General features: G+C 46.0%; 3 protein-coding genes across 10 annotated transcripts; all 3 read right to left on the bottom strand.

The window, feature by feature from the left end:
- Positions 1-91,571: 91,571 nt before the first annotated feature.
- On the bottom strand, positions 91,572-138,588 carry MBD3 (methyl-CpG binding domain protein 3). Of its 4 annotated transcripts, none has more exons than XM_085639107.1 (8): positions 138,136-138,588; positions 136,677-136,697; positions 134,741-134,900; positions 130,793-130,930; positions 122,783-122,873; positions 118,075-118,252; positions 116,091-116,276; positions 91,572-92,474 (listed from the first exon to the last, which is right to left on the bottom strand). In XM_085639107.1, the coding sequence occupies exons 1-7, from the start codon at positions 138,243-138,245 to the stop codon at positions 116,096-116,098; spliced, it is 879 nt and encodes a 292-aa protein (XP_085495233.1). In that variant the 5' UTR covers positions 138,246-138,588; the 3' UTR covers positions 91,572-92,474; positions 116,091-116,095. The 4 variants fall into 4 exon arrangements, with proteins under 4 accessions (XP_085495233.1, XP_085495235.1, XP_085495234.1 ...); XM_085639109.1 differs by having other exon boundaries at positions 138,232-138,456; XM_085639108.1 differs by lacking the exon at positions 136,677-136,697 and having other exon boundaries at positions 138,136-138,559.
- Positions 138,589-209,061: 70,473 nt separating this feature from the next.
- Positions 209,062-212,820, bottom strand: LOC146772456 (uncharacterized). Its single transcript, XM_085636997.1, has 3 exons — positions 212,796-212,820; positions 212,419-212,528; positions 209,062-210,477 (listed from the first exon to the last, which is right to left on the bottom strand). Exons 2-3 carry the CDS (start codon positions 212,425-212,427, stop codon positions 209,062-209,064), a joined length of 1,425 nt encoding a protein of 474 aa, XP_085493123.1. The 5' UTR covers positions 212,428-212,528; positions 212,796-212,820.
- Positions 212,821-305,236: 92,416 nt separating this feature from the next.
- On the bottom strand, positions 305,237-968,040 carry TCF3 (transcription factor 3). 5 transcript variants are annotated; one of them, XM_085639184.1, is made up of 21 exons: positions 967,750-968,040; positions 965,483-965,581; positions 911,414-911,486; positions 856,105-856,178; positions 812,897-812,990; positions 800,577-800,641; positions 755,674-755,809; positions 709,675-709,724; positions 693,900-694,008; positions 650,503-650,642; positions 626,734-626,860; positions 587,587-587,645; positions 572,192-572,270; positions 548,422-548,495; positions 462,010-462,099; positions 457,066-457,248; positions 456,632-456,737; positions 456,331-456,490; positions 408,985-409,226; positions 314,866-315,009; positions 305,237-306,016 (listed from the first exon to the last, which is right to left on the bottom strand). In XM_085639184.1, the coding sequence occupies exons 2-20, from the start codon at positions 965,552-965,554 to the stop codon at positions 314,870-314,872; spliced, it is 2,073 nt and encodes a 690-aa protein (XP_085495310.1). In that variant the 5' UTR covers positions 965,555-965,581; positions 967,750-968,040; the 3' UTR covers positions 305,237-306,016; positions 314,866-314,869. The 5 variants fall into 5 exon arrangements, with proteins under 5 accessions (XP_085495310.1, XP_085495309.1, XP_085495311.1 ...); XM_085639183.1 differs by having other exon boundaries at positions 967,323-967,843; XM_085639185.1 differs by lacking the exon at positions 967,750-968,040 and adding an exon at positions 966,412-966,522.
- Between the last annotated feature and the right edge of the window lie 76,850 nt (positions 968,041-1,044,890).

Raw genomic sequence — 1,044,890 nt, forward strand, 5'->3', positions numbered from 1 at the left:
CATTTGTTTATTTTATTTTTGCGATTTTATATAGCGTGGATATGTCCTGAAGGCATCAGAGCGCTTTACAAGAGTAGCAGGTTACAAGTGTACACGAGTTACAGTTACAATAATTACATTCAGGCATTTGCATTGGGAAGATGCGACCAGGACTATTGCAGCAGATTGGTCAGAGGTCGTACACAGTTCAAGCATGGTGGGTCACATACTGAAGGTAGTTCTATCATGGTGGGGAGAGTGCTGGTGATTTACCAATCCCAGCCACCTGGGACCCACCATTAGAAGCCAATCACTGCATAGGAGCAATCATCAATAGCTAAGCCTCTTCAAGGGAATCCTATTGGTAGCATCTTACCGTACACAACCCTAGAGCCCTGCCAAACCTGAAACTTCCTAACGTCCAGTCAGCGCCAGCCTCCTCGGCTCCAATCACTATGTGATACCCCACACCAGTCCGTTCACCCTCGCCTAGTCACCAAATTCCCACTCGTCTTCAAACCACGAAGTCATGGCCTACCTTGGCAGCACGTGCCATGCTCTATGGTCTAGGGTACACAATACTCTAATTAGAAAGGCTGGGTTGTTAAGGATATGTTTACATCCAGGTTTTAACAATAAAGCTGTCCCGCAGAGCCACTGCTTGAGATATACATATAGTGGGCTTTAGGTCTGTCTGTACAACCATTGTTTTTCTCCGACCAGCCTCATTCAGCTATTGGCTTCAGACTTGGTCACTTTCCTCTTGGCTTCACCAAAGCAGTAGCCATCTCTCACTTAATGCTATTGGCTGTTTGGGTATACCCTTTCATCCCTCGTAACGGGCTTATGCTGAATGAGTTAGCATAGTAAACCCAGATATACTGGCTTTCCCAATGCTTTATATATTATTGAGACATACTTTATACATTCAGACATGACATATACACAATAACCCAGAAGATGCAATATACAAAGTCCTATTATCATGCAAGGCCCCACCCTTTTCCTGTCAGTCACTGCTCAGGGCCCAAGCCCTGCCAGCTACTCACGGTGCAAACTGTCCATCTAGCCTGTCTGGCCACTAATTGCTAAAAACAATAGAACTGAATATAGCAAGAGTAATTAATTATCAGTGCAGTAGATTGATACAAGCATTGCCAACAATCATCTTTGTGCTATGCAGGACCTGACCTAGCCAGACTACAGTAAAGCATTTAGGTTTACAATTCAATACCTAAGTGGCTCCCCCAGTCGGGTTCCTCCTTTCGCAATCTAGTATTTGTAGTCCTTTGTGAGCTCTGCTCCAAGGGCTGAGTAACTGCATCACTGACCTGCACAGGACCCTTGTGTTGTACCAGTCTGCCAGGGCTTCCCCAATCCTTGCAGCCACCCACCTTATAGTCCGCAGTCTACCCCCTGCAAGCAACCCCATGCTCGATTAGGGTTGCCACCTTTCCCAGAGAAAAAAGCCATCCATTTGTTCACATTTTAAGATTCTGGAGAGGTCCAGATGGTACTTATATAGAACACAAAGTAATCTGTATTTATTATCAGATGGCCTTTCTGTCTTGATTTACTTTGATTATCAGGCAGGCATCAATAAGGCAGCTCTAGAACACTGTTTGAAGTTCTTTCTTCATTTATGTAATCTTTAAAATATGTAAAGTGAATGGGAAAATTGAAGAAGCTTTAGGTGATTTTCTTAATTTTTGTACCAAATGGAAAATTAAAGTACCAGGCATGTTTGTAAAAAAAAAACAAACAAACTACCCGGTGGCAACCCTCTACTCAGTCTGTTTTCAAACCAATGCCATTTAGGCAGCATCCCGATCCTACCCCAACATCTGTAATTCTTTTATGATCATTTATGTCCTCTAACTCCCAAAAACTTTTAAAGGTCCATCAACTATGCAACCCCTGCACGACTCGGTGCCTGATTTACAAACTGCACTTTGTAGCACGTTCTGTAGTACTACAGTAATAGTAGAGTGAGATGAAGAGGCTGGGAGTTTCTTTTGGTGGAAGAAAGAGGCATGACAGAGCCTTGCTATTCAGCACTCCTGACACTGAATAGCGCCATACGCAGGCTTCTGAGGAAAACATTTGGCACTGGCTCTTATTCTACCCGGATGGAACCATGGCTGCTTCTCAGAACTCAGCATTCATTTCCTAGAAGCATCTTCTTAGCAGCTTCTCACTCCCTTCACCTGACTGCCTCCTACAGCCGTACAACTATCCCCCACCCAGCCCCAACACTCGGTCTCACTCTACACCCCACTGGCCTCCCATCCCTAGTGGATACGTCACCAGAGATATTGCCTAATATATGTTTCTTGTCATCCAGCTCATCACACATGTTAACAACCTTAGGAGGGTAAAGGGCAGAGCAGACATGCCAGGATTGCAACTGGTGACCATGGGATCAAACACAGATCCAAAAGTGATTGAATTCCGTCCACTAAGCCTGCAGACTCCATTCACCAATCACTGCCAGCCAGCAAAAGTCTGGCCACTCCTTCCACCCCATGCCATTTCTGTATCTCCAGTCACTCTTAATTTACAGCTTTCCGCCTGTCCATTCACTTCGCAGCCACCAAACTCCCAAAGGCCGCCCCTGCCCAGCATCCCTTACCCCTCTCGAACAGTGGGGCTGTATATTAGGGAGGGGTTTAGTCGTAACCTGTAAAATGGGATTTCTCTGGATGCGTATGCCATTGATGAGGAAAATAGTTTCGAAATCAGGAGGACAGTCATCAATCAACAAGGCGTACCCAACGGAACTAGAAATATGGGAAAACTCTAGTTTTCTTAAGCAATCTATGTTACATTTCTTATTCTTCTGTAGTTATTATTCAGCCCCCACTAAAAAATTTCTGATCCCATATTTGAAAACCAGACATGTTGTTGATTATAAGGTGGCTTATGAGATGGTGCTAGCTATAGTTGATGATGAGTTATGTTTGCGAGTAGGATCATTTTTAAAAACGGTGGTGCGTATGCGTAATTCCATGCATCCAGATTATTTGAATCTCTTTTTAAGTGTATAATATTCTTGTATTTTTATCAATTTTTGAATGCTAGTTTATTCTGTACTTTTATGGATATGTTGTTTTTATCCGAATAAAGTTCATATTGATTGATTGATTGAAGGGAAATAACAACATGGGAAGTGCCTGTGGCTTGGTGAGATATTTTTCTGTGCCACAGCTGCATAACCTTTCCAAAGTTCAAATGAATACAAAGAGTTGAATCTGGAGGCCCACATCTTATAGAGTTTCAGGGGGAATCGACCCCCAAAGCCAGCAACAATTGGAAGGTGTGACACATTGAACAGCCATAACTAAACAATCAGTGCAGGAAATAAATTCTTGGGCTTTCTCACCCCGGAAGATAGTGGACTGGCACTAATGATTTGGGTATTGTGTATTCCAAGAGTTTTAAAAATATATATTTCCTGGGTGGTGTCCACCCCTCCTGTTTTTAGACAGGTCCCAGCACAAGGGACAGGCCATCAAGATGTGGGTCGCAGTGGTTCCCTGTAGGAAGCTGGCTCGGTATATACCATACCAAAAAGAGGTATAGTGTGCACAGAGTCCAGTGAGTTCCCAAAGGTATGTCAGAGGTTAAAGTAGATAATACCTTACTCTCAATTTAGCGGTAGCTGGGCTGAGCAGTTAGGCTTATCAGAGGACAGTGTTAAGCATTTATTGTATACACCCAGGCAGGAAATGATATCACACACTCAAAGACTGAATCCAGACCATTTGGCAGTGCTTAATTTGTAAAATATTAAGTGCCGGGGCTCTGACCAGAAGGCTACTGCAGCTTGCACCACCCATCGCCCCGGTCATCGCTGCCAAACAACTACTAACCATCTCGATCGCATGTAAATGCGACAGTTCAGATTATTCCAGGTCTCCAAAGCTACAGGAATGGCTGGGGAGGCAGATATTAGTATTTCTTTAATGTATATTGTTTCCCTAAACAACTGTTATACTGCTCTTCTCTAAATAACATGAGCAACGCCACCTTGTGGCAGACTGCCCTAAGTGTGGTGTTGACAATTAGGTGCCGGTGCTGAGCACCGGAAACCAATTAAGTGCCGGTGTTCAGCAACGGAAGCTCCGGCTCAAATTAAGCACTGCCATTTGGTTGCACAAAAAGTTGTTACTTTGTTATTTTATTACTAGAAACAAGAATCACTTAATGTAGGTAAGTTGTACAGTTTGTAACAGTAGCAATACTTTTCAAGAATGCAGTAATGTTTTGTAAAAGCAGTTGTGTATTTTACAGTATTAATTCTTTCTGTAGATGTCAATCAAATACAGTTGTATGCTTTTGAAGTGATATCATTAGACAGTTCAATGTAATAGATAGAACTTATAATGCAATTCCATGGAGGAAAACAATGTTAAACAGTTTGCAGGTAAGTACTCAACTTACTTCCCCAGGCTTTGGGAGTTAGGACAACAGAGGGCAAGGTTCAAGACCAGGTAGGTACTGCACCACCAGCAGCACTGGGTCGGCAGGGTGCAGAGGTCACTGGGCCCAATGTTATTCAATGGAGCCAGGGGGGTACCTCGAAGAGGCACGGTTTGCAGGTTGGTACCTGCGGTCTTAAGGCAAATGCCCCAGGGGTTGAAGTGAGCACAAGGGGAGGGCACAAAGCAGCACCAAAGCTACACAACCAGCGGCACAGGGGCGGCAGATTGCAAATCAGTGTCGGGTGCCCAATGCTTTCCAATTGAGGCCGTCGGTTTTTGAAAGAGGCTGTAGGCTTGAATCAGGAGGCTGGACGAAGGCGACCAAAGGCTGGGAAGGTAAGTTGGATAGCTGGGGCACACTGGGCCACGGTCGGCTGGGGTCCCCAAAGTCCGGGGGGGGGCAAAAGATGCAGGGGTGCCTTTTGGGGTCAGGTTGCCTCAGCTGGATCCGATTGCATCATGTGGGCCTTCGAACAGAGGCTGCAGGTGTCGAGGGGGGGGGGTACAGGAGAGGTCAGCCACTGATGCAAATGAGGTAAGGATCGCTGGGAGGACTTCACGGGATAGGTGAGTCACTCAAAGTCGGGCTGTGGGCATCGGGTGCAGAGTGGTGCACTGTCACGGATCCACCTGGATCCGGAGACTGGTGTTGGTTTCTTTGCTGGACAAATCCGGTGGACACGGGAGACAGGAGTCTTTATCGAAGAAAGCACATGTCTTCTGGGGTTCTTGGGGTTGTTGGCTGTGGGCCACGTCTGTTTCGGGAAGCAGGGTCACTGGAGGAGGAGACAAGACGGTAGGGCTGGGGCCAAGTCGGTCGTAGTCTTCTTCTCCACTGCTACACTGCTCTTTGATCTTTTTTTTTCTTAGGTCATCATATCTAAGGAGCAAGGTCAGGGGGTGCCTCTTAATACCTAGATTTAGGGGCGTTACAGTGGTGTGCAGGTTGGGACTAATGGGTCCCTTTCCTGGGGTATCTTCACCCTCCCTTTTGCCACCCTCCAGTGGAAGGGGGCATTTGCCTCGTCCTTATTGGGGGGAGTCCCCTCATCTTCAGGATGGAGCAGACTGAAATGTGTGCTTCACTTCGCCTTCCCCACCAGAGGAGTGGGGTTGGCAAAGGTGGGCACACCTCCCTGTCGTCCTAGGTTTTCCTGCCGATTCTCCTGCCCAAAGTGGGAGTCAGAATGGGTGGGAGTCAGCTGCTGATAGCAGAAGAGGCTGGGGGTAGCTAACAAAGGCAACAATCCGTTGAAGTTTCCCCTTCGTGGACCCTGCCCATCCAGGGGGAGGAGGTATGACACCTCTGCCCAGGATGAGCTTTTTTCCAGGACCCAGAGAGTGGGGGCTCTCTACCTAGAGGTCTAGAAACCTGTCTGGTGGAGGCAGATGGTGGGTAGCCATACAGGAACCACACCAGGGTTGGTCGTTTTTCAGGGGGCATCACTAAAAAGCCCTCCGAGTGCATTTTACATTAAATCCAACACTGGCATCAGAGTGGGTTTAATGTACTGAAAGGTTGGTACCAAACTTCTCAGTCTTCAATAAAACCATCATGGAGCTTTGGAGTTTGTGCTGACAAACTCCCAACCCATGAACTCAAAATGGCTTCACTGTACCTACAATGTCTGTGTGTGGCATAGACACCATAGGGGATGTTGCTCAGGCAGCTTTGCCCTCGGCTGTGGTATGGTGCATCCTGCCTTTAAGGCTGTAAGGCCTTCTAAATGGGTGTCTTACCCATGCCACAGACAGTTTTGGTGGGCATGGCACACAGTGATGTGTGCCATGTCGACTCTTGAGTTTGGTCTGCACCAAAACACACAGCCTGCAATGGCAGTGTATGGGTGTTAAGGCGAGGGGTCTCTGACGGCGGCAAAATACATGCTGCAGCCCCCAGAGGCCCTCTCTGGTCACAAGGCCCTTGGTACCAGGGGTACCTTTTACAAGGGACTTACATGTAGCCCAGAGGTGTTCCAATTGTGGAGACAAAGGTACAGTTTTGGGAAAGAACACGGGCCCTGGGAGCCTGATTGGCAGAGATCCAGGGCACAATCAGTCAAGTTGGCATCATGCATCTCGGGAAAAGTTAGGGTTTAACCATGCAAAAAGAGGCACTTTCCTAAATACCCTTTACAAAATTGCTGATAATTCTAATCTGGTTGGAAGCAAATTCTGCATGAATTCGGATTAAATGATGTGCTGTAAAGTACACCCATTTGGGCTCTTCAGTGGAGCCATTTAGCCTGTGTAAACGTGAGCATAAACACTGATTCCTGCCGAAACCTTGTAATAGTGTAGCAATACTGCACCTAGTAACTGCTGTACCACATGGTATTGGTAGTGTCAGGTGTTTACTCATCTGTTTTCCACATCCTTCTGAATAAGGGCAAGCATGCAGATTCCATGCAAGGTACGTGTGAGCCTGGAATAGCACCTGCATGGTGTACATTCAGGCTTCGCTGCACTGAGTGCCTAACTGCATGCATTTGATATCCTGACTTTTCATTTTTAGCTGTATAAAAATGGCATGTCACTAACCCACACGTTGTTCCATTTCCAAGTTATTTATGGTCAAGGATGTTGGTTTCCACGGAATACTCAGAGGACGTCTGCGCAAAAAGAGCTTGTGTCTGCCTGACAGCCGACATCCCAGAGGTAAGGAGACATCACCGGAGTTTGACCCCGTGCTGGAGAGCTGTAAACCTGTCCTGAAGCATCAATGCGATGAAAAATTCATAAGCAAAATCAACAGACTGTTGCACTTGCAAAGTACAACTATGTGAAAATGTCAGTGATTTTGATGCAATATCATACATTTGGGAGTGTAGATGGGTTCCCCAAGTGGAGGGGCCGGTAGATCAGAAGTGGCACTGAGAGAGGTAGCGAACAGAGGTTAATATCTCTTTCCCTAAGTGGAGGGGCCCATAGATCAGAAGTGGTACTGAGATAGATAGTGAAGAGAGGTGCAGCACTGCCCGACAGCACTCAGAGACACTAAACTGTATTTGGTTGTGTTAGTGTTTCATATTACATTTAACGGTGCATTAAAGACTTTCTTTCTTGAAAAATAAGAATTGTGTGGGACATTTGTTTATTGTGCTGTTGTGTGATTGTTGAGCTCTGAGTTTAAGCATCCCCACACTCCCTCCCAGAGAGGCCTGTGATGATGCCATTGCCACCACTGAGAGTCAAGTGCTGAATGGGTTTATCCTTGGTGAGCTTTCAAAGCCATAGTAGCATGGACCCTGGGACATCAGAAGCAAACAATCTAACCCCCAGCAGTAGAGGCCCAGTACTCACTGCTTGCCTAGTAGCCCCCCCCCCTCCCCCTCCCACCCCCAACAGGGTCTGACAGTAAGCAACTCATGGCAGACAAAGTAACAAGTTGCCCAGGCACCCAAACAGGTTTTGGTCAGTCCTCTGTTCTCTAGCAGATCTCTGACCTGGGGTCATGCTAACAAGGAGTCCTTCATCACTCCCAGATGGTACAGGGCATTTCAAGAAAAGGTTATATTAGGAGTGTCAACAAGAACCTCCATCTTGTAAGGCCATCACAGCACCCTCACTGCAGTCACAACCCACCCAGCCCATGAACACCTTTACGCTTCTGCTATGAAATCAGCTGCCAGCAACCGCCAGACTCTGCCCAGGATGTGCTTTGTTTCAGGACCCAGAGGTGAGGTTACACTTTCAGTGACACAAGGGATGCTGTTGTTATGACACCAGAAGGGTTTAACCATCCCGATAGCTATATTTTCGTGGACAGGAGCACTATCCCTCAATCCTCCTGGAATCTAGTATATTGGTAGACAAGGTACATTTCCTCTCGCTCGGGACAGCCTAGATCATGAAGGGTTTGTTGTGGGGTCAGTCGCGAGCTTCCCTGACTCTGTATGTCACTGCTAGCATTGGGGTCGTCATAGTAATTATGTTCATCACTACATCCTTCTCCCTTTATCCCTGCACTACCTAGTATGTATAGCTTTGAACCAGGTTTCTGATCAGGGGCCAGAAGAGTTTTTCTTTGACTACAGATATGGGGTTCCTGTTTTTTGTTTTTGTAATTGACCTGGATGAGGTAGGAGGAAGCATTCGGACCTCTTGCAATCTAGAGTGCTGGTACCCAGGCAGCCTTCACCTAGGCTAGAAACATAGATTAGAGGTTAGCTAGAAGCCAGGGCTCACTGCACCCAAGAGTCACATAAGACACAGGGCCACTTGGCAGCTCCGAAAGTTTCTGAGGCTAGGTTACTGTAGCCACTGGCCACATTGAATGCAGCAATCCAATTACAAGCCATGCTGTACCCCTGACTCAGCTCTCCCTATGAATTTTGTGATGTTATGTTATTTAAATCTTGTTATAGTGTACAACTCGTCCCCGGAGGGACATCTCAGCACTTGAAAGACAGGCACAGGGTAGAGGCAGCGTTAAAAAAGCCACGTTTTAAGGTGTTTTTTAAAAATCAGGTAGACTTGGACATGCCAGGATGAACAAAGGAAGAGTGTTCCAGTGGAGTGGGCCAAGATAGGAAAAGGCTCTGCCTCCTTGTTTAGAGGTGCAAATGTGCCATGGACATAGCAGCAATTGATTGCTTGATCGCAGCTTCCTGTTTGAGACATAAGGAGTGAGTCTGTCTGAAGGTACTTAGGACCGGAGCCTGACAAGACCTTGTGAGTCAGGCATAGCAGCTTGAACAGCGCTCTCTTGCGGATGGGTATCCAGTGTAAGGCTCTGAGTGTGAGGGCTGAAGGAATTCTCGGCGGCAGGTTTTTTTGATAGGAGGTTTTCATTTGAGGCAAGGAACAGGGCATTGTCATAGTCTAAGCGACTAATGATGAGGGCCTGAATGAGAGTTTTGCGTGAGCTCAGTGGAGGCCACAGAAAGATTTTCTTGAGGAGGCGCATAGTACCAAAGCAGGCTACACGTATGGTGGTGATATGATCCCTGGTAGATAGTTGGTCATCTATGAGTATGCCTAGGTTTCTTGCGGTTCGGCTGGGCGAAGGGGGGACGACCCCGTTCTGCCGGCCACAAATGCTCTGTCCAGTAGAGCTGAGCTTTACCAAACAGTAGAATCTCTGTCTTGCCCCCATTAAGTTGGAGACAGTTGAGGGACCTCCAGACGGCAATCGCTCCCATGCATGAGAGAAATCTCAGTTTAACATTCTCAATATACTGCCCAAAGGAGCTGGCCAGCTGGGTGTCGTCTGATGCCCCTGCCTTAAATGAGCAGATATTTACAAGGGAATTTATTTTGCAACAAACATGATGAAATTAAAGATTTACAAGGCTAGGATGCACTACACCTTCGATTTGCTCCGAGTTCACAGTGCACAGTGATTATACTCCCATTGGGTGACTAGCCATGCCTTGCACCCTGCACTCTCATGGGGTGACTAGCCCCGCCTTGCACACTGCACCCGTGGGCGACTAGCCCCGCCTTGCACACTGCACTCTCAGTGAGTGACTAGCCCTGCCTCACACACTGTACTCTCAGTGGGTGACTAGCCCTGCCTTTCACACTGTACTCCCAGTGAGTGACAAGCCCTGCCTTCCACACTGTACTCCCAGTGAGTGACTAGCCCTGCCTTGCACACTGTACTCCCAGTGGGTGACTAGCCCTGCCTTGCACACTGTACTCCCAGTGAGTGACTAGCCCTGCCTTGCACACTGTACTCCCAGTGAGTGATTAGCCCTGCCTTGCACACTGTACTCTCAGTGAGTGATTAGCCCTGCCTTGCAAACTGTACTCCCAGTGGGTGACTAGCCCTGCTTTGCACACTGTACTCCCAGTGAGTGACTAGCCCTGCCTTGCACACTGTACTCCCAGTGAGTGACTAGTCCTGCCTTGCATACTGTACTCTCAGTGAGTGACTAGCCCTGCCTTGCACACTGTACTGCCGGTGAGTGACAAGCCCTGCCTTCCACACTGTACTCCCAGTGAGTGACTAGCCCTGCTTTGCACACTGTACTCCCAGTGGGTGACAAGCCATGCCTTGCATACTGTACTCCCAGTGAGTGACAAGCCCTGCCTTGCACACTGTACTGCCGGTGCGTGACAAGCCCTGCCTTCCACACTGTACTCCCAGTGAGTGACTAGCCCTGCCTTGCACACTGTAATCTCAGTGAGTGACTAGCCATGCCTTGCATACTGTACTCCCAGTGAGTGACTAGCCCTGCCTGGCACACTGTACTCTCAGTGAGTGTAAGCCCTGCCTTCCACACTGTACTCCCAGTGAGTGACTAGCCCTGCATTGCACACTGTACTCTCAGTGGGTGACTAGCCCTGCTTTGCACACTGTACTCTCAGTGGGTGACTAGCCCTGCTTTGCACACTGTACTCCCAGTGGGTGACTAGCCCTGCCTTACACACTGTACTCTCAGTGGGTGACTAGCCCTGCTTTGCACACTGTACTCCCAGTGGGTGACTAGCCCTGCCTTCCACACTGTACTCCCAGTGAGTGACTAGCCCTGCCTTGCACACTGTACTCCCAGTGAGTGACAATCTCTGCCTTCCACACTGTACTCCCGGTGAGTGACTAGCCCTGCCTTGCACACTGTACTCTCAGTGGGTGACTAGCCCTGCTTTGAACACTGTACTCTCAGTGGGTGACTAGCCCTGCTTTGCACACTGTACTCCCAGTGTGTGACTAGCCCTGCCTTGCACACTGTACTCCCAGTGAGTGACTAGCCCTGCCTTGCACACTGTACTCCCAGTGAGTGACAAGCCCTGCCTTCCACACTGTACTCCCGGTGAGTGACTAGCCCTGCCTTGCACACTGTACTCTCAGTGGGTGACTAGCCCTGCTTTGCACACTGTACTCTCGGTGGGTGACTAGCCCTGCCTTGCACACTGTACTCCCAGTGGGTGACTAGCCCTGCTTTGCACACTGTACTCCCGGTGGGTGACTAGCCCTGCCTTGCACACTGTACTCCCAGTGGGTGACTAGCCCTGCTTTGCACACTGTACTCCCAGTGGGTGACTAGCCCTGCTTTGCACACTGTACTCCCGGTGGGTGACTAGCCCTGCCTTGCACACTGTACTCCCAGTGGGTGACGAGCCCTGCTTTGCACACTGTACTCCCAGTGGGTGACTAGCCCTGCTTTGCACACTGTACTCCCGGTGGGTGACTAGCCCTGCCTTGCACACTGTACTCCCAGTGGGTGACTAGCCCTGCTTTGCCCACTGTACTCCCGGTGGGTGACTAGCCCTGCCTTGCACACTGTACTGCCGGTGAGTGACTAGCCCTGCTTTGCACACTGTACTCCCGGTGGGTGACTAGCCCTGCCTTGCACACTGTACTCCCAGTGGGTGACTAGCCCTGCTTTGCACACTGTACTCCCAGTGGGTGACTAGCCCTGCTTTGCACACTGTACTCCCAGTGGGTGACTAGCCCTGCTTTGCCCACTGTACTCCCAGTGGGTGACTAGCCCTGCCTTGCACACTGTACTCCCGGTGGGTGACTAGCCCTGCTTTGCACACTGTACTCCCAGTGGGTGACTAGCCCTGCCTTGCACACTGTACTCCCCGAGGGTGACTAGCCCTACCTTGCACACTGTACTCCCAGTGGGTGACTAGCCCTGCCTTGCACACTGTACTCCCAGTGGGTGACGAGCCCTGCTTTGCACACTGTACTCCCAGTGGGTGACTAGCCCTGCTTTGCACACTGTACTCCCGGTGGGTGACTAGCCCTGCCTTGCACACTGTACTCCCAGTGGGTGACTAGCCCTGCCTTGCACACTGTACTCCCAGTGGGTGACTAGCCCTGCTTTGCCCACTGTACTCCCAGTGGGTGACTAGCCCTGCCTTGCACACTGTACTCCCGGTGGGTGACTAGCCCTGCTTTGCCCACTGTACTCCCGGTGAGTGACTAGCCCTGCCTTGCACACTGTACTCCCAGTGGGTGACTAGCCCTGCTTTGCCCACTGTACTCCCAGTGGGTGACTAGCCCTGCCTTGCACACTGTACTCCCAGTGGGTGACTAGCCCTGCTTTGCCCACTGTACTCCCAGTGGGTGACTAGCCCTGCCTTGCACACTGTACTCCCAGTGGGTGACTAGCCCTGCCTTCCACACTGTACTCCCAGTGAGTGACTAGCCCTGCCTTGCACACTGTACTCCCAGTGGGTGACTAGCCCTGCTTTGCACACTGTACTCCCGGTGGGTGACTAGCCCTGCCTTGCACACTGTACTCCCAGTGGGTGACTAGCCCTGCTTTGCCCACTGTACTCCCGGTGGGTGACTAGCCCTGCCTTGTACACTGTACTGCCGGTGAGTGACTAGCCCTGCTTTGCACACTGTACTCCCGGTGGGTGACTAGCCCTGCCTTGCACACTGTACTCCCAGTGGGTGACTAGCCCTGCTTTGCACACTGTACTCCCAGTGGGTGACTAGCCCTGCTTTGCACACTGTACTCCCAGTGGGTGACTAGCCCTGCTTTGCCCACTGTACTCCCAGTGGGTGACTAGCCCTGCCTTGCGCACTGTACTCCCGGTGGGTGACTAGCCCTGCCTTGCACACTGTACTCCCAGTGGGTGACTAGCCCTGCTTTGCCCACTGTACTCCCGGTGGGTGACTAGCCCTGCCTTGCACACTGTACTCCCAGTGGGTGACTAGCCCTGCTTTGCCCACTGTACTTCCGGTGGGTGACTAGCCCTGCTTTGCACACTGTACTCCCGGTGGGTGACTAGCCCTGCTTTGCACACTGTACTCCCAGTGGGTGACTAGCCCTGCTTTGCACACTGTACTCCCAGTGGGTGACTAGCCCTGCTTTGCCCACTGTACTCCCAGTGGGTGACTAGCCCTGCTTTGCACACTGTACTCCCGGTGGGTGACTAGCCCTGCTTTGCACACTGTACTCCCAGTGGGTGACTAGCCCTGCTTTGCACACTGTACTCCCAGTGGGTGACTAGCCCTGCTTTGCCCACTGTACTCCCAGTGGGTGACTAGCCCTGCCTCGCACACTGTACTCCCAGTGGGTGACTAGCCCTGCTTTGCACACTGTACTCCCAGTGGGTGACTAGCCCTGCTTTGCACACTGTACTCCCAGTGAGTGACTAGCCCTGCCTTGCACACTGTACTCCCGGTGGGTGACTAGCCCTGCCTTACACACTGTACTCCCAGTGGGTGACTAGCCCTGCTTTGCACACTGTACTCTCAGTGGGTGACTAGCCCTGCTTTGCACACTGTACTCTCAGTGGGTGACTAGCCCTGCTTTGCACACTGTACTCCCAGTGGGTGACTAGCCCTGCCTCGCACACTGTACTCCCAGTGGGTGACTAGCCCTGCCTTGCACACTGTACTTCCCGTGGGTGACTAGCCCTGCCTTGCACACTGTACTCCCGGTGGGTGACTAGCCCTGCTTTGCACACTGTACTCCCAGTGGGTGACTAGCCCTGCTTTGCACACTGTACTCCCAGTGGGTGACTAGCCCTGCTTTGCACACTGTACTCCCGGTGGGTGACTAGCCCTGCCTTGCACACTGTACTCCCGGTGGGTGACTAGCCCTGCCTTACACACTGTACTCCCAGTGGGTGACTAGCCCTGCTTTGCACACTGTACTCTCAGTGGGTGACTAGCCCTGCTTTGCACACTGTACTCTCAGTGGGTGACTAGCCCTGCTTTGCACACTGTACTCCCAGTGGGTGACTAGCCCTGCCTTGCACACTGTACTTCCCGTGGGTGACTAGCCCTGCCTTGCACACTGTACTCCCGGTGGGTGACTAGCCCTGCTTTGCACACTGTACTCCCAGTGGGTGACTAGCCCTGCTTTGCACACTGTACTCCCAGTGGGTGACTAGCCCTGCTTTGCACACTGTACTCCCGGTGGGTGACTAGCCCTGCCTTGCACACTACACAGACAGCACACGCACGCCTCTTCTCTCATCCGGTCTCCCAACCCGTGCAGGTAGGTGAGCCGAGGACACACACAGCTCCTTCCTGCATCGAACAGACACAATCTCTCAGCACGTTTTATTCCCCTCTGCCGCTTTTGTTTTCCGTCCTCTTTTAGCCACCTTAAAAACATGTTTGTTGAAACAAAGTATGACTGCGTTGTGCACGTGACAGGGGAAGTTTAGCTGAAAAATAACAACATAATGCACACAGTCTCGCGCTTTTCGTCGATTGCGCGTCCGCCTCTGGCAAGGTGGAGAAACAGCTTCTTTGGCAGACAGGACTCCACGTTTCACCCTGACAGCTCAGGCACACTGAACCTTCCCTGATGCATCTGGCAGCCTGATACATGCTCCTGGGAGTGCCTGGCCCCACCCACAATCCCTTGCCACGTGCACAAGGTCACCAGAACACTGCATGCACTGGGACATACCTGATTTATCCCCGGGGCTTTCCTTTAACAAGTTATCAGGTGTGTTGGTCTAATTTGGTGAACGGAGTCCCCACAAGCCTACAACTCCCTAGATGCAGCGCTTTGGTCAGCGGGTCCTGGGACGCGAGATGAGCTGTGCGGGTAACACGATGCCAGCTGGTAAGCCATCGCCAGCGATGTCATTGGTATTGCTCACCATAGAGCCACGCACGCCCTCCTTGTGCCACCCAGAGGTTACCACCACCGGCTCTCACGTTTCCCGCGCCAGAATAGCTGACCCAGTCCAGTTTTTTTCCTTTCTGCATGCTGGTGTTTGTATTCCTGTCGCGCCCATTAGATAATCCGGACTGCAAGTCCCAGAATGCAAAGGAAAAAAAATCTGAAGAGTGTGAGGTGGGTATGGACCTGGGAAACGTGTGATGTCTACCAGTAACCCTCTGCTTTTTCACAACCACCCTAATTTAACTCACACGAATGCCCCAATACCCCCAACTCAGCCGGCCAATAACCCCACAGTCATTTATATGGCACTCGCCGACATCCTCACTAATCTGCAAGTATGTACCATCATACCACTCGCAATATGCACCTGATCCTCTCACTCACTGTACCATTCACCCATAGTGTGACCAACTGGCATGGGTGCAAATTCAGGATGGTGAGTGTAAAAATTCAGGACAAAGGGTCAAAATTCAGGACAAAAATTCAGGGGGACAAAAGGTAAGTTTTACAGACAAGTCGGAGGAGTTTGCGCAATAGTATAAAAGTAATTAATAGACAACCACTTTAGTACAAGTCAAAATTGGTTACAATTTGTCTGAGACAATAAAGCTCTCCGGGTTTTTTCTGTATGCCCGCAGCTTGCCACCTTAGATGATTCAAAACTCGCATCTCGCTCCAGCAGGTGCATTAGTCACCAGACGATGGTGAGCCACACCTGAATGTAAGAGAGGCCGCTTTTATTGTTGATTGAAAACTACTGGATATACAAGGAATTTTGCAGTGCCAGCCTCCAGCAACAAAACTGCCCCCCACCTTTACAGCCTCCCAGGGAAATACCTGATGCCCGGTCCAGCCAGACCGGCCTTGCTACCACCCCCCCCAAGGGTGCCCCTCATCTTCACATAGACCATCTCTCATGTGTATTTAATTTCTTTCATAGTGCTACTCATCCGAAGTATGTGGGGCAGAGTGTTGGAGGGCGTTACAACACACACATATAGAGACAATCACTCATATAAATGTGAAAGTCAATGTATAGGAAATGTTGCTTAAGATAATGGGTGCTACAAGGTGTAATCATTCTTTCATCGATCATTCAGTCTTTCACCATTCATTCTGTCCTTCCATCTGTGTGCCCATCTATAGCCAAACATATTCAACCATTTGCAAACCTATCCACCATCCATCTTCCATCCATCCATCATTTCACTCATCCATCCCTCCATCCACCCTTTCACTCATACATCCATTATTCATCCATCCACCCTTTCGCCCCATCCATCCGTAAACTCATTGTCAGAAACTGGCTCTATATATACTGCACCAAAGTTAGGTACAGTGTGTGTAGAGTCCAAGGGTCTCCAGAGGTTTGGCAGAGGTTAAAGTTAGATATAACCTTACTCTCTAAAGTGGTAGCTTGGTCGAGCAGTAAGGCAGTATCAGAGGACAGTGTTAAGCATTTGTTGTACACACTCAGTCAACAAATTAATTCACACACTCAAGGACAGAACTCTAGGACAATTGTTTTTGTATGAAAAAATATACTGTTATTTTATTAGAACCAAGCAAGCCTGATACAGGTAAGCATTCAATTCTTTTCAGTAATAAGTTACTTGTTGTCAACAGTTTTAAAAAGCAACGAAGATTGTACTTGATTTGATTGACAGGGGATGCAGTAGGTTGCAATACATAGTAAATGCAGTACATTGAAATGAATGGCTTTTTAAAGGAAAATGCATGTAAAATTACTTTTGCAGTACTCTTGTAATCCAATGCTGGACTCCTAGGTTCAGCACTGGGACATTTACTTAAAACAGGTAAGTAATTACGTTTTTGTAGTTTGTACGATTTTTAAAGAAAATTCTTGTATTTCAAAAGCTGACACTTGGAAACTTTTTCACAAAGAACCCCCAATGTTATCCTACGGAAGGAAACTCAATTCACAGGTATGTTACTTTTTAGTTACTTTTCTTACTCAGTGCTGGACACCTGGGTTCAGCACTGGGACCTTTCCAGCAAACAGTTGAGAAAATTCGGTTAGGTTATTTGTGCGATTTTTAAGGAATATTCTTAGTTTTCAAAAGTCGACACTTAGAGACTTTTTGGGAGAAAAAGTGTCAATGTTATCCTATGAGGAAAAACAGGTTTTCGGTTTTGAGGTAAGTATTCGGTCTTTGAAGTTAGGGTTCTGGGGCAAGACTCAAGGGTCTCCCAGGGTCAGTGATGCACTGTTGTTACACCCCCAGTGGCACTAGGGCGGCCGGGTGCAGAGTGTTGAGGCCCAATGTTATCCTATGGAGGATAGGGGGACTCTGGTTGGTGGCTGCTGGCAAGCAGGTCACGGGGTCGAGGGAGCAAAGCTTCTAGGGTTAAGCTCAGGGCAAGTTGGGGACCAAGTTAGCACCAAAGGGGCACCCTCAGCGGCACTAGGGCGGCCGGGTGCAGGGTGCTGTTTTGAGGTCGGGTGTTCTGTTGATTTCAATGGAGATTCTCCGGGACAAAGAAACACTGCAGGCTCGGGGACAAGGAACCTTCAGGAGTGACCACCACTTCGAGGTGTAAGTTGGGATGTTGAGGGTTGGTTAGGCACTGCTGGGTTGGGCACACAAGGCCGTGGGGCGTCGGGTGCAGGGGTGCCTTGGGACGTCGGATTTTCTTACCCGCTCTGGTCGCGGTAGGGGAGGTCTCTGGATTAAGGTTGCAGGCGTCGTCAGGAGGCTTGGGGAAGGTCAGGGGTCGCCGGATCTCGGGTCAGGATCGCCGGGGGGGACCTCCTTGAGGTATTTTTCCACTCGAGCTCGGGCCGGGTTCGGCGGGTGCAGAGTGGGCTGGATTTACAGGTCCTGGCTGGCACCAGAAGCTGCAGTTCAAACACGTCCGGTGTCACAGTGTGGAGATGTGGATTTTCCTGATCAGTTATGTCCCCTATCTTGGACCCCAACGGTTCTATATGCATGTTACAAATGCATGTGTGTCCCCTCCAGTTCCAGTTTCTAAGACGCAAACATATGTGTGTCTACCGTCGATATGCTCTCTGTCAGATCCGCCATCAATGGGCTGGATATTCGATTTCTAAATATGAAAGACCACCGACTTTATATGGCTAAGTTACTCCATTTTTACAGTCCAGGCAAGTAGGCCCGATTCTGTCCTCAAAGCCTTTCCCTGCTCTCTGTCTCTGACAGTTTCAGCTTGAGCTCGCATCTGTATCCATGAACTTTGTCCTACTCTCTGTGCAGCTAACGGTGCCTGCCTCGGCCAGTTTTTCGCCTGCCTGCCAAGAAGCTGTATTTCACCTTCGAATTATCTATTTTGCTCTCCAGCCGATGCATTCCTGTCTAGTGATTTAGGTAAACATTTCCTTTAGCTCACAAGCAAAGGACTCAGCCTTTCCGTCCTCCTGCAAGTGATTCATAGCCCTGTTGCCATGGAAAGTTTTCTGCCCCTCGCATCTCATATAGGCACTTAGACGCTTGTACACGCACATACAGTTAGTATAGAATAGATTCTGTCCGAGAGTCCTTCCTTGTGGATAACATAGTTCTCTAAACATAGGATGTTAGATATGATTTGGGATTAGGTTGACTTGACCCCCCAGACTTCTCGTCTCCACATGTAGAGCTAAATGTCAAGTCCCCTTCACCCCCTAGTTGCACGTCAATCACACGTCATACTGCTGCGCGCGCATCTATGTTAAGTATTATCTTATAGATCCACCTATGTATTACATCATAGCCAATCATGTTCCTTCTTACTCATTATTACACCCATTTTCGGCTACGCACACCAAACGTCAATGTCCTTATCGATTGTTACGCCTACTGTATTCACTTCATTGTGATGTATGTATTATAAAAGTTACTGCTTGTCAATAAAGTATTGTACTTCACTTCCTGAACCCTCGTGGTGACGGAACCTGAAGGCCGCGACTCGAGTCGGCCATTTTTGATGGAATAAAGCCCATTTAGAAAACCTCTTATACCACGGATTCTGCCTCTTGTTATTCTGAGCTATTTTACTTTATTTTAAAGATTCCGTATGAAATTCAGTTTAGGTAAAAAAAGAATATTTACCACATAATGGCGCCCGAACAGGGACACTTTCTCATCTCACGCGCCGGCGGTGCGTTGCAGGCCCGGTCTCCTGCCACAACTGGACGGACCATAAACGCGTACCAGCAGGATTTCCTGTAAGCTCCCTCCGGTCAAGCGGGGGCGACTGAGGCTGCGATCAACCCAGACGAGGCGGTGAGAAGTGCGAAGTATCCCGACCAGAGCCTAGCTGAGAGAGCAAGATCCGAGGTATACAGAGGCCCACCAGGTTTCTCGAAATCCCGATGTCCAGAGGGTCCGCTGTCCGCAGTCATCGAGTCCTGTCCATTCTCTGAGGCCTTCCGTTTCAAGGAGCTACTCGGTGAGTACCATCGCCGGGGAGGCGTGTTGACGCGCACATAGGTTGTGCCGGTCAAGACGGATTTGGGTACACAAATCCGGTCTGCACTGTTTAGCAGTGTATATGTACTGTTTAGCAGTATATCAAGTATTCCGAAGTATTCAGTTACTGTCAAGAATTCAGCGTGGTGATTAGTTAGGCAGACTGTCATCATTGTCGGTCATCGTTAAAATATTTAATGTTCAATATTTAAAGTGTTTAAATGTCTTGCATATTGTGGTATGAATGATTGTTCATTGTTCACTGTTCATTATTGTGTTTTTCGTATTAAGTGAATTCAAGAGTAAGTATCAGATCAGTTGTCAATATGCCGCTTTTCTCGAAGTTAAGACAGATTACTACCAGAAAAGGGGTGCTTGAAGAAGCAGTTCCTATTCCTCCTAGGGACACTCCAGGGCATTTTATGTACCATAAGCATGGCTTAGATGCCATATTGTTTCTTGATCTATGGGTAGATTATACCAAGGGATTGCCGGAAAGTCAAAGGTGGCCCGCAGCGGGAACCTGGGATGCAGAGTGCATCATGAAAGTGGAGGAAGAGTTATGGAAAAGAAAGGTCAGACAGTCACAGAAAGACGCTGTTGAGTTATGGCGTAAAGAATCTCATAGACGTACAGAAAAAGCACGTAGACAAGAAGAGAGGAGTAAAGAAAGTTCAAATAAAGTCCAAGAAAATCTATTAATTGAGGAAGGTATCCGAGTGAAATCAGAACAAGTAAATAGACAAAGAAATGCTCTTATGAATGGTATGTATCCCCTTCTAGCCGAAGGACTACCTAAGGCTGTTACAGAGATGCCAAAAGACTTGCCACCCCCATTATTTCCAATTAAGGTACATCAAAAAGGGCATCCCAGAACCGCAGAAGATGTTTTTCTTTCCTCATATCTAGACGATGCAGCTCCCGAGTATGCTAACGCCACACCACATAGACCGTCTGGCGGAGGGGTTCAACGTCAGGATCAGGTATCTGTACCCGTGCAACAGCAAGTCCCGACGCAAGCTTCGGCAAGCACATCTGTTTCCGCATCTGTCTCCGCAGTCGATTCTACAGGGGTGTCGACGCCCATAGTTGCTGTGTCACGTTCAACGAACCCATTCACACCCGACGCCCCAGATGGGGCCACGGGAGGTGCTAGCAGTACCTTTACACCACCCAGAATAAATAAACTTGTTTTTCAAGAGTCAGCGCATTCACGTACACCTAAATTCGTAAGTGAACGTACGCTTAAAGAACTCCTTGTAAATTGTAGATATGACCCGGTGGTTGGTAAAGAGGATGAAATGGTCCTGGCATCATTACGTATCAGGCGAGCCGCAGAGTATTTAGCGAGGTTACCAGGGATGATTACGCATCTAGATAACATATATCATTTTGTTCAAACAGGACGAGATCCAGGATGTATTAACAGAGCTATGGAATTCCAGAAAGTAGAGATACAGGGGGAACTGTTACGTTTCCTCATAAACTGTGTGATCAGAAATCAAGACCGTCCGGGGGTAGACCCGAATGCAATGCTTATTCTTACAAGATGGAGTCAGAATATATCAGAAGGGAGACACGATAAGCAAAATTGTATAATAGCCATGTGCCGAAAAATCCGTAAAGAAATAGAGCGTATTCATGAAGAGAGATTGGGAACAGACGAGTTTGAGCAAGATGAAGTGTCCGAATCAGGGAATTCCGCAAGACAGTCAGAGACCATAGCCTATGTAGGCAGAGGAAGATCCTGTGAAAATACTAGATGTTTTTCTGATCCCATACACTCTGTATGTCCAAATAATAGCAGAACGTATCCGACGCCTGTAATAAATCTGAAGTCTCCTGAACATTCGTTTCAAGCCGCAGATAAAATACTACGAGAACGAAGGGGTTACCACCTCCTCGATTCCATGGATGAGCAAGAATTAGCCAGATCAGCTGTTCACTGGATTGACAGTCCTGAAAAATACGGTGATGAGACCGTAGCACACACGTTTTTTAATCTCAGTACAGATGAACAACGTTTAGCTGGAATCTATATGATTCAGCAACTCCTCATATTATATAAGAGCCAACATGCTGACCCTGGTCCTTTACCTGATATATTAACGGAACTACTCACAAACAGATGGAGAGGTTCTAGTAACAAGCTAATTAAAGAGATATTAGTGTCACGTAAACAGTATGTCCTTTTTGTAAGTCCGGATTCTCTCTCGCTGCCCCACAGAGAAAGAACGCCGTACTATATGGATAGACAAAATCCTTTACGGGAAGTGCACCCAATAAAAGGCGAAGACAATGAGTTTCACCGTGTATTTGTTTACACACCCATATCAAAAATGGAATTATTAGAAATGAAGAAAGTAGTACCTAGTCATGATAAAGACCCAGCGGGTTTCCACCGAGAAATTAAAGACATGTTACTAATGGGAGAGTACACCTTTCCTGATATTATGACGATATTAAAGGTGCTTTTGCCTGCTGGCATTTATGAAAAACTGAAAGAAAAAGAGTGGGAAGTGGGAGACCAAAAGATAGACTGGACAGCATTAGCAGAGGAAGAAAGGGCCCGAACTGCAGGTTCAGGGCTCGGGGATAAAGTTAAACTGTTACCAGGTTTACTAGTACAGGTACTGCCACGTTTATTAACTACAAAAAAGGAAGATTGGGGTGCAATCACAGCCTGCAAACAAAAGCAAGATGAAGACACAAGCGATTATTATGCTCGATTTGAAAAATGTTTTGGTATAAATAGTGGTATAAAAGCAAGTAGTGACTCATATCCACATCTATTTGTGACAAAATTAGTGGAAAATGCATTGCCCCCAGTGAAGAATAGAATATTGAAATTCGAGAGTACCTGGCAAAGTAACACTCCGTCGCAAATGCTACAAATGTTACAGTATCATCACAATAGAATTAGGGATGAACAAGAACACGAGCATAGACGCATGAAGGATACAAAAATGAAAATGCTAGTTTCTCAGACAGTACCAGCAGATGGTCACAAAAAGGGTGTGACACATTCTGGTGATTCTGCAGTTCCTGTAAAAGGAACCTGCAATTACTGTAAACAACTAGGCCATTATGTACACGATTGTCCAGTCCTGAAACGTAATATAGCTACAGGTATTGCAAAAGAGAGACCACGATTAGTTAGACCAGATCAGAATGAACAAGGAGCTATGCAGCATGGACAGTCCATGCCAGTTCAGCAACAGTCCATGCCAGCCTCACAGCAACCCATACAGTTTGTGCCAGCTGCACCACCGTTGCCTGCTACTGCCACACAAACCACAACACGACAAATGTATCAGACTGCACAGTATGAATATCCTGAGTATCAGCGTTACGCATGAACAAGCCTAGAGAGGGAAGTTGACTTACCGCTTATCGAGATTCCTGTAGATCAAGAAGGACCTTATGTACATAGTGAATTATTAGGTCAAGATAGAAAATTCTTACTCGATACAGGGGCAAGTCGAACAACTATAAAACGTAGTGAAGTTCCAGGGGCACCCCTCTCAGGCTCTCAAAATGTTTCCCTTGGTTTTTCAGGAAAACCTATTGTTAATGAAGTATCACAGCCTCTACCACTTACGATAGGACCTTTGACACGAACTACAGATTTACTGCTTACTAAATCATGCCCAGAAAATCTGTTAGGAATTAAAACTCTGAAAGCACTAGGAGCCATAATATGTTGTTCTCCGGAAGGAGTAAGGTTGTTTTTACGTGATTTTAAAGGTCACTATGTGTCTAGGGACATGGATCCCCGACTACAGACTTTACCAGTACATCTATGGGCACAAGGCCCTACGGATGTTGGCTGCATGAACATTACACCATACCGAGTCACATTGAAAGCAGGAGTGGTACTACCACGAATGCGACAATACAAGTTACCGCATGATGCTGTAGTGGCTTTGCTGAAAATCATTGATGAGCTAATTGCCCAGGGAGTAGTTGTAGAAACAGACTCCAATGTATGTAATTCACCGATAATTCCGATTCTTAAACGAACTGATCCTACTGCCCCACCAGTATACCGATTGGTTATTGATTTGCGTGAACTAAACAAGTGCATTGTACCACAATTTCCTGTGGTCCCTGATATATCATCATTATTGACAGCAATTGATTCCGAAGCAACATTCTTTACTGTAATTGATCTCAAGAATGCCTTTTTCAGCGTCCCAATAGATCCGGAAAGCCAATATTTGTTCGGATTCAGTTTAAATGGGCGCAGTTTTAAATTCTCACGCGCTCCCCAAGGATTCACAGAAAGCCCCAGCATTTACAGCCAAGCACTGAAACGAGAACTTGACAGTATCCACATGCCAGTCAATACTGCACTGCTTCAATATGTCGATGATCTGCTGATCACCGCGAGAAGCGGACCTGAATGTGAAAAGGCTTCTCTGACAGTTTTACATTTTCTAGCCGACAAGGGGCACAAGGTGTCTCCTTCTAAGCTGCAATTCTGTGTCCAGCGAGTTATTTATCTTGGTCACTCGCTGTCCAAGGAGGGAAGGCAGCTTACACCAGATCGCATCCAGTTAATTGCTAACATGTCAATACCCCAGACACAAAAGGAGGTGCGGGCTTTCATAGGCCTCACTTCATATTGTAGGCAGTGGATCCCTCAGTACGCGTTTCTAGCAAAACCACTCATTCAGTTAACCACACAGGAGGCAGCCACATCGACTGTTCTCCCTTGGACTCAGGAACATACACAAGCTTTTGAAAGCCTAAAGGAAGCTTTATGTCAAGCACCTGTTTTAGCAACACCATGTTATAGCAAACATTTTACACTCTTTGTCACAGAACGCGAAGGTACTGCCTTGTCAGTACTCACTCAGGATCAAGCAGGATCACGCAAGCCATGTGCTTATTTTTCCAGTACATTAGATCCCGTAGCTCAGGCTTTGCCTGCATGCCTGAAATCAGTGGCAGCGACAGCTTTAGCAATCAGACAAAGCGATGCCATAGTGTTAGGACATCCATTGACAGTACAAGTACCACATGCAGTAGAGGTTCTTGTGAACCGAACACAAACACAACACTTGACCATAGCAAGACTTACCGGTTATGAACTGACATTGTTTCAACCACACATAGAGATCCGACGGTGTAATACATTGAATCCTGCTACACTATTACCTGTAATTGGAACAGACCCACTAGCTCATGATTGTGTTGAAATCATTGAAATAAAGACGAAACCTAGACAAGACTTGACAGACGTTCCATTGTTAGATCCAGACCTGACGTTGTATGTAGACGGATCGTGCATGAGAACAAGTACAGGAGATTTAGTGGCCGCGTATGCAGTCACAACAGACACTGAAGTTATTGAGACAAATTGTATAGATACTTTGTCAGCCCAAGCAGCAGAACTTATTGCTCTAACGCAAGCCTGTATTCAAGCCACAAATAAGAAAGTTAATGTATACACTGACTCACGTTATGCATTCGGAGTTGTACACGACTTCGGCGTGCTGTGGCGAGAGAGAGGTTATTTAACCTCCCATGGTGCCCACATTCAGCACGGACCCCTCATTCATGCCTTGTTAGACGCAATACATCTACCCACTGCTATATCGATTATGAAATGTAAAGCACACACGAAGGTTACTGATATCATTTCTCAAGGCAATGATTTAGCTGACAGAACAGCTAAACAGACTGCTCAGAATCGCACATTAGACATGACAAAGCCAATAGTTCAGGCACCAACACAATGTATGACAATTAAGGATCCCGCACTTGACGTAATTGACATACAGACACATGCTACTGCAGAAGAATTAAAGAAATGGACTGAACTAGGAGGGATCCAGACAGATCAGGGATGGATGACGAAGGAGAAATCTGTATGGTTTCTTCCTGACTCTATGGTCCAAGCCATTATAGCTACAATTCACAGCCCGGCGCATTTAGGAGAAAAAGCTATGCTAGATAGTATTCAACACATTTGGTTCAATAAACATTTACGAGCAGCAGCTAAACAAAAGGTCCGTACCTGTATAATATGTTGTCAGTTCAACCCGGGAAAAAGTGTTCCCGTAGAACAGGGTGGATTCCAGACTCCTGATCATCCTTTTGAAGTGCTCCAAATGGATTATATCCAGATGGAACGATGTCGAGGATTCAAATATGTTCTTGTAGTTGTCTGCGCCCTCTCCCGATGGACTGAGGCGTACCCCGTATCAGATTACACGGCCCCGACTACTGCCAAACAGTTAGTTCGAGAATTCTTCCCACGGTACGGGCTACCACGTGTTGTATATTCAGATAACGGCCAGCCTTTCTCATCCGAATTAATGAAACATGTCTCACTTTTGTTGGGATATCAGTGGAAATTCCACTGTGTCCGACACCCCGAGGCAGCAGGTCTCGTGGAACGACATAATCAAATTTTGAAAATCAGATTGTCTAAAATATGTAAGGAGAAAGGTGTTGACTGGATAGTAGCCTTACCAGTTGCACTATTTTACATGAGAATGGTAGCACACTCTCGAACAGGGCTATCCCCGTATGAGGTGATCTTCGGAAGGCCACCAAATATGTGGGGGACGCCTGTACCACGTAAAATAACTGATGTAAATTGTAATATGCTGACAGATTACCTGGCTTCCTTGATGTCTGCACTACAATCTTGTCGTTCACAGGTAGCTGCAGCTTTTCCTGACAACACTGAGGTGAAACCCCATGACGTTGCTCCCGGGGATCTGGTGTTTGTGAGGAATTTCGATCGGAAAACCCAATTGGAGCCCAGGTGGAAAGAACCGAAGCTAGTCCTGCTGACCACAAGAACAGCCGTGAAAGTTGAGGGGCGCAAGGGATGGGTACACTCCAGCCACGTTAAGAAATTTCATGGACTATCCTCGGATATACACACTGTGTCCTGCACTCCCTCACAGACTGATTCAAAACTTCCCTTTGTTGAAATGAATGATTCTCAGAACTATAAATTAAAACTTAGGCCCAAACAGTCGAGCAATTTGATTGTTTAAGTCCTCTCCAAGGTGAAGCGGTTGAATTGTCTCTGACATGTATCCCTTGGACCTAAGTAGAGAAAATACCAGAGAAATGTTGAAACGACAGGCGTATTGTAAATCACTGCGTAGCTACTGTGTGAGGACATTATTAATTCTGTTTTTATTGAGTGTTTTAATAATCATTACGAGTGTGATTTTGCACATATATCATCCTATTTCTAGACATGTTTATAATATTACTGCTGAACATTCTTTTAGTGACCTACCGCCACATGAATTATCTTATAGACTTGCGCTGCGCAATAACACCTTCATTAGTATGTTACATCATTCCCATCAGACTAGTAATGCCACCAATTGTTGGGTGTGTGGCCGACTCCCTCCCTATCAGAATAACAAAGGAGTTCTGCCTTTCTTTCCACATCCATTCACACACAATGGCTCCTGCGGAGCATGGTTTAGTTTATTAAATTCCATAGACCCAGACACAGCCGTTTATCAACAACATTGGATATGGGGAAATCTGAATCTAGTTTTATTCAAAGTCTGTCACCCTAATAAGGAGGGTCACCCCAGTAGAACAGGAACTGATTTAGAAAATGAAGTGTATAAATTAGGTAATTTTACGCCTAATCTTATGATTTTGAATGTCAAATCCGAAGTTGAACTAATTCTGCCCACTATGTCTGTATTTCCAGTTAAGGGTGAATTATGTGTGAGAAAAGTTGGTTCCATACATATGGGCCATAGCAAATGCGTTACTACAGTAGAATATAGTGATCAAGGGAAATCTTCATTTAGAGCTTCTCGCCATTCTTACTTTATATGTGGTCAGACGGCATATATGCGTCTGCCTCTAGATTGGGATGGTACCTGTTACATAGCATTCCTTTTGCCACCTGTTTTCCTAGCTCCCCCTGATTATTATCGAAATGTTCATTTAGTACACAAAAGAGAGCGTAGAGATCTCCCAGTTGTCGATTATACTGAGACGGCATGGGACAAGTATGTAGATTTCAATAAAGGTATCTTTCCCTATATAGGTACAATATTAAATAGTAAGCTGATACGCAGACTCACCAAGACTCTTGAAGCTGTAGTAAACGAGACTATAGCCGCCCTAGGCAATCTGACAGAGGAACAATCAGTGATGAGAATTGTTGTTCTCCAGAATCGTCTTGTCCTTGACGTCATCCTGGCCGATAGGGGCGGAGCTTGCAGGGTCATCGGATCCAGCTGCTGCATATTCATACCAGAAAATTCGCCATCTGTATATAAAGCTATAACACGCCTTCATAAGATTGTAAGCCAGATACACGAAAATCCAGGCACTTGGACGTGGTCCGGGTGGTTTTGGAGTGTGATATCAGCCTGGGGATGGAGAGTTCTATCCTTCCTAGGTATTGGCCTTCTTATGCTCTTCAGTTGTTGTTTATGCCTACAATGTGGACCAGCGATTTGTGGTCTGTGTGCCACATCATGCATTCCATATCACAGTTCTCGTTCAAAATGCCGGAAGAAGAAGGAAGAAGAAATGATGCTCCATGAGCAAATCGATGGAATGATGAAGATTGATATCTCTTGAAGGGCAAGTAGGGGACAAGGAGGGAATGTGGAGATGTGGATTTTCCTGATCAGTTATGTCCCCTATCTTGGACCCCAACGGTTCTATATGCATGTTACAAATGCATGTGTGTCCCCTCCAGTTCCAGTTTCTAAGACGCAAACATATGTGTGTCTACCGTCGATATGCTCTCTGTCAGATCCGCCATCAATGGGCTGGATATTCGATTTCTAAATATGAAAGACCACCGACTTTATATGGCTAAGTTACTCCATTTTTACAGTCCAGGCAAGTAGGCCCGATTCTGTCCTCAAAGCCTTTCCCTGCTCTCTGTCTCTGACAGTTTCAGCTTGAGCTCGCATCTGTATCCATGAACTTTGTCCTACTCTCTGTGCAGCTAACGGTGCCTGCCTCGGCCAGTTTTTCGCCTGCCTGCCAAGAAGCTGTATTTCACCTTCGAATTATCTATTTTGCTCTCCAGCCGATGCATTCCTGTCTAGTGATTTAGGTAAACATTTCCTTTAGCTCACAAGCAAAGGACTCAGCCTTTCCGTCCTCCTGCAAGTGATTCATAGCCCTGTTGCCATGGAAAGTTTTCTGCCCCTCGCATCTCATATAGGCACTTAGACGCTTGTACACGCACATACAGTTAGTATAGAATAGATTCTGTCCGAGAGTCCTTCCTTGTGGATAACATAGTTCTCTAAACATAGGATGTTAGATATGATTTGGGATTAGGTTGACTTGACCCCCCAGACTTCTCGTCTCCACATGTAGAGCTAAATGTCAAGTCCCCTTCACCCCCTAGTTGCACGTCAATCACACGTCATACTGCTGCGCGCGCATCTATGTTAAGTATTATCTTATAGATCCACCTATGTATTACATCATAGCCAATCATGTTCCTTCTTACTCATTATTACACCCATTTTCGGCTACGCACACCAAACGTCAATGTCCTTATCGATTGTTACGCCTACTGTATTCACTTCATTGTGATGTATGTATTATAAAAGTTACTGCTTGTCAATAAAGTATTGTACTTCACTTCCTGAACCCTCGTGGTGACGGAACCTGAAGGCCGCGACTCGAGTCGGCCATTTTTGATGGAATAAAGCCCATTTAGAAAACCTCTTATACCACGGATTCTGCCTCTTGTTATTCTGAGCTATTTTACTTTATTTTAAAGATTCCGTATGAAATTCAGTTTAGGTAAAAAAAGAATATTTACCACAACAGGAGAAACAGCTTGGAAAGTGAAGGCAGGCAGGTCATCCGGAGTTTTTGAGGCTGCTGTCCGCTGGACACGCCGGGGTTTTGCAGGAGCAGGTTCGAGGGGAGACAGGCCTGTAGGGCTGGGGCCAAGTCAGTGAGCATAATCCTCTTGTTAGCTCTGCACGGCTTCTCGTCCTTCTCTTCTTTTTCTTGTGGTTGCTGGATCTGAGGAAGGAAGGTTCAGGGTGCCCCTAAATACTACATTTAGGGGCGTTACAGGTAGGTAAAGGGCAGGGCCCAATGGGTCCCTTCCCTGGGGTGGGTACACCCCCTATTCTGCCACTCTCCAGTGGGAGGGGGGGCAGGAGCCTGTCACTGGTTGACTGGGTCCCCCCATCCTCAAGATGGCGGGGACTCGAGGTTGTGCTTCACCTCGCCTCACCCATCTTAGGGGTTGATGTTCGCAGAGGTGGGCACACCTCTCTTCCTCGCTTGTTTTTCCCGCCAGTTCTCCCGCCCAAAGTGGGGGGTAGAACTAGTGGGGACCAGTTGCTGAAAGCAGCAAATGGTCTGGAGAGGCTCACAAAGGCGACATGCCTTTGAAGCTTCTCCTTCGTGAACCTTGCTCATCCTGGGGGAGGAGGCTTGGCACCTCGTCCCAGGATGTGCATTGTTTCAGGCCCCCAAGAGCAGCAATCTCTCTCGACCCAGGGGTCCAGAAACATGTCTGGTGGTGGCAGCCTAAGCAGCCACTCAGTCAGGTCACTGGAAGTTGGTCGAGTTTCAGGGGGCATCTCTGAGATGCCTTCTGTCATGCATTTTACATTAAATCCCACACTGGCATCAGTGTGGGTTTAATGTGCTGAGAAGTTTGATACCAAACTTCCCAGACTTCAGTGTACCCATCATGGTACTGTGGAGTTCGTAATGACAACCTTCCAGCACCATATACTCTTTAAAGGTACAATGCACTTGCAATGTCTGAGAATGGACTCAGACACTGTACGGGCACAGGGCTCATGCCTCTGTGCCCTCACCACTGACTTAGTGCACCCAGCTGGAGGGGTGACTGACCTAGGCAAGGACAGTAGTTGGTAGGCATGGCACACAGGGATGTGTCCCATGTCGACTCTTCACTTTTGATCTGCACCAAGACACGCAGCCTGCAAGGCAGTGTGTTTGTGAAAAGGTACAGGGCCCCTAAGGGTGGCACAATTGGTGCTGCAGCCCTTAGGAGCCTTCTCTGGTCACAGTGCCCTGGGTACATGGGGTACCATTTACCAGGGACCTACCTGTGGCCAGAGTTGCCAATTGGGTTTTGTTTTGGGGAAAGAACACAGGTCATGGGGTCCTGATTGGCAGGGTCCCAGAGCACATCAAGTCAAAGAGCCTCAGTAGTCTGGCAAAAAAAGGGGTGGGGTGTTTACTGCAAAAGAAATCCACTTTCTCACACTCATCCATCCACCTTTCCACCATCTATTCACTCATCCATCCAGTCATTTACCCTTTCACCCATCCAGCCATCCTTTCACTTACTCATCATTCCACCCAGTCACTTATCCTTCCACCCATTCACCCTTTCAGTAATTCATCCTCCCTTTCTCTCTCGCTTCCCCCTTTCACTTATCCATCCATTTTTCCACCCACCCACCCACCCACCCATCTACTCATCCATTCGTGAATCCATCCCTATTACTCATCCATCCACCCGTTCTCTCACCCAGTCACCCTTTTAGTTCCTCACTCATCTATCCAGCCTTTTGTCCACCTACCCCCCTTTCACTCAGTCATCAATCCTTACATCTACCCTTTCACTTATCAATTCATCAGTCCATCCAACCTTTCACTCATCCATCCACCCATTCAATCTTCCATCATCTACCCTTTCACTCATCCATCCATTCATCCTTTCACTCACCCTTCCACCCATACATCCATCTATTTACCTTTTCTCTCATCCATCCTTCCACACATTCATTCATCCTTTCATTATCTATTCATTCACCCTTTCATTAATCCATTTATCCTTTCACTAATCCATCCAGCCATTCACCCATTCTTTCAATTATTTACTCACCCATCTTTACACATTATGAGCTGAGCCGTTATCTGCAGAGTTGCAGACAAAAAAGGCCCATCAAGAACTTCACCCTCACTGTAGTTCCTAAAGCAAGGGTTGGGAGGGTTCACTATGCCCTTGCACATAGGCAATCTGAAAACTTAGAAGTCATGAGTCATGCATGATGCACAGTGCCAGGACGTGAGGTGACTGTGACATGGTGTTGTTTCCAAGGCTTTAAGTGGGGTAAAAAAAAAAACTGGGGGGTCTCTTCAAAGGGGGTGTTCGATGTAATTAAGGGCGTGTCTGGAAAAAACACATAGGCTAAAAATCTGTGCTAAGAATAGTGTTCCGCCCGAATGGTATTATGCTGTTTCTGTCATTGCATCCATATATATAATACAGCAAGTATCATTACACCAACAACAAGCCGGGACTATTGGCTTTCTCAATGGTTGTTAGTTGCTTAAATTAAAAAAAGCAGCAACCATGGCTTTGTTGAATATATACTGAAAATGCGTCAGTTCTAAAATGATGAGACAGTGAAAGAACTATAACCCGCTCTTTTTAACTTGTTTCACAGGCTTCTTTATATAAACTGTTTTCTCACGCTGCAGCATGGGCGTTTTACCTTTAATCCATCTAACAGAATGCCCTGCTGTACACTGAGCCAGGAGGGGGACACCACATGCTCTGACAGCCCAGACTGGCCCATTGTCATTCTGTATGTACATACAGAATGACAATGGGCGGGGTGGGGCTGCTCTTGTCCTCTAGGAGTGCGAGGCGGCCCCATCAAGGGGCTGAGGCTTCTCGTGGGGGAGCAGTGCTTGTAATGGCCATAATTACGGACAAAAGGTGTCCGTATAAGGGATCCTCACGGACAACGGACATGAGGTCAAAATTACGGACAGTCTGTGAAATTTACGGACGGTTGGTCACCCTATTCACCCACTCCCGGTCACAACACACCCCAGGTGCCCGGTTGTCCCATCAATGCCCAGCATTCACTCACTACATACCCTGACACTGACCCACCTAAAACAACTAACCCTGCTAGTGGAAAGTCACTAACACCGGTTACATTCAGCAATGGCACTCACTTTGCCCCAGTCACTTAAAATTCCCCTCACTGGCACCACTAAATCTGGGTACAGAACCACTGAGCCATTTAGGACTCTAGTTTTACACCCACAGCCATTCTCGGCAACTCCGGCTCAGACCGCTCACCTGTATGCCTCACTACACCCGTCGCCCACACCTTCCTGCGCTATACAGCTCACAGCAGCCACTTACAAATCCTTCATCCCCACACACATTTTGTTACTCACTGCTCCACTGGCTTTCCTCACTTTATCATATCACTGCTTACTATTGATAAATATTTCTGTGAAAACATTTATGCGAGCTACGTTTTGTGTACTACGCAGTCAAAATTAAATCTTTTCATATAGAATTAATGATTGTCTGCCCAGTACTGTTGGAGTCGTTCTGGTGCTCCACAGTATTCAGACGGATTATTATTAATCAAGTTTTGTAAAGCACAAACTTCACACAAAGGCATCATAGCACCTCACAGATTTAGTACAGCAGCAATTACACACATTACATAATGAGTAGGTAAAAGTACATGGTAACGTATACAAGGAGTGCACAATAGATAGCATATGTAGGGTTACATAAATAGTACGTACAAATACATAACAACAGTATATGAAAGAAGCATATGACAGACAGTAGGATATGAATGCAATATAGATTTGAGGTAGTTATGGTAGGGAGTGCAAGGGCGGGGAGAGTAGAGGCACAGTTTTTCCCTGAGGCAGTGATGTTCAAAATCCAGTAGAGGGTGTGGGGTGGGAGCAACAGTTCAATCAGAAGGTTTAGGGGGAGGGTTTAGGTATTTACTCAGAAGCAGAAGTTTAAGTTTCTTCCTGAAATGAGGGAATAAGTGAATGTCACGTAAATCCTGAAGCAGTGACTTCCATATTCTTGGAGCGTTCCCAGAGAATAACGGGTGCAAGTTTTTACTTTCTTAAATTTGGGAGGAATCAGAAGTAGACTGTTAGAGCTTCGAAGAGGTCTCTTTTGGACGGCTTTTGAAAGTTTTTTTCGTGAGGTAGCCTGGTGTTTCCGTGTAGAGAGCTTTGTGGGTTATGCATGCAGTTTTGAGTAAACATCTTGCCTCGATTGGAAGCCAACGGAGTTTCGTGGGAGTGATATGATCAAAGTTACACTCCCTGAACAGTAGTCTGGCCGCTGCGTGGAGTATAGCTTTCAAAGTGGCTAAGTGCACTTTTGTGGCTCCCATGATTGTTGCATTGACGTAGTCCTGCTTGGAGAGGACTAAGGATTGCACCACCGATTTTAGGTCTCCAGTGAGGATGAAGGTTTTGATTTATTTTTGAGGTGTTTCAACGTGCAGAGGGCACTTTTAGCTGAGGCCTTTTCATGCTCTTTCATGTTCAAGCTTTTGCCAAGTGTAATCCCCAGGGATTCGGCAGAATTGGCGATGGAAAGCTTGCAGTTTATTGCAGTGAGGTTGTCGAGCCAAATATCTACGGGAATGGACTTATTTTAAAGCTGGATGAACAGGAAAACGGATTTGCTGGGGTTGAGCTTAAGATGGTTGTTGGTGAGCCAGGATTGGACTATGCTGTTTAGGTGCTGGATGTCTTTGAATTACGATATTTTAATGTAAAGTTGGGTGTCATCAGCATAGAGATGATAGGCAATTCTGGCTTGTTTCAGAAATAATTGCAAGGGGGTCCATATAGAGGTTGGAAATAGGATTGACCCTTGCGAACTCCTTGTGAGACTGGTGATGGTTTGGAGAAGGATTTGTTTAGTTTGACTAGCTTGGAGTGTTGGTTCAGGAAGGAAGAAAACCACTGAAGGACAGTTCCATTTACGCCTGCATGTTGTGTGATGTTCAGTATTGCTGTCTCTGTACTGCAGCCTTTCCTGAAGCCAGATTGGAAGGTGTCGTGCAGGCTGTATTTCTGAATGTGTTTGTTGAATTAAGCAAGCACACATTTTCCAGTCCTACCTACAGATCCAGTGTCACTACACAGCGCCTCAACCGATACCTCAGGCGAATCCGCCGCACCACGCGTCCCTACTCGGACTGCAAGAACTGCTTTTACTCCCCGGCTTTCTACAACCGCCAACTCCTGGCGCTTCCACCCCGTTTCACTTGGTGATACTGGATGCCTACCCACTCACACTTGGGCGCTACTCGCCCATCGGCCGCCACCGCGTATCCGCCTTGGCCGCCCTAACCGATACCGCAGCCCATGATTATTATCCTGGGGCAGCGCCACCTCCTAAGTCTTTTATCTCTAGCACGTCACATACCCCAGACCGGGTTGGAATTATTACCGGTTACTTGGGGCCTGCTCTCCTACGGTGAACAGCCATTAGTGCCATTAGTGCGCGGCTGTTTGTACGCATGCCATTACTTCACAAGCGTTACTGTAGCAACGCACTGCCTTTAGTATGTGTGCTGTTACATCGCATGCGTAGTAACGCCGCATGCATAGGGGGCAGTCGCCGCTCTTGGAGCTCGACACGGCGGCCATTTGCTCCAGTGAGGGGTATGCTGCTGCTTTTCTGGGTGCCACTCTTTGCGCCTGCCCTCCAACCCCCTAACAGGTTTATATCCTGCCTGGCAAAGACGGAGGAAGCCGGAAGGGAGAGAAGAAGGGAACCACGCATGGTAAGAGGTAAGTTGGGCTGTGTAGGGTCGTGCAGGGGCTGGGTAGGGTCGTACTTGTGTTAGTGTAGAGTTGTGGGTTGTGTACTTGTGTTAGTGTAGGGCTAGAGGAAGGGTCGTGATGGGGTAGTGTTTTAAGGTTAAGGGTAGTGTTGTGGGGGTAGGGTAGGGTTTTAGGGTTCAGGGAAGTAGGGGGTTGTGCGGGGAAGTGTTTGGGAGTAGTGACAGGACTGGGTCTAGGGGCAGGGTCGTGCTGGGGGTAGAGTATTAGGGTTTAGGGTAGTGTTAGTGTAGGGTAGTTTACTGTTTAAGCGTTTAGTGTAGAGTCGGGGGTTGTGATGGGTAGTGAAAGAGTGTAGGGAGCGGAGTAGGGGAATGTGTATGTTAGTAAAGGGGTAGGGGTTTAGGGTAGTGTAGTGGTGTTTCATTAGTGTAGGGTAGTGTAGTGTTTTAGTGTTTTAGTTTACTTCCCCTCCCAAAACCCCTGATTTCCTTTCATCCGGCTCCAGGGGTAAGGTTACTTTTTGATTAAAATATTTTAGTTAATTAAAATATTTAGTGATTTGGAGTTGTGCGAACATAATAATTGTGAAAAAATTGATTCTTATTGAGAAGTAGAAGCAGATGCAAAGTAAAAGCATGCAAAGTATAAAAATGCGTAGTAACGACATATGCGAAGTAAAAACAGCGTACTAACAGTATGCGCACTAATGGTTTGCGAAGTAAGAACACATATTCCTCTCCTACTTCTTCCGACTTGGAACAGCCCTGAAGAGTCACAGGATAACTCCTTGTGACGAAACACGTCGGCTGGTTGTTTGGTTCAATACAGTCGTTGCATTGTGACATAAAAAACTTTTTTCAAAACCTACACTGGTGTCGACCGCCGCTTTTGTCAAAACTGAGAAAACGTTTGAACTAACTTTGTAATAGCCTCACCACGTGTGCCCAGGACTGTGCGCATTTCTGAATGTGTTTGTTGAATTAAGCAAGCACACAAGAGCGAGCTCGATGTTCGATATTGTTGGGGAGAAGAATTTTGTGAACTCTTCACAGCCCTTAGTAGAGTTATTAAGTGAGTGTTGAGGGAGCAAGGAGGTTTGTTGTTTGATGTTAAAAAGGTCTTTGGGTCTCTTCCTGGACCAGTCAAGTTAGGCTCAGATAAAGGAGGATTTTTCTCAGAGGATATCTTTTTTTAATTTAAGGCATTCCGCTCGGGGGATCGAGAGATTGGTTAGCGGGGGTTGTGGCCTCAAGTTTCTCTCAGCCAATCAGAGTTGTCACCTCTCTTTGTTAAGGTCTTTATTAAACAAGGATCTGGAAGGGATTCTCCTTGAATTCTAAGTTTCGGTGGCATGACTGCGTCAAGGAGTTCTGTCATTTTTGGGTTGTAGTGTGCGGTGAGGTTATCAGAAGAGGAGAGGTCGGGCGGAGGAAGAATTTGGGAAATGACTAATGCTTCAAACTCAGCATAGGGGATTCGATATGTGTTCCTCGCAGTGCTTGGAACGGATAGTTTGGGGGTAGGCCTTAGGATGGAAGCTATTGAGATCGAAAATGATTAGGTGGGGGTCAGTCCAGACAGAGGGTAATATAGAGTGGAGGGATAAGGTGGTACGTTTAGAGATCATTGCATCAAGGGTAGAACCTTTATTGTGAGTTTGTTTATTGCAGTATTTGGTGGGATCATTCCCTTCCAGGAAGGTGGATAGGGTTTGTACTATTAGATCTTTGGTATTTTGCAGGTGCAGGTTTAAGACTCCTAGTATATTGTCTGTGCTGCCTTTAGGGAGTTTTGTGATATAAGGTCTGTTAGGTTATTGAAGAATTGTGGGTTTTCGCCTGGAGGGTGATAGATAATGTGAAATTTGATGTGGTTGCTGAACTCCAAAATATTCAAATGCAGGGTATTTGGTAGTGAAGAAGGCAGTTAGGCAAAGGTAGTTTTTGTGTATGATGGCTAATCCACCACCCCTGTGATTGCAACAAATGAGTGAGAAGACCGGTGGGGTAACTAGGTCGATGTAACAAGATTAGTTGACATTACTGTATGGCGCTTGTGGGTATTTCTAAGGAGAGGATTCTGTTGAAAGAAGCACCCATTAATAATGTTATATTTTTAAAGTAGGCTGATTTTTTTCCATTTACATTGGAGACCTCCTTTTTTTGGAATGGTTTGGTTCATAAGGCACCAAGAAGTTGCGCTTTTTTCTTCCTAATTCATGGTTTGTGAAGAGTGACTATGTTTTTCTTCAAAACCTCACAGAGGCACAAGGATCCCTGCTCTCAATAAACTCAATAGTACTGTTTTGCATTAAGATGGAGAATAATTTGTGAAAGCTATTTTATGTTTGTAGTGGGTTCAAAGGAAGGGGCAGGACCGCCGGTCTTTGTGTATTGATTTAGCTTTATTTAAAAATAGTACACGTCTTCTTTCTGAGTCCCGAGTTTAGAACAAAGATCAGGGTAGGAGAGAAGCAAATCCTTTCGTAAGGTGGAGTTTCAGCCAAGGACTTCCTCCGAAGTCTTCAGACAGGTGACCGGATTCTTCGGTTCTCCCGGGTCAGGTGGTTGCTCTCATGGCACAGAAGAAAGAGAGAACGAATATCGGTGAGTGGTCTGTCTTTTGAGTGCCCAAACAAAACGGGGAAGGTAGTGAGGGGAAAACCACGCAGTGAGACACATCTACGGCAAGAAAAATAAGGTTGTGCTAGTGCAGGGAAGGGTACGTTGTTATAAGGGGAAAAGGAAGGGGCTCGGTCTCTTAGTTGTCGGATGTGAGAAGTTGGCCTGGTATATGATGCTCACTAGTTAAAGTGATCACCTTGTACCATGCCAAGCAACCCTTATGGTGTGGTTGTAAGTCAACCTTTTCGGACTAGCTGCCCTAGTGGTAGCGTAGGCTAAGCAGTCTTTGAGGCTAAACTCTTGAAACGTGTTAAGCCAGCTGTTTTACCAAATGCAACCCCCTTTTATACCAATGAAAGGACACCACACAGATATATATTCAAAATATATATGTATTTATTTCTCAAAGTAACCCCTAGTCTCTTTATGAGCACAGGAGCACAAATCGTCAAACAAGATTATCACAGAATACACAGAAGTTGCACTTTATATGGATAGGCCCTGGTGGCCACTCAAACCATATACTAAAATAGTGGTATAAGTACCACGAACAGAAAAGGGAAAAGGCCTAGGGCCTCTAGAATCGCTGGGCCTACAAGGAGCTAACGTCAGTTAGTGACCAGGAGGTCCACGGGTGGCGTGTGCAGAGCAAATAGTCACACGCGTGCTCCCATAGGTTTCAATGGGTGCGTAAAAAGTACAAAGTTACTGCAAAGAGGATCTTCCGGATGGACTAGGAACTCAAGATTTGGAACACAGGCACTAGAGATGTAATACTACACTTGGGCACAGGTGTGCCAGCTTTACCTCACCCACAGGAAGCGGGTGCATAGGCCTCGAAGTGCGTCGGGTTTCTTCTATCTGTTCCGTGGAGCCTGAAGACAAAGAGGCTGCAGGCGGTCGGTCCGGGAGAGATGCAGTGGATCCAAGAGTGGATCGGAGATGTTGAAGACCTGTAAGCAGAGGGGACAGTGTTCACAGTCACTAGCCAGTGACCCGCGTGGCACCAGGTGGGTACCAGGCAATGTCGGGTGCAAACAGGAAGAAAGGTGTAGCTTGTCTCTGCAGCCACGTTATCCCTGGAGGTCGACGACGTCCAGGAGTTGGTTCACGAGCTGTCCCACGCAGGCTCTCGTTGTCGGCGGTGTCGGCAACTTGATCGAAGCAAACAAGCCTTGGCAAAAGCAATTGCTGTAGGAGATGAAATAAGCTGATGGTTCTGACCAGCAAGGTCAGAAGGACTGCTCCTTTGGAGGGGAGCAAGGGCCAGTCTGGAGCAACCAGACCAGTGGTGTATTTCGTAGAGTTCGTCGCCAAGATGGCGACTAGCCAGCGGGCCAGCAACCGGTTAGGCACGTCGAGTGGCAAAATGCAGAAGGGCCCCACGCAGATCGTGGAGATGCTGGAGGGCTCACCTTTGGTGCAGATGCTGCTCGGGTGTTGGGCTTCTCAGATCCCAAAGCACAACTTGGAGGGAGCCTCGGTTGTTGCACTTGTCAGCTTGTCGTAGTCGTTCCAAGATGGCTGGCTCCACGTGTCTCGGTGCCTCCACGGGTCTCCTCTTTTCAGGGACTGTGGATCGGGCGGTGAGAGGTCTGGAGGTCCAGGTCTTGTCAGTCTCTGGGCTCGGGCTCCGGCGGGAGGCGGCGGCAAAGCAGACGTTGATTCGCTGGATGGTGCTTGCGTTAGCAAGGTGGTCACTCCCTGACCACAGGGGAGATTGGCTTCAGTCCTCTGTGCAGCAGAGCGTCGAAGTTCCCGTCTTCTTCTTAAGTGTTAAGTTGATTCCAGGATGTCTGAAGTCTTAGGACACAGCTCCTACCTTTAAGCGGATTCTAGGGGCCGGACTACCTGCTAGGTCCCTCCCTATGGGTGGGACCAGGAAGGGGGGTGGTTACACCCTCAATCCTTTGTCCAGCTCGCCCCAGGCCCGGGACTGGTGTGCCCCAGGACCGGTTTGAACTGGCATATGCACCGAGGCTCCTTGTGAGCCACAGGCATGTCTGGTTTCTTTCAAGCCCTACCTGACCAATACACAAAATCCTGTCTGGGGTGGTGCACGCACCTCCCCTGGCAGGAAACCCTTTGTCCACACCTCCCAAGCTGGAAGGACTCCCAGCAGCAGGAGGGCAGACTTGTGTCTGTGGTGGCAGCATCCATTTTGTGGAGCTGAGGCTATGTCTGATTTTACCCGGGTTTCAGGTACTGTACATGTCGTGTCCCTCTAGAGGGGTGGAATGCTAACCCCGTCGCCAGAATTGGCGAGGGGTTAGTATTCCAATTCGTATAACACCTTACTCGACATGTTTTGATAAAGTCAAACCAAAGATAGCATTTAACCGCGAGGTTCATAATGCACTTAAGAGTATATGGTATGACGATATCTGGAAACAGTAGAAGGAAGTTGTTCCGACCACTGCAGACAGGCTCAGCTCATGCCAGAGCACCATCTCACATGGAACCAAGCACTCTGCCTTCAGGATTGTTAAGGCCTGCCATAGGAGTGACTTATAGGTTACCAGGTGTCCCATTTAAGGTTAGGTATAGGTATACTACACCTAAGTAAGAGGTGATTACACCAACTTACCCCAGCTGAGTGATCAGCCAGTTGTGTCAAATTGTTAGGCCAAGCCTGGGGTGGCATAATACATGCTTCAGCCCTTGGCAGGCCTTGGGTACACCAATGCCCTGGGTACCTAGTGTACACTGGTACAGGGGCTGACAGGGTGATCCAACCAATTGGGTATGTACCTAGGGTACATGGAGTCCATTTTAAAGAGAGAGCAGATAGCCTGAGAGCCTGAATGGCAGGATCTCAGGCCAACTAAGTCGAAAAACCAGCTAGACACTAGGCAAAAATTTGGGGGTAACCATAGTCAGATATCCACCTTCCTACATCGGACCTCACCCGCCTCCCTACCCAGCCCACAAACCTCCCACGTACCTGGGATAGCCACGCTCCCCCTGGAGCGTGGCGGGGCACAACGTGGTCCTGGCAAATTCTCGGCTCAGCTGCCTGCTCTGCGCTCCGACCGGCGTCTTCGGTAGTCCCTGCCGATTTGTCTGGGTTTCGGTCTCCTCTTTGTTCCGCGTTCTTTGCTTCTTCCCGTTCTCCGCTGCTCTTCCTTGCTTCGCGTCCTGCGGCGGTGTACCACACACTCTTCCTGGTCTCCTCCGAGCTTATTGGCCTCCACCACTCCACGTCAGCACAGGGGGCGGGGTCTTCAGGTGGTGTGCTCTTGTTAAAGGTATAGTCCTCCTGTCGTGGAGAAGGTGGACTTGCGAGGGGTTTCCACTCTTCCTGTTGTGGCAAAAGAAGAGGTTGTTTTGTTGTAGAGTTATCATGCCAAAACAGTGCACTATAGTCCCCTGGCTGGTCCGCCCCGTGACACACCTCCTCCCATGGATTCTCCCGCTCGGGGAGAGGGAACACCCTGGACAGGAAGTCTGCACTACCGTTTTCTATCCCTTTCCTATGTTTCACTGTGAACGTGAAGGGGTTGTAGGGAGAGAAACCAATGGAGAACCCTAGGGTTGTTTGCTTTGTTTCTGCTCATCCATTGCAGGGGAGCGTGGTCAGTGTACAGAGTGAAGGATGACTCTCTAGGTAGTATCTCAGTTTGTCTACTGCCCATTTCATTGCCAGACCTTCCCTCTCTATCGTGGGGTACTTTGTTTCTCTGGGGAACAATTTCCTGCTGATATACAGGATAGGATGGTCCACCCCGTCAGAAGACAACTGTGAGAGGACAGCCCCTATCCCGTAACTAGAAGCGTCGGTGTGTAGGAGAAACGGGTTAGAGAAATCAGGGGATACCAGAACCGGGCTGGATGTAATGGCTTTTTTTAGGGATGCGAATGCCTCAATCATTGGTTCGGTGGGATGAAACAACACCTTAGGACTCAGGTCTTTCCGTAGCGTGTCAGTGAGGGGGGCAGCAACCTCTGAGAACTGGGGAATAAAGCGCCTGTAATATCCGATTAACCCCAGGAATGCCCGCATCTCTCGTTTTGTCCGGGCAAAAGGTGTGTCGGTTATGGCCTGGATTTTCTCGTCTTGGGGGGCGATCAATCCATGACCCAGCACATACCCCAGGTATTTCACTTTTTGATACCCCACTCGTGATTTCTTTGCGTTTATATGTAATCCAGCTTTTTGTAGCGCTCTTAAAATGGTCTGAAGATGTTTCATGTGGGTTTTCCAATCTGGACTTAACACGACAATGTCGTCCAAATACGCGGACGAAAAGGACTGATACTCCTGTAAAAGGGTATTCATTAGCCGCTGAAATGTAGCGGGGGCCCCGTGTAACCCAAACGGGAGCACGGTAAACTCGTACAAGCCATCGGGGGTGGAGAAGGCCGTTTTCTTCCTGTCTTCTTCCAGTAAGGGCACTTGCCAGTACCCTTTCGTTAGATCCAACGTGGTGATATACTTGGCGTCCCCAAGCTTTTCTATTAGTTCATCGATGCGAGGAATAGGAAAGGCATCAAAAGCTGAGATCTCGTTGAGGGCTCGAAAGTCCATACAAAATCGCCTGCTGCCATCAGGTTTTGGCACCATCACAATTAGAGACGACCATTCACTTTGGGACGGACGAATCACTCCTAACTGCAGCATATCGCGTACTTCTTTTTGAATGGCGGTCCTCATGGCGGCAGGAATACGAAAGGGTCGTTGTTTGATGACCTTCCCTGTCGGTGTTTCGATCCTGTGCTCTGCTAGGGTGGTCCTCCCGGGTTTGTCTGAAAATATAGAGGCAAACGGAGTCAACGTTTGTTGTAAGGTCTCCTTTTCTTCCAAACCGAGTTCCTCATTGATTACTAGTTGTTGGATAGTGCAGGAGTCTGAGTCAGGAGTGGGTAGTGTGAGGTGGGCGGCCTTAGGCACCGGGCCTAACCATTTCTTTAGAAGATTAACATGGTACGTTTGAGTGCGGTTTGGGCCTACTTGCATTCTGTATGTAGTTTTCCCGATAGTTTCCACTATCTTATACGGGCCTTTCCATTCGGCCTGGAACTTGCTGGAGACAGGAAGATATACTAACACCCAATCATGCAGGTCAAACCTCCTCCACCTTTTCCCTTTGTCATAGTAATGTTTCTGTTTTCTTTGATGTTTCTCTAGGTTGAAGTATGCCAGATCTCTTAGCTTTCCGAGTTTTGTTTTTAGCTTCTGGGCGTAATCGAGCATGTCTCGGGTTTCTGTCATGCCTTCTTTCTCCCAGGCCTCTTTTGTTATTTCTAGGAGACTCCGTGGCTGTCGTCCATATAGCATTTCGAAGGCTGAAAAGCCAAAACTGCTTTGCACTTGTCCTCATATCACGTAGAGGGCAAGAGGCAGTATCTGGTCCCATTCTCTGCCGTTTACTGTCAGCATCTTCCTCAATGTGGACTTTAGCGTGCCGTTGTATCGCTCAACGAGTCCTTCCGTTTGCGGGTGATAGACAGACGTCTTGATGTGGCGAAGGTCCAGGAGTTGACATACTTCTTTCATCAGACGTGACATGAAGGGTGTACCTTGATCCGTCAGGATCTCCCTGGGAAAGCCCACACGAGAAAAAACTTCCAATAACTTCTCCGAGATGTTACGAGTGGTTGCCGATCTTAGAGGAAACGCTTAGGGGTACTGGGTTGCATAGTCCACTATCACTAGGGCATAGATGTTTCCCTTTTTTGTGCGGGGCAGGGGTCCGATAAGATCCATGCCGATACGGTCAAAGGGTTTTCCCACAATGGGAAGGGGTTGTAGAGGTACGGCTGGGGGTCTATGTGTGTTTATTTTTTGGCAGACCTCACATGTCTGACAATAAAGCTTTGTGTCTCGGTAAATCCCTGGCCAAAAGAAGTGGCGTGTTATGTTTTGGGTGGTCTTTTCCACCCCTACATGCCTTGCAGTGAGATGTGAGTGCGAGAAGAAGAGAATTTGCTCCCGGAATGAAAGAGGAACTAGTAACTGTTGTGGATCGTTGGGACTGGCCTGCCGGTACAGGAGATCACCTTTAATGAGGAATCTGGGGAACACGACCGGGTGGTTATCTTGGGTGGAATGCGCCTGCTCCCATGCATTGAACAGGGTGGCGTCATTAGCTTTGGCAAACTGAAAGCTTTTATCCCCTAGCCAAGGCTCAATGGTCGTAAGAGCTGAGACCGTTTTGCCTTTCCCCCCTTCTAGTTCCCTTTTCCTGTCCTGAACGAAGGCAGCCCGGTGAAACAAGTCAAGAAACTCAGGAACATCAGTGCCTAGTATCAATTCTTCTGGGAGACCCTCCATCACCCCCACTCTGACCTGATAAGATAGCCCTGCCTCAAGCGTTACCTGTATGGTAGCAAGGGGATATGGTTTTACATCCCCGTGTACACACCTTATGGATACTGTGGTGTTTGGCTGTAGCTGGCGGGGCTGTACCAGGGTTTTCTGAATGACTGATTGCCTGCACCCGGAATCTAACAGGGCCTTGATTGTCTTTCCGTTCACTTGTACACTTACGTGAAAGGCGCTCCCTAGTTCTGCTGTGTACAGGATGGACTTGGGCATGTACCCCACTTCCATGGGTTCTTCCATGGCTCTCCTTCCTGGGACAGAAGCGGGCTATATGTCCCCATTCCCCACAGTCGAAACACTGGGGACTCTTTATGCTCTGCACTTCAGACTTTCCCATTCTGGGCTTCGGGGTGTCTGGAACATGACGATATTTCTTTTCCGGTTTTGGTGTGATCATCTGGATTGATTTCTCGGCATCCCCCATGGTGATACGTGGCTGTGCTCGTGAGAAGGAGGTGGCCATCTCTATAGCCTGCTCAGTAGTTAGACGCGTGTGCTGGCACAACCATTTTTGTGTATGGTAGGGAAGAGCGTCCAGGTATTGCTCCAAATATATCTTATCCATGATTTCCTCCTTGGAACTGGTTGCAGGGGTTAACCATTTATCAGCAGCCATCTTAAGCAGGAAGAACAGGGTTTTGGGATTCTCCCCTGGAGCCCCCTTTTCTTTTCGGAACCTTACCCTATAGGCTTCCGAATCCAGCCCAAATGATCCAGGATGACTGCCTTTATTATCTCATAAGGGGTATCCCCTGTGGGGTTGGCTACTTGGTATGCCGCCTGGGCCTCTCCCGTTAACAGGGGGGCAAGAAAGAAAGGCCACTTTTCTGTGGGCCACCCACAGGCCCTAGCAGCACGCTCAAAGTTCAGCAAAAAGGCATCCGGGTCCTCCCCAACCACATATTTTTGTAGTGCTATTCCTGAGGGCTGATGTGGCGTCATACGGGGCTCTGGAAGGAACGCCATGGGCCGTTCTGACATCATCTTCTGCAAGCCATCTATCTGTCTGGTGATGGTGTCTTTGAATACATCTCGGTCTGCTTCAGTGGCTTTCATTTGTCTTTCTACGGCCCAACTAAGTTTGTCCTGTCCCTCCACGAGATGTTGAATTAAAGCGTCCATCTTTGTTGCTCAGATGGCTACAATATCACACTTCTGACACCAGTGCAGTGGGTTCAAAGGAAGGGGCAGGACAGCTGGTCTTTGTTTATTGATTTAGCTTTATTTAAACAGTACTCGTCTTCTTTCTGAGTCCCGAGTTTAGAACAAAGATCAGGGTAGGAGAGAAGCAAATCCTTTTGTAAGGTGAAGTTTCAGCCAAGGACTTCCTCCAAAGCCTTCAGACAGGTGATCGGATTCTTCGGTTCTCCCGGGTCAGGTGGTTGCTCTCATGGCACAGAAGAAAGAGAGAATGAATATCGGTGAGTGGTCTGTCTTTCGAGTGCCCAAACAAAACGGGGAAGGTAGTGAGGGGAAAACCACGCAGTGAGACACGTCTACGGCAAGAAAAATAAGGTTGTGCTAGTGTAGGGCAGGGTACTTTGTTATAAGGGGAAAAGGAAGGGGCTCTTTCCCTTAGTCGTCGGACCTCACCCGCCTCCATACCCAGCCCGCAAACTTCCCACGTACCTGGGATAGCCACGCTCCTCCTGGAGCGTGGCAGGGCACAACGTGGTCCTGGCGAATTCTCGGCTCAGCTGCCTGCTCTGCGCTCCGACCGGCGTCTTCGGTAGTCGCTGCCGATTCGTCTGGGTTTCGGTCTCCTCTTTGTTCCGCGTTCTTCGCTTCTTCCCGTTCTCCGCTGCTCTTCCTTGCTTCGCATCCTCCGGCGGTGTACCACACACTCTTCCTGGTCTCCTCCGAGCTTATTGGCCTCCACCACTCCACGTCAGCACAGGGGGCGGGGTCTTCAGGTGGTGTGCTCCTGTCATAGAGAAGGTGGACTTGCAAGGGGTTTCCACTCTTCCTGTTGTGGCAAAAGAAGAGGTTGTTTTGTTGTAGAGTTATCACGCCAAAATAGTGCACCATCGTCCCCTGGCTGGTACGCCCCGTGACAATGTTACTGAAGAGTGTAAATAAACAGAGAAAGAAAATAATAAAGTAAACCTCTAAGTTAACACAAACAGAGGAGAATTGTTTTGGTTCGAGTTGTTATATCCTAATAAGCGAATAAAAAGCATATATTGTTGATGGCAATAACAGATATTGTGAAGGTGAAATGGCAGAACGCATTCCAAGTACCCATTAAGTGATAATACAAATAGTACTAAGGCCACAAGCACTGTTGTCCACAATATTAATGTAATTTAAACTGCAATCAAATGGCTTCAAATGATAGGTCCTCAAAACGCTGTTGCTTATCATTCAAAACGAAAGTAATTGTGCTTGTTGTGAACCCCACTTCAAATGGGGTGGACACCTAGATAGATCTCCTGAGCCCCCCCAAGAGGATCTATACATAAAGTTGGCAGTGTTTTCACCCATTGTTCCTATGTGTTAATGTATTTTTCAAGGCCTTCTCTCCGAGAGGTCAAATCTTGCAACTGTGATTAACTCTTTCTTAATCCTTTCTTTATTGTCTGCCGTCAATTCAGCATTCATTCACATAAAGCGTTCAGTTGAGTCTTCTTTTAACTGTGACAAGATCTTTATTATTCAGTCCCCCCCCCCCCAACTCCCACCACAAGTTCTCCTAAATCTAGAGCGCCTTGTGGAGCCTATTTACACACAGGGTTTCTGCAGTCAACATAGCGCCACCACTGCTAGGTCTCACCATCCTCGCGGACCAGTGGCGTCTCTCTACATCAGTCAGTCTGAACAAGCCTTGTGCATTCTTAGTATGTCCTTGTAGCCATCACCTCATAGCTACACCCTAGTAGAAGAAAATGTGGTAACACCTGTGTGGGTCAATAATATGAAAATCGGGAGGGTGCTTCCTTACTCAACAACATCCATTTCATAAGAATCCTGCGCTGTCCAACTTTCAGCTCCTTCTGTGTGTGGGTCTTGATTCGCTCTTCAACCCTCAGACTTTAGTTCTCCAGGTCTCGGGCCTCACCATTAAGTACCCCCCCCATGGGATTATCATGACCCCTTTAAATACTGCAGATCACTAATATGTTCTACCCAGTGTAAAGCATCTGCAAGGAGGTATCTCCAGAGGTTGTACCACTCAGAGCCCAAAGGCCAGTCCTAAGATGGTGATGCAGAATGTCTGGTCTTCCCACAGTGGTGTGCACACATCAGTCAATCAACCAGGGTTCTTATAAAGCACAGATAATCACCTGTTAGGGCCTCAAGGCGCGGGGGCTATCTGCAGTCAGTCAAAGAGCCAGGTTTTGAGGTCCTTCCTGAATTGAGGCAGTGAAGGTGATTGCCTGAGATGTAGAGTTTTCCAGGTCTTTGCAGCGAGGTAGGAGAAGGATCTTCCTCCGGCTGAGGACTTGCGGATCTGTGGGATAGTGGCTAGGGCCAGCTGGGCGGAGCAGAGATGTCTGGTGGGTGTGTAGGAGAGGTGGTAGCTGAGGTATGCAGGTCTGGTGTTCTGGAGGGCCTTGTAGGTATGTGTGAGGAGCTTGAAGGTGACTCTTTTGTTGACAGGGAGCCAGCAAAGGTCTCTCAGGTGACCGGAGATGTGGCTGCCGCTGGGGATGTCCAGGATAAGTCTGGCAGAGGCGTTCCAGATTCTCTGCAATTCTTTTGGAGTTTTTGGGTGGTGCCAGCGTAGAGTGCATTGCTGTAGTCGAGCTTGCTGCTGCCGAGCGCCTTGGTGACCTTTCTCCTGGACTCAGTGGGGATCTACTTGAAAATCTTCCAAAGCAGGCGAAGTGTTTGGAAGCAGGAGGCTGAGCTGGCGTTGATTTGGCAGTTCACTGAAAGCGAGGAGTCGAGGATGATGCCGTGGTTGCGTGCATGGGTGGGTGGTTGGTGTGTGGGCAGGGTGAGGGGAATCCAGAGTGCTGCGGGCCACCAGGAGTTGTCTCAGCAGAGGAAGTGGTGCCCAGGATGAGGACTTCAGTTTTGTCGGAGATGAGTTTGAGGCAGCTGTCCTTCATCCAGGTGGCGACTGGCTTCATCCCGTTGTGAAAGTTGCTCTTATCGGATGCAGGTTCATCAGTGAGGGAGAGAATCAGCTGGGTGTCGTCAGCATAGGAGACGATTTGGAGTCTGTAGTTTCTGACGATGGCAGCAAGCGGGGCCATTGTAGATGTTGAAGAGGGTAAGGCCCAGAGAGGAGCCCTGCAGAACTCCACAACTGATCTCAATAGGTTCTGAGGAAAAAGGTGGGAGCTAGGCTCTCTGGCTTCGGCTGGTGAGGATCTATTCTAGGGCTTTGCTGTGGATGCCGGCGTCGTGGAGTCTTGTGCAGAGGGTGTGATGGGAGACAGTGCGGAAGGTGGCAGAGAGTTCCAGGAGGATGAAGGCTGCAGTTTCGCCTCGGAGAGTGCGGATGTTGTCTGTTGCGGCATAGAGTGCGGTCTCGGTGCTTTCTTTGCTTCTGAGGCCTAATTGGGAGGGGTCCAGGGTGTGGTTTGTTTTGATAAATTCGGTGAGTTGGGCGTTGATGCCCTTCTCGATGAATTTGACATGGAAGGGGAGCAGAGAGATGTGTCTGTAATTCTTGAGGTCTGTCGGTCGGCAGAAGGTTTTATCAGCAGGGGGGTCGATCTCTACGTATTTCCAGTCATCCTGGAAGGTGGCAGACTCGGTGGAGCAGTTGATGGTGCGGTAGAGTTTGGGGCAATAATGGCACCGGCTAAGTTGAAAATGTCGTGGGGGTAGGGGTCCGAGAGGGCTCCAGCGTGGATGGTTTTGAAGATCCTTAGGGTTTTGTCAGTGGTGATGGTAGTCCAGTTCGGCCACAACTTGCGAGTCTTTATAGAACTACTAGCTCGACTGATTAGAAGAGATGCCCTTCTGAGGAACAATGGCCCAGATCAATCGACAATTGTATATAGCTACATGGAGACATTGTTCTTATCTTTATGCAAGACCCACTGATCACCTGTGGCAGGCTCATTCACTTCCATAGGGCGTTTGAAGAAGCATTAGGCTGGGTTGTCAATTGTCACAAATCGGCTCTGATCCCACTGGGATGGAAACAGACTGGGAGCCTCAGTGACTGGGCTTCTGACACTTATTGGGCATTTGAAGTACCTGAGCATGTACATTGCCCCGACCTCCTGGGACCACAACGTGACCCCTCTAATTAGTAAAACATGCAAGGTCCTTACAAATGGATCAAATTACCTGTAGTACAGCTGGGCAAAATGCCTTCTTCAAGAAGATCAACCTAACCAAATGGAATCTTTCCTACAAAACCACCCACATATCATACAAAATGCCTTCTTTAACAGGCTTCAAGCAGAGGATAAGTCCTGTGGGCTGGCGGCAATCTAGGATCTCCTCCCTCAAATGCATGCTATTGGTTTATGATGGGGGTGCAGGTAAAGAGCCACAGACCTCCCACAGAACTACTGTAATAGAGTTACTGATAGTGTCCAGGCTGGACTACTGAAATGTATTATAACCCGGTGTTACTCAATGCCGGCTGAGAAGGCTTCAAAGGGTGCAGAACACAGCAGCATGCTCACTACTGAACCTACAGAGGCGCTCTTCCATGGGACCAGCTCTAGATACATTATACTGGCTCCCACTCAGTAGAAGAGTGTCCTTCAAAGCCATGCGTTTCTGCCATAAAATCCTGAATGGCAACAGACCCCGCTACTTACTTCCCCTGGTGAAACCTTATCTGCCTAGCAGAAACCTTAGGTCCGCAGGAGCTGTACTCACTGTGATTCCCACCATGAAGAGAGCACGTATGGGAGGATGCTCCTTCAGTTTTTCACCCTCCAAATGTGGAACACCTTGACTCTGGATCTGAGACAGGAACGCTCCGAATTAGTCTGTTGGAAGAAACTTAAGACGTGGCTTTTTAGGCTGAACTAGGACTATCAAATAACATAACTAGGTGCGTTTTAAGTTGCTTATTAGAGAGTTAATTCCTAGCACAGGAACACTGTGATTGGAGTAGCCATGAGCTCTACAAATTGCCGATTATTATTCGGCTGCACAACAGGTCACCATTTTCAACTGGATATACGGCAATCGACACAGCCTAGCATATCTTATTGTGCTAGACCTCTTTTAGGAGAGCGGGGGGAGAATAACATGAGTACTTACAGTGTTAAAAGTACAAGCTCTTTACTAGAGGCCACCAGAAATGCAATACAATTTTGGCTCATAGCCCTGAAATGCATAGGCTGATAAGGAAAACTTGCAGTGACCCCTACAGTGGCTTTGCATAAGCCTTCCTGATGTGCAAAGTTAAAGGGGTAAGAAACATGGGACACCATAGGGGTGTCTATCCTAGCGAACGTGTGGAGGGACTCCTATATGTGTTCTTTCGAAGACTGGGGGACATATTATCAAGCACGGCATTCAAATTTTCGCCGCGTGAGAATTCCAATGGAAGCCCATGTTGACACCAGAACATGGGCTTCTATTGGAATGCTCAAGGGCATATTATCAAGCCCATTATCGCCACTTTAGCGGCAGTTTCCTGCCGCTAAAGCGGCGATAATTTTAACGCAGTTTCTTGATAATATGCCCCTAAATACTTCCTACACCAATCACTCTCAATTCTTCTGCTACCTCCAACTGTGTCACACACTAGACATGTACAAGTCGGCTCTAGAAGACTTGCCAGAATGGACCATATTGAAGACAAGTTGATGCTGGAGGCCTTGGCTTGAGGGAGCATCTCGAAAATATATTGTTTACAGGTAGTGAACAGACCGGACCCTACCCTACGCTTGGTAAGCAGTGGGAGACATAGGCCCCTTAGATGATTACAAATGGTTGAAAGCCAAAACGGCAACAAGATGTTTGGACATACCAGCTTGGCCTGATCCAACTTAAATACCCGCACAAGACATATCTCTTCCCTGGGAGACTGTGGAAGATGGGAGTGAAAGACTTATTGCTTGTCTTGTACGGCCACTGGTTCACTCCTACACATATCATGGGAGTGCCTTTCTATTCGGTCGTTTTGGCACCACATGCATGTGCTGTCAGATTAAGTAGCATTTCTGTAATCCTCACACCCAAGATAACCTAGATGGAATTCAAGCATGAGCTTGGTGGACACAGGAGTGCTCATACACTGCTTGAACTGGGGTGCTCATTGCAAATCACAACACAGCACCCCCACACCAGGCACATGAGGGTTTGGGATCATTGTTCTGCTACGGAGAGGGAGGTATAAAAGGAATGGGCTGTCCCTCATAAACACTCTAGAATCGGGGGGGGGGGGGGGGCTGGGAGTAGGCGCTTGCACTGACAAGGGATGGCTGATGAGTGTGTTGCCCAACAGTGGAAATAATCTAAGCCTCTTTGAAAATTCAAGATAGACTAAAGTGTGGAGAGATACCCAAGCTTGATATTAGACATTTCTGTAAATGACATCGCTGTCCCATGTTCTTATTCATGCTTCCTGACTCCCACCTTTCCCAGACATTTCCTATTATTCATTCAAACTCCATGCTGACTGAAAAGTATCCAATAGTGTTCCTACCTGCAATAAAAAAAAACATCTGTGTGGTTTTGTGTTGTGAATTGTGATTGCAAGGGATGGGATATGCCAATTAACATGTGGTGCAATGTTTCCTGCAGATTTATGGAGCAAGAAGTGGGCAAGAATGGGAGTAATGTCTCTCACACGTTAAGTGTTTTGTGAGATAGCTGTACTTTATTTGGAGGCGCTAGTTTAAAAGAATGAACGTTGTTAGTGAGAATCTTCAGTGGCGACACCTTTTGGCTAAAGAATAGACAAGTGAAGCATTGATTATGTCAAGGTAGGCCCCCAAACCTTATGCAAACCAGAAACCTCATCAGTGTAGTGCTTCTGACCACCGGTATTTAGATGGAACAAGAAGCAAATTGCTCAAGACTCTTTTACATGTTCATCCAAAGGGAAGAAGGCATGTTGAATGACAGAAATTTTATTTTTAAGAAACAGCTGATGGGTGTGCAAACATCTTGCACGATGGCCTAAGCGGTGCAAGTACTGCATCATCTTTATTTTCTCCCACTCATAATGCCATAACTGCCTAACAATCCTGTTAAATTGGGAATGCTGCTCCCTTCTCCGCCTTTTTTCCAGCCTCCTCCTCGCTCAATATGGAAGTGGGCCACTAATAGCCGCCTTTTTTTTATTTATTGATTTTAGAAAGTGCTTTTATTTGGAATGCAAATACAAAAGAATCTCCACTGTCCATAATTGTGTGAAAATTAAATTAAAAAAGCACAACACAACCAATAAAGTAATCACCAATTGATCAGAACTTAAGAAAGTTTTACCAAGATTACTTTCAAGAAGTTTTGCCTTTTAGTTTCCCTTTTCATAGTCTAAATTTTAAATGACCTAATTATTTTCTATCATTTTTGTGGTTGATTCAACATTGGACATCGACCATGGAATACTCTTCAAAGTAGTAATTTGAATCGGGTCATTTTAACTTGATCGTCATGTTCCTAACTGAGATGTTTTGTTTATTATGAATCTTGCCAGTGACAGACATTCTAAGGAGCAGCATTCTTGAAAATATACACCTTGTTTTCAATGTACGACTTAGTACATCAAAGACTGTTTGAATCATCAATGGGCATCCGTAACTTTCAGGTTTGAGGTCAGGTCACTATGTGTCCATCTGAACTTAGATTCCTCAGCATTTGAGTATCCCCAAGTGCTAGACGGGATCCGGATTTTTCAGCAGCAATCGTTCGTGTGGGGTGGTAGGTGGCACCGACAAAGTCTGCGACACCATCATAGCACCCCAGAAGTGGCAGAGCAGAGACGCTTATAGGCATACCCCTGCTCAAATTCATCAGCTTTTCCGTGCCCTCAAATACGGCTCAACCGTGTTAATTTGAAGGAAAATGTGCCAACTAACTTGGGACCTTTTTAATAGTCACAAACGTCCACTGCACAGAACGAGGACTGAGGAATCTGCAGTTAAATGTACCAACAAAAAAAACAACGTTACAAAAGGTAGGTAACTCTTTTAATGGATATTTCTAGTAGCAGATTACTCACCTTTTGAACAGATACTGAAATATACTCAAGCGTTACCTTCCAGAAGATACAGGGTCTGAGGTGAGGGCTCACACTAGGGTCTAATCCAGAGCAGAGCAGACACAAAAAGCTCTCTGCAGAGATTTGTGGAGGCATCAGAGCTTGGTGAACTTACGAATGCAACTAAAGCAGCCTTGACTTTGTTGAATTAGGTCACTGGGCGCACCTGGGATGGGAAAGGAGGCATCTTTTTGGCTAGCCATGGCAAGCCTTTATGCACTGGACACTCCACTTGGACTGTGTTTATTTCTGCATTATTTCTGTTTTTAAGCACTGGATAATCTGACAGAAAGCTGGTAGTCCACTCAGTACTCTCTTTAATCCTCAATGTAACAGCCGAGAGCTATCTGGCAGACAGAAAAAGGCAAAAAAAGATGATGGATGGACCCACGTTGAAAGGCTCAACAATCTTTGGTGGAAAGAAAGCCCAAATTCTCTGCACCAATTTATTGGGTAGAAACGTGGTGTACACAGATTGCACTCGCACCTCATTGAGATTGTGATAAGGAAAATTGCCTTGAGGAAGAGGAACCGTACCGAAGCGCCAAGCATGAGTTTGCCAGTATGCACATCAGGAATGTGAAGACCACGTTGGGGGTCCCACGGAGGCACAATGAAAGGTGTTGGTGGAAACGTGTCTGTCCATTAGGTAATGTCATCACAACGGGTGACTTGCACAAAGAAGGTTGATCAGGTAAGTGTAAAAAGGCAGAGAGACAACATATAACCTTTAACTGTGATCACAGCAAAGCTCTGCTGTGCTAAAGATAAAACAATCAACAAATCATCAGATAGCTTTGCCTGCAGAGGATAAAGCTGATGGGGCTTCAGCCCCAGGCCCCCAATTGCAGCCGGCACCCTAAATAGATTTTCTTGAAGGCATCTAGTCTCTAGATCCACATCCACTACTTCAGAAAACTGCTCAGGTGTAGCTACTCCGCTTCACACATTGAGGTGTAGATTGTGGCTATTCAGGTTTTGCACTCTACAGTCTCGCTAGGAATGGAGGTCCTTCCGAAGAGGCAGATTGGAGCAAGGGAAAATGTACAACCTCAACAGGCTGGGGTACAACACTCTCCGGGTCCAATTCGGAGGGAGCAAGATGTTCTGAGCCCGATTTGACCTGAGCTCTCTTGGAAGTCAACACACAAGCGGTAGCAGTGGAAAAGCATACAGGAGCCCTGAACCCCACTACAGACAAGTCCCCTATGGATTCTCTTGTCGGAAATTGCAGTGCACAGTAATTGCGGAAACTGCATATTCTTGGCTGCGGTGAAAAGATCCCACCAAGGAACACACCCACAAGGTGAAGAAGCCTTGAACAATCCCCGAATAAAGATACCATTTGTGGACCGCACTGGCCTTGTGCAACCCCAACAGATGATTGGTCACCAGAGAGATTTCCTGACAGCACAAGGTCCAAGACCCCCCCCCCCCTTCCTCATTCTTCCCTGACCCCCTTCCCAACCAAACCACCCTGCTAGCAGCAGTACCACATGGGAGACATGTTTTGGAGCTTTCTTTCGACAGTGCTCAAACCCCCCCAAGCTCCACCTCTTCAAAGTGACCAATCCAACTAAGAGATAATGCATCTGTCACTACCGTGCGCTTTGGCTGGGAAGGGGAGAAGGGCCTACTGTATGACAAGTTGGTGTCCACCTACCACCAATGAAGGTCCTGGGCTTTTCCTTCGATATGCAGATGTTGTCTGACAGGCAGCCACTGAAAATGGAAGTTCTGTTACAAGGACCAAATTTGCCAGCAGGTATTAAAGAAGAGGCGAAAGCATAAAAGAATGAATACAAGAAGCGTCAGAACCATCATCACCAAGACCCACGATTGAGGATGGAACATTGCGATCATATCCTGAATAATGCTGACACGCTGTGGTTGTGTAAAGGACATGAACCCTACCATGTCCGGATGTCTCTTGTGTTTTTTCCTCATTACAGTTTCTACTAAAGTGGTTTCCTCAATCGAAGAAACTGATTTAGCGAGACAGTGGCTAGCCAGACACTCGCTGACATAGCAAGTGCAGCTTGTGAATGATAATCATTGGGCAAATCAGATCTTGCTGCCAATCAAGAGAACTTTCAGAGTTTCTCGTAGTTATCTGGGTCACATGCAATATCCATTTGATAGACATAGTTAACATACTTCCACAATTCATCGGACGATGGCAGGTCATTTGACTTCCATACTTTACATATTTTTATATTCGCCGACAAAACCAGATAAAATATAAGCCTTGCCAGGGACTCATTTGCCATGATATTAAGCTCTGGATCACTACCAAAGAGCACTAATGGGCGGCTTACCTTTATCTGGCAGCCAGATGTTTCATTTACGACCCTACTGACTTTGCTCCAGAAAGGCGACAGGACAATCTAAAAACATATTTCTTTATTTATTTTAAACATTTTATATGGCGCTGGCTAGACCTGGAGGTATCAGAGCGCTTTACATGAGATAGGACATTGTTTCAGAACATTGTTACATAGTTACATCAGTTACAGTTACCAGTATATGCTTAGGAGAAAAACGTGAGCTTACACAATAATATAAGATATTAGCGCGTAGCATATCCAAGACACACGTCATATGGGGAATGGAAGGTAGGGGGGGAAAGGTACACAGGGGAGAGGTAAGCAGACAAGAGTCAGGTAAATCTGAAGGGGGAAAGTACTCCAGGGGGAACAAAGCAGTCGAAGAGCGACAGATAAAACCGCGAAGAACCGTGAAAAACAATGTCCGATGTCCGGCTGGGTAGGTGACAGCCAAGGGGGTGACCCAGAGTCAGACTCTGCTATAGCTGCATAGGACAGCTCCACCGGGCAGTGGCCAAGGGTACTCAGGCTCCGCGTATGCATGTCGCCCACCTGTAGAGCACCGCATGTCAGACAAGCAGGTGCCTTACCAACTGCTTTTGCCAGCTTGAATGGAGTCCAATAGGCCATATGGATATTAAATGTTTTCTCTTTAAACACGCAAATTTTACAATTGTGTATAGTGTATTTAAAGAAACTTGCCACAATAATCCGATATCTTTGTTCTTCAGATTCGCACTACTATTCACACGGCCCTCCCACTTTTCCCCAACCTCCACAATCCATATGTGCAAAGTCTACCACAACCTCAACTGAAGATACTTCAACTTTGAAAGTTCTCCCCCGTAGGTGCTGGAATTATCTACCAATCTACCATCCCGTCCCTCAGGACTCCCCAGTAGTTTAACCCTGCTTTTCTCAAGGGCCTACCAAGCGAGTCTTTTAAACACTCTGGAGTCCTGGGTGAATCCCAAATTGGGGCGGAGCATGAATATTAGGGAATATTAAAGGTTCTTCTGAAGCAAGCCCACACTTTTAATGCAGCGACTAGGACCTATAAGCGGACCTTTTTGAAATACTTGGAATCTCCAAATCTGTACAGTTAGGGACTTTGTCCAAGGCCTATTAGCATTGCTGCGTACAGTCTACCCATTGGTGAGTTATCTGGCTCATTTGCTACCATTAGGCAATTTTGTCGTTGAAAAGCGTAGCAGTATATCTGAAAATCAGGTAATGCTAGGCCTCCAGCATCTAGTTTCCTTCTAGGTTTTTTCAATGACAGCCTAATGCTCTTTGATGCCCAAAGACAGCTACTTACTTTGCCCTGTATCTTACTAATATGCTCTTTTGGAAAAGTGAGGGTTATGGTGTTATACAGAAAAGTGACTTTTGGAGGCACCATCATCTTAAACAGGTTTGCCCTCCCATAGATTGTCAATGGTAAATTATTCTATCACGTAAGGAGCTTCTCTACTTCACAGCTGAACTTTTTTCAAATTTGCAACGGGCGATCCTCTAGTTTGTGTGATGCAGATTGGGGTGTATAAAATATCCCTACCTCCACGGATAGAGTAATTTCACAGTTACACGCACATACACTCACCATACACTAGGGCCCATTTCACTAACATACACTCAAATACTCCACCAGCACTAAACCTGTGGAAAGAAAACTCCTAAACGCCCCACATCTACACTGAGGTCGATAAGACCTAGTTATTGTAATTGTCATAATCTAAACAATCTATACAACAATAATCAAATAGAGTACTCAATAATCGACAAGAAATAATCAACAACACCGTATTTAAAAATTATGATTCTTTATCTAAAATTAGTCAAAAGAAATTAATCAGAATAAATCATTTTCTCATAATTACCTATTCTAGCTAAATGTCAGAATGGGTCATCAGGACAAGTCTCTCAGTAGAAATCTCCCGAGTCACCGTCCTCACAGCATCGATCCTCACCAACGCAGGTTTGGGAAGAAAATGGCAAAGTGGCAAAAGCCCTCTCTAGGCTAACAATTTTTATAGTATTTTAAACAAAAGAAAGCAACAAAAAGTATTCTTCGCGTCCGCTGAACCTCTGAGCAAAGCGAGAAGGAAAGGATGTAGCATCGCTACATTTGGAAAATCTCCGCTCAGGAAAATCACAAAAATAAAAAGACAGAACAGGAACCAAAAATAAAAAGTAACTTTTAACATCCACATTTCCTCGGCGATGACACAATGAGCTCAGAGTTCTTTCTTTATAGCTCCTTTGTCCTCCAAGGCTGTTCCGATACATCTGGAAACTCGCCCAGAACTGCTGCTGTCCTCACGGAAAGTTTTAACCAGGCAAGGACTGTGGTCAAATGTCTCGTGACCATATTCAGCAAGGCCCTCTCATCACAGATCTTTCACTCGAGGCCAGGCTGCAAACGGCGGCCATGTTTTTCTAGGCCAAAATAGACCATCTTAATTAAAAGAGACAAAAACAACGTTACCACAGCATAATGATTAAACAGTGTTAACCCCACTAATACCCTTATGTGTATGTAATTATCTGGCTTTTGCAACACAGAAAAGCATTAGTTCAAAAGCGTTTTGTGCTTTAAAATAAACAGCACTCAGCAACGTTTATTTAATAAAACATGCACATTGTCAATAGGCAACACATACGCGTTCCCACGTGTAATTCTCTCTTGTTAATTCATACATGTTGATAAGTAAGACACTTACACAAAACAAATAATTAATAATTAATGATTATTAATGTTAATTATGACAAATAGACAAACCAGAGCTTAAAAACCCAATAGATTTTCATCAGAAAATCCTGCTCCAGCAATCCCCCCTTTGGTGATTTTATCACCAAATAACCCAAAATAAAAATTTAGTGAAATTTAGTCCCATTTTAGGAGAAATTGGAAATGTCTTTTTCCTCCTTACACAACACTACACACCAGACACTCTTTCATCATCCCTCTTTGTTTCTAAGTAGACACTCTCCCTTAATTCTTTTAATTCAATTTCTTGTGGTTCTCTTTTCAACCTTTTATTTCTCTTTTCATTATTTCTTTTAATTAATTTCTTTTTCCCTCCCCTGTTTTTACAACACAAACACACCAATCTTAATATCAATAAAGCAACAATTATACAAGTTAAAGGAAACAATATCTTACCTATAATAGTACTACCTATTTTTGCAATAAAACTCTTAACAGCTATCACCTTATTAGCTAATTTAGTCCAGATACTTTCAGCTTCAAGTGGTACTAATTCTTCATGCAAATCAGTAATATTTTTGATATAGACCTTCAGGTCTTTGCTTTCGTCTGGAATGTAAGTGCAACAATGTTGAACTTTCAGCATTCCACAAACTCCACCCTCCTTAGCCAATAGAATATCAAGAGCAAGTCTATTTTGCATAGACATGGCACGTACGGCAATTAGTTCCGTATTCACCAAAAGAAACCCTCCAGCGGTATTTGTCGATAAGCGATCCACCACTGTTGACAGTTTCCGAATCCCATTAGCATTTAAAGAAATTCCCACTGCTGGAATTAAAGCTCCAAAAATGTCACCCACTATTTCAGACCAAGTTTCCCTCTTGAAGCGCATTAGTAAATTAATATGTTCTACATCTTCTATTCTATCTATATGAAAAATCTTTGGAAAAACCAGGCCCACATAACACGTGCCATACCAATGGTCAGGCAACTTGTAATAAGCCTTGTTCCCACAAACATAATACACTCCTGGAAAAATTGTATCTTCTCCACCTCTGAAAGCCCATCCTGTTGCAATGAAGTATGTATCATGACATTCACTAGTCCCAACAAAATATGTATCATATTGGGATTTCCCTCTTGTAATGCACAGCTTACCCTTCTGTGGTGCATCTAAAGCTAAAGTTGGACTAGCTCCATTTCTCAACTCTTTTCCCATCTCAATGTCCCAAATTGTCTCACTCATTTTATATTTCCCTGCCTTTTCATGCATACTCAATCTCCTTTCCTCCACCATGTTCAGGAAAGCTTTCTCCTCTTCTTCCAAACTACAAGTTAAATTATTCTTAAAAATGTAATCTAATGTTAATTCTTCTTTCTCAATAAAAATCTCACCAAAAATGTTAGCTTCTTTAGCTGGATTCAGCTCTTTATTCATTGGCAAGTGCCCAAAAATACTATCTTTGTTAGACATCTTATAATCTATTTACCCTAACAGATAAAAAACACTACTTAATACACTACAAGAAATTCCATACGTAGCTGGTAAATGGTGATAAGTAACACCCTCTGAAACGGATGCAGGTAATTGCATACAAACGTAGCAATCCCTTACTTCCATTGTTTTCACATATTCGTATAGCAACTTTGAAAAAACATTACTAGAAAAATCATTAATTGACCTATCTTTATGCATGTAAGTATTACTAATTCTAGTTGGAACTACTTTTTGCAAATTCTTTTCTACATTTGTCTCATTCTCAGTATGTATCTCAAATGTACCTATTGAAACTCTAAATGTAACTAATAAAGCTAAAACACCCCATAGTAGCATTAATAATCCAGTACAGCAGCAGCACATTCTACACCATCTTCTTAAGAAGGCACATCTACTTTGATTATTCTCTATGTTAGCCATTTTACTACTTTGACCTTGTCTTTTGACTTAGCCTCTACTACTCCACTACTGAAATTTCTCGAACTTTGGATTACTTCAGACAGCTGAATTTCAGACTTTCTCCTTTTCACTTTCTCCAAGTGATTTCTTCAGTTCACTCAATTTGGATATTCATCACTTTTCACTCCTCCTTCTTCAGCAACATCAAATTGTATCAGATCATCAACAACATCCTGTGCATCTGACTCTTCTCCAATGTCAGTCAGGATAACATTTAAGATTCCAACAGATTCTTCCTTTTCCTCAACCACTTTTCTCAAGATCCCCTCCGGATTATCTCGAGTCACTGTTTCTTCTTCTCCTTCTTCAGACAGTGCCACATAAGACCATTCCGGTGATCTGTACTTTTGGTTGGGTCTTCTAATTCTCTTTATTTCCTCAGGTTCTCTTGACTCCTTTTGCTCCTTCCTTTTTACTTCGTTTTGACTCGACACTTCATTCACTTGTTCAGCTTTCGATGTATTCCCTCTTATCAGTCTGTATCTCAGCCTCTTTACTCTGTTGTTAGGCCAAAAATCTCCTCTTACAACCTTTCTCGGTCTTGTTTCTGTATTATTTCTTTCTCCAATCCAAGTTCTCTTTCTCAGAACTCGACCCTCTGATTTTCCATTCTCACTTTCATCCGATTCTGTTTCAAATGCCTCTTGTTCTTCAGCAGTTTTCTTTCGCTCCACAGTCTTTTTCACCACTATTTGAGACTTCCCTACTTCTTTCCCTCCTCGGGTCTCCGACACGCAATCTTCTTGCTGTCTACTTGTCCCTTCACCTAGCTTATTAGAAGTGTTCCCTACACCTCCTCGGGGGTCTTCCGCAATCTGTCCCTCTCGATCTTCTTCTGACCCTACTTCTTCAGATATAATCTCAAGTGGTTCTTCAATCTCCTCCTCTTCTGATTCAGGAGTAATTTCTGTAGAACTGCTCTTTTCTTTTCTTTTTCCTCCACTGCTTTTTGGAACTTCAGGCTCTCTTTCAGAATCTGATCTCCTTTCTGAGATTCTCAATGGTTCTCTTGAAGCCTTTTCTGCTTCTTTTCCTGAACTTTGATTTTTTCTCACTGGTTCTGGGTCTTCATCATCACTGGAATCTGACTCTTCAAAATACTCTCTACCAGTCCCATCCTTTGGGTTTGGAACTCTCAGAGTATGACTCGCATGCACCCAGTTTTTCACACCAGCACACTTCACTGCAGTCGTCGTAGTTAGAATGACTTGTCTTGGTCTTCCCCACCTTGGAACCAAGCAAGTTCTTCTTCTGTGAACTTTAATCCTCACCCAGTCTCCTGGACTCAGATCATGAGCTTGCTTCTTCTCAAGTGTAGTAGCTTCTTCTCCAATCTGGAGAACACAGAATGAACTGCGTCAGCCAGGCCTTCACAGTAATCCAAAATCATGTCATCAGTTATTGTCATCAACTTATTGACAGGTACATATGCATGTCGCATTGCACGTCCCATTATGATTTCATGCGGACTTAAACCAGTAGTTCTATCTGGAGTAGATCTAATAGTCATTAGCACTAGAGGCAAGACATCCGGCCATTTCATACCAGTGGCTAAACACATCTTACCAATCCTGTTCTTGATTGTGCCATTTATCTGCTCAACAACACCAGAAGCCTCTGGTCTGTATGCACAATGTAGCTTCTGCTGTATGCTTAATGCTTCACAAATCAAACTCATGAGTTCATTATAGAAGTGTCCACCTCTATCAGACTCAATCGTTACCGGAAATCCGTACCTAGGAATCAACTCTCTTAACAGTAACTTCGCCACTGTTACTCCATCATTTCTCCTAGTCGGATAGGCCTCAACCCATCTTGAAAACAAACAGACTACCACTAGTACATACCTCAGTCTGTTCACTTGGGGCATTTCAATGAAATCAATCTGCATTCTTGTAAAAGGACCTCCTTCTCTGCCTATTGTTCCCAGACTCACCACTGTCTTTTTCCCAGTGTTAAATTGCTGGCAAATCAAACATCTTTGACAGATACTTTCTGCAATTGTCCTGAACTTTGCATTGTACCAGGTTTGCTTAAAAGACCTAATCATCGAATCCCTTCCCAGATGTCCCTGGCCATGATACATCCTTGCCATTGCTGACAGCATGGAGTTCGGCATTACTGGTCTGCCATCTCTATAGACCCAAACATGGTCTGTCTCTCTTGGGGCACAACCTGCCTTAATCCAATCTTTCTTTTCTTCCTCCTCTGCCTCATCCTGCAACTGTTTCACTTCATCCCACGTCTCTAAGACATTAGTAAACATCACAGAACAAAAAGACATTTCACCTTCTCGTTCCCGATTAATGGACTGGTTATTCTTGGCGCAATATTGAGCAATGTCATTTGCATAACGGTTGCCCACTGTCACAATATCATCTCCTTGTCCATGAGCAGCACATTTTACAACTGCTAATTCTTTAGGCAGCTGTATCGCCTCAAGTAATTTCCCAATCACTTCAGCATTCTTTATTGGAGTCCCACTCGACGTCAAGAAACCTCTTTGTAGCCAAAGTTGGCCAAAGTCATGCACAACTCCAAATCCATACTGACTATCAGTCATCACAGTCGTTCTCAAATCTTTCCCAATTTCACAAGCTTTTGTCAATGCCACTAATTCAGCAACTTGCGCAGATTTCACTCCTTTCAATGATGACGCTTCCATTACTTCTGAAACCTTACACACTGCATATGCACACCCTCATCATTCCTCAAGCATGATCCATCCACAAACAACACATGATCACTCTCATGCAAGGGAAGATCCCTTATGTCTGGTCTCGGTTTTGTACAGTAATCAAGCACATCCAAACAATTGTGATCATCTTCTGTTTTCACACCCACATTTTCAATATCTGGCAACAATGTCGCTGGATTCACATTCACACATCTCTCAAGAGTCACATTTGATGCTCCCAGAATGACTTTTTCATATTTAGTCAACCGACTATGTGACATGTACTGAGTTCTACTTCTTGTCAAAAGAATTGCCACATTATGAGGTACGAATACCCTTACAGGATATCCCATTATGATTCCCTCACTCTGTTCTAGGCTACATGTTGCAGCCACAGATTTCAGACAACCTGGTAAACCCACAGCTACAGGGTCAAGTGTCGATGAGAAGTACGCAATAGGCCTTCTCAGTAATCCATGCTTCTGAATTAACACTGAAAGTGCACATCCATTTCTCTCACTGCAGTACAATTCAAATTCTTTTTCATAATCTGGCATACCCAAAGCAGGGGCTTCACACATTCTGCTTTTCAGCTCTTCAAATGCTGCCATTTGTTCTCCATCTAGTTCCAATGGGTCTGTCATCTCACTTTTTGTCAGCTTAATCAGTGGCTTTGCTATCAGCGAAAAATTAATTATCCACAGACGACAATAACCCAACATTCCCAGGAACATTCTCACTTCCTCACTCTGGGTCTTTGGGGCCTTCATTTCCCTGATAATTTTGATCCTGTCATCAGTCACCTTTCTCAGACCTTTTTCAATATTGTGTCCAAGATAATGCACCTCTTTCTTGCAGAATTGCAATTTGGCTGGAGATACTTTTAACCCTCCATCTGCCAGATGATTCAGTAAAGCTATAGTATCTACTTCACAAGCTTCACGTGTCTTTGATGCCACAAGTAGGTCATCAATATACTGCACTAGTACTGAGTTTTCAGGCATGATCAAACTCTCCAATGACTTTTTCAATAACTGATTGAATATTGAAGGACTCTCTGTATACCCCTGTGGGATACGACACCATGCTAAAATACGCTGGCCAAATCTAAATGCAAAAATCGTCTGGCTGTCATGATGCAATGGAATTGAAAAGAAAGCATGACACAAATCAATCACTGTATACCACTCAGCATCATGTGGAATCTGATACAAAATCACTGATGGATTTGGCACAATAGGACAACATGCCACCACAATTTGATTAATTTTTCTCAAATCCTGTACAATCCTGAACTTCCCATTAGGCTTCTTTAGCCCCATTATCGGTGAATTACACGGACTACTCAGTAGTTCTTTCAGAACTCCCTGCTGAATCATTTTCTCAATTATAGGAGTTATTCCCTCAATTATTTCTGGTGTCATTTTGTACTGAGGAATGTTAGGATAAGTAATTCCCTCTTTCACTGAAATTTTCACAGGATCTACATTATTCATCAATCCCACATCCTCTCCAGTAAAATCCCAAACTGTCCTTTTCACTGTGTCTCTCAGCTCTTGAGGCAAATCCTCCGGATCAAACACAGCATATGCACCAATTAACTCACTCTCTCTATTTTCTAGAGTCATTCGGTACAAAACATCTTCATCTGGTGTTTCAAAAGCTATTCCATCTGGTGTACAAAAAATTGTACAATTCATTTTACAAAGTAGATCCCTACCTAACAGGTTCACTGGACTTGTGTCACAGACGATAAATCTGTGCATGTCTGAAAATTTCCCTATTTGTACTCTTACTGGTTCAGTAAGACGTGTTCTGATTTGTGTATTAGCTACACCAACTACTTGGATTGCTTCATCCGAGAGAGGAAGATTTCTAATATCTGTTGACCTGACAGTTGATCTTGTCGCACCTGTGTCTACTAAAAAAGTAACACTTTCTTCATTTATTTTTCCATCCACAAATGGTCCTGCTGGTCTATTTCTAGAGTTGCACCAAGTATGCACTCTTCCTCCTCTCTTCGGCACCGTCAATAATCACCCTCAGACTCACTCCCTTCATTCTTTAACAAGTACTGTTGTACCTGGTTAGAACGCCTTGGTTTGTTTACCTGCTCATCATTGTAGAATCCCGAATCCGGATTATACTTTTGTGATCCTCTATTCTGCGGCAAGGGCGGTTTTGGCTTTTGACTCTGCTGTCTCACAACTTTCTGTTGTTGCTGCTGTTGATTATTCCCCTCGTTCTGCACCTGTTGATTTAAGGATTTTCCCTCATTATTCACTAATGGTGGATTGGTACACTCAGATCTCCAATGTCCCAGTTGGCCACAGTTGTGACATGGGAACTTTTTTTTAGCTTCCACAAGATTCCCCTTTCCTTTCTCTGCATACCTAGGTCTATTCCCTGCATTATTTCCTGCATTATTCGCCTGTTCCACCAACTGTGCCTCCTGTCTTTCCGCAACTTTCACTTGTGCCCACATTGCTTTTTCTTTCAGCTTTCTCTGTTTTGCTTCAATCTCATCACTTAAGTATTTTGCATGTCTCAGAATCTCATCTATTTTCTTACTCTGCCAATCCACAGTATGCTCACGAATTCTTTCACTAATCTCAGGTCTCAGGCCATATACAAATCTGTATACAAAATGACTCAAATCCTTGTCACCCAGGTGTTCATCTCCACTGAATTGTTTAAATGCCAGAATCAGCCTCTCGTAAAAAGCATGAACTGATTCTTTTGCTTCCTGATGTGTTCGATCTATTTTAACCCAGTCTGTTTCTTTTGGAGGTACTTTATTTTTCAGGTATACAATCACCTGCTCATATTTTCTCATTACTTCTGGATCTGGTGCTCCTGTTCTCTGATCTCTTGGATATTCCTCAGTAGGCCAACTCACAACTATTTTACACTCAGCCCACAAGTCTGCTGGAACAATTATATCAAACAGACTATTCAGGTCAATCCACAGCACTTTTGACAATTTCACAAACCTGTCTACCTGCCTATACCACTCGACGGGCTTTTCTCTCAATCGAGGGAAATCATTCGTAAATGATAAAATATCCTGTCTGGTCCATGGAACATGTACATATCCTCCTCCAGGTATTTCTCTCATAGGATAAGTATCCACTGGTTTTTCCTTTTCTCTCACAGGAAATGCTGAATAAGTCCTATCCCCTGATTCTTCTCTCTTTTTGTACCATCTATCCTTCCACTTCCCAACATCACCCCATTTTCGCAATAAAGCGATCATCTCTTTAATCTGTCCTGTTCTACCAGTACCATTCAAATTTTCAATATCTTTATCTGTGAAATCCATCCTGTAAGACTTCTGCAAAACTTTCACTTTATCAATGTCAACTCCATAGTCATTTGCTATTGCTCTTAATCTGTCATGTGTATTTCTCGCTCTCCAGGTGATATTTTTACACATAAACAATAATTCACCATCATGATGATTTTTTAGAATTTCTGTTGGAACTGTCCCTGCAACAAGCTCTTCTAATTCTACACGTAACCTAGCAACATCAATTGCTTGTGAATCTTTATCCCTCTTTTGAAGAACTTTCATCCATTCATTCAAATCTTCAGCTGTTATTTCAGTAGATTTTCTCACTGGAACCACTTTCTTCTGCGGTTCTAAAATTGGCATCCCTGAACAACTAGCTTCACCAGCATCCAGTCCTGAATTAGACTGTACCTCTAATCCTTCACTACATGTGTCATGTCTAAATTTTCCTGCCCTTTTTCCTGAATCTCCTGAAGGACCAGCCAAACTTGTCAATCTATTCCCAACATATGGAATAACCAAACCATTCTCACCCGTCCTCTGCTTATCAAAAACAGGCATAACCGGACCTATGGTGACGGGTACCGTAACAGCGTCTAGATTCTTTGTCAGTTCTTTGATCTTTTCAGTCAACTCCGATGTAGTTCTGGCTAATTCTCTCGTATTTTCGCCACTGCTTCTATTCTCTCTTTCCCTGAAAGGATTACCACTTCTTAACTCAGGTGTCACATTTTCTGTCTCAATGATACGCACTGTATCTCTTATTGGAGAAACAACTGGTGTACTCTCTTCTGGTTCCGGTCTATATGGAGGTGGTCTTTTGTAAATCATGTCATTCAAAACCTCATCCTCATATTCATTAACTCCATATCTTCTCACTTCTGCCTCAGGAACCCTTTCTGTTCCTTCTTCAACTGTTCTCATAGGATATAATCCCTCTGACATACTAGCATCTCGCCATCTCGTCATTCGATCATGATGAGTTTCACGACCATGTCTCCTCCCGAACATATACCTATAGTTGCCTCCAGACCTCTGTTTCTCTCGCTCATGTACTTCCTCTTCCCATTCCACTAAAGCCTCGAACTATGTCGGCCTTGGTCTTGGGTCAAGACATAACATCTTTTCCCGTAAATTTTTCAACACGGCCAGATTAAATGAACCATGTTCTGGAAATGCTAAAACTCCATCTTCCTTAGTATACCTAACCCAATTCTCCAACCATATACAGGTATGATACCCATATCTCGCAGCCATGAAGGATGCAGGCGTTTTCGATGGAGGTAACAATTCACCCTCTCTCGTTTTAACATCTTTATCCTTGTCGAACCAATTTTTAATCTTTCTGAACAAAGATTTTTTCTTTTTCTCTTCTTGGTAATACATTTTAACGCTTACCAAAACTTTCTAATCCCTTCCGTAATACAACTGCACAATATGATTTTTTTAACCAATAACAGCGCGACTCACACTAACGCACCAATCCTGGAACGTTACGTCACTAGAATAGCTCTTCCAATCCTTGCGCGGCTCACACCAACGCACCAATCTCAGCGCGAGCACTATTCTGATCTAATATCCAATCAGAGCGCGGTCTGTTTGACGTCAGCAGTCGCTGCAGTCGCTTCTGTCTCCTGTCTCTTGTCACTCGTCTACCCCTCCTTTACAAAGCTTCTCAGTAGACTCCGTGTCAAATTTTACAAAATCTATTAGTTACAACATATAAACATCTCCATTGTCTGCTTCGCTAACCACAGAATAGTAAAGAAAATCTATTTCACAAGAATCAACGGGATTCTTTCATACATTCCTTAACTGTTTCCTCTAGGACTTGTCCAAAGAGTCTTACAATCAACTAAATGTATAAGCGTTCACGCACATTCATACAAGAAAATATAGTACATACACACAGAATCCTGCTTTTCCCGAGAACAGCGAACAATCTGCTCTACTACAGAATTATAACACACATTAACCAAGCAGCTTACTTCTACCCAGTTTCTCAAACAAGCTCAGAGAATACCTATTACTTCTCCCGCGATAAGCTTTAACGGCGAACCTTACGGATCCCTGGAACTTAAAACCAGAGTTTCACAGATAACCTTCACTACCATACGCACTCCTTATATACCAGAAATATCTCTAATAGTAACATACAACAATGTCACTGATTCCGAATCCAGACAATGTGACGCGCAACTTCGATTGTCACACGTTTTCTTTTTCCTGCATACATACAGGACCAACAATCCCGTCTTTCCCGAGAGCAGCATATACTTCCCTCTGCCCTACTACGGAACTGCTACTAGCTCCCAAGTTCCAGAAGCACTACATATAACTCAACATGACGACTCCAACATATAGTATTAGTACATATACCAACATCAATCAATAATCAATAATCAATAAGCTAATGTACAAGCAATCTAATCAGATCAAGACAATCATCAATAACCATCCTCACTCTGCTACCAGGAACTTGATGCAGATTGGGGTGTATAAAATATCCCTACTTCCACGGATAGAGTAATTTCACAGTTACACGCACATACACTCACCATACACTAGGGCCCATTTCACTAACATACACTCAAATACTCCACCAGCACTAAACCTGTGGAAAGAAAACTCCTAAACGCCCCACATCTACACTGAGGTCGATAAGACCTAGTTATTGTAATTGTCATAATCTAAACAATCTATACAACAATAATCAAACAGAGTACTCAATAATCGACAAGAAATAATCACCAACACCGTATTTAAAAATTATGATTCTTTATCTAAAATTAGTCAAAAGAAATTAATCAGAATAAATCATTTTCTCATAATTACCTATTCTAGCTAAATGTCAGAATGGGTCATCAGGACAAGTCTCTCAGTAGAAATCTCCCGAGTCACCGTCCTCACAGCATCGATCCTCACCAACGCAGGTTTGGGAAGAAAATGGCAAAGTGGCAAAAGCCCTCTCTAGGCTAACAATTTTTATAGTATTTTAAACAAAAGAAAGCAACAAAAAGTATTCTTCGCGTCCGCTGAACCTCTGAGCAAAGCGAGAAGGAAAGGATGTAGCATCGCTACATTTGGAAAATCTCCGCTCAGGAAAATCACAAAAATAAAAAGACAGAACAGGAACCAAAAATAAAAAGTAACTTTTAACATCCACATTTCCTCGGCGATGACACAATGAGCTCAGAGTTCTTTCTTTATAGCTCCTTTGTCCTCCAAGGCTGTTCCGATACATCTGGAAACTCGCCCAGAACTGCTGCTGTCCTCACGGAAAGTTTTAACCAGGCAAGGACTGTGGTCAAATGTCTCGTGACCATATTCAGCAAGGCCCTCTCATCACAGATCTTTCACTCGAGGCCAGGCTGCAAACGGCGGCCATGTTTTTCTAGGCCAAAATAGACCATCTTAATTAAAAGAGACAAAAACAACGTTACCACAGCATAATGATTAAACAGTGTTAACCCCACTAATACCCTTATGTGTATGTAATTATCTGGCTTTTGCAACACAGAAAAGCATTAGTTCAAAAGCGTTTTGTGCTTTAAAATAAACAGCACTCAGCAACGTTTATTTAATAAAACATGCACATTGTCAATAGGCAACACATACGCGTTCCCACGTGTAATTCTCTCTTGTTAATTCATACATGTTGATAAGCAAGACACTTACACAAAACAAATAATTAATAATTAATGATTATTAATGTTAATTATGACAAATAGACAAACCAGAGCTTAAAAACCCAATAGATTTTCATCAGAAAATCCTGCTCCAGCATGTGTACTATTCGAATTACCAGATTTCCTCATCGGCTTCTTATAATTCTGGACTCCCCCCTCCCTCCCCCAAGGCATAACCTCTGTTTTCTCCTTATTGATTTAGTACCCCGAGATCTTGCCCCAAACTCCTCGGCACACTCCATTATTTTAGGTACTGAATAGGTCGTATTGAAAGTATACAACAAGCTATCATCTGAATAGAGTGCCAATTTGACCTCGAACCCCAGTACATGAAACAGGATAATAGTGGTGTCTGACCTAATCTATTGGGCAAATGGTTCAACATACAGATCAAATAATATCGGTGAAAGGGGACAAACGTGCCTAGTACCCCCTTGTATTGGGTAGTTCTCAGTTAACACATCATTCACTAAGATCCTAGCGACCGGAGCTTCATATAGGCTCTGTAGTGTTCTGATCATTTTTTGATTAAGCCAAAAATGTTTAAGGACTTCCCAAAGATACGTCCAATTCACCCTGTCAAACATCCTAGCGGCATCTAGGGCTGCTACTGTCAAAGAAATATTCTGAAAACCAGCTAAATCAATGGCACCAATCAGAAGGTGAGTCAGCTCGATCAATTGTCTTCCTGGAATAAAGTCCCTATGATCGGAATGCACAATGGTTCTAACTTCATCCGTTACTCTGCTAGCCACTACACCTGCAAAGATCTTATAGTCAGAATGCAGTAGTGATATTGGTCTATAAGTGTCCACTCTTGTTGGGTATTTGGCTGGCTTCAGCGCCATTACAATTGGTAGCCTCCAAGCAAGAAAGTGGATTCTTCTCCCTCTTAAGATAGAGTTAAAATAGTGCCTTCAGCACAAGAATCAAGGGTTCCAGCATCACCTTATAGAGCGCTGCGGGATGCGCCCATTGGGCCCAGATGCTTTCCCGCCCTTTAGCCTCATGACCTGTCCTCGTATTTCCTCCTCAGTAACCTCCGAGCTTTAACTTGTGACTCTGTTAACACAGGGAGCTTTTTGTCTAGCAGCCATTTTTAATGTCATCTATTTCTGAGTAGATGTTTTCTCTATACACCGACCACATATATTTCAGGATCTCTCAGTCTACCTCCTTAGTAGTGTTTAAGACCTTTCCTGTTTCAGAGTCAACTAGCGTGTGTACAAAGTTCCTAGTTCTGTCCGCCTTAGTCTTTCAGGTTAAAAGGGCACTGCAGTGTTCCCCATATGCAAAATGCTGCATCTTACTGCCTCTCCACCTGTCCTGTACCTTCCTTGCCAACATACCCTCATATTCTGCTTGCACTGCCTCGAGTTTTAGTCTGAGAACCGCTATTTGATCAGGTTCATTAGTCGTGGAGCCATGGACTTCTATTGCTTTCATTAGGATTCTTTCCCTTCGCATCTCCTCCTACTTTAGCAGCTCTGACCTGCGCCTACTTGAAAGGTTACTTATTATTCCTCTGAGGTAGGTGTTATATGCATCCCAGAAAATGGTCTGGCGATCTGTGCCCGTGTTTTGCGCAAAAAACTCCATGGTCTTATCTATTATTTCTAAGCATAGGCTCTGCTCCAGGAGCAAGACCCTATTCAGAGGAATCCAGCTCCTTGGGCTCAACCTAACCAGGAAGTGTAGTCTTAAGTTAAGGAGAATTGGTCTGTCAACATAGCTGGAAGATGGGCAACTGACTCTACCAAGTAATTTAAAGCTTGCTCTAGGAGGAAATAATCAATCCTAGAGTAATGCCCATATTTTTGGCTATAAAAGGTGATTCCTTTGCAAGTCCCGAACTTCCTACACCAAATTTAAATCTCTTCATTTCCCTCATCTTACAACACATTTTGGTGGGAGTTGATATATTTACTTTTTTTTTGTTCTATCTAGCTCTTCATTTAGGAAAATATTAATAAGTGTGTGTTCGTGTTTTCTCTCTCTCTCCTAAAATACCCAAATATGTAGGATCATCACAGTTGGAACCGTAGTACACTGACAAGACCACTGTATTCTGCCGATCTGAAAGATAACAACAATGGCTACCCCTCTCGAGCTAACCTGCTGCTCAGAGCACACCACATGTTGTACCCAGCTAAGTTTGCTACAGAGAGTTCTACACTCTGCTCTCTGTCAGTGGGTTTCCTGCAACATTATAACCTGGGCCAGCTGTCTTTTAAATGTTCAACTACTACATTCTGTTTTTTCCTAGACCTCTGCCCATTCACATTCCTGTTGATAATTGTATTCTCAGGGCTCCCACTGTCACATTTTTGCCTGTCACCTCCCCCATATGTTGAGTCTGATAGTTAACTATTTCCTGAAGTTGCAGCACTACCGGTAATTTCTGATAACATGAACTGAGGACTCATTCCTCCCCCAAACCCCGAATGCTCCCCACCCCCTCAAACCCTCCCCGACAAATCCTTCTCTCAACCCTTGGCCTCATGACTGCCATTTGAGAGCCTGTGCCAGGGATGGGCACCTCAATATACAAATATAAATGTCCTACCCGCCCCCCCATCCAATCTAACCCTTAAGAAGCCGCTTTCATTCCCTCTATTAATTTAACTACTTCTGAAGGATCCCTAAGATTGTACATCTTCCACATAATACACAACATCGCAGCGGTGGAGGTGGGCTGCGTAAAAGAGGGCATAAGGGATAAGTAGCTGGATCAACAGAATTTTCAGCACCGCGGGAGCTGGTCGCCCCTACGAATTCTGTAGTCTATGCATCTTCCTCCTCCTTGGAGCGTCCTGCAGTAATATCTGCCACTCATTTTTAGAATTATGGAACAGACTAAAATTATGAGCAGTCCGCGGTGGAGATCGAAAATCGGACAGAGCTTTATTACCAAAGTCGGAGGCACAGTGGGAGGGAAGAGTCGGATTATCTGTGAAGCACATACAGATACCAACCCCTGGTAGCTGATGACATGGGTGAACCCTCTGCTAGCCCCTTGAGATCTCTGTTAGAAAGTGTGGATGCATAAAAGAGGGTAAATGTCTCTGAGGGGACTGCAGAAGAGGACAGTCAATCGACCTGGAAAGATAAAACAAGGCTATCTGCATAATTCCTTGGAAGATATCCTTCTGGGCCTCAGATCTGAAATAAAGAAAAAAGTTGAGATATCTGAGAGAAATCAGTAAGAAATTCAAGGATCATGCTGTGCATTACAGAAAAAGTTTGATCATCTTACTAAGTGACCTTGCACCCTGGAGAAGAATATGGATAAAGTCTCATCCTGCAGTCTAATACTCTGGAGATACGTGAGCTAAAATAACAAAATAAATTGCTAATGAAACCTTGAAAGGCTAGAGAACCATTCACGACACAATAACCTGAGATTGTTGAGTATGTCCGAGGGACGAGGCTGGGGATTTGAAGGGTGTTGGGATTAAACTCTTAAAAGGAGGGATTTTACAGGACAGACCAGATATCAATCTTGATTTGGTGTCCGGGATGTCTCTGATGAAAGGAATACTATGCCCAGACATCAGCCTTGGTTCGATGATGGAAAATATCAGAGATGAAAGTAGTTATGTTAACAGTTTTATACAGCATGCCTGCTACCCCATACGGTGTCTTGGCGCAGAGAACGCTAGCAGATCAGAGAGAGTAACAGAGAGGGAGGAAAACTGGTAGACCTAGACTACAGTGGAGCCCTTAGTGATATTATAGGGCATTCTCATTTTTGAAAAGCCAGGTTTTAAGGCCTTTCTGAGTGACCATAGTCCAGATAGGGTCTGTAACTGACTAGCGGGCTCACCTTCAGTAGCCAGTCGGGGAAATATATGTGATCATCCCCATCACTATTGTGAACACATGAAGGTCAGAGATGAGGCCTAAGAGTACAATGGCAGATTGGAAATGCTCAGACCCATCATAAAAACAAGACTGTAGAGTATGCGGTACTGCAGGATGGGCACATGAAGGTACGTGTCTGCAAGTCCAAGAATTCCATCCAATCACCCAGATCCAGGGCTGAAAGAGCCAGAGTGAGTATTTTTTACTTTTTCCCCAACAGGAAGGCATTCAGGGGGAGAAGATCCCAAATCGGCTCGAGTCATCCATCCATCCGGTGTACCAGAACATAACAGGAGTAGCACCGCTCACCCTCTTTCACTTCCTGTACCTTCTCTTTAGCCCCTTTGGCAAAAAAGGATCGAACGTCCTGCAGATGTATGGAAGCATGGCCCACTGAAGCTTATGTAGGAATGCGATGGATAGAAGAGAGAAGGGTGTGAAAAGCGAGGAGTAAACCTTTATGAAGTTTGTAACATGCACAGATCTGAAGTTATGGATTTCCAGGTGGATAAAAAAAAATAATTGTTGAATCCTGACCTCCTACTAGCTGCAAATGTTATAAGGGGAAATTAAAGCTTCTTGGAAGCGGCTTCAACGGTTGAGCAGGAGAGTGAAGATGTCCATCATTGGTGTAGTTTGTGACTTTAACTATCAAAACATCCTCTGAAGCCACGGAATATGCTGAATGGGCAGTGAGGGTTGCTGTTGGCGATATGCTAGGCAGCAAGATTAGACTCCCAAATTTACTTGATCATTGGTGTAAGTGATGGGTCGATTAAAGCAAGCCGAAAAAGCGGAATGTGACGATGCTGTCCAAAAAAGGCTAAAGAGAAGTCAACTTATTCTCTAAAGAGTGTGGAGCCAACAATAGGCCTTTCTATTAGGGATTCCTGTACACTGCCAAAGAAACCTGGGTCCTGAATCCAGGCCCTGCAGTAGAGCACAACTCTGCTGACCATGTCACGGCCCACATAGTCCTCCATCCTGTCAAGGCCAGACCTAAAAATATATACTGCATTGTCTTACCTAGTGTGAATAATGTTGGCTAGGGCATTCCTTAACTTGTCAAGATAACGGACCATGTCCCAAAGGGAATGTGTAGACTGCAATACTTAAACCAAATGCATCAATTCCCACCCCATTCTGCTCAACAGACTTATGGACATCGGCGTCACAAACTCGGCCCTTGCCTGGATCAGTTCCTTCCTCAGTGACAGATCTCAAACCGTCTCACTGGGTCCTTTCCAATCGAAAGAGAAAAAGATCTCCTGTGGAGTTCCCCAGGGCTCCATTCTTAGTCCCCTCCTATTCAATATATATCTCATCCCCCTACTTTCACTTATAGAAATGTTTGGCATAACTGTCACGTCTTATGCTGACGATACTCAGCTTGTCATCCCTCTCGACGACAATTCCAACTCGGCCGAACTTAATCTCAAGCGCTGCCTCACAGCGGTCTTTCAATGGATGGACGCCAACCATCTCCGCTGCAACTCGAATAAAACCGAGATCTTGCCCATTGGAAAGAATGCATCTTTCAGTCCCGCCCTGTGGTGGCCTGATAACTCTGCTGCCCCACCTCAGACAGTTTTATCGGCCAGAAACCTCGGAGTTATTTTCGATTCCGATCTTTCTTTCGATTCCCACGTCGCAACTGTAGCAGGTAAATGCTTCGGCATTATATAATCCATGCGAAAGTTCTTTGACTTCCTCCCGCTCGATTCCAGAAAGACCATTGCGGTAGCCCTCATACTCTCTCGAGTGGACTATTGTAACGGCCTCCTGGCAGGGACCAAAAAGTCCACCCGATTGAAACTGCAAAGTGTCCTGCACACTGCCGCGCGTCTCGTCTTAAAACTCCCACGCAAATCTTCTATCTCCACTGCCCTCAGATTCCTTCATTGGCTCCCCTTGCACAAGAGAATACTCTTTAAAATTCTCGTTGTAGCCTTCCGAGCCTTCAACAAATCCGGCCCAGTCTACCTGTCGAGACGCTTCCCTCACTACACCCCGGGTCGCACTCTCAGATCCTCTCAAGAAAACCTCATGACCCCCTCTAAATTCAACCTGAAGTCCAAAGGCGGAAAAACACTCAGTACCCTGGCTATTAGAGCCTGGAACAGTATGCCAAGGCATCTTAGACTTCAGACGCATGAGAAGCCGTTTAGGAAGCTCCTCAAAACGTGGACTTTTAGTCTCTCTGATGACTGGACTAAAGCAGCCATTTAGCCCCCCACCACCTTTCCAGTGATCTGGTCCCAGGTTTTACAGCGCCAAGATGCTCCCTTCGGAGCGAACGTTTGCGCTCTATAAATACCTATCCAATATCCAATATCAATGTGCATGGACTTCTAATCAGGCAGCACACAACGATCCGCTTTGGTGTTGACTTTGCTTGTGGACGACTAAACTCTCAGGTGTCGGAAAGTAAGAAAGGCTTTATCTATTTACCTTTGCTATGCCACCAAGCCACTGGACAATTAAGTGTGGAAGTGGAGCAGAGGTTCTTCCATGATTCTGTCGTGTTGACTGTTAGGCCCTCATTAAATGGAAGCAGATGCTCAGACATGGAATGACATTGGTTGCAAGATTTCCCTTACTAAGTTGGCCTTTGTCTCAAAAATTGAGAGCTGTAAATCTAGCACCACCACTCTACAAACAAACACAAACAAGGCATTTTCCTCCGCCAAGTGCTCCTCTTGGAGTTTCTAATTAGGTCTCAGAAGTGCCTACAACACTTGCGTTTTGCAAGTCCAGGTGGATTCCAGCCTCAGTGTAGCGAGGGGGGTTGTAAGTTGTCTGCTTCATCATCATCCTCTGAATCCAAACAGAACAAGGCCTCCATCCGCCTGTAGTACCAACATCGAGGAAGGGGGCAATCATCCAAGGTTGGGCTTTGGTTACTTCACAGTGTGACATGGGCCTAGCATGGGGAAGGTGTCCGCTCCAGGTCACAAATCTCTATCAGGAACAGATCTAGAACAGGTACTATTGGAGCTGGCGTCAGGGAGATTGGGACCAGCATAGGCCAGCACCAGCCAGGAGAAATGGCCAACAGGGCCAGTCAGCAACAAGGAAAGACCAGCTAACAAATTGGAGCCCCCACAGCTCCACAGGGAGCTGGCATTGCCTTAAAAATCAACAGCATGATCTCTTTGAAGACCTCCATCTGCTGCAGGGCAGGCAATGGCACGGATAACTCAGAGCATTCTGAGACTAACCTTGCAGTGGACTCAGAGTCAAAGGACACCTGCTGACTTGGCCCCCTGGAGTGTCGACTGTCCAGCCTCTCCCCCCCCCCCCCCCCCATGTGCCGGATTGGCAGGAGGGAGACTAATGCTACCTGGTCCTGGAGTTAATGGCACAACTTGTATTTCAACGTATCTGACAAATTGGGCGGTAACAGAGTTTTGTGCGCAAAAGTTTCTTCTGTCCAGCAACATACTTTCATTTTCTGCTCCCTGATCGCCTAGGGGTGCACGTGGGAGCATCTGTCACACAACTTTGAGTCTTGACGGGAACATAAGCACCACAGGCAAATATACAAATTTGTGGCTGAAATCCGATTCCTGCAGAGATGGCACATTTTAAAGCAAGTTTTTCTAACAAGCAGCTTAAGAGTTACTGGTAGCTCTCTAGCTACATGTAATCTACTCTCCTGCGTGCAACCGTGTGAAATAAATGTTAAAGCTTAGGCTTGGTTTAATATATGTATACCAAAATTGAAAAGCAAATATTCAAGACGAAAATGGGTGTATTTTCAGAACTCATAAGTTGCTGTTTGGGGACTAATGGCTGAATTTCTAAAATAGATTTAAAGCTGATATTCGCATAATAAAAACCAAACAGTGTTAATAATATTAGTAACTCAGGAGCATTTTCATAGAACATAAGTAGCTTCTATTACAGAAAAGGCTGGATACCCCTGGTTTATGCCTGTGGTCTTCCAAGAGATGCAGCCCTTGACATACATTTGATTTTGCAAATTTTTAGTTTGTGCAACCCACAAAGTTGGGAGTGGAGATCTGGATTTGCTTTGAATGGTGGCTAAAGAAAGGAACTCATGTCAGCATTCAAGGGTGGCACCAATAAGTGGCTCTGCACTACCACTTAAGGGGCAGTGTAAGGCCACCGGGGAGTCAAGCGACCCCACCTACTGGCATAAAGAAGCAACTACTATCGAAAAAATATAGATTCAGTGTGCTGTGTGGGGAAAATGAAAATGTGACGAATCAGCTGCTGAAATACCCATAAGAGCATTTTTCAGGATCAAGGGTGGTGGGGTGATTGGCAACAGGTTTTTAATTCTTTACTTCAGTGACCGATTCAAAGAATTACCCAGCCCCATTGGTTAGGTTACTTCCATATATCAGTCCTCATCAGAGCTCAAACCCAAATCCCTACATCATTGCTTCGACAGCTGCTGCATTCTGGAGTTTGATCTTGATCGCAGGGCCTGGAGAGAGAACCGCTTTTTGTTTCTATTCCTTGGCATTTTTAGTTTATGATTAAAACGTTGCTGACCTGCCCTTACTGCGGACGGCCTAAAATAGGGTTGCATTTTGGTACCTTTACTATTATCCCTACACATTACTGATTTATCTTTGGCATTGGACCATCCAAATAGTTTAGCACCCAAATTCGGTTCCCAGGCAACTGGCTACATTGGTTTTCTTTACATTAACCCCAAAGGGTCTCCAATACCAACTTGGACAAGCAGAACGGCTACAATTGCAACAAGACCAAAGTATTTTTTTGTTAGTGCTAGATTTTGCACAAGACTGATACTTGATAACAATCGCCTCGAAGAAGTTGACCATTATAACTAACTGGACGAAATAATTGATTTAAAAAAATCTATCTTGGGCAGAACACATACCAAATAGATGAGCAAAAGCACATATTATTCGGTCGCTTAATAAATACATCATAACATATGTTGGACAGGTCATCCTCCAAGCTATTGGGGTATATAACAGTAAACATATTCCAACTCTTCTACATGCTTCCTTGCTCTTCCATGATAAAACAATTACAGCATTGAATAACCTTTAGATGAAGGAAATGAAGCTCTTGTTGGGCCTCCGCTCTACTACTCCGCATTGTAAAATCCAACTGGAGTTTACTTGATTTTCTTTAACCATGAGGTATACAGAAGCAGTGTTAAATTATGTTTGTGTCTGCCTGAACGCCACAGAAGATCCTTTGATATATTACATACATTTGGAGATGCAACTGTTAGGCGACGTCATATCAGTCTTGAGCCCGATGGTAATCAACAATGCTATAATCGGCAATAATTTTCCTTCATTGTTGCATATATCCAGTCTGTCACGCTTGAACAGGAAGACTTTTACAAGGCAGTCCTTGAGGAAACACCACAGGCAACTTGATTGGACTTCTTTATTATCATATTGGTACTCTGACTTTAACTTTGTTACCTATGAGAATGCACACCAAAGCAGTCTGTCTTGTACACTAAATCCAGGCTGTAAAACTAAATATTTCATATTTTGCCTTATGCACATTCCCATTGCCCAGTTTGAAGGCTCATGGAACAGTAAATACCTTACAACAAAATAAACCAAAAGTTGGCTTTGTGGTTAGAAGACTGACTCAATAGAACATATTGTCTGAAAATGCTGTAAACTATTGTACTTGAGGAAAAAGTACCTGCAGTCTGGTTTTATTAAAGCTAACTGTGCAATTAGATACAGTTTCTCCTTGAATTATGCCAAATTTGCACGGAAGTAGACTAAATTCTTGGACTGCGTAAATCTCGGCCTTTGATTTGTCGGAGTGGTTTTCATTTTTAGGTCTCGGCTGCGAAGGCTGCGCTTGCGCAGTCTCGCTCCGAGATTTAATGATTTGGGAGAAGAGGGGCTTGAACCCGCCCCTCTTCTCCCCTGTTCTCCATTGGCTGGCCTCGTAAATGCTGGCCAGCCATTGGAGAAGAGGTCCCGTCACTCCAATCATGCCCCGTCCTTTTCGAATCCGAAAAGGATGCTGCCTTGGCGGTGGTGTCTTTCGGTGCCCTCGTGTTTTTTTAGGACTCGCACAGTGTACTTCACACTTTTCCATATTCCTTCTTGTTTGTTTTCATTGAATCCAGTCGTTTTTTTTTTTAAACCTTTTTTCCCTTTCCGTTTTCTTTCTTCTCCCATTTGTTTTAACCCTTCACTCTCTCAGTTTCTTTGGTCACATGTCAATGATCTTGCTCGCCGCGTGTCTCCCTCCTTCTGTCCGCCGCAGCCCCCACATCTTGAAGTAATCAGGAGCGGGGAAGGGTCTGCCCCCCTCGCATCTCAGGTTAAAGGAGAGGGTCCACGAAATGTGGTAGAGCCATTACAGGAAACCCGAGAAGGCTTCACCAGGGACTCCAATTGCCATCGCATTAGGATTGATTAGAGACCAGCAGTACCGCAATGACCCGGGGAAAGGGGCAGCCTGAGTCGCGTTCGCAGCACAATAGACGGTCTCTGATTGCTTCCTCGCCCGAAGATTGCATCACGGGGTAATTCCCTGAGTCCGGTATAAAGCCTCCATGGTAAACCTCACGCCTCAGAACACTTCAAAGCACTCAAGCGTCGAGTGCAACAAGGTGCAAAGGCAACGGTGCCTAACTCAAGGACATTGAGATCTCAGTGCCCAGTGATTTGAGGATCACCCGTTGTCTCGCAGATTTCAGCAGAGAGCCGAAATACTCACTCGTATGTGTTGTTTCTGGACTGAGATCCCGGACATGTACTCCGGCAGGGGGCCACTTGGCTGGGATCGCAGGCAGATCAACCCCCTATTCCCCCCAACCCCGCCCTTACGTTCGGACGCCTCAGGCGACAAACGCAGGGGCCGTGTGTTGGAGATGGGGGCGCGCGGATTGTTGTGCCTTGCCATTGTGCGCACTCAGGATGTCCTGGGGAAAGAGCGTGTGTGTGTTTTAAGTTCAGAACATCACTCCGGGAACTGAGCTCGAGGGAGACACCGGACTGTATCCAGCAGGATTTACTTCTCGTTTATAATGAATGCACTTTTGGAAGTAGACGGGACTTTTTTGCCGAAATTCTGAAAGAGCCGTAGTCAAATTTGTGCAAATTCTGCCTTGCGTGTAATTTCTTGAAGGGCTCGCGCATTCCATACCCGAGTAACTCCTTCGCGCCACAGAAAAGCCTTCGTCCAGACAGCCGCTTGGTTTTAGGGCGAGGCCATCTTTTTACAATTCGAAGGATTCCGTGTCAGTGAATCAAAGGGTAAGTTATTGAAACTGTGTGTGAATATTTGCCCCCTAATCTGTAGTTTTCTTTCCTATAATCCATTTATACGTTGTTTATCCTTTTTGCAAATCGTATATACAACTATACCTTCCCATACTCAGTCCGTTGAGCACGTATTCCCTTGTCGTTTGAAGAAAAGTTTTCTTTTTTATGCTTTTATCAACAAACATTGACCTTGACTCTCTTTTAATTGCATTTTTTTTATCATACTTAGAAATTTGCTCCTAACAAATTTGTAAAGTCTTGCTTGGTGTTTTGTTTTCACGGTTTCATTTGCAAGGTAAAGTCGCATAATGTTTGTTTACTCGTCTATTATAAAAAATCTGTCTTGTACACTAATATGAAGAAACTACATTGACCGGTTGACTTTCTACCTGAAAGTATATTTTATAATGTAGAAATTGAGCAGGAGGCATTTTCAGAGTTTGTTTTGGACGTGTGTATTACATTTTTGTGTCAATCGTTGTTAGTTGCATAAGATAAATTAGCAGTAACTGTGGCTTGTATATAATATTGAGAAAGCATCCACTTGAAGCCCTAGTGACACCACGACAATGTTACTGCTCCTGAGTTTCAAAAAGAGACAACAATATAAACATGCAGTGGCTGAACTCGACAGATTAAGAAATATATCCCAAATTATATATAACAGTCGGTAGACGCATGCCTCTACAGTGTTCTCTTATATTTTGAAACCAGAATTGGTCAAGTTCGTATCCTTTCAAAGTTCCCTTTTCAAACAATCATTATCAACGCCAAGTCTGGCCCTGGCACGGTAGTGCGATTTTTGTTTAGTATTAATAAAATTTGACACTTCAGGCAGCAGTTTCAGCAGAGAGGACAAAGAAGGAATGGGCATGGGATCCAAATACTAATCATGCATATTAGTCTGGGCCACTGGCATTTTGCGCTGCTGCAGCGTTTGCCACACTTCCCAAATAATGCTTGCATAATAAATCTCGCTTTGGAGAGTGATTAAGCTATTGACATTGTAAATAACAATGCCGTTTCTTTAAATGTTTTAAAAACATAAACAAAAAAAAGCATTTACAATGCAACGGTCTCGGCATTGTTAAAGTTAGAGCTATTGGCATTGCTCATGACAATGCCGTTTCTTTAAATGTTTTAAAAACAAAAACATAAACAAAAAAAATGTCAAGAGCAATGCCAATAGCTCTAACTTTACCAGTGCCGAGACCATTGCATTGTAAATGCTTGTTATATATAGTTTTATAACTTCGGAATTCAACATTTTATACTTAATTGATCTAATGGTTGTAATTATTATTTTATTATTTCCATAAATAAATAAGCCTTCCTCACGTTGATACCATATTTTATCTTGGTCTGTTGGGAGACAATATACAGGATGTATGCATATTAACCCACAGGTACCTCTGATGACACAAATAGCAGAACGCTAAAACAATCAGATACACAAAGAGAAAATAACACCTTTAAAATTGCTTTGTCTTTCGGACCTGCACCTCCAATGTCGAAGTCCTTTAAAGGTTTCAGTAACAGCTCAGGCACTGTCGAAGAGGAGCCCTTCTCCTTCCAATGTTGAAGAATCTCTAGCTCTAAGAAAAATAAAATCTTCAAAGCCCGTGCAAATCCTTGCTTATTCTTTTTTATTGGGTTGCTTTGCATAGGGCGGACAAGACCCATTGGTGACAGAAGACTTGATATAGGAGTCGAATCAAAAACTATGGTTGGTGTAACTGCCTTCACAAATTGAGACTGTAAGAAAAAATATTACACATACAAAAATGCTGTATATGCGGAGTGAGAAGAGGCAACACATGTCCACAAAAAATATTTACAGCCAAAAATTCCAACACAAATAAGAAACATTATATTTCCAAACATGACCGCTGGGAGTAGAATCTTAAGATGGTGGTCATGCATCAGGGTTATTGTGTACCTACTCTGGACATCATGAGACATAATCGATTACAGAGGATGGATGCACAAATGAAAATACCCACCCCCCCTTTCCCACACTCAAACCCCAGATGGTGGAGTAATGCACAGCAAATGACTATAGAATACACATGTTAAAAACTTAATTACACACACACACACTCATAAAATAAAACCAGAACACAAAAGCTATCATTATAGAGCCCTTCCCTTCTCGCCAAACATATTCCAATCAGTAAAATGACAGCTTGTGAAGAATGACTTTTAAATTTTTGCTGTGGATGTTTACAAATTATTTCCAGAGCATCAAGTATTAGTACAGAATCCAACCTCCCATAGGGCACATTCTTAACAGAAGTTGAGGCCACTGTGCTGACACGGCAAAGACCTGCTCATTTGCCTGCAGGTCACATTTTGCCATAGCATGATAAAAAAAAGTAACGTGTTAAGAGCGCCATAGAAAGACATGGAAGTCAGGTCAGCAATTTGACATCAGGACTTCAAAGGAAAAGTTACTTATCTTCGGTAACGATATTTCTAGTGGATACTCTACCTACCTTCAGATTTCTCACCTTATCAACTCTCCCCTGGGTGACATATTTTTATTTATTTATTTAGACGGTTTTGTATAGCGCGGACAAGACCCTTGCGGGTATCAGAGCGCTTCACATATCTGACATAGGAAAAGGTGTGTACATAAAAATACAGTGTTCTGTGTATACAAGGTAGATAATACAGAGAAATGCAGATAGCTATAGTTCAAGTATATTTGGACATGAGAATCGATTTCACTTCTTTTTTTAAAAAAGCCGTAGATGGATTGAGTCTCGTTTCTGGGGGTAGGGCATTCCATATCCTGGGGGCCCTTCCTGAGAAAGTACGATTTATCTGTAAAACTTTTCTCCATTTCTCTTCCCAAACGATGGTGGGAGCCCAGCCTAATTCGGCACCGGAGGCGACATTCCAGTGATGTCACTGATGTTATAAGCCACCACCGTCGTGCTGAAATCAGTTTCTCATCCATTTTTCAGCGCTGCCAAAACAGCAGGTTGAAAATGACATTCGATAAGTTTGTAGTGCAACAGAAAAACGGATTGGAACATTATTATATGGGTTCATAGTCATCTATCTAAATGGGTAGGTAGAAGGGATAGTTGAGAAATTGCTGGTAAATAATTATCCGTCAGAATTCTCATTAGGGAAGGTAAATAACTTTTCCATCTGTTGGATATTTCTACCTGCATGTTCCTTATCTCTTGAATAGCTTCCCAAGCAACACTCATATACAGGAAGGAGTGACTTGATGGATGGTTTAACAAGGAAGTACGGGAGAACAGAAGGGACAAAATGACCATGTCTTCTAACCTCCAAATCCAAGCCATAGTGCTTTGCGAAGGTAGGGTCAAGTCGCCGCTCTGCATTTGTCACCAATTTGGACTCCTCTAGCTAGTGCAGAAGTGGAAGGCTGGGCTCTGAAGGAGTGTGCTCTAGTGCCCTCTGGAGGTTATTTTTGGGGCATGACATATCAGATTTTATTGCACAAGATAATCTACTGGGAAAAGGTCCCTTTCCTGCTGCGCACATTGTAATGTTTTCCGATCAGCATGTACCACCTCTTTCTCCTTGGTATCGCGAAGGATGCCAGAGTTACGGACTGAACCAGGTGGAAAGGGGGTCACCACACATTGGAGAATCCGGATTCAGAGGGGTAACTTGTCAGGGTAAAAGGATGTGTATGGAAAGCCTGATGCTCAGTGTATGTAATTCACTGACACTCCTGACGATAGTGAACATAACGGAAAAAATGCTTCTCAATAGTGAACAAAGACCGTGAAGGGGTTTGTATTGTTAACCTGTTTTTTAAAGTCTCTTAATGTGGCTAAGATCGCACTGTGGCATAACAAATGGGGTGGGAGTAAACATTAGTCAGAGCACCAAGAACCATATTAACAGTGGGAGATTTGAACATGGACTTCTAGCCTGGGCGACACTATATACTGGAGCCCCCATGGAGCGGATACACTCATCTGGACCAGGAGCTGGAGGAGGTGAAGCATGAGCTATGTATATTGGAGCTCTGTCCTGTACCCCACACTGACCTAACACATGCCGCTAAACTCACAGAATCAGTTGTGCCGCTTGAATTCACCGCAATACAAAAAGAGTGGGGAGTCTGACATGTTGGTTGGTGAAACTGTTCAGTTAACAGAAATAATGCACAATGATTGCCCCCGAAGCAGCTGTGAGCTTTGCTACATCCTTGATGTGCACTAGTTTTCCATTGGTGGAATCAAATCTCTTGCCCTTTATTTTTACTGAGCGCAGTTTAAGGCTACATCATGAGCACAAGGTACTGGGCTGTATTGCACTTTCTCCTTTTTAAAATATTTTTTGCACAATAAAATAAACAATAATGTATCATGGAAAAAAAAAAGACAAGGCTGCCAGGTACCCTTTCATTGTACTCAAGGCACAGCGAAAGCAGAAAATTAGGTTATCAGACACATTCTCGCCCTACTTTTCTCTTACACTGCCTCGAGGATGGTCTCCTCCTCATACTCTACTCTCAACATCCCCTCCTTCATTGGTGACCCTCACAGGGAACCGAGTCTTAAACACAGAACGGTGAACAAAGAAAACCTACTTCTCATAACCACCTCTCATTAAGAAGTGGTCACTTCCAATCTGCACGTCAAATTGATGCTACTCAGCTGTAGATCAGCTGTGAAACAGGCAGCTGATATTTCAGAACTCATCATTGCGCAAAACCTGGACTTTCTGATCATCACTGAAACCTGGCTCAATGATACCTCCCTCCCCAGTTCTTGACATCTTAATCCCCCGACTACTCTATTCTCAGAAGTGATTGACTTGTTAAAACTGGGGGGTGGCACTGCTTGCATTCATCTCTCCAACCTCACAGTAAAACAATCTCTATGTGCTGTGTTATCCTCCTGTGAACAGCTAGTCACTGAAATCTGGAATAAAAGCAAGAAGATCTGTGTGTTGTACTCGATCTATCATCCTCCTGGTGACAATCTGGTCTTCATAGAGCAAATCATGGAGGTTATTAGCTCGAGCTCGGATCAACTCTGCCAAATATTCCCCGGAGACTTTCCCCTTCATTGGAATTACACAAATGATCCTATTGTCTGTTCCTTTAAGACTTCCCTTTCCAACCTTAACCTCTCACAGCTCTGTAAAGGTCCTATACACAATAAGGGCGCCACTCTCGACCTTATTATTGCCAAAGCCATCATACAAATAGGCGACATCTTACCCTGTGACTGGTGTGATCATTTTCAAATTCCCTTCCTCATCTTGGATAAGGGCTTGGGTAGACAGGGTCAACCCCTTAAAGCGAAACAACTGACGCGCAATATGACAGACCTCAACATCAATTTGCTAACTTCAATCACGAAAAATAGACCACAGCCCCCCCCCCCCCCCCAGATGACCAATCTTAACGATCTCTCTGATCACTACATTAACATGGTGTCTAACATTCTTGATTCTATTGCACTGAAGCAGCTCAAAAGGATTCCCGTCAAACTTTCCAAACCCGTGGTTTAATGGTTCCCTAAATGATGAATGGCACAATCTTAGACTCTCTGAGAGACTCTGGAAAAACAAGTCCAGCACAAATCTCACTCAACTTAGAAAAGTTCCCTCAACAAACAAATCGGCCTGGCTAAAACAGACCACTTCAGAACTCAATTGGATGGAGCAAAAAATAGACCCAAAAAACTCTTTGAAATCCTCAAGGAACAATCTAACCAGTCTTCCAACCCGATCTCTACTCCGATATCCCTGCTCCCTAGTGGTGATGATTTCACAGCTCACTTCTCTGAAAAAATAAGGAAAATAGAGTTGGAGCTACTACCTGTCACCCCAACTCTGTCACCTAAGAAACTTTCCGCAGGATCAGCGGAGCTGGCAGAATCCTCGACAATATCCTCGACCTTGGGGTGCTCTCTCAAAAACAACGCCTCTTGGAAGTCTTTTCTCCTCCCAGATTTAACGGAACTCCTTCACAACATGGCATCCCTTAAACCCTCCAACCATTTTGGTGATCCTTTACCCGCTAAGTTTTATAAAGATCTAAACTCAGCCATTCTCCCTCTTTGGTCCAGGATCATTCAAGAATCCCTCTTACAGGGAAAGATTCCAGACTGCCTAAAGGTTGGCCAAGTTACTCCCATTCCTAAGAAGCCCAACACGGACCTACCAGATCCAAACAACTTCCGACCTATAACCAGCAGTATGACTAGCTAAATTGCTTGAAAAATGCATCCATTCGCAGCTCTGTAACCACATTGAGAAATATCAACTCCTTGACCCCAATCACTCAGGTTTCAGATCAGGGTACAGTACTGAAAGTGCACTAACGCACACTGTTGATGACGCCTTGAGAGCCCTTGACCAAAATGTCCCTTGTCTCCTGATCCTTCTGTACCTGTCCTCTGCCTTCGATACCATCAAACATGAAAACCGGATTGATCATCTTCAACACAGGATGGGTCTCTCGGACCCGGTCCTAAATTGGTTTGCCTCCTTCCTGCATAACCGCACACAAAGGATCAAAGTTAAACATTCCCTTGCATCCAGTACCCCTGTCATGATTGGAGTCCCCAACGATCCGCGCTCTCGCCCACTCTCTTCAACCTTTTTATGGAACCACTTTCTGTTCTGAACCGGCGAACATTCAGTATCACATGTATGCTGATGAAACGCAACTGTACCCGAAGATCTCCTCTCAAGAGGTCATAAAAACATTAAATGCTACACTTGCACAAACCAAACAATGGTTAGCTCAGAATACATCCTCTACTAAATACTCTCAAACGGAATTTCTTTTCATCTCACCACCCTATCATTTGGCTTCTACCCGTGACTGGATTAAACACCTCACTTCTCTGAACTGCACCCCTCATGTTGTAGACTCTTTAGGTATCACCTTGGATAAACACTTAAACATGCAAGCGCACATCAGTGCTACTACTAGGGAAGCCAATTCCCAACTTAACACACTTCAAATCAAACCTTTCCTCCCCCCGAAGACCTCAGACCGGCGGTTCAATCCCTGGTTATCTCTAGACTGGAATATGGGCTGGTGACCCTTGCTGGACTTCCCAAAGATAGCTTGGCCCCACTCAGAGCTACCCTGAACGCATCAGCTAGTCATAACAGGCTCGAGAAAGTATGACCACATTTCCCCCGACCTTCTGCAACTAAATTGGCTATCTATTGAAGCCAGAATCCGACTCAAGATAGCTTGCCTGACTCATAAAGCCATACACTACAACACCCGGTACTACCTGGCAAATAAGCTTGAACTATCCGGCTCCAGCCGGAACCTTAGAAGTACTTCCACCCTGCTCTTGAAACCTCCAAGATTCAAAAGGAAAAGATCTTACAACCGTGCTTTCACTGGTCTTGCTCCGAGAATCTTGAACTCCCTTCCCTCCGAGATCAGATCCAATCCTTCCACTGCATCCTTTAAGAAACCGGTCAAACGACTACTCCTGAACGAACTTTAACAGCATCATCCTGTGATCAAGTTCTTATTTTTATTAATACTCTAATTCTTGTTGTACTACACTGAGGCATTTTATTGTATGCTTTTACGTTATTTTACTCTAGTCCTCAGGGGCTCCTTAACTGCATTAACTTGTGATCTTGCTATAGTTTTTGCCCGATTCTTATTGCACTTCTCTGGTGCGTTTTATTTTATGCTGTTTTCCTCTTCGTGTTCTAGGGCACCGCTGATACCCCCAACTCTTAACCTGTTCAATTTGCCCTTTGTTGTAACTTCACCTACTGTCACATTGTGTTTGTACCCTTGCGTTTGCCAATTCTGTACAGCGCTCCAATACCCGTATGGGTCTTGTTTGCGCTTTATAAAACTATTCAAATAAATAAATAAATTAAAAAATGGGTCAACTTGTTGGTCTGTGCACCAAACCATAAACCTGTGTCACCTTCCAGAATAAACAAGACTTGGTGGAAGAAAGAAGGGCAGACAAGATCACATTCATCACATCATCTGACACATGTAAGGCATTCAAATGACCCCGCTCAACATCCATGCATGAAGATGGAGGCTTTGGAAGTGAGGGGGGGGGGGACGGGGGGGGGGGAACACATCTGCATACCACGCCTTGGAAGGAACATGAAGTGGAGAGGAAAGTTCTCCTCCTACCAAAACACATCTCTTAATGCTCCTTGTATCGGATACTGAAAGGCACAGAACTTCGAGCAATGCAAATTGGAACAAGTAGTGAAGAGATCTATTTGATGCACAAGGAATTTATGACTGTGGCAGGTGGCTTTAGGAAGGGTACGGTATACCCTTATTCCATGATTTTAAAAAAAAAAATGGTGCGGTTATGGCCTTTCAGGCCAGTGGTAAAAGTGAAACCAGTACTCCCACCAGTCTCAAATGGGTCGCCAACGAGAATTAGATCTGCTTGCCTGAGGTGGTAGGGGAGGACGAGGTAGTAGTACCCTGGTCCCTTTGGGCCGCAGACCAAGGGAAAAGCCACATTTTTTCTCAAGTTGTAAGGCTAAATTATCCTTCCCCAGATAATTTTGTGCCTTTGAAAGGTAAGTCTAAGAGTGTGGACTGGATGCCTGATGATAATACTGAGGTTCTTAGCCAGATATGCCTAACCGAGACAGACATCCCCATAGATATGGCGACCAATTCTGCCAAATCTAGGCCCGACGTGATGACCTTGCCTGATGCTCCCAACCCATATTGGATAAGGTCATGCAAGTGGGTCTGAAGTTCCTGTGGAAGATTAGGGATCTGTGCGCCAGCCACATGCCGAAGGATGTAAACATAACATCCTATTAAGCAGGTGGTGTTTAAGGACTTGAGGGCTAGGCTCCGAGCCACAAAGTTTTAGTTCCAAGATTCTATCTTTTTTTAACCTCTATCACCAGAAGCTGTTGGGAAATTCCTAGGTATTAGCCTGGATGAAGATGAACCTTGGATGATGAGGTTTTCCATAGAAGGGTTTCCTCAAATAGGATATCATCTTGAGGTTAAAGAGGGAAGGACAATATCTTCAGGCATTAGGGTGGTTAACCGCAGGAGCGAAAGAAGGTCTGGTCCTTGCCAAGATCTGACAGGGCCTTATTAAGTGAGGGTAGTGGCTAGTGGTAAGATTTAGGGATGCAAGCCTGAGTCTCCACAGAGCGCAAGGGAAGCTCGAAAATGGCAGTTGTCTTGCGAATAATTAAGAGGATACACTGGTAAGGAGCGAGCCTGATGGGTCTGTAAATTCTACTCCTACGGAATTTTCAAAACTGCTAAACTCTACTAGACTCTGGAATTTCTGCATAGGCTCTTGATTATCATCCTGGTCAGAGTCCATACCAAGCAGGTCATATATCGGATACTGTTCTTCCAATAAATGTTGAATCTCCCTCATGGACATGTAAATTGAAGGGAGGAGCCTGAAGAAGATGGTACAGGAGTTATAACAGGAGCTGGAGCCAGGGCTACATCAGGAGGTGGTGGCGCCAATAATCAAAGTCTTGCAGGAAGATGCATTGGTGCCAGAGGCCACGTCGTCGGTCACATACAGCCCCCATGGGGGCGAAAGGTGCTTACACAGGGACCACTGGACATTGAAACACCTCAAATTTGTCATTCAGATACAATGCCAGAATCACTGCAGGCGCCCATGGGAAGTCTCGGCACTGCTGTGGGTAGAGCGGCACTAGAGCCACCAGTGAACTAGCTTCGGGGGAGGGAGGGGGGTGATCTGGACCAAATACCGCTCCAATGCAGAGTCAGCGAGCAGCCTCAGTAACTTACGTCACTTCTGCTTGCTTCTGTATCCCCTCTTGCCAGAATCTCAACTCTGATGGTGCCAGAAATCAGGAGCAGGGCCTAGAACGATACCTACATCTACTGTCCTTTGATCTGACCATGATGAGCTTTGAGAGCTTAGGATTGCATGCTCTTTTGAGAAGAAAATGAGCTCTGGAACCGCATTGAGTGGGTACTTTAGGAGGTTGGCAACTTCACAGGAAAGCCACTTCTAGCATCAAATGGAGCCAGGCACCTCCTACCCGTGCAGAAGAGCTATGAAGAAGAGTTTCCCAGACCAGTATGGCACCCGAGCGAGTATTCAAGAGGTGAAGAATTTGCAGGTACAAGTATCCTTCAGAAAGTTTTATACTAACAGCCTAAGGGCTCTTTAGGCTAAGTGTATTCTCAGCCATTTATACAAGATAAGAAGTATTATCTAGAATAAAGGCAAATTCCACATAGAATTAATTTCATTTCTTAGGACATCATTTTTATCACCATAATATTAATCAGCAGATTCTGTTCTACCCATTTCCTAAACGGGTCTTCACCATATGCAAGGAGGAAATCTCAACCTCCCTGGGGCAGTGAGCAGAAAAGAGGGCAAAAGCAAGCACGTACCCTACATACCTATGGGTTTACGGTCTAGATATTTGAGATAATACCTTGTGTAGTTTTGGCTGTAGGTTTGGATTTAAAAGCAATATTTAAGCTAGTATAGTTTTATATACTGCACAAGAAGGGGATTGATACAACTTTAAAAATGAAAACACTAAACAAATTGGCAAAATCAACAGGCAGGAAACCAAGGTGGAATATGTCAAAACAGGGAAAGATGAGCAGGAAATAGATTCAATACAAAACACTACCCTGGGCAAGTAATGAGACCCAATTTCTTAGAAGCAGAAATAAAAAATACTGTATGTTGGTCAAAAAAATTTCTTCAGGTGCAGCACTTTACTTCATTATGCTTTAGTCATGTGCTCTTCTTTCATTCACAGTAGTATTTTATTGGGGGGGTAGAGGAGGGGGGGGGGGGGGGAGGGGGGAGTATGCATTATTCAAACCGATGAGTATCAGGGGGGAAAATTACCAACAATGGTTTTCCTGGGACTAGTTAAAAAAATTGCCAGCATATTAACTCAATTTGTACTGTATGGCAACAATCCTCATCATATACCATTTGTAAGCCACAGTGGCTATCATCAGATTCATTTGGCTTCTTTCAGACTTAAGCATATTGTATGAGCCAATGAATCACATTCGAGCTGTCCAGCATCAGTTTGCAGGCTTGTTATACACGATCTGAAAGGCTGGAATTAATGTAGAAAAGACCAAAAATCTGTTGAAAAAAGGGACAAATTGAGGTATCACAGTTTTACATTGTAAAATCTTTTCCGCAGATCTTCACATCAATTCTCAGCTAAAAGAAATTCAGAATAAATCTGGGAAACATTTCCCATCAGCTATCCATATGGTGGCAAAGGAAATGATTGTTAAACGATACAGTTGCAATAGAGACTGCAAAGAAGACTGGGAGGGGTTCAAAATAACTGGATAGGAAAAACAATGGCGGTCTCCTCACTGGCATCTCCCTTACACATTTTACAAGTTCACCAAAGTACGAATTATCTTGAAGTAGATAAATACATCTCGGCCAGTTCCTTCGTACATTTCAACCTTAAAAGAGGTCTTTGGCAGATATTTTGCTCTCTGCTTGACAACAAGCACTCTCACAAATGAGGCTGTTTGACCAATTAATCAATTCCCACAGATGCACTGGATGGGTTTTTACCAGTTTGGCAAGCTGAAAATTTAAACACTCGGATGAACAAAGGACCCTGTAAAAAGGGAGAAACAAATGAAAATTAACTCTTTGTACAGAAAGATCAAAAAGAAACAGAGATAACGAATAGTCAAAGTTGATATTTTAGTGCTTTAGGACAAGCTCTATCACCAGAGGCACTTGAAAAGGGTTTTCAAATAAAAGGTTGGGGAGATAAAGAATGCAGTCAACTTAGCCTTCCAATCACTCAGATGGGAAGCAAATTAATTACCAGGAGGACAAAGGCTAGACCCTAACTGAATGAGTTTGAATACTCCCAAGCTCTGCTGCAACCCCCACAAGACTGGCCTCATTTCCTTCCTGTTCAGTATTGTAGCATTTCTGTTTTTTATAAAAAACAGTGCTTTAGCCTTTGACAATGCGGTGAAGCAACCTGTTGGTGTTCAGGGAACTAAGAAACCTTTAAATGTGCCAGGGTGGAGAACGCTTTGTAGTGGATTCTTTGTGGGAGGTACTGGGTGTGATCCAATCATGTGAATTTCTTTTAGCCAAGTTAAAGCAGGTGTTGGAGCACAAATGTGTAAAAATAGGCACAGTTTTGCAAGAATTTATTTTCCGTTCTACCATTGTCTTGGGAGTGTTGTGTTTGATATCCAGGTTTTAGCACTCAGAAATTCAATATGGATGTTAATATTTATTCTCACAGGAATATAGTTTTCTGACAACTGGGTGGAAGAAGTACCGCACCAGGCTTTCTGAAATAAAGGATAGCAAGGCCAGCCTAAAATGGAGCAACCTCACAAGAAAGGTTCATAACGAAGGACTATGAATATCGTGATGAGCAATGCATAGAGCTATAAAATGTGCTACATTTCACAAAAAGCCAGTGGCGGTGGTGGTGGTGGGGGGTGGGGGGGGGGAGAGGGCCAATGAGATCTAATCCTGTGTAGTTAGTGTGAAGAAAGTGGATTATTATTTGGGGAGCATGGGAGTCCACCACAAGTGATAATGTCACAACACTTTCTTGTTAGGTCCAGCACAAGTTTGAAACCTGAGCTCAAAATCTGGTAGCTATGGAACAGAACAGACAGGCTTAACGTAAGAAAACATGTAAAGCATTTAGAAGTACCAACATAGTTAAGAAGTTGAAAACACAATAAAAAAAACACTCAATTTATACAAATGGGGAATAATTTGATTAACAAAATGACATCAAAACAACAAAACTGCAAAAGAAAAATCAGAGAGATTTTTTTTGTTTTACTTTTAAGGATATATAGAGCACAAAAGCGTCAATGGTCACATTAGACCAGTACCTAGGAGTGATTTCAGATTGGCGGCGATTGAGCACAGGTTGATACGCCTAGATATCACACTGGGACATTTCCTAGAGAAAAGGTAAGCAAGCAATTATAAGTTCTTTGCAGTTTTTTAATGTCTTCAGCAGCACCTGAACCACCTATGTGGGCTCTAGGTACTGAGCGGTTTATTCTTGGAGTCAGGGTCTCTGGGACCCTTCTCGCCCTGTAAAGTGTGTGTGTGGGGGGGGAGGGGGGGGTGTATCCTCATCCCCTCCCTCTACTTCTTCATCTGAGGGGTCTTCACCAATCTCAGAACAATGGTCCTTAGCATACCCTGCCAACAGCTCCTGGAGCTTTTGTTTGGAGGGATGGGACCCCATGATTAGATTTTTTAGCTTGCATAGAGACCTTAACTCCCTAAATTATTAGTGGAGATAAGTGGTGAGGTCGAGCGCCTCAACCTGGTTCTCTTTGCCGTGGTTATCTTCACTAACAGCTGAGTTCTTGTTAAGAGACATTCTAAAAAGGTTCTAACCCCTCTTACCCCTAACTAAAGTGAACTTTTATTGTTCTAAAACTCTGAAGGGACTTAATCAAGGCCCTAACAAGACTTTTAGTAATTTGGTGGAAAAAAATGTCAATTAAAAAATCTGAATTCTAAAGACAATTTAAGAGTTCTGTTAGTCCAACAAATGCAAAGTTGTATATCCCACCGCTGAGCCACCAATGTAGGAAGCTGGCTCTGTCTATACTATACCAAAATTAGGTATAGTTTGCACATAGCCCTGTGGAACCCCAAAGGTAGGCAAAGGTAACCTTACTCTCTATTTGTGGTAGTGTGGGCGATCAGTAAGGCTGTATCAGAGGGTAGTGTTAAGCATTTGTTGTACACACTCAATCAGCAATGATTTCATACACTCAAAGACTGAACTCAGACCAATTTGATTTGTATAAATAAAATATTATTTAGTTGTATTTATCTCCTAGAACCAAGCAAGCCTGGCACAGGTAAGTGTATTTGATAATTTTCAAGGCAGGGTGAACAATACAAGTAAACTCAATGAAAATGACTTAAATTACAGGTTTGTAATTGCTTTCAATACAGTAGAAATTACGGTTGGATTACTTTGCAGATGACTTTCTGGAATACTTTTTCTACTCAGCGTGATACACCTAGATATCCCACTGGGACATTTCCCAGAGAAAAGGTAAGTAACCATTTTTTAGTTCTTTACAGTTTTTTAAGTTCAATACAAAACCAACTCCACACAAAATAATTTTCAAGGAAAAACAGTCAATGTATTTCTATGGCGAGAAATAAAGTTATTGGTTAACAGGTAAGTAATTTGTTGTGGGAGTTGTTTTTCTGGAGTTGGAACTTGGGTTCCCCCAGGGTCAAGGACGCACTCTCAAAACACCCTCAGTGGCACTAGGGTGGCCTGGTGCAGAGTGCTGAAGCCCAATGTTAGCCAAAGGGGGATAGTGGGCCTGTGGTTGGTGACTGCTCACGAGCAGGCCACAAGGTTGTGGGAGCAAAGCACAGGTTGGACACCTCAAAAAGAATTGAACTAGTTAGAGGTTTTGCCTTGGGACTTAAGTCTTTTTCTGAAAGTCAAAATCCTTCAGGGGGGGAAGGCAGCCGAATGTATCTGAAGAGTGCTCCACAATATCTGATAAGTTCAAGAAACAATATGAGGTGGAGGAACAGATATCAAAAGTAATTACACAAGAGTACATTTAATTGCTCTTGTGAATAGGGTCCTAATCCCATCGAACTAAAAAAAAATGTTTAAAAAAAAAAAAAATCACATTCATAGTTTATTCCAAGTTACAACCGTAATTTATTTCTTATTTCATATCTGGTTGGGACTACTCATCTTTTTACATTTATTCAACAAATAATTTATATATACACACTAAACATCATATACAACATACAAAATTACAAATGATTAAAATAATTTCCTAGACCTCAATTCTTTATACAACCAGTGTCCGTACACAAGACTCTGCCGCGTCCCACTGTGAGGTAACCCTAATGAGTAGGTGAGGAAATCGCTCCACCCCAACAGATTCTTTTTTCTGTACAAAACAATCAATATATGTCACTTTAGTAATCAATGGGTTCCTCCTTTTCTGGTAGTCTACGTGTTTCGACCCCTTTATAGGGGTCTCATCAGGACAGGGGTATGAGGAAGGACATTATCAATTCTTTTTGAAATCCAGATCCATGCCGGGTATTAGCTCGCCACTGTTGGATCGGTACTCACCGTCTATCAAGATAAATGCTCCTTATTCTCAGGCACTCTGCATTAATCAGGAGTCCTGCGTCACTGAGTCCGCTACTCTGGTGCAATTACTTTTGGTATCTGTTCCTCCACCTCACATTGTTTCTTGAACTTGTTTATAGCCCAGAAAGTGGAGGAGGATTTGGGCAAACCCCTTATATATTAACACCACAATGTCTGATAGGCTGTGGCTGATTTTGTTTTGGGTGGAAACCTCAGATTAGGAGATACTCAAATTTCACGGCTAAAGAAGTCCTTTCACTGGCTGGATACTTTTGGTGGCTACAATCGTTAAGGGATTTTCATGGAAACTACTGTTATAGCGCTTTAGTGGAGATCATCTCTCTATGCACAAAGTAATATTATGCCAGTTACACGTAGGAAACAAGTCACTCATTTTGTAGTATCTATAAAACTGGATGAATACTTGGTGGGAGCACAATAACTATTATCTTATATTGTTTTTTATGCTTTTAGGATGTTCACCTATCCTCCCCCATATACCTTTTTCTATGGATAAGATCTATATTGTGCCCTGAGGAAGGTGCAAAGCAGATCAGCCATTTTGAACTGAACCATGTGCCGACAGGAGTAGGCCTAGCAAGCACATTTTGATACAAAGCTGTACAGATACCACTTAAAGAAACATACTCAAAGAAGGTATCAAATGTATATCTATTTATGTATTTAAAGCTTTTCTTGAAATCCATAAACAAAAGGAATCTATGGATGATATATTATATACAGTGTAATAAGTGTAAGATTTACTAGGTTCTGTGCATATTCAGATGTGTGTTTTAAGTGTATTGGTATGAGAGTAGTATGAATGAGAGCGTTTGATGGCAGGTTGTTTTTTGATGAGGAGTCCATGCTTGGCAGAGGAGGTTCAAGGGTAATCTGTACATATATTTTGATATGGTAATTATGTAGATCACAATGAAGATAAAAAATAAATGTAATGATGTAGGAAGCTGGCTCTGTATATACTATACCAAAATGAGGTATAGTGTGCACAAAGTTCAGTGGCACCCCAAAAGGTAGGCAGAGGTTAATGTAGATAGCACCTTACTGTCTGTTTGTGGTAGTGCAGGCGAGCAGTAGGGCTTTATCAGAGGTGAGTGTTAAGCATTTGTTGTACACACTCAATCAGCAAATGATGTCACACACTCAAAGACTGAACTCAGATCAATTTGATTTGTATAAAAATATAATTTAGTTGCATTTATTTCCTAGAACCAAGCAAGCCTGGCATAGGTAAGTGTATTTGATAATTTTCAAGGCAGGTTGAACAATACAAGCAAACTGAATGAAAATGACTGTTACAGGTTTGTGAATGCTTTCAATATAGTGGAAATTACTGTTAGATTACTTAGCAGATTGCTTTCTGGATTACTTTTTCTACTCAGTGTGATACGCCTAGATATCACACTGGGACATTTCCTAGAGAAAAGGTAAGCAAGCAATTATAAGTTCTTTGCAGTTTTTTAATGTCTTCAGCAGCACCTGAACCACCTATGTGGGCTCTAGGTACTGAGCGGTTTATTCTTGGAGTCAGGGTCTCTGGGACCCTTCTCGCCCTGTAAAGTGTGTGTGTGGGGGGGGAGGGGGGGGGAGGGGGGGGTGTATCCTCATCCCCTCCCTCTACTTCTTCATCTGAGGGGTCTTCACCAATCTCAGAACAATGGTCCTTAGCATACCCTGCCAACAGCTCCTGGAGCTTTTGTTTGGAGGGATGGGACCCCATGATTAGATTTTTTAGCTTGCATAGAGACCTTAACTCCCTAAATTATTAGTGGAGATAAGTGGTGAGGTCGAGCGCCTCAACCTGGTTCTCTTTGCCGTGGTTATCTTCACTAACAGCTGAGTTCTTGTTAAGAGACATTCTAAAAAGGTTCTAACCCCTCTTACCCCTAACTAAAGTGAACTTTTATTGTTCTAAAACTCTGAAGGGACTTAATCAAGGCCCTAACAAGACTTTTAGTAATTTGGTGGAAAAAAATGTCAATTAAAAAATCTGAATTCTAAAGACAATTTAAGAGTTCTGTTAGTCCAACAAATGCAAAGTTGTATATCCCACCGCTGAGCCACCAATGTAGGAAGCTGGCTCTGTCTATACTATACCAAAATTAGGTATAGTTTGCACATAGCCCTGTGGAACCCCAAAGGTAGGCAAAGGTAACCTTACTCTCTATTTGTGGTAGTGTGGGCGATCAGTAAGGCTGTATCAGAGGGTAGTGTTAAGCATTTGTTGTACACACTCAATCAGCAATGATTTCATACACTCAAAGACTGAACTCAGACCAATTTGATTTGTATAAATAAAATATTATTTAGTTGTATTTATCTCCTAGAACCAAGCAAGCCTGGCACAGGTAAGTGTATTTGATAATTTTCAAGGCAGGGTGAACAATACAAGTAAACTCAATGAAAATGACTTAAATTACAGGTTTGTAATTGCTTTCAATACAGTAGAAATTACGGTTGGATTACTTTGCAGATGACTTTCTGGAATACTTTTTCTACTCAGCGTGATACACCTAGATATCCCACTGGGACATTTCCCAGAGAAAAGGTAAGTAACCATTTTTTAGTTCTTTACAGTTTTTTAAGTTCAATACAAAACCAACTCCACACAAAATAATTTTCAAGGAAAAACAGTCAATGTATTTCTATGGCGAGAAATAAAGTTATTGGTTAACAGGTAAGTAATTTGTTGTGGGAGTTGTTTTTCTGGAGTTGGAACTTGGGTTCCCCCAGGGTCAAGGACGCACTCTCAAAACACCCTCAGTGGCACTAGGGTGGCCTGGTGCAGAGTGCTGAAGCCCAATGTTAGCCAAAGGGGGATAGTGGGCCTGTGGTTGGTGACTGCTCACGAGCAGGCCACAAGGTTGTGGGAGCAAAGCTCCTGGGGTTTAGCTCAGGGCAAAGAGGGGGGGGGGGGGCATCAGTTTTAGTACACAAGGTGCACGTGCAGCGGCAGCTGGGTGCTGTTTTGGCGTCGGGTGTCCTGTTGTTTTCAATGGGGAATCTCAGTTTGGGTTTTTAGCTGCAGACTCAGTTCAGGAAGACTTCCGGGAGGAACCAACAGCTGGGCAGGTAAGTTGGAGGGGACATAGGTGCACCTCGGGTTCTTTTCTCCAGGGAGCAGGGCGGCTGGATGCAGGGGGTCTTTTGAGGTCGGATTTCACCCTACCGGGCCACTTGCGGTTGGGGGGGTCTCAGTGCAGAGGCCGCAGGTGACACCAGGGAGTCCTGGAGGGGTCAACCCACGGTGGACTCGGACTGTGGAGCGCTGGGGGACATAGCTGGGACTGGTGGACCCCTCTAACTCGGGCCGTAGGCGAAGGGTGCAGTGGTGGTTCCAGGCGTAGGGTTTCTTTGTCCTCAGCAGGCTCCTAGTCTGATTTGTGAGTTTCTTTTGAACAGAGCTGCTGTTCACAGGAGATCTGTTCTTTGTTGAAGGCAGTCAGTCCTCCCAGGGTACTGGAGGTCACTGGCTGGAGGACAAGACGACTTTTGGCGCCAGATTTCTAAAAACTGCAGACGGGCAGGTAGAGCTGGGCCCAAGTCAGTTCTTCTCTGCAGTCTCCTCTGCTGGGCGTCTTCTTTTGTCCTTCTTCGTAGGTTGCAGGAATCTGTCTTTTTGGTTCAGGGCTGCCCCCTAAATACTGTATTTAGGGAGCGTATTAGGGGTGACCTTAGGGTGACTACACCCTTGGTGTGCCCACCCCACGTGGGGGAGTGGGCACAATCCCTAATCCTAATTGGAAAGTGCATTTTTCCCCCGCTGAAAGGGAGGGGAGATAGGAGGGGGTGCATTGCTCCTGATAGCAGGAGAGCCTGGGGGTCGTGTAACAAAGGCAGCAAGGCCTTTGAAGCTCCCCTGCCACAGATGCCTCTTCTTGGCCTGGGGAGGGGGTGTGACCACCTCCGCCCAGTAAAGGCTTTGTTTCTGGGCTCAGGGAGCGAAGGCTCCATCCCCAGGGGGTCCAGAAACATGTCTTGTGGTGGCAGACTGGTGTGTACCAGTCAGGGCACCCACCAGGGGCTAGTCGATTTTTTGGTGGCATCTCTAAGATGCCCTCGGAGTGCAATTTTCATTAAATCCCACACTGGCATCAGTGTGGGTTTAATGTGTTGAAAAGTTTGATACAAAACTTCCCAGTTTTCAGTAAAGCCATTATGGTGCTGTGGAGTTTGTAAAGACAAACTCCCAGCACCATATACTCTTAATGGCATTACTGCACTTACAATGTCTAATAATTGGTCTAGACACTGTAGGTGCATAAGCCCTGTACCCTCACCACTGGTATCGTGCACCCAGCTAGAGGGGTGGCTGACCTATGCCAGGGCAGTGGGTTGTAGGCATGGCACACAGGAATGTGTGCCATGTCAAGTCTTCACTACGTTCTGCACCAAAACACGCAGCTTGCAATGGCAGTGTGTGTGTGTGTAAAGGTACAGGGCATCTAAGGGTGGCACAACAAGTGCTGCAGCCCTTGGTGGCCTTCCCTGGCCACCCTGCCCTTGGTACCCATGGTACCTTTTACAAGGGACTGACATATGGCCAGAGAGGTGCCAATTCGGGGTTTAAGGTACAGTTTTGGGGAAAAACACAGGTCCTGGGAACCTGATTGGCAACAAAAAAAAAGGGGGGTGGGGGGTTACTGCAATAGAAGCCCAGCTTCCTACAAATGATGCGTAATAAATAAAATAAAATTATCATGTGTAATAATGAAAGTATGTAAACTTTGGGAAAGGATGGGGCCTAATGGCTTGAGCTGTCGACCTCGGAGGCGGGGAACAGAATTAGAGTCTCTCGGCAGGGACCCTCAACATCCTGTGATTCTGGACAAATTACTTAATCTCCCAGTGCCTAACAAAATGAATGTGTCCGTCTGTAATGCAACTGGTGCTCATATAAAACACTCCGATATCTTTGGGCCGAGTTCACAATATTAAAAAACCTCCAATACGTATGGGCTCTAAATGAATTGCAGCTGCCACAATCTAGTAATGTATTAAAGATTTATGAACATTTAGCAAATTGGTGATGTAGGCTCGTATTCTTTCGTTGGTTTTATTGTTATCCCCCTGCTTCTGCTCCCTTACCTAAAGTCAGGGGCTCTATTTTATTTTGGCTTATACTTTTGGTGACTTCGCCCAGTCAAGATTTCCACCTTCGGACTTAGTCTCTTTCGGAGCTTGGAGTCGTCCAATGGAGAAAGGCTGTAGGCTGTATTCAAAGAGGGCTCCACGTAGCGCGATAGCTTCTCAGTATGTAAAAGAGGTATTGAATATAGGAAAAACAGTGCAGGTCACCATCTGAAGTAGAGGTACAGCCACCATAGCCATTTTTACCTGTGCAATCTTGGTACTCTCTGTGGAGTATTAGGAGTTCTGGGCTTTGCATGTACCAGTAACACAGTTGTGGGCAGGTCCTCATATACCTCTAAATTCCTGCCAACTCAATCAAAATAATGAACATAGAAAATGGCATGTAGGAGGGAAAATCCACACTTTGAAAGAGAAAGAAAAAGCAAGTTAAGGGTTTAGTCCAAGAGACTTAAAACTGAAGAAAAATAGATCAGCAAAGCAAAATAAAACTTGAGCACACTGCAGTTATAGAAGCAAGATTTTGACTAATCTATGGTAAATTAAGGAAGGATTTAAAATCTTGCAAAAACCTCTTGCACAATTGGATAACTAACTAAAACAAGACTTGATGCAAGGTCTTATAGGGAAACAAGAAAATCAAGAGTTGAAAAAGCAGAAAAATAAATCAGAAAAACTGTAAATGTTCACTGAAAGCAACTTTTTTGAAATATCCTCTGCAGCTCACGTAAGGACAACAAGTTGTCAAGCGCCCCATGCTGGATAAATAAATTAGGAGGCCTTAGAAATTGGGTCTCTAGTTGGCAGTGGTTTGCACCCTGTCCAAGTACGGACCCCTCACTCTAGTCAGGGTGAGTAAGTTACATACCTAAACCAACCACTGCTCACCTTCTTGGTTGCTTGGCACAGAGCAGTCAGACTTATCCCAGAGGCAATGTGTAAAGTATTTGTACACATACACAGTAACAGTGAAAACACTACAAAAGAACTCCACGCAAGTTTTAAAAAATTGCCACTATTGATCTAAATAAAACATCAAAATGACAAAAATCCAACATGCACAAGTCCAATGAATTTTAAAAGAATAAATAAAGGTGTAGTTTAATAATCAAGGGTTGAGCCTGATCAGAACAAAGTATCTTATATGCATCAAAAATCAAAGACGATATCAGGTACAGGAGAGGTGAGGTGAGGTGTCAAAAAAGCAGCTGAAGCATTGGTTCCTTACTATTGAGCGGGGTGGTGGGGTGATGAGTCATTTACAGGCACGATACCTCAGTTCCTTACTGTGGCGCAGTGCAAATGAAGAAATTGACACCCAGGGACGATGCGTTAAAAGTCAACTCGTACTTCGTCGATTCCACAGTGTTCAAGCAGGCACTGCGTCGGAGTTGGGGGGTGATGTAGTGCTCGAGACTTATGGAGTGGCAGTTCTCTGGAGGCGCTGAGATAAAAAGCTGGAGCCGGCGTTGTAGGCCGCGGTCATTGCATCAAGCAGGTACCACGCTCCGGTGCAGACAACGGCGCTGAGTCAAGTTTTGGAGGTACTGCGCAGATTCCGAATGACACGGAGTTGATGCATAAGTGTTCTTCTTTCTATCACCAGAACTCACTTCCAAGGGCCCAGGACCTGGATTTGGTACCACTTACAGAGTAGGACTCACAGCAGCAGAGTCCAGGTGATTGCAGGTGAACGTTTCGACGGCTCAGAGACTTCTTAACAGGAGGCAAGTTCAAATCAAGCACTTAAAGAACCTTAAAAGCAGGATGTAGAATGCAAAGTCCAGTCCTTTCACTCCCAGGACAGAAGCAGCAAGCAGTAGGCCAAAACAGCAAAGCAAACTGCAAAGTGGCAGTCCCTCCTGACAGCAATCCAGCTCTTCTTCCAAGCAGAATGCCCTCAACCCAGAAGTGTTCTGAGTATATGGTGACAAAGATCGAATACTTATATCCATTTCAGCCTTTGAAGTAGGCAAACTTCAAAGAAAGGTCTTTGCAGTGCACAAGACCCCCTGCCTTCCCCGGCTCCAGACACTATAAGGGTGGAGACTTATTTTTTTTAAATTGTGAGTCCAGGGACACCAAACTCATTTTCTATCAGCTCCCAACTGGCAGATACACTTGTAAGAGGACAATTGCAACGCTAACCTATGGAAGAGATAGGCCTTGCTTTTGTGAAAAATGAAATTAGCCGAATTTCACTATCAGGACATGTAACCATGTAAAACACAAAAAGTACATGATTTGATTTATTGTCTTGTATAGCGCTTGAATCACCCTCGGGAGGGTATCTCAGTGCTCTGGATATGCAACAGGAGCAGTGGCAGGGGGACTTCAGGCTTAGAACAGGGCAGTTTTCAGGATTTTCCTGAACTTCCAGTGGTCTGGGCATTGCCTTAAGGCGAGAGTAAGTTGATTCCAGATGAGTGGGGCTTGGTAAGAGAAAGACTTTCCTCCCGTTCTTGCTTTTTTTATCCTGGGGATTTTGAGGAGCGATTTAGAGCTAGAGCGCAGAGTCCGGTGAGGGGCGTAATGATGAAGTCTCTCCGCCAGGTAGGAGGGTCCGTTTCCCCATATTGCTTTGTGGGTAAGACAACATATCTTAAATTTCACGTGTTGTCGTATGGGCAGCCAATGTAGTTGGTGAAGGAGGGGGAGAAAAGCTGATCTGTGGGGGGCATTTAAGACCAGGCGGTCTAATGAGGACTCGTTGGCTGCGATCAGAAGGGCATTGCAGTAATCTAGCTTGCTCAGTACCAAGGTCTGAGTCAGGGTCTTTCTGATAGAGTCGGGGAGGTAGGGAAAAGCTTTCCTTAGAAGGCCTAGGATGTGAAAGCGTGAGCCCACTGTGTGTGTAACGTATTTCTTCATGGTGAGGGTCTGTTCGAGGTACACTCCGAGGTTCTTGACTGTGGTCGCCAGGGTTGGTGGATTGCCTAGATCTGGGGGCCACCAGTGGGGCATCCAGAGGAGAGGGGCGTCTCCGAAGAGCAAAACCTCCGTCTTCCCATTCAGCGAGATATAGCCAGCATGCCGGAGGAGAAGGTGGTTTGAACGGTCTGAGAAGTTTTGTTAAAGGAGAAGGTAAGTTGGGTATCGTTCGCGTAGGATATTGGGACGAACCCAAAGTTTCTTAAGAGAGTTGCCAAGGGGGCTATGTAGATGTTGAAAATAGTTGGGCTTAAGCACGATCCCTGTCGCACCCCCTTGGTGAGTTCTTGTGGTTTGGACCGGAAAGGGCCAAGGTTGGTGGTCTGGGAGTGGTTGGAGAGGAAGCTGATCATCCATTTCAGGGCCACCCCCCCCCCCCCCCCCAAATCCCTGCCTCCCTAATTCTCGTGAGCAAGGTCTGGTGGTCGACCGTATCAAAAGCGGCGGAGAGGTCTAATAGCACTAGAAGGGTGGGCTGGTTCTGATCTAAGGTACGCCTGATGTTATCGGTGACGGCCACAAGGACTGATTCCATGCTATATTTTGGACGAAAGCCCGATTGGGCCGGGTCCAAATAGCCAGTCGCTTCAATATGGTCGGACAGGTGTTTGTTAACGTGTTTTTCCAAGACTTTGCTCAAATAAAGGAGGAGGGATATGGGGGCGGAGGTTCGAGAGATTTTCCGTTGGGAGTTTGGTGTTTTTCCGGATGGGGATAATTTGGGTGGCCTTCCATGAGGAGGGTAAGTAACCTTCCTTCAGAGATTGGTTCAGTATGGAGCAAATTAGTAGGGAAAGTTGTTTTGCTAGAGATGCCATGATCTTGGCAGGTATAATATCCAGTGGGGAACCGGATTTTATTTTGTTCATTATAGATTCAGTTTCCTCTTGTGTTAGAGGGGGGAAGTTCTGTAGAGTGGTAGTGTTTAGTGTAAGGTTACAGGGGGTGTCTGAGGAAGTGTCTGAGCGGGGGGTTTGGAGGTGGCGAATTTATTGTCTATGTTGTCAATTTTCTGTATGATTTGGTTACTTATGTTATCACATAGTGTTTGGGAGGGAACTTCTTCTGATTCACAGGCTTTGGGATTGGTGAAGGTTTTCAAAATTTGATACATTACTTTACGGGTGTTTTTAGCTTGGCTAAGTTGAAGGGCTATATGTGATTTACGGTCAAGTTTAATATTTTTGTGATAGAGGGTGAGGGCGGCTTTGTACTTCTCTTTGTTGGCTATAAGGTTGGTGCGGCGCAATTTCCTTTCAAGGTTTTTGCACCTGGTTTTTTCTTTGTGGAGTTCTAGGGAGAATCAAACTGCCTAGTGGTTCTGGATTTGGGGGAGCCAGTTTTTTCTGGGGCGATCAGGTCGATGGCAGCTAGGACGGATTTATTGAAATGGACTAGGCAGTCTTCAGTGTTGCTGCATGGGGAGTTTTTAGGGATAGTAAAAGCGGATGCAAAAGTATCTGGATTGATTTTATGCCCTTGTCTATATAGATTGTTTTCGCGCAGTGGGCCGTAGTGATCCTTTGGGTCCCTGAAGTTGAAAGTCTATAATGGCATGGTCAGACCAGCTAACTGGTTGCGGGGCTACGCATGTGAGGAGGGGGGAGTTAGAGAAGACGATATCTAAGGTGTGTCCTGCTGTGTGGGTTTGGCAGTTGTTGATTTTATTGAGGTTTAGAGTGGTGAGGTCTGCGAGGAAGGACGCGGTTTCTGCCGTGTCAAGGTTTTCGCTGTGAATGTTGAAGTCTCCCATTAGCATGAAATTGCTAGAGGAGATCACGTGGGGGGCTTAATAGTTCCATTAATAGGAGAGAGAAGTTGGCTAGGGGTCCCGGGGGGCGGTACACCATTACCCCTTTCCAGTTGAGTTGTGGTGAGAGGTCTAGCCTGAATAACATAATCTCAATCTGTTCATTTGAGCATTGTTCCAGAATGGAGACTTTTGCCCTGTCCTTGTAAATTATAGCAATCCCTCCTCCGGTTTTGGGCTGTCTGTCAAGTCTGAGAATTCTATACCCTTCTGGCAGGGCAATGGCGATTGCTGGGGTGTTAGTTGGTTTTAGCCAGGTCTCGGTAATGAGGCCGATATCGGGGGGAGTTGGTATCCAGTAGGTCCCATATCTCTATTGCGTGCTTCGGTAAGGATCTTACGTTTTCCAAAAAGCCTTTCCAGTTTAGCTGAGGTGGAGGGGCTTTTTGTGTGGGATTAGGGGCAGGTTTCCACTTCATATCCCCCTTACGGCCTGCGGCAGGCATGGAGATAGGGGGATGTCTTTCATGCTGTGCTGAGGTGCAGTTTATGCTCTGGTATTTGCAGTGTGGGCATGAAAAGAACCCTTCAAGGACTTGGGGTGCGAGTGGGCCCTTGTGTGACAACGGTGGGGGAAGTGGTGGAGGTGACCTCGGATGAGCATAAGCTCTTTCCTGGAATAGGCGAATTTGATGCGCGCGTCATGGTCTGGGCTTAATTAGGCAGGGTCCCTGGCGGCTGGCAGCGGTCGGGCACAGACGGGCTTGCCTTTGGCGCGCCTGCGGCGCGCGTTCGCTGCGCACTCCAGTGACCATGAGTTTTTGTAGTAGAAGTGGGGTGGTAGCTAGAGCGCTGACCTCCTTGCCGCCGGAAGTACCTCCCTCCACACAAGCGGGATATCCCGTGGTGAACCGGGGAGAACGGCTCGGGAGAGAGCGTGGTGCGGGTAAGTGGGATAAAAGAGTTTCAAGAAATCTCGCAAACGCTATTAAAAAGTCATATTTAAAACATGCACAATTCACAATTTACATATTGACAGTTACCGATTGGCTGCCCTCGGTAATATTCCCTGTAAGTTCGAGCTGAGGGTGGCAAGTCAAAGGAGTGAAGCAGCTATCGTCTGATGCCTAATGCCATTGTTGCTATCAATGCGTGCCCGCTGCGCGCTCCGGTGACCATGAGTTTTTGTGGTAGAAGTGGGGTGGTAGCTAGAGCGCTGACCTTTACGCCTGAAGTACCTCCCTCCACACAAGCGGGATATCCCGTGGTGGACCGGGGAGAACGGCTCGTCCCATCTTTTAAATACACTGCACCCTGCCCATGGGGCTACCATGGGCCTACATTAGAGGTGTCGTACATGTAATAAAAGGGAAGGTTTGGGCCTGGCAAGTGGGTGCACTTGCCGGGTTATAGTGGCAGTTTAAAACTGCCCACACAGACACTGCAGTAGCAGGTCTGAGACATGTGTGCAAGGCTACTCATGTGGATGGCACAATCAGTGCTGCAGGCCCACTAGTAGCCAGCAGCGGCTTCTTTCCTAGGAGCGAAGATGCCTGCTGCATGCAGTGCAAGTCGTTATCAAGTTATCATGATGACCCTCATTCTCCGTGAGGATCAGGTTTTTCGGTGGCACTTTCGACAGGACAATGCACTAGTGCGCATGCACCCCCGTTGCAGGTGAGGGGGGCGTGGCCTAGCAAGCCATGATGGCGGACGTGTGCTAGGCGAGCTCCGTCCAGCCGCTGCAATTATCCTTTAATCATCCTGCTTCTCCGATCTTTTTTGTATTCCTAGATCGTGACCTAGGTGGGGCGCGTGTGGGGGCTGCGCTTTCCACCCCGTTTCAGCTGTGAATTATTGCCGGTGGTAGCGGTGGCCCAGAGCGCGTCCTGCAGGCGGCATAGCCTGGCGGTCTGGAGCGGAGGCTGGTGAACGGCGTCTGCATTGGTTGGGGCCGTCGGCGGAGAGCAGCGACGGTGCTGATGAGCCTACGGTGGGCAATCGTACTGCAAGGGTCTAGGGCGGCAGCGACTGTCTCGATCAAGCCGCGGATGCTCGGCGTGTGGTCATCTCCCTCCCTGCCCCCTCTCCTGGGCAGCAGCCGGATTATCGGTGGTCATATCGGGCCGCGGGTGGTTTGGGAGGGGGGGGGGGGGGGGCTGTGTACCGGGACCGGCGGCTGCCTCATTGCTGCTGGGCCGGAGTTGGGTGCGGGGCCTCTTCGGCCCTCTGACATCAGGTGGGCCACCCGCGGCTCCTCCCTTCATTGGCTGCACTTTACGCTCGCCTTGGCAGCCATTTCGGGTCGCGTGAGTCCGCTGCAGTGTGCACAGACTGTGGGGTAGCCAAGGGCCTTGGCGGTCTTTTGACATTGCTACGCACCTTGAAGGTTGGTGGTGGGCCCTCGAGGGGACAACATGGAGAGTGTGGGGGTTCCTCCTGGCTCCCTGACAGCGAGCCCAATCAGCCGCGGACGCCCGTGGGGGCGCAGCCACGCTAGGAACTAGCGCAGGGGGCTGGGGCGGAGTGCTGTGGCGGTAGGCAGCTGCCAGTGGATATTGACTGACCGGAGCTGGGCGCCCCCGGGGCCCCCCCTCTTTGTTTTTTCCTCCCCATTGCTGGCGGTCCCGCAGTCGGCGGCCGGATCGGGCCGCGTATCTACACCTCGGCGGTCCCCCTTGTTTCAGCTTGACTACTCTTTGGACTAGGGGGTTTGAGACAGATCACCTCACACGGGGGAGCGCCCTTTCCCTCTCCCTGATGTGGGAGGGGGGGGGGGCCTCAGTCATCTGACGAAGCTGCTTGGTGAGCCGGATCGTAGGTAACCTGGGAGACGGAGTCATGACGAGGGACTAGGCGGGCGGAGGCTCAGCCAAGCAGAGTACACTTGACAAATTTACAGGGCACGGGGCCCTGGTGGCGATCATGCAGTGGATCCTCCTGGGCCGGATCGGCCTCCCGGCAGACTACATCGGCCTCAGGAGTGGAGGGGGGACCACAGTCCTGTGAGACTCCGACACTGCCGCTTTGATCGGAGAAGCCCACGAGTGGGCCGGTTTCTCTGTTGGACCTTCCCCAACGGAGAGTTGTGCCTGTTTACAATGGGCTGTAAGTTGGGGATCCATTGGAAATGGTGCGCCAAGGCCCCCTGTTGGGGTCTGCAGGCCACACGTGCTGCAACAGATACTTCATCGTTATTGAGGTAGAAGGCGGGGGGTTGACATTGCCCCGGATCTCACTTATCTACACTAACATTAGACCTACATGCACAAATCAAACACCTTTCTCTGCAACAGCACTTGCTACCATAGTCTTTCATGGCAGTTCCGCTTGATAGCTCACAGGTGCCCTTTGGTACCCTTCAAATAATAAGTTGGAATGTCAGGGGGGCCCTAGACAAGATCAAACGTGGGGCCATACTTCAACAGGCTAAAAGGGCCCATGCCAACATCCTCATGCTACAAGAAACACACCTTATGGGATCGAAGGCACTGTGCTTTCAGCGCTATGGTTACGCTCAGGTGTTTCACTCGGGGTTTGTGAGGGGGTCACGGGGGTGGCAATCCTGATCCACCGTCGTGTCACATACACTCATATTAAGACGAGGGCGGACACTCAGGGGCGGTATTTGTTCCTGCAGGGCATGGTCGGTGAGGAGCCTGTGGTGTTGGGTTGTGTCTATGCCCCTCCTCCACTCTCATGGGGTCTAGTAGAACGACTTATGACGCTATGGACGGATATACCGGAGGGCCTGTCTGTGGTTGGGGGGGGGGGGACTGGAATGACATGATAGATGTGACCAGGGATCGGTGGAGGACCGGGAGAGGCGTGGCTGCTGGCCAGCCCACGAAACTGTTTGTTCCCTGGGTGGCGGCTTATAGGGTGGTCAAGGCTGATATTCTTACGCGGGGCCTCTCCGATCACTCGCCAGTTGCCCTTACATTACAGGTGGGCCGGGCGAGACAGCCTTTCCGTTGGTGCCTTTCGGCTTTGAACCTCCAGAAGGAAGAATATAAGGAGCGTTTGGAAAGTGCTATTGACCAATATCAGACACTCAATGTGGGATCGGTTTCGGGGGCCGCACCCCTGTGGGAGGCATTGAAACCCACCATACGTGGTATCGACATCTCCTTCTGTGCGGCTGCTCGCAGAGCGCGTAGGGAAGCCCTGCTACAAGCGGAGGCTCATGTTACGGACCTGGATCATCGCAGTAGGGGTGACGGGGTAATCAGGTCTGTCAACAGTTGCTTTTGGCACAACAGAACTACGCCACCCTCCTATTGGATGAAGCCCGCCTTGCTTGGCTGGCAACACACAGTAGGGTTTACCAATGGGGATTAAGTCTAGCAAGATGCTCAAATGGTTGCGTCAAGGGATGTTGCACTCCCAGGCCCTCCCCGGTATAGCACGTCCAGACAAGGAGTCCATTACGGACCCCTCTGAAATTGCCCGAAAGCTTCGCCAAGTACTATGCGGAGTTATACGCCCCCAGAGAGTGTCTCCAGGAAGATGCGATATGCCGCTTTCTAGACGATACCCCGCCCAGGGCTTTGCCCGATGAGGCGCGTACGGAATTAGATCTCCCACTCACAGAAGAGGAGATGGGTGCCGCCCTGGGGAACCTTAACTCTAGGAAAGCCCCAGGGCCGAACGGGTTTCCCTGTGAATTTTAAGAAGTACTTCTTGCAACTAGGACCCCACTATCTCAGAGTGGTAGAGGAGGCCCGGGAGCAGGGATGCCTTCCTCGAGACTGGAGACATGCGGAGGTAGTGGTGTTCCATAAACCTGGCCGACACCCGGACCAACACGCTTCCTATCATCCTATTTCCCTTCTGAACGTCGCAACCAAAATCTTGGCCAAGGCGCTCGCCAATTGCCTGCAGTCTCACATCACTACCTTAGTGCACGCTGACCAGGCCGGGTTAATGCCCCAGCGAGCGACCCGACATAATATCAGACAAGCACATGTTGCGACCATTCGGGGGCTGGGTGAGCTCTGGCAGATATGGACAGGACATTTGATTCACTTAGTTGGGTGTACCTATTCGCATTGTTACACAAGCTGAATATTGGACCGTGCTTCTTGTCCTATCTGACCTTTCTCTATACCGACCTAACTGCGTCAGTGCGCGTCGCCGGCTCTACCTCCTCCACTTTTCCCATTGGACAGGGTACCCGGCAGGGTTGCCCACTGTCTCCATACCGGTTTGCATTGGCTATGGAACCCCTGGCCGTCTACGTGCGTGTGGATGCACAGGTGACTAGCTTTGAATAGGCGCACGGATTATCGTATCGTATCGCATTATATGCTGACGATGTTTGATTTTTTCTTACCGATGTGGATAGGACGGGGCTGAGACTGCTCCGCATCATGCAGATCTTCGAGGAATCGTCGGGTCTCTAACGGAGCCCCCACAAGTCCACCTTGTGGGTTCTTGGGAACTCGTTGGGTCTTGGCTCCTGGGCTTCGTCGGTTCGAGTGGTTACAGGGGGGATGAAATACCTGGGAATATTCCTGTTGGACTCGCCTACCGTGCCCTGGGAAAAGAATCTGGTTCCAGTTTGCGAACGTGTGCGGGGGGATCTTAAGACTTGGTCCCATATGCCTCTGTCAATCTATGGTAGATCGGCCATATTCAAGATGGTCTTGCTCCCCCGTTTTCTATACCAATTGCAGAATCACCCTTACCCGATTTCCCCCAGATGGTTCAGTCAGGTTAATGCTGCCCTGGGTCAGTTTCTATTGGCCGGGGAGAGGTGCGAGTTGCTCTGCGGACGTGCTTCCACTCTACGTACTGTGGGGGGCTGGCGACCTCCGACATTTTATCATACTATATGGCTTCCCACCTGCTCGTTCTAAATGAATGGTGGTATAGGGATAGGGACGACCCTGCCTATGTAGTTGAGCGGCGATGTATGGGGGAGTTCTCCCTCCACACGATACTGTACTCTGCACCCGACACGCAATTCATTGCCGTCGGCGACAAAGGTCGTTTTCCAAATTTGGCCGCAGGCCCTACGGAGGATGGGGTGGTGGAATAAACAGACGCGCGAGACCCCTCTATGGAACAACGGGCGTCTACCACAATTAGCCACTTTGTCAGGGTTTTGTGGATGGGCTAGCATTGGTATCTCTACCCTGGGGGATTTAATGCGGGGGACGGTCCTCAAGTCCTTCTTTTAGGACCTGCAAAAGGACTTTCACATGCCAAGAACCCAATTCTATAAATATCTTCAGTTCCGGCACACCCTCTCCCCCAGCCTGGAGGGCCTGGAGTCACTGGCGGAGTTTAGCCTGATAGAAGCGAAGGCGTTTATGGGAGATCTTCAGGATCACAAGATCTCTAAGATTTACCAATCCCTGGTTACTCACTGCTCTCCCACACTGCGAAAGCTTAGAGGGGCCAGGGAGGGAGATGTGGGCCCACTTGATGTGGAAGACTGGACGGAGGCCCTGGCTTCCCCGCGGGGTGCGGCTATAGCAGTACGTCTGCGCTTGGTCCAGTTTAAGTATCTTCACCGGGTCTATTTTACATGGGCTTGATTGTGGAGGGCGGGATTGGTAGCCTCCCCGGTGCGAACGGGAGGAGGGTACCCTGATACATACAGTTTGGCTCTGTCGTTCCTTGGCAAGATTTTGGAGGGGGGTGCTGGCCTGCCTCTCCGATTTGTTGGGTTGGGACCTTCCCTGCTCGCCGAAGCTGGTGCTCCTACATGTTATGGATGGGATTGGGGGCAATATATATAAACGCCATCTTATGCTGCTTGGGCTCACTCTGGCGAAGAGAGACCTTGCTAGGGCCTGGAAGGCACTGGCATCACTCTCGGTATCCGCATGGAAGAATGGTCTAGACTTCTGCATGGGCTTGGAGCTTCCCATTTTTACTGCACGAGGGTGCCCGCATAAACATTTTAAAGTTTGGAAGCTTTGGGCAGACTATCGAGGCTTGCAGCTGGAGCCGATCTCTACAATAGGGCCCTTCAATCCAGCTTAAGTTTTACTCTGTTGGTGCAAACTGTGGTTTACTGTATATCCGTATGCTGCAATCTTTTTTTTTGTGGTGCATGTTCTATTGCTGTGCTACTCTTGGGAGGTTGTTAGTTCGACCGGGGGGTTGTTGATTTTCCATATGTACTTTCTTTGATCTGCAGTGCACTTCATTTTTCTGTGATCACATTATGAAAATGTCAAAGTCACAATGCTATGCGTAGATTATGCAGAAGTCTCTGGGTTACAGAGCTCTGCCACATATGTGCTTTTTGACAAATAAAATCTGGTTTAAAAAAAATGCCAAACTCTGCCTGAAATTATTGAAAGTCTACTTATATAAATTATAAAATGAGTTCTATTCTTATGAGCATGTGTGCGGACAGCCTGGTTGAGGGTGTGGGACCAGGCCACTGGAGTTTGGCTACTTTGGGGTTGACGGGGAGTAAGAGCGGACCCAGGACTACTGCTTTAATTTCTAGAAGAGTACGATTGCCAAAGGGGTGGGAGCTCACAATAGAGAAAGCATTCTCAAACTGTCTCCTCCCAAGTTAAGAGTGGAGGGTCTCTCAATCCAAAAGAATGTAAGGTGGTCTTTGATGGAGAGAGTAGAAGACTACCTGTGTGAGAGATATCTTACGCTCTAAAAAAGTTTATGCCTTAAATTATAACAGAGTGGGACGAAGAGGTCTTACACGAACTTAAGACTAAGACCTTTTCTGACAGGATATCCTAGAGTTGGAACATGGCAGGTTTTGAACAGATGGCACACTGAGAGGCCACTTTGTGCAAGGTACTGTGGTCAGGCACTTCAAACTTCAACAGGAAGCACTGTGCCTGGTTGGACACAATCAACTTTAATATTTCAAATGAGTAAAAGGATTTTGCACATTTCTGAAAATCAATGCTCAGGCACATACATGCAACTTACAAGTTCAGTTACCAGTTGGGTTAACTCTGTTATTTGTTCTATCAAGGTCAATAACCGGAGGACCACGTAGCCATTAATTAGTTTTGCCTTCTGGTTACAGTGCTGAGAATTCTCAAAGGTTCTGTCAGCAAGAGATATAACAGAGGTAACTATTATAGCAGAATGGCAGGTGCCCACTTCCAACATAAGGTGCAGCCCTCTGATGCTCCCACTGACTCTGGATTCAACAAAAAAATGCCAGTACTGCACTTTGATTCATTGAATCAAAGTGCAGTACTGGCATTTTTTTGTTGAATCTTGTATTGGCGCAGCCTTACTGCGTTGAAGCCAGAACCCTTATTGTTGTCACCCACTGACTCTGGAGGCAGGGAATAAATGTACTATAAGTAGAGGGAAATGCAGCCAAATGCCAACTTTTCCACCTACCTGTGCTCCTCTGGGTAAAGACTGGTGATGTACTCTCAGTACATTGGTATTGCACATGGGGCGTGGAGCAATCAGTAATTAGGGAAATGACCTGCTCCGGAGCTGGCATGGAAGGGAAGGGTATTGAATCCCCCTGGACATAACATTGGGACACGACTTCATGTGTGCTGGGAACATGGTATGAAGATTCCTTCAGTCTTGGGGGTTTTCACATGATATATGGTCTTTGATTCTGGCGTAGGCTCAAGCAGTCAAAGTGCCCTGTTACATGGTAGAATCACCTATTCCCACCAATGAATTGAGCCCTCATAAAAGTAAAAACACTATTCAGTAGTCACCTAGATTTGGGATCTTTTTAATTGCTTTAAGAGAGTGTAGAAAACTAAAGAATATTTCTTTACAACGACTATTGAAACAACAAACAAAAAAGTAATCTAGAAAACTGATCAAAATGCTGGTATAAGCTAAAGTGCATCTTTAAATGTAATTTTGCTGCCGAAGAGACAGATCTCCTTAAACAACCGCGGACACGTTTTGCCCTGACTAGGGCTCATCGGCATGGAAGTCAGCACTGGGAGCGGATAGTAGCCTTATACCTGCAGATACATACATTGTGTTATCGGTTGTGCAAGGGAACAGACACACTCCTCTCCATGGCTGGAGAAATACACTTTGTAGACCCTATTCATGGAGGTGCATACAATGTGCAAAAAAAAACCTGGAGATGGTACGAGAGGTTCGACACTGTGGGGGGAGCGGCACAGACTGTCGGGAAGCAAACTATTTACCAAATACTGCAGATGCGCCGAACAGTCAGATTTTGTGGGTCTCCATCATGTAATGAGGACTCACAGGAGATGATCAGAGTTAAGAAATTGTGAGCCTTTGTCATGAAGGTGTGCACACTGTTGGCGGGAGAAAGAAAGGAGTCATTGAGCCAACCACAGTAGGCTAAATTGTTGGGCCACCTCTCCTCAACCTTGAAGCAGGAAAGGAAGAATGTGCAATTCAATGTTATCACCTCAGCAGTGTAGCATTGGAAAATCGTCTCACATAAATAGTGTCTTAAATATGGTCAACTCCAATTGGAGTGAATAAAAACAATTTACACCACATGGGATATTTATGTAAATAACAAGGTAAGAGGGAATGAGTTTAAAAGGAGAAGAGGGAAGCAAGACAGATTAATGATAAAAGAAAGGCAAGAGGGTGGTGAAACTGAAAAGAGACATGCAGTGAAAGTGAAGAATTTAGAAAAAAAGGGGACAAAAAAGTAAAACCTGACCAGGCAATGGATTATTTTGCAGAAGGGAGCAGGAAGGAACTGGGGCAGTCGAACTCGATTGGTAAACCAGGAATTCTCAAAATCTTTTATTAGGGTTACTTTATAAATACATGCAACAGCTATTGGCTTTTGGCCAATTTTTAAAAGAAATTGTACTTGAAAATTCACCTTTTTCCACTTAAAACAAATTCTAGAGGGGAGGACCCCTTCAAAACGCATTTCCCTTGAACTGTGCAGGCAAACAACCTCATGGTTTGTCCTTGTGCCAGCCAATTTCAAAGTTCACCAGCCGCTACTGCTAGGAGCATTGGATTTACAGGCCGTGGGTACACATGATGCACTGTGCTAGAGATTTACTAGTAAATCAAATAGGCCAATTATAAAGAAACCAATTATACAATGTTTTAGAGGAGAGAGCATATTCCCTTCAACACTGGTAGAGTGCCCAGAATCCTAAAGCCAATAAAAAAGGCAATAAAAACAGGAGGGGGAAGGAAAATGTTTAGGGAGAACCCTGCAAAAAAGGACCAGGTCTAACAGGAGGTTATCGGTACATTACACTCATAAGTAATATACTGAAAAGTTAAGTGACTAACAGCCAACATTAGTAGGTAGACAATAAAAGTGAAGTACATATCAAAACTTGGATTTGTACCTCGATTATGCTTCTTCCATCTCTTGTTCACGTTCTTCCTCGTCCTCATCCTCGTCGTCATCATCCCTATCTTTTTCTGCCAACAAAGTCCCATCTTTGGAGATTTCTTCCACTTGTGCAAGCATGTCTGCCATCAGTGCCTCTTCTAGTCTCTTGCGAACCTGCTGCACAAGTTCCTCTTGCTTCCTTCAAAAGCAATCAAAAGTAGATTTGTTTTTCTTGTATCGTCAACCTGTCCAACACCAGTGTTCCTTTAAAAGTTGCACAAAACTCTACCTAGGAAATGGCAACCTGCATGTATGCAAGCAAATCCACTGTACGTAGGAGAAATGAATGCACAATTCAAAGAAGTTTTAAAGTAGAAGGATTTCTGTCTCTTATTGTTACCGAATTAATAGAAAACAACAACGGACAGCCAAGTGAAACACAGATAATATTCAGCTCGAAAAGAGATGCCCTGTAACTTGGGTTTGTCATATATCCGTTTATAGATTTGCTTGGTGTGCCTATACCTGGCATTTGGAGGTTGGATTGGGAACAGGGCTGAAACTACTGCTTTGCACTGAATTTCAGACTAAGTTAGGATGATGGACACACAAAGATACTATAAGTGTATCCATACCCTGAGGAGTGAGCCACTTTTACTTTTGTCCCAATTACATGAACTAATACCAGAAAGCCTTCAATGAAAATCTCCATCATGCCTCACTTTTTGCTCTGAAGCACGCCTGTAAAGAGCACTTAAGTGATCTGTCATACCATTCGATATGCTGTAGTGCTTACTGCTCTCAAAGCAACAGCAAAGTTACCACAGACTTTTTCCAAATGAGTTCTTGTGTCAACTTAATGTTTCAGGAGGAGATGAAGAGTAAGCAAACATCTTCTGGACCAATGACATAAAAGTATATAAAGTTCAGAAAAGGTTGCGAAAATAAAAGCAGGACGAAAAAATCTTCATATGATGGTTCTGGGAGCAAAGCAAGAGAGGAAACCATCTTTTCCTCATTTTTAATTTTAGGGAAAAGAAAACTGAGAATATAGACATACCAAGAGCAGTCTATTCGCTCATCATAAAAACACATTACTTTTTTTTCTCTCAATGCTTTTAATATTGCTTGCGCAGAAACGAGTTTGGACCACAACCTTTTCTGTTAACCAAAATACAGTTATTCACTCCTCCTCGTCGCCACAGCCAAAGGAATACAGCCTAGGTTGAAGACTCTTCCAATGTAGATATCAACCTAGATTTGAAACATTCTAACCTGTCTGAATGAAGCTGAAGTCCATATGTGTGCTGTCTTCTGAAATTCCCTCGTCAGCAGACCTCAAATTCTGGAGATGTTGTATTGCTGAGGTGATCTTATTATAGACCCCTCTCAGTTTTGATTAACCATCTGTCCTGAGAACATCATCATTTTGCTTAACAAAAAATACATATGTGGAAAAAAACATGCAGGTGTCTATTGTGGAGATATTTTCGAGGTGCGGGGTAAAACAGCTTTCAGCGTAACATCATGGTGAAGAAGACCCTCCAATGCTGAGAAATTATCTCCGCTGAGGCACCTTCAATGAACATTCTTCTCCCGATTATAGGTGTTGCTTCAGGATATTACCAAAGGTTTGACAGAAAGGACTGGATGCATGAAGTTCATGGAACTCACCAGGGTTACTATAGTACTACTTGTGGATCAGTTTTATCATTCTGAAGAACAACTCTTCATCTACTTTGTAACCACATAAATACACCATATCCCAAGAAGCTGTATGCAGCAGCGGGTCTTGCTTTGCCACACACATGCTGAAACATACCTTGTTATTATTAAAAAGCACATACATAAGCTTCAATACAGAGTTTCTAGTAGTGTTCCAGATCTATGACCACACAATCATTTTCTATCATGTATTCTTGTTTTGTGCAATGAGGAAGTAGTTATTTGGACATATTTTTTTATAGAACATTACCGCAACAGTATTCAGCATTTACCTGATATCTTCATCTGTCACCATGAAAGCTTTGCAAAGGGGCTGTGAAGTGTTGAGCCAGACACCGGGATTTTTCTCCACTGCTGCGGATAGCTGCCCTGTGATCGGCATCGAGCTGGTGTGAAGGGCACTTGCAATAGCAGACAGAAGAGTCTCATCTGTGCAACCTGGTCCCACCCCTAGAATCGGACAAACAGAACACTATTGTTAACAGACATTAAAAAATGATGCCAGGAAAACAAAGTTAGTTTAGCTGGTCTCAAAATTTCTAACCAATAACTTTGGAAAATTGCGAACCCCCAGCCTTGAAAAGAGAAAGGTCTGGGGCTACAAGTAGTAAGGGTGGGCATTTCATGTACTATCTACCTGTCCAATGGGTAGGATGCTTCCAGAATCTACTTGTGCTGTAAAACAAAATCCACTTGTGCTTTTTAGTGCCATGCAGCGAGGCGACAAATTATAGCAGTATTCTTAACATATCAAATCTCTGAAAATGGCCTCTCTGATTGTGTCAGGGCCGTTATCGTATCAGGATTTGGATTTTAGAGAGGCTCCGATTTTCCTACTTTCCCACAAATCAACATAAACTAGCAGTAGGCAGAAAGTGGTAGTTTCAAGCTTGGAATGCTCTGCAAGTCTCTCAACACCCACAAACGTACATGCTTAGATGTAGGCCAACTCCTATTCAATCTCTTCCAACATTGAAAATTTACTACAGACAAGGGCAGGAGGAAAACTTTTATTAGGGTGTAAACTCTTGTGAATTCCTGAAAGTCGTAACTTTACAACAATGCAAAGACATATCTGCGGTTAGGACTTTCTTAAAGAACTGGGCCCCTCATTCGTTTCATGTTGTCTATGACTGACACACACACACACACACAGACACACAGAGACACACACACAGACACACTTTTCAATGGGGCGGTGTGTTTCTTTCCGGCAGAGCCACGCCGGTATCAATGAAAGCAGGATTTTGCCTCGTGGCAAAAATAATTGAAACGCACTCACTCGTGTACAGGAATCAGGGCGGTTTCTTTTAGATGTTCGCCATGCCCAACGCGTTTCGCCTTAACAAAAGTCTTGTTCACGGGATAGTGTAACACAGAAAAGAGACGTCTTTTATTTCCAGTTGCACACAGTTACTTCCGGTTTTCTTTTTGGTGCATTGTGGTTGGTGTAGTTTAACATTTACGAAAACTTGCAAAATGCAGGTTTATGAGTGATATCAAAGTGCTCAATTTTCTATGTGAGGTTTTAAAAACAGTACATTTTTGTCCATTTGCGGACAGTTATCCTTTATGTCCATTTATATGCCAACTTTTTATTCTTGGCTCTCTAGTGAGCGTTTCTTTTATTTTCCATTAGCCCATTGCTGGTGATGATTTGTTCCCGTTGCTCACATATACTTCAGTTTATTTGTTTCTTTTCATTTCTGCTTCGGTTCCTTCTTTAGAACAAATCCCACAATCAGAGAGGGGCGGTGATCGCGAAAAACTTCTGCGACAGAAAGAATTAAGACATATAGTGGCATTCAGAACTTTAGACCCTAGAGGTTTCAACCAAAATGAAGAACTTTACGTACACCTCTAAATACCATTCAAAAAGGAAATGAAGGATGAAAAGAAAACCAACAAAAATCACTCACCAGTGAGTTGAAAAAGAAATAACCAAAGCAGAAATTAAAAGAAACAAAGAAACTGAAGTATATGTGAGCAACTAGAACAAATCACCACCAGCAATGGGCTAATGTTGCCGGAAAATAAAAGAAACGCTCACTAGAGAGCCAAGAATAAAAAGTTGGCATAGAAATGGACATAAAGCATAACTGGCCGCAAATGGACAAAAATGTACAGTTTTTAAAACATCACATAGAAAAGTGAGCACTTTGATATCACTCATAAACCTGCAGTTTGCAAGTTTTCGTAAATGTTAAACTACACCAACCACAATGCACCAAAAAGAAAACAGGAAGTAACTGCGTGCAAATGGAAACAAAAGACGTCTCTTTTCTGTGTTACACTATCCCGTGACCAAGCCTTTTGTTAAGGCGAAATGCATTGGGCATGGGGAACATCTAAAATAAAACCGCCCTGATTCCTGTACACGAGTGTGTGCGTTTCTATTCTTTTTGCCGCGAGGCAAAATCCTGTATATATTTCTTTTTTTTTATATTGGCATACGCAATTTCTAATTAAATGAAACCTCTGTGTAATGGCATTCAAAGATGCACAGTAGTTCAGCAACCCCCCTTTTTTGTAAGTTAACATTTTGTTCACATCCCTTTCGAGTTGCAGGCCAAATCAGATTCAACCCATTGTAAGGGCTGAATCTTGAAATGTACTAGACACAAACGCCCATGTAAAAATGTTTTCATAAACACACAAAAAAAGCTGTTTCAAAGCGTAGAAATGTATGCCCTCTGCTTGGCTCGGTAAAGTTGACCGATACTCCCTCAACCCAAGAATGCAGAGACGGTTAGTGAAGGTAGCAACATTACAATCAGAGGGCACAGACCTTTATTCCTGTACCCCTTCAGGACTCTGCTTGGTTGGAACTCACCCAGTCCCCGTTTTCTGAGTTGTTCTCATCTCCTTTAGCAGCCATATGAGATGCTGCTTCAATTAACGGCCAATTCACAGCACCTACACCAGTTGGAACGTATCTGCTGGGGACTGGGGACTCAGAAGCCCACAGAGAGTGGCAGAGCAGCAGAGGCGTATAAACTGCACCCATTTGCCAATACTTCACTACTTATCCACCATCTCAAAACCCCCGATGGCATGCATATCTGTGTAAGAGAAAACACCAGACTAGGAATAGGACATTTGTGGTTGTTGTTCTGCTTCCAGATATCCTACGTTTGGGAAGCCCGATGATTTGCTTTGCTTCTGTGGATCCTGGTATGACCTAATTTGTGGTAATAATTGCCAACGGCTCAGCCGACTGGAAAGACCTGTGTGGGTTTTTCGATGGGCTGAGCAGGTCATGAAGTTGCCACAGCCCAGCTATCAAGAAAGAAGCAAGCTCTACCAAGAGCATCAGGTGCTCCATCACCATTAGGTATAAAGAAGTCTGTGCACCACTTAATATATCCCATTCTCTTTTGGTACCTGAACCATCACCTCCGTAATCCCAGACATAAGAAAGTCAGCGCCAGTAGGAGGCTCAGGTTTTGTGGCCCGAGAATGCCTGACTGGGGAAACTTGGAACCATCTTTATACCTGAAGATGGTGAGTAGAGTGATATAAAAGGGCATATCTCAACCTCAACAAGTTTTTGTGGATGTAGCTTCTTTTTACCAGAACTATTTAGTTACATGACTGGGCACTGAAGTCCCTGAATACCCTAAAGGTGCCACACTAAATTGCATTTCCTAACCCTCTTAACCACTGGAATAGTTCCGACTACTCATCCTCACTGCACTGACTGAGTCAGAAGCCTAAAGGTAATATATAGGCTATCCAACTAGAGAGCACATGCATTGTGGCAACAGTAACTCACAAAGGATTCTGTTAAATAACCACTGACTGCCCAGGATTAGCCTCAAGCAAGGTATGAAATCCTAACCATTTTATAAAAGCTTGAAGCTTAGGTGAACATTACGAAGGAAGACAGAAAAAAATTATATATTAAATATTTTGCTGTTACAACACTTCTTCAGCCTCACTAAAAGAATTATAACTTTATTTAATAGAGCATGTATGCATAAAACTTTAACTTACTGCTAGCATACCCCCACAATCTATGCATCAAAAAAGTCAGCGAGATGGGCCATTGTTTTCAAAGCATAAATAGTGTGGAATAGCGTACGTTGACTGAAAGTAGTTTATCAGCTACAGTGAAGAAGCCCTAACACATTTCAGGATAATTAAGCCCATCAAATTAAATGTTAATTAATGTTCAAATTCTATAAACCCCCTGTAAAACTCTAACCCAGGCCCCATTAGGAAGAGAAGGAATGGTTTCTTTCACAGTGTGCCGGACCATGTGCAAGTATAAAATTGAGGTAGTGGAACGTTATCTAGATATAAGGCCGAGCACCACTGCTTGCTAAAAAGCAGTGACTACTGTCTTGATATCCACTACAACAGGTAAAATCAGTCCATCAATTGTTATCTTACACTGCAACAATAAACATGGTCTTTGGAGACATCATAGGCTTGAAATGGATTTACTGATCGATATCTGTGCGGGAAAGGAAGTCAGAATAAGCTTTTCAATATGTTTTTTGCCCTGTACGGCATCAGGTTTATCTTTTGTCTGCTTTCTCTGCATTCACTACTTCTCTGGGTGATTTCAATAAGAAATAAAACTGGTTTGGTTGTGCAAATAGCACAAGGGGAGTCATATGTGTTGGCATAGTTTCGAGGTCGAAATAAACTGGAAGAGAGTTGCATTATAAAGAAGATTGTCTTTATGAAGAAAAAAACGAATTAATAGGCATGCATATCAATGCAATTAAGAACGAATTAGCAAAGTCAACAGACTGTTGCACTTGCAAACCAAACCGATGTGAAAATATCAGCGATTATGTTGATGCAATATCATAAATATGGGAGTGCAGATGAGTTGCCATAGTGATAGAAAATGTGATTCGGGTTAATCTCATGACTTCACTTTTAAACAGAATTCAATGTGTGTTTTATGCCATTTTGGTGCCTAGATAAAACGGATACGTTGAGAGTTAAGTCACTCCTCTCCATTACCTTGGAGGCCCTTAGGAAGGTCCATTGTTTTCACCAACTCTTCTGCAATATCAAAAGCATTGAGGCCACTCAGTTTCTTCTCCCAGAACAACTGTCAGAGAAATATACAATTATTATATTAGATGCTCATTCCTGCGATGGGCAAATACTTTGAAAACAAAGAATTTCCGTAACTGTAAGAATAGTTTTGAAGAGGTAAAAGCTGAAATAGCCTTTAGGATAGGTATCTGATACTGTGGGGGTTGCTCAAAGTGTTATTTCAAACCCTGTTGTGAGTCTCCCAGTTGAGTGGACTACAATGTTAGAAATCTTGGCACTCTCTTTCTGGTACTCTGATGCTACCCATTTCAAAGCAGAGGCCAACATTTCCCTTAGAACCCATCAACTGCCTCACCCCTCCCCTGCTATCTGCCGTTTGTTTTAGTAGCACAAAAAGAAGAACTAGCAATGCCAATAGGTCTCATCTTTAAAATAAGATTCCTAAGCTATTGATTTAGTCAATTCTTGTTTGCACTGGCACCAGCAAAGATGAGAAACGGGGAAAAAAGGCTACTGGTACATCACGACTCATGAACAGTCAACTTGGAATGCGTTTTGTTTGTAAAAAAAAATAAATCATTTCGGCGTGGCTTCGGCGCCGGGCGAAATGGCCGCTTAAGGGTGGAGCTCCGCCGCACCGGGACGACATTAAGGTTACCTCCTCAGAAGTGCTCACCGTAGCAGTGAAATTCCCGGCTAATACACTAGAGCTTCCGTTAACCCCCTCATGGCTCCCTGAATGCCTTTTAAAGTGACATACACACATTTTCTTCTTCCTGGAGTGTATGTCTTTTGCTGTTGGTTTGTCCTGACTATGGACTTGGTTTTTTTTTTTCTCCCTCACATGCTGCCTGTCATGAGTTTATTATTTCAAGGTTTTGAACGTTGTTTTCTTCAAGGAATCTCTGCTCTTTCATTTTATTGCCACGTGCTTCATTTTTTAGCCTGAATTTTTTCACAGCCATGCCACCTTTTCCAGTATGCTTTTCTCTCTCCTGGATGCAGCTGTTGCCTGATCTAATATGCCTCATTACTTAATCTGCACCTTTATAACCAGTGTCATTTTTGATTATCTACCAAATGGTCAACATATTACCTTTTTCAAGGTCTGAGACTCTACAAGTTGTTGGATTTTATGCGCTAATGTGCTTCTTCTCTTTTTAATCCACGGCTGGTCACACCATTGGTTGTTTCTTCTGGAAAAATTTTAATTCCACTGCTCTTTCGAGGCCTGTGCATCGTTCACTCTACCCATTGGCAGATAGCGCTTTATGGGTAAATTGCGCAAGCCGAAATTTGTTTTTGTTCCATCACGACAAAGACCATTGGTAACTTCCCCAGCTGTGTCATCACCAATCTCCTCCTCTACTACATTGCAGATGGCTGGAGTAACTCCAAATCGTAGTTCCGCATCTTCACAGGCTGCCTCAAGCAAAGCATCTCCTTCCACCTCCTCAAATAAACGTTTGAAACACGATCCTCCATCTCCGGATAAACCTTCATCCCCCATATCAATGGAGCTACTTTTGGAGGAGATACGTGCTTTACGTCCATTTGTGGAGGAAACCAATAATAAGATGCAATTGTTGGAGGACAAATGGTCTACAATGGAAAACAGAGTGACTTCATTGGAATCCCCAATTCCTCAGGTACAGGATAACTCTCAGCAAATCTCTTCCTTAGAGAAAACAGTCCACAGCCTTCAACAACACACTGAAGATTTAGAAAATAGAAATAGGAGGAACAACCTTCGTATTTATGGTTTGCCTGAGTCTCTTGAAGGTGACGACCCCGTATCTTTCTTCTCCTCCTTTCTGTCGAAACTTCTGGATATGCCTCCTACTACTTCACTTAGCATTCAAAGAGCTCATAGGCTTGGCCCTCGTCCACCTCTCTCAACAACTCCAGTTAAACCGCATGGTGTCATTATCCTCTTTTTGAAATTCACCGAACTGCTCTCAGTTCTCTGCAGCTAGATCTAAAAAACAAATTACTTGGCTTGGTCAGAAGGTGTTTTTGTCTCAAGATGTTTTCAATGCCACAGCTTCCAGAAGGAAGGAATTCCAGAATCTTCGTCCACCTCTACGAGCTATTGGCGCTAGATACGGGTTGTTTCATCCCTGTATCTTCAAAGTGACATTCCAAAACCAAACTTTTCAAGATCCTGCAGAACTTAATAATTTTATTCATATCCACACCACTAATGTTATGGATACTACTAATTCTTCAAGTGGTTCTTCACATGGTTGATAATTTAATTTCCTTTCCTACATGAGTTTCTGTAATTGCTCTTTCCATTGGCTATGTCTCTTTCTTGATGTCTCTTCATTGGCCCTGTTAGTTAAATAGTTGCTTCGTTCTTTGATGTTTTTTTTCTTTTCTCTTCTTCCTCATGTTTACCATGTTGCTGGTTATATACTAATCAGTTTTATATACATCTCCATGCATTATATTAACGTTATGGTTCTCTTTATTTTATTCATACAGATGTGTTTATGTCTCTTCATCCGTATGGTCCCTCTTCTACTTCCCTCAAGTCCTGATGAGGTTGGACTCCCCACGTCGGGTGGTTCATTTTGTCCTGCGTTGTCCCTGTCCCATTGTCTGTTCTTTTTCCTCTCAGGTATGTTATCTTCAGTCATCCTTTTTGGATATGTATTGTCTCCTCTTTTTCCTTGTTTCTCTCTCCGTTTCCCCTTTTTCCTCCTTTTTCTTTCTCCTCTAATTGTTCTTTTCCCCTTGCTCGTCTTACCTTATTCTATGTATGACTCCATCACTTGTTGCTCTCTATTTTCCTCTCTTTTTCATTTTTTCCTCTTCTTTCATGATCCTTTTTCTCTTATTTCCATTTTCATTCTCTATGATGTTCCTAGTACTGTAACTTTTGTTGTTGTCAGAATTTTAATGTTTTTGCATTCAGAGTTATCTCCTGGAATGTAAAGGGTTTTATCAATCCTATTAAAAGACAGAGAATACTTTCCCACCTCGCTTCTTATAATCCTGATATAGTCCTCTTGCAGGAGACCCACCTTACAGAAACTGAGTCACTTAAGTTAAGAAGAAGCTGGGTGGGTACGGTCTTATTCTCTCCATCTACTAATAAAAAAAATGGAGTTGTAATTTTATGTCATAAGAAATTAAAATGTAAAGTGTTATCGCAAGAAAATGATGCTGATGGTAGATGGATTTTAGCTAAATTGTCAATTAATTCTGTTCCTTTAACTGTTTTTAATATATATGGTCCTACACATCCCGATTGTTCTTTTTGGCCTTTGATCACTCAAAAATGTATTACATTTCGAGACGATTTGTTTATCCTGGGTGGAGACTGCAACCAAATAGTTGACCCTTATTTGGATCGTAAATCTACAGTTCGTTTTACTCCAAGCAAGACTCACAAGCACTTCCTTGATACTATTTCTCAATCACATCTCATTAATTATTGGCGACTCTCTCATCCCGACACTCAACTACTCCTTTTTCTCTCCCCCTCATTCATCATTTTCTCGTCTAGACTACATCTTTCTTTCTCAATCTTTGTCTCAAAACTTACTCTCTCCATCTATTGAACCTATAGTTATCTCGGATCACGCTCCTATTGTAACAGACCTTGATCTGTCCCCTCCACATCCGAGGTCTTCCCGATGGCGTTTCAATAATTCCTTTCTAACTGATCCAGTTTCCCTCATCTTTTCGCTCCTTCGCAAATGACTTCTTTCTCCTAAATTGTGATTCTAGTACTTCCCCTCATATTCTCTGGGATTCCTTTAAAGCTACTGCACAAGGTTTCATTATAAACTTTGTTTCTAAGAAAAAGAAACGCTTTCTTCAGAAACGGAAAACTGTATTAGCTCAAATTAAACTTTTGGAACACAAATTTTATACTTCTTCACAAACTTCCATTTCACCAGAATTGATACGAGCTAAGCTGGAGTTTAACAAAACCTCGACTGATAATGTTTCTTCAATACTCCTTCGCAGTAGTGCTCGCTTTTATGGTGGTCGAAATAAGGCAGGGAAGCTTCTTGCTAATTATCTTAAAACTCGCAAAGAACGTACCTTTATTGATTAGATTTATTCCTCTGATAACTCCCTTCTTCATAACGATCAAGCAATACTCGATGAATTTAAACTTTATCAAAATCTTTATACACCAGAATCTCCCCCCACTCCTTCTCTTATTCAGACTTATCTTAACCAAATCCCTCCTCCTCCTTCTCATCTTAATTTCCTTGATCTCGAAAAGGACCTTTCCCTTACTGAACTTTCCAACGCTTTAAATACCCTTACTAAGGGTAAATCCCCCGGTCCGGACGTTTTCTCAGTTGAATTTTATTTGCACTTATCTGATTTGTTACTCCCTAAACTGTTAACACTTTTTAACTCATTTTATTCATCTGGTAAGACAGAAGGTACTTTTCAAGAGGCAACCATCTGCCTTATTCCCAAAGATGGTCGAGATCCTAAATTTTGCAAAAACTATCGCCCGCTCTCTTTAGTTAACGTTGATTATAAATTATTTGCTAAGCTGCTTGCTTTACGTTTAGATCCCATCATGCCCCATCTTATTGGGAAGGAGCAATGTGGTTTTGTCATGGGTAGACTAACTTCCGACAATTGTCGTCTTTTTCTCAATGTCTTAAATAAAGTCTCTTCCCTCTCTATTCCCCTAGCCGCTATATCTGTTGACGCAGAGAAACCTTTTGATAGGGTCGACTGGTCCTTTCTGTTTGCGTCTTTACGCTGGCATGGTTTTGGTCCTAAGTTTGTATCATTTGATTCTTTATTATATTCTGCTCCCAAAGCCTCGGTTCTTGTTAATGGTCGCGTTTTATCTTCCTTTCCTCTCCAACGTGGCGTTCGTCATGGTTGTCCCTTATCCCCCCTTCTCTTCGTTTTAGCTCTTGAACCCTTTTTGACTTGACTATCCGTAACAATGATTCTATTTCCGGTTTTCCTTATGGTGATCACCAATTGAAACTTTCTGCTTATGCGGACGGCATCCTTTTATTCATTTCTGCTCCCGAGATTTCTATCCCCCCTTTACTTCTCGAATTTAATTCTTTTTCGCAGGTTTCTGGCTACAAGATTAACTCTGACAAGACTGAAATCCTCCCGCTCACGAAATTCTGTCTTCCCCATTTCTTCTCTTCTACTGGTTTTGACTGGAATAGTTCAAAAATTAAGTACCTAGGCATTTGGTTCTCCAATTCTATTACCTCTTCTATTAAACTGAATAGGTCTGCTGCCCTTTCTCGAATTGAGAAATTATTTACCTCTTGGAATCCCCTTTATCCTTTCCTGGTGGGGCAGGCTGGATTCGATTAGGATGATGATCGCCCCTATTTTAATTTATATTCTCTCCATGCTTCCCGTTCATATCCCCTCTATTCACTTTAAACGTATTGATTTGTGTCTCTCTAGATTCCTTTGGCATAATAAAAAATCCAGAATAGCCCCATCTTCTCTTCGGAAGTCAAAATCTAATGGCGGTGTGAATTTCCCAGATTTTCGTCTTTATCATAAATATGGCTCGCCTCGGACCTTTCCTCTTTTTCCCCTCTTTGGCTCCACATTGAACAATCCTTATTATTACCCTTTTCCTTCAAAGAAGTTATACGTTTTTCTGCTAAGACTTCTCATACTTCCCCCCCTTGTTTCGTCATACTGGTCTCCTCCTGAAACCTTTAGTTCATCCCTCTATCGTTTCCTGTGCATCTTTTTTAGATTCTCCTATTTGGCATAATTCGCTTATCCTACTTAACAACAGACCGATTTTTTGGAACGCTTGGAGGTCAAAAGGTATTTTATGGGTTAATCAGCTTTTTGATGGCATTTCTCCTTGCTCTTTTCCTCAATTTCAATCCTTGTTTCACTGTTCTCGCTCCTTTTTACAGAGATTTACTACTCTTATGGCACTTATTCTTGACATCTATTATTCCCTCCCTCGTTCTTCTTTATCTGATATCCCAAACCCTCTTCTAAATATACTTCTTACTCTCCCCAAAGGCTCTTATATACAATTTTTATTCTGCCCCTATTCCTGATTGCACCAAGTCCAAATTGGAACTTTCTTGGGAATCGGATCTTGGATGTGAATGGCCTACTACTTTTTGGGATAAACTCTGGTCCAGATCCTTAAAAATGTCTTGCTCTGCTTCTCTTTCCCAATCTCTGTTTTTCCTCTATCATAGACTTTATCTCTCCCCTGTCTCCCTTGCTCGTTTTTCTTCTACTGCTGACTCGAACTGTTGGACCTGTGGCTCTTCTAATGCTGACCTTTTTTATCTCCTCTTTCTCTGTCCTTCAGTCTCCAAATTTTGGGAGAAAGTTTGGGCCTACATTTCTCGTTTGTTTACAATCTCCATTCCTTATTCTATACCTCTTCTCTTTGCTGGTAGTCTTTCCGATTCTTTAGCTCTCCCTCCACATGACCATAGTCTTTTTGACCTCATGCTTGCTTTGGCTTTTCAACACATTTCCTTAAATTGGAAAAATATTGACAAACTGTCTATACAGCATTGGTGGAACACACTTTGTCATTTCCATAGACTTAATGTTGCTTTTGCTTTTTCTTGCAAACCACTCATGAATCGGGATCTATTGTGGTTGCCCCTTACCACCTATTTGGACCGAATTGTTTAAAAAAAAGTCTCTGCATATAACTTCTGAAAATTTCGAACCCCCTTGAACAGATTTTGTCTCTCTTATCCACCCTTTTAAGGTATTATATATATTGTTATACTCATTGATGTATTTATATTTATTTATGCATTTACAGTATTTTTATCTAGTATATTTTTCTGCTTTCTTTCTTTATATTATAGTATTAGTTTCTTCCTTTCCCCTCTTCCCCCCCTTTCCCTTCTATAAACCCCATAAATTGCTTGTACTCTTTTCTTCCAGTCATCAGCTAATTATATGCACCATCTGGGAAGCTTTATTTTTTTTTATACGAATAGCATTCCAAGGTGGTCGCTGGTGCCTCTCCATGCATGTCCTGAAAGGCGCAACTAGTTATTTTGGCAGGTAATGTATCATTTAAGGATTTAATATGGACAAAAGCCATTTTAGACTGGTAAATAAAAGAGCATCAAGAAAGTGAACAGCCTCGTAGGAGGATGCTAATATGAAGAATTAATAAAAACAAAAAAGAGAGAGGGATTAAAAAGAAGGCAGTGGGGTTAGTATTGAAGTTGGGGAGGGTAAATGTTGAGCAGGACTGTTAGCTGTTTGGTAGCAGTGTGCAGCTGTTGCAAAAACAATTGTGCAAAAATACCGAGTAAAAAAATAACAGCCAAAGAAGCCTGAGGGCTAAAAGACAATGAAATAATTTATAGGTACCTAATATCTCCAGCAAAAGGACACAAATGATTCAATCAAAATGACAGTAAAGAAACGGTATTATCAATGGCTAAACAAAGAGCAAGAATGGGTAGGAAAGCCATCCGATCAAAGAACGCCAGCTAATCATGAGAAAGAGGGCTGACCCAAAACCCACCCTAATTATAATTGTACTGTAAACACGTCTTCTACCACCAACAGCTAAAGCCATACGCAGATGAGACCTAACAAAAACGACGGAAACAACTGTCGCTCTGGAGCATTGCAGGACTACAGAATGTTAGGCTGCTTTTAAACAAGTCTTCTTTTATTTTCCGCTATCAATGTATTCCGTTTTAAAAAGTGAAAATAAAAAAGGGTCTTTCCAGCAACGTTGCTCAGTGCATTTTAAACCTCTTTGTAATTTTGGATTTTCTTTGGTATATTTGTACCTTTACAAAAGAATTGTTTTCGTTATTGGCTTCTCTTGGTTGATAAAGTTGTTAAGGAATCCAACAAATGGGAGAGCATACAATGTTTAAGAGGACGCAGAAGCGCTATTTCAGAGGGGAACAAAAACCCACAAACGGCAGCCTGCATACTACTGCGCTTATAAACTCTCCGTAAGCAGGCATGAGGAGCGCTTACCTGGCGCGGCTGGTCCACAGCTTTCTGGGGATCACTCTTCACCTTGTTGCTGGGGTGGTTGGTGACCTTAGTGACAGGCTGCTTGAAGATGGAAGCCGTCTGTCTCACAGGGAGAGCAGTGTTCAAATCAGGTTTACCCTAGAAAACAGAACTTTTCATTAATACTAGCAGAATGCAGCAGTTGCATAAAATTGTTCTTTAAATCATGCTTTCAGGCAAACAAACAGTTGCAGCCCGCACGAACTTCACCTTGTGAGATAGTGATAAATCTCCACAGATTTTTTCCGTGTGCACTTCTGTAGAGAATCTGTATTAATACTCGCCAAAATAACCATGCTGATCGGTTAATTCGATACACAACATTGGTGAAAATGTCTACCTATTAACTAAAGCTAGCATACTCCAACCTCATCTCAAGGTTTGTCCATATACCTTGTCAATGGAAAGACAAAAATGCTTTCCCAGAAAGGTGCATACCCTTGTAAATCAAAACTACCACTGCTTCTACCAAATATAGAATGGGCATTGCCAGTGGGACCTTAACTGACCACAGAATACAGGCGTGAAATCCCCTGAACGCAAGGGCAGCGGTTACTCTACCACAATTCTACACACTAACAAGCCACACAGACTATATAGTTATGTACAGTGCAAACATCAACAACTGACCCACTTCTTAAGATTGATAGTTAAATTAGACTGATGTTCTTAAGCACTATCAATGAAGAGCATTGTCCTTTAGCACAGGACCAATCAACTCAAACATGGAGCGCTATGCCTTTCAATTGCGTTCAATGTGTGCCCAGTTTCATCACTCTGTATTTTTTGTGGTAGATTTTTATTTCTTTTAATTTAACTGTGCTACTGCCACTCTGACCCTCAGGGCTGGTTGACAAAGGTATTTTATTAAAACCATGCAATGGTATTTTGTGCTTTTTGCCCATATTGCTAGAAATTAAAATATAAACCTTTAGAATTAAAAAAAAAAAACATAGCTACGGGTAAGCATAAAATGTAGCTTTGTGTGTGCCACAAGTCAGTGAGACAATTCATGCTCTACAATTTAAACAAAATACATTCATTTAGAATCCCCACCTCCTCATTTTCAAAAAGCGTTGTGGGAAAAAAACAGATCTGCAATTTGCAGCACCATGGATTAACGCAGCTGTCTAGACTTTCTCCCTTCAGGAAGGGGGGGAAGGGGGGGGTCAAAAAATGAAAATCACCCAAGTGGATGATAACAACATCTGTTCACAGCACCACCCAGCCACAATATTACAGCAGCTCGTAGTTTATAAACAGTGCATAGTCCCAATTTCCGTAGAAATTAACTCGTGATTGTTTGGCGCAAACCCAAATGGTTCGAATAAGCAAGTTAACAATTTAGGGTAAGAGTTTGAACCTGGCCAAAAGAGTGCCCATTGTTGGAATCCATGTTAACACACTCAGTGGCAATGTCAATCTTTTTTTTGTTAAACTTCATTTAGAAGTTTGTATGCTTGAGACATACACAGAAACCACAGAACATTGCTAGCAACAGCAACTGATGCTCAGTCACCACCAGTAGCAAAGCTTGCCCTGCTATCTACTTTCAACCTGCATACCGTTAATGAAGCCGACAACAAAAAAGACAAAATGATTTCCACTGTTGTGAAAAAAGCATTAAGACCAGATGGGACAGAGAAGCAAATGTTACAATGACCCAAACTGAATGGCACCCATTTTTGCTGGGCCAGAATGAGTCGATCTATCTAACCATTACTTGAACTTGCAACTGTCAGGTCACAAACAGATCAACAACTTAACACTTAATTTGGACAGCAGTAGCCTAGGTTGTCTAGCACTGGATAAACACACCAGATAACTATTCGTATCATAAGAGTGCAGGACTGGTACCAAGATGACTAGAGGATGCAGAACAGGTTAAAAAGAGCTCCTAAGCGCAGTGTATGCACCAATAGAAAGTGGAACGTGATGGGCGACGGACGGACTGCACTGAAATGTATAATGGGCAGTTTTAGGTGTGGTTGGCGGAGGGTATAAAGACGCAAATCCTAAGTTCCTTCAACAACAGAGATGGCTGAGAAAATGGTGGCAGACTATTTTAGTGCTTTTTCTTAGCACTGGAATACTCTGTGCTCTTACTGTGGAAAAGGGTAGCTACCGTTACCCTGCAGACACTGGAAAAATGTAGAGAGAAAAAACCTTCAACATTTGCTATTCTTGCCAAATCGATTTGTCTAAAACTGTAAATGTGCAATTTACAACGTGTTACTTATCTAGTACTGCATTTTGAGACGAAGTGCAGCTGCATTCCTATCCAATGGTTTCATCAAACGCTGTTAGGCATAGGGTGGGTGCCTTTTCAAATTACCCTAACACTTCCTACTTCAAATCCACTCTAAAAAAAATACTTCAGGCACACATCTTCTAATTTTCGACCCATCTCTAATCCCTCATTATTGTGTAAATGCATAGGAAGGAAACCCTTCAATAAAATGCTGGCATCCATGAAAGGAAATGGTCTTCTCCCGAGCTAACAAAGTAGATTCAGTTCAATTGTGGTACCAATCTAGGTACTGCAAAAGAATGAAAGGCAGAGCCTGTTCCGGAGAAGCTAAATGGAGACCATTTTGAGTCAGCATAACTCTGCTGCCACCCCATCCACAGGTATCATCCACCACGCCTTAGGTGCCTTTCAGGGATAAAGTAAGACTTCTCATTTCTAACCCACTCCAAAGAAACAATACTTCTATCCAACACATCCAATTTAATTTTTAGCCCATATCAAAATTATTGGGCAAATGCATACAAAGGTCAGCCTTCATCCAAATCTTGATAGCCATCTAAGTAGATTCTGCTGGATTGAGTCGCCACAATTGCCCATATTGTCACCTAGTACAACTTCAAAACCACAGCTGACAAATGGAAGCGCAAAACTTCAGCTAAAATAGCTCTCTTCGGACTTGGACACAGAGCGTCACTCTACTTTGCTGTAGGGACTATTCAATGGGGGAACAGAGGATTCTCTCGACTGGACATTCACATAAAAGCCTGTTAGATTTCTTAGCATGGATTCTCCTTTCCTCCAAACTAGCAGGCCAACCCACTGCTTTTCAACACGCACCTCTACACACTACTGGACCTTATTAGCTCCTTCAATTTGCCACAGACATTGGCCAGAGGTACTTTAGTTCCACAGTAGCCAAAGAATCCACAGCTTTAGGATTGCTCTCCTTATCAAAAACTAACATTCTTAGCTGGAAAACACACTGAATGGAACACATCCAATTTCCGGTGAATGCAAAACAGTCTGACCCCAATCACGCCTGTAAATTTAATGGCCACCACTGGAATGGCACCAGCACGTTGACTGCCACCCAAGTAACTTTTTAACCCTTGGATCGGATATTTTAAGATTCAGACATTTAGATTTTCCCAATAACATCACACACAAAGACAAATGAAACAAGCATGTGTGTGTTGGGACAATTCACCAAGAATCAAACTGGAGTAGAATACCCAGAAACCCTAACGGGTGCCGAAAGTCAGACATCACAAACACTGGACTGCGCTGTGTAAACAGGTTTAAAGTTCAAGTTGCTTTGTTTATGCGTTAAAAAAAAAAAGTCACATCACTGTTTCATAATTATTCTTTTATATTTCAATATTTCTATTGGATTATTTCAAATCAACATTTCGAAATGCAATAAGTTTGCCATAATTCTGCCTCTCGCCTTTCTGGCGGGGAGGGGGAGGTTAGTCCATTGTATAGTCTACTGAAGCATCTAACACTGTTTGAGCTGGCTGACTACAACAAGCCTTAGGCAGGAGCACAAACCTATGTTAGTAAGGTTACACGAGCCAGAACAAGTGGAAACAACCTGCCATACGCTGACTAACTAATACAGGTGTGCAACAGAGTCATATCCCATGGCTGGTTCTTACTTTCACTTGATTTGTGCCGTCGTAACGCATCCTCTGACGAGTCTTGTTAACCTTGCTCATTAGCATCTTTCCCGTCCGAAAGTCAAAAGTGCCCAGATCCATGGAGTTACCAAGGTAACGTGCTAACTGGGGTTTGCTGCGAAACTTCTTCCCACTAGGGCTAACAGAGAAAGAGACATCAAGTTATAGACAGATAAACATAGCATACTCTTGAATATACACCGATTTCCAGGGGGCAGGATTTTTTCAGTTACACTCATCAGCTGGGCAAAGAGTTTATCCGATATGACATGGGGACAGCTAACATGGGTTAGGTGTTGGCAATTACAAGAACCACACCACCATTCACCTCCACCCCTCCCGAACAAGGGTACAACCAGATATGGTATCTTACTTCATCGAGCCCCTTAAATATTCTGGAATCAAGTAAAAAACAAAAATATTGTGATCACTGCTGCCCGTAGAACACTAAGATGTGCATTGAATAAAGTAGCAAAACATACTAACTTTATTATAAAATAAACAAAATCATCTGCTTGGGAATAGGTTTCGGAAGAGGCAAGAAGCAGTTGCAAAGAGAAATATTGATATGCATGTGGTTTAAAAAATGTAAACGAAATATTTAGCAAAGATTGCAAACAAAATATGAAATGATTAATTGCTGACAAAAAGCAAAAGAACAAAAACTAAAATACAGGATTTTAAATAAAAAGTGCAGTCAGCTACGGAACTTCATAAGTTAACACACCGAAGACAACACATTTCAGTCTAGAAGATGTACCTTGGTGCTACAGACTTCCTTGGGGTAGAAATGAGCACTAAAAATGACGGACCAACTCTCAGTTACAAAAATAGTTATACGTGCAGAAAGAATTTCAACCTATACCTTGAGTGGTTTGAAAAACATCAGCTACTGTGGTTCACATTAGGCAGAATTGATGTGCTCACGTGACAGAGCTGTTTACAACAAATCATGTCTCTAACAAAGGACAATTAAAAAAAAAACTGTGCGCACAGACAGGCTGGAGAAAAGGACATCTTCAAAAGTGCAGATAAATAAGCAGAGAATGCAAGCACCCTGGTAGAGCTTTCCCTTTCTTCAATTCAATACACTTAAATTAATTCAACCATAACAACAGTCTCCTTGGGAGCAGGGTTGTCACCGTGAAAACTACAACTTAGCTGTTCAGCAGTGGTCATGTGCAAATGTTTTGATTACTGGTGAATCACATAATGCTATCATATTTCACTAAGATGGAGGGAGCGCTGTGGGGTGAAGTAGGACTACTCAAACATATTATTCTATATTCCGGAATAAAACATAATATAACATTAAGAACTATTGAGCAGATATCAGCAAGATGAGATAAGTATAAGACTTCAAAGGGAACTGCTAGCAGCACCCTTGAGCCAAGACGACACTGTTCACTACCACTGGAGCTCATAGTATATAGGTAATACAAAGCTACAGTGTGTCTACTGAGCAGAAGTATAGATCACAGTGAATTTACATCTTCAAACATCTGGTAAATTAAATGCTTGCTTACACCGCACAACTGTATGTATCTATTGTCTGTCTCTGCAGCTGCACGTGTACTGTGCAAGAGATGACTGGATGTGAAAAGCACATAAATATCTGGATCTCAATGTGCAGACACAGGTAACCTCCTCTAACGGAGTTTAGCTGTGATATCCACTTGAAAAGAACTTGTGATGTGCACAGGAGACGACAGTGTGTAGCAAGTGAACCTGACATTTTGCCAGTGATAAATTAAAACCACTGGTGGGAGCTAATTTAATAAGTATAGAGATTTGCACAAAACATTTAACCAAGTGTTTCATTTTAGCTGCTCTATGAATATAAATTAAAAAATGCAACTTAGAAAAAAGAACGAACAATATGTAAACAATGTATGAATGGGAGCCTTTTCTTTACCTGCTTGTAAACCCTGCATCTCTGTGCCCCAAGCAAACAAGGATGGAGGAAACAAAAGGAAAAAGAAAAGTTTAAAAAAAATAAAATGCGAAGTTTTGTGACATTTCTACACATCAGAATACACACAGACGAATATAAAAAAGCATTTGTGTGCTTTCTGCAACAAAGCCCCATTATTTTGATACCGCATCATATCAATCACAATTTTTCTCTCGCATCATTTTCTTTGGCTGGACATTATGGTCTGTGTACAGCAACCTGCCGTCAGACTGCCGGGTCCCATTTTATCATTAAGCGTACATTGTAAGGCCTACGCTATGGCTTAATATAACCAAAAACGTGAATAAGTTAAAGTATGAAAATAGCCTGAGATCCCACTCGTAAAACAGTTAGCAATCTAATTGCATTTAACTAAGAGCAGCACCTTGGACTTGAAGCAACAAATCCAGTTCAATTCATTAAATCATGAAAGCAATGAGTTTTCCTGATGGCCCACAGAGGTGGTAAAGCTCTCAAGCAGCAGATCGTGGCACCCATGACTGTAGTCAGGGAACAGTTCTAAGAGCTTCAAGTTGAACCATGGGTAAACTCGTCAGAGGCCGAATTCCTAACAATGTGTCTCTGGGGTCCGAACAGTTCTCGTTGGGGCAAGGGCGTTGCGGGGATCGCCGTCCTTTAGGAAGTGGTGACAGAAGTCAATATCCTCCCCACTCAACCCTGGTTAGATTAATCCTTGCTCAACTAAAGTTGTCTGTGTATGGACTGGGTGTGTTTAACAGTTTAGCGACAGTTCGAGTTTACACCAGGTAGGATAAAACCAGTCCTCTTTAGCAGGGCAGGATCTCATTAGCTCTTATTTGTCTGGGGTGACATGAAAACACCCTCAACAAATAATATAAGCTGTGTTCCCACTAAGGACATCAGACCACCCCGGGCTACATTACATCACACCTTCATTCCCTCGAGCAATGAAAGCCATGCAAGCAGGTTCATCCAGCGTATTTGTTCTACGCCGGGTGAAGTCAGAGGGGCATTTACTTGCCCCCGGGGATCAGGCCTTCAGGGGTGAGAAGATCAAGCTTTCCACCCCAGTGAAATCAACCACACCTCCTCCTCCCTCCTGTGGGACAACAGATCAGCATGTACAAGCTTTCTCAACCCCTACATACACTGTCATACAATATTTTTTTCACACAAGTGAAGTCAGGTAAATAAATCTCTGCACACTCGTGTAGAACAGGATCACTTCGTCCCACCCCGTTTAGCAACCCCCTAAAAGCCCAGGCCAGTAATTCATTCTCCATAACCCATGTGAGGCCAGACAGATCTGCAACCTGCAGCCAGCCCCCCATCCTCCGAGCGGTGTCTGATCGTCTTGCTGTCCGGGTGGGATGGCATCAGCCTGTGAAGAGAGTGGGTGGGTTGCGCCCCCCGTGCTGCCGCGGCCCCGCACATTCACCTATAGTAATAGACATCGCTCTTGCCGGTGGACAGACCCGTCTTTCTGGTCACTTCTTCCCTTTTCCAGCCCTGTGGGAGAGCAGAGCACTCCCACCTCTTCCTCTCCATCCCGGCGGCCTCCAGGGCTGCGTCCGCGGCTCCCTCCTGGGGAGAGTCTCCGGCCTGATCTCCGTCTTCAGCGGTACACGGGGAAGGATCACCGTTTCGGCCGTGCACCAGCCTTTGCAGTCCTGACAGCGACAAGCCCCTGATCACACCGTCCCCGGGCCCCTGACAGACGATCCCCGTAAACCTCTCCACACTGCCGCCGTCTCCGCCCTCACACCGCCCCCTGTAACTCCCTCACTCCGCCCTCGCAGCGCTCCTGCTGTTCCCACCGCCCCGCCACTCCTCTCAACGGTGCCGGCTCTCCACACACCGGCAACGGCCCTCCCCTCACACCGCCCCGCTCCCCGCCTCTCGCCGCCTCCTGCTCCGCCCCCCGCGCCCACCTCTACTTCCCGCCTACTCTAACGGCAGGCCTTTGGCGGGTCATCTCGAGCCCTTGGCCGCCATCTTTCAACTTGTATTTTCCATTGCGATTTGTTCGAAGGTATAAGAGTATTGGAAACTGAATCATCGGCCTCTCTCTATACATATTGACTAATAAACGACGTGCATTTTTAAATATGCCTGTTCACAATTTAACGTTGTAAAAGTGTATATTACTTTAACATAAATATTGCTTTTTATCATAGAACAGGTTGATATTTTGTGAATGTTTCTTTTCGTTTCTATTTTTTTTTTAAAACGAACAATATTAATTTTACTGCTGTAAAGTGTTACTTTCCATGTCAACGACGCCTGGTAGGACATGGCCGATCGTTTCTTCTTTTTATTGGCTGCCTTGTCGTTTCTTGTCCGCTTTTTGTTTCTGACAAAGTATCACGCCCCCTGCCGAGCACAATTGAGCAGCTGCAACAAAAGCACGCATGAAGCTACTCTAACAAAACAGATCCTTCCGCCACGAGGTCCATGGTCATGCTCTGCCCCCGGCCATGAAAACATAGTCCTTTCTTTGTGGCCTGGTGTTTGTGCAAGGCGGCACCGTATTGCTCGGGCACCATGCGCGTTATTAGGACCCAGAGCTACTACCACAAACACACAGGTTGCCTGGTGCAGGTGAAAAATCACGTGCCGTCTAGGACCCCCTTTATTATATAGCCTCAGGCCAAAGGATGATCAAGGTTCATATGCGGCAGTGTGCTACCGCGTGGGAGGTCCAGGGTGGCTCGCTGCATCCCTTCCCAAATTAGCATCAAAATTCATTGTTTGATCTGACATATAACGTCTCTTGAGTGTTTCAGTGGTGGGTTTGGTCTTAGATTGTATCGCTGGTGACGTGGCCGCTCTTCCGTTTCTTGAGTATCTTGGCGTGTGGTTCCTTTCTTTTCCATTAGTCAGCTCTGGTGTATGGTTGTACGGGGGAACACCGCTGGGCCCCTCACTTTCATTTGATGTGTCCATTATGGAGTTTTCTTCCTTCACGTCGGGCTCCTGTGAGCTTGGAATATCTACTTTGCAGAACCATGAGACGTTCCTGGTCACTTGTTCTTTCCCTTTCCGTGCATTGATCATGGGGCCAGTTATTTTGGTTACTGTTCATGCTCCTAGCTCGGATGGCGTTCGAAACATCCCCCCAGGCCTTCAGTCCTTGATGATCAGTGTGCACCTGGTTTGCTGTGTCATGCTGCTGCCTGTCGCTTCAGGCTAACACGCACATTGTCCTTCGGGCATGGGCCCTGACAGGATCGTAGGGCAGTGGTGACCATCCTAGATGGACCGGGATCAATGCTTTTCTGGGCCCTTTGAGCATTAGTGGCCAGGGAGGGCATTGTGTGGTGCAATGTGGCGTCCATCAGTACTCCCTAAGGAATCCCGGGAGACTGAATTTGGGTTTGGTCTTCTCAATTGTGGCCATTGGAAGGGCTTTGTTCAAGGTGTGCATAAAGTACTCAGCCTCTCACTTGCAGCTACTAGGGTGTGATGCAGCGGTGTCATATTTCCAGATGTTCAAGGAGTTGTTTAAACTCAGCTCCTTGAAAAGGAAGCCTGTTATCTGTCTTGATTTCTTATGGGAGACTGAACAGTGCAAAGATTTTTTCAGGCACCGGTGCCACATTGGCAAATGTCGTGCAATCAATAACTTCTACGATCGATATATTGAATACCCATCTACCAAGACAATGGTGACTCTTCTGTCTGGGAAACTCCCAAAGTCTAGACTCACTTTGGACTATGGAGTGGTGCAAAGTTATTCGCTTATGATGGTTGCTGGGACCTCTTGAGAGATAGTGAGTTGGCATGCCGGGCATTGTTGCACCAGTTCGTCCACTTTGGCGCCGAGGCGGGGGAGCCACAACTTCTCCCACATCCACGTCTTCATCCTATCAGTGACTTGGTGTCCTCCAAGGGTCAACGTTGTTACTCGCTGGTGAAGGCTTTCAGGGATTACCAGCCAGTGACCCCGCAGTATGAGGCCGTCTTGTGTGGTACTGAGTTTGTCCTGTACTCTCCAGAGTTTTTTGAGCCTCTCTTTGTCAGGCCCAAGCCAATCGTTAGGTTTGCGTAGGAAGCCTTGCCATGAGCCTCATTGCAGGGTTTCTTTTACCTTCAGCAGCACACTTAAGTGGCATCTTCGATTTTGGGCAAGCTGAGCACTTTCAGACAGGCTCCTTGTGACCATATGTTACAAGGTGTCAAGTGTCTTCTCTGAGGGATTGGGGTGGATGGCGGGAGAGGAAGTCAACTGGATTCTTGGAACCCAGCTGGTGGATTGCCTCCATGAAGTAGTGTTGGAGTTGGATGGCCCATTATTCGATCTGTAGTTGGGGGTGAGGGGCAGAACCCCGAAACAGCGGGACGAGTGTTGGTGATCGGTGACCATGCCGAAGGGTCTCCCACAGAGATATAAGTGGGAATGCCCACACTCCCACTTGATGGCGAGGGCCTCTCTTTCGATCTGGGCATCCAGCGTTTTGGTGTGTGAGTGGTTTGCTGGCAAGACCCAATGGTGCTCACCATCCTGGTTCTATTTCTTGGGTGAGTACAGCTCCAAGCCCTACCAGCCTTGCATCGACAAGTAGTTTTGTCTGTTTTGTCGGGTAAAAGTAGGCCATCGTTGCCTTGCTCATGAGGGCCGTATTTAGAGTTTTGGGACGCTTCTTTCTTTTGGCTCCATGACCAAAGAGCATCGACTTTGGCCCTCAAAGGCTCAACAATTGTCTCCAGGTTAGGTATGAACCTCCCACGAGACGTGGTCATTCCGGGGAAACAGCAAACCTCAGATGCAGTGGTCAATGCATCAGCCTGTTTGATTGCCTGTGATTTGCGGGGGTCAACCTACTCACCCTCTTGGTTAAAAACGTATCGGAAGAATTCTGTTGATGTCTAGAACAATGTACACTTTTCCTTGTGGAGAGTGACACCATGTTCCCAAAGGTGTTTGAGGGTAGCTTTGAGATGATTGTGGTGGTCTTCAGCAGTTGCTCAGTAGATCAGGATGTCCTAGCTCATATTCATGATACCCTGGAGCCCTGACAGTGTCTCCCATATGGCATTCCAGAATACCTCCGCTGCCGAAGAGATGCTGAAATTCAGTCTTTTGTACCTATGCAGCCCCAGGTGCATGTAATAAGTTGTTATGTATCAGCTTTCTTCCGAGAGTAGCTAATGGTATCCAGCATTTAGGTCTAATTTGAAGAACCATTGCGACCCATTCAGATCAGCGATGATATAGTCCATTGTGGGTGTGATGTGCCTCTCCCATTTTATCGCTTTATTCGGGAGGCGCATGTCGATGCATAGTCGTATCATGCCTAGCTGTTTTGGCTTCTGGGCGATCACCATGGGTGACTCCCAGGGCATTGGTCCGGATAACTTTTCTGCCACTCCTTGGCTTTCAAGCTTGTTGAGTTCTTGTTCGACCAATGGCTGTGGATGGAAGGGCACACATCGATGGCATAGAGCAATAGGTTTCATTCATTTGTTAATGTGCAGTTTGCTGTAAGGGGCCTTCAGGAACCCTAGGCCATTAAATAGCTCTGGAAATTGGCTCAGTATTTAATCAATCTGGTACGTTTTCACGTTTCTTACAAACCACACCAGTCCTAGATCTTCTGCGGAATGGCTTCCAAGGAATGTGTCAGCTTCTCCGTCTACTACGTGAAACATTGTGAGAATCTCCTGGTTATTCAAGCGCACGCTCACAGTCATGTACCCTTTCAGAGGTAGCGGGGTTGATTCCTATAGGTGAATATCTTGGTGTTGGATGACACTAGTGTTGGTTTTGGCTGGAGCCATCAGTATTGCTTGATGCCCATCAATTATGCCGAGGTGCTGGCGTCTGGACCTCTGACCAAGCAATCTCTACCAGGCACGTGGGCTGCAGCAGTCTATGCTACTTAAAGTAGTTGGTGAACAAGATAAGAAAAGCTTCTTCATCATCCGGTGACGAGTCATCCTAACTTAGTCTGTGTCATTGAGTGAACTTGGTGGCTCTATCAATTTGGATTCACCCAGGGACAGTTGTCTTACGTCTCTGGTGAAGATTCTTCTACCCCTGGCCCTTCTGTCTCTGGGATCCCTCGGCACACAATCGTGAAGTGGTTTATCTTATTGCAGTTGGAACATGTGCGGCCTTGTGCCGGGCAGTCGTTTAGTGCGTGTTCTTCATGGGCTCAGTGAGATCTTGTTTGTGAGGGCGCAAGTGCTTTGGGCCTGTTCATCTTTTCCCTTGTGTGCACTGCATCTGCTCGTTCCGTTTTGATGACTGGGGCTTTTTCAGGGTGTTGGGTTATGGCAGTGTCCATTTCGGTGGCCCTTGTGGCTGAGAAGGTCATGGGACCTTGCCATGATTAAGAATTTCATCCAGGCTGATGATTGGTTGTGTCAGGATAAGGCCTCTTAATGTCTTATTGTGGCACCCCTCAATGATTTGAGCTCTTATTTCTTTAGTTTTGTCATTTGCAGTGCATATACTGGCTAGTACTCGGAGGTGTGCGTAGAATGTCTGTAGATTCACCTTCCTGTTGGCGGGCTTGGTGAAGTTTGAAATGCTTAAAGTCCGGGTTTAATTGTGGGTCGAAGTGTGTGTTGAGCCTTGTTACAGCTGCGTTGTGGTCGTTAGCTGCACTGGTGTTGGGGAGGGGAGTAAACAGTTTATAGATTTAATCCCTAGCATAAAGAAGTTGGAGTGAGCACTTCACTGATTCATTGTTTTCCCGGGTGGCAATAAAATAGTTTTCTAGCCTCCCAACCCACGTCTTCCAGTGTGGAAATGCTGTCGCAGGATCGGCAACTCACTGAATGGGTGTAGCACGCCAACAAGTACATGTTTTGGGGGGGAATTGTCTCTGCCGCTGAGCCTGAGGTGGTGCTGCAGGCCCAGTGTGAGATGCTCCCTAATCAAACAGGGTAGTGGGGAGCTATTGGGCTAAAGGCTGGTGGTGCATTGTGTCTACTGTGGGATAGTGTGGGGTTTCAAACCCACAGTCCCAATACAAGGTGATCGTGGGCCCGTGTCTTTTCTATTGTTATGTCCTCTTTCCATGTTCCTTCCCCTTGATGTTGTTGTTCTTATTTCAATGGTGTGCACAGTAGCCAGTGTTCAAAGTAGGCGACACCTGGGACATATGGTGTTAGGAGCCTGGAGCGCAAGTACCCCACTTGTCCCTGATAGCTGCTTGCCCTCATGCGCTCCCACTGGGAGAATGGCAGCCTGTAGAGCTGCTGGTGCACATGGGAAGAGGCTTACCTCCTCAGCTGGTAGTCGGAGTAGGCGGGGCGTGTCCTGGTGCCATGGGGAAGCCAGGAAGCGGGCAGCAAGCGGAGTTCAGCGTGAGGCTTGGAGCAGTGCGGCACACCGGCCATGACCAGGAGACCGTGCCGGCGGCTCAGGGAGCACCAGTCAGACAGGCCTCGTGGGGGGCAGAACGCTTGGAGCACAGTGAGCAATCTAAGACATGCTCACTTGCTGACGTCGGGGCCTGCGGCAGACCACAGAGCTCAGCTGTTGTGTAGAGGCAGAGGTGGGTCCACCATGTAGTCGACTCTCCCTGCTGGCGGCACGGACCCACAGGCGTGATCAGGATACGAACACAGGAGTCAGCAGGGCACGTAGGAGGGCACCCTCGTTGCCAGTGTTGCAGGGTGGCACCATATTGCTTGGGCACCCTGCACGTTTTTAGGCCCTACAGCAACCAACACAAATACACAGCCAGACAGGTTGTTTGGTGCAGATAAAAAACTATGTGCGGTCTAGGACCCCTTTATTATATAGCCTCTGGCCAGAGGATGTAGAAGGTGCTTATCAGGGTCAGCGTGCTACCGCGGGGGAGGTCCTGGTTGGCTCACTACAGTATTAGTGTTGGGCGTTGAAACAAAGAAGAGTTACAGCCGAAAGCCCGAGAGCCTTTACTTGTTCATGTTCAGGCTTTGCCGTATTTCCGCCACAGGTTTAGTAGGAAAACTCAGTATTATGCATCCTGTTCTAATATGTCAAAGTAACACATCCACCCCCCCCCCCCCATTTCGTGTAATATCTATCCACAGGTGAGATTCCAAGATACACTATTGTGTTTTCACATATTTTCTGGAATTTTGTGCTCTGTTTTTTGTTTTTTAATTGGCAAAAGTCTTCAAATCAACATAATTTTGGTGTAATTGGGGGTTGCGCATGTGAAAATTCTATCGCAGGAGCAGCGTAAGATTGTGAATGGACAGAATGTAAGCTAAGCACCACTTGTGTTTTTTGCTCTATTTTTTGCACACAATGAGGATGAATTTTACTTTAAAATATAAAGCCAAATGTCAGTACTGCATTTTGCATGCTTTATTGAAATGTTGCATAACTGTGCAAAAGGAATAGGCGCCAGTGGCGTATAGGGTGGGCTGGTCCACGGATCTCAACCTGGTGTTACTGCACAAGACGTTCCCTCTGGATCCCCCCAGGGCTCCAGGGGTCTGATACGCGGGGGGGCTACATAGGGGCTTCGGCCTGCCCTGGGTTGGTTGGCCGAACACGGATGGGAAGCCCATCATGGGGGTTTTTTCCCTCCCCCTTGGACCTGCCTGCGGGTCGGATCTGCTGCCACACCCCTGGGATTTCACTGGTTTTAACGCATATAAACCACTCCTCAGCACAAGTTACCATTTGGTCTTTCTTTTTTTTGGGGGGGGGGGGGGGGTTGTTTTCCTTCTTCTCTTCTTCTAATTTTGATTTGTCATTTCCATGGCTTGAACTCTGTTTGTAGTATGATGTGACTACGAATTCAAACAGTATATCCCTATCATGGACCAACTTTGGACGGCTACCTACATAATAGATGTAAAATAACAGTAATAGTGGAGCAAGCTCTGGTGAAAGTGACCACTACTCGATGATGTAAATAGCCCGTTAAGCTGCAGCGTTTAGCGCAACGGTGTGAGAAAGTGCCATCTTTCTTGCATGGTATGCCCCCACTTTTTGCTAAAATTGCTGAATGTACTTCGATTGAGTGTACCCTGGGTTCCTGCCAATCAGGTGCCCAGGGCCTATGTTCCTTCCTTAAACCACACAAACTCCAAATTGGCAAACCCTAGCCACATGTCAGCCCCTAGTAAATGGTACCCTAGGTACCCAGGGCCTTGTGACCAGGGAAGGCCTCTAAGGGCTGCAGCACTCATTGTGCCACCCTCAGAGGCCCTGTACCCTTACACACACACTGCCCTTGCAGGCTGAGTGTCTGGGTGCAGGACAAAACAAAGAGTCGACATGGCACACATCACTGTGTACCATGCCCATCACCTACACTGCCAAGGCATATGTCAGCCACCCCTCTAGCTGGGTGCATTACGCCTATGGTGTGGGCACAGGAGCAGGAGCCCTGTGCCCCTACAGTACCCGGGTCCATTCCTGGGCACTGTAAGTGCAGTGCTGTCATTTAAGAATACATGGTGCTGAGAGCTTGTCAAACACGAGCTCCACAGCACCATATTGGCAACACTGAAGCCTGGGAAGTTTGGTATCAAACTTCTCAGCACATTGAACCCACACTGATGCCAGTGTAGGATTTAATGTACTAAGCACCCCAGAGGGCATCTTAGAAGATGCCCCCTTACAGCTCACTTACAATCCACGTCTGCTCTGAGGCTGCCCAGGCTGCCACACAGCAGACACGTTGCTGGACCCCTGGGTGGGAGAGCCCCTGCTCTCCCGGGCCTGCAACAATGCACATCCTGGGTGAGGTGAGAAATCTCCTCCCCCAGGATGAGCAAAGGGAAGCTTCAAAGGCATGCCGCCATTTGGAGTTTCCCCAGGCCACTGCAACCCCCCACTCTGGCGGGAAGCTTGGCCGGAAACCCCATACAAGGACAGGGGATGTGCCAGCCTGCCCACCCCACCCCTCAGGTGGGGGAGGCGAGGTGAAGCACATCTCCGGGCTCTCGCCATCTTGAAGATGGGAGGCCCTACCCTATCAGGATTAGGCTACTGCCCCCCTCCCACAGGAGAGAGGCAGGATAGGGGGTGTACCCACCCCAGGACAAGGACCCATTGGTCCCTGGCCTTCACCTACCTGTAACGCCCCTAAATCTAGTATTTAGGGGCACCCTGAACCTTCCTTCCTTAGATTCCAGATAGAAAACGACAAGAAGAGCAAGAAGAACAAAGACCTGCCCTGCAGCTGCTAAAAAGAGAAGAAGACACCAACTGCTTTGGCCCCAGCCCTACCGGCCTGTCGACTCTCGAACCTGCACCAGCGCGGCATCCCTCGTGGCCAGCAACCTCACCAACCCCGGAGGACCTGGCTACCTTTTAGCTCTAAGCCCCTGGGACTCCCACGAGTAGAGGCTCTACTCAAGAAACCTATTTGCTATCCCTGGCACCAGCCCGGGACCGCGGACCCAACACACTCTGCACCAGCCAAGCCTGGCCAGTGCCGGAGTGGACAAAGACCCAGAGGACGACCCCACGGCGACTGTGACCCAGAGTCCGGCACCCAAGGACCCCCCTCGACATCCCGGAAGACGCCTGCAGCCTCAGAACCAAGTGCCACTCCAGCCGCGATCAACCAGAGGGTAAGATTCCCGACGTCAAAAGGCACCCCTGCACCCTGCGACCCCCTGTGCCCAATCCCGGGGTACCCACCTAACCTACAACTACCCAACTTACCTCTCGAAGTGGTGGTGGCACCTGAAACATCCTCGTCCCCGAGCCTGCAGCCTCTTTCCAAACCGGAACATTCCCATTGATTTCCATTGAGCGCCCTAAGGCTCAAAAGCACCCTGCACCCAGCCGCCCGAGTGGCCCTGGCAGTGCCCTCTCTACACTAACCTACTTCCCCACTTGCCCTGAGTAAGTGACCAGGAGCCCAGCTCCCACAGCCGCATGGCTTGCCAGACAGCAGCCACCAACCAAGGCCCCCTATCCCTCATAGGATAACATTGGGCCCAACTCTCTCTGCACCCGGCCGTCCTGAAACCGCTGAGGGTGAACCAACTGTACCTACCTGACACTGGGGGACCCCTGAGTCCATGCCCGGAATTTCAACACTACCAGTCGAGTACTTACCCTTAAACCGCTAACTTCATTTTCCTCATAGGGTAACATTGACTGGCTTTTTCTTCAAAAATCTTCTAAGTGTGAACTTTTCAAAACTGCAAAAATTCACCAAAAATCAGCCAAGTGACAAAAACGAATTTACTCACCTGCTCCTAGGTGAGCTCCCAGTGCTGGATCTTGGTGCCCAGCCCTGACTCTGAAAAGTGTTCACAACTATACTTACCTCTAACTCATTTTTCTCCCATAGGAAACCATTGTCTGCTTTTCTGTGAAATTTCTTCTAAGTGTCTACTTTTGCAAAGTTGAAATATTCTTTTAAAATCGTACCATTTCTGCAAACGAAATTACTTACCTGCTTTTGATAAGGACCCCAGTCCTGGGTCTAGGCACCCAGTCCTGGATTACTAAAGTAACGATAAAGTACTCTACCTGCAATTTGAATTTCTTGCCATAGAGATCCATTGAATGTTTTCTGTGAAATATTTTCTAAGTGCTAACTTTTGAAATAGCTAAATATTATTTAAAAATCATTACAGTTATTAAGTCGACTTTCATCACTTGATTCTGCATACTGACCCCAGGCTGGTTCTAGGAGCCAGACCTGGAATTCCAAAAGTAATCTGAAAAGTAATTTATTACAAATAAACTGAATTTACCATTAAGCTCAATGCATTGTTATGTTTAGGAAATAGGATTGTTTATTGCAACCAACTGTGACTGTTTACACAAATTTATTGCTTAAAACAAAAGTATTTATATTCAACCTCTCATTCTGAGAAAGTATGTTTTTACCCCCTTTGTGGTTCTAAAAATAAAACAAGCATATATTTTATATATATACAAATCATTGGCCTAGAGTTCAGTTATTGAGTGTGTGAAACCATTTTCTGACTGAGTGTGTACAATAAATGCTTTACACTGTCCTCTGGTACTGCCTTACTGCTCGACCAAGCTACCACTTTTGAGAGTAAGGTCATACCTAACTTTGACCTCTATCAGCCTCTGGGGGACTGTGGACTCTGTACACCCTGTACCTATTAGGGAACAGTATATACAGAGCCACTTTCTCACAAATGGTTGCTGAGTTGGGCGCCAGGTGACTAATATATCAACATTATTATACTAAAAGTAAGGGTGACCGCTGGCAGTGCCAGTGAATTACTGTCGATAGTATTGCATTGCGTAACTTGGACTCTTTTGATATTACGTCCTCCTTTTCTTATGTGTATCTTGTATGATGACTTGATAAAATGGCAATTTTTTTTTTATCTATTCAAAAGGAAATCATGCACATTTTGCACACTCTTATTAATATCATGTTCTATTTGGTGTTTGCTACTGAAACTTTTTTTCGTTTTACTGCACTGTAAATGACAGGCGAGTCATTGGGTTGAATGATCCTCATCAGCAGAGGTATGTCATTCATTTTCAAGTGACGATACACCAGTCAACTTTTTAAACTCTAATAGTTTTTTCACTGGTTTCTGCCATTTCAAGTCGGAACATCAAGTCTTGCCATAAATACCAACCATTTGTTCATGTTTTGAGATTCTGGAAGGGTCCGAGCTGTTTTTTTTAATAAGATTTTGAGTAAAATCATCTATTCTTTTAGGTCTGGCTTTTGACAGTGCAGCTTGCATACAAACCTATTGCTAACAATGTACATTGACTGAGCTTTGGGTCTGCCCCTTTTAACAGTTTGGACGGGTTTTTGACAGCAAAGCTGTCAAACCTGCCTAGTGCTAACAATATGCACAGTGCTGTTTCAGTCAGCCTATTGCAGCCATTGGCTCTCCTTCAACCATCCTCTTTCAGCCATTAATGTGAGACTGTGAATTACATGTTTACTCAGACAGTGGTGTATTCATCTGCCCTCATAATGCTATTGACGGTTTGGGTGTATCCTGCTGCCTTCACTCAAATGCTTGCATTGAACTGCATTAGGGACTACTTTACAACAGCAGGTCCTTTCCGTTTGCTTATGCTTGCTCCCTTTGTACTTTCCTCGGCACAGATCCAAGCTTAAGCACATTGTACCCAGAGCTATTGGCTTTGTCAATGCATGTTTAACATGGCAAGTCTCCTTTTGTTTTCTTTATTAATCATTTAAGAGTTTAATCAATGTGAATTATTTTCAAGTTATTTCTACTAGTAGTTTCTGTTTTCTCTTTAGGTTTCAAGGGCAAAAAACTCAGAGATTTGCTTCTTTTCCTTTTTTATATTTTTTACCAAGACTTGACATGAAAATGCCAGCTATGCTGGTGAAATACTGGCATCCGGCAGTATTCTGGGGCCACTCTACGTGCCCCAACCACCTGGAATGCCAGGTACAACTTTTGAAATGAATGAAAATGGTTTCCCTTCTCGTGAACGGGTCTTCTGAAAGGTACCTCTAAAGGGAAAAATGTTGGATTTGTGTGAAGGCCAAGCGTGCGTCCCCCCCACACTGGCCGTAAAACGTAACCGTGTCAAACATGCTAAGTGCTTATAATAGGTGCCCACAAGTTGAGTAATGGGAAAGGAATAGTCGTATCAGCCACACCCTGGCTTTCAAGATCATCCAGTGAGATGGTACATGGTGCTGATGAGGGCAGCTGGGATCTAGATGGAAGCACAGCAGCTTTCCATGCAAGCCTCATGCAAACGCATCCATCATCGCATAATGCTGGAGCTTATAACAAACTGGTAATGCTGGCCACTGTTGTGTCGCACATGAACACACTAGTTAAAACGACGGTCTCATTTATGAGCGTTGGCGTGGTTCACCCATGATTTAGTAACATAAAATAAGAGTTGCTGGACCATTCCTAAGGAAGGCCAGCATGCTATGCCTGGATAGCGTGGCATGTGTGTTCCTTTCTGTGCACCATCCCCACATGGTCAACTGTCCAACTTGTGTCATCCACGTGACATCGCAGTAGCCACCTTCCTCCTGATACACACCCAATCGTACAGCCTCAGCTGACCCTCAAAGCAGCATGGACAGTCCTACCCACAACTCTCACTGGCCATCTGGTGCATAATAGAGACCCAAGATGAGCCCCCACCCCTCTGCTAGCTACCCATCCACAGCCTGTGGCGTGTGGCTTTGAGAGATAGCTGCGGGTTGGAATGGTGAGTGCGCACGCAGTTGCAGGACGCGTGCAATGGAACTTGTGGAGTTGAATGGGTTTAGTTCAGTGGTGCAGATAGTTTGTGTTTGGCATGTCCTAGGATACAACTTGTGCCAAACTTGTATTATCTGATGCTTACTTCATCAAACAGTGTTCCATCTTCCACGTCACACAACCCCTTCACAGAAATCAGACAATTGGGATTGCATGCACCACAAGCAAAAGCATAGAGTTCATTACTTATTTTGCAGCTTAATGTAGCACACAGCATGCCCACCTGGACTTTACGTGACAATGCAAGGTACAATAGAATCATACTAGAACAGACAATATAATGCAGCGTTGCTTGTGGTATCATGTTTATATACTCAAAATATCAACCTTAGTTTGGAATTTCTTTGAATCCATCTGGATCAAGTGTTCTTATTTGTTCCAGTCACAACGGGACCGGTTGCTGAAAGAGCTGGATTTTAGGCTCTCAAAGTTCTCATGGCGTTCTATATTCCGGGAGCATATCCTGAGAAAGTTGGTTCCAGAGTTTTTGGTTTCTTTAATCAAGGAGTTCCTAGTCTTATGTGCTGCACTTTGGAGAGCGCTGGAACATCCCAGGAGAGTTAGCTAGTGTTTCAGACGTGTAGCAGCCCATCCATGCACTGTGAACTAAGCAGGTCATGTTGAAAACACTCTTTGCCTCTGTGGGAAGCCATTAAAGAGTGTCCAGGAATAGAGTGATGTGCCTGATCTAGTGGAGAAGGAGACTAGTCAGGTATTGAATCGAGGGCTGCCACCAGTGGATCCAGGTGAATCCTAAAATGCTAGTCCAGAGGGAGATGCCATACTAGAGTCCTGAGGACTAGTGATCGGACTACTAATTTGGTGTTGAGCTGTCTTCACCACAGTATAAATGTGGGCAAGTACATTTAGGTTTTGTCCAGAGTAAATCCTAAAGATTTGGCACTTTCCACAATGCAGGGCTTGCATTCAAGCAGGATTTGGGTGTTCAGCTAGCCATACACTGAAAGCAGAGAGAACTCTGTTTTTTTGCAGGTTCTATTGGAGATGGCACACTATCCAGGGCTGGATGTCTCTGCAAGATTGGTTAAGTCCTCAGGCCTTGAAAAATCATAAAAATATTACTAGACCTACAGGTCTAGTGACTTAAATAATCTACTCCAGCTAATTATAATGCTCTTGACCCATAAACTGGTTTCAAATTATGTGATTCTGGGCAAGTATTTTATTTCCCTGAGATGCCATTTTCTTCTTTATCACATATGAGAGCACCTTCGAATACGGGAGTTCAGGTTGTCTGCTGTATAGAAAACTCATTTGGTTTAATAGACGAAACTTTTGCTCCAAGCATAAAGTAGCAGCACACTGCCATTTGTAATCAGCAGAGTTTACATTAAAACGCCCACACAATTTCCCACTTAAACGGTTATAAAACTATACAGTGTACAATGTCTGGAAATAGAGTTTCTGCAAATATTTGTTATTTGCACAATACCAAGTAAAGTGTTCTGATTTGTTTTACACCTACGTGAATCTTTGTTTGCATCACACTTCTGAATTACAAAAAAAGTTTTCATAATTCCGGATATATTTTAAAATAATTGTACTATTAATTTACAAGCTGTTTAAATGTGTTAGAAACAAAAATTGCGATTTTACAGCCTTTAGTTTCACAATTATTTTCAGATATTTCACTTGACAAAAAGCACTAACTATAATAAGAGAAAGAAAAGTAAAAACATTTTCCAAGAACAGATAAGCAACACTTAGTAAAAAGACAAACTGACATTCAACCTCTGTCCTTGAACAGCCAGCAAATGTGTAAAGAAAAAAAACAAGATTTAAAGATGTCTTAATTGCTCATTCACTTTCTGAATGAACAGAACACCTGTGTTCCAGTTTAAGTTAACTTGCCAGCAGGGACGAGTGAATGCTAAAAATAGATCGACCTGATAAAATCTTACTCGACATTGCAAGTGGATTTTTCGGGGCCTGGCCCTGCGTGGAGTCCTTCTGGTGTAGCTGCGCATCAACCATGTATAGATGAAAGATGTTGGAATTTCTGAGGAGCGGTAAGTATTCTTGAAGGAATAAAACAACACACCTCATGTAAGAACCTGCAGGGTGTCCATTTTGATGAACATGGGGTGGATGGTGTGTAGCATTATTCCTAATCAGTCTTGACAGACCACATTTATTTATGGCATCGAAGTTTTAGCCCAAAGAAAAGAACAAGAGGAGACGAAATTTCTGTCAGTCCAATCAGCGTGTAGAAGAACGTCCTTATGAAACACCATCATGACAGTGAATTCTGCTTACCAGTTGAACTGAATAATGGATGATTTCCGACAAATAACAGTGACGTAAACAAATCACAAGCAGTTAATCTCCTTCAAAAAACTATGCCACATGCTAGAAACCTCAGTAAGTGGAGACTTGTGGTTAGACCCTTGAGTCCATAAAGCTGTGACACACACACTTGTTTGTTTTAAACAAACTTTGTGTCTCACTTGGTATGTACCAATAATTGTAGGTATTCATTTAGGGGTTTCACTTTTTTCCAAATAATACATCGGATTTGTGTTAAATTATAGCACAAAGTGCAGGTAACTGCATCATGAATGCAACATTTTACAATAACAATGCTTATGTTACGGAAATACAAAGGAGACTTCAAAAGATATAGTGCGGACAACATAACTATGAGCTATTACCCAATTTCCCCCCACCCACGTTCTGGCCCATCAGGTCTGCTAGCTGGCGGAATGATTATGCTTATGGAGTTTGAGTAATGCCCCAGATAGCTGCGTGCGGGGGTGAGTATCGATCTTGTGCACTTTGGTTGCACTGCCTATAGCTAAACAGATCACCGGCTACGGGGTGTCTGAGATATCGTTTTGCAGGTGGAGGTCTATAGCTTTAAACCCCTCTAGCGTGGCATCCCACTCCATGGAGATTGGGTGTTTGTGTAATCCCCGTGCCTCTTCCCGTCTGATTGCTGTGCTTTCTGCACTGCCCCATCGGATCACCTCATCAGACCATTTGGATAATGCCAGGGGCCTCGTGGATTTCCAGCTCATCGTAATATTACGTATCGCTAGTATAAAAGCGAGGTCTAAGAAGCGAAGGAGAACTTTCTGGGCACTAGAGCGTTTGCGGAGGTCCAATAGGTATTCTGCTAAGTCGTCTCCAATTTGTATATGCGTGCCATCTGCCACAGCGTCACGCACTCCCATCCAGTATGCTCTAAGGTGAGGGCAAGCCCAAAACATGTGTGAAACCCGCCTCCTCTAGTGCTGGGCATCTGTGAACATTTGATGCAGGCGGCGCGGGGTTAATTAAGACCTATGTAAGACCATACTTTGTATAAATTAAAATTTGGCATTACGAGACACTCTTGGGGTGTTCCAGTATACTGGCACATGCCTTATCCGATATGTCTCGTTTGATAATTCCTGACCATTTTGCTCTCAGGTCAGTGAGTGGTACTGCCACCTGAGCGCGAATGCCTACATATAGCCACCGTATAAGGTGCCGTCCCTCCCCCCATGTAATATAATGTGTGCACTAATTCATGCTGTGGGGGTTCCAATCGTTGAGGGGCCCAGGTCTTCTTCACGTAGTGCAATACCATGGCATACGTTAAGTAGAGATGTCCTGGCGCTACCATGGCCCGCATGAAATTGTCATGCTCTAGGAGGGTGTTGCTGCTAAACAAGGTTCCTATAGTGTCTACTCCCACATCGGCCCAGGCCTGTAGCCTACGCTTAGTGAGTCTGCCGCCAGGTGTTTGTATCCCCAGCAGTGGAATATTCCATGCACAGGGAACAAAGCGGGGTGTGTATATAGCAACACTTTTTGTATTTAACAATGGTGGTGCGCGGGGGGAGATTTGCTTTTTGGCAACAAGTGTGTGTAGCGACCCTCTGTCTATGTCATGTGTTGTGTACCCGATTTCCTGCAGGTTCTTGCCCGCGATCCACTATGACAGCCATTGTAGTTGGCATGCATAATAGTATGCCCTGAAGTCCGGCACCCCCAGCCCACCTTTGTGTGGTTCCAACTGTAGTTTTTTTGAGGCTCACTCTTCGGCACTTAAATTAAGTCTAAATCTCAGTATGATCTGCAGTCAAATGTGACGCCAACTCATAGCCGGTGCATGCAACGTTTGCCCTCAAATTCTGGACTAGCACGTAACACTCTTTGTACTTCATGTCAAAGTAGACCATCCAAAGCCTATGTCGAATCTTGGGGAGGAATATGGTGTTTTGCACGTGTAAATAAGTTAAAATAAAGACCCCTCTCCTAAGTATGTGCCATTGTTCGCCCCTCGAGTTCATACTACTAAAATAATTACAGACTACCCTTACAGCAGAGTCGCCTGTTCATTTAGAAGTATATTGTGTGATCATTTTGTGTCTGCTGTGTTTTTGGAAGGGTCACCTATAGACTTCGGGCACCTGTAACACACATCAACCACCACTACGGAAACAGATAAAGGTGGTAAAGTGCTTGCTCCATCTGCACTTTGCAAGCGAAGAGGTGTTGAAACCATTCTTGGACTAATGAACGTGGAGATCACACAGTTTCTGGAAAGCAGGAGCCGGACACTTATTTTGCAGCACAAGTGAGCCTAGACTATGGTTTAGTCCTACTCTCTGTGGGTTGTTTAATGTTACAAGGTATGCCTTTACCAAGCATGAAAAGTATATTATGGTAAGTGAAACCCTTATATGTTATAAATGTATTACATTTCTTTTTTTCTCCGGGTGTTGCGATGGCCTTCCCCAAACCTCCCCTTTCAAATTTATTCATAATCAGCCTTTACCACTACTCACACCTAAACCCCCAAAGATACCCTTAGCACACCCGTAAACCCTAACATTACCCTCATCTCCCTTTACCACTACCCACCCATAAATTTAGCCTTACCACCAACCCCTAAAATTAGTGACCTCCCTTTACCACTACCCACCAATAAATTCTACAATTACCTTTACCACTACCAATTCACAAACTAAAACTACCCTTACCACCCTGGTAAAGGGGCAAATACTTTCCTGCATGGTCAAGGCTTTTTCCATCTGTGTGAGCTGCTAAGAGCAGGGGTAATCACTGGATGGGCTTAATGCATACCCGCCGGAGTGCATTCGCTGTGGTGTCAATCATGATAGGAGGTCTGGCACAGGGAAACAAATCAGACGGAAGAGCAAAACCCAGAACTCCGCATAAGGGGCATCAGCCAGGGAAATGCATGAAGCTGTGACACAATTCCAATAAATGCACGAAACAGTGAACAGGTGTTTCAAGTTTCGCAAGCTGAACCACTTTGGGAAAATATCGGGCAAGGTGTGGACAACCAGATGGTGGACTCCCACCATGGGCATAATAACCGGGCCCGATTTGAGAGGAGTAAATGCAAAGTTTAAGCTCTCAGTTTTCTGCTTTTACAGATTTATACAGAAATAATGACGAAAACAACCCCCAGCGTTTATTTGGAACTATAGACTACAACAGAAAACAAAGTTTTTGTCTTGCGATTTTTGCTCCGGCAGGTTTCCTAATGAGTCCTAAACTGTGCAGACATTTTTGTTCGGAAGTATTAAAATAAAATATTGGATACTTGCAGCGCTAAATCACATCGTTCATCAAAATGTGTGTACATTTATCAGGTAAATAAATGCAGAACAGTTCTTAAATGCTACCTGACAATCCAATAACAAGTTGGGATTTTAATGATGGTCAGAATAAAAGAATAGATAAGGTTTGCATGAGTAACCCACAAAGCAGGCCTAGCGAGACAGCTTCTATTAGCGCTGTTGTCCCACACAAGAATGTCAATATAGACTATTCTACAGCGATGGCTTATACTCAACAAGCATTGGTAAAGCCAATAGGTCTCGGTATTGCTACCAGGTGCCAACTTTTGGTTTCGCCAATGGTCTCCCCCCTTTCAGATAACCGCATCCACAACGGCCTTCTGTGGGTGGGAGGGGGTGACAGCCAATTGGTCAACAGCCAATATCAGGTGAAACCTGGCTTTGCTAAATGCTTGTTTAATTTACAATATTAAAATAGCTGGCCATATAGTAACAGTAAATTAAAAAAAATGGCTGGCAGTGCATCACAACACAGCCAAGCAATGGCCATCTTGGAATAGTGAAAACATGTATTGTCCATTCTAAGATGGCCACTGCATTCACATACACTGGCATCGCCCCTCCTTGGAGGTCATTTTTTATTTACTGTTCCATGGTAGATAATAAACAAATAAAAGTAATAAAGCTATGGAGATGGAGGAGGAGGAGACGGGAGCAACAGAGTTTTGGTTTAGTAGTGTGCTGACTAGGTGGAGGGAGGACAGTGAAGCATTCCAATGGAGTACTGAAACCAATAAAGCTCCCTCACATCAGCACAGGTGGATACATGTCAGTCAATCAAGATCAATGTAGCCTACCGGTTAGGGCGGTGGACTTCAAATCTGGGGAACCGGGTTTGAGTCTCGGCAACAACGCTTAACATCCTGTGATTCTGGGCAAAATCACTTAATCTCCCCGTGCCTAACAAAAATGATTGTGTCCTCATGTAACGCAACTGGTGCTCATGTAAAAGCACTCCGATACCTGATTTCAGGCCAAGTTCGCACTATATAAAACTTCGAAAGAAAAAAAATCAATAGAGGATGAAAGGCATCAAGTAAGGACCAGGGAACTGAGATAGACAAGGCAGCCATCCAGTGATGAGGCGGGGACAACCCAAAGCGGGCTCTGCAGACTGTATTGTAGACAGAGGGTCTGTCTGCAAAACTCAGAAAAGGATGAAAGTAGAAAGACAAACTGTAGGAAAGTGCCCCTGTTTGTCATGGTCACCTCCGCTTTTTGCCACAGGTTCTGAAGTTTTTCAACTGATGTGCACTGGGTCCCTGCTAACCAGGACCTAGTGCTCTTTCCCTAAAAACCAAGGTTTTAATGGTCTAATTGCGTTGCAATTGGCACATACTTTAAAAGCACCCCTGTAAGTCCCTAGTAAGTGGTACCCTGGTACCTAGTGCATGGGTACTAAAGAGTTCCTAAGGGCTGCAGCATGTATTATGCCACACTAAGGGACCCCCATACAAATTGTTGCATGCAGCCAGCCATTGCACTGTGTGTCATGGTGAAAACATGGCATGGCACACTCACTGTGCACCATGCCAAAGTCACTGCATGTAATATATGTAAATCACCTCTACAGCAGGTCTCGTAGCCCTAAGGCAGGGTACATATTACATGTGAGGGAAGATCTGCATGAGCAGCTATGCTCCTGTGCTATCTAGTTCAAATACTAGATGGTACAAGTGAACAGGAAGCCATCTTAAGTACATGTACAGGGCACTGGCCATTACGAGTTCCCTAGCTACAGGATGGCTTTACTGAAACCTATGGTGTTTGGTATCAAACACCTTGTCTTTATGTGTCTATACTGTTGCAAGTACTAGATTTTTTTTAGAACATGCACCTTAGAGGTGCCCCCTGGAAATACCTAGCAGTATCTAGTGTACTGGCTGATTGGTACTGTCTAGCGTGCCACCACAGACAAGCTTCTGACCCCCTGCAAGGGAGAGCCCGCGCTCTCTGAGCTGGAAACAATGCCTGCTTCGTAGGAAGGTGTTCACACCTCTTCCAAGGACGGCTAGTGATTTAGCATATCAAGGCCAGAGGCTTCAAAGCACCTGCCGCCACTGATAAGTGACCCCAGCTTCCCCCAGACCTCAGAGATGCTACCCCCTGCCCCATTGCCAATTTGATACCAGAACAAGCATGAAATTAGCTACGCAAGTAGGCGTGTTGTCCCACCAGGCTAGTCAGACCCCAAAGATGCCCTACCTGAGGTGCTCCATGAGAGAAGGATTCCACCATCTTAATTTTGGTGGAACTAAGAACTCTGGAATAGGATTACACCCACTCCCTACAGGAAGTGGTCATATGGGGTGCAGTGAACCCAGAGGTAAGTAGCCCATTGGCTACTACCCTTCCCTCACCTAAACGCCCCTAAAGTTAGTATTAGGTGGCCCCCTAACATCAGGAACTCAGTTTCGGCTGCCTGAAAGAACAAAGCAGAACCAAGACGTGAGAACTGTGGGACCAGCATCAACTTTGGCGCAGAACCCTACCTGACTTCTGCTCTCCCAATAATCACAGACACAGAAGCGGAACAGCCTTCCCAAATCCTTGGAGGTTTGCCCAGCACTTTAGCAACCCAGCAACATCTCCCTTTGAGGGGAGGAGCCATTCACCTGCATCAGGGAGCAGCACCCCAGCAAGAGGTCTATGTGCCCCAGGAGGTCAGATCTGTCCCCAGCCAAGTTTGGCGATGCCAGAACCCACTGTGCACCAATACCAGAGGTACCAAAGACAGTTGCAAGGCATGATTGTGTTCAGTCAGAAAACCACTGCTGCCAAAGCGTACCTGCACGTCAAGGAACTCAGAGAGAGGCCACCTCTGCACCAAGAGTGGCCCTGCTGTATTTCTTTTCCTTCTTCTGCAAGAACACCAAAAACCGTGAGAGCTAACTCACGACCCTCTGGGGAAAACATCTCTGTACCAGAGTTCCCCAGTCCGGGCTCAAATAAACTGAATGAGTCTCTGGTCCTGAGACCATCAAGAGCATAGCCCCCCCCCCCCCCTTGGGTTCTGCTGGACTGGTCTCCCAGTTCCACCATGAAGCCTTTTCTTACATTTATTTTTCTCCAGTGACTTCAGCATGTATTATGCGAGGCTACTACCACTGAAAGCACTTCTGCACCCGGAAACCAGAGGGCAGGTAAACTTGAACTCTTGTTGCTTTCTTGGACATTGGCCCCTACCTACTTTAAGTCCAGAAGAACAGTCCTGTAAATCTGCCTATGCAGTATATGTTCCTCATATAGGAGAACATTGTAGTATTTGAGGCTCATGCGGTCAATTTCTACTGGTTTTACTGTAAAATTAAATAACGTCTAAAGTACTTATCCGAGTCCCATAATCTTGGTGTCTAAAATAATATAAAAATATATATTTTTATAAGTTGGTCTCGAATTACTTCTTGAGGGTGTGTCTCGTGTTCGACAAATGCTTAATGCTACCCTTCGATAAGCCTAAACTGCTCACCCCAACTACCAAATAGACAGCATTTGGGATTATTAATTTAAGCCCTGTAAACCAATAGGGGTCATCTGGACTTTCTACATAGTGCACCTCATTTTGGTACAATACATTACTAGTCAGCTTCCTACACAAATAGATAAGTAAAACAATCAGATTTAGCGACAGTCTAAAGATTAATGTAGAAAACAAATATTGCGAGACACACAAACAAGCCAAATGTTATGTCTGCCCGAAAGGCAATACAACTACTGTTGGATGATCTATTGGCCGCCCCATATTAATCACTGTCGCAGCGCAATCCAGAAGACTGAATTCAACAGGGAATAAGTGCATCCCCAGTGTAGGAAAGTGGGTTTCTGCTGCAGTAACTCACCCCGCACACTTTTATCCTGGCTATTGATGCACTTTTTGTTGGTGTGCCCTGGGTTCCTGTCATTCAGGTTCCCAGGGCCTGTGTTCTTCCCCCAAAATAAACCCAATTGACATCTCTGGCCACATGTCAGCCCCTGGTAAATGGTACCACAGGTACCCAGGGTACTGTGACCAGAGGGGCCTCTGAGGGCTGCAGCACTTATTGTGCCACCCTTAGAGGCCCTGTACCCGGACACACACTGCCTTTGCAGGCTGGGTGTCTTGGTGCAGAACAAAGTGAAGAGTCGACATGGCACACATCCCTGTGTGCCATGCTCACAAACCACTGCCCTGGCATACATCAGTCAACCCTCTAGCTGGGGGCCCTATGCCAGTGGTGAGGGTACAGGTGCATGAACCCTGTACCCCTACAGTGACCAAGTTCATTCCTGGGCAATGTAAGTGCAGTGCTGCCATTAAGAGTACATGGTGCTGGGAGTTTGTCATTACAAACTCCACAGCACCATAATGGCTACACTGAAGACTGGGAAGTTTGGTATCAAACTTCTCAGCACATTAAACCCACACGGATGCCAGTGTGGGAGTTAATGTAAAATGCACAACAGAGGGCATCTTAGAGATACACACCCCCCGAGGAGGTATCCGCGGCGATCCTGACCCGAGACCCGGCGACCCCCGACCTGCCTCAAACCTCCTGACTACGCCTGCAGCCTCAATCCAGAGGAGCCCCCTACCGCAACCAGAGCGGGTAAGAAAATCAGACGTCCCAATGCACCCCTGCACCCTACGCCCCACGGCCTTGTGTGCTCAACCCAGCAGTGCCTAACCAACCCTCTACATCCCAACTTACCCCTCGAAGTGGTGGTCACTCCTGGAAGATCCTCATCCCTGAGCCTGCAGTGTTTCTTTGTCCTGGAGAATCTCCATTGAAATCAACAGGGCACCTGACCTCAAAACAGCACCCTGCCGCCCTAGTGCCCCCGAGGGTGCCCCTTTGGTGCTAACTTGGTCCCCAACTTGCCCTGAGCTTAACCCTAGAAGCTTTGCTCCCACAACCCTGTGGCCTGCTTGCAAGCAGCCACCAACCAGAGTCCTCCTATCCTCCGTAGGATAACATTGGGCCTCAACACTCTGCACCCGGCCGCCCTAGTGCCACTGGGGGTGCAACAACAGTGCATCACTGACCCTGGGAGACCCTCGAGTCTTACCCCAGAACCCTAACTCAAAATACCGATTACCTACCTGGAAACGGATAACCTCTTTTTCCTCATATAATAACATAGAAACTTTTTGTTTGAAAAAGTGTCAAAGTGTCAACTTTTGAAAATTACAAATATTCCTTAAAAATCAGCCGAATAACCAAAACGCATTTGCTCAACTGTTTTCAGGAAATCTTCCAGTGCTGAATCTAGGTATCCAGCACTGAGAAAGAAAAAGTATCGTTAACAGACTTACCTGCTAAGTGAATTTCCTCCCATAGGATAACACTGGTGATTCTATGTGAAAAAGTTTGTCTCAACTTTTGAAATGCAATAATATTCTTTAAAAATCGTACATCTAACTAAAACGCATTTACTCACCCGTTTTCAGGAAATGTCCCAGGGCTGAATCTAGGAACCAGTTCTGGGTTAGTAAAAGTAATCTGAAAAGTAATTAACTGCATTTTACTTAAAAAGCCAATTTATTTGAATGTACTATACCTGCAATGTGTTGCAAACTGCTTACTTAAAACTGTAACCAAAACCAGTACAAGTTACACTGCAATTCTGAACTGTGTTCATACAAGTAATTTACTACTAAAAAGTAATTTTTTTTTATGCTTACCTTTCCCAGGCTTGCTTGGTTCTAGAAATAAATCAGTTTATTTTTTATACAAAAACAATTTGCCTAGATTTCAGTTCTTGAGTGTGTGAATTCATTTGCTGACTGAGTGTGTACATCAAATGCTTAACACTGTTCTATGATACTACCTTACTGCTCGACCAAGCTACCACTTTAGAGAGTAAGGTTCTATCAAACTTTAACCTCTGGAGACCCTTGGACTCTATACACATTGTACCTCACTTCGGGGCAGTATATTGGGAGCCAGTATCTTACACCCAGTCGTACTACCTATGCAGTATCTCACGTGGTATGCATACAATAATGGTAAAAACGCCAAAACGTTCAAAGCGGCCCAACTGATCCCTTTTATACACCTACTGATAGACTTCATTAATATGCCCCCTCCACCAGTTGTTCTGATCAATACATACTGACCATGGTTTGTATGTTTTATAGCATAGGCCAAGATTTTTACTTGTGCAAAAACAGGTGTTGCTACTGTTGCAAACAGTGATCTGGGATATTCTCCCAAAATGGGGAGAGAGGACAAGAGCAGCCACTTGGTGTCATCAATATTGCAAGATCTGTGTAAAGCGCTCCATGTGCATCATCCCACTCTGCTTACCATCCTAAATCCTCCTGTAAAGTAGAATGTATAAAGGCAAAATATCAAAACTGTCCAGGAGTGGATTGAAATAGCCAGACATCTCACCATAGCCCCAGTGTCAATGAGAGCTATCCACAACCAAAGAAACATTTTCTGTCCGGAACACATCCAGTGTCTACAGCTTTCCTGAAAATACAGATCTTATGATCAGAGATACTGCAAGCAACAAATGCAGCCTCTCAGCAGCTTCTGTTGTCAGGTTAAAGATACCACGCCTACAATTCCGCTAAAGTCTGTAAGACCTGCAATCTAGACACTGACCACACATTAAATTTCATCAACACAAGTCATAGATCTGGCCAAGGTGGCACGGTCCACTCCAGGTGTTTCTCCTCACTAACACAGCTATAAGCAGCCAGAGATGCGGAATTCCTATAGCCCGATGCCCAGGACAGTGTGTGGGGTCAAAAGCAACAGGTTTTCATGTGTATTTTGTCTTTGGACAAGTAGACCCAACCCCTTCAGCACAAACCCTTTGGCTACAATTGAACAATCCCACATTATGGTTTGGGGGCAAAAGGCATGGTCTGCAATTAAGGTAGTATTTTGTCCATGTTTTTATGCTGTTCGAACTTGGATTCATAGTTCATTAATGCAAAGCCTTTATTATTAGGGCGAGTGCTCTAAATAAACGTAAGCCTGGAGTGTTCTACTGACAGCCGTCAGACTGCACTACTGACAGCCGTTCCAGTATAAAAATGTGTACATATGTGATCAACGTTTAGCAATAGGAGTCTGTGTATAATGCTCGCCAATTAGATGCAAATATTAGCAGAAGCCTGAAAACAAGATTGATGATTCTGTGATTTCAAAATAAAATGTTCACAAAAAAATGCAAGTGGGAAAGAAAACATTTCGCTAAACTATTGTAGTATTTTAGGTACAATTTCTACGCAGCATCATTTAGCAAAATGTGTTGATGTATGCTAATATTGCCCAAAAATATTCAGAATGGAAAAATCAGTGTAACCAGTTTCAATAAGATTATGGGAAACAAAAATGTGGCTGAAACATGTCGACCGCCATTTTTAAATAGTGCGCTAAATTAGTAACTTGATCTGCACACGCAGCACTTTGTTTTTACTTTTCTATACCACCATTTCAGTAAAGAATTAACATGGCGGTATAGAGGGAATTTTAAAATCACTTCACTTGAGCACCATATTCACTTCTCTGGACGCTACTGTAATACCAGTGGTCTTCCTCCAGGTGGAGGTCAGCAAACCAACAATAAAACCAGATGATAATGCTGCTATGCTACACATAGGCGGATAATCGAGATATATCGCCCACCATCTGTGTACGCTAATGAGTTTTTTTTTTTTAGCAAGGTCCACAAACAAATGACCCTGGTCACACAGGTACAAGCGGTCCATTCTCTCCCCTGATTTTGTATGACTATAAGGAAGCTGAATGGACTATAGCTTCTCCTTCCCTCCCCCCTTGAGCTAAGAAACAAAAATAAACAAGCATTGGCAAAGCCAATACGTCCGAAATTGGTGGTCATTACAGAATGGGGTAACCCAATATTCGTCACCAGACCTGGGTAATATGCGGTAATGAAAAATTGGTCCATGACTGCTTTTAAAGAGAAATGAATCACAGTGAATCTAGGGTGTGTTGAAAATATAATCAACACCAATTAATACCATATTACCAAGTAACAAAATTATAGTTTTTAAGGCAAACAGTTAATGTACAGAACTGCCTTTTAGAAGAACTACGTTCCAAGAAAGCAATGTACAGCATACCATTAATGTAACAAGAAAGAGCGCCAAAAGAATTTCAGTTATAGTACATTTATTTCATATACTTAAGATTGATAACAATTTATGCATTTGAAAGTAGCAAGGTTGCATGAGAAGGGGAAGAGGGATGGGTGTGCTCGTGGGGGATAGGGATAGGTAGAAGTCACTGGTTGAGTACACACTAGTTCAATGATTACGGAAATCAAACTGGTAAAGAAGACCAGTATAAAAGGACCTGTCCTTACAAAAAATGTAGATTTGCAGATGTGAAAATCTGTTGTTTTAGCATGTTCTCTTTTCCTCCAACCACATTTTTCCCAGCCCTGGAAGAAGTTTTACGTCGCCATTGTCAGGAGTAAATTTCCAACGTTTGTCAGTATGGGAAAAGATTATAAAAGAGTTGGTGAAAACATGCAAGTTAATAGGTTTGCACAGACTCGAAAGGGGATTCCAACCCTGGAACTGTTGCTTACCACTACCTTCAGCCCCTGTATGTAGATCTGTGGAAACGTGGCAAAATAAGGCTATTGCCAGTATTCAAACCAAACTATGATATGAGCCCTGGCAGAATCAAAGAGGCTATATCAGAGAGCTAATATATTGAGATTGACGCAATAATTTGTCGCCGCAATACATGGCACAAAAGGGGCAAGTGGATTTTGTTACAGGACAAGTAACCTGAAGTAACCGGCCCCATGGACAAGTAGATATTTTATTAAATTCCTCTCCCTTGTGCAGCAGTAGAGTGCCACGTTCCTGGATCTAAACACAGAACAGAAAAATAAAGCCTAAAGAAAGACAAGAGGGCGTCATCCAAGCAGCGAGCCAATTTATTTTCCCCAAAGCACAATAAGAATGCTGCAGCCCAACCTACCACCCATGACGCCAGCAGCAGACAGTTTGCCTACTTCATTCCTGAATTTATTTATCCAGTTTGCCTTAGTCGGTGCATAACTAGTTAAGGTGTCAAGATATTGAATTTACAATGGTTGAAAGAATAAATTTACATTTCGGATACCACTAATACATTATTTCACGGTGTTGTACGGTTTTCTCCAAGTCTAAACCCTCTCAACCTAACCCTGAAGAAATACTCGGAAGCTTGATTTTACCCAAGCAGACAACTGTACTCTCCCTCCACGGTCCCTTGAAGTTGCAAGTTTTACAAAAGATCAGTCTGATTTTTCATGCAGAGTATCAGGATCATACAAACTCATCTTCCACTCCTCCAATAATAACTAAAGAAAGATGGCAGTTGAAGATTCTAATTGCATCCACAAAACACTACAGAAAAAAATGCCCCAAAATGAGTCAGATTCCATCTTGGCTAGTGCACAGCAAAAGCTTCACTCTACCAACAAGCACTTATTTGATTATGCACACTTTAGGTTGATTTGTACATTAGGAAACGATTCAGAGTGAGGTAAACAGCAGACTACAAAGTCTACGAAGCAATGACCATCTTTTCCAACGCCATACTAAACTGAAAATGTCAGTATTCGATATTTTGATTGCGATCAAAAACAGAACATTTGAAATTTGCCATGAGTACGTGTGGACAAATTAACACTGGATATTTGCAGCCAACATGAGCACTTTTAGGTCAAATGTCTCAAATTGAAGAATGTGGACTTCACAAAAGATAAGAACGCATGTTACACTGGAAAAAAAATAGCGAGTGTAAATGTGAAAGAACACAATGGCTCACAAAATCAACAAAATAAAGCAGCATTTATTTAAACAAAACTTCAAATAAAATTAGTCAACGGGTATCCATGAAAATATTTAACGGGGAAACAAATATTTGTTTTATGCCAAGCAGTAATGAATCAAACAGGTCTTAGCATCATCGAGCTTGCCCTTCTTCTGCAGTGCAGTGAACCTTGATGACAAAGTTGGTGCAAAAGGAGTCATCTGAAATGAAGATGAAAAAAAAGCATGTCAACTGAAAAGCAGTACAAAGGAAGTCCACCGCCATACTTTAGTTTATTTTGCAGCATTCTTCACAGGTTTGCATGACCATGTGCTACTAAGCTCCCTGTGGTCAATGCAGTTCTTTATCTATGGCTATTCGCAAATTTGAGTACACCTTAATTATTGGTCACCAACAACTTAAACAAGAACTTTGCTTCTTAGAAATGCTGTTTGCTGCCATGCTGAGCAAATATTAGGCACATATTTCATAATCAAGATAAATATTTACATAGGAACCTGAAGTCTCATTTAAAAATGAGTTTGCCGTAAGTGAACATTTAAGGCTGTTCTTGAGCCTCCCTAAACCAGTCACTTACATTTTTGGTGTGAAATCATTAATTTGGTTAGCAAAATCCACTTTCAATAAGGGACCCTTTCCACCGATCTATAAATTCAGTAAGTCAGATTGTTACATGCAAACATTGAAAAATAAAAAGCATGAAATAATCATTGGTCGACCTTGGCAGACCTTCCAGGAGAGCAGATGAACCACCTAAAAAACTATTTCTATACCTTCCAGGAGAGCAGATGAACCACCTAAAAAACTATTTCAATAAAATAATGTACCTTCTGTGCCAAATAATGATTTAAATTGTATCCAAGTTTTCATCTGACCACATTCCACAGCTGCCACTTGCCGACTTACATAGCTTAAAGAATAGGGAAGTGGTTGTCCTCTTTGTGCTAAAGGAGTTAAAAGTTTGGAATAGGTCAATGATTAACTATATTATCCATCACTAGCAGGCACCTCTCATCTCAGACCCAATAAGGACATGCCAGATTGGACGAGCAGTTGATCAGCTCTGATGTGGTCAATGGCACCTGAAACAACTTTCTTGCTCTCGCAAGACTAAATTCTCTCAATTCGTTCTTGAGCAACTGAAGCCTGAAATCAAGAGGACCAGATGGAGGACAGAAATACATGTCATTTCATCGTAAACTTACCAAAATAGGTGAGCCCGAACTAATCATCGGTCTTAAATTTGCCATTGATGTAAGGGACATAATCCAAAATAAGCCTCCAGTCTGTGGACCACACAAGACCCACCGCACCAACAGCGCTCCATGTTCCTAGTATGGGAGCCCTACAAAACAAAGGACATTAATTCAATTTTTCAGCTACTACAATGCACCCTACTACACAGCTAATTACCTGGACTTCTACTCAATCAGAAACCATAATGTAAGCCTAACTCTGAACTCCATACCTGACATCATCCATATTGCTGATTTATATTCAAAGAATAACTAGGTTTTTTTTAAAGTAATTTGAAGCTATTTTGGCACCATCTGTAGACTTAGTCATGGCTGACTAAATAATGTTCTGAGGTTCCCCGATATCAGCACAGTTTAAGGGACAATATTTTAGGCAGTGGCTGAACTGTTTTAAAAATAAAACAGGGTCTCAACGTTTTCTTTGAGACCTTACTGCTGAATACCACAGTTGACGAATACCAATGCTGACTAGTCGTGATGACACCTAATGCTCTATATTTCATCACCCAACATTTCCTGGGTATCTCGCTCTTGCAGGCTCTTTTTCAACCCTGCTTTCTGTTCCCCCTTTCTCCCTTTTGCACCTTCCACTCGTGCCTTGGGTCAAAGTCTAATGAAAAATAAGACCCCATGAGGTCCTACCTCGCGGGGGTTACAGTAGTGAAAATAGGCTCCAGATCAGACATGCTATGCCTTCGTGGCTGTCACCAGGAAGCAACCTTTTTTCATACCATCTGGGACTGCCCAGCTATACGACCCTTATGGGAAGGGGCAACACGACACCTCCAAGACGCACAGGGGAAGGCACTCATCATCGCATCAAAACTTTGCTTGCTTAACATATGGGATGATACTGACCTTACAGAAGTCGAACAGCAACTGACAACATTGGGTTATACTCTAGTGAAACGTGAAATAGGCAAAAAAATGGGGAGTGGCGACAGCCCATCGCATAGAATGTGGGCAGGAGTCTTAGATAAGTGCACGATTGCCGAGAAGGAGGTTTTTAAATCTAGAGGATGCCCCAGGAAATGGGATCAAAAAATGGGGTAAATGGAATGTATATAGGGGGTACCTGTGTATATGCCCAACTACGGAGATGGAATTGCAACGTAGTCAGGCGCACTACCTGGAAGGACTGTGAATGTCATTTGTATGCTTATCGGCTGATATGTACGTATATTGCAGTTGACTGTTGTACACTAAAAATCTGTGACTTCTATGTTTGAAAATAATAAAAATATTTAAAAAATAATAATGATAAGACAGGGCTTCTTAAAAAGAACACAAGTGGCACCACATTCTAATAATAGTACAAATTTAGCACAAATTCAAGGAATCAACATTTAGAATCACTGTAGTGCTTTCCAAGTGCCTTTTGAAAAATAAAAACTATGATTTTACAGTAGGTTTAGATGTCCCTTAAAATGACTGATATCTATGCATATAAACAACCGTTTATTGGTTTTATGGGTTTAACCTCCCTTACGCCATCCTTCTACCCAAATTAACCACCCAAAATAATTAGACATAAGACCCAAATAGACTCTCCAAAAACTGTTTGACGGAGACATCTGATTAGTTTTGTTTATGAAGGAAGCTCATTTACACGAGCAAAGTATGGCTTAGAGAAAGGATACTGAAGTGCTGGCAAAAATCTGACATCAGCAAGCAAGCATCACAACCGTCTAAGAGCACAGTCGTTCTAGTGAGGTTCCCAGGGTACCTTTGGATTAATTAAACACAGGGATCGTCTGTAAAGAACACCATGTCACACTGAATATCCCTGATGTAAAGGGCACTTTGGACGAATTTAAGGTTCCTGCTAAGGCATTATCACCTATTGACAAGCTATCTTACTGAAGCGAGAACATAGGATTATTTTCATTACTACGCTGCAACCCAATTATGCGCTTAAATAGTTCATTCCTACCACTAGAATCCAAGCGAAGGTTTGCATGCATAGTCTAAGCAGATGCCAACCCAAGCAGCCATCTGCTCCAGGCTTCTACTTCGGAGTTGCAGCCTTCATCTGCCTCATCTCCCTTTGCTGCAGTGGATATCCCTCCATACCCATGTCTGCAGCCTCCTCCCCCCTTTTTTGTTTTTTAGATTGAGAGTACGAGACAGTGCAGCTGTCTGGTTGCCAGAAACAAAGTGGGCTTACCAAGAACGTTGCGTTGCGCACAGCACACCAATTGCTTACCATGGGCTGGCTTTACTGACACTCATTTGCCTGCTTCTTTCCGAGGGCTTACCCTGTGCATGGAGCTTTTCCAATTTAATGGTGTTATTCTACTGCTCAATTTTACAGGCCTACCTTTTTCTTTTCTTGTAAGCACTACACGAGAGTCCATGTGTTCTACCTAGTGTGCTTATCAATTGGTTGCTTTGCTTAAGTTCTTGAGCAGGAATTATGGAACTTTTAAAAAAATACAAACGTTAGGGTTTTAGATCAAAGGATAAGCACGACCTTAAGCTTCAGAAGAAAAAAAAAATTTGTATAATTCACTGGGGCAACAAAGTAGGGGTAGAATTTAGACAGGTGGGTCCACTGTGCTTCTTGGAAGAGGGTCTGCATTATTTCTTTAACTTAGTTTAAGGCAGGGAGAATTCCATTTGAAAACTTTGGTGGTAATGGTTCAAGACATTTGCTTAATTTTCCCAAATCCTCTGGAGATATTCTGAACCAGTCTCCCATTATTAATTTAGAGCAATCCTCCTATCAAGCATCTGTTACTTGTGCTGCAGCTTTTAGTGAATGCGATGTATTCAAGGGCTCCAGATAAGGTATCTTCCGCCACAGAATTGGCCTCCATTTACAAGCTGATCCAAGATTAGTGAATTTGGATCACCACTTCAGAAAAGATTTGGGTGGCTAGGCAAAAGGAAAAAACAGCAGGATTGTAGGGTGACCATCAAAGATATGGTTAGTTCAGTCACGCTCTGGAACAAGAGCAGTTAGATCTTTGGATGTGTTTTTACATTCTCCTGAGACTATTCAAAATACGAAAAGCAAAGTAGTGGGGGGAATAACATTCTTTTAAAGCACTGGTTGGGCAAACAATGTACATGTCAGGGAGGGTGTGAAGCAACACAGAGCAGAAGATGGAGGAGCAGCTGATGTGGGAGAGGGCAAGAAAACATATGCACTTCCATAGAAGAAAAACAAGGTTGGCAGAATTAAAGTAGTGGAAGGATACTAGTCATCAAGTCAAAAGGATGGAGGAGAAGGAGAAGGAGAACCAAGCAAACGTGAATGCAGATCTACCAACTCAGACGGTGTCACCGTGTGCCACACGATATCAGCTCCCTTCACAGCGTCACCCAGTGGGGATGCGCTATTACATGTTGGCAGGAAAAAGGGGTGGAAACCACTGGTAACAGTGGACTTCCAGCTAGTCTTTGGAGGCTTTTCAAAGCAGACTTCCATTAACAGGTGTGAAAACCCCTTCGGACACCGGAACCATCACGCTTTATTTTTTGGGGTAGGGGGTTTGGTGCGAGTAAAGGAACAATAGTGCCTCTATGGTAGGTATTAGCACGAGCCCGCCCCAAGGTCACGTCCTCTCCTCGTATTGTGATTTTTTTTTTTTAAGTTTGCAAGACTGCGAGTGACAATAAGGGGAACCAATGGTAAGCATGGGGACTCTACTCCCACTGTTATTTTCTAGTATGGTCCACAAAGGGGCCTTTCAAAAACAAGCGGCTAATGGTTGTCCGCAGCCGATAAAAAAAATGTAATTTGGGTGCAATGGGCCTCTCACACACATGAGTCCCTGGTGCTACCACTGCACTAATGATAAGTATTCTACAGAATATTGTAGTTGATAGTTCGATGTTTCAATTTTTTTTATTGATTTTTTTTTTTTTTTTTTTTACCCATATCATTTACCATTTAGACATAAATCATAGTTGCTGCTAAATCATCAAGGATTTGAAGAGTTGACAGTCCTGAACATATATATAGCAAAAAAGAGAAACAGTAAGACAAATATAGCAGTCAATAATTATGCTATTTACGTAGATACTTAGGACTGACAAACATCTCTATATACATATCACAGATATTTAACACATCATATTGCATAATTTCTCATTAAATTCAAAAAATCTACACAAAAATAAATGCTATAAGGGGGTACTTGTTACCTTTAAGCAACTAGGTCCGCAATAGGGGCCCATATTCGCTGTCCCAACCCTTTCTTCCTCTCAATTTATATATTGGCGACTCGATATTATACACAGCAGACAGTTTTGCACGCCAGTTAAAAAAGGTGGGGGGGGGGGGGGGAAAATCAGGGCTAATCCATTGGGAAGAACAAGCCTCTCTCGAACTTTGTCCTACTGTCTACTTCAGTGTTGTTCCCTACTCTTGAACTTAGAAGAGTCGGAGTAATAGAGATGAATATCTCCAAGATCGATGCTAGAAAGGTTTCTATATCATGTATGAAAATAGCTAATTTTGAGCAAGAATGGAACATATGGATAGTATCCGCTGCCTGAAGGTCACATCTATTACATTTCCTTCCTCTCTGCCCCTTCCATTTAGCAATCTTCGCGGGGGTATAATACAAAGCAAAGATTGACATAAAATGTTGGCTCTTAAGACTCCCAGTTATCAAGACCTGGTTAGCTAACAAAAGAGAATCCTCCATATCTATTACTTCCTCCCCAAAATTACTTGCCCATTTATCTGACTGTACCCCCAGGTCATCTGGGAAAGAGTCAAGCAATATAGGATATATCTTTCCTAGCCTAGAGTTCTTTTGCAAAGCTTCAACCAAGGGTATCTTCCCAAAATGTAATGCCATTTTGCGCCTGTTTTCCCCCGGAAGCTCCTTATCCGTAGATATTTAAAGAAATCACCCCTGGAGAGGCCAAATTTTTCCTGCAGTTTTTCAAATGTTGTCAATTGCCCTTCTTTATGTAAATCCCCCAAGAGTAAAATGCCTTTATTGGCCCATTCAAAAGTGACTTGATCCTGAAATATTGATGGAAGTACCTCTGTAGCTATAAATGGAATGTATGCATTTAAGTCGGATATCTTACATTTCTTCTGAATCTGTTTCCAGACCTTATAGGCTGTTTTCACAATTTTGAACCTAGTCTTTTTATAGTAGCTAGGTTCAAGGACTGATACTAAACATCCATTCGCTTGGTTCCCCAGCCCAAACTCATATATGGACGGGCTATTCTCAGTAGGTAAAATAACCTTAGTTCCAACTAAAAGCCCACCCATATGTTGAAGAATAGCAGCCCAGTAGTATAGCAGAAAGTTAGGAATAGCCAGGCGCCCCCGTTGTCTTGGAAGCATCATCCATTTAGTCGCTCTTCTAGCCCGTCGATAGCCCCATAAAAACCTAGAGCATACTCTTTCTAGTTTTATAAAACAGGAGGAGGAGAATTCAAGAGGAATAGTCCTGAAAATATAAATGAATTTAGGTAAGACTGACATCTTGATAACATTACTTCTTCCGTAAAGGGATAAATGTGGATGATCCAGTCTCTCTAATTTCTTATTAGTGCTTTCGATTATTGGGGTAATATTTAACTCAGGTATTTTATCAACCATGGCTGTAATTGTAATACCCAAATATGTGGCTGTTGAGACTACGGGAAAATTCGGGGGGCATGTTACACCTGAACAAATGATTTGAGTCTTATCCACATTTAGCTTATATCCTGACAATACGCCAAACTGAGATGCTAGATCTTTCACCACAGGAAAGGCAGAAACGACATCGCTCATGAGGACCGCAATGTCATCTGCATATGCCAGTGCTCTATATTCAGTCATCCCTATCCTAACCGCTTTTATATGGGTACATAGCTCCAATCTTCTCAAAAACTGATCTATATAAAGGGCAAACAGCAGGGGTGAGCAGGGACACCCCTGCCTTATACCTCTACTAATAAAAAGTTGCTTAGATTCCTGTCCTGCAATCTGAATGACCGCCTCTGGAAGAGAGTACCTCTAGCTAGCCCCTTCCAGCATAGGACAGACCACAGGAACCGCCAGGAGACCCTGTCGAACGCTTTCTCAGTGTCCATGAGGAGAACTCCCAGCGGTGATCCCGTGGCCTGTGCCCAATCTAGAAGGGCAATCACCCGGCGGACATGGTCCGCCGTGTCCCTTCCTGAATAAACCCATATTGGCGTAGCGATACAAGAGGGGTGATAACATTTCCCAGTCTTACTGCTAAAAGCTTCGAGTAAATTTTGCTATCACCGTTAATCAAAGTGATAGGCCTATAAGAGGCTGGATTACATTCCGGCTTATTTTTTTTCCTAAAGACGATTGTTGTCTGATGCCAGGAATCCGGGATGAGGTTATTTTCCCGTGCCTGTTCAAATAAGAGTATGAAATTTGGTTTAAGGACTTGCCGAAATGTTTTATAAAACTCCAGAGGGATACAGTCTGGACCTGTAGCTTTCCCCATGGCTAAAGAGGTTATTGCCAGTTCAATTTCTTCCCAGGTGAATTGAGCTTCAAGTTTCTTATTCTGTCCCTGCGTAACTTTCAATGCCATTAAAAAATCCATCCTGGAGAACTATCTCCGTCATGTCATGTCTCTCAGTGTATAGGTGACTATAAAACTCCTGAAAAGCATTAAGCATTCCTGCTGGGGAATCTTGAATCTGTCCTGTGTGGTCATCAATTTTACAGATACGATATTTCACGTTGATGTAGTTGTTTAGCTAGGACCCTCCGAGTATTTTCTCCCAGCTCGTATGCCTCAATCCTTTGCTGTTTATTTTTGATTGCCACCTCCATACCAAAATGAGCGTGTATTTTAGATTTTATGATGGCAATATACTGGCGACATTCCTCTGTGTCTATGCCCTTCTGAATTCTGCTCATTAATTCGTACTCTGCTATCTTTAATTGTTCTACCAGACTCCTAATTTCCTTCAATAAAGTTTTTTGGCGAGTTATTGAAAATCTCAGTTTCCCCACGGACAGCTGCTTTGAAAGCGTCCCATACAATTCCTACTGAGGCTGTATTATGATTAATAAAAAATGAAAGCCTCTATCCATATGAGCACAGTATGCTGTATCAATTAGAAGTTTCCTTTCAAAAGTCCAAGGTTGTTGAGTTCTTAACATACCACTTACAGGAATTTCAATCGCTAACGGAGTGTGATCAGATACGGTTCTTGGAAAGGTCTCAGACTTATCTCAACCAGCTGTTGAGGCAAGAAAAAAAATAGTCTAGCCGGACTAGTTTATTATGGGAAGCTGAGTAGTACGTAAACCCAGGATCAGATGGTTTAAGTTTATGCCAGCAATCTAATAGACCAACCTCATTCATCATTCCTTGAAGTGCTTTAAACACGAACTTTTTTACCTTGGTAGGGGAGAATATTGTGCACGTTAAACTTGATGTCTAAATGAATATTAAAATCACCACAACACATTAAAGGATGCGGCCATAAAGCAAGTTCAACACGTTAACATTTTCAGAGTATCAGGGTCATCTAAATTAGATCTGTAAATTGAGAAGATTGTCATAAGAGTATTTTCTACAATAATCTCAGCAATGGCCCAACGACCCAAATTGTCTGACTTATTTCGTATAGATAGACCCACCCCTTGTCGAGCTAGAATGCCCCCCCCCCCCCCCCCATTGTGGTCCCCTGCCGGGTACACGTCAGCACTTCCATTCCAAGATCCCTCAGCCACCCTTGCTTGCCCCACGGAATGTGGGTCTCCTGAATACATAGCAAATCAATCCGCATAAATTGAATCTGTTTTGCTAATATGCCCCACTTTTTCCTGTCATGAAGACCGCATATATTGAGAGAACAAATCCCTAAATTAGCTATCATCTTGATAATTTCTTAAGGCCAAATCATCCTTTGCACCCTGTCCTAGATCATTAAGCACAATAAAGGAACACATTTCCACATAGCAATATAGCATCGTAAAAAAAGGAAAAAAACAAAACAAAGCACCCATGCATTTCCACCCTCCCAACCCCCCCATATCCTAAACCTCAGTCCATCTCCCCCCCAGACCCCTCTCTTCCACCCATCTCATGAGGCATAAGGACTATCAGTCCTCTATGATGGAAGGTTGACTTTCTCCCTCCCTCTCTCTCTCCTGACTTCCCACCCCCCTTACCCTACATAGAAGAAAAAATCCTCTCCATTGCAATAGGTAGGATGTGAAAAGAAAACAAAAGTTCCCATCGATCAAAAGTGAATATAGATTTCAGTAAATCAGCAATATATGCCTCCTAGCTACCCTACAGGGTATGTAAGAATTCCTTTGCTACAGCCTCAGTTAGAAAGAATTTCGCCTGCCCCTTAACCACAACTTTTAGCTTAGCAGGGTTTTTCTACACCCGAGCCCCTTTTTCTTGGAATTGTGGGATTCATTGGCGAAATTGCCATCTTTTCTCAACTGTTGCTGGGCAGTAGTCAGGTCTCACAAAAAAAAAAAAAAAAACACATCCTTTCCCTGCCTGGTCTAGCTAGGTCGTACAACACCTCTCTGACCAAAAAATTGTTAAGACACAAGGATAGCATGAGGCTTTCCTTCGGTTGAACCAGTGTTTTTATATTGTTTAAAACGGGAACTGGTGAGCTCTTTGAACCTCGATTTTCCAGTCCCACTGTTTCAGTTCAGGGAAAGCCTCAGTGAAGAGATCAACATATTAACGAGTGTCCGTGCCTTCTTTACCTTCTGTAATACCCAGTATCCGAAGGTTGTTTCTCCTTAACCTGTTTTCCAAATCAGTCATTTTCTAAATTGTATCCATTTTCTGAGTTTATAAAGAGTGGGCGATAGCCTTTTGTGTTGTCAAGTCATCTTCCAAAATAGAAATTCTAGTTTCAGCCTCACCGATCCTAGCAGCAATGTCTGAGCAGGTCTTGGCGACTCTGCGAACTGAGTTTTGTAATTTCCGGTATGCCCCTTGGGTGCGTGAGCTTTCTGCGCGAGTCTCTTCCCTATGGGCGAGAATGCTCTGGTAGATAGTGGAGAGGGTTATTTTGCTGGAATTGGGTTGCTCTGGACCTGAGCCTCCCATATCTGCTATTCCTTTGCTTTGGTCATACCCGCCCAATTGAGAAGAAAAAGAATAATCCCAGATCATAGAACCGGCTAGATCAGAAGCTTTTTCTAAAGTCAGAGCGTCATATTCTCTTTTCCGGACATTTGCAGAAATATGGGGAGAATCCTCCCCCAGCTCTCTCTCATCCAGGTGAATACTGCTTGTATCGCTCTCCGCCTCTACATAATCTCTCCCAAGACTTTCATCCCCTGAGGAAATCGATGGATCGGACATAGAATAAAATTTGTCCCCTGAGTCCCCCTCCTTCACAAAACCTATAGCACAGGCTTCTTCGCCATCTTCAGCTTGGAGCTTAGAGGGAGGTTTCGTTGAGATGAATTCTGGATTTTCTCCATTTAACACATTCCCCTGATCGTCACTTGGGAGGACTACATCACCCATAGGGCATTGTTTCTGTATTTTTTTTCCCCAGTCCCAGCAATACTGGTCTCATTATTCACGACCAGAACATCATGACTCACTTGAAACTAATAGGATTAGATACCACGGAAACTCCATCCTTCCTTACAGTCCCCTCATAGCTATTTACGGTAACATTATCAAACAAAGTCCCATCAAGAGTCGAGATACCTTGAGTCAGCGTTTCCTCCAATGCTTCTAATGAAACTGCCGGTAGAGCATGAGACATTGGCTGTTTTGCTGAGAGATTCTCCCCGGAGAATAGCGTTTCGGTAGTTTTGTGCTTCTGACTCTGCACTTTAAACATTGAGGAGACTGTGTCGAGCGCGAGCAGAAGTGCTCCTTCCCCCAGCCCGATCTGTTGTTGCTCCCGCTCGGCCAGCTGGTATCCCTGTAGTTGATCGGGCTGCCTCATTATCCGGATCAGTTTTTCCCGGGCTTCCCGCACCCGTCGAGGCACTTCGATTCTTTAGTCCTTCCCTGGTATTTTTAGGTGCCATCAAATCCATCAGGGAGCGCCAAGTCGTACCCGCTGCGGCGCTAAGGAGAGGGCTGGCAGAGATCCAACGAAGAGGTGTTGGGAACCCGAGACGCCACAACCATAAGCGCAAAATCATGCCAGGAAGTATATTGATTATTTCTCTTCTGCTATTACGTTGCTTGAAACAAAGCACATAGGGCGAGGAGCGTTGGTCAGGAGAGAAATGAAAGTCAGCTCACTCGGCCAGCAGCGCAGCCACCATCTTGCCCCCACCTCAGGGACTCTTATTACAGCCCTAAAACACACAGTGCCGTCAGTGTTGCCCCGTGGTCATGGTCACTGTAATCTTTCATCTACGTTTGTGAATTGTCCTCGATTTAAATTTTGATTATGTGCCCTTCACCCAAACGCAAAAGACGCGAGGCTTACAAATGATAAGCTCTTGGTGAATGAGCAATCTGGTGCGACTGCCCCACTCGGCAATCGGCGAAAGGAACGACCATTGTGAAATACTCAAGGTTATTAGGGCATATTCTAAAAATGCCAAACGGAGATCTCTGAATTCATAGCCGACCATAGAACCTCTAGCAACCGACAGCCCGCGTGATAAATGTTATGGGGTAAAATAGAAATTGGGGACGGCTGTCATAGAAAATATACAGGAGGCATCAAAGACGAGTCGTTGTACAGCTGCCAGCTTCAAGAAACATAAAGAGGGGTACTCTTGCGGAATACCCCAATTAATTGGCGGGGGATGGGGAGTGCTCACAAAATAAACAACAAGAAAAATGATTTCTCGAAGAACTGAGCGACAGTCTATAAAGCAAAGCGTGTCTGTCAACAGTAACCTACAGGGTCCAGATTAGACTCTTGAAAGGGGGGGAATCAGAGACGCTTTAAACAAATTAGTAAACAACAGGCGATCCCAGTGCCCAGACAGCTGCGACCCTCACCAGTTCTTGGCCAGCTGCAGGTAGCGCGGACCCAACAGTTTGCTGAACATCGTCCCTGTAAACGGCGACCCCGCGGCTCAAAGTGACTCTGACTGTCAGCCCCGATTCAGCGGACAAAGATGGCTGCCGGGGACCTCTGCTCTTCAGGCTGCCGTCGGCGCGCCTGACCTGAAACTCAAAAACGATTGGTCCGGAGGAGGCGCCTGCTAACAGGCGGGGGTAGAACACCCCCTTAACAGAGGGACCTCGTGCGGGATCATGGATAAACAAAAGGGACAGGTCCGTCAAAGTCGTTTACACCACTCTGTGTGCAAAGAAATTTAGGGCTTATTTACAAGCCACTTGCGCCACTTTTGCGTCACTTTTAGCATGGGAAAAGTGACGTAAGGGTGGCGTAAGGGGGCTTGTAAATCTGCCCCCAGTACGGTAATGCTTCAGTGGCAGAACAGCATAGACGGGAACGCTGGTGAAGTTAGGGGCTTATTTACAAGGCCCTTGGCCACTTTTCCGTTATTTTTAACAATTGAAAGTGACGCAAAAGTGGCGCAAGGGGCTTGTAAATCTGCCCCTTAGTATCTTATTTGCAGGCTGAAATCAGCCATTTGTTCCCAACGGAACCAAAGCAGGACGTGCGGTGAAAAGTGAAGCAAAAAATAACAAGTACATGCATTTCTGCCAAGGTTTCAGATTGCGTTTTTTTTTCTATGTAGATTTATATAGCGCAAACTCGACACAAAGTTATTAGAGCGCTTCACATGAGCACCAGTTACGTTATACAAGGACACATTCATATTTTTGGTAGGCACGGGGAGATTAAGTAATTTGCCCATAATCACAGGATGTGGAGTCAACCCGAGGCTCAAACCTTGGTTTCCCAGCTCCAAAATTGGCAGTCTAGCCATGAGACCAAATCCTCTCCCTATCTCTCCTCTTGTATGTGTGACATTTTCATAATTTCAGTGTAATTATGAGTGACATTCAACGACTACGAGTGACACTTTTTTGCGAGCAAAAATCAAGCAGTGAAGACTTGAGAAACATAAAAACATGATCAATTACACCCATTTGAGCAACAAGAAACGCTAAGAAGACCTTAAAACTGCTGTAAATCACCAGAAATGGAAGGGCACTGACTGACATGGCATATCAAAATTGCACTCATCTTTGATGAGTGCTGTAATGCTGGGCTCACCTGTGTCATGATCAGTGAATCAGCCTCTCTGCTGTCCCGGCGCTAAATAACAGTTTCTCTAAACAATAAATTATTGGACGTAGAATATCCTCAAATGCCGAACAACCCCATTTTAAGTTCTTTCTGAAAATTGAGAGTTCCATATTGGCCCAGAGTGCCAGTGGAAGTTGATTCCAGGCCTTGGCCTGAGGTACAAGAAAGATCTACTCCCGATTCTAGAGTGGTGGATCTTGGGGATAGTGGCCAAATGGTCAAAAGAAGAGTGAAGTGTCCTAGCGGGCAAATAGATAGAGAGCCTCTTTCTAAGATATGCTGTGCCATTACCATGTAACACTTTATGCGCCAGGACCAGTGTCTTAAACTGAATCCTTTGTCTCAAGGGTAGCCAGTGAAGTGCTCTCAGATGTGGCGACAGGCGGGTCCTGGAGGCAAGATTGAGAATCAATCTGGCGGCCGCATTCTGGACCACTTGCAGCTTGTTTAAATTATAATGTGGCAGCCCCATATATAAGACATTTCCATAATCCAGTTTGGAGGAGATCATTGCTTGAACCACTGTTTTCCTGGATTCAACCGAGAGCAGTGTCAGATATTTGCTCAACCAGCATAGAAAGCCAAAGCAGGTGCCCACCAGAGTTTGAATTTGGGGTTGTAGGGACAGAGACCTATCAATCATGATCCCCAAGTATTTTAGTGTGTTCAGAGGAATGCCTGGGGCCACCATGATCTCCAGATATCTGATGGTGGTGTGCCAAAGAAGACAATCTCTGACTTGTCTGGGTTGCATTTTAGTTGGTAATTGCTAACCAGTTGAATACATTAACTAGACAACTTTTAATGATTTATCCATCAAATTCGGCCCCTTTATCACAAGAAAAAATAAGCTGCATGTCGTCCGTATACGATATCGTCAAAGCGGCCAGAGAGGCAAAGTAGACATTAAAAACCGTAGGGCTCAGTGCTTAGCCCTGGGAACACCAACCTTAATATTCTGTATAGAAGAGGCAAAAGGAGGAATCCATACCTCTTGGCTTCTATTGTCAAGGAAGGAGGTCAGCCATTTTATTGCCATTCCTCCAATTCCTATGTTTGGAGACGATCTAAAAGTCTGTCATGAGGGACGGTGTTGAAAGCCGCAGACAGATCCAACATGAAAAAGACAGCCTTTGCCCCGCCATCCAGCTTGTCCTTGATGTAATCAGTTACCTTTAGCAAGACTGTTTCTGTGCTATAGTTTGGTCTAAAGCCGTATTGACTGGGGTACAGTATGTTGTTGCTTTCAAGGTGGTATGAGATCATTGAACTGACTTTTTTCTAACACATTCGAGAAGGTGGGAAGGAGAGAGATAGGTCTACAGTTGGCCAGAACCTTGAGAAAGGCAGATGGCTTTTTAAGTAGATGGAGAATTTTGGCATGTTTCCATTTATGAGGCATTATTCCTAATGACAGATGCGTTTAGGACTTTATTAAACACTGGATTGATGGCTTAAGCCACCTCAGCCATAAGCCAGGGTGGGCATGGATCAGCTGGAGAACCCGACTTTAAACACTGGATGGCCAACAGGGACTCATCTATGGATATAGGTGGGAAATGGAGGAGAGGAAGTACTTTATCCATTTGAAGGCATAGGAATCATCGAGTGACAAGTGAATCAGAGTGGCTTGAATTGAAGCAACTTTCTCATAAAAGAAAACTGCCATCCGGTTGGTCAATTTAGCTGTGGGTTGTAGGTGTTGCATGGTGGCTTCCATATTTAAGAATTTCTTTACTATTTTAAAAATTACTTTGGATTTTTCGTCAGATTCCTCAATTTTCCTCTCGAAGAAGGCTTTTTTTCTCTGAATTGACCTTAGCATAGTATCCCTTGACAGCGGTCTTGTAGATAAGTTTGTTTTCTAGATTATTCTCCTTTCACCATCTCCTTTCCAGGCGCTTGCAATGTTTTTTGCTTGACCTTAGACTGTCGTTAAACCAGGGGGCTGACTGTATGGGTCTAAGAGAGCTACGTTACACGAAAGGGGCTAGCTCATCTATATTCTGGGTAAACCATGTGTCTAACTGTCTGACATCGGCCTCAGGGTCCCCTGAAAGTATGGGAGAGGACATTTCTAAGGCAGCCTTCATATCAGCAGGCCGAATTTTTTAAAAAGCTCTCGTCAAAATGTATGTTTCAGCAAGGGAGCAAAGCGTTTTGTAATGTCCCAGCCAGTAGAAACTTACTAAGCAGGGATCTGACCAAGTTAATGGCAGAGGGTCATCCAGTTTAAGCATAGCATTGGAAAAAAACTCATACAAAATGTGACCTGCCTGGTGGGTGGGTTTAAACACGTAGATGGCCAGACCCAGGGCAGTTAAGTGTCCAGGAGGGATTTAACCTCCGATTACAATGGCTTATCCATATGGAGATTAAAATCTCCCAGTACTAGAAAGTAAGTATATTTGAGGGACCAGGATAATAAATTGTCATTTAACGATCGCATGAAGGATTTTGGTGGTCCAGGAGGTCAATATATCAGAACTCTGGCCACCGACTGTTAAGGCGACAGAGAGAAGCAGAATTCCAAATACTCCACTCCCTCTAAGTACCCATGATTAATTTGGACACAGTCAAGCTTAGTTTTATAGATAATGCCCCCCTTCCCCCCTGCCTATTGATCGGTCTTTCCGAAGGATTTTATTGCCTTGTGAGATGGCAGTGGCTATGTTGGGGTTAGAGAAGTCAGTGATCCAAGTCTCTGTTAAGAAAAGCAGATCTAGGTTACTATCTTCGAGTAATTCAAAAATCTGCATATCATGCTTCTGCAGCGAGCGGACGTTCAACAAAGCCGCCAAGAACTTTCCCACTTAGGGAGTGGTATTGTGGTTGCTAATGTGAGGGGTCCTCTCACATGAGAGCAATGCAGACCAGTTACCTTGTGGACACCGAAGCCCATCCTTCCTTCTGCTACCTAGTGAGTTGCAAGGGCAATTAGACTCTGAAGAGAGACTGCGTAGGGCGGTACTGCTATATACAAATCTAGTTTTGCCAGTTGGTTGGAAACTGGTAGCCTGGCTGGCGCTGTTCGCTTCCAGGACACTGATGGGTGCAGACAGGCTTGCATTTCGTATACCTTCGGCACACCAGCGGCGCATCTGCGCAGCACCTCTCTTTATAAGCATATGGGCCTCCAAATGTCCCAAGCAAGGAAAAATGGCAGATTAACTGCCCCAAGAGTGCCCACTGTAATTAGCTGCTCCCTCCAAGCCATTCAAATCCGGAGGCGCCAACCGGACTCGGGCACGCCGCAGTTTATGGCGGTTGTTGACGGTCCCCAAGTTGGGGGCGGGGGTGGGTGTCGCACACGTGTGACGGGGTCGGCGCCTGGCCTCGCCTCTCTCCCCTGATTGGATTAAACACTAGGCGACCCGGAAACAGTTAAGTGCTTTTGGGTCGCACGTTTCAAAAACGTATGGGAAACCGGATTTAGCAGGTTTCGGGCACGCCGCAGTTTATGGCGGTTGTTGACGGTCCCCAAGTTGGGGGCGGGGGTGGGTGTCGCACACGTGTGACGGGGTCGGCGCCTGGCCTCGCCTCTCTCCCCTGATTGGATTAAACACTAGGCGACCCGGAAACAGTTAAGTGCTTTTGGGTCGCACGTTTCAAAAACGTATGGGAAACCGGATTTAGCAGGTTTCCCAGGAGACAGGTAACTATAAGGGGCTGTGGAGTGGCGATCGTCCGTTCGCATCGCCGCTCCACAGCTGGGGACATGGGGAAATCTGTCTCCAGGCGGGAGACCACATTGCTGTTTTTGTTTTTGTTCTCTCCTGTCCTGCAGGTGATCGCGCTCCTCCCTGTGTTTGGACCAGCTGTGCAGCCTTGAAATCATCTGGAGCTCGGTGCCAGCAGGTGAGCAGGAGCATCGGCGATCGGAGCCCCGCAGCATTTCGTAGCGGAGGGAGCTCTAGGCAATTTCAGGAACCCAGGGTGGCTGTCTGTGTCAGTTAGTATTGGGATTTGCCCAGGACAGGGAGCTCGTGTTGCATGTAAGGAGCCTTTTTTTGTTGTATAGGCTTGGGATTGTTTTTGTCCTTGGGAGCTTTATCACTCATTGTGGGGCATTTTCAGCTGTTGTTGCAATTTACGTCTGACTATCAGAGAGCCCGGGTATTGCTGGATTTATGGGAGCTATTTTTGTAAAGTAAACAAGGAGCCCGGGCCTGTTTTTCAGGATTGATCAATTTTGGCTTTGTTTTTTAAGTGTTTTGCAATTGGTGTGGGGCAAGCGGAATGCCCCGGTATTGTGGCGATTAGGGGGGTCGCTTCCTTGCTAGGGCCCAAGAGTTGGTGGGTGAGACGTTTGGGTCCAGTGTTGTTTAAAGGAGCCATTGTTGATTGTCTCAATTAGTGTGTGTTGTAGTTGTCTGACATAGTTTTTGTGGGTGCATGATGGGGTCGAACGCTAAGAAGGGCGAGAAGCGCTCTCGAATTGATGTTTTTATAGAGGCAATGATGAAAAAGATGGAGGATATGGGGCAGTCTCTGGCTGACTTGAGGAGTCGAGTGGATAGTCGAGACCAGGAAGAGGCTGAGGAAAGGCCCAAATGGTCAGGGGTGGCCCCAAAGGCGGCATTCCCCCCAGTTCCCAAAAGGCCCAGAGTGAAGCGGGTAGGGGACAGTCCCCAGTCCGCACAGGGAGCAATGGGGGATGGAGTTGCAGTGCCGGCGGAGCCACCGATACTAGTGCCAGCAGCGATGGATGCCGGGCCAGTGCCACCAGCCTCCTTACCAGGGGCGGTGGCGACAAGTCAGCCAAGCACATCCGGGGCAGCCCCTATGGTACCGGATCCTTCCGGTAGTGCGCCAGGCCAAGCAGATCTGGTGGCCAATTTGGCAGCAGTACTCCCATGGTTAGTCAAGGCGGAAACCTGGATCCCGGCAGCGGGCTCTGGGACTTTATTAGGAGAAGGTAACGTGCTGGACACAGCTAGGAAGTTAGTGGCGCAGTTTGAGGGGTCTAAGCTGGGGGGGGAGGTGGTCAGTACCTATCAGTTATCAATGCTGCAGCTAGTGGGGCAGAGGTTAAGGCGGCTGGACAGGAGACAGTCAAGACAAGCCCACCGGCGGAGGAGGGTAAAACCAAGAAGCAGGAGGCGGCACCAGCAGGTTTGGCACAGGTGTTACCTGTGTTACCAAGCCTAGGTTTGGGTGAATTGCGCTCCTCCAGGGACAAACTGGGCAGGCATATCTCACAGGAGGTAAAAGAAAAGATTTGGAAAGGTGAATATGTAGATATGTTTGATTTGCTAATTGACAATGCGGATAAGGAGGAGGCAAAGAAAAACAAAGAGTGGGTGCACCCAAGGGAATGGGCTAATTGGACCCAAAAGAAGAAGGTTGAGGAGAATCTGGTGAATTGGTTCAAGGGTTTCTCTAATTATACCGCAGTTATGTCTGAACGGTTCACAGAGCTGGGGGTGCAGATGGAATGTTACCAGAATAGAATAGCTTGTGCCTATGATGAATACGGGGTGTCGGTTGGAAATAGTATGATAAGGAGTTCAAGAGGGCAAAGGCAACAAACCCAGGCCTCACCTGGGGCCACATTGATGTTATTATGTGGCTGTGCCACATGAAGCCCATGTCCCAGGATAACATGCAGTGACCGTCCTTTCGGTCAGGCCCCCCAGCTGGTACGGGAGGGGGGCAAAAAAGGGTACATGTTGGGACCTTAACAGACAGACATGCTCCAGAGCAGCGGGCATGTGTAAATTTAAACATGCATGTTCCCTCTGTGGTCACGCCTCACACCCAGAATCTAAATGTTTCAAGAAGGCAAAGGAAAGAGGGGCTAAGAAGCAGGAATGAGGGGATAACCCTCTTAAAGGCTACTCCCCTGTCATAACTAGTGCACTGGCCCCATGGTTAAACAGGTATATTTGTCCTCAGACTGTCCAGATTCAGAGATGGTTTTAGAATTCCTGCACCCAGTTACTTGGGGGTGTCTCACTGCCGCAATCAGCTATCTGTGAGATTCAACATGGGGATCACGGCAGCAAAAATAGCAAAAGAGTTGAAGTTGGGAAGAGTAGCTGGCCCATTTGATGAGGTACCAGTGGGGGGGATTTGTTTGCTCTCCTCTGGGGGTAGTGCCAAAGAAGGAACCGGGGAAATTCCGTAAAATTCATAATTTGTCGGCCCCCAAGAGTCAGTCTTTGATCGATGCCATTAATGGAGACCTATGCACAGTCAAGTATGCCTCTTTTGATCAGGCGGTGGCAATGCTTAGGGAACTGGGTCTGGGCGCTCTGACATTGAATCAGCTTTCTGCCTATTTCCAGTCCACCCCCAGGATTTCCGCTTGTTGTGTTTTCAGCTGTCGAAGAAATATTACATGGACAAATGCATGCCCATGGGATGCTCTGTGTCCTTCTCTTACTTCGAGAAATTCAGTTTCGTCCTTGAGTGGGTTTTCAGGCAGGTGACGGGGCACCAATCGGTGTTGCATTATCTGGACGACTTCCTTTTCCTGGGGGCGCCGGGATCTCAAGAATGCGAAAGGGCTTTGCAGGGTTTTTGTTCCCTAATGCAGGATTTTGGTGTCCCTTTAGCAAAAGAGAAGACAGTAGGGCAATCTACTGAGATTGAATTCCTAGGTATTGAATTGGATTTAGTGAATGGGGTGTCACGACTCCCCAGGGGGAAAATTGTGGCTTTCACAATGGCGTTGCAGGAGTGTTTAAGGAAAGAAAAGGTTACTTTGCCCCAACTACAGCAGACAGTGGGGCAGTTAAATTTTGCACTAAAAATCATTCCCATGGCACGCCCTTTCTCACGCTCCATTGCCCAAGCAATGTCACGTCTCAAGGAGAAGCATCACCATAACAGGTTGTCCGGCGAGGTCCGGCAGGACATGCACATTTGGATGGCATTCCTGCGTGATTTCAGTGTCAATGTTGTGTGGCCCAGCACTGCGCTCTCCAGCCCCGAGATGGGTCTAATGTCCGATGCGGCAGGTAGAGAAGGTTTTGGGGCCATCCTGGGCCCGGCGTGGTCAGCGCAGCGCTGGCCCACATGGTGGGTGGAGTCGGGGCTCACATGTAACATTGGTTTCCTGGAGCATTTTGGTGGCATTATCCATTTGGCCGGAACAGTTACGGAATCAATCAGTGGTTTTTTGGTCAGACAACATGTCTGTGGTGGAGTGCATTAATCAACAATTAGCCAAGTGTAAAATGATGCTGCGACTGTTAAATGAGATATACTAATTTGCAGGAGGTTGAATGTACTGTTTAAAGCTAAACATGCTGCTGATGCGCTCTCTCACTTTAAGATGCAGGTGTTCAGGTTCCACCACCCCCGAACAGCAGAGAACCCAACATCCTTCCCAGACCAGCTGTGGCAGCTTGGTGCCCCCAGCCTTCAAACCTTGTGGCAGCTAGCCTAGCACACAGGACGAGGCGGGCCTATGCGGGGACCTTTGGTGCCTACTGCAAGTTCCTGGGGAAGGGATGGGAGCGGACATGGTATGAAGCATAGGCAGTGGTGACATTTCTGAGGGCAATGAGAGACGGGAGGTACACTGTAGCATGGGCAAGGCGCCACATGGCAGCAGTTTCGTTCTTTGCAAAAATGTAGGGGAGGCACGATCCCACCAACACTTTCATAGTAAAAAAGGCATTATGGGGGTGGCAGCGCTTGCAAGGGCCCCAGCCAGATGTTAGGCGCCCTATAAGTATCGATACCCTAGTGGCATTATTGAGGGCATTAAGCAAGGTTTGTAGATCACCGTAGGAGGTGCTTCTTTTTAGAGCAGCCTTTTCATTAGCCTTTTACGGCGCTTTTTTGGATAGGGGAACTGGTAGCAAATTACTAGCGGACAGCTTTAGATGCATGGGGGATCGCTGCTGGTAACCATCCTTAGGTCTAAGGGTGGGAAAGGGGAACAGATATTTCAAAAGACGCACTGTAGTGTTTGCTGCCCCATCACCAATTTGGAAGCATTCATCGCGCAGCGGCTGCAAAGATCAGAGAGTCTGCTATTAATTCACGGTGACTGAATCCCACTCACTAAATTCCAATTCAGTAGGGTAATGACTATGGCCCTCACGGCAGCCGGTTTTGACCCATCAAAGTTTGGTACCCACTCTTTTAGAATAGGCGCTGCTACTGAAGCCATGGCCAGGTGATTGCCGGGGAGCTCGGTTCAGAGGATTGGTAGGTGGTCCTCAGACTGTTACAAGCGCTATGTTCGGTTACACATGCTGTGAGTAGGCTGTGTTTGCTATGCACCCTTGACGGTATTGTTGAATTTTTGGTTTGGTTAGCAGTTTCCATGTCCTATCCTGCAGGAAGGAAGCTTGCAGCTAGGGTCAAGTGCTATATGCGTTTTTCCACATGATGTGAACGTTTCTGGCTATGTGTTACTGATGGTGTTTTTATCTTTGGCTTTGTTTGCAATTTCCACATCCTGTCCTGCAGGGAGAAAGCTTGCAGAGGTTCATTCGTTGTTGAATCCCATCGCAGCCCAGGTACCCGCCTGGGGGCGTAAGGAGGCAGAAGTGTGGATAGTTGGTCACTCATATGTAAGCAGGTTAAAACATGTTTTCTTTTCAGGCAACTATGCCCACCGGACACGGCAGGCAGGTTTCAATATTTCTTTCTATAGTCGTGGGGGTTTACGCCCTGATCAACTCTGTGACATGTTAGGGAGTGCACTTCACGGGGCGCACATCCCCCCATAGCAGTAATTCTGCATTTGGGGGGCAATGATCTGGTTCACCTGGGTAGGAAAGGTGAGGTGGAAACACTGATCACTGAGGTAGGTTGGCTGGTGAAAAGTGCCCACAGATCGTGATAGCATGGTTGCACATTGTCCCCAGATTCCAGTGGTGTGGGGGTGAGTCTGTTTGGGCCTTGAACCACTCGGTCAAAAGGATCAATAAACGTATTGACAAACTGTTTCGCTCCCCACGATTACAGATGATCGCACACGGGTGCATCAAGGGTGAAAGTTTTTTTCTGCAAGATGGCGTACATCTCTCCAGAATTTGAAATTAAATGTATCTAGAAAACCTATTAGCTTGGTTGGAGGGAGCATGGAGCACGGCATGACCTCCTAGATGTAGAGGGGGGACAGATAGTCGGTCAACTATGCTGGCCTGTGGCGGTAATGTCATGATTGGTGGGCATAATGTTTCGGTGTTTAGTAGGCATCACCATTGTCAAATGAGGATGCCTGGGGGAGGGTACAGTTGGTCTCTCTTGGAACTCCAGGGGGCAGTTACAGCCGGTAGGCTGGAAGGGTGCGGGGTGGGGATGGGAAGTTCCGTTTCCGATAGACATTTGGGGCCAACCCCGCACAAGCGCAGTGGCGCAGGAAGCTTGGCATGACAGCACAGCCCCTTGGAGATAATATTAAGGGCTTAGGGGTACCTGGGGAGGTAACCTCTGGCAAACTGTGCCCCCTGCGCAAGACACTCCAGTAGGAGGGTGGGCCCTAGCACGATCCGGGACCAGTCATTGACCTTGCCGTAGGCTCAAACAGGGATATGCAGAAAAGGATTGATTATTGAACATGCAGCTTAAGACATGAATGGCTATGTATTAGAAACATGTTAAGGACAGCCGACTGGAATACTGTACATTATCAATGTAGTACTGTACATATCAATGTAATGGACTCCACTTTTCTGCGTATTGTAAATATAAGAATTAATGTTTTGTTATGTTTTATAATAAAATACAGCCGGGGTTTTACGACCCCTAACCCAAGCCACAGTTATGCTGATTTTCATTACCGGTGCCTTGGGAGAAAAGTGGAAGGTATGTGGTTCCTTAAGGTCAACAAGTGAGCAGGTAAAAGGGTATATTTAAGGGTGGGTGGACTCTGCAATACCTGGCCTTATTCAGATTCTACATCAAGTGCAAATTGGCAAAGAGTAGAAGCACAAATGTCTTCAAGAATAAAGGTAATTCCAATTAAAAGCCCCCAAACAGTTTAGCATCCAATATTAAAAAGGGCGGCAGTTAAAGTTTGTCAAATGCGTAGAGAAACCAGTGCCAGGCTGAGTGAAGCCAGGGAGTGAGTCTTTTGCCTGTGTTCTGCAGGGGGGCCAGTGAGTTCTCAGCAGCAGTGCTGCTGTAGAATTAGCTGCTGTTGGGGGCTGCCCATAGTCTCACAGTGGGTTGGTGCTGAGTGAGGCTTGTTTAAACTTTGTTGCCTAGTTAGGTTTTTTTGCAGTTCTTACATAGCGTGAACTTGCCCGGGTGGTAACGGAGCACTTTACATGAGCACCCGTTACATTTCACATGGAAACATTCATATTTTTCAGGCACATGTGGTGCACAGTCACATAAGCTGATCTCTGTCGCTGCACTAGAGTTGTGTGGTTATAAGAGGGCCAGTGTGAGGGGGGTCTCATGTCGGGCAGCCTCCATGTATTGCAGCTGCTTGTCATTGCCATCCATCTGAGATGGCAGACCAACTGTGCCAGGAGTACAGACGCCCCAGCCACAAATGTACACATTCCCCGAGGTGATGCCAAGCTAACATGAAAGTTGTTGACACACTGCAGTGTCAGTAACATAATTTATAAATCAGTCGGCAAGTATGAAGTGTCTTGGTTGAGAGGGGCTGGGGCCCAGGAGTAAGGGAAGAGCTTGCTATATGAGATAGTGCTCTGACCCTGCTGAAGCCCAAAAACATCCTGCGTCACGCATTCACTGCAGAGCCCCTCCACTAGCACGTACAGAGTTTATTGTGGCACCAGTTGTGAGAAAGTGCCATCTTTCTTGCATGGTATGCCCCCACTTTTTGCTAAATTGCTGAATGTACTTCGATTGAGTGTACCCTGGGTTCCTGCCAATCAGGTGCCCAGGGCCTATGTTCCTTCCTTAAACCACACAAACTCCAAATTGGCAAACCCTAGCCACATGTCAGCCCCTAGTAAATGGTACCCTAGGTACCCAGGGCCTTGTGACCAGGGAAGGCCTCTAAGGGCTGCAGCACTCATTGTGCCACCCTCAGAGGCCCTGTACCCTTACACACACACACTGCCCTTGCAGGCTGAGTGTCTGGGTGCAGGACAAAAAGAGTCGACATGGCACACATCACTGTGTACCATGCCCATCACCTACACTGCCAAGGCATATGTCAGCCACCCCTCTAGCTGGGTGCATTACGCCTATGGTGTGGGCACAGGAGCAGGAGCCCTGTGCCCCTACAGTACCCGGGTCCATTCCTGGGCACTGTAAGTGCAGTGCTGTCATTTAAGAATACATGGTGCTGAGAGCTTGTCAAACACGAGCTCCACAGCACCATATTGGCAACACTGAAGCCTGGGAAGTTTGGTATCAAACTTCTCAGCACATTGAACCCACACTGATGCCAGTGTAGGATTTAATGTACTAAGCACCCCAGAGGGCATCTTAGAAGATGCCCCCTTACAGCTAACTTGCAATCCACGTCTGCTCTGAGGCTGCCCAGGCTGCCACACAGCAGACACGTTGCTGGACCCCTGGGTGGGAGAGCCCCTGCTCTCCCGGGCCTGCAACAATGCACATCCTGGGTGAGGTGAGAAATCTCCTCCCCCAGGATGAGCAAAGGGAAGCTTCAAAGGCATGCCGCCAGTTGGAGTTTCCCCAGGCCACTGCAACCCCCCACTCTGGCGGGAAGCTTGGCCGGAAACCCCATACAAGGACAGGGGATGTGCCAGCCTGCCCACCCCACCCCTCAGGTGGGGGAGGCGAGGTGAAGCACATCTCCGGGCTCTCGCCATCTTGAAGATGGGAGGCCCTACCCTATCAGGATTAGGCTACTGCCCCCCTCCCACAGGAGAGAGGCAGGATAGGGGGTGTACCCACCCCAGGACAAGGACCCATTGGTCCCTGGCCTTCACCTACCTGTAACGCCCCTAAATCTAGTATTTAGGGGCCCCCTGAACCTTCCTTCCGGAGATTCCAGATAGAAAAACGACAAGAAGAGCAAGAAGAACAAAGACCTGCCCTGCAGCTGCTAAAAAGAGAAGAAGACACCAACTGCTTTGGCCCCAGCCCTACCGGCCTGTCGACTCTCGAACCTGCACCAGCGCGGCATCCCACGTGGCCAGCAACCTCACCAACCCCGGAGGACCTGGCTACCTTTTAGCTCTAAGCCCCTGGGACTCCCACGAGTAGAGGCTCTACTCAAGAAACCTACTTGCTATCCCTGGCACCAGCCCGGGACCGCGGACCCAACACACTCTGCACCAGCCAAGCCTGGCCAGTGCCGGAGTGGACAAAGACCCAGAGGACGACCCCACGGCGACTGTGACCCAGAGTCCGGCACCCAAGGACCCCCCTCGACATCCCGGAGGAAGCCTGCAGCCTCAGAACCAAGTGCCACCCCAGCCGCGATCAACCAGAGGGTAAGATTCCCGACGTCAAAAGGCACCCCTGCACCCGGCGCCCTGCGACCCCCTGTGCCCAATCCCGGGGTACCCACCTAACCTACAACTACCCAACTTACCTCTCGAAGTGGTGGTGGCACCTGAAACATCCTCGTCCCCGAGCCTGCAGCCTCTTTCCAAACCGGAACATTCCCATTGATTTCCATTGAGCGCCCTAAGGCTCAAAAGCACCCTGCACCCAGCCGCCCGAGTGGCCCTGGCAGTGCCCTCTCTACACTAACCTACTTCCCCACTTGCCCTGAGTAAGTGACCAGGAGCCCAGCTCCCACAGCCGCGTGGCTTGCCAGACAGCAGCCACCAACCAAGGCCCCCCTATCCCTCATAGGATAACATTGGGCCCAACTCTCTCTGCACCCGGCCGTCCTGAAACCGCTGAGGGTGAACCAACTGTACCTACCTGACACTGGGGGACCCCTGAGTCCATGCCCGGAATTTCAACACTACCAGTCGAGTACTTACCCTTAAACCGCTAACTTCATTTTCCTCATAGGGTAACATTGACTGGCTTTTTCTTCAAAAATCTTTTAAGTGTGAACTTTTCAAAACTGCAAAAATTCACCAAAAATCAGCCAAGTGACAAAAACGAATTTACTCACCTGCTCCTAGGTGAGCTCCCAGTGCTGGATCTTGGTGCCCAGCCCTGACTCTGAAAAGTGTTCACAACTATACTTACTTCTAACTCATTTTTCTCCCATAGGAAATCATTGTCTGCTTTTCTGTGAAATTTCTTCTAAGTGTCTACTTTTGCAAATTTGAAATATTCTTTTAAAATCGTACCATTTCTGCAAACGAAATTACTTACCTGCTTTTGATAAGGACCCCAGTCCTGGGTCTAGGCACCCAGTCCTGGATTACTAAAGTAACGACAAAGTACTCTACCTGCAATTTGAATTTCTTGCCATAGAGATCCATTGAATGTTTTCTGTGAAATATTTTCTAAGTGCTAACTTTTGAAATAGCTAAATATTATTTAAAAATCATTACAGTTATTAAGTCGACTTTCATCACTTGATTCTGAATACTGACCCCAGGCTGGTTCTAGGATCCAGACCTGGAATTCCAAAAGTAATCTAAAAAGTAATTTATTACAAATAACCTGAATTTACCATTGAGCTCAATGCATTGTATGTTTAGGAAATAGGATTGTTTATGGCAACCAACTGTGACTGTTTACACAAATTTATTGCTTGAAACAAAAATATTTATATTCAACCTCTCATTCTGAGAAAGTATATTTTTACCCCCTTTGTGGTTCTAAAAATAAAACAAGCATATATTTTATATATACAAATCATTGGCCTAGAGTTCAGTTATTGAGTGTGTGAAACCATTTGCTGACTGAGTGTGTACAATAAATGCTTTACACTGTCCTCTGGTACTGCCTTACTGCTCGACCAAGCTACCACTTTTTGAGAGTAAGGTCATACCTAACTTTGACCTCTATCAGCCTCTGGGGGACTGTGGACTCTGTACACCCTGTACCTATTAGGGAACAGTATATACAGAGCCACTTTCTCACACCAGTCTATTATCTCACTCCACCAGGCACTTACTCATTGCAAGGCAGGCAAGCGCAGCATTTCGGTACGGCGGGCCGCCTCGTGGCCGGGGAGTATGACTTGATTCTCCCGCAGTAACTCCAGGCATGATTCAGTGCAGCTCAGCAGCACAGATTGCACTATGGTGTGCTCAGGTGGGCCACTGGGCGAGGAACCACTCCAACCAGCAGCTGCTGCGGTTCGTGGTTCCCTCTCAGTTGGCTGATGGGTTGGGCCAGTCCCGAAATGATCATTTTTAAAGAAAGATTGCTGAGCTGCATTGCCAGCAGCTAAAACTAACTTTATTGAACTGCTGCTTGTTCCGCTCGCACCGCTGGCTGCAGGGAAGTCCAGCCTACACAAAACTTGTCCCGATGATTGATCTCACCCTCACTGACTGTCTAGATAGTCGCCATTGGGCGCATGTCTACTGAATCAGTCGTAGTGTCACAGGTGATGAATCCTGTACAGTTACATTGTTATAGAGCAGCTACAGCCGCCTGCGAGCAGCTGAGTCAGCCCCCAAGTCTGCTAGTAGCAGCGTGCACTGCGCGCTGCCACTCCAGGCTTTCAGTAATGGTGCATTAGCAGCGCTCCGACTTGACAGCTGACGAGGCGCTATAATGCATGACTTTGCATTTCAGTGAAGTGATGTGGACCACCACACTTAATGCGTTAGTCTAACGCCTGATGGGTGGTACTTGGCAAGAATGTACATGAAAAGAGGATATTTATAATGAGGTTCCCAGTGTTATGGTATTTATTTTTGCAACATTTCCGTTTATATCTTTATTTACATTTTTCTCTATCTGGTTGGTGTTTATCCATATTTATTTAGTGTTTTCTGAATAAATGAAATCAGAACTTGCATTTTTCCACATTTGTTTAGTCAATAAATGCACTCACAATATGATGCCTGTCAGGTTTCAGCATATTAAGCAGCCAATTACAACAAAACAGCCCACCCCATTACAATATTAGCATTATAGCACCAGCATATGTTGAGATATGCAGTTATTTAGGCAGATCTCATTCCGTTCTCTGTTTTTTTAAACTCCCCATGCAGTCAATATGCACAGCCATTGGCCTGGAATTGATGAACAACAGCACTGACTGTCACTTAAAAGAAGTCCAATTTTTTATTTTTATTTTTCCGTTTAAAGAAATAAATACACACCGGAAACACATTGTTGTCTGTCTGTATTTATCTGTAAAAATCAGTAACAACTGAAATCTGGCAGCTTTAGTTATCATAGAAATTGGTTCACTCCATTGATGAATTCTGTGTATCTGTAATGTGGCGACATCAATGCCTAAATGGAAGCAATTTTCCTATTTTCAAAATGGATGGTCATGTTGGATTATTATATGTATATTAATTGGTATCTGTGGTGGAACACCAATATGACATTGTGGTCTTTGCTATTTTCTCTCCACTACAGCAGAGTCAAATGGTCATGAACACCAACCAAAGTTGCAGAGAAACAAAGCAAATTGTGTCTTTGTTTTCACTAAATTTCTGGACATAAAAAAGTGTTTTGGAAACCTGGTTAACCCCTTACCATCTAGGTTCTATCTGTGCAAAGCATTCAGGAATGGTTTACTGTGACTGGTTAAGAAAGGACAACTACCTACAGATACTGAAATCATGCCGTTTGGTGGGGTCCAACAGCTTTGGTCCTCTGATTGGTGGACTTCGGAACTGGGCATAGCTCCAAATCCTGAACCAGTGGTAACAAATCTGGGTGTCCAATTGTGCCAAACTCTCTCCATGAAAGAGCAGGTTTCAACTACGATTGGCATATGCTTTTACACCATGCGCTTGTTGAGAGTTTTTACCATCCTCCCTCTCTCGGTAAGGCGTTGGTCATCAGCCATTTGGACTATGGCAATGCGCTTCTGGCCTCTGCAAATGAGACATTGCTTTCTTAACTCCAAGTGGTGCAAAACACCGGCACACGTCTCATCTGCAATTTTCCAACTGGAACTGCTTCTTCCCCTCTCCTGCGCTCTCTGCATTGGCTACCAGTTTGTAAAAGGATTAGCTTTAAAATCTGTTGTCTGACACATAATTCCTTACTTGGAAAAGGTCCCAGCTATCTATCATCCAAACTCATTCAATACTGCCCTCCAAGACTACTGAGTCAAACTGACAAATCGCTGTTGATGGTCCGCCTTTCAGAAGGACCCGTACAGGAGGCAGAGCCTTTTCGTATCTTGCCCCTCTGTATTGGAATAAGTTACCTCTGCACATTCGTATGTGCACGGATCATCTCCAGTTCAGAAAACTATTGAAGACAGTGCTCTTTTAGAACAGCAATTACCTGCTCGGCATGTGCTTCTGGCTAGGCACCGAGATACCCCTATGGGATCGATTCGTGCGCTGTATAAATTATATTAACATAACATAACCTCGGGTGGCCAACAATATTGAATACTTAGGGGGTCTCGTTACAGAGCACATGGCCTTCACACTTGTGACATGAAGTCTGGTTTCTCTGGCTCGAGGGGTGTTGGGGAGGGCACACTGATTCTTAAACTGTTGAAAGATCTTTCTAACCCTTACGGTTCTAAATATATTGCCATTTGAAACCAGTAAAATCAAATGACTGGCTCCCATTTGGGACAGGTGCCTCCAGTGACTGCAGGCAGTGGCCCTGGTGCCATGGACAGATCTCCACTGGAAAGTCTTGACCTTGATGGGTAGATTCTCAGATACAGGCCCCCTAAAGGCAAAGGCACTTTTTAGACTCCTACAATTTCTTTTAAACCTATTAAAAAGCACACAGATCTTATAGATACTTAACTGGTCCCTGGACTTTAGGTAAATGTGGCAGTGTTCTGTGCCTTTTGCAGAGCTTTAGGATTTCCTACGTTGAGACATATGTTGGGACCCCTGTTCGATAGACATAGGATCTAGCGAAAGTCTGTTTTTGGCAGGGATACCATGGCTCTGTAACAGCGTTACTACAATTTGATAATCATGATACTAACGCAAATTTAGGATGGCATGACAAACAATATGTGGAAACACAGTTTCTTCATTATTTTTGCACTAATTTATTTTATTTGTAGATCACTTGCTTATCTGTAGCTTAATGAAGCTGGGACACAAGTTATCTTCACTGAGGAGAAATCTGCCAGTCAGTACAAGTTAAAAGAAGTGTAGGGAAAGCATTGGAAGTAAATTGTATGTTAGTATCGGCTGATATGTATAGCGCTTAGAAGAGGCTGAAGTGTTGTATGCAGCATTTTATAAAAACACATTATTACATTTTGCATTACCCTGCTCATCTGTACAGTGATTCTTTGCATTTAATAGACATAATTGTGAGCTATCTTAAGGGACACAGAACAACAACCTATCATATGTGAATATTCAGTGCTATTTACTGTATCACTCTGATTTTGAGTTACAAACCCCCTCACATACTGAAGTAAGCGTTGACTGCTCGTCCTAACTATCCTTAGTAAGTCACACGCATAAAGGGTGTAACTTGGCCATCCAATTCTAGGGCACTAGGAATACGGTCTTGAAACACCAGTGGTAAATTACAAAACCCTCATAACATACTGCCCAAGAACGACTAAGAGCCCCGCCAACCTGTGGAAAGGCCACAAATAGGAGAGTACAAACCACTGATTTCAGGCTGTTGTCTCCAGGTCCTTATTTACAAGGACAGCCTGCCACTCCTTGTCCAGGTTCATGGGTCCTGCAGCCTCCAGCATGTGCTTCTTCTACCTAAGCACCTACTCTGACACACCTCACCTCCTGGGGGGCGTCACTGAACTGCAGAACCAGATGGTCCGCATTGCTCAAGCAAAGTGTTGGTCTGTGCCACACTGCTGACCTCTTCTCCCCTGTACAAAAGCAACATCCATCTAGCTTCAGCTTCCGGGTCACAAGAAGCCTCTCTGCTCTCACTGTCTCCAAGGTATCACCTAGGCACCCGGGAAACCAGAGTGTGGATGTTTTCACAAACACTACTCAATGGTCCAATTGCAAGAGAATCCCCTGGATCCCCACCAGTTCCGCTTACTGGATTTCACATTCGCTAAACTCACTGAGGACCTCGGATGTCTGTATAGGCATCAAAGTGGAGCCCCAAGCGACAGCAAGGATAAAGAGGCCACTCTAAGATCCATCTGGTTATACCCATTCTCACCATGTTTTTCTGTCTCTAGTAGGCCGACACTCTTCTTAAACTGGTCTGTGATATGTATAAACCAGTGGCTCACGTCTGATAAGTTTCCCTGTATTAGCTGTGGATGGTCCTGTTCACACAGCTCTAAGTAAAGGTCCAAGGGCAAAACTCCATGGATGAGCAGTTTCTTCCTGATGTGCTTCCGCTCATTGGCAACCGCCTGTATATGGGTTTCGAACTCTGACATGCACCATGCCATAATGGTGCGCAAGTCGTTGTGAGGGCAGGGGACCCACTTGGGGCTCCCCCAGTTATTTGAGGTGTTTGAGAATGGCGTCTGCATTTCATTCTTGACCATCTTGCATTTAATTCTTGACCATCTGGAATGCTTTGGATGCATTAAACAGGCTGGAATCGAGCACCAGCTAGTGAATATGTAAACTGTTCACTGATAGGTGTTTGTCTGAACCCAAAAAACATGAGGCAGATACTTTAATGCAACTCATTACAACTTTGGGGCATGCTTCTCTGCCACTCAGTGGCAGGAGAAGGTGAAAAAGAGGTATTAATGCTAGTGAGAAACAATGAGGAGAATTAGTCTGGGCTGTATTCCAGTCCATCACGTGCTTTGCTTTCTCTGAGTGCTACTTCTGTCAAGAACCACCTCTCAGGCAAACCAGGCCTGCTCCTGCTCCAGCAGAAACAATCCAGCCTGATTTCCCAGGCCACTTCCGTAATAAATGGAAAACAAGTAACTCCGAACCAGTTTCAACCTATGTGGGCTATATCAGCGAGGTGCAGCTTAAATCCTAGGGTAGAGTGCTTGCCCTCACATTTGTCTGGATACACAGCAGTGGCGTAGATGAGGCATCGCTTTCTACACATTTAGGATGGAGACAACCTTGAAGGGGTCTTATGAAGCGTAGAATTTATCTGTCAGACTACCTGCCTATTGTCGAAAACCCTCAGATTTGGTACTCTACAGTGAGCACCCAGATCATAACTATCTGGCTGCTTCGTAAGATCTTCAGGTGGATCCTCACCAAGTTCAGGAAAACAGTCACCTATGCACTCGTCAGCAGTAGACTTGACTACAGGAACACAAAGTACGCCGGCATCACCCAGAAACAAAACAAAACTGCAACGCTGCCGCCAGACTCATTTTGGAAGTCCCACGTTGCAGCTACATCTCCGGCCACCTGAGAGACCTTCACTGGCTACCTGTCAACAAAAAAATCACCTTCAAGCTTCTCGCACACGCCTACAAATCCCTTCACAATACCAGACCCGCATACCTCAAACACCACCTTCTACACTCCCACCAAACATCTCCACTCTGCCCAACTGGCCCTGGCCACCATCCAACAGATCTGCAAGACCACGGTTGGAGGAAGATCCTTCTCCAACCACGATGCGAAGACCTGGAACTCCCCGACTCCTCACCTCAGGCAATCCCCATCACTGCCGCAATTCAGGAAGGACCTCAAGACCTGGCTCTTCGACTGAGTAGTCGCGCTTTATACAATTACTGATTGCTTGATTAACTAGAGGCTGGTGGTCTCTCATATCCACAAGAACTTACAATTGTATGTTCTCCACGAGGGAAACATACAAGGACACCTGGTGGTCAGAAAGACGAGAAGGACTTTACCCTATAATTTAGACACTGATGAGCTTTTCCAGACCTTCTTGGTTTGAAAGTGAAGTTTAAAGTCAGGAAGGAAGACAATGACTCCTCTGTAAAGTCAATAACTGGAGATATGATTAGAGAGCACAGATTTACATTGCTGGGACCTGGCCCTCAAACACAACCTTGGGCAAGAAGTATGTGGTTCTTGTAGCAGACCACGGCACGAGGTACTCTGAGGTAGACCCTCAAAGAAGCCCTACTATCGCTCCAGTGTGCATCTTTTTTTGTGTTGATTCCCCCCGAATGTTAACTTCTACAACAGGAAAAAAGCCAGCGCTTAATTTGAGCCGGTGGCTGTAGGAGGGGCCCACCAGAATTCATTTGCAGAACTGCATTTATTTTGTCTCATCAAGCTTCGATCCAGAACAGGAGAGAGAAAAACACTCTAGGGGGGGGGAAAGCAGCTTGGAAGATTGAAAACACACAGAGACAAAGAAAGAAAACAGAGTTGAAAAAGAACCCAAAAGAGTGAAATAAAGGGACATGAGGCGTCTTGTGATGGAGAAAGAGGGATGATGGTCAATCAAGATTGGTAGCCTTGGTTTTCAGCATCCCTGGCACTCAATAGCACTGGTCATGGACTTCTGAGCACAATTTTGGGACCAACACTTACATGTTTTATAAATTATTCACTGGAACAAACTCTCTACCTACAAGAGGGCAATGTGGGATCATTGTGGGTTGCATTTCAACAAAACACTGAAGAGTACCAGGGGTGTCTTAGAACAGACTTGCGTGAGGAAGCTAGAATCATTTTAAGAATGCTTACATTTTGTCGGTGTGGACGTGTCACAAGTGGCCAGTCCATTTAGGCTTTTGATTGGTCATCCGTGGCACTCTCACTTTGATGAAATGGCGCTGGATAGACACCTGAGGTTATCCACCCTATTCTCTAGAAGAATTACGCTCTGCCATGTTTTTTGCAGTCTACTGCATCCACTGCAGCTACAGAGGAAGCCGCTTCCTTGGCAAAAGTGGCATATGATGGGCAGAGTCTGTTAGTACTAAACAGGGAGTTAGTATGAGTAGCTGGGCCACCACCCTTCAGGGTGGTGTAGGAGCAGCCTGCAGCAGTCTCCCATCCAACCTGGCTCTAAAGAAGAGTGCAGTGACCATTGTCATGAACTCTGTTTTACTCCTTTCTTGTGTCTCCCTCCTCATTACTCCTTCCCCCACCCCTTCCATTTTTCCAACTCACAGACAATTAAAGATGGCGAGTGGGGTGCCAAGTGTTGTTTCGCCCAGGGCGCTCTCCGAGCATAGCCCAGCTCTGCTGGGGAGAAGGAGGTTAGTAAAATAGCTACACTGCAAGCGTCCCCAGTGTTTGGAGCAGTGGCTTTAGGGAGCTCGTCGGCGGCTAAAAGCGTGTTCTGTGACATGACTGGCGATGTTAGACTGGGCTGTGTGGTAAGGCGCTCTCTACAGAAACTCTCCCGTATTTGTTTGGAGTGGGTGATACCCTGGGGAGTTACACATATGTGATAAAAGCATGCTACAGTCATCTCGTGCCAAACTACCTCTTGATTTAGGCTTGCACACCTAATAATCCACAGTAATCACAATACTGCACGTCTAAACACGTTTATACACATGGAATTGCTGTTTTTTTTTTCTCGCTGGCGGAATTTTCGCTACATTTGCACCGCGCTGTAATATGATAGTACCATATATGGGCAGGTATTACTGTACATCTGGCAGTACTGCTAAAGTTTGCAATGACATTAGCACAATTGCGCCCCTGTAGCTGAAGGGGTCTGCTTTTACTAGTTTGAGTCAGTTGTCAACTGGAAATAAAGAATACGGGTTCTGCCACTCTTCCTTCTTGGGGGACCCTATAAACAAGTATTCAAAGACAGTACCTATTATACCTTGAAGGTGATATCCTATCCCATTTTAATCGTTTTTTGGAAGACACAAGGTCCGATCAATAATTTACCTTCAGCTTACTACCAATGTTATTTTCCCAAACGAGAAAACGAAACCAGTAGCCACCATTCCTGCTGCTATCTGTGAGGAGGGGGAAGCTGTGGAGAAGGAAACAAGCACAGCTGGGGACTACATTCCCCACCTACCCCTGCTGTGAGCCCACACGCTCAAAAGTGCCACGTGGTTCCAAGGACTGTGTAACCACCATACCCTGCTGCTATCTGCAAGGATACATTTTTTTCGAGCTGACTTGTGAAGAATTTTCAATTCTATTAAGGACACAGAGGCTTCGTATTTTGCTTCTCTTTTTTTACTGAAGCAAAATACAGCAGCCAATAAACTTTAAACAGCATAACCTGGAAGGACTGCCCCTTCCCTGTATACAACAATCACAGTTGCCCATATGGTTATAAATACCCTGAACATAAAAGTCCGTCCTCTTTCTTTGCAAACTATTAATCAGAGTCCATAAAGTTAAACCATCGAACCAGAACTCGGTCGATCCACTCCATCGACCTGGATAACTCCAACGAAGACAACTCTCTCGACGAAACTCGTCAGTGATTCCTCAAGACCATTTATGTGGTCTTTCTCTGTTCCCCTGAAATGAAAACATAAGTCGTAATATTACAAAATCTGGACATACTTCAACAACATCGCTCTTAACATGCAATAAAACAATATTTCAATCCTTTGTCAGAAAACATAACCAATCATCACATGTTTTACATGTCTATCTAGGGTGGGATAATTCTCGCCTCCGTGTCCTTAATAGAATTAAAAATCCTTGACACGTCAGCTAGAATTTGTTTTTTTCTATGTCAGTACACGGAAGCTTCGTATTATGCTAGTTTAAAGTTGTGCAATTACCTGAGATGCTACATCAACAATTGGTTTATGATAAAACGTTTTAAATGTCAAATCAGAAAACCAATCCGCCACAGTTATGATGTCCTCCAATCGAGAACCTGTTAATAGGGCTTTAGAAGCCATAGCTCCCCTGACAGAGTGAGCTCCAAATACAGATGTATCAAGACCAGCTTGACTTAGTAACCCACCTAGCTAAAGTCACTGAAGTGAGTGGGCGAAAGAGTTTCTGCAATGAGATTAGAAATTATGTGTTCAGGGCAATTGTTAAACTCACGTGTACAATCTTCGTAACAATTCAAACATTGAACAACACATAACTTGCTGTGGTGTGGAATAGCAGGATACGTCACACATCTGGAATTAGCCATTGTTCTTTTTGAAATTGTAAATGAGACCCTCAAGGGGGTAAATAGTCTACCTGCCAAATCCAATGCTCGAGCATCCGAGACTCGCCTACATGAGATTAGAGATTATAATCGAGTACGTTTTGCTGATAGTTGTTTGCGTGAAAGACCCTCATTTGCTGGCCAATTTCTAAGAAAACGAAGCACTACATCCACGTCCCACAAGGTGGAATATCTGGGTTTAGGTGGTTTCACCAATCTAATGCCTCTCAATACTTTGCATATTAAGGGGTGTTCCCCCAATGGTTTAACATCCACATGGGAATGGGCAGCTGAGATCGCAAAACGGAAATTATTAACCGTCCGGTAAGCCATTCCTTGATTGTTCATTTTTTTAAATATGAAATGGCTAATCATATCTATTCCGGATCCCAAGGGATCCCCCTGTTGTTCAGAACACCAACTAACTCATCTGCGCCTAGCCGACTCGTATCGCTTGTGGGAAGAGGAGCCCAAGACTGCAACAGGAAAAACATTGCCTCCTGCGAAACTCCTGGCACTTGCCAGCGTCTCCTGAAAGTCTCCATGCCATGAGGCATAATTGACCCTGTACTACCAATGGATGAGGATGGCCCAACAGTCTAGAAGTATCTCTTGGAGCGAGAGCAGATGTACTGGCAGAGTACACATCAAAGATAGCACCACTGGAAACCATGCATGTGCTTTCCAACAAGGGGAAATCATTACTGATTCCGCACTCTGTCTGCGGACCTGAGCTAACACTCTCTGGATCATGACGAACGGGGAAAAAGCATATAATGCGTGTCCGTCGTCCAAGACTGCAGGAATGTATCTGAGTTGAGCACCTGCAGATCCAGTCGCCATGACCTCGCTGTTCAAAACCTCTGGAGGACTGGTTATATCCTCCACCAGCTGCTCGACCCCTGAAGCATCCAGCCCTGATAAAAAAGGCCAGTGTGGAACACCTTTTTGATTGAAGATTGGGCCATGTCTAGGGCTGAAAAGGTAGCTACATGCTTTCTGAGCTCCTTGAAAACCCTGTCACTAAACAACAATCCCTTAGCTAACGTGCCAGCATCTGTAGTGGCCATGTCTGCCAGTTGCAGGTCAATTCTCATTAGGAAGGATCTTGTGTGGTAGAGAGGGCGTAATTTGCGTTACCCAAAAAAAACATAAGGCTCTTGGTGCCCATTCTAAGATTTCAGTCAGGTCAAGGGGTGAATTAGAGTCTTTACTCTGACCGCTAAATCAAGGATTTTTACGAGGGGTCCAGATACATCTAGTAATTTGTCCTGGCATCCCCTCCATGCCCTAGCCAATCCTTTCTTGGGATCTTTGGCAAACGTCTTGAGGAAGGTTGCCATGTTGGAGTCCAGCTCTGGGGTGTCTGTTACCTTGCCTAAAAGAGAGGGTCAAGAACATTCAGATTTTTGAGTAGTGCACACTTTGCACTCAAATCCTTTTCTGAGATTCTCTTGGACATAATGCGCCACCTCCACATGAGGCACCCATTTCGTTGACCTCGGATGTAAAATATTCTTTGGATCAAATAACAGGTTTTTATTTGGGGCCTTAGAACTCACATGGTGAGTTTTATGCTTGCGTTTTGCTACCTTGCTAGGTAATACAGTGTCTTGGTCAATGTCTGACGTGTCCGGCGCGGCAGGAGAGGACTCCTCCGCATCCCCCGGATTCGAGAGGGAAGAATTACCTGAAGGCCCAGAAGGAAGGGAACCACCATACCAATGGTCCCCAAGGACAGACAATGCCACCTGGGATAATACTTCTGCTGAGGAATGGAATGAGGGTTCACCCAGGGAGGCATTCAAAGCTCGTCTCCCATAGTTTTTATGGGGTTTCATGAAGGGTTGTAGCGCCTTAATCAAAGCCCTGTTCACTAAGCCCTGCACGTGGCAATCCAGGGCTTCTACTAATTGCTCCTCCATTTGGTGCTCATTAGGCACCCCTTCAAACTCAGCATAGCCATTGTAATCAGCTCATTGATTAACCTCCTCGGCGTAGTACGCCATCTTACTAAAAGAGGTGTGGAGGAGGTTCAGGGGGAGATCAACCCAGGGGAGACAACATTTTGGTGCCGATTTCGATCCTGGAAAAACCGGGTACGAACCGTCGGTCGGAGCGTTTTCTCCGTCCGACTCGTACCCGGGAAAAAAACCCTACAAACTTGCAAGTACGATTCGTACGGAAACACCATTTCCGTACGAGTTGGACAAAACACCGACCGACAGTAAAATACATACGAATGTGATCCGGGACACCGCGGACGTGACGTCCGGACGGAGTTAGGCATGTTTTTACGTACCAGCAAGTACGCTGGGGGTCCGCACCGTACATACACGGGACCGTACATACACGGGTGGGGGTACGTCTCGTACATACATGGGTGTACATACACGGGTGTACATACACGGGTGTACATTCACGGGTGGGGGTACGTCTCATACATACACGGGTGTACATACACGGGTGTACATTCATGGGTGGGGGTACGTCTCGTACATACATGGGTGTACATACATGGGTGTACATACACGGGTGTACATTCACGGGTGGGGGTACGTCTCGTACATACACGGGTGTACATACACAGGTGTACATACACGGGTGTACATTCACGGATGGGGGTACGTCTCGTACATACACGGGTGTACATACACGGGTGTATATTCACGGGTGTACATTCACGGGTGGGGGTACGTCGTACATACACGGGTGTACATACACGGGTGTACATTCACGGGTGGGGGTACGTCTCATACATACATGGGTGTACATACACGGGTGTACATTCACGGGTGGGGGTACGTCTTGTACATATACGGGTGTACATTCACGGTTGTACATTCACGGGTGTACATTCACGGGTGGGGGTACGTCTCGTACATACACGGGGGTACATACACGGGTGGGGGTACGTCTCGTACATACACGGGTGTACATACACAGGTGTACATACATGGGTGGGGGGACGGCGCGTACATAGGAGGGCTGGGGGGGGGGACGGCGTGTATGCGGGCACGTCTCCATGGTTGCTATAGAAGTTCGCTCCGTACGGTGTTTTTTCCATACGGTTGTACAATCGGACGCACGGGACGGATCGTACTTGCGCGCTCGGACTTCAGTTTTACGATTCTGTCATGCTTCGAGGATGAACGGGTACGAAGGTCCAGTATATAAGGACTTGAAACGCTAACGGACGCGCTTAGCGTTCTAGCTCCGAGCCCTGTTTCCGTCCTTTACAACCTTTGCCTGACTTCCGTTTGGTTGTTTCCTGTTTCCTGTCCCGGAGGCTTCGTAGTCCGAGTTGGGTGTTCTAGTGAGCGTCCTGGGAGATAGATAGCGGCCGTGTTATTGGCGTTTGCGACGCCGTTGCAGATAGCTGCCTGTGCGGTTCCTGGTGTCCCAAGATTCCCGTCACCCGTTTTCGCCGCATTGACCACGTTCCTGATTCATCGTGGATCTGCTCACTCCCCCATCAACCGAGTGAGTGTGTCTACGCCCTTCCTTCGTTTCCGCGCAACTTCCTCACCTACTCCTCCTTGTTGTGGATTGTTGTCGTCCTCTGTGCGGTGCCCCTTCCCAACCCCAATCCTTGCCAGCTCCATTCCTTTGGTTCAGTGCCATCCCTTGCCTCTGTCCTTGTAGATGTTCATGGTCTGCTCATCGGCAGTGCCCCTACCTGACCCTACTCCTGGTTTATGTTGGTAGTTTGTCCTTCACCTTACCTGTATTTGTGGGTCCTGGTCATCCGTGGTTTGTTGCTCCACCGACGTGGTATCCAGAACTTTGAGATATCTCTTTTGTATGTTCTGGCTACACTCATCCTACGAATTGTATCCATGTAGTCTGCTTAGAGCCGGAGTCCGTCACCCCATAGGCAGAAGGGGTATCTGGCGTGAACCACTGTGCCGTAACCATCGACTCGACTGAAGAAAAACGGTAACAGCGCTGTGCGCTGCTTTATTTGTTCTCACATGTAAAGTAAAGAGGGGGAAAGTAATGTGTGACATTCCTTTCATAGTGTTCCGTGTTACCATTGAAGTGCAACACTAGACAGACCACGCCTCCACTCTTCAAAGGAGAACTCTTCTACTGAACTTGTGAGTGGAGAATAGAGGGGAAGGGAGAGAGCATACATTCAGGAAGAGTTATAGCTAACCCCCTGTTGCTTGTGGTATAGGAGGTTCCTGAGTGAAGCCATCAATTCAACCTGTTCCACTTCCGACGGTACCAGACCTTGCGGAGTGTTGCCAGACCTGGGGAACTACCTTTACAACGCAACTTTTACAACGCTATGCTATTACAACGCATTTTTTACAACGCAAAAACTTTTACAACGCATGCTTTTACAACGCGTGCCATTATATGGTAAGTACTTTTACAACGTATATACCTTTACAACGCATTATTTGAAAATGCCTTTACAACGCATGCATTTATAATGCATGCATTTACAACGCAAGATGTTATATGGTAAGTACTTTTACAACGCATATACTATTACAACGCATTTTTTTTTCTTGGTTTTTCCTTTAAAATAAATATTTATCTGGTTTAAATATTTTTAATAAAGCAATTGAAATTTGAAAAAAGTGAGTAGTTTATCAAAATATTAATACTTGAGTATTTTGTCTAGTAGAAATGTTTGGTAGGATAGCAGTTAAATTAATACTTGAGTATTTTAATATTTATACTTGGCTATTTTGTCTAGTAGGAATGTTTTTGTTGGATAGTTAAATTGCTATTAGAGTTTTTAAATATTTAAACTTGATACTTAATAATTACTAAATTTAATACTTGAGTATTTCTCTAAATTGAATGAGTTTCTTTAACTTTAATTTTAAATATATTACAGTGATTAGTGAGTATTTTTTTAAATAAATAAATCATTTAGAAGTATTCTAAATTTAAAGAGTATTTAATATTTTATTTTAAAAAAATATGAGTGAGTAACTAAATTTTAATACTAGAGTATTTTATAAAATATTACAAGAGTGTTCATCTAAAATTTAAGTCATCACATATGAAAATACTAGAGTATTTATAAGTTCCAAAAAAAGTGACATTTATTTTAAAAGAAATGGAAGAGTATTTTTGGTTTAATTATTATAAAAATAAGATAAAATATTTTTTTTTTAAATAAAAAAAAAACTTTAAATATTAAAAGAGTAATAAATTAATCAATTTAAAAATAATAATAGTTTGAAAATTGAAAAAACAATAATTACTTACTTTTTAAAAAAAAATCCCACGCTTTTCCATTGAAGTCTATGAGCGTCTTTGTCCTTTATTTATTTTGGCAGCCTCAGAATATACAATCCGCGGAACAAGAAAAGAAGGTTCAGAAAGTGAAGAAAGAGAAAGTTTTGAAGGGAAAAGAAAATAGAGTCGAGGTAAGGAACATATTTAGTAAATTTACATTTATTTAATTACAATTTTGGAGTTTAAATAACTATTTTAAAAATAATGACAGCAAACAATTTTTGTTTTAACATTTTTAATTTATTGAAAAATCATGAAAAAAATAAGCATATTTTTCTTAAATTTTGCAATGTAAGTAACATTTTTATAACAAAATATAAATATTTTATTTACATATATAAACATTTATTTACAGATTATTTAAAGAAAGTAGTCCGCTATAAATTGAGATGCACGCGATGACGTAAGGACGTGAGCGTCGACGTAATACGCCATTTTGCAGAGCATCGGAGGAGGAAGCAGCAGGAAGCTGATCTGCGTCCAGGTAGGAAATATTTTCAGTTGAAATTATAGATTAAACCTTTAAAAGGGATACATATATAGTCAGGAAAGAATAAGGGGAGGTTGCGGGAAAACTAATTGATGTCTTAAATGTTGTTAAACATGTCCACATTAATGTCATTAATGCATGCCTATGTCGGGTCGCAAAAAGTTATTTATTTAGTTATAAAAAGTATGTAACTCTTTAAAAATTAAAAGTTACTGTTCAGACAGTTGATTTGTTTATTTACGAAGTAAAAAACGTACTGTCGATCTTCATTTCAAAGTTCAAAAAATGTGCGTACTTTCAAATTTTGAAAATTCAAGATTGTCATACAAATGAGGATTCAGCTGCAAAGTGCATTTCGGAATATGGTTTGATTTGTATATTCTACATCTGTTTGAGATTTGGTGATTGGTTTTGACGGTAATTAAATTGAAATTTTTCGGAAATTTTATTAATGGAGTTCCGATTTAGAAAATTTTTTCAAATACTATGGGATAGTAAAATTGTAAACATTGGTATTTTTTGGTGGAAATGAAGATTTGTTTTAAAAAAAAAATAACCCGACTTGTTTGTTAGAAACATTTTTTGGAAAATATCTTGATATGCCAATAGAATTTTTAAAATTAGTAAAATTTAAAGCAAAGCAGGAAAGTAAGTAAATTCATTGTTTTAAAAAGAAAGAATGTTAGAAAGATTTTCCAGGTAGTCTATAGCCACACACAACGAAAATTGTTGTAGAATTGCCAATAGTCTCTCAGACATTTCCCTTGTTTTGACTGTTACTCGTGGGTTTAGACTACCTGCGAGTGTTTGTGCTATTCTCATTTCTTGGAAACTTTGCTCCTTCTTCAAAGTTTCCAAAAATGAGTAGAAGTTAGGATGTGGTTTACCAATTGTATGATTGAAGGAGTTATGCCATCCCTCAATGGCATTGTTTGTTTTGGCTTCTCCCTCTAAACAACTCGTGTAGCAGTTCCACCACTCCACATGGAATCGTGGCTTCCTCCTGCGACCCGATCTGCTTAGGTGTCCAATCCATGTGTCCTCAAAATAATTTAGAATGGGTGCCAATTTTTCTTCGTTACTCGTATAATAAACAGATTCTATAATAGCAGTGTAGTACTCGTCCACACTATCGGGAGGAACAAAACAAAGTGCTGTTAATTTCTTAAGTTCAAATTGTAGTTTGCTATCCCGAGAATATTCTGCAACTAGGGATGTTTTCTGTAATTTACGCCAAAATGCCTGTGAAAAATGGAAAAAACATCCCTGAATTTGGGTATCCGTGTACGTTTTATTGATCACATTGATCATGCTCAATTCGAAATCAATAATTATTTTTCGAGGACTTGCAGATGTTTTACTTTTAATCACTGTTAAAAGTTCAGTGTATGTTGCAGAAGTCTTATCAGGTAGCAAACTATACACTAAGGGAATTACACTATTGTTAATTTTAGCATGTATAGTGTAAATTTGAGTGAAAGGATGGGGTGTACTTTTAAACGTCCCATCCATCATCCAAATTTCACTACTTTCTAACTTAGCAAGGTTACGTGGGGTACTAAAAATTAGAATACGTTTCTGAGGGTTTTCGTTGTCATGCAGTAGGAAAGGTTCATCAGAAAAAGAAATAGAAAGATCATGAGGAATTCTAATGTCAGAGAAAGTATGTGGTGTAGACAATTGAATGTTACTTGCCTGCTTTTGTCTCTGAATAATTCTTCTCAAATTGGGTATTATAGGCATGTTACTAGCAACATGACTGGGGACATGCTGTGCAACCTCTCTTAAAATTGATCCTGTAGAATCATTGGAGGTGCTTGCAATAGCTTTCATCTCATTTATTGTCTCTCTGATTTCTACATCCATTGCAGAGGCAGAGTGGTTATGTTCTGTGGTTTTCACAACCAAATTATCAACAGTAACCGCTCTGCCACTGCAATGGGTAGTGTAGTATTGCACGCACCTCCAATGATTTCTAGTTAAACTTATTCTTTCCTTACTATATATGTATCCACCATGGTTTAACAAATTTTTGCCCTTCCTGGATTTAATGAAGTTGGCAGCTCCCAGGCTAGACATTATCTGAAAAAAGGAGAAAAGACAAAAAAATTAGCCTTACAAAATTTAAAAATTTTCTTAAAACATAACATTTACACCATCCATTAATTTCCCTACTGCTGCACCTTCCTAGAGTTAGAATAGTAAATTGTTACCCCAACACTATCCAACAATTTCCATACTGCTGCACCTTCCAGGAGTTAGAATAGTAAATTGTTACCCCTACATTATCCAACACTTTCCCTACTGATGCACCTTCCTGGAGTTAGAATAGTAAATTGTTACCCCAACACTATCCAACACTTTCCCTACTGATGCACCTTCCTGGAGTTAGAATAGTAAATTGTTACCCCAACACTATCCAACACTTTCCCTACTGATGCACCTTCCTGGAGTTAGAATAGTAAATTGTTACCCCAACACTATCCAACACTTTCCCTACTGCTGCACCTTCCTGGAGTTAGAATAGTAAATTGTTACCTCTACATTATCCAACACTTTCCCTACTAATGCACCTTCCTGGAGTTAGAATAGTAAATTGTTACCCCTATATTATCCAACACTTTCCCTACTGATGCACCTTCCTGGAGTTAGAATAGTAAATTGTTACCCCTACATTATCCAACACTTTCCCTACTAATGCACCTTCCTGGAGTTAGAATAGTAAATAGTTACCCCTACACTATCCTACACTTTCCCTACTGATGCACCTTCCTGGAGTTAGAATAGTAAATTGCACCCTTTCACCATACAACACTTTCCCTACTGATGCACCTTCCTGGAGTTAGAATAGTAAATTGTTACCTCTACATTATCCAACACTTTCCCTACTAATGCACCTTCCTGGAGTTAGAATAGTAAATTGTTACCCCTACATTATCCAACACTTCCCCTACTGATGCACCTTCCTGGAGTTAGAATAGTAAATTGATACCCCTACACTATCCAACACTTTCCCTACTGATGCACCTTCCTGGAGTTAGAATAGTAAATTGTTACCCCAACACTATCCAACACTTTCCCTACTGATGCACCTTCCTTGAGTTAGAATAGTAAATTGATACCCCTACACTATCCAACACTTTCCCTACTGATGCACCTTCCTGGAGTTAGAATAGTAAATTGCACCCCTTCACCATACAACACTTTCCCTACTGCTGCACCTTCCTGGTGTTAGAATAGTAAATTGCACCCCTTCACCATCCAACACTTTCACTACTGCTGCACCTTCCTGGAGTTAGAATAGTAAATTGTTACCCCTACATTATCCAACACTTTCCCTACTGATGCACCTTCCTGGAGTTAGAATAGTAAATTGTTACCCCTACATTATCCAACACTTTCCCTACTGATGCACCTTCCTGGAGTTAGAATAGTAAATTGTTACCCCAACACTATCCAACACTTTCCCTACTGATGCACCTTCCTGGAGTTAGAATAGTAAATTGTTACCCCAACACTATCCAACACTTTCCCTACTGATGCACCTTCCTGGAGTTAGAATAGTAAATTGTTACCTCTACATTATCCAACACTTTCCCTACTAATGCACCTTCCTGGAGTTAGAATAGTAAATTGTTACCCCTACACTATCCAACACTTTCCCTACTGATGCACCTTCCTGGAGTTAGAATAGTAAATTGTTACCCCTACACTATCCAACACATTCCCTACTGCTGCACCTTCCTGGAGTTACAATAGTAAATTGTTACCCCTACATTATCCAACACTTTTCCTACTGATGCACCTTCCTGGAGTTAGAATAGTAAATTGTTACCCCTACATTATCCAACACTTTCCCTACTGATGCACCTTCCTGGAGTTAGAATAGTAAATTGTTACCCCAACACTATCCAACACTTTCCCTACTGATGCACCTTCCTGGAGTTAGAATAGTAAATTGTTACCCCTACAGGATGGTACATTTTTAAAACTGCTGCACCTTAGAATGTTGGTTAAAAATACCTTTTTCATTCAAATTTGCTTTTCTTGCTGACTCTTGTTCAGTGGGATTGGTGTGTAGGCTGCAGTAGACACTTAAGAGTTGATTTGTTGTCGAATGGAAAAATAAGTGTCTGGAAAAGTGATAAAAGAAAAAAATGAGAAAACAGAACGATGTTGAGAAATGCGTTTTTAGAAATTTTTCTACAAAAATTGCACATTTGATATACGTTGCAGCACATAACACTTTCCGTAATGCTACACCATCCTTTAGTCATGAAAAAAAATTCTGTAATGTGGAAATGTAACCATAATTGTATTGGTTTTTTTGGGAAAACTTTAGCAATGTGATAGTTAGTCTAATATATTGAAGGTTAAGAAACCATGCTGTAAATAAATACCTTGTTTTGTAGCACTTGCTTTTATGGATGAGGTGGCTGAAGATGACTTGGTTTGTTGGCTCAAGATTTTATTTGCGATTCAAAATTGTTATCTTTTGAAAAAAAAGAGGATAAAAAAAAAATTAACGGTGGATTGTAATGTTAAATCTGAGTATCTTTAAAATAATACTGACATACAATATAACTATTACTACATGAGACTGTCCTAATCAATGCACCTTACTGCAGTTGAAATAGAGATATGTTCCCCTACACTACACAACAATATCACTAATGTTGCACCTTCCTAGAGTAGAAATTGTATATTGTTTCTCTAAACTATCCATTACTTTTCTAATTTGGTACGTTAGAGGAAGAATAATTGCAAAAGGAAGGATTAATAATGTATAGTAATAAAAATACGGAAAAGGTAACATACCTTTTCCAGTTGTTTTTTGTTTTCGTGCCTTTAAGCTAATTCTTGCAGGTGGTTAAAGTTTTTTTGGGGAACAGATGTTCACTGGCGGAAAAAAAAATAAAAAAATTATTGTTCCTTTGCCAACGTTGGTTAGAAAAAAAATACAATATATAATCCATTTGAGATATGAAAAAGGAGTATGAGTAACAATTGGTGAAAGTAAACATACTACACATTTGAAGCATTTTTCAAAAAAAACATAAAAGGTAATTTCGATACTATTACTAAAATACTAAAATGCTGAACATTCATGGACTTAGAATAAAAATAGTTGCCCTAGTAATATGAAACGCTTTTTCAGATGTGGTACCTAACTGAAGTCTTATTAGTAATTGTTACTCCAGCATCATGGTAATTTTTCGTTTATTATGTGGTGAGATTCAGTTTTAAAAAAAAACACCTCTGTCATACATGATTGTAGGTAATTTTTACAAATAAATTTTACAAGTAAAATCATTACACATAAATAACATTTACCTTATCAATTGTGTTTGTCAGTCGTTAAAGTGGTGGGGATGCCCAAATAGGTTCAGCTATTGTGGAATCTCAAAATCTTCCGAGTTTCTGCTTTTGGAAAATAAAATACTTTTTTTAAGTTTGTGTTTAATTTTAGTGATAATACATTGGAAACAGTACATTTGTAAAGTTATTATTATTTATTTAAATTTAATTTTTTTTTGGGTTATGAAAATATATTTTCCTCAAAACCAACGTTTAAAAATATAATAATGACTTACTAGTAGTTGTTCTGTTGTTATACTTTCACGAGTGAATTCCGTGCTCTCCCTGAGGAGGTCACAGTGCAGGTGACAGAGGGTCAGCTTATCACGTCTGGTCTCTCTGCTAGTTGATAATCAACTGAGTGCAAAATGGTGTCTTCCTTGTATTTATAAGTTTTACTCTGTGTCACTATTAATTTTTTTTAAAACTGCGTTCGTTGTGTTTTTTTAAATGCTTTGTTTTACTGTGGAAAATGATAATTTAAAAATGCTTTTTAAAAAATATTGTTTTGATTCATTTGCTCCGTTTTGGCATCCATTTTGAAACATGTCTTTTGGTATTGTTTACATAGAAACTGTGGTAGGACAAGTTTTACAAGTGAGATCGTTAAAATGGCGCCTATGTGTATGTGTGTTTTACTCTGTTTACTTACTTTCCGATTTTTTCATGATAAAAATTGTGTTAATACTGTTGTTTTAACTATCGTTCTTTTTTTTAATCTTTGAAATGTGTGAAAACGGAATTTAATTGGGGATTTTGAGTATTAATTTTAATACTCGAGTATTAATTTTAATACTCGAGTATTAATTTGGTTAAGCATTTCAGTTGATTTACGCTCAGTTGTTCTCCACATTTTAATACACTTCCCCACCCTAAAACCCCTAATTTCCCTGCATCCCGTGCCAGATTTTATTGTACTTTTAATTAAAAAAAAAAAAAATCGCGTTGTAATGGTATGCGTTGTAATATATTTCGTTGTAACAGCACTTTTCAGTATTTTAATAGGTTTTGCGTTGTAAGAGAATTCGTTGTAAAGTAATGCGTTGTAGTAGTACTAGCGTTGTAAAAAATGCGTTGTAAAGGTATGCGTTGTAATAGCATGCGTTGTAACGTCATACATCCCCAGACCTTGGTAGGCGGCATTACAGAAAGTACTTTCTTTTGACATAGAGGGGCATTGTGTTATTTGTAGTTAACCCACTCTTTCTATTGCAGCGGAGTGTTGCCTTATCCTGAAGTCCTCTTCAACCAACCCTAGACTGGACCCCCTTCCTTCCCTTGTTTTGTTTCCCTGTTTTCCCCTGGTGTGTCATCCGAGACTCTAGTGCTTGATAGAGTCGGAGAACCGCAGGGGAAGATTGAGGCTTACTCTACTGGGGGCATATGTATGAAAGCAAAAATCAGTCGCAAACGCTGCGAATCGCAAAAAACAGCGTTTGCGACTGATTTTTCGCTATTTCATATGTATGACACATTTCCAAACTGAAAAATAAGAAATCGCAAAATTTGCGATTTCTTAGGCTGCGAAACAAGAAAACTGCGAATTTCCTAGCGAATACCTAATTTGCGATTCCTTAGCGTTGCGAATATCGCTAACAAGAAATCGCTAGCTAAGAAATCGCAAACATATGTATGAAAAAATCGCAAATTGCGATTTCACGAAATTCGCTAATTAAGAAATCGCAATTAACACCAATTGCTTGCAGGTGGTAAACTGGTGCAAGGTACAAAAACCAGCCCACAATGCAACAAACACACCCACAATGGCTGCAATGTACGTGATAGCCAGGAGGCTGCGTATTCGGGCCCTTGCACACAGGAGAATGAGACAGGAACGTATCTTCAGGCTGCGCATCACCCTGTTACAGAACACTGAAGAGGAGATCTATGACAAGTACAGACTGCACCCACAGACCATAATGGACCTGATTGAGGAGCTGAAACCCCACTTGGAGCACCCTACTCGCAGGACACAAACAATTCCCACACATGTGCAGGTCCTGTGCTCCCTGCACCTCCTCGCGTCAGGGAGTTTTCAACGGGTCATAGCGGAGGTTGGTGGTGTGTCACAGAGTGCACTTTCGCGCTTCTTCCATGCCTTCCTAGATGCAATGCTACTGAGGCTCCCACATCACATTTACTTCCCCACCACCCAACAGGCATTACAACAAACGATACTGGACTTCTACCAGATTGCACGTTTCCCCCACGTCATCGGCTGCATTGACGGGACCCATGTGGCCATCACACCCCCAGCAGAAACTGAATATGTCTACAGGAATCGGAAATGCTACCATTCCCTCAACATACAGATTGTGTGCAACGCTAAGTATCACATCACCGACATCGTAGCCAAATACCCCGGCAGTACACATGACTCCTTCATCTTCCGACACAGTGGAATACACAGACGTCTGAGTGCTGGAGAGTTTGGGGAGGGGTACCTGCTCGGTAAATACATTGCACACATCAATACATCCACTACATCAGTTGAGGGGGGGGGACATTGACTCACCTATTGTGTTATTTTCCATGCAGGTGACAGTGCCTATGCAGTGCGCGACTTCATCCTGACCCCATACCTGGATCCTGCAAATGCAAGTGAGAGGAGCTACAACAGGGCACACAGATCTACACGCTGTGTCATTGAGCGAACCTTTGGAATCCTGAAGAGCCGCTTCCGGTGCCTGCATAAGAGTGGAGGCGCACTGCAATACAGCCCTGAGACCTGCTGTAAAATCGTGGCAAGCTGTGCAATGCTACACAACATGGCAATGAGGAAAGGCACCACAATTGATGTGACCGATACAGACACATCGGATGACGAGCGCCCTGCTCCCCCTGCCAGACCAGCACCAGGAGTTGGGGCAGCTGCTGGACGCCAGAGACGGACTGAGATCACACAAAACTACTTTTAGGTGAGTATTGAGGAAATGAGACTACAAAGCCTGATGATGTGTCAAGTGTTTAATCACACTTAACATGAAAGAAAATGTAATTGTCCCCAGCACATGTTGTACACACAGTGCAGAGAAGGCACAAGAAATAGGGCAAACAGCCTTTTGCGGGTTAATGCACCCGTGTTGCAGTCAGTGTCCCCGCAGATGATCACCTCCGTCGGTGCCGTCCAGGGTGGTTGACCCCCATGGTGCGCCCTTGGCCTGCTACCTGTCTGCCACTGCGGCGTCTTTCACCTGGCAAGGTTGGAGTGATGCTGCTGCGACTCGATGTGTCCTCACTCTCAGCAGAGGCCATTAGTGCGCTGCCACCTGCATTGGCTGTCTGCAGCTGTTCCACAGCAGTGGTCACCTGCGCCAGCCCTCGCGCTATGTCCTGGCAGCAATGTGCCATGTCCACCTGCATGGTTACGCTTCTGCGTGTGAGTGCGCTGGTGGTGGTGCAGAGGCGGTTGACTGCCTTGGTATAATTGTGTAGCCGTGCATTGGCACGTCGTCCAGCCCTGTCATTGGCAGCTTGGGTGTCCCTCAAAGTGGCACAGAGCTCTCGTATTGCCGCTACCATGTTGCAATTGTCCTGATGTAGGCGGCCTAGCTGGCGATTCATTGACCGCATTGCCTTGCTTTGCAGGCGCTGTTCCTGCAACATGCACTGTTCCAAGCCGGAGAACACGGTGCCTTCTCCTTCTGTTGCAGTGCTGCTCCTGGGCCTTGACCTGGAAATGGCCTGTTCCCTTTGCCTTGGTGTTGGTGCGTCATGACGGGGCATGTCTGTCACACCCTGACTCCCCTCTCTCCTGTCGGTGTCATCGCCTGTTGCTGGGACTTCATCCTCAAATGGAGGCAGTGGGGGCACATGTGCGCGCTTCCTGCGCTGAATTGGCTGCTGCTCTGTCTCATCGCTGGAGTCCGCAGGGTCTGCAGGCTCCTCTCCCTCAGCGCTGTCTTCTTGTGGCATGGCGTGTGCTGTGGATGTAAAGGGGACTATATGAGTTTGTGTTACTGTCTGCATGTGGCACTCAATAAAGTTACAAATCTTTGACGGCTAATCTCTGACACATTTCTATTCAATGATCCCCAAAACACATATGTTGCATTTACTTGTGATGGTGTCATGGACACACAGTCAGACACAGTACTACGAGTACCATGATGCATTGCTGGGTGTGCTGTAAGACCTGGGCTGGATTGGCATGTTGGGAGTTAACTATGCGCATTTGGTGGAGTGTGCAAGGGATGGGGAGGAGTGCAGGGTGATTTGGCATGCATCTTACCTTGTCTGCTGGATGAGGGGTCGGAGCTGTCGATTGCAGCCACACCACCAACGCTCTCAGGCAGGAGGGTTGACTCCACAAGCTCCTCATGGGGGGTTGGCTGCTCTGCAGTGGATGGTCCTCCTCCAGTCTGACTGGCATCCTTGAGTCTGGCTGCCACCCTCTCCTTGGACCTCTGGCGCATATCATACCACCGCTTGCGCAGCTCCTCGATGGTGCGTGTGGTGACTCCAACAGCATTCACCTTGCTCTGTATTTCCAGCCAGATTTTCCTCTTCCTGGCCTCTGGGACTTTGAGTGCTTTCTTCCCAAACAGGAGCTCATGGCTGCAGACCATCTCCTCAATGAGGACCTCCTGCTCCTTTTCTGAAAACTTGTGTTTTCTCTTTCTTTTTTCTGCATCTTTGCCCTGCTGGTTTTGTTTGGGATCCATTGCTGGTTGCTGTCTCCAGGAAAGCCTCCTCACACTCCACAAGCAGCCTCTGGGTGTGGCTCAGGTGAGCAGGTGCAGGCAATCACTACAGTTTCCTGTTTGTGATGTCATCAGCCTGCACCAGGCTTGCAGATTCCCGTTTTTGCGATTTCTTATTTAGCGAATTTCGCTATTAAGAAATCGCAATACGGGATTCTGCGAATTATTTGCGATTTTTAAGGAATCGCAAATGATTAGCGATTTATTTTATACATCCCGTTTAGCGAATCTGATTTTGCGAATCGCAAATTCTCGCAATTTGAGATTCGCTAAAGGGGAGTTTGATACATATGCCCCCTGGTTCCTGACGCTCCTGCGGAAAGCTCCGAGATTCCTTACAGATTCGTACGGAAAATCGTCCGGGGACGTGTCGGACACTTTTCCCGACCCGAGGACGTGTCAGGGAATTTTCCCAATGCGATTCGTATGTATTTTTTCCCATACGAATCGTACTTGCCAGTTTGTACGGTACTTGTACGATTCGTACGGAAAAAAATCCGGATACGATTCGTACGGGGAAAATTTCTCCAGGATCGGAATCGGCACCTATATGTATTTTTTACTTTATTTTAAAAAATTTTTTAACTTAAATAAATAAAGATGTTTTTAACAACGATAATTTGACATCAATATTCGCCCCCCCCCCCAATATTTTTGTACTTACCATAATGTAGATAGGATGTCGATATTCTTGACTTCGATATTTTTGCTGCGATATTTTTGTAGGTCGATATTGTGACCTTCGATATTTAGTCAGTGATTCCAGCTACTGTGACGGGCAACTTACTTTTAAATAGATTTGAGGACAGGGCCGGACTGGGAACCAAAACCGGCCCTGGAAAACTGATCGGAAGGCCTCCCATGGGGAAAAGGAGGGAGTGCGGCTGAGCTCTTTTTCTAGGACCGGTTTGGCCGATTCTGTTTTAGGGGGCCAATATTGCCGGCCCCCGGCAACAAAAACACCCCTTCAGGGGTCCAAAACCGGCCCCCACCCTGGCAGCCCACCGGGGTAATGCCCAGTGCGCTCGCTACGGTCAGTCCAGCCCTGTTGGAGGAATGGGTCAAGGAGAAAAAGGGCCTGACAAGGGCACAGTATGGGTTTAGAAAAGGTAAAGGGACCACTGACCAATGTTTCAATCTTAGCATGGTACACGGTAGCAAAGAGCCATTTATTTATGGCGTTTATGGACCTCTCGTCCACATTTGACTGTGTGGTCCATAGTAAGCTTTGGGAAATTATGGAGTCCATGGGAGAAGATTCACTAATGAACTTTATAAGACAGCTCTATGCAGGGGCAACAGCAGGCATAGGGTTTGGAAGAGAGGAGGGAATGCATAAAACCGTTTGGTATTGATCGCAGAGTAAGACAGGAGTGTGTGCTCGTCCCATTCCTGTTTTCCCTCTACACCAATAGGGTGGAGAGGGCTTAAGAAGAATACTTGAAGGATGTCCCTTACATGGAGGCAACCCCCCTCCCGATACTCCTCTACGCAGAAGATGCAGTGCTATTGGCTAGAACCCCCAGAGCACTTCAGACACTCAGAGGAGTATACAGGTTTTATGGTCACCTTGGACTTGCATGTTAATGATTAAAAAAATAATGCTTTAATCACGGAGCCACCTTTAAAGAAACTCTAGGACTTTCATTCAGTTTACCGCAGGGTAGAGATGGTAGATTCGTTCCTATACCTTGGGATACGTTTTGATGGTGAATACCTCTGGAAAGATATGATTTTAAATAGAGTCCATAATGTGAAGAGAAGTATAACAGCCTTAATACATTTCTCCAAGAAATTGGGGTATAAACGTATCCTGGAAATGTTACCTATTCATGCTGCAATGACTATAGCTACATATGGAGCGGGCTGTGTTGGGATGGTAGGCGTGGAAGACACCGTTGCTAAAAGGATACGCTCATTGTCCAAAGGTTTCTTCAATCAGGGCTGCTATAGTGAGCTGAGACTCCCATACATCGATGACGCAATCTGCCTGGCTCCATTGTTACTGTGGCATTCTATCTAGAGGAGGGAGACTCTTAGCACAGCTTGATTACTGGAGACCGTCTCAAACTGGATCTTGCTAAAGAGATACCCTGGTTGAACATGTTGGCAAAACTGGGTCTACGAGAACCATTTGATTCTCCTTAAAAATTTATCAGTATCTCTAAAATAAAGTTGAAATAGATTTTCAGAAAATCACAGCTGTGTTAGATGGGAGGAAAATAAATATAAAAGCAGTGTTGGTCTATATTATACGTTTCATTTGGATTTTGTTCACAACCTACAGCATTGTTTCATTTTGACTAGATTCTGTTTAAATTTGATCCCACTTCTGCTGAGTTTTCCGGCAAATACTTATTAGCATAAAAATCCTGCCCCTCTGCTCAGCATCGTTTGTTCTTTTGTCTATTTTATGCCCAACAAAGGCAAAGAACACAAGCACCTTTTTTGATTGGCGCTAATCTCGTCCAAGGCAGGCCAACATTGCTACACTTCCAGCTGCTCGAGGACTCAGTGTGCTGTGTTTGGGCAGCAATGAAACAAAGGAAATAACTTAGACCTGTGGAAGGGGGTGTGGGCATTAAAAACATGCCCCCCTCAATGCACTAGGCTTCCAAAATAGAGATAGCTAGTGAAACACAATTACTACGCTCAACTTAGCTTTACTACTTATGGGTCTATTAGGATGGCGGACGGATGGCCGCCAACGGTGGCAACCGCCGGACCGGCAGCGGACATCCGCCTGCGATCGCAACCCTGAAAACCGCCGTTTCCATTAGCATGGCGGTGACGACCGCGGCGGTGAGAATCTCCGCCCGCCACTTTTCCACCGGTACCAGCCCGCACGCATGCCTAGCAGGCAGAACTGGATCGCTACAATGATGTCGGTGCGGGGCCAGGCTCCGCCAGCATGATTATGATGCCGGCGGTAGCCAGCCTTTCCGCGGCGGTGGAACCGCCATGGAAAGGCATGCAGAGAATGTCTCCGGGGGCCCATTGTGGGACCCCAATGTGTTGGGGGGGTGTGTGTGGGTGTACTAGGTGGGTACCCATAGTACCCCTACATATCCCTGTACAAGGTGGCAGGCACTGTGCAGTGCCTGCCACACAGTGCAGTGACATGCTCCTTTTCACACTGCGGCGGTGCTGCTGGCAGCAGCGACCGCCGCAATGTTAATCGCCAGAATCCGACCACCGCGGTCGAATATTGACTGCGGAGCATCCTAATTGAACCGGCGGTTATGCCGTGGTCCTTCCGGGCGGTCTTTTCCCGCTACCATGGCGGTCGGGGAGAATTTCCGACCTCCATCCTAATAGGCCCCTTAATGTTTACACGGACATGAGGAGATAACTCCCTGGATTACAATTTATAAATGTAAATTAGTGTCCTGGTTTACAAGTTTTTTAATGTAAATGATTGTGTCCTGGTTAAAATTCATACTGAATTTTAGGTCAGGTGTCTTTGGTGGACTAACCAATTATTGTATGACCTGTGAAATAACCGAGTGGAAATTATGTGCGCTTTTAATCATGTTTTATAATGTTATATGTTTTTATCTTGATGTTTAAGGCAAATAGAAGCACTGTACTATGTACAGTATTAATTGTAAAACATGCACTTTCCATACATTGGAAACGTTGCGAAATACATTTGAGAAGGACACCAGTAGTATCTGTTGCCACCCATTGTCAAAGGGCACTGCGAGTGCGCGCTCCATGAAACAAAAACAGAAACTCTTGGCTGGTGCGAAAAATGCATTTTGCAAAGAGTTAATGAAGCTGTTATCCAGGGAAAGGAAAGCTCACCACCCACCCTTGACAGCAAATAGGGTGTAGGAAGCTGGCTCTGTATATACTATACTAAAGTAAGGTAAAGTGTGCACAGAGTCCAGTGAATCTCTAAAGGCTTACAGAGGCTCAAGTAGCTAATACTAAAAGCTCTATTTGTGGTAGGGTGGTCGAGCAGTTAGGCTTATCAGAGGGTAGTGTTAAGCATTTATTGTACACACTCAGGCAAGGAATGATAGCACACACCCAAAGACTGAATCCAGAACAATTGTTTTGTATAAAAAGGTATTTTGTTATTTTATTTCTAGAACCAAGAAATGTTCAGTTGCAGGTAAGTAACAGTTTTCAAACCAGTAATACTTTTGAAAATGCAGTATGATATGTTTTGCAAGGCAGGAAATTTGCTTTATAGTCTAGGAAATGCTTTTGTATTCGTCAATCAGTAACAGTAGCACTTGTCAATGTTAAAGATAGACAGTTGTATGCAATAGGTAAAACACAATGCAATCCTATGAGAGGAAAACAGTGTTAAGCATTAGCAGGTAAGTACTCTACCTACAATCCCAATCTTCGGGGTTTTTGGCCAACACTGGGCAAGGTTCCGTTTCAGGTATGTACTGTGCTACCAGCCGCACTGGGGCGGCTGGGTGCAGAGGTCACTGGGCCCAATATAAACAATGAAGACTGGGGGCAGCTCGAAGAGGCACAGTTTACAGGTATGTACCCACGGCACAGGCCCCAGGGTTAAAGATCAGCACGGGGAGCTGTAGGAAAGTGCCCCTTTTTGCCTGATGCTAAATTGACTGAGAGTGTGCTGGGACCCTGCTAAGCAGGCCCCAGCACCTGTGTTTTTCCCCCAAAATCTATATCATTGGCACACCTCCGGCCCACGTATAAGTCCCCTGTGACCAGAGAGGGTCCCTTAAGGCTGCAGCATGTATTGTGCCACCCTAAAGGACCTCACACCAACACACACAATCATTGCAGGCTATGTGTTGTGGTGTGACAACTAAGTCAACATGGCACACCAACCTGGGTGCCATGCCTACACACCACTGCCTGTGGCCTAGGTAAGTCACTCCTCTGGCAGGCTTTACAGCCCTAAGACAGGGTGCACTATACTCAAGGTGAGGGCATAGCTGCATGAGCAGTATGCCACTACAGTGTCTGAGTCAATTCTTGGACACTAACTGCAGCCAAGCCATTTTGACTACATGGACTGGGAGTTTGTCAACACGAACTTCACAGCTCCAGGATGGCTATATTGAATACTGGGAAGTTTGGTATCAAACTTCTCAGCATAATAAACCCACACTGATGCCAGTGGTGAATTTATTATAGAACGCACCCAGATGGCATCTTGGAGATGCCACCTGAAAAATGACCAATTTCTAGTGTAGTGGCCGACTGGTCGCTGCTAGCCAGCCAGCCAGCACCAGACAGGTTTGCTGTGGGTGGTGGTGCAGGAACAGCAGCACTTGGTGGTGAGCCTCTAAGGCTCCCACCTTGTGTTATGCTGATTTGGGCAGCTTCAACTAGTGGAAATGCCCACTGCCCGGTCCTTGTCCCATTTTTTGGCAGCAGGACCGGCGAAAAAATTATCCAGCAGAGTAGGGGTGCATACCTGGGCTTAGCACACCCCTAGGGTGGCCAGGAGCTGAGGTGAGCCCCTCTCTTCAAACTTCTCGATCTTAGTTTGGAGAATTAGGACCAATAGGGAAAAGGATGTGCCCTTCTCCCCCAAATGGAGGGGACACCTAAATGGTGTAGTTACCCTAGGGGACAGTAGCCATTGACTACTGCCCCCCAACCTCAGTAATGCACTTACATTTAGTATTTAAGGTCTTCCCTGAACCTTGTTCCTCGGATTAGATGACCTACAAAAGAAATGGACCGAAGAGCCTTGCAGCAGTGGAGAAGATGACAACTGACTTGGCCCCCTCCCTACCGGCCTGTCTCCTCCTCCAGCGACCCTCCTCAAAGAAATGGGTGTGTCCCGGGAGCCATCATCTCTCCAACAACTCCAGAGACCTGTGCTGCCTTCAATAAAGACTGTCTCATGTGAACACCGGATTTGTCCAGAAAATGCAACCTTTGACAAGAACTCCTGTGCCTCCTGGAACTGAGAGCCCTCCCTACTCTGCACCCGTCGCCCTCGGCACAAGTCCAGATGGCCCAAAGATCCAGTGATGTCTCCCCGGCGATACTGACCTGGGATCCAGCATTGGACGATCTCCCCTAAATTTCCTCACAACGCCTGCAGCCTCATTTTGAAGGGTCACCCCGACCAGATCCAGTGAGAGAAACCAGAAGCCTAATGACACCTCTGCACCCGCAGCCTCCAGGCTTTAGGGTAGCCAACTTACAGTGTCCCAGCCTCCCTTCACTGTCCAACTCACCTCTCCAGTCGTTGCATTCCTTCAGCCAGTCTTCTGGACCGAGCTTGCAGCCTTGGTCTCCAAACGAAGATCTCCATTGGTTTCTATAGGGCATCCGATGCACCCTGCACCCTTTGCTTCCCTGGCGGTGCAGCTTTGTTGCTACTTGGTGGCCCCTACAATGCGGACCTCAACCCAATGGCCTGTGTCCCTGAACCGCGGGTACTTACATGCAACCGGTGCCTCTTAAGGCGCCCCCTAGCTCCCATAGGCTGACATCGGGCCCAGTGACCTCGGCACCTGACTGCCCCAGTGCCGCAGGTGATGCAGTACCTACCTTGGTCCAACCCTTGCCCAGTGTTGGTCAAACCACCCAAAGACTGAGCTTGTAAGTAGAGTGCTTACCTGAAAATTACTTACCTGTCCTTCCTCTGATAGGATTGCATGGGTTTCTCTCAGTATTGCACTGTTGATTCTGAGAAAAGTACAGAGTATCTCTTAGACTTTGAAAAGTATTTCATGCACATGTAAAATATTTTTAATGCTTATACAAACATTTGCCAACTGTATCTTGAAAGTTTTGCATTTCTGAAAAGTCTACTTACGTGTAACTGAGTTCCATTTGGTTCCTAAAATAAAAGTAACTAAAGTAATATTTTTGTAAACATTGGCCTCGAGTTAGTCATTGAGTACGTGTTCCTACCTTGTACTAGCATGTACAACAAATGCATTCACACTACCCTCTGGTAAGCCTAACTGCTCAGCCCAACTACCACTAAATTGGGAAGACATCCATTGCAACGCATGCGTTAGGTCGCATGCATTTACATCGCAAGCGTTACAACGCAAGCGACGTTAGGACGCAGACCATTACGCCGCGCACCATTACACCGCATGCGCATTCACCACGCATACGCTTTTAGATCGGACTACATGCCTTTAGGGTGACTACACCCTTTGTATATCCCCTACCTTTGTGGGGAGGGGGCATCCCCTAACCTGATTGGCTAAAATCCTTCTATTCAAGATGGAGGATTTCCCAAGGAGGGGGTTCACTACAGCTCTGTACACCTTAGGATTGGTCCTGGGTGAGAGGGGACACACCTCTCCTAGCTACTAATTTTCCTGTCGACCATGCCACTGGGGCTTGGTAAGGGGACGGGCATCTCTACTGGCTGGAGATGCCCTGGCTAGCATTACAAAGGGCAGGAAGCCTTTGAGGCTCACCGTCCTGAATGCTGTTCCTGCTAGGGGGTAGGTGTGAAGCACCTTCACACAAGCAGGCTTTGTTGCTGACCCACAAGAGCACAGGGGCTCTCACCTCAGGGTGTTGGAAACATGTCTATGTGTGGAAGGCTGCTGCAGACTAGTCAGCTGTGCACTAGTGTGTTGGTCATTTTTCAGGGGGCATCTCCAAGAAACCCTCTGAGTGCATTTTACAGGAAATCCATCACTGGCATCAGTGTGGGTTTATTGTGCTGAGAAGTTTGGTACCAAACCTCTGAGCTTTTTGTAAAGCCATCATGGAGCTGTAGAGTTCGTAATGACAAACACCCAGCCCATGTACTCAATATGGCTTCACTTACAATGTCTAAAATGGACTTGGACACAGTAGGGGCACATTGTGTATACAGATATGCCCTCATCTGTGGTATAGTGCACACTGCATTAGGGCTGCGAGGCCTGCTATAGGGCAACAGGCAGTGTTTGTGGCATGGCACCCAACGATGTGTGCCATGTCGACTCTTCAGTTTTGTCTGCACCTAAACACACAGTCTGCACTGGCAGTGTGTATGTGTTGGGTGAGGGGTCTCTGAGGGTGGCTCATTACATGCTGCAGCCCTTAGAGGCCCTCTCTGGTCACAAGGCTCTTGGCACCAGTGGTACATTGTACAAGGGTCTTACCTGTTGGCCAGAGGTGTGTCAATTGTGGAAACACATGTACAGTTTTGGGAAAAAAGACAGGCGCTGGGAACGAGATTGGTAGGGACCCAGGGCACATTCAGTCAAAGTGTATCAGAAATCTGGCAAAAAGCGGGTGGGGTTACTGCAACAAAAACATACTTTCCTGCATAGGGTTACCCCCTTTCTCAAAGAAAAACACCTGCCATTTGTTCAGGTTTTAAGATTCTGCAAAGAATCAGACACAGTACCTACAGAGAACTTTATATAAAATCATCTATATTCATTTTAACATGCCTTTTCTGTATTTGTTTATTTAATTACTAGTCAGAAATTGTTAAAACGACTCTAGCATGTACTAATCAGGAACAAAGTTAAGGCTTTAAGTGATATTGCTAATTTTTGTACCGGTCAGGGCATTAAAATATTGGTCATGTCGGTAAAAGTTGCGCTAGGTGGTAACACCAACAGCAGCCCACTTGTCAGAAAAGTGTGACTCAGTGCTTTCATGTTTTGAGAATTCGTCAGCACACAAAATAATAAGCAAATTCGATGACATCATAGGAAGAGTTGTCACAAATTTAGACATCAGCGATCACGAGAAATGACATTAGTGAAATGAGAAATATAACAAAATAAAATGACAACATAACTTAAGTAGACTCATTGCTTTTAAAAGTTGTGAAGCAGCAAGGTTGCCTACAGAAGCTGCCCTTCTTAGGATAGCTTTGAAAAGAGTTCTCGTTCGTATTATCAGGGTACATTTAAAGTGTTAGGATTGAGAACGTACCCAGACCACCAAATGTGTGAGCATCACTCACAATGAGCAAGACATGGGGTCTCTGCTGGGAGGGAGATTGTGGGTATGTGGTTCCAGACGGTGGAGTCTCTCCTGTTCTTTAGAAGGGTGAAGCAGGGTAAAACAGGTAGGCAGGGTGCCTACCTGCCCTACTTGGAAAGGAGTGACTACCTTCTGGAGGAAGGAGGCACATGTCTGGAGAACCAGCTTCTAAGGGTAAAAAAGTAGTGTAAGTCAGATGCACAAAGAGTCTGCAACTCGCGGACCCTCCTGGCCAATATAACCCCCACCGAAAGGCAGTCTTGATGGTAAACAACCAAAGAGGTAATTTGTGGAACAGCTCAAAAGGCGCGTACATCAGGAAAGTGAGGACCAAGTTCAAGATCCACTAGGGCATAACAATTGGTCCGGGTGGGGAGGAACACATGGGCTGCAAACCTTTCAGAAATCTCATCACAACGGGTGACTTGAATAAGGATGGTAGATCCAGCAACCGCAAAAACACAGAAATGGCTGAAAGATAGACCATAACTGTGCCTAGAGCAGAGGCCTGCTGGGCCAATGAAAGAACAAATAATAGGACCAGAGAAAGAGGAGCAGATAGGGGATCAATGCTATTTGATAAACACCATGCCACAAATATTTACCAGCAGCAGGCATATACATATTTGGTAGAGGGACGCCTGGCTTCCAGAATAACATCACAGACTTCAGGAGGAAGGTCGAATGCTGGCAACTGTTGCTGCTCAATCAAGTGTGAAGGGAGTGAAAAAACCTTCCCCTGTGACAGAAGATCCTCTCGAAGAGGCAGCTTGATCAGAGGGCCGACAGCTCAGGATACCAGACTTTCTGTGCTAAATACAGATCCACAAAAACAACTTGGTCCCGGTTGTTCCGGAACTTCTTGCGAAGGCCTTGCACCACCTATGGATGATGACACCATACATGATCTGCTAGGCATTGACAGCTGAGTTTATCTGCCCTGGCCTTCACAGAGTATGTCAGGTGTTGAACCACCAGGGAAAGGTCCTAATGGTTCCAGACATGTCCAGCGATACAGCGCCTCTTGACAAAGGGTGCACAACCCCACCCAGTCCTCCTTGTTGCAGTACCACATGGCAGTGTTGTCCGTGAACACCTCCACTAGCCTTCTCTTGATAGAGGGTAGGAAGGCCTTCAATGCCAAGCAGATTGCCCAAAGCTCCAACAAGTTTATATAGTCTGGGTTCTACCTGAGTACTCCTATCTCCACCTTCTCCAGATGGATGCCCCAGCCCAAGAGTGACACATCTGTCACTCCAGTCAATTCTGGGGGGGGTGAAGATAGAGGAGATGCAGGAATGCCATAAAGAGTATATGGTCTGGGAGTTTGTCATTACAAACTCCATAGCACCATAATGGCGTACTGAATTCTAGGAAGTTTGGTACCAAATTTGTCAGCATATTAAACCCACACTGATGCCAGTGTGGGATTTATTATACAATACACTCAGAGGGCATCTTAGAGATGCCCCCTGAAAAACGACCAGCCTCTGGTGGGATCCCTGACTGGCAAACACCAGACTGCCACCACGAGAAATGTTTCTGTACCCCTGGGGTGGGAGCCTTCACTCCCCGAGCTCAGAAACAAAGCCTTTCCTGGGCGGAGGTGGTCACACCACCCCCAGGTCAGGAAGAGCCATTTGTGGCAGGGAAGCTTCAAAGGCCTTGCCGCCTTTGTAATGCAACCCCGGCCTCTCCTGCTATCAGGAGCAGCCCCCCTTCCCGTTTCCTCTCCTTTTCGGCAGGAAGACAGGTGGGAAAAATTAGAACAGCCCACACGGTGTGCCCACCTCTGCCAACCCCACCCCTTAGGTGATGGAGGCAAGGTGAAGCACTCTTCTGTGCCTGCCATCTTGCAGATGGCAGGCACTCTCCAATCAATGTTAGGGATTGTGCCCACTCCCTCACGTGGGGTGAGCACACCAAGGATGTAGGCACTCTAAGACCTCTTCGACTTCTTTTTCTCATGCGACTTGCCAGATGACGACTTTGTCCAGGTTGATAATCACTGGGTGCGGCTCCGTGAGCGGTCCTAGGACCTTCCACGCAACCGGGATCTTGATCATGGCGGAGTTGTCCGACGTGGGCAGTGAGGAGCTTGAGGGAGCGCTCCCGCAGCGTTTTAGAGGCCTTCAAGTCATGGTCTTCTTTGAGACACCAAACACCGACAAAGTGTGGTCTGTCATAGACCTCTATTTGTGATGGTATAAAATCAGCCAGTTTCTCAGGGGACATCCCTGCCATAGCAGGAGAAAGAATTTTTCTCATAAGTGTTCGACAAAATGTCGAAAAAAGCCAGTCATAAGAGTGACTGAGGGGTAGCTCTTCACGGATCTGAGCTGTCTGGTGTAGAAAGGAAAGAACAGCAGCCAGCCCGAGGCAGTTCCTATACAGGTACCGCATATTCACTTTGGCTCAGAGCCAAACAATACCACCTACTAGCGCGCATGGGTACTGCACGAAAATTTCCAGATCCAGTCTGACACCTGAGGATAATTCTAAGATAAGCTGAGCAAAATATCAAAGACGTTGGTTGAAGTTTGAGGCCTGTAGGTTCATATTGAGGGTTGTCTGTTGCTTGCTTCAGTAGACATGTATAAGGGAAGCCATCAATATCTGAAAACATTCTGTATCACCCAGTTGTTTAAGACCCATTCGTAATTTTACTGAACAGTTTTGCTCAATGCATCTGCTTCACCATTCAGCAAATGACAGGTGAATTCTTTTGCCTGCCAAATATTTGGTTTGTATCCTGAGCCAGGCAGACTGGACTTAAAGATCTAGTTCCTGATATACTAAGCGACAGGACACAAATAGGGTTAGTAAATTGCACACTGACTATTTGCAACCTGTTTACAACTTTGTGATGAGACCTATGTACTACTAGTCCACTCTTTAGTTCCCTTCAAGGCTGCCAACATGATTCACAAAGGAGGTGTCATCCAGTGAGGAGGCCTTTCCCTTCGCATACCAGTTAACATCCCAAATCAGGGTCTGGTAGCTCATCAGCCGCATTTATGCTTGAAACATTGCTTTCTGAAATAGGAGGGTGGACGGCCCTTTCATGTGACACCCTATTCGCGATTCGGAAATTATTGCTCAAGCCCTCTGAAGAATTCTCTAACTAATAAAAGGGCTTTGTGCACTTAAAAAAAAACCTCCGAGCACTCACAAATACTTAGATTTGGTGATTCTTGGGGTTTACAACCTAAAAAGGTCCTTCTATAGCCAGCCACATGAAGTCATTGGTCTTATGCCCAACTAGTTAGTTAACAGTTACGGTTAACCCATTAGTCTCAACATAGAATTGGCTGTACATGGTTGAAAGGATTTTAAGACAGGAAGTAATTACTGTTCTGAGCATGATACATGGATGCATTTCATCATCTCCTTAAACCGTAACATGCCATAATTCTAACAGGGGCCCTAACATCACTGATCCAATAATCAAAGTACCGCCCTTGTTTGAGATGGTTTTGATTGATGGAATGAAACATTCAAGCAGATACTTTGGAAAGTACAACCAAGGCAGAGGCTTCATCACTTCTTGCCCGAGCTTGACCTGGTTGAGATGAACAAGTCACTTACCTTTGGTAACGCATTATGTGGTAGAGTAACCTAGCTGCAGATTCCTTACCTTTGAATTTCCTAGGTGCCAGACTGGATCCGGAAACTTTCGCTTGAGCAATACCCCTTGCATGCGCCGTCAGGTGGCTCCATTCAGGTCCGCGTGACAGCGTCTTTAGCGTCGGTTAAGACATCGCGGGCATGCGGAAGTCAGTACTTAAACTTTTTTTTCCATGCCAGAAGCTCAGAGCGAAGAAGTAACTGACGTAAATGTGTGCAAAACTAGTGCCCTTTAAAGGGCAGTAACTCTAGCCCTAACAAAATCAGTCCGCAAAGCGGGGAGGCATGGGTGGGGCTGTAAGAAATCTGCAGCTTGATAAGAGTCTCTACCAGATAATGCATTACCGAAGGTAATTAACTTGTTCATCTGATAGAGACTTCTAGCTGCAGATTCCTTACCTTTGAATTGGATGCCCAAGCCATGCCATCCCGGAGGTGGGTTGCGGACCAATACCTTACGCTAGGAAGTCCTGCAGGACCGAACAAGCACAATACCTGTCCCTGCAGACCGGACTGTCCAGGCAGTAGTGCTTGGCAAACATGTGCAGGATGCCCACGTTGCTGCCTGACAAATGTCCAGGACTGGGACACCCTGAGCCAAGGCTGAAGTCGCAGCCTTTCCACTGGTGGAATGGGCCCTAAATCCCTCAGGGGGCTGCTTCTTAGCCAAGGCATAACAGATCTTAATGCAGAGAATGACCCAGCAAGAGATGGACCTTTTCTGCACTACACACCCCTTCTTAGCTTCCATGTACCCCACAAAGAGTTGTCGTCCACCCAGAACTCTTTAGTGTGGTCAAGGTAGAACAACAACACTCTTTTTTGGGTCCAGACAGGGAAAATCTTCCTTAGAGGGATGCGGGGGAGCAAAGCAGGTGGCAGCATGATAGATTAACCCAGACGGAATGGGGTTACAACCTTTAGCAAAAATGAAGCAGAGGTGTAAAGCACCACTTTGTCTGGGGAAGACATCATGTAGGAAGGCGTCCAAGATAGCGCCTGCAACTCACTCACTCTCTGGGCAGATGTTATAGTCACCAGAAAGGCCGTCTTGATGGTAAGCAGCCGGAGGGGGACAGTTGGTCAAAGGCTTGAAGGGAGCACACACAAGAAAAGTGAGGACCAAATTAAGGTCCTACTGCAGCATAACAAAGGGTGTGGGTGGAAACAAGTGAGCCAACCTTTTCAGAATCTTATTTACAATTGGAAACCTAGAGAGAGAGGGTGGGTCTGGCAGCTGCAAAAAAGCAGATAGAGCAGAAAGTTAATACTTGAGAGTGCCCAGCGCAGAGCCCTGCTGGGTAAGGGTTAGAATGAATAGAAGAACAGTGGAACGAGAAGCAGAAAGAGGGTCAATAGACCTTTCTGTACAGTATAATACACATTTCTGCCAACAGCAGGCATATACTCTCTTAGTGGAAGGCAGCCTGGCTGACAAAATAACATTGCATACATCAGGAGAAAGGTCAAAAGCCATCAACTGCAGCCGCTCAATCTCCATGCATGGAGGCGCAGAGTTGGCCGGTTCAGGTTGAGGACCCTTCCCTGCTGCTGTGAGAAAAGATCCTTCCAAAGAGGCAGCCTGATTGGAGAATCAATGCTCATTTTCAGAAGCTCTGGATACCAGACTCTCCTTGCCCAGTCCGGAGCCACAAGAATGACTTGGGCCTGGTAGCTTCCGATCTTCTTCAGAACCCTGGGCGGGAGTGGTTTGGGCGGAAAGACCTACAGCAGGCCTGAGCTTCACTCGCGACGAAAGAAGCAGCTGAGCAACAGCCGCCTTGGAAACTCCAGCCCGCACTATTGCTGACACTGCTCGTTCTCTTCAGAGGTGAGCAGATCTAACCAAGGATCTCCCCAGTGCTGAAAGAGACCTTGTGGCACCACCAACTGGAGGAGCCGTTCCTGATCTGCTAGGCATCAACTGCTCAGTTCGTCCACCCTGGCGTTTAGAGAAGCTGCCAGGAGTTAAACCACCAGGGTTATAGCCTGCTGTTTCAGCCATGTCCAGAGAAACAGGGCCTCTCGGCAAAGGGTCCACGACCCCACCCCGCCCTGCTTGTTGCAGTACCACATGGTGGTGGTGTTGTCTCTGAGCACTTGCACCAACTTCCCCTTGACAGAGGGAAGAAATGCCGTCAATGCCAACCAAATCGCTTGAAGCTCCAACAAATTGATGTGGAGTCCAGACTCTGCCGGAAACCAGTGTCCCCCTGATCTTCACCTCTCCCAGATGGCCGCTCCATCCCAGAAGTGACACATATGTCACAACTGTGAGATCTGGTTGGGGAAGGGAGAGAAGTCTGCCGTTGACCCAATCGTTGTTCATCAACCACCACTGCAGATCTCTCGCAGTTCTTTACAAGATCTGGACCATTTTGGTGAGATTTCCAAGATGCTGTGCCCACTGGAACTTCAGGTCCCACTGCAGAGCCCGCATTCGCCACCTGGCATGCTTTACCAACAGGATGCAGGAGGCCATGAGGCCCAACAGCCTCAGAGTCAGTCTCATCGAAGTCCAAGATAGAGGCTTAAACACCAGAATAATAACCTGAATATCCTGGACTCGCTGCTCAGGAGGATAGGCCCGAAACTGCACTGTGTTCAGAACAGCCCAGATGAAAGGGAGCATTTGAGAAGGAGTCAGGTGTGACTTCGGCATGTTTATAGAGAATCCCAGTGAAAGCAGTAGGTCTGCCGTAGTCTGAAGGTGGGAGACAACAGCCTGGGGCGAGGATGCCTTCAACATCCAGTCGTCGAGATAGGGGAAGACTGACACCCATAACCTGCACAGATGAGCTGCAACCACCACCTTCCTTTTGGTGAAAACCCGAGGGGCACTGGTAAGGCCGAAGGGGAGCACGGTAAACTGAAAGTGCTTGCGCCCTACCTTGATTCACAGGTAATGCCTGTGGCCCGGCAGGATGGGGATGTGAAAATATGCATCCTGCAGGTCCAATGGTACCATCCAGTCTTCTTGGTCTAGGGCAAACAAGACCTGTGCTAGAGTGAGTATCTTTAACTCCTCCTTCTTGAGGAAGAGATTGATGGTCCGAAGATCTAAAATGGGCCTCTACCCTTTGTTCTTCTTCGGAATCAGAAAGTAGCAGAAATGACAGCCACTGCCTACTACTGAATCCGAGACCCTCTCTAAAGCTGCCTTGGCCAGGAGAGCTGTAATTTTCTCTTGGAGCAATTTTAAATGATCCTCCGCCAGCTGTTCTTGATTTGGCAGAATGGGCCGGGGAAAGGAACAGAATAGCCCTCCTGAATGATCTGCAAGACCCACTTGTCCAATGTTATGGCCCTCCAGTGGGGGAGATGATGATGGATTCTCCCACAGGCTGGAGTGGTGTGGTCTTGCTGAGTCAGACAGAGTGCTTGGAGGCTGCGGCTGCCGAGGGCAGGGTGGCCAACAACTTCTGGCTTTCATTCCTTGGTCGGAATGAACCATGTCCCCGCACAACCGTTGCCAAGAAAGGGGCGAAAGGTAGACTGGCCACGAGGAGTAGATGAGAGGCCCAAGGATCTGGGCGTAGCACAAGAGTCCTTGAACTGCACTAGGGCGAGTCTGCCTTTTCCCCAAAAAGACAGGTTCCATCAAACGGCATGCCCATCAGGTTTGCCTGGACATCGCCGGGGAAGCCAGCTGTCCTACGGCAGGCGTGGCATTGCAAGGCCACTGTCAATGAAATTGCTCTCCCCAATGAATCAGTCGTGTCAAGGCCACAGCTTCTGGCAAATTTTGCTGCATCTCTACCATCCATATCCGCCTGAGAGAGCACAGCCCGAGCCTCCTCTGGGACTTGTGGCAGCACTTTCGCAACTGTCTCCCAAAGGGAGTGGAAGAAATGGCCCAGTAAGCATGGGGCATTCACCGATCGCAATGCCAGGCTGAAGTAAGAAAACTTCTTCCCAAGTGATTCTAGCCTCTTGGATTCCCTATCCGGAGGGCCGGAAGGGAATGTGCCCTGGGAGATAGAAGCCTTCACCACCAAGCTTTCAGGGGTGGGGTGTTGGCTGAGGAACTTTGGATCACCCGGAGCCGGGCGATGGTGGTGTGCAATTGTCCTATTCACAGGAGCCCCTGTGCCAGGCTAGGACCATGTGCCTAGAAGGAAGCCCAAGGTTGAAACACTTCGGTCAGGAGATTAGTCCGGATCTGCACAGAGGACAACACTAGTCCAAGGACCTCGGCTGCCCTCTTAACCACCATGGCATTAGATGCCCCCTCCTCCTTAGCCACAGTTGGCAGAGAATGCATGCCAGTATCTGAGAAGTGTCCAGGCCACAGGCCTTCCCAAGTTCCCTGTACCAGCCCATCTGTCTGCAAAAACATTCTGGTTTTCTAAAGGGCCAAAAGACCCCTCCTATTCCTCTCCCGAGCCTAAAACATCCTCAAAATGTCCAGGCGAGAACATAGAACCCCTGAGCTCTGTCAGAATAGGCGCTGGTGGTCATCAGTGGCACCGACTTTGGACGTCAGGGAAGGTCGCATTGGCACGACCCTGTCGTCCCAGATCTGGGATCAGATCCATGAGGCCCCACCAGTGCTGTTGCCAGAGCTGACGGTGTCGAATCCAATGGGGCCCCTTATGACCCCGTGGGGCCCGGGGGCTCACCAGAGGGGTCGGCCCTCTCAAATACATGGCGCATGACCTCGTAAAAATCTTTCATTTGAGCGGGGGTCGCTCCGGCTCCTGGAAAGGGAGGGAGGCATGAAGTTGCCCCTGGCTCCGGAGAACCGTGCCTAGAGCGTCGGTGCTCCTTAGCTAGTTCGACGACGGACCACAGTCGAGGCGAAGATGAAGTCTACCTGTGCCTCTTGCCAGAGTGTCCCAATTACCTAGAGTGGGACGAAGAGGACTTGGGGCCCTGGGAGTGGTCCCACAACCTACTCTTCTTCGATCTGGACCTCAGCGAATTCACGCTGGTTGGTGTCGACTGCCGGGCTGCCAGGGGCTTCAGAACCCACTCCCACAAGGCCTTTGGAGCCATAGGCTGACAGTCCAAGCACGACTTCAAATCGTGGTCGCACTCGGGACACCAGAGACAGATGGGGTGGGGATAGATAATCAACAACATACAGTGACTGGCACCACACGATTTAAATCCTGTCTTCCTTGAAGACATCCTCACACAAGATGTCAAAATAATTCAGAAGTCGACAAAAAGTCAAAAAAGGCCTGTCACAAAGCGACAGAGGGGTAGCTCTTCACAGATCGGCACTTAACTGGTGCGGAAAGATAGAACTGGTGTACGTGCACCTGGGTGGCACCTATATAGGTGTCCGCAACGTTATAAACAACGCTAACAATGACGCCAATGTCAGGCGGAGCTGGATGGAACCACCCCCACCCAACCGCACGCGTAAGGGGTATTGCTTGGGCAAAAGTTTACGGATCCAGCCTGACACCTGGGAAATTCAAAGGTAAGGAATCTGCAGCTATTAGTCTCCATCAGATGTTGCAATATATTTGATTCTACTGACCCTCAATGCACTGATGATGAATCCTCGTGTGCAGCCCCAGTTAATATTAAGATACATGAAGCCTAGAACTCAAGTACTTTGATATGCAGTGGGACATGGCAAGATGAGCTCTGGAAAATCCTGGCACTTTCCTCAGTAAAAAATGTAGGAGTCTGGTTCATAAACTTTCTTTCTCTATACGCAGAAAAGTGGACTGCCACTTGCTTTGCTCTGCTTAGTTCACTCGGAAAGTTCTACTTCTTCTTCCAGTTCCCTCCAATAAAGCAGTGGTCCAGACCCTGAACTATCCCAGACTTGACTAAAGAAATGCCATATATGTTGACAGGCAGAAATCTCTCCGAAACTGTCTAGAGTTAACCCAGAAGGAATAGTAACTTTTCAGAAGTGTGCGACAAAACGTCGAAAAAAGCCAGTCAAAAGAGGGACTGAGCAGCAGCTCTTCACAGATCTGCGCTATCTGGTGTAAAAAGGAAAGAACCAATGCCAGCCTGAGGTGGTGCCTATATAGGTATCACGTATGTCACTTTGGCACAGAGCCAAACAATACCACCTACTAGCACGCATGGGTACTGCATGAAAATATCTGGATCCAGTCTGACACCTGGGGATAATTCTAAGGTAAGGACTCTGCGGCTAGAAGTCTATCAGATAAGCTGAGCAAAATGTCATAGATGTTGGTTCTAGTTTGAGGTATGTAGGTTTATACTGAGTGTTCTCTGTTGCTTGCTTAACTAGACAACCCAGAAGGAAAAGTTACTTACCTGCAGTAATGAGCTTTTTGATGGATACTCTACTGTTATGTTCCCTAAACTAGGCCTAAGTAGCAAAGCAAACTTTTACCTACCTTTGTCCTTGCTTTACTCTGTATAACGGTTCTAGCAATGATATCTTACCCAGTTATGTGCTGAATAAATGTTGATTGACTTCCTTGACACTACCCTCATTTATAATGTAATGCATGAGGATTCTTAGCATCATATCTTAATCCCATGCAAATGACGTACATAACAGGATTAACATACTCTGTGCAAAAGTCATCAATATCTTCTTTCTAGGGCAACAGGGCTACTTTGCATGATTACAATGACTGATTTAGGCTCATCTACATATCGATTGTGGTAGAAACACCGAGGCTACCTTTTTGGTATAAAAGAACCGCACCTTCACTAGATAATTAGAGGAGACACTTCTACGCTGACACTGACAGGAGGACCCTGCACGCCGAGGCTTCAACACACAGCATTCAGACATCCCTTGTGGGGTGTCCAACTCAGGTAATAGGGTTGGCTCTTTCCTAGGGAACTCTTGGCTTTAACACCCACATACATGCTAGGTACACTTAGGTATACTTAGGTAGGGTTCGCATCGAAGGAGTATGAAAAGATTACTGTTTATATCTATGCCTGCATATATTCGTTGCTTAGTACCATGGTAGAAATGGATCTACTGTTTCATCTATTGGTGCTTGTAATCTTTTACATTTGCTTCTGTCTATTTATTGTTGCAGCAAACATGTTTTATACTAGAATGTTGCTGGTTCCATAAATGCTTATTGAAAACATCCCCAATGTTTATTCTGTGTATCTCTCTAAGACTAAGTGAGTACGATTGACTGAGCAATCAAGTACTGTACTGTTTCCATGATCCCTGAAGGGTCAAGGGTTTTCATGTTCAATGGTTGCCAGAACCTATTCGCTCCTTGGTAGGGGCTTATCATGGCACTGTGAGCAAGCTGGTCTATAGGCTGACATATCCTGTGGGGGTGTCGGGAATCTGTCTAGACACCAAACCCTTAGTTTATGTTGTACAACGAACACGCAGATCCTATGTATTTTTAGGAACTACACAATATAGCTCCACCAACGATGGTTTGGTTCTTATTTAACTGTCAAACCTGAGTAGTTCATTCATGCTTTCTTAGAGACCCCTACTCACATTTAACCAGAGACGTCTGGAGTGGGAAAGGAAATCTGCCGCAGCGGAGTAGGTATATCCTATATATTGGCTGTAGGGTTTTCAAGCTTGAAGGATTATTGTTCCCCATACTGCGCAAAACCTTATCTCTTTTCCTTACTACTTCCTCCCACAATGTGTCAGTGGAGACGGCGGTGTGGGTACAGAGGAAGAAATAAGGAAGTTGCTCTTAACAGTACAGCAAATTGCAGACATGCAGTTACTATGAAATTATTGCAATACGACCTCCCGGCAACGATTGATGCACACAAGGCATTCAGAACACAGGTATTCTATTCTTGGGCCAAATTCCCAGATGCACGCACACAGTTGTTTCATACTTAACATTGAAGATGACACACCTGAAGAATACTTTCCAGACGTAGAAGTCCCGTTAATGTACCAAGAGCATATTAATTGGTTTAAATGAGCCATCCCCCACAACAAATGACTCGGTCCGCTTAGCAGAGAAGGAGCGACGTGGCTGGTCCTAGCTGCTTACACACCGCATCCAGAGATTGATACATTGCCAGCAGCGGAATTACATACACTTTACAGAGATATAGTAAAACTATAGAGAAAACTTACACAGTTCATAATGCGAACACTTAAAATTCAACCTGTGTGGATTGCTCAAGCTAGTCAACTTCAATTGACTACACAAAGTATCAGCCCACAAACGCTGAACGCGATCATGGGAAGAATGCCCACCATGCAGGAGCAAATGCCGTTCTGGATAGCACAGAAAATAGCACAGCTTGAAGCACAAGTTACTACTTGTGTAACAATAGATCTGTAAGAGACATTAGTTAGTGATAGATTCCTTACCTTAGAATATCCCCAGGCGTCAGACTGGATCTGGAAAAGTTTTTCATCAGCAGTACCCCTGCGTGTCGGTAGGTGGCGTTGTGCGGCTCCGCGTCCGTCGCTGGCGTCGTAAGCGCCGAGATGACGTCACGGAGACTACTTAGGCGCTACCTATGCGCGCTGATGTCAGTTCTGTACACGACTTTCCATGCCAAGAACGCAGAGCCATGCAAGAAACTGACCACTGGTGCCATGAAACTAGGGCCCTGAAAGGGATGACCTTAACCCTAGAATCAGTACGCAGAACGGGGAGGATGGGTGGGGCGGTAAGGAATCTATCGCTAACTAATGTCTCTTACAGATATATTGTTACACAAGTAGTAACTTGTGCATCTGAAAGAGACATGTTAGTGATAGATTCCTTACCTTAGAATAGCTACCCCAGCAATACCAGCTCCGGTGGTGGGTCTGCAAACAAGATCACACCAGAAAGTCACGGAGAACAGAACGGCCAAAGAAGCCGTCTCTCCGGACTTGACTGTCAAGGCAGTAATGCTTGGTAAACGTGTGCAGTGAAGCCCACGTAGCTGCCTGACAAATGTCCTGAAAGGGAACTCCGCATCCCAAGGCAGTAGTGGCTGCTGTTGCCCTGGTAGAATGGGCACGCAGCCCCACAGGAGGCTCCTTCTTGGCCAATGAGTAACATGCTTTTATGCACAGAACAACCTACAGAGAGATGGTTTGTTTGTGCACAGCCCAACCTTTTTTGGCGCCCACATAGCCAACAAAGAGTTGGTCATCCACCCGGAACTGTTGTGTGCGCTTCCAATAGAACGAGAGCGCATGTTTTGGGTACAGACGGTGGAGCCGCTCTTCCTCTTTTGAAGGATGCGGAGGCGGAAAGAATGTGGGCAAAGTGATGGCCTGCCTGATATGGAAGGGCGTGACAATCTTTGGCAAGAAAGAAGGACGGGTCCTTAAAACCACCTTGTACGGATGAACAGAAAGGAAAGGAGGTTTGGAAGAAAGAGCCTGGAGCTCACTCACTCTTCTGTGATAGCTACCAGGAAAGCCATCTTAAGAGTGAGAAGACGCAAAGGACAGGTATGAAGGGGCTCAAAGGGAGCGCACATCAGATATGTCAAAACAAGGTTTAAGTCCCATCGAGGCATTATGAAAGGCACGGGAGGAAATGTGTGAGTAATGCCTTTCATGAAACGGTTAACAACCGGGGACTTAAACAGAGAAGGCTGATCTGGAAGCCGTAGGAAGGCGGAGATGGCCGAAAGATAACCTTTGATAGTGCCCAAAGCAGAGACCTGCTGGGCCAAAGAAAGAAGGAACAGAAGAACCTCAGAAAGAGGGGCAGAGAGGGGATCCACAGCCTGTGCTGTGCACCATGCCACAAATTTGTTCCACCTGCAGGCATATACCGTTTTAGAGGAGGGACGCCTGGCTGCCAGAATGACATCACAGACTTCGGGAGGAAGATCGAAGGCCGTCAACTGTTGCCGCTCACTCTCCATGCATATAAGTGGAGGCTGGACAGGTTCGGGTGGAGGACCGTCCCCTGCTGTTGTGACAGAAGCTCCTCCCGAAGAGGCAGTCGGATCGGGGGATCGATCGCCATGCTGAGTAGCTCAGGATACCAGTATCTTTGTGCCCAATCCGGAGCCACAAGGATGACTTGGGCCCGGTCGCGCCAAATCTTCTTCAGCACTCTGGGCAGAAGTGGTATAGGCGGAAAGGCGTACAATAGACCGCAACTCCACTCGCAACGAAAAGCGTGCCTAGCGAGTGCCGCCTTGGAAATTCCAACGCGCTGAACTGATGACATTGCACGTTCTTTTCCATGGCGAATAGATCTAACCAAGGCTCTTCCCACTGCTGAAAGATATCTCGCGCCACATCCGAGTTCAGACGCCATTTGTGATCCATCAAGCACCGGCGGCTGAGTTCATCCACCCTGGCGTTCAGAGAACCTGCCAGGTGTTGAACCACCAAGGTAATGCCTTGATGTTCCAGCCATGTCCAGAGGCGCAGAGCCTCGTGACATAGGTTCCAGGACCCCACCCCACCCTGTTTGTTGCAATACTACATGGCAGTGGTGTTGACCGTGAACATCTGCACCACACTTCCCGGACAGAGGGAAGGAATGCCTTCAGTGCAAGTCGGATCGCCCGAAGCTCCAAAAGGTTGATATGGAGCCGGGACTCCACCGGAGACCAGAGTCCTCTGATCTCCGCCTCTCCCAAGTGGCCTCCCCATCCCAGGAGGGACGCATCCGTCACCACTGTGTGCTCCAGTTGGGGAAGGGAGAGGGATCTGCCACTGACCCATTCGCGATTCGTGACAGGTTGCCCTGATGCTGCGCCCACTGGAACTTCAGGTCCCACTGCAGAGCCAGCATATGCCATCTGGCATGTTGCACTAGCAGGATGCAGGAGGCCAACAGGCCCAGGAGCCAGAGGGTCATCCTGACTGAAACCCAGGATAGAGGCTGAAAGATCGGAATCATAGCCTGAATATCCCGGACTCGCTGCTTGGGAGGATAAACCCGAAACTGCGTCGAATCCAGAACCTCTCCGATGAAGGGGAGCTGTTGAGAGGGACTCAGGTGCAACTTCGGCACGCTGATGGAGAACCCCAGCAAATGCAGGAGGTCGGCCCTAGTCTGAAGGTGGGAGACGACTGCCTGGGACAGCAACCTTCAACAACCAGTCATCGAGGTAGGGGAAGACTGACACCCCTGACCTGCGACCACCGCCATCACTTTTGTGAACACCCGAGGGGCGCTGGTAAGGCCAAAGGGGAGCACGGCAAACTGAAAATGCCCCTGGCCTACCGTGAAGCGCAGGTAACGTCGGTGGGCCGGCAGGATGGGGATGTGAAAATATGCGTCTTGCAAGTCCAACACCACCATCCAGGGTCAAGGGCAGCCAAGACCTGAGCCAGAGACAGCATTTTGAAGTTCTCCTTCCGGAGGAAGCGGTTGACAGTCCAGCGGTCCAAGATGGGACGCAGACCCACTTTGTCCTTCTTGGGGACCAGAAAGTAGTGGGAATAACATCCACTCCCTACTTCTGGCCCAGGAACGCACTCGATGGCCCTCTTGGCCAAGAGGGTCGTAACTTCCTGCTGGAGAGTTGCCACGTGTTCCCCCGACATGCGGTGGTACCGAGGTGGAATGGCTGGAGGGGTCAACTGAAAGGGAAGGGAGTAACCCTTGCAGATGATCTGCAGCACCCATGTGTCCGATGTGATAGCATGCCAGTGGGGGAGGTGATGGCGGATCCTGCCACCCACTAGCGTGGGGTGCTCCACAAAGCTCGGATTAGGAAAGTTTGGAGGCAGAAGCAGCGGGGGCGGAGGTGGACTGATTCCCAGACCCGCCCCTGCGGAAGCCACATCTGCAGCCGCGCTGTGGTTGGTTCAGCACAGGCTTGCTGAAGGAACGTGCCTGGGTGCCCCTTCCGTGGCCACGAAAGGAACGAAAACCAGGAGTGGCTGGGCTTTTCGTGGAATGACTTGGCCGTAGCCCGCGAGTCCTTAAAAAGCTCCAGCGCACTGTCGGCCTTATCATCAAACAGGTGAGTGCCATCAAAGGGCATGTCCATGAGTGAGCTTTGTACATCTGGAGAGAACCCAGTACATCTCAACCAGGCGTGGCGACGAACTGCCACAGTCGTAGAAATTGCTCTACCTAGTGAGTCCGCGGTGTCCAAACCACACCGAATGGCGAACTTAGCCGCATCTTTACCCTCGGCAACAACTTGCGACAGCACAGCTTGGGTCTCTGCAGGACACTGAGGTAACACCTGTGCAATGGCATCTCACACCGCGTGGGAATAGCGGCCCAATAGGCATGCGGTGTTCACCGACCGCAGCCCTAAGCTGGCCGAAGAGAACAACCGTTTGCCGAACTGCTCCAGCTTCTTAGAGTCCTTATCCGGCGGAGCGGTGGGAACGGTACTCTGGGACGTCGAAGCTTGGATGACCAGGCTCTCAGGCGTTGGATGAGTTGTCAGAAAGGCAGGGTCACCCGGCGATGACGCCTGGCGACATTCTTATCCACTGGGGCTCCTGTGGCTGGCCGCGACCAAGTGCCCAGTAAGACGTCAGTGAGGGCGTCATTAAATGGCAGCCGGGGCTCCAACGAGGTGGACGCCGTCTGGAGCACCTCAGTGAGGAGATTAGTCTTTAGGGCCACTGTAGGGCGATCAAGGTGGAGGACCTCAGCAGCCCGACGGAGCACCATCGTGTACGAAGCGCCCTCCTCCATGGTAGGCAGAGGAGAGGCAAACCCCGGGTCAGAGGAGAGATCAAGGCTGCCGGCCTCCTCCAACTCGTCCGCCCAGTCCTGCTCAGAGTCACACTGACGAGCAAGAGGGTCCTCAGACCCTCCCAGTCGTCCTCCACCTCCGCTGTATGTGGGACAGACTGCGGCGGCAGGGCAGGGACTGGGGAATGAACAAATGGCACCGGGAACGACGCCGGACGGGGCCGAACTGGCACTGTATCCCAATGCGGATCCCAGGTAGGGACAAAATTGTCCAAGAACCTGTGCAGAGGCGGAACAAATGGCACCCAGTGCGGCTCCGGAGGCGGAGCCAGGGGTGGCTCTGGGGCTGGAGCCGGCAGCGCGGGACCTTGTGGCACTGTGGCCGGAGCCAGCGGCGCAGGAGCCTGCGGCGCCGGAGCTGCCAACGGCCCGACAGGATCCTGACACAGGACCGTGGTGCCTGAGGGCGCGCCGGCGGGAGCCCGAGGCCGAACCAGGCGGTCCATGGTAGCAAGAAATTCTTGCACCTGTACGGGAGTCGCCGACGGACCTGGGTAAGGTGGGTAGGCCGCGGTACACCCGGGCTCCGCAGGAGCCGAACCCCTGTCCCCCTCGTCCACATCCGGGGACCGACGTTGGGACATCGGAGAGCGACAACGCTTCTTCGACTTCTTTTTGTGTTGTCTCTTACCCGCATCCGAGGGTGATGACTTGGAGCCCGAGGAGCGATGATGGTGGCCCCACGAGCGTTCTCTGGAGCGGCCCCTGGACCGTGACCAGCACGGGGATGAGTGCCGGACCTCAAACAGCTTCCGGCGCCGTTCCCGCAAGGCCTTCGGGGCCATGGCCAAACAGTCCATACAGGACCAGGAGTCATGGTCGCTCTCCAGGTAGTAGATACAGACGTCGTGGGGGTCCGCCACCAACATATTGCGACGGCAGGCCCCACAAGACTTAAAACCAGGCATCCCTATGTGCAGCACAGTAGACTCAAACTTACAGGAGACAAAAAGTCTCAAAAAGATAGTCAAAAAGTGACTAAGGTACGTGCTCTAACCGGATCTGCGCTTAGTGGCGCGGAAAAAGAAAGAACTGACGTCAGCGCGCATGGGTGGCGCCCAAGTAGTCTCCGTGACGTCATCTCGGCGCTTACGATGCCAGCGACGGACGCGGAGCTGCACGACACCACCTGCCGATGCGCAGGGGTACTGCTGACGAAAAACTTTTCTGGATCCAGTCTGACGCCTGGGGATATTCTAAGGTAAGGAATCTATCACTAACGTGTCTCTTTCAGATGCAGTATTTCCCAATATGGGCCTACAGGAAATACACAGAATACTAACAATTTGCTTGCCAATGGGGATAGCTCCCCAAATAAGAGGATTGTATCATTTGGGGTACCGTTTTTGCTGCTGTTTATACCATGAGTTTTGGTACCCCCTCAACAGCAGTTTTACCAGATGTACTGAAACAAATACAGAATGAGTACGGGGCAGCACCTACCCTGGACTTTGGGCTGAAACTGAGGGGCAATTCTGCCCAGGTATCAGCAATTATGTTAGGTAACATAAAAGGGGAGGCAGGAGCAGTGGCTATATGCCAACGCCTGAGGGAATTCACTCCTGCACAGCAGGAACGAGAACCACCAGAGATTATCGAAGAAACCCATGCTTCACTGGGTAGAGAACTTGTGAGCCAGACCTGTGAAACCTCAAGTGGCGGGTAATTCTGCAAAGGATAACTCTAAGCAAGCACCCGATTCTCCTAAAAAGAAATGGGATAACAATAAAAAAAAAAGCAGAATACATCACGATCACGGGTGGGTCTCTCAACAGGAACCCTGTGAAAAAAGATACAATCTTGGAAACCGTGATATCAAAAAACCTGACCGGTATCAGTATACTAATGCACGTTCCTCTCGTTCTTTTCAGAGTTCATCAAGAGACTCAGAGAGGGAACGACTGTCAGAACACAGGTCAGAAGAGCTAGTCAAGCTGTAAAAAAGAGATGCATCGCACTTCAGACTACATTATCAAACAAAACCTCAATTTAAAAAGAAGAAGGTAGCTGGCCTTAAAATAATGCCCAGGCTCCTGAGGAGTTTCTGAACGGGGAATAAGCTTTGACGATGCTAGACAGCAGAAGTAACAATAGCTTGCCAGAACCTGTTGCAATTTCTGGGGACAGCAGCATTGAATGAACAGATCACGTTGGAGACACCAGATACAAGGGTAAGTGTCCCACATCTTTTATATGAATGTACGCTCCAAATGAAGGGAGAACCTGACATATGGATACAACATCCTTTTGGCTGAAATAGATTGGCTGCCTGAGTTTGTTATGGAGTGCCCTAAGGAGAAAGATGTAATTTTTGTTTAGCCACAAGAGCCCCAGGGAGGACCTAGGGAAGGGAACTAGAGGCGCGGGGTACTAGGATTAGGCAGCCTCCAAACCAAAAATGTTTAACACAAAAAAGCTGCTCCTAGTATGATGACCTGAGTGTTACAGTTTAGGTTTTGTGAGTGCAAGCATCTCACAAAAAGTGAAAGACTGGTCTCACACACCACCTGGTGTCATGCTTCATCATTGACCAGTCCTCGCCCTCTAAAAACTTGGTTTGATAGAGGGCAGGCATACACCTGAAGACAGGGATGCACTTCTAAAGCTAAGTGGGGGCTCTTACAAAAAAAGTGAAGTTAAAAGGCGGTGGAGGTCACATTCGTTTTAATACAGCTGGCATCTGTATGGTGTTTAAAATAAATGGCAAAACATACTGGGGTGAATGTATGACATTGTTCTGCATTCTGTCCATCAACAGTTCTTTTTGCATTTGTCACCCCAAGTGGGGCGGGTATGCTCAGACGCGAGTCCCGTGCTCTCCATGCCACTGGAATCAAGGTATCCTGGCTGAAGAGGGGTGAAACGCCGAAACCGGTCCTAGGATGCTTGTTTCCAGTCCAGGGAGGACCTGGCCTGGCAGTTCGGGCTGGACTGTTCCCATTGGGCACAGGGTCAAGACTGATTTGCATATGGCTGGGTCCAAACTGGAATGGCATGGCGAGCAAAAAAACGATGGATTTAGGCCCAGATCTCTGTACTGTGGTGAATGTATGACATTGTTCTGCATTCTGTCCAGCAACAGTTCTTTTTGCGTTTAAAATAAATGATTGGTGTGTTGGGGATTCTATTGTCCCCCCCCACCATGATTTGAGTGGTCGACATGTTTCTGCCTATTGGCCCCGAGGGGTCCGTGGCATTCATCAGGACCTATATTACACAATCGGGCTCCACCCATACCGTATTGCGATGGTGAGGGTTCCACTAGGTAGGGTGATCACTATCACACTCCACCGTTTGTGCGGCTAAAAATTAAAGCCTGTATGGCAAGAAAAGACAATGTGAAATCCAGACAGTAGCGACATGATCACAAAGTCGTGAAGGTCATCCGGTCAGCCACATACACATGCAAAACAGTGAATGGCTATAAGTGCAAGAAACTGTCATTCATCTGTGCACTTAGTAGTTGGTGGGGTCCATGCGCCCCAAATCTTACACTAACAGATGGGACCTACTAGCCCTATAGGAGAGTGAGTAAGGAAGACCCCTGTGGTCAAGCGCTGCGTAGGAGGAGAAAAAGGGAAGAAAATCTAAGAAAATCAGGACCTGTCCAAACCCTAATTTGGTTGAAACATATGTGCCACATCCACCTAAAACATCTAGTCACCGGGATGGCGTACCTAGGTGATTGGTCAGAGCAAAGAATTTGCAGAGCAGTGCTATGTGATCTTGCGCCCAGATTCTTGCAGAGCTGAGCCAGCCACGCTTTCCGCAGGCCAGCATAAGCTGGACAAGCAAAGAACACATGCGAATATGATTCTATATGTGTGACACATACATGACATTTATTGTCCCCAGTGGGAGACTATTTGGATGAGAAACACTTCAAGGGCAGAAATCTAGATCTAAATTGGAGATCGAGTTTCCGATCCAAGGGCTTTTTAATAAGGTCCCAATAAGGGTCAAGACTCGGAGATGGCTTTATCTGAAGAAAGAGCCCAGAAAGTGAGGTTGGGTCATGACGCCTAAAATCTTCAAATACAACCATTTCCGAATAAATTACTTTGAGGCCATTTTTTGACGGGAACGTTGAAGTGGAAGGGTGGTCCCACCGTTGCGATAGGCCCATTTTATTAATCAAACTGCTCAGATCCCGCAACCACTTGATTTTATGAAAACAATCAGAGTTAATAATATCCCTTAGGCCCTCTGTATAGGCTACCAACTCCTGCGTGCACCATAATCTACGCCAGAATAGAATTGAGCGTAGTCTGGCTAGATCTTACAGAGGTTTCCTGCCTAGGTCATTCCTAACGGGGAAGAGTAGGCGTACTCAGTGGCAAACTAGTGAGCGTGCGTATAAACGCATTCTCGGCCATCGTTAGCTGGGTCACATTCTCTAGGCCCCGCAGCTCTGCCCCATAACGGACAGAACTCACCACTTTACTGTTGTAAATTTGGAGTACCGGGCTAAGGGGCTTTGTCATAGAAGATTTAAATTCCTTTCTTAGGGTACCAGCAAGCTGCTGATGCTTTAGCATCATAACTTCAATGTGCAGCTTCCACTTCATGTCCTTTTGCAGTTTGATGCCAAGATAAACAAAGGCATCAACCTGCTCCAGGGGAAGCCCATCCATCATCATTTTCCCTCTGAACGATCTATGTTGGTTGAATGCCATAAATTTTGTCTTAGCGGCATTAATTTTAAGATCCCTCAGTATGCAAAACTCTTCATAGCGGTAGAGGGCACGCTGCAATCCACTTGGTGTTTTAGAGATTATCAGCGTGTCATCAGCAAACATTAGGAAGGGAATTTTCCTTCCAGCTAGGGTAGGAGCACCGGTATGGATAGCATCGAGGAAGTTTGCGACTCCATTTATAAAAAGAGAAAACAGCATGGGAACTAAAACGTATCCTTGGCGAACACCCTTGCGCACAGGGAAGGGATTTGTCTTATTTCCTACCACACCCCAGCGTATTTGTGCGTAATTATCCTCATGGAGGCGGATGCTCAGGGAGAGTAAGTCGAGTGGCATCCCCATCTCCTTCAGGACCTCCCACAGTTTATTTTGTGAGACCAGGTGAAAGGTGGATTTAAGATCGACAAAGGCAGCATACATGCTACCCTTGCCGAGGGTGACTCCGCCAATAAATAAGAACAAATTGAAAGACCTGGTCAATGGTGCTAATTTGCCCCAATCCATGTCTGGACCTTGGCCAGAACAAGCCTGGCCACCACTTTCTGCATGGAATCGATGAGGCTTATTGGACTATAGTTACCAGCCATGTATTTATCTCCTTTTTTGTATATAGGAATTATCTCCGCCCCCGCCAGGTAGCCAGGATGGGTGTTCCTTGTGCTATGGCATTAGCAAGTAAGAGTATATATTTGGACCATTTTGGTCTATCAAACATCAAAATGTCAGCTGGGATACAATCTAATCCTGGGGCTCTACCACTTGTTAGAGCGCTTAGGGCGCTGCTAACTTCTACCTCATCAAATACCTATCAGTGGAAAATGGGTGGATCGGAAACAATGAATTATCGTCTGTTTCATCTTCAGCATATTGAGTAGAAAAGTGGCTAACCCACACGTCGGGGTTAACATAATTTTCGGGTGGCTGGGCTACTCATCCCCTTCCCCATTTAACCACATTCCAGAACCATTTGGAGTTGTTACTGTCAAAAGCGGATTTTAATTCCTGCCATCTATCCTCATCCCAAATTCTTTTGGCACCATAGATAACAATCCTCTAGGTGGTCCTAGCAGCACGCACCCTGGCCTCATCACCTGATTTGATTGCTTCGCCAAGGATTTTACTTGCACCTCTATAGGCCTGATTATATCAATGGGTTTTGGGGATGATGACTTTTACCCTAGCCTTACCCTGTTTTTGAAAATGCACACGGATTTCCAAAAATAGTAGATGGTGCAGCTGAGTGAGTTTATTTGCCGATTCATGGGAGAAGTAGCAGGTCTCCATCAATCCGAGTGTACTCTCAAGCTCACTGCTTATGATAGATAGTGTTTCCGGACATGCTAAGATCCTAGGCTATTTAACTCTGCGCATGTTGTTTGAGACTACAAGATCGCTAGTAATAGGTAAAATGACCGGTTGGACAGGTGCACCAAGGTCCTTAAATGTGAACCGTGAACAGAGTGGATCATGGCAACACTCTATACGAGCCTGAACAGCCATGTCATCAAAAGTATGCCATAAATTCAGACTGACTAAGATATAGTCAATGCAACTGGAATGATAACAATTGTTAAAAGTGTTTGACTATAGTCTATCGGAAGGAGATCAACCATTGGCTGCCCTTAAACCACGGTCCAGAGAGCTTTTATTTGAATTGCTGCCTCTGTCCAGCGTTTGATCGGATGTAATTCCAAGAGTTGAACACCCCAGTGTTCATCCTACTCCTCATTGTCCTCACCGTCAAGCGGTTCGAATGTTGTATTGAAATCCCCAACAACTACAACTCAGGCTTCCCCTGGGAGAGTGTCTAAAAGCCCACCTAAGAACTTGATAGTTTCAGATCTCCGCCCCCACTCAGACCTCTAGCATATACATTGACGAGGGCACAGGTTCCATTTGGACCGAGCCCCTCCGTAATCACAAGAATGTCACAATATTCTGAGGATATAACCTATTTCCTGTTTAACCCAGATTGTGAGGCCCCCCAATGGGTGGCCCCGAACACCCTGAGAGGCAGGAATATGGTAGTTTAGGAAGCCGGTATGATGGAACGGCTCTGTTGGCCAGGTTTCCTGGAGGCCACATATGTCAAATTTTCCTATAAAATTATTCCAATCAGGAACTGTGCCCCTATTCCTCAACCCAGCGATGTTCCATGATAAAATTGAAATGATTTGCGACGTTTGACTCATGTTACGGTTCCTCAGCAAGCTGGGGGGTATAAGACCTGGTTCATGGTTACATTGAGTCCAGGCACCATTTAGAGATCCTGCCTTTTGGGGAATTATCTGCTAGATGTAGGGTTTGGTGCGTACTAATACAATCTGGCGATACAGCCCGATTGCTATGCCCGGGGGGCAGTGGAAACAATCAATAAATCTAGCTGAGCATGGGTACAGTGTGATGGGGAGCGACATGACAGCTGAGGGTGGGGTCACTGGACACACCGGGGAGGCTATATTCAAGTCGAATGGCCGTTTCAAAGAGATGTTGTGTCTGTAAATAATAGGCTATAAAACTTTCAGCCAAGTCGTGATGTATCAAAGTAAGGGCAATAGTATCCATGTCCACGCCCCAGATAGTGTCTTCTAGCCCCAACAATATCGTCCCTTACTATAGATTGGCATCCCTGCACTTGTCTGATCCAATGAATAGATTTATTAATCAGGGATGCCTCATTCTCCAAGAATGGTCTGCCTCATTCTCCAAGAATGGTCTGGTTGTCGACTTAGGTACATTAATCAGGTATATCGTCCGCTTCCGTTTTGGCATGGTGTCACCGTCATGCGAGGAGGAGTACCTGTGGGTCGAGTGGGAGGCTTATTGCGGGGGCCATCACCTGTTTTATTATGGGAGGGTTATAATGCAGCACCCTATTAGGATTATCGCCCCAGGATTTACCAGGAATGGGGCAGATTTCATTTACCCTTCCTAAGTTTGTACCACTAACACCACCCGCTACTTTGTTAGTGGCTTGAGAACCTCCTGTCAAAGGTTGATGGTTATCCAGCCCACCCAACTCATGGACCAGAGAGATAGACTTAGATCCTAAATAGTCTTTTCGTAATTAAACTTCATTATGTACCCTACTGAGGAATTCAGAAAGGCAACCAACAACTATCTTGAGTTCCTTAATTTCGACAGTCAGATTTAGAATTTGGGCTGCCAGTGTACTTGGCTCGGACCTTTCGCTACACATGGGGTTTATGTGTGCATCAGCAATTTTACTAGTAAGGGCTGCTTCTCCCCTAGTGCGAGCAGTGGGGCTAATTGGTAGGTTTTCTTTTCTTTTGAGACGTCTTTTGGCCTTAGGTCCCCCCTTTAGGGCTCCGCTTCCTGTATCAGTGGGGCCATTTACCATATCTAAAAGTGGAGCAAAGCCGTTACTACACTGTAAGATGGAGAGGTCTCCTGCTGGAGCTTCCCCCATTATAGTTGTGATTTCTACTCCACTTGTGCTAGGACTTGAGATGACTGTTTCAAGTTTCCCATCTTTCCCCCTGTTGAGAGTTGACGAATTGCGGCCATTAAAAATACTATATGTGAGGCTTTCGAGGGTGTGAGTACTATGCACTGTGGGGCTAGGTATATTGGATTCAAGGAGACCTTCACACTCAGATAAAAGACAGTCAATACGGTCAAGCACCCCACCACCCCCATCTTTAGGCCCCTCTGTATTCATCATGACCGTTTTACTCTTCTTCGCCAGCTTTGGTTTAACAACTTTCAGGCCCACCTCATTAACCTTACGCTTACCCATTGTGGGGCTTATACACAACTTACAGGAATTTTTCTTACGCAAGAGAAAGAGAGCCCCAAAAAAATTGTACAACAAAGTGGCGCTATATAAACCGGGGAATAGTCAAACAGTACCTTTTGTCCATTATACGAGCGTGGGTAGCAATAATGCTGGGGGGGTGGCCCAGCCTCCTCCGGGCTCGCCCTTGGCGGGAGCCCCAAGAACTCTTTATGCGCCTCCGGGCGTGGTCAGGGATCGTTGGCGGCGGTTCCACCGCAAGGCAGGCTGGGGATTGAAATCCCCTGGCAGGTGGCAGCTTAGCTGGCTTTGGTGCAATAACGGGACCCCCGAACACTCTTTATGCACCTCCGGGCACAGTCAGGGGTCATTGGCGGCAGTTCCGGCCACAAGGCAGGCTGGGGATTGAAGTCCCCTGGCAGGTGGCAGCGTGGCTGGCTTTGGCGCAATGATGGGCTCCAACTTCTGGGCCTCACTTCTGCTGCTTTGGGTTGGGTTGTCTCTCAGGCAGGGCTATATTTCCTACACTGCCTCCCAAACTGCTAGAGGCGTTGCCTCAACTCAACCTTGGGCCCTCCTAACGCTCCTTGCCTTGTCTGGTGTACGTGCGCTGATATGATAATTATGTGGGCTGCAGCTGATCTCGGCTCCCTAGTTCACCCTAGGGGGTTGTGGCACCAGTTCTTACCCATCCGGTGCCCTTCAGGAGGTCCCGCGTCGCTCTGTTTGCAGATGGGTGGAGGACAGCAGCGTTATCCGCTTTCTGCAGTACGCTAATTCGTTTTGTTGCACCCCACCGCGCAGGGCCTGTTGCACCCCACAGCAGCCTCAGGAGCAGGTCTCTCCCCGCAAGGCCCGTCTTGTCTGGTCCACACTGCGCAGCACTGCACAATTCTCAGCTGCCGCTACCTAGAAAGTTCGGCGCCAAACAACGCCACACCTAGCAGGCAGTCGACTGCAGCGCCACACCCACACAGGTGTCTGCCGTGGGTGATAGCGCCAGCTCCCGCACTTTACCGCAATCATGTAGGGTGGGATGCTGAGTCACCTCGCCATGAAATCCCATTAAACTCTACTCCTACTCCACAGAGGCAGTGCTCAATAAAACATGACGCAAAGAGACAAGTCAGGGAGATCTTAGATCAACTTGAGTACCAAGGTGTGATTGAAAACTGTACCTGTTCCATGAATAATCCTTTGTTTCCCGTAATGAAACCCGACAATTCATACAGTTTAGATTTAGACTACAGGCATTTGAACACATGCATACGAACATTTGCAGTACAAAATGCACACAGAGCCGCATTAATGAATAACATTGTGCGGAAAAAATACAAAACACTAGATATCTCGAATGGTTTCTTCTACCAAAATATAGCGCCTAGAACCAGATATTTGACCGCATGCTCGGCTCTAGGCACTTGACGCCAATTCTGTAGACTGTTCCAAGGGTATAAGAATAGCCCCGGTTTGTTCTCAGCGAGATTAACAGTTACTTCAAAATTGTGATGAGGAGGCATTGTCCTACGCAGATATTTATCCGACGGACGATGAGTTATTGGAACACGAACAGGGTGAACAACATAATTCTGGGGTTTGCCAAAGTGGGCCACAAATGTAACTTTAAAAAATCAAAAATTACCCACATTAATATCCCATTTTTGAGATATGAGCTATCAAGTGAAGGGAAAAGCTGTGGCAGTTAATTTTGTAGAAAAATGTGCACTGCTCCAACCTCTAAGGACTCTGAAAGCTTTACAATCCATTTTAAGATTCCTAAATGTTGGTAGAACATATATTTTGGATTACGCTGAAGGGGTTAAACCTTTCTACGACCTAAGCAGATCGGATTTTTTCAGTCCAACATTGGACACTAATTCACAGAAATTCCCTGTTCCAAACCAGCTGACAAGATAGCTTCTAAACACTTACACACAAGTGTAAACACCACTAATTTGGTGATGAGTGTAGTCGCTGGTCAATCAGGGTACACTTACAGCACCATCAATGAAGGCGAAACGATACCCATAGCATACAAATCACATTTGTACACAAACGCTGAAATGCGTTTTGCATCCATGGAAAAGGTACTGACAGCAGTACAAACTGCTGTAGTGAGAGAAAGAGCACTAGCACTGGGGAAATGCATAATTGTGTTGGTTCCCGTACCAACCTTAGAGGCTGTTACCAAAGAAAGCATTCCAAATGCAAAAGCATTGCATCCAAGATCGATACAATGGGCTAATTCTCTCACTGCAACAGATGTAGATTACAGATATGAACCTACACTGAAAACACAAGCATTTCTGCAGTACAAACAAGAATACCCTCTCCTAAATGAAATCCTGCATCTCTATCAGAATGAACGGATCATTGATACTGATGGTTTTGCTCAGCCCGCCATAGGAATGAAAATGCAATACTCTGCGGCTTGCGCAATCATTCAAGGGCGCATGCATGACAAAGTTTGGTCCGGATAAACAACACATGAAATCCCTAGGGGACTGCACTACACAGCTGGCAGAACTAAAAGCCCTGATACTGGCACTACAAAATATGGATCGGGAACATTCCACACTCATTGTGTGCTATTGGTTTTCTTGTATCCGGTCATACAATGAATATCTTAACTATTGGGGGCCAGAATGGGTTTAGAGATTCCAATGATTTCACAATAAAGCACAAACTGCTTTGGGAACAGGTGGCAGTGAGTGTTGGCGTGCATGTTGAAGGGAATTCGTTGGTTGATAAAGCAAAGGCAACAGTGCGAGGATACATGGAGAAATAATGATAGCTGTAAGTGCCACGCGCAACAGCTCAGCCTTGCCAAATGTTTTTCTACACAAGTACTCCTCCAAGTGAAATGCGCAAAAATTCCATATGCTCAAATTCCAGGTGTGGGGGATAGATTAATACCAAACATGGATTGCAGAGTATGATTAATTCTAGCTGCACACGAGGGTCTGGGTTCAGCAAACACAGGTATCGCTGCAACTGTTTCACTACTAAAGCAGCATTATTGGTGGGCAGGTCTTGTTAAACAGCCCAAGGGTTTTGTCTTCAAGTGTGACATCTGTCAGCAGATGAATGGTTACACCGCCACAAGCCCAGCTCAAACACCACTAATGATATCAGACAGACCCCTCGCATGTTTCTATTTGGACCACTGCAGCCCCTCACAATCTGACGGGGCTTACAAGAACATCTTGGTGGCAGTGGATTCATGCTCTAGATTCCTGTGGTTTTGGCCTCAGGGCTCGGCTGACACCCGAACTGTTATAAAAGGATTTGCGAGCCTTCATAGGGACATACGCAATTGGCATATTACATGCCGACCGTGGCCCTGCGTTTAGCTCACAGGCTTACATAAAAGCGATGTGAACTTTGGGTGGAGCATTGCAGTACTCCTCCCCGTATCATCCAGAGGAAAATTCGATTGTGGAGAGGAAGAACCGGGACTTAAAGCAATCCATAATAGCTAGACTATTAGTCTTGGGGGGCAGTTGGGTTGATCACCTATATGGGGTCCAGAGGGCACTTAACATGCCAAGAAAATCCCTGGGGTACTGTACTCCATATGAAGTCCTGTTCAGGATAAGAAAGTGGGTACCAGACCTCGATTGTGGCAGCACAGTGGCGGATGAAAAGCAATTTGACATCCGTGATCGTTTAACTGTTTTACAGGAACTTAATGGATTCCGGGCATTACAAAGCAAAGTCCAAGTAAAACGCACTGCCACTGGAGAAGTGAAAACTGTTCTGGCAACAGCTGTCTGGGTCCCGAAAGTTGGGGACCTGGTCAGAGAAATGATACTGGACAAAAAAGAATTTGGGCCATCTTACAGAGCACCTGTCCTGGCTGTTGAAGGAACAAAAACAGTACTTTTTAGGCCCCTTGCTGGCTGCTAAGACAAGAGATTTGTCTCAATAGATCTGATCAAACCACATTATGTGGCCGATATTCAACGGTAGGCCATGTGGGTTCCTGGGTAGCAACCAATCTCCTCTCGCTCCCACACAGGAAGTTCAGATGGAAAGATTAATAACTTTTGAAGACTCCACTCCGCAAAGTGAAGGCATTACCAACATGGAATGCAACTTGTACCTGTTGAAACATAGCAACATCAAATTACATATGACACACAGATCTCAATTTGGCCAAATACCGACGTCAGAGAATAGGTCTAGAAAGGAAACATCTGAAAGTTCCACAAAACGTACTGAGCTACCAAAAATAGATCGGACTGTGTCTGGCTACTTCTGATTTTGACGATTTCTCATTGGATCCAAGTGAACCAGAGTTACCGCCACCGGCTGTTCCCCATAAACAACAAGTTCGTGATTTCTAACTTTGGCTGGAAAAGACTTACTTTGTTTTTCCCTGGCTACTGCTCTGGATTGCAATTGGTCTCCTGTTCCTAATCCTTTGAATTGGTATAGTGACTCTTTTAGAGTCTTTTTCTTGCGCCTGAATGGACATTACCTCCAAGTACACTCTGCATACAACATGTGAATTGGTCATGAAACCACATGCATCATCACCCAGTGAACAGATGGACCTGTCCTTAGTGAACATTACAGCAGTTTCAGTTCCTGAAGAAATAGTTTGGAACAGAGTTTACTATGATGTTCATGGTCCTGCTGAACTTTTAAGAATACCACATTTGTTCAACATTTCTCTTAAAGATATCATCACCTCTAATACTCTCTCTGATGATTGGGACTCTAAAACTGTTCACACTATACTGTCTGATTTAGAACAAGCAGCTGCATTTTCAAATGTTGATCGTATGATGATACATCTAATTTTGGTGACATGTTCTGGTACCAACACTATGGTCACCATTTCTTTGCACAAAGCAAATATCCCACATAATGTTTTCACTTACCATCAAAGGGAACAGTGCCCATCACCGAAAGGTAGTTCAACTACATTTGAACTTATTTTTCTGGGATTAACAATTCAGACCCGGCTTCCTATTACTATATGCTTGCACCTACATCTGCAAAGAAAAATATGCTTACTAACACAAAGCTGATATACTCTTCTTCCTTTATTTCCCAACTGTCTTCAGAGGGTTTTGACTGGAGGAACACTATAGACACCAAATCTGTCTGGGGAACTAAAGATTGGCAGGTTCAGGGAATTGAGGCCCTATTTAGAGCATGCCAAATACCGCATCAAATGATTTTCCAAAATAGAAATGTGCATCAGACTCCCTGTCTTGGACTAGCCAAGATCAAGAATTTGAACACACCTCAGATTCCGACACTTACACACTGAGGGTTGGCAAAACTATACACTACACAGTGAGCATACATTAGATGCCATGTCACACAATGGTTCTTACAATTCATCAGACCCCAATTGGAAGGATGGTTGGTTTGGCCTATCAACACAAATAGGTGTCAGTCAAGATTCAGGGGTGCCACTTGAAGGGTATAGTATCCATAGGCCTGTGTACAATCAGAACACTCGGAAGTGGTGAAATCTTAGTGTTGGGAAGTTATGCCTAGAGTAGCTAAAGACCTTGACACTGTCCCCTTCCCTCAGATGACATGGATCTTCGTGTTTTTTTTTTGTGAGGTCCCCACAAGCCACGCAATAGCACTTATTATATGCTAATTACGATCTATGGAAAATCTCTCAACAGAAGGCGGCTGAGAAACTACGTGAAATAGATAGGGTTAACGTTGAAACCGCTTTGGCTGTGGTCGACAATGGTATGACCACAATATCTTCCAGAAAGTATTCACTGGGCAACATTGTGTCTTCTGCAATATATATATATATAATGGAACACGATTTGTCATTCTACATCATGGACAGTCGCAATTTCGGCCCACTCTATTATTAAGCTGGACACTACATTCATTGTGTTCTGGCCACGTGCCATGGCGTTACATCAAAATATACCATGTTGCACATAGAAAAATTGGGCCAATTACCTTTCACCATGACTTAGTCACCTTCCACAGAATGGTTAATCCATGGCTATATTACACTGCCAGTCACGATATTCCAATTTCAATACGGTCTCAAATACCATCAGGTAGGCAGATATGAAGCGCTAGTAGAAAGGTACATACACGAGTACTGGGAATTACCGTACAGATTTAGATGCAGGAATGGGGACACTGAAGGTTTTCTCAGCGGTTCAAACTGTATAAGTGCTTTAAGTGGGTCCTTCGTTTGCAAGGACATTTCGCTTCACGGGGCCTGAAATGCTTTGGTTACAAACTTGTTCTGTTACTTGAAGGGTTCCCCGGCTGCCGTGATTTATCTGGTGTACGAGCTGCTCTCGAATGGGAGCTATTTGATGCTGAATGGTCAAGGCTGTTGTGGGATGGTACTGGGCATCACATATCTGGTCACAGTAAGTTCCAGGGTTACTTGTTGTATGCAAGTATTGTTTCCACCAGCCCACACAGTTAGGGAGGCAATGCTATGGCCTTCATTGAATGTTTCCTTTATACAGTTTGATTCTCTGAGCAGACTGAAAGCCATGCTTTTTCAGATAGATGTGGCTTTAATTAACCTCAGCCAGAGAGACATTTGATCTCCAGGTTCGAAGGTTTTCATTTGAGATACAGGCACTAGTCCATACGAACTTCCCGCTCCATTTCGGGAAATGGTTCATCGTATTGTTAACGGAAGATACACTTACCTTTGGTAACGATGTATCTGGTAGAGACACAGTCTAGCGGCAGATTCCTTAACTTAGAATATCTCCCCAAGCGTCAGACTGATTCCGGAAAAACTTTTTTCCCCAGCAATACCTCTGCACGTCGGGAGGTGGTGTCGCCCGGCTCCGTCCTGACGTCGTCCACGGAAGTGACGTTAATGGAGCCATATAAGCCCCTCCAGGCGTGCGGACATCAGTTTTCTACAGGAAACTTTTCCGTGCCACAACGCAGAGGCATGCAAAAAACTGTGATAGCATAGGAACAGTGTGTGTTAAAAAAGAGCAAAATCGTTGAAAAAAACAACGATAAGTAACATGCAAATGAGAGTCAAATCATTTGGAATGAGCAACAATAGGAAGTTGAAAAAGCCCCCAGTACTCGGAGGGACTGAAGGGAGCTCATAGAGCATTGGCTGCAAGCAAGGGCCCAACAAATTGCCAAGTCGTGCCCCACCTCGAGGGGGAAACGGCTGTGGCACAAAAGATGACAAGGCAGGCACATCTTGTCACCACAGGAGGGAAATTAAAAGAACCACAATATCAAAGCAACATGTTGCAAGACAAGTGACTAGAAGTGAACGACCACCAGAAAGTTCAATACACACACTCTCCAGAGATTGAATGACTGTAGCACCAAAGAGAACCCAACCAACTGCCACAGAAAGGAGGAGGCACAGGCATGGGCGGTGGGAGGGAATAAAAAACAGAATAACTCTGTGCGTGAAGAACACAGGTGGAGCAACATGAGAAGGCAGGGAAAAGTATAGACCTTAACCACCTAAAAACGTGGACGGAGTGGAGAGCCAAAAGGCTTGAAAGACGAACACGCCCTGCGCCAAAGGAAGGTGCGAGAACACACCACCAACCAAACATTAGAACGGAGGGGAGGCCGAAAGACCCCACGCAGAAGAACACACCCTACACCAGAGTGAGGTGCGAGAGCACACATACGGAAGACCAAGACCACCAGAAAGGGGATGCTAGGTGGAAAAGAACAAGTTACTTACCTTCGGTAACGCTTTTTCTGGTGGATACAGTATCTGCCTGTGGATTTCTCACCTTGTGAATATCCCCTACGCCAGCAACATTTGGAAACTTTGTGCGCTCCAATGCCGACGAGGACGACCTCACAGAAGCACGGCTACGCACGCGTCTCCGCTGACGTCACTGGATCCATAAGAGGACCTCGTCGGCGTGATGTCAGTTCCGCCCTTTTTTCCCGTGCCTTTGAGGCACACGGACAGACTGACAACAATATATACACAGTACATAATATACCAACCAACACATACAGTGTGAAGAACAAAGCAGGAAGGCAAAATAAATAACACACTTCCTTTGTCAGTAATAAATACATTTTGAAACATCATCACTATTGTAGGTATACAAGGGTGGACAACAGGGAGGCGGGTGGGTCAGTGAAGAATCCACAGGCAGATACTGTATCCACCAGAAAAAGCGTTACCGAAGGTAAGTAACTTGTTCTTCTGATGGATACATCTGCCAGTGGATTCCTCACCTTGTGAAAAGATTCCCACAGCAGTCCCACTCCCAGAGGAGGGTGTCCACCCTTCTACACCAGAAAATCCTGAAGGACGGAATGAGCAAAGTGCCCGTCCCTCCTCACCTCGGAATCCAAGCAGTAATGTTTCACGAAAGTGTGGAGGGAGGCCCAAGTTGCCACTCTACAAATGTCCTCAACAGGAACACCTCTAGATAAGGCAGATGTAGAAGACTTTGCCCTGGTAGAATGAGCCCTTATACCCTCTGGAGGTTCCTTACAGGCAAAAGAGTAACATATCTTGATGCACAAGATAATCCATCTGGAAAGGGTGCGCTTGTGCACCGCTCTTCCTTTCCTGCAGCCAACAAAGCCCACGAAGAGCTGGTCATCCACTCAAAAGTCTTTAGTACTATCGAGGTAAAAGCTCACCGCCCTCTTAGGGTCCAAGCGGTGAAGCCGCTCCTCCTCCATAGAAGGGTTAGGGGGAGGATAGAAGGTAGGAAGGGTAATGGACTGCCCCAGATGGAAAGGAGTTACCACCTTAGGCAGAAAAGCAGCCCTGGTCCTGAGTACCATTCTTTCAGCATGAATGGTCAAGAAGAACAATAGTTACTTACCTGTAATCTGTGGTTCTCCAGTATTGGTGTCTTTCGTAGATTTACATGCCTGAATCATTCCCCGTCGTCGGAGTGGGAGTCCCACGGTACATAAAAAAGCAATAATTATGCATATAACAACCAAAAAACCCTGGTAACCTGAACCAGGAAGTAAAGTAGCCTAAGCTACAAGGGAAAAAACTTCCACAGCTATGACTATCACTGTCATTATATACAGTCCAAACTGCAGCCAATCAGGCGACAGCACCCACCAGAATGTTCTCCTCAGAGGCTCAGGCTGTCAGATTTTCTCGCACAGGAGTGAAGCAATACATAATAGCCTAAAAAGCCTCTGAGGGGAGGTGGGCGGGTTGCATGTGAATCTATGAAAGACACCAATACTGGAGAACCACAGATTACAGGTAAGTAACTATTGTTCTTCTCCAGTATTTGGGGTGCCTTTCATAGATTCATATGCCTGAATCAGAGTAGATAGCAGTACATCACCTTATGCTCATAAGACGCTATTTTGTATCATAGACCATATACATTATGAAACAGTATAACCATAGAGAAATACATGTGTGCTTCAACATATGCAAAACAATTTCAAGCCAGAAATAGTATGGAAAAAGCGTCTTATAAAAGCTTAGCGGAGGAGGGAGAACAGAGGCTCACCTTATTTGAAAAGATTACGTAGAACAGCTTGTCCCACTAATCCATCCGCATCACTTGCAGCTTCCAAACAGTAGTGTCTTGTAAACGTATGGCAGCTGGACCATGTTGCCGCTTTACAGATCTGGTGAAGAGGCACACCGGCAAAAAGAGCTGTAGATGAAGATATTGCTCTCGTAGAGTGTGCTCTTGGGGTCGCTTGCAATGGTCTTCCAGCTTGATCATGGCATAAACAAATTACAGCCGAGATCCAGCGCGCTATGGTTGGCTTTGATACTGAATGGCCTTGACGTGGTTTGCCATATGCTACCAAGAGCTGGTCCGATTTGCGCAGTGATGCTGTCCGCTGTAAGTAAAATTTCAGACATCTTTTGATGTCTAAGGAATGCAAGGCCCTTTCTGCAGCTGTTTACGGATTTGGGAAGAAAGTTTTCAAAACTATGGCTTCATTAAGATGGAAATCCGTCGGGACCTTTGGCATAAATTTTGGATTAGTGCGCAGCACCACAGAATCAGATGTGAATTGCAGAAAGGGTGGATGAACAGTGAACGCTTGGAGATCACTAACCCTTCTTGTAGAAGTTAGAGCCAATAATAAAGAAACCTTCCAAGAAAGGAACTTTAGATCCGCCTTGTGGATGGGCTCGAAAGGATGCCGCATTAGTTGTGAAAGCACTATATTAAGGTGCCAAGAAGGAGGTGGACGCCGAATAGGCGGGAACATCCTAAATAACCCCTTAAAAAATTGCTGGATGACTCTATTGGAATAGAGAGAGGTAATACCATCCTGCCGAAACCTTGAAATTGCAGCTAAGAACACCTTCAAAGTAGAGTGGGAAAGACCAGACCTCGCCAACTGTAGAAAGAAAGGTAGAATTTGTTCCGGTCTTGCGTGGATCGGATGGAGATTAACGGACTGACACCACATGCAAAACCTCTTCCACTTTAGTTTGTAGGTTTTAACAGTTGCTGGTTTTCGAGCATTGGCCAAAACCTCTTGGCAGTCTGGAGGGATATCTAGGTGTGCAAATTCAAGCTGTTGAGGAGCCATGCCGCTAATCTCAGCGATGCTGTTTCCGGATGACAAATTTGACCGTTCTGAAGGGTCAGAAGATGTGGAATTGGTCGAAACTGTATGGGCTCGGCCTCCGAGAGGAGGAGAAGTTCTGTGAACCAGTACTGGCGGGGCCACCTGGGAGCAATTAAAATCATGCGGCAAGGCTGTTGTTTGATCTTGCGCAGAACTCGTGGAACCAACGGGATCGGTGGAAAGGCGTAAGCATATATTTGCGACCAATTCATCGAAAAGGCATTTCCCAGCGAGTCCTTGTGGGGAGCCCAACTTGCGAAGAATGGGCATTTGCGGTTCTGGCTGGTTGCAAAGAGGTCTAGATCGGGATGCCCCCATTCTTGAAATACTCCGTCTAGGAATGGTTGGTGTAACTCCCATTCGTGATTCGACGTTGTGGTTCTGCTGAGGGAATCCGCCAGACAATTCGTGATTCCTGGGACGTGAATGGCTTTGAGGTTGATCTTGTGGCGAATCGCCCAATCCCAAATCTCTTGCGCTTGCTGAGATAGGAGGGCTGACCTCGTCCCGCCTTGTTTGTTCAAGTAATGCATACTTGTTGTATTGTCTGTTCTTACAAGTATGCATGCTCCTTGGATGATGGCCTGGAAGGATTTTAGAGCCAAGAATATAGCTCGCAGTTCTAGCAGGTTGATATGCCACTTTCTCTGTTCTAGAGTCCACCTGCCCTTGACTGTCATTCCTTGAAGGTGCGCTCCCCAACCCTCGAGGGATGCATCTGTGGTGACTGTGAAATCCGGCATTTCGACCAGAAAAGGACAACCCTCTTTCAAGTGTTTCATCTGACCCCACCATTGAAAGGCGTCCCGCATTCGCGAGGTGATGTGAATGATATCCTCGAATGATCCTGTGGTCTGAAGCCATTGCAGATTGAGCTCCTCCTGCAACGGTCTCATTCTGTACCGACAGTTGGGAATGAGATGAATGCAAGACGAAATCATCCCTAGGAAGGATTTGTACACACGGACTGAAACGCACTCTTTTGAAAGTAGTGAGCGCGCAAGATTGAATATCTTGATTTGCCTTTCTTTTGACACAAAGGCTTTGGCCAGATCCGTGTCCAATGTCGCTCCTAAGAACGTTCTTCTTTGCGAAGGAGCTAGATGTGATTTCTCCAGATTTGTTGACAGACCCAGGGACTGGAAGAGTAAGAGGCATTTTTGAACATGCTCGGATGCTACCTTGGCTGAACTCGCCTTGATAAGGCAGTCGTCCAGGTACGGGAATATTTGAACTCCTTGCAGATGGAGATGCGCACTCACTGGCGCTATGACCTTTGTGAAGACTCTGGGTGCGGAACGGAGTCCAAATGGGAGGACTCTGAATTGAAAATCCCTGCCAGCCACTCTGAACCGTAGAAATTTTCTGTGCCTGGGTAGGATTGGTACATGAAAATAAGCGTCCTGCAGGTCGAGGGTGGCCATGTAATCTCCCATCGAAAGCAACTGCAGAATTTCTTGGAGCGTCAACATCCGGAAAGACATCTTCTTTAAAAATTTGTTGAGAGCGCGGAGGTCGAGAATTGGACGCCACTCTCCTGATTTTTTCCGGATGAGGAAAAACCTTGAATAAAAGCCCGTTCCCTTCTGTAGGATAGGGACCTTTTCGATTGCTCCTTTTTGAATCATCAAATTTATTTGGGAAAAAAGCTCTTTGAGATGAGCAGGGGGTGGGCCTTTGGGAGGAGAATTTGGCGGAATTTTGTGAATTCCAGAGCATGGCCTCTGGATATTATATCTAATACCCACTTGTCTGTGGTAATCTTGGACCAATTTGAATAGAAGTGGGATATTTGACCTCCAATTCTTGTACGTGGTAACGGTAGAGATGGTGGCAGGTGGCTGAACTCATTGTTTCTTACCGGACTCTCGTCCGCGAAAGGACTGTTTCCTACGAGACTGCGAATATGGTTGATTTCGCTGTCCGTAATATTGCTGGCGATAATTCTGAGATCTTTGGCCAGATTGAGAGGTCTGAAAGGAACGCTGCTGGTTATAACCTCCCCTGCTAGAGAAGGACCCACGTCCTCTAGCTCCACGGAAGGTAGATTTTCGAAATTGTAAACTACCCAGAGACCTTGCCATCTCCGTATCCTTCTTAATCGCCTGTAGTGCTTCATCCACGTGTGCAACGAACAAGGATTCACCATCAAATGGCATGTCTATAATATTAGACTGCACCTCCTGGCGAAAAGATGTTGACTTCAACCAACCCTGCCTCCTCAGCACTGCAGCTCCTGCCAACTGCCTGAACCCAGTTGATGCCACATCCACTGCTGCATCAATGATCTCCGCTGATGCATACTCTCCTTCCTGCAGGATCTTTATGGCCTCGGATTTTGAAGGCTCCGGTAACATGTCGAGGAAAGGAGAGATGTCTGACCACATCAGACGGTCGTATCTCCCTAAAATCACCAGGGAGTTTGCAGTCCGAACTGTGGTTGCTGCCATCGTGGACACCTTCTTTCCTATTGCGTCCAATCTTCTACCATCTCTATCAGGTGGAGCGGATATGGGCGTTGATGGATTTCTAGCCCGTCTCTGAGCCGCTTGCGCTATAACAGAGTCCGCCTTAGGTTGACCAATTAGGCATGCTGGTGAATTACTTGGGGCTCTATATTTCTTGTCCAGCCTTGGTAACACTGCTGGAAGAGAATTAGGGGTAGCCATCAGTCTCAATCCCTCATTCCAAATAAAATCAATGATTGGGATTGCCCGAACCTGCTTCCTTGGTTGGTCCTTAAAGTCATACAGGAAGCAGTCATCCTCCTTTGTTTCCATGGGGATCAGGAATCTCTTGGTCGCTCTTTCCATAAGTGAATAGAAATTCCCAATGTCCACCGGGGGAGAGTCCACCGGAGCCGGAGCACTTGGAGAAGGAGTTTGTACCTGATAATTATCCCACTCCGACATGATAGACTGATCATCTACCTCTCCTTCCTCCCTTTCATCGTCTGTAACCTGCAATTGACGAGATGGCAACGGAGAAGGTGGTCTTGGTGACTGTAACGACGACAACTGTACTCTTGGCCTGGGTGTCGACGGAAGAGATTCCGCCGTTTCCGAAGGAGGGAAACGTCTATAGTAATTTTGCAACATATACTGCAGATTATCAAGCAGTTCCAATGGCATTTGACCAGACGGCACTGGTGCAGGAGGTGTCGGCTGTGGTTCCATATTAAGATCTTCGTACTGGTCCTCATCATCATCCTCATCATCTTGATATTTGATGAGAAGCTCCGATGGACTCCTTGCAGTCCGAAATCTCTCATCTTCTTCGGAATCGTTATCCTCCGATTGTAAAAGTTGCGCCGGCAATTTTAGAGGCGATATAGCTTCTAAAGACGATCCTCTGCGCTGAAGAAGCGTAGGCGCTGTTGTCCTTTGATCAGACACGACAGACGACGGAGTCGCAGTCCACACCTGCATATCCATGCAGGTAGATAGAGGAGGTGGTGACAATCGCTTCGACGGAACCGACGACGGTGGTAATCCTGACGTTGAAGCCATTTTCGATGACGAGGCTGTTTTCGTCGACGAGATGGCAGTTGTCGACGACGGGACAATCTTCGTCGACGAGGGCGCCGACGATGAGGTAATATTCGTCGACGAGGGTCTCGTCGACGGGGCACTCTTCGTCGACGAGGGCGTCTTCGTCGACGAGGGCGTCTTCGTCGACGACGGCGTCGACGCGTCCATCTTCGTCGACGCATGGATTTTAGTCGACGAGGCATTCTTCGTCGACGGGGCAACTGTCGACGGTACCACAATCTTCGTCGACGGAGTAGACGTCGACGAGGTAGTCTTCATAGACGGAGCAACTTTCTTGCTTCTTACCGTCGACGGAACGGAGACGATGGATGACACCTCCTTCGTCGACGAGATGGGTTTAACACTCACCGAGACCAGCGTCGACGGCGATGAAGCTGATGACATTATCATTGCAGGTCTCGGCGACGAGAATGTAATAGTCGACATTGAAACCGCGTCGACGATAATAACCGTCGACGCCACTGCCGTCGACGGCGCCGTCGACGACGGCAATCTCACTTGAGGTAAATTCCTCTCAGGAAAACTTTTAGCTGGCAGAGTTTTTCCTGATTTCCTCGGGGGCGTAGAGGGCTTGGATCCTGAAGGTGGAGACGTCTTCTTAGATGAAGACGAAGACTGACCCGAGCCCTTAACAGACTGGGCTCTCCTCGACACCTTTGCCCCAGTAGAAGAAAACTCTTCTTCAGCCACCCTTTTCCTGGAAGAGATAGAGGACCCAGAGGCAGTTTCTATCCCTGACAAAGGATCATCTTTATCCTTAAGCTTCTGTAGCCACAGAAGAAGACGTCCTTCTCTATCCCTTAAGGTCTTCTGAGGGAAAGTCCGGCAAATCTTGCACTCCTTCACTTCGTGATCAGGATAGAGGCAATAGATGCATTTTTTGTGAGGGTCTTCAGAAAAAAGCCGAAGCTTTCCGCAGGACTCACAAGGTCTGAAGAGGGATCTTTTTTTAGTTGACATCCTAGAAGTTGTAGAAACAGTGGAAATTTGAAGAAAACTGAGCAGAGCTCAGGGAGACTCCCTTCACACGACGTGCGGTAGAAAATCTGACAGCCTGAGCCTCTGAGGAGAACATTCTGGTGGGTGCTGTCACCTGATTGGCTGCAGTTTGGACTGTATATAATGACAGTGATAGTCATAGCTGTGGAAGTTTTTTCCCTTGTAGCTTAGGCTACTTTACTTCCTGGTTCAGGTTACCAGGGTTTTTTGGTTGTTATATGCATAATTATTGCTTTTTTATGTACCGTGGGACTCCCACTCCGACGACGGGGAATGATTCAGGCATGTGAATCTATGAAAGACACCCCAAATACTGGAGAACGGGGGTTTCGAACTCAGAGCTTGAAGCTCACTTACCCTCCTTGCCGAGGTAATGGCAATGAGAAAGACTGTTTTGAAAGACAACAGCCTTAAGGGACACTTGTGCAAGGGTTCAAAGGGAGAACCCATCAAGTAAGTTAAGACAAGATTTAAGTCCCATTGAGGCACAATAAAGGGAGCAGGCTGAAATTTGTTGGTAAGGCCCTTAATGAACCGCAATACAATAGGTGACTTAAACAAGGACGGCTGATCCGGCAAGCAAATGAACGCCGACAAAGCCGATAAATATCCCTTTACAGTAGCTACAGCAAAGCCCTGCTGAGCAAGAGAAAGAGCAAACTGAAGGATGTTGGATAAACGAGCCCTCAAAGGGTCAATAGACTTCTCTCCGCACCAAAGAACAAATTTAGACCACCTATAGGAATAGATAGATTTGGTGGAATGACGTCTGGCAGACAAAATTACATCCACCAAGTCAGGTGGGAGAGAAAAATAATTCAGGTTGCCCCGTTCAATCTCCAGGCATGAAGGTGTAAGCTCTGGAGGTGGGGGTGTAGAACCTGCCCCTCCGACTGTGAGAGGAGGTCTGCCCTCAAAGGGAGACAGAGCGGAGGGCACAAGGAGAGGTGGAGAGGATCTGTATACCACACCCTTCTTGGCCAGTCCGAGGCGATCAATACGACTTGGGCCCGGTCTTGGCGAATCTTCCTCAGAACCTGAGGAATCAAGGGTATGGGAGGAAACGCGTAAAGGAGATGCGAGTCCCATCTCAACTGAAACGAGTCCCCCAACGCTCCCTGCATCGGATACTGGAGACTGCATAATGATGGGCAGTGAGCATTTTTGTGAGTGGCAAACAGGTCCACCCGAGGAGTTCCCCACGTCCGGAAGACGTGACGAACCCCCTCCGGATGGAGCCTCCACTCATGGTCGGCAGAGAACTGCCGACTGAGACTGTCTGCACGCACGTTCAGAACTCCGGCCAGATTTGCCATCAGACAAATCTGGTGATCCTGAACCCAGAACCAGAGACGCAGAGCCTCTCTGCACGACAATGCGATCCCACTCCTCCCTGCTTGTTGACATACCACATCGCGGTAGTGTTGACCGTCAGGACCTGAACCGACTGACCGCGAAGGGAAAGGAGGAAGGCCTTGAGTGCCAAACGTATCGCCCGCAACTCCAAAAGGTTGATGTGAAGCAACCTTTCCTCTGGAGACCAAAGACCCTTGATCTCCAGATCCCCCAGATGCACACCCCACCCTAAAGTGGATGCATCCGTGGCCACCGATGGAGGTAGATGGAAGGGCTTTCCTTGAGACAGATTGCCCTCCACCCTCCACCAAGACAGATCCGCTGCAGCTTCTCTGGAGTTCCTGACTGACTCCCTGAGATCTCCGTTGTGCTGATACCACTGCCTGCGGAGGCACCACTGGAGCGCCCTCATGTGCCAGCGTGCATGGTTGACCAACAGAATGCAGGAAGCAAACAGACCGAGCAGACGAAGGACCTTCAGGACTGGAACGACCGCTCCATTGTAAAACAAGGGAATCATTTCCTTTATGTCGAGAATCCTTTGAGGAGGAGGGAATGCCTGACACACAGTAGTGTCCAGTACCACCCCTATGAACAGGTTGCGCTGAGAGGGCACCAGGTGAGATTTGGGCACGTTTATCGAGAAACCCAATTTGTACAACAGCTGGGTTGTAACCTGCAGATGATGAAGCACCTTCTCCGGCGACTCCGCTTTGATCAGCCAGTCGTCCAGATAGGGAAAAACTGGAATCCCCGATCTTCTGAGATGGGTTGCCACCACTGCCATTACCTTGGTGAAGACTCGAGGTGCTGTAGTAAGACCAAAAGGAAGGACCGCAACCTGATAATGTTGCGACCCTACCGTAAAACAGAGATACTTCCTGTGCGACTTCAGGATGGGGATGTGGAAATACGCGTCCTGCAAGTCGATCAACACCATCCAGTCCTCCTGTTGCAGCGCTTGAAGAACCTGCGCAAGGGTGAGCATCTTGAACTTCTGTTTCAGAAAAAGGTTCAAGATCCTGGGGTCCAGGATTGGACGTAGCCTGCCATCCTTCTTCGGAATCAGGAAATACCGGGAGTAGCATCCCTGACCCCTCTCCTGCTCTGGAACCACCTCTATCGCACCTTTTTTTAGTAATGTAAGGACTTCCTCCTGCAGGAGAAGAAGGTGGTCCTCCGAGCAAGCACCTTGGCAAGGAGGGTAATTCGGAGGGAACCCATTTTCTACAAGATTTAGAACGCAAAGGTCTATAGTGACCTATTCCCAATCTCTTAGAAAATGGGTAAGTCGACCCCCCCACAGGACCAACATGATCCAGAATGGTGGATCTAGGGCTGCTTTGCAGTGGTGGGAGGGAGGGAGGAGGAGAGCTGTCGACCTCGAGCACGACCCCTGATCCTGCCCCTGTAACTCTTATACAGGGTATTTTGCTGTTGCTGCAGGTCCGAAAGGACGACCTCCCAAAACCACTATCTCCTATAAGAAGAACCTCTAGGCTGTGGATGCAGACCCAGAGATTTGGCCGTGGCTTTGCTGTCCTTGAACCTTTCCAAGGCCGCATCCGCCTTTCCCTCCCCCCCAAACAGCCCAGAACCATCAAAAGGCAGGTCCAGAAGCGTTGCCTGCACATCAGGGGAGAACTCCTAAGATTTCAGCCAAGCACTACTCCTTGTGGCGACCAAGGAGCCCATAATCCTGGCAACAGAGTCCGCAGTGTCCAGGCTACTCTGGATAACCTGACGCGCAGCCGCCAAAGTGTCTGACAGGACTTCATTAAAGTTCTGCCTGTCCTCCTCAGATAACTTAGGAGCCAGATTCCATGAGAGCGTGGATATAACGGCCCAAGAGACCGGTAGCATTTGTTGACTTTAAGGCCATACTTGCCGAGGAGAACACTTTCTTGGCCGATTGGTCAAGCTTTTTAGAGTCCCTGTCTGAAAAGGGCTTATGCCATACCTCCATGACTGGTTCAGTGATGGCCTCATTAGATGGAAGTAAAGGCTCTACCATGGTGGAGGGAGAATGTAGAACCTCAGTAAGGATATTAGGTTTAAATTCAGCAGTTGGCAGCTGTAAATCCAAAAGCTCCGCTGCTTTCCTAATGGCAGTGTGGTAAGGAGCCACATCTTTAGAGGGAGCATCAGTTGGAGGAGTAATCTCCCATTCTGGTGACAAATCAAGGCCACTTGCCTCTTTCAATTCCTCAAACAAGTCATCTGACTCCATAAGCTCACCCTCTTCCACCTGGTACCCTTGCTCCTCCAAAACTCTGTGCTTCTCGCCTGGACCTAATCCTCAGGACCGGCGTCGGCGGCGCCGCAACCGACTCAGACAGAGCCGGCGTCGAACACGGATCCGGAGGAGCAGCCAGAGTCGAACGAGGTCGAGCTGGAGCCAGAGAAGAAGGGAGCGGCGTCGACGTCCTCGGCGCGACGGGAAATGCCAAGACGGCGTCGCTGGGAAAAATGGCATAAATGGAGCCTGAGCGTAGGCCTGGGAACCCCCCAGATTAAAGGCCATTGGACCCATGGGACCGAAGTTGCTCCAGAAGGGTACATCGCTCTCGTAGAGACGCCATACATAGCATTTAAATAATGCAATGGGTCTTGTCCCGGGCCTGGAAACAGGGGGGTAAGGCCCAGATGAGCATTACCAGACTCGGGCCAATCTGCGCCGACGGTGGAGCCAGCGGAGTCGAAGACTCATCAGGAGCTGGAGCCTCTTCAATCGGAGCCGGAGAATGCGTCAGCGTCAGTGATGGAGCTGGAGCGTGCTCCGGTGAAGTCGCAGGAGAGGTCAGGCAAACAGGAGAAGCAGGAATTGACACAGGAGAGGGAGAAACATAGTCCTTACAACGTCGGGGAGTAGGCGAAGTCGATCTCGGAGCCGTCTCCTAATCCGAACGGTGTCAGGAGCCATGCCTCCTCTTCTTTTTATGCTTCTTGGACTTAGAAGCATGACCCGACATCGACTTCGACCCCGATCTCAAGCGTCTTCGACCTCTCTTCTCTTTTTTCATCCTCACTATAAATAGCTTAGCTTCTCTTTCTTTTAAGCCCTTTGGATTAATCTTGCGGCAGCAAGAGCATCCCTCAACGTCGTGATCCGACGACGGGCACCAGACACAATCCTCGTGTGGATCCGTGATGGACATGTGCTTACCACACTCTCTACACGGCTTGAATCCAGACTTCTTCGTCGACATCTTGGAACAAGAAGCAAGTAGAAACACCAGCAGAAAAACAAAGTAACTAACCAAAACTACGGAGAGTCCCAGAAAACTGTTAGTGTCGACGGTGCGGAAAAAAGGGAACTGACGTCATCACGCCGACGAGGTCCTCTTATGGATCCAGTGACGTCAGCGGAGCCGTGCTTCTGTGACGTCGTCCTCGTCGGCGTGGAGAGCTACAAAAGTTTCCGAATGTTGCTGGCGCAGGGGATATTCACAAGGTGAGGAATCCACTGGCAGATGTAGCCATCAAAAACACCATATGAAAAGGCCTTCGCAGAGCGGGGAGGATGGGCAGGCGTTAAGGAATCTGCGGCTAGACTGTGTCTCTACCAGATATATCGTTACCGAAGGTAAGTAACTCTTACATCTGATAGAGACATTTAGTCGCAGATTCATTAACTTAGAATAGATACCAAAGCCATACCCCATAGGGTCTGCAAAACAACCACCAAGTTCCAGGAGCACATATTGTAAGAAAGTGGCTCTGTATATACTGCACCAAAGTAAGGTTCAGTGTGCACAGAGTCCACAGTCCCCAGAGGTTTAGCAGAGGCTAGAGTCAGATATAACCTTACTCTCTAAAGTGGTAGCTTGGTTGAGCAGGAAGGCAATATCAGAGGACAGTGTAAAGCATTTGTTGTACACACTCAGTCAGCAAATGGTCTCACACACTCAAGAACTGAACTCTAGGCCAATTGTTTTGTATATAAAAATATATAGTTTTATTTTAGAACCACACGTAGGTATCAAAATACTTTCTCAGAATGAAATGCTGTAGTTGTACACTTTCAATAAGCAATGTACTTTTAAATGCAATAGTTACAGTTGTTGCAATAGGCAACACAATTCAAACACAATTATAACATTGAACTCAATGGGAGTTTTAAAGTAAATGCAATTTCAATTACTTTGCGTGTGTTTTTCTTACTCAGGGTTGGTTCCTGGATTCAACCTTGGTGCATTTCCTGTAAACAGCTGAAAGAAATCGTTTTTGTTACACAGGCGATTTTTAAGGAATATTTGTATGTTTCAAAAATCAACACTTAGAAGAATTTTTGGCAAAAACCAGGCAATGTTATCATATGGAGGAAAATCAAGTTAGCGGTAAGTACTGTTGTAATTACTTTGCAGAGTCAGTGCTGGGCACCAAGATCCAGCACTGGGATCTCTCCTGATAACAGGTGAGTAATTTCGTTTTCGTTGTTCGGCTGATTTTTAGTGAATATTTTAAAGTTTCAAAACTCGACACTTGGAAGAATTTCCCAAGTGAAACCAGTCAATGTTACCCTATGGAGAAAATGCAGGTTATCGGCTTTGAGGTAACTACTTGACTGGCAGAGTTAAGGTTCTGGGCATAGACTCAGGGATCTCCCAGGGTCAGGCAAGTACAGTTGGTACACCCTCAGCAGCACAGGGCAGCCGGGTGCAGAGAGAGTTAGGCCCAATGTTAGCCTATGGCGGGCAGGGGGGCCTTTGGTTGGTGGCTGTGAGCAGGCAGGCCACGCGGCTGTGGGAGCTGGACTCCTGGCCACTCACACAGGGCAAGTGGGGCAGTAAGATAGGATAGAGGTTGCACTTCCAGGGGCACTCAGGCGGCTGGGTGCAGGGTGCTTTTGAGCCGTTGGGCGCTCAATGTATTTCAATGGAGAAGCTGCAAGATGACCAAAGGCTGCAAGCTCAGGACGAAGATTCTTCAGGTGCGACCACCACTTCGAGATGTAAGTTGGGATGCTGTAGGTTAGGTAGGCACCCAGGAGCTGGGCACAGGGTGCCGCAGGGCACCTGGTGTAGGGGTGTGTCTTCACATCGGGAAATCTTACCCTCTGCTAGTCGCGGTCGGAGGGGTCCCTGGCTCTGAGGCTGCAGGCGTCGTTAGGAGCGTCTAGGAGGGTCCTTGGGTGCTGGATTCTTGGTCACAGTCGCCAGGGGGACGGCCTTGTGGTCTTTGTTCACTCAGGCACAGGCCGGGTTTGGCGGGTGCAGAGTGTGCTGGATTCGTGGTTCCTGGCTTGGCACCAGGGGTTGCTGCTTGTTTGAGCAGAACCACTGCTCGTGGGAGTCCCAGTCTTGGTAGATGAGCAAGACAGTAAGGTCCTCCGGGGTTGTCGAGGTTGCTGACCACTGGAGACGCCGGGTTTTAGCAGGAGCAGGTTCGAGGGTCGACAGGCCTGTAGGGCTGGGGCCAAGTCAGTTGGTGTCATCCTCTTGTTAGCAGCTGCAAGGCAGGTCTTCTTTCTTCTTCTTCTTTCTTGTTTCGGATTCGGGATCTGAGGAAGGAAGGTTCAGGGAGCCCCTAAATATTAAATTTAGGGGCGTTACAGGTAGGTAGAGGGCAGGGACCAATGGGTCCCTTCCCTGGGGTGGGTACACCCCCTAGCCTGCCACTCTCCAGTGGGAGGGGGGCAGGAGCCTAGTCCTGATTGGGTAGGGCTCCCCATCCTCAAGATGGCGAGAGCCCGGAGTTGTGCTTCACCTCGCCTCCCCCACCTGAGGGGTGGGGTTGGCAGAGGCTGGCACACGCCCTTTCCTCACTTAGGTTTTCCCGCAGATCTTTCCGCCAGAGTGGGTTCAGGACCGGTGGGGGCCAGTTGCTGAGTACAGCAGGTGGCCTGGAGAAGCTCACAAAGGTGGCATGCCTTTGAAGCTTCCCCTGCCCATCCTGGGGGAGGAGATCTAGCACCTCGCCCAGGATGTGCATTGTTGCAGACCCACGAGAGCGGATGGCTCTCTACCCAGGAGTCCAGCAACATGTCTGCTGGGTGTCAGCCTAGGCAGCCTCTAAGTCAGGATGCTGGTTGTTGCTTAGGTTCAGGGGGCATCTCTAAGATGCCCTCTGTGGTACATTTTACATTAAATCCCACACTGGCATCAGTGTGGGTTTAATGTGCTGAGAAGTTTGATATCAAACTTCTCAGTCCTTAGTGCAGCCATCATGGCGCTGTGGAGTTCGTGATGACGATCTCCCAGCACCATATACTCTTAATGGCAGCACTGCACTTACAGTGCCCAGGAATGGACCTGGGGACTGTAGGGGTACAGGGCTCATGCACCTGTACCCACACCACTGGCATAGTGCACCCAGCTAGAGGGGTGACTGAGGTATGCCAGGGCAGTGTGTTTGTGGGCATGGCACACAGATGTGTGCCATGTCGACTGTGTTTTGTTCTGCACCAAGACTCTCAGCCTGCAAAGGCAGTGTGTGTGTGTCAGGGTACAGGGCCTCTAAGGGTGGCACAACAAGTGCTGCAGCCCTTAGGGGCCTTCTCTGGTCACAGTGCCCTGGGTACCTATGGTACCATTTACCAGGGGCTGACCTGTGGCCGGAGATGCCAATTGGGTTTAGGCTTCAATGCAGTTTTAGGGAAGGAACACAGGCCCTGGGCACCTGATTGGCAGGAACCCAGGGCACACTAAGTCAAAGTACATCAGCAATTCAGCAAAAAGTGGGGACATACCATGCAAAAAAGATGCCACTTTCTCACACATATTTGTCAAAAAGCTGACGAAACACGGTGGGAACCGCAATACCAGGGCAACTGACATTAGACCCAGGAAACTCCAACAGTGCTTGAGCCATAAGAAAAGACGTAGAACACAACCTGTATGCACCAATACGGCAAGAAGTCACAGAATACAGAAGAGACTGTTCCGGAACAGAACAGAGGAACCTGCCCCCCAGGGGAGCATGTCCACCTGTAGACAGGCAAGCCGGGCACAGCGATGCTGCAAGAACACGCCAGGAAAGAACAGGCGTAACAAAACCCCAACGAAACAGCAGGGAAGGACGCCCCTACGGAGGAGGGGCTGTATTATGGACCAACCGTAGACAACCAATTGTAACACTCAGAGAGAAAACAACCCCATGGATCTCACCAGCGGAGACATCCTACAACCGTAGGGAGAGTCAACCTGCGGCAAAAGTTCCTGGGTAAGGAAGAGTAGCAATATAACAGCCAACAAATACCTCACATAAGGCACAACACTACAAAAGAAGGGTCCCTCTTAAGACAAGCTCGTAGGCAGAGGCGAAAAAGAAAGGTACACACAGCTTAACCAACTGTACCAGAATAAGGATATAACACGGCTGAACAGCCACACAACATCTGTAACCCACAACGGGTAAGAGAAAAGAAAGTGACGGCAGCGTCTCGAAACCAAAAGTCCTCCACAAGTATTAAAACATGGGAAAACAATTAAACAGCCAGGAGGCGCCTGACCGCCGAATCAGCATGGGCGTCAAAAAGAGTGACCCCATCAAATGGTAGATCTCTTAGCCGCTCCTGAACATGCTCTGGGAAAAGGCAATCGCCAAACCATGCATGGCGGCGCATGACAACCGACCTGGTCTTAGCACGACCCACAGAGTCAGTGGTGTCCATGGCAGACCGAATTGAAAAGTGTGCCATAATACGGCCTTAAGGAATTAGGCGGGCCAGATCGGCATGAGAGCTCTCCGGCAAGGAGGGGAGGAGCTGCTCAACAGAGTTCCAAAGGGCAAATGTAGACCGAGCAAACACACACAATGTGTTTAGGGACCGGAGTCTCGAGCTGGCGGATGCAAACAGATCGCGGCCACATGACTCCAACCACCGAGACCCCCGAGTGGGAGGATGCAACGCAACAGGAGTGGTAGAAAGAGCTGCCTGAAGCACAAGTCCTCCAGCTCCTGGATGGAGGGTCAAACAAGTGAGGTCATCAGGAGCCGGGCGATGTGCCACACCACGATCCACGGGGTCTCCCGAAGAGGGCCTCTTCCACATCCGAGAAGGATGACAAATAACGACTCCGCAAATGGCAAAAATGGCTCCATGTCCCCCCCGCCCTGGTGGAGAAGATCCAGCAAAGGCTCCTAAGGTCTATAGACTGAGGGCGGCTGCATCCTCAAAATGTCTGCAGCCCTGCAAACAGCCCTGACAAATGTCCCACTAGCCTCCGTGGCCCGCAATGCGATGACAGCAAGTCATCAGTAGGTGACGGACGAAAGCTAATCAGGCCACCTAACAGAGGCTCAGCAAAAGGATGAGTAGGCCAATGCCCCACTGGCGCCCGCTCCGGAGAGTGTTGAAATGACTCATGGGGTGGGGAATCCACTGGGACCACATCCTCCACCAATAAAGCCGGAGATAGTACCGGCGTCGAGGCGACGTCGACCCGGCGACCTCTGACAAGGTCTCGACTGGCTGAGTGGAACAAGCATCGGCGACCTCCAAAAAGGCGTCAATCGTCCAAGTCGAGCCGGCGACCTCCGAAAAGGTCTCGACTGTCCGAGCTGGCATCGGCGACCTACAAAAAGGCCTCGACGGCCGGAGTCGGACAGGCATCGACTCAACATCCCCAGAGGTGGAAACCTGTGGGGAGAGAGTGCGTCGAAGCGGTGCCGTGCACCGCGCCGCAGCTACCTCCAGTGGCGACGCAGGGATCCTCGGAAGGCTGGGCGACAGCGCTGTGGAAGGGCTAGACATGTGGGATGCCCCTCCGGGCCGTGTCCAGACGTTACGGCGACTCCGGAGTCGGAGTCAGGGCACTCTGTCGGAGCGGAGGGAAAATCCGCCGGCGGAGTCCTGACCTGAGTCCCTACTACCCCTGTGGGGCTCGAAGGCGCGCCAGGGAGGGGGGGGGGGGGGGGGGGTTGGCAAAGCAAGAAAAGAAAGTCCTCCATCTGAGCTGGAGTCACCCCAGCACCCGAAAACGGGGGCTATACCCGGTCCGACTCCTGAGGGCCAGAGTCCGGCAAAGACCGGGAGCCGCGGGCCCCGACGTGATGGTGACGCGAAGCAGACTACTTCCGGGACTTCCGTTTGTGCCTGAGGTAGGCGAATGACGGCGACTGTCCCGGGACCTGCCCCGAACTGGAACGTCCTCCTGTGAGGACTGGCGCCGCGGGGACGTCTCCACTGGAGAAGGAGACCTGTGTTGAGAGGGGTCCGTTCGAGACATTCGGGCAGACAGCAGCTTCATGCAGCGTTCCCACAGGGAATTCGGCCGCAGCTGGCAGCAAGGGCCGCACTCCACGGAGTCATGGTGCTCGCCCAAGCACCAGATACAGATTTCGTGAGGGTCCGTCGCTGACATCTATCGCAAGCAGGACCGGCATGGCTTAAAGCCCACAAAGGGCATTGAACACACTGTTCCTTGACGCAAAAAGGCATCAAAATGGCCTGAAGATAATAAAAACAGGCCAGAGGTATCACTTTCCCGGATCCGTGTTAGGACGCAGAAAAGAAAACTGACGTCAGCACGCCGGGAAGGGCTTTTATGGCTCCAGCGACTTCACTTCCGTCGACGAAGTCAGGAAGGAGCCGGGCGACGCCGCCTCCCGTAGTGCTGAGGTATTTCTGGGGAAAAAAAGATTTTTCGGATCCAGGCCGACACCTGGGGAGATATTCTAAGTTAAGGAATCTGTGGCAAGATGTCTCTATCAGATATATTCGATACGAGGGGGATTGTGCAACTATTTAAACATATAGGTTCTGGACTGTTGAGCACCTTTGAGACAATATTCAGGATCATTCCAGCATTCATTCACTCTGTATTTGGAAGCACTATTGTTGTGAATGCATAGTGCTTCATCTGGGCACACCTCGGCTTTGGGAGCTAAGCGAGCATTGGTTCCTATCGTTCAGACCAGTCTGGTATGAATGCATCTTGCCTGTGTTCCGTTGCCTATTTTGCACATACGAATGCATGCTGGACGTGTGCCTGACCCTTCCATTGGTTGCGCCACCAGACACTGACTTACTACCAGACCCCTTGAAGGGCCACATGTAGCGGTGTCCTCAGCGTATTCCCATGATGACGGCATTCTTAGAGCCTCCACGGGACGCTTCAGCTTCTAGAGGATCGGACAACGGCTCTACACCAGGCTCACAGGTGTTGAATGCTTCCTCAGCGGCTGCTGTGGGAACCGGAGAAAATCACCTTTGCTCCATTGATCTGATACAAGAGGTGTTACAGGAACCATAGTCTGCAAATGTGAGCGACAGTGATGTTGCATCTCCCACACAGGACAAACATTTGGCTCTCCGTGTGATGGGAACAATTCGGCCTTTTTTCCAAAACAAGTCAAATTGGAATGAGAAACAGTTTTGTTTTATTTTCCTTCTGCTCTCACTGAGCCACATGGCTTTCGATGAGCTCAGTCAGTCTAATCATATATTGTTGCTTTAGTGGACTTGAAGAGCTTTTTAAATTTAATAGCATCCTTTTTTTTTTTTACATATAACATGTCCTTACATGTTTTTAGACACTGGTGTTAGGACATTGTTTTTATGCATTTTAGCAGGCTTATTTTAGCATTAGCGGACCTTGTAGACTTTCAGATGAGGAGTGGGGGTTACGTTCCCTAACCTAGGCATAAGTAATTTACCTACATTTGTCCTACCTTACTCTACATAACAGTTCTAGAAACTATATCTTACCCAGTTACGTGCTGAATAAATGTCGATTGGTTTCCTTAAAACTACTCTAATTTATTATGCATAAGGATTCTTAGCATCATATCCTAAACCCTGCACATGACGTACATAACAGGATTTACACACTGCGAAAGTCATCGCTATCTTCATCCAAGGGCGACTGGGCTACTTTGCATAGTTACAATTATTGATTTAGGTTCCTCTACATAATCGTACTCACAACAATTCAATTGTGGTAGAACCCCTGAGGCTACCTTTTTGATATAAAAGAACCGCACCTTCACTAGGTAATGAGAGGAGATGCTTCTACACTGACACGGAGGTCCCTGTATGCTCAAGCGGAATGTCCAACTCGTGACTAAGACTGGGTCCTTCATTCTCTCCCATCAGGTAATGGGTTTGGCTTTTTCCTAGGGGATTCTTGGCTTTACACCCACATACATGCTCGGTACACTTAGGCACACTCTATTGGTTCTTATAATCTTTTACATTTGCTTAGGTCTATTGATTGTCGCAGCAAACATGTTTTATACTAGAATGACACTGGTTTAATAAATGCTTATTGCAAACATCCCCAATGTTTATTTTGTTTATCGGAGACTGAGGATGATTGACTGAGCGAATAGTACTGTATCCACTATTCCTGAAGGGTCAAGGGTTGTCATGTTCAATGGCAGCCAGAAACTATTCACTCCTTGGTAGGGTTCGGGGGTTTATGGTGGCACTGTAAGCTAGCTGGTCTATAGGCCGACATATCCTGTGGGGGTGTCCGGAATCCAGTCTAGACACCAATCCCTTAGTTTATGTTGTCCAACAAACGCGCAGAACCTATGTATGTTTAGGAACTATACGGCACTACCTTAAGATTTCTCACCTGTAAAATAACCCCGGGCATCAGACTGGAACAAGAAACTTCAACGCTCTTACGCCACCAGCATGGGGAACTGGCTTCATACAGACGCCAGTAGCGTCATGTGAGGTCACCAAAGCCGTATAATGCCCACCCTAGCGTAATAATGACAGTTTCCATCCATTTTACCAAGTCTTCAAGGGAGACTGACATCAAAAGCAATGCAGTGCCAAACATATTTTAAAATCTTATCTTTCCCTACAACAATCCATCAAACGAGGAGTCGGGCAGGTTGAATAGCATATGCAGGGAGATAAGAGTATCCACCAGAAAGATCTTTACCACAGGTAAGCAACTTTTTTTCTGGTGCATACTCCTACTGCAAATTCCTCACATGTAAGATAGATTCCAGAGCAACACCTAAACAAGGAGTAGTGTTGATTGGTTGTTACACTAGGAAATCCTGCAAGACAGATCTGGCAAAGTAACTGTCTCCACGCACCTCAAAATCCAAACAGTAATGCTTGGTGAACATATACAGAGATGCTCGCGTAGCTGCCCTGCCTATATCTGCAATTTGTATGCCTCTTACAAGAGCAGAAGTGGTAGTTTAGGCTCAGCTGGAATGGGCCCTGAATCCCTTCTGGAGGTTCTTTCATGACAAGAGTATAGCACACCTTGATGCGGAAGATCATCCAACTCTAAATGTTCCTTTGTTTATTTTTTTAACAAAGCTCTGCCTCTCTAGGCAATACAGTGCCCCATGAAGAGCAGGCCACAGGTCCTTGGTGCGGTCCAAGTAATAGTGGAGCGTCTGCCTAGGATCCAACCTATGCAACCTCTTCTTCTTCATGGGATATAAAATGTCAGGTGAGTGATGGACTGACTTAGATGAAAAGGAGTCACAACCTTAGACAGGAAAGAGGCCCTGGATGTCAACACCAACTTGTCTAGGTTAAAAGGAGTAAATGGAGGATGCGACTTAAGAGCCTGCAACTCGCTCACCCGTCTGGCTGAAGCCATTGCCACTAGAAAAACTGTTTAAGTTCAACATCCTTAAGAAACAACAACTACGCAAGGGCTCAAATGGTGTCCCCATCAGGAAGCTTAAAATCAAATTAGGGTTCCACTGGGGAACAACAAAGGGAGTTGGAGGACGCCAACTACTCAATACTTTCAGAGAACGCATCACAATAGGAGATATGAACAGGGACAGCTGATCAGGCAGACAGAGGAACGCTGAGTGTAGTGTACAACTAGATAAGCCTTGACAGTACCAACTGCCCATCCCTTCTGGCCAAGAGAGTGCAAACCGCAGGATCAGAAGCAACTTGGCTTGCAAGGGGTCTATGTTGTTATCTGTGCACCATGCAACAAAGTTGCTCCATCTGCCAGAGGAAGCAGACTTTATGGAGGGGTAATGCACTGATAGTATAACATCAACCATGTCTATTGGAAGCAGAAAGGAACTCAGATGCCCCCGCTCAATCTCCAGACATATAGGCGGAGGCCTCAAAGACAGAGGCGCAGCATCATCCCCCTCAACTGGGAGAGGAGGTCTGGTCTAAACAGCAGCTTGAATGGGGGATTGTGGAGAACTGCATAAGGTCCACATACCACAACCTTCTTGGCCAATCCAGGGGTAGGAGAAGGACTTGGTCCCAGTATTGGTAAATCTTCCTCAGAACCAAGAGTATAGGGCAAGAGCACAGAACAGTTGACGTTAAGCATTTTCCGAGGAGGCGAACAAGTCTACCTGAGGAGTGGCCCAGTGGCCAAAGACCTCCGGCAGAATATGCAAGTTGTGATTGGCAAGATGCCAGCTCAGGCTGTCAGCGTTGAAATTTAGAGAACCCCCCCACTAGGTGAATGGCTGTGAGCCAGATCCTCTGGCAATATACCCATGACCAGTCTCAACACTTCCAAGCAAAGGAGGGGAGACCCTACTCCTTTCTTTATTCACATAATGATCCTATTGTCTGTAAAGATCTGAACAGCCCAACCTTGGGTGGAGGGGAGGAATGCTTAGAGCACCAGCTGAATCACTTCCATTTCCAACAGGTTGATATGAAGAGCCCGTTCTTTCGGAGACTAGAGGCTTCTGATCTCTAGATCATCCATGTAAGCTCCCCCCCCTATGATGGAGGCATCTGTCACTACAGTAGTCATGGCTGGGAGAATATTGAAGGCCATCCCGCTAGTCAGGTTTATTTCGTTCCCCTACTGCAGCACTCAGGAAGATTACGATGGAGACCAACAGATTTCCCCCTTACTGTAGCTGCCTGCGGAGGCACCACTGCATGGCCATTGTGCGCCAACATGCATGCATAACTAAGAGAATGCAGGAAGTAAGCAGACCCAGGAATTTTGGGACCTTCAGGACAAACCTGCGCACCTTGTAGAAACGGCAGGACCACCTTCTATATGTCAGCAATCCTTTGAAGGGGAGGAAATACAGGGTGGTATCCTGTACTGACCCTATGAACTGGTGTCAATGAGGGTCTCAGATGAGATTTGGGCTAGTGGATCAAAAATATCAGGTCTAACACAAGCAGAACCCTTCACTGCAGATGGCACATGACCACCTCTGGTGACATGGCTTTGATCATCCTGTGTAAGTACAAGAAGATTGGTATTCCCAGCCTTCTGAGATGGGCCACCACCACTACCACCTTGGTGAAGATTCAAAGCGCAGATGTCAAACCAACAGGATTACAGCAAACTGGTAGTGTGTCGAACCCACTACAAAGTACAAATACCTCTGATGAAAGTTACAGGATGGCGAAGTGGAAGCACACATCCTTCAGGTCAAGTTGATATTATCCAGTCACCAGCTTCCACACCAGTAAGACATAAGTCAGGGTCAGCATTTTGAACCTTTCCTTTCTCAAGTCCAAGATCAGATGCAGACCGCTGCCCTTCATGGGCACAAGGAAATTAAGTAGTAGCATCCCTTTTCTGCTCCGGCACTAACTCCACCACTCCTTTCTGCATAATTGCTGCCACCTCCCACTGCAGAATGACAAGATAGCCCAGTTTGAGAGAGGAGGATAGGAGCACAGCCTGCAGGAAGGGAAACGTGTTGCCTGTATCTACTCTTTGGAAGACCCACTAATGCAAAGTAATGGCCTTCCAGACAAGCAGAATTGAGAACACATGCCCTCCCTAAGGATCTGCGTGGGTTTGAGGAAAATAATTGAGACTGCTTTCCAAGGCGAGCAGTAGAAGAGGAGGAGATTCCTGCAGAAGGGATCCACGGCCTTTCCCTCCAGCTCTGTCCCTGTACTATTGGCCTAGCAGGTTCTGGGGCTGTTGTGTCTATGATTGGTAGGATTGCCTCTAATGAAACGAGAACCCACTGGAGAATCCTCAAAAGCAACAAAACTGCCCAAAATCCCTTTGAGGCTGAGGCTGCTAGAGATTCATTGATTTGGATGTTGCATTGCTGGCTTTAAATTGCCTGAGGGTCATGTCACCTTGGTCTCCAAATTTTTTGGCGACACTGAAAGGTAGAGCCATGAAATTGGCCCACACATCACTGGAAAATTCTGATGCCCTGAGCATATGACTACTAGAATATTGACTGCCGGTGCAGACAATGGCTTTTTCAAAGGTTGCCAGGTCAGGGGGTAACCAAGGCCTCCTGGAAGGGGCATAAAGGTTCTAATGTTGGAACCCAGGATGAGTAGCAACTCCATGAGAACATTGATTTTAATGTCCACAGACAGCAATTGAAAGTGCAGCATAGGAGTTGGGGGTCCAGTTGGAAACTCCCTCTCCATTTCTGGAGAAGCATCAAGACCACTAGATGAGAACAATCCTGGTTCCTTTTAGTGATTTGCTCCACTGTCATCCTCATAGGCGTACATATTCAGAGGATCAGAGTCTGAACCAAAATCACTGAATCCACTGCTTGTATTCCTCTACCTCAATCAGCCTTTGTGCCTCCGTTCTACACCTTTTGAGAGGAGTGGCCTTCGTAGTAGCAGGGGGTCCCAAAGGCTCCAGGTGTGACTCCAGTGGGGGGGGTGTCTGTGGATTTGGCGGAGGCACCAGCCATGGCATCAATGGCATGACTGTGTAGTCGTGCGCCAGAGAGAAGACTGGAGCCAGTGTCAGAGAACTGTTCAGCACCATATGAGGCCGCTGACGCGAACATGTAAAGGCCGAACCACGCTCCATGTCTCAAGGATACACCAGATGGATTTGAGGTCCTAGCAAGATGCTGATATTGCATTGAGGAACACTATTGGGTCTGTACAAGGCGCCAGGATCTCCAGAAAAGAAGGTTGTGGCGCCAGACAATCTAGGATTGATGGAGCCGATGCACGGGTGGGGTCGGGTCCAGTTGTTGAACAGGCACGAGCTGGCAGCGGCAGGGTCGTAAGGCTCCTGCATGTGGAACTCTGGCGATGAGGATCCTGTGGGAGTCCGGATTGTCTAGGCTGTTTACTTCATCCATGCTTTTAGTGCTTCTTCACTTCAGAAGAGTGTGAGGAAGGAAATCTGTATCTTGAACGACTACCTCATCTACCATCACGGGCTGGACCATGCAGAGTTTGGCTTTACGCTCTATGATGACCCCCCCTTTGCTGGCGATTTGAGAGCTTTGAAGTTTCTGGAATAATTTTGAAGCCTAGTGTTGCTTACAGATGAGTACTCTGTGCTGTGTGTAGAAGTATGTACCAGAATGCTTCTCCTGAACATCCTGTGCTGCCAGAACAGGGATAAAAAGAAGAAAGCAACAAAGATACCATGTTGCACTGATTACGCAATACAACTCACACAGTCAGGATCTTCTAAAAATCCTCCACAGGCATTGGAACCTCTTGAAATTGGACCATAGCTTAGACAAACATATAGCTAATACACCACCAATCACATATAGCAGAGGCAGGACACTTGGAAATACTGTATGCCCATCGTACATAAATCCAGAAGAGACAGGACAAGCTAAATCCTGGTTTCCCAATAGACCCACTGGGTTCTATAGGTGCACTTCATGCAATGTTTGCCAGTATGCAGCAGAAAGGACAACAAGCTTTGGCTACAATACAGGACAGGTCTATCAAATAGGACAGTTTATAAACTGAAATACCAAATATGTGGTGTACTGTATTATCTGCCATTTAGATCTGATTTATGTGGGCAGTACTATCAGGCCATTGAAAGAACAGATAAAAGCATTATTAGAGTAATCTGTAATGGTAATACCAATTACCCACTAGCTGTCCACTACAATAGTGCGCATGCAACTGCAGAGGTGATTAAACTTAAATTTGGTTGATGAAAATGCCCTGTGGTGGTGACAGAACCCTTGCACTCAGGAAGTTGGAGACCAGATGGCTGATAAAATTAAGATCGGTGGACCTAGGCCTAAATACAGAGATTTACATGTTCTCCTCCGTGACTGATAGGATGTATGATCACAAATTAAAAATGATGTGTTTTGATGGATGCAATAGCTGAGTTACTATGGCTACAATAAGACAGTACCAGCATGTTTAGAAAAAGAAAAACTACAATGCTTTGGACTTAGAGATATGATCAGGCAACATGCTTTTAGTTGCGTTTAATCATGATATTGCGAAACCAGGTTGGATTAATGTAATCAAATTGGAAGCTTGCACTGAATACATATAGATGGATGTTCCACATAAGACATATCTCCCCCTCTATGAAGTTTAACCTTTATGTGGAAGCATGAAAAAGTAAAACATTGGTCGAGCAATAAAATTCAACCTGAAACTTGTACTAAAAATGGATTGACCATGCTTATCTTCCCCTCTATGAAGCTTAACCTTTATTTGAAAGTATGAAAATGTAAAATCATGATGGAGCAATGTAACGAAATCTGAAATTTGAATCAAATATGTATTGACTCACCTTCTCCTATATGCATCTTAATCTATCTGCTTTTCTACTTTCCCACATGATTGGTAGTAGTTATCTGGTATACGTATCTATACGATCAGAGACCGGACTGGTCTACAGCTTGTGACTTTGTAGGTCATTTGAATTGAGAATTATGTGCAGCAGTTTAGGTAGAGTAAAATAAGTTTGTTTGTCGAGATGGTCACCACCTATGTACTATTTTACCATGTGCACTAGTTAAATACAATTGTTTGTATTGTATACTTGGAGAGAGAAAAAGTTCCCTTCTACATACTAGTAAGATTCCTCTTTGATATATGGGAATTTGGCTGCTCCAACATGGCGACTGAATGAGCCTTCCGCCCGCAGTGTGTTCTCAAATGAGATGGTTCTTTGAATATAGGGGATTACAATCTGATCTCCTACAGATATACACATTTTTAACATTGGTTAAAATATTTGTGAATATATATCTTTCTGTAACTGTATATATTCTTACATGAGATGGTTCTTTGAATGTAAGGGATTATATCTGATCTCCTACAGTCATACAAGTTCTTAACATTGAATAAAATATTTATTCCGAATATATATCTTTATGTGATTAAGTGATAAAAAATAGGGCCAGGAGGATTGTTTTCTACATGTTACACTCAACGTATCCATTACAATATGCCCTACCCCGTTCTTGCGTCCTGAGCCTTTTTTTATTTTTACGTCCTGGGGACAACAGTCACATGACCGGACGCACTATTTACGCTTTGCGTGAATTGACGTACAGGTTCACTGCACCGCTACGGACTTGCACTTCGGTATACGTTTGCAATTACACTGGGTAAATGGGGTTTTCAATGGAAACGTTTTTGAGATTTGTCAGAGAAACGTTAGCAGTATATGCCTTAGGATATGTGCATACTAGTTCTTTTTAAATTTATTTCAGAAAGGACGCTTAATAAGGACTTCCTTGATATTTCTCTATTACCCCATTAAAATGATGACCGGTTGTGACAGCGCATTCAAGAATTGAGGAGTTTACTTTTACATTTGGTATTTGTTGCCTTTTTTCCCACTAATGCAACACTAAACAATGTTAACCACTTAGTTTGATTTAACTTGGAGCACACAGTTGTTTTCGTTGATATCACGTTATGTAGCATGGGGACTCATGTTTATTTTGATTTATTCTGGAGCAAGCTAAATTGCTGGCAGTAGTGTTTGCGCAGTCTTATGGTCGCATCTTTGACCTCACAGTGAATTTTCCTTACTATTTTAGGAACCTGAATTTAGCAAATTAGCCAAGGATACTGCATATGGCTTACAGTTGGATGTATAAATAATACCCGTTATTGACTTTTAAGTAAGATGACCATTGATCTTAGTGTTTATATACGCTCTCTCTGGGCAGAATTGATCTTACTTTTTCTCCATGTTTATAGCGGATTTCTTTTCATTCTTTTAGTTTTAAAAACTTGGACTAGCATATTGCTGCAGCTGTTATACATGGGCGTTCATGGCATTTTTCTGCACCAAGGTTTGCCAACAAAAGAACAAGGAATATCAAAGACGTATTGGTACACACACGACCGTTGGCACCCCAGCAAAACATAATAACCAACACACTGTGGAACATGCAACCAGTTACAGGCCACTATCCCTCTGGACAATGCTCAGTATGCAATCTGACGGCACCAACTAAGACCATACAATTAACACAAGAACTTTAATGGACGATAAGAAAACATACCAATTCTAACACGTCTCATGTTGTCTATATGATCACATGCCCTTGCAACCTCAGATGTATCTGAATGACATACCGTAAGGTTAAGCAGAGGATCTGTGAACATAGAAGTAATGTAAAGTGCAAACGGGAGACAACAAAAATGAGCAGGTACTATATCGAACACAAACACACTATTGACTACCTCAATTGGGTCATCATTGAAACACTGACTGGGACAACCCAAAACGCTGAACAAACCCTTTTTGAAAAAGAACAGAGATGGGTACATCATCTTAAGACAGATACTGTGGGCCTCAACGATAACATCCCTTGGCTCAGTATCAAATGACCTTCGGTCTAGACTGCAGTCCATACATATCTGTCCATAAAGTCCATCTAGTCCCACAAAACACGACCTCTATGGCATTACACATCAGCCTTCCAAATGACCCTTTTTTTCACATCAGTCTTCTAAATTTCTCTTAATTGAGAAATTTCCACTAAATTCCAATACTTTGTATCTGAAAGGTTTTTGAAAGTTTGCTAGTTATTTCCGTATCTTCATCTACCACCATCTCAATAAGAAATCGATCTTTCCAAACGACTTGTACACAAAGTAACCCTTGCATATGTGCAATAAATGAACGGGGCCTTTATTATTATTATTCTTCATGTCACTATACCACAAGTATCGGGGCCAATAGTACGCATAAAACTACTCAATAGTTCCATGTGAGTCTTTTATCCATTTCCATGCTGCGTGACGCGATATACTGTTCTCACACGGGATCCCGCGCCATCCGGGAACCTGAGAACAGCGCCAGCACAAGTCGTGCTTAACCTACAGAGGAGGTATGGACAACGCGGCAAGGCATCTTGTGAAGACACGTAAAGTATTTTTCAACACACGCGACGAGTAACCGGACGGTACTTTGTTATTTCTATTATTCCCTGACAGTAGTCACTGCGCTCTCAGCGGCCCCGAAGAAGCCCAAATCAAGACTTCGTAAGGTACGAGTTAAAAGACCACTTTCCCTTGTTATCACATGACTGACCCATTTAATAGCGATAATTGCGCACAATACCGCCGCAGACACGCCATTAGTTAACTCTGCCCGACCATACATATTGTTCACCTTCTACTAAAGACATGCACGCTCTACATACACACAATGCAAGTGCGCCTCGTTCTTAGACATCTTTTTCTTTATGTACCACACATAGACCTATGAGCAAAAGAGAGAGTTATATACTCCCTATGAGGATTATAACTACATCACGACGCGTCACTTACTTTAATACGCGTACAGGCTCAGTTATCTCACATATGCCTAAGCGCCCCTCTGGCAACAACCGCTCCACCAGATTTGTAGAATTTATTTAAAAACATCTACCATACAAATGTAACCGGTATTTACAAAGAACTATGATGAGCTACGACAACACAGCTACCATCACCCGCTTGAGCATAACAAGCCGTTCTTAACCAACCACAGATCACACAAATTAAAGATTTGCCATTCACGTACTTGCGTATAATTTTAAAGATTTGCCATTTATTTTAGTCTGCTGAACTTTTTAATCTGTACTTAAGTGAATAAGTACTCGCATTGTTGTTCGTCTCTTTCCTCTTCTTTTTTAGGTACTGCCAACCTTAAGGTACTATAGACCTTTCATCTCAGAGTATTCAATTCTGAAAGGTATCAGAGTGGACAATACCTTTTCTCACACTTATATTTTATAGGTCCTGAAGAAAGCCTATTGACCTGTCAGGGGCATCCTTAGGGCTGAAACATGTTGACCTTAGATCTGGACATAAACAGTGCAGCGGTCTCATAATTAGTCCTTTCTGCACGCACTTCACCTTTTTAAGAGATCTTCTCATACACCAGACAGAACAAAAATTTTATTTCTAGGGTAGTATGAGAGACATTTTTAACATCACCTCTCACTAAAGCACCTTTCACTACTAATTTCTGATCACTACTGTGAAAACCAGTGGTTCCCTCTAGGTGGAGGAAGCATAAAAAAGAGACCCAATAATGATGCTGTCACGTATGTAAAGAAAGGCGGAGAATCAAGATAAACCGTCCCACGACCTGTTTACGTGAATGAGGGTTCTCCAAGTACCTATATTGAGTACTGACAGATAGAACGATCTGGACCCTGGTTGCAGGTACAAGTGATCCATTCCCTACTGATTATGAATTAATGACAGGAAGCCAAATGGATTACAGCTTCTTCTAGCTCCCCCCCCGCCCCCGATTGTAACACATTTTTCTGCAACACACAAGATCATTATGGTCATATACATAGAACTGGTGGGTATATAGTTGCCTTATTTATACTACAATAACAGGGCGGAATCGCCTTGATATCTCGGCCACTTCTTTGGTGAACAAGTATCTTCATAATCACTAAAATATTTGTAGAAATCCTTCTCACTTGGTATGAGATCTTCGGTTACAGGTCTATATCTGCTTTTTATCTCAAATCGATATATATTTAGCTTTTTACTTGTGACCAAACTTTCTTTGGAAATACTAAAAGTATCAATACTTTAGCCACCATTTGTGTATCAGCACCAAATAGTACAAAGAATAAATGCATTGTATTTATATTCCAGCCTTGAAAAAGTCTCATAAGACGAAACACGTGTTGGCTGATCTGTGCTGGAACTGTCAATATACAGAATAAACCAACAGTGAAAAGCTTGGAGTAACAATTGAATTTTGTGTTATTTTTGTTTACTGGGGAAATTTGTATGCATGTTCTTTTACAAGGATCATTGAATATTTTTTTCATGCTAAAAAATATCCATGAACTCTTTATGGTATACTAACTGTCTATGAGGGTGCTGAATGCAGTTCTATTTGAATGCGTATCCTGTGCTGCCATTCCATCTCTGGACATGTGGCTGATCTCCACTGGCTGCCCATTGTGAAGTGCTCACAATTCAAGGCCCTATGTCTGATGTACAGAGCCTTCCACAATAAAGTCCCAAAGTACATATGTAGCTTAGCCTTAACATACACGCCTGCCCGGTCTGCCAACGAAAAGCTTTTATGATTCCATGGATCAGGAAAGTCAGGATATGTGGACACTCCTTTAGCTTTCTGGCTTCTACTCTATGAGTCACTCTTCTACTGGAACTATGCAACTCAGTGCCTGAAACCATTTCAGAAAAAAACCCAATAACATGGCTTTTTCCCTAATAGCTGGTTATACCCTACAGTTTCCAGAGCAGTTTTAGTGCCAGGATGGCCCAAAGCAGGTAAAAGCATGCGCCACAAAACCCCAAAATAAACAAATAAATGAATGAAGAGAAAAGACGATCAAATAATCCAACAAGTCACTTGTAGAGAGAAATCAGTCCTCCGATGAAAACACTTTTTGTCCATTGTTTAGCTTAGAATTTAGGAAGAAGCCATAAGAAATCATCCATCGCTATTTTGAGGACCCAGAACCAGGGGTAAAAATCGTTTAGAGAGAGAATAGGGGAATAGCATAAAAAAGGGTGGTTTCTGTTTTTGACGAACATTTAACCTGTACAAAATGGTTCTGACAATTTGTTTTTGCTGAACCCTTATTGAAAATGTTTTGATTAAGAATGTTTTTCACTTGCCAACTATCTTTCTGCGTGAAATTGTGGTGGTATTTAGGGCAGAACCTGAATGGCATGTGCAGCATGCCCCAAATGTATTCTTAGGGCCTTGAGCTAGATGAGCTCATAGTCTACTAGGAATGACAAAACCCAAAGTCTTCGATTTCCTTCTGTGCATCGATTTTTGTCCGAAAAGCTACTCCCACTGCATTCAGATGTCATGGCAGAAAAAATAAATCCGAAGATGGTGACCACACAGTGGACCTTCCTGGGTGTACATCTGACGTCATCAAGGAGGGACATAGCACAATGGTTGATGACTACACCCAGAAAGAAGAGAAGAAAACCAGACAATTCCAGATCCAACTACTAGATAGAGGAAAAATGCACAGCATGTCAATGCAGAAAGTCACGCTGCAAATATGGGTGCTATTACTGCTACTTCCTTGTGCCGACAGACTGAGGTCTTTGTTCTCTTTTAGATTTTCACTCTCCCAAAGCCTTACTGCGAAAGAACAAATTCAAGAAGCTCATGCTAGTCCAGGTCGTCTGTCCTCTATGGTAGCGTTGGACACATTTCCATTTCCCTGTCTTGCTGGCCAACATGCATTATTTGTGGTTCATAATGGGTCATGAGCATTTTTCGTTACCAATGAGTCCTTTTGCCTTACCAGTGCCACCACGGTGTGCATGAAAGTGAGATGGATGGGTTGCGGGGCATCTTCAGAGATCGATGTGCCAGTCATCCCCTACCTCGATTGGCTATTGAGGGCGGGCTTTCTGAGGCAGCTGTAGACCACTTGCAGATGACGCTGAACCTTCTAACAGAGTTAAAGTTCACTAGTCCCAGGCCCAGCTCTCCCCATGCTGCTGGTTGGCTCTTGCTCCTGTCTTCTCCTTGCTTTTCGCCCGTTTTTTTTTGAGTGCCTTCTCTTTGGTTCTACCTCGTTTTCACTGCTTTCTCCTTGCCTTTTCCCCTAAGATTGTGTGCCTTCTCCTTGCTTTTTCACGTTTTCACAGTTTTTTCCGAGTTTTTTGTGTGCTTTCTCTTAGCTTTTGCCTTGTTTTCACTGCCTTCTTCTTGCAATCCCCCTTTTCTTTAGAGCCTTCTTCTTGCTTTTCCTTCGATTTCACTGCTTTCTCCTTGCTTTTCCCTCATTTTCACTACCACCCTTTTCCTCCATTTTTTGAGTGCCTTCTCATTGCTTTTTACTCATTTTTACAACTCCTTGCTTTTGCCTACATTTTTTTAAAGCCATCTCCCTGCTTTTCCCTAGTTTATACTGCTTTCGCCTCGTGTTTTTGCCCATTTCTCTCATTGCCGCTCCCGCTTGCTGCCTGTTTTTTCCCCGCCTAACCCCACCCACCACCACCACCAAGTGCACCTCCTTCTTCCCAGGACCTACTTAATGGAGGCCACAGCATGACCCCCCCCCCCCCCTAATTGAGCAGATCACAGGCCCAGCTCTCCCCGTGCTGCTGCATGGCTCTTGCTCCTGCCTTCTCCTTGCCTTCCCCTCATTTTCACTGCTTTCGCCCCCATTTTTTGAGTGCCTTCTCCTTGCTGTCCCCTCGTTTTCACAGCTTTCTCCTTCCTTTTCCTCCTGTTTTTTGAGTGCCTTCTCCTTTCGAAGGTCCCTCAAAACCCAATTGTTCAAATGAGCCTCTGGGACCTGCAAGTGACTGGATAACCTGTCTGGCGATAAGCTGCGCTTTACAAATCCCGATTAATATGCCAAAGTGTCACAGACTCCTTTGCAGACTATCCTGGTCATGGGAGTGAAACTTGAAATGGTGCATATTGGTGCTTTCCCGCCCAGAGCAGTGTGTCCAGAACATTATTCCCATTCCCAGTGTTTCAGCCTCTGTCCTGGATTTCAGTGAGAATGATGTTGAAGCTACTGTGACAATCTGCGTCCTGCTAGTTTACTACGCTAGATGGCACATGCAAGGTTATGCAGAGGGATTTGAAGTCCTAGTGGGCACAGTACCACGGGAACCATTCAAATTCCATTTATGTTTCAGAGGTTACTGCAAAAGATCTGGAGTAGAGGCTGCTTGACTGCCATTAGGACAGTGGCAGTATCCTCTGGAAATGGCTGACTCGCCAGGGCATTTCTCAAGTTCTGAACCGCCAGGTATAACCACTAAATGATGGGGTAGACTAAACTCAGTCATCGATGCCTAGCAAAACACAAATAGCAGTTACACCCAAAGGTGGCAGGCACTGGGAGTTTTCCATAGTGTGAGGAAGAGGGGGACTGGGGGGAGACCTGGCTCTATCTTTTCATCATGCCAAGAATGCCGAATGTCAGTATTTGTGCAGGAAAGAGTTCACAGGGCAGCTCTCTCTCTCTCTGAGATGCACTCAGAACTCCTGTATGTTTTCCCAACTCTACCCCTCGTGGGTCAAGTCCTGAAGAAGATCAAGACCGAAATGTCCCAATTCATCCTAGTGGCCCTGGATTGGGCCAGGAGGATGTGGTATTTAGGAGTTCCGGGCATGAGGATCTGTCCTCCAAACAAACGGCCACTTCAGGGAGGATCTGTCATCGCAACAACACAGTTGGAACTAACACCTGGAGCTCTGCAATCTGCACCTCCATATGTGAAGATTGAGCAGCTGCAGCTAGTTTCCTTCAGTCTTCCTCCTGAGGACATGGATGTTATTCTGGCATTCAGATGCCAATCTACGATACCAGGGTATGCTGTGCACTAGGAAGCTTGTGGCTTAGTGCAGCACCTGTCAAACTGACCTTCTACATGGTTTCAAGTATTGTAGTTTGTTTTGTCGTAGGCTGAGGAAGGAGTTGTGTTGGGCACTGGTAAAGGCTATCTTCTGGCTCTTTCAGCTTTTTGAAAGTTGTGGGATCAGCCTTCTTTAAATCACAAGCTCTGATAAGATTTTTAAAGATTTACAACAGATGTTTCTGCCCAAACCCTTTGTGATGCCACAGTGGGGCTTGAATTTCATTCTCACTTTTCAAATTTGCACCACAATACACAGTTGTTCACAGTCTCTTGATTCTGAAAACAGTCCTTTTGGTCACGATAATATCTGTCATTGCACAAGTGAGCTGCAGGCATTCTTTGTCCAGCCACCTTACACAACATTCTTTCCAGACAAATTGGTGTTGAGAACTTTAGATGCATTCCTGGCAAAAGTAGTGCCACCTTTACATGTCACACACGCTATCACACTTCTGACATCATTTGATCCACCTCATTCCTCAAAAGAGGTGAGACTCCATCGTCGTGGCACTCAGAGAGCCATCAGTTTCTACAATGACCCTATGTGAGAAAGTGCCATCTTTCTTGCATGGTATGCCCCCACTTTTTGCTAAATTGCTGAATGTACTTTGGCAGGAACCCAGGGTACACTCAGTCAATCAGGTGCCCAGGGCCTATGTTCCTTCCTTAAACCACACAAACTCCAAATTGGCAAACCCTAGCCACATGTCAGCCCCTAGTAAATGGTACCCCAGGTACCCAGGGCCTTGTGACCAGGGAAGGCCTCTAAGGGCTGCAGCACTCATTGTGCCACCCTCAGAGGCCCTGTACCCTTACACACACACACACACTGCCCTTGCAGGCTGAGTGTCTGGGTGCAGGACAAAACAAAGTCGACATGGCACACATCACTGTGTACCATGCCCATCACCTACACTGCCAAGGCATATGTCAGCCACCCCTCTAGCTGGGTGCATTACGCCTATGGTGTGGGCACAGGAGCAGGAGCCCTGTGCCCCTACAGTACCCGGGTCCATTCCTGGGCGCTGTAAGTGCAGTGCTGTCATTTAAGAGTACATGGTGCTGAGAGCTCGTCAAACACGAGCTCCACAGCACCATAATGGCAACACTAAAGCCTGGGAAGTTTGGTATCAAACTTCTCAGCACATTGAACCCACACTGATGCCAGTATGGGATATAATGTACTAAGCACCCCAGAGGGCATCTTAGAGATGCCCCCTCACAGCTAACTTACAATCCACGTCTGCTCTGAGGCTGCCCAGGCTGCCACACAGCAGACACGTTGCTGGACCCCTGGGTGGGAGAGCTCCTGCTCTCCCGGGCCTGCAACAATGCACATCCTGGGTGAGGTGAGAAATCTCCTCCCCCAGGGCGAGCAAAGGGAAGCTTCAAAGGCATGCCGCCATTTGGAGTTTCCACAGGCCACTGCAACCCCCCACTCTGGCGGGAAGCTTGGCCGGAAACCCCATACAAGGACAGGGGATGTGCCAGCCTGCCCACCCCACCCCTCAGGTGGGGGAGGCGAGGTGAAGCACATCTCCGGGCTCTCGCCATCTTGAAGATGGGAGGCCCTACCCTATCAGGATTACGCTACTGCCCCCCTCCCACAGGAGAGAGGCAGGATAGGGGGTGTACCCACCCCAGGGCAAGGACCCATTGGTCCCTGGCCTTCACCTACCTGTAACGCCCCTAAATCTAGTATTTAGGGGCACCCTGAACCTTCCTTCCTCAGATTCCAGATAGAAAACTGCAAGAAGAACAAGGACCTGCCCTGCAGCTGCTAAAAAGAGAAGAAGACACCAACTGCTTTGGCCCCAGCCCTACCGGCCTGTCGACTCTCGAACCTGCACCAGCGCGGCATCTCTCGTGGCCAGCAACCTCACCAACCCCGGAGGACCTGGCTACCTTTTGGCTCTAAGCCCCTGGGACTCCCATGAGTAGAGGCTCTACTCAAGAAACCTATTTTTAACCCCTGGCAGCAGCCCGGAACCGCGGACCCAACACACTCTGCACCAGCCAAGCCTGGCCAGTGCCGGAGTGGACAAAGACCCTGAAGACGACCCCACGGCGACTGTGACCCCGAGTCCGGCACCCAAGGACCCCCCTCGACATTCCGGAAGAAGCCTGCAACCTCAGAACAGAGTGCCACCCCAACCGCGATCAACCAGAGGGTAAGATTTCCGACATCAAAAGGCACTCCTGCACCCGGCGCCCTGCGGCCCCCTGTGCCCAATCCCGGGGTACCCACCTAACCTACAACTATCCAACTTACCTCTCGAAGTGGTGGTGGCACCTGAAGCATCCTCGTCCCCGAGCTTTCAGCCTTTTTCCAAACCGGAACATTCCCATTGATTTCCATTGAGCGCCCGAAGGCTCAAAAGCACCCTGCACCCAGCCGCCCGAGTGGCCCTGGCAGTGCCCTCTCTACACTAACCTACTTCCCCTGAGTAAGTGACCAGGAGCCCAGCTCCCACAGCCGCGTGGCTTGCCAGACAGCAGCCACCAACCAAGGCCCCCCTATCCCTCATAGGATAACATTGGGCCTAACTCTCTCTATACCCGGCCGTCCTGAAACCGCTGAGGGTGAACCAACTGTACCTACCTGACACTGGGGGACCCCTGAGTCTATGCCCGGAATTTCAACTCTGTCAGTCGAGTACTTACCCTTAAACCACTAACTTCATTTTCCTCATAGGGTAACATTGACTGGCTTTTTCTTCAAAAATATTCTAAGTGTGAACTTTTCAAAACTGCAAATATTCACCAAAAATCAGCCAAGTGACAAAAACGAATTTACTCACCTGCTCCTAGGTGAGCTCCCAGTGCTGGATCTTGGTGCCCAGCCCTGACTCTGAAAAGTGTCCACAACTATACTTACCTCGAACTCATTTTTCTCCCATAGGAAACCATTGTCTGCTTTTCTGTGAAATTTCTTCTAAGTGTCTACTTTTGCAAATTTGAAATATTCTTTTAAAATCGTAACATTTCTGCAAACGAAATTACTTACCTGTTTTTGATAAGGACCCCAGTCCTGGGTCTAGGTACCCAGTCCTGGATTACTAAAGTAACGATAAAGTACTCTACCTGCAATTTGAATTTCTTGCCATAGAGATCCATTGAATGTTTTCCTTGAAATATTTTCTAATTGCTAACTTTTGAAATAGCTAAATATTATTTAAAAATCATTACAGTTATTAAGTCGACTTTCATCACTTGATTCTGAATACTGACCCAGGGCTGGATCTAGGAGCCAGACCTGGAATTCCAAAAGTAATCTGAAAAGTAATTTATTACAAATAACCTGAATTTACCATTGAGCTCAATGCATTGTTATGTTTAGGAAATATGATTGTTTATTGCAACCAACTGTGACTGTTTACAACAATTTATTGCTCAAGACACAAGTATTTATATTCAACCTCTCATTCTGAGAAAGTATATTTTTATCCCCTTTGTGGTTCTAAAAATAAAACAAGCATATATTTTATATATATAAACCATTGGCCTAGAGTTCAGTTATTGAGTGTGTGAAACCATTTTCTGACTGAGTGTGTACAATAAATGCTTTACACTGTCCTCTGGTACTGCCTTACTGCTCGACCAAGCTACCACTTTTGAGAGTAAGGTCATACCTAACTTTGACCTCTATCAGCCTCTGGGGGACTGTGGACTCTGTACACCCTGTACCTATTAGGGAACAGTATATACAGAGCCACTTTCTCACACCCTATGAGGGACCATTGGGTGGGACCAACTCCGTGGGCTTCTCAAGAGCAAAATAAGGGCACGGGAGTACATTAAAAAAAACAACTCAAGGTGGATAGTCCTCTGCATTAAAATCTGATATGTTCTAGCTAAGGAGCTTTAAGGGCTCATTCTAAGCAAGCCAAAGCTGCTACTACTACTACACTGGCATGCGGAGTGCCTATTTGAAAGTCTGTCAGGCTGCAATGTGGGCATCAGTGCACACATGCGCAAAACACCATTGCCTTTACAGTCACGTCCATCAGGATGGGCATTTTGCCCATTCAGTTCTGCAGGACATTTTGGTCTGAGCCATTGCACAGACCCACCACCTGGGGAGGTTCTGCTTTGGTATCTATTCACATGGTAGGGAATTTGCAATTAGAAGTATCCATCAGAAGAATAAGTCACTGGCCTTTGGTAACACTTTTACTGGTGGATACTTTAACCCCAGATTCTGCGTTGTACTCCCCACCTTCCCATTCTGTGAATGGACTCTTTCCCATCCAAACTAGCGATCTGCACACGGGTGAAGCCAATTTGCTGATGGATTTTACGTACGAGGCATCGAAAGCAACTGACATCAGCACACCTTGGTTGCGGTTATATGCAGTCCCTCTGGTCACTTCCGGAGCGGAATTTCATCAGTGCAGAAGCGTGAAGAGGCCACATATCAGCAAACCGGTGTAATGCTTTCGAGTTTCTGGATCCAGTCTGACTCATGGAAGAATATTCACAAAGTGAGAAATCTGCGTCCAGATAGAGTAACTTGTGCATATAGTACATTGAAAAACCTTTCTTACAACTTTATTTATAAGGATACAACATCTGAAAGAAACCTGGGGAGCATGAACGCAATATAGTTATAAAAGAGGACATTTATTGCTACATCACTGTTATATACACGACAGTTCTCAAAATCTACTTAAAAAAGTTTAGGATTATTTAAAAATTCCAAATAATCCAGCCAGCTTTTTTTTTTTAATTTTTAACACTTGTATAAAATTATTTTTAAAAAACGAAAACAATCTTGAGGCACTCTGAAACACAACAGTATGTTTTGATTGTGCTTCATTTAAATAGCAATATCCCCGCCCATCCCCTTTCATTTCAAGTCCTTTATTTTATGGTTTGCTGGGTTACGTTTCGTTAGGAAAATACTGTCCTAAATGTGACAAATCACTACTTGGCAGCAGATCAAGGGAATCTACTTTTTGGGGAGACTGGGAGAAGACGGGCAAAATAGATCCACAGGGTGCACACCTCCCCATGGCTTGTAAAAATCCTTTTCCTCTCATTCCCTTTTTTATAAAAATAAGTAGTTCAGTGGCATGGTTAAATGCTACATTTCTTAAATATAGTTCAAGCCCTCTTTTGTGAGGTGTCAGGGGTGATTTTTGAAAGGAGAAAAATATTTTGTCAAATAAATTACCATTCTGATAATAGCTATTACTGGCCTGTTTCCAACTCTAACTAATCTTTCAAAAACACTTAAAATATACTTAAATAGTAAATCTGCTTGTCGCACATAGTAGAAACTGGTTTTGTGAATTTAAACTGATTGATCAAGCCAAAAGAATAAGTAAGAAATATCTTTACAATTTACAGTGTTAAGAGGGACATTTGGCAAAATAAGGGCATAAGACGGTCAAAAGAAGCTTTTGCGGGCCACTGCACAAATATGAATGTACATTTGTGTGCAACGCAATAAAGAGTTGATGCAAGGGCAGCTGAGCCGAGAAAGAGGCCAGTAATGCTACAGTCATTATAAGGAAAAGCAATAAATACTTATGAATGGTCCAGACAAAGAACTTTCAAAAGGGTGAGACAATGCCAATATAAATTCTCCTCCATGATTAAGAACTTCTGAAAAAAAGCACAATATATCTGCCGCTTTTGAAACATGGTGCACAAGCAGATGAAAGTATGCAAAAGCCCTACCTGAAGAAAAATAAATAGAAAATGTACACAATTGACATGAAAATTGCATGGAAAGCAACAACCACTAGTGCTTGTAATACAGTCTGAAGACACTCTCTTCCAGCACAACTTTCTACATCCTCCCCACCACACTCCCACTGGATCCCTTTTTTTGACCATGTATTTTAGAATGCCAATTCACTGCTTCCAGGTACATTCAGCAATGTACACAATACAATTTGCTTGCAGTCCTCATGTTCAAAGTAGTGCTGCTTTGGATGTCACAAACTACAACAAAGCTATGTGCCCTTCCATATTGGAGCAGAAGCTGCACTAAGGGTAGTGATTGATTGTACTGCACCAATGCTCATGAGCTCAAACAGCCATTTCAATAGGGGTGTCTTGCGACGGTTAGTGTGAGACTTTAGATCACTGAATTACTCATTTTAAACATTGTCACTGTGTTACAATCGCAACTTCTGGTTATGAAGTCAGTTTGTAGCCACCCTATGAGGGAACAATGGCCTTTAAGATGAACTGTTAACAACTCATTTGCTGAATTCCCTCAAATATGGCGAACACACAGAGAGGGTTTTTGGAGTAGTACTACATGTCCACCAGTATTATCTGGTACCAAAAACTCACACATTCTCTATTCTCCCAAGGCTTCCTAGACCAGGTTCTCTTGTCGTTTTAAAGCGACATTTGAGATGATGCTTAGGGCAACAATTTGTAACCCACTAATCTATTAATGAAATTCCTACCCCTCTCTAATAAAAGATAGCTGTCAGAAACTGCCATAAAAGAGATTTTGTGGTCAAGCTGAAAGTCTTTTCCCTTGGGTTCCTCACCACCCGAATTCATTAGATGAACATGAAAGGATTGCATATAAAGCTTACAAATCTCAAACTACTGTATAATTAAAACACCAGTCAATAAATGTCTTACTATCTTCAGTCAAATTAACTCCAAATATGTACACTCTATTAAAATATACACAAATTGTTCATAGTAGGCCATGAGCAGCTTAACTTGAAAGCTGCTGAGCCAGTTCACTTTCTGATGTATTCTCCAGCATGTAGAACTTGGCAACATTTGCCTGGCAATATGCAAGTTGAGTCAAAAGGGCACTGCAAAGATTTACTGTTTCAGGATTCTGTTGACAAATACTTTTAAGGGTAACGTCAGGATTATACAGCCATGTTTTCTTTCTAAAAGATAATTCACTAATCTCCATAAACCAAATTAAAAAAGAATAATAAATGGCTTCAACGATTCCCAACTATTCAGAGGGGGAGGGGCGTTTGTTATTCAGGATGGTGTTCTGCCCATCATTTAAGCACAATTTCCATTACTTATAACTTTTCAATGTTCATTGCAGTTTCAACCCCATTAACGTCATTTATGCACCTTTGAAATATTTTCTTTGGCAGTTCTGATGAGACCATCTACAGGATATGGAGCAGGCAAACAACTTAATCTAATGAAAACCAAATGACCATAATGCAGACAATTATGCACTTCCCTGGAAGTGAAAATAAATACAGACGTAGAGTGTAGAAGGCATAGTTAATGTAGGGACAGAGCAGACTAAGTTGCTTCTCTTGCCAACAGGTTTTCCCTAACAATTAGACCACTGAAAAATCAATAACCAAACCTTGACTAAAACAAAATACGCACAAGAAGGGTTTTGAATGATTATGTTTTACAAAAAGTGCTTTTGGAGCCCAAACAAGGATCTCAATCGACATTCCATGATGTAGTAAACCTGCTGTCTTGTTTCGCCACTTTCCAGCAAGGAGTTTGCTCACAAACAATCTCCATTACCGATGAAGCAGAACATAATGTACTGGGCATAGGAAAAGCATGTTAAAGCCTTTGAATAACAATAATGCTATATCCGCCATACTTCCTCTGCAGTGATCCAAAAAGATGTAGCAGAGCAGTTAAACGTCCCTCATTCTAGGACAAGATCACATTTAGGGAGGTTACAATTAATACCATAGACTTGGCTTCAACAACCTGTTGCCTACTCGCCTAACGCCTTTTCTTGTTTGAGGGGTAAGTAATTAAATTTCATTGTATGTAAAAATCTCAATTTCGATTGTGCCCTTGAATGATATTTAATTAAATATTTCCATAGAATTTTTTATTTCTAAACTATACAAAATGGGGAACCCCCATTCCATGAAAACACTGCTTAGCAGTGATAACACAACAACACATGATCTTTGCACTGGTTTTAATGCATCAACAGAGAATATTGTGAACCATATCACATTCTTTGTTTTGGGAGCGAGGGCTCAGATGTCGAATGTTTTCAACTGGATGATTTATGGTGAGAAGACATGAAGGAGGTGTCATGTAATCCAGATTAATTCAATGTGCTTAAAAGCAACTCATTTCAGTGTCTGGGTTTGTAGCAATCAACAATTTGGTTTTGGATTAGCAGAAAAATAAAAGCAATTACATGAAAATGCCATTCAAGGCACATATTAATTTAGGAGAAGGGGCAAGGAAACAAGATTCCTGCAAAACACATATTAGAGGTTAAAAAAAGGCAATGGTCCTTTTTCTACAGCGTAAAAAACAGGAGCACATGCAAGTTTATTCTCAATTAGGCATTTGATGCCATTAACAATTTTGAAATACCACAAATTAGATTTGTGCTTTATAAATCGTTTTATTGGCTCTGTAGCCAGAGAGTGTAAACTTACTGTAATTCTTACTGTGCAGAGACCAGAGAGAGCTGTAAAGGTTCATGGAATCTAGGTAACTGGTCAGATTTCTGAATCTTCATTATGTAAATGTTACTCATGTAGAGCTTTAAATCAGTCACAGGACCATATATCTAAAAGCTTTTCGAATTATGTACCCCCGGCATGCATTTTTTCTCATCAAACGTCATAACATGTATATGTAAAGCGCACATTCACCCAAGGATATCTTGGTGCTGAATAACAGATGTTTTCTTGTTACCCAACTCAATGGTACTCATTTATCGACCTCAGAAGGATGAAGGCTGAGTGGACCAACCGGGATTTGAACCTGCAACTATGAGGCCGAACACAGGCCCCTACAGTGGACGAATTAGTCCACTAAGCCACCAGACCCGGCTTTTCAGTCAAAGAAGGATACTAACCCAATAGTCCTACAGCTATTTTTAGTGTAAACATTTACAAGTCGCTTAAAAACATATAAATGATTGGCTTGTGCGAGGGCAATGTTCAGCTGTTAACACTGGTCCAAAATCGGAAGCAATAACAGTAGTTATCATGCAAGTAATACAGGCAGTCCAACGCCTAGGTATGCTAAAGAACAATGACAGGTGGGGTCAGAACACTGGCATAGTGTGCTAGAGGAAGCACCTGTGTACATGCACACTGCCGAGTCCTCATTCAAAGACTTACCTGTGCCACACAAACCACCTTGCATGACACAAGATTCGCTACATGGGTACTGAATGGAGGTTGAAAAAGGTCATATAATCTTCCATTCACCAAACATCAAGCAATAGCCGGATGATCACAATGGTTCACTTCATATTTGGGGGGGGGGGGGGGGGGGGGGGGGTTGCAAACATATGTCACAACGAATGACAATTAACATTAAAGACACAAATGTAAGCCCGAGGGAAAGTCGGCAAATACAGTTGAAATATGCAGTTTTACCCGAATCTTCAACGCAAAAACGAAGCACATTTTGGACTGCATCAGAATGAAGTTTTTGTTGGGTGACTGAAAAAGTAAATGGCTAATTAAATATTGGAAGTAGTAACTTTACACAATCCTCTCTAGGAATCCAAAATAGACCACAGCTGACAGAGATAGCCCACACCTCCAACTTGTTCTTCCCATTAACATCCGATGGTTAACAAAACGAAACACTATCCCTTAACAAACTTCCTCTATTCAGCTATTAAATGAGTATACCTGGTCACAAATGAAAGTCTGTTGAGAAGGATCTAAGCACAAAACCAGAAAGCAAGCTGCTGGATTTTAGATTCAGCTGAAATCCCCTTCACTAAATTCCTCTCACTAAAAGAATGTCAGGGAGGTATTACCTTTGTGCATCGTTACTAAACTTTAACATTATACGGATGTCCCCAAACTAGGTTTTAAAATAAAGGGAGCAACATTATTTTAAGCCGCTAAACACCAGTGTTTTAGCTACTGGTATTTGCTCGTCTCTGCTCCAGAGATTACGAGTTCACAGCTAACATTGGTCTAAAACATAAAATTAAAAACACTAAAAAGTGTTCAACTGCCATTACTTGATTAACTGAGTTTTGAAGTTAGCTGTACATCTTGAGATACAGCTAGTAGTGAGGAATGTTTTTTTAGGAACAGACATACTTTCTACCTTGATCACAGATATGGGAAAAGATTAAACTTGGTTTTGTAAATTTCTCAACTTCCCACTGCCAGGGCTGTGAACATATTTCCTTCCCTCAAAAGATAAAATTCTAAATTTACGCCATCTCATATCCTGTGATACGTCGACAACATATTTGGAAATGTATTCATATCATGAAATGATTTTTTTGTCAGCAGTTTATGATCATACGTTAATGCATACCAACCCAAAATCGGTCACATCTGCAAAGCCTAACTGGATGTCTTTGTACCACAATACTTCAGAAACAGTCCCACAAAGAAGAGTGAAAGTTGTATATATAATATATATATATATATACACACACACATTCACATACAAACAGTGCATTTTCTTGCAGCGAAGATTTAAGGTTTTTTTTGGGGCGGGGGTTGGCTTAATGTGGGTTTGGAGAAATCAAGAACCAGTGCATACCAAAAAAGAGTAATCTAGAAAGTTGTTCCCTCTACACATACTCCGAAACACAGGATTTCAATAGCCATGCCATAATGGATTCCTTTGAGCCACACAATCATGACCAAGCCAGTAAGGTGAATGAAAAGCAGATAGGACAAATTATAGAAAGTGATCCCACTAGAAGATGTGCAATGGAATAGGGTAATGCAGAAATAGTCCACTTTCTCCTCTTCACAAGGGAGCTCAAGCACCACTATTCCAACCAGCCAATGAAGTCCATCTTTCCACGTAACCTTCAAGATCCTGATAGGTTGATGCAAAAGAAGTCCGGAGTCCAAAGAAAATTCCACCACTGAGGTTTAGATAAAGCAAATGGTGGTATACAGTTTAATTAGTTTCCGTTGGGATACACAAAGTCTGTTGAAACTGACTGGTGAACAAAGGAGCTGCTTTATAAATGGTGTTGGAATCCGTAATGAAAATCAGCTTGAGTGGCAAGGACTCCGTTTCTTCGACCAGTATGTCAGCTTTATTCAAATTTGTCTTTGTTCTGTTTCTTGGGTCTTGTCACTTTCCTAGCTTTTTGATCCCGGTTGTGTGTGTCGGTTTGCTCTGTAATCTTTGTTCTGGGTTTCTTTCTCTTATATACATTGTCAACTCCTCACATCCATCGATTTCCATTTCCAGAATTTCTTTCATGTGATTAATTTAGAAGAGAAACCTTCAACAACTCTGCTTGGAAAGAACACAAACTCTCCTTTCTCAGCCTCTGTACTGAAGGAATACATTTGACACCAGTAAGACCCCCTGCCCAACCAATTTAAAAAAAAAAAAAGGATTTTACCATTAAATTGGTTCAAAGTTTTGGACCACTGAGCAGATGGAGCTGTCAGGATGCCAAATGCATACGACATGTTCTACTCCCTTCCACCAAATCTGTAGTGACCAACACAAAGTGAGATGAAGTTGGCACAAGAGACACACAGAAAATGCATGCTGAGAATTCACACTTCGAAGCTTCTCAGAGCAGTTGCCGAGCCTGGTCTCTCGCTTGTCCAGTCTTGAGTGTACTTTTTCTTTTTTTTGTTTTGATACAAACTTTAATATTTGAGTTGATCCTAAAAAAATGCAACACTTTAACGAGGACATCAGCAGCAGAAAAAAAAGCAACTGGGCACAAGAAATTTTATACAAAAGAAATTTGTTTGCTTACAAAACATATGCAAAAAAACTATAAAACAAAAACAAAAAGACATTTGCTATCTTTGTTCTACATAAAAAATCTTTTTACTCGTTCTTTTTTGTTTGTTTAAAAAAGAAAATTAAGCTTAGGCACATTTTGCTGCTGGCTGTTGCAAACTAACCAGTGCAATCCGATGCTCCCCTTTTGACTTTTACTGAGTGATATGTACGAACTGTTCCATATTTTATACTTAAGGCAATCGTTCTTTTTTTGTTTGACAAAAAGTGTTTATAGTCTTGTGGTATGCCAAACAATGTCAGGCCACACCACTTGTGTCAGTATTAGCAGTACTAAAAGTCTGTTCTGTGCGATGATTGGAGTCCTGAAGACTTCTTCCACCGATCCCGCAAAACTCAGCCACACAAGCCCTGAAATCAAATGACAAACAATAACCAAATCAGGAATTGTAGGCTGGATTGAGTGATTCAACTTGCAATGCACATTGTAAAGAAGCACATTTCATCATATATCATTTTGGAATTATTCTACCCATAACCTGTAATGTAAACCGCCAACAGATTCAGGAGGAAAAAAAACAGTCACTTACCATAATAATGGCTTTGCAGCTTGAACCTAGGTTCACGTGCTGTGCATAATTCTGCCAGAGATGTGATTGTCAGTGAAAAGGTAAGTGTAAGGTACTTGAGGGAAGATTGGTGCATGGGCTTAAAGGGCAGTTCCATAAGATCTTCACGAACTAAATTTAAATTCCACTGTGGAACAGAAATTATATGTGAATGGACATCGGTGTCAACCCCAAAGTCCACCTGATGACTGGAATCGCAAAGAAAGGTTTCATACGCATTCCCCTAATGTATGATGTGATCGCTGATGAGTTGACCCTCAAGAAGGCAAGTGAACTTGGTGTGTAAGATATCTATTAATGTCTCATACCTCATACGTTGATGGAGACTATGTTGGCACAAAACGGCGTACTTCCATTTCAAGGCACAACAATTTCTGGTAGATGGCTTATGTGCTTTTCTTTTTATATTATGGTTCTTCGCTTGTAATAGTACTGAATTCTGCTCTTGCAGTACTCACTTAGTTAACTATAGATCGGTAGGATTTTGGCGGAAAACGTTCTGTGAATTAGGGGAGAAAACCATGTTGGATGCTCTGCATTTTAATGAGTGGTATCTGGGCAAAAAGTGTCACCAAAAGGTCTGCATCAGCTTATCGACACTGCATTCCCTTGTGACAAGGGATGGTAGTGCCTGTATGTGACAAAATGGTATTTTGTGTTTGCTACAGTTGAGAACAGGTCTATTTGTGGATTTATAATACAGTGAGAGGGGCCCCACAAAACCCAAAAGGGACAGGAAGCCACGTGTGACAAAGCTAAAAAGTATAATTCCCTTTTGGTACACCACTTTGCAAACACTCTGCATATACTCACATACATCCAACCGTAAATCACAAATACAGGAATAAGACGAATACTTTAACACTTATAAATACCATTTATTAAAAACACTTTATCTTCAATATCTAGAAAAACAATCTATAAACATGAATAATAAACAGATTAAAATCTCAAAATTGGAAAGGCCTTCGGAACAGACAATCATATGTCTTCTCAGCACAGATTTTTTCTGAGTTCCTTTCTAGGATTTCGACGTCCGATCCTTCGCGTGTCGACTCAGCTGGAGCTCCCTGCTCTTCCTCGTCGCTAGAGAAACCCAAGTCCCTAATGGAAGGTTTCTTCGTCGACTGCGACATTGTGGTATAGTGGGCCTGTCTTTGGTTTCGGCGTGTCCTGAGCGTCTTCGGCAGGAACGCTGCACAGGCCTCACAGTTCTTGTCCTGATGATCTTCAGGCAGCCAAAGGTTGCACACGTCGTGTGGGTCGCGTTGTGCGCATTTGTGGTGGCACTTGGGGCAGAATTTTAAAGGGGAATTCTCAATGACACCTAGCTCGCCATTATCATCTGGGGTTTGAACGGCCGCTAGACAATTCCGGACCCAACCACTAGATGGGCGGAATGATGCACAGCATGTGAATCCAGAAAAGGATTAACGCTGCAAAACCGGACGTCCTTGGGAGAGAAGGTGCTCTCATCAGCAGCTGATGGACGAGTTTGTACCTCTTGTTGAGGGTATTCGGAACCGAAGAGATCTGGTGTGCATACGGCGCCACATCTTAAGGACCCAAGCTCTGCGGTCACAGAGTCTTCTAAGACCAAAATTACCTGCAGGACTCTTGGGTAGCTTCCTCATGCTCAGGGTAGAGGCACAAGTTACACACCTGACAAAGATTGGTGCAAGGGAACTTTGCATGGCAGAGAGGACAGAAGTAGAAGGGTGCCCATTCCATAATCGGGTGGACATGGTGTGGAGGCAACATCGAACACTAAGACCGCCCAAAGGGCCAAGGTACAAGGGTTGAGCAGACTCGATCTGCCACCTGAGGTGGACCTCAATGAACCAACGAGAGGCAGACAGAACAGTCACGATAAAAAAACAATGCAGACTGCAATGTTTGGAAAGAATAAGCAATGACTGTTGAACCAGAGCAGAGGAGCAAACGTTCGAAAACGACGGCGGGAAAAAACAATCCAACAATGGAGTTGATGACCATGTGCATTACCAGCAAGAGGAGGAGTCACTTTACCTTGTGACTCGAAAGGTTATCTAACACTAGATGGCGGGATTACGCCAAGCATGTGTCTCTACAACCACACATACCTCAAAATTGGTGTTTACTTTTCTTTCTCTTACTACAGCTGAATGAGTTACTTACCTTCGGTAACGATGTATCTGGTAGAGTCATAGTCTAGCCGCAGATTCCTTAACTTAGAATATCCCCGGGCGTCAGACTGGATCCGGAATTTTTTTCCTGCAGCAGCACCTCTACGTGCCGGGGGTCGGGCTCTGCCCTGACGTTGTCCCCGGACATGACGTCATTGGAGCCATATATGCACCCCTGACGTCAGTTTTCAGGGAAACGTTTCCGCGTCAGAACACAAAGCCATCACCAAAAAACTGTGAGAATATGGGAACAGTGTGCAAAAATGATGAAAAAAAATAGAAGAAATTGACACGTGAGACAGAGCAGTGCTCTGAAGAGCCACCCTGCAAGAGTGAAGGCTCAATCAACGTTAAAGGGGGACAAGGATGTGGAAAAACAGCCTGGCAGAGGATAGAAAGTCTACATCCTGAAAGTAAAACCGTGAAGGAGAACAGGTCCGGAACACTAGATTAAGGAGAATTCACCACAAGACGTCACTAGAAAGACGTCGCAATCCTAATCAAAGATCCGCTATGTACATAGCCAATAGACCTGAAGGAAAGGCCGCCGAGGTGGCAAAGACCACAAGGCAATGCAGAAGCGGAAAGTGAGATGGTGTGAAAAAGCGTGAATAGATTTCACACCCTACAATCCAGGCCAAGGACTGTAAGGAACACATGATCTATGAACAGAACAAATCAGTCTGTGTTGGAGTGAGAGTATATCACCCTGCAAAAGGGCAAGCCACCCCAAGGGAGGAAAGTATAGAAAAGCCTCTATCTTCAAAGGTCCTTGCAGAACGGGGAGGACGGGCGGGCGTTAAGGAAACTGCGTCTAGACTATGTCTCTACCAGATACATCGTTACCGAAGGTAAGTAACTCGTTCATCTTATAGAGACGTCTAGCCGCAGATTCCTGAACTTAAAATAGATAACAAAGCTATACCCACAGAGGAGGCAGGTCTGTGACTGAATCCCATGAAGTTCTAGAAAGAACTTAGGGGTCCATAAGGTGACTTAATACCATAAGGAGGACAGAGCGCAGGTAACCACCAGAGCATGACGCTCTAAAGGGAGCAGAAGCAGTGGGAAAGATCTCCAGGATCTGAAGTGGCGACAAAAGCCTAAACAAGTATAGGTCGTCCAAGAAAACTGTGTAAAAGAACACTGAGGAACTTGTACCCGCAACTGCACGTAGGACAGCAGAGGCAATAGGTTGCCCCTTACCCAGAAAGCGCCAGCATGGAGAAGAAACCACATCCCAGATATGGCGAGTTTTGTAGATGCAGATGGCAGCCAAGTCGTGAGAGATAGCAGCCGGTATGACAGAGACCTCGCATACCGGCCTAAAGAGCATAACAGCGAAAAGTAGCTCGGTGGAAACCGACACCAGTAAGACAGGAGCGACATAAGGGGCAAAAAGCCAATTTATGGCGCAAGATGCCAGTAGCACAGAAGTTAGAAGACACGCCATGACCAGGCGATGGTGCCATAATATGTGAAGGCATAATGCAAGCAGTGGGGCGTTACCAACCAGAGCGAAGACAGGAAGGAACCCAAGCACGTTGTGTGGACACTGGAGCCATACAAAGGACGCAAGGACTTCGTGTAGGGTAACAGAGCAGCCCAGAGGCACCAAACTGCAAAAAGACAGCAGCCTAAAAAGGGCGTCAGGCAGCCGGACACTTTAGGAACTGGTGGAATAAGTAGAACGGGGCAGGATCCATGGACATTGTATGAAGGAGAGAACCTGCACAAATCCGTCGGGTAAGAGCACCGAAGGGAGCCAGAGCAGGAGGGAAAACGTTGAAACAATGAAAACGTGGCCCAACAAGAGTCCCCGCAAGACAGAGTGGGAGAAAAACTAGGCACAACCCTGCCAAAAGTGAGGCCAGAGGTAAAGGTCCCCGAATTGAAGGAGCGAACATCCAAGGAAAAGACACCCCTCGGAGAATGTACAGCATTAACCCCAAGCAAAGCTTGTAAATCCCCAAATGGAAAAAGCAGGGATTAAGGACACTGCTATAGGATAAGCAGCCACCAAAAGCAAGGATTAAGGACACTGCTATAGGATAAGCGGCTCCACGTATGACAAACAACCTCTGCTGACCCAGTAGCTTGGAGGACCAGAAGGTGCAGGTGCACCAAGAAGGAACAACAATAAGCAGGCCGCATAGCAGCAATAAGAAACAGGCCGCACAGCGGCAAACAGGGTGCCGTTCGCAAAAGCACCGCCACAACCAGGCGGTGCACCAGACGTGCGAGATAGACAGTACACGGCACGGGACCCACGCCAGATCCCGATGCCATACAGACAGACCAACCCAACTTGCAATAAGGCAAGTTATACGAGGAATCCTGTAGGAAGAGACAAGGGACTTCTAGCAGGACCTCTGCTCAGAGACTCCATAGGAGCGTACCAAGACAACGGTAGAACCGAATGCCATCAAATACCCCACATAGGGTAAGGCAAACCAGTATGGGTGTCCTCTTGGGCTAAGCACACAGTCAGAGGACTGAAAAGAAAGGAAGCAGCCATCATCCAATCACCGAAAATTCTTGTCAAGAGGCGTCCACTTAACGTAGTCAGTGCCCAAAACGTACGGCTTCTGCAATCCTCCTGTACTCGGGATTGCAGAAGCCGTACGTTTTGGGCACTGACTACGTTAAGTGGACGCCTCTTGACAAGAATTTTCGGTGATTGGATAATTTTGAAATCTATACTGAGAATATTACTCTGGGTACTTTCAACTCAGGCCTTTTTACTCGGATGGCCACCTTATGATTTGGCTGCTTTTATATGTGATTAGAACGTAGGATCATTTTCCAGTTTCAACAGGTTTGCAGTTCTTCAAATACATTGAGCCCTGAGGAAGTCGTATGGGTTAATCCCTTCCAAACGACGAAACGCGTTGGGGAGTGGAAGAATTTCGCTAATAAACTAAGAAGAATGGAAGCTGTGTGCTGCATCTGACCTATTGAACTATGGATTTATTTTAAAGCGTGTGCATCAACTCTATTATCTTGCATCTATATCAATCCTGTATTGAGGTTTGTGGGATTTTGGGTGTTGTCCCCACTGTTGTTGGCACCGCTGTGAATTTGGTTTTCTTATGTCTGATTTTGTGCAATTTTGTTGGTAGCGCCATTTGCCTTTCACACCCTGTGATTTGTTTGTAGGTGATAACAAATGGTCAGTAGGAGACGGTCGAAGGCTAAGTCTACCAATGGACATGTGGAGTGGCAAAGGCGGAGACTGACCGGAAGGCCAGGCTACACAATGAACTTGCACCCTGGCCCCTTGATCAGGGGTCCAGGGAAGCCCCAGGTTTCATAGGAGGCGGCGTAGATGGGAGCATCGTTGTTAACGGATGCCGCGGGGAAGACCTACAGCCACCCGAAGAGTCGGGGGGATCATCCACCAAGGGAAGCCGGCTCCACGCCGGAACTGACGTTGATCGGCGCCGTAGTGGAGTCGCCAGGACGCAGACAACCTCCCTGGAGAGAGTACAAGGCGCCGGCGCCGAGCCTGTGGCAGAACCCGGCACTGAGGTCGGTGTCGCCGAGGCCCGTGCCGAGGCCGGCGTTGCCGCAGGGAGCTCTACAGGACTATGCGCTGAACGACGGGGAGGGCCGTGCTCTGGGCCCTGGCTTGTCGGCGTCGCATCGGCTCCGGAATCGGAGTCGACGCACACAGCCAGTGCCGGGGAAACGTCCGCAGACGAAGACGCACCAGGGAGAGGGGGCGACTGAAAACAAGCCTGTAGTACCCTAGAGTTAGCCTCCATTTAGGCACGTGTTGCCCCAACACCCGGAAAGGGTGGATACGGAGGAGGCCATACGTCTTTAACCGGCTCATCACGAGAGGAATGGCCGGTAGCGGTACGGGTGGAAGATCTCCATAAGCGACGCCTGTGCTTACGCTTACGGCGGTCGCGTGAGCGACCTCAGTAACTAGCTTGATCCCGAGAAGAAGAGTGGCAACTGGAGGGAGCTGGACCGGACAGCGGTGCGGCCAGCAATTTCATGCGCCATTCCCTCAAGTACTTCGGCTTCATCCGTTGACATGCGTCACAGTCCTTTGAGTCGTGGTGCATGCCGAGGCACCACATACATATAAGGTGCGGGTCAGTGCTAAACATCTGACGTGCACAGGCTTCACAAGCCTTAAAGCCGGAAGGCATTGCACACTGTTCTCACCCCAAAGACCCCTCCCCCCGAGACACACGGTGTCGAGAAGGCCCAAAAACCAGGCCAAGGAACTGCTGGGTTTCCAGGATCCGCGTTCGAACACGGAAAAGAAGAAAACTGACGTCAGCGCGCCGGGAGGGGCATATATGGCTCCACTGACGTCATGTCTGGATCCAGTCTGACGCCTGGGGATATTTTAAGTTAAGGAATCTGCGGCTAGACGTCTATCAGATTGATGATTTTGTCAAGTGAGCTGTCTATTCTGGTGAAAAAAAAAGCTGTAGGTGGTCAGATTTTTCCCCAACACACAACATTTCTAAGCTTGTAAACGAATAGTACAAATATTTCCATATATATTAGGAATTACAAGAGCACTATTTTAAAAAACAAATAATAATTTAGAAGTGTGATGCAAACAGATTTAAATAGGAGTAAAGTGAATCAGAACACTTTACTTGGTAATGAACAAATGACACATATTTGCAGAAACTATTTCCAAACATTGTTTGTATACTGTATGGTTTTATCAGTAAAACAGCATGTCAGTGGGAAATATTGTGGCCATTTCAATGGAAAACATGCTGACAGCAAATGACAGTGTGCTACTACTTCATGCTTTAGTTATGTATTTATTAACAGTGTTAGTTTTTATACATGATTTAAGAAACATTCCTGCCCCCACCCTGATGACCATGCTGTTAGTCAGGGTTCATGCGTACCCTATATGAGGGCTAGATTCTTATTATACATGGAGCAACGGTTTAGTCTATCAAATTGAGCAAAATAGTTTTTTGTTAAGCAGTCATGCTGAACTTGCATGTTTGAAGGTGCTCTCATATGTGATAATGAAGAAAATGACAACTCAGTGAATTAAAATATATGCCTAGGATCACAATTTGAAACTAGTTTATGGATCAAGAGTATTACAGTTAGGTTGAGTAGATTATTTAAGTCACTAGACTCGCAGATCTGGTAAACCTTTTATGATTTTTCGAGGTCTGAAGAGTAAAGTATTGACTATTCTGAAGACTATTTTAGACTGCAGCTGCAAATGATGCCAGAAAGTATAAGATCTACTAAAAACATAAGGGATAGAGCAAACTTTTACTCTTCACCTAACACCCATTTCCCCCCTCCCTCACTAACACTTGAAAGAAATGGCAAACTTTTAAAATAAATCGTTCCTTCTTAACCTTGTATGGTAAACTTGACTGACACAAAGAAATCAGACAAAAATATATTGTTAAATAATAAAGGAGAAAGTGATAAAAACCCTGAGGACGACACAATGTGTAGTGCAGGTGAAAGACTGCCCTTTGACAGAGTTGAGAGTTGGTCATCTTTAATGGCATGGAGCCAACACAGGCTGTCTTATCAGATGTCTTGTGGGCATTGACAGTTGCAACTACCATGCCAGACTCCTATCAACCTGCCCCAATAAACACCACATTTATGCATTGCAGTATAAATTAATTTACCTAGATTGAAGACAACTTTCTATACTGAATCACGATTACTACTGGTAATCCTATTCTCTGCCTTATCTTTTACAGTTTCTTTAGATGCTTGAAAATGCAAGGGTTGTCCTGATGTTGACTGACTGTTCAAAATGATTGGTTTACTATAACAAGATTGAATTTTTTGAAAATAATAGGCTTGGTTATCTTCCTAACAAATTGGTCTGCCATTTGTATATGTTATATATTTCTTTGAAAACATATTTGTTGCTCCTTTCCACCTGCACTAACAGTACTGCACCAGCCTCACATTATAATGTTCTCTGCAATTACTTGACAATATATGTTTTTTGTGGATTGTTTCATCAAATGGTGTTATGTTGTGTATCCTTTTTAAAGTTCACTCTAACAAGGTTAAGCAAGGAGAACACACATGCATGAATTTAATGATATGCACCGGTTCTTCAGTTCTTGGGCTTACTCTTTTCTGTATAACATAAATAACTTTGTTTAGGAGGCCATAGCTTGTCACTTCATAGAAAGAAACAAGGACAAGGAAAATCCTTTGACAAGGAAAAGGAGTGCATTTCTTGAGTGATTACTCTTGTAGGGACAAAATCACTTAAATAATTGTTAGGGGATGCGGATAGGTTCTCTCTATTTTGCAAAACCTCAGGTAACAAACGGTAATTATATGAAGGTATGAAATAGTGGGTGCCTCCTGTTTCTGAGGTAAGGGAGGTTAACTAGATACACAGATTTCATAACCAAAAATTGGGAAAAATAGGCAAGTTAATCATGCAGTCCACTCACTGATTGTGCACACACCAGAATCATACCTTATCACATGTGTCCAATTGAATTGTGACCATCGCCAAGCCCTGGGTGTGAATTTGATAAGGTCATCTGTGGATCCACTACTCCAGACACCTTTTCTTCTTCTCGGCGCTTTAAGCATGCAGCTTTAGGGTTGAGATTTCGTTCTAGGGAGAAACCATGCAAACAAAGGTTAAATGCAAGTGACATCAAAATGACGTAGAGGAGAAATATACAACCAATTATGATTCAAGGGCAAAACATTACTTGCAAATGATCAGCAGATATACAACAGGTTCAAGTTGGCCATTCATTCTGCAAGGCCACAAGCAGTACTTCACAAAATTATGCTAAACTAATAATGTGCAAATAATAACATGTTAAGTTTAACACAGATTTGGTAAGTGTCTCAAAAGAGCGCTTATTCTGTGAGACTAGACTGGCGAGCGACAGAGTGTAAGGAAGTGGGTTTCTGTTGCAGTAACCCCCCCCCACTTTTTGCCTGATAACTGATGCACGTTTCCTTGTTGTGCCCTGGGCTCCTGCCAATCAGGTGCCCAGGGCCTGTGTTCCTTCCCTACAAACTGCCCAACAGCCAAAACCCAATTGGCATCTCTGGTCACATGTCAGCCCCTGGTAAATGGTACCCTAGGTGTCCAGGGCCTTGTGACCAGAGAAGGCCCCTAAGGGCAGCAGCACTTATTGTGCCACCCTTAGAGGCCCTGTACCCTGACACACACACACACACACACACACTGCCTTTGCAGGCTGAGTGTCTGGGTGAAGAACAAAACAAAGAGTCGACATGGCACACATCCCTGTGTGCCATGCCCACAACACACTGCCCTGGCATACCTCAGTCACCCCTCTAGCTGGGTGCCCTATGCCAGTGGTGTGGGCACAGGTGCATGAGCCCTGTGCCCCTACAGTACCCAGGTCCAATCCTGGGCACTGTAAGTGCAGTGCTGCCATTAAGAGTATATGGTGCTGGGAGGTCGTCAACACAAACTCCACAGCACCATGATGGCTACACTGAAGACTGAGCAAACTTCTCAGCACAGTAAACCCACACTGATGCCAGTGTGGGATTTGCTGTAAGATGCACGACAGAGGGCATCTTAGAGATGCCCCCTGAACCTAACCTACAATCCACGTCTTGTCTGAGGGGCTGCCTAGGCTGCCACACAGCAGACATGTTGCTGGACCCCTGGGTAGAGAGCCATCTGCTCTCCTGGGCCTGCAACAATGCACATCCTGGGCGAGGTGCGAAGTCTCCTCCCCCAGGATGGGCAGGGGAAGCTTCAAAGGCATTCCGCCTTTGTGAGCTTCTCCAGGCCACTTGCTGTACCCAGCAACTGGCCCCTACCGGTTCTCAACCCCCTCTCTGGGAGGGAAGACTGGCCGGAAACCCCAAGGAAGGACAGGGGGTGTGCCAGCCTCTGCCAACCCTACCCCTCAGGTGGGGAGGCGAGGTGAAGCACGTCCCCGGGCTCTCGCCATCTTGAAGATGGGGAGCCCTGCCCAATCAGGACTAGGCCACTGCCCCCCTCCCACAGGAGAGTGGCAGGATAGGGGGTGTACCCACCCCAGGGCAGGGACCAGTGGTCCCTGCCCTTTACCTACCTTTAACGCCCCTAAATTTAGTATTTAGGGGCACCCTGAACCTTCCTTCCTCAGATTCCAGATTCCAAAAACAGCAAAGAAGATCAAGAAGAAAGAAGACCTGCCGTGCAGCTGCTAAGAAGAGGAAGACCAACTGCTTTGGCACAAGCCCTACCGGCCTGTCGACCCTTGAACCTGCTCCTGCTAAATCCCGGCACCTCCTGTGGCCAGCAACCTCACAAACCCTGGAGGACCTGGCTACCTTGTGACTCTGAGCATCTGGGACTCCCACGAGCAGTGGCTCTGCTAAAAGCAAGTGTCTAACCCCTGGCATCAGACAGGAACCGCGAACCCTGCACACTGCACCCGCCAAGCCTGGCCTGTGCTGGAGTGGACAAAGACCCTGAGGACGTCCCCCCGGCTACTGTGACCCCAAATCCGGCAACCAAGGACCCACCTCGACGCTCCTGACGACGCCTGCAGCCTCAGAACCAGGGACCCCCCCCCAACCGCGATCAACAAAGGGTAAGATTTCCCGACATCAAAAGGCACCCCTGCACCAGACACCCTGCGGCCCCCTGTGCCTGACTCCTGGGTAGCTACCTATCCTCCAACTACCCAACTTACCTCTCGAAGTGGTGGTGGCACCCGAAGAATCTTCGTCCCCGAGCTTGCAGCCTTTGTTTGTCCTTGAGCTTTCCCATTGAGATCCATCGAGCACCCGAAGGCTCAAAAGCACCCTGCACCCAGCCGCCCGAGTGGCCCTGGCAGTGCAACTTCTACTCCTACCTACTTCCCCTGAGCAAGTGACCAGGAGCCTAGCTCCCACAGCCGCGTGGCCTGCTAGTCAGCAGCCATAAACCAAGGCCCCCCTGCCTCCCATAGGATAACATTGGGCCTAACTCACTTTGCACCCAGCCGCCCCAGTGCCGCGGAGGGTGTAACAACTGTACCAACCTGACCCTGTGCCCAGAACCTTAACTTTGCCAGCCGAGTACTTACCCAAAAGCCGATAACTCCCTTTTCTTCCATTGGGTAACACGGACTGGTTTCTTCTGAAATTTCTTCTAAGTGTGGAGTTTCTAAAACTTAAAATATTCACCTAAAATCAACTGAGTAACGAAAACGGAAATACTCACCTGCTATTAGGAGAGCTCCCAGTGCTGGATCTAGGTGCCCAGAACTGACCCTGAAAAGTACTCACAACCGTACTTACCACGAACCCAATTTTCTCCCATAGGAAATCATTGACTGTTTTTCTGTGAAATTTCTTCCAAGTGTCGATTTTTGCAAACTACAAATATTCTTTAAAAATCGTACCAACTGTGAAAACGTAATTACTTACCTGTTTCAGATAGAGGTCCCAATACTGAGCCTAGGAGCCCAGCCCTGGATTACAAAAGTAACGAGAACATACTTTACCCGTAACTTGAATTTTCTTCCAAAGGGAACCATTGACGACTGTTCTATGAAATTTCTTCTAAGTGTCGATTTTACAAACTTATAAATATTCCTTAAAAATCGCCTGTACAACTTAAACTCAGTTTCTCAACTGCTTACAGGTGGTACCCTAGTGTTGGATCCAGGATCCAACACTGACCTAGAAAAAGTACCCATAACCCCACTTACCTGCTAAGTGAATTTCCTTCCATAGGATAACATTGGTAATTTGATTAGAAAATGTTTCTAAGTGTCAACTTTTAAAATAGCAAAATATTGCTTAAAAATCACAACAGTAACTTAACCGAATTTACTCACTTGTTTCCAAGAACTGTCCCAGGACTGAATCTAGGATCCAGTCCTGGAGTTAGAAAAGTAATCCTGAAAGTAATTAATTGCATATAACTTAAAATTCCCCTTGAGCTCAATGTATTATTGTGTTTGAAATTGTGTTGCCTATTGCAACAACCTGTAAATATTACCTACAAAAGTCAATTGCATATTGCAAAAGTATTTAACTAAAGCATCTCATTCTGAGAAAGTATATTTTGATACCTATTGTTGGTTCTAAAATAAAACAACCATATATTTTTTATATAAACCATTGGCCTAGAGTTCAGTTCTTGAGTGTGTGAGACCATTTGCTGACTGAGTGTGTACAACAAATGCTTTACACTGTCCTCTGATACTGCCTTACTGCTCGACCAAGCTACCACTTTAGAGAGTAAGGTTATATCTAACTTTAACCTCTGCCAAACCTCTGGGGACTGTGGACTCTGTACACACTGTACCTATTTGGGAACAGTATATACAGAGCCACTTTCTCACATCTGGCACTTCTGGAAGTGGTGAAGACACTCTTATGGGAGAACTTTGAGCATGTTTTTTGAGAGGGATTGAAGGTGTAGAAGGAGTTTCTAGCTTCCTTTTAGCAGGTAAAGTGGTGATATGTCCAGTCTTTGGGTGACAAAGAAGAATCTTTTGGTTTGGATCTGAACGGAAAAGCTTTTCTATGTGAGAATCCTTTTTTGAACCTGCTTGTCCTCTTTGGGATCGAGCTGTTTGCTGGGTTTATCAATGTTTAGTACAGTCTTAGGAGCAGATGGAGGTTTGGGTTCCGAAGACTTGTGGTCGGAAGCTTTTTTCGGTTCGAGTTTTTTTCTTCGGATTGGAGATTTTCTGCGGATCCGAAATTGTCTGTTTCGAAGCGTGTTTCGGGTCGACAGTTTTAGGTGCCGAAGTTTGCTTCGGTGCCGGAGTTGGCTTTGGTTCGACCGTTTTAGGTGCCGACGTATGCTTTGGTGCCAGACTTGGCTTCGGTTCGACTGTTTTAGGTGCCGAAGTTTGCTTTGGCGTCGGACTTGACCTTAGTTCAACAATTTTAGGTGCCGAAGTTTTCTTCGGTGCCGGAGTTTGTATAGGTTTCACTTTCGGTCTGAGAACCTTCTGTTTATCGGGGTTGACTGGAGGCTGACTCGGACCAAAGTTGCCTAGAGGCTTTTTGGAAGTCTTGTTGCCAGGCCCGAAGGCGGGGCATCAGAAGTTTGTGACCTGGGCCCGAAGGTGGAGGTGGAACCAAAGCCTCAACCAATGTGAGGGTAATAAGAGGGTCGACATCTGTACTTACGACCCGCTGACCAGCTGGAAGGGGATAGTCATCTTCTGCCTGCTCGTCTGCTTCGGAAGCTGAATCCTCTGCTTCGGAAACAAGGACATCTTCCTGCTGCTGTTCTTCTTTGGACTCCGGTTGGACTGGAGTCTCCTGGACAAGGGTGTCTGGTGCCGATGAAGACGATTGTGCCATGACTCTCCGAGCTCGATGGTCTCGGATTGTCATTTTCGACAGGAACGAAGCACAGGCCTAGCAATCTCGGCTTTCGTGCTCTGGGGACAAGCACAGATTGCACACCTCATGTAGATCAGTGTGGGGGAATTTGTGTCCACCCCGAGGGCACTTCTTGAATGGTGTTCTTTCCATGAGCCGAAGGCCCAATGGCGCAGCTAGGTCCGACGGGCCTCGACGAGCACCGGAATCGAAAAGTAAAGGTTGTTTGAGACCAAAAAGTCATGGAGGACCGAGTGTGTGAAGTGTCCTTCCCCCTGACCGTCTGAATCCAAAACAGGACTGTTTTGTGAAGGTGTTAAGGGACACTCAAATCACTGCTATGCAGATCTGCCATTGGCGCTCCCCTGGCCAGAGCTGAAGTTGAAGGCTTTGACCTGCTGGAGTGATCTCCGATGCCCTGCTGAGGTTCCTTGTGTACCAAGGCATAACGCATCTTGGATAGGATGTTCCACCTACACAACATCCCCTTCTGGACTGCTTTCCACCTCATCCTGCTGGTATAGCTAGTTTAAAGTTGATCAGCTGGACATCTTTGGTACAGTCAATATAAAAAGTGACTATCCTCTTAGAGTCCGGCCTGTGGAGCCTTTCCTTCATGGATGTGGAGGCAGAAAGAAGGCAGGTAAGGGGATGGATTGCTCCAAGATAAGGGGCACAACCACCTATGGCAGGAAAGCAGCCCTGGTTCGAAGGACCAGCTTGTCACGAAAGGAGGAGGTTGAGAGAAGCTGGACGTTCTACGCTTGTATCTCACGGACACGTCTAGCTGACAAAGGAAATCTGAAAAAAACCATTTAAAAAGTAAGCAGTCACAATTGTCAACTGTGTAAAGGTTCAAATGGAAATACAAAAACATAAGGACCAGATTAAGGACCCAATGAGGCATAATGAAGGGGGAACATTCTGGTGAGACTTCAGAAACCTTATAGGTACATGGGCCTTGAACAGATAAGGTTGGTACAGTAGACAATGCGGATAAATAGTCCTTAACCCCACACAATACTGTTGAGCTAACAGAGCAAATCGCAAGATATCTGGTAAGTGGCTTTGAAAGGATCTAGAGTGGTCTGAGCACCACTTGACAAACCTACTCCATCTTCAGGAGTACACCAATTTGGTGGAATTTCTGCAGGCACTTAAAATAATATCCACCGCTTCAGGAAGCAGCTGAAACCTTGGTTGGGTGCAGCACCTGTCCTACTAATTGCAAGAGGTGGCCTACTCTTTGCCGGAGCTGGAGAGTGGGGAATAGTTAAAGATGAACCAGGTCCACATAACACACCTTTCTCACCATCCCGCGATTAAGATGACTCTGACCTGGTCTAGCCAAATCTTCCTTGGCACCGAAGGAATTAAAAAGGTATGGGAGGAAAAGTGTAGTGAAGTGGAAAGCTCCACTTCAAATTAAATGCGTCACACAAGGCTTTCTTCAAGGGATACTGGAAAAAATTGAACTGAGGGCAATGGGCATAGCGGCAAGTGGCAAATAGGTTCACTTGAGGTGTGCCCCTAAAGAGTGAAGATGTTCTGGATCACCTCCTGGGTGACTTAGTCACTCATGGTCAGCAAGATGAATCCGGCTCAGGCTGTCAGCAGAGTTGCTTTGCTTCTCAAAAGAGAATATGTGACCCTATACTGTCTCCCACACCTTTATGCATGATGTTGAGCCGATGCCAGGACTCAAACACAGGTCCCCAGAACCAAAGTCAGCACCTATGGCCTTAGTGCACAAGTTACTTACCTTTGGTAATGATATATCTGTAAGAGACATTAGTTAGTGATGGATTCCGTACCTTAGAATTACCCCCAGGCGTCAGATGGATCCGGAAAGTTTTCATCAGCAGTACCCCTGCGCGTTGGAAGGTGGCGTCATGCGGCTTTGCGTCCGTCGTACGCATCGTGATCGCCGAGATGACGTCGCGGCAGCTACTTAGACGCCGCCCTCGCATGCTGACGTCAGTTCTGTACACAACTTTCCGCAACAAGAACGCAGAGCCATGCAAGATACTGACCACTGGTGCATTGAAACTAGGGCGCTGAAAGGGATGACCTTAACCCTAGAAATCAGTTTGCAGAACGGGGAGGAAGGATGGGGCGGTAAGGAATCTATCACTAACTAATGTCTCTTGCAGATATATCGTTACCGAAGGTAAGTAACGAAAATATTACTTACCTGTAAGAATAGTTTTGGAGCCTAGACTTTTCTTGATTCACAAACTGTGCATATTCTGCCATCTAGTGGTTGGAGTCTGAAAGTGCTTTGTTATTTATTTATTTTTTTTGCTTTGGGAGGTTGCGAAACCTGATCCCTCTGGTCAGGTTACAACCCTCATCGAGTGTGCGGGCTCTCAGATTATTTTTTCCCCTTCTGCATTGCAATTCTGTCTGCTTGTTGAATAAGTATAATATCGATTGCTTATAGGGCTGAGTGTGCAGGGACACTTGTCGATTTGTAAAATGTGACATATATATATATATATATACGGATATGTACATACCTCTATATACATGTATATGCATACATAGGTATACCTATATACTATTTTTTCTTTTTTATATAGGTAGCTAGGTGTGTCCTCTTCCCAGAGGGGGAATCAGTTGATATAATAGGCAATATGCAGCCTAGTTGCTGCTTTAAAAAATATATATATTACGTATGTAATATTTAAAAAGAGATGTATAGCTTTAGCTATTTTTTAGCCCTCGGAGGTACTTATGTACTGTGCTTATGTAGGGACTATGTTTTGAATTTTTATTTACTTTGTTATTTATTTATTTTCTTTCTCCACCTTCACCGGGGAGGGTCTTATGTGAATCTAGAAGAGTCTAGGCTGCAAAACTATTCTTACAGGTAAGTAATATTTTCGTTTTGCAGCATAGACGTCTTCTAGAGTCACAAACTGTGCATCGATTGCGTAGCGGTATTTTGTAATTGTGGAGGAGGGAGTTAAGTGTAGTTGATTCCCCTAGGATACTAAAAAAAACAGAAATGGTCTTGAGTACCACCTGTTTTGTGAGAGAACATGAGTTCTTATGTTGTGCGTACCTAGTAGGTATCCATATGGCTTTCCTTTGAGGAAAGTACCCATATATGTACTCCCTTGTTTATATATCTGCCTTTGTTTTTAAAATAGTTTAGCTGTGACCAGGCACAAACCGATTGGATGTTGTATTGAAAATACTTGAATTTTATCGCCCCATTCATCCTTGTGAAGGTTAACACCTTACTTGCTCGCTTTATTCTGCGAGTGCTATTTTTATTATGTTTATTTCCTCTTTATTATGTTTTTTTACCAGCCATTAGCTCTTGTTTGTATGTTTATTTATGTTTGATGCAATGGGCCGGTTTTTAATGCCTTATGTAGAATTGGCTAAATGGTTATTGGGGTGCCTGGCTGATTTACGTGAGTACGTATTTTTTGTTTGATGCTCACCTTGGTAGCAACAGACAACTTTATGGGTATCCTGTTGACCTGTTGAAATTTGTTATTACCCTTTTGTGGTTATGGCCTTGTAGAACATGGACGTTATTACATGCTTATGCGTCTTGTTTATGTCCTCAGGAGACAATGGAGGGTAGAGGAAAGAAAAGGCCTTACCCTTTTTTGCTGTAGAAGCACACATATGCGTGTGCCTATATTCTCTTCCTGAAGAATACTCCACCCATATGGTATATCCCAAATGTTGACTTGTAGAGGCAAGATGTTGTCATGGACGTCATTTGGCCCCTGGTTTTAATGAAGGTTACGGCCCTTGAAGTGCATTGTGCACAGTGGGCCTTTTGGCTAACTACCTGCCAATGGTATCCTAATTTGTATTAGTCTAATGCCTGCTGTTATTGGTATCGAGCTCCCTTGTGATTACGCAAAAGAGAGAGATAGAGTAACATTTGAGTGTGCTGTGTGCAGACCTTGTGCAGTTTTTATCATGTAGTCAGGAAGCCTGAAGAACTGCGACGTTTTGTGTTTTTTTTGTTGCCCTTATGAATTGTTAATAGTAGTTGTAACGTAAACACAACCTGGTAAGGTGTGTGTTGCGTTTGCCTTTATATATTGTGATGAGTAGGAGGCCCTATCCGGCAGGCCAGATGTGAGGAATGTGTTCTTACATTATCCCTGTTAACTTGCCTTGCTATATGGTAGGCATATGCAATGTTAGAGGTATTGATTAGTTTGTCTTTTGTGTTAATGAGTGTAGGTGCAGCATATGGTGGTAGGGTGTTACCCCCCCCCATCGTATTTGGTGAATTTTATGGTCGCGGCCAACCTCCGTTTCCGGCCATATGGGATACCTCTGGAAGTCGCGGTCAACTCCTCTAGATAAGTTGCCGGCTCCCTTACGGTGTCCATAAAAGGTCGCGGTCAAACCCAGTTGCCGACCTTAGGTTTGGAAGTCGCAGTTAACTCCCCTTGAAGAGTTGCCGGCTCCCTTATGGCGCCAAGATCAGTCTCCGCTGTAGGAGAAGACTTCCACCTTTTGGGCTCGCCACACCCATAGTGTGTGTGAGATGAGTGTGGTTGTGAGCTCGCCAAACCCATAGTGAGTGTGAGATGAGTAGTTGTGGTAAGCCCACCCATATCATGGTGATCAGCCCATTTAGTGAAGCTGCCTCACATTTGTCATTGAAGCAAACAATGTTGTGCTGCAAGTACATATTGCATTGGTGAAAGAAATGCTGTGTAGCGTGCGTAGATATGTACTTGTATTTTGGGGGTTGAGTCTTGGTGATTGAGACTTAATTGCCCCTTAGAAGTAACAGTGCGTTTAAAGTATGTATAGTGTCATATGTGCAGCACTGTCTGTATCAGAAAATTAAGTATGCTGTATATTTTACACAGGCGCCATGTTACTGGTAAGTGGCGCATGCATGCATACACATATACACCCCTACATGCCCAAATATATCTATGCACATACATATATATATATATATATAAATATATATATATATATATAAATATATACACACACACATATATATGAAAACCGTCCACACTCCTACAACTTTATGTACCTATGTATGTATATGTGTGTGTGTGTAATATATATATATATATAATATATATATATATATATATATATATATATATATATATATATATATATATATATATATGTGTGTGTGTAATTTTTTTTTAACCTTTGGAGTGTTTTCCTTCTGGATATATATATACATATATATCCCTATACATTGGAATACCTATATGTATATGCATATAATGTATATACATATATATTTATATATATATTCACTGAAAAAACCATAGGTTTCAGGGGCGTTTTAGTTAGCTGGACATTTCCCTCGTACAAAACCTTAGAAATTCCCCCGCTATAGTTAGTTCAGCTAACTATAACTCGCGCCCCCGCAATGCACTGCTGATGACGTCACATATTACATCACTCATGACATGGTCAGTGACATCACTGATGACATCACTGATGACATCTGAAATGACATCTGAAATGACATCTGAAATGACATCACTGATGACGTCATCCATGTGATAAATTAGTGCATCTTCTCACACCCTTTGATATACTCAATCAAAATTTCAGACGTCCATTCTCAAAACCATAGATACTCCAATACCAATAACTACATACCCACTCATTGACTCTTAGATCTACACACACATCCACTCACTCACCTGTACAGTCACTCATACATACAGTCACTCAGTACAGGACTATCATATGCATGTATACACCTACATAGACACTCACACACCACCAATCATCCATAGAGGTACTCTCACACCTAGTCAGTCATGCAAATAATTAATCACACTCCCATTTACTCACCTATGCAGTTATACACACTCAAGTTCACTTACTCATAAAAATAGTACCACATTCTTACGCTCTTATACAATCACTGATACAAGCACACACTCATCCATACAGCCACTCTCACAATCACACACTCACATATACCCACTAATATACTCTTACACACACATATATACTGCCTTTCACATATGTAGTTACTCACACATGTACCACTGAGATATACATTCAATCACTAACACACCCATACATACACTCACCCAACCATACAGTCCATCACAGATGCACTCTTAAAACCATGCACCCATAGAATCACCCACTCACACATGTATGCACAGAGTCACACATATCCCCCACACACACACACAGGCACCCATACAGATACTCAGACAACCAATCAATAACCCATAGAACCACTCATATAGCTATTCACAAAACCATGCAGCCGCTCATACACCAACAGACAGACAGATACAGACATTCACACAGTTTAGTCACTAGTCTGCAGTAAGATACGTTTAATAACTCACTTATAAAGTCAGTCACGCACCTACTAAATCATCCATTCACACACTTGTACACCCACTCATTCTTCCATAGGTTTTTCCCTATATATATATATAAAACATATTTAAAATTTACAGAAACACACACTCCCTGGATGACGTCATCAGTGATGTCATTTCAGATTTCATGAGTGATGTCACTGACCATGTCATGAGTGATGTAATATGTGACGTCATCAGCAGTCCATTGCGGGGGCGCGAGTTATAGTTAGCTGAACTAACTATAACGGGGGAATTTCTAGGGTTTTGTACGAGGGAACTGTCCAGCTAGCTATAACACCCCTGAAACCTATGGTTTTTTTCAGTGAATTTCAAAGGTTTTTTCAATGCTAATTCCTATATATAACTTATCTCTAAAGATATCATGTTTAATGATTTTCATTGGATTTCTATATTTTTCAATTTCAGTGTGTCAATTTCATTAATTATGTTTTTTTGAAATTCTTTTTTAACCTATTTTTTCTTAACCTATTTTTTCATTTCCTTTTCAAAATTAAAAAATATTTTTTTTTATTGGGTTTTTCATTTTAAAAAAATATTTTTAACTATATGTTCAAAACTTTATTTTATATATTTTTTCCATGTTTTTTGGATCCGCGCACCCTATGCGCACCGTTCTCGATCCCTACGCGATAGCATCTGCTCATGGTATGCGTTGGGTACGTGTTTAGTGCGCGACTCCCAGCCTTAATGCGACACGTTCGATGTACTTAACGCGACGTTTACGTGCTTCCGCAATGCGTCATATGCATGTATGACGCGGATCCCGCAAAATATTTATCATTTGAAAAAACATATATATATGTATTTCATGTGAATATTAATTGAAGACAAACTCTAAACTAGTCTTAAAAGTAATATATTTTTACATCTAATCCTATATTTCTTTTTAATTCAAATTCGCGGATGCGCACTGGAAGCGTTCTGCGTAAGTGCAGGGTGCGCGGATCCCATGTGACCTGCAAAAACAATTTGATTGGTTCATTACACTTCCTGTTCTAACTATTGAAATACCCCACCCATTTCAATCATTCTTCTTTCACCTTCTTTGGAGGAGCATCTCTTTGCAGAGAAGAAGATTTTTTGGACTAAGTTTACTCTTAGCTCTAACTTTTTTCTCCTAACAATGGCTTCAGGGCAGCAGGCATCACCTGCATCTCCTCATACATCTGAGGATGAACTTTTGGAGGAGCCACCACGCACACCACGTTTTTCTTCAGTGGTGTGGAAAGTTTTTACTTTTCCCGAGGGGCAAACGAAGACCAATGCCACCTTGGTCACGTGCAAGATTTGTAAAAAAAGTGCTGTCTCGAGGGGATCCAACAAAGTAATACTCATGCGGGACAGCCAGCATGATGAAGCACCTACGGACCCTTCATCCTGTCAATCTTGCACGAGAAGAATGCCGACGGATGAGGGACACTCCTGCTCCTGCGCCTTCCACCTCATCGCAGCCGAGCACTTCAAGAGTGCATCCGTCAGCCCAAAACTTGGGCATCCGTCCTCAATTTCAATTTTTAAAAGTGCTCTGCGACTTTGTGCTACGAGGAGCAGTCGATCGATCTCATCTGCCGCCGGCAAGAAAGTCACCATTGCTAGTTTTTTTTTTTTGTTACCTGAAGTTCATTATTTTGTTCCTCCTGTTTTGCTTTTTGTTTTTTTCCCCAGAAAACTCCCCCCCAAAAAAAAAAAATCAAAAAATCGTTGGAAAAACAAAAAAAAAAAACAATATATAAAAGAAGAAAAGAAAAAAGTTATTCTAAGAACTAACTTTCCTGGTTTAAAAAAAGAGCTAAATTTCTGTCAGTGTGTGAAAGTTTAGATGAATGAATGTGTAGTACGTAATTGACTGAATGAATGCATTAGTAGCGTATGGTGAATGTATAAGTGCAGAACTATGAGGAAGTGCTGCAGCATCACACAGTAACCTCTAACTGCAGTGTGCTGTAGTACTTCCGAAGCACAGGGATGCAACATATGTACATAAATATGTTGCAAATCTATGCTTCTCTCTGCACGGCTGCTTAAACTGCAGCCATGTGGTGATACAGGCACCCTTGCACCATAGTGCAAGGATATCTGTGTCATGTCCTGTTTGTTTTTCTGCAGAAGACACACCTTCCTGCACAAAAACAATGAGAAAAGGCATTTTTCTCCTTCAATGTATGCTGAACATTTTGGCATTCATTGAAGATATACAAATGTGGAGAAATGAAAACAATTCTCCTTGTTGTGCTTTCCTACACCAAATTTAGAATGGTGCAGCATTCACACACATAGAGATTTATGATTTCTGATAAATCTAGAGAGCATTACTTAAGAAGCCCAATCTCAATCCGATGGACCCTAACAACTACCATCCAATCTCCCTGTTGCCTTTGGCAAGCAAAATTCTGGAGAAGCATATTAATCTCCACCTCACTAAATTCCTCGAGGAGAATCTTCTACTGGACTCCACACAAACAGGATTCCGTCCCAAACATGGCACAGAAACGGCTCTTCTAGCCGTGACGGAAGAATCCAGGAGGATCTTGGACCGAGGGGGGGGGGGTCAGTGACAGTGGTCCTCCTCGATCTAAGCACCGCGTTCGATACGGTGTGCCATAAAACCCTGTTATCTCGACTAGCCGATCTGGGAGTCTCAGGAGACGCTCTTGACTGGTTGGGTTCCTTTTTGAGCGGAAGGACCTTTTAAATCTTTGACAGCGACTCCTGCTCTACTAGCAGACCTCTAAATTGCGGGGTACCCCAAGGTTCCTCCTTGAGCCCCACGCTGTTCAACGTGTACATGAGGCCGCAGAGGTCGTCCGACAATACGGCATCAAGATCATCTCGTATGCGGACGACACTCAGCTGGTGGTCTCTCTGGCACGGAAGAACAGCGGCCTCCCCCAATCCAATCTGGCAGCCTGCATGGAGGATGTTAGAAGATGGATGACAGCATCCTCATTAAAACTCAACGCCGACAAGACCGAGATCATGCTCCTCGGCCCCCCTACTCCCACTTCCATTGACCAGCTATGGCTCGCCAGTCTGGGCCCACCTTCATCTCCGAAGGAGGACATTAAAAGTCTGGGAGTCTGGCTGGACAAAACCCTCACCTTTAATACTCAGGCAACTAAAACAGCAGCAACCTGCTTCAGGATCATCCGCATGTTGAAAGATCCTGCCGATTCTGCCCTTGGAAGCTAGGCAGGTTGTTGTTCAGGGCCTCATCCAGTCCCGACTCGACTCTGGCAACGCTCTCTACTTGGGAGCCCCTGAGTACGTGCTGCAGAAACTTCAGCGTACGCAGAACTGTGCAGCTTGCATGCTGCTTCAGATCCCTCGCAGAGAATCGGCTAAGTCAGGGATCAGGTCACTCCACTGGCTCCCTGTTAGGGAAAGAATAAAATTCAAAACCCTGTGCATATCGCATCAAGCCTTCCGCAGAGCTGGTCCTGAGATTAATCACACACTTCTCACCCCCTATTGCCCCGGTAAACCACTTCGCTCTACGAACGCATTTTTTGCTGCAGTTCCCAGAGTTAAAAGGTCCAGAGCAGGAGGCAGGTCCTTCACACTTAACGCTGCTAAATTATGGAACTCCCTTCCCTTCTCACTAAGGTCCAACCCTACTCTCTTGTCCTTCCGTAAAGAGTTAAACACTTTCCTCTTCAGAAATTAGGTCCCCTCCTGGATTTCTCCCCCTGTCCCTCAGAGCTCTATTCCCTCTACTCAGCGCTTGGACACCCTTGGGCAGCAGCCGCGCTATACAAAACCCCTTTCACTTCATGTGTCTTGTTCTATGAGTATTCATTGCAATCATGCACAACAACACTTATAGAACACCCTTTCAACGCAAAGTGGTGTGTATGATGAGGTTGTATTTACATGGAGAGGAAAAAGTACACAGAGTGCCTTTTCCTCTCTTTGTAAATATGAAAGAATGTCTTGCGCAATAACTATGTTACAAAAAGTGACATATTTCCGGTTTTAAAATTCCTTGCAAATGATAGAAGGTAAGCACAGAGTTTTGTCTGCAAAGATGTTCAAAGAAGAATGATTGAAATGATTGCGGTCCTTCAATAGGTACAATGGGAAATATTATGAATCCCTCAAATCTCTTTTTTTGCAGGTCACATGATATCTGATTATGGTCAGATTTCAAAACTACATAGGTATAAACAGAGTGTTTTTAGGAACGTGTTTCAACTTTGTAGCTTCTTGCAGACCTCCTCAGTCTGCATATTGAGACTTCGTTAAACTTACCTTCACAGTAATAGGAATAAAAAATGGTATACATTTTTTTCAGATTTTCATTGCAATCTAAATTGATATAAATTGCTTATTTTAAAATTTGGATCTGTGAAAGAAAAGAAAAAAATAATTATAACATGTAATAATACATTTTTCACAACACAGCATAATTTCTACAAAGTAATTTGTTTGCCTTTTTTGCTGTTCTCCGAATATATTGAATTTCACTAGAAATAGTGATTTCAATCGTACTCGTCACTTAACAGCGGGCAAAAAAAAAAAAAAAAACAATCAGAAAGATGGTTAAAAAAACAACAACATGCTATTCTCAGTAAAATACCAGAAAATACAAATCACACATATATGAAATGCTTACGGCTTACAAAATTTTATAACTTTAACTTATAAAAACTGTAAATATTGCCGCTTTAAAATATTCACCGAATCAATGACCACCAAAAAGTCCATAATTCAAAAATATACCTTTCCTTGAGGCCAAATGGTATTTTTGCACTCCTTTATGTAAATTGTCCAATGGTAGTCCTATTAAATTATAATAATAAATTCCTCAGAGAATGAATTATCTTCCTAAAACTTTGACTTTAAAAATATTAGGTAGGAATTTTGTAATTCCCTAGGCAAACGTTGTTTAAAAAACAACTGGGAATCATTACAAAGTGTCCAGCCTTTGTCACATTTTAGATAGGCAGTGTAATGTCCAGATGTGGTGGAAGGACCATCATGGAAAATTATAGCAATTGCTACAAAAGTCCTTCCTGATATTGATAGTTGTGCTGCTACAAATTGCTTGATTAAAGTATCCAATTTTCTTCCGTCAGCTGTACAACGTTGCATCATTAAAATTATGTATTTTCCATATTTTGTTAAGAATAATGTGGATAACATTTCTGATTTACATTGGCTACACTCCATGTTTTGATTTGCACCTTTAACTAATTTATTGAAAGACACTGATTTACAGTCTGGTAATGTTAAATACAGAAATTTCTTGGTGTCAACATTGGTGCTACATGTATACATGCAATTTTCACAATGATGTTCCCATTTGTAAGAAAGGCCAAAAATATTTTCTATTTCTACACCTTCATTTTCAAAAATGGTAAGCATATACATTAAAAATTCCTGAGCATCTTGTTGGATATTTTGTGAAAATTGTGTAGAACCAGAACACACATCCAAAACACTACGAACATCTGAAACAGATTGTATTTTACTTGCATCTGTTGTCAACTTTTCATAAACAGAATGCAACAGAGACAAAAATCTTTTTTGCAGATTCTGCATAATTTGTTCTCGCAAACCTTCCCGATAAAAAACAACATTGACCACTACATTAGCATAGCAGTTGACACCTGAACTATTTTCAAACTGATAGCCAACAATCTCTTGAACAGTGTCCAATTTCTTTTTACCTGCAATCACAACATTATCTTGTTCTTTTCCCTTCTTGACACCTACAGAACAGATATTCTCTAACCTTCTTCTTCGACCAACCACACGCTTTTCAAATACAGGATATTGACCTAAATTTGGAGCATAAACCCTTCTTAATCTATTATACTCTTTTACACAGTTTGCATCTGCAGTAACGTTCGTCTCATCAAAATCAATCAAAAACAAACCAGATAATGGTCTGACTTGCGACAAAGCAACATATGCCATACCTTCTTTAAATACGGTAGATCCAATGTTCACCAATGCACTGTCTACACTTAATCCTTGACATTTATTTATAGTCACTGCGTATGCCAGAGAAAATGGAAATTGTTTCCTACGGACATATAAATCTTTAACAAGCAAAAAACGAACTGAACAACGACCAATTTCTTTAACTTCTTCAATCTGATCAAATTAAATTTTTTTAAAATTCAATGCCTTCTTTTTTCTGATAATTCACAAAATCCACCACTTTACCCATTGCACCATTAACTAAACCTTTCTCTACATCCAAATTACGCCTTAAAATTACCCGACAGTTTACACACGTATATAGTGTCTTTTCTAAACCAGCAGTTTGATATTTTTTTTTCTAAACAATCCAGTTTTGATCTCAACTTTCCCGTCAAAATAATAGTGATTCCTTCATACTGTATTTTATCGATGGCTTCCATTTTTACAATTTCTTCATTTTCCAGTTTCAATAGTTCTTCGTTGAATATGGAACACTCGCGCAGTGTTGGCATTAAGCAAATCACTGATTTATTTTTAGCAATTTCCACGTACACTTTTGCAGGAACTACATTTTCATGTGGAAAGACATTGCAAAGTAATCGACTCTCCAAAGCTTGTTTGCCTTGTTTTGAAAGAATTCCAATTCTTATATCTTGAAGAAAACTTCCATATTCAGCATCATTTGCCTGTCGTATATTTGTTGTCAGTTCTTTGTATTCAAAATGAGTCCAAATGTTCACATTACCAACACTGCCAAGAGACTTTCTGGTATCTTCATGGGCTAGTGTTTTAAATACCGGTTGTCCTTTTACCGGAGTCAGTTGCAGTAGATCTCCAAAAACTATGACGGGTTTTCCTCCAAATAACACGTCATACTCTGTTTTAAGAATTTGCTGCATTCTTAAATGCACAAAGGCAAGCATCAAGTTTGAGACCATGCTCACCTCATCAATAATGAGAAGTTTCATTTTCTTCAGGACTCTTGAAACTTCACAACAAGCTTCTCCAGATAGCTTGTGGTATTCCAATTTGTTCTCACGCTCTACTGGCAGCATTAGTAAACGATGTAAAGTAATTCCTTTAATGTTATGTGCTGCCAACCCAGTTGGAGCAGTGACAACACAAGACAAATGCGAATCAGTTGTTTTCTGCAGATAACTTGTAATTACTTTAATTAAGAAACTTTTTCCTGTTCCAGCTTGACCACTCACATACATTCGGTAGGTTGAAATTATGTACATGAGCACCCTCTCTTTTCATGAAGTAATCCATGGTCAATCTGCTCTTTCACTTGCTGATATATTTGTTTCTGTTCAACATTTAGTTGTTCTTCCAAGTTTCCTAACTGTATTGCATCTTCTTGAGCTTGATACATTGCTGTTTCCACCTCATTCATTGCAATCGCTGCTTCATTTTCAACAATTGGTTATCCTAGTGGATCTTGAGTCAGTGCAGCAGAACTTTGACTGTCTTGAGAACTGTTTCTAGCAATCTCAGCTGCAATTGTAGCTTCTTGATCAATTTCATCATTTTGCATTAATTTGCGAAAGCACTGCATTGTATGCTATCTTTAGAAGCATTTAATGAATCTTCATAGCTGGGAAAATATCCAAGTAATTCCAGTTCTGAACGCCATGGTTTGAACATTTGCAAAAGGGCTAAATAATAAAATTCCCTTTTGTCAGCAGTGTCGCAACTCAGTTTCCTGTGATTGATTAAATTTCCTTTCCTTTGTTTCACCAGACATCCTTCGGAACCAATCACTGCATATTTTCCATCGTTGATGTTCTCTGTAGTATTCCGTTTAAAAGTGTAGTTTTGCAGCACTTCATAGAGACACATGTTCTCAAGATGATGACTTCTATTTGGGTAGTATGTGTCCAACATATTCGTTTTCAAAATATCTGTACTTTCTGGTTCATTTTCAGCTAAATATTCAATTTCTTGAACAGATTTCAGTACCCGATTTCGCATTCCTGCAAGACCTAGACTCACCCAAATGATTCTTCTACTTTTGGAATATAGACTTGCAGATGATAACCGATCTGAACATTCATATGCTCCAATTTCACGATGCGATAATATCTTCAAATTGAAACTGTATAATTTCTTACTTATAGTCTTCTTGTGAGAAATCTCTTCCCACATTTCTTTCAATTCAATCTTTTCTGATTTAGTAATGTAAGACGTTACATATCGAGCAACAGCAATGAAATTGTCCACAACATACTGAATATCCATGTTAGCGTTCCACATGGATAAAATAACTGGATTGTAGTCATTTATGTATTTTGATTCTTCGCTTCTTCTTAAATTGTAGGTGTTTTTCGGAGACTTTCTTGTGATGGTATGTCGCATAGCTGACATAAAACTGTTCACTCTTCCTTTGGATAATACAGGACGTGGAAATCCAAAACGACATTTGGTATAGAACTTATCCTTAGACTTGTACTTTCGTCAACAGTATTTTCCACACCTGTGGCTTTGAAATCGTAAGACTTGTTGTTTTAAGTTTTTATCTTCTCTGCTATTGGGAAGAGCACGTAGCATAATCTTCAATGAAAGACAAAATAGTTTCATCTGAATCTGTTCCAAATTTGGGGGCGTCCTTTATCCATAACAACATATGTATATGAGGATCACCTCTTGCTGGATACTCCTTTCTCCAAAAGAAATCCACAACTTCTCCAAGAGGAGGATTATTTTTATTGCAGATGAAAGACATCATAGTTTCAAATCTATGATTGAAATATCTGCATACATTGACAGGATCCAAAGAGCACAATTCTCCAGGTGTCTTGTATTCAATATTTTTTATATTGGAATTTGCATCTCGAAGAAATTCAAGTAAATCATCCCAAGCATACTCAGCACAGCTTAGTGTAACAAACCATGTAGGAGTTCCCAAGTTCCGTAGCATACATTTCAGTTCACCATGTCGACGGTACCAATATTCATTAGTCCCACGCTGACATGCCATCAGATTAATCAACTGAGATTCTAAATGATCATCTCTCTGATGCACTTTATCCATAAAATCCTTTGCAGTTACATTTTGAAGATGCATTCCAGTTTTTAAAATGTGATTTACTGCATATGAAAGTCCAGACAAGTCACTTTCAATCAGAAGATGAAACATATAAGGGATACATTGTCGAAATCTTGGATCTTTTGCATATAATCTTGTTGTCCGATATTCAGATGCAGGAATCTGCACACGACGTTCATCATATCGTCCACCTTTTCCTGTTGGAAACGACTGCGGGAAACAACGAGCTTCCAAGCTCTCTTCCCATACACTCCTGGGACTTCCGGTTGCTTTTTTCATTTGAAACAACTCAATTGTATTCCCATCACCTCTTTGGAATGAAGTGGATGTACACTGTAATGTTCATAGATCTCTTAACATCTGGACATGTCCACTTTTTCCATTTGTCCACTTATTGTTTCAGTATCTTCTGCTAAATCTATTTCTTCTTCTCCAACAAACACATTTCTATAGTACTCATTTTTTAACATACAATGAAGCCTTTTGCACTTTTCTAGCATCCACTAACTCTTGCCAAATGTTCTTATTCTTAGTAGGAACACCATTAACTAGAATGACTAGTGGCTCATTTTCTGCATGGTCTACACCAATAGTTTCAATATTTTACCTTAACCCCTTCGGTGCTCATGACGGAATGGTTCCGTCATGACCCACGGTTGAGCTGTGCTCATGACGGAACCATTCCGTCATGACCACGCCCGCGCAAGATTCCGTCAGCACAGCGGCGGAATCTGCGCAGCATCGAAGGGGTTAAATCTAACGGTAAATACACAACTCTTCCTTTCAATCCTCTTTGCAACTCTGATGGAGGTAATTTACCTGTTTTGGGCGCCATACAAACAATAGCCTGAAATGGGTGAACACATTGTATGAGAATAGACTCATACGCATTTAAATCTATCAGCTCTGGTGGAATAGCAACCAACTCTAGATTATTATGAAGCGCTCTAGCAGGCATTTTATTCTCATCTAATTTGTTATAACAATATTTGCAAATATGCTGCTCAGATCCCAAATCAAAACAATCCTCTACCAACAAATAAGTTGCAAATTCCATCCACTTATCATTATCTTCTATTTCACTTTTTAAATCCAGATTGACACCCCTAGTCTGATTTTTATAGTGACTTCGCCGACAACAAATACAAGAAACATTTGGTCTTTCACCTGAAATTACCTTAAACTTTGTGATTTCATCCTCAAATTTTTCTGTAATTACGGGTTGTACATTGTCTTCAACATTTTGTTCTACTAATGTGTCAGTTTCTTCACACTCTTGCTGAGGACCAAAGTAACAAAACGCAATATCATCACAGACCTGCTTCACATCGGATACTGACCCACGCAAAAGAGCACTGTTCAACTCACTTAACTTTAGTGCTGGACTTTTTGCATAATACAACCTTCTCACTAACTTCCGCACTCGAGTATGATGTACTGCCAGCATTCTGAAATGGTGAAAAACACTGACAAACTTTCCTAGAAAGACAAGCCAGAGAATGACCTTGCAACAGCTTAATCTTTTGTTTTACACTTTTTTTAGTATAGGCTCGTAAAAAACTACATAATTTTTCAATAGATTCCTGTAGTACACTGCAAATACTACTGCAATCCCAAGTGTACACTGGGTTTTTAGCACGTCTCCCTAAAACTTCATCAGCTATCACTTCTTCTGCATTTCTTTCAACCATTTTCTCTTTCTCAATTGGACAACCGTCTCTAACCTCTTAACCTCTACCACGGGTGTCAACTGCATACAATAATTTTTTCGCTCTGTGAATAACTCTCTTCGTTAAAAAAAGGCTCTGAACTGGAACTGTGTTTCCATTCTCCCAAAAAAACATCATAACATTTTTTTTATTAACTCTTTTCCTCCTACTTTTGGCCTTCATTACATGGATTGGTTTATCTAGTGATCGAATTCTGTTTAATACTAAAATAAACAGTTTCCTTTTTATTTCAAAAGCCTTTTCCACAATGTTTTCATTATGCTTCTTCTTTTTATAAAATAAAGCTCTCTTCTTATATTTCTTCACATCTTTCAGCAAATTATGCACTACTCTCTTGTAAAATATTTTTTTGCGTAATTCCTTATACTGATTTTGCCTTCTTTTACCATAGTTTATCTCCTTTGACTGACCATTTGGTTTTTCTCTTATTTTGAATGTTTTTCTTAGTTGAAGCATTCTCAGTAGTTCCAGCAGTATGTACATTCTGTGTTATCCTACAAACATTTTTAATAAATTGCTTTGTGATCTTACCAGAAGATTTTTTCCTTTTAGCCACATTATCTTGTACATTCAATACTTGTGGTTGATGTTTCTTCAAGTAATCCTCCTGTCTCTGTTCTTTTTCTTTTTTTTTCTGGCATGATCTCTATTTTAACGTTGAAAAACAGTATCTGTAAAAAAGAATCACAAATAAATGTATATTAATAACTTTCAAATTTATACTATTCTATTACTGTAGAAACACATTTTATATTAAAAACGGACTAAGAAACTATAGCCCTGAAGCACAAGTGTGACAATGGTTAAAACACTACATGCATAGTGCATACTACTTTGAAGCAGTTCATGCCCTAAAGCCTACCTCACTAAAAGACTACATGCTAACTGACTGAATGATTACAGTACTATAAGGAGACACACTGGGCGAGTGACAGGGTGTTTGCTAGAAGTGTATGAATACTGACTGGGGAATTGAAGGTCTGAAAGACAAGTGTGTAGGGGGTTAGAGGACTGCATGCATAGTGGATAGGCGTTTGAAGCAGTCCATGTGCTAAGGCCTGGCTCACTGCATGAGTACTTGGGTACTGACTGAATGATTAGAGTTCTGCAAGGAGAGTGCCTGGGTGAATTTATAAGTGGTTGGCTTTTGGCGCAGCGAATGGATTAGTACTTGGTACTGACTGGGTCACTAGAGGAGTGCAAAGGGAGTGACAGGGTGTTTGCTGGAGTGTATGGATACTGACTAGGAATTGAACTTATGAGAGAAGTGTATAGGTGGTTTCAGGACTGCATGTATAGTGGATAGGGGTTTGAAGCAGTTCATGTGCTAAGGCCTGTGTCGCTGCATGAGTACTTGGATACTGACTGAATGATTAGAGTACAGCAAGGAGAGTGCATGGGTGAATTTATAAGTGGTTGGGTGTTGGCGCAGTGAATGGATTAGTACATGGTACTGAATGGGTCATTAGAGAAGTGCAAGGGGAGTGATAGGGTGTTTGCTGGAGTGTATATATACTGACTGGGGAATTGAAGGTGTGAAAGACAAGTATGTAGGTGGTTAGAGGACTGCATGCATAGTGGATAGGCATTTGAAGCAGACCATGTGCTAAGGCCTGGCTCAGTGCATGAATACTTGGGCACTGACTGAATGATTAGAGTACTGCAAGGAGAGTGCCTTGGTGAATTTATAAGTGTGTGGGTTTTGGCACAGTGAATGGATTAGTACATGGTGCTGAATGGGTCACTAGAGGAGTACAAAAGGAGTGACAGGGTGTTTGCTGGATGTGAATGAATACTGACTGGGGAATTGAAAGTGTGAAAAACAACTGTGTAGGTGGTTAGAGGACTGCATGCATAGTGAATAGGCGTTTGAAGCAGTCTATGTGCTAAGGCCTGACTCAATGCATGAATACTTGGGTACTGACAGAATGATTAGAGTACTGCAAGGAGAGTGCCTGGGTGAATTTATAAGTGTTTAGAATTTGGCACAGTGAATGGATTAGTACATGGCGCTGAATGGGTCACTGGAGAAGTATAAGGAGAGTGACAGAGTGTTTGTGGGAACTGTATGAATACTGTCTGTAATATTGAAGGTGTGAAAGACAAGTATGTAGGTGGCTAGAGACCTACATGCATAGTAGATAGACGTTTAAAAAACAGTCCCTAGAGTAACACTTGGATCACTGCAAAACTACCTGAGTACTGACTGAATCATTACAGTACTACAAAAAGTGACTGGGTGAATCTTTTTAAGTTTTTTGGTTTTGGTGCAGTGAATAGATTAGTACTTAGTGCCATATGAATCAGTGGATGTGTGCAATTGAAGTGACAGAGTGTTTATTGGAGTTTATAGATAGTGACTGGGAAATTGAAGGTCTGAAAGACAATTGTGTTGGTACTTAGAGGCCTCCATGCATAGTGGAAACATGCTTGAATCAATCTATGTGCAAAGGCCTGTCTCACTCCATTAGTACTTGGGTACTGACTGAATGATTATACTATTGCAAGACGAGTGCCTGGGTGAATTTATAAGTGTTTCAGTTTTGGAGCAGTGAATGCATTACTACATGGTGCTGAATGGGTCACTGGAACAGTGCAAGGGGAGTGACAGAATGTTTGCTGGAAGTACATGGATACTGACTGGGGAATTGAAGCTGTTAAAGACAAGTGTATAGTATGTTATAAGACTGCATGCAAACTGCACAGACATTTGAAGCAGTCTATGTGGTAATGCATGGTTCACAACATGAGTACTTGGAAACTGACTAAATCATTAGACTACTGCTAGGACAGTGCCTGGGTAAGACTTTTAAAGTTTCAGTTCTGGCGCAGTGAAGAGAATAGTACATGGTCCTGAATCAGTCACTGGATGACTGCAAGATGACTGACAAGATGTTTATTGAAATATATAGATACTGACTAGTTATTTAAAGAAGTGAAAGACAAGTGTGTAGGTGACTAGAAGCCTGTATGCATAATGTATAGGGTATAAAGCAGTCCATGTTGAAAGGCCTGGCTCACACCATGAGTACTTAGACACTGACTGAATGATTAAAGTACTGCAAAGAGAGTGCCTGGGAGAATTTATAAGTGTTTGGGTTTTTGCGCAGTGAATGGATTAGTACATGGTGCTGAATGGGTCACTAGAGGAGTACATGGTCGAGACGTGTGGACCCGTATATCGTTACGAGGCTTCGACGCCGGGTAAATGAGCCAAATAAAGGAACCTCGAAATCAAGTTGTGATCGAGATACCAAGAGGGAGTGAGTGCACTAAATAAGGCCTCTCCAAAAGTATGTCCTCCTTTTAAATAATGAACATTCAGTCTCCACGTACTAATTAAGGTGTTGTTGCTTTTAAATATCTGAATCAGGTGACCACATGAGCACAGGATGACAGACTGACACGTCAATATCCGTGAGACTTCATCTAGTATCGTCTGTGGTGTAAGAGAAGGAGACAAGGACCCCTAAGTATTCACCACATCCTAACGTATTATCCAAAACTATAAGATTGCACGTATACTCCATGGGAGAATATTATATTTGTCCTGAAGAAGGTGGTCTTTTCTGTTTTGAGTCCCACCGAAACGCGTCGACGAAAGTCTAGAAGGAAGACTATAGATTTTATCGACATCTGCTTTCCGAACTATTAAGTGGCATTACTACCTAGGAAAGGAGTTGATCTTGATCATATGTCTTCCATCTTTGCTGATAAGAAAACATTGTTTCTTACTTCTCCCCATGTCTTTGTTTGTCGAGTATCCATAATTATGTACATTGAATTATGTTTTTAATTTTTTTTCTTTGTGATATATGAATTTGTTACTGTATAAAGCTATATGATTCGTTTTTAATAAAATACATTGATTTTCAGCATATGAATATTGGATTAGGTTCTAATTTGGGTGTCTTGTTCTGGTGACAGAATTTGTGTGTGAGTCTTTAGAAATTTAGTGTGCCAAGAAGGGGAATTTTGCTTGTGACTAGTACATGGGGGAGTGACAGGGTGTTTGCTTGAAGTGTATGGATACTGACTGTGGAATTAAAGGTATGAAAGAGAACTATGTAGATGGTTAGAGAACTGCATGCATAGTAGATAAGCATTTGAATCAATGCATGTGCAAAGGCCTGCCTCACTCCATTACTACTTGAATATTAACTGAATGTTTACAGTATTGCAAGGACAATTCCTCGGTGAATACATAAGGAATAACTACCTTTTAATTCTACCTAGACTTGAGAACAGGACATTTTTTAAGTAGTTATGCATATTCAAAGAAATGAAGTACTCATTTAATCAAAGCATAAGCAAAAACTGCCTTCTAATGCTACTAAAACTTGACAACAAGACAGGTTTTAAAACAGTTATCTGTCAGCAAATACACAATGTTACCAAATGCTTCTCTCACAGTGGTTCCCAAATGCACACAGACTCACAGTGTGATTCTAGACAAGCAACACTATCCCTACCAGTTTACCAAAACTCGTTCACTACTGTGCAAGGGGTAAGGGGACTGCACACAATCTACATATTTCAGAACTGCACTTTAATATCAAAGACTGACTCATTTAATCAAAGCATCAGCAAAAACTGCCTTCTAATGCTACTAAAACTTCACAACATGACAGATTTTAAAACCGTTATCTGTCAGCAAATACACGATGTTACCAAATGGTTCTCTCACAATCCTTACCCAAATGCACACAGACTCACAGTGTGATTCTAGACAAACAACACTATCCCTTGCACTATACCAAAACACATTTCATCTAGAAGGAGTACTACATTTTTGTGTAGAAACATAACTCATTTCACAAATTCATAAACAATCACTGATTTCTAATTGTACCAAAATATAAAAACAGCACAGTTATCAACCTGCAAACACATGAAAAACACAAATGCTTATCACAAAAGACCTCCTCTCAATTAAATAACTCACCTTTCAAGTAGTTTTGTAGATTAAGAAGTATATCAGTCACACACCAGATTTTCTTATACAGAATCTCTGCACTGTGCACCTGTCAGCAAAACCAAAGAATGGCAAAGTTTCCCTCTCATTTTCCCCACATATACATGTAAACCTCAAATCACATTCCTTCCCACATAAATTCAAAACCAAACACACATTTCTATTGGTTAAACATTTCAACCCTTTCCAAATGACATAAATTTGAACCCTTCCCCCAATCTGCCTTCTGCCTGTTACCATAGAAACAGGTCATGGAACACTGTACTGAGCACACAGGTCACAAGTTCAGCACGCAATGTTGCTAATCAAGACAGCAAGTGTGCTTGACTTTTCAACATATCAGCTTATCATATACAATGTTCCTTACAATCAGTTTTTGTTTACCAATGAGAATCATGCGTTTAAAAAACAGAAATATGCACCCTACCTTTCAGTGTAGAAGGTTGTCAAACAACCAATGATTTCTTGTCTTTTTTCAAAACTACACCTTAGCCACCATTTTAGAAAAATCTTACTTTCCAAACTGCCATTTCATTTACAGAGACCATCTGAGTGCATCCAGACCTCCTTTCAAGATGCTTAGAGTGTGGATTGTGGGACACAGCTATATTTTCTGGAGCCAAAGGTATGCAGAAAACAAAGGCATTCACAAAGACCTAGGTTTGCCAAATGTAGACATTAAATGGATTGGACAGACAGGGTTAAAGTGGCACCAATTGATGCCACTGGTGAAATCCTTCATGCATATCCAACACCCTGACCTCCTAATAGTGCACTGTGGTGGCAATGACCTAGGCACTTTGACTGGGGTAGGTCTGGAAATTCTTATGAAGGACACCTTTGCAGAACTGATTTCACTTTTCCCCAAAACTGCCTTTGTGTATTCTAACATATGCCAAAGGCAGAAATGGAACTGGTCCATTCACTTTTGTCCACAAATTGAGAAAGCTAGGAAAAATGTGAATAAATCTGTTTCTGCTTTTCTCCAAGACTATAGAATGGGGTCCATTTTCAGTAACAATCTGCGCTTTCATATGCAAGAGATTTATAGGAGAGACGGAGTACACTTTACTGATGAAGGAAACAGTCTTCCTCAACAACTTTAGACTCTGTATAGGTACTTACTTATAAGTACCAAAAACTCTCAATGAACACAACGGCTCTTTTTAGAGCCACTTAAGAACAAAACACTTAAGCTTGATGTTTATATCCCAAAAATGTCAATTTTTTTTCCCTTGGATCCGCGCACCCAACGCGTTAGGAACCGCTCACCCAACGCGAGAGAATCCGTGCACCCAACGCGATAGGCTGCACGCACCATGCGCATTTCGCCGTTCTTTTAAAAAAAAAAAAAAAGGGGGCCCCAGGGTGTCTTTCTGGGACCCCCTAAGCAGATCTAGAGGGTCAGAGTATTTCCACTCTGCCCCCTTTATATGTTTTACACACTTATTCCCCTTTCTTCTTCAGCCTCGCTTCTACCGAGGCAGAAAATGGGCGCCAACAGTTCCTAGTTTCGAATGTAGACAGACACTCGACAGCCAATTAGCATTCAGCGCGTGATCGTCAGGGTCCGTGCTCGGTTCGGGGAGGGTGCGCTTACGGTGCGGGTAGGCCCCGCGGATCCTCCTCGGCCATAGAGATCACTAACTTTTTTACCCTAATTTTCTCAGGAACCACTGAACAGATTCACACCATTTATGCAAAAGGCACGAGTCTGAACTGAAGACTACCTCTTTGCCAAATTTGGTGTAATTTCGTTCAGCAGTTCGGGCTGTAGCTGCGACAACAGATCCTGCAGCTCTACATGCCAAGAACAGATGCATACCGGTAAGTAGCATTTGCCGTTCGAGGCATATGAGCTGCAGATTACACACTGTGCATAGATTGTATAGCAGTACCCATCCCTAGCGGCGACCACCAGTATCTGTTGCAGTGGTTTGAAACAATGTTTTGAGTACAGCCTGGCCCACACTAGCTTGTTGCTTAGCCTGCACATCTACACAATAGTGTTTAGTGAAAGTGTGCGGTGTTGACCATGTAGCTTCTTTGCAGATATCATCTAAGGTGATGTTCCCTAAGCATGCCATGGAAGCCCCTATGTTACGTGTAGAGTGGGCTTTAGGGGGAACAGATAGCGTTCGTTTTGCTTTGTGGTAGCAAATCTGAATGCATTTGACAATCCACCTAGCTATCTCAGATTTGGAGATGGGGTTGCCTTTGTGTGGTGATGAGAAGGAAACGAACAGTTGTTTGGTCTTACGAAAGGGTTGTGTTCTCTCGATGTAGTAGATTAAGGCTCGTTTGACATCTAATGTGTGGAGAGCTCTTATTGCAACGGTTTGTGGTTGCGAGAAGAATACAGGTAGCTCCACAGATTGGTTTAGGTGAAAAGGAGAAATGAATTTAGGGAGGAATTTTGGATTAGTACCGAGAACAAACTTGTTATGGTGCATTTGCAGAAAAGGTTCTTGAATGGCGAGTGCTTGTATTTCACTGACCCTTCTGAGAGAAGTGATGGCTACAAGAAAGACAGTTTTCCATGTTAGGAATTGAAGTTCACATTTGTGTAGAGGTTCATAGGGTGGCCCCATTAGTCTAGTGAGAACGATATTTAGGTTCCACACAGGTGAGGGTGGTACTCTGGGGGGAATTATTCTTTTGAGGCCTTCCATAAAGGCTTTTATGGCAGGTACTCGAAAGAGTGATAGATGTTGCCTGTTTTGCAGGTAAGCTGCTATGGCTGCAAGGTGCAGTCTAATAGACGTGTAGGCTAGGTTGCATCTTTGGAGGTGTAGTAAATAGCCTATGATGTGTTGAATGGACACATCTAGGGGATCTAAGTTATTGTTGTGGCAATAGACCACAAAACGTAGACCACAAAACGTTTCCACTTGGCTGCGTAGCAAGCTCTAGTGGTTGGTCGCCTAGCTTCTCTAATGACATTCATACAGTCAGGAGGAAGATTCAGATAACCGAATTCTAGGATTTCAGGAGCCAGATCTCAAGGTTGAGCTGAGCTGGGTGCGGGTGTCTGATCTCTCCATGGTTCTGGGTTAAGAGGCTTGGAGAGAGGTGTAACTCTTGGTGCAGTACTACAGATATTCCAGCACTGTGGTGTACCACGGTTTTCTGGCCCAAGTTGGTGCTACTAGGATGAGAGTGAGGGAGTGTTGTAGTTTGCGCACCACTAAGGGAATGAGTGGGAGAGGCGGAAAAGCTTACGCAAATCTGCCTGAACAGTTCATCCACATCGCATTCCCTCTGGACAATGGGTGTGTATATCTGGCGTCGAAGCTTGGGCATTAGGCGTTTGTGGGTGGCGAAGAGGTCTATCTGTGGATGCCCCCACATTTGAAAGTACGGGTGAAAAACTTGTGGATGGAGTTCCCACTCGTGGATTTGTTGTGTTTGTCTGCTCAGCAGATCTGCTATAGTGTTCTGGACTCCTGGGAGATGTTGGGCTAGGAGGAAGATTTTTTTGGGGTATGGCCCATCTCCATATGCTCTGTGCTAGTTGAGAGAGCTGCAGAGAGTGTGTGCCGCCTTGTTTTAGTAAACAGTACATGGCTGTCATGTTGTCTGGCGGACTAGGACGGCCTTGCCTGATATGTGTGTCTGAAATGCCTTTAGTGCTAAGAATATTGCTAGTAGCTCCAGATAGTTGATGTGGAGCAACGTTTGCTGAGGTGTCCACCTGCCCTGCATGGTGTGATGTAGTAGGTGAGCTCCCCAGCCGGAGAGCGATGAGTCAGCTGTCAGTACTATCTGAGGAACAGGGTCCAGGAACGGTCACCCTCTGGAAAGGTTTTTGGTGGTCCACCACTGCAGAGAGCGATGGGCACAACCGTCTACCAACACCAGATCTGTCAGTTGACCCTGGGCCTGGTTCCGCTGGCGCGCTAAGCATTCTTGGAGAGGACGCATCTGGAATCTTGCATGAGGTACTATGAATATGCAAGAGGCCATCATTCCTATGAGTTGCATGAACACTCGAGCTGTAAGGAATATGCTACTTACCAGTATGCATCTGTTCTTGGCATGTAGAGCTGCAGAGTTGTACACTTAGCATAGGTCGCCATCTGGTGTTGGGCCCGGATGTTTGCAGTTTGTTTTTCTTCTTGGACCGTGCTTGGAAGTCACGAGTTTGGTGACTCCTCCTTCGGTCCGTACTGCGCATGGGCTTCGGCTCCATCCTCAGATTGTTTTTCGCCAACAGGGAAATGATGGAGCGTAGTAATAACAGTGAGAAACCCATGTGTGTTGTATCTAAATAAGATGGACTGGAACGGATACAGGTAGCCGGGGAGGCGGGTGGGCGTGTACAACTCTGCAGCTCTACATGCCAAGAACAGATGCATACTGGTAAGTAGCATATTCCGTTCGAGGCATATGAGCTGCAGATTGTACACTTAGCATAGATTATATAGCAGTACCCAACCTTAGCGGCGACCACCGGTATCCGTTGCAGCTGTTTGAAAGAGTGTTTTTAGTACAGCCTGGCCCACCCTAGCTTGCTGCTGGGAATGCACATCTACACAGTAGTGTTTTGTGAATGTGTGCGGTGTAGACCATGTGGCTGCCTTGCATATGTCATCTAAGGGTATATTCCCTAGAAAAGCCATAGAAGCCCCTAACTTTCTTGTAGAGTGGGCTTTAGGGGGAACAGATAATGTTCTCTTTGCCCTCTGATAGCAAATTTGTATGCATTTTACAATCCACCTAGCTATCCCTGATTTTGAGATGGGGTTGCCTTTATGTGGTGGAGAAAAGGAAACGAACAACTGTTTGGTCTTCCTGAAGGGTTGCGTTCTTTGTATGTAATATAGCAACGCTCTTTTCACATCTAGTGTGTGTAAGGCCCTTTCCGCAACAGATTGGGGTTGCGAAAAGAAGACAGGTAATTCCACTGATTGATTGAGGTGGAAGGGGGTAATGACTTTGGGCAGGAACTTCGGATTAGTTCGAAGTATGACCTTGCTGTGATGCATTTGTATGTAAGGTTCCTGTATGGTGAACGCTTGTATTTCACCAACCCTTCTAAGGGAAGTGATAGCTACAAGGAAAGCTGTTTTCCAGGTGAGAAATTGTAGCTCACATTTGTGCATTGGTTCGAAGGGCGGACCCATTAGTCGTGTAAGGACCAAATTTAGATTCCATACAGGGGAGGGTGGTGCCCTGGGAGGAATTACTCGTTTAAGGCCTTCCATGAAGGCTTTAATAGCGGGCACTCTGAAGAGTGACAAATGCTGTCTGTTTTGTAGATAGGCAGCGATCGCTGCTAGGTGTAGGCGTATGGATGAATACGCTAGGTTACACCTGTGAAGATGGAGCAGATAGCATATGATGTGTTGTATGGATGCATCTAGAGGGTTGATTGTATTGTTACGGCAGTACATTACAAATCTTTTCCACTTTGCGGCATAGCATGCTCTAGTGGTAGGACGTCTGGCTTCCATGATGATGTTCATGCAATCAGGGGGAAGGTTAAGGTACCCGAATTCTAAGATTTCAGGAGCCAGATCGCCAGGTTGAGCTGAGCTGGGTCCGGGTGCCTGATTTCTCCATGGTTCTGGGTTAGGAGGCATGGGGAAAGGTGCAGTTTTTGATGTGGTACCACTGATAGTTGTAGTAGCGTGGTGTACCACGGCTGTCTGGCCCACGTCGGAGCTACCAGAATGAGTGTGAGGGAGTGCTGTTGTAGTTTCCTGACCACTAATGGAATTAGTGGGAGAGGTGGAAAGGCGTATGCAAATCTGCCTGACCAGTTCATCCATATCGCATTGCCCTTGGACAATGGGTGTGGGTATCTGGCGGCGAAGCTTGGGCATTTTTTGTTTTCGTGGGTGGCGAAGAGGTCTATTTGAGGATGCCCCCACTGTTGGAAGAATGGGTGAAGAACTTGTGGATGCAGTTCCCATTCGTGTAGTTGTTGAGTCTGTCTGCTGAGCAGATCTGCTATGGTGTTTTGTACGCCTGGAACATGTTGTGCCAGGAGAAAAATGTTTTGGGGAATTGCCCATCTCCATATGCTCTGGGCTAAGCGGGAGAGCTGGGGAGAGTGTGTCCCCCCCTGTTTCTGTATATAATACATCGCAGTCATGTTGTCTGTGCGAATGAGGACTGCTTTGCCTGAAATCTGCTTTTGGAAAGATTTTAGGGCTAGAAAGATCGCCAAAAGCTCCAGATGGTTGATGTGGAGCGTTTTTTGCTGTGGCGTCCATAGACCTTGCATTGTGAGGTGTAAGAGGTGCGCTCCCCAGCCGGAGAGCGATGCGTCCGCTGTTAGAGTCACTTGGGGAACCGGGTCCAGGAACGGCCGTCCCTTGGAAAGGTTTGTGGTGTTCCACCACTGCAGAGAGTGATGTGTGCGGCCGTCCACCAACACCAGATCCGTTAGCTGACCCTGGGCCTGGTTCCACTGTTGTGCTAGGCACTCCTGAAGTGGACGCATGTGGAGTCTTGCATGGGGCACTATGAAGATGCAAGACGCCATCATCCCTATGAGCTTCATAAACACTCTTGCTGGTAGAGAGTGTTGAGGAAGGAATATTTTGCGTAAGGCTAGAATGCTTGTGATTCTGGCTGGGTTTGGATAGGCAATACCTTTTGAGGTGTCTATGGTGGCCCCGAGATATTGCTTTGTGTGAGATGGTATGAGGTGGGACTTTTGGTAGTTCACCGTGAAGCCTAGCTGATGAAGCAGTTGGATGGTGCTGTTTGTATGTTGCACGCATTGGTGGTAGGACGCGGCTTTTATGAGCCAGTCGTCTAAGTAAGGGAAGACGTGAACATGTTGACGTCTGAGGTGTGCTGCTACTACTGCTAGGCATTTGGTAAACACCCGTGGTGCAGTGGTGACCCCGAAGGGGAGAACCTTGAATTGGTAATGTTGCCCGTCCACCACGAACCTGAGGTATTTTCTGTGAGAGGGGTGTATTGGAATGTGAAAGTACGCGTCTTTCAGATCCAGTGTTGTGAGAAAGTCTCCCTGGCAGAGGAGTGGGAGGACTTGTTGTAAGGTGACCATGTGAAAGTGGTCTGAATGTATGTAGGCATTTAGAGGCCGGAGATCCAGAATGGGTCTGAGGGTCTCGTCTTTCTTTGGGATTAAGAAATATAGGGAGTAGACCCCTAGATTTCGTTGATTGTCGGGTACCTGCTCTATGGCGTGTTTCTGGAGGAGCGAGAGTACCTCTTGTTTGAGCAGTGTGGAATGCTCTTGGGACATTGGACGGTGCCTTGGTGGGATATTGGGTGGGGTAGATGTTAGCTCGAGGCAGTACCCTGACCGAATGATTTGGGTCACCCATTTGTCCGATGTTATGGACTCCCATACGTGGATAAAATCTTGTAGTCTGCCCCCGACCGGAGTGGAATGGTCTGGGGGGAGGGAAGGGGAGTCATTGTGCGGGTGGGGTGGCAGAACGGGTATTGTTGGTTTTGCCCCTGCCCTTATTGTTGTTGCCTCTGTAGCCACCTCTTTGGTTGCCCTTTGAAAAGGTATTTTGAGGAGGGGATTTGTAGGAGGTAGAGGCATTATCGGTGGAGGAGCCTCTACCTGTGGCACGAAAGGACGAGCGTCGAAAGGAACGCTTAGAGGCTTGGGTCTGGAGCGCTCCCATAGACTTCGCTGTGTCTGTATCTTTCTTCATTTTTTCGAGCGCTTCGTCTACCTTTGGGCCAAAGAGTGTTTGCTGGTCAAAGGTGTGATTAAGTATTGATGTCTGGACCTCAGGCTTGAACCCTGATATCCTGAGCCAGGCATGGCGGCGAAGCAGGACACTGGTGTTTATGGCTCTAGAAGCAGTGTCTGCTGCATCGAGGGCACACTTAATGGAGGTGTTTGTGATTAGTTTGCCCTCCTGTATCAAGTCATGAGCTTGGCGTTTGTATTTCTCTGGAAGGTGCTGCATAAGAGCCTCTAATTCATCATAGTGTGCTCTATCATATCGCGCAAGCAGTGCTTGTGTATTTGCAATGCGCCACATGTTTGCAGCCTGGTAGGCGGTGCGTTTACCAGACGCGTCCAGAAGTTTAGATTCCTTGTCTGGTGGTGGGGCATCTCCTGAGGATTGGGAGTTAGCCCGCTTTCTAGCTGTGGAGACAACTAGGGAATCTAGAGGAGCAGGGCCCTTGATGTATGCAGGGTCTGTGGGTGCCGCCTTGTACTTCTTCTCTATTCTAGGGTTTAGTACTCTGGCTCTGACAGGGTCTTTGAATACCTCTGTAGCGTGCTTGGTGACACCCTTAAGCATGGGTAAAATAGCAGTGGAACGATCTTGTAAATCAAATGTATCCAGTAGGAAGTCTTCTTCCACTGGTTCCGTGTGCATGTCCACCCCATGGTAGTGTGCTGCTCTCTGCACTAAATGGTGAAACCCTAAAGAGTCCTCTGGAGGAGACGGCCTTGATGGGTATAGGTCGTCTTGAGGTACATTGGGTACATCAGGGTTATTATAATCCTCCCATGGATCTGGGGTCCCTGGTGGGGTGGGATCCATTGGGGCGTCCCCTGGGTCATTGTCCGGGTCCCCGTCATCCGGATCTGGGGATGGGGCCGGATCGTAGTGAGGTAAAGGTGGAGGGGGTGGTGGTGGGAGGGGGGGTGGCAGTGGGGAGGGTACTCTAAGGGGAGAAGTGGCTGAGTCCCTCTTTTTGGGTGGAGGAGGAGGAGCCGGAGCCTCAAGGCGACGCTTCTTAGTAATCACAGTCAAAAGGCCAGTCTTTGGATCTCTGGACAAAGTCTTTTGTAAAGGGTCTGGTGTAAACAGAGCCAATGGCGCCGAGTCGTCTGTCGGCACCGGCGATTTCGGAACCGGAGGTTTCGATGTTCTGTGTACGCCTTGCTTTTTGGAGGTCTCCGTGTGTTTCGGCGTCGAATGCTGTTTCGGCGCCGGAGCGTCGGTGCCGACCGATTTCTGTTTGTGTTTGGTCGGCGCCGAGTGTCCAGGTTTCGGCACCGGTGGTTTCGGAGTCGAGCTGGATTTTGCAGGCTTCGGTGCCGAGTGGTGTTTATCGGCACCGGGCGTCGGCTGGCTCGATCCCGAGCTGCCGTGAGACTTTGAGTGCTTCGACACCGGGCCCGAAGGTGGGGTGATCGAGGCTTTGGTTTTGGTTTTGCCCAGGCCGGCAGGCGAGGGGGTAACCGGAGTCTCTTTGGTTTTCGGTGCGGGGCTGGGAGGGGGCATTGTACTCACGGCCCGCTGTCCTGGTGTTACGTCCTCCAGGTCGGAGTCGTCGGCCTCGGAAGCGCTGACGATGTCTTCTCCCAGTTCGGTGTGTGTCTGCCCCGAAGCTTCGGCGTCGTCTCCGAAGATGTCCGGTGGAACTGTTGAGGATGAGTGCGCCATGGTGCGTCGAGCCCTTCGATCTCGGATCGTTTTCTTCGATCGAAAAGACTTGCAGGCGGGGCAGTCTCGAGCCTCGTGTTCCGGAGAGAGGCAAAGGTTACACACCTGATGGAGGTCGGTGTGGGGAAATTTAGACCCACATTCTGGGCACTTTTTAAACGGAGTCCTTTCCATCGGCCGGGACCGGAGTCGCGGAGGGCCCGAAGGCCGGTGTCGATGTACGGGATGGAAAAAGTGCCGCTTCGAGAGATGAAGATGATGAAGGAACTCGAAGAATCGAGGATTTTCCGTCGAGGCTGGAACCGTAGAAGTTCGAAGCCGGAGCACGAAGTATCACATCCGAGCCCGATGGCGGAAAAAAACAATCTGAGGATGGAGCCGAAGCCCATGCGCAGTACGGACCGAAGGAGGAGTCACCAAACTCGTGACTTCCAAGCACGGTCCAAGAAGAAAAACAAACTGCAAACATCCGGGCCCAACACCAGATGGCGACCTATGCTAAGTGTACAATCTGCAGCTCATATGCCTCGAACGAGAGTGTTCTGGCTGAAATTTGCACGTAGGGCCTGAATGGTTGCTATCCTGGCAGGACTGGGGTAGGCTAGCGCTCTTGAGGTGTCTATCGTGGCACCTAGGTATTGCTTTATGTGGGGTGGTTGCAGATGGGACTTCGTGTGGTTTACTGTGAAGCCCAGTTGGTGAAGTAGGTGTATAGTTGCGTGAGTGTGTTGTACACACTGGTGGTATGAGTTGGCTTTTATTAGCCAGTCGTCCAGGTATGGGTAGACGGGTATGTGTTGTCTTCGCAGATGTGCTGCCACGACCGCTAGGCATTTGGTAAACACTCGCGGTGCTGTGGTGACTCCGAATGGGAGAACTTTGAATTGATAGTGTTGACCGTCAACTATAAACCCGAGATATTTTCTGTGAGCTGTGTGAACGGGAATGTGGAAATGGGTGTCCTTGAGGTCTAGGGTGGCAAGGAAGTCGTTTTGGGAGAGCAAGGGAAGTACCTGCTGAAGTGTGACCATGTGGAAATGGTCTGAATGTTTATAGTGATTTAGGGGTCTGAGGTCCAGGATGGGCCTTAGAGGGTCGTCCCTTTTTGGTATGAGGAAATATAGGGAGTAAACTCCCATATTTTGTTGTTGGGTAGGAACTGGCTCTATCGCACTCTTTTGTAGGAGGGAGATTACCTCCTGCTTGAGAAGTGACGATTGTTCCTGTAACATTGGGCGGTGTTTTGGTGGAATGTTTGGGGGGATTGATTTTAGTTCGAGGCAATAGCCTGACCGAATTATTTGTTTCACGTATTTGTCTGAGGTGATAGTAGCCCAGACATGAAGGAAATTTTGTAGTCTGCCCCGACCCGAGTGGGATGGTCTGGGGGGAGTGAAGGGAAGTCATTGGGTAGGAGTGGAGGCAGAGCGGGAGGTATTAGTTTTGCCTCTGCCTTTATTGTTGTTACCCCTGTAGCCACCTCTCTGTTAACCCCTAGTGAAGGTGGATTATGTAGGGGCTTTATATGACGTAGAAGCGCTGTAGGAGGAGTAGCCTCTAGATGTGCTTCGAAAGGAAGAACGGCGAAAGGAGCATCTAGGAGGGTGTGACTGTAAGGCTCCCATAGATTTTGCAGTTTCGGTGTCTTCATCTTCTCAAGGGCTACGTCTACGTTTGGGCCAAAGAGATGTTCTTGGTCAAAGGGGTGGTTAAGGATGGAAGCCTGTACCTCTGGTTTAAATCCGGAAATGCGCAGCCAGTTATACCTACGGAGGAGGACGCTGGTGTTAATTGCCCTAGAGGCGGTGTCGGCAACATCGAGGGCACAGCGTATGGAGGTGTTGGTGATGGTTTTTCCCTCTTGGATTAGCTCGTTGGCTGTATTCTTGTACTTGTCAGGGAGGTGCTGCATGATTGCTTCTAGCTCATCATAATGCGCCCTGTTGTATCCTGCTAAAAGCGCTTGTGTGTTCGCAATGCGCCATATGTTGGCCGCCTGAGATGCTGTTCGCTTGCCAGAGGCATCTAGGAGTTTGGACTCCTTATCAGGTGGTGGCGCCTCGCCTGATGCCTGGGAGTTTGCACGTTTCCTTGCAGTGGAGACTACGAGGGAGTCTAGTGGTGTGGGCCCTCTGATGTAGGTGGGGTCTGTAGGGGCGGCCTTATATTTCTTTTCGATACGGGGGTTGATAACCCTGTCTCTGACCGGGTCTTTAAAGACCTCTTGCGCGTGTTTGATAACCCCTTTAAGCATGGGCAGAATGGAAGTGGCCCTGTGGGTGGTATCAAAAGTGTCTAGGAGGAAGTCCTCCTCCACGGGGTCTGTATGGAGATCAACTCTGTGGTAGTGTGCAGCCCTATGTAGCAGCTGGTTAAACCCCATAGTGTCTTCTGGGGGGGGGGGGGGGTACGGTCTTGAAGGGTAAATGTCGTCCTGCGGGACGTTAGGGACGTCTGGGATGTTGTAGTCGTCCCATGGGTCTGGGGAGCCTGTAGGAGTGGGGTTTCCAGTGGGTTGGTCATGGGGCCCCTCCCCTATGTCTTCATAGACATAGTCATCATCCTCATCTGGAGAGGGTGTGGGGGAATGATGAGGTAGGGGAGGCGGAGGAGATGGAGGAGGAGGTGAGGGTATTCTCAACGGGGAGGTACCACAGTCCCTTTTCTTTGGAGGTGGAGCCGGGGAAGGCTTGTCCAGCGGCCTCTTTTTGATGCTGATCATCAAATGTCCAGTTTTGGGGTCTTTAGTAAGAGTTTTTTTGAGTGGATCGGGCCGAAACAGTTCCTCTTTGAGCAGTCGATCAGTCGGCACCGAAGGGGTCGGAGCCGGTGGTTTTTTAGTCGTGGAATCATCAGTTCGTTGTTTTGAACTGTGTGGTTTAGACATGTGCGGATGTTTCCTCGGTTCCGAGATGGCTTTCGGCTTCGAGGTGTGGGTGTCGATGGGTTTGGCTTTCCTGCTCGGTTCCGAAGATGGCGTCGATACAGAGGAGCTAGTGGGTGTCTTCGGCGCCGAGTGTTTCGGTGTGGAAGTCGGCGCGGAGGAAGCCATTATCTTTTTCGGTGCGGAGTGTTTTTCCGCACCGACGAAAGGCTGGCTCGAGCCCGAGCTGCCAGAAGGCTTGATGGGCTTCTTAACCGGGCCCGAAAGCGAGGTATGGGAAGCAGCGTCTTTGGTCGTGCCTAGGCCAGAGGGCGAAGGCGTGACCGAAGCCTTTATCGATGACGTAGAGGTTGGGGATCGATAGTAGTACTCACGACCCTCTGTGCCGGAGTGATGTCCTCGACATCTGAGTCGTCGGCTTCGGAGGCGCTGACGAGGCCCTCTTCGGTGTGCTGTTCTTCGGGAACATCGACGCCTTCTCCGAAGATGTCGTCGGGAATTGCAGTCGACGCGTGTGCCATGGTTCTCCTGGCTCTTCGGTCTCGAATAGTCTTTTTGGACCGGAAGGATTTGCACGCCGGACAGTCTCGAGCCTCGTGTTCTGGAGAGAGGCAGAGGTTGCACACCTCATGGAGATTGGTGTGGGGAAATTTGGACCCACAGAGGACACTTCTTAAATGGAGTCCTTTCCATGAGCCAGGACCGGAGCTGAGGTAGGCCCGAAGACCTGCGTCGACGCCTGGAATCAAAGTTTCTTGATGAGTCGCGTCGAGTGGGGAGATCGCGATCGAGAACAATACTGCGGAAGGGAAGGATTGCGCGCAGATGAGAAGAACTGTAACTGGAACGGTTCGGAAACGGAGCGCGAAGAACACATCCGAGCCCGATGGCGGAAAAAAACAATCTGAGGATGGAGCCGAAGCCCATGCGCAATACGATCCAAAGGAGGAGTCACATACCTCATGACTTCCAAAGACTTTCCAAGAGAAAAACAACTGCAACATCCGGGCCCAGCACCAGATGGCGATCTATGCACAGTGTGTAATCTGCAGCTCATATGCCTCGAACATATACATATATATATATATATACACATATATATATACATATATATATCCGGGTTTCCTTTCCCCAACACAGGCCAATCTTCAGAACGAAAAAAGGCACGAACTCCACTTCATCTGAGCAAATAAGTTTTTTTTTTTTTCAGTAAATGCCCGCCATGACGCGTTTCGAACCTCCAAGGGTTCTTGATCACATGACATACCACGTCATTTCTCACCATTTTTAAAGTGACATTTTTTTCCTATTTTACTTTTTTTCTTCATTTAGTGAAACTAGAAAACAGACTACTTCTGCTTTCCACATTTTTCATCAATATTTTTAGTGAATGAATCAATGATGTAAACGATTTTATACTATGCATAAATGCTGCAAGTTTGTTTAAAAGGAAATGTTGATATTGCCCTATGCGTCATTACCACATATTGCTTATTAACATATGCATATAGTGCCTATAGACAACAATAAATAAACTATTATTTGCTTTGTAAACAATAAATAAATAGTTGTTTAAAACATATATGAATAAACAGTATAAATATATATTTCCATAAAAACTTGATACGTTTTCAACTCTTCATGATTTCATTATCAATGTGTAAAATACACCATTATATGTAAACATTGCCTTTTTACTAAAACTTAATATTCTCATTCACTGGATGAATACTGTGTATATGCAGAATCTAATTAGATAAAGTGCTTAGTGCAGTTACCCCCACCCTTGAGTTGTAGTTATTGCTAACTTGTCTGAAAAGTGGGTTTATAACATGAGCCCATGTTTTCCAACTACACTTGAAAAGGAAAAACGAATTTGGGGGGAGTTTGAGGTGCCGTATGTTAAAAATCATAATGATTGATTAATGAGATCCCCAGGCAATTCATTCTTTGTACATTCAACTATATTATTTCTAGAGCCAGGTATGAAGATCCTCTGTCGTGTTGAGGCCATGCGGGCTTTTACTGTCCATTTCTAAAATGTATTTGGTTTCCAGTCGCCTGAGCATGACTTCCCTATTGCCTCCTCTCCTTGGGGAGAGCACACTGTCAATTGCATAGTACTTTAAGTGGTCCAAACTACTAGAATGGACCTCCTCAAAGTGTCGGGCCACCGGAGAGTTAATATCTTTATTGGGGATGGCCCGCATGTGCTGGAGTACTCTCCTGTGGACCTGCAGTTTTGTGCTTCCCACATACCGCAGTCCACAAGCGCACTCCAGCACATACACGGCGAACTCTGATTTGCAAGTTAGAAATGTATTTATGACAGTAGGCTTCTCTTTAAAAGCTGTTAAAAACGACGTCCTGCTCTCGCCATATTTGCATGCCCTACATGTTGAACAGCGGACAAACCCTTTGCGGTTGGCCAGCCAGTTGGTACTTTTAGTAACCTCAGGGCTGCTGCTCACTAAATAGTCTCCTGTGCTTTGTGCCTTTTTATATGTTATAAGAGGACTAGCTGGCATTTGACCTCCTATAATCGGATCACTTTGCACTAAATGCCAGTTATCCTTGACTATTTTTCACAGGTTGTCCTTCTGTTTATTAAACGTGAATACTAAGCGGGGGCTGCTTTCTGTGACGGAGCTTTTCATTTTCTTGATCTTACTGGCTGATGGTTTGAAGATTAAATCTTCCCGTGTCTTGGCCCTAGTTTGTGTAATGGCAACATCAATCACTTTATTTCTGTATCCTCTTTCTAAAAACCGTCTTTTGCATTCATTCTGAGCTTTGATTAGATCTTCCTCGTTACTGCATATTCTACAAATTCTTAGCATCTCACCATAAGGGATGCTAAGAATTGTGTGTTTTGGGTGAAAACTGCTCGAGTGTAATATGGTGTTGCCTGATGTTGGTTTTCGATGTAGGCGCGTTTCAAGAATTTTGTTAGAAATGTACACTTCTACATCTAAAAAACAAATTGTACTATCACTGATGGTGTGAGTGAGCTGAATATTTACATTATTGTTGTTTAAACACCTTATAAATTCCTCAGCACTATATTTGTCACCATGCCAAATTAAAAACAGATCTATGAACCTGATCCACTTGATTACGTTTTTTGACCATGTCTCTGCATATTTCTTCATTACTACCACTTCCTGCCACCACCCCATATGGAGACCGGCGTAGCTGGGTGAGAAGCTCACACCCATAGCTACGCCTCTCACTTGATGGTAAACCTGTTGCTGAAATAAAAAAGAATTATTATACAGGCAAAACTTGGTCAGATCTAATAACATTTTGTTATGGGTGTGGAACTCAATAGACCTCTTTCCCAGGAAGTATTCTAAAGCTCTTAGACCATCTAAATGATGAATCGACGTATACAGGTTACTGACATCCATGGAAATCAATAAGAAATCTTGTTGCCATTGAAATCCATGCAATTGACGCAAAAAATCTGTTGTGTCCTGTATATACGACGGCAACTTTTTTACTTGTTCCTGTAGGAAAGAGTCAATATATATTGAAACATTTTCTGTTAAACTTTGAATAGCAGAGATTATTGGTCGACCCGGTGGGTTGGTGTTGTCCTTGTGTATTTTTGGAATAAAATACATCACCGGTAGTGTAGGATAGTCATTTTTCATGAAATTCAGTTCATCTTGATTAATTAGCCCACTGCTTTTCCATGCTAGTAACTTAGTATGTAGTTCATTCTGCGCTGCTTTTGTTATAAATCTGTTGCTGATCTTGTAGCAACCCATATCTCCAAGTTGTTTCGAAGCTTCTTCCAAATACATAGTCATTGGCCAAACGACCACATTACCTCCCTTGTCTGAGTTGCGCACTACTACATTTTCACGCAATTTCTTGATTAGATGTTGATATTTTAGTTGATATGCATTCTGTTTCTTCCTTACTGCTTGGGTTTTAAAATTCAGATCTCACTTCTTTTGTTACAGTCTCATTAAAAGTATCGATTGAGTCTCTTGTGGATACCGGAGTGAACTTTGATTTGGGTTTGAAGTTTGTTTTTGGTGCTATATTTATATTGATTCCTTGGTTTATCATAGATTGTTGCGTGTTATCTAGTTGTAAGGATACAAAGTTTTCAGTTTGTAAATTATGAAGGTTACGCAGCAGACTCACATCTGAGGCTGTTAGCGATCTCTCATCCTCTTGTATTGGTTCTGTTGCTATATCAGTGATGTTTTTTTCTCCCTGTTTGAGCTGATAATTTTGCAATTTTAACTTTCTGATAAATTTATATACATCTACCCGCGTTTGCGAATAGTCAAAATTGCTCTCAGAACAATACATGAGTCCTAATGCCAACAATTGTTGTTCCGCTACATCTAAATTTAATTATGACAAATTTATAACGGTGTTGGCATTTTCATCCATCGGGATTGTTAGCGGCGCCACCCCCTGTTCTTTTTGTTTGTTGTTTTGGTGCCTCCTTCTCCTTCTCTCTTTTCTTTTTGTATTCCTTCGTTTTCTATTCTGAATTTTTCTTTCCTGGGACGTAAGGTCTGTCTCCTTGATTTCCTTAAAAAATTCAGTTCCTCCCCTATTGTACGTTTAGGAACATGTTGATGTACCCCTTCTGTTGTTCTTATGTTAAGCTCTGTTTCCACAGAGGACCTTAAATCTGATACAGATGGAGTCGTCAGTGGATTTTCACTTGTTCCTGGTGATGGAACTGCGCCCTTTCTCCCTATGCCACCTTTTGATACTGTTCTTGCTTCATCATATTTGCGAGAGAAGGTGAAAATTTGACCGAGGTCATAATCATTTTTATCCCTCTGAAATGTATACGTTTTTCTTTTTTTAATGATGTCTTTTTTTAAGCGTGTTAACATTTCTTCACGCAACTTTGAGTTTGAATCACTTGGTTCAACTAGATTGATTTGTTGATTTAATTAATCAATTTGTAACAATAAGTTACTCCTATCAATATCGGCATATTTCACCAAAATTATAACCAACCTTCGTGAAGACTCTAAATTACATTCACCCCATTCGCGTAGCATGTCTGGGTTGGGGCTATCATAGCTGGGGGCGAGCATTATGCCCCTTCTTTGATGTACATTATTATGTGGGGATGTATTCAAATGTTTGAGATGTTTTAAGGGCCGACACTATATCTTGGTTGCATACAAATGCAAACCCTGAATCTTTGTGTTTTAATCTGCCCTTTATGGGTGTAATTCTATAAAGTGGAAGGTGCATGGCTCTATGTATTTGTCTACATGTAGGCCCAGTCCCTGTATTTCTGCGTGCAAGATTAAATGCTATTTGTTCTTGATTAACATAGCCTTGCCACGTTAGAGTTTGTAGAGGCTCTGTAGGTAATGCTGCAATAATGCGCGCATTTGTACCTTGTGGTGTGAGGCACCTTTGTTCTTGATGCATTGTACTTTGGATTAACTTAACCTCGCAACGTGAGAGTTTGCAGAGGCGGAGTAGGTAATGCTGCGAAATTGCGCGCATTTGAATGTATTTGTTTACATGTAGTCCCAGCCCATGGATTTATGCATGCGAGATTACCTTGCATTTGTGCTTGATCCATTGTACCTTGGATTAACTTAACCTCGCAACGTGAGAGTTTGTAGAGGCTGAGTAGGTAATGCTGCAAAATTGCGCGCATTTGTACCTTGTGGTACGAGGCACCTCTGTGATTTTGCCTGTTACAATTCTATGCAGCAAGATCGTAAAATCTTTGGAAGTGGCTGTAGTCACTGGTAAATGTTTGCATATTACCTGTGTTATTGAGCTATTTATTGCCCTATGTTTTGTAACTGTGCGTGCTATATGTTATATAGCACAAGTTGTTTAATGGGTGTGCGATAAACCGCATATGTATTTCCCATAGAGTATCCTGATATGCGTTATTTTGGTATAAGAGGCTTAATGTACAAGGTCCCCTACTATTGCAACGTTTGTTAATGTAGTGGCTCAGCAGGTAACTCTGCACTTGTGCTCATATTAGTGCTATTTTGCAAGTGCCTGCCTGTTTGCGCATGAATGAGGCTTTCATTTATTGTATGCCCTATGCTTTACATTGAATTATTTTTTCCTTGTCGCTGTGTTATGTTATCAGCGGCTTTCTGGTAGTGCAATCTTTGAGGCTTATGTACAGCATAGCTGTGAACCCTTGCTTTGTACTGCCTGCGTGAAATGCTTTGTCTTGTATTGCTTGCGCGAAAAAGCTTTGCAGTGAATTATTATAGCCAGGTGCTTTAGTAACTGCTAAATGTTGCCATATGGTTGCTATATGTGATATAGCATGGCTTGGGGATTTGCAGAGAAAATCCCCTTTACAATAAATTTGGCCTTTGGGAAGGTGAGGATGAAAAAACGTAATGAAGTGCTTTAATTTATTTACGCCTTTTGAGAAACTAAAACCCCCTTCGAGGCCCTGTTTAGCAAGGCTGTTCAGGAATGTGCTTCCCGGAATGCTAGAAGCCTCCTTGATGCTATGTGTATCATGGAGGGGGGGCAGAGCCTGTGTTGAGAATTGTGCTAAGTGCAAACCAAAAGGTTTGGCTTTGCGCTAGTTAAACCTGGGTCTCTGGTACTTTTTGTAAATGTTTGTTATGCCCACTAGCTAGATAGTAGGGAATTAAGCACCCTGCTTTGCTGGCAACCATTTAAAGAGTTTTAAATTTTCTCTTTAAGCAAAACCTATTCCCTTTACCTTATAAGTGTAGCGCACGCTTGAGCTGAGTTCCAGCTGTGTCTGAAAATGAAGTAAAGACTGGGAAATAATCCCTTCCCATGAAGCCTTTTGATTATTTGTGTGTTTGAAATGCAGTACCAAAACCATGCATGCGTACCAACACGGTGCTGTAAATACAGGCAGGTTCGACAGACTAGTATATATTCCGAATTTGTTTAAATAAATGCGGCTTACATTTTTAAAGTCCTGTGCTTGTGCGTGGAGCATTTCATCAGGCATGATGCTAACGTATTCAAGGGGAAATTCTTACCTCATTTTTGGATGAAGCATTCGCTCTGTGCAGAGCATCCCCTTAACAGTCTGGGGACAGTTTTGTAAAAGGCAACGAAAAGTGTACTTGCCCTGCTGCATGAGGAATAAATGTGAGCAGCGCCAAACAAGCTGCTTTGCTCAAGATTTTCCCCTCATGCAACTCTGTTATTACCACCTATCTCCTTGGAGTTTCTGGTGGGCCTCCTCTGTTGCATGCGTCTGCTGCTGTCTTTTCACCGAAGTCTTCGGAGCACCTCTGATCTCCATGGTGGAAAAAATAATCAGAGCCTGCACACACACGATGGGGGTTGTAGCCTCACCAGAGGGATCAGGTTTCGCAACCTCCCAAAGCAAAAAAAACAAAACACTTTCCGACTCCAACCACTAGATGGCGGAATATGCACAGTTTGTAAATCTAGAAGACGTCTATGGTGCAAAACTTGTGCATCTGAAAGAGATACGTTAGTGATAGATTCCTTACCTTAGAATAGATACCCCAGCAATACCAACCCCGGTGGTGGGTCTGCGAACCAAGATCACACCAGAAAGTCATGGAGAACAGAACGGCCAAAGAAGCCGTCTCTCCGGACTTGGCTGCAAAGGCAATAATGCTTAGTAGAAGTGTGCAGCGAGGCCCACGTGGCTGCCTGACAGATGTCTTGCAGGGGGACACCACGTCCCAATGCGGTAGTAGCTGCGGTCACCCTGGTGGCATGGGCGCGCAGCCCCACCGGAGGCTCCTTTTTAGCCTGAGAATAACAGGCTTCTATACACAAGACGACCCAGCGGGAGATAGTTCTCTTGGTACAGCCCGGGGCCTTTCTTGGTGACTACGTAGCCAACAAAGAACTGGTCATCCACCCGGAACTGTTGTGTGCGTTTACGGTAAAATGATTGCACACGTTTTGGGTCCAGACAGTGGAGCCTCTCTTGCTCTCTGGAAGGGTGCGGAGGCGGAAAGAAACTGGGCAAGGTGATAGATTGCCCGATACAGAAGGCAGTAACAACCTCTGGCAAAAAGAAAGGATGAGTGCGGAGCACAACCTTGTACGGATGAACAGATAGAAAAGGAGGTTTACAGGAAAGAGCCTGGAGCTCACTCACGCGCCTATCTGAGGTGATGGCAACCAGGAAAGCAGTCTTCAAAGTCAATAAACAAAGAGGACAGTTGTGCTGCGGCTCAAAGGGAGCGCACATCAAATAGGTAAGAACGAGATTCAAGTCCCACTGCGGCATCACAAAAGGAATAAGAGGGAAAAAGTGAGTAATGCCTTTGATAAATTTATTTACAACAGGGGACTTGAAAAGAGAGGGCTGATCAGGGTGCCTGAGAAAGGCTGAAATTGCAGAAAGGTAGCCCTTAATACGATCTCCTTTCTGCCCCTCTTTCAGAAGTCCTTTTGTTCCTTCTTTCTTTGACCCAGCAGGGCTCTGCTCTGGGCACACATGAAATTAAATGAAATGAAAAAAGCATTTATATAGCGCAATAGCTACCCTGAGGAATCCCAGCGCTGCAGACGAAACGCGGACAACAGAGAAAGCCCAATAGTTAAACGCAGTTGTTAAAGAGCAGTGTTTTTAGACTGCGTTTAACTATTGGGCTTTATCTGTTGTCAGCGTTTCGTCTGCAGCACAGGGATGCCTCAGGGTAGCTATTGCGCTGTATAAATGCCTCGAACATTTTAGTTACCCAAACTCTAGGAGCCAAACTCAGTTGACCCAGTATTTTCAGAGTTAGTGAAACTGTAGAGGATCCGTTACTTCTGAAAATCTGTACCGTCCTCCTATTTCCAGAATCTTTATAGTCTGCTGTTTTACTTAAGAATTTCAAGTAACAGGCATTTCATCTTTAATCAACCTACAGTGAACTGGATACCAGAGATTAGGCACCTTTAAGAAATGTGTAATACAATATGCAAGCAGTCCACGATAATTAATTTTTACATTGTTATTATAGAGTGGAGAGATACCAATCCTTTGGAGGTAGATGGAGTAAGAACGTACTTAACACAGGAATACTATTTCATAGAAGAGAAAAGCTCCAAATTCCACCTCCATACCCAAAGCTCAGATAGCCAAGGTCACTTTTTGGAGCCACAGAAAATGAGATGTCAGTTTGTGGTGAAAAGATATGTTTCGTACCAGAATAAGAGTCTGTGGAAACTGATGCAAGGTTTTTTTCCTGTCCCCTTTACCCCACCACAATCCCCATCAAGAGCACTGTAAACCAATCATCTTTCCCAAATCAGGTTCTGGCAAGTAAATAGAGATGTGTTGGCAACACCTTTTAAATACACCCGCATCTTACTTTAGCAGTTCAAGACGTTGAGGACAGGGATTGATTTTCTCCACCCAGAGCAAAAGCCTCAGGAAGTCATTATTCTGTATTAAATTTCACGAAATGGAACCTCAGTCCCAATATCTATCCTTAGCAACCCTTTCACCCCACAATCTGGATGCATCCATGTATTCTGGTCTCAGAGAAGCTAAACCTATGAGAGTCTCTGCAGAGGTTTCTCTTGAACCATGCTCTAGGCAGAGTATTTACTTTGCTTTCAATTAGTCTAACCTTAAAATATTGACAGAATGGGTTTTCAATATGCTTTTAAAGTAACGTATAATTTCTTACCTGTCGGTGTAGTTTTGCAGCTTGAAGACTTTCTGGATTCACTATGCTGTGCATTATTCCGCCATCTAGTGGTTGGGTCCGGAATTGTAGTATTTCTTCTCTTTTTTGTTTTTTCGTGGCCCAGGTGGGCGTCGACATACCACCATTTGGTGTCCTTTGTGACGTCGACCTTTGGTCGCCATCTTCGGATTCTTTTTTCTCTCTTGGTTTTCTTATTTAATCCTTGTAAACTCTTTTCACCTTCAAACCCCCCTTTTATCCTCCCGTCTCATCTTTCTGGCGGAGGAGGGTGGGTTCGCTAGTGAATCCAGAAAGTCTTCAAGCTGCAAAACTACACAGACAGGTAAGAAACTATACGTTTTGCAGCGTGAATCTTTCTGGATTCACTATGCTGTGCATCGACTTTGTAGCGGTTTCTCCTCATAGTGGAGGTTGGGTGGAAGATGAGCACTGGTTACTGAAAATGTGTTGTAAGACCTTCTGTCCCACTTGCGCTTCTTTGTTCATTTGTTTATCCACACAGTAGTGCTTAGTGAACGTATGCACTGAAGAACATGTTGCCGCTTGGCAAATGTCTTGGATAGGTGTGTTTGCTAGAAACGCAATTGTTGCTCCTTTCTTCCTTGTTGAGTGAGCATGAACTGCTCCTTGTAATTGCTGAGCTGCCTGCTTGTGGCAGAGCAGAATGGTTTGCGCAATCCATCGTGCTATGGTATTTTTGGTAACAGGTCGTCACAAAATACTGCTGGCGAAGGACACAAAAAATTGCTTTGTTTTTCTGCATTCTTTTGTCCTTTCCATATAGTGCATCACTGCCCTCCTGGCGTCCAGTGTGTGTAAGGCTCTTTCTGTGCTCGTGGACGGTTTTTGGAAAAAACTTGGTATTTGAACTGTCTGATTGATGTGGAACTTAGACACCACCTTTGGCATGATATGCGGGTCCGTTCTCATGACAATCCTATCACTGTGTATTTGCAGGTAGGGTTCTTGGAGTGTTAACGCTTGCAATTCACTAACTCTTCGTAGTGATGTGATAGCTACTAGGAAGGCTGTCTTTAGCGTGAGCATATGCAGCGTAGCTTTGTGTATAGGCTCAAATGGTGCTTTCATTAGCTGTGTGAGCACTACATTGAGGTTCCATGCTGGTGCTGGCATTCTGCTTGGAGGAGCGATCCTTTTTGCACCTTCTAGGAATCTTTTTACCACCTGTGATGTGAAGAAACTTTTCACTGTTTCTCCTCTTGTGTAAGCCACAATTGCCGCTAAGTGGACCCTTAGGGACGTGTAGCCTAGCTTGTTTTGCAGTAGATGCGTTAAGTATCTTAGTACTGTTGATTCTTTAGTAATGTTTGTTTGCAGATTTTCCCTAATGCACCATTCGGTGAATCTTTTCCATTTTGCTACGTAGCACTTCCTTGTGGTCGGTCTTCTTGCCTCTCTGAGTACCACCATCGTACTTGCCGGTAATTTGAGGTGTGCGAACTCTAGGTCTTCAGGAGCCATGCAGCTAGGCTGAGGCTTTCTGGTTCTTGGTGTAGTACTCTTCCGTTTTGCATTGTTAGCAGGTCCTTCCTGGTGGGGAACCTGTGTGCATGCGTTTGTGACATGTCCATGATGTGTGAGAACGGAATTATTACTTACCTGTAAGAATTGTTTTGCAGCCTAGACTCTTCTAGATTCACAAAATTGTGCATATCCCGCCATCTAGTGGTTGGAGTCGGAAAGTGCTTTGTATTTTTTTTTTTTGCTTTGGGAGGTTGCGAAACCTGACCCCCTCTGGTGAGGCTACAACCCCATCGTGTGTGTGCAGGCTCTCAGATTATTTTTTCCCCTTCTGCATTGCAATTCTGTCTGCTTGTTGAATAAGTATAATATTGATTGCTTATAGGGCTGAGTGTGCAGGGACACTTGTCGATTAGTAAAATGTGACATATATATATTGATATGTACATACCTCTATATCGAAAAGTTTCTTACCTGTCGGTGTAGTTTTGCAGCTTGAAGATCTTTCTGGATTCACTATGCTGTGCATTATTCCGCGATCTTGTGGTTGGGTCCGGATTCGTAGTCTTTTCTTTTTTTTTTTTTTTTTTTTTGTAGCCCAGGTGGGCGTCGACGTCCACCATTTGGTGCACCTCCCGTGACGTCGTCGTGCTTCCTGCGGAAGTCCCACCTTTGGGGCGCCATCTTCGGGTTCTTTTTTCCCTTTTTTTTTTTTTTTTTTAACCCTAGGCGATTGATTAATCCTTTTGTCCATATTTCTGTACGTTTCCACTTCTTTGATCCTATCCATTTCACCCCCTCTTCCTCCAGCCTCATCTTCCTGGCGGAGGTGGGTGGGTTCGCTAGTGAATCCAGAAAGATCTTCAAGCTGCAAAACTACACCGACAGGTAAGAAACTTTTCGTTTTGCAGCGTGAATCTTTCTGGATTCACTATGCTGTGCATAGATTTTGTAGCGGTTTTCCTATTTTTGTGGTGGCTGGGTGGAAGATGATCGCTGGTCGTTGAAAATGTGTTGTAGCACCTTCTGTCCGACCTGTGCTTCCTTATTCATTTGAATGTCCACGCAGTAGTGCTTTGTGAACGTGTGCACAGATGCCCAAGTTGCTGCGAGACAAATGTCTTGGATGGGCGTGTTTGCCAGGAAGGCAACTGTGGCCCCCTTCTTCCTTGTGGAGTGAGCTTGGGGCCCCTCCGTTAGCTCCTGTCCAGCCTGTTTGTGACAGAATTGAATAGTGAGGGCAATCCACCTAGCGATGGTGCCCTTGGTGACTGGTCTACCCATGAAGCTAGTAGCAAAGGACACAAACAGCTGCTTCGACTTCCTGAGTTCCTTGGTTCTTTCAATGTAGTGCATCACCGCTCTCCTGGCATCGAGGGTGTGCAGGGCCTTTTCTGCGTTTGTAGTCGGGTTTTGGAAGAAACTCGGTATCTGGATACTCTGATTCATGTGGAACGCCGACACTACCTTGGGCATGAAGTGTGGGTCCGTCCTCAGGACTACCCTGTCTTTGTGAATTTGAATGTAGGGCTCCTGCAGCGTTAGTGCTTGAAGCTCGCTCACCCTGCGTAGTGAGGTTATGGCCACTAGAAAGGCAGTTTTCATCGTCAACATTTGTAGAGTGGCCTTGTGAATGGGTTCAAACGGCGCCTTCATGAGCTCCGTCAGAACCACGTTTAAATTCCATGCCGGCGGCGGCAACCTTTTCGGGGGTGCCATTCTTTTGGCTCCCTCCATGAATCTCTTCACCACCTGCGAGGTGAAGAAGCTTCCACCTTTCTCACCTCTGGTGTAGGCAACGATCGCTGCTAGGTGTACCCTTAGGGAGCTCGAGCAGAGGTTACTCTTTTAGAAGGTGTGTGAGGTACCTCAGCACAGTTGAGTCTCTTGTCATTCTGTTTTGCAGGCCCTTTTTCCTGCACCACACCGTGAATCTCTTCCACTTTGCGCTGTAGCACTTTCTTGTAGTAGGTTTCCTTGCCTCCCGTAGCACTCGCATAGTGCTCTGAGGTAAACCTTAGGTGTGCGAACTCTAGGTCTTCAGGAGCCATGCTGCTAGGTTGAGTGTCTCTGGCTCTGGGTGCAGGACCTCCCCGTTTTGCATTGAGAGCAGGTCTTTTCTCCTCTCGAACCTGTACGGTTTGCCTTGCGCCATTTCTTGAATCTGTGAGAACCATGTCTGCCTCGCCCACTGTGGAGCCACCAGGATCAGAGCCATGTTGCTGGTTCTGCACTTGTCGAGCACTCTGTGCAACAGGGGTATCGGTGGAAAGGTGTAGGCAAATGTCCTCCACCAGCTTATCCATAGGGCATTTCCCTTGGATTGCTGATCTGGTTGCCTGGACGCGAAGCTTCGGCATTTTGCATTGTGGCGTGTTGCAAATAGGTCTATTGTGGGAGTCCCCCATCTCTGGAAGATTTTCTCCGTTTCCTGGCCATTGAGCTCCCACTCGTGTGATGCTGAGGTCTGTCTGCTTAGCCAGTCTGCCTCCACATTGTCCTTCCCTGGTAGGTGAATTGCCAGTAGATCTATTTTGAGAGGTATGGCCCATCTCCAAATCTCCTGAGCTAGGGATGAGAGGGGAAACGACTGTGTCCCCCCTTGTTTGTTGATGTAGAACATCGCCGTGGTGTTGTCTGTCTGTACCAACACCCTCTGGCCGAACAGGTGCCTCTGGAATGCCTTCAGGGCTAACAGTATCGTTTTCAACTCGAGGTAGTTGATGTGGCGGACCGCGTCTGCTGGAGCCCATAGACCCCTCACTCTGAGGTTGTCCATGTGCGCTCCCCATCCCTTCTGCGATGCGTCCGTGGTAATGGTCATTGTTGGGCTTGGTGGTGACAGGCTTCTCCCCGTTGCTATGTTGTTTCTGTTCCACCAAGTTATCTCCTCCTGCACTGCGTGCGTAACAACCACTAGATCCTCCCAACTTCCGTTTGCTTGTGACCATTGCTGTTGCAGCCATTCCTGGAATGGTCTCATGTGCAGGCGTACATTCGGCACCAGCTGGATACAGGACGCCATCATCCCCATCATCTTGCTCACCGCCCTCACTGTCAGAGCTCGCCCCTTCTGGTAGAGCTGCGTCTCCTTCAGTAGAGCATCTGTCCTCCTGTCGCTGGGCACTACTGTACTGTTGAGGGAGTTGATCTTTGCCCCCAGGAAAATCTTTACCTGTTCCGGTTCCAGCGATGATTTTCCCCAGTGGATGGAAAATCCCAGATTTGTGAGGGTGTCTGTTACGCGTTTTGCGTGCCTCTCGCACTTCTCGCGTGAGTTTGCCTTGACCAGCCAGTCGTCCAAGTAGGGGTATACGTGTATCCCCTGCTTTCGTAGGTGTGCCGCTACCGCCGACAGGCATTTCGTAAAGACCCTTGGCGCAGATTTTAATCCGAAGGCCAGGGTTGTGAACTGGTAGTGTTCCTGTTCGATGTTGAATCTTAGAAGGCCCTTGTGCCTTCTGTTTATTGGGATGTGAAGGTAGGCATCCTTGAGGTCCACGGTGACCATGAAGTCCCCTTCTCTTATCTGTGGCAGTACCTCCTGCAGTGAAGTCATTTTGAACCTTTGCGTTCTGATGAACTTGTTTAGGTAACGGAGGTCCAGTATGGGTCTGAGGTCTCCGTCTACCTTCGGCACCACGAAGTAGTTTGAGTAGACCCCTTTGTTGCGTTCCCTGAACGGCACCGTCTCTATGGCTCCCTTTTGTAGGAGTTTCCGCGTTTCTTCTCTGAGTATTGCCAGTTCTTGGGCCGATCTCTGCCTTCCCTTCGGCTTCCTGTTTGGAGGTCTTTTCTCCAAGTCTACGCAGTATCCGTACTGCACGATGTTCCGTATCCACTTGTCTGTGGTTATACGCCGCCACTCCTGAAGGTAGAACCTCAGCCTTCCGCCTACTGGTGACGTATGCTCGTAGGCTCTTGAATCTTCTCTTCCCCCTGATGACACTTTTTTGCGCCTCACCCTTGGGGACCTTACGAGGGTAGGCGTCTTCTTGCGTGCTGAGTCACTTCGAGGCGGGCTGATCGCCCCCTCTCCTCCTTTGGCCACGTCCGTTCCCTCTCCCGCGAAAGGACTGGCCCCGAGGTTGATATTGCCAGTTTTGCTTCTGCTGACTTTGTCCGTGACCTTCGCCCTGCTGACCTTGCTGGAACGTCTGGTGCGACGTCCCCTGTTGGCTTCCACCCCTACCGTAGGGTCTCCTCGAGGGATTTCCTCGTCTCATTCCCCTCAGCTGTAGGGACCCCATGGACCTCGCTGTCTCGTTTTCCTTCTTGAGCTGGGTGAGCTTTTCGTCCAGCGTTGCTCCGAACAGTGTCTCTCCGTTGAAGGGGGTGCCAAGGATGTTGTTCTGCACTTCTGGTTTGAATCCCGAGATTCTTAGCCATGCATGCCTCCTCTCTGTGACCCCTATGGCCATGAGTCTTGCTGAAGTCTCTGCCCCATCCAACGCCGTCTTTATACAGGAGTTGGCGATGTTCTTGCCTTCATCCACCAGGTGAGAGGCTCTCTGGCGGTATTCTTCGGGGAGGTGCTTTACTAGCTCCCCCATCTCATCCCAGTGTTGGTATTGGTGTCTATTGAGTGCATTCGAATTCGCCATGCGCCAGTGCATTGCGGCGTTCCTCTCGACCTTTCTGCCTGTGAGGTCGATCCTCCTGCTCTCCTTATCCGGAGGTGGGCCCGAAGTTGCTGGAACGTTGGCCCTTCTCCTGGCCGTGGAGGCTATGATGGAGTCTGCGGTGACGCTACCCTTGATATAAGGTGGGTCCAGGGAGGAGTGCTTATATTTCTTCTCTGTCCTGGGCGTGATCGACCGGCAGGTGGCAGGCTCCTTGAAGGCTTCTCTCCCCTGGTTCATCACGCTTTGTAGCATGGGGAGGAACTGACTCCTAGTCTGGATGGGGAGCAGTGTTTCGACGAGAAAATCGGCTTTCGGCCTCTCCTCGTCGAGTTTGACGCCGAAGGCCATTGCTGCGCTCTTCACCACCATATTGTATACCCCGATGTCGTCGGGTGGCGAAGGCCTCGAGGGGTACGTGTCCACGGCCTCCTCCGGGTTTTCGGTGTCGAGATCGTGCCATTCGACGTCGTTGCTGGTAGATGCCGCCGATTCGTAGAACGACTGTTGGTCTTCTTCCTCGGCTTCTTCCTCATAATAGGGCTCCTCTTCTTCCTCGAGATCCCTTGTCAGCCCTTCGGCGTCGAACTCGCCTTCGACCTCGACGACGTCCGCCGATGAAACCGTTGGAATCTTGAATTCCTTCATCCTGGCGTCGAACTCCTTCTTCCTTTGAAGGATGTTCTCCATTTCGGCCTCGAGCCGCCTCTTCTTTTTCTCCATTTCGGAGATGCTTTCGGCGTCGACCGCGGGTCTCTTCGATGCAACTTGCGTCGACGTCGAACGTTCTTTCTGCGTCGATCGGCCAGTTTCATGGGACGATTTCGACGACCCTTGCCTTTCGGCGTCTTTCTGCCCCAGGGAGTCCTTTTGTAAGGATCCGCTGGGCCCTTTGTCCGAAGTTCCCCCTTTGGACGTCGAAGTTTTCGGCGCCGGGGCTCCCTTCGTGGACCTTGACTCAGTTTTTCTCGAGTCACCCTCGTGTTTTCGAGGTGTCTTTTGATTTGCGCTCGACGATTCTCTTACCTCGTCTTCTTTTTTCTTGTCGGTCTCTACGACCGTGAAGTTTTCGGCTGTCTCGGCGACGTTGTCCTCGTCGTCCGTGTCGAGGCCCAGCTCGTAGAGAGTGTCGGGGGTTTCCCTTTGCCATCCATGTTGGCGTTGGCTCTTCTCTGCCTCTCTCTCACTCTGAGTGTCTTCGGCGCGAAGGCTGAGCAGGCGTTGCAGTCGATACTCCGGTGATCCACCGGTAGGCAGAGGTTGCAGACCGGATGCTGGTCTTTCTGCGCGAACTTGTGGTGGCAGTTTGGGCAGAACTTGAATGGCGTCTTGTCCATTTCGCTCAGGGTCTCTGAGCGTGCATTCTCCAAGGCTGTCGAAGAAAAAAGGTTCGCTGGTCCTCTTTCTTCGCGCTCCTGATGAAATCTGTTCTATTCCTGATGTCTTCTCTTGATTCTATCGATGAAACTCGCTTTTCTTCCTTCTTCCTCCGAGTGAATTTCTGGAGCTTCCCGATGACGATCCAGACCCAACGGCGGAAAAAAGAATCTGAAGATGGCGCCCCAAAGGTGGGACTTCCGCAGGAAGCACGACGACGTCACGGGAGGTGCACCAAATGGTGGACGTCGACGCCCACCTGGGCTACAAAAAAAAAGAAAAAAACAAAGAAAAGACTACGAATCCGGACCCAACCACAAGATCGCGGAATAATGCACAGCATAGTGAATCCAGAAAGATTCACGCTGCAAAAACATGTATATGCATACATAGATATATATAGGAAGCTAGGTGTGTCCTCTTCCTAGAGGGGGCATCAGTTGATATAATAGGTGATATGCAGCTTAGTTGCTGCATTTTTTTTTTTTTTTAAATATATTACGTATGTACTGTTTAAAAAGAGATGTATAGGCTTAGCTATTTTTTAGCCCTTGGAAGTACTTATGTACTATGCTTATGTAGGGACTATGTTTTGAATTCTCCTTTTATTTACTTTGTTATTTATTTATTTTCCTTTTCCTCCTTCACCGGGGAGGAGGGAGGGTTTTATGTGAATCTAGAAGAGTCTAGGCTGCAAAACAATTCTTACAGGTAAGTAATAATTCCGTTTTGCAGCATAGACATCTTCTAGATTCACAAAATTGTGCATTGATTGCGTAGCGGTATTTTGTAAGTGTATTTTGTAAGTGTGGAGGAGGGAGTGAAGTGTAGTTGATTCCCCATGGATACTAAAAAAACACAAATGGTTTTGAGTACCACCTGTTTTGTGAGAGAACAGGAGTTCTTATGTTGTGTGTACCTAGTAGTTAGACATATGACTTTCCTTTGAGGAAAGCACCCATACGTGTACTCCCTTGTGTATATATCTGCCTTTGTTTTTAAAATAGTTTAGCTGTGACCAGGCACAAACCGACTGGATGTTGTATTGAAAATACTTAATAACAATTGTACATCAGGACCAAAAGGGTTTTATTCCTGGTAGACAGTTAAACGAGTTAACCTTTAAAGCCATAGCGGCAATAGATGTAGCTATATCTAAGAAACTCCCGCTGAGCCTTACGGCTATTGATGCCGCTAAGGCTTTTGATCAAGTACACTGGCCATATTTATGGTCGGTACTCTCTAGGTTCGGATTTCCCATGAATTTTGTTGTAGCCGTTCGGTCCCTATATAAATGTCCACGGGCAAAAGTACTGGTAAATGGTTTACTCTCAGACTGGTTTACAATTACGCGTGGAACAAGGCAGGGGTGTCCTCTATCACCCCTGCTATTTAATCTTTATATTGAACCTTTTGTTTGCTTGTTGAGGGCGGACCCAGTGATACACCCTTTTAGAATTGCAGATCTCGAGTTAAAATTCGCCTTGTATGCGGATGACCTTTTAATGTTCTCCTCTAATCCAGAGGAGGCTATTCCGAGATTGCTTGAACAAGCAGAATTGTTTGGAGTAATCTCGGGATATAAGGTAAACAGAGAAAAAACAGAGATTATGCATTGGAATCAGGTGGGCGGAACTGTTGTAGCTAAGACGCGCATGAGGTACTTGGGCATAATCTTGTCTCATAATATTCTTGAAATAGCCAAAGTAAATATGACAAGAATTTATAAGGATATTTGTGATCTATTACAAAGATGGTCTGGGCTTTCTCTGAGCATTTATGGTAGAGTAAATTTAGTAAAGATGATTATCCTCCCAAAAATCACATTTTTGTTTAATTCCATCCCGTTGACATTTCCTGTATCTGACATCGCCAAAATGCAGGGGAGAATTGGTTCCTTTATCTGGAACGCTAAGACACCAAGGATCTCCTGGAAAAAATTAAGAAGAAACTTAAAAATGGGAGGTTTAGCTCTCCCGGATATATCTATTTACTGCCATTCATTTCATTTTAAGAATTTTAGAATGTTAGCTGGAAAGACAGATGCTTCCCCTCAGGGTCTCTTGTTTCAAGCTCTACTATATGGCATACCTAAAGGGCAAGAATATTTTTTATTTAAGTACGGCGATCCTAGGTTCTTCAAGAGGGTACGATTAAAGGTATTGGAAACAGCCCTTAAGAACTGGGTATATCTCAGGAAAAGCCTAAAAATCCCGTATTATGCACCCCAAGCTCCGATCTGGGACTCCCCGGGCACCCCAGAATGCCTTAATGATCAATTGTCTCGCCCTCTTAAAATGGCTGGCTTGTTCTATTGGCAGGATTTAGAGAAAGATTCCCAATTGTTGAATTGGGAGAAGCTTTCTGGCCTGACAAACGGTACCCTATCTAGATATAAGTACTATCAGCTGGCAGGGTGGTGGGCAACTAAATCTTGGGACTTTGAGGCACTGAATTCTAAGTTTGATTTTGTATCCAGAAGAGGTGTATTGAATCAGGAGGTGTCTTTCTGGTATTCGGCTATTCTTGAGCCAGAAGCGATATCAGAATCGGAACTTCATACTCTCTGGGGTAATCTTATTAGTATTGATTTAAACAACTTGATGAAATTATGGGGAGATTCTCACGTTATGTTACATGCTGTGGTAAAATCGGCTCTTCTCAAAAGAAACCATTTATACACTACTTATAGAGTATATTTATCCCCAAAAAAGTTAACTAAGATTACAGGTCTACATTATCAGTGTCCAAGATGTAAATTACCATCGGCAGATGACTATCATATGTTCATGAGTTGCCCTGAAATAGTAGCTTTTTGGGCAAAGGTACAAACCTTTCTAGCTGAGGTACTTGATAAACAGATCGAAATTACCACAGGTTTGATTATGTTCGGATTACATATTGATTACCATCTTAACGATCCGGGATCTAAACTTATTTTTTATGTTATTATTCTGGCAAGACGTGAGATATGTAGAGCATGGAAAAACATAAATGCCCCTACTTTTTCAGATTGTTTGAAACATATAATTTATACTTGTGAATCTGATATGGCATGTGACTGTAATAGTTATGGTAATGTTTGGGCACCCTTGGTTGCATGGCGGAACAGATAGGGAATATTCCAATGATTTCACCTGGGCACTACATGGCTGGTCCCTTCAATTCGATGTTGGTTTATATCACGTCGCGAAGAGAAGTGGACTGTAGAAGTAGTGATGGCTTGAGGGATTGAGCCTTTCCTTTTTCTCCATATCGGCCTTAAACACCAGGGTCGGGATAGGTTGACCATGGAGGAGAGGTTATGGCCGCCCATCAAGATCGCCCTTATTTCTTGGTATATGAGGAATAAAAAAAACAAAAAACAAAAAAAAAAAAGAAAATACTTAATTTTTATCGGCCCATTCATCCTTGTGTAGGTTAACACCTTGTGAGAAAGTGCCATCTTTCTTGCATGGTATGCCCCCACTTTTTGCTAAATTGCTGAATGTACTTCGATTGAGTGTACCCTGGGTTCCTGCCAATCAGGTGCCCAGGGCCTATGTTCCTTCCTTAAACCACACAAACTCCAAATTGGCAAACCCTAGCCACATGTCAGCCCCTAGTAAATGGTACCCTAGGTACCCAGGGCCTTGTGACCAGGGAAGGCCTCTAAGGGCTGCAGCACTCATTGTGCCACCCTCAGAGGCCCTGTACCCTTACACACACACTGCCCTTGCAGGCTGAGTGTCTGGGTGCAGGACAAAACAAAGAGTCGACATGGCACACATCACTGTGTACCATGCCCATCACCTACACTGCCAAGGCATATGTCAGCCACCCCTCTAGCTGGGTGCATTACGCCTATGGTGTGGGCACAGGAGCAGGAGCCCTGTGCCCCTACAGTACCCGGGTCCATTCCTGGGCACTGTAAGTGCAGTGCTGTCATTTAAGAATACATGGTGCTGAGAGCTTGTCAAACACGAGCTCCACAGCACCATATTGGCAACACTGAAGCCTGGGAAGTTTGGTATCAAACTTCTCAGCACATTGAACCCACACTGATGCCAGTGTAGGATTTAATGTACTAAGCACCCCAGAGGGCATCTTAGAAGATGCCCCCTTACAGCTAACTTACAATCCACGTCTGCTCTGAGGCTGCCCAGGCTGCCACACAGCAGACACGTTGCTGGACCCCTGGGTGGGAGAGCCCCTGCTCTCCCGGGCCTGCAACAATGCACATCCTGGGTGAGGTGAGAAATCTCCTCCCCCAGGATGAGCAAAGGGAAGCTTCAAAGGCATGCCGCCATTTGGAGTTTCCCCAGGCCACTGCAACCCCCCACTCTGGCGGGAAGCTTGGCCGGAAACCCCATACAAGGACAGGGGATGTGCCAGCCTGCCCACCCCACCCCTCATGTGGGGGAGGCGAGGTGAAGCACATCTCCGGGCTCTCGCCATCTTGAAGATGGGAGGCCCTACCCTATCAGGATTAGGCTACTGCCCCCCTCCCACAGGAGAGAGGCAGGATAGGGGGTGTACCCACCCCAGGACAAGGACCCATTGGTCCCTGGCCTTCACCTACCTGTAACGCCCCTAAATCTAGTATTTAGGGGCACCCTGAACCTTCCTTCCTTAGATTCCAGATAGAAAACGACAAGAAGAGCAAGAAGAACAAAGACCTGCCCTGCAGCTGCTAAAAAGAGAAGAAGACACCAACTGCTTTGGCCCCAGCCCTACCGGCCTGTCGACTCTCGAACCTGCACCAGCGCGGCATCCCACGTGGCCAGCAACCTCACCAACCCCGGAGGACCTGGCTACCTTTTAGCTCTAAGCCCCTGGGACTCCCACGAGTAGAGGCTCTACTCAAGAAACCTATTTGCTATCCCTGGCACCAGCCCGGGACCGCGGACCCAACACACTCTGCACCAGCCAAGCCTGGCCAGTGCCGGAGTGGACAAAGACCCAGAGGACGACCCCACGGCGACTGTGACCCAGAGTCCGGCACCCAAGGACCCCCCTCGACATCCCGGAAGACGCCTGCAGCCTCAGAACCAAGTGCCACCCCAGCCGCGATCAACCAGAGGGTAAGATTCCAGACGTCAAAAGGCACCCCTGCACCCGGCGCCCTGCGACCCCCTGTGCCCAATCCCGGGGTACCCACCTAACCTACAACTACCCAACTTACCTCTCGAAGTGGTGGTGGCACCTGAAACATCCTCGTCCCCGAGCCTGCAGCCTCTTTCCAAACCGGAACATTCCCATTGATTTCCATTGAGCGCCCTAAGGCTCAAAAGCACCCTGCACCCAGCCGCCCGAGTGGCCCTGGCAGTGCCCTCTCTACACTAACCTACTTCCCCACTTGCCCTGAGTAAGTGACCAGGAGCCCAGCTCCCACAGCCACGTGGCTTGCCAGACAGCAGCCACCAACCAAGGCCCCCCTATCCCTCATAGGATAACATTGGGCCCAACTCTCTCTGCACCCGGCCGTCCTGAAACCGCTGAGGGTGAACCAACTGTACCTACCTGACACTGGGGGACCCCTGAGTCCATGCCCGGAATTTCAACACTACCAGTCGAGTACTTACCCTTAAACCGCTAACTTCATTTTCCTCATAGGGTAACATTGACTGGCTTTTTCTTCAAAAATCTTCTAAGTGTGAACTTTTCAAAACTGCAAAAATTCACCAAAAATCAGCCAAGTGACAAAAACGAATTTACTCACCTGCTCCTAGGTGAGCTCCCAGTGCTGAATCTTGGTGCCCAGCCCTGACTCTGAAAAGTGTTCACAACTATACTTACCTCTAACTCATTTTTCTCCCATAGGAAACCATTGTCTGCTTTTCTGTGAAATTTCTTCTAAGTGTCTACTTTTGCAAATTTGAAATATTCTTTTAAAATCGTACCATTTCTGCAAACGAAATTACTTACCTGCTTTTGATAAGGACCCCAGTCCTGGGTCTAGGCACCCAGTCCTGGATTACTAAAGTAACGATAAAGTACTCTACCTGCAATTTGAATTTCTTGCCATAGAGATCCATTGAATGTTTTCTGTGAAATATTTTCTAAGTGCTAACTTTTGAAATAGCTAAATATTATTTAAAAATCATTACAGTTATTAAGTCGACTTTCATCACTTGATTCTGAATACTGACCCCAGGCTGGTTCTAGGAGCCAGACCTGGAATTCCAAAAGTAATCTGAAAAGTAATTTATTACAAATAACCTGAATTTACCATTGAGCTCAATGCATTGTTATGTTTAGGAAATAGGATTGTTTATTGCAACCAACTGTGACTGTTTACACAAATTTATTGCTTCAAACAAAAGTATTTATATTCAACCTCTCATTCTGAGAAGGAATATGCTACTTACCAGTATGCATCTGTTCTTGGCATGTAGAGCTGCAGAGTTGTACACTTAGCATAGGTCGCCATCTGGTGTTGGGCCCGGATGTTTGCAGTTTGTTTTTCTTCTTGGACAGTCTTTGGAAGTCACGAGTTTGGTGACTCCTCCTTCGGTCCGTACTGCGCATGGGCTTCGGCTCCATCCTCAGATTGTTTTTCGCCAACAGGGAAATGATGGAGCGTAGTAATAACAGTGAGAAACCCATGTGTTGTATCTAAATAAGATGTACTGGAACGGATACAGGTAGCCGGGGAGGCGGGTGGGCGTGTACAACTCTGCAGCTCTACATGCCAAGAACAGATGCATACTGGTAAGTAGCATATTCCGTTCGAGGCATATGAGCTGCAGATTGTACTCTTAGCATAGATTATATAGCAGTACCCAACCTTAGCGGCGACCACCGGTATCCGTTGCAGCTGTTTGAAAAAGTGTCTTTAGTACAGCCTGGCCCACCCTAGCTTGCTGCTTGGAATGCACATCTACACAGTAGTGTTTTGTGAAGGTGTGCGGTGTAGACCATGTGGCTGCCTTGCAGATGTCATCTAAGGGTATATTCCCTAGAAAAGCCATAGAAGCCCCTAACTTTCTTGTAGAGTGGGCTTTAGGGGGAACAGATAATGTTCTCTTTGCCTTTTGATAGCAAATTTGTATGCATTTTACAATCCACCTAGCTATCCCTGATTTTGAAATGGGGTTGCCTTTATGTGGTGGAGAGAAGGAAACGAACAATTGTTTAGTCTTCCTGAAGGGTTGCGTTCTTTGTATGTAGTATAGTAACGCCCTTTTTACATCAAGTGTGTGTAAGGCCCTTTCTGCAACAGATTGGGGTTGCGAAAAGAAGACAGGTAATTCCACTGATTGATTGAGGTGGAAGGGGGAAATGACTTTGGGCAGAAACTTCGGATTTGTGCGAAGTATGACCTTGCTGTGATGCATTTGTATGTAGGGTTCCTGTATGGTGAACGCTTGTATTTCACCAACCCTTCTAAGGGAAGTGATAGCTACAAGGAAAGCTGTTTTCCAGGTGAGAAACTGTAGCTCACATTTGTGCATTGGTTCGAAGGGCGGACCCATTAGTCGTGTAAGAACTAAATTTAGATTCCATACAGGGGAAGGTGGTGCCCTGGGAGGAATTACTCGTTTAAGGCCTTCCATGAAGGCTTTAATAGCGGGCACTCTGAAGAGTGATAAATGCTGCCTGTTTTGTAGATAAGCAGCGATCGCTGCTAGGTGTAGGCGTATGGATGAATATGCCAGGTTACACCTGTGAAGATGGAGCAGATAGCATATGATGTGCTGTATGGATGCGTCTAGGGGGTTGATTGTATTGTTACGGCAGTAAATTACAAATCTTTTCAACTTTGCGGCATAGCATGCTCTAGTGGTAGGACGTCTGGCTTCCATGATGATGTTCATGCAATCAGGGGGAAGGTTAAGGTATCCGAATTCTAGGATTTCAGGAGCCAGATCGCCAGGTTGAGCTGAGCTGGGTCCGGGTGCCTGATTTCTCCATGGTTCTGGGTTAGGAGGCATGGGGAAAGGTGCAGTTTTTGATGTGGTACCACTGATAGTTGTAGTAGCGTGGTGTGCCACGGCTGCCTGGCCCACGTTGGAGCTACCAGTTTTTAATGAGTGTGAGGGAGTGCTGTTGTAGCTTCCTGACCACTAATGGAATTAGTGGGAGAGGTGGAAAGGCGTATGCAAATCTGCCTGACCAGTTCATCCATATCGCATTGCCCTTGGACAATGGGTGTGGGTATCTGGCGGCGAAGCTTGGGCATTTTTTGTTTTCGTGGGTGGCGAAGAGGTCTATTTGAGGATGCCCCCACTGTTTGAAGAATGGGTGAAGAACTTGTGGATGCAGTTCCCATTCGTGTAGTTGTTGCGTTTGTCTGCTGAGCAGATCTGCTATGGTGTTTTGTACTCCTGGAACGTGCTGTGCCAGGAGAAAGATGTTTTGGGGAATTGCCCATCTCCATATGCTCTGGGCTAAGCGGGAGAGCTGGGGAGAGTGTGTCCCCCCCTGTTTTTGTATATAATACATCGCAGTCATGTTGTCTGTGCGAATGAGGACTGCTTTGCCCGAAATTTGTTTTTGGAAAGATTTTAGGGCTAGAAAGATCGCCAAGAGCTCCAGATGGTTGATGTGGAGCGATTTTTGCTGTGGCGTCCATAGACCTTGCATTGTGAGGTGTAGGAGGTGCGCTCCCCAGCCGGAGAGCGATGCGTCCGCTGTTAGAATCACCTGAGGAACCGGGTCCAGGAACGGCCGTCCTTTGGAAAGGTTTGTGGTGTTCCACCACTGCAGAGAGTGATGTGTGCGGCCGTCCACCAACACCAGATCCGTCAGCTGACCCTGGGCCTGGTTCCACTGTTGTGCTAGGCACTCTTGAAGTGGACGCATGTGGAGTCTTGCATGGGGCACTATAAATATGCAAGACGCCATCATTCCTATGAGCTTCATGAACACTCTTGCTGGAAGAGAGTGTTGGGGAAGGAATGTTTTGCGTAAGGCTTGAATGCTTGTGATTCTGGCTGAGTTTGGATAGGCAATACCTTTGGAGGCGTCTATAGTGGCCCCGAGATATTGCTTTGTGTGAGATGGTATGAGGTGGGACTTTTGGTAGTTCACCGTGAAGCCTAGCTGGTGGAGCAGTTGGATGGTGCTGTTTGTATGTTGCACACATTGGTGGTAGGACGTGGCTTTTATCAGCCAGTCGTCTAAGTAAGGGAAGACGTGAATGTGTTGACGTCTGAGGTGTGCTGCTACTACTGCTAGGCATTTGGTAAACACTCGTGGTGCAGTGGTGACCCCGAAGGGGAGAACCGTGAATTGGTAATGTTGCCCGTCCACCACGAACCTGAGGTATTTCCTGTGAGAGGGGTGTATTGGAATGTGAAAGTATGCGTCTTTCAGATCCAAGGTTGTGAGAAAGTCTCCCTGGCAGAGGAGTGGGAGGACTTGTTGTAGAGTGACCATGTGAAAATGGTCTGAATGTATGTAGGCATTTAGAGGCCGGAGGTCCAGAATGGGTCTGAGGGTCTCGTCTTTCTTTGGTATTAAGAAATATAGAGAGTAGACCCCTAGATTTTGTTGATTGACGGGGACCTGCTCTATAGCGTGTTTTTGCAGGAGTGAGAGTACCTCTTGTTTGAGCAGTGTGGAATGTTCTTGAGACATTGTACGGTGCCTTGGTGGGATATTGGGTGGGGTAGATGTTAGCTCTAGACAGTACCCTGACCGAATGATTTGGGTCACCCATTTGTCCGATGTTATGGACTCCCATACGTGGATAAAGTTTTGTAGTCTGCCCCCGACCGGAGTGGAATGGTCTGGGGGGAGCGGAGGGGAGTCATTGTGCGGGGGGGGTGGCAGAACGGGTGTTGTTGGTTTTGCCCCTGCCCTTATTGTTGTTACCCCTGTAACCACCTCTGTGATTGCCCTTTGAAAAGGTATTTTGAGGAGGGGACTTGTAGGAGGTAGAGGCGTTATCGGTGGAGGAGCCTCTGCCTGTGCCACGAAAGGACGAGCGTCGAAAGGAACGTTTGGAGGCTTGTGTTTGGAGTGCCCCCATAGACTTTGCTGTGTCTGTGTCTTTCTTCATCTTTTCGAGCGCTTCGTCTACCTTTGGCCCAAAGAGTGTTTCCTGGTCAAAGGGGTGATTGAGTATGGATGCCTGGACTTCAGGCTTGAACCCTGAGATCCTGAGCCAGGCGTGGCGACGAAGCAGGACACTGGTATTTATGGCCCTAGAAGCAGTGTCGGCTGCATCGAGGGCACACTTAATGGAGGTGTTTGTAATTAGTTTACCCTCCTGTATGAGGTCATGAGCCTTGTGCTTGTATTTTTCTGGAAGGTGCTGCATAAGAGCCTCTAGTTCGTCATAGTGTGCTCTATCATATCGCGCAAGCAGTGCTTGTGTGTTTGCAATGCGCCACATGTTTGCAGCTTGGGAGGCGGTGCGTTTACCAGACGCGTCCAGAAGTTTAGATTTTGTCTGGCGGTGGGGCATCTCCTGAGGATTGGGAGTTAGCCCGCTTTCTAGCTGTGGAGACAACTAGGGAATCTAGGGGAGCAGGGCCCTTGATGTAAGCAGGGTCTGTGGGTGCCGCCTTGTACTTCTTCTCTATTCTAGGGTTCAGTACTCTGGCTCTGACAGGGTCTTTGAACACCTCTGTAGCGTGCTTGGTGACACCCTTAAGCATGGGTAAAATGGAAGTAGATTTGTCTTGTATATCAAATGTATCCAGTAGGAAGTCTTCTTCTACTGGTTCACTGTGCATGTCCACCCCATGGTAGTGTGCTGCTCTCTGCACTAAATGATGAAACCCTAAGGAGTCCTCTGGAGGAGACGGCCTTGATGGGTATAGGTCGTCCTGAGGTACATTGGGTATATCAGGGTTATTGTAATCCTCCCATGGATCTGGGGTCCCTGGTGGAGTGGGATCCATTGGGGCGTCCGCCGGGTAATTGTCCGGATCCCCATCATCCGGATCTGGGGATGGGGCCGGATCGTAGTGAGGTAAAGGTGGCGGAGACCTGTGAGGTGGAGGCGGTGGAGGAGGTGGAGGGGGTAGGGGAGGCGGTGGTGGGGAGGGCACTCTGAGGGGAGAAGTAGCAGAGTCCTTCCTTTTGGGTGGAGGAGGAGGAGCCGGAGCATCAAGGCGTCTTTTCTTGGTAGTTAAAGTCAAAAGCCCAGTCTTTGGATCTTTGGACAAAGTCTTTTGTAAAGGGTCTGGTGTAAACAGAGCCAACGGTGTCGAGTCGTCTGTCGGCACCGGTGATTTCGGAACCGGGGGTTTCGATGGTCTGTGTGCGCCATGCTTTTTTGAGGTCTCCGGGTGTTTCGGCGTCGAATGATGTTTCGGCGCCGGAGCGTCGGTGCCGACAGATTTGTGTTTGTGTTTGGTCGGCACCGAGTGTCCAGGCTTCGGCACCGGTGGTTTCGGAGTCGAGCTGGATTTTGCAGTCTTCGGTGCCGGATGCTGTTTTTCGGCACCGGGTGTCGGCTGGCTCGATCCCGAGCTGCCATGAGACTTTGGGGGCTTCGACACCGGGCCCGAAGGTGGGGTGATCGAAGATTTGGTTTTGGTTTTGCCCAGGCCGGCAGGCGAGGGAGTAACCTGAGTCTCTTTGGTTTTCGGCGCGGGGGTGGGAGGGGGCATAGTACTCACGGCCCTCTGCGCTGGTGTAACGTCCTCCACGTCGGAGTCGTCGGCCTCGGATGCGCTGACGACGTCTTCCTCCTGCTCGGTGTGTGTTTGCCCCGAAGCTTCGGCGTCGTCTCCGAAGATGTCCGTTGGAGCTGCAGAGGATGAGTGCGCCATGGTGCGTCGAGCTCTTCGATCTCGGATGGTCTTCTTCGATCGAAAAGACTTGCAGGCGGGGCAGTCTCTAGCCTCGTGCTCCGGAGAGAGGCAAAGGTTACACACCTGATGGAGGCCGGTGTGGGGAAATTTAGACCCACATTTTGGGCACTTTTTGAACGGAGTCCTTTCCATCGGCCGGGACCGGAGTCGCGGAGGGCCCGAAGGCCGGTGTCGATGTACGGGATGGAGAAAGTGCCGCTTCGAGAGATGAAGATGATGAAGGAACTCGAAGAATCGAGGATTTTCCGTCGAGGCTGGAACCGTAGAAGTTCGAAGCCGGAGCACGAAGTATCACATCCGAGCCCGATGGCGGAAAAAACAATCTGAGGATGGAGCCGAAGCCCATGCGCAGTACGGACCGAAGGAGGAGTCACCAAACTCGTGACTTCCAAAGACTGTCCAAGAAGAAAAACAAACTGCAAACTTCCGGGCCCAACACCAGATGGCGACCTATGCTAAGTGTACAATCTGCAGCTCATATGCCTCGAACAGTATATTTTTACCCTCTTTGTGGTTCTAAAAATAAAACAAGCATATATTTTATATATACAAACCATTGGCCTAGAGTTCAGTTATTGAGTGTGTGAAACCATTTGCTGACTGAGTGTGTACAATAAATGCTTTACACTGTCCTCTGGTACTGCCTTACTGCTTGACCAAGTTACCACTTTTGAGAGTAAGGTCATACCTAACTTTGACCTCTATCAGCCTCTGGGGGACTGTGGACTCTGTACACCCTGTACCTATTAGGGAACAGTATATACAGAGCCACTTTCTCACATTGGTGGATCAGCGGTGGGATACAAACTTGCATTTGTTGGACTACTTGGTTACCATCTGATCGCACAACAGAACTCTTAAAAATTGCCTTTAGAATTCTGATTGGTTTTTCCAAAATTACTAAAAGTCTTGCTAGGGCCTTGCTTAAGTCCCATTAGAATTTTAGAAAAATAAAAGTCACTATAGTCAGGGTAGAGGGTTAGAACTGTCAGGTTAGAATGTCTCAAACAAACCCAGCTATTAGTGATAATAATAACATGGACCTGGTGGAGGAGCTCGACCTCACACCTTACTTACACTTGTCTTTCAAGGAATTGAGGTCCTTATGTAAACTCAAAAATTTACAAATGGGTCAGCATCCAACCAAACAAGGGCTCCAGGAGCTCCTGGCTGAGTATGCTCAAGACCACCCATCTGAACATGGTGATGGCCAGTCAGATGAGGAAAGGGAGACAGGGGAGGAGGACAGCAACCTCCCCATACTATTCCCTAGGGAGGAGATGGCACCCATACCCTCCAACTCAAGACATAGCATCTGGGCACCTAGAGACCACACAGGTGGCTCTGGTCCCAGAGACAACACTGGGGGACCCCCCCAGTGAAGAGGACAGCCTTGTGAGGCTGGCCAAAAGAATAGATCTAGAGTCCAGGCTCCTGGCTCTAGAAAAGGAAAGGAGAGAGATGGGTTTAGCACCCATCAATGGTGGCAGCAATAATAAAAACAAGGATAGGGAGGAAACGTCTGACCTTAAAATCCCCAAAGGGATTGTCCCTAAATTTGAGGAAGGTGATGATATCACCAAATGGTTCACAGCCTTTGAGAGGGCTTGTGATATCAGGAAAGTAAAGAAACCTCTCTGGGGGGCACTCCTGTGGGAACTGTTCTCTGGTAACTGCAGGGACAGGCTTCTGACTCTCTCTGGGCCAGAAGCAGGATCCTATGACCTCATGAAGAAAGCTCTGATTGAGGGATTTGGATTCACCACTGAGGAGTATAGAATTAGATTCAGGGGGGCTCACAAAACCCAGACCCAGTCCTGGATTGATTTTGTAGATTTCTCAGTGAAGACACTGGATGGTTGGTTAGCTGGACATGGTGTGCAGGATTTTACTGGATTGTACAATTTATTCATGAAGGAACATATTTTGAGTAACTGCACAAATGAAAAGTTGCATCAGCATTTGGTAGACCTAGGTCTAATTTCTCCCCAAGAATTGGGAAAGAAGGCAGACCACTGGGTCAAGACTAGGGTGACCAAGACAACCACTGGGGGTGACCAAAAGAAGGTGGTCACAAAACCTCCCCAGGGGAAAGGTGGTGAGAACTTGGGCATCTGCGCACACGTTCACGAAACACTACTGCGTGGACATTCAGATGAATAAGGAAGCACAGGTTGGACAGAAGGTGCTTAGACACATTTTCAACGACCAACGCTCATCTTCCACCCAGCCGCCACAAAATTAGGAAAACCGCTACAAAGTCTATGCACGGCCTTGTGAATGGGTTCAAACGGCGCCTTCATGAGCTCCGTCAGAACCACGTTTAGATTCCATGCCGGCGGCGGCCACCTTTTCGGAGGGGCCATTTTTTTGGCTCCCTCAATGAATCTCTTCACCACCTGCGAGCTGAAGAAACTTCCACCCTTTTCACCTCTGGTGTAGGCAACGATCGACGCTAGGTGTACCCTTAGGGAGCTCGAGCAGAGGTTACTCTTTAGAAGGTGTGTGAGGTACCTCAGCACTGTTGAGTCTCTTGTCATTCTGTTTTGCAGGCCTTTATTCCTGCACCACACAGTGAACCTCTTCCATTTTGCGCTGTAGCATTTTCGTGTAGTTGGCTTCCTTGCCTCCCGTAGCACTTGCATAGTGCTCTGAGGCAATCTTAGGTGTGCGAACTCTAGGTCTTCAGGAGCCATGCCGCCAGGTTGAGGGTCTCTGGCTCTGGGTGCAGGACCTCTCCGTTTTGCATTGAGAGCAGGTCCTTTCTCCTCTCGAACCTGTATGGATTGCCTTGTGCCATTTCTTGAATTTGTGAGAACCATGTCTGCCTTGCCCACTGCGGAGCCACTAGGATCAGAGTCATGTTGCTGGTTCGGCACTTGTCGAGCACTCTGTGCAACAGGGGTATCGGTGGAAAGGCGTAGGCAAATGTCCTCGACCAGCTTATCCATAGGGCATTTCCCTGGGATTGCTGGTCTGGTTACCTGGACGCGAAGCTTTGGCATTTCGCATTTTGGCGTGTTGCAAATAGGTCTATCGTGGGAGTTCCCCATCTCCGGAAAAGCTTCTCCGTTTCCTGGCCATTGAGCTCCCACTCGTGCGATGCCGAGGTCTGCCTGCTTAGCCAGTCTGCCTCCACATTGTCCTTCCCTGGTAGGTGAATTGCTAGTAGATCTATCCTGAGAGGTATGGCCCATCTCCAAATCTCCTGAGCCAGAGAGGAGAGAGGCAACGACTGTGTCCCCCCCTGTTTGTTGATGTAGAACATTGCCGTGGTGTTGTCTGTTTGAACCAACACCCTCTGGTTGTACAGGTGCCTCTGGAATGCCTTCAGGGCTAGCAGTATCGTTTTCAACTCGAGGTAGTTGATGTGGCGGACCGCGTCTGCTGGAGCCCATAGACCCCTCACTCTGAGGTTGTCCATGTGCGCTCCCCATCCCTTCTGCGATGCGTCCGTGGTAATGGTCATTGTTGGGCTTGGTGGTGTCAGGCTTCTCCCCGTTGCTATGTTGTTTCTGTTCCACCAAGTTATCTCCTCCTGCACTGCGTGCGTAACAACCACTAGATCCTCCCAACTTCCGTTTGCTTGTGACCATTGCTGTTGCAGCCATTCCTGGAATGGTCTCATGTGCAGGCGTACATTCGGCACCAGCTGGATACAGGACGCCATCATCCCCATCATCTTGCTCACCGCCCTCACTGTCAGAGCTCGCCCCTTCTGGTAGAGCTGCGTCTCCTTCAGTAGAGCATCTGTCCTCCTGTCGCTGGGCACTACTGTACTGTTGAGGGAGTTGATCTTTGCCCCCAGGAAAATCTGTACCTGTTCCGGTTCCAGCGATGATTTTCCCCAGTGGATGGAAAATCCCAGATTTGTGAGGGTGTCTGTTACGCGTTTTGCGTGCCTCTCGCACTTCTCGCGTGAGTTTGCCTTGACCAGCCAGTCGTCCAAGTAGGGGTATACGTGTATCCCCTGCTTTCGTAGGTGTGCCGCTACCGCCGACAGGCATTTCGTAAAGACCCTTGGCGCAGATTTTAATCCGAAGGCCAGGGTTGTGAACTGGTAGTGTTCCTGTTCGATGTTGAATCTTAGAAGGCCCTTGTGCCTTCTGTTTATTGGGATGTGAAGGTAGGCATCCTTGAGGTCCACGGTGACCATGAAGTCCCCTTCTCTTATCTGTGGCAGTACCTCCTGCAGTGAAGTCATTTTGAACCTTTGCGTTCTGATGAACTTGTTTAGGTAACGGAGGTCCAGTATGGGTCTGAGGTCTCCGTCTACCTTCGGCACCACGAAGTAGTTTGAGTAGACCCCTTTGTTGCGTTCCCTGAACGGCACCGTCTCTATGGCTCCCTTTTGTAGGAGTTTCCGCGTTTCTTCTCTGAGTATTGCCAGTTCTTGGGCCGATCTCTGCCTTCCCTTCGGCTTCCTGTTTGGAGGTCTTTTCTCCAAGTCTACGCAGTATCCGTACTGCACGATGTTCCGTATCCACTTGTCTGTGGTTATACGCCGCCACTCCTGAAGGTAGAACCTCAGCCTTCCGCCTACTGGTGACGTATGCTCGTAGGCTCTTGAATCTTCTCTTCCCCCTGATGACACTTTTTTGCGCCTCACCCTTGGGGACCTTACGAGGGTAGGCGTCTTCTTGCGTGCTGAGTCACTTCGAGGCGGGCTGATCGCCCCCTCTCCTCCTTTGGCCACGTCCGTTCCCTCTCCCGCGAAAGGACTGGCCCCGAGGTTGATATTGCCAGTTTTGCTTCTGCTGACTTTGTCCGTGACCTTCGCCCTGCTGACCTTGCTGGAACGTCTGGTGCGACGTCCCCTGTTGGCTTCCACCCCTACCGTAGGGTCTCCTCGAGGGATTTCCTCGTCTCATTCCCCTCAGCTGTAGGGACCCCATGGACCTCGCTGTCTCGTTTTCCTTCTTGAGCTGGGTGAGCTTTTCGTCCAGCGTTGCTCCGAACAGTGTCTCTCCGTTGAAGGGGGTGCCAAGGATGTTGTTCTGCACTTCTGGTTTGAATCCCGAGATTCTTAGCCATGCATGCCTCCTCTCTGTGACCCCTATGGCCATGAGTCTTGCTGAAGTCTCTGCCCCATCCAACGCCGTCTTTATACAGGAGTTGGCGATGTTCTTGCCTTCATCCACCAGGTGAGAGGCTCTCTGGCGGTATTCTTCGGGGAGGTGCTTTACTAGCTCCCCCATCTCATCCCAGTGTTGGTATTGGTGTCTATTGAGTGCATTCGAATTCGCCATGCGCCAGTGCATTGCGGCGTTCCTCTCGACCTTTCTGCCTGTGAGGTCGATCCTCCTGCTCTCCTTATCCGGAGGTGGGCCCGAAGTTGCTGGAACGTTGGCCCTTCTCCTGGCCGTGGAGGCTATGATGGAGTCTGCGGTGACGCTACCCTTGATATAAGGTGGGTCCAGGGAGGAGTGCTTATATTTCTTCTCTGTCCTGGGCGTGATCGACCGGCAGGTGGCAGGCTCCTTGAAGGCTTCTCTCCCCTGGTTCATCACGCTTTGTAGCATGGGGAGGAACTGACTCCTAGTCTGGATGGGGAGCAGTGTTTCGACGAGAAAATCGGCTTTCGGCCTCTCCTCGTCGAGTTTGACGCCGAAGGCCATTGCTGCGCTCTTCACCACCATATTGTATACCCCGATGTCGTCGGGTGGCGAAGGCCTCGAGGGGTACGTGTCCACGGCCTCCTCCGGGTTTTCGGTGTCGAGATCGTGCCATTCGACGTCGTTGCTGGTAGATGCCGCCGATTCGTAGAACGACTGTTGGTCTTCTTCCTCGGCTTCTTCCTCATAATAGGGCTCCTCTTCTTCCTCGAGATCCCTTGTCAGCCCTTCGGCGTCGAACTCGCCTTCGACCTCGACGACGTCCGCCGATGAAACCGTTGGAATCTTGAATTCCTTCATCCTGGCGTCGAACTCCTTCTTCCTTTGAAGGATGTTCTCCATTTCGGCCTCGAGCCGCCTCTTCTTTTTCTCCATTTCGGAGATGCTTTCGGCGTCGACCGCGGGTCTCTTCGATGCAACTTGCGTCGACGTCGAACGTTCTTTCTGCGTCGATCGGCCAGTTTCATGGGACGATTTCGACGACCCTTGCCTTTCGGCGTCTTTCTGCCCCAGGGAGTCCTTTTGTAAGGATCCGCTGGGCCCTTTGTCCGAAGTTCCCCCTTTGGACGTCGAAGTTTTCGGCGCCGGGGCTCCCTTCGTGGACCTTGACTCAGTTTTTCTCGAGTCACCCTCGTGTTTTCGAGGTGTCTTTTGATTTGCGCTCGACGATTCTCTTACCTCGTCTTCTTTTTTCTTGTCGGTCTCTACGACCGTGAAGTTTTCGGCTGTCTCGGCGACGTTGTCCTCGTCGTCCGTGTCGAGGCCCAGCTCGTAGAGAGTGTCGGGGGTTTCCCTTTGCCATCCATGTTGGCGTTGGCTCTTCTCTGCCTCTCTCTCACTCTGAGTGTCTTCGGCGCGAAGGCTGAGCAGGCGTTGCAGTCGATACTCCGGTGATCCACCGGTAGGCAGAGGTTGCAGACCGGATGCTGGTCTTTCTGCGCGAACTTGTGGTGGCAGTTTGGGCAGAACTTGAATGGCGTCTTGTCCATTTCGCTCAGGGTCTCTGAGCGTGCATTCTCCAAGGCTGTCGAAGAAAAAAGGTTCGCTGGTCCTCTTTCTTCGCGCTCCTGATGAAATCTGTTCTATTCCTGATGTCTTCTCTTGATTCTATCGATGAAACTCGCTTTTCTTCCTTCTTCCTCCGAGTGAATTTCTGGAGCTTCCCGATGACGATCCAGACCCAACGGCGGAAAAAAGAATCTGAAGATGGCGCCCCAAAGGTGGGACTTCCGCAGGAAGCACGACGACGTCACGGGAGGTGCACCAAATGGTGGACGTCGACGCCCACCTGGGCTACAAAAAAAAAGAAAAAAACAAAGAAAAGACTACGAATCCGGACCCAACCACAAGATCGCGGAATAATGCACAGCATAGTGAATCCAGAAAGATTCACGCTGCAAAAACATGTATATGCATACATAGATATATATAGGAAGCTAGGTGTGTCCTCTTCCTAGAGGGGGCATCAGTTGATATAATAGGTGATATGCAGCTTAGTTGCTGCATTTTTTTTTTTTTAAATATATTACGTATGTACTGTTTAAAAAGAGATGTATAGGCTTAGCTATTTTTTAGCCCTTGGAAGTACTTATGTACTATGCTTATGTAGGGACTATGTTTTGAATTCTCCTTTTATTTACTTTGTTATTTATTTATTTTCCTTTTCCTCCTTCACCGGGGAGGAGGGAGGGTTTTATGTGAATCTAGAAGAGTCTAGGCTGCAAAACAATTCTTACAGGTAAGTAATAATTCCGTTTTGCAGCATAGACATCTTCTAGATTCACAAAATTGTGCATTGATTGCGTAGCGGTATTTTGTAAGTGTATTTTGTAAGTGTGGAGGAGGGAGTGAAGTGTAGTTGATTCCCCATGGATACTAAAAAAACACAAATGGTTTTGAGTACCACCTGTTTTGTGAGAGAACAGGAGTTCTTATGTTGTGTGTACCTAGTAGTTAGACATATGACTTTCCTTTGAGGAAAGCACCCATACGTGTACTCCCTTGTGTATATATCTGCCTTTGTTTTTAAAATAGTTTAGCTGTGACCAGGCACAAACCGACTGGATGTTGTATTGAAAATACTTAATTTTTATCGGCCCATTCATCCTTGTGTAGGTTAACACCTTGTGAGAAAGTGCCATCTTTCTTGCATGGTATGCCCCCACTTTTTGCTAAATTGCTGAATGTACTTCGATTGAGTGTACCCTGGGTTCCTGCCAATCAGGTGCCCAGGGCCTATGTTCCTTCCTTAAACCACACAAACTCCAAATTGGCAAACCCTAGCCACATGTCAGCCCCTAGTAAATGGTACCCTAGGTACCCAGGGCCTTGTGACCAGGGAAGGCCTCTAAGGGCTGCAGCACTCATTGTGCCACCCTCAGAGGCCCTGTACCCTTACACACACACTGCCCTTGCAGGCTGAGTGTCTGGGTGCAGGACAAAACAAAGAGTCGACATGGCACACATCACTGTGTACCATGCCCATCACCTACACTGCCAAGGCATATGTCAGCCACCCCTCTAGCTGGGTGCATTACGCCTATGGTGTGGGCACAGGAGCAGGAGCCCTGTGCCCCTACAGTACCCGGGTCCATTCCTGGGCACTGTAAGTGCAGTGCTGTCATTTAAGAATACATGGTGCTGAGAGCTTGTCAAACACGAGCTCCACAGCACCATATTGGCAACACTGAAGCCTGGGAAGTTTGGTATCAAACTTCTCAGCACATTGAACCCACACTGATGCCAGTGTAGGATTTAATGTACTAAGCACCCCAGAGGGCATCTTAGAAGATGCCCCCTTACAGCTAACTTACAATCCACGTCTGCTCTGAGGCTGCCCAGGCTGCCACACAGCAGACACGTTGCTGGACCCCTGGGTGGGAGAGCCCCTGCTCTCCCGGGCCTGCAACAATGCACATCCTGGGTGAGGTGAGAAATCTCCTCCCCCAGGATGAGCAAAGGGAAGCTTCAAAGGCATGCCGCCATTTGGAGTTTCCCCAGGCCACTGCAACCCCCCACTCTGGCGGGAAGCTTGGCCGGAAACCCCATACAAGGACAGGGGATGTGCCAGCCTGCCCACCCCACCCCTCATGTGGGGGAGGCGAGGTGAAGCACATCTCCGGGCTCTCGCCATCTTGAAGATGGGAGGCCCTACCCTATCAGGATTAGGCTACTGCCCCCCTCCCACAGGAGAGAGGCAGGATAGGGGGTGTACCCACCCCAGGACAAGGACCCATTGGTCCCTGGCCTTCACCTACCTGTAACGCCCCTAAATCTAGTATTTAGGGGCACCCTGAACCTTCCTTCCTTAGATTCCAGATAGAAAACGACAAGAAGAGCAAGAAGAACAAAGACCTGCCCTGCAGCTGCTAAAAAGAGAAGAAGACACCAACTGCTTTGGCCCCAGCCCTACCGGCCTGTCGACTCTCGAACCTGCACCAGCGCGGCATCCCACGTGGCCAGCAACCTCACCAACCCCGGAGGACCTGGCTACCTTTTAGCTCTAAGCCCCTGGGACTCCCACGAGTAGAGGCTCTACTCAAGAAACCTATTTGCTATCCCTGGCACCAGCCCGGGACCGCGGACCCAACACACTCTGCACCAGCCAAGCCTGGCCAGTGCCGGAGTGGACAAAGACCCAGAGGACGACCCCACGGCGACTGTGACCCAGAGTCCGGCACCCAAGGACCCCCCTCGACATCCCGGAAGACGCCTGCAGCCTCAGAACCAAGTGCCACCCCAGCCGCGATCAACCAGAGGGTAAGATTCCAGACGTCAAAAGGCACCCCTGCACCCGGCGCCCTGCGACCCCCTGTGCCCAATCCCGGGGTACCCACCTAACCTACAACTACCCAACTTACCTCTCGAAGTGGTGGTGGCACCTGAAACATCCTCGTCCCCGAGCCTGCAGCCTCTTTCCAAACCGGAACATTCCCATTGATTTCCATTGAGCGCCCTAAGGCTCAAAAGCACCCTGCACCCAGCCGCCCGAGTGGCCCTGGCAGTGCCCTCTCTACACTAACCTACTTCCCCACTTGCCCTGAGTAAGTGACCAGGAGCCCAGCTCCCACAGCCACGTGGCTTGCCAGACAGCAGCCACCAACCAAGGCCCCCCTATCCCTCATAGGATAACATTGGGCCCAACTCTCTCTGCACCCGGCCGTCCTGAAACCGCTGAGGGTGAACCAACTGTACCTACCTGACACTGGGGGACCCCTGAGTCCATGCCCGGAATTTCAACACTACCAGTCGAGTACTTACCCTTAAACCGCTAACTTCATTTTCCTCATAGGGTAACATTGACTGGCTTTTTCTTCAAAAATCTTCTAAGTGTGAACTTTTCAAAACTGCAAAAATTCACCAAAAATCAGCCAAGTGACAAAAACGAATTTACTCACCTGCTCCTAGGTGAGCTCCCAGTGCTGAATCTTGGTGCCCAGCCCTGACTCTGAAAAGTGTTCACAACTATACTTACCTCTAACTCATTTTTCTCCCATAGGAAACCATTGTCTGCTTTTCTGTGAAATTTCTTCTAAGTGTCTACTTTTGCAAATTTGAAATATTCTTTTAAAATCGTACCATTTCTGCAAACGAAATTACTTACCTGCTTTTGATAAGGACCCCAGTCCTGGGTCTAGGCACCCAGTCCTGGATTACTAAAGTAACGATAAAGTACTCTACCTGCAATTTGAATTTCTTGCCATAGAGATCCATTGAATGTTTTCTGTGAAATATTTTCTAAGTGCTAACTTTTGAAATAGCTAAATATTATTTAAAAATCATTACAGTTATTAAGTCGACTTTCATCACTTGATTCTGAATACTGACCCCAGGCTGGTTCTAGGAGCCAGACCTGGAATTCCAAAAGTAATCTGAAAAGTAATTTATTACAAATAACCTGAATTTACCATTGAGCTCAATGCATTGTTATGTTTAGGAAATAGGATTGTTTATTGCAACCAACTGTGACTGTTTACACAAATTTATTGCTTCAAACAAAAGTATTTATATTCAACCTCTCATTCTGAGAAGGAATATGCTACTTACCAGTATGCATCTGTTCTTGGCATGTAGAGCTGCAGAGTTGTACACTTAGCATAGGTCGCCATCTGGTGTTGGGCCCGGATGTTTGCAGTTTGTTTTTCTTCTTGGACAGTCTTTGGAAGTCACGAGTTTGGTGACTCCTCCTTCGGTCCGTACTGCGCATGGGCTTCGGCTCCATCCTCAGATTGTTTTTCGCCAACAGGGAAATGATGGAGCGTAGTAATAACAGTGAGAAACCCATGTGTTGTATCTAAATAAGATGTACTGGAACGGATACAGGTAGCCGGGGAGGCGGGTGGGCGTGTACAACTCTGCAGCTCTACATGCCAAGAACAGATGCATACTGGTAAGTAGCATATTCCGTTCGAGGCATATGAGCTGCAGATTGTACTCTTAGCATAGATTATATAGCAGTACCCAACCTTAGCGGCGACCACCGGTATCCGTTGCAGCTGTTTGAAAAAGTGTCTTTAGTACAGCCTGGCCCACCCTAGCTTGCTGCTTGGAATGCACATCTACACAGTAGTGTTTTGTGAAGGTGTGCGGTGTAGACCATGTGGCTGCCTTGCAGATGTCATCTAAGGGTATATTCCCTAGAAAAGCCATAGAAGCCCCTAACTTTCTTGTAGAGTGGGCTTTAGGGGGAACAGATAATGTTCTCTTTGCCTTTTGATAGCAAATTTGTATGCATTTTACAATCCACCTAGCTATCCCTGATTTTGAAATGGGGTTGCCTTTATGTGGTGGAGAGAAGGAAACGAACAATTGTTTAGTCTTCCTGAAGGGTTGCGTTCTTTGTATGTAGTATAGTAACGCCCTTTTTACATCAAGTGTGTGTAAGGCCCTTTCTGCAACAGATTGGGGTTGCGAAAAGAAGACAGGTAATTCCACTGATTGATTGAGGTGGAAGGGGGAAATGACTTTGGGCAGAAACTTCGGATTTGTGCGAAGTATGACCTTGCTGTGATGCATTTGTATGTAGGGTTCCTGTATGGTGAACGCTTGTATTTCACCAACCCTTCTAAGGGAAGTGATAGCTACAAGGAAAGCTGTTTTCCAGGTGAGAAACTGTAGCTCACATTTGTGCATTGGTTCGAAGGGCGGACCCATTAGTCGTGTAAGAACTAAATTTAGATTCCATACAGGGGAAGGTGGTGCCCTGGGAGGAATTACTCGTTTAAGGCCTTCCATGAAGGCTTTAATAGCGGGCACTCTGAAGAGTGATAAATGCTGCCTGTTTTGTAGATAAGCAGCGATCGCTGCTAGGTGTAGGCGTATGGATGAATATGCCAGGTTACACCTGTGAAGATGGAGCAGATAGCATATGATGTGCTGTATGGATGCGTCTAGGGGGTTGATTGTATTGTTACGGCAGTAAATTACAAATCTTTTCAACTTTGCGGCATAGCATGCTCTAGTGGTAGGACGTCTGGCTTCCATGATGATGTTCATGCAATCAGGGGGAAGGTTAAGGTATCCGAATTCTAGGATTTCAGGAGCCAGATCGCCAGGTTGAGCTGAGCTGGGTCCGGGTGCCTGATTTCTCCATGGTTCTGGGTTAGGAGGCATGGGGAAAGGTGCAGTTTTTGATGTGGTACCACTGATAGTTGTAGTAGCGTGGTGTGCCACGGCTGCCTGGCCCACGTTGGAGCTACCAGTTTTTAATGAGTGTGAGGGAGTGCTGTTGTAGCTTCCTGACCACTAATGGAATTAGTGGGAGAGGTGGAAAGGCGTATGCAAATCTGCCTGACCAGTTCATCCATATCGCATTGCCCTTGGACAATGGGTGTGGGTATCTGGCGGCGAAGCTTGGGCATTTTTTGTTTTCGTGGGTGGCGAAGAGGTCTATTTGAGGATGCCCCCACTGTTTGAAGAATGGGTGAAGAACTTGTGGATGCAGTTCCCATTCGTGTAGTTGTTGCGTTTGTCTGCTGAGCAGATCTGCTATGGTGTTTTGTACTCCTGGAACGTGCTGTGCCAGGAGAAAGATGTTTTGGGGAATTGCCCATCTCCATATGCTCTGGGCTAAGCGGGAGAGCTGGGGAGAGTGTGTCCCCCCCTGTTTTTGTATATAATACATCGCAGTCATGTCTGTGCGAATGAGGACTGCTTTGCCCGAAATTTGTTTTTGGAAAGATTTTAGGGCTAGAAAGATCGCCAAGAGCTCCAGATGGTTGATGTGGAGCGATTTTTGCTGTGGCGTCCATAGACCTTGCATTGTGAGGTGTAGGAGGTGCGCTCCCCAGCCGGAGAGCGATGCGTCCGCTGTTAGAATCACCTGAGGAACCGGGTCCAGGAACGGCCGTCCTTTGGAAAGGTTTGTGGTGTTCCACCACTGCAGAGAGTGATGTGTGCGGCCGTCCACCAACACCAGATCCGTCAGCTGACCCTGGGCCTGGTTCCACTGTTGTGCTAGGCACTCTTGAAGTGGACGCATGTGGAGTCTTGCATGGGGCACTATAAATATGCAAGACGCCATCATTCCTATGAGCTTCATGAACACTCTTGCTGGAAGAGAGTGTTGGGGAAGGAATGTTTTGCGTAAGGCTTGAATGCTTGTGATTCTGGCTGAGTTTGGATAGGCAATACCTTTGGAGGCGTCTATAGTGGCCCCGAGATATTGCTTTGTGTGAGATGGTATGAGGTGGGACTTTTGGTAGTTCACCGTGAAGCCTAGCTGGTGGAGCAGTTGGATGGTGCTGTTTGTATGTTGCACACATTGGTGGTAGGACGTGGCTTTTATCAGCCAGTCGTCTAAGTAAGGGAAGACGTGAATGTGTTGACGTCTGAGGTGTGCTGCTACTACTGCTAGGCATTTGGTAAACACTCGTGGTGCAGTGGTGACCCCGAAGGGGAGAACCGTGAATTGGTAATGTTGCCCGTCCACCACGAACCTGAGGTATTTCCTGTGAGAGGGGTGTATTGGAATGTGAAAGTATGCGTCTTTCAGATCCAAGGTTGTGAGAAAGTCTCCCTGGCAGAGGAGTGGGAGGACTTGTTGTAGAGTGACCATGTGAAAATGGTCTGAATGTATGTAGGCATTTAGAGGCCGGAGGTCCAGAATGGGTCTGAGGGTCTCGTCTTTCTTTGGTATTAAGAAATATAGAGAGTAGACCCCTAGATTTTGTTGATTGACGGGGACCTGCTCTATAGCGTGTTTTTGCAGGAGTGAGAGTACCTCTTGTTTGAGCAGTGTGGAATGTTCTTGAGACATTGTACGGTGCCTTGGTGGGATATTGGGTGGGGTAGATGTTAGCTCTAGACAGTACCCTGACCGAATGATTTGGGTCACCCATTTGTCCGATGTTATGGACTCCCATACGTGGATAAAGTTTTGTAGTCTGCCCCCGACCGGAGTGGAATGGTCTGGGGGGAGCGGAGGGGAGTCATTGTGCGGGGGGGGTGGCAGAACGGGTGTTGTTGGTTTTGCCCCTGCCCTTATTGTTGTTACCCCTGTAACCACCTCTGTGATTGCCCTTTGAAAAGGTATTTTGAGGAGGGGACTTGTAGGAGGTAGAGGCGTTATCGGTGGAGGAGCCTCTGCCTGTGCCACGAAAGGACGAGCGTCGAAAGGAACGTTTGGAGGCTTGTGTTTGGAGTGCCCCCATAGACTTTGCTGTGTCTGTGTCTTTCTTCATCTTTTCGAGCGCTTCGTCTACCTTTGGCCCAAAGAGTGTTTCCTGGTCAAAGGGGTGATTGAGTATGGATGCCTGGACTTCAGGCTTGAACCCTGAGATCCTGAGCCAGGCGTGGCGACGAAGCAGGACACTGGTATTTATGGCCCTAGAAGCAGTGTCGGCTGCATCGAGGGCACACTTAATGGAGGTGTTTGTAATTAGTTTACCCTCCTGTATGAGGTCATGAGCCTTGTGCTTGTATTTTTCTGGAAGGTGCTGCATAAGAGCCTCTAGTTCGTCATAGTGTGCTCTATCATATCGCGCAAGCAGTGCTTGTGTGTTTGCAATGCGCCACATGTTTGCAGCTTGGGAGGCGGTGCGTTTACCAGACGCGTCCAGAAGTTTAGATTTTGTCTGGAAGGGGGAATATCCTGAGGATTGGGAGTTAGCCCGCTTTCTAGCTGTGGAGACAACTAGGGAATCTAGGGGAGCAGGGCCCTTGATGTAAGCAGGGTCTGTGGGTGCCGCCTTGTACTTCTTCTCTATTCTAGGGTTCAGTACTCTGGCTCTGACAGGGTCTTTGAACACCTCTGTAGCGTGCTTGGTGACACCCTTAAGCATGGGTAAAATGGAAGTAGATTTGTCTTGTATATCAAATGTATCCAGTAGGAAGTCTTCTTCTACTGGTTCACTGTGCATGTCCACCCCATGGTAGTATGCTGCTCTCTGCACTAAATGATGAAACCCTAAGGAGTCCTCTGGAGGAGACGGCCTTGATGGGTATAGGTCGTCCTGAGGTACATTGGGTATATCAGGGTTATTGTAATCCTCCCATGGATCTGGGGTCCCTGGTGGAGTGGGATCCATTGGGGCGTCCGCCGGGTAATTGTCCGGATCCCCATCATCCGGATCTGGGGATGGGGCCGGATCGTAGTGAGGTAAAGGTGGCGGAGACCTGTGAGGTGGAGGCGGTGGAGGAGGTGGAGGGGGTAGGGGAGGCGGTGGTGGGGAGGGCACTCTGAGGGGAGAAGTAGCAGAGTCCTTCCTTTTGGGTGGAGGAGGAGGAGCCGGAGCATCAAGGCGTCTTTTCTTGGTAGTTAAAGTCAAAAGCCCAGTCTTTGGATCTTTGGACAAAGTCTTTTGTAAAGGGTCTGGTGTAAACAGAGCCAACGGTGTCGAGTCGTCTGTCGGCACCGGTGATTTCGGAACCGGGGGTTTCGATGGTCTGTGTGCGCCATGCTTTTTTGAGGTCTCCGGGTGTTTCGGCGTCGAATGATGTTTCGGCGCCGGAGCGTCGGTGCCGACAGATTTGTGTTTGTGTTTGGTCGGCACCGAGTGTCCAGGCTTCGGCACCGGTGGTTTCGGAGTCGAGCTGGATTTTGCAGTCTTCGGTGCCGGATGCTGTTTTTCGGCACCGGGTGTCGGCTGGCTCGATCCCGAGCTGCCATGAGACTTTGGGGGCTTCGACACCGGGCCCGAAGGTGGGGTGATCGAAGATTTGGTTTTGGTTTTGCCCAGGCCGGCAGGCGAGGGAGTAACCTGAGTCTCTTTGGTTTTCGGCGCGGGGGTGGGAGGGGGCATAGTACTCACGGCCCTCTGCGCTGGTGTAACGTCCTCCACGTCGGAGTCGTCGGCCTCGGATGCGCTGACGACGTCTTCCTCCTGCTCGGTGTGTGTTTGCCCCGAAGCTTCGGCGTCGTCTCCGAAGATGTCCGTTGGAGCTGCAGAGGATGAGTGCGCCATGGTGCGTCGAGCTCTTCGATCTCGGATGGTCTTCTTCGATCGAAAAGACTTGCAGGCGGGGCAGTCTCTAGCCTCGTGCTCCGGAGAGAGGCAAAGGTTACACACCTGATGGAGGCCGGTGTGGGGAAATTTAGACCCACATTTTGGGCACTTTTTGAACGGAGTCCTTTCCATCGGCCGGGACCGGAGTCGCGGAGGGCCCGAAGGCCGGTGTCGATGTACGGGATGGAGAAAGTGCCGCTTCGAGAGATGAAGATGATGAAGGAACTCGAAGAATCGAGGATTTTCCGTCGAGGCTGGAACCGTAGAAGTTCGAAGCCGGAGCACGAAGTATCACATCCGAGCCCGATGGCGGAAAAAACAATCTGAGGATGGAGCCGAAGCCCATGCGCAGTACGGACCGAAGGAGGAGTCACCAAACTCGTGACTTCCAAAGACTGTCCAAGAAGAAAAACAAACTGCAAACTTCCGGGCCCAACACCAGATGGCGACCTATGCTAAGTGTACAATCTGCAGCTCATATGCCTCGAACAGTATATTTTTACCCTCTTTGTGGTTCTAAAAATAAAACAAGCATATATTTTATATATACAAACCATTGGCCTAGAGTTCAGTTATTGAGTGTGTGAAACCATTTGCTGACTGAGTGTGTACAATAAATGCTTTACACTGTCCTCTGGTACTGCCTTACTGCTTGACCAAGTTACCACTTTTGAGAGTAAGGTCATACCTAACTTTGACCTCTATCAGCCTCTGGGGGACTGTGGACTCTGTACACCCTGTACCTATTAGGGAACAGTATATACAGAGCCACTTTCTCACATTGGTGGATCAGCGGTGGGATACAAACTTGCATTTGTTGGACTACTTGGTTACCATCTGATCGCACAACAGAACTCTTAAAAATTGCCTTTAGAATTCTGATTGGTTTTTCCAAAATTACTAAAAGTCTTGCTAGGGCCTTGCTTAAGTCCCATTAGAATTTTAGAAAAATAAAAGTCACTATAGTCAGGGTAGAGGGTTAGAACTGTCAGGTTAGAATGTCTCAAACAAACCCAGCTATTAGTGATAATAATAACATGGACCTGGTGGAGGAGCTCGACCTCACACCTTACTTACACTTGTCTTTCAAGGAATTGAGGTCCTTATGTAAACTCAAAAATTTACAAATGGGTCAGCATCCAACCAAACAAGGGCTCCAGGAGCTCCTGGCTGAGTATGCTCAAGACCACCCATCTGAACATGGTGATGGCCAGTCAGATGAGGAAAGGGAGACAGGGGAGGAGGACAGCAACCTCCCCATACTATTCCCTAGGGAGGAGATGGCACCCATACCCTCCAACTCAAGACATAGCATCTGGGCACCTAGAGACCACACAGGTGGCTCTGGTCCCAGAGACAACACTGGGGGACCCCCCAGTGAAGAGGACAGCCTTGTGAGGCTGGCCAAAAGAATAGATCTAGAGTCCAGGCTCCTGGCTCTAGAAAAGGAAAGGAGAGAGATGGGTTTAGCACCCATCAATGGTGGCAGCAATAATAAAAACAAGGATAGGGAGGAAACGTCTGACCTTAAAATCCCCAAAGGGATTGTCCCTAAATTTGAGGAAGGTGATGATATCACCAAATGGTTCACAGCCTTTGAGAGGGCTTGTGATATCAGGAAAGTAAAGAAACCTCTCTGGGGGGCACTCCTGTGGGAACTGTTCTCTGGTAACTGCAGGGACAGGCTTCTGACTCTCTCTGGGCCAGAAGCAGGATCCTATGACCTCATGAAGAAAGCTCTGATTGAGGGATTTGGATTCACCACTGAGGAGTATAGAATTAGATTCAGGGGGGCTCACAAAACCCAGACCCAGTCCTGGATTGATTTTGTAGATTTCTCAGTGAAGACACTGGATGGTTGGTTAGCTGGACATGGTGTGCAGGATTTTACTGGATTGTACAATTTATTCATGAAGGAACATATTTTGAGTAACTGCACAAATGAAAAGTTGCATCAGCATTTGGTAGACCTAGGTCTAATTTCTCCCCAAGAATTGGGAAAGAAGGCAGACCACTGGGTCAAGACTAGGGTGACCAAGACAACCACTGGGGGTGACCAAAAGAAGGTGGTCACAAAACCTCCCCAGGGGAAAGGTGGTGAGAACTTGGGCATCTGCGCACACGTTCACGAAACACTACTGCGTGGACATTCAGATGAATAAGGAAGCACAGGTTGGACAGAAGGTGCTTAGACACATTTTCAACGACCAACGCTCATCTTCCACCCAGCCGCCACAAAATTAGGAAAACCGCTACAAAGTCTATGCACGGCCTTGTGAATGGGTTCAAACGGCGCCTTCATGAGCTCCGTCAGAACCACGTTTAGATTCCATGCCGGCGGCGGCCACCTTTTCGGAGGGGCCATTTTTTTGGCTCCCTCAATGAATCTCTTCACCACCTGCGAGCTGAAGAAACTTCCACCCTTTTCACCTCTGGTGTAGGCAACGATCGACGCTAGGTGTACCCTTAGGGAGCTCGAGCAGAGGTTACTCTTTAGAAGGTGTGTGAGGTACCTCAGCACTGTTGAGTCTCTTGTCATTCTGTTTTGCAGGCCTTTATTCCTGCACCACACAGTGAACCTCTTCCATTTTGCGCTGTAGCATTTTCGTGTAGTTGGCTTCCTTGCCTCCCGTAGCACTTGCATAGTGCTCTGAGGCAATCTTAGGTGTGCGAACTCTAGGTCTTCAGGAGCCATGCCGCCAGGTTGAGGGTCTCTGGCTCTGGGTGCAGGACCTCTCCGTTTTGCATTGAGAGCAGGTCCTTTCTCCTCTCGAACCTGTATGGATTGCCTTGTGCCATTTCTTGAATTTGTGAGAACCATGTCTGCCTTGCCCACTGCGGAGCCACTAGGATCAGAGTCATGTTGCTGGTTCGGCACTTGTCGAGCACTCTGTGCAACAGGGGTATCGGTGGAAAGGCGTAGGCAAATGTCCTCGACCAGCTTATCCATAGGGCATTTCCCTGGGATTGCTGGTCTGGTTACCTGGACGCGAAGCTTTGGCATTTCGCATTTTGGCGTGTTGCAAATAGGTCTATCGTGGGAGTTCCCCATCTCCGGAAAAGCTTCTCCGTTTCCTGGCCATTGAGCTCCCACTCGTGCGATGCCGAGGTCTGCCTGCTTAGCCAGTCTGCCTCCACATTGTCCTTCCCTGGTAGGTGAATTGCTAGTAGATCTATCCTGAGAGGTATGGCCCATCTCCAAATCTCCTGAGCCAGAGAGGAGAGAGGCAACGACTGTGTCCCCCCCTGTTTGTTGATGTAGAACATTGCCGTGGTGTTGTCTGTTTGAACCAACACCCTCTGGTTGTACAGGTGCCTCTGGAATGCCTTCAGGGCTAGCAGTATCGTTTTCAACTCGAGGTAGTTGATGTGGCGGACCGCGTCTGCTGGAGCCCATAGACCCCTCACTCTGAGGTTGTCCATGTGCGCTCCCCATCCCTTTTGCGATGCGTCCGTGGTAATGGTCATTGTTGGGTTTGGTGGTGTCAGGCTTCTCCCTGCTGTCATGTTGTCTCTGTTCCACCAAGTTATCTCCTCCTGCACTGCGTGCGTAACAACCACTAGATCCTCCCAACTTCCGTTTGCTTGTGACCATTGCTGTTGTAGCCATTCCTGGAATGGTCTCATGTGCAGGCGTACATTCGGCACCAGCTGGATACACGACGCCATCATCCCAATCATCTTGCTCACTGACCTCACTGTCAGAGCTCGCCCCTTCTGGTAGAGCCGCGTCTCCTTCAGTAGGGCATCCGTCCTCCTGTCGCTGGGCACCACTGTACTGTTCAGGGAGTTGATTTTCGCCCCCAGGAAAATCTTCACCTGCTCCGGTTCCATTGACGACTTCCCCCAGTGAACTGAGAAGCCCAGGTTCGTGAGAGTGTCTGTTACGCGTTTTGCGTGCCTCTCGCACTTCTCGCGTGAGTTTGCTTTGACCAGCCAGTCGTCTAAGTAGGGGTAGACGTGTATCCCCTGCCTTCGTAGGTGGGCCGCGACCGCCGACAGGCATTTTGTAAAAACCCTTGGCGCCGATTTTAATCCGAAGGCCAGGGTTGTGAACTGGTAGTGTTCCTGGTCGATGTTGAACCATAGAAGTCCCTTGTGTCTTCTGTTTATTGGGATGTGCAGGTAGGCATCCTTGAGGTCCACGGTGACCATAAAGTCCCCGTGTCTTATTTGGGGCAGTACCTCCTGCAGCGAAGTCATTTTGAACCTTTGTGGTCTGATGAACTTGTTTAGGTATCGCAGGTCCAGGATGGGCCTGAGGTTTCCGTCTACTTTCGGGACCACGAAGTAGTTTGAGTAGACCCCCTTGTTGCGTTCTCTGACCGGCACTGCCTCTATGGCTCTCTTTTCTAGAAGCTTCCGTGTTTCTTCTCTGAGTAGGGTCAGTTCTTGAGCCGATCTTTGCCTTCCCTTTGGCTTCCTGTTTGGCGGTTTTTTCTCCAAATCTACGCAGTACCCGTACTGCATGATGTTCAGTATCCACTTGTCTGTGGTTATACGCCGCCACTCGTGCAGGTAGAACCTCAGCCTTCCGCCTACTGGTGTTGTATGCTCGTAGGCTTTTGATCCTTCTCTCCCCCTCGATGTTACTGTTTCGCGCCTCACCCCTGGGGGCATGTCGAGGGTAGGCGTCCTCTTGCGTGCTGAGTCACTTTGATGAGGGCTGGTCCCCCGCTCTCCTTCTCTGGCCACGTCCGTTCCCTCTCCCGCGAAAGGACTGGCCCCGAGGTTGGTACTGCCAGTTTTGCTTCTGTTGACCTTGTCCGTGACTTTCACCCTGCTGGAACGTCTGGTGCGATGCTCCCTGCTGGTTACCCCCTCTACCGTAGGGTCTTCTAGTTGGAGTGCCTCTTCTCATCCCCCTGAACTGTAGGGCCCCCATGGACCTTGCCGTCTCGTTCTCTTTCTTCAGCTGGGTGAGCTTTTCGTCTGTCGCCCCGAACAGTGTTTCCCCGTTGAAAGGGGTGTTTAATATGTTGCTCTGCACCTCCTGTTTGAATCCAGAGATTCTCAGCCAGGCCTGTCTTTGTTCCGTGACCCCTATGGCCATTAGTCTGCTGGAAGTTTCCGTCCCGTCCAATGCAGTTTTAATGCATGAGTTGGCTATGTTTTTACCTTCTTCCACAAGGTGGGATGCTCTTTGGCGGTACTCTTCAGGGAGGTGTTTGACTAATTCCCCTATCTCGTCCCATTGCTGGTACTGGTGTCGATTGAGAAGCGCATTGGAGTTCGCCATGCGCCAGTGCATTGCAGCGTTCCTTTCGACCTTCCTTCCAGTGAGGTCCATTCTCCTGCTTTCCTTATCGGGGGTGGCCCCGAGGTCGCTGGCACGTTGGCCCTTCTCCTGGCCGTGGAGGCGATGATGGAGTCGGCAGTGACCGCTCCCTTGATGTAAGGCGGGTCCAGGGAGGAGTGCTTGTATTTCTTCTCCGTCCTGGACGTGATGGACCGGCATGTTGCTGGCTCCTTAAAGGCCTCCTTCCCCTGGTTCATTACGCTTTGGAGCATGGGAAGGAACTGGCTCCTCGTCTGAATGGGGAGCAGGGTCTCGAGAAGGAAGTCAGCCTTCGGCTTCTCCTCGTCCAGTTTTACCCCAAAGGCTGCTGCAGCACTCCTGACGACCATATTGTACACCCCGATGTCGTCTGGCAGCGAAGGCCTCGAAGGATACGTGTCCACGGGCTCCTCGGGATTTTCGGCGTCGATATCTTGCCAATCCAGTTCGTGAGTGGTTGATGGCGCCGAGCCGTAGAACGACTTCTGGTCGGCCTCCTCGTCTTCGCCTTCATAGTAGGTGCCTTCTTCCTCCGCCTCAGGATCTCTCGGCAGCCCTTCGGCGTAGAATTCGTCCTGTTCCTCGATCTCGACGACGTCCGTCGACGGAGTCGTTGGAATTCTGAATTGTTTCAATTTGGCGTCGAACTCCTCCTTCCTCTGAAGGATGCTCTCCATCTCGAGCCTTTTCTTCTTCTTCTCCATTTCGGAGATGCTTTCGACGTCGACCGCGGCTCTTTTCGACGGAGCTTGCGTCGACGCTGGCTTGTCTTTCTGGGTCGAACGCCCCGCTTCGTGGGCTTTTTTCGACGAACTCAGCCTTTCGGCTTCCTTCGGCACCAGGGAGTCCTTCTCGCAGGATCCGCTCGGCCTTTTGTCCATGGATCCACCCTTGGTCGTCGAAATTTTCGGCGCCGGTGCTCCTTTTGAGGACTTCGAGAGTCTGTCTCGGGTTTTCGAGGCCCTTTCGGGGGTTTTGAACTCGACGATTCTCTTACCTCATCAGGCGTTTTCGTATCGGTCTCTGCGACCGTGAAGACGTCGGGTCCTTCGGCGATGTTGTCCTCATCGTCGGTGGAGAGGCCCAGATCGTAAAGCGACGGGGCCTTACCCTTGCCTTCCATGCTGAAGTTAGCTCTTCTCTGGCGTTCTCTCACCCGGAGCGTCTTCGGCGCGAAAGCTGAACAGGCGTTGCAGTCCTTGCTCGGGTGGTCGATCGGAAGGCAAAGGTTGCAGACCGGATGCTGGTCCTTCTGCGCGAACTTGTGGTGGCAGTTAGGGCAGAATTTGAATGGTGTCTTGTCCATTGCGCTCAGAGCCTCTGAGTGCGCATCTTCGAAGGGCGTCGAAGAAATTTCCTGGGAATTCTTCCTTCTTCGCGTCCCGGATGTAATTTATTCCTCTCTGTTATCTCAGCTGCTCTTTCTCGACGAAAGTCGCGTTTTCTCCTTCTCTTTCGATTGAAATCCTGGAGCTTCGAGGACGATCCAGACCCAACGGCGGAAAAAAGAATCTGAAGATGGCGCCCCAAAGGTGGGACTTCCGCAGGAAGCACGACGACGTCACGAGAGGTGCACCAAATGGTGGGACGTCGACGCCCACCTGGGCTACAAAAAAAAAAAAAAAAAAAAAAAAAGAAAGACTACGAATCCGGACCCAATTACCAGATCGCGGAATAATGCACAGCATAGTGAATCCAGAAAAAGATTCACGCTGCAAAACATTAATTGTAGAAGTAGGATGTGGGACCTACTCAGCCTATCTGGAGAAAGCATGGCCTTAAATTAAAATGCTGACAGACTGATTAGTGCCTTGTATTTCTTTTCGCTGTTTTGCATTGTTCATCAGTGAATGAAGTAGCAGTTCAAATTTAGTTGAAGCCTTTAAAAAGGGCAAATAAATCTGACTGTCATCTGATGGTGACATTTAGTATGGAGTAAGAAGCTCCATCACCGTGGGGTACTTGGATACATTCTGCATGGGAAGCAGTCTGATAGTCTGGTGTTGCTACTACAAAGTGCTGTCATCATCTCCATCATAACCTTGCTGACAAAAAAGAGGGATGGTACTATCAGGAGAAGACCCGTGAGTGGATGTTATTGGTGAGCTCCAGGAGCAGGAACTAGAGGAACAGACTGAGGTTAAACAAGTGCAAAAACAACAATTGATGGACAGAATGCAGAACAATGTCATACATTCACCCCAGTACAGAGATCTGGGCCTAAATCCATCGTTTTTTGCTCACCATGCCATTCCAGTTTGAACCCAGCCATATGCAAATCAGTCTTGACCCTGTGCCCCATGGCAACAGTCCAGCCCGAACTGCCAAGCCAGGTCCTCCCTGGACTGGAAACAAGCATCCTAGGACCGGTTTCGGGCTTTCAGCCCTCGTCAGCCAGGATAGCTTGATTCCAGTGGCATGGAGAGCAAGGGACTCACGTCTGAGCATACCCTTCCCACTCGGGGTGACAAATGCAAAAACAACAATTGATGGACAGAATGCAGAACAATGTCATACATTCACCCCAGTACAGAGATCTGGGCCTAAATCCATCGTTTTTTTGCTCACCATGCCATTCCAGTTTGAACCCAGCCATATGCAAATCAGTCTTGACCCTGTGCCCCATGGGAACAGTCCAGCCCGAACCTTGTTCGCCATAAGTTGGCAGGGTATGCTCAGACGTGAGTCCCTTGCTCACTTTGCCACTGGATTCAAGCAAGCCTGGCTGAAGACGGCTGAAATGCCAGAAACCGGTCCTAGGAAGCTTGTTTCCGGTCCAGGGAAGGCATGGCTTGGCAGTTCGGGCTGGACTGTTCCCATGAGGCACAGGGTCAGACTGATTTGCATATGGCCATGTCTGAACTGGGGTGGCAGAGTGGGCTAAAGAACGGTGATGGATCAAACCCAGATCTCTTGACTGGGTGTGAGTGTTTGATTGGTTCTGATGCTCCGTCCATCACCACCCCCTTTTGTACCGCGAGGTTAAACAAGTAGCACAAGCGGAAGTGATACTGGAATCGCAGATAGAGTTTGTGGAAACCTTGTGTGATAAGCTTCAACCATTTCCTTTAAAATGTTAAGAAATCCACCAGAACTTGGATCATAGGTGGTCGTGCAAAGGACCAGATCTAGTATCTTATGTCATGTTATGGTATATTTGTAAAGTGCAATATATTTGGCCACTTTACTGATGCAACAGTCATCTAAAACACCTTGCCTCCTCAGACTTGTGGCAATGAGAACAAAAAGGATATTTAAGAGGAACTCATGCCCTCTGGGATGTTGCTTTACTAGAAAAGTGACCCTGTTCAGATAAATCTTTCTCCTCTGTCTTTTACACCCTCTTGATAGGAAGATGGTTCTTGCAATACCGATTTTGTGGGGGTAGAGTTTTTACTGGTGGGGAGGGAATGATACTGACTGTCTGAACTGGCCTTATTCTAAAGCGCCTGTGTGACTTGTTTACAAGGACATCTTCCACTATTCCACTGTGAAGGAACAAGAGACTGCTCTAACTATCTGAGAGTATTTTTGGGGAGGAAAAGATTTACATATGTCAGATTTGTTTGGTTGCTTCAACACACAGACAGTAAATAAAGACCAGAAGAGGATCATTCAGATGGTTCTTTTTCTTTGACATGTTGGTGTGTCAGTCGTGCTAGAAAAGCGATACAGTCTTTGGAAAAAGCAAGTGTTTTCACCGCCATACGATTTCAAGAATTCATAGAGTAAAAAAAAACATTTAGAGAAAATATTATGTCTTATTTGGCAAATGGATATTCAGGACTTTCAAGGATGTGCAATACAAAATGAAACTACAGAAAGCTCTGTAGGGAGCATCGCTATAACCATCTCCTTACTGGATAGGGTTTGGGTTTGAAGGAAATTTAATATGCTGTCTCCTTGTAAGAAAGATGTGCACTGCAAACAGGTTGCAGGAGTAGTGCATTTCACACAATTAAAGCCTGCAATCTCCAAGCCTTGCTGTGGGTTCTTCGGTTGTGTATATGTAACTTTCACTACATGAAGAGAGTAGGCAGTCACTGAATATCTTAATACTAAGACTCATCTTAAGTTCATACAACTGGAAGGAAACTGAACTCTTGGTCAGGATTCCTCATGAGGTGGGTATCACAATGAACCTGTTATGTATTAGCTGCTAAAGTGGGTTAGATTATGGTATTTCGTGAAAATATTCAGCTTTGAATGGCACTAACAAGTATCTTCAACTATCCCACACAAATGAAGGATAAGATTTTCACAAGAATACTGAGAACATACCAAATATCAAGCCAGCCATACATTTAAGTCAGGTTTTCATTGCCAACGCAGGAATAACTGAAAATAAATCACAGCTTAAATGCTACACAGCCACAAAATGGGGCAAACTATGAAATGTAACCCATTATGATCCAGTCTCCAAAATCAGCCACCTGCTTCTTTCAGCACAAAACATCTCCACTAGATAACTTGGCTTCGGAGCGGTACAATATAGGCAATATAAATGCATTGTTTCCCTTTAATATTAGAGCCGCTTCACAATACTAAACAATGTAATCTATAAAGTTGTGTGAGGACATATGTAGCAAGTCAATAACGTCAGATCAATCACAGACAGAAGAATATGGGACAAGCAAAGAAGTTGCATTTTAAAGAAATGACGGAAGATTAGAAATACAGTGCTTGCCTCTTGTGGGTTCAACAGTACATATGCCTCACCCAAAAAATTATATCACTATTTAATTCCCCTCACTGACCTCTTACTTGTTGCTCCAGGTTTAGTATGACCGATACAGCTTGATGTAGTATTAGCAGTTTGGTCTGTGGCTTTTCGCTGTTAAGATGCAGTTGGCACATGCGTCCGAGCTCTTTGAATGCCTCATTGATGTCCCGGACCCGAAGCCGTTCCCGTGCATTATTGGCAACCCTCCTCTCTTTCTCTCTCTCTGCTTTTTGCTCTGGGGGAAGATTATCGTCCTCGTCCTCATCCTCGTCTTGACTAATGGTTTGAAACAAGAATGTGAGGGACATTTCCTGGCATGCACTTATAAGCACCTTCAGCTTAAACATTTAATCAGAGAAAACCAGCATTTTAATACAACTCTCTACCTGGACGGGTTGGCAAAATCGGAGTTAAAAGTTTACCCCTTGCCAATAGTCAACCACCTTATCAATACCTTCCCTAAAATGACAATGGGCATGGCCTGCATTCAATATATTTTGCAATGAAAAGGACAGATCACAACAGATTGTCAAGAATGTAACTAAACATATCAGCCTAAAAGTATGGCGTACTTACCACGGGGAACTGGAACGTGTAACTGTGCGAAGGTAATGAGATCTCTTGAATCATGCAAAAGCATAAGAGCCATGATTACAATTATTTATTTTTGTCTTTATCTCATACGGTTTAGATTTACCTGTTAAAACTTAGGAGATTAAAGCTGGCAGTTTCATCCCCCTCCACCCCCCACTAAGACAGTCAAAAATAGAAAGTCAGGTGGTCGAGTAATCCAGCAAGGAGAAATTAGTCCACATCAGAATATTGCTGGCATCTTTCTCGGTTTTAGTGCAGTGCTATCAAAACAGAGGACGTGGAGGGCTTAGAATGGGTACGGGGTAGGGAGGTTGACAAGGACAGCACTGTCACAGGAATATCAAATTTAGGAAACAAAAGTCGAGGGGAAAGAGCTTAAGGTGCCTGATAGGCACCATTTTGTACTCTGACCGACACTACCCATTCTATGCCAATGTTGCAGTCTACAGATCATGTACAGTGCTGCACGAAAAGACCTCATGATGAGGCACCCGCAGTACAGTCTTTATCGGGGTTAGCCTTGTGTTCAGGGTTTGGAGGGACTATAGTTCCAAACTCCTGTGGGAACGAGCTTAGCAAGATTGCAGACATAACTCAGACATTACTACATTGCATAGTTAGTTGAGTAATGTAACAAAGAAAAATAGAACAGAAAGTCCATTTAAAAAACGATTTATTTTAAATGGATAAACCCGTACAAACAGGCCCACAGCCAACAAATGTTTACTCTTTGCCCTGTCGAGGTAGAATGAGTATTATAATAATAATATTATAATAATAATAATTCTTCAAAATCTGCTGCGGGAACTGACTTGAGAAAGGTTGGTAGGGATATGGACTGATTAACATGAAAGTCTGATAATTTAGGATGCACCGTTAAAATTGCCAACTTTTCACTGAACATATTTTAGAGGCCATGAGCACACAGGGATTGAATCATGCTGGCTTTGCATAGCTATGCGACTGCTATCCTAAATGCAGCACAAAATCTACTGTAGGGATGTCTGGTGGATCAATTATTCCTGTAAGCAATAAAGATAAGTAGGATATAGGTTGAAACATTTTCCTAACACTTGGTGAGGTCTATGTTGTTCTGAATGCACTAGTGTGGATAGAAGTAAAATCTAGACTCCAGCATGTGTGAAGGCAATCTGTGATGTTTAGCACTTTTTATTTTCACAATTGTTTGAATGACTATTCAGACTGTCAACTGTTGTAATTTCAAATTCACACAATGTACCTCTGCCCAGCACTAGGTCAACAAAACATACTGTTGATTTTCCAAATACTGCAAAGGTCACCATTTCAAAGGTCAGAAGTGCCTGGTCAAACCTAATCAGATCGTAAATACACTTACTTGCCTTCCTCAACTAGGTGACAATAACTCTGACAAAAACAGAGCCGGCTGAAACACATGCTCCTTGTGGCAAGCTACATCTTTCGTATACGAAAAGAACATTAAAAGAAAAGCCTTAGAATAAACTTTACAACATTTGCAGATTTGTTGCATTTCCGAATAAAGGTTTCACTGTCTCAACTACACAGCCTGGAACCAAAGTCAGACTTACAAGGAGGTTGGGGAGTGCTAAAAAGGTGTCTTTTAAATGCAAATAAAGCTGCTTGTGCACAGTGGGAGAGAGTTGCAATGCTTGCATTCTGTACCAGTGACACTCATTAAAACCTGATCTGATACTTTGGACCTCACAGTCTTTATTCAGGAAGCTGTGTCTACTGTGCTCCATATTATCCCAAGGCACTGACTTATAGTCCGGAGAGACCTTTCTATGGAAGCTAACCCGACGCGGAAGATCAACCAGCTGGATTTAGATTTTAGGCAATCCCACACTGAGAATCCAAACAAACACTCATGTGAGATCAAGATTGACAGATTGACATACCGCTTCCCACAATATGTGAACTTACTCTACAAAAGAAAGGATCCCAAGCTTGGACTACTTTATAATGTCCATACAGTCCTGAGGAAGATTTGAATGTCCATACTGGTTAGATTTGGGAGCAAAGTCATCAGGTTAAATTATAGCTGGATGGGGAGTAGGATTTGTTCCTCCAACCTTTGAAAAAAGATGTTGGGTTTGTATGGTCCAAGGAGTGCGAAAAAAAATTGTTTTTGAACCAAACCCTGGACAAATTTCCTGCATTAAAGAGTTTCAACCTAGAAAGGTCTAATTTGGATTATTACTTTTAGAATGTAGAAGGATATTGGTGCAGCGCTGGGTCAATTAGATAGGGAATTAATTGTGAGGACTATTGCTTTTGCTTAAAGAAGCTTGAAAAGTTCTAAAAAGAATTACTCTGTAATTGAGTGTCAAGGTCTTGTGTTTTTTGTGTGTGTTTTTTTTAGAGTATGCTGTAGTTTAAAGATTTACTATGGGCAAGACTTTTGAGATTTGGTCTGATCATAAACCTGTGATGAAGGTTTTCAGGAAAAGGGCTTGAATTATTTCAGCTCACATTAAAAAGGTGGGTATTAGTGGTGCAGGAATAACTACATAGTGTAAGGATAATGATACTTACCCAGTAAGCATCTGTTCTTGGCACATAGATCTGTAGATTCACATTCTTTGCATACTCCTACCATTTAGTGTTGGGTCTGGATGTTTGCAAGTTATTTTTCTTCAAAGAAGTCTTTCCTAGTCACGAGGTAAGGTGGCTCCTCCTTTAGGTGATAGTGCGCATGGTCATCAAATCCTTGTTAAAATTGTTTTCCAGCAAGAGGGTGAGAATGGAGTGAGTGTAGTATAGAGATGTCCATTTGTATATATATGTATAATGAAGAACTGCAACAACTACAGGTACCCGGGGAAGCAGGTGGGTGCATGTAAATCTACAGCTCTACATGCCAAGAAGAGATGCTTACTGGGTAAGAAAATAAGTTACTAACCTGTAAACTGTGGTTCTCCAGTATTGGTATCTTTCAAAGATTCACATGCTTGAATCATTCCCCATCGTTCAGGTGGGAGTCCCAGGTTACATTAAAAGCAGTAAGCAATTACTCTGACATTAAAGTTAATAGAGAAAAACCATTCACATTAATATTTCGTCCTAGTCATTAGGTATGGTCCAAACACCAGCCAACCAGACGACAGCACCCTCTAGAACCCTCTCCACGGAGGCTCTAGGCTCTGAGATATTCGAGCAATTGTGTAGTATAAACGTATAATAAAACAGGGGAGCCTCTATGGGGAGGAGGGTGGGTCGCATGTGAATCTATGAAATATACAAATACTGGAGAACCACCGTTTACAGGTAAGTAACTTATTTTCTTCTCCAGTATTGAGGTATCTTTCATAGATTGACATGCCTGATTCCGAATAGACAGCAGTTATCACTTAGGTATGTATGTTTATACAAGAAGTATGAAGTACACGATGTACAAAAGAAAACCTGTAAATCACCCAGTGTATATCACATTTCTATTCCACCTATTCATATATGTCAACCTCAAAATATATATTATATCTATATAGCTATACACACACATTGAATATAAAAATGTATATACATACATTAGAATCTGACAATGCATAGGCACAGAATAACCGCAACATCTACCAAAACAATTTTAAAACAAAGGAAGGTGGGAAGAAAGAGGATCACCTTATTGAATAAGATTACGTAGCACCGCCTGCTTGGTAAAACTTTGCCTGCTGGACCAAGTTGCTGCTCTGCAAATTTGCTGAATAGGCACACCGGCAAAGAGAGCTGTTGAGGAGGAGACTTCTCTCATAGAATGCGCTTTCACTGTTGAATGTAGAGGTTTGCCTGCTTGCTGATGGCAAAACTGGATTGCGCAGCAAATCCAACGTGCTATAGTTTGCTTAGTCACTGTATATCCTTTTCTGATTTTTCCATAAGCCATATAAAGTTGATCAGCCTTACGGATACAGGCTACTTTCTGCAAGTAAAATTTTATACATCTTTTAACATCCAGAGAATGTAAAGCTCTTTCCGCTGGTATCTGTGGATTAGGGAAGAAAGTCTTTAAGATGACTGGTTCATTTAAGTGAAAATCTGATGGGACCTTAAAAATAAAGGTAGGATTTGTCCGAAGTATAACAGTCTTTAGTAAACTGGAGGAAAGGATGCAGAGTAGTTAAAGCATGTATGTCGCTTACTCCTCTAGCTGAAGTAAGAGCCAGTAGACGAGACGTTTTCCATGAAATGTATTTAAGATCAGCCCTATGAAAAGGCTCAAAGGGAGCTTTCATGAGTTGCGCTAATACAATGTTGAGATGCCAGGGAGGAGGTGGATGCCTAATTAGAGGAAACATTCTAAACAATCATTTAAGAAATTGTTTTATCCTCCTTGATGACCAAAGAGACTGTGATCCATTCTGCTGTTGAAATCTGGAAATCGTTGCAAGGAATACTTTAATAGTAGAATGAGAAAGGCCAGATTTTGCCAGTTGTAGGAAAAAAGGCAGTAATTGTTCTGGTGAAGGCTGAATAGGGCGCACTTCAAAGCATGCACACCAATGACAGAATCTCTTCCACTTGAGTTTATAAGTCTTGATAGTGGAGGGCACTCTCGCATTAGCTAGAACCTCCCGACAGTCAGCAAGAATTACTAGGTCGGCGAATACGGTAGTATTCTGGAGCCAAGCTGCTAATCGTAGTGATGTTGGATCTGGATGGCAGATTTGGCCGCAGTTAATTGTCAGCAAGTTCTGTAATGGCGTAACAACCTCGGTTTGCACTCCGATAGGAGTAGAGGCTCTGTAAACCAGAATTGGCGAGGCCACCTGGGAGCAATGAGAAGTATTCGGCAGGGTTCTTTCCTCATCTTCGGAAGCACCCTTGGGACTAAAGGAATTGGAGGAAAAGCATAAGCATAAATCGTTGATCAATCTATCGAAAACGCATTCCCGTACGATCCCTGTTGGGGTAGCCAACTGGCGAAGAATTGGCATTTGCAGTTCTGACTGGTTGCAAATAGGTCTAGACTCTGTGTGCCCCAACAACCGAAAGATGTGATCTAACGTTGGTTGGTGAAGTTCCCATTCGTGGTTGGTTATAATTTACCTGCTCAATGAATCCGCTAGGATGTTGGCCACTCCTACAACATGCATTGCCATCAGTGTCATCTGATGTGGAATAGCCTAATGAACAAGTTACTTACCTTCGGTAACGATGTATCTGTAAGAAACATTAGTTAGTTAGATTCCTCACCGTAGAATATCCCCAGACGTCAGACTGGATCCGGAAGATTTTTCGTCAGCAATACCCCTTGCGCGTCGCTAGGCGTCGTCTGCGGCTCCGCGTCCGTCGTCGGCGTCGTGCGCCGGAATGACGTCGGAGTACTTAGACGCCGCCCTCGCGCGCTGACGTCAGTTCTTGTACATAGCTTTCCGCGCCAGGAACGCAGAGCCATGCAAAGACCGACACTGGTGCCAAAAAGAAAATCTAGGGGCCTGAAAAGGATAACCTTAACCCTAGATGTCAGTTCGCAGAACGGGGAGGATGGGTGGGTCGGTGAGGAATCTAACTAACTAATGTTTCTTACAGATACATCGTTACCGAATGTAAGTAACTTGTTCATCTGAAAGAAACACGTTAGTTAGATTCCTCACCTTAGAATAGATACCCAAGCAATACCATCCCCGGTGGTGGGTCTGCGAACCAAGATCACACCAGAAAGTCCTGGAGGACAGAACGGCCAAAGAAGCCATCCCTCCGGACTTGGCTGTCAAGGCAATAATGCCTGGCAAACGTGTGTAGCGAAGCCCACGTTGCCGCCTGACAGATGTCCTGCAAAGGGACACCCCGTCCCAAAGCAGTAGTAGCCGCCGTGGCCCGAGTAGAATGGGCGCGCAGCCCAACAGGAGGGTCCTTTTTTGCCAAGGAGTAACAAATTTTGATGCACAAAACGACCCACCGAGAGATGGTCCGTTTGTGCACAGCTTTCCCCTTCTTAGCACCCACGTATCCAACGAAAAGTTGGTCGTCCACCCGGAACTGCTTTGTGCGGTCCAGATAAAAGGAGAGCGCACGTTTTGGGTCCAGACGGTGGAGCCTCTCTTCCTCTTTGGAAGGATGCGGAGGCGGAGGCGGGCAAGGTGACAGACTGCCCAAGATGAAAGGGGGTCACCACTTTCGGAAGAAAGGAGGGACGAGGCCGAAGGACAACCTTGTCCGGATGAACAGAGAGAAAAGGAGGCTTTGAAGATAAAGCCTGGAGCTCACTCACCCGTCTAGCCGAGGTGATGGCTACCAGAAAAGCAGTCTTAAGCGTCAGCAGACGAAGAGGACAATTATGAAGAGGCTCAAAGGGAGCGCACATAAGAAATGTGAGAACAAGATTCAAGTCCCACTGAGGCATTACAAAAGGGACAGGAGGGAACGTGTGAGTAATGCCTTTTAGAAAGCGTGTAACGACAGGGGACTTGAAAAGAGAAGGCTGATCAGGAAGCTGCAAGAAGGCAGAGATGGCAGCAAGATAACCTTTCATGGTGCCCAGGGCAGAGCCCTGCCGGGCCAAAGAAAGAAGAAACAGTAGAACCTCAGAAAGAGGGGCGGAAAGGGGATCCACAGCCTTTGCTGTGCACCATGCCACAAATTTGTTCCACCGGCAGGCGTATACCGTCTTTGTGGAGGGACGCCTGGCTGCCAGAATGATATCACAGACTTCAGGAGGCAAGTCAAATGGCCTCAACTGCCGCCGCTCAATCTCCACGCATGGAGGTGGAGGCTGGACAGGTTCGGGTGGAGGACCGTCCCCTGCTGCTGCGACAGAAGATCCTCCCGAAGGGGCAGACGTATCGGAGGATCGGTCAACATACTGAGTAGCTCGGGATACCAGTACCTTCGTGCCCAATCCGGAGCCACCAAGATGACTTGGGCCCGGTCGTGCCTGATCTTCTTCAGCACTCTGGGCAGAAGTGGTATAGGCGGAAAGGCGTACAACAGACCGCAACTCCACTCGTGACGAAAAGCGTCGCCGAGCGAGTGCCGCCTTGGAAATTCCAACGCGCAGAACTGCTGACATTGCGCGTTCTCTTCGGTGGCGAATAGATCTAACCAAGACTCTCCCCACTGCTGAAAGAGACCTTGCGCCACTTCGGAGTTCAGACGCCATTCGTGATCCATCATGCACCGGCGGCTGAGTTCGTCTGCTCTGGCGTTCAGAGAGCCCGCCAGATGTTGAACCACTAGGGTGACGCCCTGGTGTTCCAGCCACGTCCAGAGGCACAGAGCCTCCTGACAAAGGGTCCACGACCCCACCCCGCCCTGTTTGTTGCAATACCACATGGCGGTGGTGTTGTCTATGAACACCTGCACGACACTTTCCCTGACAGAGGGAAGGAAGGCTTTCAGTGCAAGTCGGATCGCTCTCAACTCCAACAGGTTGATGTGGAGACGAGACTCCGCCGGAGACCAGAGGCCTCTGATCTCCGCCTCTCCCATATGGCCACCCCATCCCAGGAGGGACGCATCCGTCACTACGACATGCTCCGGTTGGGGAAGGGAGAGGCTCTTGCCCTTGACCCAATCGCGGTCCATGAGCCACCACTGCAACTGCTGTGCAGTGCCCTCCGAGATCAAGACATGGTCGGACAGGTTGCCGTGATGCTGGGCCCACTGAAACTTCAGGTCCCACTGCAGAGCCCGCATGCGCCGCCTGGCGTGATGCACTAGTAGGATGCAGGAGGCCATCAGCCCCAGAAGCCGCAACACTAGCCTGACCGAAACCCAGGATAGAGGCCGAAAGATGGGAATCAGGGCCTGAATATCCCGGACCCACTGTTCCGGCGGATAGACCCGGAACTGCGCCGAATCGAGAACCGCTCCGATGAAGAGGAGCTTCTGAGAGGGACTCAAGTGTGACTTCGGCACGTTGATGGAAAATCCCAGCAAATGCAGGAGATCCGCCGTAGTCTGGAGGTGGGAGACGACTGTCTGGGGCGAGCCCGCCTTCAACAACCAGTCGTCGAGATAGGGGAAGACTGGAACCCCTGATCTGCGCAGATGAGCTGCGACCACCGCCATCACTTTCGTGAACACCCGAGGGGCACTGGTGAGGCCGAAGGGGAGCACGGTAAACTGAAAGTGCTCTTGGCCCACCGTGAACCGCAGGTAACGCCAGTGGGCCGGCAGGACGGGGATGTGGAAGTATGCGTCCTGCAAGTCCAATGCTGCCATCCAGTCTCCAGGGTCTAGGGCAGCTAGAACCTGAGCCAAAGTTAATATCTTGAACCTTTCCTTCCGGAGGAAGGCATTGACGTTCCTGAGGTCCAAGATGGGGCGTAGGCCCCCTTTGCCCTTCTTGGGAACCAGAAAGTAGTGGGAATAACAAGCACGACCTACTTTTGGGCTCGGAACGAGCTCGACGGCCCCCTTGGCCAAGAGGGCCGAAACTTCCTCGTGGAGAAGATTCAAATGATCCCCCGAGATACGGTGGTGCTGCGGTGGCATGGCTGGAGGGGTCGTCTCGAAGGGGAGGGAGTAGCCCCTTCGGACGATTTGCAGCACCCACCTGTCCGATGTGATGGACCGCCAGTGGAGCAGGTGATGGCGAACTCTGCCGCCCACTGGCGTGGAATGGGCCTGAAAGCTCGGACTAGGAAGGCTTTGAGGCGGATGCTGCCGGGGTGGAGGTGGGCTGACCGCGTCGTCCTCCAGAACCGCCTCGGCGGAAACCACGTCCGCGACCGCGCGCAGGTTGGTTCTGCGGCTGGTGGCTAGGCGCACGTGAGGAGGCACCCCTTCCTTGGCCACGAAAGGGGCGAAAGGCGGAAGTTTGCGACCGCGGGGCTGAGAGGCCCAAGGACTTGGCCGTAGCCCGGGAGTCCTTAAAGCGATTCAGCGCACTGTCCGCTTTCTCGCCGAAAAGGCGAGTGCCATCAAAAGGCATGTCCATGAGGGTGCTCTGGACATCGCCCGAAAAGGACGTGGACCGCAGCCAGGCGTGACGTCTAAGCGCCACTGAGGTAGAAATCGCCCTACCCAGCGAGTCCGTAGTGTCAAGCCCACATCGGATAGCATGTCGTGCTGCATCCCTCCCATCGGCCAGAGCCTGGGTAAGTCGTGTCTGGACCTCCTCCGGACACAGGGGCAGCACGTCCTCCACCGTATCCCACAGAGAGTGGGAATAACGATCCAAGAGGCAGGCGGTGTTCAAAGACCGCAGACCCAAGCTAAGGGAGGAGAACAGCTTCTTGCCAAACTGTTCCAGCCTCTTGGAATCCCGGTCCGGCGGAGCAGTCGGGAAGGAGGATTGGGAGGTAGAGGCCTGGATAACCAGGCTCTCGGGGGTAGGGTGTTGGGACAGGAAACTGGGGTCGCCCGGAGCAGGGCGGTGGCGCCTGGCGACGTTCCTATCCACAAGAGGAACTGTGGAGGGCTTGGACCAGGTGCCCTGCAGAACGTCAGTGAGGGCCTCATTGAATGGCAGCAGAGGCTCAGTGGAGCTTGCTGCAGACTGAAGCACCTCAGTGAGGACGTTAGTCCTCACAGCCATGGCAGGTAGCTAGAGCCCAAGAGCTGCGGCCGCCTTGCGCAGCACCACAGAGAAAGCAGCACCCTCCTCCGAAGCCACAGTCGGAGGAGAGATGAATCCAGTGTCCGGAGAGGTATCCAGACCACTGGCCTCCCCCAGTTCATCTGCCCAGTCCTGTGACAGTTGAGCCTGAGCGGCCATAGGATCCTCGGATCCCTCCCAGTTGTCCCCATCATCCGATTCCTGGTATGCAGGAGGAAGGATCGGAGCCGGGCGATAGACAAAATGTGTCTCCAGCGGCGCCGAACGCGGCGTCCATCGACGCCGTATCGGCGCCGGGCCCGGACCGGGGCTCGACGTCGAGCGGAGTCGGCGTCGGAGGTGGTAACGGTGTCGACGCCGGCGGAGGAGGCGTGACGAGGTCGACCGGCGTCGGCGGGGACTCGGGAACGGGTCCCTCGGGCGCTTGTGGCGTCGAGGCAGGAGCCGTCGACGGCGCCGGGGCCAGAGCCGCCGGCAGGCAAGGTTGCCCAGTCGGGTCCGCGGGGCCCGAAGGCGCGCCAGCGGGCGTCGACGGCGGAGCCAGGCTCCTCATGGCCGAGAGGAAGGCACTGACTTCCGCCGGCGTCGCGTCAGTCCCAGGGACCGGTGGGTATGGGGACTTGCGCGGCGCCTGCGGCTCCGCTGGAGCCGCGGGGGTGGAACCACCCTGACCCTCGACCGAGTCGCGCGACCGGCGAGGGGAGTCCAAAGAGCGGTGTCGCCTCTTGGAGTGCTTCGACTTACCTGAAGACTTGGATCCCGACGACCGATGATGACGTCGGCTGCGGCTCCGCGACTGATCCTTGGACCTCCTCCTGGACCGGGATCGAGAGGGGCGCGGAGCCGAGTGGCGAATCTCGAGAAGCTTACGGGACCGCTCCCGTCTAACCTTCGAGGTCAGGGCCTTGCAGTCCGAACACGACTCCGCGTCGTGGTCGAGGCCCAAGCAGTAAAGGCACCGGCGGTGATGGTCCGTAACCGACATCAAGCGGCTACAGTCAGCACAGGCTTTAAAACCAGGCATCCTACCGGCACCGGAGTCGAGACAAGATCAAAAAGGATCGAAAAAGTTAGTCAAAAAATGACTAAAGGGGTAGCTCTCCCGGATCTGCGCTTACCGGCGCGGAAAAAAGAACTGACGTCAGCGCGCGAGGGCGGCGTCTAAGTACTCCGACGACGTCATTCCGGCGCACGACGCTGACGACAGACGCGGAGCCGCAGACGACGCCTAGCGACACGCAAGGGGTATTGCTGACGAAAAATCTTCCGGATCCAGTCTGACGCCTGGGGATATTCTAAGGTGAGGAATCTAACTAACGTGTTTCTTTCAGATCCCAAATTTGCTGTGCTTGCAGGGATAGCACAGTTGATCTTGCCCCCCCCCCCGCTTGTAATGCATGCTTGTTGTGTTGTCTGTGCGGATTAATACTGAAGCTCCTGATATTATTGAGAGAAGATTTCAGAGCCAGGAATATTGCTTTCAATTCGAGAAGCTTTATGTGCAATGTTCGTTGGAGGCTGTCCCATTTTCCCTTCACTGTCAGTCCTTCTAGATGAGCTCCCCACCCTTCGAGGGAGGCATTGGATGTTCTTGTGAAACCTGGGGAGTCCACTAGGAACGATAGGCCTGCTGCTATGTTTGGGATGCGAGTCCACCATAGGAGTGCCTCTTTCATGGGAGGTGTTATCCTGATAACATCGAAGAAGGACCCTGAGATTTGTAGCCACTGCTTGTCCAGCTTCTCTTGCAAGGGTCTCATACGCAGACAACAGTTGGGAACTAGGGGAATGCAAGAGGACAACATTCCCAGAAGCGATTAGTACTTGCGAACTGAAGTGAACTTTGAGAGAAGAAAAGTTGCCAACTTGCAAATCTTTTGGTGTCTTTCTTGAGAGGCAAAGGCCTTTGCCTGGTGAGTGTCCAGGGTTGCCCCCAAGAATGTTCTCACCTTTGAGGGGATTAACTGAGAGACCCAAGGATTGTAAGAGAGAAAGACATCTTTGAGTGTGACTGCTTGCCACTGTGAAAGATTTCGCCTTTATGAGGCAATCGTCCAGAAAAGGGAAGATTTGAATTCCAGCCTGACGTAGATGAGCCGCCACCGGTGCTAGGACCTTGGTGAACACTCGGGGCACCGAACGAACCCCAAAGGGTAGGTCTTTCAATTGGATATCCCTGCCAGCCACTCTGAAGCGTAAGAGTTTCCTGTATCCTGGGAGGATAGGGATGTGAAAATAGGCATCCTGAAGGTCTAGGATCGCCATGAAATCTTCCCGATTTATCAATTGAAGCACTTCCTGACGAGAACATACGGAAGGATTGTTTTTTTTTTTTAGAAATCTATTGAGGGAACGAAGGTCTAAAATGGGACACCATTTTCCCGTTTTCTTCGTTAGGAGGAAAAACCTTGAATAGAAGCCTGTTCCTCGTTATAAATTTGGTACCACTTCGATCGCTCCCTTCTTTAACATTTTTATTTGGGACAAAAGTTTTTAGATGAGCAGGAGGACCACCTCTGGGTGGGTAGTTCAGAGGAATCTTTAAGAATTCTAAAGTTTGACCATTGGCAACTATGTCCAAAACCCATTTGTCCGTTGTTATTGCAGACCATTCAGAGAAGAAAAAGGAAATTCTTCTACCAACCTTGACAGAATTGGTGAGAACAGTGTCCGGCAGGGGGCGTTTGTCACTGCTTCTTGGAGTTATCTCTGCCTCTGTAGGCAGTCTTTCCTCTAATGTTTATAGGAGGCGGCAGGAGGTTGTTATAACAACTGTTGCTGTTGTGACGATGGGTACCTTGATTGACCCTGATATGGTTACCCTGATATGGTTGATACTGTTTGTCTGACTGTAACCTCCCCGAAAGGAGGACGAGCCACGCCCCCTTGCTCCACGAAAGGCCTGTTTCTTGAACTGTAGAGTACCAAGGTGTGAGAAAGTGCCATCTTTCTTGCATGGTATGGCCCCCACTTTTTTGCTGAATTGCTGAATGTACTTTGACTGAGTGTGCCCTGGACTCCTGCCAATCAGGTGCCCAGGGCCGATGTTCCTTCCCTAAACAGAAACCTCAAAACCAAATTGCCATACCCTGGCCACATGTCAGCCCCTGGTAAGTGGTACCCTAGGTACCCAGGGCCTTGTGACCAGGGAAGGCCTCTAAGGGCTGCAGCACTCATTGTGCCACCCTTAGAGGCCCTGTACCCTAACACACACACAAACACTGCCCTGGCAGGCTGAGTGTCCGGCTACAAGACAAAACAGACGACATGGCACACATCCCTGTGTGCCATGCCCACAACCTACACTGCCCTGACATACATCAGCCACCCCTCTAGCTGGGTGCCCTTTGCCAGTGGTGTGGGCACAGAGGCAGGAGCCCTGTGCCCCTACAGTACCCAGGTCCATTCCTGGGCCCTGTAAGTGCAGTGCTGCCATTTAAGAGTACATGGTGCTGGGAGCTTGTCAAACACGAACTCCACAGCACCATAATGGCAGCACTGAAGACTGAGAAGTTTGGTATCAAACTGCTCAGCACATTAAATCCACACTGATGCCAGTGTGGCATTTAATGTACCAAGCACCACAGAGGGCATCTTAGAGAGGCCCCCTGAAACCTAACCTACAATCCACATCTGTTCTGAGGCTGCCTAGGCTGCCACACAGCAGACATGTTGCTGAACCCCTGGGTAGGAGAGCCCCTGCTCTCCTGGGTCTGCAACCATGCACATCCTGGGCGAGGTGCTAAATCTCCTCCCCCAGGATGGGCAGGGGGAAGCTTCAAAGGCATGCCGCCTCTGTGAGCTTCCCCAGGCCACTGCAACCCCCCACTCTGGCGGGAAGCTTGGCCGGAAACCCCAAAGAAGGACAGGGGATGTGCCAGCCTGCCAACCCCACCCCTCAGGTGGGAGAGGCGAGGTGAAGCACATCCCCGGGCTCTCGCCATCTTGAAGATGGTGAGCCCTGCCCAATCAGGATTAGGCTACTGCCCCCCTCCCACAGGAGAGAGGCAGGATAGCGGGTGTACCCATCCCAGGACAGGGACCCATTGGTCCCTGCCCTTCACCTACCTGTAACACCCCTACATCTAGTATTTAGGGGCACCCTGAACCTTCCTTCCCCAGATTCCAGATTCCAAAATCCGAAGAAGCTAGAAGAAGTCCTGCCCTGCAGCTGCTAAGAAGAGGAAGACACCAACTGCTTTGGCCCCAGCCCTACTGGCCTGTCGACCCTCGAACCTGCTCCAACCCGGCATCTCTTGTGGCCAGCAACCTCACAAACCCCGGAGGACCTGGCTATCCTTTCACTGTAAACCCCTGGGACTCTCATGAGTAGAGGCTCTACTCAAAACCTACTTCTAATCCCTGGCAGCAGTTCGGAACCGCGAACCCAGCACACTCTGCACCAGCCAAGCCTGGCCTGTGCCGGAGTGAACAAAGACCACGAGGACGACCCCACGGCGACTGTGACCCAGAGTCCGGCACCCAAGGACCTCCCTCGACACTCCTGAAGAAGCCTGCAGCCTCAGAACAAGGTGCCCCCCCAACCGCGATGAACAGAGGGTAAGATTTCCCGACACCAAAAGGCACCCCTGCACCCGGCACCCCTCGGCCCCTTGTGCCTAATCCCGGGGTGCCTACCTAGCCTCCAACTACCCAACTTACCTCTCGAAGTGGTGGTGGCAACTGAAGAATCCTCGTCCCCGAGCTTGCAGTCTTTTTCTAAACCGGAGATTTCTCATTGAAATCAAATGAGTGCCCGAAGGCTCAAAAGCACCCTGCACCCAGCCGCCCGAGTGGCCCTGGCAGTGCAACCTCTACACCTAACTACTTCCCCACTTGCCCTGAGTAAGTGACCAGGAGCCCAGCTCCCACAGCCGCGTGGCCTGCTAGTCAGCAGCCACCAACCAAGGCCCCCCTACCTCTCATAGGATAACATTGGGCCTAACTCGCTCTGCACCCGGCCGCCCTTGTGCCGCTGAGGGTGAACCAACTGTACCTACCTGACCCTGGGAGACCCCCCCCCCCCCCCCCCCCGAGTCTATGCCCAGAACCTTAACTCTGCCAGTCGAGTACTTACCTTTAAACCAATAACTCAATTTTCTCCATAGGGTAACATTGACTGGCTTTTCCTGAAACTTCTTTTAAGTGTGGACTTTTCAAAACTTAAAATATTCACCAAAAATCAGCCGAGTAACGAAAACGAAAATACTCACCTGCTCTTAGGTGAGCTCCCAGTGCTGGATCTTGGTGCCCAGCACGGACTCTGAAAAATACTTACAACTGTACTTACCAGTAACCCAATTTTCTCCCATAGGAAACCATTGACTGTTTTTCTGTGAAATTTCTTCTAAGTGTCAATTTCTGCAAACTTTAAATAGTCTTTAAAAATCGTATAACTTCTGAAAACGTAATTGCTTACCTGTTTTGGATAAAGGTCCCAGTACTGAGTCTAGGTACCCAGTACTGGATTACAAAAGTAACAAGAACATACTATACCTGCAACTTGAATTTTCTTCTATAGGTAATCATTGACTGTTTTCTATGAAATATTTTCTAAGTGTCAACTTTTAAAATAGCAAAATATTGTCTAAAAATCATCACAGTTATTAAGTCGACTTTTATCACTTGATTCTAAGTCCTGACCCAGGACTGAATCTAGGATCCAGTCCTGGAATTCCAAAAGTAATCCTAAAAGTAATATGTTGCAAATAACTTGAAACTTCCATTGAACTCAATGCATTATTGTGTTTAAAATTGTGTTGCCTATTGCAACCACTTGTAACTTTCTACAAAAGTCAATTGCATATTGCAAAAGTATTTATATAACGCATCTCATTCTGAGAAAGTATATTTTAATACCTATTGTTGGTTCTAAAATAAAACAATCATTTTTTATATATAAACCATTGGCCTAGAGTTCAGTTATTGAGTGTGTGAGACCATTTGCTGGCTGAGTGTGTGCAACAAATGCTTTACACTGTCCTCTGATACAGCCTTACTGCTCGACCAAGCTACCACTTTAGAGAGTAAGGTTATATCTAACTTTAGCCTCTGCCAAACCACTGTGGACTCTGTACACCCTGTACCTATTTGGGAACAGTATATACAGAGCCACTTTCTCACACAAGGGCCTTTGCAGTGTCTGTGTCGTTTTTGGCGGTCTGAAGGGCTTCATCTATGTGATGTCCGAATAGGGATTTGCCATCCTAAGGCATGTCAATTATCTTAGTCTGAACCTCTTGTCTAAAAGAAGTAGCTTTTAGTCAGCCCTGATGCCTCAGGAACGCAGCCCCAGCCAGTTGGCGAAATCCTGTGGAAGAAACATCCACTGCGCAATCTATCTCAGCCTAGGTCCTTTCTCCCTCCTGCATGATCTTGAGAGCCTCAGATCTGGATTCTTCCAGTAACATTTCTATATACGGTGAAATGTCGGACCACACTTGGCGGTCCTAATAGCCTAAAATAGCAAAAGAATTTGCCGCTCTAACTGTGTTGCTGCCAGTGTGGAGAATTTTTTACCGATGGAGTCGAGTCGTCTTCCATCTCTATCCGGCGGGGCCGTCAATGGAGAAGCAGGATTTCTGGCACAACGCTGGGCTGCTTGCGAAACCACGGAATCCAGCTTAGGTTTGCAGGCGAGTTATCCGGAGCCTTATATTTCTTCTCCAATTTAGGTAAGACTGCCGTAATAGATGGTTGTGTCTTCATGACCTTTAAGCCCTCTTGTCATATAAAGTCTACTATAGGAATAGAGCGAACCTGTCTCTTTGTTTGTTCTCTGAAACCGTAAAGGAAACAGTCAGCCTTCTTAGTAACCATGGGAAGCAGAAACCTCTTCGCAGCTCTCTCCATGAGGGTATGGAAGCCCCCAATACCCCCAGGTGGTGAATCTATTTGAGGTGGAGTGGAAAGCGATGGTGTCTGGATGTGATAGTCATACCATTAGTTGGGAAGGGATATCTTATCCAGTTCTCCCTCTTCTCTCTCCTCATCAGTGGTATGCACCTCCTGGTCCTGATGTATCGTCACCGGTACTGGGGTAACCGGAGGGGAGGGTCTAATTAGCAATGAGGGCTGTGCAACAGGCGTTTGAGGAACTACAGATGCCGGCTCTGAAGTTGGGAATCTGCGGTAGGAATCCTCTACCATATGCTGTAAATTTGAAACCAGAGAAACGGGCATTTGGATAGTTTGTTTAGTTTGCCTCTCCTGGTTGGTGACTTCAGGGAAACATAAATAGTCCTCATGCTCATCATCCTGGCATTTAATGAGAAGGTCAGAGGGACGGTGAACCACCCTGAACATTCCCTTGTCTTCGGATTCCTCCTCATCTGCTCCATAATCAAAACATTTCTCTGGAAGACAGTGAGACAACTTACTTGGAGATGTGTGAAAAGGCAGTACAATTTCCTGTGAAGGTCTTTTATCCTTGGAAAAAGCTATATTTGTTGACCGGACTAGCCTCGACGACGATATCAAGCAAACCACCAACGAGAATGTCATAGATTAAGTTTATCAGCAGTTATTCCATCGACGATCTTGATGTCGACGTGGTTCGTCGACGAGGATCTGTATCGGAGTTCTTTGGTTCCGTCGGCGAGGCTACCGTCGACGAAGACAGCATTGACGAGAGAGATTTGCCTTTGAGAGCCACCGACCACCACAGCGGCGATGAGATTTCAGTCGACGAAGGTCTTCTCTTTTTCGCCGATGAGGAAGACGAAGTAGTAATTGTTGACGGTCTCATCTTCACAGATACTAACGCCGACGGAGATGATGCCGACGACATGATCATCATAGTCTGAGGGGATGAAAAAGTCGACGTTGACTTCGTAGTGACGATTCGACGACGACGAAGGAACCGTCGACGGTTTCGTCGATGGAGCATCTTTCTTGTGAGGTAAAGTTGTCTCAGGAGGAGACCTTGACGCCTGCTTTATTTTTGAAGTAGTTTGAGAAGGCCTAGAGGGCACAGACTGACCCTTAAGAGAGGCTGGTTCTTTTTTTAGATGATGAAGGCTGATCTTCATGTTTTGAGGTGTGGTGATGCTTTTTTAACACCTTAGCAGCCTTAGGAAACACCAGCCCCGCCTCACCAGTTCTTTTCTTTTAAGCTGTAGTTTTAAGTGAGGAATCGCTCTCCTCGTCAGATAAAGGATTGTCTTTTGTAGCCACAGAAGAAGACGTCCTTTTCTATCTCTCAAAGTTTTTTGAGAAAAAGTTCTACAAATTTTAAAGCCTCTCACCGTGTGTTTAGGGTGAAGGCAATAAATACACTTCTTGTGGGGATCATCTGAGTGAAGTCTTACTTTCCCACACGAATCACAATGCCTGAAGGGAGATCTTTTCGAAGAAGACATGTTAATTGAAGATCTGAAAGATTCAGAAGGCCAAGAGAAAGTACTGAGCAGAGCTCAGGGAGAATCCCTTCACACGACGTGCGGTAGAACATCCGAGAGCCTGTAGCCTCTGTGGAGAGGGTTCTAGAGGGTGCTGTCGCCTGATTGGCTGGAGTTTGGACCATACCTAATGACTAGGACGAGATATTAAAGTGAATGTTTTTTCTCTATTAACTTTAACGTTAGAGTAATTGCTTACTGCTTTTTATGTACCGTGAGACTCACACTTCGACGACAGGGAATGATTCAAGCAAGTGAATCTATGAAAGATACCCCAATTCTGGAGAAGTAACATTATCCGTTCGAGGCATGTGTGCTGTAGATACACATGCTTTGCAAAGACTTCAAAGCAGTATACTCCCCAATCGGTGGCTAACCGGCAGATGTTGCATTTGTTTGAAATAGTGTTTTAAGTACTGCTTGGCCTACATTAGCTTGTTGACATGCTAAAATCTACACTGTAGTGTTTGGTAAATGTGTGGTGTAGACCATGCAGCTGCTTTACATAGGTCAGCTAAAGGAATCTTACCTAAAAAGGCCACAGAAGTCCCTACTTAGCGAGTGGAATGCGCTCTAGGCGGTATGGATAAACTTCTTTTAGCTTTAGCTTAGCACGTTTGAATGCATTTAACAATCAATCTTGCAGTACTAGATTTAGAGATTGGATTGCCTTTGTGAGGGGGAGCACATGCAAAAGTCTTTTGTCTAATCTATGTAGTACTAAAAAGCTCTTTTAACGTAAAACGTGTGAAGAGCGCGTTCTGCTACAGAATCAGGTTGAGGAAAAAAGACCGTTAAATCAACCGATTGGTTTATATGAAATCACTTTGGGAAGGAATTTAGGGTTGGAGCGTAGAACTACTCTATCTTAGTGTAGCTGAAAGAAGGGTTCTTCTAAGGTTAATGCCTGTAGATCACCAACTCTCCTCAGTGATGTGATCGCAATGAGGAAAGCAACCTTCAAAGAGACAAAATGCAAGGTGCACTTGTGCAATGGTTCAAAAGGTGGACCCACGAGTCTTGTGAGAACAATGTTGAGATTCCATACTGGGGCAGGAGGAATACTTGGTGGTTTTACTCTTTTCAACCCTTCCATGAAAGCTTTGATTACTGGAACTCAAAAGAAGTATAGGCTAGTCCAGTTTGCTGTAAGTGTAACAGGTAACAGATAATGTTTCGCATTGAAGCATCTAAAGGATTGATTTTTTTGGTAATGCAGTATACAACCTATCTTTTCCACTTTACTGCATAACAAGCTCTGGTGGTAGGCCTTCTTGCTTCTTTTGGAAAATTCATAGTCTGGTGGTAAATTTAAATAACCAAACTATGACTTGAGGAGCCAGATCGCTAAGTTCAGTTCTTTGGGATTTGGATGCCTGATTTCCCCATGGTCCTGTGTGAGGAGACTGGAGGCGAGGTGCAACTTTTGATGTGGAACTAGTGACAGCTCTAACAGGGTTGGGTACCATGGCTGACAGGCGCATGTAGGAGCTACTAGAATCGGTGTGAGAGATGTTTGCCTGAGCTACGTAACCAGACACGGAATGAGCAGGAGAGGTGGAAAAGCATAGGCAAATATCCCTGACCAGTTCATCCATAGGGCATTGCCCTTTGAGAGAGAGTGTGGGAACCTGGAGCCGAAGCTTAGGCATTTTGCGTTTTCTGTTGTGGCGGACAAGTCTATTTATGGGAATCCCCATTGTTGAAAGTACGGAAAGAGAGCTTCGGGATGAAGTTCCCACTCGTGAATTTGCGGTCTCCTTCTGCTGAGAAGGTCAGAAATTTGGTTGTTTACTCCTGGGAGATGTTCTGCAAGAAGATAATCTTGTGATGGATTGCCCAATTCCAAATGGCTTGAGCGAGTTTTGACAGTTGGAGAGAGTGTGTCCCCCCCTCCCCCGCTTTTGCACATAATACATTGCTGTCATGTTGTCCAGTTCGGACAAGGACAGTTTTGCCTATGAGGTGAGTTTGAAAAGCTTTCAGCGCTCGAAAAACTGCTAGAAGTTCTAGATAGTTGATATGGAGGTTTTTGTGTTTGTTGCTCCATAGGCCGTGTATTGTGTAATCTTGGCGATGAGCACCCCAACTTGTCAAAGATGCCCCTGATGTGAGCACGATCTGTGAAATAGGGTCAATGAAAGGCCATCCTTTTGATAAGTTTTGTAGGTTCCACCACTGCAGAGAGCGATTGGTACGGCCATCTACCAACACTAGATCGGTTAATTGACCCTGCGACTGATTCCACTGACATGCCAAGTACTCTTGTAGGGGACACATAAGAAGTCTTCCATCGGGTACAATTGCGATGCAAGACGCCATCATTCCCAGCAGTTGCATGAACACTCTGGCTGGTAAGGCTTGGTTCGACTGAAACTGTAGTATCAGACTGAATATTGTGAATTCTGGATACATTTGGAGAGGCTAGAGCTTTGACTGTGTCTAAAGTGGCTTCTAAATAAGACCACATCTGTGACGGATGCAGGTGAGATTTTTGTGCATTGACCGTGAAGCCCAGTTGATGAATTAGGTGTATTGTGATCTGTGTGTCTTGTAGACAGTTTTGGTAAGTGCTTGCTTTGATGAGCCAGTCGTCTAGATAGGGGAGGACGTGAATATGCTGTATTATGAGATGAGCTGCGACTACTGCCAGACATTTGGTAACTACTCTGGGCGTTGTAGTAGCTCAAAAGGGAAGACCTTTGAAATGGTAATGCTTGCCTGCTGTCACAGATCTGAGGTATTTGCGATGAGCCAATAAATTGGAACATGAAAATGTGCTTCTTTTAAGTCTAGAGTAGATATAAAATCTGCCTTATGTAAAAGTACCTATTGAAGGGTCACCATGTTAAAGTGTTCTGACAGTATATAAAGGTTTAACTCTGAGATCCAGAATAGGTCTTGGGGAACCGTCCTTTTTAAGAATGAGAAGATACCGAGAGTAAACCCCTGAGCCATGGTATGGTGTTGCAACAGGCTCTATAGCTCCTTTCAGTAAGAGATTGCTCTTCCTGTTCGAGCAATTGTAGGTGTTCTGGAGACAATTTGTGAGATTGAGGTGGAATGTTTGGAGGATTGCTGATAAGCTACAGGCAATAACCATGTTGGATAATTCCAATCACACTTTCTGTTATAGATTGCCAAACGGGGAGAAATTGTTGAAGTCTTCCCCCGAAAGGTGAGGTATATTCAGGGGGAAGCGTGGGCAAGTCACTGCTTATTAGTGGAAGGGGACTTACGAGGTGTGTTGCCCTTACCCCTACCTTTAGAGTTGTTCCCTGTATAAACCTCCTCGAAAAAAGCCTCTTGTGGGAGAGGACTGGTTATTACCTTTGTAGGCTGAGGTATTCTGGTCAGAGGATGTTGTTTTGGACCCCCCTCGGTAAAAGGAACAGAAGAAAGGAGCCTCTGTTTGACAGAGACTGGAGCGCTCCCATGGACTTCAGTGTCCTTTTTCGTCTTTTCTAATGCTTGATCTACATCCGGACCAAAAAGATGTTTTTATCAAATGGTGTGTTAAGAATGGATTGTTAGACCTTGGGCTTAAACCCAGAGATCCTCAACCAAGCATGTCTCCGAAGCAAAATGCTAGTGTTGACCTCTCTAGCCACGGTATCACCATCTAGAGCACACCTTATGGAGGAAATCCTGCGCTTTAGCTTTATGCTCATCTGGGAGATATTGAAGCAATTGCTCCATTTCATCCCAGTGTGCCCTGTCGTACCTGGCTACAAGGCCCTGTGTATTTGCAATGCGCCATTGATTTTCAGCTTGAGTAGCTATGCGCTTGCCAGAAGCATCTATTAACTTAGACTCATTACCTGGTGGAGGTGCATACCCTGTTTGGGAATTAGCCCTCTTACAAGCAATAGACACTACCAGTGAATCTAATGGGAACTGGCCCTTGATAAATACTGGGTCCGTTAAGGAGGCCTTATACTTTTTGTCAACCGTAGGAGTCAAGATGCATGCTCGTACTGGGTCCTTAAAAATGTCATCAGCGTGTCATCGTATCTTTAAGCATAGGAAGTGTTTGTGACGACCTATGTGTGGATCCTAAAGTCTCAAACAAAAATCTTCTTCTAATGATTCTTTGTGCAGTGCCACCCCATGATATTGTGCAGCCCTGGCATTGAGTTCCTGGTGGGATACATTGCCGTCTGGAGGAGAAGGCTTGGCTGGGTAATGATCTGCTGGAGGATGATTTGTATAATCCGTCCATGGATCTACTGGCAAATGTGTCCCCCCATCTTCAGCATAGTCATCATGGTGAGATTGTGGAGAATCCGGAGGTGTGATTTGCAAAGGATTTGCAGGTGAAGGCGGTGATGATGGTGGTAGATGAAAAGGACTTGGAGCAACAGATTTTCTCTTAAAAGGGCTATTGAATGAAGTGTCCTCATCAGGAAGCTTATGTTTCTGAAGCAGCTTGGTATGGGGTAGAGGCCAACCCTCTATCGGAAACGTCTCAAATTGACTCCCACACGGAAAAAGACCCACACAAAACTCCAGTGGGCGGGAATATCCCATTTTTTACAACACTGGCAAAACATCACAACAGACAATTGGATTTTAAATCTAGTAAAATACGGGTATTGCATAGAGCTCACAAAAACACCACCTGCAAACCCACCAAAGATGAGAAAATTCCTAAAGTCTGAACTCATACAGATAAATTCGGAGATAAAGGACCTACTCCAAAAACAAGCAATAGAATTGGTACCAAGACAAGAGCACTTCAAAGGAAATTACTCGCCATATTTCCTAGTTCCCAAACAGGACCTATCACTAAGGCCAATACTGGACCGAAGGTTCATAAACAAGTTCATTTTAACACATTTCAAAATGTCTACTCTCCAAGAGATAATCCCTCAAATTCAAAAAAGTAGATTACATGGCAACAATAGACCTCAAAGACGCCTACATATCCCAATGAACAAAAAACACAGAAAGTACCTACAGTTCATACACAAGGGAACACACTATCACTTCAAAGTACTCCCTTTCGGCATAATGTCAGCACCATGCGTCTTCACCAAGTGCCTAGCTACAGTTGTGGTACACCTAAGAAAGGAGGGAATACACGTCTACACATACCTGGACGACTGCCTCATAAGGGCAAAAACAAAACAAAGATGCCTCAGTCATATTCAGACAACTATCCACACGTTACAAGGACTAGGTTTTTCAAGAAACCACAAGAAAGCATCCACAAAACCAGAAAGAGAAAATGCTTTCCTAGGTGCAAGACTGAACTCAAAGAAAGTGCGGGCGTACCCAACACAAAAAAGGATACAAGCAATTACACAATAAACCTCCCTCTACCACAAGGGTCAATCTCTGACAGTGATGAGTTATGAAACTTATGGGCATGATGGCATCATGCATCCCACTCATACCTCATGTTCGACTACATATGAGCCCATTCCAGGAATGGCTATTCACCAACTGGTCTCAAGCCACAGGGAGGTGGGAGGATCTAGTGGTTGTTACACACAAGCTGCGAGCAGAGATACAATGGTGGACATCCACAATATAACACAAGGCAGACCTTTCAGGAACCCAACTCCTATGATAATCACTACAGACGCATCCCTCGACGGATGGGGAGCGCACTGCAAACAACTGAAAGTACGTGGTCAATGGAACGAACAGGATTCCATAAAAGACATCAATTACATGGAAATAAACTGCTTTCCTAGCACTGAAAGCGTTCCAGAAACAGATTCAAGGAAGAACTGTCTTGATTCAAACAGACAATACCACAACAATGTTCTACCTTCACGAACAAGGAGGTACAAAATCATTCCCACTGAGCAAACTAGCACAGGAAATCTAGGAATGGGCAGTATCTCAAGCAATCAATCTGCAAACAGTTTATCCACCGGGAATATACTACACTACAGCAGATCAACTGAGCAGACTTAACAACTTCTCCCACGAATGGGAGTTGAAACACAAAACAGTACAATACATCTTCAATCTCTGAGGAACTCCAGTGATAGACCTTTTTGCAACAATACAGAACAAGAAATGTCAGTGCTTCGCCTCGGTTTCCTCACCACCTGTCAAAAGGGAATGCCCTGTCGCTCAACTGGTCAGGGTCATTTGCATACGCTTTTCCACCAATACCCCTAATACAAAAAATACTGGGAAAGGCAAGACATCCAGGAACTAACCTAATTCTCACTGGCCCGCAATGGACAAGACTGACATGGTACCCACGTCTGCTAGAACTGTCCAGGGGACAGATGATCAAAATGAAAACGGACAAAGACCTATTGATAATGCAACAGGGCCAAATCTTTCATCCAGAACCAACAACGCTACATCTAGCGGCTTGGCGCCTGGATAAATAGTTTGGCCACCTCAACCTGCCTCAAGAAACTATGAAAATTCTAAAAGAGGCAAGGAAACAAACGGCTGAAAAATTCTGTGCCGCAAAATGGAAGTGATAAACCACTTGGTGCACAGCTAACAATCAAATGAACTCAATCAACACTCAAGAAACAGTTACCATATACCTGACTCATCTCCTAGACAGTCACGTCAACTATTCAAGCATAAAGGTGCACCTCACTGCAATCGTAGCACACACCAGAGGAAAAACATGCAAAAGCTTCTTCACAAGACCAGCCATAAAACTATTCCTGGAAGGATCTAAAAGAATTGCTCCCCCTAGAACAGCTCCAGTGCCCATGTGGAGACGAAACAGTGCTCACACAACTGATAGGAAAACGTTTTGAGCCCATGCATAAAGCAGAACTCAAACACATTGCTTTAAAGACAGCATTTCTCATTGCTATTACATCCTGACCGAGAGTAACTGAGTTACAAGCATTAACCATTCAAGAACCATACATGCAAATTCACAAGGACAAGGTTATTTTAAAAACAAACCTACAATTCCTGCCAAAAGTGGTATCCAAATATCACTTAGATCAAAATGTTCTCCTCCCGTTTTTCTTCAAAAACCCAAAGACTAAAGGAGAAAGAAGTCTCCATACCCTGGATGTAAGGAGAGCACTACTGTATTACCTACAGAGAACGGAACAAACACGCAAATCCAAACAGCTGTTTGTGGCCTACTCACATACCAACACATGAACACCTGTCTCAAAAGCAACAATCTCACGATTAATAGTCCAAACCATTCAGCTATGCTACGCCACCGCTAACTAAGAATTAAAGGAACGACCAACAGCTCACTCCACTAGAAAAAAGGGAGCAACCCTGGCATTTATGGCCAATGTACCCATTGACACTATACGTGCAGCAGCCACATGGGCATCACCACACACATTTACCAAACATTACTGTGTGGACATATGAATTAATAAGGAAGCGCAAATATGACAAAAAGTACTTCAACACCTGTTCTCAAGGTCTTCCTCTTACCACAGCCTCCCCAAGACGGGAAAAACCGCTATCTAATCTAATGCACAGCATGTGAATCCAGAAAAGTATTCACGCTGAAAAATGAAATGATTACTTACAGGTAGGAGTAGTTTTGCAGCTTTAGGAATTTTCTGGATTCACATGCGACCCACCCATCCTCCCCTGCGAGTAGTACAAACAGGTTGAAAAACAAGTTACAATATTTATCGCAAATGACCATCTAAAGGACTACAAACTAAGAACACAAACAGAAAAAAGTATCTGAATATGGCTACCACGCATAACAACCTCCAGGGTGCCGTCTGACGTCACACAGGTGTTGTACCTGGCACCAAATGGTGGTTGATGAGCCAAAACAAGGGAAAAAAGACTTCCAGACCCAACCACTAGATGGCAGCAAGTGAATGCAGAAAATTCAAGCTGCAAAACTACTCCTACTGGTAAGTAACCATTTCGTTATCTTCTACAAGCACAAGTCGTTTAGTTGGCAATTCCCAAGGCTATGCTGTATAGCATCCACAACCCATGTGCCTAAAAAGCGCAATAACAAGGATTAAAATTGCAACAATTTAAAATTACTACAGCCCCCCCATAAAATAATTTAATGTGTGCTGTAGATACACATGCTTTGCATGACTGTATAGCAGTAGTCTCCCAAAAGGGTGGCTAACCAGTGGGCGTTGCAGTTATCTGAAAAGTGTTTTAAGCACTGCCTGCCCTACATTAGCTTGTTGGCGTGCCAATACATCTACACAATAATGTTTGATAAATGTGTGTGGTGTAGACCATGTAGCTGCTTTACAGATGTCAGATATAGGAATGTTACCTTAAAAGGCTACAGATGCTCCTATTTTACTAGTTGAGTGGGCTCTAGGAGGTCTTGACAAAGTTAATTTGGCTTTAATATAGCATGTTTGGCTACATTTAACAATCCATCTAGAAATGCCAGGTTTTGAGATAGGTTTCCCTTTATGACGGGGAGCAAAAGCAACAAAAAGTTGTTTTGCAAAAATCTTTTCTTCTGTCACTAATACATTAATGCCCTTTTGACATCTAATGTACAAAGAGCTCTTTCTGCTACAGATTCTGGTTGAGGGAAAAAAGGATTAGTTACTTACCTGTAATCCTAGTTCTCTTCCAGGGATATCCTCATCAAAATCATAAGCACTAGAATATTCCCGCCTTTGCGCGGGACCCCGGAAACACAATCATATATGTGATAAACATATATACATATATATATACATACATATATACATACATACACATATATATATATATATATATATATATATATATTTTACCTACTGGCGGTTGCCAGTAGGTAGTTATAGTTAGGACCCCTTTTCCATAGGAAATCCGCAACATTCTATTTTGAATAACTTTGGCGCCGGTCGATGAATCCTCGCGAATTTCTCAAAATAGGTGGGGCGCTACGCTCCGCTCCTACCCTGAAAGTCTCGGGGGGATTCGTCAAGCGGGGGCTGAGATAAAAGGGGGGTCCCAAAACGCGTTTTTCCCATGCATTTTTCCATAGGACATTTAGACAGAGCTACAGCCCGAACGGCTGAACAGAATTACTAGAAATTTGGCAGAGAGGTAGTCCCTATGTCAAGGAAGTGCCTTTTGTAGGTTTGGTGTAAATCTGTTCAGTAGATTCTGAGAAAATAGCCTTTAAATCAATATATATATCTGAGCCCGCTTACGGTACGCTTACCGTACGCGTACGGTGGCGTGCGCGATTCTGATTGGCTCTTAGATCTTAGTAAACATTCGAATCGGCCGAAACCAGGAAGCGGCGTCCGCCATTTTGTCTCTCGCACTGAGTGTTATTTATCAAACATGATGCCCAAAAACATGTTACGGGGCTGTTTTGACAACTCCCTCCCACATAGTCATGTTGAGGGAGTCCCCAAACATCCCCCAAGAGCAAAAACGGTTTTATTTTTTTTTTGGCAATTTCGCCGAGTACGCTTACCGTACGCTTACCGTAAGCGTACGGTAAAAAATAGAAATAAAAAAAACACTATCCACACTTACCCCACCCCCTGTGCTTTTGGTGGCCGTAGGCCACCAAATGTACAGGGCTTATTACATTAGTAAAAAAACTATATTTTGGCAACATGAAATTATAAAATCGAAATAAAAAAAACACTATCCACATTGACCCCACCCCCTGTGCTTTTGGTGGCCGAAGGCCACCAAATGTACAGGGCTTATTAAAGTTGATAAAAACCGTGCACGGAACGCACTGCGTTAAGTGGGCGCGCACGCCTCGAATGGCGTAAAGTAACTTAGCATTTAAAAAACCGTACAAATTCACTGAAAAAACCATAGGTTTCACACACGTTATAGTTAGGAATTAGCATTTAAAAAACCTTGCAAATTCACTGAAAAAACCATAGGTTTCACACATGTTATAGTTAGCGGAAATTTTACTGATAAAAAACCAATGAAATTGCCCCGTTATAGTTAGTGCTGGCAACTATAACTCACGCGACCGCAATCTTCTGCTGATGACATATGTGTCTTTATAAAAAAAAATATTTGTAATATATGTATAGCTAAAAATGTATGGAAGAAGACATGGGCAAATAAGTGTCTAAATACAGTATTAGCATCAGCAGAGGATTGCGGTCGCGTGAGTTATAGTTGCCAGCACTAACTATAACGGGGCAATTTCATTGGTTTTTTATCAGTAAAATTTCCGCTAACTATAACATGTGTGAAACCTATGGTTTTTTCAGTGAATATATATATATATATATATATATATATATATATATATATATATATATTCATCCAAAAGTTTGCCACAGCATTGAGGACGCACACGAAGAAAGGTTAGGTCCGCATTCAGCAATCCTTTATTAACAAAGCTGGCAACATCGCTGGAAATATTTCGGCCCTGCCCTACGCGTTTCGGTGCTCCTGCACCTTGGTCACGGGCTGGCGCGCTGTGGGCAGACACAAGCAGAAATGTCCCGCTAATCACAGTTTATATCCCCTCCAATGGGCGTACATGGTGCAAAGCTGCTTGGGACTTGTAGTTCTGTTGTCAAAATAATATCCATGGTGGATTCTGCCTCACCGCATATACAGTACAAACACTGGAATAGTGTCCCCAGATCAGTTGCCTGCTAGAATACACGTTACCTTTAATCCTGCTGTACGGTTCCCGTGTATCGAAAACCAGCAGCCCACTTAATTTTCATGGCGGTGCTGTCCTCCCGACCCTGGCAGGTAACGTGTATTCTAGCAGGCAACTGATCTGGGGACACTATTCCAGTGTTTGTACTGTATATGCGGTGAGGCAGAATCCACCATGGATATTATTTTGACAACAGAACTACAAGTCCCAAGCAGCTTTGCACCATGTACGCCCATTGGAGGGGATATAAACTGTGATTAGCGGGACATTTCTGCTTGTGTCTGCCCACAGCGCGCCAGCCCGTGACCAAGGTGCAGGAGCACCGAAACGCGTAGGGCAGGGCCGAAATATTTCCAGCGATGTTGCCAGCTTTGTTAATAAAGGATTGCTGAATGCGGACCTAACCTTTCTTCGTGTGCGTCCTCAATGCTGTGGCGAACTTTTGGATGAATTTGTACCGGCCTGCCAGGGTCGGGAGGACAGCACCGCCATGAAAATTAAGTGGGCTGCTGGTTTTCGATACACGGGAACCGTACAGCAGGATTAAAGGTAACGTGTATTCTAGCAGGCAACTGATCTGGGGACACTATTCCAGTGTTTGTACTGTATATGCGGTGAGGCAGAATCCACCATGGATATTATTTTGACAACAGAACTACAAGTCCCAAGCAGCTTTGCACCATGTACGCCCATTGGAGGGGATATAAACTGTGATTAGCGGGACATTTCTGCTTGTGTCTGCCCACAGCGCGCCAGCCCGTGACCAAGGTGCAGGAGCACCGAAACGCGTAGGGCAGGGCCGAAATATTTCCAGCGATGTTGCCAGCTTTGTTAATAAAGGATTGCTGAATGCGGACCTAACCTTTCTTCGTGTGCGTCCTCAATGCTGTGGCGAACTTTTGGATGAATTTGTACCGGCCTGCCAGGGTCGGGAGGACAGCACCGCCATGAAAATTAAGTGGGCTGCTGGTTTTCGATACACGGGAACCGTACAGCAGGATTAAAGGTAACGTGTATTCTAGCAGGCAACTGATCTGGGGACACTATTCCAGTGTTTGTACTGTATATGCGGTGAGGCAGAATCCACCATGGATATTATTTTGACAACAGAACTACAAGTCCCAAGCAGCTTTGCACCATGTACGCCCATTGGAGGGGATATAAACTGTGATTAGCGGGACATTTCTGCTTGTGTCTGCCCACAGCGCGCCAGCCCGTGACCAAGGTGCAGGAGCACCGAAACGCGTAGGGCAGGGCCGAAATATTTCCAGCGATGTTGCCAGCTTTGTTAATAAAGGATTGCTGAATGCGGACCTAACCTTTCTTCGTGTGCGTCCTCAATGCTGTGGCGAACTTTTGGATGAATATATATATATATATATATATATATATATATATATATCGTCCCAGGTGGTTCAGTTTTTCTCTGCTCCAGGCGCTACTCGGCGGGTGCGTAGCCTCGCGGTTGAACCAAACCGCCAATATTAAAAATAATTCCTCCCAAGAGAAGAAGCAGGTCGCACTCCAACAGCTTTTCAATTGCTTTTCTTTATTTCATAATTTCGTACTTTTCAGCAAAACCAATGAATTGACCGACGCGTTTCGGTATACTCCAATACCTTGCTCACGGTCGTCGTTTTTACAAATGTTAACCAAATACATTTTAAATAAAGATAAGTGAAGGAAGTCCCCTGACAGCAATATCCTGTTGCCGCCCTTTTCGGAGTCCCATGGATTTATGGGTCTTGTAGTTCCAATTCTTTCTTTAAACTCTGGTGCTTTTTTTTTTTTTTTAATTTTGTTTTTATTGACTTTCTGTTATCAGAAGAACTGTACATACACCTATGAAATAACACTATCCCACATAAAGGGGCAGATAATTAGGCGTCAGCCCACTGGAGGGCTTCATTGAAAAGAGGAGAAAAACATTGAGCACTTGTATAAAAAAGAAATTGAGTTCGAAAAAGTTCATAAAAAACTTACCGGTTCTTATCAACCTATAGGGTGGTGTATAAAGCCCACCAAAGGGCATAATTGAACCAAGCAGCATGATGATACATGTGGCGAACCGGTAAAAATAATAACAGAAAGTCAATAAAAACAAAATTTCAAAAAAAAAAAAAAGCACCAGAGTTTAAAGAAAGAATTGGAACTACAAGACCCATAAATCCATGGGACTCCGAAAAGGGCGGCAACAGGATATTGCTGTCAGGGGACTTCCTTCACTTATCTTTATTTAAAATGTATTTGGTTAACATTTGTAAAAACGACGACCGTGAGCAAGGTATTGGAGTATACCGAAACGCGTCGGTCAATTCATTGGTTTTGCTGAAAAGTACGAAATTATGAAATAAAGAAAAGCAATTGAAAAGCTGTTGGAGTGCGACCTGCTTCTTCTCTTGGGAGGAATTGTTTTTAATATATATATATATATATATATATATATATATATATATATATATATATATATATATATATATATATATATATATATATATATATATATATATATATATATATATATATATATTATCGCTCCCAAGGTGCCCACATGGCAGGAAAGCACTCCAGAACCAACGATGCCTCTCGATGCCCCAGCAGAGGAAAATGCGGCCAGACGCGTTTCGAGTTCCCATCTCTTTTTCAATGGCCGTTCACCTGTTTCCTGTGGCCAAGTCCCGCCTACATCCTCTGCTCCTGCCTCCTGATAGGCGAGTGTGTGACTGGCAGTTCCCACAGAATTGTGGTTAATGTAGTGCGGCACCAAATAAAACCCTGAATGGGTGCCAAAGGATAAGGATCGCTCATGCACGCCCTGAATGGGCTGACCCCTCTGTAAGCTTCTTTTTGGCTTTGATTCCCTCGAAGTACTGGGGAGATCCCCAGCTGACGACCCGCTTATGTTAGAGCGGTGGTGCTCTCCTCGCGGCTGGACAAGCCGCGTTTAAATTATTGCTCCCAAGGTGCCCACGTGGCAGGAAAGCACTCCAGAACCAACGATGCCTCTCGATGCCCCAGCAGAGGAAAATGCGGCCAGACGCGTTTCGAGTTCCCATCTCTTTTTCAATGGCTGTTCACCTGTTTCCTGTGGCCAAGTCCCGCCTACATCCTCTGGTCCTGCCTCCTGATAGGCGAGTGTGTGATTGGCAGTTCCCACAGAATTGTGGTTAATGTAGTGCGGCACCAAATAAAACCCTGAATGGGTGCCAAAGGATAAGGATCGCTCATGCACGCCCTGAATGGGCTGACCCCTCTGTAAGCTTCACACATGTTATAGTTAGCTGGGCATTTCCCTCGTAAAAAACCAATGAAATTCCACGTTATAGTTAGATCAGGTAACTATAACTTGCGCGCCCACAATAAACTGCTGATGACGTCACATATTACATCACTCATGACATGGTCAGTGACATCACTCATCACATCAATGATGACATCTGAAATGACACATTGTGGATTGCGGTCGCGCAAGTTATAGTTACCTGATCTAACTATAACGTGGAATTTCATTGGTTTTTTACGAGTGAAATGTACAGCTAACTATAACATGTGTGAAACCTATGGTTTTTTAAGTGAATTTGCAAGGTTTTATAAATGCTAATTCCTAACTATAACGTGTGTGAAACCTATGGTTTTTTCAGTGAATTTGTACGGTTTTTTAAATGCTAAGTTATGTATTTATTTTTTATTTTTTTTTCTGATTTTTCACCGTGCGCACACTCTGCGCGCACGGTGCGCTTCGCGCACCGTGCGCGCCCTGTGGGCAGTCGGTGCGCTTTGCGCACCGAGCGCCCACGTTGCGCAGTTCATACCGTGCGCGCCTCGCCTTTTTTTTTACACAGTAACAATTTTTTTTTCTCCCTTGCGGGTCCTTCAATTTATTTAATAAATGTGATTGTTATTTCGTTTTTTTTTTTTTTTTTTTGCCGTGCGCGTACGGTAAGCTTACCGTACGCGCACTCCGCGATTTTTAAAAAAAAATTATTAAATGTATTTTTCGTACTTTTTGGTCCTTCGTGGACCCCCTGACAAACGCTAGGGGGTCTGCAACTCTCTTCGTTGCCCCCTTTTCACGTTATCCACCTTTGTTTTTCAGTGCGAGAGACAGAAAATGGCGGCCGACACTTTCTGATTTCGACCGATTCGAATGTTTACAGTCATGTAACCACCAATCAGAATTGAGCTCGCGCACGGCACCGTTCGCGTACGGTAAGCTTACCGTAAGCGCACTGAGCGCGCTTACAGATATATATATTTATTTAAATGCTATTTTCTCAGGACCTACTGAACAGATTTACACCAGACCTGCAAAAGGCACATCTCTGACCTGAGGACTACCTCTCTGCCAAATTTCAAGTAATTCTGTTCAGCCGTTCGGGCTGTAGCTCGGACTGAAGGTCCTATGGGAAAATGCATGGGGAAAACGCGTTTTGGGACCCCCCTTTTTTCTCAGCCCCCGCTTGACGAATCCCCCCCGAGACTTTCAGGGTCGGAGCGGAGCGCCCCACCTATTTTGAAAATTTCGCAAGGATTCGTCAACCGGCGCCAAAGTTATTCCAAATAGAATGTTGCGGATTTCCTATGGAAACACGGTCCTAACTATAACTATCTATTGGCGAATATTATATATATATATATATATATATATATATATATATATATATATATATATATATATATTCACTGAAAAAACCATAGGTTTCACACATGTTATAGTTAGCGGAAATTTTACTGATAAAAAACCAGTGAAATTCCCCCGTTATAGTTAGTGCAGGCAACTATAACTCACGCGACCGCAATCCTCTGCTGATGCTAATACTGTATTTAGACACTTATATGCCCATGTCTTCTTCCATACATTTTTAGCTATACATATATTACAAATATTTTTTTTTCATAAAGACACATATGTCATCAGCAGAAGATTGCGGTCGCGTGAGTTATAGTTGCCTGCACTAACTATAACGGGGGAATTTCACTGGTTTTTTATCAGTAAAATTTCCGCTAACTATAACATGTGTGAAACCTATGGTTTTTTCAGTGAATTTGCAAGGTTTTTTAAATGCTAATTCCTAACTATAACGTGTGTGAAACCTATGGTTTTTTCAGTGAATTTGTACGGTTTTTTAAATGCTAAGTTACTTTACGCCATTCGAGGCGTGCGCGCCCACTTAACGCAGTTCGTTCCGTGCACAGTTTTTATCAACTTTCATAAGCCCTGTACATTTGGTGGCCTTCGGCCACCAAAAGCACAGGGGGTGGGGTCAATGTGAATAGTGTTTTTTTTATTTCTATTTTATAATATCATGTTGCCAAAATTTAGATTTTTTTTACCTGGTAATAAGCCCTGTATATTTGGTGCCCTTCGGGCACCAAAAGCACAGGGGGTGCGGTAAGTGTGGATAGTGTTTTTATTTTTATTTTTTTACCGTACGCTTACGGTAAGCGTACGGTAAGCGTACCCCGCGAAATTGCCGAAAAAAAAATAAACCCGTTTTTGCTCTTGGGGGATGTTTGTGGACTCCCTCAACATGACTATGTGGGAGGGAGTTGTCAAAACAGCCCCGTAACATGTTTTTGCACATCATGTTTGATAAACAAGCCTCAGTGCGAGAGACAAAATGGCGGCCGCCGCTTCCTGGTTTCGGCCGATTCGAATGTTTACTAAGATCTAAGAGCCAATCAGAATTTCGCTCGCGCACGCCACCGTACGCTTACCGTAAGCGTACGGTAAGCGTACGGTAAGCGGGCTCAGATATATATATTGATTTAAAGGCTATTTTCTCAGAATCTACTGAACAGATTTACACCAAACCTACAAAAGGCACTTCCTTGACCTAGGGACTACCTCTCTGCCAAATTTTGAGTAATTCTGTTCAGCCGTTCGGGCTGTAGCTCGTTCTAAAGGTCCTATGGAAAAATGCATGGGAAAAACGCGTTTTGGGACCCCCCTTTTATCTCAGCCCCCGCTTGACGGATCCCCCCGAGACTTTCAGGGTAGGAGCGGAGCGTAGCGCCCCACCTATTTTGAGAAATTCGCGGGGATTCGTCGACCGGCGCCAAAGTTATTCAAAATAGAATGTTGAGGTTTTCCTATGGAAACGTGCTCCTAACTATAACTACCTACTGGCGACCGCCAGTAGGTAATATATATATATATATATATATATATATATATATATATATATATATATATATATATATATATATATATATATATATATATATGTATGTATGTATATTGGCGGTCGCCAGTAGATAGTTATAGTTAGGACCGTGTTTCCATAGGAAATCCGCAACATTCTATTTTGAATAACTTTGGCGCCGGTCGACAAATCCTTGCGAATTTTTCAAAATAGGTGGGGCGCTCCGCTCCGCTCCTACCCTGAAAGTCTCGGGGGGATTCGTCAAGCGGGGGCTGAGATAAAAGGGGGGTCCCAAAACGCATTTTTCCCATGCATTTTTCCATAGGACCTTTAGACACAGCTACAGCCCGAACGGCTGAACAGAATTACTTGAAATTTGGCAGAGAGGTAGTCCTCAGGTCAAGGAAGTGCCTTTTGTAGGTTTGGTGTAAATCTGTTCAGTAGATTCTGAGAAAATAGCCTTTAAATCAATATATATATCTGAGCCAGCTTACGGTGCGCTTACGGTGCGCTTACCGTACGCGTACGGTGGCGTGCGCGAGCGCGATTCTGATTGGCCCTTAGATCTTAGTAAACATTCGAATCGGTCGAAACCAGGAAGCGGCGGCCGCCATTTTCTCTCTCGCACTCTGAGGGGGGAGCTGATAAACAAATGCCAAAAACATATAAAGGGGCTGTTTAGACAGCGCCCATGCACATAACCATGTTAGTTGAGTCTTCAAAGATCCCCCAAGGCAAAAAACGGTAATTTTTTATTTTTCGAAAATTTCGCCGATTACGCTTACCGTACGCGTACGGTAAAAAATTATTAAAAAAACAAAACCCCACTCTCTCCACCCCGTGTGCAAATGGTGGCCGAAGGCCACCATTTGTGCATGGCATATAAGAGCACAGCATTTCCCCAAAAAATTTCAACAGATTACCTATCACAAGGAAGCGCATAATATGTCCTCCATGTGCGCACGGTGCGCGAAGCGCATCGTGCGTACATGGCCCATCTAGCGTAACGTGGGCACGTGGTGCGCGTAGCGCACCGCGTGCCCACCGTGCGTGCACGGCGCTAACTGCGTAAAGTGGGCGCGCGAAGCGCACCGTGCGTGCACGGAACGAACTGCGTTAAGTGGGCGCGCACGCCACGAATGGCGTAAAGTAACTTAGCATTTAAAAAAACGTACAAATTCACTGAAAAAACCATAGGTTTCACACACGTTATAGTTAGGAATTAGCATTTAAAAAACCTTGCAAATTCACTGAAAAAACCATAGGTTTCACACATGTTATAGTTAGCGGAAATTTTACTGATAAAAAACCAATGAAATTCCCCCGTTATAGTTCGTGCAGGAAACTATAACTCACGCGACCGCAATCTTCTGCTGATGACATATGTGTCTTTATGAAAAAAAAATATTTGTAATATATGTATAGCTAAAAATTTCTGGAAGAAGACAAGGGCAAATAAGTGTCTAAATACAGTATTAGCATCAGCAGAGGATTGCGGTCGCGTGAGTTATAGTTACCTGCACTAACTATAACGGGGGAATTTCATTGGTTTTTTATCAGTAAAATTTCCGCTAACTATAACATGTGTGAAACCTATGGTTTTTTCAGTGAATTTGCAAGGTTTTTTAAATGCTAATTCCTAACTATAACGTGTGTGAAACCTATGGTTTTTTCAGTGAATATATATATATATCACAAATAAATTATGCAATATAAACAATATATCACAAAAAAACGGAAAGAAACAGCAGCAAGGCATGTTTGAAAACTGTTTTAAGGCTTTGCATTAGCCCAAAACCTCAGATAGGACTGAAAGTATTGACAGCTCACAGGCTGCATTGTAGACAACTACAGCCTAGAAAGCTAACTCTTAGCAACATAGAAAAACTGGCACCGTGCCTTTAAGGCAGCCATGACCCCTAGCTTCCCATCATGCCTCAGGGGTGACAGTTGGGTCAGTTGTTCTTTGCGGTGACACAAAGCCATAACACAAAGAGTTGACAATTCCTTTTAAAAACAGAAATATCCTTTGCCCGGGGAGGCGGGAGGATTGCTTAGGACTTTGATGAGGATACCCCAGGAAGAGAACTAGGATTACAGGTAAGTAACTAATCCTTCTCTTCCAGGGGATCCTCATCAATAGTCATAAGCACTAGAATAGAATAGCCAGCCTCACCTCATCCGTTGCGGGCAAAGGAAAAATAATCATTACCAATCAAGCTCAGAAAACTAAACTTGATAATTCAGACATTTCTGTTATCTGAACAGATTTCTCAAGGAGGCCTGGCCTACTTGAGTATCTGCCCTGGAGTCGGATTCAAGACAATAATGCCTTGTGAACGTATGCACAGATCTCCAGGTTGCTGCCTTGCAAATTTCTGCCATTGGAACATCATGCAACAAAGCTACTGTAGCTGCTTTTCCCCTAGTGGAGTGTGCTTTAGGTGACAACAATAGGGGCTTATTCGCCAGCTGGAAATGGATCTCTTGGTAGCTGGAAAACCTGACCTTATGGAACCATAATTTAAAAATAATTGGTCTGATTTTCTGATAACCTTAGTTCCCTCTAGGTAGAATTTAAGCACTCTCTTAAGGTCTAAGGAATGGAGCGACCTCTCCGCAGGAGTTGCGGGATTGGGAAAAAAGGACGGTAAAGAAATTGTCTGATTAATATGAAAATCAGGTACAACTTTCGGCAGAAAAGCAGGGCGAGTCCTTAATACTGCTCTGTTGTGGTGAAAGATAGTATATGGCTCTTTGGAAGAAAGCACTTGGATCTCGCTTACTCTTCGCGCTGAGGTAATCGCGACTAAGAAAGCGGTCTACCATGTCAAATGCTGTAGCGTAGCTTTATGGATGGGATCGAAAGGAGGACCCATTAACTTAGAGAGGACCAGATTCAACTCCCCAGGAGGAGAAGGAGGTCGAACAGGGAGATACACTTTCTTCAACCCCTGTAGGAAATCCTGGACCACCTGCAGCTGAAAAAAGGAAGGCTGGCTTGGAGACTTTCTATAGGCCGTGATAGCCGTTAAATGTACTCTGATTGATGAATACTTCAACCCTGATTTAGCCAAGTACAGGAGATAAGGCAACCTCCTCCTGCCCTGTGGTTGGATTAAAGTTATTACGAGTGCACCACAGGTAGAATCGCTTCCACTTAAAGGAATACGAAGCTCTTGTGGCAGGTCTCTTTGCTTCCTTTAGTATGTGCATACAGTCCTGCGGCAAGTTCAAATGTCCATATTGCAGGACCTCAGGTGCCATGCTGCCAAGTTCAGTGAGGAAAGGTTGGGATGTAGGATCTTCCCGTCCATCTTGGTCAGCAGATCCGACCTGCACGGCAGCCTCTTGTGCGGGTGCACCGACAGCTGTAACAGATCCGGGTATCACCACTGTCAAGGCCAGTCCGGGGCTATCAGGATCATTGACATGTTGGACCGGATGAGCTTAGAGACCACCTTCGGAATCAGAGGCAGGGGAGGAAAGTCGTATGCAAATATTCCGGACCAGTCCATCAAAAGAGCATTCCCTTTCGTTCCTGGACGGTGGAACCTGGAGGCGAAGGCGTGGCATTTTTTGTTTAGATCGTCTGCGAACAGATCTATGGAAGGTTGTCCCCACTGACGGAAAATGTCTGTCACTACCTTGTCGTTTAGCCCCCAGTCTGGCTGATCTTCGAAGTTCCGGCTGAGTTTGTCCGTTCCCACATTTCGCTCCCCTGGAAGGTGCACTGCTGTGACAGAGAGGCCTCAGGCTAGAAGCCAATGCCATATCTTTTGAGCTTCCAGGGAGAGAGGACGAGAGCGCGTACCACCCTGTTTGTTGAGGTAATACATGGTGGTCGTGTTGTCTGTTTGGACAGGGACTGAGTTGGACATGATCGAAGGCCGAAAAGCTTTCAGGGCTAGATGTACGGCCCGCAGCTCTAACATGTTTATGTGGTAGGAATGCTCCTTGATGGACCACCGACCTTGCATTTGCAGGCAATCCATGTGCGCCCCCCATCCCTGAAGCAATGCATCCGTTACCAAGGACTGGGTGGGAACAGGTTGGTGAAAAGGGACTCCCAGTAGGAGGTTCCGTGGACGAGTCCACCACAGAACAGACTTCTTCGCTGCTTGTGAAAGCACAATCCGGTCTTCCCATAAACCGGTAGTCTGGAACCACTTGCCCTCCAGATCCTGCTGTAGAGGTCTCATTCTCAGCCTGGCGTTGGGAATGAGGAATATGCAAGATGCCATGGATCCCAAAAGGGATGCTACTTGCCGGATCGTCGGGCGATTGGTCTGGAGAAGAACCTCGCACTTTGATAAGTCTCTGCTCCGAAGGAAACGCTTTTCCTAGGTTTGTGTCTAGGACAGAGCCCAGGTAACGGATCACCTGTGTCGGCTGGCAAACTGACTTCTCCATATTCACATGCAGGCCTAGCTTGCGGAGCAAAGCCAGGCATACTTGGAAGTCGCTCTTTATCCGCTGAGGAGATGGCCCTTTCAAGAGCCAATCGTTAAAGTATGGATATACGAACAGCCCTCGTCTGTGTAGAGCTGCCGCTACCACCGCCATGCACTTGGTAAAGACTCGTGGGGCAGATTTTAGTCCGAAGGGCAACACTCTGAATTGGTAGTGATTGTTGCAGACCATGAATCGCAGGAATTTGCATTGACGAGGAGTTACAGGAATGTGGAAGTACGCATCCTGGAGATCCACCGAGCACATCCAGTCCCCTGCTCGCAGATACAGACATATTTGATGAAGCGCCAGCATGCTAAATTTTTCTTTTAAAATGAGCTTGTTCAGAGACCGCAGGTCTAGGATTGGTCTGAACTTGTGCTCCTGATCTCTTTTTGGCACAAGGAAGTACCTGGAGTACACTCTTTCCTCGCTGCGAGATGGGAACTTTCTCTATGGTCTTTTTTTGTAGTAGCGCCACCACTTCTTGACGTAGTAATTTTAGCTGGTGAGGACAAGATTTTTTCGGAGGAATGTCCTTTGGAGACACACGGAAACATAGTGCGTATCCATCGCGCAGTATACTGCGCACCTAACGAACCTTCGTTATGTTGCACCACTCTTTCAGATGTTGCGAAACACTGGAGTGGGCAACGGCGTCAGAGGAAGCTCTGGCTCATTGCTTTCCTGTTGGTCGAGTGGTAGAGGAGCATTGCTGTTGGCTACCCCCTCTACCTCTGGTAGACTCAACTCTGAAATTGCGATCGCCCTTGGTTCTTGCCTTGGGACCACTGAGGGGTTTGAACCCTCTGTTGGTATCCCTTGCGTTGGCTGGGCCTGTACCTTCTTCGGAACTCCTTTTTCTTTTCTAGCCCCACCGCCTTCAAAGTGCCCAGCTCGGCCTTCATCCGAGCCATTTCTTCATCCGTGTGGGAGCCAAATAATGAAGAACCCGAAAAAGGCAGGTTAAGGATCCTCTGCTGAGCATCCGGTTTAAGGGCTGTAAGCCTCAGCCAGGCGGACCTTCTCACACAAATTCCATGCGCATACGAATGCGCCGATAGAGTGGTGCCATCCGCTGCAGTGCTAATCATCTGATTAGCTACCAAGGAATCCTCCGTAACAATCTCTTCAAAGTCTTTCTGGTCTTCCTTTGGCAACTTTTCCTTGAACCGATCCAAAGAGTCCCATAAGGATCGGTCGTATCGACCTAATAAGGCTGCTACACTAGAGACTTTGAGAGAAGAGGCTGCCGAGCCACAAACCTTTCGCCCCCAAGAGTCCTGGGACTTACTCTCCTTGTCTGGTTGGACCAACGCATGAGCAGAAACCGCGTGCGTCTTACGTGCTGCTGCAACTATCACGGAATCTGCAGGTGGATCAGTCTTCAAGAAAACCGGGTCTGTATCAGCCGGCTTGTATTTCTTCTGGATTCTGGCCGGTGCAGCTTTGATCGTTGAAGGGGTCAGAAAAATGTCCATTACTGGCTCCATAAGGCCAGGAACCAGAGGTAGCAACGGACGCGAAGCAGATCTTTGGTGCAGCGTCTCGAAGATCACTGTAGTTGCGACCTGGGGAGTGGACGTTGCAATGTTCAGTTTCTGAGCCCCTCTCTGCAGCACATCCGGATAGGTGTTAATGACATCTATCGGGGACACTCGCGACTGAGGGCTGTCCGATAGAGTAGGCGAATAGTCCCTCTTAGAAGAATGGGTGGGGGAAGATGACCATGAGGGAGACCTCCTTCTGTGGTGATGTGACGTCGGAGGCCCACGCTCCTTAGATCTACCTGCATGGTGGTGGTGTACCGGCGAAGGCGATCTATCCACCTCCTGTACTAATCTTTGCAGAGGGGACCTGTGGACAGGGCTTGTGTACTCCTCCTGCCTTCTCGCTGCTCCCGCCGGAGTCTTACTCCAGTGATGCACTGGTAAAAGCCATCTTGGAGACAGATGTATCGAAGGAGATGGCCTGTGATGCGACAGGGATCTCTGTCGTGACATCCTCTGATGTTCCGAAGATGCAGATGGAGAGTGAGGGTGTCTCGAGGAGTGAGAAGAAGAATGCCTTGACGCTCATTCCGTCACCAAGACTACCGAACCTTCATTAGATCTATGCGAAGGTGGTCTCAACACCGAGCGTCTATCCCGCTGCGACGGAGGCCTCCTCGACGTCGATCGAGATCTTCTAGTCGTGGAGGTTCGACCAGGTTCAGGGAGCGTTCTCGGCGTCGGATGTGACTTCCTCGGCGTCAAATGTGTCGACGGCGAATGAAGCCTCGACGGTGGGAGAATACTTTCTCGTCTCGACGTCGAGCGATGTGGCCTCGCCGGGTTGACGGCGGCGGACGGCTTTGGCTTTTCGAAGCCAATTGACAGGCGGTGAACTGGAACTCAGACGCCGATCGTCGCCGGGTTGACGACGGCGGAGACTGACGGATTCTCGACGTCGATGACGTACCTTCATATCTGCGCTCTCTCGACAGCGAGCCCGCCGTCGACTGTCTTTTCTTCGCTGCATGCCCCTCCGGTGGCTGCTTTCTCAGCACCGAGCCCAACCCTGAGGTTCTAGAAGAGGATCTGGGCCTCTTGGAGCCTTTTCTTACCGGAGACCTGCCTCTGGAAGCCTTCTCCGCCAATCCATAGAGACGAATCCTCTCTCTGTCCTTTAAAGTTCTTTTAGAGAGGGACTGGCAATGAGGACAAGTCTTTGGGACATGATCCTTAGGCAGCCAAAGAATACAGACTGAGTGAGAGTCTGACCTGGCCTTCTTTTTACCACAAGGGCAGGGATCAAAAAGGGATGGCATTTTGTGTGGTAAAAAATGCCAAAAATAATCAAAAAGACAACACCTTACTTGACTGGATGAAAGGCGTCGAAGTAAGTGAAAATTTTTCTGAAAAAGGTAGAAAATATCTGAATAAAACCAGAAGAGTGGAGCTGTGTAACCAGGGTCCTGACTGAAGGAGCCGGAAAGAACAACTGACTCAACTGTCACCCCTGAGGCATGATGGGAGGCTAGGGGTCATGGCTGCCTTAAAGGCACGGTGCCAGTTTTTCTATGTTGCTAAGAGTTAGCTTTCTAGCCTTTCTAGGCTGTAGTTGCCTATAATGCTGCCTGTGAGCTGTCAATGCTTTCAGTTCTATCTGAGGTTTTGGGCTAAATGCTAAGCATTAAAACAGTTTTCAAACATGCCTTGCTGCTGTTTCTTTCCTGTTTCTTGTGATATATTGTTTATATTGCATAATTTATTTGTGATATACAGGAGAGTCCTTACAGCTCTGGTTGTGAAAGGCTGCATTTTACTTTTATGTTAGATATATATTTATATATATATATATATATATATATATATATATATATATATATATATATATATATATATATATATATATATATATACACATACACATATATGTTTATCACATATATGATTGCGTTTCCGGGGTCCCGCGCAAAGGTGAGCATATTCTAGTGCTTATGACTTTGATGAGGTTACCCCTGGAAGAGAACAGGTAGCTTACTGATTGGTTGATATGTAAAGCTGAGACTACTTTTGGAAGGAAATTTGGGTTGGTACAAAGAACCACTCGATCTCTATTAAGTTAGAAGAATGGTTCTTCTAATGTTAATGCCTGAAGCTCATTTACACGTCTTAGTGCGGCGATAGTAATCAAAAAAGCAGCATTCCTAGAGGGAAATGGAGGGGACAGGTATGTAAAGACATAACTGTACTCTCCCCCTCTAGGAAGGTTGCTTTTTTGATTGCCATCACGCACGAAGACGTAGTGGACCCATAAGTCTAGTTTAACCAATATTAAGGTTCCATACAGGTGGAACCTTTGGTGGTATCCCTCTTTAAAGGCCTTCCATGAAAGCTTTAATTAATGCTATTTTGAAAAAAGATAAGTGTTGTCTGTTTTGAAGATAGGCAGCCACAGCTGCAATGTGTACGCGTATAGAGGTGTAGGCAATGCCTGATCGTTGTAGATGCAAGAGATAAATAATTTGTTGTTGAGATACATCTAGTGGGTCAATTGTTTAGTTATAAAAAATATTTTCCACTTAGCTGCATAGCACGCTACAGTGGTTGTTTTTCTTGCTTCCTTGAGAACTGTCAGGCAATCTGGTGGTAGATTTAGATATCCAAACTCGAAGGCTTCAGGAGCCAAATCACTTGGTTGAGCTCCTTAGTGTCTGGATGTTTGATTTCGCCAAGGTCCTGCATGAGAAGGTTTGAGGTCATGTGAAGCTTCTTGTGCGGAACTACTGTAAGTTCTAATAGTATGGTGAACCATGGTTGACGAGCCCATTAGGGAGCCACTAGAATGAGGGTGAGACATTTGAAAGAGGCTGTCACAATCTCTGTTGCTAATAACTCAGAGAAAAGAGTGATTAATATTGTGGGATATGAGGATCAAAGGGCTACTAAATTTAGTGGGGATGCTGAGTTGGCACAGTGGAGTTGGGTGGCTGGATCATTAAATGCTCCTAAAGGAAATAAAAATCTCCCCATGCTGCAGAAGTAGCCCCAGAGGAAAGATAATGTCCTCGAATGCGGCAGGTGTAGGAAACCGCAGTTTTAAATTCAGTTTGCTATTGATTTATAATCTATGGATAATTTGCCTGCAGGAAACATGGAGTTGTGTAGATTTTAGTATTGGGCATTTTGTTGTTGCGTTGCAAAACCCTCAGTAAAAGGTCACGCAAGTGGGTGCTTAGCAATCCTACTTAATAACAGCATAAATTGGAACCCATTGGTTTTTATTCATCCATCTAAACTCTGCATGTGTTTAAAATTGAGCTTGGGTAATGTGACAAAAGGACAGCACTCTACCTTTACTATTGGCAAACGTATATATACTTCCAGGTAGGGCGTCTGATTCTCGTCTCTATTTTTTCTTTTTTGAACAGAATCAGCATTTCTGAAGATTGAATCACCTACCACAATTATTGATGTGCAAACGCCAAAATCTTAAATTGTGCTTCGCTGGCCTCTAGCAATCGAGAATTGGAAGACGTATGGTTTATTCCGGAAATAATATTACCAGCTTACACTCGATCCGATAGGAGACGATCGAGTCTCCTGGATTGTTTGAGAACTAATGATTTCGTTTTATTGAATGGGAGATTTCCAGATGTCTCTCCTGCCTCCCTTACTTTTCATGCTGCCTGGGGGCCAGTCACTAATCGATTAGATGATGGTATCGTACCAACTTTTTGGAGCATGTACTGACTTGAAGACACCGGGGAAGGATTTGAGTGACCATAGTGTCTTCTCAGTGGATGTGAAACTGGAATTTAAGATGCTTGATCGTTGGAATCCGAGAAAGGAAACAATTACATATAATACAGCAAATGGGCGCACCTTTTGGTCGAATAAAAATCAGATTTGTGTAGGGAGCTATGTTAAAAAGGCAAGCTCAGGTCCAAGTCAGGAGAACCCCGTTAGTTGGTATGAGGAGCATTTAGATCTATTTACATTGTGTGGGAGTAAAAAAACTTTCCAATATCATCACCCAACCTGTTTTATCGTGGAAGATAAAGCTAAATCGGGATTTGAATACTTTAGTAAGGGACCAATTTAAGCAGGCATCATTGTCCAGGCAAAGGGAAATCAATAGGTTAAAGCGGGTAAGAACTAGACTTAAGGTCTCTGAACGTAGGAGGTTGGAGGATTCCAAATGGATCAAAGTAAGAGGTAGCACAGTCTGGTGATTCACGTAAATATTGGGCCCTCATTGCTGAATTCTGTGATAGTAGAACTAAGGCAGAAGCTATTTTAATATTGGACCCAGAATGGTCCCTATACCTCTCACAGCTTTATGCACTAAATACTAGGAACAGTTTCAATTTGGAGCCAATTTCGGAGTCCTCCCTAGAGAATATCGAAACTAGTTACTTACCAGTAAGAATAGTTTTGCAGCCTAGACTCTTCTTGATTCACATACTTTGCATATTCTGCCATCTAGTGGTTGGAGTCGGAAAGTGCTTTTGTTTCTTTTCTCTGTTGGAAGGTTGCGAAACCTGATGCCCCTGGTCAGGCTACAAACCCCTTTGTGTGTGTGCAAGTTCTCAGATAATTTCCCCCCCTTTTTTGCATTGTGATTGTGTCTGTTTGTTGAATAAGTATAATATTGATTGTTTATAGAGCTGAGAGTGCAGGGACACTTGTTGACTTAACAGGTGATTTCTTAATATATATATTTACAAACATTTTTTAAGTTATACACGTTTGTCTTTTAAAAAACGTTGCTGTATACAGCGGAGTATGAAAAGCATAGCAACTTATGTGTTATGCTTTTTTACAAGAGGACATGTATAGCTTTTTGTTATTTGTTAGCCCTTATAAGTACACATGTACTATGTTTATTTAGGGACTATGTCTGGAGTCTCCTTTTTTAAATAATATTTTATCCATTATTAATCTTTACTCCTACACAGGGGAGGAGGGATGGTCATATGTGAATCTAGAAGAGTCTAGGCTGCAAAAATATTCTTACAGGTAAGTAACTAGTTTTGTTTTGCAGCATAGACGTCTTCTAGATTCACATACTGTGCATAGATTGTGTAGCCGTAATTAGCGATTGTGGAGGAGGGAGTGAAGTGCAGTTAATCGCCACAGGATAATAAAAAACAACAAAAATTGAGTAGTGTACCACTTTTTGTGAGATCTGTGTTCTCCTGTTGTGTGTACATAGTAGGTATCCATATAGCTGTCCTTTTAGTAAAGTATACACATATATACACCGTTATGCATATTTGCGTTTGTGAGTGTGCTAAATATTTATAGATGTGAGCAGGAAAAAAGACCTTGGCTGTATATTGAAATAGTAATATTTTATAGGCCCATTCATCTTTCTGTGGGCTATCGCCTGATTTGCTTCTTTTATTTTGCGAGTGCTATTTTAATATGTTCACTACCAACCACTATCCCTTGTTTATATATTGCCAGAAATTGTTTTTATGTTTTTTTTATGCAATGGGCAGGCTTTAATGCCTTGTGTAGATCTGGATGAAGGGTTTTCTGGGGTGCCTGGTTGCTTTATGTGTGTATGCATTTGTTTGATGCTCGCTTTTGGTAGCGACACAAAATGCTATGGGTATGTTGCTGTAACATCATTGTTATGTCCATCACTATCAACCCTTCTTGTGGATGAAGCAGATTGCCCTGCAGGATGACATACAGATAGAAGACTCTGAACTGGCTGGATGGTTTACTGCTGTGTTAATGAAACTGGATACAGAATTGGAGGCTTGGGAATGCTCAGAGTTTCTGCCGGCAGTAGTAGAGGGATAGCTGGAAGCATTCTAGGGTATATTTCCTGCACATGGACTGGTCTATACAGTTGTTACACAGTAGTCACTGGCAAGGAAAACAGAAATTCCTACCTAGTTAAATAGGACGGAACTATTACAAATAAAGTAGCATTAGAATCTTAGAGTAAGCATTCGTTATTTAGGAAAGGATTCCCCCCCATACTTTTTAAATACTGCCAAACAATGAAAAACTCACAAACCGCTGCTTTACACAGTGGGGAAGTCTTCAAGATCAGGTTCTAGTAATCTCTGTTACCTTACCAGCCCTACAAACACTCTACAGCAGGTAGTGTTTGGTCATAGTACTAGCTCCTATTTGAAAGATAAGTGTTCCAAACTCCTGTACAGCTATAACATTCCCTAGCCACCTTCTACTCGCCTGAACCCATTAAAAATATAATAAAGGGAAGAATGAGAGACCTGTTCAATGACATTCTGGATCTGTTTCGAGACATTTTTGATTCTTTCTTTTCATCTTCAGAGTTATCAGCGACTGAAGTGTTTTCATCATCCTCCTTATCTTCACGTTTTATATCTGTCCCCCCAGAGGAAACGCTTGATCGCCCAAGACCAGTCAAGCCTGAAAAGCCAAAGTAGATATTTAATTTTCAATAGTCACAAGCCAAATTAGGAAAGAAAGGCCAAGATAATTTGCAGGTTGAAGGGAGGCAGTGAGGGAAGCAGTACAGGTAAATTGAGTGAGAGATTTAAAAAAACCTACCACTGTATGTGTCTTGCCTGAGCTCTGAAAGGGAGTTGCCCTGGGATGGTAATGAGGCATGGTTGTGTAGGCTGTTGGGCAATCCATCTTCAGAGTGAGCTCCTACCTGTAGCAGAAGAGCAATAGTATTCATAAAAGCAGAGAAAACTATTTAAATTCAGAAGCACTTATCTATGTATGGGAAAGGTAAAATCTGTCAAATGCCTACAGAGGAGCATCTACAAGGACATTTTTACAGAATTATTGTGAAAAAGAAACATGGAAGTGGTACAGTCACAAAACTGGATCTAACATTTACAGTGATACAGTAGTCCGAGTCAAGTTCGTAAACAGCTGTATGAGGCTGCAGACCCACAGCTATTCAAACACTTGTAAAGGAATTGTATGCTTTTCTCTATATTTCAGTAAATAAAGAGTAATAACACAAAACTCACCAGATTTGCATGTCTGCTTGCAAGTGACAATACAGCAGCAGGAAAGCCCTGGGCCAACCCACTTACGACTCCTGCTGCCGCTCCTAGTAAGCTTTGCATGTCAGATGGCATTGAAGTCTGTCCCACTGCATGATTTCTTAACACATGAATGGCTTCATCTAATCGGTCCTCCATTTTGTTTTGCTAAAAACAAAAGAAACACATTTTTAACTTATTTTAAGCTTTCTTTTGATGCAATAACGATTCAAAACTATTATGTTTTAGCAGCAAAGAATAGGAACTTGTGGGCTGTGTTACTAGAACTCCAAAAATGTTACCTATACATTTTAGTAAATGAACTGCAATTCGTTTATTGTAACCACCAGCTTCTATGCTCATCCCATTTCCATTCCTTGCTATTACTCAGACAGACAGCATAAGGTATACCTTAGGGGTCTTAATGCTTTTCTTCACAGTAAAATAATCCATATTTTTCACTGAGTTTCCCATGGAATCTTTTGGGACGCGAGATAGCAGCATTTTAACTTTTGAGCAGTTTGGGCATGCCAAAGAGGCTGCAATGGAGACTTTTCCAAGTTTTAAATGTTTACGCCTTCAGTAAGTGATCTGGACTGGTGGCCTTAATCACCATTCCAGCAGCTGAGACCCCTGGAGGTACCATGTTATAGAATCATGTGACCCTCTCCTTCAACTCTTGAAGCATTGCCTGGTGTAGATAAGTGCCCCTTTTTGCATGGTTGCCCCTCACTTCTTGCATAATGTTGATGTAGTTTGACTGAGTATGCCCTGGGTTCCTGCCAACCAGGTACCCAAGGCCTATGTTCTTTCCCTAAACTGCTGCAAAACCCAATTGGCAACTCTCTGGCCATATGCAAGTCCCTTGTAAGAGGTATTTAGGTACCAAGGGTACTGTGACCAGGGAAGAGCTTAGGGCTGCAGCACTTACTGTGCCACCCTTAGAGGCCCTGTACCTTTACAACCCCCCCCCCCCCGCATTGCAGGCAGCGTGTTTTGCTGCAGAACAAGGTGAAGTCTATATGCCACACCTCCCTGTGTGCTATGCCTACAATCCACTGCCCTGGCATAGGTAAGCCATCCCTCTAACTTGGTGCACTATACCAGTGGTGAGGGCACTGGTTCATGAGTCCTGTACCCCTACAGTGTCTAAGTCAATTCTTAGACATTGTAAGTGCAGTAATGCCAAAAGGAGTATATGGTCTGGGAGTTGGTCATTACAAACTCCACAGCACCATTATGGCTTCACTGAAAACGGGGTAGTTTGGTATCAAACTTCTCAGCACATTAAACCCACACTGATGCCAGTGTGGGATTGAATGAAAAATGCACTCAGAGGGCATCTAAGAGATGCCCCTTGAAAAACAACCTAACTCTAGTGTTCTGGCTGAGTGGCTGCTCGCCAGCTGCCACCACCAGACACGTTTCTGGATCCCTATGCATTGATTATAGAACAGTGTTCCTTCATGTGGGTTGGTTGGGTTCCTGAGAGTGTGTATTTAAAAAACGAATGTTTCAGTACTCTTTGTCACACCTATGCTTTTCTATTGAACGGAATGTCCACGCAGTAGTGTTCTGTGAAGGTATGTATCAGTGACCAGGTAGCTACGCAAATGCCCTCCAAAGCTATGCTGCCTAAGAAGGAGTGCGCTGCTTTCTTCCTCATTGACTGCAGCTTTGGCTTATCGGTCAGGGTTACTCCCCCTGTGTGACAATATTGTATTGCTTGTACTATACACCTTGCAATTGTTCCCTTGGTGACTAGAAGTTCTTTCCTTGCGTTTGCGAAGGTTACACTGAACTCTTCTCTTTTCCTGCTGACCTTTGGTCTCTCCAAATAGTACATAATTGCCCTTCTTTCATCTAAAGTGTGCAATGCTCTCTCCGCTTGCATTTCAGTTGCAGAAAAAAGGGTGATAGGTGTAATGCTTGGTTAACATGGAATATGGCTCTTGGGTGGTGAGTGCGTGTATCTCACTTACTCTGCTTAACAAGGTGATAGTATAGAAAGGACATTTTGTAGCTTAGAAACCCCAATTGTGCATTCCTCATTATTTCAAAGGGTGATGACATCAGCTGGGCGAGTACCACATTCAAGTTCCATCCAGGCATTGGCACGCTTCTTGTGGGTGCTACTTTCTTCACCACATACTGCTAATATGAGGAGAAAATCTGTTAGTTTGAGCCCCGAGTACCTCAACCTGATTGGCTGGAGTTCCAGTCATATAATGAAGTGGATGGGCTAATAAACATTAGTAAAGGTTTTTCCTTTTGTTTTCAATGGCAGTTGCTGTATTGAAACACTGATAACATTACTCAAACATTCCCAGCCTTAAGTCAGAGTATGATTCAAGCCTGTGAATCTATGAATGATCGAAAGCTGCACAAGTGTAGTTACTTCACATGACCAGAACATACCAGGACAATAAAGTAGGCATCTTCCAAATCAAAGGATGCCAGGAACTCCTCCCCACTGATGCAGGGAATGATTTTCTGAAGAGCGACCATAGGTAAAACCTGCTTTACAGTTATTTATTAAGCATCAATCACCATTTACTTTAGCACAAGGAAGAATCTGGAATAAAACCAGGCTTTGCTGAAGGCCTTAGGCACAGCTCTTATGGTGCACTACAGAAGTAATTACTTAGGATTTCATCCCACAAAGAAGGACTGAGGAATGCAAAATATAAGATTATGTTACTTACACTGTAAGCACCTGTTCTTGCCATGTACAGCTGTAGATTCACATGCTTTGCATACCATCACCGAATGGAGGAGTCACTTTACCTCGTGACTGGGAAAGGCTTCTTCGCGGAAAAACAACTTGCAAACATCCAGACACAACACTAGATGGCAGGAGTATGCAACACATGTATATCTACAGCACACATGCCTCGAACATTAGCAAAAGGTGCAGGGTAATTTGAAGCCGTTTAACTGATCCTGTGTAGTCCCCTAGATACTGCCAACTGCAAACCACTCACCAACTTACTATATCCTCTAATATTCACGCAAAGACACATACTTGTCTCTAATGGTTACAACATACATAACATTAAAGCGCACACTTTGGGCAAAACACCCTACGCAACATACAACAGAGCACATTGTGCAGAACACAACCTAGTACACCAGTGACTGCCTATTGCAGTGCCCAATACCAGCTGCAATTAACACATCATTAAGACTTCTCCTCTGCTAAATAATGGACATGAATAATTACCTAGAAGCATAAGTAACCTCGAATGGGTCTAACTTTACCAATGTACATCAAGATTATAAAACCACAAGTCAATGAACCAAGCACCTTACAGAGGAACAGACACTTACACAACACAGGCATCTCTAGCTCTAAACGATTTCGGTCCGCAAGAGAATCCTTCAAAACTGCATGATACTATATGCTAGTAGACCATATCAGTGGCAGAAAAATGCTCGAAATATAATACCGAAAACAAGCTTCTAGAAATCTAATGAACTCAGTAGCAGCATCTCTGTTTAGGAGTTACAAAAATATCTGTAGGTCAGCCCAAAGCAACACATTAAGATGCGGCTATGTTAGCTTGTCAGAAAATAGGTATAAATCTCCGTATAACTTTTGCCACCGGTAGGAAAAGCCTATCTTATGTCCAGCCAGCATTGGTATGCATGAAAAGAGACAGACTGATTCCTACAACGGAACCTTATAGTAAGTTTAACTGAACAAGTGGGATTGTTTTTCCCAAACCAGTGGATCAAGCCTAGTATGTTTAGTATTCTAGTGCAAATGACAAGCTTTAAACCAATACACAACTGAGATCAGATATATGTTTGGCTGCTATTCAACCAGCTCCCTCAGACAGAGATAATACTGGCAATCATCCAAAGAAAGATATGGAGGGTCTAATAAAAATGTATTTAATTCTTATGAAGTCTGGTTGCTCCACTGTATTCCCCATGAACAGTGTGTTGGAGAAGAAGTAAACCAGAGCTACACAGTGCAAGCCAGAAGCTAGCTAAGTTTCATTCTAATAGTTCTTTGCAGCAAAGTCAGTTATGTACATGGCTTAGCCCCCTATGCAGTGCTGCTTCCGCCAGGAAAAAGTTATCTTGATGAATAGTTGACTTGCCTTCCAAAGGCACAGACTACACAATTAAAGTGGCTTAGAAGATGCCAAGAGATGAGTGTATGGCTACATTATCAAGATGATGGCTCCCACTGTCCTAAAATGCATTCAAGGAGGAGCATATCAGAGGAGAAAAGAAATCTAGAAAGCCTTTCTGCCAGGATTTTCAGCTCCACAAAATATCCATTTGAAGAATGTATTTGCATAATCCTCAAAGCAGTAATCAATTCCTGTCTGATTAGCTGCAGGCTCAACAAATCTGAACTAAAAACTTAACAACAAAAATGAATGCATTAATAAACCCAGCTGCATCACAAGTGAGGAAGGGTGCTCCAGTGCTAGCACAGCACTAGTTAGTAGTCCAAGTGAGACAAGATTCCTTACGTAGGTGAAGGACTCTGGTATAAACTGGGTAGAAGACATGGAATGTTCTTGCCTCCTCCATTTAAATTGCATACTTTCTCCTTTCTCAATAAGGCTGTTCAGGAAGTGCTGGGCCTCTGCTAAGCTGCAGATGTAGGGGTCAACTCGGCAGCCTTACTATCACAAGGTATTAACCAGGAGGAGAGCCTCATATATGGCTAATCCCAGGGTTAGAGACATACTTTGAGGGAGCATAACTGGTGTCTCTCTGTGGTACCAAAGACCTCAGAACAATATCCAGAGCAAATAAGTCATCTGGTCCAAGACTTCTTTGGAGCATTAGTGAGGGATGGAAGTTATCCACATATAGCAAAAAGGGTCTAAAATGAAGAGGCACTCACTATCCTTGCAGGGACCCTAACCAACTAGTTTATTGTGCTAGGCACTGGGTCCCTCTTACCTCTGTAGGAGAAGGTGAACGCGACGAATTGCTCTGGAATAGGAGATCCCTCATGCGCTGGATCTGGCTCTGAAGGGATCGGCCGCCGGTCTGTGAACAAAAAGAACAGAATGAAATAGGGCAGTGATGTAAACCTGGTGAGGGTCAGAAAAATGTGGCTCTTCCAGGACCTCTATTCTTTGAATTCTCGCGGTCTCCTTAACTTGATCTAAAGGAAAAGCAGTAATGCGCAGAAGTAGCCAAACCTAGGTGCTTAGGGAAGAAGTTGAAAAAATTACTAAATTATACATGTGCCTTTGACCACAGTATACTATTGCTTAGGCACACCTTTCAGTAAAAATCTTTTGATAATCGATGATAGATTCTGGCACAGTACTCCATGGATGCTTATAAGTACAATGTGTGCCATAGCAGGTGAAAGGTTTCATTTATCTCTAGAGTGGTAATTTCTGAAAGTTTACTTCAGATCATTAGCTAAAAAGGCACAAAAGAAAATGGTACATGTATGCTCCAGCTACTCTAATCAGCATGCAAATAAAACCGTCATTTTGAGTTCATATCTAAAAAGTAGGCACGCATTTGACCCAAATCAACAGAGTACAATGACTAAACTGGTGTTTGAACCATGCCTGAGTGCACATGAACGAATGTATTCCAACCACTTTACTCTGTTAAGGCCGAAGAACTTCAGTACTGTAAATAGCTGACAAACATGAAGTCCGCTTTTTTTAAGGTCACCCGAAACATGTTTTGGATCACCACTGTTGTCATTCTTTTTCTTCAGAAAATGGAGAAAGTAAAAATTGGGAATTGGTAAAATAATTTAAGAGGGATGTTATTTTATGATTATGCGCAACATCAGTGCTATGGAGATGCAGATCAGACTGGCATAGAGACGAGGAATACAATCCTAATGCTCAAAGGTGCCTCTTCACCTAACTTCAAAACAAACACAAATATTCACTGTTTATCTTGAGTGAAAGACTTAAGTGAACTCTGCAACCTACAGCAAGTGTATTCTAAAAGTGCTGCAATGCAGCATTTTATACATAAGACAATAACTTTAAATTGATCAGAGTGTGCTGTAGATTCACTAAATCCCTTTAAGATCTGATTAAAAATTTAATGTCACATTATTATTCCATTTAACCCAGGACTACTGAAAATGGATCAAATAAATAAATAAGCTGTGTGATGCAGGTATGAACTGAACTGACAAAAGAAACAACCCGAAGTGAAAGGTAGATCTGGTTTTGCATTTTTTCTGGAGAAGTGATAACATCTGCTGCACAACCAATCTTTAAAGCCAAGGATGTGAAATAGTTGAGGTATACTGATTGAGAAAGGATCTTTCCTTTATTGAGCTGCAACATGCGCACAGCATGTAAAGTAGGCTTTTTCTTGATTTACGCAGAGCATCCCAGAAAGTGATTTATCCTGCTTAAATATTAAACATATCCTTGTGTGTGTATGTATGGGAGCAGAAGAAAGATGTCTTTGAAGGTGACAAGGAAGTAGAGAGCCAGTGACAAAAATATTGTATAATCCAGAATCGGAATCTAACCAATTGTTTCCAGTGCCTGGATGTAAAAGTCCTACAGCAGACATCCATATCTTGAAATGCTCAGGTAGTGTCAGAATTAACAAACAAAGGGGAAAAACAATCACTCTAGAAAAAACAAAACCTAGAATCAATGGATCATCTTAAAAATGCAGATAAACAAAAACGTTTTCCAAAGAAACAAAGCAGAAGGAAGGAGAATAGTGTTTCTCAGACACAGTATGGTGAACAGGACAAACTGGCGCTACTGTGCCCGATCCATGGTAGTTAAAATCATTTGTCACTAGTGTCCTGGGCTCCGTCCGACTATGGCTCTGCAAATTAGACAAAGATCAACCATTTCCGCACTTGATCCTCCCAATAGCAAGGGTGAGCAGTTACAGGCTACTCAGGGAGACTGTGTAGGAGCAAGAGCTCAGAAATCAACATTTTGCAGACTAGGAAAGTGGCTCCACTGTCCCAAAGTACATAACAGGTTTGGGTTGGTTCTCTTTAGCTGCCCTCCTTAGGCTACTCTTCTGACACAAAAGAAAAGTAATCATTTTCACAGCAGGCACCACAAGGGCAGTAAAATACTTCTTCGAACAAAAACAAAACTGTTTCTTACCTGTAGGACAAGGTTTGCAGCTTTTAAAATTTTCTGGACTCGCATGCTGAGGTAGATTCTGCAAACTAGTTGTTGGGTCTGGAATTTCCAAACAAAAAGTAGTCCTTTCTCAATTTTCTTGTTGTTGGGCATCGACTGATCCCCTCATTTGGTGTTTCATGTGACGTTGTACGCCCTCTTCGGAAGCTCCCACTCGTGGTTGCCATCTTCAGATTCTTTTTTCTTTTCGTCAGTTTTCTTCTCTCATCTTCAAAGTGGAGGTGGGTGGGATGCTTGTGAATCCAGAAAATGTGTCAGGCTGCAAAACTACTCCTACAGGTAAGGAACCATTTCATTTTGCAGCATGAATCTTTCCTGGATTCACACGTTCTGCACATATTTTGTAGCCGATTTGACAATTTTTCAGTGGTTGGGATGAAAATGAGCTTAAATTTGTGAACTGATGTTTTAACACTTTGTCCCACTCGAGCTTCCTTGTTCATTTGAATGTCTATGCAGTAGTGTTTTGTGAATATATGTGTTGATGACCAGGTAGCTGCCATACAGATGTTCAGTAAGGGTAGATTTGCTAGAAAAGAAATAGTTGCTCCTTTCTTCCTAGCTGAGTGTGCTCTTGGCACAGATTTTAGTTTTATCACCGCAAATTTGAATGGTTTGCGAGTTCCATCGGGCAATAGTGACCTTAGTTACTGGTTTTCCCACATTGTTGTCTATAAAGGAAACAAACAGTTACTTTGTTTTACTGCTTGCCCATGTCTTCTCAACATAGTACATTATCGCTCGTCTTGTGTCCATCATGTAACTTGATTCTTTGACTTCTGGAAAAAGCTTGGAAATTGTATTGTTTTATTTACGTGGAAGAGTTAAATCATCCTCAGTGAGAACTGCGGATCTGTTCTCATGAATATTCTGTCCTTGTGGACCTATAAATGTGGTTCTTGAATTGTGACTGCTTGTATTTCATTCACCCTGCAAATTATAGCCACCAGCAATGCAGTCTTCAGTGTGAGCATTATCAATGTGGCCTTGTGTAAAGGCTCAAAAGGTGTCTTCATTAGTTGATGTAGCACTACAGTACGAGTTACTTACCTTCGGTAACGATGTATCTGGTAGAGACGATTCTAGCCGCAGATTCCTTCACGTAGAATTATCCCCAGGCGTGAGACTGGATCTGGAAACTTTTTGCCACAGCATCCCTGCGCACCGGGGTCGGGGCGACACCACGTGACTCCGCCCAGGCGTCGTCTGTGTACGTGAGGTCAGCAAGGTCACATAAGACACGCCCCGGCGCACCCACATCAGTTTCCTTTGGAGAACTTTTCCGCATCACAACGCGGAACCACCAGACAAAAAACTGTGGAAGCATGGGAACAGTGTGCAAAGAGCAGAAAAATTGGAAAGAAATGGTGACTAACACCACCATCAGAGTAGTGCCAACACCGCAGAGCCCTAGGGCAGGGAAAGAAGAACAAGCAGAAACCTGCGCAGTCACCCTGCCAGCAATAGACAACCTCCCAACCCTGTGCCCCGGAGGCAAGAACATGCTGAAAAGTCATGGGACATGTAGTAAACCCATCCCCCCCCATCCTGAGCAAGGAATGGGACCAGTCCCAAGACAGACAGGGACAACAAACCTCCAAGCCACCCAAACCTAGAGGGCAACCACCCACAGGGGACAAGGGCAAGACCTGGCCAGATGACCCTGAAGCAGAGGACAACAATGGAAGGAAGGGAGGGAGGACAGGGATAGAAGCAATCCCCCCAAACCTGGAGTAGCCAGAGCAGCAGGGCACCGGAGCACCGGAACCCCATCCTCCAAAGAACCAAGGGAGGAATGAACCGCCCCCAGACGGAGTCACCAGTCAAGAACAAGGAAGGCACACACAGGAGACACAGACCCCCACCGGGAGGCGAACACCGAAGACCAAACAAAGAGTCCTCGCAGAATAGGGGAGGATGGGTAGGCCGTGAAGGAATCTGCGGCTAGAATCGTCTCTACCAGATACATCGTTACCGAAGGTAAGTAACTCGTACATCTGATAGAGACTACTAGCCGCAGATTCCTTCACGTAGAATACATACCCTAGCAAAACTCCCTGGGAAGGAGGGTCTGTGAAAGGACCCCACCAGCCAATGCAGAACAGCGGGCCCCACAGGGGACCAGATCTGTGGACCAGGTAGAACCTCGCCCCTGCCAGGCCAAGGGAACCCTCACAAGCAGGACCCACCTGACCCCCAGGGGGATGGAGGAGGGAAGAAGGCGGAATAGGCTCGTACACTCACTGCAAAGGAACCAAGGGCAAGGACTGAGAGGCCAAAGCACCCCACTCCTCCACAAGGCAACATAGCTTCCACTCAATGCCAAGACAGGAAAAGCGGAAGAAAGAAGAAGCCTAGAGGGCCCAAGAAAACTAGGGGAAAGAAGGCGAACCCACTCCAGATGGAAAGCAGCCTGCCAGCCCGAACAGCGCCGGCAGTCAAAGCCAAAACCAAGAACAACAGCACGAGGCCCCAGGAAGGCCGAGTAGGCGACACCTGGCAAGGGAGAACACAGGAGCATCCCAGACCTCAGGACAGGAGCAGGGAGAGGAGGAGATACCCGGGCACACCACTACGAGTGGCCGAGCAAAGGACCTCAGGAAGCAAAAGCAACCTACCTAAACGCCATGGAGACAGGCACCCGAAGGTGACCAGAACCTTCTAGCAGAGCGCAAGCTATATGATAGCTACCACTACCCCACATAGGGCATGGTAAGTCCCAAGATATGGGAACCCTCTTTGGAAGAACTTCCGCAGCAGAGGAAAAAACAAAGAGCCACGGGGAAAAAAACACCCCCGCTGAAGGCTTGACAAGCAGCCCAAGCAAAGCAAAAGGCCCAATCTCAGGGCCAGCCTGCGCAACAACTCCTGCAGAACCACACACAATCAACACAAGGGCCATCCAGCAGCCAACAATGTCAAAGTCCCAAGGAAGGACGTTAACGGCTAGAAAACACACTGCACAGCCAGAACTGCCGGCCTAAGAAAGCCCAGAATCAACCCAACTCAGAAGTCACTGAGGAGGGGACGGAGGAGGAGGATAAGGCGGAGGAGGAGGAGGACGGAGCCCTGCCAAGAGCCTTTGGATGGCGGTGTCGGCCGGGGCATGGAACAACAGGCTGCCAACAAATGGAAGGTTGATGAGTCGCTCCCGAATGTTCTCAGGGAACACTCCGTCCCGAAGACAAGCATGGCGACGAAGAGCGACTGAGGAAGCCATGGCCCGGCCCAGCACCTCCGAGATGTCCAGAGAAGAGTAGAGAATTAACGCCGCAAGCTCCCGGCCATCCAATGCATGATGCCGTAAGTCCACCAGGCCGGACTCCTGGGACACTGCAGATCCCAGAGATTCCGCTGAGTCCCACAAACAGGAGGAGGCCCTAGCCAGCACACACAAGGTGTTAAGGGCCCGCAGGGCCGCGCTGGTCGAGGCGAACATGTTGCGTCCCTAAGAGTCCAGCCGGCGAGCCTCGTGGGACGGCGGAGGTAACAGCGGCAGCAGGGAGGGAAAAGCAGTCCGCAAAAGGGGGCTGGCGGGTGAAGGGAAAGACACGCCGAGTCACGCGGTGCCGGGAGGTGCCGTGCAGAAGATGCTGAGACACTGGGTCCCCTGAGGCAGGACGCTTCCAAGCCCCCGTCAGGGAAGAAAGGAGCGAACCTTCAAAGGGAAGTAAGATTTCATTACCTTCAATAGATGGTCCGCCGGAAAGTGAGCCACCGGATCACCCATGCTCCGCATGGCCACAGCCGTGGACACCGCGTGAACGAAGGCCGCACCCGCCTCCGTAGGGCCCCGTGGTGGAGAAATTCCTCCGTGGGCAACGGCTGCAAACTAAGGCGGCCGTCCCTGAGGCCAAGTGGGGCGGACAAAGGCCAGACCTGGAAGTCAGAAGGAGCCGAAGAATGAGGGACCTGCCGCTCTTCCGACGAACACCTCTGCCCCAGGAAGGGCGGGGAGCCACCCTTCGACGCCGGTGAAAAAGACACCACACGGCGACCAGTCTCCAGGGAGGACGACATCAATATGCATGCCGCCGGAGAAGGAGCATCCGAAGACGAATCCACGGTAAGACCCCTGCACGGAGCTGTAGAGTCCGCTGCCTGAGGTAGGACGGCAGCACCAGCCGGCGTCGCCAGACAAGGGACCTCCAAGTCACCCCGCAACGGGGACCGGAGTGGAGCCCGGAGTAGGGCTGAAGCCGCACCGGCTCGACACCGACCCAACCCCCGCCGAAGCAGCCACCTGCGCGGGGGAATGACACGGGCCTGGTGAGTGGCACAAAGCCCTCCGACAGCAGCGGCCCAGAATGAGGCGAAGATCGCTCGGCAACCCATGCGGCGGCGCCAGGGACAATCCAACCTCTGACTCGTCCTCCGACGAGGCAGCCGCCTGTGGGGAGCGACGAGAGGGGCCCGGAGAGGGACGAGGGGTCCAGCTGCTGCCGGCGCGGTAGCGGCGTCACCTCAGCCTTAGACAGGACCGCCCTGTCCAAGGACCGAGAGGGGCTCGGGGATGTGACCCGAGCCCCGGCGACCTCCCGAGACACCGCTGGGACTCCCGTGAGAGTTTGCGGCGAGGCAGAGACGCCGTGGCCTGAAGGAGGTGCCCCAGAGGAGCTGCACCCCAACAGTACCACATCCTCCAAGCCAGGATCCGAACCAGTCTGCGCCGGGGCTGGAGCCACCGGCGGCACCGCAGAGGACCATACGCAGAGCGAGGGATCCGCAGACGCCCCAGAAGGGGAAGGAGGAGTAGACGCCAGCGAGGCCTGCCGAGCCGCCGCGTATGTCTCCATTTGGACTCTCGACACCCCAACACCGGGAAACGGTGGATAGGACGACACGCGGGCCGCATCACCCGCGGATAGTCCACGCCCCCGGTAGGCCAGAAACCAGCCCCCGGGGACAAACTGCAACACTTACCCACTGGGGAGCGACGCTTACATGACATTGGAGAAAGGAGAGGACGCCGTCCACGGCAGAGTCTGAAGCCGTCCCTCGAAGCAGACCGAGGGGAAGTTGTCGACCTGGAGAGACGCGCCGAGAGAAGTTTTACTCGGCGCTCCCACCGCGACTTCGGCTTCAACTGTTGGCACTGCGTACAGTCTGTGGTGCCGTGATCCTCCCCCAAACACCACATACAAATGAGGTGAGGGTCCGTCGCCGACATAAGATGCCCACAAGATGTGCAAGTCTTAATGCCCGAAGGCATTCGCACACTATTCCACTTAAAAAATGGAAGAAAAAGGGGCCTAACAGGCCCGTAGCAAGGATTGGATCTGCGTTGCACGCGGAAAAGGAAAAAACTGATGTGGGCACGCCGGGGCGAGTCTTATGCGACCTCGCTGACGTCATGTACGCGGACGACGCCTGGGTGGAGTCGCGTTGTGTCACCCCGCCCCCGGCGCGCAGGGATGCGGTGGCAAAAAAGTTTACGGATCCAGTCTTATGCCTGGGGATAATTCTACGTGAAGGAATCTGCGGCTAGTAGTCTATCAGATTTTAGATTCAATGTGGATGCTGGTACTCTTCTTGGTGGTGCAATTCTCTTTGCTCCCTGTAAAAAGGCCTTTATTACTGGTGCTGTGAAGAAACGTCTTCCTACATGACCTCTTGTGTAGGCCACAATTGCAGCTAAATGTACCTTTAAGGATGCATAAGATATTTTAGATCAGTTGCGTCTTTAGTGTATCTCTTTCATTTGGATATACTTTCTTGCTGTTGGCCTTCTTGCTTCCCTGAGAACAGCCATTATGTTCTCCGGCAGGTCCAGATGTTCCAATTCTAAGTCTTCAGGAGCCAGGATGCCAGGTTGAAATACTCTGGTTCTGGGTGTAAAACCCTCCCCTCTTCCACTGACTACAGGTCTGGTTGTCTTAGCAATCTCAGAATTTTGCCATGCTCCATTTTTATGAGTTCTGAAAACCACGTTTGCCTCACCCTCTTAGGGGCAAAAAGTATTAGAGACATTTTGCTCCTTTTTCATTTGCTGATCCCTCTGTGTAACAGTGGTATTGGGAGAAAAGCGTTGCAAATGCTCTTGACAAGTCTATTGACAGAACATTCCCCAGGGATTGGTGGTATGGTTGTCAGGGCGCAAAGTTTTGGCATTTTGCGTTCTTTGGGGTTGCAAATAGGTCTACTCTGGAGTTCCCAAACTACAAAATATCTGTTTGAGTACCGCTTGATTGAGCTTCCATTCGTGGGAGCTCAATGCTTGTCTGCTCATTCTGTCTGCTTCTTCATTGTCCTTCCCTGGTGGATCAACTGTTGTTAAACCTATTTGTCTCTGCACTGCCCACTGCAGATTACTTGGAATAGCTTTGATAGCGCAGAGGACTGAGTCCCTCCCTGTTTGTTGATGTAAAACACTGTAGTGGTATTGTCTGTTTGGATTAATATTGTTCTCCCCAACAGGTCTTTCTGAAAGGCTTTTAAGGTTAGGGACACTGCCTTTAGTTCCAAGACAATGATATCCTGGACTGCATCTTGTTCCTTCCAAACCCCTCGGACCTTGAGCTAGCCCATGTGAGCTCCCCAGCCCATACGTGAGGTATCTGTTGTAATGGTTACTGTTGGAGTTGGCTTTGCACATTTCTTCCTTTCGGTTATATGTGATTTGTTCCAACACCCCATTTCCTCCTGTAGTTTGTGTGTGACAACCACTAGATCTTCCCAACTCCCTGGCGTTTGTGACCAATAGTTCTAAAGCCATTCCTGAATTGGTCTTGAATGGCATCTTGCATATGGAATCAAAGGAATGCATGAGCCATCTTCCCCAACATTTTCTCCACAGTCATCACTGTCAGATTGCCCCTTCTGGTAAAGGAGAGTTGCTTGAAGTAGTGACACTATTCTCTTTTTGCTGGGATATACTTTCCCTAGTATAGAATTGATTCTTGCTCCTGGGAACAGTTTTTATTGCTCTGGAGTTGTTGACAATGTTTGTATATTTCTAACGAACCCCAGTGTAATGATGGTCCTTATTACCTCTTGTATATGTGCCTTGCCTTTAGTGTGGGAGTCTGCTTTTACTAACCAATTGACCAGATAGGAATAAGGAAAATGCTACTTACCAGTATGCATCTGTTCTTGGCATGTAGAGCTGCAGATTCGTATACTTTTGCATAGATCGGCATCTGGTGTTGGGCTCGGATGTTTGCGCTTTGTTTTTGTCTCGGAAGAAGTCTTTGTAGTCACGAGGTAGGTGACTCCTCCCTAGGACGATAGTGTGCATGGGCATTGACTCCATCCTTAGATTGTTTTTGCAACGCAGGGTTACGATGAGGGACGCGCTGAACTTTGTTGCTGCCGCTGGGGGACTACCTGCCCCAGAATCCCTTGCTCCCAGGAGGGAGGTGCCATTGCTGCCCTAGCGCTTAAGAAGCGCCGACATCTACCGCAGCGCTGGACGCGCTGAACTTTGTTGCTGCCGCTGGGGGACTACCTGCCCCAGAATCCCTTGCTCCCAGGAGGGAGGTGCCATTGCTGCCCTAGCGCTTAAGAAGCGCCGACATCTACCGCAGCGCGGGACGTGCGCGGGCGAAGCCCGGGCGGGCCCGTCCTCGCCCGTCATCGACAGGAAGAGGCAGGGCAGGGCTTTGTCCCTTGACATCTTGTCCAATCGACCATCAGGCCACTTAGGACGTATATGCAATACTGTGCTGCACTGTATTGCATTGATTAAGGACAGAGCAATATACTTGAACTTCCGCTAAGGCATTTGGTTGTGACACTTAGGCTCTATTATTATTGGTTTGTCAGTCTTGTTCCAACCCTCTTTGTATTCCACAAATAGAGATCCAAGTCATCTCGGCCCTCTAATGGGCAAAAGAAAGACCAAGGAGGGCGCGGGAGGGACAAGCGGCTCGATAGGTGGGACGGGCAAAGAGAAAAAGGCTAGGAAGCAAGCAAAGAAAGGGGCCACGAAAAACAACTGTGTTATGGATAGAATCGACTGCCTCATTACAGAATGTGAGGGGGTATTTGGGGCTGTCCCTTCGGCTAATAACGATTTTGCTAATTTGACATCCCCAAAAGACACGTCGCCCCCACATCCTATTGTTCCATCAATGTTCCAGAAATCACAACGTAAGGGAACAGTCACTTGCGAAAAGACAACACAAACAGAGCCAGCCCCCTACATGCCTGGTTCTTTATCCCAATTGCCCGTCGCTCCCATCCAGGATATAGTGTGCGACAGTCCCCCCAATCACATGCACAAATCGCTTTGCAGTCTTAGCCGGAGAGTCTGATTACCCTGAGGATGTGCAAGATATATACCCTATTGTTACTTTGAAGAAAAGCCAAAATGAGCTAAATAATATAGGTTCTTTACCTCCACAGTCCCCCTCCGACATGGTTAAGCTACTTAGGGAGGAGGTGGGGTCCCTAAAAACAACAATCGAGGAGCTTGTGGCTACTGTCAAACTCTTAGTTTCTAATAGTACTTTGCACACATCAACCATTTGTGCTCCTTCCAAATCGTATTGCACAACATCGCTAGGAAATCGTTTAGATAGTGTTGTGCCGCAAGCATCCTTTCCCCTCCTACAGCGTCCTAATAAGGCTCCATCTATCCCGCCCTTGGGCTCTTCTGGACTACCACCCACTAACATTCCACAAAAATATTCCTACTCACAAGTAGTAGCAAATCGTAGAAGATCAACCAACGCCCCACTTACTCCTTTTCTTGGCGGTCACACACTTTCCCGAACAAATGCAGAACCATCTTGTTCCACTGACCAGGCTCAGACAGTTTATATGGTCAATGTCCCTAAATTAGGCACAAATTACGAGAACACCGAATCCCTGATAAATAAGTCCATCCAATGGCTGCGACACGTTAGGGGTTGCCGCTCATTGATCAGGGAAGATATAGTAAGAGCAAAGAGACGTACGTCCATCAGCCACCTATCGGACTGTATCAAGCTCACCCTGATTAACTCTGACCTAGCGGAAAATCTTTTGGCTCTGGAGTATAGAACCTGCTCTCCTGACTCTTCATCTATTCAGGTTAAGCGTTTCCCCACAACCGCTATGGCTAGGATCAGCGATAGTGTGCAGTTGTCATCTATCCCTAGCAGGTCCCTGCTCGAGGCTGCAGACTGACTAGGGCAGTCTGCTCAGCTTAGTCAGGGGTTGCAACATATTCCCTCCCCCAACATCTCAAAAGTTCTTGGTATCATTGGATCGAATGCCACCTTTGATGGCCTCCAAACCCCCCAAAACCCTTGTCCCAATAACAACAATTCGACTAATGGCTTAAGAGCCCAGGGGGTGTCAACACCTACTAATATTCCCGGCCAGTCACCGGCCCAACCCCATTTGAAATGTCAAAATATTAGTTGTAATAAAACCCCACTATCACAGTTCAAGATACTCTCATGGAATATCGCAGGTCTTTATAGGAAAACGCTCTTACCGTATTGGAATGATGTGATCGAGGAACATCATATTTGTATGTTCCAAGAAACATGGAGTTTAACTCCATTGTACAAATCTGGATACGTTTGTTTCTTTAAACCTGCTGTTTCCAAGGAGGGGGAGGCCCTCTGGAGGCCTTATTGTTTGGGTTAAGATTGATGTGGGCTGCCAAATTACTGAACATCACTGTGATAACTTGGACATCATGCGACTCACGATCAAGGGTCATAGATGTGGTAAAACTGTGGAGCTGTTTAACGTATATATAAGAGGTACATCTGGGGGCAAATTGTCAAACACTATCATTTCTAGAACAGGAGTTAGCCAACTGTGCACCAAATTCACGTATTATGATTACAGGCGACTTTAACTGCACCTTTGAGCCATTAGATTCAGAGGATTTGATGGGACCAGACGAAGCGGATACCAAGTGGGGAGTCCCATCGTTAAATCTACCCCCCCATCAAAAAATGGTCTCAACTTGCAATCCAGATTAATGCACTAACATTGGAATTTGGTTTAAGGGCAGTGAACGGAAGAACCCCCTCTGATGTTGCAGGAGCAAATACATTTAATAGAATTAACTGCCCCTCACGAATTGATTATATATTATTAGATGTGAGGCTATGGAAATTGATATTGGATATGGAAGTGCTCCCCTCCACGGACAGTGATCATAACACACTAAGGTGCCGATTCCGATCCTGGAGAAATTTTCCCCGTACGAATCGTATCCGGATTTTTTTCCGTACGAATCGCACAAGTACCGTACAAACTGGCAAGTACGATTCGTATGGGAAAAAATGCATACGAATCGCATTGGGAAAATTCCCCGACACGTCCTCGGGTCGGGAAAAGTGTCCGACACGTCCCCGGACGATTTTCCGTACGAATCGTAAAACTGAAGTCCGAGCGCGCAAGTATGATCCGTCCCGTGCGTCCGATTGTACGACCGTATGGAAAAAACACCGTACGGAGCGAACTTCTATAGCAACCATGGAGACATGGTTGCTATAGACATTCACGGGTGGGGGTACGTCTCGTACATACACAGGTGTACATACACGGGTGTACATACACGGGTGGGGGTACGTCTCGTACATACACGGGTGTACATTCACGGGTGTACATACACGGGTGTACATTCACGGGTGTACATTCACGGGTGTACATACACGGGTGTACATACACGGGTGTACATACACGGGTGGGGGTACGTCTCGTACATACACGGGTGGGGGTACGTCTCGTACATACATGGGGGCTGGGGGGGGGGACGGCGCGTACATACGGGGGCTGGGGGTGGGGGCGGCGTGTACCGGGCCCCCTATACCGCTCGCATTGCGGCATACTTACCTTTTCCGGCACTTTTTGGGTGCCGTAAAAATATTGCCGTCCGGACTGCTGTCGGTACGAATCGTACTTGCTGGTACGTAAAAACATGCCTAACTCCGTCCGGACGTCACGCGTCCGCGGTGTCCCGGATCACATTCGTATGTATTTTACTGTCGGTCTGTGTTTTGTCCGACTTGTACGGAAATGGTGTTTCCGTACGAATCGTACTTGCAAGTTTGTAGGGTTTTTTTCCCGGGTACGAGTCGGACGGAGAAAACGCTCCGACCGACGGTTCGTACCCGGTTTTTCCAGGATCGGAATCGGCATCTAAGTATGCTTATAGTCAATCCTTGGATTACCCCCCCCCCCAACCCCCCCCCCCCCCCACAACCAGCTTCTAGATCCCCTGATTACAAAAGATCTAGCGCCCTCTAACTCTAGAGGGACTCTCAAATGGCCATAAGTTCTTGCCCAAGATTCATTGATAGCAGGCATAAGCCAAGCCTTAAGCGAAAATACCCGCTTACTCCTAGAGGCCACTGAGGAATCGGGGGGGTCTTATGAAAATACCAGTTCTGTATAATGACATGATAGTTCAGATAGGAGCATTCTTTATAGCAGGTAACCAAGGTAAGGTAAACAGAAGAGCTAAAAAGCGTCATACTTGGTTCAACGGGGACTGTAGACAAAAGAAAAAGGACTTTATCTTGGCAATAAAAAGTAAAAACTGTCTTTTAACCAGAGAGGCCAGAAAGGCTTATAAAGTTGCAATCCATCAAGCTAAACTAGATTGGGACGAGTCTTATTGGCAAGATCTAAAAGACGCAAGTATAGCCAGAGACACTAAGCTTTTCTGGAACAAGGCCAGATGGGTCGGTAACGAAGACCCTGACATGATCCCTAATTATATCACAGGCGAGGATTGGTACAATCATTTTGAGAGCCTTTACTCTGAACTAGATATTATCGAAAGTGGAGGGATATATAAACAAACAAATCCCTCTCCTATCCCAAACTCCACTGAACTTTTTACACTAGAAGAAGTGGAGAAGGCTATAAAGAAAATAGTTCCAGCAAAAGCCCCAGGACCTGATGGTCTCCCAGGAGCTCTTTTCCTCGCCGATTCTCGTAATTGGGCAAACTATATCATGCTTTTAATCAATTCAATTGTCAGAGGGAGTGCAGTACCAGAATCATGGAAAGGGGCAGAGGTGGTACCAATTTTTAAAAAAGGCGCAAGGGACAATCCCGCCAACTATCACCCTATTAGTTTGATAGATGCCATGCAGAAAGTAGTTGGTAGGGTTTTATTACAGCGAATCCACCAATGGGTTGAGGAAGAAAACATACTCTCCCAATACCAAGCTGGATTTAGGGCATGTACAGGGACGGTGGACCAAGCTTTTAGATTGTTTTTAAGATATTGGAAGGTAGTTTTGATTGGCAAGGGCAGCCTTTACCTGGCATTCATCGATTTAAAGACTGCCTTTGACCTAGTTCCCCGAGACCGGCTTTGGCATCTGCTGGAAGATATGGGGATGCCTTCACTACTATTGAACATCTTGATCAGTCTACATGAAGGCAACTACGCCCAAGTGAGGTGGGGGTCCCAGGGGCAAAAAACAGATAGGATTACGGTAAATAGAGGAGTCTGCCAGGGCTGTGTTCTGGCACCCACCCTATTCTCCCTATATATGAACGGAGTGGTTAGCTATCTGCAGGAGTTTCCATCTGACGCACCAGCCCTGGCGGGAGATAGGGTTCCCACATTACTCTTTGCAGACGACACTCTGCTTATCTCCAAAACACAAGCAGGGCTCCAAAAGCTCCTAGATAGATTTTATACCTTTTGTGAATCTAGGGGCTTGATTGTAAACACCTCTAAGACCAAGCTTATAAGCCTTTCAGAAACAACTTTAGTTTAGAAGGAACACGTTTGGATAAAGTACCAATGTGTGACTACTTGGGAATAAGATTAGATGACAAAATGCGATTGAGGCACCACATTGATAAGATGCTCCTAAACCACAAGCGTGTTACGGGCAAATTAAGTAAAGAACACCGCCTATCGCTGAGCAGACCTGTGGCCCCTGCCCTTACAATTTACGCAGCTAAAGCGGTCAGCTCTGCCCTCTACGGAGCCGAATTGTGGGGCTTCGAGAATGTTGAAAGCATTTGCAGGTCTGAACACAAGTTCCTAAGAGAACTAGTGATGTTACCCAGAAGCACGCCATTAAAACCGTTGCTAAAAGATATGGGTAGGCAATCCTTTAAAGATTTAGCGAGATTACGACCTTTGCTCTTCTGGGCCCGCTTATGCAGGACCCCTGAATTGGCCAACTATACAGCCGCATTTTCAGAAATCATGGCGCTAGACGTCAACAATAGAATCAGCTGGCTGGCTAATCTCAAAAAATCCCTTGTTCCTTTAGGCTTCAAGGAGGAATGGGACACACAAACCGCCCCTAGTAAGGCTGATCTTAAAAGACGTTATTGGGCATGGGTTGATGTTCAAGAAAATAACCCAAGAGCTGGAAGGCGGACGAAGAATTTTATCTTCACAAGCAATGCACGTTTTTAGAACCATACCTAGATTTTATAAAAACACCACGTGATAGAGCGCTCTATATCCAGTTTAGGGTAGGTTCCCTGCCGGTTAGAGAGCTAACTGCGAAATGGAGCACCCCACATCAGACGTCCTTAGGGTGCCCCTGCTGCAAAGCACCGCCTGAGAGCATAGCCCATTTTATGTTTGCTTGCCCCGCCTATAAAAGCGCAAGGATGAAATGTCTGAAACCTATTTGCACAGAGCGAGGACGCGTGAACAGTGCACTGCTCTACGTATTTTAAAGGCTGATCCGCGGACCCTCTTTGCCTGCGGAGTAGCCAAATATCTTGGCTGCGCTTGGATTGTAAGATTTAAATTCCTGCGCAAAGACTTGCAATGAATTATGTTTTTACCTCTAGTGTTACGATTTATTTGTGATATTTTGCACAGTCACTTCATTCTCGAGAGATACTCCCAAGTTCATCCCAAAGGGGAAAAAAGGCTTTTATGATTAGAAGGGCCATCAATGAGCTTTGTAAATATTGATCCTAGATTAGACTACCTTCACAATAATTTTATTACTTAATACCGAGGGTATCCAGAATTTGATGTGTCTAACGTTGAATGTATTTTATACTTTTAAATTGATGTTTTATATTTTTTTTTTTAACGATTCAAATGATTGTCGGATGTAATAATGGAAATGCTTTTAAGATATTGGATATCGAAATAAAACTATTTGATTGAGTAGTAAGAAGTAGAAAGAGAGGTCCATGTTGTGAGAAAGTGCCTCTGTATATACTGTTCCCAAATAGGTACAGGGTGTACAGAGTCCACAGTCCCCAGAGGCTTGGCAGAGGCTAAAGTTACATATAACCTTACTCTCTAAAGTGGTAGCTTGGTGGAGCAGTAAGGCAGTATCAGAGGACAGTGTAAAGCATTTGTTGTACACAGTCAGCAAATGGTCTCACACACTCAAGAACTGAACTCTAGGCCAATGGTTTATATATAAAAAATATATGCTTGTTTTATTTTAGTCCCAAAAATTGGAATTAAAATATACATTCTCAGAATTAGATGCTTTATATAAATACTTTTGCAATATGCAATTGACTTTTGTAAACAGTTACAAGTGGTTGCAATAGACAACACTATTTTAAACACAATAATGCATTGAGTTCAATGGAAGTTTCGTGTTATTTGCCACAGATTACTTTTAGGATTACTTTTGGAATTCCAGGACTGGATCCTAGATTCAGTCCTGGGTCAGTACTTGGAATCAAGTGATAAAAGTCAACTTAATTACTGTGATGATTTTTAGACAATATTTTGCTATTTTAAAAGTTGACACTTAGAAAATATTTCATAGAAAACAGTCAATGATTCCCTATGGCGGAAAATTCAAGTTGCAGGTATAGTATTTTCTCGTTACTTTTGTAATCCAGTACTGGGTGCCTAGACTCAGTACTGGGACCTTTATCCAAAACAGGTAAGTAATTATGTTTTCAAATATTGACACTTGGAAGAAATTTCGCAGAAAAACAGTCAATGATTTCCTATGGAAGAAAATTGGGTTACTGGTAAGTACAGTGGTAAGTAGTTTTCAGTCAGTGCTGGGCACCAAGATCCAGCACTGGGAGCTCACCTAAGAGCAGGTGAGTATTTTCGTTACTCGGCTGATTTTTGGTGAATATTTTAAGTTTTGAAAAGCCCACACTTAGAAGAAATTTCAGAAAAAGCCAGTCAATGTTACCCTATGGAGAAAATTGAGTTATTGGTTTAAAGTGAAGTACTCAACTGGCAGAGTTAAGGTTCTGGGCATAGACTCAGGCGTCTCCCAGGGTCAGGTAGGTACAGCAAGTTCACCCCCAGTGGCACAAGGGCGACCGGGTGCAGAGAGAGTTAGGCCCAATGTTATCCTATGAGAGGTAGGGGGGCCTTGGTTGGTGGCTGCTGACTAGCAGGCCACGCGGCTGTGGGAGCTGGGCTCCAGGTCACTTACTCAGGGCAAGTGGGGAAGTAGATAGGTGTAGAGGTTGCACTGCCAGGGCCACTCGGGCGGCTGGGTGGAGGGTGCTTTTGAGCCTTTGGGCGCCTAATTGATTTCAATGGGAAATCTCCGGTTTAGAAAAAGACTGCAAGCTTGGGGACGAGGATTCTTCAGGTGCCACCACCACTTCGAGAGGTAAGTTGGGTAGTTGGAGGATAGGTAGGTACCCCAGGATTGGGCATAGGGGGCCGCGGGGCGCCGGGTGCAGGGGTGCCTTTTGGTGTCAGGAAATCTTACCCTCTGTTGATCGCGGTTGGGGGGGCACCTTGTTCTGAGGCTGCAGGCTTCTTCAGAAGTGTCGAGGGAGGTCCTTGGGTGCCGGACTCGGGGTCACAGTCGCCGTGGGGTCGTCCTCGTGGTCTTTGATCACTCCGGCACAGGCCAGGCTTGGCGGGTGCAGAGTGTGCTGGGTTCGCGGTTCCGGGCTGCTGCCAGGGATTAGAAGTACATTTTGAGTAGAGCCTCTACTCATGGGAGTTCCAGGGGCTTAGAGTCAAAATGTAGCCAGGTCCTCCGGGGTTTGTGAGGTTGCTGGCCACAAGAGATGCCGGGCTGGAGCAGGAGCAGGTTCGAGGGTCGACAGGCCTGTAGGGCTGGGGCCAAAGCAGTTTGTGTCTTCCTCTTCTTAGCAGCTGCAGGGCAGGTCTTCTTTCTTCTAGCTCTTCTTCGGATTTTGGACTCTGGAATCTGGGGAAGGAAGGTTCAGGGTGCCCCTAAATACTAGAATTAGGGGCGTTACAGGTAGGTGAAGGGCAGGGACCAATGAGTCCCTGTCCTGGGGTGGGTACACCCCCTATCCTGCCTCTCTCCTGTGGGAGGGGGGCAGTAGCCTAGTCCTGATAGGGTAGGGCTTCCCATCTTCAAGATGGCGAGAGCCCGGCGATGTGCTTCACCTCGCCTCCCCCACCTGAGGGGTGGGGTTGGCAGGCTGGCACATCCCCTGTCTTTATTTGGGGTTTCCGGCCAAGCTTCCCGCCACAGTAGGGGGTTGCAGTGTCCTGGGGAAGCTCACAGAGGCGGCATGCCTTTGAAGCTTCCCCCTGCCCATCCTGGGGGAGGAGATTTAGCACCTTGCCCAGGATGTGCATTGTTGCAGGACCAGGAAGGCAGGGGCTCTCCAACCCAGGGGTCCAGCAACATGTCCGATGTGTGGCAGCCTAGGCAGCCTCAGAACAGACATGGATTGTAGGTTAGGTTTTAGGGGCATCTCTAAGATGCCCTCTGGGGTGCTTGGTACATTAAATCCCACACTGGCATCAGAGCCGATTTAATGTGCTGAGAAGTTTGATACCAAACTTCTCAGTCTTCAGTGTTGCCATTATGGTGCTGTGGAGTTCGTGTTTGACGAGCTCTCAGCACCATGTACTCTTAAATGGCAGCACTGCACTTACAGTGCCCAGGAATGGACCTGGGTACTGTAGGGGCACAGGGCTCATGCTCCTGTGCCCACACCACTGGCATAGGGCACCCAGCTAGAGGGGTGGCTGATGTATGCCAGGGCAGTGTAGGTGGTGGGCATGGCACACAGGGATGTGTGCCATGTCAACTCTTTGTTTTGTCTTGTACCCAGACACTCAGCCTGCAAGGGCAGTGTGTGTGTGTGTGTTAAGGTACAGGGCCTCTAAGGGTGGCACAATGAGTGCTGCAGCCCTTAGAGGCCTTCCCTGGTCACAAGGCCCTGGGTACCATTTACCAGGGGCTGACATGTGGCCAGGGTTTGCCAATTTGGGTGTGAGGTTTTTAGGGAAGGAACATAGGCCCTGGCCACCTGATTGGCAGGAGTCCAGGGCACACTCAGACTAAGTACATTCAGCAATTCAGCAAAAAGTGGGGGCATACCATGCAAGAAAGAGGAAACTTTCTCACACTCTTCCTCCTGTTCCTCGACCGGTTCCGGTGTTTTCGGCGGCTCAGGGTCCTCGTCGCTCCCTTCAGCTTCGGCCGCGGGCTTCGGTGGGATGGTGTAATGGCTCATCCTTTCATCGAAATCCTTCTTTAGTTGGAGGATGCTCCCCATTTCGGCCTCGAGCCTCATTTTCTTCCTTTCCATCTCGGCCGCTTGTTCGGCGTAGAGAGTTTGGGCACTTCGCTTCGAGGTCGAAGTCGCTGTTAACCCTTTTCTTGGCGTCGAAGTGTCCTTTTCGAGGCCAGCCTTCAACGACCTTGATTTGTTTTGGGTTTTCGCCATCTGGGAGTCCTTTTCAGAGGATCCGCTGGGCTGTTTGTCCTTGGGTGCTGTTGCTTTCGCCGAGTGTTTCGACGGCAATGCTCCCTTCGAGGACTTGGCTTCACTCTTACGAGTGTCGGTCGAGTGTCTGGGGGTCGACGACTCTTACCTCCTTCGACGTCTTGTTTTCAACCTCGACGACTGTGCAGTCCGCCGGTCCTTCGGCGATGTGGTCCTATTCTCTACTGGAGAGGCACAAGTCTCGGAGTGATGGAGTCGACCCCTGCATGGTGTAGTGCGCCCTTCTCTGTCTCTCTCACTCTGAGGGTCTTCGGTGTGAACGCCGAGCAGGCGTTGCAGTCCTCGCTGTTAAGATCGAGCGGCAGGCAAAGGTTGCAGACTGGATGCTGGTCCTTCTGTGCGTATTTGTGGAGGCAATTGTCGCAGAATTTGAATGGTGTCTTGTCCATCCTCACGCTCAGGGAGCCCCCTGTGTGCGCTTTTTCTCTGGAATGTTGAATTTGCGGGTGCAATCCTTCTTCGTCGTCCCGGTTAACTGATCAGTAGTAAGTGTGTTGAAAAAGGAATATGCTACTTACCAGTATGTATCTGTTCTTGGCAGATCTACACACTTTTGCATAGATCGCCATCTGGTGTTGGGCCCGGATGTTTGCAGTTTGTTTTTCCTCTTGGAAAGTCTTTGGAAGACACGAGGTCTGTGACTCCTCCTTTGGATGGTATTGCGCATGGGCTTCGGCTCCATCCTCAGATTGTTTTTCGCCAGCAGGGAAAGATGGAGCGTAGTAATAACAGTGAAGAAACCCATGTGTGTATCTAAATAAGATAAACTGGAACAGATACAGGTAGCCGGGGAGGCGAGTGCAGATTACACACTTTTGCATAGACTATATAGCAGTTCCCAACCTTAGCGGCGACCACCGGTATCTGTTGCAGTGGTTTGAAATAATGTTTTGAATACAGCCTGGCCCACACTAGCTTGTTGCTTAGTTTGCACATCTACACAATAGTGTTTAGTGAAAGTGTGCGGTGTTGACCATGTAGCTGCTTTGCAGATATCTAATGGGATGTTCCCTAAAAATGCCATGGAAGCCCCTATCTTTCGTGTAGAATGGGCTTTAGGGGGAACGGATAGTGTTCCTTTTGCTTTGTGGTAGCAAATCTGAATGCATTTTACAATCCACCTAGCTATCCCTGATTTTAAGATGGGGTTGCCCTTGTGTGGTGGAGAGAAAGAGACAAACAGTTGTTTGGTCTTGCGGAAAGGTTGTGTTCGCTCGATGTAGTAGAGTAAGGCTCGTTTGACATCTAGTGTGTGCAGAGCCCTTTCTGCAACGGTCTGTGGTTGCGAGAAAAATACTGGTAGTTCTACCGATTGGTTTAGGTGAAAAGGGGAAATGACTTTAGGTAGGAATATTGGGTTGGTACGGAGAACAACTTTGTTATGGTGCATTTGAAGAAAAGGTTCTTGTATGGTAAGTGCTTGTATCTCACTGACCCTTCTAAGGGAACTCATGGCTACAAGGAAAGCTGTTTTCCATGTTAGGAATTGTAGTTCGCATTTGTGCAAAGGTTCGAAGGGAGGCCCCATTAGCCTTGTGAGAACAATACTTAAGTTCCACACAGGTGAGGGTGGTACTCTGGGGGGAATTATTATTTTTAGGCCTTCCATGAAGGCTTTAATGGCAGGTACTCTAAAGAGTGAAAGATGTTGCCTGTTTTGTAAGTAAGCTGCAATTGCTGCGAGGTGTAGTCGAATGGACGTATAGGCTAGATTACACCTTTGTAGGTGGAGTAAGTAGCCTATGATGTGCTGAATGGACACGTCCAGGGGATTGATAGTGTTGTTATGGCAATAAACAACAAATAGTTTCCACTTGGCAGCGTAGCACGCTCTAGTGGTAGGTCGTCTAGCTTTGTCTGAAATCTGTATTTGAAAAGATTTTAGGGCTAAAAAGATTGCTAGTAACTCCAGATGGTTGATATGGAGTAACTTTTGTTGAGGCGTCCATGTGCCCTGCACGGTGAGGTGTAATAGGTGAGCTCCCCAGCCGGAGAGCGATGCGTCCGTTGTTAGTATTATCTGGGGAACCGGGTCCAGGAACGGTCGACCTTTGGAAAGGTTTGTGGTGTTCCACCACTGCAGAGAGCGATGGGTGCGACCGTCTACCAACACCAGATCTGTCAGTTGACCTTGGGCCTGGTTCCACTGGTTTGCTAAGCACTCTTGGAGGGGACGCATCTGGAGTCTAGCGTGGGGCACTATGAAAATGCAAGAGGCCGTCATCCCTATTAGTTGCATGAACATTCGTGCTGGAAGGGAGTGTTGAGGTATGAATTTTTGTCGCAAAGCCTGAATGCTTGCAATCCTGGCCGGATTGGGGTAGGCTATGGCTTTTAAGGTGTCTATGGTGGCACCGAGGTATTGTTTTATGTGGGATGGTTGTAGCTGTGACTTTTGGTGGTTCACCGTGAAGCCTAGTTGGTGAAGTAGTTCGATTGTGGTGGAGGTGTGTTGTACACACTGATTGTATGAAGTGGCTTTTATCAGCCAATCGTCTAGGTATGGGAAGACGTGAATGTGCTGTCTTCTCAAGTGTGCCGCCACCACTGGAATGTGGAAGTATGCATCTTTCAAGTCCAGAGTGGTGAGGAAGTTGTTTTAGGAGAGGAGCGGAAGTACCTGCTGAAGCGTTACCATATGAAAATGGTCTGAGTGTATGTATGTGTTTAGGGGCCGGAGATCTAGAATAGGTCGTAGAGTCTCCTCCCTTTTTGGTATGAGAAAATATAGGGAGTAGACCCCCATATTTTGTTGATTGACAGGAACGTGTTCTATTGCTTGAAGGAGGGAGATTACCTCCTGCTTTAGTAATTTTGAATGTTCTTGTGACATTGGGCGTTGCCTGGGTGGAATGTTTGGGGGGGTAGATGTTAGTTCTAGGCAGCAGCCTGACCGAATTATTTGGGTCACCCATTTGTCTGAGGTGATGGTCTCCCAGACATGAAGGAAATTTTTGAGTCTGCGCCCGACCGGAGTGGAATGGTCTGGGGGGGGGGGGGGGAAGTCATTGGGTAGGAGGTGTGGCAGAACGGGCGTTGTTTGTTTTGCCTCTGCCCTTGTTGTTGTTACCCCTGTAGCCGCCTCTTTGGTAACCTTTTGTAAAGGTGGTCTGAGTAGGGGATTTGTATGATGTGGACGCTGTGTCTGAGGAGTAGCCTCTGGATGTACTCCGAAAAGAGGAGCAATGAAAGGAGCATCTGGGCGGGTGAGACTGTAAGGCCCCCATGGATTTTGCGGTATCCGTGTCTTTTTTCATCTTTTCTAAGGCCTCATCCACCTTTGGCCCAAATAGATGTTCCTGGTCAAAGGGATGGTTAAGGATGGAGGCTTGTACTTCTGGTTTAAAACCAGATACCCATAACCAAGCATGGCGACGGAGAAGGACGCCGGTGTTGATGGCCCTGGAGGCTGTGTCTGCTGCATCTAGGGCACAACGTATGGAGGTATTCGTGATTGTTTTACCCTCTTGAATTAACTCGTTGGCCCTAGCTTTATATTTTTCAGGGAGATGGTGCATTATGCTTTCTAATCGGTCATAATGAGCCCGGTCATATCTGGTCAGTAGTGCCCGAGTGTTTGCTATACGCCATATGTTGGCCGCCTGGGATGCTGTGCGTTTGCCTGATGCATCTAGTAGTTTTGATTCCTTGTAAGGTGGTGGTGCATCACCTGACGCTTGTGAATTTGCCCTTTTACGTGCCGTAGATACTACTAAAGAATCTAGTGGCGCTGGTCCTCTGATGTAGGAGGGATCAGAGGGAGCAGGTTTGTATTTTTTTCCAATACGTGGGTTAATGACCCTGAATCTAACTGGGTCCATAAAAACTTCTGCCGCATGCTTTACCACCCCTTTGAGCATGGGCAGTATGGAGGTGGACCTATGTGAGGTATCAAATGTGTCTAGGAGGAAATTTCTCCACGGGGTCGGTATGCAAGTCCACCCCGTGATAATGTGCCGCACTTTGCAGAAGATGGTTGAACCCTAATGAATCTTCTGGTGGAGATGGTCTAGAAGGGTAAAGATCGTCTTGTGGGACGTTGGGGATATCTGAAATATTGTAACCGTCCCATGGATCTGGGGATCCTGTAGGGGTGGGATCCTGTAGGGGTGGGGTCCTGTGGCACATCCCCTATATCATGATATGGGTCCCCCTGATCATCATCGTCTGGAGACTGGGTCGGAGAACGATGAGGTGGAGAGGGCGGAGGGGGTGGAGGTGGGGAAGGAGGTGGAGGGGGAGGGGAAGGGGAAGGGGAAGGTGTTCTGAACGGAGAGGTAGCAGAGTCCTTCCTCTTTGGAGGTGGAGGCAGAGCAGGCTTCTCCAAATGTCTCTTTTTGGTAGAGAGTGTCAAATGTCCAGTTTTTGGATCCTTGGTGAGAGTTTTTTGCAAGGGATCCGGTGTCAATAGCTCTGGTGAGGTTATTTGGTCCGTCGGCACCGAAGGCGTCGGGGCCGATATCTTTTTAGGTTTTTCTGTGCCGGTTTGTTGCTTAGAACCCGGCTTGGGACCCTCCGGTCTCTTGGTTGGCGCCGAGATGGGCTTCGGCTTGGAAGTGTCGGTGCCGGTGGCCTTGTGTGGTTTGGTCGGCACTGAAGATGGCACCGGTACCGAAGAGCTGGGGTTCGATCCCAAGGGCTTCGGTGCAGAGCTCGGTGTCTAGGTGGAGGCAGGTTTCTTTTTCGGTGCCGAAGTGTGTTTCTCGGCACCGCTGGTAGGCTGGCTCGAGCCGAGCCACCGGAAGGCTTACTTGGCTTCTTCACCGGGCCCGAAGGTGGGGTGTGTGAAGCAGTGTCTCTGGTCTTGCCTAGGCCCGGAGGCGAAGGCGTGACTGAAGCCTTTTTGTGTGTCGGCGCGGGTGTGGGGGGGTAGATTGGTACTCACGACCCTCTGCGCCGGAGTGATGTCTTCCACATCTGACTCGTCGGCCTCGGAAGCGCTGACGAGGTCCTCTTCTGTGCGATGATGTTCCGGATCGTCGATGTCGTCTCCGAAGAGGTCGACTGGAATGGACGTCGAGGAGTGTGCCATGTTCCTTCTGGCTCTTCGGTCCCGAATAGTCTTTTTGGATCAGAAAGACTTACAGGCCGGACAGTCTCGAGCCTCGTGTTCAGGGGAGAGGCAGAGGTTGCATACCTCATGAAGATCGGTGTGGGGAAATTTGGACCCACATAGAGGGCACTTTTTAAATGGAGTTCTTTCCATGAGCCGGGACCGGAGCTTGGGTAGGCCCGAAGACCGCCGTCGACGACTGGAACCGAAGGTTTGTGCCGATGAGAAGGCGCGTTGATTGTAGAGATCGCGATCGAAACAATACAGCGAATTGGGGGTGAGGATTGCGCGCCGATCGTCGAACTGGAAGCTGTTCGGAACCGGAGTGCTAAGATTACATCCGAGCCCGATGGCGGAAAAAAACAATCTGAGGATGGAGCCGAAGCCCATGGGCAATACCATCCAAAGGAGGAGTCACCGACCTCGTGACTTCCAAAGACTTTCCAAGAGGAAAAACAAACTGCAAACATCCGTGCCCAACACCAGATAGCGATCTATGCAAAAGTGTGTAATCTTCAGCTCATATGCCTCGAACATGGATTTAGTCGTTGTTTCTCTCTCCAAAATTCTCTGGAACTCTTCAGTGATGATCCAGACCCAACGGCGGAAAAAAGAATCTGAAGATGGCGACCAAAGGTGGGAGCTTCTGGAGGAAGCGCGTCGACTTCACGAAGGACACCAAATGGTGGTATGACGACGCCCACCTGGGCCACGAAAAAAAAAACTTCTACAATTCCGGACCCAACCACTAGATGGCAGAATAATGCACAGCATAGTGAATCCAGAAATATTCACGCTGCAAAACTGACAGAACAAAATAGCTTAAATTGTGGCACCTTGGAAGTCAGAGAGACACGATAAATCTTGCAGGGAGAGTTTCACTGGCAGAGGTTGGGGAGTGTTCCTAGCAGAAAGTGAGAGCTAATCGGAGATCTCTAACAAGGGAGAGAGACCACTTCAGTGCAAAGAGATAGCTATGATAACTACTTCAAGACAGAATAAAGTCTGAATCATTTGTCATGGATTGAAGGATAGAGATAGGTATCTTTAAACCAGCTTTTTAATCAGCCGTCAACTATAGTTGGAGTATGTTATAATCAGTGGTGTGTCAACCTTAATCTCACAATGCCGAAACTATGACCTCCACTTTCGATTTTTTTCTCTTAAAACTGTCTGAAAAAGCACCAACTCCTTGTTTCACTAGGAAGGGGTTAGGGACACACAAATCTAGATGAATGTCAAGCTGCAAAAGTATTGCTTCAGTTAAGTTACTTCTTTTATGGACAGATTGATTTAACCTATGCTGTGCAAGGATTAGTCTCAAAGAATGGTGGCAAATACAACTTACAATGCATGCTGACCTACTAAAGCCTCCTTTTGTGTTTAATGTCTACACACCAATGTTTAGTCAATGTATACAGCGAAGGGCATGTAGTTGCTGAACATACATCCTTAAAGGATATACTGCCCATAGATGGCAATCCTGTACCCTTTTTTTCCTTGTAGAATCTGCTCTGGGCTGTGCCTGAAGAGTTGTACTTTCAAAAGTGGAACACATTTAAACTGTTAGACCAATCAACATTTCTATGGTCATTTGTAACAAAGGGCCTAGAAATTAAGGCACGTGAGCGGAAAAACTGCAGTCTTTCCAATGTTTTTTGGTTCTTGGATACAATACATAACAGTCTTTCTTTCTTTCTTTGTTATAGCTAGTTTAAGTAAAGCTCTTTCTGCAGCTTTTTGTTTAGAAGCAGGCCATTGCATTTCTTAATATGAAAAGGGGAAACTACTTTGCAGATAAAAAATGAGTGCGTTTGCATTATCTTCTATTTTATATACACGAGATATGGTTCTTGAACAGACCAAACCTATAGTTCACATACCCTTCTCAAAGAAAGCAATAGCCACTGAGAAAGCAGTTTTGTTTAGTATGAGAAATGTATTGCTAGGCTCATTCGGCCAAATAACACCAAATTCTAGTTTTAGTTGTGGATGAATATGTGGAGGATGCATTTTATTTCTACCTTCCAGATATCTTCATGACTGATACTGAAAATAGTGTTTGATTCATACAGTAATTTAATTTTGAAATATCTGGCAAATAAAAATGACGCACCGCTACGGCTACAGAAACAAATACACAAGATACTTGTTGGACTCATTTTATCAAGAACCAAGTATTAACATTATCTACTTTGCCATATAATGTCTGGTGGGTGGTGTTATTGACCTTAATAATATCCATCTAATTTTCTGGTACTATTAAACTTGAGGTTCTAACGTTCTAAGAGCCAGGTCACTAACCCCTGCCCCCATTACTAATAGATGCTTTAATGGAGGTATTTTTATCGACTTGCTCTATACCATGTGTACTAGACTAGAGCACCAGGTTTGAAATGCTGATGTAGGGGTGATTGAAATCAAGGTTGTGTTGCACATTTGCTTGGGACTGTTGCAATTTGTCAAATGGGGAAGATATAACCAAACACCCCACACCAATTCACTGACAGTGCATCGAGGGTAATACATTCTGGATGCGAAGTGTTGGTGTTTAACATTTTTGTCTAATGTATCACTTTTTATATATAAATGCATGGGTAACGTTGGTTTTAACTCCCACCCATGGGATGTACCCGTCAGTCTTCTCAATATAACTACATGCAAATTTCCCTCGCCTCTTACAGAATGTGCAAGGTGTGGGATATTTCGGCTTGCCACTGCCAAATTTCAGGTACAAAATTTGATAGCATGTATGGCGCTGTTCCTGTATGTTGAAGTAAAACATTGTGGGTTGTATTGTCTACTCGAATTTACTAAACCCTTGCGAATATGACATTTATGTTTTCAAGGCCAAAAAATACTGAATCCATTTTTAAATAGTTGAGGTGCATTTAAGATCCCCGAGTTGACCACTGTTGCAATTCTAAAGCGTGCCCGATATGCACTTCAACCCTAATGTGACACTGACTACAATGGTGGCTGTTCAACCACTCCTGTATTGTCAAGTCATGCATTTGTACACAAAAAACTCACTCAGTAAAACTTATCACAGTCCTCACTGCCAGAGACTACGTCTGAGGAAAAATAAATTCTGTATTGACATTACAGAAACAAAATTTGCTTCCACAACCAATCATTCATGTACTAGTAAAAACGTACAACTGGGCATCTTCGATGTACTGCTACTGTTCAACACATAAGATGAATACTCTTGGTGTCCATTTTAGACCAGACGCTAGTAACTTGCATAAAAAATAAATGACAAACCCGAGAAATGTATATGACCGTATACATCTTTCAGATCTATTGTCACCAAAATATTGTTTTTGCTATAAGAAAAAAAAAAATGAGCTTGTGGAAGGATGTCATTTGGAAAACCTTCATCTTTATGAACTTTGGCCATCTTTTAAATAACTTTTGGAATAGGTTTAATTCCTTCCTCCTCTCTTTACTTAAGCCAATATCTATTTAGCGATGCACCCAAGCTAGCAATGCATAATTGTATGGTTGTTGCTCTCTCCATTTTTCAAATGCCCCTCATTGCTCACTGTCTTTGTTTGGAAGTGGTCCATGTGTTGTTGGTGTCGAATCTTTGACCAGAATGAGTAAAACTAGCATATCTCAAACCTCTCCTCCATCGACTTGTGTTCTGCAGACTTGTGCTCTGATGTTGAAGGTTTGCTTTTACATAGCTTGTCACTAATCAAGTGCACTGACAACACAGCTTATGATTTGGATGCAGCGCCCTGTGACTCGTGGAGTACTTCGTTGAGCCATTTTAGACTTCAGAGTCTTCAATCTTGGCCTGAAAACGTTTTTAATAAGCAGATTCTTACACAACATTATACAAGGATATCCTTGAGATCGAAAGTTGTTAACGCTCCTATCATGCTGATATTTTATCCCAAGGTTTCAAAATGAAGATTGAATTGTATTTGTGTAAGTTCCACTTGATGTACAGTCTTGCAAACACTACCTTTGTAAATGTAGAGTGCTCCACTGCTTCCTAAGTAGGTTTGCACTATACAGGTACTAATACATACAAACATATTTGAGAAGAACATGAGTTCTCAGACTTGCGGTCTTTTTGAAGATAAAACCTACAGACAAACTGAAGGTGGACATCTAAACCAAACTTTCGGCATGGCTTTGGGCAGAAATTAAACAATGTGAACATGTGTCACAAACTGGCATTGAAAAGATACAAAATAAATAACCTTCCTTATATTCATTCTTCAACCTGGCTGAAGACCACACTAAAAAGAGAAAAAAGGGCTTTGCGAGTTAACGATCAACGTCACAGTGAGTCATACAAACACCACCTATGTTTTTATTTCTAAAGTAAGACGTTTGTTCTTAAAGCTGCATGTAAGGACCCAGTCACTAGATGAGGAAATGATACACAGAATGTGAATCTATCAAAAATATGTGCTCGAATATAATCAAGATTCCATGAAGAATGATTTCCACATGTCCTCAAAGTTAAACAGAGTTTCTCATAACTGAGAAGACATCTTGAAAATTTAGGAATGGTGAACTAAGTAAATGAAATGCAGCTTCCACAATGCTTTTCAGAAGATCAGGCTTCATACGCGTATCAAGTTTTTTGTAATATTTGATGCTTTGCCGCCGTCCAAATAAAACTCCACATTCTCTAAATTGTAAAGACTATGTGTGTACTACTTAGTATGAGCAAAAGTACTAGTAACCACAAATGAGGCAAATGAACGATTCAAGATTCCAAGTTCCAAAAGTACAATGTAAAATACAATACGATACAGGTGTTTACTTATGGCTGAAGAATCAAATTCATCAATTGTTACCAAATTAACAGCAACAAGGAAACACACAAGATTTTAATATAAGAAGCCATTAAGTGCAGCCAGAATACATTAACTTATCAAGAAGGTGAATTTGGTCTATTGGCTAAATTGCTGACCTTGGCACCCAGAGAGCTGGGTTATAATCCGGCATCAGGACTTGATCTACAATCGTATGATTCTGTGCAAATCACTCTCCCTGTGCCTGAAATTGTAAATGTGCAATGTAAAAATCTAAATATGTGCAGCATACTATTGTATGTAATGAACTGTCATGTATCGTACGACTCAATAGCAATCACCTTCACCACGTCTCTGCGTATATACATTCCAGTGCAATGGTCTAAAATTACCTAACTAATTAACTGCTGCTGAAAGACAGTCATAAATAAATACGTTTATTGTAACTGAGAAGCAGTTTTTTGCTCCTCAAAGAAATGATCTCAATGTAATTGGTCCTTGCCACAGCACAGACAATTGAGAATCTTTTCCACTATGTGATATTTGTATAGTGCACACCCAGTCAAAAGGCAGATGAGCACTGTACATTAAAGACTGATCTTGATCGAGATTGTGATGTCTCTAAATTTTAAAGTGAAATGATAGAATCACAATTCCAACTTCCTAAGAGGCATGTACCCAGCTGATACATAATTAGAGGTTTCTATTTTTCAGGTAAAATAGATTATAATCAATAAATACCACTAAAGGAAATATTTGTTTTTAAATAGAAACCAGAACACACTAATTTTGCTGCACTTTTACTGCTTTGGTGCACTCTGGGGGTCATACAATATAAATGCAGCTCTTACCTCCAAGTACTCTTCTGAGATGGATGGTCTCACTATGACCTACACAGGTCCTGCTAAGCCACGCAAGATTTTGTGACTATCCACAAGGTCTCTGGACCCTAGCACCTACTTCCACTCCCGTTCTTGGAGCATGGCTCATATAATATTTCTTCAGCTCACTGCATGTTACTACTCGGTGGCCAGCAGGCCTACAGCTGAACTCTGAACAGTCTCTCCTAGTCCTGGGCAAGTGGCATCCACATGATTCAATACTTTTTCATTGAGAGCAGATCAGATCTTAGAAATCTGCAAGCTCATGTCTCAGGATGGTGAAACAAGGATTACTGTGCATATATGCGCTTCTTGTACCAATGTCCTCCTATACAACAATGCACCCAACACTCCTGTTCTTAGGTTTACATTGTATGGTCTAAAAAACATATTTATAGAGACTTCATCTCTTCATATAGAAGGATGAGTGACCATATCCTGAACATGTTCACTGACAATGGCAAGAAGACTGTGTGCTGGTGAAACTGCACTGCTTTTGCAGTGCTCATTAACTTAAGAAACGTATAGATTGATGAATAAGCAGCAGATAGTATAAAGCACACATGAAAAGGCAGCCACTGCACTTTGTATTTCCTACTAGGAGCAGCAGATGGTGCAGCGTCAGTAAAAACAGGCTCATTGACTCCTATTGAGCCCACACACCATTAAGTTACCACTCCAGGATCATCAAGTTCAACTTTCATTACTACTGTCTCCATGTCAAAATGAAGCTTGGCACTTATGCTGCCAAAACAAATCTAAACACTCAGCAATATCACCCACAATATCACTAGTTCCTTCTTCTAATGAGGAAAGTATACCATAACAGTACATACTGTAAAGAATATAAAGATAATTTGATTTGTGCAATGGTCACAAATGCCAGGCAGGAACATAGTTTTTTTTTTTTTTTTTAACTAAGACCTACCCTCAGGCTTGGTAAAAACCAAGGTTTGGAGGTCTAGCAATTAAACACAAAATCCTACACACACAACCCTATAGTGTAAAATAAGGATTATGTTACTTATCCTGTAAGCATCTGTTCTTGGCGTGTAGTGCTGTAGATTCACATGCTTTACATAAGTCCGCCATCTAGTGTTGGGCTCGGATGATTACAAGTTGATTTTATTCCAAGAAGTTTTCTTAGAGTCACGAGGCTGTGTGACTCTTCCTCCTGGTAATACTGTGCATGGTCTTAGACGCCATCTTCAGATTGTTTTGCCGTGGATAGGTGAGAATGTAAGAATGCTGTTTATGTAAGCAATGAGATGTCCACACATTAGTATGAAATAAAGTATATGAACTGCAACCTACGCAAGATGTATTGGGGAGGAGGGTTGGCGCATGTGACTCTACAGCACTGCATTCCAAGAACAGATGCTTACAGGGTAAGTAACAATCTGTTCAAGGCATATGTGTTGTAGATACACATACTTTGCATTGACTGTAAAGCAGTACCTCTCTCTAGGCTGTGGTTAACTTGTGGGGGTTGCAGTTGTTTGAAAAAGAGTCTTAAGCACTACCTGACCAACATTGGCTATTTGTCGTGCAAATACATTCACATAATAATGTTTTAAGAAGGTGTGAGGAGCAGGCCATGTTGCTGCTATACAAATAACCGCAATAGAAATGTTCCTTAAGAAAGCCATGGAAGCTACAATCTTTGTAGTGGATTGAGCTTTTGGGGGAAAAGATAAGGAAAATGCTACTTACCAGTATGCATCTGTTCTTGGCATGTAGAGCTGTAGATCCACACACTGTGCATAGATCGCTGTCTGGTGTTGGGCCCGGATGTTTGCACTTTGTTGTTGTCCTAGAAAGTCATTGGAAGTCACGGGATAGGCGGCTCCTCCTTTGGACAATAGTGCGCATGGGCATCAACTCCATCGTTAATTTGTTTTTTCGCCAAGTAGGGAAATGATGGAGTTTTGTGAGAAATAGATGTCCATGTATGTTGTATCTAAATAAGATAATACTGGAACAGATAAATGTAGCCGGAGAGGTAGGTGGGCGTGTGTGGATCTACAGCTCTACATGCCAAGAACAGATGCATACTGGTAAGTAAGTGACATTTTCCGTTCGAGGCATATGAGCTGTAGATCACACACTGCATAGATTGCATAGCAGTACTCCTCCTTAGCGGCGACCACCAGTATCTGTTGCAGCTATTTGAAATAGTGTTTTGAGTACAGCTTGGCCCACACTAGCTTGTTTTACCTGCACATCTACACAATAGTGTTTTTGTGAATGTGTGCGGTGTAGACGATGTAGCTGCTTTGCAGATGTCATCTAGGGGAATGTATCCTAAAAATGCCATTGAAGCCCCTATCTTTCAGGTAGAGTGGGCTTTAGGGAGAATAGATAGTGTATGTTTTGCTTTGTGATAGCACATTTTTATACATTTGACAATCCACCTTGCAATGCCAGATTTTGATATGGGATTGCCTTTATGTGGTGGTGAGAAGGATACAGAAAGTGGTTTTGTTCTGTCCATATAGTAAAGGAGTGCTCTCTTTACGTCCAGTGTATGAAGAGCTCCTTCTGCTACTGTTTGTTGTTGCGAGAGGAACACTGGCAACTCAACAGATTGGTTCAGATGGAAGGGAGAAGGAATATGCTACTTACCAGTATGCATCTGTTCTTGGCATGTAGAGCTGCAGATCTATACACTGTGCATAGATCGCCATCTGGTGTTGGGCCCGGATGTTTGCAGTTTGTTTTTCCTCTTGGAAAGTCTTTGGAAGTCACGAGTTCGGTGACTCCTCCCTTGGTTCGTATTGCGCATGGGAATGTGAGAAAGTGTCTCTGTATATACTGTTCCTTAATAGGTACAGGGTGTACAGAGTCCACAGTCCCCCAGGGTTTGACAGAGGTTAAAGTTAGATATAACCTTACTCTCCAAAGTGGTAGCTTGGTCGAGCAGTAAGGCAGTACCAGAGGACAGTGTAAAGCATTTATTGTACACACTCAGTCAGCAAATGGTTTCACACACTCAATAACTGAACTCTAGGCCAATGGTTTATATATAAAAAAAAATATATGCTTGTTTTATTTTAGAACCAACAATTGGAATTAAAATATACTTTCTCAACAGTAGACTCGGGGTCACAGTCGCCGTGGGGTCGTCCTCAGGGTCTTTGTTCACTCCGGCACTGGCCAGGCTGGTGCAGAGTGTGCTGGGTTCGCGGTTCCGGGCTACTGCCAGGGGTTAGAGATAGGTTTCGAGTAGAGCCTCTACTCATGGGAGTCCCAGGGGCTTAGAGACAAAAGGTAGCCAGGTCCTCCAGGGTTGGTGAGGTTGCTGGCCACGAGAGATGCCGCGCTGGAGCAGGAGCAGGTTCGAGGGTTGACAGGCCGGTAGGGCTGGGGCCAAAGCAGTTGGTGTCTTCCTCTTTTTAGCAGCTGCAGGGCAGGTCTTTGGTCTTCTTGTAGTTTCGAATCTGGGATCTGGGGAAGGAAGTTTCAGGGTGCCCCTAAACACTAGATTTAGGGGCGTTACAGGTAGGTGAGGGGAAGGGGCCAATGGGTCCCTGTCCTGGGGTGGGTACACCCCCTATCCTGCCTCTCTCCTGTGGGAGGGGGGCAGGAGCCTAGTCCTGATTGGGCAGGGCTTCCCATCTTCAAGATGGCGAGAGCCCGGAGATGTGCTTCACCTCGCCTCCCCCACCTGAGGGGTGGGGTTGGCAGGCTGGCACATCCCCTGTCCTTATTTGGGGTTTCCGGCCAAGCTTCCCGCCAGAGTGGGGGGTTGCAGTGGCCTGGGGAAGCTCAGAGGCGGAATGCCTTTGAAGCTTCCCCTTGCCCATCCTGGGGGAGGAGATTTAGCACCTCGCCCTGGATGTGCATTGTTGCAGACCCAGGAGAGCAGGGGCTCTCCTACCCAGGGGTCCAGCAACATGTCTGCTGTGTGGCAGCCTAGGCAGCCTCAGAACAGACGTGGATTGTAGGTTTAGGTTTCAGGGGGCCTCTCTAAGATGCCCTCTGTGGAGCTTTGTACATTAAATCACACACTGGCATCAGTGTGGATTTAATGTGCTGAGCAGTTTGATACCAAACTTCTCAGTCTTCAGTGCTGCCATTATGGTGCTGTGGAGTTCGTGCTTGACAAGCTCCCAGCACCATATACTCTTAGCTGGCAGCACTGCACTTACAGGACCCAGGAATGGACCTGGGTACTGTAGGGGCACAGGGCTCCTACCTCTGTGTCCACACCACTGGCTTAGGGCACCCAGCTAGAGGGGTGGCTGATGGATGCCAGGGCAGTGTAGGTTGTGGGCATGGCACACAGGGATGTGTGCCATGTCGACTGTCTGTTTTGTCTTGTATCCAGACACTCAGCCTGCAAGAGCAGTGTGTGTGTGTGTTAGGGTACAGGGCCTCTAAGGGTGGCACAATGAGTGCTGCAGCCCTTAGAGGCCTTCCCTGGTCACAAGGCCCTGGGTACCCAGGGCACCATTTACCAGGGGCTGACATGTGGCCAGGGTTTTTCCCAATTTGGGTTTTGGCTGTTAGGCAGTTTTTAGGTAAGGAACACAGGCCCTGGGCACCTGATTGGCAAGAGCCCAGGGCACAACAAGGAAAAGTGCATCAGCTATTAGGCAAAAAAAAGGGGGGGGGGGGGGGTTACTGCAACAGAAACCCACTTTTACACATGGGCTTCGGCTCCATCCTCAGATTATTTTTTGCCAGCAGGGAAAGATGGAGCGTAGTGGTAACAGTAAAGAAACCCATGTGTGTTGTATCTAAATAAGATAAGACTGGAACTGATACAGGTAGCCGGGGAGGCGGGTGGGCGGGTATAGATCTGCAGCTCTACATGCCAAGAACAGATGCATACTGGTAAGTAGCATATTCCGTTCGAGGCATATGAGCTGCATATTATACACTGTGCATAGATTATATAGCAGTACCCAACCCTAGCGGCGACCACCGGTATCCATTGCAGTAGTTTGGAACAGTGTTTTGAGTACAGCCTGGCCCACAGTAGCTTGTTGCTTGGTTTGCACATCTACACAGTAATGTTTTGTGAAAGTGGGCAGCGTTGACCATGTGGCTGCTTTGCATATGTCATCTAGTGGTATGTTTCCTAGAAAAGCCATAGAAGCCCCTATCTTTCTTGTAGAGTGGGCTTTAGGGGGAACCAATAGCGTTAGTTTTGCTTTGTGGTAGCAAATCTGTATGCATTTTACAATCCACCTGGCTATCCCTGATTTAGAAATAGGGTTGCCTTTATGTGGTGGAGAGAAGGAGACAAATAGCTGTTTGGTTTTCCTGAAAGGTTGTGTACGTTGGATGTAGTAAAGTAAAGCCCTTTTTACATCCAGTGTGTGTAACGCTCTTTCCGCAACAGTTTGAGGTTGTGAGAAAAAGACTGGTAATTCTACCGACTGGTTTAAATGGAATGGAGAAATGACTTTGGGTAGAAATTTTGGGTTGGTGCGGAGAACAACCTTGTTCTGATGCATTTGGAGAAAAGGTTCCTGTATAGTGAGTGCTTGTATTTCACTAACTCTTCTGAGGGAAGTGATGGCCACTAGAAAAGCTGTTTTCCATGTGAGAAACTGGAGCTCACATTTATGCAATGGTTCGAAAGGGGGTCCCATTAACCGTGTGAGAACTATATTCAAATTCCAGACCGGTGAGGGTGGTACTCTGGGTGGAATTACTCTTTTGAGGCCTTCCATGAAGGCCTTGATGGCAGGCACTCTGAAGAGTGATAGGTGCTGCCTGTTCTGTAAGTAAGCAGCAATGGCAGCGAGGTGTAACCTAATGGAAGTATATGCTAGGTTACACCTGTGTAGGTGGAGTAAATAACCTATGATGTGCTGTATGGACACATTTAACCCCTTCGACGCGCATGACGGAACGGTTCCGTCATGCACGTCGGTTGCGCTGTGCGCATGACAGAACCGTTCCGTCATGGCCCCGCCCGCGCACGGAATCTTCAGCGTGGCGCGGAAATCCGCGCCGCGCTGAAGAGGTTAAAGGATTGATTGTGTTGTTGTGGCAGTAAACAACAAATCTTTTCCACTTTGCAGCATAGCATGCCCTAGTAGTAGGGCGCCTAGCTTCCCTGATAATGTTCATGCAATCAGGGGGAAGGTTAAGGTATCCAAATTCTAGGACCTCAGGAGCCAGATCGCAAGGTTGAGCTGAGCTGGGTCCGGGTGCCTGATCTCTCCATGGTTCTGGGTTAGGAGGCATGGTGAGAGGTGTAGCTTTTGGTGTGGTACTACTGAGAGTTCCAGCAATGTGGTGTACCACGGTTGTCTGGCCCATGTTGGAGCTACTAGGATCAGTGTTAGGGAATGCTGTTGTAGCTTTCGCACCACTAATGGAATTAGTGGGAGAGGTGGAAAAGCGTATGCAAATTTGTTTGACCAGTTCATCCATATCGCATTGCCTTTGGACAATGGGTGTGGATATCTGGCGGCGAAGCTTGGGCATTTTTTGTTTTCGTGGGTGGCGAATAGGTCTATGTGTGGATGCCCCCACTTCTGAAAGAACGGGTGAAGAACTTGTGGGTGAAGTTCCCACTCGTGGATCTGCTGCGTCTGTCTGCTGAGCAGATCTGCCACGGTGTTTTGGACTCCTGGGACGTGTTGGGCCAGGAGAAAGATTTTTTGTGGAATTGCCCATCTCCACATGCTCGGTGCTAGCTGAGAGAGCTGTGGAGAGTGTGCCCCCCTGCTTTTGAATGTAGTACATGGCAGTCATGTTGTCTGTGCGAATGAGGACTGCCTTGCCTGAAATCTGCGTCTGGAAGGATTTTAGGGCGAGGAAGATTGCTAGTAACTCCAGATGGTTGATGTGGAGTAGCTTCTGTTGTGGCGTCCATGTGCCCTGTGCTGTGAGATGTAACCGATGAGCTCCCCAGCCGGAGAGCGATGCGTCTGTTAGGATTATTTGTGGGACCGGGTCCAGGAACGGTCTACCTCTGGAAAGGTTTGTGGTGTTTGTGAGAAAGTGCCATCTTTCTTGCATGGTATGCCCCCACTTTTTGCTAAATTGCTGACTGTACTTCGATTGAGTGTACCCTGGGTTCCTGCCAATCAGGTGCCCAGGGCCTATGTTCCTTCCTTAAACCACACAAACTCCAAATTGGCAAACCCTAGCCACATGTCAGCCCCTAGTAAATGGTACCCTAGGTACCCAGGGCCTTGTGACCAGGGAAGGCCTCTAAGGGCTGCAGCACTCATTGTGCCACCCTCAGAGGCCCTGTACCCTTACACACACACACTGCCCTTGCAGGCTGAGTGTCTGGGTGCAGGAAAAAACAAAGAGTCGACATGGCACACATCACTGTGTACCATGCCCATCACCTACACTGCCAAGGCATATGTCAGCCACCCCTCTAGCTGGGTGCATTACGCCTATGGTGTGGGCACAGGAGCAGGAGCCCTGTGCCCCTACAGTACCCGGGTCCATTCCTGGGCACTGTAAGTGCAGTGCTGTCATTTAAGAATACATGGTGCTGAGAGCTTGTCAAACACGAGCTCCACAGCACCATATTGGCAACACTGAAGCCTGGGAAGTTTGGTATCAAACTTCTCAGCACATTGAACCCACACTGATGCCAGTGTAGGATTTAATGTACTAAGCACCCCAGAGGGCATCTTAGAAGATGCCCCCTTACAGCTAACTTACAATCCACGTCTGCTCTGAGGCTGCCCAGGCTGCCACACAGCAGACACGTTGCTGGACCCCTGGGTGGGAGAGCCCCTGCTCTCCCGGGCCTGCAACAATGCACATCCTGGGTGAGGTGAGAAATCTCCTCCCCCAGGATGAGCAAAGGGAAGCTTCAAAGGCATGCCGCCATTTGGAGTTTCCCCAGGCCACTGCAACCCCCCACTCTGGCGGGAAGCTTGGCCGGAAACCCCATACAAGGACAGGGGATGTGCCAGCCTGCCCACCCCACCCCTCAGGTGGGGGAGGCGAGGTGAAGCACATCTCCGGGCTCTCGCCATCTTGAAGATGGGAGGCCCTACCCTATCAGGAATAGGCTACTGCCCCCCTCCCACAGGAGAGAGGCAGGGTAGGGGGTGTACCCACCCCAGGACAAGGACCCATTGGTCCCTGGCCTTCACCTACCTGTAACGCCCCTAAATCTAGTATTTAGGGGCCCCCTGAACCTTCCTTCCTTAGATTCCAGATAGAAAACGACAAGAAGAGCAAGAAGAACAAAGACCTGCCCTGCAGCTGCTAAAAAGAGAAGAAGACACCAACTGCTTTGGCCCCAGCCCTACCGGCCTGTCGACTCTCGAACCTGCACCAGCGCGGCATCCCACGTGGCCAGCAACCTCACCAACCCCGGAGGACCTGGCTACCTTTTAGCTCTAAGCCCCTGGGACTCCCACGAGTAGAGGCTCTACTCAAGAAACCTATTTGCTATCCCTGGCACCAGCCCGGGACCGCGGACCCAACACACTCTGCACCAGCCAAGCCTGGCCAGTGCCGGAGTGGACAAAGACCCAGAGGACGACCCCACGGCGACTGTGACCCAGAGTCCGGCACCCAAGGGCCCCCCTCGACATCCCGGAAGAAGCCTGCAGCCTCAGAACCAAGTGCCACCCCAGCCGCGATCAACCAGAGGGTAAGATTCCCGACGTCAAAAGGCACCCCTGCACCCGGCGCCCTGCGACCCCCTGTGCCCAATCCCGGGGTACCCACCTAACCTACAACTACCCAACTTACCTCTCGAAGTGGTGGTGGCACCTGAAACATCCTCGTCCCCGAGCCTGCAGCCTCTTTCCAAACCGGAACATTCCCATTGATTTCCATTGAGCGCCCCAAGGCTCAAAAGCACCCTGCACCCAGCCGCCCGAGTGGCCCTGGCAGTGCCCTCTCTACACTAACCTACTTCCCCACTTGCCCTGAGTAAGTGACCAGGAGCCCAGCTCCCACAACCGCGTGGCTTGCCAGACAGCAGCCACCAACCAAGGCCCCCCTATCCCTCATAGGATAACATTGGGCCCAACTCTCTCTGCACCCGGCCGTCCTGAAACCGCTGAGGGTGAACCAACTGTACCTACCTGACACTGGGGGACCCCTGAGTCCATGCCCGGAATTTCAACACTACCAGTCGAGTACTTACCCTTAAACCGCTAACTTCGTTTTCCTCATAGGGTAACATTGACTGACTTTTTCTTCAAAAATCTTCTAAGTGTGAACTTTTCAAAACTGCAAAAATTCACCAAAAATCAGCCAAGTGACAAAAACGAATTTACTCACCTGCTCCTAGGTGAGCTCCCAGTGCTGGATCTTGGTGCCCAGCCCTGACTCTGAAAAGTGTTCACAACTATACTTACCTCTAACTCATTTTTCTCCCATAGGAAACCATTGTCTGCTTTTCTGTGAAATTTCTTCTAAGTGTCTACTTTTGCAAATTTGAAATATTCTTTTAAAATCGTACCATTTCTGCAAACGAAATTACTTACCTGCTTTTGATAAGGACCCCAGTCCTGGGTCTAGGCACCCAGTCCTGGATTACTAAAGTAACGATAAAGTACTCTACCTGCAATTTGAATTTCTTGCCATAGAGATCCATTGAATGTTTTCTGTGAAATATTTTCTAAGTGCTAACTTTTGAAATAGCTAAATATTATTTAAAAATCATTACAGTTATTAAGTCGACTTTCATCACTTGATTCTGAATACTGACCCCAGGCTGGTTCTAGGAGCCAGACCTGGAATTCCAAAAGTAATCTGAAAAGTAATTTATTACAAATAACCTGAATTTACCATTGAGCTCAATGCATTGTTATGTTTAGGAAATAGGATTGTTTATTGCAACCAACTGTGACTGTTTACACAAATTTATTGCTTAAAACAAAAGTATTTATATTCAACCCCTCATTCTGAGAAAGTATATTTTTACCCCCTTTGTGGTTCTAAAAATAAAACAAGCATATATTTTATATATACAAACCATTGGCCTAGAGTTCAGTTATTGAGTGTGTGAAACCATTTGCTGACTGAGTGTGTACAATAAATGCTTTACACTGTCCTCTGGTACTGCCTTACTGCTCGACCAAGCTACCACTTTTGAGAGGAAGGTCATACCTAACTTTGACCTCTATCAGCCTCTGGGGGACTGTGGACTCTGTACACCCTGTACCCATTAGGGAACAGTATATACAGAGCCACTTTCTCACAGTGTTCCATCACTGCAGAGAGCGATGGGTGTGACCGTCTACCAACACCAGATCTGCCAGTTGTCCCTCGGCCTGGTTCCACAGGCGCGCTAAGCACTCTTGGAGGGGACGCATCTGGAGTCTTGCATGTGGCACTATGAAGATGCAAGAGGCCATCATCCCTATCAGTTGCATACACACTCTTGCTGGGAGAGAGTGTTGAGATATGAATTTTTGACGCAGAGCCTGTATGTTTGCAATCCTGGCAGGATTGGGATAGGCTATGGCTTTTGAGGTGTCTATGGTGGCACCGAGGTATTGTTTTGTGTGTGATGGTACCAGGTGGGATTTTTGATGGTTCACCGTGAACCCTAGCTGGTACAGTAGTTGGACTGTAGCGGCGGTATGTTGCACACATTGTTCGTAGGACGTGGCTTTTATTGGCCAGTCGTCCAGATACGGGAAGACATGAATGTGCTGTCTTCTGAGGTGTGAGGCCACTACTGCTAGGCACTTGGTGAATACCCTTGGTGCTGTTACCCCTAACGGGAGCACCTTGAACTGGTAATGTTGCCCGTCCACCACAAATCTGAGGTACTTTCTGTGAGACTGGTGTACTGGAATATGAAAGTATGCGTCTTTCAAGGCCAGAGTGGTGAGAAAATCGCTCTGGGAAAGAAGCGGGAGAACCTGTTGAAGGGTTACCATGTGAAAATGGTCCGAATGTATGTAAGTGTTTAGAGGTCTGAGATCTAGGATAGTTCGTAGAGTCTCGTCTGTCTTTTGAATCAGAAAGTACAGGGAGTAGACCCCTAAATTTTGCTGATTTATGGGGATCTGCTCTATGGCTCCTTTTTGCAGGAGGGAGATCACCTCCTGTTTTAGCAGTGCAGTATGTTCTTGAGACATAGGGCGGTGCCTGGGTGGAATGTTTGGGGGGCAGATGTTCGTTCCAAGCAATACCCTGACTGAATAATTTGTGTCACCCATCTGTCTGAGGTGATTGTCTCCCAGACGTGAAGGAAATGTTGTATTCTGCCCCCGACCGGAGTGGAATGGTCTGGAGGGAGCGGGGGAAAGTCATTGGGTAGGAGGTGTGGCAGAGCGAGCGGTATTTGTTTTGCCTCTGCCCTTGTTATTATTGCCTCTGTATCCGCCTCTTTGATAACCCTTGTGAAGGTAGATTGAGGAGGGGATTTGTAGGACGTGGATGCACTATCCGAGGAGTAGCCTCTGCCCGTGCCTCGAAAGGAAGAGCGGCGAAAGGAGCGCCTAGGAGTGTGTGACTGTAGGGCTCCCATGGATTTCGCCGTGTCAGTATCTTTCTTAATCTTTGAGGGCTTCATCAACTTTTGGGCCAAATAGATGATCTTGGTCGAATGGGTGATTTAATATAGAGGCTTGTACCTCAGGTTTAAAACCTGAAACTCTGAGCCAGGCATGGCGACGTAGAAGGACACTGGTGTTTATGGCCCTGGAGGCTGTATCTGCTGCATCTAGGGCACAGCGAATAGAGGTATTAGTTATTAGTTTTCCCTCTTGGATCAATTCATTGGCCCTGTTCTTATATTTTTCAGGGAGATGGTGCATGATGGTCTCTAACTCATTGTAATGTGCCCTGTCGTATCTGGCCAATAGCGCTTGCGTGTTGGCGATACGCCATATGTTGGCGGCTTGTGACGCAGTGCGCTTCCCTGACGCGTCTAGGAGCTTGGACTCTTTGTCAGGTGGTGGTGCTTTGCCTGACGCCTGAGAATTGGAGCGTTTCCTAGCTGTAGATACCACTAGGGAATCCAATGGTGCAGGGCCTTTAATATATGAAGGGTCTGTGGGGGCGGCTTTGTATTTCTTCTCTATACGGGGGTTTAGGAACCTGGCCCTGACTGGGTCTTTAAAGACCTCCGGTGCATGTTTAACCACCCCTTTTAACATAGGTAAGATGGCAGTAGACCTATGTGTGTCGTCAAAGGTGTCTAGGAGAAAATCCTCCTCCACTGGGTCAGTGTGTAACTCCACCCCGTGGTAGTGTGCTGCCCTTTGTAATAGGTGGTGAAACCCCAAGGAATCTTCAGGTGGGGATGGCCTAGATGGGTAAAGGTCATCCTGTGGGACATCTGGGATGTCCGATTTATTATAGTCATCTCATGGGTCTGGAGAGCCAGTAGGGGTGGGATCCTGTGGCACATCTGCTGGATCATAAAATGGGTCTCCTAAGTCGTCTGGGACAGGAGACTAGGTTGGGGAATGATGAGGCGGGGGTGGAGAGGGTAGAGGTGGGGAGGGTGGAGGAGGGGAAGGCACTCTGAAAGGGGAGGTAGCAGTGTCTTTCCTCTTTGGAGGTGGAGGTGGTTTGTCCAAGTGTCTCTTTTTTGTAGACAATGTAAAATGTCCAGTTTTTGGATCCTTGGTGAGTGTCTTTTGGAGAGGATCCGGTGTAAAAAGTTCTTGCGACACTGGTTGTTCGGTCGGCGCGGAAGTTTTCGGGGCCGACGGCTTTTTAGGCTTGTCCAAGCCGTGCTTCTTTGGGACCTCCGATTTTTTGGTCGGCGCCGAAGAAGGCTTCGGCACGGGAGTGTCGGTGCCGAGGGCCTTGTGATGTTTGGTCGGCCCCGGCAGGGCAGGTTTCGACACCGAAGGCTTTGGTACTGGGTTCGGTGTGGAGATGGAGGCCGATCTTTTCTTCGGTGCCGAAGGGTGTTTTTCGGTACCGATGGTAGGCTGGCTCGATCCCGAGCTGCCGGAAGGCTTAATAGCCTTCTTTACCGGGACCGAAGGTGGGGTTTGAGAAGCAGTATCCTTGGTCTTGCCTAGGCCCGAAGGCGAAGGTGTGACCGAAGCCTTTTTGGGTGTCGGCGTGGGAGGGGGTATTGTACTCACGACCCTCTGTGCCAGGGTGATGTCCTCCACATCTGAGTCGTCTTCCTCGGAAGCACTGACGAGGTAATCGTCCTCCTGTTCGATGTTCTGCTGTCCCGGAGCTTCGACGTCGTCCCCGAAGATGTCGACTGGAGCGGAGGTCGAGGAGTGCGCCATGTTGCGTCTAGCCAGTCGATCTCGAATGGTATTTTTGGAGCAAAAAGACTTGCAGGCGGGACAGTCTCGAGCCTCGTGTTCAGGGGAGAGGCAGAGGTTGCACACCTCGTGGAGATCGGTGTGGGGAAACTTGGACCCACATCGAGGGCACTTCTTGAAAGGAGTTCTTTCCATCAGCCGAGACCGGAGGCGGAATAGGCCCGAAGGCCGCCGTCGACGACCGGAATGGAAGAAGTGCCGAAGAGAAGGTGATTAAGATGATTTATTATCTGAAGGATCTCGATGAGCGAGGATTTTGCGTCGATCGGTGAACTGGAAAGTTCGGAACCGGAGCGCGAAGTATTACATCCGAGCCCGATGGCGGAAAAAAACAATCTGAGGATGGAGCCGAAGCCCATGCGCAATACGAACCAAGGGAGGAGTCACCGAACCCGTGACTTCCAAAGACTTTCCAAGAGGAAAAACAAACTGCAAACATCCGGGCCCAACACCAGATGGCGATCTATGCACAGTGTATAATCTGCAGCTCATATGCCTCGAACATAACTTTAGGAAGGAATTTGGGATTTGTTCTGAGAACCACTTTGTTATGATGGAGTTGCAAAAATGGTTCTTGAATAGTTAGTGCCTGTAGCTCACTGATTCTTCTAAGAGATGTAATGGCCACAAGGAAAGCGACTTTCCATGTGAGGAATTGTAGTTCGCATTTATGCAGAGGTTCGAATGGAAGACCCATTAATCTTGTGAGGACGACGTTTAAATTCCACACTGGGGAAGGATGTACCCTGGGAGGAATTATTCTTTTGAGGCCTTCCATAAATGCCTTAATGGCGGGCACCCTGAACAGTGACAGGTGCTGTCTATTTTGTAGGTAAGCTGCAATGGCAGCGAGATGTAACCTAATTGATGTGTATGCTACATTACATCTCTGAAGCTGCAGTAGATAACATATGATGTGCTGAGTGGAGGCATCTAGAGGGTTGATGTTATTGTTAAAGTATATAACAAATCTTTTCCACTTGACTGCATAGCAGGCTCTAGTGGTGGGGCGCCTAGCCTCCTTGATAACGTTCATGCAAACAGGGGAAGATTGAGATAACCAAACTCTAGGACTTCAGGAGCCAGATCGCTAGGTTGAACTGTGCTGGATCTGGGTGTCTGATCTCTCCATGGTTCTGTGTTAAGAGCTGTGGGGAGAGGCGTAGTTTTTGGTGCGGGACTACTGATAGTTCCAGCAATGTTGTGTACCAGGGTTGTCTGGCCCACGTTGGAGCAACTAGGATCAGTGTGAGCGACTGTTGTTGCAGCTTGCCCACCACTAATGGAATGAGTGGGAGAGGCAGAAAAGCGTACGCAAATCTGCCTGACCAATTCATCCATATCGCATTGCCTTTGGACAATGGGTGTGCATATCTGGCGGTGAAGCTTGGGCATTTTGTGTTGTAATGTGTTGTAATGTGTGGCAAAGAGATCTCTCTCTGGATGTCCCCACATTTGGAAGAACGGTTGGAGAACCTGTGGCTGAAGTTCCCCACTCGTGAATCTGTTGCGTCTGTCGACTTAACAGATCTGCCATGTGATTTTGAATTCCTGTGAGATGTTGGCCTAACAGGAAAATGTTCTGAGGAATGGCCCATCTCCATATGCTCTGTGCTAATTGAGAGCTGGAGAGACCGCGTCCCCCCTTGTTTTTGTAAATAGTACATTGCTGTCATATTTGCGGACTAAGACAGTTTTGCCTATTATGTGCTTCTGGAATGATTTTAGTGTCAGAAAGATTGCTCGCAACTCCAAATGGTTGATGTGGAGTAGCCTTTGCTGAGTTGTCCATGTGCCCTGTATGGTGTGATGAAGTAGATGAGCTGCCCAGCCGGTGAGCGATGCGTCTGCTGTTAGCACAGTCTGTGGAACCGGCTCTATGAACGGTCGCCCTTTGGAAAGGTTTTGGGTGTTCCACCACTGCAGAGGGCGATGTGTGCAGCCGTCCACCAACACCAGATTTGTCAGCTGACCTTGAGCTTGGTTCCACTGACGTGCTAAGCATTCCTGTAAAGGGCGCATCTGGAGTCTTGCATGAGTTACTATGAATATGCAAGAGGCCATCATCCCTTTTAGTTGCATGAACACTCAAGCTGGAAGTGAGTGTTGCGGTTGAAATCTTGCTATAAGAGCTTGCATGCTTGCTATCCTGGCTGGACTGGGATATGCAAGGCTCTTTGAGGTGTCTATTGTAGCACCTAGATATTGTTGGATGTGGGATGGTTGGAGGTGAGACTTTGCGAGGTTTATGGTAAACCCCAAGTTGTGAAGTAGTTGTATTGTGGCGTGTGTGTGATTTACACACTGGATATGTGACTTGGCTTTTATGAGCCAGTCGTCCAAATATGGGAAGACGTGAATCTGTTGTCTTCTTAAGTGGGCTGCCACTGCTGCCAGACATTTTGTGAAGACCCTGGGTGCTGTGGTGACTCCAAATGGGAGGACCTTGAACTGGTAACGCTGGCCGTCTACCACAAACTGAAGGTATTTCCTGTGAGCAGGGGGAATGGGAATGTGAAAGTAGGCGTCCTTGAGATTTAATGTGGCAAGGAAGTCGCCCTGTTTGAGTAACGGGAGGACCTGCTGAAGAGGGACCATATGGAAATGGTCTGATTGTATGTAGAGGTTTAATGGTCTGAGAACTAAGATGGGTCTCAGGGTTCCGTCCTTCTTTGGAATGAGGAAATACAGGGAGTGAACCCCTGTGTTTTGGTGATGAAGGGGAACTGGCTCTATGGCATGTTTTTGTAGAAGGGAAAGTACCTTCTGTTTTATAAGCATTAAGTATTTTGCCGACATTGGACGCTGTCTGGGTGGAATGTGTGGGGGAGTGGAAGTGAGCTCCAGGCAATAACCGGATTGGATGATTTGTCTCACCCACCTGTCTGTGGTAATGTTGTTCCAGACAGGTAGGAACCGTAGCAATCTTCCCCCGACCGGAGTAGAGTGGTCTGGGGGGAGTGGAGGGAAGTCATTGTTTAGGGGTGGAGGTGGTACGAGTGTTGGTAGTTGTGCCTCTACCCTTATTGTTTTTGGCCCTGTAGCCTCCTCTGTAATAGCCTCTTGTAGATCAGGTCTGTGTACTCTTGTACTGTGCGGAGGGGTTTTCAGCGGAAAAACCTCTAGAGGCGCCTCTGTAAGAGGAGCCACGAAAAGAACTTCTGGAAGCTTGCGACTGCAAGGCTCCCATTGATTTGGCAGTGTCGGTGTCCTTTTTCATCTTTTCTAAAGATGAATCTACATTGGGTCCAAACAGGTGTTCTTGATCAAATGGTTGATTTAATATAGTGGTTTGGACCTTCGGCTTGAAGCCGGAAATGCATAGCCATGCATGTCTGTGTAAAAGGACGCTGGTGTTAATAGCCCGGGATGCTGTGTCTGCAGCATCGAGAGCACAACAAATGGAGGTATTTGTTATGACCTTGCCTTCCTGGAAGAGATCATTAGCTCGTGTCTTGCATTGATCTGGAAGGTGTTGCAGTAGGGTCTCTAGCTCGTCGTAGTGTGCCCCATCTTATCTTGCGAGCAAAGCCTGTGTGTTGGCAATCCTCCACATGTTAGCTGCTTGGGACGCTGTTCTTTTCCCCGACGAGTCCAGCAGTTTTGATTTTTTTATCAGGAGGTGGGGCATCTCCTGTGGATTGCATATTGGTCCTTTTCCTGGCGTTGGAGACCACTAAAGAATCTAAGGGTATTTGCCCTTTAACATAAACAGGGTCAGATGGGGCAGCCTTGTACTTATCTACCCTGGGGTTAATGACTCTGGCCCTTACAGGATCCTTAAACACCTCAGGAGCGTGTTTGATTTCCTCTTAACATGGGGAGAATGGCACTGGACCTTTGGGATGGTTCGAAAGTGTCCATGAGGAAATCTTCCTCTATAGGGTCTGTATGTAGGTTTACCCCGTGGTATTCTGCTGCCCTGTGTATAAGTTGAGTGAACCCTATAGTGTCCTCAGGAGGGGATGGCCTAGATGGGTAGAGGTCGTCCTGAGGTATGTCTGGGACATCTGGTGTGACATAATCCTCCCATGGATCTTTGGGGGCACCAGGAGGACTGCGTTCCCCTAAAGGGTGATCATCCCCCATGTCGTCAGAGGTATCATCATCTGGAGGTGGAGAAGATGGTGAGGGAGGTGAATATGGAATAAAAGAGTGGTGTGGAGGGGGAGGAGGAGAAGGAATCCTTAAGGGAGAAGTAGCAATGTCTCTTTTTCAAGGGAAGTGGAGCTGGTACAGGCTTGTCCATTTTCTGTTTTTTTGAAGGGCTAAGTATGAGTTGACCTGTTTTAGGGTCTTTAAGTGTTTTTTGGGTCGGATCCGGGCGAAAAAGCTCCTCCACTGATGTGTGTTCTTTCGGCACTGACTTTTTGGGGTCTGATTGTGTGTGTGTCAGGGATTTTGGGGTCATTCTGTGCTCTTTAGGCCTGGAATTTTCATCGATCCCGATAGTGGTTTTGGTACAGACTGTTTTTTCGGTTCCGGTGTTTTTTTTCGGATCCGTAGGCCTGTGCTCCAAAGGCTGAGAGCCCGAGGTTTTTGAAGCCGGGTGTTTTCTCGGTTCCAAGGCTTTTTTCGGAGCTGGGGCGTCCGTGCCAGTGGGTTTCGGCACCGAAGGCGTCGATAAAGGTAGGCACTGGTTTCTTTTTCGGTGCCGGGGATGGAGTTTCGGCACCGATGGCAGGATGGCTCGATCCCGAGTGGCCTGAAGGCTTTTGTGTTGGCTTCTTTGCCGAGACCGAAGGCAGGGCGTGAGAAGTTTTGTCCCGGTGTGCACCTAGGCCCGAAGGTGAAGCTGTGACCTAAGCATTTTGGGAAGAGGGGAGGGGGTCGATATCAGTACTTACGACTCGCTGCCCCGGAGTGATGTCATCGACGGAGTCGTTGGCTTCGGAGGAGCTGATGGCGCTGTGTTGTATCTGCTCCTGCTCCAGTACATTGATGCCTTCCTGGAAGATGTCGCCGGGAATGGATGTCGATGATGGAGCCATTGTTCTTCGAGCTCGACGGTCCCGGATAGTATTCTTGGAGCGGAAAGAGGCACAAGCTGGACAGTCTTTGGCCTCATGCTCGGGTGAAAGGCAAAGGTTCCACACCTCATGAAGCTCTGCGTGTGGAAACTTGGATCCACATTTAGGACACTTTTAAAGGGAGTCCTTTCCATGAGCCGTATGCCCAATGGCGCAGGTAAGCCCGAAGGCCTGCGTCGACAACCGGAATCGAAGATTTGAAGGCCCGGAGAGACACGCGAAGGGGAACGCGATCGAAATAATAAAGTATGAGTGCATAGCATGTGTGGATGGATTTAACTATCCATCTTCAAATGTCAGATTTTTAAAATTGCCTTTCCCATACAAGGAGGTACAAAGGCAGCAAAGCATTTTATTTTTTAATGATTTGGTCCTGTCGATGTAATACATTTTGACATCTAAAGTGTTTAATGCTCTTTCTGCAACTGCGTCTGGTTGCGGGATAAAGACAGGGAAATTGATGGACTGATTAATAATGAAAATTGGAAACTACTTTTGGTAGGAATTTTGGGCTAGTTCTAAAAACTACTGTCCCGGTGAAGTTGAAAGAAAGGCTCTTCAAGAGTTAACGCCTAATTTTCACTGACTGTTACGAGAAGTAATAGCGATTAACACGGCAAGTTTCCATAAAAGGTACAGCAATTGACAAGAGTGTAATGGTTCAAAAGGAGCACCTAAGTAGTCGTGTTAGGACAGTGTTTAAGTTCCAAGTTGGGGCAGGCGGGAGTCTAGGAGGAATTATCCTTTTAAGTCCCTCCATAAAGGCTTTGATAACTGGAAATCTAAAAACTGATAAGTGTTATCTATCCTGCAGATATGCTGCAAGATGTACTCATATAGAAGTGTATGCTAACTCTGCAGTATGTAAATGCAATAGTAAATTGTTTGTACCTTTGGATGAAGAGGGTTGACGTCTTGTTTGTGGCAGAACATAAATAGTTTACATTTTGCTGCATAACATTGCCTTGTGGTTGGTTTAATAACCTCTTTAGGAATTTTGATACATTCCTGAGGTTAATTTAAGCATCTGAATTCCAAGACTTCAGGAGCCAAACTGCAAGATTCATTTCTTTGGGACTGGGATGTCTTAGTGTTCCGTGGTTCTGTGTGAGAAGGTTGGGGTTGAGGTGTCGCTTTTCGTGTGGGTCTAGAGATAGTTCCAGGAGTACTGAACCACGGTTGTCGAGCCTATGTTGGAGCTATTAGCATCATGGTGAGGTGTTTGTCGGTGTTTCCCGACCACTAATGGAAGTAGTGGGAGAGGTGAAAAAGCATATGCAAATATCCCTGACAAGTTCATCCATAGAGCATTGCCTTTGGATTGATGGTGTGGATACCTGCTTTCAAAGTGTGGGCATTTTGTGTTTTCTCTTGTTGCAAACAGGTCTATTTCTAGAAACCCTCACTAGTGAAAGTATGGTTGAAGAATATTGGGGTGAATCAAACATTCGCAGACTTGTTGCGTACTGCTTAGAAAGTCTGCAATTTGATTTATTGTCCCTGGGACATGTTCTGCTAGGAGATAATGTTGTGGTGCATTGTTAATCTCCATATTTTCTGTGTCAAGTGAGATAATTGGAGAGTGTGTGTCCCCACCTCCCCCATTTTTTGTAAATAGTACATAGTTGTCACATTGTCTGTTCGAATTAGGACAACAGTGTTGTAGGAGAGTTAGGAAGGTTTTGATTGTCACTGAATAGTGAGGTTGTGGAGGGAGATGTACTCCCCAACCTGTTAGGAAAGAATCTGTTGGAATTATGTGGGGAACAGGATCCTGAAATGGCCGCCCCTTGGATAGATTCGAAGGATTGCATCATTGGAGAGTGATGTGTGTGGCTGTCTGCCAACACTAAATCGTAAAGTTGACCCAGCGATTGAGTCCATTGTTGAGGGAGAGATTGTTGCAGAGGTCTCATTTAGTCTGACATGTGGGACGATGTGAATACAGGATGCCATCATGCCCAGAAGTATGAGAAATGTTTTGTCAGGAGTTTGACTTCCTGTTCGAAACTGCTGAATTAATTAACAAGTTACTTACCTTCGGTAACACATTATCTGGTAGAGACTATCTAGCTGCAGATTCCTTACCTTTGACCTTCCCAGGCATCAGGCTGGATCTGGAAACGTTTGCTGAGCGATACCCCTTGGGTGCGCCATCGGGTGGCTCCATGTGACGTAGTCAGCGTCTGTAGCATTGGTTATGTAATTGCAGTACCTATATAGGCACCCCCCAGGAGGCGTCTGTCAGTACTTTTTTCATTTTTGCCATGCCCGAAGCGCAGAGCCACGAAGCAACTGAAGTAGTCATGTGCAAAGCTAGGGCACTGAAGAGGGGAGTAACCCTAGCCCTACAAAATTAGTACGCAAAGCAGGGAGTCATAGGTGGGCCGTAAGGAATCTGAAGCTAGATAGTCTCTCTACCAGATAATGCGTTACTGAATGTAAGTAACTTGTTTATCTGAAGAGACTTCTAGCTGCAGATTCCTTACCTTTGAATTAGATAAACAAGCCATACCATCCCGGCAGTGGGTTGTGGATCAATACCTTTCAGTAGGAAGTCCTGCAGAATCGAACAGGCAAAATGCCCATCCCTGCAGACCAGACTGTCCAGGCAGTAGTACATGGCAAACATGTGCAAGGCTGCCCACATTGCCGCCTAACAGATGTCCTGGACTGGAACCTCCTGAGCTAAGACCATAGTTGGAAAATTCTACTTACCAGTATGCATCTGTTCTTGGCATGTAGAGCTGCATATCCATACACAATGCATCAGATCGCCATCTGGTGTTGGGCTCGGATGCTTGCACCTTGTTGTTGTCTTGGAAGAAGTCTTTTGTAGTCACGAGATAGGGGACTCCTCCCTTGGACGATAGTGCGCATGGGGATCGACTCCATCCTCAGATTGTTTTTCACCATGATGGGAAATGATGGAGTCAGTAAGAAATAGAAAAGATGTCCATGTGAATGTTTCTAATTAAGTTAATACTGGAACGGACACAGGTCCCAGGGAGGCGGGTGGGCGTGTACAGATCTGCAGCTCTACATGCCAAGAACAGATGCATACTGGTAAGTAGCATTTTCCGTTCGAGGCATATGAGCTGCAGATCCTTGTAGGAAAGTGGCTCTGTATATACTGTTCCCAAATAGGTACAGTGTGTACAGAGTCCACAGTCCCCAGAGGTTTGGCAGAGCCTAAAGTTAGATATAACCGTACTCTCTAAAGAGGTAGCTTGGTTGAGCAGTAAGGCAGTATCAGAGGACAGTGTAAAGCATTTGTTGCACATACTCAGTCAGCAAATCGTCTCAAACACTCAAGAACTGAACTCTAGGCCAATGGTTTTTGTATAAAAATAGGTAGTTTTATTTTAGAACCAACAATAGGTATCAAAATATACTTTCTCAGATTGAGATGCTTTAGAAAAATACTTTTCAATAGGCAATATACTTTTGAATATAATAGTTACAGTGGTTTCAATAGGCAACACAATTTCAAACACAATAATACATTGAGCTCAATGGGAATTTCAAGTTAAATGCAATTAGTTACTTTAAGGATTACTTTTCTAACTCCAGGACTGGATCCTAGATTCAGTCATGGGACAGTTCCTTGAAACAGGTGAGTAAATATGTTTTAGTTACTGTTGTGATTTTTAAGCAATATTTTGGTATTTTAAAAGTTGACACTTAGAAACTTTTTCTAATAAAATCACCAATGTTATCCTATGGGAGGAAATTCACTTAGCAGGTAAGTGGGGTTATTGTTACTTTTTCGAGCTCAGTGTTGGATCCTAGATCCAGCACTAGACTGCAATAGAGAAGCTCAAGAACGAACAAAGGCTGCAAGCTCGGGGACGAAGATTCTTCAGGTGCGACCACCACTTCGAGAGGTAAGTTGGGTAGTTGGAGGATAGGTAGGTACCCAGGAGTTGGGCACAGGGGGACACAGGGCGCCAGGTGCAGGGCTGCCTTTTGGTGTCGGGAAATCTTTCCCTATGTTGATCGCGGTTGGGGGAGTCCCTAGTTCTGAGGCTGCAGGCGTCAGGAGCGTTGAGGTGGATCCTTGGGTGCTGGATTCGGGGTCACAGTCGCCGGGGGGACGTCCTCGTGGTCTTTGTCCACTACAGGACAGGCCAGGCTTGGCGGGTGCAGAGTGTGCAGGGTTCGCAGTTCCTGGCTGATGCCAGGGGTCTGTTACTTGCTTTGAGCAGTACCACTGCTTGTGGGAGTCCCAGATGCTTAGAGTCACAAGGCACAAGACATGGCTTGGCAGTTCGGGCTGGACTGTTCCCATGAGGCACATGGTCAAGACTGATTTGCATATGGCCATGTCTGAACTGGGGTGGTGTAGTGGGCAAAAGAACGATGGATTTAACCCAGATCTCTTGACTGGGGGAGAATGTATGCATTGTCAGCATTCCGTCCATCATTTGTTTGTTGTAACGCTTTTCGCCCTAAGTGGGATGGGTATTCCCAGACGTGGGACCCGTGCTCACTACGCCACTGGAGTTAAGCTATCCTGGCTGATGACGGCGGATAGCCAGAAACCGGTCCTAGGATGCTTGATTCCGGTCCAGGGAAGACATGGCTTGGCAGTTCGGGCTGGACTGTTCCCATGAGGCACAGGGTCAAGACTGATTTGCATATGGCCATGTCTGAACTGGGGTGGTGTAGTGGGCAAAAGAACGATGGATTTAACCCAGATCTCTTGACTGGGGGAGAATGTATGCATTGTCAGCATTCCGTCCATCATTTGTTTGTTGTAGAGTCACAAGGTAGCCAGGTCCTCCAGGGTTTGTGAGGTTGCTGGCCACGGGAGATGCCATGATTTAGCAGGAGCAGGTTCGAGGGTCGACAGGCCGGTAGGGCTGGGGCCAAAGCAGTTCGTGTCTTTCTCTTGTTAGCAGCTGCACGGCAGGTCTTCTTGCTTCCTGATCTTCTTTGCTGTTTCGGAATCTGGATCTAAGATAGGAAGGTTCAGGGTGGCCCTAAATACTAGATTTAGGGGTGTTACAGGTAGGTAAAGGGCAGGGACCAATGGGTCCCTGCCCTGCCCTGGGATGGGTACACCCCCTATCCTGCCACTCTCCTGTGGGAGGGGGGCAGTAGCCTAGTCCTGATTGGGCAGGGCTTCCCATCTTCAAGATGGCGAGAGCCCGGAGATGTGCTTCACCTCGCTTCCCCACCTTGGAGTTTCCGGCCAGTCTTCCTGCCAGAGTCGGGGTCAGAACCAGTAGGGGCCAGTTGCTGAGTACAGGAATTGGCCTGTAGAAGCTCACAAAGGCGGAATTCCTTTGAAGCTTCCCCTCCCCATCCTGGGGGAGGAGACCTAGCAGCTCACCCAGGATGTGCATTGTTGCAGGCCCAGGAGAGAGGATGGCTCTCTAACCAGGGGTCCAGCAACATGTCTGCTGTGTGGCAGCCTAGGCAGCCCCTCAGACAAGACGTGGATTGTAGGTTAGGTTCAGGGGGCATCTCTAAGATGCCCTCTGTTGTGCATTGTACATTAAATTCCACACTGGCATCAGTGCGGGTTTAATGTGCTGAGAAGTTTGATATCAAACTTCTCAGTCTTCAGTGCATCCATCATGGTGCTGTGGAGTTAGTGTTGACGATCTCCCAGCACCATATACTATTAAATGGCAGCACTGCACTTACACTGCCCAGGAATGAACCTGGGTACTGTAGGGGCACAGGGCTCCTGTGCCCACACCACTGGCATAGGGCACCCAGCTAGAGGGGTGGCTGATGTATGCCAGGGCAGTGTGTGTTGTGGGCAGGGCACACAGGGATGTGTGCCCTGTCGACTGTTTGGTTCTGCACCCAGACACTCAACCTGCCAAGGGCAGTGTGTGTGTGTAACGGTACAGGGCCCCCAAGGGTGGCACAAGAAGTGATGCAGCCCTTAGGGGCCTTCTCTGGTCACAGTGCCCTGGGTACCTATGGTACCATTTACCAGGGGCTGACCTGTGGCCAGAAATGCCAATTGGGTTTAGGTTGTCATGCAGTTTTAGGGGAGGAACACAGGCCCTGGGTACCTGATTGGGAGGAGCCCAGGGCACACTCAGTCAAAGGACATCAGCAATTCACCAAAAAGTGGGGGGCATACCATGACAAGAAAGATGGCACTTCCTCACAATCGTACACTATGCATAGACTGTACAGCAGTGTCTTCCCTAGCGGTGGTCAGCTGTATCTGTTGCAGTGGTTAGAAAAAGTGTTTGGCCTACAGAAGCTTGTTGTTTAGCCTGCACGTCAACACAGTAGTGTTAAGGGGAAGGTGTGTGGTGTAGACCATGTTGCTGCTTTACATATGTCATCTAAGTGGATGTTCCCTAAGAATGCCATGGAAGCCCCTAGTTTGCGTGCTGAATGTGCTCTAGGGGGAATTGTTAATGGGCGTTTAGCTTTTTGGTAGCATATTTGAATACATTTTACTATCCACCTGGCGATCCCAGGTTTGGAGATGGAGTTACCCTTATGAGGCGGAGAGAAGGCTACAAACAGTTGCTCTGTTTTTCGAAAGGGTTTAGTCCTGTTAATGTAATATAGTAGTGCTCTTTTAACGTCTAGCGTGTGAAGGGCTCTCTCTGCTACTGAGTCTGGGTTTTGGAAAAACACCAGTAACTCAAATGATTGGTTTGGATGAAAAGCAGAGATGACTTTGGGAAGGAATGTTGGATTTGTTCTGAGAACCACCTTGTTACGATGTATTTGTAAGAATGGTTCTTGTATGGTTAAAGCCTGGATCTCACTTACTCTCCTGAGAGAGGTAATTGCGACAATCTCCTGAGAGAGGTAATTGCGACAAGGAAAGCTACTTTCCATGTGAGAAATTGAAGTTCACATTTATGTAGGGGTTCAAAAGGGGGACCCATGAGACTGGTTAGAACAATGTTTAAATTCCACACTGGAGAGGGTGGTAATCTGGGAGGAATTATTCTTTTAAGTCCCTCTATAAAAGCTTTAATTGCAGGCACTCAAAATAGTGACAAGTGTTGTCTATTTTGTAAATAAGCCGCAATTGCTGCAAGATGTAACCTTATGGATGAATATACCAGATTACATCTTTGCAAGTGTAACAAGTAACAAATGATGTCCTGGATGGAAGCATCCAGCGGATCAATATGATTGTTGTTGCAGTAGATGACAAATCATTTCCATTTTGCTGCATAGCAAGCCCTAGTAGTAGGGCATCTGGCTTCTTTAATGATGTTCATACAGTGAGGCAGAAGGTTAAGATAACCGAACTCTAGGACTTCAGGAGCCAAATCACTAGATTCAGTTGTCCTGGATCGGGGTGTCTTATCTCTCCATGGTTCTGCGTTAGCAATGTTGGGGAGAGGCGTAGTTTTTGGTGTGGAACTACTGAGAGTTCCAGTAATGTTGTGAACCACGGTTGGCGTGCCCATGTGGGAGCCACCAGGATAATTTTGAGAGACTGTTTGAGCTTGCATACAACTAGGGGAATCAGTGGGACTGGCGGAAAAGCGTACGCAAATCTGCCTGACCAATTCATCCATACCGCATTGCCCTTGGACAACGGGTGTGGAAACCTGGCGGTGAAGGTTGGGCATTTTGAGTTTGCGTGAGAGGCGAACAGATCTATTTTTGGTTGACCCCACATCTGAAAAAATGGTTGAAGAACTTGGGGATGAAGTTCCCATTTGTGTATCTGCTGTATCTGTCGACTGAGCAGATCCACAATCTGATTGTGAACTCCTGGAAGGTGTTCTGCAAGCAGGTATAGGTTTTGTGGAATGGCCCATCTCCAAATGCTTTGTGCGAGCTGGGACAGCTGCAAAGAATGTGTGCCCCCCTGTTTTTGTATGTAATACATGGCTGTCATGTTGTTCGTCCGGACTAGGACAGTCTTGTGTTGTAGATGTAGTAGGAACGATTTGAGTGCTAGGAATATTGCTAATAATTCCAGATGATTGATATGGAGCACTTTTTGTTGAGTGGTCCATTTGCCTTGAATTGTATTTTTTAGGAGATGGGCTCCCCAACCGGTGAGTGATGCGTCTTGTTAGCACTATCTGTGGAACTGGCTCGAGGAACGGCCGCCCTTTGGACAGGTTTTGTATGTTCCACCCCTGCAGAGAGCGATGTGTGCGGCTGTCCACCAACACCAGATCTGTTAGTTGTCCTTGGGCCTGGTTCCACTGATGTACTAGACATTCCTGTAAGGGTCGCATCTGAAGTCTTGCATGAGGTTAAATAATGATGCAAGAGGTAATCATTCCTGTGAGTTGCATGAATACCCTTGCTGGGAGGGAGTGCTGTTGAAATTTGGCAACTAGGGCTTGCATACTGGCTATCCTGGCTGGAGTGGGATATGCCAGAGCTCTGGAGGTGTCTATTGTGGCCCTATATACTGATGTATGTGGGAGGGCTGGAGATGTAACTTGTTGTAGTTTATTGTGAATCCTAAGTTGTGTAGCAGCTGGATGGTTTCAGAAGTGTGATGAACACACTGTTTGTGACGTGGCTTTTATCAGCCAGTCGTCGAGGTATGGAAAGACATGGATTTGTTGTCTTCTGAGGTGTGCTGCTACTACCGCCAGACAATTTGTTAACACTCTGGGCGCGGTGGTAACCCCAAATGGAAGGACTGTGAATTGGTAGTGTTGTCCGTCCACCATGAATCTTAGGTATTTTCTGTGAGCGGGGTGAATGGGAATATGAAAGTAGGCGTCCTTGAGATCTAGTGTGGCAAGGAAGTCGCCTTGATGAAGTAGTGGAAGAACCTGTTGAAGAGTGATCATGTGGAAATGATCCGAGTGTATGTAAAGATTGAGCGGTCGGAGGTCGAGTATTGGCCTCAGGGTGCCGTCCTTTTTGGGGATTAGGAAATACAGTGAGTAAACTCCTGTCCCCTGATGTTGTAAGGGAACCGGTTTTATCGCTTGCTTTTGAAGCAGTGACAGAACTTCTTGCTTTAAGAGCGTGAGATGTTCTGAGGATATTGGACGCTGTTTGGGTGGTATGGTGGGTGGGGTTGCTGTAAGTTCCAGGCAGTAACCATACTGGATAATTTGGCTTACCCACTTGTCTGTTGTAATCCACTTGTCTGTTGTAATGGAGTTCCAGACAGGCAGGAACTGTGAAAGTCTTCCCCCAACCAGAGAGGAATGGTCTGGGGGGAATGGAGGGAAGTCACTGTTTATTAGCGGGGGAGGTCCGGGTGTTATTGTTACCTCGGCCTCTTCCTTTGTTGTGGTTTCCCCTGTATCCTCCTCTAAAATATCCTCTATTGGGGGATGTTTGTGTTGTATTTTTGTAAGAAGTGGAGGTAGTGTCTGTTCCCATGTTTATGGATCCTCCTCTATAAAAGGAGCGATGAAAGGAACCATGTGTGGATGGAGACTGTAACGCTCCAATGGACTTAGCAGTCTCCGTGTCCTTTTTCATTTTTTCCAGGGTGGTGTCTACAGCCGGTCCAAAAAGTTGTTCTTGATTGAACGGCTGGTTGAGGATGGTGGTTTGTACCTCTAGTTCAAAGCCTGAAATGCGTAGCCAGGCATGTCGACAGAGCAGCACACTAGTGTTAATGGACCTAGAGGCTGTGTCGGCTGCATCAAAGGCACACTTGATTGAGGCGTTGGTTATTCATTTGCCTTCCTGAATCAAGTCATTTGCCCGAGTCTTGTACTGCTCAGTCAAGTGTTGTAATAGGGTTTCTTGTCTGTCATAGTGAGCCCTATCATACCTCGCAAGTAATGCTTGGGTATTAGCTATACGCCAGTGATTGGCTGCTTGGGCAGCAACTCTCTTGCCAGAGGCATCTAGCAGCTTAGACTCCTTGTCCGGAGGTGGTGCGTCACCGGAGGTGTGAGAGTTGGCACGTTTTCTAGCATTAGACACTACTAGCGAGTCTAGGGGTAGCTGCCCTCTGATGTAGGCGGGATCATCGGGGGCAGGTTTGTATTTTTTATCAATCCTGGGATTGAGAATTCTAGTTCTCACTGGGTCCTTGAATATGTCTGGGGCATGTTTAATGACCCCCTTTGAGCACTGGCATTATTTGCACAGATTTTTGGGACTGTTCAAAAGTGTCTAGGAGGAAATCCTCCTCTGCCGGGTCTGAATACATGTTTTGTTGGATATGGCTGGGGATCTGGAAGGTCTGGAGGATCTATTGGGTCGTCGTAATCGTCCCAGTCATCTTGTGGCGTGTCCGTATCATTGTCAGGGTCAGTGAAAGGGTCATTGTTGCCCCCCCCCTCCCCCTACATCGTCATCATGTGGTGGTGGTGTATTAGGAAGTGGTGTAGGTTGTGGAGGTGAGAGGTATAGGACGAAGAACAGGAGTAGGAAGAACAGGAGAAGAGGGTCTTATAGGTGAAGTGGCACAGTTTTTTCTTCAGAGGCACTGCAGGAGTGTCTGTTGTGTCCAGATTCCTCCTCTTTTGTGGCACAGCGGCCACATGTCCTGTTTTGAGGTCGATATGCAATTTGTTCTGTTGTGGACCGATGGAATCCGGTCGAAAAAGTTCTTCCTCCTCGACAACCGCTTTCGGCGCCGACTTTTTCGGGTCCGAGCGGGGTTGTGCTCCGAGGTGTTTTAGATTCCTTTGGCTTGGCTATGGAGACTGAAATCTTCTTCGGCTCCGAAGGCTTTGGTTTTGGATTCAAAGGTTTTTCTTTCGGTGTCGAGGTGGTCGGAGCCGATTTCTTTTTAGGAGTAGGGTGGTCACCCGGTTTCATTGCCGAAGGCGCTTTCGGGACGGGGATATACGGTTTGCTCGTTCCCGAGCTGCCGGAAGGCTTTTCCTTTATCTTCGGAGCCAAGCCCGAGGGCGGGGCTTCTGAAATGTGTTTTTGGTCGTGACTGGGGCCAGCAGGGGAAGTCTTGCTCAGGGCCTTCTTTTTCTGGGGTGGAGTGGGGGTAGGGGCAATTGTACTCACTCGTTGACCAGGAGTGATGTGGTCATCTGCATCGTCTGCTTCGGACACGATTGAGCTCTTCGGAATCTTCTTCTGGGACATCTGTGCCTTCATCGAAGATGCCCGCTGGTGCCGGGGCTGCTTTCTGCGGCATGATGTTTGTCGGGCCCGGCGATCACGGATGGTCTTTTTCGATCGAAAAGAGGCGTAGGCCTGGCAATTGTTCTCGTTGTGTTCTGGCGAGAGAAACAGGTTACAGACCTTGTGATGATCACTGTGTGGGAACTTCGCTCCACACTGGGGGCATTTTTTAAATGGAGTCCTTTCCATGATCTATAGGCTCGACTGTGTGGATGACTAGCGGAATCGAGTTGGTGAGTTGCGCGTCGTGGATCATGCGATCGATAACAATACAGGAGAGTTTGCGCGCCGAAAAAGTTTGAAAAAGTGTCGAACCGGAGCACAAAAGCTACATCCCAACCCAATGGCAGAAAAAAACAATCTGAGGATGGAGTCGATGCCCATGCACACTATCGTCCAAGGGAGGAGTCATCTATCTCTTGACTACAAAAGACTTCTTCCAAGACAACAACAAGGTGCAAGCATCCGAGCCCAACACCAGATGGCGATCTGATGCATAGTGTACGATCTGCAGCTCATATGCCTCCAACGTAGCCTTTCACCTGGTGGAATGGGCCCGTAATCCCTCAGGGGGCTGCTTCTTAGCCAGGGCATAGGAGATCTTATAACCAAGAACGACCCAGCGAGAGATGGTCCTTTTCTGCATGGCCCGCCCCTTCTTAGCTCCCATGTACCCACAAAGAGTTAGTCATCCACCCAGAACTCTTTTGTGAGGTCAAGGTAGAACGACAATGCTCTTTTTGGGTCCAGTCAGTGGCAATACTCTTCTTCCTTAGAAGGATGCGGGGGAGCAAAGAAGGTGGGCAGCGTGATGGATTGATCAGATTGAATGGGGTCACAACCTTTGGCAAAAATGAAGCCAGGATGCGAAGCGCCACTTTGTCTGGAAAAGATATCATGTATGGAGGCGTGCAAGATAACTGCAAGAGGATGTAGCCTAAAGGCTAGGACGGTCGATCTCAAATCTGGGGAACCGGGTTCGAGTCTCGGCAATGAAGGTCAACATCCTGTGATTCTGGGCAAATCACTTAATCTCCCAGTGCCCAAAATGAGTGCTCATGTAAAGCGCTCTGATATCTTTGGGTCATGTTTGCGCTATATAAAACTACGAAGAAAAACTTCACTCACCCTACGGCCAGATGTAAACGCCACTAAAAAGGCTGTCTTGATGGTAAGCAGCCAGCGGGGACAGTTGTGTAAAGGCTCAAAGGGAGCACACACAAGATAGGTGAGGACCAAATGAAGGTCCCACTGCGGCATAACAAAGAGAGTGGGTGTAAACAAGCGAGCCAGCCCCTTTAGAAACCTATGTACAATTGGAGACCTAAGAAAAGAGGGTTGGTCTGGCAGCTGCAAAAAAAAGGAATAGAGCAGGAAGATAACCCTTGAGAGTACCCAACGCTGAGCCCTGCTGAGCAAGGGTAAGAATGAACAGTGGAAAGAGAAGGAGGGTCAATAGACCTTTCTATACAGTATAATACAAACGTCTGCAAACAGCAGGCGTATACCGCCTTAGTGGAGGGCCACCTGGCCGTCAAAATAACGTTACACACTTCAGGAGGAAGGTCAAAAGTCAAACTGCTGCCGCTCAATCTCCACGCATGGAGGTGCAGCGTTGACAGGTTCAGGTAGAGGACCTTTCCAGAAGCTCTGGATACCAGACTCTCCTCGGCCAGTCCAGAGCCACAAGAATGACTTGGGCCTGTCGTTCATGATCTTCAGAACCATGGGCAGGAATGGTGTGGGCAGAAAGGCATACAGCAGGCCTGAGCTCCACTCATGACGAAAAGTGTCGCTGAGCGATAACTGCCTTGGAAACTCCAGCGCAGAGTATTGCTGACACTTCGCGTTCCCTTAGGAGGCGAACAAATCTAACCAAGGTTCTCCCCTCTGTTGAAAGAGACCTTGCACCACCTCCGACTGGGGACGCCATTCGTGATCCGCTAGGCATGGACTGCTACATTCGTTCTCCCTGGCGGTCAGAGAACTTCCCAGGTGTTGAACCACCAGGGTTATGCCCTACTGTTCCAGCCATGTCCAGAGACATAGGGCCTCTCAACAAAGGATCCACGACCCAGCCCTGCTTGTTGAAGTACCACATGGTGGAGGTGTTGTTCGTGAACACCTACACCAACTTCCCCTTGATCGAGGAAAGATATGCTTTCAATGCCAATTGAATTGCTTGAAGCTCCAACAAATTGATGTGGAGCCCCGACTCCGCCGGAGACCAGTGACCCCTGATCTTCACCTCTCCTAGATGGCTGCCCCATCCCAGGAGTGACGCATCTGTCACAACTGTGAGATCTGGTTGGAGAGGGGTGTGCCTTGACCCAATTGCGGTTTGTCGATCACCGCTGCAGATCTTTCACAGTTCCTTCTGAGATCTGGACCACGTCGGTGAGATTTCCCCCGATCCTGTGCCCACTAGAACTTCAAGTCCCACTGCAGAGCCCGCATACGTCACCTGGCATGTTTTACCAACAGGATGCAGGAGGACATGAGGCACAACAGCCTCCGAGTCGGTCTCCCCGAAATCCAGGATAGAGGCTGCAACATCGGAATCAGAGCCTGAATATCCTGGACATGCTGCTTGGAAAGATAGGCCCGAAACTGCACTGTGTCCAGAACATCTCAGATGAAAGGGAGCGTCTGAAAAGGAGTCAAGTGTGACTTCGGCACGTTTCTACAGGACCCCAACCAATGCAGCTGGTCCACCGTAGTCTGAAGTTGGATGACGACAGCCTGGGGCGAGAATGCCTTCAACAGCCAGTCGTCAAGGTAGGGGGAAGACTGACACCCCTAACCTGCGCAGATGAGCAGCGACCACCGCCATCACATTGGTGAACACCCGAGACGCACTGGTAAGGCTGAAGGGGAGCATGGTAAACAAAGTGCATGCTGACTCCCTTGAACCACAGGTAACGCCTGTGGCCTGGCAGAAGAGGGATGTGAAAATACACATCCTGTAGGTCAATAGCCACCATCCAGTCTTCTTCGTCTATGGCAGACAAGACCTGAGCATCTTCAACTTCCTCTTCTGGAGGAAGAGATTGACTGTCCGAAAATCTAAAATGAGCCGCAACCCTTTGTTCTTCTCGGAATCAGAAAGCGTGAAAAACAGCCACTACCTACTTCTGAAACCAGGACCCTCTCTATAGCTCTCTTGGCCAAGAGAGCTGTAACTTCCTCCTGGAGCAATTTCTAATGATCCTCCATCAGCCGTTCCCGATTTGGCAGAATGGAAGGGGGAAAGGAAAGGCAGAGACTAGCCCTCCTGAATGATCTGCAAGACGCACTTGTCTGATGCTATGGACCTCAAGAGGGAGAAGAGGATGATGGATTCTCTGACAACTAGAGTTGTGTGACTAAGAGTGCTTGGAGGCTGCGGCTGCAGAGGGCAAGGTGGCCGATGACTTCTGGCATCCATTCCTAGGTCGGAATGAACTGCTCCACGTCCCCGCACAGCTTGGGAAGCCTGCACAGGACAGTGGCTAGGATAGGGCTGAGCGGCTGGAAATCTCTTCCCTTGTGCCAAACGGGCAAAAGGTAGATTGGCCACGAAGAGTAGAAGAGGTCCAATGATCTGGCCGTAGCTCGAGTCCTTGAACCTCACTAGGGCCGAATCTGCCTTTTCCCCAAAAAGACAGGTTCTATCAAAAGGCAGGTCCATCAAATTTGCCTGGACATCACCTGAGAAGCCAGTTGTCCTAAAGCCAGGCAGGGCGTCTCAAGGCCACTGTTCTGGAAATCAATCTGCCCAGCAAATCAGCCGTATCAAGGCCACACCTTATGGTGGATTTTGCTGCATTTCTCTGGTCCTTAACTGCCTGAGAGAGCCATCCCGGGTCTACTACGGGACTTGTGGCAGCACTTGTGCAACAGTCTTCCAAAGTGGCCTTAACTGCCCAATAAGCATGCAGTATTCATTGACTGCAATGCCAGACTAAAGGAAGAAAACATCTTACCAAATGAATCCAGCCTCTTGGATTCCCTACCCAAAGGGGCGGAAGGGAATGAGGAGGCCTGCACCACCAAACTTTCTGGGGTGGGATGTTGGCTTAGAAACTTTGGGTCATGCGGAGCCGGGCGATGGCGGCGTGCAACTGTCCTATTCACAGCAGCCCCTGTGCTAGGCTTGGACCACGTGCCTAATAGGACAACAGTTAGTGCTTCATTAAAGGGCAGAAGGGGTTCGGAGGTGAATGCCCCAGGTTGAAGTACTTTGGTAAGGAGATTAGTCCTGACCTGCATGGAGGGTAGCTCTAGTCAGAGGACCTTGGCTGCCCTTTTAACCACCATGGCATAAGATGCCCCCTCCTCTGTAGCCACAGTTGGCGGAGAGAGCATGCCATTATCCGGAGAAGTGTCCAGTATACCAAATTCCTCAAGTTTCCCATACCAGTCCAACTGCTCTGTAGAGGCATCTTGGTGTTACAAAGGGTCCATAGACCCTTCCCATTCCTCTCCCGAGCCTAACGCATCATACAGGTGATCAGGCAACAACATAGAACCCCTGGGTTCACTCGACATCTGAGCGACGTCGTTCCAACTCCATATCATCAGGGATAAGGATGGAGCTGGCATCCCCGGTGGGTACTGACACCAGAGGAGGTTGCAATGACTTGACCAGCATCGACCCAGATCCGAGGCCCAACCAGCACCGTGACTGGAGCAGATAGCATTGAATCCTCTGGGGCCCCTTCCAACCCCGTGGGGCACGAGGGTTCGCCAGAGGGGTCGGCCCGCACAAATACGTGGCGTATGGACTTGTAAAATTCTTTAATTTGAGCGGGGTTCGCTCTGACTCCTGGAAAGGGAGGAAGGCGCAAAGTCGACCCTGGCTTCGATTCCACAGAACCGTGCCTAAAGCGTTGGTGCTCCTTACCTCTTTGGTTGACGGATTTCAGTTGAGACGAAGATGAAGTCCGCTTGCACTTCCCGGTGCCTCTTTCCCTAGTGTCCCGAAGACCACGAGTGGGATGAATAGGACTTTGGCTATGGGAGAAGTCCCACGACCTGTTCTTCGTTCAGGACTGGGACCTCCGTCGAGTCTCTCTGGATGGTGTTGATAGCCGGGCCGCAAGGAGCTTCTTTGCCGGTTCCCGCAAGGCCTTTGGAGCCATAGCCCGACAGTCTGAGCACGACTTCGAATCGTGGTCGCGCTCAAGACACCAGAAACAGACGAGGTCGGGCCGGTAGCGACATCATGTGGTGGCAGGCACCGCACGGCTTGAACCCTGTCTTTCTCAAAGACATCCTCGCACACGAAGTTGGAAAAATACTGAATTTGACAAAAAGCCAAGAAAAGGTCTGCCAAAAAGTGACAGAGGGGTAGCACTTCCCGGATCGGAACTTAACAGGTGCGGAAAGAAAAGAACGGATGTCCGCGTGCCTGGGTGGCGTCCATATATGTTCCGCGACGTCATAACCGACGCTACACCCGGAGCCAAATGGATCCACCACCAGACGGCGCGTACAAGGGGTATTGCTCAGCAAAAGTTTCCAGATCCAGCCGGATGCCTAGGGAAATCAAAGGTAAGGAATCTGCAGCTAGAATTCAATCAGATGTTACTATGTTGTGTATTCTGGTATGCTAATGCTAAGAGAGTGTTGGGCATGGCCCCTAGGTACAACTGAGTGGTTGGTTGTAGATGAGAGTTTTGTAGGTTGATGTAACAAGATTAGGGTTTTTTGAGTGTTTTGTTTGCAAAGATTTAAGTTATTTGCTTTGATTAGCCAGTCGTCTAGATATGGGAAGACATGAAAATGTTGTCTGCGCAGATGTGCTGCTACCACTCCTAGACATTTTGTGAATACTCTTGGTGCAGTGGCAATCCCAAAGGGAAGAACTTTGAACTGATAAGGTTTCCCTTGAAATAGAAATCCGAGGTATTTCCTGTGTGCAGGATGAATTGGTATATGGGAATAGGAGTCTTTTTTTGTAATAACGGAATGATCTCTCGTAGACCGTATGGAAGAGTTATGATATGATAGTATGATTTAATGGTCTGAGATAGATAATGGGTTACATGGATCCATCTTTTTGGGGGATAAGTATAGTGAATATACTCATGTTCCCTGAAATTGTTGTGGAACTGGTTCTATTGCTCCCTTTTGTAACAGAGTGGTTATTTTTTGTTGCAGAAGGAATTGATGTTATGTAGAAAGTTAGCGAGATGGAATGTTTGGAGGAGTTATGAGCTGCAGACAATAACCATGTTGGATAATGTCCAAGACCCACTGGTCTGTTGTGATTGATTTCCAATTGTTGAGAAACTGTTGAAGATGATCCCAGACAGGTGTTGGGTGTTCTGGGGGAATGGTAAGGAAGTCATTGCTTGTTATTGGCATTTGAGTAACGGGTATTGTTTCCTCTGCTTCTTCTTTTAAAATGGTTTCCTCTATAAGAACCTCTGTAGAAGGTTCTAGATGTAAAGGTTTGTCCCTGATTTTTGTATTGTGACACAGAGGTACCTGCGGTAGATGTTTTTCACCTTGTTTGTAATTGGACATGCAAAAACAAGACACAACCACGGTATGTGTTAGTTTATAGAGTTCGCATTGATTTAGCCACTTCAGTGTCCTTCATTTTTTAAAGGGCTGTCTTTACTTGAGGTCTGAAAATATGTTCTTTACCAAACAAGAGATTTAGTATGGCCTGCTGTACTTCAGGCTTAAACCCGGACACCCATAATAACCATGCGTGCCTCCATAATAGGATACTGGTGTTTATACCCCTAGCAACCGTGTTAGCTGCATCTGGTGCACATTTAATAGAATTGTTGGTAATAAGTTTACCTTTATGTACTATTTCTTGACCCCTTTTTCTATGCTCCTCTGGGAGGGTTGGAGGATCCTCTCCATTTCGTCCCAGTGGGCCCTGTCATACCTGGCTAACAAAGCCTGGCAGTTGGCTAAATGCCAATGATTAGTTGCTTGTGCCGAAACTCGTTCACCAGAGGCATCCATGAGCTTAGAGTCCTTTTCTGGAGGTGGTTCATTTCAAGTTGTTTGGGAGTTAGCTCATATCCTGGAGTTTGACACTACTAGAGAGTCTGGTTTTGACCTTTAATAAAAATGGGTGCTGCTTTGTACTTTGTCAATGCATGGAGTAATTATCCTCGCTTTTACTGGATCTTTACATTTTTTGTCTGACTGACGTGTCATAACTTTGGGGAATGATAAGTATTGTGCCCCTCTCTGTATATTAGACAAAGTCTCACACAGAAAATCCTCCTCTATTGAGTCTTTATATAGAGGAACCTGATATAATGTGAGTGCAAGTGCTATTAGGTCCTGATAAGCAGAGACATCATCAGGTGGTGATGGGTGAGAGATATAAGTAAGGGTCAGTGTTGGCTTGAGGCTCAATATCAATCCTCCCAAGGATTCCATGGTTGTGTATCATCTGGGATATCCTGATCTTCCTCTACCACTGATTGAGGGGCTATGTCACCTGCATCAGAAAAATGTGGTGGGTGAGGTGGTGGAGTAGGTGTTTGTGGTATAGGTGAAGTGGGAATGTGCAATGGACTAGTTGCAGCATCCTTTCTTTTCTTCTTTACAGGTTGAACAGGAATGTCTAAAGCCTCCTCAAAATTCAAATGGTTCTTAGTTCTTAGATGTCTGTTTTGGTGGTTGTATCATTATTTTCTTAGTTCCAGGCTAAATTTGCAGCCTTTTTTTTTTTTTTTTTATTCGGATCGACCTTTTGATGAAATTACTCGAAAATTGGCTCTGGAGGAGATTTCGGACCGAAAAAGCATTTCGTTGGTGGAAGCTTCATTTCCGACAAAGGAATACTCAGTTCCTAAATATGGAGTCTCTGTTTCGGTGCAGAGATCGAAAATAAAGGTGTTGTGGTCTCGGATATAAAGAAGGTGGAGGCCCCTGCTATAGACCAAACTTTCAGAGCCGAGCAGGAAGGTTGGGGCTTCGGAGTCATGTTTTTGGTGCGCACCATGGCTTGTGTGCAGTGGCAAACCGTGAGCAGATTTTTCGGTGAAAGCCGATGGTTTGAGCTCAGGATCAGTGGTAGAAGTACTCACTGTCTGCTGTTTCTGCGCTGGCTGTAGAATGGTCAAGTCATCCTCGGATTTAGGCTAAGACTCAGACTCATGGATGGAAAGGGATTCCTCCTCTGCCACTGAAGCTTCTTCCTCCTCTTTTTGCTGACCATTAGATGTCCGGGACATCGCCTGCTTGTTTGCGATGCATTTCCTGTCGTCTCGCATGTCAGTACCCAAGAGTCTTTTTGGACTGACAGGATTTGCAGGCCTCACAGGTGTCATCTCGATGCCCAGGCAAGAGGCATAAGTTATAAACGGGATGTTGGTCGGTGCGAGGGTAGTTGGAGTGACAATTCAGAAAGAAATGGAGTGCATTCAATTAGAACATCATTCACCGAGAGCGTTGGAAATGGAGAAGTTTTGCCCGTTTTGGGGGGGGGGGTGGGGCCGTGGGCCAAAGAAGTGAACCGAAGACCTGCTACGGAAAGGGTGTATGGGACGCAATAGTATACCGATCAAGACAATACCGTCAAGGGATATAAATGGACGAAAGGAGTCTCAAACCGGAGCGCAAGATACATCACAATAAGTTGGCGGGAAAAAAGAAGATGGCATTGATGACCATGCGCAGTATTACCAAGAGAAGGAGTCACACATACTTGTGACTTAGAAAACTTCTTGGAACAAAAACAACTTGTAATCATCCAAGCCCAACACTAGATGGCTGACTTATGCAAAACATGTGTATCTACAGCACACATGCCTTGATCACTTCATTCCCCTTGTAGAACTGCAGATACAAATGACCCAAAGCATCCTGCATGTGATGAAGATTCCTTACTACTTTACAAACTGGGACTTTGGTGACAGCAAACTATGCTGCTGTTTGAACTAGTAAATAACGGTGTGCATAATTATTTCTTAGAAAGCTTCTCCCCTTTGACCAGGAACAGGCCCATATCAGACAGTGAATATACATCGGGCAAGCATCAGTGAGCCTCAGTGTCAATAATACAGTAGAAATGTTTTAATCGTCCTGCGCCTTGCAGCCACTTATTTATGAGCTCTTTGGTAGGCGGGTAGTTTACAACTTCAATGAAGATTCCTACAATGGATAACTAGGTCTACAAGCAAACATTGCTCCCTTTTGCATTGTAGTATCTAAATGGTGGATAAACAAAAATAAAATAGCAAACTCATCACCAGACATTGAACCTTGAACAGAACACAAGAGACAGCACTATAACCCTTGAATTGAATGGAGACAAACCAAACAGATTTTTCAAAGTTGCTTTGCCACCAGTCATCTTTTGTCTGGCATTAAAGTCCAAACAGTATTAGTGAAAGCACAAAAAGACTTCCATGTTGCAGCCATACAAGTTTCCAACAGTGGCTTTTCACCTAGTAGCGTGGGCCAGTCTGCAATGGGTACACTATTTGCCAAATGGTAACAATTAGATACACAAAACAATCCATCTAGAGACAGACGGTTTATAGGCAGTCTAACATGTTGTTAGGGAACCATAATTAACAAGCTTTCAAAGTATTTTAACATTACTTTAATTTTGAGCTCTCAAAGAAGAATAAAAAAAAAAAAAAAAAGTTTCGGCGATAGATTGGTTAAGATAAAAATCAGCGACAACCTTCAGAAGGAATGAACAATGGTTCGATGAAGTCATCCTATATGAATATAAAGCATGTAGGGCTCATGAAATAAGTGTTTGCATCTCACTGAAGCTAAAAACTAATACAGGAAAGCAATTTCCACAAAAAAATGCTACAAAGGGGTTTAGTGCATTGGCACAGACTGTGAAACCTTTAATCTGGACAAACAAACATTTAATTCGAAGGGGAAGATAGTTTTCAATTAGAAGGGCACACTTTATTATGAGCTTCCAAAAATTCACTTAGGACTATGATATTGAATTAGAATGTGTGCAAAAGGCTTTCTGTTAGCAACAATGGTATTAAATGAACTTAAACAGAAGAATGTTGCAGCACCAATTCAGCCAGATGGCGGGAGATCGGGGAGGACTGCACATTTCCTGGCAGCAAGTAGGGTCCTCATCTTTCTTTATGGCACCTCCTTAAGGAAATCCAACCAGATTACTGAACAACTTTGTGAGACAGAAAGTCAAAGACATTAGGCATGGGTGGAACCCTTGATACTGCAAGCTGGTCAGTAGATTCAGCTCAAATGGCAAGTTTGCCATTTCAGATAGCTGAAGTAGATCAGTGAACTACAGTTGCCTTGACTTAACAGGGGAAAAACAGTCTAGAGTGATTTCACTTTGAGTACCACTAAGAGAGCTGTTGGTTCTTACCCACTTTAACCTCTGCTATGCCTCTAGGGACTCCCTGGACTGTGCACACTATACCTAACTTTGGTATAGTATATACAGAGCCAGCTTCCTACAATTCCTTACTGTAGAATAGATACCCAGGCAATACCTCCCTGGAGGTGGGTCTGCTAAACAATTTCATATAAAAAACTCCTGCAGTACCGAAAGGGCTAAGTGCTCGTCCCAACAGATTGGACTGTCCGGGCAGTAGTGTTTAGTGAACATGCGCAACAAAGCTGATGTTGCTGCCTGGCAGATGTCCAGGACTGGGACTCTGCGCGCTAATGCAGTGGTCACAGTCTTGACTCTGGTAGAATGAGCATGCAAGCCCTCAGGGGGTTGCTTCTTGGCCAAGGTGTAGCAGATTTTGATGCAGAGCACGATCAATCAGGAGATGGGCCAATTCTGCACGGCCTTTCCCTCCTTCGCTCCAACATACCCCACAAAGAGTTGGTTGTCCACCCAGAACTCTCTCGTGGTCACGGAAGAACGACAACGCTTTCTTTTTGGGACAGGTTGGTGAAGTTGCTCCTCTTTAGAGGGATGTGGCGGAGGGTAAAAAGTAGGCAGGGTGATGGACTGGCCTACATGAAAGGGAGGGATGACCTTCGGCAGACAGGAAGATCTAATTTGTAGAACAAGCTTGTCTGGGTAGATGTTTTAGTAAGGAGGCTTGTATGACAAAGCGTGAAGCTCACTTACCCTCTGGTCAGATGCTATTGCCATCAGGAAGGCTGTCTTGATGGTAAGGAGTCTGAGAGGACAGTTGTGCAAGGGCTCAAAAGGAGCACACATTAGGGATTTGAGGACTAGATTAAAGTCTCAATGAGGCATGCTGAAGGGAGAAGGAGTAAAGGAAAATGCTACTTACCCAGAATGCATCTGTTATTTGGATGTAGAGCTGTAGAGTCAACATGCTATGCTTAGATCGCCATCTGGTGCTGGGCCTGGACGTTTGCACTTTGTTTTTGTTCGAAGAAGTTTTTCCAGTCACAAGGTAGGTGACTCCTCCTTTCGGTGATAGTGCGCATGGGCATTGACTCCATTGTTAGATTGTTTTCCAGCAGAGGGTGAGAATGGAGTAAGTAAGAGTAGAATAGAGATGTCCATGTGTAATTATCCAAGTAAGATAATACTGGAACCGGGGAGGTGGGCGCATGTAATTCTACAGCTCTACTAGCCAAGAACAGATGCATACTGGGTAAGTAGCATTTTCCGTTCAAGGCATGTGAGCTGTAGATCACACACTATGCATAGACTATACAGCAGTAATCTCCCAAAGCGGTGGCTAACCTGTTGCAGTAGTTTGAAATAGTGTACGTAAAACTGCCTGGCCCACATTAGCTTGTTGTCTGGCTAACACATCTACACAATAGTGTTTTGTGAATGTGTGTAGTGTAGGCCATGTTGCAGCTCTACAGATATCATCTATGGGAATAGATCCTAAGAAAGCCATAGAAGCCCACAGTTTGCGACTGGAATGTGCTCTAGGGTGAATTGGTAAAGTTCTTTCCTTATGCATAACATATTGAATACATTCAACTATCCATCATGCAATACCTGATTTAGAAATGGGATTGCCTTTTTGTGGTGGAGCACAATTGCACAAAGAGTTGTTTTGGGTTACGAAAAGATTTTGTTCTATGTAATACATTAATGCTCTTTTTACATCTAAAGTATGTACAGCACGTTCTGCCACAGAATCTAGTTGAGGAAAGAACACAGGCAAGTCAACAGATTGGTTGATGTGGAAAGCATAATGAGCTCCGTCATATCTTGCCAAGAGTGCTTGTGTGTTATCTAAGCGCCAATGATTGGCTGCTTGTGCTGCTACCCTTTTGCCTGAGGCATCTATTAATTTAGATTTCTTATCGGGAGGCGGAGCATCTCCCGTTGACTGAGAATTTGTTTGTTTCCGAGCATTTTAAACCACCAACGAATCTAGAGGAACCTGACCTCTAATAAAAATTGGGTCTGTAGGAGCCGCCTTGAATTTGTCTACTCTGGGTGTGAGTATTCTAGCTCGCACTGGATCTTTAAACATGTCATCTGCATGTTTTAACATACCCTTAAGCATGGGTAGTGTGTGTGTGTAGATTTTTGTGAAGCACTTTGTGTCTTAAATAGGAAATCTTCCTCAAGAGGCTCCTTATGGAGTTGCACCCCATGATACTGTGCAGCTCTATCAAGCAATTCTGTAAACCCCACATTATCATCTGGAGAAGGCTTAGATGGGTGTAGATGAGGATCACTGTCGTTATTAGGATCCGTGTTATAGTCTACCCAAGGGGCTGGAGCATAATCTTGTGATACATCCCTGTGTGCGTCATCATCTAGAGCCCCATCATCCTGTTGAAGTGGAGATTGTGGCGGAGGGGAATTTGTTGGTGTTATAAGAAGGTTAGGGTCAATAGGTGGAGGAGGAGAAGGGGAAAGAGGTGCAGGAGAAGTATTAGTCCCCATATTCTCTTTAGACGGATATGGTAAGATTCCTCAATTCCTAGTTTCCTTTTCTGTGGCAGCTTTGCAGAAAGGTGTCCTGTTTTTTGGTTAATAACCAGTTCCTTTTGTTTGGGGTCCGTGTTAGCAGGCGGAACTTCCAAACTAAGCTTCTTGGGTGGAGGAGGAACAGACTTTTCTTTTGGGGCCATCATTTTCGACGAAGATTTTGGTGTCAACTTTTTCGGAGCCAAGGATTTTGGTGCAGAGGATTTCGGTTCTTATGATTTCAGATCAGAGGTGTGTTTTGGTGCCGACGTTTTGGAGGGCACAGTTGAGAGAAGGGACCAGAGCCTTTTTAAAGGGTACTTTTTGGGGCAGAGTAGTATCTTTACTCACTGTACGCTGACCAGGTGTGATGTCTTCCTCGATGTTGGAGTCTTCCTCGGACACGTCAATTTCTTGTTCCTCCTCTGCCCCAGCTCCATGTGCTTCGAGGATCTCTTGGTCGACATCTTCTCCATATAGGTATGGAGCGGAGTCCTTGTCTTTCTGTTGATACATCTTGTGACGTCGAGCCCGACGGTCACGGAGCGTCTTGTCCGATCGGAAGGATCGTCAGGCTTCGCAGTAGTCTTCCTTGCATTCAGGCGATAAACACAAATTGCACATGTCGTGAAGATCGGTGCGGGGGTACTTTGAGTGGCACCCGGAGTAGAATTGAAATGGAGTCCGTTCCATCTACGGCGAACTCTGTCGACGCGGCTAGGCCCAATGGCCTTGCACAAGGTTTTCTGATCGAAGTTGTGAAATAGATTCGATACGCAAAGGGGGGAATACGCGATTGAGATACAATACCGTCGAGGGTAGTGGATTGCGCCCCAAGGGGAACCCGAGAACTGTGTCGAACCGGAGCACAGCAATTCACGTCCGAACCCGATGGCGGAAAAAAACAAACAATGGAGTCGATGCCTATGCTCACCATCACCGAAAGGAAGAGTCACCTACCTCGTGACTGGAAAGACTTCTTCGAACAAAAACAAAGTGCAAACATCTGGACCCAACACTAGATTGCAGGCTATGCACAGCATGTGATCTACAGGCCACATGCCTCGAACATGGAAGTTTCTGCTCCCATGTCTCTAGCCATGCCATGGTAGCCCTATCTAGCTAGGATGTGAAGTGTGCCATGTCTGTTACTACTTGCTCACTTAAGTCACCAAGCATAGTCCTTATTTCCAAATGAGTAAGAACATCTGCTATCAGCTGTTCGTCTAAATAATATTCTGTGACTTCTACATCGAAATGGCTAACCATGCTAGCATTCTCCCCCATTGTTTGACACCTTCACCCTATCTGTGAGCCGCAGCAAACTGGCTAAAAGTTTTGTCTCCAATTCAGTCACTACATTGTATTTGACTCCATGTTTATATTAACAAAAACAACGCAACTATAGATTGATGTATTAAAGAGCTGAAGAGAGAGTCTAGAAGTGCCTTAGAAGCGAATCTCTGTATTCTGAACCTAGATGCTAGTTCAGGGGTTAAGTAATTTAAGGAAATATGCAAGTGTTAGCATGCATGCTAATATCTTAACTAAGGTCTCCCAGGTACATAAATCTATGGATAGTAACCAGTAATCTTTAGGCATCACGCACTGATGAACGGAAAGTAAAGTTATGCATCTCGGGGTTCCTAGCCGTGCGCATGTCAAAAAGCCATATGGGAGTGTCAGTGCATGCAGTTATGGGTGCAGGCTGAAGGCTTGGAATAATCAATGCGTGGTTAAAATACTGTATTGTAATCACCTCTCAGAAGACTATAGAGGGATAGGAGTTGCTATATTGAAAACATGTGCACAATGAAATCCAGGTCATCTATATCTGGGCATTATACATTGCCAAACATGGTGTGCCTATGCCACAATTTCCCCTGGACTATGAGAAATCTACCTTTATTGTCTCAGATTGTGGCCAAGTGCTGAAAGGGGATATGCGTATGCATAAGTATAGCTACAGCCATGGCATGAAACCAATAGGGTGCAAACTAGGGAGATACTTTCTCCCCCCATCCCCCAAACTCAAGGCAAACCAAATCTGCCTATCAGGGGACAGACAGGTGTGTTTCTTGCAAAAAAGCTATTCATATGTTGTATCTACAGAGATAATATGTCAGTGTGCCTGATTCTTATTATCCAACCCCTTTCCCACCTGTGACCCCCAATATTCCATGAGATTATATTTAGCTTGCTTATTAGGATCACCAAAGGATTGGTTCTCTACAAGGTACAGTAGTGAGGACTTTATGTAACTGCCTCCTGCACATGTTAGACACATTGCTATGATGAAAGTAAAAGCTAGGGTGTTGCCTGGAAAACTGCAGTTCCTTAGTGATTTTCAGCATAACCAGATAAAGCATGGCATACTGATCCTAGTGCTCCCTCAAAAGATTTTTGACTGGAAGGAATTCTAGTCTAGCATGCTGGACATTTTTTATGAACTCTTAATATATGGCAATCTTCACACCTTGAATCTCCGTATTTCCTTTTTCCTCTTGCTTTAACCAGCACAGCATCAGTCTATATAGTTTACTAGTTCTGCTGTTGTGAGTGGTGGACACGTTAAATAACATCTTGCACTCCACCATGTTGATGCATGAGGTTTGCTCATTAACTTTTTATTTCAAACCAATCTACTGTTCACTTCAAGCTGCAATTGCTTCACGACATTGACTAGTTACCGCATTCTGAGGTAGTGACTGGTATAGGGATCCATCATTGGATTGTCCTTGGGCTAAATGCCTTTTTAGCATCAAAAGGGAATTTTGCTTCCTTGGCATTTGTTTTTCCCACGTCACTGTAAAGACATGCTAGCTGAAGCGCTTTTTATCAGGCAGTCCACACAATACAATGAATGAGTGTAGGAAGGGGTTAGAGCTGTGTCTCCCTTTAATGTCGAATATTGGTGATCCATCCACAAATATCCAGTAAACACAGCAATTTAAAATATTATGCATATGTAGCACCTTGAGCCACAGATCATTCTAACATCAGGCACAAGTAATAACAAGATAAAGTCACAACAGCACAAGAACCACCGAGCGCACACAAGATCAACTGTCAATGCCTTGGCAGAACTCGTTTCCTATATGTCAGCTCTCTTCAATTCAAGGATCATGGCTGCCATTTTGAGGCTCCAGGCTGCCAACAAATCAAACCACTAGGCCATCACCCTATATTAGGGCCCTTGTTCCTAGGCCTTCAATGGGCAGCACACTGTGTTAGACAGTCGTAACACCAAAAAGGTGGTGCAAGAACAGGTAGGCCCTCCAGCTTGCCTGCAGCCCCAGTCGCTGTCAGACATCCAAGGGCCTGCACTGCTGATGCCCACTCCAGTGAGGCTTGAGAGAGCCTCCATCCCTGGCCTGTTGTCCCACAAGCAGATTCCTTCAGGCAACTCGCAGAGGATATTTAGAGTAATTTCTTAATCTTTTTTCCAGTTATTTGTTTTACAAGCGAAAATTTTGCAACCTTTTATATTCATTGGAAACAAAACCAAAAATTTGATTCAGCACAAATGAGAGAAATGGGCCTTGAATGGATGCAGCCACAGCCTCCATTTTAGAGTAAAGACAAATCAGAATTATCATCAGAGAGCTACATAATTTAAAAATGGAAAATTAAAATAGTGGAAGTGACTAGTTCATAAGGAAAATGCTACTTACCAGTATGCATCTGTTCTTGGCATGTAGAGCTGAAGATCCACACACTATGCATAGATCGCCATCTGGTGTTGGGCTCGGATGTTTGCACTTGTTTTTGTCCTGGAAAAGTCTTTGGAAGTCACGAGATTGGTGACTCCTCCTTTGGATGATAGTGCGCATGGGCATCGGCTCCATCTTCAGATTGTTTTTTGCCAGAAGGAAAATGATGGAGTTTTGTGAGAAACAGATGAGATGCCCATGTATGCTGTATCTAAATAAGATAGTACTGGAACAGATAAAGGTAGCCGGGGAGGCGGGTGGGCCTGTATGGATCTGCAGCTCTACATGCCAAGAACAGATGAATACTGGTAAGAAGCATTTTCCGTTCGAGGCATATGAGCTGCAGATCACACACTATGCATAGATTGTATAGCAGTACCCCTCCTTAGCGGCGACCACCAGTATCTGTTGCAGTAGTTTGAAATAATGTTTTGAGTACAGCCTGGCCCACACTAGCTTGCTGTTTTGTTTGCACATCTACACAATAGTGCTTTGTGAATGTGTGCGGTGTAGACCATGTAGCTGCTTTGCGTTGCAGTTGTCATGCAAGGGAATGCTCCCTAAAAATGCGATTGAAGCCGCTATCTTTCGGGTAGAGCGGGCTTTAGGGGGAACGGATAATGTTCGTTTTGCTTTGTGATAGCAAATCTGTATGCATTTTGACAACCCACCTTGCTATCCCAGATTTTGAGATGGGGTTGCCTTTATGTGTTGGTGAGAAGGACACGAAAAGTTATTTTGTCTAGCGAAAAGGTTTTGTTCTCTCAATGTAATAAAGCAGTGCTCTTTTGACATCTAGAGTGTGAAGAGCTCTTTCTGCGACTGTTTGTGGATGCGAGAACAACACTGGCAACTCTACAGATTGATTGAGGTGGAAGGGAGAAATAACCTTAGGGAGGAATTTAGGATTAGTTTCTGAGAACAACCTTATTATGATGTATTTGTAAGAAAGGTTCCTGAATGGTTAGTGCTTGGAGCTCACTAACTCTTCTAAGAGAAGTGATGGCCACTAAAAAAGCAACCTTCCATGTTAAAAACTGTAGCTCACATTTATGTAGAGATTCAAAGGGAGGACCCATTAGTCTTGTGAGAACTATGTTTAAATTCCACACAGGTGAGGGTGGTACTCTGGGAGGAATTATTCTTTTGAGGCCTTCCATAAATGCTTTGATGGTAGGTACTCTGAAAAGAGATAAGTGTTGCCTATTTTGTAAATAGGCCGCTATGGCAGAGAGGTGCAACCTAATTGATGTATATGCTAAGTTACACATTTGGAGATGTAGTAGGTAACTTATGATAAGTTGGATAGACACATCTAGGGGATTGATGGTGTTATGACAATATATAATGAATCTTTTCCACTTGGCTGCATAGCAGGCTCTAGTGGTGGGACGTCTAGCCTCTTTAATAACGTTCATACAGTCAGGGGGAAGGTTAAGGTAACCAAATTCTAAGACCTCAGGAGCCAGATCACAAGGTTGAGCTGATCTGGGTCCGGGTGTCTGATCTCTCCACGGCTCTGGGTTAAGAGGCGTGGGGAGAGGTGCAGTTTTTGGTGCGGAACTACAGAGTTCCAGTAATGTGGTGTACCACGGTTGTCTGGCCCAAGTTGGAGCAACTAGATTGAGAGTCAGTGAGTGTTGCTGTAGCTTTCGCACCGCCAGTGGAATGAGTGGGAGAGGCGGAAAAACGTACGCAAATCTGCCTGACCAATTCATACATATCGCATTGCCTTTGGACAATGGGTGTGGAAATCTGGCGGCGAAGCTTGGGCATTTTGCTTTTTCGTGTGTGGCGAAAAGGTCTGTGTGTGGTTGGCACCACATTTGAAAAAATGGTTTTAGAACTTGTGGATGAAGTTCCCACTCGTGAATCTGTTGCGTTTGACGGCTTAATAGATCGGCTATGTTGTTTTGGACTTCTGGGACATGTTGGGCTAGGAGAAAAATGTTCTGTGCTATAGCCCATCTCCAAATGCTTTGAGCTAGTTGAGAGAGCTGTAGCGAATGTGTCCCACCTTGTTTCTGTATGTAGTACATGGCTGTCATGTTGTCTGTGCGGACTAGGACAGCCTTGCCTGATATTTGCTTCTGGAATGCCTTTAGGGCTAGGAATATGGCTAGTAACTCCAGGTGGTTGCTGTGGAGTAATTTCTGTTGAGGAGTCCACCTGCCCGGCATGGTGTGATGTAAAAGATGAGCTCCCCAGACGGAGAGTGATACGTCCGCTGTGAGGACGATCTGTGGAACTGGCTCTAGGAACGGTCGCCCTTTGGAAAAGGTTTTTGGTGTTCCACCACTGCAGAAAGCGATGAGTGCGACGGTCTACCAACACCAGATCTGTTAACTGACCTTGACCCTGGTTCCATTGGCGAGCTAGTTACTCTTGGAGAGGACGCATCTTGAGTCTTGCGTGAGGCACTATGAATATGCAAGAGGCCATCATCCCTATGAGTTGCATGAACACTCGAGCTGGAAGAGTGTGTTGAGGCTGAAATCTGGTTATGTGGGTTTGTATGCTTGCTATCCTGGCTGGACTAGGGTGAGCGAGCTCTTTTGAGGTGTCTATTGTGGCACCTAGGTACTGTTGTATGTGGGACGGTTGTAGATGAGACTTTGCGTGGTTTACTGTAAACCCCAAGTCATGGAGCAGTTGAATAGTGGCGTGAGTGTGGTGTACACTGATTGTATGAGCTAGCTTTTATGAGCCAGTCGTCCAAATATGGGAAGACGTGAATGTGTTGTCTTATTAGATGAGCTGCCACTGCCGCTAGGCACTTGGTGAATACCCGGGGTGCTGTGGTGACTCCGAAAGGGAGTACTTTGAATTGGTAGTGTTGACCGTCCACTACGAACCTGAGATATTTCCTGTGAGATGTGTGAATGGGAATATGGAAGAAGGCGTCCTTGAGATCTAGAGTGGGAAGGAAGTCGCCTTGGGAAAGATGAGGAAGGACCTGCTGAATTGTAACCATGTGAAAATGGTCTGAGTGTATGTACAGGTTTAGGGATCTGAGACCGAGAATAGGTCTCAGAGAGCCGTCCTTTTTTGATATCAGAAAATACAGAGAGTAAAACCCTGTGTTTTGTTGGTGCAGGGGAACTGGTTCTATTGCACTCTTTTCTAGGAGGGAGATAACTTCCTGCTTGAGCAGTGATAAATGTTCCAATGACATTCGGCGCATTTTGGGTGGTATGTTATGGGGGGGGGGGGTAGAGGTGAGTTCTAGACAGTAACCTGATTGAACTATTTGTCTCACCCCCCTGTCTGTGGTGATGTTGCTCCAAACAGGCAGGAACTGTTGTAATCTTCCCCCGACTGGAGTGGAATGGGCCGGGGGAACGGTGGGAAGTCATTGGGTAGGGGTGGAGGCAGAGTGGGTGTTGTTGGTCTTGCCTCTACCTTTGTTGTGGTTGCCTCTCTAGCCTCCTTTCTGGTAACCTCTGGTGAATGTAGACTGGGTGGGAGTCTTATAAGAGGTGGAGGGGTTGTCAGAGGAGTAGCCTCTGGAGGTGCCCTTGTAAGAGGAACGACGAAAGGAACGCCTGGGAGCTTGCGATTGCAAGGCTCCCATTGATTTAGCTGTAGCCGTGTCCTTCTTCATCTTTTCAAGGGATGAATCTACTTTAGGGCCAAATAGGTGTTCCTGATCGAATGGTTGATTTAAGATGGAACTTTGAACTTCAGGTTTAAAACCTTAAATGCGTAGCCAGGCTTGTCTACGCAGGAGAACACTGGTGTTGACAGCTCTGGAGGCGGTATCTGCCACGTCCAGCGCGCAACAAATGTAGGTGTTGGTGATAAGTTTCCCCTCCTGTATAAGGTGATTGGCCTTGTCCTTATATTTGTCGGGGAGGTGTTGCAATAGGATTTCTAGCTGGTTGTAATGTGCCTGATCGTACCTGGCTAACAGTGCTTGAGTGCTGGTGATACGCCATATGTTGGCTGCCTGTGATGCGGTTCTTTTGCCAGAGGCGTCCAAGAGTTTGGACTCTATCGGGGGGTGGAGCGTCCCCCTGATGTATGAGAGTTGGCCCTCTTTCTAGCATTGGAGACCACAAGGGAGTCTAGTGGTATGGGGCCCTTAATGTAAGCTGGGTCTGCTGGGGCAGCCTTGTACTTTATTTCGATCCTAGGGTTATTAACCCCAGGATCGAAATAAAGTACACGGTGGAAAGGCGTAGGCAAATGTCCTCGACCAGCTTATCCATAGGGCATTTCCCTGGGATTGCTGATCTGGTTGTCTGGACGCGAAGCTTTGGCATTTTGCATTGTGGCGTGTTGCAAATAGGTCTATTGTGGGAGTTCCCCATCTCCGGAAGAGTTTTTCCGTTTCCTGGCCATTGAGCTCCCACTCGTGCGATGCCGAGGTCTGCCTGCTTAGCCAGTCTGCCTCCACATTGTCCTTCCCCGGTAGGTGAATTGCCAGTAGATCTATCCTGAGAGGTATGGCCCATCTCCAAATCTCCTGAGCTAGAGAGGAGAGAGGGAACGACTGTGTTCCCCCTTGTTTGTTGATGTAGAACATTGCCGTGGTGTTGTCTGTTTGAACCAACACCCTCTGGTTGTACAGGTGCCTCTGGAATGCCTTCAGGGCTAGCAGGATTGTTTTCAACTCGAGGTAGTTGATATGGCGAACCGCATCTGCTGGAGCCCACAGACCCCTCACTCTGAGGTTGTCCATGTGCGCTCCCCATCCCTTTTGCGATGCGTCCGTGGTAATGGTCACTGTTGGGATTGGTGGTGTCAGGCTTCTCCCTGCTGTCATGTTGTTTCTGTTCCACCAAGTTATCTCCTCCTGCACTGCGTGCGTAACAACCACTATATCCTCCCAACTTCCGTTTGCTTGTGACCATTGCTGTTGTAGCCATTCCTGGAATGGTCTCATGTGCAGGCGTACATTCGGCACCAGCTGGATACACGACGCCATCATCCCCATCATCTTGCTCACAGCCCTCACTCTCAGAGCTCGCCCCTTCTGGTAGAGCCGCGTCTCCCTCAGTAGTGCATCTGTCCTCCTGTCGCTGGGCACTACTGTACTGTTGAGGGAGTTGATTTTCGCCCCCAGGAAAATCTTCACCTGTTCCGGTTCCAGCGATGACTTGCCCCAGTGGATCGAGAACCCCAGATTCATGAGGGTGTCTGTTACGCGTTTTGCGTGCCTCTCGCACTTCTCGCGTGAGTTTGCCTTGACCAGCCAGTCGTCTAAGTAGGGGTAGACATGGATTCCCTGTCTTCGTAGGTGGGCCGCGACCGCCGACAGGCATTTTGTAAAAACCCCTTGGTGCCGATTTTAATCCGAAGGCCAGGGTTGTGAACTGGTAGTGTTCCTGTTCGATGTTGAATCTTAGAAGGCCCTTGTGTCTTCTGTTTATTGGGATGTGAAGGTAGGCATCCTTGAGGTCCACGGTGACCATGAAGTCTCCGTCTCTTATTTGGGGCAGTACCTCCTGCAGCGAAGTCATTTTGAACTTCTGCGTTCTGATGAACTTGTTTAGGTAACGCAGGTCCAGGATGGGTCTGAGGTTTCCGTCTACTTTCGGGACCACGAAGTAGTTTGAGTAGACCCCTTTGTTGCGTTCTCTGAACGGCACTGCCTCTATGGCTCTCTTTTCTAGAAGTTTCCGTGTTTCTTCTCTGAGTAGTGCCAGTTCTTGGGCCGATCTCTGTCTTCCCTTTGGTTTCCTGTTTGGAGGTCTTTTCTCCAACTCTACGCAGTATCCGTACTGCATGATGTTCCGTATCCACTTGTCTGTGGTTATACGCCGCCACTCCTGAAGGTAGAACCTCAGTCTTCCGCCTACTGGTGTTGTATGCTCGTAGGCTTTTGAATATTCTTTTCCGCCTGATGTTACTTTTTTGCGCCTCACCCTCGGGGGCATGACGAGGGTAGGCGTCCTCTTGCGTGCTGAGTCACTTTGATGAGGGCTGTTCGCCCCCTCTCCTCCTTTGGCCCCGTCCGTTCCCTCTCCCGCGAAAGGACTGGCCCCGAGGTTGGTACTGCCAGTTTTGCTTCTGCTGACCTTGTCCGTGACTTTCACCCTGCTGACCCTGCTGGAACGTCTGGTGCGACGGCCCCTGCTGGCTTCCTCCCCTACCGTAGGGTCTCCTCGAGGGATTGCCTCGCCTCATTCCCCTCAGCTGTAGGGCCCCCATGGACCTCGCCCTTTCGTTTTCCTTTTTCAGCTGGGTGAGCTTCTCGTCCACTGTTGCTCCGAACAGTGTCTCTCCGTTGAAGGGGGTGCCAAGGATGTTGTTCTGCACCTCCGGTTTGAATCCCGAGATTCTTAGCCATGCATGCCTTCTCTCGGTGACCCCTATGGCCATGAGTCTTGCTGAAGTCTCTGCCCCGTCCAACGCCGTCTTTATACACGAGTTGGCGATGTTCTTGCCTTCGTCTATCAGGTGTGAGGCTCTCTGGCGGTATTCTTCGGGGAGGTGCTTTACTAGCTCCCCCATCTCGTCCCAGTGCTGGTACTGGTGTCTATTGAGGAGTGCATTGGAATTCGCCATGCGCCAGTGCATTGCGGCGTTCCTCTCGACCTTTCTTCCTGTGAGGTCTATCCGCCTGCTCTCCTTATCAGGTGGTGGGCCCGAAGTTGCTGGTACGTTGGCCCTTCTCCTGGCCGTGGAAGCTATGATGGAGTCGGCGGTCACGCTACCCTTGATGTAAGGGGGGTCCAGGGAGGAGTGCTTATATTTCTTCTCTGTCCTGGGCGTGATCGACCTGCAGGTCGCTGGTTCCTTGAAGGTCTTCTTCCTCGGCTTCACCATCATAATAGGGCTCTTCTTCCTCTTCGAGATCCCTTGTTAGTCCTTCGGTGTCGAATTCGTCCTCGACCTCGACGATGTCCGCCGATGAAACCGTTGGAATCTTGAATTCCTTCATCTTGGCGGCGAACTCTTTCTTCCTTTGAAGGATGTTCTCCATTTCGGCCTCGAGCCGCCTCTTCTTTTTCTCCATCTCGGAGATGCTTTCGGCGTCGACCGCGGGTCTTTTCGATGAAACTTGCGTCGACGTCGACCGTTCTTTCTGCGTCGATCGGCCCGTTTCCTGGGTTGTCTTCGACGACCCTTGCTTTTCGGCGTCTTTCGGCACCAGGGAGTCCTTTTCTAAGGATCCGCTCGGCCTCTTGTCCATGGTTCCCCCTTTGGTCGTCGAAGTTTTCGGCGCCGGGGCTCCCTTCGTGGACTTAGACTCTGATTTTCTCGAGTCACCCTCGTGTTTGAGGTACTTTCTGTTTTGCGCTCAACGATTCTCTTACCTCGTCTTCTTTTTTCTTGTCGGTCTCTACGACCGTGAAGTTTTCGGCTGTCTCGGCGACGTTGTCCTCGTCGTCCGTGGAGAGGCCCAGATCGTAGAGCGACGGGGCCTTACCCTTGCCATCCATGCTGGCGTTGGCTCTTCTCTGCCGATCTCTCACCCTGAGCGTCTTCGGCGCAAAGGCTGAGCAGGCGTTGGTCCTTACTCAGGTGTTCGACCGGTAGGCAGAGGTTGCAGACCGGATGCTGGTCCTTCTGCGCGAACTTGTGGTGGCAGTTTGGGCAGAACTTGAATGGCGTCTGGTCCATTGTGCTCAGGGCCTCTGAGTGCGCATTCTCCAAGGTCGAAGAAAAAGGGCGCTGAACCTCCTTTCTTCGCGCTCCTGATGAAATCTCTTCCTTTCCTGTGATATCCTCTAGTATTTATCGACGAAACTCGCTTTTCTTTCTTCTTCCTTCGAGTGTAATTCTGGAGCTTCCCGATGACGATCCAGACCAAACGGCGGAAAAAAGAATCTGAAGATGGCGCCCCCAAAGGTGGGACTTCCGCAGGAAGCACGACGACGTCACGGGAGGTGCACCAAATGGTGGTCGTCGACGCCCACCTGGGCTACAAAAAAAAAAAAAAAATCAAAGAAAAGACTACGAATCCGGACCCAACCACAAGATCGCGGAATAATGCACAGCATAGTGAATCCAGAAAGATTCACGCTGCAAAACCCTAGATCTTTAAATAGCGCAGGTGCATGCTTGGTGACTCCTTTTAGCATGGGCAGAATAGTGTTGGACCTTTGTGGGTGATCGAAGATGTCCATAAGGAAATCTTCTTCCACAGGGTCAGTATGTAAATCCACCCCGTGGTATTGGGCAGCTATGTGGAGGAGCTGATAAAAACCCATTGCGTCCTCCAGAGGGGAAGGCCTAGAGGGGTAGATGTCATCCTGTGGAACATTAGGGACATCTGGCGTACTGGAATCATCCCAGGAGTCCGGGGAATAAGGTGGACCCCCTAGTGGCTCATCATCCGCACCCCCTCCTGTGTCAGAGGTGTCATCATCATCATCCATTGGTTAAGGAGATGGTGTGGTGGGGGAGGAGGTGGGGGAGGAGGTGGAAGAGAAGGAGGAGGGACCCTGAGGCGAGATGTGGCAATGTCCCTTTTTTTTGGTGACGGAGCCAGTACAGGCGTATCTAATGGTCTCTTCTTTGTACTCAAAGTCAGCTGTCCAGTTTTAGGGTCTTTTAGAAGAGTTTTCTGTTTAGGGTCTGGTCTAAATAGCTCTTCTGATACAGGTTGGTCTTTCGGCGTCGACCGCTTCGGTTCGGCAGACTTGCGCGGCACCGACTCTGGAACGGTTTTGTGCTCATTTGGCTGGGAACTGTGATGTTTTACAGTCTCTGTGGCCGCTTGTGAAACAGTGTTTTTTCGGTTCCAAGGCTTTTTTCGGTTCCGAAGGGTGTGAAGCCGAAGCTTTATGAATGGGCTTTTTGCTTGGATCCGAGAGTTTTTTCGGAGTCGATGGGGCGGTGCAGTGTGCTTGGATGTTGAGGCAGCGATCGGCACGGAGGAGGGCGGTTTCTTTTTCGGTGCCTGTGACCGATCGGTACCTATAGCAGACTGACTCGAGCCAGAGTCGCCTGAAGGCTTAGTAGGCTTCATTGCCGGGCCCGAGGGCGGGGCATGGGAAGCAGTCTCTCGGTGTGCACCTGGGCCCGAAGGTGTGACCGAAGCCTTTTTCGATGGTGTGGGGTCGACGTCTTAACTTACGACCCGCTGCCCAGGAGTGATGTCCTCGAGGTCGGAGTCATCCGCTTCAGAGGCGCTGACGGGGCCTTCTTAGATCTGCTCCTGTTCTGGTACATCGACTCCCTCCTGGAAGATGTCATCTGGAATGGGTGCCGACGAGCGAGCCATTGTTCTCCTGGCTCGACAATCTCTAATGGGCTTTTTGGAGCGGAAAGAGGCACATGCCGCACAGTCTCTGGCCTCGTGCTCCGGTGACATGCAGAGGTTGCACACCTCATGCAGATCGGTGTGGGGAAATTTCGACCCACATTGAGGACATTTCTTGAATGGCGTCCTTTCCATGAGCCAGATACCAAGGCCCAAGTAGGCCCGAAGGCCTTTGTCGACAACCGGAACCGAGGACTTCGATGTTGAAGAGATGCGCGACCACTAGGGATCGCGATCGAAATCAATACCGGAGAAAGGTGAAGGATTGCGCGTCAAGAGTGGAATCTGTGACGGTTCCGAACTGGAGCGCGAGAAACCCATCCGAGCCCGATGCCGGAAAAAAACAATCTGAAGATGGAGCCGATGCCCATGCGCACTATCATCCAAAGGAGGAGTCACCTATCTCGTGACTTCCAAAGACTTTTCCAGGACAAAAACAAGTGCAAACATCCGGGCCCAACACCAGATGGCGATCTATGCATAGTGTGTGATCTCTAGCTCATATGCCTCGAACACATAATTTTGAATCTATTTTCCTACCAGAAAAAAAAAACATAAGTGAAAATCAGCCAAAAAAATAAAAGTAATGGAAGAAAAAAAGCACAATAATACAGTATAACGTAATATACAATCCTTACAGAGGCATACCAGTGTTGAAAGGGGTAGCAAAACAAAAAGATGGCGGTACAGTATAATCTTCAGAGACACACCCAAATAAGGTAAAAATGTTAACTGTGTGGACTGGCAGCAACATTTTAATGCCAGAGATCCTGTGATAGCTTCCAATATTCTACATAATTTAGTACACAATTAATTTTGGATAAACATCCTACCTCACACTGATATACTTACTAAAGTATGGAGTGTCCCTTCATAGTTTGGTGATATGGCCCCTTGACTACTTGTTCTGGGCCACTGTGAAGAGCCTACAGGAAAAGTAAATAATATGAAAGGCATTCAATTCCCAAGAAAAAAAAAAAATGACAATACCGCTTGAAAAGAATGGTAAACTTTACTTCCCTGTAACAATCTGTTTGCAGCTTGTAGCGCTGTTTGATGCATGCATCGCAAGTTGTGCTTTTCTTAGAAGTATGATTTCGGTTTCAAGGCGACTGGGTATCCAACCCCCTGAAACCCACAATTCACCGTGACCGTCTCCAGCTTCGATTATGTTTTTCTTCTATGGCTGAGATAAAGCAGTCTGATGCGAAGCATGACAGTGTAGGTATATGGTACAGTGTGACCATGTGCTTGAAAGTAATTACAGTTTGAAAGCCATACTGTACGGTAGCTCGAGGAAGCGGGAGAGCGCTTCCGATTTCACAACACTAAAAGTTGCAAACTGATTGTTACACCCAAGTAACATTTTCCATTTCCAGCATACGCTGCTGTAAATCACATGCTGTGCATAGACTGAAAATCTGTGCCCTTCTCCATAAAACGTTGGCTTGCGAGCAGTAGTCGTCAAGAACAGAGTTTTTAGAACACTTTTCCAGACGTGCTTCTTTGGCAGGCATAAATGTCCACACAATGTTTTGGGAAAGGAGGGTAGTAGGCCATGATGCATCATTACATACATCTGTAAGTGGGCTTCTACCAAGGAATGCCTTAGAGGCTTCTTTTTGTGTAAGGAATGGGCCCCACGCACAGCATGTTATCTAAGTTTGGCTTAACAGGCTTTGATACATTTAACTGTCTATCTAGCTATGTCCAACTTGGAAATAGGTTTCCCCAAATGGAACTTTTCAAAAGCTACAAAGAGTTGTGTAGACCTTCTAAAAGTGTTGGTCCTGCTTAGCAATACATGAGGGCTCTTTTAATATCTTAAGTGTGTAAAGTCCTTTCCGCAACTGTCTGGGGTTGGGGTAAAAAGAATTGGCAAGTCAATGGTTTGATTGACATGGAACAGGGAGACTATCTTAGGCAGAAAGGAATATGCTACTTACCAGTATGCATCTGTTCTTGGCATGTAGAGCTGCAGATCTACACACTTTTGCATAGATCGCCATCTGGTGTTGGGTCCGGATGTTTGCACTGGTTTTTGTCCTGTAAAGTCTTTGGAAGTCACGAGGTACGCGACTCCTCCTTAGGATCATAGTGCGCATGGGCATCGGCTCCATCCTCAGATTGTTTTTCGCCAGCAGGGAAATGATGAGCTTTGTAATAAACAGAAAGATGTCCTTGTATAGTGTATCTAAATAAGATAATACTGGAACAGATAAAGGAAGCCGGGGAGGCGGGTGGGCGTGTGTAGACCTGCAGCTCTACATGCCAAGAACAGATGCATACTGGTAAGTAGCGTATTCGGTTCGAGGCATATGATTTTGCATAGATTGTATAGCAGTCCCACGTCTAGCGGCGGCCATCATTATCTGCTGCAGTAGTCTGAAATCGGGGTTTGAGTACAGCTTGGCCTACACTGCCTTGTTGTTTCGTTTGCACATCTACACAGTAGTGTTTAGTGAACGTATGTGGTGTAGACCATGTAGCTGCTTTGCAGATATCATCTAATGGAATGTTGCCTAAGAATGCAATAGAAGCCCCTATTTTTCTTGTAGAGTGGGCTCTAGGAGGAACAGTTAAAGTGCATTTTGCTTTGTGGTAGCAAATTTGTATACATTTAACAATCCATCTGGCTATCCCGGACTTAGATATGGGAATCGCCTTTGTGTGGTGGTGAGAAAGAAACGAAAAGTTGTTTAGTTTTCCGAAAAGGTTGTGTTCTTTCAATGTAATAGAGTAATGCTCTTTTAACGTCTAAAGTATGAAGACCTCTTGCTGCGACTGTGTGTGGTTGCGAGAAGAAAACAGGCAACTCCACAGATTGATTAAGGTGGAAGGAGGAAATGACTTTAGGGAGGAATTTAGGATTAGTGCGGAGAACCACCTTATTATGATGCATTTGAAAGAATGGTTCCTGAATAGTTAGGGCTTGTAGTTAACTAACTCTTCTTAGAGAAGTTATGGCCACTAGGAAAGCAACTTTCCATGTTAAGAATTGTAGCTCACATTTATGTAGAGGTTCAAACGGAGGACCCATCAGTCGTGTGAGCACGATATTTAAATTCCACACCGGTGAGGGTGGAACTCTGGGAGGAATTATCCTTTTGAGGCCTTCCATAAAGGCTTTGATGGCGGGCACTCTAAATAGCGATAAATGTTGTCTATTTTGTAGGTATGCTGCTATAGCAGCATGGTGTAGCCAAATAGACGTGTAGGCTAAGTTGCACCTTTGTAGGTGTAGTAGATAGGTTATGATGTGTTGGATAGACACATCTAGGGGATTGATGGTATTGTTATGGCAATATATCACAAATCGTTTCCACTTGGCTGCATAGCAGGATCTAGTGGTAGGGCGTCTAGCCTCCTTAATGATGTTCATACAGTCAGGAGGAAGGTTAAGGTAACCGAACTCTAAGATTTAAGGAGCCAGATCGCAAGGTTCGGCTGGGTCTGGGTGTCTGATCTCTCCACGGTTCTGGGTTAAGAGGCGTGGTGAGAGGTGTAATCTTTGGTGCGGGACTATTGACAGTTCCAACAATGTGGTGTACCACGGCTGTCTGGCCCAAGTTGGAACAACTAGAATTAGAGTTAGTGAGTGTTGCTGTAGTTTGCGCACCACCAGTGGTATGAGTGGGAGAGGCAGAAAAGCGTACGTAAATCTGCCTGACCATTTCATCCATATCGCAATGCCTTTGGATAATGGGTGTGGGTATCTGGCGGCGAAGTTTGGGCATTTGGCGTTTTCGTGGGTGGCGAAAAGGTCTATCTGTGGTTGCCCCCATATCTGAAAGTATGGTTGGAGAACTTGTGGATGGAGTTCCCACTCGTGAATCTGTTGTGTTTGACGACTTAACAGATCTGCTATGGTGTTTTGGAGTCCTGGGACGTGTTGGGCTAGGAGAAAGATATTCTGAGGTATAGCGCACCTCCATATGTTTTGTGCTAGCTGGGAGAGCTACAGAGAGTGTGTCCCGCCTTGTTTTTGGATGTAGTACATGGCTGTCATGTTGTCCGTGCCGACTAAGACAGCCTTGCCCGATATTTGTTTTTGGAATGCTTTTAAGGCTACGAATATGGCCAGTAATTCCAGGTAATTGATGTGGAATAACTTTTGTTGAGGTGTCCACTTGTCTTGTATGGTGTGATGTAATAGGTGAGCTCCCCAGCCGGAGAGCGATGCGTCCATTGTCATGACAATCTGAGGAACTGGCTCTAGGAACGGTCGCCCTTTGGAAAGGTTCTTGGTGTTCCACCTTTGCAGAGATCGATGAGTGCGACCGTCTACCAACACCGGATGTGTTAGCTGACCTTGAGCCTAGTTCCATTGGTGTGCTAAGCACTCCTGGAGAGGACGCATGTGGAGTCTTGCATTAGGTACTATGAGTAGGCAAGAGGCCATCATCCCTATTAGCTGCATTAACACTCTTGCTGGGAGAGAGTGATGAGGCTGAAATTTGTTTATGAGAGCTTGCATGTTTGCTATCCTGGTGGGGTTGGGATAGGCTAATGCTTTTGAGGTGTCTATTGTGGCACCAAGGTATTGTTGTATGTGGGACGGTTGTAGATGAGACTTTGGGTAGTTTACTGTGAACCCCAAGTTGTGGAGTAGTTGGATAGTGGTGTGAGTGTGATTAACACACTGATTGTATGAGCTGGATTTTATGAGCCAGTCGTCAAAGATATGGGAAGACGTGGTCTTCTTAAGTGGCCTGCCACTGCCGCTAGGCACTTGGTGAATACCCGTGGTGCTGTTGTGACTCCGAAAGGGAGTACTTTGAATTGATAGTGTTGGCCGTCCACTACAAACCGTAGATATTTCCTGTGAGCTGTGTGAATGGGAATATGGAAATAGGCGTCCTTGAGATCTAGAGTAGCAAGGAAGTCGCCTTGTGAAAGAAGAGGAACGACCTGTTGGAGTGTAACCATGTGAAAGGGGTGCAATTGTATGTACAGGTTTAGAGGTCTGAGGTCTAGTATAGGCCTGAGAGATCCGTCCTTCTTTGGTATTAGAAAATACAGGGAGTAAACTCCTGTTTTTTATTGCAGCAGGGGAACTGGTTCTATTGCACCCTTTTGTAGGAGGGAGATCACCTCCTGTTTTAGCAGAGCTAAGTGTTATGAGGATATTGGGCGTTGTTTGGGTGGTATGTGTGGGGGGGGGAGTAAGTTCCAGACAGTAACCTGATTGAACTATTTGTTGCATCCACCTGTGGAGGCAGAGCGGGTGTTGTTGGTCTTGCCTTTGCTATTGTTGCCTCTGTAGCCTCCTCTCTGGTAACCTCTGGTAAATGTAGACTGGGCGGGAGCCTTGTAAGAGGTGGAGGGGTTGTCTGAGGAGTAGCCTCTAGGGGTGCCCATGTAAGGTGAGCGACGAAAGGAACGTCTGGGAGCTTGCAGCTGCAAGGCTCCCATTGACTTAGCTATGTCCGTATCCTTTTTCATTTTTTCAAGGGTTGAATCTACATTTGGGCCAAATAGGTGCTCCTGATCAAAAGGCTGGTTGAGAATGGAGCTCTGAACTTCAGGTTTAAAACCAGAGATGCGTAGCCAGGCATGCGTACGCAAAAGGACACTCGTGTTTACTGCTCTGGAGGCGGAGTCTGCCACGTCAAGAGCGCAACGGATGGAGGTGTTGGTGATAAGCTTACCCTCACGTATGAATTCATTTGCCCTGTTTTTGTATTTATCTGGGAGGTGCTGCATTATGGACTCTAGTTCATCATAATGTGCCCTACCGTACGAGTTACTTACCTTCGGTAACGATGTATCTCGTAGAGACGATTCTAGCCGCAGATTCCTTCACGGAGAATTATCCCCAGGCGTGAGACTGGATCCGGAAACTCTTTTGCAACAGCATCCCTGCGCGCCGGGGGCGGGGCGACATGACGCGACTCCGCCCAGGCATCGTCCGCATACGTGACGTCAGCGAGGTCACATAAGACCCGCCCCAGCGCGCCCACGTCAGTTTTCTTCGGAGAACTTTTCCGCACCACAACGCGGAAGCACCAGATGAAAAACTGTGGAAGCATGGGAACAGTGTGCGAAGAGCAGAAAAATTGGAAAGAAACGGTAACTAACAACACCACCAGAGTAGTGCCAACACCGCAGAACCCAAGGGCAGGGAAAGAACAAGCAGAAACCTGCGCAGTCACACTGCCAGTACATAGACAGCCTCCCATCCCTGTGCCCCGAAGGCAAAGAACATGCGTAAAGTCATGGCACATGTAGTAAACCCCACCCCCCCATCCTGAGCAAGGAATGGGACCAGTCCCAAGACAGACAGGGACAACAAACTTCCAAGCCACCCCAACCTAGAGGGCAACCACCCACAAGGACCAGGGCAAGACATGTCCAGAGGATAGCAATGGAAGGAAGGGAGGGGAGGGAGGACAGGGATAGAAAGCAACGCCCCCCAAACCTGGAGTAGCCAGAGCAGCAGGGCACCTGAGCACTGGAACCCCATCCTCCAAAGAACCAAAGGAGAATTGAACCGCCCCCAGACGGAGGCACCCGTCAAGAACAAGGAAGGCACCCACAGGAGACACAGCCCCCCACCGGGAGGCGAGTACCGAAGACCAGCCCAAGGGTCCTTGCAGAATAGGGAAGGAAGAGCGGGCCGTGAAGGAATATGCGGCTAGAATCGTCTCTAACAGATACATCATTACCGACGGTAAGTAACTCGTACATCTGATAGACTACTAGCCGCAAATTCCTTCACGTAGAATAGATACCGTATCAATACCCACGGGGAAGGAGGGTCTGCGAAAGGACCCCACCAGCCAATGCAGAACAGAGGGCCCCACAGGGGACCAGATCTGTGGACCAGGAAGAACCTCGCCCCTGCCAGGCCAAGGGAACCCCCCACCAGCAGAACCCCACCGACCCCAAGGGGACGTAGGAGGGAAAGAAGGCTGAAGAGGCTCGGGCCCTCACAGCAGAGGAACCAAGGGTAAGGACGGGGAGGCCGAAGCACCCCACTCCCCCACAAGGCAACATAGCTGCCGCCCAATGCCAAGGCGGAAGAAGAAGCTTAGAGGGCCCAAGGAAACTAGGGAAAAGAAGGCGAACCCACTCCAGATGGAGAGCAACCTGCCAGCCAGAACAGCGCAGGCAGTCAAGCCGTCAGAAGCAAGAACAGCCAGAGGCCCCAGGAAGGCAGAGTAGGTGACGCCTGGCAAGGGAGAACACAGGATCATCCCAGACATCAGGACAGGAGCAGGGAGAGGAGGAGATGCCCGGGCACACCACTATGAGTGGCCGCACACATGACCTCAGGAAGCAAAAGCAACCTACCTAAACACCATGGAGAACAGGCATCCGAAGGCGACCAGAACCCTCTAGCAGAGGGCAAGCTACATGACAGCTACCACTAACCCACCTAGGGTACGTTAAGTCCCAAGATAGGGGAACCCTCTTAGGAAGAACTTCTGCAGCAGAGGAAAAAACAAAAGAGCCACGGGGAAAAAACACCCGCTGAAGGCTTGACAAGCAGCCCAAGCAAAGCAGAAGGCTCAATCTCAGGGCCAAGTCTGCGCAACAACTCCTGCAGAACGCACACACAATCAACACAAGGGCAGTCCAGCAGCCAACAATGCCAAAGTCCCAAGGAAGTATGTAAATGGCCAGAAAACACACTCGACAGCCAGAACAGCCGGCCTAAGAAGGCCCAGAATCAACTCAACTCAGAAGTCACTGAGGAGGGAACGGAGGAGGAGGAGAAGGCGGAGGAGGACGACGGAGCCCTACCAAGAGCCTTTGGATGGCGTAGTCGGCCGGGACATGGGACAACAGGCTGGCATCAAACGGAAGGTCGATGAGTCGCTCATAAATATTCTCAGGGAATACTCCGTCCCGAAGCCAAGCATGGCGACGGAGAGCGACTGAGGAAGCCATGGCCCGGCCGAGCACCTCTGAAATGTCCAGAGCAGAGCGGAGAATAAATGCCGCAAGCTCCCGGCCATCCAAAGCGTGATGCCGTAAGTCCACTGAACCAGACTCCTGGGACGCCTCAGATCCCAGAGACTCAGCAGAGTCCCACAAACAGGAGGAGGCCCTAGCCAGCACACACAAGGTTTTAAGGGCCCGCAGGGCCGCGCTGGTCGAGACGAACATGCTACGCCCCCAAGAGTCGAGCCAGCGGGCCTCTCGGGACGGCGGAGCCAACATTGGCAGCAGGGAGTGAAAAGCAGTCCGCAAAAGGGGACTGGCGGCTGAGGGATGAAGGGAAAGACATGCCGGGTAACGCGGCGCCAGGAGGTGCCGGCGCAGAAGATGCCGCGGCACTGGGTCCCCTGAGGCAGGACGCCTCCATGCCCCCGTCGATGAAGAAAGGAGCGAACCTTCAAAGGGAAGTAAGTTTTCCCTCCCACCAGAACCCTGGTGGAGGACCGCCAATGGATTGTCTGCCGGAAAGTGAGCCACCGCGCGTCACCCATGGGCAGGATGCCCACAGCCGTAGACACCGCATGAGCGAAGGCCGCCCCCACCTCCGTACAGCCTCGCAGTGGAGAAAGCGACGGCTGCAAACTAAGGCGGCCGTCCCCGAGGCCAAGCGGGACAGGCAAGGGCCAGACCTGGAAGTCAGAAGGAGCCGAAGAATGAGGGACCTGCCGCTCTTCCGACGAATACCTCTGCCTCAAGAAGGGCGGGGAGACGCCCTTAGACGCCGGTGAAAAAGCCACCACACGGCGACCAGTCTCCGGGGAGGACGACACCAATATACAGCCTGCCTTCGGAGAAGGAGAGTCCGAAGACAAATCTGCGGTATGACCCCTGCGCGGAGCTGCAGAGTCCATGACCTGAGGCAGGACGTCGGCACCAACCGGTGTCAGCGGGCAAGGTACCTCCAAGTCACCCCGCACTGGACACCGGAGTAGAGCTGGAGCTGCACCGGCCTTGGTGCGGTGCCAGAAAGACGCCGACCCGACCCCCGCCGAGGCAGCCACCTGCGCGTGGGAACGAGACAGGCCTGGGGAGTGGCACGAAGCCCTCCGCCAGCCGCGGCCCAGAATGAGGCGAAGATCGCTCGGCAAACCATGTGGCGGTTCCCAGGACGATTCAACCTCCGACTCGCCCTCCGACGAGGCAGCCGTCTGTGGGGAGGGACGAGAGGGGCCCGGAGAGGGACGAGAGGTCTTCCCTCTGCCTCGACACGGAGCAGGACGAGGAGGGTCCTCGATCCCTGTGGTTCCGCACAGTCCAGCTGCTGCCGGTGCCGTAGCACCGTCACCTCGGCCTTAGACAGGGCCACCTTGTCAAAGGACCGAGAGGGGCTCGGGGATGAGACCCGAGCCCCGGCAACACCCCAGGGACCCCCCGCAGGAGTTTGCGGCGAGGCAGAGACGGCCATGGCCTGGAGGAGGTGCCCCAGAGGAGATGCACCCCAGCAGTACCACATCCTCCAAGCCTGGATCCGAACCAGTCGGCACCGGAGCCGCCGCAAACGGCCCTGTGCAGAGCGAGGGATCCGCCAACGCCCCAGGAGGGGAAGGAGAAGGAGACGCCAGCGAGGCCTGCAAAGCTACCGTGCTTGTCTCTATTTGGACTCTCCACGCCCCAACACCGGGAAACGGTGGATAGGACGACATGCGGGGACGCATCACCGGCGGAGAGTCCACGCCCCCGGTAGGCCGGAAACCAGCCCACGGGGACAAACTGTGACACTTACCCACGGGGAGCGATGCTTACGTGACATCGGAGAAAGGCGAGGACAACGACCACGGACGTATCTGAAGCCGTCCACCGAAGCAAACCGAGGGGAGGACGTCGACCTGGAGAGATGTGCCGAGAGAAGTCTCATCCGGCGCTCCGGCCGCGACTTCAGCTTCAACTGTTGGCACGCCGTACAATCTGTGGTGCCGTGATCCTCCCCCAAACACCACATACAAATGAGGTGAGGGTCTGGCGCAGACATAAGACGCCCACAAGACGTGCAAGATTTAAAGCCCAAAGGCATTTGCACACTGTTCCACCAAAGAATTGAAAGAAAAAGGGGCCCTAACAGGCCCGTAGCAAGGATAGAATCCGCTTTGCACGCAGAAAAGGAAAAAAAAACTGACGTGGGCATGCTGGGGTGGGTCTTATGTGACCTCGCTGACGTCACGTATGCGGACGACGCCTGGGCGGAGTCGCGTGATGTTGCCCCGCCCCCGGCTCACAGGGATGCTGTGGTAAAAAAGTTTCCGGATCCAGTCTCACGCCTGGAGATAATTCTATGTGAAGGAATTTGCGGCTAGTAGTCTCTATCAGATATACCTGGCTAACAGCGCCTGAGTGTTGGTGATGCGCCATATGTTAGCTGCTTGTGAGGCTGTTCTTTTGCCAGAGGCATCCAAGAGTTTAGACTCCTTGTCGGGTGGTGGAGTGTCACCTGATGTCTGAGAATTGGCCCTTTTCCTAGCATTGGAAACTACCAGGGAGTCTAAGGGTACTGGGCCTTTAATGTAAGCTGCGTCGTCAGGGGCAGCTTGATATTTTTTGCCGATCCTGGGGTTAATAACTCGAGCCCTAACAGGATCTTTAAAGACTTCAGGTGCATGCTTAATAACGCCTTTAAGCATAGGTAGTGTTGAGGTGGATCTTTGAGTGGTGTCAAATGTATCCATAAGGAAGTCCTGCTCTATGGGGGCTGTATGCAAGGCAACCCCGTGGTATTGGGGAGCTCTGTGGACGAGCTGATTAAAGCCCATGGTGTCCTCTGGATGGGAAGGCCTGGAGGGGTAGATGTCATCCTGTGGAACATTAGGGACATCTGGCGTGTTATAGTCATCCCAGGGGTCTGGGGAAGAAGGTGGACTAGGATCTCCTAGTGGCACATTGTCCAGACCCTCCCCCATGTCATCCAAGGTGTCATCATAGTCTACTGGTGTAGGAAATGGTGTAGGGGAACGGTGTGGTGGGGGAGGTGGAGGAGGAGGTGGAGAAGGGAGTCTTAGAGGAGATGTAGCAATGTCCCTCTTTTTAGGTGGTGGAGTCGGTGCAGGCGCCTCTAGTGGTCTTTTCCTAGAACTTGGAGTCAATTGACCAGTTTTAGGATCCCTTATGAGAGTCTTTTGAGCAGGGTCTGGTGTGAACAGCTCTTCTGCTGGAGGTTGGTCTTTCGCTGCCGAGACTTCTTCGGCACAGACTGTAGCGGATCTGTGTTGTTTTGGTTTGGAACTGTGCGTCTTAACAGTCTGTGGCCTGTGGAACTTGTTGTTTTTTCGGTTCCGAGGCTTGCCTTGGCTCCGAATCCGAGCCCTTCGTGAGTGGTTTTTTGTTCGTCGGTGTCGACGAGTCGGTGTTTGTGGGTTATGGTGCCGTGTGCTTGTAAGTGGAAGCAGCTGTTGGCACGGAGTAGGGCAGTTTCTTTTTCGGAGCTGGTGATTGTGTTTCGGTACCGACGGCAGGCTGACTCGAGCCCAAGCTGCCTTAAGGCTTAGTAGGCTTCTTTGCCGGGCCCGAGGGCGGGGCATGGGAAGCAGTCTCTCAGTGTGCACCTGGGCCCAAAGATGTGACCGAAGCCTTTTTCGAGGGTGCAGGGAGGGGGTCCGGGTCGACATTCTTACTTGCGACCCATAGCGCCAGAGTGATCTCTTCCACGTCGGAGTTGTCTGCTTCTGTGTCGCTGACGAGGCCTTCTTCGACCCGCTCTCGCTCCGGCACGTCGACGCCCTCTTGGAAGATGTCGTCGGGGATTGATGTCGATAATCCAGCCTTGGTTCTTCTCGCGCGTCGGTCGCGAATGGTCGTCTTAGAGCGGGAAGAGGAACAAGCTGGACAGTGTCTGGCTTCGTGCTCTGGTGAAAGGCAGAGGTTGCACACCTCATGCAGATCGGTATGGGGAAACTTCAACCCACATATAAGGACACTTCTTGAATGACGTCCTTTCCATGAGCCAGAAGCCTAGGCCCGAAGGCCTTCGTCGACGATCAGAAACGAGGACTTCGATCTGGAGAGATGCGCGACGATTAGAGTTCGCGATCGAGACAAAACCGTTGAAATGGTGACCGATTGCGCGTCGAAAGTGGAATTGGTAATGGTTCCGAACTGGAGCGTGACAAACACATCAGAGCCCGATGGCGGAAAAAAACAGTCTGAGGATGGAGCCGATGCCCATGCGCACTATAGTCCAAAGGAGGAGTCACCTGTCCCATGACTTCCAAAGACTTTTACAAGACAAAAACAAGTGCAAACATCCGGGCCCAACACCAGATGGTGATCTATGCTAAGTGTGTGATCTGCAGCTCATATGCCTCGAACACGTCTTTTCCATGCTATTGTGATGGAACAGGCTCTATCCCTTTTGAAGGAATGCGTCACTTCCTCACAGCACCCTTTGATACTTTTGGCTAATGACGTGCTGGAATACTGGGTGGTGTGGTATGAACTCCAGGCAGTAGCCGTGGATGACAGTGCAAAGTACAGACTTGTTTGCGGCTCTCTCTTTCCACTGGGAAAGATGGATAAGCTACTTACCTGTAATCCTAGTTTTCTTCCAGGGGAACACTCAAAGTGATAAGTACAAAATAGTCCTGCCCGTGCGTAGGGGCCCCCGGCACAGCAATAAAATACAATATATATGTTTAAATCTAAAAAAAACTACGTAGTATCCTAAAAACATATATATATATATACACACACAAACCCTAAAGAAATAGAGGCTAAAAATGCTTAAATTACATTGAATGTTTCATTTAAAATGAACTATACACATTGAACATTTCTGCAATACCGAAAATGAAAACTTTACAGTGAAACACAGCCTTTACTTGAAAAGCAAAAGGCAAAGGAATGAAAGGCACTGTTTGTGAGAAAGTGGCTCTGTATATACTGTTCCTTAATAGGTACAGGGTGTACAGAGTCCACAGTCCCCCAGGGCTTACAGAGGCTAAAGTTAGATATAACCTTACTCTCTAAAGTGGTAGCTTGGTCGAGCAGTAAGGCAGTATCAGAGGACAGTGTAAAGCATTTGTTGTACACACTCAGTCAGCAAATGGTCTCACATACTCAATAACTGAACTCTAGGCCAATGGTTTATATATAAAAAATATATGCTTGTTATATTTTAGAACCAACAATTGGGTTTAAACTATACTTTCTCAGAATGAGATGCTTTATATAAATACTTTTGCAATATGCAATTGACTTTTGTAAACAGTTACAAGTGGTTGCAATAGGCAACTATTTTAAACACAACAATGCATTGAGCTCAATGAATATTTCAAGTCATTTGCAACAGATTACTTTTAGGATTCCTTTTGGAATTCCCAGACTGGATCCTACATTCAGTCCTGGGTCAGTACTTAGAATCCAGTGATGCAAGTCGACTTAATTACTGTGATTTTTAAACAATATTTAGCTATTTCAAAGGTTGACACTTAGAAAATATTTCAAAGAAAACAGTCAATGATTCCCTATGGAAGAAAATTCAAGTTGCAGGTACAGTATGTTCTCGTTACTTTTATAATCCAGTACTGGGTACCTAGACTCAGTACTGGGACCTTTATCCAAAACAGGTAAGTAATTACGTTTTCAGATATTATACGATTTTTAACGAATATTTAAAGATTGCAGAAATTGACACTGAAGAAATTTCACAGAAAAAACAGTCAATGATTTCCTATGGGAGAAAATTGGGTTACTGGTAAGTACAGTTGTAGGTATTTTTCGGAGTCAGTGCTGGGCACCGAGATCCAGCACTGGGAGCTCACCTAAGAGCAGGTGAGTATTTCCGTTTTCGTTACTCGGCTGATTTTTGGTGAATATTTTAAAATTTGAAAAGTCCCCACTTAGAAGAAATTTCAGGAAAAAGCCAGTCAATGTTTCCCTATGAAGAAAGGAATATGCTACTTACCAGTATGCATCTGTTCTTGGCATGTAGAGCTGCAGAGTTGTACACTTAGCATAGGTCGCCATCTGGTGTTGGGCCCGGATGTTTGCAGTTTGTTTTTCTTCTTGGACCGTGCTTGGAAGTCACGAGTTTGGTGACTCCTCCTTCGGTCCGTACTGCGCATGGGCTTCGGCTCCATCCTCAGATTGTTTTTCGCCAACAGGGAAATGATGGAGCGTAGTAATAACAGTGAGAAACCCATGTGTGTTGTATCTAAATAAGATGGACTGGAACGGATACAGGTAGCCGGGGAGGCGGGTGGGCGTGTACAACTCTGCAGCTCTACATGCCAAGAACAGATGCATACTGGTAAGTAGCATATTCCGTTCGAGGCATATGAGCTGCAGATTGTACACTTAGCATAGATTATATAGCAGTACCCAACCTTAGCGGCGACCACCGGTATCCGTTGCAGCTGTTTGAAAGAGTGTTTTTAGTACAGCCTGGCCCACCCTAGCTTGCTGCTGGGAATGCACATCTACACAGTAGTGTTTTGTGAATGTGTGCGGTGTAGACCATGTGGCTGCCTTGCATATGTCATCTAAGGGTATATTCCCTAGAAAAGCCATAGAAGCCCCTAACTTTCTTGTAGAGTGGGCTTTAGGGGGAACAGATAATGTTCTCTTTGCCCTCTGATAGCAAATTTGTATGCATTTTACAATCCACCTAGCTATCCCTGATTTTGAGATGGGGTTGCCTTTATGTGGTGGAGAAAAGGAAACGAACAACTGTTTGGTCTTCCTGAAGGGTTGCGTTCTTTGTATGTAATATAGCAACGCTCTTTTCACATCTAGTGTGTGTAAGGCCCTTTCCGCAACAGATTGGGGTTGCGAAAAGAAGACAGGTAATTCCACTGATTGATTGAGGTGGAAGGGGGTAATGACTTTGGGCAGGAACTTCGGATTAGTTCGAAGTATGACCTTGCTGTGATGCATTTGTATGTAAGGTTCCTGTATGGTGAACGCTTGTATTTCACCAACCCTTCTAAGGGAAGTGATAGCTACAAGGAAAGCTGTTTTCCAGGTGAGAAATTGTAGCTCACATTTGTGCATTGGTTCGAAGGGCGGACCCATTAGTCGTGTAAGGACCAAATTTAGATTCCATACAGGGGAGGGTGGTGCCCTGGGAGGAATTACTCGTTTAAGGCCTTCCATGAAGGCTTTAATAGCGGGCACTCTGAAGAGTGACAAATGCTGTCTGTTTTGTAGATAGGCAGCGATCGCTGCTAGGTGTAGGCGTATGGATGAATACGCTAGGTTACACCTGTGAAGATGGAGCAGATAGCATATGATGTGTTGTATGGATGCATCTAGAGGGTTGATTGTATTGTTACGGCAGTACATTACAAATCTTTTCCACTTTGCGGCATAGCATGCTCTAGTGGTAGGACGTCTGGCTTCCATGATGATGTTCATGCAATCAGGGGGAAGGTTAAGGTACCCGAATTCTAAGATTTCAGGAGCCAGATCGCCAGGTTGAGCTGAGCTGGGTCCGGGTGCCTGATTTCTCCATGGTTCTGGGTTAGGAGGCATGGGGAAAGGTGCAGTTTTTGATGTGGTACCACTGATAGTTGTAGTAGCGTGGTGTACCACGGCTGTCTGGCCCACGTCGGAGCTACCAGAATGAGTGTGAGGGAGTGCTGTTGTAGTTTCCTGACCACTAATGGAATTAGTGGGAGAGGTGGAAAGGCGTATGCAAATCTGCCTGACCAGTTCATCCATATCGCATTGCCCTTGGACAATGGGTGTGGGTATCTGGCGGCGAAGCTTGGGCATTTTTTGTTTTCGTGGGTGGCGAAGAGGTCTATTTGAGGATGCCCCCACTGTTGGAAGAATGGGTGAAGAACTTGTGGATGCAGTTCCCATTCGTGTAGTTGTTGAGTCTGTCTGCTGAGCAGATCTGCTATGGTGTTTTGTACGCCTGGAACATGTTGTGCCAGGAGAAAAATGTTTTGGGGAATTGCCCATCTCCATATGCTCTGGGCTAAGCGGGAGAGCTGGGGAGAGTGTGTCCCCCCCTGTTTCTGTATATAATACATCGCAGTCATGTTGTCTGTGCGAATGAGGACTGCTTTGCCTGAAATCTGCTTTTGGAAAGATTTTAGGGCTAGAAAGATCGCCAAAAGCTCCAGATGGTTGATGTGGAGCGTTTTTTGCTGTGGCGTCCATAGACCTTGCATTGTGAGGTGTAAGAGGTGCGCTCCCCAGCCGGAGAGCGATGCGTCCGCTGTTAGAGTCACTTGGGGAACCGGGTCCAGGAACGGCCGTCCCTTGGAAAGGTTTGTGGTGTTCCACCACTGCAGAGAGTGATGTGTGCGGCCGTCCACCAACACCAGATCCGTTAGCTGACCGTGGGCCTGGTTCCACTGTTGTGCTAGGCACTCCTGAAGTGGACGCATGTGGAGTCTTGCATGGGGCACTATGAAGATGCAAGACGCCATCATCCCTATGAGCTTCATAAACACTCTTGCTGGTAGAGAGTGTTGAGGAAGGAATATTTTGCGTAAGGCTAGAATGCTTGTGATTCTGGCTGGGTTTGGATAGGCAATACCTTTTGAGGTGTCTATGGTGGCCCCGAGATATTGCTTTGTGTGAGATGGTATGAGGTGGGACTTTTGGTAGTTCACCGTGAAGCCTAGCTGATGAAGCAGTTGGATGGTGCTGTTTGTATGTTGCACGCATTGGTGGTAGGACGCGGCTTTTATGAGCCAGTCGTCTAAGTAAGGGAAGACGTGAACATGTTGACGTCTGAGGTGTGCTGCTACTACTGCTAGGCATTTGGTAAACACCCGTGGTGCAGTGGTGACCCCGAAGGGGAGAACCTTGAATTGGTAATGTTGCCCGTCCACCACGAACCTGAGGTATTTTCTGTGAGAGGGGTGTATTGGAATGTGAAAGTACGCGTCTTTCAGATCCAGTGTTGTGAGAAAGTCTCCCTGGCAGAGGAGTGGGAGGACTTGTTGTAAGGTGACCATGTGAAAGTGGTCTGAATGTATGTAGGCATTTAGAGGCCGGAGATCCAGAATGGGTCTGAGGGTCTCGTCTTTCTTTGGGATTAAGAAATATAGGGAGTAGACCCCTAGATTTCGTTGATTGTCGGGTACCTGCTCTATGGCGTGTTTCTGGAGGAGCGAGAGTACCTCTTGTTTGAGCAGTGTGGAATGCTCTTGGGACATTGGACGGTGCCTTGGTGGGATATTGGGTGGGGTAGATGCTAGCTCGAGGCAGTACCCTGACCGAATGATTTGGGTCACCCATTTGTCCGATGTTATGGACTCCCATACGTGGATAAAATCTTGTAGTCTGCCCCCGACCGGAGTGGAATGGTCTGGGGGGAGGGAAGGGGAGTCATTGTGCGGGTGGGGTGGCAGAACGGGTATTGTTGGTTTTGCCCCTGCCCTTATTGTTGTTGCCTCTGTAGCCACCTCTTTGGTTGCCCTTTGAAAAGGTATTTTGAGGAGGGGATTTGTAGGAGGTAGAGGCATTATCGGTGGAGGAGCCTCTACCTGTGGCACGAAAGGACGAGCGTCGAAAGGAACGCTTAGAGGCTTGGGTCTGGAGCGCTCCCATAGACTTCGCTGTGTCTGTATCTTTCTTCATTTTTTCGAGCGCTTCGTCTACCTTTGGGCCAAAGAGTGTTTGCTGGTCAAAGGTGTGATTAAGTATTGATGTCTGGACCTCAGGCTTGAACCCTGATATCCTGAGCCAGGCATGGCGGCGAAGCAGGACACTGGTGTTTATGGCTCTAGAAGCAGTGTCTGCTGCATCGAGGGCACACTTAATGGAGGTGTTTGTGATTAGTTTGCCCTCTTGTATCAAGTCATGAGCTTGGCGTTTGTATTTCTCTGGAAGGTGCTGCATAAGAGCCTCTAATTCATCATAGTGTGCTCTATCATATCGCGCAAGCAGTGCTTGTGTATTTGCAATGCGCCACATGTTTGCAGCCTGGTAGGCGGTGCGTTTACCAGACGCGTCCAGAAGTTTAGATTCCTTGTCTGGTGGTGGGGCATCTCCTGAGGATTGGGAGTTAGCCCGCTTTCTAGCTGTGGAGACAACTAGGGAATCTAGAGGAGCAGGGCCCTTGATGTATGCAGGGTCTGTGGGTGCCGCCTTGTACTTCTTCTCTATTCTAGGGTTTAGTACTCTGGCTCTGACAGGGTCTTTGAATACCTCTGTAGCGTGCTTGGTGACACCCTTAAGCATGGGTAAAATAGCAGTGGAACGATCTTGTAAATCAAATGTATCCAGTAGGAAGTCTTCTTCCACTGGTTCCGTGTGCATGTCCACCCCATGGTAGTGTGCTGCTCTCTGCACTAAATGGTGAAACCCTAAAGAGTCCTCTGGAGGAGACGGCCTTGATGGGTATAGGTCGTCTTGAGGTACATTGGGTACATCAGGGTTATTATAATCCTCCCATGGATCTGGGGTCCCTGGTGGGGTGGGATCCATTGGGGCGTCCCCTGGGTCATTGTCCGGGTCCCCGTCATCCGGATCTGGGGATGGGGCCGGATCGTAGTGAGGTAAAGGTGGAGGGGGTGGTGGTGGGAGGGGGGGTGGCAGTGGGGAGGGTACTCTAAGGGGAGAAGTGGCTGAGTCCCTCTTTTTGGGTGGAGGAGGAGGAGCCGGAGCCTCAAGGCGACGCTTCTTAGTAATCACAGTCAAAAGGCCAGTCTTTGGATCTCTGGACAAAGTCTTTTGTAAAGGGTCTGGTGTAAACAGAGCCAATGGCGCCGAGTCGTCTGTCGGCACCGGCGATTTCGGAACCGGAGGTTTCGATGTTCTGTGTACGCCTTGCTTTTTGGAGGTCTCCGTGTGTTTCGGCGTCGAATGCTGTTTCGGCGCCGGAGCGTCGGTGCCGACCGATTTCTGTTTGTGTTTGGTCGGCGCCGAGTGTCCAGGTTTCGGCACCGGTGGTTTCGGAGTCGAGCTGGATTTTGCAGGCTTCGGTGCCGAGTGGTGTTTATCGGCACCGGGCGTCGGCTGGCTCGATCCCGAGCTGCCGTGAGACTTTGAGTGCTTCGACACCGGGCCCGAAGGTGGGGTGATCGAGGCTTTGGTTTTGGTTTTGCCCAGGCCGGCAGGCGAGGGGGTAACCGGAGTCTCTTTGGTTTTCGGTGCGGGGCTGGGAGGGGGCATTGTACTCACGGCCCGCTGTCCTGGTGTTACGTCCTCCAGGTCGGAGTCGTCGGCCTCGGAAGCGCTGACGATGTCTTCTCCCAGTTCGGTGTGTGTCTGCCCCGAAGCTTCGGCGTCGTCTCCGAAGATGTCCGGTGGAACTGTTGAGGATGAGTGCGCCATGGTGCGTCGAGCCCTTCGATCTCGGATCGTTTTCTTCGATCGAAAAGACTTGCAGGCGGGGCAGTCTCGAGCCTCGTGTTCCGGAGAGAGGCAAAGGTTACACACCTGATGGAGGTCGGTGTGGGGAAATTTAGACCCACATTCTGGGCACTTTTTAAACGGAGTCCTTTCCATCGGCCGGGACCGGAGTCGCGGAGGGCCCGAAGGCCGGTGTCGATGTACGGGATGGAAAAAGTGCCGCTTCGAGAGATGAAGATGATGAAGGAACTCGAAGAATCGAGGATTTTCCGTCGAGGCTGGAACCGTAGAAGTTCGAAGCCGGAGCACGAAGTATCACATCCGAGCCCGATGGCGGAAAAAAACAATCTGAGGATGGAGCCGAAGCCCATGCGCAGTACGGACCGAAGGAGGAGTCACCAAACTCGTGACTTCCAAGCACGGTCCAAGAAGAAAAACAAACTGCAAACATCCGGGCCCAACACCAGATGGCGACCTATGCTAAGTGTACAATCTGCAGCTCATATGCCTCGAACATAGAGTTATCGGTTTAAAGGCAAGTACTCGACTGGTAGAGTTGAGGTTCTGGGCATAGACTCAGGGGTCCCCCAGGGCCAGGACGATACAGTTGGTTCACCCTCAGCGACTCTAGGGCAGCCGGGTGCAGAGAGAGTTAGGCCCAATGTTATCCTATGAGGGATAGGGGGGCCTTGGTTGGTGGCTGCTGACTAGCAAGCCACGCGGCTGTGGGAGCTGGGCTCCAGGTCACTTACTCAGGGCAAGTGGGGAAGTAGGTAGGTGTAGAGGTTGCACTGCCAGGGCCACTCGGGCAGCTGGGTGCAGGGTGCTTTTGAGCCTGCCGGCGCTCAATTGATTTCAATGGGAAATCTCCGGTTTAGAAAAAGACTGCAAGCTCGGGGACGATGATTCTTCAGGTGCCACCACCACTTTGAGAGGTAAGTTGGAGGATAGGTAGGTACCCCAGGATTGGGCACAAGGGGCCGCGGGGCGCCGCGTGCAGGGGTGCCTTTTGGTGTCGGGAAATCTTACCCTCTGTTGATCGCTGTAGGGGGGGCGCCTTGTTCTGAGGCTGCAGGCTTCTTCAGGAGTGTCAAGGGAGGTCCTTGGGTGCTGGACTCGGGGTCACAGTCGCCGTGGGGTCGTCCTCGTGGTCTTTGTTCACTCCGGCACTGGCCAGGCTTGGCTGGTGCAGAGTGTGCTGGGTTCGCGGTTCCGGGCTGCTGCCAGGGATTAGAGGTAGGTTTTGAGTAGAGCCTCTACTCGTGGGAGTCCCAGGGGCTTAGAGCCAAAAGGTAGCCAGGTCCTCCGGGGTTTGTGAGGTTGCTGGCCACAAGAGATGCCGGGTTGGAGCAGGAGCAGGTTTGAGGGTCAACAGGCTGGTGGGCTGGGGCCAAAGCAGTTGTGTCTTCCTCTTCTTAGCAGCTGCAGGGCAGGTCTTCTTTCTTCTTGCTCTTCTTTGTATTTTGGAATCTGGGGAAGGAAGGTCCAGGGTGCCCCTAAATACTAGATTTAGGGGCGTTACAGGTAGGTGAAGGGCAGGGACCAATAGGTCCCTGTCCTGGGGTGGGTACACCCCCTATCCTGCCTCTCTCCTGTGGGAGGGGGCAGTAGCCTAGTCCTGATAGGGTAGAGCTTCCCATCTTCAAGATGGCGAGAGCCCGGAGATGTGCTTCACCTCGCCTCCCCCACCTGAGGGGTGGGATTGGCAGGCTGGCACATCCCCTGTCCTTATTTGGGGTTTCCGGCCAAGCTTCCCGCCATAGTGGGGGGTTGCAGTGGCCTGGGGAAGCTCACAGAGGCAGCATGCCTTTGAAGCTTCCCCCTGCCCATCCTGGGGGAGGAGATTTAGCACCTCGCCCAGGATGTGCATTGTTGCAGGCCCAGGGGTCCAGCAACATGTCTGCTGTGTGGCAGCCTAGGCAGCCTCAGAGCAGACGTGGATGGTAGGTTAGGTCAAAGGGGGCATCTCTAAGATGTGCTTGGTACATTAAATCCCACTCTGGCATCAGTGTGGGTTTAATGTGCTGAGAAGTTTGATACCAAACTTCTCAGTCTTCAGTGTTGCCATTATGGTGCTGTGGAGTTCGTGTTTGACGAGCTCTCAGCACCATGTACTCTTAAATGGCAGCACTGCACTTACAGTGCTCAGGAATGGACCTGGGTACTGTAGGGGCACAGGGCTCCTGCTCATGTGCCCACACCATTGGCATAAGGCACCCAGCTAGAGGGGTGGCTGATGTATGCCATGGCAGTGTAGGTGAGGGGCATGGCACACAGGGATGTGTGCCATGTCGACTTTGTTTTGTCTTGCACCCAGACAACCAGCCTGCAAATGCAGTGTGTGTGTAAGGGTACAGGACCTCTAAGGGTGGCACAATGAGTGCTGCAGCCCTTAGAGGCCTTCCCTGGTCACAAGGCCCTGGGTGCCATTTACCCGGGGCTGACATGTGGCCAGGGTTTGCCAATTTGGGTTTTGTGTGTTTTAGGGAAGGAACATAGGCCCTGAGCACTGATTGGCAGGAGTCCAGAGCGCACACAGTCTAAGTACATTCAGCAAAAAGTGGGGGCATACCATGAAAGAAAGATTGCACTTTCTCACACTGTTAGCCAATATTTTGCATTGAAAATCATAACAGAGAAAACTGACACTGTGCCTTAATATTTCGAAGACCTCCTGAATCCCACCTTTCCCACAGGCGACAGTTAGGTCAGGTGTTTTTTTTTTTTACAATGACAAGAGCATTCAGAGGATAAACCACATCACAGCTGCTGTGTTAAATATCCGTCCAGGGAGGAGGGAGGGTTGCTTTTGACTGATGAGTATTCCTCTGGAAGAGAACTAGGAGTACAGGTAAGTCGCTTATCCTTCTCTTCCAGGGAATGTTAATCAATAACCATAAGCATTGAATAATCCCATACCTCTGCGGACGAATACAAGACTGTTCCTAGCAGCTAACAACAATAACCAAACAGATTTCTAAGTGAAGCCGCCCATACTTGGGCATCTGCTTAAGTGTCTGAGTCCAGGCAATAATGGCAAGCGAAGAAATGAAGTGAATGCCAAGTTGCAGCCTTGCACATCCCTACGATGGCTACATATCTGAGCAGAGCAGCAGTGGCTGCCTTATGCCTTGCAGAGTGGGCTCTAGGTTGACAAGGGAGGCTTTAGTTGGCTAACTGGTAAGTGAGAGATATGCAAGAGACTATCCACCTAGAGGTAGATTCCTTGGAGGAAGCCAAACCAGTGAGCATTTGGCCATAGTTAATGAACAAGTGGTCAGAATATCTTATCTCCTTAGTTTTGTCAAAGTAAAACGAATGAGTGCGAAGCCCTTTCTGGTGGCATGGAAGGGTTGGGAAAAAACATTGGGAGAGTGATGGTCTGATTGATATGAAAATCAAACGATCTTAGGCCAAAAACTAGGATGTGTTCTCATGACCACCCTTTTTGAATGAAAAAAATCAGATAATGTTCTACTGAGTAAAGAGCCTGGATTACGCGGAGTCTGCGAGCTGAAGTGATCGCTAATAGGAAAGCGGTCTTCCAGGTAAGGTGTCGTAAAGACTTTGTTTATGGGTTCGAAAGGGGGCTTGTTAATTTGGAGAGAACCACATTAAGCTCTCATGATGGATAGGATGATCTTACAGGTGGGTAAACCTTTTTTAAACCCTCAAGGAAAGCTTTGACTACAGGCATTTGAGAAAAGGAAACCTGTTTGGGAGACCTTCTGTAGGCAGTAACACTTCAGACACTACTGGCTTAACTACCCCAGCATCAGACTTTTGGAGGTCGGTGGAGTCACTTCTGAATGGTACCAGTTCAAAGTGTTCTCTTTTGAAATATTCAAAGTAGATATTTGGAGGTTTTCTGTGCTAAATAGTCATTTTATGATTTAACACAGATTATATGGCTCTCTTCAGTCATGTAGAAGCAGATGATGCCGTTGTTGGTTTTCTCATTACTTTGTCTTCCTATAATGTGGGAAGTTCAAGTCTCTTCTTGCACAAGTCTATACTTTATGATTGGCTCCTTATCCCACATACAACACATTGCGATAGTCCAGTCTGGCTATAATCAAAGCCTGGATCACAGTTCGTTGAGTGGGATCAGGGATCATCCGGATGATCTTTTTTAGTCATTTGAGGACCACAAAAGAGGTGTCTGAAACGTTAGCTACCTGAGGCTTCATAGACAGTTTGTCATCCAGAAGGAATCCCAGGTTATTAACTTTGTGATGGAGTAGGCAGAGCCCTTATAGAGTCAGGCCAGTGATGAGGGGCCCAGAGAGAGGAGTTTTCCACCCGAATCATGACCTCAGTCTTATTGCACTGAGCCTGAGAGTTTTTTTTATTGATCCAAGAGGAGACACAACTCAGGCCGAAGCTTGACTGAGGGTCCATGGTTCTGTTCAGAAGACAGAGTAAAGATGATCAGAGTGTCATCTGTGTAGGTAAAAAGACCACACTTTTCCACTTAATCTATCAATAGGCGGATGTAAATGTTAAACAATAGAGGGTTCAACACTGAATACACCATCAAAAGAGAAGACTGTCTTCTGGGGTTCAGCGGAGAGCTGTTCTTGTAATAAACCGCAGGCAGGAGAACACGTGGAGGCTAACTGTTAAAACTGAAATAAAGACTCTGGACCATAGCTGGGGCATCGTACAGAAACTTGTCCAAGATGGACAGAAGCGGAGGTTCATTGTTGCTGCCCTACATGCATAACGAGAATTAAGTAATTGGGTTGTTGCTGCGCTCTCCATCGTTTTGCCCACTGCTGTAGTATTCTACTGTCTCAGTCTAGTGGTGGTTCAGCAGTGGCCCCATCTTCCTTCATGGCAGTAGTGTCAACATGTTTTGATTATGTATGGTGTTTTATATAAACGGGCATTATGGAAAAGTTGCTATTTCTTCTTCACTCTAGATCTGACAGTTTTGCAGCTAGCTGACTTTTTATATACTTCATTCTCTTGCTGTAAAAAGCAGGTTGAACAAGAACATAGTGTTTTTCTCTGTGAATGTACCGGAGATCTATCAGGAGGAATATTGATTACTTACCTGTACCCTCATTCTCCAAAACTGGCTTTTTTCATAGATTCATACGCATGAATTATTCCCCACTGAGAACCCCTGTAAACCTTTAACAGAGCAGAATACATTACGCTCCTTAACACTGAAACAACTAAAGACTACATGCAACCTGTCTCCTCTATGTATGCTGTCTAAACTGTTGCAGAATGTTAATGTGACGTGAAGGAGAAAGTGGTTGAAGTGGGTTGACTCAAATTCCCTGTGTGTGATAGTTTATACTAGGCAAATATTTACAATAACTCTGGAGAAAAGCAAAAGCAGGGGCAGGTTATGCTCATTAAACTGTAAGACCGGTCAATCACCTCATTTGAAAGACAAAAATTGTGACCGGTTCAGACATACCTGTGAGTCCCTGAGGGGATCCTACTGGTGTTGATGGGTTTGAGGAATAGTTATTGCTGGAGTGATCTGGGGAGTAAATCTGAAAACAGAGAAGCAATATGCAATCAGTGTCTCAATCAAATTAAACTTTACCAGCTAACACATCAAAAATGCTGGACCTGAGCCAAAATCCACAGAAAGGTTATGAAAAGTAAAAATGCAGTCTGATTCAAACATCCAAATAGTAACTGTAGGAAAGTGGCTCTGTATATACTGTTCCCAAATAGGCACAGTGTGTACAGAGTCCACAGCCCCCAGAGGCTTGGCCGAGGCTAAAGTTAGATATAACCTTACTCTCTAAAGTGGTAGCTTGGTCGAGCAGTAAGGCCATATCAGAGGACAGTGTAAAGCATTTGTTGCACACACTCAGCCAGCAAATGGTCTCACACACTCAAGAACTGTACTCTAGGCCAATGGTTTGTACATAAAAATATATTGTTGTTTTATTTTAGAACCAACAATAGGTATCAAAATATACTTTCTCAGAATGAGATGCTTTAGTTAAATACTTTGTAAAAGGCAATTGACTTTTGAATCCAATAGTTACAGTTTGTTGCAATAGGCAACACAATTTCAAACACAATAATACATTGAGCTCAATGGGAATTTTAAGTTATATGCAATTGATTACTTTCCGGATTACTTTTCTAACTCCAGGACTGGATCCTAGATTCAGTCCTGGGACCGTTCTTGGAAACAAGTGAGAAAATACGTTTTAGTTACTGTTGTGATTTTTAAACAATATTTTCCTATTTTAAAAGTTGACACTTGGAAACTTTTTCTAATCAAATTACCAATGTTATCCTATGGGAGGAAATTCACTTAGCAGGTAAGTGGGGTTATGGTTACTTTTTCTAGGTCAGTGTTGGATCCTGGATCCAGCACTAGTGTACCACCTGTAAGCAGTTGAGAAACTGTGTTTAAGTTATACAGGCTATTTTTAACGAATATTTATAAGTTTGCAAAATCGACACTTAGAAGAAATTTCACAGAAAAACAGTCAATGGTTTCCTATGGAAGAAAATTCAAGTTACGGGTAAGGAATATGCTACTTACCAGTATGCATCTGTTCTTGGCATGTAGAGCTGCAGATCTACACACTTGTGCATAGATCGCCATCTGGTGTTGGGCCCGGATGTTTGCAGTTGTTTTTCCTCTTGGAAAGTCTTTGGAAGTCACGAGGTCGGTGACTCCTCCTTTGGATCGTATTGCGCATGGGCTTCGGCTCCATCCCAAGATTGTTTTTCGCCAGTAGGGAAAGATGGAGCGTAGTAACAGTGAAGATGCCCATGTGTGTTGTATCTAAATAAGATAAACTGGAACAGATAAAGGTCGCCAGGGAGGCGGGAGGGCGTGTGTAGATCTGCAGCTCTACATGCCAAGAACAGATGCATACTGGTAAGTAGCATATTCCGTTCGAGGCATATGAGCTGCAGATTACACACTTGTGCATAGATTATATAGCAGTACCCATCCTTAGCGGCGACCACCCGTATCTGTTGCAGTGGTTTGAAATAATGTTTTGAGTACAGCCTGGCCCACACTAGCCTGTTGCTTAGTTTGCACATCTACACAATAGCGTTTGGTGAAAGTGTGCGGTGTTGACCATGTAGCTGCTCTGCAGATATCATCTAATGGGATGTTCCCTAGAAATGCCATTGAGGCCCCTATTTTACGTGTAGAGTGGGTTTTAGGGGGAATGGATAGCGTTTGTTTTGCTTTGTGGTAGCAAATCTGAATGCATTTGACAATCCACCTGGCTATCCCCGACTTGGAGATGGGGTTGCCTTTGTGTGGTGGTGAGAAAGAGAAACAGTTGTTTGGTCTTACGGAAGGGTTGTGTTCTCTCGATGTAGTAGAGCAAGGCTCGTTTGACATCTAATGTGTGGAGAGCTCTTTCTGCAACGGTCTGTGGTTGCGAGAAGAATACTGGCAGTTCTACAGATTGGTTTAGGTGAAAGGGAGAAATTACTTTAGGGAGGAATTTTGGATTAGTACGGAGAACTACCTTGTTATGGTGCATTTGGAGAAAAGGTTATTGAATGGTAAGTGCTTGTATCTCACTAACCCTTCTGAGGGAAGTGATGGCTACAAGAAATGCGGTTTTCCATGTTAGGAATTGAAGTTCACAATTGTGTAGTGGTTCGAAGGGAGGCCCCATTAGTCTGGTGAGAACGATATTTAGGTTCCACACAGGTGAGGGTGGTACTCTGGGGGGAATTATTCTTTTAAGGCCTTCCATGAAGTCTTTAATGGCAGGTACTCTAAAGAGCGATAGATGTTGCCTGGTTTGTAGATAAGCTGCTATGGCTGCAAGGTGCAGTCTAATGGACGTGTAGGCTAGATTGCATCTTTGTAGGTGCAGTAAATAGCCTATGATGTGTTGAACGGACACATCTAGGGGATTGATGGTATTGTTGTGACAATAGACAACAAAATGTTTCCACTTGGCGGCGTAGCACGCTCTAGTGGTGGGTCGCCTAGCTTCTTTAATGACGTTAATGCAGTCAGGGGGAAAATTTAGGTAACCGAATTCTAGGATTTCAGGAGCCAGATCGCAAGGTTGAGCTGAGCAGGGTCCGGGTGCCTGATCTCTCCATGGTTCTGGGTTAAGAGGTGTGGAGAGAGGTGTAACTTTTGGTGTGGTGCTACAGAGAGTTCTAGCAGTGTGGTGTACCACGGTTGTCTGGCCCAAGTTGGAGCTACTAGGATTAGTGTGAGGGAGTGTTGTTGTAGTTTGCGCACCACTGATGGAATGAGTGGGAGAGGCGGAAAAGCGTATGCATATCTGCCTGACCAGTTCATTCATATCGCATTGCCTTTGGACAGTGGGTGTGGATATCTGGCGGCGAAGCTTGGGCATTTGGTTTTCGTGGGTGGCGAAGAGTTCTATCTGTGGATGCCCCCACATTTGACAGTACGGTTGAAGAACTTGTGTGTGGAGTTCCCACTCGTGGAGTTGTGCTGAGCAGATCTGCCACAGTGTTCTGGACTCCTGGGACATGTTGGGCTAGAAGAAAGATTTTCTGGGGTATGGCCCATCTCCATATGCTCTGTGCTAGCTGAGAGAGCTGTGGAGAGTGTGTGCCGCCTTGTTTTTGTATACAGTAGATAGCTGTCATGCCTGTGTGGACTAGGACTGCCTTGCCTGAAGTCTGTGTTTGAAAAGATTTTAGGGCTAAGAAGACGGCTAGTAACTCCAGATGGTTGATGTGGAGTAGCTTTTGTTGAGGTGTCCACCTGCCCTGCATGGTGTGATGCAATAGGTGAGCTCCCCAGCCGGAGAGCGATGCGTCCGTCAGTACTATCTCAGGAACCGGGTCCAGGAACGGTCACCCTTTGGAAAGGTTTTTGGTGGTCCACCACTGCAGAGAGCGATGGGTACGACCGTCTACCAACACCAGATCTGTTAATTGACCCTGGGCCTGGTTCCATTGGCGCTCTACGCACTCTTGGAGAGGACGCATCTGGAGTCTTGCGTGAGGTACTATGAATATGCAAGAGGCCATCATCCAGATTAGTTGCATAAACACTCGAGCTGGAAGGGAGTGTTGTGCCGTAAATTTTGCGCGTAGAGCCTGTATGCTTGTGATCCTGGCCGGACTGGGGTAGGCTAGCGCTGTTGAGGTGTCTGACCGAATTATTTGTGTTACCCATTTGTCGGAGGTGATGGTAGTCCAGACAGAAAAGACATTTTGGAGTCTGCCCCCGACCGGAGTGGGATGGTCTGGGGGGAGTGGAGGAGAGTCATTGGGCAGGGACGGAGGCAGAGCGGGCGGTGTTGGTCCTTGCCTCTGCCTTTATTATTGTTGCCTCTGTATCCGCCCCTTTGGTAACCCCTGGTAAAGGTGGATTGGGTATGGGCCTTGTATGCAGTGGAAGCAGTGTCAGAGGAGTAGCCCCTGGATGTGCTCCGAAATGAAGAGCGTCGAAAGGAGCGCCTGGGAGGGTGCGATTGTAAGGCTCCCATAGACTTCGCCGTATCGGTGTCTTTTTTCATCTTTTCTAGGGCCTCATCCACTTTTGGGCCAAACAGATGTTCCTGGTCAAAGGGGTGGGTCAGGATGGAAGCTTGTACTCCTGGTTTAAAACCGGAGATCCTTAGCCAGGCGACGGAGGAGGATGCTGGTATTAATGGCTCTAGAGGCAGTGTCAGCTGCATCTAGGGCACAATGGATGGAGATATTGGTGATAGTTTTGCCCTCCAGAATTAACTTGTTTGCCCGATTCTATTTGTCAGGGAGGTGTTGCATTATGGCTTCTAGTTCGTCATAATGGGCCCTGTCGTATCTTGCTAGTAGCGCTTGTGTATTAGCGATACGCCATATGTTGGCAGCTTGTGATGCAGTGCGCTTGCCGGATGCGTCTAGTAGTTTTGACTCTTTGTCATGTGGTGGTGCTTCGCCTGACGCTTGGGAGTTGGCTCTCTTACGTGCTGTAGACACTACCAGTGAATCTAGTGGTGCCGGCCCACTGATATAGGAGGGATCTGTAGGGGCGGCTTTATATTTTTTGTCAATTCGAGGGTTAATGACCCTGGCTTTTACTGGGTTTTTAAAGATTTCTGGCACGTGTATAATAACTCCTTTGAGCATGGGCAGTATGGAGGTGGCCCTATGCGTAGTGTCAAACGTATCGAGAAGGAAGTCCTCCTCCACGGGATTGTATGGAGATCCACTCCGTGATAGTGTGCAGCCCTCTGTAGTAAGTGCTTGAACCCTAAGGAGTCTTCTGGTGGGGATGGTCTCGAAGGGTAGAGACCATCTTGTGGGACGTTAGGAATGTCAGGGATGTTGTAGTCGTCCCATGGGTCTGGGGAGCCTGTGGGAGTGGGGTCCTCTGTAGGTAGGTCATGGGGCACGTCGCCTATGTCATCATAGACATTATCATTATCATCATCATCATCATCCGGAGAGGGTGTTGGGGAATGATGAGGCGGGGGTGGAGAAGGTGGAGGAGGTGGTGAAGGCATTCTGAAAGGGGAGGTAGCAGAGTCCTTCCTCTTTGGAGGTGAAGCAGGTTTTTCCAGCTGTCTCTTTTTGATGCTGAGCATTAACTGTCCGGTTTTGGGGTCTTTGATCAATGTCTTTTGTAATGGATCAGGTGTAAAGAGTTCTTCGGAGGGTGGTTTGTTCGTCTGCGCCGAAGGCATCGGGCCGGTGGTTTGGTTTTAGAGTCTGTGCTAGTCCGCTGTTTGGAACTATGCGGCCTGGAAAGGGCTGTCTGTTTATTCGGTGCCGAGATGGTTTTCGGCTTGGAGATATCGGTGTCGGTGGCCTTGTGTTTTTTGCCTGGTTCCGGGGATGGTGTCGGTACCGAGAAGGTGGAGCTGGTTTTCGGCGCAGAGTGTTTCGGTATGGAGCTCGGTGCCGAGGAGGAGGCCATTTTTTTTTTCAGCATCGGTGCGGAGGAGTGTTTCTCGACGGTGGGCTGGCTCGAGCCTGAGCCGCCAGAAGGCTTAATTGGCTTCTTTACCGGTCCCGGAGGAGCGGTGTGGGAAGCAATCTCTTCGGTCTTACCTAGGCCCAGAGGCGAAGGCGTGACCGAAGCCTTTTTTGGTGCCGTTGAGGGTGTGTGTGTGTGGGGAGGGGGTGGGGGTAGTTAGGTACTCACGACCCTCTGTGCCGGAGTGATATCCTCCACATCTGAATCGTCGGCTTCGGAGGCGCTGACTAGGCCCTCATCGGTGTGGTGTTCTTCTGGAGCGTCGACGCCTTCCCCGAAGATGTTATCTGGAATCGCCGTCGACGAGTGTGCCATAGTTATCTGTGCCCTTCGGTCCCGAAGGGTTTTCTTGGACCGGAAGGACTTGCATGCCGGACAGTCTCGAGCCTCGTGTTCAGGGGAGAGGCAGAGGTTACATACTTCGTGGAGATCGGTGTGGGGGAATTTGGACCCACAGAGGGCACTTCTTGAAGGGAGTCCTTTCCATTAGCCAGGACCGGAGCTTGGGTAGGCCCGAAGGCCGTCGACGACGACGGGAACCGAAGGTTCTTGATCGATGAGAGCCGCGTCGAGTGTGGGGATCGCGATCTAAACAATACCATTAATTAGGGTGAGGATTGCGCGTCGATAGAAGAACTGGAACTGTTCGGAACCAGAGCGCGAAGATCCCATCCGAGCCCGATGGCGGAAAAAAACAATCTGAGGATGGAGCCGAAGCCCATGCGCAACACGATCCAAAGGAGGAGTCACCGACCTCGTGACTTCCAAAGACTTTCCAAGTGGAAAAACAACTGCAAACATCCGGGCCCAACACCAAATGGCGATCTATGCACAAGTGTGTAATCTGCAGCTCATATGCCTCGAACATGTTATTTTATTTCCTAGAACCAAGCAAGCCTGATACAGGTAAGTTGATAAATACTTTGCAGTAAATATACAGTTTGGAATGCAGTTGTAAAAGTACTTTGAAATGGTTACAGTTTGAATTACTGGTAATGCAATACTGTGGAATGCTGTACATCTACTTTCTATCGATTTTGCAGTAAAAATTACAGACAAGTTACTTTGGAGATTATTTTTTAGATTACTTTTTCTACTCAGTGTGATATTGAATACGCTACTTACCAGTATGCATCTGTTCTTGGCATGTAGGGCTGCTGACATTCATATCTGTGCATAGATCGCCGCCTAGTGTTGGGTCCGGATGTTTGCACGTTGTTGTCCTGGAAGAGTCTTCGAAGTATCCTGAGATAGGTGACTCCTCCCCTGGACCACAGTGCGCATGGGCATCCTCTCCATCCTCAGATTGTTTTTCGCCATTGTGGCAGTGATGGAGTAGATACAGAAAGTGATGACCATGCTATACAGTAATTCTGAGAGCTGCAGCTGCTACAGGCGCCGGGGAGGAGGGTGGGCGATATGAATGTCAGCAGCCCTACATGCCAAGAACAGATGCATACTGGTAAGTAGCATATTCAGTTCGAGGCATGTGGGCTGCTGAATTCATATCTGTGCATAGAATACATAGCAGTACCTCCCATTAGCGGCGGCTACCAGTGCCAGCTGCAGCGGTCTGAAAAAGAGTTTTGAGAACAGCCTGTCCTACAGCTGCCTGCTGTTTTGAGTGCACATCTACACAATAGTGTTTGGTAAATGTATGTGTAGTGGACCATGTGGCTGCTCTACATATATCATGTAAAGGAATGTTTCCCAGGAAAGCCATGGAGGCCCCTAATTTACGTGTTGAGTGGGCTCGTGGGGGAATCGTTAATGTGCGTTTAGCCTTTTGATAGCAAATTTGAATACATTTAACGATCCATCTGGCTATACCTGCTTTGGAGATGGCGTTGCCTTTGTGTTGTGGGGAAAAGGCAACGAAAAGTTGTTTTGTCTTCCTAAAGTTTTTAGTTCTGTCTATATAGTACATGAGGGCTCTTTTGACGTCTAGTGTATGGAGCATTCTTTCAGCGACATTTTGTGGATTCTGAAAGAAAACAGGCAGTTCAATCGTTTGATTCATGTGGAACTGCGATATTACTTAAGGCATGAATTTGGGGTTGGTACGTAGTACGACCCTGTTTGCGTGAACCTGTATGAATGGCTCTTGAATGGTTAGTGCCTGGAGTTCACTAACTCTTCTCAACGAAGTGATTGCTATTAGGAAAGCTACTTTCCAGGTGAGGAATTGAATCTCACATGAGTGGAGAGGTTCGAAGGGTGGACCCATCAGTCGGGTGAGAACCAAGTTGAGGTTCCATACTGGTGCTGGTGGGTGTCTTGGGGGAATTACTCGTTCAAGTCCCTCCAAGAAGGCTTTGATGGCAGGCACTCTGAATAAAGAGAGGTGCTGCCTGTTCTGGAGATAGGCTGCTATTGCGGTCAAATGGATACGTATTGAGGTGTATGCCAGATTGCATCGGTATAGGTGTAAGAGGTAACCGATTATGTTTTGAATGGATGCGTCTAGCGGGTTAATGTTATTGTTATTGCAATAAATGACAAACCTCTTCCATTTGGCTGCATAGCACGCTCTGGTAGTGGGTCTCCTAGCTTCCTTAATGATCTCCATACAGTCAGGTGGCAGGTTTAGGTAGCCAAACTCTAGGACTTCAGGAGCCAGATCGCCAGGTTCAGCTGTTGCGGATCTGGGTGCTGAATTTCTCCATGGTTCTGCGTCAAATGCGCGGGTTTGATCCGCAGCCTTTGATGCGGCACCACGGAAAGTTCCAGAAAGGTGGTGTACCATGGCTGGCGTGCCCATGTTGGAGCAACCAGGATGAGTGTCAGTGAGTGTTGTCGCAGTTTGCGTGCCACCAGCGGTATCAACGGCGCTGGGGGAAAAGCATACGCAAATCTGCCGGACCAGTTCATCCATATCGCATTGCCCTGCGACTGTGGATGTGGGAACCTGGCGGCAAAGCTTTGGCATTTTGCGTTTTCGCTTGTGGCGAATAGGTCTATCTCTGGATGACCCCACTGTTGGAAGTACGGTTGGAGTACTGACGGGTGTAGCTCCCACTCGTGCATCTGGTGGCTGTGTCTGCTGAGCAGATCCGCCATCTGGTTGTCCTTGCCGGGGAGGTGTTCCGCCATGAGGAAGATGTTCCTCTGAATGGCCCACTTCCACATGCTCTGAGCCAGATGAGACAACTGTGGAGTGTGTGTTCCTCACTGCTTCTGTATGTAGTACATGGCAGTCATGTTGTCCGTCCGGATCAACACGACTTTGTTGCACAAGTGTACTTTGAATGCCTTCATTGCCAGGAAGATTGCCATCAGTTCTAGAAGGTTGATGTGCATCTTCTTTTGTTGTATTGTCCATAGTCCCTGCACTATGTAATTGAGTACATGAGCTCCCCATCCCTGGAGAGACGCGTCCGCCGTCAGTATTATTTGTGGAACAGGCTCTTGGAACGGTCGGCCCTTGCAAAGGTTTTGTGGATTTCACCAATGCAGAGAGTTGTATGCCCGACCGCTCACCAACACTAGGTCTTTTAATTGCCCGTGAGCCTGATTCCATTGACGTGCCAAGCACTCCTGAAGCGGGCGCATATGTAGTCTCGGGTGCGGGACTATGAAAATGCAGGAGGCCATCATGCCTATCAACTGCATGAACACTCTCGCAGGAAGGGAGTGTTGGGGTTTGAACTTTGAGATCAGCATTTGCATGCCGTTGATCCTCACTAAATTTGGCTGAGCTGTGGCTGCCAGAGTGTCTATGGTCGCACCTAGGTACTGTTGTACGTGTGCGGGTTGGAGATGTGATTTTGGGTAATTTAGTGAGAATCCCAGACTGTGAAGAAGGTGAATGGTGCGGGACATGTGGCTGGCACATTGCTGGGCTGACTTTGCCTGAACAAGCCAGTCGTCCAGGTAAGGGTAGACGTGAATGTGTTGCCTCCGTAGATGTGCAGCCACAGTAGCTAGGCACTTTGAGAAAACTCTGGGTGCTGTTGTCACACCGAAGGGAAGAACTTTGAATTGGTAGTGCTGCCCCTGAATAGTGAACCTGAGATATTTTCTGTGTGACGGGTGTATGGGTATGTGGAAATACGCATCTTTGAGGTCTAGCGTGGCTAGGAAGTCTCCCTGTCTGAGCAGCGGGAGAACCTGCTGTAGGGTGAGCATGTGGAAATGCTCTGAGAGAATGTAGTGGTTGAGGGGTCTCAGGTCTAGTATAGGTCTGAGTGACCCGTCCTTTTTTGGTATTAAGAAGTACAGAGAGTACACCCCTGTCCCCTGCTGGTGGACGGGCACGACCTCTATTGCGCCTTTTTGCAGCATACTTAGCACTTCCTGCTGTAATAATGCTAAGTGCTCTGAGGACATAGGACGGTGCTTTGGCGGTATTGTGGGTGGAGTGGAGGTTAATTCGAGGCAGTAACCGTGTTGGATAACATCTTTGACCCACCTGTCCGTGGTGATGGTAGTCCACGTGGACAGGAACCGCTGGAGTCTTCCCCAGACAGGGGTTATGTGGTCGGGGGGAAGGGAGAGGGCGTCACTGTTTGTTCTTGGGGGAGGACCTGGTATTGCCGTAACCGCGTCCTCTGCCCTTTGTGCTGGAGCCACGATATCCACATCGGGTGTTTTTATCGTAGGCACTTTGTGTGCCCCCTTTATTGTAGGTTTGCTGTGACCCCTGTCCTCTACCCTCTCCTCTATTTCCGGGGCGACGAAAGGAGCTACTACGAAATGTCTGCGTTTGCAGAGCCCCCATTGACTTTGCAGTGTCTGTGTCTTTTTTTTATCTTTTCTAGGGTGGTGTCAACCTCTGGTCCGAATAAGTAGTCGGGGTTGACCGACTGATTGAGGATGTTATTTTGAACCTCAGGTTTGAATCCGGAGATTCGTAACCAGGCGTGTCGTCGTAGCATGACGCTGGTGTTTATTGCTCTCGCAGCTGTGTCGGCAGCATCCAGTGCACACTTAATGGATGCGTTTGTGAGAAGTTGTCCCTCCCTGATGAGGAGCTCCGCTGCCTCTTTGTACTCGTCAGGTAGATGTTGGAGTAGGGTCTCTAACGTGTCATAGTGTGAGCGATCGTAGCGAGCTAGGAGCGCCTGTGTATTGGCAATGCGCCATATGTTTGCCGCCTGGGCTGCAACCCTTTTTCCGGAGGTCTCTAGCACCTTGGACTCTTTGTCCGGGGGAGGAGCATCACCAGTTGTCTGCAAGTGTGCCCGTTTGCGAGCATTAGCAACTACGATGGAGTCCAGAGGCAACTGGCCTCTAATGTAGGTAGGGTCCCCAGGTGCTGGCTTGTATTTTTCTCGATCCTGGGGTTTATTACCCGTGCCCTGGTGGTTTCTTTGAAAATGTCCTTTGCTGGCTTGAGGACACCTTTCAACATGGGCAGAGTTTTTACAGTCCTCTCTGAGGATGTGAAAGTGTCCACCAAGAAATCGTCCTCGATTGTGTCTGAGTGGAGTTGCACTCCATGATTGGCTGCGGCACGTTCAATGAGGGCGTTGAATGCAGCAGTGTCCTCTGTGGGAGACGTTTTTGCGCCATAAAGCTGCGTGTCCTGTGTATCCATAGCGGCACCTGGGTCTACAGGGTCATCCCAAGCTTGATCAGGGTCCTGCTGGCCTTCAGGGTCCATATCCCTGGGGTAGGTGGTGTCGTCACCCATGTAGTCCTCTAATGCGTCCGTGTCGGAGAGAGTCGGAGAGAAGGACTGTGGATCTGGGTAAGAGGTGTGGAGGCGTTCATAAAGAACTGGTTCCGATTCCGCCGGCAGTTTTTGCTTTAGCGGGATCCTGTAAGAGTCCAAAGCCTGCTCGGAAGTGATCTTCCGCTTTCGGAGCATGAGCCTGCCGGCGTCGATGAAGTGGGACGGTGATGTCCCAGTAGGAGAGTGTGCAGTAGATGGGGACCTTGTCTGGGTGACACGTATTCTGATCTCGAATAGTTTCGGCGCCGTGGATGGCGGCAAACCAAAGGTGATGTTGGTTGGTGCCGAAGGTGCCCTTTGAGCCTTTTTCGGCTCGGAGCCCGACGTGGCCTGGAGGGCTGCCTTTTCTCTGATGCGTTGCAAGGACGCTGCAACTTGTCGCACCTGGAACTCCGACGGTTCTTTGGCGCCGAGTGGTTCTGTAGAGGTAGGTGTGGACTTCTTTGGAGCCACAGGGTCATCGAGTCGAGGAGAGGTAGTAGCTGTCGACGGTGTCGATGATTGGACCGTAGTCGCTGCTTTCGAGGTGGATTGCGATGCAGCGGCCATTTTAACCTTGGTGGTCGGTGCAGATTGTTTCGGTGCCGGGGGCCGAGGCGCTTTGGCGGTACCGATGGCCTTTCTCTTTGGGTCGGCGCCGACATCGGCTGCAGCGAGTTCGGCACCGAAGTCCCTTTTGGTGCGGTCGGAGCCGACGGTTTTGGCTGGCGTCGAAGGTGTGGTGGTCCTCGAGCCGACCAGTGTTAGTTTCACTTTCGGTTTCTGTTGAACCGGTGCGACGATTGGTTTCGGTTTCGTGGAAGGGAAACCAGTCTTTTTGGGTAATAATGGCTCTCGCTGGATGTCCGAGGCCGGGCCAGAGGGCGGGGCCGAAGAACTGCGGGATTGATCTTGGGTAAGGCCCGAAGGCGATCCCTCGACCGGAGCCGTAGACTGACGCACTGGGATATCCTCCGTTTGGACGGGTAGGCCCCGCTCGTCACCGGAGCTACCTTCTTCGGCCCCTAAGGCCTCATCGTAGTCTCCTACCTCATCGTCGGCTTCTTCCCTGTGAAAAAGCTCTTCATCTACGTCTTTTGATCTGGAACCGTGTTCGGAAGCGGGGCTGGAGGGTATGTTTTCCACGCTTTCAACATCTTCGTCCTCGGTGCTGAAGATGTTGGCCGGGGCCGGTGCCGCTTGCTGCGCTTCAAGTCTCGCGGCTATCGATTCCGGAGAGTCTACTTGGATCTGAATCGGGCACAGGCCATACATTTCGATTCGTCGTGATCCGGTGAGAGGCATTTGTTGCACACCGGGTGGACGTCGATATGTGGACATTTCGCGTGGCAAACAGGACACCGCTTGAATGGGGTCCTCGATTCCATCGTCTATGTAGGGTCGATGGTCGGATATAATGGATCCGAAAAAGTTGTTAAAGTCGCTAAACTAGCAAGTAAACTGTCGATACCGATCGGGAACAGTACCGACGAAAACTAAAGGCCTTTTGGCCTGAAAACTAAATTTTCCTAACTTGAGTCAAGATAAGCACATCCGAACCCAATGGCGGAAAAAAACAATCTGAGGATGGAGAGGATGCCCATGCGCACTATGGTCCAGGGGAGGAGTCACCTATCTCAGGATACTTCGAAGACTCTTCCAGGACAACAACGTGCAAACATCCGGACCCAACACTAGGCGGCGATCTATGCACAGATATGAATTCAGCAGCCCACATGCCTCGAACGCCTAGATATCACACTGGGGCATTTCCTAGAGAAAAGGTAAGTAAAGTCAGTTTTGCAGAATTGTTATTTTTCAGGTTTCCATATAAATCAACTCCACCCTTAGAACATTTCTCGGAGATAAACAGGCAATAGGTTCCTATGGAGAGAAATTAAGTTAACCGTTGCCAGGTAAGTAATCGGTCTTTGGAGTTGAGCTTCTGGGGTTAGAATAAGGGTTCCCCCAGGGTCAATGATGCACTCTTGTTACACCCTCAGCGGCACTAGGGCGGCCGGGTGCTGAGGGCCAATGTTATCCAAAGGTGGATAGGGGGCCTCTGGTTGGTGGCTGCGGACAAACAGGCCACTGGGCTGTGGGAGCAAAGCTCTTGGACTTAAGCTCAGGGCAAATGGGGGTTTAGGCCAGCACAAAAGTTGCACCCTCAGCTGCACTGGCCGGCTGCAGAGTGCTGTTTTGGCGTTGGAAGCCCTGTAGCTTTCAATGGGGAGTCTCCGGTCCACAAAAGCACTGCAGGCTGAGGGACGAAGGTCTTCTGGGTGCGACCACAACAAGAGGTAAGTTGGGAAGTTAGGGGTTGGTTAGGCACTGTCTGTTTGGGCACCCAAGGCCGTGGGGCGTCTGGTACAGGGGTAGCTTTTGGGGTCGGATCTTCTTACCAGCTCCTGGTCATGGTTGTGGGGACCTTCTGGATTTAGGCTGCCGGCAGGTCAGGGGTCGCCGGATCTCGGGTCAGGATCGCCGGGGGGGGGGGTACCTCCTCATGGTGTTTGCCCACTCGAGCTCGGGCCTTGGAGGGCGGGTGCAGAGTGGTGGGGATTCAAGGTTTCAAGCCTGGGCCAGAGGTTGCAGATGAACAAATCAAGTGTTCATGGGAGACAGTCTTTGGGGTTTAAGGCAGGCAGATCCTCTGGGGTTTTCGAGGTTGCTGGCTGCAGGACATACCGGGATTTTGCAGGAGCAGGTTCGAGGTGGAGACAAGCCTGTGTGGCTGGGGCAAAGTCAGTGGGCGCCTCCCTCTAGTTAACTGCTGCACGGCTGTTCGGTACTTCTTATAGTTTCTTCTTGTTTGAGGAAGCAAGGATCTGGGTGCCCCTAAAAACTAGATTATGGGGCGTTACAGATCGGTAAAAGGTAGGGACCAATGGGTTCCTTCCCTGGGGTGGGTACAGTCCCTATTATGCCACCCTCCGGTGGGAGGGGGACATAAACCTTTCCCTGGTTTTCAGGGTCCCCCCCATCACCTCGCCTCCCCCACCTGAGGGGTGGAGTTGGCAGAGGTGGGCACGCCTCTCTTCCTCACTGTTTTTTCCCCGCCAGTTCTCCCGCTCAAAGTGGGGGGAAAGAACCAGTGGGGAGAAGTTGCTGAGAGCAGCAGGTGGCCTGGGGAAGCTCACAAAGGCGGCAAGCTTTTGAAGCTTCCCCTTCATGAACCCTGCCCATCCTGGTGGAGGAGGCTTGGCACCTCGTCCCAGGATGTGTATTGTTTCAGGCCCCAGAGAGCAGCAGGCTCACGAACCATGGATCCAGAAACATGTCTGATGTTGGCAGCTGAAAGCCGCCACTCAGCCTAGACACTAGTGGTAGGTTAGTTTTCAGGGGGGCATCTCTAAGATGCCTTCTGTGTGCATTTTTCATTAAATCCCACACAAGCATCAGTGTGGGTTTAATGTGCTGAGAAGTTTGATACCATACCAAACTTCAGTTTTCAGTGTAACCATTACGGTGCTCTGGAGTGCGTAATGACAACCTGCCAGCACCATATACTCTTAAAGGCAGCACTGCACTTACAATGTCTAAGAATGGACTTAAGACACTGTAGGGGTACAGGACTCATGCACCTTTACCTTCACCAGTGGTATAGGGCACCCAGCTATAGGGGTGACTGATCTATGCCAGGGCAGTGGGTTGAAGGCATGGCACAGGGATGTGTGCCATGTCGACTTCACTTTGTTCTGCACCAAGATACGCAGCCTGCACAGGCTGTGTGTTAGTGTAAATGTACAGGGCCTCTAAGGGTGGCACAATACGTGCTGCAGCCCTTGGAGGTCTTCCCTGGTCACAGTGCCCTGGGTACCTCTGGTACCGTTTACCAGGGGCTGACCTGTTGCCAGAGATGCCAATTGGGTTTGGGTTAGTTTTGGGCAAAGAATACAGGCCCTGGGAACCTGATTGGCTGGGACCCAGGGCACATCAAGTCAAAAGTGCATCAGTAGTCTGGCAAAAGGTGTGGGTGGGAGGGGGCACTGCAACAGAACCCCAGCTTCTCACAGTTATGTCTTGAACAGGACTTTTTTAGAGCTGAATCTTGTTTTATAAGCACAGAGCAAAATGTTGGCATTTTTTAATGAAAATCTGACTGCCTTCTAAAAATGTGTGCTTTAAGAACTGACTGCTTGCAGGTGTTCTAAAGGGCTGCAAAACCAATGCTGTAGGGAGGCAAAAAATATGGACAGCAAAAGGACTTCATATGGAAATGTGTATGGCAAGTGCAAAACAAATATGTTCTTACCGATGCAAGTGCCTTCCCAAGAGCATCACCTGAACTTCCAGCTGTGGTTCCTCTGCTACCTGCAAATCGTAGACAAGTCAGGTGAGGAGAGTAACGGTTACAAATTAATAAAAATGTAGACAGCATACAAATCTCCATACAAAGGAATTAAAAGACAATACATTGGTGTGTTCTAAATCAGGGCAAAAATGCTGGTTCTTTTTTCAAACTATCCACAAGGATGTTGTTGTGCAACCATTCAGCACGGCCATAACATACATTAAAAAAACTTTTTGTAGAAGTTTGGGTAGATCAACACTGTTTGGCAGGGTTGCTCCATTTTACAAGTAGCAGACTTGTAAAGGAAAATGCTAGTTACCAGTATGCATCTGTTCTTGGCATGTAGAGCTGCAGAATCACATACTTGTGCATAGATCACCCTTTGGTGTTGGGCTCGGATGTTTGAACTTTGTTGTTGTGTTGGAATAAGTCTTTGTAGTCACAAGATGGGCGACTCCTCCTTTGGATGATAGTGCGCATGGGCATCGACTCCATCCTTAGATTGTTTTTCGCCATGAAGGGAAATGATGGAGTTTTTAAGAAAAAGAAAAGATGTCCATATGTAATGTATCTAAGTAGGATAACCCTGGAACAGATAGAGGTACCGGGGAGGCTGGTAAGCGTATGTGATTCTGCAGCAGTACATGCCAAGAACAGATGCATACTGGTAAGTAGCATTTTCCGTTCGAGACATATGAGCTGCAGAATACATACTTGTGCATAGACTGTATAGCAGTGCTCTCCCTTAGCGGTGGTCACCTTTATCTGTTGCAGAGGTCTCAAAAAGTGTTTTAAGAACAGCCTGGCCCAGAGAAGCTTGTTTTGCTTGCACATCTACACAATAGTGTTTGGTGAAGGTGTGTGTTGTATACCATGTTGCTGCTTTACAAATTTCATCTAAGGGAATGTTACCTAAGAATGCCATGGAAGTCCCTAATTTGTGTGTTGAGTGCGCTCTAGGGGGAATTGTTAAAGTGTGTTTTGTCTTGCGGTAGCATATTTGAATACATTTGACTATCCACCTGGCAATTCCAGCTTTGGAGATGGTGTTTCCTTTATGAGGTGGAGATAAAGCTACAAACAGTTGGTTTGTATTTCTAAAAGGTTTAGTTCTGGCAATGTAATAAAGTATAGCTCTTATGTGTGTGTGAAGGGCTCTCTCTGCAGATTAAGATGGAAAGCAGAGATTACTCTGGGAAGGAATTTCGGATTTGTTCTAAGAACCACTTTGTTATGATGTATTTGTAAGAATGGTTCTTGTATGGTTAAAGCCTGGATCTCACTTACTCTTTTGAGAGAGGCGATTGCGACAAGGGAAGCTGCTTTCCATGTAAGGAACTGCAGTTCGCATTTGTGCAGAGGTTCAAATGGAGGACCCATGAGCCTAGTAAGAACATGGTTTAAATTCCACACTGGAGAGGGTGGGATTCTGGGAGGAATTATCCTTTTAAGGACTTCCATAAATGCTTTGTTGGCAGGTACCCTAAACAATGACAAATGTCTGTTTTGTAGGTCAGCGGCAAGGGCAGCAAGAGGTAATCTTATGGATGTGTATGCCAGATTACATCTTTGTAGATGCAGTAAATAGCAAATAATGTTTTGAATTGAAGCATCTAGTAGGTCAATTTTGTTATTGCAGTAAATGATGAATCTTATCCATTTGGCTGCATAGCAAGCTCTAGTAGTAGGGAGTCTAGCTTCTTTAAGAATATTCATACAGTCCGGTGGGATTTTGAGGTAACCAAACTCTAGGACTTCAGGAGCCAGATTGCTAGGTTTAGTTGAGCTGGATGCCTTATCTCTCCATGGTTCTGTGTAAGAAGCTTTGGGAAGAGTTGTAGTTTTTTAGTGTGGAACTGATGAGAGTTCCAGGAGTGTTGTGAACCATGGTTGCCGGACCCATGTTGGAGCAACCAGGAACATCTTGGATCGACTGTTGGAGCTTGCACAATACTAATGGAATGCGCTGGAGTGGCGGAAAAGCGTACGCAAATCTGCCTGACCAATTCATCCGTATCGCATTGCCCTTGGACAATGGGTGTGGATACCTGGCGGCGAAGGTTGGGGATTTTGTGTTTGCGTGTGTGGCGAACAGATCTACGTCTGGGTGGCCCCACATCTGAAAAAATGGATGAAGAACTTGTGGGTGAAGTTCCCATTCACGGATGTGATGTGTGTGACGACTGAGCAGATCCGCAATCTGATTGTGCACCCCTGGAAGATGTTCTGCGAGAAGGTACATCTTTTGTGGGATGGCCCATTTCCATATGCTTTGCGCTACTTGAGAAAGCTGCAGAGAATGTGTTCCTCCTTGTTTTTGTATATAATACATTGCTGTCATACTGTCGGTGCGGACAAGTACAGTTTTGTTGATGAGATGTGTCTGGAATGATTTTAATGCTAGAAAGATTGCCAGTAACTCCAGGTGATTGATGTGGAGCATTTTTTGTTGGTGTCCACTTGCCCTGAATTGTATGGTTTAAGAGGTAGGCTACCCAGCCGGTGAGCGATGCGTCCGCGGTTAGCACTATCTGTGGAACTGGGTCTAGGAACAACCGCCCTTTGGAAAGGTTGTGTGTGTTCCACCACTGCAGAGAGCGATGTGTGCGGCTGTCCACCAACACCAGGTCTGAAAGTTGACCTTGAGCCTGGTTCCACTGATGTGCTAAACATTCTTGTAAAGGGCGCATCTGGAGTCTTGCGTGAGGTACTATGAGAATGCAAGAGGCCATCATTCCTATTAGATGCATAAACACTTGAGCTGGTAGGGAGTGTTGGGGCTGAAATTTTGTTATGAGTGTTTGCATACTGGCTATTCTGACTGGATTGGGGTATGCAAGCGCTTTGTAAGTGTCTATCGTGGCCCCTAGATACTGATGTATGTGGGACGATTGAAGATTTGACTTGGTGAGGTTTATTGTGAACCCCAAGCTGTGGAGTAGCTGAATTGTTTGGGGAGTGTGGTGAACACACTAACTGTATGACTTGGCTTTTATGAGCCAGTCGTCCAGGTATGGAAACACATGAATTTGTCATCTTCGCAAGTGGGCGGCTACTACTGCTAGACATTTTGTGAAGACGAATGGGAGGACCTTGAATTGATAGTGCTGACCGTCCACTACAAACCGTAGATATTTCCTGTGAGCAGGGTGTAGAGTAATATGGAAGTAGGCGTCCTTGAGATCTAGAGTGGCAAGGAAATCGCTTTGTTGGAGTAGTGGGAGGACCTGTTTAAGAGAGATCATGTGAAAATGGTCCGATTGTATGTAGATATTCAAAGGTCTGAGGTCCAGTAATTGGTCTGAGAGTTCCGTCTTTTTGGGGGATGAGAAAATAGAGGGAGTAAACCCCTGTTCCTTGATGCTGAAGGGGAACTTGTTTTATTGCCTGCTTTTGAAGAAGTGAGAGGAATTCCTGTTTCAGGAGCGTTAGATGTTCCGTGGACATTGGACGTTGCTTGGGCGGTATGGTTGGGGGAGTTGCGGTAAGTTCCAGGCAGTAATGATTAGTTACTAACCTGTAATCCTAGTTCTCTTCCAGGGGTATCCTCATCAAAGTCATAAGCATTAGAATATTCCCGCACATGCGCGGGACCCTGGAAATACTATATAATATGTGCTATATATATATATATATATATATAAATAATCAAGCCCGGTTGAATCCGGGCGAAACGCGTCATGTTGTTGTAAAGGGAAGACTAAAACCTGCACTTGGAAATTATTTACCTGCGTGGTGGTCCGTTCCTGGTTGTGTCTCATCCAAGGATTGTGGTTGCATATATATATATATATATATATATTTTTCATTCCAAACAATCTCATGTATCTTTGAGAAATACTCGGACTCCCAAGTAGAATGCAAAGGATTTATTTACAAGTGCAGAACGACGCGTTTCGCCATTACGGCTTGCTCACGGAGCGTGAGCAAGCCGTAATGGCGAAACGCGTCGTTCTGCACTTGTAAATAAATCCTTTGCATTCTACTTGGGAGTCCGAGTATTTCTCAAAGATACATGAGATTGTTTGGAGTGAATAATTTTGGAAATCCGGTTTCCAAACTCGGACCGCCGGCGACAGACCGATATAGAGAGAGAGAGAGAGAGATATAGATATAGATATAGATATATATATATATATATATATATATATATATATATATGCAGCCTACTAAACACCAGAGCTGAATCATGCCATAAGGAATGTCTACCATACATGAAAAACATGCATTAGAAACAGGAGAAAACAATAGCAAAATTTGTTTAGAAACTGTTTTAATGCTCAGCACACAGTAGAAATCCTCATAAATCACTGAAAGCATAGGAGGCTCCCAGGCTGCATTGCAAACACCCAGTCTAAAAAGACTGAAAAGCTAACTTGTAGCTGCATAGCAATAAACTGACACCGTGCCTTTAAGGCACACCTGACTCCCTACTTCCCATCATGCCTCAGAGGTGACAGTTAGGTCAGTTCTTTGCGGAGACTGAAAAGTCATGGCACAAAGAAATAATAACCTCTGAAAAAGATAGCACACCTTTGCCCGGGGAGGCGGGAGGGTTGCTTATGACTTTGATGAGGATACCCCTGGAAGAGAACTAGGATTACAGGTAAGTAACTAATCCTTCTCTTCCAGGGGATCCTCATCAATAGTCATAAGCATTAGAATAGAATAGCGAGCCTCACCTCATCTCCCTGCTGGCAAAGGGGAAAAACAGAAAATGATCAGTAGGCTTAGAAAGGAAAAGCTAAGCTACCCAAATAGATTCCTCAAGGAGGCTTGGCCTACTTGAGCATCAGCCCTGGAATCAGATTCTAGGCAGTAGTGCCTCGTAAAGGTATGAACCGATTTCCAGGTTGCCGCCTTGCAGATCTCTGACATTGGGACGTCATGCACGAAGGCAACTGTGGCTGATTTCCCCCTAGTGGAATGCGCCTTAGGAGGCAACGGTAATGGCCTTTTCGCCAGCTGGTAAGCTAAGGTAATGCAGGACACAATCCATCTCGAGATGGATCTCTTAGCGGCTGGGAAGCCTGTTCTCATGGCGCCATAATTGACAAATAACTGATCTGTCTTCCTTATGCCCTTGGTACTTTAAATAGAACTTATTTATTTATTTATTTTTAAAATTTGTAAGGCGCTACAGCTACCCAAAAAGGATTTGCCGGCGCCGAGACACAGCATAAGGATGTCAGGAGAATTTACTGGCTATTCTTGTTATTGTTCGAATAGCCGGTCTTGACGTGCCTTCTGAACCTGACATGGTTTTCCTCCTTTCGAATGAAGGGAGGGAGGGAGTGCGTTCCAGAGGGATGGTCCAAGGTGGGCGAAAGATCTGCCTCCCATTCTTGCCAATTTAAATCTTGGTACACAGAAGTTGGCAGCTGATTGCGAGCGAAGATTACGCTTGGGAGTATAGGGGTGAGCCAGAGCTAGAAGGTATTTGGGTGCAGTAAGTACCCTCTTGAGGTCCAAGGAATGAAGCGACCGTTCAGCAGGGGTCGCTGGATTTGAAAAAAAAAGGAAGGGAAATGGACTGATTGATATGAAAATCAGACACTACCTTAGGGAGAAAAGATGGATGCGCCCTTAAGACCACTTTGTTATGGTGAAAAACAGTGTAAGGCTCTTTAGTACACAGAGCCTGGATCTCGCTTACTCTGCGCGCCGATGTAATGGCTACCAGAAAAGCGGCCTTCCAAGACAAATGCTGCAAGGAAGCTCTATGGATTGGCTAAAAGGGGGGGGCCATCAATTTAGATACTACCAGGTTCAACTCCCACGGAGGAGAAGGGTTTCGAACAGGGGGATACACCTTCTTCAACCCCTGTAAGAAGTTCTTGACCACTTGCATCTGGAAAAAGGAGGGCTGACTAGGAGATCTCCTGTACGCTGTAATGGCAGATAAATGGACCCTGATAGAAGCATACTTTAAACCTGATCTTGCTAAGTACAGAAGGTAAGGGAGAATTACATCCTCCTGCCCCTTCGTAGGATCAAGGTGATGTTCTCTACATCAAAGAAAAAACCTCTTCCACTTGAACGCATACGACGCTCTTGTGGAGGGTCTTTTCGCTTCTTTCAAAATATGCATGCAATCAGGCGGCAGTTTCAAATGTCCGTATTGCAGGACCTCAGGAGCCATGCTGCCAAGTTCAGTGAGGGAAGGTTGGATGAAGAATCCTCCCGCCCATCTTGGTCAGCAGGTCTGGCCTGCAAGGCAGTCTCGTGTGTGGAGTACCGACAGATGAAGAAGGTCCGGGTACCACCACTGCCGTGGCCAGTCTGAAGCAATCAGAATCATCGTCATGCTGGATCTGAGCAGCTTGGACACCACCTTCGGGATCAGGGGGAGAGGAGGAAAGGCGTAGGCATATGTCCCTGACCAGTCCATCAAAAGCGCATTCCCCCTTGTCCCTGGACGGTGGAGTCTGGACGCGAAGGCGTGGCATTTTGTGTTTTCGTCGTCTGCGAATAGATCCATCTCCGGACGACCCCAACGATGGAAAAGGTCCGCCACCATCTCGTCGTGCAGCACCCAGTCTGGCTGATCTTCGAAGTGCCTCTGCCTTGATATTTAGCTCTCCTGGAAGGTGCACTGCCACTACCGAGAGGTTCCGGGCGAGAAGCCAGTGCCAGATCGCTTGTGACTCCAGGGAAAGAGGACGTGACCGAGTTCCACCCTGTTTGTTTAGGTAGAACATGGTCGTCGTGTTGTCGGTCTGGACCAGGACCGAATCGGACTCGATTGCCGGTAGGAAAGCTTTCAGAGCAAGGTGGACTGCTCGGAGTTCCAGCATATTGATGTGGTAGGTCTGTTCCGTCGCCGACCACCGCCCTTGTATCTGAAGGCACCCCATGTGTGCCCCCCAGCCTTGCAGAGACGCGTCTGTCGCCACCGATTGCACTGGAAGTGGCTGGTGAAAAGGGACTCCCACCATCAGATTCCGCTGCTGAGTCAACCATGTGAGGGAGGATCTCGCCGCCTGGGAGAGACATATCTGATCTTCCCAGCGACCTGTTGACTGATCCCACTGGTCCTCCAGAGTTTGTTGCAAAGGCCGCATCCTCAGCCGTGCGTTGGGGATGAGAAAGATGCAGGACGCCATGGATCCCAGCAGGGATGCCACCTGTCGGACTGACTGGTTCTGCACCTGGAGCAGGAGCCTGCACTTCCGTTTCATTGAGGACAGTCTCTCCTCCGAAGGATACGCTCTTCCCACGCTTGTGTCCAGAACGGAGCCACGGTAGTGGATGGTTTGGGTGGGCTGCTGCACTGACGTCTCCATGTTGGCATGAAGGCCGAGATCGTGCAACTGTTGCAGACAGATCTGGAAGTCTTGCCTCACCTGCTGCTGGGATGGACCTTTCAGCAGCCAGTCGTCTAAGTATGGGTAGACGAAGAGACCTTTTCTGTGAAGAAAAGCTGCCACCACTGCCATGCATTTGGTGAAGACTCGCGGAGCCGACTTGAGTCCAAAGGGCAGGACCTTGTATTGGTAATGCTTGTGGCCGACCACAAACCGCAGGTACTTGCGATGACGCTTTGCAATGGAAATGTGGAAGTACGCATCTTGGAGGTCCACCGAACACATCCAATCCCCTACTTGCAGATGTGGTCATATTTGATGAAGTGCCAACATGCGAAACTTCTCCTTGACTATGACCTTGTTCAGAAGACGAAGGTCCAGGATCGGCCGAAATTTGTGCTCCTGATCTTTTTTGGGGACCAGAAAGTACCGGGAGTACACTCCCTTTCCAATTTTTCGATAGCCTGCTTTTGAAGTAGGGCCCTCACCTCCTTTCAAAGCAGCTGTAACTGGTGAGGACGGGACTTTTTTGGTGGTATGTCCTTTGGAAGTGCACGGAAACGAAGCGCATATCCATTGCGCAGTATATTCAGCACCCAGCGATCTTTTGTGATGCTGTCCCACTCTGCCAGATGTTGTGAAGCACTTTCTCACACTGGAGTGGGCAACGGCGGCAGAGGAAGCCACTGCTCAGGACTTCCCTCCTGCTCTCGCCGTGGTAGAGGACTGCTGTTGGTGGCCCCCTCTACCTCTGTTGGACTTTCCTCCCCGATACTGTGACTTTCCCTGGGCCTTATTCTGGGACCACTGAGGGGTTTGAACCCTCTGTTGAGGCCCCTTACGCTGGTTGGGTCTGTAGCGGCGTCTGAACTCCTTTTTCTCCAACCCAACCGCCTTGAGGGTGTCCAACTCGGTCTTCATGCGACCCATCTCTTCATCCGCATGCGTGCCGAAGAGAGAAGAGCCAGAGAATGGAAGGTTCAAGATTCTCTGCTGCGCATCTGGTTTCAGCCCTGTTAGTCTCAACCAGGACGATCTCCTGGCGCATACTCCATGCGGGTAAGAATGCGCCGATAGCACCGCTCCATTCGCCGCCGTGCTAATCGTCTGATTAGCCACCAAGGATCCCTCAGTGACTATCTCCTCGAAATCCTTTTGGTCCTCCTTTGGGAGCTTGGATTTGAACCGCTCCAAAGAGTCCCAGAGAGCTCTGTCATAACGGCCGAGCAGCGCAGCCGCGCTGGAGACCTTAAGGGATGCAGCCGCCGACGTGCAGGCTTTGCGACCCCACGAGTCCTGAGCTCTGCGCTCTTTATCTGGTGGGATAGAAGAAGATGACGATACTGCGCGAGTCTTCCTTGCCGCCGCTACTATTACCGAGTCTGCAGGAGGGTCCATCTTAACAAAGACCGGATCAGAGGCAGCCGGCTTATATTTCTTAAGGATGCGAGCCGGCACCGCCTTGATGGTTGCTGGAGTTAAGAAAGTGTCCGTGACAGGTTCCAGGATCCCAGGAACCAATGGAAGCAGCGGTCGAGATGCAGTCTTCTGATGCAGAGTCTCGAAAATCACAGTCGTCGTGACTTGTGGGACTGACATCTCAATGTTGAGCTTCTGAGCACCCCTCTGCAGAACCTCATGGTATGTGTTGATATCGTCTATGGGCGAGACACTGGGCTGTCTGATAGCGTGGGGGAGTAATCCCTCTTTGAGGATCGGGTGGAGGAAGTCGAGGAAGTAGATGGTGTTCTTCTACCTCGTCGATTATCACGGGCCCGTGATCTGACTGCACGATCTTCTCGTCTGGGGGAGCACGATCTATGGCGCTGTCTCTCAGGTGACTTCTCGCGTGCTTGCTTGGGAGGACTCACTGTCTACTTCGTCCACCAATCTTTGAAGCGGAGATCTATGCGCCAGACTGGCATACTCTTGCATCCTCCTTGTCGCCCCCGAGTCCTGCCAGTGACGTACGGGCAGCAGCCATCTGGGCGACAGTGGAACTGCAGAAGTGGTCTCGCGTTGTCTTGAAGGAGACCTGCGGACATGGCTAGCAACTTCTCTCCGTGAGAGACCTTGCGGAGTAGCTGACCTTGGAGAAGCCCCCTTGGATGAGTGCGAGGACGAATGGCACGAAGCTGACTCAGTCACTAGGACCACCGATCCATCGTCAGACCTCACCGAGGCCTATCTAGACGTCGAGCGTGCTCTCAACGTCGATTTGGGCTCCTGCCTTCCTGCTTGTCGGGCCTCTCGTCTGCTCGACGATGAACGCCGTGTCGACGGCGACCTGTGCCGATGAGCAGGCGAAGAATGTTGCCTCGACGCCGAACGGCGATGTGAAGCCGACGACGGAGGGACACTCTCTCTCTCGACGCCGAACGTCATCTAGACGACGGCGGAGCTGCATCCAATCTCAACATCGACGGTCTGCGCGACGACGGCTGAGGGGTATTTCTCGCCCTCGAAGCTGAACGCTGTCGGGATGACGACGGAGACCTCATCCTCGACGCCGATCGTCGCCTGGTTGACGTCGGCGGAGGAGTCTTCGCTCTCGACGTCGATCGCTGGTGGAACTGCGACAACGGAAGTGAGCCTGCCCTCGACGACGGAGGGGTGACACTCCTCGACGCCGAGTCGACGACGGCGGAGGGTCTCTGCTCCTCGACGCCGATCGTCGCCGGGTTGACAACGGCAGAGGGGTCTTGTCTCTCGATGCCGATCGTCGCCGGGTTGACGACGGCGGACGAGTCTTCGACGTACCTTTTCTCGACGGCGAGCCCGCTGTCGAAGGTCTTTTCTTGGAAATATGACCCACCTGAAGATCTTTTTTCAGCGCCGAGCCCGATGCTGAGGCAGAAGGACGCGAGGACTTGCTTCTAGAAGACATTCTAGACCTCTTGGACCCCTTCCTTACGGGAGATCTTCCTCTAGATGGTTTACCTGCCAGGCCATACAGGCGAATTCTTTCCCTGTCCTTCAAAGTTCTTCTGGACAGGTTCTGGCAGGTCGTAGGATCATGGTTCTCCGGTAGACAAAGGATACAGACCCTATGAGAATCAGTCTCGGCCTTCTTTTTGCCACAAGAAGGGCAAGGGTCAAAAAGAGATGGCATTTTAAGATATTAAAAAATGCCCAAACCTGTCAAAAAAGACAGCTTCTTACTTTAACTGATGAAAGACGAAGTAAGGAATAAAAGTTGTGAAAAGTGAAAATATTTTCAGACAAAAATCAGAAAAGAGTGGAGCTGTGTTGCCAGGATCCTTCCTGAAGGAGCTGGAAAGAACTACTGACCTAACTGTCACCCTTGAGGCATGATGGGAAGTTGGGGGTCAGGTGTGCCTTAAATGCACGGTGTCAGTTTATTGCTATGCAGCTACAAGTTAGCTTTTCAGTCTTTTTAGACTGGGTGTTTGCAATGCAGCCTGGGAGCTTCCTATGCTTTCAGTGATTTATGAGGATTTCTACTGTGTGCTGAGCATTAAAACAACAGTTTCTAAACAAATTTTGCTATTGTTTTCTCCTGTTTCTAATGCATGTTTTTCATGTATGGTAGACATTCCTTATGGCATGATTCAGCTCTGGTGTTTAGTAGGCTGCAATTGATATATATATATATATATATATATATATATAATAGTGTTTCCGTGGTCCCGCGCATGGGCGGGAATATTCTAATACTTATGAGTATTGATGAGGATCCCCTGGAAGAGAACCATACTGTATCATTTGTCTTACCCACCTGTCTGTAGTGATGGAGTTCCAGACAGGTAGGAAATGTGAGAGTCTTCCTCCCACCGGAGTGGAATGGTCTGGAGGGAGAGGAGGGAAGTCATTGTTTGGTAGAAGGGGAGGTTCGGTTGTCATCACCTCAGCCTCTACGCTTATTATTTCCTCTGTACCCACTTCTAAAATATGCCTTGTTGGGGGAGGTTTGTGTGGGACTCTTGTAGGAGGAAGTAGTGTCTGTTCTAATGTTTTTGGATGCGCCCCTATAAAAGGAGCGACAACAGGAACTTCGTGGTGTTTGAGATTGTAATGCTCCCATTTATTTTGCAGTGTGTCTTTTTTCATTTTTTTCAAAGCTGTATCCACAGCTGGATTCCAAAAATTGGGGGTATACCCATCAATCACCCTCCCATACCTGGGTAAGGAAAATACAATGTAGAAAAAGCAGTATGGAGGAACAAATAGGCCAAAATTATTTGCAAAAGGACACTTTTAATTATCCTTTTGTGTGTATATAAATTCACATCTCATTCTTCATTTTTTTGCTGAGCATGTATAACAAACATATTTACAAAACACAACCTGTGTACATTGAACGAAAGTACGCTACTATCCAAAAACAAATTTTCAATTATGGATCCACCTTTCAATAGTGTGGGCATCCCTGAGGGCATATACATTGCATAGGAAAAACAATATCTCCATAAGTTCAAAAGCAATGCAAAGTTCATATGTCCCAACACATTCCAATTTTTTAGGAGCCCTCTGTGAAACCAAAATGTCGACGCGGTCCCGTTTCAGCCAATCAATTCCTTTTGGCCTCTTCAGGACAAGGAAAGCAGAAGCAATCTACATGGAAAAGAAGCACACTCAAATAACATATACATTACGCAAGACCCTCTGAGCTCGCCTTACACTATACAGGTCCTTCACCTCAAACATGAAACGCAGACAAAAAGTCCCAACACAAATGAAGAGAAAAAGAGAAATAACCGATTCTCGTGTTAGTAATACATTACTGCCTAAAGCTTATTAGATGTATTAATGTGCTTCTAGGTCGCAAGACTACTCGCTCTATCGTTAAAAAAAGTGATTCTAGATACCTTCACCAGACAAACTAACATATATGCACTATAAAAACAATTAATCTGAGAAGAGTATAACTCCGGAATCTGGAGGAGCCTCTCTACGGGGATGACCGGTCTAATGGACTGACCTCAAGTCGAAGAAACTGCTCAGCGAATCAATTATACTAGAGAGTATGAGTCCAACCCATCTGTTTTCAATTCTGTAGAGAAAATAGAGAAATGGCTAAAGCATTTCTTCAAAGACTTAAAGTGCTTCCTCTAACTTAATTCTGAATACCTTGATCAGGTGGCAGCGGAGCCCCCTGTCCATGTTCAAAATTCTTCAGAGGGAGGCGTCCGGTGTGGTCACTAGCTGATTGTGAAGGAAACGCGCAAGAGGAGACCAAATTAAAGTCCCGAAGGACTGCTCACTTTAAGAAAACCTATAAAAAGGCGTCTCATGTTCGAATGCGCTTACCTTAGTTCTCCACCATCTCTTAAACCAATTATCTCGCTTTCTTCCTCTCACCTTTCACGCAGCGCGAGTGGAGTAACGGGTAAGGGATGTCAGGACCTTATTTCCTGGTGTAAACAGTAACGTAGGACTAAGGACCTCCCGAGAGAAACCAGGCAGCGTGTCGGCCATATTAGAAGGGAGCTTTATTAGGACAAAATATTTACGCGCTCCTCTTATATTTCCGAGTAGGAAACCGCTATGTATCTAATACTATTGGTGCTTACCAAACTGGAGACGAGTGCAAACCTTACTAAAAATACAAATAAAGAAGGAGAATAAACGTCACTAGTTCTTATAAAGAGAAATAAAGAGGGAAACGCATTATGAGGCCAAAGTGAATAGAAAGAAATAGCACCCAAAGTCTTTTCCATGTGCAAACAAAGAGAGTAAGGAAACCTGTAAATATCAAGGCTCACATTCTAAAATTACATATTTTTTTACACATATATACATACATACATAGTGACTGTACATGTGGAGCACTCTTCTGACAAAATTAGATGCGTGTGTTAAATCCTGCATTCAGGGTCTAAATTTGTTGATGAAACTTTTATTGTATCAATGCCCAAATTTCATCTTTATCATTTAGGCCATCTGTTGCGGTCCGGTATTTTTCAATGAGCCTCACCTCCTGACGATTCAGGGTACTTTGCAAAATGGTTTTATTCATAGGACGCGTAACTGTCAAGACAGCTGGGCCAAATAGGTGTTCTTGATCGAATAGCTGATTTAAGATAGTTGTTTGCACTTCTTGTTTAAAACCAGAAATGCGCAACCATGCATGTTTGCGAAGTAATACACTGGTGTTGAGAGATCTAGATGCAGGGTCTGCTGCATCGAGGGCACATTTGATGGATGCATTTGTAATTAACTTGCCCTCTTGGACCAGATCGTTGACCTTGGCTTTGTATTGGTCTGGTAAATGTTGGATAAGATCTTCAAGCTCATCGTAGTGAGCCCTGTCATATCTGGCAAGCAGTGCTTGTGCATTAGCTATTCTCCAGTGATTGGCTGCTTGGGAGGCAACTCGTTTGCCTGATGCATCTAGCAGTTTAGACTCTTTGTCTGGAGTTGGAGCATCACCAGAGGTTTGGGAATTAGCACATTTTCTTGTATTTGAGATTACCAAAGAATTTAAAGGGAGTTGTCATTTAATGTAAATTGAATCATTAGGGGCAGGTTTATATTTTTTTTAATCAATCCGAGGATTGAGAAGCCTGGTCCCGACAGGGTCTTTAAATATGTCTGGTGCATGTTTAATGACACCTTTAAACATGGGTAATGTATGTATTGATTTTTGCGACTGGGCAAATGTATCTAGTAGGAAATCTTCGTCCTTGGGGTCTGAATGTAGTTCAACCCCAGGATATTGCGCAGCCCTGTTAATGAGCAGACGAAAACCTATATTGTCGTCAGGAGGGGATGGCCTAGATAGGTATACATCTGGATCAGGAAGGTCTGGAGGATCTGTGGGATTGTTGTAATCATCCAATGTATCCTGTGGTGGAGTAGTGTAATCATTAGGGTCATCTAAAGGATCCCGATTGTGTCCACACCCGTCCCCTAAATCATCTTCATCCTGTGGTGGTAAGGGTGAGTATGGGAGAGAGTCTAGGAGAGTGTATAGGAGAGTTTGTAGGAGACAAAGGTTGGGCCGGAAGAATAGGAAAAGAGGATCTTATGGGTGAAGTTGTAAAGTCTCTTTTCACAGGTACCTCAGGAGGGTGTGAGGTATCAAATTTGCCGTTTGTTGCTGAGATATTGAAAATATGACCTGTTTTAGGGACAACATGTAATGTCTTTTGTTTCGGATCGATAGGATCTGGCCGAAACAGTTCTTCCTGCTGGTTGTCTCTTTTCAGCGCCAATTCTTTTCGGTTCCGAGCGTGTTTTCGATTTGGGCTTTGGAGCCATAGGAGGTGTATTGTGCTCCTTTGGCTTCGATGTCGGTGTAGAGTCCGATAACTTTTTCAGATCCCGAGCTTTTTGGTGTTTGTTTGGTTCCTAGGCCTTATGGTCTTTCGGTGCCAAAGATTTCGATACCGAGGCCTTTTTGGGTGTAACGGAAATAGGGTGTGTTCCTAATTTCGGTACCGAAGGTGTTTTATGGGTACCAGTGTGAGAAAGTGGCTCTGTATATACCGTTCCCAAATAGGTACAGGGTGTACAGAGTCCCCAGAGGTTTGGCAGAGGTTAAAGTTAGATATAACCTTACTCTCTAAAGTGGTAGCTTGGTCGAGCAGTAAGGCAGTATCAGAGGACAGTGTAAAGCATTTGTTGCACACTCAGCCAGCAAATGGTCTCACACATTCAATAACTGAAGTCTAGGCCTATGGTTTAATGCTTGTTTTATTTTAGAACCAACAATAGGTATTAAAGGAATATGCTACTTACCAGTATGCATCTGTTCTTGGCATGTAGAGCTGCAGATCTACACACTTTTGCATAGATCGCCATCTGGTGTTGGGCCCGGATGTTTGCAGTTAGTTTTTCCTCTTGGAAAGTCTTTGGAAGTCTCGAGGTCGGTGACTCCTCCTTTGGATGGTATTGCGCATGGGCTTCGGCTCCATCCTCAGATTGTTTTTCGCCAGCAGGGAAAGATGGAGCGTAGTAATAACAGTGAAGAAACCCATGTGTGTATCTAAATAAGATAAACTGGAACAGATACAGGTAGCCGGGGAGGGGGGTGGGCGTGTGTAGATCTGCAGCTCTACATGCCATACTGGTAAGTAGCATATTCTGTTCGAGGCATATGAGCTGCAGATTACACACTTTTGCATAGACTATATAGCAGTTCCCAACCTTAGCGGCGACCACCGGTATCTGTTGCAGTGGTTTGAAATAATGTTTTGAGTACAGCCTGGCCCACACTAGCTTGTTGCTTAGTTTGCACATCTACACAATAGTGTTTAGTGAAAGTGTGCGGTGTTGACCATGTAGCTGCTTTGCAGATATCATCTAATGGTATGATCCCTAAAAATGCCATGGAAGCCCCTATCTTTCGTGTAGAATGTGCTTTAGGAGGAACGGATAGCGATCGTTTTGCTGTGTGGTAGCAAATCTGAATGCATTTTACAATCCACCTAGCTATCCCAAATTTTGAGATGGGGTTGCCCTTGTGTGGTGGAGAGAAAGAGACAAACAGTTGTTTGGTCTTGCGGAAAGGTTGTGTTCTCTCGATGTAGTAGAGTAAGGCTCGTTTGACATCTAGTGTGTGCAGAGCCCTTTCTGCAACGGTCTGTGGTGCGAGAAAAATACTGGTAGTTCTACCGATTGGTTTAGGTGAAAAGGGGAAATGACTTTAGGTAGGAATTTTGGGTTGGTACGGAGAACAACCTTGTTATGATGCATTTGAAGAAAAGGTTCTTGTATGGTAAGTGCTTGTATCTCACTGACCCTTCTAAGGGAAGTGATGGCTACAAGGAAAGCTGTTTTCCATGTTAGGATTTGTAGTTCGCATTTGTACAAAGGTTCGAAGGGAGGCCCATTAGCCTTGTGAGAACAATATTTAAGTTCCACACAGGTGAGGGTGGTACTCTGGGGGGAATTATTATTTTTAGGCCTTCCATGAAGGCTTTAATGGCAGGTACTCTAAAGAGTGAAAGATGTTGCCTGTTTTGTAAGTAAGCTGCAATTGCTGCGAGGTGTAGTCGAATGGACGTATAGGCTAGATTACACCTTTGTAGGTGGAGTAAGTAGCCTATGATGTGCTGAATGGACACGTCCAGGGGATTGATAGTGTTGTTATGGCAATAAACAACAAATCGTTTCCACTTGGCAGCGTAGCACGCTCTAGTGGTAGGTCGTCTAGCTTCTCTGATGACGTTCATACAGTCAGGGGGAAGATTTAGGTACCCAAATTCTAGGATTTCAGGAGCCAGATCGCAAGGTTGAGCTGAGCTGGTTCCGGGTGTCTGATCTCTTCATGGTTCTGGGTTAGGAGGCATTGTGAGAGGTGTAGTTTTTGGTGTGGTACTACAGAGTTCCAGCAGCGTGGTGTACCACGGTTGTCTGGCCCACGTTGGAGCTACTAGGATTAGTGTGAGGGAGTGTTGTTGTAGTTTGCGCACCACTAATGGAATGAGTGGGAGAGGCGGAAAAGCGTACGCAAATTTGCCTGACCAGTTCATCCATATCACATTTCCTTTGGACAATGGGTGTGGGTATCTGGCGGCGAAGCTTGTGCATTTTGTGTTTTCGTGGGTGGCAAAGAGGTCTATCTGTGGATGCCCCCACATTTGAAAGATGGGATGAAGAACCTGTGGGTGAAGTTCCCACTCGTGGATTTGTTGTGTCTGTCTGCTGAGCAGATCGGCCACGGTGTTTTGGACTCCTGGGACATGTTGAGCTAGGAGAAAGAGTTTGCCCATCTCCATATGCTCTGTGCTAATTGAGAGAGCTGTGGAGAGTGTGTGCCGTCTTGTTTTTGTATATAATAAATGGCCGTCATGTTGTCTGTGCGAATGAGGACTGCCTTGCCTGAAATCTGTATTTGAAAAGATTTTAGGGCTAAAAAGATTGCTAGTAACTCCAGATGGTTGATATGCAGTAACTTTTGTTGAGGCGTCCATGTGCCCTGCACGGTGAGGTGTAATAGGTGAGCTCCCCAGCCAGAGAGCGATGCGTCCGTTGTTAGTATTATCTGAGGAACCGGGTCCAGGAACGGTCGACCTTTGGAAAGGTTTGTGGTGTTCCACCACTGCACAGCGCGATGAGTGCGACCGTCTACCAACACCATATCTGTTAGCTGACCTTGAGCCTGGTTCCACTGGCATGCTAAGCACTCTTGTAGCGGATGCATCTGGAGTCTTGCGTGAGGCACTATATATATGCAAGAGGCCATCATTCCTATGAGTTGCATGAACACTCGAGCTGGAAGGGAGTGTTGAGGTTGAAATTTGGGGAGGAGAGCCTGCATGCTTGCTATCCTGGCTGGAGTGGGATAGGCTAGCACTCTTGAGGTGTCTATGGTGGCACCGAGGTATTGTTGTGTATGGGATGGTTGCAGATGAGACTTGGTGTGGTTTACTGTGAACCCCAGGTCGTGGAGTAGCGAATATGCTACTTACCAGTATGCATCTGTTCTTGGCATGTAGGGCTGCTGACATTCATATCTGTGCATAGATTGCCGCCTAGTGTTGGGTCCAGATGATTGCACATTGTTGTCCTGGAAGAGTCTTCGAAGTATCACGAGATAGGTGGCTCCTCCCCTGGACTACAGTGCGCATGGGCATCCTCTCCATCCTGAGATTGTTTTTCGCCATTGTGGCAGTGATGGAGTAGATACAGTAAGTGATGACCATGCTATACAGTAATTCTGAGTACTGCAGCCGCTACAGGCGCCGGGGAGGAGGGTGGGCGATATGAATGTCAGCAGCCCTACATGCCAACAACAGATGCATACTGGTAAGTAGCATATTCGGTTCGAGGCATGTGGGCTGCTGAATTCATATCTGTGCATAGATTATATAGCAGTCCCTCCATTAGCGGCGGCTGCCCGTGCCAGCTGCAGCAGTCTGAAAAAGGGTCTTGAGAACAGCCTGTCCTACAGCTGCCTGCTGTTTTGAATGCACATCTACACAGTAGTGTTTAGTAAATGTATGTATAGTGGACCATGTGGCTGCTCTACATATTTCCTCTAAAGGAATGTTCCCTAGGAAAGCCATGGACGCCCCTAACTTTCGTGTTGAGTGGGCTCTGGGAGGAATCGTTAATGTGCGTTTAGCTTTTTCACAGCAAATTTGAATACATTTAACGATCCATCTGGCTATCCCTGCTTTGGAAATGGCGCTGCCCTTGTGTTGTGGAGAAAAGGCAACGAACAGTTGTTTTGTTTTCCTAAAATCCTTTGTCCTGTCTATATAGTACATGAGGGCCCTCTTTACATCTAGTGTATGGAGCATTCTCTCTACGACATTTTCTGGATTTGGAAAGAAAACAGGCAGTTCAATAGTCTGATTCATGTGGAACTGCGATATCACTTTAGGCATGAATGTGGGGTTGGTACGTAGTACAACCCTGTTTGCGTGAACTTGTATGAATGGCTCTTGAATGGTTAGTGCCTGGAGTTCACTAACTCTTCTCAACGAAGTGATTGCCACTAAGAAAGCTACTTTCCAGGTGAGGAATTGAATCTCACATGAATGTAGAGGTTCAAAGGGAGGACCCATCAATCTGGTGAGGACCACATTCAGGTTCCACACCGGTGCCGGTGGGTGTGTTGGAGGAATCACTCGTTTGAGTCCCTCTAAGAAGGCTTTGATGGCAGGCACTCTGAATAAAGAGAGGTGCTGCCTGTTTTGAAGATAGGCTGCTATTGCGGTTAGATGTATACGGATGGAGCTGTATGCCAGATTGCATCGGTATAAGTGTAACAGGTAACAGATGATGTTCTGAATGGATGCATCCAGCGGATTAATGTCATTGTTTTTACAGTAAATGACAAATCTTTTCCATTTAGCTGCATAGCAAGCTCTGGTCGTGGGTCTCCTGGCCTCCTTGATGATATTCATACATTCTGGAGGCAGGTTCAGGTAGCCAAACTCTAAGACTTCAGGAGCCAGATCGCCAGGTTCAGCTGTTGCGGATCTGGGTGCTGAATTTCGCCATGGTTCTGTGTTAAAAGTTTGGGTGTTAGCCGCAGTTTTTGAGGCGGCACCACGGAAAGTTCTAGTAACGTGGTGTACCATGGCTGGCGTGCCCACATTGGAGCAACCAGGATGAGTGTCATTGAGTGTTGCCTTAGTTTGCGTGCCACTAGCGGTATTAATGGCGCTGGGGGAAAAGCGTACGCAAATCTGCCTGACCAGTTCATCCATATCGCATTGCCCTGTGACTGTGGATGCGGAAACCTGGCGGCAAAGCTTTGGCATTTTGCGTTTTCCCTTGTGGCGAATAGGTCTATCTCTGGATGACCCCACTGCTGGAAGTACGGTTGGAGTACTGATTGATGTAGCTCCCACTCGTGCATTTGGTGGCGGTGTCTGCTGAGCAGATCCGCCATTTGGTTGTCCTTGCCTGGGAGGTGTTCTGCCAAGAGGAACATGTTCCTCTGAATGGCCCACCTCCACATGCTCTGAGCCAGATGAGACAACTGTGGAGAGTGTGTTCCTCCCTGCTTCTGTATGTAGTACATGGCAGTCATGTTGTCCGTCCGGATCAACACGACTTTGTTGCACAGGTGTACTTTGAATGCCTTCATTGCCAGGAAGATAGCCATCAGTTCCAGAAGGTTGATGTGCATCTTCTGTTGCTGTGTCGTCCATAGTCCCTGCACTGTGTAATTGAGTACATGAGCTCCCCATCCCTGGAGAGACGCGTCCGCCGTCAGTATTATTTGTGGAACAGGCTCTTGGAACGGTCGGCCCTTGCAAAGGTTTTGTGGATTCCACCAATGCAGAGAGTTGTATGCCCGACCGCTCACCAACACTAGGTCTTTTAATTGCCCGTGAGCCTGATTCCATTGACGTGCCAAGCACTCCTGAAGCGGGCGCATATGTAGTCTCGCGTGCGGGACTATGAAGATGCAGGAGGCCATCATGCCTATCAACTGCATGAACACTCGCGCTGAAAGCGAGTGTTGAGGTCTGAACTTTTTTATCAGCAGTTGCATGCGGTCGATTCTCGCTAAATTTGGCTGAGCTTTGGCAGCCAGAGTGTCTATGGTCGCGTCCAGGTACTGCCGTACATGGGCGGGTTGAAGATGTGACTTTGGATAATTTAGTGAGAAACTCAGACTGTGAAGAAGGTGAATGGTGTGGGATATGTGGCTGGCACACTGCTGGGCTGACTTTGCCTGAACAAGCCAGTCGTCCAGGTAAGGGAAGACGTGAATGTGCTGTCTCCTTAAGTGTGCAGCCACTGTCGCGAGGCACTTGGTAAAGACTCTGGGCGCCGTTGTTACCCCGAAAGGGAGTACTTTGAACTGATAATGCTGATCCTGAAGAGTGAACCGGAGATATTTTTTGTGTGATGTGTGTATGGGTATGTGGAAATACGCATCTTTCAAATCTAGTGTTGCTAGGAAGTCTCCCTGACTGAGTAACGGCAGAACCTGCTGGAGGGTGAGCATATGAAAATGCTCTGACAGAATGTATTGGTTGAGAGGTCTGAGGTCCAGTATAGGTCGGAGAGACCTGTCCTTTTTTGGGATTAAGAAGTACAGAGAGTACACCCCTGACCCTCGCTGTTCCACAGGCACAAGCTCTATGGCTTCTTTCTGCAGCATACTTAGTACTTCTTGCTGCAATAATGTCAAGTGCTCTGCGGACATAGGACGGTGTCTTGGTGGTATGTTGGGTGGATTGGATGTTAATTCCAGCCAATAACCGTACTGGACAATTTCTCTGACCCACCTGTCTGTGGTGATGGATCTCCAGACTGGCAGGAACTGTTGGAGTCTCCCCCCGACCGGTGTTATGTGGGCGGGGGGCAACGACAAGACGTCACTGTTTGTTATTGGCGGAGGACCTGGTGTTGTTGTGTCCTCGTCCTCTGCCTTTGGTGCTGCATCCACGATATCCACCCCTATTGTTTTTATTATAGGTACTCTGGGTACCTCCTTTACTGTACTGCTGCTGGGACCCCTGACCTCTAGCTGCTCCTCTATTCCCGGGGCGACGAAAGGAGCCACTCCGAAACTGCTGCGACTGTAGAGCCCCCATAGATTTCGCAGTTTGTGTCCTTTTTAATCTTTTCCAGTGTAGCGTCAACCTCGGGGCCAAATAAAAAGTCTGGGTTGACTGGTTGATTCAAAATATTATTTTGAATCTCAGGTTTGAAACCTGATATTCTCAGCCATGCGTGCCTCCTCAACATCACACTAGTGTTGATTGCCCTTGCTGCAGTGTCAGCTGCATCTAGTGCGCATTTGATGGACGCATTTGTAATGAGTTGCCCCTCTCTGATGAGGAGCTCCGCTCCATCTTTGTATTCATCTGGTAGGTGTTCTAGCAGTGTTTCTAGGGTATCGTAGTGTGACCTGTCGTATCAGGCCAGGAGTGCCTGAGTGTTGGCAATGCACCAAATGTTTGCTGCTTGTGCTGCTATCCTATTGCCTGATGTTTCTAGCACTTTGGACTCCTTGTCTGGAGGAGGAGCATCACCTGTAGTCTGCGAGTTAGCTCTCTTGCGAGCATTAGAAACTACCATGGAGTCCAACGGCAATTGACCCTTAATGTACATTGGGTCTCCTGGGGCTGGTTTGTATTTCTTCTCTATTCTCGGGTTCAATACCCGCGCCCTGGTTGTCTCCTTAAAGATGTCCTTAGCATGTTTAATAACCCCTTTTAACATTGGTAGAGTCGTGACCGTTCTTTCTGATGTGGAGAACGTGTCCACCAAGAAATCCTCCTCCACAGAGTCAGAATGAAGTTCCACTCCGTGATGGGCAGCCGCCCTTTCAATGAGGGCGTTAAAAGCAGCAGTATCCTCAGTGGGAGATGGTTTTATATTATAAAGATGAGTGTCAGGAGCATTTTGTGGGTCTCCTGGGTCATTAGGGTCTCCCCATGCTTGATCTTGGTCTTGCCGTTGTTCATCAGGGTCATTATCCACAGGATAAGTGGTATCATCCTCAATATAGCCCTCTCCTGCATCCGCCTCCGAGTGTGTGGGAGAAAAGGATGGTGGTTCCTGATCATAGTTGTGGTAAGGTTCTACAAGCACTGGTGTCGAACCTGACGCCATTTTCCTCTTTAGTGGAATCTTGTACGAGTCCAAAGCCTTTTCTGGAACAATTCTCCGCTTGCGGTACAACAGCCTACCAGTGTCGGCGTCGATAAACTGGTCCTGTGAGTCTTCGACATCGGATCTTTCCGTGGACACTGTTCTTGGTTGTTCGATACTCTTCCTAAGTTCGAACATCTTCGGTGCCCCTGGTGGTGGCAATCCAAACTTGGTCGGTGCCGGCGCCGAGTGAGCTTTGGCGACCTTGTGCGATTCGGGACCTGTTTTCGGTTCGAGAGTGGCCCGTTCCCTGATGCGCTTTAGGGACTCCGACACCTGTTGCAACGTGAATGCAGACGGTGCTTTGGAACAAATAGGCTCTTTGGAGACAGGCCTCGACGCAGTCTCCGGTTTCTTTCCAGCCTTCGGGTTTTCGATCCGAAGTTTGGGATCGACGCCCTGTTGATCCGATATTTTGGCAGTCTCAGCACTCTTCGGTGTTGATGTAGTCGGATCGACCACCTTGACCTTGGTCGTTGGTGCCCCAACCTTCGGTGCCATAGGCCGTTGCGTCTTCTCGGGCCCGAGGGCCTTCTTCTGTTTCTCGGTGCCGAAGTCCTTTTTTGGTTTCTCGGTACCGAAGTCCTTCTTTCTTTGGTCGGCTCCGACGTCCTTCTGTGTCGACGGATTGGAGGCCTTCGATGCCTTCGATCTGACCTAAACCAGTTGCACTTTCGGTTTCGATTTGACCGGTGCTGGTTTTGGTTTCGATTTCAATGAATCGACTCCAGTCTTTTTTGATATTTCTGGCTCTTTTGAAATGTTCGAAGCCGGACCTTCAGGCGGGGCTGTAGAACGATCCGACCGATCTTGGGTAAGGCCCGCAGGCGATCCCTCGACATGAGCCTTATCAAGACTATCTCCCTCGGCCTCCGCATCGACGGATTGGCCTAGCTCCTCGCCTGAGCTATCTTCCTCGGCCCCAAGGGCCTCATCGTCGTCTCCTACCTCGTCGACGTCTTCGTCCTCGAAGATCACCTCATCATCGTCGTCATATTGGGATTCATGCTCCGAAGCATTGCTCGAGTCTATCTCTGCGACGCTCTCGACTTCTTCATCCTCGGTGCTGAATATGTTAACCGGGTTAGGCGCCGATTGTTTGGCCTCCAATCTAGCCGCCCGTCGATTCCGAAGTGTCTTCTTTGACCGGAACCGGGCGCAGGCCATACACCATGACTCATCATGATCCGGTGATAAACATTTGTTACACACCGGATGGACATCAATGTGTGGATATTTCGCATGATATAAAGGACATCTCTTGAAGGGAGTCCTCGATTCCATCCTCGAACGTCGATCGATGTTCGGACCGAAACTAGGTCCGAGAAGTGTGAATACGTCCGAGAACAAGTATAATAAAGTTTTCCTAACTTGAGCTAAGATAAGCACATCCGAACCCAATTGAGGAAAGAAAAGAAACAAGCATTTGCAATGCAATAGGTCTCGCATTTATGCGAGTTTGAGCTATTGCCATTGTAAATGACATTGCCTTTTATTTATGTTTTGATTTTAAAAACATAAATAAAAGGCATTTTTATTTACAATGCCAATAGCTTAAACTCTCGCAAATGCGAGACCTATTGCATTGCAAATGCTTGTTTCTAAGGACGTGTCTACAACAGGACCAAAGAGAGGTTGTTTGTCAAACGGCGTATTAAGAATAGAAGCTTGAAATTCCGGTTTAAAGCCAGAAATTCTTAACCACGCTTACCTTCTTAGTAGCACGCCGGTGGTGACAGCTCTAGCCGCAGGGTCAGCCCCATCTAACGCGCACCTAAAGGAACTGTTCGAGATGAGCTTTTCCTCTTGTACTCGGTCTTGAGCTTTGGACTTGTGCTCATCAGGTAGGAATTGGAGCAATTGCTCCATTTCGTCCCAATGCGCCCTATTGTACCTGGCTAAAAGGGCTTTGGTGTTAGAAACGCGCCAGATATTTGCATTTTGGGAGGCTACACTTTTTCTAGAGGAGTCTATCAACTTAGGCTCTTTGTCCGGAGGTGGAGCTTCTCCCAACGTTTGAGAATTGGCCCATTTACATGCATTAGAAACTACTAAGGAATCTAAGGGTAACTGGCCCTTTATGTAAACTGGTCCTGATGGTGCAGATTTATACTTTTTGTCTATCCTGGGGGTAAGAATAGGTGCCCGCACAGGATCCTTAAACAGGTCATCCACATGTCTGTCCACGGTGGTGGTGAATTAGTAGGGGGTAATTAACAAGTTTTGTGTTTCTGGGGAAAGAGGTGATGGAGGAGAAGAGTTAGTTCCCACATGTTACTTCTTTAAAGGAATGGGATAAGCTTCCTCTGAGTCAGATTTGCGTTTGAGTGGCAATTTAGTCGCAATATGTTCAGTTTTTGGATTGATGTACAGTTCCTTTTGTTTCGGTTTTAGAGGCGGGACATCGAAACGGGGCTCCTTCAATGGTATCGGAGCATCTTTATGTTTCGGCGCCTAAGTTTTTGGTGCCGATGTCTTGGGAGCCGAGAATTCGGTTCCGAAGACTATTTCGGCGTTGAAGGAGGTGGGCCCGAGACAGGTTTTGGCTTAGACCCCTAAGATTTCGGCTTGGTGCCAGAGTGTGGACGACTTGACCCCGAGCCGGAAGGGTTTGACATACGTTTTGGTGCCGAGCCCGAAGGCGGGGCGTTGGTAACATGTTCTCAGTGCCAACCATGGCCCGAAAGCAGAGGAGTAACCAGAGCCTTTTTCTTTGGCTGAGTTGGAGTTTGGGGCAATGGAGGATCGCTGACCTTGCGGAATATCTTCGCCCACATCAGAGCCGGATTCAGAGATGGAGACAGGATCCTCTTGTTCTTCCTCGGCCGATGGCATAGCCGGTTTCTTGTTCAGCATCTTCTCCGAAGAGGTCCGGAATGGAGCCCGTGTTCTGACTCTGCATTTCGCGACGTCGATCCCAACGGTAGTGGAGCGTTTTCTTGGAGCGGAAAGATTTACACGTGTCGCAGTCTTGTTCAGTGTGCTCCAGAGAGAAGCACAGGTTGCACACTTCGTGCGAGTCGGTGTGCGGGAACTTCCTGTGGCACCGAGGGCATAATTTGAATGAAGTCCGTTCCATCAAGTGCGAGGTGGACCGACGCGGGTAGGCCTGACTGCCTTCAGCAAGTTTCCCGATAGAAAAGAGTTTTTAGTATTAAATGCAATACGTGGAGAAAGGGAATACACAATTGAAAACAATACCGTTGAGGGTAAGTAGATTGCGCATAGAGGGGAATCTGAGAAACGGTGTCGAACCGGAGCGCAGCAATTTACGTCCAACCCGATGGCAGGAAAAAAACAATCTAACAATGGAGCCGATGCCTGTAAGAAGCTGGCTCTGTATATACTGTACCAAAGTGAGGTATAGTGTGCACAGAGTCCAGTGGAACCCCAAAGGTAGGCAGAGGTAAAGTTAGATAGGAACTTAGCCTCCATTTGTGGTAGTGTGGTCGAGCAGTGAGGCTTTATGAGAGGACAGTGTTAAGCATTTGTTGCACACACTCAATCAGCAAATGATTTCACACACTCAAAAACTGAACTTCAGACCAATTGTTTTTGTATAAAAATATTCTTTTAGTTATTTTATTTCCTTGAACCAAGCAAGTCTGGCACAGGTAAGTGATAAATACTTTGCAGTAAATATACAGTTGTAATACAGTTTGGATTTGTACTGCTTCATGCACTTTGTTTTGATTTACAGTATAGTTTCAGAGAAATGCAATGCTTTGTAAATACAGTACATAGACTTGAATGGGCTTTTCAGTAAAATACCAGGCAGGTTACTTTTTAGATTACTTTTCTTACACAGTGTAGTATACCTAGATACTACACTGGGACATTTTCTGTAAACAGGTAAGTAAAGGCATTTTTGTTAAATAGTACAATTTTAAAGAATTTCTTTAGGTTTTCAAACACCAAACTAATAACCTTTGCCAAGAACAGTCAATGTTATTCTATGGAGGAAAGGTAAATGCTACTAACCACAGTATGCATTTGTTCTTGGCATGTAGAGCTGTAAAATCTCATGCTATGCATAGATCGCCATCTAGTGTTGGGTCCGGATGTTTGCACTTTGTTTTTGTTAGAAGAAGTCTTTCCAGTCACAAGGTAGGCGACTCCTCCTTTCGGTGATAGTGCGCATGAGCATCGTCTCCATCCTTAGATTGTTTTGCCGCACAGGGTGACGATGGAGTTAGTAAGACTAGTAAAGAGAGATGTCCATGTATATTGTATCAAAGTAAGATAGTACTGCAATAGGTATAGGTACCCGGGGAGCAGGTGGGCGCATGAGATTCTACAGCTCTACATGCCAAGAACAGATGCATACTGTGGTAAGTAGCATTTACCGTTCGAGGCATGTGAGCTGTAGGTCACATGCTATGCAGAGACTATACAGCAGTAATCTCCCAAAGCGGTGGCTAACCTGTTGCTGTTGCAGTAGTTTGAAATAGTGTACGTAAAACTGCCTGGCCCACACTAGCTTGTTGTCTTGCTAACACATCTACACAATAGTGTTTTGTGAATGTGTGAGGTGTAGACCATGTTGCAGCTCTACAGATATGATCTATGGGTATATTTCCTAAGAATGCCATAGAGGCCCCCAGTTTGCGTGTAAAATGCGCTGTAGGGGGAATTGTTAATGTGCGTTTAGCTTTGATGTAGCATATCTGAATGCACTTAACTATCCACCGTGCAATACTTGATTTTGATATTGGATTGCCTTTATGTGGTGGAGCAAAAGCAACGAAAAGTTGCTTGGTTTTCCTGAAAGGTTTTGTCCTTTCTATATAGTAAAGTAATGCTCTTTTGACATCTAAGGTGTGAAGAGCACGTTCTGCCACTGAATCTGGTTGAGGGAAAAACACAAGCAGCTCAACAGATAGGTTGATACGAAAGGCAGAAATGACTTTAGGTAAAAAGTTGGGGTTAGTCCTTACAACCACTCTGTTTTGTTGGGAATATTTGTAAAAATGGCTCTTCTATGGTTAGTGCCTGAAGCTTACCCACTCTCCTCAGATGTGATGGCTATGAGGAAGGCTACCTTCTATGAGTAAATTGTAGTTCACATTTGTGCAATGGCTCAAAAGGCGGACCCATGAGCCTTGTAAGAACAATGTTGTGATTCCACACTAGAGCAGGTGGAATTCTGGGTGGAATGACATAAGTCTTTCCATAAATGCTTTAATAGCAGGCACTCTAAAAAGAGACAAATGTTGTCTGTTTTGAAGATATGCTGTGAAATTCCTAGGGCTACTTCAACAACAAAATTACAACATAATTATATTAATGATAGTAGTGACACTGGGAATAGAAAAATACAAAATTGTGAGATAAATTCATAAAAATTGTTTTTTAAAGCTTCATATATATTTTGTTACAGAAAAAAGCTGTATACACAACATACTACCTATTATCATTCATCCATTCACACATACCTCACTCTACTGTCAGCATAATGAATTGATTAAGTATCTGACAAACAACATTGCAGTACATAATGATAATTCGAATTGTATAATCTCATGGATTAATGTAATTGTAGGGTGGTATCCAAGATGTCTCAACACGCGTTTCGGCAGAAACCTGCCTTCCTCAGGAGAGCCACCTCCAATAGATATTTTTCAAATATCAATATCACAATGTATGAGAAAAAATCTTGCTGACGAAGATCGTAGCCTTGATATTGGCATGTCCTAATTAATGTATTAAATCCCTGGATGTAAAGAATAACGTGGTGATGGAATGAGCCAACAGGGCAGAGCCTAATGAGTGGATGAGATTCTTTATATCTAGGTCCTGAATAGACCTTGGTATTGCTTGTGTTAAGTTACAGAGGGGAGCTGTCATTCCCTTCAGTTGCTTGAATAAATATTACCTTCGAGAGAAGGGTCCAGGCGGGTAGCTCAGGTCTCCGTCTAACCGCAACTGATGGAGCGTCTGGATGCTGACTTTCAGTAGCCCTAGGAATTTCACAGCATGTATTTCCCTGCCTAGGTGTACTTCACATTATTATCAGGGGGCCCTTTATCTTTTCAGTAGTCTGTTTTGAAGATATGCAGCTATTGCAGCAAGATGTAAGCGTATAGATGTGTACGCTAAATTGGAACGCTGTAGATGTAGAAGGTAGCAAATGATGTTTTGAATTGAAGCATTCAGTGGATTAATTTTATTGTTACAGTAAATGACAAACCTTTTCCACTTTGCTGCGTAGCATGCTCTTGTGGTAGGACTTCTAGCCTCTTTGATAATATTCATGCAGTCTGGCGGAAGATTAAGATAACAGAACTCTAGGATTTCAGGTGCCAGATTGCAAGGTTGCGATAGCTGGCATCTGGATGCCTTATCTCTCCACGGTTCTGAGTGAGAAGATTGGGAGCATAGTGTAGTTTTTGGTGAGGAACTACTGATAGCTCCAACAGGGTTGTGAACCAGGGTTGACAAGCGCATGTGGGAGAAACTAGGATTAGTGTCAGAGACTGCTGTCTGAGCTTCTGAACCACTCATGGAATGAGTGGGAGAGGCGGAAAAGCATAAGCAAATATCTTTGACCAGTTCATCCATAGAGCATTGCCTTTGGACAATGGGTGTGGATACCTGGATGCGAAGTTTGGGCATTTTGCGTTTAGGTGGGTGGCGAACAGGTCGGTCTCTGGGGAGCCCCACATTTGGAAGAATGGGAGGAGAACCTGAGGGTGGCGTTCCCATTCGTGGCTCCACTGTCGTTGGCAACTCCGCAGATCTGCAATCTGGTTTACTCCTGGGAGTGGTTCTGCAAGGAGATATATTTTTGGAGGTATGGCCCATCTCCAGATGCTCTGGGCTAGCTGGAGAGTGTGTGTGTGTGTCCCCTTGTTTTTAAATGCAGTACATTACTGTCATGTCTGTGTGAATCAGGCCAACTTTGCCTACTAGATGAAGTTGAAAGGTTTATGTGGAGTTGTTTCTGTTGCCGAGTCCACATGCTCTGAATGGTATGTTTTTGAAGATGAGCCCCCCAACCAGTAAGCGATGCGTCTGCCGTTAGCACTATTTGTCGACGAATGGCCGCCCCTAGGCAAGGTTTTGTATGTTCCACCACTGCAGAGAGCGATGGGTGCGGCCATCCACAAACACTAGATCTGATAATTTAACTTGGGCCCGGTTCCACTGTCATGCTAAGCATTCCTATAGGGGACGCATTTGGATTCTTGCGTAAGGAACGATTAAAATGCAAGATGCCATCATCCTTAGCAGTGGCATGAACACTCGAGCTGGTGATGAAGCTGAAATTTTGATATTGGAGTCTGCATGTTGTAGATCCTGACTTGGTTGGGACTAACTAGAGCTTTTTGACTGTGTAATGTGGCTCCTAGATACACTAGTGTGTTGGATGGTTGGAGATGAGACTTGTTGAGCTTTACAGTGAACCCGAGGTCGTGAAGCAGTTGGATTGTTCTTAGAGTGTGGCGTAGACAGCTCTGTTGCGATCTGGCTTTTATTAGCCAGTCGTCTAGATAGGGGAAGACTTGAATGTGCTGTCTTCTTAGATAAGCCGCGACTAATGCTAGACACTTTGTGAAAACCCTGGGTGCTGTAGTTACTCCGAATGGGAGGACTTTGAATTGATAATGTTGGCTGTCAATCATAAACCTGAGGTATTTGCGGTGAGCTGGGTGAATGGGAATATGGAAATAGGTGTTCTTTAGGTACAGATTGGACAGAAAGTCGCCTTGCTGAAGGAGCGGGAGAACCTGTTGAAGTGTGACCATGTGAAAGTGGTCTGATTGGATGTAGAGATTTAGTTGTCTGATGTCTAATATAGGTCTTAGAGAGCCATCCTTTTTGGCAATTAAGTACAGGGAGCATACCCTGGTCCCTTGGTATTGTAACGGGACGGGTTCTATAGCCTGTTTTTCTAGGAGAGAGAGAACAGAACCTCTTGCTTTAAGAGTGAGAGATGTTCCGATGACATTGCATGTGGTTTTGGAAGGATATTGGGGGGGGGGGGGGATCGGCTGTAAGTTCCAGGCAGTAACCATACTGGATAATTTGCAGCACCCATTTGTCTGAAGTGATGGAGTTCCAGACAGGGAGAAATTGGGAGAGACGTCCCCCGACAGGAGAGGAATGATCGGGGGTACGGGATGGAAGTCACTGTAGTTGGATGGGGAAGAGCGGTGGAGTTGCCTCTATTTCTTCCCTTACCATTGTTCCCTCTAAAACCTTCTCTGAAATAACCTCTTGTTGAGGGGGATAGAGTATTACCCTTGTAAGAGGAGGAGGTAGTGTCTGTGGATATGTTTTTAGAGCCACTCCTATAAAAGGAGCGGCAAAAAGAACCTCTATTGGTGGGTGACTGTAAAGCCCCTATGGACATGGCGACATCTGTATCTCATTTTTTCCAGCGAGGTGTCAACTGCTGGTCCAAAGAGATGTGCCCTATCAAAGGGTTGGTTGAGGATGAAATTCTCAATCAAGCATGCATCCGTAAGAATACACTGGTGTTAATTGTACGGGCTGCTGTGTCTGCCGCATCTAGGACACACCTAATAGAGGTATTTGTAATGAGCTTACCCACTTGAATTAGGTCGTTAGCCTTGGTCTTGTGTTCGTCGGGTAAGAACTGCATGAGTTTTTCTAACTCATCATAGTGAGCTGTGTCATAACGAGCCAACAATGCTTGAGTATTAGCAATACGCCAATGGTTAGCTGCTTGTGAAGCCACTATTTTGCCTGAGGCGTCAATGAGCTTGGACTCATTATCTGGAGGAGGAGCTTTACCAGCACCTTGAGACCCTCACGGGTGAGTAGTGCGCTTTATAAACCCCTGATTGATTGACATTTGGGAATTGGCTCTCTTGTGAGCAAGAGAGTCTAAAGGTAATTGACCTTTGATGTATGTAGGGTCGGTGGATGCAGGATTCTTTTTTTTTCTCCACCCTAGGAGTAGTAATTTTTGCCTTGACGGGGTCTTTGATGTCCTCAGTGTGTTTTAACATGCCTTTGAGCATGGGTAATGTATGAGTGACTGTGAGAGGAGCTAAGGGTCTCAAAGGGGAAATCCTGCTCAAATGTTTCTGAATGTAACACCACTCCATGATATTGAGCACCCCTATTAAGGAGCTCAACATATCCAATGTTGGCACCTGGCGTGGAGGGCCTGGAGGGGTACAAATCTAGGGGGGGGGGGGGGGGGGGGGAGCTGCTACTGCTCAAAAAGCCAGGTCTTGAGGTGTCTTCTGAAGGTCAACGGGTCTTGGGTTTGCCGTGGGTGGATGGGGAGGGTGTTCTAGGTCTTGGAGTCTAGGTGGGAGAACGATCTGCCGCCGGAGGTCGCTCTTTGGATGCCGGGGATTGTGGCGATGGCGAGGTTGGCGGAGCGAAGCTGGCGGGTGGGGTGTAGAAGCGGAGTAGTCTGTTGAGGTACGCTGGTCCGGTGTTGTGGAGTGCCTTGTGTGCGTGGATGAGGAGCTTGAAGGTTATCCACTTGTTGACGGGGAGCCAGTGCAGGTCTCAGGTGGGGTGTGATGTGGCTGCGGCGAGGGATGTTGAGGATCAGGCGTGCAGAGGCGTTCTGAATGCGTTGAAGTTGTTTCAGGAGTTTGGCCGAGGCTCCCGCGTAGAGGTCGTTTCCGTAGTCCAACTTGCTGCTGACGAGTGCCTGGTTGACCATTCTTCTCGTTTCAGTGGGGATCCACTTGTAGATCTTGCGTAGCATGCGGAGGGTGTTGAAGCAGGAGGAAGAGTTCAACTACAGTCAGCTGTTCTTCATCCACTCGGCGACGGCTTTCATTCCTTCATGGAAGTTGGTTTTAGCGGTGTGGGGGGGTGTCTTTGGTGAGGGATTGGGTCAGCTGGGTGTCATCGGCGTAAGAGATGATGTCGAGGTCGTGAAGTCAGGCGACGTGGGCAAGCAGTGCCATGTAGATGTTAAACAGCGTTGGGCTGAGGGATGAGCCCTGGGGTACGCCGCAGATGATGTTGGTGGGTACGGAGCGGAAGGGGGGGGGGGGGAGGCGGATGCTCTGTGTTCTGCTGAAGAGGAAGGAGGTGGTCCAGTCCAGGGCCTTTTTTTGGATCCCGGCGTCGTGGAGGCGTGTGGGTAGTGTGCAGTGGCAGACCGTGTCGAAGGCGGCTGACTGGTCCAGGAGGATGAGGGCTGCGGTTTCTCTGTTGTCTAGCAGGGCCTTGATGTCATCGGTGGCGGCGATGAGGGCAGTTTCGGTGCTGTGGTTGCTGCGGAACCCGGACTGGGACTGGTCCAGAATGCTGTTCTCCCCGAGGTTGCGGGTCAGTTTGTTGACGGTCTTCTCGATGACCTTCGCTCGGAACGGGAGCAGGGAGATGGGCCGGAAGTTCTTGAGGTCCTTGGGGTCCACCTTGGGTTTCTTGAGTAAGGCGTTGATCTAGGCGTGCTTCCAGCTCTCCGGGAAGGTTGCTGGCTCGAAGGAGATGTTGATGGCTTTACGGAGATGGGGTGCGATGGTGGTGCTGGCTTTGTTGAAGATGTGGTGTGGGCATGGGTCCGACGGGCATCCGGAGTGGATGGTGTTCATGATTTTGATGGTGTTGTCGTTTATGTTGGTCCAGGAGAGCAGGCGGTCGGTACGGATGGTGGTCGTGGGGACGGAGGTCTCAGTGGTTGTCGGGGCGGTCGAGGTGTTGAAGCTGTCGTGGATGTCTGCGATCTTGCGATGGAAGAAGGTGGCAAGCGAGTCGCACAGGTCTTGCGAAGGTGGGATGTCGTTGGAGCCGGGGTTGGAGAGTTCCTTCACGATGTTGAAGAGCTCTTTGCTGTTGTGTGCGTTGTTGTCAAGGCGGTCTTTGAAGGAGGCCCTTTTGGCCGATCTGATGAGATGATGTCTGCGGGTGGCGTTCTTGTGGGCTGCGTGGCTGTCTGGTGTTCTTTCACGGTGCCAGTTCTTCTCTAGCTTTCGGCATGTTTGCTTGGAGGCCTTCAGTGAACCAGCTGGCTTTCTTGCTGGTGTGGCTGTTGGAGGGTTTCTTGGAGAGGGTGTTGGCGCAGTCGTCGATCCACTGTCTGAGGTTGCGGGCGGTGGTGTCGGGGTCGGTGGGTGGGCTCCGGGCGAGGGTGGTGGTTAGCTGGTCTTCGCTTCGCTGGACTTTGCTCCAGCAGCGGCGAGGGATCTGTTTGGTGCGGTGGTGCGTGGTGGGTTTCCAGAAGGTGAAGTGGATGCAGCAATGGTTGGTCCAGTGGAGTTCAGTGGTGTGGTTGAAGGAGACTTGGGGGGCTTGCCAAGAAGATGGGGTCAAGCATGTGGCCGGCGGAGTGGGTGGGTGTTGTGACAAGTTGTCCAAGTCCGAGGTTGGCGAGGTTGTCGATCAGGGTGGCTGAGTTGGTGTTGTTGCTCTCGAGGTGGAAGTTCAGGTCCCCGAGGAGGATGTAGTCCGTGGAGGAGAGGGCGTGTGTGCTGACAAAGTCGGCGATGGAGTCGCAGAACAGTAGTCGGGGTCCGGGGGGTCTGTAGACAAGGGTTTCTCTGAGGGAGGTGTTGGGGTCAGTGTGGATCTGGAAGTGCAGGTGTTCAGCTGTGCTGAGGGTGTTGTTGGTGCTGGTTGAGACTCAAAGTGTTCCTGAGGATGGTGGCGATTCCTCCTCCTACTCCGTTGGTGCTGTGCCTGCGGGTGACCTTGTAGCCTTCCGGGAGGGCTATGGCGATGTTGGGTGCCGAGGAGGGGTTCAGTCAGGTCTCAGTCAGGAAGGCGACGTCTGGGGAGGTTGAGTCGAGTAGGTCCCAGAGTTCAACGGCGTGTTTGCGTGTGGAGTGGGTGTTGAGAAGAATGCATCTGAGGTAGTTGGGTTCTTTCCCGGTGGGCGGGTTGACGGGTCAGGTGCTGGTGAAGCTGCAGTCCGGCAGGAGAAGGGTCCTTGGGTGCGCTTCGGGCGGCCAGGAAGCAGGTGTGTGATCGTCTGGTGTTGAGTGTGTGGGTTGTCTTTGCTCCCTCCCGGTACACTGACCTAGAGTAACTTGCTCCTCTTCTTCAATGAAGTTTTCTACTTCCTCGGCTCCCTGGGCATGATGTTCAGAGTCGAAATCCTCTCTGAAGAGGTCTGGTGCGGAGCCGCTTTGCTGATGCATCTCGTGACGTCGAGCCCGGCAAAGTCTTTTTTTCGATCGGAAGGATCGACATGCGTCACAGTCTCTCGTTATGTTCCGGGGATAGACAGAGGTTGCACACTTCGTGCGGGTCGGTGCGTGAAAATTTAGCACGACACCCAGGACATAACTAGAAGGGAGTCTGTTCCATCGACTGCTAGAGCGGCAGGCGTGGGTAGGCCCAACAGCCTTGCACGAGTTTTCCGATAGAAGATGTTAAAGTTGAGACCATACGCGACGAATGGGGAACGAACCGCAATCGATAACAATACTGTCTAGGGTATGGATTGCGAGTCAAAGGGGTCCGAGAAACGGTGCCAAACCGGAGCGCAGCAATATACATCCGAACCCGATGGCGGAAAAAAACAATGCCCATGCGCACTATCACAGAAAAAAGGAGTCACCTACCTCGTAACTGGAAAGACTTCTTCGAACAAAAACAAAGATGCAAACATCCAGACCCAACACTAATTGGCGATCTATGCATAGCATGTGACCTACAGCTCACATTTCTCAAACATAGTGTTATCGGTTTTAGGGTAAGTATTCGGTAGTGGGAGTTGAGGTTCTGGGGGTTGACTCAGGGGATCCCCAGGGTCAGGGATGCACTCTCGTTACACCCTCAGCAGCATTAGTGCGGCCGGGTGGAGAGTGCTGAGGCCCAATGTTATCCAATGGGGGATAGGGAGCCTCCGGTTGGTGGCTGCTGACGAGCAGGCCACTTGGTTGTGGGAGCAAAGCTCCTAGACTTTAGCTCAGGGCAAATGGGGAAACAAAGTAACACCAATGGTGCACCCTCAGCGGCACTAGGGAGGTCGGGCGCCCTGTTTGGAATGGGGAAACTTTGGTTTGTAAAGGCATGCAGGCTCGGGGACGAAGGTCTTCTGGGTGCGACCACCACTTCAGAGGTAAGTTGGGGTGTTGGGGGTTGCTTAGGCACCGTCGGTTTGGCTACACAAGGGCGTGGGGCGTCGGGTGACTTTTAGTGTCAGATCTTCTTACCAGCTTCTGGTGGCGGTTGGGCTTACCTTCCGGTTTGAGAATGCAGGCATCAGCTACAGGCTTGAGGCAGGTCAGGGGTCGCCGGGGAGACCTCCTTGTGGTGTTTGCCCACTCGAGCTCAGGCCATAGAAGGAGCCAGAGGTGAGAGATTAACAAATCCGGTGTTCACAGGAGACAGTCTTTGTGGATGAAGGAAGGCTGGTCCTCTGGGTTTTCGAGGTTGCTGGCTGCAGGACACACCGGGATTTCGCAGGAGCAGATTTGAGGTGGAGACAGGCTGGTAGGGCAGGGGCCAAGTCAGTGGGTGTCTTCCTCTAGTTAACTTCGGCACGACCGTTCGGTCCTTCTTTTCTTGTAGTTTCTTCTGGTCTGAGGAACTACAGTTCAGGGGTGGCCCTAAATACTAGATTTAGGGGTGTTACAGGTAGGTAAAAGGTTGGGACCAATAGGTCCCTTTCCCTGGGGTGGGTACACCCATTATGTCACCCTCCAGTGGGAGGGGGGCATAAGCCTTTTCCTGGTTGGCGGAGTCCTGCCATATGCAAGATGGCAGGGACTGAAAGTTGTGCTTCACCTCGCCACCCCCACCTCAGCGAAGGAGTTGGCAGACTCTCTTCCTCACTTGTTTTTACCGGCGGTTCTCCCGCCCAAAGTGGGGGTCAGAACCAGTTGCTGAAAGCAGCAGGTGGCCTGGGGAAGCTCACAAAGGCGGCAAGCCTTTGAAGCTTCCCCTTCGTGGGCCCTGCCCATCCTGGGGAAGGAGGCTTGGCACCTCGTCCCAGGATGTGCATTGTTTCAGGCCCCCGAGATCAACAAGCTCTCGACCCAGGGGTCCAGAAACATGTCTGGTGGTGGCAACTGGAGACTAGTAGTAGGTTAGTACTCAGGGGGAAGCTACAAGATGCCCTCTGTGTGTATTTTTCATTAAATCCCACACTGACATCAGTGTGGATTTAATGTGCTGAGAAGTTTGATATCAAACTTCTCAGTTTTCAGTGCAGCCATTATGGTGCTGTGGAGTTTGTAATGACAAACTCCCAGCACCATATACTCTTAATGGCAGCACGGCACTTACAATGTCTAAGAATGGACTTAGACACTGTAGGGGTGCAGAGCTCATGCCCCTGTACCCTCACCACTTGTATAGGGCACCCAGCTAGAGGGGCAACTGATTTATGCCAGGGTAGTGGGTTGTGGGCGTGGCACACAGGGAAGTGTGCCATGTCGACTCTTCACTTTGTTCTGCACCAAGACACGCAGCCTGCAATGGCAGTGTGTGTGTGTGTATATAAAGGTACAGGGCCTCCATGGGTGGCACAATAAGTGCTGCAGCTCTTAGACGCCTTCCCTGGCCAAACTGCCCTCGGTACCCATGGTACCTTTTACAAGGGACAGACGTGGTTAGAGAGGTGCCAACTGGGGGTACAAGGTACAGTTTTGGGAAAGAACACAGGCCATGGGAAACTGATTGGCAGGGACCGAGGACACATCAAGTCTAAGTGCATCATTAGTCTGGCAAAAAGCGTGTGGTGGGAGGGGAGGGTTACTGCAACAGAAACCCAGCTTCCTACAGCAGGTGTTCAGGAGAGGATAGATACACTGGCCTAGGTGGCGGTAACGGCAACGTAGGCAAGGATAGAGTCAGAAGAGGAGAAGGGAAAAAGATGGGGCTTATGCCTCTGTCCTTCTTTAGGTGTTTGTCAGGTTCTGGCCCAGCAATGTCCTTCTCAAATGTATTCTTTTTGGGAAGCGTAAGGGGAAACAGGTGGTGGGGCTTTGGTGCCCAGTTTCCAAGTGTCTGGGTGTACACAAAGAGTCTTTTTTCCCCTGTCGATCTCATCTTGCATGTGCTCTAGAATGGGCTGCACTTGTCTTTGTCGTGGCTCAGCACCATCTTTCGTGGCTTTTGGGGAAGGTGCCGAAATATGTTTTGTCCCCGTTGCAGCTTTGTGCATATGGGGTTTCAATGCCAAATGCTTTGGTGCCGAAACATCTTTCAGTTTTGAGTCTCTTTTCAGATCCGAAGTGCGCTGCTTCGGCTCCAAGTCCTTGCTCAACTTCAGTAGTGCCGATGTGGCCTTTTTCAGTACTGGAGCCAAAACAAATTTCAAGGCCGTATATTTTCTGACGCTATTCAAAGACTTTCCATGCGGAGTGGATGTGTCTTTGTGCGCCTGCTGGTGGAGACCGCCATGGCCGAAGGTCATAGTCCGAGCTGTCCCCACTCCTAGCCAGCAGTATTAGTACATCCTGAGGCACCGTCAGTGCTTCTGTGTCCTCCAGTTCTTGTTCCAGATCAGGTGACTGTTCCCCGAAGATGTCCGGTGCATCTTATGTGCATTGTTGCTTGAAGGTGTGGGTCCAATGACGCTCCCTTAGCTGGTGTAATGTTTTCTTCATCCGGCATGCCAAGCACGCCTAGCAGCAAGCCTCCGCATGTTCCAGTGACAAACAGATTGTACACTCAGTGTTGGTCTTGCCGGGAGTACTTCGCGTGGCAGTTGGGACAAAAGCTGAAGGCGCGTTTTCCATCCCTCGTGGAAGGTGGCATTAAGAGTAGAGGCGAAGTAGTTTTGGAAAGCCAGGTGGGTGCTTGGAAATGTCCAATAACAACAGCCGGTGTTGTTCGGATGTGAAAGCTGTTCGGCTGGAGAGGAAAAATGGGGCGCTGCAAAGGCCTCCTGAGGAATCGAAATTCGGTCCTAGATCTGCGATATCTACGTCTGAACCCGATATCAGAAAACAAAACAGTCTAACAAAGGCGCCAAGAAACATGCGCAGTACACACTGGAGGAGTCACAATACCTCACAACTCGAAACTTCTTAAAAATAAAAACTTGTAATTGCCCAAGCCCATCACTAGATGGCAGGATAACTCTTAGCATATGTATCTATGGCCCACACATGATTCGAATACGTACGTTATGGGAAGCGTTTGTGAACCTGCCACTTAAGTGACCACAATGGCGCCAAGCTTCATTAATCGAGATAAATCAAAGCAAAAGGCTTATACTTTGAAGGCAGTACTGTTTGAAAATACTTTTGGTAAGAGTTGCCCTAAAGGGCTTTGTTTGAAATCCACTATTAATGTATAGAATACAAAGTACTTGACGAGGATGATGCACAGCTAAATGGGCTCTACTCTGGCTTCATATTGGTTGCTGAAAGAGTTAATAACACATCCTAATTCATTTCTTCCAATCAGTTTAAAGCAGAAAGACTATCAAAGTAAAGACATTACATTTGTAGCAGCAAACATCAATTCATTTCATTGGGGGGAGACAAACACATACCTATGACACAACAGCCGCAATAGGAAAACATAAGTCTGACAACATGTAAAAAAAAAAAAACAAAAGGACGCAAAGGAGTGGAAGGCAAGAGAACATTTACAGAATTCATTAAATTGCAGGAGATGTCAGAAATAAAAGGAAATTAACATTGTCCAAATTACAATAATACAGATAGCTGCCTACAGAACCAGACCTCTGTTGGACAAACTTCAATTCACTAAAGTAAATTTGCAATCTGTTGGCACATGAGTAAACCACTTTTACCAGTAAGTAGTTCTTTTTACAGCAGATACAAAAGCCTTCCAAATTACAGTACACTGAAGGTACCATAAGTATGGAATGCAAGTATAAATGATGGAATGTTGTACATACCTATCATGCTGTCTCCCCCACTTAAGGGTGGCGTGTGACTGGAAACTCCATATGGGGTAGATGCAGAGTTAAATCCAGAGACGGATGGAATTCCACCATTAACCTCACCTGAATGAATCTGGTAGTTCTTGAGAAAAGATGATCAAATAAGAAACACAGGGAGGTTAAGTAGTTTTCTCAACACAACCCTACTTTTATAATGTCTGCAAAGAAATGAAGCATCAATGCAACAAGCCGCAAGTAAGCAAGAGATGAATAGGGAGTGTTGATTACATGACAGCTAAGCAAGAGGTACACTAGGGCTCAGAAAACAACAGGACATACATGAAGTCAGCATGATGTGGGAGGGAGCTCACCAACAGCTCAAAAGGCCAAGATGACGCTGAAAATGTTTTTACCCTCCTATATAATGGTCTACTTTATCAGAACATAGCATTTGCTTAGATTTTATGGTGCTTTGGTGAAGCATCTTGCACAAATGAACAACTGGATATTTTTAACAAGAATTTAAGAGTGAAAGATGTAGCAAACATTTAAAATTACTGCACTGGCAACACATGCTATACACAGATTTAAGAATGCCACCATGTCATAGTGGGGAAGCACCTCCTGCTGAATTACTAAAAGCCTCAACACCAACATTACTTTTGCATTCTGTCACAGCAAAGTTGGGGCTACAAGGAGATCAAGAATAGGTTTCATAAATTGCTAATGAAGGTTTTTATTTTTGATCATATTCAATCAATCATAGGCAGGCAAAGTGAGACTACTTGCCATAAGGGTCTCAAGGTGCGGGGGGAACATGCTAACAAGGGTTGATTTTGGTTTACATTATCAACATTTGTACTGGAAACATATCACATTTATATGGAGTCTTTTAGCACTAAAAGCAATTTAGAGGCAGGTGTTCTACACATCTAGGGATTTTTTTTCAGTCCGTAATTCCAGTATTTTTATCATTGTGAAACTTCAGGAGGCTCATCGTACATCAGATTCAGAGAGCTGTTAGCACACCATTATCTTTGTACTGGGACTCTGGGAAGACTGGGCTTTGCATTCATGCGACGGTAAGCAGGTACTGCAAGCAAGCACCAAATGCATGGATGTTTGATGAAAGACTTTGGCAGTGGAGGATTTTTCTGCCTTTAGATTCTTCACATCAGCCTTTAATGAGGTACAGCCCTCATTTTTACCCTTCCTCTCAACGGAAGATGGCCCAGGGCTCTCTTCAATACCAGACCAGATTTTAGCAAAAAAGTTTCTGCAGTATTTACAGTCTTTTGCCTTATGTTTAGGATAAAGACAATAAAGGCAATCCTTATGAGGATCCTCAGAAAAAGCCTTGCTTTTCCACAGGCGCTACAGGGCCTGAAAAGCCTCTTCTTAGAACCCTCAGACATCTTTAAGAAAAGAAGGCTGAAAACACAATACCTTGAGGTGAAATTAAACCAGGTCAAAAGTTCACCACTGGAAAAACTGAGCAGAGCTCAGGGAGACTGCCTTACACACGGCGTGCAGTGAGAAATCTGAGGTCTGGTGGCTCTGACTGGGGAGCTGAGGTCTAGGGCTGGTCTGTGATTGGCCGAAGTTTGGGCCTACATAATGAGGCTGACGACTTCCAAAGTTTGTCTCTCCTTCTGGATGTTTCTTATGTACTTCTATGGTGGTACTTTTCTAATTACCGCGATACTCCCATCATGACGACGGGGAAAATACAAGCATGTGAATCTATGAAAGATTCAATTCTGGAGAAAAAAGCTTATGTAAAAGAGGTCATGTCAACTCAGAAGATAGTTTCAGACTAAACTGCTTGTTTTGAGGCATCTTATTGCCATTTATTTAATGGAAAAACAGGCTGCTGTAGGCATCTTGTTCGGCCTTAGACATTTTCAAGACGACCAACAAATGTGGTTAGGATTGAAGACAAGAACCACATCTTCACATATGCCGCCATAATTCCGATCATTTAAATCGCATATAATGAAAACAATAGATTGGGATATATTTATTCACTTATAACAGCTGAATCAATAAGCTAACAGTACTAAAACATTAAGCAATGGACTGTCAACAGAAGGCAAATTCTTTTAATTAACTAAGTTCTTTAAATGAACTATGGCAGGAAGGCTCCTTGAATCCAACTACCTACTCGGTAGGGTGATCACTTCACTCAATATCATCAGGTACATTGTTTTTAGTCCTTGACTTTAGGTTGCCTCCCCGGGTAACTATACCCGTTGCAGTAATATCTTTCTTAGATACATACATAGACATCTCTTACTACTCTTACTAACTGCATTATCACCGTCTGCGGCACACAATCTAACAATGGAGTTGATGCCCATGCGCACTATCACCAAAAGGAGGAGTCACCTATCTCGTGACTGGAAAGACTTCTTTGAAAAAAACACAAGGTGCAAACATGCAGACCCAACACTAGATGGTAATCTATGCACAGCATATGCTCTACAGCTCATATGCCTCAAACAATTCTTCTAAAGTTAACGCCTGTAGCTCACCAACTCGCCTTAATGAAGCGATTGCCATGAGGAAGGCAACCTTCCATGACAGGAACTGTAAAGGACAATTATACAAAGGCCCAAAGGCCACCCATGAGTCGTGTAAGTACAATGGTAAGATTCCACACCAGTGCCAGAGGTATTCTGGGTGGAATGCCTCTTTTTAAGCCCTCCATAAAGGCTTTATTCACAGGAACTTTGAACAAGGGTAAAAGCGGTCCGTTCTGCAAATATGTAGCAACTGCTGTAAGGTCCAACCTAATAGATGTATAAGCTAGACCAGATTGCTGTAGATGCAGAAGGTAACAATGTTTTGAACAGAAGCATCTAAAGGATTAATCTTTTTGTTATTACAATAGATAACAAATTGTTTACATTTTGATGCATAACATCTCTGGTGGTAGGCAGATCCAAATATCCAAACTCTATGACTTCAGGAGACAAACCGCTAAATTGAGTGCCTCTGGGTTTGGGTGCCTGACTTCTCCCTGGCTCTGAGTGAGAAGGCTGGATTTGAGCTGCAGCTTTTGATGTGGAATCACAGACCATTCTAACAGTGTGGTGAACCAGGGTTGACGAGCCCATGTGGGGACTGCTAGAATCCGTGTGAGTGATGTTTGCCTTAGCTTCCGAACCAGAAACGGAAGGAGTGGGAGAGGCAGAAAAGCGTAGACAAATATCCCTTTCCAATTCATCCATAGGGCATTGCCTTTGGAAAGAGGGTGTGGGAACCTGGAGGCGAAGTTTGGCCATTTTGTGTTTTCCACTGTGGCGAACAGATCTATTTGTGGGAATCCCCATTCTCGAAAGTATGGCAGGAGAACTTGGGGATGAAGTTCCCACTCGTGTATTTGCTGTCTCCTTCTGCTGAGGAGATCAGCAATCCGATTGTTCACCCCTGGAAGGTGTTCTGACAGAAGATAAATTCTGTGATGGATTGCCCAGCTCCAAATGATCTGAGAGAGGCGTGACAGTTGGTGTGCGCGGACTAAGATAACTTTGCCTATGAGGTAAGACTGAAAAGCTTTCAGCACTAGAAATACTGCTAGAAGCTCTAGATAGCTGATGTGTAGATGTTTGTGCTTGGTGTCCCAGAGACCCTGGATTGTGTAATCGTGGAGATGGGCACCCCAACCCGATAGAGATTTTCTTTTTTTTGCAGTGTTTTATATAGCGCGAACTTGACCCGACCCGAATCAAATCAGGTATCAGAGCGCTTTATATAGCACCATTTATGTTACATGAGGACACACATTCATTTTTTGTTAGGAACGGGGAGATTAAGTTATTTGCCCAGAATCACAGGATGTTCGGCGTCATTACGGAGACACAAACCCAGTTCCCCAGGTCCGAGGTCAAGCACCCTAGCCATTTGGCCAACTCCTCTTCCCTAAGAGATGCGTCCGCTGTTAGCACGATGTGAGAAAGTGCCATCTTTCTTGCATGGTATGCCACCACTTTTTGCTGAATTGACTCCTGCCAATCAGATGCCCAGGGTCTATGTTCCTTCCCTAGACAAAAACCTCCATACCAAATTGGCAAACCCTGGCCACATGTCAGACCCTGGTAAGTGGTACCCTAGGTACCCAGGGCCTTGTGACCAGGGTAGGCCTCTAAGGGCTGCAGCACTCATTGTGCCAACCTTAGAGGCCCTGAACCCTAACAAACACACACTGCCCTGGCAGGCTGAGTGTCTGGGTACAAGACAAAACAGAGAGACGACATGGCACACATCCCTGTGTGCCATGCCCACAACCTACACTGCCCTGGCATACATTAGCCACCCCTTTAGCTGGGTGCCATATGCCAGTGGTGTGGGCACAGAGGCAGGAGCCCTGTGCCCCTACAGTACCCAGGTCCATTCCTGGGCCCTGTAAGTGCAGTGCTGCCATTTAAGAGTACATGATGCTGGGAGCTTGTCAAACACGAACTCCACAGCACCACAATGGCAGCACTGAAGACTGAGAAGTTTGGTATCAAACTACTCAGCACATTAAATCCACACTGATGCCAGTGTGGGATTTAATGTACCAAGCACCACAGAGGGCATCTTAGAGAGGGCCCCTGAAACCTAACCTACAATCCACGTCTGTTCTGAGGCTGCTTAGGCTGCCACACAGCAGACATGTTACTGGACCCCTGGGTAGAAGAGCCCCTGCTCTCCTGGGTCTGCAACAATGCACATCCTGGGCGAGGTGCTAAATTTCCTCCCCCAGGATGGGCAGGGGGAAGCTTCAAAGGCATGCCGCCTCTGTGAGCTTCCCCAGGCCACTGCAACTCCCCACTCTGGCGTGAAGCTTGGCTGGAAACCCCAAATAAGGACAGGGGATGTGCCAGCCTGCCAACCCCACCCCTCAGGTGGGGGAGGAGAGGTGAAGCACATCCCCGGGCTCTTGCCATCTTGAAGATGGGGAGCCCTGCCCAATCAGGATTAGGCTATTGCCCCCCTCCCACAGGAGAGAGGCAGGATAGGGGGTGTACCCACCCCAGGACAGGGACCCATTGGTCCCTGCCCTTCACCTACCAGTAACGCCCCTAAGTCTAGTATTTAGGGGGACCCTGAACCTTCCTTCCCCAGATTCCAAAATCCGAAGAAGAGCTAGAGCTAGAAGAAAGAAGACCTGCCCTGCAGCTGCTAAGAAGAGGAAGACACCAACTGCTTTGGCACCAGCCCTACCGGCCTGTCGACCCTCAAACCTGCTCCTGCTCTTGCTCCAACCCGGCATCTCTTGTGGCCAGCAACCTCACAAACCCCAGAGGACCTGGCTACCTATTGACTCTAAACCCCTGGGACTCCCATGTGTAGAGGCCCTACTCAAAATCTACTTCTAATCCCTGGCAGCAGCCCGGAACCGCGAACCCAGCACACTCTGCACCAGCCAAGCCTGGCCTGTGCCGGAGTGAACAAAGACCACGAGGACGACCCCACGGCGACTGTGACCCCGAGTACGGCACCCACGGACCTCCCTCGACACTCCTGAAGAAGCCTGCAGCCTCAGAAAAAGGTGCCCCCCAACTGTGATCAACAGAGGGTAAGATTTCCCCGACACCAAAAGGCACCCCTGCACCCGGCGCCCCGTGGCCCCCTGTGCCCAATCCCGGGGTACCTACCTATCCTCCAACTACCCAACTTACCTCTCGAAGTGGTGGTGGCACCTGAAGAATCTTCACCCCGAGCTTGTAGTCTTTTTCTAAACCGGAGATTTCCCATTGAAATCAATTGAGCGCCCGAAGGCTCAAAAGCACCCTGCACCCAGCCGCCCGAGTGGCCCTGGCAGTGCAACCTCTACACCTATCTACTTCCCCACTTGCCCTGAGTAAGTGACCAGGAGCCCAGCCCCCACAGCCGCGTGGCCTGCTAGTCAGCAGCCACCAACCAAGGCACCCCCTACCTCTCATTGGATGACATTGGGCCTAACTCTCTCTACACCCGGCCGCCCTTGTGCCGCTGAGGGTGAACCAACTGTACCTACCTGACCCTGGGAGACCCCTGAGTCTATGCCCAGAACCTTAACTCTGCCAGTCGAGTACTTACCTTTAAACCGATAACTCAATTTTCTCCATAGGGTAACATTGGCTGGCTTTTCCTGAAATTTCTTCAAAGTGTTGACTTTTCAAAACTTAAAATATTGACCAAAAATCAGCCGAGTAACGAAAACGAAAATACTCACCTGCTCTTAGGAGAGCTCCCTGTGCTGGATCTTGGTGCCCAGCACTGACTATGAAAAATACTTACAACTGTACTTACCAGTAACCCAATTTTCTTCCATAGGAAATCAATGAGTGTTTTTCTGTGAAATTTCTTCCAAGTGTCAATTTCTGCAATCTTTAAATATTCTTTAAAAATCGTATAATATCTGAAAACGTAATTACTTACCTGTTTTGGATAAAGGTCCCAGTACTGAGTCTAGGCACCCAGTACTGGATTACAAAAGTAACGAGAACCTACTATACTTGCAACTTGAATGTTCTGCTATAGGGAATCATTGACTAAAAATCACAGTAATTAAGTCGACTTTTATCACTTGATTCCAAGTACTGACCCAGGACTGAATCTAGGATCCAGTGCTGGAATTCCAAAAGTAATCCTAAAAGTTATCTGTAGCAAATAACTTAAAACTTCCATTGAACTCAATGCATTATTGTGTTTAGAATTGTGTTGCCTATTGCAACCACTTGTAACGGTCTACAAAAGTCAATTGCATATTGCAAAAGTATTTATATAAAGCATCTCAATCTGAGAAAGTATATTTTAATGCCTATTGTTGGTTCCGAAATAAAAACAAGCATATATTTTTTGTATATAAACCATTGGCCTAGAGTTCAGTTATTGAGTGTGTGAGACCATTTGCTGGCTGAGTGTGTGCAACAAATGCTTTACACTGTCCTCTGATATGGCCTTACTGCTCGACCAAGCTACCACTTTAGAGAGTAAGGTTATATCTAACTTTAGTCTCTGCCAAACCTCTGGGGACTGTAGACTCTGTACACCCTGTACCTATTTGGGAACAGTATATACAGAGCCACTTTCTCACACACGATATGTGGACCAGGGTCGATGAAGGACCACCCTTTTGATAAATTTTGTGGATTCCACCACTGCAGAGAGCGACGGGTGCGGTTGTCCATCAACACTAGATCTATCAAGTGACCCAGTGACTGATTCCATTGACATGCTAAGCATTCTTGTAGGGAACGCATGTGTAGTCTTGCATGAGGCACTATTGCTATGCAATACGCCATAATTCCTAGCAATTTCATGAAGGTTCTTGCTGGTAATTTTCAGTTGGCCTGTAACTGAAGTAACAGAGTTTGAATATTGCAAATTCTTGCGGCATTGGGAGAGGATAGAGCTTTGAGTGTCGAGAGTCAGTACCAGATAAAATTGTGTCTGTGAAGGCTGCAGATGAGACGTTTGTGCATTTACCGTGAAGCCCAACCTGTGGAGTAAGTCTAGCGTGATCGGAGTGTGTTGTAGACACTTTTGGTGTGTGCTGGCTTTGATGAGTCAGTCGTCTAAGTACGGGAAGACATGGATATGTTGTTTTCTGAGATGAGCTGCTGCTACTGCTAGACATTTGGTGAACACTCTTGAATTTGTAGTGTTTGCCTACTATCACAAATCTGAGGAATTTGCGATTAGCTGGATGATTTGGAATGTAAAAGAATGTGTCTTTCAAGTCAGGTGTGGACATAAAATCGCCTTGTTTTAGAAGTGGAAGCAACTGCTAAAGTGTTATGCTCTGACAGTATGTACTGATTTAACACACAGATCCAAAGTGGGTCTTAAGGAACCGTCCTTTTTGGGGATTAGAAAATAGAGAAAACATTCTTGAACCTTGATAGTGTAACGGAACTAGTTCTACGGTTCCCTTCCGTAAGAGGGATTGCACCTTTTGAATGAGTAACTAAGTTTTGTAAGTGCGAGGTGGAATGTTTAGAGGATTGGTGGATAATGTTGATCACCCATTTGTTGGTTGTTATAGATTGCCAAATGGGGAGAAACTGTTGAAGTCTTACCTCAAGAGGTGTTACGTAATCGGGGGAAGTGTGGGTAAGTCACTGCTTGTTAGGGGCGTTACACGTTGAGGTACTTCTAACCACACTTTTAAAATTGTTTCCTCTATAGAAACCTCTAGAGGGAGAGGATTGGGTGTTGTCTTTATAAGAGGAAGCATTTGCGTCTGAGGATGTGGTTTTGGGCCCTCCTCTGTAAAAGGAGCGACGAAAGGAGCCTCTATTTGATGGGGACTGAAGCGCTACCATGGACTTTGCCACTTACGTGTCCTTTTTTTATTTCAGGACCAAGCAGGTTTTGCTTGTCAAAGGGGGTGTTTAAAATGGATTGCTGAACCTCAGGTTTAAAACTGAAATCCTAAGCCATGCATGGCTCCTGAGGAGAATGCTGGTATTTATTCCCCCTGAAAAGGCCAAGACGATGCTGCCAGCAGCATCTAAAGCACATCTGATAGAAGAGTTAGAAATGAGTTTGTCCTCTTGAACTAACTCTAGTGCTTTGCTTTGTGCTCTTCTGGGAGATATTGGAGCAGTTGCTTCTTCTCATCCCAGTGTGCACTGTTGTACCTAGTCCTGTGTATTTGCGATGCACCAGTGGTTAGCAGCTTGAGCAGCTACACGTTTCCCTGAAGCAGCGACGAGCTTAGACTCTTTATCTGGGGGAGGAGCATCACCAGATGTTTGAGAATTAGCTCTTTTGCGAGCATTGCACACTACAAGGGAGTCTAGAGGCAGTTGACCTTTAATAAAGAGAGGATCAGATGACGAAGGTTGATATTTTTTATCAACTCTAGGAGTCAAAATGCGTGCTTGCACGGGGTCTTTGAAGATGTCATCCACATGCCTCGTCATGCCCTTCAGCATAGGGAGCGTCTGGCTTGACCTGTGTGTGGACCCAAGTATGTAACGCCACCCCATGGTACTGTGCTGCTCTAGCAAGGAGTTCCTGATAAGCCACAGTATCATCAGGAGGGGATGGCTTTGCTGGGTAAAGGTCTGGGTCATTGGCTAATGGAGGGTCAATGATGTAATCCTTCCATGGGTCTAAATGTAATTTAATATCTTCCTCATTAATATTATACTCTTCAGGCTGAGAAAGTGGAGATCCCTGAGGTGTAATGTGTAAAGGATCTAAATGTGGAGAAGAGGGTAGAGGTGGAGGAGATGGTGGGGCAGGATAAACAAGGCTGGTAGCCACATTCTCCTTTTTCTTTTCTTTAAAGGAATCATATAGTGAGGGTCCTCAGAAGGAAGCCTGCATTTAACTAGAAATTTAGCATGAATATGTCCTGTATCAGGATTGATATAAATCTTCTTTTGTTTGGGATCCAGTTTGGGATGAACAATTTCTGAATTAGAGTCAGAAGGCTCGGAGAGGTTGTTTTTAGATTTTGGCACCAAAGGTTTCGGGACCAGGAAGGACATGCTTTTAGGAGCGGAAGATTTCAGCTCCAAAGCATGCTTTTCTTTCGGCATGGAGGGTTTTGGCTCCAAACCAGATTTGGGCTTCGAACTGGATGGTTTTGGATCCAAAGAGGATTTCGTCCGACTCGGTCCCGAGCCAGAAGGCTTGACTATCTGTTTAGTTGCCGAGCCAGAAGGAGGGGCGTCGGAAACATCGTCTCGGTGCCGACCTTGGCTAGAAGGCAGGGGTGGTGCTTAAGCCTTATGTCGTTTGGGCATGGCCTTAAGGGGTAATCGGTACTCACGGCACCTTGTCCCGGAGACACGTCTTCAGACTGCATGTCTATCTCGAGTTCCAAATCAGACTCCGGAACAGAGAAGGCCTTTTCTGCTGCCGTCGTCCTGACCTCTTCCTGCTCAGATTCTTTAGCGAAGATATCTGGTGTGTGTTCTATGTTTTGATGTTGCAGTTCACAACGTCGAGTCAGATGATTGCAAAGAGTCTTCTCGGATCGAAACAATTTACAAGCGTCGCAGTCTTCCTCCTTGTGCTCCAGAGACAAGCACAATTTATACACTTGATGCAAGTCGGTACGAGGGTACTTAGAGTGGCACCGAGGACAGAATTTATACAGAGTCCATTCCACGACGGAAGACCCGACCACCAGGTCAGGCCCGAAGGTCGCCCACAAAGTTTTCGATCGAAATTGAAGGATTCGATGACCAAAACAATACATGGAGAAATGGGAAGCGCATACGAAACAATACCATCGAGGGTAGAGTGGATTGCGCACCAAGGGGAACCCGAAGAATGTTTTCGAACCGGAGCGCAACAATACATGTCTGACCCTGATGGCGGAAAAAAACAAACAAACAAAATCAATCAATCAGGGTTTTGTACAGCGAGCTAATCACCCGTTAGGGTCTCAAGGCTTGGGGGGGGGGGGGGGGATCGCTGTTCTGTTTCTGCTAATGCGGGGGACCTCTGCCAGGGCGAGGTCGGCGGATCGGAGGTTCCTCTTGGGTGTGTGGAAGTATCTCTCGTTGAGGTATATGGGTCCGATGTTGACTGTGACCCTCTTCTCGACGGGGAGCCAGTGGAGGTCTCGTAGGTGTTGGGTCATGTGTTTGTGACGTGGTGTTCCGAGGAGGAGTCTGGCTGTGGCGTTCTGGATGGTTTGGAGTTTGTGTAGAAGGGTTCTGTTGATACCGGTGTATAGGGCGCTGCCGTAGTCCAGTCTGCTGGTTATGAGTGCGTGGGTGACGGTTCTTCTGCAGTCGGGTGGGATCCATTTGAAAATCTTGCGGAGGATGCATAGGCAGTTGAAACTGGTGGAGGCGACTGCTTTGATCTGGCGGTTCATGGAGAGAGAGGAGTTGAGGATGGTGCAGAGGTTTCGTGCGTGGCCTGTAGGGGTGGGCGGGCTCCCGAGGGCGGCGGGCCACCAGATTTTGTCCCAGGCGGAGGTGCAGGGTCCGAGGATGAGGACCTCGGTCTTCTCAGAGTTGAGCTTCAAACAGCTCTCTTTCATCCAGGCTGCCACATTCTTCATTCGTTCCTGGAAACAGAATCTGGTGTCTTCGGGCTCCTTTGTGAGTGAGAGAATGAGCTGGGTGTCGTCTGTGTAGGATACAATGCTGAGCCCATGCTGTCTGACAATGGAGGTGAGTGAGGCCAAGTAGATGTTGAAGAGCGTGGGGCTGAGCGATGATCCTTGGGGTATTCCACAGTTGTTATCCGTGGGTTTGGAGAGGAAGGGAGGGAGTCTGATCCTCTGGGTTCAGCCGAAGAGGAAGGATTGTATCCAGTCGAGGGCTGTTCCTTGTATTCCCGTGTCGTGAACTGCGAGTGTGCGATGTGAAATGGTGTTGAAGGCTGCGGAGAGGTCCAGAAGGATGAGGGCCACGGTGTTTCCCTCGTCGAGTAGCATGCGGATGTCGTCAGTGGCGACGAGGAGGGTGGTCTCAGTGCTGTGGTTGCTGCGGAATCCAGACAGAGGCGTCCAGGATGGAGTTCTCTTCGATGAAGGCAGTCAGTTGGGTGTTTAAGAGTCTCTCAGTGACTTTGGCAGCGAAGGGGAGGAGAGAGATGGGCCGGTAGTTTTTCATGTCCGTTAGGTCGGCCGTTGGTTTCTGGAGGAGGGTTTTAATCTCTGCCTGCTTCCAGTCGTCTGGGAAGATGCCGGACCTGAAGCAGGCGTTGATTGTATGTCCTAGTTCGGGTGCGATGGCAGCGGCGGCCCTGTGGAATATGTGAGGTGGGCAGGGGTCTGTTGGGGCTCCTGAGTGGGTTTTCTTCATGGTCGCAGTGATGTGTTCTATGGTGGCGGGATTCCAGGTCATGATGGATGGCTTATCGGCAGCGAGGAGGGGTGGAGTCCGGCGTCTGTTCGTTGAAGTTGTCGTAGAGGACCTTGATCTTCAGATGGAAGTAGGAGCTGAGCTTGTCGCAGAGTTCTTGGGAAGGTGTGATGTCCGTGGCTTCGCTGGGGGGTTTTGCGAACTGCTGTATGACGTTGAACAGTTCCATGGCGTTGGTTGCGTTGGTCTGGACTTTCTCTCATGAAGGTCCGTTTGGTGTCTCTTATGCGCTGGTAGTATTCCTTCAGGGAGTGGGGGTTTGGAGGAGGGTGGTGTTGAGTTCCTCAGAGACCTTGCTCCAGTTCCTTCGTGGTGGGCGCGTGGAAGGCTTGTAGCGGTGGTGGTGTTGACTGTGAAGTGGACGCAGTAGTGGTCCGTCCAGAGGGGCTGGGTGGTGTGGCTGAAGCGGAGGTTTGTCCCACCCGTGAAAATTAGGTCGAGGGTGTGTCTGGCTTTGTGCGTGGGCGTGTTGACCAGTTGCTTCAGTCCGGGGTTGTCGAGGAGAGTGCTGGAGTCGGGGTCGTTGCGGTTGTTGAGGTGGAAATTCAGGTCCTCGAGTAGGATGTAGTCCATGGAGGTGACGGCGTGAGGTGCGGTGATGGTAGTTGCGGACTGGGTGCGAGGTCCCGGTGGTCTGTAGATGAGGGTGCCGCGTAGCGTGGTCCTGTGGCTGGTCTGGATCTGGAAGTGGAGGTGTTCTGTGTTGGAGTGGGGGTCACTCGCGCTGGATGTGGAGAGTCGGAGGGGGATCTTGTGTGCGATGGCGAGTCCTCCTCCTGGGCGGTGGGGCCAGTCCTTTCTCTGGATCTTGTAGCCGCCGGGGATGGCAATGGCGCTGTCGGGCTGGCGTTGGTCCACGTTTCTGTGAAGAAGGCGACATCGGGCGAGAGGGTGTCGATCAAGTCCCAGATCTCTACGGCATGTCGGTGGAGGGAGCGCACGTTGAGGATAATGCAAGTTAGGGTTTCAGTGGTGCGTGCATCATGCGGGCCTTCGGCGGTTGAGGTGGTTTTGTTGACGGTGAAGGATCTACGGCAGAGTCTACACGAGAACTGTCCATGGTTGGGGATGGGCGAGGATCTTTGACAGTGTGTGTCTTCCGGGGTTGAGTGCATGGAGTGAGGCGGAGTTGTATCGGCGGGGTCCCAGAGATCCAGGGTTCCTGGCGCTGGCCACGGTCGGGTTGCAGACAGGCTTGCCTTTGGCACGCGTCTGTTGCACGACCGCTCAGCGGCCGCCATTATGTAGGGGAGGGAGGAGGGACGTGCAGCTGGGAGGCGGAAGCAGCGCAGTCAGGGGGAGGGGTCACAGTCAATGCGGCGGCAGGAGCGGGGTGAAAACGAAGGGAAAATAGGGAAATGGGGAAAAAAGAAAAAAAAACAGCGAGGCACAATACAAGAAATCAAACAGTAAGGCACAATATAATGAAATTAACAGGCGCAGAGCTACAAAGTGAAAGAAATATCAGAATCAGGGTAGTCTCGAACCCTGCAACGGTGGGGCAGCCAGGTGACGCAGAGCACAGCGGAGCTGCAGGGGAGAGTGCGATCCTAAGACTGAAGTCGGAGGTCTCACTCATTAATGGAGGCGATGCCCATGCGCACTATCACCGAAAGGAGGAGTCACCTAACCTTGTGACTGTAAATACTTCTTCGAAGAAAAACTTGCAAACATCCGGACCCAACACTAGATGGCAGGAGTATGCAAAGCATGTGTATCTACAGCAGACATGCCTCGAGCACATGTCTACACATGACAGATCACAGAACAAGAGTCAGGCTTCAGATGACTCATTAGAAACCCATCACTTGATGGCTTTTCCAGCACTTCTTGGCGCTGTTAGTCTTCCCTGAGGCTTCCACTGAAAGGGCTGCCTCAGAGTGCTGGGGTATTTCCATGGTGTCCAGCACTCTGGCTTGCGACTGCGGTAAAATATGAATGAGGCCTCACAGGTTATAAGCCTCCTTTAACAGGTATCCTCTTCCTAGAATAAAAGGAGTGGCTCTCCATCTAAACTGCATTGAAGGACTTTGCAGTGTCTTTGTCCTAGGTCATCCTTTGGAGGAAGTAATTGACCACTGATCCAAAGATGCTTTCTCCAGTAAACCTCCTGTTAACCAGACGCATGTACCTCTTGCTTAAAGCCAGGCACACGCAGCAACACGTCTCCTTATCCCAGTGCAGAGCTCTCTGCAGGCTGTATCTGCAGCATCCAGGGATGACGTTAGGCATGCTTATTTATTTTCTCTTCTGTTGTTCTCTGCTCTTTTTGTGGCATTGCTCGAAGAGGTGTGGTAAGAGGTTCTTTATCTTCCCTCACTGTTGGCGGCTGCATCTGTTTAGGAGGGCACTGGAGTTGGAGATTCACCACTGGACTGCAGTTGAAAACTTAATTTTCCTGCCCCTCATTTCAATCGATTTGTCTGGTGGTGGGCCCACTGTTGTAAGTGTTTGCGCTCTCTGCCGTGCCATAGAGACTATACTTGAGAGGGGGCAGACCCTGCCCCTGATGAATTCAGGATCCTGAGTGGAGTCTCTATTTTTTCTATACTCTTGGGGTAACATTTTTTGCTATGGCTAGTTCCGGCAAGTTCCCTGAATGCTTCCTCCCCTGGTCCAGCACACTGGAGGGCAGCAGCGTTTGCATAGAACTCTGAGATAGTAATACAATTAGTGCAGTGGTGGCTTATGATAGTTAACACTGAATTACAAAGAAGTCCATAAAAAGGACATACTTGTACTTTTTCTACTAGAGCAGCTTCATCCTTATTTTATTGGTGTACTTCTCTCGAAGGCTGTGGCTCTGAATACATATCCTAAACTTGATGAAGGCCAGTGATCATAGATATTGGTTGCCTAATCTGGCTGTTTCCAGCAGAGAGAGAGAGAAAGAAAGGTTGGAGTGCCACAGAGGAACAGATGAGAAGCGTTTTCTGAGAGGCAAGATGGCGGCCGGTGCTTTGGCCGAGTGAGCTGGACCTAGGCACTCCCCGCGGTGACTCCCTTGACTGAAATTGCCACGAATATTATTTAGCACTAAAGGGCTCAAAGGTTTAAGGTTCAAGGCATGACGCTGTGATCTTCGAGGGAAGAGAGAAGTGGTGGTTGCGTACGCGGCTGAAAAGTTATCGGTGATGAGCATACTCACCGCGGCATCCGCTGTGATCTGGGCGCGTAGAGGTGTTTCGCGTCTTTACCCTCCGCAGTGTGGCAATTGGTGTTCGCTCATTACTCTAGCGGTTGGCAGGTCCTTCCGAGCTGCTAGCGGAATGCCGCCGAAAGCAGCTCCCAAGATCTCGACAAAAAATCAAAAGCCCCGCAGCGGTAAACCATCAATGAATTCAGACTCCGCAGCCGGGGGACAGGTGAAGGAAACGACGGCTGATACTGGGTCGAACGATGCCATCGGCTCTGCTTCCAGTTTGCTGTCTCGCTCCAAGACCCCTCTGGGTAAGACTTTTGTATCTTCTTCTGCTGCTATTACGCCCGCAGTTAAACATACGGCCCCTTTGTTTGTTAAACGGGCAGCCAAAGCCTTGACACAACTGGTAAATAAATCGGCTGATAGCGGGATACCGCAGCCATTAGACGCTGTCCTGGGCTCTCCTCTGGAGGGATATAAATCGGCTGACATGACGGGTGAAACACCGGCGATTCATGGTGATCATCAATCAGCGATGGGAAGCGCTTCGGATCCTTCTGCCAATTCAGATCTGGATGTCGAGACCTCAACCGCATTGGCTGGTCTATCAAGATGCATGCTGGGACCTGTAGTTCTCCCTCTTAAACCTACTAACTTTCCCAAAGTGGTTGCAACACAAGATGGTTTAGGTACTGACCAGGCCGGGTCTAACCTAGATAACGACCCATTAGATAATTTTTTCTCTCTATCAGATGGGTCTACAACAGCTGATGATGATGCGACCAGTAGGGATTGGGCAGAGTATGAGCAAGGAGAAATCGATGATTGTATAACGGGAGGATATATGAATACGGCCCCTCCGGGTGGTACAGTTCGGAAAAACAAGATCTTGAGTGGAGAAGTGAATGATCTAGGGGCCACCATACCTGATAACATTCTTAATGCCCAAGGGGAGAACTTGGCTTGGGATTATTCATTCTCTACCACAAAGCAATCCGCCTCAGGCCATGAAGTGGGCCTAGGGAATCCTGCCACGTTTAATTCGTCTGACCCTCCCAAATCCATTACGTTGGAGATGATTTACGATACGATGCTGTCACACAGAGCGGAGACTAGGCTTGAGAATGCTAGAACACAGGGGGCCTGCCGTAAACTACAAAATGCCATAAGACGCATAAATAAGAAGTGCTGAGATTGGCACTAGAGTAAATGAGACAGAAAACCGCATCTCAGTTTTGGAGGATGAACTATCAGCTCAGAAAGGAGTGGTTACTGCACTAAAAAAACAAAAAGATGATGCCACTCGGAAACTATCTGAACTTGAAAATCAGATGAGGCGGAATAACTTACGAGTGTTGGGTATTCCGGAGGGGGCAGAGCGGGATGATGCGAGGCAATTTATTATCCAATTGTTTACAGAGGCTTTCCCGGAGCTTTCCCAATGGGATTGGGTGATAGAGATACAGAGAGCCCATCGATTTCCTCTTCATAAAAAACAACAAGCTACTCGCTTAGGACAGGAACCTGTATATCCTCGTGCCATCTTGATTTCAATCAATAATTTTTTAGCGAGAGAAGCTGTTTATGACCTGGCTAGGCCAAATCGTAAGAGATTGGCCAAAGGGATTCATTTTTTTGTTAGGCCGGATTTTTCTCATGAAACAGTGTCTCGTAGATGGCACCTTCGCCAATTAATACCCATGTTTCAAGCGAAGGGTGGGCAGGCGTTCTTAATGAACCCTGCAAAGCTAAAGGTTGTGGTTCAGGGCCAAAATAGGTTTTTTTTCTCAGAAGTGTTGGCTAAGGAATATTTGCAACAGTTGGGCCCTGTGAGTTGAGTTGAAGATAATAATGTGGCTTAAGGTGGTAAATTGTGCTATAGGTATAGCTATGTTTTTCTTGTAAGGGGTACCGTGGGTGAGTGCTTCCAGCTCCCCATCACCAAGGACCGCGGTCCTATTGCCTCATTATTGGGAGGGTGTGGTGGGAGGGGGGGAAGGTAGATGGTGGGGTGGGGGGGGTCTTTTCGGGTGGAGGGAAGGGTGGGATCTGGTGGGGTATGGGGGGGACAAAAAGGAAAATTATGTTCCACAACTGTTTGATTTTTTTTGTTTGATGCACTTATGATTGTGTTTACTAAAGGGCTTTCAAATTTTGAACTTAATGGTTAATTTGAACTTAAAAATTGTAACTTATAATGTTTGTGGTCTTAATAATTATGAGAAACGAAGGAAGATGCAAATTGAACTGAAACTTATTAACCCTGATATTGTGTGTATTCAGGAAACGCATATTTCATGGTCCTTAAGGCAAAAGTTAGATGATTTGGGGTATGTTAATTTGGTGGCTTCTAAACAATCGCATACGACGCGGAGGGTGGCCATTTTGGCATGCCCCTCTTTAGTTAGAACTGAGCGTTTCTTGGCAGATATACATGGCCGATGGGCTATTCTTGATTGTTTAGTGGGAGATATACGGTTTACCCTTTGCACTGTATACGGATCTAACCTTGATGAAGCAAATATTTTTGATTTCTTAAATGGTGAGCTTGCTTTATGGCCTTCACCAGTAGTGTGTTGCGGAGATCTTAATATTCATTTGGATAGTGACTGGGCAAGCCTTTCTCCCCGGTTATACAGGGGTCGTAAACCTAAGGTTTTCCAGGCTTTAAAGAACCTGCTGGCTGCCCACGGCTTGGTTGATGGGTGGAACTTCTTATACCCACAAGCACCTGGCTATACGTTTTTTTCTTCACCTCAGATTAAGTTAATTCGGTTGGATTATTTTATTATTCCTGCTGTTTGGGCTTCCTGTAGTCAGATTAAAGTCTATCCTAGACTTTTATCCGATCATGCTCCTGTGGCTATTTCCTTTTCAAATGTGGCTATTATAAGATATAGCATTGATGAGGATGCACTCCTTCCCTTAAAACGACACCAACTTGCAGACTTGACTGAACATGCGTGCGACCAGTAAAAGCGGATCACCCATAAACCGCTCAAACTATAAAGTGAACATGACAGAGCCATACATTTGCGCTCATATTACTGATGCTGCTGAAAGCGGGAACAACTCCCTCCGATATGAAATGTTCATCCTGGTATTCCATAGTACTCTTGTCATCACCATATTCATTTAACAACCTTTAGTTATAAATTCATCCTTTTCTTCACCACAACGGAGACAGTTGAGTTCAATCTGAAGGTTTTATTCAACGCTTCTAATACTTGTTGTATGCCATACTTATAAAGGTTGTTAAATGAATATGGTGATGACAAGAGTACTATGAAATACCAGGATGAACATTTCATATCGGAGGGAGTTGTTCCCGCTTTCAGCAGTGCATCAGTAATATGAGCGCAAATGTATGGCTCTGTCATGTTCATATTATAAGATATAGTAAGACTTTCACCTTTGATAGAAAACTTCTGCTTGATACTCTTTTTTTGAATCATATGAAAAAATGGATCCCAGACTTTTTTCAACTTAACCGTGGTACAGCTGAACCCGCGGTAGTCTGGGATTCCTTTAAGGCATGTTTTAGAGGTGAGGTTCTCAGTTATGGCTTACATGCTCAAAGATTGCGCAAACAGAATATGATACAGTTATTTACTCAATTGTGGAATGCGGAGTTAGATCTTATAGCTCAACTACAGGTAGCTGATGATCCTAAGGATAGCCTTGATAGACTAGCTTGTTGTAAGGCTAAGATTAATCTTGTATGGGCCCAAGAGATTTCGCTTAAATATCATCTTTATAGGAAACAACTGTATGAGTTTGGGGAATCTTCAGGGAGATACTTAGCTCAAAGAATTCGTGCGAAAAATCAAATATCAAAAATTAACTCTATCTATAATGACCAAAAGGTATTAGTTCATGAACCCCAGGCTATTATGAAAGTTTTCCATCAATTTTATTCTGATTTGTATAGCCAGCCGGATGTTGGCGACCGCCCGCCTGACTTCGGGCTACCAGCACTAGAATGGGATAAGCTTGACCCTGCTGAGGCAGAAAGATTGGATTTGCCATTTTCTGCCGAAGAGATCGAGCGTGCACTGTTTAAATTGCCCTCGGGTAAGGCGGCTAGACCTGACTCTCTTCCATCAGAGATTTATAAGACCTTTTTTCCAGAACTTCGAGAGGATCTGCTGAATACTTTTCAGGCAGCTAGATTGGGATTCCCACCCCAGTCATGGGATGCAGCCCATGTAGTTATATTCCCGAAGAAGGGGAAACCTCCTGATCAACCAGGATCATACCGCCCAATATCTTTGGTTAATTGCGATGGCAAACTATACGCTAAATTGTTAGCAAATCGTATGGCGCCGCTTGTTGCTGGTTTGGTATCGCCGCAGCAGCATGGTTTTGTGCCAGGTCGGGGGACGGTTGATCACATTAATAGAGTCATTGCACTTCTCGAAGTCGCGCAGGTTGATTCCAGATTTCAGGGTCTTGTCCTGCTCGACGCCGAGAAGGCCTTTGACCGTGTGTCTTGGGGTTTTTTATGGGAGGTCATGGTACGTTTAGGGTTCAACCAAGGCTTTCTTCGGGCCCTTCAGATCTTTTATCGGTCCCCTACGGCAAGGATATGTGCTATGGGCCTTAAATCGGAGGAGGTTCAGATTAGTAGAGGGACCCGTCAAGGTTGCCCCTGTTCCCCAATTCTTTTTGCTTTTTACATTAATCCCTTCATTAAAATGCTTGATCTTAATTTACAAATCCCTCCCTTTATAGTTCAAGGTACGCAGTATAGCGTTCTCGCTTACGCGGGTGATATAGCTGTCATCACGTCTAATTTAAATATTGCTTTACCCGCTATAGAACAACTAGCGGAATGTTTTGGCAGATACTCCGGGTATAAGCTTAATAAAGCTAAGACACAATCTCTGTGTACGGATCAAACGATAGTTTCTGATAGTAGGATTGTGGAAGAAGTGGTTTACTTGGGTATTAAGATCAGACCTAATTTGGATGATTTGGTTAGTGTTAATTGGATGGACATCTTGGATAAAACCAAACATGTACTGGATTCATGGCAGAGTCTTCACCTTACTCTTGTTGGTAGAGCAAATTTATTAAAAATTATTATACTACCTAGAGTACTCTACTTTTTTCGTGCTGTTCCCCTTCTGATTCCTAGATGCCAGATTCGCCAGTTACAATCGGTCTGTGAAAAATATCTTTGGGCTCCAGGAAAAATCCGTAGAGCTTCACGTTTTATGACGCTTCCGCCTGTTCGCGGTGGATGGGGAGTTCCGGATTTTGCTCTTTATCAGATTTCTTGTTTACTTTTAAGGATGCGTATTCTCCTGACTGGTGAGGAAATGTCTAATGCGGCAGAAACACCCTCGATCTATCAAATTACGCTTGGCTCGATTGCAAAAAAATGTCTGATTTCTAATATTGATGGTAGCTACTACAAGCGCACTCGGTTTAAAATTATCATGTCTGCTTTCAATGTCTGGAAATCTGTTAGGAAAATTTGCAATATACCCAAACTCATAATATACACTCCGCTTAGGGCACCATATCTTTTACCCTCTATTTTTGGTGATTCAGTTATACGATTTTGGCACTCTAAAGGTATCACATGTCTGGGTGATTTTGTTTCCGCCGAGGGTGTTTTTCTTCCTTTTGATGCACTTAGACAGAAATTTGATTTATCTAATAACCAATTTTTTTTTAATTCTTACAGATCCGTGATTTTCTTCACAAACGTACTACGTCGCTGTAATCAATTCGCATTATTGATGCTATTAGATCTCAATCATGTATCGGAACTATTTACAAGGAGCTTATAGAACATCGTATAGATGATATTGATAAAACAAATGAGAAGTGGTCATGCCGGCTCTTATCTTCATCCATTAGCATTCAAGAATCTATTAAGATGGCCCATATGGTTCTTTATTCTGCGTCACTAAAAGCCCAACTTTATAAAACTATTTTTAATTTATACCGTACTCCGGCGGTGATGATGAAATGGGGTAGCTCTTCTCAATACTCTAATTCAGGTGAATGTTTTCGCTGCAAAGCTTGCAAGGCTGATATAGTACATGTGTTTTACACCTGTCCTTTAACATTTTTTTTTTAATCAAATCTCAAGCTTTCTGTATCATGTTCTTGGTAAACCTGTTTCATTGTCATCGAACTTAATTTTATTGGGTATTGGGGAGGAAACTACCCAAGGGCATCCTCTCTTTGAGTTTCGTTTTTTTCTTTTTATTATAGCAGCTGCGATACGTTTGTCAATAGTAACAGCGTGGTTGCAGCCACAGACGCCGAGTTTTGATATATGGCGTACTAAGTTATTTAATCTGTCTAATCTTGAAATTAGTATGTATCTGCTGAAAAAACCACGCAAGAGACGATTTGGCCTCACTATCTGGCGTCCGTTAAAAGATTATTTTGATGAGTAAATAACTATGTTTAGCCCTGTTATACATGATAAGCTATGATTAATTATTATGGTTTTATTTTTTTTTATTTTTTCTTGTTTTCTGCATTATATTCATTTTGTTGGTCAATTGTAACTGAATGTTTGTTGTGGAACATTAATAAAAAAAATAAAAAAAGGAACAGATGAGAAGCTTGGTGCTGATCAGAAAAAGCAGGCTGCCACCACTGTCCTCTTCAGCAAAGCCTGGGTTCCAAGGGCAGTCATCACGCGCATAATAACTGTTTCCTCTTTGGGTGCACTTGCATGATTCTTCAACTCATTGGTGGAAAGCTAAAGGTTGTAAAAATACTTTTATTATGCTGCCAACTCTGTCAATGTAAAGCCTCAGTGAAGAGGGCAGTAGCCACTCACACTCAACATGGTGTGTCCAATGGATATTACCCAACACGCTTAGCCATGACCGATAGTTAAGTCGCAACCACCAACACACTGTTTTGCGTTCTTTAGATTATTAGACTTCCATATGCAAGCTCCCCCTCACGAAATCACGAAATTTGGACTCTCTTTATAGTAAGTCGCATCACTACTCTCATTTCCCCTTCAGATACCTTGTACCCAAACAATTGTGGGATTAGTTCTTTATATTTGGCCGTATTCTTTCCTGTCTAGACAATTGTATAGGTCGAAGCCCATTCAGACTGAATATACACGGAATGTTATATCCATCGCACCATTAGAAATTACATAACTGGATTGAATAATCCACCGTTTGGACGTAGGTCAGTTCCATATATTTCCAATTTTTAAATATAATTGCACCCGCCTCTATATACTCTTACTATATATATATCTTTCTTTTTCCAGACATGTAATAGTCATAAACATCTAATGGAACCTAGAGTCGTTGTGAAGCACGTTTAAGGCGTGCAAGCCCGCTTCCCTCACTTCACATATCAATTGTGAGTCTCTATTGCTTCCATGCAAATTGACCCTGTTTAGCTTGTTGTCATATCTTTCATCTTCTCCTTCTTTGACTACTTCTTAGTCTTTCCTTTATATATTAGAATCATTTGGATATTCGACAAATAGTCACTTTTGGTGATGGTTTTATATAAGGTGTAAAGCATTCTTTAGTTCACATCAAAGAGATGTCTAATAGTGTATAGTTGACTAGTGATTTTAAAAGGTTTTTCTTAGAAAATGCTACAAAAAATATGTGAACCGTTGACATTTGGTAGCAATGTTCGTTTGTTTGTTTTCCACTTTATTATTCAGCATACTCTTGATAGTTGTTTATATTTCACCTAGGCACTGGCGAACATATTGTATGGCCCCCTGATGAAGGCACATGCCGAAACGCGCGTAGGATTGTGGATACATCCTAAGGCCATAGAAACACAACCTCTTGCTCAGCAGTCCACGAATATTGCCATTTTGAATGTGTAATCTGTACATTGATGTTTAATTTGTGGAGACTACCCATGTTATTTGTGTCCTATTATTTACACATATATAACAATTAAACAATTGTGATCAATTTATGTATAGATGGTGAATCTAAATATGAACCTTATATATTTTTTTACAAAACTACAAAAAATGTTTAATAAAAAGAATTCAGGTTCTAAATAATTCTGGTTTCAAGAGTCATGCTGATTAGGTTTTTGAATCTGGTTCCTAAATCTATGTTTTTTCGCATTCTATTACCCAAACACTGCCATAGCTCCGATGAAAACAATAAATAAGGCATAATGCATTGAGCAGGCAGGCATTCATTATCATAAAGTGCACTGGAAGAACAACAGAGCTATATATATATATATATATATATATATATATATATATATATATATATATATATATATATATATATATACATATACATATACACACACACCCACACACATATATATACATATATATATATACATATACATATACATATATATATATATATATATATATATATACACATATATACATACACCCACAAGGGCTGGGTAGCACAGCGTCCCAGAGTCATAGAGAAGACATCTTTTCTAACACAAAAAATCTGCATTCTTTAAATTGAATTTACAAAGATGTCATTAGATTATGAATATAATTATGATTTTCCAAACCATCTGAACACTGCACACACAACCACATTCTGCAGAGTATACCTAAAGCCTCCGTTTGGAGCATTTATTTAAGCCCTGTTCTTTTCTTAAACTGATAAGAGACCTGATCTCTGCATTTCATCAAGGGTCCCGAGGTGCTAGCAAATCAGAAATTGTTTGGCAATATAAGGTGTTTCTATATTACAAGTAGCAAACTTTAAAAATCACAGCAAAAGCTAAAACACTTTTTAAAAAACCAAAACACTTATGAGTTTTCAAAACTGAACTCAATCACGATAGAAAGTGTTAAAAAGGATTCTAGATTACCATCCGATCATGTGGGTGCAGACTGTTGAAACTGCCTGACTGTGTAAGAGGGGGAGGGGAGCTGCCCAGGATTGTTCCATAGGTTGGTTGGCTGACTGGCCCAGACGAATTCCACAATTCTGCTGCACTATGAAGACCATCTAAAAAAAAAAAAAGAAACGCATAAAAAAAACCAAATTAAACTGTACCTCAATACATACAGGCAGATGATAAACATATCAGTCTAACACAATTGTTTCACAGCGGACAAAACAAACAGAGAAAGTTCATACTGCCCATCAATTCGCAGTAAATCAATTTAGCAGACTACAAACAAGAGCTGTGGCAGTCGTAAGCGTCATCTTCACTAGACTTAAATGCATGAAATCAGTGCGCTATATCCAACAATGTTAACCAACTCCCTCCCTCAATCCACACTAAATTATCTTCAGTTGTCAACAGGATTATGGTAAGATGTGACTCTCTTACACAAGTTCACACATTTGCCAGTTATCGCCCAGTAGATTGGTATGGGGTGTAGTAGGAAGCTGGCCTTTAATGTAAATGCTCTCTTTGTGGTAGTGTGGGCGAACAGTTTAGGCTTATCAGAGGGCAGTGTTTAGCATTTGTTGTAAACAGAGTCAATAAATGAGACACTCCAGAAGAAACTAGAGGCCAATTTCTAATAACACCACAAATTTGTACATCATTTTAGACACCAAGATCATCAGAATCTGGCAAGTACTTTAGATGTTATAGATTTTAACAGGTAAAACAGTAGAAAAATCACAGCTGTGTAATTTGATGCATGAGCCTCAAACGCAGTAATGTTATCCTATGGGAGAAACATTCACTGTATAGGTACACTTAGACTACTTACAGGACTGTTTTTTGGATTTAAGGTAAGTAGGGGCCAAGGTCCAAGAATGCACCAGCAGTTCAAGTTTACCTGCTCTGAGGTGTACAGGAGCAGAGGTGCAGTACCCAGAGGTAGCCTCGAATGCTACAAACTAAAGTAAATGGGAAAAAGTACCTGTGAGAAAAAGACTGCAAGTGGGGACTGGGGGACCAATCCAACAGAACTCAAGGGGGGGCTCGGCGTTTGAGGGTCTCAGGACCTCAGAGACACTGCCTGTTTCCTTGAGCCCGGGCTGAGGAGCTCAGGTGCAAAGGTGTTTCGGCCTGTGTGTCGATAGGTTAGAGAAAAGAAACACAGCAGGGCTACTCTAGAAATCCCGCGACGTGCAGGTAAGTTTTGGTAGACGTTGTGTGCCGACTGAACAAGCCTTGGTGTTTGTAACTGGCTCCGGTACCCAGAGCACTGGTGCAGGGGGGGCTCCTGAGGGTCTAGCGGCTCAGTACTTACTGGGGAGCTGTGGCTGACCTCCGAGAGCCACATTGTGCTTCTTCTCAGACGATGCTCCCTTGGTGAGCCCATGGGTTGAAAACACGTGGTACAAGACCGATGTGGTCGGTGCTTGCTGGTGCAGGAAAATGGCTCGTCCACTCTAAAGAAGATGTTGCTGCGTCGAAGTGCTGGGCAGACCTCCAAGGGTTTGGGAAGGCTGTTTTGCTTCTGGACGAGTCAGTCTTTGTGATTGTTAGGACAGCAGCCGCCAGACAGGGTGTTGCACCAAGTTCGGTGCTGGTCCACAGTTCCCACGTCACCTCTTTTTCACAACAAATTTTATTAGGTTACCAAGGCACCTGGTGGGCAGTGCCCAAAGCATACATTGTAGATACAGTTCGATGTAGAAAGTACCACAATTTTGAGAACTACATCATCAAACTAGCCTGCAAAATAGCTGGTCCAACAACTGAAACGTAACACAGATTACCACATAGTTCACTTGAACGCAATATGTCTAGATGTATATGTGCTGACAACAGAGTTGCTCATCTTAGATATTTTATCAATTAGATAGATTTACAGGCTGAATTTATGGAGGGTCGATTTGTGGTGGGGGGGGGGTAAGTCTATGCCCCGATATGTCGCCTCAACGGGACCAAATCTTCCTGTGCTTCTGCGAGCAGCCCTGTGCCTGATAGGCTGCGACCATGTCCCCCCCATGCATCTGTCCATGGCCATCTTCCACCCCTTCACTGTTGGCGGGGAGGTCGCCTTACATGCTTGGGCGATGCCCCGCTTGGCAAGTGTGAGGCCCAGAAACAGTAAGTGTTTGTTGCCGTTCCCGCCAATCTCCTCTGTGCTATGAACCATGAACACCCAAGGGTCGAACGGAAGCTCCAGGACAAGACATGGCCCAGGCAGGACGAGATTTTACACCAAAACGACTGCAGTGGCACATAGCTCCAGACCGTGTGAAAGAAGGTACCCTCTGCGTCCCCACATCTGAAACATGTAGGGAACTAGATGACACACATCTTCCAGAGACAGGAAGGAGTGAAGTATGCTCGGTGGAGACATTTAAATTGAATGAGGCGGTATCGCGTGGAGACGGCAGCGCCATGGCGACTAGCAAGGGCCTCAGTCCAGTTATCATCCGTCATGTCTGGCAGATCCGCCTCCCATACCCCCCTGGTTTTGTGTAGTGTGGTTTGCGTGTGGGTGGTCAAAGTCTGGTAAATTTGTCGTATCTTGTGCGCCCCCAGGTAACCCATCAATAAGCAGCCTCCAAGGGATGAAATTCTGGTAGGTCGTCCAATAGATGGATCGGGGAATCAGGGCATGTCTCAGCTGCAGGTACTTCTAGAACTGTGACTTATGCAGCTGAAATTCTTTTCAGTTGCTGCAATGATTGGAGGGTGAGACCCTGCATAATATCCCCTAGGGTAGAAATTCCAAGAAGGTCCCATTTATGAAAGCCAGAGAGTTTGGTAACGGGGCGCAAATACGTGCCCTGCCACAGCGGGGTTGTCTGTGTCAGGCACCCTGACCAACCCATGTTTTCAACAGTGTATCGTCAGAGTTGTACAACCGTTTTGCTGGCTGGGGGAGGAAAGTCTAGGTTAATTTGGCTGTAGAGGAGTCTCTGGAGGGTAATGCCCTCCACCACCAGGTGTTCTACCACATAGACCGGATCTGTATGCGAACTATACGACCACTCATTAATGACTAAAAAATGGGAGGCTACACAGTAAGCGTATACATCAGCCGCTGCAATGCCTCCGGAGTATGTCGACTGTGTGCAAGTACATAGCACTATTCGAATGGCACTTCCCTGCCATAAACCCTTGTTCAGGATTGCACTGATTCGGGCAAACCATGTGTGATGGATATTAGAAGGGAAATTTTGCAACCTATAAAGTATGCGAGGCAGGGAGACCATCTTAAAAATTGCTTATCGCCCATACAGGGACAGCAGAAGATGGGACAATATTATAGTCTCTTCGCGTACAGTTGAGAGTAGTAGAGCAATATTATGTGTCCACTATGTCATGGGGCACGGTGAAATAAAAACTCCTAGATATTTAAATCCTTCCGCGTCCCTGGTCACCACATACAGGAAAGAGTACCGATTTAGAAGGATTAGCTCCCAGGCCAGAGTTATCCCCCGAACACCGAGAGAATCTGAAGAATTTGAGGCCCAGAGGACCAAGGACCAGTCATAACAAACAGCAGATCGTCTGCATATAGCGCAATTCTGTCAGATCTTTCCCGTGACCACTCAAACCCCCGGATCAATGGGTCTTGCCGCACCCAGGCGGCCAAGGGCTCTATGGCCAGGGCAAATAACGGGGACAGGGGACAACCCTGCTTTGTGCCGCCGCATATAGGAAAGGATGCAGACCTGTGCCCAGCCACCCTCACCCAGGCCGAAAGGTCTTTATGGAGTAACGGGACATATGCCAGTAAACACTGGCCTAAGTTGATGGATCAGAGGAGTTGAAATAGATAGGTCCGGCTTAAGGTCTGGCTTAATGAGTCAAACACCTTATGTATGTCGGCCAAAAGAGTGGCCATGGGACAGCCTAGCTCTGGGGCCTTCGCGAGTGCAGTGTGGACCCGCTGGATGTTTTGCCGAGTTGACCTTTATGGCATAAAGCCGGACTGGTCAGGGTGAATAGGGTCTTGGATGCACGAGTGGAGGTGGTCTGGAAGGACTTTGCCCAGGAGTTAGGGTTCGAAATTAATGAGTGAGATCTTCCGGGGGAGCGGCCGGGTTTGAGAAATACAATTTCAGAATGACGCCTATCAGTGGGTAAGATGTGCTGTTCGAGAGCCCCATGAATTGCCTCCTGCAGATATGGACCCACTGCTGTCATATGCGGCAGTAGGGGAAACCATTAGGGTGGGGTGCCCGCCCGGGATGAATACTAACCAGTGCAGCTCTAAGTTAGTCTACAGTTATTGGGGCGTCTAGTTGGTCGCATACGAAGTCTGGGAGCTCTTGGAGGGTAAATCGGCTAGAAACTTCCCCTATCAGGTAGCTCAACATGAGTTCTTTCTGTTTATATAGCTAAGCATAATAGGCTACGAACACCTGGACCACCACTTCTGGGGAGGTGCACAAAACTCTGCCTGCGTCCCGAAGCGCCGGAATGGGAGTAGGGGACATCGCGGCCTGGCACAGCCAGTGAAGCATTTTACTAGATTTGTCGACCCATTGATAAATCCTGTGCTGTGTTGCTAACCAAATCTCGTGCACTTCATTGATGAGATGTTGCTGTATTTGGAGGAGATTGCGCTGCAATGTTGGACTGGCACCCATAGCAAATTGTGCTTCGAGGGACCTCTGGCGGTCTAATTCCACAATTTGGGAGAGAAGTTTGTGTTTTTCACCCGCACAGAAGCTAATATCAACACCACGAATTGTGGGTTTAAGAGCCTCCCACAGAATAACACTGGACGAGAGATAGTCAGAAATGGTCTGACGAATAACATCCTGGTATTGGAGGTCTTGGAGGTGCCAGGGTGACATACGCCACCAAAAGGGAGGCTTCTGAGATCCTAAACGCAGCTTGAGTAAGACCAGAGAATGGTCCGATAATCCCCTGGGCAGGATAGAGACATGGGACACCCTATGTATTTAACTGTATGGCAGGAAGACAATCTAGCCGCAATAGGGTGCCATGCACGGCTGATAAAATGTAAAACCCAACTCAGAGGGGTGGCAGGCTCGTCACGCATCCGGCCACACCAGTGTAGTAGCCAGGAGATGGAGTTTGGATCTACCTGTCTTGGGCTCGCGTCCCAGCTCACGCAGACGATCTAGGGGTGACTTAACGTCAGTCCAATCCCCACCCAGCAGAGTCAGGCCCTCCAGGATCTACCCATACACTTGTGAGATTCTATCGGTGAAGGTATGCCCCAGAGAAGGAGGAGCGTAAACACTTCCTATGAATGCATTACGCATTCGCCATGCAATGTACCTGATATAATGGTGTATCGACCTCCGGGATCTAGCCATTGTTTGGATAAGATGAACGGGATCAGGCGGTGCACCAGAATAGCCATGCCCCGGGAGCCCCGTGTGAACCCTGAATGGTATACTGTGCTGTGCCCGAATCTGGTGAGGCACGGGGTTTTATTGCGAGTCTCATTCATTTTGAATTTTTGCGTCCTTACGTACTTGTTTAGGAACCGTAGATCCAGGATGGGCCTTAGTGTTCCGTCCACCTTTGTTACCAGGAAGTAGTTTGAGTACACTCCCTTGTTCCTTTCTTTGAAAGGTACTGGCTCTATGGCATCCTTTAGGACTAGTTCTTGTGCTTCTTCTACGAGTTGCACTAGCTCCTGTCCTGAGTGCTCCCTCCTCTTTGTTTTTCTGTTTGGTGGTTTCTTTTCCAACTCTATCCAGTATCCGAACTGTATGATGTTCAGTATCCATTTGTCTGTTATGGGTGAGCACTCTTTCCCGTGTGAAGTCACTTTGAGGTGGGTTGGTCTCCCCCTCTGCGTCTCTGGCCTCGTCCGTTCCTCCTGCTCCGAAAGGACTGGTCCCAAGGCTGGTATTGCCAGTGTTGTTTCTGCTGGGCCTGCTGCCCGTGATTGTCGCCCTGATGGGCCTTCTGGAATGTTTGGTGTGACGTTCCCGGCTGGTTTCCTACTCTTCCGTAAGGTCTCCGTGTCGGGGTACCTCTTCTCATTCCTCTGAATTGCAGGGCCCCCATGGACCTTGCTGTTTCATTCTCCTTTTTGAGCTGGGTGAGTTTTTCATCCACCGGTGCCCCGAACAGCGTCTCTCCGTTGAAAGGGGTGTTCAGGATGTTGTTCTGAACTTCTTGCTTGAAGCCTGAAATCCTGAGCCAGGCTTGCCTTCTTTCTGTTATTCCAATTGCCATCAGCCTGCTTGATGTTTCTGCTCCATCCAACGCTGTTTTAAGGCAAGAGTTTGCTATATTCTTTCCTTCCTCCTAGGTGTGCAGCTCTTTATTGGTATTGCTCGGGGAGGTGCTTCATCAGTTCCCCCATTTCTTCCCAGTGTTGGTACTGGTGCCTGTTCAGTAGGGCTTTGGAGTTCGCAATGCACCAGTGCATTGCCGCGTTTCTCTCTATTTTTCTCCCCGTCAGGTCCATCCTCCTGCTTTCCTTGTCTGGAGGTGGTCCAGAGGTTGCTGGGACATTTGCCCTCTTCCTGGCAGTAGATGCAATGATTGAATCTGCTGTGACGGATCCTTTTATGTATGGAGGGTCCTGGGAGGAGTGTTTATATTTTTTCTCCGTCCTAGGTGTGATGGACCTGCATGTTTGCTGGGTCCTTGAACGCCTCGTTCCCCTGGTTCATGTCACTCTGGAAAATTGGGAGGAACAGGCTCCTAGTTTGGATAGGGAGCAGTGTCTCCAGTAAAAAGTCTACTTTAGGCTTTTCTTCCTCCAGTTTAACACCAAAAGCTGCAGCCGCGCTTTTGACTACCATGTTGTAAGCCCATATGTCATCTTGCGGCGAAGGCCTCGAAGGGTAAGTCTCCACAGGCTCTTCTGGATTTTCGGCGTCGAGGTCCTGCCACTCCAGGTCCTGCGTCGTCGACGGCGCCGAGCCTTAGTTCGATTGTTGTTCCTCATATTCTTCACCCTCATAGTAAAGGTCTTCTTCTTCCTCTCCAGGAGTCTTCGACAGTTCTTCTGCGTTCGAACTCCTACTGTTCCTCGACCTAGACGATGATAGACGGTGGTTTCGTTGGGATAGTGAATTTTTTCATTTTCTCGTAGAACTCCCTTTTCCTTTGAAGGATGCTCTACATCTCTGCTTCGAGCCTCCTCTTTTTCTTCTCCATTTCGGAGGCGTGATCGACGTCGAGCGCCGGTCTTTGACGGAGCTTGTGTCGATGGCCACTTTCTTGGCCTTGCTTCGACGACCTTTGCCTTTCGGCGGTCTTCGGCACCTGGGAGTCCTTCTCGAAGGATCCGACGGACCTTTCTTCCTTGGATCCACTCGGGTCATCGAAATTTTCGGCACCGGTGTTCCTTTCGAGGACTTTTGACTCTGTTTTTCGAGAGTCTGACTCTGTTTTTCGGGGCCCTGTCGAGGGCTTAGTGCTCGACGACTCTCCTACCTTGTCAGACGTTTTCTTATCGGTCTCTGCGACCGTGAAGTTATCAGGTCCTTCGGCGACGTTGTCCTCGTCGTCGGTGGAGAGGCCCAGTTCATACAGTGTTGGGGCCTTCCCCTTGCCCTCCATGTTGTAGTTGGTCCTCCTCTGTCTCTCTCTCACCCGGAGCGTCTTCGGTGTGAAGGCCGAACAGGCGTTGCGGTCCTTGCTCTCGTGGTCAACTGGTAGGCAAAGGTTGCAGACCGGATGTTGGTCCTTCTGCGCGTATTTGTGGTGGCAGTTACGGCAGAATTTAAAAGGTGTTTTGTCCATTCCTGCGCTCAGTGTCCCTGAGTGCGCATTCTCCGTTGGACGTCGAAGATCTCGAGGTTCTCCTCCTTAGTCTTCCCGGCTTGTTGCTCTTCCTTTCTGTAGTCTTCCTCCACTTCTTCGATGAAACTCGTGCTTTTTCTTCTTTCTTCGCCAAAAAACTCTGGAGCTTCACGGTGACGATCCAGACCCAACGGCAGAAAAAAGAATCTGAAGATGGCGCCCCGAGGTGGGACTTCCGCAGGAAGCAGGACGTCGTCACGAGAGGTGCACCAAATGGTGGGACGTCGACGCCCACCTGGGCTACAAAAAAAAAAAAGACAAAAGAAAGACTACGAATCCGGACCCAACCACCAGACCGCGGAATAATGCACAGCATAGTGAATCCAGAGAGATTCACGCTGCAAAACTTGTAATGACCAGTGCCCAGTACATAACTTAAGATGGCTTCGCTGATCACTTGCAATATATATTAATGGAACTAGAAATCATAGGGGAATGCCTCCAACCAAGGACTATAGGCCTGCTGCAAGTGTAATTTACATATATTATATGCAGTGACTTTGGAATGGCACACAGTGAGTGTGCCAGGTCGCGTTTTCACACATGGTTTGCATAATGTCAAGCAGCCTTCAATTCTTATGGGGATCCCTTAGAGTGGCATGATACATGCTGCAGCCCTTAGGGACCCTCTTTCGTATCAAATGCTTTAAGTACCAGGTTTACTATTTACTAGGGACTTACAGGGATGTGTTTTAAGTGTGTGCAAACTAACACAACTACACCATTTTACCTACATTTAGAGAAAGAGCACTGGCACTAGGGCTTGGTTAGGAGTGACCCAGTGCAAATAAGTCGAAAAACATCAGTGGCAAAAACGGGTGCGCACATGGCAAAATGGGGCCCTCTTCTACAGACGTGGCATTTCTACCAGGCAATCCTTAGAGACACCAGCTGGCGAGAAGTAAAATCCACTTTCTAAATAAGGAAAACCGTTTAAAAAAATCACTTCACATACGCATTGGTATGTATATAGTCAAGTTAATTTGTTTCAAATTAAGCTCCATGAATGCATATTAAGTTTAAGAATTAAAGAATTTGTACAGCTCGATTAGCAAGGAAGAAAGTGTACTGATGAAAAGAAAAGGAAGTTTGCGAACAATACGTATATAGCAGAAGTACGTAATGGTGGTGGGACGGAGTCTCTCATTGGTTAGAGAATCATAGGAGTTGGTGTTATTTTTGGTTTTGGATGGCGTTCTCGAAGGCAAGTTTTCACTCTGAGGGGTAAGAGAAAGCATCAGGTGCAGTGGGCTGGAGCTCCAGAAACTGAATTGTCATCGTAAAAATGGTTTGCCACCTTATGTTAAATTGATTCAAGCAAGTAGCATTTGATTTGCAGACCAACAGCTGATATTCCCGGATACTATGGTCAATTCCCCAAGCTGGGGAATATGTACGTGTGAAGTCATCTATCGTCTATAGGGATTGCTATCTCAGTTGCGTTCGCAAAGGTGTGATTTCCTCTGAGATGCCCCACGGGGCACCACTGAGGACAGCACCGCAGGCCGGGCCTCACGGAATCAGACCTCCTCTGGCCGCAAGCTGCCCCAAGTTGAGCTTGGCTGCTTCAGCCGCCGTAGGCGGCTGGCCAAGTAGTCCCCTTAGTGGAATCTGACTCGCTGCACCCCCAGCTGCAAGCCGCCCCAGCTCGGCCTTGCTCTCCAGGCATCCGTTCTTCCAGGATGTAGCAGTGTGATAGGGGTGCAGCTGCTGCCTCTGGATAAGCATTGGGCACCCCAGTTGCCCACTCTGCTATCTTCAGAGGTACTCCCAAGCCAAAGTAGTCCACTCTCGGCAGCGCAATCTCAATCTGCTAGGCGAGGGGGCCCGATGTTCTCCGGGGCCCCCTTCGCTGCCCTGGGCGCTATGATTATGTGGACGTAAGTCAGCTGGGGTCCCTTTTCAGACTCTCATTGGTTAGAGAATCATAGGAGTTGGTGTTATTTTTGGTTTTGGATGGTGTTCTCGAAGGCAAGTTTTCACTCTGAGGGGCAAGAGAAAGCATCAGGTGCAGTGGGCTGGAGCTCCAGAAACTGAATTGTCATCGTAAAAGAGGTTTGCCACCTTATGTTAAATTGATTCAAGCAAGTAGCATTTGATTTGCAGACCAACAGCTGATAATAACAGACTGAAAGGGCGACCAGACACCATACCAGGAGCTAAAACACGTGGGTTTTAAAGCTCACCAACAGCATAAGTGCCGAGTATAAAGATGGAAAACATTACCTGCCTGCAACAATCAGTTTGTGGCTTCTAATATTGAAGATTCACATGCTCTGCTGTGCAGCAATCCAGCATTTTGTTTGGAATATACAGGGTTACAATCGCAAATACTATAGACCACGCTTCTTCGGAATCTAGGCAATGTTCACATCTGATTGGACAAAAATCAACCACCAAACAAATAATCCCGCCTTAAAGAGACTTCTTGTCGGTGCTTTCAGGGAATCCTTAAGGTGGTGTAGGAGGTGACCCGACTTCCTATCAACAGTGCCCAGTGTGGAGCAGAAGTCAAGTTTATTGACGTTCAGTGCCCACTGGACTCCAAGTTGAGCACAGTGGTTAGCTGGTTTGCCCATACACAATGGGTGTTCCTTAGGTGGTAATGCTGTGGGAGCAGTATCTCATGAATTGAAAGGCTGGTTATGATTTCACAGTGGAAGTGGCATGTATTCAGTTTTTGAATACAGGAAACCGGTCAGTGCCAATGGGATGGAATCCCTGGACACTGATCGAAATGCAGATTTTTCAAACCTCAGTTGGCAGTAGATGTAGACAAGCACCAAGTGGGGTTGAAGCAGGCTCGCCCATCTATTTCAGAAGGCAATGGAGCACCTCTTCAACCCAGATGCACTGTTTCAGGGCAGGGATCTGGAGTGACCTTGCAGCTCATTGAAAGCCTAATTCCATCAAGATAGCCACATGTGGATTACTATAATCCGAGGAGCCGTGATTTCTTCCTCATTGATCCGGTCACTGCTGGTCGCCACAGTTCAACACCTTTTACTGGCGTATTGGTAGCCATTTGATCTTCACAGGTCTAGCAGCAAGGTGTTTGATTGCCTTCCTATCCTTGGACCCAATCCCGAGAGAGACTGTCAATCAAGAATGTGCACATGACCTTAACAGTGAGGAGCAGAATGTTTAAAATAACCAAGTGGTTTTGCGAGCCAATCCTGGACTTGGGGTAGCTACTGTTTGTGAGGAGTATGCATACAGTCTTTGAGCTCACCAGTAGTTGAGGGTGCAATATTGCTTGAGGCTGGAAAGGATTAGGTTACTTACCATGTAAGCATCTTGGCATGTAGAGCTGTAGACTTGCATGCTTTGCATACTTCAGCCATTTAGTGTTGGGTCCGGATGTGTGCAGTTTGTTTTGCTTCGAAGAAGTGTTTCGAGTCACGAAGTAGATTGACTCCTCCCTCCTCTTGGTAATACTGCTCATGGGCATCAACTCTATGTTATACTGTTTTCCCGCAGGCAGGTGAGAATGGAGTATAGATTAAGTAGAGAAATAGCGATATCCGTGCATGTAAAATAAAAGTTTAAATATGTTGCATTGGCTACAGGTCTTAGGGTCCAAGCGGTGAAGTCTCTCCTCCTCCTTGGAAGGGTGAGGGGGAGGATAGAAAGAAGGAAGGGTAATGGACTGCCCCAAATGGAAGGGAGTTACCACCTTAGGCAAAAATGCAGCCCTGGTCCTGAGTACCATTCGTTCAGCATGAATGGTCAAGAATGGGGGTTTTGAACTTAGAGCTTGAAGCTCACTTACCCTCCTTGCCGAGGTGATTGCAACGAGGAAAACTGTCTTAAAGGACAACAACCTCAAGGGACACTTGTGTAAGGGTTCGAAGGGAGAACCCATAAGATAGGTTAGTACAAGATTTAAGTCCCATTGAGGCACAATAAAGGGAGTAGGAGGAAACTTGTTTGTAAGGCCCTTTATAAAACGAAGAGCAATAGGTGATTTGAATAATGACGGCTGATCCGGCAAACAAAGGAAAGCCGACAGAGCCGATAAATATCCTTTCACCTTAGCCACAGCAAAGCCCTGCTGAGCAAGAGAAAGGGCAAACTGTAGAATATTAGACAGACGAGCCTTCAAAGGATCAATGGACCTCTCTCCACACCAGAGAACAAACTTAGACCACCTATATGAGTAAATGGACTTGGTGGAGTGTCGCCTGGCCGATAAAATAACATCCACCACATCTGGCGGGAGAGAGAAGGAATTCAGGTTGCCCCGTTCAATCTCCAGGCATGAAGGTGTAAGCTCTGGAGGTGGGGGTGTAGAACCTGCCCCTGCGACTGCGAGAGGAGGTCTGCCCTCAGAGGGAGACGGAGCGGAGGGCACGAGGAGAGGTGGAGAAGATCTGTGTACCACACTCTTCTTGGCCAATCCGGGGCGATCAATATAACTTGGGCCCGGTCTTGGCGAATCTTCCTCAGAACCCGAGGAATCAAGGGTATAGGAGGAAACGCGTAAAGGAGTCGAGACCTCCAACTCAACTGAAACGCGTCCCCCAACGCTCCCTGCATCGGATACTGGAGACTGCAGAACAACGGACAGTGCACGTTCTCGCGGGTGGCAAATAGATCCACCCGAGGAGTTCCCCACGTCCGAAAGACGGGACGAACCACCTCCGGATGGAGCCTCCACTCATGGTCGGCGGAGAACTGCCGACTGAGACTGTCCGCACGCACAGCACCCCGGCCAGATGATTTGCCATCAGACAAATCTGATGGTCCTGAGCCCAGGACCATAGACGCAGGGCCTCTCTGCAGAGAAAAAGAGACCCCACTCCTCCCTGTTTGTTTATATACCACATCGCGGTAGTGTTGTCCGTCAGGACTTGAACAGACTGACCACGAAGGGAAAGGAGGAAGGCCTTGAGCGCCAAACGTATCGCCCGCAATTCCAGAAGGTTGATGTGAAGCAACCTCTCCTCTGGAGACCAAAGACCCTTGATCTCCAGATCCCCCAGATGAGCACCCCACCCTAAGGTGGACGCATCCGTTATCACTGTGGCCACCGATGGAGGAAGATGGAAAGGCTTTCCTTGAGACAGTTTGCCCTCCATGCCCCACCAAGATAGATCCGCCGCAGCTTCTCTGGAGATCCTCACAGACTCCCTGAGATCTCCCTTGTGCTGATACCACTGCTTGCGGAGGCACCACTGGAGCGCCCTCATGTGCCAGCGTGCATGGTTGACCAACAGAATGCAAGAAGCAAACAGACCGAGCAGGCGAAGGACCTTCAGGACCGGAACAACCGCTCCGTTGTAAAAGAAAGGAATCATTTCCTGTATGTCGAGAATCCTTTGAGGAGGAGGGAATGCTTGACAAACAGTAGTGTCCAGTACCGCACCTATGAACAGGTTGCGCTGAGAGGGCACCAGGTGAGATTTGGGCACATTGATCGAAAAACCCAAGTTGTACAACAGTTGAGTTGTATCCCGCAGATGATGCAGCACCTTCTCTGGAGACTCCGCCTTGATCAGCCAGTCGTCCAGATAGGGGAAAACCGAGACCCCTGACTTTCTGAGATGGGCTGCCACCACTGCCATCACCTTCGTGAAGACCCGAGGTGCAGAAGTAAGACCAAACGGGAGGACCGCAAACTGATAATGTTGCGACCCTACCGTGAAACGGAGACACTTTGTGCGACTTCGGGATTGGGATGTGAAAATACGCATCCTGCAAGTCGATGGACACCATCCAGTCCTCCTGATTCAGCGCTTGAAGAACCTGAGCAAGGGTGAGCATCTTGAACTTCTCTTGCTTTAGATAAAGATTCAAGATCCTGAGGTCCAATATCGGACGCAATCTGCCGTCCTTTTTCGGAATCAGGAAATACCGGGAGTAGCATCCCTGACCCCTCTCCTGCTCTGGAACCACCTCTATCGCACCTTTCTGAAACAACTTCAGGACTTCCTCCTGCAGGAGAAGACGGTGGTCCTCCGAGCAAGCCCCTTGGCAAGGAGGGTAATTTGGAGGGAATTCCCGAAAGGGAAGGGCATACCCATTTTCCACAAGATCTAGAACCCAGAGATCTGTAGTTACAGATTCCCAATCTTGTAGAAAATGGGTAAGCCAGCCCCCCACAGGACCAGCATGATCCGGAATGGCGGATCTAGGGCTGTTTTGCGGTGGTGGGAGGGGCTGAGGAAGAGGAAGAGGAAGAGGAGGAGGAGAGCTGACGGCCACGTGTGCGACCCCTGATTCTTCCTCTGTAACCTCTCGACGAGGAATCTTGCTGCTGCGGAGTCTGCCTATAGGTTCGAAAAGATGTCCTTCCAAAACTTCTGTACCTCTTAAAAGACCCTCTCGATTGAGACTGGAGTCCCAAAGATTTAGCAGTTGCCTTGCTCTCTTTGAATCTTTCTAGAGCAGCATCTGCCTTTTTACCCAAAGAGGCCAGACCCATCAAACGGTAGATCCAATAGGGTCGCTTGCACATCATGAGAGAACTCCGAAGTTCTCAACCAAGCACTTCTTCTAGTAGCAACCGACAACCCCATGATCCTTGCAACAGAATCTGCTGTGTCCAGCCCACTTTGGATCACTTGCCGCGCAGCCGCCTGAGCATCAGCCAAGATGTCGTTAAAACCAGATCTATCCTCATCAGGTAGCTTCGGCACCAGTTTCCTAGCCGAATCCATCAGCGCATGTACATAGCGTCCCAAAAGACATGTGGCGTTAGTCGATTTCAAAGCCATGCTGGCTGATGAAAACACCTTCTTTGCCAACTGGTCCAGTCTTTTTGCCTCTCTGTCCCCAGGGACCTGTGGAAAGGCTCCTTTAGACTTCCCAGAACAAGCCGCCTGAATTACCAAGCTCTCAGGCGATGGATGAGACGACAAAAATTCTGGATCACCTGGGGCCGCTCTGTATCTCCTAGCGATAGTCTTAGACACCGCAGGAGCAGAAAAGGGTTTGCGCCACACCTCCAACACAGGTTCTGCAATGGCCTCATTAAATGGAAGCAAAGGCTCTGACACCGCTGTGGGAGAATGCAAGACTTCAGTCAAGATGTTTGACTTAAACTCCGTTGTTGGAAGTTGGAGATCAAGTAACTCCGCAGCTCTCCTTATGACTGCATGGTAGGGTGCAACGTCCTTGGATGGCTCATCTGACGGCGGAGTAATCTCCCACTCAGGAGACAGGTCCAAACCACTAGCTTCCTTAAGCTCGTCAAAAACCTCATCCGACTCCACCAATTCTCCATCCTCCGCTTCCTCCTGAAGGTATCTCTGCTCCTCAATAATCCTTTGAGTCTCCCTTCTGGAGCGAATTCGAATCCTTGGCGTCGCCGTAATCTACTCAGATGGCGCCGGTGTCGACCGTGGATCCGGCGGAGCCATCGGCGTCGAACGAGGTCGAGCCGGAGTCGGCGAGGATGGAAGCGGCGTTGACGTTCTCGGAGCCGGAGGATTCCAAGACGGCGTCGCTGGATAAAATGGATAGAAAGGGGCCTGAGGATATACTTGTGGCACCCCTGAGTTAAACGCCAAAGGACCCGTCGGACCCGCAGGTGCACCAGGGACATACATGGCACGAGCAAATACCCCATACATTGCATTTAAGTAATGTGATGGGTCCTGACCTGGCCCAGGGAAAGCGGGATACTGGCCAGGCCCCACCGGACTCGGGCCAACCGGCGCCGACGGTGGAATCAACGGTGTCGCAGGCTCACCCGGGGCTTGAAGATCTTCCGGGGCCGGAGATGGAGCCGGAGACGGAACCGGAGCCGGAGATGGAACCGGCGTCGGAGTCCGGGCTGGAACTGGCGAAGCCGGAGACAAAGAGACCACCGGAGATGAAGGACCAGCAGGCTAACCCGGCACAGGAGAAGGAGAAACAGAGTCCCTTCGACGCCGAGCAGGTGACTTCGGCTTCGGCGCCATGCTCTTATCTGAATGGTGCCGAGAGGAGTGTCTTCTCTTTTTCTTGTGCTTCTTAGCTCGAGAAGCATGCCCCGAAGTCGACTTCGACGCCGACCTCGACTTCGATCGAGACCTCGATCTCGATCTCCTTCTCCCTCTATTGTCCTTCTTCATTCTGGCAATAAAGAGCTTTGCCTCACGTTCCTTCAGAGCCTTCGTACTCCTCTTTCGGCAGCTGGTACAGCCATCCACATCGTGGTCCGAGGATAAACACCACACACAATCTTCATGTGGGTCAGTGATGGACATATGCTTGCCACACTCCCGGCAAGGCTTAAACCCAGACTTCTTTGTCGACATCTTCAAAGAAGACAGGAAAAACAACGAAAATACACAAAGTATCAACGACGCTAACAACAGCGATTCCCAAAATCCGTTGGCTTCGACGGCGCGGAAAAAAGGGAACTGACGTCATCACGCCGACGAGGTCTTCTTATGGAGCCGGTGACGTCAACGGAGTCGCGAGCGGAGCCGTGTCTCTGACGTCGTCGTCGACCCCATCGGCGTGGACTGCTACAAAAGTTTCCGAATGTTGCTGGCGCAGGGGATATTCACAAGGTGAGGAATCCACTGGTAGATGTATCCATCAGAAGAGGAGTCACAGACCTCGTGACTTCCAAAGACTTTCCAAGAGGAAACACAACTGCAAACATCCGGGCCCAACATCAGATGGCGATCTATGCACAGTGTGTAATCTGCAGCTAATATGCCTCGAACAGACAGTTTATTTCCAAAACGATGTGCTTTGTGGAATCCTGCTTGTTCCATCAACCGTGGACTTTCAGCTGGCTGAAATAAGCTCCCAAACAGTTGAGGGATGCATCCGTGGCGATTGTCACAGATGGAGTTGGGTTCCAGAAAGGTTGTTGGATGCCCACCATTGTACCTCTGCTTTCACTCTGTGTTACAACCACTAGATTCTCGCAACTTCCTGTGGCATGACACCAGCTGTTGGTACGCCATTCTTGGAATGGGCGCATGTGTAGGCATGCATGAGTGATAAGTGGTATGCATGATATCATCATGCCCATTAATTTCATGACTTTCCTCACTGTCAGAGATTGACCCCTCTGGTAGAGGGATATTTCTTGATGCTTCGCTTGTATGCTAGTCTGAGTGGGGTATGCCCTTGCTTTTGTTTTATTTAGCCTTGCTTCCTGGAAGGTTTTTTCTTTTTCTGGTGTTGAAGATTTTTTTGTGGTTTATCGAGAAACCTAGTGTGTGCTGCATCTGGATCACTTTTTGAACAGGATTGTGGCATGTTTGTTTTGAATGTCCCCTTATGAGCCAGTCGTCTAGATAGGGGTAACGTGTACTCCCGTTCTTCTCAGGTGTGCCGCCACTGCGGCTAGACACTTTGTGAACACACGTGGAGCGGATTTTATTCTGAAAGGGAGTACCTTGAACTGGTAGGGTGTTCCGTTGTGCAGGAATCTGAGTTACTTTCTCTATCTTTTGTTTATGGGGATATGCAAGTAGGCGTCTTTGAGGTCTATTGTTGCCATGTAATCCCCTTTTTGAATTTGTGGGATTATCTCTTGGAGGGCACACATTTTGAAACCTTGTGTTAGAATGAACTTGTTTATGAACCTTAAGTCCATGATTGGTCTTAGAGTTAGATCCTGTTTGGGTATTAGAAAGTACGGTGAGTAGTTTCCTGTGAACCATTCTTGTCTTGGTACCTTTTCTATTGCCTGCTTCAGGCTTAGTTCCTTGATTTCTGCGTTTAGCAGTGTTTGTTCAGACTTCATAAATTTTCTGGTCTTTGGTGGGTTTGCAGGTGGTATGTTTGTTAGCTCTATGCAATACCCATACTTTACCAAGTTTAATATCCAATTGACTGCTGTGATCCTTTCCCATTGTTTGTGGAAAAAGGATAATCTGCCACCTACCGGTGTCTTGTGTGGGTCCTTCCCTGTGATTAAGTAAATTAGACCCATTTCCTCTTCCTCTAGAGGATTGGCCTCTTCCACTGCCATTGCCTCTTCCTCGAAAGGGCTGCTTCTGTTGCCAACCTCGATAGCTTGACTGTTGACCCATTTGTTGACTTTGGTTCCGCCGTTGATTTTGCAAAAACAACAGTTGATGGATAGAATGCAGAACAATGTCATACATTCACCCCAGTACAGAGATCTGGGCCTAAATCCATCGTTTTTTTGCTCACCATGCCATTCCAGTTTGAACCCAGCCATATGCAAATCAGTCTTGACCCTGTGCCCCATGGGAACAGTCCAGCCCGAACTGCCAAGCCAGGTCCTCCCTGGACTGGAAACAAGCATCCTAGGACCGGTTTCGGGCTTTCAGCCCTCGTCAGCCAGGATAGCTTGATTCCAGTGGCATGGAGAGCACGGGACTCACGTCTGAGTATACCCGTCCCACTCGGGGTGACAAATGCAAAAACAACAGTTGATGGATAGAATGCAGAACAATGTCATACATTCACCCCAGTACAGAGATCTGGGCCTAAATCCATCGTTTTTTTGCTCACCATGCCATTCCAGTTTGAACCCAGCCATATGCAAATCAGTCTTGACCCTGTGCCCCATGGGAACAGTCCAGCCCGAACTGCCAAGCCAGGTCCTCCCTGGACTGGAAACAAGCATCCTAGGACCGGTTTCGGGCTTTCAGCCCTCGTCAGCCAGGATAGCTTGATTCCAGTGGCATGGAGAGCACGGGACTCACGTCTGAGTATACCCGTCCCACTCGGGGTGACAAATGCAAAAACAACAGTTGATGGCTAGAATGCAGAACAATGTCATACATTCACCCCAGTACAGAGATCTGGGCCTAAATCCATCGTTTTTTTGCTCACCATGCCATTCCAGTTTGAACCCAGCCATATGCAAATCAGTCTTGACCCTGTGCCCCATGGGAACAGTCCAGCCCGAACTGCCAAGCCAGGTCCTCCCTGGACTGGAAACAAGCATCCTAGGACCGGTTTCGGGCTTTCAGCCCTCGTCAGCCAGGATAGCTTGATTCCAGTGGCATGGAGAGCACGGGACTCACGTCTGAGTATACCCGTCCCACTCGGGGTGACAAATGCAAAAACAACAGTTGATGGATAGAATGCAGAACAATGTCATACATTCACCCCAGTACAGAGATCTGGGCCTAAATCCATCGTTTTTTTGCTCACCATGCCATTCCAGTTTGAACCCAGCCATATGCAAATCAGTCTTGACCCTGTGCCCCATGGGAACAGTCCAGCCCGAACTGCCAAGCCAGGTCCTCCCTGGACTGGAAACAAGCATCCTAGGACCGGTTTCGGGCTTTCAGCCCTCGTCAGCCAGGATAGCTTGATTCCAGTGGCATGGAGAGCACGGGACTCACGTCTGAGTATACCCGTCCCACTCGGGGTGACAAATGCAAAAACAACAGTTGATGGATAGAATGCAGAACAATGTCATACATTCACCCCAGTACAGAGATCTGGGCCTAAATCCATCGTTTTTTTGCTCACCATGCCATTCCAGTTTGAACCCAGCCATATGCAAATCAGTCTTGACCCTGTGCCCCATGGGAACAGTCCAGCCCGAACTGCCAAGCCAGGTCCTCCCTGGACTGGAAACAAGCATCCTAGGACCGGTTTCGGGCTTTCAGCCCTCGTCAGCCAGGATAGCTTGATTCCAGTGGCATGGAGAGCACGGGACTCACGTCTGAGTATACCCGTCCCACTCGGGGTGACAAATGCAAAAACAACAGTTGATGGATAGAATGCAGAACAATGTCATACATTCACCCCAGTACAGAGATCTGGGCCTAAATCCATCGTTTTTTTGCTCACCATGCCATTCCAGTTTGAACCCAGCCATATGCAAATCAGTCTTGACCCTGTGCCCCATGGGAACAGTCCAGCCCGAACTGCCAAGCCAGGTCCTCCCTGGACTGGAAACAAGCATCCTAGGACCGGTTTCGGGCTTTCAGCCCTCGTCAGCCAGGATAGCTTGATTCCAGTGGCATGGAGAGCACGGGACTCACGTCTGAGTATACCCGTCCCACTCGGGGTGACAAATGCAAAAACAACAGTTGATGGATAGAATGCAGAACAATGTCATACATTCACCCCAGTACAGAGATCTGGGCCTAAATCCATCGTTTTTTTGCTCACCATGCCATTCCAGTTTGAACCCAGCCATATGCAAATCAGTCTTGACCCTGTGCCCCATGGGAACAGTCCAGCCCGAACTGCCAAGCCAGGTCCTCCCTGGACTGGAAACAAGCATCCTAGGACCGGTTTCGGGCTTTCAGCCCTCGTCAGCCAGGATAGCTTGATTCCAGTGGCATGGAGAGCACGGGACTCACGTCTGAGTATACCCGTCCCACTCGGGGTGACAAATGCAAAAACAACAGTTGATGGATAGAATGCAGAACAATGTCATACATTCACCCCAGTACAGAGATCTGGGCCTAAATCCATCGTTTTTTTGCTCACCATGCCATTCCAGTTTGAACCCAGCCATATGCAAATCAGTCTTGACCCTGTGCCCCATGGGAACAGTCCAGCCCGAACTGCCAAGCCAGGTCCTCCCTGGACTGGAAACAAGCATCCTAGGACCGGTTTCGGGCTTTCAGCCCTCGTCAGCCAGGATAGCTTGATTCCAGTGGCATGGAGAGCACGGGACTCACGTCTGAGTATACCCGTCCCACTCGGGGTGACAAATGCAAAAACAACAGTTGATGGATAGAATGCAGAACAATGTCATACATTCACCCCAGTACAGAGATCTGGGCCTAAATCCATCGTTTTTTTGCTCACCATGCCATTCCAGTTTGAACCCAGCCATATGCAAATCAGTCTTGACCCTGTGCCCCATGGGAACAGTCCAGCCCGAACTGCCAAGCCAGGTCCTCCCTGGACTGGAAACAAGCATCCTAGGACCGGTTTCGGGCTTTCAGCCCTCGTCAGCCAGGATAGCTTGATTCCAGTGGCATGGAGAGCACGGGACTCACGTCTGAGTATACCCGTCCCACTCGGGGTGACAAATGCAAAAACAACAGTTGATGGATAGAATGCAGAACAATGTCATACATTCACCCCAGTACAGAGATCTGGGCCTAAATCCATCGTTTTTTTGCTCACCATGCCATTCCAGTTTGAACCCAGCCATATGCAAATCAGTCTTGACCCTGTGCCCCATGGGAACAGTCCAGCCCGAACTGCCAAGCCAGGTCCTCCCTGGACTGGAAACAAGCATCCTAGGACCGGTTTCGGGCTTTCAGCCCTCGTCAGCCAGGATAGCTTGATTCCAGTGGCATGGAGAGCACGGGACTCACGTCTGAGTATACCCGTCCCACTCGGGGTGACAAATGCAAAAACAACAGTTGATGGATAGAATGCAGAACAATGTCATACATTCACCCCAGTACAGAGATCTGGGCCTAAATCCATCGTTTTTTTGCTCACCATGCCATTCCAGTTTGAACCCAGCCATATGCAAATCAGTCTTGACCCTGTGCCCCATGGGAACAGTCCAGCCCGAACTGCCAAGCCAGGTCCTCCCTGGACTGGAAACAAGCATCCTAGGACCGGTTTCGGGCTTTCAGCCCTCGTCAGCCAGGATAGCTTGATTCCAGTGGCATGGAGAGCACGGGACTCACGTCTGAGTATACCCGTCCCACTCGGGGTGACAAATGCAAAAACAACAGTTGATGGATAGAATGCAGAACAATGTCATACATTCACCCCAGTACAGAGATCTGGGCCTAAATCCATCGTTTTTTTGCTCACCATGCCATTCCAGTTTGAACCCAGCCATATGCAAATCAGTCTTGACCCTGTGCCCCATGGGAACAGTCCAGCCCGAACTGCCAAGCCAGGTCCTCCCTGGACTGGAAACAAGCATCCTAGGACCGGTTTCGGGCTTTCAGCCCTCGTCAGCCAGGATAGCTTGATTCCAGTGGCATGGAGAGCACGGGACTCACGTCTGAGTATACCCGTCCCACTCGGGGTGACAAATGCAAAAACAACAGTTGATGGATAGAATGCAGAACAATGTCATACATTCACCCCAGTACAGAGATCTGGGCCTAAATCCATCGTTTTTTTGCTCACCATGCCATTCCAGTTTGAACCCAGCCATATGCAAATCAGTCTTGACCCTGTGCCCCATGGGAACAGTCCAGCCCGAACTGCCAAGCCAGGTCCTCCCTGGACTGGAAACAAGCATCCTAGGACCGGTTTCGGGCTTTCAGCCCTCGTCAGCCAGGATAGCTTGATTCCAGTGGCATGGAGAGCACGGGACTCACGTCTGAGTATACCCGTCCCACTCGGGGTGACAAATGCAAAAACAACAGTTGATGGATAGAATGCAGAACAATGTCATACATTCACCCCAGTACAGAGATCTGGGCCTAAATCCATCGTTTTTTTGCTCACCATGCCATTCCAGTTTGAACCCAGCCATATGCAAATCAGTCTTGACCCTGTGCCCCATGGGAACAGTCCAGCCCGAACTGCCAAGCCAGGTCCTCCCTGGACTGGAAACAAGCATCCTAGGACCGGTTTCGGGCTTTCAGCCCTCGTCAGCCAGGATAGCTTGATTCCAGTGGCATGGAGAGCACGGGACTCACGTCTGAGTATACCCGTCCCACTCGGGGTGACAAATGCAAAAACAACAGTTGATGGATAGAATGCAGAACAATGTCATACATTCACCCCAGTACAGAGATCTGGGCCTAAATCCATCGTTTTTTTGCTCACCATGCCATTCCAGTTTGAACCCAGCCATATGCAAATCAGTCTTGACCCTGTGCCCCATGGGAACAGTCCAGCCCGAACTGCCAAGCCAGGTCCTCCCTGGACTGGAAACAAGCATCCTAGGACCGGTTTCGGGCTTTCAGCCCTCGTCAGCCAGGATAGCTTGATTCCAGTGGCATGGAGAGCACGGGACTCACGTCTGAGTATACCCGTCCCACTCGGGGTGACAAATGCAAAAACAACAGTTGATGGATAGAATGCAGAACAATGTCATACATTCACCCCAGTACAGAGATCTGGGCCTAAATCCATCGTTTTTTTGCTCACCATGCCATTCCAGTTTGAACCCAGCCATATGCAAATCAGTCTTGACCCTGTGCCCCATGGGAACAGTCCAGCCCGAACTGCCAAGCCAGGTCCTCCCTGGACTGGAAACAAGCATCCTAGGACCGGTTTCGGGCTTTCAGCCCTCGTCAGCCAGGATAGCTTGATTCCAGTGGCATGGAGAGCACGGGACTCACGTCTGAGTATACCCGTCCCACTCGGGGTGACAAATGCAAAAACAACAGTTGATGGATAGAATGCAGAACAATGTCATACATTCACCCCAGTACAGAGATCTGGGCCTAAATCCATCGTTTTTTTGCTCACCATGCCATTCCAGTTTGAAACCGGTCCTAGGATGCTTGATTCCGGTCCAGGGAAGACATGGCTTGGCAGTTCGGGCTGGACTGTTCCCATGAGGCACAGGGTCAAGACTGATTTGCATATGGCCATGTCTGAACTGGGGTGGCGTAGTGGGCAAAAGAACGATGGATTTAACCCAGATCTCTTGACTGGGGGAGAATGTCTGCATTGTCAGCATTCCGTCCATCATTTGTTTGTTGTAACGCTTTTCGCCCTAAGTGGGATGGGTATTCCCAGACGTGGGACCCGTGCTCACTACGCCACTGGAGTCAAGCTATCCTGGCTGATGACGGCTGATAGCCAGAAACCGGTCCTAGGATGCTTGATTCCGGTCCAGGGAAGACATGGCTTGGCAGTTCGGGCTGGACTGTTCCCATGAGGCACAGGGTCAAGACTGATTTGCATATGGCCATGTCTGAACTGGGGTGGCGTAGTGGGCAAAAGAACAATGGATTTAACCCAGATCTCTTGACTGGGGGAGAATGTCTGCATTGTCAGCATTCCGTCCATCATTTGTTTGTTGTAACGCTTTTCGCCCTAAGTGGGATGGGTATTCCCAGACGTGGGACCCGTGCTCACTACGCCACTGGAGTCAAGCTATCCTGGCTGATGACGGCTGATAGCCAGAAACCGGTCCTAGGATGCTTGATTCCGGTCCAGGGAAGACATGGCTTGGCAGTTCGGGCTGGACTGTTCCCATGAGGCACAGGGTCAAGACTGATTTGCATATGGCCATGTCTGAACTGGGGTGGCGTAGTGGGCAAAAGAACGATGGATTTAACCCAGATCTCTTGACTGGGGGAGAATGTCTGCATTGTCAGCATTCCGTCCATCATTTGTTTGTTGTAACGCTTTTCGCCCTAAGTGGGATGGGTATTCCCAGACGTGGGACCCGTGCTCACTACGCCACTGGAGTCAAGCTATCCTGGCTGATGACGGCTGATAGCCAGAAACCGGTCCTAGGATGCTTGATTCCGGTCCAGGGAAGACATGGCTTGGCAGTTCGGGCTGGACTGTTCCCATGAGGCACAGGGTCAAGACTGATTTGCATATGGCCATGTCTGAACTGGGGTGGCGTAGTGGGCAAAAGAACGATGGATTTAACCCAGATCTCTTGACTGGGGGAGAATGTCTGCATTGTCAGCATTCCGTCCATCATTTGTTTGTTGTAACGCTTTTCGCCCTAAGTGGGATGGGTATTCCCAGACGTGGGACCCGTGCTCACTACGCCACTGGAGTCAAGCTATCCTGGCTGATGACGGCTGATAGCCAGAAACCGGTCCTAGGATGCTTGATTCCGGTCCAGGGAAGACATGGCTTGGCAGTTCGGGCTGGACTGTTCCCATGAGGCACAGGGTCAAGACTGATTTGCATATGGCCATGTCTGAACTGGGGTGGCGTAGTGGGCAAAAGAACGATGGATTTAACCCAGATCTCTTGACTGGGGGAGAATGTCTGCATTGTCAGCATTCCGTCCATCATTTGTTTGTTGTAACGCTTTTCGCCCTAAGTGGGATGGGTATTCCCAGACGTGGGACCCGTGCTCACTACGCCACTGGAGTCAAGCTATCCTGGCTGATGACGGCTGATAGCCAGAAACCGGTCCTAGGATGCTTGATTCCGGTCCAGGGAAGACATGGCTTGGCAGTTCGGGCTGGACTGTTCCCATGAGGCACAGGGTCAAGACTGATTTGCATATGGCCATGTCTGAACTGGGGTGGCGTAGTGGGCAAAAGAACGATGGATTTAACCCAGATCTCTTGACTGGGGGAGAATGTCTGCATTGTCAGCATTCCGTCCATCATTTGTTTGTTGTAACGCTTTTCGCCCTAAGTGGGATGGGTATTCCCAGACGTGGGACCCGTGCTCACTACGCCACTGGAGTCAAGCTATCCTGGCTGATGACGGCTGATAGCCAGAAACCGGTCCTAGGATGCTTGATTCCGGTCCAGGGAAGACATGGCTTGGCAGTTCGGGCTGGACTGTTCCCATGAGGCACAGGGTCAAGACTGATTTGCATATGGCCATGTCTGAACTGGGGTGGCGTAGTGGGCAAAAGAACGATGGATTTAACCCAGATCTCTTGACTGGGGGAGAATGTCTGCATTGTCAGCATTCCGTCCATCATTTGTTTGTTGTAACGTTGATTTTGTTGTGGCATCAGTTGTCCTTCACCTAAGGTGCCTCTACCTGTGGGTTTTCTGTTACTAAAACCCCCTCTTATAAAGGAATCTCTTTGTTGCAGGGCCCCCATTGCCCTTTTTGTTTCACTGTCTTTTTTTAACCTGCTGAAGGGATTGGTCTACTTGTTTGCCTCTCCATTGGATGGCCTATTAATGATGGAGGTTTGAACTTCCTGCTTAAAACCGGAGATTCGGAGCCAGGCATGTCTTCTCAGGATGGTTCCTGTGCACATCTGTCTACTAGCAGTATCTGCTGCATCCAAAGCTGACATGTGTTTGCCACATTCTTCCCCTCCTGGACAATAGGTCTTGCTCTCTTCTTGTCCTCCTCAGGGAGTTTGTTCAAAAACTCCTCAATCTCATACTACTGTTGGTAGCCATATCTATTTAGTAGGGCATTTGAGTTAGCAATACGCCCCTGTGTTGCTGTCTCCTTTTCCATCCTTCTACCCACCATATCCATTCTCTTACTTTCTTTTTCTGGTGGAGGCCCGTATTGGAGACTATTTGCTCTCCTCTTGGCTGTGCTGACAATAGAGTCAGGTACTCTACTTCCCTGGATATATTTAAGGTCTTTTGAGGAGGGCTTATACTTTTCCACTCCAGGGGTTACTCCCTTGTTTGAGGCTGGTTCCTTGAAGGCTTCTTTGCCTTGATCCAGAATACTGGGCAGCAAAGGAAGGTACTGGGTTTCTTTTGTAGCTGGTGTCAGTGTTTCTAGCAAGAAACATGTGTCCCCTTTTTCTTCCTCTAAGGATTCACCAAATTGGTTTGCTGCCCTTTTTACAATGTCATTATAGAAAGCTATGTCATCTGGGGGTGAAGCTTTCGAAGGGTAACAGCAAATTTCTTCTGGGCTCTCTGTCGAAGTCGTTCCACATATCCTCGAACGTTTCGGAGCTCTCCTCTTCTTCAGGTATGTCTCCGTATTCCTCGGATTCTTAGCCTCAAGGCTCAGAGGTGAGTCGAAGATACCTTCTACCTCGGCGTCTTCTGCCTGTTCAGCATTGACGTTATCTGGTTCGGTAGCCGTTGTCTTTGGGATTCGAAAATCCTTCAGTGAGGTGGCAAACGAATAGTTTACCTGTCGGTGTAGTTTTGCAGCTTGAAGATCTTTCTGGATTCACTATGCTGTGCATTATTCCGCGATCTGGTGGTTGGGTCCGGATTCGTAGTCTTTCTTTTGTCTTTTTTTTTTTTTGTTGTTTTTTTTTGTAGCCCAGGTGGGCGTCGACGTCCCACCATTTGGTGTACTTCTCGTGACATCGGCGTGCTTCCTGCGGAAGTCCCACCTTTGGGGGCGCCATCTTCGGGTTCTTTTTTCCCTTTTTTTTTTTTACCCTAGGCGTTCTAGTAATTTACCTTTTATATATCCTTTCAGTATTTTCTTGTTCTTTCATTCTTTGTCCTTCCACCTCTTTCTCCTGCCTCATCTTCCTGGCGGAGGTGGGTGGGTTCGCTAGTGAATCCAGAAAGAGCTTCAAGCTGCAAAACTACACCGACAGGTAAGAAACTATTCGTTTTGCAGTTTCCAGTGTCTTTTATGGTGAAATTAACTTAACGGACGCAATTTTCGTTGACGATTGTGATGTTGTCGACGACGATGACTTAGTCGATTGATGAGACTCCGTCCACGGCAAAGGTTTAGTCAACACCGGTGACTGCATTCTCGTCGACAGTGACATGTTCGCCGGCGGTGTCTTTCTAGTCAACTGCTGCTGCTTCATCGACTTCTCTGTTGACGACAGTGACGACCTAGTCAACGGTAGTTTCCTCGATGACGATGGGTTTGTCAACTTAAACGGCGACAACGAGGGCTTTGTCAACGATGGGTCCCCCTCCTTAGACGACTATGTTAAAGGAATGGTCAACGAAATCAGACCTTGTGTCGATGATGTTAAGGACGTCATCGACGATGAGAGAGCCATAGAGCAAGTCCTCGACATGCCTGAAGAGCAGCCTCTAGTCGTCAACAGAATTGAAACCATTATCTCCGCTGACAGAGCTCGCTGACAGTTTGTCAGCAGAAGGTTTTTTTTTTTTTTTTAATGTTAACTTGAGCTCCGTAGGTGGTGTTTTTGGTTCAGGAACAGTCTTAGAAGGCTGTTCTTTTTTGTGAGAACCTTTCTTGCGTTCAGAGGAAGACTTGTGAGAGGACTTCTTGGCGCATTTCCTGACAAGGCTCTTTATCGGATTGTGCAGAATCTGACCCTCTTTGCAGAAATGTTAGAAACTTTTGGAGAGGTAACCTGCTCACTCTCAGAGTGACACAGGGTCAGACCTGGTTTTCAATTTCTGGAGCCGAATAAGACTACGTCCTTCCTGATCTCTAAATCTTGCATTCTGGCGTCTTAGGAGATGGGTACAAACAATAAATGCAGCCTTTATGAGGGTCCTCTATATACAGCCTCTTCTTCAAGCAACTGGAACATTCTCTGAAGAGAGCCTTTTTAGCCTTGTCAGCCATATGTCAGTAGATTTGGTAACCCACAAAAGGAAGATTAGCTATCGGTCTATGAAATATAATAAAAAAGGAATGTACTTTCCTGAAGGAAGAAAACCAAAATTGTTCTTTAGATGAGGAATCTGAGCAGAGCTCAGAGGAGACTCCCTTAGCACAACGTGTGGAAGAAAATCTGAGGTGCTGAGCTTCTCTCAGGAGTGTTGTAGAGCGTGATTGATGCAGATTGGTTGAGGCATAACTTTGGTTCCTTTTTTAATAAGAACTATGATAGGTTAATAAACTAAGAGGCCTTGGCCTTTCTAGTCTATACCTATTGGTGTACTATGACTACTATTAAGTCTAATACTACCATTTTAAAGTACCGGGGACTCCCATCATGACGTAAGCATGTGAATCTATGAAAGTTCCAATACTGGAGTAATCCTAGTTTGTGCATTAATATTAGCATGTTTTGTGGCATGGCCTCAGTGAGTTCACCTTTACGAGGCAGTGGGCCAGGTATCCCCTGCCTTCTTCCTTCTCAAGAGAGCTGCCACCACTGCTAGGTATTTTGTGCTCCGATTTCATCCCAAAAGGGAGAACTTTGAATTGGTAATGCAAATTGTTTATCTCAACCCAGAGGTACTTTCTGTACCTGCTGTTTATTAGGATATGGAAAAAGGAGTCCATGCAGTCTATGGTCGCTGTGTAGTCCCCATTCTTTAAGAGTGGGAGGACTTCAAGTGTGATCATCTTAAATTTGTGTCCTGATGAACTTGTTCAGGAATCAGAGGTCAGTGAAGGGCTTCAATGTTAAGGCCTGCTCTTGTTTCAGAAGTATACACCGAACACTCCCTGATTTTGATCTCATATTAGAACTTCCTCTATTACTCCATTTTGTAGGAGGTCTTTCATCTCTTGTTGTAATAGAAGTTGTTCCTATCGTCTGCAAGTTGTTTTATTTGGTTTAACATTCAGTAGTCTCTGTTACAGAACTATATAGTATCCGTGTTTCAGGATGTCAAGTACACAATCGTGAGTGGTAATATTTCTCCAACCTTGGTGAAAACATCCTTTTCTGCCCTCACCAGTGATACATGTCAAGGACCTCTTGTTTGAAAGTCATTCTGATGGCGAGTCAGACGCTTTTGTGGTGTGTCCATTCCCGGCCCTTTCTGGAAACATTAGTCTTGGTGCTGTGGGATACTGCCACTGCATGGCCACACTCTGCCTACGCCTACTGTTTAGTGAAGTACTAGCAGTCCATAGTGTACTGAGTTGAAAACCTCCCTTAACCATGATTTTGTTGATAGGGATCCATCCTCACTCGAATGACTACCTAAACTGCAAGGTTCAAATGACTTTCGCTGTCTTATCTTTTGTTTTTCGTTTGCTGAAAGAAGTCCTGTACTGCCACTCCAAACAACGCTCCACCCACATAAAATGCATATGAATTACAGAGGCCTGCGGCTCCTGTTTAAATACAAAGACCCTTAACCAGTTGTGCCTCCTAAGTGTGGTACAAGTGATTTTAGTAAGCTGGCTGTCGGGATTGATTTAAAACCAGTATTAGCCATTGTTTTATTCCTCCTGAATAATACTTTTTGTCCTTTTTTATTTACTGGTCGGGGAGGTTATTATATCAGCTCCTCTATCATCTTTGGTGCCATCCATGCTTCCTCAATGATATCCAACCTGGAGCTCTGAAATGAACTTTCAAAATCAACGGCAGAAAAAAAAATGGAAGATGCAACTAACCACTGGGGCACAGTCGACATCCTAGAGCGGTGGCTATACCCACCCACTGTCAACAGGGAGTGATCGGACCAAACAGGATGACAGAATGAGCAGCAGGTGAACCCAGATCCATATCTGCAACCTGCCATTTTTTGTTTGAATCAGGCTAGAAGCTCTTTGATAAAGATTTGTGGATGTTTAAAGGAGGTAGGTTTTTACTTCTCTGGAGAATCACCAGCACTGCAGCTGGTGGGGATTTAGTCTTGGTAACAGATGGAGAGCTCCCTGAATATAACCCACGTGGGTATATTGCACAAAAGTAGGGTAGTCTGGATGATAATATCAATGTTTTTAATGACTACTATTTTGCCTAAGAACTCGTTAAGTGTATTGCATTTTTCAATTAATTGTGACAGACGTTTAAGCAATGCCTGTTGCTTCTATGAGGCTTCTCCGATGGTTGTGGTGTTGTAAGTGGATTTGGCTGTGGATACAGCGTCTGCATTATGAATGTGGGTCTTTCACTCTGGTTTAAGGGTAGGGATTTGCAACCATTGTTCTGGCTTACAGATGTATTTTTGCTTTACTTTTTTTGGTTGAATGATGATGCGGAAAACAGGTTTTGGGTAACGCACCATTGGTGGGGCACTGGATTGAAGTTTATTTTAAAGTGGAGCTGATGAGTGTTGGAGTTTATTTACATTTGTGGTAATGCTGCTTTTCTCCGAAGGATGATAAGGTTTGTATGGTTTCATTAAGTAGAGGTAAATTCTCGGTGTGAAGGATGTGAACCAACATGGCAAGTTTAAGTGATTAGTCCAGAGACAAGTGGGGTTGGAGAACAGGAGATACATTTATAGATGAAGATACAGTCATGAAGCCAGAGTGACATGTTTTGAGGGGAATCAAGGATGGCACCTTAGGTCTTATGGCACTGATCAGGCCTGGTATTAAATATATAATTCATTTACAATTCAAGAAAACATGTCCCTTTCTCAAAATCCTACCATCAACCGTTATGTACCATGAAAACAATTTATATAAACAAATGATGCTTAAGGACTTTCAACATATGAAAAAGGGAAGAAACAACATCAAGCAATCAAAGGGAAAAAGGAACACTCCTCCAACTGCTTTTGTGAGAAGGCCCAACAAGTTATATGTAACATTTATATGTCCATAAGATGGTACAGTCCATCGACGTTTCGGTCTGATTCAGTAATTTATCTGAACCATCCTTCGGACTAGGTGAGACTTACAAATTATTCAAAACAAGGACACCAACATTTCACTGGAAAACACAAATGTCTTTGAACAAAGAGCGCGTCCCGTTCCTACCGATCAACAATTGAAGTAGTTAATGAAAAAATACACAAGCCTAGTGCTGTTAAAACTGGCAACCAGATCCCAGAGAGTATCCCAGGAGGGTTGGCTGCGCAATTCAATAAGCTGCTTACGATTCAGCAGCTGATCCAGCCTGTGGATTGCGGAGTAACAAATGAAAGGAAAAAACACCCCATTACATGCAGAATTATTGTGCAGTGTCGACGGCCTTGAGGGATATGTATCTACCTCTTGCCACAGTTGAGGCACAGGTGGAGCATTTCCAGTTCCGGAGCGCAGTGCAGTGCGGAGTGTGAGCGGAGAGCGCGCTCGGGAGCTTGGGCTGCCCTGTAGAGCCCCGTCCTGTTCCAGAGGAAATTTCGGAGCGGAAGCTCAGGAGCTTGAGCAGACTCGGGCAAACTCAGGCAGAATTGCGAAGACAGTCGAGTGCTCGCCCGCCCATCAGCCAGAACACTGCTTCCCTGCAAGCAGGTCATCTCGGGAGCCAAGAGTGCAGCACACGGAGCGGGAAACAGTGGTCCTCCAGAAGAGAGGGGAAGCTAGCCACGCACCATGCGCCTTTGAATACATAGTACGTGTCCTTTGCACCCCCCAGTGAGAGCGCTCTTCTGGCTTCCTTTTAATTCCACCCCACCACAAAATCACCTGGCCTAAAGGGACTAGATGGCAGAAAATACAGGCGCGGCAAAAGACTAAGCCCTGATAGGGGTGCAAACTTCCAGTCGCCCTCCACCAGTGCTGGAAGAGGGCCAGGCAAAACAGCAGATAAAGCTGTGAAAACAGCACGGCGGAATGAGGGTAGCAGGACCCCAGGCCCCCTGGCAAGTAGCAGTAAATCATCTATTTGGCTAGAGCCAGAAGGAGAGTCAGACACTGGAGAGAACGACAGCGACATGTAAAGTGCACTTTCAGCTACCGACAATCCAGCTCAATCCAGCTTCAGGGAATTATTTTTAGTATAATAAATCTATAATAAAGCTAAATCTACTCACATAAGAAGAGGATGAGATCTGGAAAGATCCGCCAGGTAGTAACAAGGAAACATGGAAGAATACCCTCCCATCGGCCCTTACGCAGACAACGAGCAAAAAAAGAAAGACGCACTGGCAAAATGGGAGGCAAGAAGAGAGGCTGGTTTCGGCACCAACTATAGAATCAACACTAACTTAGGCAGCAAAAACGGAAAACAAATTATTTTTCCTAAAAGATTCAATGGCCGCTATATATGCTTCAACAGACAGGGTACCTGGCTTACCAAGTCCAATAGCCCCAAGTAAAACAGATCAGAATTATTATCATCTACAAGGATCACCAAGAGTACAGATCAAGCAAAACCAAGCTAATTCGAGATCACTCAACTTTCAGATACACAGAAGTGAGGCTGGCACAGAGGAACAGGCCCCAGAGGGGTTAACCGCACCAAGTAGACAGATGACAATAACTGCACAGGTACATCAATCCGAACCTGTGCAGAGACAGACCAAGGAAGTAGCAAGAATTCAACACCCTGGAAATGACGGCGTAATAAACGAGGATAAACCAGACAGGACCAGTACCCGGGCAGCTCTGTCAGATGGAGAATGGACCAGTTCTTTCTCTTTATCTAATGACACCGCCCGCCTTCAAGCCCTGGAAATCGACACACCAAAGCAAGACGTAACTAATGCAGCAACCTTGGAGAATCTTTCTCCCACAGCCACGCCGAAGAGAAGAGCAACCGGGGTGGAAGGGGGTGCTGCCCCCACCCCTATTATACCAAACTCCAGCATAGTTCAGATGGAGGAACTGTCAGAGGAAGACTTAAAAGAAAGAAGCCTCCAAATAATCACAAATCAGACGCATTTGTCATCACCGATCACAATCTCATCAGCAAGCGGCAACGATTCACCGATGGGGTCGCTAGGAATGCTCCCCAAAGACTTTCCAATAGCACAATGGAGCAACTCCTTGCTAAGCACCTTGGCGCAAGCTATAAGGGTTTTAAACTTCCAAATCAGACAAAATGGAAGTACAGATCTGATGAACCTAATCGCAGTACATATTGCGGGAATAAGCGTAAAAATCGGAACATATAACAGTCCAAATTACGAAAGAAAATCATCCCAAGGTGAAAGCAAATGGCCTGCAACAAATCGTGAACTGTGGCTGTGGACAGATCAACAAGCTGGCAATGCTCCCAGAAATCCTCTTAGGCATATTAGGAGCAGTTCTTACAAAAGGGAAAACAGTCCACACATCAGTGGACCAATTAAATGAGTACAACATCAGAGAAGAACATCCAAAGATCACTAATTATGCACAAGACGAAAGTGAAAAAAAAGGAGGCAGTAACCGGGGAACTGAAAGACAAAATGGAGTACCAGACGCAAGCCAAACCACCATTTTGCCAAAGCTCGCCAAAATAAAAGCCGACGAAAAGGCAACAAAAACACACCAGGAAGGCCAGGCTCAAGTTTCCCAACCAACCGTCCCTGGAACAGACAAATCTATCCCATTTTCACAAAACCTCCACCTGCCAGAAAAGAAAACACAACTAATAAAGACGCTATATCAGATACTTCTAATTCAGGGCTAAATTCATCAGATCTATTAGCCACCCCAAAAAAATCAAACCATACCCAAGAACACTCTTTTGACCAGGCCACTAGTAAAGCAAGGACAAATAACTGGGCAGAAATAAACAAAAATAGTCTCTACGAACACCAACAAGGGGAACAAATCCTGAAACCCGAGCGGCGAAAATAGATCTAAATCAACCAACTAAAAAACAAAGAAGGGGTAATAGAGTCCCACAGGGACCACACCGTAAAAGCGCAAACAAGATGTAGCGAGAAACGTGAAGGCAAGGAGAACCAAGGATCAAACAAAAAGGTGCAGGAAAAATGTACAAAGCAGTCATAGCGGAAGTGGAAACCCTGGTAGAAACATCAGACGACAAAAAAGCAACGCAACTAATAACTCTAAATCAGATAACAGTAAGTGTAAACCAATCAGGCAGCACCTGTAGATTTCCCTCTGTTGTGGCAAAAACTAAGAATTCATGGGCAGCATCTAATAAAAAGTCCGGGTGCCCTGAAAACGAAACAGCAAGAGAGGGTAACCCCAACCTAGACGTAGATGGCCAACGGAGGATGTTGATGAACCTCCCTCCCCAAGAGAGGGCTCCAAAAGAACTCTATGATCAAGACACAAAGGATTTCAGAATCCAATAATACTTCAATACAATGATTAGTCAAAAACCAGATAACAAAATCGCTAAACCACACATCAGAGACAGCAGCAAAACTGTTATTTGTACCAGATTATCCAATAAAAGGGAGAGAAGACACAAAACCGAGGGAACCTGTTAAGATTGTTTAAAGAGATACCGGATTTAAGGAGTGTAACCTCCTCTGACCGTTTAGCCGTAGAATTCCAACAAACGGCAAATTCTCCAGAAACGGAAGATACACTCACCACCTGGTCCTGTAAGGAGCTTGTGGACCTGATCTATACGACCAGACTTCGAAGCTTGGGGAATTAGGCAGCACAAACAGTTGAAATACCCGTATCCTCTTTTACAAAAATCAGAGATCCCAAAAATTAGAAAAAACACAGATGGTCCCTAGATCATGTTTAAAATGCGCTAGAAATGCAACCCCGACATTACCGGAAAATGTGCTGCAGAAAGAACAACTGTCAAGTTCCCCAAGGTCAGAAACCGAACCGGGTGAAAAAAAAAAAGGACTGGTCCTGGGTGCAAATGGCCCCGAGCCAAAAATGCTCCTGACTAAAATACACAGCAAGACCTAAAAAACTCTACGGGGGCGCTCCACAGTTTAAACCGCGGAGATATAATTAAGATCTGTTCATGGACTGTCCATGGATTTAGAGAAATGGGCCAAGACCAGGAAACATTGTCCTTCCTACAACATCATGATCTAATATTACTCCCAGAAACATGGAATATGCAGCCAGCCTCAATCAAAGGCTACGCAGAATACCATATATTGGCTAAAAATAATTTAACCATGGGCACTCAAGGGGGGTCTATCTATCCACGGCCCGGTAAAATACAATTGGTCCACTGAAGAAATAGATGCCGAAGAAAACTGGTTGGGTCCGGATTCGTAGTCTTTTCTTTGTTTTTTTTGATTTTGTAGCCCAGGTGGGCGGCGACGACCCACCATTTGGTGCACCTCCCGTGACGTCGTCGTGCTTCCTGCGGAAGTCCCACCTTTGGGGCGCCATCTTCGGGTTCTTTTTTCCTTTCTTTTTTTTTTAACCCTAGGCGATTGATTAATCCTTGTCCATTTTTTTTTTTTTTTTTTGTACGTTTTCATTTCTCTTGATCTTTTCCATTTTACCCCCTCTTCCTCCAGCCTCATCTTCCTGGCGGAGGTGGGTGGGTTCGCTAGTGAATCCAGAAAGATCTTCAAGCTGCAAAACTACACCGACAGGTAAGAAACTATTCGTTTTGCAGCGTGAATCTTTCTGGATTCACTATGCTGTGCATAGACTTTGTAGCGGTTTTCCTACTATTGTGGCGGCTGGGTGGTAGATGAGCGTTGGTCGTTGAAAATGTGTTGAAGCACCTTCTGTCCGACCTGTGCTTCCTTGTTCATCTGAATGTCCACGCAGTAGTGTTTTGTGAACGTGTGCACAGATGCCCAAGTTGCCGCGAGGCCTATGTCCTGGATGGGCGTGTTCGCCAGGAAGGACACGGTGGCCCCCTTCTTCCTTGTGGAGTGAGCCTGAGGCCCCTCCGCTAGCTCCTGTCCAGCCTGTTTGTGGCAGAATTGAATAGTGAGGGCAATCCACCTAGCGATGGTGCCCTTAGTCACTGGCCTACCCATGAAGCTAGTAGCAAAGGACACAAACAGCTGCTTCGACTTCCTGAGTTCCTTGGTTCTCTCAATGTAGTGCATCACCGCTCTTCTTGCGTCGAGGGTGTGCAGGGCCTTTTCTGCGTTTGAAGTCGAGTTTTGGAAGAAACTTGGTATCTGAATACTCTGATTCATGTGGAACGCCGACACCACCTTGGGCATGAAGTGTGGGTCCGTCCTCAGGACTATTCTGTCCTTGTGAATCTGAATGTAGGGTTCCTGTAGTGTTAGCGCTTGAAGCTCGCTCACCCTGCGTAGTGAGGTTATGGCCACCAGAAAGGCCGTTTTCATCGTCAACATCTGCAGTGTGGCCTTGTGGATGGGTTCAAACGGTGCCTTCATGAGCTCTGTCAGAACCACATTCAGATTCCATGCCGGCGGCGGCAACCTTTTCGGGGGGGCCATCCTTTTGGCTCCTTCCATGAATCTCTTCACCACCTGCGAGGTGAAGAAACTTCCACCCTTTTCACCTCTGGTGTAGGCCACGATCGCCGCTAGGTGTACCCTTAGGGAGCTCGAGCAGAGGTTACTCTTTAGAAGGTGTGTGAGGTACCTCAGTACTGTTGAGTCTCTTGTCATTCTGTTTTGCAGGCCCTTTTTCCTGCACCACGCAGTGAATCTCTTCCATTTAGCGCTGTAGCATTTTCGTGTAGTTGGTTTCCTTGCCTCCCGTAGCACTCGCATAGTGCTTGGAGGCAATCTTAGGTGTGCGAACTCTAGGTCTTCAGGAGCCATGCCGCCAGGTTGAGTGTCTCTGGCTCTGGGTGCAGGACCTCTCCGTTTTGCATTGAGAGCAGGTCCTTCCTCCTCTGGAACCTGTATGGATTGCCTTGTGCCATTTCTTGAATTTGTGAGAACCATGTCTGCCTTGCCCACTGCGGAGCCACTAGGATCAGAGTCATGTTGCTGGTTCTGCACTTGTCGAGCACTCTGTGCAACAGGGGTATCGGTGGAAAGGCGCAGGCAAATGTCCTCGACCAGCTTATCCATAGGGCATTTCCCTGGGATTGCTGATCTGGTTGCCTGGACGCGAAGCTTTGGCATTTTGCATTTTGGCGTGTTGCAAATAAGTCTATTGTGGGAGTTCCCCATCTCCGGAAGATTTTCTCCGTTTCCTGGCCATTGAGCTCCCACTCGTGCGATGCCGAGGTCTGCCTGCTTAGCCAGTCTGCCTCCACATTGTCCTTCCCCGGTAGGTGAATTGCCAGTAGATCTATCCTGAGAGGTTTGGCCCATCTCCAAATCTCCTGTGCCAGAGAGGAGAGAGGGAACGACTGTGTCCCCCCTTGTTTGTTGATGTAGAACATTGCCGTGGTGTTGGCTGTTTGAACCAACACCCTCTGGTTGTACAGGTGCCTCTGGAATGCCTTCAGGGCTAGCAGGATTGTCTTCAACTCGAGGTAATTGATATGGCGAACCGCATCTGCTGGAGCCCACACACCCCTCACTCTGAGGTTGTCCATGTGCGCTACCCATCCCTTTTGCGATGCGTCCGTGGTAATGGTCATTGTTGGGATTGGTGGTGCCAGACTTCTCCCTGCTGTCATGTTGTCTCTGTTCCACCAAGTTATCTCCTCCTGCACTGCGTGCGTAACAACCACTAGATCCTCCCAACTTCCGTTTGCTTGTGACCATTGCTGTTGTAGCCATTCCTGGAATGGTCTCATGTGCAGGCGTACATTTGGCACCAGCTGGATACACGACGCCATCATCCCCATCATCTTGCTCACTGCCCTCACTGTCAGAGCTCGCCCCTTCTGGTAGAGCCGCGTCTCCTTCAGTAGTGCATCTGTCCTCCTGTCGCTGGGCACTACTGTACTGTTCAGGGAGTTGATTTTTGCCCCCAGGAAAATCTTCACCTGCTCCGGTTCCAGCGACGACTTCCCCCAGTGAATCGAGAACCCCAGATTCGTGAGAGTGTCTGTTACGCGTTTTGCGTGCCTCTCGCACTTCTCGCGTGAGTTTGCCTTGACCAGCCAGTCGTCTAAGTAGGGGTAGACATGGATTCCCTGCCTTCGTAGGTGGGCCGCGACCGCCGACAGGCATTTTGTAAAGACCCTTGGCGCCGATTTTAATCCGAAGGCTAGGGTTGTGAACTGGTAGTGTTCCTGGTCGATGTTGAACCTTAGAAGGCCCTTGTGTTTTCTGTTCATTGGGATGTGCAGGTAGGCATCCTTGAGGTCCACGGTGACCATGAAGTCCCCGTCTCTTATTTGGGGCAGTACCTCCTGCAGCGAAGTCATTTTGAACTTCTGCGTTCTGATGAACTTGTTTAGGTAACGCAGGTCCAGGATGGGTCTGAGGTTTCTGTCTACTTTCGGGACCACGAAGTAGTTTGAGTAGACCCCTTTGTTGCGTTCTCTGAACGGCACTGCCTCTATGGCTCTTTTTTCTAGAAGTTTCCGTGTTTCTTCTCTGACTAGCGCCAGTTCTTGGGCCGATCTCTGTCTTCCCCTTGGTTTCCTGTTTGGAGGTCTTTTCTCCAAATCTATGCAGTATCCGTACTGCATGGTGTTCCGTATCCACTTGTCTGTGGTTATACGCCGCCACTCCTGAAGGTAGAACCTCAGTCTTCCGCCTACTGGTGTTGTATGCTCGTAGGCCTTTGAATCTTCTCTTCCCCCTGATGTTAATTTTTAGCGCCTCACCCTCGGGGGCATGTCGAGGGTAGGCGTCCTCTTGCGTGCTGAGTCACTTTGATGAGGGCTGGTCCCCCCCTCTCCTCCTTTGGCCACGCCCATTCCCTCTCCCGCGAAAGGACTGGCCCCGAGGTTGGTACTGCCAGTTTTGCTTCTGTTGACCTTGTCCGTGACCTTCACCCTGCTGACCCTGCTGGAACGTCTGGTGCGACGGCCCCTGCTGGCTTCCTCCCCTACCGTAGGGTCTACGCGAGGGATTGCCTCGCCTCATTCCCCTCAGCTGTAGGGCCCCCATGGACCTCGCCGTTTCGTTTTCTTTTTTCAGCTGGTTGAGCTTCTCGTCTACTGTTGCTCCGAACAGTGTCTCTCCGTTGAAGGGGGTGCCAAGGATGTTGTTCTGCACCTCCGGTTTGAATCCCGAGATTCTTAGCCATGCATGCCTTCTCTCGGTGACCCCTATGGCCATGAGTCTTGCTGAAGTCTCTGCCCCGTCCAACGCCGTCTTTATACAGGAGTTGGCGATGCTTTTGCCTTCGTCTACCAGGTGTGAGGCTCTCTGGCGGTATTCTTCGGGGAGGTGCTTTACTAGCTCCCCCATCTCGTCCCAGTGCTGGTACTGGTGTCTACTGAGGAGTGCATTGGAATTCGCCATGCGCCAGTGCATTGCGGCGTTCCTCTCGACCTTTCTTCCTGTGAGGTCTATCCTCCTGCTCTCTTTATCAGGTGGTGGGCCGGAAGTTGCTGGTACGTTGGCCCTTCTCCTGGCCGTGGAAGCTATGATGGAGTCGGCGGTCACGCTACCCTTGATGTAAGGGGGGTCCAGGGAAGAGTGCTTATACTTCTCTGTCCTGGGCGTGATCGACCGGCAGGTCGCTGGTTACTTGAAGGCTTCTCTCCCCTGATTCATCACACTTTGTAGCATGGGGAGGAACTGGCTCCTAGTCTGGATGAGGAGCAGGGTCTCGAGGAGAAAATCGGCTTTCGGCTTCTCCTCGTCCAGTTTGACGCCGAAGGCTGTCGCTGCGCTCCTGACCACCATATTGTACACCCCGATGTCGTCTGGTGGCGAAGGCCTCGAAGGGTACGTGTCCACGGGCTCCTCCGGGTATTCGGTGTCGAGATCCTGCCATTCGATGTCGTGGCTGGTAGATGGCGCCGAGCCGTAGACCGACTGTTGGTCTTCTTCCTCGGCTTCTCCGTAATAATAGGTCTCGTCTTCCTCTTCGAGATCCCTTGTTAGGCCCTCGGTGTCGAATTCGTCCTCGACCTCGACGACGTCCGCCGATGAAACCGTTGGAATCTTGAATTCCTTCATCTTGGCGTCAAACTCCTTCTTCCTTTGAAGGATGTTCTCCATTTCGGCCTCGAGCCGCCTCTTCTTTTTCTCCATCTCGGAGATGCTTTCGGCGTCGACCGCGGGTCTTTTCGACGAAACTTGCGTTGACGTCGACCGTTCTTTCAGCGTCGATCGGCCCGTTTCCTGGGTTGTCTTCGACGACCCTTGCTTTTCGGCGTCTTTCGGCACCAGGGAGTCCTTTTCGAAGGATCCGCTCGGCCTCTTGTCCATGGTTCCCCCTTTGGTCGTCGAAGTTTACGGCGCCGGGGCTCCCTTCGTGGACTTAGACTTTGATTTTCTCGAGTCATCCTCGTGTTTGAGGTACTCTCTGTTTTGCGCTCGACGATTCTCTTACCTAGTCTTCATTTTTCTTGTCGGTCTCTACGACCGTGAAGTTTTCGGCTGTCTCGGCGACGTTGTCCTCGTCGTCCGTGGAGAGGCCCAGATCGTAGAGCGACGGGGCCTTACCCTTGCCATCCATGCTGGCGTTGGCTCTTCTCTGCCGATCTCTCACCCGGAGCGTCTTCGGCGCGAAGGCTGAGCAGGCGTTGCAGTCCTTACTCTGGTGTTCGACCGGTAGGCAGAGGTTGCAGACCGGATGCTGGTCCTTCTGCGCGAACTTGTGGTGGCAGTTAGGGCAGAACTTGAATAGCGTCTTGTCCATTGCGCTCAGGGCCTCTGAGTGCGCATTCTCCAAGGTCGTCGAAGAAAAGGGCGCTGAACCTCCTTTCTTCGCGCTCCTGATGAAATCTCTTCCTTTCCTGTGATATCTTCTTAGTATTTATCGACGAAACTCGCTTTTCTTTCTTCTTCCTTTGATTGTGATTCTGGAGCTTCCCGATGACGATCCAGACCCAACGGCGGAAAAAAGAATCTGAAGATGGCGCCCCAAAGGTGGGACTTCCGCAGGGAGCACGACGACGTCACGGGAGGTGCACCAAATGGTGGGTCGTCGCCGCCCACCTGGGCTACAAAAAAAAAAAAAAAAAAAAAAAAAAAACACAAAGAAAAGACTACGAATCCGGACCCAACCACAAGATCGCGGAATAATGCACAGCATAGTGAATCCAGAAAGATTCACGCTGCAAAAAGACAGAATTCATGGGGCGTCCATCTAAAAAAATCCTTGGAGGAGCTAGACATCCGAGAGCTGTGGGAAAACGAAAACGACAGGGCAGTATTCAACAAGGTCTGTAACAACCATGTAAAGAAGAAATCCTTTTCGGAAGACAAATTAATCCTGACAAGCATGGACAGTGATAAACTCATACACACACCCAAAGTCTCAAGCCGACCTGTCTTCACACTTCCGCATAGAGATAAAAAAAAAAAAAAGTTTAATCCAATATCGACTAGGAATGTATGACTCAAAGGGCCTCTTGCCAATATGGAAAAAGAAAGCACAAACAACGAGCTGCCGTCTCTGAGGATATTACAATGAAACATTAACGCACTTGCTCTGTGTATGCCCAATCGTCAGTGACCTGAGGAAGATGCTTTTAAAACCTATTTTTAACGTCCTAAAAATTCGAACATGTAGACAGGCAGTGATCCGCTGGATGGAGGGTACATCCATAATCCTGATTTGCCGAGGCGCAAACTTCCGCAATCAAGTAAACAAACTTCTTCGGGAAGCAGACACAAAAGCCAGCTACGGGAACGTTTCTACCTCAAAAATACAGAAAGAAGGACCAAATGAAAAACATGAGTCATAATGTATCCAAGTCATGTACCCGTAGACATAAGACTAATCAGTTTTAATTATATAAACTGCATTTTAAAAACTTCCTCACATAGCACTGCCTAACTTGTAAATAACCACACTCCCAACAAACTCAAAACCACCTCATGATAAACGCATTTGCACTTTATGACATATTAACACCAGACATAGTTCTTAAAGTGCTCATACTTCATGAACACACTCATCTGTTTTAATTGCAATCACATGATCTAAAAGTTCCATATTGTTGTTTTATACATTTTTAATACGTTGTAATAGTTTTAATTAAGCCGATACAAATAAAGGCTTTTGACTTGTATCTACCTCTTCCAGTGGAGAATCTGCCTCAACATCTTCCCAGTGTCCCCCTTTCTGCCTGTGTTTAAGCTTATTTCCTCTGAATCATGGTGTGTGAAACCGTATTTCTCTTCTTCCATTTACATATTCTGTTCTACTTCCTGCTGTGTTTGCCCTGGCGTCTCTAGTTCCGGGCTTGGCTTCTTCACACCCACAGGTGTAGGGTCCATTTGAAGAGCGTCTCTAATCAAAACCCTTCTTTTCTCTCATCCAGCTTTTTATTTCTACCTCCATTGCCCTCTTCTTCATCATTGTCAATGATGTTGGAGGTTTACTTGTCAGTTTAGGACTTCACTATGTAGGTCACAGATCTCCCTTCCCCTTCAGTACTCAATTGTTCTCAGAAGTAAATATTTACTTATGGACTTTTCTTTATACACATTAGAGTGGGAAGACTCGCCAGCTCCTTCGACAGCAGGGTTTTTCTGTATTGAGGGCCTGATCTTGTGTGACGGTAGTATCGCTTGAAGTCCAACACCTTACAGTAGCCTTGATGCTTTCTTAGATGGCTTTTTGTATGATGCACTGTAGGCTAATGGTCTGTTTTTTGTTTTGACAGTGTTCCCCTGCCTACAATGAAATTTCCTTGAGATAAGAGTCTGCACACCCCCAGCCTCCTCAACGTCTTAGTCAGAGAAAAGGATCTCCATTGACAAAGCATCTCTTCTCTGCTTTACTATATCCAAGAGCCAGGCCATCTCTGCAGTTAAACCATGTGCTAGAAGTATCTTGTCTCTATGCGCTAAAGTCTTGGGCTTAAACAACGACCACACACAATAATTCTCTCAGTCTTCTTGGGGGCAGAACATGCATACAGGATGCTCGACATTTAGGGTAAACTTCCTATGGTAATTTTGGCAAATCTTTAAGAACATTCTCATAATCTAATGTTGTGGAGGAAGCTTGGGGTTCCAATTAAGTCTAAACCCCCCCCAACATCCTCCACCCCCCCCCCAAATAAAACCAAAAAACGAAAACCTTAACCTAGTGATAGGTGACTCTCAACAGTATTGTGATTCTCCCAATGTCTGACCAATTTTGACATTAGGGAGCTCTCTCAAGGCACTTCCACACCAAAGAGTAAAACAAATTAAAAAAAAAAAAAAGAATATAAGTTGGTGAGTACCTACAAGGGAGTTGTGATATTATACTGAGGCTCCACCTATGTCAACGTCAATTCGCCACAAAAAAAGATTTGAAAACAAACTTTCAGATAAAAAACACTTTAAGGCAGAATTGCTCAATGTGCGTGGCTCAAGAAGATACTTAACACTGCCCTGACGATACCAGTAGATCAAAGTTACAATCGCACCACAGTCAATAAATGGGAGCAAACCTGAATTACCATAGGAAAGCACTAATTTCCATTTCCAACGACATAATAAGCCAGAGCACATGGCGGAGAGTATTCAGAGCATGAGGTGACAATGAACAGAAACAGATTTAACAGAATGTATGTTGAACATATTTGGGAAGGAGGTCATTTTCACAACAAAAGAGGGAAACTTCTGATGAGTCCAGAACAATTTCAGAGCACAAACACTACACAGGATAATACACCATATTCTTACAACCAGACATTGCAGCACTGATGGAACATACTGATGCTACAGAAGAACCACCTAGAAGCTGACCTGGCACATAGAAGGCTCCAGGAGGGTACACTGTGCTGGGTGGTTTAGAGGAAGCATATCCAGCAGGATCCCGACTGTAATCATCACCTGAGCTGCTGGAGGGGTAGACCTGTGAAAGAAAAGTCAATGAATAAAAATAAAAGAGACAAGAGGATGTGTAAGATAGAACTGTTGTAGTTAGATAAAATAAGACTATTTCCTTGGAACTGTCAATTGTAAGGAAAATGCTACTTACCAGTATGCATCTGTTCTTGGCATGTAGAGCTGCAGATCCACATAGTTTAGCATAGATCGCCATCTGGTGTTGGGCCCGGATGCTTGCACTTGTTTTTGTCTTAGAAAAGTCTTTGGAAGTCACAAGATAGGCGATTCCTCCTCTGGATGATAGTGCGCATGGGCATCGGCTCCATCTTCAGATTGTTTTTTTGCCAGCAGAGAAATGATGGAGTTTTGTGAGAAACAGAAAAAAATGCCCATGTGTGCTGTATCTAAATAAGATAATACTGGAACGGATAAAGGTAGCCGGGGAGCCGTATGTTTATCTGCAGCTCTACATGCCAAGAACAGATGCATACTGGTAAGTAGCATTTTCCGTTCAAGGCATATGAGCTGCAGATCACATACTTTAGCATAGATTATATAGCAGTACTCCTCCTTAGCGGCGACCACCAGAATCTGTTGCAGTAGTTTGAAATAGTGTTTTGAGTACAGCCTGGCCCACACTAGCTTGTTGTTGCGTTTGCACATCTACACAATGTTTTGTGAATATGTGCGGTGTAGAACCTTTTAGCTGCTTTGCAGATGTCATCTAAGGGAATGTTCCCTAAAAATGCCATGGAAGCACTTATCTTTCTGGTAGAGTGGGCTTTAGGAGGAATGGATAATGTGCGTTTTGCTTTGCGATAGCAAATTTGTATGCATTTGACGATCCATCTTGCAATACCAAATTTTGATATGGGATTGCCTTTATGTGGTGGTGAGAAGGACACGAAAAGCTGTTTTGTTTTGCGATAAGGCTTTGTTCGTTCAATATAATAAAGGAGTGCACTCTTTACATCTAGAGTATGAATAGCTCTTTCTGCGACTGTTTGTGGTTGCGAGAAGAATACTGGCAACTCTACAGACTGATTGAGATGAAATGGAGAAATGACTTTAGGGAGGAATCTGGGATTTGTCCCGAGGACCACTTTGTTGTGATGGAGTTGAAAAAATGGTTCTTCAATAGTTATTGCCTGTAATTCACTGACTCTAAGGGAAGTAATGGCTACAAGGAAAGCGACTTTCCATGTAAGAAATTGCAACTCACATTTATGCAAAGGTTCAAATGGAGGGCCCATTAATCTTGTGAGAACAATATTTAAGTTCCACACTGGTGAGGGTGGTACCCTTGGAGGAATTATTCTTTCGAGGCCTTCCATAAATGCTTTGATGGCAGGTATTCTGAACAGTGATAGATGTTGTCTATTTTGTAAGTAGGCTGCTATTGCAGCGAGGTGTAACCTAATAGATGTGTATGCCAGATTACACCGTTGAAGATGTAGTAAGTAACATATGATGTGTTGAATAGACAGATCTAATGGATTGATAGTGTTGTTGTTACAATATATCACAAATCTTTTCCACTTGGCTGCATAGCAGGCTCTAGTGGTGGGTCGTCTAGCTTCTTTTATAACATTGATACAGTCAGGGGGTAGGTTAAGGCAACCAAACTATGACCTCAGGAGCCAGATCGCTAGGTTGAGTTGTGCTGGGTCCGGGTGTCTGATCTCTCCATGGCTCTGGGTTAAGAGATGTGGGGAGAGCTGTAGTTTTTGGAGCGGGACTACAGATAGTTCCAGTAACGTGGTGTGCCACGGTTGTCTGGCCCATGTTGGAGCAACTAGGATGAGAGACAGTGAGTGTTGCTGCAGTTTTCGCACCACTAGCGGAATGAGTGGGAGAGGTGGAAAGGCGTACGCAAATTTGCCTGGCCAATTCATCCATCATCGCATTGCCACTGGACAATGGGTGTGGATATCTGGCGGCGAAGCTTGGGCATTTGGCGTTTTCGTATGTGGCGAACAGATCCATCTCTGGTTGCCCCCAAGTTTGGAAAAATGGTTGAAGAACTTGCGGATGAAGTTCCCACTCGTGAATCTGTTGCTTCTGACGACTTAACAGATCTGTTATGCTGTTTTGAACTCCTGGAACGTGTTGGGCTAGGAGAAAAATGCTCTGTGGAATAGCCCATCTCCAAATGCTTTGTCCTAGTTGGGAGAGTTGCAGGGAGTGTGTCCCGCCTTGTTTCTGTATGTAATACATTGCTGTCATATTGTCGGTGCGGACTAGGACAGCTTTGCCCAGAATGTGTTTCTGAAAGGACTTTAATGCTATAAATATGGCTAGTAACTCAAGGTAATTGATGTGGAGTAACCTTTGTTGAGGTGTCCACCTGCCCTGCATGGTGTGATGTAATAGATGAGCTCCCCAGCCGGAGAGCGATGCGTCCGTTGTTAGCACAATCTGTGGAACAGGCTCGATGAACAGTTGCCCTTTGGAAAGGTTTTTGGTGTTCCACCACTGCAGAGAGAGAGATGCATGCGACCGTCCACCAACACCAGATCTGTTAGCTGACCTTGAGCCTGGTTCCACTGAAGTGCTAAACATTCCTGTAGAGGACGCATCTGGAGTCTTGCGTGAGGTACTATGAGTATGCAAGAGGCCATCATCCCTATTAGCTGCATGAACACTCAAGCTGGGAGAGAGTGCTGCGGCAGAAACTTTGTAATGAGACTTTGTATGCTTGCTATCCTGGTTGGACTGGGATATGCAAGTGTTTTTGAGGTGTTTGTCGCACCAAGGTCTTTTTGTGTGTGGGACGGTTGTAGGTTAGACTTTGTGTGGTTTATGGTAAACCCTAAGTCGTGAAGCAGTTGGAGTGTGGCGTGAGTGTGGTGTACACACTGATCGTATGACTTGACTTTTATTAGCCAGTCATCTAGGTAGGGGAAGACATGAATTTGTTTTCTTCGCAGGTGAGCTGCAACTACTGCTAGGAACAGGAGTACCGTGAATTGGTAGTGCTGACCGTCCACTACAAACCGGAGATATTTATTTTTATATATATGTGAGAGGTGTGAATGGGAATATGAAAGTAGGCATCCTTGAGCTCTAAAGTGGCAAGGAAATCGCCTTGTGTGAGAAGAGGAAGGACTTGAAGTGTGACCATGTGAATGTGGTCTGATTGTATGTACAGGTTTAGGGTTCTGAGGTCCAGGATGGGTCTCAGAGAGCAGTCGTCCTTTGGAATGAGGAAATACAGGGAGTAAACCCCTGTGTTTTGCTGATACAGGGGAACTGGTTCTATTGCATGTTTTTGTAGGCGGGAGATTACCTCCTGCTTTAATAGTGCTAAATGTTCTGTTGACATTGGATGTTGTTTGGGTGGTATGTTTGGGGGGGGTAGAGGTGAGTTCCAGACAATACCCTGACTGAACTATTTGTCTCACCCACCTGCCGGTAGTGATGTTGTTCCAGACAGGTAGGAACTGTAGTAATCTTCCCCCGACCAGAGTGGGATGGTCCGGGGGAGTGGAGGGAAGTCATTGGGTAGGGGTGGAGGCGGATGGACTGTTGTTGGTTTTGCCTCTACCTTTGTTATTGTTGCATCTATAGCCTCCTCTTTGGTAACTTTTGGTGAATGTGGTTTGTGCGGGAGCCTTATAAGACGTGGAGGGGTTGTCAGAGGAATAGCCTCTGGAGGTGCCTCTGTAAGAGGAGCGACGAAAAGAACGTCTGGGAGCTTGCGATTGCAAAGCTCCCATTGATTTGGCTGTGTCAGTGTTTTTCTTCATCTTTTCCAGAGATGAATACACAGCAGGAACAAAGAGGTGTTTTTGGTCAAATGGCTGGTTAAGGATGGAAGTTGCACCTCTGGCTTAAACCCTGAAATGTGTAGCCATGCATGCCTACGTAACAGGACACTTGTGTTGATGGCTCTTGAGGCGGTGTCTGCAACATCTAGAGCGCACCGAATGGAGGTGTTGGTGATGAGCTTACCCTTCTGTATGAGGTTGTTGGCCTTAATTTTGTATTTGTCAGGGAGGTGTTGCAATAGGGTTTCTAATTTATCATAGTGTGCCCTATCGTATCTGGCCAACAGTGCCTGAGTGTTAGCTATGCGCCATATATTAGCTGCTTGTGATGCTGTATGCTTGCCAGAAGCGTCTAAGAGCTTTGATTCTTTGTCGGGTGATGGTGCATCCCCCGATGTTTGTGAATTGGCCCTTTTTCTAGCAGTGGAGACCACTAGGGAATCCAATGTTATTTGTCCCCTGATGTATATAGGGTCTGCTGGGGCAGATTTATACTTTTTCTCAATCCTGGGTTTAATAACCCTAGCCCTAACAGGGTCTTTGAACACTTCTGGGCGTGTCTAATGACTCCCTTTAACATAGGAAGAACAGAAGTGGACTTTTGGGCCGTATCAAATGTGTCCATTAAGAAATCTTCCTCCACAGGGTCGGTGTGGTATTGTGAAGCTCTGTGAATGAGTTGGTTGAAACCCATGGTGCCCTCTGGAGGGGAAGGTCCAGAGGGATAGATGTCCTCTTGTGGTATATTGGGGACATCTGGTGTATTATAATCGTCCCATGGGTCTGGGGTTGAACGTGGACTAGGATCTGGGTCATCGTCTGCACCCCCCCCCCCCCCCCCCCCATATCATCTGAGGTGGTATCATCATCTGCGGGTGGAGGAGATGAGGGTGGAGATGGAGAAGGGGAAAGATGTGGAGGGGGAGGCAGAGGAGGAGGTGGTGAAGGGACTCTGAGAGGAGATGTTGCAAGGTCTCTTCTTTGGTGGAGCTGGAGCTGGTAGAGGCATGTCCATTGGTCTCTTCTTAGGGCTTCTAGTGAGTTGCCCTGTTTTAGGGTCCTTAAGCGTGTTTTTTTCCGTGGATCTGGTCGAAAATGTTCTTCTGTTTGAGGTTGACCTTTAGGTGCCGATTTTCTCGGTGCCGAAGGCTTACGCAGCACCGATTCCGAAGCAGATCTGCGCACTTTAGGCTTGAGAGCGTGAGGTTTTTTAGTCTCTGATGGGGCCTGCAGGACCATTTGTTGTTTTGGTTCCGAGGGTTTTTTCGGTGCCGGTACCAGTATGTTTCGGTGTCGATGTGGTAGTTGGCACAGTGGAGGAAGAGGGTTTCTTTTTCGGTGCCGGGGTCTTGGTGTCAGCTCCGAAGGCAGGCTGACTCGCTCCCGAGTGGCCTGAAGGCTTAGTTGCAGACTTCTTTGCCGGGCCCGGGGCGTGAGAAGTACTTTCCCGGTGAGCACCTAGGCCCGAAGGAGAAGGTGTCACCGAAGCCCTTTTTGGGGGTTTTAGGGAGGGGGTCAGGGTCGACGTCAATACTTGCGACCAGCTGCCCAGTAGTGATGTCTTCGACATCGGAGTCATCTTCGGAGTCATTGCCGAGGTGTTTGGGCTGCTCCTTCTCTGGTACATCGACGCCCTCGTGGAAGATGTAATCGGGAATGGATGTCGAAGAGTGGCCATGGTTTGTCGAGCTAGACAGTCCTGAATAGTCTTTCTGGAGCGGAAGGAGGCACAAGCTGGACAGTCTCTGGCCTCATGCTCTGGTGAAAGACACAGGTTACACACCTCATGAAGATCTGTGTGTGGAAACTTCAATCCACACTGAGGACACTATTGAAATTGAGTCCTTTCCATGAGCCACGTGCGGTGGCCAAGGTAGGCCTGAAGGCCTTTGTCGACGACCGTAACCGAAGACTTCAAAGTTGAAGATGCGTGTCGATTAGGAATCGCGAATGAAAATACCGGAGAAAGGTAAAGGATCGCGTGTATTGTTCATGGTACCGAACTGGAGTGCGAGAAACACATCCGAGCCCGATGGCGGAAAAAAACAATCTGAAGATGGAACCAATGCCCAGGCGCACTGTCATCCAGAGGAGGAGTCACCTATCTCGTGACTTCCAAAGACTTTTCTAAGACAAACACAAGTGCAAACATCCGGGCCCAACACCAGCTGGCGATCTTTGCTAAAGTATGTGATATGCAGCTCATATGCCTCGAACAAGGTATTTCTGTTCATGTCTAGTGTGCTTATGTTGTTCATTCCTGTTGAAACACAGACTGCTTTACCTTCACACACCATATTAAACCCTATGTAAGCATTCTCTTTACTTCCAAAAAAATACTATTTTTTATAGTCCAACACCCAGATGTGCATCAAGTGCTGAGAGAAGTCTAGCCAAAAAGACGATATTAACAAAAAGTTTTTACCAGGAGAGACTTGTGTTTTCATCTAGGTGTGAGAAAGTGGCTCTGTATATACTGTTCCCAAATAGGTACAGTGTGTACAGAGTCCACAGAGGTTTGGCAGAGGCTAAAGTTGGATACAACCTTACTCTCCAAAATGGTAGCTTGGTCGAGCAGTAAGGCAGTTTCAGAAGACAGTGTAAAGCATTTGTTGCACACACTCAGCCAGCAAATGGTCTCACACACTCAATAACTGAACTCTAGGCCAATGATTTATATATAAAAAAATAAATGCTCGTTTTATTTTAGAACCAATAATAGGTATCAAAATATACTTTCTCAGAATGAGATGCTTTAGATAAATACTTTTGCAATATGCAATTGGCTTTTGTAGAAGTTACAGGGTGTTGCAATAGGCAAAACAAGTTCAAATACAATAATACATGGAGTTCAATGGAAGTTTTAAGTTATTTGCAATAGATTACTTTCAGGATCACTTTTGTAATTCCAGGACTCGATCCTAGATTTAGTCTTGGGTCAGTTCTCAGAAACAAGTGATAAAAGTCGACTTAGTTGCTGTTATGATTTTTAGACAATATTTTGCTATTTTAAAAGTTGACACTTAGAAAATACTTCATAGAAAACAGTCAATGATTCCCTATAGAAGAAAATTCAAGTTGCAGGTATAGTATGTTCTCGTTACTTTTGTAATCCAGTACTGGGTGCCTAGACTCAGTACTGGGACCTCTATCTAAAACAGGTAAGTAACTACGTTTTCACACTTTGTACGATTTTTAAAGAATATTTGAAGTTTGCAAAAATCGACACTTTGAAGAAATTTCACAGAAAAACAGACAATGATTCCCTAGGGAAGAAAATTGGGTTATTGGCAAGTACGGTTGTGAATATTTTTCAGGGTCAGTGCTGGGCACCAATATCCAGCACTGGGTGCTCACCTAATAGCAGGTGAGTATTTTCGTTTGTTACTCGGCTGATTTTTGGTGAATATTTTAAGTTTTGAAAACTCCACACTTAGAAGTACCCTATGGAAGAAAAGGAATATGCTAATTACCAGTATGCATCTGTTCTTGGCATGTAGAGCTGCAGATCTTCATACTGTGCATAGATCGCCATCTGGTGTTGGGCCCAGATGTTTGCACTTGTTTTTGTCTTGGAAAGTCTTTGGAAGTCACGAGGTATGTGACTCCTCCTTTGGATCACACTGCGCATGGGCATAGGCTCCATCCTCAGATTGTTTTTCGCCAGCAGGGAAATGATGGAGCTTAGTAAGAAACAGGAAAGATGCCCATGTGTGGTGTATCCAAGTGAGATAATACTGGAACAGATGAAGGTAGCCGGGGAGGCGGGTGGGCGTGTGTAGATCTGCAGCTCTACATGTCAAGAACAGATGCATACTGCTAAGTAGCATATTCCGTTCGAGCCATATGAGCTGCAGATTACACACTGTGCATAGATTGTAAAGCAGTATCCACCCTTAGCGGCGACCACCAGTATCTGTTGCAGTAGTTTGAAATAGGGTTTTGAGTACAGCCAGGCCCACACTAGCCTGTTTAGTTTGCACATCGACACAATAGTGCTTTCTGAATGTGTGCGGTGTAGACCATGTAGCTGCGCTGCAGATATCATCTAAAGGAATGTTTCCTAGAAAAGCTATTGAAGCCCCTATCTTTCGTGTAGAGTGGGCTTTAGGAGGAACAGATAATGTACGTTTTGCTTTGTGGTAACAAATCTGTACGCATTTGACTATCCACCTAGCTATCCCGGATTTTGAAATGGGGTTGCCTTTGTGTGGTGGTGAGAAAGACACAAATAGTTATTTGGTCTTACCAAAGGGTTTTGTTCTCTCTATGCAATATAGTAGTGCTCTTGACATCTAAGGTGTGAAGAGCTCTTTCTGCGACTGTTTGTGGCTGCGAGAAGAATACAGGCAGCTCTACAGATTGATTGAGGTGGAAGGGAGAAATGACTTTAGGGAGGAATTTAGGATTAGTTCGGAGAACAACTTTATTAAGATGCATCTGGAGAAAGGGTTCTTGAATGGTTAGTGCTTGTAGTTCACTAACTCTTCGTAGAAAAGTAATGGTTACGAGGAAAGCAGTTTTGCATGTTAAGAATTGTAGCTCACATTTATGTAGAGGTTCAAATGGAGGCCCCATTAGTCTTGTGAGAACGATGTTTAAATTCCACACAGGGGAAGGTGGTACCCTGGGAGTCCCTCCATAAAGGCCTTTATGGCAGGTACCCTGAAAAGTGAGAGATGCTGTCTATTTTTTAGATATGCTGCTATGGCAGCAAGATGCAATCTGATAGAGGTATAGGCTAGGTTGCATCTTTGGAGGTGTAGTAAGTAGCCTATGATGTGTTGGATAGACACATCTAGGGGATTAGTGTTGTTGTTATGGCAGTATACTACAAATCTTTTCCATTTGGCTGCATAGCATGCTCTAGTGGTAGGCCATCTAGCTTCTTTGATGACGTTCATACAGTCAGGAGGAAGGTTAAGGTAACCAAATTCTAGGACTTCAAGAGCCATATCGCTAGGTTGAGCTGAGCTGGGTCTGGGTGTTGGATCTCTCCATGGTTCTGGGTTAAGAGGCGTGGAGAGAGGTGTAGTTTGTGGTGAGGAACTACTGAGAGTTCCAGCAGTGTGGTGTACCATGGCTGGCTGGCTGGCCCAAGTTGGAGCAACTAGGATGAGTGTTAATGAGTGTTGCTGTAGTTTGCGCACCACCAGCGGAATGAATGGGAGAGGCGGAAAAGCGTACGCAAATCTGCCTGACCAGTTCATCCATATCGCATTGCCTTTGGACAATGGGTGAGGATACCTGGTGGCGAAGTTTGGGCATTTGGCGTTTTCTTGGGGGGCAAAGAGGTCTATCTGTGGTAGCCCCCAGATCTGAAAAAACGGTTGAAGAACCTAAGAATGAAGTTCCCACTCATGGATTTGTTCTGTTTGACGGCTCAAGAGATCGGCTATTGTGTTTGACTCCTGGGACATGTTGGGCTAAGAGGAAAATGTTCTGAGGTATAGCCCACCTCCATATGCTCTGTGCAAGCTGAGAGAGCTGCAGAGTGTGTCCCGCCTTGTTTTTGGATATAATACATGGCTGTCATGTTGTCGGTGCGGACTAAGACAGTCTTGCCTGATATTTGTTTTTGAAATGCTTTTAAGTCTAGGAAAATGGCTAGTAACTCCAAGTGGTTGATGTGGAGTAACTTTTGTTGAGGTGTCCACCTGCCCTGTATGATCTGATGTAGTAGGTGAGCTCCCCAGCCGGAGAGCGATGCGTCGGCTGTCATGACTATTTGAGGAACTGGCTCGAGGAACGGTCGCCCTTTGGAAAGGTTCTTGGTGTTCCACCACTGCAGAGAGCGATGGGTACGACCGTCTACCAACACCAGATCTGTTAGCTGACCTAGAGCCTGAATCCATTGGCGTGCTAAGCACTCTTGGAGGACGCATCTGGAGTCTTGTATGTGGCACTATGAATATGCAAGAGGCCATCATCCCTATGAGTTGCATAAACACTCTCTCTTACAGCTAATGTTGCGGTTTGAATCTGTTGAGGAGAGCTTGGATGCTCGCTATACGGGCGGGACTGGGGTAGGCGAGCGCTCATGAGTCATCTATTGTGGCACCGAGTTATTGTTGCGTGTGGGACGGTTGCAGCTGGGACTTGGCGTGATTTATTGTGAACCCCAGGTCGTGAAGTTGTTGAATAGTGGCGTGAGTGTGTTGTACATACCGATTGTACAATTTGGCTTTTATAAGCCAGTCGTCTAGCTGTGGGAAGACATGTATGTGTTGTCTTCTTAGGTGTGCTGCCACGACTGCTAGGCACTTGGTAAACACTCTTGGTGCTGTGGTGACTCCAAATGGGAGTACTTTGAATCGATAGTGCTGACCGTCCACTACGAATCTGAGATATTTTCTGTGAGCGCTGTGAATGAAAATGTGGAAATAGGCGTCCTTGAGGTCTAGAGTAGCAAGGAAGTCACCCTAGGAAAGCAGAGGGAGGACCTGCTGAAGTGTGACCATGTGGAAGTGGTCTGAATGTATATATAGGTTTAGGGGTCAGAGGTCTAAAATAGGCCTCAGAGATCAGTCCTTTTTTGTATGAGAAAATAGTGGGAGTAGACTCCCTTGTTTTGTTGGTGCAGGGGAACTGGTTCTATTGCACCTTTTTGTAGGAGGGAGATTACCTCCTGCCTTAACAGTAACAAATGTTCTTGTGACATTGGACGGTGTTTGGGTGGTATGTTTGGGGGGGTAGATGTTAGTTCGAGACAGTAGCCTGATTGAATGATTTCGTAGACCCACCTGTCTGAAGTGATGTTTATCCAGGTAGGGAAAAATTGGTGGAGTCTTCCCCCGACTGGAGTGGAATAGTCGGGGGGGAAGTGGAGGGAAGTCATGGGGTAGGTGTGGAGGCAGAGCGGGAGGAGTTGTTTTTGTCTCTGCCTTTGCTGTTATTCCCCCTGTACCCACCCCTTTGGTAACCCCTAGTAAAGGTGGATTGTGCGGGAGCTTTTTAAGAGGTGGAGGGGCTTTCAGAGGAGTAGCCCCGATGGGTGCTTCTAAAGGATGAGCGACGAAAGGACCGTCTGGGAGCTTGCGATTGCAAGGCTCTCATGGATTTGGCGGTGTCTGTATCCCTCTTCATTTTCTCGAGGGACACGTCTACATTGGGTCCAAATAGGTGTTGCTCATCAAAAGGCTGATTGAGTATAGAACTCTGTATGATTGAGTATAGAACTCTGTACTTCAGGTTTAAAACCTGATATACGTAACCAGGCATGCCTGCACAAAAGGACACTGGTGTTGATTGCCCTTGAGGCGGTATCTGTTGCCTCTAGGGCACAGCGAATGGAGGCGTTAGTGATGGTCTTACCCTCTTGGATTAGTTCACTGGCCCTGTTTTTATATTTGTCAGGGAGGTGCTGCATTATGGACTCAAGTTTGTCATAATGTGCCCTGTCATACCTGGCTAGGAGCGCTTGGGTGTTAGCAATGCGCCAAATATTTGCTGCCGTGACGCTGTGCGTTTGGCAGAGGTGTCTAGGAGTTTTGATTCCTTGTCTGGTGGTGGTGCGTCACCTGATGTTTGGGAATTTGCTCTCTTCCTGGCATTAGAGACTACTAGGGAGTCTAGTGGTGCGGGGCACTTAACGTAGTACACTGGGTCAGTAGGGGCAGCTTTATATTTCTTTTCTATTCTTGGGTTAATGAGCCGAGCCCTGATGGTGCCTTTAAAGATCTCTGGGGAGTGCTTAATGACCCCTCTAAGCATGGGCAGTGTTGAGGTGGACCTTTGTGTGGTATCAAAGGTATCCATAAGAAAATCCTCCTCTACTGGGTCTGTATGCAGGGCCGCCCCATGGTTGAATCCGATATTGTCCTCGGGGGGGGGGGGGGAGGGGGGGGGGGGGGGGGGGGAGGCCTGGAGGGATAAATATCATCTTGTGGGGTGTAAGGGACATCTGGGACATTGTAATCATCCCAGGGGTCAGGGGAGCCAGTAGTAGGGTCCCCAAGGGGTTGATCGTCCGCACCTCCCTCTGCATCATCTCAGGTGTTATCATCAACAACAAATGGGGTAGGTGATGTGGGAGAGTGGTGTGGTGGGGGAAGAGGAGAAGGAATCCTTAATGGAGAGGTAGCAAAGTTTCTCTTCTTTGGTGGCGGTGCGGGCGCAGGCAATTCTAGTGGTCTTTTCTTGATGCTGAGCATTAAATGACCAGTCTTAGGATCCTTCATTAAAGTCTGTTGGGTAGGATCTGGACGAAACAGTTAATCTGTGGGAGACAGATCCTTCAGAGCCGTGGGCTTCGGTGCGTAAGTTTTTTGGGCGGTTCTAGGCTTGGAAGCGTGTAGTTTTGAAGTGTCTTTATCAGTTGGAACCGGTTGCTGTTTTTTCGGTCCCGAGGTCTTCGGCTTGGAAGTATTGGGGCCTTTCGGTGGGCGTTTTTTAGCCTGCTCAGAGGGTGTAGTCGGTGCCGAGGAACTGGTGCTAGCCTTCAACGCTGAGTGCTTCGATGAGGGGCATGGGAAGCAGTTTCTCGGCGTGCACCTGGGCCCGAAGGTGGAGGTGGTACCGAAGCCTTTTTGATGGTGTCGAGGGGGGGTGGGGGTGGGTCGAGGTAGACGTCTGTACTCACGGCCTTTTGAGCTGGAGTGATGTCTTAGACGTCGGAATCATCTGCTTCGGAGGAGCTGATGATGGCTTCCTCGATTCGACCCTGCTCCGGAACATAGACGCCCTCTTGAAAGATGTCGTCGGGGGATCGCAAAGGACGAGCGTGCCATTGTTCTTCGAGCTCATCGGTCCCGGATGGTCTTTTTGGAGCGGAAGGAGGTACAAGCTGGACAGTCTCTGGCCTCGTGCTCCGGTGAGAGGCAGAGGTTGCACACCTCATGTAGGTCGGTGTGGGGAAACTTCTACCCACATCGAGGACACTTTTTAAATGGTGTCCTTTCCATGAGCCGGAGATGAGGCCCGGGTAGGCCCGAAGGCCTTTGTCGACGACCGGAATCGAAGACTTCGAAGTTGAAGGGTCACGTGTGGCTGGAAACACGATCGAAAACAATACCGTCGAAATGGGAAGGATTCGCGTCGAAAGAGAAAACCGTTAACGGCTCCGAACTGGAACGCGAGAACACATCCGAGCCCGATGGCGGTCTATGCACAGTGTGTAATCTGCAGCTCATATGCCTCGAACATGAGTTATCGGCTTTTGGGTAAGTACTCGACTGGCAAAGTTAAGGTCCTGGGCACAGACTCAGGGGTCTCTCAGGGTTAGGTAAGTATAGTTGTTACACCCTCAGCAGCACAGGGGCAGCCGGGTGCAGAGTGAGTTAGGTCCAATGTTGTCCTATGGGAGGCAGGGGGGCCATGGTTGGTGGCTGCTGACTAGCAGGCCACGCAGCTGTGGGAGCTGGGCTCCTGGTCACTTTCTCAGGGCAAATGGGGAAGTAGGTGGGTAGAAGTTGCACTGCCAGGGCCACTCGGGCGGCTGGGTGCAGGGTGCTTTTGAGCCTTCGGGCGCTCAATTGATTTCAATGGGAAAGCTCAAGGACGAACAAAGACTGCAAGCTCGGGGATGCCACCACTTCGAGAGGTAAGTTGGGTATTTGGAGGATAGGTAGGTACCCAGGAGTCAGGTACAGGGGGCCACAGGGTGACGGGTGCAGGGGTGCCTTTTGATGTCAGGAAATCTTACCCTCTGTTGATCACGGTTGGGGGGGTGGTCCCTGGTTCTGAGGCTGCAGGCGTCGTCAGGAGCGTTGAGGTGGGTCCTTGGGTGCCGGATTCGGGGTCACAGTCGCCGGGGGGACGTCCTCTGGGTCTTTGTCCACTCCGGCACAGGTCAGGCTTGGCGGGTGCAGAGTGTGCAGGGTTCGCGGTTCCGGGCTGATGCCAGGGGTTAGAAACTTGCTTTGTGCAGAGCCACTGCTCGTGGGAGTCCCAGGTGCTCAGTCACAAGGTAGCCAGGTCCTCCGGGGTTTGTGAGGTTGCTGGCCGCAGGAGGTGCCGGGATTTAGCAGGAGCAGGTTTGAGGGTAGACAGGCCGGTAGGGCTGGGGCCAAAGCAGTGCGTGCCTTCCTCTTCTTAGCAGCTGCACGGCAGGTCTTTCTTGTTCTTCTTTGCTAGTTTAGAATCTGGAATCTGAGGAAGGAAGGTTCTGGGTGCCCCTAAATACTAAATTTAGGGGCGTTACAAGTAGGTAAAGGGCAGGGACCACTTGGTCCCTGTCCTGGGGTGGGTACACCCCCTATCCTGCCACTCTCCTGTGGGAGGGGGGCAGAAGCCAAGTCCTGATTGGGTAGGGCTCCCCATCTTCAAGATGGCGAGAGCCCGGAGATGTGCTTCACCTCGCCTCCCCCACCTGAGGGGTGGGGTTGGCAGTGGTGGCACATCCCCTGTCCTTACTTGGAGTTTCCGGCCAGTCTTCCCGCCAGAGTGGGGGGTCAGAACCGGTGGGGGCCAGTTGCTGAGTACAGCAAGTGGCCTTAAAAAGCTCACAAGGGCGGCATGCCTTTGAAGCTTCCCCCTTCCAATCCTGGGGGAGGAGACCTAGCACCTCGCCCAGGATGTGCATTGTTGCAGGCCCAGGAGAGCGGGGGGCTCTCCACCCAGGGGTCCAGCAACATGTCTGCTGTGTGGCAGCCTAGGCAGCCTCTCAGAACAGACGTGGATTGTAGGTTAGGTTTCAGGGGGCATCTCTAAGATGCCCTCTGTAGTGCTTTGTACATTAAATCCCACACTGGCATCAGTGCGGGTTTAATGTACTGAGAAGTCTGATACCAAACCTCAGTCTTCAGGGTTGCCATTATGGTGCTGTGGAGTTTGTGTTTGACGAGCTCCTAGCACCATATACTCTTAAATGGCAGCACTGCACTTACAGTGCCCAGGAATGGACCCGGGTACTGTAGGGGCACAGGGCTCATGCTCCTGTGCCCACACCACTGGCATAGGGCACCCAGCTAGAGGGGTGGCTGATGTATGCCAGGGCAGTGTAGGTTGTGGGCATGGCACATGGGGATGTGTGCCATGTTGACTCTTTGTTTTGTCTTGTACCCATACACTCAGTCTCCAAGGGCAGAGTGTGTGAGTTAGGGTACAGGGCCTCTAAGGGTGGCACAAATAGTGCTGCAGGCCTTAGAGGCCTTCCCTGGTCACAAGACCCTGGGCACCTATGGTACCATTTACCAGGGGCTGACATGTGGCCAGGGTTGCCAATTTGGGATTTAGGTTTTATGGGAAGGAACATAGGCCCTGGGCACCTGATTGGCAGGAGTCCAGGGCACATTCAGTCAAAGTACATTCAGCAATTCAGCAAACCATGCAAGAAAGATGGCACTTTCTCACACGGTCCACTTTCACTTTATCGCTTGTTTATTTAATTAATTTGCCGCAAAGGGCTGAAAGGGAGTTTTTCTACTCACTAACAAGCATTTGCAACGCAATAGGTCTCGCATTTACGCGAGTTTAAGCTGTTGACATTGCAAATAACAATGCCTTTTATTATTGTTTTCATTTTTAAAACATAAATAAAAGGCACTGTCATTTACAATGCCAATAGCTTAAACTCGCGTAAATGCGAGACCTATTGCATTGCAAATGCTTGTTTATATTTGAAGTTTACCTTTGGAGCGGTTTGTTTTCTGCTAAAAGTTATTTAACAGTGACAGTTGGTTTAATTGGCTTTGTTAAACTAAATACTTCCTCACATTGATATATATACTTTAGAATCACATTTGTGGAAATATAAAATGTAAACCAGGATTCTACTACTTACAAGCATCACAGAAAATATAATGATACAGAGTCTATTTTAAACTGAGCACAAAACATTGTAGAACTGTTTGAGACAACAGACAACACATTTCAGACACAGGAAGGTGGTTGGAAGGATGTGCATTAGCTACATGCATCCAACTAAATTATGAATACGATACATTATTGGATTACCTCACTCGAGCTACAAGAACACTTACTGAAGATGGAAGACCTGGAGGCACTTTCCTAACCTTCTTGGGCTGTGCATCTGTGAAAAAAAACAGAAAATACATCAAATTCAGTAATAAGGATACTGAATAAAAGTTAACTCAAGAGTCAAACCGCACATTACAGGAACCAGTAAAGCATAGAAGCAACCAAGACTCAACACATTCAATGGCACAACTGTAACAAGGGTCCAGTACTATCGATGCAATCACTGAATGGGTAGATAATTTGACAACTAAGCTAGGCTCAAACTTCAGCTATGCTTCACTTCATAAAAGTAAAAATCCCTAAATCCAAATTTTCCACCAGGCGAAAAAACAGTCTTACTAATGTAGCCTTTACTGAGGTTGAGGGTTCCTTCGAATGTTGGTCCCCAAGTCAATGGTGACTCACGGAGTGGGGCCCCAGGAGGCTTAAGAAGAAAATGTGTCCTCCAGACATTCACATAACTAGCCTCACTTTACTGCTGAATCTCAAACTCCTTCATTAATGCAGGAAATTAAGAATCCTGCGGACACCAAAGCCTACAAGAAAATATTTGTTTTATTGCTGGTTGGTCAACAGAGTGCCTAATACCACTGCTTCTTAAAGCACCTTCCCGACTTCTCCCCCCAAAAATAGGTATGCCCTCTGGTTTCTTTGAGGGCCATTCTCTTAAAACGCCTTACAAGAGAGCATGGACGCAGAATTAGGATTCTTTCAACCATAATCTCTCAAAAGAGCTCAGCAATTTAAAATATTCAATCAAAATTATATCTAATAGTATTTCTAGCGCCTATAATCGGCAAAAGGAAAATGCTACTTACCCAGTATGCATCTGTTCTTGGAATGTAGAGCTATAGAATCTCAAGCTTATGCATAGATTGCCATCTAGTGTTGGGTACAGATGTTTGCACTTTGTTTTTCTTCGAAGTCTTCTTAGTCACGAGGTAGGTGACTCCTCCTTTCCGTGATAGTACGCATGGTCATCGACTACATCTTCAGATTGTTCCCCGCAGAGGGTGAGAATGGAGTAGTAGTAAAGAAAAGAGATGGCCATGTGTAAGTATGTATAGTATAAAGAGAAGTACAGCCATTACAGGTACCCGGGGAGGTGGGTGGGCGCATGAGACTATAGCTCTACATGCCAAGAACAGATGCATACTGGGTAAGTAGCATTTTCCGTTCAAGGCATGCGAGCTGTAGATCACATGCTTATGCATAGACTATACAGCAGTCTTCCCTAAGCAGTGGCTAACCTGTAACTGATGAAGTAGTCAGAAACAGCGTTTTAAGAACTGCTTGGCCCACATTAACCTGCTGTCTGGCTAACACAGCTACACAATAGTGTTTGGTGAATGTGTGTGGTGTGGACCATGTTGCAGCTTTGCCTATGTCAGTAATAGGGATGTTGCCTAAAAAAAGCCATGGTAGCTCCTAGTTTACGATTGGAATGTGCTCTAGGAGGTACAGTTAGAGTCCTTTTGGCTTTTGCGTAGCAAATCTGGATACATTTAATGATCCACCTAGCAAAACCGGATTTGGATATGGGATTGCCCTTGTGAGGTGGTGTGAAAGCAACAAAAAGTTGTCTGATCTTACAAAAAGATTTGGTCCTTTCAATATAATACAACAGTGCTCTTCCAACATCTACGGTGTGTAGAGCTCTTTCTGCCACAGAGTCAGGTTGAGGGAAGAACACCGGTAATTCAACCGACTGTTTAATGTGAAATGCAGATACTACCTTAGGTAGGAATTTGGGATTGGTGCGAATAACTACTTTATCTTTGTGTAGCTGGAAAAAGGGTTCTTCTATTGTTAGTGCCTGAAGTTCACCCACTCTCCTCAATGAAGTGATTGCAATGAGGAAAGCCGTTTTTCAAGTAACAAACTGTAGCTCAGATTTGTGCTAAGGCTCAAATGGTGGGGCCATTAACCTTGTGAGGACTATATCAAGATTCCACACTGGGGCAGGTGGAAGTCTTGGGGGTATAATTCTTTTCAATCCTTCCATAAATGCTTTGATTACAAGCACTCTGAAGAGTGATAAATGTTGCCTATTTTGAAGATAGGCTGCAATTGTAGCGAGATGCAGTCTAATGGATGTATAGGCCAATGATGACTGCTGTAAGTGTAACAGGTAGTAGATAATGTTTTGTATGGAAGCATACAAAGGGTTGACGGTATTGTTACTGCAATAGGTAACAAACTGCTTCCATTTGGCTGCATAGCAAGCTCTTGTGGTAGGCTTTCTAGCTTCCTTGATAATGTTCATACAGTCTGGCGGAAGGTTCAGATAACCAAACTATGACTTTAGGAGCCAGATTGCGAGGTTCAATTGTTTGGGGTCTGGGTGTTTGATTTCTCCATGGCTCTGTGAGTGAAGACTGGGAGTTAAATGTAATTTTTGATGTGGTACCAGAGAGATTTCCAACAGGGTTGTGAACCAGGGTTGACGTGCCCATGTTTGAGCCACTAGTATTAGCGTGATGGATGTTTGCCTGAGTTTCCGAACCACTGATGGAATGAGTGGGAGAGGCGGAAAAAGGTAGGCAAATATCCCTGACCAGTTCATCCATAGAGCATTACCTTTGGACAACGGGTGTGGATACCTGGAGGAGAAGCTTTGGCATTTTGCATTTTAGGGTGTTGCGAACAGGTCTATGTGAGGGACTCCCCAGGCTTGGGAGGATGGGTGGGTGGAGAACTTGAGCCTGAAGTTCTCACTCGTGTATTTGATACCTCTGCCTGCTGAGGAGGTCCGCAATCTGATTGTTGGTTCCTGGGAGGTATTCCACCAGCAGATAAATGTTGTGGTGAATAGCCCACCTCCAGATGTCTTGGGTCAAGTTGGACAGTTGGAGAGAGTATGTCTTCCCTGTTTTTGTATGTAAAACATAGCTGTCATTTTGTCGGTTCGGACTAATACAGCTTTTCCAGACAGGTGATCTTGAAAGGCTTTGAGAGCTAGAAAGATTGCCATGAGCTCTAAATGATTGATGTGGAGTTACTTTGTGCACTGTGTTGTTGAAGATGAGCTCCCCAGCCAGTGAGAGTCGCGTCCGCTGTTAATACGGTCTGTGGAACCGGGTCTATGAACGGCCGTCCTTTTGACAGGTTTTGGGTGTTCCACCACTGCAGAGAGCAAGGAGTACGGCCGCTTACAAACACTAGATCGGTAAATAGACCGTGTGACTGGTTCCACTGACTGGCTAAGCATTCTTGAAGTGGACGCATGTGTAATCTGGAGTGGGCAACGATCACGATGCAAGATGCCATCATTCCCAACAGTAGCATAAACACTTGAGCTGGAAATGATTGAGTGGCTTGAAATTTGAGAATTAGCACCTGAATGTTTCAAATTCTGGCTGCATTAGGAAACGCTAGAGCTTTTTGAGTATCCAGAGTGGCTCCTAGGTAATTCTGAATTTTGTTTGCCTGAAGATGTGATTTTAACACATTGACTGAAAATCCTAGCTGGTGAAGCAGCTGAATGGTTACGGAAGTGTGCTTGCGGCATTGTTGGTAAGTGCTGGCTTTGAGGAGCCAGACGTCCAGATAGGGGAAGACATGTATGCTTTGTCTTCTGAGATCTGCCGCTACTACTGCCAGACATTTTGTGAAAACTCTGGGGGCTGTGGTGACTCCGAATGGGAGGACTTTGAATCGGTAGTGTTGACCTGCTACCACAAAACTGAGAAATTTGCGTGAGCCGGATGGATTGGAATATGGAAGTAGGCGCCCTTTAGACCTAGAGTAGAAAGAAAGTGGCGCTTTTGCAAAAGAGGTAGTACCTGTTGAAGTGTTACCAAGTGGAAATGGTCTGACTGTATGTAAAAATGTAGTTCTCCGAGATCTAATATGGGTCTGAGAGAGCCGTCCTTTTTTGGGAATTAGGAAGTAAAAGAAGTAGACGCCCGACCCTTCATGTTGTGGTGGCACGGGCTCTATAGCTTGTTTTAGTAGTAGGGATTGTACCTCGTTTGATGAGGTATAGGTGATCCGGTGAAAGTTTGTGTGGTGTTAAATGGTCGGGGGGGGGGGGGGGGGGGGAAGAACTATGAGCAAGTCACTGCTTTGTATTGGAGGAGAGGTATGTGTATTGGAACCTCTAACCCAGCCCTTGCCGTTTTTTACTCTATAATTGCCTCTAAAGAAGGTTTTGGAAGCTGAGGTTTGGTTATTGCCCTTATATGTGGACGCAGTGTCCGTGGAAGTATTTATTGTATCCTGCTTGATAAAAGGGTGGCCGAAAGGAACCATGACCTTGTGGAGACTGAAGGGGTCCCATGGATTTAGCCACTTCGGTATCCTTCATTTTGTCAAGTGAATAGTCTATCACCGGCCTAAAAAGGTGTTCCTTATCAAAGGGTGCATTATTGAGGTTTGAACCTCTGGTTTAAACCCTTATATGCACAGCCAGGCGTGTCTTCTTAAAAGATAAGTACTTTAACCACTCTAGCAGATGTATCAGCAGCATCAAGGGAACATCTAATTTGATTATTAGAAATTTATTGTCCCTCACGTACCAGGTCTGGTGCTTTAGCTCTGTGTTCTTGGGGTAGAAACTGAAAGGGTTGTTGCATTTCATCCCAGTGCGCGCGGTCATATCTTGCTAGCAACACTTGAGTGTTACATATACGCCAGAAGTTAGCAGCCTGGCAGGATATCTTTTCCCTGAAGCATTAAGGAGTTTTCACTCCTTATCTGGGGGTGGTGAGAGTCTGGGAGTTTGCTCTTTTACATGCAATAGAAACTACTAATGAGTCTAAGGGTAGGTGTCCTCTTATGTAGTCTGGTTCCAATGGGGCAGGCTTGTATTTTTTATCTACGCTAGGGGTAAGGATACGTGCTCTGACAGGATCCTTAAAGATGTCATCTACATGTCTGGTCATTCCTTTCAACATGGGCAACATGTGTGTAGCTTTCTGTGTGATATTTAATGTCTCAAAAAGGAAGTCCTCTTCAAGGGATTCGTTATGGAGTTGGACCCCCATGGTAATTAGCAGCCCTGCATAGTAGTTCAATATAGCCTACACTGTCATCTGGTTGAGAGGGCCTGGTAGGATATTGGTCCGGATCGTTGTCAGTGGGCGAGTCAGTGTTATAGTCATCCCACTCATCTGTAGGTCCAGGCTGATTGTCATCATCATCCTCCCCATCACCCTGATTGTCAAGTGTATGTGGTGGTGAGTGCTTAGGTGAAGTTGGCACAGGCAGAGACTGGGGTAAAGGTGGTGAAAGAAAAGGAGGAGGGGAAGGATTTGTCCCAACAGTTCTCTTCTTTAATGGAATGTGGTATTCCTCTTCTGTAGTAGCACCCCTCTTTAAAGTCACTTTGGTGGTAATATGTTCAGTTTTTGGATGTATGACCAGAATTTTTTACAAGACCTTTCTAGAGCAGCTGAAACCTACCATGAAGAGGGTGTATAATCACTGTGCGGAGCCTGGGATGGTCTCACAATCCATGGCGGAAGCCAACATAATAGTCATCCCAAAGGAGGGCAAGGACCACTTGTCACCCAAGAACTACAGATCCATATCCCTTATTAATGTGGATTGCAAGATATACGCAAAAATCCTAGCAGCCAGACTAAGTACCGTCCTACCCAACCTAATAAGCAACTCCCAGGTGGGTTTCCGAAGGACACGGATGTCAAACGACAACACCAGACTTATCTGCCACATACTGGAGCATACGGCCAAAAAAGCAGAACCAGCGGTAGCTATTACCCTCGATGCCGAGAAGGCCTTCGACAGAGTGTCATGGTCCTTCCTGGAGCAATGCATGCAATCCTTCAATTTGGGAGAAGAATATATACGAAAGGTGATGGCTCTCTATGGGGACCCAAGGGCCTGTATTGTCATTAATGGGTCACTCTCCGAGCCACTTACACTACAACGTGGCACTAGACAGGGCTGCCCACTGTCCCCCTCGCTCTTTCTGCTGGCATTGGAACCCCCGATTAGCGACATCAAGGAAAATACAAAATAAAAGGGGTCGATATAAACTGCGTTCAAATAAAACTTGCCGCATACACGGATGACATTCTAATTGTAACGGAGCAACCAAAGACCTCAATTGAGACCCTGATAGACACCATAGAGGTATACTCCGGACACTCCGGATACAAGCTCAACAGGGAGAAATCAGAATGCAAACCCATGAACATCCACTGCACTAGGGACACCCTAGGGGGATCAGGCCTAGCCTGGCAAACAGGTTTTATCAAATATCTAGGTATACACTTATGAAGCAACCTCATCAACACACTCTGACACAATGAGAAGCTGTTGCTAGAATAAATAAAGAACCCCTTGAAGGCCTGGTCCCCAAAATTCATACTTGGTGGGGCAGAGTTTAAACGATCAAAAATGATGATCACCCCAATGATTAACTACCTTATCAGCATGCTCCCACTCCTACTCACAGATTACTTCCACCATAAAGTAGACATCCTGATCACTAAAATCCTATGGCGAGGGAAGAAGGCAAGGATAAGCATTAAAAAACTAAGAATGGAGAAAAAATTGGGAGGGGTAAACCTAGCAGACTTTAGAATCTTCTAAATAGTATTTCTGGCAAAGCAAGGGTCTTACTAGATATCCCCTCCGAATAGATATACACCGGTGTGGCTACAAGCCGAGAGAGCCATACGGAACCATTTAAACTCAATGGCGCTGTTAACCGCTAATAAACATCCTCACGCCTCCAGGTCCATCTTCAAAAACCCCAAAATTGCCCTACTAAGAATAGATAAGGAAATGGAGAATAGCATTAAAGGCTCTAAGCTGGAGTCACTCTGGGCCAACAGCAAGATCCGCTATAAGGGGAAAAGCCTAGTCTTGGACACATGGATAGAGAAAGGTATTTTCCACCCAGACCACCTAGAAGGGGGATATCCCACCACTTTTGCCGAACTGAAATCTAGACATGACTTAACAGACATTGAGTTCTACAACTTTCTGAAAATCAAAACAGCCCTATCCAAAGCTAAACTATAGCCAGCTAAACCGTCTATCTCACAGTACATGGCAAAAATCAACAGACTAGGACACCAGGTATCACACCTCTACAAACTTTTACGCCCAAAATCCACCAAACTTACCGATAAGACAATCAAGTACTGGGTAAAACAAAGCAATAGAACACTTAATGAACAGGAACTGGCAATATTATGGACCGCTGCCTCCCCGGTACTCTCACAAACTAAATTCTGGCTACTCCATAAGGCTTTCTGGACCCCTGCACGCTTATTCTCACTAGGCCTCTGGGAAGATGCACTATGCTGGAACCGCAGCAAGGAAAAGGGGGACCTAGCACACCTTATCTACCATTGCCCAACACAAAACATTCTGGGAGAAAATCTTTGGTTTCATAAATAAAGCAATGGGCTGCACACTAACCTGAATTTTCCTCTCTCGCCACCGCATTCATAAACACAGAACTAAGATCAGAACAGGACAAAGACCTACTAGACCTGCTGCTGACCACAGCAGTAAAAATGGTCCTCGCCAACTGGAAGGACACAAGTAAGACATCATACAGAGGCTGGGTCAACTGGGTTACACATCTCAGGGGGGCGGATAACATTGCCCTACAGAACTCACCCTGGAGGCCAGCAACCAGGGGGATGTGGAAGTCACTCAACACGTACCTAGACTCTTACGAACCCCCATGAAACCATTTCCTCTCGGCGACACCCCCCCCCCTCAGTGGGCGGTGGGACGAGAAGATAGTGCGCTACTACCATGGCCCTACGGGGAGACGGGTGGGCTGACTCGACTACCAATCTCGCCACAAGCAACCCAGCGGGGTGACTGCTTTGTCACGCAACTAAGTCTAATTAGGCTCATTATTACAGAACCTTTCTTGTATCCTCCTTTCACCTCTTTCTCTTCTGCTTCTTTCTTTCACCCTTTGCCTAATTTTCAGCAAGTCAAGTCAGAGGGGATTAGCTAAACACATATTTCAAAGTGCCTGTAAACACTGCTCTACTACTACATTTGGCTAACCTTGTAACAGAAATGCTAATGTACTTGCTTATAAAATTAATAACATACTTTGAAATTAAAAAAATAAAAAAAATGGTATTCCATCACATGAAAACGCCTATCTTGACCCTAGGACAATTCTCCAACTCCCACCTATCACCGATCTCACTGCTGTGACCAAGATTATAGTCACCAATCCCTTGAATCCTAAAACCTCTTCCTTCAATCTTATTTTTTTTTCCCCAACCAGATTTTATTGGAGTTTAAAGACAAGTACATTACACACATTAAACGTTCATCCTTCACGTCTTCTCTTGCACTGTTACACATTTGTAGCATTGGTATCATCCTCTGGCTTGTTGAGATTAATAGTCCCATTAAACAAAACATAACATTCCCCCCTCCCCCCTTGAGTTGCGTGTGATAGACAGTCACATTCTGTGTGTGATGGCATGTTCGCATGAATCATTCGTCCATTTCAGCGGGTGTCAACATGCTTGGTGGTGCCCTATTTAGTGTTTCCCTCAGCCATTCCCTTGTTCCGGTGCTGCGGGTTGTGGAGAGCTCGCCCTACTATCACTATCCTGCTGTCTAGCTAGTAGTTCATTCACTAGTCCATCCCACGCTTTGGCTCTATCTAATTTGCCTATCCCCCGGTAGGCTTCCCTAAGCAATAACCTGCCTTCCGCCCCGCCCATTTCTCTAGTTCTGCTGTCCAGGAGGTAATCTTGGGTCTTCCAATTTCTGTCTCTCTTTTAGCTAGTACATAAGCCAGGTCTTGGAACTTCCCAGTCTTATTCTTGGCCGTATGGGGGAACCATCCTAACAGGAAGTGCTCTGGGGTGAGCAGGAGGTTCTTGTCAGTGAGTTCGCCACTACTTGTCTTACTTCCTCCCAAAAGAATTGAAGCGTGGGGCAGTTCCAGAACATGTGGAGTATGTGTGCCTCATTTTCCCCGCATCGTGGACATGCTGTTGTATCCGTGCCGAAGTATCTCCTGATTCTGGACGGCGTAAGATACGCCCTATGCAAGACATAGAAATTAATCAATTTAAATCTCGCGTTTCTGGATACCTTTGGGGTACGCTCCAGGATCCTATCCCACTCCACCTCTGGTATCTGTTTTCCTAAATCTTCCTCCCACTGTAATCGCAAGCACTCTAGCGGCTGCTGTATGTCGTGCTTCACGGTCTTGTAAAGGCATGAAACTGTTTTGATCCTCCCCGCATATAGCGCCACATATCTGCACCCTGTTAGTGCCCGCAGCTCAGCGTCTCCCCTCCCCAGTGACGTCCGATCCCACGCACAAGGGCCCTATGCTTCAGGAAGTGACCTCCCAGCAGATCATACACAGTCCGTAGCTCTTCAAATGGTAGCAGCGCAGAATCCAGGTATAGGTCTCCCACCACTTTCAGTCCTGCCTCCACCCAGTCCTCTAGCCCTGCCCAGTACTCTCCCTGTGGCAGATAGCGCAGCAGCGCGATGGGTATGTCTGGAGAATAGGGGGGTCTTGACGCCTACTCGCCTCAAGTACCTGGCCCAGCATCGCACCACCACCCTGGTCTCCATTGTGTATTCGGATGTGTCCCGCCGCACTTGAAGTAGTACTATTGCGAGGGCTGCGGTGTCTGGTGCAGCCAAACACTGCTCTCGCCCCGGGTCTCGATCTGCCGACAGCCATTGAATCAGCCAGTACAGTTGAGCAGCTATATAATAGCCCTCAAAGTCAGGGACGGCTAAGCCCCCTTACGCTGTAGAGCGCCGTAGGGAGGTCGATGCTACTCACCAACGACCTGCCCCCAGAGGAACGACGTGATGGCTGAGTCAAGCTCTTTGAATTCGGCCCGCGGGATCCACACCAGGAGGGCCCCAAAAAGGTACAGTAGGCGAGGGAGTGCTATAATCTTCAGGACAGCTAACGCCCGTCCGGCTACAAACAGCTGCAGCGTTCCCCAAAAGTCCATTGCAGACTTCACTGATCTGATCGCTCTTACCACGTTGCCTTCTAGTAGTTCTGCCGACCCATGGTATATTTTGACTCCGATGGATGGTAGACAGCAGGGCTCCCATTTCAGGAGTTCCACCTCGGGTATCGGGGGTGGGGGGTGGGGGGGGGGGTGGGGGGGGGGATGCTTTCGGCGAGATAGGCTATAAGCTAGATTTTCGCCAGTTGACTTGGAGGCCAGTTACAGTACCAAATCGGGCTAGCATGTTTCTTGCTCCTCTTAGCTCATCCGCCGTGTTATTGAGGAATAGCAAGAGGTCATCCGCATATAGAGCTATAAAATGATGCCCAGCGTCTGTCCTCAGGCCACTAAAATCCTGTTCACTTCGGGCCCTGCACGCCAGCGCTTCCATGGCAAGGGCAAACAGGAGCAGTGAGAGGGGGCATCCCTGCCTCGTGCCTCTCTCTACTTTCTGCCTGGGTGAGATGGTCTTACCAGTGCGCACCCGGGCTGTAGGAGACGTATATAGTAAATCGTACCCAGTCTAGAAAACCTCCCCCCAATCCCATTTTAGTGAGGACATCATAAAGACAGTGCCACGCCAGGCTGTCAAAGGCCTTTTCAATGTCTACTGCGAACACTGCTGCATTTTGCTTGTCGTACCCGCCGGAGCCCGTAATAGTAAGGAGTCGTCTGATGTTCATGGCGTGTTACGCCCTGGGATGAACCCTGCCTGGTCTGCGTGAGCTAGACCTGGCATGTGGGGGAGGAGGCACGTCGCGATTTTGTAATTCATGTTTAACATGAATAGAGGCCTGCAGGCCGTGTAATCGTGTGGCTCTTTCCCAGGTTTGGGTACTGGTACGATAAGGGCCTCTCTAGCACTCTCCGGCAGAACTCCCGCCTCCCGGGCCTCCTGGTACATCATAACCAGTTGGGGCCCCAGCTCTTCCGAGTAAGTTGCGTAGAACTCAGCCAGTAGACCGTCCGTGCCAGGGTCTTATTCCTAGCCATACTTCCGATGGCAACTCGCACCTCTTGCTGTGTGATATCCATGCCCATTTCCTCCACCTCCTCTGGAGTTAGCCACGCCATCCAAAGGTCCGCAATATATTCCTGTGCATCTGTGGAATCGTCCGCTCGCGAGCTCCTGTAAAGCTTTGCGTAGTAGCGGGCAAAGGTTTCGTGAATCGCTGCCTGTGCATAGTGCCTGACGCCCTCCTCGTCCTCAATTTCAACTAGAGGTGAACTCCTGCTCACTGGATTCGCCAGCCATGCTAGGAGCGATCCTGACTTGTCTCGCTCAGCGTGGGTGCACTCCAAATATTTTTTATAGTCAAAACAGCGAAGTCTGTCTGTTTTGCTACTTCCTCCTTGGCCTTTAGTAGTGCCTGTTGCAGTACAGGCATCCTGGTCTCTTGAGTTCCAGTTTCCTGCGAGCCGTCTCTTCCCTCTCCACTTCTTCCAGGAGGAACCGCCTGACCCCCGTGGTACGCGTTATACACTGCCCCCTCAGGACCACATTGAAGGCATCCCACTCTGCATTCGTGGAGGAGGCTGTCCCCTCATTGGCCCTAAAATAGTGTGTTATTTCCCTCCTGATCTCATCCTGGAAAACCTGGTCCTCTAGGGTGTCGGGGGGAGACGCCGGAACCCCGCTCCACCCCCCCACCAACAGTCCCGGTACCTTACTGCTGGGACAGTGGCATCCCGTTCCGCTCGAGGCTTGCACCGGAGAGGGTTCTGCTCTTCCCTGCTAGGTGAAGTCATTCGCTGTCTGCAGTGTGACCTCCAGGAGCACCACGCTTGGTGCTTTGGACTCGCTGGATCCGTGCTCCGAGCCCGAGTCCGCTGCTGTCTCACTGTCCTCAGGGGAGGCATGATCCCTTTCCTTGCCGCAGATCAGCGCCACCACCTGCATTGCGTTCTGGCGTTCGAGCTGTGTTTCTGGCTGTGTCGGCGCCAGATTCTCCCTCATGGATCTCCATTTCTTAGAGCGGTTCTCTTCGCCTCCTTTGCTCTGGCTCTCCTAGCGGTGCCATCTCGTGTTTCTCCAGCCAGTCAGCTACCTCCTGTTGAGACATGAAGAACTCTGTGCCCTTTCCTGTGACGACTCGTAGTGTAGCCGGGTATTGCGTCACATACTTGGAGTTTAGCTGCCGTAGCCTCTGCTTCACTTCCCAGTAAGATCGTCTTTGACGCCGTACCTCCCTGGAAAAATCAGGGAAGATTCGCACCACCGAGTAGTCCACTTCTATGTCTCCTTTGAGGCGCGCTTGGGTCAGGATAGGGTCTCTATCCCTAAAGTGTAACAGTTTCACTATCACCACTCGTGCGGTGCTCCAGGTATAGGGGGTTTTGCCAGGACTCAGTGCGACCTCTCTAGGGCGGAGAAGTTCGACAATCCGTCCAACACTGCTTCTTCCCGCAGCCATCTCTCCAAGTAGGCTATCATACTGCGGCCTTCAGTTTTCTCCAGCATGCCGATGATTCTGAAGGTACTTCTCCACGATCTGTTTCGGTGTCTTCGGCTCGATATTCCAATGTTTTCACTTTCGTATCGAGCGTTGTAAGGCGGTGTTTCATGGTTACTATGTCCGGCATGGTTTCAGAGATTTCACCCTCCATTGTCTTGACACGGTCCGCTAGCTTTTTGTTGTCGTCCCAGAGTAGACCCAGATCCAAGGAAAACTAGTCTATTTTACTTTACAGGCGCTCACTAGACAAGGTGAAGGCTTGCAGTATGTCCTGCAATGTTGGGTCGCCAGCGGATTCCACCTGGGATAGGGCCTTCCCCCTCTCCGCCATCTGCTTCTCCAGCAAGGCTACTTTTTTATCTTTCGTCTTGAGAGCCTTCCCCATAGTGTCCTCTCGGTCAATCATGCTTCTGGTGCTACATGCGCTCATAGGATACTCCCAGGACGATCGCGTTAGTCTGTGCCGCAGATTCCTCCAGTGGCAGCTCGTGTCCAGGACCCGTGCCGCATGCCCCCGATGCCTCCGGTAGGTCAACAGGCTGTCACTGTGTCCGGGCAGGGGTCGCACTCACCCCTCGCCACCACTCCAAGACTGCCCCCTCTCCCCACTATGTGTGGTCGCCGCAATCCTCTGGTCTTGGGGGAGCTCGCTCCCCACTCGCCGTCATTCAGCAGGTCGTCTTTGGCCCAGCCTCCTTCCTCAGTCCCCGATCAACCAGGCGCTCAGATTCACCACGCGGGGCTCAATCTAGCGCATTCCAGCCTCTATTCTGCCCCCAGGCGTGATCACAGGAGGGACAGTAAGAGCTCCAGTCTGGCTCTACAGCAGAGTTCTTCAATCTGGGGGGCGTGACACCATCTCAGGGGGGATGCGCACTCCACACTAAGATCTGACCTTTGTTGGTATTTTACTGTCCCACATCGCAAGTCACAGTAACAGAGGGTTGGAGGGGGAGAGAGGGAAATAGATAAGGGCAGGACCTGCGCTTTTGTAATGTAAAGAGCTAACAGTTAACCTTCCCAGGAGGGGGTTAATTGGTAGAGCTGGAATGCTTCAGCTGTAGTGGGAGGCAGGGTCTCCTCTGCTAAAACCGAAAGCAAACAGACAGTCCTGTTCCTTTGCGTTCGATTTCATAGCAGAGGAGACTCCTTGCCTCCCACTGCAGCTGAAATGACTGCCTCGTCATTGCAACTACACACTGTACTTAATGAGTGTTGTCATTTTTAGGAGAACAAGGAATCAAAGGTGAAAATATATATAGTGCCTAGAAGCCACGGTCCAAAGTAGAGTAAAGCAGCTGGCAACAAGGAGCGGGATTTGAAAATTACTGTTTAATCAGATCTGGTCGGAGGTTGTTCTGCAGCCCCCTCCACCAGATTTAAATAAACTATCACCTCCCATCCACGTGTGCTGAGAAGCTGAGGGGGGGGGGCAGGTGTCCGGTTGCACTGCTAAGGTCTAAAGCGCCGTGCGGCACACACTCTAAAAGGCGGCCTCAGTGCACTCTGTCTAACTCACCCACCTCTCCTGACCAGGCTGTGACTGCTAGAGATCAGGCTTTCAGCAGAGAGTGAGACAGTGAATCACAAACACGAGGCTTAAAAGTTTAAATGCACCTACCGCGAACACGAGTTTATCGTTCCTGCAGCTCCACTCCAGTCATGCGTGCTATGACCTGCTGCCCGATCCCATTTAAGTATCAATAAACCAGCCGTCACCCTGACCCACAGCCACAGGTGCAGCTACTCGGTGCCAGTGATCAGGGGTGGAAAGAGACAGCAGCCTGCACATGCCACCCACTTACTACACTCCTAAGCAACCCGATACTTGGAGGCAGAAAGATATGGGGGGCGGGGGAATGGTTCGGGGTTATACCCCTCTGACCTAAAGCTCTCCCAGCGAAACTCACCACAACAATTTAAAATAAAATAATAGCACTCACCGTCCGCGCCGCCTCAGCTCCTTGCTCCCGCCGTCCCGTGTTTCCTGTAGCTATCCTCAGGAAAGCCAGTAAGCCACGCACAGGCAGCCTACCTTCCCTCCGCCAATCACAACGCTGCAATGGCAGCGTTGTGATTGGTAAGGCGCAGCGGAGAGTGCCCCAGCCTTACCATTTTCTCTATGTGGTTTGCATGCAGCAGCCTACATAGAGAAAAAGGAAAGTGCGCATGAATGCTTTGGTCGGCCCCAAAGCCTACCAAAGCAGTCAGGACCCACAACAATGGGCATGCCACTCCCCCCCCCCCCCCCTGCCCTCGAGCAGGACCGCCCACCTTCCCTTCCACAACCAGGCACTCCTGCTTTCTCACAGTGCAAGAAGCAGAAACATAAAATGGTAGGTTTACCATTTTATGTTTCTGCTTCTCGCACTGCGAGAAAGCAGTGGGGCGACGCCCCCATGCCCCAATTGAGGAGCCGCCACTGCTTTCAAGCTCACCCTGCACTTACAGTGATCACAATGCCCTCACACTGGTCCCAATGCACTCACACCATTCACCCGCTCACCCTGAATTCACAGTGATCACTCTGCACTCACAATGCACTTGTGCTGTTCACCCTGTACCTCACCCTGCAGTCACACAAGCACACTACTCAACCTGCACTCCTGGGACACTTCACTCACCTGTCCCCCTCACTGCTCAATCTGCAATCTCACTCAAATAAGCCCATCATTAACCAAACATTCATTCGTCCCACTCTGCACTTACATCCGCACCAAAATTCATATGGTGACCTCACCACTCACACTGCAGTCACTCCTCTTACCCTGCTCTCACACTGTTGCATGGCTCACCGTGCCATCACATGGGCACTCCTGCCACCCACACAGTGCAGAGGTTTATTGTGCTTGCTACAAAGAACATGTACCAAGCAGATCACTGAACTGAGTAAACAATGAATAGTGCTATAAAAAAAATGAAATGTTTGCCAGAAAGTTGCTATAGAGAGATGGGGTGCATTGTTGGTGAGTGGTAGTGAGGAAATTCATGTAGAAGGAGGAAATGGGGAAGGTGCACCAAAATAGACCGCTGCACTGTGTGCGAACAGTGCTAGGGCCAGCCCTAGCTGGGAGTGTTAGCCCCCACCCGAAGTTCCGGTCTAGTTGCGCCCCTGTACATGGGCATGTCGTGTTCCATCACGGTTTTCGTCTTAAATTACAAAAAGACATATTTACATGCACTGCAATCCAGCCTTTCAGGGGGCCCCTTGATAGAGGCAGCTCTGTTTTTGCCCTATTGGCCTGGAATAATTCCTAAACAGATTCTTGTAAATACTGGTTTGCTTCATTTCTTTTTAATGTAATTGATGTGAGAGAGTCTATTACTTTTTGCCGAGAAATGTTTTTGTTTCATGCAACAACCATAAAAAAGTTTTTTAGATCAAAACGGGTCCTCACATATGAGAAATTGGAGGATATCCCGGATATTATTAGCTGTAAAATTAGTGGGCTGCTGCTTTGTTAGAACAGTGAAAACACACATCACTATCTCTGAATATTAGATGTAAACACTTTTAGAATTTCGACCATAGAGTCTGTGCACCGTTAGTAGCCTGGCTAAAGAGGGTATGGCAGACCTGAAAGTGAATCATTTAATCTCAAAGCTGTTCTGAACATGGGCCCCCAAAACAGTATTGGACAAGGGCACCCAAACTCCTTAACATGTCCCAGCCACCATAAAGTCTGTCAGACAACATTGCTCTGAAGAAAAATAGGCAACATCATTAATTTATTATCAGTTCTATTATTTTTTTTTTTAAACATAAGCCCGACGTGTCCTGCACCCCCACTGCTTCAGGCAATCAACTTATCGTACCTCTAAGGAATTCTCAATTAGGTGTTCGTTCAGCGCCCTCTCTTTGGACTTTCACCTGTCTCTTCGGATCCATAACTGGTTGGTGAGCAATTATCCCATTATAATGCTGCCTAAAACATTAATGGTTTCTAGAGAAGAATTGATTCTTGTGTACCAACTCTGAGCTACGGAGTGCTAGAAAAATAACATGGTCTCCCTTACAGTCAATGTTTTGGCTGAAAATGTCTGCAGAATATTCAGCTTTGAGAGAAACTGCTATCAAAACTCTCTTGCTTTTCAGTTTGCCCTATTTATATGAGATCGGGTTCTCAGCACTTGCGGTATTAAAGACTAAGTACCGCTCATGACTGGATGGTGAGCACAACCAGAGGATGGCAGTAGCAAAATCCATCCACAGATTGACAGTATATGTGGCTAAACTCCGGCACACCCGTCACATTTATGTTGGTGGTGCTATTATTAATCTATGTCATGTGTAAAGCAAAGCATCCTAGTAAAAACAATTTGCACACATTTGATCTTGGAAAATCGTGTTTTGAGCTGTGTAATAAGCCTCTGTCATATCACCACACCCACTCACAAACCTGCATTTTACTGAACACTCTTAATGTGTTGAACATTATTTGCTGGATCTGGCCTGTGATATTCGCGTGGCGATCGATTATGTAGTGTACCAGATACCCAAAATTTCTGTTATGTAGTGGGGGGGCCCAACATCCAAAAAAATTCAGCAGGGCGGGAGCTCAACCTACAAAAGTTTGAAGACCTCTGCTCTACAGTGATGCAGGGGGAGGGGGGACGCTCACCGCCGCCGCCACCAGCCAATTAGCAGCTCCCACTAGGCTCCCAGCTCAATCAATGCCCGTTGGTCAGGATCTGCACTCTGTCCGCGCCCTCTCAGCCTCCTCTAAGGCTCCTCTCCCCTTCTCCAAGGGCGGCCTTCCCCAGTATCTTCCTGCGCAGAGCCAGTCTCAAATTGGGGCGGGGGAGGTGTACACCCGCGTTCGCCGCAGTCTTCCAAATATGCAGGGCCCTCGACCTTCTGCTATCTCCACGCCTGCTCCTCTCTGTCAGGCACCACAGCCATGGTTCGGGCCTGCAGGGGGGCTTTTCCTCCTCCGTACAGAGCAGGTCGTGCTAACGAGTATAAGAGGGGGCTCCCGCAGGTATAAGGACCGCAGCTCCTGTATCGTTGCGGGCCCGCTGCTCCTCACTATATCAGCCGCTCCCCCAGCAACGCCGCCGTCTTAGCGTACCTTTCAGCTGCGCTCGGCTTCTTCCTCCCTGCCAGAACCACCGCAGGGAGAGATCCTCCAAGATCAAGCCCAGACTCAGCAGCAGGCAGTATAGGAGGGGGAGTCTCTGCTGGTACAGGTCCCTACTGGTACGGGCGCCACAGCCCCAGTGATGCTGCCGGCCCGCTACTGCATTTCTCTGCAGTCTCCCCTCGCAGGCGCCAACATCTTGCTTCTCCGCACCAGCTCAGACAGCGCGGCGGAGACCACCTGTTTCTTTCGCCTTGTGGGGGTTTTCAGTCCACGATGGCCATCCCTCTTTTTTGCCTGCTGCGGGGGTGCGCCGCAGGGGGGTCCAAACTCGCACAGGGAGTCAGGATGTCAGGAGGCGGCAGCTGGCCGACCGGAGCTCGTGAGTTTGTGAGCTTGTTGCTCACTCCATCGGCGGCAAGCCACGCCCCCAACTTCCTTCAATCTTAAAACATCTTAGATGATTCCCAAATTGGTTTTAGACTCAATAGGAAGGAGCAACAAATTTACAATTCCGACAGTGGTGGACAATCGATGTCTGGTCGCAGATAATATACATTCCGTCTTAATTTTTCTTTAACTGTACACTGCCTTCGACATCAGTAAACACAAGATATTTATAACTACAAGATGTGGACTAACTTGGTTAAAATCCTAAGCAGAAACCAGAAAGTTGTTTTTGGTTTTTTTGCCAGAACTTATCTTCTGTTAAGCCACTCTCCTGTGGAGTCACACAAGGTTCCTCTCTGCCACTAATTGTTTAATATCTCAATGATGCCCTTAGCTGCCACTACTCACTCCTCTGACCTCACTCTGTACACCTGTGCTAATCATACGCAGCATAGGCAATGATTAATATGGATAAAACTGAGATGCTTATATCTAGGACCAGCAACAGCATCCTTCTTTCTGGAAGGAAACCTACAGTACTTATTCCTTGCCTTCTACCACAGCGAAGAGCATAAGAGTCAAGATCGATGCCACTCTGAAGTTGGCCAATCAACTATCAGCAGTGGCTTCAACTTGTAACTTCTGCTTGCGTCACCTTTTCCAGGTCCTGCATATATTACCCAATGGGGTACAGCCCTCAGCAGATCAGACATCACTGGAGCAATATTGGACTACTGAAACAATCCATACTTAAACACTAAGATTTCCTTTGCTCATAGTCTCTAATCTATACGAAATCAGGCAGGCATATTAGTTTTTAGAGCACCTACATTTTGCCCGGCCTCTGCCATTTGTATATTTCTTCACGGTCTTTGCATACAAGAGCAGATTACGTTCACAGTATTACGCATAAACCATCACTACCTTTGAGGTAGGACTCGTGAATTAATCTCCACACGTTTTACGAGTTAATTACCTTCAAGAAACCGTTGTTTCTCGAAAACATTTTACAGCATGTCACCTCATCAACTCTCTGGAACAAACTACCACTACAGCACCACCCTACTCCAAATATCTAGCATTCCAGGTTTATGCTGATATCAAACCACAAGACTGAAGTCAGAGTGGTTTGTAAATGTCACCAGAGACACCAGGTGTCCCTTTTACACATACAGCCTATTATGTATTTTCAATATTACATTATATTAGGTCTATAATTATTAAATATAAAAGGTTAAGATTTCAAATGCTGTTCCTTTCAATGCACAGCTATCAATGGGCCTGACTGGTCTTGGAATGTTTGTTTTGTCTAGCTTCAATGAATCGTTGTAAAAACAAGACCATGGCGATAGCAAGACAAGAGGTTTTACGAGAATGTGGTTGCAATTTGTACCTTATTTGCTACATACTTTGCAGACTGACAAAAAATGTTTCACATGCAAATAACCGAACATTTTCTCAGACAAAATGCAACATAACTAATAGTTTACCTGTCGGTGTAGTTTTGCAGCTTGGAGATCTTTCTGGATTCACTATGCTGTGCATTATTCCGCGATCTGGTGGTTGGGTCCGGATTCGTAGTCTTTTTTTTTTTGTAGCCCAGGTGGGCGTCGACGTCCCACCATTTGGTGCACCTCTCGTGACGTCGTCGTGCTTCCTGCGGAAGTCCCACCTTTGGGGCGCCATCTTCGGGGTCTTTTTTCCTCTTTTTTTTTTTTTTTTTAACCCTATGCGTTCTCAATTTTCCTTTTCCAATTTCCTTTAGTATTTAAATTATTCTGTTCTTCCTTGTCCTTCCACCTCTTTCTCCATCCTCATCTTCCTGGCGGAGGTGGGTGGGTTCGCTAGTGAATCCAGAAAGATCAAGCTGCAAAACTACACCGACAGGTAAGAAACTATTCGTTTTGCAGCGTGACTCTTTCTGGATTCACTATGCTGTGCATAGACTTTGTAGCGGTTTGTTATCTTTGTGGCGGCTGGGTGGTAGATGAGTGTTGGCTGTTGAATATGTGTTGAAGCACCTTCTGTCCTACTTGTGCTTCCTTGTTCATCTGTATGTCCACGCAATAGTGCTTAGTGAACGTGTGCACAGAAGCCCATGTTGCCGCCAGGCATATGTCTTGAATGGGCGTATTTGCCAGAAAGGCAATAGTTGCTCCCTTCTTCCTTGTGGAGTGGGCTCGTGGCCCATCCGATAGCTCCTGCCCTGCCGGTTTGTGGCAGAATTGTATTGTCAGTGCGATCCATCGTGCAATGGTGGCTTTTGTCACGGGTCTACCCAGGAAACTAGTTGCAAAGGAGACAAAGAGCTGCTTGGTCTTCCTGAGCTCTTTGGTCCTCTCAATGTAGTGCATCACTGCCCTTCTAGCGTCTAGAGTGTGCAGTGCCCTTTCTGTGCTTTTTGTGGGGTTTTGAAAGAAACTCTGTATCTGAATTGTCTGGTTCATATGGAATGCCGACACCACCTTAGGCATGAAGTGTGGGTCCGTTCTTAGAACCACCCTATCCTTGTGTATCTGGATGTAGGGCTCTTGCAGTGACAGTGCTTGCAGCTCGCTCACTCTGCGCAGCGAGGTTATCGCTACCAGGAAGGCTGTTTTCATTGTCAGCATTTGCAGCGTGGCCTTGTGGATGGGCTCAAACGGCGCCTTCATAAGCTCAGTTAGGACCACGTTGAGGTTCCATGCCGGCGGCGGCATCCTCTTTGGTGGCGCAATTCTTTTCGCCCCCTCCAGGAACCTCTTTACTACCTGTGACGTAAAGAGACTTCCTCCTCTCTACCCTTGTGTGTAAGCTACGATTGCCGCTAGGTGTACCCTTAGGGAGGATGAGCATAGATTACTTTTTAGTAGGTGTGGGAGATATCTAAGCACCGTTGACTCCGTTGTCATTTTATTCAGTAGTTTATTTCTGCTGCACCATATTGTGAACCTTTTCCATTTCTGCCCATAGCATTTTCGTGTTGTAGGTCTCCTTGCCTCCCGCAGCACTCGCATAGTGCTTGGAGGTAGGTTCAGGTGCGCAAACTAAGTCTTCAGGAGCCATGCCGCCAGGCTGAGGCTCTCTGGCTCTGGATGCAGGACCTCTCCATTCTGCATGGAGAGCAGGTCCTTTCTTCTTGTGAATTTGTGAGGAGTGCCTTGTGCCATTTCCACTATTTGAGAGAACCATGTCTGCCTTGCCCACTGTGGTGCCACTAGGATCAGTGTCATGTTGCTGGTCCTGCACTTGTCGAGCACCCTGTGTAACAGCGGTATCGGTGGAAAAGCGTAGGCAAATGTCTTTGACCAACTTATCCATAGGGCATTCCCTTGCGATTGCTGTTCTGGTTGTCTGGATGCGAAGTTTTGGCATTTTGCATTCAGGCGTGTTGCAAACAGGTCTATTGTCGGTGTTCCCCACCTTTGGAATAGCCTCTGCGTTTCCTGTCCATTGAGCTCCCACTCGTGTGATGCCGATGTCTGTCTGCTGAGCCAGTCTGCCTCCACATTGTCCTTCCCTGGTAGGTGTATGGCCAGCAGGTCTATCTTGAGTGGGATGGCCCATCTCCAAATCTCCTGTGCCAGAGTGGAAAAGGGGAACGATTGTGTCCCTCCCTGCTTGTTGATATAGAACATGGTAGTAGTATTGTCCGTCTGTATCAACACTTTCTGGTTGTATAGCTGCCTCTGGAAGGCCTTCAGGGCTAGCAGGACAGTCTTCAATTCCAGGTAATTGATGTGTCTGACCGCATCTGCCGGAGTCCACAGACCCCTCACCCTGAGTTTGTTCATGTGTGCTCCCCATCCTATTTGTGACATGTCCGTGGTGATGGTCACAGTTGGGTTTGGTGGTATCAAGGTCTTTCCTGTAGTTAAGTTCTCCCTGTTCCACCATGCTATCTCCTCCTGCACTGCGTGCGTAACAACCACTAGATCCTCCCAACTCCCGCTTGCTTGTGACCATTGCTGTTGCAGCCATTCTTGGAATGGTCTCATGTGAAGCCGTACATTGGGGACGAGGTGGATGCATGACGCCATCATCCCCATGATCTTGCTCCCTGTTCTCACTGTCAGAACTTGCCCCTTCTGGTAGAGACGCATCTCATTCAGCAGGGCTATTCTTCTGTCGCTGGGCATGACCGTTCCGTCTATGGTGTTGATCTTCGCCCCCAGGAAGATCTTCACCTGTTCTGGTTCCATCGATGACTTCCCCCAGTGTATCGAGAACCCCAGGTTTGTTAGTGTTCTTGTCACCCGTTCTGCGTGCTCCTCGCACTTGTCGCGAGTGCTTGATTTGATTAGCCAGTCGTCTAGGTAAGGATACACATGAATCCCTTCCCTTCGTAGGTACGCTGCTACTGCTGCAAGGCATTTTGTGAAAACCCTTGGGGCGGGCTTTAGACCGAATGCCAGGGTTGTAAACTGATAATGATCCTGGTTGATGTTGAACCTTAACAGGTTTTTGTGTCGTCTGTTCATTGGGATGTGCAGGTAGGCGTCTTTGAGATTCACGGTGGACATGAAGTCTTCGCCTCGCATTTGGGGTAGCACTTCTTGTAGTGATGTCATCTTGAATTTTTGCGTCTTTATGAATTTGTTTAGGAATCTTAGGTCCAGGATGGGTCTTCGTGATTCGTCCACCTTTGGTACCAGGAAGTAGTTTGAGTACACTCCCTTGTTCCTTTATCTGCATGGCACTGTTTCTATGGCTCTCTTTTTCAGTAGTTGAAGTGTCTCCTCCCCTAGTTGAGTGAACTCTTGACCAGAGCCCTGTCTTCTCTTTGGTTTCTTGTTTGGAGGCCTTTTCTCTAACTCTATGCAGTATCCGTGCTGTATGACGTTGAGAACCCATTTGTCTGAGGTTATTTGTTGCCATTGTTGCAGGTAGAGGCGCCCAGTCTTCCGCCTACCGGTGTTGCATGTTCGTAGGCGCTTGTTTTGTGTAACCCCCTTGGTGTTCTTACATTGCGCTTCACCCTACGGGGTATGCTGGGGGTGAGCGTCTTTTTGCGTGTGTAGTCACTTAGATGAGGGTTGGTCTCCCCCTCTCCTCCTTTGGCCTCGTCCGTTTCCCCTCCCGCAAAAGGACTGGCCTAGAGGCTGGTACTGCCAGTTCTGCTTCTGCTGTCCCTGCTGGCTGTGACTGTCACCCTGCTGCCCTTGCTGGAATGTCTGGTGCGACGTACCCTGCTGGATTCCTCCCCGATTTGGGGTCCCTCTTAGCATCCCTCTGAATTGCAGGGCCCCCATGGATCTTGCGGTCTCGTTTTCCTTTTTCAGTTGGGTGAGCTTCTCGTCCACAGTTTCCCCGAACAGCGTTTCACCGTTGAAAGGGGTGTTCAGTATGTTATTCTGGACTTACTGCTTGAATCCAGAAATTCTGAGCCAAGCCTGTCTCCTTACAGCGATCCCTATGGCCATCAGTCTGCTCGAAGTTTCCGCCCCATCCAATGCAGTCTTGATGCACGAGTTGGCGATATTCTTCCCTTCCTCCACTAGATGGGAAGCCCTTTGACGGTACTCTTCTGGGAGATGCTTGACTAGTTCCCCCATCTAATCCCAATGCTGGTACTGGTGTCTGTTCAGTAGCGCGTTTGAGTTTGCCATGCGCCAGTGCATTGCGGCGTTTCTTTCTACCTTCCTTCCAGTGAGGTCCATCCTTCTGCTCTCCTTATCAGGAGGTGGGCCCGAGGTCGCCGGCACATTGGCTCTTTTCCTGGCCGTGGAAGCAATGATGGAGTCGGCAGTGACCGATCCCTTGATGTAAGGAGGATCCTGCGAGGAGTGCTTGTACTTCTTTTCCGTTCTGGGTGTGATGGACCGGCATGTTGCCGGGTCCTTAAACGCCTCCTTCCCTTGGTTCATCACGCTTAGGAGCATGGGGGGGAACGAATAGTTTCTTACCTGTCGGTGTAGTTTTGCAGCTTGAAGATCTTTCTGGATTCACTATGCTGTGCATTATTCCGCGATCTTGTGGTTGGGTCCGGATTCGTAGTCTTTTCTTTGTTTTTTTTTCTTTTTTTTTTGGTAGCCCAGGTGGGCGGCGACGACCCATCATTTGGTGCACCTCCCGTGACGTCGTCGTGCTTCCTGCGGAAGTCCCACCTTTGGGGCGCCATCTTCGGGTTCTTTTTTCCCTTTTTTTTTTCTTTTTTTTTTTTAACCCTAGGCGATTGATTAATCCTTATTGTTCATTTTTCTGTACGTCTTCATTCCTTCTGATTTTTTCCATTTTACCCCCTCTTCCTCCAGCCTCATCTTCCTGGCGGAGGTGGGTGGGTTCGCTAGTGAATCCAGAAAGATCTTCAAGCTGCAAAACTACACCGACAGGTAAGAAACTATTCGTTTTGCAGCGTGAATCTTTCTGGATTCACTATGCTGTGCATAGACTTCGTAGCGGTTTTCCTAATTTTGTGGTGGCTGGGTGGTAGATGAGCGTTGGTCGTTGAAAATGTGTTGAAGCACCTTCTGTCCGACCTGTGCTTCCTTGTTCATCTGAATGTCCACGCAGTAGTGTTTTGTGAACGTGTGCACAGATGCCCAAGTTGCCGCTAGACATATGTCCTGAATGGGCGTGTTCGCCAGGAAGGCAACGGTGGCCCCCTTCTTCCTTGTGGAGTGAGCCTGAGGCCCCTCTGCTAGCTCCTGTCCAGCCTGTTTGTGGCAGAATTGAATAGTGAGTGCAATCCATCTAGCGATGGTGCCCTTAGTCACTGGTCTACCCATGAAGCTAGTAGCAAAGGACACAAACAACTGCTTTGATTTCCTGAGTTCCTTCGTTCTCTCAATGTAGTGCATCACCGCTCTTCTAGCGTCGAGGGTGTGCAGAGCCCTTTCTGCGTTCGAAGTTGGGTTCTGGAAGAAACTCGGTATCTGGATACTCTGGTTCATGTGGAACGCCGACACCACCTTGGGCATGAAGTGTGGGTCTGTTCTCAGGACTATCCTGTCCTTGTGAATCTGAATGTAGGGTTCCTGTAGCGTTAGCGCTTGAAGCTCGCTTACCCTGCGTAGTGAGGTTATGGCCACCAGTAAGGCAGTTTTCATAGTCAACATTTGCAGCGTGGCCTTGTGAATGGGTTCAAACGGTGCCTTCATGAGCTCTGTCAGTACCACGTTGAGGTTCCATGCCGGCGGCGGCAACTGTTTAGGAGGGGCAATTCTTTTGGCTCCTTCCATGAATCTCCTCACAACCTGCGAAGTGAAGAAACTTCCACCCTTCTCACCTCTGGTGTAGGCTACGATCGCCGCTAGGTGTACCCTTAGGGAGCTCGAGCAGAGGTTACTCTTTAGAAGGTGTGTGAGGTACCTCAGTACTGTTGAGTCTCTAGTCATTCTGTTTTGCAGGCCCTTCTTCCTGCACCACACATTAAATCTCTGCCATTTGGCGCTGTAGCATTTTCGTGTAGTTGGTTTCCTTGCCTCCCGCAGCACCCGCATAGTGCTAGGCGGCAATTTAAGGTGAGCGAACTCTAGATCCTCAGGAGCCATGCCGCCAGGTTGAGGCTCTCTGGTTCCGGATGTAGGACCTCTCCGTTTTGCATGGAGAGCAGATCCCTTCTTCTCTCGAACCTGTGGGGATTGCCCTGTGCCATTTCTTGAATTTGTGAGAACCATGTCTGCCTTGCCCACTGCGGAGCCACTAGGATCAGAGTCATGTTGCTGGTTCTGCACTTGTCGAGCACTCTGTGCAACAGGGGTATCGGTGGAAAGGCGTAGGCAAATGTCCTCGACCAGCTTATCCATAGGGCATTTCCTTGGGATTGCTGATCTGGTTGCCTGGACGCGAGGCTTTGGCATTTTGCATTTTGGCGTGTTGCAAACAGGTCTATTGTGGGAGTTCCCCATCTCTGGAAAATCTTCTCCGTTTCCTGGCCATTGAGCTCCCACTCGTGTAATGCCGAGGTCTGCCTGCTTAGCCAGTCTGCCTCCACATTGTCCTTCCCTGGAAGGTGAATTGCCAGTAGATCTATCCTGAGAGGTATTGCCCATCTCCAAATCTCCTGTGCCAGAGAGGAGAGAGGGAACGACTGTGTCCCCCCCCTGCTTGTTGATGTAGAACATTGCCGTGGTGTTGTCTGTTTGAACCAACACCCTCTGGTTGTACAGGTGCCTCTGGAATGCCTTCAGGGCTAGCAGGATGGTTTTCAATTTGAGGTAATTGATATGGCGTACCGCATCTGCTGGAGCCCACAGACCCCTCACTCTGAGGTTGTCCATGTGCGCTCCCCATCCCTTTTGCGATGCATCCGTGGTAATGATCATTGTTGGGTTTGGTGGTGTCAGGCTTCTCCCTGCTGTCATGTTGTTTCTGTTCCACCAAGTCATCTCCTCCTGCACTGCGTGCGTAACAACTACTAGATCCTCACAACTTCCGTTTGCTTGTGACCATTGCTGTTGTAGCCATTCCTGGAATGGTCTCATGTGCAGGCGTACATTCAGCACCAGCTGGATACACGACGCCATCATCCCCATCATCTTGCTCACTGACCTCACTGTCAGAGCTCGCCCCTTCCGGTAGAGCCGCGTCTCCTTCAGTAGGGCATCTGTCCTCCTGTCACTGGGCACCACTGTGCTGTTCAGGGAGTTGATCTTTCCCCCCAGGAAAATCTTCACCTGCTCCGGTTCCAGCGATGACTTCCCCCAGTGAATCGAGAACCCCAGGTTCGTCAGAGTGTCTGTTACGCGTTTTGCGTGCCTCTCGCACTTCTCGCGTGAGTTTGCCTTGACCAGCCAGTCGTCTAAGTAGGGGTAGACGTGGATTCCCTGCCTTCGTAGGTGGGCCGCGACCGCCGACAGGCATTTTGTAAAAACCCTTGGCGCCGATTTTAATCCGAAGGCCAGGGTTGTGAACTGGTAGTGTTCCTGGTCGATGTTGAACCTTAGAAGGCCCTTGTGTCTTCTGTTTATTGGGATGTGCAGGTAGGCATCCTTGAGGTCCACGGTGACCATGAAGTCCCCGTCTCTTATTTGGGGCAGTACCTCCTGCAGTGAAGTCATTTTGAACTTCTGCGTTCTGATTAACTTGTTTAGGTAACGCAGGTCCAGGATGGGTCTGAGGTTTCCGTCTACTTTCGGGACCACGAAGTAGTTTGAGTAGACCCCCTTGTTGCGTTCTCTGAACAGCACTGCCTCTATGGCTCTCTTTTCTAGAAGTTTCCGTGTTTCTTCTCTGAGTAGGGCCAGTTCTTGAGCCGATCTCAGCCTTCCATTTGGTCTTCTGTTTGGAGGTCTTTTCTCCAAATCCACGCAGTATCCGTACTGCATGACGTTCAGTATCCACTTGTCTGTGGTTATACGCCGCCACTCCTGAAGGTAGAACCTCAGTCTTCCGCCTACTGGTGTTGTATGCTCGTAGGCTTTCGAATCTTCTCTCCCCCCTGATGTTACTGTACTGCGCCTCACCCTTGGGGGCATGTCGAGGGTAGGCGTCCTCTTGCATGCTGAGTCACTTTGATGAGGGCTGGTCACCCCCTCTCCTCCTCTGGCCACGTCTGTTCCCTCTCCCGCGAAAGGACTGGCCCTGAGGTTGGTACTGCCAGTTTTGCTTCTGTTGACCTTGTTGTCCGTGACTATCACCCTGCTGACCCTGCTGGAACATCTGGTGCGACGCCCCCTGCTGGCTTCCTCCCCTACCGTAGGGTCTCCTTGAGGGATTGCCTCGCCTCATTCCCCTCAGCTGTAGGGCCCCCATGGACCTCGCCGTTTCGTTTTCTTTTTTCAGCTGGGTGAGTTTCTCGTCTACTGTTGCTCCGAACAGTGTCTCTCCGTTGAAGGGGGTGCTAAGGATGTTGTTCTGCACCTCCGGTTTGAATCCCGAGATTCTTAGCCATGCATGCCTTCTCTCGGTGACCCCTATGGCCATTAGTCTTGCTGAAGTCTCTGCCCCGTCCAACGCCGTCTTTATACAAGAGTTGGCGATGTTTTTACCTTCGTCTACCAGGTGCGAGGCTCTCTGGCGGTATTCTTCGGGGAGGTGCTTTACTAGCTCCCCCATCTCGTCCCAGTGCTGGTACTGGTGCCTATTGAGAAGTGCATTTGAATTCGCCATGCGCCAGTGAATTGCGGCGTTCCTCTCTACCTTTCTTCCTGTGAGGTCTATCCTCCTGCTTTCTTTATCAGGTGGTGGCCCCGAAGTTGCTGGTACGTTGGCCCTTCTCTTGGCCGTGGAAGCTATGATGGAGTCGGCGGTGATGCTACCCTTGATGTAAGGGGGGTCCAGAGAAGAGTGCTTGTACTTCTTCTCCGTCATGGGCGTGATCGAACGGCAGGTCGCTGGTTCCTTGAAGGCTTCCCTCCCCTGATTCATCACACTTTGTAGCATGGGGAGGAATTGGCTCCTCGTCTGGATGGGGAGCAGGGTCTCGAGGAGGAAGTCGGCTTTCGGCCTCTCTTCGTCGAGTTTGACGCCGAAGGCTGTCGCTGCGCTCCTGTTGTACACCCCAATGTCGTCGGGTGGCGAAGGCCTCGAAGGGTACGTGTCCATGGGCTCCTTCGGGTTTTCGGTGTCGAGATCCTGCCATTCGATGTCGTGGCTGGTAGATGGCGCCGAGCTGTAGAACGACTGCTGGTCTTCTTCCTCGGCTTCGCCTTCATAATATGTCTCGTCTTACTCTTCGAGATCTCTTGCCAGCCCCTCGATGTCGAATTCGTCCTCGATTTCGACGACGTTCGTCAGTGGAGCCGTTGGAATCTTGAATTCCTTCATCTTGGCATCGAACTCCTTCTTCCTTTGAAGGATGTTATCCATTTCGGCCTCGAGCCGCCTCTTCTTTTTCTCCATCTCGGAGATGCTTTCGGCGTCGACCGCGGGCCTTTTTGACGGAACTTGCGTCGACCGCTCTTTCTGCGTCGAGCGTCCCGTCTCATGGGTCGACTTAGACGATCCTTGCCTTTCGGCGTCTTTCGGCACCAGGGAGTCCTTTTCGAAGGATCCGCTCGGCCTCTTGTCCATGGTTCCCCCCTTGGTCGTCGAACTTTTCGGCGCCGGGGCTCCCTTCGTGGACTTAGACTGATTTTCTCGAGTCACCCTCGGGTTTTCGAGGTATTTTCTGTTTTGAGCTCGACGATTCTCTTACCTAGTCTTCATTTTTCTTGTCGGTCTCTACGACCATGAAGTTTTCGGGTCCCTCGGCGACGTTGTCCTCATCGTCCGTGGATAGGCCCAGATCGTAGAGCGACAGGGCCTTACCCTTGCCATCCATGCTGGCGTTGGCTCTTCTCTGCCGATCTCTCACTCGGAGCGTCTTCGGTGCGAAGGCTGAGCAGGCTTTGCAGTCCTTACTCTGATGGTCGACCGGTAGGCAGAGGTTGCAGACCGGATGCTGGTCCTTCTGCGCGAACTTGTGGTGGCAGTTAGGGCAGAACTTGAATAGCGTCTTGTCCATTGCGCTCAGGGCCTCTGAGTGCGCATTCTCCAAGGTCGTCGAAGAAAAGGGCGCTGAACCTCCTTTCTTCGCGCTCCTGATGAAATCTCTTCCTTTCCTGTGATATCTTCGTAGTAGTTATCGACGAAACTCGCTTTTCTTTCTTCTTCCTTCGATTGTAATTCTGGAGCTTCCCGATGACGATCCAGACCCAACGGCGGAAAAAAGAATCTGAAGATGGCGCCCCAAAGGTGGGACTTCCGCAGGAAGCACGACGACGTCACGGGAGGTGCACCAAATGGTGGGTCATCGCCGCCCACCTGGGCTACAAAAAAAAGAAAGGACTACGAATCCGGACCCAACCACAAGATCGCGGAATAATGCACAGCATAGTGAATCCAGAAAGATTCACGCTGCAAAACTAGCTCCTCGTCTGGATGGGGAGCAGAGTTTCGAGTAGGAAGTCTGCTTTCGGCTTCTCCTCGTCCAATTTCACACCAAAGGCTGCTGCAGCACTCTTGATGACCATGTTATAAGCCCCGATGCCATCTGGCGGCGAAGGCCTCGAAGGATACGAGTCCACGGGCTCTTCGGGATTTTCGGCGTCGATGTCCTGCCATTCCAGCTCCTGAGTCGTCGACGGCGCCGAGCCGTAGAACGACTGCTGATCCTCTTCATCTTCTCCCTAATAGTAGGGGCCTTCTTCCTCCTCTTCAGGACCGCTCGACTGCTCTTCAGGCGTCGAAATCTCCCTGTTCCTCGATCTCAACGACATCCGTCGACGGGACCGTTGGGATTTTGAATTGTTTCATTCTTTCATCGAACTCCTTCCTCTGAAGGATGCTCTCCATCTCCGCTTCGGGCCTTCCTGGGAGTCCTTCTCGAAGGATCCGCTGGGCCTTTCGTCCTTGGATCCACTCGCGGTCATCGAAATTTTCGGCGCCGGTGTTCCTTTCGAGGACTTTTACTCTGTTTTTCGAGAGTCACTCTCAGACTTTCGGGGCCCTTTCGGGGGTTTCGTACTCGACGTGTCTCCTACCTTGTCAGGCGTTTTCTTATCGGTCTCTGCGACCGTGAAGACATCAGGTCCTTCAGCGATGTCTTCATCGTCGGTGGAGAGGCCCAGTTCGTACAGCGACGGGGCCTTACCCTTGCCTTCCATGTTGAAGTTGACTCTCCTCTGCCTTTCTCTCACCCGGAGTGTCTTCGGCGTGAAGACGGAACAGGCGTTGCAGTCCTTGCTCTCGTGGTCGATCGGTAGGCAAAGGTTGCAGACCAGATGTTGGTCCTTCTGCGCATATTTGTGGTGGCAGTTACGGCAGAATTTAAAGGGTGTCTTGTCCATTGCGCTTAGAGTCTCTGAGTGCGCATTTTCCGATGGGTGTCGAAGATTGAGGATCTCCTCCTACTTCGTTGTCCCGGCTGTATGCTCTTCCTCTCTGTAGTCTTCTATAAATTCTCCTTCGATGAAACTCGTGTATTTTTCTTCTTCCTTCGGTATAAACTCTGGAGCTTCTCGATGACGATCCAGACCCAACGGCGGAAAAAATAATCTGAAGATGGCGCCCCAAAGGTGGGACTTCCGCAGGAAGCACGCCGACATCACGAGAGGTACACCAAATGGTGGGACGTCGACGCCCACCTGGGCTACAAAAAAAACAAAACACAAAATAAAGACTACGAATCCGGACCCAACCACCAGATCGCGGAATAATGCACAGCATAGTGAATCCAGAAAGATTCACGCTGCAAAAATAGGTTTGTATGAGTTTGAATTGCGTGGTATATGCGTGGCACTGTCTAAAACCCGTTCCCACTCTATCTGTCAAGGGACAGCCTCTGTCCTCAGTCCAATATGTGCGAAGTCTCTGCAGCGGCTTAATACATGAATGTGCAGGGCCCAGTGAAGCCATCATGATGCTGTGAAACTAGAGTGGTCTTGTTTCTAAACCAATGTACTCTATATGGCTTCCCTGGCACTTCCAATAATAATGACAATAATAACAATAACCCTAGGCAGGGTGCCATGTCAACTTTGTCATTTTCTACCTCACAGGGGCATGCAATCAGAAAGGGCAGGGGCATGGTCCCAGTGAGGGGGGATCCAAGGGACCCTTTTCAGCTCCCAGGCCCTAGGTACCCAGGGTACCATTTACCAGGGACGTACAGGGGCTAGAAGTACCAAGTAGGGATTTGCTTTTAGGGAAAAGCACTGGCACAGGGGACCTGGTCGGCAGCAACCCTGTACACTACAATTAAACCACATCAAAACCAGGCAACAAGTGGGGGTAACCAGGCAAAGAGGCACTCTCACACAACTGGCTCAATTTGTAAAGAAAACAAAAGAAATTGGCAATCTCCTCTTCAGTAGAAGGTTTTTTGTTTTTTTCCCTAACAGGGATTTGTGAAAGAAAATTGATTATATTTTTGTTAAAGTGCTTCGGGAATCCTCGAGTGATCAGGACAATTCAGTGCTTAGTACCAAACAAGTTCTGAAGAACTACTTGTACTATTCCTTTAAGGCTACACCATATACACACACACCAATATTTATTAAATGTATATTACTTGTGCCCTTGGGCTGGACTATTCAGAGTCTATGACTATGGTGAAGTAAGAATATTCCTTATGAAAGCAACCGTGATCGCTTGCCAACAGTAGAGTCTGCCTAAGGGAGAAGAGTGGCAGTGGAAGGGTCAACTACTGGTTTCTCTTAACATGCAACAGAAAAATACATTGCACAATTCACTTATCTTTACCAGTTTTAGGGACTCAAAATAAGCAAATAGCAGTTTGGACTATAGAGTGCTCCTTTTTCCAAAATCCAACCAATCCAAAAGAGCCATACGTCACTCAATCTATGAAGAGCTGTTAAATACTACAAAAGTGAAACTAAGCATATCAGAAAAATCTAAATATTTTTGTGGCATACAAGCTTCAGATTTCAGGCCCAGCATAAGGTAAATGCTACTTACCAGTATGCATCTGTTCTTGGCATGTAGAGCTGCTGCAGTCACATTATTGCATTAGATCGCCGCCTAGTGTTGGGTCCGGATGTTGCACGTGGTTGTCTTGGAAGAGTCTTCGAGATCTCACGAGATAGGTGACTCCTCCCCTGGACTACAGTGCGCATGGACAGCTCCTCCATCGTCAGATTGTTTTTTCGCCATTGTGGCAAAGATGGAGGATAGTAATAGAATGAAAGGTGTCCATGTAAATGTATCTAAATAAGATAGTACTGCAACTGTGCTCGGCACCAGGGAGAAGGGTGGGCATGTGACTGCAGCAGCTCTACATGCCAAGAACAGATGCATACTGGTAAGTAGCATTTACCGTTCGAGGCATATGAGCTGCTGCAGTCACATTATTGCATAGACTGTATAGCAGTTCCTCATCTAGTGGTGGTTACCGGTGGCAGTTGCAGTAGTTTGGAAAAGTGTTTTAAGGACAGCCTGACCTACTGAAGCTTGTTGTTTGGCTTGCACATCAACACAATAGTGTTTAGTGAAGGTGTGTATGGTAGACCATGTAGCTGCCTTACAAATGTGTTCTAAGGGGATATTCCCTAGAAAAGCCATGGATGCCCCCATTTTGCACGTGGAATGTGCTCTTGGGGGAATAGTTAATGTGCGTTTAGCTTTTTGATAACATATTTGTATGCACGTAACTATCCATCTGGCTATCCCTGCCTTTGAGATAGGGTTACCCTTATGAGGTTGACAGAAAGACACAAACAACTGTTTTGTCTTTCGAAATGGTTTAGTTCTGTCTATGTAGTAGAGTAGAGCCCTTCTGACATCCAGTGTGTGGAGTGCCCTTTCAGCTACTGACTGTGGTTTTTGAAAAAAGACAGGTAACTCAATTGATTGGTTAATGTGAAAACTAGTTATGACCTTTGGTAGGAATTTAGGGTTTGTTCTGAGAACTACCTTATTTTGGTGTATTTGCATGAAAGGTTCTTGAATTGTGAGTGCCTGCAATTCACTTACTCTTCTGAGTGAAGTAATTGCTATTAGAAATGCCACCTTCCATGTTAGGCACTGTAATTCGCAAGAATGTAGAGGCTCAAAGGGTGGGCCCATGAGTCTAGTAAGTACAATGTTAAGATTCCAGACTGGAGAAGGTGGAGCTCTTGGAGGGATTACTCTTTTGAGCCCTTCCATAAACGCATTAATAGGTGGTATGTGGAAGAGAGACACGTGTTGTCTGTTCTGGAGGTATGCTGCAATAGCAGCTAGGTGTAATCTTATAGATGAATATGCTAGATTACATCTTTGTAAGTGTAGCAGATAAATTATGTTTTGGACAGAAGCGTCTAGTGGATTGATTTGATTATTTTGGCAGTAAATAACAAATCTTTTCCATTTGTTTGCATAACAGGCTCTGGTAGTGGGACGTCTTGCCTCTTTGATGCTATTCATACAATCAGGAGGCAGGTTAAGGTATCCGAACTCTAAGACTTCAGGAGCCAGATTGCTAGGTTCATTTGATTGGGGTCTGGGTGTTGTATCTCTCCATGGTTCTGCGTGAGTTGTTTTGGAGAGAGGTGTAGTCGTTGATGAGGGACGACTGAGAGTTCTAGGAGTGTTGTGTACCATGGTTGTCGTGCCCATGTGGGAGCAACCAGGATCATTGTAAGTGTTTGTTGCTTTAGTTTGAGTACCACTAATGGAATGAGTGGGGTTGGCGGAAAAGCGTATGCAAATCTGCCTGACCAGTTCATCCATATCGCATTGCCCTTCGACTGCAGGTGTGGGAACCTGGCGGCGAAGGATGGGCATTTTGCGTTTTCTTTTGTGGCGAACAGATCTATGTCTGGGTGTCCCCATGCTTGAAAGAACGGGAGTAGGACTTCTGGGTGAAGTTCCCATTCGTGGATCTGTTGACTGTGTCTGCTCAATAGGTCTGCAATCTGGTTGTTCACTCCTGGGAGATGTTCTGCTAGAAGATGGATGTTTTGTGGAATGGCCCATCTCCATATGCTTTGCGCTAGACGTGAAAGCTGCAGAGAGTGTGTCCCCCCCTGTTTCTGTATGTAGAACATTGCTGTCATATTGTCCGTCCGGACTAGGACAGTCTTGTTGGCTATGTGTTTTTGAAAGGCCTTCATTGCTTGAAATATTGCCAGTAATTCTAGGTAGTTTATGTGGTATATTTTTTGGTGCGGTGTCCATAGACCTTGCACTGTATGTTGAAGTAGATGGGCTCCCCACCCTGTGAGTGATGCGTCTGTTGTCAACACTACCTGTGGAACTGGCTCTTGGAACAGTCGTCCTTTTGAAAGGTTTTGTGTGTTCCACCACGGCAGAGAGCGATGGGTACGACTGTCTACCAACACCAGGTCCTTTAGTTTCCCTTGAGCCTGGTTCCATTGTGTTGCTAGGCATTCTTGTATGGGACGCATTTGTAGCCGAGCATGTATGAATATGCAAGATGCCATCATGCCTATGAGTTGCATAAACACTCGTGCTGTCAAGAGAGTCTGAGCTTGGAATTTTTGGATCATTGCTTGAATGTTCTGTATCCTGGCTGGAGCTGGGTAAGCCTTTGCTACTGTGGAGTCTATTGTTGCTCCCAGATATTGCTGTATATGGGAGGGTTGTAGATGGGATTTTGGGTAGTTGAGGGAAAATCCCAGATTGTGTAATAGATGGATTGTGGTCACAGTGTGCTGCAGACATTGGTGATGTGATTTGGCCTTTATGAGCCAATCGTCTAGATATGGAAACACATGAATATGTTGTCTCCGTAGATGTGCTGCCACTACTGCTAAGCATTTTGTGAACACCCTTGGTGCTGTTGTTACCCCGAAGGGTAGGACTTGGAATTGGTAGTGCTGTCCCTGCACTACAAATCTGAGGTATTTCCTGTGTGCGGGATGAATGGGTATGTGAAAGTATGCGTCTTTCAGATCTAGCGTGGCGAGAAAATCGCCTTGCTGTAGTAGTGGTAGTACTTGTTGGTGTGATCATGTGAAAATGATCGGAGTGTATATAGTGATTGAGGGGACGAAGGTCGAGGATGGGCCTGAGGGAGCCGTCTTTTTTGGGGATTAGGAAATAGAGGGAGTAAACTCCCTTTCCTTGTTGCTGCAGGGGAACTGGTTCTATAGCGTGCTTTTGTAGCATTGCTAAGACCTCTTGTTGCAATAGTATGGTATGTTCCTCTGACATTGGTCTGTGTTTGGGTGTTATGTTGGGTGGGGTAGATGTAAGTTCCAGACAGTAACCAGAATGGATAATTTGCTTCACCCACCTGTCTGTTGTGATGGATTCCCAGACAGGTAGGAACTGTGATAATCTGCCTCCGACTGGTGTTAAGTGGTCTGGAGGCAGGTGGAGGAGGTCACTGTTTGGGAGTGGTGGAGGTACGGTTGTTGTTGTTACCTCTACCTCTGCCTTTAGTATTGTTTCCTCTATATCCTCCTCTGCCTTTGGGAAATGTGTTTTGAGAGGTAGTTTGTAAAGTTTGAGAGGTTTGTGTGTTATTCCCTCTCCCTGTACCTCTATAGGAGGATCTACGAAAGGAACGTTTGGATTGGTAAGACTGCAGTGCACCCATAGATTTAGCGGTGTCAGTGTCCTTTTTCATTTTGTCTAGTAGGACATCTGTTTCAGGCCCGAACAGGAAATCTTGGTTAAGGGGTTGATTGAGAATAGTGGTTTGCACCTCAGGTTTGAAACCGGATATGCGAAGCCATGCGTGTCTTCTTAACATTACGCTTGTATTGACTGTTCTAGAGGCTGTGTCAGCTGCATCTAGAGCACACTTTATCGAGGCATTAGTGATGAACTTTCCTTCTTGGATAAGATCAGTTGCCTGTTTATATGGGTCAGGGAGATGTTGTAGCAGCTCCTCCAGTTTGTCATAGTGTGCCCTGTCATATCTAGCTAACAATGCTTGTGTGTTAGCTATTCTCCAGGTGTTGGCTGCTTGTGAAGCCACCCTTTTCCCCGATGCCTCCAGTAGTTTGGACTCTTTTTCTGGTGGTGCAGCATCGCCAGTGGTTTGTGAGTTGGCCCTTTTTCGTGCATTGGCGACTACTGAAGAGTCCAGCTGTAGTTGACCCTTGATGTATGTAGGGTCGGAGGGTGCTGCTCTATATTTCTTTTCCAGTCTAGGGTTGAGTATCCTAGCCCTTCTGTCTGTGGTTGGGAAGGTGTCCAGCAAGAAATCCTCTTCCAGAGGGTCAGCATGCATATCTACCCCGTGGAAACTAGCAGCCCTGTCTACTAACTGATGAAATGCAATGGTGTCGTCAGGAGGGGATGGTTTTGAAGGGTATGGTGTGGGGTCTAGAAGAGGTGTGTTATTGTCTGGTGAATATGGGTTTCCCCATGTGTCCAGGTTGGGATTTGTGTCATCAGGATCGTCATAAGGGTCTTGTGGATAATTATCTATGTCCTCATCTGGGTCCCCAACAGGCTATGGAGGCATGGGGGGTGTGTATGGCATATAAGGCAGAATAGGAGAGAGAGGAGATGGGGTGACCGGCCTAATAGGAGAAGTAGCAATGTCCTTCCTTTTTAGAGGAATAGGAGAGGGTAAGGCAGGATGAATTTTCCTCTTGTGGAGCACCACATGACCTGTGTTAGGGTCTATGATGATTCTTTTCTGTTTTGGATCGTCAGGATCCGGAAAAAACAGCTCCTCCTCTGTATTTGGTGGTTTCGGCACCGAAGATTTTTGGTGTTTTTTTACTGGGAGTCGAAGGATTTGCAGGCTTCGGCTTCGACTTGTTTGGCTCGGGAACCTTGTTTTTGTTCGGTTCGGGAGCTTTCTTGACTTAGACGTCCTTTTTCGGATCGACCGTTTTCTTGGGTTCGATCAGTTTTTTAGGCTCGGTGACCTTTTTGGAGTCGTTAGTCTTTTTCGGGTCGATATTTTTCTTGGGATCGACCGTTTGACTCGAGATGCTTCGGCTCGACGTTTTTGGGAACGGTCGAGTCTTTCGGCGCCGGATGTGTTTTTCTCGGCACCGAAGGCATTTTGGGTGTAGGGAGATACGGTTTGCTCGGTCCCGAGCTACTGGAAGGCTTTTCTATTATCTTCGGAGCCGGGCCCGAGGGTGGGGCTTCCAAAGGGATGTTTCGATCGTGACGAAGGCCTTGTGGCGATGTCTTGACCGGAGCCTTATGTGGGGTGATTGGGACAGGGGCATCGGTACTCACGTGCTGCCCCGCTGGGATTGGGTCATCTGAGTCAGATTCTTCGACTGTGAAGAGCTGTAAATCGTCCGAGTCCTCAGCATCCGAGGGGTCGAAGATATCGTCCGGTTCCGGTGCCGGTGTTGCTGCTTGTCGATGCATCGCTTGTCGATGGGCCCTTCGGTTCCTGATTGTCTTTTTGGAACGGAAGAGTGCACAGGCTGAGCAGTCTTCTTCTTTATGCTCCGGAGATAGGCATCTGTTGCACACCGGGTGATCCGTGTGTGGGTATTTAGCACCACACTGGGGGCATTTTTTGAAGGGGGTCCTTTCCATGGGCCCGAGGCCCGAGTGGTGTCGATAGGCCCGGAGGCCTGTGTCGATCGAAATATGAGAAAAAACAGTTTTGTAAAGTTCTAGGGTATCAACCGGAGAGCAATCCCGTCGAGATACTTGGATTTCCTGTGAAGAAAGTAGAAAACTTCGGAGTCGAATTTGGCGTCGCAGAAGTACATCCGAACCCGATGGCGAAAAAAAACAATCTGACGATGGAGGAGCTGTCCATGCGCACTGTAGTCCAGGAGGCAGGAAGATGGTGGATTAACACCGCGGCGCTTCACTACCTGAGGCTCCTGGCTCCCTTGATGACCCGCCCCATTGTTTACTCGTTTACATGCTGAAAAGAAAATCAAAGGATGTCAAAGGACGCCAAGGCATAACCCTCGAACATTTTGCTAAAAAAAAAAATGGGCCCCCCCGTCCTGTACCTGCTTTCTCGCCGCACTCTACGTGTTCTTTGCTGGGCTGCAAGCCGTTCACCGGCCGGGTTTTCCTATGCTGATTTTGATTGGGAAAGCTGCCCAGGCTGTCAGGAGACTGCTTGCCTGACGATTTTTCTCTCTCGGCAGTATCTACATCGGCAGCTCCCGCTCTGGCTCCTTCTCCTCGATCATCGGCTGGCTGCACCTAGACATGGCACCTCCGAAAAACGCGGCTAGAGGTGCACGGATTGCTCGTCTTGCGGGGCTGCGAGCTTCCTTGGTGCCTACGGAAGGTGCCGATTCCGGAGGGAAAGAGACGCTACACAAAGCCGGTAAGACCGCAATTGGCAACGTAGCGGCTCAAAAAGCAATGACCTTGCTGGAGGAGGGGGGGCTTCGGGCTGCTGTAACAGATACAATTGCTATTACTGCATCTATTGTTAGCTCTAATACTGCTGGAAGAGAAAAATACATTTTAAAAGACTCTTCTTTGATAGTTTATGACGAGGTAGAGAAAGTTGCTATGCCTCCACATAAAAACCGCCCTGTTTTACAAAGCAACTTGTCAGACTCCAATGAAATACAATCTACTCAAGAATTATTGGTAGGGAGTCACTCTAGCAATGTCCAAAATAATTGTGAAACTGGCTGTATTAATCTGCAAGTATCTATCCACCCTAGCGAAGTATTTAGCCCGGAGCTTAACCAAGCAAGTATAGCGGCTAGAGATAACCTATCTAAGAACAGTAATCTATCTACTGGTGCTGAATGTATTGAGCCTAGAAATTTGTCTAGTGACAAATGCATTTCAGATACTATCTTAGCTCTGCCTATATCACCGCAAATAGCCAGTACTAAAGCTAGTGTGGATACTTGTCAAATAACTACTCTAGCAGCAGACCATAATCCATCTGATGATCAACAATCTACATCGAATAGAACCTGTAGTACACCTAGCCAAAAGAAAAAGGGCAAAATTGTTACACTAATAAATAAGCATAAGAAATCTGGTGTATTGCAAGAAAAGACTGCTCGCACAAACAGTACCTCATCTCGTAGCTTAGACTCTAGCCCACTAAGGACATGGGTTCATGCTAAAGGAGATGTTTGTGCTATAATTTCACGCTTGTCTGCTTGCTCAATTGGATCTCAAGCTATCACAAATATTTCTGGTGAAAACAGTAATATAGATAGCAATGGCCAATCTCCTTTGGCCCAAGTGGCCCAAGACAGAAATCCTCAAATATCGACAATGCCAAATGCACAAATAACAAATAGTACTGGCGGCAGCCCGACTATAGGGCTTGAACCTTCTTTAACATTAATCTTACAATCTCTACAAGAACAACGCTCTGAGGCGCAGGCACATTTTGCTCAGATAAGGTTGGACTATTCAAACATTAAAATATCATTGGACGAGGTTAATAACACAATAGCTAATGTTTCTGACGTGAAGGAATTACAAAGCAGGGTTGTGGAGGTTGAAGAGACAGTCGCCACTGTAGTTCAAACTACTCGGCTGCACGAACTGCAGATCCATGGCTGCCTCGCTAAAATGGAGGATCAGGAAAACAGGCAAAGACGTAACAATCTGAGACGGTTTGGAATACCTGAGGGAAAGGAAGGGTCTGATCCGCGTGGCTTCGTTGTTCAACTTCTTCAGAAGGCCTTTCCTGATCTCTCAGATTGGGATTGGGACTGTCAAATACAGAGAGCTCATCGATTTCCCTTCTCTATGCAAAGAACTAATGCTCAATATCCCCGTCCAATCTTGATCTGTTTTGGAAACTTTTTGTTGAGACAAGCGCTATCTCTTAAAGCACGCCCTAATGCCCTGATCAAAGCGGATACTTTTTCACTTTTTTTCAGGTCTGATTTGAGCCAAGCAACTATGGAGAGGAGGTGGAAATTGCGCCAACTAATTGACCCATTCAAAGCTATCGATGCCCAGGTGTTTCTACAAGAACCGGCTAAGCTAAAAGTTTAGATGTTAAAGATGGACAATCTTTTTTTTTCTTGTCAGATACTGAAGCTAAGAAAGTGTTGGTTAAGTGGCAAGCCTCACATCGTACTAAGGGCAAATAGGAGTATTTAAAGGGGGTGGTAAATAATTGTTTTCAGATTTATGATGCTGGATTACGAGACTTTATTGAAAATAGGTCAATATTCTGGGGTCTTTTGGGGGGCTGGGTCACGGGTAGGTGAAGCGATAGTTGCCATACCAACGGCAGCTAGTTAGGGGGGGATGATTCCTTCTAAGGAAATTAGAAAGTATGGCTTTAAAGAAGATAGGGCATTGTGGCTAAGAGTGGGGTGGGGGTTAAAAATGTGGGGTAAAAAAATCTAAAAGAAGGGTATTTTTTTTTATGGTTTTGATTTGGTTATGGAGGTGTAATAGCAGTAAAAATAGCGGATCTACATTGAACTTATTCTTAAAAAAAATGTTTAACATTGTTTTTTCTAAGCAGATATGGCATTAATTAGATGTTTAGCCTGGAATGTTGCAGGCTTGAATGCAAGATCTAAAAGGCAATTAGTTTATGAAGAACTTAAGAGCTATAAGCCTCAGGTCGTATTATTAACAGAAACACATTTAGCCTATAAGGATCGCCGACTTCTTGAATATTTTGGCTTAGAAGTAATCGTATGTACTTCTCAAGGCATATCAATTAGAGGAATAGCTATCTGCATCTCAAAGGCACTCTCTTGCCAAGTCCATAAAGTTCTAGAAGACCAAAGAGGGAGATGGGCTATTGCACAAATAGAAATTAACGGTGCCTCTTACGTTTTTTGCGTTGTTTATGGCCCCAACACAGACGATCCCACAATCTTTGATAATTTGGCTCTGGAGCTGACTGCCTAGCAAGGGTAATTGATAGTGATGGGGGATTTTAATTGTGTTATTTCTTATGGACTAGATTTTACTAGCCATCCTCTTGCTGCAAGAATGGTGAAGGTGAGAGCTTCTATTTTAGATTTAGCCAGACTATATTCTTTAAAAGATGCGTGGCGCGTCTTATATCCAAATAAATCTGGCTATACATACTACTCGGCTCCACATCGCCAATATTCATGAATAGATATGGCCTGGATTTCAGAAAGCCTTTTACTACTTGCAGATATTGAACTATGCCCCAAAGTGTCCTCTGATCATAACCCTATAATTTTCTCTTTTTATGCAAAATGCTCTACTAAAGCTACTCGTCCTTTTTAGTTTCCTAAACAATTAGTGTCGAATGAAGAATATCGGATCTGCATTGGGAAACAAATATCTGATTTTTTTACAGATATTAGCTCTGCTTCACCCGTGGTTGTGTGGGATGCAATGAAAGACTATATTAGAGGTGCTACCCAACAGTTTATATATAAGCAAAATAAATTAATGAACAGCCAAATTAAGTATGCCTTCCAAAAACGTACTAGGGCTGAAATAGAACATGCTGATGCAGTATTGCAACGAAGAGTAGAGCAAGATCATCTCTATAGACTCCTTCTGGAGCAGAAGGCTGTTGTTAATAGCTTTCTAATGGAAAAAGTTGCAGCGTGTTATACTAAACACAAGACATTACAGTATGAATACGGGGACAGGATCGGGAAAATGTTGGCTTTTCAAATTAGGGACAATCAGCAAAAAAACAAGATTAAGGTTTTAAAGGGAGAGGGGGTTCTTTTTATGGACCCTGCCCAAATAGTTGATCAATTTTCTTTTTTTTACCAAAAATTGTACTCTCCAGACCTAGGCCAGGCGGCGGCGGATCCACTTGCTATCTCGAATTATCTACATCAGAGTAACCTTCCTCAGCTGACGGATGAAGATGCAATCACTTTAGAACAAGATATTATGGAAGAGGAGGTATCTAATGCTATAGAAGGGCTCACATCAGGAAAAGCCGCAGGGGAAGATGCCCTCCCAGCAGAATTCTATAAATGCTTCAAAAACCTCTTAGTTCCCTCACTTTGTAAACTGATATCTTAAATCGCTAGCTTAGGCCAGGTACCATCCTCCTGGAATCTGGCTAATAGTTTTTTTAAAAAAAAAAAAAGGATAAAGACCCTAAAGAACCTGCCTCGTACCGTCCAATTTCCTTAATTAATACAGATGTTAAGGTGTTTGCCAAAATACTGGCCACCCGATTAGTTCCTTTGATGACTAAGTTAGTTTCTCTTCAGCAACACGGCTTTATCTTTGGGAGGGATACAACAGCCCATGTTAATACAACAATAGCCGCTTTTGATGCTGCAGAGAAACTGAAAATTGATTTTGGTATGATTTTACTGGACGCAGAAAAAGCATTTGATCGGGTGGCCTGGGACTATCTATGGGCAACACTTTCTAAATATGGGGTTAAAGAAAAGTTTCTGAAAATGATAACAGCTATGTATAAAGATCCGAAAGCAAAACTGCTCTATTGTAATATGAATACTAACTATTTCCCTATAAGGCGCGGTACGAGGCAGGGGTGTCCTCTTTCACCCCTATTATTTGCTCTGTATATCGAGCCATTTATCAGAATCCTGTTGGCTAATAAAAGAATCTCCCCGCTGAATATTGAACATCGCCCCCTTAAACTAATGGCCTATGCCGATGACATAGCTATGACTACTACTAATCCTAAGGAGGCTTTAGAACAAATCACTCGAGGCAGAAAAGTTTGGTCAGGTCAGTGGTTATAAACTTAAATGCAGTAAAACTCAAGTTCTGCTTAATTATCAATCGCAAGATCTGATTTAAGGAGTCTGTGAGAAGGCTACTTATCTAGGAGTTCAAATTTCTGCAAATATAAAATTAAGACATCTATTGAATTATGTCTCTTTACTAAATAAAGTAGAAAAACAATAAAAAATATGGCACAAACTACCTCTGAGCATCTTGGGCAGATGCAATATCATTAAAATGAATATTCTTCCTAAATTTCTGTATCTATTTAGATCAATCCCATTACGTATCCTGAATGCTTTTTTTAAAAAAACTAGATGGAATCTTTAGTAGCTTTATCTGGGGGTACCGGAAGGCAAGAAGGTCAATAGCATTAATGAAACTCCCTTATAATCAGGGAGGACAAGATTTACCTGATATGAAACTTTATTATCTTTCCGCTTTTGTGGATCGTCTACGAAGCCTCTTGCATCCTGAATTGGTCCAACATTGGCACTGGCTGATATTCTTGGTGCTGATAGCAAGCTATTTCTTTATCGCATTCACGACCCTAATTACTTTAAGCGTGTTAAGTTTAAGATAATACGAGATCACGTATATATCTGGAAGAATCTCGAATCTAGACTTTCTCTTTCTGTAATTCATAGCAGACTTCCTTTATGGGGCAATCCAATGTTTGCTGGTATTTACCATGATAAGATCGCTCTTCAGTGGGCTAAATATGGGATACAATCATTGGGCCAATTATTAGACTGCAATGGCCTAAAGTCGTTTGAGAATCTTTCTTTAAGATTCCTAAAACCTTTTTTATTTAAGTATCTACAAATTAAAGACCATCTGGTTAGGAATCTGGGAATAAGATTAAGGAGGCTAGTATGTGGGAACTTATATATGGCCAGAACTTAAAGGCTACTATTAGTAGAGCATATCGGATCCTCTGTGAGAATAGAGGGGATGGAGGTGAAAAACTAGCTCTTAAATGGAGCGAGAAACTGGGAGAGATTATAACAGGAGATAGGCTAACGCAAGCTTTTGACTATATCTCTCGCTCAGTCCATTCTACTAATCTTCACATCCAGCAATTTCGGACTTTATGCTGTCTTTATTATACACCGGAAAAGATTGCTCAATAGACTTCAACTGGAGATTTAAACTCTATATCCCAGCAAAGATCGCGTCAGAACTGCCCTAAATGCGGTCAATACGCAGCGAATATTATTCATATGTTTGTGTTATGCCCCATGTTGAAAGAGTTCTGGGATAAAACCCTATTGATAATGTCAGAAAAATTAAGTATCGATATAAGATTGTCAACAACTGAACGGATGCTAGGATATAAGGAAGCATGTGCACAAAAGCATTCTTCCTTACTGTCTATAATGATTGTTACTGCACGCTTAGTAATTGCTAGGGCATGGATCTCGACTAAATCTCCTACAGAGATGGAATGGTGGTTTCTTCTTAAAGAAAATGGGGAAAGGGAGAAAGCTTTGGATAAGAATAGGGGAGCTCGGGCCCTCCTAAAATATAGAGCTATATGGGGGGTTTTAGATTAGTAAGACGCTGAGGCATTCTTTGTGTTTATTGAATTTAGTAATAATGATTTCACTCTTAAATTGATTTATCTGCTTATTTTTCTTTTTCTTTTCTACTTTTTTCCCTTGCTGTTTCTACATCATGCTACAAGTAATTTAGTGTGATGTGTAATGTATGATCATAATACCCTTTTTTTTTTTTTTTTTTTTATTGTCAAAAAGAAAAAGAAGAAGAAAGTTGAAAACTTCGGAGTCGAAGTTGGCGTCGCAGAAGTACATCCGAACCCGATGGCGGAAAAAAACAATCTGACGATGGAGGAGCTGTCCATGCGCACTGTAGTCCAGGGGAGGAGTCACCTATCTCGTGAGACTCTTCCAAGACAACAACGTGCAACATCCGGACCCAACACTAGGCGGCGATCTAATGCAATAATGTGACTGCAGCAGCTCATATGCCTCAAACATAAGGGATCATAGATTAAATACAACTGAATCTTTATAGAACATATAAATCTGGAAATAAGACCATGGGGTATTCCACAAGAAAAAAAGGGAGATATACTTGTGTTTATGAGCTGTGTATCCATATGTGTTCTGTAGACAACTGGCTCTCCAGGTACAGGCACTCCAGAAGCATTTACTAAAACATTACTGTGAAGAGATACAATCAAAGAAGCTACAGTAGTTAATATAGTTTAACAAATTAGCAGTAATCATATCCAAATACCTCCTCCACACAAGGCTACTTCCACAATGAAAGAGAACAGCCAGTGCCATTTCAGAAGCAGAAAACAAAATCTAAAATGGAAATCACATTTTGTGGAATTGTAGTCTTAATGTCAACATCACAGTGATTCATACTGACTCCATCCATGGAAGATGTCCAATGGTGGAAAAAAGCACCTTAAAATGCTGACTACTTTCTAGGGGCATTGTGGGCTTATTCTTATCAAAGGGAGGTGCTTTAGACATTTCCCGTGGTCAAATCCCACAAAGAAAACCTTTGACACTTTTTTTTTATGTCCCAACCACTAGATAGTGGAATAATGCACAGCCTGCAAATCTAGGCAATTAACTCTGCAAAACTCCGGACATTTGAAGAGAGATCCTCAAATAATCCTGCATGTAATTGTCCAGAGTTTGAAAACCCTTCTCATGTCACTTGACACACATCCAAGCTTTTAATTGTTTAGGAATTGGACATTTTATGCTCTATCTTAGTTAGATTTATTCTACTGCATGCCTCACTGCCATCAGAAATCACATTTAGAGGGCATTATCCTTAGCTTCACATTACAAGCTAACTTGTAGGCAGGATATCATCATGCCCAAGACGTGTCTTCTCATAAGTTAGAGGTAAAGTCCTCTCAAACCAGAGAATTCATACACATTCTAGTACAATCGGTCTATCCATGCTGCTAAAAATTGGACTCAGAAATGACATCCTCTTCAACTATTCAATGTAACACCCAAGTGATTTATCAACCTAGTGGCTTGTCAGTTGTGAATCAGGTCAAGCACAATGGCAATCATACTAAAAAATAAAATATTTTTAAAAAAAGGGAAAAAGCAGGGTCTGTATTCAGTTCATGCAAGGCACTCTGCACAATCATAATTACATTATTATTATGGATTTGGCAAAAATGATCCTACTCCATTAACATTGGGCATTACCTATAGCGCTGTCTCCTGCTGGTCTTCTACGAGGATTATTGGGGTACGAGGAGTAATACTGCGATGGTCCCTTCACTCCTGTAGGTGAAAGTGAGCTTGGACTGGTCATTCCAATTTCACTAGGCAGGAAACCAGGCTAAGAAACAAGATGGCACATTCAATTAATAGCCAATAAAAATTGAGATGCCGCAAAACATGCACATTGCTCCACATAAGTATGTTACCCTAAGATAAGATTTCCGAAAAGTCTATTCTATTAACAGATACAGCAAGCATTAACAGAACAAATAGGTCAAGTTTGCATTTTCAGTTAGATCTCACACCTATTGGTTTTGCCAAAGTTGCCAAGTACAGCTGAATTTGTATTTAATAAGTGGCCTGGCAGCGGGAGCAGTCAGTGCACTTGATCACATCAGTGGCCCGGCAACTAAACGTAATTGCTAAGGACAGTAATGGAATGTCCCTCTAATGGGACCTCTAAAAGGAATGACTGTTTGGCATCACCAAAAATCACAATGTGTCTTGCAGTCAAAAATACAAATAAAGGATTGCTTTTTTAAATTAATGAGAGAAAAAACTGAAAATGTAATGATTCAGAATACTTTTCAGATGTAAAATAGACCCCAAAGCATTCCTAAGGAACACCTTCCCAGAAGGCGAAATGACAGACCCAAGAGCTATAAATGAAAGTTGATCTACAGTTTGGGAAAGAAGGGTGGTGTGAATGTGGGCCAGCACTGAGCCCTCTGGATCTACTGAACCAAGATAGGGGCTAGTTGGAGAAAGATACACATGTGCTGGCGGTCAGTGACTGGCCCTAGTGCCCATCACGTTACTGTAGAACTGCCAGGTGGCAGCACCCTCATGGTGAGGGATTGTGGTGCATAAGGCCACACCGCCGTGGCGCACATCTCTATTTGCAGGCGGGTTTTACAACAACTCTGCAGATACAAGACAGAACTTGTGATCCGAGCTGAATCTACATAAGAGAAGCTGGTTCAGTGCTAGAAGGAAAACATTACTTACTTGTAACAATCGTTTTGGATCTTTCGAAGATTTGTGGTGTCCATTATTCCAGTATCCAGTGGTCGAGTCAAGAACAGTATCCATTTTGTATGTCGGCCATAGGTGGGCAGTGCCACCCCACACCCGAACCCATCATGTCAAACATAAGATAGCAATCTGAGTAATTGATCTGCTTCCTTGCTGTGGTGACCTGCAACTTATCGTACACAACATTGTTTACCTGCTGGTGTGGTTTTGCAGCTTGAAGAATTTTTGGGATTTACATGCTGTGCATTATTCCACTATCTAGTTGTTGGGTCTGGAATTCTCCTTAATTTTTTTGTCATACTATCTTTGTTTTTTGTTGCTGGTGGGCGTCGATGGACCTCCATTTGGTGTGCCCTTGTGACCTCACCACGCTTCCTCCGGAAACTTCCACCTTTGTTCCCCAACAGATGTTTATTTTATTTTTGATAAGTTGTTCCCTCCTTTCATCTTCTTGGCGGAGGAGGGTGGGTTACTTGTGAATCCTAAAAAATTTTCAAGCTACAAAACTACACAGAGAGGTAAGAAACGGAGTTTTGCTGCATAAATCTTTTCTGGATTCACATGCTGTATTGACTTTGTAGCGGTTTGTTACTTTCAATGTAATGCATTACGTCCAGTTTTGCGTCTAATGGGAGTAGTGTCCTTTCTGCAGGTCTTTTGATCTTGGAAAAAACTTGGTATCCGAATATATGTGGAATTGTGAGATAACTTTAGGCATGAACGGAGGGTCAGTTCTCAGGGCAACTCTGTCTTTGTGCACTTGAAAATATGGGTCTTGTAACTTGAGTGCCTGCAATTCACTCACCAAGCACAGAGAAGCTATAGCCACTAGAAAGGCAGTTTTTAGTGTGAGTATTTGTAATATTGCCTTGTATAAAAGGTTCGAAGGGTGTCTTCATCAACTGTGTGAGAACTAAATTCAACTTCTAAGTGTGGGTAGGTACCTTTCTTGGTGCAATCCTTTTGGCCCCCTCGAGGAACATCTTTATTACTGGTGCTGTGAAGTAACTTTTCCCAATATGGTCCCTTGTGTAAGCCACCATTGCTGCTAAATGTACTTTTTAAGATGCATATGTCACCTTGGAAATCGAGAAGATGTGTTAAATATTTTAGCACAGTTTTGTCTCTAGAATTTCTTCTTAGTAGTCCCTCTTTAAGACACCACAGAGAGTCCATGGCTTCCTTGTCTCTTGACAGCCATCGCATTCTCAGGCAGTTTTAGATGACCGAATTCTAAGTCTTCAGGAGCCATGCTGCCAGGTTCAAATACTGTTTCTGGGTATAGTACCCTTCCTTCTTCCATTGACAACAAATCTTGTCTGTTGGCTAGTCTGAATATTTCCCTGCGCTAATTCTATCAGTTCTGAGAAAATAAGACTCTTACCCATTGCGGGGCAAATAGTATTCGCGTCATCCTGCTGATTTTGCATTTGCTGTTCACCCTGTATTAGCAGCAGTATTGAGGACAGTGCATTCCCTAGGGATTGGTAGTATGGGTGTCAGGAGGCAAAGCTTTGGTTCAGTGTTGTAACGAACAAATCCATTTCTGGAGTTCCCCGTTCCCGAAAGATCCTCTAGAGTATGGGTTGTTTCAGTTCCCACTCGTGGGAACATGAGACTTGTTTGCTCAGTAGGTCCGCTTCAACATTGTTTTTTCCTGGCAGATGAACTGCTAAAATTTCCATTTGCCTTTGAATCATCCATTTCCATGGTTCTTGTGCTTATCTCGACAGGGGCAGGGTTTGAGTCCCTCCCTGTTTGTTGATGTAAAACATGGTGGTTGTATTGTCAGTTTGGATCAATATTGTCTTTCCCCAAAGCTCTTTCTGAAATGCTTTTAGGCTAGGAAAAGTTTTTAGTTCCAGGATGTTGATATGTTGTACTGCATTCTGTTCCTTCCAGACCCTTCACACCTTGAGTTTGTCCATGTGAGCTCCCCATCCCATATGGGAAGCATTTGTTGTAATTGTCACTGTTGGTTTGTTGTGCAAATGTTCCCCCTTGTGTTACATACAGCCTATTCCACCACGCTATCTCCTCTTCTACGTGACAACCACTAGATCTTTCCAAATCCCTGTTACTTGTGACCATTGATTTTGCAGCCATTACTTCATTTGTCTCATGTGAAATCTTGCATACGAGATCAAAAGGATGCAGGAAGCCATCATTGCCAACAACTTCCCCACAGTCCTCACTGGTATGCCTGGACCCCGTAGGTGTGCTGCAACTGCTGCTAGGCACTTTGTGAATACTCTTGGTGCCGATTTGATTCCAGAGGCCAGAACTGATAGTGATCTTTGTTTATCACAAACCTGAGGTATTTTTTGTATATTACATTCTTTGGGATGTGTAAGTAGGCGTCCCTTATGTATGTTGCCATGTCATCTTGAATTTACGTGTTCTGATAAATTTGTATATAAACCTTAAGTCAAGTATCAGCCTAAGTGATCCATCTACCTTTTGTTATGATTGCTGACTGCTATTCTTCGTACTATTTCTAATGTATCTTTTTCTAACAATTCCTCTAGCTCTTTGGGTAAACTGTATATTTCCTCATTCGAATGGACGTTTCTTCTTGGTTGGAGGAGTCTTGTTTAGTTCGATGCAAAATCCATACTAAATTATATTTAGAATCCATTTGTCTGATGTGATCTTACTCCACTCCTGAAGAAGTTTTTTATTCTGCCTCCCACTTGTGTTGTGTGTAGGAGTTCTTGGTACTTGATTTTTCCACTCACTGATGATGTTCCTGACAGTTTGGCGACTGTAGGCAAGTCACTCATCTGTGGGTGTTTATCCTTCCCTCTGTGGTTGACCTTTCCCAAGTGTTCATCCCTGAAAGTACTGCCCTCCTTGCTGGTATTGCTAACTCTGCTGGGATGGAGTAGCTTGACTGCTTCCTTGGTACGTTTGGTGAGATGTCGTGGATTGGAAGCTACCCCTGTCCCTGCGGGTCTTTGTGAAGGTACTGGGCCCTTTCTCATAATCACCCTGAACAGCAGCAACTTAGCTGTCTCATTGTCTTTCTTCAGCGAGAGTTTAGAGTCTAGTTTACTGCGCTCCTAAACAGCGGAACGCCATTGAATGGGGCATTATGAACGTTTGCTTGTACCTCCGGCTTCAATCCCAAAATTCGGAGCCAGAAATGGTGGCGTAGGTTGATGCCCATCATCATTTGTAGGCTGATGTGTCCACCATGTATAGTGCAAACTTTAGGCACGTGTTGGCGATGTTCTTGCCATCTTCCGCAAGGTGCACAGCTCTTTTCCTGTATTGTTCTGGAAGAGGTTTCATTAGTCATGCCATCTCCATCCAGTGCTGGAAGGCAAGGCAATTTCGGAGGACGTTTGAGTTGACTGTGAACCACTGGTTCCCAGAGCTTCTTTTGAATTTTTGACCCATAAGGTCCACTCTTTAACTCTGCTTGTCTTGAGGTGGGCCCGAAGTGGATGGGATGCTGGCCTTCTTTCTCGCAGTCAATAATAATGATAATAGTCTCATCTGGAACCATACCCTTTATGTCTTTATGCAGGCAGAATCTTTTGAGAAGAACTTCTTCCATTCCTCCACCCTTGGTGTGATGGCTTGGCCTGTGGCCGGTTCTTTAAAGGCTTCCCTTTCCTGATCAAAAACACTTGGAAGCATGGACAAAAACAAATTGTGTAGGCACACGAGTCTCCAGCAGGAAACAAGAATTGTGGTTTCTCTTCTTCCAACTGCATGCCATATTTGTCTGCTGCCCTTTTTATCACCTGGTTGTAGATGCCGTTGTCATCTGGAGGCGATGGCCTTGATGTATAGCTGTCTACCCCTTCCTTTGGTGAGTGTCTCCATGTCTTGCCATTGAGTCAGTGTATTCAGATCCCACTGAATCCTGATACAATCCTGCCATCTGTTCCTCCTCCTCCTGATAAAAGAGTTCCTCCTCCTCTTCATGAGGTTTGGTGTTAATGGATGCTCACTTTCCTCAAAGTTTCTCTCCTTGCCCCTTTAGTGTCTAGGCTTTTCTCGGGATTCAATTCTCCTTCAGACTTTCGTCGAAGTTCTTGAGTTTCTGGAGCAGAGTCGCTATTTCGGGCGCGAGACGTCTTCTTTTTCTCGCTCTCAGCTGCCCATTGTTCGAAGTCAAGTTTCCCGGTCGTCTCCCACTTTGACGTCTAAGAGTCTTTCAAAGACAAATCGGTCGAACTTAAATGCTCTGCTCACGACTTTTCATGTTTGAACGTTGAAACTATGTTTCCTAGTCCGTTCTTTAACGACTTGGACTTGTCCTGAGGTGTCCCTAATCAAGGGTTTCAAGGGACTCCTTGTCTCGGGTCGCGGCTGCGTTCGAGTGCTTCGCTGCGAGTCTTCCTTTGAGGCCCCTCGAGTCAGTTTTTCACAATTCAGGTATGTTTTCTGAGGACAACAGTTCTGTTACCCCAGCTCAGAGTGTCTTCTTGCCCACCTGGCCTTCTCTAGGTCGACCTCCACGGATTCCCCTTCTGCTCCTTTGTTCTCCTAGTCACTCGAGAGACCTAGGTTTCGTAAGGAAGAGTTAGTCTGCTGCCCCTGCATGGTGTGGTAGGCTTGACTCAGCCTCTCTCTTACTGTGTGTCTTTGGTGTGAACGCTGAGCTGGCGTTGCAGTTCCCGATTTGATGATCTATGGGCAGACAGCGGTTGCAGACAGAGTATTTGTCCATCTGCAAGAACTTGTGGCAGCAATTCTTGAAGAACTTGAATAGTGTTTTCTCCATTAGGGTGAACAGGTAGCACCCCATATAGGCATTCTCCAAACCCGAAGAGGAAATTAGTCTCCTTCCCTCAAAATCTCCTCCAGTACCCTCCTAAGGTGGTGTTCTCTCACTTCGGTGGATTTTCAGCAATCTTCTCCAGAACGTCTGTCAAATTCATCTTCCAAGTGTTGGGAGAGCCTTCAGCAAGAATCCAGACCCAATGGCAGAAAAACAGAATCCGAAGATCGTGACCAAAGGTGGGAGCCCCCGGAGGAAGCACGGCGACATCACAAGGGGACACCAAATGGAGATCTGCCGACACCCACCAACAAAAAACAGAAAGGACTATAAAATTAGGGAGAGTTCCGGAGTCAACCAATAAATGGCAGAATAACGCAGAGAATGTAAAGCTAGAAAATATTCACACTGCAAAACGTTATTCTAGGGTATTGCCATTTTTCTTACCCGTCCTCCTCCACTAGAGAGGTGAGTGGAAGCATTGCAAGTGCAGACAGAAAAGCTTCAAGTTTTAAAGCTATTGTTGCAGGTAAGTAACTTTTTTTTCAAAGTGCAAATCTTTTCTGGAATCACGTGTTGTGCAGAAATTAAGTGGCAACGCTAACGTTTTGAAGTATGATGGGGTGAAGTGTATTAGTGGCTGCAAAAAGGTGTTTAAGAACATTCTGGCCCACATGTGCCTCCTGATTTGCATTGATACACACAAGTGTTTTTTAAAAGTACAGATTGATGGCCATATGCCATCCATGCATGGCATTGATGGAAACGTTACTAGAAAACGTGCATGCCTCCTTTTTCCTTGTAAAGCATGCCATGGGTTTGGTGAACAACCTACCTTCGTTAAGAGCATTTCTGGTTGGTACTCTAACTGCAGATTCCTCATCTTCACAACATCCCCAAGTGGCAGACTGGATCCAGAATATTTAAAACCGCACTACTCCCGCACACAGGTACGTTGTGCCACCCGGCACTGCCCTGACTGCGTTCTGCCTAGCATGTGCAAAAACAACAGTTGATGGACAGAATGCAGAACAATGTCATACATTCACCCCAGTACATAGATCTGGGCCTAAATCCAACGTTTTTTTGCTCACCATGCCATTCCAGTTTGAACCCAGCCATATGCAAATCAGTCTTGACCCTGTGCCTCATGGGAACATGTGCACACTAAAGTCACTTTATTTCTTGTTTCTGTCTTCGACCTCAAACACTCGCCCACAATAATCAGCGGTACCTGTGGGTAGATTTCTAAATTGGGACATTTTTATATTGGAAATGAGAACAAGCCACAGAACAGGGAGATTGGAAGACAGCGATGAACCTGTAGTTAGCAAGAGTGTCCACCAGAAAGAGCGTTACTGGAGATATGCAAATTGTTCATCTGATTTATGCTTTTAACTGCAGACTCAACACCTTTAGTATACATACCAAAGCAGTACCTCTCAAGTAGGTATCTGCCGAATGGCTCAGATCAAATAGTACTGCGGGACCGAATACCTGAAATAGCCTTTCTGTTTGAAAAGACATTTCTACGATAAGGTGTGCACTGATCCCAGGACGAAGCCAAACCACTATCAAGAGGATGTCATTTGCCAATGCATAGTGGTACTTAAGACTGAAAACTAACAACCTTCACTAGGTCCTTTACTGCACTGCCTTGCCTTCTTTGCCCCAGAGAACGCCACAAAAAGCTGATCCCACCTGATGGTTTGTGGTGCGATCGATGTAAAAGCTCAAGGCTCTTTTGGGGTCCTGGTAATGGATCTTGCTTTCTCTTTGAAGGAGGAGGTAGAACTATAGGCAGAAAGGTCACCCCTGGGTCACCCCGGGTCCTCAACACTGGTTTACCTAGCAAAAAGGTGGTATAATGCGGCTGCATGAAGAAAGTCTGGCGCTCACTCGTGCAATGAGCTTGTTGAAGTTATCACGACAAAGAATACAATCTTCAGCCGATGGAGACATAGTGGACAGCCATGCATCCGCATAGAAGTGTGCATGTAGAAATTAAGGACCTAACTGAGATCCCACTGTGGCATCTCAAAGGGTTTGGGGGAAACTTATGTATCAAACCTTTCATTAATCTCATTACGATAGGTAATTTAAACAAGGAAAGTTAGTCCGGCAAACACGAAAGGGCCAACAAATAACCTTTTGTGGTGCCAAATTCAGTCTTTGTGGCCCAGAGCCAAAAACAAGACATCCAACAGTTTGGACTGTAACTGGTGTGTATTATTAGCACCGCACCAGGATGCAAACCTTTCCCAATGCCCTGCTTAGGTAGACTTTGAAGAGGGACACCCAGCAGAGAGGAGGATACCCACAACTTCAGGAGGAAGGATCAAAGCAGTCAATTACTGCCGCTTAATCTCAACTCATGCACCTGCAGAATGTGCAGGTTTGGATCCAGTACACTGCCCTGCTGGGATAGGAGAGCCTCCTGATTTGGTAGCCTGATCGGAGGACAGATGCTCATGCACAAATGTTCTGGGTACCACATTCTCTTGGCCCCGTCTGGCAACATAACAACAACTTGGGCCTGACCATTCATGATCATTTTCAGAACTCGGAGCAGGAGAGCAGTACACTAGCCCCATGCTCATTATAACCAGAATGCAACTCTGAGACAGAGACTTATTGGAAACTCTAAAGCACAGAAGATTTGATACTGTGCACTGAACAGAGACAAAAAGATATAACCAGGGCACTCCCTACTACTGCTGGAAGGTACCTTGTCCCACCTTGGGATAAAACGTTTAGTTTCTTCCCTGTTGGTGTAGTTTTGCAGCTTGAAGAATTTTCTGGATTGATATGCTGTGCTTTATTCTGCCATCTAGTGGTTGGGTCTGCAATTGTTTCATTTGTCTTTTTTGTTGTTCTGTCGGTGGGCATCGACTACCTCCATTTGTTATACCCTTGTTAAGTCACCAGGCTTCCTATGGAAGCTACCACCTTTAGTCGTCGGATTCATATTTTTAATTTTTCTCTCCCACCTCCTTTTTTTCACCTTCATTGGCGGAGGAGGGTGGGTTCGCTTGTGAATCCAGAAAGTTCTTCAAGTAGCAAAACTACACCGGCAGGTAAGAAACGATACGTTTTGCAGCATGAATCTTTTCGGGATTCACATGCTGTGCATAGATTTTGTAACAGTTTACTACAGTGGTGGGTGGAAGAGGAGCATTGGTTTAAGAATAGATGTTGTAAGACCCTTTGTACTACTTGGGCTTCCTTGATAATTTGAATGTCCACACAGCAGTGTTTTGTGAACGTGTGCACTGAAGACCATGTTGCTGCCATTCAAATGTCTTGAAGTGGTATGTCTGCTAGGAAGGTGCTAGTTGCCCCTTTCTTCCTTGCCGAATGTGCCACTGGGGCCCTTTGTAATGTCTCCCCTCTTCTTTGTGGCACAATTGTATTGTTTGTGCTATACATCTTGAAATTACGTTCTTGGTTACTGGTCTCCCTAGAAAATGGTTTGTAAATGATACAAAGTTGATTTTGTTTTCCTATATTCCTTGGTTCTTTCAATATAATACATTACTGTCCTTCTAGCTTCAAGGGTGTGTATCGTCCTTTCTGCATGTATCTTTGGTTTCTGGAAGAAACTTGGTAACTGTCTGGTTTGTTTCATATGGAACTGTGAGATCACCTTTGGCATGAATAGTGGATCCGTCCTCATGATAATACTGTCATTATGTATTTGGAAATAGGGTTCCTGTAACACTAGTGCTTGTAACTCACTTACTCTACGTAATAATGTTATCGCTGTCTTTAGCGCGAGTATTTTTAGCGTGGCCTTGTGTAATGGGTTCAAAAGGTATATTCATTAGTTAAGAGAGTACTATACTTACATTCCAAGCGGGTGCAGGTAACCTCTTTGGGGTTGCGATTCTTTTTGCTCCTTCTAGGAACCTTTTGACCACACTGGTGAAGTGAAGACGTTTCTTCCTGTGTGTCCCCTTGTATATGCTATTGCTGCTAGGTATACTTTTAGTGATGCATAGGTAAGCTTACAATACAGTAAATGCGTTAAGTACTATAGCACTATTTTATTCTTTGTGTTCTTTTTGAGTAGCCCTTCCTTAAGACACCAAAGAGAGTATCGTGTACACTTTTCCTAGTGGTAGGCCTTCTTGCCTCCCATAGGATTGCCATTGTGTTCTCCGGTAACTTTAAGTGTCCAAACTCTAAGTTGTCAGGAGCCATGTTGCCAGGCTTAAGGACTATGGTTTGGGGTAAAGTACCCTTCCTTCTTGCATGGTTAACATGTCTTGTCTTTTTAACAATTTGTGAATTGTTCCCCGCGATACTTCCATTATTTCTGAAAAACAGGTTTGTCTTGCCCATTGTGGAGCAATTAGTATCATCTGAATATATGACGATATCCCGCAGTCAATTACCCCGCATACCATCACTCCGCATTTTTTTACAACGCGGGTGCAATTACTCTGCGATACAATCTCCCCGCATGCCATTACAACGCAAAGGCATCTGTGGTAAAGGCATAAACTTACTTAACCTAGATATGTGTATATTATATATGCATATTTATATATGTTTTTTAAAATATATCAAAATATTTATTATATATATATATATATATATATATATATATATATATATACACACACACACACACACACACAAAAAAGAAGCAGAGAACTCTGGGTAGTTCTCAAGTTTAGGTGGAAAGCAGCTCCTGTATGGAGCACTCTCAACACCAGCGACACTATAGATCTGCTCACCTCAAATGTCTGTTTTTCTATCAAAATCTTTAAGCATAGGATTAGCACAGTGCCATCCACGCCGAGATAGATAGATAGATAGATACATATTTATTAAGGCTCCTGTCTCAGTAAGACATGCTGCACTCGCGGGGTTCAAATTCAAAACTTTATTGCGAGGACGCGTTTCGGCGTGTCTGCCTTCTTCTAGCTCACTTCAACAACAAGCAGTGAAAGCGTGTCGGTGCTTTTTAAAATCAAAGATCTATTCTCATTGGGCACAGCTCATAAAGGAAGAAACCGGATTGGCTGATCTTATATCAATGTTTTCTTTCTCCGTGGTTGTTTGGAGAATTAATGGTATACTTTGGGAATTTATTTTAAACATTCAACAATCAAAATGTCTCCATACAAATGTTTTATCACTCCACATGATGGGCATTCCCAAAGTAAGCATTGTAATGCAGTTCTCCTTTTGCCGGCACCACTATTGTGAAAAGTACCTCCGCTTCGCTGTAGATATTCCCGCTTTGAGGACCCCTCGTCAGCCAGGTATATTTATGGTAATTAGCGCAGGAGTCAGCAAATTTCCGTTGTCTCCACCAGACTGTATGCCTAGCGAAATTTTCTCCGCTGATTATCCAAATGTCCGTATGGCGGTGCCCGTCGCCTGTATCTCATACGACGCTCCATTCCACCTTCTGGCGATATCGGCACTCTTATGACTGCTGCACCCGTCCTAAGAGGGCCGATATCGCCAGAAGGTGGAATAGAGCGTTATATGTATTTATTTTTAAATTAACCCTTTACACCCTAAAAACTAAACCCACCCTGATCACTTAAAATACCCCTGCAGCCCAAAATCCTAACCCACCCTAACCCCTAAAATAACTCATTTAGCCTAATACCCCTTAAAATTCATCTGTACCCCAAAACCCAAACAAGCCCCTAACCCTAAAAAGACCCCTGCGCCCCAAAGCCTAAACCCACCTGACCCCTAAAAATACCCCTGTACCCCAAAAACTAAATACCCCATAATGCCCCTGTACACCAAAAACTAAATCCACCCTCAACCTTAAAAATACCTCCTTTACCCTAAACATTCCCCTGTACCCCAAAACCGTAATACCCCCTAAAAAAATCCCTCAGCACCCCAAAACCATCCTGAACCCTAAAATTACCCCCGCACCCAAAACCTAAACTTACCCTAAAAATACCCTGCACCCCAAAACCCAAACCCACCCTAAAAATGACAGTACCCCAAAAACTAAATACCCCTAAACCTTATAAATACCCCCAGTACCCCCAAACCCACCCTGAACCCTAAAAATCTCCTGCACCCCAAAAAACCAAATCCACCATAAACCCGAAAAATGCCCCTGAACCCCAAAACCTAAATACTCCCTAAATCCTAAAAATACCCTGTGCACTCCAAAACTTCAACTCACCCTGAACCCTAAAAATATCTCCTGCACCCCAAAACCTTAATACCCCCTTAACCCTAAAAATACCCAAGCTCCCCAAAACCAACCCTATACTCTAAAAATACCATGTGCACCCCATAACCCAAACCCACCCTTAAAAAACCCCTGAACCCCAAAACATACCCCTAGACCCCCAAACTAAAACCATAAACTTACCTTAAACTTAAATATAAAAAAAAAAAATATGATTTTACCATACATGCATTTACAACAAATTTCGTAGTAAAAGCACATAAAATGTAATGCCATGCATTATTATGGTATTGCTGGGTAATGGTACTTTCGTTATAATGGTATGCGGGATAATAGTTTCGTTGTAAAGGTTGATTACCATATCATCTTCATGCTGCTGGTTCTGCATTTGGTGATCACATTGTGAATTGGTGGTATCGGGGGAAAAGCATTGGCAAACATACCGGACCAGCCTATCCACAGTGCATTCACTATGGACTGTTGGTAGTGGTGCTTGGATGCGAAGCGCTGGCATTTTGAGTTCTGGGGTGTTGCAAAGAGGTCGATCTTTGGAGTCCCCCATTTCTGAAAACACTTCCTGAGTTCTGACTGATTCAGTTCCCATTTGTGAGACCATGAGGCTTGCCTGCTCAGTCTGTCCGCTTCTACATTGTCCTTTCTCAGTAGATGCATTTCTACAATGTTCATTTCCCGAGGAATTGCCCAGTTCCACAATTTTTGCGCTAATGTTGAGTGGTACTGATTGTGTTCTATCCTGTTTGTTTATGTAGGACGTGATGGTTGTGCTGTCTGTCTATTTGTATTGTTTTCCCCCAGAGCTCTTTCTGAAAGGCTTTTAAGGCTAGGAACACCCCTTTAATTCCAGGTTGTTGATGCGCTGTATTGCATCCTGCTCCTTCCAAACTCCCTTTACTTTGAGGTTGTTCATGTGTATTCCCCATCCCATCTGGGACGCATCTGTCGTTATGGTTACAGTTGGTTGTGTAAAAGGTCTTCCTTGTGTTAGGTTTGCTCTGTTCCACCATGCAATCTCTTCCTGTATCCTTTGCGTGACAACCACTAGATCTTCCAAACTCCCTGGCCATTGTACCTGAAGCCATTCCTAGAACAGTCTCATGTGCAGTCGTATGTTTGCTATTAAGTGGATGCAGGAAGCCATCATCCCTTGCAGCTCCCCACTGTCCTCACTATCCGAGCTTGCCCCTTCTGGTATAGCTGTTTCTCCTTCAGCAGTGCTGCTGTTCTCTTCTTGCTGAAGCAAATTCTCGTGGATTGAATCGATTTTGGCCCCAAAGAACATTTTGTCCTGTTCTAGTTCTGAGGATGGCTTCTACCAATGGATGGAGAATCCCCGCTGGTATAGTGTCTATACCTGTGGCATATGTTTTTTACAGGTTTTGTATGAGTTTGCTCTTACTAGCCAGCCGTCTAGGTAAGGGTACACATGTATTCCTTGTCTTCTTAGGTATGCAGCCATCGCTGCAAGGCACTTTGTGAATACTCTTGGTACTGATTTTATACCGGAGGCTAGCACCTTGAATTGGGAGTGCGTTTTGTTGATCACAAACCTTAAGAATGTTTTGTGTTTTTCGTTCATGGGGATGTGCAAATAGGCACCCTTTAAGTCTATTGTAGCCATGTAGTCCCCTTTTTGTAGTTGTGGTATTACATCCTGCAGGGTTGTCATTTTAAACTTTTGCGTTTCTATAAATTTGCTCATGAACCTCAGATTCAAAATAGGGCATAGTGTCCCATCTATCTTTGGAACTAGGAAACAGGTGGAGTAGTTCCCTTTGCTTATTTTCTTGTTTGGCACGAAGTCTACTGCTTCCATTGTCAACATTTCTTCTACTTCTTTGAGTAAGTGTGTTGTCTCTCCCTTGAATGTACCTTCCTTCCTGGGCCTCTGAAGGTGTTTGGATTCGTTCTATGATGTAACAGTATTGCATTAGGTTTAGAATCCATTTGTCCAATGTGATTAGTTTCCATTTGTGAAGGAAGTGTTTTAGTCTGCCTCCTACTGGTGTAGAATGCAGGTGTAACTGTTGGTTTGATTCTGATTTTTGTTGCATTGTTTTCCTTGTCGGCACACTCCCTGGTGTTTTTTGGGGTGTGTATTATGTCTGACTTGAAGTCTCTTGGTTGTATGGGGAACGCCCCTCCCCCCCTTGCTGTTTGCCTCTTCCACAAGGACATCCTCTAAAGGACTGTCTTCCTTGCTGGTACTGCCAACTTTGTTGCCGTCCCTGCTGCTGCGATTGGATTCCTGCTTGGTAGGTTTGCTGGTAGGTTTTATGCAAGCTTGTGGGGTGTAGATTCCTCCTACCCGCTGGTCTTCTTGAGGGGGTGGTTCCTCTACGCATGCCACCTCTGAACTGTAGAGCCTCCATTGATCTTGCAGTCTTGTTGTCCTTCTTTAATTGATTTAGGGTGTCATCTACCACGCTTAAAAGACCTGTTCCCCATTGAATAATGCATTCAGAATGTTGTTTTGCACTTCTGGCTTGAATCCAGAGATGTGTAGCCATGCAGGTCTTCTCTCCGATATCAATTATCATTTGCCTGCTTGCTGTCTCTGTGGCATCCAGGGCTGATTTCAGGTATGTATTGGCTATGTTCTTTCCCTCTTCTATCAAATGTGTTAAAAAATGTTGGTATTGTTCCGGTAAATGCTTCAGCTGGTGTATCTCCTACCAGTGCTGATAAGCGTGGTGGTTGAGCAAAGTATTCTAATTTCCAATGCGCCATTGGGTCTTGGCTGAGAACTTTTGGCAGTATTTGCAATCCCTGGACTTATGGTCAGGGTAGAAGCAATAGATACATTGCTTGTGGGGATCCTCAGAGAAAAGCCTAGATTTCCCACAGGTTTTACAGGGCCTAAACAACCCTTTATCTGGCAGAAATACCTTGAGCTGGAAGCTGATGCTCAAACGTTGAGAAGCCAACTGTCACTGAGCAGAGCTCAGAGACTTCCAATCACACAACGTGCGGTAAGAAATCTGAGGTGTGTTGGCTCTGTGGAGAGGGTTATTCTGAGGTCTCTGCTGTGATTGAACTTTGGATGTTATAGAATGAGGTTGAAAAAGTACTTAATTGAATTTTCTTTCTATGGATGTCTATATAATATATTCAGTACTACTGTTACTGTGGGACTTCCACCATGACGGGGGGAAAGAATCAAGCATGTGAACCTATAAAAGATTCAATACTGGAGAATCTGCAGGCACTGACCCCTTGATGTAACTTGGTTCCTTGGAAGAGTGTTTGTATTTTTTCTCCCCTCTAGGTTTAACTGCTTTGCTTGTGGCAGGCTCCTTGAAAGCTTCCTTCCCTTGATCTAGCTAGCACATTTGGTAACATAGGGAAGAATTGGTTCCTAGATTGTGTAGGCAGTAGAGTTTCTAATAAAAAGCATGACTGAGGTTTTTTCCTCCATATGTATCTGCTGCCTTTTTAATGGCTTGGTTGTACATACCAATATCATCTGGTGGAGAAGGCCTTGACAGGATGTGCGTCGGCGGACTCTTCTGGGGAATCTGTGCAGAGGTCTTGCCATTGTACCTCGTGGAACTCCGAGCTCTCTGACCCTATGTTTGTTGTTCTTCCACGAAAAATAACGAAAAGTTTCTTACCTGTCGGTGTAGTTTTGCAGCTTGAAGATCTTTCTGGATTCACTATGCTGTGCATTATTCCGCGATCTTGTGGTTGGGTCCGGATTCGTAGTCTTTTCTTTGTTTTTTTTTTTTTTTTTTGTAGCCCAGGTGGGCGTCGACGTCCACCATTTGGTGCACCTCCCGTGACGTCGTCGTGCTTCCTGCGGAAGTCCCACCTTTGGGGCGCCATCTTCGGGTTCTTTTTTCCCTGTTTTTTTTTTTTTTTTTAACCCTAGGCGATTGATTAATCTTTTTGTCCATATTTCTGTACGTCTCCACCTATTTGATCCTATCCATTTCACCCCCTCTTCCTCCAGCCTCATCTTCCTGGCGGAGGTGGGTGGGTTCGCTAGTGAATCCAGAAAGATCTTCAAGCTGCAAAACTACACCGACAGGTAAGAAACTTTTCGTTTTGCAGCGTGAATCTTTCTGGATTCACTATGCTGTGCATAGACTTTGTAGCGGTTTTCCTATTTTTGTGGTGGCTGGGTGGAAGATGATCGCTGGTCGTTGAAAATGTGTTGTAGCACCTTCTGTCCGACCTGTGCTTCCTTATTCATTTGAATGTCCACGCAGTAGTGCTTTGTGAACGTGTGCACCGATGCCCAAGTTGCTGCGAGACAAATGTCTTGGATGGGCGTGTTTGCCAGGAAGGCAACTGTGGCCCCCTTCTTCCTTGTGGAGTGAGCTTGAGGCCCCTCCGTTAGCTCCTGTCCAGCCTGTTTGTGACAGAATTGAATAGTGAGGGCAATCCACCTAGCGATGGTGCCCTTGGTCACTGGTCTACCCATGAAGCTAGTAGCAAAGGACACAAACAGCTGCTTCGACTTCCTGAGTTCCTTGGTTCTTTCAATGTAGTGCATCACCGCTCTTCTGGCATCGAGGGTGTGCAGGGCCTTTTCTGCGTTTGTAGTCGGGTTTTGGAAGAAACTCGGTATCTGGATACTCTGATTCATGTGGAACGCCGACACTACCTTGGGCATGAAGTGTGGGTCCGTCCTCAGGACTACCCTGTCCTTGTGAATTTGAATGTAGGGCTCCTGTAGCGTTAGTGCTTGAAGCTCGCTCACCCTGCGTAGTGAGGTTATGGCCACTAGAAAGGCAGTTTTCATCGTCAACATTTGTAGATTGGCCTTGTGAATGGGTTCAAACGGCGCCTTCATGAGCTCCGTCAGAACCACGTTTAAATTCCATGCCGGCGGCGGCAACCTTTTCGGGGGTGCCATTCTTTTGGCTCCCTCCATGAATCTCTTCACCACCTGCGAGCTGAAGAAACTTCCACCCTTCTCACCTCTGGTGTAGGCAACGATCGCTGCTAGGTGCACCCTTAGGGAGCTCGAGCAGAGGTTACTCTTTAGAAGGTGTGCGAGGTACCTCAGCACAGTTGAGTCTCTTGTCATTCTGTTGTGCAGGCCCTTCTTCCTGCACCACACCGTGAATCTCTTCCACTTTGCGCTGTAGCACTTTCTTGTAGTAGGTTTCCTTGCCTCCCGTAGCACTCGCATAGTGCTCTGAGGTAACCTTAGGTGTGCAAACTCTAGGTCTTCAGGAGCCATGCTGCTAGGTTGAGGGTCTCTGGCTCTGGGTGCAGGACCTCCCCGTTTTGCATTGAGAGCAGGTCTTTTCTCCTCTCGAACTTGTACGGATTGCCTTGCGCCATTTCTTGAATCTGTGAGAACCATGTCTGCCTCGCCCACTGTGGGGCCACCAGGATCAGTCATGTTGCTGGTTCTGCACTTGTCGAGCACTCTGTGCAACAGGGGTATCGGTGGAAAGGCGTAGGCAAATGTCCTCCACCAGCTTATCCATAGGGCATTTCCCTTGGATTGCTGATCTGGTTGCCTGGACGCGAAGCTTTGGCATTTTGCATTGTGGCGTGTTGCAAATAGGTCTATTGTGGGAGTCCCCCATCTCCGGAAGATTTTCTCCGTTTCCTGGCCATTGAGCTCCCACTCGTGCGATGCTGACGTCTGCCTGCTCAGCCAGTCTGCCTCCACATTGTCCTTCCCTGGTAGGTGAATTGCCAGTAGATCTATCTTGAGAGGTATGGCCCATCTCCAAATCTCCTGAGCTAGGGATGAGAGGGGAAACGACTGTGTCCCCCCTTGTTTGTTGATGTAGAACATCGCCGTGGTGTTGTCTGTCTGTACCAACACCCTCTGGCCGCACAGGTGTCTCTGGAATGCCTTCAGGGCTAGCAGTATCGTTTTCAACTCGAGGTAGTTGATGTGGCGGACCGCGTCTGCCGGAGCCCATAGACCCCTCACTCTGAGGTTGTCCATGTGCGCTCCCCATCCCAACTGCGATGCGTCCGTGGTAATGGTCACTGTTGGGCTTGGTGGTGTCAGGCTTCTCCCTGTTGTCATGTTGTCTCTGTTCCACCAAGTTATCTCCTCCTGCACTGCGTGCGTAACAACCACTAGATCCTCCCAACTTCCGTTTGCTTGTGACCATTGCTGTTGCAGCCATTCCTGGAATGGTCTCATGTGCAGGCGTACGTTCGGCACCAGCTGGATACAGGACGCCATCATCCCCATCATCTTGCTCACCGCCCTCACTGTCAGAGCTCGCCCCTTCTGGTAGAGCTGCGTCTCCTTCAGTAGGGCATCTGTCCTCCTGTCGCTGGGCACTACTGTACTGTTGAGGGAGTTGATCTTTGCCCCCAGGAAAATCTTTACCTGTTCCGGTTCCAGCGATGATTTTCCCCAGTGGATGGAAAATCCCAGATTTGTGAGGGTGTCTGTTACGCGTTTTGCGTGCCTCTCGCACTTCTCGCGTGAGTTTGCCTTGACCAGCCAGTCGTCCAAGTATGGGTATACGTGTATGCCCTGCTTTCGTAGGTGTGCCGCTACCGCCGACAGGCATTTCGTAAAGACCCTTGGCGCAGATTTTAATCCGAAGGCCAGGGTTGTGAACTGGTAGTGTTCCTGTTCGATGTTGAATCTTAGAAGGCCCTTGTGCCTTCTGTTTATTGGGATGTGAAGGTAGGCATCCTTGAGGTCCACGGTGACCATGAAGTCCCCTTCTCTTATCTGTGGCAGTACCTCCTGCAGTGAAGTCATTTTGAACCTTTGCGTTCTTATGAACTTGTTTAGGTAACGGAGGTCCAGTATGGGCCTGAGGTCTCCGTCTACCTTCGGAACCACGAAGTAGTTTGAGTAGACCCCTTTGTTGCGTTCCCCGAACGGCACTGCCTCTATGGCTCCCTTTTGTAGGAGTTTCCGCGTTTCTTCTCTGAGTATTGCCAGTTCTTGGGCAGATCTCTGTCTTCCCTTCGGTTTCCTGTTTGGAGGTCTTTTCTCCAAGTCTACGCAGTATCCGTACTGCACGATGTTCCGTATCCACTTGTCTGTGGTTATACGCCGCCACTCCTGAAGGTAGAACCTCAGCCTTCCGCCTACTGGTGACGTATGCTCGTAGGCTCTTGAATCTTCTCTTCCCCCTGATGACACTTTTTTGCGCCTCACCCTTGGGGACCTGACGAGGGTAGGCGTCTTCTTGCGTGCTGAGTCACTTCGAGGAGGGCTGATCGCCCCCTCTCCTCCTTTGGCCCCGTCCGTTCCCTCTCCCGCGAAAGGACTGGCCCCGAGGTTGATATTGCCAGCTTTGCTTCTGCTGGCCTTGACCGTGACCTTCGCCCTGCTGTCCTTGTTGGAACGCCTGGTGCGATGTCCCTTGTTGGCTTGCACCCCTACCGTAGGGTCTCCTCGAGGGATTACCTCGTCTCATTCCCCTCAGCTGTAGGGCCCCCATGGACCTTGCTGTCTCGTTTTCTTTCTTGAGCTGGGTGAGCTTTTCGTCCACCGTTGCTCCGAACAGTGTCTCTCCGTTGAAGGGGGTGCCAAGGATGTTGTTCTGCACTTCCGGTTTGAATCCCGAGATTCTTAGCCATGCATGCCTCCTCTCTGTGACCCCTATGGCCATGAGTCTTGCTGAAGTCTCTGCCCCATCCAACGCCGTCTTTATACAGGAGTTGGCGATGTTCTTTCCTTCATCCACCAGGTGAGAGGCTCTCTGGCGGTATTCTTCGGGGAGGTGCTTTACTAGCTCCCCCATCTCATCCCAGTGTTGGTATTGGTATCTATTGAGGAGTGCATTCGAATTCTCCATGCGCCAGTGCATTGCGGCGTTCCTCTCGACCTTTCTGCCTGTGAGGTCGATCCTCCTGCTCTCTTTATCCGGAGGTGGGCCCGAAGTTGCTGGAACGTTGGCCCTTCTCCTGGCCGTGGAGGCTATGATGGAGTCTGCGGTGACGCTACCCTTGATGTAAGGTGAGTCCAGGGAGGAGTGCTTATATTTCTTCTCTGTCCTGGGTGTGATCGACCGGCAGGTGGCAGGCTCCTTGAAGGCTTCTCTCCCCTGGTTCATCACGCTTTGTAGCATGGGGAGGAACTGACTCCTAGTCTGGATGGGGAGCAGTGTTTCGACGAGAAAATCGGCTTTCGGCCTCTCCTCGTCGAGTTTGACGCCGAAGGCCAGTGCTGCGCTCTTCACCACCATATTGTATACCCCGATGTCGTCGGGTGGCGAAGGCCTCGAGGGGTACGTGTCCACGGGCTCCTCCGGGTTTTCGGTGTCGAGATCGTGCCATTCGACGTCGTTGCTGGTAGATGCCGCCGATTCGAAGAACGACTGTTGGTCTTCTTCCTCGGCTTCTTCCTCATAATAGGGCTCCTCTTCTTCTTCGAGATCCCTTGTCAGCCCTTCGGCGTCGAACTCCTCTTCGACCTCGACGACGTCCGCCGATGAAACCGTTGGAATCTTGAATTCCTTCATCCTGGCGTCGAACTCCTTCTTCCTTTGAAGGATGTTCTCCATTTCGGCCTCGAGCCGCCTCTTCTTTTTCTCCATTTCGGAGATGCTTTCGGCGTCGACCGCGGGTCTTTTCGATGAAACTTGCGTCGACGTCGAACGTTCTTTCTGCGTCGATCGGCCCGTTTCATGGGATGATTTCGACGACCCTTGCCTTTCGGCGTCTTTCTGCACCAGGGAGTCCTTTTGTAAGGATCCGCTGGGCCTTTTGTCCGAAGTTCCCCCTTTGGACGTCGAAGTTTTCGGCGCCGGGGCTCCCTTCGTGGACCTTGACTCGGTTTTCTTCGAGTCCCCCTCGTGTTTTCGAGGTGTTTTTTGACTTGCGCTCGACGATTCTCTTACCTCGTCTTCTTTTTTCTTGTCGGTCTCTACGACCGTGAAGTTTTCGGCTGTCTCGGCGACGTTGTCCTCGTCGTCCGTGTCGAGGCCCAGCTCGTAGAGTGTCGGGGGTTTCCCTTTGCCATCCATGTTGGCGTTGGCTCTTCTCTGCCTCTCTCTCACCCTGAGTGTCTTCGGCGCGAAGGCTGAGCAGGCGTTGCAGTCGATACTCTGGTGATCCACCGGTAGGCAGAGGTTGCAGACCGGATGCTGGTCTTTCTGCGCGAACTTGTGGTGGCAGTTTGGGCAGAACTTGAATGGCGTCTTGTCCATTTCGCTCAGGGTCTCTGAGCGTGCATTCTCCAAGGCTGTCGAAGAAAAAGCTTGCTGGTCCTCTTTCTTCGCGCTCCTGATGAAATCTGTTCTATTCCTGATGTCTTCTCTTGATTCTATCGATGAAACTCGCTTTTCTTCCTTCTTCCTCCGAGTGAATTTCTGGAGCTTCCCGATGTCGATCCAGACCCAACGGCGGAAAAAAGAATCTGAAGATGGCGCCCCAAAGGTGGGACTTCCGCAGGAAGCACGACGACGTCACGGGAGGTGCACCAAATGGTGGACGTCGACGCCCACCTGGGCTACAAAAAAAAAAAAAAAAAACAAAGAAAAGACTACGAATCCGGACCCAACCACAAGATCGCGGAATAATGCACAGCATAGTGAATCCAGAAAGATTCACGCTGCAAAACTCCTCTTCTCGTTTCTCCGGAGGTTCAGGGGTTGAGGGAGGCTAGGTCTTCAATGTTTTTTTCAAGTGTTGTCTCTCCTCCTGGACCTTCTGCAACACTGTCCTCCTCCTCGCTCGAGAGGCACAGGTCTTGTGGCGATGGTGCTACACTCTGGTCCTGCATATTGTAGGTAGCTCTTCTCTGCCTCTCCCTTGCCCCAAGGGTCTTAGAGGTGAACGTCGAACATGCATTGAAGTCCTCACTTCGGTGGTCTACTGATATGCAGAGGTTGCAGCCTGGATGTTGGTCCTTCTATGCGAACTTGTGATGGCAGTTCTAGCAGAACTCAAACAGTGTTTTTCTAACACCACGCAAGAAGAGCCCCCTGCACGCTCATTGTTCTTCGGTCGATGAGGTAAGTCCCTTCCCCTCTCAATGCTCTCCGGTACCTTGATCTAATGTCCCGTCAATTCTTCGGAATAGTTTTTCACCGATTCTTCCCCCCCAAGACAGGGAGCTCTTTCAGTATCGATCCAGACCCAACAGCGGAAAAAAAGAATCTGAAGATGGCGACCAAAGGTGGGAACTTCCGGAGGAACCATGGCAACATCACAAGGGGACACCAAATAGAGGTACTTGACACCCACCAACACAACAACAAAAATATTAAATACAACAATTCCCGACCCAATCACTAGATAGCAGAATAATGCACAGCATGTGAATCCAGAAAATATTCATGCTGAGAAACTGCCACTGGTGATTTCGTCCACCCTAGCATTCAAAGATCCCCCATCACCGGTGGAGTACACAAAGGCTTCATACAGTCTACTTTTAGCTTCCATCTATACATGGAGCAGCTTAGTGCTCTACTCAAGATATCAGCATCAATATTAACCAAAAACACTGCTTGCACATCATCCAGACCTGAACGTCCAGCCCCTACCTAAAGCACAACTCAACGAAGACAGAATTCCTGTTATTGTCAATAATCAAGATACAGTACATAGCTCAATGACATTAACCGTGACCACTTGCAAAGTAACTGACTGGTACCAGCTCTTTGATAAAGAAATAACCTATAAAGAAACAATTACTTCCAGAAAGCGACTTCAGAACTGTTTAAGGTCTTGTACTCTTGTATCTGGATGATTGTATTGCTATAATCTATGGCCTTCCAAACTCCACACTGGCAACCCTTATGAGCATCCTATATGCTGCAGTATGTCTCACCCAGGGCCTGAAAAAATATGTCACCCACATCCTGAACTGACTCCATTGCTGGCCCACTCAATCATCATCAAAACTAGCTGCATCATTTACCAAGCTATAATTACGAGCAGCACAGCTTATCAAGCAGACAAGCTAACCATCCCTTGCAGATTTAGACACACATGCACCCAAGACTCCATCAGACTGCAAACTAAGAAGTGTAAATAAAACAAGCATTGGCATAGCAAATAGGTCTCGCCATTGGAACCTTATAAGTGTTTACCCATACAAAAGTTGATGATGTTGCACCAAGGATATTGTGCTGCATAACTAAATACATATAGGGTCCCAAAAGCGAGACCTATTAGCTATGCCACTGTTTTGTCTGGGCCTAGGCTCGACCTAAAAACAAAGCTCAAACGTCAGCACCTCTTTGTGAAAAGACAGAAAAAAATGAATAAAAAAGTGTAACAAGCTGGCTGGATCAAGACCAGAGATCTCATCATGTGCTATAAAACTTTCTGAAGTAAGCATAGTGAATCTCCCCTAAACACTGTAAATTGCTGCAAATCGCCATGTTGAACTACCGGCGAGGCGAAAGCTGCAATATCAAAAGCCTATAGCTCAAATGCCAGCCTAAGGTTCCCCCTATCTGGATGACCGCAAGCTAAAAACCCATAGTTATAAATAATAAACAGTAAAATAAATCATGAAAGTTCATATCATTAAAAAAAAATGTAACATCAAGAACATGGTTAGAAAAGGCAAAGTAATAAAATTATTACGGACTGTTAAAAAACCTTAATATAATCTAATATAAAGTAACCAGAGCCTATATCAAGCCCTTAAAGCTTCACTCAAAGAATTTGGAGAGCTTGGAGGTTTTATAGTTTTTGTTTTAGGCAGAGTGAGATTAAGTGATTTACCCAGAATCACAGGATGGTGGACCAGTGCAGAGAATGAAACCTGGTTAAAAGATTTGTCAGCGTTACGCTTAAGGCTGTCGTACTTTAATCTCTGGGACGGCGTAGGGGACAGGGCCCTACCCCTGTCTATCCTGGTATTGGCGAACCGCAAATAATTAATGCGGTATGTACAAGTGCTTTATATATCGTTCTAGCTATGAATGCACTGTGTACACGTTATTCTGCTTCACTACGCGGGTTCCATTTTGGAAGCAGTGGCCATCTTGTCATTGCCCTCACATAGGCTATAATAGAGTAAATACGGGCCTCACAGTACATGGGCTTCTCCTCTGACTTCTCTGTGACCTGGGCAGCTGGCTCTGCTGCCCCAGGTCAAACTGGTCTCACGAGCTCCCCTTCCTCCGTCCACCTGTGATTAGCATCAGGGCTTGACCCGTCATAAAACCCTTTCATTCTACACAAACCTCCGGCTAATCTCTTTCACACCTGCTTGTTCCTGCTTTATGACTTGTTTCCCAAAACAGGAGATGCTCGTGTTTATTGGGGGGTCTATTGACATCAAATGTGGGATCTGAACCTTACTGTGTAAATCATTGTGGGCTGGCCGAACTGGAATGTGGGATGGTCATCATGACTCTGCCTTTTCTTTGTAATGTACACTTGTATATTGCCGTATCATAACACCTAGGAATGTATGCTCGAGGCAGGGAAAAGTATTTAAGATGAAGTCCGTTCCTATGATTTTCAGCAGTCTCCTGAGAACATACACGCTGTTGTACTTCTAGGATACCTGTAATTGGTCTGCAGCCAATAAACGATCTTTGACTTCACCCAGAAGACTCTGTGTTTCTGTAGGTCTGGAACAGGGTGAACCCAGAAGTCATAGGGTGTGTGCCCCTGCACCGCTGGGTCTAAAATACCCAGTACTTCAGTTTGGCGCCCAACTCGGGACGATTTCAGCGGTACCAGTCCAAGCCAGAGGTTCGTGAGGAGCTTCGTGTGGAAATTCCGGAGGAAGGCCGCCACTTCATCGACCCCTGCATGTCGACGTGGTCCGAAAGTCTTTTCTGCGAGGTTCTCCGCGTCCCGACGGCTACGAAGGACTGCTGCCCTGATTAATCGACCTGTTTTGGACCCTTGACGAGTTTTGAGAGAGCGAAACAATCGAGAGAGTCTTCTGGTGACGCCATCGATCAGCAATATTCAGTTAAGTATAAGTGGAGCGTCTCCCATTTGTTTTGGTATCCTTTGGGATCGTTTGATTTGGTAATTTGGTAATTTGGAGTTTGCAAACGCCAAAGCCAGAGGACTCGTGTATTCACGAGACTATCGTAATCGATAATCCTTTGACGTTTGGATCTAGACTAGTGAGCGAAGATGCCTGGTTCTGGAATATTTGGTAGATTATTCTGTTTGGGTTGTGGAAAAGATTTCCAGCTGGAGGAATCATGTCCGGTTCCTCCGGTTGGAACTCCAACTTATGAGCTCTATGTAAAACATGGCGTAGGCCCCATTGCATATAACGAAGTGTGGATCCACTACACCAGGAAAGACGGTGTTTTAAAATGGCCCCAAAATGGTAGTTTCGATACCGATATTTTAGATAATTTGGAAATTAAATTGTTTAAGAAGAAAGCCCGGCCGGCGATGTTTGACTCTTTCCGCTTATGGCGAAAGGAAGCCAAAAAGAAGGAAATTAAGTTAGCGAAAAAGAATAAAAGAGAGAGAGGTATGACAGTAATGCAAGCAGCTGTACAATTTAAAGACAATGAGGAGGAACAGCTGAATGAGCAATTGCACAGGCAGCGTAAGTTAGGGATTGACAAATGTTACCCAGCTTTACCACATTCTAAGCAGAATGAGTTAGAAGAAAAGGACAAAGATCCCCTGATGTCGCATTTGTTGAGTTCGCCACCCCCATATGCTCAAAATGCCATGGCACCTCCCCAGCTTGTGAATATGCCACCTCCAGTCAATATACTGCAAGCCTTGCCGCTACCGCCAGCTGCTGCGCAGCCAGCTCCTATCCATATAGCGCAGCCCTCTCAAGGGCTGCCAGCTGTGTTCCCGACTGCCCCCGCGCTTCCTGCGACTTTGCCTAATTCAGCAGCTGCCTCCCCTGACACTCTTCCTTCCACCACTCCAGTACCTGTTTCTACATCCTCTTTTCTTCCCTCTGTTTTTCCCCCTGTTTCCGCCTCAACTTCTCCTTCAGCGCGACAGCGTTTAGCTAATGTGGTTACTACATTAATGTCGCCTCTCTTTGAGTCATCTGGTGCGACTCCTGGTTTACAGCGTAAGCAATTGCGTAGCCAATTGCCTAACCCTGATGAGAAAAAGGTAATAGACAGCATGGCGCGTAGATGGATCGTTTTCCCTTCATTGTATGATGTGGAATCAGTTGTCAACGTTTTCCATCAGTGGGATGCCCCAAAACAGAGATATGTGTTTGAGAAAATGTGCGAAATTCTCTGTGAAGAATTGGAAGATAGTGGTAAAAATCCGAGCCCGCAGGAGTTGTGTAGAGTGAGGTTCGATTTTGGAACTGGTATAATTGTGGACCGCGAAGTAGATAAAGCAGTTGCGGTTGTATTGTCCTTCAGGAATGATGATTGCCAACAGTCATTGTTTGAACAAGATGTCCTTGTGGGGAAAAAGGTAAAAGCGCGACAATACCCCATGAGAGAAGTTCCCCCGGTATGGAAGGAAGCAGTTGCAGCTGATGCCGGTGCCGGTATCGCCGCTGTGCCAGCGCATTTCCAGCGTGTTTGGGTGCATGTTCCATGGAAGCGCTCTGAGGTGTTAGCGCTTAAGCAGTCCTTACCTGATCCCCGTAAAAACCCAGCAGGTTATTATAAAGAGTTGTCACAGACGGCAGGGTCATGCGTTATGAATCTGGCCGACATAGACATGTTGTTTGGTAATGTTGTTCCACAGCCTCTATGGGGATCAATTCGTAATGCAGATCACGATGCAGAACTAGGGGATACATGGGCTAACATCGTTGCTGCTGATGCTAGACAAACTGGTGGCGCGAAACCAGAACCTTTAGTAGCTGAACTGCCTGGTAGAATCATCACGTATATGAAGACAATAATGCCCGCGATGCGCGTAAATTGGGACAAGTTATCTGCATGCAAGCAGAAGAAAGATGAGACAGTGTCAGACTTCTTTACTAGGTTTGAAGAAACATTTATGGACCACAGTGGGCAGGATATGAGTACTGAGGGTGGCCAACGGTTATTTGTGGATAAGTTTGTGCAGAATTTACTTCCTGACCTGTGTAAAAAGTTGAAAGACTCAGAGAGTTCTTGGGCTGTTTCTTCTTCAGCGCAAATACTGGCTACTGCACAGTATTATGAAAATAGAGATAAAGGCGAGAAAGATAGAACAGAAAAGAAAACGAAGGAATTAAAGACAAAGGTCCTTTTACAGCAGGCTTACCCACCACGAGGAGGTCAGAACAATTATAGACAACCCCAAGGTGTCTATCACCAACCCCAACAGTTTCAGAACAACCAGCAAATGAATGGGTATTATCAACCACGTGTCCCTGTAGGTCCCAACCAATGTTCATACTGCAAAGAGGAAGGTCATTATAAATATAGTTGCCCTAAATTAATGCAGCGGAACGGTAATGCGTATGGCGTAAGAGGTAGGGGTGGTCAGCAAGCTCCTAGAGGCAGAGGGCGTGGAAGTGTTCCCCAGAATGCGCGTCCTCTTCCGCCCCAAAGCGCCATTAATAGCTTTGATCAGCAAGCTAACGCGACTAGTAATACGGCCCAGTATTATAATAATGATTATTATGCAGAGGATGGCGATGCAGAAAATAATGATTATTAGGACAGCCATAGACAGAGAGAGGGAGTTGTTTCAGTGCCAGTGGATCAGAGTGGACCGTATGTTGAGGTGACTACAGCAAATGTAACGGAGCCTTTTCTGCTAGACACTGGTGCTGCAAAGAGTTCAATCATGCATTCAAAACTCCCTGGCGCACCTTTGTCTGGCGATATAAATGTTTCAGTAGGTTTTTCTGGCGCCCCAGTTAGGAACCCGATTTCTAGTCCCATGTCACTTTCTGTTGGACCTTGCGAGCTGAAAGCACCCCTGATCCTAACAACAGGTTGTGGTGAGAATTTACTGGGGTTAGATTTGTTGAAAAGATTGCACGCTACACTGTATTGTTCTCCTTCAGGAGTACAACTTACATTAGGCAAGAAAGTGATTTCCCCAATGTACTTGTCTAAAAACACAATGCCGCCTGAATTGTCATCCCTTCCGGATGCCCTTTGGGCTACTGGTCCCAATGATGTGGGCCTCTTGGAGATACCGCCATATGTGGTGACTTTAAAGGCTAATGTCAGACTGCCACGTATTCCCCAGTACAAGATCTCTAATGAAGGCCAGAAAGCATGGTTAGACATTGTCAGCGACTTGATTAATAAAGGTGTGATTGAAGAGACAAGAGGCAACGTTTGCAATAGTCCGATTTTACCTGTCTTAAAACGAACGGACCCTTCACAGCCACCTGTTTACAGATTTGTGATTGATCTCAGAGAGGTTAATAAGATTGTTGTGCCACAGTTTCCAGTTGTCCCTGATATAACTGCCTTGTTAACGATGATTCCAGCCTCTGCTGCATGGTTTTCAGTGATTGATTTAAAGAATGCTTTCTTTAGCATCCCAATTGCAGAAGAGAGCAGAGATATTTTTGGCTTTAGTCTGGGAGGCCGAAGCTTCCGCTTCAAACGCGCTCCCCAGGGCTACTGTGAAAGTCCATCAATATACAGTCAAGCTTTGAAAGCGCAGCTTGATGCACTTGTTTTACCCAGTGGCGCTATTCTGATTCAGTACGTGGACGATTTACTAATCGCTGCGGATACTGAAAAGATTTGTAAAGAAGCTACATTGTCATTGTTGCGCCATTTATCTGCTTTCCATCACAAAGTGTCTCTCTCTAAGCTGCAATATTGTCGACAAGAAGTGACCTACTTAGGTCATCTCTTATCGAAGGAGGGAAGGAAACTGACCCCAGAAAGAATTCAAGCCATTGCACAGTTGAGTGTGCCGAAAACACAGAGAGAAGTGCGTGCTTTCTTGGGCATCACTTCATACTGTAGGCATTGGATCCCTAGTTTTTCTTTGTTGGCAAAACCTTTGGTAGCCTTAACATGCAAAGACACACCGAATCCTATCCCATGGTCTGAAGAGTGCCAGAAAAGTTTTGTGGAATTGCGCAATGCATTATGTTCAGCACCTGTGTTGGGCACTCCGGACTACAGCAAACCTTTTACATTGTATGTTCACGAGAAAGATGGATGTGCGTTGTCAGTGTTAACACAGCCTTTTGGCGACAGACCGCGCCCATGCGCATATTTTTCATCAACCTTGGACCCTGTAGCGAGGGCATTGCCAAGCTGTCTGAGAGCGACAGCTGCTGCAGCAATGTCTATCCGACAATCTGCTGGTTTGGTAATGGACAATACATTGATTGTTATGGTTCCACACGCTGTAGACACATTATTAAATAGGACCAAGACACAACACTTGACTAGTGCGCGATTATCAGGTTATGAGCTCACACTGTTAGCAAATCACATACACATAAAGAGATGTAATACGCTGAATCCAGCTACATTATTGCCAGTCCCAGCAGACTCAGACGAGATTGAGCAACATGACTGTCTGTTCAGAACAGAAGAAGAGACGAAAGGGAGAGTAGATCTAAAAGATACTCCCCTGACTGAGTGTGATGGTACTTTATGGGTGGATGGTTCATGTTTCAAACTCCCTAATGGTGACACGACTGCTGCATATGCTATCACGACTTTACACACGGTTGTGGAAACTGCACGAGTGCCACATAATTCGGCCCAAGCAGCAGAATTAATCGCCCTCACGAGAGCATGTGTGTTATCTGAAGGAATGAGAGTAAATATATACACAGATAGCCAGTACGCCTTTGGCGTGGCTCATAATTTTGGGCGTTTGTGGAAAGAGCGTGGGTTCCTGACTTCGCATGGAGCTAAAATTCAGAATGGCAAGTTGGTGAATGATCTCCTTGAGTCACTGACCCTACCGTTGCAAGTTGCGATCATGAAATGCAGTGCGCACAGGAAAGTCACAGATGACGTTGGACGTGGGAATGCGTTTGCTGATGAGACCGCGAAAGAAACAGCACAGAATGTGAAGACTAGAATGTATGTTGCAGGCCCCGCAAGATGGGTTGATGATGTTGGGATGTGTGAGAACACAATAGAGAGTGTGAAGTCGCTTCAAGCTGAAGCCACAGAGAAAGAGTTAAGCAAGTGGAGAGAAAGTATGGGTAAGTTGGATGAGAATGGTTGTTGGATTGATCTGACAGAACATAAGCGATGGTTATTGCCTGATGCATATGTGCTTCCAGTGGTTACTATGGCACATGGAATGGCACATATCAGTACGAAAGGTATATGCAAGTTGTTGGCTCCAGTATGGCAGAATGCTGGGATTCCCAAGTGTGCAGAGAATGTGGTCAAGAATTGCATGGTATGCTTGAAGTACAACCCTGGTAGGGAAACCCCAACTCCAGCTGGTCACTTTGCACCCCCATCATGTCCATTCGAAGTTTTGCAGCTGGACTTTATTCACATGGAAAGATGCAACAACCTGAAATATGTACTGGTGGTTGTTTGTGCTCTCTCAAAATGGATAGAGGCTTATCCTCTGAAAGATAACACTGCCCTATCCACAGCCAAAGCCCTTGTGAAAGAATTTTTCCCCAGGTTTGGGATGCCAAGAATGGTATGGTGTGATAATGGAAGTGAGTTTGTGGGTAAAGTGATGAAGAATGTATGTGAAGGGCTAGGGATAAAGCAGAAGTTCCACGCTGCAAATCACCCCCAATCAGCTGGACTAGTAGAACGCTACAATGGAGCCTTAAAGCTCAAGCTGGCCAAAATCCAGGCGAGCACCAGTCTTAAATGGCCTGACGCTCTGCCTTTAGCACTCCTGTCCACCAGAATGACCATACACTCACGAGTGGGACTTAGCCCTTACGAAGTGGTTTTTGGCCGCCCAGCCAACGTATGGGGTGTACCGAGGCCTACGAAGTTTAGTGAGATTGAGCATCCAGTACTACTCGATTACCTGTATGATTTGACTGTTAAACTGCGTGTTTTGCATCAACAGGTACATGATACTCTTCCCCAAGCTTCTGAACCTCCTGGACACCCTATCAACCCTGGCTCAGACACTGTGCCTCGTTTTGTACCATTCAGTGACGCACGCCTAAAAGACACAGATTCAAACCAAGAGAGTGACAATATTCTGCAAGAAGCTGTGCCACCATCAAATCGACTGGACACCACTGAGCCTGAACTTTTGTTCCAAGACCAAACAGCACCTGGCCGTCTCCGCTATAATTTGAGACCAAGGCCCATGGACAAATAAAGATTTCTTTACTATTCCCTTTTTGACATTTTTTGGCTCTCCCATCTGAAGGACTTTCTTGAGTTTTGTTTTTCGAACCACCATCCGGGTTCTGCCGCAGGGTCGCGGTGCCAAGACTTTGGGGTACAGGCCGAAGACGTTAGGTCAACGGTTCTGGTTGGTCTAGGGCGTTTCCCTGGACTGACAGGCGTACTCCTTAGCAGAAGAAACTCATCCGCCGCGAGCGGCCCGTTTAGAGGATGGAGTTTTTTAAGATGGAGAGACCCGTTGAGGACAAACTCTAAAGCAAAGATGTGTAGAATTGTAAAAAGTAAATGTTTTGTATTTCTGTGCCTATTTACACTGTGTAGTATCACAATGTTTATTGTAGGATTTGTGTTTTTCTCCTCTCAAAAGCCCATTGAACCCACTGAACAGCCTATACCTCTTTCTACTGCCTCCTCTCACTCTTTTCACCCTCTGCCTGAGCACGAACAGACCAGACGATCCGAATTTGTAAATAACTCGTTTATCCAGCTTTTGCACCAGCACCAACTAGTAATGAACACGACCAATTGCTGGGTGTGTGGGTTAATGCCACATACCATTAACAAAGGTATTCCTTATTTGGTGCTGCCGTATAGTTACAATGGATCGTCATGGGCATTCCAAACCATGTTTCTCTATGCTCTAGATACGTACTCCCCTCGCCAACCGCGTTCCATCAGACCTATCACCAATAATAAGGCTTTGATGAAAGGAGTTGCCGATATGAGTAGAGATATCGATGCATACTCATCCATTCCCAAAAAAGAGCTGAGACCTTATGTAGGATGGAACGCGACGGGGTATAGTATTAGTCTGGGTGAAAGACAGCGAAAAATCTCATCTCCAATCTGGGTCGTACCCCACATAGGTCGGTTCTGCTTACAGGGTAATGGTCAGAATCCTAGAGCTCAACTGGGAAGAAGTGACTGTACTGAAACGTACACCTTCCCGTCACAGTTTTCCCCTGCATTTTTGGCTGCCAAGGGCACATATTTCATCTGTAATGACCGAGCATATACATGGTTGCCCCCTGATTTCTCGGGCACATGTTATATTGCGAACTTGCTACCGCCTACATTTACTGCTGCCTCTGATTATCACAAGACCAGAGTTGTGAGAGGTGTGATTAGTAAGGAGGATACTGCCGGTCAGGAAGCGGGAGACTTCTTTTTGGGTTTCCTGCCGTTTTGGGGACCTATGGTCAATAGTAGGAACCTAAGACAACTGACACGTGTGGTTGAATCCACTATAAATGTAACGGCTGGTGCCCTTGGTAATCTGACGGCTGAGCTCCAAGCGGATCGCCTTATGACTTTGCAGAACCGCATGGTTCTAGACGTTATTCTTGCAGACCGCGTTGGGGTATGTAAGGTTATCCAATCTAGTTGCTGCATTTTCATACCAGATAACGCTCCAACAGTCTATCAAGCCATCTCCAAACTCCATAAAATATCTGAATCCATACACGTGGATAAGGGAGACTGGTCACTGGTGGGGTGGTTCTGGGAATTGATATCTGCCTGGGGTTGGAAAGTTCTGATGGTCATTGGAATGATCTTCGCCATTCTTTTCCTGTTCTGTCTGTGCATACAGTGTGCTCCTGCGATGTGTGGCCTCTGTGCTACCTTATGTGTAAGGAAACCTGTATCGAGGGATGAGCTAAGTAATAGGATGATGCTACAGCAACATCTCCATGACTTTGTGAACATTGACCTGGACTCGGATTAAGATGAGTATAGTGATTGCCTATGTAAGGGCAAAAGGAGGGTCTGTCGTACTTTAATCTCTGGGACCGCGTAGGGGACAGGGCCCTACCCCTGTCTATCCTGGTATTGGCGAACCGCAAATGATTAATGCGGTATGTACAAGTGCTTTATATATCGTTCTAGCTATGAATGCACTGTGTACACGTTCTTCTGCTTCACTACGCGGGTTCCATTTTGGAAGCAGTGGCCATCTTGTCATTGCCCTCACATAGGCTATAATAGAGTAAATACGGGCCTCACAGTACATGGGCTTCTCCTCTGACTTCTCTGTGACCTGGGCAGCTGGCTCTGCTGCCCCAGGTCAAACTGGTCTCACGAGCTCCCCTTCCTCCGTCCACCTGTGATTAGCATCAGGGCTTGACCCGTCATAAAACCCTTTCATTCTACACAAACCTCCGGCTAATCTCTTTCACACCTGCTTGTTCCTGCTTTATGACTTGTTTCCCAAAACAGGAGATGCTCGTGTTTATTGGGGGGGGTCTATTGACATCAAATGTGGGATCTGAACCTTACTGTGTAAATCATTGTGGGCAGGCCAAACTGGAATGTGGGATGGTCATCATGACTCTGCCTTTTCTTTGTAATGTACACTTGTATATTGCCGTATCATAACACCTAGGAATGTATGCTCGAGGCAGGGAAAAGTGTATTTAAGATGAAGTCCGTTCCTATGATTTTCAGCAGTCTCCTGAGAACATACACGCTGTTGTACTTCTAGGATACCTGTAATTGGTCTGCAGCCAATAAACGATCTTTGACTACACCCAGAAGACTCTGTGTTTCTGTAGGTCTGGAACAGGGTGAACCCAGAAGTCATAGGGTGTGTGCCCCTGCACCGCTGGGTCTAAAATACCCAGTACTTCAAGGCCACATCCACTTACATTCACTTCCCACACGCCTTGTTAGCCGGTGGCGCAGCGCTGCTCTTACTGTTTTAAGTCAGTTAAGTTGCCATCCTTTGTTCGGCCAAAGTTTCATTTACATACACATAAGCTACAGTACCACTGATAAAAATAGCTCAGTGAGTTGACTGCATTGGGCTGCCATCCTTGGTTAGGCGAGAATTTTATTTACTGACTATATCTCTGTCAGTTGTGGTGGGTATTGCACATTTCTATGTATATTACGTTACATGCTGCTTGGCATAAAGTACATTCCTCTTTAAAGCGCATTAAAAGTGCAATTCAGTAGCATGTAAGTGCTATAGAAACTTTCAGCTAACAGTTGCAGTAGCAGGAATAAAAATCAAATGTGAAAATGTGTGTTTACAATCCTTAGAGCACTTTTAATCATACTCCAATCCAGTTTTAAAAACATTTCATCAGGTTTTCACAAATGTAAAACTAAACAGCATTACCATACAATTTATAATACTGATAAACCACACGCTAAAAGGGCCAGAACCCTTTACTAAAACGAGGGCATTTCTAAACAGCCAAATTCTACAAGCCAAACTCTTTTGGAAAAAAATTGGAACATACACAAACTATGCCATCTATATCGAGTATTTTTTTCTTCAAATTATTGTGCCTTTATAGCCAAGCGGAATCCGCGTCCCTGTTTCACCTTCCTGAACATGGCAGGCTTTGTGACCCTGTGGAATTGCTGCAGTCGGCGACAGAGCCCTGTACCTCTCCTTCCGACAGCCAAGGAAGAGGAAAATCATGAGAATAATAAACACAAGAGCCAGCGGAGATTAATAAAGTAGATAACCCGTTAAGGGGGCTGCAAGGATCTGGGAAGTTTGAAGCATTGTATTTTGAAAGCCGTAAATAAGAAAAGCAAGCAATGTCTGCACTGCGTAGAGCTGGATGGCTCAGAGGAGGCGGGCGGGGTGTGCGTAATGAAGGAGGGCGAGAAAGGTAATGGAGAAGGGCAAGGATGAAAGTGGAAAGAAAGGGTGGTATAAGAGGAAAGAAAGACTACAGTGAGTAATGAAGGCGCAAGTAAGAAAATTTTTGCCATCATAAATTTCAGAAAATTGCTTGTGCACAAACCTGCACGAGGGAGGATTTTTATTTTAATGAGTGGTAACGGGGGATTCCCTGTGCTCTACATGAAACGTAGCTACCAATGGCAACACCTTAATGCTACACGTTTTAAGCATTTCTCCAATTAATAATCGTCTGACATTCACTAAAGCGCAGCAGCCGTGGTAGTGTCAGGGCTGCGAACGAAAGTGAAAGCGCAAGGATGTGTAGCCTCGCGCTGAAAGTTAAAAACCAGGAATTCGAGGAATGCAGCTTCCCGCGAGTGGTGCGCGCGAGAGCGAGCACCAGGCCATCTGTTTTGCATTATCGCGCACGCGTCTGGGCACGATAATGCATAACAGATCGTGCCTGTGCGGGTAACCGCAAGCAATAGGCCACACGCACGAGCGTGTGGTGAGCTTTTTGAAGCCCTCTTACTATAAGTCTCGCCAGAGCAGCGCATGCGTGCTGCGCTAGGCTAGAGTTAAAAAAACAAGGTGGCAGGCCTTTTCTATTCATGCACCTAGGATCTATAACATCCCTGTACCGAACAGGACCTCTCCAACACTGCTCCAACTTAGGCGAGTGTTGAAGACTCACCTCGAACACATTGTCACAGTACATTAACCATCCACAACTTACCTTCCTCTCCTCTTACACTTTGGCTTTATGCTGGTCTTTGACCAGATGCAGTGTTAAGCTGTCTTCTGCTAGGTTTGCGATACAAGACTACCATAAACACATACATGTGTGCACCTTTCTTTTCACTGATCTTCAGTGCTTATCTGCTATCTTCGCCATGGTGGTTTCGTTTATCAATGTTCCTTTGTTTTTTTCACAGTTGTTCTTGACGATGCGTCAAATTCTCCCAAATCTCCTTCGGCGACAGTGAAGCTCCAGCTTCTGCTTCACCCCCAATGGTGGAAAAAAAGGAATCTGAATAGGACGACCATACAGAGGGGCTTCAGGACAGATAAAACCACCAAATGCGGACAGACGCCACCCCCTCCAGCCCCCCCCCCCCCCCCCCCACAATTTTTTTTTTTTAAAAATCGGGGAAAGGTGAGAAGAGACTAAAAGAAAAAAGTATTTCGGACTCAGTCACTAGATGGCGGAATCACGCATGGCATGTGAGGCCAGAAAAGATTCACACTGCAAAACCATGCATGAAGTTAATGCCAGATGATGTCATAAGTATTAAGCAAACACAAGGTGATGATGGACAGAGCGCTGAAACTTTTCAGACACTCACCCCCAGTCACAGATTTGAGTTGAATCCATCATTCTTTAGCTCACTTCGCCACCTCAGTTCACACCCAGCTATATTCAAATCAGTGTTGACCCTGTGCCTCATGGGAACAATCCAACGCGAACTGCCAGGTCAGACACCTTGAATAATATGAGCACTGAGTTGTGCTCCCATCCAATCAAGAATGCATCCATCCACGAATATAGATCGAGTAGGTAGATCTAGATGAAAATACTCCTATGATACTGCTCTGAAGTCACTTTGCACATCGTGCAATTTCAGATAGCACAAGTTTGTTCCATCAGCTACTATCCAGCCGAATAACAGTCTCCAAGCAGTGTTACGCAGATCTCATTCTATCTAGCTTTCAGGACAAAGAAGATGCAGAGTGCCAAAAAGGGAAGAATTCTGAAGTTTAAGTGGTAGAGGATTTGCATTGGATTGATGACAGACATATTGTTCGTTCTCCTCCATGGGCACACTTCCTTGACGTGTTTTGAGCATCTTGTAAGACTTAAGGTAGTTACAAATATGTATTGGGCTTGTTGCAGATTTCGTTGAGCTCCACATACTTTTAGATTAAAGTCATCTGTAATTCCGAGACACTTTCAGTGGAGTAATGGCCTTCATTAGCTAGTTTTTAACTGTATATGTTCCTCTGTAGTTATATGGGAAAATGGCATCCAACAACCAATGGTACAAGACTCACAATGAAGAAGAAGAAAACAAGTTACTTACCTGTAACTTTGGTTCCCCAGTATTGGTAACTTTCATAGATTCTCATGCTTAGTATCATTCCCCGTCGGAATGGGAGCCTCGGTAAATAAAAAATATATCATAACCATAGAAACAAAAGAGAAAATAGGCTTAGGCCTCATCTCATTTTGTAGTATATCACCCTCTTTGTGTAAAAGAGCCCAAACTTTTGCCAGGACCAATCCGCACAGCCTCACCCTTTGGAACCTTCCTGAGAGAGCTCAGAACCTCAGATTTTTGTAGCCGTTGTGTAAACAGCCACTACCTCAGTAAAACCGGCAGAGCTTTCCCAGGGGAGGTGGGTGGGCGCATGAGAATCTATGAAAGTTACCAATACTGGGGAACCAAAGTTACAGGTAAGTAACTTGTTTTCTTACCCCAGTATTGGAACTTTCATAGATTCTCATGCTTTGTATCAGAATAGCTAGCAGTAAATCACAAAAGCACATTTTGGTAGACACTTGGCCTTACATAACCATCTCAGTTTACAGTTACAACTAGTACATGGTAACCAAGAGAAAACAACATTACTGAACCAAATGTGCTTACCAGGATGGAGGGATTGTAGGGAAAGCTCACCTCTCAATGAAAAAGATTCCTGAGGACTGCTTGACCAACAGCAGCGTCATCTCGTCCCACCGACTCCAGGCAGTAGTGTTTCGTGAAGCTGTGTACACTGCTCCACGTTGCTGCCCTGCAAATGTCCTTGATAGCAACTCCAGCAAAAAGAGCCACTGAAGATGCCATCGCTCTTGTAGAATGAGCACGGGCCCTTCTGTCCAAAGGTTTGCCCGCAGCCTGATGACAGAATTGAATTGCACTGGAGATCCAACGGGAAATGCCACTCTTAGCGAGAGGCAACCCCTTCCGTGGTGCACTGTAGGCAATAAATAGCTGTGTAGACTTCCTGAAAGATCGTGTGCGCTCGAGATAGAATTTCAGACATCTCTGGACATCCAAAGAATGCAATGTTCGTTCCGCCTGGGTCGAAGGACGTGGAAAAAAGGAATTCAAAATCAAGGGTTCATTCAGATGAAAATCCGAAGGCACCTTCGGGATGAATTTTGGGTTGGTTCTCAAAATTAGCACATCCTTTTTGAACTGCAGAAAAGGCTCCACTATGGACAGAGCCTGGAGTTCACTAACCCTCCTAGCTGAAGTCAATGCTAAGAGGAGGGCTAGCTTCCAAGATAGGAACTTCAAGTACGCCCTGTGAATCGGCTCAAAGGGAGCTTTCATGAGCTGAGCCAGTACTAGGTTGAGCTGCCAGATCGGTGGAGGTGCTCGGACCGGAGGATACATCCGAAACAACCCTTTAAGGAACTGTTTTACAATCCTTGCGGACCATAGAGATGGCCCCGATGTCTTACGTCGAAAACGGGATATGGCAGCCAGATGTACCTTGACAGAAGAGTGAGCCAAACCTGATTTAGCCAGTGACAGGTTGTAAGGCAAAACATGATGTGGCAGGGATTTATAAGGATGGAGTTTATTCCTCTGGCACCACAGACAAAATCTCTTCCATTTTGCCCTGTATGTCTTCTTAGTGCTTGGCGCCCGCGCCTGAGACAAAACATCCCTGCACTCCCTGGAGAGATTCAGATGACGGAATTCTCTGTATGCAGGAGCCACGCTGTCAAGTGTAGTGACTTCGGATCCGGATGGAGCACCTGTCCCTGATCCCGCGACAACAGAGATGGAATCAGCGGCAAGCGAATTGGGTGATCCTGGGAGAGAAGCAGGAGTGCCGTGAACCAGAACTGCCGGGCCCACGCTGGAGCAATGAGAATCATCTTGCACGGTTCCGCCCTGACCTTCCTGAGAACTCGAGGAATGAGAGGAATGGGAGGAAAAGCGTAGCAAAATGCGCCGAACCAAGCAATCGAAAGGGCATTCCCCAGCGATCCTCGATGGGGAACCTTGCTTGCGTAAAACTGACATTTGGCGTTCTCCGGGGACGCAAAGAGGTCTATGGTCGGAGTACCCCATCTCTCGAACACTCCCTCCAGCATGGCTTGGTCTAATTCCCACTCGTGAGTCACTTCCGTCTGACGACTCAGAGCATCCGCCGTGATGTTGAGGCACCCTGCTAGGTGCTCGGCTTGTAGGGTGATCTTGTGAGAAATCGCAAAATCCCAGATCGTCTGAGCTTCCTTGGACAGAGTCCGCGATCTTGTTCCCCCTTGCTTGTTGATATAGTGCATGGCCGTCGTGTTGTCTGTCTGGACCAGCACTGCACGACTCTGAAGTCTGGGAAGGAACGCCAGCAAGGCTAAGCGAATAGCCATCAGCTCCAAGAGGTTGATGTGGTGTAGGCTCTGCGCTGGACTCCAGTGACCGCTGATTTGAAGCTCCTGGAGTACCGCTCCCCAGCCTTCTAAGGAGGCATCTGTGGTCACCACCAAAGGAGAAGGAGGGGTCCGGAATGTTAATCCTACTGCGATGTTCTGCTTTACCAGCCACCACTCGCAGGCCTTGCGCATAGCTGGTGTTACCCACACCTTGTCGTTGAACGACCCTTCTGCCTGGCGCCATTGTTTGTCTAACTCCTCCTGCAGAGGACGCATATGAAGCCTGCAATGCGGTATTAATGGTATGCAGGATGATATCGATCCGAGTAAGGACTTGTACCAGCGAACCGACACATTTTTCCTCTGCAGCACTTGACGAGCGGATGTGATCAGCTTGCGTTGACGCTCCTCCGACGGACGAGCGGTGCATAGTGTCGTGTCCAGAATAGCTCCAAGGAACCTTTGGGACCTGGAAGGTATCAGCACCGACTTGGATCTGTTGAGCTGAAGACCCAAGTGGGCGAACAATTGAATGTAAGTTGACATGGCTTGAGAAGTTGCCTTGAGCGATGGAGCCTTGACGAGCCAGTCGTCCAAGTATGGGAACACTTCTAAGGATTGCTTTCTGAGAAAAGCAGCGACTGGTGCCAGCATCTTCGTGAATATCCGAGGTGCAGACCGAAGGCCAAACGGAAGCACCTTGAACTGGAAATGGCTCTTGCCTACTGTGAACCGTAGATATTGCCTGTGAGCTGGGTGGATTGGAACGTGGAAGTACGCATCCTCTAAATCCAGGGACGCCAAAAAAATCGCCCGGATTCAGTAGATTGAGAATATCCTGGAGAGTGACCATCCTGAAGGAGAGCTTGATGAGATAGGTGTTGAGCTCCCTTAGGTCTAGTATTGGACGCCACGTATCTTCCGTCTTCCGAGCCAGGAAGAACCTGGAATAGAAACCCTTGCCCCTCTGCGAAAGAGGTACTGGTTCGATCGCCCCTTTGATGAATAGTTGGTGGGCTTCGAGATGTAACAGTCGGAGAGGTTTTGAGGGACGGGCGTCCGGAGCTCTCGTTGGAGGAAGATCTTGGAATTCCAACGTATGGCCACTCTGAACAATATTCAAATTCCACCAGTCCGATGTTATAAGGACCCAGCTGCCCAGACAATAGGAGATCCTGCCCCCAACCGGTGTCCTTGGTAGGGGGGGGGGGCGGGGGGGGGGGGGGGGGGGGGGAGTAGTCAGAGCCAGGAGGCCGCTATTGCCTCTTGGCATTGTCTCGTCCCTGACGATTCTGACGTCCTCTCTGGGACTGACGAGAGAAAGACGCCGATTGACCTTGGCGTTGGTTTGAGTACTGATCCTTATATGACTGTCCTGACTGTGTTGAATACTGACGTTGGTTTCCTCTATAAGTAGAGAACCCTCGTCCACGTGCTCCTCTGAATGGAACCTTGCGATAATTTAAGGATCCTAAGGACTTTGCTGTGTCCGTGTCCTTCTTTATGCTTTGCAGGGCCTCATTGACATGCTTACCAAAAAGCATTTCTCCGTCAAAGGGAAGGTCCAGGATCTTATTTTGGACCTCCTGACGGAACCAGGTTGCTTTTAACCAGCCTTGACGGCGCAAGACCGCTGACCCTGCCAAAGCCCTGAAAGCAGTAGAGGCTATGTCCATAGCACAGTCAATGACTTCAGAAGAACATCTCTCTCCTTCCATGAGAACCTGCCTGGCCTCCTCCTGACTCGAATCTGGCAGTAGATCCATAAACGGCTCCATGTCGCACCACATCTGGCGGTTGTATCTGCCTAGAATGGCTAATGAATTTGCCACTTGAACCAACAAGCTGGCCATGGTGGAAAATCTCTTCCCTACATTGTTCAGCCGCCTACCCTCCTTTTCCGGAGGTGTAGTTAAAGGTGTTGACGGATTCTTGGACTTGCTTTGTGCGGCCTGAGATATTACAGAGTCAGGCTTTGGTTGTCCTAGAAGACATGCAGGACTGCCCTCAGGGGCTTTGTATTTCTGCTCCAGCCGGGGAAGAACCGGGATGACCGTAGCTGGGTTCTGCATAGTCTTAATTCCCTCATCCCAGACATGCTCAATGATGGGAATTGATCTGACCGACTTTTTATACTGCGCCTTAAAGTCATACAGAAAACAGTCTGACTGTTCCACTGTAAGAGGTAGACCAAACCTCTTGGATGCACGCTCCATAAGATTATGGAACCCCCCCAATATCTGCCGGAGGCGACACGTTCGTCTCCCGGCCTGCAGCATCCGGATCTTGCATTCCAGTGTCATCAGGATCCACATCCGGATCCCCTGGATCAGTTAGTGGGACCACGTGCCCCTCATCGTCGTCATCCGTATCCACATCTTGTGTATCCTCATTGGCAGGTTCCGAATACGAAGTCTGAGGAACCACTACTGGTACCACCATTGGTGAGGTACGGGGTATGTCTTTAGGAAGAGGTGGTAAGTCCACTGCCGGCCCTCGCGGAACCACCGAGGTAGATGGGTGCACTGGTGGAACGTCAGGGTGTGATGGAAAACGAGCCCTGTAGTCCTGCAACATCATCTGCAAGTCCGTAACCAGAGCAACTGGTAAAGCTATCATGTCCTGCCTCAAAGTGCGAGGATGTACTTCCTGTTGAACATATTGTTGCTCCTCCTGCTCCTCTTGACCATAATACTCCTCAGTATCAGTCTCTTGCTGCTTTACATGCAGATCTGAAGGACTATAGGCATCCCCATACTGCTCACCCTCATCCTCGTCCTCCGACTCCTCAAGAAGCATGGATGGTGGTAAAGGCGTAACCCGCCTAGGTGAAGTCATGTCCGGTGTAATTTTCAACCTCTGTATTGAAAATCCTCAATTTTTCGCCGTAGACGGTCCCGTCGACGGAGTCGTCGTCGAAGGAATCCCAAGCAACGACGAAATAGACGATGAAATCGTCGACGGCACGGTAGTCTTCGTCGACGGAGTGTGAATCGTCGTCGACAATGAGGTAGTCGACGATGCCTGAATCGTCGTCGACGGTGGAATCGTCGACGGACCCTTCTTCTTCGTCGACGGTAAGCTCGTCGACGGAGCTTTCTTCATCGTCGACGGGACAACCGTCGATGGTCTCGTCGACGAACTCGTCGTCATCAGCATCGTCGACGACGACGTCGTTGTCATCGTCGTCGTGGTCTTCGTCGTCGACACCGCCGTCGAAGACGAGAATGAAGCTGTCATAGACGATGAAGCAGACATAGTCGACGGTTCCGTCGACGACACCAATGAAACAGTCTTTACTATGGAAATCGTCGCCGACGTACCTGCTTTAGTCAGCGTCGACGGACGCGGTTTCTTCACCGGAGCCATCTGTGGAGTTCCTGCAGAGTGTTTTTTCGCAGGCTTTTCCTTCTGGGACGGAGGAGAAGATATGGAAACCTCCTTTTTGTCCGTAGAGGCTATGTCCACACCAGCAGCCTGTCCCTGCCTCTCCTTTTCACTTCCGTGAGGAGATTTCATGGGACCAGCCTCCTCAGACCTTTCAGAGATCCCGTGAGGGGCTTTGACAGGGGGTTCCGCAGAGATGGAGGGAGATGACCTACCCCTCTTCTTTGATCTCCTGGAGGAGGTGCCAGAAATCGAATCCTCCTCATCTGAAGAGAGAAGCTCCTTCCTGGTTTTCAGCTTTTGCAGCCATGTCAGCAACCGACCTTCTCTGTCCCGCAAAGTCTTGGTAGATAAGGTCTGACAAATCTTGCAGTCTGTGGCCTTGTGTTCCGGGTATAAGCAGTAAATACAACTCTCATGCTTATCCTCAATGAAAAGTCTCTTCTTTCCACAAGAAGCACAGGGTCTGAATAAGGCTTTCTTTTCCTTTTCGGACATAATGTCACTATAGATGGTAAAAAGTAGATTTCTAACAGAAAATTTGTCAAAAACTGAGCAGAGCTCAGTGGAGACTCCCTAGCACAACGTGCTGTAGAAAAATCGGAGGTTCTGAGCTCTCTCAGGAAGGTTCCAAAGGGTGAGGCTGTGCTGATTGGTCCTGGCAAAAGTGTGGGCTCTTTTACACAAAGAGGGTGATATACTACAAAATGAGATGAGGCCTAAGCCTATTTTCTCTTTTGTTTCTATGGTTATGATATATTTTTTATTTACCGAGGCCCCCATTCCGACGACGGGGAAGGATACTAAGCATGAGAATCTATGAGAGTTCCAATACTGGGGTAAATTATTATTATTATTATTTTTTAAGTACACATGGTATTAGTTAAGCATGTGGGAAATGTGCAACTCTGTGTAATTAGTCGTGGACCATGAGAAATGCGCAATTGATTTAACAAATTATGGATAATTATGAATTCCTCTCTGTAGTACTATTAATTGGTCCAGATTAAGCAATGGTCCAAGTACAGAATCAGATACATAAAAAGCATATGCCTCAAATGCACTGCTACTACTGCCATGCACTTGAACAGACGAGGTGCCAACTTGAGGAACTTTGACCATGAAAAAGCATCTTGCTCAGTAATTTCATGTGCTTTCTTGCTCAGTGAATGCAAAAAGGCACAGACAGGAAAAACACAACTTTAAAGTCTAAACACATTCACGTAGTCAGTCAGGAGTAGAGAAGAAAAAGGCAACAAGCCCATTTTATTCTGGAACCAGTTATTTGAATTCTTCAGGCCCCGTATTGGTCTGATTTGTTCTCTCTGGAGCATTCTTTTGAGAGGAAAAAATATATGAGGTAAATCACCACCCCTCTATTGAAGGAATGTGCTCTGACCATTGTTCTAGGCTCTTTGTGAGAAAGGGAAGTTAGAACTTGTGTGCTTTTTTTCAGCAACCATTTCTCTTTAGTTCCCAATGGTTGAAAGTTCCATGTTTGAATTAAATTGATAACGCTTACTATTCCTAAGGCGCCGTTGAAAGATCCAGGTCTAAGGCTCCTTGTTCTAGGTCCCATTTGATTAATACCGTTTACTACCGTTTTAATTAACCTACTTCTGTTGTGCTCTCCAGGTAAGTTAAGCTCTACCTGAACTATCTCTGGATGGACATGTGCATATTTCTTATGCATGTTTTGAGTGTGCATAGGATGTTGTGCCTCCCAGTTTGTTTAGGTAAAACGTTACTGGGGCGCTGTCCCTTTGTAACTTACCCTTTTCCTTTTCACTAGTGTCAAAGGCATTTAGTGCTAGCAATTTAGTATTTCGGTCCAAGAAATATGTGCTCAACTATCTCACCGTGTCCCCACTGGTCTCCGATCATAAACTTGGCCATCTGTACATCTACCCATGCATGTGATGCATCCGTGGTAATAGCTGCCAAGCGATTGGACTCTATAACAACCTGTCATTCATGTTTTTGAGTGCAACCGCTTCAGTTCCTTTTGAACTTTTCTTAAAGTGAAAATAGGTGTGGGAAAGTGTATTAAAAAAAGAACTCTCCGAAGCCTACTCAGTGCATATTTCTATATACTTTGTAATTGTGTCATGGTCATCCTATTATCACCTTTTATCAGAAATATTGGTAGAATGCATGCCCACATTTGAACACCAAGTAAAACCAGTGCAGGCACCCAAAGTAAAATATGAAAAAGATGCATTAAATTACAACTTTCCTCTTAAAAAGAACGGTTTTGACAACATAAAAAGCTGAACCAAAACAGCCAAGTTCATAAACTTTATTTAATGATTCATAAAAAACAAACATGCATTAACTGGTAGAAAACCCCTTTATCACCAAATATCATAATTTTTTTTATAAGAAAACAATATTGGTATATATTCGTACCTTACCTGGTTAAGACCTGGCATTCCAGAATCTCTACCAAATGTTGAATATGGGGGTCTTTCATTTTTTCCTTAAAGATGATGTGATAGAGAAAAAGAGTAAGTAAATGTTTCTACTCTAAAAAAGAAAACGCCACCCAATTCACACAAATAAACTTGGATACTAGAGTTGAAGTGTGAGAAATTTGCAATTACCACCTACAGCAGTACAGATATGACGTATGTAACTAAGGAAATTACACACATGTAATGCACATTTCTGGTCCCAAATGCATCATTTTTTCCTATAATGCATTGCAGCCTGACATATTGGAGAATTATAAACCCACCTGTTCATCCATCACAATAGTTACTAAATCCTGGTTCTGCATCTTCATCCAAGTCATGAATGTTAGAATAATTCCCCATTGCTATTGTAAATCTATCTACAGCCTTTTCCTAAAGCTGTTCAATACCTCAAGAAGCAGAAGCAGAAGCAAGAAGCAGTTTCATTCCCTCCTTCGATAAGAGATGACCTAAGTAGGTCACTTCTTGTCGACAATATTGCAGTTTTGAAAGAGACACTTTGTGATGTAAATCAGACAAATGACGCAACAACGACAAGGTGGCTTCTTTACAAATTTCCTCAGTATCTGCAGCGATTAGCAAATCATCAACGTACTGAATAAGGGTAGCGCCATCAGGTAAAATAATTGCATCAAGCTGTGTTTTTAAAGCCTGACTATATATTGATGGACTTTCACAGTAGCCTTGAGGAGCGCGTTTGAAGCGGAAGCTTCGGCCTCCTAAACTGAAGCCAAAAATATCCCTGCTCTCCTCGGCAATCGGGATGCTGAAGAAAGCATTCTTCAAGTCAATCACCGAGAACCAGGTGGCGGAAGCTGGAATCATAGTCAATAGGGCAGTGATATCAGGAACAACTGGGAACTGTCGCACAACTATTTTATTGACCTCTCTAAGATCAATCATGAACCTGTAAACAGGTGGCTGAGAAGGGTCAGTACGTTTCAAAACAGGCAGAACAGGACTATTACAAACGTTGCCTCTTGTCTCTTCAATTACATCTTTTTCAATCAAATCATGAATGATCGCTAGCAACGCCTTTTCACCTTCACTAGAGATCTTGTATTGGGGAATGCGTGGCAATTTAACATTGGCTTTCAATGTCACAACATATGGTGGTATTTCCAAAAGACCCACATCATTAGTACCAGTAGCCCAAAGAATATCAGGAAGAAACGACAATTCTGTCGGAAGTTTATCCTTCGACAAATACATTGGAGAGATCACTTTCCTACCCAGTGTAAGTTGTACTCCCGAAGGAGAACAATATAAGGTCACATACAATCTTTTCAACAAATCCAATCCTAACAAGTTTTCACCACAACCTGTCGTCAGAATAAGGGGTGCTTCCAATTCACAAGGTCTAACAGAAAGGGACATAGGACTAGAAATCGGGTTCCTAACCGGGGCGCCAGAAAAACCTACTGAAACATTCATCTCGCCAGACAAAGGTGCGCCAGGACCAGTATCCAAAAGAATGCCATTTCATCCTTTTCAACATATTGGCAGGTCATCACTCCAACCCGTATAGCAAAGCAAAATCCCCAAAAGGTGCATAACAAATGGCAAACAAATCTTAGTCATGAAGACCAGTCTTGAACTACTTTACTTTGATCACAAAACTCATGCAACTCCTTTCCACTTCAATTATCACTGCTTTATCTCCCATGCTCCTGAAGGAACAGGACACCAAATAAATCCATGGCACAAGCCAGCCATCACATGGTCAAATTGCCCTGCAAGTCACAAGACCTCCCTAATTTGATGAGTTGGGAATAAAACAATGACAAGGAGCCAGAAAATGTAATGTAACTGCCACATCTCAGGAACAAACAGCCAGACAAAAGGGGTTACAGGGACTGCCACAAATCTAAGGGGAATACCTCCCAATGTCACTGGACCATAATCTAGGCATCTACACCCACACATTTCAACCGGCACGTTGCAGTTTTTGCGGTTTGAAGACTCTTTTCTAAATTTGCATACTGTTCATTATTCATTCATCAAGAGGTTGGGGTCCAGACTGTCCCCATTTTCTTTTTTTTATTTCTTTTGGGCGTCGACCAGTAGGTGGGTATAGTAATCCCCCATCACATCAGACATGTCCAAAATGCAATACTGCAATATTCATACAATTTTTCCTCTTTTTCTGGCAACCTGTACTGCTCTGGAGCTTTATATATTTTTATAATTAGTTTTTTTGCACTTTTTGAATCTACTTCTTGGGGAGGCAGGAGGGCCAAATAAAAATCCAGAAAAGTCTGCAAGCTGTAAAACTACTGTTATGGATAGGTAATCTTTTTCTTTTTCAAAGTAAACCTTTTTTGGATTTACATTCTGTGCATAGATAACACAAATTTATTACTAGCACTCAGGAGGCTAAGCTGAAGAATGTTCTTCTAAATATGTAAATTATGGACATTGTGGGTGCTATGCAGATATTGTTTACTCCATTTTATTCTGGAGGACAGCGCTCCTTAGTTTTCTCTGGTAGAGTGTTCCCTTGGTTTTCCATCCACTGTTTTCCCGGATGTACTGTAGCACCATTGCATGAGCTGCACCTGTTATTCAGGATATGGAAGTAGGCATCCTTGAGGTCTATGGTTGGCAAGTCATCCCCTTTAAGGGTGGGGTCATTTAGAACTTGTGTCATGATAAACTTGATCCAAAATTCAAGGTAAAAAATGGGCTTTAAAGTCAAGTGCTGTTTTGGGATCTAAAAGCATGCGGAGAAAACTTCATTTCGGTGTTCCCATTTTGGTACCTCATCTATTTCCCCCCCCCCCCCCCCTCCCCTTTAGCAGGAGGTATTCTATTTTGTCTTGTTTACAGATCTCCAAACTATGTTGTATTGTGCTTTCTGATGTTGAGTACCCTTTTTTCAGACATTTTTTTCTTTGACAACTGGAGTAAACATCCCAGTCTGCCTCCTATAGGTGTTTGGTGTCAGGGAGCCTTGTTCAGATTAATCTTGGAGCCAGGGCAGAAACTCTAGTGGTCTGGCTCTAACCTCTGGCCCGGCCAAAAAAAGTCTGTCTTGGTGTTGTCGGATACTGTCACTGCACGGCCCTTTGGTGGCTGGCTGTGCAACAGGGGTTTGTTGAAGGCTGAGCTGATGCCACCCTCTACCCATTGACTCTCATAAGAATAGCTCTTCTTCCCTACTAGGATCTTCTTAACTGCAGGGCCCCCTGTTGGAGGGAATCATCCACTGCTACTTAAAACAGAATAACCCCAGTGAAAGACACGTTAATTATGGATGCCTGTACCTCTTGCTTAAACCTAGATACCCTTAACAAGGTGCATCTAAGGGTGACACCGGTCCACGTCTGCCTGCAGGCTGTGTCATCCAACATCTGACCGAAAGCAGCTTTGGATGCAGCCATCTTCTTAACCTATTGGAAGAGGGCCTTTTCCCTTTTTGTGAACTGGTTTGGGAGGTGTTGTATGAATTCCTGCATCACCTACAAAGGCTGACATCCATACCTGTTTAATCGGGGTCACCCTTTGCCATTTTGTGGTAGCTGATCTCATTCTTCCTCCCACCATTTATAATCTCTTTATCTGGTGAAAACGAATAGTTTCTTACCTGTCGGTGTAGTTTTGCAGCTTGAAGATCTTTCTGGATTCACTATGCTGTGCATTATTCCGCGATCTTGTGGTTGGGTCCGGATTCGTAGTCTTTTCTTTGGTTTTTTTTGTAGCCCAGGTGGGCGGCGACGACCACCATTTGGTGCACCTTCCGTGACGTCGTCGTGCTTCCTGCGGAAGTCCCACCTTTGGGGCGCCATCTTCGGGTTCTTTTTTCCCTTTCTCCTTTTGTTTTTTGTTTTTTTTTTAAACCCTAGGCGATTGCTTAATCCTTCTTGTCCATTTTTCTGTACGTTTTCATTTCTTTGATCTTTTCCATTTCACCCCCTCTTCCTCCAGCCTCATCTTCCTGGCGGAGGTGGGTGGGTTCGCTAGTGAATCCAGTAAGTCTTCAAGCTGCAAAACTACACCGACAGGTAAGAAACTATACGTTTTGCAGCTTGAATCTTTCTTGATTCACTATGCTGTGCATAGACTTAGTAGCGGTTTGTCCTTATTGTGGTGGTTGGGTGGATGATGAGCATTGGTTACTGAAAATGTGTTGTAAGACCTTCTGTCCCACTTGCGCTTCCTTGTTTATTTGAATATCCACACAGTAGTGCTTAGTGAATGCATTCACTGAAGACCATGTTGCAGCTTGGCAAATGTCTTGAATAGGTGTGTTTGCTAGAAACGCAATTGTTGCTTCTTTCTTCCTTGTTGAGTGAGGTTGAGCTGCTCCTTGTAACTGTTGTCCTGCGTGCTTGTGGCAGAGTTGAATTGCTTGTGCAATCCACCGTGCAATCGTATTTTTGGTGACTGGTGCGATGTGGTACGCACATTGCCTCCCCTACCACCAGGCCTTCTTGCAGGTGTACCCCCTTCTCATCCCTCTGAACTGCAGCGCTCCCATGGACCTTGCTGTCTCGTCCTTTTTGAGCTGTGTTAACTTGTCATCAACTGGTATGCCAAACAGTTGCCCTCCGTTAAAGGATGTGTTCAGGATGTTGTTTTGTACCTCTGACTTGAATCCTGAAATTCTAAGCCATGCGGGTCTTCTCTCGGTCACTCCTATCATCATTAGTCTGCTGGAAGTGTCCGCAGCTTCCAAGGCCGATTTTAAACATGTATTCGCCATGCTTTTGCCCTCTTCTACCAGGTGAGCCGCTCTTTGTTGGTACTGGTCTAGTAGATGCTTTAGGAGTTGCCCCACTTCCTCCCAGTGCTGGTATGCGTGTCTGTTAATCATGGCGTTGGAGTTTGCGATGCGCCAATGGATTGCCGCATTTCGCTCCACCTTCATCCCTGTGAGGTCCATCCTTCTACTCTCCTTGTCTGGAGGAGGTCCGGCATTTGTGGGCACATTGGCCCTTTTCCTAGCCGTAGCTGTAATTATGGAATCGGCTGGCACTGACCCCTGGATGCATGCAGGGTCCTTTGAGGAATGCTTATACTTCTTCCCCGTTCTTGGAGTCACTGCTTTGCATACTGCTAGTTCTTTAACAGCATACCTTCCTTGGTCCAGCAGACTAGGGAGCATGGGCAGGAACTGGCTCCTAGTCTGTTGAGGCAGTAGAGTTTCCAGGAGAAAACATGCCTTGGGCTTCTCCTCCTCCAATTTAACCCCAAATGTCTGTGCAGCCTTTTAGACGACCATATTGTAGATCTCTATGTCGTCTGGCAGTAAAGGCCTCGAAGAGTATGTGTCTACCCCTTCTTCTGGCGATTCGGCGTCGAGGTCATGCCACTCCAAGTCTTGAGCCTCCGAGGACGTCGAGTCCCGGTAGGTCTGCTGATCCTCGTCGTCTGTGGCCTCTACAGGCCTTCTTCCATCTGTTCCTTGACCGGTTCAGGCATTTTAGGAGGTTCGAGCGAGGGCTTCGGCGGGATGGTGTATTGGCTCATGCTTTCGTCGAAATCCCTTTTCCACTGCAGGATACGCGACATGTCGGCATCGAGCCTCCTCCTCTTCCTTTCCATCTCGGCAGCCTGTTCGGCGTCGAGGGTTGGAGCACTCCGCTTGGAGGTAGTTGTTGGCACTTCTTTTCTCGGCGCCGAGGTGTCCTTTTCGAGGGCATCCGTCAACGGCCTAGATTTTTCGTGGGCTCTCGCCATCTGGGAGTCCTTTTCGAAGGATCCGCTGGGCTGTTTGTCCTTGGTTGCTGTTGCCTTCAACGAATGTTTCGGCGGCAATGCTCCCTTTGAGGACTTTGCTTCGCTCCTACGAGTGTCGCTCGGGGCTTTAGTTTCACCCTTTTGAGTGCCGCTCAAGTGTCTGGTGGTCGACTACTCCCTTACCTCCTTCAACATCTTTTTGACCTCGACGACCGTGCAGTCCTCTGGTCCTTCGGCGATGTTGGGCCTCTCCAGTGGAGAGGAGGACAAGTCTCGGAGCGATGGAGGTGGCCCCTGCATGGTGTGGTTCGCCCTTCTCTGCCTCTCTCTTACTCGGAGGGTCTTGGGTGTGAGCGCCGAGCATGCGCTGCAGTCCTCGCTGTTGTGGTCGAGCGGCAGGCAGAGGTTGCAGACTGGGTGCTCGTCCTTCTGGGCGTATTTGTGGTGGCAATTGGTGCAAAACTTGAAGGGTGTTTTGTCCATCCCAGTGCTCAGGAAGCCCCCTGCGAGCACATTCTTCGTTGAACGTCGAGTTCTCGGTCGAAAAACCTTCTCCCTCGTCGTCCCAGTTACCCGACCTGTAGTCTGGTGTTGCTGAAAAGAAAAGAAGTTACTTACCTGTAACTTTGGTTCTCCAGTATTGGTAACTTTCATAGATTCCCATAGCTTGTATCATTCCCCGTCGTCGGAATGGGAGTCTCAGTACACAAAATAACATAGCAGTAGGTACAAAAGATAAAGAAAAAAGGCCTAGGCCTCATTCCCTTTTGTAGCATATCTACCTCTTTTTGTAAAAGAGACCAAAATAGAGCAACAGCCAATCAGATTAGCCTCACCCCACAGAGCCCTCCTGAGAGAACCTCTGATTTTCGTAGCCGTTGTAGAACAGTACAACCAAACCTGCCGAGGGCTGAGCTTTCCCAGGGGAGGAGGGTGGGCGCATGGGAATCTATGAAATTGCCAATACTGGAGAACCAAAGTTACAGGTAAGTAAGTTGTTTTCTTACTCCAGTATTGGAACTTTCATTGATTCCCATAGCTTGTATCAGAGTGGCTAGCAGTCAGAAACTCATTTTGCTTCTTTAGAGACATCTCAGTCTACAATGCAATCACAAAGAACATATAGCAAAATGTGCAAATAACAAAAAAGGAAGGAGGGAAGAAAGGAAAGCTCACCTCTCAATGGAAGAGGTTCCTCAGGACAGCCTGGCCCACAGCAGAGTCTTCCTGTGCCAAGGTCTCCAGGCAGTAATGTCTTGTGAAGGTGTGTACGCTGCTCCAAGTTGCAGCCCTGCAGATGTCTTTAATCTGGACCCCCGCAAAGACAGCCTTTGAGGAAAGCATGGACCTTGTTGAGTGTGCTCTAATTCTGCTCTCTAGAGGCTTGTCTGCTGCAGAATGACAGAACTGTATAGCACTGGAGATCCATCGAGCAATACCCTGCTTGGACAGGAGTAAGTCTTTGCGGGGAGCACTGAATGCAATGAACAATTGAGGAGATTTTCGAAAGTCTTTAGTACGGTCCAGATAAAATTTCAAGCACCGCTGCACGTCCAGCGAATGAAGTGCCCTTTCCGCCGGTGTAGACGGCTGAGGAAAGAAATAATGAGAATTACGGGCTCATTTAAATGAAAATCCGAGGGCACCTTTGGTATGAATTTTGGATTAGTCCGTAGAATTACTGTATTCCTTTTGAATTGGAGGAAAGGTTTCTGGATTGTGAGAGCTTGTAATTCTCCAATACGTCTTGCCGAAGTGGGAGCAAGAAGGAGTGCTAGGAGAGTAATTTCAAATCTACTCGATGAATCGGTTCAAAGGATGGCTTCATCAGCTGTGTGAGAACCAAGTTCAAATGCCATGTGGGAGGCGGAGGCCTCACGGGAGGAAAAAAATCGAAACAGGCCTTTGAGAAATTGTTTGACAATTCTAGAGGACCAAAGAGAAGGCCCAGAGGCAGTGAGTCTGTAGCGAGAAACTGCAGCCAAGTGAACTTTTATGGACGAATGAGCCAGACCTGCCTTAGCCAAGGACAGGAAATAAGGAAGAACTTGATGAGGCGGAGACAAGAAAGGGTCCACACCTTGCTGTTGGCACCAGATGCAAAAGCCGCGCCTGCCAATGCACGGAAAGCGGTTGTGGCGATATCCATGGCGCAGTCGATCACCTCCGTCAATGTAGCCTCTCCCACCTGTAGAATTTTCCTGGCCTCCGCCTTGGACTCCTGTGGGAGCTGGTCCAAATATGGTGAAAGGTAGCACCACATTTGGCGATCGTACCTGCCAAGGATCGCCAACACATTCACTGCCCGTACTAAAAGGCTCGCCATAGAGGAAAACGTTTTCCCCGCATTATCCAGGCGCCTGCCTTCTTTATCGGGAGTAGTCGTCAGTGGAGCAGAAGGATTGCGTGACTTTCGTTGCGCCACCTGGGATATTACCGAATTCGGCTGACCCATCAAGGACGCTGGACTATCCTCAGGCGCCTTGTACTTCGAGGCGTGGCAAAACTGGGTTAACTGTAGCTGGGTTCTTCATCGCCTTCAAACCCTCGTCTCAGACATGGCCGACAATGGGAATAGAACGAACCACTTTCCTGTAGGGCTCCTTAAAATCATAAAGGAAGCATTCCGTTTGAACTGACTGCATAGGAAGCTGGAATCTACTGGAGGCTCTTTCCATCAGCTTGTGAAAACCCCCAATGTCTCCCGGGGGAGAATCCACTGGATCCAGAGTAGGTGAAGCAGGATCCGGGATCACATAATCCTGCCACTCAGACTGGTTAGACCTGTTGCCATTATCCTGATCCTCGTCCGAGGAATCATCATGAACACCTGGAGGTAAACCGGGGCTGGAAACCAGCGGCTGTAAAACCATCTGGGATGGTACTCCCAGAGAAAACACTGCAGGAGCCGATGGTGTAGGCACAGTATGCACTGCAGAGAAAGTCGAAGATGGAGGAGGAGGAGCTTGAGAAAACCTCTTCCTATAATCCTGCAACATGCCCTGGAGATTTGCCAGGAGCGAAGAAGGAACCGCAACCATCTCCGGGCCTGCGCTGTCCTGACGATAATAGGATGGTTGGTAGGAGTACCCAGGAGTGTAGTTGCCCTCCGAATTAGTGTCCTGACATTTGACCAACAATTGTGAGTGACTATGGGCATAGCCACAAGAATCCTGATCATCCCCCTCAGAGTCCTCTTCTTCCTCGAGCAACAGTGCGGGAGGCAAGGGGGCAACCCTTCTTCGGGACGTCATATCCGGTGTTATATTGTAATCCTCTCCGTCGGCGATGGTGTTGAAAGAGAAACCGTCGACGGAAGATGCACCGTCGAAAGTTTATTCGGCGACGAAGAGATGGGCGTCGTCAACACTGTCGTCGACGAGACAGTCGACACTCCTGCCGTCGTCGACGTCGTCATTGCTCTCGTGGACGACACAGTCGTCGCCGCCACCGTCATCGACACCCTCGTCGTCGTCATAACCGTCGACACCCTTGTCGACGCGGACGTCGATGTTTGAGGAGAAGGTACCGTCGACGAGCCCGTCGACGGTGAAACTTTTTTCGCCTGAGATTTTGAAGGTTTCGTCGACTGAGTCTTCTGCGTCGTCGTCGACAATCTAGAATCTTTTTCTGGCTTCTCAGAAGAAAGAGAAGAGGGCTTCTTAAAAGTCTTAGCAGACTCCACCACTGCTGGGGATGCAGATAATCCTTCCCTCTCCTTTGCACCGTGGTGAGGAGATTTACTCGGACTTCGGCTCTCAGACTCACAGGGGGTCTTTTTTGAGGCCTTAACAGGACGTTCAGAGGATGGTGAAGGGGAAGCCCTACCCCTTTTCACTGACCTGCGAGATGAGGTGCCAGATGATAAGTCCTCACTGTCACTGGACAGAGTACCCTTCCTCGACTTTACCTTCTGGAGCCAAGTGAGAAGGCGACCCTCACGGTCCCGGAGGGTCTTCGGATAGAAGGTATGGCAGATCTTGCAGCCCGCTGCCTTATGGTCCGGGTACAGTCAAATGCAGTCCTTATGCCTGTCCTCCACATACAGCCTCTTCTTGCCACAGGTGGAACAAGGCTTGAAAAGGGCTTCTCCTTGTCAGACATTCCTGAATGAAACACCAGACAATTCTGAAGAAAAAATGTAGAAAAAGCAGTTAACTAGAGTTTAAGTGAGCAGAGCTCAAAGGAGACTCCCTAAGCACAACGTGCAGTAGAAAATCTGAGGCTCTGAGGTTCTCTCAGGAAGGTTCTATGAGATGAGGCTAATCTGAATGGCTGGTGCTCTATTTTGGTCTCTTTTACAAAAAGAGGTAGATATGCTACAAAAGGGAATGAGGCCTAGGCCCTTTTTCTTTATCTTTTGTACCTACTGCTATGTTATTTTGTGTACCGAGACTCCCATTCCGACGACAGGGAATGATACAAGCTATGGGAATCTATGAAAGTTCCAATACTGGAGTAACTTTGATTTTGGCCGATATTCTTCTCTTTGCGTTGATTCCTCTTCCAACACTCTGGAACGATCCAGACCCAACGGCAGAAAAAAGAATCTGAAGATGGCGACCAAAGGTTGGAGCTTCCGGAGGAAGCGCGTCTACGTCACGCAGGACACCAAATGGTGGTATGTTGATGCCCACCTGGGCCATGAAAAAAAAAAGAAAAGAAAGACTACGATTCCGAACCCAACCACTAGATGGCGGAATAATGCACAGCATAGCGAATCCATAAAGATTTGCGCTGCAAAACTGGACAGTGTGTTCATTTTGAGGCGTTCTTGCTGCCCTGCACTGGGCTTAATCTCCAACTCCAATGGGAGCAGTGGCATAACAAAAGTTTAAGGGGCCCCCCGGCAATGTACACAGAGGGGGCCCGGGCTCCGGATTTTATCTGGAGCGCTCAGACCCGAGCGCTGTGCTGAGGGGGCCCCCTGCAGCCGCGGGGGATGCTGGGGCCTGTGTTACGCCCCTGCACAGGAGTGGTGCTCTGCCTAAGAGTAGGGGCCCTTGAGTGAGAGGGATGTGTGTTGAAGTGGTAGTCATGCCTCCGAGTGTCTTTTTGGTGCAAGCGCTGTTGGTGTAGATGCCAATGGAGAACCATCCTGATCATCTTTCTCTAAGGCACTCAAGGACATCATCATGGGGCTGGGTGTATGTTGGACTCCTGGGATCCCACAAGGATCCGCCTCTTCCTCGTAGAGGATAAGCAGATTCTGCTTTCCAAAATATTGGAGATTTGAGGATGACTGCTGCAGAAATTTCAAGTGGGCTAGCACCTTTCCCTTCGCTACCTCTGGGTCTTCTTAAACCAAAAAAAGCAAGACCGAACTTGAGGGAGGTCTCGTTAAGATGGGGAGAAACGTTGCAAATGCACTGATTGTCTATCTCCGGATGCTGTCTGCACCAGCTCGAACAACAAGGATTGGTGTGTGCTCCATCACCACCTTCTCATATGGTGCACCAAAGAAAAGCAGTCACGACAGATTGGAATAAAAATGGAGTTCCCATCGGAAGGAACTTCAAACAGAGATCACTTGCGCAGTGATTGTCATCTGAGCCATCTTTCTCGAACAGTGGAGTTAGGCCAGAACAGCTACGAGTAACGTATCAATCTCCGAGCTATTGCTGAACACATCTGAACCCAAAGCAGAAAGAAAAAAAAAAGTAGTTGGATACAATGCCCATGCGTACTGTGGACTAAGAAAGTAGTTATAGCACATCTCATGACTCAAAGATTCTTTAAATTTTATCAGCAAGAGATGGCAGAAGAATGCAGAACATGTGTATCTACAGCCACAAATTGTACAAGAAGCAATAATTTGAGGTTGTGTATCAGACCCAGATGAGGCAACCTCCTTCCTGCTTTTTGTGGGTATCTTAGTTTTAATTGTCATATTTTAGAAACCCAAAGTACTTTTTGGTTTCTATGGTGAAGCAACGACTAGAAACGAACATCTTGGGGGGTTACTTATATTGTCAAACTGAATAAGAGTTTTATCAACCGCTTTACAGCCCAAGACAAATCTTTATGCTTTTCCTCATTACTTCGAGGAACTCCAGGAGCAAAAGAGACAACCTAGCAGTCCAATTGGAGTACATTAGTATTGTGACTCTGGGATACAGTACTAAAATAGTACCCACATAGGATATAGCCCAGTAAGCACCGTCTGTCAAAGGGCAAATAAAAAAGCCACACATATGTGGTAGCCTATATCTCCAACAGTTTACTCACCTTTGTTCATCATGAATAAATACTTTGAATAGAAAGTTGGGAGCAACATTTTCTCAGTTTCATCTTTTGATTTAATTGATTATTTATAAGGTCAATAGCATACATGACTAAAATGAAACGTTGAAGTAGAGCTAATCTTTGAAAGCATTTGAGAAAATCTGTGTAAATATCAAATGCGGTTTGTTGATCCATGGGTCCCAACCTGCGTTAAGAGAACATTCATGCAATACCTCAAAGCATTTAAAGATGCAAAGACTACATAAATTAGCAAAAAAAGTATCAAGTCGACCTACCATTACCAAGAATGTGTGTTGGGAACTTCATGTATGCCACAAACACTTAGAACTTACCAAGTCCAGTTGCCAGAAATTGTGCAGCTGCTATGCTGCTGTCATGAGAGGATAGTTCTCTATGTTCTCCATAATGGGGGCCTTCCACATAGCCCTGCAAATAGATTAGAAAGCAAAGTGATCTAATGAGGCTCACACTAGACCCCAGATCTACAGATTGCTTAAACAAACATTGCCTAGATTTTAGCAAACAATTAAATACCATTATCACTCCCTATGGCAAAATAAAATGAAATGGTTACTTAACTAGTAAGAGTAGTTTTGCAGTCTGAAGAGTTTTCTGGATTCACATGCTGTGCATCTATTCCACCATCTAGTGGTTGGCCAGGCATCAGGGCTGGTCTCTTTTACTCTTGCCCCCCCACCCCTGAGTGCAGGCATCTGCATGGGAAGATACAGTTTCACCTTCTGTGATGGCATCAGGGTTTCGAGGAGGATGTATGATTCCTCTCTTCCTCGAGCTGGACCCGATACATGTCCACCATCCTCTTGATTAGTCCATTGTACATGGACAGGTTGTTTGGGGGCAAGGGCCGCGCTGGATAGCTGTTGACACCTTCCTCAGGGGATTCGATGTTGCGATCCTACCATTTGTTGCGCAACTCTGTATCGTGGAGGGTTCGTCCTCCATGAAGTCAAACAGGTCTTCCTGCTTCTCGTTGCGCTGCATCTAGACCTCTGCTCCAAGGCTTTCATGGAGATGCGGAACACCGTCAGGTAGTTGCACTTTTTACGTTGCAGGAGTGCCATCTTGGCCTAGAGTAGGAGTCTTTTTCGCTCTACATAAAGCAAGCGTTCACATCGGAGGTCGAAGAGGGTTTCCTCTTCAGGGCAACTGGTTCTTTGTGTTTTGCCTCATTATCTTTTTCCTTCATTCCATCCTTTGTGCCTGCTGGTGTCGAGGGTTGGTTTGAGGTTTGGTCAGGACCATTGTGGCTCTTTGTGATTGTGCCGATGTTCAGTCATTGAGTTTTTCGATGTAGAGGTGGTTCTTGGGGGCTCTCATTACCTTCTACCGCTTGGTCATTTCTACATGCAAGATTCTTCGTAGTTCCTCTGATGTGCTTCCAAAAAGAATCTAAGGATGGCAACCACACACAGTAAGAAAATGGGTTACTTAGGTTCTCCAGTATCGGATCTTTCATAGATTCACATGCTTGAATCATCCCAGTCGTCGTGGGAGTCTCCTGGAACTCCCACTACGACGAAGGGGATTACTCAAGCATGTGAATCTATGAAAGATCCAATACTGGAGAAGAAAATTAGTTACCTGGAACTACAGTATTAGTATCTTTTATAGATTCACGTGCTTGAACCATCCTGTCATCGTAGTGGGAGTCCAATGGGACTCCCACTACGACGGGGATGATTCAAGCATGTGAATCTATGAAAGATCCAATACTAGAGAACTTCAAGGGCGCGGTCTGCTGTCACACAGGGGATGGGCTTACCATCAAATAGTGGACAAGATTACAAACCCAACCACTAGATAGTAGAATAGTTGCACAGCATGTGAATCCAGAAAAGGATTCATGCTTCAAAAATAAAACTATTGCCAAGTTCAGAGCTTTGCAAATCATTTTGCAGAACTTTCACAAATTTAACATCTGAGGATAGAACTCAGACCCTGTAAATGTGCTGCCCATTTAATGCGAAGGTCGCCCACGTTCTCGAAGAAAATGCTACTTAACCTGTCAGCATCTGTTCATAGCCCTTATTGCTGTAGATTTACATGGTGTACATATTCCTACAATCTAGTAGGAGGCTCAGACATTGAATGTTTTTGCTTCCACAGGTCTTTAAAAAACACAAGGTAGTGTGAGGCTCCTCCCTTAGCTGGCAATGTGCAAGGGCATCAACTTAAGTTAGATTGATTTTCGCACAGCGTGAGAGTGCAGGTCTGGAGTGGTTAAAAGGAAGAAAATGGTGTGCAAGAGCAGTAGATGGTAATAAGTGCATGTACAAGAAATGTACTCTGAGGGGGAGGGCGATCACATGGCAATCAACGGTACTACAAGCTAGGAACAGATGCTTACAAGGTTAAGTAAGGGTAAGTTACTTACCTGTAATCCTTGTTCTCTTCCAGGGGTATCCTCATCAAAGTCATAAGCACTGAATATTCCCGCCCATGTGCGGGGACCCCGGAAATAATAAAATTATATATGTAAAAACATACATATATACAGCTCTGTATATATATAAACATATATCATTTTTTCCAAGCAAATGCACCTCCCATAAAAGGCTAGGCAATGTAAATATACACATCCAATAACACACATGTATATATATATATATATAAAGGTATAAAAGGTATAACAATACACCTAAATCTCTTTTTTTTGTGTTTTTTTTTAATGAGGTAAACACTCATGAGAAAGCAAAAAATAAAGAGAACAAACTGTGGAAAAACACAGATGTACAACACATTGCCAGCCTGCAGGCTGCATTGCAATATAATACCATAGAGACTAAAAAGCCCTGTACAGGTAAAAACTGGCACCGTGCCTTTAAGGCAGCCCTGACTTCCATATCCCATCATGCCTCAGGGGTGACAGTTAGGTCAGTTGTTCTTTGCGGGACCGTAGTCCTAAACACAAAGATATATCCTTTCCATAATGAATAATACACTTCTTCTCATTTGCCTGGGGAGGTGGGTGGGTTGCTTATGACTTTGATGAGGATACCCCTGGAAGAGAACTAGGATTACAGGTAAGTAACTTACCCTTCTCTTCCAGGGGATCCTCATCAATAGTCATAAGCACTGAATAGAGTAGCAAGCTCCCCTTCCACCTGCAGGCAAATGAAACTAAGGTTGTATCACCCATGGAGAAAGAGAATCATGAAAATGATTAAGCATGGAACAGATTCCTCAAGGAGGCTTGTCCTACTTGAGTGTCTGCTCTGGTGTCCGAATCCAGACAATAATGCCTGGTAAAAGTGTGGACAGATCTCCAAGTGGCTGCCTTGCAGATCTCGGAGAGTGGGACATTGAGAAAAGCCGCGGTAGCCGCTTTTCCTCTTGTCGAATGCGCTTTAGGGCGCGCCCCCAATGGTTTCTGAGCCAGTTGGTAGGCCAATGTAATACTTGAAACAATCCACCTAGCAATGGAACGTTTGGATGCAGCAAAGCCCATACGGACAACCCCATAGTTCACAAACAATTGATCAGATTTCCTGACATTCTTAGTCCTATCTAGGTAGAATTTTAGGACCCTTTTGACATCTAGAGAATGCAACGCCCTCTCTGCCGGAGAGGAGGGGTTGGGAAAAAAGGTTGGTAAGGAGATGGCTTGGTTTACATGAAACTCCGATACCACCTTGGGTAGGAACGAAGGATGAGTTCTCATCACCACCCTATTTTGATGAAAAATAGTGTAGGGCTCTTTAGAACAGAGGGCCTGTATCTCACTGACCCTCCGTGCTGAAGTGATGGCTATTAAAAATGCTGTCTTCCATGTGAGGTGCTGTAGGGTAGCCTTATGAATAGGCTCAAAAGGAGAACCCATGAGCTTCGACAGAACCAAGTTTAGCTCCCAGGAAGGAGAGGGAGGTCTAACAGGGGGATAGACTTTCTTGAGTCCTTGCAAGAAATCCTTCACTACCTGCACTTTAAAAAATGACTGCTGTGAAGGCGAACGCCTGTATGCTGTTATGGCTGCTAGGTGAACCTTTATGGATGAAAATTTCAACCCTGCCCTCGCTAAATATAGAAGATAGGGCAAAATTACATCCTCCTGGCATTTAGTGGGATCATAATGATGCTGAGCACACCATATATAAAATCTTTTCCACTTACAGAAGTAGGAGTGTCTTGTCGAAGGCCTCCTGGCTTCCTTCAGTATGGACATACACTCTTGAGGGAGGCTCAGATGGCCATACTGGAGGACTTCAGGAGCCATGCTGTTAAGCTCAGCGAGGGAAGGCTGGGATGGTAAATCTTCCCCTGCATCTTGGATAACAAGTCCGGCCTGCACGGCAGCCGCTTGTGGGGTCGGATCGACATGTGTAGGAGATCCGTGTACCACCACTGCCTCGGCCAGTCCGGTGCTATGAGGATCATCTTGGCAGATTAATTCTGCAACTTGGTCACCACCTTGGGGATTAGTGGGAGAGGCGGAAAAGCGTACACAAATGTCATTGACCAATTGATCAAAAGGGCATTCCCTAGGGATCCTGGTCGATGGTATCTTGAGGCGAAGCCTCGGCATTTTGTGTTTTGCTCGTCCGCGAAAAGGTCCACTTGCGGACGCCCCCATTCCCCGAAGATGTCGTTGATTACCCAGTCCTCTGGCTCTTGAAAATGCCGACTGAGTAAGTCTGCTTGCACGTTGAGTTCTCCTGGTAGGTGCACCGCTTTCAATGAGATGTTCCTTGCTAGGATCCAGTGCCACAGGGACTGAGCTTCCAGCGAGAGCGTTCTGGATCGAGTACCCCCCTGCTTGTTCAGGTAGTACATTGTGGTGGTATTGTCCGTCTGCACTAGAATGGTACTCGTCGTGATCGCAGGCAGGAACGCTTTGAGGGCTAGGTGGACTGCCCTGAGCTCCAGCATGTTGATGTGGTACAACTGCTCGCTGCTGGACCACTGTCCCTGAGTTTGCAGAGTCCCAAAATGCGCACCCCATCCCTGAAGGGAAGCGTCGGTGATTAAGGTCTGAGTTGGGGGCTCTTGATGGAAGGGGATCCCCACTTGTAGATTCCTTGGCTTCAGCCACCACTTGACTGACTGTTTGGCTGCAGAGGAGAGGCAAACCTTTTCTTCCCACAGGGAGTTCCTTTGATCCCATTTGTCCTCGAGATCTTGCTGAAGAGGACGCATCCTTAGCCTGGCATTGGGCACTAGGAAGATGCAGGATGCCATGGCCCCTAGTAGAGAAGAGATTTGCCTTGCCGACGACAGATTGTTGGTTATAATCTGCCTGCCTTTTAGCATAATGGATGACTGTCTTTCCTCCGAAGGAAACACTTTTCCTACTACGGAGTCTATAGTTGCGCCCAGGTAGTGGATCCTCTGCGTTGGTGTAAAATTGGACTTTTTGGCATTCACTCTGAGACCCAACTTGCAACATAAGTTCAGGCATAGCGACAGCTGTGACCGCACATTCTGTGGTGATGAGCCCTTTATTAGCCAGTCGTCTAGGTAGGGATAGACGAAGACTCCTGCGCGCCTCAGAGCAGCCGCTACTACTGCCACGCATTTTGTGAATACTCAAGGAGCTGACTTCAGGCCAAATGGGAGGACTTTGAACTGATAGTGAGAGTTGCCTACCACAAACCTGAGAAATTTTCGATGATTCCTTAGGATGGGAATATGGAAATATGCATCCTGAAGGTCCAATGAACACATCCAATCGCCCATCCGGAGAAGAGGATATATTTGGTGGAGCGCCAGCATGCGAAATTTTTCCTTTCTTATGTGTTTGTTCAGTATCCGTAGGTCTAAAATGGGTCTGAACTCTACCTTCACACTCCTCTTTTGTATGAGAAAGTATCTGGAGTAAACTCCCTTTCCTCTTTGGTTTATGGGCACTTTCTCTATTGCAGATTTGAGTAGAAGCGTCGCTACCTCTTCTCTGAGCTGCTTTAGATGCTGGGATGAATTGACAGGAGGAATCGATGGGGGGTGACTTCTGAAACGAAGCGAGTACCCATGACGCAGTATATTCAGTACCCACTTGTCCTTTGTGATGGACTGCCACTCTGGAAGATGATTTGCAACACTTCCTCCCACCGGAGCGGTGGACAGCATCGGAGGAAGCGGCTTCTCATTGCTTCCCCGGAGCTTTGTTTCCAGCATTAGACTGCCTGTTACCCCATCCCCTGGATGGTTTGCGGGACTGGTATTGCTGTTTCTTTTGACCTTGCTGGTCCTGGTTCTTTTGCCAATGAGGGGTTTGAACCCTCTGTTGGTAATTGCGCCTGTCATTTCCCTTGCGGCGTCGAAACTCTTTTCTCTTTTCAAGCCCGACGGCTTTCATGGTCTCCAGCTCTGCCTTCATACGGGCCATTTCCTCATCTGCATGGGACCCAAAAAGAGAACTACCGGAGAAAGGCAGATTTAATATTCTTGCCTGCGCTTCCGGTTTCAAGGCCGTCAATCTAAGCCAAGATGATCTTCTGGCTGTGACTCCGTGTGCATATTCATGCGCTGCCAGTGTTGCCCCGTCCGCCGCTGCACTTATGATCTGGTTAGAAACCAGACTCCCCTCATGCAAAATCTCTTCAAAGTCCCGTCTGTCCTCTGATGGAACTTTGTCAATGAACCTCTGGAGAGAGTCCCATAATGACCTATCATAGCGCCCCAGAAGCGCCGAGGCACTCGCCACCTTTAAGCTTGAGGATGCTGAGCCGCAAACTTTCCTCCCCCAGGAGTCTTGTGTCTTACTGTCCTTATCTGGTGGTACCGTTGAAGACCCAGCTACTGCATGTGTCTTCCTGGCAGCGGCGGTGATGACAGAGTCCGGTGGAGGATCTGATTTAAGGAATAGAGGATCCTACGGAGCTGGACGGTACTTTTTTAGAATTCTCGCCGGCGCCGTTTTGGTGGTTGCTGGTGTGAGAAAGATATCCATTACCGGTTGTAACAAACCGGGGACTAATGGCAATAACGGGCGTGACACTGTGCATTCATGAAGAGTTTCAAAGATTATGGATGAAGTGGTCTCCTGAACCGGCATAGGGATATTTAATTTTGTAGCTCCTCTACACAACACTTCCTGAAACGTAGAAATATCATCTACCGGAGATACCCGAGAGGGTGGCGTCTCCGAGAGTGTCGGTGAATAATCCCTTTTGGATGATCTGGAAGAAGGGGAGGTAGAAGGGGTTCTACGGCGCCTTTTCTCTGATCTGGTCGACCCTCTTCTGCGGGAGGGAGACCTGGATCGCCTTCTTGGTGCTCGAGAGTGACTTCGGGATTCTCTTTCTCGAGATCTTGGTCTGATCGGTGTCGCTGGGAATACCACGCCCCTTATTCTTGTTAGTGATGCCTTTATTGCGTCTGGCATAGCAGGGTCCTGAGGCATCTCCCTTACGGGACTTTGAGGTACCGCATTGTCCTCCTCCTGCGAACTTTCTCTTGCAGGTACTGGAGATTGATGCACAAGCTCTGGCGATTCGGATCTTGAACCTGAGCCCTCTGATCCTGAAGGCGAGATAGATATGAGACGCGGTGACTCAGGAGTTGTATATATCAGTCTATGAGGAGATTTTCGCCTTGAGATTGGTCGAATCGTGAGGCGAACATGTGACACCTCCTGCGTACCCTCAACAGAGGGCTGCCTCGACGGTGATAGGCCTATCACCGGAGATCTTTGACTCGAATCTTCGAGGCTCCGAGCTTCTTGTCTCGACGTCGAGACTATCTTCGACGGAGGCTTCATGTACCTCACCAAAGCTTTGGAGACCTGTGAGGACGGAGGCCTCTGCCTCGACGTCGACTCCGACGGAGGCCTCTGCCTCGACGTCGACTCCGACGGAGGCCTCTGCCTCGACGTCGACTCCGACGGAGGCCTCTGCCTCGACGTCGACTCCGACGGAGGCCTCTGCCTCGACGTCGACTCCGACGGAGGCCTCTGCCTCGACGTCGACTCCGACGGAGGCCTCTGCCTCGACGTCGACTCCGACGGAGGCCTCTGCCTCGACGTCGACTCCGACGGAGGCCTCTGCCTCGACGTCGACTCCGACGGAGGCCTCTGCCTCGACGTCGACTCCGACGGAGGCTCCTGCCTCGACGTCGGCCCTGACGGAGGTGTCTGCCTCGACGTCACTCCTGACGGAGACTTCTGTCTCGACGTCGAATGCTCCGACGACGTCGAAAGCCTCTTCGCCGTCGAACGATGTTTCCTCGACGGCGATCTTGATCTTGACGGCGATCTTGGTCTCGACGTCGACTGTACTTCTTGCGACGTCGACTGATGTCTCGCCGACCTCGACGTCGAACGATGTCTTTCCTTCGACGACGAACGATATCTTTGTGCAGACGTCGATCGATCTTCTCTTGATGTCGACAGATGCTTTTTCGACGTTGAACTGTGGCGCAAAGTCCTCGACGCCGAGCCTTTAGACGCCGTCGACGTCGAACGCATCCGCTTCGACGCTGAATCTAAAGTCGACGATGATTCTCTCTTTGCAGCATGACTTCCCCTTGACTCCTCACCTCTCAGCGACGATCCCGCCGCTGGAGTCTTCGACGCCGAGCCCGACGTCGATGGGGAGCAAACAGGGACCAACTGCTTCGACGTCGACCGTTCTGCTAGGCCGTACAGCCTAATCCTCTCTCTCGCCTTTAAAGTCCTTTTGGAAAGGTCTTCACAATGATGGCATGTTGCTGGAGAGTGAGAGTCCGGCAGACAGATAATACACACCTCATGTGTGTCTGAAGCAGCCTTCTTTTTTCCACAAGATGGACATGGAACAAATAAAGAAGGCATTTTTCTGACAAAATAGCAAAAAAAATCAGTCAGAAAAACACAGGATACTAACTTCCTCTCAGATGTTATAAGAAGAAGTCCAAAAAATCTTAAAGTTGTAATAATTCTTGACTAAAGAGTCAAAAATGAAGAGAGCTGAATTCCAGGGTCCTGACTGAAGGAGCCGGAAAGAACAACTGACCTAACTGTCACCCCTGAGGCATGATGGGATATGGAAGTCAGGGCTGCCTTAAAGGCACGGTGCCAGTTTTTACCTGTACAGGGCTTTTTAGTCTCTATGGTATTATATTGCAATGCAGCCTGCAGGCTGGCAATGTGTTGTACATCTGTGTTTTTCCACAGTTTGTTCTCTTTATTTTTTGCTTTCTCATGAGTGTTTACCTCATAAAAAAAAAAAAAAAAAAAGAGATTTAGGTGTATTGTTATACCTATATATATATATATATATATATATATATATATATATATATATATATATATATATATATATATATATATATGTGTGTGTTATTGGATGTGTATATTTACATTGCCTAGCCTTTTATGGGAGTTGCATTTGCTTGGAAAAAATGATATATGTTTATATATATACAGAGCTGTATATATGTATGTTTTTACATATATAATTTTATTATTTCCGGGGTCCCCGCACATTGGCAGGAATATTCAGTGCTTATGACTATTGATGAGGATCCCCTGGAAGAGAACCATTCTTTCCTCGCAGCTTGTGTGGCTGTAGATACAACTGCTCTACATAGATTGTAAAGTCGTACTCCTCAATCTGCAGGCTAGTCAATGGATGATGCACATGTCTCAAAACACAGTTCTTAGTACTGTTTGGCCAACTCGGGCTTGTTGACATGTAAGAATATCCACAAAGTAAAGCTTCGTAAAAGTGCCGGTGGTTGACCACGTCGCTACATGTCGGATCTGGGTATATTCCCTAAAAAAGCCATGTTTGCCCCATTCTTCTTAGCAGAGTGTAGTATAGCAAGAGTAGGAAAGCACCCTTTTGACTTTTTTTTTGATAAGCAAATTTTTATTTTTGCAAATAAATAAACAAAAATACATGGACAACCGTCCAAACAAACTGGCATCAAAAGACATTGGATACATTCAGTGACCATCAGCAGCACAACCCCCCGTCCCTTCCCCAACCACGTCGCTCCCCCCACCCGCATTGACACCCTTAAATTATACCCCCCAGCCACTTACCCCACACTCTGCGAACCTTCTTGGGGCAGCCCCGCGCCGAGTACGTTCGTGCGTTCCTGCGTCGTGCACCAGTCCACCCCCCTCCTCCACGCAGCACATTTGGGGGGGGGGGGGGGTCAAACCGCTTCTAGGCGGCAGCAATATCTCGCTTCGCTACCACTAAAGCCGTAGTGAGGAAAACTCTCATGACGGGAACCGTCCAGACCATCCGTTATCCCCAGCAGAGCCATTCGGGGGTCATGGGGAACCTCCCACCCCAGTATTTCAGTGAGTTCAGCCTCAATCTCGCCCCAATAGGGTCCCAGGCGCGGGCAGGTCCACACCATGTGGAAGGCACCCTTTTGACTTTAAGGCAGTATGTTTAGATGCAATAAAAAATCAAAAGCAGCAAAGAGCTGTTGAATTTTACGAAAAGATTTAGTCAATGTAGTACCTTAAAGCCTTTTTAACATCTCATGTATGAAGGGCGCTTTCCACTTCGGAGTCTGGGTGAAGGAAAGACTGGCGCCTAAATGGACAAACCTATCCGCATGAGCTTGGATGAGATGGTCTTGCAAGTTAAGAAACAAGGTGATCGCTATGAGGAAAGCTGCTTCCCAGGAGAAGAACTGTAGAGAATAGAATACCAATAGCTCAAATGGAGTACCCATGAGCCATGAGCCATGCGCCATGCGGGCAGTATATTGAAATTCCCGAGTGCAAGGCTCTGGGTGGGATAACCCTTTTAAGCCTTTCCATGAAGGTTTTAATGACCAATCCTGAACTGGGAAGAATGTTCTGTCATGCATGTATGCAGCAATAACCGCATGGTGTAGACATATGGAAGCATATGCTAATCTGGATTAGAGGAGGTGAAAATAGGCCGCAGACAAGGTCTGGGACCGTTTGTAATGCATGGCGGTCCTGTCTGGTTTCAGCAGCACAACCTTGCACTGAGTGTTCTGAAAGAAGGCTTTGAGAGCAAGATGAATAGCAAGAAGTTTCAGGGAGTTGATGTAGAACCCCTGCTGCTGGGGTGACCACAGAGCCTGAACTGTCACACTGTGGAGATGTTCGCCCCAGCCGATGAGATGCATCCATGGTGATGGTTACCTGAGTAATGGTGTATAAAAGGGCCTACCCTGTAACAGGCTGTTCCACAACTGCAGAGAGATGAATGCTGCCCTTTACTAAACAGTAGATCATGTAGATGCCTCTGGACGTGACCATTTGCCTTAAAAAGGGCCGTCCTCATTGGCTCTGTCTCCACAACTTTAGTGGGTAGACTAAATCCATTGAGCGATTCAAAATCTCTTTTTATAAGATTGTATTGCCTGTTCCTCTCCACTCAAGCGAGGCCACTGTCTGGCTTCAAATGTCACTGGTGTTTTTCTCTTCAGAGTCGGAGCCTCCTTTTCATTCACCTTCTCGTGGTTTCATTCACCTCGACTCAGCGGGTTCCTGAAGTATTGCATCCTATTTTTTGGACCTGTGGGGCTCCTTTAGCTTTTGCTGCCCTTCTGTTGCAGAGTATTTCAGAGTCAATGGACTTTGAGTTGGATAATCTTGGCTCGGTCCCGCTGCAGCTTTAAGGCATCTGAGGTCGCTTTTTCCCTTCACTTTCCTTAGATGTCTTCAGGAAAGCTTAAAGTTTGTCTGACTTCAGCATGGTTCTTGGCATAAGATCCCTACGTTTGCATTTAAAAAAAAATAATAAATTCAAGTTTTCCTCCTAGTCACTGGATAAAGTGAGTGTCCCCAAGTAAGGACTGCTTCTGCTGCACCATCGAGTAGTGTTCCCACCTTTCTTAAGGTCTTAAAAGGACTAGGGAAGGAACTTTGCACACACATTACAGCTTTCGTCTGTTTTTGGGAAGCTAAGATTACAGACCATGTGCGTGTCCTTTTACACAAACTTGTGAAACTACTTCGAGCATTTTCCATCTCCCTTGACAATCCTGTTCCCGGTTGCACATTCTGACTGAAAGTTCAAGTTTCTCCCTTGGTAATCCTGCTGAATGATTCAGTTCTTGTCTGTGTTATCAGAAGTCCTCGACGTGCCATATCAGTTTGCTGGTGCATTCACAATTTTCAGTTCTGCTCACTATTCTGTCGGTAGATCTTTTGGATACATTTGGAATTGTTCTGCTTGCTTTCTGAACAAACGGTGGAAAAAATAATCTTATGACAATGCACATGGGTGTCTGGGGCGTAGGTCTGATGTCGCAAGGGCATACAGACAACCGATCAGCGACGTCAAAAAAGAACTAAAGGGGAAAAAAAGGTACTATAAAGAAACTATTACAAACGCAGCCACTAGATCCTAGACTAATGCACATCACATGAATCCAAAAAAAGATTCACGCTGCAAAACCCACAACCAGACTAGTAGGAGTAAGAGCTACCCTTGGTTTGTCCGATAGTGAAATAGGGTAGGAATAATTGCTCATGGGAGAGTATAGATTATAATTAAGGCTCTGTTTTCCGTTTTTACAGATTTTTACAAATAAATACAGATCGAAATTATAAAATGTTTCTATCTGTATTTATTTTTAAATATGGAAAAATATAACAAATAGGTTTTCTTATGGACTATTCGCACTATTGTCAATCATGTGTGCTAGATCAATAACTATTCATGCTGACAGGTAGGTTAAAATAAAATGAAAAAGATTTCCTAAGGAAGCTTAAACACCTGCAGCAGTATAGCAGTTTCAACTGCTCTGTAATGCAAAATGATTTCAGATGACTATTGTATGGCAAATGGCTAAAACTACTTTGCATTTAAACATTAGTAAAAATGTGTTGGTTAAAAAACACATGAAAATAAAACCATTGCAGCTTTAGTTTTTACACTAAATCAAAATCAAATCAAATCAGGTGTTTATTAAGCGTGACTACTCACCCGCAAGGGTGTCAAGGCGCGGGGGGGGGGGGGGGTTCACAGGTTCCGGTCCATCAAGGAGGGGGGTCTGTCGAAGAGCCAGGTTTTGAGGTTTCTTGCAAAGATGGGGAGCAATGTTATCTGTCTGAGGTGGAGCGGAAGGTCGTTCCAGGCTCTGGCAGCGAGGAAGGAGTGGCCTCCTGATCTGGTCTTTCTGGTGCGGGGGGCCACGGCGTAGGAGAGCTGGGCTGATCGTAGGGTCCTTTGGGGTGCGTGGAATTTGAGGTCGGCTATTCAGGTATGCTAGTCCGGTGTCGTGGAGGGCCTTGTGAGCATGGGTTAGCATCTTGAAGGGGACTAGCTTCGATGGGGAGCCAGTGGAGTGTGCGCAGGTGCTGAGAGATGTGGCAGTGTCTTGGCAGGTTGAGGATCAGTCTTGCGGCGGTGTTTTGGATGTTCTGTAGCTTACGGGAGAGGTTTTTGTTTATTCTGGCATAGAGTGCGTTGCCGTAGTCGAGCCTGCTGGTGACCAGGGTGTGAGTGACGGTCTTTCTGTGTTCGAGGGGGATCCATTTGAAGGTCTTACGTAGGAGGCGGAGGGTGTGGAAGCAGGAGGATGAGACGGAGTTGATCTGGCGGTTCATTTTGAGCTCCGAGTCCAGGATGCGTGGTCCGTGGGGGTTGGCGGGCTTCCGAGGGCGGGGGGCCACCAGGTGTCATTCCAGGCATCTGGGGTTTGGCCCATGATGAGTACTTCCGTTTTGTTGGTGTTTAGTTGTAGGCAGCTGTTTTTCATCCATTTGGCGACATCTTCCATGCCTTCTCGAAAGTTGTGTCTGGCGTTGTTGGGTTCGTTGGATAGGGAGAGGATGAGTTGGGTGTCATCTGCGTATGACACAATGTTGAGTCCGTAGGTTCTGACGATGGGGGCGAGCTGAGCCATGTAGACGTTTAAGAATGTAGGGCTGAGGGAGGACCCCTGGGGGACTACACAGGTGGTAGGTGTAGGGTCCGAGAGGAATGTGTGTGGGGGGGGGGGGGGAAAAGGAGTCTGACCCGCTGCGTTCTGCCTGAGAGGAAGGACAGGATCTAGTCGAGAGCCTGGTCTTGGATTCCTGCGTTGCGGAGTCTGCGTATTAGGGTGCGGTGAGAGACTGTGTTGAACGCCGCTGAGAAGTCGAGGAGGATGAGGGATGCTGTTTTTCCTTTGTCCAGTAAGATACGGATGTCGTCTGTTGTGGCGAGGAGGGCAGTTTCCGTACTGTGGTATTTTTTGTAGCCGAATTGGGAGGACACTAAGCACAAGATAAATACAGCTACAATGACCAAAAAATAAATGTGGATGAATACAAACTAGAAAGAAAGAAAAAAATGTTTTACATAAAAACCGGGAGCTATCATAATAAACAAGGTTGCCTGGTTTCCATTTTTTTTTTTTAAACACATTTTATTGTGTCAAAGGTCATATACAGTGCAGTGCGCCTTAACCCAGTAAGAACACCTGCCACAACAAACATTGCAGATTATCTTTGACAATTAGTTTATACATTATCATCATCTTAGTCATGAAATAAAATATAATGTAAACAGATTGAGCCCCCCCCCTCCTGTTGCACACTAACACACTGCTGCGTTTCGGTTGCCACCACATTCCCTATCCCAACAAATCAATTGCCTCACCACGTATCCAGTCCCCTACCCTAGGGGCCCACATATCAAGGCAGATACAGATGCATCCACCAGGGGCACCGGATCCAAGTCCAGGCCTCGATATTCTGCCCATTGTTTCCAGATTTTTGGGGTGCTTTTGCGGGCAGCCCAAAAGTCTTGAATAGCGGGATCTCTAACCCCATGCTAAAATCCAGCCCATTTTTCCATGCCAAGGGGGGGGGGGGCGTCACTTTCCACAGCCTTGCTATGGAATATGCTACTTACCAATATGCATCTGTTCTTGGCATGCATAGCTGCAGATCTACACACTATGCATAGATCGCCATCTGGTGTTGGTCCCGGATGTTTGCACTTGTTTTTGTCCTGGAAAGTCTTTGGAAGTCACAAGATAGGTGACTCCTCCTTTGGATCACAGTGCGCATGGGCATCGGCTCCATCTTCAGATTGTTTTTCGCCAGCAGGGAAATGATGGAGCTTTGTAAGAAACAGGAAAGATACCCATGTATGCTGTATCTAAATAAGATAATACTGGAACAGATACAGGTAGCCGGGGAGGCGGGTGGGCGTGTGTAGACCTGCAGCTCTACATGCCAAGAACAGATGCATACTGGTAAGTAGCATATTCCGTTCGAGGCATATGAGCTGCAGATTACACACTATGCATAGACTGTATAGCAGTATCCCCTCCTGGCGGCGACTACCAGTATCTGTTGCAGTAGTTTGAAATAGTGTTTTGAGTACAGCCTGGCCCACACTAGCTTGTCGTTTAGTTTGCACATCTACACAACAGTGTTTTGTGAATGTGTGCGGTGTAGACCATGTAGCTGCTCTGCAGATATCATCTAAGGGAATGTTCCCTAAAAATGCTATTGAATCCCCTATCTTCCGTGTAGAGTGGGCTTTAGGAGGAACAGATAAAGTGCGTTTTGCTTTGTGGTAGCAAATTTGTATGCATTTGACAATCCACCTAGCTATCCCAGATTTTGATATGGGGTTGCCCTTGTGTGGTGATGAGAAAGACACAAAAAGTTGTTTGGTCTTACGAAAGGGTGGTGTTCTCTCGATGTAGTAAAGCAATGCTTTTTTAGATCTAAGGTATGAAGAGCTCTTTCTGCGATTGTTTGTGGCTGCGAGAAGAATACGGGCAGCTCCACAGATTGATTGAGGTGGAAGGGAGAAATGACTTTAAGAAGGAATTAAGGATTAGTTCGGAGAACAACCTTATTATGATGCATCTGCAGAAAGGGTTCCTGAATGGTTAGTGCTTGTAGTACGCTAACTCTTCGTAAAGAAGTAATGGCTACTAGGAAAGCAACTTTCCATGTTAAGAATTGTAGCTCACATTTATGTAGAGTTTCAAATGGAGGACCCATTAGTCTTGTGAGAACGATGTTTAAATTCCACACAGGTGAAGGTGGTACTCTGGGGGGAATTATTCTTTTAAGGCCCTCCATAAAGGCCTTTATGGCAGGTACTCTGAAAAGTGATAGATGTTGTCTATTTTGTAGATGCGCTGCTATGGCAGCAAGATGCAGTCTAGTTGACGTGTAAGCTAAGTTGCATCTTTGGAGGTGTAGTAAATAGCCGATGATGTGTTGGATAGACACATCTAGGGGATTGGTGGTGTTATGCCAATATATCACAAAACGTTTCCACTTGGCTGCATAGCATGCTCTAGTGGTAGGCCGTCTAGCTTCTTTAATGACGTTCATACAGTCAGGGGGAAGGTTAATGTAACCGAATTCTAGGACCTCAGGAGCCAGATCGCAAGGTTGAGCTGAGCTGGGTCTGGGTGTCTGATCTCTCCATGGTTCTGGGTTAAGAGGTGTGGAGAGGTGTAACTTCTGGTGCGTCACTACAGAGAGAGTTCCAGCAATGTGGTGTACCACGGTTGTCTGGCCCAAGTTGGAGCAATTCGGATGAGAGTCAAGGAATGTTGCTGTAGTTTGCGCACCACTAGTGGAATGAGTGAGAGAGGCGGAAAAGCGTACGCAAATCTGCCTGACCAGTTCATCCATATCGCATTGCCTTTGGACAATGGGTGTGGGTATCTGGCGGCAAAGGTTGGGCATTTGGCGTTTTCGTGGGTGGTGAAGAGGTCTATCTGTGGTTGCCCCCATATTTGAAAAAACGGTTGAAGAACCTGCGGATGAAGTTCTCACTCGTGGATCTGTTGTGTTTGATGGCTAAACAGATCGGCTATGGTGTTTTGGACTCCTGGGACATGTTGGGCTAGGAGAAAAATGTTCTGAGGTATAGCCCACCTCCATATGTTCTGTGCTAGCTGAGAGCTGTAGAGAGTGTGTCCCGCCTTGTTTTTGTATGTAGTACATGGCTGTCATGTTGTCCGTGCGGACTAAGACTAGGAATATGGCTAGTAACTCCATGTGGTTGATGTGGAGTAACTTTTGTTGAGGTGTCCACCTGCCCTGCATGGTGTGATGTAGTAGGTGAGCGCCCCAGCCGGAGAACGATGCGTCTGTTGTCATAACTATTTGAGGAACCGGCTCTAGGAACGGTCGTCCTTTGGAAAGGTTCTTGGTGTTCCACCACTGCAGAGAGCAAGGAGTACGACAGTCTACCAACACCAGATCTGTTAACTGACCTTGAGCCTGGTTCCATTGGCATGCTAAGCAGTCTTGGAGAGGACGCATCTGGAGTCTTGCATGAGGCACTATGAATATGCAAGAGGCCATCATCCCTACGAGTTGCATGAACACTCGAGCTGGAAGAGTGTTGCGGTTGGAATTTGGTGAGAAGAGCCTGCAAGCTTGCTATCCTGGCGGGACTGGGATAGGCGAACGCTTTTGAGGTGTCTATTGTCGCACCGAGGTATTGTTGTGTGTGGAACGGTTGCAGATGGGACTTGGTGTGGTTTACTGTGAACCCCAGGTCGTGGAGTAGTTGGATAGTGGCGCGATTGTTTTGTACACACTGGTTGTATGAGCTGGCTTTTATGAGCCAGTCGTCCAGATATGGGAAGACGTGAATGTGCTGTCTTCTTAGGTGTGCTGCGACCACCGCTAGGCACTTGGTAAACACTCGTGGTGCTGTTGTGACTTCAAATGGGAGTACTTTGATTCGATAGTGCTGACCGTCCACTACGAATCTGAGATACTTCCTGTGAGCGGCGTGAATGGGAATGTGGAAATAGGCGTCCTTGAGGTCTAGGGTAGCAAGGAAGTCGCCCTGTGAAAGCAGAGGAAGGACCTGTTGGAGTGTGATCATGTGGAAATGGTCTGAGTGTATGTATAAGTTTAGGGGTCTGAGGTCTAGAATAGGCCTTAGAGAGCCGTCCTTCTTTGGTATGAGAAAATAGAGGGAGTAAACTCCCTTGTTTTGTTGGTGCAGGGGAACTGGTTCTATTGCACTTTTTTGTAGGAGAGATATTACCTCCTGCTTTAACCGTAACAAATGTTCTTGTGACATTGGACGTTGTTTGGGTGATATGTTTGGGGGGAGGGGTAGGTGTTAGTTCGAAACTATAACCTGATTGAATTATCTGTTGCACCCACCTGTCTGATGTGAGGTTGGTCCAGACAGGAAGGAATTGTTGGAGTCTCCCCTGACTGGAGTGGAGGGGTCTGGGGGAAGTGGAGGGAAGTCATTGGGTGGGGGTGGAGGCAGAGCAGGAGTTGTTGGTTTTGCCTCTGCCTTCGTTGTTGTTCCCCCTGTAACCACCTCTTTGCTAACCTTTAGTAAAGGTGGATTGGGTGGGAGCCTTGTAAGAAGTGGAGGGGCTATCCGAGGAGTCGCCTCTGGGGGTGCTCCTGAAGGATGAGCGACGAAAGGAACGTCTGGGAGCTTGCGACTGCAAGGCTCCCATAGATTTCACTGTGTAGGTATCCTTCATTTTTTCAAGGGATAGGTCAACATTAGGGCCAAATAGGTGTTGCTCATCGAATGGTTGATTGAGAATGGAACTCTGGACTTTAGGTTTGAAACCTGAAATGTGTAGCCAGGCATGCCTACGCAGAAGGACACTGGTGTTTATTGCCCTTGAGGCGGTATCTGCTACATCTAAGGCACAACAGATGGAGGAGTTAGTAATGGTTTTACCTTCTTGTATGAGTTCATTGGCCCTATTTTTATACCTGTCTGGGAGGTGCTGCATTATGGACTCATGCTCATCATAATGTGCCCTGTCATACCTAGCTAACAGCGCTTGAGAAATTGGCAATGCGCCATATGTTTGCCGCCTGTGACGCCGTTCGTTTGCCAGAGGCGTCCAGGAGATTAGACTCCTTATCTGGTGGTGGTGCGTAACCTGATGATTGGGAATTGGCTCTTTTTCGCGCATTGGAGACTACAAGGGAGTCTAGTGGTGCGGGGCCTTTAATGTAGGCTGGATCAGTAGGGGCGGCCCTATACTTTTTTCGATCCTAGGGTTGCGACTCGAGCCCTGACCGGGTCTTTCAAGACCTCTGGTGCATGCTTAACGACCCCCTTAAGCATGGGTAAAATTGAGGTGGACTTGTGTGGTGTCAAAAGAGTCGATGAGAAAATCTTCCTCCATGGGTCTGTGTGTAGGTCAACCCAGTGGCACTGGGCAGCTCTGTGGAGGAGCTGGTTAAAGCCGATAGTGTCCTCGAGGGGGGTGGGGCTGGAGGGATAGATGTCCTCTTGTGGGATGTAAGGGACGTCTGGAATGCTATAATCATCCCAGGGGTCTGGGGAGCCAGTAGGACTAGGGTCCCCTAGTGGTTGATCGTCCGCACCTCCCCCCGCATCATCCGAGGTGTTATCATCATCATCATCTACTGGAGTAGGGGATGGTGTAGGAGAGCGGTGTGGTTGGGGAGGAAGAGGAGATGGGATAGTTAATGGAGAGGTAGCAAAATCTCTCTTTTTAGGTGGTGGAGCCGGTGCAGGTGTATCTAGCGTTCGCTTCTTGAAGCTAAGCATCAAGTGACCAGTCTTAGGATCCTTTACAAGAGTTTTTTGGGTAGGATCTGGGCAAAAGAGTTCTTCTGTGGGAGGCAGATCCTCCGGTGCCGATGGTGTTGGTGCCGTGGGCTTTTTCGGCGACGACTCTGCAGTTGTTCTGGGCTTGGAACCGTGTGGTTTTGCAGTGTCGTTGGCCGATGCAACATGTTTCCTCAGTTCCGAGGTCTTTTTCGGCTTCGAAGCATGGGAGTCTGGGCCCTTTGGTGGCAGTTTTTTGGTCGGCTCCGAATGTGTTGTTGGTTTCGAGGAGCCGGTGCCACTCTTCGACGCAGAGTGCTTGGATGTCGAAGCAGCGGTCAGCGTGGATGAGGAAGAGAACGGCTTCTTGTTCGGTGCCTGTGGATGTTTTTCGGCACCGAGGGTAGGCTGACTCGAGCCAGAGTCACCTGAAGGCTTAGTAGGCTTCTTTACCGGGCCCGGAGGCAGGGCATGGGAAGCAGTCTCTATGTGTGCACCTGGGCCCGAAGGTGAAGGTGTGACCGAAGCCTTTTTAGATGGTGTCGAGGTCAACGTCTGTACTCACGACCCTCTGTGCTGGAGTGATGTCGACGTCAGAGTCATCTGCTTCGGAGGCGCTGACTAGGCCTTCTTCAACCCGACCCTGCTCTGGCACAGACGCCGTCTTGGAAGATGTTGTCGGGGATCGGAGAAGATGAGCGAGCCATGGTTCTTCTAGCTCGATCCCGAATCGTCTTCTTGGAGCGGAAAGAGGAGCAAGCTGGACAGTCTCTGGCCTAGTGCTCCAGTGAGAGGCAGAGGTTGCACACCTCATGCAGATCGGTGAGGGGAAATTTCGACCCACATCGAGGACACTTTTTGAATGGCGCCCTTTCCATGAGCCAAATAATAAGGCCCAGGTAGGCCCTTAGGACTTCGTCGACGACTGGAATCGAAAACTTCGAAGTTGTTGAGTCGCGTGGATTGGGAAAACGCGATCGAGACAATACCGTCAAAAAGGGAAGGATTGCGCGTTGAAAGAAAAAAACGGTAACGGTTCCGAACTGGAGTGCGAGAAACACATCCGAGCCCGATGGCGGAAAAAACCAATCTGAAGATGGAGCCAATGCCCATGCGCACTATGATCCAAAGGAGGAGTCATACATCTCGTGACTTCCAAAGACTTTCCAGGACAAAAACAAGTGCAAACATCCGGGCCTCCCACAGGGCCTCCATACAGGCTGTGATAACTGCCCCTGGGTACAGGCTGAAGACATCCTGCTGCTGGGCATAGCCACTCCTCAGAAACTTTTGCAGCCTTGCTACAGGGTGGAGATAGAAATTATCGTACAACATATCTGACAGCCACCCTAGTAGGTGAGAATAAATTCTCCTGAGCATAACTGACAGTAACTACAGGACAGGGATTATTAACCCCTAGATGCAATGTAAATGGATTACAGGCGTTGACAAGTCACTCCTGGACTTAGACTACAACCACAATATAGGGCAGTATAGCTGCTTCTGAGTTAGCACAAAGCCACTCTAGTAGGTGGGATAGTCACTCATGGACTTAAACCCACCCACCCCTCCAACCTTAGTAAGTGAAGAGAAGTCAACCCTGGGCTTGCCTTTCATTTACTTGACAGGGTAGGATAAAATACCCATCTCTTGTTGCTATTCAGCCAAGGCCAGACGCAGAATATCAACCCGAGACTTCGTCTCACCAACCATTACACCGATCGCCACAAAAATCACAACATTGCAACTCCGAAAAGCCAGCAGATGAGAACAGCGCCAAAACCCCAAAAGTCTGCCGCCCATGTAGATGGGAGATTACCATTCCAGGATTCCTAGTCCATATATTCCTAGATTAATAATCAGACACTGAGCAGCCCTGCTGCAAACTGTAACCCAAATATGGGCATACCAGTTACAGGCCTCACCTATAATTCAGTACCTTTACAAGTCCCCAGAATCAAACTACGCCACTCATTATGTGGTAAGGAATGCAATGACTTTCTGAACACATCTGCTGCTTACTGCTGCCCACCAAAGGACTAACTGCCCACCAAAGGACTAACAGTCCACCACTGCACATCCAAGTTAACCACATACCTTGACTGCTCCTTAGCCTCATCTCATAACAATCACAAAATGGAGGAAGGCTATGCAGAGAATACTAGTGCATCTGACCCACTACCCTCCCATTCATCCCTGCTGGGGTTCTCAAGTCCTCGGAAAGGACGATCTTATGTAGTACCCATCAAGGTGGACTGTAATATAGAAAACACAAAAAAGAAACCTGAAGATCTCATCAAGCTTGCCAACATACTGCTAACCTTAAACTACAAGTCTATCCCTCAAAACTCAAGTCTATCACATTGCTAACCGGTGTGTTCTATAACACGATAACCACACTTCAGTGGCCATTATGCTCGACATGGAAATACTTAACACATAGGATCAAATAAGGACAATACCTTTCCAAGCACACCATCTACACAGCATAGCATTCTACTCTTGCACACAAGCACTTCAGCGTTCCATATAGATGCAGTAAGTGCTATATAAATATAAAAAAATAAAAGTAGTTTGAATCTGGTCTTATAATTAAAATTAATGTTTAAAATAGAGGCGACTGTAACCCAATGCCTGTAACTTGCACAGTTCTCCAGGGCTCCATTTTGGCACCTTTCACGGGTCAATATTTGAATCCCTCAGGACACTACTGACTGAACTGGACTAAAGTGCTGTATTGATGTGGACAATACCCAGTTATACCTTAAAACAGACTCAAAATGTGACCATTCAATCTCATCCTGCAGTCTAACCTATACAAAAAAATGTTACAAAGTAGACCCTGAAGCTGAATAAACAAACAGCCTTTGCCCTCCTCTAGCCAAACCTGGCATCCATCTGAATAAATGTGATCACACGTGCTGGATTTCAGCCTCTAACTTTTGATATCGCAAAATCGCAAGAAATTATCCTACACAGGTAATTTTGCATTAACACTCATTGAAATGTATCTGAAGGGGCATTATGCCAATTTAAATTAACGATTTTAGAGTAAACCGTTTCTACAGCCCAGGCACCTCAAAACTGCCGTGCAATCTCATGTCTTCTCAGTTCAACAATCTAAATGTTCTTCTCATTTAACTTCCAAATGGGGCTGCAGTGAGGCTCACCTACACTATTAGTAAAATACAAGTATCACACCAGTCCCCTGCTCCATAAAATGGCTCCTAATCAAGGCAAGCTCCATTTATAAATCAGGAGATTAATGATCAATGCTTCACCCCAAATCATACCTAAACATCTTGCACAAAAACTTCTCTGGGGGCACATGCTTGGCCAAAAGTTAATTATCAACGTAATATAAATTATTCAAGAAAGTACTCTCTAATAATGGATCCTTCTCTGGTCATTTGTCGCAGTTATGAAACTCCAACAGTGTTGATTCAATTGCTCAGATCTTCCAGCCTATACAAGAGCTACCTGAAGTGTCACCTGCTTGAGAAATACATTGATACAAGATGATTTGTAATTTCCTTCTTCATCTATCCAAGAGAACTTCAGAGCATTTTCATTTATGACTAAACGGAGTCTTGTTTTTCATGTCTCATCACTTAACTTGTGACACAATGACACTGAACGAGTGTAACTGATATCACAACAATTTGGAGCAAGGTATTCTGAAGGTGTCCCCCACCCATCAAACAGGCCTCATTTGTGGTGATCTAGTGTTCTCTAAACAGAAAAGTTACTCAACTTCAGTAATGATCTTTCTGATTGACACTTGATCTACCTGCAGATTTACTCACCTTTGAATAAACCCAGGCGCAGACTGGTTCTCATTACTTTTGCATACATACTTATAAAAGAAATAGACACTATGAATATGGAAAACTGCCTTCCTTTAAACTGGGCAGAGGAGGATTAGTGTTGAGTATGCAGGGAGAACAAGCATCCACCAGAAAGTTACCAAAGGCTGTAACCTTTCCTTCTGATGGAACTTCTATCGGCAGTGTGTTTGAAAGGAAGGTTATACAAGGAACTCCTGTGTTTATGAATAGGAGAAGTGGCTGTACCTCCTCACCTCAGAGTCCAGATAATAGTGTGGGAAGCTTTCGAGGGACGCCCACGTAGCTGCTTTAAAGATGCCTACCATTGGCACTCCTCTTGTTAGAGTGGGCTGGTCTGGCAGACTTAGCTCTGGTAGAGTGAGCCCGGATACCTTTATGCCTATTTGCCAGAGAATTGCAGATGTATATGCATAGAAGAAAGCGAGGAAGGGTTCCTTTCTTTTTGCTTGTCTAACCTATAGAGTTGATTGAATCTCTTTAGTGCTATCAATGTAGAAGCCAATTGTACATCTAGGATATAGCATGTGCATCCTTTCTTCCTCTTTTGTTGGGTGAGGTGGGGGATAAATGCTGGCTAAGAGTCATCAATTGACTAAATGGAATGGAGACACCACTTTTGGTAGGAAAACCATCTTAGTTCAGAGTGCTAACATACCCAGGAAGAAATATGTAAAAGCTGGAAAAAACACTCAAGCCCTGCAGTGCAGTTCACCAAGACAGGCCACGGTAACAGCAACCAAAAATACAGTTTTGAAGTCAATGAACCTTAAGCAGCAAACAGATCCCTCATTAAGAACATTTGAACCAAGTTCAAGCCCCATTGAGTATAAACAAAGGGCACTAGTGGAAATACATTTGTCAGTCCCTTTAAAAAGTGAATGATCACCGGAGCTTTGAATAAAGATGGGTGATTGGATAGGCACATACAGGGTGGAAATAGCACACCGCCGTTGGGCTAAGGACAATGTGAACTTCAGGAGAGTGGCCAAGATTGCATTCATAGTGTAAATGTTCTAATTGGAAACAAATGTGTTCCATCGGTCATAAAAAAACTGATTTAGTAAATGGTCGAAGAGCAGATAAGATGACATCAACAATATCTGTGGACAGACCAACAACTCAGATGTTCCGATCTCAATCTCCAGGCATGAAGATAGTCTAAATTCTAGGGTACAGAATCTATACTTCAGATTGGGCGAGTAGTTTAAGTGGATCACAGAGGAACACATTTAGAAGGTCTATGTACCACAGCCTTCTTGGCTAATCTGGGGCAAAGCTTGTGACCAGTCTTGGAGTCTTGGCAAATCATCAAAACCTGAGAAATCAAGGGTAAGGGAAGAAACTCACAGTGAAACAGAAACCGCCACTTCAACTGTAACACATCCTCCATGGCTCCCTGCAACCGATGCTGAGGGAACAGAACATATTGCAGTGGATGTTCTCACGAGTGTTTAACAGGTCCACGTGAGGTATACCCCACCATTCGAAGAGACTCTGACCAGCTCGTGATCTGTGAGATAGTCAACTGAGGCTGCTAGCATGGATGTTCAGTGAGCCAGCCAAGCGGTTCGTAAGAACAAATGTTACTTACCTGTAAACGGTGGTTCTCTAGTATTGGTGTCTTTCATAGATTCACATGCTTGAATATTCCCCGTCGTCGAGTGGGAGTCCCACGGTACATAAAAAAGCAATAAGCCTCATCTATATATATATGAATAAAATACATATATAAATAAACATTATACATTTTAAAATAACATACCAAGTCAAAAGTACCATAGGATAACATTGACACAGGAATGTATTGAAAAAGAAATCACTTTACTGACATATCCATGTCGTTTTTATAGTCCAAACTCCAGCCAATCAGGTGCAAACACCCCCTAGAACCTTCTCCTCAGAAGCTCAGGCCCTCAGATTTTCGTAGCACAAGAGTGACAAAAGAGTCTTATGAGGAGAAGAGAGCCTCTGAGGGGAGGAAGGGTGGGTCGCATGTGAATCTATGAAAGACACCAATACTGGAGAACCATCGTTTACAGGCAATTAACATTTGTTATTCTCCAGTATTGGGGTGTCTTTCATAGATTCACATGCTTGAATAGAATAGTGAGCAGTACTCTGCAGCCTGAAGAGGCAATATCGAGGTTGCATGAAATACAATGTCATAGCATCACAGAATCACAAAACTGATAACATCCCAAGGAGGAGGGAAGTAACAGAGGCTCACCTTATTTGAAAAGATTACGAAGAACTGCTTGGCCCACTGCTGTATCAGCTTCGTTGATAGCCTCCAGGCAGTAGTGCCTCGTGAAAGTGTGCCTGCTGGACCACGTATAGCTCTTTCTGAAAGGCTTTTAAGGCTAAGAACACAGTTTTTAGTTCCAAGATATTGAGGTGTTTCACCGCATCCCGTGGTGCCCAGAATCTCATTACTTTGAGAATATCCATGTGTGCTCCCCATCCTACTAGGGTTGCATCTGTTGTTATGGTCACTGTTTGAGTTGGAGGTGTGAAAAGTCTCCCTGTGCTATGTTTGCTTTGTTCCACCATGCCATCTCCTTATGAACTCTGTTTGTGACAACCACTAGATCCTCCCAACTCCCTGTAGCTTGTTACCATTGTGTTTGGAGCCATTCTTGAAAAGGTCTCATGTGCAGACTAATATTTTGGAACTAAATGAATGCATGAGGACATCAATCCTAGTAATTTCCCCACTGTCCTCACTGTCAGATGATGCCCCTTCTGGTATCCTTCTCCTTCAATAGAGCTGATCTCCTTTTCTCACTGGGGAATGCTTCCCCAACATAGTGTTTATTTCTGCGCCCAAGAACACCTTCTTGCGTTCTGGTTCTATTGATGATTTTTCCCAGTGTATTGAGAAACCCAGTTGAACTAGTGTCACGATCACTTGTTGTATATGCTGTTTGCATAGGCTGTATGAGTTTGTTCTTACTAACCAGTCGTCTAAGTAGGGTTAAACATTAATTCCTTGCCTTCTGAGATGTGCAGCTACTGCTGCCAGGCACTTTGTGAACACCCTTGGTGCTGATTTTAGACTGAAAGCACGTACTTTGAACTGGTAGTGTTTGTTCACGACAAATCTCAACATCGTTTTGTGTTTTCTGTTTATTGGGATGTGTAAATATGCATCCTTTAAGTCCATTGTTGCCATGTAATCTCCCATTTGCAACTGAGGTAACACCTCTTGTAGTGTAGTCCTTTTGAATCTGCGTTTTTATAAACATGTTCAGAAACCTTAGGTCTAATATTGGCCGTAATGTTCCATCCACCTTTGGAATTGGGAAGTATGTTGAATATACTCCGTTGTTCTTTTCTCTGTGCGGTACATGTTCTATTGCATGTTTTTCCTGAAGTTCTTTCACCTCTTTGACGAGGTGAGATAATTCTACTTTTGAAAGTGTCCTTTGCTTTGGCCTCCTGAGTGGAGGTTGTTTTGTTAACTCAATACAGGAACCTCACTGTATTATATTTAGGATCCACTTGTCTGGTTATTTTTCTCCACTTTTGTAGGAAAAGTTTTAGTCTGCCTCCTACTGGAGTGGTATGTTGGAGGAACTGTAAACTGGTTTTCTCTTGCTTTGGTAACTGCTGCTTTTTCGTGTGTACTCTCACTGCTGTTTGTGAGTGTACATCCTTGTGAGTGTAGTCACTTGGTAGAGGTTTGTTGTCTATCTCTTTGTGGCTGACCTCTGCCACAGGGATGCCCTCGAAAGGATCCTCTTCCTTGATGTACAAGTTACTTCGGTAACGACGTATCTGGTAGAGACGATTCTAGCCACAGATTCCTTAACGTAGAAAATCCCCAGGCGTGAGACTGGATCCGGAAACGTTTTGCCACAGCATCCCTGAGCACTGGGGGGATGGGTGACATCATGCGACTCCGCCCAGGCGTCGTCCACGTACGTGATGTCAGCGAGGTCACTAAAGACCCGCCCCGGCGCACCCACATCAGTTTCCCCCCCCCCCTCATCCTGAGCAAGGAATGGGACCAGTCCCAAGAAAGACAGGGACACCCAACCTCCAAGCCACCCCAACCTAGAGGGCAACCACCCACAAGGGACAAGGGGCAAGACAAGGCCAGATAACCCTTAATCAGAGGATAGCAATGGAAAGGAGGGGAGGGAGGACAGGGATAGAAAGCAATCCCCCCCAAAATCTGGAGTAGCCATAGCAGCAGAGCACCAGAACCCCATCCTCCAAGGACCAAAGAAGGAATGAACCGCCCCCCGCCGGAGTCACCCGCAAGAACAAGGAAGGCACTCACAGGAAACACAGCCCCCCACCGGGAGGAGAGTACCGAAGACCAACCCAAGGGTCCCCTCAGAACAGGGGAGGAAGGGCAGGCCATGAAGGAATCTGCTGCTAGAATCGTCTCTACCAGATACATCGTTACCGAAGGTAAGTAACTTGTACATCTGATAGAGATTACTAGCCGCAGACTCCTTCACGTAGAATAGATACCCTAACAATACCCCCTGGGAAGGAGGGTCTACGAAAGGACCCCACCAGCCAATGCAGAACAGAGGGTCCCACAGGGGACCGGAGCAGTGGACCAGGTAGAACCTTGCCCCTGCCAGGCCAAGGGAACCCCCACAAGCAGAACCCCACCGGCCCCAAGGGGATGAAGGAGGGAAAGAAGGCTGAAGAGGCCCGTACACTCACAGCAGAGGAACCAAGGGCAAGGACTGAGAGGCCGAAGCACCCCACTCACCTCCCAAGGCAACATAGCTTCCGCCCAATGCCAAGACAGAAAAGCGGAAGAAGAAGCCTAGAGCACCCAAGGAAACTAGGGAAAAGAAGGTGAACCCACTCCAGATGGAAAGCAGCCTGCCAGCCAGAACAGCGCCGGCAGTCAAAGCCGGAAGCAAGAAGAACAGCCCGAGGCCCCAGGAAGGCCGAGTAGGCGATGCCTAGCAAGGGAGAACACAGGGAGAACACAGGATCATGCCAGACCTCAGGACAGGAGCAAGGAGAGGAGGAGATGCCCGGGCCACCACTACGAGAGGCCGCGCACACGACCTCAGGAGGCAAAAGCAACCTACCTAAACGCCATGAAGAACAGGCACCCAAAGGCGACCAGAACCCTCTAGCAGAGCGCAAGCTATATGACAGCTACCACTATCCCACATAGGGTACGTTAAGTCCCAAGATAGGGGAACCCTCTTAGGAAGAACTTCCGCAGCAGAGGAAAAAAACAAAAGAGCCACGGGGAAGGAAACACCCCCGCTGAAGGATTGACAAGCAGCCCAAACAAGCAGAAGACCCAATCTTAGAGCCAAGTCTGCGGAACAACTCCTGCAGAACCACACACAATCAACACAAGGGCCGTCCAGCAGGCAACAATGCCAAAGTCCCAAGGAAGGACGTAAATGGCTAGAAAACACACTGCACAGCCAGAACAGCCTGCCTAAGAAGGCCTAGAATCAACCCAACTTAGATGTCACTAAGGAGGGGACGGAGGAGGAAAAGGAGGAGGAGGATGGAACCCTGCCAAGAGCCTTTGGATGGCGGTGTCGGCCGGGCCATGCAACAGGCTGCCATCAAATGGAAGGTCGATGAGTCGCTCCCGAATATTCTCAGGGAATACTCCGTCCCAAAGCCAAGCATGGCGACAGAGAGCGACTGAGGAAGCCATGGCCCAGCCCAGCACCTCCGAGATAGCGGAGCGGAGAATAAACGCTGCAAGCTCACGGCCATCCAATGCATGATGCCGTAAGTCCACCAGGCCAGACTCCAGGGACGTTGCAGATCCCAGAGACACCGCCGAGTCCCACAAACAGGAGGAGGCCCTAGCCAGCACACACAAGGTGTTAAGGGCCTGCAGGGCCACGCTGGTCGAGGCGAACATGTTGCGTCCCCAAGAGTCCAGCCAGCGGGCCTCTCGGGACGGCGGAGTCAACAGCGGCGGCAGGTAGGGAAAAGCAGTCCGCAAAAGGGGGCTGGCGGCTGAGGAGTGAAGGTAAAGACACGCCGGGTCACACGGCACCGGTGCAGAAGATTAGGCACCGGGTCCCCTGAGGCAGGACGCTTCCAAGCCCCTGTCAGGGAAGAAAGGAGCGAACCTTCATAGGGAAGTAAGATTTCCCTCCCACCAGAGCCCTGGTGGAGGACCTCCAATGGATGGTCCACCGGAAAGTGAGCCACCGGATCACCCATGCGCAGGATGCCCACAGCCATGGACACCGCAGAACGAAGGACGCACCCGCCTCCATAGGGCCCCGCGGTGGAGAAATCCGCTCCTCCGTGGGCGACTGCTGCAAACTAAGGCGGCCGTCCCCGAGGCCAAGCGGGCAAGGGCCAGAACTGGAAGTCAGAAGGAGCCGAAGAATGAGGGACCTACCGCTCTTCCGATGAACACCTCTGCCCCAGGAAGGGCGGGGAGCCGCCCTTCGACGCTGGTGAAAAAGACACCAAACGGCGACCAGCCTCCAGGGAGGACGACACCAATATGCATGCCTCCGGAGAAGGAGCATCCGACGACGAATCCGCGGTAAGACCCCCGCACGGAGCTGTAGAGTCCGCTGCCTGAGGTAGGACGGCAGCACCAGCCGGCGTCGCCAGACAAGGGACCTCCAAGTCACCCCGCACCGGGGACAGGAGTGGAGACCGGAGTAGGGCTGAAGCCGCACCGGCTCCGGAGTGACGCCGACCCCCGCCGAAGCAGCCACCTGCGCGGGGGAATGAGACAGGCCTGGGGAGTGGCACAAAGCCCTTCGACAGCAGCGGCCCAGAATGAGGCGAAGATCGCTCGGCAACCCATGCGGCGGCGCCAGGGACGATCCAACCTCCGACTCGTCCTACGACGAGGCAGCCGCCTGTGGGGAGCGACGAGAGGGGCCCGGAGAGGGACGAGGGGTCTTGCCTCGACCCGGAGCGGGACGAGGAGGGTCCACCGACCCCTGTGGCGACGCACGGTCCAGCTGCTGCCGGCACCGTAGCGGCGTCAGGACCGCCCTGTCAAACGACCGAGAGGGGCTCCGTGCTGCGACCCGAGCCCTGGCGACCTCCTGCGACACCACAGGGACCCCCGCGGGAGTTTGCGGCGAGGCAGACTCCGTGGCCTGAAGGAGGTGCCCCAGAGGAGCCGCACCCCAATAGTACCATATCCTCCAAGCCTGGATCCGAACCAATCGGGCCGCATCACCCGCGGAGAGTCCGGAGTCCGGAAACCAGCCCCCGGGGACAAACTGCGACACTTACCCACCGGGGAGCGACGCTCACATGACATTGGAGAAAGGCGAGGACGACGACCACAGCCGAGTCTGAAGCCGTCTATCGAAGCAGACCAAGGGGAGGACGTCGACCTGGAGAGAGACGCGCCGAGAGAAGTTTCATTCGGCGCTCCCGCTGCGACTTCGGCTTCAACTGTTGGCATGCGTACAGTCTGTGGTTTCCGTGATCCTCCCCCAAACACCACATACAAATGAGGTGAGGGTCCGTCGCCGACATAAGATGCCCACAAGACGTGCCAGTCTTAAAGCCCGAAGGCATTTGCATACTGTTCCACTAAAAAATGGAAGAAAAAAGGGGCCCAACAGGCCCGTAGCAAGGATCAGATCCGCGTTGCACGCGGAAAACGAAAAAACTGATGTGGGCGTGCCGGGGCGGGTCTTATGTGACCTCGCTGACATCACGTACGCGGACGACGCCTGGGCGGAGTCGCGTGATGTCGCCCCGGCGCGCCGGCATGCTGTGGCAAAAAGTTTCCGGATCCAGTCTCACGCCTGGGAATAATTCTACGTGAAGGAATCTGCGGCTAGTAGTCTCTATCTGATATTGCCAGCTTTGTTTCGGTCCCTGTTTTGTGCCCTAGTTTCCAGCTTGGTATGTCTGCTGGTAACCTTGATGCGAGGTAGTAGGTTGGTGTCAACCTCTTCCTGCTGGGCTTCTTGATGGTGTGCCTCTAAAATGCAGAGCCCACATGGATCTTGAAGTTTCGTTGTCCTTCTTTAGTTGATTTAGCTTTTCATCAAACACCATTCCAAACAATTGTTCTCCCTTGAATGGGGAATTAATGATGTTCTGGCTTGAAGCCTGAGATTCCAAGCCATGCGTTCCTCCTTTGTTATGCCAATCATCATTTGCCTGCCAAACGTTTCAGCAGCATCAAGGGCTGATTTTAAACATGTATTACCAATGTTTTTACCCTCTTCCACCAGGTGGCTAGCTCTTTTCTGGAATTGTTCTGGTAGGTTTTGCAACAGTTCTCCTACCTCCTCCCAATGTTGGTATGCATGCCTGTTTAGCAATGCATTTGAATTTGCTATGCGCTACTGATTAGCTGCGCTTCTCTCCACCTTCCTTCCTACGAGGTCCATCCTCTTGCTTTCCTTGTCTGAAGGTAGTCCAACTGTAGAAAGTACATTTGCTCTTTTTCTTGCTGTTGAGGCAATGATAGTCAGCTGGCACTGATCCCCTGATGTATATAGGGTCTTTAGAGGAGTTTTTATATTTTTTCTCTGCCCTTGGCGTTATAGCCTTGCATGTGGCAGGCTCTTTGAATGCCTCTTTCTCCTAGTCTAAGACACTAGGCAGCATTGGTAGGAATTGAATTGATTCCTTGATTGTGTAGGAATCAGTGTCTCTAATAAACAAGCATTGAAAATGCAATAGGTCTCGCCTTTGATTAAGTTAAAGCCATTTGCTTTGCTAATGGTATTGTATAGCAAAGCAAATGGCTTTAACTTAAAAGGCGAGACGTATTGCATTTTTAATGCTTGTTTAAAGGAGGCCTCGAAACGGGTCTCTATCGGGCTCGGTTTTGTGCCCTGGCACAGACTGTCCGTTTCATTCCCAACTGCAGTGACAAGAGGCACATTGATATGCACGTGCTCACACTGCTCACTTCTCACTAGTGGAGAAGTTACGGCATGACGTCATGCCAGGTGAGCGTTGTAGGGGAAGGGAAATTTCCCTTCTCTTTTGAAAACTCAGGAGCAGCAACAATGTTGTGGTGTCACCAGGGCTTTAACTGGAAGCTTTTCCAATATTATATACAAGCTTTAGTTGCTGCTTATTTATCTTATGCAACTAACAACCATTGACAAAGCCAATAGTCCTGACTTGCTGTAGGTATGATGTTACTTGTATCCTATCTGGATGCAATGACAGAAACAGCAAAATACAAGTCTGGTGGCACACTACACTAAGCACACATTTTTGGCTTATGTGTTTTTAAGCCACGCCCTTAATTACATTGACCAAGCCCCTTTGAGACCCCCCCCCCCCCAGTTTTTTCAACCCACTTAAAGCCCTGGCTATAAAATCAATTGCTTTCGGGTAGCGGACGTTTGTTGTTTCTATGCGCTTTAATTAAATAGAGTATTACTATTACACTGTCATTTAATCCTGCGACTGTTACCCAATTTACTCAAAAGGATGGAAGGCAGATAGGACCTAGCTCAAATGTGACCTCTCGGTGTTCACATCGCTGCATCTTGCAGCGGTGACCTTTGAACTCGCTGAGCCACCTTGGGGATTTCTTGTGTCTATACTTTCGGGTTTCCGGTGAACCAGCTTCCTTCTGCCTCCATGTGTCCCACCGGGCGAGTACTCTCCAAGAAACTACGGCAAGTTCATGGTTTGCACCGTTGTAGGGTGTCGCCACTACTGCTCTTTACATAAGACGACACCAAAGAGCCCTGCCACGGGGAACGTATAAGAAGGGGGTGATCTGGGGCCGAACAGCAAGGGGATCACCTCGTATGCAAATATTCCAGCCGAAATGACTGTTCGTTTGCTTGAAGTCAAAGTTAGTCACGCTTCAGGCATGCAGGTAACACGAGCAGCTCCCAGAAACAAGACTTCAACTTGCTAAGGCCCTGCTCATGGTGAATACCCCTCTTACCTACTTATGCTAAACGCCCTATTCAGAACTGACCCCACTCCAGTCTAAACGCGCTCATGGGGCCAGTGTCCACCAAAGTAACCCCGCCCCCCCCCCCCAGCACGCACATACCCAGCGATATTCCCTCCCCTCAAACACCGTGGACTACCACAGGCGAGCTCTGTGCCAAAGCGCCAAGAGGCCAAGTAATAGGAAAAGCACAATGGAAAGTATGGAACGCGTTACTTACCTGTAACTGCGGTTATCCGGTATTGGTATCTTTCATAGATTCACATGCCTGAATCATTCCCCGTCGTCGGGATGGGAGTCCCCGGTAAATAAACAAAGCAATGTCTCAGTAGACCTATAGAGTTATATGCCCAAAAGGCCTTACCTTAATAACATATCCACGTCCTTATGTAAAAAAGGACCAAACTTTGGAGAGTAGCCAATCAGCTAGTACCACCCTCTAGAACCTTCCTGGAAGGAGCTCTAGTCCCTCAGATTTTGTAAGCACAGTGCTAAGTAGTTGTATCACAGAGAGATCCAAGAGAGCCCTTCCAGGGGAGGTGGGTGGGTTGCATGTGAATCTATGAAGGATACCAATACTGAAAAACCGCAGTTAAAGGTCAGTAACTCGTTCCTTATCCAGTATTAGGGTATCTTTCATAGATTCACATGCCTGAATCAGAATAGTAAGCAATGAAAAGCACATTTCACAGGTACAGTATATAAATATTCACCAGATAACATATCAATGTGAAAAATAGAAAGTACCAAAAACAATGACATAACAGAGGCATAAATCACAGTAGAGAAATGTGCGTATAGAAGAAAGGATGGTGGGATGAAAGGAAGGGCTCACCTCTAATGAAATAGATGACGGAGCACCGCTTGACCCACTGCAGCGTCTTTCATGAGTTCCGTATCCAGGCAGTAATGCTTGGTAAATGTATGCGGCGTCTTCCATGTGGCCGCCCTGCAAATGTCCACAATGGGCACTCCTGCAAACAGTGCCAAGGAAGTAGACATTGCCCTCGTGGAAAGGGCACGAACTGTGGAGAGCAGGGGACGCCCTGCTTGCTGGTGACAGAAAGCAATGGCTGAAGAGATCCAGCGGGAGATGCTTTGCTTGGTGAGTGGTAGACCTTTGACAGGTCGACTGTACGCCACGAAGAGCTGGTTAGATTTACGAAATGTCTTCGTTCTGTCGATGTAGAACTTTAGGCAGCGCTGAAGATCCAAGGAATGCAGGGTCTTTTCTGCCACTGTTTGCGGATTTGAAAAGAATGAACGCAGCACAATAGGCTCATTAAGATGGAACTGTGAAGGAACTTTAGGGATAAACTTCGGATTTGTACGAAGAATGACCCTGTCATGCTTGAATTGAAGGAAAGGGTCTTGGATTGAGAAAGCCTGGAGTTCCCCCCACTCGCCTTGCCGAGGTAAGGGCTAGAAGGAGCGCTGTTTTCCAGGAGAGATACTTAAGATCCGCTCTGTGTATTGGCTTAAAAGAGTGTTTCATAAGTTGAGCTAGAACTGTGTTGAGATGCCAAGCAGGAGGTACAGGTTTCACCGGAGGGAAATATTCTAAACAGTCCTTTAAGGAATTGCTTAATGAGCCGATGAGACCACAGAGAAGGATCTGCGGAGGATCTCCTGACGCGCGATATTGCTGCCAGGTGGACTTTAATAGAGGCATGAGCAAGACCAGATTTTGCCAGATGAAGAAGGTACGGCAGTATTTGCTCCGGAGTGGAAGAAAGAGGGTGTATTTTGTTTGATTTGCACCAAATACAAAACCTCTTCGATTTTAATGAGTACGTTCTGTTGGTACTATCTGCTCGGGCCAGAGCTAGAATTTGTCTACAGTCCGGAGGAATGTCTAAACTCTGAAACTCTCTGAACTCAGGAGCCAAGCTGATAATTTGAGGGATGCCGGATCCGGATGCAGGACTTGTTGGTTGTTGAGCGTAAGGAGAGATGGAAACTGTTTCAACCGGATCGGCGGTTCCAGGGAAAGAAGGTGAAGCTCTGTGAACCAATGTTGGCGTGGCCAAGCTGGAGCTATCAAGATGAGTGTGCAAGGCTCCGCTTTCAACTTCCGGAGCACCCTGGGAATCAGGGGAATTGGCGGAAAGGCGTACGCAAAGACATTGCACCATGCGATCGAAAATGCATTCCCCAGAGACCCTTGCTGGGGATGCCAGCTTGCAAAGTGTTGGTATTTGGCGTTCTGCTGAGTAGCGAAGAGGTCCAGAACAGGGGTGCCCCATCGAGCGAATATGCTGTTGAGGATCCGCTGATCCAACTCCCACTCGTGACATGCTGCCTGCCGTCTGCTCAAAGAATCCGCCAACACGTTGTGGGTGCCTGAAACCTACTCTGCTCGAAGAGAGATGTGACTGAGCAGCCAGTTCCAAATTTTTAGCAACTCGTGAATGAGTGTCAGAGAACGAGTTCCACCCTGCTTGTTCAAATAGTGCATTGTCGTGGTGTTGTCGGTCCGGACAAGCACTAGAGTTTGATTCGTGGAAGGAAAGCCAAAAGAGCGAGATACACTGCGCGCAGCTCCAGAAGATTTATGTGAAGTTTCTTCTCGGAAAGGGACCATTTTCCGCTTATCTGCAGTTCTTGAAGGAAAGCTCCCCAGCCCTCTAAAGAGGCGTCCGTTGTGATATGTGGAGCAGCAGGAAGCAAGAAAGGCAAGCCTTGAGAAAGGTTCTGTGGGCAAGTACACCACCGTAGAGCCTTTTTGATCATAGGGGTCACCTGGATGACGTCGAAGGACCCCGTACACTGGACCCATTGATCCGAAAGCGCTTCTTGAAGAGGCCGCATGTGAAGGCGACAGTGCGGAACTAACAGGATGCAAGAAGATATCATCCCGAGTAGGGATTTGATAAGGCGCACGGACAGCGTATTTTTGGAACTTATACGGAGCGCCAAGGAATGAAGTTTGTCTTTGCGTTCCTGAGATGGAAACGCCTTCCTCTGTATGGTGTCGAGGGTAGCACCCAGAAAACGTATGCGCTGGGAAGGCTGCAGGATGGACTTGTCCTGATTGAGAGTCAGTCCCAGACAATTGAAAAGCCTCAGACAGGCGCTGGAAGACCTGGACGCGCCTTCTAGAGAGGGTGATTTGACAAGCCAGTCTTCCAGATATGGGAAGACTTGATGGTGATGTTGTCGTAGGTATGCAGCCACCGGAGCTAGACATTTGGTAAAAATGCGTGGCGCCGATTTGAGTCCGAACGGCAGGACCCGAAACTGGTAATGCCTGCCCGCCACCATGAATCTCAGAAATTTCTTGTGGTTGCGGTGTATTGGAATATGAAAATAGGCGTCTTGCAGGTCTAAAGACACCATGTAGACGGCCGCATTGAGAAGCTGTAGCAACTCCTGAATGGTGACCATACGAAACAACTGTTTTTTCAAGAACTTGTTTAGATTCCTGAAGTCCAATATCGGTCTCCATTTTCTCTCCTTTTTTCGAATGAGGAAAAAACAAGAGTAAAACCCCTTTCCCCTTTGACCTGGGGGAACCCTCTCTATAGCTCCCTTCTGGAGCACGAGTGCCACCTCCAGGAGTAAAGCACGCAAATTTGTGAAGCATAGGACGGGGAGGAATTTGGATGAACTCTAGAGAATGTCCGAATTTAACTAATTGTAGAACCCAGCGGTCCGTAGTTATTCTTCCTCCAACTTTGGAGGGCAGAGAGGAGTTGTAGACCGGCGGTAGTTGAAAGTGATTGTCGCCGAGCGGCGTCCTTCTGTCTCCCTCCCTTGCCACGAAAGGAAGATTTAGTGTAGGAGGAGTGTTGTTGACGCTGCTGATACTGTGGACGATATTGCTGAGAGGAAGGGAAGGAAGATCGGTGTTGGAAATCTCCTCTAGTAGATGTTTGACCTCTCCCTCTTGAACCTTGAAAAGAGGGGTTCCGGAATTGCAGGGTACTCAAAGCCCTAGCGGTGTCGGTATCCTTCTTAATACCTTGTAATGCCTCATCTATACGTGTGCCAAAGAGAAGTTGGCCATCATATGGCATGTCCAATACCTTGGTTTGTACTTCCGGGTTGAAGGAAGTTGCCTTCAACCAACCCTGACGCCGTAACACAGCTGCGCCCGCGAGTTGGCGAAATCCGGTAGAGGCAATATCCATTGCACAGTCTATAATTTCAGAGGCAGACCTCTCCCCCTCCAAGAAGATCTCCTTTTCCTCTTCCTTCGACTCTTCAGGTAAGTTAGTTAGGTATGGCACAAGATCTGCCCACATCTGCCGATTATAACGTCCCAACAGTGCTAAAGAGTTGGAAGCACGCATTGTCAATGCAGACATGGATGAAAAGCGCTTACCAATGTTGTCCAGTCGCCTACCCTCTTTATCCGGCGGAGCAGTCAGCAAAGCAGATGGATTTTTTACTTTCTCTGAGCGGCTTGGGTAATGACGGAGTCCGGTTTCGGATGGCCTGTGAGGCAAGCTGGAGCGGTATCTGGCGCTTTATAGCTCATATCCAGCCGAGGCAAAACTGGAGGGACCGAGGAAGGGTTCTGCATAATCTTTATCCCGTGTGCCCAAATGTAGTCTATAATAGGGATAGAGCTAACCGACTTTTTGAAAGGCTCTTTAAAATTGTAGAGGAAACAATCCTGTTGGTGCAAGGGCATAGGAATTTGAAAGCGCTGCGCCGCTCTCTCTACGATGTTATGAAAGCCTCCAATGTCCTCCGGAGGAGAGTCAGCTGTGGTAGGAACGGGAGAAGCTGGACAGGGAAGAATGTAATCATCCCATTAGTCCCGATTAGATTGGGTATCCTGAAGCTCTCCATGTTCCTCATCTTCTTCGTCATCTGTAGAGAGACAAGGTGGTGATGTGACAGGCTCAGACTGCAAAATCAATGGAGGGGGTCGTGGCCTTGGTGTTGGAGGCACAACCGGCAACAGAGAAGGTGCCGACGTTGGAAACCGCTGCTTATAGTCGGAGATAAGTAATTGTAGATCAGAGACCAGGGAAGCAGGCAGACAAACCATGGAGGGTGGAGGCGGATGATATTCCTCAGGTGAAACCTCCTGATATTCTTGTCCATGATCTTAGTAGTCGGAGCTATCTTGGTACTTAACATGCAGCTGCTACGGACTTGTCGCTGTACGGAACATACTGCCATCGTCAGAGTCATCCTCCTCCAAAAGCTGTACTGGAGGCAGGAGCTGGACCCTACTAGGTGAAGTCAGGGCCGGTGTCAGTGCACGTTTTGTAATTTTGAGGTTCACATATGTACTTTGTACATCAGAATTCATAGCCGTCGACGGTAGAGTCGTCGACGGTGGAGTGTGGACAGGCATCATTGAAAGTTGAGACGCCGTCGTCAGGGCCATCATTGACTGTGTCGTCGACGATGAAGGTTTCGTTGACGAAGGATTCATCGACGGAGCCGTCGTCGACGGGGTCCTCGTCGACGATGATGCCGTCGACGAGGCAGCTGTAGTCGATGGTGTCGTCGTCAACGCCGTAGTCAGCGATCGCAGCGTCGACGGCAGCTTGGATGACGATGTCTTTTTAATTTTCAGCGTCGACGAGACAGACCTACCGGCCGTCGATGATAGAGTTGTCGTCGTCGATGAAGACAAGGAATGAGACGCGACAGAAGTAGACACTGTCGTCGTCGACGAGGTGACAAACTGCCGTCGATGGAGATTTCCTCGTCGATGAAGCCACAGTCGACGAGGTAGTCGTCGTTGACGGGGTGGAAGAAGGCTTCTTAAAAGGCATGTGAAACTTCCTGAGGAGAAACTTTCACTGGCAGAGTCTTAGGAGGGACCTCTGAAGACTTTTTATGCGTCTTCTTTTGAGGTGGCTGCGAAGGACCCGGAGATGCCAGCCTTGGTCTCTTCTGAGAGGAGATGGAAGAGCCCTCACTTTCCTAAGAGGACAAAACTGTATCCTTATCCTTAAGCCTCTGCAGCCAAATTAAGAGGCGCCCTTCACGGTCTTTAAGGGTCTTGGAAGAGAAGGTACGACATACCTTGCAATCCTTTGAAGAGTGGTTAGGATAAAGGCAGTAGAGACTGTCCTTATGTTGATCGTCCACATGAAGCCTCTTTTTCCCACAGGAAGCACAAGACCTGAAAAGGCCTTTCTTCGGAGTGTCTGCCACGAGGAACTAAAAAACTCCTCACAGAAAATATAAATTTGTAGCAAGAAACACTGGAAATCCAGAAAACGAGAAGTAATGAGCAGAGCTCAGTGGAGACTCCCTTAGCACGACGTGCGGTAGAAAATCTGAGGGACTAGAGCTCCTTCCAGGAAGGTTCTAGAGGGTGGTACTAGCAGATTGGCTACTCTCCAAAGCTTGGTCCTTTTTTACATAAGGACGTGGATATGTTACTAAGGTAAGGCCTTTTGGGCCTATTACTCTATATGTCTACTGAGACATTGCTTTGTTTATTTACCGGGGACTCCCATCCAGACGACGGGGAATGATTCAGGCATGTGAATCTATGAAAGATACCCTAATACTGGATAACAAGTGGTGCTTGAGGGAGGGCGAAGGGGCTCCTGATACCAGAGGGCTTGAGATCCCTTCACATACAGCGGTATCACCTCTAATGGAGTCACTCCCGGGCATCATCCTATTTGGTTCAAACATGAACCTTGCTCCAAAAGTCTCTCCCATAGCTTTCTGGGACTGGTAGTTCTAGCTCATGTCGCATCGATTCAAAGTCTCCCAAGTGCTGCGGAATCAAAGGGAACTTTCCGGTCCTGGGGTTTCCATTGCAATGTGGCTTCAAGAGAGTCGAATCAAAACCCAGGCTAGGACCAGAGACGTATATTGTCTGGTTGTCTTTTATTGTGTAGTGCTTAGACTATCATTAGGTAGCTTTAACACGCTGTTAAGAAGCAGACGTGAGAGTGAGGGGAGGAGGAGGGGGTGAAGAGACACAATGATGAGAAACAGAAGGGAATGAAGAAAATTATGCCCGGCTGCACCCTGGGGGTCTGCGCAGCCCGACTCGCACAGACCACTTCAAAACGACAGGAAAACTGGGGAGGAAGGAATCTGAAAGGGGGGTGGAAGGACAGTAGGAAAGTTTCAGGTGACATGGATTAAAAGGTAACCATAATATCCGTTTACCCAACTGGGTTTGGCACCCCCATCCCCAAAACAAGAGATAATACACGTAGACCTTCCTTCTCTTCCACACAGTGGTGTGGTCACCGTCGCTGCCTTTACCCCCACTTACCCTTTGTTTGGCTATAGGGCTTGGGGGGAGGAGTAAGTAAGTATACTTTGACTGTCCTCTCCTATGTACGTCACACCATGAGACTCCACGCCTTTTCTGCGGTCACCCATTTTATCCCCAACCTATTGGATTCCCAGGCTTTTTTCTCATTTGTATAACTGTTTGGGCGCGCGCACCCGATTGCAAGGAGAAACAGCTGGAAAACTCAGATATCTCAGACCAATGTACAAATAAAAGGTCACTTGTACCAGATAAGTACAGGTCCTTTCAGCGAGCCCTAAACAATGCAAAACAAGCACGCGAGTGGTGCGCGCGCGCCACAGAGAGATCTCTGTTTTGCATTATCGGGCACGATAATGCAAAACAGATATCGGCAGTGCAGGTAACAGACACAATAGGCCATGGACGGGGCACATGCGGGACATGCGCCCCCATTTGCCCATGCTGTCTTTGTTATAAAGACGCACGCAACACCCAATAGCCTGCAACCATAACAAAACCACACGCATGAGAGTGTGGTCAGCTTTCTGAAGCCCCTACAATAAGTCTTGTGCTGCGCGAGCAGTTCTGCGCACTGCAACGCTAGGCGCGAGACCTAAAAACATGAAGGGGTTTTTCTTCCTCTAGCTAAACCCCATAAGTTTCTGCAGCCTTTTTAATCACCTGATTGTACACACCAATGTCATCTGGGGGTGATGGCCTCGAAGGATCTGTATACACAGCCTCCTCAGGTGATTCGGCATCAAGATTTTGCATTTGATTCTCCGAGTACGACGATTCTGCGTATGCTTGTTAGTCTTCCTCGACTTCTTCCCCGAAGAAGAATGAACCTTCCTCTTCTCCTTCGATCTGTTGGGGTTCTCGTGGTATTGGTTCCTCTACAACCCTTTAGTCTTCCGTTTCCTTTGTTTTCGGCAGTATCTAGAACTGCTTCAAGCTTTCGTCAGTCTTTTTTGCTTTGAAGGATATGCGCCATTTCGGCTTCGAGCCTTCTTCTCTTTTTCTCAATCTCGGCCTTGTGTGTTGCGGCGTCAAGATTTTCCGTTTTCCGGCTGACGCCGCCGAACCGGTCATCAAGGTTTGTTTCGGTCGCTCTTTGTTCAACGCCGAGGCGTCCTTTTCCAGACTGTCTTTCGACGTCTTCGTTTTTTCGAGGACCTTTGCCGTTCTGGAGTCCTTATCTAAGGATCTTACGGTCTGTTTTTGTTTGAATGCAACTGCGGTTGCCGAATGCTTCAACGCAGAGGATGCCTTTGGAGGTCTAGAGTCTGATTTGAGACTTCTAGTTTTTTCGAGGTCGACGACTCTTACCTCCTTTCGAAGTCTTCTTCTCGACTTCCACGACCACGACTTCTCTTTCCTCGTAGGCGACGAGGAAAGAGAAGTTGTGGAAGTCGAGAAGAAGACTTAGGAGATGGGAGAGTCGCCGACCTCGAAAAAACTATAAGAGTGCTTCTGGTCCTTCAGCGACATTATCTTCCTCCTCACTGGAGACGCCCAGGTCTCGCAGCGATGGCAGTGGTCCTTGGACTTGCATGTTGTATTTGGCCCGTTGCTGCCTTTCTCTTACCATCAACGTCTTCTGGGTGAAGACAGGGCAGGTGTTACAGACGTCGCTTTGATGATCCAGCGGCAGGCACAGGTTACAGACCGGGTGCTGATCCTTTTCAGCATATTTGTGGTGGCAGTACTTACAGAACTTGAACGGCATCTTGTCCATTACCGCGCCCAGGGAGCCCCATGCATGCCCATTCTCCGATCAACGAAGTTCTTGGTTTCTTCCCTTCATCGAACTGCGGTCGTCGTAGATTTAAAGTTGAAGTGGAAGACCCTGTTCTTACGATTTTTTTCCGAATTTAAACGATTCTTCTCTCCAATGTGAATCGATACAGACTAAATGGCTGAAAAGCCCGTTGACATCACAGAAAGGCACCAAATGGTACTACATCGTCAACGCCCACCAACAGCAAAAAAAAAAAAAAAAAAAAAAGATATACAATTCTGGACTCAACCACTAGATGGCAGAATAATGCACAGCATAGTGAATACAGAAAAGATTCACGCTGCAAAACCAGCTTCTTTGACCTGCCGTCCATAGGGCTATTGGTCAGCCTGCTACAAATACACCCGCCCCCCAATCAAGTTCAGTATTTGAAGAAAATTCTGCCAGACATTGTGAGGGTGTGATGCCCCTAGGCATCCTCTCAACTTCCAGTTCGACTTGAACTATCTTTCCTTGTCCTCTTGTTGAAAGGTGCATAGTATGTGCTGCTACATCGAAAGGGCAATTGCCCTCAGGTTAGAAATTACATTATTTCACGCCTTTATTGGTAGAACTCTGAGCCAGAGGAAATCTAACTGCAGTCACTACAGGAGGTTCCAAGCCACCTGAATTTGTTTACTTCAGTCCCCTGGAAGCAGAAGGAACAACATTTCTTTAAAGCAGTTTTGACACATTTATACTATACAAAAAAGTAACAGCTCACAACGGGCCTAAATTTGCTATTTAGCAAAAAAGAAAATTACACGTTTATCCCTAGCCCAAGATTTAGAAAAAGAAAGCATTGCAGAATTTGTCAATCGAAAGCTGTCAAAAGCCTGTGCAGTACTAGTCCTTTGGGTGCCCTGTAACTGCAGAAACACATATGCTAGCACAACTTGCACATTTCCCTTCTTAAAAATAAACAACTTGGCCTTGAAGGCTTCAATACACTTTAAAGGGTTGTTTAATGTTATATGGGGCTTACACATGCCCAGACTGTTTGGTCTGACATGCTTGAAGCACCGGCTGCAATAGCGCCGTACTGCTGATCAGGCCTTTTGCTTTATGTTTTTTTTGTAATCCCTTATTTAGGTGATGTAAACCTAAACGGTCTCGCATTCAAAATGTATACCTCTTGCACGTTTTGCACCGTAAAACATGCTTACCCAAGTCCAATATGTCATTTGATGTTTGCCAATTAGTTGCCATGTTCTAGAGGCAGCACACATGCAGTTAGGTGGTTAGCACGCCTCTTAGCGCTCCAAATAGATCAGCAAATAAAAAAAATAAAAGAGGAACACCCACGAAAATGGAACTTCCATACGAGATTAAACTCATTTTACATAAAAGAGTATTACCTCAAAGTTGTGAAATGTATTACCACAAATAAAAGCACAACTTATTGCTGTTTGAGCTTACCCTTCCTTGGTCAAATGTAGAGTTATTTTGATCTCCAGAATTCCAAGAACTGGACCCCGTCCTTTCATCTAAGCCTATTGAAACAAAGACAGAGGGTTACTTGTGCTGTACATATTTGAACAGCAAAGCACGCGCTTTAATATACTAGCAAGAAACTCAATTTACCACTGATAATTGTGAACCGATATTCATATGTGAATGGAATGCTGCAACTGAATGTACAGAAGACGCAGCTATAAACGTTCACAAAAAATACTGAGCATGCATCGCGTTTAACTTCACTAACACCCTTTGACAACATCTACCTGGCTACTAAGACTGTCTGCCACACTGAATTTCAAACTCTCTGCGCGAGTCACAAGTTTAATGCCTTGTGTTTAACTACCTTACAAGAATACTCTAATTCTGCTAGCAGACCAGATGTTTGTGGCTGCCCTCCAGAACCTGATGGCTATTCACCCAGCTGAGGTACTGATGGTTTGTGAGAAAGGCACTACAATTCCATAGCTTTTCACTTTATAAATGTTCAGCTCCTTTTTGGGCTTAAAATCAACCGCCTTGAATGTAAAAGAGCAATGGCGACCCTGCTACACACCACACCTACAGTTGAGGTAAGATCTAAATCTACGATTCTTTAGCACAATCACCATTCATCCTTGATAACTTCTCCTAATGCCCCTACACCTTCACACTTAACACTGCTATTCTTGATTTTTTATCTCCCCTAACAAAGCACCCATTTAGCAGTATGACCATGGTTTACTAGCAATGCAAAACAAACGAAACTAAGATTCACGTTGGCATTATAAATGCCAACATCATGTCCTCAAGCTATTATCTAAAACTAAGAGGAAAAATAGAACTGCGTTAAGCGTTAATGACGCATTTAAGAACATGACGCAATTCGGAATGCATGGACCAGAGAAGTGGACTGTGACACAGTAAATTCTTTATATATATGGATTGGACTCGGGAGGCATCATGTAATTCAAGACTTCGATAGTCCTCCACCCATCTTAAACCCTTCTTGGTTTTGTGTACATTATACTTCGAAATTGATCTTAGTGTATCATTTACATCTTTTTGACGTCTGGGATGGAATTAGTTGTACCTGATGCTCTCTATAGGTTTTCTCCTGATGATGACCTGCCTAATCAATACAGTCGAAACGGCATCAACGCCTTCCTTGGCAAAAAATAAGAGGAATCATTAAGTGTATTCTGTTTTTGTGATTCCCCAAAAACCTGTTGCTGTATATAATATTTCCTTTTTTGCCATTATTATTTCGGTTTACACTATAGTTTGTCCTTTGTTAGAGATATTGGTATGTGTAAGCTTGTGTGCACCTTTTGTAAGTGTATATTTGAATTCTTTACTAATGAAAAACTTGATAACTGTTTGAGGCAACTATGTTATTGGATTCTTTAAATGGATTTTTTGAAATCATGAATGTTTTTCCTTTAACTAGGAATTTGAACCAGTGTAGCGTTTGTATAGCATTTATAAAAATGGCCAAAAAAAATACATTTTTGGTCATCAACAGTGCTTTAAATGGGCCGGCACTATCCGGTACGGAGTACCAGCCCTTATTTATTATGAGAGGGAGAGTACCTGCACTTCGCAAGAGAAACGTAATACTTTTAACTGGAGAGTACCGGCACTTCTCAGACACGAGCAGGTACTCTGGTACAGAGAACCTACACTTCTATTTTTCCATTTAAAGTTCTGGTCATTAAGATGTTTTCCCATATAAGAATTTAATTCACGGCATGATATTTTCAAGGCCTGGGAACAAACAACAATGTCTGAATAGCATGGTCCCACGAAGTCTATTTTGAGGCACAATGACCTGGTGAGCTAGGATACCGTATACATACTAGAGTTAGAGAGGTGAGCAAGCGTGGGCCGCAGGAAGCAGCTATCTGAATAAACTGCAACTTTACGGAGCATGTCCCACAGCTGAAATATATGGGGAACTGCCACGGATAGTAATTAGGAATAAATACACGGGTTCTGGATATCAGGAGAGGTATTTCACCATGGTAGGAAAAAAAATTAGGGATATTATACTCACAGATGCAATTAAAAAAAAAAAAGGTTGTCACAGGTCTCACAGTGCAATAACGCACACTTTATAAAAGGGGAGAAAAAAAAAAAAAAAACAAGGCTATTCAGTCAATTTGGGTGAGTGCCAGCAACTCATTTACATGTGAAAAACAAACCCAGGCCCATTGCGCTGTTTCTATGAAGCACATGCTCCATATCTAGTATTTTTATTTCGGCAATAGACATCTGAAAAGCACGAGAAATCTGTATTAGACAGGGTTTCAATATCGAGAGAGTCTAATCTCCCTACAGAAAATAATAAGATCGTGTGTGCTAGAGAAACCCAAACGGAGGGGTTGCGGGTGACACTAAATGCCATACAGCCAATGAAACAAAGTTACACATGGTCCTTTTGCGAACATCGTTAAATGGAAAGAAAAATCTCAATTGCGCTTCCCTAATATGACTTTTATCACCCCCATCGTGACAGTGATCACTGGTGTGCGTCACACTGAAATCTCTAGCAAACAGGAGGATGGGGGAGGGAAGAAGATGTGACATGGCACTTGCAAAGCCCTTGAGACTACCTCGGAGGGGGAACTGGGCCGGGTGGTTGCTTAGACCCCGTATACTCCAGAGGATTCTGGGAAACTCTTGCCAGCTTCACAGAGCTATTACTTGGAATCGGCTCATGCCATACAAGCCTAGGAGCAGACATTGTGGTAGAGGGGCGGGATGGGGGTTCAGTAGGGAGATTTTGAAGGCAGGAAAGCCAAGCATTTCTTCTGGAAGGAAATTGTACCACCATTAAAGAGGGAACAGGGTTAGCTGAAGATTGGGACATTTGCTTATTATTATGGGAAACACGACATTTATATTTCCTTGGCTCCCTTACTGTTCATTTAACCAGAAACTTCTCTCAAATTACAGCCTTCTATTTCTGTGCCTTTGTGTTAATCATTTCCCTAGAGAAATGGTGTTTAATTGCTGCCTAATTTGCATAATTATGCATATTAATCTCCACACCTAATGAATATTCATACTTCTCATTTAGATTTTGTTTTCTAATCAAAAAATTCCAATGTGATTACTGTGCGGAGCAGGGATAAGCCTCTAATACCACCTTGGGTACTTGGAAGAATTACTGCCAACTCTCCCATCCCTTCCACTTCGCAGAATAAACTTTTGCTTTGCTAATGTCTTTTTGAAAGTAATTTATGTCCATGCCCGTGAAAATGCCAATGGAAATCATTTTAACAGGTCGTGCAACGCTCGAGAAATTCGCTGCAATATTTGCCGATCCGGTTAGGTGTCTAGCCCGCGAAGACGATGTTTCAAGAGAACTATGGGGTGATAGAAACAGCAGCAGACCTTTGCTATGGGGGGGTCAAAGATGGTGGGGGGTGAACCGCAGGCGACAAATAGGGATGGGGTCGTTAATGAGCGCAGACAAGGGAGGATAAGCAAAAAAATCAAACAAAACTTACTTTGTGCTTGTGGCTCGACGCCACCCCAAAAAAGTGACTCCCAGGGTGGACAGCACACCCCTCCCCTCCCCCCCCCACGCCACTGGCCTTGGGTTAATGGGACACGGAGGGTTTCCTTCAAAAATATGTTCGAATTCTTCCGTCTCCTACTCTTGAAAATAACTCAAAAACCCCTGTAGACGAGACGCTACGCGTTCTAACAAGGAACTGGACTCTGCTTGAATTAAATAAAGGCAGTAGAATCACCGGTATCGTGTGAAGTAACTAAACGAACCGAACGTCTTTGCAACAAATGGGAAGGTTACAAACAAAATAAAACATACATTTGTGTTTATATGGGTCTATGAATTGTGTACTGTTCTCTATGAATGAATATGTACAACATTGATGAGCAATTATAGAAGATACAAGTGCAATACCAGGGATGAAGTGAATTGACATCCTCTTCTGGTCATTAAAGGATAAGAACCACAAAGTTCCATTCCTTTTATTGATTGTATTTGATAGTGAGAGCTGTTCTTAAAGTGTTGGTCCTGAAGAAGGTGTTACGTATTACAAATCACACCGAAACACGTCGACAAGGACACAATTTTATCTTTACAATTTCTTTTTATTTCTTTTCCATTCTCATTTTCAATGTCTCACTTTATGTTTGATTTGATTATATGCAATCACTGATAAGAACTGTCAATATGAATCATTGTGAGTAATTACAATGGCTGTGTTTTTATACGAATGCTGTTCATATAAATGTCCACTGTAATGTACAAAACGGTTTTGGATACAATATTGTAGACAATCTGAGATACAGGTATTTTTAATAAAATAACAATATATCTTACCTCCGTCGTGCTATAATCTTTAGACTTCTTATCTTTGGTTCAGTATACATTGTGTATGCTTTTATCATAGGAGTTCTTAAATAAATACAAAAGGGAAGTTCTTTAATTTTGAATATTTTACATACCCGGTCCCTTTTGGTAATACCTGGGAAACTCTCTTCTTTTATCTACACATGCAAACTACGTTTATATTTGCGTTGCAGGTATTTTAAACTGTAGATTTGTTCTAAGCCTCATTTATCCTACGAACCTAATTAACTAAGAGCTTAGAATTCAGATAACAAAGTAGCCGTACCGACAACAGCCCATATGCTTACATATATATTATTTATTTTTATATTAGAAGGGGACCAGGCGTAATGATGCACAATACATATATGTTCATTGCACACTCACTCATGCTACATTGGTTCATGGTGTCACACCACAAACCCGTACATTCAAGCAGGCAGCATCACTCATTCATGCTACATTGGTTCATGGCGTCACACCGCAAACCCGCACTTTCAAGCAGGCAGCATCACTCATTCATGCTATATTGGTTCATGGCGTCACACCGCAAACCCGCACTTTCAAGCAGGCATCACTCATTCGTTCATTCATGCTACATTGGTTTACGGCGTCACGCCGCAAACTCGCACATTCAAGCAGGCAGCATCACTCAAGTCAAGTTTTATTCGATTAGTTAAAACCATCAAAGTACATATCACAAAACAAAACAATTCAGGCACAGCACATACATACATTAAAATGACTCAATCAGGTTATGGTGCCTTCCTTGAAATTGCAATAAAACATCATATAAAAGAGTCGAGCCCCAGGTAGTCCCTAATAGGAGAAACCAGAGTTCAAGTGCTCCAACTAAATGTAATAAGTCCGGGGAATTATATAAATATCTAAGATAAAAATTCACCAGATCAAAACTTCACCATTATCAAACGAGGTTAAAATAGAATAGTAAATGAGTGGCAGCATCACTCATTCATGCTATATTGGTTCATGGCGTCACACCCCAAAACCGCACACTCAAGCAGGCAGCATCACTCATTCATGCTATATTGTTTCACGGTGTCACGCCCAAACTTTCACTTTAAAGCAGGCAGCATCATTTGACACAATGTCCACAATCACAGCCCCGGTAGAGCACGACATGGGTGGGATTGCCCGATGATACAATTGGAAAGGTTGTGCAGCTGTAATAGCAAGTGTTACGAGTTACCCCACTGCCATATTCAGCCCTTTATTGTTAAAACACTTGTATAATAGGTATACATAGTTTCTTGAGAAAAAAGTTAGGACATTTTAATCTCGCACCACAATCCACTACCATGGAATATACGTAACACGGGGCGCTGAGATTTAATACAAGATGAATCTGCCCCTTGCTCAAAAGATTGAATGTGAAGCACCGGCAGCCTAGCCGCTTCCCTGTGTAGAACGGCTCTATTTAAAATGATGTTGCAGCCACGCTTCTTATTCCCGCTACAAAACACTCCCTATGTGGTCCCCAAGGTGTATTTTAAGGCAGTCGAAACAGAATTTAGACTATTACTATGGGATGGAGACCCAGCACGAAATGACCTTACAAACCGGCCCAGGGGGTTGGTACAATGTAAGTGTTGCCCTCCTGGATATTTATAAATATTGGGTGGCAAAATTAATTACGGTTTATAACGGGGCCTACTTCCCACAGACAGAACCAGCTCTCCGAATGGATCGACATGTACTGGGAAACAGGGGATACCCGGAGGCCCTGTATGGTGAGAGGAAATTAGCCGACCTACCTAACCCTACCAGAGTAGTGTTTAAAATCTGGAAATAGGTGACAGCGCACCTGGAATGGAAAAACATAATTACACAGTCCACTCCACTCTAGGACTCGGAGATGCTGGGGACCCTGAAAAGGTAAACAGTTAAAGGGCTTTACCACGGTTCTACCTGATATATTGACAGTAGGAGACATGTGGGTTTGTGGAGATGTACTCCCCCCTCCGAGACTTAATGGTAGAATACCAGCTGGCGGCCTCCGAGACCTACAGATATCTGCAACTCAGGCATGCACTGAGAGCTGTACTACCGAAGGGCACAGAGCTTGTAGAACCCTCCCCTCTGGAGGACAGACTATTGAGAGACGCCATGTCTCTGACGTATAAAAAGTTTGTAAAGCACACCCGACACCCTACAACAACAGAGGGAACAATGGAAGAGGGATATGGGTGACCTAGACGATGGAAAGTGGGAGGAGACCACTGGTGCCCCTAGACAAATGGCCATAAAACCAGGCGCCGCTCCTACTACTGATCCAGAAGGACCTTGTTTAAGATGGGCAGGGTTGCCTCAGTTCTGTAGTTGCGAGGCTGTTGGCCCACTGGATCCTTCCTAAATTATCCTTTGGGACTGCTCTGTAGTACAGGATTCTGGTCCAAAATTGTGACCCGTCTGTGGCGGGCAGGGGGAGAGGGACTGAGGGTTTCTGCTAAACCATGTGTCCTTAATATATAGGGGGAGGTGGGTGTCAACAGGGCTCAACGAATATGGATGTCACTGGGTCTGATGGTGGTGAAAATAAATGTTGCGGGGGGCGTGGCTTGGCAAGCCAACATGGCGGACATGTGCTGAGCCAGCTCCATCCAGCCCGCCGAATATCCACCTTATATCCTGACTTCCTGGATCTCTACTTGCACATCTTGACGTCTCTGTAGCGCCGCACTGTCCACATAATCACCCAGTGTTTGTTGGGAGCCGGTGGCTGATTGCGGTGGTGAGATTGGACCGAGGTGGGGGAGAGGCCTAGCGGTCGGCGGTAGAGCCGGGGAGTCACGCACAGCGTCACCGGAGGCGACTGGGAGACGGGTGACGATCTTGGCCAGTCCGCCGGAGCAGTCAGCGGCTGGGAGAGTCCCAGTATTCCTTGAAGGTTGCACCAGCAGGCCATTCTGCAGCACGGCCTGAGGTGTCATCAGATCGGAGGGTAGAGACCTGGCGGCTGGACCGGGCCATAAGGTGAGGCAGGTCACTGAAGGCGAGGACTGCGGTCCGGGGCTGGATCCTCTAGCAGTGGGGGTACCGGGTGGAGACGGCGGATGGCGATAGGGGCGGCCGGTGTGTTCTCCGCGGTGCCCCCCCCCCCGGCATTGTAACGGGGATCGGCGGCACGATCGGGCCGCGTGGGAGGCGGCCGGGGGATCTGTCAGCTGCCTTGCCCCCTCTTGGGAGACGCTCCGGGCCCGCGGGGGAAGGGCCCGCATCTTACGGTGCCTCCTCACTTCCCTGCAGTGTAGGGGGGGGGGGTCGTCAGCATAATCGAGCCGCATGGAGGGGCCTCAGAGACCTACCGTCTGCCTCCATCCCTTCACCTCCTTCTGGAGCGGCCTTGGGCTGACGGGGGCGCTTAAGTCGGCGGTCGGTCGGGCCGCATACAGCTGGCCCACTCCCTTTGGCGCCCCCCTCCCGCCGCAGTAGTGGGGAACCAGCAGCGCAACCGGGCCGTGTGGGCAGGTGCTGAGAGACCCGCCATCTGGAATTCGGCCTCATCCATTTCCCTCAGAGCCATTCTGAGCCCGCGGGGGCGCCCACATCGGCAGTGGATCAGAACGCATGGGCATCCGCTAGGCCCCTGGGGCTGGTGATTGATGTTGCCAGTGGTGGGGACACTCGACTGGAACGCGTGTGGGCCTCTCCTGCTAATCTGCGGCACCACCGCCTAGGTGGGCGGTTGGACCACCTCCACGTGTCTGCGAGCCCCCAGCGGGGTAGGTCCCCAGAGTGTCCAGTTGGTCTGGGTATTGGGACATCTGCTAGCCGGTGCCCATTCGGCGGGCGGGCCATGGGAGCTGGTGATCTACGCGTTGTGCCATACCCGGTTCGTTCTGGGCCTGCCGGGGGAGCTTCAGAGGCAGCCATGACGAGAGATAAAGGTGGCGGCGGCACGACCAAGCAGGGGCCCATAGACAAGTTTACAGGCTCGGGGGCGGCGGCTGGGGCCTCTGGAGGCCAGCCGGGGGCCATGCCGGACAACGCGGCCCTCATGGCTGCCATCACCCAATCCAGGGACATGTTGGATGCAAAAATAGGGGAAGTTGGCTCGGACAGGATGCTGTTGCGACAAGACCTGCGCAATGCAGTGTCCCGTATCACAGAGGCTGAGACCCATATCTCGGGAATAGAAGATGAGGTCACTGTGCTGAAGCAGAAGGTTGCAGCGATGGAGACTGTCCAGTAGGGCCTTGCGCACAAAATGGAGGATGCAGAGGGACGGGCCCGACGTAACAACCACCGATTTGTTAGGTTTCCGGAGGGCTGCGAAAAGGGTAACATGGAACGATTCCTTACGAAGTGGCTGGAAAGCTGTATTCCCCCTGAGGCCATGTCCCGATGCTAAACTGTTAAATTATCTGGATAGGGATGCGGTATTGAAGCAGGCCCGAGCCAAAGAACCTTTGCTATACAACAATGTACTCATCCTTATATTTTCTGATTACACGAGGCAAGTCCAGCAACAGCGTCAATCGTTCATGGCAGCAAAGGCCCTGTTGTTTCCGGCTCGCCTCCAGGTGGTCTTTCGCTCCTGCACCCACTTCTTTGACACCCCGGAGGAAGTGTTCAGGTGGACAGATGAAACAGTGCGCGTGAGGCCACATACGCCACCTGGAAGAGAATCCGACTACTCCTCGAGTGAGGCGGCTCGGGGAGGGGGCCGAGGTCAACGGCAGAGGAGAAACAGACGATCACGATCCCAGCGGCGCTCTCAGTCCTGCGGTACCAAATCTCGGGAGGGCCCTACACCAGGGCGACAGACATTGGAACCCTAGCATATGATATCAGGGGGACGTTGCAGAGCCATATTGGATGTTTTCCGGGGAGTCCTGAAGTGGGCTGGTCTCTTCGCCAGGATTGTGCTGGTGGGAGGCACGCCAGGAGGACATGGGCTGTGAGTTGGGGATCCATTGGCTGGGGCAGTGTCCATCCCCCCGTTGGGGATTGGGGACTAGCCCTGTCGCGACAGATACTTCAGCGTTTTTGAGGTATGGGGTGGGGGGTTTGTTGGATGGGGGTTGTTTATGTTCACAGATCGCACTTCCAATACAGGCCTGATACAATCTACACATACATCATCACAGCTCGTCATCAGTGTTGAGAGGTTGCACCCCCTCATGGCTAGGGTACCCAATAAGAGGCCAGGTGACCCAGGACAGCCTCCGTATTATTAGCTGGAATGTACGCGGGCCCTGGATAAAATTAAACGTGGGCCATACTCCACCAGGCGAAGAGGTCGAAGGCTGATGTTCTCATGCTCCAAGAAACACACCTTATGGGCACGAAGGCCCTTTGCTTGCAACGCTATGGGTTCCAACAAGTCTTCCACTCCGGATTTACGAGGGGGGGGGGGGGTCGCAGGGAGTGGCGATTCTGGTGCATCGTAGGGTCCCTTACACACATGTACAGCAGTGGACCGACACACAGGGGCGCTATCTGTTTATTCAAGGTAATATTGGAGAGGACCCCCTGGTGCTGGGCAGTGTGTACGCTCCCCCACTCCACAGAGGTACCCGATAGAGAAGCTGCAATCCCTATTGGCAGATATACCGGACGTACTGTCCACAGTGGGCGGGGACTGGAATGACGTTATGGACTTGGTTAAAGATAGGACTGGGATTGGGAGTAGCCCCAGGAGCGGTCTTCCCAAAAAACTACACTCATTGGTAACGGGGCTGGACTGGGTCAATACATGGCGGCATACTCACGGCGATTCCCGGGGATACACCTACCTTTCAGTGACCCATAAATCTTTATCCAGAGTTGACTATATTTTCGTTCCCCGGGCAGTGGTTGGTAGGGTGGCAGTGGCGGAGATTTTGTCTCGGGCCGCTCGGATCACTCCCCGGTATCAATTGAGCTTTATATGGGCAGAGGGAGGCAACCATTCCGGTGGCGCCTCTCAGTGCGACACCTGCAGAACGAAGAATATGAGCAAAGCAATTGCCCAATACTTGACGACAAATGAGGGGTCCGTCTCCAGCGCCGCCACTCTGTGGGAGGCGCTGAAGCCCACCCTCCGTGGGGCAGACATATCCTGGTGCGCGGCGGCTGGCAGGAAGCGTAGGGCGAACTGACTCGTGCAGAGACGGACGTGGAGGCACTCTAACGTCAGAATCGAGAGGCAGGGAGTGCCCAGTGTGTGCGTCAATTGCTTCTTGCCCAACAGGCCTGTGCCGCCCTACTGATGGAAGAAGCACGCCAGGTTTGGCTGGCGACACGCAGCAGGATATACCAGTGGGGGGACAAGTCCAGCAAGAGGTTGCATCGACTTTGTCATGGCACGTTCCACTCCCAGGTCCTTCCGGGTATTCTGGACTCGGTGGGAACACCGATTACAGACCCTCCTACAATAGCGGAGAGCTTCGCCACATACTACGCAGATCTCTATGCCTCCCGGGAATGTCAGCCGGCATCCACCATTGATAAGTTTATAACGGATTTACCGCCCAAAGCGGTGTCGGATGAGGTGCGGGATCAGCTGGAGGCCCCCTTGACGGATGAGGAGCTGGGAGCGGCCCGGGGAGAGTTCAACCCCGGGAAAGCACCTGGACCCAATGGGTTTCCAAGTGAGTTTTTTCGCCGCTATAATGTACAATTGCCCCAGCATTATCGGGCAGTGGGGGGGGAGGGGGAAGAGGCCCGGGAAAAAGGCCTGCTCCCCCCAGATTAAAGGCATGCGGAGGTGGTGGTGTTCCATAAGCCCTGTCGTCCCCCAGAGCAGCATGCCTCATATCGCCCCATATCTCTCTTAAACATGGAGGCAAACATTGTGGCAAAGGCGCTGGCCAATTGCCTCTTGCCCCATATTACTACACTTGCACACCCTGATCAGGCAGGGTTTATGCCTCAGAGGGCAACCAGACAACATTAGGAGGGCTCATGTGGCGGTCGCAGCTATTCGGCAGACCGGGGAACTGGCGGTGCTTCTCTTAGCAGATATGGACTGGGCTTTCGACTCCCTGAGCTGGGTCTACCTCTTCACATTGCTAAGCAGACTAAATCTTGGCCCACGCTTCCTCTCCTATATAAAACTCTTGTAAACGGATCTGACGGCGTCGGTACGGGTTGCAGGCACGACCTCCTCCACCTTTTTTTATTAAAAGGAGCACACGGCAGGGGTGTCCCCTGTCCCTGTATTTATTCGCCCTAGCCATGGAGCCCTTGACAGCGTGGGTGCGCATAGATGCACAGAAATGGGGCTTTGAATGGGCCCCGGGTCTGTCCGATAGGATCGCGCTATATGCGGACGATGTTCTCTTCTTTCTTACTGCAGTTGACAGGACGGGGCCACGTCTTCTGTGGATCATGCAGATCTTTGGGGAGACGTCGGGTCTGTACATGAATCCCCGCAAATCCACATTGTGGGCTCTGGGGGAAATCGGACGAGAATGGGCGCATGGGCGTCCTCAATCTAGTCGGCAGCAGGAGGCTTGAAATATCTGGGGGTGTTTCTCGGACGTACCGGCAATTGCCTGGGATCGAAACCTGGCACCAGTGTGGGAGCGGGTCCGTGCGGACCTTAAGTCTTGGTCCCGTATGCCTCTGACATTGTTCGGTAGATCGGCAATATTCAAGATGGTAGCGCTTCCCCGGCTTCTCTACCAGCTACAGAATAACCCGTTCCCGATCCCTCCTAGATGGTTCCAGCTGGTGAATTCCGTGCTTGGGTAGATTCTGTAGGAAGGGGGAAAAGGTACGCGTGGCTCTGCGTACATGCTTTTTGTCCACCTACTGTGGAGGTCTTGTGTCCTCTGACATTCTTTCATACTATCAGGCCTCGCACTTGCTGGTCCTTAACGAGTGGTGGTACAGTGATAGGGGAGACCCGGCGTATGCACTAAAACGACAACTCATGGGACGCCACACACTACATACACTTTTGTACTCTGCTCCGCTGCGGGGTACGTTGCAATCGGCCACACGGGTGGTGTTTTCGATTTGGAGACAGGCGCTGCGGCGTATGGGTTGGTGGAATGTCCTGACTCGGGAGACCCCTTTGTGGAATAATGGGCGCCTGCCCCAACTGGCAGCCCTTACGGGTTTTCGGGGATGGGACAACATTGGTATCGCCACCCTGGGAGATGTCCTGAGGGGCACGACCCTAAAGCCATTCCGAGATCTCCAGAAGGAGTTCCTTATGCCTCAGTCACAATTTTATCGATACCTCCACGACCTGTCCCCCAGCCTGCAGGGTCTAGAGTCCCTCCCTGAATTTAGTCCTTTGGAAGCGAAAGTCTTTATGGGGGACTTACAAGAAAAGAAGATTTCTCGAATTTACCAGTCCCTGGTCACTCACTGCTCCTCCACACTTCAGAAACTCCGGGGGGACTGGGAGGGAGACTTGGGCAGTCTGGAGGAGGAGGACTGGACTGAGGCCTTGGCAGCCCCGTGGGGGGCGGCTATAGCAATGCGACTCCGCCTGATCCAGTTCAAATACCTTCACAGAGTCTATTTTACTAGGGCACGATTGTGGCGGGCGGGGCTGATCGCTTCCCCAGAGTGTCATCGTTGTGGTCGGGAGGAGGGTACATTTATACACACGGTTTGGCGGTGCACATCTCTGGATCGCTTCTGAAGGGGGGTATTTACATGCCTTTCCGAGGTCCTGGGATGGGAGCTACCTCGTACGCCGCAGTTGGCCCTACTTCATGTTATGGAGGGGATAGGTGGCAATGTCTACAAGCGGCATCTCATGTTGTTAGGCTTCACACTGGCGAAGCGAGACATTGCTAAGGCGTGGAAGGCGGCGCGGGCCCCCCTCGGTGGCTGCCTGGAAAAATGGGTTGGATTTTTCCATGGGGCTGGAACAACCTATCTTTGTAGCCAGGGGATGCCCGCGCAAGCATTATAAAATATGGAAACGATGGGCGGAGTATCGGGCCTATGGTTGGAGCCGCCAGTGATAGTGGAGCCTCATTTACCGGGCTAAGTTTCTTGGTCTGTAAAGACGGAGGGGAGGGAGGGGCCGGAAGGGTGTGTGTTCTCATGTTCGGACTATTCGATTTTACATCAAGGCCGTGGACAAGATTATATGGACTTAGTGCGATCTTCAGGGGGGAGGGAGGGAGTTGGGGAGGGGGTTTATATCATTTAAACATGTCTTTGTTATGCATTGTTGATTTGGCAAAACAAAAGTCGATTGCTTTCATGGCTAAGTATGGTCTGATTTGGCAGACGCCTCTGATGTGCAGAGCTCTGCACTACATATGCAAATTGACAAATAAAATAGGTTTAAAAAAAAAAAAATATATATATATATATATATATATATATATATATATATATATATATATATATATATATATATATATATATATATATATATATATATATATATATATATATATATATATATATATATATATATATATATATATATATATATATATATATATATATATATATGCTTGCTCCCATGCACCTTTCGAAAACGGATCACTCGCTGGCGGGTGCTGCTCACACGGTGGTGCCCCGTGTAAAATATCTCGCTCCAAAGTTTTCCTCACTCCCGTCCGGGAAGAAGATAGCAGCACTCACGGGTTAGGTTGGTTACCAATTTTTATTTAGCGCTTCACAGACGCGTTTCGGGTCTTCCCTTCGTCAGTGTGTTGCATCACAGATACAGCGCGGCGCCATTTTATATACAAAAAATGCATCACATTATCCTTTACGGGCAATAAAAGCAACGAAGGACTATTTCCCACCCAGTTACTGTGGGCGCCATCTTTCAGTATGCACGTATTGCGTTCACACTAGTTTGTCAAATAAAGTTATATACAATATTTACAATATTGGCAACAGAATTATCGACAAAATTCATTATTTATGAAGTGTGCTTCCTCGTCAATTCATTACAAACGAAATTGAGATCTCGCCGTGGATCGGCATTTGTGGCTCCATAGAACCACCCTTAACCTCCTCACTTTGATAAATATTGCCGTGTATCGGCTAGCCCTCATAATGTGTGCATTTGTCAGTAAGAGGTATATACAGATTCATCAGTTTTATCATTATATTATTTCTTATATCCCCAGGTGTACCGTTAATTCTTCATTGCTGTTTAAACCTTTCGGGCTTTTTGTCTGTAGATCGATAATAAATCTTGACTCTAATCTCCTCAATTTGAGGACCCTGTCCCCTCCTCTGATGTGAAGGGGCACATGATCAAGCCCAAAAAACTGAAGTAGGTTCCTGTTGCTCTGGTGTTTAATGGCAAAGTGTCTGGCAACTGGGTAGCTCATGTCCCTGTTAGTGATAGCACGCATGTGCTCCAGAATTCTGATTTTAACACTGTGTATTGTGCTCCCGATGTATTTAAGCTTGTAGGGACACGTCAGACAGTAGACTACATGCGTGGTTTGGCACGTGATAAATTTTTTGATGGTTTGTCTCTCTTTCATACCCTTAATTTCATAGTTAAGGGTTCTTTTGCTAAATGCACATGCCTTACATTTCCCACACGGGTAAAATCCCCTTAATTCCCCAAACGTCCCTTGTTTCACTGTGGGGTTATCCAGATGGCTGTGGACCAATTTGTCTTTTAGTGATCTCGCTTTTCTAAAAGTCATTAAGGGGACGGGTGGAATATCCTTCCCAATAATCTGGTCAGTTTTCAAGATGTGCCAGTTTTTACTGAAAATGCGTCTTAAGGAGTCTGCATCCTCAGAAAAGGTCGTAATTATGCGGAATTTGCCCTCATCTTTCTTTTCTTCCTTTTTGTTAGCCTCTAACAGTTTTCCTCTTGGTATCTTCTTGACCTTTTCAAAGGTGTTATCTAGTAACTTTAGGTCATAGCCTCTAGCAGCGAATCTCTCTATGCTCTCTCTTGCTGCATGTGTGAAGTCGCAATCCCTTGAGCTATTGCGTTTCAAACGCAATAATTCCCCATATGGGATGCTTTTCTTCAATTTGTCTGGGTGGCCACTAGTAGCGTGTAGAGTGCTATTGCCTGCAGTTGGCTTTCTATATAGAGCCGTAGTGATCTTGCTCTCTTGAATCCTCACTTCCAGGTCGAGATAGTTCACTGCCACTGAACTAATCTCGCCTGTGAAGTGAAGATTAAGGTTGTTGTTGTTCAAGTGGGCTATATAGTCTTTGGCACTATTGGTAGACCCTCTCCAAACTATGAAGAGGTCGCCAATGTACCTATGCCAGGTCACTATGTTGGCTGTCCATGCAGCATTGGTGGGGGACCTGACCACCTGCTCCTCCCACCAGCCCACGAACAAATTCGCGTAGCTGGGGGCGAAGCAGGTACCCATCGCGGTCCCCGACACCTGCCTGTAGAGGTCACCTTGGAAAAGAAAAATGTTATTGTATAGGCAAAACCTTATAAATTCAATAAGCATCTTATTGTGTTCCAGTAGTTTGATCGACCTTTTATTCAGGAAATATTCCACCGCCTCCAGTCCCTGTTCGTGGTCTATGCATGTGTATAGTCCTGTAATGTCCAGTGTTATGAGGACGAATGATGACTCCCATCTAACTTTTTCAATGCATGAAATGAAATCTTTGGTGTCTCTTATATAAGAGGACAATTGTAGGACAAACTGGAATAGAAAATGGTCCACAAATACAGACATCTTTTCAGTTAGACTGCCCAATGATGAGACTATGGGTCTGCCGGGTGGATTCACTTTGTCCTTATGGACCTTGGGCAAATAATAGTACGTTGGAGTTATGGGATTGATGGCTCTTAAAAATAAAAACTCTTCCATGGTTAACATCGATTTGTCCTGCCATTTCTTAATCTTTTGATGGTACTCGTTGATGCTCTCCTCATACTTCCTCTTAGTTGTCAGTTCATAATTGTGTGTGTCAGTTAGTTGTCGTAGGGCTTCCCTCACATACTGTTCCCTCGGTATCAGGACAATATTGCCCCCTTTATCAGAGGGTTTGTAAACTACTGTCGGATCACTTTGTAGTTCTCTCAGGGTTTTTTCTTGGGCTTTAGTCAGGTTACGTTTGGTGGTTCTGTAATTTTCTTTCTCTCGCAACTGCACGAGATCCTTGATAAAACTGATGAATCTGTATATACCTCTTACTGACAAATGCACACATTATGAGGGCTAGCCGATACACGGCAATATTTATCAAAGTGAGGAGGTTAAGGGTGGTTCTATGGAGCCACAAATGCCGATCCACGGCGAGATCTCAATTTCGTTTGTAATGAATTGACGAGGAAGCACACTTCATAAATAATGAATTTTGTCGATAATTCTGTTGCCAATATTGTAAATATTGTATATAACTTTATTTGACAAACTGGTGTGAAAGCAATACGTGCATACTGAAAGATGGCGCCCACAGTAACTGGGTGGGAAATAGTCCTTCGTTGCTTTTATTGCCCGTAAAGGATAATGTGATGCATTTTTTGTATATAAAATGGCGCCGCGCTGTATCTGTGATGCAACACACTGACGAAGGGAAGACCCGAAACGCGTCTGTGAAGCGCTAAATAAAAATTGGTAACCAACCTAACCCGTGAGTGCTGCTATCTTCTTCCCGGACGGGAGTGAGGAAAACTTTGGAGCGAGATATATATATATATATATATATATTCACTGAAAAAACCATAGGTTTCACACATGTTATAGTTAGCGGAAATTTTACTGATAAAAAACCAATGAAATTCCCCCGTTATAGTTAGTGCAGGCAACTATAACTCACGCGACCGCAATCCTCTGCAGATGCTAATACTGTATTTAGACACTTATTTGCCCATGTCTTCTTCCATACATTTTTAGCTATACATATATTACAAATATTTTTTTTTCATAAAGACACATATGTCATCAGCAGAAGATTGCGGTCGCGTGAGTTATAGTTGCCTGCACTAACTATAACGGGGGAATTTCATTGGTTTTTTATCAGTAAAATTTCCGCTAACTATAACATGTGTGAAACCTATGGTTTTTTCAGTGAATTTGCAAGGTTTTTTAAATGCTAATTCCTAACTATAACGTGTGTGAAACCTATGGTTTTTTCAGTGAATTTGTACGTTTTTTTAAATGCTAAGTTACTTTACGCCATTCGTGGTGTGCGCGCCCACTTAACGCAGTTCGTTCCGTGCGCGCACGGTGCGCTTCACGCACTGCGCGCCCACTTCACGCAGTTACTGCCGTGCACGCACGGTGGGCACGCTGTGCGCTACGCGCACCGCGTGCCCACGTTACGCTAGATGGGCCATGTACGCACGATGCGCTTCGCGCACCGTGCGCACATGGAGGACATATGATGCACTTCGTTTTGAAAGGTAATATTTTAATTTTTCCTATATGTTATAAGCCATGCACAAATGGTGCCCTTCGGGCACCATTTGCACACGGGGTGGAGAGAGTGTGGATAATTTTTTTTTTTTAAATATTTTAGTTTAACTCATCTTTAATAAGCCATGCACAATTGGTGCCCTTTGGGCACCGATTGCACACGGGGTGGGGAGAGTGTGGATAATTTTTTTTTTTATATTTTTTTACCGTACGCGTACGGTAAGCGTAATCGGCGAAATTAGCAAAAAAATAAAAATTCCGTTTTTGGCCTTGGGGGATCTTTGGGGACTCCCTCAACATTGCTATGTGTGTGGGAGCTGTCTAAACAGCCCCTTTACATGTTTTTGTGCTTTAGATTTTTAACATCACTCTCAGTGCGAGAGAGAAAATGGCGGCCGCCGCTTCCTGGTTTCGGCCGATTCGAATGTTTACTAAGATCTAAGAGCCAATCAGAATTGCGCTCGCGCACGCCACCGTACGCGTACGGTAAGCGTACCGTAAGCTGGCTCAGATATATATATTGATTTAAAGGCTATTTTCTCAGAATCTACTGAACAGATTTACACCAAACCTACAAAAGGCACTTCCTTGACCTGAGGACTACCTCTCTGCCAAATTTCTAGTAATTCTGTTCAGCCGTTCGGGCTGTAGCCCTGTCTAAAGGTCCTATGGAAAAATGCATGGGGAAAACGAGTTTTGGGACCCCCCGCTTGACGAATCCCCCCGAGACTTTCAGGGAAGGAGCGGAGCGCCCCACCTATTTTGAAAAATTTGCGAGGATTCGTCGACCGGCGCCAAAGTTATTCAAAATAGAATGTTGCGGATTTCCTATGGAAACGTGGTCCTAACTATAACTACCTACTGGCGACCGCCAGTAGGTAGGGGTGGGGAGATATATATATATATATATATATATATATATATCTATATATATCTATATATATCTATATATATCTATATATATCTATCTATATATATATATATCTATATCTATATATATCTATATCTATATATATCTATATATATATATATATATATATATATATATATATATATATCTATATCTCTCTCCTGGGTCTCCGGACTGGCCCCGGATCTCTAGATCTGCGAGACAGGAGAGGCCCCCAAATATGGGGGGAAATTTGGAGCAGTAGGAACTCCTGTAGGGAGCTGATCCAGATGGACTTGGAGTCTATTTGCGGTAGTGCACCATGTCCATGGCAGACTAAGAGGGAGTACTGGGACAAGGGGAGGTGCGGGGGAGGGGCACAGGCTATCCACGAATGTAATATGGTGTATACGGCAGAGCAAGTTGTAACTAATGTTGGTTTCATTATGAAAATTCAAATAAAAAGATTTTTTTTTTTTAAGTTCTGGAGGCTTTTTCAGCTGAATGAGTATGCCCTCCTTTACACACTTGGAGAAAGATTTGCTTTGGGGTGGCCAGCTCTTCAAACGATGTGTTTATTTTAAGTACTTCAACACGCTTGAACTTCATTTGTTTCACGCACGAGTAGCAAGAAAAGGAAACCAGCATTGGCAGAGCAAATAATTCTTACCTTTATGCCCCAGGCTGTTGCTTTGCCAATGCTGGTTTGTATAGCATGTTTTAAAAAAAAAAGATATCTTAAGATTTGATTTCAAAACTATGCATTGAAATCAAAAGTTTGAATCTTTATAAATGGTATGGTTTATATTTCGAATACATTTTACTTAGGAAACACTGTACATAATTTTGAAAGGAAAAAGAAGAGACAGAATTTAAAGTAATACATTTGCCAAGCCCGATTTCCCACACGACTCTTCAGTGAAACATGCTTCAGCCATTTGGTCCTCTGCAGTAGACCAGGGAGCAGATTCATATGGCTCCAGAACACCACCACTTCTTTCCAGTTATGCTAAGTGCACGTTCTGCTTTAAACGTCAGGTGAGTGAGTGTAGTAGACAGTCATAAAACCCTTTGTATCTTATATTGAATGTACTTGTATGCTCTTGATACATGTGCATAAAAGATGTAAACCATAAACCTTTTTTTAGACAAGGCCTATGCACGCATGCAATATGTGGAATGAAAGAGGTAAAACAAAATAAAGCCCTTGAGTTTGCAGTTTAGTCATACCAGAAAAAAATATACCCGTTGCTTTACTTTCACAGACTAGCAGTGGAAAGCACACAAAGATGAGACAGAAAAACATGCATTCTCATGGAGTGCTGAATGAAAAAAAAGTTCCCTAAATGTGAGCCGGGTAAAGATAAGTCACTGAGGGTGGTAAAGAGTTTATGCACCACATGAGGGACATACACAAGAAGAGAAAAAAAAAGCCATAGAATAATAAGTAAGCGAATGAGTGACAAGAAAGCTAACCAATGGGCACTAAGGGGTGTAAGCCCACTGTACGTTATTGGTATAGTGCCGCAAGAAGTCTTTGCCTACAATCAGCTACAAACTGCCTGCTAGGCAAGACCTAAAATGTTTATCGCTCTTTTCCAAAAATACATAAAAGAGATAAAACAGCTCAAATAGGAACTTTAACGCCCAGATCCCCCTCTAACTCCACAATTTAATGCTTTTTATTTAGCATGCCATTAATAACACATCTTGCTTCTGGGCCAATGGAAGTGTTCCAATAGAATAACATGGAGTTGTTGCATAAACTTCCTAGTTTTACATGTCATGGCCAACAGAATTGAGTAGTTCACGGAAAAATATTAACACCTATCACTGGACTGAATAGGAGAAGGAAAAAAAAAAAGAAACTCGGTCGCTATTAAAGCACTGCATGATGTGGACATAAGTGGATGCAGAATCATTCATATTTGAAAGAACTTTATAGCACAGAAATGAACCTTACAAGGCAGAAATTGTTTAAATACATTATAAAATGCATCACCCAATAGCATTACCGAAAATGCTGATTTCATAATTGTGAACCTCTTAAACTATGCCCCTATAGCATAGAAAGGGCAATGTCCTCAAAGTAGAAAAGTTAATGAGACAGAAGAACTTAAAACTACCCAAGAACAGATTTTAAATTAGATTAAAACGTATCTAGTGAGCCATCAAGGAACCTTTAGGTTTGGCCTATGGACTTTAGCTTTCCATCTATAATCCAAAATCCATAAATAAATATTGACAAGGGTACCAGTCTTGCCTTCTTTACCTAGGTTTTTGCCGATGCTGTACAGCATCAGTATCTATAATTTAAAAAAAAAAAAAAAAAAAAAAAAAAAACCACGTGGCTGCTACTGTCAGCTGCAAATCCGCTGATGAGTGCATGTCTGATGATATGACACTTGCCCACACTAGGAGAATAACGCGGATGTCCTTTTCTTTAATGTATTGATGAAAGCAGCAGCCACTTTTTTCTTTTGTTTTTTTTCCCCTTCTTTTTTAGTCGAAAGCACTTTAGGAATGCGGATTGGCCCCACAGCAAGTGGCAGTTTGCAGGTCCTCCACCCAAAAAATAAAAATATGAAAGCATTTGCTGTACCTCGAGTGATAAGGGAGCAAGAGCAGATGAAGGGGAAGAACAAGAGAGAGCAGGCATTTGAAGGGGCGGAGAAGCACAATAGAAACATCAACAAAACACATGTTCTCTCATGGACTGTCCATTGAAAAAAACAATTAGTTTCTAAAATATGGTCAGTAGAAGGGTATAAGTATGCAAATCAAAAGGATGGTAAAAACAATAAAAGAAGAGGAAAGCAAACTACTGAATAAGAAAAAAGCAAATGAGACAGTGAGGCCAATCAATGGTAAGTTATGGGGGGCTCCAAATCCACTGTAGTTTTTATTATGGTTCCACAAAAGGCTTTCGCCTACCAGAGACCAAAAAGCTGCCTGGTAAACAAGAACCAAAATATTAAAAAGGTGCCCGTTTATTAATGTGAAACAGCAGCTGCAAAAATATAGTACTGCCTCAGGTGGGGGATACATTCCTACACTAGCATCTGATATTTACACACACTAGCATCATGTGAAAATGTGCCCCTGGAGAATTTCAGTGGTTGTGCATATTTGAGCCAGAACCATAAATCCGTTTTTTTCAGTGAAATATATATTATATACACAAACAACCCAGGGAAAAACGGAGCGCACTCCCGGAAATAATGTAAACAGCTTTTAATCCAATTTCCAAATCCTGGGGCATTTACCACAAAACAACCAACGCGTTTCGGTCTCCGAGACCTTTCTCACGGTTCAGGTAACTGAACCGTGACCAAGGTCTCAGAGAGACCGAAACGCGTTATGTCGGTGGTGCAGCGCATTCAATAAAATGTAATGCACCAGATATTGGGTCCGCATTCGTCTGCTTCGGAGTTAAAGGATTGTTTATGGCGAAGTAAGCATATATATCACTGAAAAAAAAACAAAGTTTAAAGTAACGTTGTAGTTAGGTCAATTTGTCAATGACAACTAATGTTTTGAACTATTTAAAAAAAAAAAAAAAAAGGAAAAAACAGACATTCACCAGTAATAGTTAGTAGCACTAACTATAGCTCGGGTCCGGGCCCTCGCCATGCACTGCTTATGACCTCACAAATGGCATCACTCATAACATGTTCTATGACATCAATTATGACATCATTGATGACATCTCAAATGACATGCCCATTTTAGGCTCAATCCAAGTTGTCACTTGTTGGTACATATCCAAAAGTATTTCAAGAATCGAATCCATTAGATGCTGCTGCCCATCTATCTTCAAAGAAAATGTCCGAACTTTATACCAGATTTTATTTATCCTCACTCAATTACCCCAGCCTCTTCCCTGGCACTTCCCCAACCACCAGAAAGAAGGATGGTTCAAATACGTATAAATCCCTCATAAAACTAAATACGATTCTTTTACATCATAGAAAGTTAAAGCATAACCAGCGCCGCTCACCAATACGAAAAGCAGAAACGTCATTACAATAAAATATGAATTAGTGCATGAATAATTATTGCTAAGTAATCAATTAAAGTTCAACCATCAACGTTCATCAGAACATTACGAACCACATCATTTATACAAAGAAAAAACACACAGATGGGCATCAGTTAATCCTCAGAAAATTAGTTAGACTGAAAGTCTTAAAGCCCTCAACTTGACACATGTACCTAAAACCTTTAGTACCCAATTGTGTTTGACATGGTTTTGGGGACGATGGTTTTGCCCTAATGTAGTGGATGGAATGAAGGAGTGGGCCTTGTAAGGGTGAACCTTACCAGGTGAGATGTGTCACAGATGGTCTCTCCATGAAGCTACAAAATGGGATTCGCTTGCTAGCACCCTCCACTTATACATAATCACCTACAGCAGGGTGAACCCTTCTTTTGGTTCCTAGAAGATCTCGCAATTTGAGTAAAGGCATTAGTAATTTATGATTCAATCTATATAATTGCATGGTGGATTAGTCAGGTGGTCGTGTTCATTTCGGATTTAGAAAATGAGGGAGAGGGGGTAAGGCAATTGTTTGAGCCTGTTCCTCTTCCTGTGTGGGGTGCTGAGCTGCCTTGAAACGCCACATTTCTAATGAGCACTAGCCCATGAGCCACATTTTCTTTTATGTGGTAATTCTGGTCTTTAGCATCCTGACTATGGGTTTCCTGTACCCATGCCGGTTTTTGCCATTCACCACCAGACACAACCTCTAAAATTCAATGAACCTCTTTGTTCGCATACCCAACCCTATAGAAAATTATCAGCTAATAGGATATGCGATGAGTAATCTGGAGGTGGTCCCTGAATGTAATTCTAAATTGTAATAACTCGGAAACTTTTAATGTTAACCGAGCACGCTCAGTAAATGTGAAGGGCGGGCTGCTAGGGACTGAAACTAGTAGGTCCCTATCCCGTTAGACTCATAACTATTTTATCTATTTCTGTATTCTTAATGATGTGAATATTTGTATAATTGGTTTTAATAGTGGGTTTCACAGTCCATCTGGCACCGTATTCATACTTTTCTTAGTCCTGCTTATAGGCATTTTAATTATATATATTCATTTACTTACGCAACATTTTAGTTATCTGTGCAGAAAGCTTACTTTTTTAGATGTCAGGGTAACGAATGGTTCATGTTTAGTCACTTTTTATCTAACATAGATCAGTGTTGGTATCCTGACTAAAATTTCCAGGAAGAAAAGTTGAAGAAAGCAAAGGGTATGTAGCATGAAGTCGAGGTTGTACTAGCTGTATGACCAACCCGTTTTTCATTCATTTTACTTTTTATTCATTATGTACTTTTTAACCGTGTGATTTTGTTTATGGTTTTAATTGACTAACTAAAAAAAAAAACCCTATACAATTACTGTCAGAGATTTGGACTTAGATAGGTTTGAGTGCCTGGTTTCTTTCATCTATGGTCCAAGCATCTGATACTCTCTGCACATGAAGATGACCACTAACTCTTGCAGCAGTCACAAACCTTGCTCTTTGCCAGTCCTCAGAGTCTCCAGTGCCAGAAAATCACTGTATTAACAGCCAAGGTGTTAAGGCGAGGCAGAACTGACTAATCTTATCTGTGGAGATGCAGCTGACATGTGGAGTGGTCTGTGATGTGAGATAACTGTGTGGAATAGTGTATTGCATCATGGTAAGTAGTCATATTAATGGTAGATGCTGAATATATACTGGGGGGAGGTACTATTTCGCTTGGTTAAATGAGGTTTGAGAAGATTTTGTTTTCAAAAGGTATGATGTAGAGTTGTTTGCCAAATAGAGGGTATGTAACTGACAAATGGTACAGTAATGTTTGGTGCAGTGACTCATGAATGTAATGTGATATGGTTTTAGGTTGGATTATGTAATGTAGTTATTATTTTTCAAAGTAATGCAAGTGACCGGTTGTGGATGTAGTGTGGTGCGGGCAGTGAGTTTTAGTTTGATGTGTGGGTGTGCTTTGACATTTTGTAGCGTCATGTGATTTGGTGTGATGTGAAGTTGCGAGCTAAAATTGATGCTATGTGATTTATTGAGTGGAGTACTTTGAGGTATGGCATGGTGTTAAATGGTTATGTGGGGGCATTTTAAGGTTTGCTTTCTTGAGATGGTGTGTACAGGAGGCCTCATGAGGCAAATGCAAATTAAAAAGGGAACAGGACACATGCAGAACTCCAAGGGCACTGTGCAGTAGTAGCAGAGGCACAAGGAATACATGTCTCCCTACCAACAGGGAGAGATTCCACCTGAGCAAGGTCAGAGAGTCTTTAATGATCTTTCCCTTTTGCTGCGGGGAGGCGATTAGCACTGTAGAAGTCAGAAGGTGGCAAACAGTTTGGTAAGAGGGTTCAGACAGCCAGCAGCGATGGTGAAGACATAGCTCAGAATGGAATAGAGGCAAAAGAATGGCAGAAGAGGAAGCACAGCAAGCTCCAATTTCTCCACGGTAAACAAATATCCATTTGTGGCACCAGCGCTTGTAGCATCACTTATAGTCCCAGCACTACCTGCACTTCCTGAGTTAACCTACGCACAGCCTACCATTGCAAGACGAAGACCACCATTTAAATAGTGAACCCGAGGAACGTAGCTTTGTTTTAATTTGTTCAGAAAAACCAGTTCTGTCAACAAAACTAGAAACAGTGCGATGAAAGAAAAATCACCCTAATCATAGAGACCTCTGCAATTATTGTTGATGGTGGAATGTCCGCCATCAGGGTATTCAAGGGGACTCTATCATCACTTGCAACCTCTCAGAAATTCAAGAATTGGGGGTTGCGCAATCATGACTACACTCAATAGTTTGGATGCAGTAGAAATTAATATAAGACTTGGACCCATTGGCTCAAAACAAGAGGTGGAGACAAAAGAGGTGCTAATACAAGCAGTGAGCGCAAATCACTCCACATCAATAGGGACCCATACTCCAAAAGGCAAACTTTTATGGATAACTACTAATATGTAGAACTTTACTTCAACAGATTTATGTGTGAATCAAGAACACAATTTCCAGAATACAGAGAGTTATTAAATGAAAGTCAAAACCGGACAAATTATGGTATAGAAAAAAGGGCCATGTCTTCAGCGCAACTACTAACCCCCAATATTGCACAGTCAGCAAAGCTCACGTTTCATTTCCTCTTGGAGCAGTATGAAAACACGGCTCCAGTTGAGGATTCCTGATCCGCACTACTTGACTGGTGTCTAATATAGCCATAGTCTATTTTAGTCTGCATTTGACCACTTAAGTAACTCGTTGGGAAGGCAATAATAGAATAGTGATATTTCAAATACACCAACTGTGTATTTCAAAGTTCCATGGATCGAGTTTCAACTTCAGACCAAAATTATGTATGTGGAAATAGTAAGGTAGTGCGCTAGCACCAAGCCAGTCACAGGTATTATGGTGTTTTGGCAAGTAATCTCTTATAATAAAAAAAAAAAGGAGTGAAGGGGATACCACAGATGAGTTATGAAAGGCATTGGGAGTGAAATAAAAACAGCATCACAAGAAGCACCCAGGCAAGAGTGCCCTCACTATGATTCAGATTGAGAATGTTGCTGAACACTGGGAAGCTCCTAGAGCAGATAATTCTTCCCTCCTTGATTATCATTTCGTAACAGCAGGAGTCTCTAGATGACACTTCGCGTGACAGTGACCCCTTGGAAAGTAATGAAATCTGATTCAAATGTTCCCTGAAGAATGACAAGAGCCAAAGACAACTTTAGTGCGACAATGCTTAGTTGGTGGATTAAGGTTCCTTCTGGGGTTTGCTGGGCAGACATGGTAGAACACGAGAGATACCCGAATGTTTATGTACAATTGAGTCTAGTTTACACTCAATATATCAGCGGCCCTAACCACTTACAATTCCCCCAAACAATTAATTACACTTTATGAATGAACCGATACAAGCTCAAATCCAAGGACTCATTGCTAATAAGAATTTGGAATCTGGTGATGTGTGTACCCAACATTAGACTTTATAGAAGACCTCGGATTATAAGGTTTAATCTTTTCACTATATACAGGTATATTAAAAAACACAAAAACAGTGAGGAAAAAAGCATGTCCAAAATCAATCCAAGGTCAATAGTTAGCACAATATACATCATGGAGTGAGCCTAACCAGTCATGATCTGGGTAAGAGGATGACACAGTTGAGTTTTCCGCTTCTGAAACAGTACAGCCTCTCAATGAGGTATTAAAATAACGTACATTTCTGTTCAATCTCAAAGGAGAAAGATTTCCAGAAAGTTAGAAGAAGTGTAATGTCTCTTCACAGCCACTGCAAGTATCCCTTTCAGTCATGGGTGAATCAGTAGCTGCTCATTAAAGTTTAATCCAGAGCCATGGATCAACAAATAACTGAAAAGCTGTTCGTTCACACAGTCAACGTGTTGTGTGCATAAGTGAAGCGCTATGGAGGAGCTAACCCAAGAAAAGGTTATGAGTCATGCAAAATTGATTAGAATCAGAATTGAAGGGGACACAAAAGGGCTTTCCTGGGAACACATATTAAGCAGCTTTGGGGTCTAATCGCTTTGGCCATCAGCATTTTAGAAAAATCTTCTTAAACGGATTTAAAATCGATAAAATCAGCTGACTAGTAATTAGCTTTCAGTCCTAAGCAAGTAACAGCAGTCTTAATTTTGTAGAAAAGAAATATTTGGAAACCAGCTTCCCTCTGGTAATGGAAAATACATTTTCACTCTCAAAATAAAGAAAATACAATTCACTGCAGTTGTGCATTACATGCACATATTAATTACACAAGATTCTAAGCCAGCCATCCTCCAAATCTAACAAACCACCACCTTACATTAAATATGCTTAGCAGAAAACAACCAGTAAGGATTTTTTTTGTTATCTAATTAGTTTAAACTAGGTCAGATTTCGCTCTGTGGAGCAATTACAATCCCATGTGTACTCACATTTAATTAAACAAAACCTGGAGAAGCACTGACTTGTGTAAAATAGGAAATTCCACTCATGCAATGACCAGACTTCGTTATGGGTCACGTAAAGTTAAAGGTTTAACATTTTCCAGAATAATAAAATGGGTCATCCTCAGCTACAGCGAGAATGCATCCTTTATCCTTTGGATGAGCGTAAATCATACAGGAAAGTTTACGTGCCTAATGGCCTAACTTCGCTATCTGTCATAGTAACTCTGTAAGGTTGAATGGATGCCCAGAAGTTAGAGAAAGAAGGGTATGGTTGGGTGCATGCGCGGTTTGTGGTGTATGCAGCTTACAGAGTTTTGGGGACTACACGACTAGAATAGTTGTGGTGACGGCCTAGAAGGTTAGGGTGTAATCATTTTATCAGAGGCGGAAAAACGCAGGAAGGTATCAGTTGTAGGAGCTTCACTTGTTGCAGTGAAGAGTTTTCTAGACTGTAGTAGGCGTTCATCCCATAGCTTTTTTAGGTCTCACCTACCAGACAGTGCAAGCGGTCTGGTTGCAAAAACGTATTGTGGGCTTACCAAAGTCTTGCGTATAGCGCTCCCATTGCTTACTATTGGTTGGCTTTGTTGTCATTCATTTGCATGCTTCTTATTTAATGGCTTTTGCTTGTCCCATCTTATGTTTGTTGCTCACCTGCAGCGTACCCTCTACCACCCCCTTGATTTGTATCTGCATACTCCTACATTTAAAGGACCTCTTTTCCTTCTTGGTTATGCACTACAAGAGTGATTGTATTTCCCAGGACTCCCCCTTGTGTACCCCCCCCCCCCCGTGTTACTCGCTCATACGTGCATTGCTCACTGGTGTACTTCTCTCCATGCTCCATGTACAGGACTCGTAAACTCATTCCAGGCTATATAGCTTTAACCACAATCATGATTTCTGTTGAGCGACCACACAAATACAATACTCAGCAGCCTTACAGACCTTCATCAATCTAGTTTATTCTGAGTAACTTCTTTGTTGATATCAACACAGAAAAACGTACTTACTGCACCCCTAGAATCCACGATGAGTGATAAAGTGTGCGCACCACAATTGCAGACATTTTCCACCAGTAGGCCTTCACCTGGTGGAATCTTTGTGCTCTTCAAAAATGTGGTGATGTTATGGTCCTCTAGCCTTGTTGAAATTGTCCAAGTTCCTTACTACAATGAAACATGTTGGACACCCTTAGTAATTGGTCAGCACATGAGATTTTGTTTTAATCATATAACCAGGGACTGGAATATGAAACGGATTTAACAGTTCCCTGTAGCAATTTTACTACGTAGTCAAGTGACCTGTGAGTGTGGTGATTACATCCCTCACGTTTATGTTGAGCACCTGACAATCAGCACAGGGTCATATTTTACTTTCTTCTTCCCTTATTCAAAAGATTTGTTTGCGTTTTACCTCTTTTTTAAAAATAGAGGAGATACGCTGATAAAAACAAAGCTTGTTGGGACAAGCAATCCCCGTAATAGTACAGTACCTTGCTGGAGCTGCCTGGTTTTAGGAACTATAAACCCCGTAGGAACCAGATTGTGTAACCACTTCCAAAAGATTTCTGGAGGATGTTCATATGAGATGCATGCTAGGGTTTCAGAAAGAATAGTTTTTGTGTCAATATTAGTTTGAGTTGAGGGTTACCGGTCTTCCTTTTTCCATCTAATATTTTACCATTTAAAATGGATTGCAATGGACTGCTGCATCTAGGAATATTGGACTATTTCAGGTGACGAAGAACACAATCAAAGCCTGTTTAATAAAACAATGTAAACAATACTGAAGGGTATTACATTATACTGTCTTACATGCCAGTGAGACCAGAGTAAAAAAATTGGTACTCACAGGAACTTAAATTTCCAAATTAACCCCTCGACACACACATATATATATATATTTATATATCCAAACATGCAAAGCTTATCATCGTGTGAACAAGACACATTTGGTGTCGAAACGTGTAGCGGTTTAAGGATTAAAGACTTATAGTTTAAGCAAGCTGACGTCAGAGTGCGTTATTACCTTTGCATGTTTGGATATTTACGGAACCGGCTTTGGGTTTTGCCGGCGAACGCACCACCTGACCAAGGGACTGATCTCGGAAGGACCAGACTTTGTATGTATGTATGTATGTATGTATGTGTATATATGTATTTTCTGAGATGCTCAACAGAGCAATTAAGCAATAGTTGAATGGAACTCCAGACAGATTGTCCACATTTTGGCAATTCAAATAACGTTTTCAGATGTACAGAACAATGCTATTGATACTCCTTTTTAAATCACAATAAAATCTAGATTGAAAAGTGACGGCACACCCTTCAAGGCCAAGTTAGACAGCCTGTTGTGTTCAGGTGCTTTAAAGTTTCAGATTTCCTGATTTATTATATGTTTGGCTGGCGCCTACTGCAGGTGTGAAGACAACCTCGAGCCTGCTGCGATTAGGTCTACAGACTTGACAAAGTAAGAAAATGTATTTTTTACATTTTAGATGAGAACGCTCCACTCTAAATTGGCTCTCCTGTTGACCATCAACTCCACAATACAAAGGGAAAAAAACATTGTCCTTCTCAACTCCTCTCTTTGGAAATGAAATAAGCATACAAGACCACTTGTAACTCAGGAAGGCAATAAAGATTTTGATCTTCACCAACAGGACTCAAAACCAGCAACCTGAACCACTTACCACAATGGCAAGGAAAGGACAACTCAAGATCGTAGCCACCAGTGCTTAATTTGTGTAAGAATAAGCGCTGCTGCTCAAGGCTAAGCTCAGAGGCCAGCAACCAGTCCTATTGTCGGCAGGACAAATACAAAGGCTCGAATCAACCTCATGCCTCTTTAATCCTCTATCAGACACTCACTCCCTGCCCCTTTATCTCACTTCTGCTTTCTCCATTTGTAACAGACAGGTTTTTGAGTCTCTTCTTCCTCCTTTCCCAAGGGTTTTTCCCCTTTCTTGTGGTCGGTCACTGCCTGGTGTGGTAAAATAAGTGAAGGACCCCAAAAAGGAGTGCCAGTGGGACACACTAACAATCATCAGATCCAATTAAGCACAGATAGCTACATATAAATTAAATCTCCCCACAGATTGTGCACACAACAATGGCTTTGCTAATTAATGTAGCAAAGCCATACGAGAAGTAACCAAAATACACACAAACACTTCCAATTTAGCCTACACTGCAGTCAGACTCGCTCTTAACTAGGGGTGGGCGGAATTTGCGAAATCCACTTTCGCAAATTATCGCGAAAATTTTAAAAATTATTGCAAACACGCGGAAATATCGCGAAGATGCGAAACTTTTTTTCCCGCATGTTAGCGAGATTTTCTGCATGGTTGCGGCTCGCCAACTTACCCATGTGGTTGCTCCCGGGCGCGGCCATCTTGTTTTCAGTTGTCTCGCAGTGCATGATCGCGAGAAGAAAGACGTTATCGCACGACGCATGACGTCACTGCGGCCGCGAACTGTCGCGAGACAGCGCAAATGGCTAAAAACAATACAACATCTCATGGAGAACGCGACCGGATCAAGAAAACTTGTCGGCGAACGCAGGGATTCAGGTAAGGCGATCGCGCACACGCGAGAATGTATTTTACAGCGCGAGCAAGAAACAAATTATCGCCAAGCTGCGTAATGCAGAAATTGACATTTTCGCGCTTTCCGCGGAACGCGAAAATGTCAAATTATCGCAATTTCCGCGAACGGAACGAAATTTTAGCCCAGGCCTACTCTTAACCCATATACTAGAACGAATAGTTTCTTACCGGTCGGTGTAGTTTTGCAGGTTGAAGATCTTTCTGGATTCACTATGCTGTGCAATATTCCGTGATCTGGTGGTTGGGTCCGGATTCGTACTCTTTCCTTTGTTTTGTTTTTTTGTAGCCCAGGTGGGCGTCGACGTCCCACCATTTGGTGCACCTCTCGTGACGTCGTCGTGCTTCCTGCGGAAGTCCCACCTCTGGGGAGCCATCTTCGGGTTCTTTTTTCCTCTAGTTTTTTATTTTTTATTTTTATTTTTATACCCTTGGCGAATGATTAAATGATATGTCCACTTTTCTGTAGTATTTCATTCCTTCTGTTCTTCCTTGTTTTTCCCCCTCTTCCTCCAGCCTCATCTTCCTGGCGGAGGTGGGTGGGTTCGCTAGTGAATCCAGAAAGATCTTCAAGCTGCAAAACTACACCAACAGGTAAGAAACTATTCGTTTTGCAGCGTGAATCTTTCTGGATTCACTATGCTGTGCATAGACTTTGTAGCGGTTTGTTATCTTTGTGGCGGCTGGGTGGTAGATGAGCGTTGGTCGTTGAATATGTGTTGAAGCACCTTCTGACCTACTTGTGCTTCCTTGTTCATCTGTATGTCCATGCAGTAGTGCTTGGTGAACATGTGCACCGAAGCCCATGTTGCCGCCAGGCATATGTCCTGAATGGGCGTGTTTGCCAGAAAGGCAATGGTTGCCCCTTCTTCCTTGTGGAGTGAGCTTGAGGCCCCTCCGTTACCTCCTGTCCTGCCTGTTTGTGGCAAAACTGTATAGTCAGTGCAATCCATCTAGCAATGGTGCCCTTTGTCACTGGTCTACCCATGAAACTAGTTGCAAAGGACACAAAGAGCTGATGAGTTTTTCTGTGCTCCTTGGTCCTCTCAATGTAGTGCATCACCGCTCTCCTAGCGTCTAGAGTGTGTAGAGCCTTTTCTGCGTTCGAAGTTGGGTTTTGAAAGAAACTCGGTATCTGAATACTCTGGTTCATTTTGCTTATCATATGGAACGCCGACACGACTTTAGGCATGAAGTGTGGGTCCGTTCTCAGGACAACCCTATCCTTGTGTATCTGTATGTAGGGCTCTTGTAGCGTTAGTGCTTGCAGTTCGCTCACCCTGCGTAGCGAGTTTATGGCTACCAGAAATGCCGTTTTCAAAGTCAACATTTGCATTGAGGCCTTGTGGATGGGTTCAAACGGTGCCTTCATAAGCTCCGTCAGTACCACGTTGAGGTTCCATGCCGGCGGTGGCAACCTCTTAGGTGGCGCGATTCTTTTCGCTCCTTCCATGAATCTCTTTACTACCTGCGACGTAAAGAAACTTCCACCCTTCTCCCCTCTTGTGTAGGCTACTATCGCCGCTAGGTGTACCCTTAGGGAGGTCGAGCATAGGTTACTTTTCAGAAGGTGCGTGAGGTATCTCAGCACTGTTGAGTCCTTTGTCATTTTATTTTGCAGCCCATTTTTCCTACACCATATTGTAAATCTTTTCCATTTCGCACTATAGCATTTGCGTGTAGTCGGTCTCCTTGCCTCTCGCAGCACTCGCATAGTGCTTGGAGGAAATCTAAGGTCCGCAAATTTTAAGTCTTCAGGAGCCATGCCGCCAGGCTGAGGCTCTCTGGTTCTGGATGTAGAACCTCTCTGTTCTGCATGGAGAGCAGGTCCTTTCTTCTTGTGAATCTGTGGGGATTCCCTTGAGCCATTTCTAGAATTTGGGAGAACCAAGTCTGCCTTGCCCACTGTGGTGCCACCAGGATCAGTGTCATGTTGCTGGTTCTGCATTTGTCGAGCACCCTGTGTAACAGTGGTATCGGCGGAAAAGCGTAGGAAAATGTCCTTGACCAGCTTATCCATAGGGCATTCCCTTGGGATTGCTGATCTGGTTGCCTGGACGCGAAGCTTTGGCATTTTGAATTCTGGCGTGTTGCAAACAGGTCTATTGTGGGAGTTCCCCATTTCTGGAAAAGCTTCTGCGTTTCGTGCCCATTGAGCTCCCACTCGTGTGAAGCCGAGGTCTGCCTGCTTAGCCAGTCTGCCTCCACATTGTCCTTCCCTGGTAGGTGAATTGCCAGCAGGTCTATCTTGAGAGGTATGGCACATCTCCAAATCTCCTGTGCCAGAGTGGAAAGGGGGAACGACTGTGTCCCACCCTGTTTGTTGATATAAAACATGGTTGTGGTGTTGTCCGTTTGAATCAACACTCTCTGGTTGTACAGGTGCTTCTGGAATGCCTTCAGGGCTAGCAGGACAGTCTTCAATTCCAGGTAATTGATATGTCTGACCGCATCTGCCGGAGGCCACAGACCCCTCACTCTGAGTTGGTCCATGTGTGCTCCCCATCCCATTTGAGATGCGTCCGTGGTGATGGTCACAGTTGGGTTTGGTGGTGCCAGGCTTTTCCCTGTAGTTATGTTGTCCCTGTTCATCCAAGTTCTCTTCCTGCACTGCGTGCGTAACAACCACTAGATCTTCCCAACTTCCGCTTGCCTGTGACCATTGCTGTTGTAGCCATTCTTGGAATGGTCTCATGTGAAGTCGTACATTTGGGACCAGGTGGATACATGACGCCATCATCCCCATGATCTTGCTCACTGTTCTCACTGTCAGAACTCGCCCCTTCTGGTAGAGGCTCGTCTCCTTCAGTAGGGCTGCTGCTCTCCTGTCGCTGGGCACGACCGTTCTGTTTCTGGTGTTGATTTTTGCTCCCAGGAAAATCTTCACCTGTTCTGGCTTCATTGATGACTTCCCCCAGTGTATCGAGAACCCCAGGTTCGTCAGTGTCTTTGTCACCTGTGCTGCGTGTTTCTCGCACTTCTCGTTGTGTTTGCTTTGATCAGCCAGTCGTCCAGGTAAGGGTACACATGAATCCCCTTACTTCGTAGGTATGCTGCGACTGCCGACAGGCATTTCGTGAATACCCTTGGTGCTGATTTCAGACCGAAGGCCAGGGTCGTGAATTGGTAATGATCCTGGTTGATGCTGAATCTTAAAAGTCTTTTGTGCCTTCTGTTTACTGGGATGTGCAGGTATGCATCTTTGAGATCCACGGTGGACATGAAGTCTCCGTCCCTTATTTGTGGCAGCACCTCCTGTAGTGATGTCATTTTGAACTTCTGTGTTCTGATGAATTTGTTTAGGTATGGCAGGTCCAGGATGGGTCTGAGATTTCCGTCTACTTTCGGTACCGCGAAGTAGTTCGAGTAGACCCCTTTGTTCCTTTCCTTGTAAAGCACTGGCTCGATGGCTCTCTTTTCGAGCAGCTTCAGTGTTTCCTCTCTGAGTTGAGCAAGCTCTTGACCTGAGCGGTGCCTTCTTTTTGGTTTTCTGTTTGGAGGCGTTCCCTCCAAGTCCACGCAGTAACCGTGTTGTATGACGTTCAGTATCCACTTGTCTGTGGTTATACGTTGCCATTCCTGTAGGTAGAGGCCCAGTCTTCCCCCTACCGGTGTTGGATGCTCGTAGGCGATCGGGTCTCGTCCCCCCCTCCCCCGTTGTTTTTGCATTGCGCCTCACCCCTGGGGGTATGTTTGGGGGGGAGCGTCCCCATGCGTGCCGAGTCACTTAGATGAGGGTTGGTCACCCCCTCGTCTCCTTTGGCCACGTCCGTTTCCCCTCCCGCGAAAGGACTGGCCCCGAGGCTAGTACTGCCAGTTTTGTTTTTGCTGACCTTGCTGGCCGTGACTGTCACCCTGCTGTCCTTGCTGAAACGTCTGGTGCGACGCTCCCTGCTGGTTACCCCCTCTACCGTAGGGTCTCCTAGATGGAGTGCCTCTTCTCATCTCCCTGAACTGTAGGGCCCCCATGGACCTCGCCGTCTCGTTCTCTTTCTTCAGCTGGGTGAGCTTTTCGTCCACTGTTGCCCCGAATAGCGTTTCCCCGTTGAAAGGAGTGTTTAGTATGTTGCTCGGCACCTCCTGTTTGAATCCAGAGATTCTCAGCCAGGCCTGTCTTCGTTCGGTGATCCCTATGGCCATCAGTCTGCTTGAAGTTTCCGCTCCGTCCAATGCAGTCTTAATGCATGAGTTGGCTATGTTTTTACCTTCTTCCACAAGGTGGGAGGCTCTTTGGCGGTACTCTTCAGGGAGGTGTTTGACCAGTTGCCCCATCTCGTCCCAGTGCTGGTGTCGATTGAGAAGCGCATTGGAGTTCGCCATGCGCCAGTGCATTGCAGCGTTCCTTTTGACCTTCTTTCCAGTGAGGTCCATCCTCCTGCTTTCCTTATCGGGGTGGCCCCGAGGTCGCTGGCACGTTGGCCCTTCTCCTGGCCGTGGAAGCGATGATGGGGTCGGCAGTGACCGCTCCCTTGATGTACGGCGGGTCCAGGGAGGAGTGCTTGTATTTCTTCTCCGTCCTGGGCGTGATGGACCGGCATGTTGCTGGTTCCTTAAAGGCCTCCTTCCCCTGGTTCATTACACTTTGGAGCATGGGAAGGAACTGGCTCCTCGTCTGAATGGGGAGCAGAGTCTCGAGAAGGAAATCAGCTTTCGGTTTCTCCTAGTCTAGTTTTACCCCAAAGGCTGCTGCAGCACTCCTGACGACCATATTGTACACCCCGATGTCGGGCGGCGAAGGCCTCGAAGGATACGTGGCCACGGGCTAGTCGGGATTTTCGGCGTCGATGTCTTGCCATTCCAGTTCGTGAGATGTTGATGGCGCCGAGCCGTAGAACGACTGCTGGTCGTCTTCCTCGTCTTCGCCTTCATAGTAGGTGCCTTCTTCCTCCTCCTCAGGATCTCTCGGCAGCCCTTCGGCGTCTAATTCGTCCTGTTCCTCGATCTCGACGACGTCCGTCGACGGAGTCGTTGGAATTCTGAATTGTTTCAATTTGGCGTCGAACTCCTTCTTCCTCTGAAGGATGCTCTCCATCTCCGCCTCGAGCCTTCTCTTCTTTTTCTCCATCTCGGAGATGCTTTCGACGTCGACCGCAGCTCTTTGACGGAGCTTGCGTCGACGCTGGCTTGTCTTTCTGCGTCGAACGCCCCGTTTCGTGGGCTGTCCTCGACGAACTCTGCCTTTCGGCGTCCTTCGGCACCAGGGAGTCCTTCTCGCAGGATCCGCTCGGCCTTTTGTCCATGGATCCACCCTTGGTCGTCGAAATTTTCGGCGCCGGTGCTCCTTTTGAGGACTTTGACTCAGATTTTCGAGAGTCACTCTCCGGTTTTCGAGGCCCTTTCGGGGGTTTTGAACTCGACGATTCTCTTACCTCGTCAGGCGTTTTCTTGTCGGTCTCTACGACCGTGAAGCTATCAGGTCCCTCGGCGATGTTGTCCTCATCGTCGGTGGAGAGGCCCAGATCGTAAAGCGACGGGGCCTTACCCTTGCCTTCCATGCTGAAGTTGGCTCTTCTCTGGCGTTCTCTCACCCGGAGCGTCTTCGGCGCGAAAGCTGAACAGGCGTTGCAGTCCTTGCTCAGGTGGTCGATCGGTAGGCAAAGGTTGCAGACCGGATGCTGGTCCTTCTGCGCGAACTTGTGGTGGCAGTTAGGGCAGAATTTGAATGGTGTCTTGTCCATTGCGCTCAGAGCCTCCGAGTGCGCATCTTCGAAGGGCGTCGAAGAAAATTCCTGAAATTTCTTCCTTCTTCGCGTCCCGGATGTAAGTTATTCCTCTCTGTGATCTCAGTAGTTCTTTCTCGGCGAAACTCGCGTTTTCTCCTTCTTCCTTCGATTGAAATCCTGAAGCTTCGATGACGATCCAGACCCAACGGCGGAAAAAAGAATCTAAGATGGCGCCCCAGAGGTGGGACTTCCACAGGAAGCAAGACGACGTCACGAGAGGTGCACCAAATGGTGGGACGTCGACGCCCACCTGGGCTACAAAAAAAAAATACAAAAAAAAAAAAAAAAACGCAAGACTACAAATCCGGACCCAACCACCAGATCGCGGAATAATGCACAGCATAGTGAATCCAGAAAGATTCACGCTGCAAAACCTTATTAACAGAAGCTCCCTTTCTCGCACTGCTTTCACTTAACTACCTGCCATGGCACAGGTATGAAACACAAGCATAACTCTGGTCCTCTCGTACAAAGAAACTGCCCACATGGGCCAAATACCAGAGACATTCACTCCAACATATGTGTAAACCCACGGAGCAGAGTCCTACCTGTGCATAAACATGCTCTGGCACCATACCAGGGATATTAAGTCCTAACATTATTCTATTCACATAATAATAGTGATACCACTGCAGGGTTTAGTCCAATTACAGAGACAGATTCTGCTCGCGAGTCAGCAAGGATATCGGGTTACTAGCTGAATTCACAGAGTGATGTGGTACCCATCCACAAATACGTTATCGCACCTCTCGAGGCTTAAGAAATGAGATATAAATGTGTCTCTACAATACATTACTGATGCCACTGCAGGGTGTAATCAACGTGGATCACCCAGATCCTTTTTGCCACCGGCACAGGCTCACCAAGTCCTCCATAAAATGGCATCTCTGCTCATCTGCGCGAGAAACCCTGCCATCTTTTACCCACCCCCAAAAAATGATTAATGGTGCAGACATAAAGAACACTGCGTATCCACTAAAGAGTTAATTCAAACATGTGGTTTAATTACAATGTTACTACTATATTGAGACTTATTGGTCGGCAGTACTTGGAAGACCAATTTACTTCAAATAAATCCCCAAGCAGATGTCGCAAAACCCACACTGTGCCGGTTATTCATACTGGAAACAGGTTTTGGTGAAATTCTAAGAACAGCTTGCTGAACCTGTTGCACTGTTTAAAGCTTTAAAGAGAGCATGCACACCGAGGAAGACAAACTTTAAAGAAATACAATTTCCCACAAGAACACGCACATTTCTAAAGGGAAGGCAGTGGGAGAGAGAAATGTTACCAGCCAATAAAGCTTGTAAACACCAAACAAGCAACTATTCATTAGAAGGCAAAAGCGAACCAAATGTGATGTGATGCACGAGCAAACCCACACACAGCACGAAAATTACTTGGAAACCGTGTTTTTGCTGTTCCCCCGCACACCCCCACCTCCAGTAAGTTTTGACAATATGCCTGCGAGCGCAGTCGACCGCTGACCCGCCAGGTAGGACTGAGACCAAGAGATCGGTCAAGTACCTCACTTTGTAAGACTTCTACTATCTCAGCAATGAATGAAAAAACACCTTGATAATGGTCTGTGATTAAGGAGTAAAGCATATTATGTCAATTTGTAATGACAGATTGCCATTTACAATAGCTAAAGGAGTTGAACCAGTTCTAAGGAAGCCAGGGCCACTGAATGAATTGTCACTTCTTGACTTACTACTCACATTTTTGTCCAATGGAGCTACTAGCAACTAACAAAAAATGCTTATACTAATATGTAAACTTCTCATGGCAAAGATTGCTGGTAGGCGTTTGCTCCTTTTTCAATAAGAAAAATACAGGAGTTGAAACTTTATGCTATGTTGCAACCGTTCAGTGAAGCAAAATTTGGTCAAGCCATCAGTGGATTGCAGTAACTAGTCATTCGCAAATCAGCACCCTGTAAATGATGCCCAACCACTTTCTCCCTCTCCCAATCTTTTGCCCCAAAAAAACAAAAAAAACGACATACAGTACTATATTCTTAACCTGAGCAAGCAAACCAGTCAAGAAATACAATGAAATTAAAGGTTAAGTCCTACAGCACACATGTACGTACACACACACACACACACACACACAAAATACACTGCAAATATCCCTTTATTTATACTACCCGCCGTTACAATACAATATGTAATATATTTGGACAGACCTATATTCAATAACCAATCTCATGTACATCAAAGAATTAGGAACTCAAATCAATTTAAATCCTAGATCTAAAGGGCATTCCCACACTCTGCTACAGCACCATCCTCATGGCAGAAATGCACTATAAAAATTCTGCATCACAAAAGAAATGGGTAGAAACTATGGAATCCTAATACAGGCAGAAAGCAACACACCACTCTATACCTGCGACTGGCATCCACTTTAGTGTCAAACCTAATGGAACAACAGGCGAGAACACCATTTAAAACCAGATGTGGGTGCCAAAAATGGGGTTTGTTTAAACTGTACCGGATTAACCTACAAACACACAAACCGGTTGAAATAAGATCTGGAACATAACATGGCTATAAAACGTACTAAGCAGGAAGGTTTAGCTTTGATCTCTAGCAAAATAGGCCTAAAATATGGGTTTTATTAAACAGAATGGACCTCGGTAGTAGAAAACTTTTGCGGAGCATAAGGTAATTAAAAAGCAAAGATGCATGAAATTGTATCCCTGGACAAATAATGCCCCAAAAACATAATGCAGAATCTGAGGTGAACGATAGTTCAAGATTTAAATAGCATGGTCGCCAAAAAAGTGATGCTGCCAAATTGCTAATTATATGATCATCTTACAGTGGTTTAAGATGCAGAAACAGAAGTGAAAATGATAATGGCATCTGTGAAAGCAAGCGTTTTATGAGCGATCTCAAATAGAACGGTTCCACAAAGAAGCAGGCAGAATCAATTCCTCCTTTACTCGTTCTCTATGTATCAAGTGTTTGTACTTTGGTCCTGGTTTCTCAATTTCAAGATTTTTTGGGTTTATTGCAAATTTCTCACTTAACATTTAGATCAAAGCACTGCACAGGGTAAGCAAAGATGGACAGCTCAATAATCCTATTAAAATCAGGTTAGTGGAAGCAGATTTAAGAAGAAAGAGTTCTTCCAATGAGAGGCAGCTGTAGAAACAGGTTCAGCTTTTGTTAATTGCAGAGGAGGTATATCTAATCCTCTAAATCTGTAGCAAACCGACTGCTACTGCAAGGCAAACTGGCCTCATGCAAACTTTCCTCCAGAGCTGAAAAGTGTTGTTGCGCTTATTACAAACACTACACATTAATGAAAAACCCTAGTGGATTTAGTTTCAAAATGCGCAATGATACCTTTGTGAAACCCTAGCGCTATAATAAAAAGTACTTGCGAGCAAACATCCGAAAGCGTATTTAAAAGTACAATCGTATATCTTTCCCTAGGAGGCTGGGACAGGTCTTTGGGCTACTCTCCCCAAAGAAGCCTTTTGACTAGTGGTGAACAATATCATTTTAATTAGTACATTTCAGCTGTCTCAGAAGTCAACACAAGTTTGGTTAAGGGAACATTACACGGTTTTTATCCAAGAGTTCAAAGAGTAAAAGCAAACTGTTCTCAAAACATCTATGCATGACAATCAGCCAAAGCTCTGGAACCCTTTGGAGACCATCCCTGCGACAAGAAGTTCTGGTCAAGCTGAAACCATTGTACAGCTGGGCACCCAAACCTTGCATGGCTCTAGCCACTCGGAATCCTTCACAGCATGGTTCAAGACAAACATTCCAAGTTTCACATCAGTATGAACAATTCATACGTTCAGTTACTCAATTATACTTACTTTTCACTAATGCTATTTTGTAATTTACTTTTTGGTAAAAACATTTCCCGGTGCTATAAATGGGCAAGGTCAGTAAGGCTCACATTTCACTCGTACAAAACCAGAGAAATACGCAAGTTATATTTAGCTGAGCTAACTATGACTGACGCCCCCGCAATGCACTACTTACGACCTCACATATTACATCATTCATGACATGGTCAGTGACATCACTCATGATATCACTGATGACATCAACCAGTGACTGTGTGTGGTTTCTAAAAGTTACTGAGTATTAAACATATATACTAAGGTAAATGGATGTTGAAGTGTCTGTATGGATGAGTGGGTGTGTAAGTGGTGTATAGAAGAGTGAGTATATATGTGACAGACTGTATACACGGGTGAGTGGGTGTGTGAATTTTGTGTGGGTGGGTGGGTGGGTAGTGAGTCAGCGGATGTAAGAGTATGTGGCTGTGTGAGTATTTCTATGGGTGAGTGAGAGGGTGTGTAAGTAGCTGAAAGGTTGGAGGAGTGTCTGTATGGGTGACTAAGCAGGTACATAAGTGTACGTATAGGTGAGTAAGTGGCTATGGGAGGGACTGTATTGGTGAGTGAATAGGTGTGCGAGTTTTTTTTAACGTTGAGCAATGTTAATTACTTTACTTTTATCCAACCACCACTGAAGCCCATGCTTGGTTGAGGTTGGTTGCAGAGGCTGCAGCCAACCTCCTATAAGCACCCAACCCACACCTTGCACGGCCTTCGGGCGTGCACAGCGAAGGTTGGCCACAGGACCTGGGCTTGAGCCAGGCCCTGTGCCCTCCCCCTTATAAGCACTCAACCCCACGCCACAGGGGTTCTTTTAGTAAACTGTCCATCATTCTGGGAAAAGGGTAGGAAGACGTTGCATACGGATAATGTATATGGGGCGAGGCCAAATGGGCAGGGCTTGTAGGCAAGTTTACATAGTTTTAGTTTGTAAAAGTTTAGAACATGATCTCTGTTCTAAGCAGCACATGTCAAAGAGCCCATTCGTGGCAGACACTATATAAGATTTTGCGCCCGAGAAAAGCAAATATGCCAACACCTCCTTCAAGGATTACAAATCACTTTTCACAGAGGAAATGCAGACAAAACACATTTGCTGTGCCTTAGCTATGCCCAAGAAGTTAGGATGATTAGTACTTCACAGATGTAGGGCTTCAACTCAGGCACTTGCTTTGCTATACTATTAGGGGGGGGCGCGCGGCCTCTCTGACCCAGTCGATTTCGGCCCTGGGGACCCCACCCCCCGGACACGGCCTGTTTGCACTGGGGGAGAAGGGCCCGCACCCGCCTGCCCCGGCCAATTTTGGCCCCGGAGCCCCTATCCCCCGGGACACGACGCACCTGCATACATATGGTGAAGTGCCCCAGGGAGGTGGCCGTACCAGGGACTGCACGGGGTCACCTCCGTATTACTTAATAAACATTTGCGGGAGGTGGTGGGCCCCAGGGAGGCTTTCAGCCCCCCCACACATTTTCTAAACATCTGCCCTGGGCCGCATGGGCACCCTTCACATGCATAATAAGCAATGCCCCAGGGAGGTGGCAGTCCCTGGGGCTTTCATAAGCCCTAGGACAGAGGGGGGGGGGGGCCGTGCGCTCCCTCCTATATTACAGGCCCCCCGCCATGGATATTGCCCACCCGGGGTTAAAAAAAAAACAAGTGCGGAGGCAAGTTTCTAGACCAACTGCAAATTAGGGTCACACCCATGAAAGTTAAAAAGTTAATACCCTTTTACAGTTCAGACATTACTTTCCAAGTCCTCTCTTCTGAGATGAAATTGAACGCTGTATAAGCTAATCAGGGCGACTCGTTTTTTTGTATTTCAACGAACAATGTTTCTGTATTCTCCACTGCGGAAAGAGTAGGTCGATCGAAAATCTGGGGGCAATCCTTGGAGCCTCTAATAACGGGTAAATTGACAGCAGTGGAATATACATATTAGAGCACAATTTTGACAGGAAAGGACAGTTACGGAACCTACCACTAGATAGCGGAATAATGCATAGTATATGAATCTAGAAGGAGATTCATGTTGCAAAAGTTACAACCATTCTCAAACAGTAAATAAAATCACAAAATAAGTCATGAGTATATACTACAGAATAATGTAGCTGTAACAGGACACAAGACAAGGGGAAAACAAACAAGGTACTTTCCTCGATAACATTCTTTCTTGTGGATATTTGAACTGCGGATTGCGGACCTTTAGAATACTCCCAGGCACCAGACTGGATCCAGAGATTATTTTTCCATGAATGCTCCTTGTGCCGGCTGTACCACTCGGAGGGGATTTCACACCACCTCAGAAGTGAAGAAGCAGAGACTTCTAAACACCAACCCAGTGCGCTGAGGTTAGGTTCTTAATCTTATTCCTTCTGCAACCTCAGATGCAGGGAACTTCAAACAAACTGCAAGTGATAAGTGAGCCAAAATCTAACTCAGAACCTTACAATGTCCGGAAACAATGCCAAGAAAAGAGAGGAGGGAGGGCAGTAAGGGATCTGCGATTAGAGTATACATCAGAAAGAGCATTACCACAGGTAAATAACTTGGTCTTCTAATGGATACGTCTAACAAATTCCTTAGTATTAGAGCAGACGCCACAGCAGTACCACTCAAGGATGGAGGGTCAGGAAGAAAGGATCAAATTATTAAGTTTTGCAGGACTGAATGGACAAAATGACCCACTTCTTGGACCAGTGTCAAGACTGTAGTGTTTTGTGAACATGTGCACCGATACCCATGTCGCAGCCTGACAGATGTCAGGAACTGGTCCCTCCGCACCCCAATCCCTACTACTGCAGGGACTCTAGCCCTAGTGGAATGAACCCACAGTACACCTGGGGTTTATTTTTTTATCTAGAGTATAACAGTATACCAGGTTTTAAAGCAGAGGCCTATTCACCTGTATTCTTTTGCACAACCTTGTCCTTTATGGTCCCAATAAACCTAAAAAAAAAAAAACAATCAACATTATGGTTTCTTGTGTGGTCAGTGTAGAAGCTCAAAGCTCCCTTCAGTGACTGGGGAGCCACATGGCAGCATGCATGATGCAGTGCAGAAAAAAAGCCCTGGATCCAGTCTGGCACCAGAGTATCTTCTAAAGGTGAGCAACCTGCAGTTATAAGTATCACCAGAATAGCTTCTTGAAGTCTATGTGGAAGATGCCAATACTCCAAACCGAAAACATATTGAGTAGCCTACAGTTTGACGAATATCCCAATAGGTTAGGATCAATAGTAACCCGTCAAACGAAGGCAGTTTACTTTTGTTGCTGGCTGGTCTAAAATGGGGCTTTACAGAGACAAAAACATCTTTTTATTTACGTAAAAAATAATTCACAGGAAAAGCATGGATTACCCTAAATTTCCAACCTTGAATGTGAAATTTTACCTAACCACTTAATTATACTGTAACTAGGATGTGAATTGCTTTTCTTAATTCCTCATTTGTAAAATACAGAAAAAAGCGATCCCACTTCAAAATCTTAAGTGTATCCCGGTGTTTTGCTGTAGCAATCACATCTTGGCCAGTGGAACCAGTTCTGCCGCTTAGGCTGGCACGTAGAATACTCACACAGGAGCATTCAATAATTAACTCATTTTATTAACTGCACAGATCTTACCAAAGCTGATCTCCAGTCGTATCTTATGAGATAAAAAGCTCTCAGCAAAGTAACAATTTAAACGCTCTCACACTTGCAAAATGATATTGTTAATACAGTTGTAAAGTTTTGTTTCACCCTCAATCACAGGCAGAATAAAGCATTAGCACGAGCCAGGCTGGAGCATGTTCCAAAAACGTTAGTAAACTGAGGGAAAGCTGAGTGAGTGCCATCTTATTCAGCTGAAGGCCTCAAACTGCAGTATGCAATTCGTTCATAATAATGGCCATTCAACATCACTAACACTACCATGGTTTTCATTTACAATATGATGGATTCATTTTGAATTACTTCTCTTAAATAGGGTTTGACAATTAAAAGGACCATTTCCAGATCTACGTAATTATACATTCTACATATACGTATCTGGTAACTAAGCACACAATCCATTTGTTTTAGTCACCTTGAGTTGTAAGTACTAATAAAGGGTTAAAGATCCATAAACAGCAAGAGACTTTAATATATTACCCTTTGTACATTTCTTTTTATTTCTCATTTTCCCATGGAGGCTTTTTTCGCTATAAAATCGCCCAAAAACAAATCCTGAAATTAAAAAAATCCTGAACCTCTCTTGACAAAGTTGCTGATCTTGTCCCTCCTTGCTTGTTCACGTAAAACATGCTGGTGGCATTGACGGTCCGAACCAGTACCGATTAACCTGCAATCCTTGGAAGGAAAGCTTGCAGGGACAAGAAAATTGCTCGCAATTCCAGGCTGTTGATATGTTGTTTCTTGTACTCTGGAGACCATTTCCCTGTATCTGTAAATCTTGGAGATGACCTCCCCATCCTTCCATGGAGGCATCCGTAGTCAGAACAAAATCTGGAATATCCTGTATGAAAGGGAGTCCTTCTGCTAAGTTGGGCATTTGTGACCACCAATGTAGAGCGTTTTTCATGCGTGGTGTGACTGAGGATGTCGTCGAAAGGAACCCATGGCCTGCTGCCACTGAAGGTGTAGCTCCTCCTGTAGAGGTCTCATTCGGAGTCTTGCCAAAGGGACGAGTTTTATTATGGAAGAGCACATCCCCAGGAGTGACGCAAACATGCGGACAGAAACTGACTTTCTTCTGGAAATCAGAATTGCCAGCTTTTGAAGACGAACCTGCCGTTCGTGAGATACGAATGCACTGCACTGGACGGTATTCAGCAGAGCTCCTAGAAATGGAAGGACCTGCATCGGGCGTAACTGAGATTTGCTCCTGTTCATAGTTAGCCCCAGAGAGTTGATTTACTTTTGATAAGAAAATACAAAAAAGGTAATAGAAACCCGTCCACTTCTGATGTGATGGAACCTTCTCGATTGCATTCTTGAGGAGCATCGTTAAAGCTTCTTTGAATAATAAGTGAAGACGGGGGGTCCCTTGGGCGGAGTGGTGGGTGGCTTGGTGACAAATTCTAAGGTATGACTGTTGTTCACCAGGTCTAGAACCCATTGGTCCGATGTAATTTCCTGCCACTTGTCCACAAATGCTGAAATCTTCGCGCCCACAGGGAGGGGAATAGGAGTGGAAGGCGCCCTGCGGAGATCACTGCTTGCTGTTGGAGTCCCGTCCTTGATTTTGCGATCTTTTTCTTCCGCCTTGACGAGAGAAACCAGACGTGTTGGATTGCCTGTATGATGATTGATAAGATTGTCTATACTGGGGCTGGTATGGTCTATTCTGCTGGTTTTGGTATCCTCCTCTAGAGGAAAACCCACGCCCTCTTGCACCTCTGAAGGTTCCGCGTTTGTACTGCAATGAACCCAAGGATCTTGCCGTATCCGTATCAGTTTTTATTGCTTGGAGAGCTTCATCGATGTGTTTCCCAAACAACGATTCGCCATCATAGGCCATATCAAATATTTTGGTCTGGACTTCCGGTCTGAAAGTGGTGGCCTTAAGCCAACCCTGGCGTCTGAGTACTGCTGCACCAGCCAGTTGGCGAAAATTTGTATTCACAATGTCTAGTGCGCAGTCTATGGTCTCGGACGCTGCGCGCTCTCCCTCTAATAGAATTTTTCGTGCTTCCTGTCTCTTGTCTTCCGGAATGAGCTCAATAAGTCCAGCCATCTCTGACCACATTTGGCGGTCATAACGCCCTATTATTGCTAGGGAGGTAGCTGCTCTGATGGAGGCAGCTGCCATTGTAGAAAACTTCTTGCCGATCAAATCGCCCCTCCTTGTCCGGCGGTGTAGTAATGGGTGTTGCCGGTTCTTAGATCTTTGTTGGACAGCCTGGGAAATGACCGAATCTGGTCGAGGATGGCCAATGAGACAGGATGGACTATTGGCCGGAGCACGGTATTGGTCTATCCGTGGAAGTACCGCTGGCACAGATGCAGGATTTTTCATGATTTTGACCCCTTCTTTCCAGATGTAATCAATTATGGGGACAGCTCTTGTGATCTTTCTGGATTCCTCAAAATCATGTAGGAAGCATTCAGATTGCTCAACCGTAACAGGCAAGTGAAATCTAGCAGCAGCGCGCTGCATTAGATTTTGAAATCCCCCTATATCCTCTGGGGGCAAATCAGATGGTAGAGGAGTTGGTGGCGAATGCATAGGGATAATATAAGAATCCCAAGGATCTGCCGGATCTGGAAGTTCACCCTCTTCAAATTCCGCTTCAGAGGTCGTGTCCTGACCCTGACACGGGTCATGAGGAGGATCTGGAAGCGGAGGCGTTGGAACAGGAGCGTCAGGTGAAGGCAAAAGATCCAGAACTGGCGCAGGTGGTGGTGGAACCTGTGGAATGACTTGTTGTGGGGGAAAACGCGGTCTGTAATCTGCGAGCATGGCTTGCAGGTCTTCTATCAGTCGGAAGCAGATGTGACATCTCACTCAGGCGAGGTGGTCTATGGTAAACTCTGTGATGCGTGACGACACTGTCCTCTTGATAATATCGTTCCTGATAATTTTCCTCCTCTTCATAATCGTCATCCTGACATTTGATGTATAGCTCAGAAGGATGGTGAGCTATTCCAAAAGGTCCTTCATCCTCGTAGTCATCATCCTCATCCTGCACATATGTTTCCAGGAGATGTGATGGAGTAAGCGGCGAAATATCGCTATATTCATGTCTCAAATGGTTTCAGCGGAAAACTCCTAGATGAAACAAGAGTAGAATGAGTAGGAGCCATTGCAGGTGCCGCAGACGGAACAGGCAAATCCCAAGTCGACGGCTTCGTCGTCGACGGGGTAGAAATCAGCTGCATCTTCGTCGACACTTCTCTCGTCGACGATGGTGGCTTCGTCGACGGCAACGTAGTCGATATGGATTTCAACGTTGACTTAGTCGACGAGGTCTTCGTCAGCGATCCCTCGACGGGTTTCTTTGACAGGATAGTAATCCTCGTCGACAGTATAGGAGAGGTGATAGACGTCGTCGAGACAGTCTCCGTCGACGAAGGAGCAGAAGTGACAGAAATAGTCGACGAGGGAGGGAAAGCCAGAGATTTTGAAAGGCTTTTACTCACAGTTTGTGAAGACGGCTTTTTAGAGTCCTTGAGAGCAGAATCCTGAGGAGAGTGCGCTGATCCAGAGGAAATGAGAGGAGTCCTCTGAGAAGGGCCAGAAGTAGAGTGGGAAGATTTATGGCGTTTTTTCCCCTGACTTGAAGAGCTGTCATGAGACCTAGCTCTCTTGCTGGAAGTTGAGGCTCTATCATCCTCTTCAGCCGAAGAAGATTTAAGCCATAACAGCTCTCTCGCCTCCCTATCCCTAAGTGTCTTAGTAGGGAAGGTGCGGCAAATCTTGCAATCTTTTGCCTCATGTTTAGGGTAGAGGCAGTAGAGGCAGTCCATATGCTGGTCATCAACATGGACTCTCTTCTTGGCGCAGGTTCTGCAGGACTTGAACAAGGCTTTGTCAGACATCATGAATAAAGTAGAAACTGAGTGGCACTCAGGGAGACTCCCTTCCACACGACGTGTGGTGAAAATCTGAGGAGAACTGGCTCTGCTGAGAGTGTTCTAGAGTGTGCTGATGGCTGATTGGTTGGTACCAATTTTTTGGTTCTTTTGGCATAATGATGTAGATGGGCTGCTAAGATCTAGGCCTTAGGCCTTTTCTTTGGGGCCTACTACTACTATTATTTTTGGCACTACTTTTGTATTTACCGTGGGACTCCCGCCTCAGCGACGGGGAATGATTCAGGCATGTGAATCTATGAAAGATACCCCAATACTGGATAACCTAGACACCCCAAGTCACTTGTTGCCGTCTCAAGTTCCAATCTTTCGACCTTCTAAACTCTCAACACTTAAACTCCCTGTAAAGTAACTTAACAAGTTGAAAGATGGGCGTTATTCCCTCACCTTGCTGTGAATATGCACATTTTACGTCTGTATGATTGTGTGACTTGTTGTAGGTCCTAGACAGTTATTAAATAGGTCAAGTGTGTCAGTGCCAAACTAAAGAACAAAACTGACGCAATTAACCAATACAACTATTATCTTGCATAAACAATATTACCCCTGTAATACTCTTTGATCTAAGTACAGTCTTCGGTAAGAGGTAAAACATTTCTGCTTGAAACACCGCTGCAGCCAAATAACTGTCAAAATATATCTCTACTTTCCTAACCACTAAGAACAAAAACAAGATCTATGGTATGTCTTCTCATGTTTACACCTTCAGGGTCTCCTTTAAAGAGGGCAAGTAGAAGAAGGCAAGACAAAAGTACTTTTGAGCTGCACCAACAGCAGGAATGCCTGTCTGGAAGGAATTCCAGAAAATTAAGGACAGGGATAAGTACGAAGGGTGATGATACTTCAACAACAAATCCTTTTGGATGCTGAAGGGGAAAACCAGTAGAACAGGAACACAATCTGAGACAGACGAATCTTAATCTGCAGTAAACAGGTCTGGAGACGCTTCCTCGTTTGCGAAAAGATTCTTTGAAAGCAACAAATGACACTGCTCTGTATTTTATCTAAAATCCCTGGCCTCTATATAGTGTTATACTAAGGAAACCACACACTATTTGCTTTTAACTGGAATAAGACCAGAAACTCTAAAAGTCATTACAACCATCAGTAGCTTAGCTACTGAAATTAGAAACTCCTTATTTAGGTCGAAGCCTACCATACATCGCAGACATCTGTTTGCTAAAGACTTCTTGGGGATATTCTGAAAGCTGACGTAGGAATACATTCCGTTCTTTGCAAACCACTGACACTGTGGTTTGCAGCTCATATTTGCTTGCTTTCAATTTGGTGGCTTTATTTGTTTTAGGTTGTCCAGCATGTCATTGTCCCTACCGTTCATCATAGCATATTAACTGTAATTTTCCAAGACTGCTCTTTGTGTTTATCTTGTCACATTTGCTACATTCAAAAGACAAAGGTTAAATGTCAGGCTATGTCTTCCGATGGAGCTTGGTGTTTACTTTTCTTTCTCCAACTTAAAAATGAAGGGATTTATCTGACAATCTGGGGGTGTGAAAGGAAAGGCTTTTTCTAGCACACAACAAAATGTAAATGTCTGGAAGTGAACTGTGCAAATATTTCAGAATATATTATAATTATGAAAGCACAAAGGAAGCACTTTTTTTTTGGTATTCTTTAGTGTGGTGGAACCAAACATTTTAATATGAAAAAATCTATACACTAGGTGATGAAATTTCCATACATTGTTTGTGCATGGTATAGTTTTATCAGTAAAACTGTATGTCTGTGCAAATTTCATTGGGGTTTCAACTGAAAATGTGTTCTCTAAAGTCAGTGCACTACCAGACCATGTATACTCCGCTCTACAATACTGCATGTCACACTCCACTACGCCCCTAACTTGTAGCCACGTTGAACAGCAGCCATACTGGTGTACAACATGGCCAAAACACACGAGCATAAAACAGACGACCACGAGGTAGAATCACATAATTTTACCTCTCTGCCAAAATCCCACCCAACCACCAACCGGCCCCGCTGCCCTTACCTACAAGAGCCGCGGCTGCTTTTTTCTGGGGGTGGGGGGCACGGAAAATTGGGACTGCTAGAACAAGTTTTTCTTTAGGCATTTACAAAAAGGACGACCCAAGTTAACCACAAAAAACTTCATCTGAATGCAATAGGAAATTAGCATACCCATATCCAGATCATATTTCTGCAAATTTCTCAAATCAAAAAGCCCACATCATTATACCCTCAAAGCACAGTTCAGTCTTCTCTTTCCTGTAACTTACTTCCTCTGTTGGAGGAGGGTTTTCCCACATACATCCCTCTTACAATTTTGCTAAAGGGAGAATCCCTCTCACAGCTACACCTCTACCTACCTAATGTCCCATATGGTCCAACTCCTTAAACTATCGCTTTACGCACTCTTCTTGTTCTGCCTGGAAATGGTCAGTATAATTACCTCCTCAACTTTGCCACGTTATGTTGGAGCTCTAATTTCATTTTTGGAAAGTGTACAAAACGGATTTCTTAATTGCTAAGTTCTAAAACCTTCAATGACACACTTCTGCATCATTAAACCTAACTGCAAGGAAGAGTTTTTCATCTGTCCAAGATTTATTTTAATAATGTTGCCGCCCGGATCAAATTTCTAAGTAACATAGACACGTTTTCACAAGATGAGTTTACTGTGAGAGAAAATGAGCCTCCTCTGCTTACCACACCAGACCATAACGTTTATCATATCATAGTTTCAGATCCAAAGAGTGAATTAAAAGATGTGCTTCAAACTTTTACATGACTGTATCAAAAAAGTCTGCTGGCACTAATAACTCCCCAAAGAATGCTTGGGTTTGATCCATAAATAGGACGTAGGAGATGTTCCTGGCAAAACGTAAAACAGATAAACCACTTGAAGACAAATATTTCAGAGCACAACAGGACAAATGTCATATTTTTGTATTAATGTACTCTTCTCCTCCTCCACCCCCCCCCCCCCCAAAAAAGTGATGCCCTAGCAAAAACAAAAACTTGTCTTAAATAAACAACGCAAAAGAAAAACTAGAGAGTAAGGAAATGGAGCAGATACTTGTCCCTTTACCAGAGTAGTATACAAAAACAATTTGGACAAATCCTTAGCTGGTTAAGGTCATCATTGTCGACCTTCACCTTGATAGAGGAGCACAGACAAACAGTGGTTGTCTTAGGAAACCCCTCACCCACCTACCTAGTAGGTGGCATGCCTCATCATCGGGGCCCAGCTGAATTGGCGAGTGCAATCCAGCTGTGCTTCAACGCCTGATTTACAGCGGAGAGGGTAATTTGGTGAGAAAGTGAAGTGATATGTGAAGTGCGGTTAAATGCTAAAAATGTCTCTAGGAAATACCCTTGTAAAAGTTAATGAAAGGGTCCTAGGACATGAGTAAAAACATAGTCGGGTATGTGTGAGGTAATGATATGCCTCGACATCCCTAAAAAATTGTGTGGGTCTACTAGTTTCAGCCTTCTAAAGGTGTTCATGAGGTTTCATAAGGACCAATGGAGTGAGTGTGGCCAAAAAAGGTAGCTGGCAACTGGGGTGCACTCCGCAATTCAGCTGGGCCCCGATGATGAAGCATGCCACCTACTAGGTAGGTAGGTGAGGGGTTTCCTAAGACAACCACTGTTTGTCTGTGCTCCTCTATCAAGATGAAGGTCGACAATGATGATCTTAACCAGTTAACCCCTTCGATGCTGCGCAGATTCCGCCGCTGTGCTGGCGGAATCTTGCGCGGGCGTGGTCATGACGGAATGGTTCCGTCATGAGCACAGCTCAACCGTGGGTCATGACGGAACCATTCCGTCATGAGCACCGAAGGGGTTAAGGACTTGTCCAAATTGTTTTTGTTTAAATAAACAACGCACACCAATACAACATGAAAGCATGAATGAAGATTTTCTGAGGCGGAGTTTGAACGTCTAGGTTTTCAAATTACAACGGAAGGATGACATCGAAATAGCAAATCAAATTATACTCTCCTGCTTGTTGATCTTCCATTACTACTGGATAAAGTTTAATAGGGCCAAATCCTGTGTCTTACTGCAAAACAGGGTGCTATATTAATTAGCCATAAATAAAACAAGGAGTTGTATTCTTTACCAAACTGAAAGCGAGACCTTAGAGCGCCACTTCAGTCTAAAGGAAGGAACTGAATGAAGAGGCAATGAAGCTCGATCTGGGCGCTGAGCTTTGTCATACTGTTTTAATATTCACAATTGTTTACTGCTAGGTTCTTAAAGACAGCGGCAGTGAACAACGTACAGCAGGACATTGCAATAAAACAAATGGAAGGACCCGCTTTCAAGGAAGACAGCAGATATTCGTTATGTATGGATATTAAATTCTGAAAACCTGCCCTTCGTTATGCACGCCGTATACAAGGGTTCATACTGAACCAGAACACCATTTGAGCATGGTTAAAAACCCAACCAATCCAGATTCTAAATAGAGAGATTTCGTCTCCACACACGTTGGCAGAAGGAGGAGTGGTTCCCCTGCTCCCAAGTCTGAAGGAGATATGACTGATGACAGACGGTGGCGCAATGCTCATGACAGACAATCTAGTGGCCACAAGGGTGGGTGGGGAGTTCTAGGTAGAAAGGGTTCCAACTCTCTTGCACCAAGAATGACTTCTGATTCAAGGCATATAAGGAGCAGGGCTGGTAGTCTTACTTTTGACAATTGTTTCTTGAAAAGAAATTCATAAGGAAAATGAGGAAAGCAGTCCAGGAAATTTCTCATTTTGTGGGCAGACCTCTGCAGTACACGATACAAAATATTTTTTTTAACTTTACTTAGGAGGCTGTAAGCTGAACTTGGAAGAAGGAAAGGCTTTCATTGGTGCGGTAGAGAATGGCGTAACAGATGTACAACAATGTAAAACTAAATATTCCTCTAGAATTAGATATTCACACAACATTTCTTGCATGACTGACTCTTACTGATTTCCGATGAGAAGATATTGGCTGTTTTTCAACGCAGTTATGGCATTCTGTGACGCACCGTGATGCTCAAAGCAATCGATATGTTTACTAAAAGCAATTGTTATTAACTAATTGCTCCAATAAAATAGAAACAAACTCAAACAAGTTGCAAATCAACGTTATAACATGTGCAATGTAATAGGACTCACATTTACGCGCGGACTCGTATTTACACGTGTTCAAGATATTGTCATTGTAAATGATAATGCCGTTTATTATGTTTTAAAAACCAAAACATTAATAAAAGGCATTGTCAGTTAAAATGCCAATAGTTCAAACTCGCGTAAATGTGAGACCTGTTGCATTGCAAATGCTTGTTAACATTGTTTCAGGCCTTATTGATGTCAACTCCGTTTCCGAATGACGCATTAAGACCGAGCTAAAATCTACTCTCCAACTATCAATTTTACAACTACTTTTTACAACGATTGTGTGCCTATTCCAGTATCGCAGCTTCTTTGTTCACATGAAATTCACATTATTTGGTTTAACACTGGAAAAATACATGACCAGATCTCCTACTACTAAGCATTCTGACTACACACACACACACACACGTTGTTTGCAAGCACACTAAAAGGTGCAGGTTTTTTTAAAAGCACAATTGCTAACCTTAAGCTTTCAGACAATAGGTTAACCAATCAGTGGGGGGTGATCCTAGTCTTAACTAGCCGTCTTCAATTTGATTAGCTCTTTTAAAGATTAAAGGCATTGTGCAATCAGAATCCAAATACAACCCAGATGCAGCAAGAATGAAAGCATTGCACACAAAATCCGAAGCCACACTAGATCACACACGGGAAGCACTAGGTCCACCAACTGTCAGTTCCCTGCCTAACCACAATTGATATTTAATTTAATGAAGATTTCTTGGACAACCTGCATGTCTTGTGGGCCGCAACTGAAAGAACCTGCAAATACTGCCCAGTTAATCCAGTTAATGATGGCCACAGAGGAAGCATTAATCTAGTAAATTAGGCTTAAACTGCTTTAAGGTGCACTGCATGGGGGGAAAAAGGAAGGCGTCTCAACGAGATGCATTCGATGTAGGGGTATTGGCTGGAGTCAATCAGGAGCATGCAGATATCTTAAGGAATTTACAATACAAGCACGATCTGAATCTTTTTCATCTTTTTGGTTGAGGCAGCGGACATTAGTTTGGTGGACAAGCAACACAATATATGGAAAAAACCCATGAAGTGCGATTCACAGTTAGAACAATATTTGGATGGGTCGCAGGTAACATTTGTATTTGCCAGTGGGCTTAAGCCACTTCCTCAGCACCACAAAGAACACATCATTACATGATTTTTTTACACACAAAAAAGTGAGGACATCACAGTGAAGAGAGAGGTCCGAGACACAAAACCATAGTATTTGTATAATTAGTCTTGAAAGCATTGCACACTTTAATATAGCCAGGACTCCGATAAAACTTGGGACAAGCCTTCACTGGAAGAAATATTTACATCCCCATACTACAAAATGTCAGCTACATGAAAAATGGTTATTTCTTTCTTCGTGTCAAAATGCCAACAAAACCAAAATTATCCAATTCGTAATTTTCCTAAAAGTCAAGCTAAGAATTTAATGCACAAGATGCAGAAAGTTTGGAGGACAGAAGAATGGGGGTTCACTTCTAGAAGAGCAAGCAGGCAATACCTAGCCAAAAAACACTTGTGTTCACTTTTTAGTATAACATAAGAAAGGAAATAAGGATGCTTGCCCAACCTTGCAAGTCGCATCCAGTTTCAAAGTTGCCCACACTACACAAATAAAAAAAAGAAAACCAAAAAAGTGAGATGGCTTGTGGAGCGGGGGGTTTAAGTTAATTTTTTAACTAATCTCGTTTATACCCACACCGTAACAAAATATATCAAAATAGCAAAAACTCTCATTTGCGTACAAGTTACCATTTTCATTCATCGTTTAAAAAAAATAAATAAAAAAATAAGCCAATACTTAGAAAAATACGATACCTGCTCCACCAAACTGTGTGCTTGCTAACGTTGTTGGGCGGTTTTTTCCATTAGCCACAGGCAGGGGGAACATCTATAAAAACAGAAGATGGGGAAAAACAACACGTTAGTGATGCATAGTTCCAAGTTAAAATAAAACAGCAACACATTAAATTGTCTACTGGCCACTCCCTCGTCGGACTGCAAAAAATAATTTCAGTACAAAGAAGGTGAACAACAAGTACTGTATACATTTACTCTTAAAACACATCAGTGTTCCATGCTCATACCCATCACATCTCATATCAATTCGAAGAGGAAGGGAGAAAACTTCAAACAGCTAAAATGGCCAATTAACGCCTGCCCTGCAATCAAAATGGATAACTACCTTTTCAAGATGTCAGGTGGTTATTAAAATGCTGGTGTGAAACATTACGTTTTGGTAACCTTTTGGTTATGGCACTGTAGTATATACACATTTACGTTGTTTTTGGTCGGGGCTAGTAAGGCGCTTGCTTCCACCTACACTTATGTTTTTCCTCACTAGAACAACCAGTCACTGTTTAGCTGTCCCACAGAGTCCTACAAACTCACGTTATAGTCAAACTTTCCAAAATACAAGGCATCTTGGCGACTACAGCCTTGTACAAAATCAACATGCCTCCACTAGTATTATGGCCAGATGCAGAGAGCTAGTAGAAGCCCAGCACTGGTCAAACAGCTTTTATTTAACACACTATTTCAGTCACCGTTTTCTCTACCAAACGTTACCCATACAATGTCTTACCAACCACAACATCCCTTCCACTGCTTGTACACATCTCAGGAGGAGGAGGGGGGGGGGGGTATGGCTGCAGAGTGTAGTTTTAACACAGGTATAGTGCATTTTGCTCAAACTCTCTTCAGAATCCTGTGCGTAACACTTTAAGGGTACTGGTTATCTATGCTGATGCACAGTGGTGGCTCCTCTGCTAAGGCGGAGGAGCGTCGCCTCACTCCTTTTTACAGTGTAATAAAAAGGGAAAAAATAAAAGAATAACTCGAGATTATCATTTTAGTTTTCCCCGTTCCAGCGTCTTTGTGGGGCAGGGCTGCTCTTAGAGAAGGTGGAGTAGTGGTTTGCACTCTCTATGTGAGCATGAGTGCTTGCCCGGCCCCCTCGGGCTGCCCAAAACAGTCTTGCACACATACCATGTTCTCCGTGCAAGCTGTGTTACTGCCTGCGTGGAGAGCATGCCTACCCCTCCAGCCCCTGGCTCAGCGCTGTGTCATGGCGCTCAGACCAATCACAACGCTGCATTGCAGCGTTGTGATTGGCTGCAGGGAGCCTGGGAGGCCTGGTGCTTCCTGTCTTCCCCAAGAAGCCAGGAAGAGGACATAGGAGAGGCAGCGGCCGGGAGGAAAGTAATTTTTTTTTTCCACCAAATCCCTCCCCCTTTCCTCCCACCCCACCCTATTGCTGCTTCCAGGTAGCAGCCGCCACTGCTGACGCCGTCTGTTCAGCAAAGGGCCCATCCCCGGCTTATAGAATGCTGTAGCCCAAGATGTTGCTTCTTTTAAAAAAGGGCTTTCCAGGACAGCTGGGAGCATCACAGGATCGGGCTAATATTACCCAACAGTTCCCTCAAAAATAGCCAGGCCTATCAGCTTCGCATGTGTCCTGCAAGTACTAAAAAGCTCATCCAACTCCTCCTCTGGAGCAAGTGATAGTGGCCAAGAAGATATATGAAATGGAGAATTGACCATTCGCAATAAGATCCCACTGCTATTCTCTTCCCTACAGCATCCATAAAGAGGTCTTTAGCAATAGAATACAGAATAAATCTCTCAATGTAGTACAATGGCCATCAAGAAACCCTCCTATTCAACCAACATAACTATCCCAACATGATCTAGAGATCCCGGAGTAACAGGGGCATGCAGAGGTTTCACCTGGAGGGGCAGCCTTTACTTTGTATTGTTCCTCATTCTCTGTTTCAATAGTGTGGTGACCCCAGCAGCATACTGATGGTGTGCTCCTTCGCATACCTCCTCTTGAGTCGGGGTACAGAGGTAAGGATGAGGGGTTGTGTGTGTTGTCTTGAGTTGTGTTTTTTTTTGCACAATCCTAATTTTGATACCTCGACTACACACGCCTAGCTGCCCCCCCCCCCCCCCAAATATATACAGGGGCTTTTATTCAGCCTTCTTCAGTCACTTGTCTATTTCAAGTGTCACTGCCATTTATTTTGTGTACAACCACCAAGAACACACAGCATGGGACAATGGGTCACCCGCATCATCCACTGTACTCCTTTGTACTGTGCCGTACAGCATTTGCTTGCTCACAAGTGCGCAGCTACCTGAAAACAAGTGCAATTAATTAAGTGCCAGGGATTGAATGCCTGGGCTGCTGGACTAAGTCTTCATTTCATTATTTTTTATGCTTTGATAGTCTTTTTCTTACTGCATTATGTTTGAAAAATGCGTATTTTTAAAACGTGTATACATATGCCAAGGTCAGGCATATTGGCTTTGCCAGCGCTGGTGTGAAATGGCTTCCTCTTAAGGCTTCTATAAAGGTGGGGACCATGTGTCGTCTCGCAGGAGATTTCTCCCTTTTTCCTGTGACTGATGTTAGAGCTGTAATGATACCTATGTTATCTTTTCCGGTCTGTAAATTTCCTGCCTCCTCCAATATAGACCGTCAAATCTTTAGATGTTCTCAGCTTGGAGGAGTGCATTACGTCAACAGGTTCCTTCGATGCCGAGTAGAGTTCATTTCAAGGTCTGTTCTCTGTTCCGATTCCGCGCCAGTTGTTCCTCTGGTAGTCAAGTTAGATTTCACGGTCATGCTTGCACTTTTGAGTTTGCCATCTGCACGAGGGGGATTGGCTTACTGGAGTGGACACTCCTTCGGAATTCTTACGTTTCGCTGTCGCCTGTTCCATTTGTGTTTGCCTCCTCACAATGTACTTTCCAGATGAATCGGTCCCTTGGCCTAATAGCTTTTTGTTAAGAACAATTTGTCAGGATCGAGAGCTGCATAATCCGGGCTGGAACAGATCTTCTTCCCATAGGTCAAATACCATAAAGGGACGAGTCATTAGTCCTCGTTTCAGCATCAGGCAAATTATTTACACTGAACACGGACATTCATCAGGCCATCGAGAGAGGCACAACTTACAAACCCGATTCTTACCCGAACCTGCCAACATCGTAAAGCGGATAGGACAGAAACGAAAAGGAGTGCATTTCTGGAATAAGATTAAGTGAGAAATTTAATAAGAAAAATACTCGATTTGTCTTCTTTCACTAGTGCAGTAAGTAGGTCATCACTTGAAGTGAGAACATGGACACAGGATGCGATGAAGTGCTACCCAGCTCCCCACGTAATCCGGGGAAGAAGTAGGGTGGAATATGTGTGCTGGTGCATTGTGGGGTGCTCACTCTGGAAAACAAGACTTGAGAGAAACGTGAGGTGCAGTTTTCCAAACTGAACACTAGAGGACAGGAGAATGCAGCGTAAAACAGGCTGAAACCTTTAGCATTATTAGATCAGTGTAAATGCTCTTCTCTGCATTCACTTGTCAAACACGGAGCCTATCTATGCAATCCCTAACCGCTGCTTCAAAAAGTATGGCTTCTTAACACTGCACAGTTTAACAAGTGCAGACAATCTGTCCTCGTCTCAAAGCACCCTTGATCCCATCACTTCTGGAAACAGTACCCTGCCCATTAGCCCCTCACTACATACATCCGGGGAGCAGTGTCAGTAGTGAACAAAAAGTGCAACACTTCTCTCAAAGAGACCTGATCTTTATCATGCGAGAAAGACACGCTTGAGACCAGAGAGGACCCCAAATCCTAGCTGGTGAGGGGTGGCTTGTTGTAGAAGGGTGCATATAATATGCGACAGTACAAAGAATCCACAGGGCGCATACAGATTCACAATCTGAAGCACCAAAGCTCATTACAAGGGTCTAATGAATGTTCACCTACATCCTTCTGAGGCTGCTTGATAAACTAGGATGACAGCGTACCTACTAAAGATTTAAGAAACTCCTGGATTACCACCAATGTTACAAAACAAGCCACGTGTCCGAGAGCATTTGTAACACGGTCTCTTCCTCACATCTTAAGAACTAGAACTATTTTTTAATATTCAATAGGGCTCGTCCTTATAATATAAATGCCAAGCTGCTGGCTTTACAAATGTTTGTCTGGAAAGTATTGTTTAAAAAAATGACAAAGAAAAAAATAATTTCAAAATACTAGAGGAAAAGCAAATGTTTCTTATGCTATCTCAAAACTTTACATTGAAATAATCGTTTTCAATCTTTATAAATGGATTTTCTTTTTTTTAAATACTTTTCACTCAGGAAAGTCTGAATACAATAAAAAAAACAATAGTAATGCATGAGAAGGTCAAAAGAAATGCTTGTCAAGGCCTTATCTACTTCCCACAGGTTTCAGCACTTTGTTCTCTGTAGTAGCTCATGGAGCAGCGTAATGGGCCTCCCAAAGTAGTATCATGCTAGGTACACTTAATGCTTCAGACACCAGTTGAGTGCAGCAGAATATACACATTCCCCAGCGCCATAAGTGTCTTTGTAAGCCAAACCATGTGGGTAATGTAATATGTGCAATGTAGAAGCCAAAACAAAAACAACTCGAGGTTTGTTCCTTAGTCATACCCGAGCAAAAAGAAAATAAATCCTGTTTGCTGTGCTCTTACAGACCAGCTACTAGGGTGGGAAGCGGTACAGTGCGTGTGGGGGGCATCCGAGGTGTGAAAGCAGCGCACAAATTAGACAGCTAGGAAGCTCATATACTTTCATGGAGCGCTGAATGAAAAACAAAAAAGTAGTCCCCTAAATGTCAGCAGTGGAAGGATACAAGCCAGCCAATCAAAAGGATTGTATGGAGGTCGTGCTCCAGGGGAGGGATAAACACAAAAGTTAAGTGGTCTAATAAAAAGTAAGTTATTAAGTCTCGGCAAGGATGCTCAACATCCTGGGATTCTGGGCAAATCACTTAATCTCCCCGAGCCTATATATATTTTTTTTTTTAATTAGGTGTCCATGTGTAACGTAACTGCTGCTCATGTAAAGGGCTCTAATATCTTCGGGTCAAGTTTGCACTATATAAAACTCCTAAAAGATAACTACCTCATCGGATGAGTAAGATCCAGATAATTTTGGCATACCAACAACTTGGGCTGAGAGACTTCAGGAAGTTAGGGCAGACTCCAATGTTTAACTTGCAACAATTGCTACCTAGTTGCTAAATTGTTGGCTTGAGCTCTGTAGGTGGTATAATGTTTGTGTGGAATAAAGCAAACTAATAAACTGGTTTCTATTTATCTAGAGTGTGGAGTCCTAGAGGAGAACATGGTCTAGTTGTTACAGGGAGGCACCTTGTAGGTCTCTTCTACCAGACAGTGGAGGCTGTCTGGTTGTGAAAGAACTATTGTGAACTTAGACTGGGCTTACAGCACCCCACACGTTCCTTAACATTGACTGACATCACTTATTTATTTCTTTTAGCTCGGTCTGTCAACTGTGGAATAGAGTAGCTTAGGTGGCACAATACATTAATTTAACTCCTTGTACATGTACTTTACACTATCTGCTCTAAGGAGACATAATAGGGAGGTGCGTGTAAGATTCTAAGCTTGAATTTCATCTCTCCTGCAAATACTTGTTTGCATTCTTTAGCACTGACAAAGTCACCATTTCAATGTAGGATAGGTTCTCTCTAGGTATGCTGTGTCACTAATCTGGCCATCATGAAGAAAAGAGGACCCTTTGGGAGAAAGTTGATGACCGCTCTGGGAACACGGGGTAAATGGTATTTGATGCAAAGACACCAACAAACTGTAGAACTGAATTTTTCTATATCAGACAAATTAAAACAAAATGACGATAATCAAAAAACCTTCAGACTAACAAGAGGTTTGGTTAATGCACTATTAAAGGATATAAATCAGGAGCCTAGTTAAATCAGCTTATGATTCTGAGGCACAAGTGTCCCTTCTTCTCAGGTCATAAAATGATCACTACTAATAAAGAAGTTATCTAAGTGATGAAAATCCCCACTCAGGAAAAAACGAAGAAATCAAATCCCGTCATTCTATAAGAGTTATACAGCAGCAGACTGCGGAGGCCTGCAGCATCAGATGTCACTGGTTTTAAACTCCTCATATTATGATGCTGCTGGTTTCTTTTTCTTCAAAAAATTGGTCTCCTCAACATCTTGACAAGGTTTTCAATCTGGTTTGTTCATTTGCTACAAAACTCAGTAGTGGAAACAATCGCAACATGGACTGTAAGCTTCAGGTGCATCTCCCCCTAATTTATTCAGACTCTGTCCGTCGTCAACACCCAACAAAGGTTTGTCACGAAGATTTACTGCTTATGCTTTTCCCGAGTCCAAACACTAGATGGGGAATAATTCACATGATGTGAATCTAGAATCCGTACACAATGCAAAAGCACAGCTTGACAAATATCTCTAGGTTTCATTGGCTTCAGGACGAAACATTCTGTAATATTATTGGCCACAAGATTCAGTGAAGGAGGAGCAGTTCTAGAGTAAAAACACAGGATAAAGTCTTTGATCTGGCTATGAAAACTCTCACCACAGAGAATGCATTAAATCAAGTCAGGCAATATGACTGGAATCAAATTCTGAGCACTCATACATTACAAGCATTGGCAAAGCCAACAGGTTTCAACTTTACTTAATTGCGAATAGTTTACTTTATACAAATGCATATTTAACGTAGGTAAAGACTTGGAATTTGCTAACATTTGTAAAAACATTGCTATAGGGCACTTTTGTATAGTAATTAGAATTGACAAAGTATTGGCAAAGCCAAGCCGTTTCGACTGGAACGGCTGAGCTACTGGGTTTTCCAATGCTTGTATGGTGTATGTGAGATGGAATTGCATTTAAGTGTCCTTGTGAGTTCGGATTGCTGGAGCATTTTCATAATGGAGCACGAGTGAGAGCTCTGGAATTGAGGCTGAAGGCAGTGTGAGGAAGTGGGCCAGAACAGTGTTCAGATGACATACCCATCCAATGCTTGGCCCCTCTCCAGTGCACACACAGTGATGGTCCTCACATATGTACTATTTACAATGACCAATTCAAATTATTTACAATAAAATCATTGTTGCTACTCATTTATATCAAACTACTAAGGAGCACTCAAAGCAAATAGGTCTAGTTTGGCTTAGGTGATGAGTGGATGCAATAGCAGAAAACTCACCAGGAGGCATCTTAAATGTTGGTCAGGCAGCAAGTTGTGTAAAGCACAGAATTGTAGATTACACGTTTCAAGCCATTCCCTGAGTTAGGACATGCCCCTTTTAGAGATCAATATCCCTCCTCCCTCCAAACCTTTTCACATCACTGAAACCACTGTGGTTCACAGTAGACTCTCGCCTACAGAGAGCTAAAATAGGTCTCGTGTTTGAACCCTAAAAATTGTGATGTTTTAATACTGGTGTCCTTGAAAGTCAAATCTAAACCTTGTGAAACCATGAGAAGTTGATCCAAAGGTCGTGCAGGTCATTTGCTCCCTGGTGAAGCAGATCTAAATATACTCAGCTTCTCTGGGGAGTTCAAGAAAAATGGAACAACACAGGAGACCACAAGGTGAAGCACATAGTGGGTAGGGTGGCAGAAGCAATAAGGGGAGTGGGACGTAATCAGAGGATGGGGTGGTGATTGGAAGCAACAGAAGAGGGGGACAGAATCAACAAGGTGGAAGCAACACATGGTGAAATGGAGTAATGCTACATACAGAGGGGAGCAAAAGTTAATAGGGGAGAACAACAGAAGGAGGCAATGGAGAAGTACGCAAACAAAAAAAATAGTACTTCACGGATCAGGGAGAAGACAAGCAGGCTAGGGAGACAGATCACACATGCACTCATGGAGAGCTTACACAAAAAGAAAAAAAATTAGCGACCGAAAAATGAGCAGCGGAAGGACAAGCATTGCATACATGCTCTAGGGGGAGGGACATACAAGCCGAAAAGGAAAGACCACCCAAGTTAACCAATAAGGATCAAGCAAATAAGTGACAATGAAGCCAATCGATGAGAAGCAACGGGCGGTGTCCAACCCACTGCAAGCTAACAATGCATCTCGCAACACAGAGCATGCATGGTCTTGTAGGAATGACTTAAAAAGTAGTATGATGGTTGACAAAACTCACAAAGTTTTAGCTATACATGTCACTTTGTCAAAACTAGCTAGATAATCCTGAACTGAAAGACAGGATTATCGCTAAACCTAATCTTGCTTTTATCATTGTACAAAACCTTTTCAACCTGCTTGCCTCTCAGAGTTTAAAGACTTGAAAATGAAGTAACAGTTTCTTCATACAAATTGCTGCTGAAAAACAAAAGCAGATTTTCACACATGCCATAATTGTATTAACTTTAAAAACTGGAGTCGGGCCCACTTGAGAGGCCACAAAGAATTGAGGGTCTATTGGGCCTGAGCCATTGCATTTGAGAAAGGTTTGTCGCTGGTCTCCTCCTACTATGGCACTGCACTGTGGGCCAAGTACAACCCTTTCTGACTCTCAGGATAGCGAGGGGGAGTAGAGGTGAGGGGGGCAAGAGCTCAGAACAACCAGACAATATAAAGTCCAGCCCAGAAAATTATTTTTATGGAAAAAGAAGCTACTTTAAATCGTACAACAAAGCTAAATCCAACCTAAATCTAAGAGGGTAGTACCGGGTTGTAATGAGTTGCATCTAACATGAATAACTTACACCCATGTTCTCCCTAGAGCCACAAATCTTCCACATATTGTCGAATTGTCGCTACAGTTTCCAACAGAATAAGCAATGTTTAGGCACTAAACTTAAAGCAGTCTTACTTGTGTTAAAGAAACTCAGGTTGGTGTATTTTTCAACTCTTGTTTAAAAAGTGTCAAGTGGCATAGCAGTCTTGCCCACGCAAGTTAGTCTTTGTCCGCGTATGCAGACTAACCCACACATTTATCCGCTCTTAACCTACGCTGCAGTTCAGGCTGTACAGCAGGAGCAGGAAGAATTCTCATTCTTACCACACCAGTCCTTTCTGGCAGGGGGTTCAACAGCAGCCATGTTCAGGTTTCACAGAGCAGACTCCCTTGGCTAGTCTAAGCAGTCACACCAATCTTCAGCAGCGGCCTTCGTGGGTGTCTGCAGAAAGGTGAATGCACGTAGAAGTTGTGGCCTCTTGTTCGGCTTTCTCACAATGCTTTTTATACAGACTAGAGGTGCCCCACATCAATAACATCATATTAATAAAGAATCCTCATTCAAATTTCACTGTGTGTCCAGTTCTCAACCTTATTCTCTTATTTTACGCCTTTAAGAACATGAAGTTTACAGCGAACACAGCCAAGGTATTTGATCCATAGAAACGGACTTCTTGAGGGCACATATAGTTTCAACATCAAACACTGTGTAGAAGGAGCCACTCGTAGTTAGAGTGACAACGTTTCATGAGGACAATCAGTCTAAAAATAGCACCACTCTTAAACCCACCGTGATCACCGTGTGGGTAGCTTCAAACCGACCTGTTATCCACACCAATAACATCAAGGGATGTCCAATCTTCTTGTGGCATCCAACAATTTGTTGCCACCGCACTTGGGGGGCCAGGTACAGTCCTTTCCTCTCAGAAGACTGGTTTCTAGGTTGATTAGTTAGAGCCCTGCCTGATTACACAACAGCTCTTGGAGAACTGTGGAGCTAAACCTTCCTTCGTAAAGAACAACTTGGGATGAAACAAAGAGGGGTGGTTTGCATCCCACTTGTGTATGTACAATTTCCAGAAAAGGCATGTAAATCCACTCTAGGGGTTCACAACCGGTTTGGGTTGGTTTCTTTCAAATGTAATATCCAGGCTGCTCTACAGACACAGCCTTTGTTGAGAGTGATGTTTCTAACAAATGAAAGCAATGGATCCAAAACCAAGCTAAATTAGCCAAAACAAGGGCATAGTGAAGTGTGACATCTCTGCGCATGGCCAGCAAACATTTTGAAGCAATAGTCAGAAACACAAAGGGGTAGGCCCTGTCTAGAACATCCTTACCTTGAACAGAATAGACTCTGAAGTCCCACCCATTACCCCCTACCGATCTATGGCTGTGCTCAGTCAGTCCTTTGCTAACAAAACCGTAATTGAATTTGTAAAGGAGCACGGTCTCCATCCTCCTCACTTCAGTGTCTGGTTCGCCACCCTATTGCCACAGGATGTGGGGAATACACTTCCCCTGTTCTGGAAAGCCAGCTTCACTCTCCAGGTTGTGCAAGGAAGAGCCACAGCCATCTAAAAAGGATCATACAGGCCACCATACTCAGACTCACAACACAAATTCTAATACCATACATGTACTACGCAAACAATGTCACAAGTTCACTTAACCTGCACAGAGGAGGTCTGAGCAAGGTTTTAAGTTTCACAGAACAGCTCCACTTTGCAAGAAATGGGTCTCTCACTGACAAAGACAGAAAGGTCTAGTCACACTACAAATTTGCAAACACTAAGCAGCCATCACCACTTTTAATGATGTACCCAGTCAGGACACTGACGGACAGCCTAGTACGAGAGCACACTTGGATACCCCCTCAAGGTCAAAGAATAGGTTCAGAATTTCATATTGTCAGGCATAAACTCTGGCCTCTGCTTACATGCTAGTTTACCATGACACTGCTTGGTAGGTGCTTCTATAGGGTATTGGCGCTCCTGGGCAATACGCAGGTAAGTATACTCTAGTACTGAGTGAGGATTGCGGTGCATAAGGGTAGGGAGAGCCACCCTCCTCCCTGACATGTGACTATCCACTGGTAAAACAGAACAAGAGTCCCCTGCACACGCTAACAGTATCAATTATATCAATAACAGTGTGTCAAAAGCTTGAGTCTTTGCTAGAACCTGCGCTTCAGTTTATTCACAACAGCCTTAACCAACACGTGTTTCATCGCGCTTACGGTTTTGCACAGCAACTTCTTCAGGGCTATACTCAATGTGTGAAGATCCTTAAATCCGGTTGTATTTCCGTCCCGAATGGGATTCAATAGTGTCCAATGTTAGCCACACAGTTAAGACTGCACATAACTTGGGTCCAGAAATAATCCCTCCTATTCACAGTATATGTGTCCTGGATATGTTTCCCAATGAGGAGTCCCTTAAACGAGGATTTAGTAATAGAGCAAGTTTATTCAGGCTGGAGAGCAACACGCCAGAAGGAGCTCTATTCATCACAAAGGCAAAGGTACCGTATTAATACTGGCAAGGATATGGCTGCCGGATATTTTCTTTAACACAACCTGCATCGAGTGGGTGCAATGCACCACGGATTTTATTCATTCATGTCTGAATAACCTTGCACTATTACTAAATCCTCGTTTAAGGGACTCCTTATTGGGAAACACATCCAGGTTAGATATACTGCGAATAGGAGGATTATTTCTGGACACAAGATATGTGCAATCTTAACTGTGTGTCTAACATTGGACACTATTAAATCCCATTCGGGACGGAAATACAACCGGATTTAAGGATCTTCACGCATTGAGTATAGACCTGAAAAAGTCGCTGCGCACAACCGTAAGCGATGATGAAACAAGGCTGTTGTGAATTAACTGAAGCGCATGTTCCAGCAAAGACTCAAGCTTTTGTCACACTGTAATTGATACACTGTTAGCGTGTGCAGGGGACTGTTCTAGTTTCTCAAACAACAAAACAGTTCAAGGGGGAGGGTTCAAGGGACAACTTTAAAGACCACTACGAATTATATCCCCTACTAAACATGTTATAAACCAAGAAATCCTAGGGTCTAATCACAAATCAATAGTAAATGTGAACAAAAATACTTCTAAGTGTTTCCTTTGGGAGGAGAGTCCCTATGATGAAGCATGTCACCTATGGTGAGTGAGGGATTACGTCCTTAAAGGGATCTGCCCTTAGATAAACCCCATGAGCACATTTCCATTGTTGTTTCTAAATACATTCTTAACTTAGAAGTATTTTTGTTCACATTTACTATTGATTTGTGATTAGACCCTAGGATTTCTTGACTGTTCTAGTTTACCATGACACCAGGGCCAAAATCAATCCATAACACAAATATATGCCACACCACCCGCCCACCTCATAGAAAATCTTCAACTTCGATGACGATCCTTTTAGCAGCACACATGTACTTATCAGCCATGACTAGCAGACATTACAATATGTTTGGTGCACACTTGAGCTAATTAGCCTCACAGTGCTGAATAAACCTTTCATTGTCATTCTAATACGATGCCAAAACGCTTGCAGTGATGAGCACACTGCATAAGGAACCAAGTATGCAAGCATCTAGTTTTCTGCTTACTCGGGTACAGAGAATCATTTATCCTCCAGCCTTGACAAGTACAGGCATGTAAGCCACATTGCGTGAAACATCGCAAAAGGGACCACTGCTAAAATCAATCACTGACTTGTCTTGAGGATGATCAAACCTGTACAAATAACATTTGTAGATATCAACTGTAAGTACAGGATTGCGTCTTTTCTATATACTTTCAATAAAAGTCGGAAAATAGATACCTTTCTAACCCAAGTGCATTCGGTCAATTCTTAAACGTTGATGAATAGACCCTAGAGACTCCAGCTTTCCAACCCTACTATAATCAGTATTTATTACTAAGAAACAGTATAAAAGCCTGAATTTGGTGCATGCCACACTTTAGTTTGAAATGTACCTGGCAGACAAGATCCCATATGACCCAGCGCACACCTTGTGTGTCAATTTCCCATCTACCAACAATGTAGACAAGGAAAGCTTCAGTCAAAGCTGTCTGCAAAAGAGGTGCAATCGCAACAGTTAGCAACATTGAACGTGGACTGCAACAAAGGTGTTTCAAACTCGTAAAATCACACCCTTTGTGAAACACCGACAAAGAGCCTGCCAACAAAATCTACCATTTCATAAGCCTTAGCCCCGTGATGACATTTTTGGAACTGCTTGGGCAGCTGCTCATATGTGTGTGCGCGTATGGGATGCGGCAGGCAATCAAGAAGTGAATGTAAGATCTGGGGCAATTAACTGCTTGCTCTTCTTTGGACACCGTACTCAAGGAATCTGTGTTAAACAGTACATTCCCTTGGTCTCTGGAAGGATGACCTTGACAGGGATTCAGGGTGTTTGGGCTATTCAGGTTTTGCAACTAAGAGTTCTCAAGAAGCAGCACTACAGGCAAGCAGACATTGTATTTTATTGTAATTGCATTTATATAGCGCTTACTACCCCTGACGAGGCGTCGAAGCGCTTTTTCAGCAAGTAGCACGCTACTCCGGGACCCATAGAGGATTAGTGTTGAATAAGTATAGTGAAACATGCAAGTAAATTTTAAGTGGTGGATAGGTTAGTCAGTTATTTGGAAGGATAGCAGAAGGATAGAAGAGGAGAAAAGAAAAAGGTTTGTATTTATATAGCACTTGTTACCACCAATATGGTGTTGAAGCACGCTACTCCGGAAACCCATAAAGGATTAGTGCTGAATTAGTATGGTGAAATATGAAAGTAATTTGAGTGGTGGATATTAGTCAGTTATTTGGAGTTAGAAGGGTAGTGGAGGGATAAAAGGGAAGAAAGGTTTGCATTCATGTAGCACCCGTTACCGCTGATGGGTGTTAAAGCTCTTTTCTGGCGAAGTAGGACGCTACTCTAGTACCCATAAAGGATTAGTGTTGAAAATTAGTACAGTGAAGTATAAAGTAATTTGAGTGGTGGATATGTTATTCAGTTGTTTGGATAGAGAAGGGTAGGTTGCGGGATAGAAGAGGGAAAGAGGTTTGTATTTATATAGCGCTTGCTACCCCTTGATTGGGTTTTGATGCGCTTTATTGGCGAGTAGTACGCTACTCCGGAACCCATAAGGATTACTGTTGAATTAGTATGGCGAAACATGAAAGTAATTTGAGTGGTGGATTTATTAGTCAGTTATTTGAATTGAGAAGGGTTGGGGAGGGGTAGAAAAGGGAAAAAGGTTTGCATTTATATAGCACTGGTAACCCTGATTGGGTGTTGAAACGCTTCATTGGCGAGTAGCACGCTACTCTGGAACTCATAAAGGATTAACGGTGAATTAGTATAGTGGAATATGGAAATTGAGAAGTGAACAGGTTAGTCTTATTTTGATTGAAAAGGATAGTGGAGGGACAGAAGAGTGAGATTTCTTTTGAGGTCATAGCAGTAGGAGGCGGCTTTTGGATGAGTAAAAAGGAGTTTTTGAGGGGAAGAGTTAGATGGGAGAGTGTATAAAGGTTTGTTTTGGGGGGGATTGGTATAGTAAAAAAAAGAGGTGTCAGGTGATGCAAGGAGGGGTAGAGTAGGAGAGAGTCTAGAAAGGGTTATTTTGGGGATCATAGTAGTGGTATGGGTTTGGGATAAAAGAGAGTGGATGTAGAGGATATATTGGTAGACGTATAGGGTGAGAGATAGGGTAGTGCATTTGAAATGGTAAATTAGAAGAAAGTGATAAATATATAGATCCATAAGTACATTGAAAGTATATTGATGCATAAAGAAGGTAAGTATATATAGAATAAAGATATTGATAGAGGTACAGGATGAGAAATAGGGTAGTGCATTGGATATGCTTTTTCAGGAGAAAGGTAACAGACACAGATCCAAGTACATGGAAGGTACATAGATGCACAATGGAAGTAAATACATATAGACCAAAGATGATTTTTATTTATTTATTTACAACAACATAATTATTCTACATGCTTATACAAAGCAATACACAAAGATAGGTACATATCTATAGTGAAAAAAATGCTTATATACAGAGGAATATGCTGTAAATATCTGTTTGCGTATGGTGCTTTTGTGGGGAAGAGCCAATTCTGGAGTAGTTTTCTGAAGATAAGGTGGTGGTCGGTGGATCCTATGTTGGGGGGGGGGGGGGTGGGGGGGGGGGGGATAAAGAGTTCCATAGTTTGGCTGCATGAACAGAGAAGGATGTGCCACCCATGGTTTTTATCATGTATCTTGAGGTGAGATGCCCCTTTAGAGCGTAGGTTCCTTTGTTGAATGTGTTTGGTGATTTTATTCCTGATGACAAGCCGTCCCATTCCATGTATTGCTTTATGGGTGGTACAGTGTAGCTTTAACGTGCAACAGGGACATATCTAGGGGATTCGTACTGGCCTAAAAAACTCAAATCATACAATTGTTGGATATCCAGAAAGTACAGCAAGGAAACCCATTTAGACCAACTCCCTCTGACAATTCATCTTATCCAAAGTGTTTGATCTCTCATCTGGAAAGTCAACGCACACATTTATAACTCACCTAGAATAGCCACATGCTTGGTAAGTCTAAAGAAAATAAATGACGTCTTCATTGCCACTTTCTACTCCTTGCTGGGGATTATGAGAAATTCTTTACTACTTGAACTATTTCTCTTCTTGATGGTTTGACCACCCCCGTATTCGCCTTGAGCCAGTTGGGAGCGGGATAGATCTATCTTAACTTAGTTATTTCACTGCAAATTAAACCGTGGGAGATATCACAGCACCTTACACAATAGCAGCTCAGCAACTCTATAGTGAGAATCAGCTACAGAAGCTATGCAATTTAAATTTGAGGGGAAAAAAAAAATCAAGTTTTCAGCGTCACTGAATCAAAATTCCGAAAAACAGACATGAAAAAAAATTCCTAAAACAAGTAGCCACTTCATTCTTAATGAAAATAACTGGTGTTTAGTTTGAGAACTTAAGGACATTTTAAAAGGGAGAATACAATTATATGAATCAAGGTATTACTCTAGCAGGTGAGAGATCAGGAAGCTCCTAAACACGCTGAATATTTTGGCATTCTAATAGACACTGGTAGGGAGCTCTATAATAAGGCATACGGCCAGAGAAGAATCAGGTAGAAGACGATATTTGGCGGATTGGTTGCCATCTGTAGACAATAGTTTACTTTGCTTTCAATCATACCGCAGCCATGTAATAGGGTATTTTCTATTCAAGATATTTTTGGTGTAAAGCACTGAAAGGCAAGTTGGTGGTTTTACAAATGCACCATTCCTCGATGAGGAGACACTAAGGAATACAGATGCAATAAGAGTATAGTTGGGGCAACTGGGAACTAGTCTGACGGCAGCATGCTGAAAAGGCTTCTGGGTATTTGCCTCTTAAGTGCAGCGAGAAGACCATGTCCATATGGAAAGCAAAAGAGGACAAGGGATAGCACAGCAGTTTTGAGGTCACAGACTGTAGAAAGGTTTTAAAATACTGAGTGACTCAATTTGGAAAAATTTCCCACTAGACAAATTTTTTATATACATGGAAAGGGTACATTCCCTGTATAATATGACTCGGAATTATTTTGCGATTTGTATCTGAAAGCCCATAATTTGAATCACATTTGTCAAATTGTATTAGGTTTTGACAAGAGGAGAAATTCTGTTTTACTTCGTGTAGCTTTAAGTGCCCGTTTCACCAGGTTTGTGTATTGGTTACAAATGAAGATGTAACGGTCAGACTCTGAAAAGACTTTAAGGCCCAACTGCCTATCAATCACACACAGATAATACAACATTCCAAATTCAGTTAGCAGGAATCCAAGGGATTTAACATACATATTCAACAGTAAAGTTCCCAAAACGAAGACATGGTGAACTCTAAGTATCATGTTTATTTTCTTTCTATTAAATCTTTATTGAAAAAGGCATGTAAACAATCAAAGCACTACAATGCTCAAAGGGTCCGTAGAGCACATTGATACAGCAGTAATAGCTCATTGCACAGTACATTATAAGTGTCATCAAGAGTCGCACACTATACAACTACATCAGCACCCTCATCCCCGCTCCCAGGTGGTTCACATATATATCCCCTCAAAGTGTTCCATGTACCCCATATTTGTGACCATTTCATCGGGCACCCCCAAGAGCCATAAATAGGAACTTCCGTCACCATACACCAGTCCATGTCCTTGGCCCAATCGGCAATGCTGGGTGGGTTCGGGGCCCTCCAGAGATGTGCAATGTTTCGCTTGGCCACCAAGAAGCCCAGAGCCACCCAAATTCTCTCCTTAGCACTGAGGTCTGTGGGGTCCCAAATGTTCAATAAAATCAATTTGCTGTTACTGGTATCTGTTGTCCCAACGACTCCTCCATCATATGTACCACCCCCTCCCAATAATTCTGTATTGTAGCACATTCCCACAGTATATGAATAAAGGTGCCCACTTGCCCACAGTGTCGTACACAATTATTGTCTTGGGCGTAGCCCATATGAACCAAAGAGGGTCCAGACAGATACATTCTGTGAAGGATTTTCACTTGGACCAAACGGAGTCTAGAAGAAAAGGCGACCTCCCGTGGGGACGCCACTGCAGCCGCCACTCCTCGTCATCCAGCCCAGCCACGTCGTGGTCCCATTTACTTCTGAGGCGAATCGGGGGATCGGGCATGTTGTTAATGAGCTTTCTATATATGAGAGATATAGCCTTCTCATGCAAATCGCCATCTAAGATCCTGTCCTCCAGCGGAGAAAACTCAGGGAGGTCAGCCCCTTTAGGGAGAGCTGCAAGCAAAGCATGCCTGATTTGGAGATACCGAAACTGTTCAGAATTTGCCATTTCGTATTCTTGCTGCAATCGGGAGAATGGTATGACTTCGCCCAATTTCCATAGGTCCCTAATTCTGGAGATACCAATAAGTTCCCATTTATCGAACCCCTGGGAACGCGACAATCGACCCAACCGGTCACAGTGCCAGAGCAGCGTGGCCCTGGTGAGCTTGCCCTCCCAACCCAGGCTTCTAGTAGCGTCTTTCCAAACTTGCACAGCATGTTCAGTTGGTCCGGACAGGACGGATATCAGAGATTTACTATACAACGCCCCCTCGAAGTCACCTCCTGGGAGGAGCCATCTGTCTATCTGAAAAACTGGGTCATCATGCCGTCTATATCGGCATTGATTGATGGCAACGAGCTGCGAGGCCCAATAATACCTTTTCATATCAGGAAGCCCAACTCCCCGTCAAACCAACCCAACGTGAGTTTTTGCGTGGCAATGCGGGGGGGCTTACCCTCCCATAACAATTCCCACACTAAAGACTAGTTCCTTGAAGTATGATGCTGCTACCGGAAATGGCGTGTTCTGCAGTGCATATAGAAGTCGGGGGGAGGGATATCATCTTAAATAATGCCGCACACCTCAGGAGAGTTAGGGGAAGCGACTTCCAGTGCTGGACATCAGATTTAAGACGTGCAAACGGAGGCCGGAGGTTAGTTTCATAGAATCGAGACAAGTCTTTGGATACCCAGATTCCCAGATATTTAAACCCTTCCACGGCCTCCGTCAATTGGCAACCCCGTGGAAGTCGGGGCTTCTGCCCACTAAGGACGTAGAGCACAGATTTGGACCAGTTGATCCTGTACCCCGCAAATTTACCAAAGATATGAAATATGTCCATCACCACGTTGAGCGAATTCGCCAGGGAGGCAAGATAAAGCAGGATGTCGTCCCGGACAATGATATGCGGTCCTCCCATCCATGAGTCCATCTCAGGCCCCTGATAGCAGAGTCCCAGCAGATCCACGCCGCCAAGGGCTCCAAGGCCAAGGTGAAGAGGAGCGGTGACAGCGGAACAGCCCTGCCTGGTGCCCCTACCCAAAGAAAAAACAGGGGACTTCCGATTATTAACGACCACCTGCGCCATCGGCTGGCAATATAAAAGGCGCACCGATTTAATACATTCCGGGCCAAAGTCTAGTTTGCAGAGCACCGCAAACATGTAGGGCCATGTAATGGTATCGAAGGCCGATGCAGCATCCAGGGACACCACCACGGCATCCTCTCTAATAGTGTCTGCCCTGCAGAGTTCTCCTTGTAATCGGCGGAGATTAAGAGATGTGTTTCTTGCCTGCATAAACCCGGACTGGTCGGGGTGGATCAGGTTGAGAAGAACCTGCAACAGACAAGTGGAACCTGCAACAGACAAGTGGCGAGGATTTATGCCTCACAACTGAGCAACGAAATAGGCCTATACGAAGAACACTGATTCGCGGGCTTACCCGGTTTGTGAATCGCAAGGACGGTAGCTAGTCTATGGTCCTCGGGAAGAATTCCAATCTCTTTACTCTCCCGGTACATATCTGTAAGATATGGGGCATTCATGTTCGTCGGCAACTTAAATAATTCTATGGGGATCCCATTGGGACCCAATGCTTTCCCCCGCGCAAGTCATGAATGGCCTTCTCCACTTCGGTCACAGTTATGTCTCGCTCCAGATCGGAGCTGTCCTCCGCAGTAAGAGCCGGCACGTCTATATCGCAGAGTAGAGATAAAGCCTCCTCCTCTGAATAGATCATGCGGGAAGTGTACAGGGAGCGGTAGTGTTGTCCAAACGCGTCCGCAATGTCTTGCGGTGCGGTAACATGGGAACGTTGGCCGGCGTCGACCTCAATCACTACTCGCCTTGCCCCCTCCCTACGGTCCAGCCATGCCAGCAGTTTGCCTGCCTTATCGCCTACATCACAGATCCTGCTGAGAGTCGCCCTGTATTGTGCTTTAGCTGAGTCACTGGCCAAGTCCGAGAATTCTTTCCTCTGAATTTGGAGCCTGTGACGAGATTCCTCAGAGTCCTGCGTACGAACTTCGCATTCTAACACCAGGACCTCTCGCTCTAGGCGCCTCATATCCACAGTTCTTTCCTTGCGGTGTCCAGCAATCTGGTCCAACACTACCCCCCGAATGACAGTTTTATAGGCTTCCCAAAGGGAAACAGATGAAGTAACTGAACCCTTATTCTCCCGATAATAGAGGTCAGATTTGCTCAATACTTTATCCTTAACTGACGGAATAGTAAGATACCAGGGGTTAAGCGGTGCCATGGGGCAGACCGTGGGTTCCCCCACTTCCACCCTGCACAGCACGGGTGAGTGATCCGAAATTCACCTAGCCAAGTGCTGAATCTCTGACATTGTGAATCTGGTTCGTGAGTGTGAGTACATAGTCTATGCGTGACATGATGCGATGGGGCCCCAAGAGATGCGTGTACTGAAGCTCGCTGGGACGTAGGTATCTCCAAACATCCACCAGACCCATAAGTAGTATCATGTTTCTGGAAACACCATTTCAATACACGGATGCAGGTTTTGAATATAGTATTAAAACCACTGCACTTTTGTATTCTCAATTTCAAGTCTTTGGGTGATTAGAGGATTGCATGGCCTTTCTAAGGCCAGGTATAAGTTTAAAGAAGAATTAGACCAGAAAAATTGTTTAAGATTTTCAGGGTGTCATCCACCACTGCCTCGGAATAGAACCCACTGCCTCCCCACATTTTGAGTTAGCCTTTGGTTTTCTCAGAAGAGATTGACCATACCCATTTTTTTCGTAGCTCTAGAAAACATAGATGTTGCAAAGAACAGTTCATCATTTCAGTATCATTAGGTATCAGGGCATGAATGATTTTTTTGTTGCCAGGTTTGGCTATTTTAGGACTGCACCATAGTTAGATGGATTTATAGAATGTACAATGGCATTGAGTGGATCCTCTGTAAATGGCGTAAAAAAAGGCTAAGGTGTGGAAGTTCTTTGTGATGGTCAAGTACGAGCTAGCAATGGTGAAGAAGCAGAAGTCCCCTCTAATTTGTAAGTTTAATTTTTTCCCCCCAAATAAAACTAATCTGATCATTCACATTTATCTACCTCAATTTCATGTTTAGGCAGTGATTAATTGACTCTTAGCGTTTGGAAAAGTCTAATTGATCTGCGGGTATCCCTGTTTAACCCGTTAATAAAATGTTTAGCTTTGGCCAGTATGAGAGATTTTTGTAAGCAAATTTTAGAGTAAGTCTGTTGAAAGTGGAGGGGAGTTACTCCATTTGTCTTCAGTGCCTCAAAAGATTATCTTTTCAGCGCCAAGATTGGAGAGTACCAGGTTGCAGACGTTTCCACATGCAAGCTTTAGACCCTGTAGGTCTCAGACGCATGCCAATGTTCTCGGTAGTGGAGATGTAGGTTTATTAAATATACTTAGGAGTATGAAAGAGACTTCAAGGAGATCTGACCAACGAACCATTACATTTTTATAAGTAGGTCAGGGAGAAGTTTAAAGAAAGTAGCAGATAAGAATAATTAACGTTAATAATTGATTTTAATCCTGCGGTCAGACCTGACATGGTCATTTTTAGGTGTTGCCTTGAGACAGTGCATGCTGCGAGACGGATTTATACCCAACAGAGGTGTTGGAGCGCGCCTATTGCTTAGCATTGGTTGATTTAATTGTCCCTCATATGCTTCCTTGCTTGCTTATTAGTTAGCTTGTATGAGCGGTCTCTCTCTTTCCTCTCCTCGAGTTGGCCCATCCCCTGGAGCATGGACACATTACTTGCATCCGTCCACTGTTCGCTTTTCGAGTACTATTTTTTTTCTTCTTAGCTGGGCACTCATGAGAGTGCATCCGTTTTCAATTGTGTCCCTCATGTATTCCTCTCCTTCGCTCAGTGTTCCTCCCTCGTCCTTTAAGCTTGCCCAATTTCTCAGTGTTGCTCTGTCGCCCATGTACTTTTTCCCCACCAGCCCCGTTTTCTCCCCCAAGCACTCCTCTGTGCCCTCTTATTTGCTTATCCCATCCTCTGTTTTTTCCACACCATCCACGCCACTTTGAGGAGTACAACCCCAATCCCCTGTCCTGCTTGTGTCCTCATTGGTACCTCTCTCATGCTGCTCCCCTCAGCAACATGCAAAAAAAAACACACTACTCTTCCCACCTGTCCCACCCCTCACCCCCTCCACTTCCTAGTTAAAAATCCAACCTGGCTCAGCAAGTAAGAAATACAGAGGCAATGCAATCAGATTTTTTTTTTTTTTTTTTTTAAACAATGAAGCTGTGAAAAGCAAAAACAGCGCCTGCTCTCCTGGAAACATCACAATCCCTCCCTTTTGTAGCCCACTGCAGAACTCAGTCACGTCGAGAATCCATACCAGGAGTGAGCAACTCTGTCCCCGGTCCAGTGTCCTCAAAACGTTCATTCCTCATTTGGTTACCTCCCTGCTTGATTACCAATCACTGACTATTCCAAATCTGAGAAATCCTTCGACTAGGACAGTATGGAAGGAATCCTGTGAAGCTGTCTCCAAGTCCACATAGGCAGCCCTCAAGGCGCTTGGAATTTTCTTCCTCTTAACCCCTTAACTGCTGGGGCTTTTACCCTACACCCCTCCCCCCATTACATTGCCAAGCCCTTTTTTTGGGAGCCATTTAGGATTGTTCGGGCTGAGGGCTCCATAACCTTTTTAGCAATAAGGTACCCACGCCAAATTTCTGTCCTTTATCCCCCCAATCATCCTGGGGATTCTAAAATTAACCAAGGTTTGTGGGTTTCCCTGGAAGGGATGGAGAAAACAGACAAAATATAGCTACATTTTGAGTTTTTGGGGGAAAATAGGAAAAAGTGCTGTGTATAAAAGTATTTTTTCTTCTAAAAATGGCATCAACTAATGGGTTGCTGTGCTAAAGTCACAATCTTCCCAGCTTTCAGGAACATGCAGAGCTGAATAAAAAAAAGTAACTATTTCTTACCACTGTTTGGGCACTTTTCAAAGAGGTAGCTTATTTTTCCTATTTTTTGTGCTCTCAACCTACTTTCAGTCTGTGGTGGAAACCGGTGTGAAACTCATGGATGAACCAGAAAAGCTATACATGTCTGAAGAGTAGACAAAATTCTGAAATCAGCAAGGGGTCATGTGTAGATTCCTCAAGGTTTCCCCCCCCCCCCCCCCCCCAAAAACGAACAGTTGAAATAAAGAAATACTGAAAATGGAGTAGGTAAACACGCCATTTCTGACAACGTTTTTATCTGAAACTTTGTCACAATGGCGGACTTACAAAAGCAATATACCATTATGTCCGCTAGGCCCTTTCTGTTGCGGGAGATATAGGGTTTGGAGATTTTCCAAGAACCCAAGGTAACAAGAGCCAACGACCGAACTGCATCGTATAATGGTTTTTGATTGTATACAGAGTATAGACCAATTAATGTGGTAAAATACGCGTAGTGACGAAAGAGTATCAAGGATCCTTTGTTTATCTGAAATGGGCACAAGATATGGAGTTTAGGAGCAGTGGTTATTTGTACATCTCTGAATTGATGGCATATGATTTAGAGAGCATTTTTCAAAATATCTAATTTCTTACACACTGGCTAGCATTTGGAAGTGACAAATGCAGCAAAATCCAACTGCTAATAAACAAATATCCTACTTTCCTATGCTCCCACATATCTGTCGATAAAATGGTACCTCTCTTGTGTGGGTAAGCCTAGGGCCGTGACAGGGAACGGCCCAAAACCTGCCACTTTTCAAAATTAAACAATGAAGGGAGTCCAGGGAGTGGTGACTTGCGTGGATCCTACAAGGTTTTCTTGCACACAATGCCATGTAAAACTCAAACTTTGCTTGAAATAACACATTTTTCTAATGTTTCTGTGATGGACATTTCCGGAATCCACAGAAAATTCCTGCCACCCAGCCTTACCTTACTTGTGCCATTAAAAATGCTGAGCTACTTGTGTGGCTGGGCCTAGTGACTGCGACAGGAACAGATCAAATCAAGGTCAATGGGAGCCCTTGCAAGGGGACTCCCATTGACGTCGGTTTGATCTGTTCCTGCTGTGGCACTAGGCCCAACCACACAAATGGTGCAGCATTTTTAGCGGCACAAGTGGGGTACGGCTGAGTGGTGAGAATGTTGTGGGTTCAGGATGATGGGGCGGGGGGGGGGGGGTCAGACTGAAGTAAAATAATCTAATAAGGGGGAGCACAAGCCCTTGCCCAAGGAACCGCTCACCCTCCTTCTGGTCTCTAGTGCGACGATGCTTAAGCAGGAATTCACTGGGCTGAGGTAACGTTGGAACGGAGAGATTCTCCCTTTTCCAGTGATACCTCTCCCTTTAGAATTGGTGATCGGGGGGGCTGTGCGCCGATTCAGAGAAAGTAAAATGAGCTTTTTGGCTTCGTAATCTTTCACTTTTATATGTAATGACATCAGTGTGCTCTGTGCACTGATAGTCATTAAAGAAAAAAAGGAAAGAAAAAAAAAAGGCTGCGGCTGCTTGGGAACCCTTTCTAACTCTACCCAGTTTCGGCCAATGGCCGACACCTGCACTAGGGAGGGTGCGCCGTTGAGTGGCAATACAGAGTTCTTTCTTAACAAGAGTAATAGCCATATTTTCCACACACATTTGGTTAAAACAGAGTAGAAAAATACAGCTAGACAAATGAAACTAAAATCTACAAATGGATATCCGCTTTCTAGTCTTATGGTCGAGACGCCAAATAGCAGACTCAAGCAATGACATGACTAAGACGTGAACATGAGCCGATAATGCACTTGCTTAGTGAGAGAAATAGGAGGGCATTCAGATTGACTTTTTGATAAAAACAAATCATAGAACGACAAAAGAGCTTATACAGTATATTTATACTAACAAAACACAGAAATGGCCCACGTAGTACACTTGTGCTAAGTTGACAGCCTATTTGGAGAAATGGGTCTCACATATCTGGTTTTGAACATAAGCGATTGAATAAGAAAAAGATCTTAAAAGTTGTGCAAAGTACAGGAGTGATGTCCTTGCCACCAGATTTCAGCATAAAAAACTACAAAAAAAATTACATAGTAGAAGATAGATTTGAATTGTTACTGTCGAAAAAAGCTCATATTACTAGTACTGATATAACCACATGAACGTATGATTTAATACAAAACATCCACGGCCCAGCACTGGGCTACATTCATTTTTGCCGGAGCATCACGTTATACTACAACGTACTCTGTGCTTCAGACCTTATGGTTGTTTTCATAGACAGATATATTTGGGCTGTCCTGCTTAATTTCACAGTACTTTCAGTAAGCTGCAGCTCCTGGTTCTGCAAGCTCCTCCACATCGGTGGTCGAAGTGGGCGGGAACGGCAGGGCACGGCGTGCCCCTACTTCTTTAATTCTATAGATTCCGTTCCCCTACTTTTTTATTTTGAACATGCGTCCTGGGACGTAGGAAATATCCAAGGCCTGCTGAGAAGGCTTGGCATTTGTGGCTGTCCGGGACGGGCGGGGAGCAGAGAAGGAAAAGGTCTCAGTCTCTTGCTTCCTGCCCAGAAAAGACCGGGAAGGTGTCCGCTTCTACTCAGCCGCTGACAGCTGCCCCCCCCCCCTCTCTTTCTTACTCTTATTCCCTCTCTGTCTGTCCAACTCCTACTCACTTACAGAAAACCGTGACTCAAGAAATAGTTCTCACCCTCTCTTTCTTCCTGTCGTTCATTTGTTCCTCTGTGAAATGGATGCAAAAAAGAAAAACACTTTTGCTGGAAATGCCATTTTGACATTTTTCTATTCCAAAGTGCAGCCACGGAAATAAAAGGTTCAAAATATGAAAAATCAATAACTAAATAAAGCAAGACGGAGTGTTCTTAAAGTGGCCAGATCGGTTTTATTCAAACCCCAAAAACATTAGCGTCACTTTACTGAGTTTGCCAGTGAGGCGCTGTTTTCCCCGGTGGGGAAGTGCGCCAAACCTGGAGGTTCTGCAATACCTAGCTGATGGGATTGGAAAACAAAATGTGTATGGCGGCTTTGTGTTCACGAATGTGGTCTTTTTAAACCATACTGCTTACGTTTTGTAAGCATATAAGCAGTGGACATTGAAATGGGTCCTTTCTGGGCCCTGTAGTTTTCAGGCAGAAGCACCCACTGATTTCTTAATAGTGAGTGTAAAAGCGTTAAGTTCCCCATGTTGTTTCTGCTTACATTTCACATGCTTTATTTAATCTTTCATTTCCTATGAGTGTTTGCTTTTTTCAGGATGTTGTTACTTTTTCCTCTAGGCAGCATATTGCTCTTGCCTAGTGCTTAATTTGAATTGAGTCGCATCCAGTAGTTTATAGCAGGTCAAATTGGATTGTAGTTGAAGGCAGTGTGAATTTCTCTCAATGGGGCAGTATGGTGTTCAGTGAGGGAGCAGATGTAGCACTGGGGGCAGAGCTGCAGAATTTAGAACTGGGGAACCAGGTTCAGCCTTCATGAGCAGTCCCCCAGACCACTCTCCTGAGGGAGCACATTCCCACGCTAGACCTTAGAAGGCCCCACAAAACCGGAAAAGCCCCGGTGTCTTAACACCAGCATGTGGACCATAGCAGTGGCAAGTGTGGGTTCACCTTGAAGGCTTGCCCACCACAATCCATACTGAAGTTCACCTCCAGTCTTGCTGGCAGGCCTACGAAGTAGCAGACCCTAGAGCAACAGTGAGGTCACAGGTCCCCTGACAAGAGCTGGCACTAGGGTGGTGCGACCGGTGTGACCACAACCGGTGCTGACTTTGAGTGGCGTTGTAAATTATGGTTTTAAAAGCACTTGCTGCCTCCTTCCTGGCCTACAGCAATTTTCGGCAATAATAAAAATGTCATGATAACTCCGGTGAGTAAACGTCTTACTAGAGCGAGATCAGAGTTTTGTCTAGTGGAAGTTTTGACTCATGGAAAGATAGCGCAGAGGGTTAATGTGCCTGCTGCTAAGAACATGTACAATGCCCATCACAAAGTGAACATATTGTAAATAGGTCAGTGGGTTACTGCTTTTGTCAGTAAGATCCTTTTGCTACTTGCAGTTTATAAGTTAAAATCCTAACAAAGAACAGTGAGCTATTAACTTTCATCTTAGAGCTGCATACAAACCGCAAGGTATAAACTAGAGCTTTATGGGTTTTTTCCCTAAGCCTTTGATTATCCTAATGTTGCAAAAAGTCTTCATTTGGATAGAAATCAATAATGATTATTAAAGTGAACCCCCAATCATGGTATTAAGTTTTAAATTCTGAGTTTGTGTTTCTCCAGATCAATCATTATTAAACTATACTGCCTACTAATATGGTTGTCATGTGACTCCTACACCTTGTAGTCCTTTGTCGTTATGTAACATTTCCCATACAGTGATTTACACACGTAAAATTGATTGCCTCTGTGTATATTGCTGACAACAGAAAATCCAAGGCTCAGAAACAAACGGCTTGTGCTTCCACTTTTAAGCATATTTGGGACATTCTGTGATTAGAAACATATCCCACTTTGTGAATTTATTTTAATGTCAATAACTCATATTAATCGTTAAATAATCATGTGTATCCATTGGTTGAATTACATAACATAATAAGCTGTAACTGGTCAGTGAAATGCCAAACAAATACTAAAGATAGGGATGTTTTGCCAATCCAGGCCACACCTCTAACTCCGCCCACTGATACACTCCTCAGGTTATTCCCGCCCTCTGATTCTCCACCCACAGTTCCCCAACTTTTTTTCCCCCACTTCGACCACTGCTCCACATGTGATCATCCTGCCAGCAACAGCTAAACTTCACAAACCACAAAATAGGTATACAGAAGTGCAGATGGGTAACCTTGAATAACAGGGGTGTTTTCCACGGAGGGGTTTGGAAAAACCAAATAGGTAACAGGAGAAAAGTTTAGAGCCCTTAGGTGAAGACCATGACAGTTATTTACTTTTCACCCAATTTTGACTGTATGTTATGTATGCCCCCCCACCCCCCCCCCCCAAGTCAGCTGCCCTTGTATTCAACCTATATGAAAGGGCAGTAGAGTAATTGAGTAGTCATACGTGGCATGGCTTCTCCTCCTTGCCCAAAAAAATTAAGTATACTGGCCATGTGCCATTCACCCACACAAAGCTGTGCTGTCAGCTCCAGTACTACACTGAGTCTCCCCGACAGCCTTGTCAGAGCTGCCTTGAATTCCTTTACAACGCATCACCGGTGGGAAATAACTTTTGTTTCTCACTGTTACTACATTATAGCAGTGTGACCCAAATTTTTAACCTTATTCTCGACAAGTAGCGCTCATGAGTTTAACATAACAGATTAGTTGGTGAAAAACATCCTCCTTATTCACTGATAAGCAAGGGGGTATCAGTGACAGAGCAAAGCTTGAAAACATTAGTCATTTACTTTTTACATCTATATATCTATATTCTCCACCCAAGCAATTATCACGCTGCACTCTCCCAGGGTTTATTTCAGTAAAAATGTATTAAAGCCATCTCCTGCTCCTTCTCCACCTACGCGTTTCGACCAGCAGGTCTTGGTCACGGTATATAGCGTTAGTCCCTTTATGCTTTCACCATTTTATACCAATAGCCCAGTTATTACTTAATGATGCATTGCGGGAATGGTAGTTTAAGTTACCAAAAAGCATGTGATTGTTGTACATAGAATTATCTATGGCACGCATTTTGTCATATCTATCAAATGCATTACTTTTAAGGGTAATTAATTAGCATTTGTCCCAATTCTTTCGTATGTTATATCAAATTATAAACCAGCATTGATTTTCTTGGCAGACATTAGGACATGAAAGTACATAGGAAAATCCTATTCTGGAGTAACCATTCGTCTAAATAACAGGTTTCTACTGTTGCGATGCATGTTCCAATTCATGGCACAGTGTCCATGCTCTGATCATTATGGCTAAGTGCCATTGTCTTATTAGTATCTCAGTCTAATCATGTGTTCCTCATGGTGTATGTTAAACTTCTATTCTAAAATATATATATATATATATATATATATATATATATATATATATATATATATATTACCTACTGGCGGTCGCCAGTAGGTAGTTATAGTTAGGACCACGTTTCCATAGGAAAACCTCAACATTCTATTTTGAATAACTTTGGCGCCGGTCGACGAATCCTCGCGAATTTCTCAAAATAGGTGGGGCGCTACGCTCCGCTCCTACCCTGAAAGTCTCGGGGGGATTCGTCAAGCGGGGGCTGAGATAAAAGGGGGGTCCCAAAACGCGTTTTTCCCATGCATTTTTCCATAGGACCTTTAGAACGAGCTACAGCCCGAACGGCTGAACAGAATTACTAGAAATTTGGCAGAGAGGTAGTCCCTAGGTCAAGGAAGTGCCTTTTGTAGGTTTGGTGTAAATCTGTTCAGTAGATTCTGAGAAAATAGCCTTTAAATCAATATATATCTGAGCCCGCTTACCGTACGCTTACCGTACGCTTACCGTAAGCTTACGGTGGCGTGCGCGAGCGCGATTCTGATTGGCTCTTAGATCTTAGTAAACATTCGAATCGGCCGAAACCAGGAAGCGGCGTCCGCCATTTTGTCTCTCGCACTGAGTGTTGTTTATCAAACATGATGGCCAAAAACATGTTACGGGGCTGTTTTGACAACTCCCTCCCACATAGTCATGTTGAGGGAGTCCCCAAACATCCCCCAAGAGCAAAAACGGTTTTATTTTTTTTTCGGCAATTTCGCGGGGTACGCTTACCGTACGCTTACCGTACGCTTACCGTAAGCTTACCGTACGCTTACGGTAAAAAAATAAAAATAAAAAAAACACTATCCACACTTACCCCACCCCCTGTGCTTTTGGTGGCCGCAGGCCACCAAATGTGCAGGGCTTATTAATAGAGAAAAAAAACGTAATTTTGGCAACATGAAATTATAAAATCGAATTAAAAAAAACACTATCCACATTGACCTCACCCCCTGTGCTTTTGGTGGCCGAAGGCCACCAAATGTACAGGGCTTATTAAAGTTGATAAAAACCGTGCACGGAACGAACTGCGTTAAGTGGGCGCGCACGCCACAAATGGCGTAAAGTAACTTAGCATTTAAAAAACCGTACAAATTCACTGAAAAAACCATAGGTTTCACACACGTTATAGTTAGGAAATAGCATTTAAAAAACCTTGCTAATTCACTGAAAAAACCATAGGTTTCACACATGTTATAGTTAGCTGGACATTTTACTGATAAAAAACCAATGAAATTCCCCCGTTATAGTTACTGTAGGCAACTATAACTCACGCGACCGTAATCCTCTGCTGATGACATATGTGTCTTTATGAAAAAAAAATATTTGTAATATATGTATAGCTAAAATTTAATGGAAGAAGATATGGGCAAATAAGTGTCTAAATACAGTATTAGCATCAGCAGAGGATTGCGGTCGCGTGAGTTATAGTTGCCTACAGTAACTATAACGGGGGAATTTCATTGGTTTTTTATCAGTAAAATGTCCAGCTAACTAGAACATGTGTGAAACCTATGGTTTTTTCAGTGAATTAGCAAGGTTTTTTAAATGCTATTTCCTAACTATAACGTGTGTGAAACCTATGGTTTTTTCAGTGAATATATATATATATATATATATATATATATATATATATATATATATATATATATATATATTCCCCAAATTAATCTGCCCCCTTCTTTTAACTGACAAGCAGAGGGATAATGTAGTAATGTGGGGAGCCATGCATACGATGGCCTCTCTTCCCTGTCCCAAATGTGAAAAGAAATTGCACTTTACATCATGCCACACACCTTCATCACTCCATGCCTTGCACTCCTCAAGACGTTCTGCGCACTGCTGTGAGACTCGAGAGCCCAGCCAGGACAGCCTGGAATTCCGTTATGTTGCAACAGTGGTAACAAATGTTGCCTACTGTTACTATGTACTACACTACCGCGAATTACAAAATTTAGAATCCAGTTATTCACGCAAATGGAGTTATACATAAAAAAATAAAATGAAGGACAAGCGTGAACAGAAATTAATCTGCATAGTTTATTGCCAACTAGATGCCAATGAAAAAAAGATCTTTATCATCAATTCTAGCTATGACTCTTCGTTGTTCTTTAACCATTAAGGAGCATATTAATCGCTGCAAAAGGTTGCCATATTCGAACAAATGCTATCATGTGAATAGATTTCAAATGCCCACCTCAATGGCATATGCCGATTGCCACGTACTGCTTGGTTACTTGCCCATGGGTCTTGAAAACAGCACCAAGCCTGTCTTTTAGCATAACAAATTATTATACAAATTACACATCCTCAGATGTGTTATTTTTAACTTAATCATAAATTTTCATTGCAGGCATCCTGAACGTCCCGTCTGTGTTAAAAATGTCAACGTACACCCCTATTCCAATGCGCAAGTTAGAAACCATCCAAAGTAAACATTCAATTGTCACGGAGAACAAAAGCCTCCAAGCTGTGCACTGATCCTTAAGGCCACCCCGAAGCACATTCAAGTCGCATGGGCCCATTTTTAGTTCCCACCTGTAGATAGCGGTTCGATGTCTGTTGCCAAAGACCTATTGTGGGCAATACTCAGAGTGGGCTTGTGCCAGCCCATCACTAACAATTGGTTGCTTTTCTTGTCAATCAATTGCTTGCTTCTTAGTTGATGAATGTCATTGTGTCCCATGCACTGCAGCACACCTGCAATACATAACTTCGATTAGATGACTAGTGCACTTCCACTGCTACATTCAGGGAAGCGCATGCGTTTTCCAGATCTCTCCCTAGTGTGCCGCGTCACTGATCAATCGCCACCACACCAGGCTCTCCGTGCTGCTCTCCAGAACTTTAGTTTCTTCTCCCACCTTTTGCAATCAGACTTTCTGCATTTTATTTCTCAAATACTCCAAGCTTTCATAGGTAATCTGCTCCTACACAACCCACTGCTCTTTTGCTGCCCTGACCATTCCCAGGGGATCAAGGTCACTGGTAGCTGGGTCCTGGAAACTCTGGGTGAAGCCCAAGCATTCTGGCTTCCTTTCATAGACCTACCACCCTGGATAGACGATAACCAAGGAAATTGCAACAAATGGAGAAGTCTTGAAATAAATGTAGAAGGATTTCTCAGATAATGAAGTAAGTGCAAGATGTCACTCATGATCAGCGTTCACTCCCGGCAACGGATTTTGTAACAGGTGATTGCAGGATAACTAAATTATGTTAGTTCATGAGAGTTGTAGCTCATGAAACTTGCAGCTCTGAGTTGCAAAAACACTTCAAACTGAAAAATAAATGTATAGAACGGCCAGCCAGTCTAAGTTTTCAAGATTTGATCATTTTTTATTTTAACAATCTTTCTTGAAACCCCGTTCGTACCACAAACACAAAGTTATGAGACGACCTGACCGCCCTTTTCAGTAAAGAAAAATATGCCTTGAACACTGCTCATAACTCATTTACCTCTTGTGACTGATGGTATTCAGAACATAATCAACAGGGGTATACCCAAATTATCCTCTTATACCTGGGTATGGGACGTAGTTTTATACAATGAAAACTGGTATAAAGGAAACAATATAAACCAAGTTATGAGTAAAGCACATTTAATTACCCTCTCCACAATTAGTATTATGCTAAACGAATGCATCAAAATCTATTTATAGCACACACAAACAATGGCACCTAATCAATGAGGAAAACAAAATAATAAATCACAACATTCTATACATCAATAAAAATCATATCACAATAACCCTAGACAATTGTTCACACTTGAGTCCCCCCTATGCTTCTGGGCAAACCACTTAGAAGAGGTAGTCGAAGTGAAACACCTAAGGCTTGTAAACTAGTTGACCTAGCTCTAGTGTGACACCGCACAATTTACACAGATCACTACAATTCCAATGACTCCTCCTTAGAAGTGTCGACGTGACCACGTTTCAGACTTGTCTTCTTAGGCCTCCTCAGGACAGGGGTTGTACATTACTAAAATGAAAAATAGAACACAATACAACATTACTTTAATCTTCTGGTCTGTGTTGAGCAAGCTGGCTGATAATAGTGACTGCCCATTGCACCCGGTAAGCCAACAGCCACCAGTGCTACCAGAATCACACGCACACACCAGCTACCACTTCATGGTGTGTGTCTACTGAAAAGTGCCATGCTAGAACGAAACACAACAGAAGGTCAATTACCACTGGACCTCCAAAAAAATATATATAAACTAGGTGTAAAAATCCTTAGTGCCATAATCCAATGGAAAGTGCTCAAAATAAAACCAAAACATACATGGGACCAACCTATTACTTACATATGCCAAAAGACCGGGCTACAGGTGTTTACCACGCTGCCAATATGTCTCAGCGCTCAGTGTACAATTACCTTAGAGGGACAAGGTGAGGACATCGAATAAGTCAAGTGCCTATCCCATAGCCAAACTAAGATCAATCCGTGCGACTATAAACAGGGCAGCGCTTACCTCCATCTCTGTGGGATGGAGCACCCTCCGCGTGTATTCATTTAATGAATCACCATCCACATCTATTCTTCTATTGCGTTTTGCACTTGAACTGCGCCAGACTGTTGAGGTCTGGCTTTTGATTACCCACTTATCACACAGACCTTTGGCTAACAATACACACTATCGGGCTTTGGAGAGGGTCTTGCTTTATACTTTGACCAGCCTCTCAAGTGCTTGCACTGTACAACGTGCTCTGTCCACTTTAGTAGGTCTTGGTCTAATGCTGCCTGTGTTACCATATTAAACAAACCTACTGCCACTGCGTGTCGTCAGAGGTGCCATCTGTGCAGGTAAAATAAGTTATCTTTAAAATAGGCCTTACGGGCAGATCTTTGATTTGATTATTTTTACTGGGTTTTTGGAAACTAGTGACTGCATTCGCCCCCTGGCACACATCACGAATCGAGCATCACCACACACACTTTTGAAAATCATGACACCATCTTCATGCAAGGCGGAACACCTTTGATTCATGAAGCAAGTTTATTTATAGGAGTCAGATGAACACTGAAATTGAAGTAATATACATCGGACAGTTTAAATGTTTGCGTTTATGAGTGGTTTTAAGATGTCTAAAGCTGCATGTTCATTTTTGATTAATCAGAGAAACACAGTAATAGAATAGCAATGTTGCAGACAATAGTGTGCATTATGGGTGTTGTAGTGTTTTAGAACCGAAGGCAGGCTCGGGCAATTAAGAAAGGCACAGGTGTTAATTGTGTTGTATGGGAGATTACCGAAGAGGTGGTTTGCACGAGGAGGTTTGCACGTAGAGTTTAAATCTGGATGGGGAAAAGGGAAAGGAAACCTCTTTGATGATCGAGAGAGGAGGATGGTTGCTAGCAAGCAGGTATGTGAGGGGGTGTTATAAGGTAACGGGACGTATGGTGCATAACTAAGGAGGGAAAATGAAGGGTGTGTGTAGATGTGTGATGGGGATTTTAGTTGATAAGACATGGCAGGATGGTTAAGGAAGGTGGGATGGAAATGAGGTAGAGAGTGGGTAGTGGAAAGATGGTCGCGCTCAGTGAAGAGATGGGTAGTAAGGCACATGAATGAGGGGGTTAAGATGGTGGACGGGTTGGAATGAGATGCTGAGAGGGAAGGATTTAGTGTGAAGGTTATGTGACTATGATGGGAAGTAAGAGAGAATTAGGTTAGGGGTCGAAGTTTAGGCATTCATTACACTGGAGTTATAGGTTGCGAGAAATTGAGAAACACATTTAAACATGCAAAATAAAGAGACCGATTTCTGCAAGAGGGAGGAGGTTATTTATCGGGATAAAACAGGATGGATTGTCTTTCGAATGTTAGTTACTGAAGCAGTGAGGTGCAACTATTTTTAAAGTCATATGCTCATAGTCACACTTGAATGAGATGTATATACATTGGAAATTAATGTATGTAATATTGGTTTTTTCAGTTACACCTGACGAAGGGCCCCAGTGGCCCGAAATGCATTGGGTTTCAATAAACTGCTTTTGAAGAATCTCGCTTCAGTACGTGTTCTTGCATAGAGGTTCGGATGGCCCATCTGGAACATGAGAAATTTGGGAAATAGCATTCCTTGCATGTGGATTTGAACTGGTTCTAAATGCAAGATTGGATGAACAATGGAGTACAAGTGAAATAAAATATAATGTGATAAAGACATTAATGCAACGGCAGTATCGGCTGTGCCATTGGTTTTGAGGGCTACATGACGCCCCTATTTGATGTGGTTTAGTTTAAAAACGTGTAGTTTGGGCTGGGCACGTCATCAGTGCGCACGCAATGAAAAATTGAAGGTTGAGAAACGAGAAAGTCACTGTTTAAAAATAAAAGGTGTGCAACCCGTATAATATGATATATATAACAGTTCATGTTTAGCCACGATCAGATGCAAGCCAGACAGACAGACCCACTAGCATCGCAAATGCTTAACTAAATGGTCTACAGAAGCATCCCTTTACCTGCACGTTTAATTAACAATTATCCTGAACTCATTCAAAAAGGCCATTTTGAAGAACTAACCTCAGGAACTCCATGATCATACCATAAAAGCGTTTCCTCTCAGCTCACGTGCGCTAACAAGGACTTTTTCACTCCTCGGGACAAAGCTCTACTGCAAACAGAAAATCCCAACACAGACCAATTTAGCACGTAACAGTTACAGGGAGATTGTATGATGCGTTTGGAACATCGAACTTTCTGGCAAACAAGACGGTACAGAAAGAAAATATGTAAGACCATAAGGAGCATGCCCTGGGTCTGGGAATTATTAACGAGAAGCTACTGGAACGTAGCTATACCACCAGATGCGTGACAGACACTCGACTCCCGCAGGATGACTTTAGATACAAAGCTGGTTGAGTGAGGGGTCTCCTGAAAATTTGCTCACAGCAGTGAGCTAATAATCGGTTTTACATGCAAGGAAACGCACCTCAAAAAACGAATGGATAAAACGAGCATAGTGTCAAACAAAACATCTTTCAATAGATGGAGTGGAAAACACTACAGGCAAAGGGCAGAATGGTGGGAGCGAAGTAAATGACACAAAGTGAAACGGGGAAGCAATGCTAAAGCAGCCATTTTACACCATCTTAATTACCACCTAGTTTTAAAACGAGTACTTGCAGCAATATTGTAGCACCGCACAGCTCAAAGACCACGCACTTCAAAGATGGACTCATTAAATCTCAAAAACACTACGACTAGTCCCGATGCAAGGCATCTTTAATCCGCGAGCACTGCATTACCAAACACTAAGCTAAAGCTTTGCCAAGAGTCTTACACGGGTGCTACTTCCACACCACCGTTGACTTATTTAAAAAAATGATGTTGATTTATTTGTTTACAAAGTGCATTCTTGCAACGCCTCTTGACAATATTTTGATGCGTCTTAATTCAGACTGACCTGAAACAGAAACCGTGAAAGATACTACGATCATACAACAAAACGGGGGACAGAAAAACGTCATTGATTCTAAAGACCTGTCTGAAACGGCTTCCGATGCTTTGTAAATAAAGAGCCACATCTTTTCTGCAGCAAGTGTTAAAGCTCGGCGTCAATGGGTACAGATCGAGGTTTTGGTACAACCGATAAAGCACCATTCAAATGTTAGCCATGGACCTAGGGGATCCTGGTCACAGTTTTATGTAAGATTGTCAAATATTTGACATGAACTCCGGAATAACCCGGAAGCCAATGGAGGGGTATGAGGACTGAAGAGAGATGAGCCGGATTTAACAGCCCTGTGAGGTGGCAGACAGCCGCATGCTGCAAAAGCTTCAAGAGCGAAGCCAGGAAGACGGATTTGGTACAAGTCAGTCTAGATTGAATCAAGGGATTCATGACTGGAACAACTAAGTGCCCTTCAATTAGCAGACGGATGTTTTTAAAAATCTTTATGTGAGTGGAGTAGATATTAAAGAGCACATTTGACCACCTTTGTGTCAAATGCTAAATTAGAGCCCAAATAAAAGCCAAGGCTGTGGACTGTACTTGACAGAATAGGCAGATGACACCAGAAAGTTCTGGAAGTTGGTAAACATTAAAGAATGAGTGACGCTAAACGTCAAATCTAGACAGTCTGGGTGGTTTTGGGTCACATTCTATGAACGCAAGAAAATAAGTTGGGCGTCACTTGCATACATAAAGAAATGGCCCACAGCCTGAAGTAGTTTGCCTAAAGGCTGCACTTACAGACTGAATAAGGGAGACAAGAAGTGGCCAATGTGGAATACCACAGCTTCGTTTTATGTTTTCTGGCAAGCACTGGGGAGAGGGTGCTTACCCACTTTCGTACAAGCAGAATTTAAGCCACCTCCTCAATTCAGGGCCAGTGCTGATAATTCTGTCAGAAGCAGGCAGAGTTTAAAGGCAAAGTCATGGTTGAAGGAGGCAAAACAAGTTAATATATGAAACAATACCATTAATTAATTTCCAAGCATCAACCAGCATGGAAAGTAAGAACACCTCCAGGAAGGGGACTGGCCAAAAGTATGTTTGGGAGGGGCATAGTATTCCGTTCCTCTCAACAAAATGGTTTAGACGACTAAAAGTTTGTTTCTCATTTATTTGCCCAAGTGAGGCAAAGTTACCAAGGATGACTGATCAGCAGCGTTACTACTGACAAGAAAAGGTAGGCCAAGTGGCCACCAAAACAGACCCACTTCCACTATGAAAATAACAATGGTAAAAGGACAACTTGCCTATACACAATTCATAAAAATAAAAAAAATCGTACAATGAGCAGACAACACACTTACCTTTATAATCTCATGCTATCATTAACAATTTTGCACATCCAGGTTTGGGACAATTTTGCTAGAATCCCTCAGCCAGCCACATAAAACACCCTCAAGTGGGACTACCTCACAATACACCAACAGGCCCATACCATAGATCACCGTTTTGCAAATCTGTTTACAGATTTAGCAATGATGAACCGGGCATTAGGGATGAATGCATAACCATGGCATGTGCTTCTGTCCATGAACTTATCAGATGTAAGTACTGAACAGCGAGGGGCGTGGCTTCGCCGAGCTGCGAAATGGCCTCGTACTAAAGCGGCTCCGCCGGCCGAGTTGAATCAATCCTTCGCGTATCCGTCATAGCTGCCCTGGGTGGGTGCCTACTGATGTCCCATTGCCCGGTGGATGCGGCGCCCTCCCTGGAAAACGTTTGCGGAAGCACACTGTGACAATCAAGACGGCGCCGCGAGCGAGGCCTGCGCGCGCCTGACATCGGAGAAGCCGGGACCTATAGTGCCTTTGCGTCCCCGTGTGGTGGCTGGGCAGCACGGCCACGTACCAGCAGCTACGGAGTCTCTCCGTACGGACGATCGGCAGGTGCCGGCTGCCGTCTACTTAAAGAGAGCAGGAGGCCGGGAAAAACTGGTGCGTGATCTAGGAGGAGCGGTGAGAGACGAGCTCCAGAGGGCTCAGCCGTGAGAACGGGTGCCTGGACGGGGCGCGCTCCAGAGGCGAGCGGGGAGCATTAGCAACGGCCAGCACGTAGCGCGGGTGGGGCACAAAGAGTCTCTCCCCCCCCCCCCCGCTGATGCAAGTACGAGTGGGGCTTGCAGGATGGGACCCCCGCCGGGCCATGCAAAGATAGCTGGGCCGCAGATGATCGCGACTTGTCATTAGAACGCACGAGGAGAAGGAAGCATCGCGTGGTGCCCGTAGGCCGCTGTGTTGGCGGAGTGAGCAGGGGGATCATCGTCTGACTACGACTTCAAGAACTGGAGGCCAAACTGGGAGGCAGACTCAAACTGGTTCCCGGTCCAGGTAACACGCTCTTGCGCACATCTAAGAACTGCATGCCAGCTACTCTCGGCTGAACCCTGTCCAGGCTTCATTTGCTATAAGTACCTGAAATAAAAGAAGAACACCCCGTAAAAGTCATTCCAACCAATTGGTGAAAGTCAACAGTACATAACGAGCACAAAAGACGGGAGGTGGCACACAGAAGCGGAGCCATCACTTCCAGGTCGTTGGGTGTGTGGAAAGATCGTCACTCCAAGCAGCAGGAGGTACTCACAGAGTTGCTTACAGAGTGGTGGCAGAGTGGAATTTGATGGTGCTGACTGGTGGCTGCTCTCCTGTTGGACGGGTCAGAGGAGCGCTTTGGCGATGGTGCAGGCGCTGTGATTGAGAGGGCCAGAGATCATCGCGCAGCGCCCAGGGGGTGCAGCAGGGACGGCCACCGCTTGGCATGGACTTCGCTGCACACTGCCTGAGGCGGCTTCATAGGGAAGTGGCCGGCAGGTAGAGGCTGTTAAGTGTTACTTCGGCAGAGGGCCCAATCACGAAGGCGAAGTTGGGATGACTGGCGAGTGTCCTAAGGGGCAACAGAGACGGAGATGAGCGTGCATGCACTGCTGATCTACTGAAGAGATAGCGACGTGGGGTGGCCTCCGTGGCTGTGTTTGGCCCCTTTGTGAAGGCATCTGGTGGCTGGGATATACTCTTGGAAGAAGCATCCCGCTCGGACCCGTGAATAACTTGCAGCAAGTATCTCCGGAAGGGGCTACAAGATGGCCGAGATAGGGAAATCTGAAACAAGGCAGCCCAGGCTCACTTTCGACAAGAAAGCCACCAAAGCGACGGAAGGTGAGACCAGCCAACAAAGTCAGGGGGAGGAGGGTGCCACCAGCAGAGGACATTTGATCCATGTTTAAGGACCTTAAGGCCAGCCTTCAGGGCCTGGATTAAAAAATGGACTCCCTCGCAGAGCGTATGGACCGGATAACGCAGAGGATGGACAAGCAGGAGGGGCGAATGGGTGAGTTGGAAACTAGAGTCATGGAAACGGAAGAAGGGCAGACGGAACTAGCCAAACAGCTACGTGAAATGGTCGGAGTGCTGCAGGTAATTAGATTGAAGAATGAAGATTTAGAAGCGAGATCGAGGAGAAACAACGTACGTATTACGGGCATATCGGAAACCACGGATATTCAGAACATGGAACGATACGTGGAGACCATGATGAAAGACCTCTTTGGCCCCTCCTTGTCCCGAATGTTCCTAATAGAGCGGGCTCATAGAACATTAGGTCCACGGCCACGACCAGGTGCACCGCCGAGAGCTATCCTGGCAAGAATCCATAACTACAGGGATCGGGATGCGATCCTCAGAGCAGCGCGAGAGAAAGGGGATGTGCAATACGATGGGAACTCCATTGCCTTGTACCCGGACTTCACGTTGCAGGTTCAAGCAGCCCGAAAAGAGTTTATACCAGCCAATAAGATTTTTCAGCAGATCAGAACGAAATACTCGCTAATCTATCCGGCCAAGCTGAGGGTGCAGGGACCTGGTAAGCCGGCCTTCTTCGCGGACATGAAGGCTGCACTGGCTAAGCAGCTGGCTAAGGAACAGAGACAAAAGCCAAAGCCAGGGGACTCGAATGAGGCAAACTCTCTGAGTGACAATGACTGAATGAACTGGTGCGTGACACCGTTTGGGCAGATAAGTCCGTAACTTCACGATATAATGTTGTGATGGTTGTATTAACAGGTGCGCTCACTGAATGCTGCATTTACCAGCTAAGTGTTATTGAGTTATCTGGTTTCGCTAGGGCTATGCCAGTGCGTATGTGGTGATGGACAAGAAACCAACTTGGTACTAGTCTTGGGGCAGTAAGCGACAAGCTCGGCCACCCTGCCATGAGCGCAGGGGTGTCATGCCGGTGGACTAGCGTTCCCCATGGGATGATTCCCTTTGGGCTCCTTTTATGGGGCTACTGTTTACATGTCTGATTGAAGGGTGGGGGGGGGGGGTTTAATCACAACCTGATTGGGGGGTTGGTGTGGGTCGGGAAGAGGGAGACGGTTCAGTTAGTTTTTGGGGATCTGCCAAATTATAAATATACACTCAGAGATAGATGTTAGTTGTTAAAGAGATGTCGGGTCCGCATATGGGCACGACCTGGACTGGGGAAGATTTGCGGGGGTGACCTGGGGGGCCCGGAGATTGTGGTGGACTGTAGGCGTGCCTGGTCTTTAATGCAAGGATGTCACATTTAAAATGTTTTAATTGGAATGTGAGAGGTCTTAATGATCGTCGGAAGGCGAGGCTGGTCCATTCACATCTCACTAGACACGGTATAGACATATGTCTGCTACAAGAAACACATCTGACTGATAGCACTGTGGGTATGCTTGGTCACAAGAGATGGGGGGGGGGGGGGAGACAGTGGCCGGGGGTTACTCTAACTACTCACGTGGGTTAGCAATATTGCTGCGCAGGGGTCTACAATGGCGTACTCACAGCTCACTGATAGACAGGGAAGGACGATACATTCTGCTGAAGGGCACATTATACAACACACCCACGATGATCATAAACACCTATGGCCCTAATACAGATGACCCAGATTTTTTTCGGTGTATAGGGCACATGATGCAAGCATCTACTTACACTTCGGTCATATGGGGGGGCGACTTTAATGCAGTCCTCTCGGACGTGGCCGATAGGCAGGGCACATCACGTGAGCACCAACCAAGGGCGACGACGCAGCTGAACGACATTATAGCTGACATGCAACTAGTAGACTCTTGGAGAATGTTACACCCCACACTGAAAGAAGGAACCTGTGTGACCCACCATCATGGCGCCTGGTCGAGGCTCGACTTCTGGTTGTTGTCTAGGGATATGCACACGTGGGTAACAGAGACTGAACATCTCCCACGTACATTGTCGGACCACGCTCCTGTACAGCTGACACTCAAAGTGCCGGGTCCGTACATAGCTCCGTTTAGCTGGAGATTTCCCTCGGGGATTTGCAAAACAAGGTCTTTTGAGAAGAATTACGGGGGGAAAATAGAGGATTACTTCGCACTAAATGAGGGCACCGTGGAATCACCTGGCACTGTGTGGGAAGCATTCAAAGCTGTGATACGTGGAGATTGTATAGCACTCAGGACAGGTGTACTCAAAGACATGCGAAACACATTGCGGAGACTGGAGATGGAGATTGGGGAGCTGGAGCATGCGCAGGGCTGCTCCCCAGATCCCACTAATTTGGCGAAGATTCGGACTAAAATATCAGACTACCAGGTGGAAGCAGAGAGAGAAACAGCATATCTATACAAATCTGCGCAAGCGAGGCACTATGGTGAGGGAGATAGAGCATGGAAAACATTGGCGGGACTACTCAGACCACCTAGGGGGGCGAACTACATAACTAAACTAACGGAAGAGGGGGACTTGGTTAGGTCACCGCCAGAAATTTTGAACGATGACCCAGCATTATTAAACACTGTATGTGTCTAAGACTAACCCTTCCCAGTCGTACATAGTGGACTACTGGGATACCGTGGCATTGGCATGGTTTAGCAATAGCGCTAGGCAGTATATGGAACTTCCCATAACGGTAGAAGATGTAAGGCAAGTAATAAGTAGTATGCCAGCTGGGAAGGCTCCGGGGGCTGATGGGCTAACGGCGGCCTTCTATAAAGAGTACTCAGATATTCTGGCGCCACGCCTGTTGCAGGTATACCTCGAGGCCATGGACACAGGTATCCTTCCCCCGACACTCAGAGAGGCAACCATAACAACACTGCTGAAACCTGATAAAGACCCCAAAGCGCCTGAATCGTACCACCCGCTCTCCCTCATAGATTTGGACGCTAAAATCTATGCCAAACTCATAGCGAATAGGTTGCAGCCCATGTTACCGCACATAGCACTGCCAAACCAGTCTGGTTTTATACCGGGCCGCTTGACTGCCCACAATCTACGTACACTGTTTGGCATACTACACTATCTGGCCCCACATGTCCAGGCCGTCACTGCATTGCTGGATGCCACAAAGGCATTTGATTCATTGGAATGGCGATTTCTTTTTGTCCTGCTGCCTCGCATGGGGTTCAGCCCCGTTTATTAAGCAAATACAGCTGTTGTATACGAATCCTATGGCACGGGTACGAGTAAATGGACAGGTGTCGGCACCCTTCACTATAACCAGGGGAACACAACAGGGTTGCCCACTGACGCCAATGCTGTTTGCTATTGCTACCGAACCATTAGCGGCTCGGCTCCGCCAACACCACACGCAAAGAAGCATAGGGTTCACGTCCAGAGGACTGCTGATCTCAATGTACGCCGATGACATGACGATATATCTTACGAATCCGAGGGACAATATTGTGGAAGTTATGCGTGAGATTGTTCGTTATGGTGGCCTCACAGTCATTCAGGTGAATTGGTCCAAGTCAGTGATATTTCCGCTAACTGGCGGCACCACCCAGTTTGACGCAGAATACCCTATACAGTGGGAAAGCGCTCAAGTCAAATACTTAGGAATATGGGTGAGCAGATCGGTGCAAGACATATGGTTGGCAAACTATGGGAGGGTGATGGACTGGATAGAGAGCAAAATACAGAAATGGAAACACCTGCCATAGTCATTAATGGGGCGTATAGCCATAATCAAAATGGTGATTCTACCAAAGCTCCTATATTTGTTCGTGAACATTCCAATGCCGTTAAACACACACTTTTCCAGAAAGCTACGGTCCCAAGCCCTTGATTTGGTATGGGCAGGAAGACAGCCGAGAGCATCCTGGAAGTTGCTGACACTTCCCTTCGCCCAGGGGGGGGTCTAGGGGCCCCCGACTTCGAACTATATGCTTATAGTGCGCAGGCGCAATATTTGTACTTTTGGCAGCACCCCACGCCTTTCCAACCTCACGTAGCGATAGAAACTGATAGAGTAGCTCCCACTCCGTTGAACACGGTGGTATACCAGCCTTATAAAAGGCCTCATTTAGAAATGGACACGGTGGAAGCACTGAGGTGGGCATGGTCAGGGATTGCTAAAAGGGCCAAACTTGAGGAATTTTACGCACCATCTATGCCGCTGGGGGGTAATCCACTCTTAACTCCACTAATGGACAAAGCGGTTACACTTCGAACTATGGCACAAACTGGTGAATGGCGCGGATCTCTATCTGGAAAATACCTTCCTTACGATACAACAGATGTGTAAGGCCCAGGTACCCTCGGCATCAGACACACTTTTATGTTATCAGCTTCGAGCCGCATGACGTGCTAGATATGTATCCTTTCCGCAGGCACCGCCCGCGCTACCTGCGCTTGAGAATGTGTTGGCGAATCCGTCTCCTCGCAAATTGATTACACATATATACAGTATAACACAAAAGGAATCGCCGATAATGGTGTGCACGGCCTGGGCAGACTGGGAGAAAGACTCAGGCGTTGATATCACGGATAAACAGTGGCACTATTGCTGTTCGCAGCTCGAACATTTATCACCTAATTATAGATTGCGGCTAATTCACTTTAATTTTTTGCATAGACTATATCGCACGCCCTCCCAGCTGCATCGCATGGGCATACAACCGGACACGAACTGTTGGAGGTGTGGTGCTCCTGGTGCCACATTCTCGCATTTGGCATGGGACTGCGGCCCGATAGGAAGGTACTGGGAGGAAGTGTTTGAGCATGTCCGACAAATTACAAAACATAGGGTACCTGCCTCTCCACTGACGGCGCTTCTGGGGTTTGTATTTGAAGTCCCGAAGACCTCCCATAGACTTACGGCCATGCTGTTGCTGCTGGCGAAGAGGCAGGTGGCAATTCATTGGAAAAAACAACAGGCCCCTACCATAGCAGCATGGGTAAATACAGTGATTTACTGTAAAGACCTGTTGTTGCACTATTGGGAGTTAATGCCCAATAGATCTAGGCCGGCGGATATCTGGCAACCATTTGTGGCTTGGCTGGAGGCGGGGGCTCAGACTTACAAAGGGGAGCACGGGTTTGGGTAGTCATGGACTGGAGCTGTAGATCAATTCCAACGGTGTTCATTACAAACCAGGAGATGTAAGGGGGAAGACTTGATGATTTCTGAAGCACTTGGGGGAACAGGGAAGCCAATGATTCACGACAACCACGTAGACTGTAATATCAGCTGAGTGAGGTCTTGGAGGATTAGTGTATGGCAGAGGGAGTGGGGGGGATGGTAGTTGTTTTGGTTAAGTTAATTAAGTGCAAATATGCGTCATAAGTTAAATGGGACGACGAATAGCTAGAACGAAAGCTGTAAAGTGTTTTATTGCATTGCTGCCGGCCCGTTGGGTTGTAGGCACGCAAGCTGTACATTGATGGCTATGCTTAAGTCAGAAATTAGCTGCCGGCCTCCGGGTTGTGGGCAAGAAGCTCTGTCAACCTATTCTCTTCTCAGTTATTAAAAAAAATTAAGTACTGAACAGCGAAAGAGTAAACAAATACAGTTAGAAAACTAAGTTAGGCAATGTTTGCCATATCTACTTGAATGACACCATCCCCTAGGCGAGTGTCCTTTTTCCAAATGGTGAATGCCCACCACGGTAAGCAGAGCTCGACAGGGATTACAAATCTAGTCAAACCTCCAAAAGAGCCAACAAACTCATGTTCAATTACTCAGACAGCTCTGTTGGTTTCTTAATCAGCTAATGGCTATCCTCTACATTCCCTTAGTATACCACTAAGGCACTATAATTTTAAGTTATAGCCCAGCGTTGGTTACTGGACCACAAAAAATGTAAAACAATCGTCAACACAAAGAGCAGAAGTACTCCAGGTTTAAGGGAGTAATGAACTTTACATTTTGTAATCATTACGCAATAAAGTTGTTTACTAAAGAATACTGGTAGTCCAACTTAAAAGACAGGGCAAAATAGATGAAAGGTTGATATATAATAATTCAAGACTTGAATAGAGATAAATGCAAAATTTAGAACGGGCTTTTCTTTATATCAATTAAAAATAGCACCCACCGAAACGAGCACGCTAAGAACGTTTTCATAGGCAAAAAGAAACTATTTAACCCAAAAAGAATAAATCGGGAGTAGATTACCGGTATTACCAAGCAAGTTTGCAAACACAGCAGATTTAGCACTTGTAAGACAATACTAAGCTACATATGAATCGCACAAGGATTTCAAGTAAGAGGAGAACAGGTTTTAACTTGGACTTAAGTCTGCGTACACAGCTGTTCAAAACGAGGTAACTACATGCATGTAATTTTTGTCCTGTTTGGAATTGTAAAATATTTCTCCAACAAACCACAAAGCAGACTGCTATTGTGTGAGCACAGACTATGGAATAAACAGACCCTCTGAAAAAGTGTTTTTGGTTACCGAGGAAATGATGAATGTGTTATTAAAGAAATGCAGCACTGCTTACGTTTTGTTTTCCTTAACTGTTAAACGCTTGCAAGAGGACTAGATATCTCCAGCCTGAAAAAGGAGTAGCTAATAAACCCGAAATCGACTGGAATGATTACAAAGCAAGCCTAACATTTCTGCACTTGTTCTAACTAAAACGAGAATATATTTCGGAGTTAGAATTTTTATGAAGATTTAATTATAAGATACGATTTGAATATTAAACCCCAGAAGGCTTGCAGACGAGTTTACCTTTGGTAGTACAAGGTGGGTGGATACCACAAGTAGCTTCAGGGAAACCAAACTGAGCAGGTTAGGCCTGCCAAACCCAACCTTCCTCCTGCCTACTACAAAGAGCTTACAACTTCATCCTTGATTTCAAAGACCATTCCACCTTTCTAGCCTCATGCACACCTCTGCTGGAAGCCTGATTAGACAATCACTAGAGCTTCTGTGACTTCAACTATGTTGCTCATGAGCCTCTAATAGTCACACATCAAATTCTAGAAGTATTCGTCCACTCAACCACGTGTGCCTTTCACCTTGTCCCCTTGGATATACAAAAGTAGACAGCTATTCACCCCCAGGGCACGCATGTTTAAATGATTAAGCTTCTACAAGAATTGATAAACCATGCCCCTACGCAGTCCATTTCCAGTCTTGGTTTACCAATCTTAGCAGAGCTATCGCTACTTCTCTAAACTCCAAGGCAACCTCTATAAATGTTGCACACGACAAAAGCTGTTACTTATGCAAAGTAGGTCTGTCCCATAATCCACAGTTCAATATATTTACCACCAAGGTTAATCCTTGGATATCTTTCTGGAACTTTAAAAGTAAGGAATCCATGCATGTCTGAATCCGTGTGCACATGTACATCACATGTGTGTGCATAAACACACAGGAAAGGGGTGCAAACATGTTTTTGGAAGGGGCAGAATGTTTGTGAAAGTGAACTGTGTGTGTCTTAATACACAGATTCAACTACCATAAACACAGGATGCAATATGCAGAAGGACACTACTTACGCTGTTGCTGCACTCGATTGGAACATAGCTTGTGATGTGGCTAGAATACTATGTAGAGGTCAGATACACGTAGTGACATTCACCATCACTGGTGCCAAAGCCCGTTCTCCTTTGCCCATTCCTCATACAAAAAGGAAGTAAAAACGTATTTTTTTTTAAACGTGTTATCTTAGTTAATAGTTTCCATCCTATGTAGGTAATTGGAGAAGCGATTTCCTCTCACTTTTGCCCTGCCCCCAGAGGGCAGTGCAATATCCAGGAGAATTGTTTGGTAGAATTTCCGACATGAATTCAACAAGCATAAGACGCTCCTTTACAACAACACTCACTAGAAACAAACGTATTCCTGTTAGACCAGGAGCGAGTTCCATTGCCCTTAAAGTGGACAGCATCACATTTTTCATTCTTAGAAGTAAAGATAACGTTAAGGCAGCAACCCGATGAATGAGAGCACAATCTGACAGACAAAGGAACGTTGAGATTCCAAGAGATGCAGAACCGCGTAAAGAGAACTGTTTATTCGTCGCCAATGAATGCCCCTTCGATGTACGTTGCAACAAGGCAATGGTGAGAGTTTGCAATGCTTAACTGTGGAAGCAGAAAAGCTGCGCAGTCAGAAAGGTGTTGTTTAACTGCGAATAGACCAAAAGAAGTACTTTTTCAACTTTCTAGTTTCTTTTTAAATTCAGATTCTTTCAAGTCTTCGAACTTCAGAACGCAAAAGAGAAGATTTCTGGTACAGGGGCATTTTTTATCCACTGGGTTGAGTTCCGCTGTCCCCCATGGCGATTTTTTGTTAGTCAGTTAACTTCAAACATGATGATCAACAAACATGTCGGAACCCAACAGCCAGTCCGCTCACAGACTTATTAGTCTAAAATCCACTCCCATGTTGACGCAGAGTAAGATGCTATATATGGATATGTCTTCACAGCAGCAATGAAATACTTTAAACTTAAAATCCACTCCCTATTGTTTAGCGGGGACGGGAAACCTAGAACGGCTCCATCTCACTCAGGACAAGTAGGGCACCCTCAGGTTGGTCAGATCCGTGTAATGGACCGATTGAGGGTGCAGCTAGTCTGACTAGGATCAACATAGCAGGTGGTGGAGATTAGTCTGATTAACTTCCTTGAGAGAAGGCCATTTTTGTCCCATCACCCCACAGACAGACAAGATACTCTTTGTTTACCTTTGCGAAGTCCACCGTACAGGCTTAGCGATCATAGATTTGAATACCCACTGTATACAAGTTATATTTCCTGGAGCTGTAGGGGGGGTATCGATACCTACCGTACCGGAAATTCGTTCTTTGGTTCCCTGACGTGCCAGGAGCAGTAGCCGTGCAGATAAGTAATGGTCATAGTCCCTGGTTATTTTCATGCTGTTGGCTGAGATTTCTCCCCGAGACTGCTGTGGTCACATCTACAGTTGTGGGTTTATTTCTCCCAATTATCTGGTGACTCTCGTTCTTCTACTGTCCAGAGGATGACCCCATTCTAAATTGTGCCAAGGGGTCGAAACATCGACAACAACTTATGTGGACTGATTTTAAATTTCAATTGTTTGACACTCCTATTATGAGTGCCATTTGTAACAACATACTGTCACAGTCACATGTATATAATTTTGTACACTACGCACCCGCATTTCTAATCACTTAATTCACTTTCACTGCGCCATTACTTTATAGGAGCACCTTGTACATACATAATTTCTGGAATATTTGAATGCGTTTATTCATGGAAATAACTAAATGAATGCATGAATCGCAGAATTGAACTAAACCTACAGAAGAGTTATTTACGTTACTATTGCTGTGTGAGTCCAAGACTACACCTCCCCCTTAGGGACCACTTTGTTGTTATTAATTATCCGGCACAAGTACCTAGGTTACTGGATTGCACCTTTTCCTGAACCTCTGTAGGGTTCAGCACGAGCTGGAAGTTAGGCGCCCACTAGGTTTAATGCATGAAAAAACATGCAGGTATTTTATCATCAACCCCTATGGACGTATCAATAATCCACCAAAAATGCCAAACTGGTGCAATTACAAATATTCACCATTTCAGAAACTGCCAGCTGGCAGGCGTTCATCCCTGGGGTTTAAAGGTACTCTACGGGCGTCACCAAATCTTTGCAAACATATCAATTAATTAACAAATCAGAATTTTTAAAAAAAAATGATTCCACCACAGGCAGGCCACAATAACAAATCAGAAGCTATGGTGAGAACCAGCACCGTGGATCAACCGAGAGGAGCAGAATGAATCAGAAGACATTCATTTCAGAACACACATGAGTGCAGCACCCAACCACAAGCATCGAGGCGCCATTCGAACACCTGAAATAGAATCCCCACTGCTGCAGGTGGGCGGCAAGTACTGGACAGAGGACTTCAGGCTGGGCCTCGGTGAATGGAACAGGTCTGCTTCCGCCCATGGTGTCCCCACAAGGGGCAGCGGCAGGCACACAAAGCCCTACATATGAATGTTTCAGGGAGGCGGACAGGACCAGAGGCAGTCAATGCACGAGTCGCACATTGTAGAACAGCAATGGTGCCAGTGTCGAGTGATTAGAAGAAAAAAAGGAGGTTATCAAGTGCTAAGTGGGCATGGGACATTGGTGTCTTCTGCTCCATTCCAAAATCCAATTGCATCCGTCAAGCCCTCCTAGTCTAACGAGCATGAATGCTGGCAAAGTCTGTGTGACAAGTCTTGTTGGTCTCAGACTAATGAAAAGACTACTTCACTCCCCCAAGCCACTGTCACCCAGCAGACGATCGATCTACTGAGCAAACATTACCCCAACAGAAACGCCACACGGTTAACTATGTACTGAAACTACAGTTTCCAAAACACATGCCTAAAGTGGGCTGACCAGAGCAGCGCCCACCCCCTTAACTGTGGAATAACAAGCATTTGCAATGCAATAGGTCTCGCATTTGCAAGAGATTAAGCTATTAGCATTGTAAATGACAATGCCTTTTATTTGTTTTAAAAAACAAAACATAATAAAGAGGCATTGTCAGTTACAATGCCAATAGCGCAAACTCGCAATGGGGCAATGTGTCTTCATACTGGCATGTATAAGTGAAGTGTTAATGGAAAGTTGACCACCCTAACCTGATCGGGAGTATGAAGTGCAAAATAATTGAAATTGCAATACGATACAGTCAGAGCCGTCCCTACTCTTAAATTACAAAGGCAAAGTTGATCCATGCATTTTTCCTAAATGGGGTGGTTTAGGAAAAAACTTAATATTACATTATAGACCCGGTTATGTGAAGTCATGTACGTGCTATTCCAAAAGGCTGTACTGTATCCCCTATCCCCAGCAAATTTCCCCACACGCAACCTTGGAAAGAGTTATGGAAGTGTTGTCCCCAAAGTACTTTAAGGGACAGAGTGAGGTGCTTAAGCCTTCCTTGGCCGCAAGCGGCCATCTTGGAATGACAATACTTGTAAAACTTCGCACGAGCTTATATTTGAATTAATGATGACGGTTGCATTTCCCGCCTTCAAACCACATTAATAATTAGCTATTTTCACAACGTAAATGTGTCACTTTTGTTATTAATTTCGGATTACAATTGAATTGAAAAAATTACGTGCAATCAACAAGCACAGCTACGTGTCTAAAGTTCACTTAAAATAATACACGCTTTCATTAGACTGGCACCAACAAAAAGAATACTCTTGTTTCTGGGTAACTATTTTAACTCGCCTAACGTAATCGAATTACTTAAGGATGGCTGCTGCGTGCACACACACAGAGCGACCCATCTCCTTGCTCAACCCCTCTATCCTTCAAGCTACTTCTTGGACTTCACCCATCCCAATTCCCAGCCCTAGGTGGAAGAAGTTGTTCGCGCCCATGACGCTGTCCAACCCCCTTGTCTGAGAGCGCCTCCCTTTGGACTTTGCACGCTCGCGACCGTCACCCCCACTTGTCAGCCCGTCCCTAAGGACCGTCGGCGCGTCCGCTCTTTCCCACTTTACCTCTCCCCATCCCTTCGGCAGAGAGAGAGCACTAGCTGAGAGAGTCGGTGGCAGGAGGAGGAGACCGCCGCGGGGGGCAGGACACGAGAGCCCGAGGAGCGCGAGCCCCAGCCAGTCGGGACACAGCTGCACGTCGGTGCCCCGCACTCCGCCGCCCCCTGCAGCCGGTTAATGGCCCCCGCCTGGTAGCTGCGCGGTGCCCGGGACCCACGACACCCTGGGTCGGACTCCAGATGACCCGCCGCCCCCGCCCGGACTCCCAGCAGCGGACACGATGAGGTGAGGAGCCGCCAGTCACCAAGGAGATGCTGCGCTGCGCCGCTATATTTAGGCTTCCATTGAAAGATAAAACCCTGACTGTATTCCTTGTTTTAACCTCTGGCCCCCATGCTGGGAGCAGTGCACGGGTTAATCTAACTTTGTGTAACGAATCGCCTGTCAGCCGCAGTCCCTGCATCAGGGTTTTCTTCTCATATTTACCACGTGTTCCTTGGCCAACATCTCCCCGACAGAGGGGTGGGGGGCGGAATGGAAAGTGAAAGTGAACGTGCATGCGGCTGGTGAGGACGGAAGGGGGACAGGAGATGTGCACGCCGTGTACACATCAATGCAAGCGCGTCTTCACAAGCGCGTACACCAACTCAAATCCGCCAAAGCCTGCGCGTGCCCATCTCCTGTCCCACTTCCGAGGCAAGTCAGCAACAATAGATCTCGCTGGCGATAGCAGCGCTTCGCGCTGCGATCGCCAGGCGAGACCTAAAAAAGCATGATGTTAGGAGAGCATGTCACTGCTCTGCTTACTTCCAACCTACAGAACAACCAGAAGGTAAAAATTCATTTTATTAGCACTGGTCATTTACAGACTGATCCTGCATTATTCGACAACTGCAGACCCATACTGCTTCCACCAGGCAGAACACTTTGTACTTTCAAACCATTTATCACTAGCACATCCCTTTCATCCCTGGCACTTGTTGCGAGCACATTTGTACAAATTGGCTCATTTTAATGTCTCCTCACAATTATGAGCAACGACGCTCAGATTTTGAGAAGCGGGGTACTTATGTCCATAGTACAAAGGACCTCAGAGAATCAGGGAAGCTTATAAAGGCGAGTTCAACCAGAGGAACTGTGATTTTTGTGGACCGTTTTAGACGTCCACACATGCAGTTATGGGCTCCATAAAGCTTGATTTGAATCCATACGTGTAGTAGAATTATGGCTGTTCCGTTCTCATCAGTAAATAAATGACTACATTACAGTAATTGTGATCATTATATGTATTCCGAAAAACAGTATTAATAATTACCTGTATGCATAATAAAAATGCTAAAGAGGTAGATAGTTATGGAATTCATATTTTAAATCTCATCCTAGTAGCACATGCCTTATTCCCACCAAAATAAAACATGGCAAGTGTCTGAAGCAGTCAGGAACCAGCGAGAGCTGTAAATAATGTGCCACACAACATGCCCACCAGTGTTGAGTATAGGCCCCGGCCAGCACCTACAATGTGCCAAACACTGTAACCACGTCATCGCAGTGTAGAGGTTTGAATTAAGAAACAAGACTAAGCTCCTGGCACCCTCCAAGAAACCAGGCTTGGATACCATGTTCCTGAAACCAGATTTGGCATACATAGCACATTCATGCCCATTTTCCAAATAATTTTTAGGTCTAAGGTGAGCGCTCAGGAAAGCTGATTTATGAAAAAAAAAAAATGTTGATCCCTTGATAGATCAATCCAACCTTCTTGTCTCGCACACAGATCTTGATATCACAGCAAAGGTGAGCAAAATCCAATCATTACAAAAACAGGGACATGGGGCAGAAATCTTGGCACAGCAGTTTCCGCATTATGAAAAGGAGCAACACTGAGTAGCCAGGAAATTTAGAACACAACAGCACAAGGACGTTGCAAGAATTTACTGCATTTTGTACTACGTGAAAAGAACAGACCCTCCTATTATAGTTAACTGCTGCCTAGAAATAGTGGTCGATATGCCGGTGCACAGAAGCATTTACGAACCAGGTTTCAAAGCCCAATTATGGGTATCATTTTCCCCAGTTTGGAAAAATATCAGGTTACATTAAAGTCACATTATTTTAACCGACTGCATATCCCCATTTCCCCATTAAGCCAACAAAACATAAGACAAAATGACGACTTCAATATCCATACATTTTCAATGGCAAATCCACAAAGTAAAGATAATATATAAACATACATTAATACCGGCATATTAAATAAAAGGCTAAGGGCACAAGGTGCGCACGACTGGGACTCTTGCCATTAAATAACTTCCAGGGCACCGATAACATGCAGGAGTGAGGCGGATAGAAGCAAAAGCAACACTGCATTCCCAACTGAACAGAGACAAATGATGCTTTAGAGACCACCCCATATTCCAACTTTCCCAGCAACCTCGAAAAGAATAGCATCAAAGAAGGTCAACTAGATGAGACAAGTCAGCTAGGGAGCATTTACTGGTAAACCATTGCCTGACAAGTAACTACCGGGTATGGACGAGGTCTTCCCGGGATTCCCACTCCTACAGAATGTTCTTACCATTCGGTTTACATACAACAATAACAAAAACCTAGACAGCTGCGCCTTATTTTCGTCACACCAATGAGACCACGTGATTTACTAAACTTGCGTGCGTGTTGACATCAGTCTGATGTGAAATGATGGATGGAGCCCAGAACCGAGATTGATACCGCACATTTCCAAGAGGCGTTTCTTCACAGATTTGCAAATCCGGGCCTCCGTCTTTTTCACCTGCGGGCTCGCATTACACATAGTTATTTCACCCAAAATTCTAGCTCAACAGAATTGTTTTCGCCCGTGTTACTAGTTACAACGCGATAGATAATTAAAAAAATACAACATACAACTCTGGAAGCAAAACTAAACGATAGCTGTAACAAGTCACCCTACTTCTGTCAGTTTTAAAGTATTACAACTTGCAATTTTGACTTAGTTACAAGTTGTGATCGATTACCTAACACCAGTAGTGATGTTGTTAATCTACACTCTAGACCAAGGCTTCTGCCTGTATTTTTCAGTATGACACGTGCAAGTCACAAGCTTGTTATGGAGTAAATGTGGGAAGCAGCGTCACAACATAAACCTTCGAGCCGCTAGGATTCGTGAAAAGGAGTCCGCAGAGAGGCCCCTCTTCCATCCAATGATGCGGACGCACAAACACCGAGCCGTCAGCTGGGCGATAAAACGTGCTTACCATGCTGAAGTCCAGCAAGTCGCTGAGTTCTTTGTCTGTCCCGACTGCGGCCATTCTCTGCTGCTGGTTCATGCTCCCGCAGGCTCGGCGCTGGCAGTCCTGGAGGGGAACATGTGGGGGAGAGGGTTAAAGGACGGAGGGCGCAGCACACAGGAAACATACGGGCGAGGGGCTCAATCTGACACCGCCGGCCCTCCCACCACACCGCAAGCAAATACAAAGAGCCAGGACGGAGTACGTGTGCGCGGATAAACACTAGAAAAGTTGTTAATAGGGGCACTTGGGGGATTAAGAGGGGGCGGCGCGCGATCAAAGGCGCAGTAGGGCCCCTTCCCTTTGGGGGGCACGTCCTTCTTCACCAGGGCCCAGGCACGCTGGATTCCCATTGTTTACAAAGTTGAACAATGTGTGTGCGAAATGAGCAGGCGCCGCCACCCAGAAAAAAAAGCAACAGGAAAGCGCCCATTCTCCGAATACTGGGAGAATAACAGCTCCATCCGGGACACAATAGCCGCGGTGGGGGCCGCGGCGCTCCCCGGAAAGTTACAGATTAACCACAACGTCAAAGACTCCTCAGCTCAGCTGAGCGTGTGCAAAACACGAGCCGGCGTCTGGGGCGCAGGGGAAAGTTTATACGCCCCGAGGCAGGAGCCCTAGCGCCGCAGAGGGCTTCAGGGAGCTCATGATGCTCCACCAGGAGAGGCGCTGGAAGAGGAAGACTGCTTCTGTAGAACCAAGAGCACATACCCAACGTCTGCCAACACACCCCCCCCCCCCGGTCAAGGCAAACACCCACGAGTGTGGCATCACAAGGAACTCAAAGTCGTGCCAGTGGTCGGGGGCACTGAACTGACCCCATGGATGTCCCCACGCTGGACCCGCTGCTCACTCACGACCCCCCATCCAAATACCACCTCAGGTTTACTCACAGCCAGTGCAGCGGGGGCTCCCCGACCCTTCCAATCTGAGCCCGTTCCCAGCAGAGCCCTCCTTCCTCTAGCAGAGAAACCCCTTCCTGAGGTTAACTCGCAGCAGATGTTTCTCCCTACCCCCCACCCCCTTCCCAAACAACCTGAGTTTCTTCCCTCTTCCTGCCACCGCCAGAGTTACACCTTCCACTCGGACAAAGACGGATCGGCCCCTTGATCTGGGACATGACATTAAAGGAGGCACCGGGACAAGTGCTGGGCAGGAGAAGAAACACTGCCTGATCTCCCAAAATAAGAGAAATAATCAGCAGCAAAGTTCACTGAGTGCAAGCAAGGAAAGCAACTCAACTTCAACGACCCTGAAAAGCGCACTAAAATCAATACTAAAGAGAGAACCACCATCCCTTTAAATCAGAAGTGAGGGAGGCCCAGCTGCAGGGCAGGCTGCCTATGTACATCTGTGCACACACATCATTACTGTAACATACAGACTAAGCACAAATAACTAATTGGGGGGGGGGGCATCCTAAGTAAACAAACACGGGGCTGACAGACTCCTTTGGGCAAGTGTGCACTTCACAACAATATTACAGCGATTTAAAAAGAAGGTGCATCAAAGCATAAACAGCTCCAAAGTAAAAAGTATGACATTTCGATTCTCCCCCACAACCCCAAATATTTAATAACAACACTTTACAACACCCCCCACCAAGAGCAGAAAGTTTAACCTTCTGTAACACCCTGGCTCTAGGGCCACACTTAACCTACCGCCCCCCATAACAAGTCTTCACTGCCATTGCTAAAAATGCACCCACATCCTTAGAGGACACAGCCCACACACACACTTTAAAGAAAAAAAGCTTCAGCCTGCACATTGACCCCCACCCCAAGAAAGGCTGCTGTAGTATTACCTTGTCAGAAACCAGGAGGCATCCAGGGGGTGTTGGGAAACCCCCTCCAGTACCAAAGAGCACCAAAGTTGGGTGAGTGTGGGTCCCCAAGAAGGAGGGGCACGAATATTAAAGGGGCTATTACTCCGTGGTTGTAAAAGGCTCCTTGTAGTGGTCCTTCCGGGGTGGGGGGGGGGGCTCAGTAGTTGCCGGGGTCCGCAGGATGGGGGGGGGCAATGTTTAGCGCGAGGGGGGCCGGGGTAATTCCTGGCGGCGCTAGGGACGGAGCTAGCGCCTCATCTTCCTCCCGCAGACCTCTTCTCTAAGGAGGAGGAGAATGACGGCCTCCACATTGTCACTTCACCTCCCACCGCGTATCCCTCCGCCGTCCAACGGCACCGCGCGAGCTGCCGGCCTCGATCCAGAGCTCCCACCGCCCAGTACTCACATATAACGGACGGAAGAGGGCAACTGGGTCCTCTCAAGTGCTCCGGGAGTCCGCAAGGTCTCACGCCGCATCCACGCACCGACCAATCCAGTGTAAGGCTTCTTCCTGAAGGGGACTATTTTCAAGCCCTCTTCCTTGCGGAAGGAGACTTTGCGTGTTCTGTGTGACGTTTGAAAACGGAGAGAGTCACCACGAGATGGAATGATAAACCCGCAGGGCATTGTCCAACAGGAGGGCCAAGTGGCATTGACGGGCGGGCGAGCGGGCCAATGGCAGGCTGTCGCCGTTCGTGCTCCTTGAAGCAGAGGGGGCAGGCCTTTAGCTTGCGGCGCGAGAAGGAGGTGGGTTGAGGGGGCAGTTGTGTTTTTTCCTTCGTTGAAGCGAGAGGCAGGGAGAAGCCGCCGTATTTGTAGTTTGACGCGTCCTGCCCGCGCCGGTATTCTGCTGTGTCTTCTCTTGGCCACTTGCTTACACAAGCACTTTCTGAGAAACGTGGATTGTTTCATTTGTAAATATCAGCTTCGTGTTTCTTAGTTGCAGAACGCAGGTCGTGGAGCCTGGTTTTTTGTATTCCAGGGTTATGAAAGAATAGATATCCTAAATAAACAACCTTACTCATTTATTGAACCTTTTCCTGCAGCCAGAGCTTACTTGATTCAACAACAGTCCCCGTTCCTCGTAGTTGACGCACTATCTCCCCAAAACAACTGTCATTACATCAGATCTCCATAATGTCAAGTTCATTTTATCGCGATAATCCATAGACCAGTCAACAAAGTACTGACATATAACATCCTATCCATGAATCTACTTTTAAAAAGTTATTAAAAATACAAACGCTGACGTTCATTAGGAGGACAGATTAAAATATGTCACTTGAGGATTTTATTTTATACTTTATAATTAATGGATATAGAAGCTTTTTTCAACGTACTTTCAAATCTGAGTAGATGAATATGATATGGTCAAGCTCTTGGACTCGCAGTAAAATACATTTAATTGAGCGTAAAGATTTCCTATCAATTTTCTGAAAATTGGACCAAGCCTGAAATGGAAATTATCTGAAGGAGTGTTGCAGGGATCTTACCTGAGGGAATCACAAGATTTCCTAAATAGGGTAGATGGCATACCAAGGAAAGCTGGATTATTGGATGGCCAGCGTTGATGTGGTATCCCTATATACCTCCATACAACACAAATATGGTATGAAAGCCTGCAAGTACTTTCTAAAAACAAGATCCTTGTCACTTCTGGAACACTCTAGAATGATCATGGAGACAAACAGTTTCTGTCTGGAGCACAATGTGTTCCTATTCAACATTGAGGTTTTCCTTCAGAAACAAGGCACAGCCATGGGGGCATCTTTTGCACCAACCTATGGAAACTTAGCCATGGGTTGGTGGGTGGTGGAAAGAGGAGAAAATGGCTAAAGCGGACCAGGTCATCATGTGGGTCTGCTATATCGATGATCTGTTTTTGTTCTGGAAAGGGGAAAAAATTGATTTTGAGAGATTCATTGAATCCCTGTCCTTTTCTCAGGCATACTTTTTCCGTCCTGATGATGATCCCCCTATGCTAGTAGGGATCAAAACGTCGGCAACACACTGCATCTTGACTCCAATTGCTCTTGCCTTAATTTATGTGGCGAACAAGATGTGTTTCTCTATGTGACTAATGTAAATATGTAAAAAGTCACTGCATTAGTAACTAATGCTTGAGGTCTGGCAATCTACTTATTTCCTACCCTGTTTTTATACCCCCTGTACTTTTTTGATTTAATTTTCCTTGCAACTATTTGTTTCAAATAAATAATTTTTCCTTTGATTGTAAAATTGTACAGATCATTATGTTGTTCTGTATTACACTGACTATTCATTTATGATAGGGACCTTTGTCTCTCAAAACAAATTGCATGAGACGGGAGGCGTAGTCCTTCCCACTAATATTTATTTAAAGTTATTGGTACTTTACCAGGCAGTCCCCTGTCTACATGTAACATTTAAAGGATATTGTTTCATGGATTGATCCTCTTCCAAATTGTTCTTGAGAGGGTATAATGGATCAATGATCAACACGAGGAGTCAATGGGTAAAGCAATTAATGTATATTGAATAAGATGACAGAATATCACTTTATTCTACTTGCTATTTTGCATGTTTGCTTTCTTACATATTGAGATGGAAAATTTGCATATGGAGGTCGGAAGTAGACAAATTGGGATCAATGCAGTATATGTACTTTTATGACATAGGAATTGCTATTGGCACATGTTTGCCATTTGCACATTCAAACATGCAAATTTGCACATTGAGATCAATTATAGACAAAATGGGAACAGTGCAACATTTGCACTCTTAAGTGTCGTCATGTATATTGTTTGCCTTTTGCACATTCTAATTTGCAACTTTACACATTGAGATCACAAATACACAGAATGAGAACAGTGCCAAATTCCTGCTCTGGAGTATGGTTTCGTATATACTGCCTGTTTGTCCAATAGGGGTTTCACCTAATGATATAGGGCCCGATGTATGACCATTTGCTTTTGCGACTCACAAATTGTGAAAAATTGTGAGTTGTAAAAGCAAATCTAGAACAGTGTCAGAGACACTGTTAGCGATTCCCAATGGGGTCGCAAAATGCGAGGATCATGAATATTAATGAGCCACTCGCAATTTGCGACCCCATTGGAAATGGCTGGCCCTCCCAGGGATGGTGGCCTGCTGGGCTTAGCAGACCTTCATGTCTGGGACTGCTTTTCAATAAAGCATTATTTTAATTTTTAAATGCGACTCCATTACCACCCTCTAGAAGACAGTGGTAATTTGCGAGTGTTTTGTGACTGCAATTGCGGTCGCAAAACATTCATACATGGCTTGTGAGTCGCTATTAGGGAGGGAACACCCCTTCCTAATAGCGAGTCGCAAAACACTATTTTGCGACTCGCACAATAGTGTTAGTACATAGCATTTAGGTTTTTGTATGAGCAAACGGGTCGCAAACCCGTTTGCGCATGTAAAAACTTGTACATCCGGCCCATAATGAAATTGGTTACACTGCGGTATAAATTTAAATGGACAATGTGTGGGTGCTCTGTGGATCATATATTAACGTTGATAATTTGTAGCATAAATTTCTCTCTTTCCCACGGCTCCTCCTCCCCTTTTCCTCATCCTCCTTTTCTTTGCTAGTACATACAATGTGTTGGTTTAAGGTGTAAAGCTCTCCTATAAATTCACAAGTGATTACCATGGGATGCAATTGATTTATGGTACATTACAGTGAGTTTCTGAAAAGACTATGGCAAATGTGTTTGATTGAAACTATGTATGTATAAATCAGTAGCCCAATCCTATATATATTTTTTTTAAAGTTCACGTGTGAAAATGACGATTGGGCCCTTTAAAAGGACAGTTTGCACGCACAAGTCTTTATGACCCTGTGGAAGGCTACGTCGGAAACACATCGGTCAGTTATTATCCTGTTTTAATCACTTATTAAATAAATAAAGGAATTGCCCTACTTCACCGGGGCTGTGCTGCTTACTTTTTTTATGTATCCAGAGGAGAAAAGACTAAAAAGACAGGGCCTTGAGAGGGCTGTACTGTAATATATTCACAAATTGCATTTTGTTGTACATTTACTAGAACTATAATACTTCTACTGACGTAGTACAAAGTGCTATACACAAACCAACATGGCGAATTCTGCATCTGCCTCTCCTATCTTTTCTCTGCAGATATCTGCGGCGCGACTGAGGAGGCTACTTTTTAGTAGTAAATCTGGGAGGGACACAGGGGAGTTGATGGGAAATGGAGAATACTTACAAAAAAAGGGAAGAGGTTAACAGGAGTAAGGAGGTAATTAGGGAGTATTAGGTGGGGGTTTAGGGAGAGGATGTGGTTTTCTGGCTAGAGCTGGTTTTTGGAACTAGGAAACCAGGTTCAAGTCTCAGCATTGCTCAGCACCCTGTGATTCTGGACAAATAAGTAAGGGCCTGATTACGAGTACGGCGGCCGTGGTGGCGGTCTGACCACCACGGCACCGCAGGACTGTCCGCAGTATTGCGACTGCGTCGGTCAGACCGCTTTGACTGCCACGGATCCAGGATTATGCAACGTTTGTGTAGCGGTCAGGAGCAGAAATATGTTGGCGGTGCTGCAGCGGAACCACCAAGCATATTTCAAGTTGCCTCACTGTGAGAAAGTGGCTCTGTATATACTGTTCCCTAATAGGTACAGGGTGTACAGAGTCCACAGTCCCCAAGGGTTTGACAGAGGCTAAAGTTAGATATAACCTTACTCTCTAAAGTGGTAGCTTGGTCGAGCAGTAAGGCAGTATCAGAGGACAGTGTAAAGCATTTGTTGTACACACTCAGTCAGCAAATGGTCTCACACACTCAATAACTGAACTCTAGGCCAATGGTTTATATATAAAAATATATATGCTTGTTTTATTTTAGAACCAACACTTGGCATTAAAATATACTTTCTCAGAATGAGATGCTTTATATAAATACTTTTGCAATATGCAATTGACTTTTGTAAACAGTTACAAGTGGTTGCAATAGGCAACACTATTTTAAACACAACAATGCATTGAGCTCAATTGAAATTTCAAGTTATTCGTAACAGATTACTTTTAGGATTACTTTTGGAATTCCAGGACTGGATCCTAGATTCAGTCCTGGGTCAGTACTTAGAATCCAGTGATGCAAGTCGACTTAATTACTGTGATGATTTTTAAACAAAATTTGCTATTTCAAAAGTTGACACTTAGAAAATATTTCAAAGAAAACAGTCAATGATTCCCTATGAAAGAAAATTCAAGTTGCAGGTACAGTATGTTCTCGTTACTTTTGTAATCCAGTACTGGGTACCTAGACTCAGTACTGGGACCTTTATCCAAAACAGGTAAGTAATTACGCTTTCAGATATTATACGATTTTTAAAGAATATTTAAAGATTGCAGAAATTGACACTTAGAAGAAATTTCACAGAAAAACAGTCAATGATTTCCTATGGGAGAAAATTTGGTTACTGGTAAGTACAGTTGTAAGTATTTTTCGGAGTCAGTGCTAGGCATCAAGATCCAGCACTGGGAGCTCACCTAAGAGCAGGTGAGTATTTTCGTTTTCGTTACTCGGCTGATTTTTGGTGAATATTTTAAGATTTGAAAAGTCCACACTTAGAAGAAATTTCAGGAAAAAGCCAGTCAATGTTACCCTATGAAGAAAATAGAGTTATCGGTTTAAAGGTAAGTACTCGACTGGCAGAGTTGAGGTTCTGGGCATAGACTCAGGGGTCCCCCAGGGTCAGGTAGGTACAGTTGGTTCACCCTCAGCGAGTCTAGGGCGGCCGGGTGCAGAGAGAGTTAGGCCCAGTGTTATCCTATGAGGGATAGGGGGGCCTTGGTTTGTGGCTGCTGACTAGCAAGCCACGCGGCTGTGGGAGCTGGGCTCCTGGTCACTTACTCAGGGCAAGTGGGGAAGTAGGTAGGTGTAGAGGTTGCACTGCCAGGGCCACTCGAGCGGCTGGGTACAGGGTGCTTTTGACCCTTCGGGCGCTCAATTGATTTCAATGGGAAATCTCCAGTTTAGAAAAAGACTACAAGCTCGGGGACGAGGATTCTTCAGGTGCCACCACCACTTCGAGAGGTAAGTTGGGTAGTTGGAGGATAGGTAGGTACCCCGGGATTGGGCACAGGGGGCCGCGGGGCGCTGCGTGCAGGGGTGCCTTTTGGTGTTGGGAAATTTTACCCTCTGTTAATCGCGGTAGGGGGGACGCCTTGTTCTGAAGCTGCAGGCTTCTTCAGGAGTGTCGAGGGAGGTCCTTGGGTGCTGGACTCGGGGTCACTGTCGCCGTGGGGTCGTCCTCGTGGTCTTTGTTCACTCCGGCACTGGCCAGGCTTGGCTGGTGCAGAGTGTGCTGGGTTCGCGGTTCCGGGCTGCTGCCAGGGATTAGAGGTAGGTTTTGGGTAGAGCCTCTACTCGTGGGAGTCCCAGGGGCTTAGAGCCAAAAGTTAGCCATGTCCTCCAGGGTTTGTGAGGTTGCTGGCCACAAGAGATGCCGGGTTGGAGCAGGAGCAGGTTCGAGGGTCGACAGGCCGGTAGGGCTGGGGCCAAAGCAGTTGGTGTCTTCCTCTTCTTAGCAGCTGCAGGGCAAGTCTTCTTTCTTCTTGCTCTTCTTTGTATTTTGGAATCTGGGGAAGGAAGGTCCAGGGTGCCCCTAAATACTAGATTTAGGGGCGTTACAGGTAGGTGAAGGGCAGGGGCCAATGGGTCCCTGTCCTGGGGTGGGTACACCCCCTATCCTGCCTCTCTCCTGTGGGAGGGGGGCAGTAGCCTAGTCCTGTTAGGGTAGGGCTTCCCATCTTCAAGATGGCGAGAGCCCGGAGATGTGCTTCACCTCGCCTCCCCCACCTGAGGGGTGGGGTTGGCAGGGTGGCACATCCCCTGTCCTTATTTGAGGTTTCCGGCCAAGCTTCCCGCCAGAGTGGGGGGTTGCAGTGGCCTGGGGAAGCTCACAGAGGCGGCATGCCTTTGAAGTTTCTCCCTGCCCATCCTGGGGGAGGAGATTTAGCACCTCGCCCAGGATGTGCATTGTTGCAGGCCCAGGAGAGCAGGGGCTCTCCCACCCAGGGGTCCAGCAACATGTCTGCTGTGTGGAGCATAGGCAGCCTCAGAGCAGACGTGGATTGTAGGTTAGGTTTAAGGGGGCATCTCTAAGATGCCCTCTGGGGTGCTTGGTACATTAAACCCCACACTGACATCAGTGTGGGTTTAATGTGCTGAGAAGTTTGATACCAAACTTCTCAGTCTTCAGTGTTGCCATTATGGTGCTGTGGAGTTCGTGTTTGACGAGCTCTCAGCACCATGTACTCTTAAATGGCAGCACTGCACTTACAGTGCTCAGGAATGGACCTGGGTACTGTAGGGGCACAGGGCTCCTGCGCCCACACCATTGGCATAAGGCACCCAGCTAGAGGGGTGGCTGATGTATGCCATGGCAGTGTAGGTGATGGGCATGGCACATAGGGATGTGTGCCATGTCGACTTTGTTTTGTCTTGCACCCAGACACCTAGCCTGCCTGTGTGTGTAAGGGTAAATAATTTAATTACCGGGACTTAATTTGATACAGAACATAATAAAAATAGCTCAATAAATAAGAGGCAGAATCCGTGGTATTAGAGGTTCGGAATGGGCTTTATTCCAATGGACGATTCGAATCGTGGCCTCCAAGTTCCATCACCACGGAGGTTCAGGAAGTGAAGTACATACTTTATTGATAAGTAATTACTTTTATACAATAGGCATTACAGTGAAGCAAATGCGAGAGGCGTAACAATTGATAGTGTGGATAAAACATACATACGTAGCAAAAGTAGGTGTAACTGGGTGTGACTAAAGAACGTCATCAGATGTGATGTCATAATAGGGTGGTTCCATGAAAGAATTTCGCAATGTCAGCAGAAATACTTGGCAGAAATGCGCGCACAGCAGCATGACGTGTGATTGACGTGCGACTAGGGGGTGAAGGGGACTTGACATTTAGCTCTACATGTGGCGACAGATGTCTGGAGGGTCAAGTCAACCTAATCCCAAATCATATCTAACATCCTATGTTTAAAGAACTGTGTTATCCAAAAGAGAGGTCTCTTAGAGTAGAATCTTATTCTATACTGACTATACTGACTGTTAGTGCGTGTACAAGCGTCTAAGTGTCTACACTAGATGCGAGGGCAGAAGTCTTCCATGGTAATAGGGCTATGAATTACTTGTATAAAGACAGAGAAGCCGGGCCTTTGCTCGGTAGCTGGCAGAATGTTTATTTAAACTACTAGACAGGAATGCATTGGGCAGGGAACGGAGCAGATAATTTCGAAGGTGAAATACAGTTCTTGGCAGGCAGCAAGCTGATGTCAGGCACTGTTAGCTGCGCAGAGAATGAGGACAAAGTTCATGGATACAGATGCAGGCTCAGACTGGAGCTTTCAGAAGCAGAAGGCAGAAAAGCTTGATGACAGAATCAGGGCCTACTTGCCTGGACTGTAAAATGGCATAAGTGAACCATATAAAGGCGGTGGCCTTTCGTACTTAGGAATGGAATATCCGGCCCATTCATGGCGAATCGGAAAAGAGGACATGTTAACGATGGACGCACATGTATTTGCGTCTTCATAACTGGAACTGGAGGGAACATACATGTACTTGTAACATGCACATAGAACCGTTGGGGTCCAAGATAGGGGACATAACTGACCAGAAAAATCCATATTTCCACATTCCCTCCTTGTCCCCTACTTGCCCGTCAAGAGATATCAATCTTCATCAATCCATTGATCTGTTCATATAGCATCATTTGTTCTTCTTTCTTCTTCCGGGATCTTGAACGAAAATCTTGATGTGGAATACACGATGTGGCACACAGACCACAAATCGCTGGTCCACATTGCAGGCATAAGCAGCAACTGAATAGTATGAGAAGGCCAATACCTAGGAAGGATAGAACTCTCCATCCCCAGGCTGATAACACGCTCCAAAACCACCCGGACCAAGTCCAAGTGCCTGGATTCTGGTGTATCTGGCTCACAATCTTATGAAGGCGCGTTATAGCTTTATATACAGATGGCGAATTTTCTGGTATGAATACGCAACAACTTGATCCGATGACCCTACAAGCTCCGCCCCTATCGGCCAGGATGACGTCAAGGACAAGACGATTTTGAAGCACAACAATCCGCATAGCAGACTGCTCTTCTGTTAAATTGCCTAAGGCGGAAATAGTTTCGTTCACTACTGCTTCAAGGGTTCTAGTTAATCTACGTATCAGCTTACTATTAGTAACGGTACCTATATAGGGAAAGAGACCTTTATTGAAATCTGTGTATTTTTCCCATGCTGTTTCAGTGTAATCGACTATTGGGAGATCTCTCCTTTCTCTATTGTGTACTAAATGAGTATTTCTGTGATAATCAGGAGGAGCTAGAAAAACAGGTGGCAAAAGGAATCCAATGTAGCAGGTACCATCCCAATCTAGAGGCAAACGTACATATGCCGTCTGACTACATATAAAATAGGAATGGCGGGAAGCTCTAAATGTCGACTTGCCTTGATCACTGAATTCTATTACAATGGTGCATCTACTATGGCCCATATGTATGGAACCATTCTTTCTTACACATAATTCACCTTTTACTGGAAATACTGACATGGCGGGCAAACTTGGAGTAGCTTCGGATTCGACATTCAAGATCAGGAGATTAAGCGTAAAATTACCTAATCCATATACTTCATTTTCTAGATCAGTTCCTGTTCTTTTGGGAAGTCCCTCCTTGTTGGGGTGGCAGACTTTAAGTAAAACTAAGTTCAGATTTCCCCATACCCCGTTGTCTTGATAAACTGCGGAGTTCGATTCTTGGGAATTAAGTAAACTAAACCATGCTCCACAGGAGCCGTTGTGTGTGAACGGGTATGGAAAAAGAGGTAGAATTCCTTTATAGTTCTGATAGGGAGGGAGTCGGCCACATATCCAACGATTTGTAGCATTGCTAACCTGATGGGAATGATGTAACATACTAATAAAAGTGTTATTGCGCAGCGCAAATCTGTATGACAATTCATGCGGAGGTAATTCACTAAAAGAATGTTCAGCAGTAACATTATAAACATGTCTAAAAATAGGATAACAGTTGTGCAACAATATACTTGCAGTAATTATTAAAAGACTTAGGAAAAACAAAATCAATAACGTCACTGTGCAATGACTACGCAGTGATTTACAGTATGCATGTCGTTTCAACATTTTTCGGGTTCTTTCTCTATTCAGGTCTAAGGGATACATGTCAGAGACAAATTCAACCGCTTCACCTTGGAGAGGACTTAAACAATCAAATTGGCCGACTGGTTAGATCTGAGTTTTAGTTTATATTGTTCGTGACTACTTGATTCAACCAAAGGAAGTTTTGAGTCAATGGGTGAAGACACGCGAGGTGTGGTTTTTACATCCGATGGTAGTCCATAAAATTTCTTGATATGACTTGAATGTACCCAGCCTTTCCTGCCTTCGATCTTCACGGCTGTCCTTGTGGTGAGCAAGACCAGTTGCGGCGACCTCCACCTAGGATCCAGCTGAGTCTTTCGATCAAAGTTCCTCACCAAGACCAGGTCCCCCGGAACTACGTCATGGGGTTTCACCTCAGTGTTGTCAGGAAAAGCTGCAGCTGCCTGTGAACGACAAGATTGTAGTGCAGACATCAAGGAAGCCAAATAATCTGTCAGCATATTACAGTCAATATCAGTTATTTTACGTGGTATAGGCGTCCCCCACATATTTGGTGGTCTGCCAAAGATCACCTCATACGGGGATAGCCCTGTTCGAGAGTGTGCTACCATTCTCATGTAAAAGAGTGCAACTGGTAATGCTACTACCCAGTCGACACCTTTCTCCCTGCATATTTTGGACAATCTAATTTTCAGGGTCTGATTATGTCTTTCCACGAGACCTGCTGCCTCGGGGTGTCGGACACAGTGGAATTTCCACTGATAGCCTAACAAAAGTGAAACGTGTTTCATTAGTTCGGATGAGAACGGCTGGCCGTTATCTGAGTAGACAGCACGTGGTAAACCGTATCGTGGGAAGAATTCTCGAACTAACTGTTTGGCAGTAGTCGGGGCAGTGTAATGTATGTATGTATGTATGGCATATTTGTATAGCCGGGTATGCCTCTGTCCAACGGGAAAGAGCACAGACAACTACGAGAACATATTTGAATCCTCGACATCGTTCCATCTGGATATAATCCATCTGGAGAATTTCAAAAGGGTGATCAGGAGGCTGAAATCCACCCTGCTCTACGGGAATGCTTTTTCCTGGGTTGAACTGACAACAGATCATACAGGTACGAACTTTTTGTTTGGCTGCTGCTCGTAAATGTTTGTTGAACCAAATGTGTTGAATGCTGTCTAGCATAGCTTTTTCTCCTAGATGCGCTGGACTATGGACAGTGTTAATAATGACTTGGACCATTGAATCAGGAAGGAACCACACAGATTTTTCCTTCGTCATCCATCCTTGATCCGTTTGGATCCCTCCTAACTCAGTCCATTTCCTTATTTCGTCTGGAGTAGCATGTGTCTGTATGTCAATTACATCAAGAGCGGGATCCTTAACCATCATGCAATGTGTTGGTGTCTGGACTATTGTCTTTGTCATGTCGGATGTTTGAGTTTGAGCAGTCTGTTTAGCTGTTCTGTCAGCTAGATCATTGCCTTGAGAAATGATATCAGTAACTTTCGTATGAGCTTTGCATTTCATAATCGATATTGCAGTGGGTAAATGTATTGCATCTAATAAGGCATGAATGAGGGGTCCGTGCTGAATGTGGGCACCGTGAGAAGTTAAATAACCTCTCTCTCGCCACAGCACGCCGAAGTCATGTACAACTCCGAATGCATAACGTGAATCAGTGTATATGTTGACTCTTTTATTTGTGGCTTGAATACAGGCTTGTGTCAGAGCGATGAGCTCTGCTGCTTGAGCGGACAAGGTATTTATACACTTTGTTTCAATAATTTCAGTGTCTGTTGTGACTGCATAAGCGGCCACTAACTCTCCTGTACCTGTTCTCATACATGAACCATCTACATACAACGTCAGGTCTGGATCTGACAATGGGACGTCTGTCAAGTCTTGTCTGGGTTTCGTCGTTATTGTAATAACTTCAATACAGTCATGAGCTAGTGGGTCTGTTCCGTTTACAGGTAAAAGTGTGGCAGGATTCAATGTGCTACAACGTCTGATTTCTATATGTGGCTGAAACAATGTTAATTCGTAACCTGTAAGTCGCGCTATAGTCAAATGTTGTGTTTGCGTTCGATTCACAAGAACCTCTACTGCATGTGGTACTTGGACTGTCAATAGATGTCCTAACACTATGGCATCGCTTTGTCTGATTGCTAAAGCTGTCGCTGCCACTGATTTCAGGCACGCAGGCAGAGCCTGAGCTACGGGATCTAATGTACTAGAAAAATAAGCACACGGTTTGTGTGATCCTGCTTGTTCCTGTGTGAGTACTGACAAGGCAGTACCTTCTCGTTCTGTAACAAAGAGTGTAAAATGTTTTCTGTAACATGGTGTTGCTAAAACAGGTGCTTGGCATAGAGCTTTCTTTAAGCTTTCAAAAGCTAGTGTGTGTTCCTGAGTCCAAGGGAGGACAGTCGATGTGGCTGCCTCCTGTGTTGTTAATTGAATGAGTGGTTTTGCTAGAAATGCATACTGAGGGATCCACTGCCTACAATACGAAGTGAGGCCTATGAAAGCCCGCACCTCCTTTTGTGTCTTGGGTATTGGCATATTTGCAATTAGCTGGATGCGATCTGGTGTAAGCTGCCTTCCCTCCTTGGACAGCGAGTGACCAAGGTAAATAACTCGCTGGACACAGAATTGCAGCTTAGAAGGGGACACCTTGTGTCCCTTTGCGGCTAGAACTTGTAAAACCGTCAGTGATGCTTTTTCACATTCAGGTTCGCTTCGGGCGGTGATCAGCAGATCATCGACATATTGAAGCAGAGCAGTGTTGACTGGCATGTGTATACTGTCAAGTTCTCGTTTCAGTGCTTGGCTATAGATGCTGGGGCTTTCTGTAAATCCTTGAGGTGCGCGTGTGAATTTCAAGCTACGTCCATTTAAACTGAATCCGAACAAGTATTGACTTTCTGGATCTATTGGGACGCTGAAAAAGGCATTCTTGAGATCAATTACAGTAAAGAATGTTGCTTCGGAATCAATAGCTGTCAGTAATGAAGAGATGTCTGGAACTACGGGGTATTGTGGTACAATACATTTATTTAATTCGCGCAGATCAATAACCAATCGATATACTGGGGGAGCCTTTGGATCAGTTCGTTTAAGAATCGGAATTATCGGTGAATTACATACATTGGAGTCGGTCTCCACAACCACTCCTTGGCCAATAAGCTCGTCAATGATTTGCAGTAAAGCCATTACAGCATCTGGGGGTAACTTGTATTGTCGTATTCGTGGTAGTACCACTCCTGCCTTTAGTGTGACTCGATATGGTGTAATGTTCATGCAACCAACATCTGTAGGGCCTTGTGCCCATAAATGTGTGGGTAAAGTCTGCAGTCGGGAATCCATGTCTCGAGACACATAGTGACCTTTGAAATCACGTAAAAACAATCTTACTCCTTCCGGAGAACAACATATTATAGCTCCTAGAGCTTTCAGTGTTTTTATACCTAACAAGTTTTCTGGACATGATTTAGTAAGCAATAAATCTGTAGTTCTGGTCAAGGGTCCTATCGTAAGTGGAAGAGGCTGTGATACTTCATTAACAATAGGTTTTCCTGAAAAACCAAGGGAAATATTCTGTGAGCCTGAGAGGGGTGCCCCTGGAACTTCACTACGTTTTATAGTTGTTCGACTTGCCCCTGTATCAAGTAAAAATTTTCTATCTTGGCCTAATAATTCACTATGTACATAAGGTCCTTCTTGGTCTACAGGGACCTCGATAAGGGGTAAGTCAACTTCCCTCTCTAGGCTGGTTCATGCGTATCGTTGATAATCAGGATAGTCATACTGTGCGGTCTGGTACAGCTGTCGTGTCGTGGTTTGTGTGGCAGCAGCCGGCAGCGCCGGTGCAGCTGGCACAAACTGTATAGACTGTTGTGGAGCTGGCATGGACTGTGCATGCTGCGGTGCTCCTTGTTCATTCTGATCCGGTCTAGGTGGCCGTGGTCTTTCTTGTGTTTTACCTGTGGCGATATTACGCTTCAAGACTGGGCAATCGTGTATGTAATGACCTGGTTGTTTACAATAGTTGCATGTCCCTTTTACAGGTCCTGCTGAATCACCGGACTGTGTCGTACCCTTTTTATGACCTTCAGCTGGAACTGTCTGGGAGACTAGCATTTTCATTTTTGTGTCTTTCATGCGTCTTTGTTCATGTTCTTGTTCTTCTCTAATTCTATTGTAATGATACTGTAACATTTGTAACATTTGTGATGGGGTATTACCTTGCCAGGTACTCTCGAATTTTAATACTCTATTCTTCACTTGGGGCAAGGAATTTTCAACTAATTTTGTCACAAACAGATGTGGGTATGACTCGCTACTTGCTTTTATACCACTATTTATACCAAAACATTTTTCGAATCGGGCATAGAAATCACTAGTGTCTTCATCTTGCTTTTGTTTACAGGCTGAGATTGCACCCCAGTCTTCCTTTTTCGTAGTTAATAAACGTGGCAGTACCTGTACTAGTAAACCTGGTAGTGCTTTAGTTTTGTCCCCAAGCCCCGAACCTGGACCTCGGGCCTTTTCTTCATTTTCTAATGCTGTCCAATCTATCTTTTGGTCTCCTACCTCCCACTCTTTTTCCTTGAGTTTTTCATAAATGCCAGCAGGCATTAATACCTTTAATATTGTCATAATGTCGGGATAGGTATACTCTCCCATGAGTAACATGTCTTTAATTTCTCGGTGGAAACCCGCTGGGTCTTTGTCATGACTGGGTACCACTTTCTTCATTTCTAACAATTCTATTTTTGATATGGGCGTATATACAAATACACGTTTAAACTGATTGTCCTCGCCCTTTATTGGGTGTACTTCTCGTAAAGGATTCTGTCTGTCCATGTAATACATCGGTCTTTCCTTGATGGGCAGTGAAACATGTTCTGGATATACAAAAGGAATGTACTGCTTTCTGGATTCTAGTATTTCCTTAATTAACTTAGTACCTGAACCTCTCCATCTATTCGTGAGTAATTCAGTCAATATATCAGGTAAGGGACCAGGATCTGAATGTTGGCTTTTATATAGTATAAGAAGTTGTTGAATCATATAAATCCCAGCTAAACGCTGTTCATCTGGGGTGAGGTTCAAAAATGTGTGTGCTACTGTATCATCACCATATTTTCCGGGACTGTCAACCCAATGAACGGCTGACCTGGCTAATTCTTGTTCATCCATAGAATCGAGTAAATGATAACCCCTTCGTTCTCGCAGTAATTTGTCAGCGGCTTGGAACGAATGCTCGGGGGACCTCATATTTATTATAGGTGTTTGGAAATTCCTGTTATTATCTGGACATATCGGACGTATCGGATCAGTAAAACATCTAGTACTATTACAAGATCTTCCTCTACCTACATAGGCTATGGTTTCTGACTGTCCTGTGGACGGTCCTGATCCTTCCTCCTCCTCGTTTTGTTCAAACTGGTCTACCGCTAATCTCTCTTCGTGTAGGCGTTCTATTTCTTTACGGATCTTTCTGCACATGGCTATTATACATTTTTGCCTATCATGTCTCCCTTCTGATATATTCTGGCTCCATCTGGTAAGAGTTTCCATTGTTTCCGGGTCTACCCCCGGTCGGTCTTGATTTCTGATCACACAATTTATGAGGAAACGTAACAGTTCCCCCTGTATCTCCACTTTCTGGTATTCCATAGCTCTGTTAATACTTTCAGAATCTCGCCCTGTTTGGACAAAATGATATATATTATCTAGATGCACAGTCATTCCTGGTAACTTCCCTAAATACACCGCGGCTCGTCTGATACGTAATGATGCCATGATCATTTCGTCCTCTTTGCCGGGCACAGGGTCATATCTACAATCTATAAGAAGTTCCTTAAGCGTGCGGGAATTTATGAGTTTGGGGGTACGTGGATGTGCTGACTCTAGAAAGGTAAGTTTATTTACTCTGGGTGGCGTAGAAAAAATGTTGGTAGCACCTCCAGTAGCCCCGTCTGGAGTATCGGGCGTGAAAGGATTCGTAGAACGCGATACAGCAACTATAGGTGTGGACACAGCTATAGAAGTAGCTGTAGGAACAGATGTGGAAACGGACGTGCTTGCCGGATTTTGTGTCAGGTTTTGTTGTTGTAGAGATACAGATACAGGATCTTGGCGTTGAACCTCCCCGGCCGGCGGTCTATGTGGGGCGGGGTTAGCATACTCGGGAGCTGCGTCATCTAAATATGAGGAAAGAAAAACATCTTCTGCGGTTCTAGGATGCCCCTTAGGATGTACTTTTATTGGAAATAATGGGGGTGGCAAGTCTTTTGGTATCCCCGGAGTAGCCTTAGGTAATCCCTCGGCCAGAAGGGGATACATACCCTTCATAAGGGCATTTCTTTGTCTGTCTACTTGTTCTGATTTCACTCGTGTACCTTCTTCAATTAATAGATTTTCTCGGACTTTATTTGAATTCTCTTTACTCTTCTCTTCCTGTCTACGTGCTTTTTCTGTCCGTCTATACGATTCTTTACGCCATAATTCAATGGCGTCTTTCTGTGACTGTCTGGCTTTCCTTTTCCATAATTCTTCCTCTACTTTCACGATGCAATCTGCATCCCAGGTCCCAGCTGCGGGCCACCTCTGACTTTCTGGTAATTCCTTAGTGTAGTCTACCCATAGATCAAGAAATAATATAGCGTCTAAGCCGTGTTTATGATACATGAAGTACCCTGGAGTGTCCCTAGGAGGAATGGGAACAGCTTCTTCGAGTACCCCTTTTCTAGTTGTGATCTGTCTTAGTTTCGAAAAGAGCGGCATATTGAGAACTGGTCTGATACTTGGTCTTGAACAAACTTAATACAATAAACCACGATAATGAACAGTCATTCACACCACAATATGCAGGACGTATTAATACATTTAACATTTAACATTTTAAATGAGCAACAATGAAGATGACGATCTAAGAAAACTTAATCACAAAACATAATTCTCGACATTAACGGAATTATTCTGAATTTATATACTTGATATACTAGATATACTGCTAAACAGTACAGATACACTGCTAAAACAGTGCAGACCGGATTTGTGTACCCAAACCCGTCTGGATCGGCACAACTTATGTGCACGCCAGAACGCCTCCCCAGTAATGGTACTCACCGGGTAGCTCGGAACGGAAGGCCTCGGAACGGAACTGAACTGAACTGAACTGGACCGGACTGGACTCGACTCGAAAACTTCGGACACTTCGGGACATCGGAAACCTGGTGGGCCTCTGTATACCTCGGATCTTGCTCTCTCAGCTAGGCTCTGGTCGGGATACTTCGCACTTCTCACCGCCTCGTCTGGGTGTTGATCGCAGCCTCAGTCGCCCCCGCTTGACCGGAGGGAGATACAGGAAATCCTGCTGGTACGCGTTGTTGTCCGTCCAGCTGTAGCAGGAGACCGGGCCTGCAACGCACCGCCGGCGCGTGAGATGAGAAAGTGTCCCTGTTTGGGCGCCATTCATGTGGTAAATAATTTAATTACCGGGACTTAATTTGATACAGAACATAATAAAAATAGCTCAATAAATAAGAGGCAGAATCCGTGGTATTAGAGGTTCGGAATGGGCTTTATTCCAATGGACGATTCGAATCGTGGCCTCCAAGTTCCATCACCACGGAGGTTCAGGAAGTGAAGTACATACTTTATTGATAAGTAATTACTTTTATACAATAGGCATTACAGTGAAGCAAATGCGAGAGGCGTAACAATTGATAGTGTGGATAAAACATACATACGTAGCAAAAGTAGGTGTAACTGGGTGTGACTAAAGAACGTCATCAGATGTGATGTCATAATAGGGTGGTTCCATGAAAGAATTTCGCAATGTCAGCAGAAATACTTGGCAGAAATGCGCGCACAGCAGCATGACGTGTGATTGACGTGCGACTAGGGGGTGAAGGGGACTTGACATTTAGCTCTACATGTGGCGACAGATGTCTGGAGGGTCAAGTCAACCTAATCCCAAATCATATCTAACATCCTATGTTTAAAGAACTATGTTATCCAAAAGAGAGGTCTCTTAGAGTAGAATCTTATTCTATACTGACTATACTGACTGTTAGTGCGTGTACAAGCGTCTAAGTGTCTACACTAGATGCGAGGGCAGAAGTCTTCCATGGTAATAGGGCTATGAATTACTTGTATAAAGACAGAGAAGCCGGGCCTTTGCTCGGTAGCTGGCAGAATGTTTATTTAAACTACTAGACAGGAATGCATTGGGCAGGGAACGGAGCAGATAATTTCGAAGGTGAAATACAGTTCTTGGCAGGCAGCAAGCTGATGTCAGGCACTGTTAGCTGCGCAGAGAATGAGGACAAAGTTCATGGATACAGATGCAGGCTCAGACTGGAGCTTTCAGAAGCAGAAGGCAGAAAAGCTTGATGACAGAATCAGGGCCTACTTGCCTGGACTGTAAAATGGCATAAGTGAACCATATAAAGGCGGTGGCCTTTCGTACTTAGGAATGGAATATCCGGCCCATTCATGGCGAATCGGAAAAGAGGACATGTTAACGATGGACGCACATGTATTTGCGTCTTCATAACTGGAACTGGAGGGAACATACATGTACTTGTAACATGCACATAGAACCGTTGGGGTCCAAGATAGGGGACATAACTGACCAGAAAAATCCATATTTCCACAGTGGCACAATGAGTGCTGCAGCCCTTAGAGGCCTTCCCTGGTCACAAGGCCCTGGGTACCTAGGGTACCATTTACCAGGGGCTGACATGTGGCCAGGGTTTGCCAATTTGAGTTTTGTGTGTGTTAGGGAAGGAACATAGGCCCTGGGCACCTGATTGGCAGGAGTCCAGGGTACACTCAGTCAAAGTACATTCAGCAATTCAGCAAACAGTGGGGGCATACCATGCAAGAAAGATGGCACTTTCTCACACTCACCACCACCCTTTTCATGCCGTTGAGCCTGCCTTGGAAAGGGTGGCAGTGAGGCAGCTAAGGGGACCCTAATAGGCCCCCCTGCTGCCTCACTGACCAGGGTGGGCACATGTAGTGCCCACTGTAGGACCGCCAAACTCGTAATAAGGCCCTTAATCTACCCATGCATGAAAAAAGACATCTTGTGTAATGTAGCATGTACTCATGTAAGGCGTTCCACTGCCTTCAGGTCGGATTTGCACTATATGGGACATTAAAAAAAAAATGCACTCGCCGACAAAATATTAAGCTCATTGCTATTCACAAACCGCACATATGACCTTACTACATCCAAAATGGGCCTCAAATAGTCGGAAATAAACTCCAGCTCCGAGCCGGAGTAAGTCCAGCACAATAAAGTCCAACCACAGGTACTGCTACACCCTTCCATAGAACCATAGAAAATGACGGCAGTAGGGACTTAAAACCCCATTTGAAATAATGTTAAATGAAATCAACTTATTTAAGCTACATAAAAACGTGTATTTGCTTAAAAAAATCTAGAAATTCTTTTTTTACAATATTTGTATAACTTTTTTATTTAAAAATACTGCAACTTTTTTTAATTAATAATACAAATAACTTTTAATAATTGCTAATACATAATAAAGAATATATATTTTTTTTACTTTAGGTGTGTATTGTTTTTACTTTAAACTTCCTAAAAATATTTTTAATTTAATATTAAAAATAATAAAAGTGTAATCTTAAATTACGTTATTAATGCTGTAACATTTTTATTTTGTTCTACATTTAAAGTAATTATATAAAATACATTAATTAAAATATTTAACATAATATATATAATATATATATATATATATATATATATATCAGACTGGCAATAAATTACATAATTGCACGACATATGGGTCCACGCTCCTCTTTTTCCTGTAAATGAAATTGGAGTTGTGAGCGAGTTGAAGTATATATACATATATATATTATCTACTATAACTCGCGCGACCGCCACTCTATCACAAAAACGTACAAATTACTGAAAAAACCATAGGTTTCACACACGTTATAGTTAGGAATTAGCATTTAAAAAACCTTGCAAATTCAGGTGGATATTTCACTCGTAAAAAACCAATGAAATTCCCCCGTTATAGTTAGTTGAGATAACTATAACTCACGCGACCGCCACTCTATCACAAGGATGATGTCATCTGTGATGTGATGAGTGATGCCACTGACCATGTCATAAGTGATGTAATATGTGACGTCATGAGCAGTATTGCGGGCGCGCGAGTTATAGTTATCTGAACTAACTATAACGGGGGAATTTCATTGGTTTTTTACGAGTGAAATATCCACCTAACTATAACATGTGTGAAACCTATGGTTTTTTAAGTGAATATATATATATATATTAATGTTTAAGTAACTTGTTTTCATTTCCCCATACTTTACCATAGGGAAATCTCCACAGGTATCTGTGCTGAAAGAAACTTAGTGCAAGTAGATTTGGAGTAATATTTCTCTTTTTTTTTTTTTAAATATTTTATTTTAATAGCAGTTTGAACACAACAGTATAAAAGACATCGGCAAAAATACATATTGAGCCTGCACAAAATACAATACATAAAATACAAAAAAAGACTTATTACAGTAGATCTAAAGTTTATAGGCCTAACTCGGCAGGCTGCTTGTCGACTCCCTCCAGATTGAGACCGGGGCCCAAAATTTACTACCAAAATCACGCACTTTTTTGCCCTTCTGCGCATACAGACAGATCTCTATATTATGAATGCTTAGCAGCCTTGAGAGCCACATTTGAAATGAGGGGGCCTGGGTATCTTTCCAACCTGAGGAAATTAAAATCCTTAATACCGCAACAGACATAAAAACCAACGCTTCTTCTGTTTGAACCAGTTTCTGCTTATTATCACAGCCCAGCAGCATTAGGGTAGGAGATAGATCGATTTTATGACCTAGCAGCGCCTCCCAGAACTTGCACATTTCCCTCTGTAATGAGGAAAGTGAGCTACAGTAAAAAACCATATGCAAGAGATCAGCTTGCACAGCATTGCATCTAGGACATCTATCATCCCCTCTGACTCCCCAGGCATATAATTTAGCTGGAGTATGATACAGATTAAATATCGTTTTATAATGCTGGGCCCTCAGGTTGGTAGATCTGAAAACTTTTTTATTCAAGGTAATGGCCAGGTCTAAATCAACATCAGGGTCTTCTAATTTACGAGCCAGAGCAGCTTCAGTTTTTTCCATATCATCTGGTATTTCCAAAATTAGCTGTTTATATACTGCTTTAATCTTTTTACGCCCGCCCATTAACAGTTCAATTACAGGAATAACCTCCATTAACAATGGTTTCGGTCTCACTGCTTTTAATGACCGGACGACTTGACCATATAGGAACCAATGCTTGGCCGGGATGCCATACCTTTGTCGGAAAATGTCAAAATCTAACGGTTCATGGTCTCCCCATATGTCACCGAGGGACCTAACACCAGAGTTTCTCCAGACCTGCAGGTTTCTATCGGCCCCAACATAAGGGAGTAAGCTCGAATTGCAAAGCTGAAGATAGCGATTCACTTTTGGAATTTTGCATAACTTCGAAATAGATCTCCAAACCTCCCACACACCTTCCAAGATCTTCAGGCGGGGCCTCTTGTAATACCTACGGTCCACCTCCCGCCACAACAACCCGGAGGCTTGTTCCCCAATTAATAACTCAAAGATGGAAGGTAGATCCTGTGCTGGCGAATTAATACCACCTAAGTAAACCTCCTTTTGAAACAAGATGGACATTTGTGTCAACAGGCATGACCAATGGTATAATCTCAGATTAGGTAAGACCAGACCACCCCTTTCCCTGGGCAGAGACATATAATTTGTGGATCGCCTGATCCTACCATACTGCCAAATGAATTTAATAAAAATGGACTCTAACCTTTTAATAATTTTTTCTTCCACAAATAAAGGTATTGATCTAAACAGATAAAGAACTCTGGGGAAGATAGACATTTTTAACACATTCACACGCCCAATCAAGGAAAGATGTAGCACGTCTATCCTCTTTAGCTCTTTTTCGATGGAATTCATGAGTGGGGGATAGTTCTCAGCAATAATTTCCCCAACAGTGGCATTGATCTTAATCCCTAGATAGGTTGCTGATTCCACATACCTTGAATCGCTTTTGACTATATTTGGAGAGCAAATTATTTGAGTTTTGGTCTCATTAAGAAGATAACCCGACCACTTACCAAATTCCTCTGCTATTTCAACTAGGGCCGTGAGTGCCTGCTGGGGGTTCACTGTGATTTTTGCCAGATCATCGGCATAGGCCATAATTTTGCTGGTGTGGCCGTTACATACCACTGGGCTGATCCTGGAGGACCCCAAGATTTTCTGAATGAGAGGGTCTATATATAGAGCAAAGAGGATCGGGGAGCAGGAGCAGCCTTGACGGGTGCCCCTCTTAATACCTATTGTCCCAGAGCTCTCACCCATGACTACCACCCTAGCAACCGGATCTGTATACATTGCTTTGAGAGCTCTGATGACTTTTTCACCGAATCCTCTCCCCCGTTATAGTTAGTTGAGATAACTATAACTCACGCGACCGACACTCTATCACAAGGATGATGTCATCAGTGATGTGATGAGTGATGCCACTGACCATGTCATAAGTGATGTAATATGTGACGTCATGAGCAGTATTGCGAGCGCGCGAGTTATAGTTATCTGAACTAACTATAACGGGGGAATTTCATTGGTTTTTTACGAGTGAAATATCCACCTAACTATAACATGTGTGAAACCTATGGTTTTTTAAGTGAATATGAATTTGAATATCTGAAATGTGACTATCCGGTACTACCCTTGCTCTACCTAATTCCTAAGATACATAAGAACCCTACGGACCCTCCAGGAAGGCCCATCATTGCCGCAATAGGAGGACTTTTTGAAAATACTTCCAGATACATCGATCACTTTCTACAACCTTTTGTGTGCAACCTTCCGGCCTACATTAAAGACACTGGAGACTTCCTCAGAAAAATTCATGATGTCAAATGGGAGAGTGACTTACTTATGATGACGCTCGATGTGAACTCACTGTACACGAGCATTAGGCACACAGATGGTCTCAATGCACTTCACCACTATCTAGGCAGAAGACCTATGTCTATGTTCCAGCATACTGAGATGCTTGTGAAAATGGCTGAATTATGTTTGAGTAACAATGTATTCATATTTGATGGCCTTATGTACAAGCAATTGCAGGGCACAGCCATGGGTACCTGCTTCGCCCCCAGCTATGCTAATTTGCATATGGGCTGGTGGGAGGAGCAGGTACTCAGGGTGGAGCAACAGGTAGCATTCTCAGAACAAGTGAAAATATACGTCAGATACATCGACGATATATTCATATTGTGGAAGGGTTCTGAAGAAAGTGCAACCCAATTCTCTAAAGAGATTAATATCAATACCTTGAACCTTAGCTTTACATGCAATATGAGCAGGGAAACTATTCATTTTTTGGATTTAGAGCTTTTTGTGGAAGGAGACAGCCTCCAATCAAAAACTTTCAGAAAACCAACAGCAGGGAATGCTATACTACACGCTCATAGTTTCCACCCTAGCTCCCTCAAAGCCAGCATACCTTATGCTGAGTGCCTACGCATGAAGCGAAATTGCAGTACTAACACCGGCTTCAAAGAAGCCACAGACGAACTGTGTAACAGATTATCCCACAGAGGCTATAACCAAGAAACCCTTGATAAAGCCAAATCTAAGGTAGCCACCAAAACCCGTAAAGAACTTCTAACTACTAAGATCACTACTTCTGTAGTAAGTGAAGAAAGTTCGACTACCAACACCCCGAGACTGGTTACGGGATTCAATGCCTATCACGCTCAAATCCGTAAAATCATCTATAGGCATTGGAATGCAGTGAGGAATGATCCTGTTCTAGGCACATCCATTAGCAACAAACCCCAAATCACTTTCAGAAGAGCTAAATCTCTGAGACAAGAAATAGTAAACAACGCCCCTAGCAGAACCAAAGCTGAAGGCTCGTGGCTCAAACTGCCTACTGGTTTCTTTAAATGTGCCAAATGTAAGGCCTGTAAGCATGGTAAAAATAACAAAGAAATCGCCTTACCATTCAGACAATCACCTTATGTGATCAGAAGGCATTTCACATGCAAAACGGACTTTGCGGTCTATGTACTGACCTGCACATGTGACAAAGAGTATGTGGGAAGCACTATACACCCCGTGCATGTGCGTATTCTACAACACCTTAGAGCTATCACACATAATGATGTCACATACCCGGTTGCCAGACACATAAACACTTACCACAATGGCAAAGCAGAAGATCTCACTTTCTATGTGGTAGACAGCATCCCCAAAAACCCCAGGGGAGGTAACCGACTTCTAGCTCTCAGGAGATTGGAATCCCGTTACATCATTTTGTATAACTCAAAAATTCCTAATGGTATGAATGCAGATGAAGCGCTAACTGTTCACCTTTAGTTTAGTGCGTCTCAGGCTGTCACTCCCGCTTTCCCTCTAATTTTCTGCTACAGTTTGTTCACATTTTTTATATTTCCTTATTGTTTGTGTTTGATATCTTTGCAACCCTCTTTTTACATGTATACAAATTCTTTTTTTTGTTTCTCTATTGTCCTATTCCACTGCATTTATCTGTGCCCCAGGGAACGCTTCCACACACTTTTTTGTATTACTTACACTTCTTTACATTTTTAGTCTCTCTACCCTTTAGCCCACTTGGGCGGGACTTTTCTTATTTTTCTACCCACCTGTTGTCGTATTAGGACTACTATAAGACCCTCTCTGCTTTTAATATGCAGACACTGTTTCTCCGTATCTCATTTCCACCCAGGCTGAGCCTGTCACAGTTGCGATTGCTCACTTGATCTTTCTACATACTGACAGACACCCGGGTGTGACACTATAACCAGAGAGTATCTTCCGTTACGACAAGATTCTGATTCAAGTAATCTTAATTGGGTAGCTTTCTTGATAGCCTTATCATGCACTCACCGTGTGTACTTCATATACTCTAAATCTGTATTTTCCCTTGTGGGCTTCTTTCACGTCTTCTATGTCTACATGTGTTTTCAGGACAGAGAGACACACGAGATACTTTGTTTCTTTTTAGTTGAGCATGGTAATTTGCCGTTTAGATATATATATGCTTAACAATATATGTATCTTGTGCCGTTTTTATTTTTCTACATGTATATAATTTAAACACGTTTATCAGGACTTTGTTCGATTTTTTTGTCATGTCATGCCGTATGTTTTGTCATGATTTTCTATGTCTATGATGACAGAGTGGTGGTTGCTCTGACAACTGCACATTAACATATTTAAGTGTCACTAGAATGTGTAACAGACAAGTGAACAAGGCGGTTCGCCGTCGAAACGCGTCTTGCTGTTGTTGGATTAAACTACATCTTTTTGCCAGTATTTCACGGAGTCTGTGCCTGTCTGCTGTTCGTCTGCCAGGATTGGAATTCCATATATATATATATATATATTAATGTTTAAGTAACTTGTTTTCATTTCCCCATACTTTACCATAGGGAAATCTCCACAGGTATCTGTGCTGAAAGAAACTTAGTGCAAGTAGATTTGGAGTAATATTTCTCTATGCTAGAGCAACCCTAAGTGGTAAGCAGTCTCTAAATCCCTCTTCCTGAAAATGTGTTCCTACCATCCATTTGGATTCCAGTCTCCCAACCCTATGTCTTCATTATGTATTGAAAGCTCTTCTACCACTCTTAAATAACTGAAACACAACACATGACTTTATGCAAAACTCTCATAAAATAAAGTAGCAACAAAATAAATGGTGCAGCAGGTGAAAAAACACCTCCTACACAATAGTAAAGAAAATATGTCAAAGAGTTGTAGTGGGTAAAGTATCACAATTCTTAGACAAAAATACCATCTACACAGTGGTTCATTGATAACACTCCACTATGTTGTCTTCCATGATCGCTTCTCCGTTATAAGAAGTACCACTTGTCTACATTTGAGGGAGACAAGAGGGCCCAACATGGAGACAAAGCATCCCTGGCAATATTTATCATTCTGTGGATCGTCCTACGATCCCAGTCTTCAGCCTCCAATGTTGCTAAAGAACCCCTCTCCAAATCACTCTTTTCAATACTCACCAAAAGCACCCGTGTGTACAACCACATCACATATTGTGCCCTTGATTTAGAAATAAGTAAAACTTGAGGACCCTTGCCACTCATGTACTTACTAGGTGTGCATAAAAGTAGAGGGATGTACAAGTGCACCTACTTATTTTGGGCACATTATCATCACTTTCAGTGGCACTCTGCCTTTTCCAAAATCCAAGGTATTATTCCTTATTGTAGAAAAATGGGTTTCTGTTGCAATTAACCCCCACACACTTTTTGCCAGATTTCTAATGCACTTTGACTGAGTGTGCCCTGGGACCCTGCCAATCGGCGTTGCAGGGCCTGTGTTCTTTCCCTAACCTGTGGCATTGTTTCCACAATTGGCACAACTCTGGCCTACATGCAAGTCCCTTGTAAGGGGTACCTATGGTACCAACAGCATGGTAGACAGGGAAAGGCCTCTGAGGGCTGCAGTATGTATTATGGCACCCTCAGAGACCTCACCACAAACGTGCACCACTGCCATTGTAGCCTGTGTGTTTTGGTGCAGCTAAACATGAAGAGTCGACATGGCACGCATCCCTGTGTGCCATGCCTGCCCAAAACTGCATGCGGCCTAGGTAAGTCACCCTTAAAGCAGGGTGCACTATACCTCATGTGAGGACCTATCTGCATGAGCAGATAGGCCCTATACTATCTACGGCCATTCTTAGATATTAAAAGTGCACAGTAAAACCATACTGAGTATATGGTCGAGAAACTTGTTATTACGAGTTTCCTAGCACTTTAATGGCTTTACTGAAACCTGGTATGTTTGGTATCAACCATCTCAGCATAATAAACCTGCACTGTTTCCAGTGTCAGATTTATTACCCCATGTGCTCAGGGGTTCCTCCTAGAGGGGACCCCTGAACCAAATTAACCACTAGTGGGTCCCTGACTGGTGAACACCAGCCAGCCACTCCGAGACAGGTTTCTGGACGCCTGGGGTGGGAGCCTTCTCTCCCAGGGCCCAGAAACAAAGCCTTCGCTGGGCAGAGGTGTTCATACCTCCCCCAGGTCAGAAAGAGCCATCTGTGGGAGGGGAGCGCAAAGGCCTTGTCGCCTTTGTAACGTGACCCCCAGCCTCTCCTGATAGCAGGAACAGGCCCCTTTCCTGTTTTCACCCCCTTTTTAGCAGGAAGAAAGGCAGGAAAATGAGGACAGCCCGGAAAGTGTGCCTACCTCTGCCAATCCCACTCCTCAGGTGGGGGAGGCTAAGTGAAGCCCACTCTTTAGTGCCTGCTATTTTGCAGATGAAAGGCACCCTCCAATCAGGGTCAGGGATTATGCTCACCCCCCGTGTTGTCACCCTAAGGTCAGCAGCCCATTGGCTACTACCTTGCTACCCCAGTAACGCTCCCAAAAACAGTATTTAGGGGCACCCATGAATACAGATTAGAAGATAAGATGAGGTAAGAAGAAGAAGGACCGAAGAGCCATGCAGCAGTGGAGAAGACGGCGAGGACTGACTTGGCGCCAGCCCTACTTGCCTGTTCCCTCCTCCAGCGACCCTTCTTCCAGAAACGAGCGTGGCCCACAGCCAGCAAACTCGAGAACTCCGGAGGACCTGTGCGGTCTTTGACAAAGAATCCTGTCTCCTGTGGACCCGGATTTGTCCAGGAAAGAAACCAACACCAGCGGAACCGCAACACTGCACCTCTCTACACCCATGGCCCGTGTTTGATTGGCCCACCTACCCTGTGAGGTTTCCCCGTGATCCTAACCTTATCTGCATCGATGACTGACTTCTCCAGGACCCCCCATTGACACCTGCAGCCTCTGTTCGAAGGGTCCCCCAGACGGCAACCTGATCCAGCTAAGGAAACCCCACACCAAAAGGCACTCCTGCATTCTCCGCCCTGACTTTGGAGCCCAGCTGACAGTTCCCAGGTGTCCCCCAGCTATCCAACTTACCTGCCCAGCCGTTGGTCGCCCTCGTCCAGGCTCCTGGTCCAAGCCTGCAGAATTTCTTCAGAACTGACGTCCTCTATTGGTTCCCATTGGGAACCCAGCACCTACTTTGCACCCTGAACCCTGCTGCCTGAGTGCCTCTGGAGGTTTGAAGTTGGTGCCTACTTGTGGGTACCTTTGATACCTGGGCCCTGGCCCAGAAACCGGACGTACCTACCTGTGACCGGTGCGCTTCAGAGTCTCCCCTGTCTCCATAGCACTACATTGTGCCCAACCACTCCTTTGACCTCTGTGCCCGGCCGCCCCGTGCCACTGACGGTGCACTCTCTTTACCTACCTGACCCCTGCCCTGTGTAAGTGGTACCAGCCCAAGACTAAACTAAACAAGCATTGGTATAGCCAATAGGTCTCGCTTTTGGGACATTATAAGTATTTAGTTATGCAGCACAATATCCTTGGTGCAACAACATCAACCGTTGCATGGCTAAACACTTATAAGGTCCCAAAGGCGAGACCTATTGGGTATTTTGTGTTGTGGAGTGGTATGTAGTGGAGTTTAATGATGTGGTGTGCTGTTGATGCCTGCCTTCCATAGTACAGAGATGCCTATAAATAATATTTATAAAATTACATAATACATGATGTAAACAGGTAAACATTATTGCACTTAGTAAGGATATGCCCTTCCCACCTTAATAAAACAAAGAACTGTGTTGTGTGTCTTTTTTGTAGCACTTTGCACAGAATGTTTATTACTTAGCGAGTCACATAGCTGGAAAGGAAGTTTCCTGTATCAGCTCAGCACTTTAAAAACAATGTTTTGTAGCGTAACACCATACTCAGCACCAACTTACTGCACTTTGAGATCTTACATGTTCCACCAGTGAACTGCAATTAGACGTGTTATAGGTGCTATCGCGCACTGCACTCTGATATGTCATATGAACAACCAGTGCACTGCAGTCAGATATTATAGGCACCACTAAGCAGAGTTGCTCTGCTTTTATAAATGTCACACACACAAACAACCTGCAATAATGTGATTGCTGCCCTAATTTTAGTTAATGTGACCCACTCCTACTGTCCTACAGTGGTCCTACCAAGATTCGAAATTGTGACCTACAGTTCACAACCAGGTGCCAGTCCACACTGCTTAAATAACTGAGCCACCTTGCTGATAAAAAGCGAATGCCCGTTTAATCAGTGAAAAAATGTCATAAAAAATAGCAAACAAACCGGAGAGACATACCGACAGAGGGGAAATAAAAACTACGACAAAACTAGAACCATAGGGAAAGGACTAAAGAAACTTAAGGGAGAAAGAATTAAGACTAGAACAGTATTATGTGTTGCCGTTTTAAAGAGCGTATTGGCGGGATTTACATGTGCCCTAGTTACATTAAACAAGGGGATATTAAGTGATTTGCCCAGAATCACAGGATGATAAGGTTGCACACAACTCTTATGCACCAAGGACGTAATATCCAGTCCAGTTGTCTTTCTTTCACAAATTATTGCTTTTGGGTGTTTTATTGCAATTGAAACAATTATAGCGAACCAGGCTGTAATTCTGAGAATGCACCTGGTTGCACCCTCAATGACATCGAGTCATCTGGGAAAACGCATTCAAGTACCAGTGAATTAATGAACGAATGGTAAAGTGAGCTATAATGGATTCATTGGATAGTTACAGCGCTAAGAAACGACCAAAATACATTATGAAGCACTATATAAAATAAGTTATAACAGAAGGCATGAAATACATGCGTAATTTTATTTCTTACCTTGCACATAGTCTCTCTAGCCTAAGCCTGTAGACTAATGCCAAAAAAATGATTATACGCCACAGTAGTGGCTAGACTCATTTGCCGTGCTCCTAAGTAAGCCTTTCTCATAGATTGCAATTCCATGGCAGACGTGCCGCCTGGACTCTGGTGAGCGACTGAATGCGATAGGGACTGGTGAAATCCTCGAATGCCACTCCGCACAAACACGTGACAAGCAGCCCGGTTGGCACCGAGCATTGCCAGACGTCACAACGTTCTGACTGTCGCATGCACGCAGCATAAAAACATTAACCTGCCAATCTGTTTTTTTGTTTCCATGGAGGTGTGATTAAAGTCCAAATTGGCAATCACAAGCAGTAGCGCGCTACATAACTACTATGCATGTATATATGTATGTTATATGTATGAAGGGCACCAATTTCAAACGCCCTTGGATTAACAGCCAATCAGATACCGTGGCGCAATGTAAAGTTCGACATACAGAATGCATACAACCAATTAATTCGCTATTTTGATGCCTGACTGATTCACTGAAACACATTAATACTGCGTGGAAAGGTGAAACTCAAGTTCCAATGTGCTTTCCAAATAATTTAGCTCTATTTGTAAAATTAGGATGACCAGATTCTCAAAACTAGATGCTGTGGTGCGATCACAAACCCTAACAAGCATTAGCAATGGCGGGGGAGGGGGGGCGGAAAGGCGCGGACAGCGCAGTGCGGGCGGGGGGAGGGCGTTTCCCTTGCGGGAGCGAGCAGCAAGACGCGATAATTGCTGACAGATGGCGCCACTGCTTGCTCCTGCAAGGGAAACACGAAACGTGCATGCGTTGCAATAGAAAGCAATGCAAAACGTGCACGTTTTTGGTCAAAATGCTCATCGATTCCAAAAGGTCCCCTCCTACGCAGCACATGTGCGCTGCGTAGGCGAGACCTAAAAACCAAGTACTTACCTGTAAGTCACTAACCTTGTTTTCCTCCATGGGAATACATTGAACTGTAACATTACCTTGCATTGCCTATCTTTATCATTGCAAAGTCTAAAATTGTGTTTGATTGACATTTCCAGATAGCTTTCTTAAAACTGTTAAGTATTTACTGCATTTACAAAACCATAGTGCATTTTTGAAAAGTGTTGCCAGTATTACAAACTGTATAACATGCCTGCACTAAGTGATTCTTGGTTCTAGTAAAAAAAAATAACAAAGTAACAACTTTTCATACAAACATTTGGTCTGGATTCAGTCTTTGAGTGTGTGGCATAATTTATTGCCTGAGTGTGTACAACAAATGCTTAAATTACCCTCTGATAAGCCTAACTGCTCAGCCCAGCCCAGCTACCACTAACTTGAGAGTAATGTATTAGCTACTTTACCTCCGAGAATCCACTGGACTCTGTGCACTATACCTTACTTTGGTATAGTATATACAGAGCCAGCTTCCTACACTCAAGCAGCTTTTCACAGAGCACATAGGAGTACTCTTCATGGGATCTGGAAGCAAACACACGTGTCCTACAATATTTGTTCATTTAATTAGGAGTTCTACCAGGTGGAGAATGGATCCCAGAAAGAGAGACCGTGTGCTGTACAGAGATTAAAATGTTGCGCCAACATACCATATAATAAATAGCATAAAAGCAGCACAATTAAATGTGTAAAACCATCTCACAAAGATCAATAAGGATCAATATCATATAAAGTCATTGAACAGGGAGCTATCCAAACATCTTCCTAAATGGAGACAGATCCAAATGTAGGGCCTGAGTTAGATCTCGGTGGATGGAGTACTCCATCACAACAGTAACGGATATCTCGTCCTCCGAAATATCAATCCCATTATATCCTACAGGATTTATATTTCGGTGGACGGGTTATCCATCACCATTGTGATGGAATAGCCCATCAGCCGAGATCTAAATCAGGCCCTTAATCTAATATGTACCCAGAACTTATTACAAATATGCACGTTGCCTCACATAAAGTTTATGATAGAGTTTGGCTTTAATTTTTTGGTAGTTTCCACCTGTGTACGTTTTTGCTGGCATGTAATGTTGCACAGAATGTGATTGCACCATTGAATGCTCTGGTGCGTGTTAGTGTAGTAAGCTTTGCAGTGTCTATTAAAAAAAAAATAATCGTACAAATTGAAAAGGTTGGAGTGAGACCAACAAAACAATATCAATTCCCTAACAAACGTAACTAAAAACAACTGATTTCAAGTTCTGAGCCTTTTGTTGAGATGGCATTATCCCGTAGATCTTAACTCAAACACAATTTTTATTTATGTAAATGTAGTTTTGGCTTATTCAATTTAAATAACACTAATTCTAGTCATAATTTTAAATGTTATGGAATTAAGTTAAATTACTTTAAATTAAAATACATTTGATTTTTGCTTCATTGTTGTAATGCAAATTTCTAACAAAACACTAAATTAAACAAAAGAGAATTATTTCAATACAGCTAAAATAATGAGGTTACATTTTTATAGCCCCAAATTTAGATTATGTCTACCTTAAGATTTGTTTTGCTGACACTTTAGGTAAGATGTAGTATAGCAGTATAAAACAAAAAACGCTTACACAGTAAAAGTGTTGTTGAAAAAAAAGTAGGCAAGCAAATCTTAGAGGGCGTAATTGGGCTAAGTAAAGGTTGGATACTCAAAACAGTATTGAACAATTAATCCTATCAGTACCAGTCTGTCTGATATCCTACTTAAGTAAAAGTGAAAGATAATGGAAGGGTTCACAAATAATAAAGTGATAGAGGGAATGAGGTAGTAAATTAATTGAAGGGGGGTACATGGGATGATAGTAAGCAACCTTCATTAAAAAAAGTCTCTGTGGGTCAAAGTCAAATAATTGTTTTGAAGTACTGCTCAGTTTTCCTCCTGGAATAAAAACCTGGGAATGCATGAACACAACTATTTGACTATTCTCTGACCCCAAACAAAAACTATGTTTTTTGGGGACTGATCAAATTTCTTATGGTGAACAACTGCAAGCCTAGAAGGGAGAGAACAGATTACTGCATGCAATTGTAAATCACTTCTATATGATTGTTTACTCTATCTCTAAAGAGCCTCATGACAAAGGTAAGAATTGTGGAAAAGTGTTTGTTTCATACTTTTATAATTATTGACTACTATGGTACTAAGGTGGCACTGCCGTTATGTAAAGTAGTTATACCTAGAATAAATGTGCACGTTTTTTTCTTTTGTTTGTGTACTTTGTGAAAGTGATTTGCGGATGTGTAGCAAAAGAACGCAAAATTGAATGAAGCAAAATATGTCTGACATGAAAACTGTATTATATGTGCCCCATCCACACCAGTACGTAAGCGACAGCTCCCCTTTTTTTTCTCTCTATTATGACTCTGAACACCACCTGATCCTCACTGCAGGACAAATAATGTGAATAATTTATACTATTATATAAAGACAATATAAAGGATTTTCATTGCAGACAATAGTTTATAGAATTAATTAGAAAATCTGAGTATGGTTGAATAATTAAACATTTTCTATGAATTTATATTTGCTAAAACCAAAATCAAACTTAATTTAAACTTGAGCTAATTCAGAACAGTGACAGAATCAAAACAGACATCCAGCAAAATTATCCCAGGACAATGCATCATATCTGACATGACTCCAACAAAACTAACCCGGAACTTTGTCAGATCCATGAAAGAACATCAACGAAACAACCAAACCATATATAGATCCTAAGGCACGTCACGACCCCAGAACTGTGATGAACTGTGAGTTTTGAAGTAGAAGAAGACTAAGGAACAAAGTCAGAATCTTTGCCAGATCCAGGAATGTTTAGAACCTAATACTGTTTATATTTTAACACTGTTTAGTTTTGCACACTTCTCATGTTCATTCAGGGCTCTAATTGCAACATTGCTCATTTTCCAGGAAAGCTAACGCTCTAGCACTGTCCAGGTTCAAGCCTTGTTGATTTCCCGCCACTAATGAAGTGCTATTCTGTTTACGTTCCTGCACTGATCTTCTCTGGCACTGGTTCAGTTCTAGCATTGTTTAAATTCCATGTTCATGTTCCAGCTGTTCCTCATGTTCTAGCATCACTTGGATTCCAGTAGCGTTGAGGTTCCAGATCTTTTCAACTTCGAAGGTGGATCAGGTTTCAGCATTGTTCTGGGTCTAGGTTGATTCTGCCTCAGACATAACACATAGCCTAGCACTGCTAAGAGTCCAACACTATTCTGGTGCGAGCACTCATCGGCCACCACCACTGTGAATGAACTTACTCTGGTAAGGGGCTGATGCAGCATGATTTTAAAAATCACAATACACCAGACGTTTATTCACAGAAGACACAAAAAGTTGAAAGCACACGTTGCACACGTTAGACCCAGTAACACATGAAACAGAGACAAGTGTAGTAGAAGCACCGTAAAAGTGTGCTTTAAAACGTGAGATGATGAAACCACACATATAAAGTAATACAAATAAATATGAACGAAGTTCCACTAATAACTTTCTATTGCACATGTTGTTAATTAGCGTATGCTGAGGAAAGTTTTGATGTTGAGTGAAGTGGCCTAGTGTTTCCCATGCCCTTTGCTGCTGCCAGTTAGAAAAGTCGGTGCACAAGTGTGTAGAAATGAAGTACAAGCTTGACATTTCGCAATATAGCACTAGAGACTATATAGTTTACGAAAACATAAAAACAAACTCTGTAGTGAACAATTGTGGTAGTAGGGCATTTCTAACGTTAACTATTTCCATGTATTAATGATTTGTGAAAGTTCTAAATATTCTTCATTTGAATTGATTTAATTTCATTACATTTGAATTAAGGTTAGAGCTCACTTCATTTAAACATACAAAGCTAACTTAGAGGCCTTTTTTAAATGCTTTTTCCCAAGTGTTGACCTTCCCCTGATTTAATACAATGGGTCGTTCTCTACAAGTGAAATGTTGCTTATTTGTCCCCTATATGTCTACACCCTGACATTCCTGAATGCCTCTTCAATGTGTATTGTGAAATATTCCTGTGGGAATAGAATTTCAGCTATTGCTATGTACAAACTACTTTGTATCTTTTTTTATTTGATTTTGAGCTGTGTGGACTCATAATTTTTCATTTCTCATGATTCGCATGGAAAACCATCTCTATATTTCATGTGTCCTAGGTGGCACTATGAGAACACGGACATGTGATAGTCTTTCAATGGTGGTGTGATGCCACCTCACTGGGACTATCTTAAAAATGTAATCAAAGAAAAAAATAAGGGGCAACGCCATTGATTTTTGCATCTTGACAAACACAATTCTGATTTTCTTACTTGAGACCTTGATGCCATGCTGATCAATTTTTGTACTGTTGTTTTTTTTTTAGACTGTTTGGTCGATTCTACAGTCGGTAGCTGATGGGCTGAACCCTCTTGCCAAACCGTTTTACCTATTTCTTTGTTTATGCTAATGGGCTCGCCCTTAATGAACCTTAATTCTGAACCCATTTTTTTATCCTGTAAGGACCTGAGTTGTTAGACAACGGGCTATCCTTCTGCCTTAATAGTGGTAGGACTCTAACTCTGCAGCTGTTTTCTGATTCGAAAAGCCTGCTTAAATGCTTGGCACTGTTATAAAAGCTGTGATATTCTAAAATGAACTCATCCGGAAATTACTTGTGGCAAAAAAGATTGGATCTTTAATACAATGACCTAATTAACTAATACTCTGCCTGAGTCTATTACTGAGTCCTGTTTCACTCTTCCATTCAGACTGTGCTGTAACTGTAAATGTGCTGTACGGAGAATCACCGAGCTCTAACAGAACACCAGGTGTTACTTCTTTTATGCGTTGCAGTTGCGGAGTTTTTGCTTTGCATAATCCTCACTCAACTTAACTTCTTTCGGCGGTTGGGTCTCCCTGTTGCCATCCTTGATTTCTACAGCATAACCTTAAGAGCGGTGTATATAAATCTGATCTCAAATTTGTGAGTTGGCTGTCAATTAATGGTCCTCATTGGACAGCTAATGTGGAATTTGGTCACCGTAACTTCCACCCCTCCTACCGGCAGAGAAAGAGCCATCAGAGGATCCTTGCCTCTGTGGTAAATGAAAGTGTTGCAGTTTGTCTAATTGTACAGGGCCCAGTATGGTTAGAGGAGTACATGAGAGTAAGTATATAATAAATATTTGTATGCACTCTTTATGCTGCATCAGGGCCGTCCTTATTTGTGATGCGTACCGTTCTGATTTGGACACTGTTCAGGTTCTAGAGCTGAAAAGGTTCCAGCACTAATCATGTTCCAGCAATGCTCAAGCCCCAGACCTATTGGGGCTCCAGCACCCTGAAGGTTTTTAGCAGTGATTGGTTATATCCTGATTGTGTTCCAGCACTGGCGCTATTAAAATTCTAGCACTGTTCACATGCCGGCATTATCCAGGTTTAAGACCTGCTTGGGCTCCATCACCGCTGAAACTTGAGAACAGTTCCAGATCCACTCGCTGACATTCAAATTAGCATGTACAACAGATCCACCTCGTAATAACCATGGCAACCTCGGATGTTCTAATGCAGCGTCTGATGCCACGTGCAGCACTTTTTTTGGGAGTGCTACCAATCCCTTAATAAATAATAAAAATACTGATTTTAGGTAATAACAATACCCTTCCTGGTGCTCTCTGCAGTTCTCGCTCAGTGAGCCTGGTACCCTTTCTGGAGATCAAATCAATCAGTAGTTTTGTAGAGCTCTACTTGTCACTTGTCATGAGCTGAGCTGGACCCTCCTCCTTACTACCAACTTCAGCAGTGCTATTTGCTCTCATTAAAGTGCCATCCTACTATTATTTGTCAAATAAGCCCTGATGCTTGCGGCTGTTTAGTCTGCCTTTTTTATTGTTGATATTTCTTTGCCTTGTGTGTATTAAATACCAAAAGAGCTCATTGTTTGCCTTGTATGTCCAGGAGGCATCGCCCTTAGTTTATTTACCCATGACTGTTGCTGGTTCGGGTACCAAGGATAATAAAAACTTGGTTGTTAAGAAACTTCCGTCTGCCTCGAAGCTCTGTCGTTCGCTTTCTGGAGCCAGTCCCTGCCTCTGTGCCACGTGACCATCTCATTCTCCACCTCAGGGTCTTACATCCCTACCTCTGGCTAATGTTGTGCAAGCATGAAAATTGACCCCTCTGAGCCGTTCTTGTCTAGTACAATACAGCCATAATTGGTATGCAGTAGGCCACTCACAACCCTGGGCCCTGTTGCAACTGCACCTGATCCACCAATGATAGTAACGCCCCTGCTTCTGGCGGGTGCTCCAGCCATGTAAAGGCTTTCATCCCATTGTAATGACTCCTTCCCAACCACTGCATGCCCTCTGTACTTCATGCACGCCCTTTTACCTCTACATACCCCATACTGGACGTTCAATCGCTGTACCTCACATATTTATCTGTCTATCTCTCTATACCCCGTACTGACCTATATGTCTCTAAATACTTCATGCTGATCCATCTCTCTCTAAATACCCCATATTGACCTTTCTAGACCTCATAGTGAACCTTCTATCTCTATATACCCCATACTGATTTATACCCTATACTGACCGATATGTCTCTATATACTTCATACTGATCTGTCTGTCTCTATATACCCTATATTGACATTTCTATCTCTTTATATATACCTCAAACTGACCCTTCTATCTATATACACGCCCTTGCTGATGCATACCCTGTACTAACCCATATATCTATATATACCCTATGCTGATCCGCCTATCTCTACATACCCCATATTGACCTTTCTATCTCTATATATAGACCTCATAGTGAACCTTCAATCTCTATATACCCCATATTGACCTTTCTATCTCTATATATAGGCCTATTACTGAACCTTCTGTCTCTATACACCCCATACTGATATATACCCCGCACTGACCCATATATCTCTAGCCCAGGCTGGTCTGTCTTTCTCTATATACCCCATATTGACCTTTCTATCTGTATATAGAGACCTCATACTGAACCTTCTGTCTCTATACACATACTGGTATATACCCCATACTGACCCATATGTCTCTATATACCCCATGTTGATCTGTCTATCTCTATATACCCGACATTGACCTTTCTATCTCTATATATAGACCTCATAGTGAACCTTCTATCTCTCTATACCTCATATTGACCTTTCTATCTCTATATATAGACCTCATAGTGAACCTTCTATCTCTATATACCCCATATTGACCTTTCTATCTCTATATATAGACCTCATAGTGAACCTTCTATCTCTATATACCCCATATTGACCTTTATATCTCTATATATAGGCCGATTACTGAACCTTCTGTCTCTATACACCCCATACTGATATATACCCCGCACTGACCCATATATCTCTAGCCCAGTCTGGTCTCTCTTTCTCTATATATCCCATATTGACCTTTCTATCTGTATATGTAGACCTCATACTGAACCTTCTGTCTCTAAACACATACTGGTATATACCCCATACTGACCCATATATCTCTATATACCCCATGTTGATCTGTCTATCTCTATTTACCCCATATTGACCTTTCTATTTGTGTGTGTGTATATATATATATATATATATATATATACAAATTCACTGAAAAAACCATAGGTTTCAGACATGTTATAGTTAGCGGAAATTTTACTGATAAAAAACCAATGAAATTCCCCCGTTATAGTTAGTGCAGGCAACTATAACTCACGCGACCGCAATCCTCTGCTGATGCTAATACTGTATTTAGACACTTATTTGCCCATGTCTTCTTCCATAAATTTTTAGCTATACATATATTAGAAATATTTTTTTTTCATAAAGACACATATGTCATCAGCAGAAGATTGCGGTCGCGTGAGTTATAGTTGCCTGCACTAACTATAACGGGGGAATTTCATTGGTTTTTTATCAGTAAAATTTCCGCTAACTATAACATGTCTGAAACCTATGGTTTTTTCAGTGAATTTGCAAAGTTTTTTAAATGCTAATTCCTAACTATAACGTGTGTGAAACCTATGGTTTTTTCAGTGAATTTGTACGGTTTTTTAAATGCTAAGTTACTTTACGCCATTCGTGGCGTGCACGCCCACTTAACGCAGTTCGTTCCGTGCGCGCACGGTGCGCTTCGCGCACCGTGCGCCCACTTTACGCAGTTAGTGCCGTACACGCAAGGTGGGCACGCAGTGCGCTACGCGCACCGCGTGCCCACGTTACGCACCGTGCGCACATGGAGGACATATTATGCGCTTCCTTGTGATAGGTAATCTGTTAAATTTAATTTGTAAGTGATGACAATAATATGCCATGCACAGAGAGTGTTTTTTTTTTTTATTAAAATTTTTAGCGTAAGCGCACCGTACGCGTACGGTAAGCGTAATCGGCGAAATTTTCAAAAAATAAAAATTTACCGTTTTTGGCCTTTGAGGACTCAACTAACATGGCTATGTGCATGGGCGCTGTCTAAACAGCCCCTTTATATGTTTTTTGCCTTTATTTACAGCCCCCCCTCAGAGTGCGAGAGAGAAAATGGCGGCCGCCGCTTCCTGGTTTCGACCGATTCGAATGTTTACTTAGATGTAACAGCCAATCAGAATCGCGCTCGCGCACGCCACCGTACGCGTATGGTAAGCTTACGGTAAGCGTACCGTAAGCTGGCTCAGATATATATATTGATTTAAAGGCTATTTTCTCAGAATCTACTGAACAGATTTACACCAAACCTACAAAAGGCACTTCCTTGACCTGAGGACTACCTCTCTGCCAAATTTCTAGTAATTCTGTTCAGCCGTTCGGGCTGTAGCCCTGTCTAAAGGTCCTATGGAAAAATGCATGGGAAAAACGCGTTTTGGGACCCCCTTTTATCTCAGCCCCGCTTGACGAATCCCCCCGAGACTTTCAGGGTAGGAGCGGAGCGTAGCGCCCCACCTATTTTGAGAAATTCGCGAGGATTCGTCGACCGGCGCCAAAGTTATTCAAAATAGAATGTTGCGGATTTCCTATGGAAAAGGGGTCCTAACTATAACTACCTACTGGCGACCGCCAGTAGGTAATATATATCAACGAAATACTCCTCAAAACCTCCACACGGCGAAATGAGGAAACGGACCCATCGACTGCTGGTTAGAAATTTGATCTTTATTCCAACCTCTCTTGTTGACGCGTTGCGAGCATCAAGTGCTCTTGATCACACAACGAGCACCGCATCAGCCATTATTTTAAATGCAATGTGTGTCCCACCCCTTAGTGTTTGTCATGTGATCTTCCACCATGGATATAGAAGAGTTACTTCATTGACGCATATCATTCGGACAGCATATCAAAAGGGACACAAGTATAACCCAATATTTTACCATTTCTCATGTACAGCCCAAATGCTGCAATAGGGTACTCTTGCACAGTGTTGACCCCAAAATTGCATATATAAAACAGGTTTGTATACCTTGAATTTCTACATGATAGGTGAATTTTCTTACTTTTTTGCCTGCATAAATGCTGAGAATCACTTGTAAAGTGACACGTGCAATAAATATACAATATGCATTATTATAAATTCACTCAATAGTAATAAAACCTAATGAATAAATTATGTGCAGAGTAACAATACATGTGCAAATTACAGCCTGTGCAAAATCACAAAAGAAACCACGTCCCTATATTTGCATTTGACATACTTAATTGAAGATTTAAAACCTCTTCTAAAAACCCACCTTATAGTGAAAATATTGAAAAAAGACTTTTTGATAAAAATATACATATAAAATATATACATATATTAAACTTCTTCTAATTATTTGTGATTATAAAGTGCTATTTTTGTACCCTTAAGTACTAAAATATGTTGAGTTTAAAACTCAATAAAATACCTATTTCCCCATTAAGAGTGTACACTAAGATATTTACAAATTTTAAAAGAATCTGGGTAATGGGATGGATAGGAATTATATCAACAGTACCTGACCTGTGTCGTAGACCAATCAAAAATACACATTATGTATTATAGATTCAGTCTAAAATGCTGGACAATATTCAATGTTGTTTCAGTGTGCTACGGTTTAACCTTCTAGTTGGTTATCTAAGACAACAAACTAAAACCAGTTATAAAAAGTTATAAAAAGTTATGTAGGTCCTCCGTTGTGTTTAAACCATTGGGGTATTTTCTATCAAGTTCTAGTATATAGCCGGTTTCCTTTCTTCTCAATAGCTTTTCTCTATTTCCTCCCCTTCTAAGTGGTGCCACTGCATCTATTACAAAATAAGTTAGACATGCTAAATCATTATTGTGAGTCGATTTAAAATGGCGTGCCACCGGGTAAGATTGATCATTGTTAACAATGGCTCTCAGGTGTTGTAAGATCCTGACGTGCACCTGTAGCTTGGTACTTCCCACATAACGCAAGCCACAGGTGCACACCAGGACATACACAGCAAACTCAGTGCGACAACTGCAGTTGCCCCTGATCGCCACTAGATTTTTAGAAAAGGGAGTCTCGTAATGGGTTGTATTGTTGCCAAATTTACACGCTCTGCAAGACGTGCATTTAAAAAACCCATTCTTCAATTTTAGCCAGGTACTGCCATTGCTTAGTTCTGGACTAGATCTCACCAGTCTGTTACGCATGGATTGTGCTCTTCTATATGTAATATTGGGAGTTTTGGTTAATTTTTCTCCCAATATGCCATCTGTTAATATGATGGGCCAGTTCTTTGTAATGATAGTTTTAATTTTTCTTTCCTGTTTGCTGAATGTCATTATAAGACGAGGTGTCTCACATTCTGTTGTATCTTCTTTGTTTGTGGGCATCAGTAACGACTCCCTAGACCGTTCTTGCGTTTTGTTCAATGCTTTAGCCAGAGTTTGTTTACTGTAACCTCTGGCTTTCAAACGACTCATCATTGCTGCAGCCCCTTCATTAAAGCTTTCAGTTGTGCTGCACACTCTTTTGAGTCTTAATAGCTCCCCATAGGGTATGCTTTCTATTAGATGTCTGGGATGGCCACTGCTGGCATGTAAAATACTATTGCCAGCAGTGGCTTTGCGAAATATTGATGTTGATAATATGTTAATTTTTATTTCAATTTGAACATCTAAAAATTCAGCTTTAGTTGTACTCACATTGGATGTAAACACCAGGTTATAATTATTGATGTTCAATGATTCCGCAAACTTATGGGCACTTAATTCGTCTCCCTCCCACACACAGAAAACATCATCAATGAATCGATACCAATGACGCACATAAATGAAGTCAGGGGTGGCGGTGAGATCACGCTCCTCCCACCAGCCATATATATATACACCTCATACTGATCCGTCTGTCTCTATATACCCTATATTGACCTTTCTTCTCTATATGTAGACCTCATATGTAACCTTTTATCGGATGTATGACGTTACAACGCACACTTTTACAACGCATGCACTTACAACGCATTTTTTACAACGCATAATCCATTACAACGCATGACATTACAACGCATGACACTACAACGCATTTTTAAAAAATACCTTTACAACGCATTACCATTACAACGCATACTACCTTTACAACGCATACCATTACAACGCATAATATTAAATTACATTTAAGGTAAGTATTAGATAGTATAGGGGTAAAAATTACTATTCTAACTCCAGGGGGTGCAACAGTAGGGTAAGTGTTGGATAGTGTAGGGGTAAAAATTACTATTCTAACTCCAGGGGGTGCAACAGTAGGGTAAGTGTTGGATAGTATAGGGGTAAAAATTACTATTCTAACTCCAGGGGGTGCATCAGTAGGGTAAGTGTTGGATAGTATAGGGGTAAAAATTACTATTCTAACTCCAGGGGGTGCAACAGTAGGGTAAGTGTTGGATAGTATAGGGGTAAAAATTACTATTCTAACTCCAGGGGGTGCAACAGTAGGGTAAGTGTTGGATAGTATAGGGGTAAAAATTACTATTCTAACTCCAGGGGGTGCATCAGTAGGGTAAGTGTTGGATAGTATAGGGGTAAAAATTACTATTCTAACTCCAGGGGGTGCAACAGTAGGGTAAGTGTTGGATAGTATAGGGGTAAAAATTACTATTCTAACTCCAGGGGGTGCATCAGTAGGGTAAGTGTTGGATAGTATAGGGGTAAAAATTACTATTCTAACTCCAGGGGGTGCATCAGTAGGGTAAGTGTTGGATAGTATAGGGGTAAAAATTACTATTCTAACTCCAGGGGGTGCATCAGTAGGGTAAGTGTTGGATAGTATAGGGGTAAAAATTACTATTCTAACTCCAGGGGGTGCATCAGTAGGGTAAGTGTTGGATAGTATAGGGGTAAAAATTACTATTCTAACTCCAGGGGGTGCATCAGTAGGGTAAGTGTTGGATAGTATAGTGTAATATTATGCGTTGTAATGGTATGCGTTGTAATGGTAGTATGCGTTGTAATGGAATGCGTTGTAAAGGTAGTTTTTAAAAATGCGTTGTAGTGTCATGCGTTGTAATGTCATGCGTTGTAATGGATTATGCGTTGTAAAAAATGCGTTGTAATGGTAGTGCGTTGTAAAAGTTGCGTTGTAAAGGTTGTTCCCCCCTTTTATCGCTATACACCCCATACTGATATACACCCCATACAGGTCCGTCTAGCTATACCATAAACTGATCTATCGCAGTTTACCCCATACTGGCCCCTCTATCTCTATGTACCCTGTAGTGAGTCTTCTAGCTCTATGTAGCATGTAATGATGACGTCCTTCTGGAAGTACTGTGCCACCTCTTCTCTCTATATATCCAATTAAGAGCATCGTACCTTCGCATATCCTGCTGATCGAACTCTCTCTCTACACATCCAAAACTAATCATCCTTTCTCTATGTACTCCATACTGACATATCTTATGCTGGCCGTCCTCTCTCCTTTTACACAAAACTATTTCCTCCCTATATATTTCTTTTATACTGATCCTCCTTTCTCAATAGAACTCAATATACCCCATAGTATCTGCTCTTGATTTATAATATAATGACCTCACACTCTCCTATGTATTCCATACTGCCCTTCCTCTCGATATGTATTTCATACTGGCTCACTCGCCCCTTTGTTCCCGGCTGTTCATCTTTTCTCTACATTCGGAACTACCCCAGTCGTTTTTATATTGCAGACTGTCCCTTTTCTCTCTATATCACACACTGACTCTCCCTCCTGTCCCTTTAATTAGATTTGCCATCTTTGCTCTGTATCCTATATTTTCTCTTGGTACAGTTTATTTTTCTGTATCCTCTAATATTACACTCTTTGTATATCCCACAAGATCCTAACCCCCCCTTCCCCTCTATGTCCCATGCTCTCCTGCCTCTTGCTAGATCCTTTTTTGCACCCTTTTCTCTATATCCAAATCAGCCCTGGTCTATCTCTGTATCATGTATTTCCCTGCTGTTTTATATACTTAGCTGTCCTATTTTACTCACTTTCCTATTTCCTTCTGTTCCAGTTGATCCTTTTTCCTTCCTCTACATCCTAAACTGAGCTGTCCCTTTCCTTCTCTCATCCCCTCTCTCCCCCCTTTCACTCATTCTAATTCTTAAATTGATCACAAGCCATCATTCTTCTCATCAAACCTACACCTATAGTTTCTCCTGTTCTCCTCTAACTATTACAGTCTCTCCATTATTAATTATCCTCCCTTTATCTTGTTCCTACTCCTTCTTTCCTTTTCTAGCTATGAATGTCTGCCCTCATGTCCACTCACCCAGACCTTCCACTGTCACCCCACATCTATCCCATCTCTTGAAGTGCCTTTCTTGGTCCCTATCCCGACACCTCTCTATCCCCCTCCTTCCCGCTCTATGCCCTCCTCCGAGTCCTCCCTTCTCTAATCCTCCTTTACCCTCTTCTGTATCTATAACCCCTATCATATATAATTTGACACCTGTCTCCGAGGCAACCATTGAAGAATTAGAATTTCTATAACTTGTTGTTCACCATCTTACTCGTATTTCTGTTTACTTGTTGATATCGAATGATTGTGGAACTGTAATATGGAAATACTCTACTCAAAAAACACGCCAGATGTGCGCCACAATTACAATTAATTTTTTGAGCTCTGAAAGTGCCTCATACCTATATATTTATATAGTTATGCTGCTGGAGATGTGTCTGGTTGAGGGGGCTGGCTGTTATCACTGGTTTCTGTCTTTTATGGTAAAGCTCCCAAATGAAAATAATGGACTTTACTAGATGAATTTATAGAAAATTCCTCGTAAATAGCTTTTCCAAAAGTCCAACAAAAAACTCATTTCCCAAACCTACGCTCTCCTCATCATGATTAATCCTTCAAAGTTGTCCGACAAAAGACTTTAATACTTAACCAAAAGACTTCCCCAGATAAATGCTTCTCCTGACAGATATCAAATAATGAATGTTACTATTTATTTTACATTACTTATCGCTTGTGTTCAGTTCTCACAATATCTTGTGGCTGCTGCTGGGCACTTTGGAAGCTTCAGGAAAGCCACAGAAGGTGAGAGTCCATAAAATGTAGCATTCTTATAATGTGATTGGTCAGTTTTATGAGGCGGCTCAGCAGGTGTGCTGCCCAGAGATCTTTTGGAACTGGAGGCCAACATGACATTTTCTAAGACGGAGGGAGTCTCAAGGGGATGAGCCTTGACCATCAGAGTTGTTAGTTGGGCACTCAAGGACTGGTCCTTCACTTCAACCAACTCCTGACTGGGTGCCAGTGGAATGTGAATAAATCAGGAGAGATATGTCCATAAGTTTTTGTCCAAAAACAAAGTGAACGGCATTATTTTGCACGTGGAGCATGGTCAATGTCTCGGTACGGTGTCTCCTTTAAATATTCCTGAAGCACTCTGTGACGATGTGGTTGATCCATTAAGGCAAGATTACTAGAGGCAGGTTTCCAGGTAGGGCATGATTTCCCTTAGCCCGAGGCCGACAAACAAGTTGAAGGTGGAAAAAAGTTAGATCATTCTAAAAGTTCTGACGATAGCCCAAAAGCTTTTCTGAAGGAGCCATAATGCGCTAACCAGAAACTGAGCAGCTATACCTGTAGCAATTACAATATGTGAACTGTTCAGAACAACGTGTTCCTCTAGGTTTTGGGCATCTAGAGAAGGTGTAATTGAACACTCAGAGACTGCATTGTATTTAATCTGTCAAGCAAGAATCAATTTTCTGCATGGATAGAATTAAATATGTTTCTGAATCAGTGTGACGTTCAAACCTGTTAGTGCACAACCAACAGGAGTCTTACAGGACGACTCCTGGAAAACACAAGAATCGTCTCACAAGCCAAGTGGTATGGGCGGTTTATTAGGAACTGGAGATAAAGCCCACTAAAAAGACCTCAAACAATGAACGTAATATTCATGAGGAATATAATATCAGAACATTTTCCACAGAAAAGAGCACTCTAAGCCCATGGATTACAATAAGGGAAGACAGTGAGGAAACAGTGTTGTTGTGATATGGCGCCATCCTACTGCAGCACTGAGTATCCAGTCCTGGGCTGTTCTTAAACAATTTTTATCAGGTGCTTTAACCCATTTGGGTCATCTGAAATAATCAAGAACTTCAACTACCAGAATGCAATGGTCTCAAATAAAATCCCAGAACTAGAAACGTAGTTTCTTGGTGATGTGGAGTCATCTGTGTATCCAAGGCAATCGACAACTAGGTGATTCAACAATGAAATTACAGCAACAGGTGTCATGGCATACAGTGATCTGCAGTGAAACCTCGAGAATGAATGGGAGTAACTTATCCAAACAAATGTCTCATTGGCCGACTTTGTGAGGGGCCGTTGTTTTCCTGAAAATGCTCCATGGCTGAGTACCCTTACTTCGGCGTTCTGCCCCGTTACAAGAGTGTGCATCTAGGTCCCTGAGACTAAGGGACTGGTTACGATCTGATCTTAGCGGACAGGGGTACTCCATCACAAACGTGACGGATATCCTGTACGCCAAATTACAATTCCATTATATCCTGTGGAACTTGTAATTTGGCGGAGGGGATATCCTTTAAGTTTGTGACGGAGTATCCTAGCCTCCAAGATCATAATCCGGCCCTATGTTGCCATCCTTGAGTGCAATATGCCTGGAATTATTGTGTGCAGGCGTGCTCCTATGCAATGGTTCTGTGATTTCACAGACTACCATGCAAGTGCCCTGTTTTCTCAATAGCTTCGCTGGTGGCCGTGTTTACTGTTACCTGAAGCCGCCAGTCTAGGAGTACTGGAATGTCTGTAACAACACCGACGGAAGCTGTGTACTTAGCTGACATCTTTGGCACTCTGCCTGTCCACGCGGGGATCCACCGTGAGCTATGCAGACCCAACACAACATTAGGGAACTCAAGCAAGAAACAAAATTGTTGCTGTGGCCAAGAGACTCAAGCACTAGAAATATGACCAGTGCAAAACACTTGAGTCTGGCATTACCGTACCCGGACAGGGACATTGGCCTGGGCATGGACAGATGGAAATAATGGAACACATCCACCTATAGACATGTGCCAATTTGGGAATCCAGACTCCACACATAATCACCATTCAAGTAACTTACCCACTCCATGGGCCAGAACGTTGTCCCCTGAAATTTACTCAAATCACCATTAGGGTGACCAAAAACCATTTTCACTCCATCCAGCAACACAGTAGTGGGAGATGTGAAAACAGAATGGACTTTTCATTGGAGATAGGGTGTGTCCTTCATACCCAATGTAAATGCAACCAATACAGAATAAGGTTAAGGCCACTTCTTTCAGTGGGGTGGGTCCTGCCTGTGCTCAGACTCGGCACTGATTAAAAAATGAATTTAAAACGAGGCTCTACAGGGCCCTATGATCCAGGTATTACCTATATGTGCAAACACACTGATCAATTCCTTAACAATAACTGTAAAAACCCTTATGATAATCCATTTTAGTGATGCAGTCACTGTTGGCATTGCCTATGGTTTACTTCATCTTGCATTCCCAAAGTTTATTTGCTTTTTCTGGACTGTGTTTCTGCATTTTTTGTTCTTTTTCATGCAACATAAGACTTTCCTCATACAAAATAGTGGATACTATGAACTGAGTCACCTCTAGATGCCTGGGTGGGAGTACTGGTTCTTGGTGGGTGTTCATGATGGGCCAAGATTGAGAGCTCTGGAGCTGAGGGTGAAGGCAGTGTGGATGGCTCACAGAGCCCGTCAGCGGGTCACTCATAAAGGTGTTCACCTACATGCTCATCCAGTTCTTGTACTCGCTAGCCAGCACTGAGAGCAGTGACCATTGTAATTGCCAATTTACACGAAAGTGTGTGAAGGAGGTATACACAGCTGTTGAAATATTGAAATCACCAAAGGACACAAAAATACTGTGTTTATAGGTGAGGCGAGAGAGAGAGGGGGTGTTTGTGAGACAGAGTTGTCAAGGTGAAGGAGAAGTGATGCAAAGAAGTACATGCAGATGGACAGAGTAACAAGGCAGTGATAAAGAAGAAGAAGAGCTCAGGTAAGCTTGTCAGATTTTGGATTTCAGGAAGCCATCAGGAGAAAAATTATGCAAGTGCCTAACAGAGTAAGAGACTGCCAAGGAAAGAGGTGTGAATGGAAGAATGGAGCGAGCGAGACACTAGGAAGACCACTAGCCCTACTGTAGACATTAGTTATGTGTAATTCACACACTACCAAATGCACTGGTAAAGCCAATAGGTCTCGCTTATTTCAGGCATATGTTTGTCGCTGAGTTACTCGTCTGGATGCAATAACAGAAACTCACAGAGAAGAACTAAAATGCTGGTCAGTCGGCAAGTTGTACGATGCACATGATTTTAGTTCACATGTTTTGAGCCCCGTTCTAAATTACATAGGCCATGACTCTTGTAAAGTATTCATAGGTACACATGTTTGAACTCAGCCCTTTGAGAGACGCCCAAACTTTTTCATCCCACTTAAAATAATGGAGATAGCTTAAGAAGTGTCTTGATGGTCCACACAGGGGTATTAAAAATTGTGACTTGTAACAAAGTAACTGGTGGATAAGAAGTCTTTTTTGTCTGCTGCAAAAGAGGGAACACCATAGTGATATCAAAAAGTTGCTTTTTTTCTGAGTGTCTGATGATAGGAATATTATTGGATGACATAAAAGGTTGAGTGCTTTGTGGATATTTAAAATAAATTATTAAGCATATGTGGCACCTAGTTACTTAAAGACTGATTGACTTGTGAATTGTACCCATGCATTGGCTGCCTGTTCAGTTATTTAAATATATATTATATTTGGAATAGATTGCTGACTCCTTTTATAGTATTGCCTGTGTCATCTTACACAAGATATACACAATTGTTGACATTTTAATTAGCATAAACATGTGTAGATCCAAAATCACAGGCGACTCTATTAGTAAGTGTACATGTATAACTCAATGATTTTGTGGGACATGTGATCAGAGTAGAAAAATCAGTTTTTTAAAAGAGAAATGTTGCTTTCAAATACATTCTGCCAGGAGCTGCTCTAAGTTATCATAACATTAGAACATATACCGATATTTGGTGTTAAAACAGTCAATTTTTGAGCATCAAAACAAATGTTGGCCCATAAATACAATTCCAGAGTCTTCACCAGGGTGAGGGAATTAAAAAAACAAAAAAACACTTAACTGTCACCAGCTACTTACCATACGCAGTGAATATAGTAATTTACATTTTGAACAAATAGAGTCATTCAGACATTGAATTTAACATGGGCAGGAGGGCATTGGTTAAAGAACAAATAATAGCCCTCGGTGTCTTGATAAGTGGTGGTTTTAGAACAGTGGTATGAAATGTAAAAGCAACAAGTCCCTGCCCTGTATGTAAACTGCTATCATCAGTACAGTCTCCAAACATGCTCTCTTCCCCCTTCCGTCGCCCGCCCGCGCGCCTTCCGGCGGGGTCGCCGGCCCGAGAACCAGCAGATCGCCGTGTCTGGCTGACCGGGGCTGATTCATAGACCCCGGGTGGAGGGAAAGACAGAAAGAAAAGTGTGGGATCAGTTCAGGAAAGAGGCAGGGGGGGAGGGGAGGGCTGGACTTTCCGCCTCCCCCTCTCGAGGCTGCCTTCCTCCCCAGAGTCAGAGACTTGCAAAAGTAGTAAATAATTCCGCCCCCTCCCCCTCCGTCTCCCCTTTTGAAAAGCAAAATAACCCCAGTGTGTGCCGCTTTGCACTGTTTGCAGCCAGCTGTTTGAGGCGCAGGGCTCCTTTGCTGGGTGAGAAAAAGCCATTAGTAGGTGAGGACTCAGGCGAGACCTCCTGGACTAGCACTCTAAGTGAAGTGAGAGACCTACGCCCCCCCCCCCCCCCCCCCCCAACTGGGCCATCTCCTCCCAGGAAAGCAGGAGTGTGTCAGTCCCCCAGGGGGCTGGCCTGTCTCAAGAAACCGATGTCTTCATGAAGTACAACACTCTCTGACGAGGGGGGGGGGGGGGTCCTGGGAAAATAAATATTTAAATGTTCCCATTACTGCATCCGTTTGCCCTTCCATGCCACCTCCGCCCGGCCCTTTCTTGTATCACTCACATTCTCTCGGACCTCAGCCGACTCGTTCCTATCTACCCCTCACCCCTCTTCCTTTCCACCCTTCCCTGGCCCTCTCCTTCCATTCTTATCAGGCCCCCTCTCCTGCCATTCGCCCCTTTTCTGCCCCATGTTCTCTGGCCTGCCCTAATCACTCATTCTACCCTCGCCTCCATACTCACGTCTTACACGCTAATGCCTTTTTTTTGCAGTTTATATATAGCGCTGGGAGCTCTTTACACCAGCGCTTGATTACATTACAGAAGGTCAGATGTTTTTTTTCTTTTAGGCAGGGGACAGCGATTGCCCAGAATCACAGGTCATCAAGCCGACGCCGTGATCCGAACCTGATTCCCCAGTTCCGAAGTCGGCAGCTGGGCCACATCGCCTGCCCTTCTCTCCATTCACCCACTTTTTGCCTGGGACACCTCTTTCTCGACGCCTCCCCTCACTGCTTCACCCTTTTACCGTCACCCACAACTTCTTTCTCCGGCCCTTCCCTCTTACCGCCCTCACCACCCATCTCCTGCCACTTCCCTCCCTTCTCGCCCTCTCACGCTCACCCTTCTCTTTCGGCTCCTGTCCTACCCCTCTCCCCCCTCATGCTTAGCTCCTTCCTCTCCTGACACCTGTTGAGCACAAACACAACCAGGCTACCTCACACTTTAACATGAAGGATGCCCACACCCCCAAACCTCCTCTTTGGGAGAGATGGACCAGATGTTTAGGCCTAAAGGTTTCCACTTCTTCATTATATAATACTTTTGTTTCAAATAATTGTAATTAATGCCTCACACCGTACGTGCTGCATTTCTAACCATTGTAAATAACATATACATTTACTAAATTTTTATTTTTACATTTTTGGTTGATGTGCATACAAACAATCAAACTGATGCTTACACGTTGAAATAAAACATGCGTCCTTTGTAACAAAGGCATATGTTCAGGTTTCCTGTGTGGTGTTGCGTGCTGTTTGTTACCACTTACAGTCATGCAGATAGACAACTGAGGTCCACAGAGGTTTTATCCCTAGGATCAACAAGTGTGGCGCGAGGTCTCGTGGTTCCACAGCAATGATGCTGTTGCTAGATCGCGTCTTCTCCAAAGCACAAGCGCAAGAGGGTTCAGGGTTTTATACCAAAGCTGAGCGTTTAATAGACATAGAAAACAATCTTGATTACAAGTGGGGCTTTATTAAGTCATATGGAGCCAGTGACCTGCCTACGACAAAACTTCACTTTTAATTGACTATTCGGTTCCAGTGGCAGATTCCAGGTTGAAGGTCCAATGTTCTAGAATTCCAACCCTATGCTCATCTCTACAAGAGCACTTCTTTATAGCTAGATTCCATTAGAATATGCAAATTATGTTAGGACCACCGCGTTTATGTGTGGGCTATAGAAAAGTAGTTAGTTGGGGTAAATTCACATTGTGGTGTAAAAGATCTGGAGTTAGAGCCCGCTTTCTCAAAGTTTAACAACAACCTGAAACACATCTATCTGTGCAACAGTTCACAGTTTGCCAACTAGACAGCCCCGCTGTGTGGATCTGCCCTGCGATGCAGTTCCTAAAAATGATGTTACTGCAAATTTGGAATCTGTGGGATGTGGCGCTATTTATGTGATGCAGTCGAGGTTTGTGGCTGTGCACTATTCATGCACTTGACCACGTAAGCCTTCAACATCCAGAATTGTGGTGCTTTGGCAAAAAATGATGGCTGGAATGCTGAATAAATCAAACATTCTCACCCAGTCAAGAGATCCGGGTTTAATCCATTGTTCTTTCGCTCACCATGCCACCCTAGTTTGGACCCAGCCATATGCAAATCAATCTTGACCCTGCTCCTCCATGGAACATTCCAGCCCGAACGGCCAAGCCGGGTCCTACCTGAATTGTGGTGAGACAGTCCCGTAGGTAGTTTGTTTTTGCTACCTGGTGATATTTTCAAGTTTAAAGTGACCAGAGACAGAATGGAGCCTCGACTTACTGTAATGCTGTTTTAGTTGGCAATTTGAATTGACTTTTTCCTCTTGAGCAGGTTGGAGGTGAAATACTACATAGGCAACATCGTCAAAGCCTCTGTGAAATGAAAGGAGGTTCATCGGGGCTTCATTGTCAACCATGTCAATCGCTGCAGAGATGATGAGGAGGATGAGGTGAAAGGTGCACAAGGAAATGGTAAAATAACCAAAAACGAGTGAGAGTTCAGTAAAGTTTACAAGTCCTTATGGACTAATATTAGTTTGGATTAGATATAAGCGTGCAAGTCAAGAAGAATCCATAAATGTAATGGTGAAACATTGACCGAAAGGGTCCTGCTACATTACAGGTATAAAAGAAACATAAAGCCAAAATTACAAAACCAGTCCTCTGTCTCTAAAGACAAATGCCTAAATATAGAAGAGATTACCAATTCTGAAAACTGAATATTCCATAGATATTTATACTTTTCCTAACTTTCTTTCTATACCCTTGTCTTCCACAAGTTTACCTGTATGGATAGGCTTTAAGTTAAAACAAAGAAAATAAAACGTAGAATGTTGCAGTAAATGAAGAAAATGAATATGAGGAATTTGTATTTTTGAACAATAAATACGAAATTCTAGTAAGCCCTAGAAGCTTTTTTTTTATCATGCATAATTTAAGCATGGTAGTGTAAGGACAGAATTAGAATTGGATTTAAAGTTTCTTTAATGGTTAGGATAAAGTACCAGTTAAGGTTAGGGTTTTGGTTGCGGTTACCGTTGGGCCTGCTTGTTAGGGTTATGTTTACATTTAGGGTAGGGTTGTGGTTTGGGTGAGAGTTAGGGTTTTTAAATATTTTAATTATAAAAATCATTACATTAAGTGGAACCTTCAAAAGCTAGCATCACGGCAAGTAAAAATATGTCATCCTGACTGCGAATCACGATGTATTTTTGCTGGTGCAGGACCGCACTTTCTCTACACCTGAGTCTATTTTATGCATAAAAAAGGTTTTGAGATTCTGGCTGACAGGGCAGAGGCAAGAGACAATGTGGATAACTAGATCATAAATCCGCTGCTTCAGCATCAACAAAGACCTTCCATTTCCTTTCAAAGTCGCCATCTTCTTGGCAAAAGACCTTCAAATGGACCTGGCTAGTCACCGAGAGCTTGCAGAGAGCTCTGCATGCCCATCACCAGTTGGACCATGGAATTTTGTACCAATCCAATAGAACAAATGAGTTAAGCTAATAAGCTTAAATATAGAGAAGAAGTAATACCCATGCATTACTTCAGAGTGAGTGCAATTAAAAAAAACAATATATATATATATATATAAATGCAGATTTTCCACAGTTTTAAATGGGTAGAAAATCATAATTTTATTAAAGGCACGGAGGCTAATATTATGCATCGTAATCCTTTATTGCTACTCACAGCAGCAACATGACAAAAAACAGCAAAAATAGAACATCCTAAAAATTCTAGAACGCTGAACATGCATAATAGTCCAACACTCGCAGCCATCTTCCTTCTTTTAACCTCTGCGAACGAGACAATCCCAAGAATATCCTTGAATGTAACATCCCATAAATCCATAGAACCGGAAATCCCCGTCTTCAGATCTGTCCTAAATAAAAAAATCAATAAAAACAAAGTGTCAATAGGGAAGGGTAAAATAAGGGAGGGATAATATTAGCCTCCGTGCCTTTAATACAATTATGATTTCCTACCCATTTAAAACTGTGGAAAATCTGCATTTTATTGCAAGGCCCGGAGGCCAATATTATGCATGGTCAAAGTCAATCCAAAACTCTCTTTAAAACATTTTCCACAGGTTTAAAGTAAAACTTTTTAAACGTTGTTTCTGGACTCCAATCAGCTGCTTTTAAAATATTACTCAAACTTGAACCCCTCAAATAAGCCTTACTCGCCATCGCACCTCTAGCGGAATGCGCTCCAAATACGGACACATCCACCCCCGCTTTCTTCATTACCTCTTTAACCCATCTAGCTAAAGTAGGAGTTGAAACCGCCTTATACGGCTTCCTGTATGAAATTAACAATTGTGAACATCCGCTCACTCTCAAATCCAAAGTTCTTCTCTCATACTCCTTCAAACAACTTACCACACACAAGCAACCATTCTCCTCCAAACTAGGGTAAAAAATTGTCCTTGACATAGTCTTGGTTCGCTTCCTCACCTCGAAACATACACCTTCCGGTTGAAAACACCGTGAAGTAACCTTCAGTGCTCTAATTTCTGAAACTCTTCTAAATGAAACCAAGCATAAAAGTAACGCCAGCTTCCAAGACAACCTTTTTAAACACAATCCAGCATTATCACCCCAGCTTTCAACACGAGAGACACATCCCAAAGAAATCTATACTTCGTCTTAGGTGGCATCTCAAAACGAATACTCCTCATAACTCTTTTTACCAAGGCATGTTGCCCCACTGGCAACCCACCTATAAGTACATGACCAGCCAAAATAGCAGACCTGCTTAAATTCACCGAACTGTATGCAAAACCATTCCTAAATAAACTAGATAGATAATTTACAACTTCCACAATATCGACTGTAACAGAATCCAAATTCCTCTCAAAACACCAATCACACCACCTTCTCCATGCCGATCTGTAAGCCTTAACAGTTCCTTCTGCCCAAGACCCACAGATAAGTTCTGAAGCCTCAACAGATAGTCCTGACACTTCCCATACTCCCCTGAAATCAGACACGCCAGAAATCTCAACTGCCCTGAAACTACCAGATCGTGAACGTTCCCCTGAGCATCCAACAAAACCTCCGGAAAACTCGGTATCAACACAGGATCTTCCACAAGAAGGTTCATTACATCCGGAAACCATACCTACGTCTGCCAAAAAGGAAGATCAGTACCAAAGACACCTTCTCTCTTCTCACCTTCAACAATACTCTTTGAATCATCGAGAATGGAGGTAAAGCATACATCCTTCCGGATCCCCACTCCTGTAGGAATGCATCTATCCCTTTTGCTTCCGGGTCCGGTCTCCAACTGTAAAACTCCCTCAATTGCGTATTTAACCTGTCCGCAAACAAATCCACCTGCAATGGTCCCCATATCTCCTGAATACTCTCGAATATCCCCTTGTTCAATCTCCAATTGCTCGCATCCTTCAGATACCTCGAATTCCAATCTGCCTCCAAATTGCTCTTCTCCGGAATATATTGAGCCTGCACCATAATCTCTCTTTCCATGCAAAACTTCCAAAATTCCTTTGCTAACTCCGCCAGACTCCGTGAACGTGGACCCCCCAACCTGTTCACATATGGAACCGCCGAAACGTTGTCCATTCTTAACAGAATACAACATTTCACCTGACCCTTCAAGAAGCTCCTTATTGCAAATGACCCTGCTAGAAGTTCCAGACAATTTATATGAAGTTTCTTCTCCTCCATCGACCAAAGACCCCCAGTCTCTACACTCCCACATCTGGCTCCCCAACCATGCATGCTCGCATCCGACTCTATAACCATCTCCGGTTTCCCTCTAAAAATCGCTCTCCCGTTCCATGCCTCCAAATTCATCAACCACCACTCTAGCTCCTCGCGAGTTTCCTGATTCATTTTCACCCTCTGAGAATACTTCGCTCCTTGTCTCAAATGATAAGCTTTCAACCTCTGAAGTGCCCTGTAATGAAGAGGTGCTGGAAAAATCGCTTGTATAGATGCCGACAGCAGACCTAACAGCCTTGCTAATTGTCGAAGAGTAATCCATTCCGCCTTAGCCACTCTCATCACCTCTTTGCGAATCTTCCTCACCTTGTCCATTGGTAACCTCAATACACATTCCAAGGTCTGTATCTTGAAACCTAAAAATTGTATCTCCTGAGATGGAACTACACACGATTTCTCTCTGTTCACCACGAAACCCAGGTCCTCCAACACTCTCACCGCAAACTCTGTCTGCTCTAAGGCCAAAGCCCTCGTCTCTGACATTATCAATATGTTGTCTAAATATACAATCAACCGAATCCCTCGTGACCTCAACCAACCCACAACTGGTCTCATCACCTTCGTGAAACACCACGGAGCTGACGTTAGACCAAATGGGAGACTTTTGAACCTCCATCTCTTTCCTTTCCATCTGAACTGCAGATTATCTCTTTGTTCCACACACATAGGAATCGTCAGATAAGCATCCTTGAGATCCAATCTTGTTAACCAATCTCCCTCTCTTAAAATGTCCCTCAACATGTTTACTCCTTCCATTTTGAAATGGTTGTAACAAACCCAATCGTTCAATTCTTTTAAATGTATTACTGGTCTAATATTTTTGTCTTTTTTCTCCACCAAAAAAATATTGCTTACAAAACAACCTCTTACTTCTTCTGCCATCTCTATTGCTCCTTTTATTCTCAAAGCTTCTACTTCCTCTGTCACTAAAATCTCCTTTTCTTGTGCAAATCTCAACAAATTCGGACTCCTTACCTGAACAGGCATAGCAACGAAATCTATTCGATATCCCTGAACTGTTTGCAAAACCCATGGATCCTGAGTTATGTCCTTCCACCTCATAGCAAAAAGGGCTAGTCTGCCGCCCACTTTTACAAGGGTAGAAAAATGGTCTCTGACTTGTCTTACCTGAGGAAGCTCTTCCTCTCCTCTCAGATCTTGTTCCTCTTCCTCTTGATCTCTGCCTTTGCGGATAAAATCCTGACTGCTCAAACCTTGAGCCCAAACCATATCCGTAATTGTAGGGTCTATATCCCCTCGAAAAGGATCCTCAAGTAATACCTTGCCCACGGCCGGGGAATCGACCCCGCATCCTCCCGGCCGTGCCAAAAACCTTCTTTATGTCTTTTTGAACCTTTTGTAATGAATTAAAGGTTCCTACATATCTCGCCATATCCTTTATAAACTCTTCCCCGAAGAGCATTCCTTCGCTACTCTCGCCTGGTTCCTTTCCTGCTAAATCAGCCAATTTCGGGTCTATTTTCATAAGAATATTTTTCCTCCTTTCAATGCATAAAGCAGCATTTGTATTTCCTAAAAGGCAAATAGCCCGTTGCACCCACTGGCGCAAATCTGAAACATCCACCCCTGTATTATTTACATGTGCTTCTTCGCACATATCAAAAACCTTCGTTAAATGCCCCAAGATATCCAATAATCTATCCTGACACCCTTTGAGGCCTTTGTCCAACCCTTTTCTAGGGTCTCTCCCTGACTTATTCAAGAAACTTATCATTTTTTAATCAAGTACCGGGGTATATGCCACTTTATTTTCCAACCGTGGTCTCGGACATTCCGATCTTAATCTTGTCCGAACCTCTTTAGGAATTTCTTTCCTAATCCAATATGAAATATATTTTGCCACATGATCTGCTGGCATCCATTGAGGCAATAAAGGGTGCTGAATTAATAATGGGTCGAACATTTCTTCGCCGAAGGGATCTAAAAAATCCCCTAATTCTTCCTTAATCTTTTTCTCCTCATTTTTACTTTTCTTAAGCAAAACTTCCTCCACATCACTATCCTCAAAACTTGAAGAACACAACATTTCTACATCCCCACTTGAGGATGTAGAATCACATGCTACAACATTATGCCTCCTTTTCTTTGCCTTTATAGCGATATCCTTTGCCTTTATAGCCCTCTCATCCTCACGAACCTTATGTTCATGACCCTTTCTTTTCATCATTCTTTCTTTCCCTCTTGTCTTATCTTTATTTTTTTTTGTAAAAGATGTTTTTAATAATAAAAAACACAGAAAAGAAACACAGGCGACAATTCCGCACAACTTCCCTCGCAGGGGGATTATCTTTATTTTTAACCATATTCTCATTTGATGTTCCTGCCACTACCTCCAATTCCTCTGTAGACCAGAAAACCTCTTCATCATTATTCCCTTTCTCATCTCTCTTCTCGCTCATTCTCTTGTCCACTGTACTCTCTATTTTTTTATCCAGAGAGACAGTTAATTCTCCAAACATTTTATCCATATATGTCTTTAACCTTTCCTCAAACGCAGAACCCTCACCTTGTTCCATTCTTTTTTACTACTCTCTTTTTCAATTAACCATCCAATAAACCAACTTCTCTGCAAAAAATATAAAAATTATCCTCCCTTTGTCATACACTGACCAACCACCTTCTAATCCAGCCTTCCGAATGCCTTCTGTGAAGAGAAAGTTTCACTCAGCACTCGAAATCCAATTTTCTCAGTTTTTCCCAAAATATGTCTCCCTCACTTTTAACTCTACTACATACCTTATTCCCAATTCCTTAAAATGGCCGCCGCACGCTACATCAAAAGTACGGCGGCCGCTATGTCTCAAAAAACGAATCTCCAATAATGCGCGCGCAACCACTATTCCATTGCGAACCCGGAACTCGCACGCGCTTCACCGCTTAACAACAGCACGCGATCGCATCCCTGCCTTTGATGCTCCGCGCAATTTGAATTCCGACGCGAGCTCAACACCCACGAGCCTCTTCAACCGCCAACCAATCAACGGTAACTTAATCATTTTTCCATACCCAAATTCTCGATTCTCAAACTCTCGATCCCTCGGATTGTTAAATAAAAATATACTTTACCTTCCCCTTAAGCGCTCCTGCTTGACGACTACCCTTTCATAACTTCTTTCAAACGCATCAATCCTACCAATTTATAACCCATTTCTTATGCTGTATACTTAGAAACGTAAGTTCAACCTTTCAAGTCACATTCATAACAAATAACCAGTCCAATTATTAAATATTCCTAAGGACATTATTCAATGTACTTATCTGTCCGTGAGCAGCAATAAAACAAGGAAGATGGCTGCGAGTGTTGGACTATTATGCATGTTCAGCGTTCTAGAATTTTTAGGATGTTCTATTTTTGCTGTTTTTTGTCATGTTGCTGCTGTGAGTTGCAATAAAGGATTACGATACATAATATTGGCCTCCGGGCCTTGCAATAAAATTTTAAAAAGCATAAGGTTGCCCAGGATTTAATTTCATGGCTCGGATACAGATAGGCATCAAACTTCAAGACATTCCACCAAGAAATATCACAGAAACCACGAAGACCAGATCTTACAGCTGTGCCTGGGTACTGCCAACTTCAGTGCTATCAAAATAGCTCAGCTCAAAGAAAAAGCTTAGCCAGCCCAGAAGCTTTCAGCTTTGACGAAAGAAGAGAAATCCGAGAAAGAACAGAAAGGGAAATTGTGACACTGTGGAGAGACAAGCGGTATATGGATACATAAGTAACTCTGAGGTGGCATTTAAAAATGAAGAAGAAACACTTTATCAGTAAAAGGTGACAAAAAGAGATTAGAGGTAGAATAAAAAAAATTGCAATATATTTTCACTATAACATACTTGAAATATAATGCCTTATTTTGGTTAAAAGAATACCTTTTTTTTTTTTAATGACTTCCACTTCTGTTTATACAGTGGATCTGTTCGCTTTGTATGAATTTAACGAGAGGCACATAAACACAGGAACAGAAAGAATGCATTATGAGCTGGGAATAAGCCATTCTGTATAGTTCTTACCAAGAGGTCTTTTTGGATCTGACTGTGAAACCTTCAAGTTGGTCCACTTTTTTGTCCAGAGAGGAGCTTGAAACTATAAATAAGGCCAAAACATGTTGTCAGACATGAGAAGAGTAAATCCTATCTAGAAAACCCAGCAACGAAATGTGGTTATCCGTATATAAGTGAAATGGGGATACATTTACATCCTCTCTAGAAATTATTCGCCTATTACAGCATTTTTATTTGATACCATAACATGATGGTGTTTTGCTTGCAAAACAAAATGAATAGAATCATTGAAAATATAGGACTTGATAAATTATTCATATGGTCCTTTTTGGTTTTAAATTTCCTTTAAAAAAATAAAAATAATAATTGATATATTGTGTTCAAGTGACTGACAATTTTTGGCCATTAGTTTGGATTTAATAAAACTATTATGTGTTTCATAAAATGGAGGATAATGGAATATGATTAACTCATTAATCCCTGTGAAAAGTCATTATTGGTCCCTGAATGAGAAAATGTTTTTTTTTTGGATAAGGTAGTTCTTCCCATTGCCCCGGAGAATTACTTCTGCATATCACAATGATTGGCATCAGACCTTGGCAAACCTAACTCGCTGCAGCCCTTCAGTCTGGCTTCAGACCAAGAAGCAGCACTGGGACGGTGACTCTACAAGGACTTGAAGATGCTTTTTGAATCAAGGATGACTATGACACAAGTCTTTTTACATTATGAAACTTGCCTGTTGCACATTGGAGGGAGGGGCTGATGGAGCCAAAGGTGTCGATGGCCTGCCAGTACACCATGATGGCGGCAGGGACCTTCAAAGCGGTCACGTGTCTCTACTCTAGAATGCTCCTTGAGAACCTGCCGCCTCTGGCGGACTTGAAGGGGAAATGGGAAACTGATCCAGGTAAAGATATCCCTGAGGCGGCCTGGGCTCAGATCATGGGACGGGCCTGGAAGAGCACGAGGAATGCACGGTTTCAGCTCATCCACTTCTATGTCCTCCACAGAGCGTATTTGACGCCTAGCAAAATACAGAAATACTTTAAGGTCCAAGAGGCGGCATGTCCCAGATGCACGAGGGTGGGGGTTGAACTGGAGCATATGTTGTGGTCTTGCCCAGCGATGGGTCTTTACTGGAAGGAGGTGGGGGATGCTCTGAATGAGGTAACAGAGAGGCGATTGGGGTTTGATATGGCCGTTAGTGTACTGCACTGGTTCCCACACACGCCCAAGAATAAGATTACGAGCAAGTTCATAGATATGGGACTTATATTGGCAAAGCGAGAAATTACGAAAAGCTGGAAAGCGACAGTGGGTCCCACCAGTAAAAGGTGGAAGGGTGAATTCCTCAAATGGGCCTCCAGCGAGGGTGCACTGCGCTATCAGATGGCGCGCAGGCGTAACGATGATAAGGCACTAGAGGCGGCAGCTGCATGGGAGGCACTAGTGCAGGCACTACGAGATTATGAGCCGCAGGATGATAGCGAGGAGCAGGCCTTGGATGGGGAGATAGCCCCGGAACAAGAAGGGATCGTCACACAGCTTGACACATAGTTATTCCTCGACGTATGGGATGCATGAGGACAGACACGGATATCTGCGTTGCTGGTGGGGACTGCGAGAGGGGGAGGGACTCTTAATTTTTCATGGTGGTTAGCGATAGGTTTTAGTTGGGAGATTTTTGGTTTCTTTGGCGCACAGCTCTGGAACGACTTGTACATCCTTGTATTATGCGCTGTGTCATTGGTGGGGGGTTGTTGATTACTTCTCAGGGATTATGCTGTTGAATATTGTGAGTGACTTCGTGGATGTTTGCATAAAAACTCAATAAAGTGCGTTTAAAAAAAAAAAATGAGACTTGCCTGTTGAAAGTGGCACAGTTGATCGTTAGGTTCCCTTATCCATCCGGCTAAAAGCAGCCAATCCACTGTTAGCATTAAAAGTCTACCTTTACATACAAATCCCGTAGACTGATTTTGAATCCTACACCTTTAAGTTGGCCAAATTATGTGATCTGCTTGGAGAAACAATTAGACATAGAAGATCTTCTGAGACTGCATGAAGTTCTCCACAGGGAACTGCAAAGATTCCAAAACATCAGTTTGACTACGGGAATGCAGTCGACTCGACTCTGGGGCACCGCACTCCCTCCAGACGTACAGCTCGTTCCATAGCAAGAGCAACAGCAGGCAGGCGTACAAAGCTTCGTCTGTTTTGAGTAACACACAGTGCTTTTATTTCATCAATTTGTCACCTGTGTTCTTCCCTTAATTACTTAGTCACTTTTATTACAAGTATGACACACTTTTTAGAAGTTGTGTAAATCCATTGGGATTGAGTGTAGTTCACTCTCACACAGCGCAAACCTCAGTGATTGCGCAGCTGTCCTGCACTGTATAAGTCAGTCCCTCTCAGTAGGTGGGCAAGTCAGTCCCGGCCAGATGGCCCAGTGGTTTAACAGTTAGCCTATGACATGCAGGCTTAGATTTCGAGCCCCATTCAGCATCACCCTCTCCAGCGTTAAACACAGTACCATTACATTTAGAAGCATTTACAACTGTTCTTAGCAAAGGTCAGAAACAGCTAAAACTGCAGTCTCATACAGTGCTGTATAAAAAAATGTTTTTTAGGACTGTGTCTGTGAGTCCCTCATTGGGAGGGGTGGGTCTCAATGGGACTCAATGGGTCTCGAAGAGTCATCTTACTATCAGTTAGGCTGTCACCAGAAGAGATCTGGTCTCCTTAGGGGGCTGACTCTCTTATTGGAAGACTATATGGCCAGGTATCCACAGCGATACTTGTATATTACGCTAATGTACTAGAGCATGGGTGAGATTGGCGAAAGCGTCGGATAATGGCTGGTAATCACAATGATTCTCCTCTTGTGTGCTGGTACTGATGAGACTAGCTTCAGAGCTGGAGGCCCACCAGGTGGTCACATTGATGCCCCTAAATTGTGCTAGTATGGGTGAGGCTAACATAACAGCTGGATGCCGGCAAGGTAGAGTCATGGTCTGGCCAGTGCTAATATGGGTGAGACTACTTTAGCAGCTGAATGCCAGCCAGGTATTTTTTGTTTGTTTTATATAGTGCTAGCTAGACGCAAAGGTATCAGAGAGATTTACGTGTTTTGAGAATAAATATACAGAAGTACATGAAGAGAGTCAACAAACAGTCAGATAGATTGGGTAATGGGGTTGGAGACGGATTCAAGATTGCATAGTCATTAGTTTGGGACCTCCCCAATGGATCTTGTCAAAGAGGGTTTGATCTTTGGGAGACGTGTATCAGCTTGTGCTCTTGTTGAAGTAGTTGTTGAGTCGTAGAGATTTAAGGTCCCGTTTGGAGCAAGAAAAGGAGGGGTTGTGGCGTAGGTCCTTTGGAAGTGAGTTCCAAATCCTTGGGGCATTTCCAGAGAAGAAGAATACCTGTGATGTTTTTTTTAAAGTTTGGGAGGTATGGAGAAGAAGAGGGTTGGAGCTTTGCAGAGCCCGGCCTGTTCCTGCTCTTGATAGTTTGGTTTCTAGACTTTTGTGGGTTTTTGTATGGAGGGCTTTGTGGGTGATACGAGTTGTCTTGTAGATGCATGTGTCTTCAATGGGATGCCAAGTGAGATTCTTAAGGGCCGGTGAGAGGTTGTCAAACCGTTTGATTCATGTGATGAGCCTGGCAGCCCCATTGAGAATTGTTCTTAAGGGCACAAGGGGGTGTCCAAGGGTTCCTGTAAGGATGGCATTGCCATAGTCAAGTTTTGGGAAGACTAGGGATTGTGCTACCATTTTAAGATCGTCAGTGGGAATAAACTTTTGATTTTCTTAAGATTATTTACTGTGCAGAGCACTCCTTTAGCTGTATTTCTGATGTGCCCTTTAATTGATAAGTTTATATCTAGTGTGGTACCCATTGACCTAATGGAGTTGGACAGTGTGGGAGGAAAGTTTAGTGCGTCCACATCTTTTTGCCATTCATGGATAAGTAGGGGTTTGTTTTTTGGGGAGAGGAGTAGTAGTTCAGTCTTGTTGGGGTTCAACTTAATGTGGTTGGTGTTTAGCTAAGTTTGTATCTTAATTAGTGCTGCATTAAGATGCTAGATGTCACTGGGTGATTTTATTCTGTAGTAGAGTTGGGTGTCATCGGCATTCAGGTGATATTTGATCCCAGCTTGGTTCAGGATAACTGTGAGGGGTTCCATGAAAAGACTGAATATGGCTGGTGAGAGGATGAAGGCATGAGGTATACCTTGTGGTACTGGAGGAGGCTTCAAGAGACAGCTGATGATTTTAATTAGTTGGGAGCGATGTTGCCGATAAGACGTGAACCGTCTCAGGACTGTGCCATTGATAGCAGTGCGGTTCTTGAGTGTCTCAAGTGAAGCTGGGTGATGAACTTTATCAAATGCGGCTGATAGGTAGAGTAGGATAGGAGGCAGGAGTCGCCTTCATCTAAGGATCTGTGAATGTCGTCTGATATATTAGGCTTAGCAGTTTCAGTGCTACAGCCTTTCCTGAATCCTGATTGGAAAGTGTTGTGGAGGTTGAATTCTATTTGTTGGTTGAGCTGTGCTAGGACCCACTTTTCGAAGATTTGGCTAGGAAAGGAAGGTTGGTGATGGGACTGAGGTTGTTGAGATCATTGGGGTCCGCCCCTGTTTTTTTTTAAATGGGGGTGACTTGGCCAAGTTGGAGAGAGTCAGGTACGCGGCCTGATGAGAGAGAGGTGTCGATGATTTTGTCTTGAACGGGCAGATGATATCGTTGAGTTTCTGTCCTAGAGTGGAGGGGCATGGATCGGTAATGTAGGCTTCAAGCTTGCAATTATTTTGAAAATGTCTCCTGAGCTGAGCTATAGTCAGCGAAGAGGTCATCAACGTAGAGACGGAGAGGTTGCGGATATAATTAGGCGCTGATCCTGGAGTCTAGCTCTGTTAGTGGGATTTGCTTGATGTTTCTTGCCCAGTGTGTGAGTTTGTTGGATGGGGCCGGCAGGGTAGGATATGGGGTTTGTCTTGTGATTGAACAGTATTAGATTGTGGTCCGACTAGTCAATGGGTATGATGGAACGAAGGGAGACAAGCTAATTTCTGGTAATTATCGCCTCTAGAGCAGCACTTAATTTGTAAAAAAATAAGTGCCAGGGCTCTCATCAGGAGGCCACTGCAGCTTGCACCACATATTGCCCCTGCTATGCTGCCAATGATAGCAACAACACAGCTGCTAACCATCACATGCCTACAAGTGTGACAATTTGGACTATTTCAGGCCCCCAAAGCTATAAGAATGGCTTGGGCGGCAGGTAATAGTTATTTTTAATGTACATTGAATTAATAATTAACTGTTGTTGTGGTCATCTTTAAATCAGCCAGGCAGCGCCCGCTTGTGGCAGACTGTCACAAGCGCCACTGTTGACAATTAAGTTCCGGTGCCGAGCACCGGAAACTACGGGCTCAAATTAAGCACTGGAGTTGAGCCTTTATTATGGGTCTTTTTATTACAGAGTTGCTTGAGGTCGTAGATTTCCAGAAGGTTATTTAGGTTAAAGATTGTGGCGTCTTCTGTGTGTTTTTGTACTCTCAGATCTGACTTTCGGGTTGCTGTAATATATATGTGTTCTGCAATGTAAATATATAAAAAAATACTCTTTATTCTAATACACTTATTTTTTTCATATTGTTATTTAGATAATATGCATTTTTTGTTCTGAAGGTGACGATATATTTAACTTTCACCGAAACGCCGCGTTGACAGTTGTTTTTATGAATTTTTAACCCATTTGCAAGTATATCGTTTTTAGTGATATGTATAAAAAGGATGAAACTGGATGCCGCCCAGGAAGAGTCATGGTCCTGATGTGTGCTAGTATGGGTGAGACTATCTTAACAGCTGGATGCCGGCCAGGTAGATTCATGGTCCTGAAGTATGCTAGTATGGGTGAGACTATCTTAACAGCTGGATGCCGGCCAGGAAGAGTCATGGTCTTGAAGTATGCTAGTATGGGTGAGACTATCTTAACAGCTGGATGCCGGCCAGGAAGAGTCATGGTCCTGAAGTGAGCTACTATGTGTGAGACTACCTTAACAGCTGGATGCCAGCCAGGTAGATTCATGGTCCTGAAGTATGCTAGTATGGGTGAGACTATCTTAACAGCTGGATGCCGGCCAGGTAGATTCGTGGTCCTGAAGTATGCTAGTATGGGTGAGACTACCTAAACAGCTGGATGCCGGCCAGGAAGAGTCATGGTCCCGAAGTGAGACACTATGTGTGAGACTACCTTAACAGCTGGATGCCGGCCAGGTAGATTCATGGTCCTGAAGTATGCTAGTATGGGTGAGACTACCTTAACAGCTGGATGCCGGCCAGGAAGAGTCATGGTCTTGAAGTATGCTAGTATGGGTGACATAAGTTTCAGAGTTGGATGCCGTCCAAGTAGTTGCTGTGATACTCCTGATGTGTGGTTGTGATAGTATTGTGAGACTAGCTTCCGAGCCGGGAGAAACAGCGGTAGCCCTGAAGTATGACAGACCTGCCAACTTGTGAACTGTTTCACTGTGTGAAGAAGAGGTGGAGCCTGAGAAAGGTGCAGGGCTTTGTGCCAAGCACAGCCTGGGGAACTTTAAATTCACCTACTCCACACTCCAACACATAAAAAATAAAGCTTCTATGGCTGCCGCGAATGTCCTGGGGAGAGTTCACACGCAGTATTGAACATCGGCTGCACAGAGCCTCAAAAGAATTTGTTGGAAACCTGCTCTCTGCAGGGAGTTCCAGCTAATTGTGTGCACACCGTGTGATATCTGCTCCTTTCTAGGCGACCGTTTGAAGGAAACTGATATTGTGTGATACTCATACCAGAGTTGGAGGGTCTGGTAGGAATGGAAATCAGCTTCATATCTGGATGGTGTCCAGGTAGTTAGAGTGATGGCCCAGATGTGTCCGAGTATGGGTGAGAATGGTTTCAGATCTGGGTGCCGGTCAGGGAGCCGCAGTGAGTCTCCTAATGTGAGCTAGTAGTGATGAGACTAGCTTCAGAGTTGGATGTTGGAGTGATGGTCCCGGAGTGGGCTGGTGTGGCTGACATTAGCTTCAGAGTCCAATGCCGGCCAGGGACTTCTCCAATGCGCTAGTATGGGTGTGTCTGGTTTCAGTCGTATGCCAGTCAGATGGTCGCAGTAGTAGTCCTGAAGTGCGCACTTAGTGTCGATGTGATTATCTTCAGAGCTGGGCCCAAGCTGGATGGTCACAGTAATGCCCCAATCCAGTCCTGCGGTACGTCTGTCTGTCCGTCCGTTCGTCCTTCCGTCCGTCCGTCTGTCTGTCTGTCTGTCTGTCTGTCTATCTATCCATCTATCTGTCTATCTCAGGCCCCACTTAGAATCTTCTTCCCATACAGCCCGACTGGTGTGCCAGACCTTGAAATAAGGTAACGCAGGAGGTTCTCTTCATATTCAGAGTTGACATATTAATTCATGTCACCCAGATGCCCTGCTTTCAGTGCATTCTGGGAGTTGTAGTCTTCATTCACTTAATTTGAAGGTAAACGACCATGGCGCCTGCGAAGAATTACTTGCCTAACGGAAATCCAGGGTAAATAAGCTGTGTCCTGGTAACATGAAATCACTTCATATGTTAGCCCATAACTACTTATAAAATATATGTCTTTTATCAATGTAGTTAGAAAATTGTGCTGTTAACTAAATACTAATAATTCAGTTCGGTGAAGCTTAACAGTGAAGAATGAGGGCAAGAAAAGGCAAACATTACTGGGCGACATGGGGGGTGCAGAGGTGGGGGACAGACAGACTCAACAGAAAGTAGGGCTTGAGATATAGCACATAAATAAGGGGATGGGCTAGGTTGGGGTGTAAAAGGGAAGGGTGCACCGAAATATGGAGATAAAAAATTAAAATGTACTAAGGGAAGGCAAGTATCGAAATTAAATGTTGCCTTGTTGCCTTCTGTGTAGTACAGTTTCGAAAAAAAACACACCTGCTGCCTTTACGTAGAATACCCAAGCTTAAGGGCGAATGACCAAAGCCTTTCTGCTTGCAAACCATCCGCTGCACACCAAAAAAAAAAAAACAATACAATCAAGTTGCAAATGTAACTGGAATACAAAATTCTTCTCATAAAAAGTACGGTCCACGGGCGCTGCCGAGCGCAGTGAAATGTAATCACCCGGCATCGCAGGGCGAATTGCAAGACGACGCCGAATCTAATATAACAGGCGCGACAAGGGGCAAAGAGCAAATCAGAGAAGAGAGACGCAGAAGAGCGGCAGCTCGCTGCCTCTGCGCCTCCTGGGTGTACAAAGCGCTGTTATTATTTTGCAGGTTTGTATAGCGCCAACATTCTCAGGTGCATTAGAACCTGCGAGAGCCTGATTACATACCACATTTTTCTTAATTAAATGACCTGTCCAGGATCACACAGGATGCCGAGCGGAGGCCGGGATGCGAACTTCTTTACCCAGTTACAAAGTCGGGAACTCTAGGCGCTAGCCCGCATCTCCTCCCTCAGTATAAACGTTCCTATAATACAATATAATTTCCTCCATGGGTAGAGTGGCACGGGTGTCTTACTTCTAGGCACGGAAGTGAGGCTTGGCTGCCCCAGAGTGTTCACCATCTACTGGTAACTGCCTCGTGCGTGACGGGATGTTCGGGCACCCGTCAGCACTCGGCTGGCACCCCCAGAACAGGGTGGCCTGTGGGCGGATATTATGTTGTGGGCCCGTATAGACTGGGGCTGGGGAGGGCCCTTCTCGGCCAGGTAGGTGGTTTGTGACAAGCCCCGGACAGGGCTCCCTCCCGATGACAGATTAAGTGGTCTGAGGAGATTATCAGACTCCCTTCACACGAGATATCTCCGCTTTTAAAGGGCACTCCTTTTAACAAGTGGTTTAGGAGCACCGCGAGAGCGGCCCTACACCGCCTCCAGGGCTGCGCAGGTCGAGGAAGAGTTAAACTCTTTCCATATATATATATATGAACATTAACACCATTGGCAGGGCCAACTAAACCTTTCAGCTTTCCAAGGTTGTTAAAATGAGTGCAACTGAACTGTGTATCTATGTTGGATATGTTTAGTTAAAGAGGTCACAGACCTCACAATTATCTCCCAGCAAGTGAGTCCCAGCCCTCCCCCCCCCCCCCCAGACCCCTGCCATGGGTTTGTAAGGAGCCAGAACAAGGGGCTGCGACTCCTGCGCATATACAATAGCCAGGGGCATAGCCAGTGTGTCACTGGAGCCGGTGCAAGGAAGGAATTGCCCCTCTGGCTGCTGTTTGCACTATGAAATAGAGCAATAATTGGGGTTCAGTGGCCCCCTCACACATCTAGGCCCTGGTGCCACTGCACCGGCTGCACGAGTGGTAGTTACGCCCCTGGCAATGGGTCTGAGTTGGAGATGTGGTTTTCTGGCTGTTTTCCTGCCTCCTATTCCTAGTTTTGGGCAACCAGCCGGCCTCTTTATTTCACCCGTAGGAGAGGCCCCTGAAAGGCAGAGACGCCCCTCCCATGGCGCCCTGTGTCAGTCAGCCAGGTGCACGATCAGTGATATGTTTAGCAGGAAACAAAGGCTTCTGGGAGCCCTGCAACTACCAATGGCTGGAAGACAGGCCGGCTCCAAGACACAGTGGTCGGCCTGAGTAAGGGTTCAATCTCGTCCCATCAGACCCTCCGCTGGCTCCTGTCGATCTCATGAACATGTCCAGCACCCAGGAGCACAGTATGCTCGAGGCTGGAGGGGCTGGGGGGGGGGTCAATGCATCGGCGGAGATACCTTGTATCAAGCAGCGCTTTATTTGGCTACAATGAATTGGGCCTTCTTGAGTAATCTCAAACACTTTGTATCAAAATAACCAAAACACTATCAGAAACAGTTGCCAGCAGTAGTTACTGAGAGGCCTGGAAGCCTGACCCCTGGAGCGCAGGAGGATACACATGTATCTGTGGACTCTAACCTGGAAGCAAGAGGCTGAGAGTAAATGCAGCAAAAACACACCCAAAAAAACAAAAAAACACAAAGGAAGCCCCTGGGAGAAACACTTTGGGGCAGATGATAGTCTGAAACTTTTGGTTCCCTTTCTAGACACATCTGCTCTCCTCTTCGTCATTCCCTCTCATGCTTCCTTCTTCTCCTCCTTCTACTGCACGGCACGCTCCCTCTCCTGCTACTACCTGCTCTTTCCCCTCTCCTGCGTGGATATCCCTTCTTCTGCCACTGCTTCATCTCATAACTCGTCCTTCTGTTTGTAAATTAGCTCCCATGTTATCACAGGGTCTTCCTTCTCTCCCCTTTGTGCCGTGTACTCCCTACAGGTACGGTCTAGTGTCTTTTGGATAGATAACTGTGCCGTGTACTCTCTACAGGTACGGTCTAGTGTCTCTTGGATAGATAACTGTGCTGGGTACTCTCTACAGGTACGGTCTGGTGTCTCTTGGATAGATAACTGTGCCGTGTACTCCCTACAGGTACGGTCTAGTGTCTTTTGGATAGATAACTGTGCTGTGTACGCTCTACAGGTACGGTCTGGTGTCTCTTGGATAGATAACTGTGCCGTGTACTCTCTCCAGTTGCTGTCTAGCGTCTCTGGGATAGATAACCGTACTGTGTACTGTCTCCAGGCACCATCTAGTGTCTCTGGTATAGATAACTATGCCATGTATTCTCTCAAGGTACTGTCCCTAGTGTCTAAGAGATAGATAACTGTGCCATGAACTCTCTCACAGTACCGTCTAGCATCTCTGGGATAGATACCTGATCCGTGTACTCACACGAGGTACAGCTCTGGTATAGATAACTGTGCCATGTACTCTCTCAAGTTGCCTTCTACTGTCACTGGGATAGATAACTGTGCTGTGTACTCTCTCAAAGTACCGTCGAATGTCTCTTGGATAGATACCTGTGGCGTGTGCTCTCCTAAAGAACCGTGCCTAGTGTCTCTGGTATAGATAACTGTGCCGTGCACTCTCTCCAGATGCCTTCTAGCATCTCTGGGATAGATAACTGTGCCATGTACTTTCTCACTGTACCGTCTAGCGTCTCTGGGATAGATACCTGTGCCGTGTACTCTCTCAAAGTACCATGCCTAGTGTCTCTGGCATTGATAACAGTGACATGTACTCTCTCACAGAACCATCTAGCATCTCTTGCATAGATAACTTTGCTGTGTACTCTCTCATGGTACCATCTAGTGTCTCTTGGATAGATCCCTGTGCTGTGCACTCTCTCCAGATGCCATCTAGTGTCTCTGGGATAGATAACTGTGACATGTACTCTCTCCCAGAACCATCTAGCATCTCTTGGATAGATAACTGTGCTGTGTACTTCCTCATGGTACCATCTAGTGTCTCTTGGCTAGATAACTGTGCTGTGTACTCTCTCACGGTACCGTCTAGCTTCTCTTGGAAAGATAACTATGCCGTGTACTCTCTCACAGTACCGTCTAGGGTTTCTTAGATAAATAAATATGCCAATGTTTGTTAGCTCAATGTTAGATGTTGGCTGTATACGCAAACAACAGCTGTTCAACTAGCAATATAATACATTTAAAGACACCGACATGAGAGTAAATCAATTTACACGAACCTTCCAAATGAAAATAGTGTACTTTCTTGCAAATACAGAAAATAAAAATGCTTTAAAATACATTTAATACAAAATCAATTCTCAAATCAATTTGTGCTCCTACCGGAGGCCGTAGTCCCTGATGAATATTAACCATTTATGGACAAATGGCAAATTCCCAAGCACACACACGAACAAGCAAATTCAGCTCCATGAACCCACAGCAGGATCAAGACACCTACTAGCTAATATTAACCTAGACTAAGTAACACTAAACACAACCATGAACGTTGTCCACAGACCACACTGACTCCAATCAACAGGAATCCCAGCACGGTTATGGGAGACGAGTGTTAGAAAGCACTAGGAGACCAAAGAAATGAAAAAATAATCTACACAGAATAACATAGCATAGCATAATGTAACACAACATAGCATAACATTACATAACGTAGCATAGAGTAACGTAAAATAACATAACAGCATAGCATAACACAACATTACATAACGTAACATAACGTGACATAACATAGCATAGCATAATGTAACACAACATAGCATACCATTACATAACGTAGCATAGAGTAACGTAAAATAACATAACAGCATAGCATAACACAACATTACATAACGTAACATAACGTGACATAACATAGCATAGCATACCATAATGTAACACAACATAGCATACCATTACATAAAGTAAAGTAATCCAACATATCATAATGTGACATAACATAGCATAGCATAATGCGGCATAACATAGCGTAGCCTAACGTAGCATAACATAACATAGCATAGCAAAGCACAACTTAACATAAAGTAGCATAACGTAGCATACCATAACATAACAAAGCATAACGTAATATAACATACACATTGCGTAGCATTACGTAGCATAACATAACATTACGTAGAATAACATAACGTAACATAACATGTGGAACCTTCAACATCCTGATATTTACCGGGCGCCTTGGTTTGCATATTGTCAGCACTGAAAAGACGAGGGGCTGAGTGCGATTTGGACATGCGGCCACAAAGTCACACACAGTTTTCCAATGAAGGCACATTGTCTAATTTGGCAAGTTGTACTTGCAGCAGGTTTGTTGCCATATGGAAATAATAAATATATCTGTCTTGCATTAATAAGAAATATTGCATGCAGACAGAGTGTACACTGTGACAGGTGGAAGGAGCTACCTGAGGATGCTACAACAGAAGGCACAATTAGAAGACCCATCTAACTAGATCGACAGTGAAGCCTGGGTATGTCCCCCATTACATTTTAACAAGCAGGTGTACACATATTATATTCACTATGGACGAACAAGTAAACACTGGCAAATGGATGTCAAAGATGAGCGCATTCCTGGATTATTCCATCTAGATAAATATTAAAATTAGAGAGTCCTGAGGGAGGACACGCCACGCACTTTCATGGCGCCGAAACGTTAATGATAGACATTGCCATCAGATTTTGGTTGTGAATGCACTGCCTGCGGGGTAGGTCTGTGAGTAATAGAATTGCATTAAGAGGCTAATGTATTGGCTTGAATATCTGACACTGTCTTCTTAATGGTGGTATTGCACACTCTTAAGGTGCAGTGCAAGCATGACTAAGCACTGTCATGTAAGGGTTTTATACTGAGATCTATTGAAATAAATTGACGTGTAATCTAATTACAGTACGTTATAGACTAACATTTCTAGAGATTTTTATGTTTGTAATTTTGATTATAATATAATAACATTTGTTCAAGAATGGTACATATCGACTCTGCTTTGGTTTCAATGTGTTTAAATAGTTATGTTTTGAGTATCAGTTTTTATATGTGCCAAGGGTGTTCCTTTTAATAAAACTGAAATACTCAGGGGATCACCTGCAGGCATTTTAAATCCCCCTTCCCCTTAGCTGGGAAGGGAAGTGATCAGGGCCGGACTGGCAACAGCAACTTGTCCTGTGAGATTGCTGCTCGACTGGCCCTGGGAGCGGGGGAGGGGGGTTACTAGTAAAAAGCACCGGTCCCGCTTTTGTTACTAGGGGCTGATATGGCAGCACCGCTGCAAAACCGGCCTCCAGTGACAAAACTGGCCCCCATGGCCAGAAAACCGGCTCACCAGGGAAACGCCTGGTGCCTGCTACGGCCAGTCCGGCCCTGGAAGTGAGATAGGGCTTGAACTTCTTAAAGGAAACTTCTGAACGGGAGGTTATGGTAGTCAAGAGGTGATTACATGGAATTGTATACTGAACCTTAATTTAGAGCAGCCGTGGCCTGTGCAGTAAGAGTGGTGGGGCCAGGTTGGTGGGCGAGTTTGACAGATAACCACGAGAGAAAGTTGAATAAATCATTAATTTTCCCTCGTCGGCAGCTGTTGAAATTCCTCCCCACCCGGCCCCACCGCTCTTACCTGCACGGGCCACGGCTGCTTTAGAGGTGAAATTAGGATAGGAGAGGGGCAGTGCCATTCAGAGGTGATGTTTACGAGGGACCGTGACGTGTGCCCCGTCTTGGAGGCAGGATTAGAATGGAAGGGGGAGTAGTGGCCACAACTTATGATCCTTGGACAGGACTTCATGCTGTATTTCAATTTGGAGGGAAGGTCAGTTTTTGAGGGATGCAGTGTCCCTCTTTAAGGGCTGTTTGTATGGGATTGTATGTTGTACCTCGGTTTGGAGTTAGAACTAGGAATGCCCATCAGGTTGGGGCACTTATATCGATGGTTGTGTGTTGTGCCACAGCTCCGAGGTGGACTAGCGCACAGCTGTCCTCGGTTTGTGGTGTTTATGCATGGTTTTGTGTTTTGCCTCAAATTGGGGGTAGAATCGCGGTTGGGGGGTGCACTGACCCTTAATTTTGTTTATACATGTAGGATGGAGTGTCACTCCATGGAAGTAGAACCAGGTGGTAGGGGTGTAGGAAATCTCGGGATTACACAGGGCTATATGCTGTGTCTCAGCTTAGAGGTAGAATCAGAGTAGGAGAGGGGTGCGGTGACCTTTAATTAGGGTTGTTTACAGAGTATTGTACGCAGTGCCACAGCCTTGAGGTGGTTTCAGGGTTGGCAGGCAGGCAGGAGAAGCTACCCTCAGTTAGAGGTGTTAACACAGGATTGTTTGTCGTACCTCATCTTGGAGGTGGAATCAGGGTGGGAGGGGTGTAGTGACCCTTGTTTAAGGGTGTTTCCACAGGATTGTTTGTCGTGCCTCAGCTTGGGGATACAATAGTAGGAGAGAGGTGTGATGACCCTCAGTTAGGGTTATTTGCAGAGTAATGTACACAGTCCCACACCCTGGAGGTGGAATCAGGGTTGGTGGGTGTAGCTACCTTCTGTCGGGGGTGTTTACACAGGACTGTTTGTCGCGTTTCAGCTTGGAGGTAGAACCTGGGCAGGAAGGTTGCAGCGACCCTCAGTTAGGGGTATTTACACGGGATAGGTTGCAGTGCATCACCCTGGAGGTAAACACAGGAGGGGTGGGGCGCAGCACCCTTCGGAAGTGTTAATACATGGTTGTATGTTGTGCCTCAGCTTGGAGGTAGATTCAAGATGGTAGGGTTGCAGCACCAGTCTGGTAGCATTGTTTGTACGCGGATCCTCAGTTTGGTGGTATAACTGGGAGTGCCCTTCATTGCACTTTAAAGAACATATCTCCGAATGCCCTCCTCTTGGAGGAAGAATAAAGGCGGGAGGGCGCAGCGGGCCAATGCTTTGATGGCCAGTCGGATTATGTCACCCCTGGAGATGGAGCTGACAAGGCACTCGGTTCCCTCCACCTCCAGAGGTTTGAAAGACCTGGTTCTCAGCCCAGACTGCACAGAGCTCCATGCAGTGCATTGGGTAGGCAGCATAGCGAGTGACTGACAGCTGACAGCGTGAACGCACTGCAGCCTGTCTTTGTACAGCTGTGGAAAGATGAGGTCAGGAGAGAGGCGTAGATTTAAAGGGAAGGAACAGGAAGGGCTGTTCTGCAGAGGAAAGCCTTGTAGACTTAGCAGCCTTTCATGGAGTGGGGTGGGGGGGAGTATTTTCTAAACCTATACACTGTAGTACACAAAATGAGTTATGTGAGCAGCAACACTCATAGGAGTAAAAGAAACACAAACGAGACCCGCTGACCAGTACCGTCCACAGAACCTACACAGACCTACAGCCTTCGAGAGATGCATAGTCCAACAACCTAAGGGAAACTATACCATTAAAATGAGGCGGTCTCAACACACCACACATTCGAATGAGAGACCTTTGCCACAAGACATACACACACATCCTTGAGATGCAACACTTGCTCACACTGAGGATTTGTGAGCCACACAACCCTCACATGCTTACACTGTTCAACTCACAGCATCTTTTTAAAACAAGCTGGAGAATCTACAAAAGCTGAGACCCTCTGATCCACAGAGACTCTTAAACCCAAGACCCAGCCATAGTAACTCTGCACACAACTGATTTAACCAAGGACATCTGTGCTACACAACCCAAACAAGTGTCACTGGGGCCTGATGTGGCGGTGCCCTCCATGGCTCTTCTCTATCCTCACCTGGTTCGCCTCCAATCGTTACATCTTCTTTAAATTCTGCATGTATGCAGATGAGACTCACATCTATCTAGAGATTCTACATGTATGCAAATGACAATAACATCTGGCTCCAGATTCTACAGGCACACAAACAAGACCCACATATGAGTTCATGTGTTGCCTGTACGCAGACAATATTAACATCTGGATTTGGATTCTGTATGTATGCAGACAACCCTAACAGCTGGCTTTGGATGCTCTAGGTATGCAGACAATACTAACTAACATCTGGCTTCGGATTCTACTTGTGCACATACAAGACCTGCATCTGACTTTGGATTTTACTTGTATGTAGACAACACTCACATCTGGCTTCAAATTCTACAAGCCCCAGATCTCAAATCAAAATCTATATGTATGCAGTGCAGAAAAACTACAGATTCTACATGTATGCAGACAATATCCACATCTGGATTTGGATTTTATAAGTACACATGCAACACTCATGTCAGGCTTCAAAATCTATATGCATGTAGAAAAGACACACATCTGACTTGAAATTCTATACATACACAGCTAATACTACATCTGGCTTTAGATTCTACTGACACACATAGGATTACTCAATTCTTGCTTCAGAATCTACATGAACCTGGTTTCAGGTTCTACAGGTATGCAGACAATACTACATCTGGATTCAGATTACGTAGGTATGCAGAGGATACTCACATGTTGTTTCAGAAACTACATGTATGCAGAAGAGACCATGTTTCCCTTCAAATTTTACATGGTGACAAACAAAACCCACGTCTGGTATCCTAACCCCCTGCTGAACAAATGCCACTCCCTCGCTCACTCCCACCTCTCGCAGTTATATTATATATTATTGTCGAAAAAGATGCTGCCTTCTCTCATTGCTCACCTTCCCTGACGTAGATAGGACCACCACGCTGTGGGGCTGGGGTGGTACCAGGGACCTACCATTCCTTTCGGTGATGATGCCTGACACAGGTATGGCGACCACTCTTCAGGTCTGATGTCAATCTGCGGTGCTATTGCTGTTGACGTACACGTTTGTCCTTCTTTAGGACTATGGTTATTCTCCTTGCCTGCTCCTTACTATCTGATACAGAAATGGCTGACACTTTGCTTGGGTGGGGCATTGTTTGTCCACCTGGTTCTGGTTGCCTTCTTGCCAGATTAGGGCCCTACCACCTGCTCGCTCCCATCCTTCTGACTCAGACGTAGCCTCCTACAGGGCAGAGGTAGTTCAGCACCTCTGTCCCTTTGAACCTGATGCAGTTATGGATGACTTTTTGCTGTACTGGGGTAGTTCATCACTCCTGCCCCCTTCCAGGGGTAGTTTGGTA

Source organism: Triturus cristatus, chromosome 12, assembly GCF_964204655.1.
Source record: "Triturus cristatus chromosome 12, aTriCri1.1, whole genome shotgun sequence".
Taxonomy (NCBI): Eukaryota; Metazoa; Chordata; class Amphibia; order Caudata; family Salamandridae; genus Triturus; species Triturus cristatus.

Coding starts and splice junctions, on each gene's coding strand:
- MBD3 (XM_085639107.1), bottom strand. CDS start 138,245: ATGGAGAGGAAGAGGTGGGAGTGCTCTGCTCTCCCACAGGGCTGGAAA. Junction 130,931..134,740: donor ACGGCACAAATCAAGTGAAA/GTAAGAACCAGC, acceptor TCTGTTTTCTAG/GGTAAACCTGATTTGAACAC. Junction 122,874..130,792: donor CTGTGGACCAGCCGCGCCAG/GTAAGCGCTCCT, acceptor TTTCTCTGACAG/TTGTTCTGGGAGAAGAAACT.
- TCF3 (XM_085639184.1), bottom strand. CDS start 965,554: ATGAACCAGCAGCAGAGAATGGCCGCAGTCGGGACAGACAAAGAACTC. Junction 626,861..650,502: donor TGCACCCACATGATCGGATG/GTAATCTAGAAT, acceptor TCTTTTCTCAAG/AACTACCAGATTCATTCAGG. Junction 456,491..456,631: donor CAGGCAAGACACATACAGTG/GTAGGTTTTTTT, acceptor TTGGCTTTTCAG/GCTTGACTGGTCTTGGGCGA.